The sequence below is a fragment of the Phalacrocorax carbo genome, chromosome 1 (genome assembly GCF_963921805.1).
Source record: "Phalacrocorax carbo chromosome 1, bPhaCar2.1, whole genome shotgun sequence".
Classification (NCBI taxonomy): domain Eukaryota; kingdom Metazoa; phylum Chordata; class Aves; order Suliformes; family Phalacrocoracidae; genus Phalacrocorax; species Phalacrocorax carbo.
The window spans coordinates 215,919,177-217,056,892 of NC_087513.1; the positions used below are offsets into that span (position 1 = coordinate 215,919,177).

General features: G+C 49.4%; 28 protein-coding genes, 5 long non-coding RNA genes and 3 other non-coding genes across 64 annotated transcripts; 17 read left to right on the forward strand and 19 right to left on the reverse strand.

The window, feature by feature from the left end:
- The first annotated feature begins 36,900 nt into the window (after positions 1-36,900).
- On the forward strand, positions 36,901-43,809 carry SERPINH1 (serpin family H member 1). 3 transcript variants are annotated; one of them, XM_064441546.1, is made up of 6 exons: positions 36,955-37,032; positions 38,172-38,215; positions 39,672-40,288; positions 40,481-40,579; positions 40,988-41,220; positions 41,399-43,809. In XM_064441546.1, the coding sequence occupies exons 3-6, from the start codon at positions 39,706-39,708 to the stop codon at positions 41,699-41,701; spliced, it is 1,218 nt and encodes a 405-aa protein (XP_064297616.1). In that variant the 5' UTR covers positions 36,955-37,032; positions 38,172-38,215; positions 39,672-39,705; the 3' UTR covers positions 41,702-43,809. The 3 variants fall into 3 exon arrangements, with proteins under 3 accessions (XP_064297615.1, XP_064297614.1, XP_064297616.1); XM_064441545.1 differs by lacking the exon at positions 38,172-38,215 and having other exon boundaries at positions 36,901-37,032; positions 39,675-40,288; XM_064441544.1 differs by lacking the exon at positions 38,172-38,215 and having other exon boundaries at positions 36,923-37,032.
- A 2,880-nt stretch (positions 43,810-46,689) lies between these two features.
- On the reverse strand, positions 46,690-54,180 carry RPS3 (ribosomal protein S3). Its single transcript, XM_064441547.1, has 7 exons — positions 54,071-54,180; positions 53,079-53,209; positions 52,729-52,822; positions 51,413-51,507; positions 50,340-50,527; positions 47,757-47,953; positions 46,690-46,761 (listed from the first exon to the last, which is right to left on the reverse strand). Exons 1-6 carry the CDS (start codon positions 54,098-54,100, stop codon positions 47,760-47,762), a joined length of 732 nt encoding a protein of 243 aa, XP_064297617.1. The 5' UTR covers positions 54,101-54,180; the 3' UTR covers positions 46,690-46,761; positions 47,757-47,759.
- Positions 47,407-47,543, reverse strand: LOC135311659 (small nucleolar RNA SNORD15). The gene has a single exon (XR_010371273.1). It is a non-coding gene; the product is annotated as a small nucleolar RNA SNORD15 (small nucleolar RNA).
- LOC135311657 (small nucleolar RNA SNORD15) lies at positions 48,293-48,440 on the reverse strand. Its single transcript, XR_010371271.1, has one exon. It is a non-coding gene; the product is annotated as a small nucleolar RNA SNORD15 (small nucleolar RNA).
- LOC135311658 (small nucleolar RNA SNORD15) lies at positions 50,883-51,029 on the reverse strand. Its single transcript, XR_010371272.1, has one exon. It is a non-coding gene; the product is annotated as a small nucleolar RNA SNORD15 (small nucleolar RNA).
- A 21,771-nt stretch (positions 54,181-75,951) lies between the features above and the next one.
- On the reverse strand, positions 75,952-243,431 carry FCHSD2 (FCH and double SH3 domains 2). 2 transcript variants are annotated; one of them, XM_064441554.1, is made up of 20 exons: positions 242,986-243,429; positions 240,070-240,167; positions 209,106-209,151; positions 158,368-158,444; positions 156,751-156,895; positions 150,615-150,748; positions 149,666-149,720; positions 149,123-149,251; positions 123,385-123,507; positions 119,372-119,467; positions 107,419-107,535; positions 105,587-105,691; positions 90,553-90,714; positions 83,698-83,832; positions 82,806-82,889; positions 82,514-82,691; positions 81,407-81,627; positions 80,298-80,427; positions 80,056-80,138; positions 75,952-78,245 (listed from the first exon to the last, which is right to left on the reverse strand). In XM_064441554.1, exons 1-20 carry the CDS (start codon positions 243,004-243,006, stop codon positions 78,162-78,164), a joined length of 2,223 nt encoding a protein of 740 aa, XP_064297624.1. In that variant the 5' UTR covers positions 243,007-243,429; the 3' UTR covers positions 75,952-78,161. The 2 variants fall into 2 exon arrangements, with proteins under 2 accessions (XP_064297624.1, XP_064297625.1); XM_064441555.1 differs by lacking the exon at positions 119,372-119,467 and having other exon boundaries at positions 242,986-243,431.
- A 29,895-nt stretch (positions 243,432-273,326) lies between these two features.
- P2RY2 (purinergic receptor P2Y2) lies at positions 273,327-284,238 on the forward strand. The gene is made up of 2 exons (XM_064441548.1): positions 273,327-273,574; positions 280,711-284,238. Exon 2 carries the CDS (start codon positions 280,715-280,717, stop codon positions 281,789-281,791), a length of 1,077 nt encoding a protein of 358 aa, XP_064297618.1. The 5' UTR covers positions 273,327-273,574; positions 280,711-280,714; the 3' UTR covers positions 281,792-284,238.
- A 27,196-nt stretch (positions 284,239-311,434) lies between these two features.
- P2RY6 (pyrimidinergic receptor P2Y6) lies at positions 311,435-321,560 on the forward strand. 3 transcript variants are annotated; one of them, XM_064441551.1, is made up of 2 exons: positions 311,435-311,488; positions 319,156-321,560. In XM_064441551.1, the coding sequence occupies exon 2, from the start codon at positions 319,211-319,213 to the stop codon at positions 320,201-320,203; it is 993 nt and encodes a 330-aa protein (XP_064297621.1). In that variant the 5' UTR covers positions 311,435-311,488; positions 319,156-319,210; the 3' UTR covers positions 320,204-321,560. The 3 variants fall into 3 exon arrangements, with proteins under 3 accessions (XP_064297621.1, XP_064297620.1, XP_064297619.1); XM_064441550.1 differs by lacking the exon at positions 311,435-311,488 and adding an exon at positions 311,495-311,605; XM_064441549.1 differs by lacking the exon at positions 311,435-311,488 and adding an exon at positions 316,758-316,890.
- A 2,526-nt stretch (positions 321,561-324,086) lies between these two features.
- ARHGEF17 (Rho guanine nucleotide exchange factor 17) lies at positions 324,087-360,786 on the forward strand. The gene is made up of 21 exons (XM_064441553.1): positions 324,087-327,064; positions 347,974-348,051; positions 350,439-350,621; positions 351,016-351,132; positions 351,449-351,541; positions 352,558-352,734; positions 352,980-353,030; positions 353,744-353,853; positions 353,982-354,067; positions 354,200-354,318; positions 354,783-354,996; positions 355,104-355,177; positions 355,313-355,506; positions 355,595-355,845; positions 356,469-356,715; positions 356,798-356,884; positions 356,991-357,058; positions 357,441-357,589; positions 357,680-357,854; positions 359,110-359,352; positions 359,998-360,786. Exons 1-21 carry the CDS (start codon positions 324,098-324,100, stop codon positions 360,186-360,188), a joined length of 5,874 nt encoding a protein of 1,957 aa, XP_064297623.1. The 5' UTR covers positions 324,087-324,097; the 3' UTR covers positions 360,189-360,786.
- A 1,085-nt stretch (positions 360,787-361,871) lies between these two features.
- Positions 361,872-373,271, forward strand: RELT (RELT TNF receptor). Its single transcript, XM_064450391.1, has 13 exons — positions 361,872-361,946; positions 362,160-362,335; positions 363,115-363,186; positions 365,137-365,194; positions 366,354-366,443; positions 366,530-366,702; positions 366,792-366,877; positions 367,161-367,397; positions 367,588-367,668; positions 367,748-367,829; positions 367,916-368,077; positions 368,176-368,299; positions 370,604-373,271. Exons 1-13 carry the CDS (start codon positions 361,872-361,874, stop codon positions 370,640-370,642), a joined length of 1,455 nt encoding a protein of 484 aa, XP_064306461.1. The 3' UTR covers positions 370,643-373,271.
- FAM168A (family with sequence similarity 168 member A) lies at positions 371,629-599,825 on the reverse strand. Of its 8 annotated transcripts, none has more exons than XM_064441558.1 (9): positions 599,646-599,781; positions 540,641-540,733; positions 488,451-488,538; positions 402,742-402,822; positions 390,615-390,740; positions 383,379-383,521; positions 379,900-380,074; positions 378,156-378,286; positions 371,629-376,980 (listed from the first exon to the last, which is right to left on the reverse strand). In XM_064441558.1, the coding sequence occupies exons 3-8, from the start codon at positions 488,518-488,520 to the stop codon at positions 378,174-378,176; spliced, it is 708 nt and encodes a 235-aa protein (XP_064297628.1). In that variant the 5' UTR covers positions 488,521-488,538; positions 540,641-540,733; positions 599,646-599,781; the 3' UTR covers positions 371,629-376,980; positions 378,156-378,173. The 8 variants fall into 8 exon arrangements, with proteins under 8 accessions (XP_064297628.1, XP_064297629.1, XP_064297630.1 ...); XM_064441559.1 differs by having other exon boundaries at positions 540,641-540,790; positions 599,646-599,780; XM_064441560.1 differs by lacking the exon at positions 599,646-599,781 and adding an exon at positions 599,013-599,031.
- LOC135311487 (uncharacterized) lies at positions 511,847-513,950 on the reverse strand. The gene is made up of 2 exons (XR_010371105.1): positions 513,833-513,950; positions 511,847-512,413 (listed from the first exon to the last, which is right to left on the reverse strand). It is a non-coding gene; the product is annotated as an uncharacterized LOC135311487 (long non-coding RNA).
- Positions 599,826-605,329: 5,504 nt separating the features above from the next.
- On the forward strand, positions 605,330-611,006 carry PLEKHB1 (pleckstrin homology domain containing B1). Of its 2 annotated transcripts, none has more exons than XM_064441564.1 (7): positions 605,330-605,430; positions 606,195-606,257; positions 606,726-606,878; positions 607,762-607,864; positions 608,706-608,745; positions 609,268-609,373; positions 609,451-611,006. In XM_064441564.1, exons 2-7 carry the CDS (start codon positions 606,221-606,223, stop codon positions 609,585-609,587), a joined length of 576 nt encoding a protein of 191 aa, XP_064297634.1. In that variant the 5' UTR covers positions 605,330-605,430; positions 606,195-606,220; the 3' UTR covers positions 609,588-611,006. The 2 variants fall into 2 exon arrangements, with proteins under 2 accessions (XP_064297634.1, XP_064297635.1); XM_064441565.1 differs by having other exon boundaries at positions 605,355-605,430; positions 606,198-606,257.
- Positions 611,007-617,435: 6,429 nt separating this feature from the next.
- Positions 617,436-680,123, reverse strand: RAB6A (RAB6A, member RAS oncogene family). 2 transcript variants are annotated; one of them, XM_064441568.1, is made up of 8 exons: positions 679,797-680,123; positions 642,174-642,232; positions 637,303-637,356; positions 635,664-635,769; positions 633,649-633,760; positions 632,383-632,476; positions 622,603-622,669; positions 617,436-619,519 (listed from the first exon to the last, which is right to left on the reverse strand). In XM_064441568.1, exons 1-8 carry the CDS (start codon positions 679,864-679,866, stop codon positions 619,455-619,457), a joined length of 627 nt encoding a protein of 208 aa, XP_064297638.1. In that variant the 5' UTR covers positions 679,867-680,123; the 3' UTR covers positions 617,436-619,454. The 2 variants fall into 2 exon arrangements, with proteins under 2 accessions (XP_064297638.1, XP_064297637.1); XM_064441567.1 differs by lacking the exon at positions 635,664-635,769 and adding an exon at positions 635,836-635,941 and having other exon boundaries at positions 679,797-680,121.
- Positions 680,124-687,495: 7,372 nt separating this feature from the next.
- MRPL48 (mitochondrial ribosomal protein L48) lies at positions 687,496-695,488 on the forward strand. Its single transcript, XM_064441569.1, has 8 exons — positions 687,496-687,765; positions 688,668-688,717; positions 689,052-689,089; positions 690,041-690,126; positions 690,897-691,063; positions 692,736-692,838; positions 693,683-693,772; positions 695,230-695,488. Exons 1-8 carry the CDS (start codon positions 687,745-687,747, stop codon positions 695,302-695,304), a joined length of 630 nt encoding a protein of 209 aa, XP_064297639.1. The 5' UTR covers positions 687,496-687,744; the 3' UTR covers positions 695,305-695,488.
- A 3,549-nt stretch (positions 695,489-699,037) lies between these two features.
- Positions 699,038-700,309, reverse strand: LOC104052205 (cytochrome c oxidase assembly factor 4 homolog, mitochondrial). The gene is made up of 2 exons (XM_064441571.1): positions 700,190-700,309; positions 699,038-699,483 (listed from the first exon to the last, which is right to left on the reverse strand). Exon 2 carries the CDS (start codon positions 699,469-699,471, stop codon positions 699,199-699,201), a length of 273 nt encoding a protein of 90 aa, XP_064297641.1. The 5' UTR covers positions 699,472-699,483; positions 700,190-700,309; the 3' UTR covers positions 699,038-699,198.
- Positions 700,295-715,868, forward strand: PAAF1 (proteasomal ATPase associated factor 1). Its single transcript, XM_064441570.1, has 12 exons — positions 700,295-700,395; positions 700,475-700,515; positions 700,952-701,055; positions 701,443-701,532; positions 706,258-706,356; positions 707,076-707,226; positions 709,304-709,498; positions 710,539-710,630; positions 711,863-711,978; positions 714,244-714,326; positions 714,750-714,832; positions 715,682-715,868. The coding sequence occupies exons 1-12, from the start codon at positions 700,349-700,351 to the stop codon at positions 715,757-715,759; spliced, it is 1,179 nt and encodes a 392-aa protein (XP_064297640.1). The 5' UTR covers positions 700,295-700,348; the 3' UTR covers positions 715,760-715,868.
- Positions 715,869-716,735: 867 nt separating this feature from the next.
- DNAJB13 (DnaJ heat shock protein family (Hsp40) member B13) lies at positions 716,736-722,828 on the forward strand. Its single transcript, XM_064441581.1, has 8 exons — positions 716,736-716,842; positions 717,105-717,208; positions 718,133-718,294; positions 718,783-718,940; positions 720,923-721,036; positions 721,523-721,636; positions 721,732-721,808; positions 722,617-722,828. The coding sequence occupies exons 1-8, from the start codon at positions 716,775-716,777 to the stop codon at positions 722,768-722,770; spliced, it is 951 nt and encodes a 316-aa protein (XP_064297651.1). The 5' UTR covers positions 716,736-716,774; the 3' UTR covers positions 722,771-722,828.
- Positions 722,829-724,499: 1,671 nt separating this feature from the next.
- LOC135311598 (putative mitochondrial transporter UCP3) lies at positions 724,500-730,133 on the reverse strand. Of its 3 annotated transcripts, XM_064441580.1 has the most exons (8): positions 729,735-730,133; positions 728,989-729,095; positions 727,702-727,846; positions 727,356-727,566; positions 726,942-727,139; positions 725,432-725,533; positions 725,159-725,339; positions 724,500-724,984 (listed from the first exon to the last, which is right to left on the reverse strand). In XM_064441580.1, the coding sequence occupies exons 3-8, from the start codon at positions 727,825-727,827 to the stop codon at positions 724,879-724,881; spliced, it is 924 nt and encodes a 307-aa protein (XP_064297650.1). In that variant the 5' UTR covers positions 727,828-727,846; positions 728,989-729,095; positions 729,735-730,133; the 3' UTR covers positions 724,500-724,878. The 3 variants fall into 3 exon arrangements, with proteins under 3 accessions (XP_064297650.1, XP_064297648.1, XP_064297647.1); XM_064441578.1 differs by lacking the exons at positions 728,989-729,095; positions 729,735-730,133 and adding an exon at positions 728,129-728,974; XM_064441577.1 differs by lacking the exons at positions 728,989-729,095; positions 729,735-730,133 and having other exon boundaries at positions 727,702-728,106.
- C2CD3 (C2 domain containing 3 centriole elongation regulator) lies at positions 729,575-789,378 on the reverse strand. 5 transcript variants are annotated; one of them, XM_064441573.1, is made up of 33 exons: positions 789,265-789,378; positions 788,917-789,165; positions 786,992-787,149; positions 786,103-786,302; positions 785,101-785,318; positions 784,082-784,214; positions 782,774-782,902; positions 781,076-781,220; positions 780,522-780,676; positions 778,581-778,793; positions 778,004-778,116; positions 776,025-776,143; positions 774,929-775,051; positions 771,932-772,399; positions 770,866-771,017; positions 769,019-769,262; positions 768,260-768,440; positions 766,853-767,033; positions 765,044-765,216; positions 763,295-763,415; positions 761,827-762,095; positions 760,854-760,943; positions 759,426-760,046; positions 757,753-758,070; positions 751,491-751,629; positions 749,320-749,384; positions 745,706-745,911; positions 744,909-745,009; positions 743,808-743,984; positions 742,646-742,863; positions 739,478-740,489; positions 738,703-738,805; positions 729,575-730,399 (listed from the first exon to the last, which is right to left on the reverse strand). In XM_064441573.1, the coding sequence occupies exons 1-33, from the start codon at positions 789,323-789,325 to the stop codon at positions 730,265-730,267; spliced, it is 6,990 nt and encodes a 2,329-aa protein (XP_064297643.1). In that variant the 5' UTR covers positions 789,326-789,378; the 3' UTR covers positions 729,575-730,264. The 5 variants fall into 5 exon arrangements, with proteins under 5 accessions (XP_064297643.1, XP_064297645.1, XP_064297644.1 ...); XM_064441575.1 differs by having other exon boundaries at positions 743,808-743,969; positions 768,260-768,443; XM_064441574.1 differs by having other exon boundaries at positions 743,808-743,972; positions 768,260-768,443.
- A 126-nt stretch (positions 789,379-789,504) lies between these two features.
- PPME1 (protein phosphatase methylesterase 1) lies at positions 789,505-825,204 on the forward strand. 3 transcript variants are annotated; one of them, XR_010371252.1, is made up of 15 exons: positions 789,505-789,705; positions 803,198-803,291; positions 806,522-806,614; positions 809,619-809,676; positions 810,233-810,284; positions 812,077-812,231; positions 812,759-812,849; positions 813,590-813,655; positions 814,420-814,552; positions 815,283-815,412; positions 816,980-817,024; positions 817,992-818,056; positions 819,060-819,127; positions 820,502-822,506; positions 823,294-825,204. XR_010371252.1 is itself a non-coding variant. In XM_064441583.1 (14 exons), exons 1-14 carry the CDS (start codon positions 789,608-789,610, stop codon positions 820,518-820,520), a joined length of 1,167 nt encoding a protein of 388 aa, XP_064297653.1. In that variant the 5' UTR covers positions 789,505-789,607; the 3' UTR covers positions 820,521-824,880. The 3 variants fall into 3 exon arrangements, 1 of the variants encoding a protein (XP_064297653.1); XR_010371253.1 differs by having other exon boundaries at positions 820,502-822,203; XM_064441583.1 differs by having other exon boundaries at positions 820,502-824,880.
- Positions 825,205-826,156: 952 nt separating this feature from the next.
- Positions 826,157-832,295, reverse strand: P4HA3 (prolyl 4-hydroxylase subunit alpha 3). Its single transcript, XM_064441582.1, has 13 exons — positions 832,067-832,295; positions 831,428-831,570; positions 831,011-831,231; positions 830,021-830,170; positions 829,873-829,924; positions 829,524-829,681; positions 829,262-829,438; positions 828,755-828,819; positions 828,410-828,569; positions 827,836-827,898; positions 827,483-827,551; positions 826,808-826,904; positions 826,157-826,606 (listed from the first exon to the last, which is right to left on the reverse strand). The coding sequence occupies exons 1-13, from the start codon at positions 832,246-832,248 to the stop codon at positions 826,536-826,538; spliced, it is 1,608 nt and encodes a 535-aa protein (XP_064297652.1). The 5' UTR covers positions 832,249-832,295; the 3' UTR covers positions 826,157-826,535.
- Positions 832,296-836,651: 4,356 nt separating this feature from the next.
- Positions 836,652-838,917, reverse strand: NEU3 (neuraminidase 3). Of its 2 annotated transcripts, none has more exons than XM_064441585.1 (3): positions 838,694-838,917; positions 838,358-838,585; positions 836,652-838,230 (listed from the first exon to the last, which is right to left on the reverse strand). In XM_064441585.1, exons 1-3 carry the CDS (start codon positions 838,718-838,720, stop codon positions 837,271-837,273), a joined length of 1,215 nt encoding a protein of 404 aa, XP_064297655.1. In that variant the 5' UTR covers positions 838,721-838,917; the 3' UTR covers positions 836,652-837,270. The 2 variants fall into 2 exon arrangements, with proteins under 2 accessions (XP_064297655.1, XP_064297654.1); XM_064441584.1 differs by having other exon boundaries at positions 838,358-838,588.
- Positions 838,918-840,661: 1,744 nt separating this feature from the next.
- SPCS2 (signal peptidase complex subunit 2) lies at positions 840,662-850,492 on the reverse strand. Its single transcript, XM_064441589.1, has 5 exons — positions 850,319-850,492; positions 843,606-843,689; positions 843,119-843,283; positions 841,644-841,774; positions 840,662-840,922 (listed from the first exon to the last, which is right to left on the reverse strand). Exons 1-5 carry the CDS (start codon positions 850,475-850,477, stop codon positions 840,736-840,738), a joined length of 726 nt encoding a protein of 241 aa, XP_064297659.1. The 5' UTR covers positions 850,478-850,492; the 3' UTR covers positions 840,662-840,735.
- Positions 850,484-867,862, forward strand: XRRA1 (X-ray radiation resistance associated 1). Its single transcript, XM_064441586.1, has 18 exons — positions 850,484-850,603; positions 852,295-852,404; positions 853,484-853,635; positions 853,880-853,951; positions 854,600-854,672; positions 855,361-855,458; positions 857,606-857,739; positions 858,363-858,461; positions 859,592-859,851; positions 860,857-860,897; positions 861,642-861,758; positions 862,762-862,855; positions 863,547-863,665; positions 864,090-864,344; positions 864,903-865,065; positions 865,187-865,299; positions 865,897-866,002; positions 866,797-867,862. Exons 1-18 carry the CDS (start codon positions 850,530-850,532, stop codon positions 867,036-867,038), a joined length of 2,322 nt encoding a protein of 773 aa, XP_064297656.1. The 5' UTR covers positions 850,484-850,529; the 3' UTR covers positions 867,039-867,862.
- Positions 867,863-867,949: 87 nt separating this feature from the next.
- RNF169 (ring finger protein 169) lies at positions 867,950-900,234 on the reverse strand. Of its 2 annotated transcripts, none has more exons than XM_064441587.1 (6): positions 899,835-900,234; positions 885,753-885,829; positions 877,921-878,067; positions 876,924-877,036; positions 876,137-876,236; positions 867,950-874,046 (listed from the first exon to the last, which is right to left on the reverse strand). In XM_064441587.1, the coding sequence occupies exons 1-6, from the start codon at positions 900,223-900,225 to the stop codon at positions 872,835-872,837; spliced, it is 2,040 nt and encodes a 679-aa protein (XP_064297657.1). In that variant the 5' UTR covers positions 900,226-900,234; the 3' UTR covers positions 867,950-872,834. The 2 variants fall into 2 exon arrangements, with proteins under 2 accessions (XP_064297657.1, XP_064297658.1); XM_064441588.1 differs by lacking the exon at positions 899,835-900,234 and adding an exon at positions 886,339-886,420.
- Positions 891,998-899,638, forward strand: LOC135311603 (uncharacterized). The gene is made up of 3 exons (XR_010371254.1): positions 891,998-892,898; positions 895,067-895,165; positions 895,280-899,638. It is a non-coding gene; the product is annotated as an uncharacterized LOC135311603 (long non-coding RNA).
- Positions 900,235-913,428: 13,194 nt separating the features above from the next.
- On the forward strand, positions 913,429-944,653 carry CHRDL2 (chordin like 2). Its single transcript, XM_064450508.1, is given in 13 exon segments — positions 913,429-913,474; positions 916,119-916,508; positions 916,511-916,618; positions 925,081-925,193; positions 925,648-925,741; positions 926,328-926,470; positions 929,969-930,062; positions 931,108-931,163; positions 932,437-932,605; positions 933,523-933,717; positions 936,472-936,654; positions 941,749-941,841; positions 943,668-944,653. Coding segments are annotated over 13 exon segments (1,764 nt in total). The 3' UTR covers positions 943,748-944,653.
- Positions 944,654-965,854: 21,201 nt separating this feature from the next.
- Positions 965,855-997,245, reverse strand: POLD3 (DNA polymerase delta 3, accessory subunit). 3 transcript variants are annotated; one of them, XM_064441592.1, is made up of 12 exons: positions 997,065-997,245; positions 995,363-995,418; positions 993,352-993,454; positions 990,878-990,917; positions 987,728-987,860; positions 984,663-984,927; positions 982,696-982,768; positions 980,155-980,317; positions 978,553-978,665; positions 972,639-972,733; positions 971,722-971,803; positions 965,855-968,098 (listed from the first exon to the last, which is right to left on the reverse strand). In XM_064441592.1, exons 1-12 carry the CDS (start codon positions 997,122-997,124, stop codon positions 967,893-967,895), a joined length of 1,389 nt encoding a protein of 462 aa, XP_064297662.1. In that variant the 5' UTR covers positions 997,125-997,245; the 3' UTR covers positions 965,855-967,892. The 3 variants fall into 3 exon arrangements, with proteins under 3 accessions (XP_064297662.1, XP_064297661.1, XP_064297663.1); XM_064441591.1 differs by having other exon boundaries at positions 972,639-972,736; XM_064441593.1 differs by lacking the exons at positions 990,878-990,917; positions 993,352-993,454; positions 997,065-997,245 and having other exon boundaries at positions 972,639-972,736; positions 995,363-995,415.
- Positions 996,606-1,004,387, forward strand: LOC135311605 (uncharacterized). The gene is made up of 3 exons (XR_010371256.1): positions 996,606-996,695; positions 1,000,700-1,000,787; positions 1,003,292-1,004,387. It is a non-coding gene; the product is annotated as an uncharacterized LOC135311605 (long non-coding RNA).
- Positions 1,000,652-1,007,099, reverse strand: LOC135311604 (uncharacterized). The gene is made up of 3 exons (XR_010371255.1): positions 1,006,659-1,007,099; positions 1,002,110-1,002,223; positions 1,000,652-1,001,957 (listed from the first exon to the last, which is right to left on the reverse strand). It is a non-coding gene; the product is annotated as an uncharacterized LOC135311604 (long non-coding RNA).
- A 2,685-nt stretch (positions 1,007,100-1,009,784) lies between these two features.
- On the reverse strand, positions 1,009,785-1,013,809 carry LOC135311488 (uncharacterized). 3 transcript variants are annotated; one of them, XR_010371114.1, is made up of 4 exons: positions 1,013,475-1,013,809; positions 1,012,330-1,012,646; positions 1,011,153-1,011,402; positions 1,009,785-1,010,009 (listed from the first exon to the last, which is right to left on the reverse strand). It is a non-coding gene; the product is annotated as an uncharacterized LOC135311488 (long non-coding RNA). The 3 variants fall into 3 exon arrangements; XR_010371112.1 differs by adding an exon at positions 1,011,535-1,011,844 and having other exon boundaries at positions 1,012,330-1,013,809; XR_010371107.1 differs by having other exon boundaries at positions 1,012,330-1,013,809.
- A 1,314-nt stretch (positions 1,013,810-1,015,123) lies between these two features.
- Positions 1,015,124-1,017,691, forward strand: LIPT2 (lipoyl(octanoyl) transferase 2). The gene is made up of 2 exons (XM_064441595.1): positions 1,015,124-1,015,647; positions 1,017,019-1,017,691. Exons 1-2 carry the CDS (start codon positions 1,015,158-1,015,160, stop codon positions 1,017,249-1,017,251), a joined length of 723 nt encoding a protein of 240 aa, XP_064297665.1. The 5' UTR covers positions 1,015,124-1,015,157; the 3' UTR covers positions 1,017,252-1,017,691.
- Positions 1,017,692-1,018,852: 1,161 nt separating this feature from the next.
- On the forward strand, positions 1,018,853-1,021,299 carry KCNE3 (potassium voltage-gated channel subfamily E regulatory subunit 3). The gene is made up of 2 exons (XM_064441596.1): positions 1,018,853-1,019,192; positions 1,020,460-1,021,299. Exon 2 carries the CDS (start codon positions 1,020,473-1,020,475, stop codon positions 1,020,788-1,020,790), a length of 318 nt encoding a protein of 105 aa, XP_064297666.1. The 5' UTR covers positions 1,018,853-1,019,192; positions 1,020,460-1,020,472; the 3' UTR covers positions 1,020,791-1,021,299.
- A 13,012-nt stretch (positions 1,021,300-1,034,311) lies between these two features.
- PGM2L1 (phosphoglucomutase 2 like 1) lies at positions 1,034,312-1,079,226 on the forward strand. The gene is made up of 15 exons (XM_064441597.1): positions 1,034,312-1,034,418; positions 1,034,515-1,034,743; positions 1,051,908-1,052,075; positions 1,059,162-1,059,268; positions 1,061,898-1,061,982; positions 1,062,966-1,063,049; positions 1,064,616-1,064,809; positions 1,065,746-1,065,935; positions 1,066,179-1,066,276; positions 1,067,407-1,067,587; positions 1,069,206-1,069,299; positions 1,070,446-1,070,575; positions 1,071,988-1,072,177; positions 1,072,708-1,072,841; positions 1,075,123-1,079,226. Exons 2-15 carry the CDS (start codon positions 1,034,633-1,034,635, stop codon positions 1,075,223-1,075,225), a joined length of 1,869 nt encoding a protein of 622 aa, XP_064297667.1. The 5' UTR covers positions 1,034,312-1,034,418; positions 1,034,515-1,034,632; the 3' UTR covers positions 1,075,226-1,079,226.
- Positions 1,079,227-1,086,969: 7,743 nt separating this feature from the next.
- On the reverse strand, positions 1,086,970-1,089,255 carry TPBGL (trophoblast glycoprotein like). Its single transcript, XM_064441599.1, has one exon. The coding sequence runs from the start codon at positions 1,089,036-1,089,038 to the stop codon at positions 1,087,974-1,087,976; it is 1,065 nt and encodes a 354-aa protein (XP_064297669.1). The 5' UTR covers positions 1,089,039-1,089,255; the 3' UTR covers positions 1,086,970-1,087,973.
- Positions 1,089,256-1,137,716: the final 48,461 nt, after the last annotated feature.

Genomic DNA, 1,137,716 nt, shown 5'->3' on the forward strand with positions numbered 1-1,137,716 from the left:
TGTGAGAACTACATGGCACATAGGTAAAGCCATCTCTGAACTAATGAGTCAAAATTTCTATATCTAACAGTGTTTTCTAGACCCTAGATGTGGTCCACTTAATAAACAAATGTGGCTGAAACAGCAAGGAAATAAATATACCTGTCATCGTGTGAAGCAAGCTTTCCCTGCCCTTGTGAGAAGCAGATTTACCAAAGACGCCTCTGATAACCATCTGGCCCAAAGAGTCAGAGAGGATGAGTATGAAAGCCAAACCTTGTTTGCAGCAAAATCACAGTGGGTTTTGCTGGAGGAGCTCCCATCCCATCCATCCTGGAAGGCAAACCCCAGCATCCTCCCAAGAGCTGCTCGCCAGCTTCCCCATGCAAACAGGGCTGCATTGTTTCCTCCTGCTCCCTGCCGGCCCGCCCCTTGTTTTCTCTTAACCGAAACATTAATCAGAGGCTTTTCGATGATGCCTTTGTTCTGTGCCTGCACATCACCGAGCACAGGAAGGTCTGGGCTCATGGCTTATGGCAACACAGAAATCTATCTTTATTGACAAAATCAATCATCGATACAGCTCCTTCCAGGAGGACTTTCACCTGCTCCAGCCTGTGCAAGGCTTTAGCCACATTAATATGATTTTGGAGATGATGTTTATATATAAAGACAGATAGGCACACAATCAAACCTTTCATAGATGTGCACTGGTCCAGTTAATATTAAACACCACCTTTGGGTGATATCTCTTCGTTTCTCCAGACCGAGAGGAACCTACCACATTCTTCTCATAGCTTCTTTGCAGGTAGCTGAAATAAAATCTCTCGCAAGCGGCTCTGCCACAGACCTGACCTGTATCCCTGAACAAAGCCTCTCTTATTCAGCGAGGCAAAGGGGAACATCAGTTTTCTGATTACCTCCATCCCAGAGTTTTGTCGGGTGGAGACACTGGGATTTGAAGGTCTCTGTTCGGTGACCCCGTAACAGGGGCTTTATCTGCAGGCTGGGATGAAAGACCCGTCACAGCCTTTGGCTAAGTCTGTCTGCGATGGACCGTGTTTGCACAAACAATGCTGAAATTAAACCCCTGCAGTTCAAAATCTCATTGTCTGAAAAATGCTACATGAATCCATTTCCCTCCTTTTCTAATAAATAAGCAACCTATTTTCTTCCTGCTACAATATAATGTGGTTCTGCATGATGCTGTTCCAGTGGTTTATACAAATTTAACCTCTAAATTGCTTTTTGATGGGTGAAATACAACACATGTGGATGCATCTGGGTTCAGTTGTCCAAGCATCAGTAACTATGCACAAACATACTCCTCTACCAAAGTCAGAATGGCATTTTGGGGCATATTTGACCCATCAGAGCTTTCATATAAGATCTCGGAAAGATGAGTCCTCCTTGCAGAGCACCACCAGTGCTAGCCAGCCTTTGGGTGGCCAGAGCTCATGGAGAGGATTTTAAGCGGAGCGGAGTGGTCAGTGTTAGAGTTGGTGTTGCCTGAAGGTTGAGTGCACTTGAAAGGTTCAACACCCCCAAGAAACACCACTAGTAAAGCAGGACCACTCTCTTCTTCTGGTGCAGAGTGTTACCACCTACTGCAAAGAGTGTCAACCATAAAGCAAATTAATCAGTTCTCACAGGAAGGATAAAGGCAGGGATGGAGGAAGGGGGTCACCCCTCATCATGCTGAACTGGTCTGAGCATAACTGCAGTAGCGGACGCCAGGATTGTGTGTCAGAGCCAGGGAGGACTCAGAGCTTGCGTGGTGGGAACCAGACAAGCAGTGACTCAGGAATAAGAGTGAGCGAGACCTTGTGTGCAGCGGCCGGGGAGGACATGCTCATGGAGACAGCACGAGCACCTTAAAATAGTCAGAGGTGAGTCAAAGACCAGAACTGCCTGTGTGCTACCCATCCTTTCCTGGAGCAGCTCAAGATCCCTGGACCCAAACCCTCCATGAAGCCTTCTCCCAGGAGATGTCTAGTACCACATTAAGAGCTAGGACCACACAGCTCTTCCCGATGCCTTGCTGCTCCATTTGCATCACTAATGTGCCACACTCGCTACCCACACGGGTTTATCTCTGCGTTCGAGCCCAGAGTCCTTAGGCAGCATCTGTGCTCTCCTAGATGAAATCAAAGCAGGGTGTGAAATGGCAGGAGGAGGAAAAGGGCCTCGATACAGCAAGAATTTCACTTCTGCCACCCAAGCTGTGCTGGCAGATCTCCTTCTACATCCTCATGGTCACCAGCAGCAAAAGGGTCCCATGGAACTGGGGGCACTGGTTGTGCCAGGGCTGAGCCAGCGCTTAGCTGCAAGGGCTCCTTGTCCCTGGGATCCTGCAGTGCCAGGGCAGGATGAAATCCAAGGGAGTTTCAGCAATTGTCATACAAATCCCTAGGGATGCGAGACAGGCAGGATGGGTAGGGCTGGCTGGCCGGGGAGGGCAGCGATGACTATTCCCAGCCCGTGGTCAGAGCAAGGCTGGGCAAAGCAATGTCCATCCATGTCTTACAGATGGATTTTGCTAGCCTCAAAGACGGAAGGCATTTTGCCTTCATCCTCTCTGGACTGCAAAATCCACCAGTGCCCGTGACACTGGGACACTTTGTGCCAGCCCCAGTGAGAAGGAGGTAGTGATGTGGAAGCAGCATCCATCTCTCCAACCGGTTCCTGCTGGTCTCCATGGATGAGATGTGAGCTAACTCAAACCTGGTAGATTAAAATAATTCGGGGGGGTCCCCACGTTCAATGCAGCAGGTTGTCCTCAAGGGACAAGCAGGAGGACCCTGTAGGCAAGACCTATGCATCCTGCCATCACTTGTGCAAATGAGTCCAAACCATCTCCCGACCAAGGTCTGGACTCACTCTGAAGATGTCATGGCTAGTAAGGCCCACGCAAAAATCCTTCTTCAATCCAGGTTTGTAAAAGCCCCTAAAGTGCTCATTTTGGCCCATTTTCATGCCTAGCTAGCTCAGCTCTGCACCTCGCTCTTCGGCAGAGGGTGGATCCCGGGTCAGGTATGTAGCTGCTGTCTGAGAGGCTCTCACAGCCCCTGCAGCAAGGAGAACCTGCTGGTCTCGTCTCACTTCCAGCTTCCTGCTCAACCTGCCAGGAGCCAACCCCAGGAGGAGACATCTCAGCCGGGAAGCATCCTCTCTTGCCAGCAGCATGGTGAGAGCAGTGAAACATATTCAGCCTCCCCTCCTTTCCTCCCGGGGCCAGACCTGCCCTGTCTTCTGCTGGTTTCCTCTTGAGTTTCCCCTCCTCTTCCTGGTCTAGGAGGCTTTTTCCTGCTTCTAATGCTTTCTGACATTTCTGATGCTGTAAACACATCTCTTTATCCTCCCGCTGCCCATCCTCCAACCCAGAAGCGGTTGCACTTCGCTGGCAGACACCCCAAGCCTCATGTGGGGTTAGCAGCCACCCCAGTAATCACCGCAGTCCTCTGCACCATGGGGGGACTGGTGCAAATACACTCATTGTCAGCAGCACAGCAAACGCAGAGCAAGGACATCTCTGCTCCGTGGGGCTGGTTTCCCCTCCCGGTTCGCAGAACAGGTCGGGGAGGCAGCAAGATATTTGCTTTGAACATGAGGTAACGTCTGGGGTGGAAAGGTTACAACAAAGATGCTTCCAGTATTTACGCTAGCGAGAGCAGCAGCCATCAGCAAGCTGTGCCGGGCAGCGGTGCTGTAATGAGGAAAGCAAATATTATGTTATATAGGTGTAATGAGCTGCTGCTGCTTTTTAATCCTGGGCCCATCCAGAGAGAAAAGCCTCCTTAAATAGTTGGGATTCCTCCGACGAGCATAGGGATGAGAAGAATAATATTTGGGAGAGGAACACACCCCAAATAACAGCGTCTGCGTGCTGGGTGGAAAGCAGAAAGCAGCTGGCATCTCCCGGCCACAGATGGTTCCCATCAAGATGAATTTTTTCTTGTTAATCCCAAAACAAGCTTGAGATATATTTTTATTTCCGAGTTAAGTGAAGAAAAAAAGAAACTCCAACGTGACCCCCTGTTTTTCTGGCCTCTCTCCCTGCTTGGCCTCTGCTCTGAGCAAGCACAGAAAATTCATTTCATGTTAAAGGCAGGTCCTAGCAGAGTCCCTGAGATGAAAAACTCCTGGGGTTGTTCTTCCAGCTCTTCTCAACCTGGAAATTTACCCCATTCAAGGTGGAAATGGAAGTGAAAATCTGAAGCCAGGACTACCTCACTCTATTAATGAACTTAACCAGAACAGGGAACCTGAAAGGAGTTTTGAACTTTGACAAGAGCAAAAAAATAAACCTAAATCTCTTTGGGGTTTGTCCTCCTGTCATGTGTCCGGGTCCTGCCTCTGGCCTGCTTTTCAGGAGGAGGAGAGGGTGAAGAGAAAGGGAGCCACATATGAGAAAGCAAATAGGATAACTCCCAGATAGGATGAAGGGAGGAGGATCATCTGGAGGAGGATGCGGCTCCGCTGTGGTGCAGATGAGCTCCCACCATACCTGTGAAGGGAAAGGTCCCCCTCACTGTCCCTCCGGAGCCTGTCATCATCCTAAGGGCTCATTTTTTTCCCTCATTTTATAGCTGGAAGAAAGGAGAGAGGAAATCAAGGGCTTGATAAAAATAATCAGGACTCCTTCAGGCTGGCTGTGAGGAGCATCCCTACAACTAGCAAGTGCTTGGCAAGAGAGAGGGTGATTCAGGGACATATATTTAAAGCATCTTCTGATGCACTCGGTGCTGTTCATCGAGGGATCAATGATATTTGGGTGTCTGTGGGGGTGTCAGCAAGGGTGTCCAGCACAGAGGACACGCTGCAACTCTCACCTGAAGCCATCACATGTTCAGGAGCATCTTAACCTTAAAAAAAAAAAAGGAAAAGATACAAACTGCATCAGTGGGGGGACTGGAAATTAGTTATACTCAAAAGACATCCCAAAAGCCCTGCTTTGTGGACTTGCCAGTCCTTCCTCCACAGCCTCCCTGCCAGTAGGGCATGTTGGACAGCATGGTTCCCCACACTTGGTATGACGGAGCTCCAAAGAAGCGCCCCTTTGCGTGTCACAGGACAGGTCTGGACGGGCAGCCATGGATGAGGGATGCAGCACACCTCCCGAATGATGAGCTGTGGGCCATCTGAAAGGACTGAGACAGAGGCAGGGCCAGGCAATAACCTTTCCTCATGGGGTGACACTTCTTGTCCATGGTGGCCCTGCTAGAAGCAACCCTACAAGGTGGTGACCCGTCTTTGATAGCTCAGTGGGTTTCATTAATAGGAATATTTTTCAGTCAGATCTTCTTGGGACATTTACACTCCCTGATGAGGCTGGGCATCCCCCCCTCCTCTCTGGTACCTCCCTGCGGTGACTCAACATGTGCACACGTTGACTCATCGCAATCTCCCAGCAGTGTCGGACATCCCACGCCCTCCAAGACAGGGTGGTGGGAGGGGGAAAATGCTCCGTTCGCCCTTCCCTGTGCCTTGAGGACGCGTCAGAGGGCATTGCAGACGCATCAGCAGGGTGGGGAAGCTGGGGCAGGCTGGGGCAGGGCAAGGACTCTTCTTCTGGACAGGGATGTAGAGAGGTAAGGTGATCTGGTCTGGGAGTTGCTACCCAGCATGGGAAAGGTTTCCCAAGCATCAGCCAACACGCGGTGGGACCTGCTCTCCAGGACACGCTCTTCTGGCTGAGGAGAAGGGCCAGGGGCAGGTTTAGGGAAAAGAATTTGCAGATGTGAGGAAGAGGATGGGTAAAGCCAGGGCTGGTGTCTTGCTTTGGGCTCTGCGATGGGTGGCGGCACCCATGTAAAGTTAGGGAGCTTGGCTGCACATATCACAGATTTCAGCGCAGACGTCAGGAGATAATTATTCCATACCAGGATAAAAATAAGTGGTTTATGCAGCAAACAGCACCCCTGAAAAGGCTGCCAAGCTCTCAAGTCTGTGACCACCCACTGCAAATCCTACTGAAAAATTATGGAGAAACCTGCGTTTGCTCGCCAGGGATGAGGTGGGCTGCTCTCCTGGAGATCTGCAATGTAGATGGTCATCCTGCATCGTGGTTTAACCCCAGCTGGCAGCTAAGCACCATGCAGCCGCTCGCTCGCTCGCCCCCGGTGGGATGGGGGAGAGAATCGGCAAAGTGAAAGTGGGAAAACTCATGGGTTGAGATAAAGATGGTTTAATAGGGAAAGAAAAAGCCACACGCACAGGCAAAGCAGAACAAGGAATTCATTCCCTCCTTCCCATGGGCAGGCAGGGGTTCAGCCATCTCCAAGAAAGCAGGGCTCCATCATGTGTAACAGTGACTTGGGAAGAAAAAAATGCCATAACTCCAAACATCCCCCCTTTCCTTCCTTTTCCCTCAGCTTTATATACTGAGCATGATGTCATATGGTGTGGAATATCCCTTTGGCTATTTGTCCTCTCCCAACCCCTTGCACACCCCCAGCCTGCTCACTGGCGGGGTGGGGTGAGAAGCAGAAAAGGCCTTGACTCTGTAAGCACCGCTCAGCAATAGCAAAAACGTCTCGGCATTATCAACTCTGTTTTCAGTACAAATTCAAAACATAGCCCCATACTAGCCACTACAGAGAACATTAACTCTAGCCCAGACAAAACCAGCACACCTGAAACAGATGGATAGATGGTCATCCTAAAAAAGCTATTCCCTCATGCCATTGCAAGCTGGGGGGGGGAAACGCTCTCTGACCTGTTTCGTACGTGAGTCAGAGCAGATGAACAAGATGGTCCCATCCAGACTGAACAAATATGCTTTAGGAAGCATCCCAGGTATTTAATCTGAAAGGTCCCGGGACGAGGGTGTCTTGGCGCGGTTGTGATACGGGTGTCTGCCACACTTCGTGCACAGACAGCCAGGCACCGCTGGCAAGAAGGGGATGCCGCATGGCTGCGCACGGCCCGTCAGTGAGGCACTGCACCCCAGGAGTGGCTGAATCCTCAAGGACCTCTTCTTGCCCTGTGTTACCATCCCTGCCACGTCTCCCGGAGATGCACCCTGTCTCAAGCCTCTCCACCAGCAGGGCTTCATCTCCTTCACTTACAGCACGACTGGGTTTTCTGCTCCGTTAGTCCTGGGCGATGGACTGGCAGTCGGCCGCGCATGGCCGGGAGCCACGGAGCCGAGGAGCTGAAGCAACGGGTCCATCACCCTTCTGCTCCATGACCTGCTCTGGCCACCCACTCCATCCTTTCCCATTTCACATGGGCTTCAAACAGCCCCGGAGAGACCTGGGAGAGGTCTGGACACATGCAGCAGCAGACAGCAGGGTCCTTTCCCTGCCACTCAAGGGGGCAGGCTCGGAGCTGGGACAGGTGTCCAGGTGGTACCACCACGTTGCCTGCTCAGCACCAAACCTGGGCTGCCAACACCATCTCGCCCGGTGGGATTTCTTCAGCAGGGTGATTTCTAGCCACTTAGCAACCTTTCTGCCTTTGGCTTTCATGCCTGGTTAAATTACTCTGTTAATTATGCTCTTCTGAATTAATGACTCAATTAGGAACTCCAGAGAGTCTTACCTGGAGGTGAAGCCTCCAGATTCACCCATGTGTAACCGTCTTTTCAGCAGCATCTCTCGAGCATCCTTCTTCCACCGTGGGTTTAGTAGCACATCATGTTTTAGATCTCCTTGGACTATTTTTAGAATGAGGGATTCTCTGGGGTCCTGGTACATCTGAGTCAGACAGTCTGTGGCCATAGAAGCTTTCTGCTGTGTGGATTCTCTAGTGCCTCATAAAGGGTTGTGCTTGCATTCAAGCCTTTTCCCCATGGATCATTTAAAACTTCTCTCTGCCTGCCCAGTTTTGCAAAGCTTGGAGGCTGCTACTGCCCATCGAGTGTGTCTGAAATTGGCTGCCAGAGTGGGTTGGATGGGGCAAAGAAGCAGAAAGTGAGCCCACCTAAGCCTCACTTTCCCTTCGCAGCAGAGGCAGGAAGGATGTGCAATGCAGCACCGATGCCCAGAGCTGGCCACTACAGATTACAGGCTGGTCCAGAGCAGGATTGTAGGAGTCAATCCCATTTAAGCCTTTCTATTTAAAGGAATAAACTACCCAGGAAAAGCAGCCTAAGATTAGAAACTCGCAGGTTTTCCTCAAATTCCAGCCATCGGCCAGAGATTCAGCCCAGGACGTGGTTTATTATTTTTCCCAGTGCTGGAAGCCTGCACCCCAGCAAAGTTAAGCACAGATTACACTCTGCAGCCCCATCGCAGAACCAAAGCCCTTGCTCAAAGCTGGTTTTAATGCTAGTCCCTCTCTGCCTAAAGCACCTCTGGTATTGCCTGATGGACAGCTAGTTTTTAAGGCAGGAGTACTCTGGCTTTGCTGGAGATGCACGAGCAGGGGATGTTTCCTACAAAGTGCATGTAACGGTTCGGTGCTCAGAAGGAGACTCTCTCAGAAAATGTAATGTTAAACAGAGTGGGAAGCAGAAGTAAATGCAGCGGTATGGTTGCTTCCCACAGTCGGCGATAACAGCACGAACGCCGGGAGGTGGGTGGTGAGTTTTGCCTGATCTCAAGGCAAAACGCCACAGAAGTAAATGGGAATCGGAGGAGGAGCTGATAGGAAAAAACCCACAGGGTTGGAGAGGTGGTCACTGGAGGGGTAAGGAGGCAGAGGGGTTCGGTGCAGATCAGGACCTTGCTCTGCCATGGCACTGGTACAGCATAGCACCAAGTGCTGCATCCAGGCCCTGAGGATGCTCCTAGACCCGGCAGCACAGACAAACCTTTGTGCCTGACTACGAGTGGCGGTGAGCAAACAGTTCGGGTGCTGTGCCTATAAAATGGGGTAGTGTCTCTCTGGGAGCTGGGAAGGGAAATGCTGTTTGCATCCTGGGACCTGCTGGGGTTATGGCTTTAGTGCAGTTGTTCTGGGACCAAAAAATAAAAAAAAAGCAAGGGATGTAGGTAAAATAGAAGACGTCACTCTATGCTTTGTGCCTTACTAGGTAGGAACTGGGCAGCCATCTGAGATTTGATTCCCAGCTCTGCTGCTCCCCCCCAACCTGGGTGAAACTCCAGCCTAAAAATTCTCCCTTTGTCTTAGAGCAGAAAAAACATAGAGCTTGTTCCAAATGGAATTGGGTTGAAACCTGGTAAGCACCACACGGGCTCGCAGACGTGCAGGCAAGGGCGACTTCAACCAAGCAGCGTTTTCTGAAGAAAACCATTTTATAAAATTAAAAAAATAAATGAAAACACCAAAAAACATCCACATTGTTGGCTCCCCCTCACTTCTGTGTTTAGGCTAGAAATGTCTGGAGGCTGGGAGCGTGTATACAGCAGCTTCCGCAGCACGGCCCACTGACAACTCGCTCCCTTGCAGCAGTCCTACCCCTAAACTGGGGTCCGGAGGCGCCGACGTTCCCCCTGGGTGGCCACTTTGAAATGCACTGAGCACAGCAGTAACGCTCCTGCTTGGGGAAGCAACCTTACACCAGCCTGGCTCCCCAAAAAGATCCTTTCCATCTTTCCTTCTCCTGATCCCACAGCGTAAACGCCAGCAGGCGCTTTGGTGTGATGACAGGGCACAGGAGAAGGAGTTGCAGCCTCTCAGATCAACCCTGCCGTGCACCCCCATTAATAAAAAAGCAAGCAAAAAGAAAAGTGATCCCAAAGGACCCAGTGAGTCCTTCTTCCCACCCACCCCCCCGCCAGCACCACAGCAGGATGGGAAGCAGTTGCCAGTGGTTGCTTTTTCCAGGCATAGTCGTGCACGCGGAGCGTGAGTCATCCCTGGCAGGAATTTCCACCTCACCCCATCCCCTCTGTGGGAGCGCTCCAGCCCCTCTCTCCGCCTGGAGATTTTCAGCCGTCCCCTAGAAAGCAACAAGGAGAAGTCGCAGGGGTGAAGGCCGCCGTCAAGAGCAGCCAAGAAGCAGAGACCTCCTCTGGCCCCAGCTGTCAGCAGCTGTGCAGGAATGCGGCCGAGAGGCTCCCAAGGTCTCAGCTCTCGCCCAGCTGCCAAAGGCAAGCTTTGGGAAGGAGGAGAGGTGAAATACAGAAACACTGGGGAGAGCTGCCCCTTCATGAGGGTTGGAGGGCTGGTCGTGAAGAGAAAGTCATCGCGTGTGCAAATTGTCCCACTTATGGTGCCTAGGTGCAGCCAGGGCTTTCACGGTCACCAAGGCTGGGCGAGGCACAGCGAGGGACCTCAACCCTCCCAGGAAGCCTCGGATCTATTTGCAAGCTCAGATTAGCTGTGTATGCACAGACAGGTTCAGCCATGTGCTAAGAAGAAGACATCCAGGGATGACCACACCACCAGGTAGCCCATGCCTCATGGGATAACCATGTCCCTCACCTGGGTAAGCTGGAGTCACTCACCCCCCGCCTCCATTTCTCCTTTGAGACAAGCAGAAAACCCACAAGAGCAGGTCCTGCAGCCCATGTCTGTAGGAGCTGCCAACACTGATGCTGCAGCAGCTGCTAATGTGATACAAGACCTTCAATTCACCACGCAACAGCAATAAACCCAACCCTGCGGGATTTACAGTGCTGATTTAGGTCTAGGGTAGCCTCGGGGGCAAGCCTTGATTTCTTAAGGGAAGCGTAAGGTGCAGAGCCTGAAAGGAGATCATGGAAAGCTGACGCTGGAAGGAAAGGGTCCAGGTGTGGACCTCATTTGCAGCAAAACACCAAAGAGGTCACCAACACAGAGGCACACAGCAGCCACCTGCAGCAGGATGGTCCTGTCTGAGCTGGGCCAGATGTTTGCAGCACCAGTCACAGCTTGTGCTGGCTAGGACGTGTTTGACTTATTAACAGCGTTTAGGCAATGCCCTTAATAATACGCTTTAGCTGCTGGTTAGCCCTGGAGCAGTCAAGTAGCTGGACTAGGTGGTCGTTGTTTGGACTAGATGATCCCTGAGGTCCCTTCCAGCCTGTTAGTCTGTGATTATCCTCTTGTAGGGCCCTTACAACCAAACTATTCTAATGCCTGAGGATTACGCTCGCTAGGAGACACCTTCCACATGAGTCTGCCCATGGTTGCAGCAAGCCTGAGCTACGGTGAAACCATGGTCCTATGGTGAGAGCATTCAAAGTTCAGAGCTTTCCAGGGTTTCATCAGATGTTTTCACTGAGCTTCATTAAGGACTGAGCAGGAGTTTGGAAACCTGGGTGCTGTCGTCCGTCGCACCAGGGCATGTAACCACTGCTGAGCTCCTCCTTAAGTGAGCCTGGTTTTCCCAGTTCCCTACTTTGGGAGGCAGAGAAGATCCTTGCTGCCATGAACAGGACCTTCCGATGCTCAGAGTCCTCCTCCTGCCTAGCCATCACCCAGGCTAGTCCATACTGTGCCAAATTTGTCTCAAAGTCACTTTTTTTTCTCCCCAGTGTGTTTACTACCCCTTCCCTCTCCAGACTCCCTACATATTTATAGTCAGTGATGTCTCATCCTTTGTTGTCCTAGACTAAACAAATCATTTTCACTTGGAATCACAGAGTCTTCAAAAAGCCACTGAGACATCCCTTGCCCCAGGCAGGCCCAGCTACGGTATGTGTTTGTCTACCATGTGCTTTAAGACCTCCAGTGATGGGAACTGCAAGGCCTCTCCAGCCTCCTGTCTCTTCACCCTTGTAATTTTTCTCTAATGCCTGACCTTAACTGGTAGGATTTAAGACTATAACATCTCCTCCTATACTTCCTGAGCATGGAAAAGTTAATTCCTTTCCTCTTTGTACCAGCTTTTTCTGTGTATTTGAAGGACATTTCATGTCTCCACTTGGTTTCTTCTGGCTAAAAATCCCATTTCAATCCATCTTTCCTCAGAAACCGCATGTTTCTGATTGCCAGCCTCTCCCATAATTTTTTATCAAGTCTCTCATTGGTCCCCCATTTTGGTATCTCCACCAGGCTGCATACAGCTCACCAGCCAGAGGCTCTCCGAGGCAGGCAACAGAAGGCAGACTGTTTGCAGGACTCACATCCCAGGATGATGCTGACCATATTTTTCACACCAACACCATCTTGTTTGCCTGGTATCCAGCGAGTCCCCTCTCCAAACCTGCCATGTCTTGAAGAAACCATCACTGCTTAACAGCACTTGCTCCAGGTTGACTTGATTTTCCTTGATCCAAACTCCAGGAAGTGTACACGACATTTCAAGTCAACCTTAGCAGGGCCTAGTGCAATGGCATTCGTATTTCCCCATTCCCTTAGAAATACTCCTTATGAAAGTTATGGAGTTTAAGGCTGCAGATTACAGTTGGACAACTCAGCATAGAATTAATCCAAACAAAAAAATATCTACTTGGGGAATCAAAAGAGGGCTGAAACAGCTCTGAGCTCAAGCAGCTATGAAGTGACCCCAAGAACACATCTGCTATATGCCCAGCTGGGCTTTCTTTTTAGTGTAAGCCGTGCGTTTTATGAAAGGGTTTTAGATTCAGCAGCCTGTATGTGAAGCCAGAATCTGATCCAATTAGTAATGGAAGTTCAGATCTCGGTACCAAATTAAAATCTCTGCCTGGCTCAACTACGTCTCCAGGTTGATCCACCACAGAGACAAAAATCTAGTCACTGGAGCTTGTTGTAGGTCCTCTGGGGCTTGAACCTGTTCAAAAAGACACACAGCAAAGAGAATATACCAGGAGGAACAGCAGCCTGGCTTAAGAAGGTGTCTTAAGGGTGTCTTGCACCAAGGGATGCAATAGGGCAAGGCAGAAAGCAGTGTTTTTATCACCATGATATGAAAAAATACTTGGGGCTGAGTTTGATTTCAGAACAACAAAAATCTGGGAGACCTGCACGGCTCAGGTCTGTTAGCCTGCCATGAAAGAGTTTTCCTGGTGTCTTTTTAGCGATATTCCTTTAGAAGAGAGCTCTGCAGATGGAGAAGACATCCACAACACCACGGAGAACTTCGATCCTCCTCTGTCCCCCTCTCCAACCTAGAATAAAACCAAATATTTAATACAGAAGACAAGTGTGGGCAGAACAACTGAGTTCTGGAGATGACATCCAAGGTCCAAGGGGCTGAAGGCTGGTCTCCAATGCACCCTGGTAAGTGGTCCACAATCTCCACAGGCCTGTGTAAGTATTCCCAGTTAAAAGTCTGGAGCTAAGAGGCCTCAGGAGCCCAGGAGCGGATGCTGCAGCCTGGAATTGCCTCTGATATAATTCGGGTTCATCTTTGCCAAGAACAGGACGTTGAGGTGAGCCCTCATGGGCAGTGCTGCTGGCAGAGAGCTCTGTAGGGATGGAGTGGGACTGCCAGGTCAGGGGAGGGGATGGCTGAGCATTAGAGCACTAGACAGGGCGTTGGATGCTTGAATTCACACTCCTGCTCTGTCAGACTCCCTGGATGTGCAAACCAGTCTCTGGGAGACTGGGAGCAGTGGGGGTTTGTCCCTCCAAGGATTTGGGCTGGTCTCTCCATGCCACCAGCAAAGTGGCTGTGCAGGGGAAGGTAGCCCAAAGGGTTTGTGCCTTGGCTCTAACCCTTCTCTGATCTGCTAAAAACACCCTTCCAGATGCATCTGGGGATCTCATTTGCGTTTGCTCGTGCAGCATCACACACTTAAACATCCTGCGATCAGCCAGAGTCCACCAGCCATGTCCTCCTCCTGACGTCCTCCAGATGAGCTCAGAACGGACAGGGCTGGTGCCCATCCTCCAGCATGGGACGTGCACACTGGCAAGTGCATTAGTCCAGCCCTCGATGGCATCTAACCCTGCTGGACAAGGGCACGGCCCTCCCAGGCTGGTGTCATCCCTTCCCATCATCGCAGGGGATGCCGGGGGCTGCGCTGCAAGCCAGAGCTGGTCACATCCTATGCAAGTCCTGACTAGGGTATAACATGTCCTTTGGTCTCCTAGATGGAAAAGCTGTTTAAACATTAGAAAGTATTACGCAGCGTGGGGTAGGGCCTCTCTCCATCACGTTGCTGATCCTCAGGTCTGCTTTGAGAAGCTTTCTCTCTACAGCGCTCACGCTGGCTGCTCAGAAGAGAAGTTCCTATGGGAATAAAGAGAGGTCTTTGTACTCCCAGCCTATCCGACTCTACCCAGGAGAAAAGGCTGCAGGTAGAATCACAGAATGGTTTGGGCTGGAAGTTCCAACCCTGATGCCTTGGGGCAGGGACACCCTCTGCTAGACCAGGCTGCTCAAAGGCCCATCCAGCCTGCCCTTGAACACGTCCAGGGATGGGGCATCCACAGCTTCCCTGGGCAACCTGGGCCAGTGTCTCACCACCCTCAGAGTGAAGAATTCCTTCCTAATATCCAATCTAAACCTACCCTCTTTCAGTTTAAAGCCATTACCCCTCATCCTACCACACACTCCCTGATAAAGGGTGTAGCAGATAGAGATGCAGGTATGGCAGAGACGTGCCCCCATCTCCCGGGACGCTGTCTGGCATGCTTTTCCCTCACCAGTTATGCAAAACATACCAGCTCACCCTTTTCTTTCCCCCAACTCGGCGCAGACACAGATTGAATGTCAGTGGAAAATAATTCCTTTAATGAGTGTGCTGGGATAGATCAGCTGACTGGGTTTGCTTCAGTAAATCTCATGGTCACACAGCCCTAAATGCGCAGCAGTGTCTGTCTAAGCCTTTCCGTTTATAGGACAGAGATGGGAGCCAAAAGGACGGAAAGAAAGTGTTTGCAAGCAAAAGGCCACAGGGTTTAGAGGTGGATCAAGACTCCCCAGGGGAAACGGGCTGCGGTGGCAGAGGGGTTTGCAGGGTGGGTACCCAAGCATGTATTCAGGCATGAAATGGAGCATCCCTACGTGCATCTGATTAGTCTTCTGCACAGAGGTCAGGGGAAGGGCTGGGCTGTGCAACGAGCTGTGGGCACCAGGAGAAAAACACCAGGGATCCTTTGGGAAGGCAAAGCCCTACTGGGGCTGGGACCTGCCTTTCTTGCTGGGTTGGGGACGCAGTGTTGAAGTGGTTACAGGAGGGATGCTGGAAGTATGAAGCCACCTCCCTGTCTCCTTTTTGCAGCCTGGCTCATCCCTCCGACCCCACGTCTTGCCACCCCGTAGCACAGAAGCAGAAATCTGGCTCCGGAATAAATCACAGCCGTCTCCGAGGTGGGGTGAAGCATTGGCTTTCCCCAGGCGAGCTGCCACACCGTGATAAAGCAGCGCCTTCCTCAAAGGTGAGACCCTGAGCTGTTGCTCCTCAGGAAGCCGGCCTGTCGATGAACTGTGTCAGTGAATAACATATGCTTTTAATTCCCCCTTCATTCAGCAGATCCCTGCGGGAAACACCGCGTCCTTAAGAAAGGCAAGCGTGAGGCACCCAGAGATGTGTGCACAGGCACTCAGATGCCTGGTAAATCACCACAGACAGGCTGTAATAATCATGACAGGCTCTAATTGTTCTGTCCTGAATATATATAGGTAAAACTTATTGCTTCAGTTGGTTATTCCAATACAAGGGGTTATTAGAGCAGGTCTGAGTTACTCTGCAGGGATTTTCTTAACCGCTAGCAATTGCAAAGTCAGGAGAGAAGGGATCTGAGCAGGAACTGCTCCTGATGTTTCCTTTAAAATGTCCATTCCCTGAGCATGAAATGTTTCACGTCAAATCTGTAGGGGTTTTTCAGGTCTATCGGTAGGTTTTGCTGGCATTTGCACCAACACCGCTGAGGCTGTCAGCTCCGATCATGCACTGCACGGCTCAGGGCTGGCTGGCAATTGAGAAAACGTTTGGTCTCCATCCAGTTCAGATCGAACTAATTGAAGAAAATAAAACAATTCCCTACAAGCCAAACCCCCCCTTGCTCGTTGGTGTTTGATGAGAGGCTGCAATTTTGGAGCAGACCTGAGTGGGAGACCACAAGCCTATCACTGCAAGCCCCCTCTCATGGCTCCAGCCCTTATTTTTCTCTTTCCTAGTGCCTTGTAGGAAGCCAATCCTTCCCATCCCCTGCTAAAGGCATTGCTTGCTGCTTAGGTTGGGCTGTGCACCCTGGCACGTCCTTCAAGGACACACAGACATGCCCCAGAAGAAGGAGATCTGGCAGCTCATGGAATAGTGACTAAAAACTGCAGCAAGGGAGGGCAGCACGTCCCTCTTCTCAGTATAGCCACCAACTCTGAAGCATGTTGGGATACCCAGAAGATGCCTGGACTTTGATTTTTTCCACCCAAAAGGATCGACAATCCAGAATAGGGGAAAAACCATCGCACAGCAGATACTACCAACAGCATCATCCTGACACCAGGGCTTAAATCGCACATACCCTGAGCCACCTGTGACATGGGACACGGTGCGATACGGCCTTTTCTCCCCTTTGCATCACTCAGAAATGCTCTGAGCTCCGTGTTGGCTCCGACAATGGGTGTTAAAGGGTCTCTGTGACTGCAGGATTGTCCCTGCAGCACCCCAAGGGGCTGACCCCAGCTCCATGGGGGTTTCTTCCTCCAGTAAAGCTTATAGAAGAGGGCTGCAAGGTGGGATGAGAGCGAGCATTGAACATGGATGGATATAAAAGTAGTAGAGGCAGAGGAGATGGGCTGGATGACGTTCAGAAGCTCACAGAGAGGTGGGGCACACAGATCAAATTAGCGTGCTGCAGAATTGATTCAGACCCTGTTCCTATACGGGTGGTGAGACACCAGCCCTGGGCAGGGCTTTCCCCTGCAGACTCCCTCCATGCCCCTGGCATCGCTGCCTCTGCCCTGGGGGGGGTCCCGACCGAGCAGCGGCCAAACACGGCTCCCACCGGGCTCCACGAGGTCCCCTTTCTGCGCAGCGCCAGGTCCCACCTAAACCCATGCAACGCCCCTCTCTGCAGAGCTCGGGGCTGGCAGGGCCCTAAGCCTTGTCCCCCAGGGAAGGTCTCCCCGGCTGCCAGGAGCCCGGAGACCTGCTGCTGCCCTGGCCTGGGGGAAACCCACTCGTCCCACACCGCGGCCCACGGCACGGTCTCGCTGCTCCCCCCGCCACCCAGCTCCTGCACCAGGGGCCTCTGGGTGTGCGGCGCGGCTGTCTCCAGCCTTCCCCTTCCACAGCCCACCCTCTGCGACTGGCACCTCGGCACCCAGGGGGATGAGAAGGGCAGCTGGTCCCCAGCGCCCAGCCCCCGGGTGCCCCACAGCCGGTGCTGGCACGGGGCTGCCGTGGCGGCATCGCCTGCAGAGCACAGCGTGCAACGGCTTGCTACAGCGGGGCAAGTCCTCAGCGCCTCCGTCCGCAGGGAAGAGGGGCCTCTCCTTCCACGTCCTGCGGGGCCAACGCTCTTCCCACTCAGCCCCACTCGGCGCAAGGAGGAGAGCAGACCAAAGACCCGGGCCGCGGAGGGGCTTTGGTCTTCCTGGCCACCAGGGACCGGCGCTCTGGGGCTCTACTTGCATCATCTTTCTTGATCTCCCTCTGTGGAGAGGCTGTATTGGTCCTACCCATGGCCTTCTGCCTCGGCTCCTGACCAAGGGCTGCCTGCAGACCCCTGAGCAGCTCCTGCTCTCTGACCCCACCGCATCACCCTCTCCCGCTGGGCGACTCACCAGGGACCTAGCACGAAGCCTCCGTGGTATTGATAATGGTCAAGGATGGAGGACATAAGTTACGTTCCCCTTCAAGGCCAGGTTGGCCGGGGCTTTGAGCAACCTGATCTAGGGGAAGGTGTCCCTGCCCATGGCAGGGGGTTGGACTAGATGATCTTTAAGGTCCCTTCCAACCCAAGCCACTCTGTGACTTCATGATTCTGTGATTTTATATGAGAGCTGCTCAAAGTCCCTCCTGCCCTACGCTCTTGCTGCAAGGTTCTCCTGCAGATCCCGGCTGCTCCCTGCCCCTCTTTCCCTCCCTGCATGGGAATGGTTCAGGGAGTCCTCGTGGCAACTGGGATTTGGGCAGTCTGGGGAACCTTCTTCAAGAGAAGAGGATCCTGCAGGCGCTTCAGAGAGAAGGACAAGGACTCCCTCTCTCTGCCCTCTAGCAGAACAGCAGCATTGGCCAAAGCTTTTAAAAGGAAACCTGAAAAGACATGCAGGATCTCCCGGCGTGCTGTTGGGCACTCATTCGATGCTGCACAATTTGGGGTCCTCAGCATCTGGAGGGGATTGTCTGTACTATCATCGCCTTCTTTCTAGTGTTGACTCCAACAAATCACATTTTAAATAATACTTTGCAGAGTCTTTCTTACTAGGCTGAACCAGGAGAGAAGACAAATGCAGAGCACCAGGGAATCAGTAATGTCTGTGTGTCCCTCTGCTAGAAGTAATCCTAATTTATGGAAATCCACCCCATCACTCCAAAATTAAACTGATATTATAGCCAGGGGTATCACCGCCAGGAGGATTACGCCCTGCTCACAGCTCGGGGTGGGCTCTGAGGGTGCCCCAGATGTATCACAGCGCAGGATTTGCAGCAGAAGACTTAATGCCCCTGGGGGAAAATATCCTATCAGGTTCCCATCAGCTCAGGGCCAGCGCTTGCAGGGGGAAGGACTGCAGCCCCCACCCTGTTTTCCTGCCCCCTAAACTTATAGCATCAGAGAAACATTAGCCCCCGCCAGGGCCGTGGTTGCCCCCGATAGTGTCACGCTGCCAGAGTGGGTAGAGGCTGGGTGAGTGCCCAGCTTGCTTTAGCACCCCTGGTGCTGAGGAGTCACAGGTCTGGCAGCCCCCTCCAGGAAAGGCCAGCATCATATGTTGTCCCCAAAATGTCCCCTTAACTATGCAACACCCTGCACCAACCGAGCAGCACAGCGGGGAGTCACCGGGGAGTGTCGTGGCTGCTGCCAGTGTGGCTGGGAGATGAATCTGCAGAGATCACAGCGCTGTTAAATGGGAATGGTGTTTCCATGTGGGCAAAGCCGGGTCCCTGCAAAGTCAGTGCCTGTTCCTCCTCCCGCCAGGCTCCTCGCCAATGTCAGCAGAAACACCTGGTGACGACTATATAAATACCACGAGCTGTTCTTACCACCAAGAATAATTTACCACCAGGCAGGCTACCCCAGGGATGGTGAGAGCCCTCCTCCATCACCAGGAGCCTGCAAGCATTTGCAGAGCCAATGCAACGAGCACTGAGCCGACCCGAGCTCCAGGAATCAGCTAGATAGGAGAAAGCCAAGACGAGGATGTGAGGGAGAGGATGGGAGAGAGGATGAACCTGTCAAGGAGTAAGGAAAGAAAATGTTCCTGTGAAATGTGGTGTGTGCATCCGCCTTTGCTTCATTTTTTGCCTCCTGGCACCAGCCAGCCTTGTTACTGTGCTTGGCTTGGAAATACAGATCCCTTATGGTGCCAGTGGCCCTTGCTGCACCCCAAAACAGCCCCAGGGGCTTCTGCACCAGCCCGAGTCCCCCTTCATCCTGCAACCCCCTGCCCAGGACCTCCACTGTTACATCGTGCCTCTGTTCTTCCACCCCGCACCAGTACAGGAGAGGCATAAATAATTCGCCCCACACAGATAAACTGCTTGTTCCTTGTGTCTATATGGAACTTTGGTTACACCAAAGAGGAGCAGAAGTAAAACAAATCAGTCATAGCCACTTGGTTATGATAAAAAATGCAGTTATAAGTAAATCAAGGAAAAAACTAAGCTTCGGGTGGCTCAAGACAAGACAAAGCAAGACTGGCAATCCCCATTCCTGAGGTTCTACAAAACCCAGCACGAAGCCTGCAACCTGGCCTAGCCGTGGCAATGACGCATTCATTGGGCTACGGCACCCGGAGTGGAGAAGAAGGAGCCCATGTAAGACCTTCATGAGGTCTGTGAATACTTCATGGCAGGTCCCTGGTGCAGGAGCTGGGCGGCGGGGGGAGCAGCGAGACCGTGCCGTGGGCCGTGGTGTGGGACGAGTGGGTTTCCCCCAGGCCAGGGCAGCAGCAGGTCTCCGGGCTCCTGGCAGCCGGGGAGACCTTCCCTGGGGGACAAGGCTTAGGGCCCTGCCAGCCCCGAGCTCTGCAGAGAGGGGCGTTGCATGGGTTTAGGTGGGACCTGGCGCTGTGCAGAAAGGGGACCTCGTGGAGCCCGGTGGGAGCCGTGTTTGGCCGCTGCTCGGTCGGGACCCCCCCCAGGGCAGAGGCAGCGATGCCAGGGGCATGGAGGGAGTCTGCAGGGGAAAGCCCTGCCCAGGGCTGGTGTCTCACCACCCGTATAGGAACAGGGTCTGAATCAATTCTGCAGCACGCTAATTTGATCTGTGTGCCCCACCGCTCTGTGAGCTTCTGAACGTCATCCAGCCCATCTTCTCTGCCTCTGCTATTTTTAAATCCATCTATTTCTGCTGGTCTCTTTTGCTTTGGTGCAGCCTTTTCCATGCGCTTCACTGACACTTACAGCCCAGAAAGTCCTCCTAAATATAATTGTTCTCCCAAGGGTGGGCATCAGCTCCACCAGGGATCAGTGGGAGCTCAGAGACAGCACCACAGGGATTGTGCTGTTTCTTGTGGTTTTCTGGCACTTTCTGAAGCGTGGGAAGCTGTCAGCCATGGCCACGCGCAGCCCAAAGCCTATTCCCAGTGCAGGGTTCGGGGCATGGGACTGGGGCTTGGACAGGCGAGAGAAAACCCTGGTAGCAGTTGAGTGGGGGAGGTTTTTCGCCTTGATGTCACCCTCGAGGACAGCGATGGTGCCGTCCCGGGGGAGCAGGGCTGACACCAAGGAACAGAATTTTCCATTTATCTGAAGCAAGAGAGCTGAGGTTCTGCAGCTAATGGGAAAACGCAGGTGATGAAGTCCTACAGGACCTGCTGGAGAACACAGCACTGTAACGCCTAGTGCTTCTCAGGAACCTCGTGTCCTTGAGGATTTTTTTGCACCAACACTACACCGGCCCTGTGATGCCTAAGCTGGTTCCTGCAGGGCTTTTTGGGTGTCTCCCCACCCTGCTGCCCCGTGACCCACCTGCCACTTCACAGCCCCTTCCACGCGGTGACCAGAGACCTTCTGGGAAATGTTGTGGCTCAACCTGCCGTCGGGAAAGCTTGAGGCAGCGGTGAATCGCTCAAGTCAAAGGTACGTGGTCACTCAGTGGCAGGGCCCGGAGAGGATTCATTACGCATCCCACATTTTATGAACTTGCCTCTGGCACATCGAAGCATTCTATTAGCTGGAATTAGGGAGAAAACCGTTGTTAAATAATCAATCCTTCAAGCCAGGCACTGCCACAGTGTCTGAAGGTATTTCTGAATTTGGGGTGTGTTTGAAAAACGGGAGACAACCAGCTAAGCAATTTGTTTTAATGTCTTTCATTTGCTTTCATTTTCTTTGCTGAAAATGGTATGTGAGGCTACATTTGGCCCTTCAGAATAATGAAACAAAAAAGAAACGAAACGTTTCCATCAAATTAAGTGTTGTAGATGTCCCTTTTGGCTGGAAAATTGCCCCTTCTAACTTGATTTGTCCCGAATGAACAATGAATTTGATCTTCTGGAGTTACCCCTGGGACAAAAACACCACTCCTGCCGAAGCTGCCTGTAATGTTGGACAAGGTATGTGCAGCTCCTCCACTGTCAACAGAGAGCCATTTCTAGCAGGTAATTCTTCCCATCGTGGGGATGTGAGATAAATAACCCCAGCAATGAAAGGAGATTTCATTTAACCGTTGACAACTACCCTCTGGATGCGACCATCCAACCAATTCCTCATCCACCGAACAGCCCACCCATCAAATCCATCTCCCCAGTTTAGAGAGAAGGATCCTGGAGGGGACATGTCAAAGGCCTTACAGAAGTCCAGGTAGATGACATCTGCAGCTCCTCCCTTGCCCACTGATGCAGTCACTCCATCATCGAGGGCCACTGGGTTGGTCAGGCAGGACTTGCCCTTGGTGAAGCCGTGCTGGCTGCCTTGGATCACCTCCCTGTCCTCTGTGTGCCTTAGCATAGCTCTGGGGGGGTCTGTTCCATGATCTTCCCCGGCACAGAGGTGAGGCTGAGAGGTTGGTAGTTCCCTGGGTCCTCCTTTCTACCCTTTTTAAAGATGGTGCAATGTTCCCCCTTTCCAGTCACCAGAGTCTTCACCTCTATCATGGTTCAGCCCCAGTCAGCAACTAAGCACCACCCAGCCGCTCGCTCACTGCCCCCACCGCAGTGGGATGGGGAGGATCAGAGGGGCCAAAGCAAGAAAACGTGTGGGTTGAGATAAGAACAGTTTAATAATTACAATAAAACAGTAATAGTAATAATAATAATAACAATAATAATATAATTAAAAGGAAAATAAAGAGAGAGAGAGAGGCGAAACCTCAGGAGGGAGGAAAACCCAAACCACAAGTGCTGCGACCTCTCACCACCCACCAACCGACGACGCTGGTCCCTGAGCTGCAATTGCTGCTTCCCCTGGCCAACTCCCCCCAGTTAATATACTGGGCGTGACTTCATATGATATGGAATATCCCTTTGGCCAGTTTGGATCAGCTCTCTTGGCTGTGCCCCCTCCCCTCCCGGCTGCTCGTGCCCCCGGCAGAGCCTGGGGAGCTGGAAAAGCCCTTGACTAGTACAAGCCCTGCCCAGCAACGGCCAAACATCGGTGTGTTATCAACGTTATTCTCATACTAAGCCCAAAGCACAGCACTGCACCAGCTGCAGGGAAGAAAATTAACTCTGTCCCAGCTAAAACCGTGACAATCTGATTCCCCTGACTGCCACGAGCTTTCAAATATCACGGAGAGTGACTTGGCAACTACACCAGCCAATTCCCGCCGGAATTCCCTGGGATGCATCTCGCCAGGTCCCATAGACTTGTGTATGTTCAGGTTCCTCAGGCGGTCTCAATCCTTATCTTCTCTTACAGTGGAAGGGACTTTGCTCCCCCAGTCCCCATCCCGCGGTCCCTCCGCTCAGGAGGTGTGGGAGGAGAGGCTGCCAGTGAAGGCTGAGGCAAAGCAGCTGTTGAGTACCTCAGCTTTCTCCTTGTCCATTGTTACCAGTTTGCCAGTCTGGCTCATCAGGGCCTTTTCTGGCTGACATACCTGTAGAAGCCCTTCTTATTATTCCTGGCACCCCTTGCCAAGTTCAGCTCCTTCCACACCTTGGCTTTCCTCACCCCATCCCTACACAACCGGGCAGCGTCCCTATACCCTTCCCAGGATACCCGTCCCTGCTCCCACTGCCTGTGCATTTCCTCTGCCCTTTAGTTTGACCAGCAGGTCTCAACTCAGCCATGCTGGTCTCTGGCCTTCGTTTCCTGATTTCTTACACCTGGGGATCGAGAGCTCTTGCGCTCTATGGAAAGCGTCCTTAAAGACCTGCCAGCCCCGTTCTGCTCCCTTGCCCCTGAGGGCAGTTGCCCAGGGGGGGCCCGATGGACTGACTCCTTGAAGAGCTGGAAGTTTGCTTTCCTAAAATCCAGGGTCCTGACTTCGCTCTTTGCCTGACCCACATCCCTCGGGACGGCGAACGCCACCAGTGCGTGACCACTGCAGCCCAACCTTGACATCACCGATTAGCTCACTTGATGGTGATGCCACAGGAAAATCAAGACCCACCCGCTATACACAGGGAATATACAGGGAAGCCAGTCATCTGCCTGCACTTCCTAACGCCAGCAACAACTGAATAACTCACCACCAAATCAACTCGCAAGCGGATTTCCCCTGGGTTTGCATCAGCAGGACGTGGTGTGAAGGTGGAGTGTGGGTAAGGGAGAAGGGATAGGGCAGCCCCTTCGGTGAGCAGTCCCGCCAGGCTTGGTGTGATGCCGCTGCTCACGGCGTCTCCGCGGGGATGGGGAAACCACGTCCCTCTCGCCGCTTTGCTGTGCCAAGCGCCCGCCCCTGACGTGTACCGCGATAAATGAAAGGTCAATGCCAGGCAAGCCTCCGGTTTCCCTGCACTGTAAGGTGTTCCCTGGCATTCAGTGTTCGCTCCCCAATAGCTGCTGATACGAATTCGCCAGGTGTACGATGCTCCCAGACTTCAGGCATCCCAAGCTGCACCATCACAGGGGAAAAACATAAGCCAGCCTGGAGGTGGATTAGCAGCTGGAAGTCAAGCCTAGAAAGAGGGTCTATATATGCTCTAACGCAAGACCTGATCTCAGGCTTCCTCCAGGGTCTGAAAAGGGACCTAGATTAATCTCTCAAGGTTCCTGTCTCTTGGGAGAGAGGCATGCAGATGCTTGGAAGACTCTGAGACCTTTGGATCTGTTAACTAAAGTGGAAGCAACAGCCCAACGTGTCCTCTCTGTGGATTATCCCCCACTAGCTGCTATGCGGGAAGTGCATAATAGGAGTCCCACCACAGACACATGCTCAAAGCAGAGGCGCAGGGTCCATGGAAGAGATGAAGAAATGGCTTTCTCACTAATTCCTGTCATTGTATCCAGACAGAGAATGGGAAAGGGTTAAAAAAACCAACAAACTTTAAAAGTTGAAAAATAAAAGCAAGCAGGAAGAAAAAATGGAGACAAAAGGATGCTCGTGGGGGATTCCTGAAAAAAAATGTGAAATCAAACCTGGAAATGTGGCATCAGAGGTGTGGTGGGCTGACCCTGGCTGGCCACCAGGTGCCCACCAAAGTTGCTCTGACACTCCTCAGCTGGACAGGGGAGGGAAAATGTAATGAAAGGCTCGTGGGTCGAGATGAGGACAGGGAGAGATCAGTCACCAATTACTGCCACAGGCTAAACGGACTCAACTTGGGGAAATTAGTTTAATTTATTACCATTCAAACCAGAGTAGGTAACGAGAAAAGAAAAACTCAATCTTAAAACCCCTTCCCCCCACCCCTCCCTTCTTCCCAGGCTCAACTTCACTCCCGATCTCTCCACATCCTCCCCCTGAGCAGTGCAGGGGGACGGGGAATGGGGGCTGGGGCCAGTCCATCACACATTGTCTCTGCCACTCCTTCCTCCTCAGGGGCAGGACTCCTCACACTCTTCCCCTGCTCCAGCGTGGGGTCCCTCCCACAGCAGACAGCCCTCCATGAACTGCTCCAACACGGGTCCTTCCCACGGGCTGCGGTTCTTCATGAACTGCTCCAGCGTGGGTCCTGTCCGTGGGGTTCAGCCTTCGGGAACAGGCTGCTCCAGCGTGGGTCCCCCACGGGGTCACCAGTCCTGCCAGCAAACCTGCCCCAGCGTGGGCTCCTCTCTCCATGGGCCACAGGTCCTGCCAGGAGCCCGCTCCACCGTGGGCTTCCCATGGGGCCACAGCCTCCTTCGGGCACCCACCTGCTCTGGCGTGGGGTCCCCACGGGCTGCAGGTGGGTATCTGCTCCACCGCTAACCTCCGTGGGCTGCAGGGGCACAGCCTGCCTCACCATGGTCTTCATCACAGGCTGCAGGGGAATGTCTGCTCTGGCGCCTGGAGCATCTCCTCCCCCTCCTTCTTCCCTGACCTTGGCGTCTGCAGGTTCCTCTCACATATTCCCACTCCTCTCCCTGGCTGGTTTTTTTCCCCTTCTTAACTATGTTATCCCAGAGGTGCTGCCACCATCGCTGATGGGCTCGGCCTTGGCCAGCAGCAGGTCCGTCTTGGAGCCGGCTGGCGTTGGCTCCGTCGGTCACGGGGGAAGCTTCTAGCAGCTTCTCACAGAATTCACCCCTGCAGCCCCCCCGCTACCAAACCCTTGCCACACAGACCCAATACAGGAGGGTATTCATGAACCAAGGCGAAGAGGAGACACCAAACCTTCTGCATTTTACTCTGCCAACCCCTCATCACAAGTGTGGTCACTGAGAAAACAGATCGCCGTGCCGCTGCGACTTCCCACGTGGATGCTGTGCCTGAAGAGGTGCCAGGGAGTTCTAGAAAAGTGCTTGTTAGGTGGGTTACAGCTCACAGACACGGCATCAGAGGAGGCTGCTGGGGCAGGAACCATTTACGGGCTTAAACAGAAACTGGGATTTTGGATCTGGAGATCTTCCAACTGTCTCCACCTGGAAGCAAATTCGGCTTGTTTACAATTTGTACAATGTACAGATTACGGTTTCCCTATGATTCTTCATGTCCAACACACAGCTTTGCCATTGCAAACTGCAACCAACAATAATCACAGCTAGGTACTACCATATCCAACAGATACCTGTGGCCTTGGAAGTTGAGGATTTGAGTGTTTCCCTTTAAATAAAGTGCAGACTTTTATTCACACCCTGAACTATTCAAAGCTCAGGAGCTGCCTTTCAATCTTTGCTGCTTCTTCTCTATGTTAGGGCAGCAAATGAGCTTGAAATAAATCCCAGCTGGATGGGACTGAGCCAGATCCATGCAGGACAGGAGAAGGGCGTCTGTAAGAGACTTCGATTCACACATGTCTTTCAAACCACACCATCCCCTGGGTACCAAACCAGGAGCAATCACAGGGCGATACAGGTCTTGTTGTCAAAGCCAAAAGTCCAGAAGCAGAAATTATTTTGAAAGACTGAATCCAAGCCATTTGTGCATGGCTGGTAAACGTCCAGCATCCCTCTGAAGGTAATCAGGAGTGAAACAACGGTCCTCATTCATCCACTCCTCCTACCCCACCTCTCCCACGCTTGCCCAACCACCCCTGCCCCACACTGAACAAGAGACCTTGTGTGCAAAACCGAGTTCATCAGCACCGATGCTTCCTCCAGTGTTGGAAACAGCCTCTCGAACCCCGGGTGATATGCAAGAAATGTTTAATTTGCTGTGTGTTGGGCCAAGAGCATGAATGGTTGCTGCCTTTGGGCAGGCCGGTAGCTGGAGGTGAAAAGAGAGGTGGTTTGTGCACCTCCTCCCGCTCCGGGAAACAGACAACTCCTTGCTTAAAGCAAAATTTGGGCATCCACATTACAGAAGGGTCATCGATCATGGTCCCGTGGTGCTCGGGGGCTACAAAAACACAAAGCAAGAGCCTTTTCCTGCCTGGGGTTTATGACAGCCTGATGAGAAGGTGAGAGAGAAGGCAAGGATACAGAGGGCTATTCTGTGGCTGCAAGGACCATGTAGCCTGCCTGGCCATGAGATCCGTCTCTGTTGCATGAGATTTGAGCTGGGGTAATCACAGGGGCTGAGCCCTGCTTCAGTGCAGCTGGCAAAGAGCAGCTCAGGATCCCGGGGTACCAGCCCTCCAGGCAGATTATCTGGCCAGGGAGCGAGAAGATGCCTCTGTGACTCCCTGTAAAGTACTCAAGCATCCTTTGGGAGAAGGAACGCAGCACAAACCAGTGAAACTGGTACAGGACTCATGGTGCAGGATGTCTGGCTTCTGGTTCTGCCCCAGACTTGCTCTCTGTGCTTCAGTTTCGCCAGCTCTTATAGAATCACAGAATCATTAAGGTTGGAAAAGACCTCTCGGGTCATCAAGTCCAACCCCAACCCAACACCCCCAGGCCTCCTAAACCATGGCTCCAAGTCCCACGGCTACACAGTGGTTGAACCCCCCCAGGGACAGTGACTCCCCCACCTCTCTGGGCAGCCTGTGCCAGGGCCTGACCGCTCTGGCAGGGAAGGCATTTTCCCTCACATCCAACCTAAACCTCCCCTGACGCAGCCTGAGGCCGTTCCCTCTCGCCCTGTCACTGGTGACTTGGGAGCAGAGACCAGCCCCCCCCTCACTCCAGCCCCTCTCAGGCAGCTGCAGAGAGTGAGAAGGGCTCCCCTCAGCCCCCTCTTCTCCAGGCTAAACCCCCCCAGCTCCCCCAGCCGCCCCCCAGCACACTTGTGCTCCAGACCCTGCCCCAGCCCCGCTGCCCTTCTCTGGACACGCTCCAGCCCCTCCAGGCCCTGCTTGTCCCGAGGGGCCCAAACCTGAGCCCAGCATTCGAGGTGGGGCCTCCCCAGGGCCGAGCACAGGGGCCCCATCCCTGCCCGGCTCCTGCTGGCCACACTATTCCTTAAACCAGGACAATCAGCCTCACCCAATTTCATAAAAGTTTTGGACACATGCAGACAGAGATCTTCATAAGTAATGAGTCAGATCTTCCCCTGAGTGACTCAGCTCGCAGATGCTGAGCCCTGCATCATGGTGGCCATCTCCCATGGAAGAGCTACAGGGCTTCCCCAGCTCCAGGATGCGTATTTGCTCTTCTTACTGCAGCAGCAGAGCCACAGACACCTCCCGAGTGCCTGAATATCCCCACAACTAAATACTTCTGTGAGTTTCTAGATGTTTGGGAAGACCAGGGAAAAAACCTTCCTAGGTTAAACACTTCCATTAGCAACGCAGGGATCATCGCACCATCTTCATCAGTATTATAGGAATTAATACAACCTCTGGTCTATGCAATGATGTAGGAGAGAGGCAAAGGCCGGGGTACATTTACCTGCAGTGGCCAAACTGCTGTCAACGCCCACAGTAGATAATTTAACTACAGGAAGAGCCAAAAGGCACTTCCATCGCCTCTGTCTCATCCCAGCTACCTGCGAGGCCTTCAGGTTCCCGGTGGCCAGGACACCAGCTGAGCAGAGCAAGACTCAGCCACACGCACAGCTCAAACCCTGCAAGACTTGCTGTGTCCGATGGCCAGAGGGCGATCTGAGAGGAAAAAGGAAAGAAGAGACATTTGCAACAGCTGGAAGTACTTTTTTGTGCTTTTAGCAAAGACTGCAGCAGCTGCGGTTAATTCTAAAATGGGAAATAGAGAAAAGTTCATTGGACGATCGACAACTTTCCTCCCTGCAAGTTATAAAAGAAGGAAAATGGGAATCTAACAGTGGCTTTCGCTTCTAAAATTAACGTAATTCTCCCTGACGCATGAATGTGGCACTGCAATATCAGCAGCGCAAACCCCGGTGCGCTGGCAGGACAGAGATCTGTCCCTGGAAAAGCCTTTGATGTGTGGATGCAGCCCGTTAATGTCTGGAGCAAAATGCTCACAGCCCTTTCTAAAGGCTACGCTAGCAGACGTCGCTCTGCAAGAATGCGTCAGGGTTGCATCATGTGGGCTCCTTGAATTTTCCAGAAACCCTGCCTGCCACCTCTCTGCTGCCAAGCTTTCGCTGAAAATCTATACAGTAGCCAGGAAATACATACTGCAATTCTCTGCTGGCATATTTGAAACAGGCAGGAGTGTTTAGGCTAAGCACAGTATGTGGGTTTTGACGCACGGGGATGTATGAAAGGTGTTTGGTTTTGCTAAGGGTCCCGCACGCAGAACCAGTATTCTGGGATACAGGAAACTTCAGAGAGAGAGAAATACATGGTTAAATGTATTAAACATTGCGTGTGACACTCCGTATCCATCACGTGCTGCAAAATGACATCAGAAGTGGCATTAAAGTTGCAAAAAGCGCTAAAATCTTAGGAAGGCCAAATTAGGTTCAACTGGGTAACGTTCACTTGAGCTCAACCACTCCTATGACACAGAGAGCAAAGAACCCCTCAAATGCCTCATCTCTTTTCTCAACCCTCCTACGGTCCCCTTGCCTTGGAGACTCGTCTTGGCCTTTTGCAGGTACATCCGAAACTGCCATGAGGGTTATGCTCCGTGACCCGGTTTGGACCTACGTGAAGGGCCCCGACCGGTGTGACGTTTGCCTCCCGGGTTGTGTCATCCCAAGCAAAGACGCAGCCACTCAGATCTAGACACAAACTGGTTTGGTCCCACCAGATCAGCACAAGGTTATCAGGGTTGGGGCAACCAAGGGCTCGTGGTCCCTGGACCCTAGGAAGGATGAAGGCCCTTCTCCTGTTGTATCTCTCTGCGCAGCTTTGCTGTTGCCTCTGTAAGAGCAGAAAAGACAAAGAGGCTGCCAAGCCCCTGCCTGAGCATCCCTTTGCTTATATATCTGCAGCACGTGGGCGATGAGAAATGTACATGCTGTTTGCTCCTGCTGGACCGCTGCCCGGTGCAGGGAGGGGGTGCCGACCCCAGCGTGTCTTTCCTCAGATTCATTTCTCTCCTCCTCCTTTCCTGCCTTAAAACTGCTGCATCAAGCACCCCGAAGATCACAACGCAGCGAAAACACCCGCCCCAGCCCTGTCCTGCATGCAGCCCCCCCACCCCATCGGCATCACCAGGGGCAGAGTTTTCCAGCTCGGCTTGTTGGGGACCTGATTTCCAAAACTCAAGGCACTTTGAGGGACACCGGTGAAACGGGTAGCTGAGTAACTCGCGTGCCTACAGGCAAGCGGGCGCGCACACGCGTGGACACGCGCGCACACGCGTGCACGTGCGGAACCCGCCCCGCTGCCTGGCCCAGCGCAGCTCTGCGCTGGAAGCAGAAGATTGGCTGGCGGAGGATCTCTCTCCAAGCAAGGGTTGGTTTTAGGGGCGTTTCTGTTCCCTCAACTGGCTCCAGAATAAATGGTTTCCTTTTACAAGCCGTTTCCTTAGAAGAGGGCTGAAACGTTGCTGCGCTGTGGGGTGGGGGGGTGTGGGTCTGCGCCTCCTCTCAGCTTTCTGACAGCTTCAAACAAATTTAAAGGAGAGGCAGAGAGCTCAAACCTTTTAAGTTCCCGTATACTTCTTGAAAACAGGCAGCCAGGAAGAGATGAGGAAGAGCTGTAACACCACAGCGGACGGGAATTCAGCTTTTAACGAGACATCAGAGGTTCCCCTTCGCAGCCCCCCAGCTCCATGCACAGCTCTGAGCAGACCGACCTCCCCATTCCTGGGGCTACTCTGCTCATATTTTGTAATAAAGGGTCAAAAACTGGAAATGGCACATTCCTTGCTGCCTGCCTCAGGATCCTCACAGTGGAGAAACTGAAGCTACAGCGTCCCGAATCACTGGTCTCACCCTGCTCTCGCAGCCTGCCCTTGAGATGGCCCTGGCGTTCGTGGGGCTGACGTGGCTGAAAAACTAACCACTTTCTTTTTCTTTTGGTTAACTTTCGGGTGGACCCAGATGGTCCCAGTCACTGCGAGGCAGAAGGGAAGAGGTGAGGAGTGCATATCACCAGTCCAAGGCAGCTCATCCAGCCAGCTTGGAAAGAGTACCCCGGAATCCCGAGTCCTGCTGGTTTGCCACGACCCCAAACCAGAGCTCCTGTATCAGTGTAGAAAGAGCACAGGACGCGGCAGCCACGTGGGTCCTCCCAGCTTGATGCCCAGGGATGGCAAATTTCTGCCCCCGAGCTGTGGCTGTCCACAAGGACCCCATCTCCTCCCCACCCAAAAGCCCGGCTCCCGGGAAGGTACGGGATGCAGGGGTTTGCAATCTGACCTGCCGTCACCCGTGCTGGACCTCTGCCGAGGCCGTGCAGATGCCATTCTTTCCACCCAAAAGCACCAGAGGAATTTCCCCCCGCCTCGACGTGTTGGCAGGAGACCCTGTGGATTTTGAACTTTTCCCTGGGAGTATTGAACTGGGATTAGAAACTGGGATCAAGGGAGTCTCTCTCCTTATGCCCTGTGGGAAAACTGCAGCTGGGGCCTTGCTAGCCCGTCATTCCTTGTTCATGCATCACGGCATACGTGTGACGCCACGGATGGAGAATTCCCTCCCCTCCAGGGCAACCGCAGTTCTTTTCCTCTTCCTTTTTCTCTTCCATTGCATCTACTGAAGAAGCAAAAACTGACACCGGTGCTTTGCAGAGGACGTGAGCATCTCTAGGCTGAACTTGCACCTTTAGGTCACATAAACCCACCCTGTGACCTCCCAGAAAGCCAGAGGCCGGCATCTCCAGCTCCGGGCACAGCAGGCTAGCAGAGATGAGTTTGTCTCTTCACTGCTGCAGACCAGAGAGGCCAGGGCACAGACCCACGGGACACTCAGCCTTTCAGCTTCGCTGCCATCCTTTGTGTGCTGTCTATTCAGACAAAGCTCCAGCCAAACTGGGACCCGGGCGCGGGTGCAAGCCAGAGAGGGGGGAAAAGGGCTGCGATTCTGCCTGAGTCTGAGACATTGCTGCCTGCAAAACCATCGCTCCGTGATGCCTTGAGCTGCATGAATGAGTTCAAAGTGGCAAAGGCGGATGTCGCAAGGGGAAAATCAAAGCACCAATCCTGAATTTGCCCTTGAGCCGAGCAGAGAAGCAGAATCCCCCCCCCAAAGCCTTTGCATGTGGGTACCCAGAGAACCAGGTGAGCTCTGACTAGCTCTGGATGGGAAACCCCTCATCCAACACATGTTTGATTCGCCTAGAGATGAAGCCACGCTGTTTGGGTGCTATTGGGAACGCACCTGAGCCTGGAGTCATGCTGGTTTCTTCTGGCCCTGGTCCCCATGTCTCCTCACATGGCTCTAGGAGATGACCTCAGGCTGGATCCCTCCATCAGCCACGGCTGCTTCCAGAATCCATCCAGACCCGTTTGCTCTGGTTTAGTGAGAGATTTGGCTGATGAAGCCAAGACACATGCAAGTTCCTCTGCAACCCCAGGCAAATCAGAGATAACTCTGCTCCTGGGATTGAGAAATGGTCTGGGGAGGGCTGAACTGATTTGAAAAGGCTTGAGCTGACCTAAGGAGGGTTTCTTTAAGGCTGGTTCACCTTCCCTGTCCACTCCTGCTCATTAGGTGAGAAAACGATGCCCAGCAGATGTGGGCAGGAGAAGCGGTGCAGAGGCAGGGGAGCATTCACATCAGTGCTGCCTCTGCCTCACCCTTGCAGGCAGGTGAGATAACGCTGTCACCATGATGGGGGACACAGCGGGGATGTGCAAACTGAGGAATCTGACTGTATGAAGGAGCCTCCCAGGCTTGTTGCATCCTCTGCAGGAACACTGGATGCATTCAAGGTGGAGGCTGCAAAAAGGATCGGTATCACCTTTGCTGCCCCTGCTGTGATCTTTGCAGGTCCCACGGTTTTTAATCCCCCGAGACCTAACCCTGCCACGTGCTGTGCTCCCTCCAAGAGATGTTCAGCACCAGGATGGCTTCTTAGCTGCTCCTCAGTGCTAGAGCCATGCTGGCTCGGAGCATCCCTGCCTTCCTCATCTGCAGTGCAGAGAAACCCCAGAGGTTTCCAGAGTTACCCAGAAGGGGAGGAGAGGCTCAAAAGGACATACAAAATGTCTACTAGGCCAGCGTGGTCCATCTAGCTCTGCTCCACGGCGACCATGGGCGAGGCAAGCACCTTTAGGGCAAGCAACTGGTTCCAGCTTGCCTGAGGTCCGTTGCACTTGTGCCACCCCAGCACCCAGACCCGCTGGATTAGGGATGCTCGGTATACACCCCCATTAGTATCTACTTCTGGAACTAATTAGTCAGATTTGTCTAATCCTTTTAGATCAGAGCCCATCTGCCTCCTGTGGATGCAACTGTGTAAAAAAGGACTGCCTGGGATCTGTTTTAAAATGACCTGCGAGCTTCTGCCTAGCTCTGTGCTGTTAACTGTGGGATCTGGTGAACAGCTTTAATCCTCTGCCCTATTAAAGCAGAGAGTTACAAGAAGGGACTGAGTATCTCCGCTCTCCCCATCTCCTTCATTGCTAGCCTCGCTACAGACCACGCTTGATCCTGGAAAGCAGAAATCCTGCACCAGCACTGCTTCATGGCAGCTCAGAAGATGACAGACTCTGTCACTGTCTTCACAAGGGTCAGTCTCCGGGGTCACTGCAGCCTACAGGAAAAGGTGAATGTGCAAAGCAGCTGGAGTTTATGTTTAAAAAGTTCTGTCCAAAGAGCCTGTTAGACCGCAGTGTTTGCTTTCATTTGCTTTTGTAGAAATAAAGCGCTCCTTTAATACATAATCGAGTGAATTCATAACATTGCTTTAAATAAAGACAAGCCAACCGACCACGACTGCATCAGTCCAGATGTTTTACGGCTGGGCATGGGCTGTTTACCGCAGGGCTGGGCGTAGGACTCCCAGTACCAGTTAGATTTCACTGCTGCCCACCCCAGCAGCTCCCCCACACCCGGCCCAGGCGCTGCAACAACAGGCTGAAAAATCTCCGCCTGGTTTGTCGCGGTGTGCAGGATCAGATCCGTATCACAAACTGTTTGGGTTTTTCTAATTCAGGGAGGTTATAGCTCCGTAGGTCTGCAGCGCCCTAAATGCAAAGGCTCCCCAGGGAGCGTAACCGCACTCGAAATAACTCGCGACAAAAGTTTTGCCCTACGCGCAAGTGCATTTTAAAGCTGGGCGGTTGGAGGGGAGGAGTTGTGCTGGAGAAGTGTCTTTTGGCAGCCGGGCCCTCTCATTAAAGGAACAGAGAAGACGGAAGGAGGCAACTCCCAGTATCGCTCCCCCTTCCCGGTCCTCTCCCCCCATCCCACTGCTGTAGGAACTCCTACGTGGCACTGTGGGGGCAGGGAGCGCTGGCAACATCCAATTGCGCTTGGAAATCACTCGATGGCAACCAAAATCTCCCCCTGCAATGCAAATCAGCCCAATTCCTAGCGCTTTTACCCTGGAAAATATGTTCACGGTCAAGATTAAGCTGTTTGCTGACATTTTTGTCGAATGTACTCGTTTTCTGCATATTCACATCCTAAACCCCTGTGGATTTATCGTGGCTGTCTTAGAGCACTGCACCCATGACTGTGTTGTCTGGGGGGATGAATTAGTAGTGTGGGACGGTTAGTGAGAGCGGGAATGGGGGGGAATAGACGTTTAGAAATCAGACAAATATTTGAAGTATTTTTATGCCGGGCTGCCTGTCCTCAAACACAAAACCTGGTTTTAGTCAACTCCAAATTCCTATTATTGAGGCAAAGCCATTTAAAAGGACTGAAGCACAGAGCCCTGCGCTCGTGTCGAAGGAGTTTGGGGCTGGGAGGGATTGAAAGAGATCAAGATTAAAAGTTTTAGAGTTTATTTTAAATTTCACTAGGAAGAAAAAAAAAATCTTACATGGGAAGTAATTGCACAGAAGGGTTTGAGAAGGTGGAGCAAGTCAGGGCTTGGCAGAGAAAACCAACTGACACTGGAAGTTTAAAGGAGTTTTTCTCATTTCTCAGCTGGCACACGCTGCTGGTACAGACCCGTAATATTTCACCTGTGTGCTGACTGTTTGCTATCTGCAAATGCATCTTTTTTACTGCAGCAACGTAGTAATAAAGCAAAGATTGTGCTGTAAGAACCCTCGGGCCACATTCTGATCATTTATGCAGACACAAAGTCAAGAAACTGCTCCAAAAATACACCAGGACACACAAAAATATGATGCTCAAGGTACTTCAAGCCTCTTTCACCCACTGAATCTCTCCCAGAAGGAAGCTGCTCGCTGAACGTAACCGCTGTGAGGCCATTAGGACCATTTAGGCACGTTATCATTAAAGACTGCAGCGTAAGGTACCTGCCTGAATGCAAAATTCCCAGGGAAGATGTCAGCTGGAAACGTGTTTTGTTCAGGTATTTCCTTCTCCACACTTGCCACTGAAAAAGAAAAGAAAAATTAAATAAATCACACAAGGCTAGGAGCCTTCAGGCACGTGAAATGGCTTCATGCTTGGCACCCGAAAGGTCGCCCAGCGAGTGAGACCCCTTGGCACTTTACCCCTGTAACAGCTTTTCTGCAAATGACAGGGTTTTTTATGGTTTATGATCAATTCAGCTCTAGTAAAGGCTATTGGGAAGGGATGAATGGGCCAATCTTTCTCACAGCCAGAAGCAAACACCCAGTGACCAGAACAAACCTCCCGTTATCTGCTCCCGCTGTTATCGAGGTCTGGTTGCTGCAAACCGTGCTGTGAGCGAAATCATCGTAGAAACACACGTTTTGTTTTGCTGTTAGAGTTCTGGGGAGCTGGTTTATTGCAGCTGGCGGAAAATGTACCTCATCTGAGGTGTGGCGTATCTGCTCATTTGGCATCACCTGAAGGGTTTAGACAGAAAAAAAAATACCACTTTTTGATGCCGTCTTCTAGAAATTAGTGGAGTGATGCTGGGGGTGGGGGTATGGGCTGTTGAAAGATGAGGTGATCCCAGTGCAAGGTGCTGGGTCTCTGGACAGAATATTCAAAGCCAAAAGACTAAACCAGATGCTGGTTTCTATTACAGCAACAACAAGTAGGTAGCAACCTGCTGAGACCCCTGCCTTGTGAGGGAAGCAAAGAAACTTGCAGAGCCAAAACCAGCAATAATAGAGGCAGAAAAATGAAATTACTTGGTGATTAGAAGCAAGGGAAGACATAGACATCAGTTAAACTACGCAATGAGGCACCATCCTGCTAATGTGGTAATCATCAGTGAGGATGGCGCTTAATTACTGGGTGGTACCTAGAATGTCACTATATCCCAGGCTCCCATTAAAAAAAAAAAGCCATGCCCACTTAAAATATGACAAGGTTGAAACCAAGCAGTGCTCAACACTCCTGACTCGGCGCAGAAACTTCTCTACGGCATATACTTTGCTGCAAGGCAGGCCGTCTGGCACGAGCATTTAACTCCTCCAACCTTACCCTGGGGCTGTGAAGATTTGCTGCCATAACGCCTTTCGAAACTGCCTAAGTTTGCCAGACACGAGGATTTTTGCCACTGTGTTATGCTACAATGAAGAACAGACCCCAGCCGTGCTCATCTCACGCCTACGGTGCAGGGGGAAGTGTGGAAGATGTGATGGGTAAGAGGTTCAGCACTCCATCAGCCCAGCTGCTGGGGGAAAGGAGAGGTGGGTGTTCGTGCAGGTGGGGAGATGGATGGAAACCCAGCGCCTCTGGGATACAGCAGTACGAGGAAGCTCCCCAGACGCCTGTAACAGGGCCATCAGGTCCCTGCAGAGCGAATGCAGGTCCTCTTGGGTATCACCAAACAAGGGGGCATTTCAGATGGCAACATGTGGCTTGAACCAGATGTTAAACCTTTGCTGCTTGCGACCGCTCCAGTCGTGGCACCCCTGACTTCACGGAGGATGACACCCCAGAAAAGGTTAGATAAATAAATCACACCCAGCCTCAAGAGGTACCAGGAGTGGGGAAATCAGATAAAACACACCCCCAGAGCCCCGTAAAAAAATGTAAAAGCACTGTTTTGGCTCGGGAAAGCCTCCCATACCCCTGCGCAGGGCTGGCGGGGGGCAGGCAGAGAGGCAGCTCCGGCCGTGCCGGCAGAAGGAGGGACCACGCGTCCCCCCCAGCCCCGCCGGACCCCCCCCTTCCAGCAGCAGCAGGGCTGGGCTTTCCCTGCCATTGGCGGGAGGCCGGGAGAGCTTTATCGGATCCTCCCCTTCCTCTCCCTCCCTAGGCGTTTTTTTTGAGAGGTTTTTCCCAACTTTCCAGAAGTTTCTTCCCGGCCCCTTATATACCCCCTCCGCGGGACGGCGAGGTGCACAGGGGAGCCGAGCAAAGCAGCGCCCCAGCCCCGCACCGCCGCAGGTAAGGGCTGGGGGGGTCCGGGGCAACCCGGGCTCGCAGGACCGCTGCCAAGCAGGGGTGTGACCAAGCTGAGATTGCAGCAGGCCGGGGGTTCTGTTGGGGTCCTGCATGCTCCTGGCTGCCCCCCCCCACCCCCCAGGGCAGGGAAATCGGGGGCGTATTGCATGGGGGGAAAGGGGGTGTATAGGGGGAAAGGGAGTTGCATGGGGGGGTTGCATGGTGGGGGGGATGTGACATTGAGGTGGGATTGGGGATGTGTGTAGGGTACAGACTGTCCCACAAACTGGCTCTGTTTTTGGAGAAAAGACATGAAAAGATGTCCCCACCACCTCTAGTTTGCTAGAGGCAGTTGCAGCAAAGCTGCACCCTAGAGAAACCTCCAGGGGGTGAAGAAAGAGAAGATGGGGATAAGGGAAGCACCAACTTGGTCCAAACGGTCCCAGATCAGCCCTGGCTGGAGAAAGCCTCCAGCCCCTGCTCCTGCCCAGCCTGGGAGCCTCCGGGACCCTGGGCACCAGCCCAGCACAGGAGGCTGAGCTCCCACTACAGCCTCCCTGCGTCAAGACCAACTAACCCTGTCCTCCTGCCTGCCTTAACAAAGCGTGATGTCCTTCTGCTGACATGGACATGGCCTTTTGCTTGCATGCCTCTGTCCTGCGGCTTTGTGTTGGCGATGATGGAAGAAACGCAGTCCTCGAAGGGGTGCGTGGCTCTGGCGGGGGTGCCGTGCCTCTGCCTGGCTGCCGTGGGTGATGGCACCTCCAAATCCTGCCAGGAGAGCGGGTCCCCGACAGCCCCGAGGAGGTCTGCGGAATGCCACGTTGGCGCGGGGCGTCCCCTTGCAGGGCTGGGCTATACAAACGCAAGAGAGAGGATGTTACCAGCTGCGCATTCCACCAGATTCCCTCTATTTTCACCCTGGCTCATGAATTCACCAATAATCTCAGCCGTAATCCAAGGATGGGCAAAATTCCTCCGTCTTGCCACCGCAGGCTGCGTCACTCATCGCAGCCCAGCACGCCTGGCCAGATTTCTCGCCAGTCTCTGAAGTAATGAACCGTTTTTAGGCTGAGGATGTAAGTGGTGTGGGCCGCCCGTTGCTCACACGAGAACTACTCCATGTATCTGTTTTCTTTCAGAATGAAAAAGGCAAACGTTGACCTCACTATGAAAGAGTTTCAAGGTATCTTTAGAAATAAACGGGATGAAAAAAAAAAAACAAACGAAAAACCCTCAGATTTTAAATGCTTGCCACACCCGATGCTGTCTGCACCTTTAAAGTGCATCAAGGGCAGTTTTGAGCCTGTTGCACAAGTCTCTGCTCTTAGGTAGCTGGGATGGCTCTTCCTTTCAAAGGCAGGCTTGCTCCCAAAAGGATTTTTGGCTACGAATTGCCTCCCTCGCTGAGGCTACGTAATTCCCACTCTGGCAAAGGGTCCCTGGTGCAACTGCGCACTCTCTGCACTCTCTGCTTCAGGCTACGTGCGTGTTTCCTTCCATATGTAATCCCAGCGGGCCCTTCGCTTCCTGCTCTATGTGCTTTAACCCTGAAGCTGCCCATTGCAGCCCTTTCTTGTCTCCGCATGCAAGGAGCGGCCTCTGAGGCTGGCCGGGAGCAGGGTGGGAGGAGAGGATCGAGGAATGCAGCTCCACTCTGGCCTTGGGCATGATGCAGCCTGTCAAGGAAAAGCTCACTTTGGGTGTGAAGGTGGAATTTAAGCCCTGGGGATCTGCCACTGGGAAGGTTTGCTGTGAGCTATGTGATATCTGGAGGGAGGGAAGCTCCGGGGACAGGTTATAGCCTCGGAGGCAGGCGGGATGAGCTCCAAGGAGCTTTCATGCATGGCATTTAGGACTGGTCAGTCTGTACATTTATTGAAGCCGGTAGCTCAGAGCCCACACTGGGGATAGATGTACTTAAGTTGTGAAAGGATGCATCTACATAACGCATTAACATATTGGGAAGGGGCTCTGCTGGGTGAAAGGAGGGGTCCACCACCTTCCTCTGTCCCGGTACCTCCCTGGCAGGGCTGTACAGGCAAAACTAAGTCAGCTGACAAGACAGCGTTGCATCTTAACGCCCCCCCGATTTAGCTTGGTGGAAGCTCATGTGCTCCATCTAGTGTCTGGAGATCTGAGCGTTTGGGTACCAAGCCGGCGTTCCCAGAGAGGACGATCCCTGCCGTACGCTGACCGCAACAGCCCCTGGATCGATGGGCAGCGCTGTCCTCTGTGGCCCTTAGGCAGCAGAAACATCCCGCTTTTAGCTTTTCCTCACCAGGGCAGAGGTTTGACCTGCTACTCTGGGAACAGAAATATCTGTTGTTTCCATCCCCTGGCCCCTCCTTAAATCATTTACTGTACGCGAACATATAGTAAGATAGTAAAATTGCTTAAAAAGGAAGCTTTCCTTCAAAATGCCCAGGCTCTGCATGCCAGAGTGCAGCCTGGGCTCTTGAAGGTTAATTGTTGCTCAGGGGAAAGCCCAGTGTGGACTTGGGATTGTTGTACCCCAAGTGAAGCGGTGATCCAGGCGCTCCGACTATCACTGGAGCAGGTTTCACTGGAAGAGCCCCCGGGGTCTCTGAATGCTCCAGGGAGGGCTTGAATCATGCTGATGGCGAGCTCTTCTTTCCCAGCAGGTCCTCAGAGGCACCGGGTGCTGCCGAAGCCATGGGGATTATTCTGGTGCTTGCTCTCTGCGGCCTCGCCGCAGCCGTGCCCTCGGAGGACAGGAAGCTGAGCGACAAGGCAACAACGCTGGCTGACCGCAGCACGACGCTGGCCTTCAACCTCTACCATGCCATGGCAAAAGACAAGAACATGGAGAACATCCTGTTGTCCCCCGTGGTTGTGGCCTCCTCCCTCGGCCTCGTGTCCCTCGGGGGTAAGGCCACAACCGCCTCCCAAGCCAAGGCGGTGCTCAGCGCAGACAAACTGAACGACGACTACATGCACAGCGGGTTGTCCGAGCTCCTGAACGAGGTCAGCAACAGCACAGCCCGCAACGTCACCTGGAAGATCGGCAACCGCTTGTACGGCCCTGCCTCCATCAACTTCGCTGATGACTTTGTGAAGAGCAGCAAGAAACACTACAATTACGAGCACTCCAAGATCAACTTCCGAGACAAGAGGAGTGCCCTGAAATCCATTAACGAGTGGGCAGCCCAGACCACGGACGGGAAACTCCCAGAGGTCACGAAAGACGTTGAGAAAACCGACGGGGCCCTCATTGTCAATGCCATGTTCTTCAAGCGTAAGTTCTACCTTCAATTCTTGATACAGGTGATGTAGAGCCTAGCCTGAGCCGATACAGAGCAGCCCAAGTGGGAAGGTGAACAAATCCCAGGTCCGCTGGAGGCGTGCTCTTTTTCAGAGTAGTTAGGAACGCTGAATGGAATTACCCCCCATTCCCTTTTCTTACAAGCTGAATTTCTCTCTCCTGTAGCTCACTGGGACGAGAAGTTCCATCATAAGATGGTGGACAACCGTGGCTTCATGGTGACCCGTTCCTACACTGTGGGAGTTCCCATGATGCATCGCACGGGTAAGTCGCCAACCTCCTGCCCCACGGCAAGACCAACCGGAGTTACGCTCACCGCTGCTCCGTCACCCAGTTTTCAACCAACCGCTTCCAAGATTGTTTTGCCTCACGGTTGATGAGTGAGAGAGAACAAAGCAGAGCGTGCTTGTTCTGCTGATTCAGTCTTTCTGTGAGCAGAGAGAATCCGTGTTTGCTATCGAGTGCTTGGCTGTTAGGAATAAATCCTAGCTCATCACACAAATGAGAGCCGCAGTTTTAAGTTGTTGCCAACTCTAATGCTGGGCCAGTTCCCAAAACGGTGTTCACACTCACTTCCCTTGCTGGTCAGGGAAAGTCCAGGGTGAATTCACAAGGTTGTGGGTAGCTTTGCCTCTGCTCCACATCTCACCATCTCCTGCTTCTGATTTCAAGGTCTCTACAATTACTACGATGATGAGACAGAGAAGCTCCAGGTGGTAGAGATGCCACTCGCTCACAAGCTCTCCAGCATGATCTTTATCATGCCAAACCATGTGGAGCCTCTGGAGAGGGTTGAGAAACTCCTGAACAGGGAGCAGCTGAAGACCTGGGCTGGCAAGATGAAGAAGCGATCAGTGGCTATCTCACTGCCTAAAGTTGTCCTGGAAGTCAGCCACGACCTTCAGGTAAAGGATGTCCTTAAAGAAAACAGTTGGGCCTTACAGTTCTTGGGGGCGGGAGAGTAGTGGGATGATGGGTTTTCTGTGCCTGCCGTCCTTTTTCCAGTGGCTAGTCTAACCGTGGCAGGAAAGGATTGTACTGTGTCACCTCTGGGAAGGTTGCTGACCTCTCTTCTCCTCCTAGAAACACTTGGCTGATCTGGGCCTGACGGAAGCCATTGACAAAACCAAGGCTGACTTGTCAAAGATCTCTGGCAAGAAAGACCTTTACCTGTCCAACGTCTTCCACGCTGCTGCTCTCGAATGGGACACGGAAGGGAACCCCTACGATGCTGACATCTATGGCCGAGAAGAGATGAGGAACCCCAAGCTCTTCTATGCTGACCACCCCTTCATCTTCATGATCAAGGACAGTAAAACCAACTCCATTCTCTTCATCGGCAGGCTTGTGAGGCCCAAAGGGGACAAGATGCGTGATGAGTTGTAGTTAGGCTTGTTTTTTTTTCCCCAGAGCTTTGGTTTGTGTGTTTTTTAGTGGGGGACTTCAAAAAAGGGGAAACACTATTTTGTATCCTTCTCGAACTATGGGTGCTATTCAGACCAGGGTGCATTGTGATGAGAAACCAGCATACACTTTACCTCACCCCAAAATAAGTATTGCACAAACCCACCTCCAGAGAGGGAGCCTGGCACAAGAGGGTCACCAGGAGTGGAAGGGAACTGGCATGCACTGTCTCAGCTACTGGTATCCTCAGCTGAGATGTTCAGGCTGAAGCCGAGCTCCTCCCTGCACTAGTTAAGCCTCCTGCTAAGAACCTTGCTGCTACCATCAGCCCTGCAAAGGCACAAGCCCTCCGCCCTTCCATCTCAAATGCTTCTGCACATTTAGCTCTGCCGCTTACTTTTCCTCCCCCTTTGATGCTACGCAGCACCACACGCAACTGCTCTGGCTGCTCTGCAGTTGTTCCTTGCTTCTCTCTTCTACCTTCAGTGGTATTTAACAGAGCACAAAGGGCCAAGTCTGCGGTCCAGCCCCCTGTATGGCCCGGGGAGCAGAGCAGGACCATGACAGCATGTAAGAACAGAGATTGTATGGAGTTGTGACCTTCTGTCCTGCCTCACCCTGCTCTGGATGACTGTTAGATGCTCCAACCACAGCACGTCGTCAGCTCCTTAGCTAGAAACACTGCAAAGCCAAGTGCAGCTTTGCACAACACTTCACGAAGAAATGGCTTAGGGGTGTCTGCAGAGAGGCCAAAGAGCAGACAGGCTTCTAGAGAGATAAACCTGAGGTCCCTTCGACGCGCTTGCACGACAGAAATGGCTGCGCTTCACCCCTCTGGGGATCAAAAAGGGGGCTCTTGGGCCAACACCTGGAATTAAACATCCCGTACCAGGCAAACGGAGGAACTCCACTTGTCTTGGTGCTTCTGCATCAGCACATAGGGCTGGGAAAGAGACAGTTCCCACCGTGAAGGTTCTCCCAGGCATGAGCAGGGCTGGTACCTATCAGCTCCCGTAGCAGGCCAAGGGACTCCTGCTCGTTTCTCACAGGGAGGTGGATCAGGTTCACTTCTGCTTTCTTGTTTAAATACAAAGCTTTAGAGCAGCCGTTACCCGACTTCCTAATGACCCTCTTCTGAAGCTCCTCTCCTCCCTGTTGGCTGACCTGGATAAGGGCACGCTGAAAAACAAACGTATTTATAAAGTTATACTCGTATTTATGTCTGATAATTAGCACATTTCACAGCCTGCTCCAGCCTGGACTTGGAGGCTATTCCTATCTTCTCTTTAAGGGGTATCATCAGGTTAATACTATTTAAAGAAGTAACTGATATGATCCCTTAGGCATTGAAGCATGTGTCAGGTAAGCCTTGCTATGCACTGAGAGACATCACAAAGCAAGTAATGACAAGATTATTGAAACGAGAGAAATCTGTGCATCACAACCTAAGTGCCAGTTATCTGACACCAGCAAGGACAGCGGCTGCATTGCTTTTATTTCCCCACCTTTTACTTGCTGTCAGGGTGCTACACAGAAGCCCAGTACTGCATTTTTTAAGACCATACACATGACTGTTTCCACTTATTTATTTAGTTACAACTACAAAGTCTTATTGTTTTCTACAGGCAAAAATACAGCAGTTTGCACCCCCAAGTTTGACCTGACTGTGCCTTCTCCAGGTTTACAATTGCAGAACAGCTCGTCTGCCCTAATACCTATCCAAGCCAGCCCGAATGGGAGATCTTGTCCCTACTCTCTCTTCCCAGATCACGCTCCCAGGTGCTTTCCCCACCGTGTTGGGAGGTAGGAGGCAATCCACAAGGATGTACCCCAAATGCACAGGAAGCCTAAAGCCCAGCGTGTATGCTAGGTACTACCCCGTGAATCAGCGCACTGAAACCCACACGCTGTAGCATGTTATGGAGGATGGGGGGAGGGGGGAGGGTAAAAAGGGGTGGGCAAGGCAAGAACACACTGTGGGATATTGTGAATAATTTGCATCATGTGGATGCAGGCGTCTGATGGCTTTTATTGTCCTTGTACCACACAGTGACAGTTGTATAATTTTGCAATAAAACTTTTTCAAGGAACCTCTGGCAGTCACAGTCACTTGCAGGGTTTGGATCGAGTCAACTAAAATTGCTGAGAGAGGCTCCTTGCCAATGCACCTTTCTTAATCTGGTATTTATGGACCAAAATTACACTTAATATACAACAAAACTGGAATTCCCATGACACGTGTCATGGGAAAGGAACGCTATTGGCAGGCAGGCTTTTCACTTTTAACATTTTTCTCTGAAAACTGCACAAGTATCCAGCATCCTCACAGGCATGAGGACCTCCTGCCCGCCCCTGCTCTGACACTTACACAGAGCAGCAAATGGCTCTGTTAAAGAGAAAATATGGCAGCGTAGGAATAAAACTCAGCTGTTAGCCACAGGGACCAGCCTTCCTGACCCTCAAACCCAAAGCTTCTCTAGCTGAGATCCAGTCGAGATAGAGGGAAAAAGAACCACGAGAACCTCCCCCATCGCTGTGGGAATACAGTGAAGCCTTGGAGAATCCAGCAGCGTCAGATCCTGCTGGCCCATGTCCTTCCACTGCTGGAAGCGGAAGAAACTTGCTGTCCTCTCATGCACTCAGACAAAGGCAAAAGCAAAGGCACTCAGACAAAGGCAAAACTAAAGCCACAGAGATCTCCCCTTTTCCCTGTGCCAAAATAGCAGAGATCTGGGGTGGGCAGGCGCACACGGCCACACAGAGCTCCTCACAGACTGAAAAAGCACTAGATGCTTGCCAGGTCACTCTCACTGCAGAAAACGGCAGCAGCCATCTCCAGCACTAACCCTGGCAGCCCAGGAACACCATCAACCTGGAAGAGCAACAGTGCAAGGAAGTTAGAAGCTCTCCAGAACTCCTGAGCCCATCCTACCCCAGCTCGTCTTACAAGCAGCTTTAAATAGTCATGGTTTTCATCCTAGGCAAGACAGCACCCTTGAGGGAGAGGGAACTGGACGAGTCCCCTACCCCTCCTTTAGCAGCTGCTTCCAGCAGCTCGGGGCAGTGGTCTGTGCGTGTGAGAAAGGTGTTCAGTTCACACATGCAACCATCGAGCGTTACGGGATATTCCTTGACGTTGTCCGCAACTTCTCACATGATGGATGCAGCAAGAGATACAAGCAATACCACTTAAACACACTACTTGGGCATCTCTCGATCTTACACACAAGCAACTGAACACCTCTTTATTCTACCAGTGATGAGCACTGTGAGATTAATAGGCTGGTGGACTGGGTTGGGGGGTTCTAAACCAGAGGGAGAGAGGGTTGAGTCATCTCCAGGAACCCTCACTGGAAGATTGCAGGAGAAACTTCCAGCTGATCGTCTAGTACACAGGCACTTTTCATAATTTAGATACATTATGCAAAGCCTTGCACTGTGTGCCACACTTCTACTGTGTCAGGCCTTCCAGCTTTCACACATTCCCAGCTCCTACAAAGTGACAAAGCTGGTCTGTCACTTTTTGTTTTTCAAAATTCAAATCCATATAAAAAAAATTAAAAATGTGGGTATTATTTACTCTAACGCTTAACATACAACTTTTTTTTAAAGCTTTCTACTGAAAGATGCGCACAGAAACCTGAAATCCGAGTCATTCTCTGACACCCTGAGAAGGCACATCTGTCTCTGACAGACGTAACCAGCTTCCCAGCCAGGCCGGGTTTCCCAGAGGCCTGCCAGAGAAGCTGGGAACAGGAAGGCCGAGGCTCACACATCCACACACGCTGGCAGACAGACCAGCTCCTGACACCATCCGTTTGGAATTCCAGTTCCTAAGTTACCTGACTCGGTCACGCAGAGAAGCCTCCCAAAAAGGGAAATCTGGATGTAAAAGCTATTCCTAAGCAGCAAATTTTGTACAGTTTTTGTTAATGCAACAAACAGGTTCTGAATTTCCCAGAATCTGCACAAAACAAAGCCTTGATCCTGCGCACAACACGATCTGTTACGATGTGTGTAACAGCCTCTTCCCGTTACTGCACAGGACTTCGGAAAACACAATGGGAAAGCTGACAGAAGTACAGTCTCTGCCTGAAACTTAACCAAATGCTCAGTCTCACTGCTTCAGCTACAGGGCTTTCGCTTGGCCACAGCAGACAAGACCAGCACCAGGAGTTCATACAGCAACGGAACACAAGTGGAAACACATCTCTGCCTACAGACTATGCATTTCAATAGCATAAGTAGTCTTGTCATCTATTATCAACTTCAGGATCTCCCGATGTTATCCTACAGCTCATTAAAGCCATAAAGTATTAATACAGTGGCAAATGAAAACTGTCTGTTCAAGCCTCATAGGAAGACAATTTTTTTTCCCCCAATCACTTAAATGTATTTCCATCTCAAAGCTTAGGACAGAAGGTTTGAAATCCTGAAATTCCCCCCAACTGATGTGTAAATACCTACTCAAAGTTTGCCCCACCCCACATCTCCACTAAGGTTACCTGACCCTAGCAGGAGCTACAGTGCTCCTACATGGTCTGTAGCCCTGGAAGCCACATAATGAGCATCTTCTCAGGGTCAAGGGAAATGGATGTACAGAGGTGAAAAAAGCATTTAGTAGAATATAGTAATACTTCAGCTGAGGCCAAAAAGGTACTGTAACTGCTTTGGACATTGCTAAAAAAGCTCCCTCTTCTGGAAACCTCAGAGAAAAGGACTGAAGAGCTACCAGTACTACTCCTGTTCACACTGTGTTAAGGCGTGACCCTCTACACACTGGATTGCTGTTCCAGTTCTACCTAGAAATCAGCATTTTGTCCCCACTTTCTTTAGACCAGGATCTGGTAAGTCCACTCCAAAAGGATTACACAAGCTGGAAGAAAGGCAACAGAATTCCTTCCATACCAAAGGCGGGAGCAAGGTGTTCCTGGAATACATCTTGCAAAAAAAAAAAGCACCTCCACAAACACTGTCTTTTGTGATTTTATTAAGAGATGTTTTCAGGACAGTCAAGCTTCTGGTTGCAGATGTTAGAAACCCTACAACGAAAAAGCAAAATACTGAGTGAGATGGTGGCAAACCGTTTCCCATAACCATTCTCCTACCCAAAACACTGAACAAACAAACAGGCTCCCAGTTTTCAAATTAAATGGCATCCCTCCCTTCTTGCATTTTAGACAATGATTCTCCCTTTTCTCCGCAGGAGCAGATCTTGCTAGTCAGATTCCCTTGTTTCACTGTGGCCCTGCAAACTCCCTCAACTCTCCCTGTTCACACCAGGCCAGCTTCAGTCAGAGAACAACGCAGCCCGGCTTTCACTAGCAGCTAAGGAATTCTCTGGAAGAGGCCTTAGGCCCCGTGCCTCCCACTGCTCTGATCAGAGAAAGCGAGCAAAACTTAAAAGCAGCAAGTCGCACGTTTTCACTGGGAACAACCCAGAGCAGGTCTCAGACAGTTTTAAGCTATCAATTTCTGTCTTAGAAGCTACTCATTCAGGGAGACACGATTTCAAACCTTGATTATTTACTTACAAAACTAGCCTACACATTGTGCTCAGTGTTACTGGCTTCTAAGTCTATCCCAAATTGGATCCCGTGAGAGGGGAATCAGGAATACACACCCTGTGCTGCCAACTGCACACTGGTAGCGGGTGGTACAATGTGAAAACATTCAAGGCACTGAACCCTTCTCAGACAAATGCCTCTGAGTCACTCAAATTGTGACCCAAGGTCCCCAAATCCATGCTGTAGAACACAACACGAAACAGGGCACTTGGACAAGGATATTCCCTTTCAGACTCGTCATCTCATCTTCACTGAAGGGTGCGTTTAGCTGGTTTGCAGGGTGCCTTAAACCACACCTCTTTGGCCAGGACAACACTCTAAACCCAACCCAGCTGATCACTGCACCTGGTACAATGCAGCAGCTTTTCTCCCCAGTACCCCCAGCTACCTGACAGCTTTTTTTGGTGGCATGACATCATTTTTGCTTGGATCCTCAGCAAAGCTGCCTCCCACCGCTCGCAGGCACTTACCCCTCAAGCAGTGGGAACCGGCTGAGGCATGGCTGGCTGTTCTGGTTTGCCACCTTTCTGCTCTGAAATGGGGGTGGTGGGCAAGATCTCTTCTTTGGGTTCCACAATGCTGACGTGGTCTGGTAGAGGCTTTTTGGGGCCAATCTTTCCACTTGGGTCCCAGGGCAGCATAATCTTTACTTTGATTCCCAGTACTCCTGTAAAGAGTGACAGGACGACACAGACACATTCATTTGACACAAACTATCAAGCATGCCTTCAGTAGTGACAAGCCCCAAGGTTACAAAATATGTTATTCTGCATCAAAACCATCTCCTGACAAGACTGAACACAAACATGCTGTAGCTTAAAAATCTAGTTTCTGTGAATTTATGTTGGCGTGTTTACTTCTATCCAATTCATTGCCTTTGCTAACTGCATCCTGGGATTATGATGAAAACGTGCTATGTCGTTGAAGTCATGCCGCAGTTTTTAAACCCTTTCCCAGGATACCTCGGCTCGCTTTCCAAGGAAATTGCATCAGGTTTTTTTGCATCCCTTCTCAGACAAATGCCTCTAGATCATCCAATGACTAGGACATCCTGCCCAAGGCAGCCTTAGCACAGTACCACAGAACATGGCACTGAACAGGCTGCAATGACACAAGGACACCCCTTCTGACTCGTCATCGTATCATCACCGAAGGGAAGGTGGAGATTAGCTTTGTCTATGCTAGTGTCCCTACATCAGGTGTTCTGCAATTAACTAACATAAAGCCAATAAAGATGCAGAAGTCATTTGCGTTTTACCAGGGGAAAGGAGAAGCGCAAGCAGGCTTGGCTGGTTTAGCTGGGAAGACTTGTCAGGGCACAGCTATGGGGGACAACTCTCTGACACTCGCTTTTTCGTGGGTCTCGTAGCACCAGTGTTCTCTCTGCCTACCCCCAGAATCCAAACTGCCAACAGCTCTTAAACTCAGTCAATATGCGTTTCATATATAAGTTGTTTTTTCTGCCAACCTCAGAGGCTGCAGGACACGAGTGAGAGTATCTGGAAAATCAAAAGCCACATTCAATCCCCACCACTATGGAAGTGGATGACCTGGGATGACTATGCAAAATTCTGTTGTCTGCTGAAGGCCCCTTCTCCATTGCCCATTCACGTAACACATGCAAATAAAATTCTACTTCAGATGTAATTCCAAAGCCCAAGAAAACAACAGATTTTCAGAGTCAGAACAACTAGTGGTAGCACAGTTGAACCACTCTGCAAGACCAGTGGTGAATCAAAACCATGGGAGTCACCACCCCACAGGTGACAGAGGGAAGCCTGCAACCTGCAGCCATGGGATGCCAGGAGTTGAGATCATCTGGCTCTAAAGCACTGGGAGAAGGAACCAACTGAGCAGCAAAGCTGTGCATGTTGTCTACCTGGACTTTAGTAAAGCCTTTGACACCGTCTCCCACAGCATCCCCCTAGAGAAGCTGGTGGCTCATGGTTTGGATGGGTGGACTCTATGCTGGGTAAAAAACTGGCTGGTGGCCAAGCCCAGAGAGTTGTGGTGAACGGAGCTGAATCCAGCTGGCAGCCGGTCATGAGTGGTGTTCCCCAGGGCTCAGTGTTGGGGCCGGTCTTGTTTAATATCTTTATCAATGATCTGGATGAGGGGATCGAGTGCACCCTCAGTCAGTTTGCAGGTAACACGAAGTTGGGTGGGAGTGTCGATCTGCTCGAGGGCAGGAAGGCTCTGCAGAAGGACCTGGACAGGCTGGATCCATGGGCCGAGGCCAGTTGTGTGAGGTTTAACAAGGCCCAGTGCCGGGTCCTGCCCTTGGGTCACACCAACCCCAGGCAACGCCCCAGGCCTGGGGCAGAGGGGCTGGGAAGTGCCTGGCGGAGAAGGCCCTGGGGGTGCTGGCTGACAGCCGCCTGGGCATGAGCCAGCAGTGCCCAGGTGGCCAAGGAGGCCACCAGCCCCCGGGCTTGTGTCAGCACTGGTGTGGCCAGCAGGAGCCGGGCAGGGATGGGGCCCCTGTGCTCGGCCCTGGGGAGGCCCCACCTCGAATGCTGGGCTCAGGTTTGGGCCCCTCAGGACAAGAAGGCCCTTGAGGGGCTGGAGCGTGTCCAGAGAAGGGCAGCGGGGCTGGGGCAGGGTCTGGAGCACAAGTGTGCTGGGGGGCGGCTGGGGGAGCTGGGGGGGTTTAGCCTGGAGAAGAGGGGGCTGAGGGGAGCCCTTCTCACTCTCTGCAGCTGCCTGAGAGGGGCTGGAGTGAGGGGGGGGCTGGTCTCTGCTCCCACGTCACCAGTGACAGGGCGAGAGGGAACGGCCTCAGGCTGCGTCAGGGGAGGTTTAGGTTGGATGTGAGGGAAAATGCCTTCCCTGCCAGAGCGGTCAGGCCCTGGCACAGGCTGCCCAGAGAGGTGGGGGAGTCACCATCCCTGGGGGGGTTCAAACACCGTGTAGCCGTGGGACTTGGGGCCATGGTTTAGGAGGCCTGGGGGTGTTGGGCTGGGAGTTGGGCTTGATGATCCAAGTGGTCTTTTCCAACCATAACTGTTCTATGATTCCATGATTCTAATGGGATCTGCATCCCAGCCACTCACCCTGCCGGAGAAGAACGTGACGCACAGCTGTGTCGACGTAGTAATTCACCGGGTCTCCACTGTGGATCATCAAGCCATCCACAAACTTCATGGACTTGGCACGCTGACCTCTGAGTTTGCCGGACACAACCACCTCACAACCCTTAGCACCGCTCTCCATGATGAAGCGGAGGACGCCATAGCAGGCTCTGCAGGGATTGAGCAGCAACATCCACAGCGTTACTCCCACTTTGCCAAATCCACATGGCTCCATGGAGGCATTTTACCCCAACTTTAAGCACAGGAAATCACACTTCAACTTTTGTTTCTAAGAAGCCTTCCAAATGTACACCCATGCCACCAAAGCTCTGTCAATGCTATTGCAAAGCAGCAAAAACCTTCACACTGTTCTAGCACTGTCAAACCCAGCCTAACAAAACTCTTGTGACTTATGGTCCTTTTAAGATTGTGGAATTGTGACAAAGACACATTCTTTGTAACACAAAAGCAGCTCCACCACTGAAGGTGACCAACACACCCACGTCAGGAGCGCAGCTCCCCATCCCCTCTCAGACAAATGCCTCTAAATCATCCAATGATGACAGGATGCTCCTGCTGAAGAACCACACGCAGCATCACAGAACATGACACTACAGAGGTACCACAGCAAGTGCCACCCGATTCTGACTCGTCATCTTATCATCACCGAAGGGATCTGAAAAGCAAGGCCACTGTCACCTGAAATACAATTCAGCCAGAAGGCTTGAAATTGTTTCACTCCTCCACCCATCTATTCACAAAGAAATAAATGCAAGCTTTATGCACACCAGTCAGACAACCTGTGATCTGTTCAACTCTAAGACTTCAACTTTTATGTCTGAAATACATTATCTAGCAATTGCTATCAAAACTGTGTTCTAAACAAGAAGCTTCTATAAGGTAGAATTCTCAAAAACATGGACTGCCCTCTCCAAGGGCAGCACTACTAGGTTAAATTTTCAAACTAAAGACAAGCTGGCAAGGAGGTTTTTTGAAATGGTGTTTGAATCCCACACTTCCTCACTGTGCCATCACATTCATCTTGCTCTACTCACCGACGCACTGCTAAACCTCCCAGAAGCTTGTACCGCAGGGACTCTGCCTGAGCAATTGCACACAGACCTCTCGTGGCCACCTTCTCGGCATAGAGCTACAAAGGAAAACAAGCAAACTCAGAAACAAGGCTGGATTTCAAGAAACTTTTAATTTAACAGAACACAGGAGCTTCATACTACTCTATGCCCCGTCTTATACACCCAGTTCAGTTAGTGCTCCTGCATTTACATAGAGAAGCATTATCATCGGACACTACACTCCCTTAACTCCTTTGGTGCCTGACTCCTACTCCTGGCACAGATGAGACACACTGACAACATTATATTGAAAGTCAGGAAACTATTATAACATCCATGGGTTTCAAACAGCCCCAGAACATTAGCTATCACTGGAGAGAGGGATACCCTCAATCGCAATATAATCACAAGAACTTTGCTTGAGACACAGTTTTTACAACACACCAGTTACATAAAGTCTGCTTAAGTATTAAAATCAAACCTCAGAAAAGGTTTGCTTCTGAAAAGCTGGGAGAGTGAGGTGTATTAAATCTGACATCTCCAACTGACCGAAGCCTGAAACTTCAGAAGACGCAGGCATTTCAAATCACACACGCGATATTCCTAGAGCTGACAAATCGCGATGTGCTCTGTAGGGGTTTGTGCCTTTCAGTATGTTGAAGCATTTGCTGGAGATAATCAGCAACCTTCACTATATAATGTGATCCAGCAACACTGACCAAGCAAGAATAAATGTGAGCAGCACCCCAGACCACACATTCCACCCCGCCCCCATTTTGTTTTAGGGGAACATACTAGTGAGGGCACCAGATTTCAAACACTAAAAGACCAGAAATTACCTGTTTGTCACTGCACTGTCTATTCCATTACAGTCTCATACTCAAAAAATCTCAAAGATCTTTCAGCACCAAAACAGTTTCTTTGTAAGGACAGAAGCATTATGAACTCAATAAGGGTAATGGTAACACACGAATACCAAAGATTATCCTGTTAGACTAGCTTCTCCCCTCAATATTGGGGCAGCAACATTCTCTACAAAATATTTACGGGCAAGTTGAAGAAGTTTTATCTGCATCCTCCTTGTTGGGGAATCAGAAAACCAGCCAAGCGACAGCACTTAAAACACCACAAACATGAAAGCTTTTTCTATTTCAATGCAATGAGTGTTTTGTGAGAACAGGTAAAACACACCCCAAGTTCTCTTCAAGTCAAACCACCTTTCAGCTGGCACCATCCTGACAGTGCACAAAGCCAACTGCACAACCCGCTCACTACTGTTTTAACTGAGACAGTTTTACCTCAACGCTTCCCTCAGGGAATCCAAACCTCTTCTGCACGACAGCGGTCAGCTCCCGGATGCGGCGCCCCTTCTCACCCAGGACATTCTGAGTTCTGGAAACAAAAAAGTACAGTACGACTGAGAAAAGTACCTCCAGATCTGAGCTTGAAACCATCCCAAAGACCTCCCAGACTGAGCATCTAACTAAGTTCCGGGGTTGTAACACTGCTGGGTCACTAAATAACACTCTGGGATCTCTTTCCCATGTAGCTTCCCATAATAATATTTACCACTTTAAGCTTCAGTCTGCAGCAGCATCCCTTACAACCTTGCACAGCACCTGTGAGTCAACAGCAGCACCTCAGTTACCTGGTGGCAAGTATGATAATCTCAGTCCTCGTTGGAGTGACCCGGACTTCTACTCCAGAGTACCCATCTTCAGCCAGTTCACGAGTCAGAAACTCATTCAGCTCAGCTTTGAAGATACCGTCAGCAACAAACTAAAAAAACCCAAACGGACCAAGTCAAGCTCTGCTCAAGTGCTCAGCCAGAACACAAGATTTTCATATTCTGAGTTTGCGATTCACCCCAGGACCATCCTGCAGACTGGCAGTCTCTCCCTCCACAGAGAGGAAGCAGCAGCGGGGAGAAATTAAATCATCTCCCCTGAAATTCCCAGAGCCAATTCATTTCTAGGAGGAGCCTACACACCACTGCCTGACCCACATCTCGCTACAGCCACTCTTCATGCTGAAAGCATAGCTTGCTGCTATGTCTTGCGGTGGTATTTTGATTCGATATCAATTTATGTCAAATACTTAAAGGGGTCACATCCCTTTACCAGCTCCACAGGGGCCTGTTGGTCGGGCTCCCACTTCCACCCTGACAGTGCACAGGCCCCAAGCCTCCCTCCCTCTCCAGGACAGGCACAGCCCCGCACCCTCACGGTCCCTCTGATGCACAGAAGCAGGGAGTCACTAAAACCAAACGCTTTCCACTAGAAAAAGGGAAAAACCGATCAAATTGATCAGCTTTCGGCGCCCCTCGGCACAACCCCAGCCCGCCTCCCCTGTGCACACACATGCAGAGCCCTGTGCAAACCCCACGCAGGGTTCTAGGGGAGATGGTGGCTCCCCTCAGCCCCGGGGCCCGCGCAGGGACCCCAGCGCCCTCCCTCACCGCGGCCTCCCGCCGCCATGTTCCCCGCCAGGCCGCCGAGCCGCATCCGCCGCCATCCTCCCGTATCCGCCTCCATCCCCTTACCACCGCCCCGCCCCGAGGAGACACGGAGCCGTCCCCGGCGCGACCCCACCGATATGACAACGCCCGGCGGCCGCAGCGAGCCGGCCCGCCGCCCTCACCTTGCGCTTCTTAGAGATCTGTACCGCCATCTTGAGCCGCGCCGCCCGGCGGAAAAGAGGGAGCGGGCCCTAGAGGGAGGGCTATATCTGCCTTCCGCCGCTCCCCATTGGGTCGGTGAGGTCACGTGGTCCGCGGGCGGGGGCCGATGGGAAATGTAGTCTTCCTGGTGCTCTGGCGCGCCGCCATGTTGGAGAGGCTTAACCCTCCCGCTGCCGGTGGGTTTTCCCGCCCTGCCAGGCTGCTGCGAGCGCCCGCAGTCGGCAGTAAAACGGCTATAAACCCAGTATAAACGGGCACGGGAGCTAGCGGCATGCTAATTCACCCCGGGTTTCTACCTGGAGGCCCGTTTTGGTGGTTAAAGGGCTCTCCCCTCACAGTACCGCAGCTGGCCACCTCAGGCGTGAGGGGAGCAGCCGAGCCCCTCTCCTAACAGGCTGCTTCTGTCCCTTTAACCTCTTTTTTGTTTTTTTAAAGGCAGTCACAGATGAAGGAAACATCCATCAGGAAAACAGTGTGAAAATCACAGACAGGCTATTTGGTTATTTCCAGGGAAACATCAGGAGTCTTTGCTGCCAGAGGATGCTGTACTGTTATTCAGTAATTTGCTGCTTTATGTAAATTTTAACAATAGGTATTAACTATTTACAGTTAACTGTAAATACGGATGATAGCTAACTGTAAAATTGCACGTCTTTCCTGCTGTATGTGCACAGCATCTCGAGCAACAGGGCTGTGGTCCCTGTGCCTTGCTGCAAGACAAATGAGTCAGTAAATAGGACAGTTGTGGCTCCAGGGCAGATCTTCTGTGGGTTTTTTTCCCCTCTTACAATGGGATCATCACCTCTGCAGTCTGGGCACTGGGTTAAATTAGTAACAGCAGGATGGGATTTGGTGCTTGAAACTTCTGCAGTGGCCAAAGATGGGCAAAGTGGTGATTTTTTTGGAAACGGTTTAGGAATTGTAGGGGATTACAGGGCTTTGGTTGTGCCATTTGAATTAGAAATAATATTGGGTAGAATTGGTACATGAAAATACCCGTGTGCTAGTGAGTAAATATGGTCTGTTTGGGAAAAGTCAGCAAAGGGAAGTCCTGCCTTGCGAACCTCCCAGAAAGGAGACAGAATATAGGGGAATAAGGGTAAAAAAGGTTGAAATGAGCTGCTGGACTTTCTGTAAGGCTTGTCTTGGAAAGCCTTGCCAGAGGCTTTACAGAAACTGAGCAGCTGTAGGCGAAGGCAGGGGCATTGCACAGCTCTGCTCCTTACATGGATGCTGCAGGGGTCTGCGCAACAAAAGAAGAAATTAAACGCTAGAGTTATCAAAAAAGAAAGAAGAAATGGGAGACCATCGTTTCATGGCTCTGTAAATAATTCCGTGGTATGCCCGCTGAGCACATCTGATCCTCCATCTCCAAAAGGGTGGAGGAGACCTGGGAGAGGGTCGGATAAGGGATGCTTACAGGTCTGGCAGCACCTCTGCATGAAGTAAGCTGCACAAGTCGGGACTGAACCTGGAAAAGATAAAACACGGTTGAGATCTACCAGCCCACGCAAGCTTCGTTCCCTCGTTCAGCTGTCTAAGCTCTCTCCCAAGCAGGGTGGCCGCATCCAGACCCCTGTGGAGGTTTGTCCTGTGCTGACTCCGGGGCCAAACCCCACCGGGGCCCCGTTAAGTGTCGCTGCACCAACGAAGGTGTTTTGGTGCCAGTGGTTTTTGGCACCGCTTTGCTGCCTCACTGAGACGTAGCCAGGCAAACCATGCTGGGAATACCAGTATGACCAGTACAGCGATGGTAAAACGCTTCTCCTTCAAACACCCGCCCCAGCATCGCATGTGGGGAGGCAGCAGCGCCTAGAGAAACCAGCTCGCCTCTCTACCGGGGAAAGGACTATTTTGCCACTAGATGTCAGTGGAGAGGTTTCCAGGGTGGGAAAAGCTTCGCGTCTCTCCTCACCTCCCTCCTCCGTCTTCTCCAGGGATTCATTTGTCCAGGATTTGAGGGATGACAGAGACATCGGCGAGACAGAGCCTGTCCAGAGCAACCCACGGTCCACTTTGCAAGGACAGCTGCTGGTGAGGGACTTGTGTCCCCTCTTGTCACCAAACACCTCTCTCTCCCCCCCGGTGTGTCCAACCATCACGCCCTGCCCTCAGCCAACTCCTTCCTCTCTCTCTGGGCCTGTCCAAGCTGTGCTGTCCCACGCCCTCCACCCTTCCACCTCTCTCCCCACCCTTTGCAGAGAGCTACGATCTCTCCAGAGAGAAGGGACACAGCAGGACAGACCATCCCTCACCCCAGTCCCCTTTTCCTGCTCCTGTTATTCCCACTGTCCTCTGCCCCCACTCTTTTCCCTCACTCTCAGGCTGCAAAACACAGTGCCCTCTGTGGTCTCTCTGGCAGCCCCATCCTCCTCTCGCCCTTCATCTCCGTTATCTTCCAGTGCCAGTTACTGTCCATGGACTCCAGCAGTGCTGTTCTCAGCAGGGGCCAAAATTAGGAGCCACATCTCCATCGATCTCTTCCTGACCTCTCCCCCAGGCCCAGGGCTCCGTCTGGGCTGACATAGTGTGGACAGAAATACCTGCTCAGGCACTCTGTGAGCTCCTGGTGCTCGTCTGCATCTGCACCCCTGGACACAGTGAGACAAAGCCAGCTCACGTCCAGACAGCAGAAGAGGTGCTGGTCCCTTCCTAGTGCTGTTTAAATCACCACCAACACTTCATCCAAGCCTATATCTGCAACAAATGGGCCTGGGTGTAAGGCACCCTAATTTCTGTCCCTCCATCTAAGCCTGCAGGTTGTTCCACACTGTGCTTTCTGACCTGAGCCCTCAGAAGGACCCACCAAGCCTCATCCTCCAGAGGAGCTGGGGCCGTTGGGCTGCATGGAGCCATGGCAGAGCTGCGGGGGAGCTCAGGAGGGCGCCCAGGATTTAAAGCAGGTAGGAAAAAGGGGACAGGGAAGTCACCTTATGAGGAGATACTAAAGCCAAGAGGCCAGGGATGTACCTCGAACATCCCTAATCCATCTGGGTGGACCACAGGACTGAGCAACATGGCATTTCTGCACTAGGTGCAAACAAGCGTCAATGCACATGTGACCTTTCCCCAGCCCATCACCGAGACACGAGATGAGCAGGAGAAACCTCAGCTCTGAGGAAAGCTTTCCTTTTTCCTTCCAGCGTGGTGCAGTATTGCATTTTCCCTGGCAGCAAAGAGGCTTAGAGAAGCTCCCCTCTTTCCTCCCTCACCCCTGTCCCTTCCTCCCCCCTCCCTGGCCCATCCCGCTGTTTCTGGAGCCCGGCTGTCAACCAGCGCCCAGAAACGATCCAACACAAACACACATATATTTTGGAGGAGGTTATTTAAAGCCCTTCTCGTTTCCCTGCTCCAGCCCAGCTCCACAGCAGCCTGTGAGCACCAGGGAGAGGGCAGCAAATTGCGGCAGGGGTATGGGGATGAGGCCAGGCTCAAAAGACCACGAAAGTGGTCAGGTTTGGGGTGGCACTTGGGGAACCCACAGTCCCAGCACTATGCCAAGTCGAGGGGACATCTGTGTTTGAGGTCCTCTCCCCAGGGTAACTCCAGATCATCAGACACTGGCTTTGGAGAAGCGGCTGGGAGCTGAGGATGTCCTGCACAGGATCTGAGCCCAAGGCCCTGTTAACCAGGGTCTCAAACAATTTTTAAGGAAAGACCCTCCTAACCTGCACAAAACCCACTCTGTTTGCTGGTTTCCAGCTTGGGACCACAATACTTCCAGAGCAGGAAGTATCTGCCCAAGATCATCTTTTTTTTTAGACTGAGTTTACCCAGGAGGGGCTCAACCAATGTATTTCTGGATCATACAAAGACAGAGAAAGGCACAACATTAGCAAAAAGCCTGGCCCTGACGTGCATTGCCTTTTCCATGCCCTATTAAGGAGAAACTATGTGTCGTGTCAGCATTTCAGGGTCAGCATCGACAACCGGAGCTGGGGTCGAGCTGCACCCTGGTACAAACCAGGGGCCTCGGTGGCGTTAGGCAGCAAGGGAATGTCCCCTTTCCCCCCCTAGACGAGGCCTGGCTAAGCCAGCGGGCTCCGAGCCGTGGTCTTCACAGCCGGGAACATTTCAGTCCCTTCCACAAATAGCAACGTGGGATTCCTCCCTCAGCTCCAGCCGTCCCCGTGTGCAGCCCAAGCCAGCCAGCACAGCTCCCAGAGATACGTGGTGATGCTCCGAGATGCTGTTTGCATCCAAACGGGGACGGATTCACCGCTGCACCATCCCTGCCGAAACGGAGGCTGGCGGCATCCCGAAAGAGCTCTGATGTGCTCACACCCCTCACCCTGGAGAGCTGAAATCTGGTCCAGCAAATCAAAGGGCCCTGGTGGCCTCCCAGCCCCAGCGAGGCCAGTCGGTGGCTTGGATCTGCATCAGGCCCAGGACTATCCGTAAACCCCACAACGGCAGCGGGTGTCACTTGGGTTTCTGGGGCCGGAGGGAGCAGGGGAAAGGGTGGCCGTCCTCGGGGACTGCAGCCCCGCTGTCCCCCGTTTCCCTGCCGCTGTTGCGTGGAGCCAGCCACGAGAGGGCAGGGGCTGCCTCGCCCTGGGGAAAGGAGCTCCCTTTGTCCCCAAGGCCCCGGGTGGATGGAAAAACCCTTGAGGCTGCAGCAGCAAAAGCGAAGGGTCCCCACCTGCATCCCCAGAGGATTGCTCCCGACCAGCCTCGGGGCTCCCCTGTCCTCTGGGAGTGGGATAAACGGGGCTGGTCAGGAAAGCGCAGAGCCTAGCCTTGCTCTGCTGCGGAGGACCTGGGGTTAGTACCCGGAGGCTGCCACGATGATGCAGCCACAGGCTCCGGCTCTGGTCACAACCCTCCACCTGGCTCCCAGGCACAGGATGGGCATCTCTGACATCCCACCTGCCCCCCAACCGGCATGAAAACCCCGCTGCAGCCCCTGCTCTGACACGCAGCACTTGGATCTTCTCTCGCACTTGCAAATCAGGTTTCCTTTCACACATGGGCAGGATCAAAAGCAGGGGATGCTCGGGAGGGATGTTACCCCCAGTCATGGCATTTGGGCACCAGGGATGTCCCCACGCCCCTGCCGAGGGCCCCTCGCAGGTGCTGGGGCGGGGGTGGGGGTTAGCGGCAGGTTTCCTCGCTGCAGGGGAAGCCGGCTCGGAGCAGGTTCGGGAATCAGGAGCTGTCCTGCCTCCCCCCAGCTCCTTTCATTGCCCAGACAGCGACATGGTTTATGGCAGCCCAAGGCCATTGAACAGGCTCAATTAAGCCGGCATCCCTGCGTTTTCTCCCCGGGAACCTGGCTCCTGTTCAGAGCATCCAGGAGGGGGCTGGCAGCCATTCGCAGTGAAGGAGCCAGGACAGCCGGCAGCTTTCCCGGCTCGCAGGCATGCTGGATTTTGGGATACCCCGTGCTTTCCCTGAGCGATGGCAAAGGGTGGCGTTGGGAGCAAATGTCCTGCCTGGAAAGGTCTCTGACTGCCATTGCTGCTGCTGCTTTCACACAGCAAAATAATGCCGGTGCTGCAGGGAGGTTCTGCAGGCACCCACGGACCGTGCTGGCTCTGCAGAGGAAGAAAGCATCAGCGAACAGCCTCGGAGTCATCAAAACTGCACGCGGACAGATGGGTACGGGCAGAAGCACGGGGCCTGCTCCTTCCCACCCTGCAGAGACAGCCCTTCCCCAGCGACACGAGGCAGCCGCAGCCCGGTCCCGTCTCTTCCACCTGCACTCGCACAGCAAGATGCAAAACGGAATTAGGTGAAAGGGAGGGAGGCGAGGTAAAACCTCGGCCCTGTGATCCCTCGTGCTCAGACACCTGCGGGATTTCGGGTTATGAGCTGGGTCCCGTCACCTCTCCGGCTATGCCTCGGGAGCCTGTTCCTTCCCATTTCTCTCCCTGCAAAAGCAAGCTGTGGCACAGTCCTTGGGGCCATGCTACGGGGGGATTTCGACAGCTTCAGCAGAGGCCTTGTCTCCACCCACGGCAGACCCCAACAGAGCCCCTCGAGAGCGAGGCCTCACTATGGACTCACTTCCAAGCTCTGGCTCTGAGAATTTGGGGGAACCAAAAGCTTTTTGGGGTGTTGGAGGGATGGCACTGCTGCCTCTAAAAATCACCCCTTTCACAGCAGCTGAGCTTGTCTGCTTGCAGCTGCAGGGATGGAGCTGGTGATAAAGGAAGGGGTGGCTGCTTGGAAGGATCCATCTGGATATAAATTTATTGACTGATAGATGGTCTCTAACAGAGGGGCTGCCCGGGGCTGGCTGTTCCCCAGCGGGAGGGTTTACTACAACCCTGCGCTGTCAGGGCAGACCTGCCTCACTGGACTGAGGGCCAGTACAGGGCTCGCCAGAGCCCTGCCACCTGCAGGCCTGAGGAACAGCAAGAAGGAGCTGTGGGGGACTAAGATGGCCTCTGCAAGGAAAGAGCTGCCCCCGGCAGCAAGAAATCTGGTGGTGGCTGTTACAGGAATAACCAAATCATTTAAAGGAGGAGGGGGGGAAAAAAAATAAAGCACTTAATGCCAGTCAGCTCCCGACCGCATTTCTCAGCGGCCAGGAAGCTCTCCTGTAATGGGGTGGTCCCAGGGGAGAAGGGCTGCTATGGGAAACGGAGAGAAACCTCAGCACAAGCCGAGGCCCCGCTGCGGGCTGGGAGCCGCATCGTGGCAGCCCAGTGCTGCCGGGCCCGGTGGAAGGGGCAGGATCACGTATACAAGAAGCCAAGGGCAGAAGCTCTCTTCACCTCCCTAAGGGAGGGTGCCGAGCCACCTCCCCATGGAGTGTTTCGTTGCGAAAGGAGCCATTCCCCTGAAACACAGTAATTTGAGCATGAGCAATCCAAAGTACCTCCTTGCGTGGAGATCTGTTCAGACACATAATTCAGAGTTGTTTCCGTCAGTTCTGCCCGGCCAGGAGGAGGGCCGGGTGCCAGGACCGGGCACGAGACCCACAGCTTCACACACCTACCCAACCTCGCGTCCGTGGGATGCTGCTGTCTCCACACAGCCTTGGAGCGGTCGCAAAACCGGGCCATTGCCATCCTCAGAGGCACGTGTCCCGCACTCCCGAGAGCCTAACCCCCACCCAAAGCTCCCAGGCCCTGCTGCGACACCAAGAATCGAGACCAAGGTCAATGCCCCAGGGTAAACCGACATCCCACCACCTTTTTGTACAGGAGCTGGAGGCCTAGAAAAGAAATCATCCAAATCACCATCCCTACGACCAGCAACTTCATCGGACGCACCAGAGTTAATGACTTTTCCCAGCAAGGAGCTGTGGAATATAAAACCCAGGGTAGAGATGGACAAGATGAGATAGTTCGCATTGAATGAATGGAGACCCGTTCTGGAAAGCAAGTCAAGTAGAGATATGATGAATTGCAAGCACCAGTTGTAAAGCATTTGTAAAGTCTGACTCAGATGGGAGTTTTATTGCAAGAGCCGGAGTATTATAGTTTATTGCCGCAGTTGGAGCAGCTGCTACCATTCGAGTTGAATTGCCATGCCTGTTAAAAATCCCCTTACCGAGTTACTCACAACTCTCTGGCAGCTCTGGAAAAGTTCCTGAGAAACATGTCCTACCCCTGCGGAGCCGGTTACCTTACGGGGAGCCCAAGCCCTGCTCCGGTGAGCCCTTCCCACCCAGAGCAGCCCGAGGAAGCTGTCAGTGGGGCGAAATGGAGAGGAAACACAGCCGGGAGGAGCAGGAGTCAGGGCCACGTTTACAGGCCTTTTGTAAACATTTCACGCACAGGAGGATTTACTGTTTCTTGGCTTGGCAAGAGCACGGGGGACTAAGTCCAGCAGTGGAAGGTGGCGCGATCCTGCAGCACAGGGAGGGGAAAGGGTGCCGTGTTTCCAGGCAGAGATGGCATTCAGCTGCCCCAGTCCTGCCTCCTTCCCTGGCTAAAGGAATCCAAGAGCAGGATTGAAACTGGGGCAGAAACAGCTCAGGTCTGCGCTGAGGATGAATAACCGCGGTGTCATGAAATACGGCTCCGGAAACGTGCGTGCAGATCTCCAGGAGGAGCCTTCACGTGTGGGAGAACACGGGTAAAGTTTTCAAGCGACAAGGCTTGAAAATCAAAAATCCCTAAACTTCCAAATGGCCAAACTTAAAAGTTCCGCACTGGAAATTTTCTGGACTTAAATCTGTAAATCGCAGCGATCACTGAGCCGTCACTGAAGCACCGAAACCCAACCCACCAGCCTGACTCCAGTGTAGTCCTGGCCCATTACCTCCGTTAAAGCTGATAAATCCTTGGCAGCGTTTCAGTGGCTGTTCACAAACAGGCCCGTCACTCTGACACTTTCCTTTGGGCATCTGCCCCGGTAAACAAGATTTTGCTTCACTGCCTGGATTCACTTAAAGGACTTTAAGCACATCAGTAAATAATTTATACTTCCTTTAAAAACAGGAAATGAAATAAGGACGCTTAGTGTCCTATTTAGCTGGAAATTGTTCAGCTCTTTACTATTTAATGAACCGACTGGCTGCTAACAGAGGTCATTCCAGCAGCTCACACCCCGGCCCTACGGCTCTGCGCAAGGTACGTAAATTGAAACTTTAATGGGCATTTTGAGGCGAGCAGTTTGCCCTGGTAGTATCACTTGAAACCCATCAGCTTAAGTAAGTGATTCTTAATCAGCTTTCAAGCTCCAGGAAATAGGCAGAGGGCAGGAGGCGGCTGTTTTCCCCCGCGTACCGCGTTTTACGATGATTTATGGGTGCATCTGTGTCAGATGCACTGAGATAAGGCCGGCTGTAAAGGCCATTACCGCTCTTCCACGCGCCCCCCGAAGCGGCAGCTCGTGGTTTAACCGCTCGCCGTGGTTACACGACACAGGAGGATGTGGAGAGCCCAGCAGAGCTCAGGGCTCCGTCGAGATGGATGTGGGTGTGCGTACACGAGCGTGCACTCAGTATGGGGACAAAGCAGGGAGAAAGGGTTTCTTTTTCTCCTCCAGCCTGCAAGCGAGGAACAGCACAGGTGCCCCAGGCCACCACAGATCCCGCAGGAGGCATTTTTACTGCTTTTTATTGAAAAAAAGTGGAGAGTGGGAAAGTGCCGTGGCACCAAGTTCCAGGCTCCTCGGCTCCCACCGCTGCTTTTCGCCCTAACGCACGGCAGCACACGGTGCCTGCTCTCGGCAGCGGCGTCTGCAGCGCTCGGGCTGCAGCGACGACGGACTTTCGTGGCTCATTAGCTCACCCCGACAACGCCTCTCGAGCTGATGGTGATCTCAGCCACGGCAGCGTCGGGCCCACGACGGCCAACTGCTGCCGCCGTGTTTCTCCCGCTACCTCTTCACACAGCTTTTGATTTTCTGCTGGAAAGCTGGTCCTCAAGGGGAGTAATACAAATGCCCGGAGGCACAGAGTGAAAAAACACAGCCTGAAACCTCGATGTGCCTTCTCCCCGCTGTGCTGCTACCTGCAGCCTTTGGCTCCTTTCCGTGCTAGGTAATGAGGTGATTAAAAGCAATAATTACAGCAGGAGAAATACAGTGCCAGAAAATTACAAGCCTCTCATATTTTTTTTCACAAAGGCATCACGCCGCATCAGAGACTAACCACCGAGGAGCTTTTCCTCCTGCCAGCAAACATTTCCTAATGATCCAGAGGCCCAAATGTCGTGCTGGGATCTCTGGGTGTTGCACGCAAGCGGTTTCCCTCTTGCACGTGGGTGGGAGGGGAATGCGTGGCCGATGTCTCTGATGCACTCATGGGCACGCACGTCTCTCTCCCCTGGGCTCGGAGCAGCAGCATGTATATTCCCCTACGATGGAAATGTCATCCTACGATGGAAATGTCACTTATTTCACTGTCATGAAAGGGGACGGGCAAGAGAAGCGCACACACGGCGCTGCAGGAGTTCAGTTCATCCACTGCACCGGTGTTTCGTTCCCCACATGCACCCCAACACCGGCGATCGGCTCAGCCCATATCACTCCCTTTTTCTCCCAGACAGGAATCGTCCTCTGGTTGTTCCTAACCGCCAGCATCCATATGGCCTGACACAAATCCCTGCCTCTCCTGCTCTTCACCCAAAGTTTGGGAAACAGCGCTTACGAGCACGGGTTTATAAATACACTTTTAAAATACCTTCCCTCGCCCATGCTTCTGGTAATGGAAAATGTCAGTACTGGCCCCAGCTCCAACGGGAGAATCGCAGGACGCCCGCTGACATCCCACGCTCGTGCTGCGTCATTTGGGGATGGATCACGAGCCCGCCCCGGTTCTGGGCTCAGCGTGTGGCGCCGGCGAGCAGAGCCTTGGCAGGTGGCGCAGGGGCGCCCGCGCCGACGCGCGCACTGAGCCCTGGGTCCCATCGCCGCCGCAGGCGTCAGATGGGAGCGCGAATATCGCGTCTTGAGTGGTTTAACGGGCCTCTTTTTTTTTTTTTTTCCCCTCCTCTTTCTAGTGCAAAGCAAAGCAGTTCACACAGCTCCTGCAGAGCTGCTTCTCCGAGGAGCACAGGACCCGTAGTGTTTCTCCGCCTGGTTTCCTCGTGCGTAGCTGCCCTTAGTGACGTTCACACAATCCTGGCTGTGGCCACGATCGAACAGTTGCTGCAGACCCGGCAGCGCTGCTATAGGTGCTATAGGGCCTGTTCCTGCTTCTACAGCAGCCGGCGGGCCAGGGCTGCAGATTAGCACCACATGGCACTCGCATCTGTGAAGTCCTTGCTGGCCACAGACCCATGAAAACACCCACTATTTTCACACTATTATGGTCGAGTGACAAAGCCCCAAATAAACCCACTGCCGTATCAACACACTGTGTATAACGAGGCCATCAAACATCAGACACTGGGGCGGGGTGATGGTAGGTTGGCCATACTCAAACTATTTAACTGTCAGTTCGGTCTCTCTCTGGCTGGGCATGAGCCAGCAGTGCCCAGGTGGCCAAGGAGGCCACCAGCCCCCGGGCTTGTGTCAGCACTGGTGTGGCCAGCAGGGGCCGGGCAGGGATGGGGCCCCTGTGCTCGGCCCTGGGGAGGCCCCACCTCAAATGATGGGCTCAGGTTTGGGCCCCTCGGGACAAGAAGGGCCTGGAGGGGCTGGAGCGTGTCCAGAGAAGGGCAGCGGGGCTGGGGCAGGGTCTGGAGCACAAGTGTGCTGGGGGGCGGCTGGGGGAGCTGGGGGGGTTTAGCCTGGAGAAGGGGGGGCTGAGGGGAGCCCTTCTCGCTCTCTGCAGCTGCCTGAGAGGGGCTGGAGTGAGGGGGGGGCTGGTCTCTGCTCCCAAGTCACCAGTGACAGGGCGAGAGGGAACGGCCTCAGGCTGCGTCAGGGGAGGTTTAGGTTGGATGTGAGGGAAAATGCCTTCCCTGCCAGAGCGGTCAGGCCCTGGCACAGGCTGCCCAGAGAGGTGGGGGAGTCCCCGTCCCTGGGGGGGTTCAACCACCGTGTAGCCGTGGGACTTGGGGCCATGGGTTAGGAGGCCTGGGGGTGTTGGGTTGGGGGTTGGACTTGAAGATCTGAGAGGTCTTTTCCAACCTCAATGATTCTGTGGTTCTATGAACATGCAACCCCTGCAGTGCTCAGTGCTGCCCCCCCCTCTGGACCATGGAGCCACCTTCCAGAGGACACGCTACTTAAGAATGTGAAATCTGTTCTGCTGCAGAGTGACAGAGATTTTGGGGGGGTTCATGGGAGTCTGGCGATTTGGAGGATGTAGGATTCTCCCTTCTTGGGGGAACGAGAGAGCAGCACTTATCCCAGCCTGACTGTGATACGGCGAATGAAAGCAAAACTGATGGTGAAAGATTGCAGGCGGTGAGTGATAACACGCAGAGCCTGAAAGGGCCAGAAATCAGCAACGCTTGCTCCGTCTCTGACACGGCACTTCTCCGTGAAGCCACCCATGTGGGAGGATGACAGCCACAGCACATTTTAAGGGACGTGGAGGCAAGTACCGGCGAAGTGACTTGACGAGGCTGCAGCAGGAGCCAGCGCTGGCCTCGACGCCCAGACCCTTCACCCCAGAGCTGCGCCTCAAAAGATTTCAGCCGTGTCGCCTCTCTGTTTGGGCTCGGGGAAGCAAAACTACTTTGCGACGCAGAGAATGAAGATGAAGGCATCAAAGAGGCAGCATCCGCACTTGTAATCCAACACCAGGGCTCCTCGGGGAGGCTTTCTGATCCAGCGCTGGCTGACCTCCATCCTGCGGTTCCGTCTAACGGCCGTTGGCAAGAGGACAGACTCGGTACTAATGGGGCAAAACGCTCTCTGAGGCCCCGTCACCAGCTGAGTCGCGGGGTCCGAGCCCATCCTTCACAATACGTACATCTGATCTTGGTAACTCGCGGTCCGCCAGGCTCAGCGGGGGCCCCACGCCAGCCAGCCGCCGTGGGCAGCAGCGCTTCGGGCTCGGGACCGGCGGCGGGCAGCAGGGCGGGAGCTGCTCGTGAGCAGCCTGGCAGTAGCCTGGCTGTCGCTTTGCCCTGCTCCCGCGGACGATTCTCCACCCCCAGGAACCAGCAAGTGATAAAATGGCTGTTAGTCCACGCACAAGGTTATTTTCTAGGACATTAACCAGAGTCTGCAGAAACAGGCTTTCAAAAGACTCGCGAAGAGTGGAAAGACACCTGACGAGAATGCAAAAGCAGAGCTGCAAACTTCACACCTTTATCTTTTAAAAATAGCTTTAAAGAAAGGGCGAGCTCAAACTGGCGTTAGCCATTTGAGTGGCTATTTGCTTTAGAAAACGAGCAGTTTCAGCAGAAGCATCAGATGACTGCCGTCCAGAAAGCTCTTATTTTCAGTATCTCAGCTATTCACATCTCTAAATAAAACATTCAAGCTGCAATACAGCACAACTGTTTTGCTGGGGCTAATAAATAAATGAAAAGTATTTACCAAGCCTGCTTTTCTGTAGGAATAATACCCCTAACATCCTAGAATTATCTCCATCTACGCCTGGCTAGGACTTCAAATCAATAAATCGTCTCCTCATCCTCGGATTAGCTCAGTCAGATAATTTCGAAAGCAGCGGCAGCAGTTCCCTGCTATTAGTGCTAACAGCTCTGCCAGCTGAATTAACATGAGATCCCCCTTGTTATCCGAGAACAATCGCACTCCGCCAGCGTCCTTGGGTAATAATTTGCACTGACCTCGACAACAATTTGTGGTAGTCTGAGAATCGGCTGCGATGCGGGTTTCCTTTCCAGGAACATTAACCGCCTGGCATTTCAGTCTCCTCGCAGCCAGCGTGGCTCTCCACTGCGAGAGCCGCGATGCGGTAACGTCGGCTGAGGGAAAGCAGCGCTGATTTACGGTGCGGGGAGACCCGGCCTTGCAAAGCCGGCGGCGATCAAACGCCAACTCGTAGGAGACACTTAAGAGACGAGAGCTGGGTTGAAGGAAATCACAACAGTAGGTTTACCGATGCACCTCTCGGTCTGGCCTCCTCTCTCCTCTGCTGCAGTCCCTCAAATGTCACTCTGAGCAAAGAACTCAGCACTCCCTCTTTCGATCTTACAGCCATGCAGCTCCTTGGCTGTGTCCTGCATTGCACTGGGCTTCCACTTCAGATCTGTGCAGGCTTTTCGCCAGGGGGACGCTCAAAACGTGGCGTTTCTGTTCTGCTCAGAAGTCTACCCACGTCAAAAGTACGTATTTATGAAGTTTAATATTTGGAATTAAATTTTTGTTAAAACTCTAGCAAAAAAAACCAAACCACCTGTTTTGGAAAAACTGGAAGCAGATGCAGCGGATCCTGGAAGCTGTGACTCCGACGAGTGTCGCGGCAGAGAGGGAGAAGCCCCCGTCACCGGCAGGGAAGCCCATCCAGGCATCGAGGGCTTCTTGGCTCTGCTGGTCCTTGTCCCTCCGTGTTGTTCATGGGCTTCCAGCTCCACGCGGGCAGCCTGCAGCGCCATGTTCCTCGACTCTGGAAGGAAGGCCTGCCTTCGATGGACGCCCGGGTGTCCCCAGGGGGAGAGCAGCGTGCGCGGGGACCCAGGGCTTTGCGAGCCTCGGATCTGTGGGGAGACCAAACTTTCCAGCAACGCCCACCCGGGTTTGGGGTGCTTCTCTCCCAGGCTTCCACGCAACTGACTGAAGCAGTGAGGTGTTCTGCTGTAGCTACTGCTACGGATTCTTAAAAGGTTTTGCCAAACCAGCATTTCCTAATGAAATCTGCTTAATCGGAAAAATTTTTAATGCTTTTCCCCGTTCGCCTTTTCGTTTCAGAAACAAGACCCTGCCCAGTGCCCACCAGCACAAAGCTGAACCAGCCCCGGCACAGGTTCGCCTCTGCTGAACCAGCTACAACCTAGAGCTCAGACCTCAGGCCAGCTGTCCCTCGCCGTGCTGCCTGCAAGGGGACGCGCAAGACCTGATTTGGCGTATTCGAGTGACACAGACAGATAAAACCTGGCCTGCTGGTACAGAACTTAACCCGTCAAAAGCATTTTGGACACATCCGAGCTGGCAGAGGGGGTTTATCTGCATCAGCGCTCCATCGTACGGGGCCACGGTGTTCTTGGATTAGCACAAGGTGCCCTAAAGCCGGATTTATCACCGAACCACGGCCGCAGAAAGTGTCCTGCCACGTTCACGCCTTCACAAGTGATTATTATCTGGCTTAGTCTCAGCTCCGCTGGCTCAAGCACCCCAAGAGGAGCGCTTGGATCCTTTCACTGAAGGTCTGGGGATGCCCAAGCAGTCCCTGCTTCCCTCTGTCTTTCTTCCAAAGCTCTGCCGAAAAGAGCTTTCCTCCGCGGAGTCCTCCTCTTCTGGCACCCGGACGTGCCGCATGGTCTGTCCTCTCCCACCGTTACTGATGTTCTCAGTAACCACGCACGTCCTTCAGCCACGGGCCCCTCGTCGTCTCTTCCCTTGCTGCCGTACGGAGCCCCCCTTTCGCCTTTTTAAGGAGCAGCGATAATTTCTGTCACCTCAGTCCCAAGAAAAATGTCAGTTCTTCTGTTTTAAAATCAACTCCGCAGCAACGCCTGCAGCAATAAACCGAGGGAGCATAAACAGAAAAACACCCCGTGCAATGCGTGTGTCAAACCTCGCTTCTCAGAAATCAAGATATTCTTACGAATGACAGTCTAGATTTTTAAAAAATCCTGTAACCTTACTTTTAAACGATCAGCCTCTCCCGTCCTGACATGCAAGTTTACTCGGCAAGTTAACCCGAGGTTGTCACTGTTTTCTATCCACACTTGATGCCTGCAGACAGACGCCTTCACTTCCTCGTGCCCCTACGGTAAGCAGGGAGGAGGCCCCAGTCCTAGAGAAATTAATTAGTGTGGTAGTTTGCCCAGGACACAGAGGTGAAGCCGAAATTGGTCCACTCTGCAGGATTCAGCTGAGTAAAGAAGACAAATAGCTGTGCTACGGGATTTCAAAAACGCTGCTGTCAGCATTCCCAGTGCAACTAGACCTGGAAATTCATTCATCTTTCAATAAACAATGGAAAAAGGAGAAGCAATTCAGTAGACAAAGCTACACCAGAGTAAAGCATACCTCACAGCAATTGCTCTTGAATCTGCATTTAAAAAGAAAAATCTAAACCAAAACCCACTCAGTTCAAAAAAATAAAAGGTAAAAATTCAGGAGGAGAATAAAAACAAGTTCAAAATAGACGGGTACTTCGTCTCACAGCTTGATAATGCACAGATTTATCTTTGTAAAGATAAATCTTCAGGTGACGCTGGCGCTGATCTGCGAACAGGACGCAGGGGCACAGAGGATTTGTCCAGGGAGGCCAACGTCAGAGTGGGGAGCAGAATCACAGAATCACAGAATGCCCTGAGCTGGGAGGGACCCACAAGGACCATCAAGCCCAGCTCCTGTCCCTGCACAGGACACCCCAAATTCACACCAGATCTCTGAGGGCCTTGGCCAAGTGCTTCTGGAATATCGCCAGGCTGGTGCCGTGATGCCTCCCTGGGGAGCCTGTGCCAGGGCTCCACCACCCTCGGGGGGAAGAGCCTTCTCCTAATGCCCAGCCTAACCCTCCCCTGGCACATCTCCCTGCCATTCCCTCGGGCCCTGGCGTTGGTCACCAGAGAGCAGAGACCAGCCCTGCCCCTCCTCCTGCCCTCGGGAGGGAGCTGCAGAGCGCCATGAGGCTGCCCTCGGCCTCCTCTGCTCCAGCTGAACAAACCCAGGGACTCCAGCCGCCCCTCGTACGGTTTCCCCTCTAAACCCTTCCCCAGCCCCGTGGCCTCCTCGGGACACTCTCCAGTAGCTTTATACCCTCCATGTCCTGTGGCGCCCAACACTGCCCACAGCACTCGGGGTGAGGCCGCCCCAGCGTGGGGCAGAGCGGGACAATCCCCCCCTCGCCCGGCTGCGATGCAGGGCTCGGTGCCCCCCAGGGCACGGCTGGCCCTCTGGGCTGCCAGGGCACGCTGGTGGCTCGTGTTCAACGTGCCATTGGCCAGAGCCCCCAGGTCCCTCTGGGGAGCTGCTCCCCAGCCCCTCGTGCCCCCGTCTGTCTGTGCAGCCAGGGCTGCCGCGCCTCAGGGGCAAAACCCGGCACTTGAAATGAGTGAGAAATGAGCTCCCAGCTCCTCAATCCAATGTTTTCATGTAAGCGCCTCTTCCCGGATCAGGCCCATTTCACGTTCCTCTCACTCGTGCCGCAGCCACGACCACTTGTGTGTTGATCAAGAACACCACTCCATCAGCCCAACCTCTTCCTTCAAAGCATCTGGTTAGGTTTGCTTCTGCCCTCACCGCACATGCAGAATGCAACATAAAATAGTATATTCTCATGCAGCAAAATTCCATGGGTCAAATTTTAACCGTGTATTTCCGGAGCCCTTCGCAGCTGCGTGACGACGCACAGGCGTATTAGCGATCCAAGGCTGAGCACCAGCCTCAGCAGCAACGCTCTCTCCCGGTGAGTGCTCAGAAGAGGACCCAGAGTCTCCTCCACCTGTGGGTGTCTACACTGCCTGTTCTGCACCCAAGTTTTGGGCTGAAATGATCTATTTAAGTGCAAGAAGAACTGGGGTAACTGGGAAAACCATCCGTGGAGCTCAGCTTGCAGGCTGGCGGTTCAATAGCTTCTGTTTTCACGGCGGAGATGAAGCACTAAGGCGGCAAGCTTAGCCATGTCCCTGTTCTTCGCAGCAAATACTAGATGACTGAGGAGAACACGTAAGACGTCTTCACATGGTTATATTTTTGTTGGGTGAAATGATGTAAGAGAATCCAAAGCCTTCTGCGAAGTCTGTTTAATCCTTGCCCAGGCTGTCAAGTAGCAGGGACAGAAGCAGTGAGTTTCCGCGAGAGGCGACGCCGGCTCAGTAAGAGCTGGATGGAGATCGCCGGGCCCGTTTCCTCCGCCGGGCCCCCTTCAGATACCTGCTGTGAAATTCAGAAGACATCAAAAGAGGGTTTTAAACAAAGCGGCGGAAGATTCGCCGCTTAATACATTCGAGATAGGCCAAGAGGCTGGAACAGTGATTGCGGGGAGCAAACTTGAAATGGGAAGAGGAGGAGGAACGAGACGGGGCTGCAAACTGATCTGGCAGGCACGGCAACACACCCCGCTCACTGGTGGTGCCTGGACTCGGGATCCGAAAGGCTCCACGAGCCGTTTCCAACGTACAAAGCAGCCCGTCTCTACATCACGTGGGGTTTTTTTTCCAAAGCCTTTTTGGGAACAGAAACAAGGCCACGTCAGAACATTGGGTTTCGTGGCCCGTTGAGGAGGTACAATCTGAAGCCCCCGTCCCGCGATGCGAGTCTGCGGCGATCGCGCGGCGCCCAGCCCAACGCGCTGTTCAGCACAGAGCTTCTCTCTGTCGGACCGGCGAGCTCCAGACCCGCCGAAGCAGCGAGCTGGGACCCACAGACAACACAAAGCCCACAGCGCTTGCTTCCTGCAAGGTTTCTGGCCCATTTAAAAGCTCTTCTTTGCAGGGAGTGCACACGGAGGAGTACAGAGGAAGAAGTTTTCAGCCTGGAGAAGAGAAGGGTCAGGGGAGTCTCACCAACACCGAAAGGAGAAGGCCAAGAGGACGGAGCCAGGCTCTCTGCGGGGTGCCCAGTGCCAGGACCAGAGGCACAGGAGGGTCCCTCTGAACACGAGGAAACACTTCTCCGTGTGAGGGTGACCGAGCGCGGGCACAGGTTGCCCAGGGACGTTGCGGAATCTCCATCCCTGGAGATATTCAAAAGCCGTGTGGGCACGATCCTGAGCAACCGGCTGTGGACCAGATGATCTCCAGAGGTCCCTCCCAACCTCAGCCAGTCTGGGATTCTGTGATCCTATTCCAGACGACAATCTCATCAGCTCTCAGAGCAGCACCACGCACTCGGTGATGGCTGTATATGAGAAATAGTTTTAATAATTTATGAAGAGATACTTTTTTTCCACTTAGCCCCTCTCAATTTTATCCCCCGCTGGGTCTGCCGCACGCAATATAAACTAAATCATGGTTCTGCTACAGATAAAAGTATTCCAAGGTGTATTTTTGAGGGGGGGGGTGGGGCTGAATTTTCCCTTGGGACGTAAAGCACATTCCAGCACGTTAAATGACAGCCTGACGACCTGCTGCCCGCCGGTTTTCTTCAGCTCGTGTAGCAAAGCACAGCTGCAGTACGACTGCACCCAGACTCCGCGCACAAACGCTGCTGTGTGGAGACGGCCAGCGACCGCGCTTGTACTTAAGCAAACCCGTGACCGTCGTCCCCTCCTTGCTGCGAACACGGGGGTGGTTATTCACCGCACGTCCGGCGTCTGTTCCAGTTCAACTCCCCTAACCACGGAGATTTCTTACCTTCCCCAGGCCGGCCCCGGTATCACTGCGGTGCTTTTATTTTCTGGATGAAATGACCTGCAATGCAGAGGCTCGCTTGCTACAGCGATCCTTCTCCCAGACCTGTAATCTCCAGTCCCCCTGGGTAATGCCTGGCGTAGGAAACTACTTGGTATAGTAAGCACGTCAGCATTTTCCTAGCTGCGTGTTTTATTGGCTCATTTGCAGCATCCCTGACTTCAGTTCGGTTTTCTTTCCTTTTATCCTTCACTTTCTCCAACCTTGAACTCACTCAGGCGTCTCCGTACCCCCGAGCTCACCGCTCGAAGGGAGCTGGCCAGGCGTGGGACAGAAGGGGGCCGCGTACTTCGTCCCGTCCCTCCCGTCGCTCCGTTCTAGAGCAGCAGATCTGCAAGCGGAGCTGTGGCGAGGCAGGACCCTTTCCGGGGCAGCGGCGTCTCCCCTCCCCAGCTCCCTGGGAGGCTCAATCCAAGGCAGGGCCGGTTAAGGTAGATTTCCTGCTCCTCCTGCCTCGGCCGTGCCGAGAGTTGCAGGTTATCAGTTATAGGGACTTGCTGGAAGAGGAGGAAGGAAAAACGTGCAAGCTGCAGAGTAGCCAGTCCTCCATGTTACACGCAGAGAAGCAGAAGATCCTTTATTTGGAGAACAGGGTGCAGGTTTTGATTTTTAATTACTACTAACAGTGAGAGATACTTGTGCTATACGGGAAAGGGAACTCACCCACGTGCCTGGGCTTAATATTCCCATGAAACAAACAAAAGGAAACCCCGGCACAATTAATCTGTGGTCAGGTACATCACATCCTTTACCCCCACGGCTTCTGTCGAGCCTCGGTCTCGTTCTCCTTTGTGAAAATCCGGGAGCCGGAGCCATCAGAGGAAACCCCGGCTCTAACGGAGACGACGACGGTCCTGCTGCCGCCTTCCCGAGACCAACGCCTCAACCTTCGCACTGGGCGAGTTCCACATGCCGCCGCTCTGACTATCCCGAGCACAATATAGAACTGCAGAGCCTCTATTTTCTTTACTCGGCCCCTTTTCTTTTTGCCACTGAACGGCCGCCGCGTGCCGTTCAAACCGCAGCCGCCTCCCAGCCGCAGGCAAACGGCGGCAACGGGGGCCGGCCGCTCCGCTGGGAGAGCACTGCGGGGCGAAAAGGTTCTCATGGAAATAAGTTATGCCCGTGTTCAAGGCAGGAATGACGCAATCGCCGCACACCTGCTGAACGGGCACTCGCCGCTGGGCTGGTTTTGCCACCGCAAAGCTTTTAAGGAGGGGAAGGAGAAAAAGTAGAGGCACGAAGGCGGCTGGTTAAAAAAACGGAAGACATTAAAGGATTGGTGGATTTGAGGCTTAACATCATCTAAAGCGATGCTGACGGTGAAAAGAATCACGAGCAAAGAGGTCTGTGTGTGATGTGGCAAGAAAATGGGAGATGCAACGAGCAGGGAGCCAAAAGAGAAGGACGAAGTGGGCAAAGCGGCAAACCAGGACAATAATTTTTGGACGAGCACCGTGAATGCGTATCAAAAGCAGGGGAAAATGGGATTTCTCAAAGGAGGAGGCTGCAGGAGCTCAGGGGAAAAAGGACGAAAGCCTGTGTAAGAGTTCTGTGTGAACGGCAGAAATGAAAGAGGAAAGAGCCGATGCAACGCCGCGGCAGCGCCCCGCGAGCTGGGTTCAAACGGGGTAAAATGCAGTCCCGGCTCCAAACAGCTGAAGGCAAAAATGGGGAGGAAATCAGCGGCGGCGCGCAGGTACCGCAGCCCACGCAGAAGGCGCTCACCTCTGAGAACCGGTATTAGCCGAGCGAGGAGCTGGTCGCCGGCGGGCGGCTTCCGAGTGCCGGCAAGGAAATACGGCAGGGAAAGCCGGAGCTGAAAGGGATCCTAAAACTAGAGGGGCTTGGGATGCGGTGGAAATACCCTGTGTGCAATTAGGCAAATCAGCCCTATTAAAGGACAATCATGCTGAAGAGTTATTATCAATCACTCTCTCCCTCCCTTTCTTTGTGTAATTATCCTAACTGCATAAAGGCCTTTAGGCTCTCCAGTTTTGCTGTAATTTTGCTCCTCATATAAATACCACCTAAACCCAATATTTAAAGATTGCTTGAAATATGTACATAAGTGTTTTCCTAACGAGTCCTGGCCAGGCTGGAGAGCTGGGCCCAGGGGAACCTCGGGGAATTCAGCAAGAGCCAGTGCAGGGTCCTGCCCCTGGGGAGGAACAGCCCCCCGCACCAGCACAGGCTGGGGGGGACCTGCTGGAGAGCGGCTCTGCTGAGAGGCCCTGGGGGTGCTGGGGGGCAGCGAGGTGACCCTGAGCCAGCACCGGGCCCTCGGGGCCAAGGGGGCCAGCGGTGTCCTGGGGGGCATGGAAAGGCGTGTGGCCAGCAGGGAGAGGGAGGTTCTCCTCCCGCTCTGCTCTGCCCCAGTGAGGCCACACCTGCAGGGCTGCGGCCAGTTCTGGGCCCCCCAGTTCAAGAAGGGCAGGGAGCTGCTGGAGCAAGGCCAGCGCAGAGCTGCCAAGGGGATCAGGGGCTGGAGCATCTCCCTTGGGAGGAAAGGCTGAGAGACCTGGGCTTGTTCAGCCTGGAGGAGAGAAGGCTGAGGGGGGTCTCATCAATGCTTATCAATATCTGAAGGGTGGGTGTCAGGAGGATGGGGCCGGGCTCTTTTCAGCGGTGCCCAACGCCAGGCCAAGGGGCCACGGGCACAAGCTGGAACACGGGAAGTTCCCCCTGAACATGAGGAGAAACCCCTTTGCTGTGGGGGTGCCAGAGCAGGGGCACAGGCTGCCCAGAGAGGCTGTGGGGTCCCTTCCCTGGAGACATTCACCCCCCGCCTGGACGCGGCCCTGTGCCCCTGCTCTGGGGGTGCCTGCTCCAGCAGGGGTGGGACGGGGTGAGCTCCAGAGGGCCCTTCCAGCCCCCACCGGTCTGGGACTCTGTGAGCAGCAGATTCAAATTTCATCTGAAAGCACAAACCATAAAGATAATACCGAAGAAAATTTACGTTTTCATGCCCAAATGCCAGGTTCTCCTCCCAGATCTTCTGACGACGCTTTGCGGCAGGATGAGCGGTGTTTGTACCGAGGCAACGTCGTGGATTTAGTTCCACTTTTTTATTATTCAACTTTTTATACATAATAAATACAAACTTTTTACAGCCAATATAAAGAAAGCATTTGCACCTATGCTTTCAGTGTACTGACGCTGTACACGATGATAAGTCGAATACATGCCCTGTATGAAGAAATCATAGTTAAAAAGGAGGCATATTTTTACAACTTTTCTTCTTTTTTTTCTTTTTTTTTTTAAATAAAATTAGCAGCTCTTACAGAAAATATTTTAAAATACAACTAAAGAGACTTTAAATAACACTTTCTGAATTTTGAAAGTCCAGGTGTGAAGGACACAGAAAAACTGGCCAAAGAAATCAAACATGAACGTTATGGCAATACTTGCTTTTCTTCTGCGTTGTGAAGCTTTCAAAATTTTTGCAAACAGTTAAATCTTTTTTTTAAAAACTTTTTTTTTTTCTTTAAACTTAAGAACAAGTTTGATAAACACATAAAAAAGACCTCAAACAGATCAACAGGACAAGAGGTGCAAAAGAATGAAAAATATGGAAAGGACTTCATTGGACAGTCACCGATTTCATAACTGATCCATGAATTGTTTTCTTCAAACAGCTCCGCTCTTGGTTACAGATCCCTCTGGGAAGGAGATTGGCAAACACGAATGCCTCGGAGACCCGGCCTGGGTTGGGATTTACAAGTATGTGCAAAGTTTGTGATAAAATCTGGTTAGATGATTGAATTTTTTTTTTTTTTTTTTTTTTTTGTAAATGCAGCCTCAAAAAATAGCCCTTGTTAGTAAACTAAAGGTAGAAAACTTACTGGCTTAGGAAAAAAAATATGACGGCGTAAGAGCGCATTCAGCAGAACCCATATATCAGCTCAAAAACCCCAACCTTGGGATGCCTTTTAACTGACGCTTTGATCCGATGGAGATCGCTGAAAGTAATTTAGTACGTACACAAAGAAAAAAACTGTTTTCAGCCGGTTTTCCCTCCGCGTTAAACCTCAGAACATCCTCTGCCCTCTTCTTTCAAACAAGAAGCTTCCTTCCCAGAGATCTCCGATCGAAAATCGGTTTTGAAATTCTTTCACTCTCCGTTTCTCGCCTAAGAGTAACGCGGGGCCGCAGCCTCGGCCACAAAGGCGGTCCGACGGCTCCGCGGAAACCGGAGCTTCTCCCGCCTCTCTGGCTTAGGCTGGGGATCGGGCTTCGCGTGGGAGAACGCTACGGGACCATCCAATGCAAAAACTAAATAACGCCTGTAAATACTCTAAATGTAACTTCTAGCTCTAGCCGGATGTTTTGATGACAAAGATACACTGCTAATGTTGGATAATAAAGTACACGGCAATAACTGGGGTAAGAGTCACCCAAATACTTGGAAAAAAAAACCCAAAAGAACAAAAAAAATAAACCAAAACCCCCAAAATCTGCTAAGAAAAAAAATGAAGCAGAATTTCCAGATCTAGACAAAATCTCACTTACTTTTCTACCAGTTGGTTTATGCTATGGAACAAGATGTTGCTACTAATTCAGCACCTCCGTATTAGATACTCTATTACTAAATGTACTGCATAAATATTAATACAAAGAACATTTAGTTCTGTTTAACTGTTAATTATTGAAGAGGTGTGCATTAATGGAGTTAACGCCATATGATCTGCCTCAGTTTTCCTTATCTGTAAGGTTATTTTCCCGTTTCTTCCTTTCTGCGAGGGGACTAAAGAGGAGCCAGCCTCTCCTTATACTTCTTTTTCGGTTCCCTTTTTCATTCCACAAGATCTGATTAATACCTAATCAGACAAGTAACGCTACTTGAAGAATTGACAATCTTTAACACATTCCTATGGCAACAGTAATATACTGTACTAATGCACGTGATCGAAGAACGCTATGACTAAGTTGCATGAATGAGGCTCTTTCCTCGGCCTCCGTATAAAAATCGACCGTCTTCAGCCGAGAGAGAAACCTGCTCCGAGGCAATGCTCTGCTCGCTGCCTGGCCCGGCTTGGTTTGTGCTAAGAGAGGAAAAACGATGTATATAAATCAAAACAAAGAAAAAGGCACAAAATATTCATGACTGTGGGAAGGAATCCGCCATGTCGCTGCCACATAAAATCCTCCCTATCTCTTGCTCTATTAAAAGTCTTCATCATGCAAAGGTGCCTAAAAACGAGATCGACCAAATACCGCGTTTGGTCTTGATTGTAGCACTACTACTTAACTAGTCCGATCGTTACACCAGAGTGATTTCCACGTCCTCTATCTTCTCTGTTGTCCGGCGATGATGCTGCGTAGGGGGCGGCGGAGCTGCTCGCACCTGAAACAGCCAGAACCAGCCTGTAACTATCAGAAACCCATCAACATTTCAGAGCTTTTATGGACTAAAACTGCCGCTTTGGGCTTATTCCTCCAAAGGACGCAAATGCACAGATGGTACGTTAAGATCAACAGAACTACAGCGAGTTACACGCTGAATTCAGGTCCTGCGGCCTCCAATTGGGCCATCAAGGCTCTTCCTTATAAACCGTCACCACTCTCGGGCGATTTTTCTCCAGGATGACCAGCAATCGTGACAGCGTGACCGCACCGAGGGAAAGAACCGACCTGCCCTGCCTGTACCCACAGCTAAGCCGGTACGTGAACCTGGGATGGGCTTTGGGCCTTACACAATCTGATCCCGTGCCTGGGAACTTCAGGAATGCCTTGTTGTATCTAAGCCTTTTACTCATATTTAATCAACCACTGGCCTGAACAAGAGACACCTGAAATCTGATGCTATTTTTACACTCTGCCACATCAATAAAGTTGTTATTGCTCCCTCCGGAGATTACCTTAAGTGCTAACAGCATTTCATGTGGGGTTTTTATCACAGGATTTCAGAAGACACCAGAGTGACTCGCTACGGGAAACACGAATTGTGGAGCAATACCAGAACAAACGTCACGGTATTTTCAAACCAGGCATATTTAAAATGCAATTCTAAGGGAAATCCTTTTAATGGAGGCATGACACTGTGGTAATATCCTGAACAGTCAGGCAGTTGCAAGAAACTCATGAAGTAAATATCAATCTACAAACGGAAAAGCTGAATCAGTGTCTTTTTACAGGGGAATAAGGTGACGTGAAACTCCTCTGTTTGATACTTGAGGACGTAGAGATGCAGCTCTACGCCTTGTGTATGTCCATGAATAAGGGCAACTCACCGGCTACTGGCACATTCAGACATAATTTATGAATATCCATAAAAGTTCTTTTTCTGCAACCTCATTCACGGAGAATGCCAGAAAAACACAAATGTTACGCCCTAATATGATTTGGTTTAGGACACTGAAACCTCCAAAACTTGGTTTCAGAGTTAATCCTAGGAGGTGGATTTTGCAAGTTCTAAATATTAAAGTCTTCCTTTCCTTTTCTGGCAAAATCTCTCTTTCTAGGCAGCAGGGACATGACAAATGTACAGATCTGATTATCAAGAATTTTTAGTCCGAACCCCTCAAATCAAAGGGGTTTGGAAAGAAATTTAACCCTAGACGCCATCGAGTCCCGAGGACCGCAGATGACGCCAGCCTGCCGGCGAGCAGGTTTCTCTGCCGGCACGCTGGAGAAGCAGCAGTTGCCCAAATCCTGACTAAACCGTTCTGGCATTTATTCGCCACCTCTTTTTTAGTTGTGTTGAGGAGTTATTACATGCGGCAAGAACAGAAATAACATCCCAACGCCCGAAAAGGCAGTGTGAGTTTATCGACTAACATCTGGTTTACTATCGTTCCTCGGAGGTTAGATTTCCTGGTCCCTAGGCCTCACGGAGACGTGCGGGTATCACCTACGAAGGCAGATAGGAGGGCAGCTTTGTTTGGTTCTAGTGTTCACTTAATCTCAAACACCTCTCACGTTCCATAGCTGTTTGACACGTCTCCAGCGTCATCACGGGGGAGCGACCAGGCCTCTCCTCGCAGTTTTCTTCTGAGATACCGCGGTTTTATACAGCGTCACTGCGTTTGCAGAACATGGAGAGCCAAATCGTTGTATCACCCCCCTGCTACGAACGGACCTACCCCGACTGACCTAGACCTGGCCTTAAAACTTTGCGGCGGCAATAAAAACACCGCTGTTTGTTTTTAACTTACAGGTCGCAGTTTGCCATACGAGGTTTCGGGAGGAATTCGCGGAGGCTGTGAGAATCCAGGGGACTCTGAACCGAAGCTGTTTTCTGAAAGAGTAAGCAACAAGCCATCACAAACAAGCCACTCGCTACTGCCGAATTAACTTTACGCTGTGAAAAAGCCTTCCCCCGCCGCCCCCCCCCACCTCCAAAATGAGAATAATCTAAATTAAGCATTTAGCTGAAACGTTTCCTTAAATTTCTTACCGTTAGTTGATGGTGATCTGGGGAAATACTGAGAACCTCTTTTATCCGGGCTGTGGTAGGGACTAGCGGGAGGCTGGTCGTACAGCGGCAGCGGTGGAAGGGCATTATTAGGCTTGGGAGTCGGGGATACCTGTGTTAGAAAGAGAGAGGGGCTGCAGAAAGCCTCACTTCTTGATGGTTTTCACGGACACACCGCGGCACAGTAAGTTCTCTGACACATCAGTACGCTACGAACCTTCGTCTGGAAAAAAACTATCCGCCAAAAGTGCTGTCGGGTACGTTTGGGAAGGAAAGCCAAGATATCCAACAGTGATTATATATATTTTTTAAATCATAGGTTGCCACCGAGCAGAAATTTTCACCCTCTCCCAGATAATTTCGACAGACTTTTTGAAGGTTATTCAAAAAAAGTCGTTTGGCCAAGCACGCCTCTCCACAGGCACTCACCCAAAGCGTTAGGGTAACGAGCTTTATCCCAGCTCAGCTGCATAAACCTCACTTAAATGTTAAGTTTTTGGGGTCTTCTCAAATCAAAGAATAAAAATACTGGAGAAATTTCTTTGTAGGGAACATGGAAGTCCAGTTTCTAGCCCCAGTTACACACGGGAATGTGTCTGATTTTCTAGTACGACACAAGGATTACAGAACCGTACCGAAATGAGGAGTTTTGCAAAAATGACCGTGATATGATATTCGGCAGTGCTCTGCCCTTCAAAAATTGAGAGGCTACGGAATAATTTAAGTACAAAAACATAAATTAGGGCCGAGAGAGCCTGTAATTCTCTTTTTGCCAGGTTCTGTTGATGTCTCAGTCTATGCCACAAATTAATTACAGGAAGTAGACTGAATTTTCTCCTTTGGTTCATTTCTTTTCTACCCAAGTACTCTCTTTTATTCACAAATCTGTTACAATTGCCAAAATATATCAGTTGATAATTATTAGGCTAGAAGCTAAAATTATTAGGCAAGTAACTAAAAGGTTTTTTTCTTCTCGGATTGGTTCTGAGAGGTTTTTTCCCCAAAGAAGCAGCAGATCTTTCCAGCCTTCCAAAGTCGCCCCAACAAACTCATATCATACGTGCAAGGTAGCACCGCAACTCTCTGCGTACCTGAATATCTCCAATCCACTGAGTCTCTCCATTTTCTGAGGCCGTAAGCTCTTCAACTAATACTGATGGGAACACCCCAACGCGGCCGTTGAATTCTCCTTCCCAAAAGCCATCATCATCTTGATTTTCCTTGTTCAAGATGCGGATGATGGCTCCTTCCGGGAAGGACAGCTCGTCGTCCGTCTGGCCCTCGTAATCATAAAGTGCTTTTACAAAACAGACTGAAGAATGGAAAAGGGGGAAAATAAAGTATAATTGGCATCGGCTTGAAAGTACTATCCATACTTTTACGGCTGGACTCGATGATCTTAAAGGTCTTTTGCAACCTAAATGATTCCCGCCCTGCCCCGCGCTGGGGCGGCCTCACCCCGAGTGCTGTGGGCAGCGTTGGGCGCCGCAGGACATGGAGGGCATAAAGCTACTGGAGAGTGTCCCGAGGAGGCCACGGGGCTGGGGAAGGGTTTAGAGGGGAAACGGTACGAGGAGCGGCTGGAGTCCCTGGGTTTGTTCAGCTGGAGCAGAGGAGGCCGAGGGCAGCCTCATGGCGCTCTGCAGCTCCCTCCCGAGGGGAGGAGGGGGGCAGGGCTGGTCTCTGCTCTCTGGTGACCAACGCCAGGGCCCGAGGGAATGGCAGGGAGATGTGCCAGGGGAGGGTTAGGCTGGGCATTAGGAGAAGGTCCTTCCCCCAGAGGGTGGTGGAGCCCTGGCACAGGCTCCCCAGGGAGGCATCACGGCACCAGCCTGGCGATATTCCAGAAGCCCTTGGCCAAGGCCCTCAGAGCCACGGTGTGAATTTGGGGTGTCCTGTGCAGGGACGGGAGCTGGGCTCGATGGTCCTTGTGGGTCCCTCCCAGCTCAGGGCATTCTGTGATTCTGTAATTGTTGAGTCAAATTATTTTAGTTTTCCTTAATTTTAGTTAATCTCAACTCCATGAGAGAGCCGGTTAAATTGTGCAGATTGGATATGAGATACATAATTACTGAGAAAGCTGTACTTAGAGACAGGTCACATACGAGAGCTTCTCACGTGCGACATCCAAACCCCATATGCAGAACGCTTTTGAGGACAAGCCTAATATACTCCTTTACTTATTTATCGGTATTTACCACTGGAGTCTCCATTCAGGCTGCCTGAGACTAAGTCGGCCTCTGTGGAGTTATTTGAGGTGTGTGATCGACTGTCCAGCGCTGCGAGGGACTGCAGCATACTCAGCAGGCTGCTGGATGTCGGGAACTGCAGGTACTTCTCTGGCACGTAACCCACCTGACCCGCTTTGTTCCGTGCCTGTCAGCGAACGACAGAAAAGACGCTCTGAAAAGAATCCAAATACTTTCTCCCGTCCCAAGTTCTCATTCTGAAAGTAATAGTGAAAAGAAAATAATCTCAGAAGAATCGTACCTTTACCCAGTCTTCCATATCTCCATCTTCAATAACCTCCAGCACCTCATGCTCCTCGATGGTCAACTCATCTGGCTGAGAAGCCTGAAGTATACGATGGGAAGATTAGAAAATACAAGTGGTTTTGGGTACACGGGACGGGTAGTTTGAAGAACGTTCTCATCCAGACTTGTTATTAAAACTTATGCTTTCTTAAAAACTGAAAATCTAACAACATTAGCATACTTTAAAATGTATTAATAAGGGTTCTTCTGTTTGCCTAGTGGCATCGCAAACCCCTTTTCACTCAAGAGGACGGACGGAAGCACCCTGAACACCACCCAGGGCGTCGAACCCCGTTTACTTTTGAAACCCTAATTACCCCGTACTCGAAGGCTGCCGCTGGCGTCGGCTGCCGCAGCGGTGTGATTTACAGCTGACCTCGCAGCGCCAGCAGTAGTAAATAGCATGAATGCAGTGTGTCAGCAAAGCTTTAACTCATGAATGGTGGTTTCACTATTGCTAGTACAAAGAGGGGCTTTGTCGTACCGCATACAAGCACGCCTGACGCTGAGGAAGCGTTGCCAGTACGGCCACACGGGCTCAGCAACAGAAATTACGACATCTTCGAATGGCAACTGGCCTCCTCGAAGCCAGAGAGGGACGTCTCTGCATGCGCCCGTTCACGCGTAAATACTCCGCTCAACTGCAGCATCGACGCGCTTCACAGCGCCACGAATTTTATGCTGCTCATTTTCACAACTTGGTGTTAAATATATTTCATGTGCACCGTAACTGAGCCAAGTGCTGCCATTCTACCTGGAGCTCCCTCAGAACAGTTACATCTATTGTTTGTTTGTTGCATAATTTATTTTTCTAATTTAAAAAAATAAAAAATAAAAAAATCACAAACCTTATATGAATAAACAACTTTGCAGGTGAGAGGATAATTTCTCAGAGTACCAGAAGGACTAGAACTACTGTCATCAAAAACATCCATGCTGTCTTCAAACTCTTCACCTTCTTCCTTTTCTGTATCAGCATTAACCTATTAAAACAAATTATATTTGGCGTTTTATCATCAAATGGTACTAAATGAAGAAATAATAGTAAAAATTAATTGATCAATATTCCTCAGCGTGTTTTTTTTACTGCTTACGATTATTGAAACTGGACAAAACCCCAATGACTACATAATATTCAACAACCACTCAATGACTCCGTGCTATTCAACGCAGGTTTCTCAAGTAACATCAGGAAAGCAGTTGTCGAACACAGCAAATACAAGGAGGCGAAAGAGTAAGAGCTGTCACCAGATGACAGCTTGGCGTAACTCAGCTGTGTTTCTTCATTCAAGCACAGGCCCGCGGACTTCAGAAAGGACCGCAGATTTGGGAAGCTCCAAACTGCTGGACAGCCATCGCGTTTATATAAGCTGTGAAACGGTGGCTAATGTCCTTTGGAGATGCCATTTCACAGGCATAGCAAATAGTTTAATGGAAAAAAAGAGTCACTCACTGAGAATTTATGCTATTAAAAGATTAATATACCTGCGACCACGAGTTATAAAACGAAACCGCAGTCGGAATACTTAAACTTGAATAAAAATTTTCTAAAACACCAGCCTTCCAGCTGCCGTATTCTGCACAATAGATTTGCTGCAGTTTATGAACAAAAAAAGAAGTCCTTAGAGAAAGAACGATGATTAACAACCCGCTATAAAAGTTTAAATAAAAGCTGAAGTCAATACCCTGGAAAAATACAAGTTTCTATAAATGTCGTTTGGGCAACGTTGACATGAGCTGTGCTTTGGCCTCGTGCCTGGCTTAAATTTTGAATAAACACTTTATCTCATGTGAAAATAGGCAAGTCCTTTAATCAAAGGCAACACTGTTATGCATTTGCCATCTTCCCTTCATTTATTGCTTTTAATTTAGGAGTGAATTTGGTATTCCTCGTGAAACCTAAAAGCCTGAAAGATCAACAGAAAGTTAGGCTGAGACCAAAAAGGCACTCTGCAGGCTCCCTGAAGCTGCCCTCTCCGTCCCTCTGCTCTGTCTTTGCTCTTCTAGACCTGGGGTAGAAGAGCACAAAGCTTCATCGTCTTCTGACTTACATTAATGCTTATGTTGTGATTTCTAGACTACGTCCTTGCAAGTCAGCTTCTTTTTCCCCACTCATTTTCATTCAAGTGCAGTTCGCATCCGTCGCTACTTAAATGCGGATGTTGCGGTAACAACAAAAACCCGCTATCCTGCCTAGCTAATGCTTTGCTATATTAACAGCCAACTATAAATTATGGCAAATTTAAGGTTTCCCCCTCTAGTTTTAACCACCTTTTGCTGTGCATGGTCTATGTCCCAGCAGCCAAAGCTGATGTTCAGCTGACAGCCGCATGAAACATGGTGGAAATGAGTGTATCATGTCTAGGAAGACTTGTTCGTAAAACATCTGGCCCTCGTTTTCTGCACGAGGAGGGAAAAATCCATCTTAATTTTCAGTGTGTGGGTTGCTCAAACTCCTTGAATAGAATCATTTGCAAAGTAGGCACACGGAGGGAAACCACCATTAGCGATACTGAAAACGGAGCAGTTTGTTTCACAAAGTTCATCTTTCTACTGAGTCCGGCAATGAACGACAGCACCAGCAAAGAATGGATACAGCAGCCATGCTTACCCTGCAGGTCTGTAACAGAGAGCAGAGGTAAGAAAAAATGCAGGTAAGAAGGTGACAAGAGCGGGGAAGTAGGCACTCCAGAAGGCAGAGCTGCTCTGCAGGGAGATCTGGATCGGCTGGAGGGGTGGGCCAGCAAGAACCTTATGAAGTTCAACAAGGACAAGTGTAAGATCATGCACCTGGGAAAACATAATCCAGGAGTGTAGCACAGACTGGGACCCACCTGGCTGGGGAGCAGCTCTGTGGGAAGGGACCTGGGGGTCCTGGTGGGGGGAAGCTCAACATGAGCCAACAGTGGCTGCTGCGGCCAAGCAGGCCAACAGGGTGCTGGGTTGCATCAACAAGGGCATCGCCAGCAGAGAGAAAGAAGTCACCATCCCGCTCTACTCAGTGCTGGCCAGGCCACACCTGGAGCGCTGTGTGCAGTTCTGGTCCCCGCTGTACAAAAAGGATGTGGCCAGGCTGGAAGGGGTCCAGAGAAGGGCCACCAGGATGATCCAAGGACTGGGAAGCTGCCGTACTAGGATGGGCTGGGAGAGCTGGGTTTGTTCAGCCTTGAGAAAATGAGGCTCAGAGGGGATCTCATCCCCACGTACCAGTACTTAAGGGGCAGCTACAAAGAAGATGGAGACTCCCTTTTTACACAGAGTCCCATGGACAGGGCAAGGGGGATGGACACAAGTTGCCCTTGGGGAGATTCCGATTGGACACCAGAGGGAGATTTTTCACAGTGAGGACAGTCACCACTGGAATAATCTCCCCAGGGAAGGGGTTGCCTCGGCCACGTTGGACACCTTCAAGAGTCGCCTGGACAGGGTGCTGGGCCGTCTTGTCTAGGCTGTGCTCTTCCTAGAAAGGTTGGACTGGATGATCCCTGAGGTCCCTTCCAGCCTGGCATTCTGGGATTCTGTGAAGATAGCTCGAGTATACATGTGAAAAAGGTATGCAAGTATAGATCTTGTTTTGTGTAGGATACTACGAAAAAAGAGATTCGATATAAAAAAATATATATCAAAAGCCCTTTTTTATCTATTCTCAGAAGCGCAGAGACCCTGGCAACAACAGACAACGCCAGTCCGGTCTGGCTGTGAGACCTGCAGGAGCTGAGCACGGCTGCCATTGCCTGCCAGCTCGCTAACGGAGCCGCCTGCCGGAGCGCCCGAAGGTATCGGTCACGGGAACTCTGCAGTCCATGTATGTAGGGACTGGAACCACAGCTTGTTTCGCACAGGTTGCTGCTGTCGGATGACGATCAGGCTTGAATATGACCCAGTAACCTCAGAGATGAAAGACGCTGTAACCTTTTACAGTCAGAAGATGCTGTATCTCTCTAAAGTTCAAAGCATCCATTTTCACGGGCACGGTAAACGTACCAACTGCAAACTTGATTTCTAACTCTGCAATTGTGCACTTCTGCTGTACAAATGTTTCTTACAGCTGTGCTGCTTCCAGTCCCAGCGACTAGAAAACAAAACACAACCCATAAAGATGTTACTCTCTCTTCCTTTTCTGAATAAATTACACTCTATTTAGAATATAGTTGTGGCAGGGAGCACAAAGGTTTTCCAACGACGTTAACAGGTAACAGTAACATTGCATACGTTTTCCAGATGACATTAAAATTCAAAATGACAACTTTCTGAGGTGTGTACACTGGGGGAAAAAATGGATTCCCTCCAAAGATGGGAAAGATGTGGCCGGAAAGTGCCCGGTGGAGAAGGCCCTGGGGGTGCTGGCTGACAGCCGGCTGGGCATGAGCCAGCAGTGCCCAGGTGGCCAAGGAGGCCACCAGCCCCCGGGCTTGTGTCAGCACTGGTGTGGCCAGCAGGAGCCGGGCAGGGATGGGGCCCCTGTGCTCGGCACTGGGGAGGCCCCACCTCGAATGCTGGGCTCAGGTTTGGGCCCCTCGGGACAAGAAGGGCCTGGAGGGGCTGGAGCGTGTCCAGAGAAGGGCAGCGGGGCTGGGGCAGGGTCTGGAGCACAAGTGTGCTGGGGGGCGGCTGGGGGAGCTGGGGGGGTTTAGCCTGGAGAAGAGGGGGCTGAGGGGAGCCCTTCTCGCTCTCTGCAGCTGCCTGAGAGGGGCTGGAGTGAGGGGGGGGCTGGTCTCTGCTCCCAAGTCACCAGTGACAGGGCGAGAGGGAACGGCCTCAAGCTGCGTCAGGGGAGGTTTAGGTTGGATGTGAGGGAAAATGCCTTCCCTGCCAGAGGGGTCAGGCCCTGGCACAGGCTGCCCAGAGAGGTGGGGGAGTCCCCGTCCCTGGCGGGGTTCAACCACCGTGTAGCCGTGGGACTTGGGGCCATGGTTTAGGAGGCCTGGGGGTGTTGGGTTGGGGGTTGGCCTTGACCCGAGAGGTCTTTTACAACCTTAATGATTCTGTGATCCTATGATGCATTCCATCATTATACCAGAAAGTCAGCCGACTGGATAGGTGATGGGGTATTAACTACTTCAACTCGTTATATAATGGCAGTGGGTTAAATAAATACAGTGATATCAAGCCATCGATGCTGCCTTCTTTTTAGCTTGTGAGAAGAAAATATATCAAGAGCTTTGCTGAACAAATTATGCCATGAGAAATACGGGCACAATCTACTGTCTGCAGGACGCAAGCTCGGCAGATAGCTGGGTTCTGCCCCTCGAACCTGCCCGCTCGTCAAGGCTGAAGTGAAAGTGCTGCTTGTTATATGCTGCAGTAATTCTTCTAGTAACTACAAGCAACGTAATTTCAGTAACGGTTCTCAGAATTCCATCGACGGGCTGTCCTCATCTGGCCTGCCAAGGTCAACAGCGTCTTTTTTTTCATCTGGGAGTGTACGTAAGTGTAAAAAAAGGGGAAAATAAGAATCAGAGTTTAACCTCCCACGCTGTGGCATCTGCTGGCTCGCCGGGGACTGGCGTGGGGTTTGGCTCCAGGGCCCACTGTTGGCACGTCTGATGAGACAGAGAACAAGGTGTTGGGCGGAATCCAACACGCACACCGGGAAGTTACAGAAGGTGGAGTACAAGAAGAAAGGGAAAAAAAACCCACTGTTAAACACAGCTACGTTACATATCCTCATCTAACCTGGCTAGAAAGAATCTGAAATGGAACTCGGCACCAGAACTCCGTTGGGATTTGGGAAGGCTGAAGGCTGGATCTGCGTGCCCCAACTTTAATCTCTACGTACGCTGCTAAGCACGGGAGTAAAGCACTGCAAATCACTGTCACCCTGTTTGAGATCCTGGAATGAACATCCTAACGCCCTGAAGAAAGCAAAGAGCGGATTCAGGAGTCTCTGGGTTTGCTGAGACTCCATCCAGTGCTCGCTCACTTTTCTGAACTGACGCTGATGTAGACGAAGACAGCCGTACATCCCCCAAACCCTCTCCTGCTAAGGGTTTGCCACCTTTACCAAGAAATCAATAAAGAAGCAGAAAAGAATGAAGAAACCTGGGAACACACAGGGGGTTTTGTGGGTAGATACCATATACTTGCTGAAAAGGAGATTCTGCTTCTCAGGTGGCCGGCGAAAGCGAGGTGTTCTCCAAATCCTTCACAATGCAATGAAAAACCCCATCCCTGTTCCCCCTGAAAGTTTTGATACAAAGAAGATATATTCTGGCTCTCCAAAGCGTTTAAGATTAAAAAGAAAGTGTGACCTGGGTAATTTTAGTAGTGTATGACGACTGGAGTTAGGAAGTATCCACGTGCAAATCCAGACTTTATAAAAGCCTCTGAATTTTGTTAAATATTAAATATATAAAGGCGCACAGAAAATTGAAAATTTGCTTGAGGCAAACTGACTAAACCTTCAGGGATTGTATTGTAGTCGGTTATTGGTGAAGAGCAACAGATCGGTTAGTTTTACTGCCAAAGGTGACAGCTCAGCATCGTGTGCCATGTAGGGGAATTAAAAAAAGGAGAACATGAGCTCTTTTAGCAGTTCCTGCTTTCTGAGCAGGGTTTCTTCGTTCAGACAGCTGTTCGATTCAGCTATCGCTATTTTTATTGAAAGATATCGTTCTTCGGCGGGGGGAGAGGGGGGAGAAATGAATTTGCTTTTTAGTCTTCCCTAAATTTCATAAAAATGTGCTTTTTTCCAAGCTGAACAGATGGGAGATACCTCTGGCTTATTTTGCAAACCAGCCTTAGATGTTACAAACGCAATCAGCCTTACGTGCTACTGAGTAAAAACTCACTGCCCATCTTCCGTTGATCCAAGTCGCTTTTCAGTTCAGTTTTGGGTGTATTGGATGGAATTCTCAAAAGACTTGAGCACGATTTCGGTCACAGCAAGACACGTTCACGCGATTGAATGTAACAGTTTAAGAAGTTATCAGCTCCTCAGCTGAAACACAGCCGTGAGCAGGTCTGTGGTCTGTTCCAACCTAACTTCAGTGTTGCTTTAACAAAACTAGTTATTCATAAAGAAAAAAGTCAAATATTTAATGTATCTCAGCTACCAGGGCAGTAACTTGCAGGTGAAGAGCGGGAACATCTAAATCTACGACAAATCTTTGAAGGAACACCTAACACTGCTCACAGGGGTTTTTTGCCTGTTTCCCAAATCATTTCACTGATTTTTAGCGAATCAAATTTTTGACCTCAAATATCCAAATCAATTTGGCAAACAGGCTTTTGCTTTCTTGACGGCTCTCACTGCGATCGGCGCACAAACGACTGCAGAAGAGATGATGTAGGGTCTCCGTTTTTTTCTAAACATTAGGAAAAACATAGCCTTTCATCCAAGTGTCTCAGATAACATCGTAAACTATTAATGAAACTTCAAAGAAACACGGAGACATTTTTCTTTTCAGGAAGTTGGCAAATAAATGTGATGGCACTTATCCAAGGTCAGAAAAATCAATCTAAAGTAAACTCAGCACCACAACCCACAAATCCTGGTTTCTTTTTTCTGTTGTTTGGCTGGTTTTGTTTTTCATGAAATCGAGCCACTTGCTTCAGGCACATAAAGCTCCAAGCTTTTTCCTGTTAGCTAACGACCAACCTAACATCATCAATTCTATTTCATACTCAGTATTGAGTTAGGAGCTGCTACCGGGAAAGAGCCACGTGGAGACGAAGCGAGTTTTACGCGTTGGAAAGCGTACCAGGTGTGAAGAGCCGTTGTTGGTCACCGAAGGCAGGCTCGCCCAGCGCTCGTTTTCCAGTTCTTCCATCACTTGGTTCATTGCGCTTTTTAGCCACGTATCCACAGACACACCGATCTGCTTCAGCAGGTCAAGACGGGCTTCTGCTTTCAGCTTAATTATCTGAGGAAATAAACACGCACAAGTCAGAATTCTTTCAAGATTACATTTCCCTCCTCGCCACCATTCGAATGGGTTATTTCCTGATCTGCAAATCGCTCAGGTGGCTCCGAAAGCTGCTCCACGCGGAAACGAGTCCAGTTCTTCATTTCCTTGCCTGCAGGAGCGCGGCGTGAGCCAAGAGGAGGGGAATGGTTTTCTAGAGACGTAAAACTACGGGCGCAGCCAATTTCACAAGTTTTTAAAACATCTATTAGTTTACGCTAACGTCCTATTCGTACATTCTAGTGGTCAGCTAGTTTAGATTATTTTCAAAGTGTAAAAACCCAGAAAAAGACAGTGTTTCACAGTATTTTTAAAAGTCGCGGTCCTCGGGGGCTGCAGGCCCCTTCTGGCTGGTGGCTAAACTGGATGCGATACACAAATAAATCCGACGCGATACGCACACGCGCCCAAACTCACCGACCCCCCAAATGAGGCTATTTTCCATCGGCACTTGCCAGAGATCGCAGGAAGCTTATTTGTGAGGGAAACAGAATATCTTAGTAATTGCAAAATTAAATACATATCACACTTTAACTGCTTCACCATTTCTTTCTTTAGAACAGAAGGAAAATTTAGGTTTTCTGACAGCTGGGTTCACTTCAGCATCCTGGCACGCTTTCTGGCTGACAGAGCCAAGGCTTTAACAAATTCATGGCAAAACACCACCCTGATCCAAATTATTTAACGACCTAACGGAAGGAACAGAAAGAGTAACAAGAAGAAATTCAGAATTTCAAGCAAAGCAGTTTCAAGCAAAGCAAAACAGAATTTCAAGATAAGAAAAGCAGAATTTAGATTGGATATGAGGGAAAATGCCTTCCCTGCCAGAGCGGTCAGGCCCTGGCACAGGCTGCCCAGAGAGGTGGGGGAGTCACCGTCCCTGGGGGGGTTCAACCACCGTGTAGCCGTGGGACTTGGGGCCATGGTTTAGGAGGCCTGGGGGTGTTGGGTTGGGGGTTGGCCTTGATGATCCGAGAGGTCTTTTCCAACCTCAATGATTCTGTGATTCTAATTTCAATGTTCAAGAAGCAGGGGGCAAACCTAGGAATAAACTTGAGGAGATTTATGTCCAGTCCAGCCCTATCACCATCACCCTGTTGCACTGCTCTGTCGGAGGAACAAAAACCAAGTGATTTACCAAAGGTCCTTCAGTGAGACACTGAAGGAGGCAACAACAGGAACCCACTGGGCTGCCCTGGAGTTCTATCTATCCTTCTGCATTTCCTTTCACAGCACTGTTTATTCTAGGCAAGTGACTGTGCCAGTAGCAAAGTGCCACCTCCTTTCTCACCCTTCCAGCCCCTTCCACGGGGATCAGAAGCACCTGACTTCAGCATCACTGCCTGGATTGAGAGATCAGGTTATCAGCGGCCCTGGGAAACCAAGCAAAACCAGCAAAAATAGATGGGTCTAAGCAAAAATGGGAGGGAAATTACTTTTTCTGTAGAGGCTGAAGCACGGCAGGCTCTGTAGGAATGTATGTACAGTGAATTAAAATGCCACGTGGTGCTACATAGATTTTTATCTCTCTTATGAATATCCTTACTATATAGAAGATTGTGTGTTGAGCCAAAACGATACCACTAGTTTTCTTTTTGACACGCTGCTGCACTTCGCTGTTATCTTTCTATTAAGAAGATAAATCAGAAAATAAATGACTATAACTTTCATGAAGCCCTGAACACAGGCCCCTTTTCATTTTAAGACTAATTACGAAAGTCACTTTAAACCTGTTTCAAACAACAAAACTCCTTTTGAGAGATATTTAGTTCCGTGGAGAAGAAATGTGATTTTTCAAAACCAGATAAGTTATTAGAGTAGAATTTATTATGTGAAATGTATCTTCCTATGGGTACAGCTGCACGCACACGCTCCCCCACGTAATTAAGTACGGAGACTGAAGGATCGGACAGGCTGGAGAAGTGTTTCCCACGGGAAAAGCCAAAGCCGCTTCACCAAGTGAAGGCGAATGATTAACACGTACCGTAAATACCATTCATACAGCCGAGAAAATGAGGAAAATAGTGAAGTGTATTAATATGTGTCACCCTGCGTCAGTCGAGATTCAGAAAATACCGATTTAAAATGAATAAAAAGACCAGAGATGGACGCACACATCCGCACTCCAGTCGGAAGGCAGATCCTTTCAATTCAATTGCGGCATCGAGCATCTTCTGAAAACCCTGTGAGTGAGTATGGCCCAAGCCCCAGCCCGAGCTTCGTAAATGTTTACAAAAGCAGCACCTACGAGAAGGTCTGAAATCAGAGTTGTTAGATGGCGTTAGAGTTTTGAGTTCCGGGGGGATGGAGTAGGCGTTTTTCTTTTTATTGGACTTACAAAGGCAACACCTCTCACTTAGTTTTCTTCCTTTTACCCCTACTTATATTAGTTTGTATAGTTTAAAGCCGTAAGAACATGGAAACAATAATAATTTTGATTAATCATTAACCTTTTCTTTGGAAAGAATTGCTTTAGGAGCACTTTTCAAATTGAGAAGCGGATTTCTCGCTAGATCAAGCTAAACAGAGAATACTCCTGTAAACCAAAGGGGTCAGAACAGAAGGGTTGCGTCAAAAAAGCTGAACCCAGGGATGCCAATTTCTGCCCGCGAACACACCCCTCTCTTCTGTTAGTAAGTATTCCAGAGTTTGAGCAAACCCACTTTCTAACCACATCTGCTTTGAACGAGGGGGAGACGAGCGGCTCCGCAGCACCCGGTGAAGACGAGCACAGATCCTGCCTCTTATCTGGAGGCTCCTACACCCAAATGAACTACCTGCTAGCTCGATGCTGGGGCACGGTCAGCTCCAACCTCGGCAGCTGCCTGTTACCAGGCAGGCCAGACATCTGCAGCGTGGGAGCCACCCAGTCAAAGGCAATTAATTCACGCCAGGTTGATTTGTGACTGTGGTTGGGCACGGGTGGGTTGGCGGCTTCGGCGGACACATCATCCTTTTATTGGTTTTTTTTTTTGGAGCTGTGACAGATCGACTTAACGCAGTTGATGCAAGTCGTTCGCTTTAGCTCGTTAATGAGAAACTCCCCGTTTTATCGCTCTACCAAGCTGAGGTGCCTCCGTGTACGCACATACTTGTGAAGTAAAGTAGCTACCCCCGATTTGTCTTGATATTCTGGCATTATATCGTGAGGATTTTCCATCTGCCTTCAACAAAAGCTGCCTAGGAAAAATGATCAGCCTAGTTGTTTTGCTGTTTTACCTCATTATGCAATTTCCAATGAGCTCGAGTTACGCAACAGCAATAAACATCAGTCTAGGCATGCTATAAACATTTGTAGTTCATATTAGCACTCTGTCTGCTGTAAACCATGTTGTTTGTACAAACTTGTTAGCTCAAATAAACAAGCCGCTCCAAGATCCTTGACTGTACTTGCCAAGGGTCAGACGAGAGTTTTCAATTCAAGGTACCCAGCAAACCCAGCCGAGTTCCCCCGCTCTATTTACCCGGAGTCGTCTTAATATTCAACAAAAGTTTGGTCCAAACCACAAATGTTTTGAGTTTCGTTCCACGGCAGACAACCATAAAAGTACTTACGGTATTAGGTCAGGCCTGCACTTGAAAGATGTAGAACGCTATTTACAGGCCCACATATGTTTTTATCTAAATAATTATACCGGTGGACCAGGGTTAACAGCTTCCTACCTATATGAAAAAAAAAAAAAAAATACCAGAGGGTAGTATGGCTATTCTGCTCCTCACACAGGAGCAACTACATATTTAAAAATACAAGCACTTCATTCAGGTATCACTATGTCTAAATTAGCTGGGATTTGGTGCTTTCGTTATGCCGGAATAAAATGTTAAGGAAGAGGGAAACGAGGGATCACCCGCAGGAAACACTGGTGTCACACAATGAGCTCTTCTGGATGTGTCCCCAGGCACGAGGTGAGCTCTTCCCTTTGAGGCTTCTGCAGGCTGGAGTCCCGACGCCATCAAGGAGGGCCCCACCTTGCACAAAGGAGGCAACCTCAGCCTGCCCAGCCTTCTCTTTCAGTTTCTGGGGGGCAGGCGGGCAGAACGCGGCGCGCGGAAAGGGCAAGAGACGCGGTCCGACGAATCCCAGGTTCGCATTACACCACGAACCCAGGCAAGACTACAAGACCCTTAAAAGAGGAGGCGCTAGCTCTCCAAGCCTTGCTCCCTCCAAAGGATCACACATTTCAAATTAAAAACTAATCAAGGCTTTAATCCCTGAGCTCCCCTCTCAACAAAACGGACCCTAGCGGACACCCATGCCACACGTCCTGCCCGAGTGACCTCCGTGGAGAGAAGCTCATAGACTTCGATCGAGTAACCACTTCTATTCCCAGCAATACTAAGTGCCTCCAGGAAGGCAGCTGAGTTTCCAAAGCACAGGAATGCTGGAATCCAGCACTCGCTCTGGGTGCTGCCCAAATTTCATTGTTGTTCAGTCTCTCTGCAGGACAAATATTTTCCTATTTAATAGCGAAATTGCTATTTACAATTACTATTTACCAATTACCATTTAATAGCTGAGGACTGGGATCTCTTTACGCTGATTTAAAGACCGTCAGCCACCCACAAAGTTTACAAACAGCATTCTGGGTGGTTCCTGCTCCTCTGAGCAGTTCTTTTGCCGGGGCTGACGGTAGGTTGTAAGAAGATCAAAGGCAAAAAACCCCAAAGTTTTTTAAAATATAAATATTGTTATCTATTTCTCACATACCTTTCGTTGCTCTACATGGAAGAAGGAATGATTTTGTTTATTTACTGTTCCAGTCTTAATTAAGCAGAGGCTTTAGACCTACAGCTTGCACAAGATGAAGATAAACAACTGCTTTGGAATTCATGGAAATGAAAACCGGCAAGAATACATTACACGGCTGTTCCCTGTTGCCAGAAGGAAAAGGGCCTATAAGAAACCAAGCGTTCATTTACATCCCACAAACACCTTGGTTACGAGTCTTTTAAAGTCATTTATAAAAGTGTCGGGCTAAAAAACGAACACAGAAATCCAGCAAAGCTGATTTAACGTGGCCCCTTAAATATTTTGGTTTATGATTGTTAAGCGCAGTTTTGGACGGAGTTTCTTGAAAGTAGAATTGCTTTATTTTCCACAGTTTTTCAGGGCACAGAACGAGACCGCGACCCCGGCCCAGCGGAGCGCTCCTCTCCCTGCTGGGCATTCCCTCTGCTTTTTGATCTGTACTAAGGCCGCCCAAATCCCCCTGCCAAGCCCATATTTTTCTCTTAAAGAATTCAGAGTTATTAATTTTAGACAAAGGCTATACTTACGAGCAAGTTCAGGCACTAAAATCAGATTAGATTAGGATTACAAGTAGACCTACACCATCTTTTGTAAGAAGCATTTTATTCCACTGCGATCTTTTTCTAGCGCAGGAACAAAATCGTTAGCGGCGTGGGTAGTCTCAGCTGGCAAATTGTTTTAGCTGAGAAGAAAACATGCAAAGCTTGGAAAGATATTATCTTTATTTTTCCCATTTAAGAGGAATTTTTGTTTAAATCCTAGGCTTTTTTATAAGAAGTATGAAAATGAAACCATTCTTTTAATGAGAAATACTGATTCATTTAAATATTGAGCCACCAGAGTTATTTGTACAGTGATAGGCAGAAGTATTGGAATGCCACAAACTCCTCACCACCCGCCGTAAGCCCTCCCCTGCACATCACCTTGAATCCCCAGGCCAGTGCTGTTACATAGGGATGCACGAGCAAATAATCCACGGAGCTCAACTTTCACTGCCTTGCCGATGTCTGGGGTGGAAAGTTAGCTGTGCCAAAACCACCCTGATCAAAAAAACCCCCAATCCTATCCAACATGACTCACCTAAAGTTTTGATCCCTGAGGCACAAACTTGAGCTCAGCCTCGGAAGGGGAGGCTATCAGTAATTTTCGCTGTACAGCGTTCTTCTGCAGTACTGCAAATCAAGCCCATATGATGGCAGAGATTTATAAAAAACAGGGAAGAAAGATATTCTTTCTGCTCTAACCCGTGTTTCCTTTGTCTTCCCTGCAGCCAAAAAAAACAAATACACTTGCTGCCTGGCTCCAGGCGAAGCTCAGCCACTGCTTGCAACAGAGCGACGGCGGTGAGTCCCGCAGCAACCTGGAACCACCGGCCCCTGTGAATTCACCTGGCCAGGACCAAAAACCCCTGACCCAAGAGTTTTTCCGTGCCAGCTAAGGAACTAGCTAATAAGTGACATTTTTCAAGGCAAGACTGAGTGGTTTTTGTTAAGTGGGAGGATGGGCAGGAAGTTCCTACAGATATTACAGCGGAGTGAGTTAATTTATATGCTCAATATTCTGCATGGAGTTAAATCAAACGAGACTGTTAGAGTCAAGCAAACAGGAAATGAAACACTGACACAGATAACATGTCTCAAGAGTGAATGCCAAGGTTAAGAAAACAGAGGTGAAGCTATTACTGGAGAAGAGCCCACCTGCATAGCTCCAGCCCAACTGGCAGGCTGATTTTTCCCAAGCTCAAGCATAAAAAAACATTAGAAATTCCTTAACGGAGAAAGCAGTTGATGGGGAAGGAGGTGGAGGGTAGCTGAGAGCAGGGTCGAAGCGTTTTGTAGGGTTTAAGAAGTTGTTCCCAGGCTACTGGTAATGGGGCTGAATGGAAATTACCCAAATTCTGGAAGTAGGAAATGAAATGTATATAAAATGTATGTATGCAAACCTTTATTAGCACATTTCTCTGCAGTCCTGGTAACGAACACTGGTTCCTATTATAGCAAAAGATGTTGTACACACTTCAACGTCAACAGATTCAGGAAGATTTAAGTGGAGGCTGGACTAGAGACCCCCCCAAAGCCCCTAACCTGAATGACTCTGTGAAATGACACTGCTTTCAAATCACGGGTTTAAGGAACTGAGTTGGATTTTCACTGTAAACCACCTTTTAAAAGAACTGAGTAAAAAGAGAGACAAAAAGAAGATCTACAAAACACGCAACATTAACATTCTTGTAGCCCAGACTCTTCCCTGATCCGTTTACCAAAAAGATCTGAGAGATAGTCTACTGCCTGAAGTCCTACGGCAGTTATTCCTCACCTCAGCAACATCTGAAGTCATGATGACTCTTATTTGTAGGATGTTTTTGAAATGCCATACCCACTTGTTTCCATATATAAGTGCATCTAGCCTTCACAGTCCCTAGGGATCTGTAAGTTCTATGGAGAGTAAATGCGGCTCTTCAGTTGACTATATCCTTTCAGGAATCTTTATGACTGTATTTCATCATTAGCTTCAAAACACCTCCCTGTTTGTTCCTGCCCCTTCATCCCACAAAATACCTTTCTCTGTTAAATGCCCACTGATGAAAAAATATCTTTCATTATTATCGTGAATTCATGCACCCCAGTCTTCTACAGACCTCCTTCCTCACTGCTCACACCAGAACAGGCAGGCCTGTCAAAAAATTATGCTGTGAAATATTTAAGGAGGATCTGAGCATCCTGCACACTCTCCAAATGCCTCACTCACGGCACATCCCTGAAAAATAATTACCAGAAGGTATTAATTCAAGATAAAAGTTCTCAAATATGACAGTGTAATTCTTGCAACACAGCAGTCAGAATGGTTGGATACAGCTGACAAAGTACTAAGACTTGTACATCTTTGTAATGCCGTAACACAGCCTCCGGGCTCTGATGATGTTCTCCCCAGCAACGGCACTCTCACCTCCGCAGACGTCCTCACTGAACTGCCTTTCGCCAAAAGAGTTCAGAATTCCCAACCCGGGGATGTGGCGGCATTTCTCCAGGCTAGCCCTCGTTCTGCCTGGCTGGAAAGACAAACAGCTCCTACAAATCTCACACCGAGAAGGCAATCTGTTTACTTAGCGCAGCTCTCCCAAGCGTATGTTTCCCGAGCAAAGCCATCGACGGCAGCGAGCGACATTTTACAATTTCACCTCGTTTTGGGTTGGGAGCCTTATTCCGTTTCATTTATTTGAGTGGAGCATGTGGAATTGGCTGTTCTCACTTTTCTTATGAGCAGAGAATGACGCCGCTCTTGCAGTCGAAAGGTTCAGCTGCAAGAACGCACAAATAACAACAGGCTGAAATGCAGCTACGGCTACTGGAGATGCAGTAGGGCCGCATGCAGCATATGATTAATAGATTAGATCCTAAGATAGAACAGGAGCCCGGCCAGCAAACACAACTGTTACCACAGCGCAGTAATAAATATTCATAGCTAAATATAAGGGGAGGGAGAAAACAGCCCTCCATTTACAATTAAAAATGGACCTAAGCTTCTGAACTAATCAAAGGAAGTAAACAGCACCATAATGAGTCTTAATCAAATCTTATCTGGTACAAATACTCTCTTGAGAGCTGTAGATATCCTAATGATGAGACAAAACACATCCCCCTATAATTAAGTGGAAATAGGATTAATTACTGTGGAGGCCCCAAGACCTTCCTTAAGCATAGACCTGAGCACAAAGGGGAAATCTCCCATCATCGTTGAGAAAAATGATGTCAGCCCTGGGAGCAGCTGTACTGCCTGGCGAGGCTCACGCCGGGCTATCAGAGTATCGGAGTCTTTAGTCTGACAGAGACGGAATGAGATGAGAGGAAGAATTCAGCTAACCCAGCCTCGGGGTCCGGGACGCAGGCTGAGGGAAGGGTTATAGAAACCAAGGAAACAGCTTCAACTTTTCCTTTCCTGCTGTAACACAGAGCAGTGGAGATGGGAAATTTTTGTCTCCAGGAGTTTACAGATAAAGGGACACAGGCAGTGGAGAAACGGAAAGCAGTTTTATGGCAAAGCAGATCTACCCAACTGGTTGAACTAACAGCTGTAAAACGCCCAGCAACGTTCCTTAGGGTTGTCACAAAAATGAAAGCTTCAAACACAGAAGTTCTAGTTCAGTTCCCTGAGTTGGTCGGGTAAGTGCAAAAGAGCTACAAGAATAATTTATTTTCTCAAATTACTGCATTTCAAAGGTGTTGACTTCCTCTTACAGATGATCCTTGAATTGTGCCGCCTTCAATTTAAACAAGCACCCTCTGCTCTCAGTGCTTGCCTTTATCAAAATCCAGCCTTGATGCAGCAGTAGTTAAATGCTGTTTTGACAAGGATGGAGTTTCCTCTGGATCTAAACACTACGGCGTAGCATTAACCGCAGCCAATTTCAGCGCTCTGCCAGTGCCGGAGGTATTATCAGACATAATCTAACATTTCCTTTAAAAACAAGGAAGCAAACTGAACAAAAAACCTTTAACAAAACAAAAACTTTGAATTTTTAAGAATATATGGGTTCTGGTTACCAATTACAGCCATGGTGTATCATCTGTCATGCCCCAGTTGTACAGGAGCAGTCTGGTGTAAGTCATATTTTCCCCAGACTTTAATCAAGGACGCTGCTCCATGGAACATCACAGGGAAAAATACCTTCTATCCCAGGGAGAAAAAGACCAAAAATAACCCACTGTGCTGTGAATGTGCCGATCTAAGGTTTAACGTCCAGGCACTGCACCTTTCAGCAGACAAAAACGTGGATTTCTTCAGTATGTCTTGGTTGTATGTACGCTTTTACTGTATTTCTTTGCTGTACCTTCCAGCCGTGCCTGCTTCCACACCCGGCGCGTTTGCCAGGAAACACCGAAGTTATACGTACGGTTCAGTTCCTCGGTTCCCCTCAGTTGTTAGATTTCAAAGGATTCAGGGTCTGTGAGGAAGACGGCAATGAGATGATGCACAATGCACCATGGAGAAACCACATTACCAACATATATCATCTCTAAAAGGTTCTGACTCAGCTCAGGTTGTATTAGAAGGCACACAGAGACCGGTTTGCCTTCTGAGAGTTAAGCAGGCTGGCACTAGAGCAACGTTTCGAGAATGTAAAATCCCCCAGGGAGAAACACGCGAGTGGAAGGGTCTAGCGATGACCAAAATAGCTTTGCCAGAAGACAGGCAAAATTTAATCTCAATGCGCTTATGAAGTTAACTTCCTCTTCCGAAATGATGAAGGAAGAAAGAAAAGGAGTAGATTTGCAAAGGAAAAAGCACCAAAGCATGGGTCAAGCAGCCAAAATGGGATAGAACAGGCATGCTGCTCCAGAGAGGAAGGATTCCAAGAGAAAAACACAAAAAAAACTCCAAAAGGCAGAAGGGAGAATGCCTCCAGAATGAGGAATGATGGTACACGCTACCTAACACACCGCAAGAGGTGACCTATGCCCTACAAATAACATCCAGCAAAATGGCCGGGTCTTCGTTGAGATGCGCAGCGCACACACACACATCGTTTAGAAACAGCAACTCCGACGCATGCTGCTCTACAGGCATTGCAGGCTGACGCAACCACTGACGTGAGGAAGCTACCTCAAGGTTACGAAATTCATACTCTGCAACCCTTGTCATCTTCCAGGCGTACTATCCCCTAGCTGCTTTGCTCAATTAGAATAAAAAGGAGCTTTCCACGTCTGAGACTCGACCACTATGGCAACAACCAACAGCACATTAACCAATACTTGTTGCCGTCACCAGCGAAGTTGCAGCGACACTTGCCCAGTAAAAGAGTCTGGAGGTTTTTTACCAAACGAAAATCTACGTGTTATCATCAAACGCGTCCAGACGCGGCAGCAGAACATACCACCCTTCCAGTTACAGTCGCAGCAGCAGCCACAAAGCTTTGCAGATGGTAAGATTGAATGCGACAAGGTGATAACGAACTAACTAGAGTTAAAGGGCAAATGACTTCGGGCTGTTCACACAGGGTGCAACCGTGTATGGTGTCAGGCAACCGTAAAATACCATGCCTTCAGTAACAGCCACAAATGCAAAGCCAATAAATAGTTCTCTGCATCTTTTGGGGACTTTTTTCTTCTGTTTAACTTTATAAATTACATCAAACCGACTGTCAAAAAAAAAAAAAAAAAAAAAAAAGAAACATCATGTGTGTAATCTTTCTTTTTTCAATTTCCAAGTTTTTCTGAATAACAGGGAGGCAATGAAAAGTCTTGCTCCTTCCCAAGCTGGGTCTTTCCAGTAATTGGCTGTTGACTCGGGCCAACTCTCCAGACATCCTTCTTCCCCCACGCGCTATCCCGAGAAGGACTTCTTCAAAGCACTGAGCTAAATCAGGTGCTGCTTTGCTTTGCTTTACTTACCCATCGCAGCTCCTTGACCCAAATGCAGTGCAGTGGGACAGGGAAAGGGCAGTTCCACAGCTCCTCCCCAGCCTAAATAGGTGACTGGACAGGCTCCAATGAGACCTGGCCAGGCTGGAGAGCTGGGCCCAGGGGAACCTCGGGGAATTCAGCAAGAGCCAGTGCAGGGTCCTGCCCCTGGGGAGGAACAGCCCCCCGCACCAGCACAGGCTGGGGGGGACCTGCTGGAGAGCGGCTCTGCTGAGAGGCCCTGGGGGTGCTGGGGGGCAGCGAGGTGACCCTGAGCCAGCACCGGGCCCTTGGGGACAAGGGGGCCGGCGGTGCCCTGGGGGGCATGGAAAGGCGTGTGGCCAGCAGGGCGAGGGAGGTTCTCCTCCCCCTCTGCTCTGCCCCAGTGAGGCCACAGCTGCAGGGCTGCGGCCAGTTCTGGGCCCCCCAGTTCAAGAAGGGCAGGGAGCTGCTGGAGCAAGGCCAGCGCAGAGCTGCCAAGGGGATCAGGGGCTGGAGCATCTCCCTTGGGAGGAAAGGCTGAGAGACCTGGGCTTGTTCAGCCTGGAGGAGAGAAGCCTGAGGGGGGTCTCATCAGTGCCTATAAATATCTGAAGGGTGGGTGTCAGGAGGATGGGGCCGGGCTCTTTTCAGCCGTGCCCAACGCCAGGCCAAGGGGCCACAGGCACAAGCTGGAACACGGGAAGTTCCAGCTGAACATGAGGACAAACCCCTTTGCTGTGCGGGTGCCAGAGCAGGGGCACAGGCTGCCCAGAGAGGCTGTGGGGTCCCTTCCCTGGAGACATTCACCCCCCGCCTGGACGCGGCCCTGTGCCCCTGCTCTGGGGGTGCCTGCTCCAGCAGGGGTGGGACGGGATGAGCTCCAGAGGGCCCTTCCAACCCCCACCACTCTGGGAGTCTGAGACTGTAACTTTTTGCACAAATACCATTCCCAAACCCAACCATCAGTAATTCCAACTTAATCAGTTTCACATAAATATGCAGGAATGCTGCAAATGTTTGTTTTTCACATACTGAAAAGAAAACATTTTTACTCCAAGCTTATGTAGTTTACTCTTCTATGGATCACACGTGTGCAAAACGCCCTTCTCTAATTAATGGTCCTGAAATTACTTAATAGTGGACTTAGAGGAGTGGGGACTAATAAGAGTTGAAGCTAAAAGATAAGGCCATCCCTAAGTAAAAGTAAAGAAGCTTACAGAATTCACTTACTAGCTTCCCTTAAAAATAATTCTCTACTATAAATAACTTATGTGGCAATACTCATGGCCTCAAGCTGAGTCAGGGGAGGCTTAGGTTGGATGTGAGGGAAAATGCCTTCCCTGCCAGAGGGGTCAGGCCCTGGCACAGGCTGCCCAGAGAGGTGGGGGAGTCACCGTCCCGGGGGGTATTTGAAAGACGTGTAGATATGAGACTTTTGGACATGGTTTAGGAGGCCTGGGGGGTTGGGTTGGGGGTTGGCCTTGATGAGCCGAGAGGTCTTTCCCAACCTTAATGATTCTGTGATTCTCTAAAAGTCACAAACACAAAGTGGTTTACACACCTTCCATTCAGACACTCAGAGACAACTTCATGGCTTTGAAATACACAGTAGAAAACTTGTATCCAAAGGGAGAAAATCAGTGAAAATCACCCAGCCGCTGAGTCTTCCTAGACTCAAGTACTTGGCATTTTCGCCATTTTCTGTTGTAAAACAGAACACGTGTTAAATATTAGAAAGGTTAGGGACATTCTAACCACGACACGGCGGCTAGCACTGGAAAACCACGGAAACACATTACCCGACTATATTCAATGCTTTCTACCAAATACTGTAAAACACATCTTTTGGAGAAAAAATATCCATATTCTCTACCTCTTTGGAGTTCTGTTTGGTGCTTACGAGGACACTGAGATATGACTCTGCGTTTGCTCCTCAGTAGATCAGAGAATTGCATGCTGTATTCTCCTCCTTCGTTGCTTTTATGAATCACCTTCCTGGCCCTGCACGTCTTGCCCAACATGCTTCCGAACGGAGCTCTATCCATCCCTCTGCTTTTGGAAAAGACCGCTGCCTTCCACGGGGTTTATTTCTGATCTCACATCTCATTTGGGTTTTCTTTAATATATATAAAGTTTCCATTTCTTAGCACTTTCCTTCTATCCTCAGTTATATTCTGTGGCTTGGCCAAGGAAAACTTAACAATTTTGTCTCAAGCTCCTTTAGCAACAGCTCTCAGAAAAGTCAACCTTCTGCTGGGCAAAAGGCCCCGTGTGTTCTCACATTTCTTCTTTGCTGCACCTGCCCGGGCAGTAACTGCCGTGCTACCCCGTGCCTCTGCGCTCCCTGCGCCATTCACGCAGGACCGTGACCTAATTTCTACTGCGGAGATCCTTCTTAGCCATTACTATTTTAAAATTCTAATTTTCCAGAATTTAACAAATAAAAAAATACTCCTATCACTTTTTCTCTCCACCACGTCCCCCAAGGAAACGCGTTATCCCTTTGCTCGGTTTCCACTGATTGATCGGGTTCTGTTAATTATGTGTTCTTAAGACGCATGATCACTTATGTTCCAGACCAATTTAATTTGTACCTTTTGTCATATTTTTTGTGCAAGAACCTTCTCCCCTGCAACTTCTTATCTTGATTCTTCTTTCTGCCGCTGCTTTTATCTTCCATTCTCATGCTCTCTGTCCTTGCATATTTAATCATTAACTATATACACACCGAAGCAGTTTGGAGCACAGTCTCTTTGAAATGGTTTACTCAAAATAAAGGGCTATTGCATTTTTAAAACACTTCCTGTTAAAAGTGCGTATTCTGGGTTTGTTTTAAAGAGAGGCTAACATTTATCACACCAGGAAGAGGAATAATTTCACTCTCTATTTTCTAACCTCTCGAACTGTAAATCACGTTCCTAATTACATCAGGTACTCTGAATATCCAGCAGTACGAGAGAAGCACTTAACTGAAATAATTACGTTTGCTCTACGGTTTTAATTAAGCAGCCCACTCAGCCGAAAACTAACAGATTAGTTCCTGTTGCTCGCAATAGGGTTTTGAATCACTGGCCATGAAAATAGTTAACTTTTACCAACCCAAGAGTGGCAGTCAAGTATGAAGCGAGTTTATCTTTCCATGAGTCCTTCTTAACCCAGAACAGGTTAAAAACCTCTGCAACCTTTCCAGAAGTACCTCACAAAGATTATTTCAAATGTTTTCCCATCAACATCACAAATTAATACGTGTATCAAAAAATACCAGAACAGAAGGCACATCAGCGTGTGGCAGTTACTTCCAGAAGACAAAAAGTGTGAAGGAAGAGGTACGATTACCATTTTCTGGTACTAATTTCTTCAAGCAGGAGGAAACCAGTAAACTTGAGACTGGTTTCTCCCTATTTAAGACAAAGCTCCTAAATACAGGGATTCTCGACCTTTGCACAATAGCGGAACACACACCAAGTTTAATCACTCTGCATCAGGAGTTTTCTTTTACTATTATTCTTCTAATCTCGAGTCTTTCATTAAGTTGATTCAGTGGTTTCAGAAGGACAAAATCAAGGAAAAAAACCGACATCCTAAAATCCCCTGATTTTTGAGGCTGAAAGCTTACATTTCCACAAACAGAATTAAATAGCTGTAACATAAATCCTGCCGTGGTAAGAAGCTGAACACGCCAAAAGAACTTCCCTCTTACCTCAGCCTTGCGAATGCTCTCTCTTGCTTCATCTATTTTCTGCTCCAGTTCTGCTCGGGTTTGCTCAGACATCACAGGCCCATGGCATTCGAGCTCTTCAAGTGTCTGTCAGGAATAAGAAAGCACATCACAGATGTAGGAAATGCTAGCAAGCTATTCACACGATAAATATTTATGACAAGTCAGGGAAATCAGTGTTTGATTAGATGCTGGGCTGACCGACTATAGCCTGTTCCAGGAAAAAAGGCAATGACCAAGGAAAACACCATTTAAAAGCAGAGGATTTCACATGGAAATTCCGCTTAGGGGGATGTTTCAACATCTTCATGAAAACACGATATTGTGGTACGAATCAACTCATTTATACGTTGATATTTACATATTTAAAAGGGGTATGTTGGCCCAAGTCTATGTCGGTTTGAAAGAGAACGTCTTAAACATGGAGTGCGGTGCTGCTAATGGTAGTCGCGCTGTAGCGGAAGCCAAGACAAGTTTGCTGCATTTGTAAGAACGTTCTCTCCAGAGGAGCATTTGCTCAATCACGTAAGACACGCTGGAGTTCCTTAGCTTCGCGTACGTGTACGTCCACTGTACAGATCCAAGTGAAAATTAAGTAAATCACGTGAGGGCACAAATCGTCACCGGTTATCTGCAAATCTGTGACTGGTTCAGCGACTGCCTATGCGTTTGGTGTTAAATAGTCTTTGGAGAAAGAGCAGAAGCAGCATGAGGTGCTTCTGGTGCTAGGACCAGAATCCAGGATGCTCACTCCTTCCTCTGAGGAGAGCTTTTTCCCATCATATTTTGGTTACAGACTCTGTTCATACCCTCTGCCTGATGTTACAACTTCTGGTTTTTGCTACAGAGCGACCCAGGCTCAGCAGAAGATGGGTAAGGCATTGAACGCCTACTTTGGCCTTGCGTTGTGCGTTCCCCTGGGCAGTTCGAGGAATGGCTCAAATCTCTAAAGACCAAAGTGGAACTGGAAGCCAGGTCCCCCACATCCTGGGCTGAAGCTCATTGAATGTTATACAGTATTACAGATCTTGTAGTATAGACACATTGTCTTTAACTGAATTTAATGTAGTCTGTGCAAGTTAGGCTTGACCTATGCAGGTGAAACGGATGTTTTTAGGCAGAAGTTAGCACTAGAAGTTAGCGTGGGTCCCAATGCTCTCTCCAAACACGAGCATGAGAGCCTTGCCATAGTTGTTTAAGGAACCTGGGGACCCAAGGGATGCGTTTCTACTGGCTGACTTTATTCTTACTCTTAGGCAGGCTCACCTGCATCACAGAATACAGCTACCTGAAGCCCAGTAGGACGTCCAAATACAGCCCTAGGTTCTTCTAAGTTGAGCCAATTATGTAGAAATAAATTCATCAATACACACTTAATTCTGTGTCTTCACATTAGAATTAAGTGCACAGTACTCATGGATCTTCCTAGTGTTGGAAAGACTTTTGAAATCCAGATGAATACATTTTTTTCTACAGGTAATATAGACACGGTACAGCGGAGGTAAGAGGACCCCTGAAACTTTAATTTGAACAGAGGACACTGTGTAGGATAGAGGTAGGTCTGCAAGGTATTTGCAGACAAGTAAAGCTGTAACTTCAGATTTATATGGGAATAACAAAACTTATTGATGAAAAGTTTGAGGAGCTCTGGCAGCTTGAGTACACCATGTCATGAAATGGTAAGATTAAAATGGCAGGTTGCCCGTAGAGGTAACAGGACAAAAATAACTCCTGGGTGCTTGTAGCAGCTCCTCTTTCATGGAGTGGGGAGCTGCAAGAAATAAAACCTGCACACGGAAGTTTTCCTAACCTACCCGCTGGCTGTGGATGATGTTTTTGTGCTCACGGGCTACTCGGGTAGCCCATTTCCGAGCCTCCTTGTTGAGGCTGTGCTCTTCAGTCGTTCCAGTTTCCGATTCCAGTTGTCGACTCTGAAACAGAAAACAACAAGAGAATGAGTCACCACACAGACCCGGGGCTACCTCTGTAGATACGATGATGTTTAGTTATAGGATAACTTTATATTACATTTATCAGCCCGGGATCTCATTTCATACAAAACAAGAAAGAGTCAACAAACCCAACGCTCTTCCGGATGAACTTTGTGCTGGTACCGTGTCATGGAAAGCCAGCTACGGAAGCAAAGCAAAGTTCAAAAGAAGTTGCAACTCACTGTCTCAGGAAAATCAGCGGGATGCTGAATACCAGACACAGTTCTACTGTGATGAAAGACGATGAATAAAACTGAAATACTATTTCACCCATACACTATATCAAAGAGATGAAGAATAACTAGCCAAGGAAGTCACCTCATTTCTAAAACAAACATGCACTACAGGAAGCAGAGATGAAAGGTTAAGCGTGAGCCAACTGGCCATTTAGGCTCATTCTTTGTAATTTGTGATCAAATCACAATGCCGTCAAATATTTTACAACAGCACAGCTGTTTCTGTCCAAAAAAGAAATTGTCTGCAAAGCAGTAACTCAAATTTCAAATCTCATTTTTTTGATATTGTTTCATCTTATGCCTGCTTTTACTGTGCCAGTAACCAAAAAAATTATTTCTCCTGCTCAAGAAATGCCAACTAAAGCAAGACGAAGAAGTTCTCTGTTCTCCACAGATAAAGCAGTACCATGTGAAACTCTGAAGACAGACTTCCCAGCACGGGGTAACTGAAATCACTCCCAATCTTTCTACAACTTCCGTTACTGACACAGCGACTCTGCATTTGCACACATATCTCAGTGTTTAGAAAGAAAATCCGTGTCTATCTTCCCACTGAAGTAGGTTTCCTGATATTCCTTCTGTATTTGTGGGTATTGTGTACACAAATATTGCACCTAAACTGCGTAAGGATAAGTAACTTAATAACGATGAAGTTGGAGAGAGTCCAACAAAGGGCCACGAAGATGATGGAGAGGCCAGAGCATCTCTCCTGTGAAGAGAGGCTGAGAGCTGGGACTGTTGAGCCTGAAGAAGAAAAGCCTCAGAGGGATCTCATCAATGTATAGGGGATAAATATAGGGGAAAAAATAGGTGAAGGGAAGGAGGATGGAGCCAGGCTCTCTGCGGGGTGCCCAGTGCCAGGACCAGAGGCACAGGAGGGTCCCTCTGAACATGAGGAAACACTTCTCCGTGTGAGGGTGACCGAGCGCGGGCACAGGTTGCCCAGGGACGTTGCGGAATCTCCATCCCTGGAGATATTCAAAAGCCGTGTGGGCACGATCCTGAGCAACCGGCTCTGGACCAGATGATCTCCAGAGGTCCCTCCCAACCTCAGCCAGTCTGGGATTCTGTGATTTTTTTTTTCTGAGCCAGTCTCACACTCTCCCAATCAGCAAAATTAGCTGTGAGAAGACATTATATTCACCCCACCTTCCCAGGGCGTGCTCCTGGCACAACAGAATAGATTCTTTCAACATACATTGCAGTGGTTTCTCCAATTTAAGTTAATGAATCTCTGAAGGGGATCCTCACGAACAACAGCTCTTCCTGGATGACTTGCCGACTCATGCACATCTCACTGCCGAGACAGTTGCTGCCGTCCAGGGCCACCCTGCGCTCCTTTGTATCACAAGTCCTCTTTGGGCTGATAAAATCTTGCACAACCTTTGAGATCAACTGCAAAAATCCCCTTATGAATTATCACTCAAGAAGAGAGAGTATGTTTAGCGCTGCTCAAAACAAACTGAGGCTGTGTATGCACACAGAAAGGAACGACCGCTCCATGAATTCCTCTCTCTGACTCTCAGCTCTGCGACAAAAGACGAGGATTTTTCTCCATCGGGCGCAGTTTGAAACTAGAGAATATCCCACAAGTATGCAAAAGTTGTTTAGGAAGGAGAAATTCAAGGTCAGCCAGCAGGAAAAGGGTAAGAGACCAGAAAGGCAAGGAATTATTTCAGGCTAGGTGAGAAGCCTCCAGCTGATGCACAAGAAGAGATGGTGTTATCGGGTATCTCAGCAGGCAGAGCAGTACGACTTGTGTCGAGGAAGGAAGATGATTTTAATACCAGCTTTTGGTACAGGCTGGAGTAAAATGAAGAGACACTGGGAAGCGAACCAAAGTGATTTTGAAAGCAAGACTTTTATGCCTTTGGATTACACTGCCCGCGTGGGAAAGGCAATAAGAGTAACTTGTGCTAACCTCCTATCAGAGGATTTAATTGAAATGAGGCAAAAATTGGTTCAGAGTGTTATTTTGTTCCGCTAAGCTCCTTTTCAACAAAATTGAATCTGGCCTTTATTCTTATTCATCTTCCTATTACAAGAGACCTGGGGGTAGCGGATTCAAGGGATTGTGAAGGAGATGACTTCCAACGGTAGAGGCAAGCGAGGGAAAGGAAGACAACCCCATCACATACACACACACTCCTACCACAGGGCTCTGAAATATATCTAATGCTTGAGGCGGCTTTCGGGCCACACTCTGCCTCTGTTTCAAGAAGCTGTAACTTGGCAAGAAGTTGCAGTGCTTCAGCTTGTGCCTACGGAATGCCTTAAGGCATACACCGATAGAGGGGCGGAGGGGAGGTAGCGTCCCTGCGCTGCTCACAGAGGCCAAAAAACACCACCCCAAGAGGCTTTTACAAGCCAGTATAAGATGTCAAGTTATTTTAGCTCAAAGCCAGAAACAAACATTTCCATGAAGTTCACCCACTGGAGTGGGACGGAGCCCCAAAGCCCGGGTTAATGGTATTTTCAAAGTAGAAGGAACTGTTAGATGAGGCGTAGAGCAGCCTGGAAGAGGAGGAGGCACGTTATAAGCACATGGTTACCTCTGGCCTGAACAGGCAGGAAGGCAAAGCTGCCTACCAGGCAAAGAACAGAGAGGTGCAGCTCTCTTCATCCATCCCCTCAGTTTAAATATTAAGTTGGCTTTTGCCTGTTTTTACTGAGGTGGCTTCATACGGTCTTATCTCCTCATTACTGTTTGATCCCTTTAAGGACCTTCATTAAGCTACTCCCCTAGGGCATTGCAACACGTAAAGGGAACAAACACATGGATTTATTTAGGCACATCGGATCCTTAAGATAACATTTGATCTCAGTTTTTCCCCCGGCTTATTGGAGTAAGCATTTTTGTACAGCTTCTTCCACAGCTTCCAGCTGAGTCTTAACAACTGCCAATCTGAGCAGAATGGTTTAACACTGCCTCTCCCCTGTAACACATCTCATAACGAATTTTCAGTGTTCCCGTTGGTCTTGCTCCCACTCAGCATCTCATTTTCATTAAGAAGACAGACTCCTTTTCAGTCGCTTGATAACTTTCTGCGTTATTCCAAGTGTGGTTTTGGTTTTTAATCTATTTATCAAAAGCACTTGACCAGAAAAATGAATGCAAACTTTGTGGCTACTCCTAAGGGCATACTAAAAAAGAAATGAATTGCTATTGGATCAGAGCGGTTATATTAGTTATTCATAAAACAGTATTGTATCCACACAGACCTCACCCTCGCTTAAAGGTCTAAAACTGAACAACCTGAAAATGAGGTAATAAAAAGAGTTGGGGAGAAACCTGGAGCTGTGGTCTGTGTGGATACCAAAAACACAGGCAAAAGCAGGAGACCAGATCTAGCGGCAAAATTTAGTCTCCTGGGGAAGAAGCTGAAAACAGGGACTCCTAAACTGCACGAAACCAGGGAGAGTAGCGGAAATACACAGTCTGAATTCCTTGGCTGAGAAGACAGTGCAAGGAGGAAGGTTTCAAAGCCATCAGGACCTGGAATGCTTCCTGAATAAATGGAGCTGAAATCACAGGGACGGCCTTCACCTCACCTGTAAAAGAGCGAGATGCTGGCACTTAAGGCCGTGAAGGAGCTTACAAGCAGAGGAGCAGTGCCAAGCTGACTCGTGTGGAAGAGTATATGCTTCAGGAGGACATCAAGGATGACTTGAGAAGTCTGTATCCTCAGGTAAAGACAGGCTAGAGGGGTAGATCAAGTAAAAAAAAAAAACCCACTGCCGTTTCAATAGGTATGAAGAAAGGAGTTAAACCAGAGATTTATCTGCTATAGACATGAAAATCAGAAGTGTAGGGAAGATGGTGGGGGAACTGAAGTGTCTGGCCCTAACCTGATTTACTAAATTAAGCTCTTGCTTAAGTGTTTTCAAGACTGGAACTCGGTGGTGGCAAGACATCCAATGACTCAATTTAACCTCTTCCAAAAAAGAGGGAAACCAAAACCACTTACCATGGCCCAGGAATGAAGGAAGAGCCAAAAAACCTGAGCTAAACATAGATGGACATTCTGCTGTTCTCTCAGGGTTTGGGTTACAGTGAAAGCAGTGTTTAGCGCTAAAAATTCAATCAGTAAACCAACAGAAAGAACTAGATGACTCCAACCAGCTAAAGAGCTTAGAGGCTAGCAACGCTGTTTCTTAAATTAACAAACGCATTTAGTCTGTAGACACATGTCGCAGCTCCATTTTTGTCCGAAATGTTGTTGCAGGTGCAGAACTGCCTTATGACAGGGACAAACACACAGCTTGCATTCTCTTATTTATGCAGTTAAACCTGGATGCAAGACGGCACACGTACAGTTTTAAGAGCAGGAAAGAAATTGGCTCTCAAGCCTAAAAGCTCCTTAGTTTTGTAGCAGAAGACTGAAAAAGTTTGCTTCAACAAAGGAAAAACACAGCAAACATTCACTGCATGCAAACCACCAGCACAAAACACACCTAAAAATCACAGCCGTTTCTTTCCAAGGGTGAAAATAAGAGGTCACCATGCCAATGTTGAAAAGCAAGCTCAACTTTATGGTCAGCACCGCTGGGGAGGAGGGAGGGATATGCATGACATTTTTCACACAGCTGATAGCTAAACACAGCAGTGATCAGAAAATCGTGAGTCAAGTTCGGTGCTCGTTTTAGTCTACTATTGTAGAACTGATTTAATTTTAGTTTAGCCAAGGAGGAGCTAGGATTGATTTACATTTCAGTAAGTTTTCAGCGTTATAAACAGGACACCCCCTGTCTTTAAAAATATAGATTACTCACATACAGAGGGCTTTTTCCACTCAGAAGAATAAAAAAGGACCTACATCCACTGTTAATAAGTTACATAAACCTCTGTTCATATGGTATGATAAAGCATAAAACAAACCGACCGTTACATAACCACATTCTGCTTCTTAATCTAATAAATTATCATCTCTTCTGGCATTGGTGAGTGCTGGGGGGTGCAGAAGGATGAGGAACATCCCACCAGGCAGGGAGTAAAGAAAATAATTACATTTAAACCCATCACAAGAAAGATGGTTCCGGGATATCTGACTGGAGAAAGGGGATCCTGGGACTTGCTGACATCATCTGGGCTGAAAAACAGACCTACCATGATCACACTTTTTTTACTAAATTTGCTATAGTGAACTTTTTCCATCCCACCAGCCCCCGGGCTTGTGTCAGCACTGGTGTGGCCAGCAGGGGCCGGGCAGGGATGGGGCCCCTGTGCTCGGCCTTGGGGAGGCCCCACCTCGAATGCTGGGCTCAGGTTTGGGCCCCTCGGGACAAGAAGGCCCTGGAGGGGCTGGAGCGTGTCCAGAGAAGGGCAGCGGGGCTGGGGCAGGGTCTGGAGCACAAGTGTGCTGGGGGGCGGCTGGGGGAGCTGGGGGGGTTTAGCCTGGAGAAGAGGAGGCTGAGGGGAGCCCTTCTCGCTCTCTACAGCTGCCTGAGAGGGGCTGGAGTGAGGGGGGGGCTGGTCTCTGCTCCCAAGTCACCAGTGACAGGGCGAGAGGGAACGGCCTCAGGCTGCGTCAGGGGAGGTTTAGGTTGGATGTGAGGGAAAATGCCTTCCCTGCCAGAGCGGTCAGGCCCTGGCACAGGCTGCCCAGAGAGGTGGGGGAGTCACCGTCCCTGGGGGTATTTAAAAGAAGGGCAGACGTGGTGCTTGAGGATGCGGTTGAGTGGTGGGCTTGGCAGTGATAGGTTAGCGGTTGGACTCGATGATCTTAACGGTCCTTTCCAACCTTAACGATTCTATGATTCTATGACAATTTTGAAGCTATTGTCTGACGTCTGGTGTAACTGAAACCCACCTTACTGAAGAGCCCATGAAAGGAAGAGCTGTACAGCCGTATGGATGAAACACTTTATCCCGTTGGTTTTTAGGGAGTTGTTTATTTTTGAATTCTGGTTCGATCGGTATTTTGGGGGCTCACAACTAACCTACAAGTGACCATTGGCTAGAAAGCTCCTTTGAAGCACACTGTGCACACGGATTGTTGCAGCAGCTGATGACAACCATGTTAGAACAAGGTTAATGTAAAGGTTGTAGCTCTGGTTTGGGTTTGTTTTGTGTTTGGTTTTTTTTTTTTTTAAGACTAGAATATTAACAGTACTGGGTTTTGTTAGATGTCAGTGACTAATACAGCTCTGTTGTTCCCAGGGCCTGATGTTGTTGTATTAAGCACTTTTGCTATATAGCAGAGATTAAAAGCCACAAATATATATATATATTTTTAAATTTTAACCTTATTTTTAAATGTTTTTAATCTCACTGAAATGAATTTTTAAATTAGAGTGCGGTATATTTTTATTAGTGTAGTTCCATTCTCACCCTCACAATTACTCCCATTCGCCTCAGCTGTCACCGCAGCTGCATTCGCATCCAACTTTTCAAAAAAAATCTCTACATTCTGTAACCAGAAACAGAAAAAACGCCCTTATTGGGTAACCAAAGGAAAAAAAAGAGTACCCTTTTGAATCAACTTTGACACAGACAATTTTTTAGGTATTTGACAATTTTATAGGTATTTTTCAATGCAATATAAACAAAGAACTACTTCTTAAGAGTCCACTTCCCTCAAGCACTGCTTCTGCTCTCTAGCCTCACTGTTAGACATTATTCAGAGCTTTGCTTAGGCAGCGTTTCCTGACTGTAAAAAAAGAATGCTAACAGCACGCTCTCGAAATTAAAATCAAATCCATTAGGTAGTGGGCCAATTTCAGCTCATTACACTTAGAGTAATCAGAAATGATGCTAAAAGTCAGCCCAAGATAAGACAGCCAGTAACTCCAGGGTGTGGACTTTCCCTTTTCTTCAAATTAAATCTTCAATATCAACTTCAAATATAAGCATTCTATCTCAGACCTGATTTTAACCACGACTGAGGTGGGGAGGAATTGAGTGAAATCGGTTGTAGCCATGTCGGCCACACACAAGATACATCAAGTTATACAGGGAATTTACAGCTTTGCCAGGCTCCCGCTTGCATCCGCTGAAGGTGCCCTTGTCTGACGGCTGCTTTTCTCCTCAGCAGTAACTCCTAATACCTAATACTTTATACTCTGATAAAATTCAATCATAACTTTTATACTTTGATAAAATTCAATTATAACTTTTTTGGTCTATTTAGCTTCAGAAAAGTTCTGTTTAAAAACAAACACTTTACTCATTCTCGGTGTTAAAGCTCAGACTAAATACAGAAAAAGTAGTGAATTCTCTGGACTTGTTAGTTTGGGCTTAGTTACATGAGGGGTTATTTTTTACTAACAGTTTACACTTAATGAACTTTTTTGTATTTAAACATTTATATCGAACACCAAATATTTCTGTTCAATCATTATAAAAATAGAATATAACATTATTTAGAAAACTAAGGAACTTTAAAATATTTAAACGTATTCAATCCTGAAAAGGTTTTAAGTATATTTTAAATATTTAAGTAAACTCAGTAGTAAATGCTGAAATGTGTAAATCCCTCTGCCTCCACATGCATGCACAGAAACCTGCTAAAATGAGTCTGAGTCCTCATTCCCATTGGTAATATCTACCTACTTTCAGACCCCTGAGCGCTTGCAGAGCTGCAAAAACACACCTTGAGCAAGCAAGAGCGAGGTCCTTCTGTAAGTGTAGCTTGTATAACTGAAACAGCTTAATACAGGCTGCTCAGAAATGCCAGATATTCCTCCGTGTATGATAGTGAACTGAAATTCATCCTTATTCTCACAACCTATCCATAAAACTTGTACATCCCAGTAACGAGGGGTGAAACCCCAAAACTCTCCACTGATCACAGTGAGGCCAGTCACCACTGGAATAATCTCCCCAGGGAAGGGGTTCCCTCGGCCACGTTGGGCACCTTCAAGAGCCGCCTGGACAGGGTGCTGGGCCGTCTTGTCTAGGCTGGGCTCTTCCTAGAAAGGTTGGACTAGATGATCCCTGAGGTCCCTTCCAGCCTGGCATTCTGGGATTCTGGGATCTCACTGAGATGTTGTTTTTCTGCAAATTACAGTGAGAAAAAAGCCTTCTGTTCACGTCGATCAGCTGTCATACAGTAAGATTTGGCTACGTTTTTCCCTTGCGTGCTCAAAGACAACGACAGCAGCAGAAATGTCCAGGGAAAGCCACAGTCACAGGCAACGTGGAGATAAAAAAACAGGAAAAAGACCTCAAAAGTTTAGTGTCAGCTTTTTGCTGCCATTATCCTCCCACACTGTGGCTGCGCTTGTTGTCGCCTGGCTCATTTTCTCACCTGATAACAGACGGTTCAAGGAAAAAGAATCTTTTCCAAACAGGAAACAGAGAAAAGCTGGGTAATTTCCGTTATATTTTGCCCTGTTCTTGTGGCTCGGGCTTATCTGTGGAGCACGGGGACGGTATGTTTTCAGCGCGATAGATTTCTGCGGATTTAATAAATATCACTCGCCTCGGGGGAGGATGTTTGATGATTAAACTGTCACTACACTGAATACAGCAGCAGCCTCCGCGTAAGGTCAGCGGGTCCTGACTGGTTTTTCTTGTGAGGCTAAAGGTATTTCAAAAGACTCTCTTATTTTTTCCACCTTGCTGGTCGCAAAGGCCCAACCTATTTTGCCAAATCATTCATTGAAAGGGTTAAAGCTGGCTGGAATTTATCAATAATTTCTTACGGAAAACTTTTAAAACAAACTATTTCCTTGAAGGATTTTTTTTTTTAATTTAAAAACCTTTTTTTTTAAAAAAATACGTTTATGTCAGTCCAAATTAACTGAGAAACTGGAACAATCTAAATAATTTAGTAAGATGAACAAATGTATAAAGTTAAGCTCAAACCAATTTTTTCTAGATAATGGAAAATAGTTGATTGATGTATTTTGCAGTGGGCTTCTCTTCGTGGACACTCAGGGGTCTTCGTCTCAGCCAGTGTTAGTGTGATGTTGGGGAAACAAAAACCCTGAAAGTTGACGGAGAACCACGTCACTCCTACCCCTCTTAGGAACAGTCTCTTTTGGAGGCTCTGACTGAGCACGTTGAGAGTATTTTGAAAGCGAATTGAGCCGCGGGTTTTGTACCTGACTCAAGGATCGCATGGCAGTCCATTCTAAGCTATTCTTTGGCAACAGCTCTCCCCTCATAAAACGAAATTGTGAGACGGACCGTGTAAAACTAGACTTTATAAAAGCATTCAGAGCTTTTCCTATAGCCGAGTTCCACATCCATATTGTTTATAAGATTTTTCTTCCCTACAATATTCACAATTTCATGCCAGTATTATTGAAATGCTCCAAACTTTGACCCCAGTCACCGTGTGTATCAGGTATTTAGCCTGAAGAGAGGCTATAACTTGCTCTTGGAAAAGGTTAATATTAAATTTGATTACATGCATTAATCACTCCACTTATGTTTCTCTCAGTGTTAGTCTTTGGTGTGAAAATTATCATGCATAACCCATAAAAACTAAAAGCCAACTGATAATCTCTGCCGACCATCTACAAAGAGAATACGTGGCAAAAGAATGCTTGATAATTGCTCTTCAATTAAATGTTGTTCGATTAATTAGAAAACATATGATTTCTGATAAATTCAAGACCCTGAGCAAAAGCCCTCATTCTCTTGTATTTATTGACTGACAACGGTGAATGTGTAACCTGCAATTGCCCAGGTAGGGTCCTGTTAGCTGAGCGTAATTCTATGGATCATAAAGAAACCTGCATAATTCATTCATCTTGTGAAAACCAGTTACAGCACAAGCAGCTAGAAGCTCAAAAAATGCCGTGCGATGAAGAAATGCAGTCGTTCTGCAGCCCAGGTGGGTTAGCCGAGTAAAGAAGTCACTGCCTCTGAGGCACCGAGACAGCTGTAGACGTGAACCACCCATTCACTGCCTTCTAAAAAGCTCCTGAAGTCAAGCAGTACAAGCAGCGCACACGTACACTGCCAGACCGCACAAGTGCCATGTCAGAGAATCATGTAATTCTTAATGCTGAGGAGTTTAATAAGAGCGAATTACAGTTCTACTTTACATGGGGATAGCCCTCTGGAAAAAAGAACAAAATTAAATTAGTAATGGGGCCGCATTTCAGCAGCGCACACTAATAGCCTCCGGGTGTTACACGAGCTTCCCCACTCACATTAGTGAAGTAACCAATTACACACAGCGCTATCTTGAGCTGTGAAATTTTAATTCATGGCCCCAAAAGATCAGAATATCAATTACTAATGTTGTGCAAGTGCAAAAGATAAGCGTGAAGCCGATCCCCACAAATAACACAGCTGAATTGCTTCTTCCTTCCTTACCTTAAATCTCATTGTGGAAAAAGCTTTTATTATAATAATAATAATAATTATTATTATTTTATATGTATCTTACGCATTCTGTTGCCACCTCTGCGTGAGCGTGAATTCAGCATCCTGAGCACAACACGAACGCCAAAGGCTGATCATAAATACTACCATATACCTCTGCTATAGTCATTCTCATAGCACTGACAGGTGAGGGCTCAATATCCACCAGCTGAACTGCATTAAAACTCTAGATGCAGAGATTGCACAAGGATGAAAACACACAGCAGCAAAGGTTAGAAAGGCAGGGCAAAGACAGTTAGAAAGATTCTGCTCACTGTATTAAGGGCAACCGAAAAGTTCACGGAAATAAGTGGCTCTATACAAAGGAGCTGGAAGAAAAATCAAAATCACAGGCTGTTAAAATGGAAAGACAAAGGGAACTGGGTTATTGATGTTAGTACGGCTGGAAAATCACCTGTACGTATCTGCTACAAGGGTTCTTGAATTTAGCCACCGGAACTGGAGAGAGCAAGACATTTCTGCCCAAGTCAGTTTACTAATGAATGCAAGTCATAAAAAGCCACACAGATCAACTTTTTTAAGGCTCTAGACTTCTTTTGAACAGGTATTTCTTAAAATAATGTTAGCAATGTTGCCGGGACATCAACAACCCACTTTAATAAACGTGCTGTTTGGGAATGTATTTACATACTATTACCTGCTCAGTTTTAGTGTCATTAATGATGGCTTTGGAAGCAACGTACGCACAAAAGTAGTATTTTCCAAGATTATTTTGGAAGGCACTGATTTAACAGTATTCCTTCTAAAGCAGTAACTTCTTGTATGTGTCTATAGGTACTCCTTGAGTGATTTAGGGGTACATGGACACTTTATTTGGCAGAGCATCAGACATGCTGTAACCCAGTATTACCGAAAGTTATAAAGAACCTCACCAGCATGATAAAAAGCTAATAAAATGTAGTAAAAATTATGCTGAAAGCAGAGAAACCCAAGGACTGCTAGTCACAGTCTGGAAATAAAACAGATCCAGCTCTTCTGCGGGTGGCGTTGAGCCTGTTTGATGCTTTTGTTACGATTACCCACCTACTGCCAGCGGAGCTGGTAGAATCAGGCCGCTCTCCCTTTCTTTTCCAAAAATATAGCATGAGGTTAAACCAGCCTGGGATACCAGTGAGCGCGATTCTTTTACCCATTTAGAACAACATTCTTAAAAATAGAGCGAGAACAAATAAATCAAGGAATTCAGCAGGGTTCTTACAGTGTCACTGTCACTCGGTTGGAACTGGAAAGGCTGCGGTTTGTGAAACACAGAGTTCTCCTGTAAAAACAGCTGTAGATTGTAATCCCGCACCACCTGAGAAGATAACAAATGCCATTTAGAGCCGTTATTTTGTAAACTTAAATCCACGCTATCTACTAAAATCAGCACAGTGTTTCAAGCAGAGATCAAATCTGCAGCAGAACCCTGCATGCAACAAACGGAAATACAAGGCCTGGTTCCGGGCAGTCCTACCCACAGTTATTCTGAGTGACGGGCAGGACATGCGCTGAACAACAGAGACCTAAAAAATACCTGCCGTTAACCAACAAAAAAATCCCACAAAGGTAAAATAGGGGGGGAAAGTCAACCATCAGCTATACAGTATGCGGTTTCGCTCCTATTTTCCTCTCCTCTTGTGGATGATTTCTTGCACGCAGCTCTTTCTTAAGCTGAAATGTCTCATTTGTACACAAATTATTAGCTGTGGGAGCTGAAAAGACTATTTGGAATAATGCATACAAAATCAGTTGCAAAATTCGTCTCTTTATATTAAATTGCTTCCAGAGAAAACTCACATAGCTTGCATTTTCCTAAACCAAAACTAATTCAGCTACTAAATTTGTTTAATGACACATTTCAGATAGCGTGACACGTATCCCTAAACAAACCTCTTATGTCACAATTTACACATATTTATAAAATAAAACCCAGTGATTGCAATATGAGAAAATAGTATCACTGGGTGAAGAACTCTAGAGAGTATTCACTGCTTCAATTGATGAAAATGCATAAACAGCAGCACGAAATTATAAATATCTACCACCAAACTGGGGTCTGAAATGTACAGAAGTGTATAATAAAGCCGGTATTTCTCCAGAAAGAGCAGCAGCATTGTATTGACCGAGAATTCTGGTTAATCTGCACGTACAATGGTAAATACAACACGGTCTCTAACGCATCAAAATGTTGATGCTTGCGTTACCGATATACCAAACTATAAAAAATTAATCTCCAGTTAAAGAAAGTAAATAGTCCTCCAGGGCCAATAATGCACTCATTTAAAACAGTAAAGTACATAATTACTGCACCGATTTCAGCAGTTGAATGTAAACACATTGAAATGCGTAGAAAACACACAGAGAAGGCATACAGGGAGTCTGCGTTAGGAATTCCCATAAATAGAAAATTGGGAAATACTAAAGGAGGAATCATCTGCAGCTTCAGACGATGCTCAGGACTGACCATGGCATCGAGATCATTTACGTTAAACAGATCTGGTCTTCACATAGTCCTTTAGGTACAGAATCCCAGACTCCCAGGCTGGTGGGGGGTGGGAGGGCCCTCTGGAGCTCACCCCGTCCCACCCCTGCTGGAGCAGGCACCCCCAGAGCAGGGGCACAGGGCCGCGTCCAGGCGGGGGGTGAATGTCTCCAGGGAAGGGACCCCACAGCCTCTCTGGGCAGCCTGTGCCCCTGCTCTGGCACCCGCACAGCAAAGGGGTTTCTCCTCATGTTCAGGTGGAGCTTCCCGTGTTCCAGCTTGTGCCCGTTGCCCCTTGGCCTGGCGTTGGGCACCACAGGAAAGAGTCTGGCCCCATCCCCATGTTAACTAACATGTTAAATAGACTTCAAATGTTAAATATGTACCATGTGCAGAAAGAAGTGTTAGTCAGAGACGAGCATAAATGACATTATTTGCCCCAGGCTGATGCAGCTTCTTACCAGAAATATCACAGAAATGTTATTCAAAACAGCAAATGGAATTTCAGAAAAAGTTCCAAAGAAAATCAGTTTTTTTTTCCAAAAGAGAAGTGCAAGAAGTAGCAGCCTCAAATAAGACCATTCAAGCAAAAAGTAAGTTAAATTCCACCTTCATATGCTCAGTGTCAGAGGGGAATATTTCCTCGACATGCCAGAGGCACGACATGGATCAGCCCAACCTACAAGTAATAAAACCTCCAAAGCTGCACCAAACGATGCCACGATAAACTGTGAAAACCCTTCATTTCATACAGAAAACTTGGTTTTTGAGATGTTTTCCTCCACCTGCGCTAGCATTAGGTGACTGCCGATCTCCTAACCAGCTGACTACAGCACAGCCCTGCCCAGCCGAAGCAGCCGCCTCTGGCTCTCTGACATCCAAGAGGTAAGCAGGCACTTCTGGGAAGCAACCCGGCTCGTTCTAAAGCAAATATCTTTTAATTCCACCCTGTAAACAGAAATATAGTTGAGATGGAAAAAATGCAACCATTTCTGCCAGTGATATAATGTGTCTTTTCTAAACGTAGCTTGGCAAGCTTGTGATTTTGCACTGAAAACTAGCAAAGAACAGGTGAAGCATTAATAACGCACAGTAAATATTTAAATCTTTGCTTCGCTAGCAAGCTGTTTTTTATTCAAATTACCAAATTGCTAACAAATTTGTACATGTTTAACACTCCACCTGCTTTTAAAACACATGCATAGCTTTTGAGGTAGAGTTTCTACTCTGGTTTCCCCTCTCCTTTTTGAGCTGATTCCTGCAACGTGGACCTACACAAAATACTTAAAGTTCCAAAGAAAGGACGAGCAAAGCCCACATCCATGGAATAAGCCACCGATTAACGTGGTTTAGAGCCAGACACACGTTTTCAGTAGTAACGTAATACAAATTTTTCTTCCCTGCATTCTTGAACTGCAAGAAAATTGGTGCTGACGAGCTACAAACCAGTTGTAAAAATCCTGTTCAGACCTGACAGCTGTATTTACATTTTTGTTCGGTCTCCAGGCATTGTACTAACTTAGTAAAGCAGAAACAGAACTATTTTCCTCAAACATACAGCATGACGTTACTGTATAAAATAAGCCAGACCCGCAGGCTTCTGGCCACACAGAGGCTTGCAAACACAAGCCATCACAAGCTCAGCGCACGCAAACGTACGACGAAGGTACCCCTACGCAAACGAGCTGTCTGGGAACGACAGTTTAGTTAGGTGAAAGTCCCAGACAGGCAACGCTCCAGATATTCTCATCGCAACGCACTGAATACAATATGGAGAAATTAATCATGAATATGTAGACATTCTATATAAGCATATTTACTTAAAAGATTCCAAATCAGCATTCTTGGGGGAGATAGTTTAAGCTGACCTGAAAGACATCCACCACGGTAAATTATCGGAAGTTCTTTTCCAACACAAGATAAAATGCTATTTTCATTATCTTTACAGTTGCTGCCAAGTAAATTCAAAGACAAGCTAGAGCAAAGCCAATTTTTAATCCACCCCCTCTACATCTCGTCAGGTGTGAGTTAGCATGCTTGCAGGTGACTAAGGAACGTCTTAAATAATGTTGCTTCTACATACGTCCTTGCACAAATGAGCTGTTTCCATGCGGGTGGTTAAGGTACATGTACAAAGGAATATTATGGCTGCACCAAAGCAGCTCGTTTGAGCTCAATGGCAATTATTTTTGCAGATCAATTATTTAATTATCAAAATTATCCTGGAAGCAATCACGTATTCCTGACTCTGGCTGCTCGACAGAGCAAACAAACCACGTCTATGACAAAACTCTAATCTGTTTTCTCTATTTGCCATCCTTAATTCAAAGCAGAAAATGCCATAATATTTTCTTTTTAAAGTTGACAGTCAATTATTAAGAAATGATCCAAACAGTTTCACAGGGCTTTACTGTGATGGATGACTAATGCGGTTCCGGATTACCCAGCGCAGAGCTCAGCTGCAATTTCTCTTTCCAAACATGCCGAGTGAGCGTAACAGCATCTCTCGATTGCCGTTCTCTAAAGATCCTGGGCTGTGGAAATGCACTCAGGAGAATGCCATCTGGGCGGCGACAGGGAAAATTCTCCCCAAGAAAACTGTCTAGTTTCTTTTAACTTAATACCACTGAGGAGTAACCAAAAATAATAACCATTCAGTTTTGTCATTATTTTGGAAGCAAATCTTGAGCCTGGGAACTTATATATGCTGTAGGTGTTCAGTTACAAAGGATCGTTCGGTAAAAACTTACCCTGCTGGAAGTCTCCAGTAAAAACTGGAATGTGTTTTGTACAGCTTGGCATGTCTCTAGTTCAGTCCTGCTGAAAGCCATTAAATAATCCTTAAGGTGATCATATACATTTCCATCAAGAGCCTATACGAGGGAAAGAATTTGAGAAAATTAAGAAAGAAATTAAGAAAAGCAATGTCTACTTTTGTACCTATATCATTTATTAAAATTCACGGTCAGGTTTTTAAGACGCTCTATAATTTCTTTTAACACGCGCAATTCTTAGCCTGGCTAGCGACAGGTGGACATCGTTCGTTTCTGCGGAGGAGGAACGGCAGGGCGTTACCTCCATTAGATGGCACCACAGAGCACCGTAACAATAGCACGTTCTATTAAATGATTTCCATCCAGTTGTGTAATACGGCCATAGCAGAACAGTGAGGTCAGGGTTGGATACGTGAATGCGCTCGGGGAGATGTCATTTATGTCAAGAAAGGGACCTGCTAACTTCAAGGATACGGGCCGTCGACCCGCCGTGGCTCTCTTCAAGCCACGGTACCGCACTCCCAATGACGTTACCGTGCTCCAGACACACACCTACTGGCTTATTAAAGCTGCCATTTCGCATAAGCACAACGTACCTCTTCTGCGCACAGAAATACCAAATACGTAACAAAAACGTATCACAAACTTAGCGGTTACGAGAGGATGACATCAAAGTTCAAGCTCAAAAGCCCTGTTGTAACCAGAGCCGTAAAATCACATCCCGTGGCCTAGGGTGCACGGAGGTTTAACGCGAGTTCTGTATTAAGTGTGTACCACTTTGCAAGTGACTGACAATTTCATTTAATTATTCGACCCTGGATATATTTAAGTATGCATTACATATATCTAAATATATATTTATAAAGACATATTTATAAATATATATATTTAAAGATACCTAATTTCACAGGTATCCATTTAAATAGTACATTCATTGAAATCGTGTATACCAGATTCCAACAGCTTCAAGAATGCATTTCTATATAAAATTGCATTTGATTATTTAAATAATTTTGAAAAGTCGGGGGCGGGGGGGGAATGTGAAAGTGTGCAAGCCTTAAGAAATAGTTTCTGCTCCAGCCAAATCAGGCCCAACACTTAAGACGAGGCTAACAGACCCATGTAAAGCAGAGACAAATCACTCAGAATCGACGACAAGCAGCAGAAGAGATCTTCTGTGTGCAAAGAATTTTCACCAACCATGAGGACACAGCTACGGCAACCCCCAGATGGAAACCTTAAATAGAGCCATCCTAAGTGAAGGAGGCTTTGAGGAAAATAATCAAATTAAGCAACTGGAATTCTCACATCTAAAATTTTATATCCAAAATCCACTTTGTACTAAACTGTTTTCTTCATCCTCCACCCACCTTAGGCATTAAACCTGCCTCAAAGCTGTTAGCGCAAGAACTAGGGCCATCAGAAAACAGATAGGCCGCCACGCCAAACCAGCAGCAAACATGGGAATCGCTTTCAAGCCACCACAATGCAGCCGCTCACTCAGCCATGCCACCAGCTCCCCGCACCAAAGGCCGCTCTCGAGGGGTCGGCAGCCAGGGCAGCTACGCAAGGCCCCCCCCCAGCCACGTAGAGGGTTAAGGGGTTCAGTCCAGGCTGTTAAGCGAAGGAAGACGGACTGTACAGCTGGGAAAGAGCTACAGGTTGACTCCTCCAGGCTGTTACAAGTGATGTCTGCTCTGCCAAATACGCTGTTAAGGTTGGAAAGGACCCTTAAGATCATCGAGTCCAACCACTAACCCATCACTGCCAAGTCCACCACTAAACCATATCCTCAAGCACCATGTCCGCCCTTCTTTTAAATACCCCCAGGGATGGAGACTCAACCACCTCCCTGGGCAGCCTGTTCCAATGTTTGACAACCCTTTTGGTGAAGAAGTTTTTCCTAATATCCAACCTAAACTTCCCCTGGCGCAGCTTGCGGCCGTTTCCTCTCGTCCTATCGCTTGTTACTAGGGAGAAGAGAAAATGATGCTGTTAAGCATCATTTTTAAAAAAATTCTTATTAAAATAATTAAATAATATGAGCTTATGGCTGGGATGTTCATTTGACAAAGATGTCAGGAAATTCCTAAGCACAAATCCATAAAAACCTACAGGGACACACGTGCGCAGCTTCAGTTCTTGTCCTTCTCGGTGTAGGCACAGCTTTACTGGAATTCATCTTGCAGTGCACGTGTCATGAGGCATAGTCCTAGGTTAGCAGGAGGATTTTAACACCTTGTGTGCTTTTGTAACGCTAAAGGGGTGAGCCCTCAGCACCATAGCGATATGAGCGCCAAAGTCAGCATCCCATTTCAAAGGCATCTGTTTTCACATCAGAGACGCACGGTCCCAATAGCAGGTCTGTCTTGCACTTTCAGAGCATACAAAGGATGTATAAAATTGCCGAGACTTGGTTGTGCTCTCAGGAGAACTCCTGCACGACTATGACAATCCTGAAACTCCCCCAAAACGGAACTTGTGGATTTTTATGATGGAGCACAGGGGTCTTTTCCAACCTTAATGACTCTATGACTCTCTTCCTAAAGCTTTTCAGATCAAACACCGGGCTGGAGCGCAACTCTGCTAAAAAATGTAAATAAATAGTTTAAACTCGGCGAAGCAATTACAAATGCTCAGTTTGCAAAGCAGCTGTGATTTTTTTCATTCCAGCATGCCATAAATGAGTATTTCAGAGCTGGCTCCCCCTGCCTTCGTATCAAGCCCATATGTTCTTTTTATGTTAAACCCAGCAGGAGGGGTTCATGTCGTTTAACTTAAGACTTCTACAGTGCAGGCATCTACGTTGGAGTGTCACTCTAGGCCCTTTTTAGAGTCAACGGAGAGAAGTTGGTACTTCTGCGGTGCGATTCATCTCCCTCTAAGATAGATGGCTAAAATAGGTCAGATGAAATGCAGCATGCTACGTGCCTCTTCCCCTTCGCTGACCATAAATAGCGCCCGGACAATTAACTTAGATATAACATGTCTATACGGTGGTCATATAAAGCTGAGTGAGACGAAACCTATCTCAACACGTGTTTATTCTCTGCAACTATTACCTATTTACTACTATTCACCATTAGGAATTAATTAATCTACAGCTGTATTCTGTAGTTCTAGGACTATAAAAAGCTATTTAAATAGTAATGTCATTATTTCCCTGCTCTTCATGCAACGTCCACAGCACTCAAGGTTTGTGCTAAAATGCCAGAATATGCCCCCCCGATGCGATGTAGAGATATCTAAGAGAGATATAGAGGAAAGAACATCAAAGTAAAGCGTGGCGAAACATTAGGAAGCATACAAATCTGTCAGCATGTGAAAAGTGCATTACAGCCCTTCTCCTTTCATTAATTAAAAGCGGTTTCAATACGATGAAGTTCTTAAATACGGATGAGAGCTGCCAGAACTGAAGTTATGAAACTCACCGCAATACAACACAGGCACGTTTGTCAGCCAAGTAAACCCACGGCTACGCGCGCAGCTCCAACACATGCTAAAAAACTCATCGTTGCACAGAAAAAGTGACAGTCCCATCAATAACAGGATTAGAGAGCTCGTTGGTTACAAATGGCTTTCAGTGATAATGTATCTTATTCATTCGATAAAGTGGTAATTATTATATCAAGCTGGATATGTTAATATTAAAACAAAAGATTTGACTTGCTGAACTATACGATAGAAATTAGCATTCATGTGGGATTTTTATAATACCTAATCTGAATCTCATTTACTTACAAAAACTCTGACCCAAAGCACTGAACATGACAATTTAGGTTTGAAATAAAAAGTCTTTTCAAAATTTCTGATCACACAACCTGAAGAGGAAACTGGAAAAAACCCCCTAAACCCCAACACACATTATTTCAGTACAATAGCTTTTGTTCTCTTTCTGAATCTCGAAAGATTACGAAATCACTTACTGTATTACCATCAGACTGAAAACCTGTCGTTTTCCAACCTCAAAAGGAAATCAAGGTTTCTTGTTGGTTTTTGTTTTTTTAAATCTGGGATCAGAACTAAGATAATACGAAGTTAAGTACCACAGAATTACTATTTCCAAGGACAGAAAAAAGTCGATGTTCTTTAAGAAATTATTTCTTTACATCGTAATTGTCGTATTAAAGGTGAAAAATTCCCCACCTGAGTCCACGCTTCAGCAGATAACGGCTGAACAGGGCTGACAAAAATGGAAACTGTTAACAAAGGCAATGGATACACCACCAAATTAAAGTGTAATTTTATAAGAAATAAAAAGAATTTAAAAAAAATATATTTTAAAATATTTATAATAAAAAGAAAGTCTATTTTTATGAGAATTCCTATATATTATTTCAAATCAATAAAATGACGGGGGGGTGAGAACATTTTTCTGATTGCCACATAAAGTTTCAATATAACACAACATAGTTTTCCTAGGAACAAAATTTCAGTCCCCGTTTAGATCACGATTTTGAGGAGGTTTTTCTTTTTTAATTAAAGAGAATATATTAAACACTGTAGGAACTAACTTCTATTCCATTCATAGGGGCTGGCTTTAATCATTCTACATTCTATAAAGATTTCCTCAAAAGCTAAGATGCAAATAAAACTATTCTAGATCCCGTTAGTATATCCGCTTGCCTTCAGGATGGTGTGCCTAACCTCAGATGATAATGCACGGTGTAGAAAAGACGCCATTTGAACATTCATCCATGTAAGTTAATTCATGGTCTCTTCACCAGGACAGGCCTCAGTCACACTCCAGTTAAAAATTACCACTTCAATCTCTTGGAGAAGAGGGAGAACAAGCTAAATGACTGCACATTATTTTAAAAGACTCATTCCTTCTCAAATCCCAAAGAAAAAAATGGAAATTATTTGACCCACGCAGACCAGAGCCATGCAAAGGCACCAAGGGTGGGTCTTCCATTTTCTCTCATTTGTAGCTACAAGGAAGATGGAGGTTCCCTTTTTACACAGAGTCCCATGGAGAGGACAAGGGGGGATGGACACAAGTTGCTCTTGGGGAGATTCCGATTGGACACCAGAGGGAGATTGTTCACAGTGAGGCCAGTCACCACTGGAATAATCTCCCCAGGGAAGGGGTTGGCTCGGCCACGTTGGACACCTTCAAGAGCCGTCTGGACAGGGTGCTGGGCCGTCTTGTCTAGGCTGGGCTCTTCCTAGAAAGGTTGGACTAGATGATCCCTGAGGTCCCTTCCAGCCTGGCATTCTGGGATTCTGTGATTTATTTTTGACCTATTCCTGTTATTCTATTCATGTTTGTCTTGCACAGAAACTGCTAAGCCGTGCTGAAGCTTTGCGTAATATTTTTACAGTTTAAACTCAGGTGTTCAAATTAACCCTGCCGTTCAGCGATCTGAATCCGGCAGGCACCGAAACCTGGGCCTTACAGAGCTAAGTCAAAAAGACACAATCGTGAAGCCACACTTGTGAAGCCCCGTGGGTTTTCACTGACTAATTGACACTGTTCTCATCTGAATCACCACTGCCTAGAACCAATTTTGTATTTTTAAACATAAGCACTTGTATTTTTGTATATTTTTTGAACTCCTAACCCTCACTGGAACCCCACTCTTTCGATAAGATGATCATTGTGGATCAAATGAAGTTTTCATCTGGAAACACCCAACCTGTTGTGAGTTAACGTAACTCAACAGTTTACCTGTGCTAATTTTGCCTAGGCCAAGCATTAAAAACGTGGACAAATGCTTCGTAAGCTGCCACCTCTTTGTCGGAAACAATATAGCTGATGTTGAAGGGAAAGAATTTCCTTACATGGGTGGAGGTAACAGGACAAAATTAGACCTGACCCTGCCCCACCCAGACTACAGCCTGGAAATGAAAAGATAAGGAAAAGTTTTAAATGAATAGAACAAAAATCATTGTGTTCGCGGAGTGATAACTTCGCTGTGAAGCCCTTGGTATTGCATCACAGCAATGTGACATATTTTCCTGTTTAATAGTCAGGGGAAACCCCTCAAATAAAAAGGGAGATCCATATCATAGATGCCTTCTCTCTGTTTTAAGTAACCTATTAAAAATTAAAACTAAAATCTTATACCAGCCTGTTCCTATTTGCATTAAAAACCCTGTTTTATCTGTCCCTGACCTATTTTGTTCTGAAAGCAATCTGTAACCCATTAAGAAGAGGGACTCTGTTTTTCATCCCATAATTTCTGTAACGCTAGAATTCTTTCTTAACATTAAACCCCCCCTCAATATAAATTACATAACATGCATGCTGAGTGAAGCTTTTTGAGCGTTTGTCTTTAAAGCTTACGCCTATAATCCATTAAATAAACAGTGCCATCGCAGGGATGGTGCAGTCTGGAACTTCCAGCAGAATGATTTTGGTAAATGAGACTCCAAGTGTTTTAATTTTTATTGGAAAATACCTCAGAATATAAAAAGGAACGCCAAAAGGAAAGGTACAATAATAATTGTTAACAGGAATTATTGCTATTAAGACAGTAGCTTAAGCATCCTCCCGGGTCTCTGAGAGACTGAAAAAAAAAAGTAGTTCTTATCTATTTTATCCAAAGTGTGGCAAAGGATCTCAGAGTATTTGACGGTGAAGGACAGAGTACTTTAAAAACTTGTCTAAAACTCAGAAGTAGTAAAGTCAACAGCTTGAATCAGCTGGCTCAGCTGAACTCAGCAGTATTTGGATCAGTGATACGTAACAGCATTTGTCAAGGACATTGGGAGAGAAAGGAAGGAAGGTCAGGAAAACCCATCCTTTTCAGTTAACAGTTACACTCCATGGTGATTTTCCCTTAAAAATGCTGATTCCTGGTAGTAATTTATTCTAGGCATCCATTTCTCCTAACACAGAAGAGGAGCTTCCTTTCTTTAAGTCTTTTTCTTTTTAAATTCTTCCATCACTGTGGTTATTTGTCACTGCTGAAATACCCTTCTTCTCCATCAAGACATCCTAACATAAAAGTAAATCAGGTCTGGGAGTATTTGTCAACAAAATGCGACTTCTATATATAAATTGCTACAAACCCAAGATCAAAGCAAGAGAAGCGTCCCTGAACACCGTGCCTGCAGCAACCCTGTATCTGCTGACATAAAACTAGAGCGAGCTTCTGCGTTCCTTAGTCATCGCAGTGCTGTAGGAACAACTGTCTGCACCGACCACGATCCTGAAGCCTGACTTTAAAATGACTGCGAGCCTGCTGCCTAGCCCACCCTTCGCAGGCTTGCCTTTTGATAAAAACCCTCTTCTTCTGCTAAACCGGGCCTGCTAGTAGAGACAGCTGCAAAGACAAGCTCATGACACAAACCTACCCTCTTCTCTGGGTCAAAAAGTTAGTGCTGGATATCTGCAGCCTACAAGGAGAAAGGACCGTTTAAGCTTAGCTCTGTAAAACCAGAATTTCAAGTTACACAGTAGTGCAGCCCCACAGGTTGCATCCAATGCACAACAGTGCTGAGCTAAGGCCATAAAATTATTGGTGTCCCAGGTTAATCTTGCACATCCAGAGCTGCTGAGTGATAAGCCTGCTTTATAGTGAGCTCCTGATCCAACTCGCTCTCGGTGAAGTAACACCAGCTAGTTCTGCCTGTGAACATCTGGAATTTAGCGGGGTCCCACAAAAGGGAAACATGACTATCCTAAAGAAGATACATCTGGACAGAGCGAGGAAAACTTCTATTTAATTTGGGGCAGGCAGCTGCTACTCAAAATGCAGAGCTACAGAAGCTGGGACCAGTCCCAAAGAGGCAAGCGTAAAAAGGAGGATGGGACTGAAACTCTTGGTTTTCCTTAGACGACTGCTGCCACGCTGTTACCTGGGATGTGAAGGGGGAAAAAAAGCTTTCTGAGTAACAACAGGGTCCCACCAGCATTTGCTCCTTACCCAACGTTTGCATCCCTGTGCAGAATATTGCTCATCTGCTCACGCTGGTCCCTTCAACGCTTTGTAAAAATTGAATTCTGCAGCAAACCCACTCTATTGCTACTTGAATTTGCCAATTAAAACTGCTTTTGACTGCTTCCCCTGTAACGTGGCATCTTCAGCTCGACTCTGGAAGTATTTCAGTAGGTACCAACCCTAAAGTAGAGGTGGACAGCCAAGCGTCCTGGGCACCTCAGCTGACCTCAACTCCTGCAGCTCTTTGAATGTCAAGCGTCGTCAGACAGAAAGTATCAGCTAAAACAACCAAAAAAGAGTAGTAACTTGCAGCCAGTCTCACTTTGCTAGCTCTTACTGCACTCAGAGCACTCTTCTACCTCCACAGCCGCCAACCTGTTCGTATCTCCTTGAAATAAAGAAGGTTTTGGCCCAGTAACTCAAGAGCCCCCACAGAAAGATCCTCTGCCACCTCTCCGGCTTCTGCTCCTTCTTGTGGTTTCATAGAAAGGAATTTTAAGGAATTACTCTGTCTCACTGTACTGTCGCTGCCAAGCTAATCAGCTTCTCCTGTTTCTTTATTTTTCTTAAATCAACATCCTGCACGACCGCCTGTTCTTCAGAAGTACATTCTTAAACAGCCAGCCGTGAACAAGGAAGCAAAAGATATTCCAGGGACGTATCCATTCCGCTCAGGAGCAGAGAAATGATAAAAAAAACTGGGAATGAGCGAAAATAAGAAAAGCAGAGCAAAAGGTAGGAAGAACCTGTGATGGAAAAGGCTGCAAAAGGTCTGAAGTGTTTATTTAAATCAACAAAGGTGGCAGAAGCTATCTTAGTTTCCTCCTCTTCTGCCCCCAACCTAGAGAAGGAGCTTTCATCGTGGCAAACGTGGGAACAATAAACACTAGAAGACAGCAAGTGCAAACTTCTGTTTGCTTGCCTTTCAGCTCAGTGCTCATAAACACACTTTGCACTTTCCCTTACCCCAGAGCTTTGTATTTTCTAGTGTCAATAGTTTTGGGCTTGTTTGCAAGTTCTTTGTTTGGTCTCATTAGTCACTTGATGATTGTTCTGCACATCATTTTGTTCCCTTACAATTTAGGCAGGGTCATTGTTTTTAATGACAAAACCTTTGTTGCTGGTGCACTGAAGTCTACTCCGAGCACAGAAAAACACGGAAAGGCCGCCAGCAGATGCCCATCACCCTCCCATCACCCTCTGCAATCCAGAGGCCGAGTCCCTTTAAAACAAGGATAAGCAAAATTCATAATATTAAGTACTCCTTGTAGATTTGCCTCCACACAGCTCATGGTAGCGCCGCGTAGTTGTCACATTTAATGAGAGGGTCTGGTAGGTGAGTGCAGGCATCGAAGGAAATCTCCTTTGGGAATTTTTCTTCTGTATTTCTTTGGCAAAAATTCGCTGCCCCACAAGGCAGCCAGCCATGGGAGTTACCTGACGAAGACAGCATGAAATGAACGCTTCAGGGTTCAAGAATAATTCCACTTAGATCAGTGGGAACACCCCGGTGTAAGACTGCCATAAGAATGGAAAAATCCAATCTTCAAAAATTCGACTGTATAAGGCTTAAAAAAAACGCGGAAGATGAAAGCAGATTCTTTATAACCTAGAAATGCACCTACTTTTCCCAAGAGTTTTTAAGTGTCAACTCCCAAGACTTCTTGGACCTATTTTGCTTTTTCTATCATAGCACTGGAATAAATCCCAAGGGGATCCTTCTGCCCGCATGACTAATTTTCGTAAGTTGCACTGGTGCGATCGTCTTTGCTTTTGTACTTCCTCGTTATTGGGGGATAAAATAATCTGGGCTTGAATCCAGCACTTAAGAAAGCTTTGTGGCAGACTGTCACCATCACGTTACCTTCAGATCTGAAGAGCACTCCATACTGTTCCTGCCAATAATATTTGGCTTCCTGCACGTGGAAAAACGTATATTTCAAGCGTTCAGCATTTCGCCGCTGATTTCTGCTATTCAAGGATTCTTATGCTGACCACATCATCATCATCATCATCGTCATCATAATGACTGCTGAGCAGCAGTGGAGTATGTGGTATGCCTAGCAATTGCAGCTGGCTTTCTCATTTTTTCTTCAGTAGGAAAATGTACCCAACAATGATTTATTTTGTTGCTCAGTTTAAAAAAAAAAAAAATTTTTTTAAAGAATTTGGAAGGTAGGTTAAAGAAATGAACTTTGCTCGAGAATGGGCTAGAACCATGACGATCCTTAGCTCCTACAGGATTTGATGGTGCACAAACAGACCCACCTCCAAGAACGCTCTTGAAATTTTCCTTACTACAGACTTGCACTGTGTCCAAGGTGTGGATTGACCAGCAAGTCTCCACAGAAGCCCCGTGCTGCAGACGGAACCTCCTTGACTCAGACACACTAGCTCTTCCCAATAACTCTCAAAAACTTCTGTGTTCTACAGGAGCAGAGGCTGAGGAACAGAAACCTTGAACTGACACAAGTCTGCATGTGAAAATGCATTTCATACCAAATCCCATGTTTCTTAGTAGTTTAAAATACTCCCTTGGCAGATAAAACGCATAAAAAAGTGTAAAAAAAAAAAGAGATACGGATCATATGCGTTCCTCATGAGCTTTTATTTCCTCTTTTGCATCCTTCCATTTTACAACAATCTATTTTGCCTTTGCTGTTTTGAGTTTTGGTTCAGTTGATTCAATCTCCGTGTTATCATTTTAACAGCAGTTAATTTTTTGCCCAGTGTGCTTTTCATTTACCTCTTCAAATAAATCTGCTGAACAAAACCTTTTCTGCTCCAACAGAGGCTGTTGTTCCCAATTGCTGGTGGGATTCATCACTTCCATATGGGTTGGTTTTTTTTTCTGCACGTGGGTTTAAAGTTACCTGTTGCTCCCAGCAAAGCGTTCAGTGAACAGGCTTTTCGGAAAATGTTCTTCTCAGTTTAGCGACGGCAATATTGCAATATTAAAAACTTCAGTAAAGTTTATCTATTACTGAGCATCTCAGATTCTTACCCCGCCGAAGAGACACAACCTGCAGTGTGACGCGGTCCTACAAACGTAACATTGCACGCTCTAATCCACCTCACAGAGGGGCTTTTCGGGATAATGAAGACGTTTTCTAACTCAAATTAATATGTTTTTTAAATTTTATACTAAAATGTCAATTAATTAAATGGTATGAAAAGGGCAGAGCATATTTCCTACGGCAAACCCCAGGTTCCTGAAAAGGCACTCTGCTAAAGGACTGCTAAACACTCTTTACCAGTCATACTAAGATTTAAGGACCAAAGCACGTGAAACTATTTTTAGGAATTTTTGTAATCGACACAAATGAGCAACATGTTCTTAAAAGGCAAATGGCTCAGAGTCACAGTACCGCGATTACTGTAATAATTATAGAATCACAGAACAATGGAAGAAGTTATCTCAAACAATAAAGGAAAAAACATCACCGGGGTATGCCAAAGGTACAGCAGCTGCATTGCAGCACAGAAGATTAATTCGTGTTTCCCAAATATCGCTCGGGAATTCCACGTGCCAATTATGCTTTATTACTTTTAGTAGTCCATTCTCATTTCTTCCCAGGGGAAACCGGCTCACAAGTTATGCATGCACTCCTTAGAAGCACCAGTGGGCCAGGAGAAAGATAATTTTAGTCTGACGTCTGTAATTAAAAACATTGTGAAAGGTTTCTCCCTTTTAAACAGATCCCCACCCCCACCCCAACACAAAGCCTGGCACGGAAAAACCCGTTACAAGCCGTATTCCTAAAGAAGTATTGATGGGTTCCCTGGTCATACCATTGTCTCCAGAGGCTGGCAGTATTTTCTAAGCTTCTACTATTTGATACACGGCAGCGATGGGTAACAAAAATCAACAGAAAGGTGAACAAAATGGGATCCGGTGGTGTTAAATTATCTTTTAATTAAATCACTTCTTAAGCGGAGCCTGACTGGAAACACCTAGATATATTCCACTCCCATAACAGCATTCAACGAACATAACTGTATTAAAGTAAGCTTCTTTTCAAACTTATTTCAGCAGCGCTGCACACTCCATGATCAACGCTCGAACCTTTTTAGAAACGACTTAATTTCGCAATAATACTGCTCAGATGTCCTAACGACACTACGTGGTCAGAACAGGCAAGCAACGCTTAAATCACACAGGAAGGGGTGTCCCAAGGATCCGGCAGGCTCGGGATTTCTTTGATACAAGGCTGTCTTTAATACCTAGCCTTTGCTATTAAATAAATGGAGATGTTCACCGAAGTTAAGTCCCTGAACACCATCTCTGATTCCTCTTGTAAACTTGAAACGGGCCTTTTAGACCAGACAGCAGGGTCTGTGCTAAACGCGAATGTCGACACACAGGATTTCGAGACATTCCTACCTGAAATCACATATGCATTCCGTGAAAATACACCGTAGGAATCCAAGCGAGTGAACGCCCACTGAGAAGATCGAAGCATGACAGAAGTGGGCCAAATATTAAAACTTGTTAAATTATTTGGGTATACGCAGTCTCAAATATTTGTGAAGATTTTACTGAGAAAAAAAGACGCTTCTCACTCAGATTGGCCATCTTCTTTTTATCCACCTTTTCCTTAGGACTCTCATCTTTTTAAATTTCTCTTTTATTGAGTTGAATTCTCATCTATTAAATTAAATCCTTATATCTAAGGTCTAATATAAAACATGGAAGGATTTGATTACTAGAAGTTGAAAAATTTTATTTCTAATACTCCTTAGCTTGAACTAAAAAACTGATTTCTGTCTCTCTCCACATACCTGGTTTTACACTCTCGTCAAAAGTAGCTTCTCCAAATAAATTTAGGCACCCAAAAATCAGGATACTGTCATCATTCTTTCAAACAAAATTTCTTCCAGTATCTTTAGATCATTTTCAGCTCCCGTAACTTTGAGTTATGAGAGACTAAAGCCCTTGAACCTAAGCATTTAAACTTTCCTGAAGTTTCTGAAATCCATTAAGATTTTTAAAAGGTACTAACTGAAGGGTGCTGCTTGATGCTTCCGGACGATGCTGCTGCCGAGGGGAAAGCGAGTGCACCCACAGCAGGCGGGTTCTGATGAAATCAGCTGCAGTGAACAGGGTCTTTCCCATTAACGATGAGCAACACTGGGTATACCAGAGAAATATTATTTCTTTTAATTAGCATTCAAATCCTACGAGCGGTTACCTTAGTGCTTCAGTAATTTGCAAAGCATTACAAAATAACAGCCTTGTTCAGTTGGACTACACCGTTCCAGCTGGTCAGTCGTCCGGCATTACAGATCTCATGGATCTACTGGTAGGGAATATTTGCTTCCCTTCCATGACAAGGGGGTTTATCCTAGCTCTAAAGCATTTTTAGCAGAGATGGCAAGTTGAACAGATGGGATTTTTTTTTTCTTCTGTACAAAAACTAGCAGGTAGGCAGACAAATCATATTGCAGGGCTCCCCCTCCTCCTCCTCCTCCTCCTCCTCCTCCTTCTCCTCCTCCTCCCTTGACCGAGCTTTTCGGCCAGCTTTCCAATCAATTATCTCCCTAGCAATTTGTAAATGCTAAATAGGAATTTCTTGCCTCCTAATGCCCTTCAGTGGCCCAGTTCCGACGGCACACGGATCAGCTCCGGTCATTTCCTTTCAGAGCAGCTCACAGTGAAGGAACAGTTCTCTCTTCCGACACCAGCTGCACACCCCATTTATTGCCGACGGAGCCCTGAGCTATTTACTGACCTCTCAAAAAGAAGCCGAAACGCGATGTCGTGTTGCCCTTTGAGCGTGCGCAGCAAGCCACGGCACCTGTGAAGGCTCACAAGCACAAACTCAGAATTCAGCCGCGGGAAGGGATCCCAAGGCAAGGAAGTTTTCTAACGACTGTGCCAAAAATACAGCCCAGCCAGCCGCTGTCCACGCAGGCTCCGACAACTGATGACCAGCTCCTCACCTCCATCCATCCCTACTAGTAGATACCTCCACTGAGACCAGATAGACTTAGGTTGAAAGAGAGAAGCAAAGCTTCTGAAGCTGGAAGAGTGAAAAACATCTCACAGTTTGAGAGCCGCACCCTACGCAAACCTTCTCAATTCTGTACAAACTCTTACCGGGTTTGCCTCCCTCTGGGGTGGCATCGAGATGCAAGAAAGTAATAGATTAGAAACCACTTTTCCAGTAACTTTTTTTTTAGGACCCAATTACACTTCAAATTCAGTGTGACATTTTCCATCTCACACTTACTGGGCTTGTGCTATTTTGGGTCTTTATCTCCTTCTTATAATTCCTCTACCTCTTTCATAAGTTAAATCACTCAGAAACGTTTTCTCCTGCCGTTGACGTACGAGTCACTGCATCAGTCCTCAGAGTCTCCATCAAAAGATGGTCATTATAACATGTTTGGCCACCTTCTAAATCGCTTTCTGTGTTCCTCGTAGATAAAATCTACAGCAAGACTGTGCTTGAAACACTTTTTAAAATTTTCCTACCATTACTAGAGGCTTTCGTAGAGGATTAAAACCACCTCATCTTTGCCACTAGCTCCAATGCGTCCGGACGACCACTTCCAATTTGCAACCTATATTGGCTAAGTTTCATCAACAATGAAGTGTCTAGCAGGACAGCTAGACAAGTAGATATTTAATTTTTGATGAAGCAGCAGTTATTCACAGAAACCTCTGGATTTCACTTTGAATCATCCAATGGTGCATCTCAGTGTTTTTCAGTACCAACTCTGTTATCCCTTCAGTCCTAAAAAACCAGGCTGGGGGCACAGGACAGCTCGTGTCTCACACAGAAAAGTCCTACAGACTGCCATTCAACTTATACATATTAGTAGTCTACAGTTTCAATAATGTTTATAGTTTAATATCTCATTTAACAGGACAAAACCTGCGCACTCGCATTCAATTTTTAAAACAGTACGTGAGCTTTTCACATAGATTCAATGTAAATACATGTAAATTCCATGTAACTCTCTCACCCATTCGGTGGTTACAAGTAATAGTAGCCAAAAATGCTGAGGAAAAGAGACTCTCTTCTCTTCCATCTCCAATTTTTCAAGTGAATCCGGAGTTGCTAAAAACAAAAACCCCAACCAACCAAAACCCCATGGATGATCTGTTTGAGACGTCTGTCTCCATGGCTTCTAAAATAGGAATGTTGCGTGTTTCTAGTTAAAACTGTTCGACCTAGTCCCACCTGCCTCCCAACCGGAGCACTCCAGGTGCTTCCTGAGGTTGGTTATTTCTCCACGCTAGCTACAGAGCGGCTCGAAAGCACGCCGGCTGCTTTCTGGCAGAGCCAAGTATTTCAGGAACCGTTCTTATTGTATTACAGCAGGGCTTTGAAACAAGATGGCAAAGTTTCATTTCCTGTTCAAAATGGGCAGTTTTATGACATTTGAAAGCCTGATCCAAATCCTAAACAATTTCTCCATAAAATCTTTAAAAGCCCCCCAAAATAAGGGTTTTCAAGTTTTCTGTTGACTCCTTAAACTGGATTTCTCAACAAGACCGCCAGGATTCCTGATAAGTACCTCCTTCCCGATCTTAACCCTTGCACTGCTTTCCTTGTGCCCGCTTCCTGGCAGTGATTTTAAGGGGTTTTGGCTTTCCAGTCACTTTCCTTGTTCTACTGCATTGCATTCAGCCTTCAGCGCTGATTATTTCTCTTTATTCCTTCCCAAGTCGCTCCCACTCACTGCATCAATGATAGCTTCTGATTAACTTTCTCATATAAATACATCCGTGACTACTTCTACATAACCACCCGCACAGGAAATACCTTTCATGAGCCTCTGTAAAATCACACAGTATTTCACAATCATCTCTTTTCTAAAGGTATTTCAGTTCAAAACACCAGGGGAAAACTCGCTGACAAGCCAGAAGCATTATCAAGAAATAGTTTTATTATCCCATGAAAAATTATTATTGTTTTAAGATAATTAAGTTGGCCTGATTTATATGTTAGGCTTTGCTATGCTCTGTCTTTACACTAGACACTCCGCACCCACGGAGGAATAAATACTTAGCCCCCCTGGAAATGAAAAGCCTTTTTGGACCAAATGCTCGAACGAGGAATAGTGGCTAAAACACGAGGCGAGACAGAGCTGACTGTCACCAGGCCAACGTGACCGTCGCTCAGTTTTTCATCCGTACGACAGAAATAGTTGTGATTCAGACCCACGCTCTCGTCTCGAGTTAGCTTGGAAAGGCTGCGTGATGAGTAGCGGGATCTCCCAGAGTGCAGGCGGCGGATTTGAAATCAAAACTATTAGATGCTGCCACAGCCGGTGGTGGCAGCACCCCTCACTGTTGAGGCCATCTAAACTTCCCTTCCCTGTGATTGTGCCAAAATTACCACCAGAAGTGGTTGTCTTTCCTCTGAGAAGCTTCTTTTCACTTCCCTGTAAATGTTTACTCACAGTCAGCTGGAATATTAATGCTCAAAACTGTAGTTAGCGCATATTCGCTAGACTGTGAAGGAGCTAAAGTTCTCCAAAGCGGCGCTTAGGTATCAGCTGGGAAGTGGGACGGATGAGCATTTAAGAAAAAGCCTGAACAAGAGAGCACAATTTTGTATTAATTATCCAACAATTTACGCACATCATAATCGTACTACAAACAGGGCCTTATTAAACAAATTAATTTCCCCAAGGTTTTACGTGCATGTATGCACACAGACGGACGTCCCCGGAAGGGAAAACAGCGCCGTATCAGCTATTGTGAAGCCTACAACGAGCGCTTCTGGAACACTCGTATCATGTGTTGGGCAACTGCTTCCCTTCACTCATCCTCCATTCATTGGAATGAACATGAGAAAGCAACGCACACTCATCGACCGTCTGTAAAGGAAAGTTACCGTGCCCATCTGATACTGTAGATAACGCAATCTAGGCTGGCTTAATTGTAATTACAAAATATTTGTGGCTCGCAGCTGACAAGAGCGGGAAGTGAAACAATAGTTCTTTCGCTTACATCAATTCCCTCTACATTTTAAAGGGAGTATTACAGGATCTTAAAAGAATAGCTAGTACTGAATTAATAAAAGAGATTTATAGAAGAAAATAGAAACCTCGAGTGACTTCAAAATTATTTTATCTTAATGCTATTTTTTCATTGAGGACATAATCTCCATCTTAGAAAAGTAACTCCCTGGGTGCTTCTAAATCATTCTAAGAAGCATGAAACAATAACGTGTACATAAAATGATTTCTTACAGCGATAAGATTGGTTCTGCTTGTTCTGGAGCCTGCAGAAATATGCAAATGTCAGCCATTGATTTATACAGGACACACGCTGGCCGGCCACTGCTAGGATAACATTCCTGAGACAATTTAACACCTTCGGCTAACGTCAACTTACTTTTCAAGTCAAACGGAGTCACCGGAGGAAAGAACCGTCTGCCATACACAAGCTATTAGTTTCCAGGCATAAATCAAATTATTAACTGAAAACCACCAAGTCTTCAAAACTTGGGTCGTTTTTATAAAAACTGCCAGCTTCAGCTGAGTTTCATTTGTACGAGTCACATTTGGAGCCTGTATTTACATTTGTTTTAAATTATCATTAAAAGCGCTCCGTAAAAGTGGTGGATGACGATGCTGAAAACACGGACGTCAGTTCAGCTTCACAAAAATTCCCAACAGTTCTCATAAAGAAAAAAGAGGGTTCATCAAAACACGAATATTCTAGCACTGCTGGCTCATGCAGTTATTCCAGTTAATGGCAGAAAAAAATCCCCAGAAAGTGGAAGGTAGGGGTTCCCAAGCAGGATCTTTTTAATAGAAAATGTTATTTCAAAGAATCACAGAATAATTTAGGTTGAAAGGGAGATATCAGTCCAACCTCTGCTCACATCGGGTTGCTCAAGGCTGCTTCCAGTCAAGCTTTGAATGTCTCCAAGGTATGACGTTCCTCCCTTCCGAGGCCCTGCTTCTGTTTGACCACCTTCATGGCAAAACCTTTCCCTTACATTTAATGTGAATTTCCTGGGTTCCAGTTCGTTCCCTGCCCATGATGCCATCACCTCCAAAAAATAAAATAAAAGCCTGGCCCAGTCACCTCCATACGCTCCCCACTAGGCACCTGTAGATCATTAAGACTTTTTAAGCCTAAGTTTAAGACTCCATTTCCTTCCTTGGGCTGAGCAAGCCCAGTTCTCTCAGTGCCTCCTCCTTCACCATGTGCTCCAGGTACAATACGCACTCCTGGTGCTCCCTTGCAATGGCTCAACCACTGCTCACGTTAATCCTCATGACTGCCAGCTCATTCCTCAGGAGACAGCCAGACCTCTTCCTCCCTCAGAACCCTTTAAGACAGCGCTTAAAAACAGGTGAATATGTGGAAAAGGTAAACAGCACCTGTAATTTTAAAAACTGATCTCTCAAATTAAAAAAGCACTGCTGTAACATGTTTCGGTATCATCGCCCATGCATAAGTAAAGACCAGTTTCAGGGAAATTACGTAACACGAAGTTTCTATTTAAACCTGCCGTACCACCACAAGAACTCCGATCGAGAACAAGAGCCAAGTTATACAACTGCACTTCCTCATGCCACGCAAATTGGAAAGTACAGAAAAACCAGAAAAGGTGACTGATACAACAATATCAAAACCCTGACTGAAATCAGAAATAGCAAAGCACACTGGCTTTTGACACCATTCCTCCAACGCAGCCCTCAAACACCAAAGGCCGCGCTAGGTACAATACGAAATAAATTTAAGACGACAAAAAAAAAAAAAAGCACCAGGGAGCTTTATTTAGAAATACCTTACTGAGATTTTTTTCATTGTTCATAAAACATATATCACTTTATACAGTTCTCCAACATTAAGATCGCACTCGATTGCTCATTGTTTGGTGAGGTTTCTTTTTGGGGGTTTTGTTTTGTTTTTTATTATACCCTACGATACCACTCAGGATCCTTAAAGAGTGATTAGCTACGAAGGTGACCGTATGGCTGGCATCAACCACGAAGCTCCACTGATGACGTACCTCCATAAAACACCTTTGAAATCTTAAGGCAGATTTTCCTTAAAGATCTCAACACTGAAATACAAGCATTGCAAGGGAAACCCTTGAGAGCAACCGATTTTGAAAACGTACCAGAGAAACAAAATATTAAAATATTTTACACTGTGTCAAAGACCTTGGTTTTTGCGAAGCTCCAACGAGACAGTCCTGAGCCCCACAAGTCGCACGCACACGCGAGCACCCACCTCCCACAGGCTGTCATGGAATAAACGGCTGTGACGATGCTCATGTCATCTATAAAAGTCTAGACTTTGAAATCAATTTAAGTTTTAGTTCTCCCCGTCTACTAAAAATACACCAAGAATTATTTAAAACGTTTGTGACGCCCCCTTGGTTTTAGATCAACATTTCCTCATTATAAGTTGCTTTGGGAAGTCATATTCTGAGGTGGCTCGTGACAGGAACTTACAGAGGAGTTAAGAGCAGAGCAGTAAAAAATTAAATGCAGCAATAATAAAGTTTCTAAAAAGCCCAAGTATCAAAACAGCCCTGAATTTACTTCAACCATCATCTTACACTTCCTTCTGCCCCCAGTTTAACCCGCGGCCGTCGCCTGAGCACCAGGCAGACAACTTAGGCTTAAAAGGGTCTCCAGGCTGAACCTCAGCAATCAGGTGATGGCAACTGCTCCTAAGCAACTTGTCAGGAAACTGGTAAGGAATAAAACATTGCGATGCTTTAGTCTATGCTTTTTTTTTTTTTTTTTTAATTTCCCTACAGAGGATGAAATGCAGAGGTCAGGTCTGTGGTGTAACTTTGTTATACCCAGATGTAAATTCTGGACATAAAGGACAGATACAGAAGAAGGCAATAGGCTTAAAATCTTTTCCAAAGGGAGATCTAGAATGATTTTGCTTCTTATTTAGTGGTGTCATGAGTAAAGTAGGATGGCACTGTAGAAACAATTCTCGATTCCTTTAAAAATGCTGGAAGCATTTTGTATTTTCACCCTGTTTTGTTTGTGACGGCTTTCACGGCTGCAAACACAGGAGAGTGAATCATTTATTCTTCTCTCCATAAAAACGTTGCAAAATAAAGCAACGTATTCTAAACTACAGACAGTTGTCACAAGCTGGATGTCACCAGGAATCCTGCCAATGGAAAGCTCCATTTGCTGCCTGTTACAGAGAACTAAATAAGGCCACAACATGTATTGGTGATTCGTCTGTCACAGGACAGTGCCACAGCAGCATTTCTGAGTCAGGTACAAGGAACAAAACCAACACCGGCTTCTTCCAACCACGGAGTAGCCTAAGGTGTCTCTAACTCAACACACGTTATGCTTTCCCAACAAGAGTTGTGCAAATACCTTATGCCAGCATAAACCAACACTCTTACTGCAAAAATATCACCACCCCTCCTTTCTCTTAACACTGGTATGAACTTTTATTGGATTTAATTGCTTATAAGCCACGGATGAACACGCTGTTGTCCACGCATTAACGTTACCCGTCTGCGTTCAGTTCAACTGGCACAGGATGCAACGGCCAACCTTTGATGGACGCATCCTATAACCAACTGCAGTGTTTTGCCCTCTTGAGTAAGTAGGAGTCAAGGGACGTGTAGCAAAAGAGTTCTTGACAGCTGGGTACTATAAAACTGAAGGCATAATTAATAAATTATAACTTGATTAAATGCGAACAAGAGTTTTTAAGAGAAGTCACACGAATTGCCACCTTTGGATCAAGTGTCACTAAGACAGACCTAGGTTTTAGCAAAGTGAAATAGAAGATAATTTAATACAAGAAGAAAACAGGTAGCAAAAGACAGCTTATTTATTTTAATCCACTATTTTTCAATGTATACAAGTTGACGTCAAAGTTAGTAAAGTTTCAAGGTTTCTAGGAAAGCGAGCGCTGTCTGCACACGCAGATGGTCCCAAGCAATGGTTTCAGAGAGCGCTACGCTACAACTCCAGCCCAAAGCCAGCAGCAGGCAGCATTTCATGGCCAGAGACTGGTTGTGTTCCAGCCAAGCCAACCTTGGCTTCGAACGAGCTGGAGGCCCACGACTCTCTCACCAACACCACCCGCACAGCGCAATTCTCATTCCGGAAACAACCACCCAATTAAAATGAAAACCTATGAAGAAATTGTTTATGATGAACACAAACAGAAACAGCCACTGAGACATTTGTAAATAAGCATGAGATTTACTTTCTTGCACAGTAATAGGTAGCCGGCTGAAATTTCTTCACAGCTTTTCCACTGCTAAAGTTTTTATCATCTTTGGGTAACTTAACTAGAAAACCATATAAACTTCAGCTCTTTCTGAAGAGCAGGGTCTGGAGCACAAGTGTGCTGGGGGGCGGCTGGGGGAGCTGGGGGGGTTTAGCCTGGAGAAGAGGGGGCTGAGGGGAGCCCTTCTCGCTCTCTGCAGCTGCCTGAGAGGGGCTGGAGTGAGGGGGGGGCTGGTCTCTGCTCCCAAGGCACCAGTGACAGGGCGAGAGGGAACGGCCTCAGGCTGCGTCAGGGGAGGTTTAGGTTGGATGTGAGGGAAAATGCCTTCCCTGCCAGAGGGGTCAGGCCCTGGCACAGGCTGCCCAGAGAGGTGGGGGAGTCCCCGTCCCTGGGGGGGTTCAACCACCGTGTAGCCGTGGGACTTGGGGCCATGGTTTAGGAGGCCTGGGGGTGTTGGGTTGGGGGTTGGCCTTGATGACCCGAGAGGTCTTTTCCAACCCTAATGATTCTGTGATTCCATGATTCTTTAGCGAACTTCATACTGATGCACTCCAAAGGAGCAGTACCAAGCAGCCATCATTTTATACCTAAATGCCACTTAAAACAACTGTTCTAGACAAAGATGTAAGCTCTGTCTTTAAAACCAGAACAAAATTGCATTTTTTCCACTTTCCACATGATTTCAATGGCTCTATTGGAAAACTCATCCGGAAAGAGCAGACACTAAATAACTGCGTAAGCCCTATGATCTTCAAGATGCTACTGATTCCGCTCAACAATCCCAACTCATTCCTCACAGAAGTCAGTCTTCCAGTTCAGTCTTCCAGTTCGCTTTCAAATGGGGCAGCTGGTGTGGGAAGTGAATTTTTCGGGAATGCTTAGTTCTGTCTTTGAGAGTCTTGGTCAAGAGAGAACCAAGAAGAGAGAAGCTGAGTATCCGCAAGAAGGCAGTAACTCCAAAGGAGAAACTTGATGTGTTTTAGAAATGTGGACAGACCTGCAGAGTTCAAACAGAAGACGAGTCTGATTCTGTATCAGTTCAGTGGCAGCTGAATGAAGAAATACTTACAGACAGCAGAGTGGCCACCACTACAGGAATACCTAAGGGCTTACCAAAATTAAGATAAAAGATGCATTTTTAGAATGGTAATCTCAAGACAAAAATGAGCATGTTTAGCTGAGACACCACAACTGTATTATAGCATGTAACACGTATCGGGTCACACCACCACTCAACCTATTAGAACAGGAACTGTGCTGCCTAGGAAGGGTGTTAATACCCTTTGGAAACACCTCCTTCCCTAGGGATGTTACCTACAGGAAGGATTATACACATTTAACAGACAAAGTCTCCATTTCTTTATCCTTCACTCCATTTTCCAGTTCGAGCATCCTTCATAAATGGTAATGGCTATTCGCAGTTCTTCATTCTGCAGGCAGCAATTTTCTCCCCAGCTGGCTCTTCTTCTCTTTTTAACGTGAATTTCATGTGCTGTTTAGTTGCCTGGCCAACCAAAATTGTGAGGATCTTACTACGGCTCTTGGTCATAAGCTTAACATTTGCTTATGCTGAACAACTCTTCACCTCCAAATCATCACCGTGCTCTTCAGCTCCATCTCCACATTGTTGATGCTAAATCATTATGCTAAATAGTCATTTCCTCAGGAGGTTAAAGAGCACGGTTCCCCCACGCATTTCAGAAGGAGGAGACTGGTGAGAGAGAAACCAGGACCTTGCCAGCAAATTTCCTTCCCTTATAAAACCCAAGTACTCACTTTAATTCCACATCTTCTGTATCTCTTCATCAGTTATTAATCTATGAGAAAACCCTCACCGCCCTACCTGTCACACCACCGTTCTTTTCCGTAAGCAGAGACTGAGTGGGAAGTCTGTTGAGAGCTCCCGGCAAATTTGAGACGTTAAGTCAGATGAATCACCCTTCTCCCCAGGCCGACTGACTCCTTAAAGATCTCTTTTTGCAGGACGCTTTCCCTCGTCAAAAAATCACGTTGATTGTTCCCACCGTATCGTTTCTACCCACGTGTGAACTGCCTCCGTTCATCACCACTCCTTTCATCAGCCCGCCTGGTAGGGCAGTTGCATTTCCTCATCTAGAATTCACAGGGCCCCTCCTGGAGCCCTTTTCAAAGGTTGGGGCACACTTGTTGCTTTCTGTTGGCACCGAGGTGGGTTTTAGCACCTGATTACACACTGTTGTTTATATTTAAGCAGTTTCATGTTTGAGTTTACGTAAGAGCTCTTGGATGAATGCAGTTGGAGCCCGGTGATACGTTACACTTGATTTTCCCGAGGGTTTTCACTCCCTCTTCTAAAAACACATTCAGCAGCCATTTCAATTTGAGACCCTGCCTTGTCTTACTCTCTCCCTTGCTCCAAAGAATGACCCCGCTGCAAGGACACGCGGGTGTGCTCCCATGTGTTTTTTGCTCACGGACGACAGTGCAAAAATCCCGAATTTACAGTTCTTCATTAAGAACACAGTTGTTTATCAGACGAGGAGATCCAACTACTATAAATATCTGAGAGAGATGCAGAAAAAGAACGCTGAATGTTGTCCTTCCCAAAGTAATTTGGCTCGATGAAAGCACTTGCAACTTAGGTTTTCAGCAAACCACAATTATTTATATAGAAGAATAGGTTCCATATCAAAAAAAGGTTCACTTTGAAAAAAGCTTCAGAACAAGCTCTCCAAAAGAAAGGACTGGATAAGAGGGAGCCCAGTAGCTGAGTGAAGAAACCACCACGGATCAGCAGCAGCTATAGCGACTGGACCCCGTGCAAGCAGAACGTCCACGGCCACCGGCACGCACGCAGAGCAACGGAGCCAGCATGACTTTGTTTTCCATTATTGTACTTTTCAGCCTTTCAGAAACAATTCAACAGTTTTTAGTTTGATGGTTTATTGTAACTTATTAAAAAACCCACGCTGCCGGGGCATCCGCAGGTTTCTCACCTGCCAGTACAGAAAACCCGCACCTTCCAAGAGACATAAATGTTTACGGAAACTCAACGAGCTGAAGATGCTGCCTGGCTCACCATGTGCTTAGTTTGGAATACACCCGAAATGCAGCCAGACATACAGAGGCGACAAGAATCCCTCTGCAGGGTTTACGGGCCACGGCCCCAAGACCAGAGCAGCCATAGCCTCCCAGAGCCGGACACCATTTTACCTGGGCTGTCTGCTCACTTCTTGAATTATTTCAAACAACTGCTTTGTTTGGTTTCTTGCGAACACACTAAATTCGCTTCTGGCATTACTTCCAAGTAAGAGCATTAACTGATGACAGCCAACCATGCATGTAAGTATGGAATTTCCTTATGTAAGCATCAATTAATAATTTTATCTCCAGTATCATGAGGCAATATTTACTTTGCAACAATTTCCATGTACTAAACATTTAGCCGGCACAAATATTCCCATTTTACTAATAGAAAAGCACAACCGCACACACAGACAGAGCGAAGGCAGGGTTGCTGCCTCAAGGACTATCAGCCCTGCATTGCCCCTGAGATACCCAGCTCTGATTTAGCCTTCCAAGTCAGATATTAGGCACAGCAATGAATTTGTAGCTCAGGCTGTAATTTACTCCAAGAGGCACGCACATATTGCCATAGAAGTGCTTACCTCAGCCAAGATATAAAGGATTACATATAAGAATCCCTCGGAGGCCTCGTTTGGCACTCTCATTTTCTATTTTGGCTACCTGCTTTTCAGATCAATATTTTTTATTCCCAGTATGCAAAAGCATGCTGGTAAAAGAGTGATTTGCTACCATACAGTGGCAGTTCTTCGGGGAAGCCATTTTAAATGCAAATTACAGACTTCTAAGTTGCCATGCCTGATTGCATCACCTGGAAACAGTCTGTAGCTAGCAAATTTAAATAAACTTTGAATACGTCAATACATGAAATGCACCTACATAAAGCAAGAATTAGCTTTAAATATCTGACTTTAAGGATTTTCCAATTTATCCACAACTATCTCAGTTACAGGAATAGTGAACGTTTCAGTAATTCTAGGATGATATTAAAAAATGTGAGCAATCATATTTGAACTTTTTAAGTATGTCATTTCCTATGAGTTCAAGTATCTACTCTTGGCTTGATGTGGCAAGCTGCCACGCGTGAGTACAGCAAGGCTGATTTGCTATTCTCTAAAATTCATAGTTCGAAACCAAGATATTTCATGATTATGTTTTCATTAATCATACCAGCAAGAAATGTTCTGATCAGATAATTGGATACAAAACAAGGATTATGGGTTATGCTGCTCAAGAGCTAAAAAATCTCCAGCTTCCTTAAGGCCGACTACAATAGGAAATACAGGTCTTAGTTTTACAAACTTGATTCCTTTATCCAAGTGAGTTTTTCAGGTAAAAATAAAGGTGACTGCTTAGCTTTGAGGCTTGACAACCGGTACCAAGTATCCTGCACACTACTGCAGGATCTATCTACCATACCACGCTGTCATTGATCGCAGCATGTTAGAGAAGTCAACGTTGCTGTCGCAAAGCGACCCGAGATTTTGTACTTCACTCATTTTGCTTTCCAGGTTTTCACACCTCCCAGCTCCCGTACCTAAATTAGCTTCCTTACCTTCATAATGTTTACTAAGTCTGTTTGATAATAGCGATCTTGGTGTGCATTAGCAGCTGCTAAAGTGAGAAGATAATCATTCCTTGCATGGATAGCCTTGGAATTACACTCGGATCGTCGTGCTTTTAACTACAACGAGAAACAGAAGGTAAAAAATAGGTACTAATGAGAAGTTAAATGGCCAAACATGTATTAATAGCAAATTAACATGCATATGTAAGTACTAATATAGTCAAAACTTTAAAGGATTACTAGCTTAACAGATTTATAAATGGTAAGGGGATTTCTAATGCGTTTTCCTCTCATGCAACCATCATTTCACATGCGGGCCTCAAAGAACAGTTGTAACTCACACTAGAAAAACTTTCCTGGTAAACTTGGTCCTATGTAACTCTGCACTCCGACTGCCAAAGGAGCGCTCTTATCTCATCACTTGTTCTAACAATATACCTTCCAAAACGGCAGTCGTCTCTAGATTCCAGACTGCTTTGGTCATATGCCTCAGGAAATCAGCAGCAAAACGCAAGTTTTTCTTATACTCACCTTTACACTTGCCTTCTGCAAGCTTATTCTTGACTGAAAAAGACTAAGTTTGGACCTGGAACAGAAATTAACAGAAGATATTTGGATTCATGACAGAGGAATTAAAGAAGTACTTTATTAGCTATTTGAAAGACGGTGGTTTAAAAAAAGGAAATAAAACCCAAAATCAAATAAATAGCTATTTTCATCTGAACAATACTGCAGGATGAATCTGCCCCAAAATTCCCAAGCTCAGGTTTTTGGTTGGCATTTTTGTTCCTTTGTTTGGGGGTTTTTACTTTCTACAGGTATTATAGAAAATATATCCTATATTTCCTCATCCAGCCCTCATAAAGTGAAAGACACAAGAATTCTCCCATGAAACCATAATTTCTTTTCATTCCCTGAGAAAAACGCTGAGTCATTTATAAAAATAAAAACAAATAAATTTGCAAAAAAAGGGGGCGGCAAACTCCCGTAAGGCAGGCCAAACTCCAAACTGAAGACATGAGAGTTGCTATCCTGAAAGGAAGGAAATCGACGGCTTTAGGATGTCAAGGCACATAAAAACCTAAAGTCTCAAAAATTAATCTACAAAAATGGGAAAGAGCGTGCCATCCCCTCTCCCCTTCCAGATGGACTGATACCAAATTTGAGATCCGTGGAGCAAAAACAAAGCGAGCAGCCTTTAGTATCAACAAGAGCAGCAGCTCACGCACTGTCCTTTGGAAATGTCAGTTTAACTTCCTTCCTAAAGAAACCAGCGTGAATAAGTTACACTTCACTCTCGAGGTAGCAGCACGCTGGAAATGGTTACAAAAATGTACACAAGCAAGAAGAAAAAAAAATGGCACAAGCTCATTGAAAGCAATTAGCTTCTAAAATAATATCAAGTGTAGAAACTAATACAAGCACAAATCTGCTTTATACACATGCAATTATTTATACATATGCTATTATAAAAACATACTTGGCCTCAATATCAGCTTTCTCCCGCACTGCTTGAGCCATCTGTTCAGTCTCAAAATATTTCTTTTTGCCTTTAGCTAAATCTTTTACTGTCTCTTGTAATTCGGCTTGGATCCTTGTCAGCTGGTCCACGCACTGAAAAAAACAACATTCAGGAAAAAAAACGTTAATGGGGTTTTTTGCCTCCAAATAATACCATCACCATCATTTTACTACTCTTTATTACATTTTATATGGAACGACACTGTCTCCGAGTCACCCCTGGTCAATTATTCATGCCTTTCTCTTAAAGCTGATCAGAACATAAAACCCTATTTCTTTCTTTCTTTCTGCTGCTGTTTAACTATTCAAATTCAACGATAACTTGCAAATTAAACATAAAAGTTCTGAAAGCTTCGGATGAGGCAATTAGTTGCAATAATTGGAATACAATTGGGAAAAATCCAAAGGCAATCTACCGGAGGTGATGTAACAAATGATTAATCCTTCCTTCTCTGTAATACAACAATGCAACAGCAACAAGAACAAACTGATAAACATTATTTTAAGAGCTCATTTTTTCTTAAACTATTTTGAGAGCTTTCCACCAAATAGGATTATGTCAGAAATGGGTGTCATTCGCAAAGAAAATTTAGGGGCTTAACACAGCGAGCTAGTCAAGGAGTGAAAATAATCCCACGTTTTCCGTACGACCCAACCACTGTTAAGACATACATTTTAATGTTAAATAATAATATTCAAAGGAATAGCTGAAAAATTACTGGGTTTGGCTGGGAGTGTGTTCGTTCTCTGTGTAGTAGCTGGTGCTGTGTTTTGGATTTGTGGCCAAGACCGTTAACAACACAGGGATGCTTTAGCTACCGCTGAGCAGCGCTTACGCAGCGTCAAGGCCGCTTGTTTCTCCAGCCAGCGAGGAGGCTGGGGGTGCCCAGGGAGTCGGGAGGGGGCACAGCGGGGACAGGTGACCCCGACTGACCCAAGGGGAATCCCATGCTGTACGACGTTGTGCTCAGCAATAAAAGCTGGGGGAAGGAGGAGGAAGGGGGGACATACGGAGTTACAGCATCCATCCTCCCAAGTCACCGTTACGTGTGATGGAGCCCTGCCTTCCTGGAGATGGCTGAACGCCTGCCTGCTGATGGGAAGGAGCGAACGAATTCCTTGTTCTGCTTTACCTAATAAACTGCGTTTATCTCAATCCACAAGTTTTTGCACTTTTATCCTTCCGATTCTCTCCCCCATCCCGCCAGCGGGGAGTGAGCGAGCGGCTCCCTGGGGCTGAGCTGCTGACTGTGGTTAACCCACAACAATCGCTAAAACATTCAGCAATTCTCCAAACGCCCTATCAGCCTCGAAAAACATTTGTGGGAAAGGATCTATGTTAAGCAGAAAGGACCTACTTAACAAAACAAATGTGAATTATCCATGTCTAGAATTATACTATCTTTCAAAGTGATTTGTAAAGATTTTCTTTTACCCGAAGTAGCTTAAGTACATGCAGGAGTGACAGTTCAACGCATTTGTATTTAATTATAGCTATGACAGACTAGATGTGGTCAGCGAAGGCTCCAGGCAATACTCCGAGGCAGAGCCTCGAGCTAGCTTAAGGAAATCAATTTGCCTTTCCATTTGCCTTTCTGTCCTCCAAAGAGAGGACCCAAGGACCCACCTCTTTTCACCTCATTATCACACACCCCACTTCTCCCATTCAAGGAGCCACATGTTGTCCTCTTACTGAACATCCCCCCTAAACAGCTATGGTTTTTCATTACACCAATTATTAATGCATGTAACTTCCTTCACAAGCATCACAGGACTACTAAGGTGATGCAATCCAACAACGTACATTAGTTTCACTGTATTCAACAATTGCTGAAAATAATATCCAGCCACCTGTAAAAAAGAAGCTTTTTCTTTCAGTCAATAGAAATTGTTCATCTTCTCACCACACATCCTGGTCTCGCTAAAAAAGTCAAATACCTTTCTGGCTATAAAGTACATAAAAATTCATGTAAGTTCACACTAAAACCAGTACTGGATGCGGGCAGAACGATGAAGCAATGGGCTCCGTAAGGTAAGCTTCACGGTGGGGGGTTTGGAGAGTAGCAGAGGGCAGGATTGGGTTTTTTGAAGTCCTCCAAGTATATGATAGAAAAATGAAAGGTAGAAAAATCTGGACAGCTGACAGAGACCTAAAATCATTTCAAAAGAACGGGGGGTTTGCTACATCAATCGGTATTTTGATCCCTGAAGTCTCCTGCCGGCATCAAAAATTAAAATATCAAATAACTCCAGTTGTTAAGAAGATCTTTTTAAAAGCCTAAAATAATCTCGCTTTTGCATCTCTGAAGAATAAAAAATTGTCAGGAGAGTGGATGCCATTTAGGGGTTCTGGGTTGCGTAGACACTGGTTGTATTAAAAAGCTGTTCCAGAGAGCTGACAGGGATGGTTTCTTGTTGCATTGCCTCCGCCCGGCACCATTTTATTCTATTTGCCTTTCAGCCTTCTGATATAGATCCGTGCGCACGTCTGCAGTGGTGGCCACCTCATCTTCCCAAAAGACACCTGATGAACACCGCTGCAGCTCTCTGCCTTCTCGTCCCAGGCCAACATACGAAACCACACATCACTTACGGGATAAGCTTACATGGTCTCTGGGGAAAGATAATGACAAGGGGGGGCTGCTGCCCTCAAAACAGCCTTCTCGTCTGTGTCCAAGAGCTGCTGAGCGAGGGATAGGGATTACTTTTCTTAAGAGGTCAAACATGATCTAGAGGAGACATATTTATTGCTGCTGCTCCAGAGTCACCTTGCAGTTTAGCAATATATTTCAGCAAATTATGAGGTTTTCTGAAATTCTTCCAGTTTAGTATTAAAACAGGTCATAAAAATGAAGTTTCTATAAGGTACCAAGTCGAGGAAGTAAAGGTTTACAGAAACATCTGGAAAAAAAAGATCAGTGAATCATTTAGGTTGGAAAGGACTTACAATATCATCGAGTCCAACCATTAACCCAGTACTGCCAAATCCACCACTCAATCATGTCCCCAAGCACCACATCTACATGTCTTTTAAATATCTCCAGGGATGGTGACTCAACCACTTCCCAGGGCAGCCTCTTCCAATGCTCAACAACACTTGCAAGGAAGACATTTTCCCTCACATCCAACCTAAACCTCCCCTGACGCAGCCTGAGGCCGTTCCCTCTCGCCCTGTCACTGGTGACTTGGGAGCAGAGACCAGCCCCCCCCTCACTCCAGCCCCTCTCAGGCAGCTGCAGAGAGCGAGAAGGGCTCCCCTCAGCCTCCCCTTCTCCAGGCTAAACCCCCCCAGCTCCCCCAGCCGCCCCCCAGCACACTTGTGCTCCAGACCCTGCCCCAGCCCCGCTGCCCTTCTCTGGACACGCTCCAGCCCCTCCAGGGCCTTCTTGTCCCGAGGGGCCCAAACCTGAGCCCAGCATTCGAGGTGGGGCCTCCCCAGGGCCGAGCACAGGGGCCCCATCCCTGCCTGGCTCCTGCTGGCCACACCAGTGCTGACACAAGCCCGGGGGCTGGTGGCCTCCTTGGCCACCTGGGCACTGCTGGCTCATGCCCAGCCGGCTGTCAGCCAGCACCCCCAGGGCCTTCTCCGCCGGGCACTTCCCAGCCCCTCTGCCCCAGGCCTGGGGTGATGCCTGGGGTTGGTGTGACCCAAGGGCAGGACCCGGCCCTTGGCCTTGTTAAACCTCACACAACTGGCCTCGGCCCATGGATCCAGCCTGTCCAGGTCCCTCTGCAGAGCCTTCCTGCCCTCCAGCAGATCAACACTCCCACCCAACTTGGTGTTACCTGCAAACTGACTGAGGGTGCACCCGATCCCCTCATCCAGATCATTGATAAAGACATTAAACAAGACCGGCCCCAACACTGAGCCCTGGGGAACACCGCTCATGACCGGCTGCCAGCTGGATTCAGCTCCGTTCACCACAGCTCTCAGGGCTCGGCCATCCAGCCAGTTTTTACCCAGCAGAGAGTCCACCCATCCAAGCCATGAGCCACCAGCTTCACTAGGGGGATGCTGTGGGAGACAGTGTCAAAGGCTTTGCTAAAGTCTAGGTCGACAACATCCATAGCCTTTCCCTCACCACTAAGCGGGTCACCGTGTCACAGAAGGAGGTGAAGTTAGTGAAGCAAGACCTGCCTTTCCTAAAGTTCTGTTGACTGGGCCTGATTCCCCCCGGGTTGTCCTGTACATGTTGCATGATGGCACCAAGACGATCTGCTCCATAACCTTCCCCAGCACTGAGTTCACAGTGACAGGCCTGACGTCTCATCAAGAGCAACTCAAGTCCTACCACAGTCTTGGAAGGAGATGCTGCTTCTAAGAGAAACTCCATTTTACACGGGCTTCCCAGTGTAATGTTACAAGTGTCTTACTGACTCTGAATTTCAGCGTTACTAAGCTTTTGTCTAGACAGAGGTCAGCTCAATTCATTATTTCTCTGTTTGGAAATCCAAAGGAAAGGGTGAGAGATTGCACTGTATTAACAGTAAGTTTGTTGTGGAGGAAAATTAGTACCGCCAAGTGGATGGTTATTCCATATTGTAGAGAAAGCGTACTGCTGTTAGAATACTTTGAACCTGAAGTACTGCCCCGATAACTGTAATAACTTGTTCTGTTAATTCAAAAGTGGAGGAAAAAAGGAACCTCTATCATTTATGTAATCTAAAGAAGTGGTCCCCACTTCTACTGCTGACTGATAAACACTGAAGCATCGGCACTTGCAGAATAATAAAACTGGAGGTGATTTACCCAGTAAGGACACTATAAAATTGCTATAGCATTGTTTGGAAAGCTTCAGTGAAAAATGATATTTCACAGGACGATACAACAACATGAATAAAGTTATTTCTTCCTCCAGAAAAACAGCTATTGCACATGCTTCTAAGAGCTGCATAATAATTGGCTCAGAAACAAAGAACTCATGTTACACTAACATCTATTTAAAAGTCTGTAGCCAAGTATTTTACAAAATAGTCCTTTAAAATATATAACTAGGTAAGTTCCAGTTAGCTGTCGTAACTTTTTAGCGAACAAAACTGAAATGGTGGGTGGTTCGGGTTTGGTTTTTTTGTCTTTTACCTAGAATGGATCGTTCAGCCTACCTCAAATTAAACCCAGAGGCGATGTTAATAAATGCTCGCTGATAATGTACAGAAGGAATATTTACAACTACGAGCTAATATCTGAGATGCTTGCAAAGTGCATTCCACCAGCATTTCTACTCCTCTCCCTCTGTTACGTTTCACCCAAGCCACAGAGCAAGCATTTCCAAAGATCATTCTTGAAAACTTCCAGAAGTTTATGTTCGGTGCCTCAGTGACTTTTTGTAAGCTACGCTCACTCTTTAAAACAGAAAGTTTTCTCCTCACTGCAGCAGAATCCGCAGAACACAAACACAAACTAGGTGAAATATGAAGAGTATTTAGCTTTACATAAATACACAGCACTGGGTTTTAAAACGTGTCTTACTGCCTTATGGAAACAGATGGAACGCCACATTTTAGTTGAAACGGATTCTGATTAAGAGGTATGGTAGAAACCTCTTGAGACATAAATGACTTTAAAATGTAACAAACAGTTAAATGAAAGTCAAGCTTACTTTTTTTCTTTGAACTACGCTATTTTCTTTGCATGGATACATACATCAATTACAGCAGCTTTTGCAATACTTGCTTGTGATACCTTTACCGGAGGTGGCTGGATAACCTGCATTCTACACCCTGACTACTGCACAAGTCATTCCTTCAGCTATAAGATACGCCTTTTCTTAAAATCAGAGCCTGTTCTAACAAAACTCACATGCAATTGTCACTGCAAAACTGATTCAATGTAATGGCTGCAGCATGATGTCAGACTTGCAGAGATAGTTTTGACCAACTGCCTATCACATTTTAAAAGACTCATTTCCAAGCAATTTTCATTTCAGATAACACAGCTCAGACCTTCAAGAAACTATTTACTTCTACAACAACACACATAGGAAGAGACCAAAAAGTACATATATTTTAAAAGTGCCATACTAAAAGGTTTCTAATAACCATCTTTTCTAAATAAAAATGACACAAGTTTAAAGATAGTATTAAAGTGCAAATACCTTCTTCAACTGTTGTTCCTTCAAGCACCGTACAGTCCTGGCTGGTTCAGAAATTAAGTTTTTATAGTTCTCACAGATATTGAGTCGGGATTGGGCCACTTGCATCGTGCCTTCTAGGAGCGATTTCCAAACTGAGTACATGCTCCTAAAATATCGAAGCACAGAAAGGTTGTGGGAAGGAAGGGAGAAAGGGAGGCCATGCGTTACACTGAAAATAGGGGTTGGTTGATGTAACAGTAGCATACGTTCTAGGGACTGCTTCTAAAAGCAAAGCTAAAGCACATTCCTTCATGCTGATCTACCAAATGTCTGCACTTTTAAAAAATTTTAAGTGAAGTTTTACTAAAAGGAAAACTTTTCCCTCCTGTCCCTGTTTTGTGATTCAATTTTTTGGCAAATATTTTTGGTTGAACCCGTTGCTCCAACGGAACAGACCCTACAGAGCCCAGCAGCTGAAGCCAGAGCGGATGTTGACAATTTTTGATAAGATCAGGGATTTTGTGATTTTGGGCATCTTGCAATCAAGCAAGTAGCTACAGCTCATCAGTTTTGCCTCAGGTACCTGTAATTTCTTCAGCATGTGTAATAGGCCAAAGACAACCGCCGTAGCTGTGTAGAGAGCTTCGCAGGGCCCCAGTAATTCACCACAAACACTCAGAAGCACCCCAGTCAGAAGAAGGTGGAGCAGGGAGAGCGGGGGAAGAGGGTGACAAGATCTCCCCTGCAGCTGGCAGAAAGGAACGACTGCCAGAGCTTGCAGAGCCCAAGCACATGGTGACAGGGACAGAGGGGGCGGCAGGTGTTTGGAGGAGAGCTCTGGGCGCTGTGGCTGTATCTGACGGCACGGAAGGCAGAAGAAAGGCTTGCTCAGTGGGGAGCAAGCTGCATGTCAGAGGGGTCTGTGTGTTATGGGAGCATTTTATATATACTTAAGACTGATAATTCAGTTTATTCCTTCTTAGACACACAAGCGGTGTGAAGGTATGGGAAGTCCAAAACACAAATCTATCAACAATTTCTTCCTGTTTGAAATAAAACTTGCCAGACAACAAAGAACACATTAAAACAAAGCATCTGAGAACTTTTTCAAAACAGTTAGGAGGTGCTGTTCGAAGGTGGGAGGCTTTCAGCAACTGAGCCATTTCTGTCATCATGTTACGAACCACCTTTCATGTTAATGAAACCCAGTTTTGTAAACAACTGTTTCTTGCTTTGCCTCCTCCTTGCTGCTGGATGTGATCTTCATGAAGAACAGCCTCCTAGAAAGAAATCTCTTGCTGGTCCTTCCTATGAAGAAATCCACATGCTCATTACTCTAACCTTAAAGCTATTTACTAAAATATATGTTCAGGTACAAGCACTAATACCCAGCCATTCTCATGCCATTCTGTTTTTCCAATCTTCCTACGGAAAGATGTTCAAGTAAGAAACATCTATTTAAGACTAATCTCAGAATTTCAGGGGAAAACGAAGGTTCATTTTTAACTGGCACTGCTCTACAACAGAGATAAAAATAACTTTAGCTACAGAAAAGCAGTGTTTCCCTGTTGACTAAAATGATTATACAGATTGAAATTATAAAGGCAGCTATTTTGAGACATCCAACTGTTAGATTACCTATAATCACTTCGTTCATCAGCTTTTATTCCAAGCCAGTCCTTCTTTAAGTATTGGCTAGCCAGCTTCTGAATGCTCTGTTAAAAGAAGGAAAAAGATATTAAAATTAGGAGCAAAACTGTTTAGTTACCTCTTATATCAGACGAATGATAACCAGATGCATAAAGAAGCAATCAACCTACAGTAGTAGCAAAATACTACAGTGCAGGACCGTTATTTTTACCCCTTTTTATATTTTTGTTTGACTTTAGTTTCTGTTGAGAACAATTCATGAGTTTCACAGTAATATTTTAAATCAGAGGGACTCTAGCCGAGACCTACACATGCACAGCTCAGCTCTGAAGTACTTCTGCATGTGACTAACCCCAGTGAGACCAATAATATGGAAGATGTTTGAGCAGTGTCTGGCAGAATCAGAGGCAGGAATATTGGAAGTAAAACGTCTCAGTTTGTCACAGCTGTAAGAGTCAAAGTTTTTCTTTAACTGAACGAGGACCTGGGGTTCTGAGGAGCAATGAAATATCTGGTCATTTACGTGCCCAAACCGAAATGCCCAAATTTGACCCTTCAAGGTTGCACCACTACCAGTGAACTGAAGAAGCTGTGCTGTTCACAGGATCAAGCCTTTACTCAGAGGATTACAACAGCGCACCGATTCAAAAATGCAGTTCACCTTTAATTATTAATGTTAATTATGCTCTTTAGTCCCTGCGTTTCACTTTGCATGGTCTCAGAAAATCAATAACAACATTTTTATGTTCAAGCTCAGAAGGCAGCAAAATTTAGTTTGTAAACAAGGCAAGGGAGGGGGAGTCGCCGTCGCAGTGGTCCCTCCTTGGGCTTGTAATCTCATTTAACAGTATATATTGCTTATGAATTGAGTACCATCAAATGGGAAGGAGTATGTATGGTATCCAACTCATGGAGCTGGGTAATGGGTTTATGAACACTGAGAAGTATTCCTGCTTCTTCTAAAGAACCATCGCTGGAGAAGCACTCTCCAGCTTTTGTATAAAAGTCTATTTAGCAAAGAAGTGGGAGACCTGGGTTGAGATTCCCTTTCCAGCTAAGAAAAATCAACCCCACACATGCTTTCCAGAAGAGTGCATCCTAAGGAAATGCCTGGGGTGAGACATCTTCACCTCCAACCCAATCAATGAGATTCAAAGAATCATTAAGGTTGAAAAAGACCTCTCAGATCATCGAGTCCAACCCCCAACCCAACACCCCCAGGCCTCCTAAACCATGGCCCCAAGTCCCACGGCTACACGGTGGTTGAACCCCCCCAGGGACGGGGACTCCCCCACCTCTCTGGGCAGCCTGTGCCAGGGCCTGACCCCTCTGGCAGGGAAGGCATTTTCCCTCACACCCAACCTAAACCTCCCCTGACGCAGCTTGAGGCCGTTCCCTCTCGCCCTGTCACTGGTGACTTGGGAGCAGAGACCAGCCCCCCCCTCACTCCAGCCCCTCTCAGGCAGCTGCAGAGAGCGAGAAGGGCTCCCCTCAGCCTCCCCTTCTCCAGGCTAAACCCCCCCAGCTCCCCCAGCCGCCCACCAGCACACTTGTGCTCCAGACCCTGCCCCAGCCCCGCTGCCCTTCTCTGGACACGCTCCAGCCCCTCCAGGCCCTTCTTGTCCCGAGGGGCCCAAACCTGAGCCCAGCACTCGAGGTGGGGCCTCCCCAGTGCCGAGAGGCACGGCACAGTGTCATTTGTTTACATCTTCCGTACTCTGTTTGATGCTGCCACCTGCTAGGGCAGCCTTTAAGTTCTCTTAGAGAAAAATATCAGAAGTAACTCAAAAACATAACCAGAATTCATTCTTGTCTTACCAGCCCATTTGATGCTAAAAATTTATTACTGAGCTTACAGTCTGACTGGCACTTTCACACAGAAAAATGTTATTTGTTGCTAATATATCATTAGTAGAAAACTTACGCTCCCTCATAGTAAACATATATATTTCACCTTAGAGCTCAACTGCTCTGAACCGATCTGCTGAGCCAGGTACCAGGTTTTGGTGTTAACAATACTTGCAGCCGGGTTTATGCCAATAGTCCTCGTGAAGCCAGTTTTCAAGATCTGTTGTTTCCCATTCTGAGCTTCCACGTCTTCCCAAGTTACCTCCCCTGATTTCCGTTGCACTTTTTGCTCAGTTAAGGATCATTTTTCAAACTCCACGTTGGTATTTCATTGTGGAACATGAAATACGTGAACGCACCTGTTCACATATACAGCCAGCAATTATTGTCACACATAAAGTCATGCCTGTAACTATAAATTCCTGCACTTCCATTGCAGTTTCTTCCATTTTTTTTTAAAGATGCGCAAATTGCATTAGGGAGCTGTTAAAAAAATCCCAGATAAAAGGAAAAATAACATTTCCTTTAACTCTGGCGGAGCATTTTGTGATGGGATTTGGTGCTGTATTAGGCACTCCCCACCTGGTGCTATTTTCATGTTTCCATTCCATAAAGAAAACCATTTTTGCACACAGAAACCCTATTACTGATGTCAGCAAATCAACTACAAAACTAGCAAGATTAACCATTTATTTCCAAACAGAACAAAGCCAGCTACTGAAATCAATGAAACGTCAAGGAGGGGGCTCCAGCTGCAGCGGGAAGACGTCTCATCGTTTAGCATTTGTTCATGTAAAAGGGGAAGCCACATGTTGGCATTTCATACAGAACCTCTGGAGGCGAACGTGTGGTTTTTGATTAGCCCAGCACAGTAGGTTTGCTTTCTTAAACTTTGTGCGGAATGTAACTTTTCTGTATGAGATCCTCCTTGTCCTGTTCTCAATAACACTTCTTGTTTTGCTGCATGGAAACAAAGAAGGGCACTGTCGGGCTCAAGCAGGGAAGTCAACTGATTGTTTAACCTTTGGCATCGCCCGACTCTGCCCGCAGCCTAGGAGCGTGCTCGTGTCTTCCTTGAAGGTGCACATCGATCCCAGTTAACGGGCTTGAGATAATATTTAAATGCAAAGATAAACTTGTCAAGAGGCAAGAACAGAAGTCCGTGCAGAATGCCCTCCTGATTTCCATCTTGTTTGACGACGCATTTCCTTAATATTTATTTAAAAGTAACTTTAGAGAAAGGGGCAGAGCTTCATTGAACAAAGGCGCTACCAAAAATGACGTCAATCCCCATCCAAAGCTGAGTGAACTCCATAAAAACCCTCCTTCCTCTCAGTCTCGACGGGCTACAGACAGTTGCAGCATCACAACTGAAAATCCTGTTCAAGAGAAGCATATTGCGAGGTCGGTGTATCCACATGCCCAGCTGCCGCGTGGCTCGAGAGCCCTGCGTCCCGCTGTGCTGGCACCTCCGCGGGCCGTGCGAAGGCACGGGCCTGCCTTCAAACCTTCCATAGCGGAAGAAGAACTAAAGCAATCTTTAGTACAAATATGTAAAAGTGTAGTTCACCAAAACTACAATAATAGTCTGCTCTCTGATGGCTGTGAAACAAGGTTTTTTGATTTAATTTTTCCACTTCATTCTAAGGTGTGTATCACTGAATTTGAATCACAGTTCAGTTAATTACCTTTGAATGGTAGCAACAATTAATTCATTTTGAACTACACTGTTTTTAATCAATAATTACTGACAGGAAAGGTCAAAAACATCTGATATCCCCCGCAAGCACTGTGCAACCTCTGCTCAACCTCTGTCAAAAGAAATGTACTTGGTGACTCTGCTTGCGTGTGTTATTAAGTCATTAAGCGGGATTTAGAAAGAGCAAATATAGAATAGCGTAAACAGACCGGCTGTCGCATAAACCCAATTTTAACTCATCTGAAGAAGGCGCATGTCCTTCCTCCATGTCTTGGTTTCCCCTTCCTCCCCCTCCATCAAAACAAATGTTGTATCGCTGTGCTACAATCGCGTTAATGTTGCACATTCACGGGTACTTCAACTCCTTGCAAATCTGCCTAACAGATGGATGGATGGGATATAAAATTGTGTCAATCAACCATCCAAGGAATCAACACCTAGAAATTAAACTCTGCTGAACAGAAAGACCATCAATAAAATCAGCACGGTTTCATGAATGATCAAATTCATATTTCCCAGTGCTGCAGCTCCTATTTGATGTTCCCTGTTACCAGACCTTAGCTAAAGTCTATGTATCGGTATTTTCTAATAGGGCCAATTCTAATAAGGCCACGTAAACCCAATACAGACAGATATTGGGGGAGGAAAAAAAATAACACCCCCAAAAAAGGAATACTCTGTAAATATTTGCTATAATAGTAATAGAAATAAGTAATTACTGACAGAAAAGGATAGAGAAAGATGTCCCAAATTAAAAGATCATTGACAGAAAAGTAGGCGGCTTTTAAAAAGATACAGCAACGATGCTTTGCAAAGTAGTCTCGAGATCTTTATTTGCAACAATTGCGAGGTGCTGATGACAGCCAGGTCCTCTAAAACCTACTATGGATTGCAGAGGGCATCGTAGATGCTACCTGATGAAACGCCGAGCTTTGCAAAACACCTATCAACAGGACCAACGTAGTGCGCTTTTTCACTGAGGTGCTTTCAGTGTCTTGCACCATTTTGAGCATTTCTCTTTATCAGAGCGAATCCACCAACCAACCCTTATAACTTTCAGTGCTACAAATAAATCTGTACTCTGTTACTGTTGCAGGAAAAAAAGGAACTTTTAACTGAGAAGGGCAGAGAAATACCGTCGTCTGAGTAATCTCTACAGTCAGCGATCCAAGGAACGCCAACACAGGTTGTAAGCAAACGGCCCAAATAATCCCTCCGAGTGGGGGAAAGGGAAATGGATGGTAGAAGAAGCCCAGCCGGGAGGTAAGGCCTTAGGCAACACGCTAAATCTGAGGCTGGCAGCCAAGGAGGGCATATGGACGGCAGCTGCTGGAACAAGTCTGTGATTGAAAAGCTTCCCCCAGCCATGCCGTTTGCAGCGGTGGCGGAGAAGATGCAAAGGCAAATTGAAGCAGGAGAACAGGGGAGAGCCCCTACCTGAAGCCAAGTCTGAGCTGGGCAGATGATGTCCCGTATGTTTAACATCCATTAGCTACTACCGGATGTTAATACGCTATTTTTCTAGTTTGAAAAGCAACTTTTCCAAGCACTGATCGCTGACAAGTGACAACAAATAACGCTTTATTTCTCCCCCACGGATACATGCACAGCAATTTGCTTGGCTGGTCCTCGAGATCGCTGCCTCTGCGTCTTGTGCTGCAGCAGCAGCTTCCTGACATTACTTTGTTTACTAAGTGGCATTATTTTGTTTGCTAAGTACTCTTCTGGCAGGCAAACATTCCACAAGGGAGAGGTTTTTAGCATCTCTCTCTTTACTTCACTTTTCTGAGAGGAGTGAGGTTATTCCCAATTCGACTGACTTCGCAGAAGCCTGGAAGCCAGTTGTACTATCCAACGCCTGCAAATTAAGGCTCTCCAATAGCAGCAGAAAAAGTAATAATTTTATTATGTATAAATCCTTATTGTCAAACCCATCCATTGCTTATGTGCAAGACAGCCTTGTTTTGGTCTATTTTTAAACAAAAAAAGAAAGGTTCAGTAATGTTGGACTGTTATTATTTGAGAGTTGTGTGTGAGATGGAAAATTCTGTTTTATTTCAGTACTACTGGTTCTTCAAAAATAAAATTGAGTTACATTAAGACCGTCTTGCCTCTGTAAAAACAGCAGTTTGACTGATATAAGATATTTTTAAAGTAACATTTTTAGTTGTAGGAGAGTACGACTGGCTGAGAATGAAGGAAAACTGCCAAATACAGAGAATCCTCCGAAAAAAAAAGAAGAAAAAAAACCCCACGCAACTGAGCTAAATTTCCATATTTTGCAGAATGTTTCTACTACAAAAATGAGAAAAAAATCAGATGCATCCGAAAAAGCCATTTCAGACGCTCGTGCTTCCCCGATGCTCTCAGATTCTTTTCTTAAATCAGCAAGGTTTTACACGACTTTCGCTAGCTCAGTGAGCCTGACTCACTGAAACAGCGAGACACTTAGTGCCAAAAATTTCATAGACAACTTTATCAGTCATACAGATGTTTTTTTCACCAGCTTGAAGAGTAACTGGAAACATATTTTACGCTGCTGCCGATCCCTTCAAAACATTTGGACAGGGAGAAGAGAACATGTGGGAGCGAAAAACGCGATGCCGTCTGTGTGGTGAGAAGAGGACTCTAGCTCCTGAATACAGAAGAACAATTTAGCCTCAATATTAAATTCCAAGATAGTTATTAAGTGTTCACGGTGATTATTTAAAGTGGTATTTTATTTTTGAGAGCTAGATTCAATAAAACCCTTACCGATTTAGCGAGAATGAACTCCGTTCAGCACGGACTCAATTCAGGGATTCCATGCAGGATACGACTTGGTCCAATTTACATTATAAGCTGACGACGAAACCACTGTCAGACACAATTATTTTGCTCAGAGCTTACACAGGGCCTTGGGCAACAAGACCATGACTAAAGCGCTGCTGCAGCGCAAATAAAAATGAAAACAAACCGTGTAACAGGCAGCACACGGACTTCTACAGTGCATCCCAATACTTTCTAAAAGGCGCAGATCAGAACTATGCCGGGGCTGTTTATCTGCATTGCCTTTAATAGAGCCAACCGATGGGTACAGGGGGTTTCCCTGTGCCTGCAGCATCAACTGTAAAACTCCCCAGAAACATAATGAAAGGCTGGTTATCTAATGTAAAGCTGCATCTCTAATCACGCTGCTTCCCCTTCCTGGCGATGGCGTATCCCTTCCTACCATTAGATGATTCCAGTGCCAGAAAACACAGAGTTTCATCCTTCCATTTGCAATCTCTTTCCAGGCTGCTCCATTTCTCATTTCTTGATATTTGAAGCATGACAAGAAGGCAAAGGAAAACAAAGAGGAAAGCTGAAAATTAATTTTCAGCAGTTAAATATCACCTAGGGCACTCTCGCAATCAGGTTTAGCAAAGGGAATGTTGAATCTCTTATCCTTCATGGGTTTTGTTCATTTGTTAAGAGTTAAAAGTGTTACTTCACTGGAAGCCTGTTAATTCTATCCAAAACATCTTGCTCCTGGAGTTTAGCATTATCTCCTGTATTCAATCCATAAAAGAGATTAAAAAAATAAACTCCCAATAATAGCATATTCACTGGTAGAAGGAGTATCTGTGAGATCCTACAGAAAGGAAAGGCAAAAGCCATCCACATGACAGTCGCCCAAGTCCAGGGAGGAATGATCCTGCCCCAGCAAAGGCCATTCGGGAAAGATCACGGAGTCTTATCCCAATGCCTAACTATTTTTACCCTACTGTCCCTAATACCACTTACTGCAACTTGCAGCACACTATACAACAGAGAAACTGAATAATTACACCACTCTTTTTAGTGTTTCAAGACTTCCTTAACGCTCTAGAGTAAACATGTGCCTCTTCATTCAATCCTAAATTTTTCAGTCTTCATTAATAACCTGCTTATTTTCTTTGCCCTTGATTTTCACTGCTCTCCTCTGGTCTCTCTCCACTTGGTCCAAATCTTCCTTAAAACGTAGCAGCCAAGACTTGAAGGACGGCTCATTTTCCAGGCTGATTTTGAACCTCAATGCTGTTGGCACATTCACCTGCCGCCCCATCCCGAGTCGGTATCAGAAAATTTAATAAGCACGCATCCCACTCCATCCTCCAGCTATCAGTGATAATGTTGACTACTACCAGATTCAGGAGAGGCCCTAAGAAACCTCCTTCATTTCAACAAAGAACTATTTGCTATCTACAGGATTTTCCAAATGTTTTTCATCGCGGTTGTGTCATTTTACCCAGACCACATTTCCCTAGTGTACCTTTTAGACCACATCATGAAAGAATTAATAACCTCCCTGAAGCCGAGACACCCAGCACCTTCTCTATTTACAGACCTGTTACCCTGTAACAGCAAAAAAGAAGTAAAAAAATTACACCAAGCCGGCATTAAGCAGTTTTTCTTTACACTTCTGTGTGCTGCTGCAATGCTTTCCTAGGAATTTAAACTAACCTGAATGGTATATAACTTAACCCTTCCTCTCTCGGCGTTCCTTTTAAAAAAACACCTGGCACAAAATTTGCCACTTTTTTCAAAGTTTTCAAAGACAAACTCTCACAGCTTTAAGACAGGAAATTATCTGAGGCTAAATCCTCTGCAGCCAAGCTGACTGGACCCAGAGCCAATTCAGATTTATTCATCACAATATCCTCTAACCTATTATATTCCTGATCTTTCATCAGGCCAAGATAGATATATAATCTAGGGATTAATATGATCCCAACTACCCACAGTGCTCTACTTCACTTGGCAAAAAATGAAGGTTGGAAGTTTCTTTATCTGCGTACCTCTGTTATTAAGAGTATCCTGACAGATTAGTTGAACAAATTTTAAGTCATAAAACACAGAATCCCAGAGTGGTGGGGGTTGGAAGGGCCCTCTGGAGCTCACCCCGTCCCACCCCCTGCTGGAGCAGGCACCCCCAGAGCAGGGGCACAGGGCCGCGTCCAGGCGGGGGGTGAATGTCTCCAGGGAAGGGACCCCACAGCCTCTCTGGGCAGCCTGTGCCCCTGCTCTGGCACCCGCACAGCAAAGGGGTTTCTCCTCATGTTCAGGGGGAACTTCCCGTGTTCCAGCTTGTGCCCGTGGCCCCTTGGCCTGGCACTGGGCACCGCTGAAAAGAGCCCGGCCCCATCCTCCTGACACCCACCCTTCAGATATTGATAAGCACTGATGAGACCCCCCTCAGGCTTCTCTCCTCCAGGCTGAACAAGCCCAGGTCTCTCAGCCTTTCCTCCCAAGGGAGATGCTCCAGCCCCTGATCCCCTTGGCAGCTCTGCGCTGGCCTTGCTCCAGCAGCTCCCTGCCCTTCTGGAACTGGGGGGCCCAGAACTGGCCGCAGCCCTGCAGGTGTGGCCTCACTGGGGCAGAGCAGAGGGGGAGGAGAACCTCCCTCGCCCTGCTGGCCACAGGCCTTTCCATGCCCCCCAGGGCACCGCTGGCCCCCTTGGCCCCAAGGGCACATTCACAAAATGAACATTTGAATGTTAAGCCTCCTCACCTATGCAAAATGTAATCTAAATACCACGTCGAAAAGTGATAGTAAAAAAGCAGTTGTCATTCACTCAGAAGAGAAACTAATTTCACACTTACTGGACCCAGCAGTCTCCCTGCCCTCTGTGAAACAAATGCCACATCCTTCCTCTGTCTCAAACAAGTCGTTTGCACAAACCTTATCTGAGCAATGCTGCCTGTGGAGGAGGAGACGGGAGAGATCTGTATCGTTTCCTCACCATCACCTTCTGCCCTTTTAAGGGATATAAGCCAAAAGCACAAAGAGGTGCTATCTAATATGACTTTGAAGGCGCTCGATGCGGTGTTTGAATGAGCGCTGCTGTTAAGTAGAGGTATTTTTCTTCTCTGCACAACTTTCTGTTTGAACTGCTGAGAAATATCACTTGCAACAAGTACAGAATTTACTCTATGCACTGCTGAAATGGTGATCGCCGCCTTTCCCCCCCACCCTCAGGTGGGAGCCCGGTGTCAGCGGAGAGAAAGAAGGACAAGGATTGTGATCTGGTGCTGCGGGAAAAAGCAAAGCACCAGTTAGGACAAAAATTAATACGGAAAAAAAAAAAACAAACAACAAACCCAAACCCAAAACCCAACAGCTTCTCAAATTCTCGCCTTCCCCATAATGACCTCCACAGGTTCTGTTTTGCTGAGTGAGACCATAACCTGGCACTTCCCAGTTTTGTAACGTATGAGGAGTCGGTGCAGTTTTAAATGCCAATTTTCCTGTAACTCAGATCTCGGGTGGCCGATGGAGTATGGCAACAATTTAATCTTCTACAGTATTTTTGTCTGGGGCAACCACTCCTCTACAAACCAGAAGTATCAGGACAGGATCCCGTAGGCAAAAACTGAACTAGGGATTAAAAACCAACATTAACTAGTTCACCTGCCTGATGGAAGAATTTGAGAATTACTTATCATCCTTCCAGTGAAACAGCTCTAAGTGCGTCGATCTGCACCAGCGAACAGCCCCGCACGAGCGCTTTTATCACCACCACTGGGACCAGTTTCTGATTCAAGACATTTGTTAAAGAAAGTAGCAAAAAGGTTAATATAGCTTTGTACGCCCCCAAATTTGATAAACCATTCATGCAGCTCTCCTGCCCTCAGTAACTTCAACCTGTCACGGACAACGCTTGCTATTTTCTTCCTTCTAAAAAGGGAAATGCTTTCTTTACCCTCCCCAAAAAAGAAAACACAAAAAAGAAGATGTATTTATAATCTACCCAAACCCTTTTTGGAAGAGACTGGCCAAGCAACGGTGCCAGCTGACCCTGCCTCTAAGCCTGGTTTGTAAAGGAACCTGAAAAATCCAAACTTTTGCTTTCAAAATCGTGCTTGGTGGCAGAGACGTGGTTGAAAACAGGATAAGCACATTCTCACCCGCAAGTTCAAATGTGTTTTTTGAAGCAATTTAATGGTTGAGTCAACTCTGCAGCAATTTTCTAGGACATGAAAGGACGCCCAATTCATGCAGATGCGCAGAAAAATTGAGCACAAGAAGAGAACTGTACAAGAATAAAAACACTGGGACACTGGATGGGACACTAAAAACATAGCAAATAAGCCACAGTAAAATATAACATTACAGAATGTATATATTTTCTTACAAAATTACAGTAAAGTGTAAAAAGATATGAAAAGAGTGTGCAAATTGAAAACAGGCTGGAAAAGATCTGAAAATATGATGATGAAATTACATACTAGATCAGTCCTCCACAACGGCAGATTAAGCGACAATAAAAACAGGCTCTTCAAAATTAGAGATTTACAGAGACTGTAGGAAAGGGGATTTTAAGAAAACTTGAACACCACATCTGACATCAAAACCAGCATGTTAACTGAGGAAGTTCAGTTAAGGAAAATCCCACAGTCCAATTTTACTTTTACTTGATCACAAGGCTATAAAACACATGTAGCTGAATTTTGACGGGGTGAAATACAGTGTTTCAGGAAAGAATTAAGTAAATGGGAAGTTCAAATCAAAGCCAGCTTTAAAAGCCTGCAAGCGCAGTATCAGGGAAAGGTGAAAATATTCTAGTAACTGCAGTCACTGTCTGAGGCTACTAATAAAATGCAGAATTGTGAACTAAGCCGCATAAGCACCTTACCAAAATTAAACGCGTTCATCTTCAGTTTATTTAAAGAAAACAGATGTGTATGGAAAAAGCATACAATTAAGAACAATAGTTTAAAAGACTCGGGTCAGGAGACAGAGAAAGTGATATCATCTGTTAAAACTAGAGCATTTATTTTATCAAACACAGCTGAAACTCCCCAAAGAATCAGCAGCTACAAAATAAATGAACAGCAATAGGCAAGTTAAGTTTTCTGATATAGGAATGCAAAAACACCCCTCACAGATATTACCATGTAAGAGCATGGTAGACACAAGCTAAGCACGACCGTGTCGTTCAGAGTAAGCCAAAACATATTAAGAATTGTTCTTGAAAACACTTGTAGTTCAGTAGCTGCCCTTGATATAAGTTAATGGTCAGCTAGAAAATATTTAGTACAGTGCCAGAAGTTACAAAAATGCATACTGAGGTAAAGACGAAACAGAGCGTTTTCTGAGATCAACAAGGAGGATAAAACCCATAGATAGCCTCCGTGAAGATCATACAGAGATACTCCTACAAAGGCAGGAGCGTAACTATGCCAGGAGGAGCTCTCTGGCTTTATGAACGGAGCACCAGCATCTCAGCCACCAAACTGGCTTATAAAAAGCTACACAACTCATCTCTCGAATCTGAGAGGTGATCATGTTTTCCAAGAAACCGCAGACAAACAAACCCACACCAGCCCAACAGATTCGGCTTCCACGTTAAAGGTACTCGTTGCCCCCAAGCAAGCACCGCTCCCTGCAGATCAGCTCACTTGCACAACCGTCCCTCGGGAACAGGCGGCACAGCTGGATTTTGGATGCTTTGGCAAAAGGTGGTGTTTCAAAGAAACCAGGAGTACGGATGAGTACACAAGTTGGAGTTACTACTTGGGACACAGGAACGGAGACGTGGCACCTCTCAGCCTAACTCAGGTTAGGCCGGTTTAAGGCAACGCATTTCCTGAAACGTCCCGTGTGCGCACGAAGCGCCACGCTGCGTAACCTTTACGTCTTTGCTTGCTTTAAAGTTACTTTGAACCTGTTCAAAAAGCAGTGGGACGTTAGAGGAGCTGAAAAGACAGCATATGGGAATGTCGGAGTAAAACAAAGACTGGTTAGCAACCTCTCTAACTTGTTGCAGAGACAGACTGCTACTGAAAATGGTATCTAAGACTTCACCCAGTCAGCCGCAGAGCCTGGGATTGTAAAATTATGGTTCTCTTATCATCGTTGGGTGACTTTGCGTTTACAGTTATAAATAAAGCATAAATATGTTTGGGGTTTTTAAAAAATTATTCCATTCACAAGAATTCAATTTTTGAATATTTAATATTTTGAAAAAGCATAGTAACTGGAAATACAGCATTTCATGTCGTGGGTATATTAGCGTTGGAAGGAATCTCAGAAGGAGAGAAACCACAAAACCATTCTGGCAGCTGTTCCTTCCGAGTTATTAGAGCTCTTAATTGGGGAATCTGAATGCTCATCTCTAATAAGCATTTCTTGAACGAGTCTGTATTTTATTGCACCAGAAAAGGACTGCAAACCATTACTTCCCCCCGCTCCCCATCTGCAGAGGGACACATCCTACACCCACTTCCTTCTGTGGTGCAGAAAACACTTCTGAATGTGTTGTATCTTCTGAGGCGCTGTTACCTGCCGCGTCTGAAGGTGCTCGGCGTTATTCCTTGTGTCTTTGCCACAGACCAGGTCGGCATTCTCTGTCCTGTGGGAACTTCTTAATTACAGGTTCGCATGATTACAAAGCGGTGACACGGCTCCGTGGTTTAAGAAGCGCAAAGCTTTTTTTTTTTTTCCTGTCCTAAACCAGTTGGCAGATGACTATTGCATTTGTTGTGCTCCACGTAATATTTATTGATCTGGTTACAACAACCGAAATGTTACTATTCTGAAGTTTATCACTTTACAGTGTCAGAATTCATTCTGCTTCTGGCAATTAGCTTCCAAGTTTGTTTTATCTTCAGACTATGGAACTTGCAATTAGGTCATCTTTTATATTCAAATTTCATGTCAGTTTTTGGCATTAGTTTAAATATGCTCTTCATATTGCGGGGGGAAACACAAAAATCCACCTGACAACGCAATGCTGGTATTTTTAATTAGTTTGGCATGTTTTGGTCTTTGGTGTATCTTGGTATTTGGTACATCTGGCAATGCTTTCACGAACAAATTTCGCTCTGGAAATTATCACTAGTCAGACTTCATGGGGGTTTCTTTACTAATATTTCTTCTCCATTCTGTTTCAAGTATTCTTTTTAAACAATAAACCCCGAGAGTCTACTTTCAGCACTGCCAAAATCTTACACCCTCTAATACAAGATGATGATGATAATGATAAAGATTGTGCAGAGCCACTCTTGTTTCTACAGCTTTATATTTGTCAACTTATGTAGTTTGGGGCTAGTTGAGCAAAGCCCCTTTTCCTCAAGTACCTCACAAAACACGTACTTGCATGGAAAATAGATCACCTAATTCTACATTCACACGTTGCGAGTGTTACTGCTGCCCCCAACCCCGCCACATTGCCCCAACTGGCCCCACAACCACCACAGACGGTCCAACCCATTCACACTGTTTTCTCCAAGAAACCTTTTTCTTCTCTAACAGTTCCCTCGATGCCAGATCTTTATTAGGTTTGGGGAGTATTTCGCACATTCTCATTGGAAAAGGAATATCCTGATAAGGACAAATCACAATGATTATTATGAAATATAGACATTAAATACAAACGCTTGCATAATTTAGATGATAAAATTCGATGATGTGAGGAGGCACAAGGCCAAACCCACCCAACTCAGCAGTCAACCGGCAGTTATGTCCAAGTCTTGCTCGGTACCAGCTTCCCTTCCTCCACCCCCCCATCTTATTTTCTTCTGACTAATACAACAGCTGAGGAGGAGGAAAGGTTTGCCACTGCTTGTCTAGATATGAACAGATCAGTAAAATAATTAATTGTAGTGTAAATGCTACACCAGGCTGCTTCAGCCAGTACATTTAATCTCTAGACTGATAGTTTGGATTTGTTTTGAACAAACAAGCATGCCCTAAAGGGACTGGTATGCATTTTAAGTGTAAAAGACAAAGAGACATAAAGAACTGCAAATTTCTAAAAACAAATGAAGATGATTCACCTCAGCCCGTCAACTCTTTCAGCTGAACAAACAACCCAATTGTTCTCTGGAAATCAGAAAGAAAAAGCGTGCATGCTTACATCTGCAAATCAGCTTTGGCATCATGATCCAGTTACGGAAAACAAAGGCTTAGACTTCCTGAGTAAAACAGCTGGATTAATCAGGCAGCTTGAGGAGGAGGTAAGGAGGAGTGCGGTCGTACTTAACACTATTTTCAACATTTGAGGTCAGCAGACACCAAAGCTACTTTCTTCTGTTTAGTGAAGTTTGAAAATTGACCCACAAAAAGGGGCTGATGAACTATTTCTCAATAATTTCAGTGGAGGAGATGTGTTGTGGTAAGGAAACGGAAGAATAAATACATGCTGGGGGAGGGGAATGCCAGCTAAGTGGTTTTTCATAAGAATCCACATTCATGTAAGGACATAAAAACTGATGTGATGGTGTCCCACAGGGAAATACAGAAAAAACTACAAAGATTGAGAAACATTATTTCAGGAGAAATGTGGCCAAGGATAGGGTTTTTCTCGTCTCGGGCTGGCCGGCTCATGACAGCTCATCTGCAAGCTGATGCGAGCTGATAAAGGCCCATTAATCCAGTTAAGAATGAAAAAAAATCTCACCTTCCACTTCCACAGGTGAGAGATTTATGGAAGATACTCCCAATAAGAATAAAATACAAGTATTTATTTCCTTCCCATAACTCCAAATTTCAGCCTTTTTTTATGCATCAGTCAAAACAACACACCACTGATCACCCGGGACACCTCAAATTTTTGCAATTACTATTTTTCAACACCAGCAGAAGTTTCTTTGACCTTTCAGCTGAGCTGAGATGAAAAATGACGCTCTCGAGGATCTTTAAGCCACGGTCTACTATTCCAGTTAACGAATGAGCCACTCTCACTGCATCACTACATCATGTACTTGACGCTGCAGTTCATGAAACGCTAGGTGCCAACGCAGTGTTCAACTTCAAATGATGAGAACTGAACTGTTTGTCTGAAACTGTCACCATTCACACGCCAAGGCGACGGAGCTGAGTCAAGATTTCCCAACGCAGAACACAAAATTGGATTTTACGCTCCTGGGATGAACATAAAAATCAACCTATAGCAAAACTAAGCTCGCTGCTCTTCTCATGCTGATGGCGACAAGAAAGGACGGCAGCTTCTCCTCCACTTTAGGTCCACGCAAATTGTATGCGCTGCCTACTGAGAATCTCTGGGGGCTTTTTTCCACAGAGCAGTAAAAGTAAGCAATGCTTGTATTACCTGTAAAGCCACAAAAAGTTTGCTGTGAGACGATCCCAGGGGAACGTACCGTGCTAACACTACTGCAAATAATTAAACCAGGTCTAAAGGCGATCACCAATACCAGCACTCCTCCAGCAAGGTGGCTCCAAAGCTCACAGCCCGTTTTTAAGGAGCAGCAGTGATTTTCAGGGTTCGCAGTGTTTGTAGTTCCTTTATCCAGAGCCCTTAACATATAAAATTTCCCACCTTCCTACGACTCCATATTAACTCTGAGTGGAAGCAGGATATAATTTAAGAGTAATATTACTTAGTGCAGAGCAGTTTCCTAGAACGCCTGCCCTCATATATCCTACAGGTCACGCAAGAAGCTTTTGAGATGACATCCGCATTCCTTAATCTGACCTTAAAAAGCACTAGTGTATATTTCAGGGGCTTTACTGTGTTTTATTTTGTCTTCTTTAAATCAAACAGTAGCAGAGACACAATGTTATCTTTGAACATGGATATTCAGACTATGCTAAATTATAAGTAAGGTCTGAGTAACCTTAAACTGCCTTTATTAGCATTTTAAGTTTACCAGGGGTAAATTTGGTATCTCAAGGTATCTTGGTACCTTAAATCAAGGGTATCTTTAAAAAAAAAAAAATCTCTACTTTTGACAGGACAGAAGAACAGGCAGTTGCAACTACTGCAGAGATGATAAAGGCCGTGTTCATGTTCAAACATCTGTAGTAAAAAAACCCCTCCACAGCCAGGATACAGGTGCCAAAGCACTCGCTGAGGGGAAAAACAGTATTAGAAAATATTTTTTTCTCTGAAGTTATAAGGCAAGCCAACTCTTATAAGAGCTGCCAAGAGCATCCAAGTCCAACTCAGTTTGACTTCATTCATATGAAAAAAAATTTCCTTCCTGTTCATTTAAGAAAGAATTTAACAGGAACAATTCAGGGAAAAAAAAAAAATCGAGCTAATCTCTGCACAGAAAACAAGTCAGTGAAAACCAGCCAGGGAAGAAGGAAAGCTTGTCTTTGGGTATTTACAACACAAATTTATGCAGTCTCAGTGTTTGCAAAGTACAGGTCCGCCCACAGGAACTTTTATTTTTATATAGATATATATATATATTTTCACACGTGAAACTCACGGACTTGGTATTATCAGACAAACAGAACAACTGAGAAAAGCAAGAAAACGCCCGGCGACGGGGGAAGCAGACCATCTGGTCTCTAACACACTAACACAATAGGGAAGGAGTTGAGTTTGGCAGCTAAGGACTGGAAAGCATATGGTACGTTTCCTCTTAACTGGGCATTTTCTGGCTTTTCTTAGTTTGTGTCAGAACCTTAACAGACCTTGCGTAGTTTGTATTAAGCTTTCTCATACTGAAAATTAAACCCTAGAGAGCCTCGGAGTTCTTCGCTTTGGGTAATTCTGAAGCAGAGTTAAGTAGGAAGAGTAAGTCTGAAAATCTCTGTAATCTTTGGGAATTGTTCTGTTGGTATTTTTTCTGCTTTCTTAACGGGTCATGTGCTAATTCAACATGCGACATCTTCCTTATGCTATTTTCAAAGAGTAGATATGGCAAATGCCCTAGTCTGCTTCAAGGTCGTGTCAAAGAAAATATAATAATAATAAAAAAAACACAGCAGGACTGAAATATCAGTAAAATCATACCAAGATTATCTAGGCCAAACTTATTTGGGCTCAGAGTAAGTTTATTTTTAAAAAAGTTAACATTTTTATTTGTATATTTACTGTTACAAGACAAGCTCTCAAGCACTGACTTTACTCGTGTATCGATAAAACAAACCAGAAGTCTGAAATTACCAAAAAAGGAAGATTTAAAAGTGTCTGCTGGCAGCAAATATACTATATTTTGATGTAAAATTAGCAGAGGACTGAAACAAGTTACCTGGAAACAGTTTCATATTTCACAGGCGCTCACATAAGTATTACAGACAGCATCTCAGGTGTTTTGTCCACCCAGGTTACCATAAGGTTTCATTTCAATGCTAAGTTCTGATTATATTTTCAAATTTTCAGCAATTTAAATGAGATAAATGCCTACTAATGTAGATTTTTCTATATGGACTGGTGTGGTGTCTGGGAGCACCAGTGCCCCCTGAATGGGTCAGCACTCTAACACCAGGGCAGAAAGATAAACCAAAACTTCCAGAAATCAACTATAGTAACAACTCCTCAAGTTTAAGACAAAAGATTATATAAAAAAGATTAATCTAATGTAAATGACTCGAGCACAGGAGAGAATGAGACAACATCAGTCGACACAACACTGACCTCAGCACATCAGTCCCTTAAATTAATTTGCCGTTACGCAGCAGTTACGTGAAGTTGCACTACTTCCTACCGCAATAGGTTCAGCTGTTACGTACTCAAAGTAAAGACTTGCTGAGTATTTAGCATTACTTTTTTGTACCTTGACGCAACTGTCACTTTGCAAAGATTAGTAGGTACAATTTTTATCTTCATATCTAAAAAGATACGAGGATTAAAAAAAAATCTGCAGCTACCAGGAATAAGTATTAGCAACTACTGTAACTAAATTCCAACAGGAATAGCCTTGCACAAGCCTGCTTAGAAAACCACAGATTGCTCCTATCAAAGACAACGCAGATGAGCTGGAGGGGGGTGGAAAACTACGCTTGCAAAGATGTGGCCAGCTAACCTGGCTGAGCCCTTCAAGTGCTGTGCCTTCACTGCTAGAACAAATATTTCAGTAGGCTTTCAGGATGTTATCATGATGAAGCAGCCATAAAATTAAGATTACTATGCACCAAATGAACAGCAGTAACTGTGTCCATGGTCTTAACCAGTGCAAATACAAGATGGGATTCATTCAGCGCAGAGGCAAACATCGCTGTTGATCCAGCGGCCATGTTATAAGTCATTGCTTGAGGGCGAACGCAGCTACATGGTGATCGGCAGCTGGAGCTGAGCTCTGTGGAACTGTAGTTTTCCTACGCTAAGCAGCGTGGTTGGGCGTTTTACTCTTCTAATGACTTGACTGTTTGACATTAGTGGTAACTGCTCCAACCACCCCGCTTTCTTCCAAAACAACAGTGTGCCGAACCCTCGTGGCAGCCGGAGGTTCCAGCCAAGAGCGCACCAAGAGCTACCCGGGCTCGGCAGACGCACAGAACCAGGATACGGCACGGCAGCTTGACCATGAGCTCCGCTGCTAGAGTTGACTTTGAAGTTATCCGTCCACACAGCAATGAACACCAGCATTACATCCAGCAAAGTCATTCTACAACCAGCGATACATCAAAGGTAGTATTTCTTATATGAATATTTGCATTTCAGTACCTTCGGAAAAAAAACCCACAACTCAAACGGAAACACTCCAATCCTTAAAGTAGAAATAATATTAGCCAAAGAGCACTACTAAGCACACTTAAGAGGGAGCTCTGGTAGAATTAAAATGTGACGGTTGAAAGTTTTTAGGAAAAAACCCACAAAATTTAGTATTGATATTGCAAAAGACACTGTGCAATGGAGACCAGCTCCCCCACAGTGGAGAGCCCTTGGTAAAAAGGGATTAGTTTGATTGCAAAAAGGGAAAAGACAGAATAAAGTACGGAAAAGTGAATCCATGCTGTAATTGTGGAAACCGTGTGGCTGTTTAGAATGGAATTCAAAGCAATGTGAAATAAAACACAGGTTTACATCTTGAATAATACCCTTGCAACAACTGGAAGAAGCCAAACAAACAACTATTGAATGTGGCCATCAAAATGTCCCCGATGGCTGTAGAGTTTCACTGTAGAATAACAGCAGAACTATTTAAACTAAGCAAAGCAGCTGCCCATCGCCTGGACATGGAAAAGTCACATACAAGAACGTTAGCGCTACGTCGGATGAATATTTCTTCCCTAGACAAACGCTTAAGAGACTATCATTAGAAATTGCTCAGAACTTTTCAATTTTATAACATTTATAGCAATGGAAATTTGCTATAATTTTCCAAAATAATGTTATGTATTATAAAACAAAAAAAACCCTTTTTAATTGTGAAAATGAAAATAGTGTTTACAGACAGTATTTTGTATGATGGGCTCTGGATGGTATTTCTGGTTCTTGACCTTTGCACATCTTCAGACAGACAAATCGGACCTAACAGCGCCTCATGCTCCTGCACCTGAAAACATGGGTGCACTTTTCTTTCTTTGATGTAGCAAAGCTTGGGCATCTCACTATTTTTTTTGTGAAATATTAAACTACTAGAAACTATTTTGCTAGAAGGTGTTCATGTAATTTCTAAGATCACTCATATAAATGCCAAGTATATTGAAATAATGATCTAGCAGATATGCAATTGCTTTCCTCCCTTCCCCAGTATTAGATTTTTTTTCCTGGTTTAGTATAATATTTAAGGTTACAGAACATAAGAAAACCCCACCAAGTTGCAAGCAAATTTGACTGAAAGGAATTTAACAAATGTATCCGACAGGATTTGCAAAAAAATACCGTTACGTTCACTTTCTGCTTCACAAAGGTTTTTACGTATTCACAATACACCGTGGCTCCGATACATCTGAGCAAACTGTTATATTTAGGTAGCAGCACAAAGCGTTAATTAATAGATGACAAAATCATCTGGTTCTGTATTCTCCACCATTCTTCAAAGGAAAATCATTTCTAACCTAAGTATAGGCTTCATAGAAAGCACTGAAAGGTTAAACAAAAACCTCTTCAGTCAAAATGCTTACAACTCTTAAGACAGCAAGCTATAAATTATTAAGTAGCTTGTCTAATTGCTTCATGATGGCATCCAAAGATTCCGGTCTCCCCTACCCCCACATCCCAAGACGCAATTCCAGCTGGATGCACTTTCAACACAGACCATTATTCACAAGAGTCCGCTCTAATGTTAAAGTGAGGTACGAGAGGTCAGGCTCCTAATAAGAAAACAAAGAGTGAGATTCCCATACCCACATAACATCCTAAATCTCGAAGCTACATCAGCAAGCTGACAACTGGAAAACCTAGGAAACCTCGTCAATAAGGAACGGAGAAAGGAATCGGATTACACCCAACAGTCAGATTTGAAATCCCCCAAATTAAGTCATATATGGAGAACTGCTCCTATAAACACTGCTCTGAACTACGGCTGTAAATCAGAAACTTCGGCTAAGAATCAGGGATCTTTCAGGTCTTCAGTCAGCGGATGCCAGCATAAAAAGTGAGATCAATTTTCAGTTATTACGGAAGAGATAGGCAAAGCAGGAAAAAAACAGCGCTAGATGAAAACAAACACGTCCAATTCATCAACATGCACAGATTTTCCAATTCACTAGTTTGTTGGGTTTTAAACACCACATTTCAGGCAGAGAAAAAACACATTTAGTGACTCAGGGTTTGCAAACTATAGCACGGTTTGCAAATCAAACAAAACAGCTCTTTTTTTACTGGGTAATAGTAAGTAACAGCATTCAGAATTTTATAAAACCAGCACTACTGACCAACAGGGACTGATCAGCTGGTCTTTCCACGCAGTTTTCATACAGAAGTCCACAATAATTCAAATACCTGCACAGCTGACACTACCGACATAGAAGTAATCTGTAAATAGCAAATGATTGCTAACTAAGGGAAATACAGGAGCAGCAGCAGCTCCATACCCACCCAAATGGTGATAAAAGTGAATCAGGAAGAAGACAGCAGCAAAACAAGGTAGTAAAATGTACGTGGTGTGCGTCTCATCTCAAGATGTAATTGCAAGAGCAGCTGATGGTTGACAGAAATCTCCTGTCCGCTTATCCACTGGTGCCAAAGAGCGCTCATAAATGCCATGGACACTGCAGAGCACCGAACAAAGGCTCAAAGAGAGAGTTAAAATAATAATGTTTTATTGGTGCGATGCATCTCTTACCTTTGACTGCTATTGGAAAGGAAAAAAGGCAGGGGAAGGAAAAAAACATGCCTGGCTTTATTCTTTAGTAACGATTACTCAGCCAAACTTTGGCCAGTTGTTTTTCAATATGGACAAAAGATGCATTAAAATATACAAGTGAAAAAATAGCAGTATGGGAATCTTACTATCAGGTTTATCTTAGATGCAGTTTATGGTCAAAATAAGTATGGAAGGGGTTGTTTTCCTTTATCATAATGCAGCAATCGAAACTCAATCTTCGCATACCGAGACGCTCTCAGTGCAAAGGTTGACGTGCAATAAGACGTGGCACCAAGAGTTTGCCCTTCCTACTTCTTGGCTGTCAAAAGCACCAAACCTACACGAAAGAACATATTTTATATTCTTAGAAGTGGAAATTAAAATTAGTTTGTTACTGCACCTCTAGCCATTGGGGTACAAAGGATCGAGAAATAACATTCATCCATGCAAAAGTCAAGAAAAGGCGTATAGCCAACAAACTTCATTCTTGTGATGAAGCGCTGGCAGGGGGAGCGTCCTCAGCACCCTTTCCTACCCTCCTTGTCTTCCTTCGCTAAGAACTCAATTGTTTAATTAATTGTTTTACGTAGGTGAAATGGACCATTAGAAAACATTAGACAACACTTAATTTATCATTTATACAAGGATGAATGCAAATCATTTTGAGGTTTGGGGGTTTTTTCTTCCCACACCCCTAATTAATATTCATGAGGATAATTTCACAAAGGCAGTTATAAAACTATGTCAGAGGCAGCTTGAAAATATAGTTGTGCTAACACAGAAAGAGGAAATTCTCCCCCCACCCCATCCCTGCCCCCGAAACGGGGGGATTTAAACCCAACGCAAACATTTACTGAATGATGGGGTTTTATAATATTTTAATCGAGTTATTCATTACACAAAAATAACACTGTGGAAAACCAGATAACGTTATACAAAAGCTAAGTTCATTTGTTCTGGACAGGTGGCCAGTCTGCAACTCCGTGCCGGCATCCAAAGCCCGCCCACAATAGCACTAAAGACGATTATGCAAATGTTCCCTATTCCCTGCTATTTTCCCAGGAATGGGCGAAGGGCTCCATGTGGAAGAAGCAATTGTTTCCCAGTCATGTGGAAAACAAACGAAGAGAAAGAAGGGAGGGAATGTGAACGGGAGATAGCAACACATACCCTTACCGGGCCGGTCTTCTGCTCTCTCTCGCCGAAAAATGCTTAAAATGATCATAACGGTAACGTGATTTCCATGTGGGAGCGCGGATAGCAGGGGTCAGACACAGAGTTCAGAGCCCAGGAAATGTATTCTTCATACGCAGCTATTCTACTTTTTCCCTTGTATTCTACAGAGTGACAAAGCGGTTTAAAGATGGTAACTCTCCTTCGGTTGTTATACATCACTTAAATGGGAACGGCGGGGCCGGCTGATGCTTTACCAGGACAAGCAGAAAGTTTGTAATAAAAGATGGGCAGCAGATCATGGAGTTACCTGGGAGCCTGAATTTCGTTCGGATTTTATGCTATTGAAGGAGGGTTGGTTTTTTTAATTCCACATCTCGATCACAGAGTGATTAAAAAAAAAAGTAAAATCTAAGTCAATGCACTTCAGTCCTTCAATGATTATTAATTTAAGCATGTTTTACTAAAATACAGCACCTTGTACCACAACATAGACTAGTTTAAAATTAGTAGCTTAAAAAAAGGTATGTAAAATTCCTTCTTAAAAAGTACCAGAATGGTTCTCGTATTTCAAACACCAAAACCCACGGCTTAAACCACCCATTTCTACACAAAATGCTCTTCACCTCTCCCAAAGATCAATTTTCCATCTAAATAACTCAGCTATCCTTCTGCTCATTTAATAACTGTATCTTAGAGAATTCAGCAGGACACAAAAAAGACGGTAGGCAAAAAAAACAAGTGATGTAACAAACCAGCAGCCTGCAACTTCATTATTTTTAAGTTTGGCACGACTAATTATAATTATAAGGGCATGACTGTCCCTCCCCACAAAGCACCAGGTATTAAATGAATGCAGAGCAGCATTAATGGGCTCAAGTTGTACCAGATAAACAACCTGTCCTGTCAGCATTAGCTTTTATGCGGGTCGAGGATGCAGCTCCGCAGCTGAACTCTTCCAGCCGCGAAGGGGTGCAGGAGCGGCTGCATTCGGTGGGGGTAGGTTCCCCATCCACCACACCTCCCAGGGCCAAGCCAGCTGCATCCCTTGGAGATTTACTCCAGGAAATGGTTTCACGTGAGCTGGACAACCACTGCAAGCTGTGACACTTGATTCAATAATCATTATATTTTCTTCAGTTAGCTATTATTCTTCACTCTTACTCTTCTAAAGGAACCAGGTTTCTACAGCTGGTATCAGGAGACTAAAATAAGAAATAATCATCTGGCCAACCTGGCTCAAGTTAAAAAAATTAAATAAAATAAAACCCTTCCCTCATTCCTCAAAAACCCCCATGGCAATCAGAGATACAGCAAGCCTCAAAGTTTGTTGAGTGTAACTTATAGGAGCAGTATTAAGGATAATCCGTATTCGGTGATCGAAAGACCGATACCTCCCCCGCTTCCAGTACAGCAACCCAGGTTTTCCTCCTATTCCAACCCTGTAATTTGGACTAGGAAAGATAAAAGCTGCCTCCTATACAAAGATTTTCTTTACTTTTAAAAGCACAGCTTTTCAGAACTTCATTTTTTATGCTTCTTTTTGCTTCCCCTCAACACCACCTAACCCTTGAGCCAGGTTCCCAAAGCATACAGCTCTGATTCCCCAGTTGCTGGATGTTGGTTGCCATTTCCGATCCCCGCCTCTTCTCCATTCAGATCCTGACAGCTAAAAGACTTCACGCTGATCTTCAGAAGAATTTCTTGGCAGTTTCTGCCATAGCTTTAAAGCAATTAATAAAATCGTCCTTACACCAGGGATATTATTGCTGCTTTTCCTCATTCAGCAGAATTTACGAATAATAGCGTGGAGTGCGGACTCTCGCTGGTATGTTCATCACCCGTACACGGCCTTTAGCGCGTCTCCTGCCCGTCTGTAATTACACCACGTTTATTTTGACATTCCTTAGAATTCATAGTCTTACTTTTTTCCCAAGCTATCAAGTGCTTTGCATTTCCATTAACTCCCCTGCTCTCTCTCCCTCTTTCTTGTAGGAAGCTCCTCCAGGATCAGCCTACCTACTGGCTTCTGGGCGCTTTGTAGATCTTCCAAATATCTTTCAGCCATTTCTTTTTGTGTGCTTGCTTGTTCTCAGTTACTGCGTGTCTCTCAGCACCGTCTTCGATTCAAATGTTCCGCTTCAGAGGTCTCTTACCTTGCGATACAACTCATTTCAGGTCTCTCTCCACGCACTCTTCTGAACATTCTTCCCCTTCCCAGGTATTTCTCCATTTCCATTTTCAACACCAACTGGTCAATCTCTTGAATCTCTTTTTTTTCCTTCTCGCAACTTCTAACACTTTCCAGCTCAGCAGCTCCTCATTCTTTACCCACCTCTATTTCTTTGTCCTGGCCTGGCAGTACAAAATAGCATCAGCCATTCCTATAATCTCATTTTTTATGCTGTTCCACAGCTCTTCAGCATTCATTTCTTCTTTCACCAGAGACAAAAATTCCACCCCCCAGGTCCTTTGTCTCCTCTCCCAAATCTGGCTCTTTCCATCTGTGCTTATCGTAGATCTTCGCTCTTGACACTTTTTTGGTTGCTCTTAGCTCCACTGATGCCAGCACTAACTTTAGTTCTGGAGGTAATTCTGTGGGAGAGGAAGCCTTCGATGGCCTTCGGAACATACCCTGATTTACTGCAAGCTCCCTCCGGAGTTATCAATTCTTGTGCGCCATCATGTGCAATTCACTGAATCTTTAGAGGACAGGGATTATTCTGAGACTGAACTATATACTTGCTCCTGTAAATAATCAGGAATTTCAGAAACAGTTAAAAAAGTAAGCAGAAGCACAGCTAAAAAATATCTGTGTTTCCTATTTTAATTAAAGCATGGCTGCAGGTCCCGGCAGCGTTTGTGTTGCTTTGGGGGTTATTTCTACATATTAGAAAAAATGTTTGCATAGGAGAATACCACTGCTGTAGTTATATGACTGTACGTAACTGGATTTTACTAAAAGTTCTGCTCCACCTTTCATTATATAGGTTTTATATATTATTATTGGTCTTTTTTCTAGGTATACAGAAAATACGTTGACAGAGGGACAAAAAGCACTGAAAATACAAAAACAGGTTCACAGGGAAAATAATGTTTACTGAAGGGGAAGCAAACCCAGCCTGCTGTAGCAGAGTCCGACCCACGGCCTTCTCCCCATCACCTTTTTTCCCCCACCCCAAATTCCCTCAACCCCGACCAGAAATCGCACCACATGAGTTGCTGCAGTGCTGCGCGTGCTCTCCCTCTCAGGACCGTGTTTATTCCACCACCGCACTGGCACATCACCGGGCGTACACCCGTAACGGGGCCCGCACGTAGGTGCTCCCCTCTCCTCCCCTTTGCAATTATTTGCCAAATCCATTTGACTGAAGAGACGCTTGCAGAGCTGCGCAGCCCGGGACCGGCACGGGGCGCGCTGCAGGACAGGCCGCTGCCCCAGCTAGTGTCTGCCCAGCCCAGTGACACCAGTCTCTTACAGGCGCTCTCAACTGCCTCACGTTCCCAGAAATCAACAGATAAGGCTGCACTTAAAAAAACATAGAAAAGGCAGTGCTCATAAAAAATTATAACAAATTCTCTTTTGAAAATGAGAATCCAAATAGCCACTTTTTCTTATTCACATCATGATTATGCACATACCTGCGAGGAAAGAAAACACATTTCCCTATTTTTTGGCATACAAACCCCATATGATTAATTTAGCATATAATTAACATATGTTTGTCAACTCCTTGTTTCACTGTAGGCCTCTAGCCCAATATTTTCTGTCCAGCGAGCTAGATAGTGCCACCATTCATTATTCAAAGGTTTCTGCTGCAAACCAAAGATGTCCTGGTAAATAACAGTTTTGGACTCATTACAAGGTGAGTCATGTTTGAGTTTCCAGTCGTTACAGGTTTTGCTCTTTGCATATTACTCGGAGTCGCGTAGAGAAAAATCTTCGCTACAAGCCATAGGGAGAAGAGGAAAAAGAAATTCATTGTAAATAATCAGCTGCTCCTGGGAGACAGAGACACTGCAGTGTGCCAAGTCAAATTAATCCCAGACACAAAGATGTGAATAAAGCTTTAAAACTGAGATAAAGCAGGGAAATTAAATAGATCACTTAGAGAAATAAAACTAACTTCATTTGGTACTGTATTTTACACACTGGCCAATGTGTGCCTAAAATTCAAAGTTTCTGTAAAGGAAAATGCTCTTTCACATGAATGCCTGAAGCCAGAAAGAAGAGACTACTGTATACAGCGACTGCAGAATGCAGATGGGCTTTCTAAAGTCTTGTTTTAAGCAAATGCATCAAGAACAAATTTCTGCTACGAACAGCCAACAAAATCTGTTTTTAAAAGATCTGAAATAGAATCAGAACCAAAGTGAACTGCATTCATATTGAAATCACCATTGCAAAGGAACAGATTTAAAAAAAACCCCAACTTTTATTTAGCCCAAAGCAAGCTTCAAATTTGCAGTCCGGTCTCATCTCGCCACTCAAACCTCTCTTTACCACGTTTTTCATTTTGACTCCTTTAAATAAACTGTGTGTTTCTGAACACAAGACGTCAAACTCGGCTCTGACGTGACTTAATTAACTTCTACGGGTGAGTCATTAGAAAACATTTATATATTGTTGCAAATTTACATAGTGCTGTACAAACACAGAAGGAAACAGATTTCCTACCTGGAAGCACTTACAACACAAATAAAACCACCAATAACCAGAGTAATCAGAGCATGTTGTGACCTGGCAGATGCAGAAGTTAGGCGGTGTTTGAGAGGCACAGAACAGCTCCGCTGTGGGCAAAATAGCCATGAGACCGAGAGGAGCAAGCTCAAACCAGAGGCCAGCTAATATACACAAGGGTACGACACTTCAGAGCTTCACAAAGGGCTTAGCTGTAGTACAGTAACGGACAGAAAAACACTTGTGCGTAGAAGAAAAGCACATGAGTCTATATCAAATGTTTCCATGAATATTGAAAAGAAGTTTTTGTTCAAGTCATTTCAGTTGCTATATAAGGGATGTTGGTACTTCGACAACAGAGAAAGACATTCTGGCAATAATAAAGAGGCAAAAATTAATCAAAACATATGTGAAATATGAAAACAGGTCACTGAGAAAGATGATACCTCACTGTTTTCCAAATCAGAATCTAATTTGTTTGAGAAAGAAAGATGAAAGGACAGATTTGGAAATCAAAAGCATATACAGTGCCAGTTAAAGGCAGGGAAGATCTACCTGAGATGGGACTGAAACCACACCACCGTACACTTGAATATAGCAAGAGAGGATCCACTGAAACCATCTGTTCACTCACCGAGATATTCAATGTGTGGGCGAGAAAACCCAGGGACGACCAAAAACTGAATCAGCTATGGAAAACCTTGACATAAATCAAACATTGTAAAAACAAAGACTACGACACCCCCCGCCCCCAAATACATACATACATAAACCAACCTTGGCAGCAGCGTACGAACGATTTAATGAGTCCACGTGCAAGCAGGGATGATTAAAAAATGATCTGGTATCATGTGATATTGATGTAAATGAGGGGCAATTAATGGGACTAAATTGCTTCTCACCTTTAAACAATATCCTAAAACCACGCCTGATCTTTCTTCATTTTATTTTTGCACCCCATTCTTTTGCTAAGATGCCCTTCTGTGAAATTTGATCATGACTGGCACCAGGATTATGAAAAACACATACACAAGGGTCATCTTGACACAGTAGCCGCTCGGTGCATTTGTATTTTTATTATTAGCAATATTTGGCAGCGTATCTGCCCGTACAAGCGCATCCACCCTCCAGACGCTCGGAGAGGCAGCAGTGGCAGTTCTTCATTTTGCCTCTCATTCTCCGCTCCCCCAACAGTGACATTTCTGGGCACCTCGCCAAATGATATTCAATTAAAAGCTACTCTGCTTTTGATTCTTCAGTAACTTGGTTACCAGCTTCACTGACCATTTATGCAGTGAAAGGAATTTAATAAAAAACTGGTTTTTTATTGTGTTTACAGAACGGGTGACAGTGTAATTTTGAGGGTAGAGACAGCTGGCAGCGCAGTTTGCTTTAAAAACTCAGAGGTGTAAAATATAGGAAAAGTTGAGATAGAAGAAGCCCCAAATCAGTGGAGTATTATGTACATTAATGCTGTACAAATGTTATTTATTTTAGTTTACCGCTTGGCAAACCAATGAACCCTTGTTTTCTTCCGCAGGGAGGCCATTCTCCTGGAGTACCTCGATAACGCCGAAGCTATCAATTCCTGTGCTGAAGCCTGGTATCAGAAAGGAGGAAATAAAGGATCTTCGTTTTAAACCACATCTCCTGCACTCGAAGAGGGCTGATTAAACACATCTAGTATGGAGATACACACCAACGGAGCATTTAACCATTTCTTGGATAATAAAGGGATAAAAGTGGCTGGCTTTGTATTTCAAGGTTGGGTTTACTTGGTCTTTTTAAATTGTAGAAGAATATCTCTGATCCTATCAGTAGCCTCTGGTCATGGTTTCAAACACCTGAAATCCTATCTTAGCCTCAGCAACCAAATTACTGGCCTTACTGATAACCCAAGTGCAGCGGCACTAACAACGCAGCCCACACAACCACCTACAGAAAAACTCACTCGACATTTCTCAGTGCAGCAGCCACACAAGTAACTGCAGAAAACCAATGACTTCTCCCAAAACTGGTAAGGCAAAGTGAATTTCAGCATCAGAAGCCTGAGCAAAATAAAAAGAGCTGATACAGGTGATACCTTCAGAAGCGCTGGCACTGTCTTTTCAATCCTAACTCAAATAAAGGGAAAATGGACAATGCTACATGAGCAGGACCGGACACACATGCACAGCAGAACAACGTCAAATGTTCTCCCATCTTCACTGGAAGATACTTTTATTTTAAAACACACTGAATGCTTTTCCTTAAAACTACAGATAATATCAGAAAAGTCATAAAATATCAGAAAAAGCATTGAATATATCTAAACTATGGAATTAACGCAGAGCTATTGCTGCGTCCCACAGTGCTGAACACACATGCTGATACCATCAACCAGCCAGGCTACACTCGTGCTCACACCAAGTCTAAATTCCAATGATGCTTCCTCAGCATGTCCTAATCCTGCCATGAATCTTCACGCATTTCACCGTCCTGAACCTGCATAAACTGTAAGAATAATCTGGGAGAAACTTTGTCAAACACGACATTAGAAATTGGTTGAAAGAATAAATCTCTGTTTACTCCTGTTAGGTACAACCCTGTGAGACTTAACAGTTGGTGGAATTTTACAACCTGCTTAGTCTAAATGTGAAGGGAAGAAAATACCATCACCAGTTAGTGAAAAGAAATTTTTGTAAACCAGAGAGTATTTTATTTTTAGCTATAGTCTATGACTCAAATTTAGCTACATTTAATATCTTAATTTGGAAGCTAAGCCTCATTTCAGCTCTGTGGCTTACCAAAAAGAGCAGAAATATCAGGAACTGAAAAATATTTCAGAAGGTTGTTTTCAACATTTCTAACTTACAGGCTCTTTGCCTAACTTCTTCTTAATGCCTGAGACACAAAGGGGGGGGAAAAAAAACTTAGATAAGCCACACAAACTTGCAAAGCAAGTAGTAAGATACAGCTTTTTTTTTTTTTTAACATTCAAGAGCTCAACTAACACCGTAACAACACTCTCTTGCAGATTTCTCACCAGAAACTTCTAAATAAACTAAGCAGTCACAGCAAAAGCATGTAAAGAGACAGAAACAAGGGAAAAAACAGTATCCCAGTCTCCTATGTAAAATGCTGCGGGGATTGTTTCCACGCAGGGTCAAGACCTTGGGGTCATAACAGATAGGTGCATGAAAACATCAGCATCTATCAGCAGTCAAAAAAACCCCAACAGTGATAGAGGAGGCAGAGGAAGATGGGAAGGAAGAACATAACGCAGATTATTGCCATCGCTGCAGTAGATGGAGCACCATCTCTGGCGTCTGTGTGCTCTTGTGGTCTTTCTCTCTGCCCCATCTCCAAGAAATAAAGACCTGGAGAAGGAGAAGGTATAAGGGTGGTAAAAATGCACAGATCAGCAGCACATCGGGAACGGCTCAGAGGGCTTGTTCTGTCTGGTTCTCCTGGGAAACCGGACAACTGAAGGGACGGGAGAATGACGTTGGTTTATGAAATCACAACCAATATAGTGACAATAGAGAGATTTTGACTGTTCTCTCTTTCTCCAATAAATTGAGGGCATCAGACGAAGCAAGGAGAAGTAAAGTTCCAAGTAAAGGACACATTAGCCAGGCTGCATCAACAACAGAAGCTGAGGTAATCCCATGAGTTCCAGCCAAACAACAAACCTCTTTTAACACAGCAGTAATATCAAAAGAAAGACAGACACTTAAAATTTCAAGTGGAAAAAAACGGCAACCTTACACTGGGCTGGATATCAAGACCAGCCGAAAGCTGGCACATGGACTATGAGGTACATCCATAAAGAATGCCCTAAAATAAAAATCATGGGAAGGCAGGAATCTAAAGCAAACAATCCTAAAGCCCACTGCCTCCCCACCAGGTTCCCTGACACGGCTCTAGGTTCTCCATATTATCTCATCTTGTACGGGTTTTCTTCAAGAGTTGTCCTAACTTCTTCCATCTTTTAAAACAAACTGAGGTGACATCCGTGCTGCTCCAGAACACGAAGGATACCAGGGACTTCACCAACACCAACACCACCAGCAACAGCACCAGGCACAATGAGCTGGTCATTCAGAGCAGGGACAGGCAGCACATGGCTGCCAAAACCGGCAGCTGGCAAATTTTCCATGTCATGCGACAATTCTAGTAGTGAAGGGCTGTGAGCTGTAACATCTACAGCAAAGCACCCAGAAGAACTTGCCAGGAGGCAGAAATACTACCTTGTACTTAGACAATACTTCTACTGATTAGATGACCAACACAGCTTGCTCCTGGTATTTTGATTCCATCAGCTTTCCTCTATGCTGAAACATCTTGACCACAGCGTAAGGACCCTCCAAGGCCCTGCTGGCTTCTCTGTTCCCTCTGTGGCCTCCTTGACACACAATCTGTCCAACAGCCACGACACAGAGGTTGTGCCTCATGCCGGGAACACATGATCTGGCTCGTACGCAGAGACACCAGCCACCTCTGATGGAAACAGTGAGGGAGGAAGGTCTTGCCACGCTACGCATCCTGATGCGGTCCTCAAACATCAGCCCCGGCAGAGCCAGTGACTCACTTCCACAGAATTACATGCTCATTTTCACATAGTTCAGATTTGTTATTAAAACACTGACCTTGAGCTTAATTGAGCTTAATCTGGCATTTGGCTCTGTACTGAAGCCATTACTGTTCTTCAGGTACCATCTCATGGAAACAATTAGCAATTATACTTCTACCTTCTAGAGATTTTTTTTGTGGAAGAAGTACAGAATGGCACCTTCACTACCTCCTCCTGTGATGTTTTCTCCCTCGTTACAATAACTCCTCAGCATCTTGAATATTGTTGGGTAGTTAAAATACTTCTATTGGTAATTCTTAGGTTAACAAGCAATTTAGGAACATGGCCCAGGCTCCGCGAGAGTACGATCATGAGTGACATGGCATGCGGGAGAATATGGGAAGGTATCTAGGTATTATTGAGCACCCTCAGGGAAAAAGAGAGGGAAAACAAACCACCCGACACTGTGGCTAAATCATCTGTCACCCCTAAAACTAAAAAGAAACAATGGAAGAAGCAGCTTCTCCTAAGAGGGACGAAGACGAAGAATCAGAAGAGGCAGTCTGTTCTGCAGCAGAGCAGGCACAAGAACAGGGGGAGGAAGAGACAGAAACCACCCGATCCCTATCCCTGAGTGAGCTGTGAGATACGTGAAAAGATTTTAGCCATCAACCAGGCAAGCTAATTCTCAGCTGGTTACTCTGATGCCGGGATATTGGGGCCAGCAGTCAGGAATTAATCGGGTAAGGAAGCCCGGCAGCTCAGATTCCTTGCTAAGGACAAGGCTATACACAAAGGGATTGGAAAAGAGGCAGGAGTCCTCGGTCTTTGGCAGCGACTCCTGCCAAGTGTGAAGGACAGGTTTCCCTTCAAGAAGAACCTGTGAATTCCCAAAGCAGATGGACCAACATCGAGGGAGGCGTCCAGTATCTGAGGGAATTAGCTGTGTTGGAGGTGATCTGTAATGACCAGGCATCCAAAGACCCAGAAGAAATATGGATCACATGGTGACCTACATCACGGTCCACGTGGTGGAAGTTTGTATGAAATGCACCGACGTCATACGCCCACACCCCGGTGACGATGAGCTGGACAGGAACAGAGACACCAACTACAGATGAACTGGACAAACAGCTCCAAGAATACAAAAGATAATCTTGCTCCTTCAATGTGTGCCTGTGTCTTGGCTGTGGACAGACTGACTCAAAAAACGTTTGCACAAGCCAAGAAGGGGAGGTCTTCCTCACACGCTCCATCGAGTCAGCCTTTTTGCCGTTCAAGGGGAAGGTGGCACACACCACATGCGCTCTGTGGTTGCCAGCTGGGGTTAAACCACGACAAAAGGAGATCGAGCACAGAACGATAAAAGCAACCGATCCAAACGTTTTTTTCCCCATTTGGAGTATTAGAGAGAGGAACAAGATGTAATTTGTGCTTTTACTGAAACGTACAAAAAAAAATGCGCTCATAAAATTTATGCTTTATCTATCGTGATGGCTGATGCCATTATTGTCCCTTCCTTCACAGATGTTCAAATGGGCAATCAAAAAGGGTTTCGCTTTGTCAGTTTTTCCACTGCCATCAGTCATAGAAAAAAAAAAAGCTCAAGAGAAACAAAAGGCTGGAAGAGAAGGAACCGAAATGCTCATCTTTACTCTAGGTTTTACAAAGCAGTCTTCACATATCAAAACAGCTAGTTAAGTACCATGATTTCTCTTTGCAATCAAACCTTTTTCTTTCTCTCTGGAGCCTACTGCAAGAACAGAATTGCACAACACTCCTCTGTGATTCAAGACTTCACTTAAGAATAGCCCACATGAATGCAAGGTGATGCGATGAATAGAGACCATGTCAAAAGTAAGAGCACTAATGCCAGAAATTAATTCTGCAGTACCGAGGAAGCCCTCAGACTTGCTAGAAGCCCTAAGTTTCGCCTTCAAAAAATAAAAACCTCTGCCCTCCCCGTCTTTTATACCTGCAAAAATACCTTTGTTGTTATATAAAGTCTTGCATTGCTGATGCAAAACAAAAAAGTTTATCTAGCAATATTACAGTACCAGAAAAACTATTTTATTTTAAAAAAATTTTAAAAAGGGGGCCAAACTTTTTGAACTCTGCAAGCTACATGATAACACATTTCATTGTAGTGCAGTAATTTAAACAAGTGGGATCTATCCAATTCCATCTAATATTTTGTATTTTATATGACTTGCAAAAATTTCCAAGGAAAATAAAAAGGGCAGCTGAATTCCCCAAATCTTCACAATCTCAGTAGATTTATTGAGAACTACTTTTTAAGAGAACAACAAAGCATACAGTCCAGGCCAACTTTTGGGGCTCTTCTGTACTATCTCAGCTTGTCAGCCTCCTAATTCTAGAAAGCAAGTTTCAAAACATGACAAACGTACTTCCTCATTTCTGAAGCTACGTAGGTACCGAAATAGCCAGTTAGACACATTTCATTAAAAGCTTTAAAATATCTTGACGTACTTAAAAGTGTGACATGAAAATTATACAACTCATTTCTTTGACTCTTAAATTCCTAATATTTTAATTTTTTAGAAATAAAAATCACAGAACGACAGAATGGTTGAGGTTGGAAGGGAGCTCTGGAGACCATCTGGTCCAACCCTGGCCCTAACAGTAATCTACAAAGCACTAGAAATGTACTTTTTTATTCCTAGACATAGCTTGTGTGACATGGCCATCTAACAAACAACTCTTGAGAATGGACTCAGAGTGAAAGAAGGGATGGGGAGGAAGTAGCACAAGACTTCCACTACCTAAAAGCCCTATTGTTAAAAAAATAAACACCCACCCCCCCAAAAGCCACAATTTTTATTTTTTATTGATATATAATTATTGCTACAGAGGCAAAGGAATCAGCTTTCAAGTCAAGAATTCTTGTTTCTTTGTTATTTAGAGGAATAGCAGACTTATTTCTACCCATAAAAATCAATACACCATATGCTTTTTGTTCTTTTTCTACGGAAAAACCTACCTCTAGAGGAATGAACTAGCATCGTTAGTAAAAACCACTTTTTGCAAAGCATGATTCTGGCTGGCTGGTGCAAGTGCTACTAGGTAAGGCTGTAGAGTAACTCCTAAATCCATCTTCCCAAGGAAAGCTGGCTGAGCCATCAGCCTGATGGCTTGGATGAACCCTTCTGGTTCCTACCAAGAAACCCCATTTTGGTGTTGTAAATTGAAAAAGGGAACAGTGCAGATCTCACACAGCATCAAGTTCCCTGAAATAGCTGTGGGGTAAGAGGTACATCTCTTTGGGGAGGGAAAAAATAGTCACACCATGTAGTTTTACCAAAGTCTTGGTATTTCTTAAGGACATTTCTAAGAACTCATGGTAGCGTTCTCATCCAAAAGCCTTCTGTGTGAGACTTTCCAGAAGTTGTCTGCACCTAGATTCAAATTTCCTGAGCTTTTTTTTCTTGCAGTCAAGGTTATGAGGGTGATTTTGCTTCTAAATGGAGGAGATAGGAGCTCTAACATGCTATTTATAGGCTAAAAGAATGACCAGAAATAAACATTTTGATAGATTTCAGCTGTCTGTCTCTACACAACCCCTTTTAAGGGAGAGCAAGTGTTAAACAGCTGATGAACGGAGATCTTCATGCTGATGACTTGCCTTTTATTTAAAAGCACACAGCATGATGGAAAAAAATGGAAAGCCGTGTTTAAGGCAACATTTGATCTTTGATTCTTACACCCCTTTGAGAGCCTTCCATTGGCCATCAATTGGGATGAAACCTTTTCTTCCTGACCATGAGGAAGAACTGACAGGACAGCCATGGTGGCGAGCTTGGTGGCAAAGAAAACTGAAGCAGAACATGGCAGGATCAGTTGTAGGATAGCTTCACGTCTCAGACTTTAGATGTAAGAGTAGAGGTGAATGCTGACCTTTCCAAAAATTGATGTTTTACTCTTTTACATATATGAACCTCGCTATGGAAGATTTAGCTTAGGAGCATACCCCATTCTGGTTTCATTCATGTCCTGTCATAGCCTCCCCAACCTGGATTAATTCGTTCAGCTTTCTTCTTTTTCTACCCATCTAACCGCAGCATGTGCATATTTACAGCATGTTTTCAAAATCAAAGGCCTAAAAATGGTCACATCAACCCAAAAGTTTGCTTTTCCCCCCTCAATTATTATCAAATACTCTTAAAAAAAGTTAACTAGTATCATCATTACACCTGATAAGAGTTATATACTTGAAAGCTCTCTTCAAAGAGGTAGATAGTATGTTATCCTCCTTATCCAAAAGATGACACCTTTATGAACACACAGAAAACATAGTCCTACTCACAAACCTCACCTCAACCACATTTACTGGAGGACATTCATACAGATGCTTTGCTCTACCTTAACAGACATTATCAGGAAAAACAAAACAAAGCCAGAAGACCAACACCAGACAGCAAATATCTTTCAAGACACTACTATAACGAGAAGAAAAATAATTTGAAAGGAAAAATGCAGATTTCTCGCTAACCTATTTGGATAGACAATCAAAACGCAAACACAGATGTACTTGGCATCCTGACCAGAAGTAAGTCCAGGAAACCTAGTAGCTCACAATTTCACTTCTCAAAAAAAAATGTGACCAGCCCTTACTATTTTTTTTTTTTAATTTTAAATTACCTCTTTATGGTTTGAGAAGGTAAAAAAAAAGCTTTTAACCACATTTGTACACAATCAGGGCTAAGAAAACCAGCGCTGAGGGTTTTTTTTTTCATAAATCTGCAGGCTTCCTCCCACTCAATTAGTTTCTGTTTGCAACCAGTATGAAATATGCTTTTATTCTTGTTGAAAATATGATAAACTACGCTTTAAACTGCAAAAGGCGGTGTATTAAGTATCTTGCTAGTGAAATGAACAGCGGTAAAATACCTGTCAAGCAGAAAATACAAAATAATATTTAAAAAGCTAAAAAAAGCATAGGAGGAAAAAGTCTATGCAATCATGAAAACAACTTTGGTGACTGAAAAGAATATTTTACATATATAAATTAAAATGCAAATCAATGTTACGGATTTGTTCCTGGTCTGTACTTACACTAGATTTCCACCTCAGGCATAGCATCCAAGTTTACTGAGGATGACCATGTCACTAACTCAGCAGTCAAACTGCATCTTAAAAGGTTTCCTCAATATAACAGAAGTACAGAGTTAATTTATTTTAATATACATGGAAATCTCCCAATATAGAGCTAATTGCACAGCCTAATTTTACTTTTCATGGAAAATAAGGGGAAGTACTGAAAAATATTACCCAGTTTCTCAAGTACGCCGCTGTAACTAACAGGCTACAAACCAATGAACACTACTAAACGAAGATAAGTCGCAACAGTTTGAGATTAAGAAATAAACCACCATGCCATTTCCACCAAAACTGCAAGAGACTAAAGCACAGTATGTTTTCCCTATTTCATGCTTGTAATTAGGAGATTCATTTGAATTTTATGTAATTAGAATGGATGCCATAACACAAATTTCTGCCCCATTTTGGCTTCAATTCAGTATTGTACTTCAAACACATGCTTACATCTATCCCAGTTTTTTCCAGCTAAGGCAAATAGCAGCTTTGTTGAATCTACCTGCCTAAAATGTCATGATTTGGTTAAAATCTTTCACTTAAGTAGCAAGCAACTGTTGACTTACATTTAAATTTCACTGAGCACTCTATAAAACACCTCAGGGTTGTTTATTATTATTATTATTATTATTATTATTTTAGTGATGTTGCCAATGCAGTAAACAATGCCCACACTGTGTTCTGGAACCGGTACAGGGGAGGGGAGAAATTGGAAGCACTGGCCCAAGATGGTCCCCAATGGTGCTTCCTAAACTGTGATACACAGGGAGCCCATCATCTATACAGACTGTATATCAGGCCATGGATTTCTTCCAGAATCCAGCTGGACAGCAGGCTCCCTCATCAGCGCTGGTTTTGCATAAAAAATAACCCTAAACTCCACTGTTTTATTTCTTTATTTACTTTAAAGCAGTTCTAAACTGGCATCTTCAAGATCTTCGGCACTGCGCTGACAAAAAACTAGAGCAACAAGCTTTTAAGATATTGTTACTTATTTTTTCTAAAACAACGTGTAAGGGAAGACCCAGTTGGGGTGGGTTTCACTGCTGGCCACAAAGACCTGAAAATCTGTCATAAGAAATGTTTGAGGCAACAGCCATTTTCTGGTAAATTATAAGAAGTAATCCCCTAGGATCTAAAAGCTGATGTAATACCTGGGTTTTGCTGGTGTTTTGCAGTAGTTCCTTTAAATATGGGCAAACCACTTTATTTTTAAAGGAAAGCTTACGTATTACTGGTAAGGAGTAAGATGATGTAAAAGCTCCCCATCTACACTTTATAAATATACCATGTCTTTATCATAAAGGACGCACATCAGTGAGAGGGTTGCACAGTTGTGGCTCCAGAGCGGACACAAAGAATAAGCCTCCCTTTCGTAACACGTGCAAGAAACATCCTAGCCATTTACTTCTACATTTACCGAAGCAGCAAGCCGTGCAAACAGCAGCACACACGCACTTGCCTCGATGGTACCGACAGACGACTTTGCTGTAGCCCATACTGGTCAGTTTAGCAACACATCTTTCATTACTTTGCAGCTGCCATTTGGACTCCTCTCCTGCACTGGCCTAAGTAACCTTGCGTTTCCCTTCTCCCTCCTCTTCCTCGGGAGGGCAGGCAGGACTGGCTGATAAAAGGCCTTTTATCTGTATGGAACTGAACAAGTCAACCACTGTATACGTAGGGTCTTATACTGAATAATCATTTACGGTAGATTTGCCTTAAACATTCTCTCTGTGGTTTTTTTTTTTCCAGCTGTCAACACGGCCTGGTTTGTGCAGGTCTGAAAGCATAACTTCCAAGGCTGCAAACGGGAAGAAGGGAGTATAGTTTTTAAAAATAGGTAAGAACACATCTACTGTACCCTTTAAAGTAATCCTCGGTCTAAGACAAACAGCTTTAGCAGCCAAGAAGGTCTGCCCAGTTTACCTTACATCCATCTACTAAACTGCTAAGTGTCAAGCATAAAATGGGGACCACTGGGGTCAGGGACTGCTCCAGAACTGAAAGGATGAGAGGCCGCTCCTGTAAAGGTATATTCAAGCTGTTTTACAGCATACATACAAATTTAGGTACTTTATAGCACAGTGGGTTAAATGAGCTTTTTTTTTTTTTAAACCAATGGAGACTTTATCCTCAGGAAAATTAAGGTAACATGATGGGAGAAATATTAGAAGAATCATTTCTCAGAAGTATCACTATTTATAATGGAGTCATACATAGACCAAAAAACCACTCCAGTTACTGTGCAGAAGGTGCACACAAATATTTCTTTAAATCCCATCAAAAAAAGGAATAAAACCTGTTATAATAAATTACCTTTGTCTTCCTAACATCTATAAACCCGCTGAAATTCAGGATAAAACAAGGAATGAAGCTCTACATACCTCTAGTTCTGCATAGATTTCAAAAAAAAAAAAAATATTTCATTTTAATTACCCTCTCCAGAGTACCATTCTCGGGCAATTCCATGACTGCTTTTTTCCCCTAAATTATGGCCTTTTGATTAGGACAGAGAACGTGCTTATTAGGTAAAGAAGCAGTGTTATGTTGGAATACAAAAGATTTTACTTTTTTTACAATTGATGGCTCCAGAACGCAGGGCAAACTAAGAAAGTGTATAAATACTAACAGAAGACAAAAGAAAGTTAAAAGACAAATGGCTTTTGACTTGTCTCCAGTGTGCTAGGAAATATGAGGAAGGGATGATAAGTGATGCTTATCCACCAAATATTTGCCTCTCTACCTAGAAGCTTTGGGGATAAAAATATCCGGCCCACGTTCAGAGTATTCATAAGCTTATGGACAACTTGCAGATCCCTGCACAGAAATCCCCAGCAGCCGTTTGCAAACCAGGCTGCATTTCCCACCCGAGGAAACGATACCAGCCCAAAAGCCGAGAACAAGGGCAGGAAGAGAACAAGGCGCGTAAAGGAAAGCACAGCCATTACCAGGGGACTGTGAAATAAGGGGGGTAAATGGCCACGGAGGCAGCTTGGGTAGGGCCTGGGCTATCAGATGGCTGTGAGAATGAAGACACGCTCTTCATGAGGGCCACTGAATGCTGGAACGGCCCCACAGAGGTTTGGGAATCTCCATGCTTCAAGGTTTTCTGAACTTAAAGGGATGAAGACCTAAGCAACCGCACCGAACTTTAAAGTTAGCCCAGCTTTGACCAGGAGGTTGGGCCAGACAACCTCCAGGAACCTCTTCCACCCAAAAGTATCCTGATTCTAAAATTAAGAGTAGAAATAGAGCTCCATTACTCAGCAAAGGTCTCGGGAAGAGAAGAGGCAGTTGTGACTGTGACTGAAAAACGGACTACTTAGAGCAGTGAAACCACCTTCATTCCTGACCTACAAACTGCCTGCCCCAGCACCGCTGCCTGCTCTCCATCCCCATTTCCCACAAGAGCAGTCTCCCAACATACCTGCCCCAGCCACTTTCCTCCAACACATTTTCTGCTTCATTTTCCCTTGTCTTTCCCCGCTTCAGGCATCTCCTCTCCTACTGTAACCCAGGAACGTTGGAGGGGTAATCCTGCCAACCCATCCCCTTGGATACAAGGACTAGTTTTTGATCACGGGAAGGGAGGGCACAAGAACTGGGATGAAACAAATGGCCAATAAATACGATTGGGAAAATCTTTTTCATTTGTTCCCAGAATGAAAAGAAAACCCAAAAATATTAATAGGATGTGAGCTCTTTTACTGTAAACTGTGTGCCTCGCCTTAGGGGTAATTTTTCATATGTTCCAAAATATTGCGTAAGTGTACCCCACTCCCTTCTCCCAAGTCATTCCTAAGGTTTACACGAAACAGGCACAAAGCATCTGTATTAGAGGGGTGCCATAAAGCCAGACTTAAATAACTGTGAGCTTAATATGTGAAGCGTATAAGGAATACTGGTAAGGAAAGGTAGGAAATAAAGAGGAGCCTTCCTCTTGCATACCCAGAACAAGATACATGAAAAGATACAGATGAGAAAGGAATCCAAATCGAGGTGGAAAAGACTAAGTAGTATATTGCTGGTGTGGACTTATGACTCAGTGCTGGTGTTGCTACTACTTCGGAGGCCCAAAGTTTCCACTTCGTTTATTTTTAAAGGACTGAGCTGTAACTAGCCTACCCTCTTAAATCACAGGAAGGAGAAGAGCAGATATTGGGAAGGATGACTGTTTGGATTCAATGTCTTAGAAGAAAGCTGAGATGCCGATGCAGTTGGAAAAAAAACCAAACACACCCAACCTAGAGCAAACAGGGATGCCCACTGAAGCAGCTCACAGATAACTCCACAGACTGAAGGATAACACTGCCTGCTTCACTAAAACTGAAAGACCAAGTTAAAATGAACAGCTTTTAAGAATAAAGGTTTTCATCTGAAAGCAGAGTGCTTGCATGTATCAAAATTCCAGGCAGTGGATGCTTATGAGCACAGTAATTGGAAAGAAAAATAACGGCTAAAAGCAGGCTAAGAGAAATTTGCTTGCATCGGTTCAGCAAAAAATGTAGTTCCTTTATGAAGGGCTTTCTTTGTAGAAATAGCGTAATTCTAAGCTTAGCAACCCCTTTATAAGGGACTAGATGTTTTCACTGAAAATAGAAGCTGACAGTCCAGCTCTGTTCTTAGAGAAATATTATTTTAACCTAAAGAATTCCATAAAAACTGTAGCAGATAGCTTAGCATTTTTAAAAGGCTGCCTTTTAAAATTTTTTAAATGGACAAATATTTCAGTGTAAGGCATTTTAGTTTTTCATCCCACAGAACAGAAAAGACAAGACCTAAAAATCAGATACCTGACTTCTCCCCTCCCCGCTTTAAGCACGGACATGTATTTCTTGGAGAAGAAAAGTACATGAACGGCCAAACACAAAATCTACATAAAAAGAGAAGGTCACCAATAATATTGTTTGGAATGTCACACAGAGACCCGTAGCCTTTGTTCCAGGCAAAGTATATTATATTAAATGTTAAACGGACATTTAATATAGAGAATTCTAAAGAGCTTCTTGTTTTGCAGTAAAAAGGGAAACGTGCACTAAGAGGTTGAACTGTGACAAGTGCAGAATAGTATCAATAATCCCATTATAACACCTGATTTGTCAAACTTGTAGAGACAAGTTATTCCAAAATTCACAATAGTGTTCTTAACCATTTATGAAATGGAGCAGATCACGTCTTTGTAGCATTCACAGCCGTTGATTCTCCATGCTTTGTTGGAAAGAATGGCGTGAATAGCTATTAAGTCTTACACTTCATTTTCTTCAACCTCTTACTGATATCCTGGTGTTTTGAATGGGATTCGGCTATAGGAGAATATAATACAAAGGTAGTATCAAGCAGGTGTTTTCTTTCTGGAACCAGTAAGTTCTGTTGATGTATTATGCAGCACCGTGGCCTAAAGGACCAAGCCAGGCCATCAATATGCATGATCTCCCCAGCGGGCAGCGACCGGGAAGCGGTACGGATCCTCTCCTGAAAAACGGAAAATCCGGCAAGCCGAGATTTAAGACAACCCAACAAAACAGCCCAGTCTCCAGGTGCCTCTGAAATCATGTGCGTACACACCGCCCACACCAAATATGAGGTTTTCCAGGAAAACGGCAAGGAATGAAGACACTTAGAGTCTTAATAAATACATATTTCTCATAATCCAGTTTGAAAAACAGGTTTTCCTCTTAGTTTTGTACCTTAACTGAATGAATCCAAAGCTCTTTTAGAGATCGCCATGGATTATCCGGAAGAAATATCATAAACTAAATAATGGCACAGAATTAAAAAAAATTAAAATTTAAAAATAATTAAAACAAAAACCCCACAGCTTATTTTGCCAAGGAGACACTTGAAAGATACTTTTTCCCTGGTAGAAAATACTCTTTCAGAAAAATTATTTGAGAGCTGTTACTAATTGCAGGACACCTCTAGAAAGTAGAACATGAGAAGGTTCTTAACTTTAAAAGGCAGCTTTTTTTTAAACGGAAAACAAAAGCACGCAGCAAGACAACTATTTAAACTTTCATTTAGACAGACACAGATTATTGAATTCTTGGACTGAAATGTGGGGATGCCTTACAGATCGCTGACTCTAACCTGATTAAGGTAAGCAGAGGAAGTATCGGACAAAGATACACGACAATTCTCTCTAGCTTTTTAAAATACATTAATTACTCCAAAAGGAGAAAAATAAGCAAAACCTATAGCAAGCAAAAATGTAGCCAGACTGGGACAAATAGATTCGTCAGATAACTAAACGGAAGTCACAATCAGTGTAGAAGGCTTTAAGAAAAAAAAATATACGTAAAACGGAAAAGAGAGGAAATAGGGGCTACTAAGATATTCAACCTGGGGAGGAGGAAATTCTGTTGGCAGATGGAATGATGGACGTGTCAGAATTAGCAGTAACACAGGCCCGCTGTCAGGTACAGTGATTAAATTTATACATGGATTTTTTAAAAAAGCAAATCGCAGAAGATCGTGCAAAAGCACAATCCCTATCTGTAGCATATATTTGGAAAGCAGCAGTTTGCTTATGTTTTAAACACAAAGCAGTGCATTAGTACCGTGGAGAATGTGCGATATTAGCGAGGGAAAAGACTTTCTAATCAACACACCCATTAAAGTCACATCTTAAGGGAGAAAGCTTTTGACCCACTGATATTCTGTTTTATAAACGCTGGAATACCATAAGACAAGATACATGTACACGGAGATGCCCTTCCTCCTGTAAGAAAACACTATTTAATAAACATTTGGACCAGCTGGATTCTGCTTTTTGAAAAAATACAACCAGCAATATTTTAATGAAAATCCCTCTTGAACATTTCCCGCCGTTTTTTCCACTCGACTCATATGCCAGCGTGTCACTGGGAATGGAGTCATAGGTCAGTATGCGAAGGCTGCTAATCTATTATGCATTAGAGGTAGATGTAAAACATTTTCATGAAGCATTTGTCTTAGTACCTAATGAAATTTTAATTTAAAAACATTGGATACCAGTAACTAAGACTTCAAAACACAGTTGTCAAAAGAATCATCGATTTAAGCCATGTTCAGCTGAGTTTTCCAAGCACCTCACAAGGCCCTCTCAGTATCTGTGCTTATATCAACTAAAGACAACAAAAGAGTAACTAACCAGGAGGACAAAACAGTCACAAAACAGAATTGGAGTCACTTGGTGAACTAGGAAAGCTCAAACAAAGCACGTTCTCACAGAGTTCAGACTCGCACCAAGCACGCGTGTAGCGAAGCGCTTCAGGAGTAAGAGACGCCGCCAGGCAGGCCCGCCGGAGCTGGAAGGGGAGGCGAGGACTCTCACAGGCTGTCCTGTGCTTCACGTGCCAGCGTGACACAGATGTCAACCAAAGACATCATCTCAAGAAAGCATCAGCTCCTTGTGAAGGCTCTACATCTTCCCTGGTTTCTAAGGTTAATAGAAGAGCATACCTTTTTTTCACTTTTTTTTTTTTCCCCCTCCCAGAAACCTATTCGTTTTTTTCCATTTTTATTCACAAAGCAGCAAGAAGGTTTCAGAAAGAAGCACAGTGTGTTTATGAGCAAACCTGCTTATTTCCTACGACAGATGGGACCAACCAGAGCGAGATTCCAAAGCGGGAGAAACAGAGAAGCCTCACAGCCCCTAAGTACACGAGAGGGAATATCGCTTGGTGCAGGAATAGGCCTGAATGGCTCCAGCATTTTTGCATTCGGATCCGGAGGTTTCTTGGATACAGCTTTTCCCCCTCCCCCAACTAGCTGTGCCAACAAGGCTTAAGGCAGCAACATCCAAAATAAGGTTACACGTGAAGCTTCAGCAGGTCTGCTGGCTTTTCCTATAGAAATTCCTACAAAGGGAAAGGCATTCAGACCTTGGATTATAAGATTTCAGTAGTTGTTATATCTGTACAGGTAAGGAATGGACTCTCCTAAGTCAAGGAGGTGGCACATTCACACAGCCTCTACGGGAGACAAATGACACTAGAAAAAAGCCACGCAGAAAAGTCTCCTTCCAGGCTGCGATGGTGAGGCCACAGCCCCGGTTTGGGTGAACATTCCCCAGCAAGAGAGGGCAAAAATGTGGCTTTTCATATTTAGTAAAAGAACAAATGAGAAATTATTAAAACGCTATGCAAAAATACTATTGCTAAAACGGAACAAAGCTACCTCAAACCTACAGATATACTTCAGAGTATATCTTGCGCACGTGGATCGCCTCAAGCCCCCGGGATCACTTCACACGGCTGGCGCGAGCCAGGCTGGACGTGGCTTTCTAAAGAGATCTAAAACAGGAAAGATGCTGAAGACCTCAAGGGAAGGATTATATAAAGAAAGCTCACAAATTTCAAACCAGACAAGAATAACAAAGCTAACACCTGCAGATATGTGGTGAGATCGTTTATGGAGAAAGATTTCACTCTGAATTTTTCCTGATGTTTCCTACAGAATTTTGAAAGCATAATACATAGAGGGTTTCAAAGCAATTTGCTGTCTTCCAAATTAACTGCTATCAAGTACATCCAGATATAGCAACCATTCATCTCGCTGCCCGGTACGGCAATTTCTACATAAACTACCCATTTACCCCATTCTCTGCAGAGGAACGGTGCAACGATAGCCAAGTTTCTTCAAAAGATAAGCCTGAGGATAAAAAACTTGTTTCTGTATGTGTGCTAAGTACCAGCTAAACCCCTCCCTACATGATCTGGAAGACAGAAGTCAAAGCCCTTAATTCCCTAAAAGATAAAGTATGCTTAAATCTTAATATTACACCTTCCCCACCCCTCCAAAAGCTAGTTTCACAGGTAATTTTTAAATTACTGGTAGATTACAAAAGTCATCGATTTCAGCCATAAAGCAAAACCAAGACAAACTACTAAAATATTACAGAAGTACTCTAGAGAGATTTACCACAGCAGTAACTCTAACGTCATCCTCAAAGGAAGAAACAAATAATTTAAGTCCAGCAATGAACAAAACAGGCTACCGACCACTCAATCTACGGCCGCTTCTCGTTCGTCCCCAAGTCGGGGACCCTCCCTTGACATCTACCATCTCTTCCTGCTCCCCATAAGGCCACAGTAACCTCCTGTATCCTTTGGGCTCACAAAAAACCCCACCCCATTCTGTCCAGGCTACAGGGAATAAACTTACAGGAAGCTGCTTGTCGCATTTTCAAGGCAGGTACCTCAGCTTTGTTTTACTGATGCCCAACAGCAAAGCAAAAAAAATGAGCCACAGCACAAGTTAACTACAGCATGAGGGAAATCTCTGATTTTAACCCTCAGGAATTTAATCCACGGAAAAATTGTTAAAGAGGCCACTATATCTTAAGCAAAGCTGCCTAGCATCCTTGTCAGAAGGTGGTAAAAGAAACTGTCAGCTTCTATCTTCTGATAGAAGATGGTCTGTACTGGGACTGGTACTGTTTAATACCTTCATCAGTGACACAGAGAGTGGGATCGAGTGCACCCTCAGCAAGTCTGCAGTTGACACACCAGAAGCATTTTCAAGGCAGGTACCTCAGCTTTGTTTTACTGATACCCAACAGCCTGGGGAAGAGAAGGCTGCGGGGAGACCTTATTGCAGCCTCCCAGGGCTTAAAGGGGGGCTGTAGGAAGGGTGGGGGCGACCTCTTTAGCAAGGCCTGTTGTGACAGGCCAAGGGGGGATGGTTTGAAACTAAAGGAGGGGAGATTCAGACTGGATCGAAGGGAGAAATGTTTTACGCTGAGGGTGGTGAGACACTGGCCCAGGTTGCCCCGAGAGGTGGTCGATGCCCCATCCCTGGGCACATCCCAGGTGAGGCTGGACGGGCTCTGAGCGACCTGATCGAGTTGAGGATGTCCCTGCCCACAGCAGGGGGTTGGACTGGATGAGCTCTGAAGGTCCCTTCCAACCCCAAACCATTCTATGATTCTATGATTTTAAACAATGGAAAACCAATATAGTAAGAAAAAAAAAAGTAATCAAGCAATTATTTGGGCCCTGCAGCCCATAAGTAGTATTTAGATATATAAATATATAAATCCAATGTATATTTTATATAAAGCACATACAGATATATACACACACGTCATATATACAAAAAAAATTGCTATTGGAATATTGCACATTTTCATCCCTTTTCTAGAAAGTAGGTATTCACATATTCCAATGTCTTGAAAGAAGTGTTTTTTCAAGTCTGGTGAGACACGGGGGAAGCTGGTAAAGGCAATCACACCCTCTGCCTCCATCCACCTTTCCCCTTGCCTTTACGGCTCCTCTCTTCCCTCCACCTCCTCTCCCTCCATCGGCTGCTCTGACAGGCTGCTTCTTCCTTTGGCATGTCTTATTTTAAGTCTCCTTTCCTGATTATTGTAATTGATACAACTTCACTCATTGCTGCCAACAGGAATGTGTGGATATGAGATTTAAAATACAGAGAAAATAAAAGATAGTAAAATTATTCCAGTGTATCGTTTCTCATTGCAACAGACTAAGCAACAAGAAGCAGCAATCAACACCGAGTGAGTGACCTGTCCCCTCTCCCGATCACAGATAAGACAGTTGTTTTTACTGAGCACGCACGTCTCTTCAATGTTAATTTGACCTCCAGAAAAAACAGACAGGGAAAAAAAAAAATAATCCTAACAATTAAGAGTCTCTTTTTTCTCATGCAAAAAGAAACTTCTACTTGCAACTCTGTTCAAATTTAAAGCTCTTGTGCAGCTCACAGAACAGACTTTCCTACCTCTTCTCCACATTATCGATGCCTTCAGCGTAGGTACTACAGTTAGCAAGTGAATTAGCATGCACTGAAACGAGTAGCACATTCCCCAGCTCGAGCGCTTTGAGGTCACTTGCAAACTGAAAGATACACCACGCTGGCTGCCCAGAGTCACGTTTTACTCTGAAACAAGGGTGGCTAAACACCGAGCAAAAACAAAGCATGACAAAACACGACTAGGAAGGTCGCCTCTGTGTTCTCAGGACGCGACAGACTGGGAAAGACTGCTGTCAAGCCAAAAGGACATAATAAAGGAAATTAAAGGAAATAGAAAGGACAGCAGAAATGTAATTACAATCTCAGAATATTTTTTCCCATTTTACCTATTTAACATGCTAGGTAAACGTCTTTTTTACAAGGTAGCAGCAAAAGCGCGCGGGCACCAAGTTCAACCTAACAAAAGAGTACTCTTAGCCGCCGATTTCAGCTAGCTTATTAATCAAGGAGAACAGATACTAATAATAATTTAAAAATGCATTTTAAATGCTATTACTAGGAATACCGTTAAAGGGAAATGAAAGCCTTTCTATACTCTCAATTCTGAATGTTAAGCTAAGCCTTTAGGTGTTTATTAAATAACTCAGTACTGAACGTACGAGCAAAATAGCTCAGTGTAGATTCACACCAGATCCAGAAAGGACTGAAGAACTGCAGTACTAGGGCTGATATGTCAACTCCTTCTCCCATTTATACCACAGCACAGCCTAGAAAAGCCGGGAAAGAACCTACTGGAGGCAGACAATAAGCAGAAAAACAGCTCAGGAAAGCTTCAACGGCAGCAGGTACAATACGGTGAAAAGAGTCAGTAAAAAAAAAATCCCTCGATAAAATAAAACATTGGGCAATTTACATACAGATCCTGTAATTCATCACATGCCTTCAAGCCACTTACCATGTAATTAGGGATAAATTATAAACACCAAAGCATGGTGTTTCACTAGAATTTCTACAGGTTCTTCTCCAAACAAAAGCACTCTGTATAAAAACTTGGCACCCCAGCGCAGTGCATCGGCATACAAATTTTCTGAACCAACAAAGCAGTCAGTTCTGGGAAACTTATTTTCACCATCCACCCTTCCACTTTGTTTTTTTTTAGCTTGCCAAAAATTCATAAGTTCAAATATTCCGCGTTCCCTAAGGTGACAAAAGGCATTCGGACAGAATCTGTGAAAAGATTTCGAAGTTTTGCTTCAGAAACTAACTGCTGAGACTTTCCAGTTCCTTTTATAACTGGTTTAAAAGGCATCTCCCACTGCTGATGAATACGACTTCACATTTATTTTGATTACAATTTCTCTCACCAAAAGGCTTTATGTGAAATTTTATTACCATCTCAAAAACAGAAATCCTTTTACAGGCCCAAGAAGAAACATCGAACATTGTTCTTTAACTGCACACTTATCGGCAAACGGAGGAAGCGATCCCACAAGACTTCATTCATGTAAGCAGCCATTCAGTGAATCTCAAATGGTGCAGCTGTATTGCTGGAAAGTTGCGGGGTTTTAAATGCAAGTATCTGAAAGCCTCGGTTGTTAAGACTGAGCTTTCAGAATTTAAGAACGTAATTATTTTTCCAACTTATGAAGACTATTCCCTAAATGCAGCGACTGCTCTAAGTGCCTCTGCATATAAAAAACATTCCCAGTGTAGAATGGATGAATGTATTAAGAATGGATCTTAAATGCTCTACAATGTCATTACAAAAATCACTAAAGAATACATACTTTTAATCAAAGTTTCATTAGGCGTATATTGATTCTGTCATCGAAAAATTGCTTTATTTAATCAAATTAAGTGAAACTGCCGATGTAATCAATGGATGCTAATGTAAATTCACGTACAATGAAAGAACTGGAGCACCGGTGACTGCAGACCCTTATAGCACCATTGTGAGTGTTTGGATCAAATTCAGTACAAATTTCGTTTGATTTCCTAAGTGTTTTCAGCAAAGTTTTGGGCTGAGGCCACACGCAGAAAATCTAGGACTAGAAAACGTGTCCATCACAGTTTGGAAGCATAGAGAAACCCTCCTTCATAAACTGACGGTAAAGGCTGGCCCACAGAAAGCATTTGCTCTGTATATTCTCATGGGTGACGCGGCGGCACTGATGACTACGAGGATGCCTAATGCAACCGCCCACCAACTACTTTTGGAAACATCTTAGCGACAGCTTGGGTTTTCACATTTCACTCCTGTCACTGCCCCAACATCAACAACTGTCACATCAGGCACATCTCCAGTGGTATTTATTGTACACTGAGCTCCACGAGCTCCCTCGCTTGTATTTTTAATCTACCTTTAATCTATTTTAAAATAAATTAGTGTATTTTTAATCTCTTGCACTTGGACTTAAGCTCCAAGAGCCTTTACCATAAGTTAAGCAGGCAGCTGCCCCTTATTAGATGCTTTCTAATTTGGAACAATGGAGAAAAATCAATCCTCCCTCCTTTCCCACAAACGAATCAAAGTTCATTCCGCTCCCTAACACAAGCATGAGGCCGAATCTGGCTGCTTTTATTTCAGATAATGGGAAGCTGCTCTTACTAAAGAATGTGAATGTAAATTTATTTTGGACTGAGTATGCCAGAACACATTTCCTCTCCTCTAATTGACCTGATTTTACTTTTTACTCAAGTTTCGCCCTAACTTCTGAGAAAACCACAGAGAGTTGACTGACTTTATAACAATTTGAAAAAAAAAAAAATATTAAAAATGTCTTCTGTACCCAAGAACTTCCTCGAGTCAAAATGTCCACAAAAACACAGAATAGGCTTAAATCCTGCGTAGGCCAAACTTTCTCATTCAGAATTTCCACCAGACACTTTCATACTAAGCAAATTATGGAAAGGATTAACCAAAAAACACACACTGTGGAAAATCTGCTAATGAATAAGTTACCTCAAGAGAACAATGCCATAGACATTAAAATTATTCCAGAACCTACCTGTGCATATTCTTTCTCTATCGCAGCTCTTTTCTGACTGAATGCTCTGAAAGGGAAAAAAAAAATTCCATTAATATAAAAGCAAAACATTATAAATTCAATAATTTACTTAAAAGGATTTTGTGCTAGACAGTCCTTAGAGTTAGATGAGCAATAAAAAAGCGAAATTGTTTGACAACTGTATATCAGTAGCTTAGCAACCAGGGCGGGTGGACTGGTGGACTTCACATATGCAGTGTTCAAATTTCCAAGTTTTATTGGATAAATTCAGTTCCCAGGACTACCGGTGTAAATACCATTTAATTCATTAAAGGCTCATCAGCTTTCCACTGGTATAGCCTAGGGAAGAATTTGGCTGTATGCATCTAGACAGACTTACTGGAGAGCAACATCCTGAACCACCCATCAACGTAAGACCCACTTCACACAAATGGTGCCGATCGACGGATGTCCTTCCACATGAACATCAGCGCCGTATGCGCACACAGGGGCTCGAGATGCACCATCTCAGCGTATTTTAAAATAGAAGCTTTTGACACTATCACCGTTATAACAGGAAGAAGGTTCAAATACCTAGATGTGGCAAGGCTCTTTCTTCAAGAGCTTAAGCTACTCCTTCTTTATCCCTTCAACAGCCAAAGCAGAGTAGTTTTCTTCAGGCTGTACTATAAACTACTAAGCGTAAGGCTATGCCACCAGCAAAAGAAAATTAAATCTACTTAAATCAGTTACACAATAATTATGGTGACACATTAATAAAAAAAATTCTCAGGAACATCCTATAATGAAGTTAACTCAATAAACACAAACAAAAGGAGCTCTGAAGAGGCTCGTTCTGCCCCGTCTGCTCCGTTTCACCCACAAAGAGCACCCACACACTGACAGGGCATTACAGCCTCAGTCTCCCCAGCAGGACGTAAAACTAAAGTCTAAACGCATCGTGATCACTTAATTCTTTCCAGATTGATGATAGCCCCAAAGAGCTGGCCATAGTCTAACTCCGATAATTACACACCATCTTCCTAAATCCCCCTGTGCAGCTCGGGTGCCATATGAAACTCCCCTATACGAACAGGGAAAGTGGTCTGAGACGCTTGTAAATCAATCTACTTTGTGAAGCACTCAAGGTATTTCATCTAGTATTACAGAACAACTTCTTTTACACTCTCCTGTTCCAAAGGACTATGAAAGCCCAATATCTCAGTTCGTTTAGCAAACATCTAAAAAACACAGCATCCTTCTATAAGAACTTACTTTTCTTTTAGCGTAAGTACAAAGTATAAATAAATGTAGAAATAACTGCTAGGAATAACTGAAATCTATTATCAATATTGAAAAGGTAGAAGAACAGAGGCAGCTGTCGTTGAAACGTAAATCTGGGAAGGCTTTAGGCAAAGGCAGGTATTTTCCAATTCTCAGCTAATTTTATTTGAAAACATATAATCAGAGCTAAATGTTAAGGATACTTGGTTTACACAAAACCTGGATATGGAGCTCGATATTTCACCATGAGGGTTTTTTTCCCTCCATACAAAACAAATTCCACTTAAACTAATTGCATACCAATACCTGTGACAAGCTGGAAGCCGAAGATATCCCCTGAAAACCTTCTAGTTAAAAGGTTTACACTAGAGAAGAAAAACAAAAGCGTTCAACTGGCCCTAGCGTAGAATTACAAAATACCATGCAAATCAAATTTACTCGAAAAAACGACAGTAATCTCAGACTTGGAACGACCACAAGCTCCAGCATGAGGAAAGTGTATTGTACGGTAGCAGCTCCATAAATTAGAACCATTTTAGAGCAGTTTTAGATTTTGTTCTGTATTTTAAATGGGGTTTTACAAGAAGGTTGGCAAGACAGCACGTAATTCAAGTCATACAATACTTAAATTTGTGTTTGATCTACGTTTTGGTGAATGAAGAAAACGGTAAGTAGCGCAGGACCGGCAGGATCAGCCGTCTGCATTCCTTGAAGCCGGTGTTCTCGGCTGCTTTGTAACTGCATTTCCCTTGATTAGTCAAAACAGAGCTGTTTTTAACCTCGGGACAGTTTATACAGGAATCCTTTATGACAATCATAAATATATTGCAAAACATAATGAAATATGAGACTGAAGTAGTCAAATTTCCCAGGGGAAAATTATTTTGAGCAGGAAAAAAAAAGGCCTGACAAATAAGTGCATCATAGTTTCGTAACTTGGGAAACCTGAACTCTTTCATGTCTGGATCTTGATTTTACGTGCAAAGCTGGGATATTTTTGACCTCACGGTCATTCAAGATGAAATTTCAAGTTCATTCATGTAAGGAAACGTTTGGTTCATAAGCTAATAAAATGTTCTCTAACTGTTACCAAATAGTTTTTAAGAAATAAAATTAGTTGGTCTGCAAGAAAGCAGGAACATTATTTAGGGTTTCTTTAAACCAGGATGTATTAATATCTGCTGTTGCATCTTTTTATCAAATTAACCATTGATTAAGTGCAAGAAACACCAGAATTGCACACCCAAAAAAGTGGCTTAGTTCTTGTTTCTGGACAGTAATTCCTAAATATCACCCCCACCCTGCAAACGTGAATTCATGCGGTATGCTTATTCCCTTTGCCCCACTAAAAATCATTCAAAAGCATTTAAAGTCTTTGCCAGTTTAAAAAGAGGGTGAGAAAGCATAAATACAATGAAATTCAACAATATTGGGCGCATATAATCAAGCTGAAACCATTTTTCGTTGAAGTATGGTACTTGCCACAATCCTCACATTGCAGGAAAACCCTGACTTAAGTCTCCAAAACCAGAAAACCAACAAAAAAAAAATAGTAATTTACACTCACCATCAGGACAAGAAGCCGCCATTTAAAAGAAACATTATTTTATTACACGTCCAGAGTATGACCAGGCGCCTGTCTTTAAAAAGAGCCTGCTGCTAGGGAAGGCTGCTGCAAGCCCGAAGGAAAAGTCACACTCGGGAAAGTTATTTCAGTGGTTTCAACATACATGATTTAACATCGAGAGACAATGTCAGCCACCCACAGCATTTCCTCACACTCTGCTGCCTGCAGCCCCTTCTGTGGCTTACGGCTCCGTATGACTAGAATGAACTTAATCCTGCAGGGATTACGAAGGAATGTTCTACCCGAAGCACAAAGAGCTAGAGGAGCTCTGCAGAGAAGGGATGTCTTCCTTTGACACGTCAGCAATTGGCCAAGTCTGGCTGAAAACAGAGCAGTGGGGCTAGAGAACAGTCGCTCCTATTGTCATTCGGGCAATAAGGACTAAATGTGGGGTTGGAAAGGACTTCTCTTTCAGTCTAAAAACTAGTAAGAATATCTGAAGAGGAGGAGGGTCGAGGTTTTTCTGCTGCGTAGCAGGACTTTGCCCACCTACGTCATCTCCTCACATTCCTCACCAAGTTTCCAACCTGGGATAACATGCTCCGAGGTGCGCCACGAGGCCGAGTCGCTTTGTTTCCCGAGGAAGGAAATTCTTTGGTCTTAATTCACGTGACTTTATGTGACAAAAAATATCTGGATGAAACGTAAGGATGAAACGTAAGGATCTTGTTGTATTAAAGAAGTTAGATTATGTGATCTAACTGTCCCTGTGGCTCTGTGAAACGGTCGAACTGTAAGGGAGCTAGGGAAAGAAAACTACACTCACCGTCACCCTCGCTTTGCCAATGCTACTTTTTACGAGTGCCAAACCCTCACTGTCGCTTCCAAACATGGATTCCAGCAACTGCTAGGTATTTAAATAACTCGTATCAACTTAAGATAACAGATGCTATGAAACAGTTGGGTATCTTTTTAACTTTTCATTGTAAATAAGTGTAACAATGTGAACTCAGGAGTCAGGGCAGTGAACAATGGTACTTCAAGAAGTTTTCCTATAGACTTGGCAGTGGAGAAACAGACAGGCTCAACCTGGTACGTGGACATCCACTTGGGCTGGAAATGTCTAAAGCTCCCATTTTCATGAAAAATCATTATATTAATATAAAAATATACATTAATGTTATATAAAACAATATTGTATTTGCCAAGATTATCCAGCCATACAAATCTAAGGACGAAGGTCACAGCTCGTACAGTAAAAACACTCAAACGCAGTGACACTCCGAAAATCTGAAAGCTAATTACTCTCTATATTAAGAAGTTAATTTAACTACTTCTAGAGAGCTATGCAAAAATAGACACTTCATGTACAGGTCTCTTGAATAAAAGAAGGGGCTGAATTTGCATAGGTGAATGTATTTCCATTTAATGGCTAAGAAATTCAACAACGAGCCAAGCAGGGGCCTGAATCACATCTGGAACGAGTCCCCGTGCAAGATCACGACCCGTAAGGGTCAAAACCCATCTGTATTAACTGACAAATTGGTACGACTCACCTACACCAGCAGGTTGTGCCAATACAGGTTTTTGGCCATGGACATTCAGACAAATTATTTAGAAATTTTAATTTTAAAAAATTCTTTACAATTTATACAACTATGCAGAGCACCAGAAAACTTACAAATTAGCATCACATCTGAAACACGCAAAAATGTTAGACTAAAGAACTGCACCTGTTTGAACTGGCCTTGACCTAAGAGAGTCCCCAACTGCTACTCTAACAAAAGCAAGGAGCAGCAAGCGAAAAAATAACATGCTCAGCCCTGCAGAGACTGGATTTCCCGGGTCAGCAGAACACAGAGCAACAGAACTGACACTTCCAGCACCATTTAACTGAAAGATGACGACAGGAAGGGGGGGAATCACACATGCACACACCGCATGGCAATGGCAGCTCTCCAAAACCTTTTTTTAATCCTTTTAATACAGGGTACTGTATCCCTAACAGAATCAAAACAATAAAGTCTATCGTTTTCTCTTTGCTTTACCAACTGTGCATCTCCCCACATTTTGGTCGACAAAAAGTGAAACCCACATTAAGTGATGCAGGTGCAGATCTATGTAGAGCCCCAAAACAATGAGAAAAGGAATGGAAAGAAGCAGGTGGAGGACTAGAAGATTTTCCATTGTTTCAATTTTATGGGGTATTAAGGCAATTTTGAAATTCAGCTTAAAAAGGAATTCACCCCATCAAGAATTCATTAAGTAAATCTACATAGCCATTGTAGAGCGCATCGCAACTGATTTCAAGTTGACTCAATCCACCAACACTCAAGGAGGTGAATCAGGGAATTATGAAATACCCCAAAGTTTCTAGCTTCTCAAAAAGTTGATCAAAAATAACTCATGACATCTAGGACACATGCCAGCAGAAAATCATGACTTTCCAACTTCTGCTTACGATGTACACTGGCAGCACACACACTCCGTGCGCAATGACGTCCAAACTAACGCTATGGTGGTTTTGCTTTTTAAGAGGAAAGGATGCACTCGTACTGAAGCCTTCCTAGGAATATTAAAACAGGCAGCTCTCATTAAAAGGAAAAAAAAAAATAAAAAACAAAAAGGGGGGAGACAACCCCAGAAAACTCAAAAGCCAGTGTTATCTATTATAGTAGAATTACAGTGCTGGCTTTGTTTGTCCTTTTTGTCCCATTCCAAGAAGAGACAAACCAAAAGTCACTACTGAATAACCTAAAAGCCACCTATCTAACGCGAATACATGCATAAACACAGTCGCTTAGCAGGAAAAAACCTCCCAATCTACATTCGAAGGAAAAAACTGCATGCGGCAAGTTAAAATACAGCGTTAGATATCGATTCCCTGCCTCCCTTAACTGACAAACAGATCCAGAATGCCTTTTACAGCAATGAGACGTATTTATTCCAGCCAGCAGAAATAGATCCCAATACCTGAGCACTGGGGGGGAACACCGATGGTGAACCACACACACTTGAAATATTTACAGACAAGATGGCATTGAAATTTCCAGCCTGGCCTGTTGCTCAAGGCCGGCGTGTCCCATGGGAGTTGGCATTTGCCTCTGTTGACCTTCGTGAGCTTCCTGGCAGCCCATTTCTCCCACGTGTAAAGGTTGCTCTGAACACAGCCCTGCCTCCAGCCTAACTATCAACTGTTCTCCTCCAATTTAATACCCTTGATGAAGTTGCTGAGAGCATGTTCCATCCCATCATCCAGGTTGTTATTAAAGTCATTAAACAGCATTGATCCAGTATCGACCTCCGAGGGACACCCAGCTGCCAGCTGGACTTTGTACTGCTCTCCACCACTCAGAGCTGGGGAGTCCAGCCAATTTTCCACCCACTTTATTGGCCACTTATCAGCCCACATGTGCCCAATGTGGCTATAAAAGTACTACGGGAGGCTGTGTCAAAAGTCCTACTAAAGTCAACACGTACAACATACACTGCTGTCACTTTGCCCACATAGCCAGTTATCCCAGAGGGCAATCGAGCACAATTTGTCCTTGGTAAATCTGTGCTGGCAGCTCCCAATCACTTCCTTGACCCTTCAAGAAATGGCTTCTAGGAGGTTTTGCTCCATAACCTTCCCAGGAACTAAGGTAAAGCTGACCAGCCTGCTGTTCCCCAGATCCTCCTTTTACCTGTTTCTGAAAACAGGCATGGCATTTGTCTTTTTCCAGTCATCGGGATCCTCTCCCGATTGCAATAACCTTTCAAAGGTGAGTGTAAACTACCTCATCACATCTCTATAGTCCCAATAAGCTCATGGCTCTCCAACTGCACAGGCATTTCCAATTCCTCCTCTGTGTTTCCCAGCTACACGGGCTCATGTACAGGCACCTGCGAGAGGTCCCCAGTCATACTGGGGAAAGCTTCTTCCAGGACACCGTCCCCCAGACAATTGCTCATTAGACACCATGCCTTTGCTTCAGGTTATGGTAACTCTCCCTTAGCAGACCTAGTTCACAGCCTTCCTCGCTAGGTCTAGCTGTTGACAAAAGTGCTTGCGCCCCACCTTGTCTGATGGATCCCATCCCTCCTCAGCAGTCCTTGTTTCAACGAGGCTTTTAGGTTTGTAAGATCCAAAGCCCCGTCTGCAACATCAGCTGCGCAGCCAGGCGCTGACCTGCTGGCTGTGTCCACTCCTGCCCAAGCCCTTCACCTTCACAGGAAGGGCTAAGAACACACCCACTGCCTCCCCTGCCCTCCACGCTTGTCCCCCGAGTTCTGCCATATCTCTTTACACATTCCAGGTCACCTCTGGTAGCATCCTAGGTGCCCACATGAGATAACAGTCCCCAGATTGGATGTGCCTTTGTAGCTGTTCTTCAGGATCCTGGACCTACCCCAGCCTCAGCAAACAACAAACCTCAAGATATCAGGTCAGCTCAGCATATGGATGCTTCTGCTTCCTGCAGGAGGGAGCCTCCAGTGATGATCACCTGCCCCTCACGGTACAGAGTCTATTCAATTCCTCCCACAGCTCCTTTACTTGGTGGCAACTCAGTGCTTTATCGGAGCACATCTCCCATCGGAGGGGCGACTGCTGGCCCCAGCCCCAGGGAGAGGCACCACGCATACTCTGCGGCCCCAGACCTGGGCAGCAGCATCCTCTGCCTGTGTTGAGCAACTTCTGTTGCTCCCATTGACCTTCCCAACACCATCATTGCTCCACTGCAAGCAATTCCACACCCTGAGCAGAGTCTTTGGCCCACCCTGCATTCCTGCCATGCCATCTGCTACCTGTTAGCGGTACTCTAGGCTAGCAGCTATAGAGCCATTCTCTAAGCATCTGTTGAAGAGTTGGCTCCCTGGTCAGTCTGTTGAAGACAAAAAGGTTTAAGTACCCCCCTGTCAGGAAATAACCAAGAGAAGCTGCCTGCCGCAGCCAGCAGCAGCAAGCAAACAGCAGTGCCCCAGAAGATGAGCGCTGAAGAAGGAGCCTGAAAACTGCTGCACCAACTGCTACGTCAAGTAGCGAATTCTGCTGGCACCATCTTGCCGATGCTAAGGGAAATCTCACTGGAAGCACGACCGTGCGTGAGCAAAAGGCACAGCATACCAGAAGAAACATCTTAACACTTCAAAGGTATTACAGCTAATGTTTAATAGAGGGAGAGTTACATTTGATATGGTCACAGTTGAATTAACACATCCTTTGTAATTCCAGCTGCCACTACAAAATCAAAGAGGGAGCAATCCTGAAATATTTGGCAGGAGGGAGGGAGCCAAAACATTTTCCAGTCTTGTAGGGAAACAGGATGTCTTTAGGAATGCTGACATTCTTGTTTGGAGGTTTAATTCAACACTTTATCTGGATACCTCATCCCAATTTCCCCCAGTAATATAAAAAAATGCACCATAATGAATCAATACCATACAATTGAACAAGTGCTGTTACCTGGCTTTTAATTTAAGAATGGGTGTGTCACTAACAAAGGCACAACTGAATTCAGAAGTACTTCAGCTAACATAAAGCATCTCCATAGCTCATTTTAGGCCAGTGGTTGGCAATAAATGCTGAGATAACATAGCACACTAGCAGCTGCATGCCTAATTAGGTACTTCAGGAACACCCGTATATGCAGGGCCAGACTGCATTAATATTCTCTTTCCATGTCCAGCAGAGACAAAGACAACATACCTGGAGCAATAATTCATCTACAGAAATTATTCATCATGACGAGACTCTCAAACACTGCATGTACCAGCCTCCTCTTTGTGTTTTTCTGTTTACACTAAACAGAATTACCGCTACCAAAGAATTTTAAATGATATGCATAAAATTCTGAGTGTCTGAAAGATAAATTATTTTACAGAAAAGCACTGATTTCTGAAGTTATCTGTATACAGATTTCAGAAGCCACAGCAGCAGCCGGAGTGCAACAACCCAGGTTATTAAAATTAGAAACATACATCTAATAAGAAGGGGTGTCCTGTTAGCTCCTTTCCACCAGGTAAGCGCACATGTGGTTCTTCAAAGAAAAGAGCGAGCAGCGCGCCACTTCAAAGGCAATTTAAAACACTACATACAACGGAGGTAGAACGATCAGAAACAATTTTCATCACAAAGTACCCACGGCTTCAAATTCAGAGATTTTTGTAGGTTGGGGAGTTGACATAATTACACACAAGACTGGCTTTCCCTTTTCCAAGCAAAACTCCTCTGAAAACAGAAAATGTTGTCTTACGGCAATGAAGCAGCCTTGCCCGGAATGCAGGAACAGAACCATTTCACTGCCTATAGCATCTAAAAAAAAAAAATCACTGTCGGCTTTGTGACTCGACACGAGTATCTGGCAGACAACTGGAAAACTCTCTCAGGTTCTTCAGGTTTGTAGAAAGTTCAGACATGGCATTAGCTGGGAAGAAGGAAAAGGACAGGAAGACAGTGACCCTTCTGTCCCTTACCACCCAGCTAAAGGTAAGCTGAGACAAGATCACGGCTGTTGCACTTTCTGCTACAGAACAGAAACCCCACACCAGTCCAGCGGAAGCGGGTTAAGCAGCCTTACAGCGTGAATTCTGGACTCTTAATGCTGGTATAATTTCAGTCATTTTATTTTAAGATAAGGCTCTGTGCTACCAGTGAAAATAGCAGTGCGGCCTTCTTTCCTGTTCTCAACAGTGTATTTCCCTGCCCCTTGAGCCAGCCCCAAGAGTTATCCAGCTGTAAAGTCACCAGCCTGCCTGCTTTTCCAGTAAAGAAAGCGGAACTGGAAAATCCATACAGCACCAGTTCTTTGTTCTGTTTTAGGGGGCTCCTTGTATCTATAACATATATGAAGATCACAAAAGACTGATCCAGTGATGAACTTCAAAAAAGAAACGTATTGACATGCCTGCCTAGAAAAGTTTGAGAAAGTAGCATTAAGTAACCACATGCAGTTTAGTTTAATTTTTTCTAGCTATAACATATATTTCCTGGCACAAATTCTACTTGCCCACCCTGCTTACATTCATCATTGAACAACACTAATGACGTTTTAATTATGCATCAAAAAATTCACCTAGGACAAAGCATGCAAACTTAAATGTACAGCAATGCTTTTATCACAACAAACAGTCTGCTTTTTCAAACTAAGTTCGTGCCAACACATCCATTCATTGTTGCTATTGTTCCAGCATCGCAGATAAAGTGTTGTTAAAATCTATTAGATTTAACACAAATTTAACTTCTCTTTTGACAGTCAAAAATACACCACAAAAAACCAAAGCAAGTGACTTGGAAAGCAGCAAGATTCAGAGCAAGAAAGGCACAGTGCATGTCCCAAGTGTCACAGGCAGGCCCGTACACCTAGTACGAGTCTGACGGTTCCTCCGATCGTGGTTGAAGCTGGCTGAACCTCCAACAGCTCTGATCTGGATGGTCTGTGTCTAACAGACTTGCCAGCTCTGAGAATGAAGCAAAGGAGCTTATACACCCACATCCATGTAGACAACCATGTTCAACTGTCTTGGGAAAACACAGACAAGCTGTTTGAGGCATTCTCTACTAGATAGCGGCAAGTCTTTCTTATCCAAGCAGGCTCATGGGACGTTTCCTCCCTGTATCCACCTGGAAAAGGGCAGAGGTACAGAGATCCCCACAAGAAAAAGGGCAGAGGTACAGAGATCCCCAAGAGGAAGCAGTTCAAAGGCTTTTTAGGCAAAAAGGTGTCACGTTCCTCTTTCAGCACCCATAGCCAAGGTGAAGTTTCACCTTAATCAGAATACGTAGAAGAATTAACTCCTTTATTACAACTCTTTGCAGCATCAGATCACCTGAACGTCACTGCCAACAACAGACACTTCACCAGGGAGGGCATTGCCTCCAATCACTTTCGGGCTAGCGAGATTCAACATAAACATCCCTATATGTCAGTCAAACCAACGTTGCCTCTCTAAGACCAGACATCACACCTTTGCTCTTGCAAAAAGGCAACTGAAGAAATCAAGAAGTTGTAAGTGAGCAGAAAGTCCCTTCTATTTCTTTCACGATGGTACTCTCCACTGCCACAGAGTACTTTAGCCTCCTTTTCAGCCAATCCAAGAAAAAAGAAATCATGAGATGCTGTGTTACAGCCTTTATGTTTGGTTTTAAAAATAACAAACTCTTTTGCTCAATGATTTTATATCATCTGAATCAAACAGATCTCTTTCTAGAAAGGTGACTATTTTATATGCACACTGTTACCTTCCAGATTTATCTGATAAAGAAAAAGCAATTCACCAGCATTTTTATCAAGGAGCAAAAGTCCGGATCCCTCAGTGCATACACTTCTTACTCCATGTCAGGCTTGAATAATATCAGCACTTTGACTATCGCCTATCCTGCGGAAGACTTTGTACCACCTATTGAACTCTAGAATAAGTTACTGAACTGTGTTGAGGATTTAACAGCACTGTCCAAACACAGTTTTGTTGCTTAGAATTTGGGTTGGCTTTATTTGTCCGATCTCCGCCTAACCTTGCTGTCTCATACATCAGTACAAGATCATCATCCACATAGTTCTGCATGGAGATACATGTGCAGTTTTTACCCCAGGTCTTGTAGAAAGATGTACGTCAACATTCATATCAGAGCAGTATCTTTCCGAATGATATGTTAAGCACGTAAGTCTAGGTAAAGATTTTGCCTGCAAGGACTGAGGGGAAAAAAAATAAAAGCGTTGAGTACTGCAGTCTTCTCCCTAGAAGCCATCGCTAGGCTGTCTCCCCTGTTGCCTCTGAAAATGTCTTGCTGCTACCATTCTCATAGCACTCCTTTCATTACTCTTCACGTCCCTGACCAGCTGCAGATGCAACTGATACTGTCCTTCAGCAGCCATGCAAAGCTTTAATACACCTCCTTTACTGCCCACCGATTTCACGCGCTGTACGCCGTCCTTAGGCTCCTTGTTCATCCTTGTGGGGCTTCTGCTGAAATTCCTGATCTTCCCACACAACAGGGTGGTCTGCTCCTTAGCCTTTTGGAAGTCTTCCTTAGAAAATCTCAGCTAAAACCATCAGTCCAGGTATACTTCCCCTTCCTGTCTGCTTCCCAGGAGATCCAGCCCACCAACTGCATGAAGAAGCTGAATTCTGCCCTCACGACAGCCTCTCTCCAGGTCCCAAAGTCAACTTGTGGCCACAGAAGCCCAAGCTGCCGCTAGTCTGGACGGGACTCCTAACAGCAAGTTACGAATACCAGCCTTCCTCCCACAGCAAGTATAGACAATCTGCAGTTCTTACACCACAAGTATCTCAACGCAGTGTGAATGCGGTCTCCAGGCCAAGACTTCTAACAAGAGCATACTAATACGATCATTGCTGGGTAGCCAAGTTCCCATCAGCTGTGAAAGCACGCAAGCCAGAAGAACAAACTCAAAACCACCCTCGCGAGGTCGCCCACAGCCTAAACTTTTGCCCACAATGAAGCTCTGTGACCCACCACAAGAAGCCAGTGACATTTCCTTCTTGTGAATCAACTCGAGGTCTGCCTGATCTCAGCATATGTGTGAAGGACATCTTCACAGCTCTTAAAGCACAAATATTTGTAATATCAAGAAGCTCTTTGCTCGCTGAGTCAAGGAATTCAGCTATCCTCCCTGTAGGGCACTGTTCATGCAGCTCGTTGGCAAGTCATCCCTCGCTTTTCCTACTTACCTCAGTGTACTTGTCCAGTTCTCTGGCAAGTATAGAAGGAAAAAAGTGGATTTGACTTTGGAATTTTACTTCAATATACATACTCTTTGTACTACCTTACTCCTCTTTAACCTTAAAATAGTCAGCTCTTCTGCATACAGCTTCCTAAGCTCCTTCAGAAAGGTATTAATTGACAGTTCAGACATCCTGTAACGTATCAGAGCTCTTCTCTCTATAAATTCCTTACTACCACATGCATCAACATTTTCAAACAGTAGTTTTCCCCAAGGAAATAAAAGCTACAATGTCCACCCTATCCCTTTTAGAGCCAAGTACACAGTAATCCCTTGTTGATTCAACTACTACGGAACATTTTACCACCCTGAGGAGTCTTGCGACATCTTTCTACTCCTATTCTGCTACACAGAGGATTTACAGTAACTCTCCAATTGCATCCGAGTCGGCATCTCCACACTGCAATTAGAAGTATGCTTTTCCTGCCACTAAAACTAATCATCCCAGGCAGCTTTGCTACAATTTGTCCTTTGGAATGCTTACTCTTTAAATATCCACTTATTCTCAACTAAGATAAACTACACTAAAGGAAACTTCTCTTGAATGTAAACAGAGGTATTAGAGCAGAAAATATTTCAACCAAATTGCAGAAAATCTGCTTGTAACTTAAATCACCATATAGCAAACTATATAACACAGATCCTCTTAAATCAAGGAATCAAAGTTCTGCATGGCATATTTCTGTCCAAAGCAGTCTTCTGCCTCTCCTGCTGGCATTCATCTGCAATTGTTTTACTACAATTTTCACACACGGTTTTCAGAATATAGATCACCCTCTTGCCCGCCCCTCAAGCAACTCTCTGAAATAGAAAAAAAATTACTTCTTTTATGCATAGATTCCAGAGGAATTAGAACAACCTAGAAGAGAGGCAGAGCTAGAAATTATCTGCCTCTTCTGGGTTATCACCAAGCCCCATCCTTGACATAAATTATAGATGTTTCTAAACACGGCTACAGGTCTTTATCAGCATTGTTCTTCTGGATGCAGGAGAAGCTTACTCTAATTTGGACCCAGAGGTAACTAAACCAGAGAAGGCTCAACCTCCTATACAAGAAACGAGCAGCAGCACACTTACTAAAATGGTTGAGAGAAATTCAGGCGTGTATGAAACAGGTCTGTAGTAAATAGAGGAAAGCCAAACAGCTTCCCTTATCCTCTGTAGCTAGAAACTCTCCACATGACCCTGAGCCCTTAGCGGTTGGATAGTGCCACCCACCACATCACAAAACTCCAGCCTCTCGGCTCTGATATTAGCTTTCAATCACTGCATTGGCAGACAGGTTTAAAAAATGATCAGCTGGTGTATTTTTTGCAATCGATTCACTAGTGTTCTTCTAACCGCACTCAATCCAAAGGAGTAAAAAACCATCTTGCCTTCCATGCCCACAGAGAGCAGATAAACAAGACCTCACTTAGAAACACAAAATCTAGACAGTCTAACTTTGAATTTCTTGACCTTAGGAGTTCTCACACATTAATTATGTCCTGCTGTTTAAAAAATATCCCTCCCTAAAAAGCGCATTTATATTTTAAAGAGTAAATTGCTCACTCACAATAGTTTAACTGATGTACTTAAAACCTACAACTTCCCCATACAACATGTTATGAAGTCACCATTTTTACCAGGCCATTCAGAGGTCAGTCACAACTGGAACGGGCCAGCAGGGGCAAGTTTAGGTGTTCCTTATAACATGCATAACGTACAGCCTGGTAACATTTCTAACAGAAGCTTTTTAATGCAGTATGTGGAACACACTCAGTAAGAGTTACCCGATTTAAACAAAAACATTAACATTTATGGAAAATATTTAGTGCGATAGTACAAACCCACAAGCAAACTGGAGTTTAAACAGGAGACACTTGTGATTTTTACCAGCACAAGCTTCCAATTAATCAGAAGCTTCATAAACATTATCAAAAATGAAGAAGCAATTTTCTCCCAAGTTTCAGTTCTAAGTATGCTTTTGAACTAAGATTTTATTCATCATTTAAAATATTCCAATCCACCCAACCTATGAAAAATGACTCTTTCTTAAACCATGAAATCTCTTTACCTCGTGCCTGAACAATGACCCTCCAGCAATGCACACTGGAAAAATTTCCAGACAACAAGACAGCAATGTACTCACCATAAATCACATTACTGTACAGTTTGGGATTAGGATGAGTTGCCACTAGCAACAGAGCCAAAAAAAAAATTAAATTCTGCCGCTATATATAGAAGATTCTTGTAACCTCAAACCTAGTCAATGTTTTCAGCAATTTGTCTCAGAAAAGTATTAGCAGTCCAGCATGTGATCGGAGAAACGTACCATCCACACACAAAACAACACTAAAACAATAGTTTTCCCCTTTAGTAATATTAAAAAAAGAAAACAAAAAGAACCACCAGGAAGCTGCTTGTGAGCGAGAACGTTTCATTCGCGCTCTTCAAAATAAAAGTGTGCCATTTTTATAGCATTAGTGTTTAGAACAACTATGAAGGTTGGGTTTAGAGCTTAAGTGTATTTGAAGTGATCACTAATGACTTTTTGCTTTAAATGGGAAACTGAGAAAATAGGGAAAGATACAATTTAGACAAATACAAAGCTTTTTTTACAGCTTACCCAAACCTGATTCATCATATTCAAGATATTTCCTATTTAGAAAAAAAAACCACCAGCATAATTCAGACAGCCTACTAGGAGTTTTTAGAAAACAGGAATATGAAGAGTTTCTTTGATCCCCATTTGCCTAACAGCTCTCTGAAGAAGCCAAGACACATTTCATCATTCAAGCAGCTTATTTCATCCTGGATCTCCAAAATGTTTTGCAGTAGGCAACAACCACCTTCGAGTTTTTACCTTGCTCATCTGTCACATTTTAGGAATCTTGACAGTGCCACCCAGGTTTATTACACAGACTTTTCTCCTTTCTTCACCTATATTTTTAAATACAGATGCTTCATTTTTAAACTATGCCCTTCACAAGGTTTCATTGTCATTAACACAAGTCAAATTCTTTATTTTAATGCATTTGACAAGTAGTAATAATTACCATAATGGTTTTTTTCTCCTTAAAGAACTGTCTTATAAGAATATGGTACATGTACTGTTATTTTTTAAGTCAATAAAACTTAATAGTTCACTGAAAATACGTGGTCCAATTTCTGAAATATATCTAAATATTTCTAAATATAACTGTAGGTGTATCTTAAGAGTATTTCTTATAAAGCTTTAGAGCAAGAAAAGAAGCTGCAACTGAAACCAATTTATTTCTACTTATGACGCAACACACAGAACCTCCACACATTCACCACTAAAACACTGTTCACGAGGTGTGTCTGCGCAAAGGCAATGTTCACACACTGTTCACACCCCGACCACACTGCTCGATGCGCTAACCCCTTTGTACCTTCACAAAAAGCTGCTGTTGCTCAAGAAACAGCCGCCATTTGTTGCACGTCTGCCCTAGACACCACCACCCGTACAGCAGTCGGCGTGGAATGCGCCCACACCTCAGCCGCTTCAACGTCAAGTCTCAGAACTTTGCCAAAGAAAGTGGGCTGAAGATGCATAAGGACGGCTGACACCCCACAAGCCAGATGAACCAACCTAACTGCTTCCCCACAGCTGGATGCACCACTGGACACAGATGTCATAACAAGAAAGCACGTTCCTGCACACCATATAGCTTTCTGTAAACAATACCATTTACAGTTTTCCTCTAAAGAATACCTAAGCTTGTTCATACCTTGGATGCAGGAATCAGACCCAGCAGTCACCAAGAACTGTGAAATGCACGCTTCCTCCCACCACCTTGTTGTTTTCCTGCCAGAATATTTCAATGCTGTATCACTATTACAGATTGTGGTCCACATGCTATGGAAAAACCCCTACTACTGCAACCGCCTGTTCTAAGTGAGCAATGGAAAGGTTGCTCAGTTCCCCGCTATTCAGCTCATGTACATTATCCCTGGGCCAGACAGGACTCAGAGGAAGCAACACGGGAGACACTGGAACAGAATTACTCTTTCTGAATTTGGTGTTACTGTTGAAATACTTAGAAAAGGAGTGGAGGCAGCTAAATTTCTGTAGGTAGAGGGGAGAAAAACCAAACACACTCAAAACCAAACCCTAGTGTTTTCTTACTAATGCCACTTGCCAACAGGCCTGGCAGGGCACCACCTATCCTTGAACTGTTCCTTTTTCCATTCAGCTCACCTCCTTCTCTGGAATGGCGGCATTCATCACCTCTACCTGTTTCACCTGGGATGGTTCCTGAGTACAACCAGCCATTTCTGCTTTGACCATTCCCTATCAGGGAACGGGAAGCCAGGGTCCTGCCCCGTCCTTTTTTTTCCAAAAAGCAGAAACTGAAGTCTAGTGCCAACCAGCCTCCCGGAAAAGATATTTGAAAGAGTACGAGAACCCTGTTCTTCTTGCCACTGGCTTTCCTTGATCTTGATTACTACCCACAGTAGCATCAGCTGCTACAAACACCTCGGAACAGGAAGCCCAACAGAGGATAATCTTCCCCAAGGGCAAATGCAGCTCAGGTGCTTAACTGGGAATTAAGAATCAGTTTTTAATGTAACTAAATTGGAAACTCATTTATGAAAACAGCACTTTTGGGGAGCACGAGTATCATGTAGGTAATCTATTTTTCCTGAATGAAAAGCTACAGTAAAACCAGGACACAGTTGCCAGCGCAGGCTGCCTCTGTGCTGGCAGTTCGCCAGCACAGCTAGGTGGAGATACGGCAAAAACACATGTTGAACATCTAGCTAGCTATGCCAGCAAAACAGGGCCCAGCCCTCATCTAGCATAGTATTGAAGTAACCTGCTAAATTTAGAAAGAAAAAAAAAAAAAACATCAGAAATTCTACAGATAAACTTCTACAGGAGGACGATACATTTGTTCACTTGTGAGTAGAAAAACGTTTGGATGCATCTAGATTCACAATAACATCTCTCTGGCTGAAAAGGTCTGGTCTCGGTTACTGACTGTACTGCAGCATTGCAGTGCCCCTCCACATGAAGGACTTGGCAGTAACCACCTCCAGCAAGCAGAGAACATCAAAGCACCCCTGCTAAGTAAAATGAACTCTTCAGGAAAGATCAAAGCTCAATGCACTCCACAGTCTAGGCCCAGGCTGTTTAAAGGTCTCCCCCAAACTCCAGAACAAAGTCCACCATCAACAGTCACGTTCCTCCGACACAGCAGAGCTCTGCAGCGACGGTAAACCTTGGCTGTAGGACACGGAATGCAACTGGTCAGAAGTCCAAGTCTCCCCACGAAATCAGGAATAACACCACCACCTTCCTTGATTTCAAGTAAAAGAAACATACCTTCACTCCTGAAAGCACATTTGTAAAGATGAAAGCGAAGACAGCCACCTCTTACCAAAAGAAAAGGGAACAAACAAGAAGCAGGTGCAAAAGGAAGAATTAAAGAACATTTTTATCAGGCTTCAGCACCACACTAGAAGATGCTCAAACTCTTTATATAGATTTTTATACTATTTTTTGAGCACCTAATGCCCACTAGCTGCCACAGAAGCAATAGAAACCTAGAGGGTTTAACTCCCCTGGCATTAGAGATAGTCAAGTCACCTCTCCCCCAGTAACAGGCAGACTGAAACACCGACTTTAGCCAGTCTTTGGACACTGGCATCAAAATTCTGCAGATTTAGAAATGAAAGACTCACGTAATAACAAAGATTCACCTCCTCAGCAGAAAAGCCTAAGCTTCTAATGCTTACAAAAAATAGAGTATACAGCCTTCTTTGTCTTCTATGCAACTGATTAGCTCATAGTAACTAACCAAAATCTGCTTTCACATAGATTAATACAAATACAGATGCACAATTTTAAAGTTTGTTTGATTTGGGGGGGGGGGGGGGGTGCGGGTATGTGTGTTTTGGTTGGTTGGGTTTTTTAACCTATTTGAACATAATACACATCGTTTAAGCTCTGCATACATTTCCTAGATTACAAGTTTTTAGGCAGATGCTACCCTGAAAGCCTGCACGTCAGCCACCGCATTGTATCAGGTGCTTCTGAGCCTTTTACACAGCAATTACAGGGGAAAAAAGAAATCAGATGCCTAAAGAGAACTAGTGCACTTCCCAAGTCTGCCACTACATATTGAGGTAGTGATTCCAAAGAGTCAGCACCTCCCGGATCATCACTTCTGAGCTCTCCACTTACATTTGAAACACACAGAAAACAGCTAAGAAACAAATACTAACTAGCCTTACTGCAACTGCTCAAAGAAACTGCAGAAATTACTTTTCTTTCGTCACTTTTCTACTCTTGGGTGGAAAATGTGGAATACAGGGAATAGCCATAACTCCCGCTAACAGACCCAAAGACAGCAGTCATACAAAATAACTCAGTACCCCAAAAACGTTTGCTATACCAAGATCTGAGCATTCTTCTAACTGCAAAGAAAAGATGAACTTGCTCAAAGGTCTAGAGAGGAAATCAAATCATGAGACTTGAATTGTTTTGCTCACAGATTCGCACACCTTTTTAAGATAACTCCCCCCTCCCAGAAAAAAAACCAACCAACCAACAAACACCAAAAAATCCACACTACAGGCATTTTCTTTCTTGTTTAGATTCTCAAAGTTTCAGACAGATCATCTCTAAGAGATTTATCAGCTGCTTTTAGATAGAGATAGAGAACAAACATTGCCTAGTATCTAAGTTTTTTAAACAACCTAAGGATACTTTCAGTAAACAGAATTAAATTCTCTGTTATTATGAGGTATTGAAATGCACAACATTCAGCTTTCACAGCCCACATTCCTATACCATGTCACCCTGCTATATAGATACACTGTTTCGACAGTGCTGCTGCTCCAGACACACAGTCCCATTCAACACTTGGCATCTCTGGGGGCACTGAAGGGAGGCGGGGGAAAAAAAAAAAAGTCAAATTTTGTAGTCCTCTGGTTGAACACGTGTAAGTGCTACTGGCTGTGCTACCACCGAGCCTAAGCTAGAAGGTCCCACCTCTCTGACTCCTTGTTGTCCATCATGGTCATAAAACTTCTCTGCACAAGCAGCCACATGGAGAAGACATGGGGCAATGGCACAAGTTGCACTGGGAGAGGTTTCATCTCAATGCAAGAAAGGATTTCTTTATAGAGAGAACAGTCAATCACTGGAACAACCTCCCCAGGGACGTGGTAGAGTCCCCATTGCTGGAGGTTTTCAAGACACGATCGCACAGGGTGCTAGGTAATCTCATCTAGGCTCCCTTTTCCATGAAAGGCTGGACCAGATGGTCTTTTGAGGTCCCTGCCAAGCTGCGTTGTTCTATGATTCTATGAACTTGCAGACTGCAGTTAGCTCACATTTTATCAATTTAGAGAGCAAAGCCAGCCAGATCTACTCCCCAGCATTCTGTCTGGACGTATTTCCAGATACAGACTCACACACATTAAAGAAGCACAAGTCACCTCAGCAGCTTTCACTGGAGAACCCGGCAGTGGGGTAGAGATCATTCCAGTCACCAAACTATTTCCTCCAATATCAGGAAGGACAAACTACAGCTGTTACTCCCCATACGCCAAATCATAAAGCAGTGCTGCATGCAAGCAGAGAGCGGTGACATCAAACGGATGAAGCAAGAGCAACTGCTGTACGTGATTTCATTTCCTCACCTAGGAAGGAAGCAGCTGGTTCCATCAAGGTAATAGTTGCAGCACAGAATGAAGGTGTGGCAGAGTTTGAAATGCGCACTGGTTCGACACCCCAGGGGAGATACCTTGGAGGCACATCTATTTTTACAGAGCACCTTTACGTTCTGGTATTGCTGGTATGGTGAATTAATTAAGTTTATCTACCACCTTCCACCACAGGAGCTGATGAAATAAATATCTTAAAATTCAAAAGGTGTGGGCTTTGTTGCAACTCCTGTTAAAAAAAAAAACATTGCGACGGTCCTCTCAAGTTGTTTCTTCTCCTTCATGTACGTTGGATGGAGCAGAATCCGAAAATTAATACTAGTATTACCAGAAATGGCTTGGTTTCACCCAACTAAGCAAATGCATAAATACCATAGCAGATCTTGCACAGAAGATATAAACACTACCTGTGCGCTATGTCTCTCACACAACTACGTGGACGAACAGCGTTGAGCAGAACAAGAGAATGAGAAGATAAAGAGGAAATTCAAAAGCAGGACCTTTTTCTAATGAGGTGTTATGAGGCAGCTATATTTACTTGTCCTCTTATTTAGTCAGCTTAGATCACATAGAGATAATTAGAAACAATCACACAAAATCAATTAACATGAAAGAAAACTTCATAAACAACAAGCACATTAAAATAGCATGTGAAGCCACTGCCATCTACGCCCTTTTTCACTAGCGGCAACACAGCTGAAAGTGAGCAAAGTAGATTGAGAGATAAGATAGGCTAAAACCAGGCTGGGTAGATACCAACAGCATGAGAAGTGGCTGCTAGAAATGAAGCCACCATAATACTGCCAATTATTGCTTTTCTGAGTTTTTTTTTTTAAATTCACAAGTCACTCTAACCTCTCTCATCTGTCTCTGCCTGGTTTTAGGGTGGACAGACATTGATTTTTAGATCAAACATCAACAGAAATTCAGCAGCCTAACGTATGGTAATGTTTCAAGATAGAAATTCACAATTACATCAAGGGAATACAACTATTTTACTACGCTATTGAAAGTCTGAAAAATGCTTGGGTTAATTTTATCTCATTTTAAAAAAAAATTCAGGCCCTCATCTCTGTCATTCTCAAACCCTGAATTAAAACCAAATATTTCCACCTTTTATACACTTAGAAAATAATTTTAAGTAATTTCTCAAATTTCCAGCCTTTCCAAATATCATCAGGAATGTCTCACAAAATATACAAATTCATTTAGCCTTATATTCAAACACCTTTAAAAGCACTTTTGATCTGAGATCATCTTAGATCATCATACCCTCCAGAAAAACTGTGGCTTGTTTCGTTCTTTGCCTCCTCCCTTTTTTTTCTCCCCTGCAAATATGCACACAGGGTATAGCAGAGCCAAAAACACAACTTATTTATGCTCGGTATTGTATGTATTTAAACACGGTCACAAGTGCCAAAGTTTTCTTCACTAACTCGAGCTCGCATCTGGCACAGAAGCTAGAAATAACCATACTTAGTGGCTTTACCACCATAAATCTTCAAAAATCTTCTGCATGGCTGAGCTCTTCTCATAAAATTAGACACCAACGCATTTTGTCTTCCTCATTAAAAGGATGTTTGACGGAGAAAGCGCACAAGGAGAGAGATGTGTGTGAACAACCTTCTCACAGCCACTGGAGGTTGGACCTAACCGCATTCTCACAGGCACAAAGAAAGGAATACTTAACTCCAAAGACTGTTACGAGGAACATCTCCAAACATTAAGAGTGACTTTAAAAATCTAATAATAGAATCTACATGCTTACAATAGCGCACAGGGAAAAAAAAAAAAAACACAAACTAGATTTCAACGTATCTTTTTTTAGTTACTTTTACTCTCTTTCCTCAAGTATTAATTGGAAATATTGCGTTTATTTCAGAACTAAATACAACCCAACACTTACAAACATTAATTCAATAAAAAGCCTCTAACTTAACATATTCCTACTACGCACTTCGGAAAAATGTTATTAAAATTTTAAGACCTAGTATAAAAAACAAACAGAAAAGCACTACTTTGAGCCATTATAAACCAGTTTCATTTACTGCAAATACTTGACTGCAATAATTTTGGTTTGATTAGGTTTGCCCTTTTTTTCCAGCCCATTTTTAAAAACATGAATGCTGCCACCTTTTTTGCGTGCTTTCATACTGCAGTAAGCGATTATGAAGACTGAACAAGGTCCCTGGCTGTATTAAGACCAAAAAAAAATAAATCAGGTGCATATTCATCAGAAAACTGAAATCAAACTGTAATACAAGATAACAGCTTGGTTGAAAGTCCACTAGGAGCAGGAGAAGCTGATGTCAGTGACAGCTGAGGATGGCAAGCAAAGTAACACGGTACTAAGTTCTCCGCAGTCAAGATAACCACGCTACACTGGCCCGTCGGGGAAAAAAAAAACACACCAAAACACCATAAAAAAAGGTCTCTTTGTACCCCTGCCTCCCCTGCACAGAGTATTTACATGAGGCATGTTCTGATAGTATCGTTCCCCTCATTTGTCAGGACAAGCTGCCCGCTCGCTAGTATTGAAAAGCCATGAGGTTTTCAAGGTCTCCTGATGGGAGGCGAGACCGGCCGTTCTCTTTTGATTCCAAAGCCAGACTTGACCTGAATCCAGAAACTCAACTATTAAAAGGGAATTCACACAATGCACCATCAGGAGATTGGCCAAACAGGTCTATAACATAAATTCTGTATGTTTCTTAAGAGGTTCTGCAGCATCCTTTATATAAAGTTCAACTAGCCTTTACAAGACACAAAACACACACAGGTTCCAATTATAACTTTTAGTAAAGCCAGAAAAACCACTTCAGCAACAACCACCAGATTCTGCGAGTCATATCAGCTTCTATGAAAAGCCGTATCTTTTTCATTATTTTTTAGAAACACCAACCCACGACACTGGTTGCCTTAGGGATCATGGCCGAGGTTTTACTTTCTGATGAACTCCAGTTCCGTGGCACAAACATCGGCATTGCCAAGAATCAGCGTTCACAACGTGCTAGCGGCTATTTTCAGCATGGCAAAAATTGAACTTCTGAGCCAGTTTGACACATGGTCAAAAACACTTCAGCAAAGCCAGTTCTGGTGGTGTAATACCGTCTCTTGCCTCTGTGAGAAGGGTGTGGTGAGTAGCAGGAGACAAGAATCTGTGCCCGCAAGACAGATAATACAACGGACCATGAACTGGACTAATACAAAATCAGCTTTACTGGTGGATGCACGTCTCTGTGTTCACCTGTAAATGTCTGAAATAACTTCCAGAAGAAAGATAAGGCTGGCACAGAGGGGAGGGGAAGATAAAATAACGTCTTCAGCCACGAAGCTAGATGAAAAGGGGGGAGTGCCCTCTATCAACAGCCTCAAAGTCCCCAGCCACAGCAGGTATTGTTTACAAAAGTCTTTGTGTAGGTTATGCTAGAAAGGCTGAAAGCACCGTCTGCAAAAGACGCTAAAAGCACTCTTGGCAAAGGATGCAAAACCTGCCAAATAAACTTTATCCCACCAAACAAGATGAAACAAATACAACCAAACACCATCAGAAATTAAGCCAGGCTACGCTAATTGCGTCTGGAATGATAAGAATGCTCTTCCTCTTTCCAATACAGCTTATCATGACATTTGTGGTATGTCCTGAACATCTTCAATTCCCCTTCCATACAGGGTTTTGGAAGAAAGATTTGAAATTAAGAATACTCAGAACCTCAAAGGGAAAGCCTTCCTCACAGAATCAGGCTCAGGTCTGATCAAGTGGATCCAAGGAAGAGCACTTTTTTCCTTTAAAATTATCCCGTACCATGTATTCTAATACACATACCTAACTCGGTCGGTCTTCAGCCTCACCTTGTAACTGTCACCGTAAAAATATCTAACAAAGGCAACTTTGCAGCACTGCATCACAACTGATGGTTTTCTAGAGCTCTGCCAAATAACATGGTGAAAAACGATAGCTCCAGGAAAGGCCATACTCAGTTAAAATTCAGAAGGGAAAAAAAAAACCCACCCAAAACCCCACACAACTTTCTGCAAACTAAAGAATTCATTCTTAAAAAGGGGGCATTGAGTCAAAACTGAAAATGCAAGCTTTGGTAAAGAATACACAGGTTGGATTTGGTACCAGAATCATCATCTTTTCACTGTCTTCCAAGACACGCGCATACTGAAGGCACAGTGCTCACCAGTGAACATAACAAGCCTGAACTCCCCTGAAAGCTTCTAAGGAAACACAAGCCCTTAAAAATCAGACTTCCAGAGCATGTGTTGGAATTGGTTTAATACACAAAAGCTCATTCAAATGCAAACCTTCAAGCTAAAGTGGAGTAGAAACAAAAATTTAAAAATTTAATTTTCTTTCTGATGTGAGAAATGGATTGTTGGGTTTTTACACTATTACTTCTGCTACAAAAAAAAAAAACCACCAAAGAACTGTCAAAAACAAGCTTCCATCAGTTAACCAAAAACTGTAAAGCTACTTAAAAATATTGAAACAGGAGATCCATTACTTTTTATGTGTCAGGGATTAAAAAAAAAAAATGAAGGAGTGTGGTCCATTTCAGAATTTCACTGTGCCAAGACAGGCCTGAATCATTACACTGTGGCTATGTTTATACTGAAACTTATTATTTTTTTCCCCTCACTCAAAACTTGGACTTCCATACCCAGCAGGCAACATTTTTTTTTTAAAGTACATTCCAAGCTTCCCTCAAACAGTTCCAGTCAAAACATCACCAGATTTTAATTCCATCAAGAATGCGAGCATCTCATTAAAGGACTGCCTAATTATAGGTAACGTGCCCAGACCACAGATTCTGTGGCATCTTTATGCGGAATATTATTCAGAAGTAACACCATCAGCTTCTCTCAAAATTTCTGAAATTTCTGCATATGTAGTGTTATAGCGATGAATTATGCTGTGTCCCCTCACCTAATTAACAGAGCTTGAAAAACAAAAAATGAACTCACAATACTCACTAGTGGTGAGAAAGATCAACCCAAGAGGAAAGAAAGTGTCATCAACTGCTAAGAAAATTGCAAGCTTTAAAGAAAAAAACTTAAGCCTCTAGACCTAGTAGTTGCACAGGGAAAGCCTTTTCAAGTGTGAATCAAACCTCCAAGACTAAAACAGTATTATGCATACAGTTTTCATGAGTTTTTCTAATTCTTCTGCTCTCTTCCACTTTGCCACGTTACAGAATTCAGAACCTGCAAACACAGAAAATCACTCTGCTCCTGCTTAAAGAAAGCCCCAAACACAGAGGCGAGCATCACGCCTGCTGAACGGAGTGAATGACCTCGGAGGAAAAAGGAAAAGATGGCAATAAAGGGCAAATTTCTGAATGGCACAAAGGAAAAAAAGATGACCTCTGTATGAAAACCTCCCAGCGACTGCAAAGAGGAAGTTCTGAACAGGAATTTTTTTTTTAAAAAGCACCTTATCAGATACCCACTAGCCAGAGGCAAACATGCGCTGAAGCCCCACGCAGGGTTCAAGAATATCCAAACAAATTGCATTCCCTGCAGCTGGAGACCAGAAAGAACAAGAAGAAAGGTAAACTCCTCACCACCACTTCGCCTCAGGACAGGAAAAGTAAAGCTTTCTCATAATTTTTCAGAATCTCTTATGGCATCCTGATATGTATGGCTATATACATATATAAACACGTATTCGTTTACAGTTTTCTCTTCCAGATACCTATCCTTCTGCAGCGCTACCCATACTGCGACCAGACTTTTCCCTACCACACTATCTGTTAAGTGATCTGTGTTGTAGCTGCTATATTAGATTTGCCGTATTTAAAATTGGAACTGCAGTTAGTTGCTACTTCAGCAGCTTGACTCGCAGCCAGAGTTGCTGTAGACCTTATCACGAACCCACCAATATAATCAGTAAGATTACAGAAGCGTAGTCAAATTCCACGGGAGAGTACAAAGTATATTCATAGCAAAAGGTTACACGCAACTTTATTAAGTGGAACATAATTCAGTACATAAAATGACATGTTAAAACTAGCAGCAACTAGCTATCTACTGATACATATTCATTCATACTTTTACTTTCTCTTTTTTAAAACATCTCTACAGTTCACTCAGGCTTGTTATGACAGGAGTGAGACACGGAGTTAGAGACGTCGAAGAAGCTCTCTGTCCTCATACTGGACACATAAACACAAATCCCCAGAAGTTCCTCCTTTCCTCATCCACATACTCCACATGTAACCCGCTACATCTCAGCGGAGCAGACGCGAGTGACAGCCCCGCTGACAGGGCAACAGCATTCGAGCCCAGAAGGGGCTCAGATTGTTAAGGAAGACTCACAAGATCTCCCCACTTAGCAAGAAAACACAGAGGCTTAACAAACCTAGCAGGCGCGTAAGCAGTACTGCTGGATGTTAAATACCAAAGCATCTCAGAAACAGAGGTGATACCCAAAAACTAATTAAAATTCACAAGCTCAGAATGGGATGAAGGACAGACTAGGGAAGAGGTGAAGTGTCTGGGAGGGAAAACAAAAAATTAAGTTGACAAACTGGAAGGAAGAAGCAATCTGCAGAGGGCAGGGCTTTGGCGGAGGGGCTGGAAGACAGAACATACCACAAAAAAAGCCAAGGCAGCAGAAGGAGAAAGGAGAATGACAAAGAAATAGAGTGAGAGAAGAATGGGGCTTTACTAAAAGAAGTTGAATGAATCTATAGGATGCTGTACACTATATGCGAGACCGAATTAAAATATATTTTAATTAAGAAGAAAAGGTAAGGAGGGAGAAACCACAAGGTTAGAAAAGCAAAAGAAACAGAAGGAGCTATTTGTACATATATTTGCATCCATATCAGGAGAACATAAAGATTATGAGCCTACAATTTTGGTAATTCCTCTAACATTCATTTAGTTGAAAATGATGAAAACCTAAACTTGGGACCCAACAAGTGAAAGGATTATATTGCTATTCCATCTCGGCCAGAAATAACGCAATCTTGACATCTATTTTCAACATACTGCACAGTCAACTGACTTAAAATGATGAAGCAACAGAGGATTAACACATCCAGACAGCAGAAAATTAGCTAAGGCTTAAATAAGATGGCCCTTCCAGCTCTGTAATTCACAAAGCAGAAGCTGTGCCTTCTACAGGAGCACTAGGCTGCGGTTACATGGTGACTTCAATCCCATGTGAACCTGGGCTGGCACTGCACCATCTTGCTTTTCCTCTCCTTGCTCAGGTACTCATTCCTCCTGCCCCTCATGCCAGCAGCGGCACTTGCACAGCCATGCAGCAAGCTGGAGCTGGGCATGGATTTAGCCAAAAATTATCACTTTGGGGGAAGAAAAATCAGGGGAGGTTTGATTTCAGGTGGGTGAGTTCCCTAATCCACATGGTTCACCCATCCTGGTGCTCCTGCAGGGAGACAGTAGAAACCGTTGGCAAGAGGAGCTGGCCCTTCAGCGGCAGTCTGGACTTTAGCACAGATTAAAAAAGCCACGTAACCACAACCTCATTCTCTCTGGCAAAACATGAAAGCAAAGACATTTTCAAATTTTTAGAATACATTAGCGAAAAATGTAACAGCATATAAAGTTCTTTTGAAAAGCAAGCCTTGAGATAACGTTCAAGGTAAAGCAACTATCACCTACCAAGTTTATAAAGCCTATAGCATACAACTACATTACAGAAATACCAAGCTGAATTAAAACGTGGATCTTCCAGAGTTCTTTACAATTTTGCAGACACGCGCGCGCACACACACATGCACACACAAAAGGAAAGCACGCCCACGTCCCGACAAACTAAGGGCAATTTCAGACCACTACATGTGACTTATTTACTACCACCAATAAAATAAGGAAATCTTTAAAACCAAAATAAATTAAAACTGCCAACACCCCTGAAAAATTCAGCCATTCAAAAGGAACTTGCTGCCTAAAAGCAGCCAGGTGTGGATAGAGTGAAGTACTTCTAGTCATAGAGAAGCTTTGATGGACTTCTGGTTCACAACAAAGCCTACATTTACCTTTCAGGAGGAAAATACCTCTTTCTCCACCACAGCTGCAGAAAGACAATCTTTTTATAGTAACACCAGCACAAATCTACCATGTGAAAGAATATGGTAGCCTCAGTGAGCAACAGAAGACAAACATATGTCATGCCTAAAACTGCGCCAACGATCCTAAAAGCATCCTGAATCACTTGTTCCACCAATTCCCCAGTCACCAGGTATGAAGAAATGTAGCAAGAAGAGCCAAATGGAGATTATACACACAGAAATGTATTTTTAACCTCTTTGCTAACACATAGTTACACCTATATGCCTCAACCCTGACCAAGAAGAATCCCGCTCGGAATAAACAGTAGATCATTCTTCATCCTCTCCAAATGACATAGTTTAAGCCTTCAAACTACAAACATTTAAAGCAGTGCTCCGGTTTGCATAAAGATATCAAAGCTATTGGAATGGCAAGAATGCTCATGATCTGGTAGGCTGCCAAAAATCATCTGCTAATATCCTAGACAATAGATGTATTCTGCTAGAATTCATAAGGGAACTTTCTGATCTCTTCCTTGTATCGCTTCTTTTTGGTTGTATACAAAACTGAACTGAAACGATGTAAGAAATTTAATTAAGAGTTTTAAATCCTATACAAATGCTATGGTTTATAAGCATTGCATGCTATTTGAATGTTGGTATTTATATGCTAACAAATACAGTAATTATTTATTACAATTTAACATTTTAAAATACGCATTCTTAATCACTAGCTTGCAAGCCACGTATTCAGAGTTCCTCGTTGCCACTGCAGCAGTTACGTTTGCAGAATTCAGAGCCGCGTAATACAAGAGCACGAAGCTCTACTGCTGCAGTGCCTGAGAGCTCCGACAGTGCCTCAAAAGGACCCTAATTCTCTCAAGCCTTGATAAACAAACAGCATTCAGTGAAATTTTAATACTTTTGGACAACAGCAGGGGGCTTTCTATAAAAATAATTCTTCGTCCCAGAGACAAAAAGATCCTGTGTGTGGTTCCAGCGAGCACTGCGTTCTGGAACGCTCCGGAATGACAGTGGCTGCTCTCCTGAATACAGTCGTAAATACCCAAGTAACGGGATGACGAGGCTGACACCCGACTTCTCACACGAGTGTCACACGCTGACCAGCGCAGCATCAAGACTACCCAGCCTTCAAAGCCCAGTTCCTCCTTCACAGCAATTAAAAGGTCTCTGCATCACAAACCAAGATCGGGGGTTTTTTCCAGCAAACATTATTAAGCAAAAATTCTCTTGTTCTCTCTTGCGCTGTTATCTGATATTTGAACAAATCATTGACACGATGGAGCTGTCATATCCTATCACATCATTCCGTATTTAAAGAATGTTTAATCTGTAAAGCCACACAGTGATTCTGCAAGCGCAGATTGCTTGCAACCAGAATGCTGAACAGAGACTATGTACGTTTAGTGACCACATCAGTGAATTAGATATATTAACACAGCTTCTTAATCCATAACATTAACATTTACAAATTAAATTAACTGTAGGAATTAAATTACATTAAAGAAAAATATTTTAAGCCGGCATTTTCACATGTTTTGCTGTTTTTGTATCCACAGGGTAATAATGTTCATGACACCTTTCAGCAGAATACAGACAGAAGTAATTTTAAGCTCCTGAAAAATAGAAAATGCTAACAAAACCTGGACCAGAGCAGCAGTACCTGGTCTAGATGTTCTAAAAATAAGCTTCTATCTAGGGGGAAAAATTCCTTAGATCAGTCTGTTACTTATTACTCAGCATTTGCTAGTTAAACACTGCACAGCCACTAATTTTAATCTAAGGAAATGAACGCTGTGATCTTTCTCATACAAAAAGTGTTTCAACACCCACAGAAGCAAAACAGGGGAGAGAAGGCTCAAGGCTCAACGTTCTGATTTATGAAGAGAGGACACCGTGAGAGCGAGACAAACAGCACGTCATCTGTCAAAGCTGCCACATTTGCATTTTATATTCGAATATAAAGAAAAAAAAACTTATTTAAATAATCAACGGGTGGACTATACACTGCCAAAAAGAGCAGGACAGCCGGGGACTTACTGCTGAATATCTTACAGAAGAACCATCCTGGAAACTGATCCTCTCCAAATGGAATGATTAATCCTTCACACAAGGCCAGGTACCCACTACCACCATATTTTATTAAAAGCAAATTTTTAACTCAAAGAGAAGCAATCACATTGGGGAAAATGAATACTGAAACCCCCGCAACTGATGTCACGTAGATTTTCCCTATTGATGTCAACCTGTTCAGAGTTTTAAATTATAAATGCAAATATCTTCTTATAAATTTCTGGTAAGAAATACAATCAATGTACAAGCTATCTCTAGCGAGCTATAAATCATCAGTGGTTCTAAAATATTTTAATAATTTTAGCAGCCTCTTACAACTGGTAAACCTCAGTCTATCATAACGAGAAATATTGCTGAAAAGACCAATGCTTTTTGTATGTTGTTTGTGACTTTTTTTTTTTTACATTTCCCCCATTGAAGAGAATAAAAAATGGTTTGCATTGTGTTAGCTCCAGTTATAATTTCCAGCTGTGTCAAAACTTTAACAGCCTAAAAGCAGGAAATCCAAAGAGGAAATTCCATCGTCAGTTCCTGAAGTTTTGTAACTCAAATGTTCTTCCAAAAACTGGATCTTAAAGGAATTTTGGTAGCATTTTCTGTAACCTTACCTGATATCTTCAAGTAGATCACATTCTGCCTGATGCTTGGCCTGAAGTTTTGTCATCTGCTCAACCTGAATGTTTTTTAGCTCTTGTGTAACTTTCACCTACAAAAAAAAAAAAAAAAAAAACCCAAACATAGACCACATATTTTCTGTAGAGGTTACGTCAAATTTCAACAAGAAAAAATAGCAATTCATGTCCTTCATCAATTTTGAAATTGAACATTTCAGTGGAAAATTCAAACACAGAGTTAAGAGTGCAGTTTAACCCCATGCAACAATCATAAAGGCCAATTTCAGTAAGCGCTGTAACCCCAGCAGGTTTACACTGCCCATGGCAGGAATCTCACACTTATGCCCAACCGTCAACAAAAGTGCAATTTCATTCCAAAACCTGGGAAGGAAGCTCGTGTGCAATGAAACAGTTTTGCCTACCAAAAAAGAAAAAGCAAGCCACAGGAGACAAAAATTAAATTACAGTGTACATGTTTAGCACTTCATTGCAAGTCACACAATTCTGAAATTTATCAAACTGTCCAACAATTGTTATCACTTAAAGATAGCTTAAACTTTGAGGTGGTTTTGATTGTGCATGAGGTCAGAAAAGCCTTCTATAAAAGGCTTCAGAAGGCTGGCCTTACGTTTTCAGTATTGGTGTAATTTTTCCTTTGAACCTTGTGATCATGAAGCTAAAATTTCAATACTTTGGGAACCCACTTGATAACTGGCAGGTAGCACCATTGCCACAGGTATCAGGAATTATTTGATTTGGGAGGGGAACCTTGGGGTTGTTTTGTTCTTGTTTTCATAAAAACAAGTGGTCTTGGCATTTAAGCCCTCTAGTGATCACAGGGAATCCATCTATTGGCCTAAATAAAGTGATCACCAGCATATCTGAAGACATTATGCATTCATGAAGACAGAAATGCCAAACAGTTACTGTAATGGGGAAGAGAGATGAAAAATTCAGAGAGGAAGAAGACACAGATCTCCCTCTTCTTCACTAGCCAGGCAAAAAAAAAAAAAAAAATTTCTAGATCTCATCAGCCAGCAAAAGCCTCCTTGATTTTAACTCTGAAAACAATCCCCCAGCAACCAAGCACCTTTTAATCGCAACATTACATAAAGACAAGTTTTTCACATGATAGAGAAAAAATCACTTTAAGCAGAAAGTGTCTATTTTTAACATGAACTTTCAGCATTTTCATTTTTATCTGTATATGAAAAAAAAATCCCTACTTAAAATAAATAAACCCACACAAGATGACCCATGTAATGGAAATAACCTCAAATGAAATAATATAGGCAAAGAATGATACACATGTAACATAAATAAGCTGCCAAATGCAAACTAAAATAGAAATAAGAACTGTTTAACAAAAGCAGAGTCCAGCCGCAAAACAAGAGGTCGAGAGGCAGGAATGAGTCGAGGAAAGATCCTCACTGCAGCTGCCTGCCAGGGCTACTGGGGAGCTCGGGGGATGACAAGGGATTTCTGTTTACGCTCCCTCTCAAGTCTTCCTCCCCTCCCCATCTCTCCTAGTCACTATTATACAGTTCACACAGCAAAGCCCCGCAATCTCCTCTCCTCAGTGAGAAACCTCAACACCACGGTACGAAATCTCAAACATCTACGGCAAGCTACAACAACCAGACTGTAAACGATTACAGCCCAAACCTCCCTTATTGGGCAGCATCGCAAAGAATATGTAACACACACGAATCTCAAACCCACAGAACTCCCTTGCGTGGTGCCTGTGAAGGAGCAGCCTCTCCATCCTGAGACCTGCTTCATCGTCTCTAGCTCCCCCTTTCTCCCCACACACCGGCCATCGCACACAACCCTCAAAATAACTAACCGATAAGTCTCCATGTATCAGCGCTCACACGTAGCTCAAGACCCCACTACACCTCGTCTCCCAGATAACCTGCCTACAAAGACACTCCACACCAGGAGCAGCCTTTTCCCCAAATCTACATTCCTTCTTGCATCTCTTCCCGCACCAGCTCCCCCTAACGCAAAGCACCCCATATTCCCAGGGACCGCATGGACACAAAAAAAGCCTCCCCGCTGCATTTGCAGATTGATCCCATCACACATATGTTGCACATTTTTGGCTGCCCCTTGTTCGCCCACGCTCCTCATACATGCCGGGGTAGCCTGCATCCTTGCATCAACTCCAGACGTGACCTTCTGCTCCAAGACAACCAACCCATTGCTGTTGGTATCAACCCACCGTAGGACCTGAAAGCAGCTGAGCCCCCAAAATACTGCCAGCAGCACCCCACAACCGGTACAGGCTGTCTCAACACCTCCGTGCCACCAAGCCCTCTGCAGTCATTGACCCCCTTCCAGCCCTACCCAGCCATTGCTCTCCTTGATCTGCAGAGCCTCCATGGGTATGGGGGTGACCCAGCCATGGCCACCCCAACACCCACTGACCAAACACCGGCCCCCCCTGCACCCCTTTTCTCGCCAGCCCTTCCCCAAAATCTGTCCTGCTTCCAGAGCTCAGCTCCCACACCTGACCCATCCCACCCCACCACCACACCTGGTCCCCCATGCCCAGCTTCCAGCCCCCCCAAGACATTCCCGCCTTACCGGGCCACCCTCACCAACACCCCACGGCCCCGATTCACCCCAGCACCCCGCTTCCCTCCCAACACTCGCTCCCCCTTTTCTCACCACCTCCAGACTCCACCACTGCACAGCCCCAACCTGCTGCCCCCCTCCCCACTCGCCCCGTACCCCCAGACCCCCTCATCCCTCCCCACAACCCCCCAAGGCCCCACGATCCTACCCCAAACCTACCCCATCCCAGTCACCCCTCCCAGCCCCACTCGCCCACCCCACGCCGATCCCCCCACCCACCTCCTCCACACACAGCCCCAGCCCCCCCCCTCCCCGGGGGACCCCCCTCACCTTCCTCGGCGGGGGCTGCATGGTGCTGCGCTGGGTCTCCACATCAATTCCCTCCCCCCGGCAGCAGGATGCGGCCCCCGCTGCAGGAGGAGGAGAAGGAGGAGGAGAAGAAGAGGAGGAGCGGGCTGCGACCGTCTCCCTCCCGGTTCGGGGCGAGTCCCGGTCGGCGGGAGGAGCAGGGGATGGCGGGGGGGGTGGGGGGGGAGAGGCCGCCTCTTCCTCACGGGCAGCAGCGGCGGGCGGGCGCCCTGAGTGCCGGCCCTGAGGAGCGGGGAGGGAAAGGAGGCGGACGAGGGAAGGCGGGGACGGGGCTGAGGCAAGCGGGGCGGGGGGGAATTAAAAAAAAAAAAAAAGGGAAAAGGAAGAAAAAAAAAAAAAAGAAAAAAAAGGAGGCGGCGGAGCGCGGCTCGGGAGCGCCCCGCTGAGGGGACGCGCGCGCCCCGCCAACGGCCCGCCCCGCCAGCGGCGGAGGCCTCCGAGCCGGCTAGAGCGGCCACCATAGAGAGGCGGGTGAGGCGAGAGAGGCGGAGTGGGCACGCCCCCCCCGCGCCCCGCCCCGCCCTCCCGCCGCGCCGGGTCCCGCTTCGGCCGCTGGGGGGCGCTGGGGGACGGGCGGGGCGGGGAGGGGCGGGGGGTGCAGGAAGGGTGCTGGGGGCTGCACGGTGGGTTGCTGGGGGCTGCACGGTGGGGTGCTGGGGTGCACGGCGGGGTCCTGGTGTGCATAGGGAGTGCACAGGGATGTGCACAGGGAGAATGCAAGGGGTGTGCACGGGGGTTGCAGGGGTGTGCACAGGGACGGTGCTGGGTTGCATAGGGGGTGCACATGGGCGCGCACAGGGACAGTGCAAGGGGTGCACAGGAGATTACAGGGGTGTGTACGGGGTGTGCAGGGGGGTGGGTGCACAGCAAGGGTGCTGTGATGTGCATGGGGGTGCTGGGGTGCATAGGGGTGCACAGGGAGAGTGCAAGGGGTGCACAAGAGGGTGCAGGGGTGTGCACGGGTTGTGCGCAGGGGGGCGCACAGGGAGTGCAAGGGGTGCACGAGAGGGTGCAGGGGTGTGCACGGGGATAACGGGGTGCACAGGGAGGGTGCAGAGTGTACACGGGGTGTGTACAAGGGTGCTCAGGGGTTGCAGTCATGTGCACGGGGGTGCACAAGGAGGGTGCAGGGGTGCGCCTGAGGTGTGCAGGGGGATGCTGGGGTGTGCTCGGTGTGTGCACAGGGAGAGTGTAAAGGGTGCACAAGAGGGTGCAGGGGTGTGCACAGAGCAGGTGCAGAGTGCGCACAAAGGTCCACAGGGGGGTGCTGGAGCGCATAGGGGGTGCACGGGGGGGTGCAGGGGTGTGCACGGGGTGTGCACAGGGGTTGCAGGTGTGCGCACAGCGGGGTGCACAGGGAGAATGTAAGGGGTGTGCACAGGTGTGCGCAGGGGGTGCAGGGGTGTGCACAGGAGGGTGCAGGCCTGTGCACTGGGGGGTGCACAGGAGGACATGGAGGGTGCACAGCAGAGTGCACAATGGGGTACAGGGGCCTGCAAGGAGGGGTGCAGGGATATGCACGGGGTGTGCACAGTGGGGTGCAGGGGTCTGCACAGAGGGTGTAGGCAGCTGTGCACAGGTGAAAGGCTGTGCAAAGGGAGGAGCAGGAGGGTATACAGGGGTGGGGGTGCGCAGAGCAAGGCTTAGGGTGTGCACAGAGGGGTGCAGGAGCGTGCAAAGGGTGCGGGGTATGCACGGCGGGGTGGGCGCACAGGGTGTGCAGGGGTTTTTACAGGGGGATGCCGGGGGGGGGTGCACAGGAGGGTGCAGGGTGTGCACAGGGATTGCAGAGATGCGCGTGGGTGTTACGGGGATGTGCAAAGGGGTGCGGTGTGTGCATGGTGGGGGTGCAGGGGGGTGCATAGAGAGGTGCAGGGTGTGCACAGCAGGGTGCGCAGGGACCCCACAGTGCCGTTGCCCGGGGCCACCGCTGGCACTCTGCATGTTAGCCCAGTCTCCAAGGCATAAGTCCACCACAGGATCCAGCCACACAGATTGGGGCGCAGGACGCAGCCTGTGCTGGCCCCGGAGGTGCTCCCAGAGGAAGAGCAGCCATCACCTTCCCACCAGCGCTTTTCAGGTTGCCCAAGCAAAGCAGGGCAGCAAGAGCCGAACTTGCGCTGGGGTCCAAGTGTATAAGGGACTCTGACCCTCAGGGACAGCGGCTCAGCAGGCCACTGAGGCTGGCACCCAGGTGCCGGTGGCCACCACACGGGGAGCAGAGCAACCCAACACACAACAGCCAACGGCCCTTTTAATCAGAGGAGAATAAAATGAAGCTGAAGCCTTGACCATTGCAGACATCGGTGAGATGCAGGAGAGCCCAGGCGGCAGGAATGATGTCCCCTGCCATGCAACATCATGTTTCACTGGGTGTGAATAAAAAAACCTTGATCAGACATGCTTTCCGCTCTCCCCCCGGTCCCCAGTACTTAGGTTGCTTGGCTTAGCTTATTACATCTGCTGCAATGAAATCTTTGAAATATTAAAGTGCATTTGGATGTTTCCTTTAAGCAAATTACCAGGGCAGTTTGCGGAGCGTAAGGCAATTCTCATAATTGCATTTTCCCAAGTGCTCCAGCGTTGCTGCTGCTCCATCGCTGGCTCCTTTATTATTGATGAACTGCTTTACTCCAGCTCCTAGAAAATGACCCCTTGCCTTTAAAGATGCTTTATCCATCTTTAACGCTTTAAAAAAAACCTAAAATGCAACTTGAATTCTCCTTTATCCTCCAGCTATTAGTTTATTTAGTGTTGCTAATTAGTCTAACTTGTTCTCCCCGAGAAACCACCTCTAAATGAGGAGTGAGACGTGGTGCATCAATGTGAAAATATATTGCATCTCTCTGAGCTGCACGACCTGCAGGCCCTGAAGGTGTTGGTGCAAGACCCTGCCCTGCACCCAGTAGCAAGTTTAAGTGCATACAAATTGTCTCCTACACACCTAACATATAGCTGGGGAAGTGCTTCGGGAGGAGGGAAGCATGGAGCGCAGTCGTTATTTAATCTATACGGTGCAGCTCCTGCATGCAGCATAGTGCTCAAAGCCAGGGCGAGCAAATGCGATGGGATGCAATCATGGGGAATGCAAAGGATGCTTCATTCAAGCAGGAGAGTGGAGAAATGGGTTATAAAAAAGCATTTTGCCAGACTAAGAAAAATTCGCTGGCGCTCTGGAAGTCAGGGCCTGCAGGGGGGGCGGGTTTTTGCAGATAAAGTCTTAAGTCAATGGTGTAACGTGCAGTGATCTGCTTCCCCAGCAATAAAATCATCACGCTGAACCGATGTGAAATGCAGCCTTGATGAGCTCCCTGTGTTTTAACTCACTGACCCCAAAACAAGTCATCCCTGTGCTGGGCCCTGGGGAGGCCCCACCTCGAGTGCTGGGCTCAGGTTTGGGCCCCTCGGGACAAGAAGGGCCTGGAGGGGCTGGAGCGTGTCCAGAGAAGGGCAGCGGGGCTGGGGCAGGGTCTGGAGCACAAGTGTGCTGGGGGGCGGCTGGGGGAGCTGGGGGGGTTTAGCCTGGAGAAGAGGGGGCTGAGGGGAGCCCTTCTCGCTCTCTGCAGCTGCCTGAGAGGGGCTGGAGTGAGGGGGGGGCTGGTCTCTGCTCCCAAGTCACCAGTGACAGGGCGAGAGGGAACGGCCTCAAGCTGCGTCAGGGGAGGTTTAGGTTGGATGTGAGGGAAAATGCCTTCCCTGCCAGAGGGGTCAGGCCCTGGCACAGGCTGCCCAGAGAGGTGGGGGAGTCACCATCCCTGGGGGGGTTCAACCACCGTGTAGCCGTGGGACTTGGGGCCATGGTTTAGGAGGCCTGGGGGTGTTGGGCTGGGGGTTGGCCTTGATGACCCGAGAGGTCTTTCCCAACCTTAATGTGTCTGTGATTCTACAATCCTGCAGAAGTTTTACACCTCACACCTCATTCCTCCAGCCAGCCCGAAGGAACTTCCTCCTAAAATATCCCCAAGTAGCAGCTGTGCACGCAGCCCTTTGCACGCGCAGGTGTAAATCATCCACAGGCTTTTGCATGCAGGACTGAGAAGCGGTTCAGGTACCACGCCTGCAAACAGATGCATCGTCCCCCCTGCTCGTGCATGGCAATAGTTTTTCCACTGTTTGCTTGCTTTCCTCCATCAATAATTGTATTTTATATATTGGCCTGTAGATTCCCTGACCACTGGGGCACTGCAGGTTCAACGTGGGTCCCAGGGGAGTTTTCATCTTCAGTGATAAATCATGATGGAGCTGCCTTTTGTAGCCACCCATAGCACTTCTATGCCTTTAAAATACTGTAATAATCATGGTGGGGCGGGGGGAAGAAGTGAAATAAAGATGATGATCAAAAAATAAATAGTGTAAGTGTCTAAGTACAGTATGTTTTATAAAAAATACTTATTTTTACAGCATTAGTTGAGAACTTGAAGGCAGCTGTGTATCCTCCAAACCCAAATGAGTAGAGATAAGCCCAGCTGAACCTGGACATCACAGCTGAAGCTAATGTGTTTGGGTTTTTTTCTTCCTTATGTTATATATGGCAAGAAACTTCCCAGCCAGATGTTGGAAATGATAATAATTAATCCTCTACCAGGCTGGCTTGGTGGCCCGATCAACCCCCATCTGCTACATCCACCCCCTCCTACAGCTGCACCAGATGTTGCTCGCACATGCTCCAACCTTCCTCCCAGACAGAAAATAACTTCTGGGTTGCAGCAGCTCAACCAACAACAGACCCTTAAAAGCAAAGGGAGCTTCTGCTGCCCATTTGGAGCAGCACACGAAGGTTTGCACGCAGCTAACCGGAGCTTGGTGCTTCTCTGCCCTCCAAAAGGATGGACCCACTGATGGGTTTTTAGAGGTTGGAGCAATTGTAGGGTTAATAGTAACACAGGGAGTATTCAGAGTCCATTGCATCGATGTGTTTGTGCCTAAGGTCTGGGCTAAATTTTAATTTTGATGGTGTTTATTTGCTTTGCATTGGTAGGAGGTAGTTATGGCTGTGTAGCTTGAGGTGGATCAGCCCTTACTATCCACCGAGATAAGGAGAATATTCAGTGCAAGAGGTTTATTAAGGGCTTCGTTCTCCAGGGTCTCCACAAGCAACAAGCATATTCACAATTAAAAAACCCAAACAATAAAATAAACGCAGTCACTGCTACAGAAATAGAGACATTAATGGCAGGAGGTGGGCTGGGTTAGGTGAATAGTCATTGAAGAGGGAGATGCAGCATCACTGAAGAGGGAGATGTGGCATTATTTAAGAGAGGGATTCAGCCAAAGGACTGTTTCTGAAGTGTCCTAAATAGTCATTTGTCTTACTTTTTCACCAAACAAGAAGCACATGAAACATTTCTAATGAAACCTGACGTTTCCATGAAGCTGGGCCGAGCTTTAAGGAGAGATTTACAGCTCCAGGAAAGCGCTGGCGTTGGGTTGCAGCCGGCAAACAGAGCCATTTTGCGTGGGTTTTGCTTCTCCCTTGGTCAGGGATTCTCAAAGGGTGACTCGGGATGCTTAAGGCATGGTGAACAGGTACCTTCAGACATCGTGCTGCGTGCTGAGGCCTCTTAAAAAGCTTTTCAATGGGGAAATGCAGGATTTTGATCGGCTGGTGGCACCCACTACAGTGGTCTGGCTCCTCAAGGGTTAATCTGCCTTGGCAGCTAATGAGCTAGAGGTATCCCAAATGAGACATGAGCAATTCCTCCTCCATCCAGGAGAGAAACACAGCCTGGGACTGATCCTGGCCCAGCAGCTTAGATCCCAGTCCCAAGCTTAAAGCTGCTTCCCTGCTAACTGGGCCCCAGTTCATCCGCATTGCTGGAAAACTGGGAGCTGGAACCAGGAATTAGCTGCTTATTGGCAAGAAGAGGGAAATCTATTAATTGGCTATTGAGATAAAACCCTCCCAGCGATGGGAATGAGCAAATACTCCCCCGGAATTCCTCAGAGCAGTCATGCATCCCTAATTCCCAGAGCGATGCACAGCGCAGCAAGCAAATAAGCAAGGAAACGACCCGAATTACATGCTGGAAGAAGTAAGATATAGCTGTTTTGGTTCAAAAATAGGAAAAATAAATCGTGATCCTCATTGAGATAAGCAAGTCCTGGGGTAGGAACATCTGTTGCTGGTGGGGAAGAGCTTTCCCAAGTCAGAGGGTGACCTGGGAGGTGGTATAGCAGCTCCAGCTGAGCTGGCCGTGGCTTTCCCATCAAATCTTACTGTAAAAATAAGATCCCAAAGGACCTACCTTCCCTCAGGAATCAGCCTGCGCTGCCAGGTCACGCCTGTGTGGGCAGCTCTGCCTGAGCGTTCCTGAGCACGCCTTGGGCGCTTTAATGAAGAAAGTGGCTCCCAAATAACGTGGGATCCAAGGTGAGCAGAAAGGCGTTGTGTATGTCAGTGACAGGAGGTGGGGGAGACCTAAGGAATGATGAAACGATGGTTTTGGGGTACCTATGCTCCATTTGCGGACCTTCGTCTACATAAGCCAAGTGGAGGCTGTGTTCTTCCCCATTCCCACATCTCTTGGCTGTGCAACCCTCCGGCTCATAGAATCATGGACTCACTTAAGCTATAAAAGACCTTTAAGATCATCAAGTCCAACTGCTAACCCAGCACTGCCAAGTCCACCACTAAACCACGTCCCTGAGCACCACATCTAAATGGCTTTTAAATACCCCCCCGGGACGGTGACTCCCCCACCTCTCTGGGCAGCCTGTGCCAGGGCCTGACCCCTCTGGCAGGGAAGGCATTTTCCCTCACACCCAACCTAAACCTCCCCTGACGCAGCCTGAGGCCGTTCCCTCTCGCCCTGTCACTGGTGACTTGGGAGCAGAGACCAGCCCCCCCCTCACTCCAGCCCCTCTCAGGCAGCTGCAGAGAGCGAGAAGGGCTCCCCTCAGCCCCCTCTGCTCCAGGCTAAACCCCCCCAGCCCCCTCAGCCGCCCCCCAGCACACTTGTGCTCCAGACCCTGCCCCAGCCCCGCTGCCCTTCTCTGGACACGCTCCAGCCCCTCAAGGTCTTTCTCAGAGCGGCTCCGTTGTTTGTCACATTGTGTCACATCGTGTCCTTCCATCCATGATGGTCCTTCATCTCAAGGGCGATAAACCTCATCCCCAACTTGCTTTGGGTCCCCAGCGGGGGTGCAGCATCCAGGGCCTGGGCTGGCTCTGGCAACAGCTCTGCTGCCCCGAGAGGTGGCCGATGCCCCATCCCTGGACACATCCCAGGTGAGGCTGGATGGGGCTCTGAGCGACCTGATCAAGCTGAAGATGTCCCTGCTCGTGGCAGGGGGTTGGGGTAGGTGACCTCTAAAGGTCCCTTCCGACCCAAACCCTTCTGTGATTCTATAATAGCTGGGGCCTCGACGCAACAGTGGGAAACCCTGGGGAGACCAAGCTATGGGTGGCCCCCAAGGTCGTCACCCCACATCAGGCCTTGCTCTGCGTCACCTCACCAGGGAGACAACGTGGAAACAGCCGCAGGAGCCGCGCAGGGTTTCCCGGCCGGCACATCCCACAGAGGGAGATAAATAAAACAACCGTGCCCCGAGCGGTTAAGAAAATAATTTGTCAGCCCTGTGGATTTTAATCTTCTGGATTATAATCTTCTGGAATGGTTTTTTGTAAATCTGTCTGTTTGCGAAGTTCATCCCCTCCCCGCAGCCCCTCAGCAGGGACCGAGGTCTCGTGAGGGTGCTCACGACGTTAATACTCCAGTTTGTCCTCGGATGTGCTGGTGGGAATGGGGAGCTGCTTCCCTGGGGTCTAGAGCGGCGCGAGGAAGGGGATGAGATTTTGGGTGAGAGCAGCGTTGAATTGGCTGAGAAAAGCGGGAGCTCAACACAGTGTTGCTAAGCCAGGCAGCGACAGCTTATTTTATTTTATTTTATTTTATTTTATTTTATTTTATTTTATTTTATTTTATTTTATTTTATTTTATTTTATTTTATTTTATTTTATTTTATTTTATTTTATTTTATTTTATTTTATTTTATTTTATTTTATTTTATTTTATTTTACTTTACTTTACTTTATTTTATATTATTTTACTAATTTTTATTTATTTTATTTGTAATTATTTTATTTTTATTTTATTTTATTTTACTTTATTCTATATGAAAGAAAGTACAGAATACAGTCCCAAAGAACTACATAACATCCAGGGAACCCCAACAGAGACAAGACATAACAGTTGGAAACCCCAAGAGCCAAATACCAGCTGATGGTGACAACCCACAGCTGCAAATAGCGGAATATTCCCTCATCTAAATAAAGAGAAATCTGGCCATAAAAGGAAAATTTGGAGATGACCCCCAAGGAATGGAGGGTCACTTGATACCCGTCCTCATGCAGCTCCCTCGACGTACAACGCATCGCTTTCGAGTCAGGCTCCCAAGTGGCCGCTTACCCACGCGCCTCTTTATTCTTCACAGCTGAATTTAATCCCTGAAGGGGTTTAAACCTTTTTAAGTACAAAAAGCTCATGGCAGGGCGAGGAAAACGCTTTGCATTTGAGGACTCTTGGCTGCAAGGATGCGCTTTGGAGCAAAAACCAGCATGTTTTAACCCACGCTACGGGCAGGGTGATTAATGGATTGGGCAGCTCTGGCTGCGAAAGCCTCGGCGGAGGAGCATTTCCACCAGCAAATCCAAGCAGTTGCTGATAAAGCAGATTTTGTCTGCTGAACTGGCAGGAGTTTTCCTGGCAGAAGGATTTGCTCGCCAACGGAAACCGCAGCGGGAGGGGGCTGCCGACGCAGCAGCTGCTGGTCTGCGAGGTCGCCCCTGTCCTGGGGAGGTGATATGGGAACTGCTTTCTCCGGGGAAGCCAGCTTTTTGTATTAAATATTAATATATATTAATATATATAAATATAGATTCATATGTAGTTGTCCTGTGAGGAGCAGGGAGTTGAACTCGATGATCCTTATGGGTCCCTTCCAAATGGAGATATTCTATTATTCTATGACATATTTTTATATTAAATACGAATATATAGGAAACAAAAAGCTTAAGGGCTATGACAGGTAGATAGATAAGAACAAAATAATTTAAAAATGGAAATGAAAAAAATAATGAAAGCATAAAAAAAAGACTAAAGGAACAAAATTATCCTTAATAATTAACAGTGATGTCCTGGGGGATGGCACAGCCCTTCCCTTCCCTGCCAGCGTGGGAGGTGATCTCTCCGAGGAGCAGGTAAAGCCAGAAATTGAGCTTGGGATTACCTGACGGCTGTGGTTTTATTCTAAGTGCTTCTCCCAGGGCTTCAAAGACCACAGTGGCACCGAACCAGATGTTTCCAGCCTCCAGATGTCGTGCCTCCAGATATTTCCAGCTCCTCCTTTCTCCTCCAGCCCTTGCCGCTGCTCTGATAAGATGGGGACAGGTTCTGGGGGGCCACGGAGATGCCGTGCCATGTGCACGTCTCAGGCTGGGCGTAACCCAGCAGCTGCTGTGGGGGCTCCTCGCCCCCCTCCACTGCCTGGCTGGATCCCATCCACCTGAGCTGAGGTGGAAGATGAGGGATGATGGGTCCTGGTCCCAATTTGATTGCTGAAAGCATCCCACGCGCTCCAGCAACGATGCTGGTATTCACCTTGCCGCTGCCCTGGCAGAGCTTTCCCAGCACAGCCGCTATTTTCCTTGGATTTCCCCTAGTTAATTCTTTGATCTTTGTTTCCACCTCTTCATTCCTTCACCCAGAAGGCTTTGCACGTCCGTCAGAAGGAAAATGTCAGGCAGGGGATGGAGCCTCCGGGCTTTCCCCACGTGGGGGTGCCATGCGGATGCAAATCGGACTGGTGCGCATGTCCTACAGCGACGGGGAGGCAAAAGGTAACACCTAAGCAACTGAGACCACTCTTTTTTTTTTTTTTTTGCCATTAAAAAAGAAAATATATGGATTGGGAAAAATGCGATTCACAACGCATGCAAAAACAAGAAGTTATACGGATGGGGGACACGCTTAGCACGCTCTGCGAACCTTATTTTTCCCCATCCGCATAATTTCTCGCTTTCTGCATGCTTTGGCATTCCCCAGTAGAAGAAAAAAAAATATCTCTTTGGAGCTTGTTGTAACCTGGTGTGAGTTGAAGAAACCTTGAAGTGCCTCTTCAGGAGCCCAGGGAATGAATCAGCCTCCTCCAAGTTAAACTGCGGCGGAAGGACTCGTCCTGCAGCCGAGATGGCCGCAGGGGGATAGAGGTCCAGCCGAGCTGGAAGAGAGCCTGCTCAGCGCTGCTACGTCCTGCTTGGGCCTGTTCCACCGCATTTCGGTGAAGGCTGGTACACCCAAGAAGCTTTGTTCCCCGTGCTCTGCTGTCCCAGCCTCTCCCCATTCCTTGCTCATAATGTTTACCATACCTGGAAGGGTGAGACTGGGATTAATCTCCATGAGAACACGTCGAAAGAGTAAATATTTCTTGAGCAGGGACGCTTGGCAGGTTTATGGGGTTTGTTTTGCTCCAAGAACCGGCAGCTTCTCTGCTCTTTTTCTGGCTGTTCGTGACCAGACGTGAACATCAGGGTCTGTTGGAGGCAGGAGGCGTCTGCCCATCTGGAGCAGGACTCAGCCCTTTGTCCTGTCCTGGCATGGGACCATAACAGCTTCCAAGTCTATCCAGGAGGTACTTCTTGGTGCTTTCAAATGGAGGTGACCTCTCTGCTGGTGTAAACCAGGTAAGTCCTAGCTCAACCTCCTCGTTACAGCGGCGTTACCTCCCATCCGACGAGCTGGGAGCAGATGGGGAGGGCAAAGAGAGGAGATGAGGGTTCTGTCCAGCGGTGGGTTGTAGCCCTTGAGGAAGAGTGAATCTGTGGAGCTGCTATGGTCTGGTGTAGGAGTGGGTCCCACAAAACACAGCCCCACAGGGTCCCATCAAATATCCGTTGGTTGCTTTTCTGGTGTGGAGCTGTGCTACACCAGCGGCACATCAGGAGCAGGAGGCAGGAGGTCACTGATACTACTGGAGGAGAGGAAAGAAAAGAAGTGTCTCCATCCAACAACACTCCTGAGGTTTGGGAGCATTTAGACAGCAGGCACAGCTTCATGGACTCATGTTTTGGGATCACATAGCCCCTGGGATGTGGGCACCCAGAGGTGGGTGCAGGGTCTCCTGCCAAGAGCCAACCCCGCACGTTCACCATCAGTGGATGTAACTCCAGGAACACACATCTCTCTTCAACCAGGAGTTGTCACCATCACTTCTGTGGAGCTGGGATGGGACCTGAGGTGTTGCTGCCACCTGCCTTCAACCCGAGGGTGATCTACAAGGTCCAGGGACTGGGGCATCAGCAAGCCTCTACCAGCCTCTTTCCTCCAAACTCTTCCAAGTGACGTGAACATGGACACAGACATCCCAGTGAGCAGCAAGATCACCTGAAGACCTGTTCAGGGTCCTCAAGGTTGGGACACACCTGCTGAGCTGCTCCGGAGAGGCAGTTGTGGAAGTTGCCTTTAGGAAGGTGGCCTTCATCTTCCTGAAGGTGACCTCAAAGGGGTTGATATAACCCGCAGGAAATTATGGCAGTAAGGAGGGGTGCGACAGTAAGAAAAAAGGGATGAAAGAAAAGACTAGAGCTCTGAGGGCATGAGAGACAAAAGGAGACAGCAAAAGGAGGCTCGGACCAGGGAAGAAGAGAAAGGACATCGGGGCAAAAGGCAGGCTGTAAAGACAAGGGAGGAACACTGGAGTTGCAAAGTGCTGAGGTGTGTGACAGCAAATATGAAGATGAAAATGGCCCTTTATAAATCACCAGAAGGACCCTGGGGCGTTGTGGATGCTTTCCACATTGCAAGAGCCTTCCATGTTTGCTCGGTACCTGCGGGAAGACAAGGTTGAGGGGGCACTCACTGGGTCAGATTTACGAATCCCCGAAAGGTGTTGCTGTGTGTTCAGGGCTCTCCCAGTGCAGCCGTCCCAGCTTGGTTTCACCTGGAAAGAACCAAGGATGTGTGCTCTGGGGCTGCGTTTCCAGAGCAAACCAACTCACTTGCGTTGAGTGGGACGATCAGGGCACTCACCACAAAATTTCTTGTTGCTCTGAATTAAAATATTGTCTTTGAATCCTTTGTGCTCAGCAGTGCAGACCTCCTTCATGCTGCCTCACCACATGGTCCATAGCAGCAAATACGCCTTTGACAGTGGAGGAGGCAGCATTCCATCTCCATCCCATAGGGCTTACCGTACCTGTGCCTGAACACCCTCCAGGATGCATTCCCCTTTTTAACAGAGGGTCATTTGGGGAGAAGGATGGTTCCATGCACAGTGGTCATGGAAAGAAGAGGTCTGATGGACACGTGGGAAACCCCTTCCCCATGGTGAAGCCCAGAGCCAAGCTCATGGGTCTGGCTGTCTCCAGGTCGTGTGTTCACAAGTCAAGGTGGTGTGGATTGCTCCCGGTTGCCTGGCTTTGTTGTGAGAAAAGACAGGAAAGGACGAGGGTGGTTGCAGTGTAGTAAGGCAGACTTGCCTGCACGCTCAGCAATGGTGAAACTGGACCCCTGAAGCTGCTCAGAGGGCGGCCACAAGATCCTACTCTGAGATAAGGCTGAGCTGAGGGCTTCAGCAGGCTCCAAAAATAGAGGTGCTGCTCACGGATGGCAGATCTCCAGCTGGCTTTTATATCTTTAGCAACCAGCGCCTGTATTGATGTGCAAGGTCAGATCTGTAAGAGCATCTTCTTAGGTTTATGAGAACTTCTCCACGCCTGGGGGTTTCCCACACCTTCCTTGGAAGTACAAGCAGCTGTCAGACTGACAAACTCCTACTCTAAATTGACTCTGGCTTGATGGGCATGGATCTGATCCCAAAAGCAGTGTTGGCCCTGCTCCCCTGGGCACCTCCTCAGCATCTCCAGCTCACAGAGACCTTCTGCTGCCAGCCCTGGCTTGTGCAGGAGCACGTCAAGATAGGGCTGTCGCCTCCGTTGTCCCCCCTGCATGAGCTGAGCAACGCGTGCGCTCCTGCTATAAATTCCCCTGCCCACCCATGCGTCACTGCCCCTCTCCCCCATTTCTTGTTAATGTGTAACTCGAAACTCGCTGGGGCGCATTTCTGTGATCACAATGTTATCTGTTCCCGGCTGGGCGCATCCCTGCCTGCTCGGACCATGGGTATTTTTATCAACGAGTAGATGGTATCGTGTGGAGAACAGTGGATGGGGAGGGCTGAGCACTCTGGAAGGTTTCCCTGGATCCCTCCAGGGCAGCTGAGAAAAAGTCTTTCTTGGACAGAGGGTGAACAACCACCCGAGAGAGGTTTTGCAAAAATGTGTCTGAGAGTAGTTTTGGGGACCAGGAGCTCAACAGGGCTCAAGGGTGTTGTGTGGATAGGAGAAGATGCGGGAAGCACTTCTCCTCCTTATTTACCAGCCGGAAGGGGACTGCCGGATTGCTTTCTGTGTCTATGGTGGATGTTCAGGAAGGACATGGCACCTCCAGCACTGAGTGGTTTATAGAGCAGACACATGTTGATCAAAAGTGGTGTGGGTAGAGCTGGTTGACCCACAGAACGGGGGGACAGAGGAGACGCTGGCACCTCGCTGCACCATCCCATTATCAGAGCACTGCTCTGCACCAAGGGCTTGGCCACATGGGGACCATATCAGCCCGCAGCTGCCTGGACTGGAAGGAGATGGTTGCGGCCCTGGTTATCAACACCAGCCGTCCCCGCCACCCTGGCACCGGTGTTTCTCCTGGTGCTTTTGCATGCAGACATCTGCATTCACCCTGACCAGCCATAGTATCTGTTTCACCTCTCTTCCTACAGCCCAGAGCAGCAGTAGGGAGGAAGAAGCAGTGTCCTGCTTGGAGATAAGCCCATTCCAACCCCAAACATCCCCATCTTTGAAGCCCAGGAGAATAACTGTGGTTCAGCCACGGGAAATTGCCTTAAATCCTGCAAGAACCTTCTGCCAGCACCTTCTCAAAACAAAAGACAAACCTGGCAAGTCTCCTCCTGACATTGTGACCCCAAGCCCAATCTTCTCTTTTCTTATGCTTCACGTTTTTCACGCTGCTACCGTGTTCACCGCTGAAGCGATGGTTGGATCAGGATAATTTTTTCCTTATAAATTTTTCTACTGCTTCTGACCACAGCACTTCTGTAGTGCAACTCATCAACATTCACATCCCTTCCTCTCTCCTTTCTTGGAAACATCACCATCTGATTCCTCTTCCTCTGTTTCAATCTCGCCCATGAAGTGGGTGAGACCGCAACACCAAATATTGCATCCAGTGGCACACAAATGAATCCGTGCTGAGGTTTTGATTGCTTGGACAAGTTGTAGGAGCCAAAAGCATCCTTTCAGGGAGGGATCCCATCACTGTTGGTTCCTCCAAATAAGGACCTGTCCCTGGAAGCCAGTCAGGGGAAGAAAACAGAGATTCCCTGTGCTCGGCACTGGGGAGGCCCCACCTCGACTGCTGGGCTCAGGTTTGGGCCCCTCGGGACAAGAAGGGCCTGGAGGGGCTGGAGCGTGTCCAGAGAAGGGCAGCGGGGCTGGGGCAGGGTCTGGAGCACAAGTGTGCTGACGGGCAGCTGGGGGGGCTGGGGGGTTTAGCCTGGAGAAGGGGAGGCTGAGGGGAGCCCTTCTCGCTCTCTGCAGCTGCCTGAGAGGGGCTGGAGTGAGGGGGGGGCTGGTCTCTGCTCCCAAGTCACCAGGGACAGGGCGAGAGGGAACGGCCTCAGGCTGCGTCAGGGGAGGTTTAGGTTGGATGTGAGGGAAAATGCCTTCCCTGCCAGAGGGGTCAGGCCCTGGCACAGGCTGCCCAGAGAGGTGGGGGAGTCCCCGTCCCTGGGGGGGTTCAACCACCGTGTAGCCGTGGGACTTGGGGCCATGGTTTAGGAGGCCTGGGGGTGTTGGGTTGGGGGTTGGCCTTGATGACCTGAGAGGTCTTTTCCAAGCTTAACGATTCTGTGATTCTATGAGAAGAAGCTCCTAAGAAAACCCCATGGGGAACTGTGACCTTTGTGGTCGTTGACTGGGCCCTGCTCCAAAGGCAGCACTGTAAGAAGACAGGAAGAGGGGACATCAGGGGATGGGTGGGTGGCCTTGGAGATGCTCGTCCACGGATGGGTGGAGACCTTGGAGTTACCCATCTTCCGCCAAGGCTAGGAAGGAAGCAAAACTAGGTATAAAGCTGAAAGTGTGGCATAAGGCAAGTTCCTAATTTTTTTTCCCCATTTTGTGGAAGGCACACACTTCTTCAGGAGGGTGGGTACAGGGGACACACGGACTTAGAGCTGGGCCTTGTCGTGCAAGAGGGGAACTGAAACTTCCCCCGTGAAGGAAAAACAGTAGGAGCAATGTGCTGATGTGTCTCTAGCTGCTTTGATTTAATTCCTATGAAACTCTTCGGTATGAAGAACTGCATCTCTTTTACAGAAATGATGCTCTGTGGTCAAGCACTGCGCTCGCTAAAGCAAAGTGCCTGTAAAACACCGGCCTGAGAGCAGAAGTGGTTCGTCTCTGCTGTAAATGAGCAAAGGTGCAGAGATCAGCCACACTACTGCCTGCTTTTCCTGCCTCTTCTTTTTGCCAGTGAAATGATCTTATTTGGATGGTGAGGCTTTGAGACCTGTGAAGAGATGAAAACCCCAATACGTGAAAGAAAATAGACCAAATGGCCCCAGAGACTTTTATTCCCCTGGAGCTGAACATGCCCTGAGAAAAGAGGTTGTGGCTGTAATTATCAGATCTAATCAAAGCGTTTTAACAATAAGTAATTCCCTATTTAACTTCCACATGTAAAAATACAGATGTATGAGTGTTTTGAATTTTCTACAAGCACGTTCATCTTGCCTGGCCATCAGAAAGCAGCAACTAAACCCGTACAAAGACTAATTTCAGGGCTGATATCTCATCAGTACAAAAGACAGAACAGCCTCACGTTACTCTCCCAAAGCTGAGTTCATTCAACCTTGGTATGTTATCAACAACTTCCCAGCAGCACTAAATAAACCTGGGCTCAGGTGTGCTGGCTGAAAGGCTGCTGGATTTATACACCCCCTGCACAGAACCAGCCCGTCCATACTAGAAAGACCTGCCATTTTCCAGAGCAAATTGCTTTTGCTGCTTTGAGTGCATTGCTCATGCCCTGTGAAAGGTTTTTCTTCTCTGGGAATGGTTGATAGGTTACAGTGGCAAACAGTAAAATCTACTTACCAAGCCCAGTCTTATACAATAGCTGCTCTGGAGAGTGAGTTTTCATCTCTGAGTCATAGGGGAAATGAAACAAGAATTTATTCTGTTTTTAATTCTATGAAATATTTAATCCCTTTACTTTGCCTATTCACAAGTGCAGATCGTACATCCGGAAAGTCCCGGTATTTAGAGGCATAAACACGAGCTTAGCTAAGCCTTATCATGGCTGTTCAGCATATAGAGAGAAGATGGACATCTGGAAATACATGGCTTAACAAAGCTTAGAAAAAGGCCTGGATCTGGCTGGCGTTTGTGTGAGCAAAATTGTGCCACAAAGCCCAAGATCTCACAGGTGTGCTCATGGTACGGAAGCATCTAAAACATGCAATATAAGGTTTTCTGTCCTTTCTTGCTGCTGCCGCCTTCACAGGGACATTTTGCTGCTAGCGTTTGCTTTTCCACATGCCCAAACTCCCCCAAAAAAATATTGTGCAGGGCTGGCTGCGTTGCAGAGAATATCTGACTCATTTGCTGTACCCTGCTTGGCTGCTGATTGCGGCAGGTCCCAAGTCAGGCTGGGACATGACAGGGAGCCTGGCAACATGGGAACGCCCTGAGCAGCCCTGTGCCATTAACACCCGCAGCTCCTGGCTCTGGGATAGCAGCTGGGATATATATTAGTGTTTACAGGACGTGAGTAGCCTCCACAGTTGCACAAGCCGAGATGAACTTTGCAGGCAGAGCGTCCCCGTATCCCAGGTGAGATGGATTCACCAGGCAAGGTCAGGAAGGAAATGCTGCCTGAGGGTGAAGGTTGCCCTTGCCAGGATGTGGGAGCATTTTCCTTCTCCTGAGCATCCCTTTTCTGGTTGCAGAAGTCATTTCCCAGGGCTGGGCAGTGTCTTGGACCAACCTGCTTCTGATCTCACTGAGCCCTAAATATAGCCCTTTGCCTTGCCCATGTTTTTGTCAGCCCTCCGTGGCCTCCCCTTGTCCCACTCCTCCCCAAAGGTCCACTCATTTGTCACTGTCCTGTTGGGGACACCTAGATACGGCCCATGCACAGGGACCCCAAATAAGGGTGTCACTGGGTGGTATGGGGACATGGCCTAGATACTGTCCTCTAAGAGTAGGACTAAATCTGGCCAAGCAGAAGCTGCCATGTCTTGAGCTGATGCCCATAAGAGCTGGATTTGAGCTGGAAGGCCCCTGTGTGTGTTTATAGGGATGGTCAAGGCTGGGGAAATCAGGACAGGGCAACCCTAAAAGTGGTGTGGGTGTGAGGGGTGGCAGCCATCCCCTCCCCAAGTAAGGCATCTACGTGGGATCTCCATGAAACACTGGAAAAGCACAGGACAGGGAGCATTGCCTAACCCCAACCCTAACCCTCACCCTGGCCCTAACTCTAACCCCAACACTGGGGAGGGTCTGCGGGTGAATCTGTGCTCCCCAAACCCTCAACAGAAAGGGCAGCTGGGTGGTGCTTGGGACGGGTGCAGGCAGGGAATGCCCAACGTATAAGGGGGCAGGAGGCAGGGGGTGTTTCCATGCTGGTGGGACAGGGGTCAGGGCCATCGTCCTGTGAAGAGGGTCCTTTAGATAAGGAGCTGACGGCATTGAGGCAGCCCCAGGTGCCAGGCAGCGCCGAGTTGACCCCACAAGACCTCGGCACACATGCATGAGAAGCATGAAACTCCTCTTAAACCCAAGCATAAACTCATGATGACTTTTCCTTTCTCTTGCCTGATGATGAAATGCGTGAACTCTTCAGGAAGTGAATCGGGCAGCCGGGAGAAGAAGGGATGTGAAGAGTTAACCCAATTTCTGGCTGCAGGCTGTTGATCTCACAGGCAAAATGTCCCACTGCAGCTGTACTTCTGATACCCTCTTGTGCACGCTCCAGGGAGGGCTGGAGGACCACGGCACACTCAAGCACTCTTTTATCAACCTCCATCACTCTTGTAATCGCCTGCATGATGGGATGGAGAATGCTCAGCGAGTTTGGGAACACCACCAGGGGAGCATGGTTGACTCGCTGGAGGAAGGGCTGCTGGAGGGATCTGAAGAGGTTCAACAAGGACAAGCGCAGGGTCCTGCCTCTGGGACATGCTGGCTTTGTGCAACAGGCGAGGCTGGGATTGCCAGCTGGAAGCAGCCGGTGGCCACAAGTTGCCCCCAAATCAGAAGTGTGCATTTGCAGCAGTGAAGGTCAAACATGTCCTGGGTGGCATTTGCAAGAGTGCAGCCAGCAGGGCCAGTGCAGGGATTCCTGCTCTCTCTTTGGCACTGGTGAGACTGTGTCTGGGCAGTGGGTCCAGTGTGGCACTCCCCAGTACGAGGCAGAGGGTGACAGATGGGCCCAGAGGAGCCACCAAGCTGGAGCTCAGGACATGGAAGGAGAGGCTGAGAGATACGTGTGCGAGGAAAAGGCCAAGGGGGATTTTATTGCTCCCTGCAGCTCCCTGCTGGGATGGCGCGGAGGAGATGGAGATGGAGGTGCCCAGTGACGGGACGAGAAGCAGCGTTACAAGTTGCAAAAAGGGAAACTTCCATTAGATACTAGCAAAAAAAAATCCCATAATGGTAGTTAAGCCTTGGAAGATGGCCCAGAGAGCAGGAAAACCTCCATCTTCAGAGACAGACAAGCCAGTCCTGGACACAGCCTGACCTTGTTGAAGGTCGGGCTGGGAGCAGACTTGGAGCAGAGGTCCAGAAGGTCAGACTTGGAGCAGAGACCCCAGATGACCCACCCAGCTTCAGCTGTGATGAAGCTTGGGCTCTGATGGACAAACTCCTGGCAGTAAGTCCCCAATGGTGAGGCAGAAACCCACCCAGGACCTGCTAACGGGGAGTAGGGATGGAGGACACAGGCATGCCCCCACCCTGAGCACCAAGGGGGCCCCTGCTCTGTCCATGCCATGGTTTCCCAGCATTCACTGGGCTTTTTGTTTTCTTCACCTAAAGCCAAGTGATGTCTCATTTCCTCCACCTGGCAACAAGTTGGCTTCCTCCATAGCCAACAAATTTCTCATTTGACATATCCCCCAGGGATCCTTTGGAGACCTGCATGCACCCCCACGGGGAAAGCCCCTCCATCTGCTCTGAGGTGTCCACCGTCCCTTGGGGCCTCACCGGCTCTTGGCAGAGCAGGACAGGGAGATGTGGTCACCAGCAGCTCCATCCTCCCCATAGAATGTCTCCTAGGGCTCACAGGAGAAACAATGGTGGTACCCAAACCAGACCAGACCCCTGGTCCTACTGATGTCACCCCATTTCTTAGGTTGATGCTCAAAATTTGGGACGAGCGCCCCAGAGCCGAAACCGAGACAGCAAAATGTGATAATGTGCAAAATGATTCCCTGGCTGTTGTAAACAATGAGAAAATAGTATGGAAATGTAATTAGCTAATGCAAATAAATCATTCAGCTTCATTCCACTGGCGTGGTTTCGGTTTAGGCTCTTGAGGAGGTGTGGAGGTGTAATACTTGCTCCATACTCACCTTTAACAGATGGGGAAACTGAGGCACGGGCTTTCCCTCACGGTGAGCAACCAGTGTGGCCAGCAAGCATGCATAGACATGATGACAGGACCGAGGATGTCACTGGCTGCCCCATCCCTGAGTCCCAGAGCAAAGACACCCTCCTCCTGAGCAATCCTTCCACCCGTGGTGCTGCTCTCCATCCATTACAGAGCTCATGGGCATCTTGGAGGAGGCCAAAGCCTGGTGCAGAGCTCGCGCCCCAATTTCTGGGGCGGCTGGTCCCACACGCCTGCCCTTTCACCCCTGTCACTGTGCCCAGCTGGGTTTTAGGGTTACTTTGGGAGCTGAATTTCAGAGCAGAGGACACCCATCAGCTTTGCAGTAGGTCTCCCAGATGCCCTAAAACCACGTCGGTGTGAGATCACCATGTCCCACCTCCGCATGGCCCACGGAAGATGACCACAGATCCTTCACCCTGGTCTTTGTGGGGACATGCAGAGGTTGCCCTGGTCTCCAGGGCTCTGCTGAGCTGGTTAGCGCAAGCAGTGAGCCTTGCCTAAAGTTGCCCATCAGCTTTTCCCATCGGTCCAAGCTGTTGCCATCACCCCATAGCTGTGGTGGGACAGGGAACATGGAGCCAGAGGGGTACGGAGGATCATCACTGTGCCGGGGGATTCCCCAGCCCGGGGGACATGGGAAGAAGCAGGGTGCTGTGTCCCAAAATAGCTGCCTCGTTGCAAAGGAAAGGTCAGTGGAGAGCCAATCTGTAGGGCTCCATGAGAGCGGCAGGGTTTCCTCCTGCCACAGGAAGGTGAGTGACTCACTCCTATGGAAACTGGAGGGACGGGGGAGAGGCAATCCCTCTCCCTGGTGGCCGTCTATCTAGAGATAAATCTCCACCCACTTCCCTTGCAAATACCTGCTCCTGAAAATATCCGTTCCTGGCTTTTCTTATCGGATGGTCTGTTTATTCCGAAAATCATGGAGCCCCAAGGGTCCTTGCTGTGGCTCCAAGCACATCCCAAGGCTTTGCCATGGCCATCCCACGAATGATGCATTGAAAGGGAGAACCTGGCCAGTCCCCATGCCTGGAAACACCAGGAAACACCTGCAAGCACTTAGCTAAGGGAAGGGTCTTCCTTGTGGTGTTTTCTAACCAGGAAGAGGTAGATCCCGGTGTCGATGAGACCGTCTATTGTTTCTACGTGAGTCTGTGGTTCAGTTTTAATGACAGCTACCAGCTTGTGGGTAATGGTGGGTTCATGGGCCAGACCGTGTCCAAGGTGTTCTTCAGCCTGGTAACGTGTGAACCATGCACCGTGCCCCAGTCCCTGTCCAGGCTACACCACGATGGGTAGGACAAGTCTTGAAAGGGAGCAAAGCCATCATCTATTTCCACAGGTACCGTGTGCATGGTCCATCTCTCACTGTAAACCCAGGGCTTTCCCCTTGACTTGAAATAGTCTGGGAAGTGTCTGCTGGTGACCACCCTCCAGCCATTCACTTTGCAGCCCAGAAAAGGCCAGCTCAGCTTCTCCTATCCAAAAAGACCTGCCTGAATTGCTAAAAGGAGGATCAAGACCTGGCTTGCATGGCATGAGGCCCTATGTCATGCGTCAAAGCGCCCTTCGGTCACTAGATGCCTAAGCTGGACACATGCTTATATTAAATAAGGCACAAAACATTAATACATAGGGCAGAGACTGTGGGGAAGAAGCAATGTTAAATGAGAGGGCCACCTTGGCAAGAGGCAGAGGGGTCTCCCCATGGATGTCTCTAATGCAGGACACAATTTTACTGGCTTTTGTGAGAGGTTAGAATCATGGAATCATTCAGGTTGGAAAAAAACTTTAATATCATCAAGTGCAACTGTTAAAGGCTGCAGGGTGAAATTCAGGTGGCAGCTAAAAAAAAAAAAAGACCTGGTTATCTACTGGTCTCAGCAAAATTCCCTGGCACTCATCCAGTTGGAGACAGAGACTTGGGGCTCAGGAGTTGGACTTGTTGACCCTTATGGGTCCCTTCCAACTCAGGACATTCCATTCCATTCTATTCTATTCTATTCTATTCTATTCTATTCTATTCTATTCTATTCTATTCTATTCTATTCTATTCTATTCTATTCTATTCTATTCTATTCTATTCTATTCTATTCTATTCTAGCACAGCAGAGCCATGACAGAGCAGGTCACAGTGCTGCTCCATCACTGGCATGTGTTGGCACCTTCAGCCTGACGTCAGGCTGCTGGGATCCCCTGACCAGAGGGTGACAGGATAACTCAGGTTGGAAGGGACCTCAGTCCCTTCAGTCCCTCCAGTCCCAGGGGCATCTCTGGGGTGAGACCAGATTGTGCAGGGCTTTATTCAGTTAGGTCTTGAAAACCTCCCAGGACGGAGGTTGCAGAACCTGTTAATGGTAGAGCAATTTTCCCTTATACTCATCCTGAAATATGAGTGGTGGCAACATTGGCGGTGTTGCCATGATAATCAAGACCCACTCAAGCAGGTCTCCTTGGCCCTCATCATGGGAAGAGAATGAAGGCAACAATCCCAAGGAGCACCACCATCACCTCTCCTGGGAAAGCCCCACTGGCACCAGGAGCAGCCCTAGGGGACACGGGGAAGGAGCCCTTCTCGTTAAAGAGTGTTCCAGGCTGCTTCTTGCAAACTTGGATGCCACAGGTTTGGTCCATCCAGCTGAAAAAATGATGCTGTTATAAAGGTTTATGTCTCTTTGCAGAGGACACAGTACAGGTCCCACTATCCTTCCTCCCCCGTCTTCTGCATCACAGACTGTCAGCTGTCTCTCCTTCCTTGGCGATAACAGCATCATCATTTCTCTTCCCCTTCCCTCTCTCCTCGCCTACACATCCTCTGCTCCTTAGGCACAACTTATCTTTTCATTTAGAGATGGCCTAACTGATACCCACTTCATTAAGCACTCCGTTGTCCTCCCCTCGTATCTGTAGCTTGGAAACCCGTTCCTTTGATTCCAGGACTTGTCTGGGCAAAAACCAAGCACAGGACCAACTGTACAAGTTGGTCAAATAAACACTGTTGCCTCCAAAGATTGTTATGCAAATCTGGACTTCCCAGGACTGCTCGGCCGAGGACTAGGAGTGGATTTACAAGGAAATAACCATTTGACCTGGAGGAACTGGCTTCTGTTTAGCTAAGTCCTGCTGATAGCTACATCCCCAGGTCACCCAGGATGTTGAACCTGGTGCTGGTGACAAGGCCACTCCTGGCCAGGGGGTCTCTATCACTGGGAGTGCACACGCGGCACCACGATGCTCTTGCTCCGCGTCGGTCCTATCAGCAATCCTAAGCAAAGGAGCTGGGCTGAGAGACTCCAGATTAATCCCTGGAACGTGACCTTTAAATGCTGGGAGTGGTGGGAGAGTTATTTTAACTGTGGTGGCAAAGATCCAAATAAGAAACACCAGCCAGGCCCTAGATAACAATATTGGACTCCTGCCGAGGACACCAGCTGGGAGCGAGCCTTTGGGCTGGTCTCCCTCCTGGGTGGTGTGTTATCGTGGGGTGGACAGAAGAAAGCAGGTGCCTCCTATCTCGCCTAGTCAGAGATTAAAAAAATTACACGTCCGTGATGGTGCACCCAACCATCAGCCTGCATTTCTCCGGGAGAAATCCACGTGGACCCAATTTCCCGTCTCCCCAGTTGCTCTGACCCCGCTCCAGCCATGGCCAGGGAAACAGGTATGGGTCACAGAGCTTTGGGTAGGCTTTGTCAGTGCAGTTTGGGTTTAATTAGTGTTTTAAATGAGAAAATATGAAAAAAAAAATGCAAGAAAATTTAATCTTGATGATAGGAGGGGTTTTAAAATAGAGTAGCTGAATTGCATCCATCCTCTGCAGGAAGGTGTTTGTTGAGAATTGAAGTGGACCTGATGCTGGTCTGCTTCAAATGGGCTTTATATCCATGGGGAAGCTGCTAAGGGATGACTTGGGTGCAGGAGGATGCCACCAACCTTCTTCCAAAGGGCAAGAAGCAGGATGGGTCCCTGAGGAGGGTGGTTGGAGTATGGTGAAGGTGTAATGCTGCACTCCCCATCCTCAGCTGCTCGTCAGATAGGGATGTGTTTGGTTTAAGGGTCTAACAAGGGACTTGGTGTGGTTCTTTCACCCGTATGAAACGTTAATTTAGATGGACATCTCCAAGGGGCCACACACGGGCTGGACTCAAGCTGGCATCGCTTGTGTGCGTGCTCTCCCAGCCCTGCCGGGGCAGCCTGGGGCTGTGCAAATCTCTTGTTTTCCAGGCTGAGCTGGATAAGGAGCACGCAGCATAGATGCCTGCATGGCATCCACAGGGAGCAGCAGCTTTCTGGGGTCCACGCATCCATCTGCCTTCCCAGCACCATGCCTGGGGTTGTATCAGCATGAATCTCGCTGAGGATGCAAAGTTTATTTTGGAGCAGGAGGGGAAGGAAGTGAATTCAAAAGCCCCATATTGAGAACAAGTATTTTTTTTGAAACAAAAGGATTCCAGGGTGGGACCCTGCGCTGGTGCCCGTGGTCTCACTGCTGGGAGCCGAGAGCAAGAATAATGACACAAAAAACTACTGTAAAATGGTTTTACCACCACCACCAATGGGAACTTGCTCCTGAGCATCTCTTGTCTGCTGGGTCCTTCATGAGAAATAGATAAAAAGTGGGAGACACAGGACGCTATGGGGGTCCTGCCACCCCATCCCATAAACCAACCCCCAGCTGGACAAGGCAGAGCAAAACCTGCTGCGGTCCCAGGCTGTGCTTCCACCTTCAGGCTGAGAAGGGACCCCACCGAATTTGGGGGGGCAAGTGGACCCCACGATCCAGCTGCCCACGCCCACTATGTCCCGCCACGCTGGTACGAGGGGTCCCTGCATGGTTGGACCCACACCTGCCTGGATCTTCACCAGCTCTGCAAATAGAGAAAGGAGAAATAGAGAAATGAGCCTTTTTCAGGGCAGCCTCTCCCTGAGCACTATTTTAGGCTTAGACCAGTACGTGGATGGGTCACCACTGCTGCTGTTTTTAGGAAGGCTTGGTTTCGGGACATGTGCTTATCTGTTCTCTTCGACACCAGGATCAGTGCACAACCCCTTCCAGCAGCACCAGCCATGCTCAGGGCGAGATCTCTCCTCCCGGCCGCCTCTTTCAGGACCTCCTGTTGTTGCAACTCACACAAAGACTCCAAAACCCGGCTCTTGAATAAGGCCTTCTTTGTTTGTTTGTTTGTTTTTTAATCTCAGTTTTATTTACTATTTTCTGGGCAGTCCCAGGGGAAGATGCAGAAGAGGAATCAGCAAAGAGAATTGCAAATTTTGGCGGAATACTCAGCATCTCCACTTCTAAGAAAGCCATTGATGGGATCAGCAGCAGCAGAGCTGAGGCTGACACCCGCCGGGGAGGAAGGCTGACCCCATCAGCCTGCAGCATTGTAGTGACCCCCCCTTCCTCCCTTACGGTGCAGAACCACATCCGCCACTGCCACCACACGCTTGCTGAGAGCCAGCCTGCACTGCCCGCAGCACACGTAGCCCAAGCCGATGGGTTAATTTTAACATGCCTGCTCCAGTGCGTTGTGTTTATTTAAAGGTCTTTACAGAAGCAACACTGTCAGCCACAACGGGATCCTTGTGCTTCGGGGCCCGGCAGCTGGCTCCTGCCACCTGGGAGGTGGTGGCAGCACCAGAATCGCTCTCTGCAAGCATCCTCCTGAGGGAGGGGGACGTGCTTGGAGGTTGCAAACGCCTCCAAAAAAGCTGGGTTATGTAGGAGCTTGGAGGGAAAGCGAGCGGCTGGAAGCCTCGCACCTCCACCACCCTCCTGCTCTGAAACTTCATGGCTGGTTGAGGAGGAGGTTTGGGGCATCACTCAAGCTCAGTCAGGAGGAAACGAAAGCCGAGCTAAAAAAACACCCCAACCGCTGTTGTAGAATAAAAAATAGACTGCCATGGCTAAAGCCTCAGAGCAAAGCCCTCCCTGCACTGAAGCAATGCAGAAAAGATCAAGTCCCGCTGCCTCCAGCTGCTGCCTCCAGCAAGCATCGTGTGCATCAGGTGTCCTCCAAGTGCCCCCTTCCCCAAGCGGCAGCAGCTGGATGCGGCCCTGGGCAGCAAAGGTCCCCTGTGCCCTGTCTGCACCCGCTCGTTGGTTCTTGTTGCAGGGATGAGTGGAAAAGGGTGGAGGGTGCCTTTCTGTGCTCAGCACCCTCCCACCCGCTACTGTGGTGGTGGCTTTTGGGTGCTGCTTCCCCAAATGCCATCAGCCTCAGGGATGGCAGGAGGAGATCCATATAGGAATGCGTACATATGATGGACAGAGGGACTGGCTTACGGTGCTTTTCCAGCCCCAACTCCCACCTCCAACACCTCTTTCTCTAATCAACCCTGCTTTGGAGCTCGGTTGGCTGCTGGGAAGGTCTTCCCATGTCTCCAAAGCACCCAGCGGGTACCAACCCCGTCTGACCTCATCCCCTGCACACCCTGTTGGCATTGACCACCATGAACAGATGCTTCATCCTCCAGCTGGATTGGGTTTTGCTGGCTCATATACCCTTAAAAGCTGCTGACAGTCCTAATTAGAGCACCCTGGGTGGAAATTACAGGCACACTGGGGAGCTGCAAAATCATATCTGCTCCCACGGGATGTCTGGCTCCTGTGGGGTGTCCCTCCTGCATGCCTGCTCACGCAGGGAGTATTTCTGCCTCCCAGTTAGGTGGCAGAAGATCTTACCAGCGAAGAGACCACGAGAAGTGATCCAATGCCCACGGCCAGGTTGGATCAGGGCATCGCTTTGCACTTATATAGATTTAGATGAGTGTTCATGAGCCTTTCCTCTCCCACCAACAAACGCGAGGCAGGTTTGCAGGCTCAACCCAACACATCTGCAAACTTTCCTCCTTTCTTCCACTAAAGCTTTATAAAAAACAAAGAAAAAGAGATGTGATATATCCCAGCTTGTCTCAAGTGCTTCTGCCAGTGTCCCCTTGCCCACACTGCAAATTTAAGGTGCACCCATAGGTGCAGCACAGGGGTCTGCTGTGGCCACCCTGACCTTACTGGTCCTCCCATTCCTGTATCACATTCCTTCCCACTAGGCAACATGGAAATGTTTTGAAAGCATCTTAGAAACCTGCGTCGCTGCCAAAACAGTTGAAAAATGAAGCTGTGAAGGGAAACGCGGGGCTGCTTTCCAGCTCGGCTCGAATGGGTATCGCCACTCACCTCCGTCTTCTGCAGTGCAGCTGCACAAATCATTCACTTCTCAACTGGATTTAAAGCATCTGCCTGTTTCTTTGCCTTGTTTGAGCTTCTTTGCAGCTGAAAAATGGAGATTTTGGTGGGTGGGAAGCTCTTTGTTTGGGTGCCCTGGGCAATGGGTGACTATCACCTGCATGAAGGATGGAAATGAGTAAGGGGCGTTAGGGTGGACATCGGAGGGTAACAACCCTCCTGCCATCTCTCTCACACCCAAATCAGTGCAGAAATGTCAAAAAATGAAAAAACAGGGGAAGGAGAGGCTTTTTCTTGCAGGGGACAATGAAGCTGGGAAGCTCCTGCTTGCTGGAAGCTGCTGGGACTTCAGCCAGGCTTGGAAAAGGTCTGATGGGAAGATGAGCCTCCAGAGGACCACTTCCCTACTCCAAGCAAGCTTTTAAAAAACATCATCTCTTTCTTGTTGAAGCATCCAGCACTAAGCTGCCGACCAAACCTCTCGGCCGGTCATGGCCATAATTAATCACCCCTTGACGTGAAAAAGCCGTCTGCCTCTTGTCTTGAGTTGTTTGGCTTTATCTCACAGTAGAAGAGCTGCGGGTGTTCAGACCTCAGAGGACGAGGCTGGGGGAGACGGCGCCAGGCGAGGGCTGCTGAGCAGCAGCGATCGCCTCGTGGGCCAGAGCTCATGCAAGGACAGAGAACAAATCTCTGGACATTATTCACATCTCCATCCATCATCTCTGGACATCATCCTTGCTTTGGAGGGAGCCAGGGTGAAGGATTTGGAGGATGAAGCCAGGGTGCTGTGGTCCAGTTAACCCAACCCTTGCCCTAGAAATGCTTCCAAATCCTAGAGAGATGGGCTTAACTCAGCACCGCGCTGGCATCCTGGCAGGGCACTGTTAGGCAGCTTCACTGGTCTGAACCTCACTCAACAGCTCTGCTCAGGCATCTCCTACCCTCTGTGCAAGAAGCAAGCCTGTCCTTCCTCCCTTATCAGCCCCAAATAGCTGCGACATGATGTATTGTTTTCCCTCCTCAAACAAATTACATCAGAAGAAGGAAACAGGCTTTTTTTTGTTGTTGTTTGCTGGCATGAATGTCCGTCAGCAGGATCGCTGCAGCACCGTTTCCGTGCCAGATTTCATATCCTCTTTGCACTGGCTAATGCCTCCTTTGCCAGCTGCCCCTTTCTACTCTTGAATAATAGATGGCATCGGTGCTCTTCCCCTCCTCCCTTGGGGGCTTTATTGTCCCCCCAGCCATATCCAGGAGGGCCAAGGAGCCCCCACGTGTAATCAGATCCAGCGGCAGAAGGAGGATCTGGCTTACGCCCACGGACGCAGATGGGGAATACATGGGGGAGCGCTACGGCTTGCTCTGCCCTCGCGGTGGTGGAAAACAACTGGACCACCTGCACGTGATTCAGTGGGGCTTGTTCTCCAGCCCCATCCTGTCCAGAAACCCTCCAGCCCCCCCCCTCCCCGACTTGAAGTATTTTCAGCCCAGGTGATTAAGCCCCACCGGGGAGGTAAGGTTAAACCTGGCCATTGCTTCACTTGGGCATCAATCATCTGCTGGGAGAGGGCATGCTGCGGAGAGAGTGGTGGCCCTCCATGGCTTCCTGCAGCTTCTTGGGAGGCTGTGCTGTGCCACGATTCAGTGGGGACAGACCTCAGAGCATCTCCATAGAGTGTTGGGGGGATATGGGGGAAAAAACCCCCCAGCTCACACCCACAACACCCAAACTCAACGTTATTTCCTAGAAACGTAGGCCCCTTGAAGGACTTCTCTTCCACAGTATGGTCCAGTTTGCCCTTATGTTTCTGCAGAAGTTTTGCAGAACCCAACCCCCAGCAGTTCACAGAAGAAAACACGGCAAGGAGCAAACCTTGAGCAAACCTTCTGCCACATCCTCCTGGCTCCAGCAATCTCGTCCCTGGATGAAAAGTCCCAGTGTTAGGATACAAGAGATGCAGCATCCACTTTCCCAGGGGTTTCCCCATATCCCCAAGGAATCAGAATCACAGAAAGGTTTGGGTGGGAAGGGACCTTCAGAGCTCATCTAGTCCCACCCCCTGCCATGGGCTGGGACATCCCCAACTCGATCAGGTCGCTCAGAGCCCCGGCCAGCCTCACCTGGGATGTGTCCAGGGATGGGGCATCGACCACCTCTAGGGGCAGCCTGGGCCAGTGTCTCACCACCTTCCTAGTAAAAAATTTCTTCCTTATATCCAGTCTACACCTACCCTCCTTCAGTTTAAAACCATCACCCCTTGGCCTGATGGTTTCACCAGCACGTGGCTCCCAGGAAAACAAGAGTGGAGCAGGAGAAGTTGCAATGAATCAGGCCCTCAAATTTACTCTTCTCTAAAATAAATTCCCCTACCCTGGGGTGTTCACGGCAAGGCAGCTGGTTTTGACTTGGCAGATCTCTGACTGGTTGGTGGGACTGGTCCTGAGAGCTAAAATTAAAGCCAAAATTGGCATCAAAGTCCCTTTAGCAACTCGTGTCCCCCATCCATCCACTACCCTTGGAAATTAAGCTGGCTTGCGGTGAGGGATGTGCTGCGGGGCATCACCTGAGGTGCATCGGCACCCTTCTTGGGCTCAGTGTCACAGCTCAGTGTCACCTACGGTGGGACAGTGTCCCCACACCAGGACCCCCAAGTGGGCTCGTCCACCCAGTTCGGAAGCATTTCTTCCCTTCCAGGGCTGGTCCTGGGACCCCCTTACCCCCATGAGGCTGCTCCATGCCCCAGGGACAGGACTGTGGGGTCTCCAGTACCAGGACACCCCAAGATGGGGGGGGGGGGGGGGGGGGGCCCTGGGGGAGGCAGCTCTCTGGGGACCCTGGGGCCACTGTGGATGGGGGGAGGTTGGATGCAGTGGGGGTGAGTGGCCCCATCCCCGGGCGGGTGGGATCCAGCCCTGATGCCATCCACAGTCCCATCCCGGGCAGGGGGATCCCACCCATGCTCCCATCCTTCGAGGGTGGTCTTCTGGCTTCGCATCAGCGCCGGTCCCAGCCCCATTCCGGGGGTTCTCCGGTCCCTATCCCAGCCCCAATCCCACCCATGCTCCCATCCCCGGAGGGGGGGACCCCTGTCCTAGACCCAGCTCCGGTTCCCATCCCTGGGCGGGGGTATGGTGGGGTTGTCGGGCTCCAGCCCCGGTGCCAGACCTTTGCGGGGTGTCTGGCCCCGGTCCCAGCCCTGATCCCATCCATGTCCCCATCCCCGGAGGTGGAGACCCCTGTCCCAGCCCCAGCCCCGATTCCAACTCCGGTTCCCATCCTTGAGGGGGTAATGGGGGGGTGGTCGGGCTCCAGCCCCTGTCCCAGCCCCGGTCCCAGCCGCGATCCCATCCACGCCCCCATCCCCGGCAGGGGTGCTCCCCTCCCGGCCCCATCCCCGGAGGTGGGGTGGGGGGGGGAAGGGGAGGCGGTCCCAACCCCGGTCCCAACCCCGGGCAGGGCGGTCCAGCCCCGGTCCTGCCCCGCTGCCAGCCCCGGGGAGGGCGGTGCGACCCCACGGCCGGCCCCCGCCCCGCTGCCCCGCTCCCCCGCGGCGGGACCGGGACCGGCTGCGGGGAAGGACCGAGCCCCGGGCATGGCGCTGCCTCCGCCGCCCGCCTGAACCGGACGGGACGATCGGCACGGAGCCACCCAGCAGCTCGGCATCCCCCGGTGAGCTGGGGACCGTGGGGAGGGGGTGGGTGCGTGTCCTGCCCACGCAGGAGGGCGTGCGACAGTGGGGGACGGAGCCGGTGCCACCCGCACATGCACACGGCGCTTGGTGCTGCGTGGGTGACATGGGTGACACAGGGTCCCCATGCACCCAAAGCGGGGAGCAGGGCACCGCAAGGGTAGAGCCGAACCCCAGTTCTCCTCCTCGGTGTGGGCGCAGCTCACACCCCACGTACCGCCACTCAAACTGCCCCCCAAAACCCCCAAGCTGACCCAAAGACGGGGTGGTCGGAGCAGCGGCGGGCAGCGAGCCGCTGGCATGGGCTGGTGCTGGCATGAATGGTTCAAACCAGACACTCGAGGAGGCCGCCTGGGCTCCCTTTCCTCCTCTTTGCCTGAATTATTTGATTGTTTATGCATTAATTCCCAACAATCTCTTTTGCCGCTCGGTTTCTCCCTTCCCGGGGGAATCCGCTGGCTGTTTATTAGGGGTTTCCTGTACACACCGCTGGTAAAAGCCATGGAGCTGGCTCTCTGCTTTGCCCTGGCTTGTGTTTTTCCACCTCTTTGCATGCGGGGGTCCCTGTGTAATTTATTTGGGGGTGTTCTAATTTGCACCTGGATCGGTGAGGCTCTGGTTTCAAATCCTTTGACTCCTTTTCTTAGCTCCTAACCCCAAAAACACCTTCCTCCCCGGAGCTGGGCACTGGCTGGCATCACTGCAGGAGCACCTTTAAGGGCGAAACATCCTTTTCTCTTTTTCTGCTCCAGTTTTCTTATCGGCTTATTACAAAACCCATTTGCCAACCCGTTGCCTTCCTGTGCACAAGGCAGGCAGCAGCAAACCCCACTCTTGGGGGGCCACCAGTGCTAGGGGACGGTGCCCCTGGCGTAAGGCTTGCGGCTGCCGAAATTGGGCCATCTCGTTAGTGCCAGGCATGTGCCCCGGGTTCCTCTTCCTCATTTATACCCGAGCAAAGGGAACTTTAGTGGCTGATGGGTTAAGGAGCCCCAGTGCAAAGGGGGAGACCCCAAAATACGCTGCTGAGCCCTGGAGCACAGCTGCAGCCTGGGGCTTAGTGGGTTATAAAACCCCACGAAGTATTTTTGACTATCCTGGCACGGAGTGGCTTTACCCCGTCTCTGCCCAATGTGATTTTTATCTCCGCTTATTGGCGTAAAGCCAAAGCCATGAATAGTTTGCTGGCAGCGGAGCGTGCTGCTGGCCACGCCGTCATCCCTCCTTAATGCTGAACATCCCCCGTTAACGCCTGAACAGGAACCGGTCCGCGACCCTTTTGCTCCCACGGCATCCTTCTTACGGAGGAGCAAATTATCCCCCACAGTCTGCACCACGTGGGGTTTTCTGGGGTTTGGTGCTGCTTTGGCTTCACAGTAACTGCCGGTGCCGTGGTGGAGCCTGATAATCGGGTTATCCCTGGTCTCCGATGCTGGTTATCTCCCAGATGGGCAGAGTGCACTTGGCTTTGCTGGGGGAGTTGTGGTGTTAATGGGTGACTCCCTCGGTTTGGGCAGGAGGCTGTTAGGTCTCCGTGGAACTGTCATTTCTCCCAGATAAAGGGCTTGTAGGGTAAAACTGTTACCAAAAGCAGGTGATCGACCAGAAACTGGTCCCGTGCTGTCCTCCTGGTCAGACCGTTGCTTCCTCCGGTGAGCACCAGAAAATCGTGGAGGGCAAAACCAAAGTCAAATTCCTGGTATAAAACCAAGCATAGGGCTCCTTTCTATCTCCAGGAAACCTAAAGGATGCAAGTGCCCCATTTTCCCCCTGCGATAAATAAAAATCAAGGTTTAGGAGCTCAAATAGGATCTGTCCCCAACCCCATGGGATGCTGCAGGGTCTCCCGGAGGGCAGGGGATGTAGGGGTGCAGGGGCAAACCACGCGGGGCGCATCACCTTTGCTGTAGCAGGAAGGGAAACGTTGATGAAAGGATTAAGTATTGGCCAGGGTGATATTTGTTTCCAGCAGGATCCGTCCCCAGAGACCTGTTGTGCTGGGAACTGAGTCAGGTTCAACCGAACGAAGGTGGCTTTAATTATGTACGGGTGCTGGCTCTGATGGGTTTATGCTTTTATCTAATTCACTCTGAAGCCACAGCTTGGGTTAATCTGCATAGACTTCCCGTGGTGTGGATGAAAGCAGGAAGTTTTGGTACCACCTGGGAAGCAGAGGCTCGAAGGGAGATTGATTCAGGGAGGAGTTCAGGGAGTTTCCTGGGGGAAACCAGAAATTCCCAGAAAAAGTCATTTGGCTCAAAGTGAAACATTTTATTTGACCTACAGACAAACACATAAAGTTCTTTTAAATCGTTATATCTTTTATCCAAACTTCCTCTCCCTTTTTTAGCTTGAGTCAAGTGACTAAAAAGCCTTCTAGGAAACCGAAACTCCCCCCCAAAAATACTTTTCATGGCGAAAACAAGTGTAACTCTGCTGCTTCTCAGCCTGGGGCAGGAGGGGAAACTGAGGCACGGGGACACTTTGGTAGAGCAGCTCCATTTCTGCCAGCCAGAGTGGAGCTGCCCATTGCCCTCTGAAGTGCTTTTTCGAGGAATATAAAAGAGAAACACTAATTCTTTGCAAGCTCATTTGGGGAAGAATGAGGGTTTCTGGCTATTTTTGGGATGGGGTAAGGGATAGGTCAGACCCATGGGGGATAAAAGAGGAGGCATTGCCTGGGGGTCTGGGAAAGGAGGTGGGTAAGGTCTCTTAAGCTGATTAAACCTTGCTTCGAGGTATCTTGGAGGTGTCTTGCCTTGGGATCGCTGGCGGGAAGCTCCGGCGAGCAAGGCAGATGGTGGGACTGGGACGGCTGGGGTTGTCCTCAGCCCACACTGGTGGCCAGAGCCAGCCCGGAGGAGAGAGGCGCTGAAGGTCACCATGGCAGAAAGGAGCCAAATGAAAAGGGTAGATGAAAACCAGGCAATTTGGCCAGGCTCAAATTTCAGCCTAGTCCCATCTCACATCTCCCAACCACACAGGCTCGGTAGCATCCGAACACGCCAGCTGTTTGCTTTTGGTTGCAGAAGGCTTCAACCACAGTCCCAGAGGAGAGAAAAATGACGCCACGTCGTTCGCTTCCCAGCGTCTCGAGTAGTTCCTGATCCGGAGTGAGGATTTTGATGAGTCTACTAAATGCCTATAAATTAGGGCAGGGAAAACACCCACGCTCTCCTTGTGTCTGTCGCAAAGGAGTCGGTGGGGAAGATGCAGTAAATGGGTCGTGGTTTCGACCTCCGGTGTGAAACAACGGAAGCTGCAGTCGCAGTCGGTGCATCTGCACCGCGCAGGATGAAGAGCTGCATCTGTGAGGTCCTGCCAGTAAATTAATCCTCATTAGTTATTTGGGAAGGTCAATTAAACCTCATCAACCCCCCGTGAAAATGCATTCATCGCAGCCATGCTTTGGTTGCGCTTTGTTTGCTTTCGTGACTTTGCTTCTGCTGGCAGGTTCCCAAGCACAGAACACCTCGGGATGGATGGTGACTGCTGGGGTGGCACTGGGAATGCTGAAAAATGGGGCAGAAACCAGGATTAAAGCTCTTTACTCAGTGATTCAGTGTCCAACCCATGGTCCCCCTGTGCAGGCCCTGGGTGCTGCCCATCCCTTGACTGCCCATGACCTTCTCCGATGACAGCCCCCTCCTCCCCTGTATTGACTCATCTAAATATCCCCTGCCCGGCCATGGTAGATACTGTTACGGGAGCATTTTGGGATGCTGGCATCACATGCACATGCCTGTGGGTATATATATTTGAAGGCACATGGCTGCCAGCATTGCAACACCGATCTGCCTGGGCTCCTCTCATCACAACACTCCTCTCCCATGCTGTTTTCATCCACTACAGTTGATGGTACCTGTTTTCTGGGGGGGGGAGGGAAACATATCCCATGGGATAAACAGGTCCAAGACCGTGCTGCAAAGGCAGAGATGATCCAGTCATTACAAACAGGTTCATCCAGACCCAACACGTGGTCCAGCATGGAAGAAGCTGGCCAGGGCGATGCCCTTGCTGTGCACGGGTGGCTGGAGGGCACCTAAAAAGCTGTGCATGGTCACCTGCATTCAACACCAGAGAAAAAAAACTCCTTCCATGACCCTGGGAAGGGCTGGGAGAGCCAACGAAGCAGATGCAGGTGGCTCTTACTGAAGTGTTGTGGTGGGTTTGCTTTTGGTGGTCATAGAAGTATTTATCCTGCTTGGCATCCTCAGGGATCGCAGTTGCTTTCTCCCTCCCCTCATCCCCACCAGGGGCTCGGTGCGTCACCGTGAGAGCTGGCGTTCGTGCCATCTGGCCTGTAGGCAGAGGAAAGGGCAGCTGCCAGCTTTTGTGCCTTCACACGCCTTGGCTGGCCGTGTCCTCTCTGGCTCCCTCGCTGCGGATGCAACGGGGCCGGGGGCGAGGGGGTGGACGGCAGCCACGGCCCCGACAGACACAGCAGGTTTTGTCCTAGAGGTTCTGGGCAAAAGTAGGGACAAAAAGAGAAAAGAAAAGCTTTTGCGTTTCCAGAAGGAAAAGAAGGGAGAGCACAACGGCAAGGACAAGGCTGCCTTGTGAGCGGGGTTTTGTCTCTGCGATTACCCCGTTCAAGCCAACCAGAGAGCCCTGTTTGCTCCTTGTCCTGAAGATGCAGATGTGCATCTTGGCACATCTGTGGCTGCAGCATGGCCCGGGGCAGCCTGTGCTGCCCTGCACGCTGGAGGAGATTCCCCTCCTTAGCTTATGGATGGATTCCAAATGCTTTGTTGGGTTTTCTAGCTAGGGTCATAGGACTCTGCAGGGAGATGGGCTGGAAGATGGGGTGATCTTGGCCCCATCAGAGCTTCAGAGCTGGGTGGTGGCTTGTCTGCAGAGGCCAAAGGAGATGCAGATGTAAAGTCATGGAGAAACCATGTGCAAGGCTGAAGGCTCTGGAGCTCTGTAACCCTTCCCTGTACGTTTTAGGGCACTTTGTGTGGTTTCTCTTGGTCACGGTGGCCTGTCTGATCTGTTTAATTGGCTGCAAAGTGTGCAGGCAGCCTCTGTCTTGTTGGCCACAGATCTGCAAAGCTCAGAGGGAATGAAGAAGTTGAGTAGAAAGGCAGATAGAACGTGTTTTCCTACCTGCCCGAGCACTCCATCCACAGAGACAGCCCTGTTGCCGAGGTCTTGAGGGAAGCAGGATGAAGGGTGATGGGACCAAAGCTGAACCAGGCACAGGAAAAGCAAAACCCTGGGGCCAGGACAGAGTAACATCAGTCCTGGCTCCTCATGTTCATCGGAGGGTGGTTCCCAAAGTTACATTTGGTTTTATGCAGATGTTGCAGATCAGTCAGGGCATGCGTGTGTGTGTGTTTCTGCCCACGTCCTTGAGAAGCATGAGCCTCAGCCAGCACTGCTTGTGGTCTGCTCCAAGGGGAAAAGCAGAGAAACGGGGGAAACATCATCAGGGGTCATGTCCGTGCCACATCTGGACAGGTTGTTTGATCCGGTCCTGGAGCAAGGACTCGATTTGTACTCATGTGATGGGCTGGAGGCATCACTCCACCCCTTCCCCAGCAGCTATGAGTTGTCCAGGTGCTTTTTAATGCCATAGTGCTTCACTTCGGTGAGAGATCGTCCAGGTTGGCAGCTTCTAGGATCTGAATTGGAGGTAGGTGCAGGATAGCTGTGGGTCAAAACAGTGCTTGTTTGCAAAAAAGGGCATGCCCATGCTGTCCCGCAGCGTAGCGGCACCGGGTTAGAGCTGAACCATTTAGCTGAGAAGGCTGATATTGCTCTTTTCCACCTAAAATCGTGGTGGGATTTGGGTTAGGGCATATCCCACATACTCATTCCAAGGGCAGCTTTACTCAAGCCTTTTCTCCTGCAGTAGCTCCCGGTCTCTGAGATCCCGCGCTGGATTCATCTCCCTACAACCTCGTTTCCGTGGGCTCCCTGTAACAGGGTACAGCACTGTTTTACGGGAAGGGAGGCAAATGCATTTTAATTTGATTCCTGGCAGATGGGCTTGCCGAGCAATCATGTGTCGGCTGGGTCGTGGGCTGTCCCCGACACACAAAAGGGCCTTTGTCCCCCCCGACACAGACAGTACCAGACTCTGTGTGTCTGCAGAGACTCTTTCGAGTCCATTTTTCTCGTCGTAACTGGTCATTCCCATGCATAAACCAGCTTTGCACAAGCATGGACAGATGTCCTGCTGGTGGTGATGCTGGAGGCGCAAGTCTCAAGGCCAGGAAGAAGGATCGGCGAGATGGCCACCATCAGCCTGATGCTAAATCCATTAAAAATCCATCATCATCATCAACAACCAACCCAGGCAGAGCCCCAGTAGTGGAGACCATGCTCCCTTTGGCAAGGTTTGATTACAGGGGCCTCCAGATGTTGTGGTGGTGTTTGATGTACCAGAAGGAGCTGAGGACCTCTGAAATCAGGGCCCTGCCAGCCACAGGGGTTGTTCACTGAAGAGCACAGGTGCCCTTTCCTTGCCCTTTCTGCCTGGGGTTTAGTAGGATCCACCTTTCCGGGTGCTCAGAATGGAGCATCTTTCCTCTTCTCTAGTGCAGGAGACCAAATTTCTGCCTGAACCGGGTGGAAAGGGTGGATTGGGATGTTGACGTGGGCTGCAGGAGATCTGAGTTGGACTCCTAGGTGTGGCCTGGGATTTATTGGTGACTTTAGAGCAGCTTAGTTCCTCCTCTGTGCTCCAGATGCAAAATGAGGATAAATAAAACTCCCTTTATCTGCTTGACTGTAAGTCCTCCATGCTGGGGACCACCTCGGTTGTGACAACACCCAACGCAAGGAGGCCATGGTCTTTGCGGGTATGCGATGTGACGGCAGGAGGCACGCACTGCCGCCTGTCGAGTCATTGTCACCTGAGCCGAGATGGCACCGCCTGCCATACAGTGAGCCATGCTTGTGGGTAGCTTTTGGATAGACACAGCCAAGCGTTGATGGCAACCTTGATGGGGGGAGACGGGAAGGGTATAGTAACAGTATAGAGTAATAATGACAACATGGACCTTGCCATGTGCCATAGGACTGTGGCACTGGGGTTTCCTCATCTAACCCACCTTTTCCAGGGAGTCCTTATCTCCGTGTCCTTACAGCCTCTTTGCTTTCCCTCCAGGGTGATGGCGAACCTAACAACTCCTCCAGCCTGGACCAGAGTCATCAACAGCTCCTTGAACCCAGGTGGTGCAGGAAACAACACCTACAAGTGCATATTTGATGAGGACTTCAAGTATGTCCTGCTGCCCGTCTCCTACGGCATCGTGTGCGTGGTGGGGCTCTTTCTCAACCTGCTGGCCCTCTACGTCTTCATCTTCAGGATCAAGACCTGGAATGCTTCCACCACATACATGTTCAACCTGGCCGTGTCGGACACACTCTACGTGGTGTCCCTTCCCCTCCTGGTGTATTATTATGCCATGGGGGACAACTGGCCCTTCAGCGTGGGCTTGTGTAAGATAGTCCGCTTCTTGTTTTACACCAACCTCTACTGCAGCATCCTTTTCCTCCTCTGCATCAGTATCCATCGATTCCTGGGCATCTGCTTCCCGCTGAAGTCACTGCAGTGGGGACACGTTCGCTACGCCCGGAGGGTGTCAGTCATTGTGTGGGTGGTGACCGTCGTGTGCCAGTCACCCGTGCTCTTCTTCGTCACCACCAGCGTGAAGCGTGACACCATCACCTGCCACGACACCTCCAGCAGGGACCTCTTTGGCCAGTTTGTCATTTACAGTTCGGTGATGCTGGTGCTGCTCTTCTGCATCCCTTTCCTCATCATCATCGTCTGCTACTGCCTAATGGCCCGGAGGCTGTTGCAGCCTACCTGGGGGATCTCTCGGCTGTCCCGATCCAAAAAGAAGTCGGTCAAGATGATAATCATTGTCTTGGTGGTCTTCATCGTTTGTTTTCTTCCTTTCCATGTCACTCGTACTTTGTACTATTCCTTCCGGAGCTGGGACTTGAGCTGTCAGACACTCAATGCTATCAATTTAGTCTATAAGGTGACTCGTCCCCTAGCGAGCACCAACAGCTGCTTGGATCCCATTTTGTATTTCTTAGCAGGACAACGATTTATGAAGTTTGCTGGCAACAAAATGCCAGGGAAGCCTCAAAATGAAATGGCGCTGGGCATTGTGCCCAACAGTCACCTGGGAACCAGCAACGACACAGACACGTTATCCAACAATGTGAAGTCCTAGCTCTGCTCCGCACGGCCAGCACCGTCTCCGTGATGGAAGGGTTTATCCCGGGTGTGAAGGGAGGTCAGGATACTTTGGGTCCTGACACTTTTGGTGTTTGCGCTGCCTTGGCTCGCACCCACTTCAGCATAGTCCATGTTAAATGTGCTCCTCTGCTTGTCTTCAAACTTGTTTTTTTTCAGGAAGATGCCGCTGTGGTTAAACACACAAACCCCGTATCTCTGCCTCTTCGTCCAAGCCTGCCTTTCTATTCAATGCTGAACGGTATCTCTCCACCGGTGAGGCTGGGTGACCTCTATCATGATGGCCAAATCTGCTAAAAAAAAAATCACGCCCTGAATGTCTTAGATCATTTTCTAAAGCAGAAACATTGTGTGCAAAAGGTCCCCCTAAAGAAATCCATCTGCCTTTCTCAACATTCCCTGGCACAAAGGTAGCAAGAGTTTCTCTGTGCCTTGGCAAGGGAGGAAAGGCTTTTGGTTGATGAGGAGAGTCAGCTGCGGTTCTGTAAACAGGTCAATGAAAATGTCAAGCACAAATACTGCCCGCAGTGGGAAAGGATCTCCCACAGCTTTGCATCCCCTGAAGAAATGCTGTCCCAGCTTCAAGCCCTGGCATCTGCTGGCAGAGCCAGGAGGGGACTCCTAGCTCCTGTCCAAGGCCTGGCTTCCCATTGAAAAGGCTGCTGGTGGACCTTCCATCCCACTGGATTATACTGGTACCATCCCATTGGAGTTTACTGGTACCATCAAGCAGGTCCCCTGTAGGTTTCTCCAGTGGGGTCAACATCTTCCAAAAGACCCGTTAATGCTTCCCGGCAGCAACATTCACCCTTGAAAAAATTTAGGAACCTGTAGCTTTCTTTCAGTTGCTGACTTTAATAATCTTTTCCAGCTCATTAAAATTTAGGGTGGGCTCTTCATGTCTTGTTTTTAACCCCCTTCCTAGTGACTCATGTTTCCAGCAAAGAAGCGAGGACTGTTGCTCACCCCCTTGGCTGAGTGCTGCCACATCCTCACTGCTGCCCAGAGGTGACAGCCCTCTGGGACCATTAGCAGCTTGCTGTGACCCAAAATGCTGCCCAGATGTTACTGTCTGGTCTCCTCGTAATCCCGGTGCTCCACTAGAGCCAGTCAGCATATCCCTTACTGACAGTGTGGACCTTCCCTGGGAAAGCTGGCAGTGCTAAAACCTGGGTTTAGGAGCCATACCAATAAACGTGGTGCTAAGCTTAACCCCAGTCCTGTCTAGATTTGGCCTTGCATCCCCCATCAGCCAGGACAGTTCAAAGTAAACCAGAGAAAATATCCACAAAACACTTCACCAGAAGGTCCACATGGTCTTTCTCTCTGTAATTGTTGGGTTTGAGAGCCAAGAGCCCCGGTGCATGGTTTCCTTGCCCAGCCTTGCCACAAGGATGCTGATTTCTTACCCCAAAAATGAAAATTGCTTGCGCTGCAGCTCTGGATGAGTGATACTTTGCAAAAGGAGCCCTGGCTCTATTTTAGGATTAGGCAAATACATTTGATCCTGGTTTAGACCAATTCCTCAGATCTCTTCTTAGTTTCTCCCATCCCTCCTTCTTATGAAGTGGCTTGGCAGAGGTAAAGACACGCTGCGACATAATTGGCCAGGTTCAGCCAAGGGCAACTGGGACCATAAAGGGGCAACTGGGAGGTTCTTGTGGTCCTGGCTTGGTGGAACCATGGTCCCACGGAGGGCTCTTGTCCCAGCCAACAATGTCACAACCACAGGAGGCAAAGGAGGGGACTGTCTCAGCTCTGAGCACCATCAGCAAAGAAAAATAGGATGTTTGTAGGGTGGTTCATCTCATCCTTGAATGAACTTGTAGGGTAGGGTTGGGTTGACTTGCACCATGGCAGCAACATTTTGTCCTTGGGCCTGTGAAAGGAGCTTGGCTTTATGGGGTGGGTCACAGCATAGTCAACAGGGCTGGACAAATAATTGGGAGAAATTAATTCCACTGAAGCGCTGAACTGGTACAAACATTACTCCAGGCCAGGTCTTGCCTGGTCTCCTGCACTTGCCAAAAAGCGTGTGGACACCAAGTTACGTGCTCTGAATAATTCAACAAAAATGTGCTCAAAGTTCACTCCTGCGTTCCTGCTCGGTGAGCCCACCTTTCTCCGAGCTGGCATCAGCCAGCTTCAAACCACCGCCTTGGGCAAGATTGCCAGTCCCATCAAGGGGGGGGTCCCTTTGTGATCCTGGTCCTGCAGAAGCTAGTGGCACTGTTCAGATGGAGAGCGGTTGGAGAGGTACCAACTGGAAATTTATATATAGATTTTTGTTTGTTTGTTTGTAAAAGCACTAACTTATACTAAAAACAAAATGAGTTTTGTGACAACGACTGTACATTTTTATTTTTGTAACATGCAGACACCTCAGATTTCTTATAGTAAATAAATTTATTTCTATTATGAGCACTCTTCTGCTGTCTCCTCCTATGCATACAAAGAGGGGATACTGAGGATACTGGAAACTGGGTTGTTGAATATTGTAGGCATGTTTCAAGCTCTAGATACAGCTGTCCACACATGGGCTCCACAGTAGATACCTCCAACATCTGAACTCCTGTAGGAGTCCATGGAAGAGCTGGTTGCTCCAAGAGACAGGTCTTCTCATCCTTGGGCAAGGTGAGATGGAGCTGAGACGGAGAGGGCTGCTGGAGCACCCCCAAACCCAACAGCTCATTGAGGAGGGTTTCACTTCATCTTGCAGCTGTCTCCCCTTTTCCAGAAAACCCAGTATCACCAGTGCTTGTCCCACATCCTTGCTTCTCAGAGACAGGAAGACCTGGAAGAGCAACTCAACAGCCTCAGGTGAAAATTTGCTGTAGAGACAGGTTGGAGCATCCTAGTACATCCCAGGATGGCTCCTTGTAGCTAGTCAGAGCGAACTTCTGGACCTCAAAAGGTCTTCAGACCTCCCTTTGACCCATCCCCAGTGGGGTCATGCGGCTCCTTGAAATGTGCCCAGGGCGTTGCACCGCAGACCCTTACAGCACCGCTCTGTAACTGCCACAGGCTGACCTGAAACCTCTGATTTACCCCTTAAAGGTCTGGCAAAGATTCAGGCCAAGTAGAAAATGCCCCACAAGAGACCACTGCTCCTGGAGTCCATCAGCCAAGTGAAATCTCCTCTGCAAATCTCGACCTCCACCTAATGTCTCCCGAATTAAATCCTTGCAGAAGGCTGACACCACTCGTTCTGGCAAAACCCAGGTGCAGACAGAGCTGTACGGGCACCGCAGGGCTTTACAGGGGCCAAAAACCCTGGTAGCATGACAAAATTCCGTAGCTGATCTTTTTGGTTGTATCTCCAAGGGCTTGGTGGGTAGCTTCTACTAGGCCACTCCTGCTGAAGACCAGAAGAAGTTGCTAGATTAAGTAATGCGTGAATCGCTAAGTAATGAGTCTCCCATCCCATACACCACGTTTTTTTCTGCTTCACCCAGCAATTCACGGAGCCACCAAGCCAAGAGGTTTTACTCCACGTGTTGGAGTGAAACCTCCTGTTCTCAAAGGTTTCTCCCCTTCCTCTACAGGCACCAGGAGAAGAAGGTTTTCTGAACCTAACCACAGCCCCCATGAAAAAGTACATCTTCTGTTTTCCATCACAATTTATCTGGCACTTGCTCCCCAGCCTGGCTTTTGCTGTGCCTTTCTCTGCCAACAGAATGAATCTTTGGGGACACACTCATCTCAGTTGATGCATTTATTACAAAGTGTGATCAAGTTACCTTGAAAGCTGCCTGGCAATAATCTGAGCAGCTCTAAGTCCTTCGCTGTCATCCTGAGGCTGATTTCTCCAGCCTTCAAATTGGTTTGGTGCCCTTTTGCTGCACCTGATCTCCCAGCAATGTCTTTAAGATGCAGACCCGGTAAATGGCCACTGCCCTGCAGTGTGGGATGGAGAAGCACTTCATGGTCCCCTGCACCATGGGAGAAAGCTCTGCTTTAGGTTCTCGTTTCAAAACTTTCTAGCCCTTAGAGTTGCCAAAACATGAAGGCTCAAAAGCAGAAAAAAAGACAAAGAAATAGCTGCAAGCACCAACATTGCCAAATTAGTCATCCCAAAATCCACTCTCTGAAAACACCCTCTTGATTTTCAGGTCAGGTTTTGGATTCCCACCCCAGGGCGAGCGCCATGTGGATGAAGGGCTCGCACATGAGTAGCTTTAGCTCATGGCTTTTACAGCATCACACCCAGGCTTTTCCTGCAATGAGTTCTCTGTAGCTCATGTGAGTCACTCAAACCCAAGAATGAGAATTAAGCAATAATACTATCCATTGTTGGGGAACACAGAGAACTCGCACTTACTTCAGGGAAACAAAAAAATCCTCCAAAACCACTTTTTCTAAATATCTCTTAGCGCTGGGAGCAGGAAGAGAAAGTTAAGAGCACTGAGGGTTTCCTGCCAAGCAAATAAATCTGCCACGTGGGCTGGAGGGATGCATACTTCTGCTTCCCAGCACCCAAGTACAGAGCTTTTCCTTCTTGATCCTGCCTTTCTAGGAAGCAGACCCTTAATCTGGCAGAGGCAGGCAGCCAGCCATGCTGTTACTGTAAGCTACTCGGTACATCCACTTCTTCTGCGAGTAGCGAGTCCCGGCTTAATTAACGGTGAGCAAGGAAAGCTGACAGATGGTGCCCCAAAACCATCCAGGAGACCGGTGTTGGGTCCAAACAAAGGGAAGAGATTCCCAAATCCCACAGACAGAAATTCCCCAAAATGGATGGGCCAAGGCAGCATTTTCTTTGGCACAAACCAAACCAGTGGGTGTGTGAAATAGCACGCCAATCACCCAGCTCCACGAGGAGTTTATTTTAAGGCTTGCATGGGTTTAATACCAATATTTGCAGACTCCTTGGCAAATAAATGCTCAGGGAAGCCTGAAAGTTTAAAATATCCTTCTCTTTTTCTTGCTCCCTAAGTACCAGCAGTTTTAAGCATTGGCTAAACACCAACATCTTGGGCATGTTTTGGGGAGCAGCTGGACTGTCACGCTGCGAGCGCACACATGTACACATGTATATGCACACATGCACACGTGTATAAGCACATATATGCACACAAAGCATCCTTCCCTTGGTCCAGGAGAGGAGAAAGGTTTGAGTCCTCGTGCCTGAGCCCTGCCTGGTGCCTGCCCTTCCAAAGGCATGAGAAAGTGTGCGAAACAGCCCTCTGTACCCCAAAACCTCCTAATTCATACAAGAAGCAACTCTTCAAATCCTCCCAGCAAGCTGAAAGCTGCCTTACTGTGGTTTATCATCCGTGAGGTGAGCTGCAATGTCACAGCTCTGCACTGGAGGCTCCCACCTTCACAGCAAAGGATGTGCCAAAGCAGCCCCACCCCACCCATCCCCACTCTCCTCCGCCCCCCCAAAAAGCCATCTTGGCTGGATGGGTTTTGCAGCTGCTGGGTAGAGCAGGAGATGCCCCACCAGATCCTGCTCCTCTGTTTACACCACCCGCTGTGAAAAGACATCATGTCACAACCCCATTTCCCACCCCCCCACCCGCCCCCCCAAATCCTGGGGTAGCCCTGAGATGCCCTCAAACCACCCAAGTCCCACCTTTGAGCTTGGAAAGAAAGGGGTGGGGGGTTTCCAGCTGAGATCCCAGCTGGTGGGATGGCCAGTGGGAGACCTTGGAAGACTGTGGTCCCCATAGTGCAGCCAGCATCCTGCACTGATTTTTAATAGAGAAACTGTTTCATTGAATAGGCTGAACCCTGCTGCAGCAGAGTCCTCTGCTGGTGCTAAGGGGATGTGGCAGCAAGGAGCAAGGGGTCACCACGTCCGCCCCAGGGGAGAATGGTGTCCCCCATGGGAGTGCTAATGATGCTCTAGAAACACCCCTGTCCCACACCGAGGGATGGGAGCAGAGTCCCATGCTGGTAGTGGGAACACAGGGGTGCCAGCAGCGGGTCCCTGTCCCCATGCCAGGATGTCCACCCAGGCACACACGGCTACTCAAGGTAGGGTCCTGGTTTTCATCCATGAGACTTTCCAGGGGATGGAGGTGTCGATATTCCCTTTGAAGTTCCCCTTGCGTGAGCAGAGCTGCAGCATAGGAGGCAGACAGGGAATCAGCCTCTCCTTCCATGACCTTTGGTTTTAAGGGCAAGGAAAGAGCCTGGTCACCATCTGTCTTTCATCCAGCTGCCCACCTGTGGCTCCAGCTCCATCTCTACCTGCCACACAGAGGCTCGATATTTGTTTAACATTCTTTCACCCTTTTCCCATCAAAACTGGGGCAAGCAGGTTGGAAACCTGCTGGCTACTCTTGGGAAAGGAGCCCAAGTGCAAGCCCAAGTGCATGGATGGAGGTGGAGGCCCTTTGAGACCCATGTTGGGAAGGACCTTGGTATGTGTCTTTCACAGTGGGGATTTGCCACCATGTCTACATTTGGAAACATGTTTATTTTGGAAGGATGTCCCTGATCAGCTGTTCACCTGGGCTATGAACCTCTCTGCACAACCTCATCCATGGCCGGACTGCTGGACCAGCCATCCCGGTCCCCTGAGCACTCCTGCAAAGCCATGAATGAAGCTGTAAGGCCAGCACTGGGGTGTGGGATGCAAGGCAAGCGCTGGCAGGTGCCTGCAAACCTCCTCCACTAGGATGCAAGAGGGTGCAATGCCTTCCTTAAGACCTTTTTTAGGTGAAGCAGCTCTACCACCCCCAGCCAGATGCAGTTCTTCTGCTCCTGCCTCATGTCTGAGTGCATTTTGCAGCCCGGCAGCAGGACAAGATGCCACATGGGTGCCAGCACAGCCTATTTGCAAATAGGGTGTGGGTGCAATGCCCCAGCACAGTGGCTGAGCCTCATGGCCTGTTGAACAAGTCCATCTAGTCCCGTATGAGCGAACGGGCCTGAGCACCTTGAGATGGGATTGCAGAGCAGGCCGTTAACTCCTGGGAGGCGGCCGGCTCTTCGGTGTGATCCTGTCACTGCACTCTGCAATTTGCAGGGCCGAACAGGAAGGCTGCAAGAAGGAGAAAGTGCTCAGGGGTCGACCATGTTTGGTTAGCAGAGCTCCTGGTCCTTCTTGGGGAAAGTATTTGACGACCTCTGCCTTCACACTAGGAGAAAGGGACGTTGCTGTGGCTTTCAGGGAGCAGCTGGACACCCCAGAGCCTGCCACATGTCCTGTCCCTCGCGCGAGATACATGGTCGCAAGGAAAGGATGCATTTCCTATGGTCCTAGTCCCCAGGGGTACATACCCAAGAAGGCCAACAGTCTTTTGGGCTGCATTTAAGAAAGCGTGTGGCCAGCAGGGCGAGGGAGGTTCTCCTCCCCCTCTGCTCTGCCCCAGTGAGGCCACACCTGCAGGGCTGCGGCCAGTTCTGGGCCCCCCAGTTCAAGAAGGGCAGGGAACTGCTGGAGCAAGGCCAGCACAGAGCTGCCAAGGGGATCAGGGGCTGGAGCATCTCCCTTGGGAGGAAAGGCTGAGAGACCTGGGTTGGTTCAGCCTGGAGAAGAGAAGGCTGAAGGGGGATCTCATCAGTGCTTATCAATATCTGAAGGGTGGGTGTCAGGAGGATGGGGCCGGGCTCTTTTCAGCGGTGCCCAACGCCAGGCCAAGGGGCCACGGGCACAAGCTGGAACACGGGAAGTTCCACCTGAACATGAGGCCAAACCCTTTTGCTGTGCGGGTGCCAGAGCAGGGGCACAGGCTGCCCAGAGAGGCTGTGGGGTCCCTTCCCTGGAGACATTCACCCCCCGCCTGGACGCGGCCCTGTGCCCCTGCTCTGGGGGTGCCTGCTCCAGCAGGGGTGGGACGGGGTGAGCTCCAGAGGGCCCTTCCAGCCCCCACCGGTCTGGAAGTCTGTGATACCCCACCTCAGTGTATGTCCAGGCATCAGTGAAGGGCACAGGAGACCAGCTGCTCCTCTGCCAGCCCTATGGCAAAACAGGAGACCTACCCTGGCAGAGCCAGGAGTTGGTGTCACCTCTGCTGGTGTACCTGCCTGGAGCCCATCAAGATAGGATCAGACAGGATCTAGGAAAGGGATCCATGGAGGTCTTTGGTCCAAACCCCTGCTCAGAACAGGGCTGGGTCCAAAATCAGAGCATTCTGGACACGGCCCAACATACCCCAGAGCTGCATCTCAAGGGGGTCCATGGATATATGACCCAGAAATGCCTTTTTCTTGCCACTGGCTGTCAAGAAAGCCTAGCTGGCCAGCTGGGAGTTGTTAAATGACACAAATTGTCCCTAAAGAATCTCTGCAGCACTGCTGGGGCCATGTGCTCAGCAGGATGCTGATATTCTGATGTCTCACCCCTCCAGCATCCTCCCAGGCTTAGCTTGCAAGGCTGAGACTTAAAAATAACCCAGTGGGGGCAGTGGGTGGGTGGGCATCGCTGTCACCGCACCGTCACTAGCGTCAGCCTCCCCAAGCCCATCTGCACGCCGATGTCAACCACGAACCCGGTCCAGCACGCCGCGGCTGTGCGAAGGTGGCCAAAAAACCACAGGAGTTTGCCAAGGAAATATTAAAAGCCCTGGAGCAGCCTCCCTGCTGATGCCTCCCCATCTGCTCTTCATTAGGCACATGAGCTGTGGGCTCCTGGCTGGGTGGTCTGGGCTCAGGGACCCCTCTGTGGTCAGCTCCTGGGGTGATGTACCGGGGTGGGAAGCAATGACAGTGCTGGTGGGGGGCAGAATTTTGGGGATTGTGGGCCTGGATAGAGCAGCATCCATATGGATGATGCCTCCAGTCAGGGCTGTGGGCAATGGCAAGCGCCCGTGTCCCATGGCCCTGGTTCTAGCTGGTGATTAATACCCCACTGGCCTGAGCCGCATCCAGACTTTCTGGGATCATTTCCTAGAAATTCATCACTCCTTCCCAGGCAATACTTCTCAGATGTTGCAACCCATCTTTGCATTTCGAGATCTGGCTGGTGATGCAGGGCTTTCCTCTCTGCAGCACAAAGCCTGAAGGAAGAGCAGCATGTTGCGACAACCCCTTGTAGCATCAAAATTCCCCTCATCTCCAAAATAGTTTGGTTTTATTTTTTTGTCCCAATTAGCAAAGGACTCCAGAGTTATGGTAAATCCTCAAGCATCTCCAGAAGGCAGCTGGGTTGAAACGTGATGTAAAAATTAATTTGTAGCAGCTGTTCTTCCTCCTGGTTGCCTGTAGATGGAGGAAGAGAGCTTCACCCCTTCGGGTGCCCTCCTTCAGCTACCTGGCTGATGAGGGTGTGTGGTGTTTTGGGGCTCTCCTCCTCCCCGCTTTGGCCCATTAGATGCCTGGTTCGTGCAATTTAATGCCTGTCCTGGGAAAGACATCAGCCATGACCTGCACCCTGCTACCCAATGAACCCACAAGGGAGAGGTGGTCCCTCCAGGAACCCACATACCCTTCTGAGAAATTCAAGATGCCACGTGAAACGTGGCCCCAGGGTAAGCAATGATGCTGGGGTAAGAAAACGTGGCTCCTCCTGGCTACAACTGTGCTGGTCCATGAGACAGTCCAGGCCGCACCTTCTGAGTACACACCCCATAGGGTTACTCCCTCACCACCCCGATCCAGCTTTGAAGTTGCTTTGAAGAAGCCCAGGTTCAAACCATGCCAGCGATAGTGCAATGATTAATCTGGACATTTGCAGCCCAGAGGCATGGATCCGGCCAAAACTGTCCAAGGAGGCTGAGTCACGCCAGGTGAGCCCCACAGAGAACCTGGGTTTGATGGAGAGAAAGATTTCCCTGAAAGAGTTGTGCAGCTGCTCAAAGACCGATGTTAGTTGAGGATGGAGATCATTTAGGGTGAATAACTGAACTCCTAGAACATGCCATAATTTTTGGAGATTTTTATTCTTTTCTTCCAAAATGAAGTGGTACGTTTGGGAAGCACAGAAATAGTCCCCTTCCCCCTTTTCTGATAGCAAGCACTTGACTTTTCACTTTAAAAAAAGACATTTTCTAGCATAGAAATGGCTCCTCTCTTTTTTAAGCAAGCAAACCAAAATAGGCAAGGGTTAAAAAAGCCCAACAGAAACTATTCACTTTGACCTCCCATTGACCGGGATCATGTTTTCCTCCCAAATTTTGGTTCAGCCACCCAGTTGAAAAATGCCTCCTGCCCCAGCCTCGCCGCTTGGGCCAGCTTTGTGGCTTTTGTCCGGCTGCGAGTTAATGGGATTATTGTGAAACTGGTGGACGCACACTTGACGTCGACCCTGTGTGGGAGGAGGAATCAGTTAGAAGACTGTAAGAAACCCGATTCAGTAGGAAAAGAGCAAGAGAAAGACTTTGTTGCTTCATTACCCTGCGGATAAAGCTTTCACAAAAACAGTAAGGGCAAATGTTTACCCTGCACGATGCAAACTGATCCCAGGTAATCTCAGGTTTAACGACATGGTTTAATACCACTGAAAAGGCCTCTTTTGTATTTCTCAGGCTGTCATCTGGTGACGTCCTACCTGCTGGGGGATTTCCTACAGGTGTCTCAAGATATCCTGGTAACAGCGGTGATACTTTTTCAACATGTTGTGAAAAATAAATATATTTATTTATTTAAAACATGTGCATTTATATATATATATATTTACATAAGCCCCAGTGCCCCATCGCTGGCAGAGGCCACCAGGGAAGGGATGGGGGTAAGGAATGAGCAATGTGATATCTGAATCACGCCCTGCTTTTGTGGCTGCAGGATTTTGTGAGACAGAGGTGGGGTTGGTGTGCCCAATAATCTCTGGAAAATTTCCCTGCCTTGGAAACTTTCCCGTTTTTATAACCTTCACATGTCGCCGTGCCTCCCCCTGGGTGGGTGAGGGAGGATGAGCCACAGCAGCTGTCACATCCACGCTCCATCTCTTGGTGGAGTCAATCTGGTTCTTGGGCAGGTCTTTTACAACCATCAGGAGCTGAATAATTACTGGGGGAGATCTTCATCCCCCACTTGGAGCTTGTTACAGCTCCAGCCCATCTCCCTGTGGGACAGCGGGATGGGGACAGCTCACAGGAGGTGCTGGCATCTCCTCACCGCCGTGTAATTCAGCACCACGAGTTTTATTCAACACCAAGAAGCTCTGTAGCTCTTCACTGTGGGCTTTGGTTCCTGTTATCTCATTTTTCAGCTTTTAGCAACTTGTTCCCCAAAATATTCCATGCACACTCAAGCGGGTTTTTGCATTCAGCTTGCTGCCGTGTTCGTGACCTCTTCCACGCCTCCCCCTTCGGATGCGGCGTGGACCTTCTGCAGGAGATTTTCTTTCTTCTAATGATATTTTTCACCCTGCTCTTTAGCTCTGGCTGCCCTGGGGAACCTTTTTACGGCCTTTTTGAATCAGTGCTTTGCATTTGCATCCTCAGTCCACTTCCACTCCATCTGCAAACGCTTCATTCTTGTGTTCAGCTGCTTAATTCTGAGGAGCTTCCTCATTTCTCTCTAATTTCCCTTTTTGCAGTTAAACACTGCAGTAGTAGCTTTTTTTTTTCCTGCACTGCAAATAATTTACAGTCACTGAACCTCCTCTGCTAAATCTATACGACTTGCTAACCATGGCCAGGCAGTGGTTTAGCCTGTGCCAACTCAAACCCATCAAGATAATGCCCAAGCATAGTCAACCCTACAGGCTGGCCATATAGCTGTCCTCTCCAAGGATGGAGACACACCTGGGGCTAGATCAGGAGGGACTTCAGGACCCCAGAGCTTTAAAGGCTTTTACAGAGGTTGAACTGTTGTGGACCTCTGCAAGGAAAATCCCAGAGCATCTCGCAGCAGACACATACGTCAGACCAGCTCTGCTTGTGACTGTCTCAATAAGGGAGAGGGAATTATATTGTCTCAGAAGCAAATGTTGTTGCAGAAAATGCCTTTTTCAGATATATCATGGTCTAGGCCAGCATCCAGGGGCTCTCACCACCACCACCAGCTTCCCAGGTCAAGGCTGCTGGAGACAGTGAGAGCCTGGCTGAACTGGTCGTCCTGGGGGACCGTCCCTGATACATACAATGTTCTGGGACAACTGGTGGGAACCAAAGGGTTCTTCAAAAGGAGCACGTTTCCATGGACATTTGTAGTCTGGGGTTTGGGTTTTCTGCCCAGTAGAGACAGTGTGGTCACCCTGCTTAGGGATGACGGTGCCCTCTGACCACGCTTCTCCAGGGACAACCTCTCTGGACCTCTGCTCCAGCCAGCAGACTCTGGGCAGGGAGTGAATTTCCAGACACATAGCCTCAGTCTAATTAGTCTAAGAGGAATATTTGTTCTGGCTTTGACCAGAGCAGCTGGCCATGAGCCAGGACATTTTAACTTCCCAGCCTGAGCTCTGGAGACTTGCCGGTCAGACTGTCACTGCGCAACAAATACGTTGCCCTGACCCTGTCCGTCACAGCTTGGCTGCTCAGAGCTCGGTGGCAGCACCAGGAGCTCGTGCATGGCTGCTACAGGAGAAGACAAAAAGCTAAGGAGAAGCATCCTCAACTTCTAGTGGTCCAGGACCTACAAAATTACTTGGTTTTATGGTAAATCTGCACCCCTGAGCCAAGTTATAGCCCCCTTTTCTGGGAAATCTTGAAATCTGAAATTTACGTAAGGATGTAAAAGCACAGTCTTGTGTGGCTACACCGAAGGCTCTTTTCTTGGTGCAAAAGCATTTTGGGGAACCGCAGGTGCCCCCGGTATGCAGCCAACCCCCCCTTTTCCAGGGACAACAATGTATAACTCCTTGCCTGGATGAGCACATGTCTCTAATCCCATGTGGATACCTTGGGGGTCCTCAGAGATGAGCCCTTTTCCTAACCACTCGGCTTTCCAACTCCATAGAGAAGGGAGGATGGGGACCTCTCCTTCCTCCCCTAAACACCACTCCCTGCCACCAGCTTGCCTCTCCGCTGTTGTTCTGTATGGCCTGAGGTTTTGAATGTAATCCAGAGAGAAAGTAAAAATGGAAATTCCCCAGGGCATGGAGGGAAGGAGGATGAAAGGGAACAGTTTCTGATATCGTGGCAGCTGCGAGGTGGTTCCTTCCCCCCGGCAGCCTGGGCTGTGTCATCTGCTCGGCCGTGGGGAGCCGCGGGACATGAAGCCCGGAGCGGGCTGACCTGGCGGGTCACATCTCACCAGACTTTGCTCCTCAAATGAGGTCGTCAGAGCTGCAGAGGTGGAAAGGGGTTGAAGTGACATGGCTGAGGTCATACAGTGGTGAGTCAGGATGAGGCCCTGGATGCCTGATCCAGCATCTTGCTGTCAGGACCATGGGCAACCATGAGAAGGAGGACAAGGACTGTGGGATCTCTGTCTGGCTGCGCTGGTGGGGGGACGGTGGGACAGGTACCCACGTGTCTTACAGCAACACCCAGTTCAGGTGCTCCCTGCAGAGCTGAAGAAGCTGGAGGTTTTATTACTGGTGGATTCTCTGAGGTTTAATAGGGGTTTCCTCTTGCCTTGTCCCCCATGGAGGGATCATTCAGGGTCTGCCTCCTTCCTCTTCCACATGCTGGTGGAAACATCAGCATCTCTGAGCTTCTCACCTTCCTCCAGGTGTGACCAAACTGACTGACAGGCTCAGAAGTGATTCATCCCACAGCAACACACTCCAGTGTGCTGATAAGCACATATTTTCTTAGAAAATGCACTGCCAAGGCCCTCCAAAATAAAATACAGCTGCCTTTGAGAACACAAGAGTTTTAATACATGTTCTATTACTGGGTTCTCTCTATTTATCTTCTCATCCCAGAGTTTTTCCAGTATTTTCTAGGCATCCTTTGTCCTCAAAGGGACCAGCAAGCTGAAACTTCAGAAACCAGAAATTCCCAGTCTGTGAACTGGGACAAGCCCACCAAAGCCAACAGTTCCTCTCCACCTGGTGGATGGATACCTGTTGTTAGAGGTGCCAGTGAAGCACCATCTCTGCGTCTTTCCAAGCTCCTCAGAGGGCACAGTGGGGATTTCTGGTCTGTATTTCACTGCTCCTCTCTGGGCATCTTGTCCAAAGATCAAACACACTGAAAAGTCCCAATTAAGTTGCTGTTGGCTGCCATGAGACATGTGGTAGGTATCAGCCGTGCACATTAATGCTTAGTTAAAATAATCCATTAAAACTGTCAAGGAAGAAGACTCAGTGTGCTAGGAAACATCACGAAGAGGAGTTGAGTTCACTGTTCAGGATCTGGCTAAAATGCTGGCGCTGGGTTTTCTGCCGCTGTTATTATTTCCCTCCCTGCCTCCACATTTTCCCCTCCTCTCCCCTTTCATCCCAGTTTAGTGCCAGGATAGCTCCACCTTCTGCAGGAGAAACCCTCGGAGGAGCATGAAAGGACAAAGGCTTGGCTTTGCATGTGTTGTTTGTGTGCTTGTGTGCACTATTTCTAAGGCACTGGTATTTCCCCAGTGCTCCCACCGTCACTGATCGTGGGAGGTCACTGTAATTCAGCGGTAGGCAGCAAAGAGCTCTGCATAATCCCAAGCCTTGTCCCCAAATATTCAGAAATCGCTAGCTGATGCCCTTTATGGGCATTAAGAGCTTGCATTGTCCTTTGAAAACAAGCCTCAGCATCGGGAGAATGGATAAACCATGCAAGACCCTTCCTGAGCTGAAGGAAAAGGGAACCGGGCATATCCTCAGGGACGCTTAGACCTGCTCAGCGCACATCGACCGGGATGCAGAGAGAAATCAAAAGAGATGGGGAAGGAGGTGGGGAGGAAAGGGGGGAGGGAGGATAGAAACATTTGCAGCGCGTTAGACCAAGCAGAAGGACCTGGGGCAGCTGACCTCCAGGCACCGGAGGAAAGGCCAAGGGAAGAGAAATGCCCTGTGCCAGGGTGATTTCCCAAGGGAAACAACCCTGAGCGTGGTATTGCATCCAGCCACGGTGCCACGGAGAACTGGAAAAGGGGCCAAAGCCTGGATCCCACAGGGGGAAGGGCAAAGGCATTGCAGGGAGATGGAAAAATACATCTGAGCAGGTCACGGAGACCTTCACTGTTTGGAGCAGCGACCACTTGCATCTCCATCTAGATGAGGACAAGTGAGCTGTTTCTGTCCATGGATGAATTTTTGGCCAGCTTTGCTGCTGGGATAGCCTTGGGGCTCCCTCCGGAGGAGACCCCTCGCCTCCTGCTATGCACTTTGCTCCAAGCACCACAAAATTAGTAGGTGCCATGTAAGAGCTACAGTCCCCATGGCTGGGTGGTCCCTGCCAACACGCAGGGCACAGGAGGTCCCACTGACCTGCTGACCCGCTTGGTAATTTTTACTCTTTCTGACCTCTTTACACCATGTGATCCCAATTCCCATTAGCTCCTGAGTCCTGCCTGGATCGAGGCGCCAGCGGCTGCTCAAATATAGTTAGTTACAGAGGTGATTTTTAACTCCACAGATGCAAAGGGCAGCAGAAAAAAAGCAATCTAGTTGGAACGTACATGATTTTGGATCTGGTCCCGGAGGGGCAGGATGTGTGCGTGCCCCCAAGGCTGGCAGCGTGTGTCCCTCTCCTATCTCTGGCACAGTCCAGGGTCACTTGGCCTTGGATGCGGCTTCGTGGAGATGAAACATTTCTATGCTTTGCAGCCTGGTGGGGCTTTGCCGATGGCTGTTCTCCTGCACGCCATCTCAGGCCAGCTCCCTGCCTCTGTACCAGCCCTTATCTCCCCACAGACACTCTCCTCACGCTTATAAACTGGGAACATTTATTAACTGGAAGCACTTTTAAACAGGGAGCACTTCCTTTCCCTGCCAGCCAGTTTTGCAGGCTGGGTGAGCGCGGTGACATGAAGGGGAGATTTGGGGCAGTAAACATGTGGTTGCACCCATTTTTCCTCTGTTTTTTTCACCTTTTCTCTTGACATTGTACCGGGAGCCAGTTTCCCTCAGCCTGGATGCAGTGGGAGGGACGGGAGCGGCATGTCGGGAGGTACTGCTGGAGGAGGGGGACCTGCAGCCCGCCACGCATGGAGCGATGCAGGACTCGGTGGCTATCATCTCTGCTTATCCGTGGTGGGTGAAAGGTGCAAGATGCCCCCGAAGGCGCTGAGCCAAGCAGCCCTGGAGGGCAAGCACAGCCTGGAGCCAGCGGCCGGTGGGAACGGGACTGTTTGGGCTAAGGGATGGGCTGATTAGAGCTGCTCAAGGCCCTCAGAAAGCCGACCTTGCTGCAGCAGTGGGGGTGAGGAGCTGGAGCAGAGGGCTCGGCTTGGACATTACACCACACATGGGACACGCTCTGCCCCTGCTTGCTGAGGCCGAGGAGCCCGGCATCTGTTTTTGCTGTGATTGCTGGAGACTTAGTGATTTGAGGGTATTTGTGGTTGCCTGAGACCCTCTCCAAGCCTTGGTCAGCAATGCTTTTGGGGAACCAGGTGACTGGGGGGGTCTCTGCATCCCCCATAATTGCTTGGGGTCCCCCCAAAGCACCACTGCTCGAGCACCAGTGTCACTTTGTGCCCAGAGCCACATGGCTGACAACCATCACACATCCTCTGAACACCTTCCAGGAAAGCACTGAGCTTCAGCCCTTTGACTGTCCCACCTGGAGCAACCTTCCCTGCCCCACTCCCTTCCTCACCATGGGGTGAGCTGTGAGATGCCCTCATGGGACAGAAAATAGAAAGTGGGACAGAAAGTAGGTGCCTCTTCATGCCACAAATCTTTCTCCAGCCTTCACTTAACCAAGTAGCTTCTCACCAGCCCAGTGTTTAATTCGCTTTTTACCCAAACCAGATGCAACCTTGGCTCTTTGTGCTCAGCCTTTCACCTAAGCCACCAGCCTCCAAAGCCGAGGGTTACCTAGGTCTAACCAAGGAGGATAATTGCTGTCACTGGCAGGAGCCAGAGAGGTTCCATAGCCTGGGGAGGAAATAACTAAAGCAAAGCAGGCATGAGAGACATTTCTGTGCCATATACAGATCTGTGTACCATGGATCCATGTACTGCAGCTCCAACCCCATCCTCGCTTCCGGTGCGTGCAAAATGTTCTGATCAAATGTTCTCCAAAAGAGTGGTTATGGGAATTGGGACCTAATTCTCTCAAAAACCTCAGAGGTGATGTTTTCCACAGCCTGGAGAACATCTTTAAGGTGACTGGGATGGTGACCCTGCCTTGGCAGAGCACCTGGGTAGGTATGGATCCCTTTCTGGGGGGGAAGGTGGGTCAGCTAGCCTGGTTTCAAGAGGTAAGTGTCAACCATGGGAGTGAGTCTCTGACATCAGAGAGGAGGATACTTCCAAAAGACAGCTGATGCCATCTCCAGGGGTGCAAGATGATCTATAGAAGCAGCCTCAAGACTCAGACATGGACCTTTTAAAACACATCTGGACACATCAAACCGAAATTAGGCATCTAGGATGGATGTCCACCTGGTGTAGCTACCCGGACTCTCCGTCGGGACGAATGTAGGTGCTTCCCAGTGTTGTTCATCTCCAGCTGTGCCTGTGCTGCCTCTCCAAAACAGTTGGAAAGGGGCTCATCTCCAAAAGGAGCAGGTCAAACAGCTGCTGTTCCCAGATATTTCTCTGTCCCTCACTTCACAAGAGCGCTGACTCTCTTGTGCCAGCTGTGCTAACATCTGGACTTTGCTATCCTGCAGGAGCACCTGCTTCAGAGGACAGAAGTGCATCCACTTCAGCCAGAGCTTTTATCTCTGATCTAATGACAAACACATGGCGCTCACGTCCTCTGCAGCACGTCTGGAGGTTGTCTGGGATTTACTGGGGCGGCAGCAGGAGGATGACGAGCTCACCTTGTCCTTGCAAGGCCACTGTGTGGGGCAAAGCAGCCCCGTCTGCACTCCTGATGCACACAATGGTGGATGGGAGAAAGCCTGGTGTGAGGGCTTGGAAAGGGCTGGTGTCTGCAGCCCCTCCACCTTGCAAAGGAGTAGATGGAGCCTGGGACAGGTGCAGCCTTGTTACACCAAACTGTGGCTTCAAGGACTTTGCTGGTCACCTCCTGGGCACAGGAAAGACTCCCACCTTCCCACACAAGTGGACAGGGTTTGTTTCCTAAGGGTGTCTTCTCCTTTCCCTTCCACAAAACGGCTGAGGCAGGGACTTCTGGAGACCATCGAGTCCAACTACGTGCTCAAGCAGAGCGACCAGGAGTAGGTTGCCCAGGGCCATGTCAAGATGAGTTCTGAGCATCTCCAGGGATGGAGATTCCACAACCTCAGCTGGCAGCCTGTGCCAGTGCTTGACCACCCTCACAGTAGCAAAATAATTTTCCTACATCTAAAGAGGATTTATTGTGTTTCAGTTTGTGCCCATTACCTCCCGTCCCATCACTGGGCACCACTCAGAAGACCCTGGCTCCATTTTCTTTGTTCCCAAGCCATCAGGTATTTGAAAAGATTCCTCCAAGTCTTCTCGTCTCCAGGCTGAACAGTCCCAGCTGTCTCAGCCTTTCCTTATACAAAAGATGCCCTCGTCCCTTCTTCATCTTCATGGCCCTTCACTGGACTCAGTACAGTATGTTCATGTCCTTCTCATGCTGGGGAGCCCAGAAGCCCACCAGGGCACTCAGGTCCTGCTCTGCAGAGCTTCTTTCCAGCCGCTCAGCACGCAGCCTGTGCCGGTGCCTGGGGTTAGTCCTTCCCAGGAGCAGGACTTTCCATTTCCATTAATAGAACTCCATGAGGTTGCTCTCTGCCCTTTTCTCCAGCTTGGCCAGATCCCTCTGGAGGGCAGCACGTCCATCGGGTGTATGAGCCATTCCTCCCAGTTTTCACTTTTCCTTTTGTCAGGGCTTCCTAAAGGATGGGGAACCGCAGGGCACCCCCGGGCTGGTGGGGGACTTTCCAGCCAGGACCCATCCCACCATTCCCAAGAGCGGTGAGTAGAGCAGACCTGGAGAGGGGACAGCAAGGGGAAGCTCCCAGCACCAGGCAAGTTCATGATGATGAGGCAGGTCTGAGGCCAAGCCAGAGCATCAATCCATGAGAGCCCATGGCCAGGCAGGGCTGGGCCTTGGTGGGGCTGGAGACACCTATGGTGTCGCTGGGGCAGGGACTGATGGCCCTGGGTTGAGCTGAAATGGGGGTCCTGGGCAGGATTGGGGGAGGCCCCAAGGGAGGCTGGGCAGGGCATTTGAAGCCAGTTTGTGTCCTCAAGCCTCTAACACTCGTCTCTTCTCTCCTAAGTGGCCAGGACTGATCACAAGGAGGAGGGAGCAGAGAGGATGGGTGGTGCAGGATGGACATGAACATGGTGCGGGTCTCTTGAAGATGTGGCTAGTGAGTGTTGGTCATCTGTTTAATATCATAAGAGCTGTGAGGCTGGGGAGGGGTCAAGAAGAGATTTTCCCTACTGGTTTGGGCCATGGAAAGTTTCACGGAGGCTTTGGCTCAGTTTCTTTCCTCCCGCAGCATCAGCTCCAGCTGAGATGAGAGCAGCTCCATGCAAAGCAGCACCATGGCCCAAGGTGATGGAGGTCTCATTTCTGCTAGGGATTTTTCTTTGTCTTTAGATCTTTGCCTTGCAAACAGGTACAGGAGACACGTCCCCTCCTTAGCGTGTAGTCGGCACCATCAGAGCAAAGGACCTGTCTCAGCCAGGACCTTGGCACGGTCTCACCCTGTCTGATCTCCAGCCTTGACACTTGAGAGGGCTCTGGGCGGGCTATGAGGGATGAAAGCGGTTTGGTTCCCCATTGTCATTGTATGGGAGTTTGGATGGAAACAAACATGTAAGAAGTAGCCAAAAGGAAATACTCAGTGAGAGATGTTAAAGCAGATTTTAATAAATGTTTACAAACCCCCCAGCAGCCAAGAGCGGGAATGGAGAAGGAAATAACTATAGAAAAGGACAGTTTTACTATTTAAAACTTCTTGAATCACTCCTACCCAAAAGAACAATCAACTCTTACTCATTTTACTCGAAGATAGAGACCTTTGGGAGCCCGCAGGACAGGGGTGCATCATCTCGTGCCGGAGCAGGCGAGACGTAAGGCATGTGGAAGAGGGACTTTCCCAAATCCGGGATGGAGTCTGTGTCCCTGTGGTACCCGTGTGCCTCTGAGGGTCAAGGCTTTTCTCAGTGGCATCACTCCGTAGCAGGGACATCCTGCTGACTCCGCTCTGCTTGAGGAGCAGAAGTCCTGGGCACCAGAGCTGGGGAGGGGAGGAGTTTTTCACTTACTCCAGCTGAATTTAGAGGGGAGACCCATCCGGTATCTTCTCTGGGACCATGTGGATTTTAACACTGAATAATCCCCAAAGCTCAGCTGAGGCCTCTGCTTTTGTGCTTGCCTTGGCGCAGGGCCATCGCGTGACTCATAAACCTCTTGCTGTTTGTTTAATGTACCAATTCCGGCTCTATCGAATCTCTAAAAGGGAAGTTAATTCATAAGCCAAATCAATATTAACAGCCTTAGGAGGAGGAGGAAGAAGAGAAGGAGAAACTAGACAGTTTGGCGTTGCTGCCGCACCAGTGAGCTCTTTCACGTTGCCGGCTGGTGCGAACACGTCTTCCTCACTCAATGGTCCTGGGATGATGTGGCAGTCCTAGGATCTATGTGATACTCCTAGGATCTATGTGATACTCCTAGGATCTATGTGGACATTGTTGTCATCTCCAAGCCCTGTGTGATACCTACAAAGGCTTTCTGGAGACGTAAGGGAGGCACACAGTCCAAGACATCTGCTTGGAAGATGCCCAAAGAAATCAGCCTGTTTGCACACAGGTCCCTACACCCTGAAAAGCAGGTTGGTGACATCTCTGATACCTGGGAGCTCTCCTGTGCTAACGCCTGGCAAGCGATGGGCATGCAGAGGAGGGAGGAGCAGGGCTGGTCTGCTGAAATGCAGAGCAAGGAAGAGGGAGAAGAGCCAACAGAGGAACAGGTCCAGGAGCCAGCAGGGTAGGAGCCAAGCCCTTGAGCTGTCCCGGTTGTTTGCAGACATAAAAAATTTGTGCACACATGAACATCACGAGGTAAGTGCTGTCTCTGGAGGTTGTGAACTCCCAAACTGGGAATGGCCAAAATGGTGCGTTGAGTCATGGGCCACGTGGTACCTCTAAAATACTGGAGATTGGGGCATTTGGACAATCACCCAGGAGGAGATCAGCCACATGGGATGCAGCTCAGCCCTCACGCTGGGACCAAGCAAAGAGACACGTTCAGGCGTGCCACAGCGAGATGAGACCGCAAGGTGTGTCATGCCCAAAGGTCTTGGTTAGCCAAGAGTTGTTTGCACCTGCTCTTATCCTGGTGGAGAAAAGCAGCATTTCCTCTTATGTCTGTGTTAAAAAGCAGATGTCAAGCTGCCTGGAAAAATGAGATTTAATAATATGCTTAATTGCAGCCGCCTGGTCGCAGCCTGATCCCTTGACCTCTGGAAGACAAGGTTCTGTTGACCACTAATACATTGTGCTCAGAGCCATGTGTCTTGGCGAGAGAGTCCACCACAAAACATGTTAGAGAAGAGAAGATCCCATGGTTCTTTCTCCAACCACCGTGCTGAAATGAGCCAGTTTGGACCAAACAGGTACAAGCCCACCAGCTGCTGCATTTGCAGTTGGTCTTGAAGGCAACATAAGGCATCCCCAGCAGCGCGGGCAGCGGGGCGAGGGAGGGGGTGCTGCCCCCCTGCCCCGCTCTGGGAGACCCCCCTGCAGCGCCGCCTCCAGCTCGGGGCTCCTCAGCATGGGACAGACACGGGGCTGTGGGAGCGGGGCCAGAGGGGGCACAGAAATGCTCCGGGGGCTGGAGCCCCTCTGCTGCGAGGCCGGGCTGGGAGAGCTGGGGTTGTTCAGCCTGGGGAAGAGAAGGCTGGGGGGAGACCTTATTGCAGCCTCCCAGGGATTAAAGGGGGGCTGTAGGAAGGGTGGGGGCGACCTCTTTAGCAAGGCCTGCTGTGACAGGCCAAGGGTTTGAAACTAAAGGAGGGGAGCTTCAGACGGGATCGAAGGGAGAAATGTTTTACGCAGAGGGTGGTGAGACACTGGCCCAGGTTGCCCCGAGAGGTGGTCGATGCCCCATCCCTGGGCACATCCCAGGTGAGGCTGGACGGGGCTCTGAGCGACCTGATCAAGTTGGGGATGTCCCTGCCCATGGCAGGGGGTGGGACTGGATGAGCTCTAAAGGTCCCTTCCAACCCAAACCCTTCTGTGATTCTGTGACTCCACGATAGCACCTTCATCTCCCCCTCCAAAGGCGATTCGGAATATGGCACAGTCACGTCTCCCTGCAGGAGATTCTCCTCAAACCTTCCTGGAAACCAACCAGCTTCTTGTCCATCATTCCCGTTATTTTTCTGGTTTTATTTTAATCCCATGCTTGTTGTTATTGTTCAGTTTTCCTTTGAATAAATTTTTCTGAGTATCCCAGAATAGAGGATCATGTCAGATAATAACTGGAAGGAAGTGAGAGTCCCTAGCATTACTGGATATATTAAATTAAGCCTATTTCACAAGGGTTTTTCTGTTTATGCTAAAGACCTGTCTGGGCCTTTACCCCTAAAGTTTATGTTAGAGCAGCTGCCGCCGTGCTGAGCTCAGGTCTCTCGGTTTGATGTGCGTGGAAGGGGACGAACCCAGCCACAGGCAGCTCCCAGCCTCAGCAAAAGGGTTCAAAAAGCTGCATGTCTGTCTTGCCCGGAACCTGGCGCTGGGTCTGAGCTGCCTGGTAGTGTCCGTGTGGGAGGGAAAAAAAAAAAAAGGATAAATTGGAATAGAATAGAAAGAATAGAATACAATAGAATAGGATAGAATAGCATACAATACAATGAAATGACATGAAATGAAATAGAGTAAAATCAAATAAATAAATAAATAAAGCAAAAAAAACTAAAACAAAGCAAAACAGAACAGAACAAAATAAAACAACCCCCCCCAAAAATAAAATAAAATAAAATAAAATAAAATAAAATAAAATAAAATAAAATAAAATAAAATAAAATAAAATAAAATAAAATAAAATAATAAAACCTTATTTGCAGGAAGAGGGATAAAAAAATAGACACATTAGAGAGGCTGACCATGCCGGGGCGGCGGTGTGAGTTAAGCCGCCCGCGCTGCCTGACAGCACACGCAAGCGCGAGGGGAACGAGCTGATCTTGTTTGCCATCAGATTCCCCTCCTCCCGCCGTGCCGATGTGCAGAACTTCACCGCCGCCTTGGTTTTGCAACACATCCCCAACGGGACGGACCTGCTTGAACATTTTTGGCTTGGGCAGGTCCCGGGTGTCGCGGTCGGCGCGGGCCAGGCAGGCTGAGGGCAGGAGAGCCCTGCCCGCTGATCCACCAGGCTTCACCCATAGCAGACATGGGGTCTGACCCTCCATTTCAGGGTCCTGGGGAGTTCTCTAGGTGTTAGCTGGAAGCCGGGGATTCACACTTTTGTGTAAATGGGGAAACTGGGGCACAGATTGGGGTCATCACAGCATTGCCCCAGGAGCTGCCGGGTCCAACCTCCCGCTCCCAGCAGCAATGGGTGCAGACCTCCTCGCTCAGGATGGTCTTAAAACCCCCAATGATGGTTCTAACCTCCACATCAGCATCTCCTGAGCATCAGTGAGCACCTACACAGTGCTGCAAGCCACCACATCGAAAGAGAAGGTGCGGCAACCACGCCAGGTTTTGCCCAAACCAAGACAGCTGATGGCCAGGACCCCCCACGTTTGTATTTTCCCAGTTATAGTTTCACCCTTGTGTTTGTGCAAAACGTCTTGGCACCGGCTCTGCTCTGAGGTTTGTTTAGAAGATGCTGCCAAGGGTAATGCTGCTCCCAGCGCTGTTGCATGAGGACCACGTCCCGGCAAAAACTGAGTCTGTCTTGGGAAGCTATTCCTGCTTCCCTCCTTATCCAGGGCACCGAGCTGGCCCCGGACCCCTAATTCTTGCTCCTACAGGGGCAATGTTGCCTATAACCCAAAGCAAACCCTATAGCAAGCCTTGAGTGGGTTTGCTGGAGTTTTGAGCCTTTTTCTGCTTGCAGAAAAGGGGATGTGAGGGTTTCCTGATGGATTCAGTGGGGAGAAAAAGATGAGAATCATCCCCATATGAGGCTGGAGGACATGAAATGGTCCCTCTGTGGTGATGCTGCCAGTAAAGCCTCCAGCGAGTTGTGGTAAAGTTATCTCGCAGCAAGCAGCGTGGAATAACCTGTTATCTATAAATCAAGGACCATTAATATCAGGGATATCTCAAAAATCTTCCTATGAAATGTGATTATCACATTTGGTTTAGCTGAGCAGAAACCTCAAGCACTGGTGGGGGTTTTTTTGCCTACCTCTAAGAGGCAGAAGAGAAAACTTGTGTCTGAATTTCACCTTGTTTCTGTAACTCTGCTCTTTTCAAAAAAAAAAAAAGAAGTTGCTTTCATGTAAGAAAGAGACAAATTCTTGGAATTATAAAAAAACCCACACTTGGGACACAGCTTCCCTTTTTGCTTCTTCAAGAGCATGATGTGATCTTCTGAGAAGCAGAACCGAAAGGGAGAAGCAAGAACACGTGAGATGCTCCGCACGGAAAACTTCATTGACAACGCCGGACACGAAACAGATGGTTTTTTCCCAAAATAAATGTCCAATCTGGTCGCCTTCGCAATGGAAGGAACAGGACACTGCGGCTTAAATATTTGCTGCTGTGACTGGGTTTGATGGACCCACCTGCAGGCAAAGAAGAACCAGCCCGAGAGTTGAGCGGGTCCCTGCATGGTCCTGGGAAGCAAATGGTTCATGCTCTGAGCTTTAATTCCTGGAAGGTTTTGGTCCCTAGGGGAGATGCCTCATGCCTGGGTTATTTTGGCTGCTCAAGAGTCCCCACTGCACCCTCACTGACCTTGGCGAGGGGATGGATATCCTGAGTCAACAGCACTGCATTTAATGGTGTTAATGAGCAAAAAGAGCAGCGAAAGACTTAAAATTTCCATTACAGAAAGGCTTAGACTAAATGCACGGACTAAAAATTGCACGTCTATCCAGCTAGGATATTTGAGCTGCAGCTCAGAAGTCCCAGGTGAACTCATCACACACAAAATCCCTTTTCTCTTGCTGCAGGAGCAGCAGAACCGAGCATGGGGTTCCTGGGGACGCAACAAGAAGTTGCATCAACAAGTAGTTTTTAATGAAAAGCATTAAATTTGCAGTGCACAAAATTGCTGGGTTCCTGGTAACTCACACCCAGCTGGGTGGGAAATTTGCCCGTCCCACCCTTGTGCTGCATCAACCCATCCGTAAGACCCAAGTGCTGGGCGGCCACCAGGCAGGTGACAACCTGTGCTCCTGCAGCAGCAGCACATGGGGGCAAGGTGGGACACCTGCGCTTGGCCCTGGTTTACAGTGATGGACCATGATCACGGAGCCCCTCGGGTTGACTCAGAGCTGAGATGCTGGTTTTCAACCTTAAAATAAGTATTTTTACCATACGAATGTGACCGGGTGTGTGGTTCTGCTGGGATGGTGGTACCCCAAAAGCAGGCATCTCCATCAACGTTTCCATCCTTCATCCCTGGTAGTAATTTGCGGGGGGGTGTGTGTGTGTGTGTGCAATCATTTTCCAGACTAAACTCTCCAGCTGAACTACCTCTGGTCCGACAGCCAAAGCAAACAAGCTATCAAGGAAACGGCGACAAATTGAGGGAAGTTATTTTTAATCTTTCCCGGATGGGAAATAGCAAAGGTACCTGCAGGTCTCCTGTGCTTTGACCTCCTGATTCCTCCCTGCGGACGTGGTCCGGAAAGCGGAGAAGCCTGGAGGTGGTGAGCCAAAAGGACACGGCGTGCTCCTCCATCACCCCCTGGGCAGCTGGCAGCGTGGCCAGATCCTGCAGGACCCCATGGGGATCTGGGCCTGCTTTTGGACACCCTTTTATCATCACCTGGTACCTGGACCCATCCCTGGGGCTGCTGGAAGAGCCCAGTTCTCCCACCACAAGGATGGTGGAGTTCCACGCTGGGTTGCACCGCGGCTCCATACCATGGTCTCCCGTCATGGGGGATGGGGACGATGGGTGTTTATGGAGAGGTGTGTTGGTGAGAAGACCAAGATGGCCATCGCTGTGCTGAGCCTCAGGTGCCTGAGACCTTCCCAGGGTGGGAAGAGCCACAGCAGGGCGAAAACCCAAAAGGGATATAGGATCTACTGACATGGGGTGGAGGGGAAGGAGCTGAAGGAGGAGCTGTGGCCAGCCTGGAGGTGCTTGACTTCCACTCAACCATGCAAAGTTCAGAGACGTCCCCATCCCAGACCCCCAGCTCTGTCCTCAAAGGGACAAAGTGCAAACGCTTGTGAGGATGATGCAGCAAGAGCCCATGGTGTCCCTCTTTGCAGAGCCTCCTAGCAGTGGGGGTGGAGAAGACCTCTCAAAGATGGCTACAAAGTGTGAAGGCCCACCTCAGAAAGTTCTGTCATGAGACTCCCTCATGCCCTAAGCCCTGGGATTCCCTTCCTGTGAAGAGCCACAGGTACATGTCCCAAAATCTCCCTTCCCAACCTGCTTCACCAGCAGACGGACGATGTCTCCTGCACCCAGGCCACCTCCCAAACACCCACCACTTCCCTTCCTAAGGGAAGCCTAAGACACCACTCGTGCCTGGATCCCCGCACTCCGCACAGCTCCTTGAGGATTCCCGAGCAAAGAAGAGCAATGAGTGGAAGCAACCCTGAGTTTCCGGGACACATCAGGGTGTGCTGGTGAGAGGAAAGGAAGCCTGCAAAGAAGGCATTAATCATCTATGTGCTGGCAGGAGGAGAAGCTCAGCAACTCCTTCCTCCCCTGCTGACGTCCATGGAGCTCTAGGAAAGCAGGTGGGAGAGGAAAATGAGCTCAAACACACTTCTTCAGAAATGCTGAGACATAGGAACGGTGGGTCAGCTCCCACTTGGAGCAAAGCCAAGACTTTGTTGTCTGAATTCCCATCAAAGCCAAGATTTCCCAGCACTCCCGTGGAGCCCTGGCAGAATGAGTACACTGAGCTCATAGCCTGTTGCTGGGACCTCATCACCTCCAGAAGGAAATTTGGGCTGGATGGCCAGAAACATGGGCCTGGGATCCATCATGGCAATGGGGTTTGAAGGTTAGACCAGTTTCTTCAATGCAGAGGTCCAGCAGCGACAAGGTTTGTCTTCTTCTGCTGGGGTTTTCACCGCAGGTAGGTGCACCGGTTTGACTGCGGTGAAGGTTGATTGCACCAAAAGGACGGAGGGGACCAGCAGAGATGAGACTTTCTCTACCAAACACCTTCTCTGCCAAAAATCTGGGGACTCAAAGGCAGGTGCTGGGGTAGCAGGTATCTGTGGGTGAGCCTGGGGTGGCCACCTCCTCTGAGCTAGTTAAAAAAGAGGAAGTTGCCATCAAATGTCACCTCCTCACGAGCAATCGCTAATAGGTCCACCACCCCGGCAGGCTACTATTGCCAGGAGGACACAAGAAATTAATTTCATTTCCATTATAAATAACTTTTAGGAGTAATGACATTTTTCATGCAAGACATCTCTGGTCTGGTGAGCCATGGCAGAGCCTGAGGCAGAAGGGACCCAGCCTGCGTCATCGGTACGTGTGTGTTGGGGGGGAACCTGAAAGCCCTGTAGGACCCTCCCCGTGGGGGCATCCAGCGTCTGGTGGTGGGGACACCCCTGCCCCGAGGCTTTCACAAAGCTTCAGCATTTGAAAAATGCTGCTTTTCGCCTCCAACAAGGGTTTTGCGTCAGTTTGAAGGAGCACGGTCCCAGCTCCCGGCTGCCTCCCTGGCACCACAGATGCTCCTCTGTCCATCTGCACCATCCTGCGACCCACCAGCAGCCGGAAAGCTGGAGCCTGGTGGGAAGGTGCAATTACCCTGGGCAGCAGCTGCAAAGGTCGCCTGCAATCAGCCACTAACGCACTGACCGGCAACATCCAGCCGGAGGAACAGAAACCAGGCGGCCAAAGAGTCTTGGGAAGCCAAATCCAGCCACCGCGCCAGGCCTTTATGCCAGGGATTAATTCAGTCGGTGAGACTCCAAGAGGAACCCAGGCTATTCCCTTTCCCTCATTATTTTTCCCAGAGAGTTTCATCTGCCTTTCACATGGATAAAAAGAGGTGTAAAAACAATGCCTTGCTTGAAATCTTCTTTAGCCTTGCTGCCGCCTCCAAATTTGCCTCTCCCATCCCTGCTCAACCCCCAAAATGCTGGGGTCTGGGGGGTTCCCATTTATTCCAGGTGCTGTAGGGCTGGTCTTGAGGCTACAGATCAGGCTGCAGGCCTCAGCGGAGGCGGTTGGGGCTGGCAGGCAGCCAGGAGCCACTATTTTATTTTCTCCTTTTTAACACTCCCTCCACTATTTACAGTGTCCCCACAGCAGGACAGGTGGCTACGAGGCGTTCACCTTGGGGACCCGCAAGGACACCGGCCGTGCCAGGAGGGAGGACGACACCAGCTCTTTTTCACCAGCTCAGAGACTGTGCCGAAGACAGATGCAGTTCTGGAGGTGGGATAAGTGCTTATGTGGGCGATTCATCGGAGGAGTGAGTTGTGTCCGTTCTCAGCTGCATTCTCCAGATGCTTGTGGAAAGCCCTGGCCTTCCCATCACAGGCTGCTGGGCTTGTTTGCACAAGGCGTGTTTTCCGCTCTACTCTGGGGAAAGACACTTTTTCTCCCAGTTTCCGTCTCCCCATGGCGGCTGAGGGAGCGGGGAATTTCACAAGGGCACCGAGCCATCGCCAACCCAACCCCACAAGCCCGGGCAGCCCCAGGATGAGGGTGATGGCTCCAGCCTGGCTGTGGTTGCAAATATTTACAGCTGCTTCTGCCAGAGCCCATCTCCCCCGTGGCCCTGCTGCCTGGCTTGGCTGTGGGCTTGCGCCAGGATCGATGAAAGCCCGCGTTGTCCATCGTAGCGCAGGCGCCGGTGGGATGCGGACAGGCTGCGGCACCTCATTCCACCTCCCCATCCTGCACCGTGCAGCCAAGCCCCCACCCAAAACTCCTCTCCTCATATTTGGGTGCCAGCTCCAGGGGTGCATCGCTCAACGAGGCGATGCCGGGGAGCCCCCCTCATGGTGCTCCGTCATGCAGGTGATGCCGGTTGGCACCTCCTTGCCCTCCACCATCACCGAGACCCATCACAAGCCCCTAAAAAGAAAGGAGGGGAATAATTTTGGAGGGCAAACTGGGCTTCCAGGGAAAGGAAGAGCCAAGCCCGTCATCCCGCGTAATTCCTGGACTGTTTATGCATCGGCCCTTTCATACCCAACACGTCCCCCCCGGGTGTTCCTTTTCTTATTGCTCTTTAATAGCCCTGCTCAGGAAGCGCAGAGGCTTGGCTGCCTGGTTAATGAGTACCGAAGCCACCGACCCTTTCGGCTGAGACACGGTGCCGCAGGGAGACCCTGTGCCCAGCACCCAGCTGCTGGTCGCAGCAGCTCCCAGCCTCTACCCGGGGCGATCCAGCTGTTGGCCGGTGCGTGAGCACCCCACCCTGTACACCCCACTTTTGGGGTGGTTGGAAGCCCCCCACCACCCCATTCAAGCCAGATGTTTGCACACGCCCTAAGGCGAATCCAGATGTTTGTGTGGCAGCCCCCTCCACGCAGCTGTCCGTCACCCAGCCCAGCTGTTTCCCCCTGCCCCAATCCAGCTGTGACCCTTCCCCAGGTCCCTCCGGGGCCTCCCGCAGGTGCCGGGGCCGGAGCGGGGCGGAGCGGGGCGGCCCCGGGGCGGAGCGGGGCTGGCGGCGGGGCGGCCCCGGGAGCTGAGCACCGCTGCCGCCCCGGCGCATCCCGCTGCCGGTAAGTGCCGCGTACGGGAGCGACGGGACCAACCGAACCGGGACGGGATCCGACCCGAGAGGGTCAGGGTGAAGCAGGCAGGATGGTGCTGGGCAGGGCAGGATGGGACCCATCAGGGTAAGACCGAACCGGGCAGGATCAGACCCAAAAGGCTCAGGCTGGACTGGGCAGGATGGGTCCTGAGTGGGTCAGGTTGGACTGGGCAGGATCAGACCCAAAAGGGTCGGGCTGGACTGGGCAGGATGGGTCCTGAGTGGGTCAGGCTGGACTGGGCAGGATCAGACCCAAAAGGGTCAGGCTGGACTGGGCAGGATGGGACCCGAGTGGGTCAGGCTGGACTGGGCAGGATCAGACCCAAAAGGGTCAGGCTGGACTGGGCAGGATGGGACCTGAGTGGGTCAGGCTGGACTGGGCAGGATCAGACCCAAAAGGGTCAGGCTGGACTGGGCAGGATGGGTCCTGAGTGGGTCAGGCTGGACTGGGCAGGATCAGACCCAAAAGGGTCAGGCTGGACTGGGCAGGATGGGTCCTGAGTGGGTCAGGCTGGACTGGGCAGGATCAGACCCAAAAGGGTCAGGCTGGACTGGGCAGGATGGGTCCTGAGTGGGTCAGGCTGGACTGGGCAGGATCAGACCCAAAAGGGTCAGGCTGGACTGGGCAGGATGGGTCCTGAGTGGGTCAGGCTGGACTGGGCAGGATCAGACCCAAAAGGGTCAGGCTGGACTGGGCAGGATGGGTCCTGAGTGGGTCAGGCTGGACTGGGCAGGATCAGACCCAAAAGGGTCAGGCTGGACTGGGCAGGATGGGTCCTGAGTGGGTCAGGCTGGACTGGGCAGGATCAGACCCAAAAGGGTCAGGCTGGACTGGGCAGGATGGGACCTGAGTGGGTCAGGCTGGACTGGGCAGGATGGGTCCTGAGTGGGTCAGGTTGGACTGGGCAGGATCAGACCCAAAAGGGTCAGGCTGGACTGGGCAGGATGGGACCTGAGTGGGTCAGGCTGGACTGGGCAGGATCAGACCCAAAAGGGTCAGGCTGGACTGGGCAGGATGGGTCCTGAGTGGGTCAGGCTGGACTGGGCAGGATCAGACCCAAAAGGGTCAGGCTGGACTGGGCAGGATGGGACCTGAGTGGGTCAGGCTGGACTGGGCAGGATCAGACCCAAAAGGGTCAGGCTGGACTGGGCAGGATGGGTCCTGAGTGGGTCAGGCTGGACTGGGCAGGATCAGACCCAAAAGGGTCAGGCTGGACTGGGCAGGATGGGTCCTGAGTGGGTCAGGCTGGACTGGGCAGGATCAGACCCAAAAGGGTCAGGCTGGACTGGGCAGGATGGGACCTGAGTGGGTCAGGCTGGACTGGGCAGGATCAGACCCAAAAGGGTCAGGCTGGACTGGGCAGGATGGCTCCGGACTGGGCAGGATCAGACCCAAGAGGGTCAGACTGAAGCACACAGGATCAGACCCGCCGGCATCAGACCAAACTGGGCAGGATCGGACCCAAACGGGTGAGGCTGAACCAGGCAGGACTGGACCTGAGCAGATGAGATTGAACTGGGCAGGATGAGGCAGAACTGGAGAGGATGAGGTCAGATGCGGAGAGCATCGGTGCTTCGGTTGGACTTTGGGGTGGTCCCAAAGCCACCCCAAATGGTGACTGCTGGACTGTGCTTTTAGGGAAGTTTAGCAGCTTTTACCGTGGACCAAGGCTTAAAAATCACGCCGTGATCCCCACGGCAGGGCAGGTGTGAGGCTCAGCAGGGTGGGCTCATCCCGGTCCCTCTGCTCCCGTGGCCTGGGGTGCTCCCGGGATGCGCCTGCGTCTCCCAGGGCATCGGCAGGGATCAGCCCCGTGCCGGCGGCGGTGTCGTGTGCGGAGTGCCCTCAAACCTGCTCGAGAGACCTGGGCTTCCCCGGCGTCTCCACTGCGGGTGCCGGGAGCCTGGCCTCTGCCTTTTTATATATGTCTGTATGTATTTGTACATATATACATCCAGAGGTATAAATATGAGCACGTGTGTATAGAAGCATAAATATATTTGTATATATATGGATAAGTTACGTATATACATGTGTGAGTCCATGTGCTCGGAGCCATATACTTGTGTATATAGGTACAGAACTTTGTATATACGTGTGTGTAAATGGAGATATATATTCCTATATATACATATAGAGAAATGTATGTGTGTATATCCATGTGTGTGTATATGTGTGTGTGTATATATGTGTGTGTAGAGCCATATATATGTCTGAATATATATGTATAGAGGTATATTTTTGTATAAAGGTACAGATATGTAGAGAGGTATATTTATATGGAGAGATGTGTGTGCTTTTATATATATGTTTTTGCATATGTGGGTGGACATATAGCTGTATATGTGCCTATATGTTTGTGTGTATGGGTTTATACAAGCCCAGCCAGAGCCTCAGCGCTGTCAGCTGAGACCGGGCCAACTCATCGCACCTTCCCAGTCCCCAGCATCTCCCATTTCCAGCAGGAAAACGCTGCCTGGGTTGCTCAGAGCACCCCCCGAGGTGTTGATTTATTTCAGAGATGGGGCACCGAAGCATGGGGAGGCGAAGGGAGTCACCCGAGGGCAGAGTACATCAGTGGCAGAGGCACCCGGCATCACCAGCGGAACCGTCCCAGTGCCCTGTCCCCGCAGGTCCCTGTTAAGCTCCCAGAAATGCCACTCTGGCCCAATTTGGCCACATCATTACCCCTTCAGGCTTCGATAAACGGAGATTTCCCTTAAAACACCCAAGCCTTGGTCCCCAACCACCCTGGGGCTGGTGGGACATGACCACGGGCACCTGAAGGTGTTTGGGGACCAGCCAGGAGGTGTTTGGGGACAGGGACGTTGCGGCTTTGGCCAAGCGACACGCGGGGCGGGAGAACCCCCTCCCCCTTCATCCCCTTTGAAATCTGCTGAGCTGGAGCTTTCGCTTCCACCTCTGCCATCCCAGCCCTGCCATCAGGCCACCAGGATGTCCCCACCACGGCCTCCTCCCGGGGCAGGACACACCAAGGGGGAAGGTTTCCAAGGGAGGAAATCATCCCCTATATCCTATTCGAGGGCAGCGGCAGCCGAAATACCTTCCCACTGCAGAAACCCCCTTCGTATTAGTATCAGGGCGTTAATTGAAGCTAATTTCACCAGAGAAGGGCTTGCATGAGATGGTTTGAAAGCAAAGGGGCTGGAGGGGAGCAAAGCCACCCCGACACATGCCAGGGGAAGCTCGCGGGCACTGGTGAGCGGAGCCAGTGGTTATTTTCAGTCTCTTCCCCATCTGGCTGCAGGGCAGCCCCAGTTCTCTCTCTTAACCCCCTTCCTCCTTCGCAGGCACCTTAATCCCCCGGGATAAGGGTGACCCCAACCTACAGAGCACCCCAACACCACGGGCACCCCCTTTTTCTCTTGCAAGTCTCATTTCACCAAAGGTTTCTCCTGGTGCCCGTCACCGTGGTGTCAGGGCACCAGGGCCAGGTCTCCATAATCCCATGGATTTTGGGGAGGCTGAGCGCAGGCGGCACCCACCCCATCACCCCAGGGGCTGGCAGGGATTCCTGTGACAGGGTTTTTTGGTGAAAAAAAGAGACTTTTTGGGTAACCCTTCAGGCCAGATCATGATCCGGGGACATGCCTCGCGCCCAGCAGCAGGATGAGGCCGAGTGCCTTGATGTGGTTTCGTTAGTTGGAAATAGCGGTGATTTATGGGCAATGACAGGCTGTGATTGCGGAGTTACGGGCGGTTGCAGGCAGTGGGTACGGTGGGGGTGGGGGTTATCCAGTGTCTAATAGAAAGGCTGTGCTCAACACACTCAGCAGCTGTTTTTCCTGAGATCGGGAGGGATTTTCCCTCCTCACCTCTGGCTTTCCTGTCCCACTCAGCCTGGCAGCACTGGGGTTCAGTGGGCCACAGAAATGCTCCGAGGGCTGGAGCCCCTCTGCTGCGAGGCCGGGCTGGGAGAGCTGGGGTTGTTCAGCCTGGGGAAGGGGAGGCTGCGGGGAGACCTTATTGCGACCCTTCAGTGCTTAAAGGGGGGCTGTAGGAAGGGTGGGGGCGACCTCTTTAGCAAGGCCTGCTGTGACAGGCCAAGGGGGGATGGTTTGAAACTAAAGGAGGGGAGATTCAGACGGGATCGAAGGAAGAAATGTTTTACGCGGAGGGTGGTGAGACACTGGCCCAGGTTGCCCCGAGAGGTGGTCGATGCCCCATCCCTGGGCACATCCCAGGTGAGGCTGGACGGGGCTCTGAGCGACCTGATCGAGTTGGGGATGTCCCTACCCAAGGCAGGGGGTTGGACTAGATGAGCTCTAAAGGTCCCTTCCAACCCAAACCGTTCTTTCATTCTATGATTCAGTACCCCATTTTGCTCTTGCAAAGCGGTTTTTTTTTTGCTTATTTCCCTTTTTTGTGGGGAGGGCCCCTCATTTATTGCCTGCTCATCAGATCTGTGGTTCAGCCGCCCTCTGTCACCGATGGCCTGTGTAGCCTTGGACATATCCCTTAGCACCCCTCCTGCAAACGCTCTCTGAGGGGTGTTTTGAGGAGAAACTCTGCAAAAACGGGGCATGAGCCACACCAGTCCACTTCAAACCAAGTGTCCATGCCTCAGTTTCCCTTGTGTGGCCTCAGTGAGAAGGGATGGGGCAACGGGAGCAACACTGGTGCCACCATCCCTGGTGCCCTCCCTGTCCCCAGCATCTGCCCCTTGGAAGGAGACAAAAAACAGTGGAAAAGACCCCTAAAGTGGGGGAAAAGACCCAAAAATTCATGGGCCTGGTGACACAGCTGGTGGCCTCAGCCAGTTGCATCCTGGAATCCCCACGTGGGTCTGGGCTATGTGTCCCCTGCGCTGGTGGCATTTGCCAGCTCTGGATGTCCCTTTGGTGTCTGGGTGCGGCTCTTTTTGGGGGTGCAATGTGGGTGCGTGGGGGATGCATGATTGTGCACACGCCTCAGGCATGGGGGCATACACACGTGTGTCCGCGGGTTTGCACAGGGAGGTTGCACGCATGTGTATAGGGGCCCCCACGTATTTGTATAGGGGAAGGGGATGTATGCACGCGGTGTGGAGCTGTGATGGAGGTGCTGGGGCGGCCGTGCCATGCCACGCCGTGCCCACGTGGCCACGCAGTGCTTGTGCCACGCGGTGCCCACAGTACGGTGCCATGCCAGGCAGTGCAGCGCCCGCCCTGCCACCCAGGTTTCTGTTCCCCATTGGGCACTGGGGTGCTGTCATCGGGTAGAAAGGGGAAGCGTTGCTCAACGGGGCGAGTGCAGCACCCCAGGGCCACAGATGTGCCCAGGCGCTTGGAAGAGCAGCAGGTCCCAGCACCCTGTAGCACCCCCTACCACCCCCTACCACCCTCTGGCACCCCGTGGCACCCCAGCAGGTAAGACAGGCTCCCATGTCCCCCAGAACCCCCCCCCCCCCCAATCTCTACCAGCCACTTTGTCCCCAATGTCACGGTGATGTTCCTGTGAGCACTCGTGGGGTGGCAGAGGCTCCTTTGGGTGCCCAGGGTGGGGGCTGGCTGGGTGCTGCCCTGGCCTGGGGTCCTGGGGGAGGTTTAGGGAGTCCCAAGGGACAGGGAAGTTCAGACCCGTGGGGCACTTATTGGCTTGGAAGTGGCAGAGGTGGGTGCTGGGACTGCCTGGAGCTGGGTGACAGTGGGTGCAATGGGGCGCAGTAGGGTGAGGGGGGGCTCAGTGGGGTGCAGGGGGGCTCAGTGGAGTGCCAGGGGGGTAGGAGGGTTATGCAGCAGCAAGGAGGGCGGGGGGGGAACTGGACTGCAAGCCTGGAGCATGCCCAAAAATGAGGGAGCCCTGTATGTCCCCCAACACTTTCCCCAAGCCTGACCCCATGGCCCGGCTGTGCTTTGGGGCTGGTAAATCCCCAAAGACCTGAAATGGGGCTGCCATGGTGGTACAAGTTAATGGGGTGGACCCTGGACTTGTGTGTGTCCCCCCTGGACCCCTCTGTCCCATGCACCTCACCAGAGCTCAGCCACCCCTCTCCCTGCCTCAGTTTCCCTTCCCAGCCTGTGTGGGGGCACTGGCCACCCCATTTCCATGCAAGCTTGTCCCCACCAGGCGTCAGGGCTGCTGCTGGGGCGTGTGAGGGAAAGGTGCCAGCCCCGTGCCTGTGGCCAGGGTTGCAGACAGGTCTGCGGGCAACGGAGGAAGCAAGAGAAGGAAGGAGAAGTGGCTCTGCCCGCGCCTCTGAGCTGCTGCAACCCAGGGGCGGGTAGCACCCATGGGTGGCATGGCGAGGGATTTCACCAGGTGACATGGCTGGGGTCGGGGGTCTCTTTGTGCTGTAGGACAGCATCTTTCGTGTTAGTCTCAGCTTCTAGGAGAAGCAGGTGGCCTCTTCTCCAGCTCAGAGCAGCCCAGAGGCCACGTGGATGGGCTCTCTCAACCCACAAAACCGAAAACCTCCGGGACCAGAGAGTCACCAGTCCCGCTTCCCAGATGAAAGTAACCACAAAACACCTGCGGATTGTGCTGGGCTCGGTGCAGGTGGCATCTCCTGAAACCCAGGGGACGCAGCCCGCTCGTGTGACTGGCCGTAGGGTTTTGGCACCCCCTGCAGAGGAGCGGGAACCCGTGCTGGTGGCTAGCGGCACACCACGCTGCTGCCTCCTCTCCTGCACCAGGACGAGGGCGTTTTGGCCTTGTGCAAACCTTTCTGTGGGATCTAAGTGTTGGGGGAGGAGGAGGTGAGATCACGGCCACCATCCCATGCAGTCCCTCTCTCCACCTTCACCTCCCTGACGGACCTTTAAATCCATCGCTGTGGTTTAGAATGATAGAATCACAGAACAGGTTGGGTGGGAAGGGACCTTTAGAGCTCACCCAGTCCAACCCCCTGCCATGGGCAGGGACATCCCCAACTCCATCAGGTCGCTCAGAGCCCCGTCCAGCCTCACCTGGGATGTGCCCAGGGATGGGGCATCGACCACCTCTCGGGGCAACCTGGGCCAGTGTCTCACCACCCTCAGCGTAAAACATTTCTCCCTTAGATCCAGTCTAAATCTCCCCTCCTTTAATTTCAAACCATCCCCCCTTGGCCTGTCACAACAGGCCTTGCTAAAGAGGTCGCCCCCACCCTTCCTACAGCCCCCCTTTAAGCACTGAAGGGTCGCAATAAGGTCTCCCCGCAGCCTCCCCTTCCCCGGGCTGAACAACCCCAGCTCTCCCAGCCCGGCCTCGCAGCAGAGGGGCTCCAGCCCTCGGAGCATTTCTGTGCCCCCTCTGGCCCCGCTCCCACAGCCCCGTGTCTGTCCCGTGCTGAGGAGCCCCGAGCTGGAGGCGGCGCTGCAGGGGGGTCTCACAGAGCGGGGCAGGGGGGCAGCACCCCCTCCCTCGCCCTGCTGCCCGCGCTGCTGGGGATGCAGCCCTGGGCACGGGTGGGGGTCTGGGCTGCGAGCGCACGTTGCCGGCTCGTGTCCAGCTTTTCACCCCCAGCACCGCCAGGCCCTTCTCGGCAGGGCTGCCCTCCATCCCCCATCCCCCAGCCTGTGTGGGTACCGGGGGTGGCCCCGGCCCAGAAGGAAGGGGCTATGGGGTCGCACGCACTGGTCCAAGTTCATCTTGCTAGGGTGGATGTGACATCTCGTGGCCGAGTCACCAACCATCCCCTTTGTCATTCGCAGGCACTGCTGAGGGACCACACCAGCAGAGAGGGCATCCACGGTGGGGACCACCACCATGGCCAACTTGACGGCCCCCATGGGGGTCGGGAGGAACTCGTGCACCTTCCATGAGGAGTTCAAGCAGGTCCTACTGCCCCTGGTCTACTCGGTGGTGTTCATGGTGGGGTTGCCCCTGAACGCCGTGGTCATCGGACAGATCTGGGTGACCCGTAAGGCGCTCAGCCGCACCATGATCTACATGCTGAACCTGGCCACAGCCGACCTGCTCTACGTCTGCTCCCTCCCGCTTCTCATCTACAACTACACCCAGAAGGATTATTGGCCTTTTGGGGACTTCACCTGCAAATTTGTCCGCTTCCAGTTCTACACCAACCTACACAGCAGCATCTTCTTCCTCACCTGCATCAGCATCCAGAGGTACCTGGGCATCTGCCACCCCTTGGCCTCATGGCACAAGAAGAAAGGGAAGAAGCTGACGTGGCTGGTGTGTGCCGCAGTGTGGTTCATCGTCATCGCCCAGTGCCTGCCCACCTTCATCTTCGCTTCCACTGGCACCCAGAGGAACCGCACTGTCTGCTACGACCTGAGCCCACCGGATCGCTCTGCTGCCTACTTCCCCTATGGCATCACCCTCACGGTCACCGGCTTCCTGCTGCCCTTTGTGGCCATCGTCTCCTGCTACTGCAGCATGGCCCGGATCCTGTGCCAGAAGGATGAGCTGATCGGCTTGGCGGTGCACAAGAGGAAGGACAAAGCTGTGCGTATGATCATCATCGTGGTCATTGTCTTCTCCATCAGCTTCCTCCCCTTCCACCTCACCAAGACCATCTACCTGATCGTCCGTTCCTCACCCGACCTGCCCTGCCCGGCTCTGCAGGCATTTGCCATCGCCTACAAGTGCACACGTCCCTTCGCCAGCATGAACAGCGTCCTCGACCCCATCCTCTTCTACTTCACCAAACGCAAGTTTCGTGAGAGCACCCGTTACCTCCTCGACAAGATGAACTCCAAGTGGCGGCACGACCATTGCATTACCTACGGCTCCTAGGTGAGGATGAGGGCCACCTCGGTGTCACCGGGACCAGCCATGGAGCAATTTTGGTTTTAAGCTCCACAGAGCAGAGATGGCTTCAGCTGGGGACATGCTAGAGGACAGCAGGACAGCATCTCCTGAGCTTCCAGCACTTTCATCCCATCTTGAGCCTGCAGCAGCACAGTATTAACCCCATCATGGCTCAGTGTCATCTGTCTGGCTCAGTTGCTCAAGTTTGAGCAGCTTTGCGCCATGTTTCCTGGTGGCCAAGCCACCGATGCAATAAAAACCACTGGTGGGACCATGGCGAACACAGTGGGACTGTGAAGGACACGGTCCCTGGCTCAGGGCGAGCTGCCAGGGCGGTGATTTCTCCCCCTTCTCATTTAAAACTTCCCTGATGGGACAATGTGAAGGCTGGGGAGGGTTTGGCTCAGCTCACCCCTGCTGGGGCACATGGGGCCCAATGTGTCTCCAGCTCAAGGTCAGTGTCGCAGACATTTTGGGGGGTAATACCCTATTCTCCAGTCCCCAGAATGGGTCCAGATCAGTAAAAGACATGAGCCCACACATACCACTGGCACTGCAAAATAGTGGGAGAGCATCCCTGGCCAGACTGGGAGCTGGGGACAGAGGACATAAGGACAACTGGGACACCCATGCTGGATTTCCCACCCAAGTGATGACCATGGGCTGGCTTAGACAGAAGCCAGAAGTGTTGTCATCTGCCTGCAGACCTTCAGCATCATCCGGGTTCAGCTCCCTGCTTAGCCCAGCACCCCAAATCTGGTCTATCCTGGCATCCTCAGCATCCTTCTGTCACCTCCTAACCAGGATCCACCAAAATCAGAGCTGGCACACCCAGGCACAACGCCAGGAGTCAGGAAACCCATGCCACCGAGCTACTCAGTGGCCTTGGCCATGTCACCACCCGTCCAATTGTCAGCTAGGCCTCTCCACCACCCTCGACCTGGGTTGGGGCTTGAGCTTTGCTCCCCACAACCTCCGGCAGGACGGTGCTTCCTCCTGGCATGCGGGGATTTGCTTACACGGCACGGGGTAGATGTACCAATAATCGCTCTGCGAGTCTTCTTTAACATATAAGACATATAGAATAAACCTCCTCCCCTTTTTCAGATGGATATGTACACATATATACACCCACTATATATACGTACATGCAAGCAGGGGAAGGTGGTCCAGCACAGGCTACGTGGCGCAGATATTCTCCGCCCTGATTACACTCTATGTGTGGTTATGGTGTATGTGTGTATATATAGTATACATGCATATACATATATAAGGATAAATGTTTTGCTGCATTTCTCACAGGTTATCTGTACATAATAAATGTGTCAAAGTTGTTTTAAGCAATTTGCTTCCCATCTCCCGCAATGAGTACCCCTCCTGCACCCGGCCAAGCACGCGACTTCATCCTGACTTGCTCCCTGCAAGCGCACGGCATCTTCCTCGGCTACCCGGCCACCCAAGGACCTCGCCAGCATCCAGGGCTGGTGGTCCCAACGTGGGTTCTTGCTGTCATGAGGATGAGGAGGGTGCCCAGGGTGGTTGTCAGCTTTTGGATGATGCTCAAAGATCACGGTGGGCTGGAATGGAGAGGGATCCTGTGACAACGTTAGCTCAAGCTGCCTGGTTTTGCAGGAGCGGTGGCCGTGTCCTGGCAGGGAGGACCACACAAGGTGCCAACAGCTTTGGGGTAGAGCAAAGAAAGTGATGGAGGAGGCAGAACCAGCCCCGGGGTTTCCCTTGGCCAGAGTTCATCCTTGCTGGAATCTCTTCTGACGTATTATTGGGGTCCTGCACCAGAAAGGCAAAATGCCGGGAGCTGTGAGAGTGGTGGCCGGTGGGACAATCCCAGCCTGGTGTCCCCAGTTCTCCCCAGGCAAAAGGAAAGGTGACAGGGTGGGAGACAGCGGGCCACGCCATCTGGACCCAGGAGAGGGCGCAAAATATTCAGATTTGGAGACATTCAGCTGGGTCTGTGGGTGCCCACCGGGCCGCAGGGAGGCATGGAGGAGCCCTGCTCCGTCACACCTCCCACCCCACGCATGGATAGCACCCATGGGACGTGGCGACCGGCCAGAATTTAACTGCAAGACAGTTTTGAGGGGGAAAAAATTAAGTAGGTCCCAAAAAGGCCGGTGGGTGGCTGCAAGGACAGCGTGGGCTCGGGCGGTGACATCCAGCAGCCCCAGGACAGCCCAGTGAGGTCCCTGATGGTGGAATCACAAATTTTGAGTGGTTTTGAGGGTAGGAGGCACACAGACCTCACTAATATTTGCACTTTGGGCCTAACCGTGTCCTGTCTGGCCTTGCACTCCTGTCAGCAGTTCTTTTGGTAGCACCAGGCCTAGAAGCCAGGGCGATGGGCACAACGCGGCGCTTAGAGACGGGGTGGGCGCTTCAAAACATCTCCTTCGCTTACGAGATGCTCAACACCAGCAGCTTGCGGACCAGCTCCTACAGCACGGAGAGGCGATATGTGGCTCTTCCCAAAATCCCATCTTGAACACGAGGTGACAGCAGGGACCTCATGGGGATGTTGTCCTTATGGCCAGGAGACACCCAGCCCTAGGGGAACCAGGGCAGGAGGGCGGAGGGAGGGAAGGGAGAGCCAGGGAAGGAATACCTGCCAGGGCGGTGCATCTCACAGCATCGCCGCAGGCACTTTTTAGGTCCTGAAAAAATGCATTTATGGGGGCTGTTGGATTTTCTTTTAATCACCACCATGGTTTTTTGTGCCCCTGGGACAGCGACAGTGATAGCGATGTCCTTTATGTAGCCGGGACACCTCTCCAGCCCCATCGACACCGCCAAGGCCCCAGCTCACCCATCAACCACCCTCCAGCCACCTTCATTTTTCACATCCCCAGCGATAAATCCGTTGTCGTGGGGGAAAGGGGGTTACGAGCTGCAAATAGCAAGTGCTGACAAGCGATGCTAAAAAACCATGAGAAAGTCTGTTCACGGGGCGGTGCGTCGCCTGAGCTCTTTGCAAGTTGGGAACAAGGTGTTCTGCCTTCCTCAAGATGAGTTGCAAAGCAGGGGCTGGGGAAATCCACAGCAAAGGGAGGCATCTCTCGCTGGCACCCAAATTTTTGCTTACTTATCCTGGTTTTTCGCCAAAAAAAAAAAAAAAGGCTGGGAGGAGGCGGAGGGAGGGTGGTGAAGGATGGGGGGGAGGATGGGGGTGGTGAAGGATGGGGGGTGAAGGATGCAGGGGGGTGAAGGATGGGGGGGTGAAGGATGTGGGGGGGGGTGAAGGATGGGGAGTGAAGGTTAGGGGTTGAAGAATGGGGGGGGTGAAAGATGAAGGAGGGGGATGAAGGATGGAGGGGGGATGAAGGATGTGGGGGGTGAAGGATGTGGGGGGTGAAGGATGTGGGGGTAAACAATGGGGGGGTGAAGGATGGAGGATGAAGGATGTGGGGGGGTGAAGGATGTGAGGGGGGTGAAGGATAAAGGATGGGGGGGGCGGTGCGGGGTGCCCCTGCTTGGCCTGGGAGCCGGCAGGCAGCTCCGCGGCTACCTTCCTCTTCCCCCCACCCTCCCCCCCATCCCCAAAATGAAAAATTAAATTAAAAAAAACAGGGGGCAAAATCTGCCACCATCCCCCTCTGCGGGAGGAAACCACGCCTCCGGGGAGGAAAGTTTATTTGAATGCAACAAATAAAAAAGCAGGGGGTGAGGGAGGAGGAAAAGCCAAAAAAAAAAAAAAAAAAAAAAGAGGGGAGAGAGAGAAAACAAAGCGGGAGGGATGAAGCCCGCCGGCAGCCCGGAGGAGGAGCGGGGCCGGGCGGTGCCTGCGGCGGGGCCGGGGCCGGGGCGCGGCGGCGGCGGGGCCGGGGGGCGGGCGGAGGCGGCGGCGGCGGCGGGGGGGGGCAGACAATGGCGGAGGGGGGCAGCGGTCGGGGGGTAGCGGCGGGTCGGTGTCTCCTGCCCGCCTCCTCCCCGCCTTCCTCCTCTTCCTCCTCCTCCTTCTTCTTCTTCCCGGGTAGGAAAGTTTCAGCGTCGATCGCGGAGCAGCAACAACCGGGCCGGGCTTTTGGCAGCCTGGCCCCTTCGGTACGGCAGCTTTCGCTTCGTTTTACCGAGCCGGAGCCAACGGGCCCGGTTCATGCCGGGGCTCAGCCACCGTCCCCGGCTCCACCGCCGCCACCGCCGCCGCCGTCGTCGCCGCCGGGCCCGGGGTTAAACGCGGAGCCGCCGCGTTGGCCCAGCGTCCCGGCGATGCGGAAACTCTTCGGGGAAAGCTGCCGGCAGCCTACGGGGGGAACCGGGAATGGGAACGGGAATGGGAGCGGGATGGGCAACGGGGCTGGAAGTGGGAGCGGGAGCGGCCGGGGAGCTCCCCCGCCGCCTCCGCCCCGCAGCCGCGTCCCGCACCCGGCGCTCCGTTCCCCCCGCGGAGCTCCGCCGGAGCCCGGCCCGCATTCCTGGCATAACTCGACTCGACCGCAACCACCCTCCTCCTCCCCATCTCCCCGCTCCAACGGGGAGGATGAAGCGGCGGCATCCCGTTCTCCCCGCGCTTCATCGGGCAGCGAAGGCGAAGGGCAAAGCGGTGCCCACCGTCACCGCGCCGCCCGGAAGAAGAAGAAGGAGAGCGGTGGTTGGGAGAGCCCGGCGGATGGCGGCGATGCCGAGGCCGAAGGCTGCGGGAGGGTGGTCCCCCGTCATCCGTTGCCCGTGGTGGCCCGTGTCTCCAAGGTGAACATCCTGCCCTTCGGCAGCCCTGGTGGGTCACGGAGCAGCAGTCGTTATTCCAGCACGGAGACGCTGAAGGAAGAGGAACAGTTTGGGATCTGTTGGCCCAACCAAGGACGGACTCTGCAGGCAGGTTACGGTGTCTATCGATCACCCAGTTTTGGGGCGAGCGATGGTCTGGCGTGGGGGCAGCCAGTGGTCCGTGTCCGTCCCAAGCTGCCGCAGGGCACGGCCAAGGTGAAACCGGACTTTGGGAGCGAGAGCCTGCACCAACCACAGGGGCTGGAAGGGGAGCGGGCCAAGCACTGCAAGTCCTTGTCCAACCCCGACATCGCCACCGAGACCCTGACGCTCCTCAGCTTCCTCAAATCAGACCTCTCGGAGCTGAAGGTGAAGAAGAAAGGGGTGAGGATCGGCCTCGACGCCAGCTCCGACGGCTGCTCCGGGATTGCCAACCCTTCCCCGGGCAGCTGCGGTGCCGCTCAGCCCCCCAACCGCTGGGCGTCGGGCGAGCGGCCAACGCTCAAGGACCTGACGGCCACGTTGCGTCGCGCCAAGTCCTTCACCTGCTCCGAAAAATCAGGGACGCGGCGGCTTTTCTTACAGAGCACCATGAAGCAGAGCTCCTCCGAGCTCCTCCTGGCCACTGCTGACGGCCAGGACCAGGTGGCTTCGGATGGGGGACAGCGGGGGGACGAGGATGCTCTCCCCATGGTCATCCAGGACCAGTACATCCAGGAGGCGAGGCAGGTCTTTGAGAAGATCAGCAGGATGGGTTCTCAGCAGGACTACGGCTTCACGGCCGAGCAGAAGGACAGCGGAGGTGTGGAGGGCGCCGAGGTGGTGGCACTGACGGGGACGACAGACGTGACCCTTCGGGGACGGGCAGAGAGCACGCGGTGTTTGAAGGAAGCAGAGTCGGAGGAGAACCTCGCTCGCAGGAAATCCGTGGAGGAGCTGTCGGGTCACGAGTCGAGTGTGACGGACGAGGGCATCGTCACGGAGCCAGAGCCCGTGGGGATGCCCTTCCAAGACCTGCACGAAGCCGTGGACACCTGGACGCTGCCCAACTCTGGGCCGGCAGCCGGTGACACCGAAATGCCACTGCCTGCTCACCCGGCAGCGGCAGTTGAAGACCTTCCGGCTGGCAAATCCGAGACACCGAGCACCCCCGGCAGTTTGCGGCGCCGCCGTAAGTTCCCCTCGGCGGGTGCCAATGGGATGGAGGGTGGCAGCGAGGGTGGCACCGAGCCCTACCGCTCCCTGAGTGACCCCATGCCCCACCGGAGATGCTCGGTGACGGAGGAGGCAAAAAATTTCTCCGTTGACAGCAACTTCCTGGGCTCGCTGAGCACCAAGGCGGGCATCCCTCAACCCGCCGCCATTGCAGGCAGCGCAGGCAGCGCAGGCAGCGACCTGTCGCTCGGCAGCGATGGGCCGCGGGACTACAGCAGCCTCATCCAAACCATTGTCAGCCAGCCCGGTGCTATGGCTAAGCTCATCGATGAGAAGGGCAACGGCAAGACCATCAAGAAGAAGTCGTTGAGCGACCCCAGCCGCCGCAGTGAGCTGTCGGCCGGTGCCTTCGAAGGTCCCGGTGAGGCCATCAGCGAGCTGGAGCCCACCATCCCACCGTCCAGCAGCGAGCCCATCCTCTCGGCACAACCAGCAGTGCCAGGCACCGGCCGCGGCTATGGCTTTGACCCCAAGTTGGCTGATGTGTTGTCCCCTCGCATTGCCCGGCGTAGCTCCAAGAAGCGCTCCAACCGCGCGGCTCACCAGGAAAACCAACCCCCGCCGGTGCCTGCCGTCCTCACCAAGAGCCGCCTGGCCACCAAGCACATCCGTCACACCAGCGAGCCCACCACCTTCGTCCCCATCACTGTCCCCGAGCCGCTTGTCCCCTCCAGCCACCACAGCCACCTCCCCGCGCCGGCTGCCAGCCGCTCGTCTGGCAAATCCTTCCCGACCCTCCAGCCTCCTTCGCTGGAGGATGTCACCAAGCGGTACATGCTGGCCCTCAACTCAGGTGACGCGTCCCCCGGTCCCGGGGATGGACCTCGCTCTCCGCCTGCTGCCCCACCGCCCCGGCTGCCCCGGTGCCCGCGGCCGCCCGACGAACACAGCCCCAGGACCAAGCCGCAGGTGGTAAGTGCCCATCCATCCTAAAAACACCTTTGTTTCACGGGGTACGTGACCCCTTCAAAGCGTCGGCGGCTTTGGGGGTCCCTCACGTGTCCTTCGTTGGGGACAAATTCCCATCCGCGCATGTGCTGCCAGATGGCCGAGAGCCTTCCCAGCCCTTTTCTGGCAGTACCGAGGGGACGAGCTCTTGTTTGTAGGAGCAACCCCCACCCCAATAAAAAGGCGATTTTGGGGTGGGAAGAAGCAGTTTTCGGGTTAAATAGCACCAAATTTTGATGGAGGGTGGTTTTATTGGTATATTATATGCTATATTTATATGTAAGCATCTCCCAGTGATGTTATATAAGGTCCTGGGTAATGGGTGTGCTCTTGGCTGGCCCTGAGACGCTGAACCAAAAATTGGCTTTTCCTTGGTGGGGAGGGCCTAAATGGTCCTTTTGCTTGGGGTTCCCCGTATCACCGAGCAAATTGGCATTTTTACCCGCAAAAAATTGCCATCCCTCTGCCTTGGACTGTGGGCTTAGTCGTGCCGGCAGCGTGGGAAAAAAGGGGAAGAATATTCTTGTGCATGCACTGAATATTTTATCAAGGGGTAAAGTTTTATCATGTCCATGGTCCTTGCTGCTTAGGGGATGCAAAGGCGGTTTGCTCGCCCCGAAGCGTGGCTGTGTGCTTTGGGGTCTTTCATGGGGTGGGTTTTTGGCATTGCCGGCCCCTCGGCTGTTGTTTGAAGGTGGACTTTGGTTCCCATCACTCCGGGTGTTTGTGCCGGGAAGTGCTTGGAAGCACCACCTCCTCCTGCAGCACAGCAGCGCCGGCACCCACAGGGCTTTTAATAGCTCCGGGCGAAGCCCAGAAATACCCATTCCCGCGGGGGATGAGCTGGGAGCTCGCGGGAGCGGGACTGGCAGGACTCTCTTGCCCTGCTTTGATGCCGATTTAAGAGGACGGGCTGGACCGTTCCCGTCCAGCAGCCGCCGGCAGCCAAGCGTGAAGTCCCCGGGGCTGAGCCTGGTGGTGTAACCCTTGCTGGCCAGGGCAGAGCCATGCAGAGCAGGGGTGTTTTTCTTTGCATGCACTCAAAATCCAGGTCCCTGCGACATCATTCCCCCAAGATACTCTCTTGGGGTCAGGTATCTCTGCAGCATCTTCCCCCAAGATATTCTTCTGGGGTCCAGTGTCCCCACAGCGTTATTCCCTGAAGATATTATCTTGGGGGTCAGTATCCCCACAGCATCGTTACTCCAAGATGTTCTTTGGGGTCCAGCAGCCTTGCAGCATCATTCCCCGAAGGTGTTCTCTTGGGGTTGGGTATCCCTGTAGCATCATCCCCCCAGGGTGTTCTCCTGGGGTCCAGCATCCCTGCAGCATCATTCCCCCAAGATATTTCCTGGGATCCAGCATCCCTGCAGCATCATTCCCCCAAGATGTTTTCCTGGGGGGCTCTGCCCCCCATCCAGCTCTTTCTCTGAGGGCAGGGAGCTCTCGGCTCCTGTGTAAAACACGCTTGGAAATCATTGTGGGTGAATTTTGCAGCATTTTTGCTCGATGTACTAGTTCAGAGCGAGGCGCTTGTCCTCTCTGATCTCAGGATGAAAAGTGCTGTTGAAGCATCAAGCGTTACAGTTAAGCAGGGTAACGAGGGACCTCCCGGGGCTGCGGCTGGTGGCACCTCGGTGATGTCGCAGGTCCCTGAGGCATTTCTTTATAAAGAAATATCTCTTACTAAATTATTAATAATTGAAGTTTATGCAATCCATGGTTTATATTAATAATTTATGAATGATATTTCTTATTCGGGAAGCTCCCTGCGGTGCCCCAGCGACGGTGCCCACCCCGTGATGGCCACAGGGATGCTCTGCTGACCCCACACCTCGATACACCCCCCAGCCCTGGTGACTTTGAGATCACTTCGGGTGGATTTTCGCCAACTCCAGCACTGGGTTCTGGCAACTGGGTGCCCAGTTTGGCTGAGCATCACCTCGGGGACATGGGCCACCTCGCGGGGTCAGACCCTGGGGATGCTGCTCCTCACCTTGCTTGAACCCGCCGGCCTCGGCAAAGAGGGTGCGAATTTTCCCTTTTAAGGGCAACGCCGCAGCTGTATCTTCAAATCTCTTTCCTGCCTTTGAATTTCTTTGTGCTGCAGCCATAACATAACTGAAACCAAGTTTTTTATTTCTCTTTTTGATTTATTATATAGCGGAGCTGGGATGTTTTATTTCAGATGGCACCAGCCAGGGCTTGGGGGGGCAGAGGGGGACCGAGCCCTACAAGGGAGTTGCTTTAATTATAGGCAAGAGCATCGAGGACCGGATATAACTTGGCACTGGGATGGCTGGCTGGGAGTGGAGATTTACGTGCTCCCCGACCAATGGTGAAGAAATAAGCTTTATTTTTTTAATATTTTTTTTTTGCCTCCCTAACTCAATGGCAAAGGCCGGCATCATGAGGTCAGTTGTCTGCTTGGGGATGTGGTCACCGCTGCTTGAGGATGTTGGGGTGTTGGAGCATCCATCCCACGTCACGGTGATGGTCTGTCCATCCTGGTGTCCATCTCCAGCAGACACTGCTGGGAAGGGATTAATATGGGGTCTGGGAAGTCTGCAGCATCCCTCCCCCGAGATATGCTCCTGGGGTCCAGCATCCCTGCAGTGTCACTCCCCCAAGATATTCTCCGGGGGTCCAGCATCCCTGCAGCATCATTCCCCCAGTATATTTTCCCAGCCCCCACGGTTTGGGGGTGGCTTTGGCAGAGGTGAGCGCTGCCTTTCTGGCTGTTTGCTAGGTTCGGCCGCCCGGCGTGTCCTGGCTGGGAGAGGTAACGTGCTGTTCTCCCTCAGCAGCAGGACTGTTTGTCCTGGGTGCTTTCCAGTGATCCTCCATGGGGCCGGAGCTGGCCAAGCCGTCCTGGGTGAAGAGCTCCTTCACCCTGTGTCTGATGCTGGGCATGAGGCTTTTAATTCCCCAAGAGCCATTAGCAGCACCTCCCGCTCCGGTGCACAGCACAGGGGCCACAGAAAGAAATGATGCATTCAAGAAAGCAAGAAAAAAGCCCCCAAAACTCAAGACAGATAAGTTTTTCTGCCTCCAGCATCCCACAAGCCACTGGGATGGGCAGCACACACATGCACACGCATGCACACAATGTGCAGCAGCCCAACAGCAAGCAAGGATGCATTTAGGGTGGATTTGGGCACCATTTGCTGCTTGGTGAATGTATGAGCAGGATGCCAGGCTGGCAACCCCTTGCATCTTTCTTTTCCCTGTGGCTGAATCCATCACAGGATGGAAAATTAGGTATGTTCGCTGCCATGCTCTGTTTGTTGACTTAGCAGCAGTAGGATTAAACAGGAAAATATTGATTTAAATATAGCACCTCGCGGGAGCGGAGGAGTCGTGGGAACGCGGCCCCCAGCGCCCTGGCCACTGCCTTCCCCACCTGCTGCGCCCTGAGCGGGGCAGCCGTACCCCGAAAAAGCCATCAGGGATGGAGGGGGATCCCCGGAGGGAAACAGCAGGGTCACGTTCCCAGGGACACTTGCGTAAAACGCCCCCATCCCTCCCTCTGAGCCCACCCTGGCACGGCTCATCCTCCAGAAGCTCATCCTTGCTTTGGGGTCAGCTCGAGGGCTGGATCCATGCACCAGCCATATATTCTTCGGCCAAAGGTTGGCATCTTTGGACCTATTTATCCCTCCATTCCCTTTCCATAAATCTCCATAGAAACCAGGTTTTGGGCCACGGCTGGGAGTTTTCTCATTTTTTGGCGTTACTGGAAATCTATAATTAAAGCCTTTGTGGGGGGAGGATGGGGATGGGTAAATCTTGGCTTTCTTCTCCCGGCACCTGCACCGATGGTTTGCCCGTGTTTTGTGCCCCTGGCTCCGCCGTGCTCAGCAAAGTGCCGGGGTGGGGGGAAACTGAGGCACGCAGGCAGCCCCCGCTGCCTTTTGGAGGGAGGTTGGAGGTTGGATGGAGTGAGAAGAAGTTGGCCGGCACTGGGGGGACCCACAGTTGATGCTACCTATCAGTGGCACAGAGTGATGCTGGGACCACCAGCACAGGGTCGAGCAACACAGCCCGGGGGGGGTGAACCAACCCAAATCCCCTTATCTCTGCCCATTTTTGCCCCTTTCCTTCCCCAGTTCCAAAATCCCCTTCACTCTGCCCATTTTTGCCCCATCCCTTCCCCGCTGCCAGGGTGTTGAATGCCCTTGGGTGACGCAGACATGGCTGGTGTCACCCAGAACCACCCCCCTTGCTCCTTGTCATTGTATCCGGTGCCTGCCCCTGCTTTAATTAAAAGCCTCTAATTAATTAGGCAGCAAACTGCAAAGGAGGGGATGGACCAGCCGGGATACACGTCCTTTGAGCCCAAACACCCGAGGGGAGCACCCCATGGGTGGGGGGGTGCCCTGTGATAGCTGTGGGGCAGGATCTGGCCCTGCAGTGAGAGGGTTAGCGCTGGGCTGAGCTCAGTGCGAGGGGCTGGCCTTGGCCTGTGGCCGCCTGGCCCAAAGGTCAGGCTGTTGGCAGGGTGCCGGTGCTGCAGCGAGGGTGGGAGGCTGGGACGGGCTTGCGTGAGCTCCACTTAAAGCCTGCGGAGAGACCCAAGGCCCTGCGCAGGTGCTGGGGTGCGCGGAGAGGTCCGTGGTGCAGGGGTCTACGTGCAAGGGTGCATGGAGAGGTCCGTGGTGCACGGGGAGGTCCCTGGTGCAGGGGTGCACACGTTGATCCATGGTGCTGCTGTCCATGTGCATCCCCGTACAGGGAAATCCCTGGTGCTGGTCTGCACCTGCCTCCCTGCACGTCTGCGGTGCCGGGGTGCGTGGGAAGGCCCTTGGTGGAGGGGTTCTCATGCAGGGGTACACACAGAGGTCCTTGGTGCAGGGGTGCCCCATGCAAGGGTGCACAGGAAGGTACCTGGTGCAGGGGTGCACATGCAGGGATGCACCGGGAGATCCCTGGCGCTGGTGTGCATGTGCAGGGGTGCACGGGTTGATCCCTGGTGTCGGGGTGCTGGTGCAAGGGCGTACGCGCAGCGGTTGCAGGGAGATCTGTGGTGCTGCTGTTCATGTGCATTCCTGTATAGGGAAATCCCTAGTACTGGTGCATGCGTGCGCCCCTACACAGGGATGTCCCTGCTGCTGGGGTGCATGTGCAGGGGTGTATGGAGAGCTCCCGGGTTGCAGGGGTGCCTGGGCAGGGGTACACAGGGAGGACCCTGATGCAGGGGTGCACGTGCAGAGGGACACAGAGAGATCCATGGTGCTTCTATAATGTGCATCCCTGTACAGGAAGGTCTGTGCTGCTGGCATGCCCGTGCAGGGGTGCACAGGGAGATCCCTGGTGCTGGGGTGCACATGCAGAGTTGCATGGGGAGATTCTGGTGCTGGCGTGCACGTGAAAGGGTGCACAAGGAGATTCATGGTGTTGGCCTATCCCTGGTGCTGGAGGTGCACATGCAGGGGTGCACAGGGAGATCCCTGGGGCTGGGGTGCATGTGCAGGGGTGCCCATGCAAGGGTGCATAGGAAGGTACCTGGCCCTGGGGTGCATGTGCAGGGGTGCATGGGGAGATCCCTGGTGCTAGGGTGCACAGGGAGATCCCTGGGGCTGGGGTGCATGTGCAGGGGTGCCCATGCAAGGGTGCATAGGAAGGTACCTGGCCCTGGGGTGCATGTGCAGGGGTGCATGGGGAGATCCCTGGTGCTAGGGTGCACAGGGAGATCCCTGGGGCTGGGGTGCATGTGCAGGGGTGCCCATGCAAGGGTGCATAGGAAGGTACCTGGCCCTGGGGTGCATGTGCAGGGGTGCATGGGGAGATCCCTGGTGCTAGGGTGCACAGGGAGATCCCTGGGGCTGGGGTGCATGTGCAGGGGTGCCCATGCAAGGGTGCATAGGAAGGTACCTGGCCCTGGGGTGCATGTGCAGGGGTGCACAGGGAGATCCCTGGTGCTGGGGTGTACATGCAGGGATGCACAGGGAGGTCCCTGGTGCTGGTGTACGGGTGCAAGTGTGCATAAAGAGATCAGTTGTACCAGTTTGCGTGTGCAGGGGTGCATAGGGGGGTACATGGTGCTGGTCTGCACACACACCCGGTGCTGTTTGCACATGCAGGGGTGCACAGGGAGCTCACTAGTGCCACTGTGCACCTCCGTCCCTTCACAGGGAGATCCCTGGCGCTGGGGTGCACGTGCAGGGGTGCAGGGATAGATCCAGGGTGCACAGAGGCATCGGTGCTCCTGGTGCACACACCCAGCGATGCACAGGGATGGTGCAGGGCTGTACCATCACCGTGTGTGCATTGCACGGGCTGCTCTGCATTTCCTGCCTGCATGCGTGCACAGGGCGTCATGCCTGGGCTTTTCCATGCAAAATCACACGCCTCCAAAGCTTCTGCATGGAGGAGGTGGCCTCAATTGCTGATCTGCTCTTGCAGGGGAAGCAGAACATCGGTATCTCTGAGATGTGCACGTGCATTGTTGGTACCCTCCTGCCAAATTCAGCTGCGACGGAGGCTCAGAGCTTCCCGGGTCTTGTTGCTGCGGCATTAGTGCATCCTTGCAAGGTTTATGGGATTTAGATCCTTTCCCAGGGATATTTCCGAAGCAGGAGGCTTCCCGTTGGTGCTGATCCCTAAGTGATGGGAGGGACCAGAAAGGTGACGTGCCAAGGTCTGCACTTGCCGTGACTTCGTTGCTGAGCTCCATCACCTGTCCAGAACAGGCAGGTCCTGGTGGGGCAGTTCCCACAGCTTCAGAGCTGCAGCAGGGGCTTCTCCTAAATTCAGGATGGAGAAGGTGGTGCCATCACACAAAGGGAGGATGCAGCGGGGCAGCCCTGGGGTTTGGTCCGTACTGAGTTTCTTCCCTTCTCTTAGGACTTTGCCCCGGAAAGTGGGGGAAGAGACTCCCTTCTTCCCTTCCTCCCTTCCTCCCTTCCTCCCTTCCTCCCTTCCTTCCTCCCTTCCTTCCTCCCTCTCTCCCTCCCTCCCTCCCTCCCTCCCTCCCTCCCTCCCTCCCTCCCTCCCTCCCTCCCTTCCTTCCTTCCTTCCTTCCTTCCTTCCTTCCTTCCTTCCTTCCTTCCTTCCTTCCTTCCTTCCTTCATCTCAGTTCATTTATCCATCTCCATCCACCCATCTCCATCCATCTCCACCCATCTCCATCCATCTCCACCCATCTCCATCCATCTCCACCCATCCATCTCCATCCATCCATCCATCTCCTCCCATCTCCTCCCATCTCCATCCACCCAGCTAGCCAGTCCCCACCACCCATCCCCACCACCCATCCAAACCAACAGGCCCCACTAGCCATACAGGCGTGATTTTCAGAGCGGGCATGGTCCATCTTCCAGGACATCTCCTCCTGAAGGCATCAAGCCCAGCTTGCACAGGCAGAACCCACTAAACCAAATACATTAATACATTGCCATTCCCACCATGGTGTTTCCAGGCCAGGATGTGTCCGGAGGAGAAAAATCAGCCACTTCCACCCCCTTTCCCTCAACGTGGCTCTTTTTAAAGCTCTGATGGTTGATCCCAGTGGGGCTGTTTCTCCGGGCTCCCTTGGTTTCCATGGAGAGGATGGGTGAGGAATTTCAAAGGGAATGGCTCCAGTAAATGAACTCTTCTCTAAAAATAGCATGTTTGCTTTTGGGTCTTTGGGAACTGCGGCCCGGCCAATGGGAGGGAGAACAAAAATCAGCATCTGGGTAAAAATATTCCAGTAACTCGCTCTTCGTGCAAACTCCTGTCAGAGCTGCTGGGTGGCTGGTCCCAGTCTGCCCAGTCCCTGCCCGCACTGGTACCGGTTGCTCCGTGACCGCTGTTCCTTGTTGCAGATGGAGGTTGTCCCCAGGCTGTGTGTCCCCCTGTGCCTTATATAGATTATTTTGAGTTGAATCCCTTTAATTTGAGGGGTAGAAGGGTTGATGGCAGGAACATATCAGGTTTGTGTGACCCACCATGCCCTGCGATGTCCCAGAGCATGTCCCTTTGTGGGAACCAGGGAATGGCCACCACCACCTTCCACCTCACCAGTTACATCCCAGACACCAACGAACCCCACTAGGACATCTCTGCATGGATGCGCTGGGGAAAGGACATCTGTGGGTGGTGTCCACCACCAGGGTCCCTCTGGAGGGGGTCACCGTGCTGACATGTGGATGGCCACCACCAGATCCCCTCCAGAGGATCCATCATCTCGACGTGGGGACGGCCACCACCAAGTCACCTCCAGACGAACCACCATCCCAATGTGGGGACAGCCACCACCAGGTCCTCCCTGGAGGAGTCACCATCCCTACATGGGGATGGCCACCACCAGGTCTGCCCCCAGCAAGGCACCATCGCCACGTGGGGACAGCCACCACCAGGCCCCCTCTGAAGGAGCCACCATCCTGATGCAGTGATGGCCATGAGCAGGTCCCCTCCGGAGGAGCCACCATCCCCATATGGGGACATCAGTGTCCTTACGCAGTTCCTGGGGTTGAAGAAGGTTTCCTTGGCGGTGCCGTGGAGTTGCTATTTGTGATCGCCCGTTCCTGAGCCTGCCGGTACTCTCCAAAGAAAACAAGAAGGGAGTTGTTTGCATGGGAAGATTGGCATCTCCAAGCCCGGGATATGGTTTCCTGCTTTTTTTAGCTGGAGTAGCAGCAGACTCGTCGGCCTGCCCTGATTTGGCATCCTTCTTCTTGCCTTTTTTTTTTTTTTTGGAAGGGTTTCATCCTGACCCCTCGGCAGAAACACTGTCGCTAGCGGTAGGGAGTCAGTTTTGGTCTTTTTCTTTGGTTGCCCAAAACGCCGGTGAGATGGGATGTAGATGGCTCAGAGCCTCAGTAAGCGGAGAGGGGACTCATCCCTTGGTCATCCGAGCCCGGCACAGGTCAGTAGATGCCGAAATGCCCTTTCTTTGTCCCCCCACCCCCACCCTAGGGTGCTGCTGTGACAATGACACAAGAGGGAAAGCGTCACCTCTCACCTCGCTGTGATGTGACGTGAGATGTGGGCGTTCCTAGCGAGGTCCGTGGTCTGGCTCCCTGCTGCCCCCATTGCAGCCGTGCTGGGCGAGGGGACCCACCGAGCGTGGGGTGCTGCGGGGCTGGGTGTCCGTGGGGCGCTGGGGATGCTGGGGATGGAGGCTGGCGTGGGCACAAAGCGGGTCTTCTGGTGGTGGCACCCAGGCTACTGCCAAGGGCATGGATCTGGGTTGGGGGGACATGAGAAGGGCTGGGGCAGGGGCACAACACTGGCTGTTTGGGGCTCCTGTATGTCTGTCCGCTCCTGGGTGTCTGTCGGCTCCTGGATGCTTGTGGATTTGTGGTGCCCATGGGCTCCTGGTACCTGTTGGGTCCTGGGTGTCCATCAGCTCATGGGTGCCTGCATCTTGTGGTTGCTTGGGGATTCATGGGTGTCCATGGACTCCTGCTACCTGCTGGATTCTGGGAATCCATCAACTCCTGCATCCCCGTGCACGCTGGGTGTCTGTGGACTCCTGGGTATCTGTTGGATCCTGGGTGCCCATCAGCTCCTGGCTGCGTGTGGATTCATGGGTGTCTGTGGACTCCTGGGTAGCTGTTGGATCCTGGGTGCCCATCAGCTCCTGGCTGCGTGTGGATTCATGGGTGTCTGTGGACTCCTGGGTAGCTGTTGGATGCTGGCCATCCATCAGTTCTTGGGTGCCCATGGACTCTGGATGCCCATAAGCTCGTGGGTGTCTGTTGGCTGCTGGGTGTCCATCAGCTCCTTTGTGCTTGTTGATTCATGGGTGCCCTGGTACCTGTTGGATCCTGGGCATCTATCAGCTCCTGGGTGCCCATGGAATTCCCATTGGCTCCTGGGTGCCCATGGATTCCTGGGTGTCTCTTGGCTCCTGGGTGCCCATAAGCTCCTTGGTGTTGCCAGGTCCTGGTGCCTGTCAGCTCTTGGGTGCCCATGGACTCCAGGGTAGCTCCTGGGCATCCATCAACTCTTGGGTGCCCTTTGGCTCCTGGATACCTCTTGGCTTCTGGTGCCCCCAGAATTCTGAGTCCACTTGGAGGCCTGGATGCCCATCAGCTCCTGGGTGCCCATCAGCTCCTGGGTGCCCATTGCTTCCTGGTGCCCGTTGGCTCCTGGGTGCTCATCAGCTCCAGATGCCCATTGGCTCCTCATTCCCATCGGCTCCTGGATGCCCTTTGGCTCTCGGTGCCCATTGGCTCCTGGCCTCCATCAGCTCCTGGGTGCCAATGACCTCCTGGTGGGCATCATCCCCAGGGTGCCAGGCTGGAACCCTCCTGGGTACCCCAAGTTTGCTTGCACCCCCTTTCCCTGGATCCACACCCACGCCCCCAGGCACCCAGGGCACCTCTTACCCACATATGCCAGGCTGGCACCCAGCGACGATGCCGAGAGGTGCCAGCATTGGGCACCCTTCTCCTCCCTGGCTTCCCTCTCCCCCCAAAATCCCAGTAACTATTGCTTTGGGGTGCTGCGAGACACAGCAGCGGAGGGTGCTGGTGGGGGATCCAGGGATGCCGGGCGGGTCGGGGGGCGGCGTTACCCCTCACCCGGTGGGTGCGGGGCCGGGCGTGCTGGGAGGCGGCAGATGAGAAGGAGGAGGGGAGAAGAGCGCGGCTGACCTCAGCATCTGGAAAGCTGCGCTCTTGGGCCGCGGCCTGCGTGCCGAAAACCGGAGGCAAAAAAAACCTTCCATATTTGGTGAAAGCTGCTCTAGGGCTCGGCAAAGGCTGGCTGCAAACGGGGGGCCGGCAAGCCCCCCGCCGTGCCCTGGGCTGTGGTGACACGAGCTTTGCAAGGGCTCTGCAAATGCACTGGGGGATGGATGGCAGTGGGTGTGGGGGGTAGTGGGTAAATTGGGGTGAGCATCGTGGATTGGGTAGGAGGGAAGCATGGGGACCCATGGGGTGCTGCCAGCAGCGGAGGGAGGATGCCCTGAGATGTGCCAGCATGACCCTGAGCCTTGTATTTTGGGGGGGGGGGGGGGGGGGTAGGGAGCCCCTTGCACACCGGCGCTGATGATGCAAATCCTGATTTCAAGTGCAAATCCCATGGGAAAATCCCCACGATGTATTTAGAGGATGACTTTTTGTTGCTTTGGGAAATTACCCTCCCGCCATCTCCCTGCTCCCCGTCCCACTGGTGCCGCTCCCGGCACTGCCACTCACCGGGACAGCACCGGGATGCCCAGCATCCTTCCACCCCGCCCTGAAAAAAAATCACTCTGACTCCTTTATTTTTTATTCCTGTTTTTTTCTCACACTTAAAAAGCAGAATTACAGCCAGGCCATGTCCTCCCGGGATGAATCACTGCAGCCGAGAAGTCAAGGAAGGGAAAACAACTGAATTCTCAGTGCATCTGTTTGGGGCTGAAGCCGCCCTCCCCCTCCTTCTCCTCCTCCTCCTCCTCCTCCTCTTCCTCCCAGTCCCAGAGGCAGTTGTGCCGCTGGGTTTCTCCATGGGAGCATCCCTGAACAAATCAAGGCTCCTCTGTGAGCTGGGAGCCTGGGAAAAACCATGACCGAGGGAAAAGCAAACATCTCCAGCCCCAGGGCTGCGAATAAACACAGGAGTATTATTAGTAACCGAAGTGGAGCTGAATCAGAGCTGCTGATTTATGCTCTTATTTCCTTTCAAGAAGTTACGCTTCGGAAAGTGACTCGGACTTTTCTTACCCGTGGGAGAAGAGCGAGCGGCTGGGCGGGGAGGGGATGGAGCCCCGGACGTGATGCTGTACGGCGTCGGCCTGGCTCGGGCACGACCCCGCTTCTGCGGCACCGGCCCTCGTGTTCCCGTGGGATGTGGAGGGTGGTTTCCCCAGGACATGAGGCCTGGTGGTCCCAGGGATGGAGGGGACTGGCATCCAGGGATGGGATGACTGGTATTCAGGGATGAGGAAGCTGGTACCAGGGATGGTGGTGGTTGGTACCTGGCGTGACTGGTCCCCAGGGGTGGGGTGACATGCTCTGGGAAGGTGACTGATACCTAAGGATGGAGGTAGCTGGAACCTGTGGATGGGGTGACTGGTAACTGGGGGTGGCAGTGACTGGTACCAGAGAGGGATGTGGCTGGTACCCAGGAATGGAGGTGATTGGTACCCAGGGATGGGGTGAGATGCCCCAGAAAGGAGGTGACAGGAGGGCGAGGGAGGTTCTCCTCCCACTCTGCTCTGCCCCAGTGAGGCCACACCTGCAGGGCTGCGGCCAGTTCTGGGCCCCCCAGTTCAAGAAGGGCAGGGAACTGCTGGAGCAAGGCCAGCGCAGAGCTGCCAAGGGGATCAGGGGCTGGAGCATCTCCCTTGGGAGGAAAGGCTGAGAGACCTGGGCTTGTTCAGCCTGGAGAAGAGAAGGCTGAGGGGGGTCTCATCAGCGCTTATCAATATCTGAAGGGTGGGTGTCAGGAGGATGGGGCCGGGCTCTTTCCAGTGGTGCCCAACGCCAGGCCAAGGGGCCACGGGCACAAGCTGGAACATGGGAAGTTCCACCTGAACATGAGGACAAACCCCTTCCCTGTGCGGGTGCCAGAGCAGGGGCACAGGCTGCCCAGAGAGGCTGTGGGGTCCCTTCCCTGGAGACATTCACCCCCCGCCTGGACGCGGCCCTGTGCCCCTGCTCTGGGGGTGCCTGCTCCAGCAGGGGTGGGACGGGGTGAGCTCCAGAGGGCCCTTCCAGCCCCACCAGCCTGGGATGCTGTGGTTCTGTGACTGGTACCAGGGGTGGAGGTGGCTGGTACCATGGGTGTGGTGACTGGTTCTCAGGGATGGGGAGGACTCCCAGGGGTGGGAGTTACTGATGCCCAGGGATGGAGGTGGTGTGGTTCAGGAGGCGATTGGTACCCAAGGCTCCGGGGGCAGGTACCCAGGGATGGCAGCGGCTGGTTCCCAGCCAAGCAAGGTCTTCCCCTGGCTGGTGGCTGCCAACCCTCCACCTGTGTGGCACAGAGCTGTGGGGGACGTATGGCTGAGCATCATTTATCCCAAGGCAAAGGTTGGATGGATTTGCCTTGAAAGCCCTAAAAACCCGATCAAACCTCCTGCTTAAAAACATCCCAAGAGGAGATAATATGATTTTTTCCAAGCGATTTGCCTGCCAGAAACCGAGCGATTGAGGAAATACAGGATTGGATGTAATAGTGTCATCCTAACTTGGATGATGGTACCAGCCAGGGGCTTTTCCAGCTGTGTGAGCAAGTTTTACGTGTCGGGATGATGCTGTTTGCTGTGGAGGTGTTCGCTCATCGTGTTGGGATGGATGGAAGTGGGTCCGGTTTTGTTTCTGAGCCTTTTTTTCCCAGGGTTTTGGTAGAAATAAAGCCAAGCGTATGTTACAGTTGCTAAGCTTGGGTGTTTGCCATGCACCACGGGCTCCCTGGGGCAGGGGTCTGTCCCCATGGGCCAGCGGCTCCCACTTTGTCCCAGCTCCCTCTCGTGGGATCTGCCCTGGGAAAGAAAAGGTGCAGAAATCTCAGTTCCCCAGTGTATGGCTGGGTCCTGGCACAACTCGTTGCACCGCTGACCTCAGAGAAACGCTGCGTGGTGTGGGTCCGGGAAGGGAATTCTGGGGTGAAATTGAGTCTCTGGGGATACGGAGATTCCCCCTCCCATGTGATGTGATTTTTAGCATCCCAGCCGGGTGGTGACAGCACGTGTGACACCCACCTGCCTGTCCCCAGCTTCAGCAGCCCAGTGTCCACCAGCAGCGGGATTTGGGGGTTGGGAGGGGGTGTCCTCAAAGTGGCTGCAAACAGCATCATTACATGCACTGATATGTGTACAGTCTCAGCCTGGGAGGTTGCAGGATGGCCGGATGCCTCATGGATGTACATCCCTGCTTTCCCTTTCCCCTAAAACCCCATTTTTCTCTAAAAACTGAAGGTTTTAGGACTTTCCTCCATCGATGCCTCTTTGTTTGCAGGGGGTGGAGGCAGGACATGATTTGCCACAGCCTTTATTTAATATTTTAAGATGTTTTAAAATCCCTGGGGACGCTCAAGCTCCTCCTGCATTGTTACACTTGGGCGGGGAAAAGCAAAATGATGGATTTGCACATGGATTTTTAAATTCAAAAATAAAATAGAGCAGCGTAGGAGAATTCCCGTCCTTCGGTGGGAAGCCAGGCAGGGTTGGGGGGTGTTATTTCCAATGCTGGAAGGAAATACTGGGGGAAAACCCCCTCTCTGAGCCCACCACCCTGGATTTGGGGTGCCTCCCAAATCCCCAGTGCCGGATCCGCTCCATCTTTGGGTTTTCAGGAGCATCCTCACAACGCTGGCCCAAGCCTTTGGGATGGGGGATGAACCCCTTGGCTCCATCTCAGGGGATCGGGATGCTTTTCCTGGGAGGGTGTGGGGGTTTTTGGGGGAGGAAACACCCAGGTTGCAAAGAAAAAAAAAAAAAAAAGAGGATCGTCCGAAAGGAAATCTAAAGGTGTTTACAAAGAACCGCGCTGCTAAAAATAAACGTCTCATATTTTAGACGGCCCTAAAAATAGGCTGTGCTGTTGGAGTGGCCAAACACTCCCAGGAATTTCCTGTGGGCTGCGGGCCGCACGCAGGGGGGTCCGGGCTCAGCGGCCGGCGGGGACGGCCGGCATCGCTCCGGCTTTTTCTTTCCTGGGTGACAGCGAGATAACCTCCATTGGGCCCCTTGATGCACAGCGGGATCCAGCCTGGCTTCTTCTCTGGTCCAGGCAGCAATGGGCTTAACCCTTCTCCGTCTGTCCTTCCTCCCTGATAACATCCGAAGAGGCTGGGTGGGTTTGAGAGAGGTTTTTAAACGCTTCAGCAGAAAGCTCAACCTTTAGAGTAGACACTGGAGAATCTCATTGCACAGTTGAATGAAGGGATTGACTCAAGGGAGATGTTTGGGGAGTGGGAATGTGGGAAGGACCCTCTGAAGGCGGAGGGATCCCCCTGCTCACCCGAGGGGCAAGCGGTCCCGTGGGAGGGCTCGAGGGTGTTGCTGCGGGCGGAGCAGCCGGGTCACCGTCGCAGCGTCACGGCGTCGCAGCGTCACGGCGTCGCAGGCCAGCTGGGGCTGGGGTAGCAATTCAAATGAGGCAGGCATTGGAAGAGGAATGGGTTGGGGATCGCAACCCAGATGGGTCGGGGATTGCAACCCAAACGGGCCCAGGACTGCAAAAGCAAATGGGTCTGGGATCGCAGCCCCGGTGGCTCTGGGGTTACAGACCAAATGGGTCCAGAACTGCAACCGGGGGGCTCCAGGACTGCAGCCGGGTGGGTGCAGGGTTGCAACCCAGATGAGCCTGGGGTTGCAATGCAGGTGGGTGCAGGGTTGCAATCGCAGGTGGGTGCAGGGTTGCAACCCAGATGAGCCTGTGGTTGCAATCGCAGATGGGTGCAGGGTTGCAACCCAGATGAGCCCGTGGTTGCAATCGCAGGTGGGTGCAGGGTTGCAACCCAGATGAGCCCGGGGTTGCAATGCAGGTGGGTGCAGGGTTGCAACCCAGATGAGCCCGGGGTTGCAATGCAGGTGGGTGCAGGGTTGCAACCCAGATGACCCCGGGGTTGCAATGCAGGTGGGTGCAGGGTTGCAATCGCAGGTGGGTGCAGGGTTGCAACCCAGATGACCCCGGGGTTGCAATGCAGGTGGGTGCAGGGTTGCAACCCAGATGAGCCCGGGGTTGCAATGCAGGTGGGTGCAGGGTTGCAATCGCAGGTGGGTGCAGGGTTGCAACCCAGATGAGCCCGTGGTTGCAATCGCAGATGGGTGCAGGGTTGCAACCCAGATGAGCCCGTGGTTGCAATCGCAGGTGGGTGCAGGGTTGCAACCCAGATGAGCCTGGGGTTGCAATGCAGGTGGGTGCAGGGTTGCAACCCAGATGAGCCCGGGGTTGCAATCGCAGGTGGGTGCAGGGTTGCAACCCAGATGAGCCCGGGGTTGCAATGCAGGTGGGTGCAGGGTTGCAACCCAGATGAGCCCGGGGTTGCAATGCAGGTGGGTGCAGGGTTGCAACCCAGATGAGCCCGGGGTTGCAATGCAGGTGGGTGCAGGGTTGCAACCCAGATGAGCCTGGGGTTGCAATGCAGGTGGGTGCAGGGTTGCAATCGCAGGTGGGTGCAGGGTTGCAACCCAGATGAGCCCGTGGTTGCAATCGCAGGTGGGTGCAGGGTTGCAACCCAGATGAGCCCGTGGTTGCAATCGCAGGTGGGTGCAGGGTTGCAACCCAGATGAGCCTGGGGTTGCAATGCAGGTGGGTGCAGGGTTGCAACCCAGATGAGCCCGTGGTTGCAATCGCAGGTGGGTGCAGGGTTGCAACCCAGATGAGCCTGGGGTTGCAGTGCAGATGGGTGCAGGGTTGCAACCCAGATGAGCCCGGGGTTGCAATGCAGGTGGACCCACAGTTGCAGCCCAAAGGGGCCTGGAATTGCAACCCAAATGGGACCAGGGTTGCAACCTTGTTAGGCCCAAGACTGCAACAGAAATAGGTCTGGGGATTGCAACACAGATAAGCCTGAGGCTGCAGCCCAAATGGGGAGTTGCAGCCCAAATATGGGGGGGTTGTGGCCCAAATTGGGGGTTACAGCCCAAATGGGTCTGGGATTGGAAACTGGATGGGTCTGGGATTGCAACAGAAATGAGTCCGGGATTGCAACCCAAAAAAACCAGGGATTCCAACCAAAATGGGGCTGGGATCGGATCCCAGAAGAGCCCAGCGTTGCAACCCAGATGGGTCAAGGATTGCAGCTGAGGTGGGTCTGGGACCGCAGCCCAAATGGGTCTGGGATTGCAACCCAGACAGGTCCTGGACCGCGACAGGAAAGGGGCCCGGGACGACCATGGTGCTGCAGAAGGAGCTGCAGGAGCCGCAGCCTTGCGGCCTCAATGCCCCAGTGCAATTAGCTGTACTGGGTGCAGCGCAGGCACCCATCGTGCCCACACCAGGTGCTGTGGGTCCCTCCTCCCCGATCCCAGTGTGGGTGGGGGTGTATTTAAGGCATCCCCCCTCTCTTTATATGCACTGAGTTGGCCGTTCTCTGCCAAGCACCCCATTCTCTGCCATGCGCCCCAGGGAGGGTGTCAGCGGGGGGAGGATGGGTGCTACCCAGGGCCCTCCTGGCACCCTCACCTGGGTGGGATGCTCATCATCCTCGTTACCAAGAGGAAATTTACTGGCTGCAATGGGAGGACATAGCCCTGCTGCACGCCGTTGCTGTGGAAACGGGGTGAGCAGCTAATTAGATTTAATTAATGAAGCAGGAGGGGAGCATTACAAACGGATCCGGGCAGGGTGCATCACCTGGCAAGCAGGGATGTGGGTGCTGAGGTGGTGATGTTGGGGGGAAAGGCTTGCTTCGTGCCTCAGTTTCCCTGCCTGCAAAGTCGGGGAGGGGGACACGGTACCCAGGGACACCCCAGTTGATGGGGACGGAGATCCCAAGGATGCCGAGCACCCCAACCCAGTATCATCTGCACACGCCCTCTCCCCCCCCCAAAAAAAATCACATGCTTCAGGAAAGCATCACCTCCTCGTCTCCCTACAGGATCCTCCGCGGGCAAAGCCTCCCCAGCAGCATCCCCCCAGCAGGATCCGGCCCTGCCTGCATCCGCGCGCGTCTCTGTGTGTGTGTGTGTGTGTGTGTGTGAGTGGGCACGGCTCTGCCTCCATCTCCGATCGCTCTTGCCTGCCCGTGCCTCGGTAGCACCCGGGGCCGGGGACCCGCGTGCCGCCACGGACGCAGGCGCACGCCCGCCGCACGCATCCTGCAGCCGCTCTGCGGGAGGGCCTTTTATATATATATATATATATATACACACACACACAGAACCCTATCGATATAAATAGCTCCTGTATTTTATTTCCCTCCTTGCTGCATCCCAGAGCAGCGTTCCGGCTATTTTAAAGGGGGGACCTGGGGGTGTGTGTGTGTGTGTGTGTATATATATATTAATTTTTTTATTCCTTGGGCCGCGTGGGACGGACCGACCCCCGGGACCCGCATGCTGCAGATGGTGAGGACTCTGGCGCAGTTCACCATCGCGCTGGAGGACATGCGAGACATCGGGGACGGCATCGACGCGGCCTTCGCCGCCTCCGGGCTTGGCGGGGCGGCCGAGGAGCTGCCGGAGAAGGGTTGCGGCAGTCGCGGTGGTACCGAGGTGATGTGAAAAGGGATTGGGGGGGGGGGGGTCCTGGGGATGGAAAGGGGGGGGGCTGTCTAGTGGGATATATGGGGGGGGGGTGCATGGATGCGTCATGTTTGGACACGTGTGCACCCAGCAGAACCCGGTACCTGCAGGGTCTGGACTGTGATTGCCATGGCAACAGTGCCTCCATCCTCATCCTCAGCCTGCCGCCCCCAGGGCTCTCCGGATAGCGGGGAGGGGGGGGATGATCCCACCCGGTGAGGGTGATGGGGGGGGCTGGAGTCATCACTGCCACCACCCCCCCAGTGCTGATTTATACCGCGGAGGCGTTGGTTGATAGGGAAATGCCCCAATTCCCATCATGGTGGGGCTGATCCCGAGGGTGCTGAGCACCTTGAGGGAGGCTGAATGCGGCCGGGGTGCGGTGGGGGGGTCCCCAAGGAGACCAGATGAAGACCAAAGCAACATCAGCCCTGCAGGGGAGAGGCTTTGCTGGGGTAAGGGATGCAGTGGGGTACATCCTGCTCGCCCCCAGGTACCACTTTGCCCTGCCAGGATGGCGCGTTACCCCCAGCTCCTGCTCATCCCAGCAGGGATTTCCCCCCACTGGGATAATACTGCTGCTGTAATGGTGGAAAAAAAAATCCCCTTGCCAATGGCAGGGCCTCATCCTGCGTCTCCCCACCACTGCGAAACCCCAGCTGCTCGTGCGGCATGCGGTGCTGAGCCTGTTCAGCTCACCGATCCGGCCCTTGGCTTCGGGAGCTGGGACAGCGCCGGAAAATGCCGGGAGCATCGTATTGAGGTGGGGAACTAGAGGCTGTGCGAGGGTTGGGGAAACTGAGGCAGGGCAGGGGCGTCAGGCGCTCTGAACCCCCAAAGCCCATCCTCTGTTGGGTGTCCTTCAGCTCATAGTTACAACAAATTAATCCAGTGGTGAAAGTGTTAATAAACTTCTGGCTGTAACGAAGAGGGCAGTTCTCAGCTGGTGTCCCTGAGGTCCCTGACATCAACGTGGTTTTGGGGGGGGGGCAGATTTTCAGAGGGGGTTTGACCCGTCACCGTAATATTTGGTTCTAGGCAGCTTCCTCCTTGCTTGGCTGGAAGGGCTGGTAGCAGCTTGGTGGGTGAGTGGGGAAACTGAGGCACAGCTCTGTTCTCAAGCACTGAGCAGGATCTGGCCGGGATCCCTCCCCATCGCTCCCTGGGGACCACCGGGGAGATGGTGGCCTCCATCTGTGGTGAGGATGGTTGCGTTAAGGCTTCCTTCTGTGGTGGCAGAGCGGCTTTGCGGCACTCGCGTCCCTGCTGGGAGCAGCGGGGGGGGACACACACGCAGCCCCATGCGGTTGGGGGACACAGACTCATCCCACGAGGAGATGGGGGACACGGGGGTTTGGCAGCTCCGGGGACCCCCATAGCGGCAGCAGGTCAGGGGAGCCTGGTCCCGACATGCTGTGGTGCCCAGGTGGGATGTCTCCGCACCCAGGGCTGTTGGGGTGTCTGAGCACACAGGACCTTGTCCACAGAGGTTTTGGGGTACCTGCACACTACAGGATTCGGGCTGTCCCTGCACCCATAGCTTTTGGGGTGTCTCCTTCAATGGGACACTTGGAGTGTCTCTGTGCCCGGGTTCACTGGAGCATCTCCACACCTGGGGCCTTTGGGGCATCTCTATACCCATGGCCTTGGGGGTGTCCAAGGCTCCAGAGACTTTGGGGTGTCTCACACCCACCGTTTGAGGTGTCTCTGCAGACAAGGCGTTTGGGGTGTCCCTGTACCCAAAGTTTGGGGTATCTGCACCCAGGGCCTTTGGACAGCCTCCATGAACAGGACAATTGCAGTGTCTCCAAACCCAGACTCTTGGAGCATCTCCTTTCCTAGGGTCAGCAGAGGGTCTCTGCACCCAAAAAATTTGGGGTGTCTCACACCCAGGGCCTTCGGAGCATCTCCACAGCCAAAACTTTTGGGGTGTCTCACATCCAAGGGCTCTGGAGAGTCTACGCCTGCAAAACTTTTGGGGTATCTGAGCACTCAGGGCATTTGGAGCATCTCGCACCCAAAACTTTTGGGGTATTCCTGCACCCACTGTTTTAGGATTACCTCCACATGCAAAACTTTTGGGGTGTCTCTGCACCCAGAGCCCGTGCACCATCTCACACCAAAACTTTTGGGGTGTCTCTGCACCCAGAGCCCTTGCACCATCTCGCACCCAAACCTTTTGGGGTGTCTCTGCACCCAGGGCTCTGGAGCACCTTGCCCCCAGGCTGAGCTGCAGGGGCATTGCCCCAGGTGCTGCGCGTGAGAGAGGTCTCCGAGCCCCACAGCTGAGAAGACCCCGACCCATCTGCTTCCCGAGACTGGCAGACCACCCCACACCACCACCTCCCCGTGCCCCCCACCGCCACATTAACCCCCCTCCTGCGGGGCCACAGCCCAGTGCTGGGGTGCCCGGGGTGCCGGGCGGGAGGCGAATTCCTACGGGACCGCTCCGAGCGGAGCCGCCGGAGAGACGGAGGGCGCCGGGACCGACCCATGTAGGGCTGTGAGATCCAGGGCGGGCTCCTGACGCGGCCGCGGAGGAAACCAGGCGTCTCTGTGCGCTCGGTGTCATGTACTTCCTAATCCTCCCGGATTCCTCCATCGGGGTGGAGAGGGAGCGGAGGGGAGCTGGACGCCAGCCGGGCTCCTCTGGCGTTCAGCCTCCCCGCTGAGCCCCCGCGCCAGCACTGACACCCGCCACGTAGCTCCCCTCCATCGTGTCACCCCAAAACTCATCTTGTCTTTCTTTCCACCCGGGCAGGACATGAGGAAACACGTCATCATGACGCTGCTGGACACGGAGCAGTCCTACGTGGAGTCCTTGCGCACCTTGATGCAGGTAACGCGGCGCGGACGGGGACATGGCACCTCGAGCCACGTCACAGCGTGACTGTCCCTTGCATGTCACTGTCCCCGAGACCCCAAGTCGGACCCCCAGCCGTGGGTGCTCTACCAGCACTGATGCGGTGCAGGGATGGATTGGGGATGGGTGGCAGCGGGGATGTTGGGGACAGCAGGACTGGAGGTGGGAGCAGTGTGTCCAGAACGGGGTGTGGGGGTCACATCTGTCCCCCAAATCAAGCCCGTAACATTCGTGGTGGGCTGTCACCTGATGGGTTATTGCATCCCCGAGACCTTTCCCATGCTTGCCCCCCAAAAGCCCTTCCTCACGTTGCACCCCATCTCCTGGGCTGTTGCCGATGGTCATCCCGTGATGGGGGACCCCTTACACCCCCTGTTCCCACGTCCCCCCGTTGCTCAGCGTCATCACCTGCAGCCACAGGCCAAGGGTTTTATTCAGTCCTTTTTTTACTGAGCTGGTTCCAACCCCCTTGGCGCAGCCTGGCCGGAGGGTCCACCCCATGTTTCAGATGTTAATGAAGGTGTTTCAGAAGGTTAATGGTGGTCAACGCCCTGGAGACTAGGTCATGCTGGCGTAGGTGTGGGTTGACCAACCACACCGCTGCAGGTGGGAACACCAAAAAATCAGCGCTCTGCTCTTCTTGATACAACGTGCTGCCTGTAGGACATCTGCTGGGCATATCCATGAGGGCATGGGGCACCCATCATCCCAACACCCAGCTTTCCCCTTAAATCCCCTGCGAGGATGGCCTGGGGGGGACCCAGATGTGCTCTGCCAGATGTTGCGGCAGGAGGGAAGGACCCTTCGAGGCTGCTCCTAGTGCAGAGGTTGGCTTGGAGGGGTGAGAGGAGCCTGGCTCTGGGCTTAGTTTGGGGGAAGCTGTTCAGGGTTTGAGGTTGGGTGGTGTCCCTGCTGGTCTTGGCATGGAGAGAGGCTGTCCCGTGGGCTGTGTCCTCCTCTGAGCTGGGATAGGAGGCTGGCTGGAGAGAGGACAGCCGTGCAGGGGTTCACTGGTTCCCCACCGGAGGGACTGGTTGGACACAGGTGGGAGCCACAGGGCATTAATGCCTGAGCTCTTGCCTGTGGGACATGTCCTGGCACAGTGCAAGCAGGGGGACCTGGCTTTCTGGGGGGGTGGTGGGTGGTGATGGGGCCCCAGACACGCCCAGCTCCCTGTCTTAGCTGGGACAAGGTGCTTTGATCCGTGATGTGGCCCGGCGACATGTCACACAGTGGCTACCAGGGACAGGAACCACCTTGGAGCATCATCTTGCAGCCAAGCCAGATGGTGCATGGGCAAGTCCTGACTGTGCACCTCGTGTGCCAACGCAGGGGCTGTCTCTGTGTTCTTCTTCCCCATCTGGTCCTTGCTCTCCCAGTTTCATGGCGGGTGGGATGCCTGGCACAGCCCAGCCCAGCCCCCGCTGGAGGTGTTAGCCACAGTAGGGCAGGTGAGGCAGGTTATGAGCCTCAGGAAAGATTTGGCCCTTCTAACTTGGGTTTTCAGGAGATACCCACCATCAGCCTGAAAAACCTCATCCTTGGGGGATGATGTCCTGAGCAGCTCGAGGTGGGTCCTGTCCTCACCGCTGAGCTCTGTGGTCCTCCTAACACCCTCAAGGATACCAGCACCCCATACAGGTTGGGCTGAGGAGGAGGCAAGGCCTGAGAGAACCTTCCTCATCCTGCACCTCTTGCAAATCCGGCTCTCCCGTTCCTGGGGGCACGGCTTCCTTCCGCAGCTCTGCCCCACGGCAGGAGGAAAGGGGTTTCGTAGCAGAGCTGCCCACCCGGCCTTGCAGAGGGCCTGCTCTTGTCCCACTTTTCCTACTGACCCTGAGCATTGCTCGTTGGCCATTGCCCAAGGGATGCTGACGGTGAGGTGGTCCAGGGCTTGACCAGGCGCCTCCACCCTGCTTACTCCAGCCCATCCTGGTCCCAAACACCCTGAATCCCACCGGGAACCCACCGGCTTTTGGACCCCAGGGTCTTACTGCTGTGATTCCCCAGCTGGGTCAGGCTCTGTGGCAGATGGAGGTGACCAAGGCTCATGACAGCAAAGGTTTGGAGCCTCTCAAAGCCGTGGCTGGGGGACAGATGACACCATGCTTTGGGGTTCCTCGTACAGACCTGCCCCACTCCCCACTCTGCCGTGGGGATTCACTGTGCGGGATGGGACACAGCAGGGATGGGGTGCAAAACCTGTTGGGACCTCTGATGGGCCCCACAACCCAATGTTCACTGGGGGAACCCCCTGCTGAAGGATGCCACCGATCCCCATATTTACAGGGGTTGAAAAATTCGTATTGAGGGGGTGGGAAAAGAAATCTTATGGCAACCCCAATGCCATTGCTGCGCCGCAGGGTTACATGAAGCCACTGAAGCAGCCAGAGAACTCGCTGTTGTGCGACCCATCGCTGGTAGACGAGATCTTCGACCAGATCCCCGAGCTGCTGGAGCACCACGAGCAGTTCCTGGAGCAGATCCACGACTGCGTGCAGAACTGGCACGAGAAGCAGAAAGTGGGCGACCTCCTCGTGCAGTCGGTAGGTCCTTGCGGGGTGGATTTCCCCCGGGGAACCCAGGCGTGCCCGCTCTCGGGCATGGCCCCAGCAGGAGTTATTTTGGAGCAGGAGGCAGGGAAGTGATTAAAAGACGGGCCAAACACGCCTGAGATGGAGAACAGGAGACAATCTCCAGGCCTGCCGTCTGCTTAGCGTAACGGTGGGGTGTTGCGGCGACCGGCTGGGTCTGCAGCTCGGCGTTTCTGCCTCGGGAGCAGAAATGTCAGGGCTGAAAAATCGAGGGGGGCGGGCGGTGGGTGAGCCCTCCCCGCACCAGCCCAGAGCCAGGATTAACCCTTGGGGCAGCTTCTTCCAAGCTTGCCTGGGAGAGCCATGCTGGACTTATCCTCTTTTCCCCCTCCCCATTCCCTCGCAGTTCTCCAAGGACGTGCTGGTGAACATCTACTCTGCCTACATCGACAACTTCCTCAACGCCAAGGATGCCGTCAGGATCGCTAAGGAAGCCCGGCCGGCATTCATGAAGTTCCTGGAGGTGGGTCCTGGTTCCTCTCCCCATAGATGCTGGTCAAGGTCCAGAGCCACCTGCGAGGCTGCTGGTGGGCTGGGATGGGGGTTAATGGGAGTAAACTGGTAATCTATGGTCAGACTGGGATTTTCCCCCCACCCGCTTCTTGGTTTTTTTGCGAAGAGGCCAGGTAGGGATGAACCGGAGTCACCCCGGATGGTGTAAAAGGGAGTCACGCTGCCCCCATGTGGGTGCTGCTCCAGGTCCTGAGCTGGTAGCATGCCAGGTCCCTGCTGTGTCCTGCCTAACGGGCCCGTTGTTGTCTCCCACTGGTGTTTTGCAGCAAAGCATGCGGGAAAACAAGGAGAAGCAGGCTCTGTCCGACCTGATGATCAAGCCGGTGCAGAGGATCCCACGATACGAGCTGCTGGTGAAGGTGGGTGCAGGCAGGAGGGCGTCTGTGCCGTGCTGGGAGTGGGTGAGACCATGGCTCCTCCTCGCCTCCATGTAATGGGAGCTTTTAGGGGTCCCATGTCTCTCCTGGCCCCTTTTCCCATCCTGTGACACAAAGTTGGTGTCCCTGGGTATGAGCGTGGCTCAGCCCTCCTGGGGATGGTCACCCTGAGGACTGTCACCGTGCTGTCCCCCCCGAGCATGTCCCTACGGGTGTGCAGTCCTCTACCTTTCTGCAGGGAGGTTGGACATTGCAGCACAATTTTGGGACCAGTCACCCTGACACCCCATCTGTGCCTCAGTTTCCCCATACCAGGATCTCTCTCCCTGGCACTGAGTCTGGTGGGGATGTGCTTCTGTAGAATCACAGAAGGGTTTGGGTTGGAAGGGACCTTCAGATGTCATCTACATAGAATCGTGGAATCATAGAATCACAGAATCATTAAGGTTGGAAAAGAACCTCCCGGGTCATCAAGTCCAACCCCCAACCCAACCCCCCAGGCCTCCTAAACCATGGCCCCAAGTCCCACGGCTACACGGTGACTCCCCCACCTCTCTGGGCAGCCTGTGCCAGGGCCTGACCCCTCTGGCAGGGAAGGCATTTTCCCTCACATCCAACCTAAACCTCCCCTGACGCAGCCTGAGGCCGTTTCCTCTCGTCCTGTCACTGGTGACTTGGGAGACATCTTCCACTAGGTCAAATTGCTCAAAGCCCCATCCAACCTCACCTTGAATAGTTCCAGTGATGAATTTCAGGTGTCTGTGCAAGGTGATGATGTGCTCTCAGGAGCTGGTGGCCTCTTTAGAGGTGGCAAAGACCAGGCTGGTGGTAGCCAAAGCTCAAGGCTTCATTTCGTTGCAAAACCTTTCCCACATGGGGCTGGTTTCCATCCCCAGCAGCCAGAGCAGTGCGGTAGGCACTTTTGCTTGGGGGTGTCACGGCATCGCTGATGCCCAGGCTTTGCCCGTGGTGACGTCCCAGCTGTGTCCCCATGGTAGGACCTGCTGAAGCACACGCCAGAGGACCACCCCGACCACCCTTTCCTCATCGACGCCCAGCGCAACATCAAGCAAGTGGCCGAGAGGATCAACAAGGGCATGAAGAGCGCGGAGGAGGTGGAGAGGAACGCCCGGATCGTGCAGGAGATCGAGTCCCACATCGAAGGGATGGAGGACGTACGTACAGGGGTCTTACATGGGGTTGGTCTTCTCCCAAAAATGCAACCATTTCTGCTCTTTTTGGGTCACCCCAGGCTGGGTCACTTGTTTTTTCCTCTGGGTTCTGCTCTTGGTGGGCTCCTAGGGGTTTGGGAAAGGGCTGGGGTGCCAGTTCTGAGCTGGGGGGGCCGCAGGGGCAGGGACGAATCCCATGAGGGTCCCCCTCTGGGGCTCCCGGCTCATGAGCCTCCTTGTCCCCACAGCTCCAGGCCCCGCTCCGCAGGTTCCTGCGCCAGGAGATGGTCGTGGAAGTGGTAAGAGCGGGGTGGTCCCTTGTCGCCATCAGGGCCATGGGACCATACACCGATGGGGCAGTGGGAGGCTATGATTGAGGGTCATGGGGTGGCTGCATGCTCATGGGAGGCCACGGGTGGATGGACAGATGGATGGGCAGATGGATGGAGGATGGATGGATGGATGGATGGATGGATGGATGGATGGATGGATGGATGGATGGAAAGAACAGATGGAAGAATGGAAGGATGGATGAAGGGATGGGTAGAAGGCTGGAAGAATGGGTGGATGGATGGAAGGATGGACAGATGGATCATTGACGGATCGATGGGGACAATATAAAATTCCCCAAGTGCATGGGGGAAGATAAGATGGGTTTGGGAGCAGGCAGGAGGCAGGGAGAGCCCACAGCAGCCCCGGGCCAGGGATGGATAGGGAGGCTGGAGGTGGGGACCCTGGGGGTCCTGGTGAGCCCATGCCTGGTGTTCCCATGGCCCTGGTGCTTCCCCACGAGTAGGACCCTGTGGCTTTGCCCACATGGCTGTGTCACCCATGTCCCCTTTCACCATCATGAGGACACGGCTGGTCCCCATGTAGATGGTGGCGTGGGATCCATCCCACCCCCACAGCCTCCCTGTGCCAAGGAAGCATCTGGGGAAACTGAGGCAGGGACCGCTCCCAGCAGCGGCGGGGGCTGGCCATTAACCCCTTGGTGTCTCCCACCACTCCATAGAAGGCGGTGGGTGGGAAGAAGGACCGCTCCTTCTTCCTCTTCACGGACCTGCTGGTGTGCACGACGTTGAAGCGCAAGTCGGGCTCCCTCCGCCGCAGCTCCATGAGCCTGTGAGTAACCACCTGGGGGGCACCCACCATGATTAACCCACGGCGTTAGGGCTGTCCTGCTGGCTGGGCTGCCTTTAGGGTGCTGGGGACATGGGTGGAGCTCAGCCATCCTCCCCCCAACCTCACAGGTACACGGCAGCCAGCGTGATCGACACCGCCAGCAAGTACAAACTGCTTTGGAAGCTGCCGCTGGAGGATGTGGACATCGTCAAAGGTCAGTCATTGCCTGCTAGAGTGTCCCATCCCCCCCCCCCCAAACCCACCACTTACCCCTGGCTGGCAGGGAGGTTTCCCTGCATGGTGCTGGGGAGGAAGGGGTTAACACCACGCATGTGTCCCCACACAGGTGCCTCACAAGCCACCAACCGGGAGAGCATCCAGAAAAGCATCTGCCGCCTGGATGAAGACCTCAACACTTTGGGGCAAGTTAGCAAGCTGTCGGAGACCCTCAGCTTCCCCCACCAGGTACAGGGGTGGTGGCCCCGGTGCTGTCCCCTGGCTGGACACGTTCCCTGTGGGACCAGCCAGGATGTCCTCGGCAGGAGGGAGGGCCTGTAGAAGGGCTGGTGGCTGTGAGTGTCCTCAAAGGGCCCAGATGCCACCAGCCCTAAAGCCACAAGAGTGTTGGGACAGCTTCTGAAGGATGCTTGGGGATGCACAGGGTTGGTGTCACATGGTGGCCCTGGTGCTGTCCTCAGGCCACACACCTTCCCCAGGGGACCAACTGGGATGTCCTTGGTGGGACTGAGAGCCTGTGGAAGGGCTGGTGGCCGTGAGTGTGCTTTAAGGACCCAGATGCCACCAGCCCCAAAGACACAACGGGGTTGGGGCAGCTTCTGAAGGACGCTTGGGGATGGTTGGGGGCGTTATCGGGCATGTGGCTGGTGGTCGGCCATCCCCGAGAGCTGAAGCCCTGTCCCTGTCCCCAGAGCCTGGACGACGTGATCAAGGACTTGATGGCTGCCATCCACCGGGAGCTGGCAGAGAAGCAATCCCTGTCCTTCAGCATGGCCTTCCCCCCCAACAAGGTGGAGCTCAGCACCACCAAAGCTGATGGCACCGAGTCCTTCATCTTTGAGTTCCCCAACCCCGACGCCCGGCTCAGCTTTGAGCAAGCCTTTGAGGATGCCAAGAAGAAGCTGGGTAACACCAGGGACTGGGGAGGTGGACACAGTGGTGGGCATCACACCCCTGCTTTGGTAGACCCCTTTTCTCCATCACTTCTTCATCCTCCAATTTGATTTTTCCAGCTTCCAGCAAAAACTGCCTGGACCCGGAGTTCCTCAAGGCCATCCCCATCATGAAGACACGGAGCGGGATGCAGGTACTTGGTGGCTGGGTTCAAGCATCCCGTGGGAGCCGTGGCCTTCTCCATCCTGGTGGGCTTGCCACCAGATGCCGAGGTCTCCTGCGTCGCTCCCAAATGACCCAGCTTATCCCATCTTTTGCTCCCTTGCAGTTTTCTTGTGCTTCTCCCAGCCACGGCAGCCCAGAAAGCTCCCACGAGGTTTGGGTCTGCAACAGCGATGGTTACGTGGGGCAGGTTTGTTTGCTCAGCATCCGTAAGGAGCCCACGGTGGAGGCGTGCATCGCCGTCTGCTCCGCCAGGATCCTCTGCATCGCCTCCGTGCCCGGTCTCAAGCGGGTGTATAGGTAGGACATTCCCACCGGCACCGCGGAGCCGGCGGGCACGGGGCGATGCTGGAGCTGCTTCTTTCCCCCCCTCCCCTCGTCGCGGCAGGGAGCGTGCCGAGCCGGTGGGCAGCCCCTCCTCGGAGCCGATGCCGGCGCAGCCGGAGGATGCGGGGCCGCAGCCGTGCCTGCACATCTCCATCTCGGGTTCGTCGCTGGAGCTCTCGGAGCCGGTCGACGGCAGCAACAGGGAGCTGGTGCCCTTCGATAGCGATGACACGGATGACGAGTCCTCGCCCAGTCCCTCAGGAACGCTGCAGAGCCAAGCCAGCCACTCCACCATCTCCTCCAGCTTTGGCAGTGAGTTCCTGCTTAGCAAAAACCCACTTCTTTGCCCCAAAATCATAGAATCACAGAAAGGTTTGGGTCAGAAGGGACCTGTAAAGGTCATCTAGTCCAACTCGCTGCCATGAGCAGGGACATCTTCAGCTCCACCAGGTCGCTCAGAGCCCCGTCCAGCCTCACCTGGGATGTGCCCAGGGATGGGGCATCGACCACCTCTCGGGGCAGCCTGGGCCAGTGTCTCACCACCCTCAGCGTAAAACATTTCTTATATCCAGTCTGAATCTACCTTTTTTAATATTAAAACCATCACCCCTTGGCCTGTTGCTACAGGCCCTACTAAAATGATGGGCAGCTCCATCATTTTGGCCGCTCTGCCTTGCGTTCCTCAGGAAATTCCACAGCTGGAGGCTTTTAGGCCAAGGAAATCCCGGGAAAAGAGATATTAGGGGTCATCAGCCCAGCCCCACGGTGGTGGGATAGGGCTGGTGGCTTTGGATAGAACCTGGTGGGTTGGGACTCATCGTCCTTATGTCCTTCCCCAGGCTTGACATCGCAAGGGGGCCCATGGTCTCTTCCCAGTCACTTTAGTGGGTGTCAGGTGGTCCTGGTCTGACCCATTCCTTCCTCCTCCTCTGCAGATGAAGAGATCCCAAGCTGCAAGGAAGCAACAGCAGAGACGACAAGCTCGGAGGAAGAGCAAGAACCTGGCTTCATGCCCATCACCGGCACCTACGGCCAAAACCGGCGTGGCGAGAGCCCCACGGACGGGCGAGCCCTGCGCCGCTCCAGCCGCGGCTCCTTCACCCGGGGCAGCCTCGAGGACCTCCTCAGCCTTGACCCTGAAGCCCATCAGAGCTCCATGTGGTTGGGCACCGAGGATGGCTGGTACGTCCCCAGGATGGGGGGCGGAACACGTGGGGTGGACCCCGAACCCGGGTGAGCCTCAAGCTTTGCCCTTCTCCCGCAGCATCCATGTGTACCAGTCCTCGGACAACATCCGTAACAGGAAGAACAGCATGAAGATGCAACATGCTGCTGCCGTCATGTGCATCTTGTAAGCGGGGAAGAAGATTTTCGGCTCCGGGATGTCCACAGTGAGGTGGTTTGGGGTGGCTGAGTGGGGCTCTCGACTGGTTGTCCAAGGGTTTTTCTTCCCACAGGTACCTGGATAACCAGGTTTTCGTGTCGTTGGCCAACGGGGAGCTCGTTGCGTACCAGCGGGAGGCAGGTGAGGCTGGATCGGGGCCATCAAAGGGCACTGGGGGGGAGTTAAACACAGCCCCAAAGCAGTAGCTGTTGGGTGGGTGCTTGGGCAGCCCCCCAGGGAGGGATGCTCAGGGTGCTGGTGGCTTCCCTGCCTCCATGGGAAGGGAAGGGACATCCCTCAAGCAATGCTGAAGACCCCGAAATCAGAGCCAGGCAGAGGTGTGTGTCCTCCTCCTGATCCCTGCATGCTGCTGGCATCCCCTGGGGACATCAGCTCATGTCCCCTCTAATGGGGGACCTGGACACAGGCATCTCCAGCCACCGCATCCCATCAACTGGGTCAAGATGGGGTTTATTTTGGGGGGATGCTTTAACTACCCATCCCACTCCCACCACCCTCACAGGCCGCTTCTGGGACCCCCAAAACTCCAAGTCCCTGTCCCTGGGCTCGCCGGGGAGCCCCATCACCAAGATGGTGGCGGTGGCGGGGAAGCTCTGGTGCGGCTGCCAAAACCGGGTCATCGTCCTCAACACCACCACGTTGGCGCAAGAGGTACCGCGGGCGATGGTGGGAGGTCGGGGGGGACGGCGACGGGCATCGGTGGCATCATCGGTGGCATCGCTGTGGCTCTGTCACCCTCAGCACACGCTCCAGGTGGGACAAGACGGCGGGCGCAGCGTCACCTGCATGGTGAGCGCGGGGACCGGCGTGTGGGTCGCGCTGCAGAGCAGTGCCCAGGTCCGGCTTTACCACGCCACCAGCTACGAGCAGTTGGCCGAAGCAGATATCACCCCTCCGGTACACAAGATGCTCGCCGGTAAGTCCTACTGGTGGCAGGTCTCCGGTGAGTGCCCGTGCCCATCGTCTGCCTTGAAAATGTGATGCCCCACAGCATCCAGTGCTGGGAAATTTAATAGCTCCTGCACCCTGATGAGCTTTGGGGAAGGAAACCCGACTTGTCACACTCATGGCATTCGTCCACGGTGCTACGCAGCTGCATAATCCCATGGGGAATTAGGGCAGCCCTTGGGCAGATGGATAATCCCATGCAGAAACAGGGCGTCCCTCTAGGCATCAGCATAATCCCACGTGGTAATAGGGAATCCTCTGGGTGGCTTCATAATCCCACACGCAGGAATAGGGCATCCCCTGGGCAGCTGCATAATCCCATGCAGAAATCAGGCAGCCCCATGGCAGCTGCATAATCCCACGTGGAAATAAGGCAGCTCCTGGGTGGTGGCATAATCCCGTGCAGGAATATGGCAGCCCCTGAACATCTGCATAATCCCATGGGGTAATAGGGCAACCCCTTGGTGTCTTCATAATCCCATGCAGGAATAGGGTCACCCATGGTCATGTGCGTAGTCCCACACAGGAACTGGGCAGTCTCTGGGCATCTGCATAATCCCACATGGAAATAGGGCAGCCCCTGGGCATGTGCGTAATCCTGCGTAGAAATAGGGCAGCCCTGGGGGCAGCTGTATAATCCCACGGAGTAATAGGACAGCCCCTGAGTGGCTGCATAATCCCACATGGAAAGAGGGCAGGGCAGCTGCATAATCCCAGGTGGGAATAGAGCAGCCCCTGGGCAGCTGCATAATCCCAGGTGGGAATAGAGCAGCCCCTGGGCAGCTGCATAATCCCAGGTGGGAATAGAGCAGCCCCCGGGCAGCTGCATAATCCCACGGTGAAATACAGCAGCCCCTGGGCAGCTGCATAATCCCAGGTGGGAATAGAGCAGCCCCAGGGCATCTGCATAATCCCAGGTGGGAATAGAGCAGCCCCTGGGCAGCTGCATAATCCCACAGTGAAATACAGCAGCCCCTGGGCAGCTGCATAATCCCAGGTGGGAATAGAGCAGCCCCCGGGCAGCTGCATAATCCCACAGTGAAATAGGGCAACCCAATCTGGCAGCTCCCAAGAGTGCCTTATATCAGCTGGGGGGGGGTGGGGTCCCTCCCCCATGTCCCACACCCCCCAGATACCCCTGGGAACGGAGACTGGTGGCATCGGCGGGGTTCACAGCCCCACGGCAGGCAGGGCGGGAGGCTGACAGCTGGGATGCTCGGCAGGCTCGGATGCCATCATCCGGCAGCACAAGGCAGCCTGCCTGCGGATCACGGCTCTCCTGGTGTGCAAGGACTTGCTGTGGATCGGGACCAGCGCCGGCGTGGTGCTGACCCTCTCCGTCTCGGCCAAGGCGGCGCCGGCGTTGATGGGGCTCTCCCAGGGTCACACCGGCCACGTCCGCTTCCTCACCGCCATCGAGCTGCCTGATGGCTTCGACGTCCTCTTCCCATTGCCGAGAGAGACGGGTAGGTGGGGTGATTGGGGGGGGCCCGATCCTGACCCGCTGCGGGGGGGGAGTGGATGGTTTTTATGGGGCTGGGAATGCTGTCCCACTGGTGGATAACCAGGAGTAGCCTTGAAATGTGGTCATCAAGAGTCCCCTGCTCCGTTAAAATCCAGGGAGAAAAATTCGGGGGAAGAGGGGGTAGGGGTGGAAATTGGGTGCTAAACTGTCCCGCCCAGGGCCTGGGGGATCGTTCAAATGACCCCAGATTTCCCTGGGAAACCCAAATTCCTGTGGGGAAAAGCCACCGGAAAGTCATGTGCTGAGTCTCACCGAGCCCGGCTCTGAGGTTGGGGATGGGGAGAAGGTGGTGATGTGGGTGGGAAGGGTAATTTGGGGTGGGAGGGGCTAATATGGGAGGGAGGAGCCAATTCGGGGGTTGGGGGGGCTACTTGGGGATGGGAGGAGTTTTTTGGGAGCCAAGATGTGGCACCTGGGAAAGTGGTGGTGATGTTTGGAGGATGCTAGTGGGCTGGTGGTGGTGGGACGATGTTGGATGATACTGGGAGGATGATGCTGGTGGGAGGATGCTGGGATGCTGATGGGTAAAAGGGGAGCGGCGGGGGGGCGGCGTCTGAGAGCACGCTGGGGGTTCTGCACTTGGCAGGGGCCGAGAAGCCGAGCGAGGCAGAGAAACGAGACCCGTCACGCCCCCGTGCCCCCACCCTCGCCCTCTCCAAACCCAAGATGCTGGTGATTAGTGGCGGGGACGGCTACGAGGATTTCCGCCTGACCAGCAGCAGCGAGACGGTGGGCCGGGATGACAGCACCAACCACCTCCTCCTCTGGAGAGCGTGAACAGCCGCGGCCCCCCCCGGGGCCATCCTGGCAAGGAAGGGGGGTGCTGGCCCCCCTATATGCAGGTGGTGGGGGGAATGACCCCCCTTCCCTGCCACCCCCCACCCCAGCGCCTCTCATCTCCAACCTGGCTGCTCTCCGTGTGCTCGGGGTTGGAGGGGATGAGCCCCGGTCCCCCCGCCGACCACCGCACCGGACAGCGGCGGGGGACACACAAACATCATTTTCGGGGCGCGGAGAAGATGGGGAGGGGGGGTGCATTCGCTTGGGAAGGCGCTAACGAAGGAGGAAAGCATTATCGAGCATCCCTGGGGACCGGCCGGAGGATGCTGTACAGCCAGGAACCTGCCTCGCTCTCCGGTTTTGTGTGTGCCTGCTTTGGGGTTGTTTTTTTTTGGGGGGGGGGTCGCAGCGCTGTCACCCCCCCCTTCCCCCGGGACCCCTGGCCACGCCGCGGGACCACCCCAGGGACAATACGCCCGCGGTGTCCCCCCAGCCCCGGGCCTCCTGCTAACCCGCTCGCTCCATTGCCAGCACCCAGATAGCTCTGTTTGTTTGTTCGTTTGTTTTAAATATATATATATTATATATATATAAACATCCTTATTTATTTTTGGGGGGGTCGGGGTGGGGGGGGTCAGGCACATCATCACGTCACTGCCGGTCCCTCTGTTCCGGAGTTGTGGGATTAAACCCCTCCCGGTTCATCGCCCCGAGGCAGAGCTGGAGCCAGACCCCGCAGGGATGCTGGTGGAGAGGGGGGGAGCTGATGGAGGGGAGGAGGGGAAAATTGGGGGGAGTCCTCCCCCCCCCCAATCTCTGTGATTCCCATGGGATTTCACAGCCTGGGATGAAGCCACCAGCAACGTTGGAAGCATCTTCTGGATGAGAACAAGCATCTCCTTCGCATTCCCCTGCCAGACACCAAGGATGCCCCCACCCCCCCACCCCTAAATTGGGGTGATGGCAGTCGGGACCCTCAAAACGAGACTTTCCTGGACCAAACTCGCCCAATTGGCCCTTTTTTTCCCCTTTTTTTCCCCCCGCTTTCACCCCAGGATCCAGGCGAGGCTGGTGCTCGCAGACCTGGGCACCCTGTTGTCCCCGTGGGGAGAGGTGACTGTGGTGGCAGGGATAAACCGGGGTGTCCCCACGGAGCCCGGTGAGTGATGGGGGGAGCCGCCACCCACCCGTCCATCTGTCCGTCCCGGGGTGGGGGGGGAATGTTATAATTGGGATATTTTGGGAAGGGGAAGGGGTGGATTTTGGTCACGTGGGGGCTCTTTGTCATTAAAGGTCACCCATGTCAGAACGAAGCCAGCGTGGTCTCGTCCTTCGCCTTGGGGGGTGGCGGGGACGGGCGCAGCCGTGGGGAGCACCCACCACCCATCAGTGTCACCGGGGGCTTCACCCAGTGGTGCCACCTGTGATGAAGACCCCGGTGGGAGGAAGAAACCCTTCCCACTACTGGGGTGTGGTTATTCCCACCTGGATAACCCGAGAGGGAGGTCGGGGGGGTGCGGGGTGGGGGTGTCCCTCCCTTGTGCTACGCAGCGTCGGGATGTGACCCCATTCCCCGGGTGTCCCCCAGGGGTGATGGACGGACAAACAGCCGGAACGGGGGACACCGGCCTGGGGCACACATCACCCCGCCGGCCCCTGGGGAGCACTGGGGGGGGGCGTATGGAGGGAGCGGGGCGCAACGGGGGTGTCCCCAGCGTGGGAAAACCATCCCCTGGGGATGGGGACGTGGCCAAAGTGGGGTGCGCTATAGGGCTGGGAGGAAAGCGGGGTGCAGCACCCATGGGTGCCCCCCCGATCACCCCCCTGCAAGACGATATGGGGCAAAAAATCCTTATTTTTTTAAAAAACAAATCGCTCCAGTTCGGTAGGTAAAAACCCACCGCCATGTTATTCTTTTCCTCATTTTTCCCCCCAAAAGCCCAGCACCCCCAAATCCCCCCCCCACAGAGACCCCGCCAGGTGGCGCTGCCCCTCGAGGGGCGGGGCGAAGCGCGGCGCGAGAGGAGGGGTGGAGCCCCGCCCTCTGACGTAAAGGAAAAGGGGCGTGGCGCGCGGGAGCAGCGCGCGGCGGGTTCATTCATAAGGAGTCGCAGCGCTCGGTGGGGCGGTCCCGAGGGGAGCAGGTAAGGGGGGGTGGGTGGGTTTTCTGGCTGGGTCCCCCCACCTCTGCCCGGGGAGGGGCCCTGCTCCGAGCTGGGGGGGCGCGGGTTCCCTACCTTTAAAGGGTTCTTCCCTCCTGGGGGGCGGGGGGGTCTGGGTTTGGGGTTGCTGAAGCTTTGGGCTGTGAAAGGAAAGGGGGGAGCTGGTGCTTTTTGGGGTGCTCGACCCTATTCGCAATGAAAAAGGGTGGTGAGGTGGTTTATTGCCTTGATCTGACCCCTAAGCAGGGCATGGGGGGAGCTTCACCTTGGTGCTGCTGGAAGTGGGGTGCAGCGGTTGGAGACCCCGGTGCTGGCTCCGGCTGCTGCAGAGCGAATGTAGGTTAAAATAAAGGGTGGAGAGGGGGAAAAGTAGGTTAGGGAAAAGTCAGCAGCACGTGCCTGGAAAAAGAGCTTGGAACTGTGTTGGGTTGTTTGGTTTTTGTTTTTGGAGGGGGAGCTGGAAAATCACAGGGCTCCCAGCCCAAATACCTGCATCAGCCGGGATGCTGCGGTGAGGGGCTGCCCCCCAAAACGGGGCTGGAGCATGACAGCGGTGCCTCTGGCATCGTTTGACTTTAATATCGGATTTTTGCGACGGTTTGGTTGTTCCCACAGCTCTGACGGGGCCCGGGGAGATGCGATAATGCTAAGTTTTGCTCTGTCTGCCGGACAATCCCCCCCCTTGTCCCACGCCGCCTCTGACAGCCGCTTCCCAAAGTGTTTCTGAACAGTTGCTCCTTTTTTTTCCTGTTTATCTGCAGGAGCCATCGGCGAAACCCCGTCCCTGCGCTGGGAGGGGAGGCCCTCGCTGGAGTCCCGGCGGGCAGCCTTTGGTTAGGGGCTGTATTAAGGGGGGGCTGGGAATAAAAGGCTGGTGGGATTTGGGGGGCACCGAAAGCAAGTCGCCTTCCCTGTTCCGTTTGCATCAATGCATCGGCCAAGTTGGGTACGGGGCTGGTGGAGGTCGGGAGGTCCCCAAAAAGCAGCCAGCTCTGGCACTGGTGGGGTTATTTTTTGGTTTCCTCTGATTCTTGAGGGGGGGACGATGGTGGTTTTGGTTTTACCCGGGAGCTTCAGGGCTTCTCTCCACCGTGCTGGGGCAGCTGGGCATCCCGCCATCACTGCCTGCGGGTTTGTGCTGCATCCCCCATCCCCACCTGGGCTGTCCCCGAGCTGCCCCCAGAAATGGGTGCTGAGTGCTGGGGTGGCCGTGCAAAGCTTCCCTGACAGCCAGGACCCCCGAGTCCTCGTACCTCCTACGTCCCCATGGCAGAGCTTGGTCATCTAAGGGATGTCCTTAACCCTTGGATTAAGTCTGGCCTTAGATTTGCTTTACCTGGAGCCAGCTGCTTTCTTGGTGGGGTCTAAATCAGTTTGTCTTGAACTGGTGAGCCGGGATGTGCCGGTAACCCGGCATGCGTGGGCTGTGCCGGCCCGTGGCATCGCTCGGCCACGGCTCGTGGTCCCCTGGCTGTGGTGGGTCCCATCCGTCCCCTTCCAAGGCTATCGTGGCTCCTTCCCCGGCAAAGCAGTGCCCCAAACATCTCTAGGAGTCCCTAAGGTGCTGCTATTAAAGGCTTAAATATCACTGCCCTGAAGGTTTAACATGCTTCACGTTAGGCTTAAACTTGAGTTTTGTTAGTGCTGGCTTACAGGGTAGAGGGCTTGCACCAGTTTCACCCTCCCCTTGTGATTGGGGGGCACATCCCAAGTCCCGAGGGGATTCGGGAGGTGTCCCTGCAGGGTGCCATCGCCCTGGGACAGCCTTAGTGGGGAGGTGGTGTGTGGTGGGGCTCAGGCTGGCGGGGGCGATGGCAGGGGCTGGCTCAGACACCCCCCCCCCCCCCCCCCCCCAATAATTGTGGGGTCCCAGCTTGGCACGGACGGGGCTTGGTAGCTCTTCGTTTGGGGGTGCAGCTCCCCAGGAGGGGGAGAAGGGCTGGTTGGCTTCATGCTGGCACCCTGATGGGGTGTTCCCTAACTGGGAGCTACTGGGAGGAACTGGAGCCCCAAGGATGTTCATTCTGGGCCGTGCCATCACGTCTCAGTCCATGTCCTGTAATTACCTGGCTCTGCCCCGCTCGCCCCCCAGCATCTCCCCTCCCGAGTTTAATTAGCTGCATCTCAGACCGATGATACCAGTCACTAATTAGGAGAAACTCGTTAGGCAAAGGCTGTAACGAAGCTCCGGCGTGGCTCTCACAGGACCGTGACGACCGGGGGAATTCCCATGAGGGCAGCAGAGGCTGGATCCGGGTTTGGGTTATTACTTATTTTTTCTTCCCTTCCCCTGCGCTGTCAGCATTTATTTTAATTTCAACAATTAGTTGCTGACCCCAAAGAGGGGGGATGAGCCTGTGGGGAAACACCTTTTGTTTCTCTTTTTTTTTTTTTGTAATTTAAATATATTTATTTTTTTAGTGACTTCATTTTCTTGTGGCAGGTGTGTATGGATTTCCTTCAGAACAGGACAAACCTTTATTCAATGGTGTTTAGCATCATCTGCTCCTTCCCCCCCTCCTTGCACGGTTGGCCCTGACTCCGCTGCAGGGTTGGGCCCTCTCCAGTTCGGGATGGAGTTGGGATCTGCAAGGGAAGGGGGTGGTGCCAGGCATCCCATAAAACCTCGAATAAAACTTTTGGGGGCGATGATGGAGGACCACTGCTGCAGGGTTATTTAGGCAGATGCTTTGGAGCATCCCCACGCGGGGAATAGGGCCCCTAAATCCCTTCTCCACCGGGATTTTTCCCGGGTGGTGACCCTGGTGCTCCCCCTCGGGCAGGTCTCCCCTTGCGAAGAAGAGGAGTGGGATGCACTGGTGGCTCATCACCGTCCTGGGGGTGAGTACGGCCTCGTCCATCCCACCCCATCCCTCTGCATCTCTGCTTTCGGCTCGTCTGATGCTCAAACCCATCCCAGCATCACCGCCCCGTAGCCATAATCGGGCACCCAAAAAGGTTTCTCACACAGAAACTTGCAGCAGCTCAGCCCTGGGGAGACGCTTAATTTGGGTCGAGAGTGAGGGGTTTTCCCCAAAAATTCTTCCTGTTCTTTTTCTCTCCTCTGTCAAAGCTTCTTCCAGGGCAGGGGCTGATGGGGAGTGCGGCTCCTCCCTCGCTGCTCCCCCCAGGGCCACTGTCTTGCCCCATGTCCCACGTCTGGGAGATGCTTTGGGGATGTGGGTACCCCAGGGACCAGGGCCTTGGGGTGGCTTGGCCAGGGCGGGGGTTGCAATGGGTTTGCACCGGCCGTGGTGCATGCAATGGGATTGCACCCATCGCACTGCTTGCGACAGGCTGGCATCTGCCCCAGTGCACGCAGCGAGTCTGCATCCACGGCGATGCTGGTGCTGAGTTCGCATCCGTCACGGTGCACGCAATGGGTTTGCATCTACCATGTCACCGGTGACGGGTTTGCATCCGTCACGGTGCACGCAATGGGTTTGCAACCATCATGTTGCTGGTGATGGGATTGCATCCGCTGCAGTGCACATGATGGGTTTGCATCTGTTGTGGTGCCTGCAGTGAGTTTGCATCCATCACGTCGCTGATGATGGGTTTGCATTGGCCGTCGTGCATGCAATGGGATTGCACCCATTGCATCACTCGTGACATGTTGGCATCCACCACTGCGCATGCAGTGTGTTTGCAGCCATCGTGTTACTGGTGATGGGTTTGCATTGGCCGCATCCATCGCGTTGCTTGTGATGGGTTTGCATCTGCTGCGGTGCATGCGACGGGTTTGTAGCCATTGCATCGCGTGCGACAGGATGGCATCTGCCACGGAGCACGCGATGGTTTTGCATCCATCGTGTTGCTGGTGATGGGTTTGCATCCGCCGCGGTGCATGCAGCAGATTTGCACCCATCGTGTTGCTTGTGGTGGGTCCGCCTCTGCTGAACCGCTTGTACTGGAGCTGCATCACCACCGGCACAGGCCTCGGAGCAGCGGGAGAGCCGGAGCAGCCGGTGCTGAGCACCACTCTCTGCTTCTCCCGCAGGTGCTGAGCAGACCCAGCACGGGGGATGGGAGCTGTGCTCCCCGGGAGCGCGGGACGCCGGGATGCCCGCCCGGAGAGGAGCCTGCCGGGGTAAGCCGTGCCCACCCACGGCACATCCGCCCCCGAGGGAGGGTGCAGGATCCGGCCATCGCTCACCCCCCTTTCCCTCCACGCAGGAGTGTGGCTCGGCGCAGGGGCCGCTGGGGATGTGCCGAGCTTGTCCCCCCGGCACCTTCTCGCCGGGGGTCGTACCCTGCTCCGCTCACACCCGCTGCCAGGCCAGGCACAGGAGCCTGGTGGCACCGGGGACGGCGGTGACCGACAGCCGCTGCGGAGCCTGCCTGCCGGGGTGAGCCCACCCGGGGGAGGGATGCTGCAAACCCCCAGCCCCGGTGCTGCTCGTGGGCCGTATCCTGACCCTCTCCTCCTGCCCCGCAGGTTTTACAGCCCTGAAGGGGAGAGGGACCCCCAGGGCCCGTGCCTGCCCTGCGCCGCCGTTCCCCGCAGCACCCCGTGGTGCCCAGGTGGGTGCTCAGGCTGGATGTGTCACCCTGGTTTTGTGGGTGCCCGAAGAGCCGGAGCTTTTTGTGCCAACGTCCACCCGGGGATGCCGCAGGATGTATCCCCCCTCGGGATGGGGCGGGGGGGGTGATGTCCTGCCAGGATGTGACAGCTGAGGACGCCTCCACTTGTGACACGAGTGGTTTCTGCTTCCCTGGGGGCCAACCCTGCAGCAGGGCTCCTGGGAAAATGGGATTTAATCCCAACCAAACCCCTCTCCGGGGCTGATCCGGTGCCTCCCCCCAGGCCGGCGGCGAGCCCGCAGCCCCGAAACACTGGGCCGGCCAGCGGAGACCAACAGGACGCGGGTGACTTTGATGGGTGAGGAAGAGGAGGAGGCGGCGGCGGCGGCGCAGGCGGCCGTGTTGACCATCGTCCCCGTCTTCTGCACCATGGGGTTGTTGGGCATCCTGGTCTGCAACATGCTGAAGAAGAGGGGCTACCACTGCACCGCCAGCAAGGACCCCCAGCCTGGTGGCACCGGTGACCCCCACTTGTGCCGTGAGCCCCTTTCGGTCACCCCACATCCATCCCACGTCCATCCCACCTCGCTCAGCCCATCCCTGTGGCTTCTGGTCCTTGTTCCTGGGCCTCCTGCTTGCCCTTTGGAGGGGGGTATCCCCCATCACTGATTCCAACCCCCACCCCCCCCCCCCCCAACTTCTGCCTCCAGGTCCCAGCTCTGTCTACCACCTGGAGGACACCAACGAGGACACCATCGGGGTGCTGGTGCGGTTGATCACTGAGAAGAAAGGTCAGGGGGGGTCCCTGGGGGGGTGACATGGGCCGGACCCCCGTGACACCCCCACTCCATGCTCTCCCCCCACCCATAGAAAACGCCGCGGCGTTGGAGGAGCTGCTGAAGGAGCATCGCAGCCAACAGCTGATGCCACCAGGCTGCACCCCCCTGAATAAGTAAGACCCCCCCACCCAAAGCTGCAACGAGGATCCCCTGGTGGTGGGACCAACCCCATGCTGATGGCATCCCCCCCCCTTCCCAGGCTGCACCTCCTGCCTCAGTTTCCCCCCGCCTGCCGGCACCAGCAGCACCTCCACACGGTGCAGGGTCTGGCCCCGTGCGCCCGCTGCAGCCAGAAGAAGTGGCCCGAGGTCCCCAAACCCGGGGCTCGCCCCGGCGAGGTGACCATCCTCTCTGTGGGCAGGTAAGTGGGGACAACCACCCCCTGCCCCCCCCCCCAACCTCGGTGCGCCCCCCTCTCCCCAGGGTGGGGACAGGCTGATGCGATGCCCTCCGCAACAGGTTCCGTGTGTCCCGGATCCCTGAGATGAGGAGCGAGGTGCAGGGCGAACCCCCTCACGGTCCCCTCCCCGCCGGTAGCGGGATGTGTCCTCCGTGGTTGAAAAGCACCGATGGCACCCCTGAGGTGAGGGGGTGCAAAGGGAGGGTGCTGGGGAGCCCCTAGGGTGTGGGCCCTTCCTGGGGATAAAATGGGGCTTCAGGAGGCTGGAGGATAGAGCATTAACTCTGAAACCTAATGAGGGTACCTGGTGGTTTGGGAGGCTAGAGCAGCCCCTCACCCTCAAGCCTCTTCCAGCAGCCAGGAGGCTTAAAAAATACTTTACAAATTGAGCTCAAAGGGGGTTGGTGAGTCCCTCCCTTTCCTCCCACCCCCTGCATTTAAGGTGCTGTAGCAGGTTGTGGAGTGGACGCTGATGTGGGTGCAGGGGTGGGTGCTGGTGCACAGGCACGGTGCTGGTGGCCCCTGGGGTGTTCTGCAGCAGCCAGTGCTTTAATATACCCCCCTCCCCTCTGTATCTGCACGCTTGCATACGGTTCCACCTATATAGACCCCTATAGCATGCTAAAAGCATGTATGCAAATGCCCCTATACATTTGCATGCGCTTACATATACGGTCATACACCCCTATATGCAAAAGGCTATGCATAAGAGTGTGTGTGCCCTTATACGTGCATGCACCTACACCCACCCCCCCATAGCCGTGCATACACTTGGGACACCCAGAGGGGACCCCGAGGCAGGACGGAGGGGGTGTCCCGTGCCGCGGGGTGCTGCGGGCTTGTGGCAGGGCCTGGCACGGGGTGACACGGCCGGGGGGCTGCTGCTGCGTGACTCGTGGGCAGCTGCACGGGCGCACGTGCCCCCACACACGCACATACACCCCCCCCCTCCCCGCAACAGGCGCTGCTGCACGTGGCCACGCTGGCAGCCACGAGCGCTGTGCATGGAAACGTGTATGTGCAGGCATGCACACATGCGTGTGCACACACATAGATGTGCACACACACACATATACACACGGATGAACCTGTGCATAAATGCACGTGCAAACCCGCCTCTGCACACACACATAAATGCATGCACCTGTGTGCACGCACGCACATGTACGCAGCCATGCACACATGCAAACACCCATGCTTGCACATGGAGCTCTGCAAGCGTGCAGACGCACGTGTGTACATACAGGCGTGCACGCACGCACCCGTTCACACAGCTACACGCACAAAAGCATGGAGGATCACGTGCAAACCCGCCCTTGTGTGCATACACGGATGTCTGTGCACACACACGTATGCACGCCTACACGCGCGCAGACATGCACGTGGAGCTCTAAGTGTGCATACACACACAGAGGTGTGCACAACACCTGTTCACACACCGCTGCACGTGCAACCATGTGCGTGGGTAAACGTGCACACGCAGGCACACCTCTGCACACGCGTGCACATATGGACATGTTTAGTCACAGGCAGACACACGCTTGCAGATGGAGCTTTGTAAGCGTGCATACACACGCACACACAAAGCAACGTGCACACGTTCACACGCCGCTGCACATGCACACGCACACATGCACGGACGAACACGTGCATAAATGCACGTGCAAACCCACCTCCGCACGCATGTGCATGTACACATATGTACCTACACAGGTGCTTGCGGTCCTACACGCACGCAGACACTCACATGGAGCCCTTTAAGTGTGTGCACGGCGCCTGTTCACGCACTGCTGCGCGTGCAAACGTGCATGGGAGCGTGCAAACGCGCCTGCGTGCACATGCACCTCGTACACACCCCCCGCACGCAGCCACGCATGCACGCAAGCACCCACGCTTGCACACGGAGCTCTGTAAGGGTGCACAGACATGCGTGTGCACCCCAGGCACCCCCTTCCCTCCCACACACCCTGCAGGCAGAGCGGCGTGCAGCACCCACGGGTGCCCACCACCACGCGCTGCACCCTGCGCCGAGGCTGATTACAGCCTGCCTTCACCTCTGCCCAGCTGAGCCCGCCCAGCTCGTGACAGCGATGGTCAGCGCTCACTGCAGCCCCCCGCCCCCCCCAGCACCCTCGGGCTGCCCCGCACAGCGCGTCCCCGCCGGCTCCCGTCACTCTGGGCTGTCCCCAGCTATTTGGGGACACCTTGACCCTACTGAGCCCATGGCCAGATCCTGCAGGGCCTCAGCACCCTCATGGGGGGCCTGGACCAGCTCCTGTGGGTGGGGACACCTGGGGGCGTGGGGACAACCCGGGTGGCTGCCCTTAGCGGGAGGAGTTGTCCCCTCCACCACGGGATGTCCCTGGGGAGCGACAGCCACCACGTTGGCCCAGGGGGTGATGGGGAGCGGCTCCTGCCACCTTGGGTGGTGCAAAGGGCCCAATCCAGCCTCACCTGGAGACGTGGTCTGTCCCTTGTCCTCTACAGCTGGCACCTGGCCTGGGGCCTGCCTTGGCGGGACGGTGACACCCACAAAGACCCCATGGTGGGGACGGAGGATGTTGGGTACCGTGTGAAAGCCAGACCCGCTTGGAGCCGTGAAATGCTGGAGGTGGCAGCTTGGCTTCTGCTCCTGCCACCAAGGTGTCCACCGGCAGCACGGCAAACCCAACGTCTTGCCCAGCTGGTGAGGAGTTCCCCATTGCCAAGATTTGGTGGTGGCCACAGCCTGGTGGCCTGATGGAGATCATCTCTGGGAGCCACTCCACCAGTGGTGGTGGCCATGACGTGGTGGCCTATGGAGAGCATCTCTGGGAGCCACTCCACCGCTGGTGGTGGCCATGACGTGGTGGCCTGGAGATCATCTCTGGGAGCTACTCCACCGGTGGTGGTGGCCTATGGAGAGCATCTCCAGGAGCCGTGGCACTGCTGGTGGTGGCCATGGTGTGGTGGCCTGATGGCAAGCATCTCTGGGAGCCGTGGCACCGGCACACAGCTCCATTGGCAGCACCATGCAATGGAGGACATCATGGGCCCAGGATGCCATTTCACGGTCACTTTCTGGGTCTGTTCAACTGAAGCCTCTCCAGGAATGTCATGAGCTCCTAATTTCTCTCCGTCACCAGGTGCCAGCACTCAACATCACAGGCTAATGACAGCCTCTGGATCATGGGACAAATCCCACCTTGCCAACAACCCAGCTGGGGCATGGGTTGCTCTGGCCAAAGCTGGTCTCCCGCATCTACATCTCTGCTAACCAAAGTCTCAGTCAGCCCAGGAGAACGTGGTGGTGGTGGTGCTCTGCTCACCATGACGATCACACGCTCCGCTTTCAACAGGAGCTGGTTCTATAGGCTCATGTTGGCTTGGCCATGTCGGGGTCAGTGGGACAACCCACCCAACGTTGGGTTGGAGCCCATCGAGCTCCACCACCCACCTAGAAATGGGTTTATGGCTGGTCCCGGTCACTTCGCCACCACATCACCGCACCAAAAAAAAAACCAACCACCAAACCCTCTCGGGCTCTTTTATTTATTTTTTTTTTTTTTGGAAACATTTTAATAGTTATCGAATGTTCTACATCTTACAGTAAATATCGTACAGTTACAAACTCTTGGCTGAAATCTGTCAGGGAGATCACAACCTGATCTTCAGAACCAAAACCAGAACAGAAAACAAACAGAAAAAGAAACAAAACCCACCCCCAAATGTACACTTCAGATGGACAAACGGAGGCTGTGGGGCTTTCCAGGGCATCAGTTCAAGGCCATGTTCCCTACACACCTTTGAGACTTAGACTTGGAAGACATGGTTACTCTTGGTTTTAATTTTTTTTCTTTTTTTTTTTTTTTTCTTTGTATTTATTTTTGCTTAAGAGGTCCAATAGTATTTAAAAAAGGAGCTGGCCTGGCAGTCGAAATGAATTAAAAAATTAATTACATAGAAAGAGGGGGTAGGAGCGTGGCACGGGTTTGCTCGACACTACGGGAACAGGAGGGGTGGGGTGCAATCCTGCACCCCGCTACCTTGTTTCTCCCTTCCTTGCTCTGCTTCCCAGTGGCCGCCGACCCTGCGACTCGCTCCCCATCCAGCGCCCTGATCCTGAACCCCCTTCGCCCCGGGAAGAACCCAGCTCCCCCAGCTCCAGGCCTCGCAGGAGGATGCAGCGATGCTGCAGGTGGCCGCGTTGCAGCAGGGTTTTTTTCCCTACAAACAGCACGACTGAGCGTCTTGAACGGGGAATTGCTGCCATTAAACCACACAGTTGCTATTCCTGCTTTGCAAACCTCCCTGTAATAGGTTATTTTACCCCATTACCAGTAAATCTGCGAGTGCCACACACTGGGGGGAAACCCACCTTTTTCAAGCTCTTCTCCCTCCCAAGCGCCTTAACAGGCTTTATTTTCCTACGAGAAAGCCAGTATACAGCAGAGAAAAATATCCCGAGCCTGATGCTGCCAACAGCCCGGCAGCTGCAGCAAAGCAAAGGGAAGATGGGCAGAGGGTCACCATGTTTTGGGGACGAGGGATGCTCAGAGGGCCTGAAAATACTGACAATTAAAAACAAAAAAACCTGCAAAACCTGGATTTATGAGTATGCAGCGGCAATTATTGCTACTGTCGGCTGGTTGGGTTTTTCCTATTGAAAATAAACTCCCAAATATAGGCTTTTTTTTTTTTTTCCTTCCTCTAAAAAAGCAAGACCCAATTTCACACCCTCCGGCTGGGGACCGCATCATCCCAAAGCCTCCGCAGGGATGCAGCCGCCAGGATGCGGAGGGGGAGTCTCTCCGGGAAGGACCGTGTTCAGCGGGGTGCTGGCAGCTGGGGGAAAACCTGATACCCTGAAACATCCATCATTTAAAAAAAAAACCACCACAAAAACCCAAACCAAACCCTTTAAATAACACTTCATGGTAATTACATCTTGAAACTGCAAAAAAGCTGGACTGGGGGATTATTATTCATAAAATAGAGGAGCAAATCCTCGCCCGGAGGGTTCAGCCACTTGGAGGCGTGATGGGTACAGGCTCCAAGGGGCTCGCTCGGGTTGGGGGCCACCACCACTATTAACACACCTTCCCCCCCCCCCCCAAAATCTTGCATTACAGCTCGTGTTTTAAAGCAAAGATAACGGCAGGGATGGGTTAATGGTCATAACAGCGGGTCGAGAGTTATTTTCCTTCCTCTTCAGCTGGAATTTTAATCTCCCAGACACTTTGCTGCCCGCTAAGGATGGTTTAACCCCTTCTGCTCTTCTCCACTAACAGCCGGTGTGAGCCTTCTCTGCTGATAAATGCTTTTCCAGCAAAGCTTTGCTGGAGTGAAAAATTTGAAAGCTGGTGGCTCCCATCAGCATCCCCCCCGCAAGGGAGTCCCCCACTGGGCTGCCACCTCGCCAGGACCTTCACTTAAGCCATGACTTGGCTAAGGAAAGGCCTTGGGATCACGGGCTTTCCTCTCATCCTTCCATCTATCTGAAAAACCACATCCCTCCACGGGGAAGGGGACAGGGCTGCAGGTCACCGCTGGCATGAGCCAGGAGGCATCAAGCCCCACATCCCCACCACGGCCCCATGAAGCTACCTTGGGAAGGAGCTACTCAAGCCTGGAGCCATGTGGTGGCCCCAGAGCGCTGTGGTGGCCCTGGAGCCATCCAGTGGTCCAAGCCTAAACCCAACACTAGTTGCCAAATGTGCTCACCAAAGCCTCTTGCCCAACCGAGGGCAAATATTTCACCTCTTCACGCCCTGGTTGAGTTAATGAGTATTTCTGCCTCAGCATAACGGCATGAGGAGCATCAGATCTGCTATTGACCCAAGGAAAGGAACTAAAACTAAACAGCCCTGTCAGATCTCATTAGCAGTAAGACTGGGTAACCCTCCACGCTGAGCTCCTGGTGCTTTCCACCCCACCTTTAGTGTTCTCTTTCCTTTCAGGAGAAACCCTAACATCTTCCCAGCCATGGGCCAAAATTTTAGCATTTGTTCCTAAAGCAGTTATGGGTGACGAGTGTCTAGGCCAGTGGTAGGATGGTGTCTGCTGGGAAAGGTCCTCCCGAGCTGTGATAAGAAAGCTTGTTGGACCCTGCAAGTCATAGTGCCGGTACCACTCTACAGAGTATAGATAGAGCTTACTCCGCCCTATGAGTTCCAACGCTGATAGACAGCGCCTAATACATAGATGAAGCCAACAGTGAGAGCAGAAAAGGGTATTTGAGAGCTCTTCAGTTCCTGTGATCTACTGGGGGGGGGGTGTGAGCAGGGGGGGTTGGCCCAGGTTCAACTGCGGCCTGCTACAAACAGCGGAAGGATGATGTAGTACTGCAATGTCCAAACGTCCCATTGCTCTTTACACACTAACCCTTGGCTTCACCGAGCTCAACAGGGCAACCCTCTGATTATTTACTCCTTTTTTTTTCCATCTTTTTCCTTTTATACAAATCCAAAGTGCAGCCCAAAGTACTACAGGGGAGAAATCCTTCCTCACGCCTCGGCACTGGTGTCCAGTCTTCACCCACTTTGTACCCCTTGCGGTTGGGAAGGTCAACAAGAGCTTTGCTAGACTGCCTTTAAAACCAGCAGAACCAACCAAATGACCCCCATACAGAAGCGCTGGTGCCAACAGCCAGCCTGACAAACCACCTGGGACCAACCAGCAGTAGGAGAAGTCTCTTGGGTCCCTAAGCTTGCTTCTCCCCTTTTGGACCACGCTTATGGGAAGGAGTTCCAGTAGCTCCTCCCAACGGCAGCAGAAGCCAAGCTGGGAGACAACACCAAGAGCAACGAGGTCTTGCCCCAGTGCCAACAACCAGTCCCCTTGGTCTTCTGAAAGACCATCCAGTCTGACCTCTACACCAGCATGTCCTGGTCAAGGTGACCCTCCGGTGTTGGTCTCCACTGCCCTCACCTCCATCTGAAGATATGATCCAGGCATGACCAAAGCAGAGCAACCAACAGAGCCATCTGGCACTGACTCAACACCACGCAAGGGTCAGAAACCCATGCCAGGCAGTGCCGGGAGGGCTCCCCACCCACATCTCCTACCCTGACCTCTTTAAAGGCTCTGGATTGGGTCTGTTGTGGCAACCTTGGAGTGCAAGAGTTGCAAACACACTGCTGGGTCACTATTTTGGCACGCTTGAGGGAAAAATCAAAACCCAACGATGTTTTTGTCTTAGGGAAAAAAAAAAAGAAGAAAACCCTTGTTTCTATGCTGGGTTCAGTGATAAGAATTCAAAATTAAACTGGCCGCAACCATTGTCTGCAAATACGAACTCTCTGCTGCCCTTGAGACAACTTATTGCTCTACTTGGACACCCCGAGGTGGGACGTCACCAGCCGCAGTTGGCTTCACGTCCTTGCGCCCTTGGGTAAACCAAAACCCCCAGAAATTACCCCGAAGCCCACAGCCTCTGCGTGCCCGCTGTCTCCCAGCTCAGTCCACGTCAACTGTGGATCACCTTCCTTGCTCTCTCCTTTTCTCAGGTGCCTTCCCGTGAGGAAGACGACATGTTTATTGCTATTGCTTCCTCTTCCCCCCACTTCTCCCCACTCGCCAAGCAGAGCCGCCAGACATCTTCCCCCTCTCCAGCCTTTCTCTACGGTGCCAGGATTTGTGCTTGGATGAACATTTCTCCTGGAGATCTCTGAGCCCAGCTGTAACCAAAAGAAGGGGGGGGGGTGGGCACCTTGATAGTCACGGAGGTGTCACGGTTTGGTCTCAGCCCTGCCAACAACATGGGTGCAAGGTGAAGCCACCCATCCTTCCCCTCGTCCTGCCTTGAAGTCTCTTCCCCACCAACCAGTTGCCCTCTTTCCCCACACCACCAGACTTTGGAGAAGCTCTTCAGACCAACCCCCGGACATTGAGAAGATCTTCAGACCAACCCCTGGATCTGGAGAAGCTCTTCAGACCAACCCTTGGACACCTCCTTGCTTCCTTCACCAGCCGCCCCGCACACCTCTGCCTGCAAAGAGTAGCCATGCAAGGGAGGAGCTTCTCCCTCGCACAGCCCCGGGATGCGGCCGATGGGGAGCATCTCATTTTCCCAAGAGGTGCAAGGCGCTATCGGGGCACGCGTCTCTCCGCTGCTCTCTTCCCATCACGCAAGATCCGTTTGCCCAGGTGGAAAAAGCAGACCAAAGACCCGATGGTGACCAGTCCTCCTACTTCCTAAGACAAGTGTGTTACGTCGCTAATTATATTTATATTCTCTTACTCCTACAAAAGAAGGGATGAGTTCAGAATTTCACTGCAGATAATGCATTTATAATCTATCACGACAGCTATCTGGAAGACACCAATTTTCTTGTAATATGTTATGGAAGATTAAATAATTTATATTATTCAACTAAAAATACCCAAACCAAATCGGAATAAGCCTGCCTACCAGCGCTGTGCTTTTCACATAGTACCCTGAACATCAACCACTCTTACTAGCCAAAGAAAATCTAGGCTTTCGTCAACAACAACGACAACAGAAAAATAACGAAAAGAACCCAAACGAACAAGAAGTGGGGGATCTTTGCACCACTCAGCTGGGCAATGCTGGAAAAGTGAATATTCTGAGCTTTCAAATGATAGGACCAAAGAGAGAACTTTACTATTGCTCAGTGTCAGTATGTGTGTTACACAATTTATGTGGGTTGGGGAGGAGGAAGGGGGAGAGGAAAAAAAAAAAAAAAAAGAGGCAGAAGATTAGAAAAAGCAGCTTTTACAAAAACCACTAAAGAATGCATAAAGTGACCCTTGCACTTTTTTTTTTTTCCTTTTGTTCTTGCAAACAGACGCGGTGCTGCAGTACAGCGGCCACAGCACCGATGTAAGACTTGTGTAGTTGCATACAATGTTTGACTCCGGATCTGGAAGAGAGCAAACATATTAAAAACATCCAGTTAGAAGCAAGCGGTGCAGGATCAGACGGGGCTGGTCTCCTCTCCTCTGCACCCCGTGCAGCACGAATAGCTGATGCACACGGGATTTAACCACCCCTCGCGCTGCTCTGCCGGCGATTTCTTGGGCAGGGAGCTGAGAAAGCGATGGTATCCAATGCACAGGATTAAAAAATATGCAGATGGAATGCTCTCTGCTAATTGCACAACAATTTGTCACGGGCAGGATTAGCCCAGCGTAAATGTATGCAGCAAGGAGAGGTTTCAGAAACCCCCCTGGGCTGGATGAGATCTGCGCTGCCTCCCTGTGCAGCATCATGTGTTCCCATCAGCTGCGTCGCCTGTTAATTGGGCGTGATGGACCAAGGGCTCCAGCAATGTGCGGAGGGCGTTTAAACAAGCAGCTGGGATTTCTGGGATCCTGAGCATGATAGGATCCTGCAGCTGGTTTCAGGCAGCTGTGCGCAACCCTGGTGCTAATGAACAGGATGCTCTCCCAGCACGTTTTAGCAGGGGAAAAAAAACCCATACTCAAGTGATATGAAAGCTGGGAAGGGACTCCTTATCCGGGCGTGTAGGGATAGGACAAGGGGTAACAGCTTTAAACTGAAAGAGGGTAGATTTAGAATAGATATTAGGAAGAAATTCTTTACTGTGAAGGTGGTGAGGCACTGGCACAGGTTGCCGGAGAAGCTGTGGATGCCCCACCTTTGGAAGAGCACAAGGTCAGGCTGGACGGGGCTCTGAGCGACCTGATCGAGTTGAAGATGTCCCTACCCATGGCAGGGGGTTGGACTGGATGAGCATCCAAAACCTTAAAGCATGAAAATTTCCACCCTCACAGCGCCCGACTGCACTCAGAGCGGCTTGATGCCGCTCAGGTCACTGGTAAAGCCTCGCATGCACCGAGCAGCAAGATGTAAGGTCAAGGTACGCCGTGCTTTGCTCACACCCCCCGTAGCCCCAGAACAGCGAGCCATGCAGCTATCCCGGCCGGGGAGCAGTGCTAAATGGCTCTTTTGGAGTCAAACCATCACCCGGACAAAGGGATTCATGAGCTTTGTAGGAAGGAGAGGCGCGACGGCAGCGCTCCGTGGCTATTCAATTGGCAAGGGCAGAGCAAGACCCGCAAAGGCAGCACTCACATGAATCGGCCAGTGGGTTTACCAGTGTGGAGGTACGTAGCTGTAGGTGGGGGTTCCTTGAGCCCTGTACGTTGGCACGGAAACTGGATGTGCTCCGATGGCGGTGTGTTGTGGGGTGGTCAACAAGGTTCCTGCAACGGCACCGAGAAATACTTAGCAAGGAGGAGAGCTCCATCAGGGGAGCGGTGCCCCCAGGGTTCGGTGCCGCAGACCGCGTCCAAGGGGCAGGCATGGCATCAGCTGCCTTTTGGTTTTCTGCTTCAGTTCTCCCAAATATTATTCTGCCTGTGAGACCTGAATCGGAGGCATTTGACTCAGGCGGTTGGTATCAGCCAACACCATGAACAGAATAAGCCGACCTGAAGCTCCAGCATATTTTCCATGCTACTTTCAGCCCTTAACTCATCTTTTTCCAATTTTCCTTGTCCCTAAAGACCAGCAGAAGAGCTAGCCACTAACCTGCTGACATCTTCCACCCGCTGAAGGCACCGGGCTAAATTGCAACAGCAGATCTCTGCAGCGATCTGAAACATCTAAGTACCAAAGCGTAAGGGAGCAGGGTTGCGAAAGGAGATGAGAAAAAAAAAACCCCAGACCTTCCAGGGAAAATTAAGATGAGCTTTGCCACTCATCTCCCGAGGGCAGTGGAGCTCTTTGGCTTCATTTAAACCCGCAGAGCTGAGAGCCTCGGGATGCAGCAGAAGGAACAATCCTCTCCCAGCCATGAAGCAGGGGAGCTTCCCGGTGCAGCCTCTTTTCTTTTAGCTTGCAGCTGATAAGCAGAAGGATTTTAGGTTAGAATTTGCACGGTGCCTTCAGCAGACATGGGGAGGGAGAACACAGCCCCGGACTACTCTGTTCTGGGAGTAACTGGGTGCTCAAAACAACTTCTCCGTTTCTAGAGATCTCGCTACAAATGCTGCTAACTGAATTTTAAGACATCCCATGTGCATTAATTACATCTACCCGATTCTCAGTATAAGCAACAGTAAATCTCTCGGAGTGGTTCTTGTCGTCCTCAGGCTGCAATATCTCTGCTTGCAACAGGGACTGTGTCCCACAGCAGAGTCCTGTTTCACAGCTAATGCAGATGCAAAAGGATGAATGATGCATTTCTTGGCATAATTCAATATACAATCCTAAGAACTGTTAACGAGAGAAATACAGGCTTTGGGAAAAATAAAACCAGCCCATATCCTTACTTAGTGTGCTAGCCATTAATTGCGGTTTGAAACAATCCTGCACGTAAAATGCAGAGGATTTGGGATACATAAACCAAGGTTAATGTTCATTTTGTCAGTGAAAGCAAGACCTTAAGTATCCTAAAAAAAGAACTTGAGGATACAAATACAACAGAATTTGAAGATGGACAAGCCTGGTTATTCCCCTACTTATGGAACAGAGGAAAGACTAACGTATTTAAGGATGCAAGAGCGCATCCCTCTAGGGTCAGCCAAACAAAAGGTCTCCTCTGCTAACCTAAAAACTGAGTTAGATCAGTATCACGAGCGAACTGATTGATTTTTGCCTGCAAAGGAGCGGTAACCAGCAGACGAAGCTGCAATTAGCCGTGTGCAAGGCGCTTCTGCAGCCGCTTGCCAGATGCACCCTGCAAGGCTGCAGGCAGCACGTCGGATGCACAGAGAGCTTTTCACCCAGGAGGTCTCTTGCACGGGTTGTTTGGATACATCCCACCCGAGAGATGAAACTGTGGCTCAAAACACAATAAAACTTTCCTTCTTACCTGCTGACATTGCCATGGTGGTCCCAGCGACCATTCCCATGGCCACACCGTTGGTCCTGGGCGCAGCGACCGGGGCCGGATAGATGGCCGATGGGATGCTGTTGGGCTGAACCACGGTGGTGTGATGGATAACGTGAGGCTGTGCCGCGTACACTGGCTGGGTATAATAAGCTCCCTGTTTGAGAAGGGAAAAAATATAACCATCATCTTTGTCATTTGATTGAATGCACAAGCCAAAGCAGTAACTTGAAGGCCAGTATTTTGTTTAGAGACAATCACCAGCTCTGTGTGCGGCGAGTGGGTGTGAGCCTGGTAACACAGACCGTGCTGTCAGCAAGGAGTTACATCAGCTGCGACTGTAGATCCTGCTATGGAGTGAGCAGGGATGCGCTCAGGGCTGGTCCTACCCCCTGCACCAGATAGGCATAGAATCATAGCAGGGTTTGGGTTGGAAGGGACCTTCAGAGGCCATCTATTCCAACCCCCTGCAGTGAGCGGGGACATCTTCAGCTCGATCAGGTCGCTCAGAGCCCCGTCCAGCCTCACCTGGGATGTGTCCAGGGATGGGGCATCGACCACCTCTCGGGGCAACCTGGGCCAGTGTCTCACCACCCTCAGCGTAAAACATTTCTTCCTTATATCTAGACTGCATCTCCCCTCCTTTAGTTTCAAACCATCCCCCCTTGGCCTGTCACAGCAGGCCTTGCTAAAGAGGTCGCCCCCACCCTTCCTACAGCCCCCCTTTAAGCCCTGGGAGGCCGCAATAAGGTCTCCCCGCAGCCTTCTCTTCCCCAGGCTGAACAACCCCAGCTCTCCCAGCCCGGCCTCGCAGCAGAGGGGCTCCAGCCCTCGGAGCATTTCTGTGCCCCCTCTGGCCCCGCTCCAACAGCCCCGTGTCTGTCCCGTGCTGAGGAGCCCCGAGCTGGAGGCGGCGCTGCGGGGGGGTCTCACAGAGCGGGGCAGGGGAGCAGCACCCCCTCCCTCGCCCTGCTGCCCGCGCTGCTGGGGATGCAGCCCCGGGCACGGGTGGGGGTCTGGGCTGCGAGCGCACGTTGCCGGCTCGTGTCCAGCTTTTCACCCCCAGCACCCCCAAGCCCTTCTCGGCAGGGCTGCCCTCCATCCCCCATCCCCCAGCCTGTGTGGGTACCGGGGTGGCCCCGGCCCAGGGGCAGGACCCTGCACTTGGCCTTGTTGAACCTCATGAGGTTCTCCCAGGCCCCCCTCTCCAGCGTGTCCAGGTCTCTCTGGATGACACCCCGTCCTTCTGGCATAGGAGGTTCCCAAACCCAGCCCCTACTGCAAGCCCAGAGCAGCTCTGCTCTGACAGTCGCTCACTGTTAGCAGTTGGACTCGATGACCTTACGGGTCTTTTTCCAACCTTAACGATTCTATGATTCGAGACCTCAAGCCCTTGGCCCCCCTAGATGTGTTGCAGGAGCACTATTAAGACCATCAGGCATCATGCGTAGCTGCTGGTACAAAGAGCTGCCAAAGGGCTAGTCCTTCCCATGAGCAAGGTCCTGTGCCTGGAGACCTCGACAAGCAAGGATGAAGCTGAACCTGCGGACATGTGGGACGGTCCCCGGGATGGATGAAGGCACAGGACTGGGAGGGGGATCAGCATTATGGGTCGGAGAGTCACCTCGTCAGGGACAAACCGTGCTGCCTCTGTTTGGCAGGATGAAATGGGGCCTCGACCCAAAAGACTTTGGCTGCTGGCATAGAAAATGAACAAGAGATGGAAGAAAAGGAGAAGCCATGACTCCTGGCCGATCCCGAGGTGCTTGCTTGGGTCCGGGAAGCCTGTCATCTTCTTGGGCTTCCAACAGGAGGCAGAGGGGCTCGGAAATCCAGGCTGCTGAGACCCGTGGGGTTTTGAAACAAGCGGGAAAGGACAGGTGGAAATAAAAGAAAGGAGCCAAGAGAATAAGCACCACATCCAAAATAACAAAGGGCCTGAAACGTGAGCGGAGGGGAAGGAGAGAACTGCCGTCCCTGGGACAAGTAGGGACACTGCCAGTACCTGCAAACCAGGGACGGTCGGAAAGATTAGAGGGTTTAAAACAATGAAGGGAGATTTTATCATGTGTTAGTGAAAGCCGTTAGAGACCTCTGAAGGAATGGATTAAGGGGAGAAGGAGGTGCAGGTGAACTATTAAATTACTTCTTTCTTTCAGGAGCTACAAAGGTTGATAGGACAAATTGCAGATGCCGAAAGGCATTTCCTGGGGGAACAAGAAGGCTGTGCTAAGATAAATTAGGCCCCTGCAGAAAAGGTGACTGAGAAATCAGCTGCGAAGAAGGAACATCTCAGGTGGTAAGTGCTGCAAGCACAATGTGCTGAAAGGATCTACCAAAGCACCTCCTTCTTGACGTCGTTCCCTTCTGGGCTATTGAAGCTCTTCTTTGCTGGTCCCTGGGAAGCAGAGATGAGGAAATGGCATCTGCAAGCCCTGCTCCATCTCATTGCTGGTGGGCACAGCTGAGCAGATGCCATCCTCCTGCTGTGGCCAGGATCAGAGAAGAACCAGTGTGCAGGGATGGGTTTGGATCTCAATGGCTTATGCTACATTCACTTAATGGAAGGAGAGGTGGCAGTGGACAAAATCAGCAACAGGAGATGCTCTGGCCTCAGCAAAGCATGGAGAAACCACTCCATGAGGTTGTAGCTGCTGGAGAAGTTGGTTATTTGACATTAAAGAGGAGGGGAAAAGCCAGGGAAGCTGTAGGACCAGATTGCTCTGAGGAGCTCGTGATCTTCAGTGGGAAAGGGCATCAAGGTGATTTTCGGAGGACATCTGCCCTAAATTGCATCCCTGCGGAAGATCTTGGCCCCAGCACATAGCTGGAGGCACTGGCAATGCAGGAACAGAGATGGTACTGGAAACTCATCCAGGTGCTCAGGGAGGAGCTCCTCCATGCAGACACGAATCTGGGTCAGGCCTGAAGTAGCTTGTGCTGGTGAAGGTGACACAAGGGCTTTCCCACGGGAGGTGGCAGGAGGGTGATGCAAGTCAAGTGAGATGCCAATGGCCACCAGCAAGTGGACCTTGTGGTGACCCAGACTCATCTGTGGCCCTGGGGAAGAGCAGCGTTGAGAGCTGGGGAGGGTGGGGAGAGGTGGGTGCAGGGACCATCCTGGGGCCAGCGATCCCTGGAAGTCAGGCGTGTGATTTTGGGGGAAGGGAGCTGATTCCCAACCTGGCCAAGCCACAGGGATGCCACTATGTTGACTGCGCTGCACATCAACCACCACACAAGACCATGTCTCATCCAGAGGATCCAACAGTGGAGACAGGAGAGAGACAGAGAGAGTATCCTGGAGACCCACCAAGCCGTAGCATGAGCCACTCCATCCCACCAGGACATGGGGGCTCAGCCCTGACAGCCAAGGACGAAGCCCTGCAGGACCCTCGGGCTGCATTTGCACACTGTTGAGCGAGGCGGTGAGCTGCCGCGGCAGCTGGCGAGACACCTACCTGGGTGTACAGGTTCTGCTGTGGATAGGCACTTCTGATGGGGTACATAGCGGTTTGGTACGGATTCGGAGACGGCGAGTAGGGAGGAGGTGCGTTGTTACTCTGGGTCGGTGGGACCTTGTAGGGAGTCCCCGCAGTGTACCCTGGCAAAGAGAAGAGTAGTCCAAGTTAGGGGGAGGATTTACAGCTGCAGAGCTGGTCCACCCGGCACATGAGCAAGCTGAGCTGCTCTTCAGGATGGGCACCACTCAGCGTGGAGAAGCCATACCGAGATGCACCAGCAACGACTGCCATCCCATGAAACCCCCCAAGCCGAGACCTCCAAGCCCAGCACCCAGCCCCTGGCTAATGGATCACCCCAGCCAGGGCTGCGTCCTCCACCCGGCCCAGCAGTGGCTCTTCCCACGCTGCCTATACCGGGCCGTAGAGCTGATGGGTATTCCCAATGGTCAAGGCATGACTTGATGAGACGCAACCAGCACTTAAATCACCTAAGACAGCAGCATCCCTACACCTACTTACCCGTCTCTTTACATCTACTTGATGAGAATCACGTTTTTCCTTCTCTCCTCCCCAGGTTTTTGTCCTTTCACCTTTTTTGCTCAGGTAAAACCAGAATTTAATTGCTGGAGGATTTAACTTCATGGCACAGTATTGCTGTCCCCTGCCTACGTCCCCAAGCAATGGGTGGAAAAGCAGCAACACCAATGGTCCAAACCTTAATATTAAGGTGAAAAGGATGGATGCCTTTAAGTATTTCATCAAGGTGGATAGTGCCAAGCAGTTTCCTCTCCTGCAAAGGAGGGCTGTGGCCATCAGCTCACCTTGCAGATGGGAAAGGCAACCCCAAGTGATGCTCGAGCACCTTTATACCTGTCCCACTCCCCGCAGGCTATTTGCATTAGCAACAAAAGCAGCAAATCTGCTTTATTGCCATTAAGAAAAGCCATTTGCTCTGCTTGGTAAACAGGCACAGCAGGCTGCTGGCAAGCCGGGAGGAGCAGCGGGGGCTTAGGAGGGCGGTGATTAGGCAGGAGCGGGCAGCAGGGGAAACGTCCCTTGCAGTATTTGTGATCCTGATACGGCAGATTGAAATTTTTGTCTTTCTTCTGTTCGGATATAAGGAAAAGAAAATTCGGCAGGAATATATAAGGAAAATATAAGGAAATATAAGGAAAAGGAATTCGGCATTCCCCATCTTCCCCGTCATCCCATCAGGCTGTTAAGCTGGAGCATCCGAGTCCCAGATTTACATTTTATCAAAGGTCTTAAGAAACCTGAACTTATCTTGCAGCATTTAGGAGATGCCGAGATATGGGGAACAAACTAAAATGAAGGATCCTTTCCAAAACATGGAAATTTGTCCCAAAAATAAACCTAAGCTAACAGAAGATAACCTAAAGGATAACATGATATCAGTTGACCTGCTGGCCGTGGGTGTCACTTTGGGTTTTTGCTGCTGTTTGCATTAAGTTCTGCGCTGTCCGGTGCTTATAAAATTATATTTTCCTTCCAGGAAGACCCAGCGGTACCAGCTCAAGATCCTCTAATGCAAGTCTGATCATATTTGCCTTTTTTTTTAAAGGCTTTCCCCAGAGTGAGGACATCCTATAAGAATCTCCACTCTTCTGCTTCCTTTCAAGGCACCCTCCTATCTGTTAACTTGTGATGAATATGGGGTTGACCCCCATATCCTCCACTGATTTTCTTCTCCAGAAGGAAAGGGGTGGCTTTAAGCAGGTCCATGATAACACTGCGTAATCCAGTCCTTGTTACCTGGCAGCAAGGTACCTTAAGACTTCATGGCAAAGTACAGCATCTAAAGAAGGTGCGACCTGCCCCGAGGATGGGATGTCCCTGCACCAAGGATACGCGGTACCTGGTTCCCAACCTTTAGAGGCATTTCCAAGGAAGGCTCCATGAAGTTGCCCCTGAAACGTTATATACTTAAGTCCTAAATTGGGGAAGAATCCTCAAGAATGCTTAAAGTTGTGCTTTAAGGGTTTGATTTTTTTTTAGGGTAGACTGAAAGCTGAGCTGCTGCCACGGGACGCTGCGCGCTGCGTCAAGTGTGCCGTGAAGGCTTGAAGGTGTTGGTCACAGCTCGATGAATGATTAAAAAAAATGGAAATGATAAAAAAATCTGCTCGCATGAGCAAGGAAAAGCACGTGGGGTGGGATGGCTGCTGAGAAATGGTAGCCAGCTTTTGCAGGAGGGCTGGGAGAAATCATCCTTAGAGCAAATGGGCCCCGAAGTCTGTGTAGGATGGAGAGAAGACAAGGCTCAGCGCAGCGATAAGACATCTAAACACTCAAATATAATGAACTAATTTACTCCGCCAGTGTTCAGGGCAGGAATTAATGAAGGCCAAGATTTCAAGTCTGCTAATATCCCATATTATCTGCCCAGCACTGAAACAGCGTGAAGGTAACGAGGAGCTTTCTAGGAACTCCCAAACAGCATCTCACCGCCTCCTGATTACTGCAGATTGGAAAAAAATGTGTTAATTAAACAGCGGAATAGCTGTGGTTCCTTTTCTGACTCACATTAGCAGGACAGCAACTATCTTTAAATGAGAGATGGAAGCAGCGAGAGGAAATGCAGGTTCGAAACGGCCGTATTCACTAGAGCAGAGATTCCTCCATCATGAGGTCCTCCAGGAACCCAACATCACCCACAGACCAACCAACCTCTTGTTTTTCAGTCTTACGGATTTCATTTTTTTTCTATTCTGAACCCATTTTTTTCAAACAAAGACCTTGGAGGCTGCCAGTTCTCAGCATCACGCTTCATTTCTGATGGGCATCTGGAGACGTGGACCAGCTCAAGGCTGCGTGGTTTCCCTGCCTTGAATGCTAACACTTGCTGCTGTTTCCCGATTGCACAGACAATTTAGCTACGATATTAAAAAGGTATTAAACATAATAGTCCAGGCAGATGTAATCTTCCATGTTTATAAACTGAGAAAAAATAGAACAATTTGTGGGTAAAAATAAAGCCTAATCAAGTCTTAATGACACAAGACGATGGATGATTCTCTTGGAAAAGCATGTCTGACAGCTAATTTTAAAGCCTAATTGTGACTATCTAACACCTTATTAGGATTAGGAGGTTGGCACGGTCCAAGCTATTGCCGCATCGCGGTTCAGCAGCAGGCTGGGATTTTAAAAGCAATAGCGAGCTTTTAAGCTCCAGCTTCTATTAAATTGCTGATTAAATCCCTCGTGCCACTCTAGAAATCTCAACCTTATTGATCCTGCAACACAAAAGTGCTCTGAATTGCACAGATAAATTTTTCTATATTATCTCCAAGGTTGGCAAGGGGGGAAAAAAAGGGTTTGTGCTGAATTTTGTATCACCAACTCCTCTTGTTTCCCCATGAAGGGTTCACCATAAGCGTAATTCCTTAGATGGATAAGGAATGGGTTGGATGGCCATGGCCAGAGTTACAAGGAATGCCTTGATGTCCAAGTAGAAACCAGCAATGAGTGGCATCCCTCAGGGGTCTGTACTGGGACCAATACGATTTAATATCTTCGTCAGTGACACAGACAGTGGGATCGAGCGAACCCTCAGCAGGTTTGCAGATGACACCCAGCTGAGTAGGGCAGCTGATACACTAGAGGGAAAGGATGGCATCAAGAGAGACCTGGACAGTCTTAAGGAGTAGGCCCAGGTGAACCTCATGAGGTCCAACAAGGCCAAGTGCAGGGTCCTGCCCCTGGGCTGGGGCCACCCCGGTACCCACACAGGCTGGGGGATGGGGGATGGAGGGCAGCCCTGCCGAGAAGGGCTTGGGGGTGCTGGGGGTGAAAAGCTGGACACGAGCCGGCAACGTGCGCTCGCAGCCCAGACCCCCACCCGTGCCCGGGGCTGCATCCCCAGCAGCGCGGGCAGCCGGGCGAGGGAGGGGGTGCTGCCCCCCTGCCCCGCTCTGTGAGACCCCCCTCCAGCGCCGCCTCCAGCTCGGGGCTCCTCAGCGCGGGACAGACACGGGGCTGTTGGAGCGGGGCCAGAGGGGGCACAGAAATGCTCCGAGGGCTGGAGCCCCTCTGCTGCGAGGCCGGGCTGGGAGAGCTGGGGTTGTTCAGCCTGGGGAAGGTGATGGGCAATGGTTTTAAACTGAAAGAAGGTAGGTTTAGATTGGGCATTAGGAAGAAATTTTTATGATGATGGTAGTGAGACACCAGCAGAGGTTGCCCAGAGACGTGTGGATGCTCCATCATGGGAATTGTTCAAGGTGAGGCTGGACGGGGCTCTGAGTGACCTGATTGAGTGGAAGATGTCCCTCCCCATGGCAGGGAGGTTGGACTGGATGATCTTTGCAGGACCTTTCCAACCCAAACCATTCTGTGATTCCAGAAGTCTGTGATTCTATAAAAATGGACTTGCATTTTTTTCAGTAAATCCAAGCTGTGTCTCGGGAGGCTGCACTCAGTGCGCTCCCACCCCTGGGAGCAGAAGGCAGATCCCTGAGAATGACGCCGGGCAGAGCTTGGGGCTCACACCGTGGTGGATTGCAGGCAGGAGTGAGCAGCCGCAAGCACCTCCGGGAGGTCCTACGTTGTTCCATGGCCAAGCTGAGTGTGACTTGTTCCCAGCGCCTGGTCCTGCCCCTGCCACTGCCCTCCAGCCTGGCTCATCCTCTTCCAGCCTTTTTCCTGGCTTTATTATCCAGATATCTTCCCTGTACCCGTCGGGGGCTGGAGGAACAGTTTTGGCCTGATGAGCATGGGGACATCACAGGGGAAGATGCCATGGTGTGGACACCAGCAGGGGCAGCTGCCTGGCAGGCTTGCATTGCCTCTGCCGAAGTCCTCCCCAGCACATCATCATTGCCACCACTATCCTCACCAGCCAGCCAGGAGCAAACGGGAGGCTCTGGGCAGAAATCACCACAAAATCTATAACCTTGCTCACTACCATGCACAAACCTTTGTGTATAGGACCCCGCTGATCTCAACCGGAGCATCTAAGCAATAAAACAAAATACCTCAGGCAAAACCAAGCTTTGAAAACCCATTATTAAAGGACAAAAAGCCAAAAGGGTAGGTAAGGCCGGGATGAAGGCACCTGGGCAGCCCGTACCCAGCCTTTAAGCTCATGCATGTCCTGGCACCATCCTTCACTGCAGGTTCACAGCCCAGCTGAGCCCTCAGCACCCTTTCCGTCTTAGCGGTGCAGATGTGGGGAGGTACTGAGCACCTATCACACATTTATTCGTATTTATCCCTGTTCGGTGTGTGGCTCCAGTCTGTACTGGTAGGCACCCTTCACCCTGGGAACAGAAGCACTTATCCCTCAGGCTTCATCTTGGCTCTCCTCCATCCAGCTCTGACACCTTGCCGGCGCTTGTGAGTAAGCTCTCACCCTCTCCCGCCACGGGGTGCCGGGGAAGGCTGCTCTCCCAAGAACAAAACCTGGGCTAGGTGAGATGGAGCCAAAGGACAGAACCAGTTTAGGATGCCCAACCTGAAATGCTTCTGATTTTTCAGAGCCTGTGCTTGAGGTGGCATCTCCCAGCAGAGCTCTGGAGAAGCCAACCGCAGTTATAAGCCTGAAGCATCGCTGCAAATCAAACCTCAAGGCTTTATTAAATTTACTTTCCAAATTAAATGTGCCCAAACCAGTTCTCTGGAAGTGAGGCCAACCTGCATGGGTCTGGCTGGTGACCGTACTGTTAAACTATCACCCACACTGGGTGGCCACAGCCAAATTTTGTCCCCAGACCCCTTCCTACCCTAGTATCTGCTCTGATTTCGAGGAAGGAATCTCACCCGCAGCAGCCTGGAGGTGCAACAGGGAGGAGAAATCCCATCCAGGCACGGGTTGAACTCCAAGGGAATTTTGCCAAATAATATCTAGGCTTCTACTAATTATGTGCTGAGATTTTTCAAGCACTTACAACTCAGTCAAATCTGGTCTGGCATGAAATTAGGTGTGAGGCACACAGCCCCTACCCCAAAGCATGGTAGGGACATCCCTTTCCAAAGATAAAGTCTTCCAAAGGCTTTTAATAGGTTTATTTTTAATAATTCTTTTTGTCAAAAAAAAAAAAGAAAGAGTATTTCTTCCTCTCATGTCATTCTGCAAATGATTTAATTTAGCACCAAAAGGGAGCCTGCAGCAGACAGAGGGTGAGGAATGCTTCAACCCACGTGTGTGCATGGGCACAGCAGTCCCAGCCTTGCAAACACGGCCCATGGAGGGTCACTTTAAGCTACCTTGTATTTTCGTCTCTAAATACGACTGGGAGTTTCTCCAGGTCCCAGGGGTGTTTGGAAGCACCGGCGGTTGATCTTGCATCTTGAACCCAGGCGCAGGGCCACCTCACGCCTGCAGCACGCCCCACGCTAGCCGTGCACCAGCTTTAGCAGGTAATGCGAGGGCAGGAGCAGTCAGGAAGGGGCCAGAGGACAGCCCACATACCAGGGGAAGCCCCGGGGGCCTTATCAGGGAGCTTATCACCCCTCCTGGAGGTACTATTTGGCCTCATAAGAGGTGAGATTACAAGGCTCTGCCTGGAAAAGCCTGTTTGACTGTGAGCCCTAAGCAGCAGCTCCTCCCGCTGCCTCTGCTCAGCCAGGTTGAGTTAAAAGGTGGGAATTTCGCCCAGGTTCCTTGAAAATCACGCTTTATTTTGGAATTCTTTCTTTCACTTTTAAGGGACTAGAAATTTATCTCCCTTTGGTTTTTCTATGCATGCTCAACTACAGAGCATGCCCACTGCAGATAAACACGTGCAAACAACCTCACGCTGCTCACGGGGACAAAACACTCAGCTAAAAGAAAGGCCTTCACCCTTCCCCACTTGACTCTTCCTCCTCCAAAGGAGCACCAGGAGGGTCAGCGCTCTCCTTTTCATGCTCATTCATGGTTTTAACAAATGCGAACAGAAAGGAGCAGGGATGCTACCTTGTTTTCCAAAGAAAATAACCCAAGAGCTCTGCAAAATTTCATCCCAGAAGGGACTGCAGCAGCAGCGCAATGCTCCCACCGGGCAGCTCCAGTGGCAGAAGGTGGTGGATCTGCTACGTGGTGCCAGCGAGCACGCCCAGGACCTGCAGCACCTGTGTCCAAGGGAAGGACACACGGACACACGCGCACCTGCACAAACACGAATGACCAGCAAATGGGCTGATCCCAAATAACCCCATCCCCGAATAACCCACAGGAGAGGAGGCAAATGGGCACAAAACAACCAAGTAAAACCCCAGAAGAAAAGGTTTATTTACTGAATGCTGCAGAAGAAGCCTGATAAGTTCTGTTCTCGGTCCCGGTGTCCACCGGGAGGTGGAAGGTGCCCTCCGTGGCACAGGAGGAGGAGGTCTGTGGCCAGGCTTGCTTCATCAGAAGTGTAGCTTGAGTGGAGACAGAGAAGAGGTGTCACACAGAGCAACGAAGAGAAAATTTCCCATATTTATGTCACATTTGAACCGCTTTGCTGCTCTCTTCCTTTCCTCCCCCCACCTTTTAAGGACAACTCTGTAGGAATGTCACACCGTGGCTTCTCTCGCCCCACCTGCTCCCCACGAAGGGATGGTTTGCACAGTGCGTTGCAACAAACCTGTTACCTACCCAAAATGACTGGTTTCCTGAGCTAAGCGACCTGCATGAAGATCTACACCTGGGGGACATGGCCAGCAGAGCCACCACCCCTCCCCAGATACCACTGGTCACCTCCGTGCACTGGGACCAGTAATGGCTGTCTTTGGCCTTGTGTTTCCCAGCCAGAGAACAGGCTGAGCCTGGTGTGCAAGGCTTTTTATTCACAGTAAAACCCTTTGAGATGGTTGCATGGCCAAGCACCACCAGCGGACAAGGTACTGGTCACTGTGACCATTCCATCACAGCGTTGGGTGGTCCTTAGGAACTCTGGAAAGGACAGTCAGCTGAAGCAGTGGCTTTGGGCCGGTCGCCCTGTGTCCCATTTTGCAGAACAGTCTTTATGAAGCCAAGTAAGATAATCAAGAGGAATCTCAAATGCCAGATCTTGTGGGATTTGAGAAGGGACCAACAGAATTCAGTCATTTTGGGGGTCTTAAATTTTCTGAAGCAGGGAAAGGTCGTATACAGACTGCCATAATGCACCTCTGCATGATGAACCAGCACTGGCTGTACCTTTACCCTATACCCAAGCACATTGCCAATGCTTATCTAAGCACTGCCATTACACCAGAGGCTTCCTAGAGCACATCTACAGAGAAGACAGATCACTAACACAAGCCTACAGCCAGGCCCCTTCCCAAAGTTGGTGCCTCCAGGAAAGGCTTAATAGGTCTTTTTCTATTTTTCTTCTTTTTTTTCACCTCCCTGAAACTATGGATCTGTCCTAACTGTTTGTTCCAGACTAACCCCAAACGGTGGCCCCCACCAACCTTGGTTTAAGTCCCAAAGGAGTGCATACATCTTTTGAAATCCTGAGCCAGTTATTGCAGCTCGCTGCTCACCAGCTCAACAAGCTGCTCTAGCTGTCGTTATAAAAGATATAAGCTCCAGGTTTTCCATGTGCCGCAGTACATATTTCGCACACCCAGCTACTAAGGAAAGAAAACTACATGAGGGTTGATCGATCCTCAGCAAGCCGCTTAGTGATTAGACCTCGCTGTGAAGTTGTGGAGGGTAAAGGAGGTGAAATGATGCAGCTGCTGGAATCAAAGAAAATCACCAACTTATGGCTTATTTAAAGGTATTTTTTGTGAATGTAGAAGGTGGACTGTTGACACGTTTTCTCTACATCAAATTACCGAATCCCCCAAGATCTCTAGAAGGTTGGAGGTCAGGGCATGTCCCTGTTGTGCTCTTCTCTCCTCACGGGTGGCATTAGGGACAGGTTGGATTTCCCCAGAGATGCAGTAAAGGGATTTTGGGACAGATCTGACAACTCAAGAGAGTTCTAGAGAAAAAAAAAAGGACCTTTGGGCAAGAGGGGAACAACAGAGGTATGATTTTGTAGACAGGGAACTGTTTCTGACAGCAGAAGCAGCCAAGCTTGGAAAAAGCCATCTGGGGCTTAGCCTTCTGGGAGAGACACCAGCACCCACAGGAGGAGGTGGTGGGTTCCCTATCCCCCTGTTGGCCCAAAGGGAGTCACAGATGAAGACATTTTAAAGCTGCACTTCATAACTCCTTCTCCCAGGCACGCTCCTACCCCCGAGGGGCTCGGCGCTAAGCCCCACAGAAGGGACTTCATGACTTGGTCAGGGCTTGTAAACCTTTCTGCAGCCCAAAGGCAAGAGCAATGATGCTTCAAAACCCTCCAACACCTCCGTGTCTGCTCGGACTCTTAATTAACCATCTCTGAAGATGCAACTGTAAATCTGGAGTGCCACAGGGCTGGAAGTTGGGGGGCTGAGGGATTGAGGAGGCCAAGAAGGAATCGGCGCTGGTGCCACGGCCCACATTGGACACGACTGCCCAGACAGAGCAGAGAAGCACTGCTGTGGGTCTGTTGGGACACCAAAACCTCATGAGACCACCCTCCTAGTGTGGGACAGAAATACAGGAGCGCGGAGGACACCAGCAGCGGTGCTTTACTAGACGGCACAGCAATCATCAGCTGCGTGGAGGTGTTTACGGGTGTAAGATCTGGCTGGCTGGTGCTCTGCTACTGGAGACGTGGAAACGTGCTCCTCCCTCCTCACCTTCTTCAAGAGAAAACCAGGAGGTTTGCGGGAAGTGAGAGATTCAGAGTGCAATTTCTCCTCCACTCGAGCACTGATCACGTTCTGCTCCAAGCCTGCGCCCCCTCCCCAGGGTTTGCGAGTTATTAAGGTTTTCCCAACTGCCTTGCTTTATTTTCCATGGTACACTGCACTCCAGAACATCACACTGGCGAGCTAACTCCCAGCGCCAAGACAGAAACACTCTTTCACTTACGCTTTATCCAAAATCAAATTCATTTTTGCCTCTGGATTTCATAAAGGTTTTAGTCTCCAAGACTGATGAGACAATTTATTGTGATGTTATATGAATCCTTCCTCTGCGGTTTCTCCTCTCCACACTAGACCTACCAAAAAAGCAAGGTAATTTGGGTGCGAGCCGGCTGTGAGCTTGCCATAGCTGTGCATGTTCTGTACATTAAATTAAAGATCCTCACAGAATCCATCACTTAAAACTACACAAAAGGTGAACCAAGGAGGCTTCTAGGAACATTAATATCTCCCGGTCCTTTGCAGAGCTACAAATCACAGAGGTTACAATCCAGCCATGACTATCCAATATCATTTAAGGTCTATCTCCTACTAGTGACTTTGGGATTTGGTTTAGCCTTTCACCTATGTTGTTCACTATAAAATAAAGAGCTTTTACTTGTTATCTGTTGTATCCCTGGCAAATCTAGTGGTGGGAGCTGGGCAAGCAATGTAAACTGAGCATGGGTCTCTGCAGCGCTGGGACCGGCCTGTCTCCCTGTGAGGACCTCTAGCCAACGTGGTGATGTTCAGGACATATTTTAAGTGAAAAAGAGGAAAATATAAACCAGATGTGCCTAAAGAAAATTCCGTGAATTAAGAGGAGTACAGAATCGCAACGAAAGGATCAAGCAGATGATACTGTGTATATGTCTCTTGCTTCCCTCTGCCCACATTATTTGTGATGGATGCGACCTTGAGCCTCCTACAAAGTTTGCAATAAGCTTAATTCCCCAGGCAGTCCCATTACTGTGTGCCTGAGTGCCTCAAAACAGTGGGAGCGTTTGTTCTTAGAAAGCCTTCTAAGGCCCTATGGGATACTCACCACGCCAGACCCCAAGATACCCACCTTAGGGGACCCAGCGATATCCCTAAATAGTCACCGGGCGCCTATAGAGGATGTGTCAGAACACTTATGTGGGGAAAGACGATGCCTGCACTTTCCCACTGCAGAGCAACTTTTCCTCCAGGGAGGACCCAGAAGCAGGAACGGGAGATCGGAGCCTCCGTCCTGTCCCACAACATCCCCACAGAGACCCCTAATTTCCGAGGCTGATTTTAGAAATATCTGTTCTGCTCTGTAAGGGCACTGAAGTAATGGATGCAAAGCATTATTCTCCCCTGCATTATTAATAAACACAGTTAAAGCATAAGCCAGCCTCCATGCGAAAAGTGTGTGCCCTACTTTCAGGGAAATAAAAAGGCATGTTTTAATGAAGGAAGCTAAAACAAAACAACCATCTCAGGAAGACAGAATGCCTGGGAGGGAACATGCACCAGGCTTAATGAAGACATACATTATTTTCTTTTTTAAATTGGCAAGCCTGTGTCTCTGCAGTAGAGTGATTTTAGGCACTCATTTTTACATACTCAAAAAGATTTTTTTTTTAATAACACTGTCCTAAATAACCAGGCTTATTGCAAGCATCCGAGTTCGCAATGCCGGTGTTGTGCAGTGATCTTGTAGCCTGCCTTCTGTCCCTCCCTCTAACAAATATGGAAAAACACAACAGGAAAACCACAAAAGGCAGGAACTTGTGTTGTTTCAACGAACCGGGATGGAAATAAAACTCATTCCCTTGCTTGACGTGGGGCTCCGTTGGCTAAGGTCTGCAAGCAATGCAGTGGCTGGCTGCTATCTATGCCTCAGGAAGGGTTGGTTTGAAATAAACTGGTGAAGAATTTATCATCCTTTTGGTGCTCAAACAGTAGCAAATATTCACCAGACCCCTGACACTGAGAGAGGGAGGAATCAAGACTGGTTCCAGCTACCATTTTCCTTCCCTCACTACTGCTGGACTTGCATGGACCAAGGGGACTCTAGATTTCTCCAATCTCCTCTCCGTGCCTCCTTACGCTTCTCTGATTGAGGCAATTACAAAGTTTGGGGCACTAAAGCGTTGAATTTTCCATGTGGATCCCAGGGTCTTGGGAACCACGAGGTCAACAGAAGAGCACGAGCACCGCTGACTTCCAGCGTGGCATCAGGGACTGTAGCGTGAGTGTTTGGAGGACATCAAGGATGAAAGCGGACGGCACTTAAGCAGCAGGTATTTGAAAACTAGACTTTGAAAATTAACCTGGGGTGAATCACACCAAGGGCAGGAGCAGAGGGCAGCCTTCATCTTCACTCGGCGGTTGGTCTCTTGCTAAGATTTTGCATGGAAGCCGAGCAAAACTCATGAAGTTTGGGGCAAGAGATACCTAACCAGAGAGAGCTCATCTGAGGAACACCTTTAGGGTGGACCAGAGAGGAAGATCAAGCTTGTACAGAACAGTTTTCTTCAAGACTGAGAGCTTGCTTTCAACTACATCCCACAAATTCTGAAGTCACAAGCAAAGGATGCTCTTCCCACCCTTTTCAACCTCTATTCCAAGTAGTATTAAGGGACACATTCGCCTGGTTAACCTACATGTGGAGAATCAGATGCCCAAGCAGATGAAACTTTGGTTTGTGATTGCTTTTTTTAGTGATCCTGAAGGATTTCTGCCAGCGGGTACCACCCCCCTCCCAGCCAGGGAGGTTTGAAACAGAAGAACCTTGTCAGTGGATGGGATGATTCTGAGAGCAGCAATTCCACTGGGAACAGAGAGCATCTCTCTCTGTAGCGAGGCAGCTAAAGGCTCAACATCTAAAATGCCTTAAAAATACAGTTAGAATTAGTCTGCTGTTTCGGAATCAAAGATTTTAAAAATAAAGCTGATCCCCTCTGGTTCCCGGTGTGTTTGATGGATGGCATGAACCCCAGCAGCATGTTCTTCTCCACGGCGGGGTTATTTCCAGCCTCCTGTATGACAGCAGCTGATTCAATTTGAGTAAAGGCTCTCCGTACCGATACAGATGACTGGTTTTAACTCAGCCACTGAACCACAGTATTACTTTAACTCAATTCCATTTAACACAGTTGAGGACACTGCCCGCTCTGTTGCATGTACCCACTGCTGGAATATTTTATGGAGCTTATCTTGCATTAGTTGCCTCTCGAAAATTCTTGATTTTTCTCCTTAAAGTCTGTTTTCCACAGAGAGGTGACCGCTGACAGCGGGTGCAATGCTGGGAGGTCTCGGTGGTAGAGCCAGCGCCTGATTTCCGGAGTTGTTAATGTGGCAACTTGCCTGTGGCAGAATCGGGATCTTAAAAAACATATTTCAATAAAAACTGGGAGGGAGTTGCAAGTAGCTTGAGAAGCCTCTAAGTTTAAGAAAGGTCCGACCTCGGATTGCCTCTGTAGCCTTTGCTCTGCCTTTAAAGATAATGCTGATAGATGCTGTCCTCACCCACTACATCACACAGGCTTTTCTTTCTCCACTAACTGGCACTTGTGCATCGCCGGCTCCTGAGCCGCTGGTCTGAGCATAGCAGAGTCCAGGAAAGCATCTTTCCTCCCGGCCGCACACAAACAAGCTGAGGGCTCTGAACCATGCCTCCCACGAGATAAATCTCCAAATAACGGGGGGAAAAACCTGCCGCGATATTAAATTGCATTGATTTCAAGAGCTGCGTGATGGTTTATGAGGAGGATGGAGGTTCCTGCACAAGAGGAGTTGGGTTGAGGAGCACCAGTTTTAATCTTCACCATTTCCTCGCTGATTCAGTGCTTAGCTATGCTGTGTTACGCATTGGAAGGTTTTTGTTCTCAATGCAAAATGACCTGTCAGCTTTCTGGACAATAGGAAATTATTAAAAGCGTTTTTAAGAATCATAAACAGAGAAATGAAATTTAAATGTCAAGACAGCTGTGAACGCTTTCTTGCTTGAGCCTTAAGCTGCGTAACAAAAAGATCCGGCAAGTGGGGACAAAAATGATCAAAACAATTTTTTTTTAGAGAAAGCAAGTCGGTAAAGATTAGGATTGTACTTCAGAAGGGAGCGTCGGGGGAGTGAACAAAAGGCTGGCTGGCACAAAGAAGATTGACCAAGGCTTTCGTTTCCCCTTTCACATCATGCAAATCTAAAGCAACAGAAGATTATTTGCATTGCTTTAAAAAAAAAATCAGTAACTCGAGCCTTAATTAATCTGCAGAACTGCTTGCTGCAAAGTATTGTAGCGATAAAATATAGCAAGAATCAAAGCACCGGGGAGGTTAAGCATCTTTAATGAAAGAGAGGACACCCACAGCCGCCAGGACAAAGGTAGGGAAAAATCAAAGTCTTTGTGGATTTGCGCTATAAAAGCCGCTGACTAACAAGGTTTGGGGCAGATCATTCCATCCCAAACATCACGAGGAAACTTCTGAAGGCCGATCTGGCTGTCTTCAGGGAGGAGATGCTAACCAGGGCAGGTGGACAACCCGGCCCTTGCTGAGTGTGGGGCTCCCTTCTGCTGGGTGGAGGACACAGGCTGTAGATGCTGCTGCAGGAACGATGGGGCTCCAGAAGCGGTACCCAAGGGGTCACTGCCGGCCTGCGCAACCCCCGATTTCCAGGGTTATCCTTGTGTTTCCTCGTTCTCTCCTAGTCTTCTTGACTGTTTCTTCACCATCTGGGTTGGGGCATCCGCTTCTTTCTTGTCTTTGTTGTGGGTGCAAGCAACTTCTTTGCTCAAGAGAAGGAGGCCCACACCAGGACCGACACTTTTACACGCCAGGTGGGTCCCATTTCTCAATCTATTCCTGCTATTTAACCTATGCCAAGAAAGCAATCCGTAAACCATCATCCTAGAGGTCTCCTTCTCTGAGGGTATCTTGACCATGTATCAGAGTTACTTGAGAGAGCATCTACTCTTGGGTTCCAGTTCCTCATGAACACGAAGGACATCCCAGGCAGGATTCATCTGAAGGTCTCCTGGTAGGACAGACAGACACCCATGGGGAGTCTGTCCCTAAGGATGGGCTAAAAATCTCTCTTGGGAGGTATCTCTCTCCACTGAACACAGAGGGGCCTCGGCTGGAAAGGTTAGAGACCTAAGGTCTATACAGCTAAAGGAAACCTAATCTTCCCTAAATGTGTGCTGCAGCTGCTTAAAATACTTGAAAATCCCCTGATCTTTTTTTCTTTCTTTCTTTCTTTCTAATTTGGAAAATTAAACTGAACTGAAATCAAATCTTTCCAGGGGAACGTGTAGATTTCATCAAGATTTTGCACAGAAAAGTATTTTGTTTGAATAGCAACAGAGCATTTCTGGGGGTTGTTTCAACTTGTTTGCTAATAGGAACTCCAGCCTCCCAAGGATGGTGTCCGAGATGTACAAGAAGCAACATAGACCCCCCAAAAAATTCCTCATCCTGCAGCGATTTGGTGTCCCCTCTCACTTGGGTGTCCCCTTGGCCATCTCCCCGCTCAGCAGTGGAGCTCCTGCCTGCGCGAGGCACAGGCAGTGCCTGGGGACAAGAGGCATTTTATAATGTCCAGGCCAATATGCAGGAATGCTGCTGTATTTACATCCCTGGCTGAGCAGGGAGGACGTCGCCAGCCTCTGGCAGGACAAGCCACTAATAAATTTGTGGGGCTTTTTTATGCCGTGGAACTCTTCTCATTTTACTCTTTCAGTGCTATATCCTCCAGGGAAATTTGAGGGTGGCCACACACATCTAGGGGAACAAAACTTGTTTCATCTTACACATTAAGATTTTTTTGTGGGGGAAAAAAATGCAGCTAAAGACCCTACCAGAAACACACAAAACCAAACGAAACACAACAGAGCCCTTACAGAGTCATCCGCAGTAAACGGCTTTATTTAATAACCTTGCAAAATACCAGTGAATTAAAACTGTGATGTGGAGAAGACAGCATCAAAAGGTTTTGGCAATGAAACCCTCATTCCTGCTTCATCAGCCTTGGAAAGCTCCGGAGCCTGGGGATCCACTGATTTTACGACAACCCGGAGACTGAAAACTTGGCAGTTCAGAGGAGAAAGGGTTTAGCAAGACTGCCACAAAGTCCGGCTTTGTGTTCGTTACGCAATCATCTATTTCACTCTGGTGACGACTGAACACTTAGCTGAAAAGACAGCTTTATTCAGAAGGTTTAAAATCCCGCAGCTTTTTTGAGGCGAAGCCTTCAGAATAAACATCTCGGCCAACTGAAAAGCCATGAAGCCAAAACGAAGGGCGAGATATTATTTTTCATCTCCAATGTGTGCTTGGAAATAGGTGAGAAAGGGATTTTTTTCAGGCCTTTTTCACAAAAACCATGAAAAAAGGCACAGGCCTGATTTCAGAAATGCTTTTCCAATCACAGTTCAGACACTGTCAATTCTTGCATTTGACCTGTGTGACGATATCCCTTAAAGAAAACGCTCTGATAACACACTACAGCCTGAATAACCCACAGCTAATAAATAATGTTCTGATCATAGAACAGTTTGGGTTGGAAGGGACCTGGCCAATGGCACGTTGAACACGAGCCACCAGCGTGCCCTGGCAGCCCAGAGGGCCAGCCGTGCGCTGGGGGGCACCGAGCCCTGCATCGCAGCCGGGCGAGGGGGGGGATTGTCCCGCTCTGCCCCGCGCTGGGGCGGCCTCACCCCGAGTGCTGTGGGCAGCGTTGGGCGCCGCAGGACATGGAGGGTATAAAGCTACTGGAGAGTGTCCCGAGGAGGCCACAGAGCTGGGGGAGGGTTTAGAGGGGAAACCGTACGAGGAGCGGCTGGAGTCCCTGGGTTTGTTCAGCTGGAGCAGAGGAGGCTGAGGGCAGCCTCATGGCGCTCTGCAGCTCCCTCCCGAGGGCAGGAGGAGGGGCAGGGCTGGTCTCTGCTCTCTGGTGACCAACGCCAGGCCCCGAGGGAATGGCAGGGAGATGTGCCAGGGGAGGGTTAGGCTGGGCATTAGGAGAAGGTCCTTCCCCCAGAGGGTGGTGGAGCCCTGGCACAGGCTCCCCAGGGAGGCATCACGGCACCAGCCTGGCGATATTCCAGAAGCCCTTGGCCAAGGCCCTCAGAGACACGGTGTGAATTTGGGGTGTCCTGTGCAGGGACAGGAGCTGGGCTCGATGGTCCTTGTGGGTCCCTCCCAGCTCAGGGCATTCCATGATTCTGTGATCTAGTCCAAACCCCCTGCAGTGAGCAGGGACATCCTGCACTAGATCAGGTTGCTCAAAGCTCCATCCAGCCTGATCTTGAACACGTCCAATGATTGGGCATCCACAACCTCTCTGAGCAACAAGATCTCAAGATTGCTATTAAATAGAAGATTTCCTTTTCTTATACTACCTTTCACTTAATTGACTCCGGATAAGAGTTATATTTTGAAACTGCTACTTAGCCCTTGGGTTTCTACCACCCTTTGTCATGCCAAGAGGCCCCCATCCACCAGGATATTTGGCTGAAAGCAGAGAATTTAACCGCGTTTTAAAACCTCAAGGTCGCTTGGTCCTTCCAAAGGACTGGTTTTGGTGAAGTACTTAAATGTAGGTTTGACTTCAGTTAAATTATTTCCTGAGTGGGGACCTAAGAGAAGTCTTCAACGCTAAAAAGACTTCTATAAAAGTTTCCAAATCTTGGCTCTGAAGCATAAAAAAGCAAATGATTGATTTAGCAGAGCAACTCAAATACTCCTCATTAAGCCCAGAACCTCATTAGTCTGTGCTGTGGTGAAGGCAACTCCTTGTGGACAGGTGGGAATTACTCCATGACTCCTGCTTCAGAGTAACTTCTCTGACTTAAAAACAGTGGAAGGTCCACTTCTTCTGGGATAATAAGTGTCCTTGTTGGAAGTTATTTGACAGCAGCTCCCATGATTAATTTACATTCTCTCCTATTCTACGTGAATCTTCTACCACCGGCAGCCCTTGGCTACAAGCAAATCTCCCGCCTCCCCACCTCATATAGATGAGGTGTTCAACATCAAAGTGATGGACAGGGGGTGACTGGGTTTGTATTTATGCCACCAACACGCTTTGATGGCTTTCTCCTGTCCAGCTCTTTATGGCCAGGCAAGAAGGTCCTGGATATGCGTGTGTCCTCCTCCATTCAGGCCTTTCTCTGCATCCACGGAGCCCCATAACCAAAGCCATGGGCTGGGTACATGTTTGGCCAAGAAACAACAGTGGAAAACAGGCAGAACGGAGGCACGGAGATGGTGCTCAACAGCAGGGAAGGGAAGGAGCTTGGCAATCTAGTCGTGGGGTTTTGTCAGAAAAAATCACGGCTAAGGGAGGAATTCAAACAAGAAATGGCTTTGTGGGTGATAAGGGGAAGCCTCCTTCCACTGAGAGAAGCAGAAGGAACAAAGCAGATGCGTGTTTGGAAAGGTAAGAGGTGAAGAGGACAGACATCACTGGCTGAGCTGAAAGAGCAGTAAGGCTCTGGACACCAAGACTGAATGGAGTGGGCGTCGTTCCTGTAAATAAAGACAAGCAGCCTGTGCTAGATATGAGCAAGAGGGAGGCAAAGAGGGGGATGACACAGTTAAAGCAGTGGACTGGGAAATATATTTTTACCAGCTCTCCAGAAGGATGGAGGAGGATTTGTCAAGGTTGGAGACGGCAGAGAGAGCAGGGCTGCAGGGTAGGGGCTGAGCTACGGAGGATGAATGTGTTACCCATCAGCCTGGCTGGTAGGATGGTTCGGAGGAACTACAGAGGAAGACACAAAAGAGCATGGGGCTGGTGTGAAAAATGAAGACCTCCCTGAAAAATTTTGTCCTTGTACCTCCAAGTAACTTTCCCAGAGATAGACGGGGAGTAGTAGAGAAGGGAATAAAGGACAAAGCCTGGCCGAGCTTTCACGGAAAGCTGGAAGAGGCAGATGACAAATATGTCCCAATGGACAAGCTGCAACAGAGGTAGAAAACAACTGGCCAAACTGGGAAAGCCAAGGGAAAACAAGATTTTATGGAGAAGAGTGCAGCTGGTGCTGTCAAAGATAACCAGCACACCAAGGCTAAGGCAGAAGAGCTCCAGAGTTTGGCCACGAAGAGCTTGCTGCATCTTTGGGAGAGCCATTTCAGGGCAGTGCGAAGGGCAGGAGCTCGACGGAAGACACTAGGACAGACCCAGAGTCCATCAGTGCCACAGGAAAGCAGAGGACAGTAAACACACGGCATGGGAGACCCAGACACTAAACAGGACGTGGTTGCTCACACTTCTGCATCTATGAGATGGAAGGAGGAGGACAGGCAGAGGGAAGAGGAAGGTGAGAAGGACAGGCAGGGGGAAGAGGAAGGTGAGGACAGGCAGAGGGAAGAGGAAGGCAATCTCAGGAAATAGCATGTGGTATTCAGAAAATATTAAAAGCCATCAATGCACAGGTATCAAAGCAGTGAGGAGTGTAAAAATCCTGGGATTAGTACTAAGATATAATTCATGCCTCAAAAGTACTTTGCAACACAGACAAATATTCCCACTGGAGGGCGTGAAGTTAATGGCAGAGCTTAACACGGGCCCCTTCCCTGGAATGCATTTGCTGACAAACGCACAGAAACTGCTGGGTTTTGTTCACCAAGCAGCCGAAGGGAAATCCTCCTGCATGCTTCAACATGCCTGATCTCATCTCCGTACACAGATTTTTACCTGGGGCGTAGCCGGGGCTGCTGGTTGGATACATGTTTGGGTTGTAGGCTGGGGCAGCGGTGGGGTAGCCCGTCGGATAACCTGCAATGAGAAAAAAAGAGCAATTATGCTTTTGTCAACAGGGAGAGGGAAGAGAGGAGCACCCCTGGAAAGAAATAAACAACCTGTGTGAGCAAAGAGGCCATTGACACAGCTGAGAGGTAAAGCACAGATGTCTTCTCAGTTGGCCAGGGTATAGGAAGGACTTTGAATGTGCTCTACAGACTTACACATGACATCGATATTTCATCTTTACTCCTCTAGAAAACGAGGACGATAACTAGAATAAAGAACACTGGAATCTCCAATGTGCTCTGAAGAAAACTATCGAGAAAATACACACACTGAATGCAGAATTCAGCTACGAAAAACCACCAGCACAGCTATATTTGAAAGGTTTTCCTTGCCTGCATGCAGCCTTCATAGCTTAATCATCGTAGCACTTTGAATCCTAACAGCAGAGCTCAGCAGCCAGCCTGAGTTCTCGGTGCTCAGCACTTCCATTAACCAGAGCTTCTTGCGAAAGGGAAGGTAGAGATGTTGCATGAAAGCATGCCAGCCCTTATATTCACTCATGGCTGCACAACTGCCATCGCTGCGAGGGACCCGATTACCTGCCAGGCCACCTGGAAGAAACACGCACAGCAGCTCGTACCTTTCCAAGCTGCATGAGGTTTTAATGGGCGCTTTAGAAAAAGTTGCACAGCATCTTCAGTTTTCATCATCTTCACTCAGATCGGTCATAGGGAGTTCAGAGGAAATCGTCTAAGCAGTCAGGTATGTGGAGGCTTAGAAATAACCATACACTGTAGACCCAAGTCCCTACGTGCACCTACACACAGTGCAGTTGTCTTGCACCAATCTCTTAGAATCACAGAATCACAGAAGGGTTTGGGTGGGAAGGGACCTTTAGAGCTCACCCAGTCCAACCCCCTGCAGTGAGCAGGGACATCCCCAACTTGATCAGGTCGCTCAGAGCCCCGTCCAGCCTCACCTGGGATGTGCCCAGGGATGGGGCATCGACCACCTCTCGGGGCAACCTGGGCCAGTGTCTCACCACCCTCAGCGTAAAACATTTCTCCCTTCGATCCAGTTCGTGTCCAGTTTTTCACCTCCAGCACCCCCAAGCCCTTCTCGGCAGGGCTGCCCTCCATCCCCCATCCCCCAGCCTGTGTGGGTACCGGGGTGGCCTCAGCCCAGGGGCAGGACCTTGCACTTGGCCTTGCTGAACCTCATGAGGCTCTCCCAGCCCCCCCTCTCCAGCGTGTCCAGGTCCCTCTGGATGACACCCCGTCCTTCTGGCACGTTAACGGCACCACTCAGCTTGGTGTCATGTGCAGACCTGCTGAGGGTTCACTTGATCCCACTCTCTGTGTCATTGATGAACCAAATAGTACGGGTCCCAGTATGGATCCCTGAGGGACACCACTCATCACCCGTCTCCATGTGGGCATCGAACTATTGGCCACTACTCTCTGGATGCGACCATCCAGCCAGTTCCTTACCCTCCCAACAGTCCACCCATCAAATCCACATCTCTCCAGTTTAGAGAGAAAGTTGCTGTGGGGAACCATGTCAAAAAAGTCCATCTGCAGCTCCTCCCTTGCCCACTGATGCAGTCACTCCATCATCGAGGGCCACTGGGTTGGTCAGGCAGGACTTGCCCTTGGTGAAGCCGTGCTGGCTGCCTTGGATCACCTCCCTGTCCTCTGTGTGCCTTAGCATAGCTCCTAGGGGGATCTGTTCCATGATATTCCCTGGCTTCCCTCTCACTTCATTAGAAGTTCTTGTCTTCCATGAAGACCACAGACGACAACATCTGCACCTCGGTCTGCTCCATTTTGCTTTCGTTTACTGCCCTACCTCCATTTCTTGGAAGTCTTCCCCACTGAAAATGGTAACACTCAAATAACTCCATCCTTTCTTAGGTGCTCCTGCGTAAATCCCTCCAACAGACTGAATGGGACGTTAATCTTCCTTTGCTGGCAGAAAGTTTGGCTTTGATATGCTTCACCACCATGGCCGCTGCCTTGGTTTATCTGTGCATCTCGTTGGCCATCGTCCCAGAGCAGAGCCAACCCAACGGCAGACAAAATGACCCTTGGAGAGTGTTTCCATGCCAAGCTCCACTGACACTGTCTGCTGGTTGCCAGCAAAGGCTGGAAAGAGGTAATTAGCAGTTGATTCACACCCCTTTTTTTTTTTTTGCTTTATTAAATAAAAGTGAGTGTTGGTCTTTCCTCCCTCTTTCTGAACAGCAAGGCAAACACATTGCAATCTCTCCCCCCCATACCCCAAAGCTCACTGCCCTTTGACAACATGCCGATTTCTAAAACCTGGCACCCGGCACACAGCTGACTACTGCGGCAAAATTTTGAGGTTCATTTGAATAAATCTAATTCAACAATCATGACCACTGTACTGGAATAAATGACTGTATGTTCTACCCTCTCATTTTCATCAGTGATATATTTGGCTTCTAAATCAGGTTAATTAAAAATTGCTGTAGTTAATGTTGGATAAGCAGCAGTTTAACAGATTTTTTTTTTTTCCAGGCTACATAAAACTATGTTGTCATCATACTCGGGAATATATACAGCCTTTTAGTAATCAGGAAGCTCCTGAGAAAGTTATTTGCAGATCCAGTGATTGCAAGCAGAACATTAATGATGACGATTTTAAATCAGAAATATCCCCGTCTACTCTCCGCTTCATTAGAAGATAACTATTTCTTTTCCAGTACATTCATTGCTGCAGGGTCAAGCTCAATGACCCCACTTTGTCTCCTGACCAATCTGGCTTGGGGTTTTAAACCACCTCCGGCTCACTTCTTGACCACACCAAGCATATCTACCCTATAATTCTCTCAACCGTGTTTCTACATGGGGTTTTACCCCCTCAGCACACAGTTTCGTAGCCAATGGCTGTGCGTGCACGCCATGGTGTTGGGAAGACCCTTGCTCATCACAGCTAGGGATGGGATCTAGATGACAGCCTCTTGGGCCACCAAGAGGTTCTTCTGGTCTTTGCTGCTGGTTAATCCCACCAAATAAGTCCTGAATTCTGTGAATCCCATGAACAGCTGCAGTAATGCTTAATAATAATCCTTAACTAATAGTTCCTAATGCAACAACCATGAGAAAAATAGTCCTGTGTGGCTACACACAGCAAATGGTTCATCTGTGCCCTCCGAGATATCATCAGCACGTGCACATTATCAAATTCAGCAAAAAACCCTTCTCTTTTACTCAGACCAAAATTTTCACCACTAGGTTTATACATAAAAAACAAGCCTGAAACAAATCACACCACTTTCAGACCACAGGAAAACTGTGGCTTTGGGTAAGTGTTTCCATCCAGCCAATTATTGAAAGACTTCACAGTTATTTCAGGCAGATGGAGACAACTGTATTTTGGGGGTTTAACTTCTGCGTGGTACTACTGCATCTTGCTTACTGTGGCATCTTTTGTTGTTCTGAAAGAAAGTTATGGCCATTTTCAGAATAATTTCATTTCCGATAAATACTGTTTCTATCAAGGAAGCTTTAATAGCTTCGGATGCGAAAAGATGCAGCCAGCCCTGCTCTACTCTATCTTCCACTCTGATCTCATAAACTTTGATAAGTGCTGCCCTCCAGCAAGAAAACTTGTCCTTTCTATTTTAAGGGGAAACAGAGACGGGAAAGGTGCAGGAAAATTAATGTGGCTTGCTCCTTTTTTGGACATACTGAAAGATAAGAAAGTAGCAGAATCTGGGGCAATTTGTGCCAGGGGAAACGTGCTTGAAAATTCCCAGTGCTCAAAACCCAGTGGGTTTAAAAATATATGAGATACTTTTATATGTTATTGGTTTTTGAGCCATTAGGATTTAGGTTTGTTGGCTCTTCTTCGCCCCCCAAATGACCACAAACAAGCTTCCCTCAGGAAAGCAAAACCTGCAGTCCCCATGGTGGTCCCCTGGGGTATAAGACAAAGCCCAGATCCAACAACCAGGGATGAGCTCAGGAGAGGTGGCAGCACCAAGGCATCTAGTAACCTGCTCTGATTTTCCTGCTGGATACCCTAAGAGACCGCCTCCAAATCCCTGCTCCTCCTGCTGACCCTCCTCCCCTCCTGCCACATCTGTCTTGCCTCTTCACCTTGCATCAAAAATCAACAGCAAGTGGGCCAAACCCACTCGTTTTATGTTGAGTGCTGTTAATCTTCATGGGCTTCCTGCTGGAGACATGAAAATGTCAGGGTCTGAAAGAAAACATCCTTTACTTTCTACTTGTACAGATCTGCAATGATGGGACCCTGTCTCTGCTGGGGTTTGGGGCCTTATTACAGCAATGATGCAGAAGGAAAGAAAATGAGATGAAAACATATTGAACAAAATTTATTAGATCCCTCACAGAAGAAATCAGAAGTTGTTTTCTTGCTTTATTTTAATTTAATACCATCTCCACAATCAATAGGAGTAGGAAAGCCAGTGTGCATTTAATGTTCTCCCCAAGGAAAATATACAGCACTCCAGCTCCGAGAAGCACTAACTGAACTGCTTTAAAAATTACGATGCAATAACTGGCTGTGCAAAGCGAAGAGCACACGGGGCTGCATCAAGTAGGTATTTTAAAGCTGCCTTTAATTTTTCATGTATTTCTAAATGTTTCTATACCATTATTTCCAGCTCTGCTCATCCCTGTTCTCTTTGGTGCAATACTGCTTTTGATTAATGGCTTTTAGGCTACGAGTCCCAGCTACCTGCCCCTTCTTTTTAACCTGCACACTTTCAGGAGATGCACTAGCAAAGGATTCATGAAACAAATGAAAAAACATGGCATACAGGGCCTTCAAATGCGTTTAACCACCAGCTTTGTTAGCCCAGGCTCCTTCATGATTATACTCAGAATGCCCGTAATAAAGCACTTTTAGCTTGTATTTCCAGCTATATATATTTTACTGCCTACATGTAAGTCAGATACGTCTGTAATCGTATATACAAGCTCACAGTAGACCTCTTCTGCACGAGACAAGAAATGTTTGGATGGGGCATTTAAGACAGCTCTTTGCATCCTGGTAGCCTTCTGGGATAGGTTATTCCTGGTCCCAAGGTACCGAGCTCCTACGCGGCCGCTGTGGTTGTTCTGTATGTCAGTACAGCAAAAAATGCTGAATTACTGAGGAGAAATGAGGGGGCAGGAGAAAAAAATCCAGAGGTGTCAGCAGGCAAAGGGCTGTGCTCGGGGGAAAGGCTCCCCATAGGGTGGGGAGGATTAAACATTCAAATGGGCAGCGAGGGGAAGGGTTTATTTGGGCTCATTCAAGGATTAGATTTGGTAGTCTCTTTCATTCACTTCAGCATTTGAAATTAAGGGCACTCATACCCAGCCCCAGGTGCAAACCACCTCCGGCTCATCCTTCCCATTAGCCACCAGAAAAAGCCTTGTGACACCCTGTAGGTCGGCAGCGCCAGGCTCCAGAGGACCAGGCACGAGGGACAAAGTGGCATTAAAACCCCACGGCAAAGGTGCCGGGGGCTTGGCTTGTTTTTTTGCTGCCACCCATGAAATTGCTAACGAAAGCTCAGCTGGTGTTCAGCTGAACTCACTCCCACCCCAAGCCCTACCTCAACTATCTGGGCACTACACACCCACAGCAAGTTTTAGAGGGGAGCACCCAATTCAAAGGTCTCCCCACTTTTCTGCTTCTTCTCAAGAAGGCTTCAGCGTATACTGCTCAAGTGATCATACTTGAGCAACCTCCATCCACAGAGTCATGGAATCACAGAATGGTTTGGGTTGGAAGGGGGACCTTTGAAGATTACCTAGTCACACCCCCCTGCCATGGGCAGGGACATCCCCCAACTCGATCAGGTCGCTCACAGCCCTGTCCAACCTCACCTTGAACACCTCCAATGATGGAACATCCACAACCTCTCTGGGCAACCTCTTGCAGTGTCTCACCACCCTCAGCGTAAAACATTTCTTATCCCTTATCCCCAATCTAAATCTCCCCTCCTTTAGTTTAAAACCATCCCCCCTTGGCCTGTCACAGCAGGCCTTGCTAAAGAGGTCGCCCCCACCCTTCCTACAGCCCCCCTTTAAGCCCTGGGAGGCCGCAATAAGGTCTCCCCGCAGCCTTCTCTTCCCCAGGCTGAACAACCCCAGCTCTCCCAGCCCGGCCTCGCAGCAGAGGGGCTCCAGCCCCCGGAGCATTTCTGTGCCCCCTCTGGCCCCGCTCCAACAGCCCCGTGTCTGTCCCGTGCTGAGGAGCCCCGAGCTGGAGGCGGCGCTGCAGGGGGGTCTCCCAGAGCGGGGCAGGGGGGCAGCACCCCCTCCCTCGCCCTGCTGCCCGCCCTGCTGGGGATGCAGCCCCGGGCACGGGTGGGGGTCTGGGCTGCGAGCGCACGTTGCTGGCTCATTTCCAGTCCATCATCCACCAGCACCCCCGAGCCCTTACCCTTTATCCCCCAGTCTGCATTGATATCAGGGACTGCTCCAACCCCGATGCAGGACCTTGCCCCTGGCCTTGTTGGACCTCATGAGGTTCACGTGTACCCACTCCTCCACCCTGTCCAGGTCCCTCTGGATGACATCCCTTCTCCCTAGCATATCACGCAAGTCCAGATTTGAAAAACTGGAGCAAACTTACAAAAAGACAAAACTGCAGATGCATTATTATGATACTCTTTGACAGTGAAGAACCTCCTTAGGTTAACCAGCATCTTAGCCAGGTCTCTGTAAGCTTTAGGATCCAATCCTGGAGCTTCAGAGACACCAACATGTGGAACGAGTCAGGGATTAGGCCATGTTTTCCCCCAGATTTCATTAATGTTGCTAATTGTGTCACCTACTGTGCATAGTTCTTAACCCATCTACCACAGCCTTATGAAGGCACATTATAAACCTCGATATATCATAAGATTCATGCCTTCTTGTCTTCCTCTTTCTGGATTTGTGCTCTCCTCTGCATACAAACATCACAAAAGCTATATGGAAGAGACAGTGGGGTGGCTCAGGAACCACTGTGGACTTCAGGGGACCTTCCCTGGGGCTCTGCCACTCACTGCTCCCTCCCCTCCTGAAATGGAGACTACCTTATAGTCCATACCCCCGGGGCACACAGGCAATAGAAAACAGAGCAGACAGAGCACTTGAGAATACTCAGGAGAAGAATCAATACAGTGATCTGACCTGAACCTGTTACGCTGAACCGGTTATCACATACCAAAGTCAATCTCAAAAGGAGCTCCCTGGTTTCTGAGCAGCCCAAACTCAACATGTTCGCCCAGGGGTTGGCATCTACCATAATCTGTCCACCCGCAATTTCATGCCACATATGGGTGAGCTTCCAGCTTTAGATCACAAGCAGAATTGTCAGGACCATCTAAATACCGTACCAGCCAATGCAGCACTGAAAACCCACACATATAAGGTCTCTACAGGATTGAGGTACTCTTGAAACTCTTGAAAAAGAATTTGCTTCTCTTCAACTAGAGAGCCCAGGTGATTTGGTCCACGTTTCAGCCTTCTACCAGTGATTGGGTGAACTAATTGTCACTTACAACACAGATGTCCAAAATGTGCCACTTAATTTTTCAAGAATAGCTTCTGTCGGCCATTATCTGATTAGAACTTAAATTGCTACGAGCAGCCTCAATTCATTAACAAGACAAAATATTCTCCTTCATTCTTTTTCCTAGCAAGTCTCAAGCGGTGATACACTCCTAATAGTGGCCGTATCACAACGATTTTTACAGGGACAGATAGTAAAGTCCCTTATCTGAGTGCAGGACAAGGTACTATAAAACCACACTTCAACTTGTTGACCCTCTGCCACCAAGGGCTCCAGCTCACCGTTGCTCAGACACTTGCTGCACTGTCTCGAGAGCTCATTAACTACCAACACTCCATGGACAAAACTGTCCATATTGTGTTATTCATCACTCCAAGGCAGATAAATTCAAGGGACCATTTCACTAATTCTCTCTTTTAAACCCCTAAAACACTGTGTGCCAGTTTGCTTCTGCTGAGCAACAGCTTTGAAGCTCCAACAGGTCCAGGAACATTTTGTCTTTACAATCACCTCTTCAGGTCAGCCATATGAAGCCAAAGTATTTTCACCTGCAAAGTACTTTCATGTTCTATTTTAAGCCTATCCACCATTTCTCATTCTTTATTGCCTAGACCTCCGACACCCTTCAAAAATAGTATTTATGAGTACCTTCTCAGGACAGAAACGTGAGAAACTTCATGTCTTCAGCTTCATGCTGCTGTAAATCCATTCCCTTTGGACTGACTGGCAATTTATTCTTGCAAAAAGTCACATTCTATGACATGAATGTGCAAATTCGCTACTTGAGGAATTACCCCAGAGCTGCGAAATGAGAGAGCAGACACCACGTAGGCTTCCTGGCATAGCTCTGCCAAAGCCTCCACCAGCCAGACTTGCAGCAACGCTCTTGAACGTTGATTGCCGGTAGCAATGACACCAGAAAGAATGTGCCTAATTATGTGATGATTGGGGGCCACAGAGAAAATAGCTGAGAAGGGCATCTGGGAACTAATTCTGCATTGGAAACCAAGCCTCCCAAGATGAAAAGCTACAGCGTTTTCGAAATGACTTGCAGCAGGGATTTAAACAAACCTTGCTCTCCCACAGCACAAGCTTTCTCCGTCCAGAAAGAGGTCTTTTCAGCCCACCTTGCTCCTCACACAGCCACAGAGATCAGGGCTTGGGCCATGCATCTCCTCCTGCCTTTTGGGGAGTTGTCCCCCAGGGAATACCCCTTGGTGGATGGGAGGCAGGATGGTGATCTCTGAATGCCTTCTAACAGACGGCATTTTATAGACCTTTCCTGTTCAATGGCAACTAATTAAAACATCAGTTACTTAAATCTAAGATTAATTATTCCAGATTTATCCCACCTAAATTAGGTGTGTAGCTGTCCTGATACAACACAGTTGCCTACCTGATAGACAGCAGGTATTGCTACCCTATCGCTTTAGATGTTCACAGCCAGCCTGTTCATCCCCTCACAGAAGCCTTGACCCAACGCTGTCAGGCTGCTGCTTTTATGGGTCCAGCTGCCTTGGTGGGCACTGGGCTGCACCAAGGTCATAGAATCATTAAGCTTGGAGAAGACCTCTCGGATCATCAAGTCCAACCCCCAACCCAGCACCCCCAGGCCTCCTAAACCATGGCCCCAAGTCCCACGGCTACACGGTGGTTGAACCCCCCCAGGGACGGGGACTCCCCCACCTCTCTGGGCAGCCTGTGCCAGGGCCTGACCCCTCTGGCAGGGAAGGCATTTTCCCTCACATCCAACCTAGACCTCCCCTGACGCAGCCTGAGGCCGTTCCCTCTCGCCCTGTCACTGGTGACTTGGGAGCAGAGACCAGCCCCCCCCTCACTCCAGCCCCTCTCAGGCAGCTGCAGAGAGCGAGAAGGGCTCCCCTCAGCCCCCCCTTCTCCAGGCTAAACCCCCCCAGCCGCCCCCCAGCACACTTGTGCTCCAGACCCTGCCCCAGCCCCGCTGCCCTTCTCTGGACACGCTCCAGCCCCTCCAGGCCCTTCTTGTCCCGAGGGGCCCAAACCTGAGCCCAGCACTCGAGGTGGGGCCTCCCCAGGGCCGAGCACAGGGGCCCCATCCCTGCCCGGCCCCTGCTGGCCACACCAGTGCTGACACAAGCCCGGGGGCTGGTGGCCTCCTTGGCCACCTGGGCACTGCTGGCTCATGCCCAGCCGGCTGTCAGCCAGCACCCCCAGGGCCTTCTCCGCCGGGCACTTCCCAGCCCCTCTGCCCCAGGCCTGGGGTGATGCCTGGGGTTGGTGTGACCCAAGGGCAGGACCCGGCACTGGGCCTTGTTAAACCTCACACAACTGGCCTCGGCCCATGGATCCAGCCTGTCCAGGTCCCTCTGCAGAGCCTTCCTGCCCTCAAATCAATCGACACTCTCACCCAACAGGTCAGCAGAGCGCAATGCTTCCAAGACCAAGCACTTGATTCACCAGCCAGGAGCCCTTTGTCACAAGTGACTTACAGACTGAGGGCTCTTAGGATGCTATGAGTATGATCAAACGATTGTACGTGAGCTTGTCAGTGTGTTTTAATATGTTACTGTCCTTCAGCTGGAACTTGGGTCAAACTCAGCACTAAAACATTCAAGACATCTCTCATCCATTAAATTTTACTTGCCCTCCAGGCTTAATTTGGCCTTTTGCATTTTAAAAGGCAAACCTGTTTTACTGAAACTCCTTTTATAGCTCAAATTGTACACTTCTGAATTCACAAAGTTTTCCAAATCAAATTTAAGTCTAGAAGCAGCCTCGAGCTAGAAGGACAGAGTTGAAGCCCTCCTAAACTGATTTCTATTTATACTTAACTTTTTAAGTTATATAAATCTGGGTGAATCCTGTTTTGCCAGCTCACAAATGCAACTACAGCAGGAAGGATGGCATAACCTTTTCCTTCTCCCCTAATCACGCAGAACCTTTTAACAATTGAACCGAGCACAGCGATTGCACGCATTTCCATGTCAAGCTCTACCCAAAGCTCTCCCGCACGCTGCTCCTGAGGCATTACTAAGGAAAAACATCCAGATCTGCAAATGCACCTTGATGCTGCAGGGAGCCCAGAGGATGGGCCAGCTTTCATTTTACACCGATCATCCCACGTTACCGCTGGTATCCCGTCACTCACTCGCCGCCTTGCCATGAAACTATTCCAGCCCACTCATGCTAAATGGATGTAAAAATAGAGGAGAAGCTGAAAGCAAGGGTGGAACTGTTCTGAAGAGCAAGTTAATGGATGGTTGAGAATCCGGCGTTTCTGAAGACTCTGAGGATAATAAATACCTTCATTCCCATGAAAAAGTGCCACCCCCTTATTACTGTTTCAAGCCTCATCAGCCCAAGAGTAGAGCACTCAAATGAACGTGTATTCATCAGACACAGCAACTGTTTTAAAAAAAGATTTGCTCTAGCATTTGACAACCTGCTTGCTTTCCTGGAGACCTCTTGCAGTTGATTCTTTTTTCACCTGAAAGGTAATTTCCTTTATATAAGCAGCAACACATGCCTTGCTCGTTAGCCATAGCCATACAAAACCAAACTTCAGGTGGACTGCAAAGGCACCCACGGCATTGCTGGGACTGTTTCCCATTTTTAAACACTGATGTCCGTACAGACCAGCTGACCGTGTACGCAGGCTGAGACTCTGTACTGGACACGTTATTGCAGAGCTGGAAAACCGTATCTCACACCGGCTGCTGTTGAGACTGTGAGTCACCACCGCCATCTGATCCTATGGAAATTAAAGGACTTCAATTAAATGAGGTGATATAATGTATCTGCTTTTCAACGGTTGTCCTTGTGCATTTGTGCTGATGAGAGACCTCGTGATGAGCTGCAGACAGACGGCCAAGCCCCCACAGCCCGCAGAGGAGCGGTGGTGGGGAGGGATCTGTGGGCTCATGGTGAAGGCAGCGGGGCTCTGGCCGGAGTGGAGTACGTCCTTCCCGTCAATACAAAGCGCTTTGTGCCATCTCTCTTCCCAAAACATTCATAGCAATCACAGAATGGTTTGGGTTGGAAGGAAGTGTTGAAGATCATTTAGGCCACCCCCCCTGCCGTTGGCAGGGACATCTTGCACTAGATCAGGCTGCTCACAGCGCCGTCCAGCCTCACCTTGAACACTTCCAGTGATGGGGCATCCACAACTTCTCTGGGAAACCTGCTTCAGGTTCTCACCACCCTCATCATAAAAAAATTTCCTCCCTATGTCCAATCTAAACCTACCCTCTTCCAGTTGAAAACCATTGCCCCTTGTCTTGTCACTACAGGCCTTGGTAAAAACTGCCTCTGTCTTTCTTACAAGCCCTGTTTATATGCTGAAAGGCCACAGTAAGATCTCCGCAGAGCCTTCTCTTCTCCAGGCTGAACAATCCCAACTCTCTCAGCCTTTCTCCTTAGGAGAGCTGTTCCAGCCCTCCCACCATTTTCATAGCCCTCGTCTTGACCCAGTCCAACAGGTCCGTGTCTGCCTTGTACTGGGAACCCCGCAGTACGCTAGGTGGGGTCTCAGGAGAGGGGAGTAAAGGGGAGAATCACCTCCCTCAACCTGGACACGATTGGCTTTCTGGGCTGCAAGCACACATGGCCGGCTCATGTCCAATCTCTGCGTGAAGCAAGGGAGTAATGAAGCCTCGCTGCCTCTGGCTCCACATTTCCAGGACTGTGAAGATATTACGCAGGGGTAGGCAGGTTCCCCAGGAGGGGAGGCAGCTCTGGACCTGCAGAGCAGAAGATGAGGAAGGAAGAGAGCAGGTCCTCTAGTGTGAAAACTTCTGTAATCCCTTCCTTCTCTTTCCTCTCCCTTCCCGGGATCACAGCTTGACCCAAAGGGTGGTGAATTCCACTTGTGTGAAAGCACACACTGTTTGAAGAAGGAGTTTTTCTTACGGGTCATCCACATCTCACATAAGCACAACGCTTGGAGACTACACAGATAGGAGCTCTACAGGCATCAGGGATAACACACCGCGCCTCTGCAACCTTCAGTATAAACCCAACCCCCAGAAAACCTGACAAGAACTACATGAATTGGGCAAAAAAATATTTTCTTTTTATGGCTATTCCCTTTATATTCTACAGACTTATAAGAAAGCGCTATTGGAAGTCATGGAGTGGCAGAGGTGCCTTTGGCACGAAAGGTGATTGGAGAGAAAACCTTCAGTTGATGGCATGATAGCATGGGCATGTGGTGTGGCCTATTGGACTCCATTTCACGGGGTCACAACGTTGACACAATGGGGTCCTGCCTGCCTGGAGGAGATTTTCCCACCTGGAGGTCAAAGACAGGGGATGGCTGCTGGGGCCTCCCTGCCCTGCGGAGAATCCCGGTTTCTCGGGAATTAAGCAGGACGAGCAGTGGATTTGCACAGAGGTCTGAGCTCTTCCGTAAGACCTCGTGGTTGCACAATGCAATATATCAGCTTGAAGCTGTTGCCTTCATCATGCCAAGGAATTAAGGGACCTTACAAGGCCAAAAAGATATAAAAATGACAGAAGCACTGGTTTGGGTGTACGTTGCCTTCATTTCCTCTTGCTCAGAGAAAACGTGCTTTCAGATCATTTTTTAAGGTTCAATATAGTTGCAAGCTGTTGGCCAAAAGAGATTATTCCAATTTCCATTCTTATCTCAGTTCTATCTCAGTTTTAACTCCCACCTAGATCGAAAAGAAACCTCCGAGGCCTTACTGCAGCTGTCTGGGTTCAGGATGCATTTGTATGAGCAAAACTCATCTTGAAAACTAGGAGCAACTGTCCAAAAATATCAGGGAGATAGTTTAATTATTTAAGGCACATACTATAAATAAACCACAGTGACAGAACTTGACAGACTGTCAATCAATATAACTTCTGGGCAAGAGACATGTGTCTTATCCTTTCCTATGTTGAGACAAGTCTCTGTGGGAAAGAAATTCTAGAAAACTGTTTAAGTCACGCAATATTAATGCTCCCTGCAATTATTTACTTCATTCTGTATTTGACTAATCCAAAGCAAGATATGAACAGCCTCTAATGATAAAATAAAATTGTTTGTTGCTCCAAATAAAGCGTAAGCCCTAGATAAAGAAGCCATTACAGTTTTTCTTAAACACTGAACTGTGGCTCCACCTTATCCGACAAGGTTCCTCGGGGAAATATTTAGCTGGAAGGATTAAAATAAGTTATGATAGCAGAATACTGCTAAACTTGAGGCAGTCTAAGTGGTGTTCCTCCCATTCTCCCAAGATAAGCCCTGAAGGATAACAATTTTCATTCTTCCTCAAAGGAATCCCAGCCGTGTTGAAAACCAGCTTGCCATCGGTCTGCAGCTAAAGCCAGACATCCACATCAGTGCTCGGTAACCACTAATATGCCTGTCCAGAGCCAAGCGGAAGAAACTAATGAGGCCAGGGTTGCTGGGAGAGGACAGATCTTTTATTAGAGAAGCTGACATAACTTGGGGGGGCGAGGGGAAGGAAACTATTTTAGGCACGGAAGTCCATCTGCAGATTTCTCTCAGGAGAACTTGTCACCATTTAGTTTCTTGTGCAGAAGACCTGAGAGTGCAGGAGTTTCATAAGTAAATGTTGATATTGCTCTTGGGGAGATTCCGATTGGACACGAGGGGGAAATTTTTCACACTGAGGACAGTCACCACTGGAATAATCTCCCCAGGGAAGGGGTTGACTCGGCCACGTTGGACACCTTCAAGAGCCGTCTGGGCAGGGTGCTGGGCCGTCTTGTCTAGACTGTGCTCTTCCCAGAAAGGTTGGACTAGATGATCCCTGAGGTCCCTTCCAACCTGGCATTCTGGGATTCTGTGATTCCCTGCAGTGCTTTAGCCATGACGGGCTCTGGACATAAGCAAGAGGACACGCCACGCCAACAGAACAGCGGAAGCTCTACCATACCATCACACAGTCAAGCACACCCTTGCACAGGATGGTACTGGGGAAGAGCAAGAGGCACCAAGGAAAGGCCTGTAGCTGGACAGCAAGCTGAATTGAGGTTATTAGTTATTATTTATCAATAAGCCGAGCTGAGCACAAACCCTAGCAAACCCTTGCACACTAGCAAGTCATTCAAAGGACAACTGCTGCTGAGGTTACAGCTGGGCTTCGGGAAGAGCCTTACCAACTTAATGAAGGACCTACCAGCGGCTGACGATGGCACCGCTTTCCTAGCCCTGCTTGTAAACCTTTCCTCTTCTGAATCACCTACCAGAGGATTAACACAAGGCCTGAGTGTGCGTTGTGAAGACCTGAATAGCTTTGGCAGGGTCATCCCTGGCCCTTGTGGAGATCCCACAGCAGTGATGTGATGGACAAAGCTGACTCTCCCTCTGAGAAGCTGTGAACATGTTCAATTTCAAATATAATGCCTGTCTCCTCACTGGGAAAATTATCTCAGCAAACAGCGTTTCTCTTGCTCAGGCAAATGAAACTGTAAATTTTTCCATAAGGACTCAAAAAGATGGCCGTCAGGCCCTCAGATTGGTTATAGGGATGGGCATGGACCGAGAATGAAAAAGACAAGGACTCTGCAAAACCTCCTTCCTATAGCACAGTAGAGAGCAGTGAGGGTGCGCTGCAGGCTGCAGAAAGGTCAGCCACTAAGACAGGAGCCACCTGGTGCAGCCAAGGTGGGAGAAATACTGCCATCGGCCAGGCCCTGCCTGCCCCTTCCCTGCAGAACTGCTCTCTTGGGATGTGATCGGTGACAGACGCTCTGCTGTAGAAGAGGATGCTACTGACAAAAGCATCACGGTTTAGTAGCCAAAGTGAGAAGCGTAAAGCCAAACCACAGGTCTGGAAAAGGCAAATAGCATCTTTTTATAGATATGAACATTAAGACTCACAGAAATGAAGACAATTTCTGCACGGAGGATCAATGCCAGAATTTGGATGAGGACCTGAGATCCCAAACTCCCAGAACGGTGGCCTCTCCGATACCCAGCACTTCTTAGCCTCTCAGCCGAGCTACCCCAAAAAGCCATAAGCAGGGCAAAGCGTGCCCCGTCCCAAGTCTCTTACCATGATGAGGCACAAATTCTTACTCAACTGATGTGACGTATGGGCTATAGAGATTGGGACAACACATACGAGCAGCTGTACTGCATCAAGCTACAGGTCTGTCTAGTCCAGTACCCTGGCTCTGACAGCTGCCCAAACTATGCCTAGGATGTCTGGGGAAGAGAGCAGGAAAAATAAATGTTTATGATTTCCCCCAATACACTTCCAGCCTCCAGCCATTTACAGTTTGGGGAGTTCCTGTGCTAGATATTATTTTTACCACATTTATTATTTATTATTTACTATTTATTACTTATTCTTTATTACTTCTCTCTTAGTGGATTTCTCTTCCATGGTCTTGTCAAGTCTTCCCTTGAACTACATAAGCCTTCAGCCTCTTCCCTTGAACTATATAAGCTTTCAGCCTTGGATCTCCGCTGCCCAAATACTTGATGAAGCAGCTTCATCTTTGATTTCTTGCAAACTTTTCACCTTCCTTCATTTGATGGCTTCTAGTTCTTGTCCTACAGAAATGGGGAGTGACTTATTTTTAGCAACCATGTCATCCATGGTGCCATTGACCTCTTGCATATTGCCCTTGGTCATGTCTGCCCTAGGCTGCAGCTTTCCAGGTTACTCAGTTGCTCCCCATATGGAAGCCTTTCCAGACCTTTATTTGCTCTCATTGTCCTTCTCTGAACCTCTCTGAGCTCTCCTAAAGCCTTTCTGACATGGCGGCCAAAACCACCCAGAGTGTTCCAGAGGTGGGTGAACCAGGGAGATGCCCAGAGCTGTACTGGCACGCTCTGGTCTTCAACTCCTTTCCTGATTAATCCTTCCCATAATATTTGCCTTTTTGGACAGATGATGAGCATTGAGCTGTTGTTTTCATGGCACTGGCTGTCATGATCGAGGACCCTCCTCCTGAGTGAGAATGGTAAGTCCAGACCCCAGCATTTTAGATGCAAGATTAAGACTCCTTTTCCTCACATGCATCACTTTCACATTCACCTATACTGAATTTCATGTTTACCCAAGTCTCACGAGAGGCTACTGCAAACCTTCACATTTGGCGCTCATCTTCTATTGGCCTGAATAGTTTAAAATTAGCACTGCTCAGCCCTCCTTCCCTTTCCCAGGTCACTTCTGAAAGTGCTGAACAAACGCAGCTCCCACCACCGACCTCTGCCAGACGCCAGGACCCCTTCACCAGAAAAGCCTGTTCCTTACTCCAACCCCCTCTTTTTATCTTTTAATAAATTATTTACCCTGGAAAGGACCTTCCCTCTCCACTCGTGATGCTCAGATTCTCTACAGATCTCTGCTGAGGGCCCTCACTGAACACACTGGAAATGCCACCTCCCTCCTGCAGAGGCTTGCTGACATCCTTGGAGAACAGCAGTAGGTTCGTGAGGCTTTGGCACCCACTGCCTCAAGACCAGGCTATTCCTACCCTTCTTAAACTTTGCTATTTTCAAAATCTTTATTTACATTTTTCTTTTCTGCAGAGTAATGAGGATAAAGAACAACTATGTCGGGTCCTTAACTCAGCCAATATCTTAAATTTAAAGGAGGAAATGGAGTAACCATTCCTCTTCCTGCTCACGGTGACTAAACGTAGCTCATTTTTCATCCTGCCCAGAGGTTTCTTCCTCTGCCTTTTCTTGAATATCGTAGAAAGCATTTTCCGGGGCTGTTATAACATTTGGAAGGTCAGCACGGGTGCACGGCAGGTGAGGAGATGCCACATGAGGGCTTCTGAGATGGCAGCTGCCCTGATCCAGAATGACAAACTGAAGGGAGGTTATGGTCAGAAAAGTGATGGGGTTGCCTTTTTTTTTTCTGAAAAACCCTGCTTCCCATGTGCACTCAGAGTCAAACCTGCCTACTTCACCAGCAGAAGTCACCTCCTGCTCTTGCTGGCTTACAGATGCGACATGGTTCAGGGCAAGTGAGCTACAGCCTTGCTCAGTTCATGGAGCTTTACTGGGATAATTACTTATATTCTCAGTACGGAATATGCATTTCTTTGTCCGAACTGAAATCTGCACTGAAGTGCAGAGGCTGGAAAGAAAAAAAGCCGCAGGAAACTGAGAGGTGGGGAGATGTACGTGAAGATAAGGAAGGTGAGGACATCATGTTTCTGGTCCTGTTTTTCCATCTGCAAGTGAAGGTGCAATTCTGACACAGAGGAGGCTCCACCGTGGTGAATTTTAAGCATCGGATCCTCCTTGAGATCCTTCCCTCACCAAGGAGGAGACAGAGCATCCTTCTGGCCCCAGAGGCACCCCTTCTCCGCCAGCAAACCCGGAGTGCAACCCACGAACACCTGCAAGTCGCGCCGGTTCTGTACATGATGCTACAGAAGTGCAAACGCTTTTCAATCATGAATACGCCATCTCTCTGCAAGCTTGTAGAGGGTGAAGAAAGCCTCATGCTTTCAGAAGCGGGCGCTCCCAGTTCCCTTCTGCTCTGGCAGAGTTTCTATGGCAACTCTAGATGGGTCTTGAAGGCAGGATTTCTGGTACGTACTTTCTGGAGGAGTTTGTAATGTAAATGCAGGCAGGCAGGCAGGCAAGCCGCGCTCTCCGTGCCCTCAGGTTATAGGTTATGGCAGGGTATTTATAATAACTGCTCAGAAAAGAGCCCTTTGTGATTTCCAAAATGCACTTGTTCATCTGGCTAATTTTCAATTCATCCTTTTCAGCTCTGCTCCCAAGCCAGGAGGGAAAAAAAAATCATTTCAAGCTTTGGCATTTTGCTCCAGATGTAATTTCTGCTCCGCGACAGAGTGCGGTCCGTGCAAGACCTCCGTGCTTCCAGCTACAGAAAGGGAACCAGCTTCAGTGTGCATCTCTGTCACCTTTGCACACTTTGGAATTGGGAGTTTGCTCCTGTTTCATATCTATCGTAATCCCTTTCTTCTGCCCCGTTGGTGTTCACAACAACCCAGTCCAAAACCACTCCTTGTTTCAATGACAGCAGCATCCGGAAAGGGCCCCTCGTGCACTAGATACCTGCAGATGTGTCAGAAATCCCTCTGTCCCCATAACTTCGCAATGTGAAGAACTCTATAACATGAAGAAATGGTTGAAAAGGCAGGGAAATCCCGTTTCACAGCCAGGGATGCTGACACGTCGAGGAACAAGCTCGCTCGCCATGAGTCAGCCAGGAACCGCGAGCTGAGCAGAAGATGACCCTGGTTTGTCTGTCTGGCACAAGACTATCCTCCCACTTCATTTATCATCACTCGAAGTGTCGTAGAGACATGGTTTGAATGTTTTCTGGGGCAAGTCACCGTTTTCTGCACAGGAGCATTTGTTGCTACAGACCTCGTGGGACCGGCACTGGCCGATTGGAGGAGTTTGACATTGAGTAATAGGTGTCAGAAATGCTTTTTCAGACTGTAATTTTACAGGACAAACAGCGAGGTGTTTGCTTGGAAAAGAAGTGATGGCAGAAAGCTCCTCACCTGGCCACGCATTACTTTTAGTTTTTCATATTCAAGATGCTTGAATTTAATTTGCCAGCGTTGGGCCTACCTTAAAAATGGTATTCCAGGTGTGCTGCCAAAGCTACGGTCCCCTGGCGCTGCTGGTTCCGTGTGCCCCGGGCATCCCCAGAGCATGACCAAGGATTAAGGCAACAAAAACCGCCCAGTAATTAAGTCTCTCCTATAGCACAAGCATTGTCCTGCCTCCTATCTCTGTTTTTTACACTCTATATTCTCCTCTGACGTTGGCAGCATCCTCCTGATTTCACCAGAGTTAGTCTTGATTCACACCCTTAAACAAGATCTTTGGGGACACCGAATTTCCTATTTTAGCTAATTCTAGTAATAGGCAATTCCAGGATGATCACAACAACGTTACAGAACCAAATTATTGCCCAAAAGAGCCAGTTTTAAAGGACAGACCCAGCAATTTTCATTTGTGAGGGTTAGGAAAGATAAAAATTCAAAATGATAAAATATTTCGGGTTGCGAGAATAGGCCAAGCTTGAGTTAAACTCAGAAGACTGAGGGTTTAGGGATCACAACATCCTTAACTTAGATATTAAATTTTAAAATGCTAATTAACTTTAAAACGTCCATATGGTATTTTGGACATTTTGGACTTAGACCAGCAAAGTGAATTGCTCTCAAATACATTAGCTTTAGACAAACACTGCAGCAGATGGAGCACACACAGAATATTAACAAAACCAGTTTTTGGGTGTTAAAAGGCTTAATGGGTCTCTTGCATGTATTTGGGCCAGGAGATTAGATCAAAATTGTGCTTGGGGGAAGCTGAGAATACATAATATTTGAACTGGCAAAACTCCACAGCAGTGTTTAAAAAAAAGGCTCTAGCGAAAATAAAATCTCATTTCACTGGCTCAGAAGTGCAAAGGTTCCCTTGGAAAAAGAGGAGAAAAGAAGTGATCCCACAAAGACCCCTTATCCTGAGGTCTTTATTATTCATCTTCCAGCCAAGAGCTGGGATGAGATCCCCTGACCGCCGCACCAGACCCTAGAGAAACCCACCAGCAGATGCAGCTCCTGCCCAACTCACCGAAAGCCAGGCAGGAAGAGCAACAGCACTGAAATCATGGGGTTATGCAGCATTTATTACTTCTGGTTCGTAAACTGAATTTTTCAATCCTGTTACTTCCTAAAGAAGTGTATATAAACCATGTTCTTGCCCTATAATCCCTCTCCTAAAAAAAGAAACTCATTTCAGGAAATGTTTTAATTAGAGCTATGTTTTTGCACCAGCTGTTCTGGTAGAGCATCTCTTCAGAAAGCTTTAGAAGAAAAAAAAAACCAATGAAAAAGCAAATAAAAACCCCTCCCCCGCCCCATCTTGTAAATATTTTATTCCTTACAAACAGAATTCTGCCCAGAAGAAACTACAAACGTATTAAAAACCACAGCTGAGGGGTGACAGCCCAGGGATGTTCTAGCACAGCACAGTTTTCATCTGCTCGCCATAAAACAGTGATTTCTATGATAGTCCAACTCGGCAAAGCAATTACAGCTAATTAAGTAGATTACATTTTATGGTTAAGGTGCATTCTCCCGGTTGCTCAAGCAGGTGTGATAAATTCGTGGCAGCTCCTCTTTTGTTTGTTTTGGACACGGGGAAGCAGTCAGGCTTGTTTAAAAAAACCCCGAGACTTGCGTGGTATTACCTGGGCACAATATTTAACGTGGATAAGCAGGGGACCGCTGCGACTCTCGGGATGGGTGGCAGATGTAGAGCCGTGGAGGAGGACAGAAGGGCCTCCTCCAGCATCGCGCTCAAAACCTGCGACCTTGGCCAGCAAGGTTGGGAGATACTACTTAACAAAATAAAAGCTTATGGAAAAGCCCAGTGCTCGCTTGCTGTGAGCTAATCGCCGGAGCAGCAGGTCCCTACCTGTGTGCCAGAACGGCCCCACGGCTCGGAAGGGAGCCGGGCTCTTATCGTGCTTCTCCCTCCCACCGCTGCCAGCAAAGCGCTAGAGGAAGCTCAAGTGGATGCTTAACGTGGGAGACTAAAGGTACAAGGAAAGACAAAACAGAAAAAGCTTTGCATGTGATTTATCAGATGCAGAGGAGGAAGGTGCCGACAGCACTTTCCAGTTCGCGCAGACGGCCGTAGGACCGTAGGTGGGCTGCAGACCACCAAGAGCTGTGGCATGAAATCACAGAATCATGGAATGCCCTGAGCTGGGAGGGACCCACAAGGACCATCGAGCCCAGCTCCCGTCCCTGCACAGGACACCCCAAATTCACACCAGGTCTCTGAGGGCCTTGGCCAAGGGCTTCTGGAATATCGCCAGGCTGGTGCCGTGATGCCTCCCTGGGGAGCCTGTGCCAGGGCTCCACCACCCTCGGGGGGAAGGACCTTCTCCTAATGCCCAGCCTCACCCTCCCCTGGCACATCTCCCTGCCGTTCCCTCGGGGCCTGGCGTTGGTCACCAGAGAGCAGAGACCAGCCCTGCCCCTCCTCCTGCCCTCGGGAGGGGGCTGCAGAGCGCCATGAGGCTGCCCTCGGCCTCCTCTGCTCCAGCTGAACAAACCCAGGGACTCCAGCCGCTCCTCGTACCGTTTCCCCTCTAAACCCTTCCCCAGCTCCGTGGCCTCCTCGGGACACTCTCCAGTAGCTTTATACCCCCAATGTCCTGCGGCGCCCAACGCTGCCCACAGCACTCGGGGTGAGGCCGCCCCAGCGCGGGGCAGAGCGGGACAATCCCCCCCCTCGCCCGGCTGCGATGCAGGGCTCGGTGCCCCCCAGGGCACGGCTGGCCCCCTGGGCTGCCAGGGCCTGCTGGTGGCTCGTGTTCAACTTGCCGTCAGCCAGAGCCCCCAGGCCCCTCTGGGGAGCTGCTCCCCAGCCCCTCGTGCCCCCGTCTGTCTGTGCAGCCAGGGCTGCCGCGCCCCAGGGGCAAAACCCGGCGCTTGCTCTGTTAAACTTCATACGGTTGAAATAACTGCTGCCTGTCCCCATGGAAGAACAGGAGGGATTTTAGTAACACATTTTGAAATATTTATAATTTTAGATACACAACAAACTCTCCTAAAATACATAATATATGTGTGGGCGCTGCTGAGGTGGTAGGTGTGTAGTCATGATGCACACAAGCCCAACAGCTCAAACCAGAGACAGCAAGCAAGTACTAAGCAAGTTAAGTATTGTGGCTACACTGTCACAAGCTGTTCACATTTTTGCAGTCCTCTGACACTCAAGTCCAAATCCCAAAGGATCTAATGCAGTCCTCAGTGTCCAGGTTTACTTAGGTATAACTTATTTCCCCCTATATAAAATGTGTCTTGAGTTAGACTGAAAGCTCACTGAAGATGGTATTTTCATGTTTCATAAAGCAGCGTGTATAGATCAAGCACAGAAAAGCTAATAAAAGTATCCCATTCCCACTTCCAAATGGAGTTTTACAGGCAGGGTTTCTTCATGATTTAAGGCTGAAACGCAGCTCTTTGGGATAGAGGTCCCCCCTCAGTGATGGAAGAGGTTGCCCAGAGAAGCTGTGGATGCCCCATCAAGGGAAGTGTTCAAGGTTGGACGGGGCTCTGAGCGACCTGATCGAGTCGAAGATGTCCTTGCCCATGGCTGGGGGTCGGACTAGATGACCTTGGAAGGTCCCTTCCAACCCAACCCATTCTGTGATGGCTCAGGAGCACAAGGCACCGTGGACATCTCTCTGCAGATGGGAGGAAATCAGAAAAGCATCCTGACCGCACTTCACACGACGTCCATCCCAGCGTCCCACCACAGCTGGTTTTACTCTCGGTTCCCTACAACCACCCACTGCAGAGCAAATAGAGCTTTACCAAAGAAGAAATACCAGAATGCATGAAATATTTAAACCTGCAGACTTAGATTATCAGAAAAAAAGTATAAAACTGTAATAAGGGACATCATCGTGTGTTCCCCCATTAAATCATCCTGCCTATGGCATCACTTGTCCCCTACAAACTTGAGGCTTGCCACGGTCAGCCCCCTGACAATCCCTCTACCCCACGAGATGGCTCCTGACATGAAGACAAAGCTCCTTGGGTGACTCTATGCCCCCTAATTTTAGGAGGGCAGACGGTCGTGCTGTGTTTAGGGAAGATTTTGTGACTTTGTTTTACTGTTCTTAAAACGATTTGGGGATTTTATGCTGCGTTCCTAACTACCCTCTCGAGAATTAAATCCAGAAGCCGACTTCTCAGCAAAAACATAGGGGACTCTGCAAATCCATAATGAGTCATCGTGCCACAGGTATAGAGGCTGGTTTAAAAATAACACATCCACCGGCATGTCTGGGAAACTGAAAAAAGAGCCATCAGTTCCCTCCAGGACTGGCAAATCATAGCAATGGACTCGGATGGAGAAGGGAAGGAAGAAAACAGAAAACCTCAGAAGTTGGAGGAGCAAAATGCATTCTGTCGAGCAAAATAAAAATCAGATGGTTCACATCAGCCTCCTCCTGTACTGCGAGCGGCTGAGTAGATAAATTACCTTAAAAAAAGACAGACAGCTAGTTATGGTTTGGGATTCAAAATAGCAGCACGCTTCAGTTCTAACAGCAGAACCTGAGGGTTTTAAATTAGGAGCACAGATAAGGAGAAGAAAGAGCCATCCAGAGGAATCTCTTGGATGACAGAGTAGCCAAAACTCATGGCACGTTTCTGCTTTGTCTTCTGCGTACAGATGTTTAGTACAACGGAGCTGGGGCAGGGTCTGGAGCACAAGTGTGCTGGGGGGCGGCTGGGGGAGCTGGGGGGGTTTAGCCTGGAGAAGGGGGGGCTGAGGGGAGCCCTTCTCGCTCTCTGCAGCTGCCTGAGAGGGGCTGGAGTGAGGGGGGGGCTGGTCTCTGCTCCCAAGTCACCAGTGACAGGGCGAGAGGGAACGGCCTCAAGCTGCGTCGGGGAGGTTTAGGTTGGGTGTGAGGGAAAATGCCTTCCCTGCTAGAGCGGTCAGGCCCTGGCACAGGCTGCCCAGAGAGGTGGGGGAGTCCCCGTCCCTGGGGGGGTTCAACTACCGTGTAGCCGTGGGACTTGGGGCCATGGTTTAGGAGGCCTGGGGGTGTTGGGTTGGGGGTTGGCCTTGATGACCTGAGAGGTCTTTTCCAACCTTAATGATTCCATGATTCTATGTTAATGGGAACAATTGAGAAATGAAGGATCAGCTGAGGTTGTCTCTTAATTAAAAAAAAATAGTCTAAATGCAACAAGTATGTATTTATCCTGGCATGTTTTTTCAATATCAGCATGACTGGCAGAGCACACAGTCCCTCACCACAGGTTCAGCAGGCAGTGGTGCTACTTTCTTTTTAGATCTCCTGAAATCTTCCTCTGCCTGGATTTCTGCCTCCCACTGCATCTCAGCATGCCAGAGACCTCCCATCATCCACAAAGCCCTGGTCTACTTCCAAGCAGAGCAAGTACAAACAAAACATATTTTATTGGATACGGTTATTTTTAAAGCTATATGCAAATAACATATTTATTCTAAAGCCTCAGTGATAAAAAATACCAAGGCGATCCTTCTTCATCTCTCTAACCTCTTTATGGATTCACACATCGCAAAAGGCTGGCTCCTGGCTACCGTGGGGGTCCACGTGAAGTGAGATTGTGGATATAAGGGCCCAGACTGAAGGATAAAGGGTTTGCAGGGCTTGCAGGGACAAGGATGGAGCAGAGGAGCAGGGCTGACACGTGGTGTCAGGTCGCTGGGGTATTTGGCAGTGAGGGTACCAGGAGGGTGCGATGGGACAAGGTACAATGGTCATCAAAAGATGACGGACACCGGGGGAAGAGGTTCCAAATATCTCCTCAAGCAGCTGCGAGGGAGCAGAGAAATGGGTTAATGGTGATCAGCCACCGAAGAACTGAAGGGTTCAAGAGTCCTCAAAGAGCAAGACTGCCCCAAAGGGACTAGCATGAGCTGCAGGAGGGTCCAGTTGTGTGGGACGACCTTCCTCCGATTTGGACCTGCTCCTTCCTTGATGTATTTTTGGAGGGATCAGCAGCAGCGACTCAAAGGGGCCAGCAGGTTGGGGGACCAGGGCCAGAGGAGGTCTCTTTAGGGGATCTGTGCTCCATATAGGACACTGTGAGGGCCTGTTAATCATTTCATTTTCACTTCAGCTTTAAAAGACGCAAGATAATTAATATAGGCCTATAAAAAATAACTAGGCATCAAGCTAGAAATTACCTTTTATAAGGGATACAATTTTTTTTTCACATGGGTGGAAACTGCATATTAAAAATACCTTTGTGCTAAATTATTTCACCTGCAGTATTTTTTAGGCATCATTATACAAAGCAGTTGCTAGCTTTTCAGAAGATTTTTCAAGGGACTGACTACAGGAACGATATTTTGAATTAGCATTCTTTTAATCAGCATAGCTGAAATCAGCCTCCTAGTTACCAAATGAATTCAGTCAACAAAAAAGTCCAAGTTTGCAGAGGCTGCTCCTTCAAACCCAAAGGGACATTTCTTCATTAAGTTAAAACTCGCCAGAAATGATGAACCATTTTAGCAGCATCAGCTGAAACAAAACCCAGGACCCATCACCCGCGGGCCTGCCCATGTGCTTTCGTGTGATGGCAAAGGCGGCCTCCGAGGAAGCGTTTCCACGCACACCATGCCCTAAAGAAATTAGCAACCAGATTTCCAATAGGAATCTGATTTTGTTAGACCAATTCAAGATGGAGTATCCTTACGAAACACTCAGAAGAGTTTTGCTCCGTCTTTTAAATGCAGGCAAGTGCCAATTCCAGGTCACTTGGCACATGTCAAGTGGGTCACACGTGGAGGCTGTTCTCAGTGCACGGTGACATCTTGGCTGTCCTTGCTGGCACAAGCAGGCTAAGGTTTGGTCAAATAACCACCAGCCACCTGGTCATCCGGTGCTCCTTCAGTGCTGTTCAATACTAATGAACTTCTGTAGATTTACAAATATAAAATCAATGCGTTACAATTGATTTATAGTGAGTCATTTTCTTGAAGTATCCCCTTGCAGCAAACAATTGCAGGGAAAACCACAACTGAATAGTAGGTTCATTTTCTAGGTGAAACTCTAATATGTAATACTCATCCCCTGCCTCCCTATGTCACCAATGAGTCCAGTCTAAGCTTTTGTCCCACAATAAAATAAAGTGAGATTTAAAACACCCAGCAACGCGCTGAGATCCAAATTACATCTGAAGTTAAGAGGAGCCCTGCTACTGCTATCAATAACTGGGGTTTCTGCCCAGCCATCAGCCTGCTTGAGCTTAGACTGGTACAACTGACCTCACATCAAAAGCCAAGTGGCGAACCCTTCAATGGTCAGGCTGTTACCAAATATCCACATTCCTGGCACCGGCATCCATTGGGAGCTGTGGCCATCCAGGCACTCCCCACAAGTGCACTTAGGGTTTCTGCTGACCTCATATCCAGCACTGCTCCGAAACACAAACTAGGAATAAATCTGGTGACACTCAACACCTTCCCTCTCCTGGAACCTCTTGATGCCTCAGAGAAATGAGAAGTTACTGGGGCCTGCATGAACACATCTGTGGGTCTATCCAAAAAAAAATCTGAACTTTTAGGGGTAAAAATAATGGTGACATGAAAAATCCCCAAACTGAAAGCCTGTTATTTCTCCATACTCTAAATATCGAGTTTAACAAACAATGAAATTGCCAACCAAATCACCCATCCAGGAGTTTTATGACTATAAAAGATGCTGGGGACTCTGAGGATACTTCATAAAAATGAAAGGACCAATAGCAAAGAAACTCAGAAATATAACAAGAACAGAAAGACACACTTTTAGCATTTCATTTCTAGTAAAACCAACTGATAAGAGCTCTCTTCAAAGTATGGAAGTTTCTAAAGTTACATTGGAAGTATTTCAAGAAATGTATTTTAGGTGTGAAATTTCACCTCAGAGCTCCATGTTTCATTGCAAGCACATGTGAGTCTTCACTGGTGTTTTGCTCATGAACTCCAAAGTCACTCAAACCAAGCTCCAACCAATAGAAGCATGTGCCAGAGTGAGCAGGATCACAGCTAAAAGAATTAGGAAATCCATAATCCAGTTTTCCTCATGGAAAAGCCAAAGAAAGGCTATAAAACCCAAGGAGGTGCGATAGAGAAAAATATGGACAAATTCTGACCACATTACTAGGAGCTAAATCTCAACCAGGGCACCCATCTCAAGACAGTCCACAGTAAGAGTTCTCCCTGCAAGGAGGCAAAAGTGCTGGATTCAGTCCCATCTTCTCATCCCCCTCTGACCGCCAACAAAAATGAAAGGTGAATTCTGGCTTGCGCCTCATCCCAAATCCAGGATAACTCCTTCCTTTTGTGACCAGTTCCCTGGAAAGGATCCTCCATCCGCTTTGTTTCCTGCTTGGGATCCAGAAGTTGAAATAGCATGTCAGTGAGACATCTGGATCGCCAGCGGTCTGCCTACTTTGCAGACTCTTAGTTTGGGGATGAATGTTTTCCCTGGTTTGGCTGGCAGTGGGTGCTTCGTCACCCTGCTTTTGTAAAAAGGAAGAGCAGGGCTCCAAGGCCCCTTCGACAGCCTGTGCTCCAGTATCTCGTGCGGAATACTCTGCCTGAATGCTCAGCTTTGCTTTGTGTTTTGTGTTCTCAGAAACTAAGCATGAAGAGGGACAAGATGACGTGTGTGTGTGCATGCTGGAGGTGAGGTAAATGATAAGTAATGCCCTGTCCAGCACATGCATCCCTAACGCATGTGCAAGGTCAAAGGGGATCTCAAAGCCCACTGATAATGGACATAGTGAGGAAGATGGTTGTCAGAGCCATAGTTCATAGAATCACAGAATGGTTTGGGTTGGAAGGGACATTCAAGGATCATCTAGTCCAACCCCCTGCCATGGGCAGGGACATCTTCAACTCGATCAGGTCGCTCAGAGCCCCGTCCAGCCTCACCTTGAACACCTCCAATGATGGAACATTCACAACCTCTTTGGGCAACCTCTTGCAGTGTCTCACCACCCTCAGCATAAAACATTTCTTCCTTATCCCCAATCTAAACCTACCCTCTCTCAGTTTAAAACCATCACCCCTTGGCCTGTCACTGCAGACCTTGGTAAAAAGTCTCTTAGCATCTTTCTTAGAAGCTCCTTTTTATATATTGAAAGGCCACAATAAGGTCTCCCTGCAGCCTTCTCTTCTCCAGGCTGAACAACCCCAACTCTGTCAGCCTGTCTCCATAGGAGAGGTGTTCCAGACATGTTTGGTGAAAGTCCAAAATCTACGTCCTCACTGAATGAACAAATTCAGAGAAAAAATTAAAATATAAAGGCAAGAAAAGAGGGGAGACTCTGTGTCAAGCAAAGGCAGAAAGAAAAACTCCCTGAGTCCCTGAAGCACCAGTCCCAAGACTGGCTACAGCCTGGCACACTTAGAAAATTTCACATCAATAGAAGACAGAATTTGCCAATATTTCAACCCAGACTTCACACCTGTGCTTTGTGAACTGGTTCTGTTCACCTTAAGGTTGTCTCGCATTTAAGTGAGCTCAAGCAAATGTGGTGCTTATGGTATGGTGCTTCCACGGAGATGCTGGAAGGTATCTGCCCCCCCGAGCTTCCCACCTGGTACCTGGAGAGTGGAGCAGTTCAGTTCCCGGCTTAGGTGCCCTGAGAAGGAACTGAGACCAAAAAGACATCCATGACATCAGTAGACATCCTTATTGCCAACTATTTCACTCTTACATGAGCATCGGCTACGCACCAGGACAATCCCCCGGTAGGTCCCACCACCCCTCAGGTGACAGAAATTATGACCAAGCGATTTTAGCAGATAAACCACAGAGAAAGGGAAGAAGCCCAAGGCCACTGCAATCCCACCATAGGAAGAATTTCTTCCTTTCCTCAAATACCACCCAAGATCTAACGATTCCTTTAGCTTTTCCACTGTTCTTCCACAGAAGAAAGGCAGAGGGACTTGCTGCTGTTTTCCCTTAGAGTCGCTTGTGGCCTTGAAATGGAGTAAGGGAAACTAAGAGGCGCCAAGAGCTATTTATCTGCCAATTTTATATGTATGCTTGCATTTATTTACGTATTTTTGGCAGTGCTAGACTACTTCTTATGTTGTCCAACTCAGTTTTAAACAGCCAAAGCTTGCACCAACATCTCTAGTGGAGACTTGTTATCGCTGTTATGACAGCTTTGCCTTGAGTGGAGGGACCTGCACATCCAGCACACCCTGGGATGAAGAGGATCTGGAGCTATGCTGTTCACGGTCTCCAAAATCCAGCAAAATTCAAGTTGTCTGGCTTCAGACCACCTCTATCAACCAGCCAAGCGGTGCTGGGAACCAATGCCCAGCTGAAACTTCATTTGCAGTGCCACAAAACACCTAAATGGCAAAGACGTACGCATGCCTCGGCTGATTCCTGCAGTGCCGGTGTGCCCATCGCATGCTCCACCTTCCAAGGTGGTTCTCACACGTTAAATCAATTCATAAAGGAGCTGGGGAGACTTCGGCGTGACCGCAGCCAATGCGAGCGTCTCACGGGCGAACCCATGCGTTTCACACACGCTCCCGAGCAACAGCAAACATACTCGAAGGGGGAAACGACACGAAACAAACAGGCAAAATCAGACCTTCAAAATGGATGCACAAGAATGGTGAAATTTAAAGTCCCCCTGCAATGTGGTTTCAAGGCAAGGGAGCTCGGTAAAGGTATTTAAAGCCCCTCAACTGGCTGACTTGCAAATGTCAAGGAGAAGAAATGACCTGAGGCCAGTTTGTCACTGTGACAGCTCTGGTTGAATAAGTTTTAACTTTTCCCCCAAGCAACCTCCTGCCAAAGTACAATAAAAAACGTGTGAAGACAATCATCTCTTTTTGCAGGAGATTTTTCTCCCTATCAAAAATAAGCTAATGCGTAACACCTTAAGAGTTTTAATCTAAAATGGCTTTCCAAAGGGCTCCACGTGCTATCAGCCACCACTAAAAATGGTTTTCGTGACGCAAAATAGGAGGCAAAGCTTTAGAGCACAATTATTTTATGCAAAAGAAGATTTTTATTTCAAATAAGCTAAACTATGAAGAGAATTGAGAAAGCCAGTTTTCTTCCAGAACAAGCTGCCTTTCGCGTGATTAGGGCGAGAAAAATGCCAATGCAGGCTGCAAGGCAGCGTACGTAGAGATGTAACTGCTTAGAATAGCTGAAATTACTGTGTTTACACATGGTCCCAGGCGATGGAGCGCTGTCCCACAACGAGGAGCAAGCCCCAGGAACGCCGCTCGGACTGGTCCGAGGTTATCGGCCAGACGGGAGAACCCACTTTCTGCAATGAGTCTATTTAACAGCAGAAGCGTATCGGGAAGGGAATTATTGTGTTTTGGATGTTCCATGTTCCAGAGACTGCTTATATATGTCCACTAAAATAACGGGAGGGGAGGGGCGGGGAGGGGCGGAGAGGAGAGGAGAGGAGAGGAGAGGAGAGGAGAGGAGAGGAGAGGAGAGGAGAGGAGAGAGAGAGAAGAGAAGAGAAGAGAAGAGAAGAGAAGAGAAGAGAAGAGAAGAGAAGAGAAGAGAAGAGAAGAGAAGAGAAGAGAAGAGAAGAGAAGAGAAGAGAAGAGAAGAGAAGAGAAGAGAAGAGAAGAGAAGAGAAGAGAAGAGAAGAGAAGAGAAGAGAAGAGAAGAGAAGAGAAGAGAAGAGAAGAGTTGAGTTGGAAGGGATATACAATGACCATCTAGTCCAACTGCAAATTGGGTTCAATTCAAAGGGTTCAGTAATTATAAAATGATATCTTCTGTGACACGTACTACATGAGATCCAGGATACGTTCAGTGTATACTCTCCAGTAACCTGAAAAACTGGAGAATAAAAGATGGTTATGAGAATAGCTACAGGAAACTCCTAAGGAAAGCAGCTCTTGAGTCCTTAGGAAAGATCAAAGATCAAGGGCAGCAGCACCATCCTCAGAAGATACATCTCGTACACACAGCGTCGATACTGCCGCAAGATACAGTTACGTACTCCTTTGGCCAATTCCAACTTTACAGCTTCCACAGGGGTTCTCCAGACTCGTGTTGCCTTCTCTTATCCTCAACTTCTAAACATTTATCTTGCACAATCTAAAATGTAAATACAAGCATATTGCACTACCTCTGTGCAAACGACGCCTACCCAACCCATGATTTGTCCACAGAATACCCTGAATACACCCAAATGGCTGATACCTGATAGATGATCAGGTCACGACATCAAACGTAGCACCACCTCACCTCCACAAAAGCCATTCCCACCACCTTTTCCCCAGTTACTCTGCAGATCACTATGCCCACCTCAGCTAGGCCAGATCTCGCTTCTCCAGACTATACCCAAAACTTCCGAATTCTTGCTGTTCAACACCTCTAAACCACAGCCTTTGCTGTCCAGCACGTGCCTCATCTGCCACCTTCACTACTGCAACCCCTTCTTCTCTAGGTTGACAACTGCAGTCTCACCCTACCTACAGGCATTCGGTCTGCCGCTGCAAAGTTCATTTTCTCAGCTCATCATTAAGATCAGACAGAGCTATTAATAGTCACTTACCTCTCTGACTGCAGATTCAAGGCTCTTTGCAGCCAATCCTCACCCTCCTTAAAATGTCTCATCACGTATAACCCTCTCATTCTCCTGAAATGCCAGTATTTTAATCTTTGAATATTAAAGACTTTTCTATCACACACTTCAAAAGGAAAGAAGCCAATAAGAAACAAACATTTTGAGGTCAGGGTATTTCCCTGTTCAGCTCACAAAATAAAGAGGTGATATTCCTCCCCCCTTCTTGATTCTTGTGTGCAAATTTTAATTGCTTTTCTGACATCTACAGAATGTAATCTTCTTTCCATGTTGTTACTAGGATTAGGGCAGTACGAAGGTAAAGCTATTTTTGATTAATATGGAAATCAGAAATTACTTTCGAGAGAAAACCGGGGACTGCTCCTAATACTACTTTATCTGTGGGGAATTACAAATCTAAAGAGTAACAAGAGAGAGATGGCAGCTCGCTAAGTCTTCCAACCTGTGCAAAATATGCTTTACAATACCTAAAAACCTATTCTGATGGAAAGATGAGATTAATACAGTTAAGAAAGGGTTCGAGCTGAAGACAGAGAGTTAAAATCCCACAGGACCACAAATACCAGCTAATCTGAAAAAAAAAAAGCTAATGAGACCATAGGGTGCAAGGATAGTTTCTGAGGTCTAATGGTTAAATTTGTTCCAAGTTCAAATCTGTTCTTGATGAAGTTCAAATTTTCCCCATGGCCATTCACCTGAATTTCTAATGGGTGAAAATTTGAGGAACATGGTGGCACCCAGCTCCTCCTATTTGTGCAATGGGATGAATTTGGGGATAAATATCAGGCTATCTTGGGTGGAGAACCTTAGTTGATTTCCAAATAATTTCTGTTGAAGAGCCTCTCTTTCTTTTAACCCGTAGGATCTGAGCCCATTTGTGGCAACACACGGGATTAAAACTTTGGCTCAAGTCTGAGGTCTCGTAACGCCTCCTTGGTGGCCACCGTCAGTGCATCCGGGTGAACTCACCTAAATACTGAGTCATGTGGATGGATTCTCCCCGTCTCTGGCATCCACATGCTGGGGTGAGAAATAAAACAGAGAGATGACACGTGAGCCCTCCTGGTCTTGCCCAGAGAAGCTGTGGATGCCCCATCATCGGAAGTGTTCAAGGTGAGGTTGGATGGGGCTCTGAGCAACCTGATCTGGTGCAAGATGTCCCTGCCCATGGCAGGGGGTTGGACTGGATGATCTTTGAAGGTCCCTTCCAACCCAAACCCTTCTGTGATTCTGTGATTCTATGTCTGGAGATCAGGGATAAAGACTAAACGCCCTGCCAGCAGTCCCATCTTCCTAACCAAGAGTGAGTGCAAGAGCAGGAGACAGGAGATGATTTAGAAGGAGTAAAAAAGGTACATCCTGGCAAGCTTAAGCGTGGGAAATTTTACTCGATTTCTCTCTGAAGTACTTATGAAGCCCTGCTCTGACAGCGCCATAGGTGTACGCTGAATAATAGGAAGCCTTTGGAAGAGGAACCATATATTGTACTATTTTTTTTTATGTTATCATTGGGTGCATGACATTAATGGGATTTTCAAATGGAATTGCAGTGCTTCAGCTATGCCTGGAAACAAAGGCATTTACTAAGTCTACTACAGAGTGAAAAGGAGACAACTGTATTTTATCTTGAAAGCCCTCAGACACTTTCAAACAGATACAGGAATCAAACAGCTCTGTGTAAAGAGAGAGAGCCCTCAAGGACCGGTTGGGCCAAGCTCCTGTGTTTTAAAATCACAAGATGTGGGTGTAGGCTATTTCGTATAAAGAGAGAGCGTCGGAGCACAAGGCTTGGTGGTGTTAAAAATTGATTTAGATGTGGGAAAACACTGAAGTCTTGCAAAGTCAGAGGTTCGGCTGTGTGTGCTAGAGAAAAAAGGACAGGCTGGCATTGTCACGTTCAGTGGGTATCCAGTTGTACAATGGTTATATAGATATACATTTACTCTGGTTTCTTGAGAGGTATTGGGTTCAAACTGGAATTTCTGCTGTATAAATACAATAGGCAATGCTCTAAAATCCGCTGATGGTGATGAGCAGCATAAAAATCATTCACAGAGAGAGCCCTTTACAAAGGTGTAACATATTTCTTGCCATTTCCTTCTGACCATTTCTTACCATATTCCCTTCCACGTAAGATTTTTCAGGACGGTAGGTTTGGGGGTTTTTTAAACATTTTGTAATTCCACTGACATATCCTTGTCACGTCACGTTCTTATTAACTGTGCACTTTTGAGAGGGGAAATACGTGGGGGTTTTTTTCACGAGAAAATGGCCATCATCTTAAAGACACTGAGCATAGCCTTCACTTGATTCTCCATTACTTTTCCTAATTTCCAGCACAGCTTCACTTCCTGAATTCTCCCACAGGAATACAAATGATATCATTTTTTTTAGCAGTTTGCTATAGTGACATTTCCTGCTGCTAGGTGGCTCTGGTCCTGCCAGGATAGATTAACAAGGCTCACCATTTTGTTTGGATAAGGAACAGCTTAAGGGCATTGCCTCCTCATTCTATTAAAAGCGCCGCAGGAACTCAGTAACATTTTCCTGTTGATCTCAGCTGCTATGATAAATGGAGAGCTCATCCATTCCTTCAGGAGGAGAGGAGACATTTTTAGGAAGGGAAACTAATTTCCTTTCTGTGTTATTGAGTTAAACACGGTAGTTAACTTTTGAAAGGTATTAAGGTCATTTCGTTATTCTTCCACCGGGCGCTCGCTGAGCCGTCGTATCAGCCTTCAGGAATGGAGACAGAAAAACTTGAGCTCCGCAGGAAAATTCCTACAGATCATGTGCTCCAGCAGCGAGGGTACGGTCAGTACATATATACTGACAGTGATGAAATACATCTGAACGTGCACAGCTCAGGACAATTACTGCTGAACAGCCCTCAGCACACCATGAGCGAGAGAAAGAAAAAAATAAATCTTAAACTATCTTTGGAAAGATGAACAATACCTCCCGTTACCAGCCCTTCATTTAGTATCTTGCCTAAACCCAATTAGATCCAGAAAAGGCAACTATGAGTGAAGAGGATCTAAGCAACCCTAGATAATGGGACAAGATAAAACAAAAACCCACTCCAGAAGTAATGAACTGATTTGGCATTCATCAGTCGCTCAGTAATGAGCAAACGCAGATTTCAAATCTAAATTCATGTCAAATGCTTCTGGATAAAATTAACGCAATGCATATTTCAAAACAGCCATTCAAAGTGTCGCGGCTGGTTCCTCCATCCCCCTCCAGCAGACCAGTCACTCTCCTCTTCTGTAGCCCCTCGTGTTCCTCCTTCCACCGCTCACTGCGTCATTTCCCCTATACCCTAACGTGAATCTCATTTTCCACACTGGTCCAAGCTCCTCTCAGGACTATTTTTGGAGACACTCAAAATGAGTAGAGTGATGATGTTGAGGGATAGGAACCAACACGGGAGACTCTCAAGATAGGTCGCTAACAAGCCTGGACACCCCCCCATCTCGCCTCTGCCGTTTCCCAACCCCCTGCTCCTCACGAGCAGCTCCGACTGTGCGTTAGCACAGGATAGCACAGGAGCACACTTCGCACACCACATATTCAAATAACTTGCATTCCTTCCAGGAAGACACAGACTTTTACATTTTATATATATATTAAAAGGTAAACTTTGGGCTTTAAAACTGCAGTGCATTACAAGGGAAGTCAGGCAATCGTGTCTCCCAAGAATAGGCATGAACTCCTTTGCAGGTGAAGCAGGTGTATGTGTTAGCAGGAGGCCGAAAAAGGAGGAAAGATCTCCCCTGTATCTGGCATCAACAATTCCTTGAGTGAGCCTCAGCCGCCTGTGATCCATCATTGCCTTCACTCTTTAGCCTTACAAGTTTTTTCATGCGGACTGTAAAATCTGTGGCAGGCACCAACCTGATTTAAACTACTGATTTTTTAAGAACCTGGCAACAGAGATTCATTCTCATTGGCAGCACTGAACAGATCCATACATTGCTTTTGGTCCATGGTGGCTCCAGATCCTTGATAGCACGATGGAGGTCACCTAACAGCAGTCTGCTGTGGCAGGAGAGGAACACCTCTGGATAAACATGGCCCGAAAGCCTTCCTGCCTACCACGGCCACCATTTCCAGACATGCACATACAAAAGTCAACAAAACTTATAGCTGTCCATTACAAAAAAACCCATGGCATCACCCTGCAGCACGAACGATAATAGCGGTAATACCTCTTACCACCATAAACGTACATGAAAGTGTTTGCAAATACTAAAGAGCACCTTCCATAACTGAACGGCACCTTCGCTTCTACTCCACAGGAAATTCCCTTCGTTAATTTTGGCCGTGTGAAAAGACTGGCAAAAAACTCCTGCAAAGCTGGAAAACGCTAGCTGGAAGGGATTGGAAGAACAAAAACGTAGGAAGACAAGTGTTGAAGACAGCACTCAAAACAAGCAGCTCCTCTGTGCCTCCAGAGGAAGCCTCAGTGCCCTTGTTTCACACTGTTCAATACCATTTAACTAGTTTTTGACCTTAAAGAACTTTGAAGCATGCGGGTAATCCAGCTGTGATGAGATTTCATATTCCTTGATGAAACATTTGAAGCTGCTGTTCAGTTTGCTGATGGATGCTTTTATATATCTGTGCGCAAGGCAGAAGCTTCCTCTTTTTCTCTTTATTTATTTTTTTTAAGATGAAGGCACCCGTTGGACACCAGGAAGAGACTGTGTGAGCTTCAAAATGATCGCTCTACAAAAGCAGAAAAGATCTGACAACAAAGGCGATTCCTCTCTCTGTCCTGACATGTCCATCTACTGACTTGGCTGTATTGTGGACAGCCAGGCTCCTAATCTGTGAAAAAGTGAAGACTGCTGCCTTCTCCAACTTCAACTGTTCCTGAAAGGAAATCTAAAGCTCTTAACTCCCATACAGAAAACTTAAACGATGTCTACTGTAGACCTGACTCCCCCCGTCCAAATAACATTTCAGCTTGATATCTCTTCATGGATGTCAAGGACATCTATCCATCAGCTGAAGCTCTTAAAGAGTAGAATTACGTAAGCTCACTCCACAAGCTTTTATTAACTTTTGTATTGACTGTGCCCGCATCTTCCCTGTCACTCGCACTTATAACTTCATCACTGTCTTCAACTGCAACCTGTCTGTGCTCCTGCATCAAACTACGTTGAAGTCCTCAAGATTCTTTGTGCATAACATCTTTAAAGCATAGCCTTCCCCATCCATCTAGGCAACCATCCGCTTAACACCTCACAGCCCAAATAATACATTAGTTCTTCCTCCGACCTTGACAAAAGCATTGCTATTCCACCACTGTTTATTCAGCTATAGAGATCGTTTCCTTCGTGCATGGCTTTCTCCATGCCATTTCTTCTTTGCTCAACTTAACTGGCTCCCTTTCCTCTCCCAAGAGTCAGGAATTTGTGAAGGTTCTCCATCACCCAATCCGCCCGTAGCCGTCCATATTCTCTAGTGAGGCACCAACTCCTCCCTGGTTCCCCCAGCATGTCACCCTTGCTTGTGCTGCTCACTCAGGGTATTTCAAAGTAAGCAGCTTTCTGTGCTTGATCTCACTCGGGCTGTCCCACTAAGAAAGGCTAGAATTCCTCCTGAATATCCAACATCTCGTCAAAATGCTCCTTTGACTGTATTCCTCCAAAAACTGACTCCACTGTCACGGTGCTCCATCACCTACCTTCATCTGCTTGTCTCACGCTCCAGGGGCAAGGTGTATGGATTTGCTCTATGCTTGGGTGTGGCCTGGAAAAAGGAGATGTTGATGAACAGTCCCAAGTCCCTAAGTCCCACCAAATATACGTGAGATTTCCTGTTTCCAGAATGCTCTGACAGTCCTCACTATTAGGTTAGCCCTTGCAGGGGTAGGAGCTGCTGCAGTAGCTGTGTCAGAAGGGAGAAGACGAGAAGAGATTGACCCCAAAGATGTGCTCCTTTTACTTCTTCTTGTAACCATCACCAATGCTAACTAGATTTGAGCCACTAACTTCTCAAAACTTGTCAGTGACAAAATACAAGATCATCAGTCTGAAATTAGATCATGAGAACCCAGTGCCTACTGACAGGAAATTTGCTTGCAAAAGCAGCATGCACTCTGTTCGGTCATTTATGTAAGCAACAAGTAGATCCCCAAGTTATTCAAGTGCAGCCTTTGTGCTTGTCTCCTCTTCTCCCCCAAGTTTTGCTTTGCTGCTGAATAGAATCACAGAATCACAGAATCATTCAGGTTGGAAAAGACCTCTCGGGTCATCAAGGCCAACCCCCAACCCAACACCCCCAGGCCTCCTAAACCATGGCCCCAAGTCCCACGGCTACACGGTGGTTGGACCCCCCCAGGGACGGGGACTCCCCCACCTCTCTGGGCAGCCTGTGCCAGGGCCTGACCGCTCTGGCAGGGAAGGCATTTTCCCTCACATCCAACCTAAACCTCCCCTGACGCAGCTTGAGGCCGTTCCCTCTCGCCCTGTCACTGGTGACTTGGGAGCAGAGACCAGCCCCCCCCTCACTCCAGCCCCTCTCAGGCAGCTGCAGAGAGCGAGAAGGGCTCCCCTCAGGCCCCTCTTCTCCAGGCTAAACCCCCCCAGCTCCCCCAGCCGCCCCCCAGCACACTTGTGCTCCAGACCCTGACCCAGCCCCGCTGCCCTTCTCTGGACACGCTCCAGCCCCTCCAGGCCCTTCTTGTCCCGAGGGGCCCAAACCTGAGCCCAGCATTCGAGGTGGGGCCTCCCCAGCGCCGAGCACAGGGGCCCCATCCCTGCCCGGCCCCTGCTGGCCACACCAGGGCTGACACAAGCCCGGGGGCTGGTGGCCTCCTTGGCCACCCGGGCACTGCTGGCTCATGCCCAGCCGGCTGTCAGCCAGCACCCCCAGGGCCTTCTCCGCCGGGCACTTCCCAGCCCCTCTGCCCCAGGCCTGGGGTGATGCCTGGGGTTGGTGTGACCCAAGGGCAGGACCCGGCCCTTGGCCTTGTTAAACCTCACACAACTGGCCTCGGCCCATGGATCCAGCCTGTCCAGGTCCCTCTGCAGAGCCTTCCTGCCCTCCAGCAGATCAACTAAGACTTACATCAGTGGCAACAACAGCCACTCATCCAGAAACACACTGAGTGAGGGAATAGCCCAGTTTGTAAGCACAGAGCATGTGTAGTCTCAAGTTGGTTAAAGGCACCATCAGTTCTCAGGGGCTCAGAACATCCCTGTGAGTTAAGCATCATTTAAGTGCATACACCAAAGGTTTGGAGGGGTAAAGTGATCTGCGAAAGACTATTCAGCAGTTGCATACAAAGCCCTGAGCAGAGGAACCTCAGCCCAGCATCCACCTCTCACATGCTCCTCGTGATATCCTCTTATCAGCAAGGACTTTTTATACACCAGCTAAAATATTTCTTTTCCCAGCCTCAAACTACTGTAGCAAAAGCAATAATCAACTGTGCATCAACAAAATCCAGGAGGAACCACCCCTGAGATCCGTCAGCCTGTACGTGAGTGTGGGACTGGCTGTTCACTGATGCCCAGGAAGAAGTCAGGGTCAGGTTCATGAATGCCAAAAAAAAAAAGGGAAAAAAGTAAAGAAAAGAAAAGTAGGTCAAGCAACTCACATTTGCTGAAAAGGACAAAGAACACTGCAGATTTTTTATTACCTTATGCAAGTGCTACCAAATATCTGAGGCATCCTTTTTATCTGATTCAAATCCCACATGAGTAATCCATGATTAAATTTAGTGGGTGTGAAATTTCATTAGGTCATTCACTTTTAAGCATATTGGATAATGAAGTTCCGCCGTCCTTCAGAATTAAGAAAAAAATTAATACTGTAATTTTTTTATCTCACTTCCAGCCTTCCCCCACCTGTGAGATTATTCTCATTCATGTAAGACATCAGTGTCTTACAGCTCCATCTTTGATGCATGTGACCTTCGCTATCGAGAGAGGTTAACTGCTCATAGCGCTGGCAGGCAGCAAAGAGCAAGGCTGAACCTCCTGGCTGCTCTGTCAAAAGCTAAAAACCAAACTAGACTCCACCTGATGCTTGTTTAGGATAAACACAGATCAGAAATGCAAGTTTTCTTAAAGCAAAGCCACAGAGCAGCCCGCTACATTTTACGGACTCCGGCAGGGATGTTTTCTAAAAGATGGTGATTTCTCAGAAGAATCTTTGGACTAATTCAATACTATCACACGCGATCGTGTTTCTGTTGGTATGGGAAAAATGTTAATAGGTAGCAGATGCCACATTAAGTCTTAATTTACCAGTCCAAAGAGCCAGGCAATTCAAAGAGAAGCCACCAGCTTGCTTGGTACGAAAAGGCTTCTAACTAAGACAGAATGAGGGATGTTTGGAGTTTTTCTGGGGGTTTAAAATTCTGCTTTTTCAAAATCATTGATTTAAACTCAGACTTTGTAAAAGGAAAACACTGGTAGGTAGCAGTACAATGACGTGGAGCGGTCTGGGCAAGCCAACCGCCAGCCATTGAACCGTACATTGCCCTGCATTTCCCAAGTAGGACCCTCTCCTTATTCCCCCCACCCTGTGAAAGATTATACAATTAAATTTTTCAACTTAATTGTGTAATCCTTGGGAAGAGCCCAGCTGAGAAAGAGTTAAACAACAGCCACGATTCATCTCGCTGTATTTTCAAGGCACTTAGCAAGCAGCTGAGGCCACTCTACGCCAGTACAAATAAATAATATCTATATCCACATCGTAACAATGTATTTTCATCTTGATGTCGTTCACCAAAGCATGATGACAAATAATTGGTGGTGAAACAGGAGTTGTCAATTCTGCCTTAATCATGTGTTTACTTTCAGTCTTGACAGAAGTTGCAATATTTCTCCCATTCTGCTAAATGGCTACCAGCTGTTTTCAGTAAATGAACTGAAAACAGCAAACACTAATCTGCCTTCAATATTCTTCTGTGTTTTATTGCTGGATAGTTTTCTCATGAAAGAAGAAGAAAAAAACCCCAAAACAACCCAAAATTCAGTGAAGAAGCTGAAGCTTCGCACGTCTAGAGAAGCATCAAGGAAAAGAACATGTTTGGACAGATACTACTCGACGGCACAAGACCAATATGTGTCAGTCTTGACATTTCTTAAAAGTATACCCCAATACCACACATCTATGTTAAACAAATCCTGCTAGTTCAGAGTCTCCTAGAGTAGGAGTTGTGAGACATCAGTCAGGCATCAACAGCAAAACAAATCAAACACCACAACGTAGTGAAAAACCACCAAGTGAACCTGCAGCTTTAAATAGCACCAATGAGCTTTTTCTAGCCAAGCTCCGCCACATCCTCCCTCAACTTCACCCAAACCTGCATTTTTCACATTACTGCAATCCTCATCCAAGTCGGGGTCAGTGTCATTCTCAGCCCGTTTATCCCTTGCGCAGTTTCACACACACCATCTTCATCCATCTTGCCCTCCTGCCTAACTTGGATGCTTTCCCTGATCTCCTCTCCCACGGGACTGAACACCTTCACCAGCCATGTCACCAGACACCTCGAGAATCAAATGGGTGGAAGACAGACACCCTGGGGAGCAGGAAAGCCAACAAGCCTATGACCCCAAACAGCATAGAGACACACTAATGATGCGCCTACATCAGTGCTTTACTTTGGGTCAGGAGTGCACTTACCATCACGTTTTGATGTCCCAGGGTGGTGGCACGTGCAGGCTGCATGGATGCCATGGGCCTGGAGGAGAACCAGGGGAGTGAAGCTTTTTGATGACATAGGCAACACTAAAGAATCAGACTCCCAGACTGGTGGGGCTGGAAGGGCCCTCTGGAGCTCACCCCGTCCCACCCCTGCTGGAGCAGGCACCCCCAGAGCAGGGGCACAGGGCCGCGTCCAGGCGGGGGGTGAATGTCTCCAGGGAAGGGACCCCACAGCCTCTCTGGGCAGCCTGTGCCCCTGCTCTGGCACCCCCACAGCAAAGGGGTTTCTCCTCATGTTCAGGTGGAACTTCCCGTGTTCCAGCTTGTGCCCATGGCCCCTTGGCCTGGCGTTGGGCACCACTGAAAAGAGCCCGGCCCCATCCTCCTGACACCCACCCTTCAGATATTGATAAGCATTGATGAGACCCCCCTCAGCCTTCTCTTCTCCAGGCTGAACAAGCCCAGGTCTCTCAGCCTTTCCTCACAAGGGAGATGCTCCAGCATCCCCTTGGCAGCTCTGCGCTGGCCTTGCTCCAGCAGTTCCCTGCCCTTCTTGAACTGGGGGGCCCAGAACTGGCCGCAGCCCTGCAGATGTGGCCTCACTGGGGCAGAGCAGAGGGGGAGGAGAACCTCCCTCGCCCTGCTGGCCACACGCCTTTCCATGCACCCCAGGGCACCGCTGGCCCCCTTGGCCCCAAGGGCCCGGTGCTGGCTCAGGGTCACCTCGCTGCCCCCCAGCACCCCCAGGTCCTGACTGACTGATAGGACTGACTATGGGAAAAAGGAGGAATGCAAAGATAGAGGAGAAGACAGAGTAACCCAAACGAAAAACAAGTTAATTTAGACTTTGGCTTGTTCAGAGGTCTGGTCAGTGGGATCCCATGGGATACTATCCTGAGTGGGTCTTTGAGAGCTGGCTGGGCAGGGCTGGCATCAGAAAAGCCAAAGCCTTGCTGGAGTTGATGTTGTCAAGAAGTACAACAAAGACTTCTGCAGGTACCTTGGTCAGCAGAAGGAGAACTAAGGGAAACACAGGCGCACTGAAGAGGAGGCAAGGGACTTAGCAGCAAAGGACACTGAAAAAACTGACATAATTCAGCCACTTCTTTGCTTTGTCTTTATCTGCTAGCTCTGCTCCCACGTGCCCGAGAGCAGGCTGTCTTGGCAAGTCTGAAGGAGTGAAGTACAACTGTTGATAGAGGACAGATGAGTTACAGACCACTTAAGCAAACTGGACATACATCGGTCCATAGTGCCAGACAAGATGTATCTGACGGTGCCAAGGGAGCTGGCTGATGTCACTGTCACTTTCTATCATGTCTGAACAGTAATGGCGAGGGGGAAGGTCCTTGATGATTGGAAAAAGGGAAACATCACACCTGCCTTCAAAAGGGCAAAAGGGACAAAGAGGGGAATGTCAGCCCAGTCAGCCTCACCTCCATACCCAGAAGCATCCACACCCATAACGTCCCTTGGGCTGCATCCCCAGCAGCGCGGGCAGCAGGGCGAGGGAGGGGGTGCTGCCCCCCTGCCCCGCTCTGGGAGACCCCCCTGCAGCGCCGCCTCCAGCTCGGGGCTCCTCAGCACGGGACAGACACGGGGCTGTTGGAGCGGGGCCAGAGGGGGCACAGAAATGCTCCGAGGGCTGGAGCCCCTCTGCTGCGAGGCCGGGCTGGGAGAGCTGGGGTTGTTCAGCCTGGGGAAGAGAAGGCTGCGGGGAGACTTTATTGTGGCCTCCCAGGGCTTAAAGGGGGGCTGTAGGAAGGATGGGGATGGACTTTTGATCAGGGCCTGTAGCGATAAGCCAAGGGGGGATGGTTTTAAACTAGAAGAGGGGAGATTCAGACCTGCTGAGGGTGGTGAGACACTGGCCCAGGTTGCCCCGAGAGGTGGTCGATGCCCCATCCCTGGACACATCCCAGGTGAGGCTGGATGGGGCTCTGAGTGACCTGATCGAGTTGGGGATGTCCCTACCCATGGCAGGGGGTTGGACTGGATGAGCTCTAAAGGTCCCTTCCAACCCAAACCCTTCTATGATTCTATAAGTTCATGAAGCAAATCCTTCTGGAAACCGTAACCGCGCATGTGAAGGATAAGAAGGTGACTGGGAACAGCCACATGGATTTGTGAAGCACAAATTGTGCCCAACTACCCTGACTGCCTTCATTAATAAGACAACTGGCTCAGCAGCTGATGAGAAAGCCGTGGATGTTGTTTACCCTGACCACAGCATGTCTCTCAGCATGGTCTCTCCCCCAGGACCAGGGAATTAATGACTGAATGGGTGGCAAACTGGTTGGATCATCAGACTGGAAGGGTAGCTGTTGGGGGTTCGCAGTCAAACTGGCACTCCCAAGGCTTGGGGCATACAAAGTGTGAGGGGAGGATGGGAGCTGGGTTTGCTCAGCCAGAAGAAAAGGCAAGTTGGAGACCTTAACGCCATCTGCAGGTACCTGCAGGTGGGTTGGAAGGAAGACGGAGCCACGCTCTACTTGGAGGTGCACAGCAAAATCATGACGTGCAACGAGCACGAGTTGCTGCCAGAAAAATTCTACTCAATATTGGGCGAAAACACATCCACAGGGAGGGTGGAACTGGGGCCCAGAGAGGGGATGGAAATATACTTTCTTGACTAAATTTGAAACTCAACTGGATATGACTCTACATCTAACTTTGAAGTTGGCTTTGATTTGAGCCAGGGGCTGAGGAAAAAAGATCTGCATAGTGCTCTTCCAAGCTAAATTATTCTAGGATTTAATATATTAGCCAGAGAGTTTCTGACACAGAATTATTTAATAATTGCAATGTTATGCTTTCTCTATTCCTCTCCTGCACTTCAATTCCTGCTGCGTCTGTCTTCTCTCCCCTGAAATGGTATCTTTTTGTTCCATACTTGCAATTACAACAAGCATGGCTTTATATGAAATATATATGAGATAGCAGTCCTGTTTTTCACCTGGATTTGGACGCTAAGAGGTGCTGGATTCATTTTGGGCACTGTGCTCTAAGTGGTGTCAAGTACCTTCTGTTATTAGAAGCAACGCTGGCAATGAAGAGCGTGGTGGAGGGAGAGCACGAAGTCAGCGTGCGCTCATTTGTCTGGTAATAGGTGATAAATTAGAATATGGTAATAGCTTTAATCATTCTTGTGGAAGCTAATTTACTCTTTATTTTTTTTTTATGTGGGTAGTTCTACACCTAAGCTTAATGAAAAAGGTAAATAAACCAGAGTGGAGTAATGACATGTACGGACTGAGCTGTCAATCAGAAACAGAGCTTCTGTATTGTTTGCTAATGATTTGTAGGAAAGAGCTGTCTTAGGCCCAAGGATCCGAACCACCAACATAATTCCCACATTGAATTACATATGCCAGAAAATGACACGAAATGGAGCTTTATGATTCAATGCAAGAATCGTACATCAGAAGACGATTTCCCCCGTCCAAGAAGCTGCACGTACTCTGGAAAATTAACTGCAAATCAAGTATAGACAGTCTAGCGGGAAAGGAAAAGAAAAAAGATAGTGATATGAGAACGCATTTAAATTAATCCTTTGGCAGGGGATAAAGGAAAGACACATAAAACAAGGGTAGAAGAGTAGACTCCAAACATGCTGGAAGGAGCTGCTGAATGCTCAGCGCACGCACGAGCATCTGCCCTCTGCAGCATCCTCATCCCCTCCCGGAGGGTCCAGCCACCAAATGTTCCAGCACACATGCTGCTGCTATCACTGGGCGCTTCAGTTAAAAGATATCAGCTCGCTGCCAGTTTAAGCAAGGGGGGAAAAGGCTGGTTGCCTGAACTGACCCAGGCTCGGTGTCCTGGACAGGGTGTACTTTCTGTCTCCCACTGGAACTGATTTGTGCTGTTGCTGTGATAACAGCGTCGATAACAACGGTCAGCCTTCAACAGCCAAGAAAGGGCGTTCGCTCTCGTTGTCCTGATTCAGAGATAGTGGCCAGGGACGGGGAGGAGGGGAAGGTTGCAGCCCTTCAGCAAAGCCAGGAGCGATGCACATTAAAACCGACGTGCTGCCCTGTGGGGACAAAGGAGGGCTGGCTTGTGAAACCTGGGAAAGGTAAAAATATTCCCCGCCAGCTCGCTGGGCTCGGGGAGGAGGCTCTATAATTTATTATGTATTAATCCACTGCAGCACCACTCCTCTATTAAATTATGGAAGAAAAATGAAAAGCCATTAACAATTGCTTGATAGATGTATTAACAATGAAAAGTGAGTAGTGAAAAAGAAAACCTGCTAGTACAATGTATTAACGACATTAGCCTGACCAGAGAGACCCACAAGGAATTTAAGGGGGAAAAACCCACCTGTACAAAGTTTGGTGAATAAGCAAAATGACAACCAATAAAATCCACTAATGATAAGTGTAAAATAAGACATGGTGGGGGAAAAAAAACCCATCCGAATTATTAAATGAACTACATCCGCTGAGTGCTAACAGTGCCAGGATGAAGAGAAACATCTGCTCAATGAGCAACTGGGGTCCAGGAAAGCAAATAAGAGATTCCGCTGCATAAGGAGAGGCAGGAGAACGCGGAGAGCGGTGCAATGCCTCTCTATTAATCAGTGCTTCGCTCTCCTCTGGGTGCTCCGCGTGGTGCCAGGCTTTCCAGCTCGCAAGGAGTACTGCAAAACTAATGGGGATTAGGGAAGGGCAGTTTGCTTTAGAAAGGAGATGAGGAAGAAGGATGAAATTAAAGCACCGGCCTACAGAGAGGAGGTACGGGCAAGAGCAGGGAGCAACCAGCTAGGAAATTCCTAGTCTGGCACAAGATGAACAGGGCACCATTTAATGAAAATAAAAGGTGATTAATACCAAATCTGGTATAAGAAATAATCGTTTGTGGAAGTCTGTATCAGAGTATGTCACTGATGCCAAAAACATACTGCACATTCAATGTATCTGGGACAATAATTAGTATAGAATATGTCCATCATAGAAGGAGTTAAGAGATTTCACGACAGCTTAAACCAAACTAACAGAGCTTGTGATGGGACTTAACGTCCAGGGACCTGGAGAGGGGAAAGGAAGAATCTTGCATGTCTTCTCATTGTGGAGGTCTTGTGCCTCTGCAGCGTCTGGTGCTGCTCCTGCCGTGGAGAGAAGAAGGAACCAGGCAGACCATGAGGACTGGCTCCAGACTTAGGCTCTCAGCTCATGGCACACTTGAAAGACAGATTGTTATAATAATATAGGAGGTGAAACGAGGAAAACTTCTAAGAAAATGAAGTATGGTTTCCAGCTTTCAAGCAGAGGTCAATAAACAGGGCAACTTCTTTTTTTATGGTTTCAGACAGCTTGGCAGGATCTTTTTGGTGTTGGTGTATCAAAAGATACAGAGATTGTGAAAAGGAACATGAAAGTGAAGATCTGAAGAGCTTCAGTAGAATCAAAAAGCTACTGCAATAGCACAGAAGTTTTATAAATGGCACAAATACACCTCGTTTAGGTTTTTGCAACTTCAGTGCCTTATCTTCCTTCGAAGCTTCCATCTCGCGTTATAGCTGACATGGTTTATGTGCCTTGTAATGCACTTCTGTGCAGAGCCAGAGAACGCATTGATGCAATATGTTGGCTGCTTCATCCCATGAGATCCTTCCTGCCTCGCTGGCTGCTTTAATACGTGTTCCTCAGACACATATGATGTCACTTGATCTTTTGACCACCAGAATTAGAAACACGACCCTGAAAACTACCATTGATATTTTGGTCTTTGTATTTTTGCCCAAATGTCTTCTTTTCTCTCCCTCCCCCCTTCATTACAGCACTGAATGTGACACCCAGCTACCTCTCTTCATCCTCAAGCTACATGCACCACCTTCCCCTAGGTTCCCACTCAGCAGCCTATTGATAGATCCCTTGATTTTCATCCCATTTTCACAAGGGCTGACAAATCATCGAATATTTCTTTTACCCATCATGTATTTCACTGAATTCTGTGTGATTGTGTCTTTGGCTTCTGGTGCATGAAAACGAGCGGTCTCCTGGTACGTCTCTTTGAGAGCGGCCCTCCCCAGAGCCCGTGCACTCTCCATCTCCTTCAGCCCCCCTGCATTTGCGACACTCAATAGTGCAAAATCAAGCTAGTTAAATATTTCAGCTCCTTACTGAAACTTTTATTTTGATGTGTCCCAGCAGCAGCCTGTGCCGGGTACTTACACGCCGCTTGCACCCAGACCAGCCATCCTGCAACCTGCAGGTGACACCAGCTTCTTGCACGGCATTTATCCTTTCCCAGTCCAAAGAATCACAGCCTTTTTTTCAGTAGAAAATTAAAACTGCTGTCTGCCCAGTAATCATGTCTCGGAAGCTGGTACAACACATTGTCAGGATTATTTTATACAACCACTGGCAGAGGAGGAGATGCTCTGGATGCGGTTACGGGTACCGACTGGCAATGAAGCTGTATCTCAGCATCATTACATCTCAGCTGAGCAAGAAGTTACAAAGGTTCAGACATATTCTCATGATTAAGGGCATCAAAAAATGATTCTAGCTTAAAATTTTCACTCATAAGAGTGAAACAGAAGAAAGTACTGTACTTCCTATAGCATCTGTCTTCTCTAACTGTACATAACCTATGTAACTCAATAACCTGTTCTATTGGAGTGTATAATAAAATCAGTGTCAGTGCTGAATTCATTTTCCATGACAGCAAAAACTTGCCTGAAGTAGCTCGAGACACGGCATTTTCAGTCCAAACCTCAACATACACCGATCGCCCCAAAACTATTTTGTCTCCTGTGCACCTTTTTCCAGTTGTTTTTTTTAATTTTTGCTTATTAAAATTAGCACTGGCCTGCTTGCCAAGTTAAATATCATCACACAGATGTCTACAATCAGTTATTACACAGAGGTTCACACACCTTTATCGCCAATATATTTGAGAGAAGTGAATCATTTACAATAAATTCATTATGGGGGAAGGGATTCATTGCAACTCAGAGTAGTTCTACATTTGCTGGGATGAGTAACACTCAAGAAATCCCTGTTTCTCGCCAGCGAGAGCCTGTGGTGAGGGGTTAACGTGTAGACAATCTATACTGACACCCCCTAAAGACAGGTGAGATGAATCCACCTCCTCAGCTGACATCATTTTGGCCCCTTTCTTTAAAATTTATTTACAGGACACTAGGCTGAATATACATATACCATGATTTTGAGTAGATATTTTGATTTTTAAGTTTAATTTGAGGAACGATATAGAGCCCAGCACTTTCTGATGAATGTGACGTTCAGCAGAAAGGGTGGTGAAACCCAAAAGCTGGTAATTCTTCAGCCAATTCCTCCATCGTAACAAAACATAAGTGCTGGGAAGGGCTAGGCAAGGTCCACCAGCCCGGTTGCTGGTCATGGTCATACCCAAAGTGCAGCATTAAACATGGCACAAGAGGGAGGTAGGAAACAGAACGGGGATAAAAATCAGGTGTGGGCTCTCCTCTCACCTCTGGAAGCTCCTGCCCCTGCGATGCCCTGCACTAACAAACGCACTACAGCTTCCAGGGCTGCCCTGCATAACCTGTACTGGCCATTTATTCTGAAACACATTCTGGTTTTAGGGTGGTTTTCTGGTTATTAAGCCTGAATCAAAGCATCGTACTTACATGAGTTGAACAGAGTGAGAGAGTTTGCTCTCGTAACGTAACCTATTAATGACCAAAAAGAACAAATGTTCTTGTACGGCAAAACACTTAAGCCCACGCTGCACTTTTACCTGCATAGGGATGCATTTGAACTTGAGTATCTCCCTAAGTCAAGACCGATGCAAGACAAAATGGCAGGTCTTCTCCGAAACCCACAGCAGCTCCGCTCCCTGACCACCACCAGGCACGTTTGCAAGGACAGAAGAACTTGACACATTTCCTGCCAAACCCTGAGCAAGTCCCAAAGGGGCAAGATACAAATTAACAAACCAAGCTGGATTAAAATCACAACAGGAGAGAAACCCAACCAGTCCTATTTGAAGAAAATCAACCCTAAAGAATATCACTGTAATTTTCACTTTAGAGCCATAGAATAAACTAAAAGTTTAGGAAAGAGAGTGGTGGCATCATTCCTTTCTGTTATTATTCATGGTCTCATCACTACGACTTTGAAAAGAGTGCTTTGCTTTTGAGACCCTTCCTCCAGCTCAGTGAAATTTGCTTTACGTATAAGAAGGAGGACATACAGAGAAGAACTTGTGGGTGACGTGATGGTTGGAGGCCGTCTTGGGCCCTGTGATCACAAAATTATAGAGTTTTCTATTCTGGGAGAAGGAGGGGGCTCAGCAGAACTGCTCCTTGGGCTTTGGCCTGTTCAGGAGACTGGCTGACAGAGCCCCTTGGGAGGCAGTCCTGAGGGGCAAAGGAGTCCAGGAAGGCCGGGCTTTCTTCAAGAAGGGAATCTGAGAGGTGCGGGAGCGGGCTGTGCTGAAAGACAAGCCGGAGGGGAAGCAGTCCGGCCTGGCTGACCAGGCAGCTTTGACTGGAACTTGGGGAAAAAAACAGAGAGTTTATGACCTCTGGAAGAAGGGGCAGGCAACCCAGGAGGACTACAAGGATGTCGTGAGTTACGCAGGGAGAAAACTGGAAGAGACAAAGCCCAACTAGAACTTAACCTGGCTACTGCCATAAAAGACACTAAAAAATGTTTCTATTAATATATTAGCAACAAAACGAGGACTAAGGAGAATCTCCATCCTTTACTGGATGTGGGGAGAAGCATAGCGACAAAGGAGAGGAAAAGGCTGAGGTACTTAATGCCTTCTTTGCCTCAGCCTGTAATAGTCAGACCAGTTGTTCTCCGGGTACCCAGCCCCTGGGCTGGAAGGCAGGGACGGGGAGCAGAATGAAGCCCCGTAATCCAAGGGGAAATGGTTAGTGACCTCCTACACCACCTAGACACACAGAGCTCTGCGGGACCGGATGGGAGCTGCCCAAGGGTGCTGAGGGAGCTGGCGGAAGAGCTCACCAAGCCACCTTCCACCATTTATCAGCAGTCCTGGCGAAGCAGGGAGGTCCCAGTTGATTGGAGGTGAGCAAATGTGATGCCCATCTACAAGAAGGGCCGGAAGAAGGATCCGGGGAACTACAGGCCTGTCACCCTGACCTTGGTGCTGGGGAAGGTTGTGGAGCAATACACAAGAGGGACCTTGAGGGGCTGGAGCGTGTCCAGAGAAGGGCAGCGGGGCTGGGGCAGGGTCTGGAGCACAAGTGTGCTGGGGGGCGGCTGGGGGAGCTGGGGGGGTTTAGCCTGGAGAAGGGGGGGCTGAGGGGAGCCCTTCTCGCTCTCTGCAGCTGCCTGAGAGGGGCTGGAGTGAGGGGGGGGCTGGTCTCTGCTCCCAAGTCACCAGTGACAGGGCGAGAGGGAACGGCCTCAGGCTGTGTCAGGGGAGGTTTAGGTTGGAGATGAGGGAAAATGTCTTCCCTGCAAGGGTTCTCAAGAATTGGAAGAGGCTGCCCAGGGAAGTGGTGGAGTCACCGTACCTGGAGGTATTTAAAAGACATGTAAACATGGTGTTCAGGGACACGGTTGAGTGGTGGACTTGGCAGTGTTGGGTTAACGGTTGGACTCGATGATCTTAAAGGTCTTTTCCAACCTTAATGATTCTATGATTCTAAAACAAGGGATGCCATTTGATCATATTAAATAAATGATGGCCTATGGGGATGTCTAGGGAAACTTACTGGAACAGCCCCTCAATGTTTCACAAAAGAATTAAAAGGAAAGAGCTCCAACAGATTAGTGTGATCATGAATTGGTATCTTACCTGTTTGATAGTGCTTTCAAGCAATTTTCCAAAAAGCCTTTTGGTGTAATTTGCACAGGCTTTCAGGAGATTAAAGAAAATGTAGATGCAGGTTCCTTTCAAAGGAAACAGGAATGAGCTAAAACTAATTTATTAGTGGTGAAGGGCATAGCACAGCCAAGTGAGACTTAAGATTGAGGATTTTTCCAGGAAATTTTGGGTAGAGGCACTGCAATTCCTGTAAGAGTGATCAGCTGTATCTCCCATCCGGTGCTGAAGTACATGCTTTCAAACTGTGTAATTTACATAAGGAAGGAGGTCAGGAGGGATTAAGAATGTAAATATACCACCCGATTAGGTATGCAAGTTCAGGACGTTAGAAGGACTTATTCAATGAATATTCAAGAAGGTCTTTGCTTCCCAAAGGTTGAGTCATACGCATGTAATAGATTGAATACGTAGCACAAGTGTGGTCAGAAAACCAAAGGTCCCACCAGTGTGCATCAGTAGACACTTGTTCTAGGGGGAAATCAGACTTTTTTTTTTAATTAATTACCTTTTCCGTTTTACCTGGTGAAAATAAAGTTAGAGAATAAGAGGAATATACACAGGCGAGGAAGGAAAAGCTATGACCTGACAGGTACATGTTCACTACTCATTGTATGTACTTTTTTAACAGAAGCAGGCAGCGCTTCCTAATTATTATGCTTAATTTGTGCAGCATTTAATAAAAGAGAGAATATCACATTGCACTAGTTCAGCCTTTTACTTGGGATAGACAATACAGGGAGATGATATGATCATCATCTGCTTGCTTTGATTCACACTTTGCTTCCTATCAAGAATGTAATTTAATTAGGAAGTGAAGTACAGACTAGCTCAACTGCGAGACCAAGCCAGCTTTTCAAGAAGAAAACTGAGCTGAACTTCTGCGAGATGACACATATTTACCCTAAGAAGCATAAAAGGTGCCTTGGACTGAGTTAAGTTACAAAAATCATTGGGCAATGGCTTCATAGGAAGAGTGCTCTGCTGGAAAGCAGAGGTGGGTCCCAGCTCAGAAGAGCTGAGATGTCTCTAGAAGAACCTCCCACTTTTCTCACCTTCTCTCAGCTGTTGTTCTCTCATCCTGCTATCAAAGAAACCATGAGCAGCACCAGCTTTTTCTATCTCCACTAATTGCACATTCTAGGAAAAAAAAATAATGTAATGTTCATCACAGATAACGTGCAGCATCGTAAGGCATCGGTATGAATAGGGCTGTGGTTCGGATGAGATGGCACTGCTACTCCTTTCCTGTTTCTGCCGGGTGACTCATCATCCTGAATTTGGGAGGATGTGGAAATCCATTGACAAAGCAGCACCAGCTGCAAAAGCTTTGTGTCCACGGATCCTGTAAACTTTGACAAGAAAAAAAAACACCACACAAAAAATAAATCAAGAAACCCGGCACTCAGACTGATAGCACAGCAAAGGATACTGAATCTTTCCACAAAAGCCATAAAATTTTCCATAAAAGCCCATAAGGACTAAAAGGAACATTTTGGTCCTGCCAGTGAGGAGATAATGGGGCCAGGTTTTGAGGTGCTGCTGTTTGATTTCCACTGCGCCCAACCTATTACCTGCTCTCTGAGGTCAGCTCCAGCCAAAGGACTGTGGGGCTCAAGCACCATCAGAGGAAAATTTTTAAAAAAACAGCAATAAAATGAACATTTTTGTACACACTGCCTCAGCATCCAGAAATAGAGATGGAGGAAAGTCACTGCTCAATGTGCAGCTGGGGCAAGACAAGCCCAACAGTATATTAAGATAGAACAGGACTGGGACGGGCTGGTCAAGCCCTGGAACAGGCTTCCTAGAGAGGTGGTCGATGCCCCAGGCCTGGCAGTGTTTAAGAGGCATTTGGACAATGCCCTTAATAACATGCTTTAATTTTTGGCCAGCCCTGAATTGGTCAGGCAGTTGGACCAGATGATCATGGTAGGTTCCTTCCGACTGAAATAGTCTAGTCTGTTCTAATGAAGTCTTCGAGCTGCCAGGGAATTAAGTCAGCGCTAAGAATAATCTAACATAATCTACACGGGTAACAGCGACGAGGAAGCCCCCGCACTTCCATGGCAAGAGTCTCCAGCCAGCCTTGACCCCAGAAGCGGAGGCTTGCCTCGGCCGGGCCTCTCGCGCAGGCCGTACGTACCACGCCTGCCAGCTAAGGTACATGAAAGTGCGTGTATCCTAGCTAAAGCCTCGAGCTTTCCCGTTCCCCCCTTCTCCCTTGAGCTACGCTCGTTCAAAGCTCTGTCATCTTTCCAGCCTCCAGGAGCGAATGCTTTACAACATCCTGGATCCTCTGAAGGTCCCGTCCTTTCAAAACCTGGCAACACAGGCAGGGGAAATTTTTTTCAGCATAATTTGCAAACCTGCCAAAGCATGTGGCTTCAATCATTCGAAAACATTTCATTAACTTCTGTCAATTGGACAAGGCTCTGAGCAACCTGACTCAAGCTGGACCTGATGATTTCCAGAGGTCCTTTCCAACCTGAATTATTCAGTGACTCTCCTTCAAATTTATGGGATGATTTCAACTGGAAAAATACACTGAGGACTGAACCTGCTGTTTAGGACATTCATTTGGACTCTGGTTCCACTCCAGTGTTAATGCAAAATGGAACAGGAATATAAATAAATAGGAAAAGCATCCTAAAATATCCTTAAAACCTTGTGATCACTCTTAAAATGAGAGCATACGGGTTCAAACCTTCTCAGACAGAACTGAAGCTTGTTCTTCCATACCCTCAAAAACAATACTAATCCTGGGACTACTGGGTTGAAGGGGAAATTAGCACCTCTCTTCGCTCTTTGTTTCCTTTAATTTTCTCATAAATGATTGAAATGAAATATTTTGTGTTGAATGAAATAATTTGTATTAAACGCAACTGGACTGGCTGGCAGGCAAATGGAGTGTTTGGAGAAGAATAAATATTAATAATTACTCAAACTGAATGGAATTATTTTTATGTTTTCAGAATTTTTGCCAAATTAAACATAACATCACTGCCACAGCCCAGGCTGGAAAGGGAGGAAAATAAGTAGGCAGAACTGGGAGTGAAGAATGGGGACAAAATGGGGTGAGATGCAGGAAACCAAGTCTGGGGCTGAGACACAATCTCGGAGGAAGCCCCGGGAAACCTGCTGAAGCAGTGCGTAGTGGTCAACGGCTCAATACCCACAGGGAGGTCAGTGACAAGTGGTGTCCCTCAGGGGGCCGTACTGGGACCAGGACAGTTCAGTATCTTCATCAGCGACGCAGACAGTGGGATCGAGGGCGCCCTCAGCAAATCTGAAGATAGCACCAAGCTGAGCGGTGCGGTTGATACGCCTGAGGGATGGGGTGTCATCCAGAGGGACCTGGGCAATCCCCCCTGCCCCGCTCTGTGAGACCCCCCTGCAGCGCCGCCTCCAGCTCGGGGCTCCTCAGCACGGGACAGACACGGGGCTGTGGGAGCGGGGCCAGAGGGGGCACAGAAATGCTCCGAGGGCTGGAGCCCCTCTGCTGCGAGGCCGGGCTGGGAGAGCTGGGGTTGTTCAGCCTGGGGAAGAGAAGGCTGCGGGGAGACCTTATTGCAGCCCCCCAGGGCTTAAAGGGGGGCTGTAGGAAGGGTGGGGGCAACCTCTTTAGCAAGGCCTGCTGTGACAGGCCAAGGGGGGATGGCTTTAAACTAAAGGAGGGGAGATTTAGGCTGGATCAAAGGGAGAAATGTTTTATAATGCAGATGGTGAGACACTGGCCCAGGTTGCCCCGAGAGGTGGTCGATGCCCCATCCCTGGGCACATCCCAGGTGAGGCTGGACGGGCTCTGAGCGACCTGATCGAGTTGAGGATGTCCCCGCTCACTGCAGGGGGTTGGAATAGATGGCCTCTGAAGGTCCCTTCCAACCCAAACCACTCTGTGATTCTGTGATTTAAGCTGGCCAAGGGACAGTGATTTTCTCAAGCCCTCTGTGCAGACTAACTACAGACGCTGGCCACCCAGTTCCCATCGTGTCAGGCAAGCAGCCGGGGCCAGGAGACACAGAGCATCCGGCAGCACCCGGGACACGCATGTGGCACAAACCAAGCTGGGAAGGAGCTGGTATCGACCAACAGGCATGTGCCACTCCAGAGCCACAATTTGTTTAAGCCCAAACTGGAAGAAAAAACAAATTTATTTGCCCAAATAAAGTTATCTTTTCTTCCCTCCCAAAAATCATTGTGACTGCAAAGATTTCTCTTTCTTTTCCACACAGTGATAAATTTTCCTTGTTTTTCCACATCCTGGTGAATACACCTGAAATGTTTTTGAAGGAAGAAAGCCAATTTTTACCGATCTATTTAATTTTTAAAACGATGTCGTGCCCTGTTGTTTAAGAGAATCTTGACTATTTGTTCAAACAGAAAAAATTTAATGTTTTATACAATATTTATAAAGGATCACGTAAATACATAAGCACAGAAGGAAAAAAAGTCTATGGGATTAAAAGATAAGGAGGCTGCCAATCTTGCAGCATGGGTACGGCACAGGAGGGAATAATACCTGCAATGCAGAAGGCATGGCTACGAGGCAATGCTAAGCCCCCTGAAACTGCTGTGTAGGTGCTATAGGAAGGGACGGAGCCGTACCTCGTCCCACTGACAGCTCCTACTGAATCTCTGAAATCATTAATTGCTCCCAAAGGAAGCCTCCCAAAAACGCCCCGCCTGCCCTTGCAGGGAGTCGCTCCGCCAGGGACACAAGGCTTTGGGGGAACCAAATCCAAGATAATATATCTGACCTTCTGGGGTTTTTTTCACGTGGCAATTAGAAACATTAATTTATCCTCTGACACGCACAGAAAAGCCTGGGCCGTGCCAGCGGGACGGGACCTGTAGACGCCACGCTTGCAGGACGTTATCGGGTGCTTCTGGCAGCCTGTGCCCTGCAACGTTCCTCCTCCTAACAATAATAACCATTTCCAGCAACCACAACAAGTTCGTTATCTTGTCACAGCAGCATCCCTCCACGAGATTAGTCAGGCATCCCAGCATCGTGTTTTATCTCTAAAGCCTCGGGTTTAGACATAGCATGCATCTACCCCAGAAAGCCAGGTGCATTCCAGTCTAACAGGAGAGGGTCTATAAACATCTCATTTTTTTATGATATGCACTAAGTTTGCAAGCCTGCTTTAAATCAAATACAGTTCCGGCATCTGCTTAAGCTTCTGCAATAAATCGGCCAATGATTAAAAAAAGAGGAAAACATTTAAGAGTCAGGCAAATGTTTCCTTCCACCTGAATATGAGAAAAAAAACCCTTTGCTGTGGGGGTGCCAGAGCAGGGGCACAGGCTGCCCAGAGAGGCTGTGGGGTCCCTTCCCTGGAGACATTCACCCCCCGCCTGGACGCGGCCCTGTGCCCCTGCTCTGGGGGTGCCTGCTCCAGCAGGGGGTGGGACGGGATGAGCTCCAGAGGGCCCTTCCAGCCCCTGCCAGTCTGGGATGCTGTGTAAATCAATATGGTTCAGAGGTATCAGAAGAGTGGAATTTTATTCAAAACTGCCAAAATGCATTGCATACGGCACACATTAATGACTGTGCTGTCATCTGATCCTCTCCCCAGCGCAGCAGAGTCCTGCGGCACCAAAATGCAAGGCCTGCTAAGCAGGACGAGGCTTCAAAGTGTAGTTTAACCACAGGGTGTGGGTTTTAAACCTGACTGGCCCATCAAAGGGCTTATTGCATTGCTCCCCATCTCCTTTCCCCAGCTAGAAAACCCCACCACAACCATATTCATCCACCGGCATCAACAAGCAGCTGCAACAACTGGCGCTGGCAAGACCGAGGATATTACTGTAACAGCAAAGGGCCTGGCAATGCTCATCAAATAAATAAATATTAAGTACCTTGTAATATCCCCTCGATGGGAGAGATGTGGCAAAACAGCCAAGAAAGGTTGAACAAGCAAAAGTCTCACCGATTCTCAAGGGGATTCTACATAAATAGAGATGAATAAACTATAAAAGCCCCTTCTCTATAAAGGGCTCTTTATTGCGACGCATTAAATGAGCATATATTTTCTGCGATGACTAGTACAGCACGGCTCGTAAAAGTGCGCAGGCCACCATTTTACTCGTAAAAGAGCCCAATATTATGAAAGTTTTATTAGGAACATTTGCCCAGATCAACACATGACAGAGCCTGCACCAGTTTCTTTTTCTTACCTAAGAAAATAATAAAGAAAAATCTTGATAAACGTGCGGGGATATTTCAGTAAGAAAACTGGAAGTGGCTCTTTGACACCGAGATGATCCCGGCGCCAGTGTAAGACGTGGGGAGAGAGGGATATAGATGTGGGGATGCCCTCACTTTGAAAAATGTGGGAGAGAGAAGGCCGCGTTACTGAGTTAACCACAACACAGCAAACATCCCTTCGGCTCAGTGAGAACAGGCTGGTGCTCACGTTGCTGGCTGGAGGGTACCCAACTTTCTCGGGACTAGGGAACACGCTCCGGGAATCCCCTCCAGGTTTCCGTCAGCAAGTGGTACAGCCAAACAAAGGAGTAAAATGAAAAGTTAAATGCAGCCAAGGTGGCGTACAAGTGAGTGTGTCCCCAGAAGCCAAAGCTTGGAAATAGGGTTTCGGTCAAGACACGTAGGTTACAGCAGGACTATCTCCAAGGAGTGCCCTTGGTGCAGTTTGGTGCTTCCCCCTCCACAGAATCAGACTCCCAGACTGGCAGGGGTTGGAAGGGCCCTCTGGAGCTCATCCCGTCCCACCCCTGCTGGAGCAGGCACCCCCAGAGCAGGGGCACAGGGCCGCGGCCAGGCGGGGGGTGAATGTCTCCAGGGAAGGGACCCCACAGCCCCTCTGGGCAGCCTGTGCCCCTGCTCTGGCACCCCCACAGCAAAGGGGTTTCTCCTCATGTTCAGGTGGAGCTTCCCGTGTTCCAGCTTGTGCCCGTGGCCCCTTGGCCTGGCATTGGGCACCGCTGAAAAGAGCCCGGCCCCATCCCCCTGACACCCACCCTTCAGATATTGATAAGCACTGATGAGACCCCCCTCAGCCTTCTCTTCTCCAGGCTGAACAAGCCCAGGTCTCTCAGCCTTTCCTCACAAGGGAGATGCTCCAGCATCCCCTTCCACATCCCCCTTCCAGCAGCCCTTCTGTTGATGGGGCTGCACAGCAAAAAAATAAACACATCGTGTAGTTATTGAATTAATTTTCCCCCTAATTACTTTTGGCTGTAACCGGGGTAAAGCAGAAATACTACAGAAGGAAAGAAGGCAGCAAAAATCCCAGTGGCAGCATAACCCTGAGAAAAAACTAGGGGATGCGGTGACTCAGGGATGTGAGGAAAGAAGACCAAGTACAAGTTTCATCAAAGCTGCAGCCCAGGCTCGGGGAAGGCGGGGAAAGAGCTTCATGGCACAGCACTGCGGTCTCTCTCCATCTCCATCAGCTACGTGCCGAATTTAGGGACCCGGGGATAGATGCTCCTGCAGAGCACGCAATGGATGCACCTCTTCGATGGGATCTAAGTGGGGTTGGGGGTTAGGAACCTCAGCGATGTCGCTGATGTCCTGGAGGAAAACTGCTTGGTGAGGATGGGAAACAGAAAAGGCGTGGTGACAAAAGGGGGCAGCGAGGCAGAGACGCCGTTACAGCCGGGAGCGGCATTCGAGGAGGGGGAGCCTGTGCCTGCAAAGCCAGCGTGGATGAGCAGACCATGACCAAAATGTAATTTATATGAAGATGTTTTGAATTTCTTCCAGCTACTCCAAAGTCAATAATGCATAACAGCTCCTTGCTGCTTGCGCACAAAGGTTTCTGCAGAGAGTATCGCTTGATTATAATGACAGGACAGCATTTAAAATTAATCACCGCAATAGCCCACGTTCAGGTGCACTGTGCAATTTAATTATTACACTCCTTGCTGTCCACAGCACCTCCTGCAACCTGTAGCCTATAGAATTTCCATCCTGGCAATATGTGGTTAACAAAACATATTTGGGGGATAATTCTTTTGGTTTTCTTTCTTTTTGTTTTGTTTTTTTTTGTTGTTTTTTTTTAATATGACTTCAACTTTCAGAAGCCACGGTTAGCAGGATACCATTTATACCTGCACATGTGATGTGTAGGGCTGTGATTTAACCAAGAGGAGTTGGTTATATGAAACAGAGCATTCAAAACCGGTACTACGGACTCACGGACTCCATCCAGGCTGAGCAAGGAGAACCAGCACCACCAGAGTGCGAAGGTGCGGGGGCTTCTTGGCTCCTGCTTTCCATTCAGTCACGAAGCCATCCTACGAATGTGGAGTCTAGCAGTGGTGTTAATGATAAAGCAACAGGCAAAATGAAGTTCCACTTCTCCAAACCCTTTCTCTGCAGCAGCTTGGAGTGCGAAGGAACATTTGCCTTAAAGAGCACTCCTTCCTTGAGATATAGAATCACAGGATCATTAAGGTTGGAAAAGACCTCTGAAGTCATCAAGGCCAACCCCCAACCCAACACCCCCAGGCCTCCTAAACCATGGCCCCAAGTCCCACGGCTACACGGTGGTTGAACCCCCCCAGGGACGGTGACTCCCCCACCTCTCTGGGCAGCCTGTGCCAGGGCCTGACCGCTCTTTCAGTGAAAAAATTTTCAATAATATCATTTTGTTGATAAGTCTAATTATGATGGTCGCGTGCCACTCAGCAAGGCTGAAACTCCATGTTTTCTTCCCTAGAGTCAAATGAATTTCAATACCCCAAAAATTCCTCCTTTTAAAGAGCAAGAAGGAAAAAAAAATGAAGATCAAATCTTTGACAGAAAAAAAATAATGTCTAGAAATACCAAGAAATTCCTGGTTTGTTGATTTCACAGCGAAACTGAATTCTGCCATTTTGTCCCACCTCAAGGACTAAACGCCTAGCTTGATATGGACCTTAGGGAAACGCGGTGGGTTCTGCAGCCGCGTGCGTCCTCCACTTTCGCAGCAGTGGGATCCCAAATAAAAAGGCACAGTAAGTCTCAATAAATATGCAAATAACTTCAAAAGGAGATTAAAAACCTTCGTCCTGTTTATGTAACTAATGAGTTTGTGCGCCGGTAACAAAAAGGCCGTCGGCTTTCTTATTTTAAGCATTCCTTGAAGATCATTTCTACTCAGGATATTTTTTTTTTAAAGACCTCAGAACTTGTTATATAACAAAGAGAGAGCTAAACATATGGCCTTGGGCTGGTTTGAATTAGCTCACTTGTGTCAACCGCGTTTCATCAATACGCACTGCCATAGTAACTGGTTCCTCGGCTGGAATGCTAATTACTCCCCTCCGCTTCCAGGAACAAGAGCATTTGACCTACAAAAAAAGATTCCTTTCTCCTCCTCTCATTAACTAGTTTTACTTGCTCAGCACATTAATGCAGAGCTGAGAATGATTATACAGGGGCAGCAAATGAGCTGCATAAATCTGCTTTCTGTACGCATTAACCGCAGGGACTCAGGTACGACGAGGGTGATGCTGGAAGGAAAGGCAGTGCTCCTCACCGGCGGGTTCGCGCTGGGTACCACACGCGAGCATCGTCCCAGCCCCAGGTAGCAAAGGCAGGGACTAAACCTGAACCCTGCCGCCGCTGCGAGGGTGTTCAGGTTCAGGGCCTGACCTTCCCTTGCTAAAAATAATCTTGACGCCAGTATTGATTTTAAAAGGCAGGCAGGTCTTCTGTTCACCTGAAGGATTGAAATGACCTTCATTCTGCGGATAAATGCGTTGGATTGACAGTGCAGGAAAGCAAAGGCTTGTATGTAGTAACTGAATAAGTATAAGGCCAACATTAACGGCACAGAGTTTATATGCTTGTAGATACACGCAAGTATCTGGAGACACCTCTCTATGAAGCCTATTGATTTACCAGGAGCAAGAGCGAAACAAAAAATGTCTCTAAAAATAAGGAATAATTAAAAAAAAAAATCTAACATTGCCAAATACTACACAACTTGTACCATTTGCAGACACCATTAGAAGTCATGCCATCCACCAAGCCTCCCCGTCCCGGAGAACGCCAAGACCTCCCGCTCGGCGAGGGTGGATAGAGAAATGCGGGATGACTTGCCCTGCCTTCTGAAGATTCCCAGCTTTGCATTTGCTTTGGAGAGTTGCTCTGAATGGACACGCCGGAGCTTTAACATCTGAGTTCCCCAGGGCCACACGTTACTCTTCCTAAATATATATGCGTTGGGTTCCCCCAGTAGATGACATTTGCTCCTGCTTTTTCTTGTGCGTGATAAAAGTGTCATGCACTATTTTGCAGCAGAAGTCATTCAGTCTGTCCTATAAACAGCTGACAGACAGGAGTTACTGGTAGTTGCAGTATCTTGCTTTGTTTCTTAAACACTTCTGAAAGCAAAGACTTTGGGATAAACTTCCTGGGGGAAGCAGGAGAGGTTTCTCCAAGGCCAAAGCGGGTCCAGATGGGTTCAAGTTGCTGCCAGATGGACCTGCAGAGAACCACCTGGACCACCTTGAGTGGTCAATTAGTCAAGGAAGCCCCAGGGACTTCTAGGGATGATGTAACTATTGGTTAATGTAAGAGCTGGAAGGCAAACAAGTGGACGAGTCGGTGGATAATCAATCGCAGAGCATTCGCTGAGTCAGTGGCTGGCAGCATTTGGTACCACGCTTACAGCAAATGCTTCCTGAATTTCCCTTTGCTTGCTTCACACCACTCACACACCAGTTCCCTTTGCTCTTTTATACCAGACCAGGACACTGAATACTTTTTTTTTGCGTGAACACAGGGTCCTTTCCTGGTTTAGTACAATAAAATCAAAACTCCAAACACCACCCAGTCAGCTCACACAGGCCAACAACCACTCGCCTGATAATCCTCACGTCCCGGCAATTGCCCGGACGGCAGCTGAACTGATGATACAGAGCTGAAAAGCTTCAGCCACCATCATTAGTCTTGCATCTATTTCCCCAGCTCTGTTTTTTTGAATTAAGTACCCCAAGGCTGTGTGAGCTGCCCTCATTCATCTCATCAAAATGCTACACTAGGAAGAACATATTTGGGATCAATTTTGCCAAAATATCAAAAAAAGGTGAGAAAACCAAGTCACAGATCTTTTATTTGTTTTAATTTGTTATATTGAGCCCTCAGCACAGAAAGGACACGGGGCTGTCGGAGCGGGGCCAGAGGGGGCACAGAAATGCTCCGAGGGCTGGAGCCCCTCTGCTGCGAGGCCGGGCTGGGAGAGCTGGGGTTGTTCAGCCTGGGGAAGAGAAGGCTGCGGGGAGACCTTATTGCGGCCTCCCAGCGCTTAAAGGGGGGCTGTGGGAAGGGTGGGGGCGACCTCTTTAGCAAGGCCTGCTGTGACAGGCCAAGGGGGGATGGTTTGAAACTAAAGGAGGGGAGATTTAGGCTGGATCGAAGGGAGAAATGTTTTACGCTGCGGGTGGTGAGACACTGGCCCAGGTTGCCCCGAGAGGTGGCCGATGCCCCATCCCTGGACACATCCCAGGTGAGGCTGGACGGGCTCTGAGCGACCTGATCGAGTTGAGGATGTCCCTGCTCACTGCAGGGGGTTGGACTAGATGAGCTCTAAAGGTCCCTTCCAAGCCAAACCGTTCTATGATTCTATGATTTAAGCTGGTCAAACACTGGAACAGGCTTGCCAGAGAGGTGGTCGATGCCCCAAGCCTGTCAGTGTTTAAGAGGCACTTGGAAAATGCCAGTAATAATATGCTTTAACTTTTGGTCAGCCCTGAAGTGGTCAGGCATTTGGACCAGATGATCATTGTAGCTCCCTTCTGACTTAAATAGTCTAGTTTAGTTTAGTCCGTTAAACTCTTGAGAAGAAGGTGAGAAACAAAAGAAGAGAGAAGCAAGCTGGCAACTGTGATAAAGTCTTGGCTTAAGGATGATCTCAAGTTTACCAGCTCTAATGGCAAATGAACCACTTAAGTGCTTCCCATGGGAATCCAGACAGAAGAGCAAGAGACGTAAAAACTGTTGTGGGAAAAAGATCCTGAGCTCCAGGCACACAAAAAGACAGATGAGAAAGGTTGGATTTTGTAGTGATCAGGAAGAAACAAGTCTAAGCGGAAAGGAAGATCAGCAGATTTTCAATTCAAAGCAAGTAGCTTCAGCTGTATCTATTGATAACATTTTCCACAACAGAAGCAAAGAGAGAGGAAGGACAGACCCCAGCGGCGACCCCACAGAAAGCTGGAGGTGGAACAAAGCAGAACCTCTGAAGGACAAGAGGTGACAAAGCCTCTTAAGTTGATGGGGAAGGTGAATCTCAAAGACACATCAAGAAGCTTGAAGGACAAAGCCGGAGGTAGAAAGAGATCACTGGAAATTCAGCTGGATGAGGAGCAGACACTGCAGATGGAGGTACGGGAGAGAAATGCTCCTGATAATTCAGGGCCGGGCATTCACACTGCAAGAAAATACATTCAGTGCTTGAGGAGAGGAAATTTAAGGCTCTGGGCTCAAGACCCATCTTGATAATATATTTTCAAACGAGAGTACAATAAAATGCCCTTACACAGACAGGACCTAAAACTGTCACAGCTGAGAAGAAGGCAGGAACCCAACCAGCAACAGAAGTAGGCCTCAGTTAAATGGAAAAAAACCTCCATGTTATCACAAGATTACTATAATAAATACCAGCAATATTTTTGAGAGGCACAAACAACATCATACTTTCATAAGTTATTGTTCTACATTCTTGCTTTCTCCTTGATCTCAAGGCTTCAGAGATTTGTTTACTGTAGTAAAAAGAAATATTTAAGAACAGATTCCTGCTTGGGATGACTTCCTTGGTATCCAAGGGAAAAATGCACCAGCTGCCTGGAGCTGTTTGCCATTGTTATCTACCTACATATCTTGCACATTATTTGGGGGTGGGGGGGGTTAACAAGAATATTGGAAATGGTTGCAGATAGCTTACTTGTCTACAAAATCTTTATAAGCCCATTCTCCAAGCAACTGACAGTGCTTGTCGGGGCTAGTGTGTAATCACAGAGAGAAAATCTCCTGGAGATCTAAGGGGTTTACACAGCTGTTTTTTAAATCTGTCAAGTGTTTGTTTACTGCAGAAGTCATTGGAGTGGAGTCTGCATTAAGGAGAAATCACAGAATCACAGAATGGTTTGGGTTAGAAGGGATCTTTAGAGGCCATCTAGTCCAACCCCATGGGCAGGGACATCCCCAACTCGATCAGGTTGCTCAGAGCCCCGTCCAGCCTCACCTGGGATGTGTCCAGGGATGGGGCATCGACCACCTCTCAGGGCAACCTGGGCCAGTGTCTCACCACCCTCAGCGTAAAACATTTCTTCCTTCTATCCAGTCTGAATCCACCCTACAAGAGGATTCCTCATAGCCCTTCATCTCAGGAAGCCTGAACCCAAACTCCTCTCCTGACCCTGTTTTTGGTACAAGCGAACTCCGCTGCCAGCAGCTGCTCCCCTGCTGCGAGCCAGGCACGACTGCGCTTTGCCAAACCGGGACGTTCCTAATGACGTCTGCAGGTCGAGGTCTTTTACCATCTCATCAGCCCTGGCTTACAATGACAAGACCCTTTGATAGAGAAAAGTCTCCTTCCTTATATTACTAAAGGAATTGAATAGACCTCATCTGTATTTGTGCTGATTTAAATGAGATGAATTCCAATAGGGAAGTCTGAGAAATTCCCCCTACCTTCCAAAATAATACGTTACCTCTTCCCTTTTCCGTACCTGCTAAGTACGAGAGGAAGGAAACTCAGCCTGGAGATTTCCCACTGCACTTCACTGTAGCTGCTGGTCCCGAGCTTAGAGAAAGCACGGACCGTGGTGTATTTTGTTAACCAACAAGTCTCATAAAATTAATTCACTGGTCACAGAAATGCAAATATATATTAAAAAATATCAAATAACAATGCCCTTAATAACATGCTGTAACTTGGTCAGCCCTGAACTGGTCGGGCGGTTGGACTAGATGATCATTGTAGGTCCCTTCCAACTGAAATAGCCTATTTTTTTCTCTTTTAAATAATGTAAAAAGAAACCAAAAACCCAAGCAAGGAAACCCACTCAATATACAGCATTATTAATAACTTGCATAAATTATATTAGCTATATCCTTTATTGCTAATGATAACAGCCATTATAGTAACAATTGCTATTGGGGAAAGCAAAATGCCCTCTTAAACACACACAAAAAGGGAAAGAAATTATTCCAAGTACAGCACATGTACAAAAGTCTGCAGAAATACTTACAACCACACTCCTTACAATCAACATAATTTAGTAGTTATAATATACTACATATAGTAGTATATGCGTAATTATGCAATGTCCTCTACAAGTAGTGGCACAGAAAAAATTATCAGCAGGTTTTACAGATTGTTATTTCATTTGAGTGCAATATTCTCAGCTTCAGGCCTATATCTTCTCTGCATCTTGCAGAACGCTGAGCAACATCAGGGTAAAAATCTCGATCGCCATGGTTAGCACTACAAAAATCAACCATATTTCATAACTACCGCTTGTAACTGAAAAGCAGAACTGAACCATTAACCTTCCTAGGAAATCCTGCTACCAAAATAATGAGACAGTGTTAGAGATGAGGGCTGAGTTATGCAGAAATAATGTAATATTTTGATTCCTCATGGAAAATGCAAAATGAGACACACCAGAAAGCAAAAGGACTCTGATGAATATTGAGATTCTGCAAGCAACAGACATTAAAAGCCTATTTTGATTGCTCTTAGTGATTGTAAAAAGATTCAGAGTGACCCTAAACAGCAAAAGAATTTAATTATCCCGGAGAGGGAAAGATTTTACAACATTTGAAAAGAGCTTTTTAGAATCAATTATAAGCCCCTGAGCTAGAAAAGGCATAAAACTATTGATAGAAATGTTATCTCTATATTTGTGCCATCTCTAAAACAACCAGCTTTACTTCAAGAAACAGGAGCACCAACCAACACCAGCTTCGTCACAAGAAACTCTTGATGACCCAGCTTTCTGCCAGCGCGAGCACCCCCAGGCATGGTTCGTTAGGGATCCAACCCCATCCTGATAAAGCCAACCTGCCGGAAAACTATGGAAAAGCACCTAAAAGGATTATGGTGCCAGAAGGTCTGATTTTGGGGGAAAGATTAAGATAGCAAAACACAGGTGGTTTGGCTAAGTGGCAATTACATAGAATCACAGAACGGTTTGGGTTGGAAAGGACCTTGGAAGACCATCTAGTCCCACCCCCTGCCATGGGCAGGGACATCTTCCACTAGATCAGGTCGCTCAGAGCCCGTCCAGCCTCACCTGGGATGTGTCCAGGGATGGGGCATCGACCACCTCTCGGGGCAACCTGGGCCAGTGTCTCACCTCCCTCATCGTAAAGAATTTCTTCCTTATGTCCAATCTAAACCTCCCCCCCCCAGTTTAAAACCATCGCCCCTTGGCCTGTCACTGCAGGCCTTGGCAAAAGTCTTTTATGGGATGCTGATGAGAGTAACAAGTACTGAAAGGCTGTACGCCGTGACAGAGGCAGAGGAGGTAGAGCTAAGAGTTAGGTTAGTATTAACAATACAACTATTTAAGATGGCTATCAAGAAACTACATAAATAGTGTAATAGTTATTAGACGCAGAAAAAATTCCCAAGCACAGCAAAAACCCATTTACTGAAGGTGTGATGAATACAAATGAAATGCCTACAGAGCCTCAGCCACCTTCAAGAAGCACTTCCAGGCGGAGGCAGATAGCATTAGATATTCCTCACAAATAGAAACCCGCAGGCAATAAAGGGGAAGAGAGCACAGAATAACACACGGACAGGAGGCTTTGATCCGCTGCGCTGTTTGTGGAGCCCTGCAGAAAAAACCCAGCCATCGCGGCAGCACCGCCATGGGATGGATCAAACCAACATCAGCTGCCTACAATAATGCTCTTTTTTCAATCTTTGTGAAAGAAACATGATGTTTGAATGATCTGGCTCCGTACTGCATCGACACTAATATCCTGCAAGATGTTCTTTGTTGAAATTTTAACAGCAAGAGCCTAAATGTAAAGAAACCCAGCTTAATCCATAGCGTCACCTCTCTGCTAACCCTCTGCAGCACAGCGCAAGTGGTGAGGCCATCTCAGTTTTGCCATTTTTTACTTCGGAGTAGCCATGCTCCCACCCACTGAAGAAGCAGCCAGAGAAATACTTCATAAATAAATAGGAGTTGACAGTCAGCCTTGCCCAGTTTTGGGGGAACAGTCTAGTGGATGCAACCTGGCTTTCTGCTATTTGTTCCTACTACTTTTAATTTCTAATTAATGAGAGGGAGACTCCCATGGATCACATGAACTGGCTACTTGGGGAGAAAATAAAAGCACAGGAAAAAGGGAGGCTCACAAAGTAGTTTTATTTCCTTTTATAAATTGAGATAATTTGTAATATTGCTTAATGATAAGCTAGTTGATTTTTAGCTGATTGAGCAAATGTCACTCCAATAAAACTTCCTTTGTGAACTGTTAGAAAGACAGAGAGAAAACTCCATTTCCGTGCATTTTTTCCCCCTACAACAACTATATACCAACTAAAAACAAATTGCACTTTAAGAGTGCTGTTCACGGCCCTCTATAGTTTTTTCTTTTTTCATTGCAGATGTTTTTTTTTCCAGGATCCTGTGCAGAATCTGAAGTTTTCAGGCCGAATTTAGTGCAACAAATAGGGTCATATGCAATGATGAATACAAGTGCTCAGGCACTAGAGCAAACGTACACGGTAAAAATCACATACAAGAAGATAATAATAAAAAAAGAAGCGCACACAATACAACAAAGCAGTAGAAAAGCATACTGTACAGACCATTCTTGCAAGGGCTGATGGAGGGATCGGTTGACCTCGGAGGTCTCTGCCTTTACTGACTTACATACTTCTGTGAGGCTCATTAAAGGCTCCAAGCACAAAGCATCAAACACTTCAAGCAAAAGTTGGTCTCCATGGGAATAGAGGACAAACTAAAAATAACTATAAGACGACATTTTAACAATTTTGCAGGAGATTGTCATGGCAATGAAGAGAGTTGTAACCTGTTGTCATGATAACCGAAGTTTTAAATTAATGGGAAAGCATTCCGCTTCCACTTCATCTTTATTCATAACGGGTCTAACATCCACGACGGGAGAATTACACATTGCTGCCTTTAAGGAACCAGACAGCTGGGGAGAAGCAAGGGAGGGATAACACGCTGTCTGGTTAAAAAAGAAATTTAAAAACTCTACAGCCAAACTGAAGCGCTGATAGGATAGAAAAGAAGCCAGAGATGAAAATGTATGGGGAGATGCACGATGCCTTTTCGAGGGAGGTGCTCTCCTCTGCCCTTCAGTGCTTTGATAACGTTATCTTTACTGTGGGACAAGTAGCAGAAACGTTGGCAGGGAGCAAGGCAGCTCACTTGGGCCAACCGCTCAGGCAGATGCACCACTAACACCCAGGGAAGCAGCAACTTAACTTAAACGATTTATCATTTTAATGGAGACAAGTTACTAGGACCAAGCTAGTTAAGGCCATGCTGATGCCAGCTTTCCCTCTTTACCTGGATCCCCTGCGCTTTGGCAAGTGGATTTTGGCGTGGGAACACTGGGTAAGCTGGGAGGCGAATGCCAGCCCCATGCCCGTAGACTCTCCACCCTTCAAGGGGAGCGGGAACTCAACGAGCGTTATCCTTCATACATAGTTGTCATCAGCCACTCGTTCTTACGCTACTGCTTATCATTTATTTTCACTAGTTTCAGCAAAATTTGAAACTTTTAAGATTTTATCTTGGTGCAGGCATTCCCATGGCTGCCAGAGAGAATAATCAGGCTCTTCATTGAAGAAATGGCAGAACGGTTAAGAGAAAAGCACGCGTTGATGGCACCTGTGTCAGCAGGTCATTAAGACCACAGCACATTAAAAACCATGGGATGTGCTAGGGAAAAAAAGGACCGGAGCTATAAGACCTCCAGGTAGAGGGAAAAAGGGGCAGTAAATAAATCAGCAATGTTGACTAATGACTGACAAGAGACGAGACAGCATGAAGAGAAGAAAGATCCCAATCACCGTCAACTCCTAAAGGGCACAAATGGCACATCCAAAAACCAGCTGGTCTTTGCCAAGAGATGTGATGAGGACTTGATGGCTGCATGCCGTATTCTCCATCGGGCACGCATGTGGTCCTGGCAGACTCTGCGAATACATTCATCTTGGTGTTGTGAGCATGCAAGTATGACAGAACAAGCAAGAGGGAGATGACATGTGTGTTGGGATTTTTTTTTAAGTCACCTTCCCCTTCTAAATGCCTCCCTGCATTTTGCTAGAGACATTGCAACAAGCAGCATGGCATGGACAACACCTACTGTCATTGGAAATTCATATAAAATAGAGGGTAACACACATGGACGAGCGGGGTTCCCCAGGGCTCAGTGTTGGGGCCAGTCTTGTTTAATATATTTATCAATGATCTGGATGAGGGGATCGGGTGCACCCTCAGTCAGTTTGCAGGTGACACCAAGCTGGGTGGCAGTGTTGATCTGCTGGAGGGCAGGAAGGCTCTGCAGAGGGACCTGGGCAGGCTGGATCCATGGGCCGAGGCCAGTTGTGTGAGGTTTAATAAGCCCAAGGGCCGGGTCCTGCCCTTGGGTCACACCAACCCCAGGCATCACCCCAGGCCTGGGGCAGGGGGGCTGGGAAGTGCCCGGCGGAGAAGGCCCTGGGGGTGCTGGCTGACAGCCGGCTGGGCATGAGCCAGCAGTGCCCGGGTGGCCAAGGAGGCCACCAGCCCCCGGGCTTGTGTCAGCACTGGTGTGGCCAGCAGGAGCCGGGCAGGGATGGGGCCCCTGTGCTCGGCCCTGGGGAGGCCCCACCTCGAATGCTGGGCTCAGGTTTGGGCCCCTCAGGACAAGAAGGGCCTGGAGGGGCTGGAGCGTGTCCAGAGAAGGGCAGCGGGGCTGGGGCAGGGTCTGGAGCACAAGTACGATGGGGAGTGGTTTGATGATCCTAGAGGTCTTTTCCAACCTTAATGACTCTATGACCCTCTTGTGGCCTCCATCACTTACAGCTAACTAGCAGGATTGACTTTCAAGTGTTTGATTGGACATAGAAGGGAGATGTCAACCACTAATTCTTCATTTTCACCCCCTGCACCATGGGGCTGGAGGAGAAGAGACAAACTTACCTGGTTCAAATGCATGTACCAAAGGTCAAGCACCAAACTGAGGTCCCTGCATGAGAAGTGCTGTTATCCTAAACTCTCTGAAGTGAACAGAAGAGACGGGTAATTACAAAGAATGATCCTCCTGCCTAAGATCTGAATTTGTCTCAGACGGCCGCAAGAGATCTGAGGGTCACCAACCTGCTACTCATGCATTCAGTAAGATGCTGTAGGTGAGCACCATAAGTCTGAGTCCAGCAGCCCTACACTCAGAATTAATAGTCTCACAGAAAGCCATGCCTTGTTTAACAACTACATAATCATAATTGTGTCTTCACTTATGAAAAGTTGCTCCGTTTACCCTGGAATTCCTATGATAGTTAATTATAATACTGTTTCCTTAACTCTTCTGAAGGGAAAGAAGAACTATTCTGGCAACAGAATGCCTGAACAGTACACACACCTTTACACACGCCTTCAACACGCAGCACAAAATGGTCCTCACCTCACAAAATAGTTACTAATTTGAAACAGGAAGAAATCAGAGCTAAACCGAAGTTCAGATGCATACACGCTCCTATCTTTCTGAATGGAACAACTCATCGTTAGGCTGTTAAAATCAGTTTTTCTCCCCTATTTGATAACATTTACAGTTATCACGTGCTTTGCATCTCCTGGGAATGCCACCAAAATCAACGACTCCTCCCTAGAGATGGATGCTGTTCTCTGCAATACATTAGGTTTCTAATAACAAGAGAGAGCAACGTCATTCTTGAGTGTAAATGGATGGCAACAAATCATGCATAAGGCTGAAGCTGTCCTTGGTTACTTACTAAAGAGAATTTCTTAAGTATGAGATACAAAGGTCTTCACCTGTCATTACTCCAGGGTTTTATTGTTGTATTTCTCCATCCCAACCTCACATCCAATAACGGTTGTCCACAACTCAAGTCTTCTGAGAGCTCATCTTTTCAGCCTGATTTCTCCTTTCTTCTTCTTGTTCATTAAAAGATTCAAAATTATTTTGTTTACAAAGTGAAACGAATTAGGTGTGCCCCCAGGGGAAAGGCTGCTGGGCTGACAGCACCCTAGAAGGGACCCGTTGGGGACCAGCTTTGGAGGTGAGCACTGGGGTGGTGGCCACAGGCTGCTGCTCTTCTCTGGAATAAGCACTTTAAAAGTGCTGAATTTCTTTCCCCAGATCAGCGCTAAGACAGGATCCCACCACAAGAAAGACATGGACCTGTTGGAGCGGGTCCAGAGGAGGCCACCAAAATGGTGAGAGGGCTGGAACACCTCTGCCATGGAGAAAGGCTGAGAGAGTTGGGGTTGCTCAGGCTGGAGAAGAGAAGGCTACGGAGAGACCTTACAGCAGCCTTTCAGTGCTTAAAGGGAGCTTCTATGAAAGACAGAGAGAGACTTTTACCAAGGCCTGCAGTGACAGGGCAAGGGCTTTAAACTGAAAGAGGGTAAGTTCAGATCAGACATAGGGGAGAATTTTTCTTACGACGAGGGCGGTGAGACGCTGGAAGAGGCTGCCTAGAGAAGTTGTGGGCACCCCGCCATTGGAAGTGTTCAAGGGGAGGTTGGACAGGGCTGTGAGCAACCTGATGTCCCTGCCCACGGCAGGGGGCTGGACTAGATGTTCTTTGAAGGTCCATCCACAGATGGTGCCAAACCATTCTGTGATTCCATGACAGGCTCCGACGCAGGCGCAACAAGCGTCCCCAGTATTTCGGACAAACAGCGGACAGTGGCGAGCTCTGCCCACCTGATGCAACTCCCGCATCCGTCTCTGCCCACAAGAGACTGATCATCTTCACCCAACATCTGCCTTCATCTAGTGGCACGAGGAGCATCATTAGGACCAACACCAGCAGCAAACACATCCAGCTTAGCTGTTAGCAGTGGGATTAGGTGGGGTGTCCAGGAGCACAGTGATACCAGCAGCAGAGATGGGCAAAACCCAGTCCCTTCAGTGGCAGAGCAATGACAACACTGACATTTACTGCTCTCATTCCTGTCCTGAGGAGGCAAAACATACTTACCAAATTAAATCACCTCTCCATCAGCACATACAAGAGAAAAAAATCATAGTGACAGATAACACATAACTCATCGTGCCTTGACCTGCGGGGATATTTCAAGCAGTAGCACAATTTTCCTCCCAGCTAAACAAAGATTTATGGGATAGTATAAGCTCAACGGAGAAACCATGTTTTCCAAAGACTCTGAAAACCTACAGTAAGTGAGAGCTCAGCTGGGAGCCACAATGACCTTTGGGGCAGCGCGCTGCCCCACAGAGGTGCTGAGCATAGAGCTGATGGCACTACGTGCCGCCACAAGGACCACAAGGACATCTTCCCCATGCACCACAATGCTACGGTACCACCAGTTCTTCACCAGGAGCCCAACCTTGTGCCCTGCCACAAAAGCTTCCTTTTTTTTCCCAACTTGAGGATTACAGCTTCTAATCGGCCCCACGTGAAGCGACAGCAGAGATTCAAAGGGCTTTATATGACGAGGCTGTTGACAAACACGTTTATGGTAAAAAGACCCGGAGATAGCAATTCCTGCAAGGAAACGAGCACTTCTTGACATCAACAGAAACTCGGGGGTCGGGGACAGGGGAAGGACCGGTGGGAGCGAGCGGAGGGGAAGGAAAAAAAGGCCGTAACACTAAAGAGTCTTTCAGGACTCATTTATTTGAGCAGTGCCAAGCCAGCTCACTGATGCAATATTTTCTTCCTGCACTCTGAGCCAGGGCTTTGGGATCTAATAAATCATCGCTGGCCGCAGAGACATTAAAATTCTAGCCCAGTACTGCATTAGATGAAATGAGGCCGAATGCCAGCAAGCGCAGGGAGAGGGAAAGGCAGGCACGCGCACTTTAAAACAAGTATACCAATGCGTTTGCATATAAGCAACTCCGGATTTCGGTTTCAGACGAGGCTAAATCTAACGCAAACAGCCCAGCAAGACAGATTAACAAGCCAGAGCTCAACCAGGCCGCTTTGGGAAAGCTGATCCCCATTAAACTAAAACTAAGATGTTAGGTATAAAGCACAGTAGAAAAATAGACTCGGTAATTTACAGATCTGGTACAAACCAGGGAACTATTTCTGAAGCTTATAGTAGTCTTTTACGACCCCATACCAGATCATGTTTCTCTACGTACAGACCTCTGCACTGCATCTCGTCGACTGCACACGGTGTAAAAAATAATTGTGCACCAGAAAAGGCGAAAAAATTCAATATTTAATCTACAAACATGTTTCCAGAAGTCAAGCCACAAAACTCTAATTTATTACCTTCAGACTGCAAAAACATAACAAGTATCTAACCACTTATTTGCTGTGTCAGAGAAAAAGAAAAGGGGGGAAGGGAGGAAAGGCAGCAAATATTAAGGGTTTTCAGTGGATAGTGAGGCAGATTTGGAGATTATGTGTGGTGTGCAAGTATGCATAGAGAAAAACAAGCGAGGATATGAATTTGAACTTCAATTGTAGAAAAAATATGCAGGAAAAGCCATTTATTTTAGACTCGGTGAGATTGTAACTTACAGCTGAGAGATTCCGAGCCGGCGTGGGGTTTCAGTGCCACCAGACATTTTCATTTTGTTTTATCAACCACCCCCATCTCAAATTCACACAATGCCAAGGTCACACTCCAGCTCCACGGTGCCCATGGCAGAGGCTCCCAACGTGCTCTGCAGAGAATCACTGACCCGTGTAGCGACGGCTGACGGACTTCTGCCAGCCGACGCTGCCGCTCTTCACCACCACAAGGAAGGGTTTTTAAAACCGATCTAATATTTTTTTCTACAATTGCTACCATCGGAAGGGAGACACCATGGCTCCATGAAAGGAGGTGTGCTAGACTGGAAACGAGGGGCGGCAGGTCCCTAGAATAACCTCTTGGGAGATGGGCTTCAGAGCAGGACCACCACCAGCTTTCTCAACAGAGCAAACTGGGCATCCAGAGATAATTACTGGGAAGGGGGGACATAATTATGGGGGGTTTGGAAGGCAACGAGGCCAAAATAAGTTGAAGATTTGTTGTATGGCAAATCAAGCGTGACTTGGCAATTGGACCTAGGGGCACGGAGAACCGAACCACCACAGATGCGATACCAAGATGGCCAGCGTGATCTTTGGCTGCCTGTAATACAGAGCTGCCTTGTCGTTCAGCAGCAAAGTAAAGGGAGCATATAGGAAAACATATAGAAGTAAAGGGAACATATAGAAAAAGAAGCTTTAAATGGTGTAAAACAATACAACCATGGCTAAAACAAAGGAAAAGAAGATGGCTTAGAAGCACGCTGTAAATTAACAAAGCCACCAGAAAAGGGTTTCGTTCTATGGCATAGAGAGACTAAGAAATAAGAGAAGGGAAAAAATTATATTTGCTAATTTTAAAACTGAATATACATTTTAAAAGCCCAAACCACTGGTTAGAATTTGTCTACACGCTATGTAAGACAGGGCTTCGGTAGAGCTCATGCTTTAAAATAAAGCTTATTTCTTCCCCAAGTGAGTGAAGATTTTCAGATTACGTGCCAAAGCTCTACAGGAGTAACTGACACACAAGAAAATTCTCCGTTCATCTTTTATCTTCTTTAAATGAAGGAGTACTTTCCCCTTCAAAACATGTTTCCAAGGCCACCTCTTTTTCTCTACCTATGGGTTTTGTTTTCTTCGCTGCTCTATACACATTTTCTCCAGCCCTGTTCAGCCCTAGTCATTTAATCTTTTTATTTCTTTTCCACTACGGGGAAAAACAAAATCAATATTGTAGTCAAGAAATGAGGCAGAGCATAAACCAGTTCCACGTACGAAGCAAGAACGTAGGATTAAAAGGCACACAATGGGGTCATTCAGGAAACTATAACAAGAGTTTTGTTTGCTTTTAAGATCTGAGACTGTTTTGTTTATTTACAACACAGGGAAACTCAAAGGCATGTAAAACCTTATACAAACAGTTACAAAACAAGGGGCGAAGGATGTTCCCCAAAGTTTCTACGAAACTCCTCAGAAAGTTGACATCAGTTGGACCGATCTCCAAACTAGCTGAGCCTACACACATCTGTAATGAGATGTTATGAATTATTTTCTTCAAAGGAGCTTTACTATGCCTCCGTTTCTAACACTAAAGGCTTTTGTCTTGAAACACAGCTATATGGCACCCAAACCTGGGCAATCACCAACCGTATGAAGTTTAACAGAGCAAGCGCCGGGTTTTGCCCCTGGGGCGCGGCAGCCCTGGCTGCACAGACAGACGGGGGCACGAGGGGCTGGGGAGCGGCTCCCCAGAGGGGCCTGGGGGCTCTGGCCGACGGCAGGTTGAACACGAGCCCCCAGCAGGCCCTGGCAGCCCCGAGGGCCAGCCGTGCCCTGGGGGGCACCGAGCCCTGCATCGCAGCCGGGCGAGGGGGGGATTGTCCCGCTCTGCCCCGCGCTGGGGCGGCCTCACCCCGAGTGCTGTGGGCAGCGTTGGGCGCCGCAGGACATGGAGGGTATAAAGCTACTGGAGAGTGTCCCGAGGAGGCCACGGAGCTGGGGAAGGGTTTAGAGGGGAAACCGTACGAGGAGTGGCTGGAGTCCCTGGGTTTGTTCAGCTGGAGCAGAGGAGGCCGAGGGCAGCCTCATGGCGCTCTGCAGCTCCCTCCCGAGGGCAGGAGGAGGGGCAGGGCTGGTCTCTGCTCTCTGGTGACCAACGCCAGGGCCCGAGGGAATGGCAGGGAGATGTGCCAGGGGAGGGTGAGGCTGGGCATTAGGAGAAGGTCCTTCCCCCAGAGGGTGGTGGAGCCCTGGCACAGGCTCCCCAGGGAGGCATCACGGCACCAGCCTGGCGATATTCCAGAAGCACTTGGCCAAGGCCCTCAGAGCCACGGTGTGAATTTGGGGTGTCCTGTGCAGGGACAGGAGTTGGACCTGATGATCCTCGTGGGCTTGTGGGTCCCTTCCAGCTCAGGACATTCTGTGATTCTGTGATTCTATGAAACCTCCATGCGCCAAGACCTATTTTGCACAGTAACCTGCATCCATCCGTAGGTGAATGCAGGGGTGTAACCTTCATGTCCATCATCCATCGGTGCTGCCGTTGGCAGAAGAACCACCCAAATACAGCCTATAGCTGTTGCACACACTCATAAATAACCCTAATCTCACCCAAACCCCCTCCGCTTCCTTCTTCCTCGCTCCCCAAACAAGAAAAGTTGTCCCTCATTCCCTTAGGGGTTTTATACTTTTTATGACTTCAGAAAAGTCTGTGAGTTAATTTATTACAAAGATGGTAAATTAGCCATCGTTGATCAGCTAAGAGAGCAGTGAAACTCAAACAGCTTCCAACCCTGAGAAATTCAGCAAGTTGTTTGGAAGTATTCCTGTTCAAAAATTATGCATTTAAACATAAAAATAACAGGAGCCTACACAAGTCAGCGCTCATTCTTCTCCCAGCCAAGTACGATTTTCCTGTCTGCTCTGTGCACACCAATTAATAAACATGAAGAAACGCCAGAGGAAAAATATTCACTGTACCCACTTCATACATTTTTAATCACCCTGAAATCAATTCAACACCCTGAACACAGTTTAAAATTCCTGTTTTACAGAACCGGTAAGCAATGGATCACCTAATTAATTCCAGAAGTGGCATTTCCCAGTCAATGGGAGGGGTACACATGCATGCAGATCTTACAAGCAGAAGGAAAAGTAAGGAGGAGGGCACCCCAACCCTGCCTGCTTCAGCATCAAAGCCGTTTGCCTCGCGTTCCTCAGTGCTCCCCACAAATGTGCTGAGGAATGCCAAAAAGAAAGGAAAAAAAAGTCTAGTTTATCCTCTTCGCACACAGCAGTTCTGAAAGAACTTGGTTTTCCTGGCCAAAGAACTAATCTGTTGTCAAAGGCCCAGCCTTTCCAGACAATAATACAGCAAAATTTTAATTTTAAGTTAATAAGAAAGGCTGAAATCAAGCCTAGAATTATCTTTGTCCCACAAAGAGTATGCAAAGGAGGATTAAAAGCCGACTGTGGAAATCCTATTGGAACATCCTTCTGTCTTCTACAACATTGGAGGCTGCCAGCTTTCAACATACCAATGAATTAAATGAACAGTCAAGTGTAAATCAGGTCAGTCCTCAGTTGATGTCTGAGGTTCAGCAACGAATACAAATGATACAGATTAGGATAAAAACACACGTGAGAATCCCGCACCTCCTGTCCTGCCAACAAAACCAGTGACCGGAGGGCGCACGATGCCGATTCCCTCTGTTAACCATTATCTCCGAACAAATGTTGTGGTTTCACCTCGGGGAAAAAAATGATAGAACCTGGGAGTCTGCAGTTTGGGAGTGCAGCAAAGAGCCCAGCTCAGGGACCCATCCCGCCCCCCTGGGGCGTGCAGAGGTCCCACGCGGGGAACCCAAATCACGGGTGGGAGAGCTTGACGTGCCAGAGGATGCGCTGGAGTTTTCCACGTCTGAAAAGGATGGAGCGGGGATTATTTATGCAATAACAGAGGTGCGGAGGGTCCTAGAGGAAGGCCATCCTCAGCAACCAGCACCCATCAACCTGCATTTCTGTTCTTCACCTTTCTACAAAGATTTAGACAGAATTAGACTATGAGGCCTGTACAATTTTTGCTCCAGACACGTGTGGCCTGCTGGCATAGGTCACAAATATAAGAACATCAGCTTTCACAAATCCCTAATCCTTTCGGGAATCCCTCCAAACAATCTCCAAGATTTCAGATGTACAAGAAAAATATTAAACTGATGCCTTTCCACCAACATAAAAACCCAGTAATTAGTATGCTGATGCGTAATTTGCCTACTAGCCACACCTACTCTCCAACACAAAATCTTGTAACTCTACCCGCGTGTGTGCATTACACCGTAAATTAAAATTACATTACTGTCATATATTTTTCTCGGTGCTCTCAAAATTCCCACAGAGAGATTGCCACTTGAGGAGCAGGAAAATCAATTAAATTGGAAAGCAAATGAACCCAGACCTTGCAGACAGTGTAGGAAAGGTTGACAAGCGACACAGGGAGACACCACGCTTTTCTACACAGAAACAAAGCTCTTAGCCAGGACTTCTCCTGAAATGATCAGAATTAAGACTATTTTGTGCTTTAAAATGAAGAAGACACATTTGTTACTTGAGGAAGAATGTACTGGATCTTGCAGCAAGATCACAGACAAAGCGTAGATGTGATTCAAGGTCTTCCTTGCTTTAGACCGCTCTTCTGCTTCCCCAAAACACTTGGGTGAATCTTGTGCAGGATAAAACTTGCCAAGCAGCTACTCTTAAATATTTATTTCACATTTGTGTGCTGCAGAGGCTTCCTAAAAGCGCCTCTGGGCAGTCTAGGTTAATCCACTTTGGAAATGCAGCTAAACAGAACCCAGTCGCACAAAGACCTTTTATTAAAAGGCGTCAGGTTCCTCCTGGTGAAATGAGTCCAGCTCTCCCGGGCCCGCGCAGGTGTTTGCCAGCTGGGCCAGGCTGACAGGCTGCAAGAGAGAAGGAAAAATAGTTGGGATGGAGTGAAAGACTCCAGGGAACAAGCAACGCAAGGAGAAGGACCAGAAGTGCAGCAGAAGGGCTTGGCTGATAATCTTTCCCAAAAAGCCAAGGTGATGGAGGGTGCTACCTTCCAGTCCTCTCCGAGACAAAATACAAGTGGGGAAGCAGCAGGAGATCCACAGCAGAAACCTGAATGCATGATGGATACAAATCATTAGCAAAAGAGAAAAAGGAATTGAGTAAAAGAGATGAGGTTGACTGGCAAAAGAGACGAGGGAATCCCTGCTGCAAAGACATGGGAAGGCTGGGGGCTCCACCTGATAAACCAGGAAAACCCCTGTGAGAAGGAATGAGGGTATCCATTACATGCAACGGAGGTTCCCAGCCTGTATCTGGTCAGATTTAAGGACTCTAAGCACTGCCTCCTGTAAGGATAAACTGTCCCAGACAAGGTGACGCTGACCCTAAGACGCTCCTGGGGAAATCCCTCGAGAGTTGCAGTTGGAGATGAAGACCCTGCGGTAGCACTCACTGAGCAGCACGCCTGGAGAAGTGAACTCCTTATAGACTTGTAGGAGTGGGGCTGCTCATGGCCACCTGACCGTCAACAGGATGAGTGCATTAGGAACTCTGAAACACATATTGATTTATCAAAACCAGAGGATTAGGCCAGATGAATACTGCCACCCAGCAAAAGCTTCTTGATCACAGCAGCCCACACTCATACTCAGTGATCTACAAGTTCCAGAAAGAAAGATTCAGTTGTCTTCTCTACACTCTTTATGAGGGTGGGATCCTCCTTCTTGAGGACTCTTTGTCGCTGCTTTCTCCCACGCTGTCCTTGGCTGCCATCAAGCTGCATGTCCCTGACTCTTCCCTGAGCGAGACTGAAGAGGTGAGAAGATCAGTGACCTACGCAGCTCTGGACCAAGCGTCCTCGCTAGCCCAAACAACCTTGACCTGATGGCCTTGAGGACAGACTGCAGCGATGACCACAGGCTGCAGGGATTAGATGAGAGCTGAAAACCTTGTGTTTGAGAAATGACCGGTCCAGCCGGCCATCATCGGGCAAGGAGTCCATGTTTTATATGTGCTGGAAGTGTTCAGCCTAGAAGGAGAGTTACCATCCTTCCTTGTGCCACACGCACTCACCTCTGAAGATACGTTTGCCTTTCTCTTCCCACCCAAGAGCCAGGCACGTTACCTTAGAATCATACAGAATCACAGAACGGTTTGGGTGGGAAGGGACCTTTAGAGCTCATCCAGTCCAACCCCCTGCCATGGGCAGGGACATCCCCAACTCGATCAGGTCGCTCAGAGCCCCGTCCAGCCTCACCTGGGATGTGTCCAGGGATGGGGCATCGGCCACCTCTCGGGGCAACCTGGGCCAGTGTCTCACCACCCTCAGCGTAAAACATTTCTCCCTTCGATCCAGTCTGAATCTCCCCTCCTTTAGTTTCAAACCATCCCCCCTTGGCCTGTCACAACAGGCCTTGCTAAAGAGGTCGCCCCCACCCTTCCTACAGCCCCCCTTTAAGCACTGGGAGGCTTTGCCAAGACAGAATCTCTTTAAACAGATTTTTGCATTTTAGAAGACCTGCAGTGAATAATTCAGACACAAATCTCAGAGGTGGGACTTAAGACCAAACACAGACCACTTTGCGTCGATGTCTACATCTGAGTCAGCCATCAAACACCTTTCTGTGTCAGAGAGAAATGAGCATTTCTAGGACATTCAGACCCCACTGGAGATGTTCTTTCCTTGCCCCTCACCATTAAATCCTGGTGGATGACTCAGAGATAGACAACCACACTGCAGGTATCTAAAACTGGGCAAAACAATTCTGAATCTGGGTGACCAGGAGAGACCCCAGGCAGGGTCAAATGGTGTGGAAACAGCAGGGATTTAGGGCTGGTACAAGGAGTTTGAAACAAAACTGTGATTTTTTTGTCAGAGAGCAAGTGGAGGGCTGGATGTGGGAAAAGGTGGAGGGAGACAAGCATCTGGAAAAGTATCATCTGTAATCGGTGGTCAAAGAAGGAACAGAAGATAATATATCCACATTGTTGAGTGATTTTTATGCCTGGATAAAGAGTGAGAAACTAGAACAACAGAACTTGTCCTGTTCCTTTTAAAATCCCAAACAACCTATTGAATAAAAGCATTTTTCCTTTACCTTCAATAATTTCAGGGGGAGAACAGGAATATTGCTTCAAGGCACACAGAGCTTGAACAGAGCTGCTTGTCCAAAGCAAGCCAAGGGCTTCCATCAGCAAAAGCTTGAGGTGGAGGACGTCTCTTCCGAGTATGGAAGCTCCCGAGCAGGTCGCTGCTGCCGCGGGACCTGGAAAGCATCGTGCACTAGCGCAGCGTGACACAATCTCCTTGGAGATTTACTAACCAGCTTCACATCTTTGGGCTCTTGGATTTTATTATCATTTATTATTTAGTAATAACTACAACGAATACAGAGTCAGTCTACCGAAGGTTCATGAATCACAGCATCTTATCAGCATATTAATCAGCTTCTGGTAGGGAAAACGATAATAGTGTGAGCTATAATAAACACTTTTATAGTTTCACGCTTGAAGTCAAACAAGCTACAGGAGAGACTGATTCTTCATCCCTGATTCCACACCAATGAGCTAATCTATTTGCTGCAGGACCGGCGCCTTAGCAAAAGTGGATGCAAGAAAACGGGAAGGATAACACAGCGAAGGAAAAGCAGGCAGTTCAGCAGCTCCCGTTTGGGGCAGGTAAAGTGAATTCTACAAATAATGAAAAAGCAGATGAGAGTCCTTAAGTACTGTTTTAAGTTACCCTCAATTAAAGCGACAGCTTACACGAAGGCACAAGTTAATTACAGTCTGTTTCAATTAAATACTAAACAACACTCAAACACTGTCTGCTGCTGGTGTTCGAAAATACGTTGAATTGGCGAAGTGGAAGCAGTCACCAGCCGAGCACGAGGAACCAGGGCTTGCGGAGCACAAACCCGGCGTCGGACAGACGCAGCTCCGTCTGCGGTGAGAATATTCTCCCCGTGTCGCCTTAGCCGAGCTCAAGAGCCAGCTCATCCCACGGCGAGCACTGCCAGCCGAAAACGCGCCAGGCTTATTCTCCTCTTTCAGTTTAGGAAGGAAAAGGGGAAGGAGGTTGCAATCCAACAGGCATCGGGGTCTTAAGGACCCCGAAAAAAGAGACGTACTAACTGCACAAGAAACCAACGTTGCTTAATAAATCTATTATTTCAAATATGGGGAATGTTTCGATAAACCTTTTCCTTATGAATTTAACGCTTCTGACTTCCGTTTCACCTAATAACTCTATTTTAAAACTTCCTTTTTTTTAAACTTAGTTATAATTTCCCATTAAAAAATCATCTAATTCAGACCACACTTAAAATCATGTAGGAAATAACTGTCCTTCACACTTCCTTTAAGGAAGATCAGAATGGGAAAATAAAGAATCTGAGTAAACTTATAGTAGTACATCAAGCACTCGAGTACGTGCCAAGGATTTCCCATTCTCCCTAACACAGGAGCAGCCAATTTAGTACAAAAATTTTTATATTTATCTTGAAATGGACCTCTCTCCCTAGCCCACCAGGTACGGAAAGCAACTAAGAAGTGAGAAGGAGGAAAAAAAAATCAGATTAAAACTGAGTATTTCAACCAAAAGCAACCCATTCTATATAAAAACATTCACATTTAGCACTAAAAAACCACAAGAGCATAGAATTCCACCTGCCGGTACGCTGATTACCATCCTTGTGTTCCTTCTGCATATATCCCACCCGGGTTTTATTCCACGAGGTTAGAAATGAACAGTTTATGCATGATCTGTAAAGACAAAAATTTAAATAATACGCGTGCTCTACTAGATTTGGGGGGGAAAAACCTGACCACCAAAGCAAACCAAGAACATAGCCTAGGGTTAACAGCCTTTACCTCAACTTTATTACACTTCAGGGTTTTTTATGTCTCTTTCTTGCCTAATATAAAGCTTAGCATTAATTTTTTTCGGTGTCTTACACTACTGCGGAAAGATGAGACTAGAAAAAATTATATCCTATACTGTATAAATTCTATACTTTATCCTGAATTGGATCTCAAATCAAAATGTTGGGACAGATGTTGTACACTCTGTCTCATGAAGCGATCGTGGGAACGGTTTGCTGACACGCTATTTCAAATTAGGGGCTCCGAGCAAACCCTTCCGTTGCGCGGCCGATCAGCCTGAGACTCTCGTTACGCCCCAAAGCTGTAATGAGCTCCCAGGACCAGGGAAGGGGTTTGCACACGCGACGGCAGTCAACACCCCCTCCAGATCTACCTGCTTTAGTGATTATTTTCAAAGCAACTTGAGAAGGAAGTATCTACAGACTCCTTAACTTCATGTTTCTCCTGTGAAAAAGTCTATTTTGTTTGTCTCTAAGCGTTTAAATATCCTCCAGATTAGCTTGTGGCCACATTAGAAACTCATACGTAGCTAAGTGACCCAAGGTAAAGCAACGTAAATGAAGCTGAAGCATAGAAAACAAGAATTACATATAGACAGAGTCTGGCATTTGTCATGCAGGAGACATGGCAGCCTTCTTTTAGTAACTGTGGAGACCACCCTCAGGAGTTGCCTGTCTTTCCTATACAACGGATAAAATTTAAATTTTCTTCCCCTCTTTTGCAATATAACATTAGGCCTTTCATTAAACCTTCAAACAAATTCGTGTTTAAAAGGTTTTGTAATACTATTTGCCTAGCAAAGAAAATAGCTCCTTGTTTAAACACTTTCTAACCTATTATGTGTTTGGGGACTCCATTGTAAGAATTCAGCCCACTGACTCCTTAGCTTAAACCAAGCACTAACACGATTCGATTCCTGCTTCGGTGTCCTACGTTCAAGCAGCCACTTGAATCTTCCCTTCTTTTTCCATTGACATAACTAAGGACCTGGTTATATTTTTCCCAGTCTGATCCGCCTCCAACTTTTTTCTCCAAGGTCATCCTGCACATCTGCCACTGATTCCTCTTCATTTACCACAAACTCTGGAAGACAAATGCCTGAAGTCTGATGGTTTGGGGTAAAACCAGTCTCATGGGGGCCACCTCGCCATGGTCCCTACCACAGCTGGCACAAGCTGGCCAAGCCACACAACAACTTTATATATTTAAGTGCAGAGAATAATCTTCATGGGCATTAACCAGCAGGTTATTTTAGAAGATACCTCCTACTAACGCTGCCATTTCACTTATTCAGAACGCAGTCGTGTAGAATTCATTCATCTAAACCAGAAATCACCCTCTAAAATTCTCCTTCCAGAAAGGTCAAGGTACAAACTCTAGCCAATCTGCACCTCAATATTTAAATAAAATTATCTTATCAAGTGCCAGAAAGCAGCTTCTAAAACATTCAGGATCGTACGAAAGCAGACACAGAAAAGCTACACGGCATGGATATTAAGGTGGAGCTTTGAGCACATACCAGAAAAAAAAAAAGAGTAAAGTGGGAGAGAAGTAGACTCTTGGCCAAACCACCCTTGTGCTGGAAAGCACAAAATTGCTGTTATTTCTAGAGTAGGAAAATAACTGTGCGTTTATGAGCTCATTCTATCACCCGGGCACTGCTGGAGTCCGCAGTCCTCTTACAATGGTGATATTTTTGAAGAGACTATTATTCACAGAGATTTTTTTTTTCCAAGCCTCTAGTGCTTTGACTGTGAGACCAAAGTTTGCCTGAGCTACAGTATCTCCAACAAAGCAGCACGCATAAATTTGATGGGGAAAAAGAAAGGGCGAATAAAAATGGGGTAAAATGCCTTTGAGGAACCCTCTGCTCCGCAGAGTATCAGACAGGTCTCTGCACAGCGATGCGACCAGCCCTGCTGATCTACCAGCTGAAACAGCTACCAAAGTCAATGAGAATATTTCATAAATGAATTAGCTAAGAGTATGTGATGTCCATTTCCAATCGCTATTGACCGCTTTTCCCCACAAAAGCACATTCCCCAGCAATTTCACACATTAGGTAAAAGTTAACACATACAACTGGCGATGCAAACATAAAGAAGGAAGTCTTAACGCAATATGACACTTAATAGCTAATTATATTCAGCAAAATGTTAGAAAAAGGAGTCTTCCAAGGCTGATTTTGTACGGTGCTTATACAAGATCAGAACAACAACTGCTGGTGAACATAATCCATGGGGAAAACCACAGATACCTAAGCTGAGATTTCCTTTTTCCAAAGCATTATTTCCCTCTGAGCTCAATTCCTTCCATATCAGTACGCTTTAGTTCCCCACTAGTCACATAATTACGGTAATAATGATGGTAAACATATTTCATTGCCATTTTTGAGTATTTTTAGATGACATTTTGAGACAGCTCAGTTATAAAGATGGACTTCAAACAGACATCAGACTTGCTTGTTAGCTCAACCAAAGCATAACTTGAAAACAACAAAAAAATCACTCCGTAACTCAGTTTAAATCACCACCTGTAACAACAACTGCATGTTCTCCAACTAATGGCCTCTGGCCTGGGGGATCCTCATTTCTATGGCAGGATTATTCCAGCAGGTGCCCCCGAGTCGCTCACTTCAGCTCCGGAGGCAAGCCCTCCAGCTCCCAGCTCACTCCCCCAGCAACTTCTTGCGTGTTTTGTTTGTCTAAAGAAACCCCCTTTTGATCCTTCTCTTTAGGATTTCCAGGGCATCCTCTTCTCATGCGTTCAGATCCATTTCTTCTCACTAACCTTTCCGCATTGGCTTTGCTGAAGAGTTTTTCCTGCAAGTCACATTCCCGTCTGGCTCCCTGATGGGAGCTCCTTCTCCCTTCGTTAAGGGATTAACCACTCATTAATGATCATCTGCTCTGACCACCGAACACAGACATTCACGAAAGAGCCGCCGAACACCGGTCCTACCTGTATACGCCATGTTCTTCGGGTTTCCGTAGGGAGCCCCAGGTTGGACGGGGCTGTAAACAGGGTTCATGGTGGAAGACCGGGAACTCTGAGGACAAAAGAAAAGCAGAGTTGAGACAACTGTCGTCGCTCCAGAGTCATCTTCTGTGCAAAGAGCTTTCTGCTACATGATAGCGTTACTGCGTTATAATTCAAGACACAGAGAGCTGCAAAAGAAAGGATTTACAACTAGACGCTACAACCAGAGAGAGTATTTAATAATTCAAGTTTTGGAACCTTCAGTTAATTCCCCTAACTTCTTCGGTGTTGCGTATTCAGCCTACAAATGCACCCGCAGCAGATTAATCTTACACGTCCCTGCTTTCAGGGGGGCTCAGGACTCATGACCCCACTTCTAGCTTGCAATGAACAAAGAGGAGAAGCCACAAATTCTGACAAGGAATTCTCCCCCTTGGAGAAGCTAATAGTTCTTGGGTGACAAAGACAACCACAACGAAGACCTGACCTTTCAGAAATTAGCAGATAAAAGACCGTTTGCTGCTAGTGAGACAGAGAGCGGCAAATATTTGCGAGCTTTCAGCATGAGCCGATGACAATAACCTCGAGCCCAAGGCTTGGGTCCTTTGCAAGGCTGCACAGGGCACCCGGGGCCACCCACCGCATCCCACCGCTCTCCCAGATGGGGAGATGCAGTCATGGACCCAACGCGGGCAATAAGATTTTAACAGCCCTTCTGTTTCTCTCTCCAGTAAAGATGATGAAGCAGTGCCGGGTTAGCTTCTTGTGAGTTTTATTTAGAGGAAAGCAAGTAACTTGGGAATTTGTGTCTACTAACTGTCAGTTAAGCAACTGGCTCAGTTAATTATCTTAATGAAGCACATTCTCAATTCTGATTAATGGGAAAATCAGTCATTAAGCTTTATTAGGCGACGCATTTGCCTCCACAGCTATCTAGTGACAATTTCACACAAGAATCTCAACGATCTTGCTTCAAAATGTGGGGTTTTTTTTCTAAAATGTATTATTTTACAGTTCATAAACAAAACTGTTCTTTCCAAACAAGTCTCTCATGATGGACGCACAATTTGTTAGATCATTAACTCCTTCCGCTTTACCTCAGGATAGTAAACAAGTCAAATGTTAAATGTTAGCACCAATTGACTTGACAACAATTACTGCTTAATTAATTAGCCTTCCCTCCACCCCCAAGTTAGCACAGAAGGAGCAATTCTCAAAGCAAAGGAAATCACGGTTATAAAGCGAGCTGGAAGATAAAGCCACACAGAGATGTGTATTTATGCCAGCGGCTTCAGTAACACACGATGGAGCTCTTAAGATCAACACGAAAATCAGCGCAAAACTTCACATCCATGAGACATTATGGCTGGGGGTTTACATTCAAGCGTAAGGGTTTTATGGCCATTTGGTCCTCGTGTGCCCAGGCAGTGCTCCAGCTCTCGGCAAACCTGCCCCTGGCAAGCGGGTGTTTGCCTTCTGGCTTGAGTTCTCATTTACAGGAGAAAAACCAACATCATCTCTCTCTGAGATGGTGAACACCAGCTTCTGTAAGTGTCTGTCCAAAAGCCTGGCGCTGGGGCTGCTGTACGGATCCCATCAACACAGGAGGCTCTTTCAGCCTAGGATGTGGTGGATACAGGACCCACTCATACGTATACCTCAAACTGTGGACAAACCCACACGTTATGTGTCTGCATGCGCTGTGTGACACCTACCTACCACGGCTTTAGAAATAAATTACGACTTCTTTGTAGGAAGATGGACTTCAAAACCTATTTATATCCACAAAAATTATTTTCTTTTTTCTAGGGAAAAAAAGATGTTGCTTTAAGCCCAACCACCACATTTCTACCGCACAAATTATTCAGGGAATTCTTTCTCTGAACAAATCGTCGTACGCAAGACACCAAAATGAAAAGCCTTTCCTTGTCCAAATCACACCGAACATGCTTCACCCAAGCAGGTGCTCTTCCAGTAAGTCAAAGGCACCTGAAAGGAGATGGTATGACAGTAATAAGGTGGGGGAACGTGCTGGCCAGAAGCGCCAGCACAACACAAGGAACGAGGAACAGCTGCTGCTGCTCTAAACACAAGCCAGGAAGCCAAATCTGTCTCCTTTTCACCCAAATGTTGTTGTCAATGACTTTTTTTTGCAATTGGATTCCATCAACACCCTGCAATGAAGATTCCACATCGCTAGTGGGAATAAGGCAAGAAGGTGTTTTGAACTTTTAATGGTCGTAAAATATTCTGACAAGGAAAAGAACTATAAAAATCGAAAGACATTTCTACATTAACACTTGGGTGCAGCCAGACGTGATGAGGCAATCAAAGCATTTTGGGTGGATGCTCCCCTACCTACACCCTCTGCGCTTTGAGGGTTTCCTCTGAACTAGATTTAGTCTGATTTTTAGTCTGGTCCCCACCTGACACACGGTTTGAAGTTGTCTAAAGAACACCACCAGTATATCCTTTACTGGCATGTTCGTCACCGGTCTGGCACTGTATATGTCCCGTGAGAGGCTGGGGGACGTGTGATGGGCAACTGGAGTGAAGCTTCTGAAAGAAATCTGGTCCACCCACACCAAAACCACTTTGCACGCAGAAACAACAACGCAAGTGGTGGGAGTCCCCTCCAAAGCGCAGTACTGTTCTAAATTAAAACACCAGTAATATATGTAGCCTTAGGGTTACTACTGGTCCATGATGCTTTAAGTAACAGATGCCATAAATAGGACTCAAGAGAGAAAGGAGGAGAGAGGTGTCATAGAGCTGCAGAGATTTCCTGGCCATAATTAAGTGTTAAATCACTAACAGGACTCTTCAAGTCCAGACAAGAAATGCCCAGTGGGACAGGGAATGTGACAGGCATCTACAAAAACAAATAAATCGCAGACGTCCTGGAGAAGGTGGAGAGGCAGCAATCACATGCTCTTTCTCGTAATCCAAGCAAGTAGAGGCATTTGAAGAAATAATTATGTTGTAGGTTCAAGAGAAGCAAAAGGGGTGGTTGGTTGCTTTGCTTGCCTCACCATGTCCCTCGCTGATGGGATGGTGGGATTTGGAAAAGCCTTCCAAGGGCCAGAGCAATTCCTCCTCTCTCCCAGACACCCCTCCAGATAGACTTTTAGGCTGCAAGGACCTTTGATCTGATCCCATCCAGCCATCCTTGTGTTCCCAGGAGAAAAGTCAACATCCAGGCTCTATCTTAGGTGCCTGGCCACCCAACTAACAGCATGATGCCTGACATCGGACTAGGCTCTCAACAGATGTGCCCACGGCGCTGAACGGTGCTCTTTGCATGGGGGACCACCGGGAGATCCCTGCAGTGATACCGAACGCCTGCAGAAAGCCACATCCTATTCATCAGTCAAGCGCAGGCACGTGGCTCTTCATGTTGGCCATTTCAGAGGATCTGTAAGTTGAGGATGTTCTGTTACAGAGCTAGGAAATCATGGGTCCATCCTACTCCAGCTCTGCATTCTCCTTCTCACACACACAGAGCCAGCCTCCTACCTAGCTGAGCCTTCCTGCCCAAGAAATACAGTTTTTGCGGATCCCTCTTTCCCAGGAATGACAAAAGGAAAAGCAAAAACCACCAAGAAAGGCCTGTTGTGACAGGACAAGGGGGGATGGTTTGAAACTAAAGGAGGGGAGATTCAGACTAGATAGAAGGAAGAGATGTTTTATGCTGAGGGTGGTGAGACACTGGCCCAGGTTGCCCCGAGAGGTGGTCGATGCCCCATCCCTGGACACATCCCAGGTGAGGCTGGACGGGCTCTGAGCGACCTGATCGAGCTGAAGATGTCCCTGCCCATGGCAGGGGGTTGGCCTGGGTGAGCTCTGAAGGTCCCTTCCAAGCCAACCCTTCTGTGATTCTCTGCAGCAGCACTGGTTCCTGTGACCCAGCTCAAGGACCCAACTTGCCTGTAAACTAACCTCTTCTCTCCTCCTTCCAGTCGAATGTGTGTTCCTCCCCCCAGAACCACCCAGTGACAGCCTGGACTCCCCTCAGCAGCAAAACCAAATAAAAAGGCACTGAATTTGCTGGGGCTCAGCAGACCCGAATCCCCCTCGCAGAGCTGCTCGTGCCTGGGTCGGGGCAGCCCACCTCTGTGACCGTGTCCCTCTCTCGCTCCCCATTTGCCTTGCCTGTCCCACTGTCAGCTCCCGGACAAGGACGGAGTCACGGCTGCGTTTACAAAGTGCCTTGTTCAGTGCAGTCATCATTTCATTTGCACTTTTCTGGGTGTAAAGAGTACGAATAAATCGTAATTTGGTGAAAATTGCTGCATGTGTCAGGCTTGCATTAGGTGTGGGACCCAATGGTAAAAAGAAACCCTCTCACTGAGAACGATGAAAGAAAATGCTTTTTAGCTGAGATAAAAAGATTGTAATCACGTTAGGGGTTTGAGTGTATTGTGAGGAAGAGGCTCGTCCTTCCTCCCTGCTTGGTATGCAGGGTGTTATTTCCAGCCAGCACGAAAGAGTCCGCGCAAACGGCATTTCAGATGGATGATTTTCTTTCTTTTCAGCATCTAGTATTAAAGCACATTCAGAAGAGCTTCCAATACATTCTGCAAGACAATACCATTCAAAAATACATTTTCAATTCATTACAAGCACCGCATTGTGGCATTCGAAGAGCTACACTGAAATGGGAATAAAACAGGATTAGCAAAATTAAACCTCTCTCGCCACAATAACTTGCAGCACTTGCTCGTGGCCATGAATACAACAACAAAAAGACTAATAGAAATGAATTATAAGCAGACAAACATAAGTATTGCTCTAAAACATAAGTATTGCTCTACTGCGCGGAGCTTCCATCGCTTCCTAATCCCTGCGACAGCGATGCTCAGTTGCTCAGAAGCTGCTGAGGCTCCAGCGAGGAGCTGAAGGAGTAACTCCAGCAGGAACGCCATGGGAATAAGCTGCTAGGAAACGGTCTCGGGATACTTTCTGCCTGTAACCTGGTTACATTTGCACCTATTTTATCTTTCCTGTGAAAGTCCATGGCACGCTTCCATCGCCCTAGGAAATGACTGCAGAGGAAGGGTAAACAGAAATAAGGTCAGGCTACGGGCGGCCACCACGCCATCAGCAGGCCAACACGCCAGTCAAATCGAGTTTGCACGGGGGATTTCCGAGCAGCACGAGAAGGGAAATGAAAATCCTTGTGCCGTGAATGCTGAGCTTCAACGTGCCGTGCTGGGAAGTGGCTGCAGAGCTCGGACCAGAGCTGGACTTTGTGCTCTCCTGCCCGCCGCTGTTCCCCGTCCCCAGTGACAGCTCGGGACATCGCCTGCTTCATCCTCTTCCTCGGGGAGCGCTCAATGCACTTAAAAACCAGCACAGATATCACCACCACCTTCAAACCACTACAGACGCAAGACAACGGGAACATCTTACCCTGCTGGTTTTCTCTAACGTTAGTTTACTTTGTGCCTTTGAAAGCGCCACGACCTGCTTCGCTGCTTCCCAAAGTCATTCAAGCCTTGAGTCTGCAAATACCGGTGGGCATCAGTAATTTTTACACATAAACAAGTTTTAACGTGAGTATTTCTAGGGTAGATCTGGCATCCGATACACCTCTCCCACTCCGATGTACAGAAATCTAGGTATTTCCCACTTCTACCGTACAGAGGCAAAGACAGACGACATTGAAGGAGATTTTAAAAATCCTAAAAGAATTTTCTTTTCAGACAAAGAACAAAATATTTACAACCAAAGAAATAAATGTGTTTTACAGGGTTCTTATAAGATCGACATTGATGCGCTTCTTTCAGGTTTGCAAAAAAACTCGATAGTAGATCTAAAATTAAAGACAAATGTCAAGAAAAATAGCAAATAATGCAAACACGAGCTTTTCTGGGTGACAGATATGTTTCCTGTCAGTCCTTGTGTCAAGGTGACTTAACCTTTAGCTTCCCGTACAGCTTCGGTTCTGATTTGCCCCCGTCTTTTGTGAAACTGGGATCTGCGTGCTTTCAAGAGACCCGTTCCTTACACTTTTCTTTGGAAAGAGAGTGGTATTTTCTCCTCTGAGTGTTTGCGTATCTCTACCAACAATTATTTATATCACATAAGGCAGCACAGAACCAAACATGGGAGACAGTGAACAAAGAAAAAAAGGCAAAGAGATACATTTCTTCCTTGCTCTGCACATCACCTCTTCAAATTCATTTTATACAAATCACATGCTAATAATATTCCGCTGAAGCCCCCTTGAACATGAAAAGACCTCCTGACCTTACACTGCAGTCAAAATCCAATAATTTTCTGACAATTTTTCAGTTAAGTCATTTGAAACTTGACCCTCACTTGGGATTCACCAAACAATAATTAAATTAACTTCCAATTTGTCTGCCTAAGGTGAATTTAGGCAAGCTACAAGGCTATGTCCCACCTTTCCCCAGAAAACTCTGACGGTACGCACGAGCTCGGAGATTCATAACACGATGCAGTTTTCCCCATTTAACACCTATTTTTCAGTTTACTCCTTTTTTAGTTATACCATAACTGAAAGTTGATTGAGCATATCTCATGTGAAGCCAAATATTTAACCTGTTAAAGACCCTATAAAAGAATCAGGTCAAAGTTGACATAATTTTAGTTAATCTTTTATTAATAAAAAAAAATGCACTTAAAAAAAAAATCAATTTAAAGAGAGAAACCAAGGAAAGGCCAGACTCCAAAAAAAGTTTCAGGCTTCAATTAGCAGTAAATTATTAATGGTAGGTCTTGTTTGTACGATAGAACGTTCACTTTTATCTCTTCCACTACACTGCAGCTATACCTTGATGTTCATACCAATCGATCTAGGGCATCATTCTGAAGCCTGAATATTGCTTTTTTTCTTCAATTCTCCCCACTTTTCACTTTCAAATAAAATTTCAGCTCTGCTCCAGCCTTGTTTCACCTGGATAACTGTAAAATCTGTGCCGCAAACTCCAGCTCCCCAAAACCTGCAGCACCCTGCTCCGCAAACTCATGCAGCCGGAGTGGAAGGGTCAGCCTTGTCCTCGCACCAACGATATATCCATTGGTTTTCCTATTGCTATTTTTTTATTGATAAAGCACCCATGAAGTGGCAGCTAAGAGCTAAGGCAAGAAGCTTTTCTTTTATCCTAAGAAAACATTTGCTATTCCAAGAAGTGTTTCCACATTTGAAAAGCACATTTGATTTCAGGCTTGCTCGCTTGCTCTCGGGCATGTCCTGGACCCTTTTTTTTTCCAGGAGCATTTCCAGTGGAAATGAAGGTGTGCAGCGAAGCAGCGGTTCAGGAACGCTTTAGCAGTCGACATTACTGCAGGCAGGCGTGCCTTTGCTGACGTGAACCAGATTTGGGATGGCACATCTGCATCCCTCAGGGGGCAAAGGCTTGCAGGCAGCACCAGTGTCCTCCACGCACGGACCATCTTCAGAGGAAAGATATGCCACACAGTTTTAGCCTCCAGTCAAGTTTCAAATTAGAAGAGCGAGTTTAAATATTATTCTCCCCGTTCAAGAGACTGCAACTTTGAGAGAATACATAAAAAGCATGATATGAAAATATTTGAAGCATAGTCATTACCCGATGCAATCAAGACGTTCACTGTATGAACACGGAAGGCGTCGAAGTCAGCAGTACAGCTAATGCAGCTGGTGATGAACACATCGTTTGTGTACGGTCTTTCATGAGGTTCTGAACGTGACTGAATTGCATTACTCATTAATTATGTCGATGACGTATCGTCGTAGATACTTCGTGTCACGCCACTTCGGCAACAGCAAAGGCAAGTGTGTTTCTATCCGGCTGCTCCGAGGAGTCCTGGGGTTTCGGCCACGAGCCGCTGTCCCCTGCTCAGAGGCGGTAGCAGCTACGACTGCAGCCACAGGAGAGCAGAGCCAGGAACAGCAAGATGTTAATGACCACCACGGACCTGCGGTACGGTTCGCACCAGATGAACCCCAAGCTGTTCAGCTGAAGCTGACCCTGACGGAGGGAAAGAATTAAAACAACTCAAGTGCTGTGGAGCAAGGGATTTCCATATAGCACTTGACCTAGCCAATCTCAAAGGCCAAGCAAAGGGAAACCAAAACAGAGCTGGATACTTCACAGTCCTGTAGCATCTTTCATACAGATCCACCTCCAAACCAGGGCAGTAGCACCCACCTGTTCACTGCAGAGACACTCATGGGTGGCAAGGGCTAGCTAGGAGTCACAGAATCACAGAACGGTTTGGGTTGGAAGGGACCTTCAGAGGCCATCTAGTCCAACCCCCTTGCTGTGGGCAAGGACATCTTCCACTGGACCAGGTTGCTCAGAGCCCCGTCCAACCTAACCTTGAACACTTCCCAGGATGGGGCATCGGCCACCTCTCGGGGCAACCTGGGCCAGTGTCTCACCACCCTCAGCGTAAAACATTTCTTCCTTCTATCCAGTCTGAATCTCCCCTCCTTTAGTTTCGAACCATCCCCCCTTGGCCTGTCACAGCAGGCCTTGCTAAAGAGGTCGCCCCCACCCTTCCTACAGCCCCCCTTTAAGCGCTGGGAGGCCGCAATAAGGTCTCCCCGCAGCCTTCTCTTCCCCAGGCTGAACAACCCCAGCTCTCCCAGCCCGGCCTCGCAGCAGAGGGGCTCCAGCCCTCTGATCATCTTTGTGGCCATCCTCAGGGCCCTGGCCAAGCTCATAAGGAGCCACATTCCCATCACCTATTGCCTTCTCTCAGGCAACTAACTAAATAAACCCACACGTCTTTCACTTGAGAAAAGTTTGACAACTATAATGGGAAAAAGCCCCTGTGTCTTCATTGTATGAAAAATTAAATGGCTAATTTATAAGCACAAAGCAGCTCCTGGCTTTGGAATTCGCTGATCTCAGACTGCCCAAAAATAAATGCTGAGGCAGGAAAAATCTTGACCTTTCGTTTGCTGAAGTTTATGATGTACTTAAAGCCAAAGGATCAAAAAAATTTGATGATTCGATTATACTAGATAGCATATTAAAAAAAATAGTAAAGGAAATCCTTGTCCTAGCCTGAGAAAGCAAGAGACAGGCATGGAAGACAGGATCACTACAGCCAGCTACGGCACTTGGCAAGAACAAGCAGTTTCTCAGTGAGTCTGAACATGCCGTGGCAAAATATCTATATTTTGTATTATTTTAATTAGGCAGAGCTTAAAAAAAATACCCTTATGGGCCTCAGTAAATAAGAAACCAGTTCCCCTACAAGAAATTTCGGCAATGAGAAAAAACGAATGATGCTAGCACAGCAGATGTTCTATTAGCTTGCTTCCAGAGAAGAAAATGCCTGTACGCAGATGAACTCTGTGCTGCAAATTCCTTGCTTTATGTCTGCAAGACTGACAGGTTTCACCAGCAGGTAACCAATAAATACATGTATTTTTTAAGAATATCTAACATATCTGTCCCTGCAAGTCCAAAAGCATTCTCAGTAGTTCTCAGACGACTCCCTTGATATATTCCTATTAATGTCTTTAACTTGAAGCCTTGCTGACTTTTCCTTTTGAAAAGAACCCTGCTGTACGCTTCTATTTAGTGCTCTCGTTCTGCTCTGCGACTGAGCCACGTCCTCCTCCAGCTGATTCTCTCGATTCGTTTATCTTCACAATCCTACTTCATCGTGTTCTGCTGAAAAGACTTCCCGGGACATGTAGTTTGAAGACTTTTCTCTCTGCTTATTTCTTTCCACGAGCAATGGCTTAGGAGGTTCAGGTTGGCCATTTGGAAGAGCCTTTTGCCTAGGTGGGTACTGCCTTGCCGGACCAGGTCAACCACAGATTTGCTGGAGGTTTTCAGGACTGGTCTAAGCAAGACCATGGTTGACCCAACCTGGTGCTGGGGAAAGCCCCACTATGAGGGCAAGGTGGGACTGGATGGCTCCAGATGTCCTTCCAGCCAGCATTTTACCTCCAACTCAAATAGTTTGTGCTGCAACTCATTTCTCAGCCCTCTACCTCCCTCCACAGTCTCAGGCTGTAACTTTCTTAGTGTCAGATGTAAATGCTTTCCAAAGACTTTGGCCTTTCTTAATGGCATCCAGTCAGACGTTTCCTTGGCACTTGGTAGGACACCAAAAACCTCGGAGGGGTGGTGAGGGAGAGGGCAGCATTCGCATTTTTCCACTGATGGATATCTATACTATAGCATATCAAATAGACGACGTTACGATGCCTCATGGGACCACGAAAATTTACTTCCCACATTAGCTATGACGCTAAACAAGCACTAAACAGTGTCTAACTGACATTTTTTATTAACTTAGTGCAGAATTTGACGTACCATAAAAGTATTGAGGCTTTCATTAGAAAATTTCCCTGGATTATAAACATCTATAACATCACTCAGTTACTAAAAAAGAAAAGCAAAACAATTTTCTTAGTTATCCTTCTTATCTGAGCCTTCTCGAGCTGCTCCAGACCTTTCTCGCAGTCAACTATTGCTCCTTCTCCGAAGAGACGCTACGTTTTGCAGCCAGACATAAAAACCAGACACATAAATAATATTCATAAAAAGACAATTTATGTTACTAATAAATGTAAGCTTCCCCTCTTCCAATCTCTTTAAAAATATTAAATAATCCATCACCACTGCAGCTTTGTTTTACAGATGCTGAGAAGCCTGAGGGAGAGCAGTGAGATGATGGGCTTGAGGTGAGCAAGACCAAACTGGCAGGACCAAGACTCAGCTCCTGAGCATCAAAATTGCCGGCATCGGTACAGAATTACACAGACTCCCAGAGTGGTGGGGGTTGGAAGGGCCCTCTGGAGCTCACCCCATCCCACCCCTGCTGGAGCAGGCACACCCAGAGCAGGGGCACAGGGCCGCGTCCAGGCGGGGGGTGAATGTCTCCAGGGAAGGGACCCCACAGCCTCTCTGGGCAGCCTGTGCCCCTGCTCTGGCACCCCCACAGCAAAGGGGTTTCTCCTCATGTTCAGGGGGAGCTTCCCGTGTTCCAGCTTGTGCCCGTGGCCCCTTGGCCTGGCGTTGGGCACCACTGAAAAGAGCCCGGCCCATCCCCCTGACACCCACCCTTCAGATATTTATAAGCACTGATGAGACCCCCCTCAGCCTTCTCTTCTCCAGGCTGAACAAGCCCAGGTCTCTCAGCCTTTCCTCACCAGGGAGATGCTCCAGCCCCTGATCCCCTTGGCAGCTCTGCGCTGGCCTTGCTCCAGCAGCTCCCTGCCCTTCTTGAACTGGGGGGCCCAGAACTGGCCGCAGCACCCCAGATGTGGCCTCACTGGAGCGTTGTTTTCAGTAGAGAAGACTCAAGCACTTGGGCATGTTTTGGACACGGAGACTCCCATCTCAAAGGGTTTAAAGCATAATTTAAAAAATGGGATGTGGTCGGCCAGAGAAATACCAGGCTGGAAAAGGAGTTGAAGGCGACATCGTTACAGCGAGCTGAGGACACAGTCGCCTGCGGACGGCATATCTAAATCACACCAGCTACAGGAACTCCTGTCTTCATTTCAGGGTACAGTATCACATTTTATTTTATTTTCCATTGGGTCAAACGAAACTGTATTAACCAATTTCTAACAAAAAAAATTTCAATACCAGAAAAAAGTCACATTATCCTCAAAGACATGCTTTCATTTATGTTTTGCTCCAAAATTTCCAACCACTACCACTAATTACCTTCCTTCAATTTTTGTAATTACTCCCCTCAGTATGGGAGAATCACTTTCCAACCATATCCTGAATATTGAAAACATCGCTCCTTCCCACGCACTGCAATAGGATAAAGATCTAAATTTGTTTCTGAATGGATTAAGCCGTACAAAGTTGACACACCAGAAATACAATATTCCTGGAATTAAAATCAGATGAGGGCAGAGATGTCCTTTTAATAATATATGGGTCAGAATCCTCTTGGCTTTATTCCGTCTGCATTCAAATCCACCGCACTGCAGGTTTTGACTTGTGATTTACGACTTCCAGCCATGGTTGTTACTCTAATGATTTCCTCCCGGGTCCCATTTTCTGGTTGCAGACTTTCTTCTCTAGTCCAGACTGGAAACCCAGCGCAGGGTTTGGTGGCAGGAGGACAGCGGAGCCGTCCTCCGGCTCCAGTCCCATTCCCTGGCACGCAGCGCAGCAAATCCCTCCTCTCTTTTTCCTTTGGTCGCGCTGATGCATGGACAAAGATGGGGTATAGAGACGGAAAAATGAAGATTAACAGTGCAAATGGAGGGGATTCATCCTCCGTAATAGTCCCTTCTTCCTTAAATATTTTGCAGTCTGTGTTCTAAAAAAAAGCTGTACCAGGGAAGACAACGGAGAGCACAAGCTAAATCTGTTAGAGGAAAGGGAGCTTTGGCATGAGGTCTGTTTATCATCCCCTTTTTGTAATTTCGTGTTGGCAAGAGGTCCTGTATTAATGAGTCCAGAAGACTGAAAGTCTTTCCTACCCATAGGACAGGCAGACGCTGGCATTCGTTCCCTCCATTTGGAAATCAATCTACATGGAAGGAGAGCAACAACAGACCCCAGATTTATGCTGGACCCGGTGTTCCTGATGCTACTGAAGACCACCAGAACTCAAGGTAAGAAAATATTATATTCACAACAATCAGAGACAGAGCTCAGGCAGGGTTCTTACTTCCTAAGGGAATATGGGACAGTGTGGGCTAAAAAAAGAAGAGGGATGCACACCCAAAGGCAGTGGTGTTGCAATTATTATTACAAGCCGTCAAAGTAAAGATGATTCAAATGGAAAATATGAAATTAATTAGTTGATTTAAATCTGAAAGACTTCCTGAATCACCTTCAGCTCTCAACCATCAAAGTGGAGTGGGAGAGCGGGTGGTCTGCAGCTTTCTCCCCTCCCCTTGCCCACAAAACCTTTGCACTGTGTTGGCTGAAGGTTTAGCAGGGCTGGTGGGGATCACCGCCCGACCACGGTGTCCCACGCACCTCACCAGCTGCCCAAACCCAGCTGCCTCCATGACCAAACCATGCTGCGCTGCTGGGCGGCTGCGGGTGGGTCAAGGAATCATAGAATCATTAAGGTTGGAAAAGACCTCTAGGATCATCAAGTCCAACCGTCAACCCAATGACAAGGAGCCGACCTTCAGCATCCTCCCTCGCTATCACGAATGCACATTTGCCCCACTGCTCTACTAAGTATCCAACTCCGTATCTGAATTCTTTACCACTTGGTGTTTCTTCTATAGACTTGGAGCCTAAGCCTCTATGGGTGGATGCTGCAAAAATATGCGGTAAAACAACATATAACCAGTGTAAGAGAAAGGAAGTTTGTATCGGATAACCATGACCGATCACCAGAAATCTTTAAATGAAGGCTACATGTGTTTATAAAGCTGTACCAGGTCTCAAACACAAGTTAAGCATTCAATACAGGAATTACCAACGGCTAGTAGCAGACATGGTACAAGACAGAGGAGACTAAGATCTGTGAACGTATGATACGACTCTGTAATGAGTGCAATATGCAGCCAATTAGCATATTTGTTTTCTAATCATTGTAAAAGCCAAGAATTTTTCAGCCTGCCATTAGAGAGGATTTTGCAGCGCTTTTATTCACCTAAACACTCATTCAGGTTTCCACTGAATATACCCAGCCCAGGAGGCCAAAACCAGGAGTGCTTTTGCAGTGCGCACAAAGAAAAGGGCTGAAAGGCCACAGCAAGTCAACAATTAACACTTTTCACAGGTTTCCGGACTTTCCTTCCTCAACTAAAGAGCGGGAAGAGATTCAATGAAGTTTGAAGGAGCTTGCAGTTTATATCAGAAAAAAAAGAATTGCTAAATCCCCAGCTGATGATTCAGGCTGGCCAGACAGCCCAGCTTTGCTTTCTTGTTTTCCATCCGGGGGGATAAGGCCAGTTTAGGGATTGAATGGCACAGCAGAAACTAAAAGCAGAGCAGTTGTACGCTTCTGCCTTAAAATAACAGTGTATGCTGACATTAAAAACCAACTAAAAAAGTCTCTGAGGTCTCTCGGAAATGTTTAAAAGGAAAAGCCTACTCTGAAGCAGCTAAGCAAATATTGGTCTTCACACGTGAACATTTCCATTCCCCTCGAATTGATTTCTCCTGCGCGTAAGGTCAAGGATACGTGGAGCCATTTGAACAACCAGGCTTCAGCAGCCATGCGTAGGAAAAAAAAATCCTGGTGTTTTGTTTAAAATACTAACACACGAATCCGATTCGAGACAATGCTCGCGCTGTCGCGTTTCCAATCGTAACTACCAATATGTTCCATAAAAGCAACACCAAAAAAGTTAACACGTTCACTTGTCGAAGGATATTACACACCGTGAAAACTCAAGAGGGCATCCAGTGATGAATTCGTTTAATTCACTGATTTGTCACCCACATTTGCTTCGGTTTGAGGGGTGCCAGAGCCTCCACACTGAGGGCGACGACGCTTTTCAACACAGCAGTGATAAAAAAATCTTATTTCCTATCGCTCCCTTTGATGCTATGACCCCCCCGCTGACAGAAAGAAGTCTAAAAGTTTCAATTTGCTACTGAAGGGCTTAATTTCACGTTAATCCCTATCGCAAAAAAATCAATTGTGTGATTTAAGCAATCCGGTGCATTTTGGGTTTTAAAATATCATCTCCAGCCAACAGGTTACCCCAAACCTTACACACGTGCTGCCACCGCAGCTCCGACTGCGCCTACAAAATCTGTATAATTGTCAGCTTCCCTAAGCTTTCTGCATTTTTAACAGCATTTCAGTCTTATTATCGGTCCAAAGGCAGAAGTTTAATTGAAGACAGAACTTACAACCTGTGGGTAACTGCCTTCTCCAGAAATTAAACTTTAACATCTACCTACGTCGTCGCACCATAAATAACGTAAGTAAGACTCCAAAACATACTCTTGCCGCTGCCTTGTATCAAAGGCAGCACCAAATCAAGCGCTTGTGCCTGGCCAGACAGATAGTCGGGGAGGTATTACCTATGACCAGTAATTTAATTATTCTTAGAATTCAGCACTGCAGCTATTTTACATGCTCATGTTGGCTCAAGCGCATTCCCCACCCGGGTTTAAGCACGCAGAGGTGTCTGTAGCCTCCTAGCTTCACATTGTAAACTCTATAAAGCGAAGTCTTTTGTATATTCTGCAGAGATCCTAGCGTACGTTAGACAGCGATTACATGATTTACCAACACACACCCCTTATTTATGCATTTTGAAAAAGGGGGGGGGGGAATCAGGCCTTTGATTTGCAACCAATTTGTGACACATTTATTTTCACGCTGATAAGCATCATCTCTGTACATAATAACCTTTTTCCCATCACTCTTCATAACAATTCAATTCGCATCTTAAATTAACTCTATCAGTCATACAACAGGTGCACACCACCTACTCAAGAGGTTTCCTTTCTCCAAATTTTCCTCCGCTCTGACAATGCCCAAATTGATATTACCTGTGATGAGAAACACAGCCTGGCAGGGGACTAACTTTGGTAAGGTTCCCTCTACTTTTTAATGAATTCACAGGTTTGTTTTCAGGCACTTGGAAATTAAGTTCAATATTCCCAGGCGGTGTGTTGTGAAATATTGGGTGGCAGCCTCCTCTTTTTTTTCCCCTTAAAAAAACAACAGAAATCGAGTTCCTGGTTTCAGTTCAATGATTAATTAGTTTTAAGAGACAATTCCAACAGCAAGGAAGAACGACGCCTGGAGAGCTAACAAACAACTGGGATCTAGAAAGAACCAAATAAAGACCAAGCGTAGCAGAACCCCCCACAGCCCCGCGGGCAGCTCAGCCCATCAGCGAGACAGAAACCAGGCTGGATGCGCATCCTCTGGAAGACCAGTCCTAAGATGCTCGACAATGTGACCGGCACAGAAAACAGAGGGAGAGCACAGGGCAGGACCTAAGCGATCTTCACGTGAATTGCCAGGCAACAAGGGGGAAAAAAAATGTCCTTGATGGAAAGAAGAGGAGGGCAAATTGTGAGAGTAATCATGACCTCTACGATCTGGAGAGCCTGGGAATATACACTTCAGAAAGAACAAGCATTACACAGCAAGACACTTCCCTGAGGTCCCCCCCTTTCTTTCTTTCTTTTCTTTCTTTCTTTCTTTTTTCCCCAAATAGACTTCTTTTAGTAACTATAAAATAATCCAGTTCTCCCTTTTTAATTCATAAAATATATACTTAAGAATAAAACTTGTATTTAAATACAATATTTAAATTTCTTTACCTATATGAATGCATTTATTTCTTTACATATATGAATGCATTTAAACAGAACGGTGCACGTGTCGAGAAGTCAGAGCGCAGTAAATGACACCCCGTAAAGTATCTCACTATGAATTTCCCAGAGCGGAGGGGTCCGCACATTACTGGGGCCCTGCTTCCCCACCCGCAGCCCTCGACGTGCAAAACACTCCTAGTCCGACAACAGAGGAAGACGCACGGCATGCAGAGAGCAAGATGCACTTCACAACCCTCCTTTTTCTACCGAAATAATAAAGCAACAGTGCCTAGATTTAGATATCAGCACAACAGTGTCAGACTTTTCCTCCTAATGTGGCTGAAGGCTACGGAAATGCAATTAGAAAGCTTTCTAGGAGTGGCACTTTAATTTCACCCTTAGGCAATCTGTTTGCCACAGGCAAGCAATTAAGTGATTGTGTACCTTCAGCGGTTAAGCCCTGTGCAGAGGAAGCCCAGGTTTCCCCCAGCTAGCGCTATTAGTTTTCAAATTAACATGACACCACGCTGAGCGCATACAAAACCGCAGGTATTTTAGACCAGGGCGCTGCGTGGATGAGTAGGGCCTCTTTCACCTCTTGGCGAAGCTGCCATTGATGCTGGCTGGTCTCACGTCCCTTCTTTGTTCAGAGCAGCCTATGCAGAAAACATCCGCAAAAAGACAAAGCATGTGCCTGCACCTCTACTGGTGTTTTAATCTGATGCAAAATACTCGTTACTGGCTGAAAGAGAAAGAAAAGTATGATACTGAAGAACAGAAATGACATTTTTTGAAGGATTCTATTCTGCAGAGAGAGGTGAAACCTTTAAGCATTTCCATAGGAGAACACAAAATCCTGGCAGAGGCAAAACACCTGTCGAGGCAGCCTTGTTAGAAGGACCAGAGCAAAATATAAGGTGGCCACCGTCACTGAACCCTGCTCCTTCTCATCCCTTCCAGCAGCGCCTGCTCCATAGCTACGCTCCTGAGCTCTTGCTATCGGCTGACCCCGGACTTGTAATCTCCTTCTGCTGGAGTGCGTTTGATACAAATGCTAATCCTCCTGATTTGCAATTCGCCGTCGCCATCTGATTTTGAAAATCCGCAGACACTGGAGGGGGAAAATAGAAAACTGAACATGAGAGAGAACTCCTAAGTATGGGCTGCCAGTTATTGGCAAATTAAGAGGCAAGCAAAAATACTCATCAGCCCCTGTATCATCTTGCAAATCTGAGTTGACACCATTGACAAAGGCCGCTTCCCACGCCTCTCTTCTGCGTCACGTTGTGTCCAGCCTGCTCGCCTCCATATCATTGCTATTGAATAATCTGCGTGAAATGAGTTAATGATTCCAGTCCGGATCATAGTCAATGGACATTCACATCCACAACAGGCAGTAATTGCCCCATCACTGGCCGTTCAGGGGAGAGCACACACACAATCAAACCACGCACCGATTCTGAGCCACTGCTGCCGTGCAGCGAGAGAAAACCGCCACGAGCCTGCCCCAAGGCGGCACGACAGGAAGAGCGCTTCGTCGCTTCAAGTTCTGCAGATCAGCCACTGCTCACCACTAAATTCACCCTGCCCTCAACATAAGCGCATACAAATTGCAAAATAACATGCAACCCCAATGGAGTTTGTTTCCTGCAGTGTGGGCCGTAGTTGAGATGGCAACCGTCACAAGCATCACGACGGATTTCAACAGACGACAGTCCTTGTGCAGGAAGCTGGCTGGCCGAGCCCAGAGAGTTGTGGTGACAGAGCTAAACCCAGCTGGTGGCTGGTCACGAGCAGGGTTCCCCAGGGCTCAGTGTTGCGGCCAGTCTTGTTTAACGTCTTTATCAATGATCTGGATGAGGGGATCGGGTGCACCCTCAGTCAGTTTGCAGGTGACACCAAGCTGGGCAGGAGTGTCGATCTGCTCGAGGGCAGGAAGGCTCTGCAGAGGGACCTGGACAGGCTGGATCCATGGGCCGAGGCCAGTTGTGTGAGGTTTAACAAGGCCCAGTGCCGGGTCCTGCCCTTGGGTCACACCAACCCCAGGCATCACCCCAGGCCTGGGGCAGAGGGGCTGGGAAGTGCCCGGCGGAGAAGGCCCTGGGGGTGCTGGCTGACAGCCGGCTGGGCATGAGCCAGCAGTGCCCGGGTGGCCAAGGAGGCCACCAGCCCCCGGGCTTGTGTCAGCACTGGTGTGGCCGGCAGGAGCCGGGCAGGGATGGGGCCCCTGTGCTCGGCCTTGGGGAGGCCCCACCTCGAATGCTGGGCTCAGGTTTGGGCCCCTCGGGACAAGAAGGGCCTGGAGGGGCTGGAGCGTGTCCAGAGAAGGGCAGCGGGGCTGGGGCAGGGTCTGGAGCACAAGTGCGATGGGGGGCGGCTGGGGGAGCTGGGGGGGTTTAGCCTGGAGAAGAGGGGGCTGAGGGGAGCCCTTCTCGCTCTCTGCAGCTGCCTGAGAGGGGCTGGAGTGAGGGGGGGGCTGGTCTCTGCTCCCAAGTCACCAGTGACAGGGCGAGAGGGAACGGCCTCAAGCTGCGTCAGGGCAGGTTTAGGTTGGGTGTGAGGGAAAATGCCTTCCCTGCCAGAGGGGTCAGGCCCTGGCACAGGCTGCCCAGAGAGGTGGGGGAGTCACCGTCCCTGGGGGGGTTCAACCACCGTGTAGCCGTGGGACTTGGGGCCATGGTTTAGGAGGCCTGGGGGTGTTGGGTTGGGGGTTGGCCTTGATGATCCGAGAGGTCTTTTCCAACCCTAATGATTCTGTGACTCTATGAACTTTCGTCCATAGGTGCTACATGGAGGAGGAGAGACTCCCTAGAGGTTGAGGACAATCAAAATATCACATTTAAGTTCCAGATCTATCGTTCATGTTGTTAAAATGTCAGGTGATGGCTTTGTGAGGGTCTAATGGCCAACTGAATATGGTGAATCTCCTGTGCTGAATTCTTCCTCTGATGCTGATTTGTAAAATATCAAGAGAATCTTAAAAATCCTGGGGTCAAAAGAAAAGCCAATTTAAAGTGAGGAATGCTACTTGAGGAATGCAAGAGGACTGGATTAGAAATGAAGAGAGGGAAATTACAGAGGCGGAGGGAAGCGCTACAGAATGCAAAAGCAGCAAGTGGATCTCCAAGTCCAAACCCTGGAACAGAGGAGGCTGGGTCACAGCAGCTATATTTGGTAGAAATCCAGAAAAATCATTCCTAAAATAGGTTAACAAAATACTAAGAAGGAGAAAAAGGAAATTCCGTCTTGAACATATAGAGAAAGACTTCATCCTGGAGAATTTAACGCAGTAGGAAAAGCTCTGGGGTCACTAGCGTCCAAAGCTAATGAACACTGGTGTAGCTGAAGAGACCTTTGCTAAACATAATCCTGGAATTACAAAAGAGCCACATAAAAATACTACTCTATTTCCAGTCTTGTAATCTAGTATTTAGCACTTGCTTTCACTGGGGGAGTCGGGGGGAAAGCATCCTGTTTTTTTTTTTTTTTTAAGGCTGTTCAATGTTTTGGTTTTTTTTCAAAAAACAAAGTAAGGCTTTGGACAAATGCAGCACGAGCTCTGGTGTTTTACTTTCCCAGGGGTAATGAGACCAAGAAAGCATGTGCAGCCCATTTTCAGGTTTGGGAACTCTCAATATTCCCAAAAAGATGGGGCTCACGGCTGCTTCAGCTGCCTCTGCCCTACAGGGCAAGCAGAGGCTGCCGTGAAGCAGCCCACGACCTCAGGTAAGCTGCAAACCTCCTTCACTGCATGTTCTCTATATACATCACGCTTCGTATCCTGCACGACTTCAGCAAATCACTCAATTACTTGACTGTTAATTATGGCTACACATTGCTTCTTCCTCAACATCAGACTCTTAGCAATTATACGTCTTATTCTGTTTTAGCGGTGTTAACCTGCTGTCTACCCCCATGTCCTGCTTCCCAAGAGAGGGCTGGAAGTTGTGCTGCAGCCAGGGTGGCTTTAGCTCCCTCCTCATCAGCTGAGGTTATTTTGAGGCGATTTGGTTAATGAGGTGATCAGCTGGCCCATGCCCTATATACCCTACGTATATTCCTGACGTAGGTGGGAGACTTTCTCGACAGACCCACCACAGATCAGTCCAAAGACACCAACTACCAGAGGTTTCACGTTAATCCAAAGCCACTCCACATAATTAAACTAGCCCCAATTCCTGAACTATGTCATGAATCCTTTATCGGAGAAAACATACGCAATAAATCAAGAGTACAGATCTCTGTGAAGCACATGCACTAGTTGGCCTGGAAGCTGCAGGCCTGATGGAGGCTTACTGAATGAAGTCCACAGTGTGGTTGAGGGAAAGCCAGGCTAGATGCATTCAGCAGGCCCTTCGAGCCTCCGAAAACCTATTCAATCTGTTCAGCGGGGAGGCTGAGGAAAGCCTCCCTGCAAGGGAACACAACTGCCTGCGCCTCGGCAGCTCACCCACGCTCACCATCAGCCACCGTCAGGGCTTGTTCTGCTCCCGAAGTTGCAATCAGGCTCAAGATGAATCATTACGGATCCGTGGACTTTCAGAACAAAGGATCATTTTTCCAGCTCCAATCTTCTGTATCTTTTGGGTGGATGGATCAGCAGTACTGTGCCAAGAGAAGGTATTTCACCCACAGATACTACAAAGACAATTCTAGACTGGATTCAGTAGGAGGACAACAAGAAGCGCTAGTTCTTCACTCAGCATTGCCCTGAAATACATCACATCCCATAACCAGCATGTCTTTTAATCCGCCTCCCAAAATAAACTACCCCATTAAGAGCAGCCAAGTTTCTGTAATTTTCAAAGCAGATCTCACTAATTTGTTTTGGAGAGTTTTGCTATGAGCTTATGACTGTTTTTAATTGGGTTCCAATGCTGTGAACAGTAACTTTTTGCTTCCTAGTCTGTGGACTTGCACTGATTATTAAACAAGGCATGAAAAGCAAAGTAAATCGCACTTATTTGAGTTTGCATTAGGAGAGCGCTCTCCAGCCCAGTACTGGAGTGCTGTGACATCTGTCACACACACAAACCACCTACCAGCTTTACAGGAGACAGCAGCCGAGCGTAAAACAAGGGAACACAACCTGCGCGATTAATTGTACGCTGGCAGTTAGCACAGCGGAGGAGATGCATCTAAGGAGCAAAGGCAGCTCACATGCAGGTGTCTACAGGCAGCTTTTCTTGGCCATCAGGGCAGCACGAGCTTGACGAACCAAACGGTGAAGGAGGAGGTGAGCTGCCACCAAAGGACAACTGGAGCTGGACAACAGCCTCTCCTACAGAATAGGAAAGAACACAAAGGGCAAAGACAGGCTGCAAAGGGCTTATGTGTGAAAAGATTGAGGAGGGGAGGCAATAGAAGGATGAGTTGGTCAAAAGACAACCAAAGAAATTATTTCTGTGGTCCAAAGGATAAATAGCGCCTTACAGAGTCCTCTTCCAGCCTATCACCATGATGGAGCACCACTAGCCTGCTAGCTAGCAGATCCAAAACGGAGTAATTTGGAACAAACAAACACCAAAAATACAATGTCTTCCCCCATCCAGCTGAAAGGAGAAGCATCACCCCCCTCACGCAGGCTTTGAGCCACCAGACATGACAAATGGGATTACCTGCCACTGTCCTATTTAGAGAGGAGCTGGTCAGCTGAAGGTAATAACATGCACGTTATCTTCCGAACAACCCTGCTATAAAACCTACAGTCAGGTATCTCCTTCTGAGATACAAGTTCCAACTCTATCAGAAAAGATACAACAAAAGGAAGATTTCTGGTTAAAATATCAAACTATGACCTAAGGGATCTGAGTTTAGTTCCCAGAGGTACCTCTGATTCTGAGACGGGGAAGCTTTTTCCAAGAGGTATTAAGAGCACATGGAATGATACAAGGTGCCACAGCAATTCCTTATGGACGTTCCCACCTGAGCAGCCAACAGACCCGGAGCTCCAGAGTCCTAGCCAAGGCTCCGCTGGGTTTGGTACCAGTGGTATTAATGGAAGCTTCAAGGCTTGTAGCTGGCAAACACCCTGTAAAGAGCTCCCTCACCTCCTGAAATTGCATATGAGCAGTTTGGGAATAAAAAAGGGATACTCTGGAAATGTTTCTAGAGCGACCTCTGTTCAAGGGCAGTGTACTTCCCCTGAGGGTAAAGAGGCTTATGGGAAAAACAACTAAATTATCTTGGCCAAGGAGGCCAAATAAGGAGGGCTGGAGTTTTCCAGGTGGCCAGGATTTCCTCCAACCTCTCATATTCCTGGAGAATCTCAAGATCCAGAAAGCAGTTGATCACTCATCAAGCAATGAAAGCAGCTCTGTGGACCACTTCCGACCTCCTCCACTGCACGGACACAGTTAGCATCGCCAGGAGGGCACACGCAGAATCTCTCATCATACCTGGAATATGAACTGACAATGGCAACACTCAAGCAATGAGGGGACAAAATTGTTCATCCTTTAAGCTGGGAAGAAAAGAACCCCACTTCCCACTCCTTGGGACTCCTAAAGGGAGTCTCAGCAGCTGTGGCTGCACCCAGACAGCCAGGGACACAGTAGCGCAGTATTAGTCACTGTTTTACCTGCAACATGTGGGAGCCTGGCAGAGGGGCGATGAAAAAGACTCAGCAAAATGAGCTCGCTCTCTCCTGCGGCAAACAGAGAGATCTCAAGCAGCTGTGGAGGCACCAGCAGTTCCTGCTGGGCTCAGAGGCATCTCTCAGCTCGTGGGAGCTAGTGCAGGTGACAAGGGGGCAGACATTGGCCCTGCAACCCATCTTCTATATCCTTCTACCACAGAATGCCTTGTCCAACCCACAGCTCCTTAACTTGCCTCCAGGAAAGAGAGACTGCAAAAGGGATTATTCAGACAGCTGCAGGAGCCGTCCTTAACCCCATCTCAGCACAATCACTCTGGAGCACCGGCATGCTGTCACTGTCTTCCCCATCCCGAAGTTGTACCCACTAGAAAATGTCTGCGTGACTCCTGTATTTGGGGAGCTTGGGAGGAGATATGTTTCACTCCGTTTTTCAGGAAACACCTCCACTTTCCCTTTGTTCAGGTAAAAATATGAAATCCTCAGGTTTATAGTCTGACATTGTGCTGAAAGAAAAGATACGGCAGAAAATAAAATGGACCTGGGCTCCCAGCAGCTACAGCCCGAGCTGCAGGAAAGGTGATGAGTTGAGAAAGCAGAAACTGAGAGCAGGAGATACAAATAATGTGTCTTCACTGTTTTTTGTTTAACACAGTTACAATTTCATAGCAGTGGAATGAGGTTTGGGGAAAAAAAAAAAACAAAAACACAAAATCACTGCAGAGGATGCCATTAACTCTCCCAGGCAGGCGAATGGGCTGTATGAGGCAGCAGCAGTAGCACTGACTCCACTTCAGTTTGAACTCTCAGGCTCTGGATTTTGGTCTGTGTCTGAACCTTCAAATGTTTGATGGGGTGCAGGCGGGCAGCTTGGCAGTGCAGAAGCAGGACACAGCTCAATCTCATGTTCAAGGCTTGAAATTTTTCAGGCATCCAAACCAGGTGTCCACGGCCATTCAACAGGAGCTCTGGCGGAACCTGGAGGAGCTTGTAACAAGGGCTGAGGCTGCTCAGAAATGGTATCCTAAGCCAAATCCAGCCGGGAGTAGGGCATGGTTAGTGCTTATTAAGAGTGAAATGGTAATTGCAATGATCATGAGTGCGGTACCAACTGCTTGCTGCTCTTACCATCCAGTACCAGCCAGGCAGAGGCTCTGGAGGACACAGAAATCACACACTTTATTGGCCAACCTGAAGCAAAGGGGTTAACATCCTTGATGATGCACTGAGAGCTTCACGAAGAACCATGCCTACTTGTGACGAATCCCAGGGCAGGAAAAATAGGAATACATAAAAACCTAAGGGACCAAAAAAAAACCAAACCAGGAGACACCAAAAGTCCATTAAACCAGTATGCTACCTCCGACAGAGGCTAGGCATGTAAGGACACGCGGAAAGGCCAAGTGCTGTGCTGCTCCCTCACAGGGTGCTCCTCAACTCTAGCAAATTGCTATTCAGAGATTCCCCAAGAAAGGATTCAGCAGCCCTTGAACAGCTTTCCTGTGAACTCTTCCAGTCACTTCTGAACCAGTGCAAGGTCTTCCCCTCCCACACCACGCTGGGGCTATGAGTTCAACTGCTGAACTACATATACGCAAAGCACAACTCCTCTAACAAGCTTACTGCCAGTTTCACTCAGCATCCCCAAGTTCTTGTACTGAAGAGGTGGCAAGTAAGACTGATTGCTTGCCTTCCCTATGCTACTCCTGGGTTTATAGGTATGCAACCTTCAAATACCTCAGGAGGATATATATACTGCCATGCCTACCACCATGGTATCCCATGTCTATACTAACGGCACATAAGTGCAAGGATAGACGTCTTCCCAGTCGTAATGGACAGAAGAAGGTGGCTCTTCTCAGCCTGGGGAAGAGACAGCTGCGGGGAGACCTTATTGCGGCCTCCCAGGGCTTAAAGGGGGGCTGTAGGAAGGATGGGGGCAGACTTTTTAGTAGGGCCTGTAGCGACCGGCCAAGGGATAACAGTTTTAAACTAAAAGAGGGGAGATGCAGTCTAGATATAAGGAAGAAATGTTTTACGCTGAGGGTGGTGAGACACTGGCCCAGGTTGCCCCGAGAGGTGGCCGATGCCCCATCCCTGGACACATCCCAGGTGAGGCTGGACGGGCTCTGAGCGACCTGATCGAGTTGAAGATGTCCCTGCCCATGGCAGGGGGTTGGACTAGATGAGCTTTAAGGTCCCTTCCAACCCAAACCATTCTGTGATTCTAAGAACAAAGTATGGCTAGATGCCTGCAAACCTGAGCAACCTATCGCCAACGACGAGATTACATCGAAGAATATTTTTAGAACAGATTACAGCCCAAGTTCCTCAGCCAGCAGAGGAGGGCATTCACTAAAACATAGCCACAACAACATCCCAAGCGATCTTTTTCTCTGTAGCCACCTTTGCTCAAGTTAAACTTCACACCCAACTTGCTACCAAGCTCTCGCCCAATAAGGCATGGATTCAATACTCTAGTTATATTTGACCCCAACTGTCAACATCTCCACCAAAGGAAGCCTCCAAAAGCAGGAGAGATCATTCTAGGAAGCATATCAAGAGGAACCCACCCTGTGGATACATGCCAGCCTTGTTCCACTTGGTATCTCCTTCTCCACCAAGCAGGGAGAGATGCCCTTCAGAATCGGTAGCAGCTCCTGCTGCGGTTCTCCCCAAGGGTTTCTGCTGAATTTGAGCTGCTTTTAGCAAGTCGCCTACAACATTTGTTTCTCTGTGAGCAATAGGAAGCCTTGTTCAGAGGTCAGTCAACAAGTATTATTGATCGCTTCTTACAGCACCCAAAACTCCACTAAACACTGCACAATAAAGATAAAAATAGCAACAAACTTTGTTCCCAGAAGAAAGAACGAACAAACATTGCACAGCAAGGAGCAACAGCCCTAGGGCTAGTTTGTGCCCCATACAGCAGCCAGGCTCTAACGGGTGACCCTGGTGCAACTGGGAGGGCCAGCTGGCCCTGGAGCTGCCTGCTGCACCCTCTCCTTCCCTCCCCTGCTTCGAGGCAAACGCACATGAAATGCCAAGAGCTTTTATTTCCCCTCCTTGTTTGCAATAACAGCAAAGCCTGCCGAAAGCCAAAGTAGTTTATAGCTGGCGAAGGCCTCCACAGCAAGCCGCTCAAGGGAAGGAGGAAGCAACAGAGGTGGGACGGCGCCTGTCTCTAGACAGAAAGTTGCAGATAGACGCAAAGCTGCTCTGCTTATGCTCAAACCACTCGCAGCCATACGAATGTCGCTGGTGCAGCGCCTGATCCAACCGTGGTGTTCGTTCCCAGGGCTGCGCTAAAGGCATCGGCGTGCTTTCGGTCAGCTCTGAGCACGGACAGAGCAGGCTCACGTTGGCTTGGGGATGGCACAGTCCTATGCGCTGGAAAACCTGTGCTTTGGGGAATGACCGTTCACGGAGCTCCTGTCTCTGGCGGTGCCTCTCCCTGCAACCAGTCGTCTAAAACAGGCACTGAAGGAAGCAGCAACTCAAACTTCAGTAAGATTATAAAACACAGCCTAGCATGGAGGTTTTGCCCTTTGAGAAGCATCTTTCTTCCAGCCTCCGTAATAGAAGTGCATCCGAAGGAATAATTTGAAAGCCTTAAGAATGAAGGCTTCACAAAATCGTTTCAGAGGAGGCTCACAGTACCCGCAAAGCTGCAGGAAAAGCAATTTAAAGGTCACTTCTTGCCATGCAGGGGAGACGATAAAACTCACCAGCCTCAATTGTGGAGCGGAAGAGGCGATGTGAACAGAAGCACAACCAGATAAGTAGGAAAGTATTTAAAAAAAAAAAAAAAAGAATAAAGAAAAGTACTCTACGGCTCTGGGTTTGTGCTCCCGACGAGGAGTCTTAATTCATATCAAGATGGCTTCAGAACAGCACATCAACACTTGGCCCTCCCTGCTAACTGGTTTCCTTAGATCTGCTGAGCTGTTTGGGCTGAATGAGCAATTAGAGTATAAGAAAACAGATGGCTCTATTTGGCAACTTCTTTAAAAGTGTCATTTTGAGACTAGCCAGGTCATATCACAACTAAATTACTCCAGATTAACTGCTTTCAGGCGACCTGTAATAGACGAAACGATTCAGGCAGTAATCTCTAAGATTGTCAAACTGATTGCACCCATTCAACTACCACCATATTTTATCATTAACAGCGGAGTCGATTATTCCTCATTAACAGGATCTCAGAACCATAGACTGGTTTGGGTTGGAAGGGACCTTTTAAAGATATTTAATCATTGCAGAAAAGATGCATGTTTGTCAAACAAAGTATTTATATGCTGAGTGTGTCCATTTCCTTTCCCTTTTTAATTCAAAATCCCAAAGCTTTTCCACATGTGGAGAAAGACTCCTCTTCTCCAGTGCCTTTGGGACTGAACTGGGATGCTACTGGACAGCAGCACTGCACAGCAACCCCAGCTGAGGACTGAAGAAAGATACGGTTCACGTTCTTGTGTACAAAAACTTAATTGCTAGCGCAAGTCCGACCTGCAACCCAAGAGCCAAGGTGTCTGTCCATCCCTGTCCATCACATGTGGACACACACGTTCAACATCAGAGTCGACAGAAGTTGTGGGGGCAAATCCCCTCTATCTCCACCTGCGTGCGGTTTGCTGAGAAGCGATCGACGGGCTTAGTGAGCAATTCTGCTGGGATCACAAAATCACAGGATAAATGAGGTTGGAAGGGCCCTCCAGCGGGGATCTTCTCAACCTCCAGCTCCAAGCAGGGATAACTTCAAAGCAGAGACGGGTTGTCTGTGGGTTATCCAGCCAGAGGCTTGGCATCTCTGAGGACAGAGACTCTAGTGCACAGTATTAATACAAAGGTTGTACAATTAATTCTCGTTCTCTTCACAGCCATCTTGGTTCGGAGTAGAAAACCAAGAACAAAACACATACTAGATTAAGCTGATGTAATCTGAAGACAAATTCAGCCACAAGCATCATTCTCAAGTTCCCAGTTTCAGAAATCAGCTATAATTTGAGAAAGGACTTGGAGTTGTCAAGGCTTTGTTGGAATTTACTCTGACTGATCCCTATTACCTAAAATTTCCACATTACATCCGAGACATCATATAATGTTTCTTTGTGCTTCACTGATATGTCAGTTCGGGATAGCTTCAAAGTGATCCCCCCCCAGCACCGCAGCCCCCAGCCAGGCTGCAAAACCCCCCCTACTTCAGAAGTATGAGACAGCGGTTTGAGCAAAATAAATACACGATGTTTTCCAGGATGAAATCAGTTCCGATGACAAGTAAACACCGTACATTTCAACCGCTGCCAACATATGATTTCAATGTCCAATTTTAAATCAACAAGTACAATCTGAACTTCCAGCAACACAAAACACATGAATGAATTTCAAGCTGGTATTTTTATGTTCAGCAGTTGCCCATTTCATACAAACTACCAGAAAAATAGACAACACTACCCAAATCCATCTTTGATTTACTCATCAGTAGAACAGGACTGTAAGCCCATGACTAATTTCAAACTCAAAGCTACTATTTACAATTATCATAGAATCAGAGAATCATTAGGGTTGGAAAAGACCTCTCGGATCATCAAGGCCAACCCCCAACCCAACACCCCCAGGCCTCCTAAACCATGGCCCCAAGTCCCACGGCTACACGGTGGTCGAACCCCCCCAGGGACGGTGACTCCCCCACCTCTCTGGGCAGCCTGTTCAAATTCAGATGAGAGTCTGGCAAACACACCTTTTTCAAAAAGCCTGAATCCTATTTTTGCATTTCAGTTTAATCATAGATAGGTCCAGTTAGGGGATGGGTGATTAATTTTTTCTGAAAGACAGTAACTGCATTCTATGTAAATTAATGTATTAAAAATACTATAATGGGCTACATCTGTAAATGAAGTCTGCAGTTTAGCAATGCCGCCTCAGAGAATGATTCCTACCTAACTCATTACCAGCCGGTAAGTTCTGGCAACTTGTTTAATGCAGAACTAGAAGAAAATTGGATTCTTTAACCTGAATTTAAGTATTCATAATTAAGTTTTAACTGTAAAATGAGTTAAAGATGAAAACTGCCTAAACTAATTTTAAAATGGAATTTCAAGAACATATTTACTTATGCCTTTTTCACTGTTCCAGCTGTCCAAGGCTAGAGTTTGCCGGGTCCCTGCACCAGGAGGAGCACATCCCGCAGGGTTGCTACCAAGAAATTCCAGGGGATTTCTAGTTATCAGCAGGGTCCAGCAGAAAGAAAATCTGATCTGACAGTTCCCTTTTTGAAGGTTATCTGAAACACAGGTGAGAGAGCTGGGAGTTATTCTGGGAGAGGGATTCAACAGTTCTGGGGAAAAGGGAGCCCCCAAAGGCATTCTATTAATTTGGTTTTTAATTTTTTTAATATATACATGTGCTATTTCAATAGCTAGACACCTAGCTAGCATCATTTTTAAAAACCAATCCTTCATATGCTCTAATTGCATTGGTAGCTTTGAGTCATTAGATTAGTCTTAACACTGCCAATGGACCATCACTTAGTGGGGCTCATGTAGACACGATACTTAAGGGAAAATAACGTTTCACCCACATATTTTGCGATTTTCTACCACTTTAAAAAAAAAGACTTAGGCACTTACAGACAGCTGTAGACCACCCAAATTACTGAACCTTTTCCAAGTTCAGTAATAGCCAGGAAAGATATATTTCTGGTTTTGGTATATCTAATGTTCTGTACCAGCATTATCTCTTTGCATAGCCAGCCTGACCAAAAGACTGCTTTCCCAATATACTTCTATTAATAATAATAAAATAATCAAAAGTGAACATTGCCGGAGTTACAGGAGGCGTTACGACATGCCGCAGCTCAGCATTTTATCGGCAGTAAGAGACTTCGCTGGCCTAAAGCAAAAATGTTGGTACAGCCAACACTCATCTACCACCGTCAGCAAGCCCTGGCACAGCGTTTTCCTTATTCTCATCGCTGTCGCCCCAAAAATGAGGAATTTCAGGCAAAGTCAGGACACGCAGTTCAGTGGTTTAAGTTACCTAAAATTTTCCTTTTCTTTCCCCAACTTCCCCCAGATTTCTTTCACTATTTCCTCTCTAGCCAAGAGCAGCAGATGGAAACCTGCTCCACATCTGTATGAGATAATGGGCTAATATAAGAGGAAACTATTTCCTTATACTAGAAGAAAAGAGTCATCAGCAAGACAAACAGGTGGAATTGCTCATTTTTAAGTGTTTCCGGATGAGTAAGAAAAGGAAAAAAAAGTGTTCTGGCTCTCATTGAAATGCATTTGAAAGATATCACTTCCCCTATACCCCAGAATCAAACCATCCACCATTAAAAGTCACATGTGCTGTTCCTAACCTGGGAATATTGTACACTGCCTGGGTTTTTTTCTGGATTTCTTATATATTTTTCAATAGCAAAAACTGTCTTTAACACAAGGACTCAGAGGACTGAGCACACTGTCAGTCATCCGTAAATTCTGCTAACAAACAGCACTCCAGATCTTCACTGCCAATAACAAAAGCTTATTTGGGACAGGGAAAAAATTGCAATTGAAGTGGTTTCCAAGGACTTTCTGCTTGGAGTGCCATGGTTACATTTTTATGACATACCTTATCTTGTTTAATCTTAAATATCTGTTCAATCACCCTCTTTTCAGAAGCATCTTATGAGCAGATTTCTGATCTCCACGATTCGATGCTTGCACACATGGGCTTTTTGGGTGTGAAGCAGTATAAAATGACTCAATTTTACAAAACTCCATTTCAAAACTACTTTTTAATATTTTTTTTTCCTGTCTGTATCTCCAAAAGCCATGATTCCTGACACCTGGCTGAGTTTCCATCTGCTGAGCCATGCCTATGGGACTTGGTGAAATGTGGGAGAAAGACTAATGAGCATGTGGACTTCACGATGGACAGCACAAAGACAAGAAGAGATCCCACGACCAGCTCTCCAGCACACCGGTCTTCAAAGCAATTGAGAGTTTGCCTTTTTTCTGGTGTCTCTATGTAAGAAGATCCTGCAGTACACAAAAACAACCTGCCTTCCTCAACGCCATAAATTGGTTATTGGAAAAGGAACTGCTCACGGTCTGGCAATATCCAACTGGTTGACACTGGAGGAGGTAAATGGTGTCAACTGTCACAGCAGAGTCTAGAGAAGCAATTTCTCGGTTACTTAAGCATTTTTTCTTGAAGTAGCTATCTCTATTGCATTTAAGAATTAGGGCTAGTTTCATCTAATGTCCAAAACAACATAAACAAGATTGGATTTGAAAATACCAACAGTTGAGGTCACTACGTACCAACAGCCACAATGTCAGAAGCCAATGTTTTCAACTACAAACAAGCACAGTGACACAGAAATTTGATGCATTTATTTACAGGAGGATTTTAAAATAAGGATAATAATAAGCAAGAGCCTTAAGTAAAAAGGTGAGAAAATTAAAGACAATACACTCTGCCTGTTGTCTACCTGAGGAGATGTAACCAAACCTCCAATGGGAGGAGAAGAGGACAGCAGGGAGGAGAAGGCTCATCAGAAAACAAGGATATGGGAAGCAAATGAGTCAACATCCAAACCAGGAGCAGCATAAACAGACAAAAAACACAAACAACCTAAAAAGTGGATATACCAATTAAAAGTCAACACCACATGTATTATTCTTCCACTATAGAAAGATTAGACATCTCCAGAGTGCTACTGAAGAAACACAAGATGGAAGGCAAAGTAAATATATACTAAAGTCAATAAACCCAAAGATTGTTCACTTAACGATTCAGAAAAAACTAAGAACCACCTGTCCATAATGTTTACAAAAATATACTATCATATTCAAATAGCTCATTACATAACAGCAGAAGAGTTGTACTTATCTCAAACGAGTGTATTAAGGATTTTCACGGAGTTACCCAATGTCTTATTTCACGTGAGGCAAACCAGCTGTAATAATGCATTGCCCTACCACACAGATAAACAGACACAGCATGGGAAGCAAAATAACCCAGACAAAATCCTTCAATTGTGGCTATACAGTAATGACTAAAGAGCCCATAACTGGGGGAGACAACCTCAAAAAGCTATTAATAAAAGCCTTAGCAAGACACTATTAAAAAACTAAACTTACAGGATAAGCAAAAAAGGGGCTGTCATGCGTTGAGAGCAGCAAAACTATAGGAAACAGCCCGGTATTAAACACTGGATTTTCAAGCTCTCAAAAGGGTAACCGAAAGGTGCTCCAAGACCCTTTGCAAGGACCAGCAGTATTTCATGCACAGAGGTAAAACTGGAAAAGAGAACGAAAGAGATAAGGTAATGTCTGCAGAGATGAAATTATTAATAAAAGTCACAATTAAGTTGGGAGATTCAGAGAGCCCTGACAGAAGTTCAGCCAGTGAAATCATCTGCCAAGAGATATGGGGTATGTGTATATACTGAATAAAATAATATATCCCGCTCATATATCATGAGGACTTCAGCTACAAGGAACAACCTGGCTAGCAGCAGCTTACAAAATCTCTGCAAACTAAGCACGCTAGTGCGTGTCCGACGCGGCCGCTCAGCTAGACATCCGAATGCCTGAGGTGTTCATGAAAGGTGGGTATTTTGGGGAAATTGGAGCAGGACAGAATCACAGAATCATTAAGGTTGGGAAAGACCTCTCGGATCATCAAGGCCAACCCCCAACCCAACACCCCCAGGCCTCCTAAACCATGGCCCCAAGTCCCACGGCTACACGGTGGTTGAACCCCCCCAGGGACGGGGACTCCCCCACCTCTCTGGGCAGCCTGTGCCAGGGCCTGACCCCTCTGGCAGGGAAGGCATTTTCCCTCACATCCAACCTAAACCTCCCCTGACGCAGCCTGAGGCCGTTCCCTCTCGCCCTGTCACTGGTGACTTGGGAGCAGAGACCAGCCCCCCCCTCACTCCAGCCCCTCTCAGGCAGCTGCAGAGAGCGAGAAGGGCTCCCCTCAGCCCCCTCTTCTCCAGGCTAAACCCCCCCAGCTCCCCCAGCCGCCCCCCAGCACACTTGTGCTCCAGACCCTGCCCCAGCCCCGCTGCCCTTCTCTGGACACGCTCCAGCCCCTCCAGGGCCTTCTTGTCCCGAGGGGCCCAAACCTGAGCCCAGCACTCGAGGTGGGGCCTCCCCAGTGCCGAGCACAGGGGCCCCATCCCTGCCCGGCCCCTGCTGGCCACACCAGGGCTGACACAAGCCCGGGGGCTGGTGGCCTCCTTGGCCACCCGGGCACTGCTGGCTCATGCCCAGCCGGCTGTCAGCCAGCACCCCCAGGGCCTTCTCCGCCGGGCACTTCCCAGCCCCTCTGCCCCAGGCCTGGGGTGATGCCTGGGGTTGGTGTGACCCAAGGGCAGGACCCGGCACTGGGCCTTGTTAAACCTCACACAACTGGCCTCGGCCCATGGATCCAGCCTGTCCAGGTCCCTCTGCAGAGCCTTCCTGCCCTCCAGCAGATCAACACTGCCACCCAGCTTGGTGTCACCTGCAAACTTACAGCGACGTGCGCGACAGGGAAAATTCCCCTGAAAGCTGAATGACACCGCATCTCATTGCTCTTCCACCCCCCTTGCACCTCTGAGTGCAAGCTGCTTTCAAGGTCAAGTGGTCAGGCAGCCTCTCAAACAGAGGCAATAATCCTCCTACATAATATTGTGTTGCACCTGCCGCTGACAACAAATATAAAGGGCTCAATTATATTTTTGTTAATAATTTCACAAAAGGTTTATCAAAATATGAAGACACTGAGCAATGGTGACAAGACCTGGATGAAGAACACGGAAGGGAGCACAAAGAAGCCAAACGTCACCAGCCAGAGAAGCTGCGTCATGTACTCACCCCCAATGAACCCACATTTTCCCCCTTCCCTTCTCCTTCACCTCTTCTCCTTTTCCACTTCAAGTGGCTGATGACTTGGATGCCAGGAAAAATTCACCCAGGTAAAGAAACAAAGGTTTGCATCAGTTTAAATTCAAGAGAAAAATATGCATGAAAGCAATATCTTAAAAGAAGACAATATGAGAAACGAAATTAAATGCCGCTATTTACTGCGCCGTTTACAACAGGAACAAGGGATAAGAGAACAAAGTAAAATTCAATTGCAATTTACTCCAAGTTTGCAGAACTCACTACTAAACACTGTGTGCAAAAGCTTCAAATCTCTTCTTGAATCCCACAAAGTTTAAAATGAATTCACATACACACACACGTTTTAAAGGTGACAAACCTGAAGTACCAGGACTTATAAACATGACATAAAATGTATTAAAAGGATCTCCTAGAAACAGATTATTTCAAAATCACTTGCGATGGGGCTTCTTGAATCTTTCATTGCACGCCCCAATTTCTGTATCCACACAATAAAAATCAAATGGCCAGATAAAGGACTGATTAAAAACAAGCATTAAATGCGCACTTTATTTTTTCAGAAATTAACAGCATTTCTGCCTTAAATCTGTCACTGCATGAAACCTGTCATCGCCTTGAAGAGCTTGGGGAGGCACGGAGGAGAGGAAGGGGACCTCCAAGTGCAGGCTTGCCCCCTTCAGATGTCACTGCCCAGTTAGTCTGGGCAGCACCCAAACCCCAACCAAGAAAAGGCCCGTTTCTTCCCTAACCCCAACCAAGAAAAGGCCCATTTCTTCCCTTATAATTCTTCTTTTCTGAAGAGACTAAGTGTGAAGGTTTTCATAGCTGTGCCTTATTCTTCAGCATGAGATGACAGTTCCCTGAGCTCCCGGGATATTTAACTTTGGGAGGCAGGAAAACAGCCAACCCAACGGTGTAACAGCATCCCATACTGAGTATTCCCAAATACTACACGTGAGGTGCTTCGGTTTGGTATTTTGATTGGGTTGAGTTTCTGGCAAAAAGCTAATACGAGAGGACAGAAGCATTTGAAGCTCTGGTTTGGGTCTCATAAAATTGCCTGTACCTCAGCTCCAGCAAGGCACAGCCGATTCTTCCAGATGCAAGACATCCCTTCTCAGATACATTACCTTTACGTTTTCATTCCCGCTGCTTTAAATCTATCATCCTGCAAAAACATTTAAGAGCTAGTATATCTGTTTGTGCCCATTCTGAGGCTGACACTCATTTGCGAGCCACAGCAGAGTGATACAAAAACCAGATCGTAAACCTGGCATTTGGGGTTTCTTTTTTAAAACAAGACCTATTTCACAGGTGGCATTGAGAAAAAAATTTAAAAAATAGATGGACACAAAAGATGACCATGATAATGAGAACTGAAGGTTCAGCTACGTGTCTGGCTTTCAAAGGAAAAAGCAGAATCAAAGCAGCAGAAAGGAGGAGGAACTCTTTAAAAAATACATATAGTTGAAGGCAGAGCCGCGAGGCACCCTGCAACGCTCTCCTTGCATCGGCAGCGAGGTCTGGAGCTGGGGGATGATAACAAGAACAACATATGTGCATGGGTAATTTCTTCCTCTCATTTTACCAACACAGATATTCCTACTATAAATTGATTTAGTTAAACGATCAGAAAAAACTAATGATTTTACTGTTGCCCACACTACTCATACTACACCCCTCGGTGAGGTATTAAAGGCAGCACGCCGGAACAGGTTCTCTCAACAATATTTGACTGATAACCTCCTGAGCCCAAGCGATACTGATTTTTTTTTAAATCATCATTAGCACCAGCTGATTCCTACATGGCATTCAGCTGGCATCCTGCAGATGCAAAACCTTCATACACAAAAAGTAATTTTTTCCCCCAAGAAATTATTTTAAGGAAGGAAAAAGACTTTTCTCCCCACTTAAAGCAAGCTGCATTTCTGTTTAAAGAGAAAAATTTAATACACATTTCCTCTTGTGTAGAAAATATTCTGATTGCACAACAGAGACCCCTATTCTGCTGATATACTTTTGGCGTAAAATAACACTCCAGAAAATGAGTTTTTAAAAACACAAAAGACAGTAAAATATATACATTAACAGTTTCGAATACCTACACCCACTCTGCAATCCCCAGGGATAAACCCAACAAATTCATACGCTGGTTAATTAGCTCTTATTGCCTGCCACATGTAAAAATGAACAGCCTTCCTGCCACCGCGGCAATAATCTGCAGTCAGGACGCGTTTTATCATCGTATCAGCTGCAGCCACCGCCAGCCCTGACAACAACTGAACGGTTTGGCAGAGTGCCTCAAATTACTGCCGACTAAAAGCACTTTAAACCGTCCTGCTGGAGCTTGACATGACAAATAAAGCAATGATTCATAACTGAATTCAGCGAGACGCTCTGGAAGGCAACGAGCGGGCTTGCTGATGAGAACTCGCCATTCCTCCACGCCGGCAGCTGGGGGAAGGGAGTCCGAGGATGCTCTGGTGACATGCCAGCGTTATCAATCTGCCCAGAGAGACGGCTAAACGAAGGGGAGGCATCCAAGGAAGCAAGTGACGGTAAATAAGCTGCAGTGGTCTTCCTATACAACAGCATTACACTCAATTACCTTCCATAGTCTGTAAACTTTCTTCCTATAATCCTTTTTAAATCAATGAGAGAACTGGGTACTGATTCTGAAATCCCTCCTTACTTGAACGTTAAATGCAAAATATTTAGCGACCCAAAACCAAGTCCAGCAGAGCAAGCAAAGCTATCAGCTTATAAACCCCCAACAAAACCTTTAATGAACTGACAAAAATAATCCTCAAGCAGTACCTGTGAAACAACCCTCGCAATTCATCGATGAGCCATTTTATTGTCAACTCCTGGTGAACAGCAAAATTTTTTTTTTCAGTTCTTCTCCAGGCATTTTTGCTGAAGAAATACCTTTCACACCTGACCTGCCCACAGACAAGGCAACAGCGTCTTTGCAAACGTAGAGTGCTGCCATGACCATTTCTTGGTCAAGTCAACAAAAAACGCCTATTTTGAAGTCCCTTCAGAAACAAGACTGCAGTTTACACTATGGTAATACATCCGTCTTGAGCAGCTTTTGGAGCAGAGTGCACTGAAGTTATTTTTATGATCAGTTTTCCTTCCTTGAGCAAGATCTAAGTCCTCTCAGTGACCCCTTTAATAAAAGAGAAATAGGACACTGGCCACCCGAAACAGGTTCAAAGCCAATGTACAACTCCTAGACAGATCATTTGATCTACAATACTTGGTTTAGGTTCTCATAAAGACTAATTTTAATCAAATATCTTACATAAGCACATGTGTAGATCCACTAGTGGCCACCAATGCAGGCAAGACTGGCAGGGTACCGCTTGTCTTCCCTAACCATCTCCATTTGAATTTTTGGTGTCTAAGCTATGTTAGTGGTTCAGATGTCCTCCATCACCAACTCGAAGAAACTTCAAAGGCAAATTCACCCTATTTTAACACAACTGTCTACAGCAGGTGGGAGGACCATTTGCTGCAGATGTCTATGTGTCCCCACGAACTATGAGAGGAGCCTAGACGAGGAACTAGGTGCTTCACTTTTAGGTGGCTGAGTATGTAAGAAATTAAATCCCCCCAAATTGCCCTCACCCTCAGTCTAAGACACCTTTCACAAAACGAATGCTATTTCTAGAGAGAGAAAAACCTGGACAGAAATATTTCTGATAAGGCCTCACGTGTATATAGAACAAAATGGAAGTGCGGTTAGTGATGTACAGCCCCATTATGCTTTTTGAACTTGCAGTCTTGAAGTTAAGCTGTGTTTTATTTTTAACTAGAAATTATATGCTCACAGACTCCCAGGCTGGTGGGGCTGGAAGGGCCCTCTGGAGCTCACCCCGTCCCACCCCTGCTGGAGCAGGCACCCCCAGAGCAGGGGCACAGGGCCGCGTCCAGGCGGGGGGTGAATGTCTCCAGGGAAGGGACCCCACAGCCTCTCTGGGCAGCCTGTGCCCCTGCTCTGGCACCCCCACAGCAAAGGGGTTTCTCCTCATGTTCAGGTGGAGCTTCCCGTGTTCCAGCTTGTGCCCGTGGCCCCTTGGCCTGGCGTTGGGCACCGCTGAAAAGAGCCCGGCCCCATCCTCCTGACACCCACCCTTCAGATATTGATAAGCACTGATGAGACCCCCCTCAGCCTTCTCTTCTCCAGGCTGAACAAGCCCAGGTCTCTCAGCCTTTCCTCACCAGGGAGATGCTCCAGCCCCTGATCCCCTTGGCAGCTCTGCGCTGGCCTTGCTCCAGCAGCTCCCTGCCCTTCTTGAACTGGGGGGCCCAGAACTGGCCGCAGCCCTGCAGGTGTGGCCTCACTGGGGCAGAGCAGAGGGGGAGGAGAACCTCCCTCGCCCTGCTGGCCACACGCCTTTCCATGCCCCCCAGGGCACCGCTGGCCCCCTTGGCCCCAAGGGCCCGGTGCTGGCTCAGGGTCAGCTTGCTGTCCAACAGCACCCCCAGGGCCTTCTCAACTCAGCTGTATACAAGACACAAAACAATGTGTCTCCTTTTCCCCAGCTGTGACACCCAGAAAGACTGACAGACAGCAAAAGGCATGCGCTGCGGTGCCAAGATGGCCTCAAGTTTGTTTGGTTTTCTCCCATTTACATTTTCGCTACATCTAACTGCAGCCCTTAAACTTCTAATTCACCTATTGACATTTCTTCCTCTCAGAGCAGCATCTCCCTTATTCACAGATTCACGCCAGCCATGGGGCTCGGTGTGGGGATGAGTACGGCCGGCACCTTCATGGATCCAACACGTGCTGCCTCAGGGAGGCTGACAAACTGGGAAAAGCCTTTCACATCTGCAAGAGAATGCATTGGCTGCTTTGGTGGAAGTGGAGACCACTGTTTCCACACTTCAATATAAAAAAAATGGAAAATAAATATGTGTAAGGAACCTGTCTCCAAAATGGGGGAGAACATTGGGCAAAAGAATTTGTGACAACATTCTTAAGGCAGCTTGTGCTCCTCTACCAATTTGCCTTCAGTCTTCCCAACACTTTTGTACCTGACCTGCTCTTCATTACAGAAGTAGACTACATCCAAGGATAACTAGGATCCTAATGATCTCTCATCAGCTAAACTTCGCAGCAGAACACTTCCAAAGAAAAAAAAAAAGGTCAAAACCTGCCATCAGTAGAAGGAAAATTTCAAAGGACCAGGAAACCAGCTAAGTTGTTAGCTTTTCCTGCTCAAAATCTGTAGCTTGTAAGGATCCACACCCCCACTGAAAGGATGTACAACATGGAACCAAGGAAAGGCTGTTGCATGAAGTGAGCCATAAAAGAAGTATAAAAGGTTAAGAACAGCTGGCGGCTGTTGTATACGCGTTTTGTGACCGAATACAGCATTTGCTATGAAAAAAAAGATATTTTAAATTACAAACTCTTGGCCCATCCACCACAAGGACCACCAGCCAGAACTGGCCACATCTTGTTTCATTGACTCTGCTCCAAAGGGGCGCAGACAACCTACTCCCAAACCATACACTTCTGTCCCAAATTGTACGTGGGAGTTCGCCCATGGAGCAAAGGTAGATTGGGAGGCTTTGGGGGTTGTTACGTGGGATGAAAAGGAGAAAGACGGAACCCTCGCCTTGAAATAACACACGGGAAAAAGCAAATAAAATCTTTCGAACAGCGATATCTACACAGTGCCTATGTCTTTGTCTTTGGGAAGAGGGATTAGGGCAGAAAGCTGGCTGTGCTGGTCCTCGTTTGATATGAAAGCTAGAAGACACTTTGGGCTAAAGGCCTGACCCTGTTCCAGAAACTACTTTATTATGAAGGAACTGAAGAGAAGGAGGTCTGTAAGACAGGACAGTAAGATTTCTGCCTAGCAGTCACAGCAGTTAAGCCAGCTGTCTTGATGAAGGGGAAAAAACACACCGGAATAGAACCCAAAGGCTCAAAAGAGCAGAAGAAAGTAATTTTGAGAGTAGGTCAAAGCTCCAGAGCGGATTACCTTTCCAGTTTGAGTCTTAACGCTAGAGACATGCTTCAAAAAGCTGACCAGCGAGATTCTGCTGATACCACGGATGACCCCATAACGTCTGCATGCTCAAGCACTAGTCAAGTATTAAAAGTGAATGTTGAAAACCGTGCGAGTTAGGATCAAAACCGGCAGAATTAAAAGGTGCCTTCCCCTTCCTTCCTTCCTTCCCCTTACATTAAAAAAGATATATATTCTAAAAAAACCAGCTGAATATTTTGTATACCTGGCATTATTAGGTTATTCAACATCTCTACTTGAAAACAGCAATCTAAGCACAGATCTCTGGAAGAAGGACAGAGTGGACTTTATTATATAAAGTTTTCAAGAAAGAGGCCCTCTCCTCCTTTATCTGAATCAATTCCACTGTAGCTTGAACTTGTTTTTATTAGGCATCGGTATGATTCCTCTCCCTCAAGTACTGCACTATCTGAGCAGGCAATAGCCTTAAAATTGAAGGAAGGGCTGCTAATACTTGCTGGAGCTGAAATAGCTAGCAAGATTCTCCCAAATAAAATCCCTGCTATGAGGCTGCTGGGTAAAGGTGGTCTAATCGAATCCCAGATCATATAAGAAACTTCAAAAGATTCACTTCAAAGTGCTACTTCAGCAAACGAAGTAGATGAGTCAATATAATGTTTCTCATACTGGAAAGAACCACTTCCTTCAAGTGGGGAAGGAAAACAAATGACGGCAAGTCAAAGACGGAAACATTTGTGGTAGCTGTGAATAACCATCCTCAGGCTGCGGCTGCAACGAGGTGATGGGCTCACGCTCTCCTGGCTGTACGGGCACACGGTACGATGCCCTGCGCACCGGTGGTCCCAACACGCTGGACTTGTTTCTAAGGATGTGCTGGCTGAGAGAGAAAAACAAAACAGAAGCTCCAAGGCTTTCATTCTTACCCAAAAATCTGTCCGGCAACTCACTGCCCCAAGGACCCAGATGCGTTGGGGAAGACAGAAAGGCAAACAGTTCTTTCAAGGAAATAGAAATGTTTTAACCTGTCAGAACCTGAGCTCGGGCCTGAAGCATTTTGCTGCTTCTCCAGGCAGGAGTATCAACAGCGACTGCACCGGATCAAGGCGCCGCATTCTTTACCCTGCTTCAAGCGCTAACGATGTTATCAACTGCTGCAGGAGAAACAAACTTGGGAGCCTAAACAAACTGACAGATAAGTGAGGGAAGAACCAGCTCTTAAATATCTCCATGCCGCTAAAGATATTTGTCATTTAGGTCTGTCCGTGTTGCCGTTAGGGACCAAGTTTTGCTAAAAATGCAGTTTAGAGGCAGTTTCCATTTCCCTGAATATGGAGAGGACATTTACAGTTCAATACTCCAAAGTCCTCCACAACCACCGACAGCTCCCGAGGCCCACAGTTGGATTCCCAATGTCTCATTTTCCGTATTTAGCCATTCAAACGCATGGATAGGATTTCTTCTAGGGTATAAGTGCTACTAAAATTTTTCAAATTGTTTTAATTCAAATAAATAAGTAAATAAACCCCAACCAAAACCAAAAGCAAGGCAGAGAGAGTTCTCCTCTCTCTTGGTTGTGTAAGACCTGTTACAAGAGCTTCCTAACCTGCCTCTAGTCCTCCCTAATCCCTTCACCAGTCTAATTAAAACCCATTAAACAAAATCCTGGAGATTCTCTTTCCACTACCTTTTCCTGAAGAAAACTGGACAAATTGCCAAGCAGCAGGTCTCACTTTGGGTTTTTGGAGGAAATGAAAGACTAAATATCTATTTTAAGGTTTCTTGGAGGGTGTATTTCGAATAGACGCAACACTTCTGAAATGACACGCAGCTACCCCTCTCCTAACTCTCATAATCTTACCTCATCACTCAAAATTTCTTTCACCTTTTTTCCTAGAGTAAAAAACTTGAGATATATGATGAGCTGATTCAATGACACAAAAAAAAAAAAATACCCAGAGAAAATTAAAAACAAGGAGCTCCTTGAACACTCGTTTCCCATGGAGTTATTTCTCACATCGATTGACTTTGGTCAAGCGGAAACTTGAAACAAAGCTTCTGCCATGACAGGGCATTTATCAGATCACTGAAGGTTTTCTGGCACTTTGTGTGTGAATACATGTTGCCACATTACCCACTTACAAAACGCCTTCTTCCTTTAACTTGCAGTATTTTCACGAGACCTAGAAGAACTTAATCATCTCCGAGACGTCTCCTTCCCTTATCAGACTTCCCAAGTTTGCAGAATGGAAATGCTTGCACGGAGAGTGTGAAGCCCGATTTCCCTAGGATATCAGGATTTGAAAAGAAATGGTTAAATCCTAATTCTTGCTTTAAGTCTAACTCCTGATTCTAAATGAATCTAAGACTACACTCCCTGCAGAATTGCTCTGCCTCCCCTACCACCTAGCTCTGCAATACATTTGCAGAAATTAGGTTAGCCATGTTAACAAGGCTCATGAAAATAAAAGCATCTTCCTGCCAAGACTCAATGCCAGGACCTCCTCGCTGTTCTGCCCATGCCCTCCACTTGCCCTGCCTGCACAGCCCTCTTCTGATTTATCCTGTGGCCCCCATCCCTGTTAAAGACTGGCCTTTCCCCAAACTCAGCTAAATTAGCCCAAATCATTAATTCACCATCTTCTACTCTAATTTACGAGCTTCCCAGGAAAGGGGAAATTTCTCCTGGCCGGTCCCCATAGCATATCGCATGCCTTGTCTTACACTAATAATCATGAGCAAACTCAATATCTGAAGCAGAAGGATATGCTTTAAACTCTTTCTGAAAAGCAAATATTGCAGAGATGACAAATTATCATTAATGTCTAACCAAGCAGGCAAGGAGCAATCATTTTTATTATAAAACTCAACCTGCCTCATGAAAAATAAGTCTTCAGATATTACTAATTTTCTCTTTTGCCATTATTTGATAGCAGAGAAGGAAGGAACCATTAGAAATTGTTTACATTATGAAAGAAAAAGCCCGAGCAAGAGGGAACAATGATGATAATGAACGAGAGGATGATATTCAGCAGGCAAATCCTTGCAAAAATCCTTCAGGAACGGAGACTAATTTGGTGGTGAAGCAGCACGTGCATTTGCCAGCGCTAACACAGGTACGTACTTGGGCAGGCCACGCTTTTTAATCTTCTGGAAATGCTTCTTTTGCATCCGTCTCTGAGCAAACACACAACTCCCACTCAAGCACAAGCAGAGGTTTGAGTACCGGCTCTCATCATTGGCCTCACTGAGAGGTGCAAACCATTGTCCTGCTGCAGAGGACACGGCAACGCAGAGCTTCTGGGGACCCGCGTGCAGCGGCTGTTTTGTCGTATTATCCCCATAAAGAACCTGGAGACCCACCATGTAGTGCTGGGTACCCAAAATTTGACACTTGGTTAAATATTCTGCGATTTAATGATTCGTACAGCTCTCTGATTTTTAAATTGCAACTTGTCAATTAAAACAAACAAACAAACAAAAAAAAACCTCATCAGTCCTAATTTGTCATTTAACAAATACACGTTTCTTTCTAATGCCAACCCTTTATTGGACCAGGCAGAATGATAATCACAACTCTTTGCAATGCCTCTCTGTTTTCATTGCCATTTCCAATGGATTGAAGCAACGACTGAACAAGAGGAAGATGAAAAAAAAAAAATCCCCAAACCCACCCTAGCGTTGCCTTACAACTCTGCTGAAATGCCAAGAATCAGAGGTCCTTTTCCACCTTCTCTTACCGAAATTTGGTTAGTTAAAACAGAATGGAGTTTTCCATAGGGTTGGAAAAGGGCAGTGCCTTTACAGCAAAGTGTGGGCACGCACCAGTCCACAGTCTGGCAGCTTTCAGCCATGGGGCCAAAGGTAGCACGTGGATGCGTTTTGAACGGTACATCGTAGGTTTAGGAGCTAAGCACGAGGGTATCTGGGGAGACGTGACAGCTCTCACTGTGTCCTAACCCCAGCAGAAGCCAGGAGAGTCTCTCCAGCAGCGAGCCATGACACCCTCTAGTAAAACCATCATTAATATCTACCTGCAGACACAGGCTCCAGTTGCTATTGGGTTTCTACTGACAAAATTAATGGTGAGAGGAGGGAAAAGCATACGCTATTATGTTTTCAAAGCTGCCAAACCTTGACCTGGCCTACAGAGGAAGGCAGACAACTTCACAGCGCAAGCATCTTTTAAAATACAAATTGCAATAGAAGACATCAGTATGTCATTGTACACACATGAAACATTCAAGAAACGACGGACGGCTTTTTGTTAAGCTGAGGACCTTCATAGAATAGTAGAATCATTAGTGTTGGAAAAGACCTCTCGGATCATCAAGGCCAACCCCCAACCCAACACCCCCAGGCCTCCTAAACCATGGCCCCAAGTCCCACGGCTACACGGTGGTTGAACCCCGCCAGGGACGGGGACTCCCCCACCTCTCTGGGCAGCCTGTGCCAGGGCCTGACCGCTCTGGCAGGGAAGGCATTTTCCCTCACACCCAACCTAAACCTCCCCTGACGCAGCTTGAGGCCGTTCCCTCTCGCCCTGTCACTGGTGACTTGGGAGCAGAGACCAACCCCCCCCTCACTCCAGCCTCCTTTAGATGTATTCCACCATTCTCCCTCATCTAGGGACTCATTTGCATGCTTAAAAAACATTTCTACAGTGGGTCACTGTTAGCAACATCACACATGCGCACGGCCAACTGTTATATTAAACACACACTATTGCAGAAAGGAAATGTATTGAAGGTACCACACCGGGCAACTATTGCCTCTTTAATCACAAGCATTAACAAGTTTGGATGGAAACCCAGTCCAACATTCATTTTATAGAGCAGTTAATGTGATAACATCTAAGACAGGAGAAAACTTTATACAGACAGAGGGAAATCTTAATTCAAAAACAAACCAGAGACAATTATTGAAAGTATACCTACAGTATTGTTTTTTTGGCAGTCAAGCATAATTATGGAAGGTCTATTTAGAAAAAAAACCTGAGCCTATGATATGCATTTCAATTAATTTTCAAACTTTTGTGCAGAGAGTAGATGGCTAGAATTGGATCCTACGGGAAACTACCATACACTGAAATATGCTCATAAATGTTACAATGTAGGAATTCCAAGTGTAAAACCCAGACAATGCTGCAAGGTCTGGGTTTGTTTCCTGTTAGGCTGCATGAAATGCCCCTGTGCTCGGCCCTGGGGAGGCCCCACCTCAAATGCTGGGCTCAGGGTTGGGCCCCTTGGGACAAGAAGGGCCTGGAGGGGCTGGAGCGTGTCCAGAGAAGGGCAGCGGGGCTGGGGCAGGGTCTGGAGCACAAGTGTGCTGGGGGGCGGCTGGGGGAGCTGGGGGGGTTTAGCCTGGAGAAGGGGGGGCTGAGGGGAGACCTTCTCGCTCTCTGCAGCTGCCTGAGAGGGGCTGGAGTGAGGGGGGGGCTGGTCTCTGCTCCCAAGTCACCAGCGACAGGACGAGAGGAACCGGCCTCAAGCTGTGTCAGGGGAGGTTTAGGTTGGATGTGAGGGAAAATGCCTTCCCTGCCAGAGGGGTCAGGCCCTGGCACAGGCTGCCCAGAGAGGTGGGGGAGTCACCGTCCCTGGCGGGGTTCAACCACCGTGTAGCCGTGGGACTTGGGGCCATGGTTTAGGAGGCCTGGGGGTGTTGGGTTGGGGGTTGGCCTTGATGATCCGAGAGGTCTTTTCCAACCCTAATGATTCTGTGACTCTATGAAATTTTGTCCATAGGTGCTACATGGAGGAGGAGAGACTCCCTAGAGGTTGAGGGCAATCAAAATATCACATTTAAGCTCCAAATCTATCCTTCATATTGTTACAATGTCAGGTGATGGCTTTGTGAGGGTCTAATGGCCGACTGGATATGGTGAATCTCCTGTGCTATGAGTCTATGAAATGGGTAGAGGAAAGGATAAAACATCAGTGCTACCTGTGGTGCCGTTTACTAAACTTCCATTACGTTCACGTGCTGTCACAGTACTGCACAACAGGCCAATCCAAGGCTCTTGAGAACATATCCTTTCCGAGGTTTACCAAGGGTACCCACACCTTACAACAAATCCTCTGGATATCGTTACTGTAAATCTAACAATACCAAGTTATCACATTCACATGTTAAAAAGAACATTCCTCTATTAAAATATACATAAAGTTCTGGCAATTGCTTTACAACTTTATTGCTTATAATTGTACAAGGCTCTTGCTCTTCAAGCCCAATCACAGTATTTCACGCTAAACTCTAATTATACAATCTAGCATGAAAAAGCCAGAGATACAGACCCTTTAACAAGCTTAGGCAAAAATCAAAGGCCCACAAAGGGCTAAATCAAAAGCTGACTCACACCAACTCTATTCTTTGTGCAGTCAACCAAGACTAATTAATGCTTTTAATGTCAGTTTACCCCTTTTGGCACTATAAATCAGAACACGCAGCTTTTATGAGTTAACAAAAGAATCTGTGAAAGGTGTAGCTTATTAACCAAACGCACAAATTCAAATGCACTTCATCAGAAACAGGTATATTTAGCAGCATTGTGCTCATCGAGCAGAATTATCTGCAGGCTGTACACAGAGAACATGCGTTTATCAATACAAACAAGGCTGGCACACCGGGAAGAGGTGGTAAATTATACATCTGAAAGAAAGGCCACCGCTTCCAGCACGGCTTTTGTGAGAGCAGAAATGTGGAGCGAACACTGCGGGAAGGCGTTACAGAAAGGTGAAGGGAACATACTGGATGCTTCCCTATAAACTCAGCTCAGCCACAGAGGCTGCAAGAACTGAGCAAGGTATTGCACTGCTTCAGCAGGAATAGAAAAATTGGTCTTCAGGTAGATCTCCTACCATCGCCCATGCGGCTGGGCCCTTCAGCAGCTTCTCCGTAGCATGCTGCACTCGTCTCGATGCACCATTTGAAGAGCTCTCATTAGGGTTTTGTTTCTTCCCCTCATCAGGAAACACAGATCTCCATTTTTCTGTTGTTTCTGAAATCCATTCTGCTCTCTGTGCAGCAGCCAGTTGGGACTTTCATTTTGCAAGTCCGCTGGACATCAGCCTGGCCTCTAAGAGAAGCAGCTATCGCAGGGCTACAAAAAGATACCCATGTGGTAAACCTCAGTCCAAAAAGATGTCAAGGCCACAAATCTTTCAAGATACATACACGATTTTTTAAGAAAAGATTCAATACAACTCACATCCTAGACTCAGAGGAAGAAAAGAGACTCTAACTGCATCTTTAATATGCACATAAACGCGTAGATCAAAAGTAGAAAGTCAGTCCAGAGCATCTTGATAAGTCTGGTGTCAGAGATCCTCTCTGCTGCTTATATCCATAAATCTTATTAAAACCTTCTTTTTATTTTAAATCAGTTTTTGACAGTTAATTTTTTTTTCCTTGTTATGGGAAATGTCATCTTCCTAACGATTCCTCACTCCCCTCACAATTACTGTTTATCAGCAGTATTGAGCCATAAAGAATCATGAAGCTGCTTTGTCAATAAAATAATTCCTCTACGCCCCAAACTAATCATCGTGGGATGTTCAGGCTGATGTTCCTATCCTGACACTCGATCACAATGCATCCCTGTGGCACAGCATCCATCACGCACCCCAGACAGGCAAAGGACACTGCCGGTTCCATCTGGAGAGCTGCACTGGCTTTGGGGAGTGACACAGCCCAGCTTGGGGACCCGCAGTCGCAGTTCACGTGCGTGTCATCAGCCAGTGACTGCGACTGCCACGAAATACTGAGGCAAAAACATTAAAAGAGGATTTTTTTTAAGGAAGTAGACCTGACTAAGAGAAACATTTGCATGAATGCTGCTTGGGATCAAATGCTGGGTCATTAATCTTTATAAATTCATCACCTCATGCAGGGAAGAAGGTTCCCTATGTGATACATTACAGCATATTTAGGTACATCAGGGAGGGGGTTTCCTCTCGCTGACACATCCAGCATTGTAGTAATGTTCACAAAGGAACAAAAATCTTCTCAGGAAGTGAAAATTCCCATGAAGCAAGGATGGACAAAGTAATTACAGATCCCAAAGCCTTCCAAACGCTATAATATTTGTGACTGACATGCGAGAGAGGGAAGAAAGGGAATCCAACAAAAATCCAACACCTTGTGGGACTTGGGACTCAGATGAGGTACATTTAAGGGAGCCTTGCTGCTCCATGACTCTTCAATTGTATGTAAAGACAAAGGAGATACAGCTTAAGAGAAAGAAGAGTAGAATCACAGAATCATGAAGGTTGGAAAAGACCTCTCGGATCATCAAGGCCAACCCGCAACCCAACACCCCCAGGCCTCCTAAACCATGTCCCCAAGGGCCATGGCTACACATTTTTTTAACATCTCCAAGGATGGTGACTCCCCCACCTCTTGAGTACCTACGCTCTCCACTATGAACCAAGACTGTCCACTTTCCCGCTTCTTCCAATATATGGCATAAGGTTGCTGGGCAAAACCAAAAGCAACAAGAGCAGAAGAAACACGTTGGAGAGTTCTGCTCTCGAGGCGGCTGATCCCGCTCACTGTAAGAGCATCCTTAGGAAACTCCTAAGCATGTCACACACTCAGCACGGAGTCGGTGATGTGGTATGGTGGAAAACACCAGTCCTCTGACTCGTCCTCACAACCAAACCCTTAAACCCCACAGACAACAGCAAGACCCTCTTCCCTCAAGACCACCATCTGAATCAGAACACCAGCAACCTCAAGTTAAGGGTCTCAGCCATTCCCTCACCAGTTACCAGGTTCATCTCTTAGAATCTAAGACTGAAATATCACCAAATTAAAGAGCTCTGAAGCACCAGGCAACATTCCTGAGCCCCAGTTTATGCTCCGTCTGCTTACACACTACTGCAGTGTAGATACAGTCACACCAAGCCGTGTGGATGAGCAGCGTGCTCCTAACTCAGAAGCATGTTCACAGACACAGCTGTGTCATGGAGCACATGGAAATAAACATGCTAAAAACCCACAACATGTCCAGACTAGATAAGAGGTTACATTTTAAAACACTGTTAATGTTCTAATATGACCTATTTCCCTCCTCTAAACACGACCCAAATGAAAAAAGGGAACATGAACCACTGTCCTTGGTATCACCATCATTAGGCTCCACCCGGAACAAGGGACAGGGATCTCCTTTCACTCTTAAATACTTGCATGATGTCTCATAGGATCCTGGGACCTACGTAGAATCACAGAATGGTTTGGGTTGGAAGAGGGACCTTCAAAGACCACCTAGTCCAACCTCTCTGCCATGCGCAGGGACATCTTGCACTTGATCAGGTTGCCCACAGCCCTGTCCAACCTCACCTTGAAAAATTCCAATGACTGGGCATCCACAACTTCTCTGGGCAACCTCTTCTAGTATCTCACCACGCTCAGCATCAAACACCTCTTCCTTATGTCCAGTCTAAGCCTATCCTCCTTCAGTTTAAAACTGTTGCCCCTTGTCTTGTCACTGCAGGCCTTGGTGAAGTGTCTCTCTCTGTCCTTCTCAGAAGCCACCTTTACATATTGAAAGGCCGCAATAAGGTCTCCCCGCAGCCTTCTCTTCCCCAGGCTGAACAACCCCAGCTCTCCCAGCCCGGCCTCGCAGCAGAGGGGCTCCAGCCCTCGGAGCATTTCTGTGCCCCCTCTGGCCCCGCTCCAACAGCCCCGTGTCTGTCCCATGCTGAGGAGCCCTGAGCTGGACACAGACATAACTTGGCTTGACAGAAATCACCTTCCATATCATATGTTCTCTGAAAGGAAATTTATTCTCCAAAACAGAGCTGGTAATTCAAGAAAACTTAAGATCTGTGAACAAAGAATTTGCTCATGTAGCACCAAAGAAAATCAAAGTGAGGTAGTCAGGCCCCAACAGCACAGAAGTACCCTTCACTTTAACTTCTGGATTCGGTGCATTCCCAGCACAATGAAGACCACAAAATGGACCCCACCACACTGGCATAAACGGTCAGGAGACTAAAGATCAGAAATTTTCCACATAAGTTCAGAAACATTGAGGTGAATGGAGCAAATATATAAAGTCCAGGCCCAGTTAACCGCACGCCAAATTCCACTCACACACGTTGTATAAAAAACAGCCTAACGTAAAAGCACATTTAAAAGTATTTACATCAAACCAGACCATTACACAGGTAAGAGAGGTATTTTTAGATACACATGGATTTTACACACACAAACACAGACACACACAGGGTGATTAACTATTTAATTGCTGGAATTCCACTTAGGACTTGGGGGAGTGGAGTACTTCCTGAGCAGGAAATAACCTAAACTAAGTAAACTAAGTTAAGAGGTCAGGCACGCACACAATTCAAGAATTTAACTCAATTTCTTCCGCCTTTTGATTTCTGAACATTGTTTACCATCATGAGTCTAAAAGTGAGAGTTTCAACCCAAGATAAAGACACCCGAAAAGTAAATGTCTGAAGTGGCTGGTGGAGATCCCAAGCAGCGCAGTCACAGCCTGGACACCAATTCCGATCAGCTTGAAGAGGACAACCAGCAGCTAGTCAGCCAGATCTCCCCAGGCTCCATCAGTTCCACTCTTGAGATCTCCAGGGACCCAGGTTGGGAGCTCAGACACTGAGCACACACAAAGCTGAAACTTAATTTACTTAATCTGGAGCTGAATTAGACCAGGAGTCCCTTGGACCAGAAGGCGTCTTTCTCATGCAAAACTAACACTTAACAACATATTCTCATTTGAAAAAACATCTTGTCTTCCAGATCCTCCCCACCTCTGCTTTCTCCCTACCTCACAACCCATCAAATGCACACCCTTGGCTTTGCTTCTCTTCCTTCTGCAGCCGTGGAGCTCTGTTTCTCAGGCCCAGAAAAAGCAGCAAAGCCCCAACTGTGTCCCCTACTGTTGCTTCAACGTGGAAATCTGCGGGACAGTACGCAGAAAAAGGGGACAGGAGCAGCAGCAAAGTCCCTTTTTTTTTTTTCCTTTATGCTTTTTTCTAGCACGATACACAACAAAAAGGGGAAGAGGGAGGTGGAAAGGGGGCCGTTGTTGTTGCTTCAAGGTTGGCACAAGCAAGGACGAAGCAAAGCTTTTCTGAAATGCTTGGCACTTTCTCTCCCATCCCACCAAAGACAGGTGGAGTTGCTGAGGGTGGGATGAGGAAGGAACAACAGCCTGGTTTTATCCCTACCCAAAGAGCAGGCACCTAATCAGGACAGGTTTTTCCCAAAGCAGGGCTGGAGCACTTCTGCGTGCTAAAATAATGGGAGGATAAGGGCAACAGCACGCCTAAATGTTCAATCCCAGTGCAGTGCAGCAGATCCAAGAGCAGAGAGCACTGTTGCTGTCTGTCTGCATCTGGTTTTTGGCAAATCTGACTTGAATGGGAGCAGAGCACTCAGTGGGCATCCGGGCAGCTGACATTTAAAGTTCATGTTACTAAGCAAGCAGCAAAACATATAAAAGGGGGGGGGGGGGGGGAAAATGAGTCAACCCTGTTTTTCCATACTCCTGCACAAGAACAGCTGGACTGGGTCAGACTGACACTTCAGCTATCCCAGTGCCTTCTCTGCAGCAACAACCAAGTGTGAATACTTAGGGGAAAATCTAGGCACAGGGCAGGCACGCAGTGACATTTGCCCAGCGTACTTCCCAGCCCGCAACCGTGTGCAGCACAGGGATTTCCTGAAGTGGTGTGTTCGTATTGAATAGCAAGTTGTATATTATGTTACACCGCTATCACAACATTTTTTATTTTCTTATATATAAATGCCTAGAGGGCTCGACCTGTTCAGGTCTCATGATGCCAGGCACCATATACAAAAATAAATAGTTAAGATAGAACCTGCCCCAACCAATTTACAGACCATATTACACTGCAAAGTTTATATTTAAAGAAAAATGTTTCCAGCTTTCTTTTCTGAAAGGCTGCAACATAAACTATTAGAAAATAATTTGTCTACAGGCAAACAACTGAAATTTGTACCAGGAATCATGCCTTTGCCAAGCCACTAATTTTGACCCAGCCTTCTTTTTAATATAAAACAAAAATAAATTCTTTACTAAGAAGATATTAAGGCTAATAAACACTAAAAAGCCTAATGCTCACACTTCTTTATGGGAGTAGCACATACCTACTGTGTGCTCTACTCCAGTCTGCTGACTACCTTAGATTTATTAACTTTATAAATTGACACAAAATGATTCAGACACACAGTGTTGCTGGAGTTTCAGCTTATGCATTTCTTGACCCAGAAATTACTTGCTTAGTGTAAAACATAACACAATTCTGTACCAAAGCTCATCTAATATAAACAAGGGTCCAACCCATACCAAACACCAGCACTTGTTAATCAACACTTGCAATCTCTATGGCATCGAAAGCTTTTCTGTCCAGGGAGGGAGCAGGGGAAAAGGTGTTTGAAGGAGTATCTAAACTCAAGCGCTACAATTCGAGGGCACAGGTAAAACGTGAATTGATACCTCTTGGATACGAGCTTCCTTCGGATGGAGATAATCCGGAGAGGAGTCTGCCTATGGCTGCAGGGCAGTGAGTCTTCACAGCATTCCACAGCTCTGCAGCAGCAACCAACAGAGAGAAAGAGAGAGACCCGTGAGGCTCCGTGGGCAAACCTGTCGGACAGAAAACATGGCTTTTTCTAGAAAAGAGTGGTCTTTATCTCCACCGGAGCAAAAGGAGGAATGGGGACATGTGAGAAATGCAGTCAAAAAAGGAGGAGCGATGGAGATGCAGGATCAGAGGAGGAGAGGGAAGGAATACAGGAGCTGCCTACAAGACCGACAGTCACAAAAAAGACAGCGAGATGCGAATGGCCTGCCACTCATGCTTCCTACCCACTATCATTAAACAAAGAGATATGCATATATAGCGCACCTCCCTCACAAATAAATATCTCAAATTGCCTTCCACCTAAAAATACCAAGGACGCTTTCTTCCATCACTATAGGTACAGGGAGAAAGACAGCAGAAGTTCAACATTTGCACCTTCAGATCACGACACGAAACGTTTCTGCAGCTACACGCTACAGCTCAATGACTTTGGGTGCAATACTCACATGGCGCGTCTTGCACAAAGTCTACGTCAACTACGCTTTGCCTACGCTCTGCTGAAGAGTTGCGTAGAAACCAGAAACAAAGGGTATCAGGAGCGGATGAACTCAGAACTAGGATCTTCTCAGCTTTCAAAAGGGAAAAACAAAGTTCAAGCTTTCATTTAAATACCCACTAACAAGCTATTTGTCAGGATTTGAGACTAATCAGGCCAAACAAAGTTTTACACATTACTCCTACACCCTCCCTTCCCAGCTGACACAAAAGCTCAGAGAACTGAAAACGAAATACCTCAAAGTACAGCGTACAAAAAAAGCTCTCACACAGCTCCACATGCTTTATGCATTATACAGAGGAACAGAAAAACCACTGTTCACAAACCAGGACCGGTGCTCCTTATAACAGTTGCTTATTTTAATCAAGCCGGTACCAAAATGTTTATATTAAATAGTTTTTCATTGATTTTAACGACTGATCCGGTATTAGTTTACATTCACTCAAAAAACACTCTAGGGGAGAAAACAGGATGCAGAAAGTGTCGAATCCAGTAAAACAACTGAGTGTTTCTTCAGGAGTGCTGATCCATCCCACCTTTCCCTGCAGCATTACACCCAGAGGCCCTTCAAGCCCAGCAAGTGAAACAGCACAAAACCAGAAATGAACAGGGGGAAAAAAAAAAAAGATAAATCTTCATTTTTACTGAAGTTCCCAGAATTGCCTCCTGCAGGAACCCACCACCATGCCATCTGAGACGGCACCCTCGGAGAGAAGTGAAAACCCACCCTGCTGATGCCCAAACATACAGATCATCCCAACGCCGTTGCTACCAAAAGCGTGAACGCGCTCAGGGAAACGGCTCAGTAATATTTCCACCTGTTGTACGGGTGCTTCACTTCTGTGTTTCCACCTTACAATAAGCACATTCGTTGCTTGGAATTTAATCCTGGTTTTAGGCTTTTTGACTTGCCTTTATGGTGCCCCAGTTCAAAGACATAACTCTAAAATATATAAGCAAACGCCTTTAGGAGAGACAGGGAAGCCTAAGTGAATTCCAGCAGAAACAACGACTTGACAAATCTCATCACATCAAGCTCTGCAGTGGCAAATGAGTCTCTCTCGGAGCACATTCTGTACTCAGAGTAGCCTCAGTGCTTCGGGAGATACCAAATATAACACAGCCCTGTTTTAACTTCCTTCCAGGAATACACACAGTCATTTATCAAGAAGACGTGGGCTGCAGTTTCAGTTCCAACAGCTTCAGTAACATTTTGTAAAATTAAACAAATGACTCCTTTTGTGGCAAGAAAGAAGCAGAAAATAGTCCGGGTCCAGGCAAATGGGGGAGAAAACCACCTCCCCCAAGTCTTCCTCCAGCCTTTAGCAATCTTATGAAAAGCACACCTTGCCAGCTACACCAGGTCAGCCTCAACCATGGGATCAACGATACCCGTTTGCGCAGCTTTTACACCTCAAACCTCGATGCCTTTGCCATTACTCTTTCATTTAGCAGGGCTGGTTTGATAGCTAAATCTGCTTCACGTCCAAGTTTTGGAATATTTTTACATCTTTACACTTGTGCAGCCAAGGAAGTCAATAAGCTTTGCTTTGCAAATACCGAATGCTCCCAGTGCGTGTCCAACACCGTGCTGCGTGTGCTGAATACACGAGGGTTTCCAGGCACCACCTCGATTTAGCAGGAGGACAGGATTGCAACAGCCTTTAATGCCAGGGGATTATCAGAAAGTTCACCTTTTTGTTCACCTCTAGCTGCTAAAGAGACAGAGAGAAGTATGGTACCCACCTCCCATTAACCTTGTCGGTGGGATCTTTCTTTAGCTGCAACAGCATCAATACCTCCTTGTATTGTGCTGCCACGCAGACACTCAGTACAATCACACTTTTAGGGAGGGAGGGTTTGTCCTTTTGCTGTTTTTTTTTGACCAGAAGTCAAAACGATTAGGTTCATAATAACTGGAAGCTCCTAGTGCGGAGAGAAGCTGCGATGAGCTGCACAGAGATGGAGGCTATCCACCGGCCTACACACACACATCACTGCCCTCAGTCACCGATCAAAGACTTGTTGTAAATGGTCAGAAGTTAAGAGAACTCACTCAAACTGGTACTAACACAAAATAAATCTAGTTTCACATGGACCTTTAACTTCAGTGTATGAGAAGGTGCAAGATGTAAATGTAATGGAAGGTTGGGGGTGACCTGCTGGAGAGCGGCTCTGCTGAGAGGCCCTGGGGGTGCTGGGGGGCAGCGAGGTGACCCTGAGCCAGCACCGGGCCCTTGGGGACAAGGGGGCCAGCGGTGTCCTGGGGGGCATGGAAAGGCGTGTGGCCAGCAGGGCGAGGGAGGTTCTCCTCCCCCTCTGCTCTGCCCCAGTGAGGCCACACCTGCAGGGCTGCGGCCAGTTCTGGGCCCCCCAGTTCAAGAAGGGCAGGGAACTGCTGGAGCAAGGCCAGCGCAGAGCTGCCAAGGGGATCAGGGGCTGGAGCATCTCCCTGGTGAGGAAAGGCTGAGAGACCTGGGCTTGTTCAGCCTGGAGAAGAGAAGGCTGAGGGGGGATCTCATCAGTGCTTATCAATATCTGAAGGGTGGGTGTCAGGAGGATGGGGCCGGGCTCTTTTCAGCGGTGCCCAACGCCAGGCCAAGGGGCCACGGGCACAAGCTGGAACACGGGAAGTTCCACCTGAACATGAGGAGAAACCCCTTTGCTGTGCGGGTGCCAGAGCAGGGGCACAGGCTGCCCAGAGAGGCTGTGGGGTCCCTTCCCTGGAGACATTCACCCCCCGCCTGGACGCGGCCCTGTGCCCCTGCTCTGGGTGTGCCTGCTCCAGCAGGGGTGGGATGGGGTGAGCTCCAGGGGCCCTTCCAGCCCCACCACTCTGGGACTCTGTGTCACTGCACTCGCTTGCTTTGTGCTGTAACCCCATCTCCTAGCCCTCTTCGGCTGGAGTCCTAGACTGCCACATTCTCTAGCCACAGCGATGCCACACACACGTGAAATTTAGACATCTTTACAGAAACACAGTCAGTCCCAATCAAGGCCTTCGAGTAGAAGTACAAAGACATTTATCAGAGAGTGAGAAAAAACAAACTTTAAAGAGGGAAAACATGACATGCGAGGAGGTATTCACTTGGAAAATTTAGGGGAATCGCACAACGCTGGGAAGTTCTGCTGGCACAACCATGTTTATCAAGAGAGTGATCTGGGATTAGCCGCACGATGCCATCAAAGCCCCCACACACAGTGTGCTGGTGCAGCTCTACCAGCAGAAAGCTGAATAAATCTGCAGAAGTCACCTCCATGCAGGACAGGAGCAGGTAGAAAGGGAAGAGAAAAGCTTGCCTCTCTGTAGATTAACAACAAAAAAAAGCAAGCAAAGGGAATAAACTCATTTTAGTGCTGAAGAGCAGCGGGCATACAACATAGCTAGGGTGGGCATTTAAACTGTAAGACGGCATTTTTAATTACCCATCTAAAAATGCTGGGCAATGTGTTAAAAGTCCTTCAGCACACACCTGAAGAAACTATGTGCCACTCCCTGAAGAGCTAGCTGGAGCTTTCACGTGAATCATCTAGAAATCAAGAGGAGCGGTTATCCAGCACACAAGTCCCTATCAAATAAATATTATTACTGCTTCCTTGGGGAAGAGAGTTAGGGAAGAAGAGGGCTCTCCTCGTCAGTGTTAATCTTCTTTTTTCTCCTGGTTGTCTCTAGGTCTAAACCGGGCTTATTGCTCCACTTATTAAAAAAAAAAACCCAGACAGAAAAGGGAGCAGGGAGTAAAGACTTCAAGAATACAGACAAAACAACCCCGCCTTCCCTGAGAGAGGCAAGTTTCCTCTTCCCACTCCTGCCACCCCGGCAGTCTCTTGCAGGCTCAGTTTCAGAGCAGACGGAGGTATCACCATCATCCCTTGGTACCACGGGAAGCCAAACGCTGATCTCACACCGGCAAGCTCAGGCAAAGCAAACACGGATGGAAACCTGGAATCCACCTCCTTTAGCAAAGGTAGAGCACCAGCTCCCCCCGTTATTGAGCTGAGAGCCATAGGTAGAGCTGCCTGAAAAAAATTATATAGGTCTTCCTGAAATGAAATACAGAAAGAAGGAGAAATATTCACTAGCTAAAAAGTCTGTTGTGCTTGGCAAGTATTATTGCTCTTTTTATTTTTGAGTTATGATCTGGGTATTTGAGGGTCTGGAAGAGATGCCGGAACCGTCCTCACCCACTCACCCACCAGGCACCCCCCTCTACGGCGGGGGCACTGCCAGCCACCAACAGCTCAGGTGTTCGATGAAGGTACTTGGATGCCTTATTGACTTTGGGAGGTGCTTGTTTCTTGGCAGCGAGGGGTTTGTCCTATTTGGGTCTTTTAGAGATATGGGATGTTGCTAAACCTTTGCTCTTCGGTCCTCACAGATTTTTGCCTTCTTTGCTTGTGAACCAGCTTTTTGCAACTGCAAGTGGAAAACCATCTCAGTTGAGAGTCAAGACTCTTCCAGCTCCTGCTTACTGCATTTGACTTCCTACCGACCCTTTTCAACAACTTGCCTAGAGCCAAAGTCACCCCAACTTGCTGAATAAATTCATTAGTTCACGTCGAACACATTTCGCGCAGGTTTCCCATTAACTTCTAATTTCCTAATTATTAGATTACGTGCTCTAGCTTTTAAAGCGATTTACCTCTATCAAGTAGAGCAAAGAAACCTAACGGGGTTCCGGCAGCCTGCTCCATAATGAAGCCCTCCCTCCCCTCCCACTTTCTCCTTGGTGTGAAAAAGTTTAAATCCCTTAACGTTTCCTTACCAGATTACTGCAGCTTCTTAGCAAGAAAACTTGTTCCCCAATATCTTCATCAACTACATGTGGTATTTCAAGCAGCGAAACAATATTTTTCATTTTAATTCTATCCTCCCCTCCTATGACCAAAATTGAGTTTGCTGCTTTTGTTTCAGAACCTATACCATTATTATGATCTTATTACAATTATTCTTCTATAACTCCCTTTTTTTTTTTCCTCCATTATTTTTGTTCTTCTTTCTGTAAAACTGGACTCCAGTGGTAGGAGCTGGGTACATGGATTATAAAATAGATTAAGAATTAATTAGAATGTGGTGATTAAAAAACCTGCCTTGGTAGATTGCAGATTGTTATGATAAAATAGCATTAGCATAATCCATTTAAAAATACACTCCACAATTACTTATCAAATGAAGATAAAAACATTCACTAAGTGTCTGACATGCTGGAGAGTAAAAATACAGCATCCTCCACTGAGAAACTAACTCTATTCTGTTGGACAGCACTACAAAATTTTCCTCATGAGGCAATTTTCCATCTCAAAAACCTTCCGTGCCGCTTGAGGCCCCTGAATTGCATGGCCATCCATCAGGACACTCACCGAGACTGGGATTTCTGAAGGAACGGAAAAACATAAGGCGCTAAAATCCAACTGGACAAGGTCTAATGATGCTTGACTGGAGCCAGGCACCTTCCTTTGAATCCTATTCCACAAGGTTTTGTGTTTAACCCTCGGAGTACCAAAACCCAGCAAAATGGATCTGCTGGGCTCCAAAAAAATAAAATTAAATTCACTGAGATTAGAGAATAAGCATCCCTTGGGGCAGCAGGGAGGGCTGCCACTGTAGCCTTGTACATCGGGCTTGTCCTTATAACAAACACATTGCTAATTCCAGCATGAAGAATTCTTCAAAAGTAGATGTTGAAGTTATTTACCTCCTGTTTTCATCAATTTTTCAAAACTGGTTCTTAAAGTATTGACTCTGGATTAGTTATTCTCCCTCGTGCAATTTATATCTTCTAAGACACTTAGAGGTTTCTAAGTCACAAATTACTTTGTAGGCAAAAGAAAACAATTTAATTACGTAAGATTAATATTAATCGAAGAAAACGATTTACCAAACTACTGACAACGCTCAACCTTCACAAGGAAACATAGGAAAGTTTCAGTATTAAAAAAATATATGCAACCGTCGCCTTAAAACTAGAAGCAAGCCTTACAGCAATAGCAGCCTTGTTTGACCTTGACTTCTATTTAAATAAAATAAAATCTGAGAAAAACATTCTAACACAAGCCTTCACAGCATTACAAAAGAGGGATTAATGAGAACATGGCAGACAATCTATTTGGGCATTGGGAAAAGCACTGACAGCGTTTCATTCTGAAAGATAATTCAGACACCTTTACTCACACAGTGAGTATAATTAAAGGACTACAATGTAAAGGCAGTAATAAAGGGTGTGGTATTGAGTTGGGAGCAAGGAGATACCACAGAGGGGATTCCAGAGACATTTGTCATAAAGCCTAACACATTTAGTATCTAAATTAAGGAAGAATAGGGCAAAATGTTAATGAATGTGCACAGGTTATCCAGAATGGAGCCGAGCTCAGTTCTTCTCAGGGCACAGTAAAAAAAAAAAAAAAGGAAAAAAAAAACCACCAAACTGAGAAACCAGAGTTATTGGGGGGGGAATCAAATGAGATCCACCTGGAGGAATTGGAAGCCAAAACATCTGTGAAAATACCTAGCAGGAAATAAAGGCATGGAAAGAAATAATTCTGGAAGGCAGAAAACATGGCAGGAAACCACGGGGACTTTACTGGCTGGAAGCGCCTTCCCGTCTTTCCTCCCCTCACAAACTGCCAGTTGCCTTTGTACCAACACGACTCTACGGAGCCGTACAGTGAACGAGATACTGAACCGATCTGGGTTAAAAATAACCTTTTTTGCTGTTCGCTGATCTGGTTCGCCATATGGCTCCTCAGAGAGTTGTACCAGCACAGTTAAGGGAGCCCTGCAGTGGGAACAGGCAGCAGAGGAGGAGTGAAACTCCCAAGAAAAATGCTTCACCCCAAAGGAAGAAAATACAAGATGCAGCCAAGAGGATTTGCACCGAGTGAAAAGGAGAGCACAAGCAGAAATTCACCCCGGTCTCCCCAAACGCCGCAGCACGTTGGTGACGCTCAGGAGAGAAAGGCTACCAGGACTGCCTGCGTCTCCCGAGCTCGCTTCTGCCAAGGGCTGGGCAAGCAAAGCCCCGTCCCTGACACTTGTCCCGTCCAGCTGGTGGAGTTTTTGAAGAAAGAGGATGAAAAGGGACTGGCAGACTGGCCATGCTTCCCAGCCAGCGCGGGAGCACGCGCACAGGCTTCACTAGCAACGTCACGCATGTCCATGAAAACTCAACGTCAAGATGCACGACGACTCGACATCTCAAGGCACACGATGAGTTTCTAAAATTAAAGGGTTTTTTAAACTCGAGAGTATTAAATATCACACAGAGCCACCTTTTTTTACATACAGGATGTAAGCGTGAACTAGAGATGTAAGAAAAGTGCGGAAGTCATTACAACTGGCAAAGTTGGGCATCATCCTTCCTCCAGGAACATCCTGTTGTCTCGGCTTGCAAGGAAGGCGAGTGACTAATGTCGGTATTCGTCTGCTGGGTATCACCCCTGGCCTCACCTCCCTTTTACATCATTTCTTCCACTATATTGCTAGGATTACTTGCCTGCTTGAAGGATGCCGCACCAAGGCTAGAAGGACAGAGCAAGATTAGGAACAGCAGCAAATCCCATCCCCATTTTTACTTACTCACCACTTACTGATTAAAAAAATAAAGCCTAATCCACTGAAAAACTGAAGGAGTTGCTTTTAAAGCCAAAGACTAGTAAAAGGACAACTACTGCCGAATATATCAGCAGTTTTTTGCCTGCGTCGCTCAGCTCCCTGCCACTGTTGAGCTCTGGATTTCTGCGCCAGAGAGGATTCAGGTGCGGACACGGCGGCAGGATGGGTGGATTCAAGATATTTAAGTCAGCCACTCTAATCTGAACTCCCATCAGTAGAAAAAAGAGACTTAAACAGAGTGAGATCTGGTTTGCTTTTATACCTACCTGTATTTAAAATGACTAATTCTTATAAGGCCAGTCTTTCAAACATGCCAGTTTACGAAGGCATGTTGCCGTATACCACATCTGCTACATTTTGTAATCCAGAAAAATACACACTGCAGACAAACACACTCATTCTTCATTTTCACTTTATCATGTTTAGAATAGAAAACGGCATTATGTTCTAGTCTAGTTCATTAATCTACTTCAACTTACACAGTCCGTCTCTGAAGAAGGTTTTTCTTAAATCTCCAAACTCTAGCAAAATAATTAGGCTCAACACACTGCCTAGTAGCAGAATTTGGGGAGAGAGGCGCTACTCTCAATAGAGGATAGAGGACTAAATTAAGGACTGATTAAAGAAGCTGGGGACACAGAAGCCCCAGAACAGGACAGGACATATCCAAGGATGCTGAGGAAGGTGGCCAATAGCAGCACAAGGCCTTTCAATATCAAAGTTGAAGGATGACAGCGATCGCACCCCAATTGCCTCTGGCAGGGGGATGACCAGCTCTGCATATGACGAGAGCGCACCAGGTGGCACTTACCTCGACTTCAGCAAGGTTTTCCACATGTCTCCCACCATTATATCCTTGTAATCTACCCACTCCCTTCATAGCTCCCCGGTTTGGCTACAAGGTGCATGGAAAATTGGCTGGCCTGTCAGACCGAAAAGGGGGTTGTCCGTGGGTCCAAGTCCAGCCGGTGGCTGGCTGCGTGTGGCATCCCTCAGGGATGACAGTGGAACCAATACTTTTTAACAGCTTTCTCAACACCTTTGTAGACAAGACAGAAAACATTTTCATTAAGCTCACAAAGCATATCAAATTAAGGATGAACTAGAGGAATCGTTAACATTTGGAGGGATCTTGCAACTCTGGAGAAATGGGCTACCAGGAAACTCATGGAGGTTCAGCAAAGGCAACTGCAGAGTCCCTCACCTGGGTTGGAATAACCCCATGCAGGAGCACATGGTGGGACCAGCTCTGCAGGAAAGGACCCGGGCTCCTGGCAGACAAGAACCGGCCTGTGAGTCGGTATGCCCTTGCACCAGCGAAGGCCAACCACATCCTAGGTTTTACGGCATGGAAGTTGTTTTTCCCCTTGGTTTGGTGATTTTGAAGCTTCACTTGAAATACTAGCTCTTGGAAACCAGCAGTACTGGGGTCCCCAGTACAAGACAGAGTCCAATGGAGGGCCATCAAGGTGGTCAAGTGGCCGGAGCACATGACAGGCCGCAGGAGGTGGGTTTGTTCAGCTTGGAGAAGAGAAGGCTTTGGGGGTCCTCCTTGGGCCTGCAAGTACCTACAGAGAAGATAAAGCCAGACTCTTTGACGTGCACAGTGAGGCAACAGGAACAAGTGGCTGCGAGGAGAATTCCAGCTGGGTATAAAGTAGAAACAAGTTCATATTGAGGGTTAAGCAGCAGTGGAAGGGGTGGCTAGAGAGGAGGTGCAGTCTCCATCCTTGGAATCTCCTGGTCTAGCAACCTGTATAACAGGCAAAAGATGTTCCTGCCCATGGCATGGAGGTTGGACTAGATGATCTTTGAAGGTTCTTTCCAACCCAAACCATTCTATGATTGTGTTTAGAATCTGGTTTTCATTGATGCTCCACGCCCAAAGGATGTTGGATGAAGTCTCCTGGTGGAGGCTTGTCTCTTGGGAGGCAGGCAGATGTTTTGAGCCAAGACAGACATGCTTTCCAAAATAAGGCATTTATTTGTCAAGCAGAACACTCTGTTTAGGGACAGTGAGATAAAACAGTAGAACAAGACCTGCACACACCTCTCTCACCACTTGTGATGGTTTTACCCATACTTTGTCCAGTCCTGCACAGCCAACTAACGGCTTGTAGTCAAACTCCAAAACAAAATTACAGGTTAAGAATAGACCTTGATCTCTTCATTATGTTTTGCTAATATAACTACACAAGGCAGAGGTGTGATCTTTCCTCCTCTGTTCTCATGACAACAAAAACATGACAACAAAATCAATTTGCAGATTGTTGTATTGACAAAGAGATTTCTTGCTGTAGTTATTTCCATTTGAAAAAGCAGCTAAGCTACACGGATGAAATCACTGGTTTACCAATATAAGTTATGTCTTGACCAAATGATTTTGCTAGCAGCCCTTTTGCCTCTAGAAACTACAACCAGTTCTGCTGTCCCATATGTCTTGGGAGAAGGAGTTCTGGTCAAAAAAGTAATTCACAAAAGTGAATTTTTTTTTTTTTTACTTATCCATAAAGTTTCATAAAGCAACAATTGACTACTTGTCAGATCTTTCCTCTTCCCTTACACGCAAAGCAGACACATGTTGACACATCTGAGCAGCATCCCTGCACTCAACTACACCTAATCAAGTAATCAATTGAGCTATTCATAGATTAGATAGCCATAAAAATAATTTTAAGGTGGGTAACTGCTTTTCCATAAAGATGTTTCCGAAGTTCATGACAGTTTTTCAAGGCCTTTAATTACTTACCTTTTCAAAAACAAAATCACTTTTTAAATAAGCTTAAAAGAAATTAAAAATTAGTTAAGTCACTAGGGCCTATTAAGCACTTGTTTAAAGCAGTCCCAATCTCTCCCTCCTTTAGAAGCCACCAGTAATTTCTGTCACCACAGACTTAATTTTTCTTCACTTGTTTCCTTTTGCCATGCAGAGACACAGATATTACAGTAGCGATGCCTGTGAAAAAACTAGTCAAAATTTAGAGCAATATCCACCAGATCTTAAAGAGACCATAGGGGACCCCCACTCACGTACTTCACCTTCTTGAATACTGCAGATGGATGAAAAAGAATCTTGCTAATATTAGAGAAAAATAAAATGCTTTCTTCTAGCCCTGTAACAGGTTTTGCAAGGGACTTTAATCATCTACTCTCCCACTACTGGCCAATCGTAGCAAAGACGACACCTCACAGCAACCTAATCCTTACCCCACACATTTCGTTTCTTGCAATCAGGTCAGGTCACTAAGCAGGCCAGAAATTATCCATTATTAATTATTTAGCAACTAGAGAGCATGGAGTTTCCCCATTTTTGGTAACACCATTTCCTAAGTTTCTGGTGTGTCATGGTACTCTCGAACTTCCCTTTCAACGCTAACAAACACATGTACTCTTTCAAGGGTACTCCAGGTTGCTCTCAGCAGCTCTGCCATGCCGTCATCCTCCTCTGTCCTACCCTAGACCCACCCCGACCCTACGCCTTCCACCTGCTCCTTCGGTTTTTGCCATGCTGACTCCTACTTTGAAGACTACTTTTCCTCGCACAGAAAAAACCCAGACTTTCCTCCAAACAATTCCTAAAAATGCATTTTCTACCCATTCTCTTTTACACAATAGCCAGTGTTTCCACTTTCACATTTTCTTCTCATTATATCGCCTTCTTCCATTTAAAAATGCAGCTTCCCTAGGAAAGGGCTACGTCCAATTTGGTGCAAAGTACATACTGAAATGAAGCAACATGTGAGGGATATTTTTTTCTCTTCATCGACTACAGTGAGAAATATTCCAAAGCAACAGCAAGCAATGGCCAGCACCAAAGCTTATCATCATCTGCTCAAGCGCCCTTGATGTACCCTCTCCCAGAGAAGATACAATTCATCTTCAAACAGCCCTGAAAACATGCCTGGAGAACATATTCTGAGCCAAGCCTATTACTCTGCCCATAGCTATCTAATTAAGATACCTACATAGCCTCATCTTCACAGTATCTGACCACAAAAAAAAAAAAAAAAAAAAAGAATATCTGAAGTATTTTTCTTTATAACATTTCTGCAAGAGAGAAGGGTAGCAGTGTCCCTCTTGTAGAGATAAGAAATAAACTGTATTACATAGACTGCAGCCTAATCCCTCAAAGATATTTAGGAGTTCAACTCCCACCGAACCAAGGAAGTTAAATTCCTAAATTCTTCTGCAGATCTGGGCAACGGAAAAGTACAGTGTTCTCCTTCGGCTGGGTATTTCACATTCAATTTTTGTTGCATGTTCTGGAGAACCCCCAAATGTGCCAAAGCCTTCAAACGTGCCACAACCTCCAAACCCTTTGCTTCCAAAATGCCTTCGCTCCCGCCATTATCGCAGCAGTTTCAGTTCAGGCTGTTTGGTAGGGGCGAAAGGTTCGGCCATTTTATGCTCTCAGCAATCATAACATAACTCCATTTTATTTCATGCACTGCAGTGTGAGTTTTGCCCTTAGTTTGGCAGCTTTTTATACGATGTAATACCAATTAATTCCCTCTGGCATAATTTATATGAATCATTGATTTAATACAGATAGCTAGAAAAAAAAAAAAGACCTATTAAGTCATCTAAATGACCCTACCAACACCGCTGGATTGTTCCCGGCAGCACATTTTCCATGCTTCTTTTAAACGTGCTTGCCACAGCATAAGTACAAAAATTGTCAGCAAAGCAGAGACATGTTTCACTAACATATGCTTTAAGTCAACACGGTGTTAGAAATCTTCAATTTATGACTAAATGTTGCACTGCACTTTTATTCCTCCAAACAGGCTTCAACGTTGCTTGAGGGAATGAAAAAGGGCTATTTGTATTTCACCGTGCAGCAAAAAAAGTATAGCAAATACTTCCCTGATGATTTTCAAGTTGAACCCAAGGCTTGTGTGTCCAACAGACTAGGGCACTGTTGCCCATCTCTGAGAAGATATGGATGCGCTGCTGAGGACATCCGCTTCTCGAAGTACAAATAACAGGCATGCAACATATTCTTAGGGTGTTTTTTGGTGGGGTTCTTTTTATCTTTGTAAGAAAAGAAGGTGAGACTTTCTTCATGGAAGTCCAACAGGCTGATTATGACAAAGGCAGAACTGGAAAAAGTCACGGTCTCGCTCCCAGCTTCAAGAGAACAACGGTATTGGAACTATTCCTGGCAGATGTGCTTTCTAGTCTAAATCTTCCTTATGGGGATTCCCATGTTTCCTCAGGCAACAGTTCAGGGTTTGGGGTTGTTTCTCCTCCCCCTCCACATCTAACCTAAATCAACCTTGTGTCTGTTGCCTCATATCACTACACGCCTCTGAGAAGCATGCACCATCTCCCTGTAACCTCCCCTTTGGGGTAAACGAAGACAACGGCAGTAACAAGGTTCCCCACTGAAACCTTCTCCAGATTAAGCAGACCCAGCTCATCACCTCCTCTAACATCATACACTCCAGCTCGCAACCACCTTGGAGGCTACTCCAGCATTTCACTGCCCGTCTTGTGCCAGGGAGCTTCTTGCATGGGATTACTCCAACCCAGGTGAAGGACTCCTCTGCTGCGCTTCATGAGTTCTGTTCTCCACTTGTTGAAGTCCTTCTGAATGGGACGCCCTGCCCATGATCACAGCAAGCACTACTCCCGATTCAGCTCCGCCCATTAATTCACCAAAGGTGCATCCCATCCCATCTACCAAGCTGCTGAGAAAGACGTTAAAAGGTTTGGGTCCCACTGTTATGAGAAGAGGTTGAGAGAACAGGGGTTGTTTAGCCTGGAGAAGAGGGGGCTGAGGGGAGCCCTTCTCGCTCTCTGCAGCTGCCTGAGAGGGGCTGGAGTGAGGGGGGGGCTGGTCTCTGCTCCCAAGTCACCAGTGACAGGGCGAGAGGGAACGGCCTCAGGCTGCGTCAGGGGAGGTTTAGGTTGGATGTGAGGGAAAATGCCTTCCCTGCCAGAGCGGTCAGGCCCTGGCACAGGCTGCCCAGAGAGGTGGGGGAGTCCCCGTCCCTGGGGGGGTTCAACCACCGTGTAGCCGTGGGACTTGGGGCCATGGTTTAGGAGGCCTGGGGGTGTTGGGTTGGGGGTTGGCCTTGATGATCCGAGAGGTCTTTTCCAACCTTAATGATTCTAAGATTCTATTAATCCTCAGGGAGGCCACACATACCAGCCCTCAGGTTATATCAAACCATTGACCTTTGCAACTAGTTTTCACCCATCTCTTAGTCCACCGCTCCCCAGTATAGCTACAAGGACATAGAAGAACCTTGCTAAATCTAAGGAAATTACATCCACTGCACTCTCATCATCTGCAGAGCCAGTCATCTCCCTGCCAGTGGCAATCATGAGTACTACGGCAAGAATAGAGGTATTTGCAACAAGCGCCTCTGCATAAATGCAAATTAAATATGCTCCATGCTTTATTTGAAGTTAGCAGTACTGGCAGAGCATTACTGCTTTGCTTTTGCTGGCACAGCTTAGAAAGCTGCAACCTTAGGGGAGAGAGAGAGAGATATTTGTCAAAGAAGTGATAAAACAAAGCTAAGCAAAATAGTTCCATAGCACACTTTAAGAGCCCCCCTACACGTGTTTCCTTGACCTACTAAAGGCCTACTGCAATAAAAAGCCAACCACACCAATGTCCAAGTGGAAGCCGTTACCTTCTAAACAGTACATAAAAAGTGAAAAATAAAGATCAGCATTTCTGGAAAAAAAAATAAATGCCATGAACTTGCAAGAATTAGAAGTCCTTAATTTCACTCTATATCTCACAAGACTTGCTCCAAGCAGACTTAATGTCCCTTCAATCCAGAGGGAAAGGCTTTTTGGCTTCCATGTTTTCTATCAGCCTTTGCTGTTCTGGCACCATAGAACCTTCTGCAATTTGTCACAGAATCCCAGAATGCCAGGCTGGAAGGGACCTCAGGGATCATCCAGTCCAACCTTTCTAGGAAGAGCCCAGCCTAGACAAGACGGCCCAGCACCCTGTCCAGACGGCTCTTGAAGGTGTCCAACGTGGCCGAGCCAACCCCTTCCCTGGGGAGATTATTCCAACGGTGACTGGCCTCACTGTGAAAAATTTCCCTCTGGTGTCCAATCGGAATCTCCCCAAGAGCAACTTGTGTCCATCCCCCTTGTCCTCTCCATGGGACTCCGTGTAAAAAGGGAGTCTCCATCTTCTTTGTAGCTGCCCCTTAAGTACTGGTACATGGGGATGAGATCCCCTCTGAGCCTCCTTTTCTCAAGGCTGAACAAACCCAGCTCTCCCAGCCTATCCTCATACGCCAGCTGCCCAGTCCTTTAATCATCTTGGTGTCATCAGGTTTAATTCAGACAAATACAAAACACATCTTACTACAGCAGTTTAAGGGGGAGAAAGTCATGCACAAACCTGCCACTGTTTTGTTGGACTGTTGGTCCTGAAGAATAAAAAACCCCACAATACTAAAAGATAAACCTAACGGCCTTTAGGCTCTGTTGCAAGATCGCGCCCAGCACATTAAGATTTTCAACAACCAGGAAAGAAGACACAGAGTGGTTCTCCTTAATACAGAGGAATATTAACAGTCGAGTGAGAACAACAGCTTGGAGGGAGATATAAAGAAAAGCATAGGAAAAGTAAAGACAGCAGGAACACAGAAGCCATGGGGATCATACATTTGCCTGTTAAAGCAAGAAAAAGCCTCCTGAGAAGTATATTAAAAAAATATCAGAAACCAGAAAAATAGTCATTAAATTTTTTCACGGAAAAGGACAAATAAGGCACAGCTCTTCCCAGATAGCAAGCACCCTCCATTTTTAAGTTATAAAGGGTCAATGAGATTTTGTATTAATTCTGATGTATTTCTCAGCTCAGTATGAATAACAACGTATAAAAAGACCAGTCCTGTTTGCATCGAGTGGTGGTGTACCAATACAGACATCCACACAAATGTATAACAACATCCCTGCATAATATGACTAGCATCATCTTCAGGCAACAATTCAAAGATTCGGCCCCATAGCCAAGCGAAAATACTGGAACACTGGGGACGGAGTCTCCATCTGCACTGACCTCTTCACACGGCCGCTCCCGTGGCAAACATTGCTGGGTCAAAAAGGGGCATCACCTGATAAAAATTTAAAGTGTCTTTCTGACTGCATAGGGAAGGGAAATTGCAAGCTATTCCGAGACCCTGCAACTCCTGCTTTTAGAGGTCTAAGCAGTAATCATAAAGAGATTTTTTGCCCCTCAGCTAGCAGAAGAAAAACGATCCCGTGTAATAACACCAAAATTGACAGGATGAGAGGAAACAGCCTCAAGTTGCACCAGGGAAGGTTTAGATTGGGTACTGGGTAAAATGTCTCCAACAAAAAAGTTGTAAAGCATTGGAACAGGATGCCCAGGGAAGCGGTGGAGTCGCCATCCCTAGAGGTATTTAGAAGACTTGTAGACACGGTGCGTAGAGACATGGTGTAGTGGTGGACTTGGCAGTGTTGGGTAAATGGTTGGACTCAATGATCTTAAGGGTCTTTTCCAACCTAAATGATTCTGTGATTCTATGATTTAACATAGCAAAAGGTCTACTTGTGGCCTTGAGAGCCTCAGTCTCAGAGTAGCTCAAGTTTGGAAGAGCAACTGTTTTCCTTCTTTCTCTGCAACAGCAATGTCTCATGCCCTTGAAATCTTTGGTGCCTTAAGCTTCAGAGAGTTTCTGTCTGCCCAAAGATACCCATGATCTGAAGCTGCCACAGCATCCCAGGCCGAGCCTTTGGTTCCTTCCTGATGAAAGGACACAAAAGAAAAAGACCAGGCAAACTCAATAACATCACATGCAGCATTTGTGGTAGCCTGTGTCATGAAGAGGAGGGAGCCAGATTCCACAATTTGCATTTCACACTCTTCTTTTTTGTTGGGATCTTTCTTCCATAGCTAACAGAAGGACACGAGTCTTTCTTCAGCTGGTCAGAGCTCAGCTCTAACCATAGGTGATGTTTCATGTTTCTACCAATTCAAGTTGAGTTGTAAGACTTGGAAAGCTCAAGGCAACCATTCTCCTACCCAGACAGGATGAACAGTCTTCCGAGTCATAGAATCATAGAATCATTAAGGTTGGAAAAGACCCTTAAGGTCATCGAGTCCAACCACTAACCTATCACTGCCAAGTCCACCACTAAACCATATCCTCAAGCACCACGTCTACCCTTCTTTTAAATACCCCCAGGGATGGAGACGCCCCCACCTCTCTGGGCAGCCTGTGCCAGGGCCTGACCGCTCTGGCAGGGAAGGCATTTTCCCTCACATCCAACCTAAACCTCCCCTGATGCAGCTGGAGGCCGTTCCCTCTCGTCCTGTCACTGGTGACTTGGGAGCAGAGACCAGCCCCCCCCTCACTCCAGCCCCTCTCAGGCAGCTGCAGAGAGCGAGAAGGGCTCCCCTCAGCCCCCTCTTCTCCAGGCTAAACCCCCCCCAGCTCCCCCAGCCGCCCCCCAGCACACTTGTGCTCCAGACCCTGCCCCAGCCCCGCTGCCCTTCTCTGGACACGCTCCAGCCCCTCAGTGTCCTTGCAGTGAGGGGCCCAAACCTGAACACGGGAGCACTATCACCTCCCTGCTCCTGCTGGCCACACTATTCCTGATACAAGCCAGGATGCCATTGGCTTTCTTGGCCGCCTGAGCACACAGCCAGCTTATGTTCAGCCGGCTGTCACCCAGCACCCTCAGGTCCTTTTCCTCCAGGCAGCTTTCCAGCCACTCCTTCCCAAGCCTGCGGTGATGACTGGCATTGTTGTGACCCAAGCGCAGGACCCGGCACTTGGCCTTGTTGAATCTCATACCGTTGGCTCCGGCCCAAAGATCCAATACCATGTCCCCTTTCTCCATACTAAGGCTTCTGGGTGAAGACTGGCAATTTTGCAGGATCTTGAGAACCACCATAGGAAGCGCCCAAGATCAAAAAGTAGAAAACTGGGTAGGCACAAGTGGTATGTTAGGAGGATGCCAGAGACCAAGTGAAAATACTCACTTGGATTTTCCTAGCCTGAGGAGCCATGTTAAGGAAGGATCACCAAAATGAGACCTGGGATAGCTGAACTGCCATCAAGATGATGAGTTATTTGGAATAAACCATCACAGAGCAACACAAACAGTATCACTCTCTCTTCATAGCCAGTGACAACGCAGTCCCTGTACCACTCCGGCAACCCACAAGTCTTTAGACGTGGAGAGAACAGAATATAGAAAGAAGAAAAACATTGGTGGCTTGGGACAACAAATCCTAGGCAATCCTGAGTACGTGCAGCAAGGCCATAAGATGTTGGACACAATGCAGTCCTGCACTGGTTAATCAGAAGAAAATATTAATGACCCCAAAATTTTGACCGCAAGCCCAGAACAGCATGAACAAAGAGCTACACACACGCAGAATGTGTCCCCGAATGTCAGTGATTCGTGAGCGTCACCATCTGCCTACCTGTTCATCGGTCTCAGAAGTGCTTCTGTGGGACATCCAACACACACGATTACCCAGCCGTGCACAAACAGCTCATACAGCTGCATGTCCGCATCTACCCATTGCCCTCCTTGGCATCCTCAGGTCATTAACACCGCCAGCCTGACAGCTCCTTGGATGTCAAATTCTGTTCTATGTTATCAAATTGCTTTCATTTTATCATTAATATGATTATCACCACATGTCCTGCTGCACACTTTTATTTCTTTCCCAAAAGAAAACAAGAAGGAAAAAGGTCACGGTACATTAAGGTCACTAACCTGTTTACACAGTTGGTGACTCTGAGAGGAAGAAATAGTTGGTCTCCTGAATTTAAATCATTGCCCTTGCCACGATCATGACTATTGCCATCTCATGATGTGCAAGAATTAGCCCTAGAAAGTGTCTGTACTATAAATTTTAACACTGAAAAAGCCTGATCCCTAAAAACCTCTCCACTCAGCTACAATAACAAAGAAGACAGAGAGGAAAAACTTGTATGAGTAATAGAGGAGATGTTTAGTGCTCCAGATAATGCATCAAAATTTATCCTCCAACCTTTTACGCAACCCAAAAATGAGTAATTATGTGCCAGGAGATATCATCTACTCCACAAATCAAGTCACTGAAACTACAGGCTAAAAATGGTTTTTAAAAAAGTCAATTTATTAGAGATTACTGTGCAGACAGACATATGAGGGCTCTTGTGTACTTGCTGCATTAACAACCTCACAAAAGCCACAGGAAAAGAAAAATCAATACTGTATATTTTTTCTCACATCAATTTATCTACTGCTGAAAAAAATAACTAGCTTCTGCGTATGTTATGTGCACCATAGTCAAGGCTTCCTTCAAGCAGGGAAAATAAAACAAGCTTTTGCTGGTTTTAAGCAACTAAACCCTGCCTTGCTGAACTCAAGATTCTGCTTTGATAAAACCTGAAATAAAACTTTTTTTAAAATCGGAGCAGTCTCAGGCAACTTGGCCCTGGTACACAGAGCCTTTTGTTACTGATCCTGTGGTACTGGCGCAAACCTGGAGCCCATTAGCAGCGAACTCTCTGCTAAAGATCCCATGATTCTGGATTTCAGATATTTCCCAGGACAGGCTCTATCACTAGAGATTGTACAAACCAGCATGACGGTTGCTAAATAAAGTATATCATGCAGAGTAGCCTCTCCAAAGCACTCACAGATTCCCCACCCAGGAACAACAACAACAACAAATATACCAAAAGTACGGGTTTTTTTTCTCTCCAATGACAGAGCACAGAATTTCACTGTACAAAATCTCTCAGACTGGTACGTTCACAGGAACTGAAATAAATCCCATGATGGCGTTCCCTGTCGAGCAGACTAATCTTGCTTCCTTCATTTTCTTTTTCCAGGTCATCAGTTTACTTCTCTCTGCCGGGAGCTCCCCGTAGACTGCAGGAGGACATCTTAAAGAACTCTGCAGTCATAGCATTTTACCACCCCGTTACAAAAGTCTTAAGAGCCCTTAAAACCTTTCTGTGCATCTGCCAGATCCCAAACAGGGGCGCAGCCCTCCCCAAAACTAGTGCCACAGCTCCTCTTCTCCAGGTCGGTTGGGATTTCCAAAGACAGCCTTGCCACCTTCCCCCAGCCGGTAGAACCGGGAACGCGTGCCCTCAAAGCCTGCCTGGGGGTGGAAGCAGGAGAACACGATCTTCACCAGCCACACATTAGCAGGAGAAGTTGGATGGTGTGGAACAAAGCAGCAGAGAAAATAAGAGGACTCAAGCTGGAGGCTCTACCGGACTCCACTGACTTCTCTGCTCAGCCACCGTGGTTGACATTGAGGTGCTGATTGATACTCCTCTCCCAGTTACACTTGCTCGCTCGCTTGGATCACACTCAATTTGCACAGCCCGCCGGACTAATCCTGCCCAAAGCCAGGCTCGTTAAGCCCAAGAAGCTTTGTGCGATGGGAGGAATGACTCGCACCACAAACGGGTTTCCCCCATTGCTGCCTCGCTGGGCTTCACTTTCATGATTGCTTTAAACTGATCTAAGCTCCAAATAACATGGTCAAAACCATTTCCTAAGTCATAGTGGTCCATAGATGTTCACACTAGCACAAGGAGAGGTGGGAACAGAGCAGAAGACATCTCCTTCTGGTGGGAGCTTACCTAGTGTCACAGGACAGGCCACTCTTTGAACCAGGGAACTACTGCAACCTGGATTTCCCATCATTTTTATTCTCTACCCTGACAATTGTATCACAGCTCACCCACCAGTGAGGCACCCAGTTCTCCTCTCTTGCCCCCTCTCCCTCCTGTGCCCCACTGCCAGTGTCTGTGGTCAGGCGCTCAAGAAGAAATCACCGCTGAGCTCGAAAGTCTGCCCTTCCCCAAATGTCACCAGCCACTAAACATCAAAACCTGGAGCAAAACTTAATTTTTAATCAAAATTTGGTTGCAGTTGGCCCATGCACTCAAAATCTGTGAGGAAGCGGCAGACTAACAGATGTCACTGCTGCATAAGCCTCATTTCTTTAGGAAGCCGGGCTAAAAATGGAACCAGTGATCACCACCCTCATCTATGTTTAGACCCAATATTCTAAACAATTCCTTCCTTTGCAGTTTTTTGGTTGTTTGGTGGTTTTTTTTTGCCCCTGAAACTATCTTTGGCAGAAGAATTAAACAGCTGCCACCCAGAGTAGGAACTGAGTTAAAAGATGAAGAAATGCAGCGCTGGTAGCAAAGGAAACACAGCAGCTGGACGCCTTCCAGGTCACTGCAGCCCATCGGTCTCCCAAAAAGGACAACCCAGCAAATCTCAGCAGCACGCAGTTTGCTTCCCCCCGCCCCCCACGTATGCCAAAACGATAATGCCTGCACAGGTAATCATTTCATGCTATAAGCTATGCAATTCATTTTTAAAAAGGTTTGCCAATCAGATTATTATGTTCAGGCTATAGGAAAAAAAAAAAAACATACAGACTTTTCACGGGGAAAGCATTCCACTTGAGATTTCACTTGTCTTCCTGTGCCAAATTGGCAGGAAACCGTATAATTAGAGCACTTTTGCAAACAAAATTAATTTATTGCAAGTCTGTACATGGTCACCCTTACATACGTGTATTTTATGGAGAGAAAGGGTGTCATAGTTTTATTCCAACCCACAGTTAAACCATTCTCCCAAAAAAGAAGTATTTTTAAATAAAATCGCTGTGTCTTGCCACGGACCGTAGTCACCTCTTCCATTTTAAAAGACAGACAAACTTCACACCACAGAGCCACGCAGAGCGGGGTCAACCTCCCGCAGCCCTGTGCTCCCACGCGGGGACCGGGATGCAGGCTGCCCGGGATTGGCGTCCAGACGTGAGACACAGATGCAGAGATAGAGGAAGGGCCGTTACGTACATTGTTTAGCATAAAACATTGTTTTCTTACGTGTCTGAGCAGGAGACCCAAGCTGAAGATGTATCATTTTTCAGACTGAAATATAACCAAATATGTGTATCATAAAAATCAATTACCTAAAAAAGCCACGTTGTTCTACACCAGAGGTTTCTTTCCCTTCGTTACACCAGCGTATCAGTCTCATTAAGGTATGCAAACAGCTTCCAAGAATCCTCTGTTGCTTTCACAACTGTTCATTCTGTGTATCCTCATTTTCAATTGTTTTCCCTGTCACATTCAATACATCTCATGTTCATAAATGATAGGCTTGCCTGATTTTCCTAACGCTACCCAAGAGCCTACGGTAATGCGGGAACTCAGCGGAGGCTGGAGAGGTCCAAACACAGGACGCTGAGACTTTTTTAAGGTGCTGAAGATACACGCTGGGACATTTCAAAGATCCTAACAGACTAAGGCACCTAATTCCCCCCAGACTGAGCTGGCCACCTTCCTTTCCCTTATTCTCCCTCCAAAATTCAACCCCTAGCAATCTACGGTCGAGGCGCTGGTGAAGACGACCCACGTGTGCGGGACCCAGACCTGCTGCTGTAGGATCAGACCTCACGGCGCACGCTCCGAATCTGTGACAAACAATTTTACTACATCAAACCATACAGATTCCCTATTTCCCAGTGACGTGAGACACATCCCCCTTTGCTTAATAGTCACAATCTAGACTTTTTTTTTTGGAAACCAGATGAGATCTGTCATTTCACCAGCATCTCCGCATGACTGTAACACCGTGATCATCAAAGAAATTACTGGCTCAGCGACTTTTAGCTGGTAGATAAGCAAATATACTTCTCACAAGCAAATTCCTTCCAAACCTTTATATTAATTTCAGTATTATTTTGGACAATGCTACTGATACAACTGTAATCACGAGCAACAACTGTCAAAAACATTCCACTTCTTTCTTCACGCATGCAAGAAGCTTGTCAGCGGCACAGCACTTAAAGCACACGTGTTGAGTTAAACGTGTTCGCGACAAAGCCATGCAGCACATGCTGCTGCGCTGACGAGCTTCTATCCAAGTATTCCTGTTCTTTTACCACCGCTAAGAAGCTTTGTTTGTGTTGTTTTGGGGGTTTTCAAGCCATCTTATGTATACTTCCCTAGGGGGGAATATACTACTGGGGTGGGGGGGACGGGGACGACACAACTATCTTTAAGAGGATATTTATTTTATTCTGAAGAGCTCTATAAAAATTTCCCACTATACAGGAAGCACAATCTGTTGCTGTTCGTACATTAATCCGGGCAAGCACTTGAAGGGCAGAAACACAATGGGGTGAAATTGTTACAGATAGCCTCGGGGTTATTCCAATACTTGAACAACTAGAATAACGGGGTAGAATTAAAAACGTAGGCCGAAGAATAGGAAACAGGCCTCACGATAAGATCGCAGCGCTCAAAAAGAGGGACATAAAACTACTGAAGAGGAGACAGTTGTTGAAATTAAAAATGAGCCTTGTAGAAGCGTAAGACGTATTTGCTAGCGCAGCCAGAAAACCATCCATCCTTTTCCACTCAAAAAAAAAAAAAATAATAATCAGCAGCAGGCAAATTATCTTTCTTCCATTTGGACAAGTAAAATTTCACAAGGTTACCGCAGAGAACAACCAAGAACTGGCAAGACGGAAGAGAGGCGAGATAATCTAATAGGCCTTTTCTATCTAACTTTTATGATTCCTATGAAAAATGACCTGAATAAGTGAAGTTATTTGCCCTTGTCCTCTTTGTTCATATTGAATTTAGTCATAAGGGAAATCCTGCCAAGGAGAGTGTGTTTTACTCAACTTACCATCCTCTGTGATTGCTCTATGAAGTATTAGGTACATGATAGAAAAGGTTACGGGGTCCTGGGGTGGGAATTTTTTTGCAACGGAAGGAGAAGGAACACCTCAGGTACTGGCCAGCAGAAAGAATTAAGACAACAGGAACCGATTAGATTTTTGTGTAGAGAATGTTTATCTATTAGTCCATGTTCAGAGGATTATATTCAACCCAAATGCAGTATGATTTTAAAAAAAAACATTAATTAAGTATTGAACTAACAGTTTCTTAAAACGTTTTCAGTGCCAAGTAGGTCACAAATAGCACTGGAGTCAGGAGCTCCATCTATCTGGTGCACAGACTCCATAATTGCAAGAGGCTGAGGCTTTTCTTTGAAGGGACAGTATTTTATTAGCCTGCTACTTTTGGACTCTCGCTGTTAATCATGCGGTTAGACTGCTACTCTTCTCACAGCAAAATGCGAGAAATAAGAACCTACTCTTTCAGGGTTTGCATTTGTTGTAGCTGACTGATACGGCACCTATCCTCACGTCACGCTGCAAGTCTCCTTTGCAGACTTCTTCCACGAAATACATCCCTAGCGCCAACATCTGCGCAGACAAAACTTGGGTCACGCACAGTGCAGACTGTGAACCATAAATAACGGGCAGAGAATTATGGTAAAACCCAGGTGCAGCCAGTCACAAGCACCACCGATCAATTCTTTTGGACTCGAACACACTGAAGTTGTTTTTCTAAAGCTATAAAGGCGAAGTGTAATTATGCAGGATCTGTTAAGTCTTGGAAATGCATTCCCTGCACATCCTGCTACATGTGCGAGCGGTGCTGTAAGATTCCAGTAAGAGGTTTTGACGTTCCTCTCTTACCATTCATTCCCTACCCCAAAACAAGAGACTGGGAACTAGCAGCTGCACGCTATTGTAATAAGCGGTGTCAAAAATGCCAAGCAAATGAGTAACACATGTCTGTGAAGCAGACCCTTTTCCTGAGCTGACCTCTGAGGCCGACCGGCTGCCCCTTTCCTGACAAAAGGATTGCAAAAAGAAAAACATCCCGACTACTGCTACGGGTAAGACACCGCGTCCCTTTTGGCATAAAGAATGTACATCGTGTGTTAGGGATAAGATCGGATCCAACTGCGGTAAGCACAGCTCAGCTCCGTAAATACTCCCATATCTCAGAAGTTTCCTTAAAAGCTGACTGGACTCCCACGGAGCAGGTCTCCGTTCCCTCACAGACAGGCTTTATTTTTTTCTTTTTTTTTTTTTTTTTACGGAGGATTTGCTAAAACACTGCTGCTGTAGTATCCCCCATGGATTTATTAAGGCTGTTCTTGGAATGAATGCTGGGAGATGAAGCCAGAGCAGAAGCCCTGACTCACCTACAGGTTTCCAGAGGTTGGATTTTTGTTGTCGTTGAAAAGATGGACACGCTCCTCTCCAGCTGCATCAGACATTACCATCAAAAGGCCTAGAAATTATACACGTTATTCCTTAACCTCTTTCACAGCAAGTTTCTCCTGACCCTTTACTTTGGACAAAATTATACACATTTTCAAAAACTAATTGTCTCAGACGCACTCCAATTACAAGTCTAATTATACTTTTCTAACTGTTGCCTGACTCGGTCTGAAATCAAACCATGCTTTTTTCTTTTATTCCATATTAAATTGGGCTGAAAGGCTTTCTGCAGTTCTATAAAGTTCAGAAGTAGATAAAAAGTAAGCATCTGAAGCTGCCGGGCCAAAACAGAAGAGCTTTCCAAGCGTACATCAACAGGACCTGTCAAGATTTAATGAATCTTAGACTCTGCTACCCTCCCTAGGAGGATGCAGGAGGGAGAAGGGTGAAAACATGCACCTTTCTCCCCTCTCTTCTTCGTCCTCCTGCATCTGAGCTTCCTCTCTTTGGGCATGAAATTTCGCTTGGTGGAAAGCACCGGCAGCTGGCTGCCTTCTCCCTGGAAAGAGGGGCCCCCCATGGTTCCTCACTCATCTCGGAACCGCTCTCATTTCCTCTCCTTCTTTCCCAGCCCTTCTGTAGTTGCCAGCTTCGGGCCTTACCCTGCTTCCCACCCACTATTTATCTAGCATCAGACTCTGCCCTGTCACTCCACCCTGGTCAGCGCAAGCCAAAGCTCCTTTCCTGCCGTTCTCCTGCCTGAAAGACAGCTCGTGCGAAGCCTCCACTTGTTTCAAACCTGCCAGAAGTAGTTTTCCCTTCTTTTCCAGGACTTCCTTAAAAAGGAGAAGGAGACCAATTAAACACTGTGAACATTTATAACGAATAACAATGGGCTCACCATTGCTTTGTGTCTCTACGTGAATATTAAGTGTTTCCAAAATGCTCCATTCCAAGGTTTGGGAGAGTTTTTTTCAGACAGTTTCCGGTTAAAACCGGATGATTATGTCAGTCACTCCTGACCTTGGATCCTGTAATCCAAGTCAGCTATTTTATATTTCGGGCGGGGGGGGGGGGGGGGGGGGTGGTTTGGAGACTGAACACATCTATATAAAAAACTTGCAACTACATATAAAGACAATCATTACAATCAAAGATATGGGTGTAAATGCCTTTAAAATATCTCGACCACTGTGCTCAAAGAACAGTAAACAATGGCTCAACATCCAGTTGGAGGCCAGGGGCTGATACTTGGGCTAGTGTTGTCCAAAAATTTCATCAGTTACTTAAATAACACCACCTTTCCTTCAGCAGATTTGCAGATGTGACCAGTGGAGCTTAAACTGAAAGAGACCTTGAGAGATCTGAGGTCTGGGCCAACAGAAATCTCACCGTTCAGCAAGAAGCATGAAGTCGCACACCTCCAACAGAATAACCACTACATCGGGACAGACTGGGCACGTACCCGCCCAGCAACAACCCGGCTGAAGGGGTTGTGTTCCAGCAGATATCAAGATGAACATGTGCCAGCCATGCGCGCTCAACTCTAATAAAGCAAACCCCACATTGAGCTATATTAGGAGGAATGTAGCTAGCAGGTCAAGAGAAATCATTAGTCATTGCTGGCCCCGACTTGGCACTCGTGAGGCAGCACCTGGGCAGGTGGGGACACACTTGTCCAGGAACCAACGAAAACCCAGCAGAGCTACCAAGAAGACTATACAGCACAGGACTTCAGAAAACAAGCTGAGGATGCCGGCCTTGTTTAATCTGGCCAAGAGGAGGCTAAGGACAAAGTAACCGCAGCCTGCAGCTACCTGAAAGACAGCTACAAAGATGCCAGAGCAACAGCGTCGTGGGGTGACCTCTGCTGTAGCCTCTTCTCAGGCACCCCAGAGCATTGTGCCTGACATGCTCAGGATCAGTCCGAATATGGGATGGAATCATAGAATAGAACCATAGAATCATTAAGGTTGGAAAAGACCTCTCGGGTCATCAAGGCCAACCCCCAACCCAACACCCCCAGGCCTCCTAAAACATGGCCCCAAGACCCACGGCTACACGGTGGTTGAACCCCCCCAGGGACGGTGACTCCCCCACCTCTCTGGGCAGCCTGTGCCAGGGCCTGACCCCTCTGGCAGGGAAGGCATTTTCCCTCACATCCAACCTAAACCTCCCCTGACGCAGCTTGAGGCCGTTCCCTCTCGCCCTGTCACTGGTGACTTGGGAGCAGAGACCAGCCCCCCCCTCACTCCAGCCCCTCTCAGGCAGCTGCAGAGAGCGAGAAGGGCTCCCCTCAGCCCCCTCTTCTCCAGGCTAAACCCCCCCAGCTCCCCCAGCCGCCCCCCAGCACACTTGTGCTCCAGACCCTGCCCCAGCCCCGCTGCCCTTCTCTGGACACGCTCCAGATGAAATCCAGGAAGGAGGGAATCCCTCATCCTTTGCAGCACGAACTGTGCTCAAGCGAACCTTCAGCAATGCCCTGTCAAAGCAGACTCCGCAAGTAACACTCCCTTCTCTCCCATCATTTATTTGTGACAGAGTTTAGCCCACAGGGACTGGAAGTGTGTATTTAGTTTACTACTCAGAATTTGTGTCATTTAATTTACTCATAATTAGCACAGATGATCTAATAGTCTTTTCTGACCTTCATTTCCACAAAACCCATTAAATTAATTATTCTTCTGGATCTGTACGCAGACTACAAAAGCTGGAGTCATTACAATTCCTATCCGGTTCCGTGCTGGGGTAAATGAGAAAATCGGACCCTTAAATTCCTGAAGAACTTGTAAGCAGCATTGCATTAATTGATCTCCTGGAACAACCACAGCTCTGTGAAGAAGAATGTCAACCACTTGTACAGCAGCCTTTGAAGCACCCCTCCGCAGAGGAAACAAGCCATCAGCCTAGACAAATTCACCGGCTGGGTTTTGATGGTTAGACGGATCACACGACAAACAGATCTGTGCGCTGCATTTCAAACAGATGCTGAAATTGCTTTCTGCTCCACAGCTTATACTCCTAGGAATCACTGGTGTCAATAAAGTGGAACGGCACCCGACTATTTTGCCTTCTCTGCGGTTGCTGTTATCGCTGCTGTGTAAGAAAAATACTCACCTTCTGACAAAGCGCGGGGCTTTTCTGCAGCCTTGTGTCGCTGACCTCAGTCCTACTGCTGCCCTGCTCAGCTCTCCCCTCGCACCGCCTGTTATAAAAACCTTAAAGTGGGTACATACATATTTGGGGATGCAAAATATTTGCTGCAAAATCCAAGTGCAAACAGAGCGCTTACACCTCTGAGCAGAAAAGGAAAAAAAAAAGAAGCATCTTTCGTTTGAGTGAGCTTGATGTTTATCTTCTACTCCAAACTGAGACAGGTTCGCACTTTTATGTACCCTGTAGTTTTCTGAAACAGTCCAAAAGCATTGAAGACATCATCTACCTAACGATGAGGGAGAAAAGGCTTATTCTGCAGGACCTGAGGATCCCAAACAGTCGGATATCTGCACCAGGCCCTGGTTCTGCTTACCCACAGGATGTGCTTACCCAAGCCCCAGGACAGCACTCCTCACCGGTAGCTATCGTCTCCCGCCTGTGCGCGTGGTGCAAAATTACAGTGGGTGAAGCAGCGAGGACAGGGATGCCACAGGGGCTGAACCACCCAATGGTCAGAGGACGGAGCCGAGATCTCTCCTGGCCAGTGGGGATGAGGCACAAACGCTTTGAGAATCTAGTCTACAGCAGCCAGAAACCACCCTGTCAATTCATAACCTGCTGTTTTGAGAGAGGCCTGTTGTTTTTCTCAGGAATCCATCAGATGGAAAGTAGCTCTATTAAGGGTAAACACTTGTGCATCCCACACTATATTAAACTGAATTCTGGTTTCCAAGGGAATCTTAGAATCTTTATGGTTGGAAAAGACCTCTAAGATCATCAAAAGCCCAACCGTCAAACCAAGTTGATGTTTAGGAAGGAATTTTGACATTAGTTACTGGCACACATCATCGTTGAAATGCATCCTTCTCTGTTTCTTACATAATAAAAAATTAAACAAAGAATCTCAAATTACTAATTAGATATCATTGTTTAAATAAGCGTGCACAGAAGCAACGGCCAAAATAAAGGAGTTCTCATTTTAAAAATGGAAAGGCAACAATTTACGACTAATATTTGAAGGGTTCATACTGAATTTCTTTATGAAATCAGAAGCACAAAGAAAAAAGGCAACTTTACAATCAAATGTTTGAGAATCATCAATCTGGGATCCTTGACTTAAATACAATTCAAATCAGCAATACTAACAACTTGATTCAAATCAATCTACTGTATTAGCAAATAGGTACGCTGCCAGCTTAACAGGTAATATTTGTCATCCCAGCTTTCCCAGGCAAAACTTGTACCACTTCATTGTACCTACGTGACTCCTTTGCACACTGGGAAAGCTGTAGGATGCAACGGGCGAAACGGAGCCGTGCGTCCGCCGCCTCAGGCAGACAGCGCTACGTTAGCTGTCCCACATGGGCACAGGTGATTTTCAACGATCCAACAAATTTCAGTTTTTCATTATAAGCAAACCGAGAAGATTCAATACAAACTGAAGATTCAGCAGCGCTCGCCCAAGGAAATTCCTGCACGTCACAAACTTACTGCTTCATTAAGCCACAAGTATGGCATTTACGCCCAAGAACGATACAACCTACGGGCATAAAATAAATACACGGGTACGGCAAAGCAAGTAGAAAACTTAAAGGAATCTTGGACTTATTTTCTAACATTTGTTCAAGTCAGCACCTCAACGTGATGGAAATGGCACGTTGTCCTCTCCAGTACCTCCTCAGCCAGGAGAGGTGCCGTGGTCCTCCCAAAGCCCCAGCGTGCGCTTCCAGCTCTGCTCCGCACTAACAGCCCTTCTTACTCTCACGCGAGCTATTTGTACTTCATGACAGGCACAATTCTTGCTTCCCGTGTCCTGCGGCCGTCTCACATGTGCAGACTGGCTTTTAGCAAAAACCCCATCATTTCCTTAAATTAACAGGAAAACTAATCTCTCTCCAGAAAAAAATGAAGGGGCATCTGAATCTGAAGGAAAGATGAAGAGGACGACAAAATAGCAAGCTTTGATCTACAGAACACATCTATAAAAGTGGGTAAAGGAGGACAGGCAAAAATAATCACTTCCTCTCCCAGCAGACAAGACTCCAAGATCCCCTATGCCAAATAAATAGGAAATTTTAAGAGAAATTCAATATTTAAAATGCATTAGGGCTACTGCAGCCCTTTCTCATATAAAATACAATAATCCTAAAAATAGAAGCAGTCCAGCTTCCCTGACAAGGTTATTACTTAAGTATTTGCACAATCATTTTTCATCTTTGATGTATTTCGGTAGGAAGAGGAATAACTTCTAATCTGCCTGCAAGAGCAGCATCACTCACGACCGCAGCCCGGAGAGGGAACAGGGAGGAACAAACCTTAAGGAGCTCTGGAAATCCTGCCTGTGCTGGCAGTGGTGGAGATGGGCCACGTGGGATGGAAGAGAGGAGATATTCCAGTGGCACTTCTTGCTTTCGTCCCCCACAACTACATCCTCTCGTGTCTCAGGCTTACGGCCTCACCCTCATTCAGAAATGTCAAATAGCAAGCTGTGCATGCACAGGCAAACCCAAGGAGAGCAGCGAGATCAGCCTAGATCCTACCACAGCAATCGCTACTTTCTAAGAATATCTCAGAATACAGCCAGAGGTGGGTTTAAAGCAACATAAGTGAATTTTCAGGGCAGATGGCAGTTTCCTATTTTCTAGCACTTCCCCATTTATCCTGACTAGAGATAAGCACAGCATAACAACACAGTTTTAGCAACTTCTTTAAAATTCTTCCCATTTCAACATAGGTCAACTGATTGGGCAAGTAAAACAGAGCATATGTTTATGGCCTGAAAGTGTCAGATACCGAGTAGCCTCATAATCCAAATTATTCTATAAGGAAAACAACATAAGGAAGGCAAAAAGTATTTGAAATAGGATGGTAAGTGCTAAAATCCAACTCTACCACCCTTCCCCTCTGAGAATGCAGCCATACACACAGCGTCTGTATACAACAGGAAAAATTAAACAGGGTGTAACGACAACAAACAATGAAAAAGCGAATCTATTCAGATCCTCCCACCATCGAATTCCTTTGACGGTGAGTGCTGGAATGAATATAAATCCAAAGTAGAAAAATCAAGAAGATACAAGATGTAGGGTCACTGCCCCTTCTTCCCTTTGCTTCTACTTACTACCTCAGGCACTCGAGGACTTCAGCACATTATAAAACTCAGTCCTTACCACTACTTCTAAGTGGCACCAACGCCAAAACCCAGAGCTACAGGGATTTTTCTTCTACATAACTGATCCCTGCAAAGGTTTTATCCAAGATGACTAAAAAAAGCCTTGCAAGGGAAATATCGATCATTCCGTTTCAGGGATATGAAACCCAAATATCCAGACAAGCTACAGGTCTTGCTCAAAGTCATACAAGAAGTCAGCTCCTGTGTCGTGCACAGTCCATGTCTAGGTCCCTGCTTTTGTCTCTCTCTTGTCTCAATGGAGACTCTCTTCATCCTAATCTCAAAAAAAGTCCCTTAGCAGACTGCAAGAGAGTTCATTTCCAAGAGATAAACACATAATTTTGCCTCTGACAACAATTTTTTATACTGAAATACTCTATTGAACAAAGGAATTTTCCACAATTAAAGGCTTTGAAAGCTCTTCAGCTGGTTCTTGCTAAGTTTTAAATGGTACTGCTCAGGACTAACTGCCCAAGCAGAGCTCAAACAACTGCAAAGTAGCAAATAACCACAGGGGTGAGCCCAAAAGTTTCTGCAAGGTTTTCATGCAGACCTGTTGGTCAAGGAGAGAGGAAAAAAACAGGTGGAGAAAAAGGAAGAATCTAGTTAGTGTGGCTGAATGACTATTAAAAATGGGAAGTTTGGGGGTTTTTTCCAGTTCCATAGGTAGCTCTACTGCCTAGTGCTGACTAAAACTGGTTAATCCCCCTGCAGATATTCAGCACTATGTGGGCTACAGCAATTCAATCCATAATTCGTATCGTTTACTCATCTACCTCCTGCTTTGGGAAGAAGAACGGAGAGAGACATGACATGGGGAAGAATTTTCTCCTTCTTTCACTCTCATTTCCACCCTCCCAAAAGAAAAAAAAAAATATGGAAGAGGCTGAAGAATCAGAATCACAATTAATCCCAGTTTTAAGAAGAAATTACTGCTTTTTTCCAGCAAAAGAAAATAAAGAAGGACTGATATGGTTTAGAGGGGGGTGACTAGAAGTGTGTGGCCAGATCAGCCAAAAAGCAGAGGTGGTAAGTGGGTGTTCTGACTATAGCATCATCCCCTGCAGCCCCCCAAGGGCAACCGTCTTCCACACAAGCCTCTGGCACGCGCACTCCCAAAAAGCAAGTCTTGCATATAATTTTTTAAAGTTAAAGATAATATTTTACCTTTTCAGTTACCAGTTTGGAAGAACAGGGAAACGCATACCCTGTTTGAAACTTAAAACAACAATGAAAATTGCTTAGGCGCTTCAAAACCCTACATTGCTGAACTTGAAAAACTTCTTAAATAAGTCTGCTAAATGGGGAAGTTGGCTATAGGAAAGAAAAGTGCTTAATTAACACTATTCTGAATCAACTAGGCTACGTTTTCTTACTGAGCAATTACTATCGCTATTAGTAGATGATAACTAGCTGGGGGTCATGTCATGGAATGCTCCAGTACGTGAAGTATCATGCATTTAGCTCGTACGCAATTAAGACCATTTCATTGTCTCATCAGGTTCCCTGTGACACCCAATTAAGTAATAACACAAGGAAAGTGCTCTTAATTAATGAGGAAAATCCTCTGCAAGCTAGACACAGGTGTGCGTATCTTAAGTAGAGCCTGAAATAGTTGAATAGATCATTTAAGCTTTATTAAAAAAAAAAACCACTCAAATTTGTGTCTAATTAACTCAATAGCAGGATTCTTTTTTATTTCTTCCAAGGGGGTTACATGTCTTCACGATATTCAACAATCAAGTGGTTTATAAAAGATTAAAATTAAAACTAACACTTGGAGTGAAAGAGCGGTTGCAAGCGATCACAATTTGCACATCGTCGTTCCTGTTTTTTTCACAAATCAGTTTAAAAGATCTTTCTTCTTGGCAGCATTTTCTCAAAGCCAGCCTCCTATACTGGGATCGAACGAGCGCATCTGTACTTATGTCTAAGCAGATGGTTTTTAGCGTACTTTAAAACATTATCTCGACCAACGAAAAAAAACACCAACGCGAGGCCATATAACGTATCCGTTGCCTCTGTCCCATACAGTTACAGGATCGCTAATGCGCGATGGACAGTTACGAGTCAGCTGAAGCAAAGCTGGCCCATCCAGCAGATCCAAGCTTAGCTGGAAAATGCAGAGAGACTTGTACCGGGCCAGGGGCTTTAGCCCGGTTTCTTTCAACAGCCATACATTTTTCTTCCTTCTTTGATCAGAGATGCATTGCTATTCTCACACTACAAAAGAATATTTCCAAACCACAAAACATAAGCAATAGTAATGCTCATCTCCTGGTATGGTATTTTCTCCTATTTATTTGTTTTCCTTTGTATGCCATCTACTCAATACAAAGATCTCTTCAAAATGGGGAAAAGGGTTTCATTTGTGAAACTTTTACCCAAATCGTATACCCCCCTTACGAATTGCAGGCATGGATGTTACTTTTCTAAGATGCAAAAAGATCTTTTCAATGTCTAATCTTTTTTATATATATATATATGCATATATATGTCTATGTAAGCATAAGGCCATCCCCAAGAGTTGGTATGTGCATGTATTTGCACATATACAAACAGTTAACTTCAAAAACCGGTTGAGGACAGATTTATAGATACCATCTGAACCACTCGCATAAAACTGTTCTTCCTCTGCCCAGCTATGCTATTTTTGGTTGAGCTCAATGAAACCCCATCATAGCCAGCAATGTTAGATTAGTCAGTGCAACATCTTTAACGTTTTGTGATGCCTGTCAAAGACGATGTTGTACAGAGGCTACAACAACAAAAAATGATACTAGAAAAAGTCAGAATATCATCCTAGGTCTGTCTCTTACACGCTTCGGTAAGCAGAATGGCAAAATTTAACTGCAAAGAATGACATTTCCATCAAGTACAGTAGCTTTGTACCCAAATTTCTCCAGCTAAATAAAGTGGACGTGTGCGTTTCAATGCATTAAATGGATAGAACCATTCTTTATAGCTGTAAATTAAATCGCATATATTGTATGCATATATATGTGAGATATATATAACTGTAAATTTTGTAAGTTAAATTGCGTATCCGTGACGTGCAGCCGGTATGACCAGCTTCAGTAAAGGTTATCTTCTACTTTCCGTTGCTTGGTTTCAGTGACACTGCAACCTGAATAAATTTGAATTGTTCAAGCAACCTTTTTCTACCTTTGGTGTCTGATTTGTAATGTATTTTGCAGGACTTCAACCCTCAGAAGCTGGAACTGGTCTGCTTCTTCTGAGACTAAGAAGGTCCAGATCTCACCTATTTTGTATTCAAAATTTGGTTACACGAGTTGCCCAAAAGGTGAGGCAAAGTTAACAGACATCAAAGACGTGTTTTTAACTACGCTCATAAAAATCAGCCCTGATTGGCCAAATTATGCACGTTGGAAAACTGCAGCTTTTACAGGTTAATTTGCACAATTAAACACAGAGTATTTAATCTTCCTACTCCTCCACTCAGGCTTTTTACGTGCGCCAGCAAGAGGCACCTACTCCATCCCCACAGGCTCAGTACGCAGGGTCTTTGCAACTCCCAGTCGTTATGTTCTTTGGTACCCAGGATTCAAGATTTTTCTAATCTCAGCATCCTCCAACCTCAAATAAAATAGTAAGAAACATCAAATAGCATGAGTCCCTTCTAACAGTTAGTTTGCACAAATAGTATCAACTTCACACTGACTGTTTATGTTAGAGCTGTGTTTCCTATTTAGAAGTCTTATTGATAAACATAGTTCCATATTATAATTTTTTATTTTTCCTATTTCTAGTTCATTAAAGCCTGGCATAAGTATACACTTGTGATTGCAAAGCCACGCAACAAAAAGAAATCCCAGAACCGATAGCACATGGTATTTTAGAACCGTTGTTTCATACCCACTCTTGTTTTTTTTCTGGGACACCTATCTTAATCTGTTTAAGAACCGAATTCGCCTTAAGAGTGAACCAAAGCCGCTGTCTGCAGGACTGTTGCCCTCTCAGATGAAGCAGTTGGATGGTGTATAGTACAAATGACAAGAAACCGCAAAAACAAATACGGTCTTGCCATGAAGCATTAAGACAAATGCTGCCCCAAGGAACCGGTCTTCCCTAGCATCCGCCGTAGAGATTCTTTGTAACGCTCAGCTGAAGACTCTTTCTAGCTGATTGATTAATTAATAGCGTAATCTTCATTTCCTGGACACTCAAGGCCAAATCTGCAATTTAGATGCTGAGACACGACAATGGCATCCGTGGTCAACAGAGCTTTGTACTGAATATACGAAGTGCTATGGAGTCGCAAAGATTCTCTGAAAACACATGCTCTCGGCACCTTAAGAAAGAAATGTGACATTCCTGAGCATATATTTTTTCTGACAAATACTTTACTACCCTCCCTGGACCTCAGTTCCTTCGCTGCAAAACAGGAACTCATAACTGATCACACTCCTGCTTGCGAAGCAGCCTGAACCCGCACGCGAATTTGGACCTACCGTACGAAGAAGGGATTCTTCACATCTAGTTCCAGCACAGGTGGCCCACTCTTTGCACGTAGTCGTGCTCGGCCACACCAGAACCACACATGTACGCTGCCCAATAATCTGCTTCCAAACAGATGGACGGCCTAGTTAATCTGGTGCAAACACAGCCTTTATCAGCTTCCACCTCCAAGCCCAGCTCAGCGTAGCACACCAGGCACCACAGATCTATTCTTCCAGCTCCTCGTTCCGCACTGCCACAACAAAACATGACCTTTTTTTATTATTATTTTTTAAATTTTTTTATTATTTTTTTTCTTCAAACTCCACGATCTTCGTACGTTTATGCCACACCGAGAAATAAGTGTGTGCCAGCCGTGCAAAAAGTACGCAGCTAAAATGCATCTGAGGAAATGCAACCTTGTGTCTGTAAACTCCCCTGCTCTTTTCCAGCCCCATCTCTCCTCCCTGCAAGCATCGTCCCTACCAGACCATGACACCATTTAATGGCCTCAAGGTGCGTCAGGGGAGGTTTAGGTTGGATGTGAGGGAAAATGCCTTCCCTGCCAGAAGGGTCAGGCCCTGGCACAGGCTGCCCAGAGAGGTGGGGGAGTCACCGTCCCTGGGGGGGTTCAACCACCGTGTAGCCGTGGGACTTGGGGCCATGGTTTAGGAGGCCTGGGGGTGTTGGGTTGGGGGCTGGCCTTGATGATCTGAGAGGTCTTTTCCAACCCTAATGATTCTCTGATTCTATGATCTGGTTGCCACTGCTGCAGGGAACACTGGACCATTGGGAAAACTCTGAATTTCTTCCGCAGGGAACCAGGTATGGACACAAACTCCTAAATCCCCACTTTAGGGGCAAACACGGGCAGGAATTGTAAGAAACATTATTTGCAGGGGACAGGGGAAGGGCAGGGAGGGAGGCACATGAAAATTTACGCTCGCCTTTCTTCCCAGTCTGCTGAAGCACAGCCACCTCCCCTCGGCAATCAGCCTTCCACCTCTTCAGCTCTTTTTTTGCCCCAGATGGCAAAGGAGACCAGCTTGCTAGAAACTCAAATCTGTGCAGCACAATAAAGGTCTCTGATTAAAAAGAAATTTTTTAAAAATTAAAAGTAACTATCCAGGCTACAGTTGCCTGTCCAAAGTCTTCTACAGCAGATCCCTATGGGGAAATGTTGATAAAGAGGACAGAGCTGTCAACCTGTACTTTCATAACCTCCCACCCCAGTTTCTTTCATCACGTAGGTTCTTCCCTAGGCCCTAAATCTCTTACTTCAGCTGCTCATTTTCAGCCCTGAAAGTTTTGGTACGAAGAAGCCACCGAGCCAAATTTTTTTTTCCTTTGATCAATCATGTCCCGCTCTTCAGAAAACAGGTTAAAAATCATTAGTCTTGCTTACGTTGTCCAAACGCTTGCCAGGATCTCATCTTTCCTATAACTTATTTAGCACTGAATCCCTCGATGACACATCTAAAGTATTCTTGGATCATAGGTCAGTGTGACTCAAACTAGCAGTTTTGAATGTGAAGCAGAACTGGCAGAAATAGGTTTTTAGGTGCAGACAAAGACTGATCAATGGCTGTGGCGTATTTTCTGAAGACTGCTGTGAATAAGGTCCGACCAGTACCTTGGTGAAGCCTGGCTTCAATGACCACAACGATCATCTGGAGACATCCAGATACTATAATACATCGCCTGGAGCCAGCAGATTGAAAGTCTTTGTCTTGCTGCTCGCATGCCTTAGTCGTCTTGTTGCATCATTTCAGCTGGTGCTGACACGCACTTCAAAATCCATTTTATAAAGTTTCCTAAATTACTTTCCAAACGCACAGCAGCCAGAGGTAAACAGGATGAGATCACTTTGGGGAGGAAGAAAGTTTACAGATGGTTTGTAAATAGCAATTATACAGGTGGGTGCATCTCATAAATCCCTCCCGCAACCGAGATCGCCACCCATCACACTGTGAGCACCATCAAATTTCAAAAGGATATAGGCCTCTCTTAGCAGCTCTTAGAGACTCCCTATTATCAATAAATATAATCCTTTTACCCTTAACTCTCAGCAATACAATTCCACTCCCAGAGTCACCATGGGCTCTACATAATTTTTAGGGCTTGTCTTCAGCTCACAGTTAATTTGAGCTATAACCCAACACCGCCCTTACCATCCTGCAGAGAAATTTTTAACTAGAACGAGGTAGTAATTTTAATGCAAAGGTTGGCCCGTTAAGTAAGAACTAATGTTTCAATTAGCAAACTCCATCACCTCCTAACACAACCTCTGTAACACGGCCACAGGTTAACAGCGCTTGGTGCCTTTCCACAACTCTTTCTGCCCAGGAAAAAAAGATGTGTTCATAGTTTCATCAATTTAAAGGCCAAGAAGAGACCACAGCTTCACAGAAACTCTCCTCCTGCCTACCACATGCCATTAAATATCACCCACCAACTGGACCTAATACCTGACAAGAACATAGACTGTGTGGGCCTATACGGTTTTAAAAGAAGAGTCATCAAATAGGGGAATTTCTAGAGATGGAAAGTGTGCTTTTTCCTTTGATCATTCATTACAACAGGCTTTGATCATTCATTACACCTCCCTAATAAAACCATGCCTTGCTTCAACTCTGAACTGCCTGATTTTCCCTGTAAAACACTGATTTTAGGTACATCTTCCTCGGATGCATTTGAGGATGCTCAGTGCCTGGAATTTTCTCTCTGTGATGCTACTGCAGTCAAGTGCTCTCTCTGATAAGCTAAACAGACTTAGCTCTAAGCTTCTCTGTGCTGTGTTTTTTCTAGTCCTCAGACTATTTTTGTGTTTCTTCTGTTCCCCTACATCTTACCCAGGAGCTATTTCAAGATGTTGAAATGGAGATCATATACAATCTTCCCATAAGAAAGTGATGAGTACCAAACACAGAAATGAGATATATTCTCTTCTAAATGTTTTCTTGCTCAGAAACCTTAAAAAAAAAAAACCGAAAAGCATTTGCATTTTTTGCTGCAGCATCAGCCCTAGCGTTCACACTAACGTGCTTTGCCCACCACTGACCTTTTAATCCCTTTCAGTATTACTACTCATAATAGAAGTCTCTCCTCCTTCCACCTCATTCTGTAGGCATGGCTTGCAACTCTCACCTCCAGCAGCATTGCTTTGCATCTATTTTAGTCTCCTTTTCAAATATAGCTCAAATCAAAAGCAAAGGTACCAAGCCCAAGGTACCAAACGATCAGAACCACCTAGCACGATGGTATCTGCCCTTGATGAGCACATCCAAGCAGGGAGCATAACGGTCTCCACACGGCACCCTCGCTCCGGCCTGGGCAGTCGGAGACCAGGAGACTCCACCAAGGTCTCCATCCGTTCCCCTATTTAATGGGTCATGACTTAATGGTTTTGCCCCTCTGTAGGACATGTCATTCACAAACAGTACGGGTGACACTACTTCAAGAGCACTAATTCCACCCCTAGTTCATTGAAACCCTTCTAAGACCCCATCCATTTGACCACGACCATGTCAACAGTCATTGTTTGAAACCCGACTGCTCTTCTTAATGGGATTAGTATCATCTTTTTTTGATACCGCACCGCCAATTTACTTAATCGGAATGTCACTTGGTACTAAAATGTCTCCAAAGTCACAGTTGGCTGGGACACGATTTCGAGAATGGCTTCATTTGTGGATACACCCCCAGAGGTTTCAGCACAGCACGAGGCCTGCAGGCGCCGCAGGACACGGGTTACTTCTCACTGCTCCTGCTCTCCTTCAAGCTACTTAATTTGAAAACAGTAATTCGAGCACAGTCAACCTGATTTAATTTCCTAGTGAAATAAACTGGCAGCCTATTTAGGCATTATTAACTTAATATTAACTTGATATTAACTCAACAGTAACTTGCAAAGTAGATCTGCTCTAACAAGACTGAGTTCAAGTCTTTAAGCACTCCTCTATTATTTGAGGTTTGGCTGTCTCTCAATGTTCTTAGATGAGGACATTTTTAAGAGGTGTTTATTGCATGCCTATGTGTACAAGGCAGAATCCCAAATAGGTAAGTTGAAAACAATAACCTTTGAAATACGCATTTTCACAACTTTCCTGATCCACGGCTTTGGATTGAGGAGGTTTTGAGAAGCTAAAGGACTTGAAGTGAAAATCCACATAAAAACACAACAGTGTCTTCACCCTTTAACAATGGGTTCTCATCCGCTTTGTGCACTTTTGCAAAGACCAACGGGTTACCTAGTGACCACCAGCCAGCTCAAAACTCAGACCTGATCGCCCAGCGCTACTGGAGGCACTAGTCCAGCACCGCCTAGGGTGAAGAGTACGGACCAGAGAGCCTGCCACCAAAATCCACCGCAACAGGAGTCCTGCAGGTCCAAACCCGTATCGTTATTTCTATGAGAATAACACCAAAGCAATTTGAGTTCTGCAAATTACACCGTTATTAAGACAAACATCCTATTTAAACAACTCTTGTCAGACAAATAGCATCATTGTATTTATTGTTGCACCCGGCTCCTGCGAAAAGGTTCAAACCTGATGATAATTTCCTTCAAGCAGCAGTTGCTATGAAATTGCAGTGTGGGCCTCCATCTTATCGCTCCCTTTGTGTTCTGCTAAAAGGGTCCCAAAAAAAAAAAAAAGAGAACACACTGCTATGTGCCTGTACAATCACCTGTGTCACAACGTTAACACAGATTTCTTTTTCTGTACTGATTCTCCTATCAATTATGAAAAACATAGTGTATTCGAGACTTCCAAAGAGAAAAAGAGAATCAGAGCATTCTCTGCAAATTTCAGTTTATCCTTTGCTAAACCATAATATGCTTTTAGCCCAAGAACGTGTGACACCACGCTGCATCACTTCACTAAAGATTCTATACACAACACATCAAACAGCCGACGTTTCAGAGAAAAAGAAGATATTGCACTATCGTTGCCTTTAAGTCACCCAGATGAAAATCAGCTTTAAGATAAAAATCAGCCACTTCTGGCCAGAAACATTAGAGATAGTGAAATCATTCTGAAAACAGAGTAAGTTAAGGAAACTCAGAATGAGGTAGATTTTAGAACGACTCAAACTATAATTAGGGTATGAAAAATCAAGATTACAGCACACAGCCTTCCTGCTGTGGCAACAAACATGTTTATAGCAGAGATATTTTCATGTCTGTCGCCCCAGACTATCTGAAATTTATTTTTACATAGTCTTTTCATTCTCCTCTTCATTTCAGAACGTGACAACAAAATTCTGAGGTTTTATTATTCACGTGTATGAGAGGGACACTGTCAAACGGACATAAATTATAGCCGGTAAGAACTTCTGAGAGGCAAATGCTGAAGGAGCAGCACTTCTAATGGTTAAGCGCAGTTTTCCAGGCATTCTGGAAAACAGACCTGGTTTTAAAAATAAGATACCTGCGCGCTTTTTTTCCTTCTCAAATTAGAGAGATACCATTATCTTCAAAAAAACCTATTTTTAAGGGCTTCCAGCTATCTAACTTCCCTGGGTTATCTGATAGCATTTTGCCTTCATTTCCTAGTTTTAATTGTTTTCATTTCTTCACTCATGGCTGTAAATATGGAAACAAACCAAATCAGGAAGAAATCATCAGGGTTAATTACACATAAGTAACAAAGAAATCTCGAGAACTCTTTGTGGCAGCGGTGGATTTTTATCCCCTCTTTACGTAGGAGATATTAAAAAAAAAAAAAACAAATGCAAAAGGCAAACCCAGGAACTATGTCCCCACTGATTCAGGTACTTTTTGGGGAGGTTTAGCACATAGTCTCTGAGTCCCCTACACAGAGTCTCTGTTTTCCTAAGTGCTGCCCAATTTTTGTTGTTTCTTACTGTACTCAGGCTACTTGAAATGGATGTGAAATGCCTGGGGTTTTTAATGATCTGTCATGCTACTGATCATCCTTACTGTTACCACTCCAGCAGGAAGCATGGCTCCCAGAAAACTGCTCCAATGAAAACAGATTTCCGCTCGCAGTACCAGGAATAGACTCTGGATACTCCCCAATAATCTTAAAATGGATACTCCCATTAAATTATTTCAATATAAAAAGATTCACAGGGACTACTGATGTCCAACAAAGCATCCGTGTTTCATCTCAAGAACCTTATCTTAAGTAAATTTAATCTCTGGATTTTCTTCTGCTCCCTCTTTACTAAATGGCAAGATCCCTAAGAGTACAACAAGAATGAATCAGCTTCTGGTGTCTACCTTCTTGAACCAGCAAAAGAAACACTGCATTGCAAACTTTATTAATTTTTGCCTATTCAAAAACTTAATTGCTATTATTTAATATATTTTTTTAAAAAAACAAAACACCAAAAGGGAGTTGTCCTGCTAGAAGTCCCAGAAGATGCCAGACATTATCCCTCAGCTTATTCTTCCCCTTCCAGCTTATGCTTTGCAAGGTTCTCCCACAGGTTATTTGCAAAGTTCTCCCTCCCGCACGTTACCTTCCTGCCAGCTCAGTGCATCGAATCAGCTCACCACGCAGTCAGACGAGCATCACAGGTGGCGTGGCAAGGTGGCCACTCCCCTTACCTCAAACACATTGTAAAAGTACATCCTGAGGATGCTGTTTCAGTTCCTGAAGCCAAATTTAAGGTCATTTAAGTCAATAAACTCACGGCGTTACCAGAAGATGTGGTCTCACCTTTCCTCCCTTCCCCTTGGCCATGTGTTCCCAAGTACAAGTTCACATCAGGCAGAAACAAACTGGGCAGCTCCAAGCAGAAGGTATCGGTATATCCGTTCCATCAGTATCTCGTGAAATGCCGCCTTTGGCACAAGGTATGTTAGAGAGTGTGGCAGAAGGGAGGGCAGAACTCATCTTTTGTAGCACCAAGGACTTGCACCCACCTAAACCAGCGGCAAAACCAGGCTCTCAGCCCACCTGATGCACATTTTACAGACGGGAAACTGGGGTAAACGACATTTCTCTACCTCTAAAAGCGCTGTTATGTCAACTACGGTTTGTAAGTGGCTCAGACGGTTTGAGAAGGAAGCCATAGAAGTACTTCGGGCGTTTTTAGTACATAGTCTAAATGCTGTATCATCAAAATACTATCCCCTGATACTTGGAAGAGCCTTTAGAGCACACTGTACTTTACATCGGGAGGTGAGCAATAGCCTTAGTTCAGACAGGGTATGTGCTGTATCATGGGAAGGAGCTAAAATTACCGCAATACACCTACACAAAACTCCCTGCCTTCAAAGCAAAGCATCAGGATTTCTGGATTTGGGTGCCAGCGCTTCAGGAATTTGCAGTCATGAAACACAGTCATGACTCTGATTCCGCTGAGACGTAGATGCAGACGGCACCAAAGGGTCCCTTTGCCTCCGAGTTTATTTTGCACTGCAGTATCTCAGAGTTTGGGGTTGTATCTTTTAGCATCAACAAGATCGGTTTAGTATCACAAGAATTTACAGTTAGCCCTTCGAGTAGCAAGTTATTGCTTGAGAAGTTACACGGCTGCTAGTAAGAAAATGAGTATCTTATGTCCACTGAGTGCTACCAATTTACATTTTTCTTCCTATGGCTGTACCATAGCCAGAAGGAACAGCAATGGGCATAATTCAGAGTTTCTAGATGAGTGACCTCACTCCAGAGCAGCCCACGCTTCTACAGACCCACAGACCTGACACCTGCAAAAGTTCACATTTATTAACTCTGACAGAGAAATAGTTTTGAAGCTTGTCAAGGTGCAGAAAATGTGTGTTGCCCTGTCGGCCCTTAAGATTTTCCCATTTTATTTGATTTTTAAGTCAGAACAAGTTATGAACTTTGAAGACGAAGATTGCCTGCTTCCAGAACTTAACTGAACCAAGTCCACCTTACCCTGTGTTTTCTCCTCCCTCAGGACAGCCCATGCTTCTGGGACCCTGCCAGCATCTCAGGAAGGCAGGCAGAAACCAAAAGCCAAAGAATAAGGGATTGTTTTCCCCAATGTTCTTCCCATTATCTTTTGGTTAATATAAACACACGTACAAAACAAAAAATATTAAACAATAATAAAAAGGTAAAAATCACAGGAAGGTCAGATGGAACCTAAAACCACTGGCGATACATACAGCTTCCTCCAGTTGCCACTGTAGAAAGAAAACTCGTTGATCCGTAAGCCCCGCAGCTTATCTCGATAGCCAGAAAATCCTGATAACACCGAGAAAAACATATTCCAGAATCAATGCCGCCTCCCCCTCCGCCCCAGGAGAAAACTCTGCTGAAGTTCTCTCAGATTTAAAAACAAGATTGTTAATGAAGTAAAGCCCAGCTAATCCTGACTGCCAGCACAGTCCTGGGGAAAGAGGTCTCACAAGGAGATAAGATTCAAATCAAGAGTTCCGCAGATCAAAGGCACCAGCCTGAATTGTAAACCCGAACGAGTAAGACACCAGAACAGCCTCTGCAGCACTGATCTTACGCACTTTCCGCGAGAGCCATTTCCACCTAACGGTGTTTGGTGGTGAATTGTTGGTGAATTAACAGTGAATAATTCAGTGCCGTTTTGAAAACTGTACAAAACTTAAAAGGAAAATGCCATATAGGGCACAATGAAGGAACCTAACCAGGCGACCAGCGAGCATAGGGTCAACACCCTTTTCATTCCTTCAAGTGCTGGAGAAGGGGGAAGTCGTCGCTGTGGGTGTCAGGGCGTTTCCCAACGTTTCATTTATCCATCTTGGGAAGTGCAGGCATTACCAACCCTTTTTGCCATATTCCAAAAGGGAAACCGAGGCACCACTTATGCAGTTTATGAGCTAGAGGGACATTGTGGACGTGGAAAGAAGCGGATGCCGGTCTCCCACGATCTGACCATGAGATCATCATTCATCGCTAGCAAAACACCAGCTATAACAAGAAAGCTTGGAGATTTGGTTACTCTGGCAGTGAGATCTCCCCTGAAGAGAAAGCACAAGGCTGAACCAGATTATTAATTCATCAAAAAAATCTCAAGTTTTGAAGGCAATTGTGTTATGTGGAATTTTGGATGAAAAGGTTAAAGGCAGCAAGGCTGGCCACAAACCAACCTAAACAGATGTGAGTGAAAAAAGCTTCCCAAGAGCTGAACACAAACACAGAGCATCGGAAGGGGAAACTATGTAAACCGCAGAGAACAGGAGAGAATACGCACGCTGTCGAGCCTACCGACAGAGCCAGAAACGTCAGTGAAGAGCAATGGGAAAGCATGAGAAAGTCAAGGACAGCCAGAGAAACACCCGCGGTGTAAGTCACAGAAAAACCCTGCGCGTACGCGTGCGTGCGGGCGCGCGTGTGTTTAGTGCTGGCAGGGAAAAACGACCTTGGAATAGGGAGCAAAATGGTCTCCTGCTGCTTGCTTCAGGCTGTGTTCGGAAAAACCAGCCTCTGCAAACATCTCTGTGAATCGGCACGATTGCCTCTGAGAAATACCTGGCTGTCATTGACTTCCTCTTTCAACAGACAATCACAAATATTGGCTAATCACTCTGGTCAAAAGAAGTAACCACGCGTACCGGCAGCGGCGACTCCGCGTCAGCTGGAACAAAGCGGATGTGGAAAGATTTCAGGGATCCTGGAAAAGAACTGAAAAGGAAAGTCTAAGTCAAGGTTTGGCAATCTTTGTATGGTGCCATGCCAGGCTTTTTCTCCCCCGTGCTACAGCGTGAGTGTGCCAAGAGGAACCGAGCAGGATCTGGCAGAAGCTGCCTCTCGAACAGGCAGGAATCTGCCAGTCAATGGTTTCTTGCTTCTGCGCAGGACAGCGGCTTTTGAGGAGTGTAGAGCTCAGGGAGAGTCATAAACTGCAACCTGCTGCCTCTTGCAAATGAGTGCCTTCAAATGCCAATGCTATTAGCCCCACGCCCCGTTCACAGCCTGATTGGACGTGCGACGGGTTGTTGATCCCCGAGGTAAAACATGCATCCAGTTCTAGATGCAAGAGAAGGCAAAAAAAAAGGTCAGCGCACTCAACAAGGCCGCACGACTGATGAGAATATTTGGATTTGAGTGATTGAACGCTATTGCAGGGAACAGAGAGATCGTGAATTGCAGACCCAGCATCTTTCCAACTAATAAGACACCTTCCCAGATGAAACTGCTGATGCATCCAGGAAAGGAATAAGCTAAACACAAGAGAAGGACACTTAGAAGGGCAAATGAGGTTCAAAGTCAGACAAGAGCGTCCATAAAGAAAATGAATTTTCTATTGCTATATACGGATGCAAGGAGGCTGAATAACAAGCAGGAACAAATAAAATCCTGACCAGCAATAAGAAAAAAAATGAAATCTGGTGCGATGAGCGTGTGACTGGACTTGAAAATCATGAGTTCGATGGTGTTCAGATACGAAAGGGAAGAGACAGCTGCAATGCATCCCTACAAAGCGGGGCCAAAAAGGCTCACCTCTCAGAGTTATCAGTACCACCGAAGAACTGAATTTCCAGGGCAACTCAGCAGTAACTCGGTGTGTTGTATCGGGTCAAGCCCCCGAGGAGGTTCTGGGAAGCACCAAGACAGGGAGCGGGGTAGGTGACTCCACAGGCACATAAATGGAGGGGGGGGAAGATGTGAGAATATGGAAGAGTCAGGAGGGGTACAGAAACTCCCATGCAGCGAGTAATTATAGGGGATTAGTTTCCCAAAATGACAATTTATAACACACAGTAACTATTTTGGACCTCATTACAGCCAATAAAGCTGCAGTAATCACTGGACTGGAAGTCTTGACAGGGGAGAAAAAGAACAGACTCACATTTGAATATATCTAAGTCTAGTAATTCAATCAAGATTGCAAAATGTCTTGATTTAAATAATTGATTTTAACTTGTATGGTGTTTGTACTTTTTAGTTATCATCTTAATGAAATATCAACATAACGAAAATAGGCATCACTTAAGATGTTGATTTTTCACAAATATAACTTTGGAGAGGAAAGAATTAAGGAATTTGCATATGGATGATCCACTTATATTCACTCACAAAGTTTCAAAGTGCTTTTGGGATCAAAAAGGAAACCGCTACAGAGCAGAGTTTGGAAAAGCTTCTAAAGCAAATTGGAGATTTAACTCCCCTTGCAATCAATGGGAAGATACTAGAAAAATTATTAAGCAACCAATATAAAAGCAGCTATGGGATAAAGAAAAAAAAAATGAAACAACATGGACGTGTCAAGATCAAATTGTGTCAAACCAAAATAGCCTGGTGAAACCCCGTGAAGACAAGTGCAAGAGCAATGTATGCTGCGCAGGTGGAAAACAACAACTACCCAGGCTGACGGACAAAAGAAAATAACCTCGACGGTATATTGGATCACAAATTGATGTCAGTCAGTGATACAATGGATTCACACCAGAAAAAAAAAAAAAGGGTATTTCAGATTGTTTTAATAGAGTGCCACGTGGAAAATAGCATTATTTCATTTCAAGGCTACAGAGTACCTCGTCCCTGTACAGAGAGAAGTAAACACACTGGAGTACAGAGGAAAGCTGCAAAAATGATGAAGAGATTCGGCAACAATACGATCCATGAGAACAGATTAAAGGACCTTATTCAGCCTAGAGGAAAGAAAACTGAAGGAGAAAGTAACACGCTCCCGTCAGCAACAATGGAGACGAGGGGATGTGTTGTTCTGCGTGTCCTCTGGAGTGAAGCAAATTATCTTAATTTGCCAGAGAGATAAGATACTGGAAAAGCTTTTAACTAAATTGGTTAAGCACCCACTACCAGCTACCTAGGGAGGCTGGGTACCTCCAGACTGGAAGATTTTAAAGAAAAATTAGAAATATATTTGTCAGGGATGCTCTAGAGACGCTTCACTTGCCTCAAGGAGGTGAATGGACTGGAGAGTCCCCCGAGCTCTCTACTAGCAATGCACTTCAGTAAGGAAAGGTGCCTCAGAGGCCCAGGTTGTTTAACCAGAGAGCCCTCAAAACGTCCTCCACCATTTCTGAGACCCCAAAGGTTCATTTTCAGTGTTTTTTTGGAATGCAGGAGGCAATTTGGAAGCCAAACACTTCTAACATGATAACATCAGGAGAGGGCAAAAAGATGACTCAAGTAACTATCGGTCAGTTAGCCAGACATCGACTCTGGACAAAATAAGGGAAAACTGAATCAGACTTGATCTGGACATAAAAAGGACAGGAACTAAATTAACAATAGTCAACTCAATGTTATGGAAAATAGGCCTTGTCAAACAAAGCTGATTTCAGTCTTAGATGAGATTCAAAATCAGGTTGATGAAGGTAACTGCTGCAATGTAACAGGCAAATGTTCGCTGAGCATAACATCTTGATTAAAAAATTACCACTATACTATGTCAACAAAGCACGCTAAATGGATTTAGAGTTGGCCAACTGACAGATGACTAAAAGCAGTCATCCGTGGAAAATCACCATCAACAAGTTAGCTGTAGTAGGGTTCTGCTGGGCTTGAGACAGAGCCCGCTACGATTCAAGAGGCCCACTATAAGGTCAGGAAATTAATATAGTCACAGAGAAGATTTGTCAGTGGCCCTCTGGATGACAGATGAAGAGGACAGGCCAACAACACACAGCAATCCAGACTGCAAAGGCCACTCCAAGTAGACGTCAGTACAACCAAATGCAAGGTACTACATCTAGGAAACAATATCTGAAAGCCAAAGAGCATGAAACACAGTCTCAGGTACTGCCAGGCCAGAAACTGCCCGGCACTTCCCAACTCAATGCCACATATTTAACTTGCCCAAAATAAAAGCTGAAAGGCCACTCGGTTATAGAATTATGAGTTCCTTCCAACAGGAAAAGCTGTCAGATATCAAAGAACCTTTTAATTTAGCCAAGAAAAGGCTTTTGGAAGCAACAGATGGAAACTAACTTAAATTAGACCTCAATTTTTTAATCAGAGAGGGTAATTAATTGCTGAAAATAGATCAAGAGAAGTGGTCGATTCTTCATGACTTGAGATCTTCAAACTAAGACTGTCCTGGTAGAACGTAAACAGCCCCAAATAAATAGTCATTAGGCTCCCGCTCCAGTGAAAATGTAAGGATCTGTGGTATTGAGGAGGTCAGTCTAATTAAGCCTTAAGTTCTAGGAACTCTCTTCTAAGCCCACACAGAAAGTCACCAATGCAGCATCTGAGCACATCCCAACAGCACATAAAGCAAATCAAATCCATCTCCTGGCCTCCGCAGAGGGAGAAGCAGCACAGCATCGAATCCAACCTTGCTGTGCAACATCAGCAAGAAATCTACGGGCTCCATTTTTTTCCACAGTGAAAATGGAGAGGGGACACCTACACACAAGGATCTTGCAAGACTTAACCCAGGGAGGTCTGCAAAGACCTTCCAAGAACCTCGGACGCAAGCAGCCTTAACGGTGTATGTGGCTGCAGGTCACTGTGGTAGAGGCAGCATCAGAAAGGGAAGGGGTAATCTCTTGGACCATCTTTGCAGTGGTGTTATGGAAGAGAGGGAGAGAACTACGTGCTTCATGCTGGACACTTTGCTAAATGGCAATCCAAAAGCCACCAGGAACGCTGAGGGTTTTGCGCCTTTTTTTCAGAAGTTATTCGTAATGTAAAATGAGGGCTTTGATTCACAAGCCAGCAAAACCCCTAGATAACACTGATCTGCTGTAGAAGATTCCAACATCATTTTACAAAGCCTGAAGCAATTTAAGATATTATTCCTTGATGGTAATGCTAACAAACACATACATAAAATCAAACTCCAGGAATTACGAAAGAAAAGCTGAAACTCAGATGTGAACAGATACTATATGTTTATCTACTGAGCCCACCACGTAAATCTGCTGCCACAGAAGTAGCCAACTCAAAACCAAGTATCTCCTCTACAGCTTCAATTTTTGTATGTGTGTGTTATATACAGACAGAGAAAAAATCTTATGGAAATAAATATTTTACAGAGCTTCCAAATGAGATCAGTTCACATTCAGAAGACTCAGCTAGCTGCCTGGTTGAGCCGCTGGGATTCAGATGCTACAGGTTCACAGTATGTGGAAAAAGGGACTGGCCATGTGGAAGGAATACAGGAATCTTGTCAGGGTGTGCAGAGATGCAACGAGGAAGGCCGAGGCCCACTTGGAACTAAATCTGGTGAGGATGGCAAGGATAATAAGAGCTTCTTTAAATACATCAGCAGTAAAAGGAAGACTGGGGATACAGTGGGCCCGCTGCTGAACAAGGAAGGGGCCCTGGCGACTCAGGATGCAGAGAAGGGGGAGTTACTGAATGCCTTCTTTGCCTCGGTCTTTACTGCTAAGGCTGGCCCTCAGGCATCTCAGCCCCCAGAGGTGAGAGGAAAAATTGGGAGAAAAGAAGACTTACCATCGGTTGAGAAGGATTGGGCCAGAGATCACCTATGCAAACTGGATCCTCACAAATCCACAGGCCCTGATGGGATGCACCCACGGGTGCTGAGGGAGCTGGCGGATGTTCTTGCTGAGCCACTCTCCATCATCTTTGAAAGGTCGTGGAGGACAGGAGAGGTGCCCGAGGGCTGGAGGAAAGCAAATGTCACTCCAATCTTCAAAAACCGCAAGAAGGAGGACCTGGGGAACTCTAGGCCAGTCAGCCTCACCTCCATCCCCGGAAAGGTGATGGAGCAGTTCATCCTGGAGGTCATCTCCAGGCATGTGGAGGCAAAGAAGGTTATCAGAAACAGTCAACATGGATTCACCAAGGGAAGATCATGCTTGACCAACCTGACAGCCTTCTACGATGGCGTGACTGGCTGGGCTGATGAAGGGAGAGCAGTGGGTGTTGTCTGTCTTGACTTCAGTAAGGCATTCGACACTGTCTCCCGTAGCCTCCTCACAGGCAAGCTAAGGCAGTGCGGGTGGGATGAGAGGACAGTGAGGCGGACACAGAACTGGCTCAACAACAGAACTCGGAGGGTTGTGATCAACAGGGCAGAGCCTGGCTGGAGGCCTGTCACTGGTGGTGCTCCCCAGGGGTCTGTGCTAGGTCCAGGCCTGGTCAACACATTCATCAGTGACCTGGATGATGGGACAGAGCATAACCTCAGCAAGTTCGCTGATGGTCCCAAGCTGGGAGGAGCAGCTGATGCACCCGAAGGCTGTGCTGGCATCCAGCGAGTCCTGGCCAGGCTGGAGAGCTGGGCCCAGGGGAACCTCGGGGAATTCAGCAAGAGCCAGTGCAGGGTCCTGCCCCTGGGGAGGAACAGCCCCCCGCACCAGCACAGGCTGGGGGGGACCTGCTGGAGAGCGGCTCTGCTGAGAGGCCCTGGGGGTGCTGGGGGGCAGCGAGGCGACCCTGAGCCAGCACCGGGCCCTTGGGGACAAGGGGGCCAGCGGTGTCCTGGGGGGCATGGAAAGGCGTGTGGCCAGCAGGGCGAGGGGGGTTCTCCTCCCCCTCTGCTCTGCCCCAGTGAGGCCACACCTGCAGGGCTGCGGCCAGTTCTGGGCCCCCCAGTTCAAGAAGGACAGGGAGCTGCTGGAGCAAGGCCAGGGGAGAGCTGCCAAGGGGATCAGGGGCTGGAGCATCTCCCTTGTGAGGAAAGGCTGAGACCTGGGCTCGTTCAGCCTGGAGAAGAGAAGCCTGAGGGGGGTCTCATCAATGCCTATAAATATCTGAAGGGTGGGTGTCAGGAGGATGGGGCCGGGCTCTTTTCAGTGGTGCCCAACGCCAGGCCAAGGGGCCACGGGCACAAGCTGGAACACGGGAAGCTCCACCTGAACATGAGGACAAACCCCTTTGCTGTGCGGGTGCCAGAGCAGGGGCACAGGCTGCCCAGAGGGGCTGTGGGGTCCCTTCCCTGGAGACATTCACCCCCCGCCTGGACGCGGCCCTGTGCCCCTGCTCTGGGGGTGCCTGCTCCAGCAGGGGTGGGACGGGGTGAGCTCCAGTCGTCCCTTCCAACCCCCACCAGTCTGGGATTCTGTAAAGAAGCAGCCACCATTTCTCAATTTTATGGCACTGCATTTTAAGACTTCAAAAATTCTGTTGCAAATACAGGTCAAACCAAGAGCAAACTTGTGCTTTAACCAATTTTCCATGCATTGGTTTCACCCCTTAGTTGTACCACGATAAGAGGCAAGGATGACCGACAGGAGAGCATTTAGGTGACCCCGTTCTCATGGCCAAGAGAGTACCCTCTGAATACAGCACTGTCCACTCTAGGGCAAGAGTAGGGCATGTCTAAAAGAAGTCTGATTTCCTCCTTATTCCAGCTGCCTGCATCACACAGTGTTGAACCTGAAAAACATGTGGAATGCCAAGGTTTTTGCAAAAGCCATTAAATGTCTCATTAAGTGATGACATACACAGGAAACTGAGGAAAATTATTTGCAGAATAAACTGCTACAGCATAAATGTTCATATGGGGGCCTATTTCAAAGTAATTGCACTTTAATGCTCACAAGCTTAATCAAAATACTCTTCAGTGGGGACAAGTCCTTAGAGCCTGCCTGTCTGTATAGACACTACATTTGTTGTGGTTGAAACATCATCGGCAACTCTAACGAGTGATCTTACTTTGTCCACCTAAACAGCAGGAGATCAAACGTGCTTGGAGACTTCCTTCAGTTAGGGCCAAGTATCTCTAGAATGAGGTTCAGCCAGGTAGTACCCACCTAGAGGCATTTAAACCAGTTGTTTTCTGGAGATCACCTCCAACTCTGTCTTGTCAATGAATACAAAACAAGGTGTCTCATATGTAAAACATATTTGGAAATATATATACACATATGCACGCACAGAATGCCATTAAATCCAAAATCGTGCACTGAATAGGATGACCCACTGAACAGCAACAGGCTTGTTGGGACTGCGGAGAGTCTTAGGAGTTTGTTATGAATAACCACATAAACCCCCTCATCCATTAAAAAAGCAAGCTGTCGTCTACAAATTCAAGTATAAAGAACGTAAAAGGGGGGAAAAGCAGCCTGTGCTCAAAACTTCTCCCTCGGATTCCGGATGCGTCTCCAACATCAAAATGATAAAATTCACACGTTATCAAATTTAGAGAGTTGGCTATCTAGCGCCAAAGAAAGCAAAAGCCCAAATATCGTGCTTTAAATCCTGGCAGATAAACTAAAGGGTCCAATGCCATAATAGAGCCAGATCTTTTTTGATTAAGTTCTTCAGCAAATTATAAGCGAGAAGAAAAAGCCTGCAGAACCCGAGATGTTATGGTCTATTTTAACTTTTGCTGCAGTCTGCAATCTTTATCCATTTTATCAAAGAATTAGACATGCCTAGCAGGCATGATGGCATCTATTCTCTTCTTGCCAGTTTAGTACTTTTTCTCTCACAAAATACTCTAAGCTTGTCTTCAATAATCCTCCCAAATCTCTAACCCTTGCTAAGACAAGGAAGGCAAAAATGTTCAGCCTACAAATACACTTCAGCATTAATCTTCCTATTGAGAAAGTTATCGTACAAAAGCTATGATAAACCTCATTTTTCTGCTCTGACTTTTACTTTTCCCACCTTCCAGTTTTCCAGGTGACCGTTTCACTCAAGGAGAGTAAGGAAAGCCAGGGAAAAGTAGAGCCAAATACAAAACGGCATCTCCAACAGAGGACAGGAACGTGGGTTTTTCAGCTTTTGCAAATCCTGGGGCGATAACCTCCTAAATGGGTTGCTGGAGAGCATCAACAGGCCCACATTTTTTCCACCCAGAAAGCACACAGTCACTTGAAATTCCTCTGCAGCGCTCAGGGTTTTCAGCACATCCATAGTAAACAAAACTCAGAGGAACTTTTTTAAAATTATTTGAGTCCCACTCTTGCCGTGAGGAAAAAACAGTGTGTCTCCATCATCCTCAACAGAACCTCATTCTCTGTACGGTTCTTTGGAAATTTAAAGCATTATGCCACGAACACCATCATCATCATCATCACTTCCCTGCAGGGTTCCAGCAGGAAAGAAGGAAGGAATACAAGGTTTACTTCAATACAAGCATGATGAACCGTGTCATCTGCTTTCAGACCTCAGGCAACGAGAAAGAGGTTTTAGAAAAATAGGTAAATAACAAAATGCTCATATTTGAGTGAAGTTATATATTAAAAATCTATCTGGAAATGAATCAGATGTGTGTATTCATGTTCCCGTTTAGAGCCCAAGACCAGAAAATGGTGTGCTCCTCAAAAGTCACTTCCTACTCAAGAGCTTCCACGAATTTCAGAAGATCTGCCAGTGGTGGATACAACTTAAGAGCCGGATCTTCCCTGACTGGGATCTTAATTACACGTCTGGGATTCACGCTTCAGACACCCATCGCAAAGCATACCTGCCTCTCGATGAAAGAAAACCCTGAAAATGCACAATTCTTTCTGTTGCTACTGATTCAAACCATAGAAAACTAAGGGGAACTACTGCAAGCCCTGTTCCCTGGGCAGAAGCACTGATTTTATTCTCTCCCCTCTGCCCAGCAGTGAACTTTCTCAAAACTTTAAAAAAAATAAAGCTAGATTGTCTTCTACATCTACGGCACTTTGAAATCTGCATCGAAGCACAAAGGGAGTGCAGAATTACTGGTGGACAGGTAGATAGCATGAGCACACCACCCTTACCTCCTCAAGAAATTGGGTTTACATGAATTTGCATAAAGAAATGTAGCACTGCCACTGATATTTTCCTCTCATGTTTAGTGATATCAATGTTTTAAAGACAAAAATAGGAACGGAACGATTCAGTCGAGTGGAAGGAGCAACAAGGTCACACAATTCACACACCTCTGGAGAACTGCATCCATTTGACTAGCAGGTAGTCGAGTCGCATGGAAATAATTCTTGAAAATTTATTCCCAGTTCTAAAAAGTGACAGATTAAGAGCCAATATTTTTTAATTCAAAGGGTCAAAAGACCGTCAACGAGCAAAAAAAATGGATAGGTGGATTTTATTTATTGCCACTGAAACAAAAATCTTCATCTATTTATTGAAGAGATGCACGACGGCTCGCGAGAATCCAGTAACGTCAGATGGGACTGATTGATTCGCATTTGAAATCAGCAAAACAATGCTGTTTACGTGGTTTGCAAGAATGCTGTAGAATACAACAAAAACGCTCTTCTCATTCAATCATTTTGGATCGAATATTTCTATGGACTGAACATGATGACTTACGGATTTTAAGCAATGAAGTTGAGCCTAATTGATTAGAAAGATCACGCCACGTTAAGAAACGAAACCAAGGCAAATAGTTACGAACCTCTCCTTCGCAGCCGGCGAATTTCACCCGCAAATAACTCAAAGATGGCACTGTACAAAAATTAACTCATTTATACTTTGAAAGCGATGCAAAAGTCGCTCCTCCCCAAGCACGCTGGCTAATAACACAGCTCTCTAGGGGATACTTCAAATACTACTTTGTCGTACCAGCGCCGGGAGGAGGTTGGTGGGACATCGCACATCTCTTGCCTCCTGACAAGGGTCAGCCCGAGCACCTCCATGGCGCGGGGAGACGGCACTCGGCCACCCACAGCCGCCCGAGGAAAAGCCAGCCGAGCGGAGCGCCGTCCAGCCGCACGTCAGCGAGCGCGAGGGGAGCTAATTCGGGACCGAAATGCACAGTTAAGAACGCTGCGGTTTAAGGAGAGACTTTATGAATTGCAGAGGAAACAGAAAGTACACGGAGCACTTGTGCTGCGGAAAGGGAAATCAGGGGCCTCTGCAGATACAATCAAGCCCAAAAGGCATGACTGGAAGACAGATGAAGATCAGAATCCAGACTGAAGGAAAAAGTGAGCTTAGAAAGGAAGATATAAAAGTTGGATTTCCTTTTTGACAGCCTCATCAACTACTACCAACCACCTGACAGCTGGAAATCAGCAGAGAGTTCCTGGGTGGAAACGGGGAGGTTTCTGACTCCCAGAGGATACAGGTCTGAAACGCTCCTCTGCCACAGGCAGCAGCAGAAAAACACCTGGGTTTAAAATAAGATTAAATTATGTTTAAGCCACAGTTGCTGGCTTCCACAGCAGGTAGGACTTGGTGGCCCAGGAACTCCATCCCAGCTGCGAACGTCCTGCTTCCCAGAAGAGGAGATCAGTGGCAACCTCCCGGCGGTCGCCTTTGAAAACTTACCAAAAGGGGACACTAACCTGGATTAAACACATGCTTCCCTTGCCTAAAGTGGCTGCACTGGCACCTACGTGTCCAAACTGAGGTGCACAAGCTCTTTCAGACAGATCAGATAATTAAATTTAGACTCAATTTAATTATCATTTTAATTATGCTTTCAGCTGAGGTGCTGAAGGCCTTTCGCAGGAATGCTGCTCAGAAGCATTTTCACTTGCCTGAGAAACGTTTTCGCGAGCACCGAGAGCAGCATCACCTTTCTCTCCCGTTTTTCCCCGTCACCCCTGTGTGGGTTACTGACACGGGGGAGCATGCAAACTTCACTGCAAAGAGGGGGTTTCAAAATCCCTAATAGTTCACCTACTGCAATGCAGACTTACCATTGAATTCAACAGATGAGTATCACCCAAGATCAGAAAGGATCTCTACAATATGTTCTCCCCAAATGACCGTATGCCCCAGTTATTTCACATGGATTTTGACATGATGCTGGTGTATCATTTAGGTTTCTCACTCCAAGCAAGATTTCCCATTACTGAACAAATTTAACACACCTTCATGGCACCCAGTCCACAAAGCATTTTGTTTCCAATCCCTTTGTTCCAAAGGAGAAAGGTTATATATCTACCACGCCAAAAAAAAAAAAGCATGTCTTTACTAACAGCCAGGAATTTTCATCAACCAAAGAGTATACAAAAACCCTCATACATCTGGACAACAATATCTGAAATACTCAGCACACACGCATTAAAATGAAAGCCCACTATAAGCACATCGTTTGGGGGAGAGAAACCCCTTCTGAGAAATGTAAACATTTACTTTGGTAAAAAACAAGTTGAGATGCCTCACTAGGTAAGTTGATATTTGTAACTTCCAGGACAAAAGTTAATCAGATTTAATACCTATTTCAGCCAAAAACTACATTGCTCACTTCTATCAGCCCTCTTAATGACTCCAGACATCTATCAAGAACAAATATTCAGAGCATAGCTGTTGCTTGAAGGTTTTTTTTATGTACTCAACCATAAAGGTCAAGAGAATCCATGAAACAGTTAAAAATCAAAATCAGAAAGAACTAAAAAAAAAAAAAAAGCATTTGGCCTCCTACTACTAATTTCCTTTTTCTTTACATTGCTCAACGTCGCTCCTCAATTTGAGTTCTAATCAACAACCACTTCACAGTTAACATTTCATGAAATAATGCGGTTGATGCAATCAAGTCCAGCAAAATGTTTCCCTAAAGATGTTTCCATCATTCACATTCCTTTAAAAAAAAAAAAAATTTAAAAAAAAGCTCTAGCTTCCTCCATCGCTATTTAGCAGCAAGAATAAACACACCACTGCATCTTAAATCATATTTTGATTAAAACATAAATAGAATCACTTGGGGTTTCTTTCTGGTTAGTACAACATGCCTTTGTCCAGGAGAGAGAGAAAAAAAAAAAACCTCAACCTGCTCATTTTTCTACATTTGACAGTATTCAGCACTAAATAAATGCCTTTTGAATGAAATTCAGCCTATGGAAATACAAGCCATAACCTGAAAGCTTATCATCGTGATGTGCAGGGGGAGAAAGGGGGGGAAAAAATCCCCCCCAAAATCCAGCATGGTACAAAACCTTTCCTTGATAATATTTATTTCATTTCTGTATTTCAAGGCTCCTCTGATTTCTATAAAGGACCGAAGCTAAGCACCTTTTTGGCATTATTAACCTACAACATAGCGTTGGACTTCATCGCCCTGAAAACCATGGTGTAACAAAGTCTTCAAGCAATTATTACCACCCCCCCAAAAAAAAACCCCAAATCACCCCTTTCACGAAAATGAATAGAAAATACTATTTTAGAGAGAGAGAAAAATAACGCCACCTTACATTTCACAACCTTGCGCTCTCCGCTCTCGGGCTACGGACGTTGCACCGCTGACATCCCCCCTCTCAGCAAACCCGGACCATTTTTAATTTTAATGGGGAGCGGGATGGTGGCGACGGCCGCCAACTCGGCCCTTCCCATCCCATGAAGTTGCTGGCGGGCTCGTTAATATTCCCCGTATCGCTCCCGCCGTCGTCGTCCCCACGTGCCCCTCTCGATATTTGCAGTGGGAACGCCGCGAAGCGGCGGCATCCCCCCACCTCCCCACCTCTGGGGTGCACCCACACACCCCCCACCCCCCCCAAAACCCCTCACCGGTATCTCCGGAGACTTGAGGGTTGGACACGCAAAAGAAAAATCACCCGTGAGCCCCGTCGCTCTGTTTCCCTTCTTGGTGCACGAAGAGATGGTGAAACTTGGCTTCGACCTGGCGGTGGTGGCTCCTCAGCGGGACCCCCGCGCCCCGAAAGGCGGCCGGTGAGGGGAACCCAGGCTCCCCGCGTTGTCCCCCCACGCCCAAACCTGGGGGTATCGAACCCACTCGCTATTTTGCGTGGGGATGAAGGCAAAGCCTGCCACCAGGGCTGGGGGGGGGACACACAACAGGCGGGCGGGGGGGGCACAACAGGCGGTGGGGTCCGGTCGCGCCCTCCCCAGGGCGGCGGTCTCCCCTTCCCGCCCGTTCAGGCTTCCCCCACGCGTGACCCTCACGCCGAGGGAGCCACGCAAAGCCCGGTGCTGAGGGGATGCTCCCCCCCCCCACGTTCCCCCCGGCCTTGTCCCCTCCGGGGTGAGGGGGGGCTTCGCCGCCAAACACCCCCCCCCACCTCCCCCGCGGTCCCCTCACCCCCCCACCGCCGCTGTCACCCTCCGCCTCACCGCCCCCCCCCCCACCCCCCCCAGCCCCCCAGCGTCGCCCCCCGGGGGTCCCGTCCCCCCCTCCCTCACCTGCGGCTGCTCGGGCGGCGGCGGCGTCCCCTGTGCCGGTGCGGCGGTGGCGGCAGCGCTCTCCCCCTCCTCCCGCTGCTCGGCGGCTCCTGCCTCTGCCCGCACCGCCAGCCGGGGGGGGAGGGGGCGGCGGCGGCGGCGGCGGCGGGGGGGGAGGGGGGGTACCACCAGCGGGACCGTTACAGGCGCGGAGAGAACTACCGCTCCCGGCATGCCCCGCGCCTCCCCGCCGCGGCCCAGCGCCGGCCGGCCGCCGCGGGGCACGCTGGGTAATGTAGTCCGCACGGCGGGCGGAGAGGGAGACTGGGCCCCGGCGGCCGCGCTGCCTGCTGGGAGTTGTAGTCCTCCCCCCCTCGGGGAGCGGGGCATGCTGGGAGGTGTAGTTCGGCGGGGCCTGGCGGGAGGTGTAGTCCCGGCGGGCTGAGGGGAGGACGCGGGGTCCCGCACCCCGGGCCCGGTGAGGCGGCGACCCGCGGGTCCCCGGGGCCTGGGGCCGGTGCCGGGAGGTGGCCAACGGCGAGTGCGGGGCCACCGGCCAGCAGCAGCTGGGCCCGCGGCGGGGGAGGAGGGGAGAGCCCCGGGGCCCGGCCTTGTCCCCCACGCCCCCCTCCTCACACCCCTCGCCCCCTGCCCCGCCAGCAGCACGTTCTGCTGCCTCTGTGTGTCCCCAAAACCCCCCGTGCTCCCCCCTCCGGCGCTGGCAGCAGCGGGGCACAGACCCCAGCATCACCCATGGGGCAGCCAAAACCCTTTCCCTCAATATCTAGGGAAGGGGGCTGCTGGGCCCCCACAGCCCAGGAAGGGGGAAAAGGCCCTTCTCCAGCAACGCAAATGGGCGCTTTTTAATTTTCCATGCTGGAAGAAGCATGAAAAATTCACACAAAACATTTTAGGAGGGACACACGGCTGCGAGGTGGGTGCAAACTCATCAACTTCGATCAGCAGCCCTGTTTTAGGGTGGGAAAGGATGGTTTTGGGAAAGTCCTGGTGTCTGGGAGGTAGGGAGTTAATTCCTAGGGGTCTTTGCCCAGGGATGACACCAACAGGGGCGCGTCCCCACATCCCCTCCTTCCTCCCTCCCAACTCATTGCTGTTTGGAGTATTTTGCTTTTCATGAAGATTCTTACTGGTGATACTGTTTCACCAGCAATCGGCATCGAACCACTCCCTGGGGAATCACAGAATCACAGAAGGGTTTGGGTGGGAAGGGACCTTTCAAGCTCACCCAGTCCAACCCCCCTGCCATGGGCAGGGACATCCCCAACTCGATCAGGTCGCTCAGAGCCCGTCCAGCCTCACCTGGGATGTGCCCAGGGATGGGGCATCGACCACCTCTCGGGGCAGCCTGGGCCAGTGTCTCACCACCCTCAGCGTAAAACATTTCTCCCTTCGATCCAGTCTGAATCTCCCCTCCTTTAGTTTCAAACCATCCCCCCTTGGCCTGTCACAGCAGGCCTTGCTAAAGAGGTCGCCCCCACCCTTCCCACAGCCCCCCTTTAAGCCCTGGGGGGCCGCAATAAGGTCTCCCCGCAGCCTTCTCTTCCCCAGGCTGAACCACCCCAGCTCTCCCAGCCCGGCCTCGCAGCAGAGGGGCTCCAGCCCTCGGAGCATTTCTGTGCCCCCTCTGGCCCCGCTCCAACAGCCCCGTGTCTGTCCCGTGCTGAGGAGCCCCGAGCTGGAGGCGGCGCTGCAGGGGGGTCTCCCAGAGCGGGGCAGGGGGGCAGCACCCCCTCCCTTGCCCCGCTGCCCGCGCTGCTGGGGATGCAGCCCCGGGCACGGGTGGGGGTCTGGGCTGCGAGCGCACGTTGCCTGCTCGTGTCCAGCTTTTCACCCCCAGCACCCCCAAGCCCTTCTCGGCAGGGCTGCCCTCCATCGCCCATCCCCCAGCCTGTGTGGGTACCGGGGTGGCCCCGGCCCAGGGGCAGGACCTTGCACTTGGCCTTGCTGAACCTCATGGGGCTCTCCCAGGCCCCCCTCTCCAGCGTGTCCAGGTCCCTCTGGATGACACCCCGTCCTTCTGGCACGTTAACGGCACCGCTCAGCTTGGTGTCATGTGCAGACCTGCTGAGGGTTCACTCGATCCCACTCTCTGTGTCACTGATGAAGATATTAAACAGCACTGGTCCCAGTACAGACCCCTGAGGGACACCACTCATCACCGGTCTCCATCTGGATGTCGAGCCATTGACCACAACCCTCTAGATTCAGCCATCCAGCCAGTTCCTTACCCACCAAACAGTCTGTCCATGAAATCTGGAACTGGAGAATCGGGACGGGGGTGTCCCGGTGGTGGCAAGGGTCGCACCCGTGCTGCTCGCTTCAGTTTCTTCCCCCTTGGATAGGCTGGGGTGGGGGCGGGGAGGGGGACGAGGAGGTGGTTTCGTGAAAACCACGTCAGAAAAAGATTTCTCCTTACATGTTTCTCCCGCAGGGTGGAGGATGCTGGCGGCACCGATGGGATGTGCTCGGCCACAGCAACGCCCGACGTTGTACAGTAAAAGGAGCCTCCTGGGGGGTATTTAACAGCCCACGGTGGGGGTTTATCCCCCCTGCAAACCTCACACCTACCCACCCCAATGGCAGGTGGGTGGTAGTAAGAGAGCAAACGTTGGGGTGTCCTCACCTGCAGCTCTCATAGAATCATAGCACCATTAAAGTTGGAAAAGACCTCTTGGATCATCAAGGCCAGCCCCCAACCCAACACCCCCAGGCCTCCTAAACCATGGCCCAAGTCCCACGGCTACACGGTGGTTGAACCCCCCCAGGGACGGGGACTCCCCCACCTCTCTGGGCAGCCTGTGCCAGGGCCTGACCCCTCTGGCAGGGAAGGCATTTTCCCTCACATCCAACCTAAACCTCCTCTTGGTGCCATCTGCAAACTTACTGAGGGCGCCCTCGATCCCCGCATCCAGATCATGGATAAAGATAAAACTCCCCATGTTCAAGCACGGGCACAGGGGGTCCAAACCCCCAGAGCTTCTGCCCGTCTGCCTCCACAGCAGGACATGGGGGAGACCCACCAGCGGGTGACGCTGGTTTCCTACAGCACAGGAGACACGGGAAGAGTTTCAAAAATCCTTTGTTTCATGCCCACAACCCAAAGCTTTGGCTAGGACGGGGGAGATCGCCGCCGGGCGCTGAGCCGCTGCTCTGTGACAGCTTCTTGCTGTGACAACCCCCCTGGGTGAGACACCGACAGAGCCCAGCTGGAGGAAGAACAAACTGGCAGTTTCAAATTCCATCTCTTTTACTGAGCAGCATCCAATTACTATGGAAAACAAGGGGAAATCCATGAGTTGGCTCCGCTGGGCGAGGGGCCGAGGCTGTTCCCACGTTACAGCCTCTCCCTTCTTCCACCTGCGCAGCTTTGCTGGATGATAATAACCTCCCGGCTCCTCAAGTCACCGTTTCCACCCAGCGTGCCCCAAATGCATTGCATTTAACCACCACCGCCCCCCCAAAAAACCCCCAGTTTGCAAAAAACAAATCAACCAAGCCCCCAAAATGCTGTGCCAGCATTATTTTCTTCCCCAGAGGGAAACAGAGCGATTTGGGGATGTTTTAGTGGTGCCACGTTCGGTTTGCCGTCGCCGACACCTGCCATTTCAGCCCGTCCATCACAAACGCGTGATTTGCTCCCTGTGGGGTTGATTTCTGCTTTCTTTATTATTTTGTGGTTGTTGTTTCCCTCCTCTCCTTCTCGGAATAAACTCAATGTCTTCTCTAATCCAGCCGAGCGGGCGCCGCGGCCGAGCAGAACCCGTTAGCGCAGCGCGATGGACTGTTCAACCCTGTGAAAATCTGCCACCATTTTATATAGAGCACCTATTTATTTCACTCGGTGACGCGTCCTTTTGCCACCGAGGAGACAAATTATTCAGGTCCTGTGGCAGCGCTCACGATAACGCGGCGGAAAATCGTTGAGAACCATTTATACCGAACTGTGGCGTACATCTACCTACGGCGGGGCAGCTGGTGGAGAGCCCAGAGTAAATCCAAATTTCAGCCCAAACCCCTTCCTAAGGGAACTTTTTTTTTTTTATTAATTCATTGCAGAACAAAGCATCAGGCCCAGCCCCTGATTTCTAAATGGGCGTATCTCAAATATTTACCGCGACCGGGATGTTTTGCGGCCCGATAACCGGCGCAGAGGGCTGTGCGGGGCTGCGCATGGGCGCCCCGGTCGATGGCGCAGTTGCAGTTTAACTCCTCTGCAATCAACCTGTGCGCTGCTGGATTAATTTAATTCCTTCTGCTGCTCGCCACGGCCAAGCCAGCGCTGGAGGGAGGGGAAAGGGCTTTACATTGAAAAGCCTGCTGGAATAGATGAGGGGTTTTTTGCATTCAGGGCTGCCAGATGCTTAATAAACTTCTTTATTATCAGCCCAGCCTTGACTATAAATAACCTGACTTGTATTTTAAGCCGCGTAAAGCCAGCCAGCCGCCGGGGATTGTGCTCCCTGGGCCCAACCGCTTCAACCACGCGTGTGGAGCCGTAGGAGAAGTCCTATTTCCTTCCCCGGGTGGCAAAAAACAGCTTTGGGAGAGGCTCTGGGCTCCCACCGCGGGCTCCTCTCGCTAGAGACGCCTCCCTGCTCACGCGCAAGTCCTGCTGCGGCGGGTAACACCTGCACGCCTGCCCGGGCACGCCCCACGCATGTCTATGGGGAGATAGATGCTAAAAAGACATGGCAGTTCCCTGCTAACCCTTGCTTTGTGGGAGGAGGGGAGCAGATAAGAGTGGGGTTGGGTGATTCTTAGCTCTTGATCTCCCCAAACAATTCAATCTCCTATTTTCCATGATTTCCAAACCTGCCCGGCAGAAGCTGGACGCCAAGGACTGGGCGCAGGAATGCATCCTGAGCTCTCCTCCGCTCCTAACCCCCAGGTTTCTTTTTGCTCCCAACAGGTTTGCAAAGCCTCGGCTGTCTCGAGTGGCGACAACTCCAGAAGCTTTGCCAACCCTGCAGCCTTTGAGCACCTGCGGCTCGAGCCCGTCTCTCTCCAGAGTCGGTGACAGTTTTGCTCTTAACTCCAGCAGGAACCAGGTCGGACCTTGATTTTAACCCAGAAATTCAGTTCAGCCGAGAACTCAGGTGCTTAAAATGTGGGTTGCTCCCGATTTATGCTCCTGCCGGCGGTGCTTGCTCCGGCAAGATCCCACTGCGGTAACAAACACCTCCTCAGACCTGTTCCCAGCATGGGAGGAGGGTCCTGCATCCCCACAGCATCCCAGCTCCGGTTCCACCACTGCGTGGGGCAGGAGACCCCCAGGCATGGCTTTGGGGCTCCCGTTTGGGCTGAGCCCCCTCCCGAGGGCACCGACGCCTCTGCCACCAACACAGGGGTTATTTACGGCTCCCGTAATCCCAGTCTGGACCCCCTCGATCACCCGGCTTCTCCCAACTGTGCGGCTGCTCCGTCTCCCGAGGAAAAAGGGGGTTTGGGGGAGAAAATGGGGTTTGGAGCTGCTCCATCCTGTCTCCTCGGTGATCGGCGGCTGGATCAACCACCGCCATCACCGGTGGAATCAGCCCAGGAGCATCCCAGCTGTGCCAGCACCGGCCACCTACCTGGCTTTTTGGGGATAAATCGCTAAAAGGCGGTATTTTCCCCTCTGGCCGGTGCCTACGGATGCTCCTACCCGGCCCTGCCCGCTCCTGCCGGTACCGGACTACAGCTCCCGGCGAGCCGTGCGGGCAGGCAGGGCCGGGCAGGGCCGGCAGCGGGAGCGGAGCGCAGCGCTGCCCGCAGCGGGGACCCGCCGCGCCGCCGCCTCCTCCCGGTGAGGGATGCGGGGGGCTCCGGGCTGCAGCCGGGGGGCTGCGGGGGAGTGGGGGTACAGCGGGGTTCTAGGGACCCGGGGGGTGTGACTTCGGAGGGATGCGGGTACCGGGGGGATGCGGGTACCCGGGGATTCGGGCGCTGGGTAACGCGGGTACCGAGGCGCGGAGGTGTTGGGGGGAAGGATCTGTGCCTCGGCGTAACCCCAGACCACGAGAGGACCCAGCCAGGCGGGTCCTGGGGCGCTGCGCCCCCATCATCAGGGCGCTGGGGTCGCGGGGTGATGGGCGGTTTGGGGGGGGCTGTGGCTGGGGAATTGCACCTGCCTGGCCCCGGGGTGGTGGCTTTGCTCGGGGACCCGGGGAGCGATGACTTCATGGCCTTGTTAAGGACTAATTTCCATCCAAGCAGGGAAAACAAACCAGCGTGGCTGTTGTTTGCCGTGGAAAGTTACCGGGGCCGTGGGGAGTCAGTGCCTGTTTTCACACAGGGCCCGGATTTCTCTGCTTACCTCCACGGGATGATAATCCCTAAATCCCAATGAGATTAAAGGCAGAAAGAAAGGTGGTGGGAGTTCCTCCTCCCCGCCTTCGCCATGATTCCCCGCCGATGAAACCCCACGTCTGCCTAACCCCGATTAACCCTCATCCCCCCTGCAAAAAAGGGGGAAAAGAGGGTGAATCCCCGTCCTGCTCCGCTCCCGGAGCTGCGGGACAGGTGAGGCGGGAGCTGCTATTTTAACCCCGTTATTTTTCCCCATGCCAGAAGGTCCGGAAACCGCTCCCGCAGCCATGGCGCTGGTGAAGAGCGGCTGGCTTTGGCGGCAGAGTAAGTACAACCCTTGAGCTGCCCAGGTTGGGAGCCCCATCCCAAAAAAATAAAACCTGGAGATATTTTGGCTACGGGATGGCGGGAGGCGGCATGGGGGAGGCTGGGCCCCGACCCGGGCAGATTATTAATCCATGGCAGTGAGGAAATCGCAGCTCAGCCGCTCGTGGATTTACGTAAGAGGAGAGAGGGGCCTTCTGCCACAAAAACAGACGCGCGGCTCCGCGTCCGGGGCTGGACCCGGTCCCGTGCGCACGGCAGAGCGGCACCAAAGGTGCCCTGATGGCTTTTTGGCAGCTCTTTTTAATTTAAAGCCACCTGGTCATGCTGCCCCGGATGCTCCTGGCAGGCACGGGCGCCCTGCGGGCTGCAGCAGCTCTTGCAGGGGGTGGGGGGGTGTCTCGTCAGCGCTGCGGCCCTATCCCACCAGGCTCCCTGGGGTCCTTCACCTCCTCCCCCTCCCCGCAGGCTCCATCCTGCGCCGCTGGAAGAGAAACTGGTTCGTCCTCTACCTGGACGGCAGCTTGGTTTACTACCACGACGAGACGCAGCGCGACATGGAGGGCCGGATCCACGTCAAATACAGCTGCCGGGACGTGAGGACCGGCCGCGAGTGCGGAGGTGAGCAAAGCCTCGCATCCCCGTCCCTCTGGGGGGCTGCATCCCCTTTAATTGATGCTCTGCAGGTCTGAAACACGCTCTTGCCCGCCCAGAACACCCCCAAAAATACCCAGGCTGCTTAATTCACCCCTTTCCAGCTCCCAGCCAACGCCAGGCCATCCACCAGCTGCACATTGCGTCTTCTGTTGCTTTTCCACACGGGGAAGGAGAAACTTCTCCTGGTTTGTGCTTGTTCAAAACACGATCCCACAGCCCTGACTCATCCCTCGCCATCTCACACAAACAAGGAGAACAAAGCAGCGCTCGGCTCGGCCCCGGCAGCCCACGGCCGCTGCACAAAGCGCCTTTCTTGGGCCGCGAGTAGCGGCGGCGAAGGCGGGATGCGGGAGCGCGAAGGCAAAGGTTTCTCCTCAGAGGGTCCCGCCCAGCTTTGAGCTGGTGGAAGGGGCACGTGTCAAACGAGTCCTCCTGGATTTAAGACTTTGCTCTTGCTCACAATCCAACCCCGGCGGCGAACGTCTCGCGCTTCGACAAAATTCGGGTGCCTGCTGCAATCCAGCAGATTCAGAGCGAAGGCAGCTCGGCTGAGATTTTTGGCAATATTCTGCCGCGGGGGTGGAAGCTTCTGCGCCCCGGCTCTTCGCTCGCATCGGCTTTTAACCTTTGAGACCCCGACCGTACCTTGTGAACAGAGACTGAGCCGAAATTAAACCCAAATTGCGAGCCCGGCCTCCCAGCAGCTTTTTAATGGCTGCATCCATTAGCGCTGGTGCCGGAGGTAACTCGGAGGCCGACCCTCTCCCGAAAGGCTCCGTGGGCAGACAGGGAGGGTCTCCGGGGCACCTCCGTCGCTGAGGCTGGGTCCTGTCCCTTCCCTTCCCAGACGTGCAGCCGCCCGAGGGGAAGAGCCGCGACTGCCTGCTGACCGTCGTGCTGCGGGACGGCTCCAAGACGACGCTGTGCGCCGAGAGCGAGGACGACGCCGTGTAAGCTGAAATCCCGCCGCCGCGGCACCAAAATCCCCTCAGCCGCTTCTTCATCCCAATTATCCGAGCCTGGGCCGTGCCAGAGCCCCATCCCGCCCCCACCCCTGGCTAAACCCCCCTTGTTTCCTCACACACCCGCGTTCGCCCACGGGGTGATAGGTGCAGGGGGGGATCTGGGTTTCCCGCTCAATAATGCGGAGCCAAAAGCAGCCATTTTTAAGCGGGCCAGGGGTTCCCCTCCTGGATCAGGAATCACCTCTTCGCCTGACCGAGGATCACCAGGGAAGGGTTTTCATCGGTATTTGGTGATAAACAGTATGAAAGCAAAGTCTTTACTGGCTTAAGGCCAGGCCCAGCAGGAGGAAATACCCACTTTTAGCACCATTCCCCTTCTATTTATTCCTATAAAAAATAAGGATATTTTTCTAAAAATTGAATTTTAATAATAATTTTAAAAATTTATAAAAAAGTGGAAAGCCTTCAGCTGAGCTTGAATGGAGGAAGACATTCAGCTGTGGCCAAGCCGAACTTGATCAACTGAGCTCGACGCCGGCTGAATGGAAATTCATCCATTACCCACTTTCCCCCCCCAAATTTAGACACCATTTTCCTGCCTCCCCCCTTGTTTCAGCCAGGGCCATTCCCAGGTAGAGGGTTTAGCCTTGAGGCCATCCCCGTGGCGTCGGGTACCTCCCAGCCCAGTGCTGGCTAACAGGGAATTAAAAATTCCAGGTCACCGCGTGTGCCCGGCCGAGCCGCTGACCAGGTGGGTCCCCCCACGGGGACAATTCTGACCCCCCCAAGCACACCCCAAAACCAGGTCCCTCTCTTTTGTTTGCAGTGCTTGGAAGATGGCCGTGCTGGAGGCTAAATCCACCCCGGTGAGGCTTCGTCCCCCAAAAGAGGGGCACCGTCCCGGCACGGGCTTCGGGTGGGGGTTGGCCAGGGTGGCCCCACGAGGTCGGGGTGGCGCCCCGAGACCCCTGCACCCATCAGGCAGCCTCAGGCCACAGGGGTTGAAGCCCCTGGAGCCAGGCGCGGAAGAAGGCAGAGGAGCGTTAGTGACAGAGCAGTCCGCTCGTGGTGCCGCCGCGAGGGAAGGCGGCAGAGCCGAGGGTGACCCCGTTCAGTGGCAGTTAAGGGGAAGGCCGGCAGAGTTAAGGTGATAGGACACAGTTTAGGTGACAGGAAGGGCAGAGTTTAAGATGATGGGGGCCAGTTTAAGATGACCTGAGCACAGGTAAGTGAGGCAGGTGCTTGAGCAAAGGCTGCCCCCGACGTTTCAGACACTCCCGGCCGTGCTGGCAGCCGTGCCGGGGAACCCAAGCGATTCAGGGCCCCATCACACACGGGGGACACTGAGGCATGGCACCGGCCTCACGCTGCGCTCCCGCCGCTCCCAGGTGCACGTCTACGACCCCTACGACGACGACTACTACCAGACGGTGCCCCTCGACTCCCACCAGGCCGCCTACATCAGCTCCGGCCACTACGGCCACCAGTACGGAGGTGGGTGGCCCCATCCGGTGGCACAGGGGTGCCAGCAGGATAGCCCCCAGCTCACCCCTCTTTTTTCTGTCTTGCAGCTCCCGGGGTGACCCACGTCATCGTGCGGGAGGATCCCTACCGCGTCTCTGGGGACCAGATGGCTTTGGGGCTGCTGGCGGGCGCTGCCACGGGTGCTGCCCTGGGCTCCTTCATGTGGATGCCGTGCTGGTTTTAGCAGCCCCGTGCTCTCCTCCTGGGGGATGCGGCCCCCCCAAGCTGGGTCGCAGCCCCCTGACACGGCCCCCTTTGCCTCCCCAGCCTCGTTTAACTCATCCCTGGCTTTGTACACGCCTTGAGCCACCCTCGGCCTCCCAAAAACAGCCTGCTTGGCACCCTTCACCCTAGGGACAGAGGTCCAGCCCCAACCCCATCCCACATCCTCCTCCCAGCTCCAGCTTTTGCACTGAATAACCCCCACGTGCTTCAGAGACACCCAAAACCCACCCCAAAACCCCACAGCGTCCGATTCCCATCCAGAAAGGGCCTGGGGAGCTGCTGGGGCTGTCAGCAGAGGGGAGGGCGCAATGGCCCAGCCCCAAAACCCAGCTCAATTCCTCGCCCCAAATCTCTGCAGGGAAGCGGCTGCAGAAATACCTGGGTTTTTGGACTGAGGGGGAGAGCAGGTGCTGCTCTAAAGAGCTGTTCTGGGGAGACGGCTGAGGTTTTCTCACAGCCCTGGCTTTGAAGGCCACAGCACAGCCACTTTGTAAGGGCTTTTTTGGGATGGGGCTCCAGCATCAGAGCAAATGCCGACAGAGAAGCAAACCCCAGAGATGCTCGAGAGGCAAGTTACGTTGAAGATTAAGGGGGCTGAAAAAACTCTGCAGAAATTCCACCCCCTCCCAGCCTCACACTGGTCCCCTGGGCCTGGGCCAGCTGGAGAAACAGTGTGAAACCCCCTGGGAATTAGGGCTAAACACCTGGGAATTGGGGCTCGGAAGAGCCCTGGGAATATCAACAGCTTCCCCAGCCAAGCGGCAGGGGGAGGGAGGGACAGGCAGCACCTTGAGTTTCACCCTGATTTTTTGGGGGGAAAGGGGAGGAATCAGCTGGGGACAAGGGCAGCTCTCCCTGGGGAGCGGGGATCCTTTCTGGCAGCCAAGCTGGCATCTTCGAAGCAGGGATTCGGGTTTGGGGCGGTCGGTCACTTTGGGTGGCCCCGAGGCCAGGTGACAAGGGGCAGCTCACCTTTTTGGGCAGCACAAGGCAGGCGTTGAGGGAAGGGGGAGAGGCACAGCTGCCGAGCGTCGCCCTTAGAGGCACGATTTTATCCTGGAGAAACCATCAATATTAAACAAATTCAGGAATTACAAATAAAAAAACACAGCTAGATTAAAAAAAAAACAAACCACCAAACCCCAGTGACACCAGCGCCCCAGCCCGCTCTTGCCATTAAAGCCCCGGTCAGTTCATCCCTGTGCCCGATGGGGGATCGGGATGACCTAAAACACCATCCTCATCCTCCCCCAGCCTCCCTTGCATCCCTGCTGCTGCAAACCCGCTCCCGTCAACCGCATCGATTTTTGGAGAGGAAAAAAAAAAGTAAAGAAAAAGAAAAAGCTATCCGCAGTCTAATAAAGGCAGCAAAAAATGAGACCCAGCTTGTGGGTGAGTGAGGATGAGGAGGGGGCTGCTCATCCTCAGCGATCTCCAGGGGGTGGGAAGGTTTGGGTCCCCCTCGGGAGCTGCGCAGGGGTGTCACCAGCTCCCTCATCTCCTCCCGCATCCCCTTTTCCTCCTTTCCTTTTCAACCGGGAGCTCTGAGGGCAGCTCGAGGGGAGGGACGGGCTACTGAAAAGCTCAAAACCATCCTCTGGCTTCTTGAAAAAAACAGGGCTTGAGCAAACCTCGAGCACCCAGACGCAGTCGCGGCACTGCGGGGTCCCGCTGGCAGCCTTTGACCACAGCGTGACGACCCTGAAGAGACGCTCAAGGGAAAAAGCTGCCCAAGAAATCCGGCTCAGCGCAGCTCCATTGCGGTGCGGGGGGACCGCGGTCACGCTGGCGGGGCGGCTCCTTCCCTTGCATCCCAAATTCCAGCCCCGCAGGATGAGCGGCTCTCTGTTCGCGAAGGGGCCGCCGCAGCCAAGGGCCCTGCCAGCCCCGTTTTAAGCCTCGAGATGGTTTAAAGCATCACCGGCTCGATTTAATTTGCAAAGCGGAGAGAAGCTGAGGCTCGTCTGCCCCCTGCTTTCAGAAAAAATTTAGCATTTTCTAAGCCAAGGGTTTGGGTTTTTCCCCACGGCTCCTCCATCGCCGCACGTATCCTGGCACAGAACCCTGGCTTTTAAAGGGTGGAGAGGAGAAGGATCGGGCCCCGGACACCCCTCTGCAGCATCCCCTCATCCCTTTTCCCTTATTTCCCAGCCCTGCGCGAAGGCACGCTCACCTCTGCACCTCCCCGCGCTCTCTCCTGCCGCCGATCCCCAGACGCCCGCGGTTATTCCTGCTGCGCCGCGGCGGGGACAGAGGAACGAAACGACAAACCCACGGCTGCTTTTAGGACACGCGTCAGACGGGAAACGAGCTGCGCGGAGGCCGAACGGCGCTCGGCTCCGCTCCCTCCTGGATCCGCGCTTGGCCCCGTCTTAATGCACGGAGCTGCTGTCCCGCTTTCCGAACTATTTCCCGTCATCGCCTCCACCTAAACCTGTCCCTGCAGGAGCTGAGGACCCTTCGCAGGGTGCCCCCCACCCTGGCCCCGGTGGTGTTGCTTCGGGAGCAAGAGCCCTTTCCTCGCGTGGCTGGGAACGAGGCGGGGAGCAGGACGCGCTGCGGGGCAGAGGGATGGGGCAGCCCGGCAGCGAGCGCAGCCAGCCGGGGCGGGCACCCGTCTCCTGTCCCCACCACGGAATCCCATGGCTCCAGGGGACCAATTAGCTCTGATGGAGAGTCCCCAGCGCCGTCCCACCTGCGGGGAAGCACAGCGAGCGGAGCAGCACGTCTGGCTGCTAATGAAGCAGCCTGAGACGTGGAGCCCCCGGGGTTGAGTCAAGGTCCGGTGGGAATAAACCATCCGAGTCCCAGCAGCGTAACCTGCGGGTGCGAGATGGTTTGGGCTGGGCAGGGACAGCTGTAGGGACATGCCAAGAAGAGGGACATCCTCTAAACCCTCTTTTCTCCGGGACTTCAGCAATCCTCAGAGCTGGCAGATGTGGGAAAAGCCGCAGCTTTTCCTGGGTAAGCGCGCCTCCAGCGCCAGGCCAGGAGCCGCTAGCAGGCGTTTAGCACACAAGATGCTTAACTCAAGGGTGAGACACGCATGGAGATGGAAACATCTGGAAACGCTTTGTGAAGAGCAGCAGAAGCTGGAAATCAGCACTCCCCTCCAGCCAGTGTCCTGCAAAAGCTCCCTTTCCCCAGCTCAGACAGGCCCTCACGCTCCCCATCCCTGCAGTACCTCAACATCCCAGGGCTGATACTCCTTCTCTCCTACCGAGCGGAGCTGTGCCGGCCTCCCGAAGAACCCAAGGGACGCCAAGTGATCCAGGTAAGGTCGCTGAGAAGGGCAGCGACGGACCAGCACACTCCTCCGGCAGCGATTCCGGGGGTCCTCACGCTGTCGGTGGGAGCAGCTGACGGCAGCCAGACCCCTCGCTAGGAAGCTAAACGGAGGAGCAATTAAAATAGGTTAAAAAGAAATTTGGAAATGTAAAGAACATCGTCCACGAAACCACCTGGCTTGGTTTTTGCTCCGCTCAGGTCTTCGCCCGCAGGAGAGGGGCTTCCTGGGGGCCTCCAGAGCCGACTGGGACAGACGCTGCGCAGGACCAGAAGGACAAGAAGTGCTGAGACACAGAAATTAGGGTTGACCCGCTCTGTTCACACTCAAACACAGACTCGTCTGACCCATCTCACTCAGCAGCGAGGGCTGCCAAAGCCCAGACAGTGGCCAAAGTCTGGAACAACTCAAAACCCCCTCAGAAATTATGACTGACATGGTGGGATCTGCAGTAAGGACCAGGCACAAGCGGTTAATGTCCAAGCACGCCCGCAAATGGCCCTGTAAGATTTAGTCCCCAAATATCGCAGCAAGGAAATCACCAGAGCCCACCTGACCATCGCTGCGATCAAAACCCACTGATCTGGAAATGAAGGAGCTGCATCACAGGCTGCTACACCACAGCAAATGTCAGGATCAAGCCTCAAATTTCCACCCATCCCCTCTTCCCGAGCTCAGATAAAAGGGGGAAAGCTCGGTGCCAAGTCCACCACCAGCCCCAGGCACCACTTTCTCCCTCCGGCACCCGCGTCCGAGGGCACGTGGCACCACGGATGGACCGCTTGGCTGTGCAAAGGGGATACAGAGTGGTTTCAGTGCTTTAATTAGCGATAACTTTAATCAAGCCTTTAACACAATCCTCGTTCCAGACGCGCTCACCGGGTGGCTGACAGCAAGCGCTCAAAATGGCTTTAATTTATGCCCAAAACCTCAGAAACAGGTGGCAAGCCTGGAAGATTCAACTAGGAAACAGCGCTTGCGGAGAGCCTCCTCCCTCTGAACCCAGCAGGAGCATCACCCAGCTGCCTCCAGCCTGAGCTGCCTTCAGCCCTGCCCTACTCATCCTCCAGGGAAAGGCAGAGCTGCTCATGTCATTGCAATTCAGCCGGTGTTTAACTCCCGATGCGCCTGAGCCAGGCGTTTACGGCAGCAGTCTGGGCACGTGCTTACGTTCAGCCGCTACAAGAGGAACTCAAACACCTCCATGAAAAGCCACATTTGACTTTGGCGCAGACTCAGACCTGGGTGGGGAAGGACAAGGTGGCTAAAGAGCATGGGGGGATAAAAAAACATAGGTCCTTTTGCAAATTGATGAAAAAACCAAGGCCGGCAAGCCTGGAAACCCCAGCTCAGGCAAGGCCAGAGAGGCAGGAGGCGGCTGAGCACGGAGCGCTACGGCAGCGCAGATGGGAGAGGCTGATTTGAGGTCTGGGTGCTTGCAGCTGCTTTTCTGACTGCAGGAGCGCCGGCAGTGGCTGCCGCAGCCACGCTGCAGGTAGAACGGCGAGAAGCAGCCTGCCCACCCCGTTTATCGTTTCAGGGCTGGTACATGCCCAGCATGGAAAAGGTGGCTGCTGCATCAAGTATAGCCCTGTCACGGTCTAGTCTGCTGAAGATTTGGGTGCTGGAAGCAAAAGCGACACCGTGCACTGAAGGGATGGCGTCGGCTGCTGCAGCAGCTCTGCAGACACTGCTAGGAGGATGCGGCGGCTCCTCCAGCCCAGCAAACCCTCCCAGCCGAGCAGACAAAGGAGCCATCAGCAAACGCCAGCGTGAGGCGCCCTCTAATCCGAGCCAGACACTCCCTTATCCGACCTTACAGCTAATGAAAACCAGCAAGGTTGGGAGCAGAGGTTGACCCGCTGCAGCCGCGAGCTAATGGCCAGGACCAGCATCCTGCGCCAGAGCTAACGGGTGCCCCCAGACCGTGCCTGGCCCAGAGGCAGCCCCTTCTCTGCAGCTTAATCCAGCCCCCTTTTACAGCTTGGAAACTGAGATACTGGTGCTCGAGGTGACAGCCTGAGGTTACGTACAACGGCAGCGTTAAGGTGATTCAGCAGCAATGGGGAGCAGTAAGGAGGAATTGAGACTGTCACACTTTGGCACGAGCCAGGAGACAAAACCTGCTTATATAAAGTTCAGCTTGTTCCAACAGATTAATCCTAAACCCTCTTTTGAGAGGTGAAGCAGTTGCTTTCAGGTGCCTCCTCCCACACCCCAAAGCCCTCAAGAAACTCTCCAGGTGTGCTCCCACCCGGGACAGGGCCGGGAGGTGCCAGGTACAAGGGAGAGAAGCTCCCCCCAGTGACGAAAGCCTCTTCCAGTTGCCTGTCCCCATACGGCTGTTCCTACCTCGCTAATTCCAGCACACCTCCACAGCTACAACACTGTGTTCAAGTTTCTGCCTTGTCAAATTTAAAAATTCTTTTAATATAGAATCTTAGAATCATGAAGGTTGGGAAAGACCTCTCGGATCATCGAGTCCAACCCCCAACCCAACACCCCCAGGCCTCCTAAACCATGGCCCCAAGTCCCACGGCTACACGGTGGTTGAACCCCCCCAGGGACGGTGACTCCCCCACCTCTCTGGGCAGCCTGTGCCAGGGCCTGACCCCTCTGGCAGGGAAGGCATTTTCCCCTCACATCCAACCTAAACCTCCCCTGACGCAGCTTGAGGCCGTTCCCTCTCGCCCTGTCACTGGTGACTTGGGAGCAGAGACCAGCCCCCCCCTCACTCCAGCCCCTCTCAGGCAGCTGCAGAGAGCGAGAAGGGCTCCCCTCAGCCCCCTCTTCTCCAGGCTAAACCCCCCCAGCTCCCCCAGCCGCCCCCCAGTACACTTGTGCTCCAGACCCTGCCCCAGCCCCGCTGCCCTTCTCTGGACACAAAGAGCTCAAACAAGTGACAGGGGTTAGGCAGCTGGCGTTACCAGACCAAAACCAGTTCATTTCCCTGGAATACTAGACGAGGATAACTCCATCAAAGAGCATCTGTTACTGGTACTCACCTACCCGTCCCCGCAGCCCTCGTCTGCCATCTGCAGCAAGACGGATGCTTAAGGAGGATCCTCCTCGAGGAAGGTGGGGCCGGTCCACCCTCGCTCAACGGGTACCGCAGAGCTGGCTCGCGGGGAAGCTGAGGCAGGCAGCGGCGAGGCCGCGCAACGCGTCCAAACCACCTTTGTGAAAGGGAATGGATGAAATGGCTGGATTTCGAGAGCAAGAAAGGATCAGAACGGCACAATTGCAGCAGGCAGAGGGCGTGCTCTCTGTACCCGTCCTCGATATCACTCCTCGATCGCTGGAAACAATTGCAGAGACACCATACAGAACGGGTACACATTACGCACACAACTCCACCATCTTTTCTCCCCAAAAACTTACTCTTGCCCTTAAAAAGCAGCCTTGAAACGCAAAAAGCACGAGCAAGAAGCAGCAGCCTGATGCCCTGCACCCCCACGAACCTGCATTCTGATGGACGTACGTAGAGAAGAGACCCAGAGCTTTCCAATGAGACAGGTATTTATTTAGTTCAAGCGCTAAGGATTTTTTTTTTCGTCGTTGTTGTTTCATATTATCAAACAGAGCTGAGGTACCAGTGACATTCCAACATGAAGAAAAGGAACCTTTTTCCCCTTATACAATTTCTTCAACTACTTGTACCAAGACAAAAAGTGAGTAATGGAATAGCTGCGTCATGTACTGTACAACAATCAAGCCAGAGTGGGGAGAAAAGAAACAGAGCAGAAACCTTCACTGTTTACAAAATCATTGTTAAAAAATGTCTGTTCCCGTGGCTCTACCGGCCATGTCAATGGAGCAAAATAAAATTAAAACCTAAAACCTGAAAGAGGGATGGCGCAAAAAAAGAAATTAAGACTGCGTTGCTTCTGCGGTCACTTTGGAAGCGTCTTTTCTCTGGGAGACTGGGATTGGGACAGGATCGAGTCCTGCAGTCACGTTAAGCACTGACTATCGGCAAGGACATACGTTAACCGTACCCGGCTGTCCTGAGCAGACCTCAGGGCCCTCCTGGGGGACAAGCGCCAAACCACCGACGGCTCGTCCTTGTTCCTGCAACCACTGGGCCGTGCTGAGCACAGAGCTCGCGGGTACGCTCCGTTCTAGACCTTTTTTTAGAGCGAGTTGGAACGGGCCCATCGAATAATCCCGCTCCCAGAACTTGCAGCTTCCATTAAAAGCAGCCGAGCTGCTCGTGCAGCATCACCCGCACGTGCTAAGCCAGCTTCTTGCAAATCCAGTGCTTAAAGCTTCCGACTATAGGAAACGTAGGGGTTCAGTTATATCAGAAGGGAAAAAAAAAAAAAGTAGGTGCTTGTGGAAAACAGCCAAATGATGACCAACGTAAGCTGCATGAAGAACCAAAGGGGAAAAAAAAAAACCCCAAACAAAATGAAAAAGCAGCAAGATGAACCGTTTTTGCACAGTTAAGAACAGTACAATACAGGAAAAGTAGCCAGGTTTCCTTCCCCCCAAGAGTTTCTTTTAAATAAAGAATGATCCTTTGTCACATATCATTGATGTTTATTTCAAGACATGCCACGTCAAAAAAACTCGCCTTTAATATTGCATTATAAAAGCACTTTACATCTCATTCTGCCTTTAAGTTATCGTTGTGCAGAGCTGCTATAAACCCAGGGCAGGGCACGGGTCTAGCATTCGTTTCAGGAATGACGAATTCCAAATCTTTTATGCCCGTTTCCTGGTGAAAGTGGTGGTGAGGACGATTCCCTTTCTCTTCCCCGGTTGGTTATTTTAGATGGTAGAGGGGCAGAAGAGAACAAAGGAGGAGCCTGAATATTTGCTTGCAATTGTTCCATTAAGTAGCAATCGCAACACAGACTCAAGAATTCCTTCCTGCACTGTAACTCAGCCATATTCGCCCAGCAAACAATGTATTTACAATTGTGTTTATTAACTTACACAGCAACTTCACAATGACTAGTAAAGATTAAAAGGGTGCACTTCTAGTGTGTTCGATTCTGTGTTTCTCGGGTAGCTACATCTCGCAACATCAGCAAAGCTCTAAACAGATTCCTCAGCGAAACAAAACAGAAATTAATCACTGAAAAGAGTAAAAAAAAATTAAGCAAAGAAATAAATATCAAAGAAAAATGGTTAATTGTAAGCCTAGTTAAATAGAAAACTAAATTACTCATTATTTAACCAAACTATACAGCTCTAGTGAACCAAACTAAACCAACCTGGAAGACTGAACATGAAAAAAATAAAATGCTAAAAAATAAAGGCATAAATCTGCATAATTGTAAATTGGTTTCCATCCTATTGAACTCCCCTCCTTTCCATCTAAGACCTCTCAACTAGAATTCTGTACGAGCAAAGTAAACACCCCCTTCCCCAGCCGACCTACGACCACGCTATGGAAAAGCGGGTGCGATTCCCCCTTCCGCCGCCCCCTCTCTCCCAGCCGTGAACTGGCCTGTGAACACAGCGTCTCCGCCGGGTAATCCCGCTGCTCTTTCCTCTTTCTGCCCAATTTAAAAGGTTTCAATCCGCTTCGGCAGGTTTTAGTGCCAGTCCTGAATTCACTTAATATTTCCCCTAAGAAAAAAAAAGAAGCAGCAAAACGCTTTCTCCTCCAAACAGCTGAAACGTTACGTTCCCATCTCTCGGGCAGTAATAACTTACTTCGTCCATGTTCTACGTAAAAGGAAAAAAAATACTCTTAAAACTCATCTTGCACTCGAAACATATTTCCCTGCTTCCTGCAAGTGTTTTGCTAATGCACATCCACCCTTTCCTTCCCCCCCCCCAAATCCTCCAGAAGCCATCCATCCCGCTCAGAAAGCCACGCTGCATTTCTCGGTATGCTTTCTTGGAAATGTGTTCACGTTGCCTCTGCAAGAACTAAAAAACCCAGTAGCCTTTCGTGGTGTCGAAACCCCCGCTAAAGGTTGCGTTTCCAAAAACGTTTGGGGGTTTGAAAACCAGTCAGACTATCTCCGCTCAAAAGATTAAGAGCTTGGTTTCAATTTTTTGTTGTTTTTTTTTAATTATTGTGAGGATAAGCATTTGACCCTCGGCATATGCCACCTCCCGCTTGCATTTCTGACTGCTGTCTAGTCATGTCCAGTTTGTTAAGAGATATCGAATGGGTAAGATTTGCAAGCACTCTTCTGCACGTACTTCTCATCTAAGTCCAATTCAAAACTTACTTGGTTTCCATCATTTCAAAGTGCAATATCATAACATATTAAAAAAGGAACAAATATTAAGAAATTGTACCTATTCTTTTTTAAAGTTATAACTAGAATATGCTGAAATATTTTGGCTTTTTTTTTTCTTATAAATAATGAAGACACTGACATTTTCTTTGTGTGGGGGTGTGTGTGTGTGCTTGTGAAGCTAATAGATCATCTCCACGAGACAGCCAGCGATGATGAACTGCAATACGTTATTACTGAAAGGGGAAGGTTCAAGCCAATATTCACACTGCAGTCAATGAAGAGTAAAGGGAGGGAAAGCAGTGATGTTCTGGAGAAAGGTAGAAGCCACATGGTATTAGCAGGAACAGCCTCCTTCACTGACAGGCTGCTCTTGAGGCTTTTCCAGTTTTATGTCAATCACTGGAAGAAGTAAGTTAAGGCAAACAGATACCCAACTCGGTCTCCCCCCAAGCACAGGTAGGGCAGCATTTTGACTGGTGTTTTCGGTTCAGTATTTCCCACCAAAATACTTGAAAACTATTTTCAAAAGCTCTTGAAAAGACCAGCTTCAAACCAAAGTCAAGACAGAGCTTTCCCAGCCGCCCCTCGTGCCCCGGCATTGGCACATTCTTAAGTACGTAGCAGAAACAGCATCAGACCCCAAATGTCTGTCTCTAAGCAGAGCCTGCTCTTCCCCAGTGACCTCTTCTTGTTCCAAATCAATCGCTAGTAATTAAAGATCTATACGCTGAAGGGTCTGATCACCATTTTCAGAGGGAATCAGTAACAGCTCTGAAAACCACAGTTTCAAATCGATGCTAGATTCCGTCTCCCAGCACTGAGAGCAGCACCTCCAGCTGGTGGGCGCCCAGGAGGGGGTCAGTCTGCTGCCTCGAAAAACAACTAAGCCCTGGAGAGAGCAGGAGCCTGGAGGAACACTCAAACTCCTGCTCCTCTACGCTTCCCAGCCAACTGGCAAGTGCCTCCCTCTCACCCTGCTGTCCGCACTCAGCTTTGGGGCAGGAAGGAGAGCCCATCTGGGTTTAAATAAGGGCTGTGAATACAGATGGCAGCGTGCGCTCTGCTAAGAGAATCCCACAGCAGCATATTCCAGCGAGGCCATTCCACCTCACGCTGACCCCCGAGTACTTATGCCACCCACAGCTCGCAGATGCGATGCTCTGTCCGTGCCCTCCTGAACTCTCCCAACAATCCTTCCTCTACTTAGGCCGCGCTGCTCACCCCACCGCCAGCCGACAGAGCCCCTGCCGCCTCCCTGAACTCGCCCCTCACAACCACAGCTAAAATCCAACAAGAACATAAGGTCGCTGGAGAGCTTTGCTGCCCTGAACCAGCCTGAGATGAGCTACTCCCTTTGTGGCACTTGAATCCCCAACTTGTGCCCTACAGTAACAACACTTACGTAGCCTTTCACAGCAGGAGCTTTGACCACTAATCCCCAAACCCGACTCACGGCAGTTCAGCACAAATCTCAAGTGTTTCTCTTATCAGTTAACACAGAGACAAGTAGGTCACACAGCTGATACTGCCAACCTATTTCTTTAGGGGGTTGAAGCCGGTTTTTACAGAGGTTAGGAGAAAATAAACACAAAAAGGGAAACAAAAGACCAATAATTAATCTCAAATACTTGGTCAATTTGTTTTGCTGAGCTAAACCTTGATAGATGCGCATTTAAGAGTCAGAGATGCTCGAAATGAGCCTTGCCAGCTTCATCACCGAGCATGAGCACTTCGAGATCCTTGAACCTTCAGCGTTCTGCAGAAAAGCCTACAGAAAATCCCCCCCCCCCCCCCCCCATTAATCCTAGCGCAGCTGTCCGGGAGACAATCATATTCAATTTCTGCTATCTGCACTCTGCAGGATGTCAAATTCAAAGTGCCCTTATTGCACTCCCACTTAGAGACCAGTGATCAAACTCCCCGATAAGGAAACAGGCCCATCCACCAGTGCCTGCACATCCTACTGCCGTCCTTTTCCTTAATAAAGATCGTTGCTCATTAACCTTTTGGTGACTTGCGTAATGAAATATTGTTGATCAATCAAAGCCCATATCGCACAAAGCTTTTGCCTTAGCAGTTCCAATCCACAGCTTCCCAAGCCCTCCTTTCCCCTGTGCAGCAAGATGCTCTACAGGAGATGTGGTTTCAGCACCAGGCTTCTCTGCCACAGCTCCTGCCGCATCCTCCCTCAAAGCACCACCTTTCCTCCGTTTACCAGCTGCCAGCTACGTGATCCCTGCTGCAAATAAAACTGACAACCCTGAAAAAGTTCCTCATCTCAAAAAAGCTCACCCACTTCTAGCATCTCATAACTCTTTCAATCAAGATGCAATGCAACCCCTCTTTGCTCCCACCTGAAGCACCCACCGTGATCTCCCCCAGCCTTTGCCCATCCACCTCCCAGCCAGCACTCTTGCTGCAGGAGGAGCTGCGTGCAGAGGCAGGCAGCCCTCCCTCTGCCTTCTGCATTACCTGTCCTCTCTAATCGGAGCAGAAATGGGTACTCAGGTGAGAATATAAGTGGCTTGCTTATCACAGAACTTCTTTCACCTCCAGAGCTATGCTAAGCAACCACAACCACTCCTACAGTTTTCTCACAAGCCTCTCACAGAAGCACCTTCACAGGCTTAACCGCCCTCCCCAAACACACCCAGTTGTCCAGGTAAGAAATTCAGATTTAGCCATACTGCTTGTTATGCAGAAAGCTTTATCTGTTTTCTGTCCCTCAGCGGTGTCTTCTCCTCCCTCACACCACACGGATGCCTGCCCAGAACTGTCTGCGGTCAAGCACTGCAACAGGCTGCCCTGGGAGGTTATGGGATCTCCATCCCTGGAGAATCCTGAAGTTTCCCTGAATACGACCCTGCAAAACTGGCCTGATTTTGGAGTTAGCCCTGCTTTGAGCAGGAGGGTTGGAGAAGGGGCCTACAGAGGTCCCTTCCAACCTAGCTTATTCTAGGATTCTGCAAGTCAGATCTAAGCGTCTGCTCTGCAAAAGCCACTGAGGTTTTTTTTTCAAGCCTCTTTTCAGCGCCTTTTTTCCTACTTCACAGTCTCCCCCTTCCTCCCCACATGCAACCTGCTCAAACACCAAGCAAATAATCTTTCTGGATCTGTTTGCACCCTTCCCATTGTCCTCCCTTCAGTTTTCATCCAGTTGTCCTTGCTTTTATACCACCTCACAGCCCTAAATCCCTACTTTCCCTACTTTACCGTAGAGGCCTCTGCCCTTAACGCCCCTACTCCCAGCCTTCTATCCCCCCAAGCCTTCTCCCTCAGTACTTCAAGCTCAGAAGATTACTTGCCCCTATTCCCCCTCTCAGCCCTCTTTTTGGGATGTCCATAAGCTAGCTGAGGGCTGCAGGAGAGATATCGCTCTCTCCTTCATCCTTGTTATTCAGGGCCTGCATCCTCCTCGTCCACGGTAACGCCTGGCAGCGCTTTGCCACCGCTGAATCGCAGCACAGACGCATAAAGGATACTGTCTTCTCTACTTTTGTCTTGTGTGCTTTCCATTCCAGGCAAGGCAGCTGCCACGCGTCGGAAAAGCTGCAAAAAACACACAGGGAACAGATCAAAACAATTGTACTTTAAAGGGTGCACACCCCAGTTGATACAGTTCAAACAATGATTCAATACATCCTTCGGTACTATTTACACTCCTTACACCAAAAAGCCTGACACCAAATATAACCTTTATTCTTAGGAAATGGCAAACCCTGTTTTTTGTTGTTACTGAAGATCAAGTGTTACTGGCTACACGCAGCAAACCTTCTACCACCTTCTCTGCGAATACGCTGTTTGTGAAGCCAGCGTTTCCCACCTCGCATCTGTCACGGCTCACAGACCCCAACAACTTCCCCACACCAGGTGGGAACGCGACCTTTGCACCTCTGCAGAGCATTAGTTACGCAGGACGGACACACTGATGACATCAAACAGAACATCCAGAAGTCTGTCACCAATATTGGCCAAGCTGGCACGTACAGAAGAGTGCCAGAACCTGGCGCGTACATAATGACATCTCCAAACCACCTTCTTGCAGGCTCCACGTCTTTGTGGCCCAGGCTCCCTGTGAAGCCAGACGAAGGATCTTTCAGGCATTTGCCCAACCCTTTTTGCAAGCGCCCTCAGCTTTTGGGATCCATTCCATTGTTACCGTATGTCCAGTCCGTGCGCAGGGCACAAAACACAGAACAGGAGCACGTGTCAAGCACACTTGCACTCCCAAAGCAGTTGTTCTCCCTCTCACTTGGACACTGTCTCCAGTTTCCCATCAAGGTCTTAGCTCCAAACTCTCTTCATAGGTGTATTCAAGTTTAAGGAGGCTGAGAGGTAAGACCAAACGGGACCAATTCCCTCTCCCATATTTCCTACCTTTGCCCCCAAGGCTCAGACTTGTGGTTCCCACCACAGAATCCCAGAAAGGCAGGGGTTGGAAGGGACCTCTGGAGATCACCCTGTCCCACCCCCTGCTGGAGCAGGCACCCCCAGAGCAGGGGGCACAGGGCTGCGTCCAGGCGGGGGGTGAATGTCTCCACATGGCATTTCCCCAACCCTCTGGACAAGGAGCTGACAGATTTGCCCGCTATTAAAGCATGAGAATTCACTTGAATTTACTGAGCCCACAATAGTTTTGTCCTGTACAGGAACAGCACAGTTAAGGACTGTTCTTGAGCTGAGTATGACTTCTCCCAGAAGATGCTGCGTTCAGTTGGTAGGAACCATGCAAGGTTCCACAACAGCATTCTCATGTGCCTCAGCGAGCGTGTGCACAGGAGGGGAGGAGAGGGCAAATCTGATGGATGGAGGAATCGCCTTTCAGTTTCAGGGTTATCAAATCACAGAATCATTAAGGTTGAAAAAGACCTCTTGGATCATCAAGGCCAACCCCCAACCCAACACCCCCAGGCCTCCTAAACCCCAAGTCCCACGGCTACACAGTGGTTGAACCCCCCCAGGGACGGTGACTCCCCCACCTCTCTGGGCAGCCTGTGCCAGGGCCTGACCGCTCTGGCAGGGAAGGCATTTTCCCTCACATCCAACCTAAACCTCCCCTGACGCAGCTTGAGGCCGTTCCCTCTCATTCCATCGCTCGTTACTTGGGAGCAGAGACCAAATGATTGCCTGATTGTTTCTTACCTTTGGAGAACCAGCCTGGTGCCACACTGACGCACTCAGCACACACCCAGATAGAAAAGCATCTGACATACATTGCATTAATGTTTTTACACCACTACAGATGTTGTTACTACTGTGTATTTCTTGCCTGCACATTATCAAGCATCCAGGAGGCTAGATGGTTCCACAGCCTCAACACCTCCGTCCATCAGTGTGTTAAAATCACCCCACTGCACACCCAACAGCCGCTTGGGAGTCCCAAAACCCCCGGCGTGAGCCGGACGTCAGCCTTAATGTGTTACATTGACATTATTGCGCGTTACCTCAGCCCTCTCCTCAAGTGACACAAAGCTAAACCACTTATTCCCAGTGACCCACTTTCCGCAGAACACCGAGCCAAGCCGCTGTCAGTCTGTTTATATTACGAACGTAGGGTCCTGAACAGCTTTGCAGATCAGTGCCCAAGTGCTTTTGCAAATTTGGCCCCAAGCATCCAAACGATGCTGGGAAGGCATTAAGACAACGTCATCAGCTTGACAAGTACAGCCCAAGCTAATGACGAACAAGCCCCCAGGTTCGTCAGGTGCGGCTGTGACCTTTGCAGGGCAGGAGTACAAACACACGATGCTCGCTGGGGTCTGACCTTTGCTGTCACCACTGTTTGTTACTGACTGAAGAGATACTACGTGAGGAGAGAATGACACTGACAGGTAGAAGGCAGCAAAGCTGCTTTCCTTTGCAGTTCTGCTTTGTAACTGCTGTAGAAACCACCACCAGCATCCTCACCACTTTGGAGGCCTACACTGAAATCTGGACTCGGACATGTATATGGGTCTGGAAAGTCAGCGCTCGATGTATCTCACCGATTTGAGCCAAAAATGTCAAAGCAAAGAAGCTTAGTGTCCCCATCTGAGTTTCTATTAACCTCTGCTGTTATGCTGAGCTTCCCGACCTCACTGAACGGTTCCGCCAAGTTCTCATATGCCAACAACGAAGAAACAAAGATCATATCAAAATTCCAGATGCTGAACTGCACTAGCCACCGACGCTGGACAGACAGCAGGAACGCACAACCACCCAAAAGTAGAGAGGCAAGAGAGACTTCCTGGTCAGAATTAAGATTATTTTGACACAGGGAGAAGCTAGACACTGATCTAATTGTAATCCTTGTACAAAAAAATGTCGTATCAACTGAGCTGACCACTTCTTGTTATTCTGCCTGCTTGCCTCATCTCACCACCACTCTTCACTCTGCTTGAAAAAGCAACACGACTATCATTTTCCAAGCTTTTAAAACTAGTCAGACATGAGCACTTTGGCTTGTAAGAACAAAATGGGAGAGAGGAAAAAAGCTACAGATTTTCAGAGCAATTTCCCATCATACCCTCACCATCAGCATTATATTTCCTTGCCATTCCAATCAGATAAGGGGACAGCCCTGCCAACCTTCTTAGCTTTACTACTTCTAAATAATTTTAAAAGGCTTTTCTTTCACTCAGTACAACACTAGACTATTCATTGTAAGGTGGGGGTTTTTTTGGATCTTGGAGATGATCAAGGAAGTAATTGTGATTCAATCTCATCTTCCTCTGGAAGCCTTAAAAGTTTAAGTACTATATTTGAATCCGCTCTTCAGTCTTGATGCTTTTTTGCCTTTAACAGTCTTCAGTAAACTCCCCAACTCGATCACATTTGGGTACAGAAGGTTCCGACTCTCCTTCCTTACCGGGCTTTGTCCCTAAAATTACTTCTACTCTCAAAACATTCAATATTCAGTGAACTTTCACAGCTTGATTAACAGATCTCAACTTCAATTTTACAAAGGAAAACAGCTTTGTGACTTCTGGGCAAAAAAGACAACAGGCTTGCTGGAGAGCCACCAGTCTGAACTGCAAGATATTCAAATACCAGCCACAGTTACGCTTTCAGCAGTGTACTGGTATGATGTCAATGTGTAAATAGATGATACAGTAAACTCTGGTCCTCTCTGGCACATCACTTCATGGCTACATCTATCCCTACCAGCTCTGCAGGGGAAGAGCTGTTAAACTCTCGCCCCTGTAACACGCACATTCCTGCTGATATGCCAGTGGTACATTAGAGGTAGAGAACAGAGCGAATTTGCTCACCTACCTTTCCACTACACCGCCTCTTTTTGCTCATATACTGCAGTCTTAAGAGTAATTTTGACCCAGTTCTTGACACAGAAGGTTTGGAGGAGGAAAAAAGAAAAAAAACCCTCCCATCAGTTTTCAGGATGGATATGCAACAGAGTTTGGCACAATCCTATCTATCAGATCATGCCTAAATTAGGTTGCTCGCTTGACATCGTCGCTCTGATAGAACGAAGGAAACGCATCATTTCATACAGGTCTCTGCTGATGTCATGGGCTTTGAGATCCCAGGTGGAAACAGCATTAAAAAAATTGTTTTAAACTGTGGCATTGCTATCTATTTCCCCCTTGTACAACACGCAGAAAGTGAGGGATGCAGTTTTATAGAGGGGAGGGGTGGGGAGTCTCAAAAAAACCTCAGCTGATTGAAACCAACTGGAATTACTGCATTTAAACCAAGCTGCTGACAGAAAGGCTAAGTGAAACACACTAATCCTTTCTTTACATTAAGGCCAGAAATAAAATTATGCCTTTAGCGGTATTTCTCCCCTAAATTATTTGACTAAAAAAAAGGAATTTGGCAACTAAGGAAATCAACTTTCATTCTTATTAACCTTCTGCTTATCAGCCACAGCATATGTGAACAAATCCAATTAGGGAAACTTGACGATGGTGAGAAAGCAGCCTTCTATGCAGGGACCTTGCCGCTTCGCAGCGCCGGCAGGACCCAAGCCAGCAGTCTTATCTCACTGAAAAAAGTCGCAGGCAGTTGCACGCATGCATATGCATATATAATATTGTGTACATACACACATATATGTGTACATATATTTGTGTGTGTATAAAAATACATGTATGGGTGAGCATTCAGGCATTTTTTTTCCAAGGCAGGAGTTAAACACAGCCTTCTGGAAGACTAAGAGCTACACAAAGTCTCTTTCAGCATTCACCCCTGCAACCTCCATTCCTGATCAAACGCTGAAAAAGACCCTCATCTCTCACCATTAGTTTCAACTCATTTGCCAAACTGTGCCTCTCCTACGACTGCAGCCAATAAATCCCCAAGAGATCAGTGTCACAAAGGACCGTAGGCATAAAACAGTTTTCACTGTAACACTCCTGCAGCAATATGGAAAGGACAGGAGGATCACTGTCCAGATGGAAAAGCCAGGCAAGAAACCTGTTCCCCAACGCAAAGCAAACAAAAACGTTTCCCTAATTCTCATTCTCCGAGGAGAACAGTGCAACTCAAAGAATAATCCTTGCCCATCAGATAGACAAGAATCAAAAGACAGGAGAAAGAGCCAAGCTGCTAGATGCAGCCAGCTCTGTGAAAACAGGGTTACTCAAGGGGCCACGGTCCTTTAGCTGCTGCCGTGAGAAAGTTTTTCTGCCAAATACCGCATTCAGCCTGTGGCTCTTTGAGAGCGAATGCGAAGTGTGCCAGGTGCCGCTGTAAGGAGGTCTTCAGGGCTCTCCCTCCCCTCTCTTTCTACAAGACAGCAAAATGAACCCTGACATATTCTGGGCATGAAATCCACAGACTAACAATAAGATTCCCTGAAATACAGGCTTCCGAGATAGAGCGTGAATCTCAGTCTTTTAAAGCTTATTCAGGGCTGACAAACAAAATGAATCAGAGACTACGATGCTCTGCATTAACTGAAGCAAGTTATCTACTTCTCAGTTTTAAGGCTCCCCTGGCAATCAGTCTTGGCCGAAACTTGCAGGGTCCAAAAGCCAATTTTTTCCCTCTATTGCATCAGTTTAACCCCAGAACAATACTATCACCATTTTCACTCTGTAATCACTCATTTTTTCCTTCAACACCCCCTCCCCAAAGCCAGAAGGAACAGTAAGTGTATAGGACCCCAGTGACTGGAGACAGCTGTACCTTAACAGAGCCAACAGTACACAGCAGCTGTACATTACAATCTAGTTTGACAGTGTGCAACTAGAAGAGATGAGGCTTGCCCCAGCAGCTCATCAGATCAATCCTTGGGGAAAAGAAATGCCAGAGAAGTCAGAAAATGAAAGCCTGCCATGTCCAGGTTTCAGCCAGCACGTACAGAGGCTGCAAATCCTCTTACTTCTCTGCAGTGACTACACAGAGATCCACCTCTGAGCCTCTAAAGCGAGCCACAGGTCAGTCACTCCCACCTCAGTCCCCAGCACGGTGTTCGCTGAGGTGCCGTCTTCTGAGCTGTCCCCTTTCATGCCACAGGGAAATGGCAAAAAAAGCCTGTCAGCAGCATGTTCCCCTCTACTTCTTTGTTGGTAGAAGATCCTGGCATTGAAACACATGCTGTTTGAAGCACGATGCAACTCACCTTCTGGAGCCACACTACAAAGCCAGGCACTCTGGATTTGTAGGATAGCTACAGCAAGCACAGAGCTGAAGGTGGTGCCCTTTCCTCTTAGCAGTGCTGCCTTCCAGCAGAAAAGGATGAACAAGAAGCTAAAAGTGGTACACAAGGTCAAAAGTCCCCTGGCTTCCCACTGACGGCTAGCAAAGAAGTGACAGGGCCCAGGAGGTGACAAAGTCTTAGCCGTCACCCTCCCCAAGCAGGACAAGAAAAGCTTCTTCCATATCCTGAATGGGGCAAATGCTGCTTCTGAAACCCGGTGGACAGCATCCCTTGGAGAAATCTAGCGCTTGGGCCGATGCAAATAGCACTAAGATTCACCACCTGTGAGAGGACATTACTCTTCAATTATTATTCCAACACCAGAATTCACATCTCTGGCCTGAGAGAATCAAAAGAAAGCAAGGAAGCGATGGTGGGCCATATATAAGGCATCAGTAAAAACAGAGCTCACTCTGGAATTGGTAATGCCAAGACATCTACATCCGACAGTGCACTGAGACCAAGACCTTAATGTGAAAGAGATGGAAATGGAAAGAAGCCAACAATGGAGGAGCAAGGGTTCAACTTCGCCCCAAGTCTTCCTCTGCATTAACCCATGCCATTCCCTACCTTTAACTCAGGGCACGGGGTTTAGATCCAGGCGACAGATTTTGCGCTGGGAAGAGAGGACAGGGGAAACAGCAGCATTTTGTCAGCTTTTCTGCACTGCTCAAGGCTGCCAAGTGAAGCAATGACAAGTTTTAATACTGAGAGGTGAGAATTCTGTGTGGAAGGAGAAGAAAAAACCCCGAACCAAAACAGTTTATATTCCCTAACCTACAAACTTCAGTCACACGCAGTATCAGAGCTGCATAGGAACTGCTAAATCTGAACCTAAGCGGACAAACCAATGACTCATCACTAGTCAAAGACTCACCTTTGCATTAACATTTAGGATCCAGCACTAGGTGATCTTAACTTTCACGTAAACCTGTTTCATTATATGTAGTCAAAATACAGACTTTGCATCTAAAATAATTTGACACTTGAATTAGAAGTCTTGTATGAAAACTACCCTGGGCAGTAATTGTTCTGCAAAATCGGAATATATTATGGATAAAAGTTATCAGCTACAGGAAGGTCAAATTTGCATTCAGCTTATTAAAGTAAGGTTTTACACAGGTTATGGGAAGGGTATCTGTTCTGCAGCTGTACCCATACACTTTCCCATTTAAATTTGGGAAGAATTTATTGACAAGTCAGTAAAATAAATTCAAACCATTCAAAGAGAAGCTGCAAAGAAAAGAGAGAACTAGAAAACTAGTGGTATTAAAAGTCTTATCCTTTGAGAATTGTTTCAACAACTACTTATTAAATTAATTAAAAAAAAAGTTTCAAATATTCTGCAGTACAGAATAGCTTTGAAGTTCCTCAAAATCCCAGTCCATGCCTGCAACACAAGGATCAAAACTCAGAAGAAAAATCCATTTTTAGTTCTTTTTGAATAACCACTCGTGTCTTTTGTTTTGATATTTTACTCAGAGAATGAAGTCATGTAAAATCTGTCCTCTTGTCCAGTTCTGACGTCACACTACATGAAGGACCCGCTCGGATTATGATGTGGTGACATGTAACAGCCTCAAGTTTTTTAGATATTACTGTTTATGGTTGTTAGTGAAGAACAAGAATTATGCCTCAGAACACCAAATCTTCCCTTTAATACAGAGGGAACTAGCCCCCAGGTTCCCACCACTACCTTTTTTTTTTTGCTAGAACTGAATTACCAAACCTATTTTCTCACAGAAGTAGTCTTCCAGCATGTAACCTGGCAATTAAAATCAGAGGCATAATTTGTCTAGACCTCCGTTATACAGCGAAGAATTTTCTCTAGAGAGTATGCAAGCTAGGCTACAGCTACAGGAATGGCTTTATGCTCTGACAATCTCATTAGCACAATCCCTGAATGGCCTCAGCATAAAATACAAAAAGGCCAAGTTTGTTCCTTCATGATGTATTAAATGGAGCTACCATCCTTCATGATGAAGGCTGTGCTAGCTTTACAAAGCACATGTTTCATTAAACAACGGTATCTTATGCCAAAACAGATAGAGGCATACCATACAAGATTTTCCTATTTATATCTCAAATCATCAGGGCTCCACCTGACCCCAAAAGCCACAAGCTACCTTCCAGGCTTGGACACGGACTTCTGGACATGTGTCAGCTGCACAGCAACTCCCTCAGGGAAAGGGGGAGTACAGAGCTTCATCATCATCATCATTCCTCTCAGCGAGGCAACTGCTCTCAAGAGCACATCCCCCCCACCAGTCTAAGTAAACATTAAGGATTCCAGCACAGAATCCAAGCCTTAATTACAAGCCAGCCTCTGTTTTGTGGCAGGATAATTGGTGAACCCTGGAACTGAACATTTTTATGCTTGCTAATGCACTGAAACACAGTGCTAAGTTAACACGTCTAATTATTCCATTATATAGGGAATAATTTTGCTACTAATATATGAAGTCAAGGGACATTTTAATAACAGACCCTTCAGTCCTGTCTATAACGTACAAAGTAATTTATAACCTTGTTTTAGCGACTCCTGATACAATTCTGCATACAAACTAGTTGTGTAACTATATATATGTAAAATACATACATGATGTATGCGTGTGCACGCATTTGCTCTATGGAAACACCCAAAAATGAATGTCTTCTACATCTTGCACTACTGCTTTTCCTCGTACCATAAGACCAGCTGCCAAATGCTTTAGCAGTCACGAATCCGTATGAGAAATTGCTAGATCAATGGAAAAGCAGCATCCCATTATGCACTGAGTCAGTAGGGATGTACAGCCCTAGTTCTCTATTCATGATTTGCTAGTAAGCATATTTGCTTACATAACTAATAAGCTCAAACAAAATTTCTTTCATGTAAACACCAGATCAGTTCCACAGCGTTTACTGCTCTCACCAGTTCACTGTTTGCCAAGTGATTTATCTTTATTAACACAACTGCTAAAACTTCATCTGGCAGGTCAGAATTTAAAGAGCCACAGCTCATCTCACAACATAAAACCTGATTTCATTGCAGTTGCATCAGCTCAAAAGACATTTCGTTGCTTTCCCCAATTGAAAGGTGACCCATCATCTACCAGAAATAAATAGCACCCGCTGTCCAAGAACATTTGCTCACACTTTCAGTGCCTTCCAACAGAGTGGGAACACCAGTTTACACTGTCTCGATGTACAGCAGAAGCATTTTAAGCCATCACATTCCTCCTTGACTGGTTTGCCCACATTCTTTCACTGAATCAATATCAGAAACAGTCCTCAGACCTGTTTTTCCCCAACTTCTTGGCTCATTAATCCCTTCAATCTAAACACCAAATGTGGATTATCAAGAATCCGGGAAGGTATGATTCTGCACCCACAAAGCTTCTTCAGTAATTCCTCTTTTCTAAGGGGAAAGAAGTTCCAAGTGATTTGCTGCAAGGTCAGGGATCCTTCTGAACCTCGGCCAACAATGTGACTCCGAGACATTGTTTGCTGCGTGTGGACTACAAAGGTCCCTCTGACACCCTTTGCAAAGGCTTCCCTACATCCAGGGAGGTCCTATTTCCACAACAGCACACTAACAGAAGTGGTCTCGGTTGATTGCAGCCAACATGTTACTCACCTGTTTTACGTTGTATCCTGCTTTTGCGCTAGTTTCAATGAACATTACATTCAGCTCTTTGGCTTTTCTTTCTCCTTCCTCAATGGACACTTGTCTGGGGAAGGTAACACAGAATTAGGAAAAAAACCAGAAAAACACCTTGAAAATTAAGATTTTTGTCTTCAACCCAAGGAGATGACTTCTTTACAGTTCTGAAAGCATTTAATGTTGGGTTTGGTTTTTTTTTCCCTGCATACAGATGCCACATGCTGAGCACCGTTGTAGACACATATCACCATTTTATCATATCAGATGGACTTCTATGGCACAGCTGGCTCCCAAAGTAGAACTCCACTTTCCAGTGGAACAGCTAAGTGGGCCAATGAGACTCCCCCAGGTCCCTGTCCAGGAAGCCATGCTTTTGTGTCTGCACAATTTGCAATCAACAGATTTTAAATATCCAGTAATAATCATCAATTTGCAGCATACAAAACCGTTTTAACAAGGGACCAAGTGTAACCGTCTCATATCAAAGGAATTTCATCCTGTTTGCCACTGGCAGGGCGTCCCACCCACTAAGCAGCCTGCTACAGCAAAAGCCAGGGGAAACTTTGGCTCAAGAGCTACCATACAAAAATCAGGAGGTATGCGAGGGGCATGTGTGCACATAAACAACTCAACAGGATGTTATAAATCTGGAGTAAGGGTCACAAGTGAAGCTATTCTGAGGAAACAGGGATTTCAATCAAATCCAGACTTCTTCCCTCCTCTCATGCTTTTGTTTTACCTTTGTGACTTTTGATTCGTGTTAAGAATACCGTAAACCCAGAATAAGAAGAGTCCACAATGCAGCAAACTTCTAATAAAAATAGTTAAGTTCGCCAACTTATGGAAACCCCTGAAGAGTTTAAAAGGGAGGATTATTGGCACTTATCATTCATATCTGAGCAAATCTATGAAGCATGAATATTTGTGATGACATCAGCTTATTCATTGACTGCTGGAGGTTGTAGTTAACGCTCCCTTCTCTCCTGACATCCAAACAAGACGGTGACAGTTTCTCAACTCATTTGCAGCATTGTGCTGGAAATTTACGCTTAACCAAATGAAAGAGGTTTTAAAATTGAGATATCTCTAGTAACAGCCACCCCCAGCATAGTTAAAACAAGCTTGAGCATTTTTTTGGGGGAAAAAAATAAATACAAGTGTTCTTTTTAAAGTAGTGGTCTAGGAGAAAACAGCAGCAGATTAAGAAAAACATTTGAAAGATGAGTTATTCCTCCATACCTCTTATCTGCTAGATCTGTTTTATTTCCCACCAGCATAATGATGACATCACTGCCCCTTTCCGTTCTGACATCATCAATCCATTTTGTTGTTTGCTGGAACGAGTTTACATCTAACAGAGAACAGTTGAGAGGATTATCACTGCAGGTATTCTTCACAAATCACTGGTAAATACATCTGTAAGTCTCAAATAAAAGCTTCATATTCTCTGGAATTGGCATAATAGGGCAATGAAGAATCAGCAAGTGAAACCCTAAGTCTCCCACACTGAAGCCTATGAAAACTTTGGCATTAACTTAAAATGGACTAGTACTCCATTACAGGCAAATTCAAAGCCAGGGAGTGAACTGAGCTGGTCTATAATTTGGTTTTGACAGCATCTAAAATGAGAAGTCTTATCACTGTGTTTTAGACCAGTTCATTTTTTTTTAGTTCAACATCAAATATTTTATACAGAGAATGGGGATTAACGCGATATTGCATTCTACGCTGCCCACGACTTGTGCACGTACAGCAAGAGGTTCCTGCAGTTTCATTTCTCCTCAAAAGTACTTAATACCAGCTACACATTTTGTACGGCTTAATCGCTTTCTACTTGCCAGGTTCAGAATTTTCTCTAGGAAATACCAGGGTTACACAACATACTAGCAACTCCTCTATCGCTGAACACTAGGCTCAAAAGAGTTTCCAAATCATTTGCATAGAACCAGAAACACAAATTTAGCCTATCAGACACTTAGTGATACATCCTTAGAAGTTGCAAGGTAAGAGTTTTAGGAAGCTATCCTGATCTAACGAGACAGTGTGTTTGAAAAGTTGCGACCCATAAGGGAAAAACGAGTAGTACCGAAGCTGCCATGGAGCTCCGCGTTTGCCAGTTAGCTACACAAAGAGCATCCCAGTTGCCAAAGTAGTTTTCGGTACTTAAAAAGGAGGCGGGGGGAAGTGGCTCTGCAGCAGTTCTTGACTAATATTGATTTTTTCTTTAATGGCTTCTACTGCATAGTAATATATCGTCAGCTAGACAGTCAAGACTTGATCACTTGCCAGTGTCTTAATTCTTCTCTTTACTACTTGGTAGAGTATTGAATTTGCTAGGTCAGTAGAAAAATTTCACAGCTAACCTGTAATTTTAGCTCCAACGAAAGTGCTATGTTTAACAATTAAAGCTTTTACAGGTAAAGCCCATATTCCTGCTGTAATCTTCTAGTATTTATAAAATCAAAGGATGAGCACTTCTGCATTGGTATAGAAGTAGGCCATTGCCCTCAAGTCAGTTCCAGTTTAGAACTGAAAGTGTCTGAAGGTTTAGTTCTTCTAAAACAAAATTTCTGTCCTTTGCAAATACGGAAAGCCAGTAAGTTACGGGTCTCTGGACTGAGGGGAGGGACGGAAGGAGAAGGGTTGAAAAAGCACTAATATTTTAGTTCACAAAAATGTACATACCTTAGTAAGAAATGAAAGAGCAATTGTTAAAGGATAAGGGCTTAGTGGTAAGTTTTACATATTGCAAAATGTGAAAGTGACTGAGTCCAATGAAAATGTGATGTTAAATGCATTTTTCCCCCCAGCCCATGCCCAGATCTTTTTTTTTGGGGGGGGGGGGGGGGGGGGGGGGCAAATGGAGTGAAGCAAGCTACAGCTATCAGTGAAAAGTCTAAGAATTCAGATATCTATGAACATGATTCAGGTGTTTGAGACCAAAAGTCATAGGTGATATTACAATCCAAAAAGCAGATGAAAGAGGGTAAAGTGCAACAAGACCAGCCAGGACTCAAGGCTCCAGGAGAATGCAATAGGAAAGGGTTACAAAATGATGTCATTTGTAAGACAGTTCATACGTTACAACAGCAGCGATCAGGTGGCTAGCTTAAAACTCGACTACAATAACAGAAAAAGTATCTTTTTTTCATGCCAGAATGAAGAACAAGCAGATGGCTGTGATAGGACATGCAAAGCTAGGCTAAAGGATGAAAGGGGCAGAGTATTAGAAATGCAGAATTCCCCCCACTCACTTGTGATATCATAAACAACAACTGCAACAGTGGAGTCACGAATGTAGCTAGGAATCAAGCTCCTGAACCGTTCTTGACCTGCTGTGTCCCATAATTGCAACCGTACCTAACAAAATCAGTCAAACAAGCAAGAAAAATAAGAAAAAGGTCAAACCCAGTGCAATATACCTACTTGTGATATCGTAAACTACTACAGCAGCGGCAGAGTCACGGATGTAACTGGGAATGAGGCTACGGAAACGTTCCTGACCCGCAGTATCCCACAGCTGCAACCTGATCTGTGGGTGGGAGAAAATTAAAAAAGCCAAACTGCCACTAAAAATAAAAGAGTAAATAAGTTTTACTTTTTGGAAAAAGCTAAATAAAAATTATAAACTCATGCAGGAGATGACTGGGGACTGGGAGCAGCAGCATACTGTCTCCTTTACAGCAAGCTCTCCCAAGCGTTAGTAGTAGCCAAACTGGTTTATATGCACCTATCTTGGCTTTCCGCTGTCTTTGCTCTTTAAAAAAATGCTTCCCTTCCAAAAGGGGAGAAATAGAATTGCTCAGCTTTCAGACTGAGAGGGCCGACAAGAAAACTAAGGCAAACGTTCACCTGCAGTTCTGCCTACACCAGATTTTCACGCTCTGCTGCTATCCTTCCTTGGGACTCACACATGTAACCTCCAGCAGCCTGGAGGATGGTTGCTGGTGGAAGAATCAGACCACACACCATACACGAAAAGGAAGAGCCTTCAGCTGCTGTCAAAGCACTGGAAAAGCTGCTAATGTGGATTTTTCAAGGAGGATAAAATGCTGTATTTAAGCCTTAGCCACACTGCAAAGTAACCTGCACACGGCTGAGGTTGACTGTCTCTTACCATCAAGGTTCTGAAAGAAAAGGCAAGACATACTAAAAGCAACACGTATGGCAAGATGCGCAAGGGCCCATTTTGCTATGGAAAGAACACCTCATCGCTCCAGCACTTTCAATGCAATCACATTTATTGTGGGTTTATACAGTACCATAAGCTTATGCAGCACTGCACAATTCGCTTCTGCAAATAGCTCAGCGGCTGAATTTCTTAATTAAGAATCTGAGCTCATTTTAAACCACAGGCTTGCTTCCACAGAGGAGTGATTTCATTTCAGGGACTAGAACTGCACCAAAGCTAAGAAACAAGTATCATTTGGGGATTACTCTTGAAGACAACCTTCGTTTTAAACAAGTAACATTAAGGATATCGAGCTACTATTAACTGGCAACATTTGGCAATTTTTATTTCATCTTTCTGTCTGGCAACATCAAAAACTGCAAGGTTAAAGCATGGTCCCCTTCTCCAATTTCCCATCATTAGGCACCCCTCAAACTACTCATATCATCTCTTTCTTCAAAGCAAATGACACTATAGCACCTTCTGCCGCTTGCAAAATGGCACTCGTGAGCCCTCCGCAGATGCGCCAAATGGTGATTTCCCATTCCCCCAAACAGAGAAGGGAGCTGTCTCCACAGCACTTGTCAGTCTGGAAGCAGCTGGTAGATGAAGGCTCACTCTGTACTTCCAAGTGATCTCAGAACTGTGGGCTGCACAATTACAACAGATGCTGATCCTCATTCCTACTGTACATAGAGAAGTGCAACAAAAATCTTACTCACTGTTCGATCCTCCAAATACATGGTTTTCGATAAGAAGTCAATGCCAATTGTTGCCTGTAAAAAAAAACAAACGAGAAAACCAACACCTTTTAAATAAAACATCAGAACAACGGTAGTGATTTTCAGGGGAGCGAGCGTTACTGCCGCATCAGAATCAGCACCTGGAGCACATCTGCAAGAAAAAAAATGCTCTACCTGTAAGTAAGATTCAATAAGCAGTTTCCTTAATATCCATAACCAGAACAATGTCTTAAAGCACAAAAAGTTGTTAACCTTAACTCCAGTTTATGCATATCAACAGTTTAGTCCATACAGTCATATGGGTATCAGCAAGGATTTTTACACATATGACCTACGTTAGCGTCCATCAGCTGAACCAGGATATCTGGGCACACTGAATTCTTCCTGATGGCCAAACATCTTAATGTATCTTAACTTTAAGCCTTTTTCATTAAGGCTAAGGCGGGCATCTTCACATCTGCTGCAACAGCAGAGCGTGTGTGCACACGTGGCCCCCGACAATTAGTAAAGCTCAGTTAATACTAAAGCTCACTGCGGCATAACTGCATCCAAATTTCCAGACGCTAGTGGGAGCCTCATGTAGAACATCCTTACATGCGTTTAGGAGAAAGAGCAAAGCACTACTTAGCACTGTCAAGAGCTGCTTCTTAAATACATGATCTTCGCCCCATTTTTGAAGGCTGTAGTGAGCGTGAACCCGAGGTCTAGGAGTTCATTTGCAGCAGGGGTACAACCCGGCTGACCTGTTGGGGCTATAAGGCTGCTCTGGCTTCAGCAGGAGACCAAGCATCTCAAGCAGCTGCACCACTCAGCAACATCAACAGAGCCTGGAAGATGTTCCAAACAAATCGACTTAAAAAAGCAAAAAAAGAAAAAAGCCCAACATAAGAGGTAAGTCTCTCAACCAGGGCAAAGAGGTCTGATATAACCTCTTGCCAGCTCTCCCACACTGAAGCAGGTATTTCTAAGTCTATTTTACTGTACATGTTCCATATTGTTAGACTGCTATGATGCCCTCGCTATATATCCTCATAATTAATTCCTTGTATTCTGCCAGATATTTTACATGGTAGGAATAAAGAATAAAGCCAGCCAGCCTGCTTGTGAGCAACACATGAAAACCAGCTGCAAATGAATTTAAAAAAATTAAAAAAGAAAAACACAAGCAGAACCGAACAATCCAAACTGAATTGCAACTAAATATAACACATCAGAAAAACTTTCCTGGCTGGATCAGGGCAGCAGATTGGGAGTAGCAGAGATGCATACAGAAAGAATAAATACTGGTGGATCCTAAGACAGCTGCCCAGTGATTCTCACCTGTCATCAGGAACTGCAACATCACCCGTTCAGAGAGATGGTACTGAAAGTGTAAGGCAGGTATGAGAAACCTCAAAAGACTAATGCAACAACATGCTTCCCTTCTGCTTCTGTTTTCTATTGTTTTGGTACTCCTCGGAAGATTGCCTCAAAGATGCTTCTACTTTCTATCATGTCTATTTGATTTCACTTTACAGAAGAAAAGCTACCAACCCCCGAGATCTTACACCACACATATACAAGTCAGGATCCCATTCTGGCTGACAAACTGCTGGAGACAAAGATTTTCTCAGCAGGAGCTGGAACATCAGCTGCGAAGCCCGAAACCTGCCTCAGCCTGTACTTCATGCCATCCCTCCCACACAGCTGCACGGCAGCAAGGGCTCTGAAGCTCACTCGCTGCTGAAGGAATTCTCTGTATGCCTGGTGGAAAAACAAGCGCCATGCAGAAATCCGTCGGGCCGGTATGATTCCTGCATATGAATGCTCATGGTGCGAGAAACACAACAGAAAGGCCAAGCACAACACTTGTTTTAGGCCTGGGAGATGAATGTATTTATGCCAATCGTGTTGAGAGAAACCTATGGCAGATCTGTTACTTATAAGCCGTGAAATGGTTTTAAGAATTATATGGAATAACTTGCAGCCAAACATATTTGTCCACCTGTGCTGTTCTGACCGTATCACGACAATACAGCGAAGCAGCAGATGTCAAGGGGCGGATTCAGGCACTCCAGATCCCCAACTTTTACTAAAATAGGTAACCTACAAAGAGGCGTTTTGTCACAATTCTGACAGAAGGAGCAAAAAAAGCTTGGGGGATCTTTACAGATTAGTTGGAAAGAAGAGCTGTGCAATGAATGAGTAGGGGAAAACTCAGCTTACCGATGGGGAAAAACACATGGACATGAAGCTAAGCTAATTACCGTAATTAAGGTGGAGGCAGGTTTAACCCGCTTATGAAATGCTGCATACCACATGCAACAAGCAGGAACCAGGCGTGCTCTGAACATGATGCGAGGTACTTTAAGTCCCAACTGCAAGTTTAAAGAGGACAAGCAGGACAAAAAAAAAGCTCAAGAGGGCCACACTGCGGATGGGCTCATGTAGGAGAATTCTCTTTAATCCATCCGTCCTTACAACACTACTGCCTAACAAGGAACTGTTGTTACCCCATTTTATAGGCTATACTTGCTGACGCAGAATTACCCAAGACATCACAAGGAAGCCTGAGGCAAAGCAAGAACCTGAATTATCTTTCAGGTCATAGGCCAGCGTTTCAACTCAACGCTGTCCTCCCTCTCCCCTCCTCCAAGATGTTGAAGCTAAAGGGAAGCATGGCCTATAATCCTCCTCTTGCATAACACGCACAGGATCATCGTGTTTGCCAGCGTTGGTCTTTCATTATACATCACTTAAGGTGCCACAGAACAAAGATGATCTTTCCCAGCTTGTCCACAGAGAAGAATCACTTCTGGTAAAATATACACCACCAATGGCATGACTTTATTGCAGGTGTTTGGGTTTCCTTGAAGCAGTACAGTGAGTTCTTGTTTGATTCACAAATGTCGCTTTCAAGAAAACAGCATATTAATAAGCTACGGGGGCAACAGCCGAATTCCTCTTATCTAGCTGCAAGCAAAAGAACACTAATGCACAGCACAGATTTTATTAAACGGCAGCTTTCTATTTTTACCAACTGAACACAATAAACCTTGTTCAAATGACAGGTTGTGGCAGTTTTCAGAAAATATGCATTCAAAATTTATCAGAAGTGTCCAGAACAAGCAAATCATCCACCAACTAACCTACAGCTACAGTTAACCACATACACAGTTTGATATGCATTATCATTCATGTACTTGGCTTTGAGAGGTCTCTCTATAACCCTGGGCATCGAGAAGTTTATGTTCTGGCTGGACACTAACATGTAGTGTGATTTTGGCCAAATTACTGGAGCTTTTGACTCATTCTTTCTTCCAGCTACAGCAAAATAGGACATATTGCTCCACTTCAGTCATGACTTCAGTAAAATAGAGGTCTTTGGATGAATGACACTGTAGCAAGTATATTAACACCCAAACTAGGCACGCATTGGTGATAGCTAAATTGAAGCTATCTTGTAAGCCCTTAAGATTTCTTACTGTTTTAAGTCCCACTCATTCATTTTGCAATCATTTAGTTTATTATGTCAGACCAGCTTCCCATGGAGACAACTATATTATCATAAAGCACAGAGGGTCAAACCTCTTCAAGAAAGAACTAGGACGTAAGCTCCATAGAGAAAAGGAACAGACCTGAAAGAAAAATACTGTGGGAAAAAAAAAACCAGATTAAATAAAAGAACTGCATTCACATGTCCATGTAATTACAGCGGGTAGAATTTGAAAGGATGTTTGCTCCCTCGGGAGCAATGATGTGTACCCTAGCCCTCCTACACCAGAGGAGCTTTGCTTCTCCCATAGTTAAGTGAGAACTTACATCTCATTCTACCCAACTTGCCTAGCAGCAGCAATGAGGAATTACTGAAGAGGCAGGAAGGAAATCATTAAGGGGTAAAGAGATTTAAACGAGATACTTGGATAGACACTAAGTAACAGAAGAGTCACAGCATTTTTCTCCTTTTTTTTCCCCCATTACCTCCTCCTCCCACCCCCCTTAAAACCCTTCACATTCATCAGGGAACAGATTTTTCTCAGCTTAGTGTATTCAGAACGTCACCAACTGTAACCAAGTCATGAACATGTTCTGCTTGGAGAAGGCACACTTTATGAAACGAAAGTGCTTTTATAGCTCACCACCTTTTCAAGCTCATCCTAAATTCTGGGAGTGGGCAACGATAGCTCTCGCAGATTTTAGGGAAGCTAGCTTGCATCAGCTTGAACTGATGTCACCAAACATGAAGCAGTGAAGGGGCTGCAGGATCGACTGGAATAAAAGACCACCAGTGCTTCAGCCCCAACCTCACCAACCCTAATCTTGTTTAGATAATAAATAAGCAGTCACAGGATGGGGACGTGCACAACTACCAGCTTTGTGGTCTTTGTTCCAGCACATGGCATAGAACAGCATCCTAAAGTGCACCTGGCCCTACAATCCACTGCTTTCTGCCCCACAAGTTCTTGTTCACCCCTCTGCAGAACCTCTCACACCTCAGCTTGCTTCTTTTTCAGGAGAGCCGGGTGCCGGTTACATTATTTCCCCACAGAGCCATTAGATCTGTGATGGTCTGGTAGCAAATGGTAAAAAAAAACAACTTGACAACTGCTATTACTGGGGTGTACCCAAGAAGCCTATCCTTTTGAACCACAACTTACCCTGCTGCAAGGCTCAGATAAGCTACTCATGCAGAATCCAACACTGAAAGACCATTCTGAAAGGTTATTAAAACACAAAGCTCGAAGATTTTACAGTTAGGAATTTGGTCAGTGGACCAACTCTTATCCACTGTGATCAAGTGGATTCTTCCTGCAATAGGAGACACGGCAACAGAGGAGCCTTAAAGACGACAATAATACGGATTAATTTACCTGGTAGGTGTTGTCAAAGCTGTCATACATGAACCTGGTGATCAAGGAAGTCTTCCCCACTAGAAAAAAGAAAAAGAGAAAACACAGATTCAAGGAACAATTTCAGTGCAAGTTTTAAACAGGTGATTTAAACCTGGTTTCAGGAGTTTTGCTCTGAGTCCAACAGACCCGTAGTGTGCAATTAAACTTCCTATAACCAAAAGAGCAGTTACTTGACTTTACAAATACGAAGTCACTAGAAGGCACACTTTTTCTGGAAGCGGTTGGCTCCTGTATCATTCCTGACCATCAGTTCTACTCTTAAACATTCACAATTCGGCACGAAAATTTAAATAATTCAAACGTTCCAGTTTCTACCGAGTCATTCGGAAATTTTAGTTGAACTAAATGAACAAATGTAATAGGTCTGACAACGCCTCCCACAAATTATTATAAACAAGATAGTTTTTCTCGCCATAAAACAAGGTAGCTGTGTCGCTTTAAAATACACCTCCCTGCGCACCTCCTCAATGTCACACTCTCCGTATCTGTCACACAAATGGCATTCCCTGTCGTAGTATCACTGTAGCATAAGACAAGATCGAAGAGCATCATTGTTGAGAGGCTTGTTTACCATCTGCCCACGGTGCCTGCAGTCCTTATCACTCCATTAACTTCACCCTTCCTTTGACAACATATTCACTATACTTTCCTGTACAAGCAGGTTCATATGCTGTCAAAAACACCATTATCCACCCCAGCGACGGCTGCAGCTCGTGACCAGTGTGTTTGCTTGGCTGTGCAGCATTAGGAAGTCAGTCGGCACTGCAATCAGAAGGTGTCACTGCAGCATGGGCAGGCACACCTCATCATCACAGAGACACAGAGGAAGCCTTTTTCATGCAGCCATTTGTGATACTGCAGCTCCTCTGTAACGGCGACTCAGCTTGGCTGGGTTACATCAAACTATGTCAAGATCCTCATTTCCTAAGAGAGATTGACATAAGCTGTGTGTATCGTAGCATTCCAGCCAGGTATCCAACTACCTTGTAATCTCATTTTTCTTAAAAGACAAATCAGAGGTTCATTTTTAAAACAATCATTGTCACAACAGTTGCTTTTACACCTGTAAGACCAACGATACAGCTGAGCTGGGACAAAGCCTAACTCGTACCCAATGGACAACTGTTTCATATTCCATGCCACTTTTACCTGGAGGGGACCAGCAAGATATGCAGGAACTGGAACATCTCAGCCTGCCTCATTTTGGTATGTTTAAATACTCAATTGTAAACAAATTATTTACAAAACAACTGAAGTTACTCAAGAATATATCACCTCCTGTTGTTCTAACCTCCTTGCAGCGGGAATTCGCCACCTCTGCCTGGCAGGGGAGGAGAGATGTACGATTTATATCCACCATCAAACATTGAAGAACACGAGCTTTGGCTCGTCCACATTCAACTGCCTTTTATCTGTACCTGCAAATAAGCCTCCAGAGATGTTATTTCTCTACAAGGGTGACCACCAAGAGAATAGGGGAATTTAAGGCAACATTTTGGGGGTGTGGGTTGGTTTTGGCTTTTTGTTTTGGTTTTTAAATCTTAGTATGAAACTTCCAACAAAATCTCCAGTATCATACTTAAGCAACATTTTAATCCACCTGCAAACTTCAGTTAACTCTGCAAGTGCTAAACTAACAGGAACCCAGCAGACAGCCTTCGAGAACAAGATTTTCCCAAGTCAAAACCCAAATTCCTGTGTGAATTTTTAACATATTCTGCTCCACAGGCATGATCAGGCTTCCCACAACGTTACAAAGCTGCTTTCGCAAAGGTAGAGCAAACATTCCCTTTGGTGAGTAGGTTTTTGGGAGCAACGCATCTCAGACAGGCAGGATTTCCAAATCTCTTAGTCAAATTTGTCCCAGGCCCCCATGGATACGTTGAACGACAGCACAAGCTGGTGCAGGACAAACAGCCACAGGCTGCAGGAGAAGGAGGGTTTCACTCCAGACTCATCAACAGACCTCAAGAGACAGAGATGAGCAAATCTAATACCTTCCCACTGCGGCACACACTATAAATCCCAGTAACGGGTTTGTGGCACCACAAACAAGCTGGCTTTTCCTCACATGCCCACCGATGCAGTCAAATTTAAGTCAAGGGGATGTAATCGAACCCACAAAATAATTTGCTTTGGTAAGTCACAACACCCCTGAAGAACACTGAAGTTTTCTGGCAAATCATTTCCCTTCCCACTATACACTGAGATGTCTTGGGGAGAGACTGTCTAGAAATATAAAATCTGAAAAGATTTTCTATTTCGTATTCCTGGAGCTTGCCTAGCCTGCCTTCACTCATCTCACAAAAAGAAGGGGAAAATAAGGTGCCGTTTGGCTTGCTTAAATTTAAATATCTGCTTCAATCAACATTTGGATCAAGGGTCTCAATGTGCTTCAGTTCTAAGACATTTCTTCTCCAAACAGACCAAGGTTTTCTTTACATAAGATGTCAACAGGCACCAGATCAAGTTAATATTAATACCAACTGCTTACAGTTTTAATTCCACCATGACTACTGAAGCGTCACCATTTCTCCTTTAAAAAAAATAAAAACACCACTTGCTTTAAAAATCCTGGCAGAAGTGAAAGCCCACAATTCCCACTGTATCTATAATTAAAAGGAAAAGTCAGTGAGTCTTGTCTTCAGAAATTCACAAGTTGATATTATATAAGCAGACACCTTGTCCAGAGGGTTACAGGCTTTAAATATTCCCTCTTTAAAAGAGCCACTCCTAATACTTAACACCATCTCACCTCTCCCCAGCCTCCCAACACACAAGGCCCTGCCTGCCAATGCCAAACTATCCCCAGCCCTGCAAAAATGAATCACCTTGGGATTCATATACCATCTGTTGCACACTAAAGCGATGGGGATGCATATGCCGATTCTCCTGTGAAAGCCGCACTGCTGTAAGCCCTGTTTCAGGGAGCTTGAATAGAGAACGAAAACACACAGAAATTAATCTATTGACAAGTATGTGATCACAAAATGCCCCCGTGCATGACTTTAAAGAGAAATAAATATAACAATAATAAATGACACTGCCAAAAAAAAGAACCAATTTATTGACTGAGGATCTGCAGGAGAGTCTGAATCCCACTCTGTCACGTATTTTCCCTTGCTTTCTATTCCATCTTGCTGGCTGTAAGCTTATCAAATTCACTGAAGGCATTAATTTGGGAGTGATTGCAAGCAAGTTAGGGGACAGAATCAGAATTCAAAATCATCTTGAAAAGTGCAGAAGTGACCTCGAGAGGAAAATGAGGCTCAGCAGGGAGAAGTAACACAAGGTAATACCCACAGCCAAGAACAACTGGCTGCTTAAAATACAGATTGCAAACGACTGGGTAAGCAATCTGGGGGTGATAACCAGAGGAAGCAGATACAGCAGTCAAGACTTCACCCTAGTTTCATTAGGCAGGATTTGTGTGGTGGTTTTTTGTTGTTTTTGTTTTGTTTTGTTTTGTTTTTAAATCTACTGGGTTAATTTGATCTTTTGGAAAAATTTCAACACACAAATACATCCAGGGCAGCATTAGCCAGCGATGCAGGAGCATACAACATCCTTTAGGCCAAATTATTTCAGGTGTGATGCTGGGACCAAAAAAAAATTAACATTATCCTTGGAGGAATAAAGGTGGGGGAGGTAATGCAGCAAATGGGGTTTGACAGCAGTGCGCAGCTTCGGCTGGAGCAGCGATGGGGATTCTGCTGGACACACTGACAGCAAGTGAGGAAAAACCTCAAACAATTCAGGGGTTGAGGAGCTTTTTGGCAAGGAAAAAAGGCAGCATGCATAGTTTATCAGCTGACGGGTGATGGGCAGCAGAGAAGTAACTCAGTGAGAAGAAAAGGTGTTCTCCAGCCTCTTCTTTCTGTAGATCAAGATCTAACAGCTGAAAGCAAAGTCCAAAGTCCTACCAGAAAAGGTATGCAATTTTAAAAGTGAGGGTAATTAAACTCTGAAATAACCTCCTCAGCTGGGCAGTGGATTCTCCTCCGTCCCATGGTACGCAGAGTTGTCAAACGTTATTCCAGTGTAGGAATTTACACACAAGGCATCCAAGAATTTTTTGAAGCACAGGGAAGAAAAGAAGCGATTAACCAAAGAAACCATTTGTTCCAATGCTGCACCTGAACATGAACGTTGGAAACTCTTCTGTTGTTACGTGGCTGATCAACAGTAGCAGCATGGGTTTCGTTACGTGAGTTTTCTGCTCCTCCAAGCTTTTGACCCATCAAAACCAAAGTCCACATTAACCAGCTCCTAATCACACAGCTGTGACCCAGACACCATTGCTTAAGCGCACAGATTACTGATGTACGCTCCTGGATAGGAAGGCAACCGGCTCCAATGGGTATTTTTCAGCTTGTACCCAACTTGCTCAGATGGTTTTCTTCAGCTATACCAGCTCTCGAAGAATCCGGACCGATCACCAGTGACTCCCATACTGAACCAGCTAGTCACCAGCTGCAACTCTGCTCCCCCTCCTAACCATCAAACCTGAGCAGCACACATGAATATGCAGCTAGGGCCTGGGTGGTGCTTTTTCCTGGGAGGCTGGGGGCAGAGCAGAGAGAAGTGTTTTGCTGTACAAGGCAATAAGTGGAAGCATTTGTCTACCTTAATTCTGCTAAGCTGCAATGTTTTAATACATGATGGGACAGAAAGAAGTAGGTTGTTCTGATATATAAAAATAGGAAACTCCTCAAAGGAAAGATTTGATCACTGCTTTGGCAAGTTGATGCCCAAGTACTAATATCCTCTGAAATCAGCAACTGAAATCAGTGGCAGCAAACAGCAAAGTATCCAAGACCATAACCGAGTTAAGAGAGGGGAACTTGTGAAGCTCCTCTATCAGCAAAATTGCCATTAACCACGAGGGCCCGAATTCAAAGCCTTCAACAGCTAATTGAGTCAACCTGATCGATACTCTTTGTCTGGAAGCCTTGAGCCACTGCCTAGCACTTAACTTCAGAAAGAGCATTCATCTGCAAGATGAAATCAATACGCTAATCTCATAGTTCCAGCAACTTTGATCTGACAGCAGCGACCAGAGAGATTTCAAGGTCGTTCATCTGATTTGCGAAAACTGCCTTGGCCCACTTCTGGGGCCTTGCACGCCGGAGATTTGTATGTCCAACACCAACCACCACTAATGACTTTGATTAACGGTGGGTACCAACAGCTCCTCCACACCAGCGCGTGCGGAATACATGCTACCAGGTACCGCTGGCAGCACGGCAAGCAGCGCTCCACGTTGTGTGCTGTAACGAGCCACTGGGGAGACTCTCAAGAGCCAGGCATGGAAGAGACCCATTAGATAACAGAAATCCATCTCCCAGCTGGCATGGGATTAGAAGGTCATTTGTTGCCAGGCAGAGTCCACAAAGGGCTCAGGCAACAGTCCGGAGTGACCTACAAAGGAAAAGTAATTGGGATTGTGCCGCTTTATGATGTACAAGAAGAGGAGCGGGCCTTACCTCCCCATTTAATTCTCTTAGGCACGTCCTTGCCTCTCGTATTACAGATTCACATCTCGTCCAAGGATTCTTCCAGAAAAGTCACACTTAAATCTCTGAGTTCAAGCTAATTATTTTTTAGCACTTTCAAAGCATCAGCAATAAAAGATAAACCAAGAAACATCTGCAAAGTAAAATAATCTTAAAAATAACCAATCTGTCCAGCCTTTTCATTGTAAAGCTAAAAAATTCCACTTAACCACGTCTGCCTCTGAGAAGGGGGAGAGGTCAACACCCACCTTGCTAACAGCGTAAGTTAAAGGGAGAAAGATGAAGAAAGCCTTCTCATCACACATACAGATAAATTGCAGTGTAATTCCAAAATCTCACTTGCCCTTTGCAAGAATCCCTTAAGATGCGGTTGAAGGACAAACCCCAGTGACACTAACTTTCTTTCACAGATAAGCTCACCTCAAAATCTTCACTGGAAGTATTTCCTTTTCTAGACACAACATAACACAGCTAATCCAGCAACAACCAGGGTGCTGACAGGAATGGTATTTCTTACCAACAAGTCAAACTCCGTTCTGCCCTCAACTCTCAAAACAGATGACCCGATACCACTTGAGGAGTCCTGTGGAAAGTTACCACCCCGAGATCTTCCAACTACAAGCCTAACATCAAGTTTCACGCTCAGATTTACTGGTACTTGAGACTGAACGATTAAGAGGGTCGCTGAAACTCAAAGATTTAATGCTGAGGATCAGAAAACTTGCTAGTCCAGATCTGGAAAAAAACAACCCAAGGAAGGAAGAGGAACACGCATTGCTAAGAACAATATACTGAATTATGAATGCAGGAAAACCATTTTTAGATTTTTATGTAAAAAGAAGCCCCAAAAGGAGGATGCTCATAGTTGACTTAAAAGGATCTAAGTGAGCCAGTAATCAAGAAGAGTATTTTTAGGTATGTCACTCTGAGCTCTTAAAACAGAAATGCTCTATTAAAGTGATTAAAGCAGCTTCTTTAAAAAAAATCCTCCTCTGCTCTTCACTGTCAAGCTATGGCAATTTCACCCAGTTCCCCCAAAGCAAGAAACAAAATTCATTCATTATCCTGAAGGCACTGACAGAGCCAGACAACTGCATTCATCTAACAGATTCTCAGTGAGATTAAGTTTATCCATAGTCGCAGCTGAGGAACTCTGAGAAGAGCACCAGGTCTGGTCACAGAGAGAAGGGGTAAAAGGGTTGATGTGGTCTTACCTCTAATTGCTCTAATTAAATAATATTTTATCCTGAAGTTTTCTTTTTCCTCCCATTGATTCTATTGTCAAACCTTTTATTCTGCCATTTCTTTCCTGATGCAAGACACCAGATAAGATCAGACCAAAGGATCATCTGAGCCAATTCTTTGCATCCTTAAGTCTCCAATAAAACAAAAATAAACAAACAAAAAACCCAACAGGGGTAGGGGAGAAAAAAAATCAGAAGAAAGCCTACAAAGAATAAATCTTCTTGAAATATATCCATGGCCCTACCCTCTGGAAGTAGCTTTTTTTACAACTGAAATTATAGAGTCTGGTAAAAAAAGTTACTTCTGATTTTAAAAGTATGGCTATAAATGTTTCTAAATTTCTTTTTAGAGCAAAGGACGATATTAAATGCACATTTATCAGGCATTTTCAAAGCATGTTTGGCTACACAGGATAAAGCCAGCTGAAGGATGCCCTCCCAGCCTGGTTGCTGAAATGGAACGGCTTCCCCCATTGATTCCAGCAAAGAACAACATTTTGTACTGTTAACACTACAAAAATTGTGCAAATCGCTTTCGTACTACTTCAGCGGTTCTTGCATTATACCAAAGCAGCAATGGCTTCTTTATGTACAAAATGGTTCAAATAGCCTCTTTTAAGATAATTTATTCCCAGCCGAGTTAAAGAACTAGGTTATAAATTATACTCTTGTCCTTTTAAACAGATTTGCTTCTTTAAGAAGGAATTTAAGATTCTGTTTAAGCAGTTAATGTAAAACATCCAGAGAGTTAAAGGGAAACAAAAGTCCCAGAAAAACAAGGAACAGGGTTTTGGGGTTTTTTTGTTTGAAATAATTTTAGTAATTATAGAGCTGTTCCATCATTTTCCACTTTAAATATACTTTATTTAATTCATCTCAGAGAACAGAGGCAACTCACCTTGACTTTAATTGATTATATTTTTCTTATTCATTTGAAATAGAATGCACAATGGACTAAGGCTTGCAGCCTAGATCAAACACACAAAGAGCAGCAAAGGAAATTAAAGTACCTACAGTGAATCTGTCAACTTCAGATCAAGTGAAGCATAGGGAGCCCTGAGCAAGGAACATACTCTGAATAAAGAGCCCTTTTAATACACTTCCAGCAGTCTTGTCACTTCTATTTTAGATGCAACTTCTTTGACAAAGGAAATTTGCAGCTACGTTGCTCTACACAGGAACCACGGGCCAGCGAAGATCTACAGATAACTTGCTGATGCAAAACATTGGTATTTCTTTGGCGGTTCAGTAGACGTTTTGGTCCGTCATAAGACTACTTCTAAAATGCAAAAAAGTCAAAGTTCTTCAAGAACTTAAAAGCAGGTTCTACAGGCTGCAGATGACTGAACTCCACAAACCTTCGTGCTCAGAGTCGTCGACGCACAGCAAATGGTAGGCAGCGACACAGGAAACCAACTGTTGCTTTGCCAACAACGGACCATCACACAGTGAAAGGGCAGCAAAGATGCTGCTGGCAGGAGCCAGCAGTTCATACATGGTTGTGAGGGGAAAGGAGGACAGACAACAGAGCAACCAATTCAGAGAGGGGGTTTTGGCCGTTTATTTGTGCAGGTTTTATGGCATCCTACCTCGAAAAGTAATTCTAGAAAGGCAGACACGATCAATAACAATGTCAAGCAACTCTAAGTTGACCTTTTAGGCCAATGAATCCCTGCCAATCCTTAATTTCTTTTCAGGTCACCACCCACAACAAAGCTTTTTTTTTCCTCCTTTAATTAAAACCACTATTGAAAACTGTTTGATACAGTCCTGGATCAATTACTTTGACCTCAGGGATTGCCAGTAGTCTATAGCTATCAATTTGAGAATCATTGGCTTGTACCCACAAAGTGGAGTAGGGAAGCCAGCTCACCGCTCCTGGGGTTCCTATCTTACACCTTGCACGCTGCTAGCACGGCTGTATTGGTCCACACATCTGTAGAACACACTGCGATGTTTTTATCATGCTATTCGACAATCCTACGTTTATCAAGATCAGCAGTTACAAGTCTGCAAAAAGGCAGGAAACCAGCACCGTGATGTCTGCAAGGTAGGAGGTAATGGCAATGGGTTCCTTTTGATTCAAATTCAGAGGAAGCAGGAGTATAAGGAATAACTGCCCTCTTAGAGTGTTATTTCACACAAAATAGCTTCTCCATTCGGTAGCCTCTTACAGCTGGAGGAGGGTAAAGAAGAAAGCTCCAGCTGCCATGAAGGACACCCTGCGCTGGCACCTCCTCTCTTCCTTTTCCTCCCCAAACAGAAACAGAGCAACCAATCAAGAGAGTAAAACTCAGGGAAACGTGCTAAAATTCACTAGCATAAGGTCCGGCAGGATTTTCTCTAACTCTACTGCCTTTTCCTTCTTCATCTTTGGAAGGATGCATCACCCTTCCCAGCGAAGGTCTCACCCCTACGCATTTTTCACACCAGCCCTTGTGGGCTCCAGCACCGGCAGAGACGTTTCACATCATACTTGGGTGTGACCACTTGGACTGACCCAGCGTTATTTCTTATCAGAAGTTGTAAGACAGATGAGTCCCCAGGAATTCCCAGCAGAGGATTCCCTTAGTCCAATTTCATGCCCACAGCAACCTGTCCAGCCTTAGTGAAGGGAAATGCTTCACATTTTCAATTTACATTTGTTAGTCACCAGTTGACAAAACAGTAAGGAATAACTGACCACAGCCATCACCATAGTTATTCAAATACTATTTACATTAGAAGCAATTAGAAGTAGTAACTCTAAAGAAATTAATCAATAATACAAGACTTTCAGAAGCCTGAGGTAATCCGGAAGCATATCAACTATTTTTTTTCCCCATCCCAGGCCGTACTATTGGACATTACATAGAATCTCAACATCTTTCCTAACCTTGAAGTCCCAAATTCATAGTGTGAAGTAACATCAGTGCCCAATCCTCTCGCTCGGGTTGAGACATGCTGCTCATATGTTAGTTCCTGTTCAGGTAAGGTGCTGGGAGGGGTCGATCCTCTTAAAAAGTCACTTTTGAAAAAATAACACATTTTAACACCTTCCCATATGACCAGTAATAGCATCGTCCCCGTTAGGAAAACCAAGGGCAAGGGCTCTACACAAAACAGTGGTGAGTTTAATGAGGTACAGCATCTGACCAACGAACCTGTAAAAAGACTAAGACTACCTGGCCTCACAAACACACCCTTTCTTCTCCCCTCTACACAGAGCCCCGAGTACAGAAAACAGAGTAAGCGTTACTTTTCTTCTCACTGTAAATTTTACTTTCTTAGTCCATACAAAGATTCTATCCAAACTGAACTTTTCAAGGCAGGTTGAGACAGTTTTATTACAGCTAAGCACCTGCTTCAGGTACAAAGCCAAGTTTTAGTCGTTATCACAATTAAGTAAGAAACAACATGGCCAGAACGATCGCTGCTGAGGAAAATTTTTGTTTTACCATGTAAGAATTTCCAAGCAAAATATTTTAAAGCCTCAATATCTCAGCAACTTCACAAACTAGAAACTGTGACATCAGCCTTTTAGCTCACTAGACAGCCTTCAGCACTCCGGTGTTAAAAAAAGCCTGCATTTAACAAAGTAGAACAGACCATAAGCTAGGTACACAAGCCTAAATGGATGGTAGGAAGTGTGCATGAATATTTATGACTGTCTGGTGCAGAACAGCAGGAAGGGAAGCAACAGAGTCGAGTGAACTAGCATGATATAACAAGGAATGACACCTACCTAGCAGATGAGCACACATAAAGCTATTATGTGAATGGCTGGTATCATCTGCAGCTTATTCTCACATGCTACAATAACAGGGACACAAAGAAAAGAAGCAAGTCCGTTTTCACATCAGAACCATTTTAAACACTAAGCGTACGAAAAAAGATGCAACGATCTTGCATTTCCCATGTGTCACTGTCCAATGCTTTTCCTTTCAGAAACAGAGGGCAGAATATGATTTTCCTAAGGGGTTCTGAAGAGTTACAGCAAAAATATCTACTTTTTTTTTTATAGCCTCAGGAAATCAGTGAAATTTGCAGCTCCTTAAATCTCAGTAAAACATCTTCAAACAGCAGACCCCGCTAATGCTATTTGTCACTCAGAAGGCAAAGATTTAACTCTTCTCCCTGGCCATCACCAAAGATTAATTTTTTGAATGGCTTGTAATAGAAACTGATGAATACGTATTTCAAGCAATGCCCAAAATTACACGAGTTCCGCAAGCATTTGAGACCTTGCTGGAAGACATGCCCTTGCTACTGAGAAGCAAATAGGAAATATAATTTTGTCACAACCCAGATGTCATCAGAGCAAAGGGATTTTAGTTCCAGTCAATCTCTCCAGGCAATAACCCACACAAACAGGAGCTTTCATGCCTGCTGCCTGGCCAACCGCTCTTTCCTGTCAAGTACTTCCATAATTTACAAAAAGGGACCAATTACTCCCTTATCTACAACAACCAGTAATCAAATGATTAACACTTCAGTAACTGCCTTATAAAAAAGATTACTATGAAAATACATGTTAGTCTGAAAAGCTCATTAACATTAATTTTCATTCAGTCTTTTCTTTAAGTACCTCAGAAGAGCATGTACACAGTGCTGTTTGCCTGACAGAAGCGAGGAGGCCCTGCTTGTGCCACAATACTTCACCCAAAACAGAAGGAAATTGAGGTTGATGCACTTTTCTGACCTAGAAAGTATTTTTGCCCAGGGTCTTGCTAACAGCCGTGCCCAGCCAAGGCCTGTGACATTTGAACACTGGTGGTTTTCACAAAAGCAGAAGCTTGAGCAACTTCAGTTCTTCCAACCCAGCTTTTTATTCCTGCTAGGAAATCACCAGCTCTGGTTCAACAAGCTCAAGATTTCAACTGGAAAGGATCCTGTCTCAACAGCAAAACATGATCTTTGACAGCCAGGCTGTCCCTTACAATATATATTTAATTTCTGGCCCACTGAATAGGAACAAGATTCTCATTCCCTGGTAAAGCCCTGCAGATAGCAGATAATGCAGACACACGGCCGCTTGCTTTAGGTCCTTCATTCAGAGGGATTAGGACTGAAGTAAAGACTGGCAGAACCAAGGACTGAAAAGCTGCCCTGACTATAGCAACCATCTTCCAGAAGGCATCTGCAATAGGTTTTGGCATAAGTATTAAATTTGCAGGAGTACCATGCTCCATGAGCAAATTGTCCTTATATTTCGGTCTGCCACAAGACAACTGTGAATATATTCAAGGCGATTTAAGAGGTTCTGCATCTGTATTAATTGAAGTATTAGTTTGTGTCATGCTTCTGCTCCAGATTTTTCTTTTATTCTCTAATATTACTATAGGAGATACACGGGAAACATCAGCTCTGGGAAACTACACTCCCAATCTTGTTTTTAAGTTAAAAAAAAAAAAAATCAATATAATGCAATGCAGCGAATCTTTGCAGAACTTGAGGATTTATTCTCCCTCTCCGAAAGAGAGGAGCAGCTTTCCAAAACCTAGCAGTTCAATATTGGTTCATGTCTTAAATTCAAAGTTCTCAGCCTTACTTTAGATTAGCTCAACTTCTGGATAAAGACACACACTTGGGATTAAACCTGGCTGAACACTGTTAATATCTTAGTCTCTATAACAGGGAATGCACAGCTAGTCACTGAAAGCTATTAAAAGACCATTCTCTGTGTCTTTAAATGAAAAGCTTTCCATTTTATCCCTAATCTTGCACTGTAAGTTTTCGCAGTCTAATTCCTTAAGATTAAATAATTCCTTATTAAAGTCTAATTGTACACTATCTCAGTTTTCTGCACATATTTGGCAAAACAGTTATCACAGAATGGTTTTGGTTGAAAGGGACCTTTAAAGATCACCTTGTCCAACCCCCCCGGCAGGGACATCTTGCACTAGATGTTGGTTAGTACCAACTTTGCTGGTTTTCATTCTAAAAATCTCAGGTTAAACTTCTCTTCCCCAAGGTAACCTGCTCTTAATGCTGAGAAAAAAAAAGTTCAAAGAGGAAAAATGAACAGTATCGTTTCTGCCACTCAAAAAGATGCGAGCAGACACACCAACAAGTGGAAAGGGCCCTAGATCTGTTTGGAGAGGTCTTACAGTCACATCTCGGTAGAAGATTCCTCCTTCCGCTTTGAACACTGAGCTGGCTCGCTGTTCTATTTTAACTGCGTGGCATCTCCAGGTTGCTCAATTTTTCACACCTATATTCAGAAGCCTATATTCAAGTATTTTGTGTCCTGAACTAGGCTCTGCTGATCAAGATCATCTACTAACACCTCTGGAAGACTTTTGGGGAAGTATTGGCCAGGAAAGGTGTGAAAAAACACTATCCTTGCAATGGGCTGTTAAGCCTTTCTCCGACTTCAGGCTGTAGTGGTGGGACACAGACCTGGGGAAACACTTGTTCACAGACTGTCTCTGCAACAAGGGAGGGAACAGGCAATTCTCAGCCAACAGGAAACACTCAACAGAACATCCTCAGCGTCACAAGGTGAAGCCCAAAGTATTAAAAGCACAATTGTACTGTATAAAAAAAAAGTTAACAGCCTCTCCATACAATGTGCCAACAATGAGCCGGCAGTGTGCGCTCGCAGCCCAGACCCCCACCCGTGCCCGGGGCTGCATCCCCAGCAGCGCGGGCAGCAGGGCGAGGGAGGGGGTGCTGCCCCCCTGCCCCGCTCTGGGAGACCCCCCTGCAGCGCCGCCTCCAGCTCGGGGCTCCTCAGCACAGGACAGACACGGGGCTGTTGGAGCGGGGCCAGAGGGGGCACAGAAATGCTCCGAGGGCTGGAGCCCCTCTGCTGCGAGGCCGGGCTGGGAGAGCTGGGGTTGTTCAGCCTGGGGAAGAGAAGGCTGCGGGGAGACCTTATTGCGGCCTCCCAGGGCTTAAAGGGGGGCTGTAGGAAGGGTGGGGGCGAACTCTTTAGCAAGGCCTGCTGTGACAGGCCAAGGGGGGATGGTTTGAAACTAAAGGAGGGGAGATTCAGACGGGATCGAAGGGAGAAATGTTTTACACTGAGGGTGGTGAGACACTGGCCCAGGCTGCCCCGAGAGGTGGTCGATGCCCCATCCCTGGGCACATCCCAGGTGAGGCTGGACGGGGCTCTGAGCGACCTGATCGAGCTGAAGATGTCCCTGCCCATGGCAGGGGGTTGGACTGGGTGAGTTCTAAAGGTCCCTTCCAACCCAAACCACTACGATTCTGTACAGGTCAGAGTGTAACCTGCCAAGCTCTCCTGAACACAAAACACCAGTCATTCTGGCACCAGAGTCCTTTTGCACAACATCCGCCAGAACATCCTCATTACAATCTTCACTAATCTCTTTCAAGCAGCACACCCCAACCTGGCGTCAGCTCGCCTTAGCATCCATGACGCCACAGCTCCCAAAATGCTGCACGCGCTACCTGACGTAATCACACACTGCGCTCTGAAGTAATGTTATGCCTGTGTTAAACCTCACATACACGTTCCCAAGGGACAGAAAATGGACAAGAAATTGCCTCTAACAGGCAGAGTAACAATTTTCCCAAAGGATCCTACCTTTTATGCAACCATTCTACCAAGATCCAAGAGCCACACTATGAAAAAAAAACATAAGAGTTTTACAGACGACAGCTAGATATTGAAGGACGACTGGATAAAAGCCTGCTGTGCCACTGATCTAAGTACTCATCGCCGTAAGGATGCATTTAATGCTGTCTCTAGGCATCTTCAGACCAGCAAGCGAAGCAAAAAATTGTCACTTGTATTTAAAGTTTGGCAGTAGCTAAAGGGAAAAGGAAGAGGCAGAAGAGGGTATTTTCTATTATCAATCTTATTTTTAAGTCACCATTAGCCCGCTTGCTTTCTTTAGGCATGTTAGAATCCTGTTTTATTTAGTACTACACTTCTCTTGAGGGAGATGCAAGTTAGTTTTGCTTGAAGCTTGGTATCTCTATTTGTCAGTAACAAACTAAGACACATACTGAGCCTGACCATTAACGGCCTGTAGCAGGCCAGAGTGGAAGGCACAGCCCAGACACATAAAGCTGGACAAGGCTCCCCTTTGTATTTCAGTACATGAAAGGTTCACACAAACTGATAAAAATTTGTGTAACTTCAGTGACACACTCAGTACTCTCTTCCACTACATAAATCCTAATAAGCTCCAGCATAGTTGATAAAAGTAGAACAATATGACTGATTGTTAATGCATGGGCGAGATTTCCCTTGGGATGCACACCAAGCCTTGTGACAGGGACAAAAATACACGGTGATAAATAGCTTCGTTAACTCTTGTGGGTTTTGTCAGTAATTAGCTTTACTTTTCCTCCCAAAGTGGGAAATATATTAAAGAGCACAATGCAAAAAACTCTTGTTCTATTTGCTCAGTCGTGGCCGTGAAGAATTGAAACACTGAATATGGGTCAGTCCTCTAGTTCCATCTCATAACCACTCAGTTCACAGACTTTGCAGCTGTGATTGTTTTTACACAGTTAAGTTACCCACTGTGAAATGTTCATATAAAAGCTGGGTTTTTTCAGCCACATTCACTACCCTGTAGAACAAACAAGAGTCAGCCCCCCACTACTGAACAGGAAGAAGCAAGTCTATTAGGATTACAGAAAGCAAAATACGAGAGAGTTTGATTAGTCTGTCCAGATAGTGAAATTAAAAAAAAGCATGGAAATGTTACCTCTTAAAATGAGTTTTTATAGTTGTGCTTAAAACATAGGCCTTGTATTCTGAAGACAAAACCACTTGCCTAGTTTTCTGCTGAGGAGTTTTAAGTTAACCACATAACATAACCAGTGCTATTTTCACAGTTTAGAAGATTTCTAAAAACAACACAGAGCCAAAATTAGTGTCACAACAGGACCTTCAGGCGATTTCAGTTTTCCTCATCTGGTGTAACATCAAGCATCTAGGAAGTTGCACAATGCCACTTTATGAGAAGTGCTTGCAGTTTTCTGTTAGCGAGAACATCTGTCATCTTTCACGTTTAGAGATCTCTGACTCTTCCATCGCCCCGTACAGGAGAGCAGAACGTTCTGCCGTCTCCTGAGCCAAGCAAGCTGCAGGCGTGCAGACTGCCCTGCACAGGTAAAGACGATGGAATTTGAACTGAGTTTTGAAGGAGCAGAACCCTGCCCATTTCTGAACAACAGATACTCCTTAAGCTGGTGCGGAAGCTAGAAACTGTCTTCTGCTGTCTACAGGAGACCAAGCTTGAAGCTTTTCCTTGCAGGAAGAGTGTCTTATAATCTTGGAAAGAGCTGTAACAAAAACGCTAAGATGGTATGAATAAAATATGTGTGTAGACCCGTGCAACAACAGGCCGCAGCAAAAGGATTGATGGAATTGCACATGCTAATTGCTGCATAGTGTGGTAGATGTGGTTTCATTCAAATGCCCAGATAGCAAGAAGAGGAAGAATAAATATAAGATAAGGTAACAAGATCAAGAACTGGAGCCTTAAGTCCCCAGATAAGGAAACCAAAAGAACAAGGAGAGTCAGGAATTTTCCCTAAGCCATAAGAGGGATAAGACAAAATACCTAGAGGAAAGGCCCCAAACAGCTTCAGGTCCTACATGACACAAATACAGTCCACAAGAATCTATTAAGTGTCACGAAATCTAGAAGAATCCAAGAGACGCAATGAGGACTCCATCAACTGCGTCCTGTCCTGCGTCACATTAAGGACTGCTGGTTGCGGCACTTGGGCACACATCTTGATCCTTTTGAGGACACAGATGAGCGCACATGCAAGTAAAATTTATGCTAGAGTGACTGTGAGTGAAACCTTTTCAACCAGAAACAAACAACTCCTTTCACTTCCGTAAGGGCCTCCACTGAGTTTTATTACACTGTTTTGTTTTTTTAACTTTATGGCTCTCAAGAATGAATTCTGGAAACAGATTTCTATCCTCAACTTTCTTAAGCCATGGCTCACTAAGAAGCAGCAGCAAGCTACAGGGCTGCCTTTCATATTTATTCACCCAATTTTTGTCAAAAAAAGCCCCCATAGTTCAAGAGCACGAGTAGAAGTCCCAAGGATAAGCATACCAATCCTTTGTGTATTTTTAAAAGGAAAATACTCACCTTTGAATGCCACTCATTAAGTATTTTGAAAAAAAATATCCCAAAGAGTAACTATTGCTGCCCACAGCAGAGCGAAGGGGCAGGTGTCACACAGAGGAGTTTAAAACCAACTGGAGCACAGGAAGCATGAATGATATGGGCATGTTTGCTATGTGGTATCTCCAGGAAAATGGGGAGAGAAAAAGGTATTAAGCTCAGTTAATTAACTAACGGTACTCCCAGATCAACTTTACATTTCAAAGACTGCTGCACAGTCTTTTATTATTTGCCAGGAATGGGGAGGGAAAAAAAAAAGCCCAACACTTAGTCTCATAAGGATATTTTTCACCACAGCCTGAAGATCTAGCTTTCCTTCTTATCTTACACAGATAAAGCTTTTTAAAACAAGTTTCCAATTAGGCTTAAAATATTTTCCAAAGGACTATTATTTTAACTGCTCACAAAATGCCTCAGAAGTAAGGCTCTCCAAGTCTCAGCATAAATATTGATAACACAAAGCAACACCTCTACAAAACTGTAAGTGCGCTTGGAAATATTGTAAAACATGTCCCAGGGATCTTCTGATCAAGTCTAGATGACCATGAAGCTAAGGAGGAAGATAGACTCTGTAGAACACAAGCCCGTGTGATCACAGCCTCTATTCAAAACTTCTTAGCAGGAAGGCACAGCGAGTGGAGGAGCTCGCTCGCAGCTGCAGGTCCAAGTAAGGAAGAGCATTCCAGGTGGACCTCAGCAGCAGCTCAGGTGGCAAGAAGGCAGCAAGTACAGACTGGAAAGCAAAAGACATCCCATGCAGGAGATGTTATTGGGAAGCTCCTCCTACATCTCAGACGTCATTTTTTTTAAAAGGTGATGAACAGCAGCAGTAGTTCTTGCAAAGTCATGTCTTCCAGACTCCTCGCTCTGCTTTTAAACACTGCATTTCACCCAACACACAGAGAAGTATTCCACTATCAGGTTGTACAACCATCTCCAATATTAAGCTAAATTATATTGTATGTTCACTTCTGGGGGGGGGGGGGGGGGGGAGAAACACCTTTAAGACCAGAATTGGGAGGCAGGGGAGTTGGAGGATGATGGGGTAAAGGAAGGAGGAGGAACAGTACTAGATCTTACATAGTAAAGTCTTCTTCATTCCAGTTGCAGTTTAGTTGGGAATGGCTGCCTGTCCCTGAGCCAGAGTATGAAGATTTACAAGGTTCAGTTTAAAATAAAAGAATTATTAAATCTTGTATAATTCCATTACTAAAGACAGAATGGCACCAAGGTAAGCATGTGGAAAAAGGTTCTAGGAAGTGCCAGTGGAGAAATATTAAATTCATTTTATGTTCTCAGCAGGTCAGTTAATTCAGGCTCTAAAATGACACCCATATGCCCAGGAAAAATATGGCAGACCACTGGTACTACAGAGCTATCTCCTTTGGGCTCCAACTCCAGTGTCCTCAAAGTGGTAAGGACTGAGCCAAAGCCAGGCAGTAAACAGGAGTTCAAGGAGTCAAAACAGGTGTCATTTAGTATCTTCTTTTTACCAAAACCCTCCTGTTTAGTTATCACTCCAATACTCCCCACAACACTCTGGCTAAACATTTCCTTAATAATGCAATTTTAGGACAAAAAAATCAATTTTGGATTGTGGTGTTCAGGTTGAAATTTCAGAACAACTCTAGTTAATCGTGTTCCAGTTTACTCAATGGTAACACACACAGCTTTGCTGTGAGCACGATCAGACAAATTCAGTGCTTTTAGAGACACCTCATGCTTATAGAGACACCTCATGTTTATAACACCTTCAGTCCAGGCAGAAATGCAATTACAGCACAATTCATAAGGTGCCTGGAGAACAAGCAGAGAGTAAAAAAAGGTGGCTGTTATATGAACAGCTTACAGACAACTTCTATTCTCTGTATTTCTACTTTTGCTCATTAATGTTACACAATTTCAGTTAGAATTTCAGTCCCAATTTATGTGTATTTTTACAATGTGCATTTTTATGGTTTCTACACTAGCATACACTGCAAATGCTAAGACAACTTCATCTTCACCAAAAAGCTTCAGCCCTGGGGTCATGTCATTTCAAAAAGAGCTCTTGTAAAGCTATACTGTAAAGCATTTCCATGAAGCTACAAATTTATTACTGAGACATGCAATACATACTGAACACCAAGTCACTTCCAGCCTCATCAGTGGTTTCAAAGCTAGATTCATAGAATAAAGCCAAAACAAGGAAAGTTTGGTCCATTAGATGTTTGCTCTGCCTTTAATTTTAAATGCATGTTTGTTTATAACTGGGTGGTGGTTCGGCTGGGGTTGTTTTTATTATTTCAACTACTTTAATAGCCCATTTGCCTCTTACACGAAAAACTCAAACCTATCAAGTTTAAAAGACCAAAGTTTTATTATTGCCATGCATGGGTAGCTTAATGCACACTTTATATATGATGGCAGTTGAAGTCTGTGGGGATGAAGTCACTTGTTGAAGCGTATACTACATATAGGCTATATCATCCAGACACCCCATTAAAAACAAGTACAGCACTGAGCAAAAATCCACAAGGAGACCTTCAGTAATTAATCATTCATAAGACCCAATTTTTACATCCCAGTATTTTATTTTTAAATACCTAATTATCTGCTTGTAAGAGACTTGGAAGATGTGAAATGCTACATACACAGATCAGAAGTAATTAAACCACTTCAGACGGACATTACATCGGCAGTGCAGATCTCCTCTTTAAGGAGTGATTCTCATAAGTGCAAGTGTTGCTCTGCACTGAGCTCTTCTTGCAACAGGGGAAGGAGCTACGAGCTCCTCCATCACCTAGACCACAACATTTAAATAAAGCAGTTATAAAAATAACATTTCCAAACTCAGAAAACCGCTCTGAATATTTTATATTGGTGTAAAGTCAGAATCCACGCAGTTGTTTCCCTCTCTTGCAACTACAATTGGTTTTGGAACAAGCACGTTAAGAGTAAAAGTAAATACTCAGGACTTTGTTCCACTTCTCCGAAATTAGTAGGCTTCAGGTGAATATGAGCAAAAAGTATGAGCCATGCTCATATGAAGCACTTGCACATATTTACTGAAGAAAAAGTGAGAAAGTAGCAAGAGGAGATATCCCTTCAACTAGATTTCTGTTTTATATTGCCACTTTTAAGTTCTCAATTTGAATGAGAAACTAATCACCACAGAAACATCTTGAAAGCAGGAGGCAGACATTCAAAAGATAATAATGAATTTCTGGTTTAAATACCTTTAGCACAGTATTTCTTTCCAGAACAAGCCATATTCATGGGCAGTCTACAGGAGAATCTGCGTATAAATCTTCAAACAGAACAACGTTTTCAAACGTAACAATGTTTTCCAAAAATAATTTTTGTTAAAATAGGATAAACTAAAAATGATGGGCTAAGACATCATCTAATCTGAGAATACTCATCTGGATTCTCCAGAATTATATTGCACTGGTACATTTCCCTGCAGAATCATCTGTTTCATGACCTCTGCAGTAAGACACCACAAGGAGTAATGTCCATTTCCGTGCCACTATCAAAAAAAAAGTCTTAATATCTGAGGAACATAATAGAGTAACAAAGGAGATCCCTCTTCCCTATGCAAGTATTTAAATACTTTCAGAAATCCTGAATTTTTCTTTGCATCATTCATCTTCTCCTGAGATTTGAGTAGTACCAATGGCAATTTTAATATATACACTAGAAATTATATCAGTGAAACGACTTGTTGCCATGTTTAACGATTCACTACCTGAAACCACCAAGCTCAGCTGCTAGTTGGGCTCCTACCCAGATAACCCCAGATTATCTTCCTCCTCTTCTTTGGTGCAGAGCCCCAGGATTGTGACAGGTTATTTTTCACTCTAACCTTCAGAGCATTCAAATTCCAGTGGTCTTGCATCTTCTAATTTAAGGCATAAGCCTCAGAAATACGAAGAGCAACTTAACAGTAAGTGGTCTAAGAATAGAACCAAATCATTTTACATTAATGTTTAATTAAAATTTAAAATTGGTTACAAAACTGAACTTCAATGAAGCGTATCTGATGCTTCTTCTCTAAAACAAGCCTTGATCAAAAATTACCTGTGCAGTTTGTTCCTGTACCGAGGCTGTCAAAGACCGGAGACGTGCATATATTCCTACTCCTTCAGAGTATGTACACATGGCAAAAATCCTGCCTAAACAGAGGTGGTCAGGCCAATATTCTCTAGTTGTTGGCAATTTTGAAAATGTAATCCGAGGGAAACAGTATCATCAGCTATAAATATTATTTGGACGGCTTTAATGTGCGTGAAAAGCTGTATTCACCAGATACAAAAGGAATCACATCTGCTTCGGAGAGCAGAAAATATAGGCAGAAATCAACCCAAGAAGAAAGGGGACGGAAAAGTTTGGATAGCTGTAAGGGGGAAAGGCAGTTTTATTCCATTTTAAAAGAATATTAGATCTCAGATTTTTTGCAGTCACGAAGGCATACCAAACCACCCCCTAAGAAATTTCTTCAGTCTACATTTATTGACAGTGAAAGTCAGTGAATGTTTTTTATCCGATTCAATATTTGTTAAAGTCTTGATGAGAACGTGTTCAGCTGCTTCAAGTAACTGTGTTGCTTGACTAGGCAGGAAGTTTTAATTCAGTCTATTAATAAAGTTAATACAATGTTTATCATATTTTTCTCAAGAAATTGACCGCCCCACCAAAACTGAACAGAGAAATTGGAACGAAGTTCAATAGCCATTGCTAAGTAAAATATCTTAACTTCAGCTTTCAGTACTATCAAAGCAAAACAGCATTTTCTCTCATTCAGGAGCAGCCCCAAATGGAGATAAATCAAGCACTTCACAGGTTACATGGATCAAGTCCTGCTAGTTGAACACAAACAGATCCTACAAAAATGTGAGGTCACTGCAGCTATACCAGAAGAAAACTGAATTCCCTTGCCACATTTTATTACCACAGCATGAATGCATCAAAGTGTTGATTTTTTTGAAGGCTACAATGCCCGCTCCATCCCTCAACACTGCATAAACATTATTAAATTGAGTCTTCACAAACTCTCCAATTTTCACTTCAAGAAAGTTCATCACTGAACTCTACACTGGTGGCCATATTATAACTTTCCATTGAAGTTTAGAGAAAACAAGGAGGAAAAATTCAAATTAGACACCCAAAACCCAGATGAAAATATCCCAATATTACTGACAATCCTGCCTACTATTTGAGTAGGACTATTTGAGTCCAGTTGAGGAGCTGGCACATCTGGAAGGTCCTCGCAGCAAAGACACCCCAGAACACCCCAATTCCTGTCACTTGACTTGGAGCAGTCAAGTTTTAACCTTCAGCTTCTTGGTCTTTCCTTCTAGTTTGAACTGTTATACTTCCCACTTGAAAGCTTAACTGGATAGGACACAAAGCGCTGATGGCACACACAGCTGCCGAAACAAGGAGACACCTCACCCCGGGTTCTAGAGCAGCCCATTAAGAGCACACTATGCATCACCTCAAAGAGGGAAAAATACGTTCATTTACTAGACACAAGTAACACAGAATGGAACAGCCTTTGGGATTGCTACTGAACTGTACAGATTTCAAGGAAAACTATTTGGGGGCTAAAAAGGATCTTATCTGTTAAAAGGTTCATAAAATCGTGCCAATAACTTCCAGAAAGTTCTTAAGGGACTGTAAAGAAACTTCTAGACTAATCAACTTATACTTTTTTTATTAAAAATCTTTTAATGTATTTTTTCACCTCAGGAACTATCCAGGAAAACTGGCTCCAGCAACAATATTGAATTGAATCACAAGATTCAAAAGTTTTGACTAATCTGTCTAGGGAGAATCCCACAAAGCATTCATTAAATACTTCAAACAGGACAACATGTAAAATGCCTCTATTTAAAAATATCTCAACAGGGGTTAATTAACTCATTATAAGAGGTGTTTTCAACTACAAAACACCAAGACAGATTATATTTAGATGTGGCAAATATATTAGGAAATCAAATGTCATGAATAAAAACCTGGGAGAGCTCAACATAAGCAAGGCGGTTCAAAATTCTGGACACCCCCACAACATCAAAATGGGTCTTGTGATAATGCTAAATTAACATTTTAATTGGTATTCCATGGTCAGACAAAATGGAAGAGAGGAATGTGGATGACTCAGCTTCCATTCAGAACAGTTCCAGTAATTTCAGGGCAAAAAGAAAAACATAGGGTCATCCTGTTTCAGAAGATACATGACCAATGGCAAACCTCAGACTTCTCCCAGGACAGATGAAGTGGGTTCCTCTCCTGGAACTATAGAGAAATGGGGAGAAAACTAGTCTTCATTAGCTAATTCTCATATATACAGGTCATATATATAAATTACAGAAGGAGAGGTGAGCTATTGCTCACCTTCCTTACATTTAGCTGAATCACCTGCGTTACTTCTAGACCATGAAACGTCCCTCACCGTATCCCCTTCACAGCTTTGAGCCTCAAAATTCTGCCACATCAATGTGGAAACTGGTAACTGAACGAATCAAATCGGCAAGAGTGAGCAACCCTTAGGGAAAGGGGCTAACCAAGCAAACTAAACCAAACCAAGAGGCTTGTTAAGCTAACAACAGATCATTCAACACATCATTCTCATTCATTTCACTTACTCTAGAAGACTCCCTGGTTAGGCAGGGCCTCACTAATGTAAAGCAGTAAGCTTATACTTTTTTTTTCAGGCCTCTTTGTAAAGGGAGTGCTAGGATGACTCATCAAAAAATAAGGTGTTTGAATTTTGCACCTTTACAGACAACACATCTCCACTGAGGAAAGAGATCTGAGAAAGTTAATTGGAAGGATACCTGCAGGTTAAGGAATTCTTGATTTAAAAATCAGTAAAATGACCAAGGTTTGATGGGAAACACCATCCTCCTTAACACCTACATAATTCAGCAATAAAATAAAACAGCAATTCTCTGCCCCCATTACAGATGCAGATAAGTAGGGGTAAAATTCACCCACACTAATGCAAACGCCTGATATTAGATTATATCCAAGCTAGTCACCCAAGGTTCCCACGGCAATCAGTGGCATCCATTTTACTAAAGATGACTATATGGTTCTATACCAGCTTCACATGAAGGCTGTCGCAACCTTACAACCAGATGCATCACACTGACAGTCACGAGTGCTCTGACAGAGAAAAGAGTACATGGTTAGACCACAGGACTTAAGGATTCTTACTACACTTTGCCCTAAAATACATAGCCTAAACAGACCCTGATCTTCCCAGCTACTCCTATAAATTTAAAACTTCGTCCTTCCTGCTTACTAGCTGCCCAAAGCACCTCTAAAAGTGCTAATACAGGAAGGTATTTCCATATTGTTATGGGAACACCTATACATTTAAAATGATTAATCATCTACCTTGCATTCTTGGCTCCAAATCTAATGCGTACAGAATCTCTGGGGATTTATTCCCTTTTTTTTTTTTTTGGTAACAGGGAACTACTACTCTCCTCCACTTCAAGCACCTATACAGCCTTCTACGCTCTTCTCAGAGGGGTTCCAGCTCCCCACAAGAAAAAGCCAATATTGACCTCTTCCCTATTGAAAATATCCATATTACAGAAATCTCAGGCTCTGGCCTCTTAAGGTAAACTGGAGAAGAATATCAATGAAGCCTGTAACGAAAGAGCACAATACAGACCTGTGAAGTATTATCTTTGTCAGCTAAGAGAACCATCTGGATTATTAATTTCTGTAAAGTGTTACCAAAGGGCCTCTAATGCAATTTCTCTCTGAATAGCTGGAAGAATTCAGTGCATTGCAGGTTCACTTTTTATACTGCAACATGCCTTTATACATTATGTATATAACTTCATCCATAAAAGCCAAACAAAAGCACTCCCTCCCCCTAAACCACCAGCTTTTCAATTGTTTCAAGCATCCAGAAGTGTCTTTGGGGTTTGCCAGTCTTTCTTTCAGAGTTCACCCATAAACTCCTTCCTGGTTATCCAAAGCTGGCCTCTTCCCCACACCTCAATACCATATGGCTGACGATGGTATGAATGTGTCTCCATCCTCTGCCACCCAGGGAAGGTCTCTATACCACTGTGGATAACTCTTGACCTTGGATAAAAAAGTCTGTTCTGTCTGCACTATCTTCTGTTGGAAGTTAGAGCCAGATTCACTGCTGTGATAGGAATAATCTGAATTTTCCAAAAACAGCCCACCCATCTCTCCCTATCCTATTGCCTGCGGAGGAAGCATGGGGAAGAAGTCATATTTCTGCAAACAAAAGCAGCTCAACATGCTGCTTTGACCCAAGTTTTTCCTGTAATATTTGATTACCTGAAGTTTGGTTCATCGCCTTTTCCTACAGATGATGCCTTCCTAATCAAACCCTGCTCTCTGCAGTGACTAAGAAACATGGCATCAGGACATCTGTCACAACTGCATCTGTCATTCTCCTTGAACATTATCTATTCTTGTCCTTTCTTCCTAGCCCACAAGGCTTCATTTAGGTCCTTAGAGCCACAATTACCTGACACCGTATTTTCACAATGCCTAGGCACAGCTGGATCCCCTCCTAATAAATCTTATGATTCACAGCTCTAGTAGTTCAAGTGGACAACTTCAGCCCAGTTGCAAACTAGGCAAATACGGAGATACTGCCATTCTTCCGGCCAGGAGCTATTTGTGTAAACAGGAAGCTTGAGACAAAAATCTGGACAACTGCTACAAAGAATACACTATGGGACTTCAAATGTTTATCTTCCAATTTTCCTTCTAAATAAGCACACAGCATACAACCTCTGCCTTTGTCCTGTTTCCATGTAACCTCCCCCACTCCAAGTATTACTGGCATAGTTTAACAAGCTAAAGTCAGATGAATCCAAAAAAACAGTATTATAAGATGCAACCAGCACCAGCAAGTTAGAGAAAATAGATAAAAACCCATGCAGCAGATTGCAGCAGTGAGAGACGATAGTGTGGATTAAGTCTGTCTCACAGGAGAAATTCCTCCTTCGCGGTATCGTGGTATACAACATGCAAGACTATAGCTAGGGAGAGTAACATTAAGACGGCAATATCCTCAGGCAGAGAACAGCTGCAGAAGGGAGGAGGTAAAATGGGCAGCCACCTGAGTATATGTTTCTGGAGTGAAACATTCACGGTTTCTACTCTTTTCAGCACTAAACATTATTCTGATGCAAGATAAACCAGCATATGCTATCATCTAGCCCAGGGAATCCAGTCATCGTTTCCCTGTACCACATGCTAAATGGAGTCCTTAAAACAAGCTATCGCTATCTTCCTAAAGATGTTTTCCCTTGAAAGCACAACAAGCAATGCTAAGTCAGCCTTTTCAAGCAACGAATTAGAGACGTTTCAGGAGACCTATTAAAATGCTAGGGATTGCTACTGACTTCCCTTCCCTCCATCCTTCACCTAATTCAAGTGTTGCCTAACATCTCCCCAGCACCGTTATCCACCTAGCAAAACAAGCAAATACTTCTTCCTGCTCCCTTGTCTCATGACTACATACCCTGCGCTGCCCCAAAGAAAATTCCACCCTCTCACACTGTAGCGCCTTTTGTCCTGCCTGAGGGAAGGAGAAAAAAAGAAGAAAGAGCTTCTTCCTCAGTGACTCCATCTTATTCACAGAACCTACCATCTTCTGGGCAGCTCTGGAAGGACTAAGACTTGATCTTCTTCCACACAAGAGCTGTAGAACAGCTTCCACAAGAGCTCTCTTCTCTCAAGCTCATTCTTCAGGCAGAAACACAGCTGAATACTTCTTCAGAACAAAGCTCGAACAAGATCTTAAAGTAGTCCTGAGTTAAGGTCAACGCAGCTTGGCTTCTAAGGAGGTAGCTTGTAAGGAAAAGAAATGCAGGGAGTACATTCTGTGTGCTTTCATTAAGCGCACCTCTCCACTAAGCACAGCGTGAATTCAGTCAGCGTTTGCTGATCCAAGTTGACATGGACGTCTGTGGAGAATATCTGGGGACTGGTGCAAAAATAACCAGAGACATACACAATCCTCTGCACTCCACCACAAAACAGGAGGAAAAAGGCTGATATCAAAACAGAGTAGAACATATATACCAGTGCATGTTACAAGAGCAGAACAGGGCCCTGGTTTTCAATACCAAAAATAAAACCAACCACAATTTATTTTTTTTAGCAACAGAAACCAAAGAATACGTAGAACTTGAGCACAGCACGGTTTAAGAAGTTGCACACCCCAGTCTCCTCAGATGCTCATATGAGTCCAGACAATACATGGCTACAAATACACTTATCTGGAATTCTTAGCAGAAAGTATCTTATCACCACACAACCCATTTCTCCCTCACGACTCTGCTCCTGGGCTGTGACAGCTTTCCTCCTGGGGCAGAACAGAGGCCACCAGCACAGACACTTGCTGCTCCTGCTGCCTGTTCCACCTGCATCACAAATTAAAAACTTCAAGCTCAAACGATGTTATTCTGGCAAGCGCATCAGTGTTAATCGAGCACAATTCTCAGCCTTTCAATGTGTGGGTCTCTAAACTTCCTGAGACACAGACTGCTCTGCAGGGAGTTTAAGCTGACAATAAACTTGTTTCTTCCCAGTTGCATTTCACAAATGCCTTGGAAAGAAGCCATGGAGCCTGAGGGGTCTGCAGACCCAAGGTTTAATACTCATCTAAAATAATTTTTTTTAAAAGTTAGTCTTTAAAAGATGGGAATTTGGTCCCAAATACTCAATGGAACAAGTTTTTTGTTTTGGGCTGTGGTTTTTTTTTTTTAAATATTTATTTTATTCTGACCTTTTCTAGAAAAAGACCCTTCCAGAAAGAATTGCACGATTCAACTATAGAAAAAAGAAAGCGCTTACATGAGAAATTGGGGTTGGAGCAGAAAATTCTTCACAGGCAATTTATCTACACTCCAGCTAGGATACAATATCTTGAAATATTGTCCTCCAGCAGTATTTTCCAGAGGAACAATCCCTTCATAGAAGGGCTCTAAGGACATATACTAGTTAAGTTTCTATTTAAATATAATATTTACTCTCCAGGATACACAGACTATTACACAGAAAAGACTTGTTTCCAGCTCTAGCAATTCCCTGTATACAAGTGCACAGGAGATAGTTTTGGGTCTTCAGGCTGTCGTACCCACAAAACCACCCTTGAGCGCACCACAAGGTTCTTCGAGGACCTCAGAGACAGAAGGTCACATTTGTTTGCCATGAAGATTCATAAAAGAGCTGCCACCAAGTACAGTAAACATCCCACGACACCTGGTTGCCATCTTCTTCCACTGTGTGGTTGACAGGGGAATCATATACAGAAACCAAAGCAGCATGGAGATGCAATGTAAAAGCAGATTCTTGAGTGACTTATTTTAGGCAAACATTTGAGAAGCATCAAATCGGGAGAAAAAAGCATGAAGCCATCTTGAAACTCCTTAAAAACATTTCATGTCGGACACTTCTTCCCCTCTTCCACTTTCCAAAGGGTAAAGCTGGAAAGCTTTTGCTCTTCCTGGGACCAAGGCTCCAGAGCCATCCTTAGCCCAGGGTATACAGCTCCCCCACCTTCCAAGGGTCATGGTTCTGACTTGCGACCCGCTGGAAAAGACAAGGCTTGATTTAACCTGAAACCAAGAAGGTATAGCCAGCTCTCGAATCTTTGACTCATTTTTAGCCGTGCAAGTCTTGCACAGACTACAAAAACCATTTAAAACATCACCCACACAATTCCATAGGGGAATTTTTCTCTAGATGCCAGGACTTAGGGGAGGGAATGCATGTAGTAATTCACACAAGGTTCCTCTTGAGTTTACTATATATTCTGCAGTTTAATGATTTGGGGAAAACCCATCTGTACTCCAGAGAAGAAAAAATACTTTTTATTTTCAATAAAATTGGAGAATTCATAAGGGCAAGACTGTATTAACTGTAAATTACTTGCTGCAACAGCGCAACCAGCCCACCAAGCCTACAGTTATAAACAAACAACCCATCAGCCCTTTGCACTCTTGAACAGAGAAGGGGAAAAGAATTTAAAACCAAACCAGCAGACGATAACAAGACTGCAACACTTTCACCAGGAAGAGGATTTTTTCAAGTCTACTGTTACAATACGGCATCCAATGAAGAGGCTAAATTTTATGGGACACAAGCTTTTGATCTGCCTACTGATTATGCGGTTTCAAGAAAAAAAACACCTATCCCCTTCTCCAAGTGACACTGAGGTTTAAGAGCAGCTAAAAATAACAAAAGGAGAAAAGAACTATGGTCACAAAGTTAATTGTATGATGGTGGATAAAAGCCACTCCAATGACTGCTCAGCAGAAAGAGGCAAAAGATAACTAGGAAAGAAAAATAGGAAGTTGGAAGAACAGAAAGAATAGGAACGTAATTATGAATTGAATACATAAAGGGCTGCTATTAAGAGGCAGTTTGGAAAGCTGAGGAGGAATTACAAGAAGCTGAACTGGCAGGTTGGTCTGGAAACAAGGGGCTGGAAGATACCCACCCTGTGAAGACCTCCTCATAAGGCATCCTGAGGTCAGGAAGTTAAAAAAGAGCTTAGGATTTCCTTGAGATGATACACCAAACTCAAACTTTCTTCAGCCATTTTAATTTGAGCGTCCTCCAGCTATGTTCAGCTCCTATGCTGAAAGACTCACCTACAGCTTTATCCAAATAAGCAGAAGTGCAGCTTTACTAAAGCCGAGACTAGCTTTTTAGTCACCATCCTAGATTTTTCAGCCATTTTGAGTGAGCCAAGGACACAATACTCAAAAACTGCTTCAGCAGCAAATGCACCAGTCTGAAATCAGTTGAAGGGGAAAAAATTAAAATCAAGTAATACAGACGAGATAAATAAGGCATCAAACCTGTAGCACAAAGACCTGCCTACTGCTGCCTGGTAAAGTCAAGAAGGGGTCAGAACATCCTTTGAGAGAAGACAATGCAGCACAGTGTTTCACCACCAATTAATTCTGTTATACATGAAAGTTAAGCCCTGTTCATCTACTTTCACAATACGGACTACATCCATCAGGAAGCATTACCTGCAGATTTGGTTGCTTTTCCAAAAGCAAGCATTCTCCACTTACCTGCATTTCTAATTGAATGCCCTCTACCCTGGTTCTGAGCTTACGCTGCTCTCACCAAGATTTATTGATCTCTGTGTGCCCACTATGCTTTTGCTCACAGCACTTACAATAGATTTTGTTCTCTCCATTTCCTCTGCCACCTCAGACATCCCCTGGATGATTCAATCACCCATCTAGTTCAGACTCCTTTGCTAAGCCTTCCTTCTGTCAGGCCATAAAAAAATAATCCTCCCATCACTGACAAGTAGGGTTTCTCAAGGCCATTTCTGTGCTGGCAGAAGAGGACAGAGTCAGTAATGAGTGAATATTTTCTGCTCCCCAAGAAGGCAACAGCTTCATTAAAACGAAAGAAGTGCCTGGCCCTACAAGCTGCAGAGAAACAATTCTGCGCTCAGATTAATATAATGCTGCCTGCCCATTTCTGTGCAGACAGCTTCAGAGCCTCTGTGGGGCCAAACACCCGGCCCATCAGCAGGAATTCACTCTCCCCAGACTCCAGCAGCAGCTACTTAGACCCGCTGGCAGCGATCAAACTGACAGGAATCTTGTCAATCCTGCATCAGCCACTGCTTGGAGCTTTGCCGGTGAGACCGCACCCTCCGAGGGCCCCTCTCCTTTTAGCTACACATCTATTCTAGATTTAATTTCCCTTCCCTTTGTGTTGCGCATATCAAGAACATTAAAAAAATGAACTGGCTGTAACTCAAACCTAGACAGAGGCAAGTACAGGAAGCATTGCAGGAAGCATTTAGAGGAATAGAATAAACTGGCCTCCGCGTTAATTACAGAAATGTTGGAGTGGTGGGGTTGTTTTGCTGAGCAATTGCCGATTGCTCTCCTAGAAGCAAATCATTAAAAAACATCACTTAGCAGGATAAATGGCATTCATTTACATGGTCACAAACGTTAACAGCACAGAGGTTTAAGCGGTCACAATTCAAGACACAAAAAGAGACCAAGTGAAAGTTCAGAACATTTTCTCATTAGCAGGTTTACCCACACCTTCCACTGGCGCAGCTGGTTCTGGCCACATCTGAAGACAAACAGCTACCTGCTCATTGGTCCTGCTCCAATATTTCTTCCCAGCTCTTTCAGTTCTGGGCACATATGCTGTAGATTTAAACCAAAGCCTTAATTCTTTGTGTTGATGACACCTACACATGTCTGGATGAGAGAACGCTACGAGCCTGCAAATCTCAAAATAGCTGTGTGACATCTCCAGGGGATACTGGCAGCTAGTCAAGTCATGGAAACTCTTAAAAGTATGTCCCAACTCTGTGCACTGAAATGGAAGCGACCATGGATGCTACCAGTGGGCACCTGTACTTAGCCAGGCACCTGCGCTCATGGAAGTAGCCATGGTCAAGCAGGATTTCCTCACCGAGTTACCAGTTAGATTCCAGTGCAGCAGATTGGCATTTCCAGCTCTGGTCATTGCCGTGGGACTAAAGGAAAAAGTTGTTATATGGACAAAAAAAGCCCTAGCAGAAGGAAAGGGACTTTGGAGCATGTACTCTTTAACTGGTTGATATTACTGTTTAAAGTCCTAAGGATTTTGTGTTTGTCTTTGTAAGAACACTTTAAAAGTCAAACATCACATAATGTACTCCTCAGCTCTCCTTGTGCACACTAACTAAACCAGTTAGCATCACACTGGGTATGCCAGAAGTCCAAGAAGTCTTTTCAAATCATACCGCGGACTGAGAAACCATGCCCTGGCATTCTTGCAGCACTGACTCATCACCGTTTACAGCCACCCAGCAGAAAGAACGTGCTAACAGGGAACAAAAAAGGAAAGTTACACCCTCGTTCTGAGAAGTCAAGTTAAACAAACGGCACTATTGTGCTGTACAGCTGAATAAGGACTTCCTTCCTAATTTGAAGATTGAACTCAGTTTGACAGACTCAACATGCGGCAGCCAGAAGCGAGCAAGGGGCTCAGGAACTCCGCAGCACGCAAGAAACAGGTCCCCATATCCAACAAGGGGAGGTTTCAGTAGCACATTTTAAAATCATCGAGTCGCACATGACATCAGAAATAGGTGGTCTTTCCATTTAAACCCCTAATTTTGATACTGCTTTGCATTTAGAGTTGGTTATTTTCTTAAGTTGGTATTACAACCAACTGGTTGACAACAACAAGAAGCAATTTCCATCTCAGAAGGATCCCTGCCACTCAGTACGGCCTTTGCACCAAGTTTGATATTTTCCAAGTATGATATATATACGTACCTGCACACACAAATTTACTGAACCATCATCTGGTTCATACAGATTAAAAGAGTTTATTTAGATTTCATTTCATATAATATTTGCTCCCCAGATTAGCTTTTTTTTGTGATGCACTAGGCTGCATTTGGGTAAGAGTTAAATACTACTAAAACACAAAAAAGTAAATTTCTTTTTCAGTTAATATTACTCAAATACTCCAAAACATATTTAGCCCATCAAGTTTTCAACATAAAAAGAAACTATCTGATGTAAAGTAATTGATTCAGTAGTTTGCTGTACCTGGGTCCTTCAATATATTAGAGCCAGGAGAGCGTGTTTTATGCTGAGGGGAAAACAAAGAACCCATTTAGCTTTTCAACTTTGTGTAAGCTCAGTAAATAAATCAAGACAACAGACCTGAAAAATTCTACTTTCCATGCCAATCTGCATTTTGACTGCTGTTTGTTTGCTGAGACACACATTTTTCATTTAGATTACTTCCATAAATAATTTATACTAATGTGTCAAACTTGCAATCATTTTGATTATATCAGTTCATTTTCAGAATAGTGCTTTTAGTCTTGCTCTGCCCTGCTCCATACCAGCAGAGACGCAGCAGAACTCCCCTACCCTTTCAGAAGTATTTGTCTGCCACGAGGTAACTGCCATTACAGGACTCACTCAGGTGAGTTTTGGAGGTTGTCTTGAAAAATCTGGTGGTGTTCATGTTGAGACAGCAGAATTCCTCTGAGCCACCCTTCAAACCATTGAGAGCTTTTGTTTGCTTGTTTTGGTTCAGTGGTTTGGGGTTTTTTAATCAGTAATGTATACAACAGGTACCTGTACATGCATGAACACAACAAATGCTTTTAAAAACCTGGACTAAATTACCAGGTAAATAGGAACATAGCTACGTCCTCACACACTGAAAACAGAAGACAGATTTGTAACAACCAGTCGAGAAGAATGACTGACAACTGTTGGCTCTGATAACTTCCAAATGCTAGATCTGCTAAGGCAGCCTCAGATGATGTTCCTCACCTTTGTTTCTCCATTACTCCCATGAGAACAGGCACCACAACACATTTAAGTCTTTCTCTCTCCACGCCTGACATGCTTCTTCCAGACAATGCTACAGGAAGGGCTATCTCAGAGATGGAGAAGATAAAGAACCAGGACAATATGCAGCTTCCAGATCTACCCAAGAAAATTAAGTTCAGTGACTCACAGAAAATACTTACAGTCCAAATACATAAATCCAAGAATCTGAAGACCCAACCACAGGAAAACGAAGACACTAGGAAATTAACAGGAGGGAAGGGGATAAGGTTTTAAACCACCGATGGGACAAGTTAATAGCTCTCTGGAGCTCATAAAGCAGAGAATTCCTTAAAAACAAGGGAGTTAAGTGGCACAGGGATGCCAGTCACTGCAGCACCCTGAACAGTGACCAGCGCTATGCCAGGTTCACGTTGCACAGGAACCACCTGCAGTTCCCCAGTTATCTGATAAGACACATCACACTGTTCAGTGGTGCCTGTACCAACATCAATTATGCAACAGTATATAGTTCATTAGTGGTTTCCAAACAGTTATATTGTTGAGTTATTATATTGTACTTATCAGTTTTTTCAATATTAAAAATCTGTTCCTGATAAAGAAAATTAGAACAAATTAACATTCTTTAAGATCTTATGTAATGCAGAAATGCCAGCAGAAAGAGACAACAGGGAGTTATTTTTCTTTCTGCACATATTAATGCCCTTCAGACTCGCTTGCCAATAAAAGCTGCAACATAAACCCACGTGACAAAAGAATATTTCTGTTGCAGTGCCCCAGCATTCAGTCCTGCCCACTCAATCAAAAAAAAAAAAATCGATGTATTATGTAGGAGAGGTGCTCATATGCAAGATAAAACTAAAGATGTTATTCATATTCGGATATATACCATTTTTACTGCAAGCTACCCCATAACACAGGTGAGATGTACAGTATAACTGATATGAGCCAGAAATCAGAATTTCTTAAACTTGAGGCGTTAGGACTGATGAAAATCACCTGATAACACAAGATCAAAGGCAGTAAGAAGCATACTTCACCACCACCACAATAGCTCTAATCCCTCAGCACAGAGCTCTCCCTGCCTTTTCAGTAAAGATTAGCATATTTTAAACTGCTAAACTCTATAATCTTCAATCATTGAGAAAAGTAATTCAATTAAGGCAAGCGCTGGCAAAGTTGCCTCCTTGCTAGCCACCCAATGCTATATCCTTGTATGACAAGTTAAAAAAATACAAGAATAGAAAGAGAAGCTGCTTCTAGCTGGACACGGATTATATTGCAGGCTCGTGATGAATCCACAGTGCATGCGGCAAGTATCCAGGCTCGGCCAGGGAGGGGCGTGGGGGACACAACAACCATATTGCTATCGAGAGGCAATGACTTGCAGTAAATCCCGAAGGAGCCACGAGTGACCTGATGTCATGACACACCACCGACAGACCAGCATGGGCAGGACCCACAGACAGAGCTGCAGCGGTGTGTCAGCTCGCTCACCACAGCACTGACTACCTGAGAAGCTGGTGCAATAGGAGGAGAAAAGGCAGACAATGTGAGTAACAGACATGGGAGACAAGAAGATTTTGGGGGAGCAGGGAGCAAGAAAGGGGGCTTTTAGGGGGAAAAAAAAAAAATCAGTGTCTTGGCATAGGGAGGAGAATCTGCAGCTCATGATGAACAGCATAACTAGGAAGAATCACTGCAGTCCACACGAACGCCTAAGGTATACAGCATCGAAATCCCACAACATGGCTGAGGATACCAGCCCAAAAAAAAAAAGAAAAAAAATCACAACCTGCATCCACTGTGCAATCCCACTTTCAGTGAGAATAAACCATCTAGAGATGCTTCCAGATCTCTCTCAGAATATTGCCTTCGCACAATCGCATGGAAGGGCTGCAAAGCCTGCACAGTAGCAAACTCCAGTTCAGAATTTCTTAGCCATAACATAGACATTTATTGAAGAGAGCGTATACATTCAGCACAGAAGGTCTGATATTGGCTAGCTTTGGTTGCTGAGGCAGCTAATCGACATGGTAGCCCTTTATAACATTTCATTTGTCATTGTGAAGTCCCTGAATGTAAATGAAACAGAAGCATTCGGCCTCCCTACCAGCAGCAGTAGGATATCTTTAATTATGGCCTTCCAACAGAGCAGACAACCTTTTAGCTAAACAGGAAGCGAATGCAGCAATCCAGCGCAACAGTTGTACAAAGAGATCTTCTCATTTATGAAAGCTGCTATTATACAAGAAAACTTTATTTCTACATCTCCCTTAACCTTCAAAACAAAGAATGACAAAGGGAGCTACGTGTAAGCAAAGCCCACTCAAATTCCCTTCGCAGCATCAGAGATGCTTTGTAATTACCTCCATCGAACAGAAGAACATTATTAGGGCTTTTATTCTTCCAGGAGCCATTTGTAATGGGAGCTATACACCCTTTGGACAGTAAAAAAAAAATTATACAGAATGACATCATGACAGCAATATCTATAGAGATTCAAGCTGAACGCAGAAAAAGCCGTTTCTCCATCACAGACGAGAATCATCCGAGCGCTGCGTTGGAGCATGCCCACGCTGCAGCACCCGTGGGCTGCACGGACACAGCGAGGGCTACGCTGCCATCGGCATCGCCACGTTTAGCACCCGAGTTCAGCGCAGATCAGTCACGGAGTCATCGCCCAGGATCCCAGACAAAGGCAGGGCTGAAACCCACACCGCAGCTGCTAGCCAGGCCCTAACTAGCTAGATTCAAACCAGCTTGAACACATCCATAAGCCACAGCCAAGACAGCAGTTGCGGCGCTATGTATATTTAGTCAGGAGTATTTTGCAGTGCTATACCCATAAAACCCCTTCTCTCCTCCCCAGATTTGATGCTATCAACAGGAATTATTTAAAACCTTCCAGTATAAACACAGATGATTAGTTAAAAGGGGAAAAAAACCATGACAAAGACTAGAGGAAGCAGATATCTGATGTTATGTCTGCTAGAACAGACAAGAAATCCACGTGCAGACTAAGAGCTACTGAGATTTAAGATCTGCACCAGGTGCTACAACCTTCCATTCAAAAAGCTTTATGAAATCGGTGCTCAGAAATACAGTAAAACAAGCCAAGAATTTTGCAAATGCATAGCTAATGCTTAAGATTTCCACTATCAAATACCTTGGGATGGGGGGGAAAAAAACTACCAAACAGTGTGTTCTACACATTGACCCTCTTCCAAAATCCTCATAAAATGGCTGGCCAAATAGCACCTCACCAAGTAGATCAGGTGACTTAACACACCCCACCCACCCCCCCCCCCAAAAAAAATACCCAAGTTGAACTTGTGCTCCCTGAATCCCTAATATGAAAAGGAGCTGTTCCAACGCCAAAAAAAATAAAAATTAAAAAATGAAGGATTAAAGGAACAGACTAAAGGAAACCACCAATGTATAGGTAAATAATTTTACCTTCGCACCAAGCTCATCTACATACCAGTGAGGAAACACCAAGATAGAAGTCATTGGGGGGGGGGGGGGGGGGAGAAGCACACCAGTGTTTCATCATCTCCTACCACATAGAGACCAAAGGTGGCTGAGGGAGCAAATACCCCACCCCGAGACAGGGAATATTTTGCACCTACTCATTATGTCAAAGATCGCTCCATATCTGACCAGGATTACACAAAGCATCCGACAAACTAGTACTTTTTTTTTTTTTCCCCAAAAACTATCCGAAGTGAAAGATTTCACATGCAGTATTGGAGATAGAAGCCTTCTACTGAGGAAGCAGGCGATATCGTTTGGGGTTTGTGGTTATTTTTTCCAAAGACAGGGAAGAAATTCTCATTGACTGAATTAGTATTATTACTGAATTATTATTTAGAGCATTGGACCTGCTTTGCCAATCCATAACTCCATTTTCGAAAAATACTGTACTTACATAGAAAACACCAGGAATTGAGCCTCCTGCCCCCCCAAAAAAACAGCGGAGCTGGGATCAAATGAATCAGCAACTGCTTCTGGAGATGTGGCCGATTGGGTTTTGGTGGTTTGTTATTTTTTTAAAGCGTATCTGAGCCAGGCTGGCTCCCTCCCTGTCACCGAAGGGGAGGCAGAGCAGCCTCTGCAAGGAGGAGGCAGCCCCCCCAAACCCACGGAAAGCGGCGAGAGACCCCCTTTTTCCCCTCATAACGTGGGCTTACAGCCCAGCTGAACCCCTCCCCCCCCGGGTGGCTGAGGAAGGGGGGGCTCCCCTCAACCGCGACCCCAGCCCCACAGGGGTGGTTGGGGTGGGGGGGGTGAAGGGAGGATCCCGCCCCGCCACCGCCGTCTGCGAGGGGAGACCCGGACCGAGGCGGTGACTCACCGCTTTGCTCGCCCAGAAACACCAGCTTGAATTTCCGCAGCGGGTTACCGAAGTCCCCGCCCGCCGACATGATGAGAGAGAGCAGCGCCGCCGCCGCCGCCGCCGCCGCCGCCGCCCCGCGCTCGCTCCGCTCCCCGCGGCGGGACCCGCGACCACTCTCGTTCGCTTTTCCCCCCCCCCCGCCTCCTCGCTCCTTCCTTCAGCTACGGGCAGGAGCGCGGGGCCGGGTGCGGAGCCCCGGTGAGGTGCCGGTGCCGGTACCGGTGGTGCCGCCGCCGCCGCTCCCCTCAGGGCCGGGCTCCTTCCTTCCCTCCCCCCCCCACCGCGCTCCCGCCGATTCACACCGCGGCCGCGCGCATCCGCTCCGCCCCGCCACGCACGCGCGCCACCGCCCCAACAGTACGGCCCCGCCTACCCCGAGGCGGCGGGCCAATCACAGAGGGAGGGGCGGGACAATACGGAGAGGGAGGGGCTTGGCGGCCTCCGTCTGCGAGCCGCGGCGTGTTCACTCCGGAGCCTAACGATGTCTGCGTGGGTTTTCTCAACGCTGGGGTGAAATCCTGCTCGCCGAAAGCACTGAGCTGCGAGGAGGGGGAACCCCAAAGGTGCGTGGAACAAGCAAAGTCCTTGAAACCAAATCCTAAAGGGATTTGGATCCTAGAAGGGCAACAGAACTGGGGAAGGGTCTGGAGCACAAGTGTGCTGGGGGGCGGCTGGGGGAGCTGGGGGGGTTTAGCCTGGAGAAGGGGAGGCTGAGGGGAGACCTTCTCGCTCTCTGCAGCTGCCTGAGAGGGGCTGGAGTGAGGGGGGGGCTGGTCTCTGCTCCCAAGTCACCAGTGACAGGGCGAGAGGGAACGGCCTCAAGCTGCATCAGGGGAGGTTTAGGTTGGGTGTGAGGGAAAATGCCTTCCCTGCCAGAGCGGTCAGGCCCTGGCACAGGCTGCCCAGAGAGGTGGGGGAGTCCCCGTCCCTGGGGGGGTTCAACCACCGTGTAGCCGTGGGACTTGGGGCCATGGTTTAGGAGGCCTGGGGGTGTTGGGTTGGGGGTTGGCCTTGATGACCCTAGAGGTCTTTTCCAACCCTAATGATTCTGTGACTCTATGAACCGATATGGAAATTCCTTTCAGAGGAGCATCTCTTGGGGACACTCACTCCATGATGGCCCCAGCAGATCCACAGACACTTCCCAGCAAGGGCAATGATTCCCACTGTCACTCTTTTGTGGTGCTTGGGGCTGTCATTCAGAAATGGCTCGGTGCTCCCTCACTGCCTGGTAGAAAGGCCAGACCCTCCGTCTGGGGGGCCAGCTCTCCCTTCTCCCTTTAGCTGTTTTTTTGCCCTTGTCTCCCCATTTTGCTTGATTTGCCCCTTGAGGAGGCTCCCAGCTGCATCTGGTCCCTCCTGTTTAAACCTTGGCTTTGGGATGACTATTGTCTGTGCAGCCTTCCTCTCCCCCTCTCCCACGCTGGTGAAGTCCCACACCAATTGATACTCCCTTGCTTGAATGCAAACACAAAACGTGATTTTCAGAATCTGCCTGAAATAAGACGGAGCCTTCCAGGGTGTGCAGCTCCTGCCCCACGGTTGTATTCATGCTGATGCTGGTACAAATCTCTTGCGATCCACTCAACAAAGTCCAAATAATGCTCCATTGAGTATTTTCCACCTGGAAACTGTAGGTTTTCCACCATTTTCCCGTCTGGGAGATTGTTCCAGAGCCCCTCTGCTCTGATCGTCAGAGGAATCATAGAATCAGGGAATGGTTTGGGTTCGAAGGGACCTTCAGAGCTCCTCTAGTCCAACCCCCTGCCATGGGCAGAGACACCTTCAAGTCAATCAGGTCGCTCAAAGCCCCGTCCAGCCTGATCTTGAATGTTTCTAGGGATGGGGCATTGACCACCCCTCTGGGCAGCCTGGGCCAGTGTCTCACCACCCTCAGCATAACAGATTTCTTCCTTATACGTAGTCTGAATCTCCCCTCTTTTAGCTGAAAACCAATACCCCTTTGCCTATTGCTACAGGCCCTGCTAAAAACTCTGTCCCCACCTTTCTTACAAAATGGCACCCACCCCTCGCTTCGTCCCCCTGAATATATTTGCCGCCAGTGAATTTTGCTCTCTTGTGCTTTCCCACATCTCAAGACCTTCCTCTCCAAGGCCCGAGGGCTACATCTCAGCACCGCTCCTCTTCTGCTAAGGGGACACCACACCCCAAATCCGTCTGCTCTTTGAAAATTATGACAGGTTAAAATGGATATTATTCCGTCTCCACGTGACCTGCTGTCCTGGATTTGTAAATGGTCCATGTAGCCGAAGGGGGCACAGGCTCGTGGCAAGGATTCCCATGCAGGTAGGTCACCCTCAGCCATGAATGTCCTTTGTTCGGGTTCTCCAGCCGCAGTCTCTGTGCTCCGTCTCTGCCTTGTGAATGGAAATGTTCACTGAACCTTCCCGCTCAGGGGATCTTGTTCTCGGACATGAGTCTCACCCCTCCCAGTGCTCGCAATCCAGGTGCAGAATGAGACAGCATTTTGAAAACCAAACGGTCTATGCTTTCTATTTTTTAATCATTTCATTTGTACTCCCTCAACATGATTAACTGCTTCTCCAATGTTTTTTTTTTTTTCCCAGGCCTTGAACTGCCAGTGAACTGAAAGAGAAAACGTGCCTTTAAGAAGGTGATTAAATGTAAATAAGTTTTAATAAAGATACGAGTAGGAGCTCGCATTCAGCTTTGCACCTGGCATTTGGGAGTGCTTCTCCCTTGCTCTGGCACCAGTTGTGTGGCTGCTCTCCTCCACTGCAGGGAAAGGGAATCCAGACTCGCATAGACCTGACTTAAATAATTCCAACATCATGTTAAATACATATATTGTCCTTGTTTACATGTCAGTATGGAGTCAGGGATCTTTCCCATTGATCCCAGGGAAAACAAGGGCTCTCTACCAGGGAGAAGGCTTGACTGTTAGTAACAATGATTTTTATCACAACAGCTCTGCTCAGGCTCAGCATCTCTTTGTGATGGGGAAAGAAAACACTTCTGCATTGCATTGCCTGCCAAAGAAGTTTCAGCCCAAGGGGCTGGCAGGGGATATGGATGAGGCTTTCAAGATAAAGCAAGTGAGGGACCTGCCTCCATTCGCTGAATCCAGGGGAGATCATCCCACCGACTCCCACGGGCGTTAGGCGCTGTCCTAAGAAGCATTGCAGAAGGCAGCAGAGGAGACGCACACGCCAGAGGTTTTCTTCAAGGATGTATTTTATAATTGGATAAGTCCAAAAAGAAGCGGAGACTTTCAGGTGCCAGATCTCAACTCTCCTAGGACTGCTTTGCTCCCATGGACAGCACGATAGAGAGCGGACTGAGAAGGGGTGGGGAGCCCTGCAACAGCCTCCTGCATAGCTCGCAAACCACTCGAGCATCACCTCTGCCAGCACTTGTGCTGTGCACCACGCTGGGTCATTGACAGGTCATATCCAGCTACGTGACGGAGAGAAATCTGCAGCAGAGCAGAAGAGGATGGATGAAATAATCCCCCCAGCAAGGCCTGGTCCTCTCAGCAGCCAGGGGAGTCTTGAGAGGAAGAAGAGCTCCCTGGGTCTTTTTAGCACAGTACAGAAAAGGAGCGGTTGGGGTTTCTGCAGCTGAGGGGGAAAGCTTTGCTTCTTTTTCTAAATGTCACAAAAAAGCTCTGCTTCTGCAAACAGGGATTCAGTTACCTGGCTGTGAAATGATTCCTTAGTCAAAGAAAGGCATGGTGAGGACCAGCAGCTGGGAGCTGAAGCTGAGGCACTTTCAAATTGGAAAGAAGGTCCACGTTTCTAACAGAAAGGGTGCTCAGCCGCCAGAACAAGCTGCCAAGAGCAGTGCTATCTTTGTATCCAGGGAAAATCAACAGCAGGAGCCTTTATGAGAAAGATGCTTTCATCAAAACAGGAGTGATCTGCTTCCATACAGCTGTAAGTCAGCGGAAATCTATAGGCTGCAATGCGCAGGAGGCCGAATTACATGATTTAACAGTCCCTTTTGGGCTTAAAATGCATCCATCCATGATAGATATTGGAGAAACTCTGCAATCAGAGACATGTAGGACAATGATGGTCACTGGGAGGGGGATTCCTCCGATACATTTAGCAGTGACTGCCGTATCCCAAACTTGGTCTGGGGCAGTGCTCCCCCCCTCAGTCATGTTTCATGGGTGGCTTAAAGATGAGTCCCCATGAAAAGCAGAGGGAATGAGGGGGTGTAGCCCCCCTCCATGAGCACACAGCCTTTGAGGTAATGGAAAAAGGGGTCATCGTGAACGTGACCTGCTCGTAATTGCGGTGCCCGTCATGGCCTCCCCCCACAGATGTACAACCAGGGAGTCCCTCTCCAGTCACACCAGCCCCGCCTCAAGCATGGAATTTCCTCCAGGGCTTCAAAGTTCACAGGAAGAGAAGCCCGGCTTCCCTGGAGCAGGAGTGCCTGTCTTAACCCAGCTCAGACTCCCACAGCACGCTCCTTGCTCAAAGCACCCTGAAGTTATCGAACAAGCGTCATTACCAGGGTGGTGGCCCTGCCTGGGGCTCGCGAGGTGAGATCAAAGGGCAGTACAACATCCATTCCACGTGAGCAGTTTCGTCATGTCTGGGGAGCACCATGAAAACACAGCTCAGAGCTGGGAGCCTGTGTCCTTGCAAAGCGTAGAGAGAGCAAAGGTGGCACAGATCCCCTCTGCTTCTTCCATACACTGAGTGGGTGGAGGAGACAGCATAGCCCTGTGCATGGCACAGAGCCTGCCCGGGCTCTTCTTTCAGGCAAACCTTATCCTCTCAGGTTCCTTCTCTCACCTCCATGCACCAGATCGCAATGGGGATGAACATCTGGGGTGTCAGGTGTGTGTCAGGAGCTCTAGGCACTCAGAAATGCAGGACAAGGCCTGGCAGGGTGGATCACAGAGCAGGAATTGAATGAGTCTGGTCTGCTCTGGAGGAGACTTGCCACATCAATGAACGCAGATGAACTGGAGAGAGAAAGTCCATCATGAGCCCTGACAGCTCCAGCCAGAAGCAATCGGGGCAGTGATCAGTCAGCAGAGCTGGAAACACTGACACAAAATCAAGCTGCCAGGCAGCTCCTGCCCGGGATCGAGACCTCTAAGATGGGGGCTCAGGGAAGCAGGCAGGAGCATCTGCCATGGAAGAAGGGGGCAATTGGGGCCAAGTAGGAGAGAAGAGAGTGGGGAAGAGCCTACGTGAAATTAAGGTTTGTGTTGGAGATAGCCTAGTAAAGAAGAGGAAGGTGGAAGAGACAGGAGGGGGAAGTTTGCAAAGGGATGGGTTTTCCCAAGCCAGCTCCAGACTGCCAGGTTTGGGGATCACAGGGCCACACAGTGCCCATCTCTTCCCACCCTGGTCTGCCAGGTCTTGCCCAGCTCCACTCCCACTGGGAAACACACACTGCAAATCAGGGAGGTCCCTGTCAGTCCATCCTTCCTACAGTCTTCCCACTTAAAATGTTTTAAGGAATTACCTCCAGACAGCAGCTGGGATCAAAGCACTGGCAGTAAGGCAGGATTTGCTCCATCCTCAGAGGGAGCAGTCAGCTGCGGAAAGAGTTTGGTTTTGCTTCCCCCACAAGCCCAAAGCACACCTGCTGTGGGGCCCGAACACCTCACGCTGACACATTCCTTTGTTTTCAAGGCCCATGGCACGCTGCCAGCATGGACGCAGCTGACCCTGGACCATTGCATGACTGTTGACTATAGGGTAAGGTCCAGCCCTGCCCCTACAACTGCAAAAAACAACCCCTTTGCAGTGCTCATGCCAGGTGGCAGGGCCAAACCAGGCAGCTTTAGTACCAAACCCTCTGCCTCCACTTCAGCCGTGCATGTCCGGCTGGCCCTACATGCCCTCACACCCCACCGGCTCAGTGGGGCCTATCTCCAGGCTGGAGCATGAACCTGCTGAGCCCCCGCTGGGTTCTTGCCTTGATCCTACAGCCAGTGGGGGTAACATGGGCTGACTGAGGGCTGATGAACACAAATCATCCCCTCCTGAAGCCTGCTCAGCCCTGGGATGAGAAAATGAGAAGCAGTATGCCCTGTTCACTGACGGGTCCTGTCATCTTGTGGGAAAGCATCGGAGATGGAAGGCTACTGTATGGAGTCTTGTACAGCAAGTTGCAGAAACTGCTGAAGGAGGTGAATTTAGTCAGTCTGCAGAAGTAAAGGCCATCCAGCTGGCTTTAGACATTGCTGAACAAGAAAAGTGACCAGTGCTCTATCTCTGTACTGAGTCATGGATGGTAGCAAATGACCTGTGGGGGTGGTTACAGCAGTGGAAGCAGAGCACCTGGCAGCGCAGAGGCAAACCCATCTGGGATGCCCCACTGTGGCAAGATATTGCTGCCAGGGTAGAGAACCTGGTTGTGAAAGTACATAGAATCACAGAATGCCCTGAGCTGGGAGGGACCCACAAGGATCATCAAGTCCAACGCCTGTCCCTGCACAGGACACCCCAAATTCATACCATGTCTCTGAGGGCCTTGGCCAAGCGCTTCTGGAATATCGCCAGGCTGGTGCCGTGATGCCTCCCTGGGGAGCCTGTGCCAGGGCTCCACCACCCTCTGGGGGAAGAGCCTTCTCCTAATGCCCAGCCTAACCCTCCCCTGGCACATCTCCCTGCCGTCCCCTTGGGGCCTGGCGTTGGTCACCAGAGAGAAGAGACCAGCCCTGCCCCTCCTCCTGCCCTCGGGAGGGAGCTGCAGAGCGCCATGAGGGCTGCCCTCGGCCTCCTCTGCTCCAGCTGAACAAACCCAGGGACTCCAGCCGCTCCTCGTACGGTTTCCCCTCTAAATCCTTCACCAACACCACATAGGTGCTCAAGTTCCCGAGAGTCGGGCCACTGAAGGACATCAAAACAACCATCAGGTGGATCAGGCTAAGATTGAAGTGGCTCAGGTGGGTCTGGACTGGCAGCATGAGGGTGAATTTTTTATAACTCGGTGGGCCCATGACACCTCAGGCCATCAAGGGAGGGATGCAACATACAGATGGGCTCCTGATGGAGGGGTGGGCATGACCATGGACGCTATTGCACAGGTTGTCCATGAATGTGAAACATGTGCTGCAATCAAGCAAGCGAAGCTGGTAAAGCCTCTGTGGTACGGAGGATGGTGGCTGAAATATAAATATTAAGATGATTATATCACACTCTTACAAACTCACCAAGGCAAGTGCCATGTGCTTACAATGGTGGAAGCAACAACTGGATGGCTGGAAACATATCCCGTGCCCCATGTCACTGCCTGGAACACTATCCTGGGCCTGGAAAAACAAGTCTTACGGCGGCCTGGGCCTGGGCCGCCCGCCCTCCATCCCCGCTCACCCTCACAGCACTGACATGGCGGCGAAAAGGCTGGCCACGCTCAAGATGGCCGCCGCACCGCACTGGGCCGAGCAGACCGCTCTCAGCACAGCCGCGTCACCACGCGGGTGCTATTCCAGGCAGGCCACACTCAACATGGCCACCGCGCTGTGCCTCGATGGACGTGGCGTAAAGCCAATCAGCGTGCGAAGAGGAGGGAGCGGAGGGCGGGACGCGGCTGGCAGGGTGCGTGGTGCTGGTCACAAGGTTGGATGCGCCGCGCAGTTGGTGCCACGTCGCTCTGCTCCGTGGGGCGGTCGCAGTGGGAGGTGGCAGGGACAAGGCGTCCGCCATTACCGGCCCCCCTTTCCGTCCCCCCCCGGCTCTGCCCAGCCCCGTAGTCAGAAGAGCGGGACCCTGCGAGCACCGGGGGCGTCGTCCAAAAATTGTACACACACACCCTACCCCCCCCGGGGAGGCCCCGGTGGGCGGAACGTAGGGCGGGAGTCGCGGGCCGGGGGGGACCCGGGCAGGGGAGCACCGAGGCGCGGTGGGGGGACGCTTTGAGCGACGGACGCGGCTCCGTCCGAGGCTCAGAGATGAGTGCGGCGTTGCCAAAGGTACCGGCGCGTCGTGACCGGCTGTGGGGGGCACCGGGACCGGGACCGAGTCCGGTACCGGTACCAGGGGAGGATGGGGCGCGGGGGGGGGGGGGATAGGCGCGGCCCCGGGGGAGGGACAGGCCTAGTTCTGGGACTGGGATCAGGAAGGTCAGGCCTAGCCCTGGTACTGGGGAGTCTGGGGCGGAGACGACACGCCTGGCCCGGCTCTGGGACCAGATTGGGGGGGTTGTGTGTTCTGTGGGGGACACAGGCCTGACCCTGAGTTAGTTCCCTGCGTCTCTCACACTGGTGTACCTGGGCCAGGGGCAGAGACCCCCACACACCTCAGGCACCCAGGGATCACTCCAGGGTCTGTCACACCCTCCAGCCCGCTCTGCCCTCGGGGACCAGCCGATCCCAGCTCCTTATCCCTCTTGCCACTTTTTGGGGACATTGGTAATTTCGTCCCCCACCCCGGCTGGCACGATGCAGCTCCTGCCTGCCAGGGTTGTGGTGACAGCAAAGCTCTTTGCTTCATGCCGCCTTGGCGATGGATGAGCCACGTTTCCCTCAGTCCGTGCAGAGCTGGAACAGGCGCGAGGGTTGTTGTAACCTGGAGGCGGTGGGACGGTGCGAGGGATGAACGTGATCTGTAACCAAGGGGAGGAGGGCCTCCTACCCCAATGCGTTGGATCCTGAAGCAAAGTGAGGGGGTGCACAAAAAGGTTACCACAGTCGTCATCTTTCTCCTGCTTCATCTCTTTCCTCTGCATTACAGCGATATTCTGGGGATTGACAGTGGCTGGAGGTTGGGGAGAGATTTGGAGGGTCTCAGGTGTTGTTTCAATGGCTGTGTTCTGGCAAGTGCTGGTGAAAACTCGCTGAGTATCTGCCATTTTGACTGTGGTGGCTCATTGCAGGTGCTGTGCTTGAAGGGAACGTTGCTAAAGCAGGTGTTTCCACTCAGCAGGTGAGTGGTCTGAAATGGAACCCAGCAAGTAAAACACAGTATAAGATATTAAAAACACTTGGTCACTTCTACTGCCAGTGTTGGAAAACTTACATGGCCAAAAAAAATTACTTTTTGCCAAGGGAAGTCATTTAATTGCAGACGGAAGACCTTCAGCTGATGTCTGGGAGCTGAAAGGGCTGTAGGATGTGAAGAAGAGAAAGTCTCTTTGCTAATGGGATCTGACTGTGTCTGAGGGACTTGGGGTGTGAGCCCTTGTTTGAGGAGATTGGCCAGATATGTTGTGTTTCCATGGGTGAAATCGGAGTTTTAACAATTATCTTGCTTTCTACAGAGCAGCAACACCCAGAGAAAGCCATCTGTGTGCTGCAGGTAAGATCTCTTATTAATCCAATGTAAGGCAAAATTTCATTTACTCAAAATAAATATTACACGTTGCAGCATTTGTGTCTCCTTTTTAATTTTTTTAGCCAATTTTGGGCTGGTTAAATAACCTGAGTAAGAGCTTTTCCTCTTCCATACTTTTTTTCTAACCTTTTCTTCTGTTGCCCCGTTCTTGGCTGAGCAGGTACTCCTAGCCATGGTGTTATGCCGTGGAGTGACACCAGTCAGATGCTACTTGCTATATTACTGTCCAGGAGCTGACTTACACATTTATTGAGCTGGTGGAGTCCACTGTTGGAATTAAAAATAGAATTTTATTCTGTTGTGGAGGCAAAGTATAACTGGGTGGCTTAGATCATTGGTGTTCAGTTTCTCTTTGCTGTTCTGAGCTTCATTTATTAATGTGAGGGTTTCGTTTTACCCTGGAGAAGCAAGCATAAGTAAAAGCTGATGCCATTTTGATTTGGCTTCCTAGCACATGAATATCTGAACAGGGCTGGATTTAAAATTGAATGGGCTCAGATCCATCATAGCAACATCGCTCCTGTCGCATAAGAGGAGACAGATGTAATGTTTCATCGATATCCTCACCATCCACCGGTGCTGACAAGTCTCTCTTTTTTTTGTTGTTGCTGGGTTTTTTTTTGTTTGCCTGAGAATTTACCTGGGAAATGAGTCACCTTTCATCTCTTCCTCCCTTATTTCTTGCTCACCATAACCAACTGTGCATTGTAACAGCCTTGCTGTGATGCGCAGGCTGCCTGCGTGGGGCAGAGATCGGCTGAAGCCTTAGCCTGCCTTTTCCTTCTGTCAAAGAACCAAGGACAAATTCTTGTCCCCAGTGTGGATTTTGGGCTCTGAAAGCACCCGTGTGTGTTTATTAAAAGAGGGCTGTCTGCCATTCAGCTGGAAACATGTTTGCTTTGCTTTGATTTTAAGGTGGTGTGCTCGTGAGTTGCCACAGACACTACAAATCCCGTCCTACGCATGGTATTGGGAGGTTTAAATACCTGCTCCCAAAGGAGGTAGGCATAAGAACTCCCTTACTGTGGTTGCTTTCAGCTGACCCATCTTTTTATGGTCTGATTTTAATGTTGGTATTATTAATTCCAAGGCTGATGAATGACATTAAAAAGGAATAATGTAATTGTTTACTGCTGCTTCTCTTGGTAAAGAGTGTTATGTCACGTGAAGTACCCGCTCGCAACACTGCATAAGTTCTTTTGTCCTGTATGTTCTTGTTTAAATTAATGAGTAGTTTTGGGAGGGAGGAATCTGTTCCCGATGCTGAATTTAGCACCCCAACTTCAAACTACTGCAGAACATTGTGAGCAGGTCTTATTTGCATTTGAACTTTTTACATTCCCTGAAATCTGGGAAGACGACGATTTTTGTGGAAGGAGGAGACAATAACTCATCTAGACAGCTGCCTTGAAGGCAGGAGCTGAAATAAAAATCAGTTTGTTTTCTACTCCTTGGTTTCTTCTGGAAGAAATTAATCATCGTATGCGTGTATTTTCTATGTGACTTCTGTGGTGCTGCCATCCAAGAACTGAACTGCTCAACCTGAGAACATCTGTTAAGATAATGTCATCCCAGTTTTGTAGTTGGGGAAAGCGAGCGCAGATGGGCTGTGGTATGTTTGACATAGTTCAGCAAACCTTTGTCGGAGGAGACTACCCTAGCATGGTCTCCTGTGTGGGCGAGAGTTACTGCTTTTTATTTCCAGCTTTGGTCAAAACAGGTATGCTTTCGATATTTTCTTACCTTTTTTTTTTTTTTTTTTTAAATACAGGCTCCAAAGAAGAAGAAGGTACAGATGAAAGCAATAAATGTTGGAACCGAACATGAGTACGGAGATGTCAACATCCAGATGACTTCCTATGATATGTGTCTCGTGGAGCATTTTGCTCAGTATGTGCATAAACTCTGCAACCGACTCTCCATTAGAGTGATTGAAAGGTATGAGGAGCGCGGCTCCGTGCTTGTCATCCCTTGCAATCACGTTGCATTAGGCTGTGTGAGGCTTGTAGATGACGATACCTTGCAGACGAGGGCACAATCCAATCTCTCTGATAGATTCTTACATGTAAATCCAAATCTTCTGTCATCTTTCTGTTTCATCTTTTTGTGTGTCTGTATGGTTTCGGATGCTTTATTTGTATAAGGAAGGCTGAAATGGAGTTGTTCAGGCACTGACTGAACAGATTTCAAGTCCGAAAACAGCTGTTACTTTTCAATCCTTTGAGCAAAAGGCTTAAGCCTGCGGGTGCTGAGCCTGGGAACGCAGGCTTAAGTATTGCTGACTTTTGGTCCTGGTTTTTCTTTATAGTGTTTTCTCCAGGCTCTTTCCTCTGTGCATATATTGCAGAGCAAGCAACTGGTACTGAGTATACAAACTAGAATGAGCTTTGGAAACCCCCGAAGATTGTGGGAAGCCACCTGCTACTTTAGTTTAGTAGTAGAGGATGCTTCAGTTGCACGCTAGATCTGCGAAGCAGGTGTATCCCTGGTAGCAGCTTTGCTGGTTTTAGTGAGTCTGAGGAATGCGATACCACTCCTCAGTGCCTGTAGTGCACCTGAGGAGCTGCAGTCACTGGAGAAGCACTGCTTCTGGAAGCATTGCTGTGAGGAAGTGAAAACACTTAGTGGTGATTATCTGAAATGTGTATCTTTAACTGTACCTCTGAGTATAAACTCTAGTTCCTGCTCATGCCGATTAAACCCAACAAATAATCATTTTCTTCACATTTATTCGCTTTGCTGAACTGTCAGCCGTGGATCTGAAACCCTGTGGCCAGAGATCAGTCGCTTGTAGTCGCTCTGTGATGTCTTTTGCACTAAACAGCACTGAAAATTGTGACACATGGGTGACTGATAGCTGTTTGTTTTGAGAAGGGTACCCGGCGACGCTCAGAAATTATAATGGTGTCAGCAGCGATGCGCAGGAAAGCATTCGCGGAGAAATCCCACGGCCTGAGACTGCTGACAGCACTTTAAAGTGTTACTGCCTTGTATCATACTGGTGCCCTCTGAGGTTGGGCTTGGTGTGCAGGGTTTGATATGCGCAGAAATAAATTATTCGCCCATTAAGAGCAAAATTTCTAGGTTAAAACGTGGGCAGTAGGATGCAGCCTGTTATTGATGCTGTGCAGATGGAGGTGGGGAGGCTGAAGTCTCTGGAGTAATGCGAACCGGAGAGCAGAATCTGATCCAGTGCCTGATCGTACTCCTGTTAAATTCACAGAGGTGAAAATAATGCCTGTCGAGTGGTATGTTGCAGCAGCGGGTTTTAGCTCCAGTGAGAATAGACAGTTACAAAATAAGTCAGAACCGTTGCTTTAAAGCTCTCTTTCAACTATAAAGGAATTAAAACTTCTCTTCTCAGGCTGGTGTTTGTAGCTGAAACAGGTTTTTGCTGGCAGTAGCGCTGCAAGCTTCTCCCTTATCTCTTTCCAGTAAAACACCCGCCTTCTGCTGGTGCTTGATTTGCAAGATACATTGTTTGCATAATTAATTTCTCATGAAAAGTTAATCTCCTTCCACATTCTCTGCTGCTGGAGGTTGATTCATTCCTGTAAATTAGTGCAAATCTATCCTCCCTGTCCTGAGCGCTGACCTGTGGTTCCTGCAGCTATGCGATGCCCACCAAAACCAACGAGGTGCTGTTCTTGGAAGAGCGAGGTTCCAAAATGCAGCTGGATGCGGTCCTTACTACCCATCAGAGGGTTGTCCAGGTATGAGCTGGCATTTGCTGATAGTGCTGCGGCTCTTGTGCAGCACTTTCGATCTCAGGCTCTCAAAACCGCCTAACAGTCGGAGTTAAGTCCCTTGAACAAATGAAAGGCATAATTTGTGCGTAAGTTGAAGCACCAAGAAGTCTGATTAGAATTTTTGCTAAAGGTTACTCAGAGTAGAAGCAGCGGAGGGGTTCCTGGGTTACATATTTCAGTCAGAAGATTTATTATCTGTTTTATGCAGAATATTTGATACAAGGGATAGAAAAGTCATGTTTAAGGATGAATGATTGGACAAACTTGATGAAGTTTAAAAATACTCTTAGTAGAAATACTCTTAGTATCAGGGCCAGCTTCAGAAATGTATAACTGATTGAGGTAAATCTGCATTTCTCCTAAGTGACCTTTTTCCTATTTTATAATGTGTTCCCTTGGTATACGCTAAACCTCTGCTGAGTTACATTTTAAACCTAGAGGTAAACTTTTTCCACTGGAGAGAGCTGATGTGTGGTTAATGCTGGGGCTTGCAGGTTTGCCGTGGCAGTCTTTGTATTAAGAGTCTCCCCTAAATTAAGATATTCATGCATGGTTAAGTCTCTTTACACACAGGAGAGCATGCGGGCAGGGCCAGGAAGCACAGGGTTTGTAGGGAAGAGCCGAAATGAGAGCTTTGGGCCGTGCTGTGCGTGAGAGGTGTGCGCACGAAGCAGAGTGCTTCTCTAATGAAGCGGTTGACTGCCACAGGCCCCTTCTGAAATGAACCCTCTTTCTGTGCCATCAGGGTAACCGAGCCCTTTTTGTATGTGGTGTTCTGCTCCTGCAGCACTTTTATTTCTTCTTGCAGATCAGTGGTTTGAGTTCAACGTTTGCTCCGATACTCTTGGAAGTTATTCAGAGTAGTCAGCCTGAAGGGGTCCATCTGTTAGTGAAAGAGGTATGTTTAATTTTACCAATGCCTTTGCATTTACGAAGCAGATATGATGCGTGACATGAATTTGCTTTGAAAATACAAACCTGATCCTGATGCCACTGTCTGCTCTAGACTTACGGATACCCAGGTTCTCACTTGGTCTATCAAAATCCGTTACCTCTAGTTCTCGATGAGTGTTTCGTTTTCCATTTAGCCTTCTATAATTAGTGCCACAGACTGTACCTTCCCAGCCAGTCCTATAGATCTGTATGAGGTGGCAGCTTGCAAGTTGCTTTCCTGTGCTGCCACAGATTCCCTGTGATTCAGAAGGGAACGCTTTCCTTCAGCAGTGCTTCACCGCCTCTTCTCTAGGGAACCACCCGGAACCTCATGGAGCAGTTGGTAGCAAAGCTGAGACTGGAAACCCAAACGCTGTGCCCGCCCTGTTTTCTTGCAATTTACTCTGGGAGGGGTTCAGCTTCTTTTCTGCAGAAAGGCCCAACAGTTTTCTCAGCACTGAGGACTTCAGGACAACTCTGGTGGACCACGCATGAGGAAATATTTAAACTTCTGTCATTTTACATTCAGACAAAACAGTCCCAGGAAGGCCTATTTATTCAGGGATGAAAATTTTTTGTGCCTTGAAAGGGAAGGCAATACAGTAAACAGAAATATGAAAATACAGTTGGCTTAAGTGGCCTTTGAACAACGTTTAGTTATCTCCAGTTCTGCAAAACCAGAAGGAATACACAAGAAGGTCTCCTGAGTCCAGTAATCTTCTCTGCTTTGGTCACAGTTGTGTCTCTGCCTTAGGGCTGCCATTTCTTTTTTTAATTTTGGCTGATGGCTTTGTCTCTGGAAGGAAAACTGTGACATTGTGCCATTTGCAAAGTCATTGCAGTCTGATGCAGGAAGCCTGGGGGAGAGAGACCCAAGCTGGCTTCATACGACTGGCAGTGCAGAAGAGAGATTAAAGCCCTTGCAAAGTTCTAGAGAAAGTGGCAGGTCTCCTCAAGAAAGTAGATGCTACAGTGATAGGCAGTGGCAGAGTTGGGGACGTCCAGTTGACTTCTTGAGCACAATGCCACCGTGCACTCTTCCAAAAGCAGTTAGCCAGGTGAGGAGAAGCCTACAAGGCTGAATTTTCGAGCCCATGCAGTGACCAAGTGTGTCTGTGGCTGCCACGCTCGCTGCCAGCAGCTTTCTGCCCTCTGTGCTTTACCCCCAACAGCTACTCATGTAGGAGGGGAGGCTTAGAGCTCTGGCACGAGCTTCCAGGGTGAGCTGCCTGGGAGATCCTGGCCTGCAGCACCTTTCCACTGGCGCTTCCCACTCCCTGCGTTCAGTGAACATCCACATCTTTTGTTTTTCCACTCTTAAGCGATTCTCTGTGGGAAAGGGTTTGTCTTCCTCTCGATTGCAAAAACTGCTCAAAAGGTGATTCTGATGTGCTTGGGTTTTTTTCCTTCCTCCCTCTGCAGCACACAGAAGCTGACTTCAAGAGCCGATTAAAGTCTCGACCAGAACTTGAAGAGCTGCTGGCGCAGATGAACTGAGATGGAGGAAGAGTGCTCCATCCATTTCAGAGCCACCCCTGGGACAGTGAGGCTTCTCCATCCATGGCTGCTCAAGCCTCCGGAAGGCGACGTTGCCAGCACTGTACTGATAATTTCATGAATTGGAAGAAATTTCCAAGGTTGTCAAGCAGCTTGTCTTAATAAAGACAAATACTTGTGTTTATATCTGACTTCTACACTGAGCGAAGCGGGTCTACGATGAAAACTGGCTTTTCAGTTCTTTCCCTTTTTTTTTCCGGTATGTTTTACTCTTGGTGTATGAGGATTTCTGGAGATTTCAGTCTGCAGAAATCTCTGCAAGTTAATAATCATAGAATGGTTTGGGTTGGAAGGGTCCTCTAGAGGTCATTTAGTCCAAACCCCCTGCCATGAGCAGGGACATCCCCAACTCGATCAGGTCGCTCAGAGCCCGTCCAGCCTCACCTGGGATGTGTCCAGGGATGGGGCATCGACCACCTCTCGGGGCAACCTGGGCCAGTGTCTCACCACCCTCAGCGTAAAACATTTCTCCCTTAGATCCAGTCTGAATCTGCCCTCCTTTAGTTTCAAACCATCCCCCCTTGGCCTGTCACAACAGGCCTTGCTAAAGAGGTCGCCCCCACCCTTCCTACAGCCCCCCTTTAAGCCCTGGGAGGCCGCAGTAAGGTCTCCCCACAGCCTTCTCTTCCCCGGGCTGAACCACCCCAGCTCTCCCAGCCTGGCCTCGGAGCATTTCTGTGCCCACTCTGGCCCCGCTCCAACAATTCCATGTCCTTGTGCTGAGGAGCCCCGAGCTGGAGGCAGCACTCGATATGCTGCACAGCACTCTCCCAGATGGTGTTGATGTCGAAGTGACCATCCTGCTCCTTTCTTCAGCTGAAGCAATGTGTTATTCTTGTAGAGCTGCTTAACCCAGCGCTTTGCCAACATGAATAGAGCCTCAGAGCCCAGTGAGGGTTGGGGATGATCGTCCCTGAGCAGCTGAATGGAAAAAAACCAGCTCCTTGACAGAAAAAACCCTCGGAGAGCAGAGGCAGGAAGGTTGGAGCTGTGTGTCAGGCAGTATATGCAAAATTCCTCCTTAATTTTTGATTTGCCTTTCAAGCCATAAAGGATAAACTTTCCCCAGGATCCCTGAAGTCAATCCTACTTTTTACAGCAGCCATTTGGAAAGAGAGAAATTACTTGTGCCTCGAAAGGACAAATCTCAAAAGCACAAAACAGTTTGGGGAATTTCCCAGGATGGTGCCAGATGTTTCTCCTAGAACTGCTGCTTTTGAGCTGGGACCAAATCTGGACAAGCTTCTCAGCTGCTTATCGCCATCCTGCAAAACCCCGAGCCTGTGGGAGCTGTGGTTTTGGGTGCTCCTATGGGTGCTGGGTTGAATGGGTCATGGTGCCTGGGTATTTGCTCCAATCCTCAGAATTTGAAAGAACAAGATCGGGTGCACGTAGCTGTTTTTATTCAGACTGGAGGTGAGCTGATATTTGATCACACCATAACAAAGCCTGTTATAACCAAATTTGAGCACTGTTTTTTAATGGATGCTAAGAGGAAGTTCTGTTCCTGCCCAAAAACAGGTTTGTTTGGGGTTTTTTCCCCTCCCACCTTTCCAAGCACCAACTCTTTAACAGATAAATCATTAACACTCTCCCTCAAACTGGGGCTACTCAGGGCTTCCCAGATGTTCACTCGTGGTCCTGCACCAGTTGTGGTCTTTGGCCGGCAGCACCAAAACCCAGCCCCTGCACCCACCTCCCTGGTAGATGCCCTGGAACATTCCCCCTTGCAAAAGCCATGGGCACCCTTCCTTTTCCAGCCCCAGAAAAAGCAATTTTATTTTCTTTTTCATAGCTTATTTGCTAGGAGGAGGTGTTCAGATGAGCATACAACCCCTCATGAGAGTCACTTTTCCCATCATACCTAATTATCCTGGGGCTTCCCAGGAGATAAATCCCCCCTCAAAGCCCTGTCCTGTGGGACATGAGGTTATCACAGAGTCCCAGGCTGGTGGGGGTTGGAAGGGCCCTCTGGAGCTCACCCCGTCCCACCCCTGCTGGAGCAGGCACACCCAGAGCAGGGGCACAGGGCTGCGTCCAGGCGGGGGGTGAATGTCTCCAGGGAAGGGACCCCACAGCCTCTCTGGGCAGCCTGTGCCCCTGCTCTGGCACCCCACAGCAAAGAGGTTTCTCCTCATGTTCAGCTGGAACTTCCCATGTTCCAGCTTGTGCCCGTGGCCCCTTGGCCTGGCGTTGGGCACCACTGAAAAGAGCCCAGCCCCATCCTCCTGACACCCACCCTTCAGATGTTGATAAGCACTGATGAGACCCCCCTCAGCCTTCTCTTCTCCAGGCTAAACAAGCCCAGGTCTCTCAGCCTTTCCTCCCAAGGGAGATGCTCCAGCCCCTGATCCCCTTGGCAGCTCTGCGCTGGCCTTGCTCCAGCAGTTCCCTGCCCTTCTTGAACTGGGGGGCCCAGAACTGGCCGCAGCCCTGCAGGTGTGGCCTCACTGGGGCAGAGCGGAGGGGGAGGAGAACCTCCCTCGCCCTGCTGGCCACACACCTTTCCATGCACCCCAGGGCACCGCAGGCCCCCTTGGCCCCAGGGGCCTGGTGCTGGCTCAGGGTCACCTCGCTGCCCCCCAGCACCCCCAGGGCCTCTCAGCAGAGCCGCTCTCCAGCAGGGCCCCCCCAGCCTGTGCTGGTGCGGGGGGCTGTTCCTCCCCAGGGGCAGGACCCTGCACTGGCTCTTGCTGAATTCCCCGAGGTTCCCCTGGGCCCAGCTCTCCAGCCTGGCCAGGACTCGCTGGGTGCCAGCACAGCCTTCGGGTGCATCAGCCGCCCCTCCCAGCTTGGGATCATCAGTGAACTTGCTGAGGTTACGCTCTGTCCCATCATCCAGGTCACTGATGAATGTGTTGACCAGGCCTGGCCCCAGCACAGACCCCTGGGGAGCACCACCAGTGACAGGCCTCCAGCCAGGCTCTGCCCCGTTGATCACGACCCTCTGAGTTCTGTTGTTGAGCCAGTTCTGTGTCCGCCTCACTGTCCTCTCATCCCACCCGCACTGCCTTAGCTTGCCTGTGAGGAGGCTATGGGAGACAGTGTCGAATGCCTTACTGAAGCCAAGATAGACAACATCCACTGCTCTCCCTTCATCAGCCCAGCCTGTCACGCCATCGTAGAAGGCTGTCAGGTTGGTCAAGCATGATCTTCCCTTGGTGAATCCATGTTGACTGTTTCTGACAACCTTCTTTGCCTCCACATGCCTGGAGATGACCTCCAGGATGAACTGCTCCGTCACCTTTCCGGGGATGGAGGTGAGGCTGACTGGCCTAGAGTTCCCCAGGTCCTCCTTCTTGCGGTTTTTGAAGATTGGAGTGACATTTGCTTTCCTCCAGTCCTCGGGCACCTCTCCTGTCCTCCATGACCTTTCATAGATGATGGAGAGTGGCTCACACTCTCCAACACCCACCATGCCCCCCACAACAGGCATCCAGCACTCTCCCTGCCCCTCCCATGGGTGCTGGCACTATCACTGCTGGCAAAAGCTGTGCGATGGCACAGGGAAGGGCACAGGGTAGAAATCCAAGGCAGGGCTGTTGCAGAGCTGAGACCCAGCCTGGGTACTGGAAGTGCTTCCAGTTTGGGACATTTTGGGCTGGAAATCCCTATTGAACCCCACAACCATCCCCTCCTGCTTATCTCTGGGAGTGCAGATGAAGACAAGCACTTTGGCCAGGACAACAAACGCCGCTGAATTTAATTTCCCAACAACATAAGCATGGATTTAATGGCACATTCACCCACTTGAATAAAAAAATACACAAAAAGAGGGTCAAACAGCAGAGTTGCCCCATTTGTGGGTGCTGGCAGTGCTGGTCCCTGGTGATTTCAGTCCCCAGCAGGGGAGGGGTGGGCTTGGTGTGATCCAGACGCCCGGTGCGGCTCCTTACTACGTTGCCGCTGTGCCATGCACTCGCCAAAAGCCCGGACCTGGGCTTGGCAGTGCCGCCAGTCCTGCCGTGCTGCCATGCACTCCTGCAGCTCCCGGTGCTGCGCCATGCAGCCTGTCCGTGAGATCATGGCATCCACTGGGTCCTCGGCCTCCTCATCCTCATCTTCCTCCAATGACGGACGGTTCCTGGCATGTCCGGGCCTCGCCATCACTGATTGGAGCTGGAGCGGGGCAGCAGGCATAGGGTCACTGTCCCCTATTTTGGGGGCACCCCCTAGGGTGCCCAGCACTCCCATACCTCCATGGGTGCTCAGCACCCTTTGCACCCCACTCCTACACCCCTATAGGTGCCCCCATACACTCCATGCACACCCAGGAGGAGCTCAGCACCCCCCTATGCAGTCCTCACCCCTCCATGGGTGCCCAGCACCCCCACCCATGAGTGCTCAGCACCCTCCATGCCTCTCCCGTGGGTACTCAGCACCCTCTGCACCCACCTCCCACACCCCTATGGGTGCCCAGCACTCTCCATGCTCCCATGGGTGCCCCCCTAGGAGGAGCTCAGCACCACCCTATGGGCGCTTAGCACTCCCCCTGCATCCTCCCATGGGTGCCCATCCCCAACCCCCATACGCCCTAACCCCATCTATGGGTGCCTAGGACTTTCCCTGCCCCTCCCACGGGTGCTCAGCGTCTCCCCACGCACCTCACCACCACCCATAGGTGCCCAACACCCACCCTTACTCCCTCCTGCCCAACACCCACCATGCCCATCCCCCCCGTAGGTGCCCAACACCCACCATGCCCCGCCCCCCATCAACGGGCGTTCAGCACTCTCCCTACCCCTCCCATGGGTGCTCAGCACCTCCCTCATGCATCTCATCAACAGTCTCCATACCCCCAGTAACGTACCCAGCCCCCCCATACCTGCCCAACAGCGCAACGCGGCCCCTTTAAGGTTCTGCCGGGGCGGGGTGGGGTGGTGGGAGAGCTCGCTCATTGGAGGACGTATTCCCCTTCCGCTTCCGCCCCGCGGCGTCTGATGGGAAGGAAGGAGGCGGAAGTGAGTGCCGATGCCTCGGCAAGATGGCGGCGACTCTGCGCATCCAGAGCGACTGGAGTCAGGCGCTGAGGTAGGAACGGCTGTCCCGGCCTCCTTCCCCTTTCCCCGGTCCCCTTCCTGGCACTCACTGCCGCTCTTCCTGCCCGCAGGAGGGATGAGGGTGAGGCCTGGCTGAGCTGCCGGAGCCCTGGTGAGTGCTGAGGGGCCTGAGGAGGCCTAGGCGGGAGGTGGGTGAGGGAGGGCCTGGGGGCTTGGGGGTGCCCTGTGGGTTGCGGGGGCGGGGAGGGCAATTGGAGGCGGCCCGTGTGGATTAAGGGGAGGGTGAGGTCGGTTGGGAGGTGCCCTGTGGGTTTGGGGCGGGTGAGGGCGGTTGGCGGGTTCCTTATGGGTTAGGAGGAGTGAGGGTGGTTTGGGGGTGGTCTGTGAGTTGGGGGGGTGGGGGGGTTGGGCTGGTGCCCTGTGGGTTGAGAAGGGGTGAGGGCGGTTGGAGAGGGGATTCCTTTTAGGGTTAGGGAGGAGTGAGGATGGTTTGGGAGGCCCTATGGGTTATGGGGGGGTGAGGGGAGGGTGACTGAGAGGGTCTGGGGTCTGAGGGGTGGCCGAGCTGATGGCTGCTCTCCCCGCAGGGAAGCCCACCCTGTATGGCAGCCTGACCCGCCGTGGGCTCAGCACCGAAGGCGTCCCTGACATCTCTGCTTCTGAGGGCTTCGTGGTTGGGGAAGTCACCAAGGTGCCAGGGCTGGGGTGGAGCAGGGGTCGGTAACTACCCGCCATGCGTGAAGGGATGATACTTTTGTGCTAGTTGAAGTAGCAGCCTAAAGCTGTTGCCTAGTCCCCTGCATGGTTCTGTCCAGCTATCCTGGGCCTCCCACCTGTGCGGTGCCCTGGAGCTGGTCCATAGCATCCCACAGTCAGGCTGGGGTTGCCTGTCATGGCTGGCCAGGCCACAGTGGCCACTGCTTGCCACCCAGAGCCTGCATCCTGAGGAGGCACCTTCTATCAGTCTTCAGGCTGGGAGAGACCACAGCCGGGTCCGGATCGTAGTTCTACCCTGGCAGTCTCTGCGTTTTAGCAGGACTAACAGCACTTCTTTTTCTCCTCCTTTTTTCTCCTTCAGAAAAGCATTCTCATTTCCTGTCCTCATGAAAATGTGTCCACAAAGTTCCTGGCCCCATACACGACTTTTTGTAGAATTCATCAGAAAAGTGTGAGTAATGTTGGGAAGTGATTGGGAAGTGACTGGAAGCGACCGTGAACTTTTGCAGTGTGTCCAACTGTTGTGTGCCTGTTGTGAGGGGTGGCCTGCAGCATGACTTTGTATGTGAACTAGGTAGTAAAATGATCAGATCACGGAAACTTGATCATGAGTAAGTTTACACACACACCCCCAACCCCCCCAAAAAATCTCTAAAATTCTATAGACTATTTTCTTCTAAGAGATCTAACTTCTGCTCACTTCAGGCCCATGATAGATCGTTTGTAAAGGAATAAGATGTGTGAAAGCAAGGTAAAAACAAGAGGTTCCAGACACTGAGCTCTTTATCTCTTGTTCAGATCTATCCCTAGTTTGTGGCGGCTCTTTGCTCCCATAGAATCACAGAATCATTAAGGTTGGAAAAGACCTCTCGGATCATCAAGGCCAACCCCCAACCCAACACCCCCAGGCCTCCTAAACCATGGCCCCAAGTCCCACGGCTACACGGTGGTTGAACCCCCCCAGGGACGGTGACTCCCCCACCTCTCTGGGCAGCCTGTGCCAGGGCCTGACCGCTCTGGCAGGGAAGGCATTTTCCCTCACACCCAACCTAAACCTCCCCTGACGCAGCCTGAGGCCGTTCCCTCTCGCCCTGTCACTGGTGACTTGGGAGCAGAGACCAGCCCCCCCTCACTCCAGCCCTTCTCAGGCAGCTGCAGAGAGCGAGAAGGGCTCCCCTCAGCCTCCCCTTCTCCAGGCTAAACCCCCCCAGCTCCCCCAGCCGCCCCCCAGCACACTTGTGCTCCAGACCCTGTCCCAGCCCCGCTGCCCTTCTCTGGACACGCTCCAGCACCTCAGTGTCCCTCTTGTAGTCCTGTGTAGTGAAGCTCTCTGTCTTTGATATTTGCCATATGAATTTCTGTTTGCGGGGCTGGGAATCAGATGTCACATAAACTTGTCTTGACCTGGTGAGAATTCAGAGGCCAGAAAAGCCCAGCTTGTATTGAAAGAATAAATAAATTGCATTAACTTCTCACTTATTTGAAAGCAGTCCTGGTCGTTTTGCTGAATAATCTTATTGCACCCCCATCAACCTGGAGGTGCAATAAATACAGCTTCTCACTGAACAGCAATACAGAAAAGGTCACTCTGACCTGAAATTTTGGGGTTTTTTCACTGAAGAGAAGTGCATAATGTGGCTTTGCTGGAAAGCAGTCTGTGCTTTTGCTGAATGCTTATCCCTACGTGGAAATGATCCAAGAAACCGGGGAGTTTGTAGCCTGCAGGTACAGCCGTCTGCCCTAAAGGGAGTCCCCTGAAGGCTCTGGGAGATGTTTTTGTACACTTGTCTCGTGATTTATTGAGTAAATTGTTGCGATAAACGCAGCCGAAAAATGCTGAAAAGCTGAAAAGTCAGTCTCTAGTAACGAAGCTCAAAAGCGGTATAAATCAAGGTTTGTTTTGGCATAAAGGCAATTCCGCATCTCTACAGCTGCTTTAAGAGGAAGTGTGGCTCTGCTGAGAGACGGAGCTTGGCAGTAAGGCAGCTCCGGAGACAGAGGTGAATCACTTCTCTGAGCTCTGTGCTACTTAAGAGTCCCCAGCTGCCCTTTTGCGTGATAAATGGAATCAACGTTCAAAGCACGGCAAAATGGAAATGCAGGCGTAAGTGTTTAGTCTGCTGTCAAATGGGTGTGATGGCTTACAGCTGCACTGCAGATCTCTCCTCTGGAAAGCAGCTGAGGCAATATCGATTAATATGTAGATGACTTTAAAGCTGCTGTGGGCTAAGCTCCAGTTATCCTTTTTACCTGCCGTCTCTTGTTCTGAGCGCTCGTGCTTGGCCTTGCCTGTTTACATGTCCCTCCTGAAAGTTTGGAGATATGTCAGATGTGAGTGAGGCTTTTTGTTCCTGCTTTAATGACCTTCACAGGCTTTTTTTTTTAATTAGGGAGTAAATTACCACAGATTTGTTTGTTATATAAAAAGCCACTCAGGTTACCAGTGTATTTCTCACATGACTAATAGGTAAGGGAATGTATGAAGTGGCTGTTGTAACGGCTAAACCGTTAACTTGTGCTCTTATTTAAATCTTTTATTTCCTGTTTTGATTCCCAATTATTATTTTTTTCAAGCAGAGGTTGAGTATTGATCCTGCATCTTGTTAAAATTTGTTGTGGTTTGAGCTGTTGGAGCCTTTCAGGAGAGCAGTTTGGTCTGATTCTTGCTTGGATAGGAGATCTTGTGACTGAACCGGGGCATATCACATCCCCACGAGCCCTGGCTGATGCACGTACAATAGGATGCCGTAGGATGTCCTCCTTAACATCTGGAAACAGCAGGAGATTGATGTAGGTCTGTCATGTACTTGGTTTGCCCGAGGGCATCGTCCTTAAATCGCAGGCCTCTAGCTGTCGTATTTCTTGGCAAGGTCTCTCAATCTGCTCCTATCTTTGGGTTTCCCTGTGAACATGGTAGTAAATCCGACTGTCTCTTTGGGCTGGCTAATATCTGAGGCTGAGCACGTGCAAGAGGATCAACAAAGCCCAGTTCTGTTTGAAAATAGTTAATTGTTCAGAAAAAACACTTAGCCTGAAGCCTGGGATGAAGGTGAGCAGCCTCATCCCTTACATACCTGGCTGGGTGGCCGGGACTTGCAAGCGCACTGGTGGACTGCACAAGTTAGGACTGGAAACTGTGCTTTGTCATGGTGGTGAGGGGTTGGAACGGTGATCTGCATTTCTCATTTCTGTCAGTGGTTTTTGCCAGTGAAGTACTTTCTTCTAATCCATGGATTGCGAATACAATTATTAGGAAGCTTTTGGAGGTGATACAGCATGAGTCTGGTTCCAAGTCTTACAAGACAAGCCAGATATTCCACTACATAGTTGTGATAACTTTATTGTTTTTTTTCAGGAGGCAATGCTAGTGTTAACCTGCAGGCAGTATGTTGTGTCAACTTGCTGGTAGACAGCATGTAGAACACGAGCCCCCAGCGTGCCCTGGCAGCCCAGAGGGCCAGCCGTGCCCTGGGGGGCACCGAGCCCTGCATCGCAGCCGGGCGAGGGGGGGATTGTCCCGCTCTGCCCCGCACTGGGGCGGCCTCACCCCGAGTGCTGTGGGCAGCGTTGGGCGCCGCAGGACATGGAGGGTATAAAGCTACTGGAGAGTGTCCCGAGGAGGCCACGGAGCTGGGGAAGGGTTTAGAGGGGAAACCGTACGAGGAGCGGCTGGAGTCCCTGGGTTTGTTCAGCTGGAGCAGAGGAGGCCGAGGGCAGCCTCATGGCGCTCTGCAGCTCCCTCCCGAGGGCAGGAGGAGGGGCAGGGCTGGTCTCTTCTCTCTGGTGACCAATGCCAGGCCCCGAGGGAATGGCAGGGAGATGTGCCAGGGGAGGGTGAGGCTGGGCATTAGGAGAAGGTCCTTCCCCCCGAGGGTGGTGGAGCCCTGGCACAGGCTCCCCAGGGAGGCATCACGGCACCAGCCTGGCGATATTCCAGAAGCACTTGGCCAAGGCCCTCAGAGACCTGGTGTGAATTTGGGGTGTCCTGTGCAGGGACAGGAGCTGGGCTCGATGGTCCTTGTGGGTCCCTTCCAACTCAGGGCATTCTATGATTCTGTAACCTTTGTTATTACAAAATCTGGTTGTTTTTTTCAGCCTGTTTAGTGTTGCTGCAATCTGTATTGGAAATATCTCTGTTACTTGAAGATGTAATCATTTCTTTCAAGGCTAGAATACCTGTTATCTTATTTCATGCACAACTAAAGTACATCTGCCTTTCCCAAATGGCAGCAATAATGCTACCCTTTTACAAGAATACAAGTTCAACATCTGCTCTCTTCAAAAGTGTTCAGCTCTCCCAGTATTTATGCAAAGTGGGCAGCTGTTAATACCTTAGTGTGACAGACTGTGCGAGGAGTTTGCCTGCATAAGGAACTAGTTTTTGAGTCAGTGTTTCAGAAAATGTAGGTTATGCTGTTGCTTCATAAATATCTCAAACAATGGCTTGTGGGTTGAGGTGCTCTCAAGCTGGCCGGTTATCTCGGGCTAGCATGGAACAGCTTGGCTCAATTTCTTATCTGTATACAGGAGTTGCTAGAAAAATCCAGATTTCTGCTTCACCTAGGGTAAACCTGAAATACAACTGCTGTCTGTGCAGGGTTCTGACTCAGCATTTCTTTTTCTCCCCGCTTTGTGGATCTCTGCAGAGTCACAGGCAGAGAATAACAATTTCTCTGTCAGATTTGATGGCAATTACAAGAAATCTGGGGCGCTTCGTGCCAGGTTCCGGTCACCCAACTTGTCTGAGCCCTGGCTCTAGGTCAGCTCAGATCAGCAGCTCGCTCTTGAAGGAGGAATGTAGCAATCTGTGTAAACAGAGAAATTGAGAAGAATTTCTTCTTATGCTGCCCTTGTCCTCTAGAAAAGCCCTGCTCTCCAGGATCCACTTGTTTTTTGATTCCTTAAGGGCTTAATATCTCAGAAAAAGTATTTAGTGGGCAAGAGAGCTTGTGAAGTCCTTCCTTAAATGTTAGGATGTTATCAGGCTGAAATTGTTTAGTTAGGAGTATGGAAGCTCATTGGGATGTTTTAAATGAGACCAGTAGTATGTCTTGGGGAGGTAATAGTGCTGAATTACTTAGCAGGTCTCCTCCAGTACAGAGTTAGGCTCTTGAGCAGAAATACCTATATACAAGGTCATATAAAGGTAACATTTGGTGTTTTTATCCTCTTGCAGATTACCTGTCTTGATATTTCCAGCGGTGGAGGCCTTGGTGTGTCTACCAGCACAGACGGGACCATGAAAATCTGGCAGGCTGCAAATGGAGAAATAAGAGTAAGAGCACCTAGCTTTGTTGTGCATTATCGGTGGCATTACTGAAGTCATTTGGCTGTGGCTTTGGCCAGGCTATCTGCACGCTGTGGTCTAGGGCAGGCAAGAATCTGGCTTTTGATGGAAAAGCTAATTAAAATTTATGTCTTGGAGCTTTTAAGTCAAATCTTTTGGAAAGCGTGACTTCTCCCAAGGGAAGTGATGCTCAGCAACCTGGAGAGGTGTCCCAGGGTGAAAATGAGAACAGGTAGTTAGGGATGACAGCTAGAGCACAGAAGGTAAGCGACAGCTCCTAATCTGCTTGGTACCAGCACTGAATTTCTTCTGCAGTAGAGAAGAGGTGAGGAAAAAAGACTGCTGCCCATAGTGGATTAAGCACATCATGGCTAGCTGCCTTCCCAGTTAGGGACTTTCTTGTGGAGCTTGACCTGTCAGCTGCTTGTTTGGCAGAGGATAAAGACATTTAACCTGTTGTTAGAAATAAATGTAGTATCCTTTGCTGTGTAGTTAGCTACTGAAATGGCAGAGGGAGGCCCAAAGTGTTACTGCTAGCTCTTTGTCTCGAATTCAGACAAGTCTGTTGCAGGAATGCAAACCCAGAGGATTTGAGCTTAATCTTCTACCCACATGGGAACACCAAGTTTTCCATTGTCATAGCTCAAAAATTGCTTGGCGTAAGGGTGTTAACAACGGAACTAGCACATAGTTCTTTGTTTTTCCAGAGACTATTGGAAGGCCATGTGTATGATGTGAATTGTTGCAGGTTTTTCCCATCGGGCCTCGTGGTTCTGAGTGGGGGAATGGATGCCCAACTAAAGATCTGGTCAGCAGAAGATGCCAGCTGCGTAGTAACATTTAAAGGTCACAAAGGAGGTACAGAGTACTTAGCCTTTAAAATGCTTGATCTGCCATGTGTATAATTGTGTTGCACCCGAGGGCTTATTTTCAGTTGCCAGCCTGCTGCACTTTGTGCTGTGCATTTGTATTAGGTGTCCGGAATGTCTTTTTCAAGCTCCCTGAACTTGAACAAAAAGATCAGTAGTTGCTGTATTATGCAGCTGAAATGGTTTCTCTCACTGACCTGTGTTTTCTTCATTAATTAAAGTAAAAAGAGGGAGGATGCAGTCTGTTAGCCTGTTGTGAGTGCCAGAGGGTGTTCTGCTCCTCCAGGGCAGTCTCGCCTCTCTGGAGCTCTGACCTGCATTCAGCAGCCTTGCTGCTTGCACTGGAGATGCCTCCTGCTTGCACTCAGATCATCCTGCTCACCTTCAGTTGCTCCAGAGCCTCTTCCTTTTTCTTGCCCAGAAAAGCATATAGCAGTTTTTTGTGGAGTTGCAGAACTCAGGCAGGCAATTACTTGTCTTGAGAGCATGTGCTGTTGAAAGTGAGTAAGGCATGGCAAGAGCTGCTGCCAGGATACTTAAGTGATTTTCTTAAGAAGGGCTGGAATAAGCTCATTCACCCTTGTACCGAGGGTTCACCTCTGCCCCTTCTGATGGTCTTGCTGCTGAAAAGGGGGGAATTCCTTACCCTTCTTGTGTCCTCGTGTAGAGGATGCACTGGCTGCCTTATGTGGCAAGTTGAATGCTGTTCCTTGCGCTCAGGGTCTGCGCTTCAAACTCCTCCAGTTGACCCTGTCTTAGTCCAGGGAAGAATTGCAAGGGGAGGAAAATGAGCTACCCAGAAGGGCTCCTGAGAGCTGTGAGCAAAGCAAGTTTCTGGACAAACCCTCTGTTAATCTCTGGAAAGAGGATTTGGTTTCCAAGACCCCGTGTTCAGAAGCAGCATGGATTTATACATAGTACTTAGGCAGGCTTCAGTTTTACTCCTGTTTACGCCTGGCCCAGAGCACAGCAGCCAGTGGTGCTGTCTTGTCACGGTGATTGCCAGGGATGCCCACTTGGAACACTTGGGTGATCATGAGCAAGTCTGAGTTGTGGATGTGGCATGGGATGCCTAAAATGTTGCCTCAAATTATCTCGTCCCTGACAGCTAACTGCTCTGTACAGGCTTCTGTTTTCCCTGTCTTACAAGGTGCAAGGCTTTACTGAAAACGTTAATAAGCCCTGTGGCCGGTTGCCCAAAACTTGGTTAACTCAAACTTGTCTTGCACTGAACCTGCCATTGTTCTCACGTGATCTGTTTGTGTGGATTCAAAATACTTTACCACAAATGTCCTATAAACAGAATGGGGCAGGCGGTGGAACAGAGCTTTGGTCAGGAACACGCTGTCTGGCTCCTTGTGGCTCTGAAGTTGACTTTATTCACTGTTTATAAGGCCAGCCCAATCTGCTGCAGTCAGTTGCTTGGCTTGGCTTGTCGTTTGAGCTTGTCATGTTTAATGACTGCTTCTGTAGGGAAAGTGCCAATTAAGTCTTCTAACCATCTGACTGTTCTCTTCCAAAAAATAAACCCCACTGTGTCATTTTTCAGATCTAGACTCAACAGCCCACAGTGAAATAGTCGTTAGGGAACATTGGCACCTGCAAAAACTGCTCTTTTGGTGTTGCTGTAGCTGGATAATGTGGATGCTGCTTGCCGCACACAACTTGGGGGATTATCCAGAGCTGGAGTTGGCAGTGTTCTAACAGTGCTGGGCCAGGCCATTTTCTGCCTGAGTTAGAGGTTAGAGACGGAGGTAGAAACTCTCCAGCGGCCGTGGTACCAGCTCAGTTGGAGGAGAGACTTTTACTGATCATTTTATTGCCTTTGTGCCAGGTGGTGGCTCCCACTCTGTATGGCTTGCTGGGAGCTGCTACTTTCCGCATACGCCTCTTTCTAGACGCCATGGCTCCCTGCCCCATGTTGCACCCCACACGGTTTGGCTGTGTGTGACTGGTGGCCCTCTGGGGACGGCGGCTTGGTGCTTGTAGTTGAGTTTGCCTTGGGGAATGAGATGCTTTCTGCTGTCCACGCTGTCTGTCTGAACACAACCTTTGCTTTGATACAGGTATTTTGGACACAGCTATTGTGGATCGGGGAAGAAATGTCCTTTCCTGCTCTAGAGACGGCACCGCCCGCCTCTGGGACTGTGGAAAATCCGCCTGTCTGGGTGTCATCACCGACTGTGGCTCTCCTGTCAACGGCATTGCCGTGGGCACTGCTGACAACTCGCTGAACCTGGGCATGCCAGAAAAAGCTCCTAGTAAGGATCTTTTTCTTAAAATTTATCTTCGTTCCTCTGTCCCAAACTGCTTAGGTTTGTCACCAATAATCCTGAGTGTGGCACACTGCTGTGTCCCCTCATACCGCCTAGGGAAGGGAACTAGGGTCACCAAAATAGAGCAATCCAGTCCTGCAGAGGAACTGAATCATAGAATCATTAAGGTTGGAAAAGACCTCTCGTATCATCGAATTCAACCCCCAACCCAACACCCCCAGGCCTCCTAAACCATGGCCCCAAGTCCCACGGCTACACGGTGGTTGAACCCCCCCAGGGACGGTGACTCCCCCACCTCTCTGGGCAGCCTGTGCCAGGGCCTGACCGCTCTGGCAGGGAAGGCATTTTCCCTCACATCCAACCTAAACCTCCCCTGATGCAGCTTGAGGCCGTTCCCTCTCGCCCTGTCACTGGTGACTTGGGAGCAGAGACCAGCCCCCCCCTCACTCCAGCCCCTCTCAGGCAGCTGCAGAGAGCGAGAAGGGCTCCCCTCAGCCCCCCCTTCTCCAGGCTAAACCCCCCCAGCTCCCTCAGCCGCTCCCCAGCACACTTGTGCTCCAGACCCTGCCCCAGCCCCGCTGCCCTTCTCTGGACACGCTCCAGCCCCTCCAGGCCCTTCTTGTCCCAAGGGGCCCGACCCTGAGCCCAGCACTCGAGGTGGGGCCTCCCCAGGGCCGAGCACAGGGGCCCCATCCCTGCCCGGCTCCTGCTGGCCACACCAGTGCTGACACAAGCCCGGGGGCTGGTGGCCTCCTTGGCCACCCGGGCACTGCTGGCTCATGCCCAGCCGGCTGTCAGCCAGCACCCCCAGGGCCTTCTCCGCCAGGCAACTGAGCCTTATCTAGCAGTTTAAGTCATTAAGACCAGGGTGTCTTTGATTACTGACCTGCCTTGCTGCATCTGATGTCAGGGTATGGAGGAAGGCTGCTACAGGTTCAGTGGGGATGATCCAAACTGTCAGATTTTGGTACCATGAAGACTTGTTGCGTATCCACTGCTGGACTTAACTATTGTACTTTTCTCAGGTGAACGTGAGATTGGGACAGAAGGGAAAATCCTGCTTCTGGCTCGAGAAGACAAGAAGCTTCAAGGAGTGGGACTGCAGAGCAGGCAGCCGGTAAGGCGTCTGAGACTATCAGTAATACTTACCTGGGGGAGTGCTCTGAGATGCTGCTATTAAATTGGCTCTGAGGCACCCATCCCTTCATTTCCGCTGCTGCAGCAGCTCCTTGGTTTGTTAGCTACCATTCATGTGGCTGTGCAGAGCACTGGGCTGAGGAATTGAGACAGGTTAAAACTGACCTAGATGGGTGAACTGGTTAGTGTTAATCCCACTCTGTTCCCCTGGTGAGGTTCACCACGTAGCACAGAAAGGGACGGAACCAGGCTGGAGGCAGGGGAGGGCTGATCTACCTGCCTTTGGCAGAGCTCCTACACATCAGTGCTCTCCCTGTGTGTATTCTGTGGAGGAAAGATTAAAACCTGGTACAGTAAAGGGATGCTTTCTCTCCTTCCTACTGGCTGCACTTACATGCAGGGGTTTGAGGAGTACAGTTGCTCAGGAGTTTAATCCTGGTTTTGGGAAGCCTGTTTAAACAGCAGCCAGTAGATGTCATTGTGAAAGCAGGAACTGCAGGCTGCCTCATCCAGCCAAGGTGTAAAGTTGCTGTTTATTCTGGTGGGTGTTTCAATTAGAGTGTCAAGGGGACCTCAGGTGGTCACCAGTCCATCTCCCTCCTCATAATAAAGGAAGATGGAGTTGGTAGATCTCAGGTACGGAATATCTTACCAGGACCATCCTGGGTGGTAGGACAGGAGATCCCGATGATGTAGCAGGTTGAACTGCTTGTGGTGTTTGTGGTGAGTTAAAAAATTTGGGTGGAAGAGATATGTTCACCAAAGCTGGTCAGAGAGATGGCAAGGGCTCACCTGGAAAAAGCTTGCAGCCTCTGTGACAATCACTGTGGCTCTGGGAGGAAGGAGTTGTCTCTGCCAACCTGCCGTGCAGATCTGGTCCTGCTGCTCCATGGGTGTCTGAAGATTAGTTTGAGCTCAGTGTCAGTTCGCCTGTCGCTGTGTGACACATCTGTTCTCCAAAGGACACCCAGGAGCCTTCACTGATTGCACTGTCTCTGCTGACTTGGCAAGACTGATCCTGGAGCGCTGTTCTCCCGCACGTCTCGGAGCAGAGCGAGGGGTCATTAACCTAGCTCTGGGTTTGCCGCTTTGTGCTGTGACTCATGGAAGCGACTCTACTGACTTCTAAATAAATTATTGCTTCTGTCTCCTGGGTGTCCTGTGTTCTCATCTGTGAGCATCTGACACTTGAATTTGTTCCTGTATTCTCAGGTGTTCCTCTTCATTGGATCTGATGCATTCAACTGCTGCACATTCCTCTCAAGTACCTATATCCTAGCAGGGACTCAGGATGGGAACATTTATCAGCTGGATGTGAGAAACACAAAGTGAGTGAGTGCCTGGGGCTGCAAGTATTTAAATGACAACCAACTAGTTTTTTGGGTGAGAGCGCCATATTGAGGGTGCTGGCAGACAGTGCCCCTTCTAAAGGGTGGATACAACCTGAGCTGTGAACTTCTGAACCTCTTGTAGCCATTCCTTTCTCTTGGGGAGCACTGGGGAGGGAGGATACTTTCTGCTCAGGTTGGCGATCTAATGGGTTGTGCTCTGGAAAGTGCCTCCTAAAAGACTATAGGCACTATGCAGATTCCTTAGTTACTGAAATGCTTGTCAGTCTTGATCTGTGACCGGGGAGGTCTTGGCATAGCCTTAACTTGCAGATTATTGGTTCTTTTTATATATATATTAAATTCTGTTAATGTACTGTGCATATTATGTTATAATCACCCATATTAGAATCATAGGATCATTAAAGTTGAAAAAGACTCTAGGATCAAGTCCAGCCATCAGCCCAACAATATTATGTCTCCTAAACCATGTCCCCAAGTGCTGCGACTACGTGTCTTTCAAATACACCCCCGCAGGGATGGTGACTCCCCCACCTCTCTGGGCAGCCTGTGCCAGGGCCTGACCCCTCTGGCAGGGAAGGCATTTTCCCTCACACCCAACCTAAACCTCCCCTGACGCAGCCTGAGGCCGTTCCCTCTCGCCCTGTCACTGGTGACTTGGGAGCAGAGACCAGCCCCCCCCTCACTCCAGCCCCTCTCAGGCAGCTGCAGAGAGCGAGAAGGGCTCCCCTCAGCCCCCTCTTCTCCAGGCTAAACCCCCCCAGCTCCCCCAGCCGCCCCCCAGCACACTTGTGCTCCAGACCCTGCCCCAGCCCCGCTGCCCTTCTCTGGACACGCTCCAGCCCCTCCAGGGCCTTCTTGTCCCGAGGGGCCCAAACCTGAGCCCAGCACTCGAGGTGGGGCCTCCCCAGGGCCAAGCACAGGGGCCCCATCCCTGCCCGGCTCCTGCTGGCCACACCAGGGCTGACACAAGCCCGGGGGCTGGTGGCCTCCTTGGCCACCCGGGCACTGCTGGCTCATGCCCAGCCAGCTGTCAGCCAGCACCCCCAGGGCCTTCTCCGCCGGGCACTTCCCAGCCCCTCTGCCCCAGGCCTGGGGTGATGCTTGGGGTTGGTGTGACCCAAGGGCAGGACCCGGCCCTGGGCCTTGTTAAACCTCACACAACTGGCCTCGGCCCATGGATCCAGCCTGTCCAGGTCCCTCTGCAGAGCCTTCCTGCCTTCCAGCAGATCAACACTCCCACCCAACTTGGTGTCACCTGCAAACTGACTGAGGGTGCACCCGATCCCCTCGTCCAGACCATTGATAAAGCTATTAAACAAGACTGGCCGCAACACTGAGCCCTGGGGAACCCTGCTCATGACCGTCCACTAGCTGGATTCAGCTCCGTTCACCACAACTCACTGGGCTTGGCCAGCCAGCCAGTTTTTACCCAGCGAAGAGTCTACCTGTCCAAGCTATGAGCTGCCAGCTTCTCTGGGAGGATACTGTGGGAGACAGTGTTAAAGGCTTTGCTAATATCCAGGTAGATCCATGTGTCCACAGCCTTCCCCTCATCCACCAGCCCGGTCACCTGATCATGGATTATATATATATGAAAACAATCTCTTTCTATCCATGTACCCATGTAAATAGATCTAGCAGAAAACTTCTGAATAGCAGTATTCCTCCCAGCAAAAGCAAGCCTTTTCCTCTCCTTCACTGGTGAGACATAAGCATCTTTGTTGGATCCCGACATTTACCCTGATCCTCATTCCAGCATAGAACTGGAACTGAGCTGTCACTGAGGGCAGGAGCTGCTCTAAATTGGTTTTTATTAACATCAAAGGCAAGCTCTGAGCAGGAAGGCATCTAGGAGGTGATTTTGGCTGGGGGCTGGAGAGGTTGGCACCAAAGTCTGAAGAGTCTTTCAGGCTGGTTGAGCTCCAAGCTGTTGTCTGTGTCTTGGTAAAGAGAATCTGTGTCTGTAATCCAACATGGAGGCTTTCTGGTGTTCACCTGCTAGCTAACTCTTTACTCCGCTTTGATAGTCTGGCAACATCTGCAGGAAAACCAGTGCTGACTTCCATCTGCTTCTAGGGGATGGAGACTCTTTGCGAACCACTGATCAAGTCCTCGTGTCCTCTGTATTCTTATATATCTTTTAACCATGAGCTCACATTCTTCTTTCAGTGTTTGAACATTGGAATGGGCTCTTGACTATAGACAATAATACTCATTCCTTGTTTCTGCTCCTTTTTCTAGCGCTCCAATCCAGATCATCCACAGATCAGGAGCACCGGTGCTTTCCCTGCTGCCATACCGAGATGGCTTTATTGCCAGCCAAGGTAACTCAAGTGCCGTGTTGCACCAGTAGAAAATTGTATAATCGAATTGGGGAGTTTTGTGCTCTTTGGGTTTTGCTCTCTTGTATCCAACGCGGGCTGGCTTGTAGAAGTGGGCTGGTCAGTGTTTGTGGCAAAAGGCAGTAAGAGCTATATTACCTGGTTGCTTTTTGCCTTGTGATTTTTTTACCTCCTATCTCCCATCTTCTTCCAAAATAGGGCCTTCAAGGTGCATCTCAAGTGTTAAGGCCTTTTTGACATCTCTCTGACATCCTCAGAACATGTTTCCCTCTTCCTGGGGGCTTCATACCCTGTGACCAACTGTTTCTGATGGGCCTGTTAATGCTGTTTGTAATTAAGAGCATGGCCTATTTCACTAATTAGCTGATGTTCCTTCCTTGCTTGGTCTCTGTTCTGCCCATGTAGGTGATGGAACCTGCTTTGTCGTTCAGCAAGACCTCGATTATGTCCTTGACCTCACAGAAGCTGACTGTGACCCTGTGTACAAGGTAAGGAATATGGTGTACTAACCAAGATAAATGGCATAGAGAAAGGTGGTGCCAGGTAGCAGGCAGCTGCCTTTATCTCGACATTTGGCAGCCTGCACAATGGGTTCCTTAACACAGCTGATTTTTAAGCTTATTTTTTTTTCTACCTGAATAATCTTAATATTTTGCATAAACAAATCCTCTGTGGTAAATGCTGGCATTACTTCCAATGTGCAGGAGCAAAACCGAAGTGGTGGAGTAGCTTGGTTTTTGGAGTAGCTCTGGCAGAACCGTATTTCTGCAAAGCAGTGTGAATTAATTGTGCATGGAGCATCATGGGGTAAAGAGCTGGCAGCGCACTGCTGCCTGTCTCCTCTTGTCCCCTGGTGACCCAAGACCAGAAAGCGGGTCCTGCTGTTGTGTTTCCAGATGCCCCACTGCACTTGCACAGATCAGGGCGTGCGACCCAGGTTCCCTGGACTCTCAACCTGGTGGTGCTGGTGGAAATTCGCTCTTGTTTTTAACCCATTCCAGCTCCATGGTCCAGTTCTCCCTCTCCCGTGTAACACTCAGCCTTGCATGGAGGCTGAGATTTGACCTGCAAAATTCATTGGCGTGAGCAAAACAGTCATGTCCTCTTTCAGATCTAACAGAAGAATGTTTGTGTGAGCACTCACGTGCTCCCTGTGCTCCTGGTGAAACCTTGAACTGTCCTTTAAAACCTGCTAATGCTGTTTTGAGAGACATCTTCCCTCTGTAAAAGTCCAAAATGAAAGCTGAGGTCTCTAAATAAGTACCGGAATTTTACTTCTAACTGTCATTTGAGAGATACTCTGCTTAAATACTGCTTTTTCTCCCCCTCTTCTTCAGGTAGCTTCTTGGGAGAAGCAAATTTACACGTGCTGCAGAGACGGGATAGTGAGGAGATACCAACTTTCTGACCTTTAAGTGCTTGGATCAGCCAAATAATGGAGAGATGTGTGAAAATAGCTCTTCCAAGCTTATTTTCCTGCATAGCACATTTGACATGTGTGTGTGTATATAGAAGTTTCTGAGGCTATATAGAAGTTTCTGAGGCTATATAGAAGTTTCTGAGGCTATATAGAAGTTTCTGAGGCTATATAGAAGTTTCTGAGGCTATATAGAAGTTTCTGAGGCTATATAGAAGTTTCTGAGGCTATATAGAAGTTTCTGAGGCTATATAGAAGTTTCTGAGGCTATATAGAAGTTTCTGAGGCTATATAGAAGTTTCTGAGGCTATATAGAAGTTTCTGAGGCTATATAGAAGTTTCTGAGGCTATATAGAAGTTTCTGAGGCTATATAGAAGTTTCTGAGGCTATATAGAAGTTTCTGAGGCTATATAGAAGTTTCTGAGGCTATATAGAAGTTTCTGAGGCTATATAGAAGTTTCTGAGGCTATATAGAAGTTTCTGAGGCTATATAGAAGTTTCTGAGGCTATATAGAAGTTTCTGAGGCTATATAGAAGTTTCTGAGGCTATATAGAAGTTTCTGAGGCTATTCTGATGACCAGGCTCTATATGGAGGTTTTTGGTGACAGGTAGTATTTTTTACTACAACACAGACTGATAATTTTTAATTTGGAGGGTGGCTCTGAGGCATTAGAATCTTGTGTCACAATAATTTTTTTTCACCGCTGAAAAACTGCCCTTTTTAGGGGTGGGGGAATAATAATAATAAATTTGGGGTGGGGGTGATGAAGGCGACTGTACCGCGGTATGGACTTGAAATAAAGCAACTACTTTGATAACATCTGTGTGGAAAAGAACTTTTCCCAGAAAACGGCTTTTTTTTGAGGCGAGGTGGGGTCGTGGGGGGGCTGCCCGGAGTGCGGAAGTGCGCGGGAAGAACTACAGCCCCCATAGTGCCCCGCGCGGGAGGGGGACCGGAAGTGCCGCCATGTCCTGCGACGCGGTGACCATAGCAACGGGGCCGCGGCCGCCATGGGGCAGGACTACTACGCCGTGCTGCAGCTGGGCCGCGGCGCCACGGACGCCGACATCAAGAAGGCGTGAGGGGACTTGACTTTGTGGAGGGGGACGAGCCCCGAGGCCTGCCGCGGTCGGGGAGAGGCCTGGGGGCCGGGAGGTGGTGTTGGGAGTGGGGGTGACCCTCAAAATGGAGGCCCTTTGCCCCCCGCCCTCCCCACAGCAGGGGCCTGACGGGGGGAAAGGGTCTGGGGGAAGCTGTGAGGGAGCAGCCTAAGCTGGGGATGTTCTGGCACCCCGGGGCCGGCTGTGAGGCTGGGCTCTCCCCTCCTTCCCCCTCCGTAGCTATCGGAAACTGGCCTTGAAGAACCATCCTTTAAAATGCAAGGAGCCCTGGGCACCGGAGAGATTCAGGCAGCTGGCGGAGGCCTACGATGTGCTCAGCGACCGTAAGTGGGGAGACAGTTCTCTTCCACTGAGTTTAGGGGCTGGACCTAGAATCACAGAACAGTTTGTGTCAGAAGGGACCTTTCAAGCTCATCCAGTCCAACCCCCTGCCATGGGCAGGGACATCCCCAACTCAATCAGGTCGCTCAGAGCCCGTCCAGCCTCACCTGGGATGTGTCCAGGGATGGGGCATCGACCACCTCTCGGGGCAACCTGGGCCAGTGTCTCACCACCCTCAGTGTAAAACATTTCTCCCTTCGATCCAGTCTGAATCTCCCCTCCTTTAGTTTCAAACCATCCCCCCTTGGCCTGTCACAGCAGGCCTTGCTAAAGAGGTCACCCCCACCCTTCCTACAGCCCCCCTTTAAGCCCTGGGGGGCCGCAATAAGGTCTCCCCGCAGCCTTCTCTTCCCCAGGCTGAACAACCCCAGCTCTCCCAGCCCGGCCTCGCAGCAGAGGGGCTCCAGCCCTCAGAGCATTTCTGTGCCCCCTCTGGCCCCGCTCCAACAGCCCCGTGTCTGTCCCGTGCTGAGGAGCCCCGAGCTGGAGGCGGCGCTGCAGGGGGGTCTCACGGAGCGGGGCAGGGGGGCAGCACCCCCTCCCTCACCCTGCTGCCCGCGCTGCTGGGGATGCAGCCCAGGGCACGGTCAGCTTTCTGGGTTGCGAGTACACGCTGTCTCTGCTCAGGCCAGAGGTGTGCTGGGGTCTGAACCCCTGGTCACTGGCACGCCCAGGGAGGTGGCGTCAGCTCTGTGACCTGCAGCCAGGCCAACTCCTGGCATGTATCCCTGCTTCCATCCCTATTTGCTGTTCTCAAGGTGGTGAGGGACCCCTGCTCCAGTCTCTGCCCAAGCAAAGCCTGGATCTCAGGTGCTCCCCCAATGTGGGAGAGCGTGGCTGTTGCCATCTCCTCCTTGTTCCCTAAGCCATGAAGAAAGGCATCTACGACAAGTTTGGAGAAGAGGGTCTCAAAGGCGGCATCCCTTTGGAGTTTGGTGGCGAGAACCCCTGGACTGTTGGCTACGTGTTTCACAACAACCCTGACAAAGTCTTCAGGGAGTTCTTTGGAGGAGACAACCCCTTTGCAGGTAGGTGGGGGGCTCTGGGGGTTGGCCCAGGCCCTGTCTGTGGCTGCTGTGGTGCTGTGGCCACTGCCAGCTCAGAGCTTTGAGTTTTACAGGGATATTTCTCTGCCTAGTTACTCCCTGGTGCCGCTGGTCCCCAGTGCTTGGAGGGTAAATCCTGATTTCCCCCAGTCCCAGGTGGGCGAGAGGCCTAGGGGTGCATTTCAGGCTGTCAGCTTTCCCCAGCTACCACTGTGACCCTTTTCTTGGAGGATTTCCATCAAAAAGAGGGGCCAGGTTGGCGAGGCTGCCGTAAACACATAAGGAAGAGTAAAAACCTCCTGGAGAAAAAACTCTTTAGCTGGAGGAGGAAGGTGGTCCCTGGCAGAAGCAGATGGGAGAGTTCTGGGTGGCATTTTTGGGGTGCTCAGCTTCCATGATAAGGAGACCCCAGGGGACCACTCCCGACCTCTGATGCGAGTGGGGTGACCCCCTTCTGCTCGCTCGTGCAGAGTTCTTCGCTGAGGATGGCTCGGAGTTGATCCCGCCCTTCGGAGGGCTGCGAGGACGAGGAGCGATGAAGCAAGACCCCCCGATTGTGCGGGATCTCTACCTCTCCCTTGAAGACCTGTTCTACGGCTGCACCAAGAAGATTAAGATCTCGCGCCGGGTAGGGGCAGTGGGGGTGAAGGGGGAACACAACAGCAGGGGGTCGGAATTTTGGGGTGGACTCTCCTCTCGGTGTAGGGCGTTTTGGCAGCAGAGTCTGAGGCTTTAGGGCTGGTCCCATCTGAGGGGCTCGGCACACTGCGGCACTCTGTGTCTGGGCCGTGGAGAGGGATCTGAACCAAACCGAGCACAAATGCCGGCAGGATCCAAACCGGTACACTTCCCTCTCGCGGCATGCCAAAAGGAATTCGGCACAAGAGGTGACATGGAAGCTGCTGGGAAGCCAGGGCTGGTTGTGGAGGAGGGCAGAGAGAGAGCACAGCATTTCCTGGGCTCCCAGTTTCACACTGGGCTGTGTATCCTTTCTGCTGTCAGTGACTGGCATCCCTCCTCTCACTGTCCCAATCTCCCGGTTCCAGCCCTGAGTTTCTCCTTGATCTGATCCCATTTGTTCCTGCAGCTGCCTTGCTGTGGAGTGTGAGCCGTCCTCTCCCTCCTCTCACAGAATCCCAGAATCCCAGACTGGTGAGGGTTGGAAGGGCCCTCTGGAGCTCACCCCGTCCCACCCCCTGCTGGAGCAGGCACACCCAGAGCAGGGGCACAGGGCCGCGTCCAGGCGGGGGGTGAATGTCTCCAGGGAAGGGACCCCACAGCCTCTCTGGGCAGCCTGTGCCCCTGCTCTGGCACCCGCACAGGGAAGGGGTTTGTCCTCATGTTCAGGGGGAACTTCCCGTGTTCCAGCTTGTGCCCGTGGCCCCTTGGCCTGGCGTTGGGCACCGCTGAAAAGAGCCCGGCCCCATCCCCCTGACACCCACCCTTCAGATATTGATAAGCACTGATGAGACCCCCCTCAGCCTTCTCTTCTCCAGGCTAAACAAGCCCAGGTCTCTCAGCCTTTCCTCCCAAGGGAGATGCTCCAGCCCCTGATCCCCTTGGCAGCTCTGCGCTGGCCTTGCTCCAGCAGCTCCCTGCCCTTCTTGAACTGGGGGGCCCAGAACTGGCCGCAGCCCTGCAGGTGTGGCCTCACTGGGGCAGAGCAGAGGGGGAGGAGAACCTCCCTCGCCCTGCTGGCCACACGCCTTTCCATGCCCCACAGGGCACCGCTGGCCCCCTTGGCCCCAAGGGCCCGGTGCTGGCTCAGGGTCACCTCGCTGCCCCCAGGCACTGCCAGGGCCTCTCAGCAGAGCCGCTCTCCAGCAGGTCCCCCCCAGCCTGTGCTGGTGCGGGGGGTTGTTCCTCCCCAGGGGCAGGACCCTGCACTGGCTCTTGCTGAATTCCCCGAGGTTCCCCTGGGCCCAGCTCTCCAGCCTGGCCAGGGCTCGCTGGATGCCAGCACAGAAATGCTCCGGGGGCTGGAGCCCCTCTGCTGCGAGGCCGGGCTGGGAGAGCTGGGGTTGTTCAGCCTGGGGAAGAGAAGGCTGCGGGGAGACCTTACTGTGGCCTCCCAGGGCTTAAAGTGGGGCTGTAGGAAGGGTGGGGGCGACCTCTTTAGCAAGGCCTGCTGTGACAGGCCAAGGGGGGATGGTTTGAAACTAAAGGAGGGGAGATTCAGACTGGATCTAAGGGAGAAATGTTTTACGCTGAGGGTGGTGAGACACTGGCCCAGGTTGCCCCGAGAGGTGGTCGATGCCCCATCCCTGGGCACATCCCAGGTGAGGCTGGACGGGCTCTGAGCGACCTGATTGAGTTGGGGATGTCCCTGCCCATGGCTGGACTGGATGAGCTTGAAAGGTCCCTTCCAACACAAACCATTCCACAATTCTGTGACAGCCGAGTAGCCGCCCAGGGGTGCCGGCCCTGTCTGCATGGCCATCTCCAGCACCAAAGTGTCTTGATCCAGCCTGGGGGCTCAGCATCGCTGTGGATGGAGCCGGCACCTCCTGCTGGCTGCTCGGGTGCCAGAGCAGAGCCGAGCTCCCCCAGGTCACAGACCCACCTCTCTGGACAGGACCCAGCTCCTCTAATCGCCTCGCCTACCCGCAGGTGATGAACGAAGATGGTCAAACAAGCACTGTCAGAGATAAGATCCTAACGATCGACGTGCAGCCGGGGTGGAAGCAGGGCACCAGGATCACCTTCGAGAAGGAAGGAGACCAGGTAATGATCATGGTGTGAAGTTCTGGGCCAGGTTTCCTCACGAAAACCTCACGTGCTCTTCGCGGCTTTCCCATTTCTGCGGGCTGTGGGCAGTTGCTGGTGTGGCTAACAGGCAATTCGATGTTACAGTGCTTAGAAACATGCCAAGGAGCTCTTCCTGCCTGGGTTTGCTTTAAGACAGATAAAAATGGATAATTGAAAAGATTATTGAAATAATAATTGAAAATAATTGAAAAGGACGGCTTTTCTGCCTGTCATCATCTTTGCAAAACCCAGTCTGATCTCCCTTGGCTTAGCAGGAGTCTTTGATCAAAGACTATTTTTTTTTTCCTTAAAGAAATTAAAAGTAGTTCTCCCCTCTCCGCAGCCAGCTGAACGCAGCCACAGAGGGACAGGCATTTGCGGCACCTTTCCCTGCATAAAACCTTTTGTGTTACACCAAACCATTTCCACGTATCTTTATTTTTGTTCCCCCCTCCATTTTAGGGCCCAAACGTCATTCCGGCTGACATCACCTTCGTTGTCCAAGAGAAACTCCACCCGAGGTTTAAAAGAACCGATGACAACCTCACTTACGTCGCCACCATCCCCCTGGGAAAGGTAAAGAGCCAAGCGAGGGGACGGAGCCAGCCCCACCTTATGTTTGCCCTCCGGGACCACAAATTCAGCTCAGGGTCCCGCTCCGTGCCTCACAGGCGCTGGTCGGTTGCACGGTGGACGTGAGGACGCTGGATGGGAGGCTGCTGAACATCCCCATCAACGACATCGTGGAGTAAGTGCCGTGGGGCAAACGGCAGGTGGGCTCAGGCATCCGGCCGGGGCCTTTCTGCAGGTGAACGGGTGCTTGGGAGGAGCCTCAGCGTTGGCCTCTTCCTCCTCGGCAAGAGCTCAGCACGGCCCCATTACCTGAAGTGCTGGGGTGCTCCAAAACCTCTCCCAGCAGGTTTGGGCTTGTGTCAGCACTGGTGTAGCCAGCAGGGGCCGGGCAGGGATGGGGCCCCTGTGCTCGGCCCTGGGGAGGCCCCACCTCGAATGCTGGGCTCAGGTTTGGGCCCCTCGGGACAAGAAGGGCCTGGAGGGGCTGGAGCGTGTCCAGAGAAGGGCAGCGGGGCTGGGGCAGGGTCTGGAGCACAAGTGTGCTGGGGGGCGGCTGAGGGAGCTGGGGGGGTTTAGCCTGGAGAAGGGGAGGCTGAGGGGGGCCCTTCTCGCTCTCTGCAGCTGCCTGAGAGGGGCTGGAGTGAGGGGGGGGCTGGTCTCTGCTCCCAAGTCACCAGTGACAGGGCGAGAGGGAACGGCCTCAGGCTGCGTCAGGGGAGGTTTAGGTTGGATGTGAGGGAAAATGCCTTCCCTGCCAGAGGGGTCAGGCCCTGGCACAGGCTGCCCAGAGAGGTGGGGGAGTCCCCGTCCCTGGGGGGGTTCAACCACCGTGTAGCCGTGGGACTTGGGGCCATGGTTTAGGAGGCCTGGGGGTGTTGGGCTGGGGGTTGGCCTTGATGATCCGAGAGGTCTTTTCCAACCTTAATGATTCTGTGATTCTGTGATCCCGTGGCTCCTCTCAGCCCCTTCCTTTTGCTTCGCAGCCCCAAGTACTGCAAAGTGGTGCCAGGGGAGGGCATGCCACTGCTCCAGGACCCCCAGCGCAAGGGCAACCTCCTCATATATTTCAACATCTGCTTTCCCAAGAAGCTCACGCCAGACAAGAAAATGCTCTTAAGAAGTGCCCTCCTGTCCTAGGGGATGATGCCCATCCCGCTCTCCTCCCACCAATAAAGCTCTGGAGCCAGCATGGTGACCGGGTAGAGGTTGTTCCCAGTACTGAGCACCCTAAAACACAGCACCCTTGCAGCTGTTTTCCCCTGGCCCTCAGCTCCACCTTACTTTCTGGACTCTTCTCCATAGGACCCACCCCACAACAGCAGCACCACAGCAATGCAGAGGGTGATGGAGGGCTTTGGGTGGGGGGTTGGAGTACGCTCAGCCTAGCTCAGCGATGGTTCAGGGGTGAATTTGCCCAGGGAAAGCACAAAACCAGGGAAGAAAAGACCACAGGAAATACTGAAAGCCTCGCTGTCCTCACTACAGCTTTCTCCTTGGTGTGGGCTGGCAGATGTGATCCCCTTCAGCGCTGGCGAGCGAGGCGCCAAGGGAAAGGTGGCGGTGGCGGCGCCGGGCTCGGAAGGGGACGTCCCGCCAGAACTACGTGCCCACGCGGCCGTCAGGCCCCGTTTCCGCTGCTCGTAGGTGACGAACATCACAATATTCCAGGAGCCGAGCTGCAGGAACGAGGGCGCGAACCTTCTGGAGCAGTTGGGGTAGGAAATATCCCATCCCAGAGCGACGGTGCCTCCACCCCGGAAGCGGCTGCATGTTTTGGAAGAGGATGGAAGGTGGTGAACCTCGGCTCCCGGAGGTGATGGGGCAGGGGAGGGTGTCTGCGCAGCAAGAGCTGAACGAGGGGTGGGAGGCTGTATTATTTTAGGGGTGCAACCGCAGGGCTTGGGATGGGGAACGAGCTGTGGTGCTGGAGCAGCCGTCCCTGTGGGGTCCCTGGGGGCTGCATCCACCCCTCCACCGCCCACGGCCGCCCTCCTCCTTGGTGACAGTCACGTAGGTGCCTGCGGTGCCCTCCCTGACGGCCGTGGGCCAGCGCCGCGGCCCCCGCAGCGCAGCCTGCCTGCTGCCAGCTCCCCAGCCCGGCACTGCGCGGGTGAAACCAAGGCAGGGCATGGCAGGAGCAGCCTGCCCTCTTCGGCCTCCCCACCCTCTTCCTCTCCCTGCCTGCGTGGTGGGGGTCCGGCCCTTCCCCAGCATCGTGGCTCGGCCGCGTCCCACTCCCCAGAGGCTGGGACCCCCACCGTGGGTGCCATGGCCCCCCGGGAGGTGCGAGGGTGCAGGCTGGGGTCCCCACCTGCAGGGGTGCAGGGGCCACCCCTCACCTTATTGTATGGGGGGGCTTGAGGAAGGGGGGACCCCCTGCCCACACCCCACTCAGGGCTGATGGAGCAGGGGCAGCCGGGAAGAGGATGGGGGGGCCCTGGGGATGGGGGACCCCAAGGCTGCTGGGAGGGGGCGGGGTGCTCCCTGGGACAGCCAGGGCTGGTGTGGCTGTGGTAAGGATGGAGGTGAAGGTCCTCCATGAGGGGTGGGGGCCATCACTGTGGCATCAAGGCTGCACACCCCATCTCAGGCAGCTGAGCCCTCCTCGGGGCTGTGGGGGTGCCTCCCACGTCTGGGGCAGGAGGGCAGGAGCATTTTGCACCCACTAACCCACCTTTGATGCTTTTGTTTTCCCTCCTAATGGCCGAAATCACCTCCGCTAAAGCCACCCCCCCCCCCGATGGCGCACGACGCCCTGGGAAGGCAAACGCCTCTTTTCCTTTGGGATAAGGCCTTTTCCAGCGGCGCCCCAGGGTCTGGAAAAAGTCCCTAAACCCCACAAACACAAAAACGAGGGGAGCCCCGCTGCGATCAGACCCCATGGGGGTGGTTTATTGGAAGCGTCCGTGAGGAATAACAGGAATCACCACATCCCCCGGCCCTCGCCTCGGTCCCGCCTTGTCCCCGCTGCTGCCGGGAAGTGATGCTCTTCCCAGCTGGAAAAAAACCCTATAACCTTTTTTCTTTTCTTCCTCCCTAAACCTTTCTCTGGAAACCTCCGTTCTCCCACGTTTCTCTGCAAACAGCATCGTTTCTCTTTCCATCTTGCCGGTCCCTCTTGGGGTGTCCCCCTCGGGCTGGGAGGGGTTCGGTGTCGCTGCTCCCCCGTCGCTTCAGCAATTAATATAATTTACTGCTGTGACTCGCCAGTGCTGACGAGCGGGGCTGGGGTTGGGGGGTTGGGGTCAGGATTGGGCCGCCCGGGCCAGCGCCGCCACGCGCTGCAGCTGCTCGTAGGAGATGAACATCACCACGTTCCAGGAGCCGAGCCGCAGGAACGAGGGGACGAACCTGAGCCCGGGAAAAGCAGCGCTGGAGGGGGCGTCGCGGGGACACCCCTGCGGCCCCCCGAGCCCTGCCTGGTGCCCCGGTGCCGCCACACGGGTTAGGATATTTGGGGTGTCTGTGCACACCCCATCGTTGCACTGAGTTTGCCGGTGCTTGGCGGGGCACCCCCAAACTCACCCTTTGTAGAAGCCGGCGAGGCCGTCCTGCATGAGCAGGCCCAGGAAGCAGCTGAGCACGTTCCGGTACTGCCCGGGGCCGGCGTTCATGTACCGCGTCTTCACCACGTCCACCGGCGACGCCACCACCGTGGCGCAGAAGCCGGCCCCGAAGGCCGCTACGAAGTGGCAGGGGAGGTTGTCTGTGGGGCAGAGAGGGGGGGTTGAGGGTCGCAGGGGTGGGGACGGTGCCCTGCTGCGTGTGCCCCCCCCCCGCGCCCCTCGCCGTCCTCACCTGTCATCAGCTGCGCCCGCAGCAGCGCATCCTTGATGAGGTCATAGGTGACGAGTTCCCCGCAGTTGACGATGGCGTTGCGGGCGATGTTGGGCAGCGCCCCTGTGCAGGAGGGTGGTGGTGTCGGGGACGGGGGTCACATCGCCTCCCGGAGCACCCTGGGTGGGTGCCCCAGCCCTGCTGTCCCCATCCCCATTTCATCCCTGTCCCACTCCCATCCTGTACCCAGCTCTGTTCCAGCATCCATCCCCACACCCATCTGCATCCCCCATCCCAGCCCTGTGCCCTTCCTCATTCCCATTTCTGTTCCCGTCACACGCCTGTCCCTATTCTCTTGCCTGTCCCCATCCCACCCAGTCCCCTTCCTCATCCCCATTCCCATTTCTGGTCTCATTTCTATTTCCATTCCTGTTCCCATCCCATAGAATCACAGAATCATTCAGGTTGGAAAAGACCTCTCGGATCATCAAGGCCAACCCCCAGCCCAGCACCCCCAGGCCTCCTAAACCATGGCCCCAAGTCCCACGGCTACACGGTGGTTGAACCCCCCCAGGGACGGGGACTCCCCCACCTCTCTGGGCAGCCTGTGCCAGGGCCTGACCGCTCTGGCAGGGAAGGCATTTTCCCTCATCTCCAACCTAAACCTCCCCTGACGCAGCTTGAGGCCGTTCCCTCTCGCCCTGTCACTGGTGACTTGGGAGCAGAGACCAGCCCCCCCCTCACTCCAGCCCCTCTCAGGCAGCTGCAGAGAGCGAGAAGGGCTCCCCTCAGCCCCCCCTTCTCCAGGCTAAACCCCCCCAGCCCCCTCAGCCGCCCCCCAGCACACTTGTGCTCCAGACCCTGACCCAGCCCCGCTGCCCTGCTCTGGACACGCTCCAGCCCCTCCAGGGCCTTCTTGTCCCGAGGGGCCCAAACCTGAGCCCAGCACTCGAGGTGGGGCCTCCCCAGGGCCGAGCACAGGGGCCCCATCCCTGCCCGGCTCCTGCTGGCCACACCAGTGCTGACACAAGCCCGGGGGCTGGTGGCCTCCTTGGCCACCCGGGCACTGCTGGCTCATGCCCAGCCGGCTGTCAGCCAGCACCCCCAGGGCCTTCTCCGCCGGGCACTTCCCAGCCCCTCTGCCCCAGGCCTGGGGTGATGCCTGGGGTTGGTGTGACCCAAGGGCAGGACCCGGCACTTGGCCTTGTTAAACCTCACACAACTGGCCTCGGCCCATGGATCCAGCCTGTCCAGGTCCCTCTGCAGAGCCTTCCTGCCCTCCAGCAGATCAACACTCCCACCCAGCTTGGTGTTACTTGCATCTCTGTCCCTGGCCACATTCCCGTACTGATCCCATCGCCACTCCTGTCCCGTCCCATCCCTGCCCCCATTCCTTTACCCCTCCCAGTCCTAGTCCTCATCCCTATTCTCATATCCGTTCCTGTTTCTGTTCACTTTTCCATTCCTATTCCCATCACCATCACCCTCCCATCCCTGCACCTGTCCCCATCCCACCCCCATCTGCCCGTACCTCTCCAGAGCCCGCGGACGCCCTCCTCCCTGGCAATGGTGCGGTAGGCATCCACGGTGCCGTTGTACCGCCGGGCGCCGTCCGGCAGCGCCACGTTGGCCTGGAACCGTACCTTGACCACGTCGGTGGGTTGGGCGCACGTCACCGCCACTGCCCCCGTGGTGCAGCCCGCCAGCACCCGCGCCGTCAGCCCTGTGCCTGCAGAGGGGAGGCGCTGGGACCGCCGGCCTCACGGGGACCCCCCGGCTGCGTGGGGACCCCAGGGCGAGCGGCCAGGGTGGTGGGTGCTTAGCAGAGGGTGCATCTTGCAGAGGTTGTGCACGTCAGGGTGGGTTGTTCACCCCAGGGTGGGTTGTGCATCAGGATGGGCTGAGGGGTGCGCAGGGCGGGGGTACCGACCGCCTGTACACTCACTCTCGGCACCCTTGGGGGTGTAGAGTTGCTTCACCGAGTCGTACAGCCCGATGCGGATGGAGGCGAAGCTCATCTGCCGCTGCAGCCCGGCCACCAGCCCGCTGTAGAGGCTGCGGGGTCCCTCCGTCCTCACCATGGTGCTCAGCGTCCCCAAAACACCCCGGTACTCCACGGTGCTGCTGCTCCGGGGGATCCGCACCTCGCCCTGAATCTGTGGGACACCAACCGCGTCACCCTGCCCTCCGCCTCCCCCCAGGAACTGAGCCGGTGCCGGCTGGGGGGGTGGTCCCAGTGTTGCGGGGAGCTCCCTCTGCCCGTGGGGTTTTGGGGTGCCGGCGGATCATACCTGCAGCCGCACTTTGGCGGTGTCCAGGGGGAAGGTGCAGAGGTCGGCGATGCAGGCGGCCGTCCCCGCGCTGAAGAACTTCATGGTGGCTGTTGGGGGCACCTCGGGGGGCTTCAGACCCACCATCGTGGCGTGGTGGTGGGGGCTGGAAGGAAAGGGGGTAGAGCCGGGATGCTGCATCAGACGGGCCTTTGAGCAGGTGTTCGGTTTAGGGGCAGCGGCGACGATGTGCAGCGGTGGCTTCGGAGACCCCCAAAAGCCAAATCCTGCCCCATTTCCTTGCCTGTGCCCCTGGGGAAACTGAGTCGGGGGCTGCCTCACTCAGCCTGGGGCCAGTGTGGGATTCACCCCCCCCAACCCAGGCCAAAATGGGGTGCTCGGTGAAAGCAACCCCCCCTCCCCAGGGCCAGGTCCCCCGGGGCCTCACCGGAGGGACCTCGGCACCGCGTCCCGGCTCCTGCCTTACGCCCCTCTCCGCGCAGCCATCGCCCTGCAAGCCGGCTCCTTGGCCAGCCCTTATATAGCGCCCGGGAGGACATTCCAGCAGCCACAGGGATCGGGTGACAGTGACACCCAGTTGCCCCGGTGGCATTTCAGCTGATGAGAGCAGGGCCACCCAGCACCCGTGACCCGTGTTTCAGCTCTCTGCTCCCCTGCAGGGCTCGGGCATGGGTGGGGGGGCCCTGCCCAGCCCACCAACACCCACTGGGGCAGAGCTGGGGGGCAGCAGCACCCGACAACGCAGTCCTGCCCCTCTGGTGGCTGCCGAGACCTCAGGGATGGGGGGGTAATTTGGGTTTTTTTTAACCTAAATGCGCTCTGGGAAGGAGGAGATGCAGAAAATCCTTGCCCAAGGCTTTAAAAGCGAGCAGTTTGGAGGCAGAGCAGCACCGAGCGCTCCCCCACGGGGCACGTCGGAGCCCTTCGCCCCTGGCATGGCCCACAGGGCCGTAATCCATCCCGGGCAGCTGCCGAGCTTGTTTACCGGCAGGATTTCCTCCGCGCGGTGTAACGTGGCCCCTGAGCTCACGTGGAGCAACCCGAGGGCAGGGGGTAAATCCCTGCCACGTTCGTGCACCGTGTGACGAAACCCGCGCTGCCATTTCGCGTGGGGGCCGTGCCCTGGGTCTGCGAAGGCACTGCGGGAGGGACGGGGCGCGGGGTTGGCGGCCGGGGGTGGGCTGACAGCACAAGAAATGCGGAAAGCCTCTGCTCTCACGAGCACGGAAGAGGAATTTTGAGGTGCTTTGAGGGATTTCGAGGTGCTTGGGGACACCCTAAAGCCACCTTTGCTCTGTTGCTCGGGCTCCAGGCAGACGCTTGCCCCTGACTCCCCTCTCCAGCTGGCTGCTGTCTTGTTTTCCCAGCTGGCTGCGCCGTGCTCCACCGCTGACCTAAATATAAGAGGAAGAAGCTGTTTATCTCACACTCAAGCTATAACTCAAGAGTCAACATCATCACCTCCTCTGCCACCGTCTTCCCAACCCATCCCGCCTGGGTTTTTTGGGGGATGCCGCCGGGATCAGCAGTGGGAGAAGGAAGCTCACGCGTCACTCCCGTTCACGCAGGGGGAAGCTCAGGACCACGGAGGTGGGCGGAAAAAGGGATGCTGACATTTTGGTTCCTTAAATCCCGAATTAAATCCAATTCAAATCCTGCATTGGAGCGCTCGCTCGCCTCCGAGATCCGACCGCGGGCTGCCCTATACGGCGATATTCAATTACTTTGCAAAGCAGCCACCTTTACTCGTGCCCCCCCACCCCGTCCGCACCATCTTCTACGCCCGTTACTGGAGGCTCTGAGGGGGGAAGGAGTCCCGTCCACCTGTCAGCGACAGGCTCCTGCCCTGGCAGCGCCACACTTCGCACCAGACGACAGGAAAACGGGGGAATTTTATTAAAACAGAAACACTGGAGGGCAATGACTTAGCTCGCTTTGCATCAAAGTCCGTTATCCAAAAGGTACCAGACGTAAAAATGTACAAAAATAATTTAGAATATAAAAGTTCCACATTTCTCGTCATTTGTACACACCTATTTTACAGCATCCTTGGCCTGTATTTACACAATCACATTCCTCTAAAATCAGGAAATTATGTTTCCCACCAGCTATTTTTGAAAGGCCGCTGGAGAGGGGGCTCATATTCCCTCCCCACCCACAGCACGTGCCGACAGGGAGGCGACAGCTCTCCGCTTGCCGCTGGGATGGCAAATTTCTAAGTGTTCTCCATCCTTTGGTTGTCTCCAGATGTGATGCTTTGTGTTCACTCAAAAGAAAAAAAGGTTCATTAGAGAAATCTCACAGGAGTAAATCCCAAAAATGGAGTATCTGGAGCTCAGGTAACAGCTCGTCGGTCTCATCGGGGACCTGCCTTTGCAAGACACACGGTCTCTCAGCTCCCCTTGGCTGACCACCAGGCTTCGTCCCTGTAACGGGACATCGACTGGGCGACTTAAAAATCAGAGCCTGAAACCTCCAGCTTCCACCTCCTCCTCCCCGGAGGACCCGGCCTTTGTCGATGCGTCAGGCCATGGCTCGGGAAGCAGCCGTCCTCTCGGCAGCGCTACTCCTCCTTGGAGAGCTGAGCAGAGAAGATCCTGGCGATTCGTTTGGTTTCCTCCTCCGAGAGATCGGCCGTGGGCCTGGGGCGATTCGGCCTGCGGTACGGGATGCCCCGCGGCACCGCCCCGCTCCTGCTCTGCGGAGAGAAGGAGAGAAGGAGCAAGACGTTAGAGCCCTGCCAGCTCTGCCCCGCTCCTGTTTTCTGATCGTGCCGAACCACAGGGTCGGGAAGCATGGGACAAGTTGGATATGGAGGAAAACAAACCCCCCTCCCCAAATGATGTGTTTTCTGTTGCTCACCGGTTCGCCTTGGAGGGGTTTTTCCCCTCGTTCTGCATGCTGAGAGGCGACTATTTGGAAAAAAACACTGTTTTTTCCAACTGTTTGGAAAAAAAGCCCCCCCGATGGTGAAATATTTCCCTGCTCAACACAATATTAGATGCTGCAAAGCTGTTCTTTCTCAGTGCTGCAGAAACCAAAAGCTGAAAGGCAAAATTAGACAGGTCCAAACCACACAGTTTTGCTCTGGCAAGTGGACTCTGAATTTGTGAAGGTCTACCCTCAGCCGAAGTCGGCTTCTGTGGAGCCAAAAGAATGACACCAGTGTATCCGCTGGGCTCTGACTCACTGAATTTTGGTTTTCAATTATTATTTGTCTTTTGCAGAACCCTAAAAACCAAACCGCCTTGCGACGGGGAGGCACGGCTCCTGCGCTGCTGATCCAAGCCCGCTGACGAACCAGGCCGGCCGGTCTCAGTCACCTGCAGGAACCCCTAAGCGGCAGCCCGCGAGATGAAAACCACCCTTTCAAGCACTTTAACGTCGTCCCTGGTTTGCACGCAGCCTCCCAGCACTCAGGCTTCCTCCCACATGTTACAGCAGCACTGAAGACGGATCATTTCAGCGTACAAAGAAACCCGCGTCTCTCCCCGGCTAATTTAGAGCCAGGTCCTGCCTGCGAAGCGCCGAGAGAGAAGAAACCCAGCTTCAGCTGCCTTTAGAGGGTGAAGCAGCAAACGGTGCCTGTTTTAGGACGCGCGGCTAAAAGCTGTGGGGCCAGGATGGTCTCCTGGAGAGCGGGGCTTGATGTGGAAAGCCGATACGCCAGTCCGGCCTTTCACCTACATGGCTGGGCTGCTTCTCCGTCCCAGCTGCGCTCGGCCTCGCCAGGCACGGCTGCGGTGGAAAGGTCTCCTGAGGTGATCAGCTCCGCCAGGATCCTTGTCCCTGTGCGCTCCCCGCTTTGACGTGCACCGTTTGGGGAGGGAAATGGCTTTGGTGTTTTAAAGGATAAGCGGTTTTGGAGATTTCTTGTGTGGCACCTGCGCTTTACAGGCTCAGGTGATGAGCACGTTGAATATTAGCCCTGCGACAGCATCGCTGGTGAAGACCCTTATGGGAAAACAGTCCGTAGATAAAAAGCACCCCCTGATCTACACATCCGGGGTGTCCCTGCGTTTGCTAGAGCCAGGGCAAGCCCAGGAGGCTGACGGCGAGCTAATTTACCATCAGCTACCATTTATGCAAACGGACAAGGCCAAGAGAGGCTGTAACCATGGGCTGAGATTTCCTAAAGGATGATTCTGAGCTGCGCTGACCCAGCCTGCTCCTGCACAGCCAGCTTCGGGACACAGACCGATCAACGCTCATGAAGATGATGGTTTGGGTCGCTGGCTGGTTGGTTAATGAAAAGGATGACAAGGGTGGGAACGGCTCGCGTGGTTTCACATCCAACAGTGCACAAAAGGCTTAAGACAAGCTAACTGTAAATACCTAGACCTGAAATACCTGGTTTTGTACGGCTAATTGTGTAAATTATGTGAAAAGGCTTCTGTAAAAGACTTCAAAATGTATCCAGGAAAATAGCTTTGGCTTGTCATACTTTAAAACACTGCCCATTTTTATCGTCCTGAAAACACGTACATTTATATTTACGAGAATCCTTGCTTTGTCTTTCTTTCTCCTCAATGCTGCTCTAGGCTGAGTTTTCCTAAACCAAAACATAAGAAGCCAAGAGAGATTAAATGCAGACCTGGCAACATCAGAAGCTTAAAAAGCAGCAGGGAGAGATGCTTGCTGGCTAAACCGCCTCCCTTTGACAGCGTATTCTGCTCAAGCTTGTCCAGAGAAGTCCGGGTCAGTAGCCTATCCTTCCCGCCCCGATTTCTGTGCCAGCTGTCTGTGAAACTGTCGGCTGGAGACGGGCAGTCACCAGCTCATGCTGGCTCCGTGCTGGTCCCTGATCTCTGTAACAGCATTTTTAAGCGGTTCATAGAGAAAACTGTTCAAAGTGAAAGCTCAGAGGACTGGCGAAAGGCTTCTGGTCTTAGTGCCTCAAGCGGCACGTCCTTCTGAACACCAGTTCTATGTATTTGCAAAGAATTGGGATGGACCGCCCTGTCCCTCGGCCCAGGAAGGTCTGTAACTGCAATAAACCGAAAAGAATAAGGAAATTCTGCCTCTTAAATCCAATTCACTGGCCAAGTTGCAGCTAGATAACCCCGTGGTGCTTCTCTTCGCTGGCACCGTGCTTCCGAAACTCTCCTTCCCTTCCAGCTGTGATGATGCTGTTTGTCCTCTCACGAGCGCCCTGCTCCACCCTGGAGGAGGCCCCACCACTAACAGAGCTAAACCCAACTGTTTGCACAACTACGCGCACGACAAAGGCTTGCAGGAACTAACTGCGATATTAAAACAGGAGCAGGTTTACGCCGTAACAACGGCTCTTTATCAAATTCCCCAAATCGTCCGATTAATCCTGTTTCAAAAGGTCATGAAATTGCACTTCCCGCCTCTCACAATTCCCCTCTCGCTTGCGCTACGTACGCCTTCGCGCGCAGCTGGAAACCGAGACGCAGCGACTCACGTTTTGGAATAAGGAATAAAGAACTAAGGAGACCCTGCGTAAGGAATAAATGCAGATGGCTTTCAGGGACCCAACGGGCCATTTCTAATGAGCTTCAGTGGGAGCAGCTGCAAATCCTGCAACTCCGAAGAGAAGGTAACATATCAGGTCAGATAAGATAAAGGAAAAGAGAACAAAATTGCCTTGTGAAGCCCGGCCCCACCTGCCCTCCCAGGGACGGCACAGCTGGGCATTTGCGCAGAAACAAAAAGAAAAGGCTTTTTTTGTTGGCTTGTGCCAACGCAGTGACCCAAAACAGCTGTGAAATAATCTCACCCTGGTTGTAAGAGTTTTAAAAATTGTTTCTAAAGGAGAAATTAAATGAGATTTTCTGCTTTGTCCTTAAAGAGTTCACAACCCAGAGGTGCTGCAGTACTTCTCCTGCCTCAGGTGATGCCAGCGGCACGTCACAAACTGGGCCGTTCCCGCTCTGGTCTGGTCGGCCCAAGAGGCTGCTGCAGAAATGGCTGCCCCTCGCTCGCGTTCTCCCACCAGCGCAATTACACACCCCGAGAGAGCACTGGACTCTAAAAGTGAAAACACGACCAAAGAACAGGTGTCTGCCGCTATTAGATGACACCGAGGAGACGCAGAGGGGTCTGTATGCTCCCGACTGCCAGTAACCGAGGTGTGCTTGGAAATCATACCACTTGCTTGCTGTTTCAGGTAGAAGTGGCTAAAATCCTTTTCCTCCGATTTTCACACCCCCACGTCCATTTGCAGCAATGCAGAGGTGTGAAGATGCATTTATCTATCCCCAGGACCTTCCTAAAACTGAACTCTCAGCTGTAGGAAAGGTTTAGCAGCTCTTCTTATAGAATCACAGAATCATTAAGGTTGGAAAAGACCTCTCGGGTCATCAAGGCCAACCCCCAACCCAACACCCCCAGGCCTCCTAAACCATGGCCCCAAGTCCCACGGCTACACGGTGGTTGAACCCCCCCAGGGACGGGGACTCCCCCACCTCTCTGGGCAGCCTGTGCCAGGGCCTGACCGCTCTGGCAGGGAAGGCATTTTCCCTCACACCCAACCTAAACCTCCCCTGACGCAGCTTGAGGCCGTTCCCTCTCGCCCTGTCCCTGGTGACTTGGGAGCAGAGACCAGCCCCCCCCTCACTCCAGCCCCTCTCAGGCAGCTGCAGAGAGCGAGAAGGGCTCCCCTCAGCCCCCCCTTCTCCAGGCTAAACCCCCCCAGCTCCCCCAGCTGCCCCCCAGCACACTTGTGCTCCAGACCCTGCCCCAGCCCCGCTGCCCTTCTCTGGACACGCTCCAGCCCCTCCAGGCCCTTCTTGTCCCGAGGGGCCCAAACCTGAGCCCAGCACTCGAGGTGGGGCCTCCCCAGTGCCAAGCACAGGGGCCCCATCCCTGCCCGGCCCCTGCTGGCCACACCAGTGCTGACACAAGCCCGGGGGCTGGTGGCCTCCTTGGCCACCCGGGCACTGCTGGCTCATATTCTACATGCACAGGTGTGAACTAAAGAGAGAGAAGTTTAAAAGCACTGTTAATGCTCCCAGCGCCCACAGAAGCCTCATGAAATCACATTTGCACATTTAGTTTCACCGCCAGTTTTGGGATACAGCTACAGGAAAGAGCTACACTTTTACACTTAGCTCTGTATAAAGTTATTTTTCTTTGAAATATGCAAATTCCTTGCACATGTAACATTTAGAAGACATTCTAACCTCAGTGCTGCATTTTCAAGACAATACATCAAACGGGCAATTTCAAACAGTCAGAGTTTTAACCTTCCGCATGGTTTCGAGAGCCCGCGGCTGAAATGTCGTGTTTACACCATTCCTTGCCTCGGAAACAGGCTTTGCCAGTTCCAACTATGGCCGGAGCACCGGCAGCGCTAGTGCTGGGTCTCCCCCTCTCTGTCTCTACGCCAACACAGTCACAGGCTCTGCGTATCCGATGCTCGGCCACGAAACGCACACGTTTCACCAGAAAGATGCAAGAGAAAAGACTTGAGCACAGAAGATCACCCTTCACTTTTCTTTTTATAGAAATGGCAGCGATACTGCAGGACACTTAAACCAGCCGAGGATTATCTAATTGCTGCATGCCAGGGGCTGGGGTAAAGCAATAAAGCCAACAGATTTATTAGCATTTTATAGGTCTTGGAGAGGGGGTGGCTTATTTGAAGGTCACAGACTTCTGGTAACTGAGGCGGAGAATGTACCCTGTGGCTCAGCAATGAGCTTAAAAATGGCTCGTTTTTCTTGTGCAGTGATGAAGGAGTGAAAAGAGTTGTGTGTTAATAGGCTACAACCCACCCCTGGAGTGACCTGGCACCTACTTCTGCTTTCGGGACAGGAAAAGGTTTATGTCAAATCACGGACCACAGCCAGCGCTCTGAAACGGACGTGAAGGATGCTGCCACCTTCTTCTTTTTCTGGTCGTGCAAATGAAAGAGAAGGTCAGCGTTTCTGTTCAGCAGGTTAGGAGGACGGATTTAGCAAGTAAAAAGCCTTAGCTCTGTTCTCTGGGTAAGCTGAGTAAGGAAAAAAAGAAGAGCTTTAGTGGCTGCAACTGAAGCGGCAGCAGATCAAGGAGAAACATTACAACCACGAAAGGATGTTCTGACCATTGCTAATCTGCATTGCTAATCTGTTTTAGAGGAGATAAAAGCCTCTTATTCTGAACCTGCCCAAGTCTCTGTTATAAAAGCATTATTTCTAATTTACTCTGAAAGTAAATCTATGTGTATACAAATACTACTTATTCTGAGTAAAGCTGGTTTCCATACAAGTTTTTTATCCTTTTGGAATATTTGGGGTGAGGGGAGGATAAAAGATATTTTCACGAAAAGTTTATGAACTCTTCAATTTTTTAAATACTTCCTCCTGCTCCCCCAAAACCCAGCTTCATTACCAGGACAGCGGGCCAGCTCTGAAAGGCAGCAAGCCTTAACACGGGTTTCCCAGCCCGCATCTCACTGGAATCACGTTCCATTATTTTCACTCTAGCAGACGATTGCCCCAAGCCCTAACCAGAACCAACGCTGCCGTTCCCTCTGTGTGAAACAACGCGCCCAGAGAGGTTAAATTTTCGCCCTGAAAACATCAGCAAAAGTGTATAAAATACTATGGAACTTCGGAAGGCAGTAAAGGGGAAGAGGGAGGAGAGGCAATGGTCAGAAATAAGGTTTGGACAGTACTCATTTGAGAAATGGTTGTGGCTTTACAGTAAATGGGATACAGTGTTGGATGCGGTTACGTTTAGCCATGAACCTGGATCGTTTTCCCTAAGTTGTATCAGGGACTGCCTGGAAAAGGGCTGAGGGGAGGAAAGTGCAAAGCTGCTCGTTGAACTGGAAGAGAGGCAGAATGAGGACCGCTGGATCAGACGGGGCAGCTGGTGACCAGCGTGGAAGAGGAGAGCTGGGAAGTGCCTCAAGAACCGGAAGCCTGATGTAATGGAGAAAAAAGGTGAAAGAAAAAAGGTGAGTTTTCATGAGGCTCTGCAAAACGCAGGTCCCCGGAAGGTGACCGCAGCATCCAGCCTGAGCTGCTGCAGCACCTGCTCAGGTCCCCATGTCCTCGCAGCAGGAGCTGAAGCAACCCTTGTCTCTCAAAACACCGCCAGCTCCTCTGACACAGCTGCCCGCTTCACCTTCTCGCCGTTTCTTCACTGCTTTGCGTAGGAAAAGAGGGAAAGCGGGGAGTCAGACAAGACGGGGAGAGGCGGCAGGAACACCAGGGAGGCCAGGGAGAAGTTTGCCAGGTGCCACGTGAGCGAGGGGGACTGCTGATCTTCAGGCAAGAACAGCTCGGGTTTCAGCCTTGCTGTCCCACTCGGTGTTTGCTGAACTGTGCAGAAACCAAACAAATCCAGATTTAGAAACTGATGTTCTTAAGGCTAATTAAAGACAAAACTATGAGGAAACAGTTTTACCATTGGCATAAGTGAAAAACGTCTTGTTCTTCATGCAGGCTGTTTGATGCTGGGGGCACGACGCAAGGCACAACTGAGTCCCGTCTCCACAGAAGCCTACAAATGCTACCGCGAAGGATTAGCTGTAGCTAAGCCTGGAATTAAGCTCGTTTAAGGTCAGCTATATCCAAATAGTGCCTTGCTAATATCCTCCCTAATTATTCTGTTTCTAGCCATTAAGCTGAGCACTGCCGAGAGAGGGAATTCGAGTAAAGCTGATATTAATACTGAATATTAATTCAATATTCAATCAACGGAATAGTAATTCAGTATTTGAGTGGTGATTTGCAGACACACAGGAAGAACCGGAGTTAACTCGGTACTGAAAGCAAAACTTAGAAGGGGCGCATGACAGTGAGACGGAGGGGAAGGGGGCATCAGCGATTGGCAGAAGGAAACGTGGAGAATTTGAAGGAGGTTCCAAAGGAGAAACACACCCAAGATTCTGCTTTTCATTTCCTCCAAAAATATTTAGACACAGCACGAAAAGGATGCTTAGCAAGCGCTGAGACGCACTGCAGTCTAGGTGTTATAATCAAGATACATCTCGGGATCCTTGAAGCACACTATACCCAAGTCTCCTCTGATAGAGGCCTCTGCTTTCAGCAGGAACAAGTTTCAAGGGCTTTAGGGAAAGATAATATTAGGTAAATCAGAGAAAATGATCATTTTTACAACATAAACCAGCAAAAAGACAGGTATTGACCTGAGCTGTAAACACATTTATTAATGTAGAGTTGTTTCCATTACTTCAGAGCTATTAGATCCTGCCTGTTTCTCTTCTGTTTAATCAAGTGAGCTGTTTCTGACCACATAAATGTTCTGTAGAACGTTTGTTTCATAGGTCATAAGGGGGGGAAACCAACACATTATCTTCTCCGGGAGTGGCAAACAAACAGCCCAGCTGCCCCAGCACCCGATCCACATCAGCATCCACAGCAAAGCTGTGGCTGGAAGCAAGTAATATTTAGAATTCAAAACAACTGAGCCACAAACTTTTTGGAAATAAAGTTATCTCTAACCTTTTAAATAAATGTTTATGCCCCAAAACCCCACCTATGAAACCGCAAAAGCAATAAACAGCTTTCCCGTACGAGTAACGACCACTCCAACTGTTCTACTGCTCCCTACATCAAAGAACAGTCACTTGATATGCCTCAAGGGAAGGCTCTCTACTGCAAACCCTAAGCGATATCTATCTGTCTTTCTAAAAAGATATAAATTGGAGTCATAATTACGAGTTACAGCTTCCATCCTCGTGATTATGCGCCTTACCTCACATTAAAGGAGTGAGCGCCTGCCACGCCAGCCTGCTGACGTGAGCGAGCGCCGACCCCAATGAAGAGCAACGTTCACCGAGAACAGACAAACGGGTTAACAGAAATGCATAAATATCACAGACGCCACAGCCAGGAATGCTGAAAATTATTCTCACAGCGAGGAGAGATATCAGAAAGATTCTCCTTGACTTGATTTGGAAGCCATCACCTCCAACCTGAGCGCTGACAGGCAAAGACAGGCAGAAGTACCTCCGTTCCAGCTTTAACGAAGGGACTTGCTTAAGCCAGGACTACAGAGGAAAGGATGTCCCATACTTACTTTCAGAGCTGTGGAAGGATGAGAAGAAATGCTGAGCAGCCTCATGGAGGCTTCCATCTGCTGGAGTGGAAGGAAGAAGTTGGGAAACACAACAGGATCAGGTCTGAGCAGGGCTGTTAAGGAAGAACCTTCGGCAGCGTGTAGTTGCACAGAGCTCCACAGGAGCTGCAGGTGTGGAGTAAGCCTCACCGTAAAAAGCTGTTAATGGATCCCAGATGGTGAGTCTCCTTCATTTTAATCAATAATTCTATCGTTCTGAACACTTGGTTCTCTCACCTGGCCTCCCAGAGCATGGGACACCAACTTGCTTTACATTAATACTTCACGTATTTGTAGAGTACTTCATCCTGCAAAAATTCCAAGCCACCTTAGTGAAACTGAATGCGAGATATGGGATCTGCGCAAGAAATGCAGGGAAGTCTTTTAAAAGCAAAATAAACTATGTTTCTTTAAATACGGAAAAAAAACCCACAAGAGCTGTAATATACGGAGAAAAACAACAAGGAGAAAAAAACCCAAGAAACTACCCAAAATGCAATAACTCTCACAGATCACAGAACGTGTTGGCTGAAGATGGCAGGGAAGCCATCACTGTGTTGTGTGAAACGCAATGTAACAGCGTCTCCCAACACCTTCCCAGGTCACCCATTCTAGACTCATTTTACAGGGAAGAGCTCCACACCGGGAATTTCTCTTTTCCGAGGCCAGTGAGATTCTAAGCAAGAAACAGGACGCGCTCCTTGAATGCAACCTGTGTTTAAGAAAAGAAGGATACAAAACAGTTTTCGGGTTGACAGACTTTTCCAGCGGGTCTTCGCTAGTGTCATCAGAAAAGCTTTCACTGTTTCCTTCCGAGCCTGCTTGGGCTGATACGCTCTTAACACAGATCTCGTCGGAAGCACTTTTTTCCTCACCCTGATGATCTTCATTTACAACCCCACCGTTCTCCTCCTTCTCTCCTTCTGTGGTTTGTGGGTTGGTCAAGCCAACCTCGGGTGGAAATGCCAGTAGTTCTTCAGAGGCGGCACGAAACTCTACATTTTGCTCCATAGGTTTAGCGTTAAATGCTCTCTCCAAGTCACAATTTCCATTTTCTACAGGGCCATTGGCTGTTTGATGAACTTTGGACAAACAATCAGGCTGAAACAGCTCCTTCTCTGTTGTTTCCGTGCCACTACTCAAGCTTTGAAAGCCTTCTGTTACTGCCCAAGGACTGTCCTTGTCTGCGTGGAGGCTAACGCATGGGCTAAGGGCGGTGAGCGCACTTCGGTTGTCACCTTGTAGGAAGCTGGAGAAGGTGCTGCTCCGCCCGCTGTTTCCTCTCTGCAAACAGCCTACATCCACCGAGCGCTGATCGTCAGCACCCTGCTCCGCTTCAGACAGCACGCTGGACCAGGGACTAGTTTTGTCCGTTATGGTTGTTATTTCGTTAAGAGCTCGTGGTTCTATAACGTCTTCTTCGTATTCTTCTTCACTGTGTGTCTGGATGGCAAAAGCACCTTCGCCTTCCCGGATGTAGTCTGTTGGCAAAGGATGCTCATCGTCAGGGACAGCGTGCTCTAGAAATTCATGCAACATGTGTCTCTCGAACACGGGTCTCCCAAAGGAGCATGGCTGCTGTGTATCGCTGCAAACGCTGGGTGAGTCCAGCTCGAGTTGGCCTTGGCATACTTCAGTTCCAGCTTCTTCATCCTGCTGGTGGGATGCACGTGTAGCACCCAGCTCTCTGCCGCTGTCCTGATGCACGTTAGAAGATTCTTCACTATTTTTAGTTATAGTCTGTAAGTCTGATTAACAGAAAACAGCATCAGTAAATGCACAGAGCAACAATTCAACTTTTAGCTGATTTATTTGGGCTTTTTGCAGAAAATCGTATACGCAAGAACGGTTAGGAGTTAAACGTGCGCAGCTTTGCCAAACACTCTGCTGATGCGATCGTGTTCTGCTCTCTTTACCATCGGCAAGGCCAGGAGAGGGACAGAAATGCTAAGGAAAAAGGGAATATTTGGGATGAAAAAGAACTAGAGATACCTACATCAATGCAAAGAAAAAAACTGGACAGTGAAAATACTCTGATATACAGCGTACACCTAAATGGAAAAAATACCTATTGCTTGGAGTGGCTAAAACCAGTTTGGGCAGTTCAGACCACACGGGAAGGAGGAAGGATTCATCTAGACAGGGAAGATGGATACTCTAACCACCTTCTCCTCTCATGGCTTCCCCGGTTTTATGTAGGGGCCCAGTAGACACAGTTGTTACTGACATTCTCCAGTTTTCAGTTCGATTTAGCAACCCGAATCAAACGAGAGGCAATTGTTAATTAAATGTTTGTAAAACAGAAATTCACTCAGGACTATTGCTCCGTTGTGGTGGTAAAATCGTAAAGTCTGAGAACAAAGAGCTGCCTGTGCTCCTAACGCAGGCTCTGAAAAAAGGTGACTGGATCAGAAGCCTCAACAATAACAAAATCTGTGCAATCCTGAAAACCTCTGGGGATTTTACAAATTCTTTAAAAAGCCACGATCATCTATTTTTGGTTCCTGGTTAGCAGCTCCTATTCATTTCTTGCATTCTTTGAGAAATTCGTTGACTAGTGTTAGGTTAAATGGCAAACTAATGCTACTCTGAGGCAAGAGAAGAAGGCTTGCTGTAAGGTAATGGTGGAGGACATTTGGAAAAGAAGGAAGAGTTTGAGACAGATTGCAGAGGAGAGCATGTAAAGAAGCGGTAAAAGCAATTAATAAAGATGAGAAGGGGAATAAAAAGAGCAAAAGCTTGGGGAAGAAAAAGAGAAAAAGATGAGAAGATCAAGGTGGTGATACAAGAATGGCAAACTCTGGGATAATCACAGAATCACAGAATCATTAAGGTTGGAAAAGACCTCTCGGATCATCAAGTCCAACCTCCAACCCAACACCCCCAGGCCTCCTAAATCGTGTCCCCAAGGGCCACGGCAACATGGTGGTTGAACCCCCCCAGGGACGGTGACTCTAGAAAAGTGCCTTTCAGCTCCACCTCCTGGAAGCGCTGCTTCCCCATAGGTAGCCCCAGGCAGAAACAGCACAGAATAACTTTCCAACTGGCAGCGCTCCGAGCCACAGTTTATTCTCTACTCTGATAAATTATTGTCAAAGCACCAGCATGGATTTGATTTCCTCATCATTTTGCTGCTCACAGCACCTCTCTGCTGTGAGATCGGAGAGGCACGAACAGTTAAGCTAATGTTAAATTAACCCCAATCAGCGAGTGGGCTAGTGCCGAGGTGAAGAGCGGTTACAGCAGAACTGTTAGAAATGCCAGAGTGAGAAAACATACATCTGGAGACAAGGTGGAGATATGCTTTCCTTCCCTGTTGTGTCATTCCCCATCCTTATTAAGGATGTAATTCTGTGTCCAATAGCACTAATGGCAGTGAAAATTAATTGCACTGATGCCTCTAAAAGAGGAGATGGATTTACTGTGAAAACCAGAGGAGAAGCTGCTTAGTAAGAGCTTTGTCTTACCTATCCTAAAAGAGCCTTATTTTAGCTATTCACTGTAGGGCATAAATTTCACCTGAAAACAGAGATATGCCAATTCCTGTTAGCAAAGCAGCAGAGACTCAGCTCAATTCCATTCTGTGGATCGTCTTTTTCTGCATGACCTCCCTTTTTCTACTGAACAGACACTGAAGTCTAAGTAGAATTTAGGCTATCTTGAGAGGGCCTTAACTCCCACCTAATCTTCCTTCTGAATGTTTCAGTTCAACACGATCACTACAGACAGGAGTTTGAAAGCTGAAGTTTGAAAGTTTGAAAGCTTCAGAGCGAATGAAACATTCTCCCAAGAGACCAACACATACTGATTACCAACACCAGGGCTGGTCCTGATCACGTATGAAATCTGAAGATACTTTTAAGCCAGCTCCTGACAAAAAATTCCAAACCAAGTGACAACTTACCACTGATGAGGCTGCTGACCTGAGACACCAGGTGACTAGATTTTTCCAAAAGATGGCATCCGTTGGGATCCACTTGTCTGCTCATCGAGCTCCGATGATCGCTCTCCTGCTCCTCACGACTTGCTTTGGATGTGTTACCATAACTGAAGTCAGGAAAAGACCTGGTCAGCTTCTGACTGAAGTATCTTTGAACCTCATCCAGCTCACTCAGGTTTTTTCTGTAAGCAGTGGTGAGAAATTTGGTAAGAGGGGAAAAAAAAAAGCCTGTGGCAGACTGGTTCTATTTGTATCGTTCTAGTCAACAGCACTAAATATGCGAATACAAGATTAAGGGTTATTATTGAAAACTAGATCAGTAGGTAGGTGTTGAGGTTGCTCTAAGCAGGAGGCTAGCACTGAAGACAAATGCCGAATTAGCTATGAAACGTAGTCTGGAAGTCCAAAAAAAGGGAGCTAGTTTTAAACTTACTTAATCAAAGGAGTTGGACTTGAGATGACTTTCCAATAGAAGTCATACAGCAAAGAACATAAATTGACTTTATGACTGAGCTTGATAAAAATCTGAGGATTTCCAGCTGCTTAAGAGCTAAGGATTTCGTGATATATTGCTTGTGGTAGCAGGGGAAGGGATGGAATGACACGGGAAGTCTCTTTCAGTCCTCTATTTCTACAGATAATAAATCTTCTTCTCCTAAAATTTATTCCTGATTTAAATCTAGAGTCTAGTCAAAAGAAAGTGCTTCTAGCAAGGAGAAAGGCATCCTGTTGGGAAAGGACATCCTGCTCCACACACCATGAAAATGCTTATGGGCTTTTCTTGTACCTGTGGAAACCACAGGTTTAACAGCGTGTGTCGCGTTATAGATGTACACAGGCGGATAAAGCAAAGCATTCGATCCAGATTTGGAAACAGATCCCTTCAGAGACTCACAGCATTTCTAGAGCCTCAGTCCTAATGCAGAGTTGCCCCCCTAGTCCCTGCTTTTCCAATCTCATCTCATCCTGCTGTAAATTGCACTGACGTCCTCCCACTGATACCTCTTAATCAGTTACTGTATGTTTTCATTTCCTTTAAAATTGGACGCAAGAATTCTTCACTCTCAAGCTCTGCTTTGCAAAGCTAAGGCTCTGAATTACCTTTTTGGCTACAGCTCTGCGTTACCTGAGCGCAGTTAGAAGAGAAGCGCGCGACGACAGCGATGACGAGTCCATCTTTCCCGCCCGGTGCGCGTTCCCTTCCACTTGCTGCAGGGATTCGTGAAATCTGCGCACGTTCTGCATGTGCTCTTCATGACGAGGCGTGTGCGCTCCAGGGGGACTAATTCTGCTAGAAACAGGCCTATGTTTAACAGCAGAAAACAGGCTGAGATCTCGAATTGTGAAAAGCCTGCCAGCTAAGAACATCCAACATCTTTAAATGCCTTAAAGAGCCACTGACGGATGAACGTAGCTCTTTTGAACGTCATCAGGAATGGCATTTGTGTTTCAGATTTACACTAAACTAAACTGCAGCTACCCTCTCCGCCCTGGTTACAGTGGGGCTGATAGGGAGGGTGCGGCATCCGCTGTCTGCTGGGAGCTGCAAGCCAGCTGCTCAGACCGAGGGATGGTGGCCCACAGTCCCTCTAAACTTCAAAGACCCATGCAGGAACAGTATCATCTCCTCTGTATGCTAAATAAACAAACCGTGACTTAAAACGCTCTCTCACATGCTGCTAGTTAAATATATAAATGTTGGTGCTTGTTTTAAGGGCCAGGAAGCAGGAATTGCTGCAGGATATCTGAGAGTCCTAGTCCTGGAAGGTGCAATAGTACAGCATTTCACCAGCTGTCATTCACCGGGCATGGACCAGAGCTATGGCAAAATAAAGGGGACATATCAGTAATACTCTATTCTAACTTACGCTTATTATCCTTATTACATATAAAAACTAACATAACCTTTATTCTTATAAAGGCCTGGAAGAAGTATCTACCAGTTTTAGCAATGGCATAGCATAAATCCCAGTGTAGAAGGGTGTAATGAAACAAAAGAAACATCACTGAGAAGAAAAAGAAGATCTGGGCTTTGCAGAAAGGTACTGGCCTCAGCACTTCCATCTCCTGGGCCACCAAAGGGAAGCTGGTATAACCTTTAACTCCAAACACAGGGTAAGACCTTTGACAGGCCTTGATATTCTTTTCAGTGGAGGCAATAGCCTTCAGATAAGCAGATTTCTGAGTCCTGAAAACTATCAAAATGACCAATAGTCAGCTGACTTACCGTTCTCGAGTGGGGACACTGACTTCCTTTGACAAGGTATTCAATATCTGCTTGGAAAGGCTTGTAGCATTACTGGGAAATGCTGGAAAGCTGGCCTTCACCTGGAATAAAGAGGAACACCACACATGAACCTTCCACAGGAAGAAAAGAGAGAAATTGAAGTAGCATCTTGCTGAGCTAGCAAACAAAAACTTAAGTTTTCTAAATAGCTTTACATTTTCAAAGGCTTTTCCAGCACTGAGCTGAAGTATCATTTAACAACACTCTTATTTCAGAACTATTTGTTAATTCCCCCCATGCTAGTGAAGAGTAAACTGATGGAAGGTAGGGTATAAGGGCTCCATGCCAGGTGTATATCACACCCCAGCGTGACTGGGAAGTGTCAAGAATGAAACACACACAAAAAATGGCAAATCTTCCAGAAAAAATAGATTCCTGCCAAATTAGGCATTTCCTAACCAATGAAAGGCTGAATCTGAAGTACGGTTTTGGGCATCAGCTGCCACCCAAAGCAGCAAAGAGAAAGGCACCAGACACCCAAACCCACCAAACGTTCTCCTAACAATAAAAACCCCAACATCCACAGAGAAGCAATGTAGGGACAGAAGCCACCGGAGATGATTGTGACCTAGGCTTGAATAAGCGCTGTAACCTGCAGCTACCACGGAAACACACAGCACAATTCTTAAACACTGATATATTAAACACTTAAACACTCCTATATGTGACTGATATATCTGTGCTGATTATTAGGAATCTAATCAGATATGCACAGGGGAGGAAACTGAAGTACGTACAGAAGAACTTGCTGGCTGGGTCCGGATCCTTGCCTGCCTTTCTTCTTTGAGATTATTTATGTTTTGAAGAGGGGAAACTGCTACTTTGATCTGCCCTCGGCACTGCCCACTGAAGTCCGTAATATTGTACCAGCCGCACACGAGCTGGAAGCCAGAAAGAAGAGGAGAAAGGTCCACCGATGCAAATCCTATCACTCGCTCGGTCTCTGGGGAAGAAGAGTATAAAGCACGTATTAGTTTAAATAAAACATTTTCAGGAATGCTAAAAATCAGTCAGTTAGCCCTTGAAATATATCTAGGTTTTAGAGGGAAAGACATCTTAGAAAACTGAAAAGAGTGGTTTAAAAGCTGACGGCTCTCATGAGGGAAAGAGCAAGTAAAAAGTGGAATAAAAAAAGCAAGGACAAAAGAACAAGAAAAGACACTTAGATTTTGGTTGTTACCATGCTTCAAACTAAGAGGCTGCCGGTGCCTGACTGAGCAGCAGGAAGAATTGTTTCAAGCAATAAACCGGCTTCCTCCCTACGGACTTGCCAAAATAGTTGTCCCCGCTGCAGCTCTTGATAACATCAACACTTACACGGGGAATAATTCCCAGCAGGATGCGGGTCTTGCTGCAGGTGTAAGAAAGGACACAAGGGTTACGTACCCTATGCAATACTTAATGAGACGAACTAGTTAAACCAGGGTTGTAATAAAGGGAAAAATATTCAGCTTGAAAATGGGCTGGAAAGAAGAGACAAACAGATGTGAAAAAAATCCCAGAATGCCAGGTTGGAAGGGAGCTCAGGGATCATCTAGTCCAACCTTTCTAGGAAGAGCACAGCCTAGACAAGACAGCCCAGCACCCTGTCCAGACGGCTCTTGAAGGTGCCCAACGTGGCCGAGCCAACCCCTTCCCTGGGGAGATTATTCCAACGGTGACTGGCCTCACCGTGAAAAATCTCCCTCTCATGTCCAATTGGAATCTCCCCAAGGGCAACTTGTGTCCATCCCCCTTGTCCTCTCCATGGGACTCCGTGTAAAAAGGGAGTCTCCATCTTCTTTGTAGCTGCCCCTTAAGTACTGGTACGTGGGGATGAGATCCCCTCTGAGCCTCCTTTTCTCAAGGCTGAACAAACCCAGCTCTCCCAGCCCATCCTCGTATGGCAGCTTCCCAGTCCTTTGATCATCTTGGTGGCCCTTCTCTGGACCCCTTCCAGCCTGGCCACATCCTTTTTGTACAGCGGGGACCAGAACTGGACACAGCACTCCAGGGGTGGCCTGACATAAACCTGGAGACCAATTCAGGGACATTGGCAAGTGCACTCCACCTCTGGAATTGTTTTATCACATCAGAAACTCCTGTTTTGTCCCTTTTCGCTTTGCCAAAACTTTAAAAAACGCTGTTTTGTCATTACACTGTTGTGTTTTTTGTACATTTAATCTTTTCTGTCTTGAGAATTTATCTGAAGTACAGAACAAACAGTCCTGTCCAAGAAGAGGCTATTATCTGGATCACCTTAGCAGTTGCATTCAGCTAAAAACATCCCTGCAGAGGAAATGAAAGACCAGGACAGGGAGAGGGATTGGCAGGAGAATCAACGTGTACACGTGGTACGCTGCATGATACAGAGAAAATCTGAGCTACTCAGGAAATTTATTTTTGAAGCAAGAAATCTGGCAGCTGAACCTTTAATATGTAAAAAGAAAGAAAAACCCCCAGCATTTTAAAAATCATGTCCTAGCAGTTTGAGTGGAAGAAGCTGGGCTGCCTTTCCACCAACAAATGCACAGATTTTTGCACTTGCTTGGTACCAATTAAATATTGGAGGATCTGGGCAAACACCAGTTTGGACTATTAGCAGGATCTTTTATCATTTATCAACAAACAGCAGGTTCAGTAAAAATGTTTACAAAAAGCTTTTATGTTGTAAGGTTTGAAACTCAAGGCCTTCAGCTCCCCCGGTGAATGCTGAGACAGGGTACAAGAGCAATTGTTAAAATATATCCATGCCAATGTAAAAAAATTTGATTACAACTGGCGGGCCACACTTCAACCAACTGGAGAGACAACAAACAACATATAAATCATAGAATCACAGAATCATTAAGGTTGGAAAAGACCTCTCGGATCATCAAGTCCAGCCCCCAACCCAACACCCCCAGGCCTCCTAAACCATGGCCCCAAGTCCCACGGCTACACGGTGGTTGAACCCCCCCAGGGACGGGGACTCCCCCACCTCTCTGGGCAGCCTGTGCCAGGGCCTGACCCCTCTGGCAGGGAAGGCATTTTCCCTCACATCCAACCTAAACCTCCCCTGACGCAGCTTGAGGCCGTTCCCTCTCGCCCTGTCACTGGTGACTTGGGAGCAGAGACCAGCCCCCCCCTCACTCCAGCCCCTCTCAGGCAGCTGCAGAGAGCGAGAAGGGCCCCCCTCAGCCCCCCCTTCTCCAGGCTAAACCCCCCCAGCCCCCTCAGCCGCCCCCCAGCACACTTGTGCTCCAGACCCTGCCCCAGCCCCGCTGCCCTTCTCTGGACACGCTCCAGCCCCTCCAGGCCCTTCTTGTCCCGAGGGGCCCAAACCTGAGCCCAGCACTCGAGGTGGGGCCTCCCCAGGGCCGAGCACAGGGGCCCCATCCCTGCCCGGCCCCTGCTGGCCACACCAGGGCTGACACAAGCCCAGGGGCTGGTGGCCTCCTTGGCCACCTGGGCACTGCTGGCTCATGCCCAGCCGGCTGTCAGCCAGCACCCCCAGGGCCTTCTCCACCGGGCACTTCCCAGCCCCTCTGCCCCAGGCCTGGGGTGATGCCTGGGGTTGGTGTGACCCAAGGGCAGGACCCGGCCCTTGGCCTTGTTAAACCTCACACAACTGGCCTCAGCCCATGGATCCAGCCTGTCCAGGTCCCTCTGCAGAGCCTTCCTGCCCTTGAGCAGATCAACACTCCCACCCAACTTGGTGTCACCTGCAAACTGACTGAGGGTGCACCCCATCCCCTCATCCAGATCATTGATAAAGACGTTAAACAAGACCGGCCCCAACACTGAGCCCTGGGGAGCCCTGCTCGTGACCGGCTGCCAGCTGGATTCAGCTCCGTTCACCACAACTCACTGGGCTCGGCCAGCCAGCCAGTTTTTTCCCCAGTTAAAAGCACACCCGTCCAAGCGATGAGCCGCCAGCTTCTCTGGGAGGTTGCTGACAACACCCACAGCCTTTCCCTCACCCACCAGGTGGGCCACCCTGTCACAGAAGGAGATCAGGCTGGTCAGGCAGGACCTGCCTTTCATGCAGCCGTGCTGGCTGGGCCTGACCCCCTGGCTGTCCTGCACTGTTCTGGTGAAAGACACGGTAAAAAATTTCCTTCACTGGTAAAAGTCTACTTTTAAAGTACTGTCAAATTAAAAACGGAACCAATCCTTGCCAGAAGATTAATGGGAAAAAAAGGATGATGAGGGGCAGGAAATCAATGGGTATTTATCTCCAGCATTTCTCTAGTGCAAGATAAAAAATGTCTTTAGAATTCTACTCTCTAGTTTACTTAATAGCATTTACTTCACTTGTATTAAATACAAGTCACCCGAGGAAGGGGATGCAGAAAAGTCACTCCTCTCAATACCACACCACAAACTTTACCTGCTTTATGCCACACTTTGAAGACCAAGGTTTGCTGTGGATCCAGGAGAAGTTCTTTGGATAATCTGTTAAGAACAAAATCATAATTTGTTATGCAAAGTAGGAAAAAAGGGCAAGTGCAGTAAAATGCCCCTGAGGATTCAATGCCATTGTGCCTATCCAGACAAATTAGTTTCCTTCTGGAATGATGGAGGGGCGGAACACAACAAAACCCCAAATCAATGAGCCCTCAAAAGCATAACTACCTTTACACGGGTTTGGCTTTTGCTTAATCAAGAAGTGTTTCCCTCTCCTGGCTCTTGTGAATTTCAAAGACAGGACAATAAAACCACAACGAACTGGAAATACAGTTTATCTCATGACTCAGTAATACAGGGACAGCAAAGCACCGGGGTTATCGTTGAAAGCTGTAATATTTGAAGTGGATTTCTGGAAAAAACTACCCTGGAAACCCAAGTGTCGAATGTAGAAGAGCTTTTAAGTTGCTTGAAGCAATTCAGATATGACTCTGAACGTAAGCAACCTATGAAACAAAACTTTGAACCTTCAGCTGTCAGTCTTTCAATGGTTTCATCTTCATATTACAAACTCCCTAAAGCCAAAAACCCAACTCAGCAGCCTGGCAGAAAAGCCCGCTCCTGTGGAGGCACTGGTATGTATTTGCATGCATTTTGTTACGGACAGAATACCCTCAGTATGCTTTCCTGTTGCCTGTAACAGGCTTGTTCCACCTCGTATAGAGAACGCTTTTGGCTGCTGCTTTGGAATTAATTTAAAATCTGGTATAGACACATTGGAGAAACCACAAGGCTGCAGACACAGGTTTATTTCTAAACACTACCATGTATGGTCTGATCTGCTGAGGTTCCTTGGAGTGGTCAATTCACCTGCTCTAATCAAAGCTCAGATGTCTAAGTCCGAGCTATGTTCCCTACACTATTTTGGCAGAGAAACAGGCATCATCCTTAGGGAATTTTGTCCTAAGTTGGGTCTCTAACACAAGTCAAATGACTAACAGTCTGGAGGTGCCTGTGCCTCCCCAGTGACTGCAGAGGAGGCCACAGCCAGACAGCTCGGAGTCAGAAACCTAACTTCCAGATATATAAAGTTTCAGTAGGTGAATCCAAGCTTAGAGCTCTGGTCCTGAACCAGAGCACAATTTCTAAGCATGAAACAAAGTAAAACACGCAGAAAAAGGCAATAAATTGGATCAAGTCTTACTTAATCTTAGCAAGAACCCTTTAGCAATTTGCAGCCTGTCATGGTTTTAGCTGGGATAGAGTTAATTTTCTTCCCTGCAGCTGGCCCAGTGCTGTGCTCTGGGCTTAGTATGAGAATAACGTTGATAACACACCGATGTTTGGCTGTTGCTGGGCAGTGCTTGTACTAGTCAAGGGCTTTTCCAGCTCCCCAGGCTCTGGCGGGGGCACAAGCAGCCAGGAGGGGAGGGGGCACAGCCAAGAGAGCTGATCAAACTGGCCAAAGGGATGTTCCATATCATGTGATGTCATGCCCAGTACGTTAACTGGGGGGAGGTGGCCAGGGGAAGCAGTGGTCATGGCTCGGGGACTGGTGGCGTTGGTTGGTGGGTGGTGAGTGGTTGTATTGCTTGTGGTTTGGGTTTTCCTCCCTCCCGAGGTTTCATCTCACTCTCTCTATTTTGTTTTTCATTATATTATTATTATTGTTGTTATTACTGTTTTATTTTAATTATTAAACTGTTCTTATCTCAACCCATGAGTTTTCTTACTTTGGCCCTTCCGATTCTCTCCCCCGTCCCACAGGGCTGGGGGCAGCAAGCGAGTGGCTGCCTGGTGCTGAATTGCTGACTGGGGCTGAACCATGACACGGCCCCATCCTCTAGATGGGGAAACTACAGACGAGTGGAAATAGACTGACTCACCCACGATATTAAGCCAAAATACAATGCAGCCAAGGTTCTGTGCATGTCAAACTGCCCTTCCTCACTTTAGCTTTAAGACCAAGCCTCCTCAAACAACTTTTCACCCAATATGAGCACGTGGTGATCAGAAAACATGGAAAGAAGCATTTTTAGCTGAGAGTACAAGGTCCTCCAAGTAGAAAAATACCCCCAGAACTGGATGTGTCCTTTTCACACCTAGCCCAGCTGTCAGATCCACAGTGTGTCTGTGCGAGTCCACATCGCTTACCTTGCTTGGTGCTGAAAGTCCCAGATCGGTGAGTCTGTATTTTCTATTACTGAAGTGGTTATCGGAGCATCTGCACCAGCAACGGCAAACGACACACAGCTACTGGGGGCTGTTACTTCACGTTCTGTCAAAGGACTCCCTAAAATTACACAGAATTAAGTACAGATTTGTTATAAATAATTAAAAAAAAATATCTAAAGGCAGTTCAGCAATTAAAAACAGATAATTAACAAGAAATCCACCATCTAGGAAATCACAGAATCCCAGAATGCCAGGTTGGAAGGGAGCTCAGGGATCATCTAGTCCAACCTTTCTAGGAAGAGCCCAGCCTAGACAAGACGGCCCAGCACCCTGTCCAGACGGCTCTTGAAGGTGTCCAACGTGGCCGAGCCAACCCCTTCCCTGGGGAGATTATTCCAGTGGTGACTCTCCTCACTGTGAAAAATATCCCTCTCGTGCCCAATCGGAATCTCCCCAAGAGCAACTTGTATCCATTCCCCCTTGTCCTCTCCATGGGACTCCGTGTAAAAATACTCCATGTAGAAATACTCCTTTTCATTGGTGGAGCTGAAAATAATTTATATTTACAATGGGAGCAAATACAACATGACCCTTTTACAGAGCAGAAACTGGAATATTCAAGGGAGAAAAACTATTTGCCCAAGATCATCTGAGCAGTCAGAGGCAAAGCTAGGAATAAAAGCCAGGTCCCTAGGACCCTATTCCAGTGCTCGATCTATCCTCCACGCTGGACCGCAGAGCCTGGCAATCCCAGCTGCAAACACAGAAAACACCCAGCGTTACAAAAAGCAGTTTGACTTCACAGCTGATTTCTGAGAAGCTCACTTGTGCTGACTGAGTAAGAAAACGCACTGCCGGTGTTAACGATACCCCAGGATTAATTAACTTTTTTATAGCTTCAATTAGTTAATCTCAGAAAGACTGAAATAGAGAAACTGAAGGTCCCTGCAAGACAGAAACAAGTACCGCTCTCAATCTGTTATGGAGATTTAAATACAGAGGAAAAAGCGGTACATACAATTTAATTTCCAATCCTTGCTGGCTTCCCTCCCAACTTTTCCCAGCGCCCTTCACAGCCGTTGCAGAAGTGGGAGTTTGTGTGACAGATCAGCTGTCGCAGTTCCCTGTATTTTCACACACAGAATCCCAGAATGCCAGGTTGGAAGGGACCTCAGGGATCATCTAGTCCAACCTTTCTAGGAAGAGCCCAGCCTAGACAAGACGGCCCAGCACCCTGTCCAGACGGCTCTTGAAGGTGCCCAACGTGGCCGAGCCAACCCCTTCCCTGGGGAGATTATTCCGGTGGTGACTGGCCTCACTGTGAAAAATTTCCCTCTCGTGTCCAATCGGAATCTCCCCAAGGGCAACTTGTGTCCATCCCCCTTGTCCTCTCCGTGGGACTCCGTGTAAAAAGGGAGTCTCCATCTTCTTTGTAGCTGCCCCTTAAGTACTGGTACGTGGGGATGAGATCCCCTCTGAGCCTCCTTTTCTCAAGGCTGAACAAACCCAGCTCTCCCAGCCCATCCTCGTACGGCAGCTGCCCAGTCCTCTGATCATCCTGGTGGCCCTTCTCTGGACCCCTTCCAGCCTGGCCACATCCTTTTTGTACAGCGGGGACCAGAACTGCACACAGTGCTCCAGGTGTGGCCTGACAAGCACTGAGTAGAGCGGGATGGTGACTTCTTTCTCTCTGCTGGCGATGCCCTTTTTGATGCAGCCCAGCACCCTGTTGGCCTCTTGGCCGCAGCAGCCACTGTTGGCTCATGCTGAGCTTCCTGCCCACCAGGACCCCCAGGTCCCTTCCCACAGAGCTGCTCCCCAGCCAGGTGGGTCCCAGTCTGTGCTGCACTCCTGGATTATGTTTTCCCAGGTGCATGATCTTACACTTGTCCTTGTTGAACTTCATAAGGTTCTTGCTGGCCCACCCCTCCAGCCAATCCAGATCTCCCTGCAGAGCAGCTCTCCCTTCTGGAGTGTCTACTCCCCCACTCAACTTGGTGTCATCAGCAAACTTCATCAGGCTACACTTTATGCCATTTTCACACGGTACATGCTTTGAGCAGGGACAGAGCATGTGGAAAGTAAGATACCCATCACTATTCAGTGCCTGCGTGCTCCTATCAGCTCTGCTCCTGCACCAGCAGGAAATTTGAGAGGAGAAAGTCTAAGGTAGGTGAGGCGGTAATATTTTGGCCAAAATATCAAAGTTTATATCAGGATTAGGGAGGGGAAAAAACAATTGCTTTCCTGTCCTAGTCCAGGGAGCTATACGTGGGGTAGCAGGCAGGCTTTGCTGAAATTGTTTTTAAGTAGCTTCAGGAAATACCATTTTTAATCCACGCACAAACTAGACCTTTGTGACAGCCAAGGTAAACCACAAGGATGGCATTTGCTCTGCAATGCGCCCGCCAAACCTTCACAAGACTCCTTGCATAAACGTAATTCAGGGCTGGAACCGTAAGCATTTTCTCCCTCACTTATCCTGAAATAACCTGGGAAAAGGTTTGTGAGAAAACAGGTCATGAATTAACTAGTCTGACTTAACTGGGTATGTTTGCACTTAGACGCAGATAGTTTATCATCAGAGGAACACAAGGTCAAATTAAGGGATGGAGCTAGGTGTTCCCCAGATGATGCTGGCTCTCCTGGATTAGAGATTACTGAATGAAAAATGCAGAAACTATACAATCGCTTGCACTGAATTATAGCCCAAAAAGGAGGAGAGATGCTCAGGGTCCCCTCCCTTCTGCATGTGACCCTTCCTCCAGGCTTGGACCCTTTTACTCATGCTCACATTAGTGAGATTAATTTGCTGCAGCATATCACGGCTTGTAAAGCTGTAGCAGCATTTTACTGCTTACAGAGCGCTTTGGATGGTGAATTTGTAGCTGGCGAGATCTGCTAGGACTCAGCCAAGGGGAAACAAGATCAGACTTTGCAACCAACTATCACTCAGTTATTACAGATTGTTTCCTCCTTTCTGCTTTCCAAGGGCTCAGCATGTGGCTTTGGCTTTTCCAAGGCCTTGCTCACAGAATGATCCAAACTGACGAGTATGAATCTGATTTAACTAAAAATAATTCTCATTTATGCCTTGACCACAAGGATTTGCATAAGAACAAGATTTTTTTTACAGTATCCGCAAAGACCTCAGTTAAAACATGCCACACAAAACTCTTTACAGTTTGAGAAGACTGTAGGTATGACAATTCAAACACAGACATGGGCAATGTGAGCTCAGCTTAGAGAAAGGAGCAAGACCTGTCCAGACGAGCTTACCATCTCCTGCGTGTAAAGGCAGACCTAAAATCAATCTTTGTAGTCAAAGGCAAAACCAGCAGTTCTAAAGTGTTAGCTTGCTTTTCTTCAAGGGAAAGAACAGGCTATAAGAGAAAGAATTGTTAGCTCTAATAAGAAAGCTCAGCCATAATCAAGGGAGAATTTAAGGACAGGGAACTGCTGGAGCAAGGCCAGCGCAGAGCTGCCAAGGGGATCAGGGGCTGGAGCATCTCCCTTGGGAGGAAAGGCTGAGAGACCTGGGCTTGTTCAGCCTGGAGGAGAGAAGGCTGAGGGGGGTCTCATCAATGCCTATAAATATCTGAAGGGTGGGTGTCAGGAGGATGGGGCCGGGCTCTTTTCAGTGGTGCCCAACGCCAGGCCAAGGGGCCACGGGCACAAGCTGGAACACGGGAAGTTCCCCCTGAACATGAGGAGAAACCCCTTTGCTGTGCGGGTGCCAGAGCAGGGGCACAGGCTGCCCAGAGAGGCTGTGGGGTCCCTTCCCTGGAGACATTCACCCCCCGCCTGGACGCGGCCCTGTGCCCCTGCTCTGGGGGTGCCTGCTCCAGCAGGGGTGGGACAGGATGAGCTCCAGAGGGCCCTTCCAGCCCCACCAGCCTGGGAGTCTGTGATTTTGAGTCTTACAGAGCCTGATTTAGCCCAGCAACTCCAAATGTCTGAACTTTGCAAAGAAGTTACACTTAGAAATATGAGTTTCATTCTGCTTTATAAAAACAGTATTTGAAGGATGAGGTGAGGGAAGGAATTGAGATGTGTGACCTGACCATTGTGGTAAAACACAAGAGCTTTAAGCCTAGGGCACCTCCTGCACGACATGGTCCGGACCGGCAGCATAACATGCCGATGGCTACCACATGGCTGAAGGGCTGCTGGAAATATATTCTTTACATTATTCTGAAAGAACTGTTGTCCATATGACAAAAATGTCTCTAAGGAGCATCCTGGCAGAGAAACCAGGAGTGGGAAGGGAAACCCCTTTTGCTAGGGATGATCTTCCACTGATAAATACACGGGCACAGATCCCAGCGAGGTCCATGGAGAAGCTTGCGCTCCTACGCTTGTTTTGTAGCTGCTCTGTGGGGAGAGAATCAAAGGCTCCGCGCCTGCCAGTCCAGCAGCTGTTGGCCAGTGGTGAAGGTTAACTTTTAAAAAAGGCCACCACAGATAGAAGAAAATGAACAGACGTCGCTTCCCTGGGGATGCGAGAGCTGTACAGGGAGAGGATAAAAACATGGCAGGAAGAAGTCAGCGGCTGCAGATTAAAGTGACTTCAGTCCTTAAAAGCAGCATGGAAAATTCGGTTCTAATATTGTTCGAAAAAGTGCTCAAAGCAGTTAGAACTAAGTTAGAGAAAAGACTTGTTGGTGTGAACTTCTGCATTTTGTAGAACTTCTGTATTTTCATAGAATTAGCTTCATTCCTTTCCAACGCTATGAAGTTTAAGCTGTTTCTTTTCTTTGTATTATTTGGAAGATGAAGAAAAAGAAAACAGGAAAGTTGACTTTAGACCACGAGAAATATGAAGAGACTTGGGGAAATATTTTGTCTCTTCTCTCGGTTTCTGATAATTGTGTATCTTAAGTAATTCTTCCAAAATGGCAGGAAGTTTATCATCTGTAACACACTGGACTGGGTGCGTATTCCAGCCTTTTTATCTGTACACAATAAGGAAATTGTTATGAAGAATGAAAAATCCTACTTGGAACCAGCTTATTTGTTTCAGTGTATCAGTTGCCTCTCATTTAGTTACTTCTAAAAATCCCTTAAAATGAGAGGTTGTTTGAAGATGGAAACAGCGCACACCATCATAAGAAACCTCCTTTATCCCATCAAAAAACTTTGCAGCAGCAAACAATGTTGCATCAGGTTTTCAAAGACCATGAATTCCAGAAGATTATAAAAAAGCCATCTGTGGGGCTCAGTATGTATCAGCGTTACTTGCACTTAAATCACGGCTTATCTTTGACTCTTTTAGTTGTGTTATCACGCCATAAAACGCTGAGTGTTCCTTCCTGGCGTATCTCCTGGACTGTGAAACAGTTGATCTTAAGAGAGACGTTTCCAGTGAACTCACCTCGGGTCAGTTCCTTATTCCTATCTGTATTTAGTTAGTGTGCAATGGCCCAAACAAGATGAGATCACTCCAAGTGCTGAGCAAACACAAAGTGATCAAACCACGCCGTGCTAGAGGTGCCCAAGGTGAAGGGTTTTAAAGGGTTCAACTCATCTTTAACAAAGAGATTCATTTACACGCTGCAACTTGAGGCAAAACCAAAAAGGCTCCAAAAACCTGCAAATTCACCTGGTGTGTTACACCGCTGCACATCAAGAACTGAACATCACCTGCTAGGAAGGGATATTTTAATAGGGTTAGCGTAAATTTAAAAGGAAAGAGCAATCCTTTGGTGACCCTCGGCACAGCGACTAGCCAGCGAACTGCGATGCCCACTCCACAGAGTGGGAAGCGGTGTGTCAAAGCTGGGTGAGCTCAGACTGCTCTGCCCTCACGCTGCCCTTCCTCCCCGCTGTGCCTGGCAGTCTCCAGATAGCGCGACTAAGCCGGCTTTACAGAGTGATTATACGCTAAAAATGCTGCTTTGCAAGAGCCTTTGAGATTTGAGTGTCTTGGGGTTAAGTGACTCAGATAACGCTTAACTTCAGAATTCAGCTGTCATCTGTAACAGTGAACACTGTATTATTTATATTTTGGGTTTTATTAATAGAAATAGGCTGAACAGTTTAACCTCCCGCTTCCCCTCTACTTACACAATGATGCAATGCTCTTGGGGCTGCAACACTACAAGGCCAAGTTCAAAACCCATCACAACCACTCACTGTGCCGGAGAAAGTTTGAGGATTTGGTTTTAAATTGCTCCTGTTATGTTAGAACCTGTTATGAACAGATCCCAGAAAAAAAAAAACCAGAGAGGGGTGATGTTACCTTTTAAACTTAGATGCATGGCTCTTTCCACAAGGATATTGACAGCAACCGTGTTTTCCAGAAACATCCCGTCTTCTTCTTGTGGTTTGCCATTGGTGACTTCTGAACTTGCTATAGCCAGTTTCTGACTCTGATTTTCAGAGACCTGTGGGCTCAGGTCAGCTGCTTTCTCTGTGACTTCATCTTCACTGTTGCTGTATTCCTCAGCCCAGTGAAGTCTGCTGGGCAGAGCAGCAGAAGCGGAAGAAAGAACGATGTGAACCCGTACAGCAGCTCCTGCTAAGTCTGCAGCGTTGCATCTGAACAATGGATAAACCCCTGTAAGAGAATTCACAAAGAACCAGCTAAACAAGCCAAAATAAAACTAGGATCTTGGAATAAAGCTGGTATAGTTCACTGCAGACCAGCAGAATGAATTTTGTTTTCCAATGTAATTTCTATGCAAGGTATCACCCAGTGCAGAGTTAGAAATATCAGCTTATAAAGGTTAAAAACAATCCCCCAAATTGTGTGCACCTTCATTTTCCCACTGGCAGCTCAGATTACTATTTTAAAGCACATCAACTTCCCAAGAGTCCTGAGGCCACACCTGCAGGGCTGCGGCCAGTTCTGGGCCCCCCAGTTCAAGAAGGGCAGGGAACTGCTGGAGCAAGGCCAGCGCAGAGCTGCCAAGGGGATCAGGGGCTGGAGCATCTCCCTTGGGAGGAAAGGCTGAGAGACCTGGGCTTGTTCAGCCTGGAGAAGAGAAGGCTGAGGGGGGTCTCATCAGTGCTTATCAATATCTGAAGGGTGGGTGTCAGGAGGATGGGGCCGGGCTCTTTTCAGCGGTGCCCAACGCCAGGCCAAGGGGCCACGGGCACAAGCTGGAACACGGGAAGTTCCCCCTGAACATGAGGAGAAACCCCTTTGCTGTGCGGGTGCCAGAGCAGGGGCACAGGCTGCCCAGAGAGGCTGTGGGGTCCCTTCCCTGGAGACATTCACCCCCCGCCTGGACGCGGCCCTGTGCCCCTGCTCTGGGGGTGCCTGCTCCAGCAGGGAGTGGGATGGGATGAGCTCCAGAGGGCTCTTCCAAGCCCTGCCTGATTGGGAGTCTGGGATTCTGTGAATTTCGTACACATATATGGAAAACACAATACATATGCAGCATAAAAATTCTGTTTTAACTCTTGTTCCTTCTCCCTTCCCTGAACACACTCCAAAGAAGAGCCAATACCCTGTCCACCAACCCGCCTGCAAGGTGGTGGCTGATGGATACCGTGTACAGAAGTCTAAGTAACTGAACAAAGTGGAAGTTTTCATGACCTTCTTGGTGCCTAGTCCTTTGCTCTGACTGCAGGCGTTCAGCCTCCTTGAGGGACATTATTCTTCCTGCTTCTCTCTCTGTTATGATGCCAAATCCGTAATTTGGAAGAAACATTCTTCATCAATCCACCTACGCTAACTGCCCTCCCTCTTACTGAGCATTACTGCCAATTTTTCACCCATTTAAACTTGCTAAGTCTTGAACCCAGAGAAGGAAGCATTTTAACCTTCAGTGAAAGGAGGAGTTGAGACCGTGTGGCATGAGGACAAAACAGAGCCGTAAACGTTTTGCTTAAAGTGAGGAGAGCAGTGACCAAACTGAAACAGCAGTAAAGAGGAAGGAGACATGACAATGTTCTTTAGGAACTTACCACTAACAGTCAGTGTCGCCCCTGACCTCTCTGCTAATGCTGCGAGGTCGACATAGGCAGATCCAATAAGTCGATCTGTATCAAGTGGTCTTTCCACATCATTTTCTTTACCATACGCCCACCACACCTGGATTTCTAATTTCTCCTCTTTGAAGAACCACAGCAGCCCTTGGCTCCTTCTGAGAGTCACCTTGTTTGGTTTCTTAAAGTCCACTGTAACGTTCTTTGTGTCGTCGCTCAATTTTGGCCTCCGAAGCAAAGTCCACGCGGCTTCCTGATTATACAGCTTATACCTGAGGTAGCAGTAAGTGCTCCTATTTAGGTGCGCCTGGCCTGCAAGCAGCAGGCAGTGGACTGGCAGCCATACTCTTGGAGTCGAGATGGTCACAGTCACTGGACTGGCGCTCTGCTCCCATTCGTCGCTATCGTCCACACTGTCTTCTTGGCTCTCTTCACTGTTCCATCCTAAGAGCTTAGCGGCCTCCAAAACACGCTCTCTGTCACCTTGATGAGCAAAGGTAACAGAAAGTTCCAGCCCTCCCACAATGGCCTGCATGACGTTTGTGCAGCATGAAGGCATTAAATCTTCAGAAAGGGTAACCGGGTACCAGCCTGTAATACCTTCAGGAGAAAAGATCATCATTAGACTTACCCTACCTTTTAAAAACATCAGTGAAGGATTTCCCGCTCTCTGGTCGTTAGCCAAGGACCAGTACTTGAAGTGTTTCTTTCTTGTGAAAGTTTGGAATTTGTCAAATGATTTATAACCTGAAAAAGCTGAAAATTGTTAGATCTCAGAAAAACTCACCGGTAGCTCTGATCCCAAGGGCATTTTACTTTCCATTTCATTAACGACACTCCTTTTACAACAAAACTATATCCTGTGAATTTCCAATTATAAAATCAGGCATTCTCAGTTTTTTCCGCCTCTCTTCCCACTACAGATAAACCCAAAACTTCATGTTGGAAAAAACTAGCACTCCACTGAGATTACAGCAGAAACGACATATTTTACATTTAGTTCAAAAAAAACTTAATCCAACTGCTTTCTAACCTATCTAAGCCTTTGTTTGCAGCTCTGACATCTCAAAGGCAATCATTGGCCCTCCGCTGCACACTTCTACTCTTGGACTTTCCGTCTTAAGGTAGAACATAAATGGCACTGAACACAATACGAAGGTGGTTACTATTCATTCAGCTGCTCTACATCCTGCACCCTGAAACCTGACCTTCAAACAGCCACCCTTATATGAGTTTTTTAATACAGGACTTTTAATGAAGGCATGCGGAATGTCTGAGAGAATCTTGGTCTAAAAAAAACCAACCCCAACCCAAACCAAAACCCCCATAAATGGGAATGAAAATGGTTTTAAGCAATTGCTACAGCATTTTCCCAGAACGTCAGCAGCGTAACGCTGCTGTATTTACCTGATCTCCTTCTCAGCAGGTCTCTGGTTGGAATTGTGACTGTCCCAAGAAGATAATCTCTCGATGTCCGAGCTGCCAACGTCTCAGCAGCTGGAAAATAAATCATTTTGCAAATACACCAAACCAGAAAGCAAGATTTAGAAGTGATTCAGACAGTATCTCCTTTGAAAGAAAGCTGTATTGCCTCAGCAGCAAATAGCTCAGCTGTCATACTGAAAACACTTTTAACCCACCAAAAAAAGGATGAAGTCAAACAAATGGCCCAGTTCATATCAGGCCAAAATCCATGAGAAACAGGGCTGTGAACAAAACCTGTCTGTAGGCATTGCCAGTGCACATTCATTACAGGACACAGGCTCCACCACCGCTGAATTCGGAGAAACTTTTAGGGAATTCATGATTTTTAACCTTTTAAATTATTATTTTCACCTTTTAAGGATTTTATTTAAGGAATATTTCCATAGATGAACATCAGGTAACCAGTGGGGAGCTAGTTGTCAGTTACCCTACCAACATGCCGCTCCTGACTTTTCTCCCCCAGGAGTTAAAAACAATGTAATCTTTAAGTAAAATTTGTTGATAAAATAATTCTGCAACATGTTGTTATGTTGTAGAAGAATCCTGCCTATCTGCCACAGGATCACTGGAGGATTTTAAGCTCTCATTTCCCTGAACCCCCCCATTACCCCGTTCATGAAGCGGAGGCAATAAGGCAAGCACATGCAAAGGCAGGGTGCTCCGAGAATCAAGCACTATTGCTGTTAACTGCATTAGCTTTTCATTTAAAAGGTGATCTTGATCACCATAACTCTTTGCACAAGGGGAAGTATCTCCCAAAGCCTCCTCGAAGACAATTTAGATAATTACATCTACTACCAACTGCGCAGAATAGTCTCTCTTCTAACCTAAAAATTAAGGGGACTGGATCGTTCTGCAACAGCATTCAGTCATTGTAATCCCTCGTCCTCCTTACCTGACTTGGTGCTCTGATGGTAGATAGAGAAGATGATATTGGCAGACTGCAAGAGCTCCCCCAGACAAGAGGCTTCCCCACTACTTTTCTGAATGACGAGGTTACAAGGAAACTCTACGTGGTGCTCGAACTCGGGGCAGAAAGTATGAGCCACGGCTCGTGTGCTGTGTCTCTCTGCCTCAGGCAGGAAGGAGAGGTGCACAGAGACATAAGCGTTAACTCCCACACCTGCATAGTACTGGACTGAAGGGTTCTTTTGTGCCACAGCTCTTCATTTAGTACATAAAAAGAAAAGAAGAAAAAGAATTAATATAATGTACAAGGACTCTAGGAACCAACGCACTTAAAGCAAAGGTTTCAAGTGTTCATGGTGAAAAGACTGGACAAAAGAGTGAATGTCGTAAGTCAAAACAGATGTGGGTTCTGGCTGCGTGCTATTTTTTTGCCTTTTTTTTTTTTCATCTGAACATACTAGGAACAGACACAAAAGGGTAAGAGTAACTGTCACCAGGTCCATCACTGGTGGCTGTGCTCTTTTCATTGGCAGCATCTGAGACCACAGCGGTTGAGAAGGTACTCAGCACCTTCAAAAATATCCCATTCTGTAGAAAAAGCTGTAGGATAACTTCCCAGAGAACCTGCTCCAGAAGGAAGGAAAAGGCCAAGCCAAATTACTTTTACAGACTAGTACTGATGAGCCAAAGGAGGTGAAATTAGCAGATGGAATTATTTAGAAAACAGACCCGGGTGTTACTCAGGTCGTACACCTGAAGGGTGAGGAGTCTGAGGTCATTCCACTTTCCCCAAGGCCCATATGGTAGTGATCCTCATCTTACAGAGTCTGCTTGAATTAAGATGGATCAGGAGCTCAGCCACACTGAGAGAGGGTCAGTGAGCGCTGCCTTAGAATGCCAGGAGCCATCCTTCTCTTATGGAACTGACTCCCTCTCTTCCAGCCCTTTCTTTCTTAATCCTTGAGGATCGCATATCGGAACTACGTTCAGGAGATACCATGCACTTAGAGCGGCAGCCTTCTGGTGAAAAGGAAGGTGTTTCATTTACTGGTTAGTTTATTGATGTTTCCACAGTGAAATTCAAGAAAACAAATCTCAATAGCATCAGTAACACCAAGATCCAACACCCAAACAGGTACCATTTCATATCAGCCAATTTTTATATCAGCCTTTTGTGTAGAAAAATGTGGAAACGTCAAAAAATGTGCCCTTATGATCTCGATCCTTCTACAGAACAAATGCTGCCACACTGTGCTGCAGCTTAAGGGGCAAAAATGACCACTGATGTTCTCTATAAAGTTATTTTCTCTTCTGATCAGAACCCAGTTTGAATCTTGGTCTCTGCAGATGGGAAGTTGGCCAGTTACAATTTGTTCTGATCTAATGTCTCAGCCTCCTGCCTCCAGATGAAGCTATTTTAAGACAAAAATCTTCCTTTTAGAATTAGGCTTTACCTAGCTGCTGCTTGCAAACCAGCTGCTCTGTGTATTTGTACCGAAAGAGAAACAGCTTGAGCAGTTAGTCCTGCCGCTGTTTTCATGGATCGTTGGTATCTCACACTCACATCAAGCAAGCCTGGGTTAAATGAAAGAAAGAAGGGAAAGAAATGGTCAGCTTTTATACGGTTACAACCAATATAATCACTACTTAGTTATACTTCTTAACTAAAAACTTTGTCTATTAATACAAAAAAATAACTCCACATGAAATCCACTGAGATGGACCGTGCAAGAGGCTGCACTTCAGCCAGAAGCTACAGCCTGATACAGGAGGCACACAAGGAAGTTTTAAGGACTGCATCCTGCAACCTGACCTCCTGGCAGTCAGATCAGATGGTCTTTATGGCTCCTCCTCCTCGGCAAATTCATGGCGTAGTAAACTAGGAGAGGCTGTTCAACCCAGCCGCGCCCTCGTGCGTGAGCTCATTGTAGTGCTTTTAAAATACCCTGCAGTATTTCAACATATCTTTACAGCACTGCAGTGACAAAACCTTCACAGAGACAGATTTGCTGCTGCTGCACGTGGCTGACCTGTTACAAAATAATCGAAGCACACTGAACTCCCTCTCCAGCCCCAGTTATTTTATGACCATTTTTTCCAAGAAGCTGCCTCAGATTTCCTCAGTGGCCTCCCAGAGCTGATGTTTGCATCATTTCAAAGAACCACAGCAGAACAGACATCTCTGCCCACACCATGTATCACAAAGCCCTTCTTCAGATCTCCCATTCCCCACCTTACAGAGGAAGTTTAACTACAGAGTGGGGCTTATTTGGCAACCAAGCAGTTCAACACATACGGAGAGCTTTTTTAAACTTGTTCGGAGTTTAAGGGTGGCTGATGCTTAATCACTGATTCTTCACTAGGCATGGTGATAGTGAAAGCTGGGAGGAAAAACACTCACGGCTGGTAGCAGTTACCAACACAAATACATATTTTTATCTCTCTTAGCAGCATATACACAGACTTCCACATTTAAATAGGGGGTTGACCTACTGGAGAGCAGCTCTGCTGAGAAGGCCCTGGCAGTGCCTGGGGGCAGCGAGGTGACCCTGAGCCAGCACCGGGCCCTTGGGGCCAAGGGGGGCAGCAGTGCCCTGGGGTGCATGGAAAGGCGTGTGGCCAGCAGGGCGAGGGAGGTTCTCCTCCCCCTCTGCTCTGCCCCAGTGAGGCCACACCTGCAGGGCTGTGGCCAGTTCTGGGCCCCCCAGTTCAAGAAGGGCAGGGAGCTGCTGGAGCAAGGCCAGCGCAGAGCTGCCAAGGGGATCAGGGGCTGGAGCATCTCCCTGGGGAGGAAAGGCTGAGAGACCTGGGCTCGTTCAGCCTGGAGAAGAGAAGGCTGAGGGGGGTCTCATCAATGCTTATCAATATCTGAAGGGCGGGTGTCAGGAGGATGGGGCCGGGCTCTTTTCAGCGGTGCCCAACGCCAGGCCAAGGGGCCATGGGCACAAGCTGGAACACGGGAAGCTCCCCCTGAACATGAGGCCAAACCCCTTTGCTGTGCGGGTGCCAGAGCAGGGGCACAGGCTGCCCAGAGAGGCTGTGGGGTCCCTTCCCTGGAGACATTCACCCCCCGCCTGGACGCGGCCCTGTGCCCCTGCTCTGGGGGTGCCTGCTCCAGCAGGGGTGGGACGGGGTGAGCTCCAGAGGGCCCTTCAAACCCCCACCAGTCTGGGATTCTGTGAAAACCCACCAGCCTTCCTCACCTGAAGACCGCAGATGAAATTCACCTGAGGAATCAGTCTTGGGGACCAATGGAAGATTAAAAGTCTGTATGCCTATTTCTTCACGATGCTGCATAGTCACCATGGCACACAGCCGTGACAAAGGCAAGGTCCCTTTGGCAACCATCTGGTCTCTGACATTTGGGTAGTAATACCTGGTGAGACACAAAGAAGCAGCATCAGTCATGCTGTTTTGATGATGAAAAAATTATCATTGTTTCCCTCAAGACTGTATATAAGTCACCTTGAATCTGTGTGCCTTCAAACACTAGCTAGTCTCCCAATAGCTAAGGGATAAACTCAAGTAAGTGAATTCCCACTAAAAAAAAAACCAAACAGTAAGTGCTCATGTAGATATAGTTACAAATGTGCTTTTGCACTAGTCATAGCAAGTCAACTAGCAGAAACTGTTCCAAAAATTGGCACCCCAAACAAAAAGAAGAGAAGGATCTGGCACTGAATATTCTCCACTCTCAATTTCCATAAATAAATAAAAATGCTACTTGCAGAGCAGATTTGTGGCACCAGTTTGTGAACATAAAAAATGACTCTAGCCTGTTTCTCACTGTGCTACTTGGCTTCAGACTCATCCTAAAACGAGTTTTGCCACCGTATCTAACAAACAACAGGTAGACCAGAAGAAAGGCACCCACTGGGTTTTCAGCAGCAGTGACTGAATGACGTGGCAGTGCTATAGAGGTGTGTTTCTCTTTCCATCCTGGCACAAATCCTGAATATTAATTGACTATTTGATTCTTGGGTAGAGCACTACCTCGGTAGTACTGCCAGCATCACACCTGCTGGTTTCTCCTTTTTCCCCCACTCACTTCTAGGAGTAATTCAAGATGCTGCAGCATCATAGCAAGAACTCCCTTGCTTTGGAACCTGGCAGTCAGTATCTAATCTCCCTCCCAATTCAAAGGATCTGTTGGTAAGCTTTTCCCACTTCAAATATTGCAAGCTGGCAAGAAGATGTTTACAGAATTCTTAAAAGGCTTCTGGCTCAGTAATTTGCTCCTTTCACCCAAAACAGCCTAAATTTACCAGCCACCGTCAGTGAGTGGTCGGGGCAAGATTAAATCGAAGTCCAATCGTCCTCAGGAAACTGAGCTAAAGCTCATTTTTGAAACACCGGGTAGTAACAACTGGTCACTTCAGCTGCTCTGGTCATTACCAACATTAATGTAAACGCATCCAGCATGTAATAATTCTCAGGTGAACTCGTGAATTTTAAATAGCTTGGTTTATTTACTACAGAATTAACACATCATAATTATTATAATTATGCTTTTCCAAAGCTACCTGTCTTCACGGTCTCTGCTTTCCACACTAGTAATTAGTTTCAGTTGCCAAAGAAACTACAGTTTGCACTTACAAACATTTTATAGTATATTCGTTTGTACTTGGTGACTTGTATTAGGGGGGAAAAAAAACCCCAAAACAATGAAATTACACTGCCAGGGTGCTATTAGGTAAAATTTAGATGTGCCAAGAGTATAAACACTACCTTTACATCGCTACACTGATAACAAAGTGGTAGAAAGCAAACTAAGAGCACACACTTTCTAATGTAGTTGTAAGAGGAAGAGTAATCAGCACTCTTGTGGGGGGAAAAACGCACACATGTCTTAAATGCCATATTAAATGCAGATATTCATCACCAAATGTTGCTGGCCTCACCATTTTTTCACTTATTAAATATCCATCCCACAGCTAAAGGTTTTTCAATACCAGATATGGCACTCTCTGTATTGCTGTGACATCTACAAAGAACAGGATGTTAGTCTGTACCTGCACCAGACTTCAAACTGGATTCCTCCTCCAGCCACTCCTGGTGCCATAAATGCACTGACCAGGAGCCTCTGGACCGGGACATCAGCAGGAACCAACAAAGAATGATGATGCTCATCATTAAAGACGGGATCTGGGACACACAAAGTGGTTGTCGTGCGAAACGGCTGTAACTTGATGCCTACAAGTCAAACAGGGCTGGTTAAAAATGGTTGCATTTGGGGGTTTCGACCCTTTTCTATCGCTGTCCCTCAGGAGGCAGGACCTGTGGACAAGAAGTTAAACCCTCCTGCCAGCAGGCTTGCTCTTCTGGGTTTCACTTCACAAATCTTTTACAACCAATTCACGCAGTCCTGTGAAGCTGCGAGCCACAGGCTGAAAACTCCTGTTAAATGTGGCTGGAAGCTGACAGAGTCCACAGGAGATGCTATGGAACAATGTTACTGACTGTCATTTTTCAGAGGAAATATATGTTAGCAATTCAGAGCACTCAGGATCCACACTAAGTCCTTTTCTACAATTGCAATTATTTAGCACAGAATCACAGAATCATTCAGGTTGGAAAAGACCTCTTGGGTCATCAAGTCCAACCCCCAACCCAACACCCCCAGGCCTCCTAAACCATGGCCCCAAGTCCCACGGCTACACGGTGGTTGAACCCCCCCAGGGACGGTGACTCCCCCACCTCTCTGGGCAGCCTGTGCCAGGGCCTGACCGCTCTGGCAGGGAAGGCATTTTCCCTCACATCCAACCTAAACCTCCCCTGACGCAGCTTGAGGCCGTTCCCTCTCGCCCTGTCACTGGTGACTTGGGAGCAGAGACCAGCCCCCCCTCACTCCAGCCCCTCTCAGGCAGCTGCAGAGAGCGAGAAGGGCTCCCCTCAGCCTCCCCTTCTCCAGGCTAAACCCCCCCAGCCCCCTCAGCCCTCCTCACAAATACTTCTCATTTAAATACTCCTCTATAATTCTAATGTTCTAGAACAGCCAAGTCTTCTCTTGGTGTATCCATGAAAATGAGCATCTTGAAAGGTCTGTGTATGTAAAGCCTTCACTGAATTTAACTGTACACAGTCTTAGTATTCCCTATGAATCTGTTCTTGCATCTTTGCAGGACCAGTTGGGCGAAGCCCTCTTGGATCTTTAACAAAAAGGTACCGTGTGAAGAGATTCAGAACTAGGTATCTTTTTGCTGGGAACTTCACCGCCTGCCTCAGACAAAGCAGGCTTTTAGTCTACTGACGCAGCCCAAGGCCAGTTGTACGCGGATCATCTGAGGAAAGCAAGCATTGGCTGCATTACAGAAGCTCAGAGAAATACAAACCCTCTTACTTAAGCAGAGAGAACATTACTAAACAATATTTAACCAGAGCAATGCTCTAAATAAGGATGGATTATAAAAGAAACGTACCATCCTCGTGCAATTCAGTTCCCTGCAGCGCACCACAGCCAGCCTCCTGAACTGGGAAATAGTACTGTATGTAGCAGTCAGCCTCTCCCCAGACGGTGGACTGTAAGGGGGTGAGTCCTTTCACACTCTCCACATGGATCTCAAACACATGCTCCATCAGGTCTTCCCCGTCTTGGTCTAACTGCTAAGAAAACAAAGGAAATCCATACGGAGAGGATGACTCTTTAGGAAACAGCATACAAGAGGACTGGGAACATGAGATTCTAAGATGCCTGAGACGGGGGGCTCAGAACCACAATCTGCTCTTTTCTCCCTAAAGTTCACAGAAACCTTGAAAGCAAATTTTTTTGGGGAAAAAATTGAAATGCGATTTTTTTTCCTGCAAGAGCAAAAAAACCACAGCACATAAAAAGCACGAAAGTTCATACACATCCAGCTCAAAGGTAGTGGCAGAACCTGTATGATACAGAATAAGGCCGTCAATGTTAAGATTTTCTAGATTTTTTTTTCCTGCACTTGTCACGTAGACCGAAGCAGTGGATATGCAGGGCAGTAACAAGGGCAGTAATGTCAAGACTGGTGAGGGAAAGTGGGTAAGAAAAGAGCACAAACAATATAATTCTCCAAAGAACATGATCATTTATAACAAAAGTGGCTACGGCATCAAGAGATTGGGGATCGCCAGTCCGTTAGTGAACCCACTGGTAAAATCCTTTTCATTCATCACCCTAACAAGAACGGGAACGTATTGAACAATACCGCTGTGGGCTTTGTAGGAGGAGGGTCCAGAGAGTGGGAAGGGCGCTGTGTGACGGGAGGCACCGTTCCTTCTTCATTTTTTAGCCTCTGCAGTGCCACTATTTGATCAGCTGAACCCATGGCCAGAACGACCCTCAGGCTTCCACTTCTACTGCCGGTAAAAACATCTATCACAGGCATATAGCTGTCCACAGCGACCACCGGATATTGGGCTTGGAGAAGCAGGTAGGAAATCTTTGGATCTCTAGAACAGATTGAAAAAAAAAAAAAAAGAACAAAAAAGCCCCAGCATAAGCATAAACCATCTGAACACGAACATGATCACACAAAGCTCGTTTTAGATGGGGCTTTCAACGCAGTTAGAAACCAGTTAGAAACATTCCTCCAAAATCCATCTCAATTACATTAGTCTTCTACAAAGCACAGACCCATGAGCTATTTGCAGCAATGAGAAAGCACAGCTCTCCAAGAACTAACCTGGCCTTAGCTTTAAGCCAGCCTAGAAATCTATGAGTGAGGGGATGAACTGGAACAAGACTCCTGTTAATATACAGTAGCCACATTATATTTTTATGAGGCTGTTGTGTGCCTTTGGGGATGGACTTGGGCGGGAAGAGAAGAAGGAACAGGGACAGCCTCCCAGAGAAATGGAAAAATAAGCATACACAGAAGATATACACAAGTAAACTACAGTGGATCACTGAAAAAATATACAAACGACACGCTAATAATTAACAAAGTAGTGGCCGGTCAGTTCCAGCACCATCTGATTTCCACCTATCACCAGTCTCACCAAAATCAAAGGAATTATTCCTTTGCATTAGAAAGAACCTCTTCTGTCCAGTGTTTCCATCAATTTAAATTGTTTTAAGCAGGCATAGTACTTGACTGAACAAGAAGCCAAAACATTGAACCAAAAAGAACAAAGAGCTCCAGAGAGGCTCATTGGATAAGATGACAATTAAAACATGAAGTATTTAGAGACCTTTTTGATACCACAAGCGTTATCCTGTGCTGTGCAAACTGCCAGCATCCCCAGCAACGGGATCTACGCAGAGCATAATCAGGAACAAAATCACTCAACTGGTTATAAGCTTGGAAAATCACCAGTGGAAAGCCCCACACTTGCCCCGTGCAGTCATTTTGATCTCTTCTAGTTTTACTCTTCCACAGGACCCCAAGTTAACCTGGCTCCAAACCTGATGCAGTCCAATGTCTTTATTTCTCACAGTCTACTCATATTTCTTTCTGTACGAGGACAATGGAACTTACCCATACACTGCTCAGTGAAGGAAAGTGCCAGAGGAAGCTTGGCAGGACAAAATGCCTTTGAATCTTAGAATCATAGAATCGTTAAGGTTGGAAAAGACCCTTAAGACCGAGTCCAACCGCTAACCTATCACTGCCAAGTCCACCACTAAACCATATCCTCAAGCACCACGTCTACCCTTCTTTTAAATACCTCCAGGGTTAGAGACTCAACCATCTCCCTGGGCAGCCTGTTCCAACGCCTGACAGCCCTTTTGGTGAAGAAATTTTTCCTAATACCCAACCTAAACTTTCCCTGACGCAGCTTGAGGCTGTTTCCTCTCGTCCTGTCACTGGTGACTTGGAAGCAGAGACCAGCCCCCCCCCCCCACTCCAGCCCCTCTCAGGCAGCTGCAGGGAGCGAGAAGGTCTCCCCTCAGCCTCCTCTTCTCCAGGCTAAACCTCCCCAGCTCCCTCCTTTACTATAAAGTATAATTAAGAACCCTCCCACACAAACCCCAGACATCACCCTTCCCTCCTTCTCTGAGCATCAGTTAGGATATACCCCAACCCGGTAAATATGGGACAAAGACATTTACTTGAATGAGATGTAAAACTGATGCAGAGGAAGTTTCGCTAAGCCTAGCAGTCTATCACAGCCAGGGCTTCCCATCCTGTTCCATGCTTCAATAATCATGACGTTGTTCTTCAGCCGCTCCAAGTGTTTGGAAGTCAACGAAAAAGGCATCACCTGAAAGAGTTGAACGCAGAATTAGCACACAGAATACACTGGAAGCTATTCGGTAAGTACAGAGTGGTCTGGTAACGCTACATTATTCCAGTCTACAGAACTGTGCTCGTTAGAAATGGAAATGAAGAATGAAATGCATACTCGCCTAACAAGTTTCAGAAAACTGGTAGGCTTGGAAGAGAGCTAGCCAGGAAAATAAATGCAATGGAGATAAATTTGAACATATGATCATATGCTATCTTAAAAAACACTGGTTTTATTTTTAAACACCTGTTTACTAAACAACAGATAAATAATTTCAGACAACTCTCAGACATCTTTTGCTATGTTTTTACATTTCACTCTTTCAGCTGGGAGTCTCACAAATCACTAGGTATCGTTAGAAGTAAAACAACTGCGTTTGAGCATCCTGACGTTTCCCAAGGAAAATGTCCATAAAACATTACAAACTCGGAACATTATTAAATGCGTGAAATTCTGCTGTTTGCTGGGGGAAGGCTCTGGCCCATATTAGGGCCGCAGCTCACACTTCTTTGCTGATGTATCAATCGAGAAGAAAAAGAACGCTGAGCAATGGAACAAACAAAAAAATTCTACACTCAAATATTAGGATGCCATCAGCAACATGTTTTCTTGCCAAAAAGAAAGGAGAAGTCAACTTTCTTTCAGTTTTAACCTAAACTTTTCTGTTTCTTTTGTACTTCAAAAGTCTCATTTCATATTGGGATGATTCAAGGAACTGCATTCCAAACTGTGCAGCGCAGCCAAAACAATACTGAAAATACTTTTAATATACCGGACAGAGCCAAGCAGAGAAGTTCCTACACATGTAAAAGTAACTTATCTTTGAAATAAGTTTGTCGGTGTGGAATAGCACATTTCAAACAGCGTTAAGCGGAAGACTTGTGACTTGCCTGAGAAAAATTAAAGGCAGGTTGTGTTGTGCCCCATACGACAGCAGACCTCGTTGCCTCCTCGGTGCTGAGCAGCTTGCAGTTTAAATACACGTTACAAGAACTGTGGAGCCCGTAGTCCTCAACAACAAAATCCTTTCCCTCTGGCACCATCAACAGCACATGCAGCAATAACCCATCCTCTTCAGATGCGGTTATTTGTGTCATCAGATTACGGGCTACGGAGGTTGGTACAGCCTGTGGTGGCTGCACAATGTTTGTAGTAGCTGCTCCTGCCTTCTGTGAGTCCTCGTACTTGTTCAGTTTCAAACAGCGAGGGCTTTCTGCATTTACAGTCTTCCTGTTGGGCTCCTGGAATTCCAGCTGGGGACTTCTTACAGCATGAGCTGGGACTTGCTGTGCAGCCATAACTGACCTGGCAGCGGTGCGAGTGAAGTCTTTGTTGTCGGCTGCGAGCTCTAAGGACACCTGCATTGTGCAAGGCAAGGTGGGCTGATCAGAATCATGGAATCATTAGGGTTGGAAAAGACCTCTTGGATCACCAAGGCCAACCCCCAACCCAACACCCCCAGGCCTCCTAAACCATGGCCCCAAGTCCCACGGCTACACGGTGGTTGAACCCCCCCAGGGACGGTGACTCCCCCACCTCTCTGGGCAGCCTGTGCCAGGGCCTGACCGCTCTGGCAGGGAAGGCATTTTCCCTCACACCCAACCTAAACCTCCCCTGGCGCAGCTTGAGGCCGTTCCCTCTCGCCCTGTCACTGGTGCCTTGGGAGCAGAGACCAACCCCCCCCTCACTCCAGCCCCTCTCAGGCAGCTGCAGAGAGCGAGAAGGGCTCCCCTCAGCCCCCTCTTCTCCAGGCTAAACCCCCCCAGCTCCCCCAGTCGCCCCCCAGCACACTTGTGCTCCAGACCCTGCCCCAGCCCCGCTGCCCTTCTCTGACACGCTCCAGAAGATATGCCTCATACAAAGACAAGAGGCTGCAACATAAACTCAGGGAAAGGCATTGCATGTTTCGGACAAGAACTGTGTTAGAGCATCACCCTGAAGGCTTTTCTTTAGGCACACACTGGCCACAAGCTACAACTGTCACTGCAAAATAAACTATGCGGTTCTATCACATAAAGCAGTAACTGAAGTACAAAACCACAAAATTTCAGGTGAAAGGAAAAAATTAAAACTAATCACTGAAAAATGAACACCTACCTAGCCAAATTGTAAAGTACTGTGACAAAGTATCACAACTGTCATTTGCTCCACTCTGCTACAGCTTGATTGCTCAAGAAAAATGATTAAAAAGAAGTATTTCTACGTGTTTTCTTCCACTGCTGTCTCACTTTTACATTCTCTGCATATGTTAGCTGTCCCTAATTCCTCTCCCTTCTGTGGGCTCCTTTGTTTTCTCTCCAATGGTCTACATATTCCACTGCATTTGCCTTCTTTTTTCCTGAGGTTGGGTTTTTTGGCTTTTGTTTTGTTTTTTTAACACTCTGTCCTACATTTGAATTGCCTCTTCATGTCGTCGAGATTTGCCAGAGATTGGAGCGAATGAAAATGTGTGTGTGAAAGCAATGAAAGAAACACCAGAACAAAGGTTAAATGAATTGCAAGTGTTAATTGCTACAGAGCTGCTGGGTTTATTCCTGTGACAAGACAGCATGATGGGGAGGAACAAACTGAAGCCCAGAAGATAAGGTAACAGGATAAAGAAAAGGACTGGAGCCATAAAATGCCCACATAAGGAAAAAAAAGAAACAGACTCAAGAAATTTGCCTCTATGGCTTAGAAGGGATGAGACAAGATACTGCAGCAAAAGATCCCAAACAGTATCTGCTCCTAAAGGCTATAAAGAGCACATCCAAATATGAGGAGTTGAAGGCCATCGGTCAGAAGGAACCCAAGAAATGCAAAGAGGTCTCAGAGGCTGACAACCCATATCCTCCATGGCCCGGCCAGAATAGCTGGACACGCACGCGTTGCTGATAGGCAGCTATTACACTGAGCAAGTGAAACCTAAGAGACAGGGCAACCAGTTCCAGGTTTTCTTTAAGTTTTAGCTTCCCCTTCCATAAATTCTTGCATTGAACTTCGGTTCATTAATTCCCTACAACATCTCCTTCCGCTTTTCTCCTCTCAGACCCTGTTCCACTCCATTCGCTCCGGCACAACACACCATTTCTCCTCCCTGCCTTCAGTTAACTCCTCCCACGCATTTTATGTTTCACCCTTCTGCGGCTCCTCTGCTAGCAGCCCTGCTGAATGGCTTCCTTGGAAGAAGTTTCACGGCCTCTGTGACAGAGAACATGGCTCATCCTGTGAATTACAAAGTGACAGAAGCAGTCCACGCTCACGTTCTCTGGGAATGATTTAGGAGCTCTGAATGTAAAATTCCCAAGTACTCTCTTAAACCTTCACTTGCCCATCTAGAGGGCTGCTTATCCTCAGAACGGGCAAATCTCTCAAATGTGATGTGCAGGACTGTTAATCCTTCTCAATCCAAAGTTGAGCATGCTGGTAGAAACTCTGGCTGCAGAAAATCACTCCCGAAGTGACTCGGTGGTACCAACGGCAGGGAGCATCAGGCCTCTGCGTCAGGAGAGACCTCAGCTCATGTCACGGGTGGAGCAGAAGCCAAAGCTCCCTGCCCTGAATAGGTGCCACTCAAAATCTGCCTGTAGAGCGGTTTCTGTATCCAAGCCTGAGCTTATTGACCCTCGTTTTACCCTGCAGCCACGGAAACGCCACACAGCAACATTCTTAGATGTGCAGGAGGTTAAAAATATTTCTCCAAAACTCTAAGGAAAGAAGGGTTCATATTATCTTGTATCGGTCTTACAAACCTTCACCTCCAAGACCTGGTGAATTAAAAAAAAGGAGAGAAAAGGAAGAGGAGGAAAAATTAAGGGGGGGGTGGTGGAGTGGAAAAGAGAGAACATCCAGCCAAAATTAGTAACAACAGGTCATTGAACTCAAACCCGGTATGGTAAAACCCATACCTTTAGTGGTCCAACTTGTGTCTGGCCTCCTTCTTTTTCCACAGGTATTTCACAGCTGACAGCGAGCAACTCCGACTGAATAACCTTGCGTAACTGAAGCGCTGCTGAGCCAACGGCCACTGGCTGAGGGCAGAAAAAGAACCCATTTTGCAAGATTTCTGTCAGGTTTAAAGAACTAAAAGCATATTGTGAAACAAAAGCCTCCTGGGAAACCGCGGTCAGCCACTCACCCTCCCCACTCCTGTACCACTGGTTTTACCAATGGGGATTTGCAGGGAAGTTTCCCTTGGTTCCAATTTCAAGTATCACTACGACAACAATAAGGAAAGTTCTCCCAGCACCTACAGTTAACAGCTTCAGATTAATGCGAAAACGAACATCCCAAATGGTAGTAACCGAGCAAAATTGCCACACTTAAAGATGCAATTTATTCACCCATTAAAAGAAAAGCTCTTATTAGAACAGATGGGTGTTGATTAAAACAAAACATAAGCTGCGTTAACACCTCTCACTGACTTCATCACATGCAGATGATTATGCAAGTATTTTTAGCCAAACGAAAGCTACTCTTCCCCCCCCACCCAAATCGCACAAGTTACACCACTCCCTCACACCTCCTATTATTCCCCTTACCCTAGGCAGAGTGGTGATACCAACGGCATCCACATTAACTCATTCTAAATTGCTGAACAAGCCGCGCCCTCACTGAAGACTAATGCCTGTAATTGATCCAATATGCTTAAACAGCAAGAGATAATTTTTAAAGATGAGAGATGGACAATTTTTTTGCCTGTCAGTCTCAAACTCGCAAAATCATTTAGTTGGGTGACAAGATGGAACAGCAATTTAGTTCAACTTACTGCGTCTGCACACAGTGTCGTTTCCCTTCATAATATCTGCCAATGGTCAATTAAGAAGTGGCTCAAGTCAAGCCACGTTACTTTGCCTCTGGTAGTTGAAACGGCAGCAACTGGGACGAAGCATTGCAGAAGACTTAGAAAAGCCACTGCTGCCTGCGTATGTATTCGGAGGAAAGAGAAATGCAAAGATTTCTTTGCTTTTCAATACGCAAAGTACAAAAGCTTTTAACAAGTACCTTTTTCTGTGTGCTTTTTCTCATGTAGATTTTAAAAGCAAGGTCAGAGCTCCACCAGTGCTCTATCATTGTTCCACCGAAATGGACAGGGAACACAAACCGCTGCTGAAATTTCACCGCTGCAAAGAAGACAGAGACTCGTGAGCTCTTAACTGGACTCAGAGCTAACCTCTCTTCTGAGCTTGATCAGGAACAGAGAAATCTTCGGTCTCTGCAGAGAACATGCAGGGCGAGTACAGACACGTGAAGTCCAGAAGGTATGAGGGGAAAGCGACGGCACTTCTGAGAAGGACGGACAAACAAACAGAGAGCATTTGCACATCTGCCAGATAAAGATGGAGCAAGGCTTGGAGCTGAAGGGGGAAGGGCTGTCACTGGAGCCCTCAGCGAGGGTCTCTTGAAGTTTCAACCTATTTAATTATCTTACAACTCTGCAGGTAATTTACTACTTCTTTTTTTGTGGCTCACAGGAACAACAAATATTCAAAATTAACTGAATATAAATAAACTTTCCCGTGGAGATCGCTCTGTTACACAGTCACTTAATTTTGCATTATTTATTAACACCAAGCCCAAAGTAAACCGTTCTTCATTTTCCAAGGCCAGAAAATAGCAGGAGGGCAGCACGACAAAATTAATATTACAACAGCATCTAAAGGCTGCAGTTGATACCAAGTCTCCATCATCCTAGCACACAGGAAGACTTTCCCTTCTTCAGTGGGAGAACCCTGTCTCATTTTGAGCAATATACTTCAATGGAGAGAGTCCAAGCTGAGCTGCAAGAATAACTGCAGCTTCAGGAGAAAAGTAACACCTGCAAGAAAGGACTGAATGAAGCGGTGTTTAGCCTAGAAAGGGGAGGAACAAGGAGAAGTACCACAGTGTTGAAGTAGTATGCTTTCCTTGGTCACAATGGATGAAGCAGGTATTTTTGTGATGACAAAAACTCAGGTTAGACATAAGGAAACTTCTCTAACAGGAAGTGCAGCACCTCTGCAGCTTGCCTGGGATGGCTGTGGAATTTTCCCCATTAGGCATCTTTAATAAATGAGATAAACAGCTCTCAGGAAAGATAACGGTACAGCGCATTGGCTTGACAGCTTCTTCATATTATTTACAGCCCTATCTATGTTTTTAGGTAGGTTCCTAGGTTCCAAAGAGCTGGAATCTAACTACACAAGAAAAAATGCAGGAGGCTGTATTATTTTTGTATTACAAAGAGCTAAGGTTCAGAAGAATCAGATGTTTTGTCTGGACACAAAGGGAGAATGCTCATGAGAACTCCAAATCACCCCCAGATCGCTCAGGTGCCACACAGAAAGACAAGAAGCCAATGAATGACCATATGGGGGAGGCGTTAGAAAGTCGCCCTGGAATTCCGGTTTCTGGGAAGACTCGGCAGAGAGGATCTGGCTCATACAGCATTCTCCGCTCACTGAGGAGAGAAACCTAACATAAATTGTTCTCAGGGATACAAACACTGGTGACTCCCAATAAAGAGATTAATGTCTACTGACTTGTCAAGACCTCTGGGATCCAGCAGACTCTCTGAGCTCTTGCAGATGTTACGTGACATATGTCAACATCTGGAAGAATTACTTCTTTAAGATAAAAGTATCTCTGATATTTCTAACCGTGCTTTATCACCTTCATACTACTGCAGAAAGGATATTAGTTTTATGTTGAAATGAAGGAAGGGGCTCACTGACCTGCTGTTATGTCCCTAGGAAAATAAGTTTGAAAATCTCGATATGAATACTTCTTGGAAGCAAAAAAAAAAAAAAAATCCCTTGGTTTTCTTCTCCCTGAGAGGAGTGTTCCACTGCCTGCAGCACAGCGGCTCTGTTGGCAGAGGTGCCACTAATCACACTGTATTTTTCAGGCAGCAAAGAAAATACATAAAAAATGCTACTAAGTAATTTCTAAGAAATGAAGCAGTCGACAAAACTGAATACGAGAGGAAAAAATAACGTTCTTACCATCATCTGTGATTTTACTTGAAGCTATTCGAATTACTTCTGTTGTTATGGAGACCTGTCCTTTTGCATCCTTGGAGGCTCCCACAGGAAAGTGGTACTCAACAAAGAAGGTACTGTGAATGAAAAAGTGACTGGATGATCACAATCCATCAAAAAACCTAATGTACATAATGAAACTGAACAGAGCAGGCAAGTTTCATACCCAAAATTTGTTAAGTTACTCTATTGTTTTAGAATAATTGAATTACCTATTTTATGAATTCTCGATAGATTACGTATAAGTCAGACTCTCCTCCACAAAAAATCCCCTTTTGTTTTCAATCTACTGCCATGAACAAGGCACATTTGTACCTCTCCTGACTCCCAGAAAAAGCACAGCCTGAAATGAGCCCGCACCAGGATAAAATATTCGCATCTCTAACTTTCAGAAGTCTATGGTATACAATTTCCTGAGAGAAGCCGAGAAATGGGAAGACCTCAGGAGCCTGGAGAGCTTGGGTACGCTGGACTACACAACAGACCTCAGCAAAATCTCCCCCAAAGGCACAAAGAACAAGTGACAAACAAGCCCCCTTACCACTTATTAACTGAGGCAGGCCTCGGAGGCTTCCCCATTACGCCTTTCTTCCTCGGTGTAACCTGGATGCTCTCAGGAGGGATTTTCAAGCTTTCAATGATGACTCTGGCCAGGTGTATTCGCCCCAGCAATGCCAGCCTGTCAGCACTCAAGGATGTGACGTGGGCTGCTTCTGTGTGATCTTCTGGAAGAGCAAGTGGTCTGGTAGGAGAGCTGAAGAGATGAAACCAAGAATCAGGACTACACAAACATTCTTAACACGACCACATGAAGGAATCACAGAATCACAGAATCATTAAGGTTGGAAAAGACCTCTCAGGTCATCGGGGCCAACCCCCAACCCAGCACCCCCAGGCCTCCTAAACCATGGCCCCAAGTCCCACAGCTACACGGTGGTTGAACCCCCCCAGGGACGGGGACTCCCCCACCTCTCTGGGCAGCCTGTGCCAGGGCCTGACCGCTCTGGCAGGGAAGGCATTTTCCCTCACACCCAACCTAAACCTCCCCTGACGCAGCTTGAGGCCGTTCCCTCTCACCCTGTCACTGGTGACTTGGGAGCAGAGACCAGCCCCCCCCTCACTCCAGCCCCTCTCAGGCAGCTGCAGAGAGCGAGAAGGGCTCCCCTCAGCCCCCCCTTCTCCAGGCTAAACCCCCCCAGCCCCCCCAGCCGCCCCCCAGCACACTTGTGCTCCAGACCCTGCCCCAGCCCCGCTGCCCTTCTCTGGACACGCTCCAGCAACTCGATATTGTAGCTTGGTGTGATATTATTTAAAAACTGCTCGTGGTTCATTAAAATACACATTTTAAATGTATTTTTTACAACAAATTTGGTAGTCTCCGTAACAGAAATCTTACAATACACAATATCTAGGGTACATAACTGGGGGGGGGAAAGGCACATATTCCACGTTGTTGGAGTTTAGAAAAAATCTTATGCAGTCCCACTCTTCAAAAAGAAAAGCTTTATTTAATGCCATATACAAAAAAAAAAAACAACCTGAGGGGATAAGGTTATACACATGGACAAGTCACTGCTGCAGAGTAACAGCAACAGGATTTTTGTCACCATTTAAAATCTCACTCGCCCTTTATTTATAAGAATTGACTTGTAAATGGGTTTGTGTTGGTACCTCTGGAGATATGAACTGTACCTGAATGTAATAATTAGCAGTATTTGTAAGAAAAGTTTCAGAAATAATTGTTTGGGGCTGAATTAGGGGGAAAAAAAGTCATAACATCTGAATTTTAACTGGTGTTGTACAAGTAAAGCTTGATAACTGCAGTTTTAGGGGCACTGTTTTATTGGTTCTGTCATGGAAAAAAGGGAATACAATTTAGAACAGGCGTTTATCACCTGTAGCCACAGGAGAGAACACAAATCAGGAGAGAATCAGACTCTGCTGATGTGAACTCTGTCCCTCTAAAGCAGATACAAATCTTATACACTTAGAGACATTGTGCAAAGACAGATAATAGGATGTGAGTTATTTCACATCTGTGACATACACAAGCCCACAGAACTGCACAAAGCTGGTCTGAACTCTGCTTTTTTCCAGCACAGGGACTAATTTATCATGAAGGCTATACAGTGATTATCGTTTCAGGAGACAGAGCGAGAGCTCAGGCGAGAGGCCCCCTCAGGCCTCAGCATTTCTGCTTCCACGCTTCAAAATGTTATTCCTTGGCTCACTGCATTTTTGGCAAACTTGTGATTTTAACTAATTGCAACCCAGTAGTTTCTTTAACAACATATAGCAATTCCTGGGGGATGCTGACGCTCCATCGTTCCCAGAGACGCTATGAAAATTCCCCACCAAAACACCTATTTTCAGTGAATCGCGTGATAATAATGACTGAGCACAATAACTAGTCTGATTCTTGCTAATGCTCGCTTACAACGAGCAAGATGCCACAAAACACATCACTAATGTAACTGTTTACCTCGGTTTGACTTCTGTCACCTCCCGATCAAAGGCATTAGAATCCTTCTGTGGATTCATTGGATCAGCTTTCTTGAGAGTTTCTGTCTTGGTTATTTTTTTGGAGGCGTTAACATCATCATCACTGAGGAAATCACTTAAACTGGAATCAGACTTCTGAAAGAAATAATGCGCATAAAGTAAGACGTTAACTGCCACTGCCAAGAAAGATACATAATGGTCACGATAAATAAAGCAAAAAACAACTTGCGGATTGCATAATTCAAAACAATTAAAATTGTATCAAAATTTCTCATAGAAGTATTAAAAAAAAGGCTTCAGGGACAGCCTCAATCCTAGCAGTTTCCAAACTCGCTGCTTGACATCGTAGTAATAGTATTCTTTTAATAATACTAGTTTTAAGCAATGGTCTCACAAGCTTCTGCATGATACTTAATGCTTATTAAGCCTTACTCATACCGAAATCTGTAGCCTTTTTTTTTTTTTGATGCAGATTCTGATTTTCTTCCCCCTAGGGACCACCTATTAAGCACCTTCCTTTTGCTCTCCACTTACAGGAGCCGTGTAGAAAAGACTCTCTAGCAGACTCTGGTCGTAATGGGGATCATTGAGTTCACTGTCATACACCTCACTCCCGAGGGACAGAGAATCCAACAGGGAACCTGTCCGATCCCAGAAACGCACAGGAGATAAATCAGCACTGTGGAGACAAGAGAAAAACATAACTTAATGTTGCAAGTTGTGCCATCAATGTCTTATGAATTCTGGCAATAGTGTCTGTTCTATACCAGACTGGTGCTATATCGGCTCCAGATACAGCCAAACTGTGCCTACACGGCACTGTGCCCAACCTAACACACGTCTGTGACCCGACCTGACGGGCTGTCTTGCAGTAACAGCTCTGGACCCAACGTGAAAACACTGGTGTGAACATATATCCATAGAATCATGGAACAGCTGAGGTTGGAAGGGACCTCTGGAGCTCACCTACTCCAAGCCCTGCTCAGAGGTAGAGGATCCAAGTAAGAAAATCGTCTGGTTGGATTCTGAATATCTCCAAAGCTGGAGATTCCACAACCTCTTTGGGCAACCAGTACTTGGTGACCCTCATCATAAAAAGATATCTATTAATATCTACCTATAATATTTATCCATAAGTACTTTACAACTTTTGGAATGCTTTAAGATATCAGTAATACTTAACAACAGTTTAATACTACATGAATACTACCTGAGAGGGGCTGGAGTGAGGGGGGGGCTGGTCTCTGCTCCCAAGTCACCAGTGACAGGATGAGAGGGAACGGCCTCAGGCTGCGTCAGGGGAGGTTTAGGTTGGGTGTGAGGGAAAATGCCTTCCCTGCCAGAGCGGTCAGGCCCTGGCACAGGCTGCCCAGAGAGGTGGGGGAGTCCCCGTCCCTGGGGGGGTTCAACCACCGTGTAGCCGTGGGACTTGGGGCCATGGTTTAGGAGGCCTGGGGGTGTTGGGTTGGGGGTTGGACTTGGTGATCCAAGAGGTCTTTTCCAACCTGAATGATTCTGTGATTCCATGAATAAAAAATACAAATTATGAGTAGGTAAATACAAGTATCTTTAGAACATGCTTGGAGCAAGTTGGGTTTTGTTTGGTTTAAGGGTTTTCTATCTGTGCTGTGAGTTCAAAACCATTTTATGACCCACAAACACTTCAGCGTCAGCCAGTGACAAACCGCAGGGAAAAATATAAGTGCAGGGCACAAGACATAGGAGCTGAAATTCTGCACCACATCTGACACAGAAGCCTTGTGCTTCATATCCCTCATTTGGATAAAGACAACTTAAGCACCATTTATACTCCTATCACTCCTCAGAAAATGAGAGAAAAAGGTCAATCTAATATTTGGAGAAAGATTAAAAATAACTATTGTTTCTCTCTATTTTTAATTTACAGACAGCAAATTCTTCAAAGAAACACTGTATTTGTTTTATGTGCTCCTTAACATTTTAGGGCCCAATAGTTACAGTTATTAAATAACTTAATAAAACAAAAAGATTGCCATTAATCTTTCTGACATAATTTTTACATCAAGGGACTTTGAGCCATGCAGGTTGTCATGCATTAAAGTTCAGTGCAAGCTGAGGTAGTACAAAACACCTCCATCACTTGCACGTACGATTCACCGGTTACATTCCAGAAATGTGGAGAACTTGAAGAGTCAAGAGGCATTTTTCAGTATAAAGTGCTCAAACAAGGAACCTCCGGTGCCTTACACTCACCTGCCCAACAGTAACTGTATTGCTCTCTCTTCAGAGTTCAGATCAAATTGCTGACCTGAAACTTCAGGTGCGAAGAGATGGGGATCTTCGGGAGCGGGAATAATATTTGAGTTCAAGCCTTTTGGGCTCCTGGATAACAGCGATTGCAGCACAGAGAGCAGTAAAAGGAAAAATAAAGGTATTAAGGCGCGGTCAAGATTAATCCATCAAGGATAAAAATCAAAGGTTATGCGCAGCCTTCCCCACTTTGCAGCTCAATCTCCAGATACACAAAAACTTTCTGCAGCCCTGCAGTCTGCTGCAAGTCACGTCCACAATGTTACACTTTGCAGTGTGTCATAGAATCATGGAAACACTTAAGCTGGAAAAGACCTTCAAGATAATCGAGTCCAACTGTAAAAGTTGGCCCAATCTTGCAGTTTAAGCACAGCTGCTGCAAACAAGAAGAGAGAGGGCCTGAGAAAGACAAGCAAGAGGTTTATAAATGATGTTCTACCAATTTTTCCTGGGAAGTCCAAAACAACCTACTTTTAAACAAATTGGAATAGTCTGAGCAGAAATAATTTAAATTGCGGTTGCAATAGCATCACCGACTGTCAAAGGCAACGACGTTATCTTCTGGTTTATTGTGAAACAAAAGACGTTGTTAAACTTTTTCCAAAAATAAGGGATTGAAATTTCTCCTGTAAATAACACGCAATTATCTTAATACTTCTAAACTTCAATTTCACTGAATCGAGATCACTTACTAAGCCTAGTACTAAACAAGGCTGGAGTTACAAGTTGGAAAGGCACAAATGCTTTTTGCTTTCAGCCTTGCTAAGAAAGGTCTTATGGAAGAAGATAATGACTATAATTCTGAGGACACAGTTAGAGATGCAAATTTTCATGGGTATTTTGGCATCAAGAGATGCAAACCAGACTACGCAAAGTACTCAATTTATGTCACTAATTACATTTCTTTGAAAACCTGTTCTCTGCGCTGAAGTAGCATTTAATTTGCTATGTTCCTGATCATACTCTTACTCCTTATCAACGTTTAACATTTCCTTATCAAATAACTCTGTACTAAATACAAATACACTGTGAAACAAAATTAAAATCAATTACTTAAATCAAGGCTTAGTCCATGATGATTAAAATCAATTCACAAAATGTAGGCTTTTATTCACAAGTAGAAATTAATTTCCCATTTGAATGAGAAGCCTAAAATTCATCACATGAACCTCAGTATTTCAAGTTTTCCTGATAAGGTCTCAAAATTCATGGTTTGCAACTTAGTATGACTTCCCCCTTTCCCAAGCTCACTTTGCTGGTGCTTTGAAATCATCTCTCTCTATAAAAGGAGGCACTTCATTCAGTTCAATCTCCATGTCCGGGCTAGACTTCATTGCAGAAACAACCATGGCATCACGGAGTTTATTGCCTTGATCCAAAAGAGCTGAGAAATAAGCAGAAGGATGAAATCTCAGCACTCAAATGCAATTTAAAAGCAACGTGTAAACACAAGAAATGTGCCAGCTACAGTCAGGAAACTTCCGATTTCTGCTGTTATAAAGAGATCTTGACATACTGGAGATTGAGCCCATGCTACACACCATAAAAGAGATAGCACAGCTGGGACTGAGCGAGAGCAATCCTCTGCCTGCCTCCCACTCGGAGCCGTACAAGCAACTCATCGGCATGCAGCGAGTCAGGCATTAGAGGGGCATTATTAAGATACAGCAGCAAGATACATTTATGGAAGCGTAGCTTGTCACCTCAGGATGTCTCAACAGCATTCTAATTTTAGGTCTCCTCTGTAAATATAAAAAATAACTCAAAAGACAACACAGGCGGAAATGTGCCCTACTCTGATGCCCATTTGAATCCAGTCCAGGCAGTCTGTGATCTGAAAGGGATGCTAACTGCCAGGTGAAGGAAAAGAAACCATTTTCCATCTGAAAATGCCAACGGCATAGAAACCCTCCCAAGGCCTGTGTGAATGTGAGTGGCACCTTTGATGGACACCTCGGAAGTCATGTGAACCATTAAACAGCCTGCGAAGCTGAGCTTCCTTTTCTTTTACCCCTCCAGGCCAGAGCTCGGCCTTACTGCTAGGACAGCATGTTTTGCCTGATCTGGATACTCAGGCCACCTTCCATCAAGATCAAATTAGTCATTTTTATGTAAAGACCTTTTTGTTATAATTTTCTGTTTGAAATAATATAGTGAGAGCATGCAAAGTATCTCTCTTCCTTACGTCTTTACCCCTAGATAGGCACCTGAAATATTATCAAGAGCTATTTGTTGTGAAATAGAAAAGATGATGCCAAATCCATACCAACCTGAAAGCAGGTCTTTTGTAGCTGGGTTATGCAAAGAGAGCACCCGCATGTTTGTTCTAGCAGGTGCTTCAGGATCAGAGCTGCTGGGAAACGACACTTGCTGATTTGAAGAATCCACTTTCAAACATTCATCGGGTAAAATCAGACAGTGATGAGAAGCAGAAAAAGCGTCCTTTATGTTTTCAGAGTTCTCTTGAAAGAGCAAATGGTCCTTTCCCCTATTGAAAAATGAAACGTTATTTCAGTAACTAAAGTGGATCTGTAAAGGGATTCAAACCTCTTCAAATCCTCCCTAGCACTGCAGCTGCCCCCCTTCAGTACATGCTCCAAAAAGAAACGTGACAGATTATTTTACCAACTCCTCATCTTTCACCAATACCATCAGAGAGACCGACTCAAGCTGTAAGCAAGAGGTTTGTGGCACCTCTTGCATCAGCTAGCATAGCTTGAACTAAGTCAACATAGCATGCAAATTTATATCAAATGAGAAACTGTCCCTGTAAGCTCTGAAATGCTGAATGTTCTGGACTTCATAGAAAATGCATGTTCAGACAGATCAAGTATTCCATAACTCACACGTGTACAGCCATCACATTAAAAAAAGTGTGTGAACTGCAAAATAAACCAGAATTTTGTCATGGGGTTAAAAAAACAAAGATCACAGAATCCCAGGCTGATGGGGGTTGGAAGGGTCCTCTGGAGCTCACCCCGTCCCACCCCTGCTGGAGCAGGCACCCCCAGAGCAGGGGCACAGGGCCGCGTCCAGGCGGGGGGTGAATGTCTCCAGGGAAGGGACCCCACAGCCTCTCTGGGCAGCCTGTGCCCCTGCTCTGGCACCCCCACAGCAAAGGGGTTTCTCCTCATGTTCAGGGGGAACTTCCCGTGTTCCAGCTTGTGCCCGTGGCCCCTTGGCCTGGCGTTGGGCACCGCTGAAAAGAGCCCGGCCCCATCCTCCTGACACCCGCCCTATTTATAGGTATTGATGAGATCCCCCCTCAGTACCTGGGAGTTGTGGCTTTGCTATTGTTAACGATCTCTTGGTCAGCAATAGTCACCCGTGTTTGCCTGGGCTTGTGCGACGGAGCAGGAAACCGGGGCTTGCTGTTTCCCTGAGCGGGAGCGATATCCGAGCTTGCATCTGTGGTTGGCATAGAGCTGCTGGTGTCATACAATTCTGGCAGAGGTTCTAGAACTAGGGAGACCTGAAAGACAGAATATAAAGAAAATAAATAATGTTTATTTTTTATTATTATTTATCATGATTTATAAAGAACAAATAATATAAAGAAAGAAAATAGTATTTTCTTCTTTTCTTAATTGAGTGCAATGCACACTCTTTCAATTCCAGATTTCATGGTGTGGAAAACCGTTGCTTTTGTACACAGAGTGAGATTTATATCATCCAGTTATGAAATGTTGCAAAACTCTGACATATTTATAACTACTTAATTCACATTCCATGTCTTCAAATCTCAGGCATCTTTCAGCATACCTTTCAGGTATCTTTCGCAAAAACTGTCTAGAGCTGGGGCTGCAAAACATAACTCCACCTTCTTAACACTGGATTTCAATCTGCTACAGCTTCAGCCCACTGAGGCCACGGAGAAGTGTTAGAACTGAGCATCCATTTTTAAATCCACTCTTAAAACTCACTCTCAGCGTAGAGACTACAAATTTTCTGTATCAAGCCGAACTACCAATGCCACACATCCTTCTAAACAAAACAGAGTTGACCCGACAGCATTCATTTTTCATTTGCTACCTTCGTTCATGAATGCCTTGGACAGAGACCAGGTCTGCAGTGTAGGGAGCACAGCTTGATCCTGGCACCGGATTATACTGGTGTTACCACAATACAATTTATAATAAAGAGCAAAGATGTAAGGATTACCTGCATCTCTCCTAGTTTATCAGATGTTGGTGAAATGATGGGGAAAAACCCACTGATCGGATGGCTGGGAGAGAGCTGGGACAGTCCGGTGATTTCCACTCTGCCAATTGGAAGATGGTCAAGTTTGGTCACTAATTCCAGGACAAGCGCACCCATATCTGCAAGAATTACGAACAGCTTTATTTCAGTCTCGCGCAACATGGTCATAATTAAAGACAGTTAAAACTCTTCTGTTAAAACGACAGGGATGTTAGAGGTTAACATAATGTCGTATCATGATGTTGTGATGATGAGGCAGCAAGCAAAGAAGTGTTACACTGATAATAAATAAGGATAAATAAGTACAAGATATCCAGCCTACCAGAAAAGGACTACTTATGGTAGGCCATGGGGTGATGGCTTTAAACTAAAACGGGGTACATTCAGACTAGATACAAGGAAGAAATGTTTTACGCTGCGGGTGGTGAAACCCTGGCCCAGGTTGCCCCGAGAGGTGGTCGATGCCCCATCCCTGGACACATCCCAGGTGAGGCTGGACGGGGCTCTGAGCGACCTGATCGAGGTGAAGATGTCCCTGCCCATGGCAGGGGGTTGGACCAGGTGACATTTAAAGGCCCCTTCCAACCCAAACCATTCTGTGATTCTACAAGTAGCAATAGCAGGCACAGGTTTTATGGACAGCCGAAACGTCAGGCTTGCATCAATTTCCTGCAGATCTTTCACTAAATTAAGTCCCTTAATAAAATTACAAGCTCATCTGAGCATCTTTTTATGCATCACACCCTTAGAAATCTGAAATGCCAATTTAGTATAATATGCATAATACCAAAAATCATCTGATCCGGACACTATGGGGACTACAAGAGACTTTGATAGCTTGCAGACCTGAGCAATAAACCTGCCTACAAGAGAGACTGAAGTCAGCAATTCCAATCTGAGAACAAAAGCCTCCCAAATCCAGAAAATTACCTAAAAAGCCAAAACTGAGAGGAGAATTGGGTTTACTTGGCAGGTAAATAACTCCTTGGCTGCAGCTCCAGCCCTGACCTGCCTGGCCAGGGCAAAGCGGCTCTACCTCTACCAGCTGGACACGCTGGAGAGGGGGGCCTGGGAGAACCTCATGAGGTCCAACAAGGCCAAGTGCAGGGTCCTGCCCCTGGGCCGGGGCCACCCCGGTACCCACACAGGCTGGGGGATGGGGGATGGAGGGCAGCCCTGCCGAGAAGGGCTTGGGGGTGATGGGGGTGAAAAGCTGGACACGAGCCGGCAACGTGCGCTCGCAGCCCAGACCCCCACCCGTGCCCGGGGCTGCATCCCCAGCAGCGCGGGCAGCAGGGCGAGGGAGGGGGTGCTGCCCCCCTGCCCCGCTCTGTGAGACCCCCCTGCAGCGCCGCCTCCAGCTCGGGGCTCCTCAGCGCGGGACAGACACGGGGCTGCTGGAGCGGGGCCAGAGGGGGCACAGAAATGCTCCGGGGGCTGGAGCCCCTCTGCTGCGAGGCCGGGCTGGGAGAGCTGGGGTTGTTCAGCCTGGGGAAGAGAAGGCTGCGGGGAGACCTTATTGCGGCCTCCCAGCACTTAAAGGGGGGCTGTAGGAAGGGTGGGGACAGACTTTTTATCAGGGCCTGTAGCAATAAGCCATGGGGTGATGGTTTTAAACTCAAACCATTCTGTAATTCTGTAAAAGAGGGGAGATTCAGACTGGATCGAAGGGAGAAATGTTTTACGCTGAGGGTGGTGAGACACTGGCCCAGGTTGCCCCGAGAGGTGGCCGATGCCCCATCCCTGGACACATTCCAGGTGAGGCTGGACGGGGCTCTGAGTGACCTGATCGAGTTGAAGACGTCCCTGCCCATGGCAGGGAGTTGGACTAGTGAGCTTGAAAGGTCCCTTCCAACCCAAACCCTTCTGTGATTCTGAGACCGTACCTGTCAGGTAGGCAGCGAACTGCCTGGGCCCGCAGCGGACGGCGTACCGGGCAGTGGTTCTCCCCGCCGGCTGCCCGGGCTGGAAGACGGTGCCCTCGGAGGTCTCCCCCCACCACCTCAGGCGGACGAAGGCGACGGGCGAGTTGGGAGCCGTCCATAGGACTCGGGAAACGGTGCAACGGAGGAGGCAGCGCGGCGGGCCCTCCACTAGCGGCGGCAGGCTGGTGGAGGCGGGGGTGTCGCCGGTACCTGCGGGGACGAGGGACCGAGCGGCCTCAAGCGGCCCGTCGCGACGGCAACGCTCCCAACCGCCGCTCCCACCCCGCCACCCTCCCGGTATCGACCCACCTCCCCTTCGCCGGGAACCCCCCACCGACGGGGGGAGCGACCTCGGCCTCCTCTGCCGCATCCCGCCAAAGGCTGAGGTAACTGCCGCCCGGTAACCGGCGCTCCGGGACTACAACTCCCGTCATGCACCGCGGCCCTATTGCGCTCTACGGAGGCGCGGACTACATTTCCCAGAAGGCCACGGGAGGGGGGGCGCTACGGGTGCCGACGGGGAGCGGTTTTCTCCCGTGGTGCCGCGCGGCGGCGCTGTGGTGGGAGGCCGCTTCCGGTGCGGAGCCGGCGGCCCGGTTGTGGGTGGGTGGTTCGCGGTGTGTCCCTGTTCGTCGGCTTCTCGTTCGTCGTTATGTCAGCCTTGGAGAAGCAGCTGCACCTGGGCCGCCTCCCTCCCCGGCCTCCATTGCCCGGTGGCGGCGGCCAGTCCGGCTCCAAGATGCGCATGGGGTAGGTGGGGGAGGGGTGGGAGCGGCTGAGGGGACCCGGGGGAGTGGGGGGCGGGGGGCAGAAGAAGCAAGAGGCTAACAGCGTCAGAGGAGGGATGCTCGGTGGGGCGAGGGGTGCTCCTTGATGTGGGCCTAGGGGTCTCGGTGGCAGTTTAGGGAGGGGTCGTTACTGGGGGGGTTCTGGAGGGGGAGGAGGTGCTGGTTATTGGGGTGTCTGGAGGGAGGAGTGCTCGTTTTAGGGGCTCTGGAGGGAGGAGTGCTCGTTTTTAGGGGGTGTGAGGGTGGGTGCTCATTATTGGGGGTCTAGAGGGAGGGGTCCTCGTTATTGTTGGGGTTTAGAGGCAGGAGATCTTTTTTGCTGGAAGGTGGCAGCAGAGGGGTGAGGGGCCACCCTGTGTGAGCTGGTTGGGGTGCCCTGTGCTGAGTGGAGCTGGGGGTGTACCTTGGGGGGCGGGTTACTTGTCGCTGGGGGTGGGATCGAGGGTTAGGGTGTTTGCTGCTGGGGTGTTTGAGGGTCAGGGTGCTGATTGTTTGGGGGCGGTCTGTGGGAGAGGGAACTTTTTGGGTGGGGTGCTGGTTGCTGGAGGGGTTGGCAGGGAAAGGGAGAAAAGCGGGTGCTGTTTGCTGGGGGTTTAGGGTGAGGGGATCTTTGTGCAGGGGTGGCAGCTTGGGGGAGGTGGCCGACAGCATGCTGGGTCTCCCTGGATGGTGACATGACGCCACAGGCCAGCAGCACCCCGGGCTGGCCCTGTGGTGTGCTGGGTTTCCTTACCAGTGTCCCAGGAGAACAGCGTCTGGATGGGGTGTCTCCAGCTGCCTCTCCCCGGCAAGGAGGCAGGCAAAGGTGTTACTGCCCGAGGAGTATCCTTTGTGCTGGGGGAAGGCGGCTGGTGCTGGGGTTGCTCTTCAGCAGCCCTTTTCTCTGAGTCCTTTTGCCATCTGTGTTTGAAGGGAGGGCCTAATGTGTCGTGATTTATCTAGGTGGCACCTCAATGCATGGCTGGGGGAGAGAGGGGTATATTTAAATGTTATTTCTCAGTGGCAGACGCTTATGCGAAGCTGTGCAGTAGGTGAGCTCTGCCAGGTGACTTAAGTCCCTGCTTCAGATGATGGAAGATCTGGGATAGTCCAGTCCAGATGTCAGATCTTTTAAGCAGGAGTGAGAACATGTTTTGGAAGCTGTGAGAGAAGATTGCCCAGTGTCCAGCTGAGTGGATGGCAGCTATAGAGGACTGACTGGACAAGAACAACCTCAGCAAAAGCTTTATTCTCTAGCGATGAGTCAGAGGGAGAAAATGGCTTGCGCATGGGATGACTTTGAAGGGAATTTAGTAATTTTACCTCCAAAGGTGTGAGGGAGAAGCTTATATTCCAAGCAGAGCAAGATGATTGCAGCAAGGTTATAGCTAGATTGTAGGGAGGAAAGTTACAGTTGCAGAGTGAAGGGAAGGAAGCTGGCAATAATTATGGGGACCTGAGCTCAGGAGGGACTCAGGATGCTGAACAGAACACTTCAGCAGCCCTGTCCAAAAATGTAGGTTTAAGCAGAACGGCAGAAACATGGAGAAATGACAAAGTGACGAAGAGCAGGGTTTGATCCTCCGGAGGAAGGCCGGCCACCGTGCAAGAGCTAGCCTCTGTGAGGTCCAGGTGCGCCCCGCGCGATTCCTGCGTGATATGAAGTGCTCTATTTGGAGGATAAAAATATCCTATGATTCCTACAGGAAATCTCCTTTGCCTTGATGCGTGAAATCAGATAACTAAAAGAAATAATGAAAAAGACAGCTACTCCGCTGCGGCTGAAATAAACTGTTTAGGTATTTATGGGTGGGAGAGGACTATTTCTCCTCTCCTTTAAAGCATACTTTTAAAATATTTATTTCACATCTTATTCTTTGTGTTATATTTGGATGGATATAATAGAATCACAGAATAATACAAATACAAATAATACAATTGATGGAGTTAATATACGAACTAATACAAATCTTTGTCAAATACTTATTTCTTTTAATACGAATTATTTTAAAGCTAAGCTTCATGGAAGTATTTCATGGCATGGCTTTGAGGCCAAGCAAAAAAGTTGTATTTAAGGATTAATTTGTACTGTTAGTACAGAAATAGAGAAATTAGGAAGAAGCAGTTTTGAATTACTTTCAGAGGGGGTTGCTCTCTCTCTCTTGGGACTGCTGTCTGCTCTCCTGTATCTCGTGGTTATCTGAAATTGGGCACTGGGACTCATGGGCTGAGTTTGCTGTCGTTGTGTTGAACCGTGGGGTTATGAGCAAGTCACTAAACAGCAACTAGTTCACCCATTTGTGTTGCAGAGTCTTGTGTTTCACCGGAGCGTGCTGAAGGTTACATGGGGCATATAAGGCTAGATTTAATGTTAAATCTATTATAATTTCTGTTCAGAACAGAGCTAACCAAGCAAATGCTTACGGTGTACGAAGTCTGCCAAACGCACAATTTTTCCATTTTAGCTGAAGAAATAAAGTTTTTATTTCTTCTTCTTGTTTTATGCTGTTTAAGAATCTCATACCCTCTGGTTATTGTCTGTAATTTTGAATAGACTTTATACTTGTTTCACGCATTGTAAACTTTGTCAGCACCCGCCTAATTCTTTCCGTACAGCAGTGCGTACACCAATGGCCCTGTGAACAAACACCATGACACATTGCTTGTTCGATTGGGTATTCCTACTTCAATAATAAATCAAAAAAACTGCCAACATTGGTGTTAAGGTGGCCTTAAAGAGGATGCAAATGAGTTTGCAGTTTGTCTTGCTGCTGGTGTCAGCTTCTGTCAGATCTTTCCTGAAGACAGGTGTCTCCGTGTTAAATAAAAAGTCAGAAATTAATCTTCTGCAACGTAGGGTGATCCGCGCTCTGCGGCGAGACCGCAGAGTCGGTAAGCTAAAGGAGCTGATGGGTTTTTCATGTGCCTCTAATTGGCTCTCTTCTTGCAAAACGATGCCATGCTGCGGGATGTATTTTCCACGTCAGTGTTGTGGTTTCTGAAAAATCCATCCTCGTGATAATTTTTATTAGAAAAATAGACAAAAGTACAGGCTATTAAGTTAGTAACTTAATGAGGTGCTGACAAAACCCCTGTGATATTTGTTGCTTCACTTAACTCATCGCAGGTAAACAAACAAATTACAACCGAGCATTTCCAGGGATTTTAAAATGGATTTTATGATGTATGTCTGTGGAGTATTTTTGCAGTTCAGTAATATTTATGCTCATGCAGCGCTTGTTAGTAGCAATCCTAGATATTAGTTTATATAATGCTTCCTATCTTGGCTGTCTTCAGAGGGTTTTGCACATTTGCTGTTAGAGAAATGATTATTAAATTTGTTTTCTTTTGTTCTATAATGCTATAAACCTCTTTCCTTCCCCCCACCCCCCAATACTTTCTGAAAGCACTAATACGAAATCCGAGGTTGCGGTTAAGAACTGTCCTGTCCTTCTCCTCTGAAGCATCAGGGAATAGCTCATAATCACACTGTAGTTGCACAGCATGGTTGTATTTTTGGTTTACTGCCCTGACATTGAGTAAATCCATTTATGGGTGATGTTCCTGTTGTGTGAGGCGCTGCACCTCTGACATGAGAATGGCATTGTCTGGAGATACGAGAGACTTGGAATCACAGAATCATTAAGGTTGGAAAAGACCTCTCGGACCATCAAGGCCAACCCCCAACCCAACGCCCCCAGGCCTCCTAAACCATGGCCCCAAGTCCCACGGCTACACGGTGGTTGAACCCCCCCAGGGACGGGGACTCCCCCACCTCTCTGGGCAGCCTGTGCCAGGGCCTGACCGCTCTGGCAGGGAAGGCATTTTCCCTCACATCCAACCTAAACCTCCCCTGACGCAGCCTGAGGCCGTTCCCTCTCGCCCTGTCACTGGTGACTTGGGAGCAGAGACCAGCCCCCCCCTCACTCCAGCCCCTCTCAGGCAGCTGCAGAGAGCGAGAAGGGCTCCCCTCAGCCCCCTCTTCTCCAGGCTAAACCCCCCCAGCTCCCCCAGCCGCCCCCCAGCACACTTGTGCTCCAGACCCTGCCCCAGCCCCGCTGCCCTTCTCTGGACACGCTCCAGCCCCTCCAGGCCCTTCTTGTCCCGAGGGCCCAAACCTGAGCCCAGCATTCGAGGTGGGGCCTCCCCAGGGCCGAGCACAGGGGCCCCATCCCTGCCCGGCTCCTGCTGGCCACACCAGTGCTGACACAAGCCCGGGGGCTGGTGGCCTCCTTGGCCACCCGGGCACTGCTGGCTCATGCCCAGCCGGCTGTCAGCCAGCACCCCCAGGGCCTTCTCCGCCGGGCACTTCCCAGCCCCTCTGCCCCAGGCCTGGGGCGTTGCCTGGTGTACCCTTACCCTTAAGGGTAAAAAGGAGACAAGAAGTGTAATACGGAGGCAGCAAAGCGCAAGTAATGGTGAGATGAAGCTGTTGTGCTGTGGATGATTTGATGGTGGTGGTGTTTCCTGGAAGGCAGATCTGGCAAGGTGGTGAGGTGGCTTTTCAGCCCGCGTGGGTAGGGTGGTGGTGTGTCGGAGAGCTCCAGCGTTGGTCTGAAGATGGAGGGTGGGTAATGGGTGCTGGTTTTAGTGGTGCAGCAGGCACCGTGGCTCAGATTTTAGTCAACCTTTCTGAACACCCGAACTACATGGAATTGAATTTGTCAACCTATTTGCGTGATCGTATCGTTTCCTTGTCTCTGGTTGCTGGCGAAGCTTGCAGGACATAAGGGCGGCTGGGTGTCAGCATCATCTAGACCTTTGCTTCTGAACCCAATCAGTCTGTAGACTCAACACTTTCTTCTTTTTACTTTTTCTTCTTCCCCCAAAATCTCTGATCTCTCCTCACCTTAAGCTGTGTGTTCATTTTTGGTTGCAGAGCTGAAAACTGGACGTGGAACTTCCAACAGAGGCTTTCCCGTACCTGTGAACAGGAAACATTATTTCATCTACATTTGTAGGTGATAACTTCATTCGTACACCTCAGCAGAACTGGTGTGGGTTTTGTTTGGTGGTGTGACTCTGGCCCCTGTTCAGGTTGTGGGCTACAGTTCTGCTGTGGGGCTGCTTGAATCTTATCTGCATTCAGGTAAATTATTTCTGCCTGGGCTTAAGTTTAGCTAAGTTTAGCCTTAGCAGGGTGCAGTTCAATACAAACAGGTGCAAGATTCTATAGTCAGGCCGCTGAAAGAGAATGTGATTAATTCCACAGAGAAAGATAAGTGTGGCTTGTGGTGCTGGCAAATGTACAAGGCTGTACTGAAATGGTCCTTTAATTATTTTTGTTCCCTGTAAAAGTTTGAATTTTAAACTTAGAGAAACATTTGTTGCTGTGTCAAGCATCTCATGTTTATAAATCTATTTTATTTCTGTGCTCTGAATTTCTTGAATTGGAAGCAGGGCCATTAAAATGGGTTTAAACTGAATTAAACAGCAGTGCTGGCAAGCTGATTTTTTCCATAGCTAAATGCTGTGCTTCATATTCACCGACCCTCTGACTAGCGTGTTGGGTAGTCTCCTTTTTATTCTTTCTTTTTTTTTTATCAACCACGCAGGCCATGTTTAATGTGCCTGTGTGGTGTAGTTGGAAGCAGATGATAAGAAGCAGAGGCTGCAGCAAACGCTATTGCTGTAGGAAAATAGAAAAATAATTTACTGCAGCACTGAGATTTCTCAAGCGTCCTTGACTGGAAAGGCAAGTTACGGGGTAGGGTGCTTTCTTCAAAACATAATTTTCAAGCTTACTCTGAGATTATTCGCTTTGCAAAGAAGCTTTTGCCATTTATACTGAGGACTTCTTAACCAAAATAATGTCTTGTACCTTTTTGGTGATGTGCTCTTTAAAGGGTTAATCCATGTTTCAGTAGTTTGTGATAAAATGTCGCCTATTGCTGCATTGCAATAGGTAAAAATAGACTTGTTTCTCTTTTTTTTTTTAATGATTTTTTGCCATTTTCCAGCACGATCGCTTCCTTATGTCTCTTTATTGGAGAGTCTCATTCGAGAAGTCAAAGTGGCCAAAGCGAGTAGCTGTGCTGTGCTCGTGGGACCGTCATGCGGGGCCCAGTGCTCTGCTCCATCGCTGTGAGTGTTAGCTCTGCTTGCAGCTGCACATTCCCATGCTTCCAGTTGTGTATCGAAGTAACGGCATGTGTGAAAATGCAAACAGAAGGGTGGTTGGATCCTTGACCGTGTGGAACACGGATGTTAATATTTAAGTAAAACCACTGAATAGTTAAAATGGCTGCTGCGACGTAGTTTTGTGGCAGCACGAGATGTACGCTTAGAATTTCGTCGTATTTCACAGCACATCGTGTTGATTTCTGCCACCTTGCTCCCTCTAAATCGCAGCCCCCGCCTGTCTGCAGACACACGTGTGCGCGCTGTTCCAGCAATACTCGCCTTTGCCAGCGTAGCACTCCCCTGCCTGTATTTAAGGAAGATGGTGCCTCTCTTTGACTCGAGCAGTGTGTGAAAATCACACCACTGAGAGGAACCTGAAGTTTGTTTTTCAGTGTCCTTTAAGGAGCAGATATGTCTAAGGCTGTGTTTGAGGTCACCTGCGTATTGAAAGTGATTTGTTTGAATCACTCACTTGAAATGGAAATAAAATCAAACTTTATGGCCCCAGTTTTTTGGGGGAAATCAAATAATGGAGTTTGCAAAATGGCTAGTGAAGCGAAAGGGCTGAGACCCGCAGAAGCAGCTCCTGACAGCTGTAACAGCCGGTGCGTGTGCTCTCTTATTTTGTCTTATGTTTTTCCCTAGTTTGCTTACAGAACTAGCTTGTTCAGAGCTGAGGATCTGGATGGGATTTGGAAACTAAGAAGAATTTGCTGTTCTTTTCCAATGTGTGAATAAAAATTATGTATGATCTCCTAGATCTTTTAATTATCTGGAAGGCCTTGATTGGATTTGATCTGTGTAGTTCGATCATGACGATTGCAACTAATTCCCTCCTTCTTACAATTTTTTTGAAACTTTTAAAATAAAGAAACAATTTACATATTCAGTAGCTTTAAGGCAGAGCTTAAAATACTGCCCTTGTCTATTTTGAGAATTTTGAAATGCAACTTGTCAGCTGTGGCAGTTCTTACATATAAATTATGTTTTGATTTGCTTTGGTCAGGTTCAAATATGGTGTAAGAATTAAGTATCTTGATTGATGCCCACAGTGTTCTTTAATTGTGTTGGTAGTTTTAAGTATAGACTCTGGGTCAGCAAAAAAAGGCATTTCTAAAAATGCTTCTCCTTGCTTGGTACAACCTTTGGGTTGTTTTTTTTCCTTTTTAGGTAAATAACCTGAAAGAAAACCCCTTTAAAAATTGGGAATAGATTTGTTGAGACGCATGGGCTCCTGTTGCTCCCGGATCACTTGCAGTATATGCACGTTTTCAGTACATGGTGGAGAAGACAAGCTGCACAATAGGATAAAACTAGCTGTAGAGGGTGCCCAGAATTTGTTTTGTGATTCCAGTTTAATATGCTGGCTGGCTTAGAGTTTAAGGATCATTCTAGAAAAGTTATTATATTGGATCCATTTCTGTTTTGGCCTGCCGGATACTTGAAAAAGCAAGTAATTAGTTCTGTCAGTTTAAATATTTGGTCAGCAAAATACTGCTTCAGCATAGGAAGGTGCAAAATCACAGCTGCTGTTTATTGGCCTTCTAATTTTGAATGTGTGTTGATGTAGTGCTAAAAAAAGAAGCTCTAGGAAAAATAACAAATCAAAGATACTAATTCTCTTCTTGAGAGAAATAATTCTCTAAAATCAGCCACTGCCCAGCTTCCTGTGGTCACCAGGTGTTTTGTAGAAAACTGCAACATTTATTCTGACCTTTTCAGGGCTCACTATTAAATCAGAGGTCACTTGCGTTTTCCTAAGCATTGTTTGGAGGCGACTGTCCTGCTCCTTGTCTTCATCTTCTCCGTTGTGCTGTGTTTGGGTGGCCTCGCGGTTAGCCAGGTAGGGAACAGATCTGGCTGAAAGATCTGGGAGAGATCAGAGCAGTTGTGGGTGCCCCATCCCTGGAAACATCCCAGGTGAGGCTGGACAGGCTCTGAACGACCTAACTGACTTGAAGGTGTCCCTGCCCATGGCACGGGGTTGGACTAGGTGAGCTTTAAAGGTCCCTTCCCACCCAAACCATCCCATGATTCTATGAAAACCATTTTGTTTTCAGCTAGATCTGTCCACGGGGAGTGGTTAAATCTGGAGGAATGGGGAAGGAAGGAGATGTCGTCTTCACTAGCCTCGCAGGTTTATCCCACATTAGGGTGACTGTGTATCAGTGCCCTCGGTAACTGGAGGGTCGCCTTTTCTTTGCCTTCCAGTCCCAGGAGAAAGAGCTGCCTCAAGTCAACCTAAGAGGCTTGAGACTGATACCAAGTTCTCCAGGTTATCTGAGCTCATGAAGACATCTGCTTGAGAAAATGAGCTAAAAATCCCCTTCAATTTGAGCAACTGGGGTGAAGTTAACTTAGCTTACCCCTTTACTTCCCCACCACCCTGCCCCACATCAGTCCTGGCATCATGTTTAACTAGATTGGCTCTGTAAAGCTTCGTGCTATATGCCCTGTTTTCCAGTCTTAATTATTTCTCTACTTCTTCAAATCCTCTTAAATTATATCCTTACATTATTGATCCAGCTGCAAGAACAGTATTCCAGACATGGTGGCACCAGTGCCTTGTGCAGTAGTGGTACAGTCTGTGCCCCAAGCTGAGAATGTCCTTAGATGCCTGAGAATCACGCCACGGCCTGGGTCACCACGCTCTCACTTCAATGTACACAGCCAATGGACCACCGGCTTTCGGAGACCGTGCACCCCAGGACCGTGCACCCCGTCCTGTTAATGCGGTTTCTTGCCTTGTGCCTGGGTGCGTGATGTGGCTTTGTTGGTTTTGAGATCTGTTCTTCATCTGTCAGAAAAGGAGCAATGCTGGGTCCCTCTATACCTGCTCTCACCCATGCAGGATTAATGAATATTTTCTGTGTGGCTTGGCTATCGGTAGCTGATTTTGTTAGAGCTGTGTTTAATATTCCCTCTGGCAGTGTTGAATGCTTAAAAATGAATGCTTACTGGTAGAAAGTATGACATGGGTTTTGCTGTTTGTGATGGACCCTGAGCCAGATGCCCTCAGTGACAGCTCAAGCTATTTCACGTTGTTGCAGCTTGGGCTTTGTGGCATTGGTGTGCAACTGCGAGAAGTTCATTTCTTGTTTTTTGGTGGGATTAATTTTGATGCTAACTATCCCAAACTGATGATTCATGGGATTTCATACCTCTCCTACACAATATGGGTTTAATGTCCTTGCACTAGTCCATGGGCTGCTGCGTTCCCTTGTCTTCTGTAATCCTGGCTGTCTGTACTGTAACCCTGCTTTCACAAAAGTGAATTAAGTTGTCACCACAACCAAAACTCTTCATCTGGCATGATACAGTTAATCAGCAACCTGCTCCAGGATCCCCCCATGTTCTGCCTCCCTTAAGAGAGTAAGAGAGTCCGCTTACAAACTTTCTGGTCTCACAGTAAAGGGGAGGTTCCCGGAGAGGTCCTGCCATTTACCAGATTTATGGATTATGTTGGAAGCGATGTAGCCAGGCAGGTGATGATGTTTGCTAATCACCTGGAATTAGGACAATCAAACCTAAAGCCAGCCATGACATGCTGTGGAGAAGTCTGTGTTGAATGCTGCATTTTAAAAGGGTGATGAAATTTGTTGTCCCTAGCTGCACATCCGACCTCTTAAAAAACTGGAGAAGGCAAATCATCCAAGCTGTGGGCAGTTCTCTCCATCTCCAGAAAAAAACAGAAATAATACGGAGAGCAAACGTGGTTGGGGCTAGGATGGCTTCCAGGCAAGGAGATAATCGATAGAGTAGGACTCTTGGCTTGAAAAACACATAGTCCAGGCAAGGACAATACGTTAGGGCTGTTTACAGTCATTAATATTGTAAGGAACAGACAACCGTTATCACAGTGTGGGCTTAAAACCAAACAGAAGTACTCCTTTTTGCTCAAAGCCTAATTAAATTGTGGCCCTGTTGTCACAGATGTCGTGGAACAAGCACTGGCTGGGAGTGACTTGTATTTTATGTGACAAGCTAATGGAAACTGTCCTCCCTTAATGCAACGCAGCGCTGAGGATGCAGCCTCTGGAGATCCCCATCCTGCTTAGAGTGAAAATTTGGAGGTCATCCCCTGTTGCCTGCTTAACCCTTTCCAGAGCGCTTGCCGTGCTGGCATCTCTCGGGGACACGTTGCAGAGCCGGATGGACCTTTGCGGTCTCTCGTCATCTTGTGGTCCTAGAAGATAAACCAGTTGTAGGGCAGGTAGCTTGAAGCTCTTATCAATAATACGCGTTTGCTGTATTTCATACCAAATTCTTGCTTATGAAATTCAGCATTAGGTTTCATTTTTTTTAATCTTGACCTGCACTGGGAGTGTTTGTGTTTATGGTTTTCCTAGCACGTCATATCGGTGTCGTGGCAAATGTAGTCTCCCTCCCTTGGATACCTGGACACCTATGCAGGTGTGCTTGGTTCTTCCCAATATTATTACAACTCGTCATCTTGACAAAATATCGTTCTGTTCTTCCTGATCTACAGCATTCTTTGAAAGGCGAAGGTTTGACTGTGATATTTTTTCTTTAATCAGAGAATGAGATTGAACTGAGGCAGTAAAAGAGATTAATATTTTCTGGATTTACGTAGGTGTGTGACATGCCATTTTATTTAATTGAAATTTGACAAGAGCAATACTGAAGTCTTGGAAACCCACAGAAGTGAATTTGGACCCTTCAGGGGGTGGTTGTTTTATGTTTCATATTCTAGAAATATCAGGGGAAATAGGAGTTGTTTCTACAAAACTGAAAAGCTGCTTTGTCTGTTCCTTTGTGTTTCTTTAGGAAGCCAAGAATTCAGGAGAAACTTCCTTCAACAGAGGAGACTTTTTTTTTCTTCTGTGAAGGTCTTTCACCCCCCACGCCCATGCTTGATTTTAATATTCTGTGCTGATTGCCTCCCCCAGAAGAGCTGAAGTGCAAAATGCCTGTTAAAATGGTGCACTGTTACTCATCCTGTATACTGGGCTCGAATCTAGCCTAATTATGTCACTGCCAAAATTAAGCCTTACTCTTTTAGCCTTACTGAGTATCAGCCTGAGAAACAGATTTTTGCATCAACTGAGTCATCAGGAAAATTCTGATTGTGGAGCCTTTTGTTAGGAATGGGGGTACAAAGAGAGGGCACAGCTGCACCTTTCGATGGAAGCGAAAAATAAATTGGATTTTCGCCTGGGCACCTTTGAGAGTCCTGGTTTATACGATGGCCGCAGAACAGGTCTGCATTCACCCAACAATTTGGGGGAATTGCATTCCCTAAGGCACTGGATGCGACCTGACATTAGTACTGCAGGAGCAGCTAATTGAAGGCATAATTTGTTGCAGTGCTTTGCGATGTACCTGTCAACAAACTGTGGCAGAAATTAGCCTTATTATTAAGAGGCGATGAGTCTCACTGATTATGGGGAATAGTGGCTGTGATTCACCTTTTAGAAATGTGGTACTGGGAAAACCAGGCTTTGCTTTACTGCCTCTGTTCAGGTGTTATTCCCTGGGCATGCGGAGCACTGGCAGGAAGATACCAGCTTATACAAAAGGAGGAAATCTGTCCAAATAGTAGTAGTTACTAAACATGAAGCCGTCCACAGGTAGCGCCGACGCCCAAACTGTTCATCGCGCTGAATCCTCTTTTAACACAACAGTTCTGGCCCGTCTCCAAAGCACCTTCTCTTCCCCCGGAATCCACTGCTACGATTTTCTTGCCTGTGCGATGCTCGTTCATTGGTATTTGGCAAACGGTGTAACAGAAGGAGATCTTGCTTCTGGGCACGAGCTCCCTCGTTTGTGCTGGATAGGATTGGGCATCCAGAAGTCTCTGGGGATTGGAATGAGTTTGGCCAGCTTTTACCTTCCTGGGGTTTTTTGTGGGTTGTTTTTTTTTGATGACAGTGATTCTGTATGGGTAGATTCTGACTTCTGAAGGAATTACAGCAAGCTGGGAATAACTGCAAAGCAAACTGGAGGCCGAAAACCCATTCTCATGTGGCGTCTGTGTTACGCAGTCTTGTTATGATCCTTCATTTAAAATACAGCTTTTAAAGATCCTACCTTTTTATATTATTATTTTTTAAAATTTTCTTAATAACTTTGGCCTTTTGGACTCACTACCTTTTCCTGGCATTGCCGGACTTGACAGCATCCTTCCTAACAAAATGCTTTTATACAGGATATTTTCAGAATCACAGACAGCTGCCTGCGTGGCTCTAAGAACATGGAGGAAGGCAGCTTGAGGAGTGTCTGTTGGTCTTTATTGTCATGCTGTTCTCGTGGTCCTTATACTTAACTAAGGCAGGATAGATATGAAAGCATATACTGAATTAATTTGGTCTTGTTCTTTTCCTTCACAGTCCTGGTGTTGCCCTACTGTATGTATGTACTCTATGTATGTATTTAAATACTAGATCTGTTTACAAATATGTTAAAGTTTTAACCATTGCAATAAATTCCAGGAAACTTGAGCCGTAACTAAAACTTGCTGCTGTTAACTTAAACCTGGTGGGTTTTATTTATTCCCCCCCAACAGTGTTTCTAAGTTTCTTCTATATACCATACCTTTCAGTTCTCCCCACGGTTTTTCTACCAGCCGCTCAGCCTTCGGGACGGGTTGACTTTGACATTTCTTCCAAAACTTAGATTTCTAGGAAAGTTGTAGTGTCACGACAAGTAGTACATGGTAAATTAGTAGTAACCTTCAGTAAATAGCTGACACACTGCTTTGCAATACTGTGGTGTCAAGGTGACTTCGGAGAGGGACGTATTCTTTAATTGTGATTCATGGGCTGAGTCATAAATTTAGGATGGCGTCCAGTGTTCAAGGCACTGGGGTGCTCCCAGTCATGTCAGCATCAGGCTTGCTTTAAGGCTAGAGCAAGACCATTAAATACAAAGGTATTTAATAACTTTTGACTCTGACGTTTGAAGCGCCAGACCTGCGGGTCGTTGTGAATTGGGAGACTGTGCTGGGACAGTGTCGCTGTGTGCCCTGTTCGTGTTCTTTTCCCTTGCCTTAGGTCTGTGTGATTTGCCAGTCTAAATTGCCGTTGTTCGGTCTTCCGTGGTATTGCTTTACCAGGAAAATACTCTTCTCTTTGCGTCTCCACTGGTTTTCCTGTGCATTTTTGTGATCTCCTCAATAGGAGCAACAATTAGAGGGGGGGGGGGGGGGAAGAGGATTTCTTTACTCACCATAAAATTGCTAATATTGTATGGGAATTTCACTGACGCCTCATTTGCTTCCAGTCCTAAACTGTGTGTAACACCAGTGTATTCTCTTCACTGTATGTCCAATTTAAATGAAAGATTTTTAAAATACATCTTACTGATTATTTTTTGTTGTTGCTGTCTTGCAGCCCTGGAAGAAAGCGTGATTTTTCACCGGTGCCTTGGAGCCAGTACTTTGAATCTATGGAGGACGTTGTGGTAGAAAATGAAACTGGCAAGGATATATCCTTTTTTCTAGGTTGAACTTTCTTTATTCTCAGTGACGGGGGCATTATGTTGAAGTTTCTCCTTGAGTTTATTTGGGTTCTCTTCATCTTTTTCATGTATTTCTTCCATCTTCCATTTTTTCTTCTGTAAGGCTCAGGGTCAGTAACTAGAGCTATCCCTTCTAAGGGGGCAGCTAAGAGGTACTAGAAAGGTCAGTTCCTGGCATTGCTTCTTTAGTAATCATGAATTTAAAGAAGTGTTTCCAATGGTTCAATAATATATTTTGCAGGGAAATACTCATCGGTTCCCATAGTTTAAACCATATCAGGATCAAAGCTGTTTATTAGTTTTTATCACCAACAGGTAGTTAACTGGCAGTCAGTGAGCTCTATGTTCAGAATCAGTATCAGCAGTACAACAGACAAACCCCAACACTAAATGCTGAGCTCTTAATAAATACCTGCCAATTTCTAAACACCTTTCTGTGACAAATCCCAGGAAGTTCTGTTCCTGCACACACAAACATAGGTGCACAGTCACGTGCACCCCCGTGAGAGGCACCTGGGGGCTCTGGCCAACGGCAAGTTGAACACGAGCCACCAGCGTGCCCTGGCAGCCCAGAGGGCCAGCCGTGCCCTGGGGGGCACCGAGCCCTGCATCGCAGCCGGGCGAGGGGGGGATTGTCCCGCTCTGCCCCGCGCTGGGGCGGCCTCACCCCGAGTGCTGTGGGCAGCGTTGGGCGCCGCAGGACATGGAGGGTATAAAGCTACTGGAGAGTGTCCCGAGGGGGCCGCGGGGCTGGGGAAGGGTTTAGAGGGGAAACCGTACGAGGAGCGGCTGGAGTCCCTGGGTTTGTTCAGCTGGAGCAGAGGAGGCCGAGGGCAGCCTCATGGCGCTCTGCAGCTCCCTCCCGAGGGCAGGAGGAGGGGCAGGGCTGGTCTCTGCTCTCTGGTGACCAACGCCAGGGCCCGAGGGAATGGCAGGGAGATGTGCCAGGGGAGGGTGAGGCTGGGCATTAGGAGAAGGTCCTTCCCCCCGAGGGTGGTGGAGCCCTGGCACAGGCTCCCCAGGGAGGCATCACGGCACCAGCCTGGCGATATTCCAGAAGCCCTTGGCCAAGGCCCTCAGAGCCACGGTGTGAATTTGGGGTGTCCTGTGCAGGGACGGGAGCTGGGCTCGATGGTCCTTGTGGGTCCCTTCCAGCTCAGGGCATTCTATAATCCTGTGATTCTAAGAAGTGTGGGTTACAGTTTCTTCTGGGACTGCAGGATCTCTTACTTGTGCGGGTCTCTGTGGGAGGTGTAGACGCTACCTCTGCTGCTCCTACTAATGCAAATGACGCTGCGAAAGCACCGTGTGAGGTTACATATATACACCTGAGGTGTGGGTCACTACTTGTTGCGCCCCCAATTGTCAGTCCACTAGCTGGTGTGCAGACAGGGGGGCTTCTCGCTCTGGCCAAGGCGGGGGCGGTGATGCCATCAGAGAGTCTTCTGGCAGTGTCAAACCACGTTTTGACGGCAGCCGTTTTCTCTCCCAAGCTCTGTGCCCCTTTTGCAAGTGTTCATGTTTCTTTTATACTTCTTTTCAAGCCGACTCCTCTTTCCCAGTCTTCCAGTTACTGTTTAATCCAGCTGATGGCAGTCATCCTCTTCGACGAGCTCAAATGCTGTTGTATCCAGGCCATTTGCTAACTGGGAGTGCCCCAACAAGTACAGTGTGTGAAGGTGCTGGGACAAGGCTTCCCATCAGTCCTACCTCTGCCTGCAGCTCTGGCAAAAGCAGGTCTGAGAGGTACTTCCAGGTCTTTTAACCTAATTACAAAATGAAAACATTTTAGTCTGTGTTTAAATAACACAGCCTTGCAGTTTAAATAGTTGCATCGTTTTTAAGCATGCATATTCTAGCTTGGCCATTAGGAAAATTGAACTTTCAAGCTATTTCTCTCCAAATACCAATTTAGTAAGTAATTCTCTAATGCCAGTAGCATGTGATGCTTTGAAATGAGAAAATTCTTTCTCTTTGTTGTTTTACTCAGCTTGTTATTTTGTGTTTATTAAGTGCATTTCTCTAATTGATCCTATGAATTCCTTATGATGTGCACCTTGTCTGCTTTTGATGTAAGGGCTGTGCACACCCCCGAGGCTTCATAAATAATAAAATAAAAAGGGCAGTGGACTGATTTGGGTAGGTGGTGTACATAAGCATCCCAAATTTAAGCAAATCTTAGTTGTTTGGGATTTATTGTGCTACTTATAGCCTTTAACAGAAGCTTGAGCTCCCATGTGAAAGGTTTTGGACAGATGCGTATTGTGGAAGCAGCTTAATTAACAAATGGAGTTGGTGCCCACTGTTCTGCCCCAGCTACCTGTTCCTGCTCCATCAGATCTCCTTGTGTGAACAAACCCCAGCTGATGAGACTATTTAAGCTGACACAGCTCGCTGCAACTGAAATGGTGTAGGGAGCACCTGCGTGTGAAGTGTTTGCAGCCTGCAGATCCGAAGGGCGCTGCGGTGTTCAGCAGAAAAATGATGAACAGCTCAGTCAGTGGCTGCGGGTAGCATGGTGAGATTCAGAGGAATGCTTTTATCCGCCTCAAGAGCAGAGGGAAGACAGCAGAAGGGAGTGAGGTGACTTTGTATGATCTGTCGGTCGCAGTTTTGGGCGCTGAACACAGCTCTCACAACTGTCGGTTCAGTGCCTTTCCCTAAGTGACACTGGTTTTAGTGATAGTTAAACGGACTTTTCAGTGCCTGTGTGTACACTGCAAGGGGACTTCAGCTACCGTGATGAAGAGTCTTTGCTGGGTATGTTCCAGAGGGTACCTATATTGTCCTAAAAATCTTGTTTGCTGGCTTACCTGACATTTTTCCTTGGAAATAATAGGAAAATACTCCCAAAATACCCTCTCCAAAGTGCGTGCTGATCCTGGTTTGGTTTTTCTCGTAGTTGTTCAATTCACTGTTGCGCACAGGGGGAAAAGGGTGCGGGGCAGGAGATGCGTGGATTACAGAGAGCAGGAGATCCGGGCAGCGTGAAAACAACTCCTGAAACTTAAATAAAGCAGGTGAAGTTTTGTCCAGGTTATGTTTGCACACACTTGTTGTTCAGAGGCAGAAATGAGGCCTCGGGTACCGACACAAGGGTAAAAACAAAACAACGTTGGGTGGCGCAGGCTCCAGAATACATTCAGCTGAGTAACTGCCTTCAAATAACTCTGTGAAATGTCCTTAACTGTTCATACACTTTTCGAATTTACAAAAGCGGATTGGAGGGGCCTGTCTTGCTGCTGTTACATGGTGGAGGCCATTCTGCGCTTTCCTGGGCTGTATTTACTGTAAGTAAGCTGCTGCTTTATAGAACTGTGTATGCAGGCAAACATCGTTGTCTGAGTGTGGAAGGCAACTAACCAGTCAGCTGTGTTAAGCACAGGAAAATCAGTTCAGAAAACTGTTTTATAATCTCCTGGTGTGCACCTGACTGAAGTCTCGTAAATATTTTTCTGTCGGTGTATGTATTAAATTTTAAATAGGCAGAGCACATGCAAAGGTTTATCGTCCAGGTTTTAACCATCAGCGGTAACCAAAAACTACATCTGCTGAATAGCTTGTGTGTTTTAATGAAGTGCCAAGACATTTCTCATCCTGGCATAGACATTTTTTTTCAGAAGGCTGCTTTTCCATGGCTACTGGTGGAAGTTCAACAGCTTTATCTCATCATAACAATATTATCTTTGCGTGGTTGAGGTCCTGTTTGACTTGTTGAGAAATCTCATTTGCCGCTCCAGTGACTCTCGGAAACACAAAGTGAGGTGGGGACTGACCAAACTGTAATTCTGCCCCCCACCCATTCCCTTGAAAAAATAAAGGGAGTTAAGGGAGAAAACTTCTTTAAAGAATTTCAAGTAAAATCATTTGCAGTGTGATTTTTAATTGGGACCTCTTTAATCCAGGAGCTCTTCAAACTGTCGGGTGCCCTTAACAGAAGGATGCTATAGGATGACAGATGAAGTCTCTACATCTCCCCCATGCCTTCGCCTGTGTCATATTTGTTACCTTTTAGCGGTCTGGTGGGCTGTAGATCACTTAGTCTTTAAGCAGAGATTCAAATGAGTAACAAGAATGAATGTTTTACGGGAGTCGCTAGCGACTGCTCTTGACTTCCCAGCATGACAACTGTGAGTAATCCTGATGGTGTAATCATAAACCATCTTACATTACGATGAGATGCAGTAGAAAAATACTTCGCTGGCTGCACTGTAATTTTGGTGTTGAACAGGAGTTTTACACCTAACAGTTCATTTGTAACTTGAGCTGACGCAGAGGCTGGTGCAGATACGGGTCTTCTGAAACTGTTGAACTTCAAGTCTTAAATCTCTGTCTCACTAAATGCTGTAGGTACTTGCTCGTAGCTCATTGGTTGCCAAGATGGACAAGAGCTTTTCCTCTGCTAGTTTAGTGGTTTGGTTATGTTAATACAAGTGCCTTAAACAGATGTAGGGGAAGGTCACTGCTTTTAATTGGAGGCAGAGGTATAAAGTCAGGTTTTTCTGAGTTAAGGAAAGGGCTTCTTACAAGACACTTCCACCCACTCTAGAGCTCTTTATTTCCAATAGCAACACCAGTACCATTTTTACATTTAAAAACCTCCAGAGTTGAATTTAGCAGCACGATTGATTTCTGACACTGTGCCTTGCAGTTACTAGCTCTTTATGTTACTGTTAGCACTTAACAAAGTTAGACGATACACAAGATTCACGCAGATTTATGCCTGGGACTTGAGACTGCATCTGGAAAAAGAAACTACTACAACAAATAGCTCATGGCTTTGCGTGGCCGCTATAGAATTACTTCCTTTGTGCATTTTGAAATGAAAGTTTGTCCCAAGCAATCAAGCGTTAAATGTTTGGAATGGACCAGAACTTTACTTGGAGTCACCATCCCTGGGGGGGTTCAACCACCGTGTAGCTGTGGGACTTGGGGATGTGGTTTAGGAGGCCTGGGGGTGTTGGGTTGGGGGTTGGCCTTGATGATCCGAGAGGTCTTTTCCAACCTTAATGATTCTGTGATTTAAAAAAAAAAACCAAAGAAAAAACCCCTCCCCTCAAAAATCCCAAGAAGGAACCCAAATTGGGAACCATCGAGTAACTGTCTATAAACAAAATAACACCTGTGGGAGTGGTGTGCTCCTTTCTTCTTTTGCTTAATGGCCCGGTAACTTTCTGGATGATGTGTTTGTACTTCTCTTGGCCAAAGTACTCCTACCTGGATGAAACTCCGGGTGCTGGAAAGCTTCCCGTTCTCTCACACCATGTTGACAAACCTCTTTCCTTATTCCCTTCTGACAATAATCTTATTTTTTAGCAGCAGACGGCTCATCTGACTAGTTAAATTATTGCTTAGGTGCGTAAGTGCTTTGCAGGTTGAGGTTTCAGAGTGTCTTTAAGGGCTCTAATGTATTACCTTGTGGATTCAGTGGGTTTGGGGGAGAGCAACTGCTACCATCATTTAGGAGCTGCGTAGCTGAACAACCAAAACATGAGGACTGGGTAGCTTTCAGATCTCTGCCCGTTATGTAGGTGGTTCTATTAAGAATCCCTCAACAAATTCCCGCACTGCTGCAGGGTTGTTATTTAAATAATCAATGATTCCTTAACACAAATGTCTTCCTTTCAACAAAGAATGTCGCTTAATCACTGTGATGACGGGAATAACTGACATAAATTGAGCTGTCAGGAATAAATAGAGCCATAATCGTATTGCAGCCCTACCTTACTTTAAAAAGGTTCCTCGCTTGTTCCCGCCGACCCCTTTGGACTAATCAGTTTTTGTACATTTCAGCCTTACTGTAAAATTCTGTTCTTTCAGAGCAAATTGAATGTGTGCTGCAAAGCAGCTGCTTCATCTTCATGTCTGCTGTGTATAGCCAAGACTAATTTTATAACGTGTGGGGCTTGAGCAAAGGGCGGGGGCATTACTTTGGTGTCTGTAATCCCACTGCTTGCATTTCAGTTTTCAGAGGTGCTACAGAGCTTGAATTCATTATCCCAGGAAACACGTAATGTCTTATGCACAGTGGAAAAAACATCCTCGGAGACGGCGTTAACAATTGTAGAAAGGGTGGAGCCCTTGTTAATTAAGAATAGTTTACATGGAATATTCTTGCTCGCTTTCCGTGACACCTCATGCAATCCAGGTGGAGCCACTTTGTTGACAGTAGAGGGTTTTCATCGCACCATCTGAGCTTTTGCTGTTCTTTCAGGGAGTGCTTAATGTTGCTAAGCCTTTTGTAGCTGAGGTGTGGCACTTGGCAAATTATATTATCTTTGTCCCTTCTTGCAGTCCGCAATCATTAACAGGATTCAGTGCAGGATTGTGGCGTTAGATCTCCGAGGCCATGGTAAGTAAAATAAATAAAATTAAAATCACATAAGCATGTTACATGTTCCCATTTTTTTTTTTAAAGAAGATGTAATGAATCCCTCCCAAGATGGCTAAGAAAGCACCTTTAAGACATCCCAATTTTTATTCAGAAGCAGAGATGGAAAAGTGGCTTCTAGAGCTCCGCAGTCACCTGTCCTCATGTGCCAGAAGCTGCGACTCCCTGCACCTTTGTGCGAGGTGGTGGTGGACTCGGTCCTTCCTACATACTGGCACCAACCCCTGCCTTCATAACTTATAGGTGGCCTTTACCAGTAGAAATAAGGTCTGTTCTTTAGTTTTAAGATACGCTGCAAATACGGAACAGTTGCGGGGAGTGTTTCCTACCCGTAAGCTATAATGCGATAAAGCACCAACCGTTCCTATTAATTCCAGGCTTGTTAATTATTCATGTTAACTGCAGTAGGCTCGCTCTTAATAACTGTGCCTAAAAGCTTTGTACAGGCACTGCTCTAAGTCCAGAGCAGGCTGAAGGCTCCCAGCTGACATGAACTTAAATTTTGTTGTCCTTTCAGGAGAAACGAAAGTTAGGAATCCTGAAGATCTGTCTGCAGAGACCATGTCAAAGTAAGGAAGCTTATGCTCTCTCTTCAGTGTTTCTCTTTTCACAAACCTTTATTTCCTTGCCTTGATTGAACAACTACTTGAGGACACACAACCTTCAATCAAGGGAGCTGGAAGATAGTTTCATTTCACGTGATTCTGGTAGTTACCCCTTCTTTTCCTTCTGTTTTGTGACAGTTTCAAGTTTGTTTGAAATGCTACCTCTTCCAGCTGGGTCAGGTTCCAAACTGGAGTCGTTCTCTAGATGCCCTCAGTTTCTAAACTCAGTTTAAACACCAGTGGCTTCATTGCAATGAACACTTTAAACCTGCAACACACTGTAACCCTGATAGAGATTTCCTAATAGAAGGGGGAATGCTTTCCTCGGACGTAACCGAATGGGGCATTTTGGCTCGAAATCACCAGTTTGGTTCTTCCTTAGCTCCTCAAGCGAACGTTCAGAGTGTGCCCGCCTTGGACCGGCGGCATCCCCAGAGCATAGGTCACAGACTGAGACTTTCAAGCATGGAGGGAGTTGCTTTTTCAAACGACCACGACCTGCTTTGGGCTGCAAATCCCCCTCTTGACAAAGCTGTAAGAAAAGCAAATACCCACTGCTAAGCATATTACGTTATGTGCACATTTAGTACAAAGAGACTCTTTGCTATGACTACATTTAAATCACGAAGGATTTTGTAACCTTCATATGAACAAATCCACTTGGTTTGTTGTGGGGAGGCCATGTGTGAAATGTGTTCTGACTTCCATTGTATGTCTTATTGCTACTGCTTACGGCTTGTCAGGTCCTGATGTGTTACTGTCCTGAGGAGGTGCTGTATGAAATGATGAGGATTTTTAGGTCTGGAGCAGCACTACCACGGGCGGAAAACAAGTTGTCTTTTGTTTTTAAACCTTTCTCTCCTCTTAGCAACGAGTGTGAAAGTTATTCCTGAATAGCCTTTAAATGGGAGCCTTAAATTAGAGCTTGGTTTCATTTTTTCTTTTTTTTTAAATAAAATCCTGAAGCAGTTTTCTCTGACAGACTAAACAAGCTGGTCAGCCTGGGCTTTTTTTTTTAACTTGTTTTCCATTTTTTAGTTGCAATACTGCTCAGGTTTTTGGTTCCTCTGAATGGTTTTAGTCAGGAAAGCCAGTTTGGGTGTCTTAAACTACAGTGCTCTTCAGGAGATCTCAATCATTCGCTCCACTGCTGTTCTGGTTTTTGTGAATCATGCCAGCCAGCTTTCACATACTGCAGCGACAGCTTCGGTGTAACGTGCCTTATGGAAAGGACAGGGAGATTGCCCCATGCCTTGTAGTGTTTGTGCTCGTAGAGAGTCTGAATCTTTTTGCTTGTGCTCGGTGTTGTTTATTTTTGCCTTGGTCAGCCGAGCTCAATTATTTTCTCTAATTGCGAAAGGTTTCTCCTCTCAGAACGGTGGATTTCTTAGTCTCTGCTTCCATGCGAGAGGACCTGAGGCTTTCTCACCTTTTATTTAAAATTCCCACCAGCTAATGTCAGTGTAAGGTGTTCTCTTCAGGGATTACTTTTAAATGCGCACTCTCTGTTAATAAAAAGGGAAATGACATGCTTATTGAGGAAATATTGGCTTGAATGATTTTGTGTATTGGTGCCTAGATGAAACGGCAATAAGAGAATAAACTTGTCTCAGTTACCTGTGGGTTAAATGAGATAGAGAGGATTTGGAGCCAGACATCTATCTTGGATCTGTTCTTTCTCCTCCCATTGTACAAAACTGCTTCAGAAATGTATCAAGGTAGAGATGCCAACCATGCTTTTATCTCGATTTGGCAGAGACGTTGGAAACGTGGTTGAAGCTCTGTACGGGGACCTTCCTCCCCCTATCATGCTGATTGGGCACAGCATGGGGGGTGCCATCGCAGTGCACACGGCCGTCGCCAATCTGGTGCCAAGTTTACTGGGTCTGTGCATGATTGATGTTGTGGAAGGTAAGCGTGTGTACCCTTCCTTGGACAGGTTTCTGGACCCTTGGGGTTCTGTCTTCCATGTTGATCTTTCTTTTAACCCCAAATCCCCGAGGATGGAAAGTTTTGCCTGGTTTTTAAACCAAGGCCAATTCCATCCTCCTAACAGACACTACACACGCAAAAGTCTTTCCAGTGTGACTCCTCCTTTTGCTTTTCCCAGACGGGCTCTCTGTTTGCTATTTTCCTGATAATTTCTTTGCAATACTTTCTTGTTATCAGGGAGAGGGGTGGCTTTTTATACAACGCATGGTGCTGATGAGTGGTTACTGCCTTCTCTACTGTCTGGATGTCCTATCTGTTCAAATATTAATTCTCTAATATGCGAGCAGGCGTGACCGCGGGCTTAGGAGACTAAGCTGTACTTTCCTTAATGGCACTAAACCCCCAGTGAGCTCCAGCTCTCCCTGAGAGAGTTCCCTCTGTTCCCTGTACAGAGGGATGTGGCAATTATTTCATCAGATGCCATAAAGTTAAATACTTGTTTTTAGGTACAGCCATGGATGCGTTGAACAGCATGCAGAACTTCTTAAGGAGTCGTCCCAAAACATTCAAGTCACTTGAAAATGCCATTGAGTGGAGGTAACGCATGCACTCATGTAGGCTCCAAAATCACTTGTCTTTGTAGCTTGGCTCCTGAAGGAAACAAAGTTTATATAATTTGTCCATTTTCTCCTTTCACACTCATTTCCCCAATTACTGTCGCCAATTCCTCAGCTGATTTGACAGGGAGAGAGGTCTCAAAGATCATTAATTTCCTGGGAGACTTGGCTGGGCGTTGGAGAAGGATCCTCTAAGAGCTTTAACTAATGGAAAGCATCATAGTATTAATTGCAGCTTCCTTTTAAGCCCCCCAACTGTTACAGAAGAAGCTTGAGACATCCATCCCACATGTAAGAAACAGGACTTTTTCCGATTCAGCGCGAATTACGTACCCATTTGGCAGCTGGGTTTGAAAGGGAGAGGCCCTGTCGTTAGCTTTATAGACTGGACTGCAGAAAGCCCAGTTCTGTTGCCAAATACCCGTGTGGTTTCTGAGCTCTCCCTGTCCCCTGCAGCGTGGTGGGTATAACCCTATTTCACTGTTTCCCCATAAGCTCTTCTCCCACGTGTCTTTTGAATTCACAGTTACAGTGACAATGAGGGGGCTCAAGTAAGTTGGCAGGTAGCGTGAGCCACTCTGAACGCCTTCTGAGAGCAGGTCTGGGAATAGTTTGGGGGAATTGTGAGCTGGAAAGGGCTTTTGCTCCTGTTTCTGGGCCTGCTAGTTACTGATACTGTTTAGTAACCATTTCCGCCCTTCTTCTGATCTTTTTTTCTAGTGTAAAAAGCGGACAAATAAGAAATCTTGAATCTGCCAGAGTTTCTATGGTCGGTCAAGTCAAACAGTAGGTGGTTTGTTTTTTGTTTTTGTGTTTTTAAAGCTCTGAAAATCATCTTGTCTATTTTACAATGCACTTGGAAGTGAACATTTCTTCTAGCAAATACAAATCTGTCGTCACTTGATCACAGCTGATACCAGCAGCAGCACTCTGAATCATAATCATGGCACTTGGAGAAAACCTGGTCAAAATTCCCCTGGGGCAAAATCTGCCAAGAACCATGTTTTTAGAAGTTAACTACTGCCGGTTGTGTATTCCTTGGGTTTTCTGCCTTCCTGCACATGTTAAGAAATAAGCGTTAGTCTGATACCTCTTCAGAAATGTTGCCCTAAGCCAGACTGACCGTCTGACTGTGTTATCTTTCACTTCCTTTTGGAAATGCTTTAATTATCCATTGTGTTTTGGAAGTGGCCTGAGGTGGGTTTGGGGGATCCAAGTGACCTGCCTGTGCCACTCTAACCCTTACCATACCTGGACCCTTTACAAATGTCTTGTACTTGGTTAAAAAAAAAAAAGCTATTGTTGATTGTTTGACCACTTCTGCCTCTTTTAAGTAGCTGTTTGCATTTACATTTGCACTGAGATACATGTGCTGCACAGGCACTCGGTCCCGTGACTAGTCATGGCTGTATTTTTCATCCACAGCTACTTTTAAACTTGGAATTTTTATGAGCCGGTATCTGAGAAGTTGCTGACTACTTTAGGTTAAAACCTGTTAGGTTTTTTTTTTTGTTTTGGCAGGGAATCAGTTTACGGTTTTATTTTCACAGATGCGAAGGGGCTGCCAGTCCCGAATGTCCTAAAGCCATAGTGGAGGGTATTATTGAAGAGGAGGAGGAGGAGGAAGAGGATGAGGAGGGGGGAGGCTCTGTCAACAAAAGGAAGAAAGAAGATGACACAGAGGTAGGGAGTTTCTTGTTGTGTTTTCAGCTTGTGTTTGCACGATGCTCCCCTGCAAGAGAAGCAGCCGGTAGTTATCCAAGTCATTCTAATATAGAAGGGAGCAACTCCAGGGACCGAAAACTTCATATTGTGGCTGTTGTTTTTCTTCTTCATCTCGCACCACTGATTCTATCTTGGACTGTCACCTGAAAGCGTGCGTTTTGGTTTTCTTTCCTCAAATACTCAGAGATACAGTGCATATGGCTTGAAATGGGGCTTCTGGCCTGAATGAGGAATGCTCTTTTCCGAGTCTTTGGGGTATTTTTGTTTGTTCCCAAGGCACAGTAGCATTCAGGAGGTCTTACAGGCAATTGCAAGCTCGAGGAAAATCATCGTAGCCAGCTTAGCCCCTTTTATTTCTGTGTCACCTAAGTAAGAGCGAAGCCTGGATGTTCAGACAATTTGTGAGCTATTTGTGCCAGTAAAGGATAGCAAATTGAGTGCCCTGAAAACTGCAGCCATCTTTTCATCCATAGGTGTAGCTCCTGCTGCCTTCCTTGTTCCCTACTTGTGTACTTTGGCTGGGATTTGGAGACAAGTTCAGGAGCAAGGAGGCTCATCCCCTGGAAGTGTGTAATCCACCAGAGGGAGCCAAAATTTTTAATATGTACTTCCAAGTGGCACTCCTGAGTTCATTTTATTTCAGCTGTTTTACTGATCACTAATGCAGAGCTCTCTCTCCTCCCTGCAGACAAAGAAGGAGCACTTATACACGTGGCGAATTGAACTGGCGAAAACAGAAAAGTACTGGGATGGCTGGTTCAGGGGTTTATCTAACCTCTTCCTAAGCTGCCCAACTCCAAAGCTCTTGCTTTTAGCTGGTACGTGTCTCCTCCAGTCCTGTTTAGGTTCACTGGCTGTTCACTTCAGTGATAGCCCACTTGTATTTTAGCAAATAGGGTCAGCAATTGGCTAAAGGCTTTTTCTGAGACTGGCAGATCTGTCTCTTCCACCGGGACTTCTCTACGTATCTTGAAATATCATAAACCAGACTGTTTGATCCATGCAGATCTGGAATTAGCTTGGAGTCTCTAATACCAAAAGAGCACATGTATGGCTGCTGTTGGAGGTGTTTTTGTAGTATGACGTGGAAGAAGAGCAAACAGGACAGATCCAAGCTGCCGTTCAGATGACACCAAATTGGGTGGGAGTGTCGATCTGCTGGAGGGCGGGAAGGCTCTGCAGAGGGACCTGGACAGGCTGGATCCGTGGGCCGAGGCCAGTTGTGTGAGGTTTAACAAGGCCCAGTGCCGGGTCCTGCCCTTGGGTCACACCAACCCCAGGCAGCGCCCCAGGCCTGGGGCAGAGGGGCTGGGAAGTGCCCGGCGGAGAAGGCCCTGGGGGTGCTGGCTGACAGCCGGCTGGGCATGAGCCAGCAGTGCCCGGGTGGCCAAGGAGGCCACCAGCCCCCGGGCTTGTGTCAGCACTGGTGTGGCCAGCAGGAGCTGGGCAGGGATGGGGCCCCTGTGCTCGGCCCTGGGGAGGCCCCACCTCGAATGCTGGGCTCAGGTTTGGGCCCCTCGGGACAAGAAGGGCCTGGAGGGGCTGGAGCGTGTCCAGAGAAGGGCAGCGGGGCTGGGGCAGGGTCTGGAGCACAAGTGTGCTGGGGGGTGGCTGGGGGAGCTGGGGGGGTTTAGCCTGGAGAAGAGGGGGCTGAGGGGAGCCCTTCTCGCTCTCTGCAGCTGCCTGAGAGGGGCTGGAGTGAGGGGGGGGCTGGTCTCTGCTCCCAAGTCACCAGTGACAGGGCGAGAGGGAACGGCCTCAGGCTGCGTCAGGGGAGGTTTAGGTTGGATGTGAGGGAAAATGCCTTCCCTGCCAGAGGGGTCAGGCCCTGGCACAGGCTGCCCAGGGAGGTGGGGGAGTCCCCGTCCCTGGGGGGGTTCAACCACCGTGTAGCCGTGGGACTTGGGGCCATGGTTTAGGAGGCCTGGGGGTGTTGGGTTGGGGGTTGGCCTTGATGATCCGAGAGGTCTTTTCCAACCTTAATTCTATGATTCTATGATTCAGTTTCTGCTACTACGATATTTTCCTGCAGATACGGGCATGATGTGAACTTTTCAACTGAAAGTCAAATTATTGATGTTCTAGAGGCAGCTGTAGGCCCTTTTTGTGCCCTGATAGGAAATTAAGTGTGTAACCAAGATAAACAAGATAAATACCCTTTGAAGTTGTAGGGAAGGATGCGTTCTTGCAGTTTTGGCTGGGATTCTTCCCTATCACTTTACTCTTCTGAGGTGCAGCAATGAAACATCCTCATGGTGGGTGTCAGAGAGGTTTCATTTGCGCTTTTCACACCAAACATCTCTTTCAAAATGTCGAGTAAAGCCCTGATTAGACAGTCATGCTCTCTCTGGCTTTTCTCCAATACATCTATTTATTTGATTGTAGGTGTTGACAGGCTGGATAAAGATCTAACAATTGGACAGATGCAAGGTAAATATTTAATACTGTCACTCTATCCTTACTGTAATGCTCTTTTTGGATGATGGCTTGTTGCTATGGGTACCCGGATGGGAGATAGCTGGGATGGCCTCTTCCCAGGTGCAGTCTATATCAAAACAAATATGCGTGAAAGAATTAGTCCATCCCAAAGTATTCTCTGAACTGTCTGTGGCTGTAGGAAAGGCGGAGAAGTTGAGAAGGGAAAGGCAGAATGAGAACTTGTGACGGGCTGTTGCCACGGTTTTTGTTCAGCCTAGCGTTCAGTGTTTCCAGCGACGGGGCTGCCACGCTCCCGTGGATCAGAATGATTGTCTGCGAGCGTGGCTTTCTAATCTGTTTTTTTCTAACTACATTCCTAATGTTCCTGGCTAGAACACTTGGGACCATCCAAAACCGTCAGATCTCCCAGTGTTTCTGGCCAAGACTCAGCATCTGCATTAATGTTTTGGTTTGGGTTGTTTTTTTCTCCAGCTTAATTGATTTCCAGAGCTACAACTACTGGAAAATAGTATTGGGTAGCAGATTAAACATTAGATTAAGGTAGATCTGATAACAGTTTCAGCTCTGAAAGGTAGCCTCACCTGTGTCAAGAGTTTAGCTTTAACTCCTGGCAACCTTCTCTAGTTACACCTGGGGAAGGTGAATTAAGCAGCCAGTTCTTGCTTTCTATTGAAAGTCCCTGGGTATGATACAGTTTGCTTTATACTCTTGTGCCTTCCCTGGTCCCCCTTTGCCCGATGCATATAGTGAGGTTTAGTGAGGGTTTTTTTGTTGTTTGTTTGTTTGTTTTTTTTAAAGAATGTGAGATCCTTTTTAAGAGTTCATACATTCACGGTGCTTTTAAGGGTGTAGTGTCCAAAGTTTCCTGTGTACACAAGAACTGCTTGCCTAGACCATTGCTGTTAGAAATTAAGACCGCTTAAAAAGCGGCTCAAGTGATGACTCTTTCGATCTGCAGGGAAGTTTCAGATGCAGGTCCTCCCGCAGTGTGGCCATGCAGTCCATGAAGATGCTCCAGACAAGGTGAGCCCCACTGTAGGACTGAAGCTAGATAAGCCACGGTTTTCACAGCTTAAATGCAAAAGGGGTCCGTTGCTTACTATAAAGCAGAGGTTATACTTCAGGGGTGTGCTTTGGCACAACATCTTAACCGGCTGTTTGCAAAACAGCTTGGATTTTTAAGCTGGCTGGAAAGCCTGGACTAAGATGTTACATGACACAGGGTTTGGCTAGGTTACAGATTTAACTCTCAGGCTAGTGGTGGTGTAACTAACTCTTACCATGCGGAGTGGATTTATCCTCCCTGCCTTTCCTCATGCCGTTCTCCGCTCTCCCTTGTACTAAGCTGCAGCTTTTGGGGTTGGTCTGTGTTTTGCTGAGTTGGCTGGCTCCCATTTTCCAAACACAAACCAAACGTTACTGGAATGGCTTGCAGACTGACAGAGCAGTGCTGCTTCTGGGTGCTGCTGAAGTTAGCGTCCAGATAGAAGCAGGAATGCGGTGCAGCCAGCGGAGCCTGTGGTTGGAAACACGTCTGGTTTTAAAGCATGTTCTACACTGACCGCTGTGAGTGTAAAACTCAGCCTTTTTGTGCTTTGCTTACCAATCTGAAATAGGGACTTTTGTCTATACATACTGAGTTCTTACATTGTTATTCTTATTAATATAAATTCGAAGCAGTATTATTACTGTCAGGTTACTGTCTTGACTGATTCTTTAGAGGAATCATTTGCATCATGATTTTGCCAGACTTTTTACCTTCTAAACTTAGGCATTGTTTTAAGAATTACTGAAAGAGTTGGAGAAGAAGTTTGGTCAGTTCTTGATTGTGAGATCATTATCGGAGTAAAGGTGGAAGCATGTAGTTCCTTTTTTATATATATAAAAGCCTGTTATACAGAGCTCTTAGTTTTAAAGGAGAACGCAAACTGTTTTGGAAATGCTGCAGGCTTTGAAAACTCCTGGATTTCTTCTCTTTGTGTCCCTTTAAATTCTGACCAATTTTTTTTATCCCCCCTTCCCTCAGGTTGCTGAAGCTGTTGCGACGTTCCTGATCCGTCACAGGTTTACAGAGCCCATTGGTGGATTCCAGTGGTAAGACTCTGCGGGTGCTAGGCCTGGGCAATTCTCGAGCCGAGCTCTTGCTCGTGCTGCCTGCGTGTTGGCTCTCAATGTGGGAGGCTGGAGCTTGTTTGGCTCTCAATGTGGGAGGTTGGAGCTTTCACATAATGCTAGAAAACCACATGTAAACAAACAGCTTTGAATCACAGCCAGTAATATATTTGGTGTTTATTTGTTCTCTCTAAACTTCTCGCATATTAATTTGTGTTAATGAAACCTCCTTCCTTGGAGGGGAGGAGCAAGGCAGATCCTCCCTAGCTGATTCCTTTCTCTATAGCCTGCCAAAAGGCAGAGTGACAAGCCTTACGGTATTTAGTTTAAACAGCATTTTATTTGGGTAATCAAGGCCCTGTGTTTTGGAAACAACTTGCACCACACTTCTTTGGCCAAGAAATACTGGGGAGATTAGACAGGTAAAGCTGAGTCCTTCACTTTGTCAGCTTTCCACGCTTATCTCATGTGTTTTCATATTGTAACAACTGAGAGGCCAGGCCTCCGCGATCAGCCACACAGCAGTGATAGTGGGTTGTGACTGAGAAGGATGATCGGAACAACTCACTAAGTCTTAGTTACAGTGCCATAAAGCTAATAACTAATCTAATAAGCTAATAACTAATGCTTAGACCTCATAGAAGATGCTCATCTGTTTTACCATTCCCCTGAAAGATGAGCCTAAAATAAGCATGTGTCTTAAGCTTGAAGACTTTTCAGGACTGCTTTTAGCTAAGAATTCTTTAACAAAAGGTAGAAGCCCCAAAATGTGTTATGCCGTAGGACTGGCAATGCTAAAGCGATATTGCTGGGTGATCTCTTTCTTTTTTTACCCCTTTATCCTGTGCCCTGGGGATGGAACAGTATAAATGTAGCACTGTGACTGCGTATTTTAAATCCAATGAAAGGATATAGCGTAGGTTGATGTGTGAATGGCGAGAGAGGGAGAAGGACCATACTGCATTGTAATGCTGAATCTCTGCCAGGTATTTGGCAACCTGTGCTATCTCTGTGAGTCTTTGAAGGTGCTAGCCTGTTGCTCCTCCTGTTGTGGTTGTAGCAAAAGCAGCTTTAAAACAAGAGGCTTGGAGAAAGGGAGGTGGCTTGCTGGTCCCACTGTGTCCTTAAGCCATAGACAGCAACATATTACTCTTTTGTGCTTCTCACGATTATGTAGCTTACAAGATATTGCTGAATGCATCAATGCTGATTTTTAACCTGCATGATAGCCTCCTTTTGGCCTTGTCTCATCTTGGGTAATCAACTAAATATAGGGTGTCACAGAGTGAAATATCTGCGGAAAATACCTTGATTTTAACATGGGACCTTTCTCCCACTCTCCTTTTTCCGTCCTAGTGTGTTTCCTGCTTGTTAATACCCTGGTGTTCTCCAGCACTGAGTCCTGTTGTAAATAAACTGCACCAGAGGCCACTGTGATGTATCCATATCCTTTCATCTCTCCAGTTCAGCAGCAGTGAGAAGTTGGTGTGAGATTCATCCCCTAGAACTAGTTCTCCAGAATGTGTAAATGCTTAGGGACTTCCTTGCTGGGAAGCAGCTTGTACTGAAGACCATGAAAAGCTCTTCAGGCCCTTGGAAGTGGGCTCCTCTCTGCTGCCGCAAGGGAAGACCTCCTGAAATCCCAAGTAGTCGATCATACCGATCTCCATCAATTCTCAGGCTTTCTTGGACCCAGCGGCAAAGGGGCCATTGGCAGTCCGGATCCACTGAGGGCATTGCAGCATAGCCCAAGGCTTTCAGGATTTCTCTATGGAATCGTCTAATCATCTTGAAAGTGCCCCTTAGGCTTGGTTTGTTTTTTTTTTATATATACACGTTCCTTTCCCCTAAAGCAGATGAGGAATCGGCTTCACTGGGAGCTCAGGTTTCGTCTCACCAATGCCAGCCTTATGAGTTAAGCTGCGGGAACAGCCTAGATGCTACTTACCTGTGCAAAGTTGGACAGGACTGTAAAACAAAAAGGCGAGGGGGGACCATGAGCTCCATTTCAGTGTCTTGCAGCTTTCTCGATACTTGTTTCAAGTTCTCACTAAGAAAAATAGCCTGGATAACGCCATCTACCGCAGACACGTAACAGGCAGGGGACTCTTGGCCTGCGTTTACGGGGAAGACCCAAGAGCAGCAGTAACAACGTGATCTGCTGGCAGTTTGCCTGTTCGGCCATGCTCTGTGCCTGGAATGTGTTTACGCTTCCCTTCTCGTAGCCGTTACACGCAACGGAGCAGAGATCGGCGCCTTTTGGATGAAAAAGTGCGGTAGGTTAAAGCCTGGAAGAGCTTGGAGTCAGTCCTGCTGGTGTTGATGCAGAGGCAGCTGCTGCTGCGTTATGCTCCCCCCAGTTTTGGAGGAAAGACCTCGTTTTCACTGTCACTTCCTAGATCGTTTCGCTGCCTGCCTTCCATATTTCCATGTAAATGCAGTACTTACACGGAGAGCTTTTCTTCAGGGTTACATTATCCACAGACAGTTCATCAGATTGCTTTCACCTAAGAATCACTCTTGCGCGTAAGAGCAGACACCCGCTGGAGCGGTTTTCCTCGATATTTTGCTGGTGGATGTCTGAAATCTTTTCGTTTCTTTGGTTTTGCCTTGTCTCCATAACCCCTTGATGCTGTATGATGAAAGCAGTATTTTAACGCTGTTCTGCTGAGGCGGAATTTTGTTGGCCTGATTTGGGAGCTGCGATGTGCACATCTATGCATACGCCCTGTGATGAGAGCCGTCGTCAATTCTTGGCATTTTGAGAGGTTGCAGGTGGGGCAAAGGGAGACGGTGCGAAAAGCTGGCAAAGCCCGGTTTAACTTTGGCGTTTACCCTGGTGGAGAGCCACTCGTCTCCTCTGATTCATTCTAATGTGAGCCCTGGACACAGCGGTCGTGGCCTTGCTCTGCGTCCCTTCCCCGACACACCCAGGTGGGAAACGCCTGAATTAGAGACAAAAAAGCCTTGCTCCAGAGAGCTCTCCTCTCTCCTGGCGCTTCGCCCGTCGGCACTCAGGTGTTAAAAGAGCGATTGCTGGCTCGTGGCACTTCCCTCCGTAAGTCACCGTGTTAATTGTTGCGTTAGTTTACTGTGACCTTGACGTAGCGTCCACCCCTGGTTTAGTTGCTGATGGATTAAATGGATCTTCAGTAGCTGAGATGCAATCTAGCACTTTCCCCAGCTGTATCCTGAAGATTGGCAAAATTCTCGGTCCTTTCCAGATGACTCCTGTGTTCAGATCGTTAGAGACTAAAATACTAGTGTGCGTCCAGAGTCTCACTTCACGGGATAGTTTAAGCATGTGCCTGTTCACATACTCCTTCATGGTCTCGGTGAAGCCGCATTCCTCCTTGCTGAAGTAAGTCGGAGGATGTGGCTTTGAGTGATTTGTTGCGGTAACTCCTCGCGTTTGCCTCTCATGTTATCCCTTTCATTTGCTTTTACAGTTTGCGAGATATTAAAAAAAAAAAAAAAAGAAAAAGCCTCCATGGAAAGCAAAAGAAAATGGGGTTTGTATTCTCTAGCAGCACCGCTGGAAAATGAATGACTGTTTCTGAATCCCGTGGGCTCCCCAGAATTATATTTTGTTGTGAACATTTGAGAAGTGAGTGAAAAAAAAACACCAAACTATTTCAACAGCCTATTTAATGTGGCGTCGCTCCGTGCCGAGCCCTCGGTCCTGACTCGCGCAGAATAGGCTGCCGCTCGGGGACCCGTGTAGTGCTGGCTTCACAAAAAGGTGACTACAGGGGCGGCAGCTGGAGGGGGAACTCCTTTCGGCCGTGTCAAGCCACGTACGTTTTCGAGGCTGTACTTTCATTTGAAAAATATTAATGCTCCTGTTGCAGTTTCCTCTCCCTTTTCAGGGAGCTACAGGCAGAGGTAAACGGTATTTAGGTGAAGGATAGCACAGACTGTGGTAAAAGTAGGTGCAGAGAGAAGAAATGTTCTCTTTGACTCATGGAAAATGAGGAGATCTAGAAAATCCCATCGCTACCAGCTTTTCACTGCATTTTTCCACAGCCTGCAGCATCGTACTGTCTCTGTAAAAGCAGATAAGGGGGAGGAGGCTGTCTGAATTAAAAGGATGCTGGTTTTACGCTGGTGCTTTTTATTATTTAGAACTATCTCTGCTTTTATTCCAGTTGTTGGATTGAAGATCAGTGGAAACTTTCACAATGGAAAACCCCAAGGCCTGGCAGGAGCAGAAGGTGCAGTTTGGGAGGCTGGTTTGTTGCAGGGTTTACTTCTTAAATTTTACAGATCAGACCCAGGACGGGTTTTGCCGGCTCCCGGTTTCTGTGCACCGGACAAACCCCTCGGTGACTTGTAGATTCCAGGAGCATTGAGATTGTTGGAAAAACTTATTTCCTCTGTTGCTGAAGCGTATCGTTTTGCTGTGAATACAGATCCTGCGAACGCAGAGCTCGGCTGCGTGTCTTTGCACGCGCTCGAGCCAGCGCAGTTCCTCTGTGCTATTTTAAAACGTGGTTAGTGACCGGGGAGATCGATCCGTACAGACGCTCGGTGTTGAAATGGTTGCCAAATCGCGGTGCTCTAAGGAGCTTGCTTTTTATTTTTTTGCCTTTTTTTTTTTTTGGAGCCTTGTCTTTTTTGTCTTCAGCCTGCCCTGGGCCAGATGCGAAGTGAGCGGGAGGTGATACCAAAGCGGATTTTAAAAATACCGATGCTGATCGCGACCGGAGGTCGCTTTTTGTGCAACCGAGACACCCTCTGAAAAAAAAATATGAGGACTACAGTAAAGCATGGAGTGAGTTCTAAACTGAGCTCATGGTCGGGGAGCTCTCAGAGGTGGTGGTGGTGGGGTAGATCCCGTTGCGAACACCAGTAGCCCAGTAAATACCATGCTGGGGGCGGTTTGGGGCGAACCTCCTTGCTTTCCCTCTCTTTGCAGGGCAGGGCTGAGCGATTGCAATAGGGCAAAGTCACTTGCTGGCTTCTCCTTCAGTGAGACCATCCCAGGACTCTGACAACTTTACCAGTGAGCTGCTGCGTTCAACAGGGTCTTCAGTGAACCGGGGAGCACCTGGCAGGGGTTGGAAGAGGGAGAGCAAACAGCTTTGGGCTGATGTTCTCCACCACCTTGACTTTAGAACCGGTGTTTCTCCTCCCCCCCGCTGTTGCCCTTTTATCTTGGGTGCGGGAGGGCCTGGGAGGAGAGATCCTCAGAGCTGTCTGGCAATCGGCACTTCCACTGGTTTGAAGTGCGGTGCTTGACCCTCCTGAAAATCTACACCTTAGATCTTCAGGTAAAGTCAGAAATAGTTTATGGGTTGCCATTTCCAAGAAAACTTAGCCCTGGTGCATTGTAACACCCGCCTCTGAGCCTGGTGCTCTGCTCACAACCTGAAACTGCCCTTTGTGTTGCCCAAACCCGCCTCCCTTGGCTGTATTGTCTGCCCTGAGCCGGCTGGTAACGCTGCACCCTCGGCACCTTGGCCGTAAGGGATCCAAATCCTGCAGTCTGGCGCCCGGGCGTTTGCTCCGAGCTTGTGCTGGTGGATGCTTGGCTGGTTTAGGCCAAGCTTTACCCGTCTGGCAGGGTGATCTCTTACCATGTGCCGCTGTTTCCAAAAGGAAAATATGTATATGTGTGTGTGTGTGTGTCAGTTCGCCGGAGACCGCGCTCTGTGTCCCGTGTCAGCCTCATCCTGTTCGTGTCTTGTTCGGTGTCCCGTTTCTCTCGCCTACCAATAAAGCATTTGTGAAAAGCTTGGGGTAGGAACTCCTTCTTTCCCTTCAGCTGCGCTACTTGGGCTCCTCGGAGCAGCCTGTGGAGGAAGGGCGTCGTTCCCCCTGTTCCTGGGCCCTCCCCAGGCCCAGACCCAAACCTTAGGCTTTTTCTGGTGACTCACAGAAGCCTTTTGTCATCCGAAATATTCCCCCATCCCTTCCCTGTGCTCCAGTGTGGCGAGGAGGGGAGACGCTTTAGCCACAGCTTATGCTTTTTTCCCCCTCCTCTCCCTGACCGATGCCTCCCGTGTGTACAGAAACATCTGAAAGTAATAAACCGTGGCGCTCTGGCTGTTCAGTAACCTGTGCTGTGTTGGACCGTCTCTTTTCTAGCACCCTGAATGCTGGGCTTGTTCCTCGCTGAAAAGCAGGAATTTGGGGAAATTTGCTCTGAAATTTGGCAGTTTTACCTTCAAGCAGGCTCAACAGAGCCCAGAAGGGCTCCTTGTAGCATCCTCCTACAGCAGTGGGGCTGGAGCCCCGTGCTCCGGCCCCTGTGCCCAAGCGCTGCTCCCACAAGGGTTAATCCCGGGCTGGATAAACAGCCATGGAGTGAGAAATGCATATTTTTGAACCCAAAATGAGCGGGAGAGCCCTGTGAGAGGTCTGCCTTATGTTTCTATCCCCCCTCCCCAATTTTTGTCCTTTTTCCTTGTGGCTAGCAAAGATGCTGGGGGTGACAGGGTGGCCTTGACCCCCCCTGGGGAGCCGGGTCTCCCCACGCTGCGGTACCCCCAGCCTCTCCATCCAGGAGCTCTTCAACCTCATCCAAACATTGCATAGAGGAGGCTGCCTGGGAGCTTCTGCAGTGTCCTTGTGCTTCATCCGGGCTGCGCCCCATCGGAAGCGCCCGGCGAGAGCAGCGCGGGCTCCCTGCCCGACCTCCGGGCGCTGCCGGGGAGCCTCGCCGCTTCTTTGCCTTCCAGTCACGCAGGTGCTGCGGTCGGGCTGGAGAAAGGGAGCTTGTCTGCGGGGGCCCTGGGGGAGCGGCGCTCGCGCAAGCGGGGCCAGGGTGGCTGGAAGGCAGCGGCTGCCTTTTCCCTCCTCAGGGCTGCTCTTACAGCAAACTAAAAACCCTTTTTGGGGTGCAGAGGAAGGGGGGGCCCTGTGCTGTTGTCAGGCCGAGAGCAGAGTGTGGGGCTGCACAATCAGGCCCAAGACGCATCCAGGCACTGCAGTAGGTTTATTTGAGGTAGGGTCGTGTGCTGCCTTTGCTCTGGTCCTCTGTGGTCCTTCTGTTCACTCTGAAGCCTACTGATTACCATAGAAATGCCATGTCACTAACTACTAGTCCTTTTAGCAGAGGGACTTTTCATCTGGGGCTGGAGGAGGGGGCCTGAGGGTGTGTTTAGGGTCCAGGCTGGAATCAGGTGGGGGGACACAGACACATACACCCCTCGACATCATCCCCTCAGGTACCACACCAAGGTATTTCTCCCATACTCCAGTTTAGGGTCTTTTGACTTTTATTTTCACCGGATTCAGCCGTGGCTGAGCAAGTGCCACTGCCCCTGCTAGCACCCTGCACCGCTGCCGCCCCCTTCGCTCCCTCCTCTTGCCGCAGCCTTGGGCACACGCTGCGCCGGGGTGGCTTTGCCACCCGTGGGTTTCACGTCCTGGAGCCCACGGCGGCTCAGTCATGTGGGTTGGCGCCGCACGGCCGCCGAAACTCCTGCCCGTGCTCGTGGATCCACTTATTCGCCACTGGAAAGGACAAGGACAAGGACCCCCATCTGCCTCTGTCCCCGTGCACCCCTGTCTGACCCCGCTCCGGTATCGGTGACGTGTTTTTCCCCTATTATCCAGGATTTTTTCTGGATTCCCAGCACCTCTCGCCTCCCCGCTGGCAGGGCTGCCCCTGCAACCCCGAGTCACCCCGAGGTGACACCAGGCACAGTCTCTCACCCCACTTGTCCCCTGCCAGGACAGGACAGCCGGCGTGCAGGGTGTCCTCGTCACCGTCCCCGTTCCTCCGCAGGTTCCACCAGAAGAGAGCTGCGTTCTGCAGAGCAGAGAGGGGGGTGGGAGCCCTGGAGTTGGGCACCCCTAAAACAAGAGCTGGGAACCCCAGAATTGGGGTTTGGAACCCAAAAACAAAGCTGAGAGCCTGGGGTTGGGGGTTTGGCCCCCCTAAAACAGCTGGGAGCCTTGGGGTGTTGCACCCCTAAAGCTGAGCCAACAGCCCTAGAATTAGGGTTTGGAACCCCAAAAGAGAGCTGAGAGCCCTGGGGTTGGGAACCCCAAAACAGAGCCAGGACACCCAGAATTGGGGTTGGCACCCCAAAACAGAGCCAGGAGCACAAAGGCTGGGGTGTGATGCCCCTGAAACAGAGCTGGGAGTCCTGGGATTGGCGTTTTGGCACCCCAAAATAGAGCTGGGATCCCCAAGATTGGATTTTGACACCCCAAAACACAGATGGGAGCCCCAGGGTTAGGGTTTGGCACCCCAAAACAGATCATGGAGCCCCGGGGTTGGTGTTTGGCATTGGGACAGGCTCAGCCACAACTCGCTGCAAGAGACACAAGAGAGCAGCGTCCCCCCTTCCCCGTTCCCAGGGGGCTCATGTGGGTCCCCCTCACCTTAACAACGGGCACGCTGAAGTTTGCGTAGATGAAGGCAGTGGAGCCGCCGGCCTCCACCGCGCTCAGCTGGAAAAGGAGCAAAGGTATGAGCCATCCCCCTCCCCCTCCCCCTGCGATACTGCTGCTTTGCATGGGGAAACTGAGGCACGAAACCTCCCTTGTTCCCCAACCACGTTTCCCTCGTTACGGCGTGGCACAAGCTCTTAAATACTCTGCAGACACTGTCATTTAACACCCCACCAGTCTGATTTCGGGCTGCCCTCAGCCATCTCAAACCCTGTTCACTCTGAACCCTACTGATTACCAAGCACACACAGTCTCTCTCGGCCTGGAAATGAGGGAGGACTCACGTAGATCATGACTGTGGCGATCCTGTTGCCCGACTTCATTCTGTAAAGGGGGCTCTTCCTGGACTGCCCCAAGGGCGAGGAGGTGGGGATGGTCAGTCTCGTGGGGACGGTCAGTCCCGCGCTCACATGGCTCGGTGTGGAGGCACCTCGCACCCCAACAGATCCAAGCAGCCCCCAGGGAATTCCCTCCCTCCTTCCTCCTTCCCTTCCTTCCCAGGAATATCCCAGGCACCAACCCAGGGATCACCATCCCGGGATCACCGCACCCCCCCACTAGGGACCATCCCAGGGTCCACCTCCGGTAACATCTGAGGGTCCATCCCAGGGATCATCACAGAGCCAACCCCAGGGACCTCCCCTGGGCAGCACCCGCGGAGCACCCAGGGGAGCACCCCAGGATCCACCTCCAGGAACATCTGAGGGACCACCCCAGCGACTGTCCCAGAGACCAGCCCAGGAACCACCCCAGGAGCACCCCAAGGACCATCCCAAGAGCACCAGAGGAACCACTCTGGGCACAACCCCACAGACCACCCCATGACCACCCCACGGAGCACCCAGGCAGCTCCCTGACCGTGGCATGGTCGAAGTGTGGCTCGTAGTGGCCTCCCAACCCATAGTTGACCACTTGCAGGTACTCGGCGTAGGGTGGCCGCAGGTCCAGGCCGGTGACGGCAGCGATGCGCTGCTCCAACGCCCGCACTGCCGGGTCGGCGGTGTCCTTCAGCCAGGCGCTGCGGGAGCACCCCACCTTCAGCCCCGGCCCCCAAATTCATAGGTGGCTGGGCTTAACCCTCGCAGCCCTGCTGGGTGTGGAGGACCCAGGCCTCCCCAGCATGGCGTCACTGCCACCGTGGTGGTGGCAATGGGGCCATGGGGGTCCCGCTGGCTGGAGGACAAGGGAGCAGGTGGCTACTACCTCTTACTTATCCGGTACTCGGCTTTCTGCTGCTTCTCCCCAGAGGCGACCACGGACCTCTGCAGCTGGAGGACACATGGAGGGGGGAGGGGGGGATGTTGCTGCAGATGGGGACCCCCACACCAAGTAGGGACCCCTGTGGGGTTCAGATCGGTGGGTTTATACCAGCTGGTTGCCAAACCCCCACCCCAACGTGTCCCCCCCGGGGTGATGGAAGCAGTGATTGCAGTTGGAGCCAATGAAGTTGGGTGTCACCAAGCCAAGCCTGGCTGGGAAGGGGTTTAGGTACATGCATGGACCTGGTTTCTCCCCAGAATCTTTTGCGGGGCTCAGATGGAGCTAAGCTTGGCTTATTCCCCCAAGGGTCTCGCTGCAGAAGGCTTTGGCTAAGCCCTAGCTTAAAACCCCTCCTATCTCTGCATGCTCAGGGTGGTCCACCCTGGACCACCAGCTCTTGGGGCACCCTCCTCCAGAAGAAGGACATCCCCGGGGACAGGGGTGGCTCACCCAGGGCCCTGCCAACCCCTTGATGGTCTCAGCCTCGGCGTCGCTGATGAAATCGTGGTACAAAGCCACGTAGGGTCGGATCCGGACCATTTCCTTCTTGACAGGCTGGAGAAGAAGGTAGGGGCTGCCGTTGGTCTCGTAGGAGCAGCCAAGGCGCGGGAGATGCTCTGGGGCCAGCTGAAGAGAGAAAGGACCAAGGAGGGTGTGTGAGGGGGGACAGCAGTAGGGTGGAGGACCATGGCACCCCCCCTGCCAGCCCCACCTGCCCCCCTGGGCGCTGGCACAGCTCCTCGTAGGCGTCGCGGCTCTGCAGGCGGGTGCTGTTGGGGCGTCGCAGGGGTCCGGCACTCGCCACCGTCCCTGTCTCCAGCAGCTTCTCGTACTTGGCCACGTTCCTTGCCACCCTTCGGTTACTGGGGTCTGCCGGAGAGGTGGTGTCACCCGGAACACTGTGTCCCCATCACCCGCCCCTTCCCTGGCATCGGTCCCTGGAGGATTACCCCATGTAGGGGCAAGAAATGGGGTGAAGGAGGCTGGTGCCATGCAGAGGTGATGGGGACGCTCTAAAACCTCTCCCTTCCTCCTGCTGCATCCGAGGTTGCCCCACGTACCATAGTGGAGAAACTCCCTGGAGAGGCTCAAGGCGTGGGAGATGTTTCCAGCCTGGGTGAGGGGAGCAGAGAGCCCGTGAGCATCCGCCTGCCCACGGTTCGGTTCCACCATGCCCCAGGGTGATGGGGTTGGGACTTGTGGCTATACCATGAAGTAGGAGAAGGCGAGATGGTCCAGAGCATCCTCCAGGCTGCTCCGATCCTCGGGGTTCCAGCTGCCGTAGGAGAGGCGGAAGAGGCTGACGGCCTCCTCCAGCCATGCGATGGAGTGGTAGTAGTCGCCCGTGTCGTAGGCTACCTGCAAGGCAGCGCACAACCCGGACCCACCGGCTGGACCAGCCTGGCCTGCATCCTGTCCTGTCCCATCCCATCCCCTCCTGTACCATCCCGTCCTGTACCATCCCGTCCCCTCCTGTACCATCCATCCCACCACATCCCAACGCCTGTCCTCACCCCATCCTGGCCCCATGACCATCTTCATCCCAATCCTACCCCATCGTCTCTCATCCTGTCCCTACGCTGTCTCATCCTGTCCTGTCCCAACCCATTGTATCCCACCCCCATGCCATGTCATCCCATCCCATTGCAATCCCCACCCATCCTGTCCCATCCCTTCCTTTCCTGTCCCATCTCCATCCATCGTGTTCCATCCCCATCTCCAGCTGCACCTCCACCTCATGCCATGCCATGCCATGCCATCCCATCCCGTCCCATCCCGTCCCATCCATTCTCACCCACCCTGTCCCATCCCAGCTCCATCCCAGCTCTGCAGTGATGCTCAGAGGGCTCTGCCCTGAAAAAAAACCTCTATCAAAGCATCCACATCCCCTCCCAGGGATTTCCAGACCCAATTCTACCCCAGGTGGGGGCCGACCCCGTCCCCAACCGGGATGCTGAGACAGGAGATCGCCCACCCCAGACCACCACCTCGGCTCTTCCCTTCCCCAAACCACGAAACAGCAAGAAGCCCCATTATTTGGGCGAAAGCCGAGAGGCGATGGCAGGCGGGCGGGATGCCTGCGGGCTGAGTCAGAGGGGCCCCTTCGCATCCATGCGGGAAGAAAACCCGTCTGTCCCTACGGAAGCAACATCCCAGGCTGGAAAAGCTTTGTGGGGGGCTGGTGGGGTTCGCCCTCACCTTGCCCACATGGAAGCAGTCATCGGCAGAGAGGGAGACGCGCCGGCCGGGGCTGTAGAGGGGTGGGCGGCCAGCGCCGGCTCGCTGGAAGACGCCGTTGGCCATGCCCTTGACGCTGAGCGCGTAGACATCCTGCAGCCGCATCAGTGCCTGGGCAGCCCCGTCCAGGTCCTCGGCTCCAGGCAGCTCCTGCTCCACCTCCTTGAAGCCAGCATGGAGTGCTGAGGGCAGGTAATGGGGTGCATGGAGGGGGATTAATAAGCTTTTGGGGTGCAATTGCCCTTATCAGCCCTTCTGCATCCCCGGGGACTATTCTCCTGCTCCTCCACCCGTTCCCCTGCTCCTCCACCCAGTCCCCATCACCGCCCGGCTCTCCCCAGGTGACAGAGGACACATGGCCGAGCATCCCCCCCGTACCCTGGGTGTTCTCGGTGGCCTCATCGCTGTAGATGATGTTGGGCCAGTCGGAGTGGAGACGCTTGATGAGGCTGAAGGCCAGCAAGGGGTTGTCCACCGAGGCCTCGGGGTCCTGGTGCAGCGCCTGGACCTTCTCATAAAACCTGCGAGGCACCCACTGGGTGACACTTTGAGTGACGCACCTGGGTGGTGACACCCCCGGGGTCTGGGGTCTGAGCCCCCCCCCCGTAGTTGGGTGGCTTTGCCTCAGGGTCTGCTTTTTGGCCCAGCCGGAGGTGGGGAAGGTTGGCAGAGCCTGTCCCTGGTGGGTACGTGGGGACGGCCCGTGCCTTGGGGATGCTGTGACGCACATCCCCGGTCCCCAGCCCAGGGCTGGGGGGACACGTCCCCCTCCTGGGACGTGGCTGTGGGGGCCGTGGGCAGTGTCCGGGCTGTGCTCGCCGTCCACGCAAGCCCCTATTTAGGGGCACCCCCGCGTATTGGGTGGTTGGGGGGGGGGGGGGTAACCCCTCCACCCCCGCCAGCGCAACACCCACCCTTGCGAGGGGGGGGATGCGGGTGCCTGGAGGGGAGGGGGATGCTGCCAGCCCTGCCGGGAGCCCCCACGCGTGTCCGCGGCGGGACGAGGGGGTGGGGTACCTGGCGAGGCGGCGCAGGCGGGCGCTCTCGTCGCGCAGGTAGGCGCGGAGGCGGCGGAGCAGGCGGCCCTCGGAGCCCAGCGCCCCCCGGACGCTCAGCATGGCCGTGTAGGTCTCGGCCGGGGCGGGGGGCGGCAGCAGCGCCAGCAGCGCCCCCAGCCCCAGCGCCCCCAGCGCCCGCATCCAGCCGCCGCCGCCGCCGCCGGGAGGGCGGGGGAGGGGGGAGGGGAGGGATGGCCCCGCCCTGGGGGTGGGGAGGGGGTGGGGGGTGGGGGGTGGGGTGGGGGGGTGCCCCGGATCCGCCACGCTGGCTGGGGAGGGCTGGTGGGGGGCGTGGTGCTGCTGGTCCCCATCCTGCCCGTCCCAGCCCCCATCCCATCCTGTCCCCGTCCCCATTCTGCCTGTCCCCCTCTTGTCTATCCCCATCCTGTCCCTTTCCCCATCCCATCCTGTCCCGCTCTCGTCTGTCCCCATCCTGTCCCTGTCCCCATCCCATCCTGACTCCCTCTTCTCTGTCCCCATCCCGTCCTGTCCCCATCCCATCCTGACTCCCTCTTCTCTGTCCCCATCCTGTCCCTGTCCCCATCCCGTCCTGACTCCCTCTTCTCTGTCCCCATCCTGTCCCTGTCCCCATCCCGTCCTGACTCCCTCTTCTCTGTCCTCATCCTGTCCCTGTCCCCATCCCATCCTGACTCCCTCTTCTCTGTCCCCATCCTGTCCCTGTCCCCATCCCATCCTGACTCCCTCTTCTCTGTCCCCATCCTGTCCCTGTCCCCATCCCATCCTGACTCCCTCTTCTCTGTCCCCATCCTGCCTGTCCCCATCCCGTCCTGACTCCCTCTTCTCTGTCCCCATCCTGTCCTGTCCCCATCCCGTCCTGACTCCCTCTTCTCTGTCCCCATCCTGTCCTGTCCCCATCCTGTCCAGTCCCCATACTGTCCCTGTCCCCATCCTGCCTGTCCCCATCCCGTCCTGACTCCCTCTTCTCTGTCCCCATCCTGTCCTGTCCCCATCCTGTCCAGTCCCCATACTGTCCCTGTCCCCATCCTGCCTGTCCCCATCCCGTCCTGACTCCCTCTTCTCTGTCCCCATCCTGTCCTGTCCCCATCCTGTCCAGTCCCCATACTGTCCCTGTCCCCATCCTGCCTGTCCCATCCCGTCCTGACTCCCTCTTGTCTGTCCCCATCCTGTCCTGTCCCCATACTGTCCCTGTCCCCATCCTGCCTGTCCCCATCCCATCCTTTTCCTCTCCTGCCTGTCCCCCTCTTGTCTGTCCCCAACCTGTCCCCGTCCCCATCCTGCCAGTCCCAGTCCCCATCCCATCCTGACTCCCTCTTCTCTGTCCCCATCCTGCCCTGGCCTCATCCTGCCTGGTGCCGTCCTCCCTGTCCCCATTCAATCCTGTCCCCATCCTGCCCATTCCCATCCTGCTTGTCCCTGTCCCATACTGTCCCCATCCTCCCTGTCCCTAACTCCATGCTGTCCCTCTCCTGCCTGTCCCCCTTCCTGCCCGTCCCCCTCCTGCCCCATCCCCGTTCTGTGTGTCCCCTCCTGCCTGTCCCCACTCTGTCCAGTAACAATCCCCTCCTGTCCTGTTGTCCCCATCCCGTCCTGTCCCAGTGGGGTGAGGGCGGTGGGTCTGGGACGTCCCACTGAGCTCCCACCAACACTCCTGACACTTTCTCACCCTGGAAAAAAAAAACCAACCCTTTTTGCAGAAAAACCTCATCGAAGCAGTCACTAACACGCCCTGTCTGCGGGGACGCCCCCCCCCCCCCCCGGTTACACCCCAAAATACACCCCCCAGCTGAGCGCCCCCCGGCCATGCTGGAGCCTCCTGGGGAAAACGGGCCAGAACGAGCTGACTGAGGTCCCTGCGATGCCTGTTCCCTGGACCGCTGCCACGGGTGGCTGCGTGCTCGTTGGGCCAGGCAGCCCGGCGAGGCGGGGGAGCGGCTCTTCGCGCGCGGGAGCCGCTGGAACCCGTCGCGCTCTGCCCAGGGCTGGGGGGAGAACAAGACGGGTGTGGGTAAAACTTAAGGGGCAGGCAAATATGGGTGACACAGTTGTGGGTGTTTGCTGTGGGCCACCTGATGAGGAAGAGGAGGTTGGCAAAGCCTGCTACAGCCAGCTGGAAGTAGCCTCACACTCGCAGGCCCTGGTTCTCATGGGGGACATCAACCACCCTGATGTTTGCTGGAAAAGCAACACGGCGAGGCAGGTGTAATCCAGGCGGCTCCTGCGGAGCGGCGAGGATGGCTTTTTGATGCAGGTGGTGGGGAGCCAACGAGGCGAGATGTGCTGCTGGCCTTGTACCAACAAACAGGGAAGGTCTGGCTGAGGCTGTGGGGGTTGGGGCAGCCTTGGCTGCAGCAACCGGGAGATGGTGGAGTTCAGGATCCTGCGTGGTAGAAGCAGGGCGACAAGCAGGATTACAGCCCTGGCCTTCAGGAGAGCCAAGTTTGGCCTCCTCAAAGACCTGCTTGGAGGAACCCCATGGGTTGGGGCTCTAGAAGGCAGGGGGGGTCCAAGAGAGATGGACAGTATTTAAGGACCACTTCCTCCAAGCTCAAGGTCGGTGCATCCCTGGGAGGAAGAAGTCAAGCAAAGGAGCCAGGAGACCTGCAGGGATGAGCAAAGAGCTTCCAGAGACGCTCAAATGGACAAAGGAGGCTTACAGGATGTGGAAAAGGGGACTGGCCACTTGGGAGGGATATAGGAACGTTGTCAGGGTATGCAGAGATGTGACGAGGAAGGCCAAGGCCCTCTTGGAATTAAATCTGGCGAGGGATGTCCAGGACAACAAGAAGGGCTTCTTCAAATACCTCAGTAGTAAAAGAAAGACTGAGGAAACTGTGGGCCTGCTGCTGGCCGAGGTGAGGCAGGATGCAGAGAAGGCAAGTTACTGAATGCTTTCTTTGCTTCAGTCTTTACTGCTAAGGCTGGCCCTCAGGCATCCCAGCCCCCAGAGGTGAGAGAGAAACTCTGGAGAAAGGAGGATTTCCCCTTGGTTGAGGTACTGTGTCCAGTTCTGGGCTCCCCAGTTCAAGAAGGGCAGGGAACTGCTGGAGCAAGGCCAGCGCAGAGCTGCCAAGGGGATCAGGGGCTGGACCATCTCCCTTGGGAGGAAAGGCTGAGAGACCTGGGCTCGTTCAGCCTGGAGAAGAGAAGGCTGAGGGGGGATCTCATCAATGCCTATAAATATCTGAAGGGTGGGTGTCAGGGGGATGGGGCCGGGCTCTTTTCAGCGGTGCCCAACGCCAGGCCAAGGGGCCACGGGCACAAGCTGGAACACGGGAAGTTCCCCCTGAACATGAGGACAAACCCCTTTGCTGTGCGGGTGCCAGAGCAGGGGCACAGGCTGCCCAGAGAGGCTGTGGGGTCCCTTCCCTGGAGACATTCACCCCCCGCCTGGACGCGGCCCTGTGCCCCTGCTCTGGGGGTGCCTGCTCCAGCAGGGGTGGGACGGGATGAGCTCCAGAGGGCCCTGCCAGCCCCCACCGGTCTGGGACTCTGTGAATTCCCAAAGGAAAGGTCAAGAGAAGTTGGGAAATGTGGGTTTCTCCCAGGGTGGCTTCACCTGCGCAGAGGGGCTGGGAGGGGCCAGCCTTGTCCTGCACCATGGTGGGGGTGATGGGTGCAAGGACATGATGGGTGTAGGAGCATGATGGGTGCAGAGCCTGGAGTGAGCATTGCTCTGAGATCCTCTGCACCAGGGTCTGGGTACCACGTTCCATCACTCGGCCATGTCCTTTGTTCCCACCATTCCATGTCCCACCACTCAGCCATGTCCCAAATCCCCATTGCTGAGCTGCGTCCCACGTCGCCGTCACTCAGCCGTCCCACATCCCCATCATTACATGTTGCATGTCCCCATCACCCTTTGTTGTTTGTCCCCATGACTCAGTCACATCCCCTGTCCCCATCACTCAGCCGTATCCCACATCCTCACATCACCCCCCCCAATCTTCTCCCACCACCAGTCACCCCAAGAAGCTGGACAAACCCCCCAAACTCCAGTGCTTTCCTCAACCCCCCTGAGCCCACCCACTGCCCACCTTCACACGGGGCCCCTCCCTGTCCCCTGGGTCCCCACCAGCACAGGTGAAGCCGTCACCAGTCACTAAACCCCATCCAGCAGCACCCTCCACCACCAACCCCCATCTCCCTGGTGCCGAACCCCATAAATGCAACCCCCGGTGCCACCGGTGTCCCCCCACCATGCCCATCCCGCGCCTGGCCCTGCTCCTGGCCCCCTGCACCCCACCGCCGGCATCCCCAGGGACCTCCCGGCGATGCCGTCCCCGCCGGCGCCCACCCTTGTGCTGCCGCCGCTGCTTCACCCACGAGACCCAGCGGGGCCATTTTGCTTGTCCTTGGTGCTACCAGTAAGATGGGGATGCTGGGACCGATCCCCCCGCCCCTCCCAAAACCAACGATAACCCCATGACCATGGGGGGGGTTCTCCTCTTCCAGGTGCTGCGTGCCCAACATGTAACAGCGGGATGGATCGGGATGCTGGGGGCCTTCCCGCATCCTCCCCTGGTATGGTGATCTCCCTTGGGATTTTCCCAATACTGGCTGGATTTCACCCATTTTGGGAGGATTTTATTCGGCGGCAACAGCACGGGGACGTGAGGTTGCTCTCGCTGTCGGGATGCCACAACCTGTTCCCTCTGGAGCAGAATAACCGCTGCCCCTCCCCAAGGTCTGAGTGCTTTTCCCATGGGAATATGGAGCGAAACAGCCTGAACCAGGAAGGTGAAGAAAATGGGATAAAACCATGGTAAAAAAAGGGGAATCCCCTCTCTGCCGCATGGAGGGGAGGCAGAAATCACCAATATTTTTAACTAAACCACCACTTTTGAGTATTTTTCCCCAGGTCACCGGCAGTTCTCGGTGGCACCTTCTGCTTTTTTGCTGCTACCAGGTGAAAAATTCTGAGTTTTGGTGAAGCAGCAGCATTTCGGGTGCCGTGCCGGCATCCCCCCACCGGCCAACCTGCAGCAGATCCCCCACCCCCCCAACAGGTCGCCAACATCTACCTGACGGGTGATTAAAAAGCCAAGCGTTAATTAAATAAAATGCTGAGCCTTCTGCACATCCAAAACGTCTCTGGTGAGGTCCTGGCGTTGCCGCGCTCGTCAGTTCTGGCCGCTGGTGGTTGGGAGCAAACACCCTCCCCCCAACTAAAATGGGTCCATTTTAAAAAGGTTTGAGGTGCTGCTCGCCGCGGTCAGAGGCGTCCAGGGTGAAGAGGCAGAAGGCGATTTCCTCGCAGGTGCTGGTTGTGCCGCACTCAAACAAGCAGCCGAAAACGCCGCCAGGGCAGACGGCCAGGTCGGAGTAACCGGCCGGCCCCGGGTGCAGCACCCATGGGTGCCGCCAACTCCCCTGGTGAAGCGGCGAGGGGTTGAGATAGATGCCCAAATCACGCCGGCGGTGCCGGTCGGTGGGGTGGGAGTAGAGTAACCAAGTCGGTGCGTCCCCGGTGCCGGTCGGCGCGGCGAAGCTCACCACGCTGCCCTGGCACCCCCGCGGCGGTTCGCCCAGCACCTCGCACCGCGCCGAGCGCTCGAATCGCAGCCCGAGGTCGGCGCTGAACGCCACGGCCCGGCAACGCCGCGGCGCTCGGGCGTTGCAGTAGAGCAAGGGCTGGCCGGCATCGCTCCCACCGATTTCGGCTACCTGGCACTCGCCCGTCCGCCCGCCGCCAACCAGGGCACCCTTGTGCCAGCTGCGCCCGCCGTCGTCGCTGTAGAAGACGAGGGCGTGCTGCCGGGTGTAGCAAGGCAGCGGCACAACCCCGCACAAACACCCGTGCACGTAGTAGGCGTACGCCGGCACGACCAGGCGCCCCGAATCCAGCTGTACCCCGTGGCCCGGCCCCACGGCGAAGGTGGCCCAACGGGACAGGTCGGTGCCGATGGCTTCGCCCGTCACGTCCCGCAGCGGGGTCCAGCTGCGGCCGCCGTCGGCGCTGGTGGCGTAGCAGAGGCGAGCGGCGCTGCAGCCTCTCCAGATCTGACATCGCTCTGTCTTCCCCTGCTCCACGCAGATGCAGAAGAGGAAGACGGTGCCGCTCGTCGCATCGTAGAGGGGACAGGGGTTCATGGTGCGGCGGCCGGGCAGCACCAACGCCAACAGCTCCTCCACCGGACCCCACTGCCAGCGAGGAGGAAAACGGGGCTCAGCCGCGGGGCGCACCGGTGTTGCCGCACCCCAAAACCGCCCGGCATCGCTCCCAGGGACGGAGGTCGCAGCTTGTCCCTCCAGCCCACGTTGGTTTTACCTCGACCGAGGAGCCGTGCCGGCGGCCCCGCCGCAGCACCAGGTACTTGGCGTCCTCGTCCCTGGCCGAGGAGCGCTTCTCGGCGAAGGCCAGGAAGGTGGATGCGGGGGGGATGTAGAGCAGAGCCGGGATGCGGTAGGTGACCCCGCTCGCCTGCCGAAACAACGTCTCCCGAGGGAAGACGAGCGGGGATCCTGGTGGCGGGGGGCTCTCCCCACCATCCCCCTGCTGCTGGCAGGGTGGGGAGGTCAAATGGTAAAGGATTAAATGCTTATAAAAAGGTGGGGGGTGGCCTTCATGCCCCCCCAAGATGAGGGGATAGGGACGGGGACTCACCTTGAGGCAGGCGATGGCCTGGGACATGGTGGCCGCCCCAGGGTCCCCGCTGGAGCCTGAGCTGGGCAGAAGTGGGGGTGAGAGCGGAGCCCCTTGGGGGGGTCACACCCTGCCATCCTGCCCATGCTGTCCCCACGTCCCTCTGTCCTGCTGCACCGCAGGGGCTCCCCTCTGCCCGTGACCCTACATCCCCCCAGGGCTGTCCCCAAGGGCTCCGCACCCCCAGGGCCCCCGAGTCCCCACCCCCTTTAGCACCCCCGGTGTCCCCAGCCCATGCACGACCCAGGCCCCGGTCCCCTCATGCACCCCCCCATTCCCCCTGTACCCCCACAGCCCCAACCCCCCACTCCCCTGCATGCACCAATCCCCCCCATACACCCCCCCATGACGGACAACCCCCCGGGCAGCCCCCTGCACCCCTCAATCCCTGACCCCCCCCCGTCCCCCCCCACATGCACTGAGCCCACTCGTCCACCCCCAATGCCTGGAGCCCCCCCCAGCACCCCCATCGCGCAACTCCCTGCATGCACCGACCCCCCCCCGGTGCCACTCCCACGCCCAAACCCCCTGTACACCCCCCTGCACCCCCACAGCCCCACTCTCCTACACCCCTGCATGCATTGACACCCCCCCCCCCCCGTACGTCCCTAATGCCTGGAGCCCCCCCAAACACCACTGCACCCCCATAACCCCACTCCCCTACACCCCTGCATGCACTGACCCCCCCCCCCCCCGTAGGTCCCTAATGCCTGGAGCCCCCCCAAACACCACTGCACCCCCATAACCCCACTCCCCTACACCCCTGCATGCACTGACCCCCCCCCCGTACGTCCCCAATGCCTGGAGCCCCCCGTGTACCCCCCCCCCCACCCCTGGAGCCCCCCCGTGTAACCCCCCACACCCCTACACGCACCGACCCCCCCCTTGCACCCCCACAGCCCGACTCCCTGCATGCCCAGAGCCCCCGTACACCCCCCGCACCTCCCCCGCGCCCCCCTCCCCGCACGCACCGCCCGCCCCATGCCCTGAGCCCCCCCGCAATCCCTTTCCCCTTCACCCCCCCCACGCCCTGACCCCCCCCCGCACCCCCTTTCCCCTTCAGCCTCACATGCACTAACACCCCCCCCCCGCACCCCCCGAGCCCCTTCGCCCCGCTCTCCCCGCACCTCCCGCCCCCGCCGGCTCCGCCCCGCCCCCGCCCGCCCCTTCCTGGCCCGGGGGGGGCAGGTTTAAGGGAACCCCCCCCCAGCCCTGAGCCGCGGAACGCCCCAGCGATGCTCCGGGACGCGGCTGCCGCCAGCGCCTCCCTTTTATTGGGAGAAAATAAAAAACCCAAATCTCTTTTTTTTTTTCTTTTCTTCTTTTTTTTTTTAAGAAAATGCCATTTTATAAGGACGCGACGTCAATAGGACACAGCGGGACAAACGGACAGTCGCAGCGCGCACAGCCCTTCGCTTCCCTTTTTTACCACCTTATAGATAAGCCTCGCGGCCGAACGCACACAAGCAGCGTATTTATCTTCACCCCCCGACACATAAAAGGCTTTTATATAAAACAACACCCCTCCCCCCCCCCCCAAATTAGATAAATACAAAAATAAAGAAAACTTGTTTACGACTTGTTTTACAGAAGGATTTTGTCCTGAATTCCCAACGCAAAAGGGAACGGCGATGGCGAAGTGGGAATGACAAACCCGCCCCCCACCCCGGGACCCTCCGTGCCACGGAGAGCCCCGATAAAAAAGGAGAAGGGGGTGGGGAGGAGTGGGGTGTACGAGTGTCCCCGAGGGTCCCCACGGGGAACCCCCCCACCCCACGGCGCGCCCCAGAGGCGGCGCAGCCCGACGGGCGGGCACGCAGAGCGAGGCTTACTGCGGCCTCCCAGGAGTTAAATCTTGGATCTAAGCTTAAAAAAATCCCGCTTATCCAAAAGGGAACAGGATTTCAGGACAAAAACAGAGGCAAGTGATTCACTTTTTCTTTGCGGTTTTACTTTATTGGTGAGAATTTAGCACGTTCCCCGGAGGCAGGCGGTGTCAGGAATCATTTTATTTTCCTCTCCAGGGCCAGGCTGTCGTGCAGCTTGGACACCTCGGGCTCGTAGGCCTCCATGACTAACGTCCCGTTGTTATCGAAGAATTTCGCGATGGATTTGGTGAACTCGGCTTCCCTCTGCTGTTTGGTTTTCCCGCTGATGAAAGTCAGCTTCAGGGTGTATTTGTCATCAAACCTGCGGGAAGGGCAGAGATTTCAGAGCGGAATTTAAGCCTGGCTCAGCTGAGACGCCAAGGAAAAGCCGATGAGAAATCCTCACCTTTGTGAAGCGGTGAGCCGTCAGGAGGTTCCCCTCACCCCCAGGACCCAGAGGTGCCCCCGCGGCCGCGATACGCATTAATTCTAACACAATTAAAGATCCAATACTCTTTGTGATTCACTTCCCCCTCCCCGCCGTTTGAGGAGAAGCGAAACGTGAACGTTTGCGGCAGACAACGGCTTAGCGCCGCTCCCGTTTCTAGTCGGGGGAGTTCATTTTGACAGAGTGAAACAGATTCATAGATATAAAAATAAAAGAAAATATTTAGGGTGATCCTACGGGGAGATACGGATGGGAGCAGCGCACACGAGACTGGCGAGCCCGTCACAGATCGCCGTTAACCTCTGAGGAATAATATTCTGCGGCGAATTATTAATCACCATTTCCCTGGGAAGCCGCAAAGATGACGCCACAGCAGGCGACCCTTCGCACAAAGCTCACGTCCCCTGCCCGGAGACACCAATATTGCAGAGAAACCAAATGTTTTCCCGCCCCCATTTTGTTTATGCGTTATCCGAAACGCAGCTCTTCCGCCCCGCGGTGGAGCGCGGGGTAGCTACAGGCGCACGCGCTACAGGCAAACCGAAGCTGCGCCGGTACCGCGCGCTAAGCCTGGCCTTGCCGGAGCAACCGATACCGTTTGAGGCTGGAGGAGAGCTGCCAAATGTCGTCGGGGTCCATCCCCGCGGGGTCTTTTCTGTGAGCTACGAGGAAAATACTCTTCTCTTTGTATGAGGTATAGATAGTCAGGATCCCCATCATCACAAAATATGTGCAAAAAAGAAAAAGCAGTTAAGGAAAACTAAGAAGTTGCAATGAGAAGTAGAAATTAGGCAGAGAAATTGCTTGGATCCCCTCAGACACCATCGTTTAACCACCTCTTGCAATGTTATCGTCCCAAACAGCCGATGCCTCGTTAACTTGAGAAACTAAATCATAATTGGGCCACTTTCTTACATCTTTGCCATTGCACAAGAGCATTAATCAATGCCTGGAATCAGAATCATAAAATAAGGTTGGAAAAGACCTCTAAGATCATCGAGGCCAACCGCCAACCCAACTGTGTTCCTCCTAAGCACAGATCAAGCAATTAATCTTTCTGATTTTTGGAATTGAATAATTTTGAAGGGCTGCAAGACGAATCATCTCAGTGCTGAAAGCCAACGAGAAGAACTGTAGCCCGGAACAACGCACTGACTCCCCCAACTGACACGGCCGTCAGCACTACAGTGACTCCCAGGCCGGCAACAACCTTCCAGTCTACCAGTTCACACCGCCTCGCTCGTACCACCCAAACCACCCCGAGAGCAGGCCCGTGGGCGGCTCTCGGTCAGCGGCGCTCATCTGTCACGTGCGTTTAGGTTGTAAAACCTCTGCAGGCGCCTGCTTTGCTAGAGGAGCTGCAGGGGAATCGGTGCCACGCTGACCCTCTGAGCTCAAACGGGAAAATAAAACCCCAGCTGTGCTCTAGTACTGGAGATCTTAGGGCTGACTTCACGACACAGTTGATGTTTAAACCCTGGTTTGTAGCGCTGCCCTCCTAAACGCAGAGCCTGCGCCTCTTCGGTGGAGGTGCCAGCAAGAATTGCCTCCATTTTACTCCTTGCTCTCGGTACCTGATCTGTCAGATTAGGAAAGAGCAGCTGCCCCTGTAACCAGGCTACAGGCAGAATTAAAAAAATAACCAAAACACAAAACCACCCCCCTGAAGTTTTCAAGGGCTGAGATTAACACACGGCAGCGGAGGAGTCGTCGCTGCGCGGTCGGTGCCTGCGATGTGGGAAACGCACTCGCACGCGCTCGGGAGCCTGGAGGAGCAGATCAGCTGCCCCGGCGGCTGCTGACTCTGACACGAGCCGAATCGCTCGCCAGGCTTCCGCGCCGCCGCAGGGCAAAGGCCGGACCCCCCAGATCAGCCAAATTTAGGCTGCGTTACACCCAGCCGGGCAGGAATTTTGCCATCACATGAAAACTATTTGATTATCAGCTGATCTCCACCCCACGGGCAGTAAAATTCCCACAGGGCGGAAAACGGGGATAGAAAGAACGTTTTGTTGTGCTTTATGGGGAAAATAAACCCCTTTTTGGTGTAAATGAGAACATCTGTAAAGGATATGATACAACACAAAAGGCAAGAACGGGTTTGGATTCAGGAAAAGGGTGCAGGTAATCCCAGATCAAAGCTACTATTGCGAAGAGACAAGAGATTGTGCAGATAATGAGGCGACCGTCGATCAAACGGAAGTTTTCGACGTACTTGTACTTCTCCAGGAGAACCTGCGGGAGAAACACGCAGCTGAGTTTATTTTGTGCTTTTCATATAGTTTACAACCTGCTTCTGGAAAGGATTTAGATGAAACAACCTCGATTATACGGGTAAACCGAGCAGAAATTCTAGAGAATTGATGTCTGCATCAGACATCGTAATAATGGCAGATACTCTAAGCACAAACGCTGCTTCAGCCGTGAGAATCACAAGAGATGCTACAGAGCCATAATCAAACAAAAAAAAAGTTTACTGAGTTTTTAAATTAATTGTAGAAACCTAAAAAACCCGAGTGTTTCCCAAAAGGGAGGAATCAGCAGTCGCAGAACGTACCTTTTTGGCAGAATCGTCCAAAGAATTTTTCACAGCCGAACCGTCCCATTTGTCGATTTTTACCGGCTTGTCGTCGATCTTCCACTGCAACGGAAACCGAACGGAGTTAAGAGAATTCGGCTTGGGTTAGCCGTGTGTTTTAATCTGCTTGTTCCTGGCGGGAGCACAAAGGTAGGAGGCAAGGCAGCAAACACCCACCTGGTTGGGAAAACCCGACCAGAGGCGGAGGGAATCCGGGGCCTCTTACACAGCCGTACCGCACCCAAAGTCACCTCAGCCCCATCAGACCCGCTACCCTTGCAGGTTTAAGCTTACACATCTTGTCACAGGTACTGAAGTTATTTGGTGAAGCTGTTTCTCACATCACTTTTATTCTAACTCTGTGTTTGCTGCTCCCGCTGCCATCCCCAGCGAGCGTCAGTTATGACTTAATTCCTGCCTTTGAAGGAATTCACGCTTTTCAGCCAAGCTGTTGCAAACCGACCCTTTGGGGGTTGATGAGAGGAGGAAAATTTCAAGGGACCCTTAACCATCCGGGTACAAGGGGAGAACACAGAGACAAACACAAGAAATGCAGTTTTGGTCAGACCATCCTCCGGAATGAAACCAAATGACTCTGTCGCTCTGCTGTATTCAGGTTTTCCTCAGAAGCGGGTCCTTCATCAATAAAAAAAAAAAATCTCAGATACAACAGCTCAGCTCGCTGAAGGGGTTATTTTCCTCTGAACAAGGTTATTTTTTGGTGACACTGTTCCTTTTAGCCTATTGGACACAGGAGCTTGAGCCCTGGATATTTCACGTTGTCAATTATTTCAAAGAATTGAGTGACTTGAGCTCAAATTTTAGCTGCCGTTAGAAGCGATTCGCAACTTCACTCGTGTTATTACCTGCTCCTGAAGCTCACAAGGTGGATTTATTAGCTACCTGTCAGAAGAGCTCATCTCCCTTCTCTGGCATGAATGAAACCATTTTAAAGGAAGATGTAAAACCTGATCTACTTCTCCTATGCTCACACAGGGAAAAGCCCGATTATCCTTCAGGCTCTGCAGGTATGAATTATTAGCTGTTGAGCAAACGTTGCTCTGTGGGCACGTGCAGCAGCTGGTTTACGAGGGACAAAAGCAACAGCCAGAAGCATTTAAGAGTCGCAGACAACCGGGAAAGAGCTCTCACAGCACTGCAAGCTACCAAATCTTTTAGGTGGCTATTTTTTTGTAGCCACCAGTTTTTTTCCTAAGGTTAATTAGCACACATGACAACCGAGCGCCAAACCCTTTACCATGAAAAAATACAGAAGAATTCTTTCAACTATTTATTTTTCCTTATAAAAGCATCTACAACAGTTTTAGTTCTTGCCCTTTGGGATTCCCAAAGATTAAAAGTATCAAGAACTAGACTAGGGAGAGGAAAAAAAAAAAAAAAAAGCCTTTTTTTTCTAACTAGTGAATTGGAAGTCAGAAATCTTTAAGCAATAACACCAACACCCAATCCCTCCTTCCTTATCCCACAGATAAATCAAGAAAGCTGTTAAGAAACCCATTCAGACTTGACCTCACCGCTCCCAGGTGTGGCCTTCGTTTCTCATGGGGGAGAGGGAAGAAAGCCTGTCGATGTGGAAACGGACCCTGCTTAGCAAATCCCGAAGCCAGAGTACTTCCCTGAAACAGCACTGGCTACTTCTGCTGCAGAATTATTCTTGCAGGATGCAGAAAAGCCCTGTTATTTTAACAACAAAAATATTGACTAGTAAGACACATGCAAGATGCAGCACAGCTGGATTCGCTACTGGATACACCAATAACCGAACCCTGAACTCAGATTTGGGGAAATAGTCTGTCCTTTACTGTACTTGTACGGCTGAAGTGAAGACAAGCCTTGCCCAGGAGGGACGGCGTCATTCAGCCTGCAGGGTTTATTTGTGCTATTGATAAAACTCCCTGAAAAGGTGAAAGTTTCTTCTCTTCTCCTCCCAGGTAAGACCAACAGCTTTTTAGATATACTGTAAGACAGAGTAGCTGGAGAACACCAATGATAAAAGCTCAAGAATCAAGAAATAAATGAAAATAAAGCCCAAGGCTTTTTTCTTTTTTCTTTTTTTTTCCTTAAAAAAAACCCCTCAGGATTTTAAAGCTATTTTATAGGAACCCTGGAAACCAGCTCTGAAGGCACAGGATCGCTAACACTTCACTTGCAGAGGGATTTGCACCGAGGGGAGTATCTGTATGTAAAAGGAGTCGAGGCACTGCCGTAATAACGTATATCCAGGAAGCCCATGACAGAGAACAAGCCTTCTTGTTCTCCATCCCAAACCACCTGACGCCAGAACTGCCAGATAACATCAGTGATATTTAACAGATACCGATCTCTAACAGAGAACTAGTGCTTTCAGGGGTAGATGTGAAGCCCACATGATGTATTTTTTGAAATAAAGCTGTTACTGGGCAGGAAAAAAAACTCTAAAGCAATGAGCTGAAGCAGCAGTTGTTCAGTTCCTGTTCAGGCTTCCCTGTGACTGAGGCTGCTCTGCTTCAAGACAGCTTGATAATCCCACTGCAGCTCATGTCCCCTTTTAATGGGGACACATCTGTGGTTTGGGATATTGGCCGGGGAGAAGCTTTAGCCACCTCTTTACCTTGGTCTTGATGCTCCCGTCAGATCACTTCTCCTCACACAGCACAGCACTGCAGCGCTGCTGCTGCTTCTCTTAATTCTCCCAGGCTGATCTGCAGGACCAAAGAGCTAGAGAGTGGCTGGGACGCTGCACTGGCACCCAGAGCGCCCGTGCTGTGGCAGAGGAGCAGAAGGACGTGCTCAAAGGAAACAATTAACATCCACATGACCCCTGCATCCAGATGTGCACAGAAATGTATGCACATCTGTACATCGATACCTATATACCAGCACAACCCTGGGCAAAACCTTCGAACGATGGCCAACCCCACGTTCAGCTTGGGAGAGAGCCAGAGATTCAGCCCCCACCACCAAGTGCTCACCCTCAAACAGAGCAGAAAGCCTCCACCTGCTCTCTGGTCTGTGGAACAGCCCTGCCTTGCCTGCACAGGCTCGGGAGGGAAGGTGAGGCTGCACCGATGTCCTGTGGAACCTGGGAGACGCAAACCTGTCTCCACCTCCAGCTAGTGGATGGTATTTTTCAACCAGTTACTCGTTTTGAGCACTTCAGGTGCGAGCTCCAAAGGGCTCCAAAAGAAAAGCTCAGATTTGGTTCCAGTCTAATGGAGGAAAAGGAAAACCTAACCAGTTCAAAACAGTGTCTTAGTTTGGGTGTTATTTGACCCCTTTGCTTTAAAAACCAAGTGAAATGTTATCATACTTGTCCTGAACACATCCTAACTATGAACGGGAGGCAAATATGGTGTTCTACAGCCAGGCACACCTAGGAAGTGGATTTGGTACCTGAAAGCTTCAGAACAAAGGCTGAGATAGAGCCCGTGGTTAACTTAGTTAAAAACCAAGAACAAAATCAGAAATGCAATTTCAGAAAGCCGCGAAACCAATCTGACACTAGAAGCACACAAGGGCCCCAGCTGTTCACATCCGAGTAAAGATGCTGCCTGCAGCTGGATCGTAGCGCGGCAGCAGGGGAGCATTCTGCTGTTAGCGCCAAACAAAACAAGGGACAGCAAGACAAGTGGTTGCTTTCACAGCAGACACCGCAGGACTTGAGCGCTCGCAAGGCTCATTTGTCAAGCTATCACCTACCTTCGTTTAAATCCCTTCACAAAACTCCCTCATAAGCAGGGGACACAGAAAAATCCTACGGGAGAAATTTCAAGACATTCACATTTCAGAAGAAAGACAGGGTGCAAACTTAACTTCTTTCCCCCTTATTCCTTCCACCACTACTGTCAGCCTTGTTTACATCACGTCCAATTTTAGCCTGCAACATCTTCTGGGTAGCGAGTTTGTCTCTTCAAATATTGCTCTGAAGTTTATGGCGCTCTTGGGGTATTACAAACATAAATAATCAAGTCATACAGTAAAAAAAGATTTGTTGCTGCTGCAAGAGCAGCAGTGCAGACTGTAAAAATTGTTCAAGGGGAAAAACATTTCTGCACCTAGTCTGTGTCTTCTATTACATGGGTGAAAAGAAAGTAACCTCCCCTTCCTAAACTCTAAAATCAGAAACTCTTCAAACCGGGACACGCGATGCCACAGCCGAGGGAGGTTGGAAGAGCCCCAGCAGATGATGCACGTCGACTCCCTCAAGGCACACAGCTAACGCTGCAGTTGATTGCCTTTTCCTGTAGGCAGGGCTGCGGCCGACAGAGCAGCGAGTCCCAAACTGCAGGTCCCTGCCCCCAACATAAATTCTAAAATAACAGTGACACTGCGCGCCATGAGCCTGGCAGAAGCAGCACTTGCAAGTGGCAGAGTCCAGGGACACCTCACTGCACAACAGTTCTCTCCTCTTCCTCTTGAAGGAAGAGGTGTAGCAAACTCAAGCAAGCCAGCGTGGCCGTTCTCAGCTCTGACTACCTCAGCCTCTTGCCTTGGAGGAAGGAATTTTGGACCTCATTCTCCCCAGAGCACCAGTGCTGCCCAACTGTAGTCGGAGTCCACGTGCCCCAGCCCCAGAGAGCTCCTTCTGGGGCCCAGGAGTGGAAGGCAACTGCGGCAGTTGGTGTTCAGGAAGTGGTTTTAGTCCTGGAGCTTGCAGAACCTTAGAAGGTTTTGCTCTAGTAGCGGCAGAGTGTGGTTAATAACTTAGTTTTGTGCTAAATGGGTGAAATCTCTAGGTGTTTGAGAGGACTGCAGCTGCCTCTGCACCCCATTTTGAAGTCAGTGAGTGTGTGCTCTTAGGTGGTCCTGGTTTGGCAGGGAGAGGTCAGGAGGAGCTACCTGATTTTCACAAACACTGACAGAACATGAGAAAGACAAAAAAAAAAAAGGGATACTTAACAGGCAAATCTCCCTAAACTCACCCTGACTTAGCTTACTAGCAAACTACAAAAATATATGCTAAACGTGCAACCTGTCCTAAGACTTTAAAGCCTCTGTGATAACCTGTTATTTTTCTGGTTGAGAAATATTTGAGCAAATTACGGACCTAAGACCACAATATCTCCAGATACCTCAGTAATATATATAAGGGTTCACAGAAATGACCAGATTTCATTTAAGTCACCCAGGGGGAGGAAATGGAAGGCACACAGATCAGCGTGGGGGGGAGAGGGAAAAGAAGATAGAACATTATCAAGCGTGTGTATGTACTTCAGGCAGAAGCCCTGCTGAAACTATTCAATAGTTTCTCACTACAGGATTCAGCTCCCGCACCACCAGCGTATTTCCCTTACCAACAACTCCTCTTGCTTCTGAAATAACTACACCCCAGCATCCACAGAACACGACAGGAGGAGCAGGAACGCCTCAAGACCATGATGCTTTCCAGAGTTCTTGAAGTTTAACCACAAAGTGCCGTCATTTCAAAACTGAAAGCTGAGCACATTGGCAGAAGATATCCAAAAATATTTCATTAGCACACCTTCCCCTAAAAAACATTCGTCTCAACAACTCAATGTACTGTTCTAAAGAAAAACCTCCAAATTCTTAGGGTTCATAAGCATAATGTCACCTCAAACAGACGCAGGAAAACTATACTCTTTAGAAATTAGAAATATACATACATCAATGAGAACCAACATGTTTTTAATTGCAGTCATCTGTATTTTGAAGTTCAGTGAAAGACACCAAATACACCACTCTGAAGATACACCCTCTCGCATCCAGACATACAGACACAACTGTTTCTATCTCCTTGTGGGAAAAAAAAAAAAAGCCTTCAGATCTTTAGTTTCAGCTACCAAACCATCAAATACCACAAACAGCTGTCACGCAAACACCTGACCGCTTAAAACTGAACCCAGATCAAAGCCACTCTACAAACAAGTTCCTTTAAACTACTAGGACAAGACTGGGCTTATCAGCAAGCTTTCAGGCTATGCTCTGCTCCACCTAACAGCTCTGCTATGTCTGGCATTATTTTCCTGGTAAAACACCCACCGGGAGAAGCACAGCTGTACTGCTAGCAAAGGCTTTTGTCAGGACAGAATCCCAGAGTGGCAGGGGTTGGCAGGGCCCTCTGGAGCTCACCCCGTCCCACCCCCTGCTGGAGCAGGCACCCCCAGAGCAGGGGCACAGGGCCGCGTCCAGGCGGGGGGTGAATGTCTCCAGGGAAGGGACCCCACAGCCTCTCTGGGCAGCCTGTGCCCCTGCTCTGGCACCCGCACAGCAAAGGGGTTACTCCTCATGTTCAGCTGGAACTTCCCGTGTTCCAGCTTGTGCCCGTGGCCCCTTGGCCTGGCGTTGGGCACCGCTGAAAAGAGCCTGGTCCCATTAGGACAGCTGGGCTAAAGCCAGCCGGGCTGGAAAAAAGGGGAAAAAAGGCGGCTGCTGCTGCTTTCGCAGCCGGACGCGCTTGCCCAGTGCGGCGGGACACCTCCTCACTCGTCCCCCGGACATCTTCTGGTATTTACCGCCCGGCTTTTACGAGGAGGGAGCAGCGGGTGAGGAGCTGCCCACAGCCCCGGGGCTGAGGCGGCGGATGCCCCTCAGCGAGGCGGGGCTCGCCGAAGCTCGGGCTCGGGGTGGCTGCGGCTCGGCCCAGCGCCGGACCGGCTGTAGGGGCACCGCCGAGGCGGCGGTGAGGGAGGCCGCGAGTGCGCCGAGCCGCCGGCCAGCTGGCGGGACGGTACCTTATCGAGCAGCCCGTTCCTGCCGCCTTTGGCCGCCATCTTCTCACCGCCCTCCCGGCCCGCGACCTGGTCGCTCCTGATTGGCCAAGCGCGGGGGCCGACGGGAGCAGGCGGGCGGAAAAGCCGCCGCGTTGCATGCTGGGAAATGTAGTCCGCCATGCCCGCCTTCCCCGTTGCTACGGCGACGGGGCGGCGCGGAGGGGAAGCGGCCATGCCGGCGGCGGCGGGCCCGCTCGGGGAGCGGGGACGGGCGAGTGGCGGCGGCGGCGGCTCCCGGCCCGCGGGGTGAGGGGCGGGCAGCGCCGCTCGCCCGGGCGGGCTGGCTTGGTCTGGGGCTCGGGGAGGGTGAGGGGAGACGCCTATGGGGTCCCTCTGGGCTGTGGAGGACCGTGAACTCTATGGTCGGCGGAGTGGGGTTGTGAGGGGGGACGGGTGTCAAGGGGGTTGTGAGGGGGAGAGGGGGTGTGTGAGGAGTGGGGGTGTCTGTGGTGTCGTGGGTGGGTGCGCGGGGGTGTGTGAGTTTGCTGGTGGGCTGTGGGAGGGTGTTCACGGGTGTCTGCGTGGGGTGTATGCGTGGGTGTGTGAGGGTGTTCGTGTGGGGGTACCTGGGTGGGGGTGTCTGCTAGTGTGGGGAGCGTGGGTGTTTGTGTTGGGTGTGCACGGGTGCCGGTGGTTTGGGGTGTTAGGGAGGTGGGCTGTGTGCGTGCTGGGGTGTGCTGAGAAGGTGTAGTGAGGAGCGTGTGGGGGTGTGCGCTGGGTGTGTGCGGGGTGTATCTGTGTGAGTGGGGGGTTGGGGGTGTGTATGTAGGGGTACGTGCCAGGAGGGTGTGTGTTAAGCGTTTGTGTGTGTTATATGATGGGAGGAGCGGGAGTGTGTTGGGGAGCGAGGTGTGCGAGGGTGTTCGTGGGTAGCTGGGGTGTATGGGTGCGTGTTGGGGGGTGTACTTAGAGGAGTATGTGTTGGATGCAGGGGTGTATGGGTGCTCACGTGTGGGGGTATATTCAGTATGTGTAGGGCTGTGTGCGTATGGGTGTATATGTGCGGTGGTTGTATGTGTTGGTGTAGGGGAACCGGTACAGGGGGGTGTGTCAAAGTGAGGGTGGTGCGTGTTCACGGTGGGGGGTGTGTGTGTGTGAGTGGGGTATGCGTGGGATCGTGTGTGTAGGGCTTGTACGGACAGGTGTAGATGCTGGGTTCCGTGTATGTGTCAGTTGTACCAGGGCGTGCAGGTGTGTGCCCGGGCCGGTGTCCTGGTGTACCCCCTGCCGCTGCCATCTCGGTGTACCAGCAGTGCCAGCATCCGTGTAGTGCTGAGCATCGCTGCGTGGTGGTGGAGCAGCAACTCGCCCGGCTGAGGCCAGTGACAACGCTGCACACAGCTGCCCTCCCACTTGTACTGGTGCATGAACTCACAGTGTGCGCCTGTTGCAGGGGAGAGCTTCCCTAAATACCGGCACCGTGCAAGAACACCGCAGTCTGACTGTGCTGTAGTATGTCAGAGCAGTGTCCAAGTGTGGAGACACCATCAGATGGCACTGGGAGACCATCGTCTGCTACAGGGGCCATGGGATGAGGGCGATGCAGCACCTCTGAAGTTTATTTCCGAGGTTTGGGGAGTGGTGACAGGTGTGGTTCTTCTCCCAGACCCTCCACAAGTGACAAGGGAAAGGAGACAGGGGAAGGACGTATGAGGGGTAAAGCAGAAATCCCATCAGTCGTCCACACAGTCCGACTCACGCGCACACCGGTGTCTGCGTTTTCCTATCTTGAGCTGGAAAATAACGCACGTACTCCTGGCACCTCATTTACTTCTCCATTTTCGGAGGTGATGTTCCTCACGTGTCCCTGACAGCGTTCCTTCGCCTACAGGCTAACGCTACATTTGTGGCTATCCTTGGGAAGAGCTGTGTAAAGCGAAGTAATGTTAGAGCCAATGACATTTTTAACCCATTTATTTGTCTCCTGCTCTCCCCAGGAATGTTGCAGTCAAGATGGCTACGACAGGACTGTATAAAATGGGTGATGGAAGCAACTATGCAACTAACTGCTTCCCTGCCAGGGACATTTTACGTGAGAGTAAAGAAGGTGATGCTTCTTTGAGTGCTGCTGGTGAAATCTCCCTGCAGAATAATGTTGTGTCCGTAGGGGCAGGTCCACCATCCACCCGGCTGTTGGGCCAGACAGGGGGTACATTCACCTGTGGTTTCCTGTATCAACATTACAGCTGATAACAGAGATAACAGTTGACAAGAGAACTAAAACAGTGCCCAGAAAGTATTAAAATAATTTAAACCTTCACGGAAATGAAGAGGGCAGCACGTCTAGGGCAGCCACTAAATGAGGGCTCCAGCAGGCATCTCTGCATGATGGCAGGAGGGGAGCCTCAGGCAGGGACGTGGATAGCACAGCGTGGTTCTCCCGCAGCCATTCTGAGCTAGAGCTTCTTCTTTTTCTCTGGGCTTTGAGAGTCACGTCCGTGAAATGCTTAGAAATGGCAGAAATGTCTTCTAACGTTTGAGAAGTGGTGGAGATGTCAGCTAGGCTGGTCAGGGGTCTGGAGCACAGGACCTTCTAGGAGACGTTAAGGGTGGTTAAGCTTGTTTTTTATCTGGCCAAGAGGAGTCCAAGGGGAGATTGTGGCTTACAGCTACCTGAAGGACAGCTATAAACACTTAACAGTGGCAGGTGGCATAACTAAGCCACAAATTTCACCTTGGGAGGTTTAGATTGGGCGTTAGGAGGAACTTCTTCACTGGGAGGAGGTGCAGCTCTGGGCCAGGTTACCCTGGGAGGTGGTGGAATCGCTAGACAAAGCCATGACTGACAGATCAAATGTTGCTGGTGGTCCTGCGTTGGGTGGGAGGTTGGATTGGAGATCTCTGGAACGCTCTTCCAGCCCGCGTTTCCACATCTGCAACTTACAGCTCCATTAGTGTCTATAAAGTAGCATGTTTATCCTCTTCCATGGCTCTGGCTGTAGCTTTAATGTTCCTATCTTAAATTCATGGTCACTGAACATTTTATCCTTCAGGATTTCCCTGTATAGGGGATTTTAAAATGACAGATTTCACTGCTGGGCTGAAACACCAGGCAGAGGGCAGCTACTTTGAGAAGGGCACGTTTGGAGGGTGTGTGCTCACCTTGCCATCTCCTTATTGTGGCAGGGTCTGGGCGCTGGGTGCTGGCACGCAGAGCTACCCCAAGGGTCTGGACTGAGAAGGGGACCACTGGGAAGACACTGCAGCAGAGGAGAAAGCCCCCAGGGTCTACCTCTACAGAAAATAATGAAGACAATGTGCTCGATGAGCCATTTCTGGTGAGCGCAGATTTCCTGTTATTGCCTAAACTTTCTGATAGCGCTTTGTGGAGCTGGGGAGATCCTGCTGGCGGATGGACTCTGGAGCTGCCTCTCCCCATCTCCCTGCCACCTTCTCCCCCCTGCTTCCCATGATCCAAAGCACCAGGTGGTCCCCTCACCTGGGGACAGCCGAGGTCTGGTTTTGGGGCTCAGGTACAGGATTGCTGTAGGACTAAGCATTTGTGTCTCTTCCCTCCTCCAGATGAAGCACCACTGTTTGAAGAACCCGTCTGACCTGTGCTCTGTGAACATAAGCAGCCAAAATCTGGTCTCTGTGAGTATCAGAGACTCAACAAGTATTAGGGAATGGCCTTAAAAGTTGAAAACTTCACCACATTAGCACACAAGCATCCAGAGATCAGAGAAGTCGGGGAAGGGTTTAGAGGGGAAACCGTACGAGGAGCGGCTGGAGTCCCTGGGGTTGTTCAGCTGGAGCAGAGGAGGCCGAGGGCAGCCTCATGGCGCTCTGCAGCCCCCTCCTTACTTCCTCACTACCTTACAAAGCAAAGGGAAAACGAGCTGAAGATGCTGATAGGCTTTTAGTGTCTTTTTATGGTTCCCTCCTGGTGCTGTGAAGGACAGATGTACTAAACTGTAGGGCAGCTCCATTTGCTGGGTCACACGTGGGTAGGAGATGTGGCCCGGGGGCCCTGCGACACGCAGGGGAGCGAGGTCAGTGGTGAGGGCACAGAGGGGGCTTTGCTTTGCAACTCGACTAATCCAGGTCTTCTGGACATTGGTCACTGAGGCAGCTGTGCATTAAATGCATCCTCTGAGGGGTGCTCTCCATAGTCAGGAAAACAAATGAAGACCTAATTACGGGAAATGCCATGATTTAGGCATTCTGAGGAAAGGAGAGATCCAGTTGTTTCAGATCAGTTTTGGGCTGGAGTGGAATGACTTTTTTTTCTGTATCTTTCAGGCTAAAGAAGATGATTTTGAGAAATTTGATTGCGTTGCTTTCATAAATGCTGCCGAGAACCTGCTGACACTAGGTAAGGGGTTGCATTACCAAAAAATAGATGCTGCTTTTCAACCCAGGGAAGCTTATGCTTGTCTGAACACAGGTCTAGAGCTTTACCAAGAGGTCTAAGATACACATGCAGCACTTCTTTGCAGAATTGCTTCCTTCCTGTTACTGAATTGAAACCCTTGCACTAATTCCCTTTATTGTAACGATAATTGTGTGCCACTGTGGTATGCTTTTCATTATTAGAAAACAAAGCTCTTTATGAAGAAAATCCCCATTTAATATATAGAAGCGTGGAATAATGAAATGACTTGTCCCAAAGGCTCAGAAGGTTAATGGTTGAGCTGGGAGGTGAATCCAAATCCAGTGTCATGGGCTCAGTTAATCTGAAGAAGAAAAAAGGTGATCCATTTATAACTAGTAAAACATATAAGCTAAATGTGCCATCAGTGGCTTCAGGCGATAATCCAACTTGGGGTGGGGGCACATGCATGAAAGCAAACCAGATGTCAAAGGAGTAGGCTGGTAGGGCATCATGTGCTGTACGGACAACCATCTAACTGAGGGGGCATTTCCTTTCAAACATGCCCACTGATACCACTCGTGCTCTCGTTGTTGCTGGTTTTGGTTCATTCCAGATGCGTGTGACGCATGGCTTGCTCTGTTAGTACTGTTCCTCACTCGCTGGAGTGTTTCCTTTTCTACCCTTGCAGAGCCGTTTCGGAAGTTTCCAGGACTGCGGAAACTGCAGCTTTCTTTGAACGGACTAAGAAATCTGAAAATCACTGCTGGAGACTTCCTGCATTTGGAAGTAAGATGAGGGGGATCTGAGACCTTGTTCATCTCTTCCCAACTGTCATGCTGAAGCCTACACGTAGCGTTGATGTGTGTCCCTGCAGTGTGAGTTCGTAGAATCACAGAATCATTAAGGTTGGAAAAGACCTCTCAGGTCATCACGTCCAACCCCCAACCCAGCACCCCCAGGCCTCCTAAACCATGGCCCCAAGTCCCACGGCTACACGGTGGTTGAACCCCCCCAGGGACGGTGACTCCCCCACCTCTCTGGGCAGCCTGTGCCAGGGCCTGACCCCTCTGGCAGGGAAGGCATTTTCCCTCACATCCAACCTAAACCTCCCCTGACGCAGCTTGAGGCCGTTCCCTCTCATCCTGTCACTGGTGACTTGGGAGCAGAGACCAGCCCCCCCCTCACTCCAGCCCCTCTCAGGCAGCTGCAGAGGGTGATAAGGTCTCCCCTCAGCCCCCCCTTCTCCAGGCTAAACCCCCCCAGCTCCCCCAGCCGCCCCCCAGCACACTTGTGCTCCAGACCCTGCCCCAGCCCCGCTGCCCTTCTCTGGACACGCTCCAGCCCCTCCAGGGCCTTCTTGTCCCGAGGGGCCCAAACCCGAGCCCAGCATTCGAGGTGGGGCCTCCCCAGTGCCAAGCACAGGGGCCCCATCCCTGCCCGGCTCCTGCTGGCCACACCAGTGTTGACACAAGCCCAGAGGCTGGTCGCCTCCTTGGCCACCTGGGAACACTGCTGGCTTGTGTTCAGCTATCAAGTTCAGCTGGCAAATCCTCTCAAGTTGCAGGGCCATTCTCTCCTCCTGCTTCCTTGTGACTCTGGGATGTCCTTTCTGCTGTGTCCCTCAAGGACCTTCACATCTTGCTTCCTCCCACAGAGCAATCCCTTGCAGATCCCCATTGCTCAGCCCCTTCCCACAGGACTCGTTTGCTCTGTGATGGGCCACCCCCTTTGCTGTAGGATCCTCTCCCTGCAGTCTGTCAGTCACCTGAGGCATCCATCACCTCCCTGATTCTGTGTGGTCCCCAGCAGATCCCTGTCCTCCTCCACACTGTGCTCTGCGTCTCTGTGTCCCATTCTCCTCCTCTCCGGGTAGGTGTCTGCCTACTCATGGGCTGCCTGTGTAACACAGCAAAGGGGTCAGTTTGTTTTTTCTTTGGAAAAGAGACAAAATGGATCCCAAGAACAAGCAACTGTGACTGGAATAATGGCCCTACTCATCCTCTCCATCCAGCTTGGAGTTGGGTCTCTGCTATAGAGGGCTCAGGGTCTAGCTTAGCTATACTGACCTTATCTAGGCTTGCTCTCCATGGGGAGGTGTCCTTGCCTGGATTTCTGATTGCTGCTGGATATAAAGTTTTGTCTTAAAGGGCTGCTTTCTTCTTGTCTCATTCAAAGAATTGTTAGTGGCTCAGCTGTCAACTTTGATCCTGGCTTCCCTCTTGCCTGCAGGCTTTGGAAGGTCCCCAAACCCACGAAGCTCTCCCATGTTTCTCCCACACACTGTTGGGAACCCGCTCAGGGTTTGACTTGGTGGGCACGTGCCCAGGTGATGGGGAACCAAACTTCCAAGGCTTGTGAGGCCAGGGTTCACCCTGTTCATCCTGTGTGCCTCTGTGTGAGCAGCCCTGTCCGTGGCCTCAGCTACAACAGGTGGGGATGGGACCCACCTAAACTCCCCTTCCTGCCATGCCCCCATGGACCCCAGCTTCATCCGTCATCCCAGTGTCCAGGATCTTGTTTGCTGACAGCCTGGAGAAATCAGCCTCGGGAAGGCTGATGGGAACTTCCTATTAAATTGATTTGGAAAGTGCTTTAAGCTCCTCCAGGGGAAATGCAGCCTATTGTAATGCCCCAGCAAAGCTATTCCTGTTCATGTAATCTAGCAACCCTCGTCCTTGCTCCCAGCAGGGTCTGCTCCCTGGCTTTCTCCTGGCTGTTGTCCCGTGAGTCACAACTGTGAGTGGGGGACCAGCCCCGAGCTCTTCTGCCAAGGTGCAGAGTCCCACCGCCATCAGTGAAGTCCCTGCAAGTCAGATATGACTCTGAGGGGGGTGGGAGCCTGACTGTCTCCTGTAAATATTTAATATCTACCTAGGGAAAGCCAACAGAGATTGTTCTTTGCTCCAGGGGATTGTTTCTTCTGTTTCCTTCAGGATCTGGATCTCTCCTACAACAACTTGTGCCCCCAGGACGTTTGGACATTGGGAGATTTGCCCCAGCTCAAAGTCCTGTGCTTGACGGCCAACGGGCTTTGGTCTCTGCCTCCGGACCTGGCAGGCTCACGAGAGTAAGCGCACGCAGCGAGCGATGCTTTGGTTCGGTGGGGAGCTGCTGGTGTGCTGGCGGGACGCGCCGGGCAGGGCGATGGAGCAGTGGGGAAGGCAAGGCAGCGGTGAGCGGCGAGGGTGGGCAGCCTGGGATTTATCGGTCAGGGCAGCAAAGCTCTTCCCTTGCAAAACAGAAGATCAAATAACCTGATGGTTGGTGCTGGGTGGCCGGGTAGTGTTATCTCAGCTCAGCCCCCGATCAGCCAGGGTATTTGCTGTCATCGACAGCTAGGGAGGAACCTCTGGTCAGTGATACGGCAGCCCTGTCGGGTGGTTGAGCCACGTGAGTGGGATGCTATTTATTCAGCGTTAATTAGATCCTTCACGTATAGCTTAGCTGCAGTTGCCGTGCCAAGCTATCCACTGTTTGCCATTGTTGGAGATAAGACGCTGAGCTAGATGGTCGTTTGGGCTGATTCAATTTAGCTGCTTTGAGGTAGGCTATCAGTTATCTATTAAAAGAATGAAAACAGCTCTGGCCCAGTCTCCCAGCGGAAACATCTTCCAGCAGTGAGAGCAAACGATGTGCTTTTCACCTGTCTTTGCTTGAGTGTGTTATTAATGAGCCTCTTTGTATCTGTAGCTCTGCTCATTTAAGGTTTCCATCCCTGGAGGTCCTGTCGCTGGATGACAATTGTCTGTCAGACTCGAGCGTCTTTGTGAGCCTTTCTCAGCTCTGCAGGTAAGGAAGCATCTGGCAGCAGATGGCTCTGGCTTCTGGGGGCCGGCGGCTGCCTCCGTCAGCTGTTGCACAGTAGCAGGCTTAAAATGAAACCCAAAATCTTTGTGATTCACTCGGATACTTCCCTGTTTAGTCTCTCTGGTATTGCAAATGGGAGTGGATGGAAGCAAACAGCCTGCCGCAAAGCACAAGCTGGCCAAACCTGGCAGGTGGCTGGTAATTCAGCTCCTGCCCTGGGTGTCTGCTGATCTCCAGGTCTGATTTGAGAAACGGCAGTTGCTTTCTCCATTTTTCCCTTCTTTGCCCCAGATTCATCATTATTTCAGCGCAGCAGCATTAGGAAAGGCTGCAGATCAGCTCCCTCTCTTTGATGTGGGCTTTCGTGGTTCAGCTAGGGAGGAGTCACTAGGAAGGGGGGGCAGCTCAGCTGGGCTGTGCTGGGTTTGGGGACAGCACAGAGACCTTCCAGTGTTCCCCTGGAGCTTCCAGTGCTGTGAACTGGAGGTGGGAATTGGGTCTGGCTTGTTGCCCTGGCTCTGTCAGGACATTCCCAGAGGGAATCGTACATTGTCCGCAGTGTTTGTGAGAGAGGAGGGGGAGTGGGGGGAGTGGATGAGGTTTAGGCACGAGGCTGCAGGGCTGGAGTGTGGAGATTTGGGTTTCTGCTCTTCCCTAAGCTGTCTTGTGGCCTTGAGCAAGTGCACTGGTGATGTTACACTTCTGTGGGAAGGTGGAACGTTGTTAGGGAATCCCAGCAGGACCACAGCTCGTCAGAGTCCTGGGTGATTTCATGAACTGCCAGGATGTCTCCTCATCCGTTAAATTTTCATCAACAGGGGAACTTAGAGCTAGGTGACCCTCGGACTCGTGTGGGGGACCAAAGTTGCAGGCTTCAGGGGCAACGCCGGGCTATGCCAAGGGCTGAGCCTGTGGTTGGGGTTTGGAGAGGAGGGGGAACATGGCAGTGAGATGCGGGTGTCACGGATGCCTCCGCACTGCTGCTGGGAAGCTCAGCGAGGAGGCAAGTCGAGGGCCAGCTCCCAGCCCTGCGGGCGCTGGCACGAACAGATGGCCAGGTGCATCCACCGATAGAAAACATGGAGTTTCTCGTGCATTTCTGCTTCCAATAGCCTGAGGCAGCTGAATCTGGACAGGAACAAGATTTCAGCTGTCCCCTACCTGCACCAAGCTGAGAGCCGGCAGTTCTTCCTCCACCCCACGCTGGACGGCCACAGCTTCAGGGCTGAGTGGTACAAGTTCCTGAGCAGCCTCTGGCAGCGGCCCCAGCTGCCGCAGCAGGAGGACACGGAGGTGCCAGCAGAGCTGGAAGCGAAGAAAGGACAGCTTGAATATGTCGTGTTACAGAACGACAGGGATCCAGACAAGACAGGTGAGCAGTGCCTGCCTCTCCCTGCCCACACTGAAACCACGGGGTGTTTCGGTGGGAGAGGGCTCCACTGTGTCAGGGTGAGGATCTGCTGGGTGTTTACTAGCGAGTGAAGCAGCTTGACAAAATTAAAACAGCGAGGGAGGGATACATGAGACCATTTTAGACATCCCAGCTAACCTGTACAGTCCCCCTGTAATTACTGGGAGTTTACTGGAGATGAATCACCCTAAAGCAGACGTCTCCCATGGTTCAGACAGAAGCGCCTCTTCCTCTCTCCTGGACTTCCCCAGGGCAGCTTGCTCCAAAGGAGACATTGCATGCCGGCTGGGAGGAATGCTGGCAAAAATAGGGAAGTAGATTACTGTGGATCCTGGACAGGCAGAGGGCAGGAAGGCTGTGTGAGTAGGTAGCCCATGCACAGGTCTGCATTCCCGGGGTAGGTCAGCTCTCCCCTCTGGATGCCCGTACTGAAGGGTGATGCGCACACCATGCTGGGCCATGCGAAGGCAAAGGATCCAGAGGCTGCCTGGCATCACCTGCGTGGATCGGGCTGTGATGGAGGCTGCTGGTGGGGCTCCCCCAACCACTTCCTCTCTCCTCTGGCTTGCTGCAGCAGTCCCTGTTGTTAGGTATTCGTGGAGCAGGCAATGGTGCAACTTCTGGGGCAGGCCTGGCGGTAGCAGCGTGATGTGGGAAGGGCCTTGTGCTCACGGGCGAGATTCCAACCCAAAATCTACCTGTGGGGAGCTCCCAGCTGCCCTGGGGCCAGTAGCAGGGTTTCTGCTGTGTTTGAGGGATGTGGATCTCACCTGGAGCGATGGGGCTGTCAGCAAGCCTGCTATGGTGTGACTGATCCTCCCTCACCTTGGGTATGGTCTTGCCATGGAGCCAGATCCTGCCTGACGCTAACTTGCTTTTCCAGGGTAATTCCAGCCTTGCCATGGCTGGGTCTGGCCCAACACGGCTTCACCTAGAAACCCTCACTTTGCTTGTGTTTCATTGCAGAGGTTGTTTATAATTCTGGCTCTCAGGAACACCCAGCGCTGGTAAGAATCGTTGGCCGATCTGTGATTTGGGGTGTGAGCTTCAAAACTGCCCTTCCCCAAGCCTCTCAGCTGAGTTTCAGTAAGCCTGTGCGTGCAGCTGGGGCTCTGGGTGCCTGCAAGGCTTGCAGTGAGTATCGTCTCTCATCAGGGAGATCAGGAGCAAATCTTCCTGTGACCAAGGGAGCTTAAACCTGTATCACTTTCAAATAAACGCTGCGTTGCTCTTTGCTTGTGACGGTGTCCTCCCGGCACGGGGAAGCGTGTTCTCCGGCTCAGGTGGAGACTGCAGCTCAGGAGCTGGGAGTTCATTCCTTCTTAGCACCGTAATCTTTTTCCCGACACGTTTATTTACACGATGCTCTTCAGGATCAGATGTTTGAAGCCAAAGACGCTGATTTTTATTACAACTTGAGAAAGGGGCTGAGCTTCAGAGACGCTGAGCGCTCGCAGCATGTTCTAGTGTAACGCGCACGTGCATGCAGACGCTCGCTCCCCGAGAGCAGAGCTGCTCCCCACGGGCCTGTGCACGTTTTCAGTCCTGGGCGATGGAGTTTGGTGTGTCTGACGTGACTCCCCGGAGGGCTCCCACAGTAACGCAGAGGCCAAAGCAAGCTGCCACGAGACAACCTCCTAAATGGGTCTGAACCAAAAGCTCTTCAAGTTTTAGCTGTCTTTGGGCTCAGGAGGGTGGTATCCTGCAGCTGGAGTGGTGTCTCTGCTCACACTCTTCCTCCTCTCCTTAAGGTTGTTCCCAGGGAGGGAGAACCATCTGCCTTGAGGGCTCTGCTGACTCCCTCCACGCGCAGGGACGTTTGTGCTCCCTTTCCTGCACTGAAGCATCTCAGCCTGGCCTTCAACAAGGTGATTTGGGTCCTGTAGTTCCAGAGAAGCGTAAAGATTCAGCTGCTTGAGCCCAGCCTTAGTTCCTGGGAGACACCCTTGGTCTTTACCTGCCACTGCAGAAGGGTACAGCTCTCCCTGGCTCCTGTGTCCATCTGCCAGCCCACAGGCGTGTGTCAGATACCCAGGACCTCTCAGGTGGGACAGGATGCCTATTTAGGCAGCTGAATTGCACCCAGCTTGCCTAAACCCTTGCATATTTGGGGATTTAATCAGAGAATGGGATATCTGAAGGACCACCAACCCCCTGGACTGATCCTTTGCTGGAGCTACACGGTGAATGGCGATGTCTCACCAAGAACTTAGTACTGGTTTGGTGCCAGGTTATATATATCTGCTGAGCCACACTGGCTTCTCAGTGTGCCCCGACAGACAAGTAACACATTCATTTAACCTTCCCTTCCTGGTGCTTTTCCCTCCTGCCAGGCCTTAACTCAAGCTGCTTCCCAGCCGGGTGAGCTGGCAGTATGAGTTATCTCTGCCTAGCGAGGGACATCCCCCTGGGACACGATGGTGCAGCTCTGCTTGCTTGCAAAGTGAGCTCTGCTGCTGTTCCCCGTGTGTCATCACCCTGTTTTAGATCACTGCCTTGTTGGTGAGCTGGTTTCTGGGCCAGGCTGTGGTTTGGAGCTGCAAGGTTTGGAGCTGCAGCTCTTCTGAGCAGGAATAAAGTCCTGCCTCTCCACCTTGCAGCTCTTCTGAGCATTGGAGGCACCAGTCCTCTCGCTGCAGCAGGCAGGAGGGAGAGAGGAGCACTGCCTCTGCCCTCAATACTCACAGGCATCGCTTGTTAAGGGATGCCATTTCCCTCCTCCTCCTCCTCCTCCCCACTGCACATACCTGCCCAGTGCCAGGTCCCCACGCACTGGAGGGACGTGCTTTGGAGGGAGTGTTGGGATGAAACTCTACAGCCTCCGGCATGACTCAGTGCTTAGAGCAAACAGTAGGCTATTTTATCTCACAGATCGCAGATGAGACAGCTCTCCTACCCGTGGCTTTCTTCCCGTGCCTGAAGGAGCTGACGTTTCACAACAACCCTCTCACCACCACCCGGAGCGGTACAGTATGAGCCTGGCTCCGTGGGGGGACTCCTGCTTTGTCCCTCCTTCTTGGTTAGCTCTCTGGGACAGGGACCACGTTGTCTTTTGGTGTTTGGACACTCCTACCATGCTGGCCCTGACCCCCAAGAAGGTGCTCTAATCATTGCTGCTCTCTAAAAAGCAATGCAGATGAGCACTGCTCTTGCAAATGCTGTTAACGCCCTGCTGTTGCTTGTGGCTCCATTGAAGTCCGTAACAGCCCATCTGTGACTCCAGCAGCGCAGTCTCAGGCTAAGTTTTGCTCCCCAAATGGTGTTTATCCCACAAAGGGTTTGTCTGCAGCTGGCCCAGGTTCCCTCCTGCAGCAGCTTTCTGAGCAGGGGGGATAAACCCCAAACGTGCCTGTGGCCTCGACAGCCAGAAGGATGCAGATGAAACGTTGCCATGGTGTTGCTCCCTACACGAGCTACGTGTAGACTAGTAAATAAAACAGGTCAGGACTCCTCCTCTGGCCTTGGTGGTATGTAGCCCAGTCTGGTGTGCGTCTTTAGGGCTAAAGCATCTCCCTGCAAACAGGGTGGCTTCTGTTCTGGTTCCTGAGCTGAGTCTGCAGTTAGTTGGCACAGGCCAGAGCATGCTGCCACTGAAGGAGCGGGGCACGGGCTCTCTACCAGCTGCCTGCAGCTGTGGTGAACCTCTGCTCCTGCAGGGCAGCCGCCTCTGCTGACCCAGCTCCTCCAGCACAATCTGGGGATTAAACTTGTCCGACAGAAGAGCCTAGCCATGGAGAGGCGGCACTTCTCCATCCCTCTCAAAGCCAGCCGCAAGGTAAGGAGGGATGCACCTTTGGAGCATGGGGTTTGTCCTGCCTAAGGCGGGGACGAAACCCTTGCTGCAGTATTCGGGGCAGGATTGCCCCGGAACCGACTTGCTGTGGAGCATGGGAAGAGCTGGTGGGACACACGGATTCCAGCGGGGTTGGAAGGATAGAGGGAAAAGTAGGAAGGATTGGAGGTATTCTGCTCAGGATGAGGCTGGGGCGTCCAACCACCCCCTTATTGCTGCCCCAGGCAGGGTTTGTCACTGGGTTTTTGGGATCTGTCCTGCCCATTGGGCAGGCTCAGGGGTCCTGCGGGACTGAAACTGGAGCCGGGGCTGCCCTGGCACTCTGTCCTGTAAGGACCAGCCACCGGCCCCAACCCCATGCTGACACTCGTGGCAGCGTGCATGGACGTCTGCTGTGTCCCCTCAGGTCACGTCTCATCTCCCCAAAGTCACAAAGCAGCCGCTGATGCTGAAAGCTCCTGTCAAGACCTTTCTCTGGAAACAGCTCCCAGCTGCTGCGGCGGCTGCGAGAGATGCTGCGCCTCCGAGTCTGGCCCAGCCACTGCCCCCCATCAGCTCCGCAGCCCCAGCCGGCAACCGGCAGACGGTGCTGGGGGAAGATGACCCCAGGCCTCCTCCTGGCTCAGCCGAGGAGGACGTTGCTTCTTTCTTCATGACACAGGTGAGGCCAGGCTGTAAGTGTTCAGGGCTTGTCCAGAAACGGTCCATAGATGGATCTTCGTTTCCTAAGTGAATGTGCACGTGCTGTGGGTACCAGTGGTTATAACCCTCCTTCGATTGCAAGGGGTTTAAGGAAGGAAACACTAGAAAGAAGCAAAACGCAACGTTGTGACCAAGAACAAGAACTGGCGGCCTGTTTTGCTGGGAGGCACGGGGCTGTGCTGGCTTGGTGGGTAGCTCCAGCTGCAGGAGCTCATCAGTCCAGCATCATCCCTGCAGCATCTGCTGGAAAACTCCCTCCTAGAGTTCACCAGTGTAGCTTTTTGACTTCATTTTCCTGAAAATCTTGGGATTATCAGGGGAAAAAAGTCTGTGCCAGGATGGGGATGGCCCCTCTCTCCCCTGTGCCCAGACCCACTGAGCAGAGATGGGATGAGGTGGTGGCTCTGTGGCTTGGTGCCACTGGGAGAGACCTCTGGCAGGACAGGCTCTGGGTGACTCCATCAGCTTGACTGGTGAGAAACGGCCACCATGAATTCCTTTATTTTACTGCTTTGAGGTAGAGGATGAGTCCAGACCCCTGCCGGGGCCCGTGGCAGAGGCCAGGCTGGAGAAGAGTGAGCAGAAGGGCAAAGGAAGCTCCCAGGTGGTTCCAGAGCGATACAAAGGCTATGAGGAGCTGCTTGGTGGAGACACAGACCCAGATTTTATCGAGCCAGTCGGTGAGTGAGGACAGCAGGCGGCTTTTGCTCAGAAAAGTCTTGGCAGGTTGATTGGCATGGTCCGCTCTGACCAAGAAAGAAGCAGCAAAGGCTTTTGTTCCATTTTCCCTCTGGTTCACAGGGATACAGAAGAACGTGCAGGCACTGTACAACATCCTGAAACATCCCCTGGTTTACCGGGACACGAAGCCACGACTAGACAGCCTACAGAAGCCCTACGTCCCTCGGAAAAAGGTAAAGAGCTGAAGCTTTGGAGGGAGAATGGTTGTGTCTGTATCAGGATCAACCCACGTGTCTGGATGGGTGCTGAGTGCCTGAGCGTGGGCTTGGCCCCAGTTCCTGATCCCAGCCCCTCACTGTTCTCTCTCTCCCTCGTGGTGTGGGCACGCAGCCCCCAGGGGAACCCACCGCAGGGATGGGGCAGCTCAGCACACTGGGGCCAGAAAATGGCCAAGAGCTGTGCTAACACCTGGGCAGCGCGGGGGGAACCGCCTGTCACCAAGGGCCTGGAGAAAGCCAGCCCCCTGCCAAGGGAGGTGGAGGAAACAGCCTCCGAGCCGGGTCTGTGGGGTGGCTTGTAGTAGAATAACAGCCCCTGGATCCACTGCACTGCTCTGGGGTTGTGAAAAGCTGATCCAGAGTTCCTCAATACACCTGTAATCTTAAGGCAGTGTTGAAACCGGACTGGCTTGGTCCAAAAAAAAAAGGCTGTCTCACCTACCTCATGCAGAGCACAAACCATGTTAGTTTAGCAGAAGGGGCAGGAAAAGGAGGCGGAGGATCATCGGCCTGGAGGGGAGGCACGCTGCAGCTTCCTGGTCTTCCTTGCAGCACAGGAGGATGCCTGGCCCGCCCGCCCAAAAGACAAGAGCAGAGATCCTGGAAGGAATCCTGACGGCCATGAGAAACACCTCGACCATCACCGAAATCCCCTTAGGTACGTCCCTGCATTCCCAGTCTCTCCTGCTGACAGCAGGGGCAGGACCTGAACATAAAGGTGTCCCTGAGCTGGCGGTGTCCCGGGGTGCGGCTTTGTTGGGGATGGAGGGTGCCTCCCACCACGTCCCTGGGGAGAGGACAGGGGCTTCGCCTGCCGAACGCCCTCAGCCCACCACGAGGTTGGACCCTGATGCTCTGCCCACCCATTAACAGAGGGCTAAATGCACCGCAGACACTGCTGGGGTCCCAGGGATCCACAGCTGGGTTAACCGAACCCCAAAGCCAGCTGGTGGGAGAACGGCTTGGGAGGAAAAGTGGGTTTGCCCCGAGATGAAGCAGGACTCGGGTCTCCATCCATGTTTTATCTCCGTCCCAGCCCCGATGGTGGTACAACCCTGAACTAGTGCAAGCAGGACCCAGCTACTCCCTGGTACTGTCTCTTTTCCCTGCACCAACTGGGGAAGAGAGGAGGAAAGAGAGGCAAGAAATTAAGGCACTTTTTACAGGCTACAGTAAGAGCCACTGCCCCGGCTTGAACTCAGCACGTCTTCACTCTTGAGTTACCCAAGACCACCGGTGCCTTTGCTTTTGGGGCTCCCGTGTTTCACGCGGGCGCCAGGATGGAGCTGGATCCCAGCAGCCGCCTTTGTGCCCCTGCCACGGTGACGTGCCCCGTGCTGTGGGGACAGGAGCGCTGGGGCCGCTGGCGGGCGGAAGGGTGGGAGGGAAGATGAAATATTGCAGCCAAGGAGCCATCCCATCGTTCTGCTCACACCCCTGGTGTTTTCCCAGCATCTGTTTTGCAAAAGAGGAAATCCAGCTCCGAGGTGTACCGGGAGGCACGGAGGCTGATGGAGGAATTCCAGGAGGTGTTTGAGATCCCCCCTGCAACCATCGGCGAGGAGACGGCCACACCATCGCGTGAGGGCCATGTGGTAAAAGCCCTTCTCGCAGGGGCGATGTCCAAGCAGGGGAGCCCCAAACAGCGACAGCTGCCAGGGAGGAGAGTGGCCAAGAAGGCGCCCGAAGTTTAGTCCGCAGTATAGCCAGGAGTTGAATAAAGCATCCCACACCTTGGTCCTCTTGGGTAAAACGTACGTTATTTTGTAACTTGTTTGGAGCCATTCTTCCCCTCCTGAGGTTGCAAAATTGAGTGCGGTGACAAGATTCATCTCAGGCTTTTAGGCAGCGACTTCCAGTTCTTGAAAGCACCGATGCAGCCACAACACTGCCATGACAGCACGGAAAAACCACGGCTGCTTTCTTATGCTTTGTAAGAAAAACTGCTGCACCTTCTGGGTGCTGCAGGCAGGTTTTGGCCAGCAACAATCAGGGCAGAGAGTGCTGCGACTGCTGCGTCCTGCGATGAGCACAGCTCACGACGGGGCTCTGCCTGCGCCGATGGGGTCGTACAAGGAGGGTGTGTGGGCGAGCAGCAACGCCGCCGCCACCATTAGCGGAGCGGCAAGCCAATGCGAGCTCCCCCCGTCCTCCCAGCTCCCGCCGTCGTCCCAGCATCGCTCTGTCCCGCAGCCAAGCGCTGGGGAAAATCCGTCCGACGCTGGGGCAGCGCTGCTCGTGGCCGCTCTGAGCACGGGGCCCCATCCCACCGGACCCCAGCGTGCTCAGGGAGCCGAGCTGGGCACAGACCAGTTATTAACACCCCAAATCCATCCCGTGGTCTGGCACCCCTAAAACCAGCGGTGTCAGTGCCACCGGAGGGGTTGGGCTGAGCGACAGGGGGGTGATGGGAGGATGCTCCCCTCCCACTGGCTGCTCACCTACATGAAAAATACGCCGTTATACTCACCTTCGCCTTCATTTTTTTTTAATTTCCTGCAAAACATTAACCATTCAGGCAAGGGCAACGGCAACCCCTTCGGGATAAGCAGCAATAGGGTCCTGCTTGTTTCCAAGCGTAGCAACTTCAGCAGAAACAGGTTAGTTCACTGTCAGAACCTGGTTTTATTCTGTTTTAACCTCGGCCTTTGTCCTGCAGTTAAAGTCCTCATTGCTGTTAAAATGTACACGGTATTTGTACAGAGTTGGCATATTTCTGGTTTGTGACAATTATTATTATTTTTTTTTCACAAGCAGGGTTTACTCTGTTCCAAATAACAGAAGCCACAACATGACAGACGCCTGCATGTCATTTTACCCACACATTTTACACATGCAAGTCTACAGTCCTTCAGTAACTTCCATCGCTTTTTAAAACATTCGGATGAAGCCACGGTGGTTCAGCTGAGACCCAAAAACAACCGTAAGTCTTTTTACCACCCCGGTGCTCCGCTGGCGAGCTGAGGAGAACACGAAAGCGCAATGATTTAAAGCATTATTGGGGGGGAAAAGAAGTGTAGCAACATCTAGGTTTGTTTTGAACAGTTTGACAGTAAACACCAAGGAAACCAGGCGAACACAAACCCCCTTTGCAACCAGGTGAAGGTTTTCCGTTTGCATAGTGAAGAGCTAATGCTAGAGCCGACGCTTCGCGGTGTTTTAGACACGGGGAAGGGAAAAGTTTGTGTCCGATGTGTGCGACACGCGGGGATCATCCCAGCTTCCGCGCTGTGGTTCGAACTGGCATCGCGTCCCAGCTGCCACCCGCGGGGACGCGCCGACGGCCTCCGTGGCCGATGACGACGGTTGGACGCGAGACCGTCACGTCCAACAGTCATTAGTTTTCGTCTCGGGTCTCCCAGCGGGTGGGAGAGGTCGGGTTTTCGTCAAACGCTTCCCCGCCCCGCGCTTGGGACGAGCTCCTCGTCAACCTTTCACTGGACAACTGGGAGACGGCACGGGGCTGTCGGAGGGTCCAGGCGGAGCCCTGGGGTCTGTCCTCGGAGCATTGCTAAAGGCTTGTTTTTTAAAACCAGGGATAGTCTTTTAAGGCTTCAACCCTCCCCCCCCTTGCTCTCATTACGAAAATACAAAGAAGCGCTTGTTCAAGCTACACTTCATGACTACTGTGCACTGCATGTACAATAGCATTTGAAGAAAAATACTGACAATATAGAACAACATTATACAATCATCTGGCGGGACCCCTTCTTTTGGCACTTTTCCTTCATTTATCTGATCTCACTGACTCCAAACACGGACCTTTCCGTACCTCTTTTCCCAGGCAGAGAGCTCCGGAGGGTCAGAAAGCAATTTTTCTGGAGTCACCGGTATCTTTGGCAGACACGATCCTTCTATCTTCAAACCGACCCCAGCCCCTCCAGCGCCACCGGCAGTGCAATCCCTTGACCTGTTTTTTTTCCCCTCACAAGAGAAGACAGCTTCACATTTTGGGAGGGTGCTCGCGCGCCCGTGCTGTCCCACAGCCGGCAAGGACTGCCTTCATCCCGCAGAGAAGGCGGCTGCAGGAGGGAGGAGGGTTAGAAATGACTTTCACGTAAGCGGAAATAAATACTTGGTTTCATCTTAGAGCCTCTGCAGACCTTGTGCTGCACCCACCGTTCAGCAAGAGGTATTTTACTTCTCAGCTGGCATTATTTGTGGCAAAGGACCTTTAAAGGGTGGAGGCTGGGAATTCCTGCTCTTTTAAGTGTAATTATATACAATTAATTTTTTTTTTTTGTGCAAGCTTACACAAACGTAGAGTGTTAAATTAATAAAAACATTCATCCTAGCTTGACGCCGCCTCAAGTCTCGAACCCGACGCCGCCTCGGGTGGATCGCGGCCAGGGCGGTCGCTCTCGCTAGCTCAGGAAGAAGGCGAGGGGGTCTAGGCGAGAACGATCCATGTCTTCCCAAGTCCTTAAGCAACAAGAGGGAGAAGCGAACGGAGAAACGCCGCCAACAGCTTCATCGGACTAAAAGCAAAACAACCTGTGGGCGAGCAACCTCATGAGAAAAGACCGATCCCAGCCTGATGCTTTACTGAAAGCCGCCGCAACCGCAACCCTTCCGCGACACGATGGCGACGCCACGTCCAAAGGTGTCTCCTTCAACGCGGATGCAACGGACCGTGCGCGATGCTCAGGGAGCCGAGCAGCGCTGCCAGGCCGTGGGCTCTCTGTTCCCAGGGGTGCCGGCTGCCCGGCGAAGGCGAGGTCTGGGAAGCCGGGGGCGCGAGGGGTCCCACTAAGCCTTTTTTGGCTGGGGGCGAGCTCCAGTTTAGGCATCGCTTCCCACGCTTCCGCCCAGCTCGGATTTAGAAAGAGGAAATTAACACACAAAAAACTAAATATTTAGGTAATCTTTTAAAAAGAAGATATTTAAGACACTGGCCTGATGTGTTGGGACTGTGAAATCCATTTCAAGAGGGGAAAGAATACATTCAGCGTGTAAATCTAGTTTTCTGTGGTGTTGGCTTGCTCAGAGAGCACCCGGCAGCCCAAGCCCGGGTGAAACCCACACAAGCGCAGCGAGAAATAAGGAAACTGTTTAGGGAAGTTTGATCTGAGCTCGCAGGATTAACTGTGGGGAAGGGGCAGGGAGAAGGAGGCCTGTAAAAATAAATATAAATTGAGATGCACTCAAGAAGTGCGTGCTTTAGCTCAAAACGTTGGGGAAAAATGGCATGAATTCAGAGCACAAGCTGTGGGTTTCCCTCCTGCTGCAGAGGGCAGATCTAGGCCATCGCTACTTCTCTCTGCGCTGCTCTTCTAGGTCCGGTCAAGGCTCTAATTACTTAATTTCCTTCCAATTCACAGCTGGGGGCAGGAGCAGGATTCGGTTTGGGTCAAAAGTGCCTGCTTCGATCAGCACCTAACGAGGCTGCGGCGTGTGAGAGGGCACGGGAAGCCACGGCCCACGAGCCGCAGCGGGTAGGCAGAGCAGGCCAGGTCTAGCGAGCCCTAGGTACGGCTTTAAACATCCAGTAGTTTGTGTGTTAAGGAGATACAGAGATAGATATATATATTATGGAATCATTGCTATAAGATTTCTCAAAACAAAAGTGTCAATCTGTTGAAATATAGTATTTAAAATATATAAATTTTATCCATTAAAATATAAGATTTCTTTTTTTTTTTAAAAAAATCCAGTTCACTTAGGAAAAAAGCGCCAGGGTCCTCGCAGTTACGCAGGTTTGCCGGGAGAGAAAAAGAAAACCAGTTCCTGATTGGTATTTTTTTTTTAACCATTTAAGATGGAGGGAGAAATTCAACCATTTTTTGTTTTTAGAGAAGAGGAAATTGGGTAACGACCGTTCTCTTAGATCAGATCCACCTGTTCAAATGCACTGGCTGTCCTCCCTTCACGCCACGGGTCACCGTAAGTTTGCCCCAGCACTGTGCTTCAGTTCCATCCTGAAAACACCGCTCGTCATCTGGCACGCGGGTCAGCGAGAGCGACAACGCCGCAGCCTCCGCCCCCGGAGAAGGTCCCTGTGGGCACCGCGGTTCCCCAGTGAATACTCTGCAAGGCAGCTTTCAAGTATCAAGTTGAGCTGATGTTTTCCGAGCCTGAATTACTGGAAATAATCAAGGAAATGACTGTGTTGTTAATGGACGATGGGGAAGAGCGTTAGAAACACCAAGATGCCACTGAAGGCCACATGCAGGCAGATGACACACGCTCCACCAAGCCCAGGCTCCGAACTAGCTCTGGTCCAGGCTGCTGGGCCTGACTCCATGCCTTAAGCAGCAATTTTTAGTGTGTGGCTCCCCTGAACTTTGTTAGTGGTTTGAACGTGAAGACAGCAGCTAGCTCGGAGCAGGGGCAGGGCAGGCTTGCGTCGCCCTGAGCGCCTGCGGCCGTGTGCCCGCGGGCCGGAAGGGCTGGCGTCCCGTCCCAACTCCACCGCCGGGCGCCTGGGAGAGGACGGCGATGCGTCAGATACCTCGGGGATGCCTCCTCGCGCCGCTCGTGGATGCGTAAGGACAGGTCTCGTGTGCTGAGGGATCTCTTAACCAAGCAAGAACCTGCAGGGTGCATGTCAGCAGGGAGAACGTCCTTCCTGAAATCACCCGGCCACCGCTTCCCTTCCTAGACTTCAACGCTAGCGGGAAGAACGTGAAACCCTCTCGCCTCGGAAGAGCAGGGACTGGGAGAAAAGCTGCACTGGCTCCCTGGGTCACAGCGCCCAGAGCACGGCTCCCAGCTGCTCCACCCAAGCCCTCTGCTGTGTCACTAACACGAACGTACAAGTTCCTATAAGGCTTTTCAGTAAACATCCTTATTTTATGTTTTTCTTCACGGCATTTGGCTTTCTACTTCAAGAAAGTAACCTACGATCTGTACTGCTGGTGCAGACAGTGAGATACATTCATTTATAAGCGCTACGGGTGGATCTATTTGGTACTTCCTAGCAGAAACGCGGATCAGCCTCCCTCCCCAACAGCCCTCAAGTCAGGTCATTTGAACACGCCGACACCGGTAACAGTCTGACCACCACATCCAGCTGCAGCATAAGGAAGAAAGCGGGGCGGGCAGAGAGATTAAAGCTGGTTCTAGGACAGAAAAAGCCTACTTTCCATGAGCAGGGCTCTGATTTCTCGTGGCATACTGAAGCGACAAGGCAAGGAACGGACGAGGTCCTTATCCCGTACCCCGCGTACTGCTCACGCGACCCTCCCAGCTGGGGAACCCGAATGTCACCGACTGCACGTAGAGGCGTTGCAGTGTATTCACGGGGACGACGGACACTTCTTTCAGACCAATGGACCAGAAAGCTGGAGGATTTTTTTTCCTCTCTTTTTTTTTTTTGTTTTGTTAATCTGAAAGGACTCTGGCTTCTCTCTGAACTGGACCTACCAATGTCTTACCACCAAAATGAAAAAACAATTGTTGTGGGTGGAAATATGACAAAAAATAGTTTTCCTATAAGATAATCTCATAAACCTCATCGTCCTCTAGAAAGGCAACATCGTCCACCAGTGCTACTTAGCACCCAGAGTGCTCTTCGACCGCAGCAGATACCGATCGACTCTGACTTTCCGCCTATCCACTGTCCTGTTCTCGCTGTCGAAAATCCGCTGCAGATGCAGGGCCAACCTCCTGTCCTCCTCCTCTTGCTGGAGCTTCTGCTCCATCTCCCGTACCAAGCGATCCTCCGGAGGCAAGCCCACCTCCCCTGCCGCGTGCCTCAGTCTTTTGACGGAGCCGTTGTGCTCCAAGTGCTTCGTTTTGCAGCGTCTCTTCCGACCCCGTCTCAGCGACGGGGGTTGTTCCCCGATGATGTTCTCAACAGAATTGCAGGTGCTGTTCTGCACGTTGATCAATTCGCTGTTATTCAGGTATTTCAGCTGCTTTTTTCCCGGTGTCTTGACGGGGACTCCGAGCGTGCTGTTGTCAGGCAGCGATGCGCTGACGCCCATGAGTCTTCTGCTCAGCATTTTCGGGCCAAGACTAAGACAGGATTTGTCCATGAACGCCGTCACTTTGAGGTCAGGGACTTCGGACACTCGTGTGTTTAGGGAGGTTACGTTTGATCTCGCATCTGGTTCGGCAGCGCTGTCGTCCGTTGTTAAGGCCTGTGAATCTCTGTTCTTCTCGCTCCCTCTTCCCAGCTTCGTTTCACTGATAGAAGGAAAGAAATCCAGCTCGGGGCGAGGATCTCCTGTTGTGTCAGGTGGAAGGTGATCTTCCTGCACTTGTGGCTGCTCTTTAGTGCAACTGCTGGAGTTGGTGATATCAGGAACTACAATGTCTTCCCCGGGCTCGGAAGCCAAGGACGTAAGGGTCGCTTTAGAGAGAGTCTTTTTGATCTGGCGCTCCTGAAATATCTGCTCCCATTTTTTCAGTATTCTAGGACTGGCCTCGTAGGTGGTCGGCTTCTGCAGGCTCCGGTTCAGGTTTCTTGGGGTGGACTTGATAATGAGAGGGCTCAGGACTCTGCCATCAGGTAGCCTCTTCGGAGGAGTACACGGGGAGCAGACGATAGGCTTGAAGTGGTTGAGCTCTTCTGAGATGCTGTCATTGCTCTCGGGGCTGATGGACCGCTCCGGCTTGTGCAGGGCTGAGAGGGACGAAACAGGGTTGAGAACCAGGCGTTTCTCTGCTGTCAGGTCCGGGGCGGAGAGGCAGCGGTTGTTTTGGGTGGACGACAAAACTCCAACCAGCGGCGTCGACGTGCTGGTGACGGGCGGCACCTGCAAGGCAAGGCACCACAGCTCAAAAAGTTTGTCATTGAGATAAATACGGGCAAGCATGTGAGAGGAGAAGAGGGAAACAGGAGAACGTGAGGCTACCATGCTCAGCTTCTGCAGCCGACCAGCTGCAGAACTCTCTGGAACAGCCGTGGCAGCCTCTGCTGGTGGTGACACCTTTCATGGCTGATATATCACATAAGCAGGGGACACTGGAGTCCAGCATGATCTGGGTCTCAGACTTATTTCGGTGTAAGAGCTGTTCTGGATGCTGGGGTAGGGCAAGTGGCAACCACTCTGGCAGCAAAAAGCTTGAAGCAAGGCAAGACAAGGAGAAAGCGAGAAGCACCGCACCGCCCTGGCTGAAGGAAGCCATGCTCTTCAAGGGGAATCATCTCCAAAGGGTTTTGTGTTCCCTACCAAGCCGTGGGAGAGAAAGAATAAATAGTTGGCCCAGGTTTAACGCACTGCGCTGCAAAACGTCACGAGAAAAGGTGTGTATGCGCCTGAGGCAGACTGGTGGAACAACCTCGATGAGCACACCGAGGCCCCCGCGCTGGAGACAGCCTCTAGCAGAGCTTAAGAGCAGCATTTCTTGTCATCTCCAAGGCCACCCCCTAATGCAGTCACGTTTGGAACGCGACAGAATCCAGCTTCAAATAATCAGAAATCAAAGCTGCACATTCACAATTGCCAATGGTATTATTCTTCTCTAAGATGAAGTTATTTTATCCAGCAGCTAGTCTGAGACAATGCTAGCCTTTCCTTGCTTAACCCAAGAGAGAGTTGTTTCTACTAGCTTACTCTGGGGTCAAAAGAGATTTGTGGAACACACTGGTGATACAAGCCTTAATGGGCCAGGTCCATAAACCATCTGCCTCAAAAAAAAGTCCAGCTCCTATCAGCTTAGATGGGAACTGGACCAGGCTTTTAAATCTGGCCATGGTCCATGTCCATAACCTCAGAGATGTCAAGCTGGGTGATCACTGGGGTCAACTTAATGTGCCCAAAGGGGATTTTAACATCTTCTAAGCCAAGTGCACCAACCATACTAACCTCCCAAAGGATTGCAGAGGCTGTTGTTTGTTACGGGGCCTCCGGAACTGAACCCTCCCCTTCTCCATCTGGGAGAAAACTGAGCCCAAGAAGGAGGGGTGTCAGCACAAGAAGGTGGAACATCCTAGTGAGCATCCCCGGCAGAGCAGCGCTGGAGCTGTTCCAGGCTGAGAACTCACAACTCTCATGACTTAAGCTGCTGCTACCAGCCACCAGGATCCCACGGGCCCGAGAGGCACATCGGGAAGGAGGCAGAGCACGGCCCCAGAGACAGAGATCAGTACGAGAGCGAGCGTGCAAAATCTGCATCTGCTGGCAGGGCCAAAAGAGGTCAGCGGTGCTGCCGGGCACGGAGCGAGGAACGGCGTCGGCAAAGGTCATCTCCAGTGAGTGGGAGGTGCTCAGCAGTTACTGCTGGAAGAGCCTGATAAACCTCTGGCTCGCGTTTTCAGCGGTGCTTCGCGGTCACCGCTCATTTTGGAGCACTGCGGTGCACTGAAGAGCCAGGCCTGTTGCACAGGGCAACAGAGACAGTTAATTCACTTGGTCTGCTGGATGCGAGGGGACGCAAGACCAGGCCAGCTCTTCCCATAGCGTGGAAGTGGAAAAGAAAGTATCCTAACATCAGGAGAGCGATGAGTTTTGCTCTGTTTAAACTGCTTTGGAAAGAACAGGAGAGAAAGGGAGAAGAGAGGATTTTTTTCTGAACTTCTAGAAGAGTTTTCTTCAATTGGCTGGGGATTCAGCCTTGAAAAGAAAATTAATTACAAAACAAAAGCACGATGAGTACCCTCCAACGTCCAATTACCGTCCAATAACCAACAACACTGTAAGCCGTCTGCTTTTCTGCTTAGTAATTTCTAACCTAGCAGGTTTTTATTGTGAGCTACAAGGAAGCGATTGGCCCCATGGCGATATCGCAGCACTGACAGCGCCGCAAACACAGTGTTTTATAGCTCCAGATTGCCGGCGCTGTGTAACCTCAGATAAGAACATTTACACATGGAAACTCTCTGTTTCCAGACGCAAGCCGGTACCTTTGTTTTGTTGGCTGGGGCTGATCTCTGCCTGCTCTTTGATCTCTCCTGAATGGTATCGTTGCAGCTCCGGCTCCTTTCCACCTTGGCGGTTAGGTTCCTGAAAAGCAGATGTGTGAGAGACTGTGACCTCAGGAACAGGCAGCCCAACAGCCCTGGCAGCAGCTACCTGTGGGGGAGGCATCAGCCCGGCAGCGCCCAGCTCTAGGAGACAAAGGGATCCCGGAATCTTGGATCTGCCACAGAGCCCTGGTCTGTGTTCAAGGGCTTCGCGCTAAACACGCCGACACCTCCGCCTATGGCTTGTAACTAATTGAGGTCAGAGCTAATGACGATGCTATGGAAACCTCTGTGCTTCTCATGTGAACAAACACTTAGTTACTCAGCAACTTCCACCGCGTCGTGCAACTGCTTTCACCGAGAAGCTGTTTGGGGCTGACGCTCTCTCTTAATATCTGCGCTGAAGAAGGATCCAGCGCTCGAGTCCATCGCGCAGGATTCTGTACCTTATTTCTGTCATTTAAATCTACAGGCAATGATTCTTCTGCTTTGTGGGATCAACATTGACTTCGTTAACCCCCAGGATCTTATAAAAGGTAGGACGTCATCAGACAGAGATACTCTACCAATCAGTCTGTTCTAAAATTCGAGAAAAAATATTACTTATTTTGGACTGGAACAACCATTTTAGTTACATTTAAAGCATCTCAGGTGTGTTTAGAACAACAGTCAAAAGAACGTGTGATTTACAGCTGTAATGAACATTAACCGAGTCTCAGCATCTTACCCTGAAAGGAAGGCAAAGGAGTAGGCGCTGCTCTTGGAAACAAAAGCCGATCGATGCGTTTGCTTGCCCTGGAATGGTTCTTCATTCTCTGAATCCGAGAGACGTTCAGGAAACTGAAGTCAATCAAGGAAGAGTTAGCTGATGTGTACGACAAAAAGAATCACTTGGAAAAGAAAGCTTTCTCTTGCAAAGAGATTAAAGATTCCAAAAGCCCCCGTAGTGATTACACCTAGAGGACGTAAACTGAGAACGCAGATACACGTGCTCGCGCGGCTCTCCTTGCTGGAACTGTAACAGCTCAGGGACTGGCCCCAAAAGCATAAATAGCGCAAAAATAAGCATGCAGCTCCTGTGTATAGCTGTCAGTCATTGAAGAAAGTTAATTTACTGGTCAAGGAAACGCGAGAAAACCCTACAAGAAAGGTACTACAGGGCGTTATTCAGTACCCTCGTATCAGCCTATCAGTCTTTAAATCTTAAAAGCATTTCCTGCGGAGTCTCACAACTGAAATGAGAAACAGGCAAGACTCAGCATGAAGAATCTGTTGGAGCACAGGGTTGCACACCTACGCTGTAGACGGGTCATGGAGAAATGTTCATGGAAATGCACATATGCCTGGAGACCAAGGATACACAAAGCAGAGCAGATTTAACTGATGCATTTGGAAGAGCTGCACCTTCAGTCATGAGTGAAGTGGGTAAAAGTGGGGACAGAAACCTCTAGAAGAACATCTGTAGTCATAACAAACCTTGGAAGACAGTTCTCATTAACGCGGATCTTTATAATCTGTTAGCTCATAGCCTTCAAGGGCTATAACGAAGTCAGTCAACTAACCCTGGCAAGCTCCCAGTTTCAACGGGCAGGAACAGGAGATACTCAACCAGTCACGGTCTTAAAAAAACCTGGTTCTTGTTCCAGGACTGAGTCGTAGCAGCATCTCACCTACCAGTCAGCCTCTATGATGGGGAGAGGAAAGAGAAGCACGAGCTTACTTACACACTCCTGGTTCACTTTAAGCACTAAAGGTTCATCTTTCTTCTGCTGTTCTTCCATTTTTCTTTTTGCAACGTCCATGTCATCTAGAATGAACTTGTGAATGAGATCCTCAGAAGCTTTGTCTTCTTGTAGTTTTTCTTCTCTCAGCTGGAAATAATGACAAAAGGGACAGAGTATTTGAAATGTTTTAAGTCCTACACCTGGTTGCCAGCAAGTGATTTCCCAAGAGTACGGCCACATCATTTAATTTTGTGTCTTCATTTCTCTACTCTAACAATAATGTGAAGATCGGTTTGTTTCTACAATGCTTTCATGTTCATGCACTCTACACAAATGCCATGGATATTTTCTTCTTTGCAAAACAGCAAAGGCACTGTTGGGTCCAGGGTCTGACAAAGACTCCTCCGCCACACCATCTTCTAAAATAAGAGAGACAAAAGCTTTTGTCTACTTGTAGATAATCATGCTACAAATAAAAATGCGCAAACCAGTAGTTTCATGCAAGCTATGCTATTTCAATTTTAGTCTTCAAATGGGCTGCAACACAGTACACACGATTGGGCAGATGCAGAGACAGCATCACCTAAATTAAAATTGGTTAGATACAGCAATTCCCACGTTGAAGCCTAGACACTATCTGAAACCCTATTGTTTCATTGACGTGTTGGGATGGAGAAGATCCAGAGAGGTTACCTAACCCTCCGATGGCCAACTGGAGGCCCCAAACTTGATTCAGTTTATCAGCTGAAGCACAAATGTGGATGAGAAGTGCAAGTGAGTGCCAGGATCTAGGACACAAGGTACAGAGACTCATAGGATCGTTAAGGTTGGAAAAGACCTCTCAGGTCATCACGTCCAACCCCCAACCCCACACCCCCAGGCCTCCTAAACCATGGCCCCAAGTCCCACGGCTACACGGTGGTTGAACCCCCCCAGGGACGGGGACTCCCCCACCTCTCTGGGCAGCCTGTGCCAGGGCCTGACCCCTCTGGCAGGGAAGGCATTTTCCCTCACATCCAACCTAACCCTCCCCTGACGCAGCTTCAGGCCGTTCCCTCTCGCCCTGTCACTGGTGACTTGGGAGAAGAGACCAGCCCCCCCCTCACTCCAGCCCCTCTCAGGCAGCTGCAGAGAGCGAGAAGGGCTCCCCTCAGCCCCCTCTTCTCCAGGCTAAACCCCCCCAGCTCCCCCAGCCGCCCCCCAGCACACTTGTGCTCCAGACCCTGCCCCAGCCCCGCTGCCCTTCTCTGGACACGCTCCAGCACCTCAGTGTCCCTCTTGTAGTCATAGAATTATTGAATCACAGAATCATGAAGGTGGGAAAAGACGTCTCGGATCATCAAGGCCGGTCGCTGGTGAATTGAGATAGAATCAGACAATCATTACGGTTGGAGCGGATCCTGCCTGCTGCCCATCGACCAGCCGCTGCCTGCGCACCACGCCCGACGCATTTGCTTTTACCTCCTGGCTTCCTACTCTGCCCCGCATAGGTAACCCCTGATCGAAATCCCCTTGCTTTTTTAATACATTCCTGCAATTTCAGAATTCTGATCCAAAGGCGGCACCAAGCACTTTCAGCCTTTTTCGTATCACCTCCCCTATATTTCCTTTTGTTTTTCTTGAATCCCAATGCATTCTTAGATGTTTTCTTGCTACTTTTTACCACCCTGGCAATTCAAAAAGGCTACGGTACAACATTACTTCATCCACGTGCTGCACTACTGAATTTCACAAACCTGAAGGCTGCACAAGAACCCTACAGAACTGCCTCGGCAGCCCCAAGCTACATCTTGCTGCAGTTCCCATCCTTTTTCTGCACCGCAGGCTTTTTCGCTGTGCCTTCCAGAGTGTGCCTCTTCCATTAGCTGCCAGTTCCCGTATACTCTTTTATCGTCCCAGAAGATCCCCTACCCATTCTTGAGCTTGTGGAAGTCCAGTAATAAGGAAAGTGGGTAACAAGTGGATTTCAGAGAAATGCAAACACTTTTCTTCCTTCCTTCCCTCAAAAAAACACAGTCCATCACTTAGGTGATCCCTTTTGACTAACCAAGGTCAATCTTCAGTGTCCACAAGCTCCTCCCATCCAAGCTCTCCCTGCAGAAACCTGAACCTTCCTGATAATCCCTTCCTGAACCAAGGGATTATCCCCAGCATGGTCCACGACTCCGATGGGCTGCCTGTCCCACTGCATTATTTTGCTCCCCTTTACTTAAGGAATCAAACACCCCATTTCTGCCAGGCCCTCTTTTCTGCAGACTTGCCACTCAAAACCAACAAACCCCCTTTCCTCCTCCTTTCCACCACCTTTTCCTGGCGAACAGGCTCCGCGGTATGTACGTTAGGTAGTCCCATCCAATCGTCCCTGCCCGGGACAGCATCACCCAGCTCCCACCTCACTCATCACCCGGCCATTCACCCAGCTTGGCTCTCACCCCTTCCCCAAGGGCAGCCTTACACATAGGCCATGAATAGTCTACATCTACATGTATATATAGCAGGTCCTTCCTTCCTCCTCCACCCAACCAAGTTATCCTTGTCTGGGAAAACAAGTCTTTGACTGACAGGTCCCCATCATGCCGATGGATCACAGCTACGGCTAAGCACTAGGAAATAAAATACTTCTGTTTATTCCTCATATTTGAGTGTAGGCATCTCGATGCTGTCCTGTCTTCTCACACCACTGCAATTTGACCAAGGCCAAGTGCAGGGTCCTGCCCCTGGGCCGGGGCCACCCCGGTACCCACACAGGCTGGGGGATGGGGGATGGAGGGCAGCCCTGCCGAGAAGGGCTTGGGGGTGCTGGGGGTGAAAAGCTGGACACGAGCCAGCAACGTGCGCTCGCAGCCCAGACCCCCACCCGTGCCCGGGGCTGCATCCCCAGCAGCGCGGGCAGCAGGGCGAGGGAGGGGGTGCTGCCCCCCTGCCCCGCTCTGGGAGACCCCCCTGCAGCGCCGCCTCCAGCTCGGGGCTCCTCAGCGCGGGACAGACACGGGGCTGTTGGAGCGGGGCCAGAGGGGGCACAGAAATGCTCCGAGGGCTGGAGCCCCTCTGCTGCGAGGCCGGGCTGGGAGAGCTGGGGTTGTTCAGCCTGGGGAAGAGAAGGCTGCGGGGAGACCTTATTGCGGCCCCCCAGGGCTTAAAGGGGGGCTGTAGGAAGGGTGGGGGCGACCTCTTTAGCAAGGCCTGCTGTGACAGGCCAAGGGGGGATGGTTTGAAACTAAAGGAGGGGAGATTCAGACTAAATAGAAGGAAGAAATGCTTTACGCTGAGGGTGGTGAGACACTGGCCCAGGCTGCCCCGAGAGGTGGCCGATGCCCCATCCCTGGGCACATCCCAGGTGAGGCTGGACGGGCTCTGAGCGACCTGATCAAGTTGGGGATGTCCCTGCCCATGGCAGGGGGTTGGACTGGGTGATCTCTAAGGTCTCTTCCCACCCAAACCCTTCTGTGATTCTATGAATTTGCCCCTCGCCTCCCAGGAGGGCAGTGCTGCGGCACCTGGTGCCCTCCAGTAAAGCTCAAGGCACCCGCGGGCAGCTCGAGCACGGATCCTACAGCACTGCACGTAAAGGCAGCGGGCGACATCACAACAACTCATTATTTTCCTGAAAATATTTTGTATTTCCTTCCCTGCTGCAGGGGTGGGCGGGGGAAGCACAGACATGCCGACGACAAAGAAAGCAGAGTTCACGATGCATGACAGGAAAAGCACGCAATGATTTTCAGACTGGGAAGGACCCGAATCCTGAAGTTGAACCCTCAGACACAAGGAAGGGAGAGGCAGGAGGAGAGAAGGTAGAAACCAGGAACGCCCCCGCCGTTTGGTTGATTGTGGGTGTTTAGCAAATGTTTCCAAAGACTGGTTTGGCTTCTCGTTTACGGTTGTTTTAAGATGTATCTTTAAATTCCTGATCTATTAATAACCTCAAGCAATAACTACAACACAGGGTCTGACTAATATAATGGCCACATGATGCGGACATGATGAATAGTCTGCCGTACGTTTCATGAACAATATTTCTGCACTTTAAGGAGCCATTTTTAAGTATCTTTAAAACAAGTTCACATCAAGATTTATTAAAAAAGATGACTCTCTTATGCCAGTTGAAATACTACCCAACACACGTGTGCCTTCCGTATTTCTCACACGGAAGAAAGCTATACGGAAACCTTTGCTTTTTTTCTAACTTATACAATTACACTCACTTCCCAAATCCAAAGCCACAAGCATGTGTAACCACACACAGGAATATGTAAGGATTTTAGGCCAACCCGTGGCACAGTTAATGGGAGGCGCCAGCACGAGCTCTGCTGACAGTGAACGGCAAAAAAAGCAACAACAGGATCCCGGCCCTAATTAACGGGATACAAAAAGGAATTTAGGTCCAGAATTCAGGTTGCAAACAAAGGCAAACTCTGATAATATTTGTACTCATTAAAAAAAATAATTTTACGTAGCGTCATGCAAATTATCGCCCAGAGAATTTACTTACAAATGTGGTGATACTGTGCTGGGACTAGAAACTGAAAGAAGCTGATGTGAAACATCTACTCTGGGAGAAGTATCTTATGTTATCTGAGTAGCATCTTTGAAATACGGGACGCAGGACCGACGGCTGCTATTAGCAGTACGGACACCAGAAAATGCATTTGAACCTGCCTGTAGCCCTTTTGGATATCCTGTTGGCAGGGAAAAATGCTGTACAAGCAAATCACAAATTTTTTTTTCTCAAGAATTGAGAAATTTCTCAAGAATTGCTCAAGAAATGAGAATTTCGGGAACGTCATTCTTGATATATATTGATATATACATTCATTCCTTTCCAAAAGTTTGGTACACTCACGTTTGACATCTTCTCTTCACTCCATAAAGTGTCCGGGTTTGCTTGCTCACTCCCCGAGCCTGCTCTGTCTACCCGTGCCGCTGGAAAGCTGCATGTCAGCACATGCCTCAGGTAGGAGTTTCCCTCCTGATTGCGTGTGATTACAAGCAATAGACTGCTTGTGATAGAAAGACAGCTTAACAGGATGAGTTAGGGTTTTAGTACACAGGAACGATATCCTCCTTTGGAAAAAATATAAAATACAAGAGCACCAAGTGCGCTGTGTAAAAGAGGAAGAAAAAACACCTCACAGACAGCAACCATTTCATCTCATTCCAAAAGCCAGTTCAGAAAATGACACTGTGAGGTTATCCGCTTCAAATAACAATTCTTCAGGACATAATGATGGTAACTACTTTTGTTTTCAACTGCAAAAGGCTGGGAAGCAGGTCAAGAGCTAGGATTTATAAACCAACTCAGATCTGGGAGATGTAAAAGCCTTTGAACGCTCTGCTCCCTGCCCCAGGAGGAAAGCCAGCACGGGCTATCCCCGTTCCACGGGCAGGGAAGCTGAGATGAAATCTCTTGCCTCGAGACACAGAGGGAAGCCCAGTTATACACGAGGTTCGATTCCCAAACCTGAGTTCTCACCGCCTCCTGCCTAATTCAGAAGTTCAGAGACACCAAGAAACTCTCACAAAGCGGCAAGAGCCACAGTTTTGTCCGGAATAAGGAAAAAGCGCAAGTGCACCGTCAGTTGCCATTTTGCCAGCAAAATTACATTGCCCTTTCCTCTCAGATGATGATTCAGAGAATCTCCCCCACACCCCAGCTCTTTCAGACGAGGTTTATCAAAAGTGAGTTTAAGTCAGCAGGGGAAAGAAAGCTATCTCCCGTGTGCCAGTGAGAGCAAAAAGGGGAAGGCAGCAGGCCGAACAGGAACGAGACGAAACCATGCCCAAAATGCCAGAAGCACATTAAAGTGCTTCCTTTTGACTGGTGGGGAAGTGAGAAGTGCTGGCACTGGACTGCACGTGGTATCTTTTTGCTGAAGTCAAGGGGTAGATACAAAAACCTCTTCAGCTGCGGTCTGACTACGCTTCAAACGTGCTTACTTGAGCTTTATAGCTAATATTCAAAGTAGGTAAAGGAGTGATCGGCATTAACAACCGGGGACCAAGTACCCACTTCGTCCTGCACGGATGTGATCCTCCTATAAAAGTTTTATAGACCACAGGAGAGAAGGTGGTTTAATCCTTCCAGAAGATCCAGATATGCATCAGTCTGGAGGCGGCTGGAAGAACTGCAGAGCAAAGATCCTGCCGCAACGAACTCAGGCGGTTCCCGCTCCTCTGGACACCCGGGAAATTCTGGCCTTGCAGCTGGATTGAAGACATCAAGCACCAAGTCTGGCAGCATCAATAGTGAGTTAGCTCCAGTATCATCATGGAAAGTCTCCCGCTCACTGTTACCGAGAGATTTATAAAACCCTGGCAAGGTTTACAGTTAATACCTACATGAAAAGCTTTATTTCTTCTTTAAGCCAAAGATACCCTGAGTATACTCCTCCTGAAGGTTACAGTGACAAGAAATTAAATGCCAAATACAGGGATGCGCGTTTAAGTTAATTAATAAACCAGATTTTTATATGAATAAGATTTCTGCGCACTTAAGTCTTACACTGCTGCCTAAACCAACTGCTTCTCAACAGTGTGGCTAAAGATGCCACAAGCCGCAAGGCTTTACGCACAAAGCGCGCTTGCCTACCTAGCAAAACTGGACCGGAGAAGAGCTTGCATTTCTTATGAGCACTTAACGAAAGGTGATAGTCAGCCAAAGTTATCCTAGTAACCACTGCCCACCAGCGCCACTGCTAATTCCACACACGGAGAAGCAGGAGTCAAGAGCCTTCCGCATTTTTATTTGTCTCCTCACATCTACGCATTTCCCAGACGAGTTATTTACTGTAAATATCACCTAAGCAGTATTTCCCTCCTCAGCATCACCCAGTGGACAAGGCTATTTTTCCAACTAAACATCGGCTTGTGGCCATTTCTATGGTTGTTGAGATCTTCAAGTAAAATCTCAAAGAAAATTCTTCAGTGATGAATAAGCCCCTGTTCCTTTTCCTTTACCAGCAGGTAAACTAACCAGCGAGAGGCTGGACCCATCTTAAAGCCAAGCACCATCACAGATCAAGGCCCCGGGACAGCGATTAAATCTACCGACAGAGACACCGGCGGCGGGGCAGAGCCTGCGTCGTTCCGCCAGGACGCTGCGCGGGTCCAGGCAGGGGAAGGGACGACGCGCAGGAGCTACGGGCGGCAGCGTGTTTTAGCGAGTTCCGGGCGACTCTTCACGAGAGGGGTTGCAATGGAAATCATTATCCGCTCGGCTACAGCAGTCATTGCTTTCACTGTAAAGTTTCTCACTTAAAAAGCAGCCAACCTCCATAAATGACTAGCCACTGGAGTTATTTCAGTGATTCAGATTACCAAAAAAAACCCCTTTTTTAAGCGTAGAAAATATTCCCCCAGACTTTAACTCCAAAACAGCCAAAAAGCTTTTCTTCCCTTCTCATTTTTTTGTCTTTAAATGGCACTTTTTTCCTTGCCTAAAAATAGACAGAAAGCTCTAGTTCGGAATAGGTTGTTTCTGAGAAGGATGTTACTGCAGGAGATGCCTTATGCTGCAAAAGCCTTTATGGAATTACATCCACAAACACTGATGCTCTAGTGAACCCTGTACAACCGAGCAGTTGCTTCAGGTCCACCAAGGAAGGTACATTTCCATGTTCTGGAAGGCAGCCTAAGACAGCAAAATCTGGCTTCTACATCCTCGATTACTGCCAACATTTTCCTGAACTCGCTGAACAACATAAAGGGAATAAATGACCTTTGTTACAGAGCAGGAATAAAAAGCCCTTCAAGTTTCCTTGTAGGTAGAATGGTGTTCCTGCAGGAAATCCAAGTTATTCTCTAAGAAAATTCAATTACACAGAATACCGTACCTTCCTTAGCTGGCTTTCATATTCTTCTCGGAGTTCCCCTGGTTTGCTTAATTTAATGGGTGCTCTGAATATAAAGTCTGGAAAGAGAAGGGAAAAAAAAAGGGAAACATTTTTTAGTGTATGATGACTGGGATTGTCCATTATTTCCCAAAAAGGGTAAGCTCTCCAGGGACTGCACAAGAGGTTCCGCAGCATTTTTTCAAGCACGTATGTTTACATAACGACGCTGCTATCAAAGCTCTGTTTAACACACAGAAACTTTTGGAGGAGGATGGTCAAGAAATACCATTTTGCGCTTCCTTTTGAGATTCTCAAGAGTTCTTGACAAGCAGCGAAGCAATCAGGGGAGTATTAGGAAGATGTAAACACAGAGGTTAGGTAACAGCCCTGAGATGTCACAGGGAATCCGAGTCCTAGAAATAAACCAGGCTTTAAGTGACTGCTCCAGCCAGACACCCAAGAAACACAGGCTGACAGCAGCAGCACAACACCCCGAATTCACACCTGTCCCCTCCTGCCATTTAAACAAACACATCAAGAACACTATTTCCTACACAGTGTTTTTACTCCTCCACGTCCCCTTCACCTTCGCAGCCGTTTGCAGCGCTGTCCCACTGGTCCGGAGCAAGCACAGCTTTTATTCCACTTGCAATGCGCTCCCTGAGGCCAATATTTCAAGGCTGGACAGGCAGGCTGCTCCGTCTGGCAGGAATTCCCCATCCTGCTCCCGCTTCCTCCCTTCCCCCTCGAGAATTCAGAAACCAAAAGCATATTGGCACGGGGTTACAGTTTAACCCCCATCCCTGGAGTTTTTTTTACTCCCCAAATTATTCCCTTCTTTATGTCAGCCTCAAAGCTCCCTCCCACTTCTGTGCGGCACAAGCCCGGGCAAGTTGCACCGCAGTCGGAGGAGCTCGGGTGGAAAAAGGAACAACCGGAATAAAGCAACAACCCCTGAACAACCGTCCTGGCTCAGCTCGTATCAGTGCTCCAGGCAGGGCGCAGCACAGCTCATCACTCTGACGGGCCGCGCTCGGGATGAAACGGGTACGAGCAAGGAGGAAAACATCAGTGGTATTTCCTTTTCCCAGCTCACTAAAATTAAGGGATATAAGCCGGCAGCTCCACCACATGTTTTGTTTAGGAAGGGGTTTTATCCCTCAAACACATTGGCCTGAAATGCAAAGTTCGCGGTGGGGTAAATCTATCAAACACACTGCAGCTGGTGGCTGACTGGCCCCATGGCCATTGCCTCCTCCCTGGGAACAGATCACAGCCCTCATGCCAAAACATGCCATCTAAAGACTGACCTAATCCTGTTTTCACCTGTCCTGCCTTCCACCGGTTTGCTTTTAAAGTTCTTAGAGGAAAGCCCTGTTACTTCAGTCCCTCCCCACCGGCGAGTGTGAGTGCAAACGCCGGAGCTTCCTGCTCGAGGAGCTCTGGAGAGGGAACGCTGCCAACGCCAGAGCTGAACAAATCACAAAGTATTTATTTAATACTGGCTTTAAAAAAGGGGGGGGGGGGGGGGGGGAAGCCTTGTGATCAAAGATTAAGCGTATAGATTATAAGGCACTCTTGTTTTTTTTAAAAAAGAGCCCTATTCCCTCTTACTCGCACGCCTGCGCGAGCTAGGCTTGTTTTTAAAGCAGAACATCTGAAACGTCCCAACACGTGTGATAAAAATCCCGAGCGGTGGCGATGCTGGGGAGGCCAGGCTGCATTCCTCGCTCCTGCTTCTGCGCCTGCAACCAGCAACGCTGGAAACCTTCCACCGGCTTCTCAAAATGTTTTTTTTTTCAATTGTGTCCTTGAGCAGTTCCAGTTCTTTGTGAATTTTATCAAGCTGAACTTCCGTGGAGACAGCAGCAATCTCTAACGTGCCCGCAGCAACCTTCAATTACCTCTGAATGTTTAAGGCTTGTCTCAGACCTTATCTTCATAGCTAAAAAGGTGTATTTTTTCCCTCCAGGGTAACAAAAGCGTACAAGCTAACCCGAGGGAAACACGCCGCAGTAAAGACTGGCCACATAAACCATTTTGCTGCTTACAGGGGTTCAGCAAAGCCAGAAGAGATTTTAAATAATGGAACAACACTTATCTATGAAGTTGTGCCGGGTGAGCTAAAGTGGTCCAACACCAGGGCGGAGGCAATTTTATCTATCGCGTCTTTATGCACCAACACATATATTTTATACATGGGTCAAAAGAAAGACAGCCCAAATTTCTAGCCCTGTGCAGGAGAGATGAAAACAAAAATATATGCACAACTGTATCATCTATGTTTGCAACATCCCGTTAGAGTTTCTGGGTTAGAGTGATGCTGCACGGTGGCTGCCCCCAGCCAAGGATGCTCCCATCGGCACAGAACCGCTACAAATAAGGGAAACTTTGTGCCCATCTTTAAAAAGGGTAGAAAGGAGGTAGAAAGGAGGACCTGTCAGCCTCACCTCTGTGCCGGGGAAGATCATGGAACAGACCCCCCCCGAGCTATGCTAAGGCACACAGAGGACAGGGAGGTGATCCGAGGCAGCCAGCACGGCTTCACCAAGGGCAAGTCCTGCCTGACCAACCCAGTGGCCCTCGATGATGGAGTGACTGCATCAGTGGGCAAGGGAGGAGCTGCAGATGTCATCTACCTGGACTTCTGTAAGGCCTTTGACATGTCCCCCCCAGGATCCTTCTCTCTAAACTGGGGAGATGGATTTGATGGGTGGGCTGTTCGGTGGATGAGGAATTGGTTGGATGGTCGCATCCAGAGGGTAGTGGCCAATGGCTGAATGTCCAGATGGAGACCGGTGATGAGTGGTGTCCCTCAGGGGTCTGTACTGGGACCAGTGCTGTTTAATATCTTCATCAGTGACACAGAGAGTGGGATCGAGTGTGCCCTCAGCAGGTCTGCACATGACACCAAGCTGAGTGGTGCCGTTAACGTGCCAGAAGGACGGGGTGTCATCCAGAGGGACCTGGACACGCTGGAGAGGGGGGCCTGGGAGAGCCCCATGAGGTTCAGCAAGGCCAAGTGCAAGGTCCTGCCCCTGGGCTGGGGCCACCCCGGTACCCACACAGGCTGGGGGATGGGGGGATGGAGGGCAGCCCTGCCGAGAAGGGCTTGGGGGTGCTGGGGGTGAAAAGCTGGACACGAGCCGGCAACGTGCGCTCGCAGCCCAGACCCCCACCCGTGCCCGGGGCTGCATCCCCAGCAGCGCGGGCAGCAGGGCGAGGGAGGGGGTGCTGCCCCCCTGCCCCGCTCTGGGAGACCCCCCTGCAGCGCCGCCTCCAGCTCGGGGCTCCTCAGCGCGGGACAGACACGGGGCTGTTGGAGCGGGGCCAGAGGGGGCACAGAAATGCTCCGAGGGCTGGAGCCCCTCTGCTGCGAGGCCGGGCTGGGAGAGCTGGGGTTGTTCAGCCCGGGGAAGAGAAGGCTGTGGGGAGACCTTATTGCGGCCTCCCAGGGCTTAAAGGGGGGCTGTAGGAAGGGTGGGGGCGACCTCTTTAGCAAGGCCTGCTGTGACAGGCCAAGGGGGGATGGTTTTAAACTAAAGGAGGGGAGATTTAGACTGGATAGAAGGAAGAAATGCTTTACTCTGAGGGTGGTGAGACACTGGCCCAGGCTGCCCCGAGAGGTGGTCAATGCCCCATCCCTGGACACATCCCAGGTGAGGCTGGACGGGGCTCTGAGCGACCTGATCAAGTTGGGGATGTCCCTGCCCATGGCAGGGGGTTGGACTGGGTGATCTCTAAGGTCTCTTCCCACCCAAACCCTTCTGTGATTCTATGAATTTGCCCCTCGCCTCCCAGGAGAGCAGTGCCGCGGCACCTGGTGCCCTCCAGTAAAGCTCAAGGCACCCGCGGGCAGCTCGAGCACGGATCCTACAGCACTGCACATAAAGGCAGCGGGCGACATCACAACAACTCATTATTTTCCTGAAAATATTTTGTATTTCCTTCCCTGCCGCAGGGGTGGGCGGGGGAAGCACAGACATGCCGACGACAAAGAAAGCAGAGTTCACGATGCATGACAGGAAAAGCACGCAATGATTTTCAGACCATTCTATGATTCTATGAAATTGAACCAGACCGGTCCTCGCACTGGGATGCAGCTAGGGAGGAAGGCAAGATGATTCCTCCAGCACACCTCCATGTGCTAATTCTGGATGTTCAGGTCCAGGACAAGGCTGGTCACCTCTTCCCATGCGTGCTATGGCCTAGGAGAACAACGGAAACGGGGAAGATGATGGGTGAAACAGATTTTTACTTGATTTTGCAGGAAAGCTCCTGCGTGCTCTTCCTTTCGAGTGAGCTGTGGGTCACCAGGAGTGGTTTCGGAATGAAGCTGACTTGGAAGGGCTGTTGGGAAGGCTGGCACTGGGATGCTCCTTCCAAGCAGGGTGATAGCACCGAAACAGTCACAGCGGCAGGATCAAACCTGGCATCCTGCTCTGTTATGCTGGCAGGCAAGAGTTTCATCCTATTGTGCTCAATCTTGGAAAAAACAATTGATTTCGGCACTATTTAAGAGGACAAAAGATTTTCTAATTAGTTAACGCTGGTTCTCTTTATAAGAGGCATCTGACTCGTAGCCTCAACCCCCCTGAATGACTCCATCCTTTCTTCGTTAGCACACAGGAGCGTGCCTTACGCACCATCACTGTTAATCCACACTCCTGACCCGCAGATCTTGTATTTACTGGCGAAAGATTCAGAAATATCCATCTGGTGAATTCAGCGACACGGGTTGAATAAAAATAAGTTGAACTGGATTCTGAAACCCTTCGATTCCCTGTCTGTCATTCAGAGGCTCCTGGGTTTTGCCGAACCGATGCCATCCTGCAACTCAAAGCTCTGCAGCCCGCAGCAGCGAATCCCCCTCACACCCAGCTTCCATGGAAACTTTCAGCAGACTGTGTAGCTTCCCTTTATTCCTGGCAAGGATAATCAAAACTTTGAGGTTTTCACTGTTTTTCCTTTTAAATTCCAGCAGTTAGTGTTTTTACTTGCAGATGAAGATGAGATCTTAATGATTTCAAAACAAAAAACAAGAAGTTAGAAGTCTTCCGAGTACGGAGAGGTTTGGAAACAGCTTTCCAACAAGAGTGGTTACTCTAGGTCTTTTAAAAGGATGCTAACTAAATTACATGAAGATATGCCAATGGCATACTTCATATATATATACACACTTTGGCATTGGTGGATCGGGCATTTTTGGAAACAAGAAATAAAAACCCAGAATATTTCAGCTACAAATCTGCAACTTTTTCATAAGTGGAAGAATCAGTAAGGCTGGAGCTGTAGGAAGACTTGGGGCTGTCACATACTGCTACGACAACACGCGGCATCGCCAGCCCCCTTCTCCTGCCCTGCCGTGGGCATCAGTGGTCACAGCAAACCGGAGGCAGAAACTGAGTCAAGCTAAAATCAATCTACTGAAAAAAAAAATGCAATCCTCCAAAGAAGTTTTTTCACCCCAAAGCAGCTCCTGCACCACAGCAGGCTCCAGAGCAGTTCTCATGCACAGCCAAATGTGACGAAAATAGTTTTAATCTAGTTTTGAGCCTAGAGTTCCAGCTGAAGCAGGACATGACACTAGAAAAACATTAATGTGGTTGATAGCTATTAACGTACCGTCATTTCTCCCTCACTTGCTACATCCTAAATAGGCTAGTACCAATAATTCTAATAACGTCCCTGAGAGAAGTCTTCCCAGCAGATTTTCAGACTCACAGAACGGTTTGGGTTGGAAGGGACCTTTGAAGATCATCTAGTCCAACGCCCTTTAGTGGTGGACTTGGCAGGGTTAGGTTTATGGTTGGACTCGACGATCTTAAAGGTCTTTTCCAACCTAAACAGCTCTGTGATTCTATGATCTTGCACTAGATTGGGTTGCTCAGACGAGGACAACCTGACCTTGGACACCTGCAATGATGGGGCATCACAACCTCTCTGGGCAACCTGCGCCGGTGTCTCACCACCCTCAGCGTAAAACATTTCTTCCTTATGTCCACTCTAAACCTACTCTCTTTCAGTTTAAAACCATTGCCCCTCGTCCTGTCACTACAGGGCCTGGTAAAAAGGCCACAATAAAGTCTCCCCACAGCTGTCGCTTCCCCAGGCTGAACAACCCCAGCTCTCCCAGCCCGGCCTCGCAGCAGAGGGGCTCCAGCCCTCGGAGCATTTCTGTGCCCCCTCTGGCCCCGCTCCAACAGCCCCGTGTCTGTCCCGTGCTGAGGAGCCCCGAGCTGGAGGCGGCGCTGCAGGGGGGTCTCCCCAGAGCGGAGAAGAGGGGAGAATTACCTAATTTTGCTTAATTCACATTCCAAATGCAGCGACCCCACTCTCCCAGCCCCGATGATAGGGCACAGAAAGCATTGCTTTCCCCTGCACCTCTTGTTCCTGTCTTCATTTTCAAAAGTTTGGCTTGGGGAGCTGGAAAAAAGGGCACAAAGCCACCAAAAAGTGGATCTAGACATGCATTAAAAGCAAGGCAGAAAACAAAAAAATCCATCAGTTAATGGGAAGAGGGCAGAGAAATAACTGACACAGTGAAAGCCATTCAGAAGAGTGATGCCTTGGTGTTTACCAAAAACAAACTGTGATCGGGTACTTTAAGAAACAGGAGTGCAGAAACAAGAAGCAAATAAAGACGGCACAAAAAGTGCAAAGGAAAGGTATTTCAGAAGAACTCTCTCGAATATCGTTTCTCATCCATATGGATGATCTGTCTTGCCTGGTTTCTACGTACAGCGAATGCAAGGCTGTGGGTTTCACACGATGCGCGTACAGTGAATAGGTTTTATGATAGGATTTATAAAATTTGTGAGTTGCACAGTGGTATAAATAGATGAAAGGCCATTTAAGCTAAAAGGAATGTACAAAGTTCAGGAATACAATAGACCGTAAATGGAAAGACCTCTCCAGGGACATGGCCAAGAGCCGGTCGATGCCTCTGCATGGTGTGCCGAGAGCCAGTCTGGGCGAAGATGGGAGTCGTTCAAGCCATATTGGGTATAAATCCAGAAGATGTGTTCCTGCTGGTAGCAACCCCTGGGAAGAGGCTTTGAATAAAGGAAGATGGAAGATGGAGAGGCTGTCCGGGGATGTGAGACGGAGAGAGGCGGCTTTAGAAAGCTGGTGGAATCCTCCTTGGTAAGTTCTGAACTGTTTGTGGTTTTCTCCGAGCCTTCCTGGAGCAAAGGGGTTTTCTTTAAGGTCACGGAGAAGTAGGGGAACGAAGAGGGGAAGCAGCTACTTGAAAACTGTATAACAGCAGGCTTAGTTTCAGTGCGCAAACGGGTACTACAACCAGTTGTTAGTTCATTAGCAAGTACCAGGAAGGTAACAGGCGGATGACAAACTAACACCAACTCTGTAAGAACAACTCACATTAATTCAATCCAATGTCTTTCTTTAATGGGGTAATTAGGGGATGAGGGGGAAACAAGTAATGTGAGTTCATCTCTTGGGGGTGAGGGGGTATTTTACCTGCTGGAAAGACCAAGATACCCACAATTTTTCTTTACAGAGAAAGTTAAGGACTAGCAGGACGCGCTGTGTTAGGGGTCACCCATGTACTTCTGAGCAGCCCATGCAGGAACTGCCTCCTGCGCTGTCCAAAACTTGCTCTGGACAGAAATGCGTGAGGAAATAAAGCCAGAAAATATGAAAGTAGGAACCCACTGCAAAGGAACTCAAAATCCTGTCCGTACGCCTCTGTGGAGAAAGAAGAGCTGGGTGGGGAGGGAGGAGTGTGGTATGAAGGCATCGGGGGGAAGGAGCTCAGAGTCCTGGATGGAGAAGCTGTAAGGAGTGGGAGCGGGGCAAGGAGGGACAGCTCTTAACCTCATGACGACAGGTTAAGAAATTTTGCTAGATAGGGTTTAGTGCCAACACCCTTTGGGCTCATGGAGACCACTTCGGCTCAGGTGTAGCATTGCACAAACACAAAAGCTCATGTGCTCTGCTGGAGCTGCCAGAGACACGCAGGCAACCCTGCAGAGCTGCCAGGTTGGGTACGGCAGGGCTGATCCCAAGACAGAACTGAAATTCCAGCAGACACAGGGTCATTCCATCAGGTTTCCTTGCATGTCAATTCCCAGCTCACCCTCTAGTTCCTGTATTACCTGGATACATCCCTGTTTTGCAGGATAACCCCATCCTCAGCACCCTGAGTAACAGGACGCCAAAAATATTTTGTCTTTTTCATTTGGAAGCACATAAAAAACCCCAATCTTAGAAGCACAGTGAGTGAAAAAAAAAGCCATTCGAGGTATAACCACTATTCAGATAGATGCACAACTAGCTGAAAAATTATTTTCCAAGAGTTAATGGTCCACTGCCATGCCAGGAAAGCCTCTCACGTCGGCCACTGGGGCTAGGCCTGCGGCTGGTCCTAATCACTCTCTTCGCTAACAGTTTGAATGGCAGATTTGAAATAATTTAAGTATCATGGATGGCCGGAGAGAGGACAGCAAGGGAGGAGACGGAGGTGCAATGACTCCGACAGTCTCATGGCAGGGTTGTTACTGCCCCTGAAGAGGCACCCCTACCTTATTTCTTTTCCTGGGCAGTTTTAAATTTAGCCCATCCCATCAAACAGCCATACAACACAAGTGCTGTGATGAGGAGGAAAAAAAGAGGTGGTGCCGACTTTAATCAGTTTGACGTGGGGAGTAGATCACTGCTTTTCACGTAGCAGGGAAAGGCTTCATCGGGATTGCCGTTTCTAAACTCTTAGCGCTGTGGTCTTGAGACAAAAAAACTGGCGACAGGCTACAGAACAACAGAAATGACAGGAAATTAAGGAATCACCAGGAAATGCTCAAGAACTAGACTGGTCTGGTCCAGCGGGGAAAGAGGGAAACCACAGCCAAAAAAAGACTCAGAGGAAGGAGGGGGAAGTCGTGTTAGAAGTCTGGCAAAAACACCCCACCCCTCTTATAAAAGCATCAGTTATTAATTGTTCTGCATAGCTACTGGGCAGAAGAGAAACAAAAGAAATCAGCTGCGTTTATAACAAAGGAGATTTTGATTAGATATTAGGCAAAATCTTCCAAGTGTTCACAGGCTGAAACAAAGGCGGCCGTGGGATCCCCTTCGGCCATCTGCATATGAACGGATGACTCATGTCTACGGGGAATGGTTTAGGTACGCTCGATCCTACCTCAGCGTGGGGAAGCAGACTTCCCCTGTCCCTTCCAAAAGCAGCCATTTATTCTCTCCCTCCCAGACCACTTTCACATTAGGAGTTTAAAACTCCTGACCAGCTTAACAAGCCCTTTGCTTAGAAAACTGAATTTCTGTTTCCCCGCTCACAGGGGAACACTTGTCCTTCAGCAATTTTCTGAGCTCCCTGAAGTCATCTATAATCTGGGATGGTAATGGCAGGATTGACAGGCAAAAATCTATCCGTGCGGGTGAGTATCTGATACTGAAGGTGGGCCTTGCGCCTGCTGTCAGAGAAGATACAGCCACGATCTCATCTGCTTGTCCTTTTTCACAAGATCCTTTTATTTTGTCTCGATTCCTAGGGTATTCCATCTTCCTTGGGAGAAATGTGAATGTACTTATTTTCTTACAAATCAGGCTGAGCACCTCGCCATGAACATGTTCTGTTCCTTCTTCTTGGCTAGCTGAATCCTCAAACACATACCCGCAGTCTCCAAGCCTCCCATCTGCTGCACCTATCTGCCTTCCAAGACTTTCACCAGGCAACTGTTTCAATACAAGAATCCTTACTTTGCAAAGTGTTACAGCCGGTACTGCATCTTTAGCTCAAAATTTAGTTTTACACCATCAATTAGGGTGCCTTTCCAGGTGCTACACGGCACTTAGGGTTGCCCACAGAGCAGGCAGAGCGGACATGGGACCTACAGGCCACCCAGAGCCTTCCAGAGCAGCAGCTGGAGGCCAGGCTGAAGGCAGCAGGGCAGCTCGAAGGGCATCAGATGCCCAGGAGCAGGCAAGCAAACCCAGCCCACGCTAAAGCACAACACCGGCGGCGAGTATGCATTGTCTCCACTTACTTCTATGCAGTTTTGTTTGATGTGTCGTGACAAGGACTTTGTCTTCGTACACATTTGTATAGCACCTAATGCAGAATCCCCAGTCTCAGCCCTCCTGAAGTCCACTATTATGTACAAATTCCAAAGAGAATGACAAAAAGTGGGACTTGAAACTATGATTCATTAGCCAATTTAAGCTGGAATAATCAAGGTATGTCAAGAGGTCATACCAAGTAGTTTTTAAGATTTTGCAGATTTCAAGTGATTTAATTCAATACATCAGCTTACCCAGCGTTTGATAACAGAATGACAGAATAGTTGAGGTTGGCAAAGACCTCTGGAGACCAAACCCCTCTGCTCAAGCAGGGTCACCAGCAGCAGGCTGGCCAAGTCCACGTCCAGTTGGGTTTTGACTATCTCTGTTGCTGGGAGACTCCACAACGTCCCTGGGCAGCCTGTGCCAGTGCTTGGTCACCCTCACAGTAAAAGGGTTTTTTCTTACGGGAAGTGAAACTTCTTGTGTTTTGGTTTGTGCCCGTTGCCTACCCTCTCCTGTCACTGGGCACCGCTGAGAAGAGCCTGGCTCTGCAGCCTTCACTGCCTCCTCTCTGGGAGGGAGCACGAAAACGGTCCGAGGGCTGGAACACCTCTGGTGTGGGGAAAGGCTGAAGGAGTTGGGGTTGCTCCGCCTGGGGAAGCGACAGCTGCGGGGAGACTTTATTGCGGCCTTTTTACCAGGCCCTGTAGTAACAGGACGAGGGGCAATGGTTTTAAACTGAAAGAAAGTAGGTTTAGAGTGGACGTAAGGTAGAAATGTTTTACGATGAGGGTGGTGAGACACTGGAAGAGGCTGCTCAGGGAAGCTGTGGATGCCCCATCATTGCAAGTGTTCAAGGTGAGGTTAGACGGGGCTCTGAGCAACCTGATCTAGTGCAAGATGTCCCTGCCCATGGCTGGGGTGCTGGACTAGGTGATCTTTAAAGGTCCCTTCCAACCTAAACCTTTCCGTGATTCTAAGATCACCTTCAGGAATCCTATGCCCCTGAGATGCGGGGGGAAGTCTGGAGCAAGGAAGACCCACCCTCGTTGGAGGGAGGATCAGGTTAGGGAACATTTAAACAAACTAGACATACACAAGTCCTTGAGACCTAATGGGTTGCACCCATGAGCGCCGAGGGAGCCGGCCAGCATCATTGTGAGGCCACTCTTGATTACCTTTGAAAGGGCATCGTGATTGGGAGAGGTTCTTGAGGCCCAGAAGAAAGCAAATGTCACTCCTCCCTTCAAAAAGGGCAAGGAGGAGGTACGACAGGGCCAGCCCCACCTCGAACCCTGGGAAGGTGACGGAGCAACTATTCCTGGAAACCACTTCTAGGCAAGGACAAGATGGTGCTCGGGAGGTAGTCAGCCTGGATGTATGAAAAGGAGCGCATGCTTAGCCAACGTTGTAGTCTTCTGTGATGAGGTGACTGGCTCAGTGGATGAGTGGAGAGCAGTGGATGTTATTTCGATCAGTGAACGGTCAAGAAGATCATTAAGTGACTGGAGTATCTGACGTACAAGAGGAGGCTGAGAGGGCTGGGACTGTTCAGCCTGGAGACAAGAAGGCTTGGCGGGATTTTACCAATGTGTTTAACTACCTGGTGGAAGACACTACAGAAGACAGAGCCAGGCTCTCCTCAGCGGTGCCGAGTGATGGGACAAGAGAAAATGGGTACAAATTGAAATACAAGAAGTTCCATCTATCTCCCTTTCTACTGTCAGGGTGGTCAAGCACTGACACAGGTTGCCCAGAGAAGCTGCAGAGTCTCCAACCTTGGAGACAGTCAAAACCCAACTGGACAGAGTCCTGGGCAACGTGCTGCTGGTGACCCTGCTTCGAGCAGGGGTTGGGGCTCCAGAAGTCCCTGCCAACCTCAGCCATACTGTGATTATCCAATAAGCCTCACTAATGTCAAGATAAACCACATCCAGTGCTCCCTCTCTGCACGTAGAAGGTCTGTAATGGATCAACTACCTCTGATTTCCACACTATTAGCCCAACCTACAACACAAGTGGCTAATTACCTTCACAGCTTTTAAGCCCAGCACAGACATCTAGTGCTGCTTAAGGACAAGCTTAAGCCTAGGCGAGAAATGCAGCAGAAATACCGTTCAAGATTACAGCTTGTTTTAGCTTCACCTCGTCAGGTGTTAACTCAACCGCTCTACAGCCTTACATCCAATTTGACCGTGGCGAGGTCTATGGTATGAAACACGATCAGAGCAAAGCACAAGTAGGCGTTAGTCTAGCCCAATTTAGCGTGCCCATGACAAAGCCATACTCAGGGTGTACAAGGTGAAACTCAGGTCCAGGTGTCTGTCCACATTTGGGGGGCACACCCCACGTTTCTCAGTGCTAAGACCCTCCACGATTCTCTCCAAGACAATTCCAGAGCTTTAGGAAGTTCAGGCAGGCAAATAACAACCAACATAATGATCATGTGCCTTGCTGCAAAATATACACATCTCAGATAATTCAGAACAATCAGAGAATTAAAATTAATCTTTTTTAAAAAAAAAACAACGAAACAAAACAAAGAAAAAAAAGCCAAGCCACTGCATAAGCATTCCTGCAGTGTGGCTGGATATTCTCATTCAAGCTAGGTTGGACCAAGCTGAGTATATTTAAGCATGACTGACACCACTGCCTTGGAGCAGCGATCAACTCAGGGAGTTTCTGTTGTCCCTCCTCCGGCTGGGCCAGGGAGGAGGAACCGCTCCCAGCCGTTTGGCTCAGCTCCCTCCGGACAGCCCGTCTGTTCATTGATTCAGCAAATCCTTCTGCGCGAAGGCTTCCCAATTTGCTTCCAGCAAAGGTTAGCGGGGTTAGTTCAAACCACCAATTTAAGCTGTTTAAGCTCATCCTGCCAATTTTTCCCGCAGCAAATTAGAGGGCGCTGACACAAGCATGAACCGGGAGACCAGTAACACGCTCAAAAAGGAACGGCGAGGGCACGGCTGGATGGCTAAAAGGACATTTATCCGTAGCTTAAAGCCTTGTCTGCTCTACAGGGCTCCCCACCAGCGCTGCTACGTCGGTGAAGCGCTCGCGTAGGTGCAGCGTAGGCGGCCGAGCTCTGCCAGCGCTGCCGCATCGCCTCTCCGACCAACACACACCGTGGCACCGGCAGAAGATCCCGGCGAACCGGGAGTTTTGACAGCAGCAAGGTGGGCATCGTCCGCAGCGCCTCGGCTCCCGCCGGGAAAGAGCAACACCGCCGGCTTAAACGAGGATTTATTTTAAATGGAAGGCAGGGAATAGTTTTCTAGGAGTTGAGGAAGGCTGCCGGCTTTCAAGACGGGGAGGAAACACATGACAAAAAGCCATGAACTCAAAAACGATGGACTTTTTCTTATGTCAACAAGGGACTCTGACTTCCCACGGCGCAAAAGCTTTCCTCTCTCTCGGCGCGGCAGCAACCCAGCCCTTCCGACGGCAGCACCGCTGCAACTGTTTGCTTTTTGGGCAACATTATTATAAAAATAATCAGCCGTTTGCCATTTAGGGATTCAAGCAGGCGCTCAAAGGGGACGCCAGAGCTGCCCCACATGGGGTGTTTTGTTAAAACCTGTAGGCAAGTGTGGGGCCGAGAACGGGGCGAGCTGCTGCTTGCAGCCCGCTGCCGCCCAGCCTTCGCACCTCCCCAGCCCGCCATCTCGCCGGTGCTCCACGGAGGGGTGCACCGTCCCGCTGCCCCCCATCCTGCCACCCCTGAGGCTGTCGGCGAGGGGGCTGAGCCCAGGCGCACTCGCTGCATGGAGGAGACGTTGATCTGGCTACGGCGAGGTGGAAAAACTTATCATTCCCCACCTCCCCGCTCCGGGCTACCCCTCCAAGGCCCATCTCCCACCACTGCGAAGGAGGGTGAGCTCAGCCCCGCCGTCCCCCGCCTTTTAGGCCCCCGCCTTGACCCCGCAGGACGGGGCTGAGCCCGCGCCGGCTCATCGCACCTCCCGCCCCCTCCCTCCCCCCTCCCTCCGCGCGCCGCCGGTGGGGACCGGGGAGGGGGGGAGGGGCAGGTGCCCGCCGCCGCCGCACCTTGGTCCGGCGGCCGCTGCTCCCCGCCTCCTCCGGTGACCGTCGTGGCGGCGGGCTCGACGCGGGCCTGGTGCTGGCGGCGGGCCCAGGTGGAGAGGCGGCTGCGGCAGAGCGGGCAGCAAAGGCCCGGGCCCTGCAGGCAGCGTTGGAAGCAGGCGAGGCAAAACGAGTGGCGGCAGGGCGGAGTCACCGCTTCTACCAGCGCCTGGCGGCATACCGGGCACTCCGCCACCGCCAGCACCTCCTCCTCCTCCTCCTCCTCCTCTTCCTCCTCCTCCTCCTCCGCCGCCGCCGCCCCGGCCCGCCCCCGCCGCCGCCGCCCCCCCCGTCGCGCCGCCACCGCGGCCCGGCCACCGCCGCCCGCCGCCGCCGCCGCCGCCGCCGCCGCCATCTTCTCACACTTTGAAGGGACAGAACGTTGGGGAGCGCGGCCCCGCCCCGACACACATAATTCATAAGGGGTCACGCCCACCATCGCTACATATTCATGAGTGTCGTGGCAAGATCCACCGCCCCTCCTCCGCGTGGGTCACGCCCACTTACTGAATATTCATGAGGGCCAGCGGCCGGGTATATAAGGAGGGGCCGCCTTCCTCTTTCCTCAGTAGCCGCCAGGCCTCGGCTTGTGAGGCGGCGGGTGCTGCCCTTACGGAACCCTCTGTGAGGGACGCCCCTCGGGGTGGATCCCTCACCACCCGTGGAGGAGCCCTGGCCCTGAGGGAGCCTGGTGTCCCCTCCACCAACCCTGGGGAGGGAGTAGGGCACGGTGGCTTCCCACTCCTTCAGCAAACACATATCCTCTAGGCCACGGCCTGCGGTGGGGGAGATCCACCACAGTTGGCTGTGGGGGGAGATAGTGTAGAATGGTTTGGGACCTTCAGTGATCATCTAGTGCAACCCCCGGCCATGGGCAGGGACATCTTGCACTAAGACCAGGTTTCTCAAAGGCCTGTCCAACCTGGCCTCAAGCACTTCCAGTGATGGAACATCCACAGCTTCTCTGGGCAGCCTGCTCCAGTGCCTCATCTCCCTCATAATAAAGAAATCCTTACGTTAATCTAAATTTACCTTCTTTCAGCTTAAAACGATTGCCCTTTGCCTGGTCACTACAGACTTCAGTTAAAAAGTCTCCCTCCATCTTTCTTATAACCCACTTTTACATGCTGAAAGGCTACAATAAGTCTCCCCTGAGCCTTCTCCAGACTGAACAACATCATCCTTAGGAGATAACATTCCCCGAGCCTTAAGCAGAAGGTGACGCTCTTCTATTTTCTGAATCATCTGATGTTTTGACTGGACCAGAAACAAAGAGGACACATGCACCATGTCTATGGGTGGACAAGCGCTGCTTTTAGCTCTGAGACAGAGGGAAAACACATTCAAGGAAGGCTCTGTCCCTACCCTTTTCCCAGAGGCTCACCCCACCGTTTACCCTACACCATTACAATATTTTTTATTTCAGCCTTGCCGGACGCTTCGGTGAAGGGTGTAATCTCAGGTTGTTCCTGCTGGCCTGAGTTTCATGGAGCTGCTTCAAATCCCTGTGGTTTCTCATGGGTTAAAGACCCTCCCTCTTGGATGGGGGCTCTCAGTAGCCCTGGAGTGTGTCTGTGGGGCATGACACAGCCCTCCGCCTGCCTCCAGCCCCTTCCAGCCTCCTGCTCCTCCTTCGACCCTCTTCCTACAAGATCCAGCAGCCGGTCTTTAAAAAGACATCACAAAATCCCCATGTGCTAACAATCCTTTTCTATCTTGATTTGCTGTTATGGTTATTCTTCCTTATATCCACAGCATATGCACCTTTTTGGACCCCTCAGCACTTGTTAAATACGGCTTGACTCAGACATCAACAGGCCAAGCTGTGGAGAACACCCATTTCGCTCTCTGGCTGGCTGTAAAGGTCCAGGAACACCACAGATGAGATTATCAGGTTATAAACCAGCAGAGCACAGAGGCCAGTACGACACCAACCCTTTAGCTTGATCCTTTCTGGGTAATATCTGCTTGTAGGTATTCAGTCAGCGTTTTCACTCGGTGACCACAGTGCACAGTTCTGCAGCCATGGGGTTTGGAGGAACCCAAAGCCACAACTTGCAGCCTCAGGCTAACCCCTTCCTCCCAGCCCCACACCCATGTTCCAGAAATTTCAGGTCACCCCCAATCCATTATTTTCTTGAAACAGGGACTTAAAATTTGTCACAAGTTTTCCACATCTGCTAAATAACTTGCTGAGGAGGGGTAAAAGGGGTGATCAGAGAATCACAGAATCATTAGGGTTGGAAAAGACCTCTCGGATCATCAAGTCCAACCCCCAACCCAACACCCCCAGGCCTCCTAAACCATGGCCCCAAGTCCCACGGCTACACGGTGGTTGAACCCCCCCAGGGACGGTGACTCCCCCACCTCTCTGGGCAGCCTGTGCCAGGGCCTGACCCCTCTGGCAGGGAAGACATTTTCCCTCACATCCAACCTAAACCTCCTGGTGGGGCAGGTCCTACTCTTGCCTAATTTAGGGTGGGAGCTGGGAGGTGAGGGGCAGGGAGGTGTAGGAAATCGCATCACTGAAACGGTGCACTTCCACACAGAGCCCATGAGGCTCTGCTCCTTGGATTCTCCAGGTGTCCAGGAACCTATCCCATTTAGTGCAGGGCACTAATTTACATTTCCTACACTTGCTTCCTAATTGCACAGAATACTTTGATGTGCATTATCTTTGAGATTTCTATCTTCTGTCAAGTTGATTGAAAGGTCCAGCTGATTAAGGAGCAATTAGACCTGCAAGGCCTCCTTAGCCCAAGCTAAGAAACCAGGCTAAAAACCTTATGAAGCTGCACTCCTACCTACGGTGCTCTATCAAGCCTTGCAGCTGCAGGGACAGCACTGCTGTACATCCATGGCTGTCGGCATTTGAAGGTTTGGCGATGAAGAGTTGATTATTTTCATTAATAACATTTAACAAATACTCCTCAGAGGTTTAATATGCGGAACATTCATTTCTGAAGGAAGACTGACAGCGTTTGGCCTGCAGCATTAAGCGATTAGCAAACGAGGAGGAGAGCTTCAATGCTCGTGGAATAGACTGACGATTTAACAAACAGATTTCACTGAGAAAGAAAGGCTTTGAACTATTTTCCTCCTGAGAGGTGCCGCATCCTATGGGGGAGCCTTGGAGGAAGAGATGCAAAATCACATTTAATCATCGTGGGTTTTCTAGGGGGAAGGGAGGGTGTGGGAAAGAGGTTGCAAAACAGAGCTGGTGTAGAAGGGATGAGCATCCAGAGTGGGGTGAGCTGGGGAAAGGAGGCAGCGAACAGCCAGGCAAACAGGCTTTGAAAATAAGCAGACAGCAAAGCATGGGCATGAGCAAGGGGTGCTGGCTGCCGGGTGAGCTCGGTGTGTACAGCAAACCCCAGCTCTATCCCTGTGGGGTTATCAGCTGCCTTAGGAGCAGACTCCTGGGGTCTGTTTTGTGGTAGCTCCCTTTTTCCCCTTCCTCCTTCGGGCACAGTTTACAGAGGGACACTCTTCCAGGAGGGAAGGGATGAGGAAAGAAGCTGTGGCATCCAGGTGCACGTCCTCAGGGGGAATGCAAACCTCCCTGCCATAGAATCACAGAATCCCAGCGTGGTGGGGGCTGGAAGGGCCCTCTGGAGCTCACCCCATCCCACCCCTGCTGGAGCAGGCACCCCCAGAGCAGGGGCACAGGGCCGCGTCCAGGCGGGGGGTGAATGTCTCCAGGGAAGGAACCCCACAGCCTCTCTGGGCAGCCTGTGCCCCTGCTCTGGCACCCGCACAGCAAAGGGGTTTCTCCTCATGTTCAGCTGGAACTTGCCATGTTCCAGCTTGTGCCCGTGGCCCCTTGGCCTGGCGTTGGGCACCGCTGAAAAGAGCCCGGCCCCATCCTCCTGACACCCACCCTTCGGATAGTATAAGCATTGATGAGACCCCCCTCAGCCTTCTCTTCTCCAGGCTGAACAAGCCCAGGTCTCTCAGCCTTTCCTCCCAAGGGAGATGCTCCAGCCCCTGATCCCCTTGGCAGCTCTGCGCTGGCCTTGCTCCAGCAGCTCCCTGCCCTTCTTGAACTGGGGGGCCCAGAACTGGCCGCAGCCCTGCAGGTGTGGCCTCACTGGGGCAGAGCAGAGGGGAAGGAGAACCTCCCTCGCCCTGCTGGCCACCCTCCATTTCATGCCCCCCAGGGCACCGCTGGCCCCCTTGGCCCCAAGGGCCCGGTGCTGGCTCAGGGTCACCTCGCTGCCCCCCAGCACCCCCAGGGCCTCTCAGCAGAGCCGCTCTCCAGCAGGTCCCCCCCAGCCTGTGCTGGTGCAGGGGGTTGTTCCTCCCCAGGGGCAGGACCCTGGACTGGCTCTTGCTGAATTCCCCGAGGTTCCCCTGGGCCCAGCTCTCCAGCCTGGCCAGGACTCGCTGGATGCCAGCACAGCCTTCGGGTGCATCAGCTGCTCCTCCCAGCTTGGTATCGTAAGTGAAGACGATAGCAGACCATGTGGCTGCTGACAGGGGACTAGGCTGACCGTCTGGTTGTTAAAGGCACATACTATGTGGAATTTCAGATCTGTGTGATATCACGTCCTGGCATTGCCCAAGAGGGGGCAGGACTTGTGGAAAATGGGGCTGGTGGGATCAGTGGGCGACTGGCTGAGCCTGTCCCTGTCACCAGAAAGCTGTTTTTCCATTGTCAGACATAAATCTTCCGTAATTCTTGCCTTGGTGTCCCTGCTGGCCCCATTAATCCGCATCCCCTCCTCCTGCCTCAGGCTGGTAACGGAGGAGTCTAGACTAGGAGCTACCTCAGCGCAACTGCTCCTTGAATTGAAGTGCTGGGGTTGGGGGGTGAGTCCAGATCCTGGGGAAGGGGTTTGTGTTACACCCCAAAGCATCCCAGTGAATTGTAAGAAAGATCCTTGGAATGGTTTTGGCCTTGAACAACTAGCCCCATCCTAACCCAGCCCATCCCCCAGGCATGGTTCTGGGGTTACTGGGGCCACAAGTTGTTCGTCAAAAGCAGTTTAGATGTGGCCACCCTGTTTGGGAAGGAAGAAAGCACTTAACAGTGTGGCTTTAGCCTGGGTAAGGACTATTTTATTTGTTAGCAGCTACAGGCTCTGTCTGTGGAGGCACGAATTGCTGTGACACGTACCACAAATGGCATGGCACCCTGGGAAGGCGTGGGAGTGGGTGGGTAGGCGAGGGTGGCCACCCTGGTCACCTTGCTGCCATCGTCTCTGTGCTGTCAAAATCCCACCCGGTGCCTACCTCCCTCTCCAGACATCTAAACTGCTTCAAAATCTGGTCTCCTCGTGATGAATCTGAGAGGGGTATCTGCTTAGAAAGCCCACCAGCAGGCATCCGAGATGGCCCGGCGTGAGCGAGGCTGCGTGCAGGCTTGTGGGGCTGGGCTGTGGTTTGTCTGGGTGTCAGATGTGAGGTGTGGGAGACTTACAGCTCCCGTGGGGGTGGGAGGCCTGGCCATCTCACCCGGCTCTTCTGCTTTCCAGGTTATCATGTGTGCTGGGTCAGGAAGGCATCTTGTCTCTCTGATTATCTGCTTAAGTGGATCCTGGACCCCTGCTTCAATATTTGTGCATCGCTGGGTGTGCAGGACACTTCGTAACATTTCATCATCCCGGGAGATGAATTTGCAGGGAAGGAAGAGGGGGATAAACCATCCTGGGCACATTGCCCTGAAGCTTCTCCTGGGGTGAGTTTGCTCTCTGGGGGGCTGTGGGGGCTGAGGTTGGGGTGTTAGGACTCACACGGGGAGCAGGAGAGGCTGTCAGACTAGGGAAGGGGGGTGTGAGACAACGTGGACTTGTCAGTCGCCTGCCATGGGTTTGACTGTTCTCATGAGCCCTGGGAATGAGGGGAAGATGGGATAATAGAGATTTAGGGATTTTTTTCAGGAGGTTTGTTCCCTCTTGGTTTTAGGTCACTGCGGCCACCAGATCTCTCCAGTACCTCTCGATCCTTCTGATACCTCCAGCAGTTCCTCATCTCCCCCGTATAGTTGGAGTACATTTATCTGCAGCTGAGCAGAGCACTCAGGTTTGGACCAAGAGTGTTAAAAAAGAGTAGCAAAGACCAAGAGTAGCAAAGCCTCTGTGGACACCTACATCACTGAGACAATGCTAGTGGGAGAGACACCCGCTCACACAGGGACGTTCGAAGGCTTCAGGAAGCCGTCAGGGAGAGGCAGGGCAGAGGGTTTGGATGGGACACACATGAGGTATCAGTAAATGCCACCAAACCATCAGCTCATGCGTGTGTTTTCAGGGCATCTGCCTGGGGAGTTATTTTTTTCTTGCAAAGCTGTGTGCTGAGCAGGACAGAGCACAGGGGAGCCACGCCTTGGGTTTGCACACCCTGCTTTCCAATGCCTGATGCCCTTAACAACCAGCAGCAAAAGCGTTTAAGGGAATTTCACCCCAGTCCAGACAACCAGGGGTGCCGGACTGCTTTTTTACCCAAACCCCCTGCTGCTTCAGGGCTGTCAGAGCAGGAGAGGCCTTTGAGCTCAGAGGCCCTGGTGTGTTAATCTGTTCGTTAGGTGGGACGTTGGGAGGTGTTTTGTGTCCCAGCGTGGCACGTGGCGCGGGTGCCCAGTTGACCATCAGAACTAAACCCCTGCTGCGTGGCAGCCTTCGGTCAGAGGGCTGGGCACGGTGATTCAGCTTGCTCCTATGCTTCAGTCCAAGGTGAGATCAGCTCAGTGTATGTCATCGCTGACAGCCTCTTCTCAAAGCTCTCCAGCAGTGGGAACCCTGGAGCCTTCCCAAATGAGCAAACCCAATCTTTTAGTTTCTCACTCTTTTATCTGAATTTCTCTTGCTGAAATGTAAGCCTGGGATTTGTCCCGTCCTGCTGGGATGTCTCCCCCTACCTGCTATCCAGTCTGAACAAGCATTTGTTTCTGTTACGTATCTCCATGGTAAGTAGAGGAAGAAATCTCAAATGCCAGCGCGGCTCAGAAGACGTGTTTCTTCTCACAGGGCTGCCCCAGCCGCAATCCTGCTTTGACACCCCCGGCTGCTGCCCCTCCACCCTCTGTGCTTTCCAGCCCAGCTGCTCCATCAGCTTCCCCCGGGATGCTGCTGCCTACCAGGCTCATCTTCAGGCATGCAAGAACTTCTTTCTTAGCCCTCAGCTTGGCCAAGGGTGACTTTATGTTGTTCTATTTTGTTTTGGTTTTTTTCCTGGGGAAGACCAAAGGTGCATCGACTCTCTGTGTGGCTTTACTTTAAAGTCAAACAGAGCTCTGGCCTTTCTGTGTATTGCCTGAAACGCAGATGTTAGTAGTGCTGGGGCTGGATGTCACCGCGATGGCGATTGTACACAGGGTTCTGAAAGCATGACTTGGCTTTGCAGATTTCTCCATTCAGGGGCTTGAATCACCTTGAAGAACAGATTTTTTTTTTTTTTTTTTTTTGGCATTTTTAAGCCAGCCTTAGGCTCAGAATCCCCCTCCGAAGGAACTTGATGCTTCCTTTGGCGAAGGAGCCGGTGCAGGAGATTTCTGTCCGCCCAGCTGCAGCACATGCTCACCTCACCTCCTTTAAATGCATCCCTTTCCAGCGGGGCCAGTGATCATAGCAGCACCCCTGGATCATCTGTGTGCAGGGAAGATGAATCAGAGAAAATCAGAGGAGGCAGAGCCTCTGCACTGGTTGCTATGGAAATCTCTTGTGTCTCTCTTCTGCTTTTCATCTATTTACTGGGGCACTAAAATAACCTGTCTTTTCACCATATTTTAGTGTCAGGTCCCTCTCTGATGAAGGCTCTCAGCTACCCTAGGCACTGGGTGGGCGGCAGAGAAAATGTGGCTGCAGAGATGGAGGTGAAGCCCTACACCTTTGGGCCTCCTTGAAAGCCCCACGGTTGGAGAGAGGAATGGAAGAGCCGTGCCCAAGAAACAGCCTCTAAATGTGTGCCAGGATCTTGCTAGGGGTTATCATTTACTTGCTACTCCACCCCCACGTCTATCTTTAGTTGCCTCTAGATTAGCTGTCAAATGATTAAAAGGACATCAGTGCATCGATCCTCGCTGTTGTGGGGATCCACAAAATGCAGGTCGGCAAAAAAAGCTAATTTCCAGGAAAGAAAAGAATTGTAGTGACTTTATTAAGACAAATGATGACATGAAGGAGGCAGCGGTTTGGTGCTGGGTCTGGACTTAGTCCAGCAGCTCAGGTGCCTGTTCTGTAGATGTGGCTGCTTGGCAGAGTCCAATGGGGTGTGTTATTCCTATGGATGCCCTAGCTCCCCACAAAGCTGCCTGCTCCCCGGCATCAGCCTGAGCTGGGGGCTGGGGCCTGGGGAGCCCTTGGGAACGGACAGAGAACATGGGAAGAGGGGGCAGTTCCCCACCAAAGCCACTCGTGGGACAAGCCGCCGTGCAGAGGCTCTCTGCAGAGGTCCTAGCGACAGCAGATTTGGAAAGGGATCTCTGCCACGTATTCTGCCAATTACTCCTGCACATCCAGCCCATGGTTTCTGTGTCTCCGGCTTGTCTTCCAACCCAAACCCCTGCAAGGGAGAGCGGTTTTAAACTGAAGGAGGGTGGGTTTAGGTTAGTCATGAGGGAGAAATGTTTTACGCAGAGGGTGGTGAGACACAGGCCCAGGTTGCCCCGAGAGGTGGTCGATGCCCCATCCCTGGACACATCCCAGGTGAGGCTGGACGGGGCTCTGAGCGACCTGATGGAGTTGGGGATGTCCCTGCCCATGGCAGGGGGTTGGACTAGATGATCTTTAAAGGTCTCTTCCGACCCAAACCCTTCTGTGATCCTACGATGCAGGATGTGCGGAGCTCAGCACTGGCCTGCAGAGGGTATCCTAAGCCCGTGCAAGGCTCCAGCCTCACATCCCGCCACCCCAAGCCAAAATTTCTGCCTTGCCCAGCCTGTTGCGGAACATTTCTGTGCTTCTCACCTCTCCCACGGAGCTGGCAGGGTTTCGCCACCGCTGTTTCTCTTTGTGGCCCTCCCAGCAATGGCTCCGGCCCTGGCCAGACGCTTGCCATGGGGTGCACGTGTGGATGTTTCACAGTGGAGACAAGAGATACGGACAGGCCCAGGGCACTGTGCTCCCCCATTTTTTCCTCTCTGTCCTTCCCCCTTGCTTTGCCCAGCCCCTCTTCACCCCTCTCTTATCCTGTTGCTGATCTCCATCCCTGGAGGGGTACCTCTGCTCTTACTATCTTCTCTATATCTGATTATAGACTATTTACTGTGCATTGGTCTTGTTCTTGGCACCACACTCAGATGCTAAAAGAATTACCGGATTTCACATTCCAGGTTGGACTATGTGGTTCCATTGGTAAATTATCTTTTTAAGCCTCATCAGCGACTGCCTTAAACCCCAAAAGGTGCAGCTTTAGAGCTCTTAAAAGTCCTCCAGCACTCAGATTCATGCAAAAATGACCACTGCCTGCAGTAGTTGTGGCTGTTTGCATGGGGAACAGACGTTCTCAGATGCTGGCAACCCAGAGCTGGCACATGCTCCTGCAGGGTCTGACTGTGTCCTGGTGCAACTCCGCAAAGCCCTTGGGAACACGCTTTGCATTCAAGATGTTGTAAGAAATTACGTTGCCTCCAGCATGAGTCCTGCGGGTTGTTAGATCGCTGTAGGGTGACAGATGTAAAGGCTGCTCCTCCTTTTCCCAGGAGCATGAGTCAGGAGAGGTAGGGTGATGCCCTCAGGGGAGGTAGAGTGATGTCCTCTGTAGATGGTCCTTGTAGTTATAGAATTGCAGGTGGAGGCAGCTTCCCTGAGTTGCTGCATCACGAGGAGGTGCTGATTGCTTGCAAGCAAGGTGTCTCCTTGCAGCTCCAGGAGACACTCAGTGCTGACTTCTAGCTTGGAGGCACATCTCCTGCCATCACTAAACCAAAGCCAGGCCCTGGGATGAGGTGGCACAGGAAACCAGCTGCAGAGGTGGCTGCAACGAGCCCACTGAGGGGTTCAAGGGCTACACCGTCAGTCATGGGAAGGAGGTAGCTCCTCTCCTGTGGTTTCACTCTATCAATTACAGCATTACTCCACCGCTGATTTGAGAAGGGACAGCATAAAAACAGGCCAAGGCTCAGCCCGAAGGATCCTTGCCAGCTCTCCTCTTTCCACCCCGACCGGAGCTGCAAAGCCAGCGGTGAGAGGAGCTCCTGGGGGCATCATGCAGGGAGGCAAGACTGACGCTGCAGCTTGGAGAGAGATGTTTTGCTGTCTACCTCTGCATGGTGCCCTGAGGGAGCAGCGGGGAACTGAGCCACCCAAGCCATCAGCCCTGATCACACAAATGTGTCCCGTCTACCTCCTGGTGGCTTCTGTGCCTGCAGGGAGGAGGGCTGTTGAGCAGGATGGGCCAGGAGTAGGAATCTTACACTCCTGCCCAACCCATGCGTGGGCTCAAGGCTTTGAGAGGTAGAGACTGACTTCTCTGTGGTGGCCACTCTTGGATATGGAGGAGAATTCATAGCTGCTGCCTGCAGGAAAGGCCAAAAAGAGAGACAAATAGGAAAAGGGCCGATAGGAAGCATTTCCAGGGAAGGCAGCTTGTGGCTGATGCTCTCCACCTCATCCTTCTGCAGAGGGAGCACAACGGCAGTGACATGTAGAAGTGACAAAAGTGAGGAGAGCCCTCCTTGAGGAGGGGAGTGCAAGGGAGGGATAAAGCCCATCGAAACAAGGTGGTGTGGGAAGGCAGGTGGAGGGGATCAGTCGGAGCTATGCCTCAGCCATGTTTGAACTCTGCAGCAAGGCTCAGGCTGGGCTGCCAGTGTTGGTGGCATGTCTTCTGCTCCTGGAGGCCTTTGAAGATAGAACTCTTGCCCTCCTGGGAGGCTGGGCTGGAGCTGGGGACTGCGGAGGTACAGTGAGCTTGTGTCTCCCTGAAGAAGTGGCATGAACCAGCTTTCAAATCACCAGGCAAGGAGAGGAAACCCATGAGGCTCCAGATATAGGAGGGGAATTTTGTCCAGATATGGGAGGGGAAAGTTGTGGTATGAAGAAAATTTGGATTTTGCTCAATTTAGCTGTACCCCGTGGAGTATGGCAGAGAGGCATCATCCCATTTCATGTCCATCTCGCTGGGATGGGAGGACTCCACCTCCATCTCCCCTGATGCTAGCTTGGGCCTCTGGCATGCAGATGTGGGATTCATCGACTCCTCCTCGAATGTATGTGAAAAATAAAGGACGTGGTCGCTAGTTGTCAACAGGGATGGAGGAAGGCTATGGGCTTACAACAGGAATCTCGCCCCGCTTTGCACAGCCCCAAATTTGGGTGCCAGCACATCTGCCCTCCCACCGGCCACAGTTGATAGAATCACAGAATGCCCTGAGCTGGGAGGGACCCACAAGGACCATCGAGCCCAGCTCCTGTCCCTGCACAGGACACCCCAAATTCACACCGTGTCTCTGAGGGCCTTGGCCAAGGGCTTCTGGAATATCGCCAGGCTGGTGCCGTGATGCCTCCCTGGGGAGCCTGTGCCAGGGCTCCACCACCCTCTGGGGGAAGGACCTTCTCCTAATGCCCAGCCTCACCCTCCCCTGGCACATCTCCCTGCCGTTCCCTCGGGCCCTGGCGTTGGGCACCAGAGAGCAGAGACCAGCCCTGCCCCTCCTCCTGCCCTCGGGAGGGAGCTGCAGAGCGCCATGAGGCTGCCCTCGGCCTCCTCTGCTCCAGCTGAACAACCCCAGGGACTCCAGCCGCTCCTCGTACCGTTTCCCCTCTAAACCCTTCCCCAGCCCCGTGGCCTCCTCGGGACACTCTCCAGTAGCTTTATACCCTCCATGTCCTGCGGCGCCCAACCCTGCCCACAGCGCTCGGGGTGAGGCCGCCCCAGCACGGGGCAGAGCGGGACAATCCCCCCCTCGCCCGGCTGCGATGCAGGGCTCGGTGCCCCCCAGGGCACGGCTGGCCCTCTGGGCTGCCAGGGCACGCTGGGGGCTCGTGTTCAACTTGCCACCCCAGGTCCCTCTGGGGAGCTGATCTCCAGCCTCCCACGAGGCTGTGACAGTTTTGCTCAGAGCCTCGCGCCACAGCCTGCGTTTAAAATCAAAAGCCGAATCCACTCACGGGAGGTGATTTTCCCTGCTTGATGAAAGGGTGTTGGTGCCAGCTTGGATTTTGTTCCTGGCTGAGGGTCGGTGGACTGGGCTGGCTGCAGGGCTTGAACAGGGACTGTGGTTTTTACTGCGGGATGACTGGTAATCAGGATTTACTCCTGCATTCCCCAGGATGGGCAGCCTTCATGCCTGAGCAGAAGAAACCATATGAAGCTACGTGTTTTTGCAGCCCGATGTCAAGTGAGGCAGCAGCTCCTCTGTCCTGGGGACAGGACTCACTCCTGCAGCCGGATTTCTTTAATCCGGCTTGCAACGGTTCACAGTCCTGCAGATTTCCAGCTCCGTCGCCTGCAGCTGGCAGCCTTCGCATGTGCGTTTCTCCTGGCCCACGAACTCGTGCCGGCTCGAACGTCAGGGATGCTGGGCTGCAAACTTCCAGGGAAAGGTATGGTGTGCAGCCAGCTCCTCCAGCCTGCAGTCTGGCCAGCTCACGCTCCTGCCACGAGGCTTGCGTGGCGGGGGATGTTATTGGAACCCACGCTGTTTATTCAGTAGTTTGTAGGAGAATCTCAGTTTTCATTCGAAAAAAAAATAAAAAATAAAAAAAGGAATCGTCTCGTCTTCTCGATTGCCCAGAAAACATGAAGCGAGTTTGACCTAAAGGCTCATGAACCAGAAGGCAAATATAAAGGACCCAAGTTTTATTATTGGCAAGCCAATCCCATGGTTTTTGGAGCCTGCTTCACGATCGCAGATGGATTGATGTTGGCAGTATTGAACTGTCAGCCGGATTCCTTCGCAGATGAAGATAAAGAGCCTCGTTTTTGCCAAAGGGTGAATGTATTCTTTACGAGACGCAACAGAGATGTAACACAGCACCTTGCTCCTGACAAGGCTGGCCTTTATTTCCTGGGTCTGCGCTTAGGACATGGCTGAACTTTCCCATAAGTTTTAGCCCTGATGCAGGGCCAGGATCTACAGTCCTGAATTCAGCTGTTGCTGTTGCAGTGGAGACGCAAAATAACTTCATTGACTTGGGCTTCGCGTCCCCATTTTTCTAAGCACTTTCATAACTTGCCCACAGTCCTACGCTACAAATGGGCTTTTCAAGTCTGCCCTGTGCGAGGGAAGAGCTGGGAGAGGAGGTACCGGCTGTTCCTGGTGAGAGCTGGAAGGAGTCTGCTGTTTACTCAAAACCCTTTAATATCTTTATCGAGGCATAGGAAGAAATAGAGGAGCATTGGTAGCAAAATTTGCAGAGAGCTGGAAATGAGTGGAGCGGTGAAACAAGGGAGGCTGGCTTAGATTGTACATTGGGGACTATGAGTTGAACCTGGCCGGTGTGAACCTGCACCGCATGGAGGCACAGAGCTGCCAGAGCACGGGTAATGGACGGGGGACAGTAAGACAGGGACAAAATGTGGGTCCTCCAACCACAGCATGGGACATCCCTGGGCAGCAGAGACCATCCCGGCCTTTGGGTTGCTCTGGCACGTCAGAAGCTGTAATCCACACGGCATGTTGCTGCCTTCTCCAAAAACCAGCGTTGTAGTTCGTCTTGAAGGTGCGTGGTCACGTCAGGACAGCTCCGGTTAGCCCTGAAATGCAACAGCAACGGCACTGCTTGTGCTTTCTGTAGACGATGGGTGCCAGATGATGTGCAGAGCAGCCCTGGGTTCTGGGCTCCTATGTTCCCTTGTAGTGACTTGGTCCTTCAGCAGAATCACGCTCGCAATTCACAGGGGAGGGCACCGAGTGGTAAAATTATTTTTAGAGCTTGTAAACAAGCAGACTTGTGACGATCCCTGCAGACGACCCGGCTCTGTCTCCTGCTCTGCACACAGGGCCGTGCTCCTTGAGGATCATGGATATTCCCGTGTGGAACAGTCAAGGCAGGGTGGGGACTCGTCTGTGTTTGCTAGCCATGGTTCGGTGATTGATACCTTCCTCCCGAAAGATACGTCCAGCCCATGCGGGTGAAGAAATGCATGAGGGTGGTGAGACACTGGCCCAGGTTGCCCAGAGAGGTGGTGGATGCCCCATCCCTGGACACATCCCAGGTGAGGCTGGACGGGGCTCTGAGCGACCTGATGGAGTTGGGGATGTCCCTGACCTTGGCAAGGGGTTGGACTGGATGAGCTTGAAAGGTGTCTTCCAACACAAACCCTTCTGTGATTCTGTGATTGATTCTTGTGCTCAGCAGCCTAAAGAGAAAATAACAAAGCTGATGACTTAAAGTGTTAATAAAACAGGTTTCTTATTACAAAGGAGTTTTCCCTCGTACCGAGCTCCGGGAACAGGTACCTACAGACATAGTTTGGTACAAGGGGATGCGTTTGGCTCCTGGAGAAGGGCTAGGACAGACAGAAACAAGAGATGGATGGAAAAAAAAAGAGGTTTTGCTGCAGAAATTCTTTTTGACTGCTTTCCTCTCCGAGCCAAATGGGGAATGTGGTTGGTGTGACCAGGATTAAGGGTTTGGGGACACCCTGGCGTTGTCGGCAGGCTGGTGGCTTGGTGCCACTCTCAAGCGGGTTGGCTTCGGGCACAAAGATCTCACACCCTGGAAAGCCCAATCCTCAGCTTGAATTAATGGAGGAGAATAACTCACTTGGCTGATGGAGGACATCTCCAGTCACCTGGTGCCAAAGGGATCACAGGTGATGAGTTTCTCCCCGGCCAGTGGTGCGAGGAAGCTGAAGATGGGGGGAGGAGAGAGACCCCATGGTGTAGAGATGGAGCCATTTCCAGAGAAGCCCAGGGCTCCTGCAAGGTCCGAGACCTCCAAGCCTGCCCGAGGTGGGAAATGTGGGCAAGAAGGTGTTCAGCACTGTGTTAAAGCCTGTATTTCTTGTGCTAATAACGTGTCTTGCTCTAAGCACACCTGGAATTACGAGGTGTGAAGGTGGAGGGTAAAAAACCATGCAAAATCTGGCCTTGGGGGGGGTCTAAGGAAGCCACAGGAACTCGTCTCTATGATGGGCTGGTGGCCCTGGGTTATTTTGGCCATGGGAAGCAACGCTACTGAGTGGACATGGCTGCTTAGGGAGGATCCAATGCTGCCCATCTTCTCCATGAAGGTCCTGGAGCGCAGAAAGCTGAGCCCCACAGACAGGCAGAGCAGCTCCGGACCACTTCATGCAGGATTTGGGGAGCAGCGGGAGCGGAGCAACGTGCCCGAAGACGAGGTGGCTTCTCCAGGGGTGACTGCATGACCGGTAGCTTTCCAAATGACGGTGTTTCATGTCCAGCAGCTCCATGTGCTGCGGAGACGAAGGGCAGCTGAGTTGCGAGTGCTGCTCTCCGCTCTGCTGGGGTGGCAGGAGGAGGATTTGGGATTGTGGCTGGGCGTCTGGGGGGTGTCCTGCAGGCAGGGGCGATACTGGTCGTTTAAGGTTGCTTTATGCAGCTGGGGGAATGTAAAGCAGCTGGTGGGGAGAGCAAGCTTGACCTCTTTGTCTCGCTGAAACCTCTGCCTCTGCGTGCTGTGTGAACAGGGGGGATAGCTGCACCCCACTACCCCGGGAAGGAAGGAGCCTGTCCATGGCACTGGGAAGGGAACTGGGGTTTACTGGGAAGGCAGTCAGGGCACTGGGGGTCCTCGGTGGTGGAACAGAGCCCTGGGAGGGTAGGCTGCAGCCCAGATTTCTGCTTTGCTCAACTCAAAGCGTGGGATGCTCGGGGCTGTCCCAGGGCAGGCTGCGCCCCAGCGTGGGGTAGGTGCATCTGCGTGGGCTCAGCCCCAGCGTGGGGCTTTAAACATCTCCCGGGGGGAGCTTAAACATCTCAGAGCCAGGCAGGGTTTAACAGGGAGCAGAGGTGCAGTCGGGCCTTGGGAGGGACGGGGGTGACACAGCCCTGTAGTGTCATCTCCTGGCTCGTAGCACCCCAGGACAGGGTCCAGCTCATTCCAGCCCCCCCACCCCCGGGCTGTGCCCCCCAACGGCCCCGCGGAGCCCCGGCCAGGCTGCAGGGAGGCAGGGGTTAAACCTGCGGCTCCCGCACCCCCTCCCCGCCCGCCCTCCCTCCCTCCGCCCTCCCGCCGCCGAGGAATTTCCTAAAACACCCCCCCAAAAAAGGTGGGAAAATAATAATAATTAAAAAAAACCCAAACCAACAAAAACCACAACCCACCCTGCGGATCTCGACACCCCCCCTCCATCTCCGCCTTTAATACCAACAAACAAACTCCTCGGCTCTCCCTAAAGGAGGCGCCTTTGATCGGAGCCAGACGAGCCCCGCCGGGCACCGGCACCGGCACCGCCGGACACCGGCACCAGCACCCCCAGGCACCGACACCCCCGGACACCGGCACCCCCGGCATCCCGGGCACCGGCACCCCCGGACACCGGCACCCCCGGCATCCCGGGCACTGGCAGCCCCGGGCACCGGCACCCCCGGCACCCCCGAACAGCGGCACCCCGGACACCGGCACCACCGGCATCCCGGGCACCGGCACCCCCGAGCACTGACAGTGACCCCGAAGCATCCGGGACCGGGACCGAGATACCCCCGAGCACCGGGACCAGCACCGGGACATCGGGCAGCGGCACCCCCCGGGCACCGGGACCGCGGCACCCCCCGGCACCGGGACCGAACCCCCCAGGCGCCGATCGCCGGGCTGCGATGCTTCCCGGGGCGGGTCCCCTCGCCTTCCTCCTCCGGTGCCTGCTGCTCCTCTTCGCCTCCGAGAGCCGAGCCGGGGCTCGTAAGTCCCCCCCACCCCGCTCCCCTCCTGCGCTGGGTCCCTCCGTGCCTCAGTTTCCCCATCGCCGGGGTCCCCAAGGATTTGCGGGGGTGGAGGGGGGGCTTTGCGGGCATGGCTGGGGACGGAGGGAGGCTCCTCCGTGGCTGTGATGTCCCAGGCCGTGCAGCAAGCTGGGTCCCCCGTCCTGCACTGCTGGGGACACGGCTGCGTCCCCCGCCACCTGCTGCTGTCCCCGGCTGCTTTGTGGGGACGTACAGCACCGAGCACGCTGCGATGAGGGGGGCTGTGGGGTTTGGTGGGTTGGCAGGGACGTGTTGAAGGGCTGGGACCCTCCTCCTGTGGGCCTGAAATTGTGTGGGGTGAGTGGTTGAATTACAGCCCGTCCCCTGCACAGATCCCACCCCACCTGGGTGCATGTCCCCTCTGAGGGTGGTCAGGAATGCGGGCATTTGGGGAAATGACCCCCCTCAAACCAAAGCTGGGGGCTTTTCTCCACATCCATCCCTTGCCCATCTCCATGTCCATCCTTCCTCTGTCTCCACGTCCGTCCCTTGTCCTTCTCCATGTCTGTCCCTCCTCCGTCTCCATGTCCATCCCTTCTCCATCTCCATGTCCATAGCTCCTCTGTCTCCACATCTGTCCCTTGTCCTTCTCCACGTCCGTCCCTTCTGCATCTCCACGTCCATCCCTTGTCCTTCTCCATGTCCATCCCTCCTCCATCTCCACGTCCATCCCTTGTCCTTCTCCATGTCCGTCCCTTCTGCATCTCCACATCCATCCCTTGTCCTTCTCCGCGTCCATCCCTCCTCCATCTCCACATCCATCCCTTGTCCTTCTCCATGTCCATCCCTCCTCCATCTCCACGTCCATCCCTTGTCCTTCTCCATGTCCGTCCCTTCTGCATCTCCACATCCATCCCTTGTCCTTCTCCACATCCACCCCTTGTTCTCTTATTACCCCCGCTCCCAGCTGGCTGACTGGGGTGGGTAGGTTTTGGGATGGGGAAGGGAAGAAGTTCAGCACTTCCTTGTGCAAAAAGGTTTGAAGGACTTGGCCAGGGCTGTTTAGCAGCTTGGAGGGTGCTGGAGGTGTTTATCAGGGCCAGGAGGTGGGTTTGGCTTGGGCAAAGCGCTGGGACCCTACCAGCAGGCGCTGGGCACCCCTACAACGTTGCAAAGCCACCAGAGTGCCGAGCAAACCAGAGCAGGACCCGTTGTGTCCCTACATTTATTCTCCCCTTTAATCTCCCGAAATCCCAGCAGAGTCTGTCGGTGGCTGCATTAGGGTGATTTACGACTTGCACACTGCCAGCAGTGCATTAGGCACTCGGCAAATAATCATCCTCCTGGAGCTCTGACCTGAAATGTGAGCGCTGGATTGCTCGTCCCGGCGGTGGGGTGTGCTGGGGGGGAAAGGTGGGCGGATGGATGGGGCTGTGCGGAGCCTCGGAGAGCAAAATCCAGGTGAGTTTCGCTCCTTTCCCTTTCCCTGGGCTTGTCGAAAGCCGCTGAGCTCAGACCGCAGCATCCGTTCCTTGCGCGAGGGATGCGGGTCTGACTCCCTGCCTCTGCCAGGGCTGCGTTAGCTGTGGTAGCCACGTTAGGAGGAGGATGGAGACATCTCCAGAAGGCCAAAGGGATGCTAGGTGAGGTAGCTGAGGCTGATGGTAGCAGAGCACCTAAATTGGGCACAAATCAGGATGAATGGCGACAGGAGGGGTTTGTCTGCTTTGGGGGAAGCGCTGGGGTCTGTTTGCAGGACTTATCATGGTGATAAAGGGCTGGCGGCTGCGGGGCAGGGGCAGGACCGGAGCAGGGAGGTCCAGTATTGCCCCCAGCCCCGCATCATTTTGGCTCTGCCACCGGGTGCATCCCACAGTGCGGGGGGCTTGGCTGGGGCTCCAGCCCCACCAAGGGGCTTGGTGATAAGGTCCTCATCAAATCGTGGACTTTTTTCCACCGTCCACCTCTGCAGCTCACCGCCTCACGTTTTTTTCTTGGGACCGAGTCCTCAGGGAGAATGAAGACAGGAATAAATTAGTTACGAGCAGGCTCATCAGCCAAGAGACCTACAGTGTCGTGGCTAAAAATAGGTGAGAAGCAGAAATGCTCGGGCTTGAAGGCAAGTCAGAAAAGAAGAATTTGCCCACAGAAACAGGCTATTTTAGGGGATTTAAACTCTCAGCTGAAAAAATATCAGAGGCACAGGTTACTGGGCCGAATGTGCTGCAGCCTGGCCACTATGAGTAATTCAGCGGCAATAGTTGAATGCAATGAGGTTTTGGCTGGAGGCATTTAAACACCAGCATCTCTGGAGAGCGCGGGGCAGTGGTTTTCTCCAGGAGCTTGGAAGTTGCCATTTCATTTCTTTTTAATGTGGTTCCTGGAGAAAAGGGGGTTCGTGGGATCTGTCTGTCCTGTGAGTTCAGATCCAGTGTGAGGAGAGACTGAGCGGTCCAAGATGGGAAGGACAAGGATGAAAAGCAAATCCTGCTGGTGGCCACAGTAAGGGAGAGGCGGGGGCTGCACACCCTGCTTTAGGCAACTCTTCAGCATCCCCTTGGGAAGGAGAGGAGGGAAACAGGTCCCCGTCTGTCGCTTGCAGAGCCTGCAGGGATGCTCTGGGTCCAGGACTTCGCTTGGCTTCTCCGCCCTGGGGAGCTTGGCAGCGCTTCGTGAGGCTGCATTTGCAGAGCTGCAGGGTTTTCCAGGTGCCCAAAGTCCCGAGGAGAAATTCCCAGCCCAGGACTGAGCGAGGCGAGTGCGTGGGAAGCAATCTGGATGGGAGCGGAGTCGTTTAAGATGCCACATGTCAAGTGCCCGGTGTGTTTTAACCAGTCCCTTCACAGCTAAGTTGCATTTTAAGCCCTTCATAAATACCAGGCTGTCATAGGAGCGCCTGGACTTTCTGTACCAGACAGTGCTTTTTACACTTTATTTATGGCTGCTCTTAAAACTTGCAAACTGGTTTGCATAAACACCCCCCCGCATGCCCGGCGCGGTGCTGGCTGGCAGGTGCGTGACCTCTGAAAAAGCTGTTGGGGCCGGGAGCCTGGCTCAGACGTGCCCTGCTCGGGGGAGAGCTGAGGGGGGATCGCCTGGGGGTGCAGAGATGGGAGAAACCCCTGTGCCATGAGATGAAACAAGGGAGAAGCGGAGTGAGACCTGTGGGATGATTCGGTGGCATCCTTGTTGGAGCCAGTTTGGTACCTGGAGTGAAAGTCCCTGCTAGGGAAACTGAGGCACGGGGCTTTCCACGCTTTGGGGTCTCGTAAGCAGATTAGTCTCTCTCTAGCCATGAGTCAGGGCTTCACCTGGAGCAGGGACTCACCTCTAGGGACTCCGCAGCGTCCTGCAGCATAGTGGAGCTCCGATGTGAGTCTGGATTGATGCCCGGTGATCCCACGCGTGTGGAGACCAGGGCTGGGTGACGGGTGTGTGAATGGGAGCCGTTCCCTGGGCTGATGGGGCAGTGATGTAAAAGCAGGTTTAAATGACTCATGACCCATCAGGTGTGGAAAACCCCGACGTGGGAGTGGGGGAGGGAGGGGCAGGGTCTTGCACAGGTGCATGTGTATGTGGCTTGACTTTGTTGAGCATCAGTCCCTATATCCAGAGGGAGGTGAAGTGAGCTCGGCTGAGCCTGAGCCAAAGGAGGGTTTAGCAGCAGAACGTGGTGTTTGAGGAGCCATCACACTTGCAGGTTTAATAGCTCACCTTGGTTCCTGCCACCATGCTCAGGATTGGTGCAGGAGAACATCTGACCTATTTTGGCCCCTGGTTCAGCCATGGTCAAAGCGTCCAGGCAGTGAGATGAGTCACACCATGTTGGGAAGCCTGTGGGGACGTCCTTGCCCTCACAGCCCACTGCAAATGTGGAGGGGAGCAAAGAACTGGCTCGAATGAGCTGTGTCAGCAGGTGGGAGAGCTTCAAGGGACAGGTCTCATGGACATCCCTGAGGTCAGAGGATGTCCAAGAGTGGTCTGACCAATATCAACCAGTTTGATGGTTCAGCAGGGAGGCTGCGGGGTCTCACCCATCTCCCCTCGGTTCATGGTCTCTCACTGGATCTAGAGCAGGTCATATAGACATAGGATGGCATCTTGTTGGTGGCTGGTGTATGAAGCTGTTGAGGTACGTCCTAAAGAGGCGTCGAGGCCATTCTGGTGTGAGAGAGACATCAGCAGTCACTGAATGCGGTGCAGGACGGGTTTCTCCACACCATTCAGTTTGTCACCCTGGGCTGATGTCTCTAGGCCATCTCATGAAGATGCTGCTCTGGGGGATTCGTAGAGTGTCTCAAAGATTCTGCGATAGCCTCTTCTGGGTTTTTAAATATCCCAGTAACTGGGAAGCTTCCTGCAATACCTGTCCTAAACCTTCCAGGCTTTGCCCCAAGCGGAATGCTGCTTCTTGTCCCTGCCATGGCCAGAGATCACCCTTTTCTTTGCAACAGTGTTCTCTTGCCTCATCCTCCCCCTCATACTTTCCATCTCATATTACATACCCTCCTTGCCATCCAGGATGCAATTAATAATGATTAATGACAATTAATGATAACCAAAGTAAACCAGGGCCTGGGCACAGTCTTGAGCATTGTCTGGGGGTGTCCAGACTCTTGCTGCGGGTGCACTCCCCAGCATGGCGTTGGCCAGTTCCAGCTTGGGCTTTGCCAAATGCCTGGGGACAGCTGGGCCAGGGCAGACCCAGGAGGCGGGTATGGACACGAGCTGGGCCAGGCCATTGACCTGGGATATTCAGTGATTCGGGTGTAACCAGGTGGTCCTCACCCAAGAAAACACTGGAGCCAGGGGAGAAAACGGCTGTTGGATGGAGAGGCAGGGAGAAACTTTCCTCCTCCATGCTGTGCCCAGTAGAGTCCTTCAGGGTGGGCAAGGCAGAGCATCTCCCATGTGGAGGAGTCACTCTCTGCAGCATCTGCTACCTTCCCTCTGGGCATGGGGCCACATGACTTGCTGCTGGGTGGCAGAGGAATCAATTCCACAACTTTCAGCTGTTTTTTCTCCTGGTCCATACAACCCATAATGGTACTCTGAAGAGCAGAGTCTTGTATCAGGGGAGTCTTGTATTTGGGAAGAAACTGGTTAGATGGGACCCGTTCTTGGGGTTGTTTGTCCTTCCCACCTCTGCTCCTGCTTCCAGGTGCCATACAGCCAGCTCCAAGCATGGAGCCTCTGGTCTGCAATCAGCAAGCTCTGGTTGTGTCTCCAAGGTGGTGTGGACCAGACTGGCCCGCTGTCTTCTCCTGCCCAAGGATCGCGTGGTCCTCGGGAAGGAAAACAAGGTGATGGCTTCCTCTGGATTTTTGGTATTGCAGCCTTGAAAATGCTCCGCAGCTCAGGAGCTGTCTCTGGAAAATGAAAACTAAAACAACGTGACTTTTGTGAGCCTGCTGTTGCCGAAGACGCAATAAATAAGGAGACTGAACGTCACGGGAGCAATTTACTGCCACAAATGGCTGTTCACTCTGAATGAATTGGGAAGATATCCAACGTTTGACCTCTGAAAATGAAATTATTAGCCTGGCTTGGGAAAAAATGATCCAGAGCCTCCAGCTTTTCAGCCTCCTCCTTCCATCCATCCCCAGCTTGCTTTTAACCAAACACGCTGGTGCCTCTTGCCAAATACGCGGCATAGTGCTACTGAGATGCGGACAAGTGTCTGCTGCTGCCCAGTGCTGCCAGTCGGCTTTAATTTTACCAGCGGGCCCTGTGCAGACATGAATCAGGCTGCTTTCGAGGGCTGGACCCAAACCAGGGCTCCACTTGTGAAAGGCAAGTGATTAAATGTTTGAACGAAGCAGCCAACTGGCATGGGAGCCTGCAAGCTGAGCGGGGCTGTGTCACATGAAGGCAACTTGATTTCTTCACCCTCAGCGTAATTCATGAAGATGCTGCAAGCAGGGAAAAATGAAGTCATTTTCTCACCCATTTGCAAAACGCTGATTTTTTGTTCTTTTGTTTTTGTTTTTCTGCCTTTCTCCTGGGTTTCTTCGGTTTCCAGCCTCGCACTCCCCATTCTTGCGTGGTTTGCTGTAAGCTCGTGTCATGCATGGCCAGGAATATGGGTTTTCTGCCTTGTTAGAGGTTTGGAGCAAGCCATGGGGATGATGTAAAGACCTGGGTAGGGAAGAGCCTCCTGCTTGTCCCTCTGATGACATCCGACCCAGTTATTGCAATTCTCCACCTCTGCAGATGCAACGCTGGCCCCACACAGCTGTTCTTGGACTTAGGCAGTCTGGACAGCTGGTGGCCACCTCCTTTGCAGGTACAACTTGGAGAATCACATGCTTGAAGCCATTAACTCAATGAGGAGCTCAGGGCTGCTGGCAGACCTGTAGGGCTTGAGTTGGAAGGGACCCGTAAGGATCATCACAGACCCATAGGGCTGCTTTTCCTGATGGCTACAGGGTCCGGCCGTGGTAGGGCATCGCTTAGGTTCATCCTGAGGATGGTCAGGAGTTGGACAAAGGATGGCAGCCTGCCATGGTGTATTCATATGAGTTTTGTCTGGTTGGTGGGAGAAACATTCACATTAAGCAGGTGGCACCTCCAGCTTTGGCAAGGTGGGACAACGCCGGCCAGGCTCTCCAAACCAATGCTTTACCCCAGGTGACAGAGCAGAGCATGGGATGGCTTTTAGCATCATTAGGGTGGTGAATGTCCCTGAGTTCATCTTGGGGACGCTCAGCTGTTGATCAAGGAGTCCTTCCAGCAGCGTAGCGGAGTCAGCACCCACCAGCTTGCCTGCCTTCATGCGGCGGGTGACGGGAGCTGGGCACCATGCCTTGGAAAACAGCTCTCTCCTCTCTCCCCGCATCCCCAGGGCACTGCAAGGTTTTAAAAGACCTGTAAATGCTTCAGGGAGCCTTTGAGCAACGTAATCACCCGAACTACCTCAAATCCCCTCGATGACATAATCTTTTAAGTCACCTTCAGTTTTTAGTGGGGCTGTAAGCGCTTAAACCACTAATAACACACATGGGCAGGCATGTGCTTATTCACGAAAAAACTTAAGCCCCAGCACGACCCTCCGGCTGGCCGGTGCTTGGGGTCGTGCCACAGGAGAGCGGGAGCAGCCGACAGGCTCTGGTGGGAGCTACGGGGTCCAGGTTCCTGCAGGACTGACCAGGGTTAGAGCTTGGTCCTGCAGGACCACGCGATGCTTTTTGACGTGAACATTAAGGATAACTGAATTGGTCTTTCTGGCCAAAGCCCTGTGGTTGTTGGTGGTGATTATGGCCACAGTTTGTCCCACAGGTCCTGCTGCAGGCTGGCCTCATCCTTCCAAAGGTTTAGTGTGTAACCAAGGGCTTGGAGGTGGAGGGGGTTGATATGACCTGCTAAAATCTGGGGAGAGGTTGAATCACCAAAGGGGATCTCCTTCACCAGGCATGCTGGGCCCCATCTCATCTCCCTGTGCCGTGGCAAGGTTAAACCCGTCCCAATATAGGCAGGGCTGGATCGTTTCTGAGACAGACACCTCCAGTTCAGGAGCACGGCTGGAAACTGGCTCTTCTGGGATGATAGGATCAGAGGAATAGAAAAATATATGGATTTGAGTTTTTCAGGGCAAAAAGGGGATGAGGTGGACTTGGTGTCTCCATGGGCAGCCCCATAAATGAAGAGCATGGTTTAGGGCACTCCAGGCAGACTAGTGCCTTGCTGAGCCCAGTAAAGCCGGGGGCCTGAGCCTGGTGGGATGAGGCAAACCAGCATGGTCCTGCCCCGTAGGGCTGATGCTTGTCTGTCCACGTGCTGATAGCACTTGTCCAGGGGTCCTTGAGAGACTGAGCTGAAGCTCTTAGGGGGAACAAAATATTTTCCTTCAGAATGTATTTCTACCCTAAAATGTCTTTTTTTTTTCTTTTTCTTCTTTTTTTTTTGGGTGACAGTGAAAATATCTCCTAAATTCAGGCTCTCCTATCGCCCCCACCGCTCCCAGCCCTTGTGGTCTCCCTGGGGGAAATTCAGTCCCGTAGCATCACCTGAAATCACAGAAACACAGACTGGCGGGGGTTGGAAGGGACCTCTGGAGATCATCTTGTCCAACCCCCTGCTTGAGCAGGCACACCCAGAGCAGGGAAATCACCTGTCCATCTTCCAAAAAGCACTTGTACTGACCTATTTAAGAGTGACAGCTCTAATTTTTGCCTCAAAAGCACCCATTCTCTTCCTTGCTTGCAAAGGGAGTCCAGCTTGCTCAGAGGACTTGCTATTTGGTCAGACGGGTCCCAGCCCAAAAAAACAAATCACAGCAAAAAAAGGCTTTTGGGGAATGTATTCAGCCTGGGGTCTGGTGGATGGGATGTGGCCATCAGCTACTCATGGAGGACAGCATGAAGGCACAGAGCGGTTCTTGCTCTTCTCATCATGGACAGAGGAGAGGTCTCCCAGGGACCATCCCTTTCTCTCATGTAGCTTCTCCTGGTTGACTTTCAGGGCCGGATATGTTCTGCGACTTCAACGGCAAGAAGTACAGCCTGGGCGAGAGCTGGCACCCCTACCTGGAGCCGCAGGGGCTGATGTACTGCATCCGCTGCAGCTGCTCCGAGGCATGTCCCCGCGAGGTGTCACAGGAGGTGGTGGGGATGCTGCTGCACTGGGGCATCGCTTCGGCAGCTTTTAAGCAGATCGGTCTAATTGGATCAGAGATGCCCTTTCCAGTCCCGTAGGGACGTTGAATTAATTTCTTTCCTTTCGAAATAGCCCCATATTCCCCTGGGGGTGTTGGGTTGATCTTGTGAGGGAGCTGTCTCAGTAGAGTTGGTGGGCTGTGGGTGGTGGTGGCTCAGGGCTGCTGTGGGACCATGGGTGGCCTTTGATGATGACAGGTGAGACCATGAGCTGGCTGAAAGCAGGGTCTGAGCCAGGGATGGAGACCTGCTTGAATGGGTGAGCTAAACCAGCACAATCTACCATGATAATGGGGCCATCATCCAACGTCTTCCTCCTCTTGCAGGGGTGAACATGTAGCTGAATGAACTGTCTTTCTCTCTCTTTCCCTAGAACGCCAACATCAGGTGCTACCGGATCCAGTGCCCGGCTCTGCAGTGCGCCAGCCCCATCACTGACCCCCAGCAGTGCTGCCCACGGTGTCTCGGTAGGTGGACATCCCATGGGGGGGTGGGTGGTGACAAGGTGGCCATGGTGCTGCAGGGCATGCCTCAGCTGCAGTTGCTTGAATGCTCACAGCTGGGGCAGTGCAGCGATGCGGGCTCTGGCAATGCTCATGGGGTCACCGCAGCAATGGCAGCGTGGGCTGCTCACGTTGCTTTTTCCCCGCCAAAAAAAGCTATTTTGCTGGAAAAGGGCTGTCTACCAGACTACTTTCTTCAACTCCTGTCCTGCTCCCCCATCCCAAGAAGCCTTGTATGGACAAAATGTCAGGTCACAGTTCAGTGACAAACCAGAAGCTGGCATTTTATTCAGATCATTTGCCAGCAAAATGTGTTTGACACAGGAAAAAAAGACTTTTTTTGGCAGCGCCACTCTCCAAAAGCTTTTGGGCACATAAATCTCCCCGGGTCATGCAATGCCCCAGCCACTTCTTTGTGATAACAGCCATGTGTAGAGGTCTCCTTGTCCTTTTGGGTTGGGCTGGTGGGGAATCTGCTGAGGATCTGTGCTCCATCGGGGCCAGGCAAGGGCTGGGTCTCATCCTGTTGTTTTCTCTTCTTCTTTTCCAGAGCCACATTCCCCTTCTGGCCTCCGGGCGCCCATCAAGTCCTGCCAGTACAACGGGACAACCTACCAGCAAGGCGAGATGTTCACCACCACTGAGCTCTTTCCCAGCCGCCAGCCGAACCAGTGTGTGCAGTGCAGCTGCTCCGTAAGCGACCTGCAAACTCGCGGGAGGCGGGGAGGGCTTGGGGTCTGCTTCTGCACCCCAACAGTGTCCCACCAGGTCAAAAATCTCATGAGGACCATTGGATGGTACCAGCCCGTGGTGGGATGGTTTATCATCAGGATCAGGTTGTCAGCACAGGAGATTGATCTTCCTCTGAGCTTCCTCTGAAATGGTGCCTGGTCCTCCCTGCCCGGTGACTAAGGACCACCGCAGAGCTGGGTGCTTCCCCCTCTGCCTGGGTGGGTTATCTGCCCTTGACCCAGAGCAGGGTGTGCTGCAAATGTCTGCTGGGCCCCGGGGTTGGAGCACAAAGCCCTCGCCTGCATCTCCTCCCTGGTGGGAACAGCACAAACTGCTCCAAGGATGGAGAGATCTCAGTGGAGGTCCCACAGGCCGGTTCTGGGTGGACCCCACTGGGGCTCCTCAGGGTGGGCAGGGGGACAGCCCTGTCCCAACTGAGCTCACCAACAAGTTCATTTGCCTGCTGCGAGGACCAGCCCTGCCCCTGCAGCACCCAGCTATCCCACCTGCCCCTCTGAGGCATCGTACAGCAGATGGCCAGCAGAGAGGACAACCAGGAGCCTTTCCCTGTACGTGCTTGCTGCAGAGCAGGTGGCGTTTGTAGCTGGAGCACCTGGGGGAGCTCAGCGTGCCTGCAAGGCAACACGGATGCCGTTGAGCCCACTGTTGAGCTGGTGGGACTGAGCTGAGCTCCAGAAATGATTTGGTGGCTCCCAACCACTGCTGGGTACCTGGGTCTCACGGTGCCTCCAGCAGCCAGCTCCTGCCCTGCATGGCTGGAGATTACCCCCAACTGGGAGGTGACAGCAGAGAGATGGGGGCATTTGCAGCAGAGCTTGGCCATCAGGGATGGTGGCTGGTGATCTTCATCTCCCCTGCTTGGATTTAAGTGAAAGATGAACCTAGGGCTGAGACGTGCTTGAGCACCCGGGCGGCTGGGCTGCACCAGGAGCCAATTTCACCTGGAAACTCCTGCAGAGCGTTCACCAGCCCTCCAGGCCACCGTGTGCAGAGCCCTGGAGATATGCATGTGTTTTCCAGGCTGTCTATGAAAAGCCATTTTCAGGAAGTGTCTTCCTTTCACCCTGAGCTGCAGTGACCTTTGCAGGACCATTGCATGCCCATCTTTCTTGCTTGTCCCGGTCGGTTTATCTGCTCTGCCCTACCCAAGGGCTGCAACAGCACCCGGGATGCTATGTGCTCCTCAGTGTGCATCCCTGTGGTGGATTGTCCATCCAGCACCCGTCTGCCAGCACCAGAGGGACCTTCCTCCTCTGCAAGCCTCCAGCAAAGCCTTGAGACAGGGCTTGGCTCCGCTCTGCCCAGCCCTCTCCCACAGGCTGGGGTCCTGCAAAAACCCGTCGAAAACCGAGTCCTGACGCTTCGTTCGGGAGGCGCGAGGCAGTCTGGCCAGCGGCGATGGGGAAGGTGTGTGTGGAGCGTGGAGCCAGGCATGCCAGGAGCTGAGTGTTGGGAGATAAAAGGAGCAGCTCCTCCTCCTCAAAAAGGGAGCGAGGAAGGGGGATAGAAAGTGCCAACGCTGGACTTGGATGCTGTGGGGAATTGCAGCAGCTACAACCTCTGCCATAAAAAAGAAGAGGGGTTGCAGACTTGGCTTTTATGGCTCATCATCCAGAGCCCTTGGATGGGACCAGGCTCCACTGGTCTGGGCTTTGCTTGCAGCAAATAATTTGACTAAGCTTGGCAGGAGAGAAAAAGTGGTGAGCGAGCCCGGACCTCCTCCCTCTCTCATGCCAAGAGCACGCACACGGTGGTTACCATCAGCTGATGCTTGATAGTAAAGCATCTGTGATACCAGGATAGCTGCTCTGAGCCTTTGGTGCTTGTGGATGCCCCAGAGCCATGTGGCTTGGAGCTAGGTAGCAAGAGGAATAGCTTAGACATAGAAATCATAAGTTTTGAGGCTTCCTCTCTGACGGACCCCAACTGGACGCCGGCCCACCAAGCTGGGGACAAATGCCTGAAGGAGCCCTCAAACTCGACTGTATGTGCCCACCTGGCCCTGTTCTCCCACCCCACCTGCCACCGTCCCCAGGAGCCTGCGGACCCTCGTGTCCCTCTCAGAGGCACTGGCTCTCACTCAGGCTCTGTTTATTCAGCAGGATAATGCCTTGGATACGAAGGGGAAAATAAAAGGATGGCTGTGGAGCCTTGCAGCGGCAGGGTCTTGGCGGGCTGTGTCTGATGTTGTCAGCTGCTAGAACAGCTGCGTGAACAGCTGGTCTAAACCTCTTTGAAAACCTCCCTGAGACCAGAGCCTCTGGGATAAATCCTGGTTTTTATGACATTTGCTCTTTTCTGCCTGAGGCAGGTCTTTGCCTTGAGCTGCTGGTTAGAAGGAGAAAGAAGGAAGAGGCTCCATGGCCAGACCCTGCTCCCTGCAGATGTGGACCCTGTGGAGGTCCCTGAAGCAGAGAGCAGGGTTTGGTTTGCAGCAACCTCCACCAGATCCTCTCATTTACCAAATTTTCTCTCTCCTCTTCACATCCCCTGCACAGCGTCTTGGCTTTCTGATGGTAGAAGAGGCTGCTGTGGTTTGGTTTTCTAAGGAAATCCTTGGTTAGCCTCTTGGTTTTGGTTGACAGAGAGCTTAGGGAGACCCAGAGAAAATTGCTGCACGGAGAAGAGGACCTTGCTGTTGAGGTCTGGCTGCTGCTGGGCTGCTGAAAATCCTTCCCTACCCTTCTGCAAAGCAGCAAAAACATAGTCGTTCAGCAAACATGTGCCAATCCGTTGTCTGAAGTGGGACTGGGATGCACTAAGGTCAAGACTGGCCTTGGCCCATGGTTTTCAGCTTGAATCACTAAAGCAATGATGTTTTCCAAACTAACTGCCAAGCCAGGGGAAGAACGTCTACACCTGAACATCCATCCACAGCTCTCAACCCAGTGTCTTTGTGCGCTTGACTCTGGTGATATCGAACAACCCAACGCAGCGGGAGGGCAGAGCTGTGGCGTGGGCCTAGGTCTGGGTTCAGCATCACCTTTCCACGTGTCTCCTCCAGGTTCTTGTTCTGGGAGAGGTCAGAGGAAAGGTTTCTGTGCCACTTCGAACTGGCAGGTGTTATGCAGGGTTTACAGGTGTGTGGTGGCTGTTTCAGATCCAGTAGCACTAACGATGCCTGAGAGCAAGTCACTGCCTCCCTCTTTTTGGGGAAGACATGAGCACATGGACGGGCACTCGGTGGACCAGCCATGCTAGGAGAGGACACCATCCACCACGCTATACCCTGCAGGACGGAGAGTGCGGCAGGGGCAGCTTTTCAGCTTTCATCAGTTGCTAGATGACTGGTGATATGTGAGGATGGACTATCGGGGTGCTGATGATTTATGCTAGATCTGCAATTTGAGATGCTGGCACCCCGACACAAGAGGACATACAGTCCTGCCTGGATGTTGGTAATGCTGACAATGCTCTTTTTATCTCCTGCCCTCCTAGGAAGGCCAGATCTACTGCGGCTTGGTGACCTGCCCAGAGCTGTTGTGCTCCTCTCCCCTAACCATGCCGGATTCCTGCTGCCAGGTCTGCAAAGGTAATGAGGGCCCCAGGAGCTGCTCCTGAGCAAGGGCTGGGACACCCCCACTGGTTGCCACCAGCTGTCAGGAGCCATTTCAAGCCACTTCAGCAGGATTTTGGAAGCCTGTGCTACAAATCAGGCCGCTTGCTATTTCTTGGTTGCACCAGGAAACAAAAGATGAGGGCTCAGTTTTTTTCCTGCACACCTAGTTGTGTCCTGCCTCCCCGCTGGCTAGGGCTGAGCTCTTTGCCCTGCCACTGGTGCATCATGCAAGAGTCGTGACCTGCATGGAGGGCAAAGTCCTCCAGACCACTCACCCACCAGGATGAAGTTGGTTGTATGGACCACGTAAAGAGGATGCGTGCTGCTCTTGCGCCAGGGAAGGTTCCAGGACAGTCAGGGAAACCCCCACCTCCCACCCCAGTACAGCATGGCTGAGGTTCACTTCCACAGCTGGGGGAGAATCGTTTGAATTTGCTGCCGGTTCCCAAGTCAGACTCAGGGGTGACCAGGCAGATTCACACCTTGCTGACAATGAAGTCACAGCGTAAAATGACTCTTTAATATGGGAACTATTTACAAAGCTGGAAGGCCATGGTGGTCTCCTGGCCATGGCCACATAATGACCTCTTCCAGGTGCCTCCTCCAGACTCCCCTTCTGCAGTTTGTGTTCCTCTCTCCTAGTTTTCTTTGGTGCAGCTGGGGCATGTCATTGACTTGGTGAGAAACGTCTTTGGATTTCTTTTTAATGCCAGATCATTGCCATCACCTCATACTCTACCTCTGGGGTGTTTTCATGCCACTTCACTTCAGAAGCTACAAGACCATGTCTTTTTTGGAGCTGAGCTCTTGTTAACAGTCAGTGGAGATAAAAGGGTTTTGGGGTATGACTTCCATTTGCTTTGGGTGATGTGAATTGCGTATTCAGAGGTCCTCTCTCTCCAGACCTCACAGGTGGGCCAGCACCCTGAAGACAGCTGCTTTTAGTCAGCTGGACCCCAGAAAGCAAATCCTCATTCAGCCCTGCGGCATTTCACAGGATAATGTTTTCTCGTTGCAGATGGCTCATATGAGAAGTCCGCAGAAGAGGAACCCCTGCAGTTAAACAGAGGTGTTGTACGTGACGTTTGCATTTTAAAATTCAGATCATTGCTTCTACCACAGCCCCATTAAATGGCTCAAAGAAAGCCATTTGCTCTTGGCCATAGTCTTCTGCAAAGAAATGACCCACAGCAGCTCTAGGAGGGCCGTCAGTTCCTTGGACAGCAGAACCAGAGACACCTGGTTTGCAGATGATTTGTGTCTTGGCGTTGACTCTAGGTGAGGGCTATCAGCATAGGCTGAGACCTCAGAACACCAGGGGAAGGTGCTTGTCCTCTTCCTCTGAAATGTCTCTGATGTCTTTGGAAGAGCAAAAGACCTGTGGAAACTAGAAATCTTGGGCAATTCTCCTCCTTGTTGGCCAACCTGGCTGAGGTTGGCCAGTGGGCTAAGACAGCTGAGGAACATGGCTAGAGCAGACTCAGAGGTGACTGACAGCCAGATGTGATCCTTACCCATAGAGTCAGATGCCCCAAATCTCTCTTTGAGGGCTTTTGCTTCAGGAACTTCTGTCTCCTCTCCACCCTGGGCTCAAAGGTGTCCTGCCTCCCAGCAGTAGCTCCCTCAGAGCAGCCAGCGCTGGAGCTGGCCACCGGTGTCCTTTCCCCAGGCTGTTTTTATCGGCAGCACCAGCAAGGAAAAAGTGACTCTTTGGCTGTCGAGGGTTGATTCGTGGTGACATTTCAGAGCTGGGCAGCCCATGCCAGGTCTGTGGGATTAGGTCACTTAACAGCTCCTGGCCCTGCCCTTTTCCATACCGCTGGGTGAATTGCCAGCGTCACACCTCCACCACCTATAAAACCTCCAAAATAGACACAAGGGGACCCTTTGTGCTGCATGTCTTGTCCCAGCAGTTTGCTCTTGGAAGCCTGGGATGTTCCTGGGATTTCAGTCTTGCTGGCCAGCAGCCCCCCACCAACCCTCCTGGTGCCAGCCAGGTGAGAGGGCAGGATAGGGCCCATCCTTACCTCTCTGGTCCTGGTTGGGCTGCATGGACGCCAGTCCTCGTTTTCCCAGCAGGCATCTAGAAAGGACCAGCCCATTTCCCTGCCTGTGTTAGTGATGTAGGACCTCACCTGAGGGCATTGGGATGAGACGGGTGCTGCCCCAATGAGGGTGACCCACTTGCAGCATAGGGTGGACATCAGTGTGGGGCATTGATACAAAGCACTCAGCACCCTTTAGGTTGCCAGATCATGGGGTGCATGGCTTTCTCCAGCGTGCTTCAGAGTGAGAACACCCCAGCTGTCCAGGTCTGAGTCCCCTTCTTTTCCCTGGCTGCTCACAGAGGCACTCACAAGACCAGTGCTTAGGGGAAGCGATGGGCAAGAAGCCACCCGGAGCCACCGCGTCCACTCTTCTCAGTTCTTCCCTGGAGTTCATTCCCAGGAGCTTCAAACCCAAGGGAGGAGGTGGCACCACAGTGAAGATCGTCTTGAAGGAGAAGCACAAAAAAGGTAAGGGGTGGGGGGCAAGCAGTCTGTATATGGCCTAAGGTGACTTCTCTGGGACTTTGCATTCTCCAGGGAATCTGCTTCAGCAGCAGTTTTCCACCACCAAGTCCCACCTCCCACTCCTCTGCAGCCAGCCTCACCCAGCTATCTCAGCCCTGGTGGCCTGCAGCCTCTTGACTGCATGGATCTACCACTTCCCAAAAAGGGTTGGAAGAAGATTGGTCCTTGGGGGGTTTTGGAGACCTGGGACCCAGGAAAGGAGGTGCTCAGCTGGAAGACTCCACATGATCCTTCCAGGACAGTGCCACAGAGGGCCAGGCTGTTCCTCCTTGCACCTACCCACCAGGTGCTGGGTCTCTCCCAGTGCTGTGGTCTTCCTCCTGGAGGAGGGAGTAGGAAAGTGAGATGAGGAAGCAACCCCATGGAGCCAAAGGGGAAAAGACAGGTCCTGTCTCCTCTTGGGTGCTCTCCCATTGTGTCTCCAGAAGGGCTCCTTCCAGTCCTTGGCGATGCAGCCCTGGAAGAAATTTTGGGACCTCCAAAAATTTTCATGGAGGAGTCAGCAGGTGGCACTCTTCACTGTGCTTCATGCCTGTGACAGCCTGGGAGAGACCCTGGGCTTGCAGAGGCTCGGAGGCAGGTGAGGTCCTGCCCACACTTACCACTCGCCCCCACCAGGGGTGGTTGATCCCAGGAGCCTCCATCTCTTGGAGCTGCTCCATGGCACCTCCCGGCTGGGATGGCTACAATACCCCTGTGTCCACTGCTGCCACATGTGCTGCCAGAGGACCATGTTCCTCAAGGCAGCAGGGCCGCCCATTTCTAAGGTGGTGAAATGTGTTGAGCTCCACCAAGCCTTGGGTGTACAAAGAGGAGGAGGATTTATTTCCACCAGCAACTCTTTTCTCTCTCTCCTTCAGCTTGTGTTTACAATGGGAAGACCTACTCCCATGGGGAGGTGTGGCACCCCGTCTTCCGGCTCTACGGCCTCCTGCCCTGCATCCTCTGCACTTGCAGGGACGGTGTCCAGGACTGCCAGAAGATCACGTGCCCCAAGGAGTATCCGTGTGAATATCCAGAGAAGGTAGACGGGAAATGCTGTAAAGTATGTCCAGGTAGGTGAGATCCCACCTGCTCCTGCAGTTCCTTCCAGTTCCTTCATTTAGCCTTGGTTTAAAGCGCAGAGCAGATGTGTTGGTGTTCGCATCACTGGTGACTTGAATTCACACCAGGTGGGTTCAGCAGGGCAAGCTCTGGTGTAAGGGTTGGCCTGTCTTGGAGGGCAGCAGGACCCACCCAAGGTGAGGAAGCTGCACCGATCCCAAAAGGTTGCATCTGTTGAGTGGGTGTAGTCTGGAGAAAGATGCCCAAGGAGGGACAGGCTAAGAGTCTTCAGAGAGGTACAAGGGCCTTCCTGGGGAGAGGGCACAGTCTGTTCTTCAGACCTCCAGCTGGGACAAGAAGTCACAGGGTTAAATTGTGGCACCTGTAATGTAGGTTTGAGATTAGGAGGACGCTTTCCAGGTGTGGAGTTATCTGTGGCACTCGTGGTTTGGTTTGAATTTGAGTTGAGGTCCCTATCCCTGGAAGGCGAGGGTTAGACAGCCACCTATTGGGCCAGGTAGAATTGGGCTGGGGCTGGGGCTGGGACATGGTGGAGAGGACACTTATTTTTTTTATGTTCAATGGGTTTTGGGTCTCTCAGTTGCTTCTTGGTCTTTGGAAAGCTGTTTACCTTAAACCACAGACCTGGCAAAGATGTGGCAGGGCATGAGATCTTCTCCTGTTCCCACTGGGGAATGTTTTCTAGGTTATACCTCTGTATTACCACTCAGCAGTAGATGTTTAGATGGTTGACCACCCACTGCTTCCCTAGAGAGACTAGAGATACCCGAGTCTCTTTGAACCTGACTGCAGATTGCTGTGTGATCTCCTCCGATGTGCAGCTTCAAGGTGGTTTCGTGGAGGGGGTCTCACCAGGGAGAACAAGCAAGGGGCATTGTGACATTTAAGAATGGGGGCAAACAGGCTGCAAAATAATTTCAGCTGTGATTTTCAAGGTTTTGCAGCCTCTAAGCAGGGAGGTTCTGGGATGGCCTCCCCGGGGGAGCGAAGGGCAGAAGCTCAGCTTGTTTTAATAAGGTTTCTGATATGTTTATGAGCAGGATTTATGACGTGGTGCCTAGTGGGAATGGGATGTGATGACTGAGCAGAGCCCTTCCAGTCTTGCATTCCCATTATAGCAGGTCTTTCTGGTTTAAACTCTACAACTTTCTCTGCTGGGATCTCTTGTCTGCTGCTCAGTCTTCATTTATTTCCAGTTAAACACTCTGACCCAGCCAAAATTATTTTCTTCTTGCTTTCCAGTACTCACAGATAGCAATCACACACACATACACGTCGCTCAGCCAAGTTACATGCTTGTCCTCTGTTTCACTGCATGGAGGTTTCACCCATCTTCTTTTTCCAGGCAGTTTCCATGACTGTCCTCCTCTTCCTCCTTTGTACCCAGTAGCTTGGAGAGAAATGCTGAGCCATTTCTATTTGCGAAAGGGACCCTGATCAAAGGGGAATTGCTGCAATGCATTGGTCGTATGGGCAAACCACTGTGGCTGCTGGGGGCAGAGCTAGTGGCTGGGACCCCTTGGTCCATGCTCCTTGGCCCCAACGCTGTTGGCCATTGAGTCGCTCCAGTGTGAAGCTCTGAGGTTGTTAAATACCTGTTGTACCTGCGAGGACGTGCGGTTCCTTCCCTGTTGTGAAGGTGGGGTTGCCTCGATCGATGCAAAGAGCATCCCTGGAGTAGTTTAATGGTCTTGGATGGAGGTTTTCCTGCACCTGGACCCCGCGGTGGCAGGGATGAGGGTGGTGGGCTGTGGTCATCCCCCTTCATGTCATGCTGAGCCTGCAGAGCTGAACGTTTGTCTTCCCATTGCTGAAAAAACACGGCTTTGCATCCCTTTAAATTGGGATTTCCATCCCCTCTCCGAGAAGAGTAGCTCGGGACCACCTCAGAAAGCACGGGGGAGAGCAGAATCAGGCCTAAAATAACTGTCCTACTAAAATAAACCCCACGCATCTATTTATAGCCAAACTTTCTTTCGAGTAGTGTAAAAAGCTTCAGCATCCAAAATGACGGGGAGAACAAGGCTAAATTCAGCAGAGCTGGGCTCCTCTGCGTTCCAAGGACCACAACCAAAGGCAATAAATCTCCTTCCAAAACCATGGGGGATTCTTAATTACTCCAGATACATACAAAAAATTAAAAAATTAGCAGCTGTCCTTTGCTAAGGATGTTGAAAAAGTCACGTAGGTTCCCGCCGGCGCCCCTGGTGTGGGTTTCCCCACTGTTGCACCCCATGTGGGGAGGGGGCTCGGGCTGGGGCTGAGCCCACCCGCGGGGCTGAGCCGGGCGTGCTGCCCAGGCAGCCCAGCCACAGCGCTGGCTCCCGTGCTGCGGGCTCATCCCTTCACTTCGCTGACGTTGCTCCTCCGGGAAGGCAATGGGAACGAGCTGGGAAGCGGGGAGTCCAGCTTGGGCTTTGCAGTGATGATGGCACCAAGGTCCTTGCAGCGGGCATGGAGGATCCAGGTGGAGAAAATCCCCTGTCCCCATTCCCACTGGCACAGAGGCTGCCAAAATCAAGGGGGATGGAAAATATGGGGATGAGCAGGTCCACAGATCCTTTACCAACATCTCCCTTTGCTGCTGATCTTGGCGCTGGGGATCGGACCCTGGGAGCCAGGGTCCCGTTCAAAGATGCAGCCGTGCCACGTGAGATGCCTTCTCCTCGACTTGGGTGCTGAGACGGCTCCTCCAAGCTCCTTCCTGCCCCTGTTTAATGCACTCTGTCCTTGCTTTTCCCCAGAAACCAGAGTCAAACCCACCGATGAAATAGTCACCACCCGGTGTGGCAAGAACCCGAACCGTGTCCTGGTGTACATGTTTGTGCCGCCGAGCTCGGAGAACTCCAAGGAGATCCTCAGGACGATCGCCATTGAGAAGGAGCCTGCGGAAGAGGTGGAAATCTACAACTGGAAGCTGATTAAAGGTGAGTACCATAACGAAACCAGCCAGCAACGGAGGAGGTGTGTGTGTAAACCTGGTGCTTTCTAAGCTTGGTCCAAATTTTCAGGCTTTTCTCGTGGTGCTCCAGACCTTGTGTAGTGAGTTGAAACCTGCTGACAGCAGGTTGGCTTTTCTAACCCCTCTGTTTCGCACTCTTTTGCTGCAGTTGCATGCAGACCAGGGGCTGGAAACAACATTTGGCCCTGGTGTACCCCTCCATAAACTGCAACACCACCCAGAGGCGCAGCATGTAGGCAAACAAGGCAAGGGCCATGGGGCTGCTCCTCCAGATTGCCTGCTTTCATGCCAAATGCACAAGGAAAACTAAGCAAAAAACTGTTCTGGTCATTCCATATTTTTGCTTTTACTCTTTTTTTCCACCTCAGTGCACCCATCACTGGGAGCAATGCTTGCGGAGCTGCTGCAAAGGTGCAGGTGGGGGGGATGAATTGCCCCCTGCCCACTTTTTGGATGGGTGGATTTGGATGCTCCCATTGGTGTGTCCTCCAGAGGTCAAAGCATGGCAAATACACTGTCCAATGACACCAGTCTCTTTCTCTGTCCCTGTACCTTTAGCTTTGCAACACTCCTATGGACCAGAGGAGCCTACCTCTAGCAGAGATGCTTGGTCCAGTAGATATTTTTGTTTTGTTTCTCTTGGGGCCGGGAAAACATCTGAGTGCCCCAACCTTGAGTCTCTGTTGGACATACTCTACCCCTTCCAAAAACTTGTGCCTTGAGCACTTGAGATTGGTCGCACCTGACTATGGATACAGTGACCCTCAGCCTGTGTAGCTGGGTATCTTATGGACCTCTGAAGGCAGATATTCTGGTCTCTTCATTATGTTCATGTCTCACCTCTGTCCCTAAGGAGACTTCAGCCCTCCTGGGGCTGGCTCTTCCCAGCCACCAAGGGTAGGCACACTTAGAATCACAGAATCATTAAGGTTGGAAAAGACCTCTCAGATCATCAAGGCCAACCCCCAACCCAACACCCCAGGCCTCCTAAACCATGGCCCCAAGTGCCACGGCTGCACGGTGGTTGAACCCCCCCAGGGACGGTGACTCCCCCACCTCTCTGGGCAGCCTGTGCCAGGGCCTGACCCCTCTGGCAGGGAAGGCATTTTCCCTCACATCCAACCTAAACCTCCCCTGACGCACCTTGAGGCCGTTCCCTCTCGCCCTGTCACTGGTGACTTGGGAGCAGAGACCAGCCCCCCCCTCACTCCAGCCCCTCTCAGGCAGCTGCAGAGAGCGAGAAGGGCTCCCCTCAGCCCCCTCTTCTCCAGGCTAAACCCCCCCAGCCGCCCCCAGCACACTTGTGCCCCAGACCTTTCCCCAGCAACGGAGCTATTTGGACACTAGCCAGAGAAATTAAGTCCAGAGATGGAGCCCTGACTGCCATCATGTTCCCATCCTCTCCTTGCCATCCTCCATCCTCCACGGTGCCCCTCTCCCCATCCTCCCCCCCACCTCGGCAAAGCCTTCTTCACAATAGCACCTTGTAGCTGGAGGACAGCTCTGAGCCTGCACTGTCTGGGCCCCACCGTTTCCTCTCCTCGCTCCTTGGCAGAGGTCACCACCCAAACCTTCTTGCCACCTTCTGAGGCCAAAAGCTTCACGTCTGCACGGAGCTCCCGAGCCCTGCCAGCCAAGGACAGGGGAGGCCCTTGTCCCCGAGGCCAACACAGCTCTTTTGCTTGGCAGAGCAAAGTGTTACTATTGGGAAAGAGCATGAGCTCAGACGCATATGGATTCCACCTCTCCATGGTCCATCACTCTACCAACAGAGCAGTGTGTGTGGAGAAAAGAGGCTGCAAGTCACGCCTGGAGCCCATCCATCTGCCTTTGTATGGGCTTACGATACCTACGTGGCCTCATCTATTTCTGTGCTGGGACAGTTTCCTCCATGAGGCAGGAGGAGAAACCGACACCAACACCCAGCCAAAAGCTTTACCCAGCTTTCTGGTGGTGCAGGACCAGCCCCCAGATGAGAGGCAGTGGGGGCTTCCCTACGTTTTTAGGGGTCTGAACATCTCAGAAGTTTTGAAATGTGACTTTCTGGTGTTTTCGAGCAGGAGTTATGGTGGGGAGTGAGGACAACAAAGGAACAGGCAGGACCAGAGAGGGACCAGCACGGTTTGGAGGCTCTGTCGTTAACTCCTGCCCTTCACCCTGCCTTGATGGAGGCCTGGGCTGTGCTCAGATGTGCAGCCCCAGCATGGACCTCTTTCCCACATTTACCCTGCCAGGCTGTTGATTAGACATTGATCAAAATATTCTTTTCTACCCTGAAAGCCTGCAGCTCTGGGACCTTCAGCAATCCCCAGTGTTTCACCATGCTGCTATACCATCACACCTGGGCTGGAGGAGACCTGTGTGGTCCGGACCAACCTTCCCCACACTCCTCTGGCACGTGCTTGAAGATCTCCTGCCATGGAGACTCTACATCCCATTTAATCTCTTCCAGAGCCACAAACCCCTTCCTAAACCTCTTCCTTGCTTCTCTGCAGCTTGAGCTCATGCTCTCTCATCTTCTCCACCACCAGTGTGAAGAGCAGACTCTTTGCCTCTGAAGAAGCCATCAGCTCCTACCTCTGTCTTCTCTTACACAGTTTAAGCAGTTCTTAAACTTTCTTTTTAAACTTCTTTTAAGCAGTTCTTAGTCTTTCCTTGACGGTAGAAATTTCTCGTCCTTTGGTCCTTCCCATAGCTCTGCTCTGGACTCTGTCTTTCTAGAAGTACAGAGCCCAGAACAAGGTGTGGAGCTCTGGTCAAATGTTGTGTCCTGCTGGGACTGGTCTCATACACCCATGTGCACTCATGCTCCTGTCTCCATCCATCTGCCAAGGCTATGTTTTGTGGATGATTTAGCAAGTCCTGAGATCAGCCTCTTGAATTAGACTCCCTTCACTCCCCAGCCCAGCGTTAAGTATCAGTCATGTTTAAAGAGTCGTGTTGGTTCCCCACGTAGTCAGCAGAGAGAAGCAGGTATGATATGTCCTGTCCACCCATTTTAGGATGGGTAGAATGGCACTGTGGAAGAACGTGTCTCTCCCTTGGCTCCCCAAAATTAGGAAAGATTAATTGCTCCCTTGGAGATGGGGCTGGTCTTCAAGTCATTCCTTGTGCTCTACTGGACTCTGCTTGTGTTTTGGTCTTGAGGAAATGGCTAAAGCATAGAATCATAGAATCATGGAATGCTTTGGGTCAGAAGGGACCTTTAAAGGCCACCTAGTCCAACCCCCTGCCATGGGCAGGGACATCCCCAACTCGATCAGGTCGCTCAGAGCCCCGCCCAGCCTCACCTGGGATGTGCCCAGGGATGGGGCATTGACCACCTCTCGGGGCAGCCTGGGCCGGTGCCTCACCACCCTCAGTGTAACAAATTTCCTCCATAGATCTAGTCTAAATCTCCCCTCCTTTAGTTTAAAACCGTCACCCCTTGGCCTGTCACAACAGTCCCTGCTAAAATGTCTGTTCCCATCTTTCTCGTAAGCCCCCTTTAAAGCACCGAGATGGGTGGCAAGTGCCCACCAGCCCCACCACCTCCCTCCATCTCATCCCAAGCTTTGCAAAGAACGATCCTGTCTGTCGGGCAGGATCTGCTCGCCGGGGAATGGCATCACCCTTTACCAGCTCCATCCCATACCGCGGGATCTCCGGCGACGGCAGGCGCAGCGGGCTATTCTTATCTGCGCTGCCGCACGCTCTCCTTGTGCTAGAGCATCGTCTGCATTCCTCCGCTGCTCCCCAGCTCCTGGCACGTGTCAGAAGCAACCGTCCAGGGGCCCAAAGGTCTCAGCCAGCTCTCCGAGGGCTCTTCGGTGAACATTATCTAGGTCGGTTGATTAAAAGATGTTTATCTCTTGTAGCTCTTGTTTAAAATATCCTCTTGGTTACTAATGTACTGGAAAGTGCTTCATCAGCCACGGGGACTATAAGCACACCCTCCTGCTCCTTTCTAAGTATAGACCAGAAGGATTTATTGAACACTTGTGCCTTTCTTGCGTCATTAACAGTTTTATTATCTCCATCAACTATCTTCTTTTGTTACTGGTAGGACTGCTTTTCCTGACCCACTTAAAGGACTTATTAATAGTCCAAATATCCACATATTTCTGTGGATGTCTTTGACTTCCTGTATTAATTTTCCACAGTCCATAACATCTCATTTATATGGATTGCTAGCCGATTCCCATTTGTTACATACTCTTTTATGTGTAATTGCTGCTGGGAATCGGGGAAAGTCTCTTAACCAAATAAGGGGGACCATGTTGCCTCTGACCTCTGCCAGCAGCGAGATGCTGGACGCACGGGGAGCCTGGGTGAGAGGTGGGGAAGGATATGCCAGGCATACTTGCCCGGTTTGTCACGCTTCACATGCGAATATGAAGATCGTAACCCCTAATCCTGCAGAAAGGTCGCTTCCGTTGCTAAACGCAGGTTCTGGTTTTCTTGGGTCAAATATCTGAGTCAGGCACCTCTGCTAACGGGACGATGCTGGCACGGAGAGAAATATCAATCTCTGCTGAGGTCATTCGTGGTTTTTTTTTTTTCCTGTCCTGGAGGAGTTTCAGAGCTGGGGGCAGAGGGATGGAAAACATTGGTCCCTGGCTGCTTCCAGGAAAGGAAAGCATCTGAGGGTGGAGGAGCCTCTGTGGTTGGGGGAGATAGGTGGTCAAGAGTGAGCAGAGAGGATGGGGATCCCATTGGTCTCAATTTCTCTTATGTTCTGGGGGGAGACCAGACCTCCTCCAATGCGAGATGCTTTTAGAGCAACAAAATCTTATTGCTTTCACCTGTTTTGTGGTGTTGTCCCTGCTGGGTTCTGGTTTAACAAGCAGTTACTGTTTTCAAATGAGATTTCTCCTGGTCCTTGGCCAGCCCTGGATTCCCTCCCAAACTCCCACCAGGCTTCAGCGGCGGGTCCTGCACCGAACCGGGACCCCACGGCATCCAGTGCAGCCTGTGACCCTTTTGCATCTTAGGAGGGAACAGAGAGCTGAGCATCCAAACCCATCCGACCCTTAGATTGAACGTCACGGAGCCTGACGCCCTCTGTTTCTCTCTGCAGGGATATTTCATCTGATACAGACCAAGAAGATCAGCAAACAGGAATTCAAGCAAGAAGCGCAGAACTTCAGGCTGATCACCAGGACGAACGAAGGTAGGGAGAGAAAAAATCCCGTTTCCCCACTCCTCCGGCAGACCCTGCCCCAAACAACCCCGCGTTTTGCTGCATAAACCCCGGCGCGGCGTGTGGAGCAAGCGCAGGGAGAAGGCTTGTGCAAGCATAGCCGGGTCGGGGCTGACCGCTCTTCACGCGCCTATGCAACAGTCCTGGTTAGCAGTCACATTTTCACTTTATGGTGTCAGAAAGGGCAGCCAGCTTTCTAAAAGTGGATGCACGCTTGTGAAATCCAAAGGCTTTGTCTCTCCAAAGCCCGTAAAACTGATTGATTTTTATATCTAATCCATCTGGCGTTACGGGGGGGGGGGGGAAAAAATATGATGCAAGGGATTTTAAAAAAATAAACCCTTGAAATATTTTTAAAAATCATTCTTAATGTTCTTGGATGTGCGTAAATGTTACAAAAAAGCAGGAATGCCAGTGCACATGCCGAGAGTGCCTGTGCAGAGAAAAACTGCCGTGCTATTTCCCGCTGGCTGCCTCTTCGCCTGGGCTGGGTTAGAGTTTAATGGCTTAGGTTCGGATCAGAGCCATTCCCGTATTGTCCAGCACCCACGGGTCAGCGGGTCAGCCGGGAACGGCGCTGCTGCCCAGTACATACCAGCACACCCAGTGCCCCAGGGAGGGTGGAGATTTTTCACCTCCAATCTGTTCAAGACAACATCTCTTGACCAAACCCTGGGGGATTTTCAAGCCCCTGCTCCCAGGCTGGGTCTCACACCCTGACGGGGTTTCTGGCACGTGCCGCCTTCTTCTTGCCTCAGTTTCCCCTGACAAATAACCCTGTTGTGAAACCATCCCTCTGCCGTTGCTGCAAGTTTGAGGAAAGCATTGGCCAGGGATTTCTTCACCACAGGAGATTAATTTAGCTAGAAAATACGCCCCCACCCCGGGGATGACGACATTAGGGCTGCCTAATCCTTGCTGGGATTACAGGGGGAAGTGACCACCCAGAGGGAAAGCACCTCCAGCCACCTCCTGCAAGTACGGGGATGCTGGTGTTTTGGGGGAGCGAGGAGAAGGATTGGGGAGCTTCGTGCTCATTTTTGGGGTGCTTCCCAGCTCCCACCAGTGCGTTTGCTTTGCCGGGAGCCTGCAGCTCACCGGTGAGGCTGTGTGGGGACCAAGGACCAAGTTTCTTACCTTTCTGCAGCAGGACCTTCCCCAACCGCAGGTGTTGCAATGCCCTGCACCAAGAGCCAAGGCTGGGGCAGCCGCAGAGACATGAGTATAAATAGGGGGGAGTTGAGCAACCCCCCAAAGAAATGGGGCTGACAGAAGGGAGGAGAGAAGCATACCTGCCCATGGCCCGTGAAACGTGAATTTTGGCTTTCTGCTGATGAGTCAGAGGACAAGAGAAATGCTTCTCCCGGCTGAGGGTCAGGGAGTCAGCCTGAATCCCAGACCGCTGACATAAAGCATCCTTTGAGGAGGCAGAGAGGGGCATTTATCCCTGTTTCAGACTGAGCTCCTTTTCTTTTAAGAACATGCGAGTAGTTTCTGGGGGAAGCATTGGAAACGCCGTTGGTTGTGCCATTAATTGCATTGCAGGAGGTATATAGGGCCCTTCTTGACCTCAAATACCATTTGAATTGCAAGATGGCAACGTCTAGGACCAGATTACGGGGACGCTGGTGAGCTGCTCTGGCCAAGGCCAGCGTTGTGGGCAGACCTCTCTCCCCACCGCTCTCCCAGCGTGGTCCTTGTGGGTCCTCCACTGCGGAGGCTGCTACGTGTGGGGTAAAGTCTGTTTTCCTCCTCCAAGGGCTGTTGCTAATGAGCGTCCCTTTCTGCTCATCCAGGTCACTGGAACATCTTCCGAGCCCAGACGTCAGAGCTGAGGATGACAGAGAGCCCAGAGAAAGAAACAAAGAGCTTGTAAAGAGAAAAACTTTAAGCTAGCTATTGATTTATCTACACACACACATACACACATACACATATATAAGAAACAAAAAAAGTCGCATTATTAAATAGACTGGCACAGCAATGAAGGATACACTAGTGTAAATTACAGAAATTCCAGCAAACGAACCAAATTTTACTGCATTGAAGCCACAGCCGTGGAGGTGCCTCTCTCCAGCGGGAGAGCGCAAGAGGCCGGCCGTCGTACCCTGCTACCGAAGATGTCGGGTGTGCGGAGGGAGGAAGGCGAGATGGCGGAGACGTGAGACCTGGTGCGATGTGAAGAGGTGGGACACGTCCCTGACAGCCCGGCGTTGCTGGAGAGCATCAGGAGATAGAGGTGAAGCAGGACAAGACCATGCATTTTACCACCGCTGGCATAAAGATGACCTGCAAGGAGAGAAAAATCAGCCTTGTTTCCTTTCTCGGAGCCCCGGTGATCTGCAAAGGGTTTCTTTGGCTGAACACCCTCCGAAGGGTATTTCTTTAAAAATCTTGGGTCTTTTCTCCTCTGTTTCAGCTGGGAGGATTCTTATCCCTACTTTGCAGGTCACTTGAAGATGTAGTTTTTGGGAGGACCCACCTGCTGACAGGGTCTGAGACCCCAAACACTGCACTAAGGTCGCTACTAAGCATGTTATTATGCTATATATTTATATATATCCTACATAATATCTACTGGGCTGTACTCACAGGAGGGGCATCTCCCAAAGGGTGAACAGGACCATTTCTGCAGCGTGGGGAGGAGGGCATGCAGCAGCATCACCCTCCCCCTGTCTGGAAATAGCTTTGGGGGATTTTCGGGTTGTTTTGGTACATGTATTTATCCTTGGTTTCTTGTTTTATTCTGTTTTGATAAATCTATTTATTTGGAGATCCAGATCTGTCTGATAAATCTGATTAAAGTGTCTTCTTGATTCAGCCTCCTTTGCTGGCTCTCCTTTCCCCGTAGGGTCCATATTACACCTCGGGGGCCTTATTGGGACCCCCATCCTGGCGGGACCCCCGTCCCGGTGGGGTCTGATCTCCTTGCACGGACTCAGGCAACGTCCTTAGGGTTGGGGCATGCAGAGAGTGTCCCACAGATGCTTTGCTCATCATCAGGGGATCATCCCACCTCACTTGCTTACCATCTACAGGTGGTTTGGGGCTGAAAACAGAGCTCGGGGCTGGCAGCGGGCACAGGGGTCAGGAGAAGGCTGGGGGCAAACCAGGGCCAGGAAACGGGAGGTCCTGGTGTGCTGGACAGGCGCCCAAGCAAGCTGCTAAGTGAGTGCAGGTGCTCTCTCTTGGACAGGCAACCGCTCACGTGGGGCTATAAAAGGATCAATATGAGCAGCTCCCACCCTAGGGGCGGCCGTGCCTTCCCTTTCTCTCTTCGTTTTGCTCCCAAAAACCAGTTGGTTGCTGCCACGCGCTCGGGATGTGGATGGAAACCAGGTCTGTGCACAGCCAAAGGACAGAGAAGCCAGAGAGCAAAGCGTCCGCAGCTCCAGCCAACCTGCAGCAAGGAGCAACCGTGGCTAATCAGAGCAGGCACCGGCACCGAGCCGGCACCGCTCACCAGAGCCGTGCGATGATCCAGGGGATGGGGCCGATCTGGTTAAATTTCTCCAGGAAAACAATTCTGGTCATGCTTTGGGCATTGGGGGTGTCCCCCGTGGCACGGGGCAGAGGGAGGGGGGGGCGAAGCCACCCTCTCGCCCCACGGCTGTGTGCATGACCACAGCCGTGCCCCAGTGGGGAGGATGCTGCCCGTCCCCAGGCAGAGTGCGACCCCCTCATCAGCCTAATTAACTCATCAGCCTAATTAACTCCCTCTCGCGTGCTCTAATTGGAGTAGAGTGATGGCCGGGAGAAAACCATCACCAACACTGTGCTGCCCTGCCCAGGCGGGGTTTCCTGCAGGCGTCTACAGGTTACTGAGCCCAGTGGAGGTTATACTGATCCCATATAGGCTATGCTGAGCCCAGGCACAGGCAGGAGACCTCCTGAGTGCAAATCAGCTGAGTGCCATGCACGCAGAGCTCCTCTACCATCCCCAGGAGGGTGGTGGATGGTGCCGGCTGCTCCACGGCCAGGAGAAACCCCTTTGGTGAGCAGCGACGGAGGAACCTGCCTGGGGCGATGCCTCTGCCGTCCCTCACTGACTAATCTCTGCCCAGAGCGTGGTGCATTATGTTTCATCTAAAAAGCGTATCTGAAGTAACCGCAGAGCTGCATCACCCCTGTCCGTGCTGCATTGCTGTGGAGCCCTCCTGAACTTTGCCTTGGGCAGGGAGATCTGGAGGATAACGGTGATATGCAAGAGGGAGTTTCTTTGGAGAGAGGTTTCATGGAGGTGGAAGGTGGGCATGAAACAGGAGCTTCCCACCAGCAGATGCTGCTGCTGCCTGGTCTCTTCCCAGGAAACACGGAGGGCTTTGGGCTGGTTGCTGAAGCAGTGCAGATGCTCTGGAAAGGATTGGGCATGCTCTGCCCCGGCTGCTGCCATCGTCCTTGCGCTGAGGTCGGTCCTAGCTAACAGGGTTTGGTGCTGAGCATACCCACCACGAAAGGAGGATGTGGAAGTCTCCAAAGATGCCATTTGCATGGTGTGACTGTCCCATCCTCCCATGACTTTATCTAAACAGGAGGAGAAACCCCTTTGCTGTGCGGGTGCCAGAGCAGGGGCACAGGCTGCCCAGAGAGGCTGTGGGGTCCCTTCCCTGGAGACATTCACCCCCCGCCTGGACGCGGCCCTGTGCCCCTGCTCTGGGGGTGCCTGCTCCAGCAGGGGGTGGGACGGGGTGAGCTCCAGAGGGCCCTTCCAGCCCCCACCAGTCCGGGATTCTGGGATTCGGTGACCTCCCACACCCACCGCACCCCCAGGCCCCGGCTGCCTCCGAGCAGCATCTCATCTTCTCCGGTGTCAGCTCCCCCCCCCGCCATCAGGTGTTACGCCACTGCCAGCTCTCTCTTGTTGCGAGTCAGCCTTTCTTTTGCCTTTTAGTTATCCCTTTACTGCAGCCCTGCTTTGGGACGCTGTCATAAAAGGCACCCCATAAATTTTATATTGAACAGTAAAACATTTTCACTTTGGCTGCTGTTCCCCCTCACTCGCTGCCGAAACACAGACCAAAGGGGCAAGCTCCAGTTAGGCAGGAGCCAAGTGCTCTATCTCGGCTGCTGACTCCTGGCAGAGAAAACTGAGACGATGTTGATTTTTGCTGGTTTGGTTGGAGGAATAAGCCTGGAGGCACCTTGCCTTGCACTGGTCCTGGAGCAGCACCGGCGTCTGCTGTCCAAGGGATGCAGCCACAGGTGGCACAGGACAGCTTGTCTCCACCCAAGGAGACCCAGAAGCCTCCCCTCTGCTCTCTGCAGTGAGGCAGGAAGAGCTCTTACCCAGCTGAAGTGATCCCTGAGCCAGGGGGGATATGAGGGGTGGGCTCAGCTCTCCTCTCACATGGCAGAGCTGCAACCATGGATTTCTTAAGTGGGTTCCTCACCTGTCCCCATCCACCCACCCACCCTTCCATCCATCCTTTGCCGTCCACCCTCCTCCAGCCATAACCTTTCAGGTCCTCTGGCTTTTCCTTCCCTGCAGTGGTATGGGAAGGAGAAGCCATCAGCTTTACCCTGACTGCTGGCCAGTGTCAGAGACCTCTCTGCAGCCCCCTGAGAGGGGCTGGAGTGAGGGGGGGCTGGTCTCTGCTCCCAAGTCACCAGTGACAGGGCGAGAGGGACCGGCCTCAGGCTGCGTCAGGGGAGGTTTAGGTTGGATGTGAGGGAAAATGCCTTCCCTGCCAGAGCGGTCAGGCCCTGGCACAGGCTGCCCAGAGAGGTGGGGGAGTCCCCGTCCCTGGGGGGGTTCAACCACCGTGTAGCCGTGGGATTTGGGGCCATGGTTTAGGAGGCCTGGGGGTGTTGGGCTGGGGGTTGGACGTGATGATCTGAGAGGTCCTTTCCCACCCTAATGATTCTGTGATTTCTCCCAGGTCTGTAAAAAAATGTCCCAGAGGAGCACTGGGGACATGCACGGGGGCCACGGGGGCCGGTGACCAACCTCCGCATGGAGCAGTGCCTGGTGACGCGCGGCCGAGGCGGGGCAGAGGGACAGGCTGTGGGGCTGGATGGGGCTGCGAGCGGTGGGTACGTCCTGCAATCGTCTCAGTGATACGCCAGACCCGACGGCCCCAGGAGTCTGCCCTAATGACCATACCTCCCGGCGGGGACCTCTTAGAGGCTGCTTTCCCCATGGGGGCATCTCTGGGGATTAACCCTTTTAATTGGATCAGCAGCCACAGATCAGAAGCCAGCATTTCGCAGTCGGTGGCATCGCCTCCCTCGCCCCGCTCCTCCTCCCTGCGTCCGTTTGCCTCTGCAGGGATCACCCTGTTTCCACCCCGAGCCGTGAAGACGGGGTTGATTTGGGGGCAGAGCTGGCACAGCACCGTGGGACCTTTCACCTGTTGCGACACTGAATTTGCAGGGCAGGGCTGGGCTTTCTGTGGAGGGTTTGAGGGGGCTGCACCCAGGATCTGCAGGGGATGTTCCCTGGGGACATCCCACGGGTCCCACTGTCACCTCTGCTGCAGCCCTGACAAGGTGGGCACCCATCCCACCCCGGGCTGACGCTACCCTGCCCTGCCACGCATACAGACAAGTGTCCGTGAACCCTCGCTAAAGACTGTATTTGATCCCTTGACCCCAGGTTAGCTCAGCACCTTGGTTGTCTTTCTTCACAGCTGGGTCACCTTCCTTAGAGCTTCTTAACAGGGTTTGCAGCCCCGTCATCGTCCGGTTGTGCTGGTTGTGACTCATTTCAGACCTGTTCAAGGGCAAAACCTTGCAATCCTGGCTATGTTTGCGCATCTAGGAGCAAGGAGAAACCTCAGCTTGTGGTTGCAGAGACGAGGCGCTGTTCGGGCAAGATGGAGCTCTCTGAGACCTCCCTGCATAACCTGGCTGATGTCCCCCGGCTCCGGGCTGCCTTCCTCATGTTTCTCTTGAGCTTGCCACAGAGCGGGAGGAGTTTCAGCCAGCTCAGACCTTTGCTGACGTGGGTAAAACCCATGAGCAGAAAGCCAGTACCCGTTGGTGGCACCGCCGAGCTGGAGGAGCAGCAAGGGTCTTGATGCTGTCACACGGAGGTTGCCTGATGTCTTGAGAGCAAAAAAAGAAAGAAAAAAAACTCAGAGGAAACACCCGAATGCAGCCTGTATGACACCAAGGGCTTTGGGGCATCGAAGTGAGCCTGGCATGGACCCAGACACCAGCCCTGGCCTGAGCCAGGAGGAGAGGGGGACATCAGCACGCCCAGCCCTGCAAGGAGAAGGGCTCCTGCGTGAGGGCTGAGGTGGCACTGGTGGGTTTTGCCACCCTGCCTGCATCTGCCTGGCCTCTGCCAGCATTTTGCATGTGGGTTAAATGCTGCTAATCCCAATCACCGCTGGGTAGCTTTTGTGTTTAACTCTCTGTGGGCTCCTCGGGGTATTGGCAGGCGTGTCCTTGCAATGGGGCTGCGGCAGCATCTCTCCTGCAGGAAGGGATTTGGCTCCGTGGGGGAACAGCAACACACATAAAGGTGTTTAATGCAGCATCCCTGGCTGGGGCAGTTGTCTCCTCTCCCCAGTCCTTTCTCAGCCCTCAGGGAGGAGGTGTCATGATCTCATTGCGTACTGCTGCTTCCTCAGGACCCGCATCTCCTGCTACTCCTGCAGGACCCGTATCTCCCACTGCTTCTTCTGCATGACCCATATCTCCTGCCAGCGCTCCTGCAGTCCCTCGCTCCTCTTGCTGTGGTCTGTTTTGTGTGCAATAACTGCATCAGCCATCCCATGGATGGTGCAACCTGTGCTGAGACACCTCTGGTGTCTGCAGGGTGCATTTGGGCACGGGGTCCAGTTTGGGTCCCCAGCACCAGGCAGGCAGTGACATACTGGACCCAGCCTAGCTGGAAGATACGCTGAAAAAGTTTTCCCCTTCAGGCTGACCAAATGCTGGAACAGGGACCAAGGGAAGGGGGGGCTTCTCCATCCTTGGAGAAACAGCCCTTGCCTGGCCGCAGCCCTGAGCAACCTGATGTAACTTCAAAGCTATCCCTGCTTGGAGCCGGAGGTTGGACCAGGGACCTCCTGGGGGCCCGTCCAACCTGAATTACCCTGTGGCTGTGTGCTCCGGGACGGATGGCAAGTCACCATCAGAAATCTTGGCTCTACCTCCGGGGTCTTAGGGTTTTTTTACGTCAGAGCCATGCTATTTCATGCTCTATTATCAGGTTAGTCAAAACACTTCTCTAAACTATATGTCTCTATAATTGCCAGCTACACTCACTTCCTTGGCTCCTGCTGTTTTCCATTGCATCGGATTTTCAGTCATGCAAAATATCTACTTTCACCTTAATCTGCATGAAGCCCCCCCTTCCCCGCAGGAGGCTCAGGAGCGAAGGGGAAGCCAATACCTCTCGGCTACGTCTGCTGGAGCCTCGTTCCCTACCAGGCAAGGTGGGAGAGCAGAGGCTGGTGACGTGCTCTGCTCAATTTGGGGTGTCACTGCACCCTTAGGGCTCTGCAGTGGGGAAATTTAATCACATAAAAGAAGGTTTTGTTGGGTTTGGTGCTGCCCTGAAAGCCCTGTGTGAAGCTCTGGAGATGGTTTGAATTTTTTGGCTTATAGATGAAGCATCTCCCAATGAATTGGGATGTATCTTCTCGTATCACCTTCCCCCAGCCAAGGTGGGGGATTTCCCCCCCATGGGATGGGATTTCTCTTTAAAAAGTGTTTGTAACTCTCCATAGAGACCTGCACACTATGCTGGGCAAGCATTTCCCCGCATCCGCTCTCCCCTGCACATCCCTTTCTTTTTCGGCGATGAGAAATGGAGAAACCAGAGGATTGTCCGTGCTGCACGGCTCACAGGCTGTTCTTGTGCCACCGTGGACCTGTCTCCTCTCCAGACTAAACAGTCCTAATATTTCCTGTCTCTTCTCACATAGAAATATGTCTGTAATCACTCTTTCCCCCTGTTTCTGTACCTTTTTGGATGCCGGATCAGCTCAGGATGTACCTAATCTGGCAGGTTGTCTGAGCTGCCGGGGAAATGAGATCGCATTTCCCTGCCTCCAGCTTTGTCAAAGCTTGACACCCCCAAAAATGGGAAGCAAAGAAATATCCCCAGAGAGGAAAGCTTTGCCAACAAGTCAGGGCTATCCAGCCACTGGAAAACGCCCCTGGCTGCCTGGAAAATGGGTGCTGAGAAAGGGTGATGAGAAAAACAGGGAAATCCTCAGAGATTGTGGCTGGCGGGGCTGGATCCGAAGGAGGGATGGGAGGTGGGGGAAACACGACCGGTGTGGCACGACCCCAGCCCCGGGGGCTCTTTCCTCCGGCGCGATGCTTGGCCTCTCTGCCCTGTACATGTTACGTGACCATCCCCAAATGCGGGGTCTCCAAAGGGGAGGCAGCACAGGCTTGTGGTGGTGCTCGTTGGTCCTCCTGCCCCGTGGGATGCAGGAGAGCCGCCCACGCTGCCTCCAGCTGCCCTCGCCGGTGCACCAGGGCGGTGTTTCTTGCCCTCCCATTTTTTGCCCATGGGAGCCCCGGCGGAGATCCGTATTTGTACGGGCTGGATAAATCCGAAGGAAACTGCTTACGAGTCCTTCTCACCAACTTTGCCAAAAGACCATGATTCAGTGCTTTTTTTTGGGTAGAAATTAATTAGTTCAGGCCCATCACAATTATCTAACTCAATGAACACAACAATAACCCACTGTTTAAAGGTTGTTCATGGCCATTTAGCACCATCTGGGTCGTCTGATCAGGGGCTTTGAAAACAGTTGAAAATGAAGTAAGAAGGATCGCGTGGCCTGGACAGCCTTTTTGCCTCCCAGCTGCACAGACAACGAAAATGATCCTGATGGACCCATTAGACACAGGGAGAGGGACTGCAGAGCAAACATCACCCCGTATCTCACCGTGCCCTTCTGAGCTGTGGGTCGGTGACCCCAAATGGGAAGGTGGTGGCCTCGGAAGGAGCAGGGGAGAAGAGCTTGGCCTCATGTCCAAATAGGCATGCTCCTCTTCTGGCTTTGGGGGTTGAGTTTGAGTGGCTGAAGCTTGAGCCATCCCCATGGGAAGGCTGGGGTTTGCAGAGGTCTCTGCTGATGCTCAGAAGGACTTGAGCCGCTTTGGAGATTGGGCAGTTCCATGTGTGTGCTGGGAGATGGGTTTGAGGGTTTGCCCGGTTGGGATTCTCCCAAGTTGGGAAGGCGATGGGGAGCTCCGTTGATTTTTACGGGTGAGTTGTTGCTCACTGCCCCCAAACCCACACCGAGAGCGGCTCAGAACTTGCTGGAAATTCAGGACGGAGTCAGGTATAGTCCATCTCCAGGTGGCCACCTGAGAAGTGAGTCTCCCCATGTCACTTAAGTTAGGGTACGCCACATCTGGTAGCCCACGTGCACCCTGCGTGGCCCTCCTAGCAGCCAACACCCAGGTCTCATGGTCTCTCCAGTAGCTGGGACCTCCCAGTCCCACCAGTCCCAACTCACAGTCCCCCCAGTCTCTCTAGTACCCATCCCAGACTGATGGCTTCTTCAATACCCGGCTGCAACTCGTGGTCTGACGGTGTTGCTGGCACCCAGACAGCCAAACGCACGTGCACACACAGGAGAGAGCCCCTCAACCAAGAAAGCAGTTGGAAATGGGGCTTAATGAGGAAATGAAGTCTAATTAACGAGACAAACTCTGCTGAATGGGAACAAGTGCAGTGACTATCCACCTGCTTAGGCAGAAGCGGCCCATTTATCCCCTTATCCCTCTACTATCCCATGCTTGTTCCTCCGCAGAGCCCCTTCAACCCTCCCTTCGCCCACCGTTGGGCCATCCCCTCAACATTGTCTTCTACAGTCCCCAGATGCCCTTTCCTTGGGGTCCCAGCACCTTCCCGCATCCGCATGCCTGCACGTGCATCCCTGAGGCGCATCGACCCCTTCCTGCATCGTGGGAGGCGCAGTGGTGGCACCGCGGGCTTCTGTGTCCCCATCGCCACCACCTCCTACAAGCCACATGAGATGCACTGTCCCCTGTCTCCCCCCGGGCTGGGGTGGGTCTGGGTGAGGATGGGGTCTTGGGTAGGAACAACACATGGATTTATAGCCCTGTGTTTTGCTGCAATCACTGCTGTGGAACATGCTCACCAGGCCCACGGGAGCTGGGTGTCCGGCCACGCCTGGTAGGGGCTATGCTAAGCATGGACACCACCATGTCTTCTTCAGCGAGGACACCCAGCTTTCTACACCCTGACATAGCCACAGGAGCACTGACGTGGGGCGCACCTTCCTTCCCGGGGCACTGCTGTGGCCAGCACAGCTTGCACCGGGAGCTTTGCCGGCTGGATGCATCCGCCTCCTCTCATCAATGGGGCAGTCACTTGCGTGACGGGACGGCAGCATGACTTGTGCTCAGGCCTGATCACACCCCCATACATCTGCTCAGGATGGACTGGGCAGCCCAGAAATGTGGCTACATGTGACAGGTTTTCAGTCTGGAGGCCTGGAGGGGTGGATGTTGGGTGGTTTCTCTGCCCTGGGAATGTGCAGGTCCCAGCCTGGCTGGGGTGGTGAGGTTTAACCCATGGGCTGGAATGGGCAGTATGGCTTCTTGCGATGGCCAAGGAGATAGAGTTGAGTTCAAAAGGGGACAGAGACAAAGGGATAGAAGGGGCTGCTGTGAAATGTGGCCATCCAGTAGCACAAGTTCTGCCCTTGCAGCACCATTTCGCCCTGCGGGTCACTGGGAGAAGCCGAGGTGACCCAGCTTGGGAAGGGACGTTGCATTTGGGCATGCTTTTTGGCTGGATGACCCCACTCGTGGTGTCCCAGGCCACCCGGCGAGGCAGGGGACCCACATCTCAAGGGTCCTCCCGGGTCCTGAGCAGCAGGGAAATGATGCAGTGTGCATCGGACAGTAATTCATGCTACGGCTGTCCCGACAGCTTCCTTCCCCTGTAGCACCGCATCTCACCAGCCTCGCCCAGCAGCCTGGGGATGAGCTTATTCTCCTCCGCAGGGGGATGAACGATGTTCCCAACGCCTTGTCCCTCTTCTGCCATCCTGGAGCTGCCCTGCAGCACCAAAGACCTCTTCTCTGGGATGGAAAAAACTGTGTTTTAAGAGGTTAGCCATGCTAAGGACACGTATGTGACCCACATTGGTGCGAGTCCTGCTCATGCCAGGATGGGTTGCTTCCATCTCAAAAACGGTGCCTGCGGTCCACATTTGCAACAGAAAATGAGACATTTTGTGGTGTTTGTGCTTAGCAATGGCTCTCCTGTGCGCTGCTAGGGGTTGGAGCGGGCTGCGCTCTTGGCGTGGGGCTCCCACCAAGCAGCACGACGGCTGCTGAGGACTAGGTGGGAAGCGTTTTTCATCAGTTGGTCCTGTTGCTGCTATCCCATGCATCTTTCAGTTTTGCATGGCATGAAGGCCTTCACCCACATTTTAGGAAGAGTCTGGTCCAGTTGCCCTCTAGGACTTCGCCCTGCTGGGAGAAAGGTGGACATGTCACCATGGGCTTGCATGCTGGCTCCTGCCAGGTGGGAACCCATCGCCTGTTCCCAGCCCCAGCCACAAGCCCAGTTTTCATCGCACAGGAAGGTCCTGAAAGCCCACTCCCACTGTCGGGGGCTCCTTCTTGCCTGTCTCCACATCCCTCCCACGCTGGGTTGCACAGCCACTGGCTGCTGGAGACCCAGGGTGGTTATTCCCGCAACGGTGGCTGTGACGAGATGGGTTGGGAATGCAGGAAGGATTAAACTCTGGGATAACCTCAGCAATGAGTCCTCCAACCTCCAGGTGTTTGTGCAAACAAAGGGAACCACAAGATATTAAAACCCCAGGTCTAGAGTGGGCTGGACAGGCAGGTGTCCAAGAAACCTATTTAGATGGAAAACGTAGGCAGGTGTCCCCCCAGCATCCCACCCCCCCAACACCTACCATGTCAGTGTCCATCCAAACAGGCCGAATTCAGGACTTTTCATTTTTTTTTCCCTGCCTGCCTCTATGGGTGGCTTTTGCTTTGTGCCGAGTGCTCCAGGCTGCAGTTTGTGCAGGAAAACCTGGTAAAGCAGGGTTTTGCTCACCGGTGGGCTGCCCGAGACGGCGGCTTGCAAGCGGGGTCTGGCAGGGGGCTGCAGAGCGACCCACCGACGTTCCTCCAAACCCCGTCAGGCTTCCGGCTCCCGTTCCGTGGCAGGAGGATCAGCACTAAATAATGAACGGAAACTTTGGTCCCCTTCCAGGCTGTTTTTAGCACATCCCGAGAAGTTACGCAGATGCTGGTGCAGGCTCCTTCTCCTCGGCGGAGCGAGGGAATCTGGAGCCTACTGACGTAGCAGCCCAGACGTGACATAGAGAACTGCACATTGCCCTTCCCCTGATGACCTTCCTTGGAAGTCAGGAAGAGCCGGTTACACAGCGGCTGAAGGCTTTCAAGACGTGATGATAGCTGCATCAATACGTGACGCGGCTACTAGCAGCGGCTACCTGAGCCAAGAGGTTTCCGGGGGAGAACTGCAGATTACTTTGCTGACTTCCCAAAATGGGTTATTGGCATTTGAAGCTGAAGCTGAATCATCAAAATCAACAAAAAAGGTTGGTTAGGGGTGGATATAATTTGGCCTTTCATCTAACGACCACCAGCTTGTGATACATACCCAAAATAACTAGAACAAACTCTCCAGACACTGTGATCTGCTAATAAGAGGTCGGATGACTGGCATTGGATTTCCAGGTCAGCCTCACCAACCACTGGCCCAAGATGACCCGATCCCCAAAGGCATTTGGGTACCTCATGCCCTTGAACCTGACCTGCAGATCTGAGCAGCTCCAGTGAAAATTGGGGCACGCTGGGATCAGAGGGAGTTTCGTCCTCCACGTTGGCATGGCCGGGGTTTAACCTTACGAATCCAAAAGGATTTTGAGAGCTGTTTTGCCTTTGAAATGGAAATTTAACCCTTTCTAGCTGGTCATTCCCTTGGAGGAATCATTTTCTCATGACCCAAAACTTGAGTTTTACCTCTCTTCCTCAGCCAGGCAGCGTGCGCACTGGTTGGGATGGGGATGTCTGGGTTGAACTGGCTGCTGGCTAGCTTCCAAGGGACCTGGTGCCCCTCAGGGTCACGTTGCAGGTCCTAGGAGAAGACAGATGATGGGCTGCACATGGAGAAGCTGTGGGAGCTGGGATTTGCAGCCATAGCTCGGTTGTAGCCCATTGCTCTTCCTTTTGGTGAGACCAGCAGTAGGGCAGCGCAATCTCTGCATGGGGCTCCAAAATGAGCCTTGAGTGATGCTTTTACCAGCAGCGGGGTCCCTGTTCCCAGGGGGGTTGGTATGTGTGTCCCCACAGCGAGGTTTTGCGCCCCCAGAGAGCGGCCGTGCTCCCCACACCTGGTCTGGGGAAGAGGGATAACGTCATCCCCTGCTCCTTGGCACAAAAGCAATTGCAAAATACCAGCCAGCAGGCCAGAAGAGAGGCCAGCTGGGGGAAAACTTATGGGTGAGCCCAGCGCCAAGTCTCCCAGCCGGGAATTGGTGGGGAGGGCTCAGGCTCTGCTTTTCACAGAGCCTGCTGTTTTATTCCCTTTACACCAAGGTAAGGGAGGGAGGAGGCATCTCTTGCCACCAAAAAAAAACCCCCATGGATTTTGTTCCTCAACCATCTTGGTTTGGGATGGTGCAGTGGGGACCATCAGCAGGAGATTTTTGGGAAATGACATGCCGGTGTCCCCATGGGATGGACTCAGCAGGTCCCTGGGTGCCCTGTGCATCTGTGCATGCGCCATGTCACCCTCTCCTCCCTTCTATAATCTGGGGGTGGGTCTTTTAGGGGCCCAACAGAGTGTTGTGATGGTTCATGAAGCTCTCAAGGCTTTGCCGCGTCCTCCACCCCTTGCTTTGATGCCGGCAGGGCAGAGTCTGCTCCCGTTCCCAGCCCATGGTCCCTGCTGGGAGAGGCGGGAGCCTGGGGAACAGATGCTGCTTCTTGTTGGGTTTTTTATTCCCCCTGCAGTGAGTTTTGAAGTTGCCAAGCACCGGCCGTGGCACCCCTTAGCCCGCTGGAGGGGAGCATGCAGACAGCCCCCGACCAGGCTTGTCTCCCCAAATTGAGGAAAACCACCAGAAACAGGCTGAGTGGGAAATGACCCTTCCTTGGGTTGCCCCCCTCTCCTTCCTGACAGGAGCGGGGCCGGGGCTTGGGGGTGGATGTCACATCCCAAACCGTCGTGCTCAATAGCCACCAGCAGCTCCACGTACTCACCTGGTCCCTATTTGAACCCACCCATAATTTTGGCCTCCACGAGGTCTTGCAGAAGAGCTGAATTCACTGCTGCAGACCTGCAGGAACGCCTTTGGCCTCTGATTATGGGGCTGGGGAGGTTTAAAATGTTTCTGAATTTCCATCTCAAGGAGCGTTTAGAGGCTTTCTCCAGCCTGGTGGGGTGTCATGGGGTCACGAAGGACCACAATGCTGATCCCCACCTTGCAGAAACAGGATTTTCTCTCCAGCACTCAGCTCTGACCTAGGATCTGGCTGGTCCTGGCATGCCAAAGCCTTTTCTCCAGGCCTGAGCAGCTTTATCTGCCCAACCAGCAATGCCGGCATGGGATGGGCTCAGGTGGGCCATCCCTGGGTGGTGGTGGGCAGCACTGCAGAGCCAGTGGGAGCGGGCACATCCCCTCCCTCAGTGGTGGCTGGGATTTGTGTGTCCCCCCCAAACACACACACTGACACCCCTTTTCTGACCTATCCCTGGGCAGGGCGGAGGGTTTGCCTTCGGGGCCAAAGCACCGACGATGCCTCTCCTGCCACCACCGCTTTATCCCGGCTGGAGAATGTCACCTCCAGGCAAAGGGTGAGAAGGGGATGGGGACCACAGCGTGGATCAGGACCAACCCGACCTCCAGCTGGGTGCCACGGGTAGGATTCACTGGGATTTTAGCAAAGCTTTTGACATCACCTCCTTTAGCACCCTCATGGCCAAATCCGGGGTGGTAGGGATGCCCCTACGGGAGGTGTCCCTGGGACATAAGGATGGGCGCGGGGGAGGATGGCTGAAGGTGATGTTGGGCTCCTTTGTGACACATCTGCTGGCTCAGATGGGTCCCATCCCACCCAAATTTACCGCTAAAGTCCTTTCAGAAGCTCAGCCCTGTGCTCAGCCCTGTGGATGTGCTGAGTGCAGGGAAAGGGCTGGAGAGATGCGGGTCCCTGGGCTTGAGCGTGGCCGTGTGGGATGGGAGGAATGCCGGAAACCCATCATTATAAGAATAATCTTATTATATGAATATTGTTATTATTTAAAACGTACGGTGGGGACGGCCGCCTTAGCAAAAGACATTGTGGTGGTGGGTGAGCAGAACCTGGAGCAGAGGCAGCAATGGAGGAGAAGCAGGATGATGATAAGGAGTAGCTGGAGGAGGAGGAGGCCCAGGTCTGCTCCTGGATAAACAGGTCCAAAGTCTTCAAGCCCCCAAATTTAGCAGGACATGAGAGAGCAGGGGCTGTGATGGTTATGTGAAGGTGTGCTGTGCCAGGGGATGTCAGCGAGTGTCGCTGGGGGCTGTGTGCTGGGTGCAGCCCCAAAACCCACGGAAAAACCTCCCAGAAATCTGCAAACAGCCCCTTTGGACCCTGCAACACAGAGGGGAGGTGGAGAAGATTTAGTTCCCTGGGGGCAGGATGCTGTGTCCTGATCCTCCCAGCTCCATCGTGCCCCGGCATCCCGCAGCAGGTGTAGCATGGTTTTTCGGCCGTGTTCCCGGGGAGGACAAGGCTGGGACCGACTATGGGGTGGTTGTTTTTTTTTTTCAACTGCCAGAGTTATGATAACATCCCCGTGAGTTAATTCCTGGCATCCCACACCTTGGCACGGGGCAGGCACTGCATGGCACCGAGCCAGACCCTCTGCGATGCCGTGTCTGTGGCGAGGGACCAGGAGGGAGCTGTGCTGGCAGCGGCCGTGCCGGGCACCCTCTCTAGGGGCTGTGTCCCCTCCCTTGGGGGTGGCTTGGCAGGGGGTGGCCTGGGGATGGCGGAGAGGCCATCGGGGACCATGGCTGGGGTGCAGGGGGATGAGAGCGGGTGTGGGGATGAGATTCTGGATTTGGGGGACCAGGTCTCCCCGCTAACGCCTCTGCCTGCCTCCCGAGCGGCTCTGCCTGCATCCCTGCCCACGCTGGGGTGTTCCAAGGGCTGTGGATGGGTCTTGGTATGAGGATGGGGCTCAGCCCCAGGGATGTGCAGGTGGCCATCCCATGCAGCGCAGGGGACCGGGGAAGAGCAGGGATGTCGCTGGGGTGTCTGGGACCTTGCAGACGGTCCTTGCACCCCCTCAGTGGACACAAGACTCCAAACTGGGGGGACCAGTCCCCGCAAGCATCCCTCTCACTGGGGATGACAAAATAGTTCATCACCAGCTGGCGCTGAGCTCTGCCATCCCTGGCCCCAAGCATTCCCCGCTGGGTGTAAGACAGGGTGACACCCTTGTGCCAGCCCCCGAAAATCACCCCCTGGGCACCGGGGTCCTCCCCAGCAGCCTGCACCCCGTCTCACAGCAGGGCCGGTAGCTGGGAACCTGCACAGGGACCAGAAGCCTGTTTCATACAGCCAGGGAATATAATAAAATTAAAGCTCATTAAGCACTTAGAGAAGGGTTTGCATTGAGGGGGTGCGGGCAGGGGGCCGGGGGGGGCCATGCATCTCAATACTGGGTTATTTAGAAGGGAGAATTTAATAACGGGGGGTTGGTTTTTATGGCAATAGATTTATTCCACCTGGGCTAAGAAATACATTCCACATCTGCCGAGCCGTGTAACCAGACTCTAATTAAAATCGTATGCCAAGCGAGGGCCCGGCTGTAAAACACAAAGCTGGCTTTTAGAGCGGCTGGGAACCGCGGCTCGCGCCGAGCCCCGGGCCCGGGGCCAGGCGGCCGCGGGGCGGCAGAGGCAGGCGGCGGTGGCCAGCGGGACGGGCACGGGGCTGGCGGGGAGGCTTTTTGGCTGCTCGTTTTCCCCGTGGCAGGGCAGGAGGGGTGCACGGCTCCGGGTGGGGTGGAGGGTGGCGTGTGTGTGTGTGTGTGTGTGTGTGCAGGGACCCTGGGACAAGGTGACATCCATGTGTACACGAGGACCCTCGGACAAGGTGGTGTTCATGTCTACGTGGTGATCTTGGGGACAAGGTGACATCCATGTGCATGTAGTGACCCTGGGGACAGGGTGGCATCCCTGTGTACGTAAGTGACCTTGGGGACAAGGTGGTGTCTGTGTGTGTGCAGGGACCCTTGGACAAGGTGGTGTCCACATGCATTTAGTGACCTTGGGGACAAGGTGACAAGGTGACACCCATGTGCATATAGTGACCTTGGGGACAAGGTGATGTGCATGTCCATGTGGTGACTATGGGGACAAGGTGACACCCATGTGCATGTCGTGACCTTGGGGTCAAGGTGACACCCATGTGTATGCAGGGGCCTTGGGACGAGGTGATGTGCATGTTCATGTGGTGACTATGGGGACAAGGTGACACCCATGTGCATATAGTGAGCTTGGGGACAGGGTGGTGTCCGTGTGTATGCAGGGAACGTGGGACGAGGTGACACGCACAGTGATCACGGGGACAGTTTGCCATTGTGTGCACGGTGACAGTGACACCCGTGCGGATGTGGTGACTGTGGGCCGGCGTGGTGTCCGTGCGTGCACAGTGGCCGCAGAGGCGGGGCGCTGCCCTCGCACATGTGGTGACATGGAGACAGGGTGACGGCCGCCTGTACACGGTGACCACGGGGACAGGGTGACACCTACACATACATCGTGACCACGGGGTCGGGGTGACATCCACGCACCTATCGTGACCATGGGATGGGTGATGCCCACGCACAAGCAGTGCCACGGGGACAGGGTGACACCCACGTCCATCCAGCGGCCGGTTACCGGGGCTGAAAGGCTGCCCTGTGCGCCCCGTCGCGGGATACCCGCGCTGTAATTTTACGGTCCTGCGAAGTCAGGTTTAATATTTACCGAACAAACAGTGGTTCTGTCTCGGGTTTAATAGGCCGGTCCTCCAGACAGCGGCGAAAAGCGCCAGTTCTGATGGAGAAACTAATGAGACCTTCGAAATAGTTTGTACGGGAGTAGTGAAGAAGAAGAAAAAAAAAACCCAATGCACTTGATGCCAAGGAAAATACACTTACCTAGTAAAGCATGAGTAATAAGTGGCACTTTTTACAGTGTGAAGATATAACTTTTCATGAAAATACCAAATAAGGCTCCATGCAAAAGGTGGACGGCCTTTCTATTGAGGTTTAGGGTTTTTCCTCACCCCCTTCTCTTCTCTTCCCTTCTTTCCCTTCACAAGATGCACGTGTGTTTTCCCCAGCGCCCATTTTGCAGGACCCTGTTTACGGGGCCGGGCTCCCGCCATCCCCAGCGCAGCCCAGCCCGGGTTCCTTCACCTTAAGATGAAACGAGAAGGGAATGGAAAAACAGGAGCTGCTGTTCTGCAAGGCTTTCTATTTTTAAAAGGTTAAAAATATCTATTTTCAGACACCAGCCCAGGAAGCGCTGGGGTGAAGCGACACGGCGGGACGCGAGGAGTAAACAAGAGCCGGGACGTGCTGGGCGGCGCGGGAGCCGTGGCTCCGAGGATGCTCGGGCGGACGGGGACGGCGTGGGCCGCTGCAGGCCATGGACGTGGCTGTGAGGAGATGTGGGGTTGCATAAAAGGGCTGCAGGGCTCAGCACCAAGGAGGGATGCTCAGCACCCCAGCATCGTGGCCCTGGCATCCTCGTGGCTCAGCAAGCGGGAGGGGATGCTCAGCTGTTCATGTGGTACCCACCATGGGAGGGGAGATGCGGAAAAACCATCTCCAAAAATCATAGAATCACAGAATCATTAAGGTTGGAAAAGACCTCTCGGGTCAAGGCCAACCCCCAGCCCAACACCCCCAGGCCTCCTAAACCATGGCCCCAAGTCCCACGGCTACACGGTGGTTGAACCCCCCCAGGGATGGTGACTCCCCCACCTCTCTGGGCAGCCTGTGCCAGGGCCTGACCCCTCTGGCAGGGAAGGCATTTTCCCTCACACCCAACCTAAACCTCCCCTGACGCAGCCTGAGGCCGTTCCCTCTCGTCCTGTCACTGGTGACTTGGGAGCAGAGACCAGCCCCCCCCTCACTCCAGCCCCTCTCAGGCAGCTGCAGAGAGCGAGAAGGGCTCCCCTCAGCCCCCTCTTCTCCAGGCTAAACCCCCCCAGCTCCCCCAGCCGCCCCCCAGCACACTTGTGCTCCAGACCCTGCCCCAGCCCCGCTGCCCTTCTCTGGACACGCTCCAGCCCCTCCAGGCCCTTCTTGTCCTGAGGGGCCCAAACCTGAGCCCAGCACTCGAGGTGGGGCCTCCCCAGGGCCGAGCACAGGGGCCCCATCCCTGCCCGGCTCCTGCTGGCCACACCAGTGCTGACACAAGCCCGGGGGCTGGTGGCCTCCTTGGCCACCCGGGCACTGCTGGCTCATGCCCAGCCGGCTGTCAGCCAGCACCCCCAGGGCCTTCTCCGCCGGGCACTTCCCAGCCCCTCTGCCCCAGGCCTGGGGTGATGCCTGGGGTTGGTGTGACCCAAGGGCAGGACCCGGCCCTGGGCCTTGTTAAACCTCACACAACTGGCCTCGGCCCATGGATCCAGCCTGTGCAGGTCCCTCTGCAGAGCCCTCCTGCCCTCCAGCAGATCGACACTCCCACCCAGCTTGGTGTCACCTGCAAACTGAGGGTGCCCTTGATGCCCTCATCAGGTCATTGATATAGATTAAATCCCACAGCTGCTTTTCCTCCTTGCACTTTGCAGCGTTGCTCCCCTCAACTCTTACCAACTCGAGGGTGCTGGTGCCGCTCCCCGGGCTGGCTCTGTTGGCGGCTGTGCCCTCGTACTCATCCCTCAGCGCCGTTTGCTGTGGTTTGGTGGCAGACACCTAACGCCCCCCGCCGCAGCCTGACAGAGCCCCCATTTCTTCAACGGACTCCCCGCAGCGAAGAGCCCCGCCTCAGAGAGCACCACGCAGGGGCTTAAATATTGTTGCCGTGATTTTGCACAGCTGCCAGTTGGATTTTCAGGCTTCTGGATGGGACTCCTCGAGGTCTCTGGTCAGAGCCCCAAAGCAAGGCCAGCTTTGATGTGAGAACCAGCACCAAAATTAGAGCTCAGGGTTCCTGCAGGTGAGCTGCCCTGGTGTGCTGCCAGTTTCCAAACAGGGAGCTTTTTTGGGGTGTTTCAGGCAGCTTCCAGGCACTGAACCCCCTCCCCCGAGCCCTGCAGAAGATGTGGTTTAAGAGGGGAAACCTCGAAAAAACAAATGAAATCAGGAATTGAGACGCACGATCTGCATGCAGTTCCTGGTAGGACATGGGCTGGAAACACCCAATAATGGCACCAGCAACCCTGGAAAAGTTCTGCTGAAACTCAGCATCTCTGAAACTTGGCATCTCTGGTGCAGGGGGAACATGAACACAGGCAGAATCACACACAGCTTTCCTTAAAATAGTCAAGAGATGGGGCACAGGTGGTGAGCTGGACCTCAGCAGGGGCCACCGTGGTCCAGGGACAGCAGTGACCGCCCTTCCTTGCCCTGGTGTGACTTAGGCCTGAGACAAGGCTTAAGAGTCTCCTACAAGGGCATTTTCCAGAACTCACTCGGACTGCAGCCCCACTGCCCCACATTTAACCCCATTCTTCAACCCAGTCCCTGCCCCTCGGCAAGTGGGATCAGCAGAAGCATCTCCATCTCCTCCAAAAAAGGCACCGAGATATCTGAAATCGCATCCCTACGAGCGAGTTGTAACCCTGAATTGATCTCAGTCACTGGCACGCTTGTCAGATCGTGACTGGGTAGCTCTTGGTGCTGGGAAGGATGGTTTAAGGTCTTTAAGGCACCGTAAAGCCCGAGGGGGTGGAAATGATGGTTCCTCAGGAGCGCTCCCCAAGCCCCGGTGCCTCAGGTGCTTCTGCCCAAGGCTCAGAGGAGCCACAGGCGGCCGATGCAGCCGCAGCCTCCTCGGGCCGGGGATGCTGGCGCAGCAGCCCGTGCCGCTGGCTACGGCCACAACGCCTTTGCTGCCTGACAGAGGACGGGTGAAACCCTTGCGCCAGCATAGAGGGAGCAGGGAAGACACGGGGGCCTGTGCACCCAGTACCACATCCACAAACCCTTTTCCCTTCAGCTCTTTCCTGACTTGGAAAAAAACCCCAAGGCGAGATAAAGGCAGCAGCATCGCACAGAGGGGCCAGTTTTAACCACCTATTTCAACACTTTTTAAATCCTTCCCCAGCTGAAGGGGCCGCTCCATAGGGTAGGACTTGGGAGGGACAGATGGGGCGAGAGCTGCCGTCGAGCTTCCGCGGGGATCTGGGCATTGAGGGCAGCAGACGCCGTGACCTGCTGCAACCGAAGCAGACCTCAGTGTGATGTGGGGGCCCCAAATCGAGCCCAGCAGCACCCCGGGGTGCTGCAGCCTGCTCCCCACAGCCAAGGAGAAGCGAGGCGCTGACGCACGGTGCTGGCAAGCACCCGCTCTCCCCTCCACTGACGCTCGGCCTTGCCGAGCTGTGTTTTGCTTCCTTATAAGGCCCTGCTGCTCCACGCTCCCCTCTCCGGTATCTGCGGCCGAGCTGGCATCGCCTGTTCGGAGAGCAAAACAATTCCCCGCACGCCGCCGGGACACCCTCCTGCCCGGCGCGGTCGCGCTGCTCGCCCTTTGTTATCCTGCGCTAGCACCCAGCAGCGCATCCTCACATCCCTCCTCTGTTTCTCTTTAACTAGATAAAGGCCAGGCAGCCCCAGAGCGGGGAAACAGAGGGCTTTTTCCAAGCAGGCTCTGCCCCAGGGGAAGGAGGGCTGTAAATCAGCTCAGCCATCTCCCGAGCAAGGGATGGGGATTTTAATCCCTAGGAGCAGCGTTTCTGTCCCCTTCCCCGGGCACATGCTGTTGCTGGTTCAGAGGCACAGTGGCCAACGGGAGCCTGGGGCAGCAATAGTTTTGTCCCAGATGGTGCAACTTCAGCATCTCTCCCCACCTGGAAAACAAGGATGAAGCTCCCTCTGTCTGAAAAAGAAAGGCTTTCGGGGTGCCTGAGCAAAGAAACACTATAAAACACACCCTTTAGATTAATATTTAATTGACAAACATCCTCTCCCGCTGCCTTTTCTGAGGCATCGCTCTTCTGAGGGTGTAAGTGTGGTTGGAAAGGAGATGCAGGGGGAAGAGGGGACCCCTAAAAGATTTCTGTATCTCCAGGACGAGGTTTTGGGCCCAAGCACCACCAGCACTGAGCCCTGAGCCAACTGCAAGGCAGGAGATGTGCTCCTTGCTCCGAGAGCCAGTGGCTGGCTCGGAGCTGCACAGAGCTGCCATCGCACCCCATCACTTCGCCCCCCACCGGCCGCCGGGTGCCAAAGGGGTGACATCGGCCCGTGGCAGCAAGAGGGAACGTTCTCTTTAACCGGCAGCTCGGGGAACGCAGCCCTGTTCCTCGCTCCCACGCAGCGCCCGGGGACGCTCCGGCCTCGCCAAGGGGGCATCCAGGGACCTGAGGCCCCCCTGGGGCTGGCAGCCCATGAAGTGCAGGAGTGGGGGAGTATTAGATCATGATTTTTGGAAGTCTGAAGTTCGCCTATGTCCTGCTTCTTCAGACATTAAGTCATTTTCCTGAGGAAGTCGCGTATGACGTTGATCTGGTTATAGAGGGAGTCGGGGTGGAGCAGCGAGCTCCAGTCACACCACGGTAGAGGTGAGGTGCGAGAGGACTGGGACACCACGTCCTGTCAACATTTGCCGTGGAAATAAGACTCAAGGGGTCAATTCAATACAGATCCTAATAGTTTGAGATGTTCTCACCCACATTTCAGATGCTCTAAAAAGCTCACTTTATTGCTTCCAGCCCTGGTTTCAATGGAAGAACTCCTTACCCGCTTCACCAGTGACATTCTTCCACGCAGCCAAATGTCACAGCAGCCACTGGAAATGCGGACGCAGCACACCATTTAATGAATAGCAAGGACAAAAGAAAAGTCTGTATTTAATGGGTTTTGTTACTTATCGTTACTTTTCGAAATACACCCCCAATTCTACCAACAGAAACACTACAGCAGTATTTATTTTTTTTTTTAAACAGTTATGTTTTCTTCGTAAAAGTCAGAACAAGGTTGTTCATTCTTGCCCTGTGGACCTCTGCTGCCCGCGTCACTCCAACACACCACGAGAACACGGAACCTTTTCCAGCCTGTGCGCAGGCTCTGGGTTCGGGGAGTACCGTGCCAATTCTGCCTTCCCTCACCCATCTTCCCATTATTTTTCCTACACACCTATTCAGAAAGTCCAGAGTTTAAAGTTCTTAGCACCCTCCCCGTGTAGCTCCTCGTGAGCGTTGAGCTACGAGGCTACCCTTGAACAGCCCCGACAGCAGCAATCACGCAGCGAGCGGCGGAAGCCACCCGGCTAGGACACAAGCGTGGGCAGAAATCCAGAGCCACCGCCGGCTACAAGCGGATCCTCTCACACCTGCGGAGGGTGCGAGCTGCCCAGGGCAACGTGACTTCAATAGAGTCAACTGTCGGTCACTATTAGGTGTGTGTTCAAGTTTCTTGAATCACCAACCTCATCTCCTGGTCAGAACGACTGCGTAAGGACGCTCGGTCGGCCCTTTTGCTGTTGGAGTGCTTTCAGCTGGGTGCCTGCAGATATCTCTCCCTTGGTTCACGCTCTTCAGACTTGATCTACCCTTCTGCCAACTACAAACACTTTATGAACCAATACGTACGTACACATGTCCTTGCGCTGGCCTAACACCGCTTAGAAACAACGGCTGATGGCATCAGTTGCCTGTTTGGGAGCCCTCGCCAGGCCAAGCTTCAGACATGCTCAGCACCCATCCCCTGGAAAACCTGGCCTTTTATGTGTATCTATCCAATTTAGCACCAGAAATCCAGGAGGCGTCCAAAACGACGACTCATTTCTGATTAACAGGACTTCAGCGCTTTATTCATCTCCAGTAACCGGTTCCTCAGGACCGTATGCTGTGACACGCTTCCTTCAGTGGGCAGATGATGAGATGTCCTACAAAACAAGTCTTCTCTTGTCTACTTTATGCCTGTAAAAAAAGGCTTCAGGCAAACCAAAACCTACAACGCCAAAAAGCGGCGTGCAATTCTTCACAGACGACGACAGCAGGTACCTGACTGGTATTATCAGAAGTTCCCTCTCATCACCCTTCCCTTCAACTCATTGACTTTCAGGGTTAAAGACAGAGTTGCTTTCCCTGTAATAGCGAAGCCTTCCCCCAATTCCACCGGATCCAATTGTGTGGGAAGCCTCAAAGATGTTTTTGCAAAGACAGAGCATCAACAGCATCCCGGTCTATAATCAGGCATCTGAGCAATTTGCAGAGGATATGTTCAAGGAAGAAAAGAGTAAGAGGATTTTATGTGCACTGCTTTGTCCAAAAAAAAAAAAAAAAAGATTATGAAAGGCAGAGGAAAAACTATTTACCAGTCTTAGGGGGAAAATGAAGTTCATCTCATTCAATTAAAGCTGAAGCAGACGTTCGGTATTTGTGTGTACGCCTGAAGACCTGCTGCATTACAGCTTCTAACCAACATGAACATTTAGATCAATGTGGAGATCTGGGGGTGTAAAAAGAGGGAGGGAAAAAAAAAATGCCACAATTCAACTCCTAATTTAGTCCATCTACCACTCGTGTAACAGGCCTTCAGCACCAAACAGGTATTAAAAAAATAAAGTTTCATGTGAAGAGATTAACAGTCTTCCAAGAGTTCCTCTAGATTTTGCTTCTAGCTGGCGATTCCCATTCTGCTTAGTAGAGACGATCAAAATTATTGCAGGAACAAATAAAAAAAAAACCAAACAACTTTTCTCCAATACAAAACCTAGTCCAGAGGGCTTACTTACACAGTAAGCAGGATATCTTACATAAGCGAAGATTGCACGTTGCTCTCCTCCGATGCAGAAGCTTCCGGAAAGCCGCACAAGAAAAGCGGCGCTCCCAAGCTGCCAAGAGGATCGGGAGAAAGACCCAGTTCATTTCTTCTGAAAAAAGCCCATGATGGAGACCTGTTTGTTGGCTCTGTTGGCAGCAGCTGCCCCTTTCTTCAGGTTCTTCCTTTCCTCCTTTGGTTCTTTCTTTGTAGGCAGCACAGGCTGTTTGTGCACAGCCGGTGGCTTGGACTTGGTGAAGTCATCCTCGCTATCTGTACAGGATTCACTCTCGTAAACCTTCTCAGTCACTGATTAAAAGAAAAGAGAACAGATGATGATGGTTAAGCCTGTGTACCAAAGAGCAGAGACCTGCCCGCTACAGCCTTCCCTCTGCATTTCTGGAAATGAGCATTTTGGGTTCAAGTACATGCCAGAGACAGGAATTCAGTCCATTGCTCCAGGTTATGCAGATCTAGGCGACTGGACTGCCTTTCCATACACGGAGTCAAACTGCCTCCCCTCTTTCTTAAGTGTAAGACGGCAGGTTAATGAATCGGGAGCTTTAATGTAATCCAGCTCTTTCAAAACGGCACCCCGAGGCTCCCCACTGGGAAGGGCCCTCAAGAGGACAGTTCCCTCTCCAAACCCATCTAAGCGTTGCCCTGGTCTACAAACAAGGCCCAACCGTGCCGAAGACCTCCACAGCTAAAACAGTTCTCTACCAGGGACTGGCCTGCAGCCATTGACTCGTCTTGCACAGGCTGAGAAGCAGAAAGCGAGGAACCTGAACGAGATCAGAATCCGTAGTTTAACATTAAACGATGGAACTTCTATTTTAGGGTTAAAAACCACCATTCTGACATGGCCTGATTTCCACAAGGGCCAAAGCAATCAGATTGTTCTGAAATCCAGACAAGACAATCCAGCAACAGACCTGGCCTTCCCTCTCCAGCACCACGCACGTCAGACAGTCAAAAGAGCGAAGCAGCACATTTTAAGAGATAAGAGAAGGAGCACAAAACCTTGGGGGCAGCTTCTTTCTATACAGGTAGGTGATTTTAAAGAAATCCCTTAAAAAAATTAAAACCAAACCCGTGACTGAAGTCAAGGACTATGGCTGAATGGGATTGCCAGCTCACCGCTGTCACGTCCGGTGATGGAAAGCTAAGGGATATAAAACACTCACGGAAATTAAACTGGAGTCAGCTCCGCTGATGAAAGCCATCGTTAGATACTAGTAAATGTTGTTATATCAGCTTTCCCAGCAGTGCTCTGGTATTCTTCTAGTAAGCCATTCTTCTTTAGCAACTGTAGTCTTTTAAACAGATGTCCTAACTTCCCTTCTTCTGGGAAATTGGCTCTCACTTGTATTAATACATCAAATTAAATAAGGTTTTCTACGTAACCAGAAACCGGGAAGAGGGATGGTATGAAATCCTGCTCTGCAGTGCTAGCGGATGCTCAGACAGGGGCTGTAAACCCAAGGTAACCTCCCTTCGGAGGCAACCGGCTTTTCAGCGAGCAGCTTTAACAGACCACTGGGGACCTACCGAGCTTTAAAAAGTCATCGCGTTGTCACCCCTGTCAGGAATCATTGGTAACTCCAAAAGCACGCGCTTAATCCCCTCCAATCGTGAGATAACACAGCTTAGATCAACTTTCTTTTACTGAGATCTCAGCTGAACTTAAAAAGTCCGAATTTGTGGCAGCTACGGGCGCACAGATCGATAGTTACGGATACTCGGCTCACAGCCAGACTCGCTAAATCACGGTAACTCAAATTACGAGAGCTCTAACTTAAACCGGTGCCGTAAGACGAATCTACCTGCAATGTACACATATATTCCAATACACAAGTCCCTTTGCATCCTTTCAAGCCTCAGAAAGTGCGGGGTGGAAAAGCACTAGCTTAAACCTCAGTAATTCCCCTTTGCTATAGGTTAAGAGCAGGCAGTCGACTGAGGCCCATGTGACACATGGTAACAAGCCTCGTGCTTAACTCCACAGATGCTTTAAATTGCTCCATTTCCCTCAGGGCTAATCCCTAAATTAGTTTTGCTTTTTGAAACCAATTCCTTGCCATTGCAGCTATTGTGAAAACGATCACTTAAAATCAGGGAGAAATATGAAGTACAGCGTAATCCTATCATTAGGATTTAACATCTCTTAAAACCTAGTCCTTGTTTAAAAAAAAAAATAAAGACAGCGGGGAGAGGGGAAAAAAAGCCCCTGTGTTTCAAAGAACAACAATTTACATTGGCTCAGGGGATCTGCAAGTTATTTAGCCTTCGAATGATTAGGCCTGTGCATGATAAGTGTGGGGAAGGGAGGGGAGGAGAGAAACTGGACAGTAACCAGACAGCAAGTTCAGCACAACAGACTGGTAGGTTTTTAGTGCGGACAGCAGCATCGCCTCCCTGCCCCGTTCCTCAGGATCCCAGCTCCATCCCTCTCTCCTTCCCAGAGGACCTGTCTCCCAAAGGCACAACAGGGACTTGCATTTCCCTTTTCATAAAATGCTGGTGGGTATGAACTGTAAAAACCAAAGGGGTGGATTTCACGAGAGTATTAAACGCCTGGGGGGTGAAGAGAAGAGGACAGGCAGCCTTCCCAGGCCTGGTACATCTGGAAAGGGCTGAGCAGAACAAGAAGAACGCTCTTTGCTGGAAGCTGAACCCGGAAAAGTCATTACAGCGAGCTCTGGATGCAGACCTTGTTCAACTCAACTCCCCAGCTAATGCTTTTTTGTTCCATGTTCCTTCCAAGTGTTTTAATGGTTCTATCTGGGATGGGAGAGCAAAACACCCCATAACGTAACTAGCCAAAGCCATCAATATCTTTGTGCAAGTCCAGTTTTTCGACAAAAATCCAGTACTTGAGATTTCAGTTACTGGCATAGCCAGTTGCTGAGTGCTCGCTTTGTATTTCTTTACAGGAGACACAAAGTTAACAGGAAATGTAAGACACAACTATATGGACAGGTGCAAACAAACAAGCTGACTCACATCCAGGCGGCTCCAAACCTGGGCCAAGCAAGCCTGTACCTGTCTATGCTTATGCACAACGACAAAAGACCTTCTCCTAGACCTGGTTGAGCTCCCATGACATCTACTCAGATCAGCAAGGCTGGAGAATGTTAAGCATCCCCTACAACTGAGCTGACAACAGTGCTACAAAAAAACACATTCCACCCTCTTAAATCTATAAAACCTTTAAAACAAGAAAAGAAAAAGATTCTGAACTCCTGCAGCTCTCCTTCAATATCAGGACACTGAGGAGGAAGCAAGTACAGTAGTGTTACGCAGCTTTCCCCAGGTCACAGGAGGAAGCAATGTCCAGTCAGGCTGGAATTCGAGAAGCCTCTGGCTCTCAGTACTTCTGTAGAGACTTCTCTTCCCTCCTGAAAGCAGAGCCACCCTTATCAGAAACAGAAACCCTCTCAGAGACTCAAGACCCAACTTCTTCCTTGTTTACCTGGGATACTTCATGTTTGTATTGATATTATCAAGCTCTGCTGCACAGCTCTGGATTTATCCCCAAAAGAAAAGAGAAACCCATCAAACCAAACATGTCCCACTCAGAATTTACCCCAAAACCTAGACCTCTCTCCGCACCACTGTTAAAAGTTTATATCTTTGAAGAGGAGCACAAGTGAAGGAGGTGCTTATGCTGGCAGGAGGGAAGGGAGAAGAACTGAAACAAGATCTGTGAATAACTGAAAAAGCATAAGGATTCAGCCACAGCTCCGTGACTCCCTGCCCAGGCCTTCACCAAAAGGGCAGTTACCTCAACCTGGGAGCACGAGGCTGAAGTGGAATTACAAAGTGATTTTGTGAGTCTCTGAGCCTGGGGGAGGCTGGCCTGTAAAAGTCTTCCACACACCTTCACTAAAGCTAGTTCCCACTGAGGTGTAGGAGACAGCTAGTCTTACCCATGCAGCCGTCTTCTTCATCAATAAACATTTTGGATTTCAGCACACGCTTCCGTTTCCTCTTCCTCCCTCCAGCTGAAACCTGAAGGACGTTGCAGTATCGTGAGAAATCAAGAGTGAAGGCCCCATGCACGTACCCAGGTCATAAAAGTGTCAGCCCCAGGAGTGAAATCTAGTCTCGCTAATGAAGCTGAGCATGATTTGATAACTAATTCTGTCCCTTCCCAGGATACCCTAGTCTCATATTCACTAATGCCACAGTTCTCCCCATCCTACCGGGGCAAGTTTCAGAGAGACGAAATACAACTTGAATGAGACAGCAAGCTTTCCTGTCTGCCAGCACAGGGGACACATTCCTCTTCTGGGGCACGTGACATTTTGAAACGTGTTTAGTTATGTGAGAAGGTGACACCTCTGAAGAATGAGGAAATAATGAGGTGTGGAAGTCACCAGAACTCCTGCTGCAACAAACAGCTGCACATTCAGTAAAACTACATGTATTTTCTCAGCTCAGAGGCTGACTTCTTGCCAACCGCAGCCCACCTCCCTTACGCAGCAGCTTCCCTGCGATACGAGGTTGAATACCAAAGTCTCTGGTTTCATTTCTGGCCCTGCCCTGACTCCTGAGGCCAAGACTCAGAGGGAAGAGCATTCAAATACGAGCCACAATTCATAGAACCATTTGGAGGGAAAAAGAGAAGAAAACAGAAGACTGCACTACGTCAGCAGAAAAGCTAGAGTTTAAATAATAGCCTAGAAAATGAATGAGCTAGTGAACATGGTGGATTCTTTCGAGCAGGATGACGTGATGGACTTGACAGGCAAACAGGACCTCTCCCCTCTCATCTGAAAAGTGGTTGGGCAATCCCCATCGAGTCAGATAAAACCAGAAGTCAATCACCCTACTACGCTCTTACCTCTGCGGATGCAGGCTCCAGTTCAGCTTTCAGAGGAGGTGCAGGAGGTGGAGATGGACCTTCCTCTTCCTCAGGAGTGGGAGACAGCACGACATCTGCTAAGAAGATGAACACCTTAATAGCACACGGGTTTAACACCCCATTGCAGCCACCCTTTTGTCTCAGATCATTTCATTCACCTCTGAGCTTGTAACCCATATTTAGATCGAGGTTCATAAGTTACCACTCAGGTTCGTTTAATTCACAGACTCCCAGACTGGTGGGGGTTTGGAGGGAGCTCACCCCGTCCCACCCCCTGCGTGAGCAGGCACCCCCAGAGCAGGGGCACAGGGCCGCGTCCAGGCAGGGGGTGAATGTCTCCAGGGAAGGGACCCCACAGCCTCTCTGGGCAGCCTGTGCCCCTGCTCTGGCACCCGCACAGGGAAGAAAAAAACCTGTTCAAAGTGGTCAGCCTCCAGCCAGATGGCTCACCCTGTGCTAAGGTGCTATGTGCTGCAGTTCCCAAAGGAAGGAGGGTGGGGTAAGATGGGAGAAGTGCATTTGGGATTTTTGGTAAACCTGAATCGATTCCACCCAATAAAACTTTAAAAATAGGCAGAGAAACTGGCATGTTTTAGCCATATGTGTCACTCACTTATTAAACTGAGGGACCGTAATTTGTTTAGAAATTGAAAGAGTCAGGGTTTAAGACTACATATTCCCAAAACACTGGATGACCTTAGTTTCTCTACCTCTTCCCCACTGGTAAAAAGCCACTGCTTCACAGGTGACGCTACACATCCCAAACAGTCCATGCTATTAGCTTGAAACCACCTTAGTCCAAGAATTAAGTGCAATATACTATCACCCAACCTAAACAGATTGTTAAGGGACAGCCTGATCTTTCATTTGAAAAGCAAACAAAAACCAAACCACACCAAACACTAAGCCTATTCTCTCATCTCATCATCTGTGCTCTCCTCTGGGAGACAGTAGGATCCTTTCAATGCCAAAACTGACTGAAATGGTCAAGGCCACCTTCACAAATCTGTACAGAGCAAAACCAGCAATGTCAAACAGTGTCTTAGCGAGACTAACGTGGCTTGCAGACAAATGAGAAACCCGGGGTCACTCTTCCATGGGGCTGGCGGAGGGACAGACACGTGACAATGAAGAAAAAAAATCAGTGCAGGGCAAGAGGGAAAGGAGCAGCACCTCGCACCACATAGAAGGCACCATGACTAAATTAAACGGCTTTAAGGAATCCTCTCCCAGTGCAAGCGAAAAACAGTGCCATGCAAGCCCTCAAACGTGGGGGAGAGCTAGGAATGTGGGGGAAGAAACTCCTCATCTGACCTATTGCCTAATAATAACAACAATGCCGCTGGACGGGAGGACAGAGTGCCTGCTTGGCTTCTCCTCCCAGCTCTGCTGGCTGTAGCACCGCATTCATCCTGTCGCTGTAACGCGAATTCTGGATCTGTAGCTGTCCCATCAGATTAGGTCAGTGCTAAGAGTTATGACTGTGCCAGGCATACGGCCAGCTGACCTTCATAGGTTAAGAAGGGCTCAAGTGAAACAGTGGTTGGCTGCCAAGGCTAAATAATAAATTACATTCTTCAAACAAGGACTCAGCCTCCTAACTACTTCAGTAAGCGAGGCACAGAAATGCAAACAAAGTGGGATAACATGACTCGGTTATTTCACCTTGCTCCAAAGAGCTGGGTCTGGCAGCTGTGCAAAGATAAAAACCAAACAACAGATCTGCTCTAAGGTGCTAACGGCTGGGGCAGCCAGGACCGCAGCCGAGGAGCTGCGGGCAACTCAAAATTCTCAATATTTATCATAGTCTCACAGCAACTGCGGCTGAAGTGCCCGTATACTGCACAGCACCAAACCTGCTCCGCAGACAACCCAGGCCGGCCACATCAATTTAAAAATATTCTTAAGAGAGCATAGGCTAAGAGGGCTGAAAACCAGCCTGGTGAAAACACTGCCACCTCTACTGTGCTTGAGCAGAGGCTGCTGAAGGTATTTTCAGCATGTCAGCTCCACTACCCTTGCCTGGGGGAAATCTGGGCTTGTCTTCAGCCTCTCTCAAACGAGTTCCCCCAGGTTTTGGCAGGCAGAAGGCACCTTCTGTCCATGTCAGAGCATTTCGGACTACCATCGGGCTGTGTCTCTATTACTTTATCATCTTGTTCTCACAAGCACAGCCCTCTGACATGTGATAACTCCTGAGTCAACCTCTAGCTGCTGCCCACAGTTTACTCAACAGCAACAGCTGCGTGAAATGGATACAAGTTGGGCAATTGGATGTACCAAAAGATGTAAATCCTGGCTTTGTTTGGTTTGCTCTGACTCTGCCTGGAAAAAAACTGTGAGAAGCTTTAGTGCTTCTGCCGCAGCTCTCCGAAACCGATAGTTTGTAGGTTACAGTGCCACTGAAATCACCCTCCAAAGTGGCTGTAAAACACTTGTCAACACTGCAAAATGCTGCCTGTGTTGGTATAGCTGAAGCTGCCAAAACCTCCTGTCCTCTGTGGACGCACTTGTGTAGTTTATTCTGGCACTGGAAGCAAAACAACCTGCAGTGACTAAGGCACCCTCGTACCAATATAACTTTTTAATGAAAAATCATTTTAAATGGAGAGGATTGTGCCCTATGTATTTTCAACTTGGTACAATGTGCTGACGCTCATGTAAGAAGAGCTTATTTTGGGCTAATTTCAGTACATTAAGAGCAGACTAATACAGAACGACACAAAAAAAGACTTGCCCCGACATAAGAGCGCCCGTGCAGCGCTTCGCATCAGTCGTACGGACCTCGTTTCAAACCCACAAAACGTCGCTAAGTCTGCCTGAAAAAGGGCAGCGGTTTTACTAGCAGTTACACAGGTGGAGCCCTGTCTGAACGCCATTCAATCACAGCAATGGCTGCGGACAAGCGTTCCCTTGTATCTGCAGCTGCACCCGCAGGAGAGGTTAGCACCCCTGCCCGAGGCCGTGCCTCCTCGAGCTGCACGGAGCAGCCTGCGCGAGCACCTCCTCGCTTGCTTTGAGCAGAGGTCAGCCAGGTTAGCGTGGCACGTTAGCATAAGCAGCAGCTAGACTGTTAGCCTTTGATATCTGCTCTGGTGGTGCAGCTTCCCATATTGCATTTTGCATATTTAAAACTTACCCCTCGATCATCTGCGGGTGAATTACGCAGGTGGTGGATGAACCGTGCCCTGTCCGGCAGCGATTTCCAAATGCTGTGCAGCATATGGCGCCTTCCTCCCCGCTCCCACAGGGATGCGGCGTGGAACAATGTCACTCCGGGCCCCATTTTGCTCACTGATGCTGCTGATTAAAATTGGCCCTGCTCTCCACAGAAACCTGCTTCCAACCTTTCCAAGCATAAACACTCTCAAAGTCCAGCTGCTGTACATTTTTTTTAATATATATTTGTTTCTTCCAACTTACATTCTTATCCTTGAATACTGAATGTAATATTACCCGTTTGGATTCAGTGTAAATATTTCAAAGAATTCCTATCTACCTTCTTTCATGCGGTTGGATTTAGCGGGGCAAGCAGGAGAACCAAACCGTGGAACACAGACCTCATCAGGGTGGTTTAGACAGCCTTTAGCTTAACAACAGCAGCTCTCTCGATTCTCATCTTTCCCTTTTGAAAAGGGGAATAGTACCAAGCTAATCTGAGTAACAAACAAATCTGTATACACAAGCTACGATCTGCATAGATTTACAATTCTAACACATAAGACAAAGCTGATTCTCCACACAGTGGGAGGAACAAGGACAACTAAGACGCAGCAGGAGCAACAGCAGTGACAAGAAAATTCTCTAAACAGGAAGTCAAACTTTCTGGACACATCTCCGGTAGGTGAAACAGGAGTAAACCAAAACCCAGCCCTCCCTACAGACGAGGGGGCAGGCAGCCTTACTTGAATTGTTTGTCATGTCTACAGCTACTGAGAATGAGGTTAATAAGACAGCTGGGCCCCCAACCTGACCACAGGACCAGACCCACGGTTTCTAATTGCAAATCCAGTTAACTGACACTTAAGAACACAAGTAAAAGAAGGGAGAACAACTAAACAGACCTCCTGTGTGCACCGAGGTAGGAGCACGTGCGCAGTCTCTGGACCGCACCTCGGAAGAAATGAAAACACAAGTCACCACATTCAAAGGCATTGACTATTTAGCAAGTGCTGATGTAATATAGGTATTCGACAAGAGAGCCGAGAGCTCTAATATTCAGAATCAAAATGGGTGTGCAGCAAGGAGTCTGCAGCCCTCTCTAGAGAGCGCTGGTCAATTTATAACAGTCTTATGGCACCACTCTTAATCTCCAGACTTGAAAAGAGCTGTAACAGAAATAGATGAGGAAAGCAGACCACGCGGTGGCCTCTCAGCTTGCTGTGTGCTCAGCGCTGCCACGAACACAGGCTGGGGGTCCCCAACTCACGGCAGGCTGAACCAACAAGGTTTCACACTTCAGAGCGGCCCCTCCACACAGCCCTGCCGCACACCTGAAACACGGGGCTCGTTTCTGCCCGCCCTCCTTAGCGAAGAACAGACCAGCTGAGAGATTCCAGCTCAACAAGGAGCAGCGCTTCAAGTGGCTAAACAGGCTGATTTCAGTCTTCCCTCTTCAGGGCTAAACAACACAGCTTGTCAGTAGGCTGAGTGATGAGTAAATGGAAAGACTAGATAATAGCTTACAAACATTTAAAGAAATAAATACCGAAGAGTGTGGGCATATATCGTTTTTTTTTATGGCCAAACAAGGAGCTGCACACAGGAATGTGATGAAATTACGGCTGATCGTGAAGAACAGCTTCCTGAGAGATTTATCATCCTGTGGAATAGTCTGAGTAGAAGTGATGGATGCCTGATGACAGAGATCACTTGAAATTATGCTGGGCAGAAGAGAAACCATGAAAATAGGCCTAAGGCAGCATGGAGATTGCTCAGATACAAGTTAGAGGGACAAATACTGTCGGGTATTACAGATTCTCTTCATTTCATGGTTGTTTCTCATACGCTAGCCACACTAAATAAGCAAACAGCTTCAGTTCTCCTGCGGGAGTCCACCTCTTTGCTAATACAACCAGTTTGCTGTTTCACCTTTTTTTACTGGAGCTGTACACCAAACTGGTGGTTTCAATTATTTGTCCATAATGATCCCCGAATTCTTTTCCTGATCAGCTTTTTGGATGACTCTTCCATTTAGCACACACTCCCTAGCTCGATCCCTACTTATTTTCCAGTTATCTATATTGAACGGCATTTGTCACCTCAATTATCCAAATTATTTGGAATCCGGCCCTGCTGTTCCTCATTATAAGCCCGAATCTTGCGACGCTCTGGGTACCCTTCTCCTATCAAAGCCAACAGCCACCAAGGAGACGCAGAGTCGCATCGGATATGGCTCAACTGTTTTGCCTCCAGCCTATTATCTTTTTTTTTTTTGGAAGTCTCTCTTTCAGCACCATCTTCCAAACCATTTCTATAAACAGACAGAATAAAAGATACTAAAAATGACCCCGGGAGGGGGGAGGTCACTTTGCGAGTGTTTACTCACCAAATAAACTGGTTATGACCAGTCCTACAATTCTGGAAGGCGCGATATCTTTCACAAGATATTTGAGAACCTCCTTCCCACACGTCAGCGTGACTGGCAGCACACTTGGTGAGGAGACAGCCAGATCTGAGCTAAGCTAAAACAAAGACTGAATGACTGAGGCATCTCAACTGTACGTCCAACTGCTTGCAGCACAAGATAAAGAGAAAGCTCAAGCTACAGCCATTTACGCGGTCTTTAGCCCTCTAAACTATTCCCTCAGGTGCTGACCAACAGCCTTGGATAGTAATATCGTTGAAATCAGGCCCCTGACCTACATGTCTCGTTGTTTACACATCTTTTTACCTTCCTCATCACTGCTGTCAGACTCAAGTTGTTTGATTCGCTTCCTCTTTTTCTTCAGATTTTCAGGATCTCTTTCTTCCTCATTATCCAACTTGTCCACCCTCTTCGTTTTACTGTCACAAAAAGAAAAGGAAAAAAGGAACCAACACGTGTTAAGATCCCTTGTGCGTGCACGAAAGCATCACGCATGTTTAGATGAGCACGTTCCTGATAGAAGCACTGCTAGCAAGGAAATCAAATACCTCTCCACCTCTTAAAAAGATGAGCATCACATACAGAATCCCGGACTGGTGGGGGCTGGAAGGGCCCTCTGGAGCTCATCCCGTCCCACCCCCTGCTGGAGCAGGCACCCCCAGAGCAGGGGCACAGGGCCGCGTCCAGGCGGGGGGTGAATGTCTCCAGGGAAGGGACCCCACAGCCTCTCTGGGCAGCCTGTGCCACTGCTCTGTATACACTGAAGTATACTCACATACACAATCAGGCGTAGGCGCACAAGCATTTTCAAGCCCCTTGTCCTTACTCATATCCAGTTCTCCAAAACAAGGAGGATTTCTTTAGCCCCTCTGCAGTTCAACAGCTTGCCCAGTACCTCACCTAGGTTGGCCACAGCAACCTGGCAAGGGCGCATTTCTGATCTTGTCTCTATAGCCGAGGCTCCCAAACACTAATGTCCCCAACAGCATCGCTCAGAAGCTCTTTTGACAGACTGCTTGCCACTGACTGACTATGAGGTAGTGTCTCAGAATCCTGGAGCCATTTTTAAAGACTACTGGAAAAATAAAATAGCTTCTTTCTTTTTAATGTTGGCGAGACGCATCAGACTAACAAGCCTGGAGGCTAAAGGCCCACGTATCCTCATCAAACTGGTACAGCCCAAGTGGCCTTCCCAGCACCACACTGCCAACATGCAGTTTCCAGGCCCTTGGCTTTTTGAATATCAATAAGACAACCAGTTAGCACTAACTGCGATGGTGGGCTGGGCGGTGTGCTTACCTATTTAGTTAGAAACGGATTGAGACCACCAATTAATTACTCATAGGCCACCAGAGAGCCATCAGACTGTAATGATTTTTTGTCTCTGTCAGTTTGGGTTGGATTAAACACAAAGGGCTGAACTTAAAATTTACTTGGAGTCTCAGCCCAAAGTAAACCAGCGGCATTGAAAGCAGCAGTACATTAGCTATGGAAATCAACAAGCAGAACTTTGTGTGCTGGAAGCTGTGTACATATAAGCTTGAGAATATGCTACCTTCCCTGCAGTACAGGTGCTCCTGCCAGCCCCCACAGATTGCCTGTGGGGTCTATACTAAGACTGCTCACAGCGTGAGGTTGTCTCCTGGAAAGCCACCCCCTCCCACTGAAGACTACCTGGACTGTGTCCCTTCCCATTTGCAATGGCACAAGTGGCCCCGAGGCATCCACAGCACTAAATGGAAAAGAAATATTAGGAAAGAAGTCAAAGAGAGATAATTTTAGCCAGGTTTAATGCACTTTAGTAGCTGGAAAGAGGAGGTAAGCCTGCATTGTACAACCAGCGAGTTCCATGCAGGCCATCAACAAGCGGGTTAACAGATTACAGGCACCCTGAATGCTGTAGCCCACCTTTTTTTGTCCTTTTGTTGACTTCTAGCAGACTCTGTTTTCTTCCCAGGTTTCTCTACTCCAGTATCAGGGGAAGACTCTGGTTCTGCTATGGGAACTGAAGGTTTGACTGCTTCTTTCTCCTCCTTTGGCTGCTCAGGCACAGAGTTGACTTTGAGTTTATCTGTGAATAGGCCATTAAAGAGACAGAACAAACACCAGACATTGAGCATGAATGACAGCTTCCAAAGGAGTTGGCTAAACAAAACACTGTGCACCAAGAATACAGAAAACACTACAGATGATATATAGAAGTATTAAGGGATCTGGAGTGACCAAGCTGTGCCATACATGGAAAAAAAGGGGCATGCTTAAATTTCTAGCTGATTTACCAGTTTGGTTCTGTTCCTGCCCGCACAGCCCAAGCCCGCTGCAATCTGAGTACGCTGCAGCAGTTAAACTCTGCAGAAGGCGGCTCAGAGGCAGCAACAGGAGCCCTTATAGTCACCAGGACCAAAGGCACCATAGAAGGGTCAGGAGCCCCTCTTCTAGACAGCCCCCTTGGCATAACACCACATCCACCTTTATAGTCAGTTTATCCCTTCTAAATTAGGGTCTTAGTCAAGCACGGAAGTGCCCAGAACCAGGAGAATCAGGACTGATGGAAAGCAACGCAAGGTGTGTGCTGTCTTCATCCTGCATAACACTAGAGCCCATTATTAGCAATTTCAGTAATGCTTCTCATCCCACCCCAACGTGATCAAGAACCAGCCTCTTCTGCCTACACAGCACCATGTACAAGGGCAATTCTGCTTCAAAAGGCTTAATCTAGAAGAGACAGCAGGGGGGAGAGGGCAGGAAAATAATCAACTGATCACCCTGATAAGTAGCACACTACCACCTAAGTACAGTCTGCGAGCTTCGATCGGCAGCTTTACACAGACCCCACCAGAAGCGAGGAGCAGGCAAGTTAGAAACCTGTATCATCCTGAGCACAAGATGCCCAAGCAAAGAAAAATTATTCAACGATGAGATCACCTACATCGTCAACAGGAACAGAGGCTGCTGAGAGGGCTAGAAGAGTTCACACCAACACCTTTCTGACACTGCTTGAAAAACAGGCTGGCTGCTTCACTGAGCAAGGGAAACCATCTCATACGTTAAGAACCTGAGTGACAGGTCTCTTATTTACGATCAACAGCTGAGCTGAAGGACCCAATTATTGTTAACTCGGGACTTTCTGGCAACGGTGAAATCTTTGAAGCCAGGAGGGAATAAATCTTACTCCTGGAATCACCCTATCTCCTCTACACACATAATCATCTCCAGTTCTGCTCCATTTGCTCCTTCCCTGCAGCCACCTCACAAGTTCCCTTGAGGTGCTCCCTGGCAAGACTCAAAGAGAAGTGAGCCTCATTGGAAATTGTGGAAATGCATCCCCAAAGCTTTCTCCGCCACCACTGGGTTATCCTCACCATGCAATTTCAGCTTCTGGCGTTTTCAGCATACGAGCTTTCATCGATCTCGGATCTTAAGAGTTTACTTGAGTTAGTTGTAGTAACTGCTTAGGCTTGTGAAGCTTAGACTGAAAGTGTCCTCAGCTCCCTTGGTCTCATCAAAACAGGAACTGAAAGATACCCAACTGTACTGTGCCTTGTGTGTTCAGCACTGGAACTGTACCCTGCAAACTCTGACAGATGTCTGTTACAAAGTGAGCTTTGCTGTTTACTCTCTCCCAGTGACTCTTCTTTGAATCCTCTTGTGCTCAGTGTTATAAGGGCATCTTTGAAAAAAAGATCTACAGTCCTTTGCAATCTCTATTTAAAAGCTTCAGCATATTTTCTTTAGGTCAGAAGGGACCTCCAGAGGCTGCAGACTGCAAACCCCTGCTCAAAGGAAAAGGCCACCCCTCATTTTTATCCTCCAATTAAGAGTTCTTCAGTCTTCAATAAAGAAATTAACCCTAAATCTAACTGTAGGCTCCTCAGTGATCTGTGATGAAAAGCAAGCATCATTAACACGCCCCGTGTAACAGGTCTTGGCAAACATTTTACCAATAGCTATTCTTCCAGCCAGAAGTACTCACTTTAAATCAGATTTCTTCTGCACTAAAAAGCCTTCCTGGGTTAGTGTGCACAAATATGTCATTTTAATTGATCTCCATCCAGCAAGCTTTTTTGTCTGAAAAATTCCACTTCCAACTTTTAATTTGTGCCTCAAGAGCTGCATACAAAAACCATTAACCCCTCTGAGTCTAGAAGAGCAGAAGAACAGTATGAGAAACTATAAGAGAAGAGGGGATATAAAGAAAATCCATTAAGTTTGACAGGGTGGGAAGGAAGAGTTTTGCTCCTTTCTGTTTATGCTTCCCCTCACATGTTTAACAAGACGCCCGATATCACTGATTTTGTTTTAATTGCTACCTAGCTTAAAAAAAAAGAAAAAAGATTTCCAATATCCCTCAGGATTTAATTTTTTTTTTTTTTTTTTTTTTTAAAACTCCAGCAGGCTGGTCCCTGACCACAACAGTTTCTGAAAACAGACATGTTACAAAGCACTTACTCATGGCAGCTTTTCCAAAGAAGTTGTTCATGATGTGGCCCTTTGCTGGTGGTTTGCTGCTTACTGCAGACACCTAGAAGCAAACAGAGGAGTAACCACAGGAATCTAAGGCGGCCGTCAATATGCATGGTACTGCTTCTGGGCAAGCAAAACACATACATATACTTTCTTGAGTAGTCAGTGTCTTAGATCTCCGTATCTGTTTAGCAGAATTTGAAGATACCACATATTACATACATCAAAGGGTCGAGAGTAAGTTCCTTACAACTCCTTAGCTAGGCCTTCAAACCTAACTTGGGTCGCATTCCTATCTGATGGCTGACAGCGTTACTGAAATAAGTGGTTGGGACTTGGGTCAGTTCCCAGTAAAGAACTGTTCTTTTTGCAAACTATCGGTGCCTCAATTCACAGCAGAGGAAAGAGTACAGATTGGCCAAACCATGAAGAATTTATCCAGCTACTCTGGCACGTACGGTGTTCTGCTGGGCCGTTTGCAAAAACTATCACTGCTCTATTCCATTAATATAGCCACCACCAAAGTGAAAAATCACACACACACACAACACACACCTAAGGAAGCTTGGCCTCCTAATCCCATTTATTTTTGTGCAAAAAAAGGCAACCAGACACTCAAGTTCCCGAAACACTCAGACACGCACATTTCACCAGCTCTAAATTCCCTATAAAAATCAGAAAAATGAACCAAAACGTACTCGCTGTTATAAAAATGCCAAACCATACACAGGGAACGTTACCATTTTAATCCCCATTTACTGGCCACATTGCTTTAAAAACAATTATACTAATGAAAATTAAAACAATCCTATCCTGGAAAGAACAGCCGCTGAGAAGATAAACAATTTAGTCTCACACAGGTCAAGCTCTGAAGCTTCCCTCACAGACCAAGTTTAAACACCTTGATACTTTTAAGACCTGGACTTCTCACGTTTCACTTATTGCTCAAAACAAATCCTTTTAAGCACACAGGAGAGAGCAAGATCCTCAGACGCTATATTGGCATAACTGAAGACAACGGAACAACTGCCTCAATAATGCAGCTATGCTGGTTTATATTCACTGGAGATCTGGCCGAAGGAGGGGTGTCAAAGCATCAAAGTCACGGCAAATACACTTTTGTGGATAGATCGAGAGTGTGGCAAAATATATTTTTGCCTGAGATGGCTGACAGAAGGCATGCCTGCACTGTACAGCTGAACACTTACAGAACAGTGACTGAGCATTCCCAGCAGACAAGCAAGTTTAACACTTGCAGTGGACAAGGCTACACTATAGCTGTTTAAGGTTATTTAGGTTGAAAAACAGCAAAGCCAGAATCATAGACTTTAGGAGACCATTAAGATCACCAAGACCAACCGTTAACCCAGCACTGCCAGGTCCACCATGAAACCATGGCTCCAAGTCCCACGGCTACACGGTGGTTGAACCCCCCCAGGGACGGGGACTCCCCCACCTCTCTGGGCAGCCTGTGCCAGGGCCTGACCCCTCTGGCAGGGAAGGCATTTTCCCTCACATCCAACCTAAACCTCCCCTGACGCAGCCTGAGGCCGTTCCCTCTCGCCCTGTCACTGGTGACTTGGGAGCAGAGACCAGCCCCCCCCTCACTCCAGCCCCTCTCAGGCAGCTGCAGAGAGCGAGAAGGGCTCCCCTCAGCCCCCTCTTCTCCAGGCTAAACCCCCCCAGCTCCCCCAGCCGCCCCCCAGCACACTTGTGCTCCAGACCCTGCCCCAGCCCCGCTGCCCTTCTCTGGACACGCTCCAGCCCCTCAAGGGCCTTCTTGTCCCGAGGGGCCCAAACCTGAGCCCAGCATTCGAGGTGGGGCCTCCCCAGTGCCAAGCACAGGGGCCCCATCCCTGCCCTGCTCCTGCTGGCCACACTGTTTCTGATAGAAGAGCTGTTTATTACAACTATGAACCCAGAAGGCTGCCAAAGGGTCTGAGGTAACTTACACCTGGGGCTTCCTTAGCCTCTGCTTTATTTTCTTTATTTGTGTCCTGGGGTTTGGAAGCTGCTTTCGCTGCAAACATTCCCATGATCCCTTTGGGCTGCTGCGAGGACTGTTTAGCAGTCGATGGACCATGGCCGTTGACCACAGGGACGCTGACAGCGTTTGTGTCACTTTGCGTCTGGGAACCCGCCTGCAGAGACGTCTGCGCTTGAGAAACTTCGGCCGACGTCCTGGGGACCGCAGCGGCACAGTGAATGGCACTAAACCTGTGTGATGGAGTGAAAAATTGAATTAGCCTTTTAACTTCTTATTTTTCACCTCGGTTTCCTCCCCGGTAGCACCTCGTTTCTCTGCTCCTGTGTTCTCCTGTTATGGGAAAAAGAGCAAGTTAATTTGTGCATGGGACAAGAAAGAAAGGCTGGCACAGAACGAGAGAGCGATAGAGACCTCTACTGAAAAGATCAGCTGAACCTGTCAGCAAGAGCCAGAGCATTCAAATGCTAAACAAGCTGTTCAGATTTCATGAAGGGGGGGAAAAAAAGCCCGTCTCCACACCCAGGGTGTAGATGGAGCAGACTGCATTTTATTCCTAAACGGGTTACGCTCTCTAATGTTTGCAGCATAAATTGTATGGCTGTCTGATGATCTAAAACATTTACAACTTTCAGATGCTTTGACAGAGTCCACTACTGCCGCAACAAGCAGTGGCAATTGTAGTGGTCAGGTGAGTAAATCACAGCTGAAGCTAAACTACTTAATGGCTCAGAAGACATCCGTGACATTCAGACTTAACTATATAAAGTCATTTCCACGTATCTCTGTCTATTAGCGATTACATCTCAGCTTGTAACAGTCTGAAACGTGATTGTTTGGGGATACAGAGATATAAGAACTAAATGATGTGCTCACAGTTACGATACAATTCCCTGACAGTCGGGAACAGCAGTACCCAAAAATAACTGAACTCTGCTCCCCGCTGTGCAAATCACAGGCGAGGCTTTCCAGATTTCCTACAGAAACGCCACAAAAGAGCACAGACTCACGCCTTCCAACCCACTGAATTACACAGCATATTTTTATTTGCATAATAAATAAGCCGGTCTTCTGCCAATTAATTTCGGTGCCTCAGCATTAGCGGCTCACATGCACAGGCCACTGACTCACATCAGGAACTGTAATGTATTAACAGAACACCACCGTCTCTACAGCATTTTTAGGCTGCAGCAGCAATCTTGACATTCAAACCTTTAAAGGAAGGAAAGAAGACATCGAAGAAAAATATTCCTACTTTCCTTTATACTTTCAATCTGTTTTCAACATGATGAACACCGCTCTCGGACACCAGAGTCTCCAACTCCACGCGCAGCCATAAGAAACACCATCAACCCTCCAGATTACGAATAATGTTTTATCGTCAATGGTTATATTGACTGCGCAGCAAGCACGTCTAAACCTCACACGTTCCAGGCGCTTGGGGAATTCGCTTGCCTTAACACTGCCATGTGACTATACCTTATGGGCTTGATCCAAAATCTGCTAAATAATCATTGAAAAAATAAGCAATGTTTGGACTACGGTCTGCGAGCGAGGAGCTGCTTCCGCTTGGAAAGCAGACATGAGCAACATACGTTAAATCCAGTTATATTAGTACAACATCTAGCTGCCTCCACAGCATAACAGGTCCCATACAGACACAGAAGAGAATAAGGATCCTTGCCTCAGAGCTTAGGAGATATATGGACTGACAGGGAAGCGTAAGAAGCCAGTAGGTTCTGTTTGCTATAAACACGCACATAGTTAAACCTCTGTCTTTTACGGATACTGCTAAATTCAGCCCCGAGCGTAGGAGACATTTCATACAGTTGACAAGGGAGAAGGAATATGGTCAGTCTAAATTTAATTCAGCCAGGTCACAAATGAAGAAGCTGAGGGTTTTTTTTCAGCTTGCTTGGGAAATTCTGTTCCAAAGCCAGGCAGGAATTTAAACATAGGCTTCGGAAAGTGATTTCAGGATCTGATTTGTCTAAACCTTCTGGGAGTGCAAGTCTGAAAGGCAGGCTCCTCTAAGACACAAGTATGGCCAGGCAGGGGTGCCCGAGAGTAAACAGAGTAGAACAAGGCAACTGCAGCTAAACCTATGGCACGGGTCTTCATTGAAGCCGAGTTTTCCAGCCCTTACCATGGTATTGACATTCACATTTGAAACACACGGTGTCTAGGACATTATTTTCTCAGCCACCCTCTTGTCAACATTTTGAAGACGGCTACGTTTCTACTTTCAAGTTCTATACTCTTTCTATGACACAACGTTCAGGCATCCCCCTTCTAAACCAGATTGGTCATGGCACTGTACGTCCCGATTACATCAAGCTGAAGCTGTCGGGGTGGAAACAACATATAAATGAAAAGCCACAGCTGCCAGGCACTGTTCAGGAGGAGAGACAATGACCCCTGGAGACTGAAGTCCCTCTGAATTCCAGGACAACCTTCCTCTAGTTCAACCCTGAAGGGCACTTGTGCTCCTTGGTTTGTTTTGTACACCTCCCCTGCGCCTCAGGCTCTCATCTTGTGTACAGAGAGTGAGTTCCTCCTGTAAGACACCTTCAGAGAGGTGGATGAGCCCAGTGGATGAACACACAGCCTCACAAAATAGAGGGCAAACTCACGCTAGCGCTTTGCTGAGCGCACCGCTCCTATGTTTTTATAAGTCTGTTTCAATTTATTCTTCCTTTGTGACTGAGAACTGGATAAAAATGGTCATGATGAAGGGTGGCCTGGAAATGGGAGAAAGGTTTCTAGCCAACAGAGAAGAAAGGTACCGGAACAGTCTGCCCGCTGGAGTAGTAGAGCAAGTGAACCAACTGTGAGCTGGAAATAGCTCGGTTTACGGAACAATCACACAGCGTGGTACTGGGCTGGAATGACTTAGAGGACATCCTTTTCTAGCTCTCTAAAAATCCAGGCATATCTGGTAACCATTGACTTCTGCTGAAGCGCATTATGTAGCAACATCTCATCAGTCTCAAGTCACATAGCTTAAGAAGAAAAAAACAAGACACAACTCACTTGCTGCAGTTGTGCAGGTTTGTTTTGACGATATCATAGTCCGTGTTGTAGAGCGGCCCACTGTCCTTGAGCAAGGCTTTCTGAATGCTGTAGACATGCACACTCGCAATCGTGGCTAGTTTAGACTTCATTGCTGGGGGGGAGAAGAAAGAAGAGTCCTCTGTTAGCACAGCCTTTATAGAATCAGGTGGCATCTTTAAGGATCAGGCTCTACCAAGGATGGAGAAAGGCTGCCAGGGCACTTGGCAGCAAGGACCTGAATATAAAAATGTGCAATTGTACCTTCTTCCAATGCTCACTAACTGACAGCTCAAGGTAACAGACTCCACAAGCCTGTCAAACATGTCACAGGATGACAGAACGTCAGGGGCTGGAAGGGACACACAAAGATCAAGTCCAACTCCTGTCCCTGCACAGGACACCACAAATTCACACCAGGTCTCTGAGGGCCTTGGCCAAGTGCTTCTGGAATATCACCAGGCTGGTGCCGTGATGCCTCCCTGGGGAGCCTGTTCCAGGGCTCCACCACCCTCTGGGGGAAGGACCTTCTCCTAATGCCCAGCCTAACCCTCCCCTGGCACATCTCCCTGCCATTCCCTCGGGGCCTGGCGTTGGTCACCAGAGAGCAGAGACCAGCCCTGCCCCTCCTCCTGCCCTCGGGAGGGAGCTGCAGAGCGCCATGAGGCTGCCCTCGGCCTCCTCTGCTCCAGCTGAACAAACCCAGGGACTCCAGCCGCTCCTCGTACCGTTTCCCCTCTAAACCCTTCCCCGGCTCCGTGGCCTCCTCGGGACACTCTCCAGTAGCTTTATACCCTCCATGTCCTGTGGCACCCAACGCTGCCCACAGCGCTCGGGGTGAGGCCGCCCCAGCGTGGGGCAGAGCGGGACAATCTCCCCCTCGCCTGGCTGTGATGCAGGGCTCGATGCCCCCCAGGGGACGGCTGGCCCTCTGGGCTGCCAGGGCATGCTGGTAGCTCGTGTTCAACTTGCCGTTGGCCAGAGCCCCCAGGTCCCTCTGCGGAGCTGCTCTCCAGATGTTTGTTTTAAGTTTTCCACTATATGCTCTTGGCTCTTACATAACTGAATTAGGAGCAATCTCTCTGGGTATACCATCAAAACATCCAGTGTTTCGGATCCAGAGTATCTAAGTGACACCTAAAGCTAAGGAAGAAAATAGACAGTCATAACTCTACCCTGCTGGAACTGCTCTCTGCCTTTAAGGTAGCGTCCACCATATCAGCTAGCATCGCAGTCCCTTCTCTAGTAGTCTGCTAGAATCACTATTTTGCCTCCTCTATGCTATTTAGGCTGTAACCCCCTTGAGACAAGGGCTTGTTTTTAGCAATTCTTTGTTCATTGCTTATATTGTTCTTTCCCCACAGTGCTGGTCTGAGGCAGAGCTTCTAGGCACTGCAAAAATACACACTGTAATCATTTCCTGGGGCCAGTCCTAGACTGTGCAGCTCTGCTGCTATCACAAATGTCAGCGTCTTCCAAATATAAGTCATACCTTTGGCCTGCCTTCTAATACAAAATGAACAACCCTTTCCTCCACAGCAAAACAGAGTATTATGCAGCGTACATAATTCAACAAACATGACAGATAGATCGTCAAGCAGTGCAACTACTACTACCCTGACGAAGACAACTTTCGCTAGAAATCCACTTCAGATTTCAAAAATGAAAATAACATGAGTCTTTCAAACAAAGTTAGATCATTAGCACGGATATTTAAGGTCACAACTGCCCCAGTATGTTCTCAAACGCCAAAAATGTTATTTGAAAGCGATGAAGAGCGTGCAGTTGTTTTCCAGTTGCTACAGAACAGATCTCACCAGCAGGACCAGACCTGGAAAGGTGGCAAGACCACCAACAGTGCAAGGAGAACAGTTGCAGGAAGCAGTGTTATAGTGGTGGGGTTTTTCACCTTTTACTGCGAAAGCAAATACCCCAGACAAAAGCGAGAAAGTCCTGGTGGGACATTAAACTAATACCCACATCACTCAGGGCAAACAAAGACCACAACTGCATTTAAACAATAACTAAAATTGTCTGCTTCAGCGTCCTTGGGAGCCTGAAGGCTCATAATTGCTCTAAAGCACTGTGAGACACTGCCATACACTACTCAGACATCATACCCCAGGCAACGCCCCAGGCCTGGGGCAGAGGGGCTGGGAAGTGCCCGGCGGAGAAGGCCCTGGGGGTGCTGGCTGACAGCCGGCTGGGCATGAGCCAGCAGTGCCCAGGTGGCCAAGGAGGCCACCAGCCCCCGGGCTTGTGTCAGCACTGGTGTGGCCAGCAGGAGCCAGGCAGGGATGGGGCCCCTGTGCTCGGCCCTGGGGAGGCCCCACCTCGAATGCTGGGCTCAGGTTTGGGCCCCTCGGGACAAGAAGGGCCTGGAGGGGCTGGAGCGTGTCCAGAGAAGGGCAGCGGGGCTGGGGCAGGGTCTGGAGCACAAGTGTGCTGGGGGGCGGCTGAGGGGGCTGGGGGGGTTTAGCCTGGAGAAGAGGGGGCTGAGGGGAGCCCTTCTCGCTCTCTGCAGCTGCCTGAGAGGGGCTGGAGTGAGGGGGGGGCTGGTCTCTGCTCCCAAGTCACCAGTGACAGGGCGAGAGGGAACGGCCTCAGGCTGCGTCAGGGGAGGTTTAGGTTGGAGATGAGGGAAAACGCCTTCCCTGCCAGAGGGGTCAGGCCCTGGCACAGGCTGCCCAGAGAGGTGGGGGAGTCCCCGTCCCTGGGGGGGTTCAACCACCGTGTAGCCGTGGGACTTGGGGCCATGGTTTAGGAGGCCTGGGGGTGTTGGGCTGGGGGTTGGCCTTGATGACCCGAGAGGTCTTTTCCAACACTAATGATTCTATCGTGCCTTTAAGGAGGAGCCATCTGTCAGTGGCAGGGAGGTGGAAGAGTCACTGACTAAAATGTTCAACACTAATAAATGAAAAAAAAAATCAGATCTAAATCGCAAGTCTGAAGTTACACAGCTGTTGGCTCAGGTGTTCGAAATTCTGAGAAAATCTAGTACAAAAAGTACACACCTGAACCCAGCAGCCTGACCAGGCAATTACGTGCAGATGGCAAGTTCTGAGCTTTACTCACTTTGCTGTTCTTTCAAAGAAAAAAGCTGAAACCGCATAATTTGCACGACCTGCTTACCTTCAAGCTTATCCTCTCTCACTACCGCAACCTTGTGGCACTGTAAGAAAAATAAATAAATTGCAACCTTAAAATTTGAAAAGATCTGTTGTACATAAGGCTGATATTTTCAGTTACTGAATAAGGAAGTCTACCTATTATGGGTGCAGCTTTATAGCTGCAAAGAACACTGCCAATGCCTTTAAACAGTCATCAGCACTAGTTTTCGAAGCTCTGTCTTCCTCCTTTTCTACGAAGCTGCTTCACAGATCACCACAACCCTAACAAAATCCTCTGCCCTCCATTCCTGACACTGGGAGATGAGACGCAGATGAAACGAGAACTGAACAACTGTGCTGCACAGCAGAGAAAAGCAAACTAACACAGCTGATGACCCAGCTGCCAGAAATCCGCCGCACTAGCCCACATCACCCGTGTGTATGTAGATTGCCAGTAAACTCTAACGTAGCAATCTGTAGCACAGACACGGCACCAGAGAAGCAAAACACCGTGAGAAATTAAATGCTTAATTTAAAAGCTAGAAGTGAATGTTTCTGGAAATGTGCTCTGCAGCCAGGCCTCAAGGACTATATCTGCTCTGTGACACTTAACAGGCTGCGGTTTATACAGGGAGTATCCAAAGAGACAGACTGGACAAAACCCAACCATTAATTTTGTGTTTAACTGATATCACAGGCTAGCCAGTAAAAAAAGAGGCAAGAAAACGTACGCAACCTCAAACAGCAAAGAAAGATCGAGAGTCTCGGTCCCTCACCGAGGCAGATAAAAGTTGCAAGCAAAGAGCGTGCAGGGCTTAAGGCACGAGGAGAATAATTTGTGACCGATTTCTGTCCAGACCTCCCTTCAGCTGAGCCTTGCAGTTGAATCGCAGCCTTGTGGCTACACCTACTGACAGCGGGCAGTAGTGCAGGCTTACCAGCAAGCGCAGGGTCGCGTCTCAAGCCCTCGCACCCCTCTCCTACCCACAACTGACTTGTGCCAGATAACACCCACTCCAATGCCTGCCCATCTTCGGGAAGTACCTTCCAGGACTGGCCTCTCCTCCCACCCAGCCCGAGGAACTCCAAACTCCTCCTGTGCAGCACTCCGAACCCGGGTGCTGCTTCATCTCTGCCCCTATCAGCTCCCTGCACCCGCAGGTCACCTCTCCTAGCAGGACCACTACCGCAGCATTGAAAAATAAGATATTTAAAACAGGCAAAAAAGTACCCTTTGTGTTTACCTTCGTAGACCTTTCTTGGATTTACAAATACATAAACTGCTAAGACAGAGTTTTTAAAAATTGCCTATATCCGATGTCAGAATTAACTTGTTTTAAATACATTATGGCAAATTTTAAAATATTACAATATCTTGACAAATCCCTCACTAATTCTAGCGAGCCAAGTGCTACTGTACTGTTTCCAACAGAAATTGGGGGAAAACCTATTAAACTCAGGTTAAAAATGTGACACTGCCTGTACAGCTTTAAATAAATATATTCCATCATGCAGAACTAATGCAATAAATAATTACCTTCGAATTTGGAGATGTAAAGAGAATATTCTATGCACGTGAATGAGTTAATTATTTAGGAAAAAAAAATTCAAAAAAGGTTTGTTGGGCTTTTTTTTTCCCCTCCAATCTGCAAATAAAAGCCAGGACACCCCGAGATGTACTAATACTAAACGAAGACCATGGATTGTATTGTAAGAGATATTTGGGTATCTAAAGATACTACTTGATACCGAGTGGAATGTCAAAGGCATTTTTGTTTGGCTAATAAGTTCTTCTGAGAGCAAAGGGAAACCGGCAATCGATTTGCTCATCTTCTTTCAGAAACCCCTGGGTACCTGTCGGAAGTTTTAGATAGCATTCTTGAAAATCTGATGAGCAGCAACGAGAAAAAATAATTACATCAACTACAAGCAGCGATTCCTTCGCTTAACAAGTGAATGCATTTTAAATACGAAATACTATTAATGAATTTATATTTCTGTTGTATACCAGGATAAAAAAGTTGCTTTATTTAACAAGAGAACTTCAACTATTTATTATTAGTCTAATTATTATCTATTATCCTAAATGAATTCCAAGACCTCTCCAAACACTACTCTCACTCCACAGCAGATCCTGCGAAATGGATAAGCTGATCTCACCAAGACCCCTCCAGACTGTTTTAGAAGATCCGCTGTCCAATATTAGCGATAGGATTGAGAGATGACTTGTAAGAGGATTTAAGTTAATTAAATAAAACCCCTGGTGTGTTATTCAGCTCCATATTACCAAGTTATGACCAGCTCATCTTCCTCCCCTCCATTTGGGTGCTGGGACAGAGCGAGTGCCTTATTCTGTACGCGTACAGAAGACCCAGCACACCGTGCCTGCTGCTGGAGAAGAGAGCGAGTTCAGCTTTTGACCCAAAGATTACAAACCAAAATGGGAGACACAAGAACAAAGAGCTCACAGACACCTTTGAGAAATAAAACACTCACAACGTGTCCGTTCTGGATGAGGTTTCCTGCTACTAAGTAGGTGACGTGAAGCTGAGCTCCTGAGTTCTCCTTTCGTTTCCTCTCTACATAATCGTACAGCATCCTGCACAAAAGAAACCAGTGTTAATCACCTAGAAAGAGCCTGTCACCACCTCTTCCGCGACGCTTACATGAAAGAAAAAAAAAGAGTAAAGCCAGCCTGACATGGAAACATTTCACATAAGCACAGCTATTTTAACCAGGATTAAATTAATCTGAGACACCTTTCTCCTCTGCCACTTTGAAGAATCTCAGTCCAACAACTATATAAACCAAAGGTGGAATGAATACAAGCTCTCAAAGCTTTAGCAGTCAGTTGCAGATGGTCTCAAATCCTCTGGGGAGCTTGTTCCAAAGTCTCCCCTCAAGAAAGGCTGTTTCCCTTGTTACGATCCAGCATTCCGAAACACCTGAAAGTGGAACTGGTGATTTTTGGTAGGCGATGGCATTGCCAGGTGTACGTATACAATCCTAGCCACATCCACGGACACGGAGATCAGAAACAGGAGGGAAGAGCATGATTAGTGATGATGAGATTGAGCCGAGACTCATGCTCTCAGCTCCCACTTTTACCACTGATTTATGACGAGCGTCCCACGTAACTGGGCACAGACACTACCGCACACTCCATGAGGACGCTGTCTGGTAAAAACACCTGAAGACCCTCATTGCCACCGAGAGAGACTGCAATCACCACACTGCCACAGCAGCAAAACTCACTAAAGTAATTCTCTTTTGTTATCAAGCACTTCTCCAGCTTCTAGGAGAGAGTTTTAAGCACAAAGACGCCACAGGAGTTCTCCACCTCCAGGCTGCTTTCAAGGGTATGAGAATTTGTCTCTGTTTCACCTGGGCCATCTTCTTCACAGCAAAAAGTTCTCTGTCTCCTAGTTTACTCTATGACCAGAGCTGTTCCCAGCAGAGCTCTGCAGTCAGGTCTACACCATCACTGACGCACGCTCAGATTTACAAGTCACCTACATGGTTCAAGCACACGCAGAGGAAAGAGACTAAACCACCTCTTTGTTACATCAGATGCCCGAGTTGATATTCTAGTAGCTTGGGCAAGACAGGAGAAGCTGGGCTTAGTACACTGCGGCTGAGTAAACAACAAATGCCCCTTTAGGTCCAAGCTACAGCCAGAAACAAGGAGAGAAAATATTTGTATTACAGGACTTGACACTCTAATGCAACCTTCAAATCTTACACTTAACTTTACCTTGCTCTGTAGCAGCAGCCCCAGAATCCGTGGGAGCTCGTGCTTTGTTTTATAGGATACATAAAAGGTTACAGTAATTTTTGTTCTTCAAAATACACCATGACAAGGTTACACATTTATACCAAGTTTGGAGAAGCAAAAATACCTAACAGCACAGCTGACTTCCCCATCCTTCAAATATTTGCCTGTGCCCATCAAGCCTGGTAAGCAGACACTAACTACACATCACGCGCCACGTGGCAGGGCAACCAGAGCGGGTGAGCGTGTGCCATACGCGTGACCTGTTCTGCATTTTCCTGACTCTGCTCCCAGCAATACCCACGAGCAACATACGGCATCCTAAGCTGGGACGTGCCGCAGCAGATTCTCACAAAGGCACAGCTCTGGCTGCAGGACCGGAGCCAAGTTCAGAAAACACATCCGCATTTCAGGATGGAAGGAGCTGCATACATTCCTGTAGTAATGTAACCTAAACCATCTATTCTGACCTAAGTATCTTTGATATAAAGCAGCATAAGGTGTCCAGCTGAGCGCAGCTCTCTAAAGCATGACCTCCATCAAGTCCAGGCAAGACCTGCCTACAGGAGGAGCGAGGCAGGTTGAATAACATAACTGACTGCACCTCAGAAGACACGCGGGATTTTTAAGTATTTCCAGAGAGGCAATTTTAATACACTAACCACAGTCATGAAAACAGTAATTAACAAGGCTTTGCCACAAAACAAAAAGCTTGTGGGATGTGCTAATACTTACTGTTTAGCCTGGTTGACGTGAACTCCCAGAGTATAACTTAGCCATTTGTATGTTACCTGTAACGAGAAAATAAAACCCCACTTTAGTAAGAAAACCTCAGTCTCTCACCTTGTTAAACCTCCACCTTTCGCTTGTTTCATGGGTAAGTCAAGCTCTTTAGACTACCCACCTCCAAGAAATCCCCAGCAAAACCTGCGAGAAGCGAGAGCACGTGGACACCCTGGGCTTTAATGAGTAGACTGAACATCTGAGCCTTACCCTGAAGGGTGTGGGTTTGGGAACGCCTTCTTGAAATGCCATTGCATAAATAAAAGCCATTCAAAGCACCTGCGCTGCTTATCTTCACAACAGAGAGAGAAAACTAAACGGCGCAATTTTTAATTGTGAGAAGCTCTTATTGCTCTCCCAAACAACTGCTGGGGATTTATCAGATTCCTGCCACCCTCGCCCACCACGGGGATCTCTGGCTGCATCGCAAGTTCAACAGTACGTGTTAAATCTCCGTAGACTACAGCTCTAATCCCAGCCTTGCCACTGACGTGCTGTATTATTTAGACAAGGCATGTCTTTTATAGCTGCTTCTCCTCCCGCTCTGCCTTTTTAAACTAATCCTCAGGCTGGGACCTCTCCCTGTTTCAAATAATCCTCAGGCCAGGGCCTCTCCTGTCTCAAACACAATTAAATTAAATTTTATTACTCTAGCAGTTTACTGAAATAAACTGTAACGACATAAGCAGTTCACGTTAATACAGCCGCTTTGACATACAAGATGCAACAACTTCACTGTATCACTTTCTAGGCAAAAAACTTTGTTTTAAAAGAAACACAGACCATTTTTTCTGAGTTGTCCTAGAAAAAGCAAGGCTTCAAGAGGCTAGAGGCAACAAGTAGTCATTTTACTTTTAACCTGATAATAGTTGTCCAGACTGCCTCAGCCTTTCATGGAAAAACCCAGTGTTTCATACACTTTTGTTGTTTATACCTTGAGCTAAAACACTGATGTCACTTTTCTTTGAGGAAAAACAGGTCGCCTATTAGGGAGCATAGGGAATTTGGGGAGAGCACTTTTCCTGTGATATAAATGATGCCACTACCAATTATCAGAGACACTAAATTAATTTTAAGTCAAAGGGGGGCAAAAAAATCGTGGCAAAACCAGCATCTCCTGTGCAGCTTGACAGCCCGTATGAACGCTACATCGTGACCTGCGGAAAAGCAAACACAGCACACCCAAAGATAAGCAACGCCCGAGCAGAGGGCCCTGAGGGGCTGCGGAGGCCTCCCTTCCTCCTCGCCTGGTGGGAGGAGGCAGGGCACCCACGCGTGTCCGCAGGTGGGTGCGACGGGGGGGGGCACGGCCTCACCTGCCGACTGCCAGCGGGAAGCAGCTGCTCCCGGCGGGTTTGGGGCTGTTTGAAGGCAGGCAGGAGGGGGTGAGGGGGACCCTGCGTGACACCCACACATGCTTCCACACCCCCAGAGCCGGGCTTGGGGCCCAGCCTGAGGGGGTCCCCCAGAGGCGCAGGCTGACACACCCCACACACGCCCCCCAAAAGGCAGCCAGGCTGAGGGGGGGGGGGGGGGTGTAGGAAGGAGGCGTGGGGCTGTAGGGAGTGGGGGCATCGCTCCCTCCTGAGGGGGGTCGCGTAATGGCGGCGCCTCGCGCACCCCCGCCCCCCGCAGCCCCGCCGGCGGGACTCACGATGCGGTTCTGGTCGGTGACAAACTCGTCGATGTTCTCGAGGTAGAGCTCGTCCTCCATGGCGGGCCGGGGGAGGGACGGAGGAGGGAGGAGCCCGGCGCCGTTCCCGCGCAGCTCAGGGCCGCGGCCGCCGGCCCCCCGCCATGGCAACGCGGCCGCGACGGCGCCCGCGCGGGGGCAAAAAGGAGCGGCTGCGCGCGGGGACGCCGCCTGCGCCCGCCCCGCTCCGGCCAGGCCACGCCCCCCGCCCGTCTCGGCCGCGCGCTGTCCCCTCGCGCATCGCCGCGCTCCGCCTCCACGGACCCACGCCGCCCCGCCACAGCCCCGCGGCCCCATAGGACCCCCTCACACACCCTCACGCCATCCCCTCACAGCCCCGCGGCCCCATACCACCCCCTCACACACCCTCACGCCATCCCCTCACAGCCCCACAGAGCCCCATACCACCCCCTCACACACCCTCACGCCATCCCCTCACAGCCCCACAGAGCCCCATACCACCCCCTCACACACCCTCACGCCATCCCCTCACAGCCCCGCCGCCCCATACCACCCCCTCACGCACCCTCACGCCATCCCCTCACAGCCCCGCGGCCCCATGCCACCCCCTCACACACCCTCCCGCCACCCCCTCACAGCCCCACAGAGCCCTATACCACCCCCTCACACACCCTCACGCCATCCCCTCACAGCCCCGCGGCCCCATACCACCCCCTCACACACCCTCACGCCATCCCCTCACAGCCCCACAGAGCCCCATACCACCCCCTCACACACCCTCACGCCATCCCCTCACAGCCCCACAGAGCCCCATACCACCCCCTCACACACCCTCACGCCATCCCCTCACAGCCCCACAGAGCCCCATACCACCCCCTCACACACCCTCACGCCATCCCCTCACAGCCCTGCCGCCCCATACCACCCCCTCACGCACCCTCACGCCATCCCCTCACAGCCCCGCCGCCCCATACCACCCCCTCACACACCCTCACGCCATCCCCTCACAGACCCAGAGACCCACGCCGTCCCTTCACAGACCCACACTGTCCCCTAACACGTCCCCACAGACCCATACCATCCCCTCACACATCCTCACACCATCCCCTCACAGACTCACGCCATCCCCCCACGTCCCCATGTTGTCCCCTCACATGTCCCCACATTGTCAACTCACAGCCCCACGCCATCCCCTCACATGTCCCCATGCTGTCCCCTCACATCCCCACACCATCCGCTTACAGCACCATACTGTCCCCTCAGAGCCCCACACCATGCTCTCATCCCCACGCTGTCCCCTCACATGTCCCCATGCTGTCCGCTCATGTCTCGTGTCTCCACACTGTCCCCTCACATCCCTACGCCACCCCCTCACAGTCCCACACCATCCCCTCATGTCTCCACACTGTCCCCTCACACGTCCCCACACTGTCCCCTCACATCCCCACACTATCCCCTCAGAGCCCCACACCACCCTCTCACATCCCCACGCTGTCCCCTCACAGCTCCACGCCATCCCCTCACGTCCCCACGCTGTCCCCTCACAGCCCCACGCTGTCCCCTCACAGCTCCACGCCATCCCCTCACATCCCCACGCTGTCCCCTCACAGCCCCACGCTGTCCCCTCACAGCTCCACGCCACCCCCTCACATCCCCACACCATCCCCTCACATCCCCACACTGTCCCCTCACAGCCCCACGCTGTCCCCTCACGTGTCCCCACGCTGTCCCTGCACAGCCTCACAGCCTTCCCACCACCCCGCTGCTCCTCGCTTCCATCGTCCCAGCACCTTGCCCCTGACATCGAGGGCAGGATGAGCCATGGCACGGAGCAAGGGTGGATAAACCGCCTGCTGGTTGGGAATCACCACTTTTCCCTTTTTCCAATTTTCCTATTTTTTCTCACCAGAATGGTGCAGGCAAGCCAGGCACTGGAGTCTTGCTGCTCCCTCCCCCAAGTAAATGCTGCCGTTGCTAAAGGGCAGGGTGAGGCGTTACTTAAAACTGTTCTTAGTTAAACTGTCCCCCTACTTCCACAGGTGAGCACTTCCAGCACTTCTCACAGCACCTGCTAAATATTACTCCATGCTTTTTTTTTTTTTTTTTTTTTCTGGAGATAAATAGCAAATAGTAGAACAAGAGATTCCCAATCTTTAATTTCCAATCCCATCCTATTTGTGCCCCATTTTTAATACAGCCCCACAGTAAGATGAGGACTTCACTGATACATCTATATTGTTTTCTAAACACTTCTCCATGACAAAGTTAATTTAAAATATGACAAAGTCTATGAGGGGGTTTTGAGTTGTTTGGGGTTTTTTTCCCTTTCAGTGTGGATTATACTACATTTTATTCGCTGTGTTTCTTATTTACCTGTCCTGGCTGGTTTATAACATGGTCCCACACTGGGTCTGAGAGATGGCTGCTGCTGGGAGAGGGACGGCTGGCATCTCCCACCCTCCCTTGACCCGAATCCCTCATCTCCTGCACATTTATCAGCTTGTTTTATCCCAATGAATCATTTCTTTTCCATATACCATCTAGCTAGGTGAGTAAGGTGTTGCCTGCAAATTGAGCCTGAGGTTTAAATGGTCAGGAACAGTCCATAGCGTATGAGCCGACCCTGAATCGATTCCACAGGCCTCTCCCTTCGCTGGGAAAATTAAGCTGTTGCGGCAGGGACCAGTTCCCCTGACACTGCACGCAGGTGGCTCGCTTCATTTTACTGACAGTTAGGGAAAGGAACACAAAAGAAATAAGTTCTTTGTGTCGAACACTGCCATGACATCCGTTTCTGTGGGAGAGAACTGATGCATGCTTCCTCTGCCCTCAGTGTTTTCAGGGGGGCTGCAGTGCTGAGCTGAAAAACGTGCTTTTAGGGTCAGAAGTGAGTTTCTCTGATGCAGAGATCACTGAAACGTTAGCTTTATGAGCGTTGGGTCTTTTCCTGATTTATATATTGTCTCTAGGAGCACTGGCTCTGGGAAATCGAGAGGCCCCATAGTCGAGGCACTATGGAGTGCCACAGGTTATGGGTCTGAACCACTCATCAGGAGAATTTCAAATGACATTTGAGTGTGTGAGATGGGTGCGTTCCCGTAGTGGCACTGAGAGATGTAACAGAGGAGGAGTAGAGACAGGCTCTGCTAGTTTGCAAGGAATGATCACAAAATTAGCCTTAACATCTTAAAGGAGTAAACTTCCTCTGGGTGCCCACGGTCGTGACACCAGCCTTAGCGTTGGTGATGCTGCAAAGTATTAATTAACAAGTGCTGAGCAAGAGCCTTTCACTCCGGGAAGTCAGAGATTTTCTTTCTGATTTCAAAAGGAAAAGGAGAAAGGTCAAAATCATTGCCCACATACTGCTCTTCCTTATGAAAAGGCAATGATTTTTTTGCAGATTCTGGGACTCGCTGGTTATTCTTGTTGCTAGTACGAGACGTCTCCAGGTCTGCCCAGAGCTGATGAGGAGTCATTATGCAATTTCACCTTGTGAATCAAGTCCAGGGGCAAAAGCGTTCCTACCCAACAGTGCTTGAAACACAGCAGCTGACAAAGAAAGAAATAAAAGTTACAACCTGTGACCAAAGCATGGAGCAGTTTAATATTAATGCCCTTTTATGCCTTTCTTACAGCTGAAGTAAAAAGAAATGGTGATGCGACAGACAGAACCACTTAAACTCCTGAAATATCACCACAGAGAGGGATACAAAGAGGCTTGGGGTAAGTTGTGAGACTTCCCTGAGTTTGTACGTCAGATCAGGATGGAGGAGGAGAAGAACCAAGGTGTGCTGGTCCCATTTGTGACTTTATGCTCTGAATGCGTTGATTCCCATACAAAGGTTGCAGTTGTCAGCTGCAATGAGCTCGAGGAGCAGGCCTGTGTGAACCTCTTGAGGTCCAACAAGGCCAAGTGCAGGGTCCTGCCCCTGGGCCGGGGCCACCCCGGTACCCACACAGGCTGGGGGATGGGGGGATGGAGGGCAGCCCTGCCGAGAAGGGCTTGGGGGTGCTGGGGGTGAAAAGCTGGACACGAGCCGGCAACGTGCGCTCGCAGCCCAGACCCCCACCCGTGCCCGGGGCTGCATCCCCAGCAGCGCGGGCAGCAGGGCGAGGGAGGGGGTGCTGCCCCCCTGCCCCGCTCTGGGAGACCCCCCTGCAGCACCGCCTCCAGCTCGGGGCTCCTCAGCGCGGGACAGACACGGGGCTGTTGGAGCGGGGCCAGAGGGGGCACAGAAATGCTCCGAGGGCTGGAGCCCCTCTGCTGCGAGGCTGGGCTGGGAGAGCTGGGGTGGTTCAGCCCGGGGAAGAGAAGGCTGCGGGGAGACCTTATTGCGGCCTCCCAGGGCTTAAAGGGGGGCTGTAGGAAGGGTGGGGGCGACCTCTTTAGCAAGGCCTGCTGTGACAGGCCAAGGGGGGATGGTTTGAAACTAAAGGAGGGCAGATTCAGACTGGATCGAAGGGAGAAATGTTTTACGCTGCGGGTGGTGAGACACTGGCCCAGGTTGCCCCGAGAGGTGGTCGATGCCCCATCCCTGGGCACATCCCAGGTGAGGCTGGACGGGCTCTGAGCGACCTGATTGACCTGAAGGTGTCCCTGCTCACAGCAACGGGCTGGACTAGATGAGCTGTAAAGGTCCCTTCCCACCCAACCTGTTCTGTGATCCTATGATGAGTGGAGGTCAAACAGGTTGGTAACTGAACCCTTGTGGATCTCATTTTCCAGCTAAGCTAACCAGGGATGTGTGTGATAACCTGGCCTGTTGTTTGTGATCTTATCTCCGCTTGCCCTCCAACCTGGCAAATATTGCCACTTTTCAGGTTGTACATACTGGATCCAAGGTATAAACCAGGTGCATCTCCCCGATATCCCTGTAGGCAGCAGGAATCTCACTGTAAACCAATTAGTTTCATTCTCAGCTTTGGTGGTTTTGGGAGTCCCATTTTATTCTCAGAGAATCTGGGGGTTTGGTTTTTTATTTTTTTTTCCCCGTGAAAAAGCCAGAAAAGGAAATCTGGAAGGAGGGGCAGCAGTGGGGACTCACACAAACCCCGCAGAGCTGTCCTTGGGTCCCATCAATCCCTCCTGAGGAAGGCAGAGCCTGCAGCAGTCACCCTGGTAGCATGCACAGTCCAGTTTTCGGTGCCAGCATCAACACCTGTCACAGTACAAAATGAGTTTAAAACATCTCCTTACAACCTGGATGACTTTGGCAATTATTTTTTTGCATCATAAATTTAATGAATGCTACGCTAAGCTTGGAAATAGCGTAAGGACAGCACTAGTTGACCGGGGAGCTGCACAGATCCTTATGGTGTGCAGTGAATGCTGTTAGTTTGCACTAATTAAACTAGAGCTGAGTAGCTACAGACTGGCCCGTTCACTTGAACAAGGAGCTGAAGACTAGAACCTACCTTGTCTCCTTTCCCTGGGTGGAAATTATCTTTCACAGCTAAAATACATAAAGTAATTTAAAAAGAAGGAAAAAAATGGGAACAAGAGGAATAATCTCATTGTAATGCAGCAAACGGACAGATGCTGAAGAATACGTGTCTGGGATTTCTCTTGCACAAGTGGAGATGGCAGGGTGTATGAATCCTAATCTGAAAATATTTTGGGGGTATTCCCTTAAAAGGTCTGATAATACTCTTTTGTATAGGATTTAACATAGTCTCAGATGAGGCTCTGAAAAAAAGTACATTAAGCATACGCTCCTCTTTAAAGAAGTAGAGAAGTGTTATCCCCGTTTCAAAGATGACGACACTGAGACACAGAGAGGTTATGTGATTTGTCCAAGAATCTTTCAATACTCCCAGGTGTAAAGCCCAAGTATCCCGACTCCCAACCTGTTTTTTCTCAAAGCACTATAAAGGATTCTTTCAAAGATCGCTTGTTAGTAACAAAATGTCTTGCACTTACAGCTGCCCACAGCCAAAACCACCAGCAACAGCAGAAACTGAGCCCGAGGACTCATAATAATGGTTGTTTCACAAGTGCTTTCCAAAAAACCAAAAAAGAATGGGCAGAGCCTCTGGAAATTTATTATATATAGCAGCTGGCAAGCATCCGCCTGAGGAGGAGTTGGAGTGAAGGGAGTTCTGCTGAAGTTCTAATTAATGCCGTATGAGGGGGGACTTCCTTAAGCAACCCAGCTGAAGGGAGAACAGAAATGTAGAGATCCCAGTGTCAAAGCACAGTTAATTCAATCTGTCCAAAATTCATCTAGGTACTGGCACCCATTTCCTTTTGGAGCTCATCAAATCTATTGGAGGCTTCTGGAGATCCAGTTCGGGGGCAGAAACGCATCCCATCTGAGCCAAGTCGGGATTTCAGTTACAAAATGAAAGTCATTAGACAGATCTATAAGGAGACACAGAGCCTGTTCTTCCTCCTTTCTTCCACCAAGATAAATTACAAATAACCAGGTAGAACTTGTGGGGTCTTTTCAGTAGGAAACCTGTGTGATGGGTGAAATGCAGTTAAGGAAGGAGTCAAGGCGATGACTCAGTCCTTAACAAAATGGATAATCACAGCTGGAAGACTTAGGATCAAACACCCCTAGAAGAAAGAGTGGGAATTAGATTCATAGAATCATAGAATCTGTGATATCATAGAATCATTTATGTTGGAAAAGACCTTTAAGATGATCAAGTCCAACCATTAACCTAACACAATTAATTTGCTTCTAGGCTTGCAAGGGACAGAATCAGTACAGGCAAGTCCATAAACTAGACTAAAAATTGATATCAGAGGAGGCAGCTACATTTGAGACAGATGCAGATATTTGCAAGGCTTAATTGTCTTTTCTATGGGCTTTTTTATGCATGTTCACAATAAAAAAATCCTGAGATGCTCAAAGAGGGAGGCAGCAATAATGCCGACAAGGGAGGTACATCTAAGAAGCTAATAAATTTCAGATGGAAGAAGAATACAGGAGGAGGGGTGCACCTCCCCTCTGACAAGCAGCAGAGAACAGCAGCGTGACTGCCAGCAGCCGGGCGCTGCCTATCTCAGTTACCCAAATTGCTCCTGGCACCGCTGACTGCACTGACGACTCTCTCCGCTAGTGACACGGAGAGTTTTAGACATCCAGCATATGTAGAGACACCTACATTTAAGTGTCTTAATCTGGAGCTGGTTCCCAGTCCGCTCACATGTTTTGTGGTGCGTCACGGTGCCACATGCCTTCGTGGAGAGAAATGCTGCACTGTTAATGGCATGAGCAGGTAGACTTACTTTTATACCTTGTATGGTCTTTTGTGCCAAGAGTTTTTGTACTTTTATATAAAAAGTCCCTTCTCAACAAATAAAAATGCAAGGTTTAAGCACTATAGTAGAAAAAGGCACCTGTAGCCAACTGGGAATGTATCAGCCAGAAGAATATAATCCCAGAATCCCGGACTGGTGGGGGCTGGAAGGGCCCTCTGGAGCTCACCCCGTCCCACCCCTGCTGGAGCAGGCACCCCCAGAGCAGGGGCACAGGGCCGCGTCCAGGCGGGGGGTGAATGTCTCCAGGGAAGGGACCCCACAGCCTCTCTGGGCAGCCTGTGCCCCTGCTCTGGCACCCTCTGCTACCACCAAGCCCATGTTATCACTTGAAACAAAGATGCCTGAGATAACATCTTCAAAAGCCACATTTCATCTTCATGACAAATTTCCCATGTTGAGTCATATTAGTAGCCGGCATTTCTGACTTCAGGTCATTCACTAACCCCCACATCTCATTCCAAGCATGTTCTCAGGGCTGTTTGCGTGGGAAGATTGATGGAATAGTTCCCCTATGGGCTCCTGTTCTTGATGTCTTTTATTTCAAGATAATCAGTGCGCCTTAGCACGGAGTATTTGGCATTGATTCAATCGTAGGATGGGCACAGACGGAGCTGTGGGAGAACAGCTTGTTTTCCAGCAGCAGTGCGGATCTGTTTCCACAAGCAGACAGGCTATTAGGGAAGATAAACAAGAGTAACCGCTAGGAAATAATGAAAATCCTCTGAAGAATGACCGCTGATAAAGCAAAGATGAGAACGAGAAGCAAAGCATCTCCCCAAATAGAGGGCAGTGCACAGTTGCAGCACCCTGGGGACAAGCAGGCCAGGAGGGACTGGGAGCAAACGCTTAGGCGCCAGCTCAGCCGTGTCACATACTGTGCCCAGGGTGAGGAAACAGGGCCGCTCCTTCCCTCCTCCCTACCTTATACTCTAGTCGAGGAAAATAATAAGAAAATTTAAGCTACCCCTGCATTGCAAGATCTGAGCCCTGGGAATAGGGTGAAGTTCTTTCATGTCCCTGTACATCTTTACTTTAGTGCTAGTGAGACTCAACTTCAAAAAAGGCTGTTTTTTTGAAGGCTGATTTGGGGAAAAATAACCCATAACAAGATCGATATCTTGCAGCAAGAAACAGCAATTCTGAAAAAGGCCCATTACAGGCATGAGTGGGGTCATCTACTTAACAGAGCTTGCAAATGGCCAAACAGCAACAAGAGCCGATGCAGCCTGTGAATGCATCAACTTCACGTCGCGGCGTGAGCACCGCGTTTCCAAAACCATCCCTTCTCGTGCAGTTCCCTTTTTGAGTCAGCAGATGACAGCTGGACACCACGCTTGCCTGTCAGCCCTGGAGCTGCGCGCTGCCAGCCCGGGCGATGCGGCTCTGCTGCTGTTGCTGGGAGTGGCGAGAGAGCTGCGCTACTGCTCAGCTTATGCAAACCGCAGCGAGAAGGGCTCCCCTCAGCCTCCCCTTCTCCAGGCTAAACCCCCCCAGCTCCCCCAGCCGCCCCCCAGCACACTTGTGCTCCAGACCCTGCCCCAGCCCCGCTGCCCTTCTCTGGACACGCTCCAGCCCCTCCAGGCCCTTCTTGTCCCGAGGGGCCCAAACCTGAGCCCAGCATTCGAGGTGGGGCCTCCCCAGGGCCGAGCACAGGGGCCCCATCCCTGCCCGGCCCCTGCTGGCCACACCAGTGCTGACACAAGCCCGGGGGCTGGTGGCCTCCTTGGCCACCTGGGCACTGCTGGCTCATGCCCAGCCGGCTGTCAGCCAGCACCCCCAGGGCCTTCTCCGCCGGGCACTTCCCAGCCCCTCTGCCCCAGGCCTGGGGTGATGCCTGGGGTTGGTGTGACCCAAGGGCAGGACCCGGCACTTCACTTTGATGACCTTCACGCAGCTGCTGCTTCATGGCAGCCTCAGCTCATGCAAACTATGGCTGAAATGGGCCCACTCCCCTTGATCCCCACCACTCAGTCTGCGCTGGCACTTCTGAAATCACCTGCTGCAATGCCTTAAAGAGCTGAGCAAGCTGAAGAGTAACCCGTTATAAACCAAGAGCTGGTTTTTGGGTGAACAGGGTTGCGTGATCCCACGAGCAACGGTGATCTTGCACAGCTCCGATGGGCACAGAGCCCCAAAGAAGGGCATTGCTGGGGAGGGCACACAGCGATGCCACGTTTAGCCGGAGCGCACCTCGCTCCGGGCAAAGTCACTCACTCCATGAGAACACAAGGACACAGATCCTCCCTTGAACGCAACAAATTTTTACCTGGCAAAGGCTGGGGAAGGAAGTTACAAGCATTTAATCAGTGTTAAAATAAACTCACGTGACCCCGCGGTGTGCTGGAGTGTTTCTTTCATGGTCACAACAATCCCATCACTCCGATGGCATCGTGTTTGTTTTGCTGGTAACGAAATGATACACATCCTCCTCCTCCTGCAGTCCCGTGCACTTTCTCTCACGCTCTTGTTCTCTCTTTTTTCTTCATTTCACTGTAGTTCTCATGCATTATTCTCCTGGACTGACGTTGGCGTTTGGTTTGCGGAAGGAGGGTGCAGGTCCTGACACATCATTCAGCATTTTTTTCTTAAAAAAAAAAAAGTCTCTTTTCATCTTTTGTTTTTTCCTCCTTTAAGTTTCCTGCTTTGAGCTTTCTGGATGATTTCCTGTCCTGGGTTAATGTGCCTGGTAACTGTAAAATTACACTTTTCACCTTCAGGGCATTGCACGTGCGTGTCTTGGTGCTGCAGATTGGCTTGAGGGCAAAAATGAGTTTACTGAAGTTCTTAGCTGAGGATTTCTTTTCTGTTTATGAAAATGCCATGGGATCTGGTTCTGATCTCACTCACACCTGCTTTATACTCTGAGGTAACTAGATGGGCGTAAGCTGGAACAAGAGAGGCTCAGACTGGACCTCAGGGGAAGCTTTTTCTCCATGCGATGGTCAAGCAGTGGGGCAGGGCCCCCGGGAGGTTGTGCACTGCTTTTCTTGGAGGTTTTCAAGACCTCGCTGGAAAAAGCCCTGAGCAACCTGGCCTGATCTCACAGCTGACCCTGCTTTGAGCAGGAGGTTGGAGCCGAGACCTCCCGAGGTCCCTTCCAACCTGAATTATGATCCTACGAACCTCTGTGACACCTGCTTTGCAGCACAGAAATGAGAGAAGCGGCAGGTCTCTAGTACGGGAGGAAAGAGGAGAAAGGGTAGGAACTTCATTAATGCCTGAAGATTTATGCTTTGCAGTTTAAAAAGACCTTGAAGAAACCTAGCACTGCTAAACAGTGTTTTTAAAATTTTAAAGCTCTTTCCATCCAGAATCTAAAAGCATTTAACAAATACAGGCAAACACAGCAGTTTCCACATCATTCCTGAGTACCCGCATCTTCTGACTCCTAATTAGTCTCCTGCCTAGTCTAGGTCCCAAATTCCGGCAGCTCACGCCTCTCCCGGCTCATTTTCCAACAGAAGGCCACGGAGTGCAGGGAAAAAGGATCATCTCGAGCACAGCCAACCTGAAGGGATCCACCGCAGCGCTCCCCGCGGGAGCTGACTCCCTGCTGCACAGCGTGTGCCTGCACGGGAGGGGTGATGCAAGAGTCACCCGCCAGCTCTGCAGGAAATCGGGTGCCGTTTGGGGCTTTTCTGCACCCCTGTGCTATACAGACTCCTTCTTCGGTGGAGGCAGAGCAAGCAGTGCCTTGCTGGGAGGGGGGGGTGTCTGTGGAAAGACTGCCCAGACCACCCCAAACTGCCAGCGAGGGAGGATGGGGAGCAGGGAGGGTGGGAGGAGGTGGGCCTAATTCCAAAGAGCTGACCCTGATCTGCAGAAGTCCTGGTGGGGTGAGGAAGAAGAAGAGAAATCAGCATCTCAAGCTAGAAATACAGAGGCAGCCATTGCGTTGCTATCTGGGAAGGTGCTGCGGTGGGTTTGTGGCCTCTAAGCCCTGCTTTAGCTCAGATTTGGGGGAAAACATAGTGCCTCCTGACCCATCCCCGTCCCTCACGAGGCCAGCCCCGCTCTCCTAGTGACACTCACACAGCAAGTACGCAGAGAGTAGCAACTGCAAACCTGCACCTGGCAGTAGCAGAATGCAGCCTCTCTGCTATATTTTTAAATAATATTATTGATTTAAACATGCCTAGAACAGCAACCTTTGCAAATCTGTGCGTGCCGGTGAAAACGGAGTGGGCCTCTGGGGTGTTTTCTGAGACAAGGTTCCATTATTGCTGCTGCAGCTCGCAGCTCCCGGACGGGCACTTACGGGCTCGTCTGCTCCTCGTCACAGAAGGCAAAAGCACCAGGTCTGATCCCTGACAGTTGGAATAAATGATCTTTTTTCTACTCCGGTGTTTGAAATAAGACCTTTTAAAAGAGACAACTGCTTCAAAGCAGACATGACTTCTCTTGGGAGATTAATCCCTGAAAAACATTCTGAACTGGCAGGTTTTTGGCAGCAGAAAAAGACAGAAGGAATAGCAATTTTTACTGTCCTGACTGTCACTTTTCACATTTCTTTGCACAGAGCATAAAGAAAACAGTAAGGAATCAAAGGCACCTCGAAATTCATGAGGGGTAAAAACAAAAATGAAGAAGCGGAGACTGGGGTGTGAAGGACTTTCCTTACCAGGATGTTGGCACTGAGCCTTGCTAGGCTAGCCACGAGCACATGCTTCTGTGTTTGTGACATTAACTCCTGTCCAGTTTGTGCTCATTTTCATAGAATCACAGAATCATTAGTGTTGGAAAAGACCTCTCGGGTCATCAAGTCCAACCCCCAACCCAACACCCCCAGGCCTCCTAAACCATGGCCCCAAGTCCCACGGCTACACGGTGGTTGAACCCCCCCAGGGACGGTGACTCCCCCACCTCTCTGGGCAGCCTGTGCCAGGGCCTGACCGCTCTGGCAGGGAAGGCATTTTCCCTCACACCCAACCCAAACCTCCCCTGACGCAGCCTGAGGCCGTTCCCTCTCGCCCTGTCACTGGTGACTTGGGAGCAGAGACCAGCCCCCCCTCACTCCAGCCCCTCTCAGGCAGCTGCAGAGAGCGAGAAGGGCTCCCCTCAGCCCCCTCTTCTCCAGGCTAAACCCCCCCAGCTCCCCCAGCCGCCCCCCAGCACACTTGTGCTCCAGACCCTGCCCCAGCCCCGCTGCCCTTCTCTGGACACGCTCCAGCCCCTCCAGGCCCTTCTTGTCCCCAGGGGCCCAAACCTGAGCCCAGCATTCGAGGTGGGGCCTCCCCAGGGCCGAGCACAGGGGCCCCATCCCTGCCCGGCTCCTGCTGGCCACACCAGTGCTGACACAAGCCCGGGGGCTGGTGGCCTCCTTGGCCACCCGGGCACTGCTGGCTCATGCCCAGCCGGCTGTCAGCCAGCACCCCAGGGCCTTCTCCGCCGGGCACTTCCCAGCCCCTCTGCCCCAGGCCTGGGTAACAGTAAAATAAAAAAGAGTAAGAATAAAATCCCCAAGATGTTATTAATGCCCTGCCTGTATCGGCCCCTGCCTGTTCTGTGGTTGCCGGAGCGGTGTAGCCTGGCACAGCACCTGTGCTGTCCACAGAGCTGCAGGCAGTGGGTTCAGGACGGGGCTCTCCTCCTGGCCCTGGGTTGTGGCACAGCTGTGCTTGCGGTGAGATTTCTCCTGCCTGGTTTCCCACTGGTAAAGTGGTTCCTGATCTCATCTGTAAAATATTTCAAGATCTGTCAGTATGCACTCGCTCCACCTTTTTCTTCCTCTGGTGTTCTAACTCTGATGTTTAACTGTCAGCCCCCTGAGGTATGAAAAGCAGAGTCAACAAAACAAGGTTACTTCAAAAGAGCTGAATTTCTAAAGAACACACTGACAAGCGGGTCTGACTCCCAGATGTCGGAGTTGAGTAACAACCTGTCTGTGTGACCTCTGCTCTCGCCTCTCAAGTCAGAGGCCATGTGAAAGTGCACTGGAGAGTTATAATTGTGGGACAATTTGAGGTTTGGCTCTACTTATAATCTGTACCAAAGTTGTGTGGGTCAGGTAGCCAAGTCACGAGTTATTTGATGTAACAGGTGAAGTTTGTAGGGATTTGAAATCAGCACGACTAGGAGGTAAAATGCCCTCAGTGCACTAAAACAGCTGCCCCTTGCAGCTGGCCGTGCTTTGATCTCTGTGGCTTTGGAGACATGTCATAGAATCACAGAATCATAGGATGGTTTGGGTGGGAAGGGACCTTTAGAGCTCATCTAGTCCAGCCCGTTGCTGTGAGCAGGGACACCTTCAGGTCGATCAGGTCACTCAGAGCCCGTCCAGCCTCACCTGGGATGTGTCCAGGGATGGGGCATCGACCACCTCTCGGGGCAGCCTGGGCCAGTGTCTCACCACCCTCAGCGTAAAACATTTCTCCCTTCGATCCAGTCTGAATCTCCCCTCTTTTAGTGTAAAACCATCCCCCCTCGGCCTGTCACAGCAGGCCTTGCTAAAGAGGTCGCCCCCACCCTTCCTACAGCCCCCCTTTAAGCACTGAAGGGTCGCAATAAGGTCTCCCCGCAGCCTCCCCTTCCCCAGGCTGAACAACCCCAGCTCTCCCAGCCCGGCCTCGCAGCAGAGGGGCTCCAGCCCCCGGAGCATTTCTGTGCCCCCTCTGGCCCCGCTCCAACAGCCCCGTGTCTGTCCCGTGCTGAGGAGCCCCGAGCTGGAGGCGGCGCTGCAGGGGGGTCTCACCTGGACATGTTCCTTCTGGGGCTGCTGTTCCCAAAGACCCACCAACATCACTGCATGCCAGCCTGCTCCCTAACTGAGCTCTTCCAGAAGATTCCTCTTAAAAACAGTGCTGTGACGAGTGTTTAACCTCACGGGGATGGTTTCAGCGGGTCTGGGAAGTTGTGCCGGTTGAGCAGAGGGGAGGGTGACCTCTGGCAGGGTGGCCAGCCAGCAGCATGGGACAAACCGGAGATGAGAGCATTTTCACGGGGGTTGATGAAGGCCAAGCGGCGCATCCGAGCTTCGCGAATGGAAACACCAGCTCCCAGAAGCCCAGGAACCTCGGAGGAGCGGAGCGGCCCGTCACGTCAGCTCCAAGATGGGTCAAAAGATGACAACTGCCGAGAGAAGCACAATCAGCACAGAAACTCACGCTGGCTCTGACCCATCTCCCCAGGCGCAGCAAGGAGCTTCCCTAATGACTTCCTTAATGCACCCCGCAGTGCACGCAGCCCACGGCACAGCCTTACACGTGTGTTTCCTTGTTTTTCCTTTGTCACAGCCTCAGGAACGTGCTTCTTCAAGTCAATGAATAGATCGGGGGGCAGGAGCAGTTCTGGCTGTGGGTCACATCCACCGAGATCCTGCCTGAATGAACTGGAGATCTCAGCCTGAGCGATTCCCTCCCAACACCCTCAGGGAAAGGTTTATTATGGAAAGTGAAAACTTCTGTCCTTCCAGATAACTGCAGGACTGGTAGCTGGTGCTTGCGGGACTTGATTGATGCCGGCGTCCTGTGTAGGGAATTTCGCTGGCCCCTCCAAGGTATCGCACGGGAACCTGCGGGCACGCAGCTGGTGTGATAGGGGTCAAGGGAAAATAGCTTAAGGCTTCCCAGCACCGCCTCCTTACGCACCAAGCTGGGAGACCTCCCCATCCGTGGAGGTCTTAGAGACCCAGCTGGGTGTCACTGGGGATGGCCAGGCAGGATCAAACCCCGCCGGGGCGAGGGCGGCCGAGGAGGTGACCTCTGAGCTCCTTTCCAGCCCTACGGGAGAAGGGAGGCGTGCGGGGACGGCTCCACAAACAGCCAGGGATGCTCCGACGTCTTCAGGAGGGGCTTTTTCTTGTGAGCTCATGTAGCCCACAGCACAGCTGGGATCCAGCCCACGCGCCAAACTTTTGCACGCTTCAAATAATTCATGTGATTGGCATGTGCGGTTACCTCGTTGCCAGCGTGGCCCTTAAGTATGATTTTTTGGAAAAAAACCCCAATGGGATTTTGCTGGAAGGCTTGGGGCTGCGCGGGGAGGGGGCTGCCGTACCTGGAGGCGCGAGGGGCAGCCCAGGCCGCACGCTCCGCTCCCGGCTCTCCCTGTGACGTCGGGACAGCTCCATCACCGCTCCGTGACATCCCGGCCTTGCCAAAATCAACAGGAATTTTGTCCCGGACTTCACCGGAGCCAAGACGTTGCCCTTTGCGTCCGTCTGTAGCTCTCTGTGTGCTGTGACAGTCCCTCTTGCCAGGCACCTGTTTCACAGCCACCACCTTTGTCCTTCCGTCCCCTTCCTGCCGTTAAGCCCTGACTTGCACGAGCTCTGAGGCTCCCCGAGGGAGGCTCTCGTGCCAGAAGAACGGGCTCTGCAATCAAAGGAACTGGTGAGGATTCAAGAGGCTCGTCAAATGTTTAAGGTACCCAAAGGAAAAGGTACGACAAAACAGCAAGTTACCCTATTGCGAACAAATAAAACCACTTTAAAAATACTCAGACCCTGATAGAAGGATAAAACGTGAGTCACCCGTGGCTCCCGTCCATCCAAATTTCCTCCCTCGCTTCAAAAGCAGGATATTGACAGTAAATACCCCAGCGATGCTCATCTCTGTCAGCTTATTTATGAGGATCCCAGACCTATTACACAAAACTCTCCTCGTCTTACGCATGCAGCGCCGCCGCAAGCCAAAAAGGAAGAGCGTTTGGCTTTGATCTCCAGCAAGAAGTTGATGCTTAATCATAAAAAAAAGGAAATAACTCGATACACGCACAATGTTGGTGCAAAATACGGGTTTCTCCTGCCAAGGGCAGAGACCCGGAGCCGCTCTCCCGAAGCGGGTGGTGGAGGCGACGATACCACCCGAAGCACGCTGGGTGCTGCTCCGTGTGCTCGAACACGAGGCAGTACAACAGCCCGGTGGGGTTTATGGTGTTTTTTTTCCCCCATTTTTTGTTCCTCCCAGGCCATATTAATTTTATAATCCATCTAAGCACTCGCTCCTTTTCATCAAGAAAGTTGAGTAAACAAAGGGAAGCGCCTTCCTTTGCAAGTACCGGCACAGGAGTTAATGCTGTTGGCAGCCAACAGCTGAATCACCGGTGGCGGCAAGGGGTAGGTTACCCAGCGAGGCGTATTTTTTGATAAAAACCAAAGAGTTTATTAATGCAGCTGGTTGCTCTATAAAACCAAAACATACTTTCACACGCTTAATCTGGTCAGTAACTCGGAAGGACTGCGGGCTGGGAATGGTGTGCGCGGGTTTACGGCTGACCCATTAGCGGCCCGACCAGACTTGCATTATTTTCTACATTTATAAGAAAAAGTTGAGGTGGGAACGTTCTATCACCTTCAGAGCCGCGGGGTGACGAACTGCAGCGCGCAGCAGCGCTTCAACGGTACGATAACTAAATTTACAGTCCGCAGCCTTGACGCGCCACCTGAGAATCCCAATTTTACCCCATTTTGAGCGGGTCTGTGATTGCCCGGCCAACCAGAACGCCCCATCCCTGTGCCCTGCCTGTCCCCCCTGTCTTCCCGTCCCCCCCGTTGCCCCAAACCCCACGGTGGTGGGGGGACCCTCTCCCTCCTCACCAGGCCCCTCCTGCAGCCCCGGGCCCATCAGCCATCCCCAGCCCCTGACCTCGTCCCCCCGGCCCAGGGCCCCTCCCCTCTCTCTAGCCCATGTCCCTGGGCACAATACCCCGTCCCCAATCTCCCACCCCCTGGCTTCTGTCCCCCCGCCGCACGCCCCATTCCCTGTACCCTCTCTCAGGCCATGTTCCATGTCCCCAGGCCCCGTCCCCCATGACCGAGCCCCAAACTGCCATCCTCTACCCCCCTGTCCCCATCCCCTCTGCCTGTCCCCTCTCCCCTGGCCCCATCCCCCATGCTTGTCCCCTATCCCCCCATCCCTGCCCTTTGCCCCCATCCCCGTCCCCATCCTCCATCCCTGTCCCGTCTCCCATACTGTCTGTGCCTGTCCCCTCTCCTCCATCTCTGTCCCCTACCCTCCACCTTTGTCCCATCTCCCTTGTCCCCCATCCCTGTCCCCTCTCCCCTCCCCCCTTCCGTCCCCTATTCTCCATCCCTGTCCCCTCTGCCCCATCCCCCCTTCCCCATCTGTCCCCTATCCCCCATCCCTGTCCCCTCTTCCTTGTCCCGTGTCCCCTGCCCTCCACCTCCATCTCCTCTGCCCCATCCCTGTCCCCTACCCTCCACCTCCATCCCCTCTCCCCCATCCCTGTCCCCTCTCCCCCATCCCTGTCCCCTGCCCTCCACCTCCGTCCCCTCTCCCCCATCCCTGTCCCCTCTCCCCCATCCCTGTCCCCTCTCCCCCATCCCTGTCCCCTGCCCTCCACCTCCGTCCCCTCTCCCCCATCCCTGTCCCCTCTCCCCCATCCCTGTCCCCTCTCCCCCATCCCTGTCCCCTGCCCTCCACCTCCGTCCCCTCTCCCCCATCCCTGTCCCCTGCCCTCCACCTCCGTCCCCTCTCCCCCATCCCTGTCCCCTCTCCCCCATCCCTGTCCCCTCTCCCCCATCCCTGTCCCCTGCCCTCCACCTCCGTCCCCTCTCCCCCATCCCTGTCCCCTGCCCTCCATCTCCGTCCCCTCTCCCCCATCCCTGTCCCCTCTCCCCCATCCCTGTCCCCTGCCCTCCACCTCCGTCCCCTCTCCCCCATCCCTGTCCCCTCTCCCCCATCCCTGTCCCCTGCCCTCCACCTCCGTCCCGTCTGTCCCCCCACCCCCATCCCTCCACCTCCGCCCCTCTCCCCGCCCCTCTCCCCATCCCCATCCCCACCCCCGCCGCCCCGGGGCTCCCCCCGCCCCGCCCCGCCCCCTCCCGGCGGCCCCGCCCCCCCGGGCCCGGGCCCGCCGCCGCCATGTCGCGGGGGCCGGTGCGGGTGCTGCGGCTGGGGCTGCGGCCCTACGCCGAGGCGCTGCGGGTGCAGGAGCGGTGCGTGCGGGCGGCGCGTGCGGCGCGGGACGGGCCCGGATCCCCCCCCGGCTCCGGGTCCGGGTCCGGGTCCCCCCCCGGGGAGAGCGTGGTGCTGAGCGAACCGGCGGGTCCCGTCTACGCGTGGGGGCTGCGGGGCGCCCCGGAGGCGGCGGCGGCGGCGCGGCTGCGGGCGCGGGGCGCGGGGCTGGCGGCGGCGCGGCGGGGCGGCCGCATCACCTTCCACGGGCCCGGGCAGCTCCTCGCCTTCCCCGTGCTCGACCTGCGGCGCCGGCGGCTGCCGCTGCGCGGGTACGTGGGGGCGCTGGAGGCGCTGGTGCTGCGGCTCTGCCGCCGCCTCGGCCTGCCCGCCGCCCGCGGCCTGCCGCCGCCGCTCACCGGCGTCTGGGTGGGCGACAGCAAGCTCTGCGCCATCGGTGAGCGCCGGGCGGGGGGCGTGTGCGCCGGGGGGGTGCACTGAGAGCCGGGCGGGGGGCGTGCACCGGGGAGGCTAAGCACGGGGTGGGGGGGGGAGTGCACCGGGGAGGCTAAGCACGGGGTGGGGGGGGGAGTGCACCGGGGAGGCTAAGCACGGGGTGGGGGGGGGAGTGCACCGGGGAGGCTAAGCACCGAGGGGGGGGGGGGTGTGCACCGGGGAGGCTAAGCACGGGGTGGGGGGCGTGCACCGGGGAGGCTAAGCACGGGGTGGGGGGGGGGCGTGCACCGGGGAGGCTAAGCACCGAGGGGGGGGGCGTGCACCGGGGAGGCTAAGCACGGGGTGGGGGGGGGGCGTGCACCGGGGAGGCTAAGCACCGGGGGGGGGGGCATGCACCGGGGAGGCTAAGCACGAGGGGGGGGGGGGCGTGCACCGGGGAGGCTAAGTACGGGGGGGGGGGGGTGCACCGGGGAGGCTAAGCACGGGGTGGGGGGGGGGGTGTGCACCGGGGAGGCTAAGCACGGCGGGGGGGGGGTGTGTGCACCGGGGAGGCTAAGCACGGGGTGGGGGGGGGGGGTGTGCACCGGGGAGGCTAAGCACGGCGGGGGACGTGCACATGGGAGGCTTTGCACTGGGGGGCGGACATGCACCGGGGGAGTGATGCGCAGGGGGATGTGGACCAGGGAGGTTTTGCACGAGGGTGGTGCACCCGGGATGTTTTGCACAGGGGGGCGTGCACAATAGCAGGTTGTGCACTGGAGGGGCGTGTTGGGTGTCCTGCCTTGGGGTTACGCGGACCGTGGGGAAGGTGTGCACCCACCGGGGAGGACGCGCAGGAGACCCTGCACGGGTGGGGAATGCACGGGAAGGATGCACCGAGGAGCGGGGTGTGGAGCAGCACAATTTCAGGCCCCTGCAACCCAGCCAGGGCCTCGCAGCCAGAACCAGGGCACAGCACTTCGCACCTCTGCACCTGGGTGCCTGCAGCCTGCTCCCCAGCCTTTCCCCCCTCCCCCTTTCCCCCTCTGTGCTGTTCCTGCACCCCTTCCCAGTGCCCAGCACCCCCAGCCGGGCTTTGCAGCCTGCTCTCAGGGCCCTGCACCGCAGCCCCGCATCCAAGCCCACGCAGAACCCCAGCAGTGGGAGGTGCTGGGGGATGCAGGGCCAGGGTGGAGGGAGCAGGACAGAAAGCACCCTATCTGCCCCAAATTTGGGGTGTCTGCACATAGGTTAGGGGTCTTCCCTGGCAAAAGTGGGGAGCACGGTGTGGGAGGGTGGTTTATGGTGGCCTGAGCAGCGTGGCCATTAAACATCTCACGCCGAGGCATCCATGGGAATGGGTGCTGAGGGGTGCATGCTTTGGCCCCCGCAGGGGTGCACTGTGGGAACCACATCACCTCCCATGGGCTGGCGCTGAACTGCTGCACCGACCTCACCTGGTTCGACCACATCGTCCCCTGCGGGCTGGAGGGGAAAGGCGTCACCTCGCTGAGCCGCGAGCTGGGACGGCACGTCACCGTCGACCATGTCCTTCAGCCCTTCCTCGACTCCTTCCAGGAGGTGTTTGACTGCACTTTGGTCTTTTCGGAAGAATCCGGGGACTAGGAGAGCTGCGGCGCCTCAGCTCGGTGTTTCGGCAAACCCTCGGCGTGGCTGGCGAACGGCGCGGCAGCCGCTTGGGGCTTTTATTGCGAGATGAGCTCTCGTGTCTTTGCCTGTAGACGGTGTGTGAACAGTGGCGCAGGGGTTCGGGCTGTTGCTTAAACATCCAAACCTCCAGTGGGGATGCTCTCCCCACTCCCGTGGGGCTCTGTCCCTCCGCTGAGACCTCCGAGGGTACCGTGTCCCTGCCACTCGCTGGGGAAATGCCCAAACAGGCACTTTTGTGTGGTTTTTCTGCCTCTCTCTCCCCAAAGTCAAAAATCTCTGTGAACGTTCATGCGCCCTTTGGGCAAGAGGAGGAGGGACCGGTCGGTGGAGCGTCTTTCCCTCACTGCTGCATAAAAAGAGACCGATTTTGTATAAAGCGAGTTGTGGGAAGCTTCGCTGCTGATCCTTTGCTCATTTATTTACCCCGAGACTTTACAAATAACGACTTATTTCTCACCCTGTGCCCTGAGGAATCCTTGCAGGGCAAAGATCCTCGCTGCAATGTCAACTGGCGGAAAAATCTCTGAGAAGAGGCTGTGAACGGTGGTTAAAAGGCCGCCAGAGCGATGCCGATGCGGTGGGAAGGTGGGAGGAGGAGCGGAAGGGGTTGGGGTGTCTGAGGAGAGGAGCCATGGCTGTCCCAGACCCAGTGGGACCATGCAGTGTCCCGGCTGGGACTGTGGTGCTGGAGGAGATGTCACCGGGGTCCGAGTTCCTCCGAAATCGCTGCTCCGACTGCAGCATCCGCGTGGGCTCGCAGCGGCTGTCCTGGACGCAGGGACACGGCGGGGCTGGGGTCCTGATGGTGCTGGGGTCTGAGCCCATCAATGCAAACCTATAGGTAGAAACATATAAACTGATTTTAATAGACAAGTTTCTTAAGGGGTAAGAAGCCAACCTGAGACGGAGCTACCCAGCACTCGCGGCTCTCCCGGTGCGTGGGCAGGAGGGGCAGTGGCTGGTCTGAGCTCTCTGAAACCCTCCCCCGCTGGTTGGTGGCATGGCCACGGCCATTTCTGAGTCACCCCCCCACCTTGCTGGCAGACCTGAAGCCTGTGTCTGCGGCACGGCCCTGCAGTTGGATGGATGCTTTGGGGTCAGGAGATGTGGAAAATGGCAAATAAAGTCCCCACAGCCTGCCTGGAGCAGGACCTGACCCCCACCTGCAGCCCATCACCACTGCGCCGGGCCTTCTTTCTGCCCCATGAGCTGTGGAGTACCTGTGCTGCTGCCCCCAGGGGATTTGGGTGGGCAAGGGGTGCAGCTGGGAGCAATGGGGCTGGAAGAGCCCCAGGTTGGGGGGAATCAGTAAGGCTGGAAAAGACCTCTCGGATCATCAAGTCCAACCCCCAACCCAACACCCCCAGGCCTCCTAAACCATGGCCCCAAGTCCCACGGCTACACGGTGGTTGAACCCCCCAGGGACGGTGACTCCCCCACCTCTCTGGGCAGCCTGTGCCAATGCCAAATGGGGAGAAAAACCCCATTTCATGGAGTGGGCTCAGCTGTGGGAGGGGTTGGGAGCAGGGGTGAAGGCATCCCAGGCAGGCTCGGTGCCCGGTGCAAGGGCTCAGGGACAAGCGTGGACGGACGGAGGAGGGACAGGAAAGCGTGACCGGCAGCGTGTGCCGGGAGGGAAAGGCAGGGTCTGGCTCTCCCGGCCCCGTAAGGCCTCTGGTATCCGGCCGGGGCGAGGAGGCTGCGGTGGGACCCACAGCGTTGGGGACAGGCTGGTGGCCCGTGCCGGGGCTGGGTGGCTTTGGCAGGTGGCTCTGCCCCGGGAAGGGGAGGAGGCTGCCCGGCACTCCCAGCCCGCCTGGCATCCCTCTCTGCCACCCCGCGATGCTCCAGTCCCGGCTCAGCCTGGCAGCAGCGCAGGCAAGGAGGGCACCCCAGGTGAGTGCGATCCCCCCCTTCCCCTCCCTGGCCTTACCCCTCCCCCCAAATGCGGGGTCCCCCCATGCTGTACCCCATCTTTGGGTCCCCTCCTAGGATAAACCCAGATTTTCCCCTAAATCTCCCAAATTCAGCCTCTTCCTGCTTCAAACTTGTTTCTAAGTCTGGAAGACAGCCAGGTCCGAGCCCATCCCTGTGGGCTCGTGGCTGCTCGGCCCCTTCCTCCTCCTTCCTGCTGCAGCCTGATCCTGGGAGGTGGACCCTGGGTTTGGGGTGACTTTTTTTGGGGTGGGGGGGTGTCAGCTGCCTGTGCATGGGGCAGAGCTGCTGGTGCTGCAGGCGCAGGGTGCTGGGGAGCCGGGGGGGCCGGTGGGCACACCGGGGGATGACAGCGGTTTGTGGGGCCGGTGTGTCCCACAGGACAGCACATGTTCGGGGGGGGGGGGGGGGGCCGTGACCCCATGACCCTTCTCGCCGTGCTTCCTCCGAGGTCCCCGGTGGGGTGTGAGGGTGTAAAAGGGCACAGAGGGCACGTGGGGGGCCAGGGTGGGCTGGCAGAGGGGCAGCGTGTCCTGGCAGGGGGCCGGGGTGGGTCTGGTACCCATAGGGAGTGAAATCCCTGGTGGGTTTTAGGGCAGTGACCCCTCGGGATGGGTCCACGGGGTGTGTGGGGGGCTGTGCTTGCTGCCAGGGTGGTTGTGGGTCCTGGCTCTGAGCTAGGACCAATGGGGGGAAAAAAGGGGGTCCCTGCTCACCGTGGGGGACCTGGCCTGGGGTGAGTGGGGTTGATGGACAGCAGGATCAGTCCCAGAGCTGTTACTTAGGATGGGGGACCCCAGACAGCCCCCCCCCAGGGTCTCTTGGGTGCCAGCTCAGCACCCAAGGACATGGGTGGTGCTGGACACAAGTCCACTGTCCCCCCACTTCCCTGGAGGGAGCAGTGTTTGAATTCAACCATCTCAACCCCCTGGGACAGCTGTGTCCCCCCACTGTCCCCATCCCTGGGGCAGGAGAGGGGGGCAAGCAGCTGCCCCGGAGCTCTGGGGGCTTTATTCTGTTTGTGGGAGGAGTGAAATTTGGGGAGGGGGCTGCTGTGAATGTAAAGGGCTTGGATGCCCCTGCTCCTACCCTTGCTGCGTGGCAGAGGAGGCGTTCAAGGACCGTTTTGGGGTTATCGTTGGGTCTGGCAGGACGTCCCCAGCATCATCCCGGGGATGCCGCCACCACAGGGGCAGCCCTGGCTGAGCCTCCCAGTCCTTCCCCGCAGGCTGGGCGAGGACATGGAGGAGGACAACCAGACGGAGACCTGGCACCGAAGCCTCCAGGCGGTGCTTAATGCCTTGAACCAGACGCTGCACGGGGTTGTCCTCTGCCCCACCGACTGCCCTGCCACCGCCACTGCTGCCCCGTGCAACGCCAGTGCCCATGCTGGCCGTTCCGGCCGCAACGACAACGCCTACATGTACATCCTCTTCGTCATGACGCTCTTCGCTGCCACGGTGGGGAGCCTCATCCTGGGCTACACCCGTTCCCGCAAAGTGGACAAGCGCAGCGACCCATACCACGTCTACATCAAGAACAGGGTCTCCATGATCTGAGCCCGGCCCCGGCGCCTCGTCCCGCAGGAGCCGGTGGGTTTGGGGCCATGTTGTTGCTGTGCATCCCCACTGCTTGCGGGATGGGGCAGCGCTGCCGGCCAGCCTGGCCCCAAAGCTGCTGGGAAAACCCCCGCCGGTGTCCCTGTGGGGGTGCTCAGCCCCGGTGTGAGCACTGCGGGGATGCCCTGGCAAGGCTACGGCTCCTGGCTGGCAGGAGCTGGCAGGGTGCGACCCACGGGCGCAGACTGGTCCCGCAGACCCACCTCAGCTGAGCCCTGGCGGGTCAGCGATGGCTTATTTCCCACCGTGGCCTGTCGAGGCTGGCAGGGGCCTTCAAGAAGAAAAATTCACCATTTCCCTGCTCAGACCGGCCAGCGTGGACCTCCGTGGGCTCCCAGCAGCTTCATGACATGGGCTAGCGGGCTTTTCTGGTGCTAAAACCCTGTAATTTTTGAGCTGGGCCGGGCCCCGCTTCTCTGGCGGGGAATTAAAGGAGGTGGTGGTTTCCAGTGGGGTCGCGTTTGCTTCTTCTCTGAGCAACATCAGTGTCGGGGGCGATCCATGGGGCACCCCTCCTTGCTGGTGCCCTGCCTTGGCTGCCAGAGCCTGGGGGATGCTGGAAGGGCTAAACCTGCTCCCTCTGTGCTGCTGAGGGGGCATCAAGGGCAACCCCTTGGTGGCATCGCCACCACCGTCCCAGGACACGAGATGCTCTCTCCCCGGAGCATCGCTCGAGCCGCGGGCAAGCAGTGCGAGCATGGCCTGAGCCTGGCCGGAGGCATCCGGCTCCACGCGGCCCCGAAGGTCTCTCCGGGCTCCGGATGGTGATGCCGAAGTTTTTCCTGCTTCCTTCCTGCTGTCGGCTGTAGCTTTGGCCTTTTGTACCGCAGGTCCCAAAGGTGTTTTCCATGGGGCGAGGGCACAGCGGCGGACGGGAAGGGGATGTTCTTGGGTCCTGCTGGGCTCCTTGGCTTTGGCTCCGCTATTAAGCTGGCCGGGTTTGGGACTGATCCGTGGAGTGGCCGGTGTCCAGGACAGTAAACGTCCCCATCCTTCAAAACAGGCTGTGGTGCAGAGCTGGCCTCTCGCACGTCTTAACCTGTTAATAATGGTATAATTAATGTCTTTAATTACAGCTAGATTAGCTGATCCATAGGGGCCTTTCCGCCTGCATTCAAAGGTTAAACACAGCTGCAATGTCTGAGCCCAAACAGTGACGCCAAACCCTAATCCAAAAAATAATACTGGATGTGAGCATGTTTGGGGTAGGGCTGGAAACCTTGGCACCAGAGGTACTGGGACGGCGGCAGCAGCTCCGTGGCCAATTCCTGATTTCCCATGCCCTCGGCTCGGGTGCAGAAGCCAAGGCAGGGGGGGTTTGGGGAGTCCTCGGGGGCTGCCTGCTTTGGGGCTGAGCCCGCTGTGAGCTCTGAGCCGGGCACGTGGTGCCGGTGGGGCTTTCTGGGGACGTGGGGGTGAATGACCCCAACGTCCCCTGGCACCTGGCCCAAGTGGGAAGTAGCTCGAGAGGCTTCACTGTGTTTGTCTTGTGGTTGCAGCGCTGGGAAAAGAAAATAAACCCTTTACCTGCAAATAAATTGGGGGAATCGGGCCAGGCGAGACAGCAACCCTCTGCCGGGTTGGTTTGCATAAGCAGACGCAGCGGTTGGGTTTTCTCCACCTCTGCGGTGTTTGTCCTCCTCCAATACCAGCTCCTCTGGTGGGATGAGCTACAAGTGGCCACTCGCACCAGGGCCAGGATGGGGGGCCCTGGGATGGGGCGGGTGTGGAACGGTGAGTGCGGCACCCCAAAATCCCCCGGTGATGTGGTCTCCTTGCCTCTCCTGATGGCCACCAGCCCTCCCAGGAGAGGGGAAAGCTGGCGTGGATCTAGTGACCCCAGAGTCCCTTCTGCTGCTCTGACCAGGGTGGTTCAAGTCTGTTACAGGGTGGCATGTCATAAAAAAATTTTAAAATGTTGCTTTTCCCTAATCCAGAAGTCCCTAAGAGGGGAAAAAGCCTCCTGCAGGACATAGCTTCTACGGTGATCATTATTCACCCCGTTTCTTACCCATTGGCAGCTCCTCCCGTCTGTCCCTGCAGTGAAATGCCGAACAGAGTCTGCTGCAGGGCTGGGGGGGATGCCCTGGGCGCTCCCACCCCGGGGCCTCGGGCTGACGCCACCAGGCTGGGTGACAAGGTGCCAGTGCCACCTTGTGGCAGCTGCCTCAGGGTCCCCGAGACACGGGCTCCTGCTCCTTCCCGAGGGCACCCTGGGATCCCCGAGGCCAGAGCAGCCGGGCCTGTCTCTGCGGGACCCACAGATCTAGGATGGCTGGGTGTGTCCCCATGGGACCCACGACTTTGGGCTGGTTGGGTGTCCCCGTGAGACCCAACACTCAGGAGTGGTTGGGTGTCCTATGGGACCCATAGCTCCAGGCTGGCTGGTGTCCCCTGGGACCCACAGCTTTGGACTGCTTTGGTGTCCTGTGGGACCCATGGCTCCAGGCTGGCTGGTGTCCCCTGGGACCCACGGCTTTGGGCTGGTTGGATGTCCTGTGGGACCTAGGGCTCCAGGCTGGCTGGGTGTTCCCTGCAGGACCCAACACTCTGGGCTGGTTGGTGTCCCCTGGGACCCATAGCTCCAGGCTGGCTGGTGTCCCCTGGGACCCACAGCTTTGGACTGGTTGGGTGTTCCATGGGACCCATGGCTCCAGGCTGGCTGGTGTCCCCTGGGACCCACAGCTTTGGACTGGTTGGGTGTTCCATGGGACCTACTGCTCCAGGCTGGCTGGGTGTTCCCCATGGGACCCATAGCTCCAGACTGGCTGGGTGTCCTGTGGAACCCACAGCTTTGGACTGGTTGGGTGTCCTATGGGACCCATAGCTCCAGGCTGGCTGGTGTCCCCTGGGACCCACAGCTTTGGACTGCTTTGGTGTCCTGTGGGACCCATGGCTCCAGGCTGGCTGGTGTTCCCTTGGGACACATGTCTCCGGGTCAGCTTGATGGGCTCATCTTCAGCAGGGGGTTGTGCTGGGTGCTGAGGATGCTCGGAGGGGTACGGAAACAGGGGTTTACATGGGAACACAGCTTTGGGAGCCTCCTGAAGTGGGTTTGCTTCAGCTGGTGGAGGAAGGATTTCAAGACTAATTAGGTGCTCATCCCAGAGCTCAGAGATTCCTTGTCAAATCCGATGGGGCTCTGGACGCGCTCCCTGTGCTACAGCCCCAGGAGCAGACAATTTCTGGGTAACGCACACGCAGTTTGTTTTAATGGCAAGGAGACACACTCAGGCACGCAGAGAGGAGAGCTGGGGAAGCGCTGGCCTTGGCTGAATCGTTAAATCCAACGTGCAAATTGTAGCTGACTTCATTCAGGTTTTAATCAAATTCAGCTAGAAAAAAAATATAGGGCTCATGGGAGGGCAATATATTTAAGATTTTTTTTCCTTGGCACGCAGCAATGAATCACGGGCGAGACGATGTCTGTAGCAGTTAGCCTGGTACTGGGAAACAGATATTGATACGTCGTGTGTAAGGGACGTTCAGGCTGACCTTGGCTGAGCGAAGCAGCGGTAGGGTTGTCGGAGTGACGGGAATCACGGAGGCCTGTTCCTGGGACTGCTTTGATGCTGGCCATTTCGATAAGAAATATGCAAGGTGAAACAGTAGCAGGGCAGGGACTGATAGCGATGGTACCGCCGAGCGATGCCAGCAGGTATCAGTGAATTTTACCTAACAGCATGAGGTGCCTTTGGCAGTTTGTGGTATATTGGTTTTGGCCGGTGAATATGCGGCACTGAGGTATGGAAAGGTGTGTTCACGGGCTTCTCCGAGACAGCGGTCAGTGCTCGGTGGGAATCCTGCGCCGCTGATGGGGCCAGCCTGCAGAGGGAGAGCAGAATGCTCTCCTGTCAGGTGTGCCACGCCAGGCTCAAGCCCACGAATGCTTATTCGCAGCCTGTGGTAGACAGGGGTCATGATGGGGAAAGCTAATCTTGGGAAACATTAAAAAAACCAAAAAGGGAGGGAAAGGGAAAGCGCTCCCCGCTCACGGCAGGGCAGAGAAGCTCTGGATGAGCATCCCCTGCACTGCAGCAGATGGGTGCCAGAGAAGCATCTTCCACGCTGTGGCGGGGTGTTCCCCTGTGCTTTCCCGGGGTAACTTCCCCAGGCCCCTCTCACCCTCGCCGCCAGCTCTTCTTGCTGGTTTCGCTCGCTCCGCTAGCTGGAGCACGCTGTGATCTGGGGCAGACGCAATGCAGCATGACTTGGCTGATAGGTTTGGTGCATAGATACCACTGGGTGATGTTTATTTGCTAATTAAATGACTGTTAGCTACTAAGGAGTCCTAATGAGCTCTATTTGTCCCATGCATAGAGCTACATATGCTACAAAGCGAGGGTACCTGCTCAAGCAGGGGGGTTGGAGGAGATGATCTCCAGAGGACCCTTCCAACCACCCCTCATTCTGGGATTCTGGGATTCTGTGAGGGGTAGAAAAGCTGGGGAGGGGATTAAGGGCAGTTCATGCATCAGCGGCCATCGCTACCCACAAGAAATCGGACACAAAGCCCTAACAGTGTCCTGGCTGCGCCGGTGAGAGGCTGTGGGCCTCAGTGCGGCGGGTGCTGGCCAAAAGCCCTGCGGCACAGCTCACGGTGCCCTACAGAAACACGAGCGGTTTCAAGCAGTGACATTACTTGTTCATTATTGCCCATCTTCCTCTGGAGGGAGACCAGAGGTAGCATCCTCCTGTGAGGTAACTCAACCAGCCCTGCTTGGAGATGGGGTTGGCCATTACTGGTGCCAATTTAAAAGGGTTTTCTGGGAGGTGACGAGGTCATTTTTATGGGAACGGGGCCGGATCCGGACACACAAGCTCTTCCTTCACGTGAGAAACCCTCAGTGTCTGAAACACATCCATTTCTTCTAAATATATCAGTTCCTCTCACCAAAGACGCAGCCTGCTCCTACAACCTGTCTTGCTGATGGCCCTGCACCGTCACGGCTGGACACCACCCTTGTTCAGAGGAATGAGAGAAACAAAAGTGACTTAAACTGAAGAATCTGACCTGTTTGGAAGCTCTGCAGGAATTGCCATGCAGGGTCGGGCTCTTCAAGTTTTCTATCGTCCTGCTGCATCGGATGTCCGTCTGTCCGAGTCGCCTCTCTCACACTGGGCTGGTATCAGTTGCTTTAGATAAAGATGTGGGAAACAAAATTAATTATGTGCAGGCATGAAAAACATGTATTCTGCCCCTCTCAGTGTTCTGCCTGTCTCAGCTAGCCCCCTCCAGCCCCTCTGGGAGGTCGGGGTTGCGTGCTGCCAGCAGCATGGGACGCATCTCTGTGGCGGCAGAGGGAGCACCGGTTCCTGATGGCTCTTCTCCAGGGGATGCTCAGCACAAAACCCACCTCTGACATGTCCCTCTTCCCTAAAGCAGCTCTGATGTTTGCTGCTGCAGCGTTTGTCACTCGCAACCCTTCACCAAGCAGCGTGGGGTGCAGCTCCTGCTCTTGCCTAACCCAGATAATTCATTTTACAGACTTTTCTTTAAAGGACACGACGGAAAAATGCGGTGTTCAGCAGAATTTGGTTTTCTGAGCATCTGGGCGAAGCACCATCTCCCTTCCCTGGCATCTCGTGGCGCGGCTGCCTGCGCGTGTGATGGCGCGGCTGCCTGCGCGCACTCCCAAACTGGCACTGGGAGCTGCCAAATTAATTAGCGGAGGAGCCCTCAGCAGGCAGAGTCAGGATCTGGGGCTACACTGGACCCTCTCTGCATGGTGTCTTGTGCTCGTGGGCGAGACGCAGCCCTGGCCCCCTTTGCACCATGGCTGTTCCAGCCACGCATGTCTGTCTGGCTTCCCTTTTTCTGCTCCATTTGTTCCTTTTCCTCCCCTGTTCTCAACCAGGTGAGGGGAAAGGGAGACCTGGGGTCAGGCCAGCTGGGGATGATACGCACATGCTTGTGATAAACTACAGCAATGTTATATTAACTATATGCTATTGATGTAATGTTATGTTAAGTCTGAGGAGGAGCAGCTGAGGGGGCTGGGGGGGTTTAGCCTGGAGAAGAGGGGGCTGAGGGGAGCCCTTCTCGCTCTCTGCAGCTGCCTGAGAGGGGCTGGAGTGAGGGGGGGGTTGGTCTCTGCTCCCAAGTCACCAGGGACAGGGCGAGAGAGAACGGCCTCAGGCTGCGTCAGGGGAGGTTTAGGTTGGGTGTGAGGGAAAATGCCTTCCCTGCCAGAGCGGTCAGGCCCTGGCACAGGCTGCCCAGAGAGGTGGGGGAGTCACCGTCCCTGGGGGGGTTCAACCACCGTGTAGCCGTGGGACTTGGGGCCATGGTTTAGGAGGCCTGGGGGTGTTGGGTTGGGGGTTGGACTTGATGATCCGAGAGGTCTTTTCCAACCTAAATGATTCTGTGATTCTACAGATATCAGAGGTCTGGTCATAAAAGTACTTGGTGGGACCGTGCAGACATGGGGCAGTTCAGTTCAGCTTAAGCACCCTACGGGTACCTACAAAACCTGCACCATAGGGTAAAAAAAAGCTGTATTTCTTAGTAAATATCAAGGCATCGTGTATTTTTACTGACAATCAGGAAATCCCAGACACCCGGGATCTCAGGTACTCTCCTTGCAGAAAAATTTCGGTACAAATTTTCTCAGTTCCACACAACTTAGTGGAATCCTGTACTTTGGGGATTGAGGGGATAAATTGGGGTGAAAAACCTGACCCATACTCCTTTCTCATTCTCTCACCAGAGGCAACCGGCCCATCACATCTCTTTTCTGCAGGTGGATGTGGCTGGTGGCTCAGCAGAGCACGCGTGTGGGCTATGAATACCTCGAGAGGAGGATCAAAAATAACCAGGTCTGCGTTTGGTTTCTGGTTTGTAAAGGACAGGCGTTGATATACGAGGGGACTGGTGACCAAAGCCAGGCTCGAGCGAGTGGAAGGCACCGAAATTTCCCCCAGCGAAGCAGCAGCCCCGGAAGGAGCCCGTGCCCTGAGTGAAGGGTGAGTGTGGAGAGCTGGATGAGTGCCTGCTCCGGAGGGGTGCTGGGGATGGGGATGCTCACTGCGGCTTACCCACACACTAACCCCCTGCGCTACTCACCCTCCGTAAACATCGTCGCCCCTACGTGCAGTAGTCGATTAAGCCCTAGATTACGTGTTTGGTCACCGGCTGCTTTTGCCGGCTGTGGCGGTGCCCGTGAACCAGAGAGCGGGACTGTGGCAACGGCGAGGAGAGCTGCTCCCTGCGCTCCCTTTGGGCTGGGAGCGGAGGTTTGTCCAGCAGCTCTGAGCTGCACACTACACCCTGCATTTGAAGCACGAGTAGCGAGGGTGTTACGCTCCTGAGGAAGCGGAGGAGCGTGTGGTCAGTGCTGGATCAGGCCCTCCCAGGGCTGACAGCATGAAGCACCGAGCCAGGGGCAGCTGCAGAGTTTGGAAACGGTTTCCAAATCTCAGCGGTCCCTGTTGCATCCTTCCCACCTGCCAGCCCCGCTCCCTTTCTTCGTGCTCTGCCTGCAGAGCGCCCGCGCTTCTTCAGGACAAAGCACTTCTGCTGCTTTGACACCAGATTGGATTAAAACTGGCATTCAGGCCCAAAAAGGCACCCGCCCCTCCCTGTGCAGCATGCCAGCAACCGGCAGGGGTGTCGGTACTGCCTGGGTTTAGAGTTGCGCTGCCTTTCTGGCAATACACTGCTCTGAGAGAGGGGAAGTGAAGGGATGGGAGTTGCTGTATTTTGCCATGTAATCCAGGAGGCACAGGAGAACAGGGAGTTCAGGATACGTAAATTCTACAACAAAAGACGAGGCTCGGCAGTAAGCTGGAAGGATGTGCTGGGTTCATCCCACATGACTGCCCTGCTGAGAAGGGCTTGGGGGTGCTGGGGATGAAAAGCTGGACACGAGCCGGCAACGTGCGCTCGCAGCCCAGACCCCCACCCGTGCCCGGGGCTGCATCCCCAGCAGCGCGGGCAGCAGGGCGAGGGAGGGGGTGCTGCCCCCCTGCCCCGCTCTGTGAGACCCCCCTGCAGCGCCACCTCCAGCTCGGGGCTCCTCAGCACGGGACAGACACGGGGCTGTTGGAGCGGGGCCAGAGGGGGCACAGAAATGCTCCGAGGGCTGGAGCCCCTCTGCTGCGAGGCCGGGCTGGGAGAGCTGGGGTTGTTCAGCCCGGGGAAGAGAAGGCTGCGGGGAGACCTTATTGCGGCCCCCCAGGGCTTAAAGGGGGGCTGTAGGATGGGTGGGGGCGACCTCTTTAGCAAGGCCTGCTGTGACAGGCCAAGGGGGGATGGCTTTAAACTAAAGGAGGGGAGATTCAGACTGGATCAAAGGGAGAAATGTTTTACGCTGAGGGTGGTGAGACACAGGCCCAGGTTGCCCCGAGAGGTGGTCGATGTCCCATCCCTGGACACATCCCAGGTGAGGCTGGACGGGCTCTGAGCGACCTGATGGAGTTGGAGATGTCCCTGCCCGTGGCAGGGGGTGGGACTCGATGAGCTCTAAAGGTCCCCACCCAAACCATCCTATGATTCTGTGATTCTATGACTCTGGCTGACTGCAGGAATCAGGGGCAGAAAAACAACCGGGAATATCACAGGAGCCCTGGGCCATTTGCAGGAGATCTGGGATAAACTGTGTGTGGTAAAATTGCCATGGAAACACTGTACCAGCTGGGTTCAGCCTTGAGGCTCTCGGCGCAGGGCTGGGCAGAGCAGTGCCATCGACAGAGCTTATCTGGTTTGTTGCGGGTGAGGATTTGGTTTGCGGTACCAGGTCGCTGCGGGTCCTAACGTGACCGTACAGATGGTTTTTATTTCTGTTATTCGGTGGCATCGCTGTGTGCTTAGGTGTCCTTCTGTGGAAAAAAAAACATTAAACGCATTGGTAAGAACAAAATATGTGCATCGTTGGGCAGGGGTACGATACTGAGACGCGGCAAACCCAGCCCTGCCAGGAGGACGGATACATTTAACCATGTAAAGGAGAATGGATATGCTCTTTACCCCTGCATTGCGCATCTGCAAATCCCAGACAGGAGCTGTGTGTTATTAACAAGTCTCGATTACCTTAGATGATCTCATTTATGTCACAAGAAAACCCTCATGTAGGGGGCACAGACAGTCACCTGCCATTTCAGGGTTGCAATTATGCTACATGTGGGAACTCTGGGTTTTATAACACAGCACAGAAAGCAGGGCTTTTCCCTGAAAGCAGGAGTGATGTGTGTACGCAGTCATGCATATGCATATGTGGATGCACACGCTCATTTTGGCTAGGAAGAAGCCATTCCCCGCAGCTGAGCCCTGCCACGGTCCCCGCTGGCCCTGGCAGCTCCCAGCACACGAGCTGGCGGCTGTCAGCAGCCTGTCAGCCCTTCTCCTCCCAGCCTGGCTCATATTCATCGCTGGCAATGTGGTCTCTCCCACATTTTAGCCCCCAGACTGTTTGCTGTTGCTCAGTTTGGTCTGAGCATGCTGTGCCTCAATTAGGTGAAATGATACATGAGGGTGAAGACTTAGAAATGTCGGCTTTCGTTGGCTTGCACATTAATTTCCTATTTTCTGGCTTTCCTCCATAACAACTGCAAATTTTGTCATTAGTAATAGATGAAAAGAGAGATTTCTGCTGGCAGCATGCATGGCCAGAGAGCGCAGGGAGGCTCTGCAATCACCCCAAAGGCCCGGGGGAGCCGTGATGTGCTGGGTCCCAGCACAGCGCAGCGTGCCGGCTTCTTCTCTCTTGCTCTCCGTGGCAGCACGAAAGCAGATGGGACTCAGTTTATCCTCCCTGTAGCAATATAATCAGCTTTAAAAATTCTTCTGGTGGCTGATTAACCCTCAAATACATTGGGCTTAGTTGTCAACTCCTGTGAGGTCAGTGTTTTCTCCAAGCAAACACAACAAATCTCCATAAGAGCGATCTAAGCCATATCACCTATAATCTTTTTACACGATTGCCCTGCTCTGGAGCTGCTCGGGCTGCCTGGCATGGGCTACGTGCGCTGTGGTGCCTCGGAGCTAGCTCACCAAAGTCCTCTCACAGGGAAATATTTGGAAGCCACATCGTCACTCTCTGACTTCAGAATGTTTTGGCAAGGTCCTGAGAAGTTTAAAACCCTCCACGCTGTCGTTATTCCTGGTAAAAGGTAAAGGCGGAGACTTTAATCTTCTATGAGGCTGTTTTATCTGTTCTTCAGGGAAATAATCACGGAGGAACATGGTGAGTCTGAGGGAATGATAATTCTCCTATATAGGTATCTGAAGGGAAAATCCTGCTTTTAATCATGGCTGGGCACCTGAGCACTGATAACGCAGGGTGTGGGCATGGCTGCCACTGTCCTGCGTGAAACCACTTAATGAGGTTCAAGGTTTCACGTGCAGAAAGAGCCTGCCAGCTCTGACGATAAAGTCACTGTTCCGAATAAGTTCAAGCTTTCATTAAGTACACAGAGGAAAAAAAAAAAGGAGGCAAGAATTGAAGCATTTGAAGTACAAAATTTCATTTTCACAACTTCTCTTACTGCCTTCCCAAATAGGTACAGGGTTTTTGTAAGAAACACTGCCGTTTAGCAGGCTTTGTAGAGGTATTTAACATGGCCATTGTTCTGTTTTGGGGGGGAAAACAAAGGCTTTATGGGCTGAAGCTCCTGTTATGCTGGGCTCTGGTCTTCTTTCCTTGAGAAAGGAGGAGAAAAGAGCAGCAAAGGTATAAGAAGCAGGTGCTGCGCCTCATGCTGACTCTCAGGTGCAAATTCACCACAGGAGCCACCCTCGTCAGTTATTCTGAGATCTGGAGAAATGGGCCAGCATCTGGCTGTTTGGGACATGGTTTTAATAAGACTGCTGGGCTCAGGACAGCATCAGCGCGGCTACAGATGCCACCTCTTTATGTGGAGATGTGGCAGAAAGAGAAAAAATAAGAACAGGAGAGGAAACAACGTGGAGGCATTGGGTACAGAAGCCCACAGGGTGAAGCCAGAGCTGGTGGAAGCATGGAGCTGCGTAGTCCTGCTCTCGGGTTGGGCTGGCAGGGTCACCTCTGGCATGTGGTCCTGCGAGGCTCACGGCATGGCAGCTCTGCTTGTAGGGCCCTCTCCTACTGCCTCGCAGGCCCACTGCTTCTCCGAGCATCAGTACCAAGGGATGGATCCCCCAAATCCATCCAGAGACGGAGTACCCCACTTGCTGCTGGATTAATCTATTGTGTCTGATTTCCTCACTGTAACTTTACCAGTGTCCAGACTCTTCTCCTCCTATACCAGAAACAACCTTAGGAGAGTCCTTTAGTGATAACGGAAGACTTATGTTACCTTATTTCCCTCTTATTATCTTTATCGTCTGTTGACTTCTGGCAGTAATTTACTCTAATAGACCAATTTAAAGGTTCAGGTCCCCACAGCGAGACAGACCTCTGGACTGGAGGATTTGTTTGTCTCCGCAGCCAAGAAAGAGGTCCTGTCGGGACACTGACTCGAGAGTTTCAAAGGGGAGGGATGTTAAACTGAAATTTCTAAGCTTTCATACGGTGGATCGTTCCCTTCTATATATACAGTTTTCAACAACATCCTTTGCCGTGCTGCTCGGGTATCACAAAACACCTCCCCACGTCTTTCTCATCCCCCATTTGCATATTCCTCTCTTCTCAGACCCTCTTTCCACCTCCCCCAGGAGCCTGTGCTGCTCACAAACCCGGCTTTTCATACCTCCCGTCACATGCAGCGTCCCCCAGGCAGCAGTCCCGCTGCCCTCCGCCCATCTTCCCAAAGCCTCAAATCCCTCTGCAGTGCCTGCTGTCACTATGGCAACCTCTGCGAGGATGAGGATGCTCTGCAAGGATAAGGATGCTCTGTGGGATGAGGATGTGCTGCGGGATGTGGTCACCACCACGGCCTTTTGCTTGGGGACAGGCAATTCAATTAGAGCTGATGCGGCCTGGGAAGGGGAGATGGGAGTTACGATTTTCCTCCTAATGGCAATTTAATTGCTGCTGAAGCCTGTCTAGAAATGCTTCTGAACAATGAGGTCATCCCCCGGCGTAGCGCTGTTTCCATTATCCTTTCAGGGGGAACAGATAATGCACTCAGCAGCGCAAAGAGTGCCTCGGAGGCTGAAGGAAGGGCACAACCAGGGAGGTTTTTAGTTTTTCCTCATATTTTTTGGTTTTACACCTGGGGCGCGGCAGCCCTGGCTGCACAGACAGACGGGGGCACGAGGGGCTGGGGAGCAGCTCCCCAGAGGGACCTGGGGGCTCTGGCCAGCAGCAAGTTGAACACGAGCCCCCAGCATGCCCTGGCAGCCCAGAGGGCCAGCCGTGCCCTGGGGGGCACCGAGCCCTGCATCGCAGCCGGGCGAGGGGGGGATTGTCCCGCTCTGCCCCACGCTGGGGCGGCCTCACCCCGAGTGCTGTGGGCAGCGTTGGGCGCCGCAGGACATGGAGGGTATAAAGCTACTGGAGAGTGTCCCGAGGAGGCCACGGGGCTGGGGAAGGGTTTAGAGGGGAAACCGTATGAGGAGCGGCTGGAGTCCCTGGGTTTGTTCAGCTGGAGCAGAGGAGGCCGAGGGCAGCCTCATGGCGCTCTGCAGCTCCCTCCCGAGGGCAGGAGGAGGGGCAGGGCTGGTCTCTGCTCTCTGGTGACCAACGCCAGGCCCCGAGGGAATGGCAGGGAGATGTGCCAGGGGAGGGTTAGGCTGGGCATTAGGAGAAGGTCCTTCTCCCAGAGGGTGGTGGAGCCCTGGCACAGGCTCCCCAGGGAGGCATCACGGCACCAGCCTGGCGATATTCCAGAAGCCCTTGGCCAAGGCCCTCAGAGACACGGTGTGAATTTGGGGTGTCCTGTGCAGGGACGGGAGCTGGGCTCGATGGTCCTTGTGGGTCCCTTCCAGCTCAGGGCATTTAATGCTCTCTCCCAGGAGGCAGAGAGCGCCCCTTTAGCGAGGCCGCAAGATGTATACTGTACATTTTTGTTCGCATCAAGCAAAAGCACGGCGTCTCCGCCCAGCCCTCTCCGCCTCCACCGTCACCCCGCTCAGGCCTCCTGAGGGCCAAGCGCTGCGTGACACCGAAGGCCCGCGGGGCCAGTACCACCTCCCGATCCCCGGGGAGGACGGAGCCGGGGCTCCTGAGGGAGAGATGCTGCTACCGGAGAGGATGTGCGGCGGGCGAGGCCGAGCCCCCTGAGCGGGGCCGGCGGAGCGGAGACAGAGCCGCCGCGCCCTCAGCCCTGTCAGCTCCCCCTCACCCTGAGCCGAGCGGGGCGCGCCGCGACGCCTGCCGGGAGTTGTAGTTTCTCCGCGCCCTCCAGCCCCTCACCTCCGCAGCCCGCCGGGGCTCCCGGACTACATTTCCCGTCATGCATTGCGACCACCTTCCTTCCCTCTCCCCTCCCCGCCCTGTCCCTCCTGTGGGGTGTGAGCGAGGCCTGATTGGCGGCGCCGCGGCGCGGGGGCGGGGCCTCGGTTGTTGTCGAGCTGCGGAGGTGGGCGGGGCTTGGGCGCGCGCGGGGAGGGGCTGCTGGCGGGGGCGGGCGCGCGCCCCGACCGTTGCCGGCTGAGGCGGCGATCGCCGTTACTCGCCGTTATTCGCCGTTACGACCGTTGAGCTGAGGTAAATAGCGGCGGCCGAAGGGAGTACCGCGTGCTCCCTGCCTCCCCCGAGCGCTGGGGCACCGTCCCACCTCCTTTCCTTCTTCCCCTCTCTCAGGCGATGCGCGGTGTCGCGGCCGGCGTCGCGGAGTGAAGAAGCCGTCGCCTCCGTTCCCACTCCCGCCGCCCCCCCCCCCGCCCTTTCCTTCCACCCGCCACCCTCCGCAGGCGGCGACATGGGCGAGTGCGGAGCTCCCGGGGACGTGAACTCCAACGTGCTCGTCGCTCGCAGCACCGGCGACGCGCAGCTCGACAAGGCGGTGTGGCAGTGGCTGAGCTGGGACAAGGTGGGTGTGTGGCGGCGGGAACACCCCTCCCGCCCCTCGGCGGGGGCTCCTCCGCCCTCCCGGGGTTGTTTTATCACCGGTCCCATCGCGTACGCCCTCTCCTTCCCATCCCACCTGGTGCGAGGGGTGGCGTTTGGTCCCTTCTCCCTCCCCGAGGCCCTCCGCATTCCCTTGATGGCACCCTTTCCCCTGAGATCGGGGGTAGCCTTGCTGTGGTGGGTATCCCCCGAAAAATAACTGTCTGGGTCTTGGCAGGCTGTAACTGAGACATTTTTAACCTGGGAGAGGTGAGGCGTGTGGCCATCTGGGGCTGTACCTGGTGAAGGGATGGTATGATGTCATCTTGCTGGCACATGGAGTACGGCACCTGCTTCATGTTGCTACCGCTCCTGCACTCAGACAGAAGCATGCGTCTTGTGAAATCGGGTTTAAGGAAGGATTTTAATGGCTTAAAATGCAGTTAGTGTCGAATAGCATAATTTTGCTTTCCTTAGCTTCCTGAATTTAACACCCTCCCCAGGAAAGAGAGGTTCCAGAGGTCTGCATTCTGGCACGCTCCTTTCCCTTTCAGCTCCAACAGGGTGTCAAGAGAACTGCAGGGTTGGTTAGTTCTCACTAAACCATACAAAGCAAATCTGGGCCTATAATAATATGGTGTTGGAGGTTATTTTGCTTAACTCATTGTTGAAGGGGTTACTTGTTTTTTTTCATCTCGTTTGTCCAAACATCATGGCCTGTGCTTTAAAAAATATCTTGGAGAGGGATGAGGGTAAACTACCAGTGCACCAGTGGCTTAGGTTTCTGTATGTGGCTTCCTTCTACTTTTTTTTCTTCTTTTTACTTTAATGACTGTGATTGTGAATGTGTTTATACTGTTTCCTCTTCAGTTTCGTCCTGTTGGGATGAAAGCAGGAGGGCTACAAGTAAACTCTGCGTGACGGCCCTTAGATGAGCTTTCTGCTGCTTGGAAATAGGCTCTCTTCTTTCATTTTTGCAGGAATTAACACTTGCCATCTGCGCCTTCTGCGCTCAGAGCTGCTGTTGTGAAAACATCGGGGAATGATGGCATGAGGGAGGGAGTGGAAAAGGGAAATAGCTTTCCTGATAATACACTTGCTAACCCAGATTGAACTCTAGTAAGTTTTTTATAACTTCCAGTTACTGTATCGAAATGCTTTTTTTTTTTAAAGAGATTAATATGCTTATTGTAAAGCTGTCTGAAGTAGAACTTTTTAATGTTAAGGCTACTGGGTAAAATCACTTTGATTCCTTCAGAGCATCAGGGATAACTTTTTGATGCAGGTGGTGGGGGAGCCAACGAGGCGAGATGTGCTGCTGGCCTTGTACCAACAAACAGGGAAGGTCTGGCTGAGGCTGTGGGGGTTGGGGCAGCCTTGGCTGCAGCAACCGGGAGATGGTGGAGTTCAGGATCCTGCGTGGTAGAAGCAGGGCGACAAGCAGGATTACAGCCCTGGCCTTCAGGAGAGCCAAGTTTGGCCTCCTCAAAGACCTGCTTGGAGGAACCCCATGGGTTGGGGCTCTAGAAGGCAGGGGGGGTCCAAGAGAGATGGACAGTATTTAAGGACCACTTCCTCCAAGCTCAAGGTCGGTGCATCCCTGGGAGGAAGAAGTCAAGCAAAGGAGCCAGGAGACCTGCAGGGATGAGCAAAGAGCTTCCAGAGACGCTCAAATGGACAAAGGAGGCTTACAGGATGTGGAAAAGGGGACTGGCCACTTGGGAGGGATATAGGAACGTTGTCAGGGTATGCAGAGATGTGACGAGGAAGGCCAAGGCCCTCTTGGAATTAAATCTGGCGAGGGATGTCCAGGACAACAAGAAGGGCTTCTTCAAATATCTCAGTAGTAAAAGAAAGACTGAGGAAACTGTGGGCCTGCTGCTGGCCGAGGTGAGGCAGGATGCAGAGAAGGCAAGTTACTGAATGCTTTCTTTGCTTCAGTCTTTACTGCTAAGGCTGGCCCTCAGGCATCCCAGCCCCCAGAGGTGAGAGAGAAACTCTGGAGAAAGGAGGACTTCCCCTTGGTTGAGGTACTGTGTCCAGTTCTGGGCTCCCCAGTTCAAGAAGGGCAGGGAACTGCTGGAGCAAGGCCAGCGCAGAGCTGCCAAGGGGATCAGGGGCTGGAGCATCTCCCTTGGGAGGAAAGGCTGAGAGACCTGGGCTTGTTCAGCCTGGAGAAGAGAAGGCTGAGGGGGGTCTCATCAGTGCTTATCAATATCTGAAGGGTGGGTGTCAGGAGGATGGGGCCGGGCTCTTTTCAGCAGTGCCCAACGCCAGGCCAAGGGGCCACGGGCACAAGCTGGAACACGGGAAGCTCCCCCTGAACATGAGGCCAAACCCCTTCCCTGTGCGGGTGCCAGAGCAGGGGCACAGGCTGCCCAGAGAGGCTGTGGGGTCCCTTCCCTGGAGACATTCACCCCCTGCCTGGATGCGGCCCTGTGCCCCTGCTCTGGGGGTGCCTGCTCCAGCAGGGGTGGGACGGGGTGAGCTCCAGAGGGCCCTTCCAGCCCCACCAGCCTGGGATTCTGTGAAAACCAGCAATAGTGAAATGTTACTGTTTCTCTAGCTCCTTTTAAGGCTGAAATTAAACAAAAAAAGCACAAACTGAAGTGTTGTTTTCATTGTACCTGTTTACCCTTAGTTCCCTAGGTGATCGTCGTGACATTTCCTACATGACTGTTTGAACTTCTTGCTTGGAGAAATTTCAAAGAGAGCTCCTGTGAATATTGAAAATTCGATACTGCCTGGAGAAGGAGGACTTGGTGCTCCTGCAGGAGTGGGGGCTGCAGGGCTGGGGTGTGCCTGCTTCAGAAGCATTTGCAGTTGTTCTGTAGGGGATATGAACAAAAGAGGTGAAGGTGGTGTGGAAGACGAGGAGAAACCAGCAAGTGAGGCATGAGGAGGGATTATTTGTCCCATGCCCATGTCACCACAAACCTAGGAAATGAGGTCTCTATAGGCTTGCTGTGTACCAAAGGACTTGGCACGGAGTTGTCTCTGTCTCGCCCCTTCCCCGCCCCCAGTTTCCTTGGCTGTAGGGGCTTTGGCTGCCTCTGATTAAGGAAAAATCTATGTACTCCATTCACAGCTGTATTTAGCTGTGGGGAGCTTTTGTCCTCTAACTTAATTGAAAATTACTTGCTGTAATTAATTCTCAGAGCTGTGCTCTTCATCCATTCCGATTTGGCTATATGTGCTAACCTCTTCTAAAACAATAACTGATTATGGACTGGGGGTGGGTGGGTGGAGGAAACCTGACCATACAATGATCTTTCTGCTTTCCTTCTCTCCCTCACTGGTATCGTGCATCTTCATTAATGCTTCTAGCAACTGGCTTAAAGGAAGCTCACTAACTGCATCTCTCTCCTTTCCTGTTCTCTCTCCTTAATTGCTGTGTGTTTACATTTTCCTTTGAGACCTGCTTGGAGGCACAAGGTACCCCCCTTTTGTGCGGTCCTCATCAGTAAACTATGTGAACAATTAGTCATTGTTCTATACTTTCTCTCTTTAATTTCTCTTCATCCACTCTTTCCTATTGTACTTTCACATCTGCCTTGGGTCTCCTAAAGGATCTGGCTTGTGTAGAAAGCTGTGTCAGAGCAGTTGTCTCCAAGAAAACTGCTTCTCTTTAGAGCAAGTGTTAGAATTTCAGACCTTGGTTGTAGTTATGACTATGTGCTTGTCTTAGGTGGCTTGAGAGAGTGAGAAGAATGTGCCGCACACAGAGTGGCACAAAAATGAGGCGTGTTCGGTACAGTAGCTAAGCAATTGTTGGATGTGGCAGAGAGGGTTTCAGTGTAAGGCTGGGGGTCAGCAGCTGGTGGGAGAGAACAGTATGATTAAGATCCTGATCTACTTAATCAAAAATCTGGTCCCAGAGAAAGATTCACAGCTTTGCTTACAAGTCAGAGTTGATAATGGGTACCCTCTTGCATTCCCTCACTAAGTCCTCACACTGTAAAAATGACACTTAACCAGCAGCAAACAGCTTGAGTTTTATTAATTAGCCCTGGAGGACAGCTGACAAGAATCCTGGTCCTTGGGCATGTTCCATGTAGCCTAGTTCTGCCTGTCTTCAGGGAAGAGATGTAGGAGTACACCTCACCTGCACCAATACAGTTTGGGGGGGACCTGCTGGAGAGCGGCTCTGCTGAGAGGCCCTGGCAGTGCCTGGGGGCAGCGAGGTGACCCTGAGCCAGCACCGGGCCCTTGGGGCCAAGGGGGCCAGCGGTGCCCTGGGGGGCATGGAAAGGCGTGTGGCCAGCAGGGCGAGGGGGGTTCTCCTCCCCCTCTGCTCTGCCCCAGTGAGGCCACATCTGCAGGGCTGCGGCCAGTTCTGGGCCCCCCAGTTCAAGAAGGACAGGGAGCTGCTTGAGCAAGGCCAGCGCAGAGCTGCCAAGGGGATCAGGGGCTGGAGCATCTCCCTTGTGAGAGACCTGGGCTTGTTCAGCCTGGAGAAGAGAAGGCTGAGGGGGGTCTCATCAGTGCTTATCAATATCTGAAGGGTGGGTGTCAGGAGGATGGGGCCGGGCTCTTTTCAGTGGTGCCCAACGCCAGGCCAGGGGGCCACGGGCACAAGCTGGAACACGGGGAGTTCCAGCTGGACATGAGGACAAACCCCTTTGCTGTGGGGGTGCCAGAGCAGGGGCACAGGCTGCCCAGAGAGGCTGTGGGGTCCCTTCCCTGGAGACATTCACCCCCCGCCTGGACGCGGCCCTGTGCCCCTGCTCTGGGGGTGCCTGCTCCAGCAGGGGGTGGGACGGGGTGAGCTCCAGAGGGCCCTTCCAAGCCTCGCCATTCTGGGATTTTGTGTTTGTACACAAACTGTTTCTGGGCTATGGTGGAGCGTGCCTGGGAGAAGGGGATGGTTTGTGGTTATTACAAAGGCACTATTAGAACAACACATGGGGGAAAAACTTAAATTAATTTTCTAGGAGCTGCATGTGCAGGCCCCTGTCACTGTACTCTCATCTTAGTGTGCTAATTTGTGGGCTCGTTGTCAGTGCGTGGATGGAGCATGGATAACTTCCTACTTGCTAACAAGGTGGCTTGGTTGGTTTGGGTTTTTTTTTGGAGTGCCCCTGAGTGTTAGTTCTTTTAATTTTTTGGCTTTTACAATGTGTTTCAAGAGGAAATGGGCTTGGTAATTAGACACAAATAGCCTGCCTCTGTCATTCAATTTGCAGTATTTTTTCTTATTAAAATCTTAAGTGATTTTTTTTAAGAATAAAAATGCGAAAATAAAGTGTAAGAATTGGCCACAAACAAGAAGATAAGTCTTCAAAATTACATGTGTGCGTTGCACGCTCTAAAACATGGGGGATAAAATAGTGATTTGTTCAGATAGTTGATCTGGGTTGCCGGGGGCACAAAACACATCTTGGTACAACCAAGACTGCAGAGAGTGCGTAAACAACTCAGTGAGATGGGGGAAGCTCTGAAATAGCACAGGTACTGTGCTTTAGTGCCCATCCTAAGACGTTAAACTAGATGAAGTCCATCAGGATAGTCTTGAAGCTTCATGGCATTACTGTCTGTATTGACAAATAAGCTATATTGCTGGGTGGTGTCATGAAGGTGGAAAAGGGTATTGCTGTTCTGTGTTGACGCGCTCTGACTGTCAGACACCAGAAATAAGATTTCAGCATTAAGACTTGCTATGTATAATTTGGAACTCCCCTGTATTAGGTACTTCTGAGTCCATAAATGTAAGTATTCTGTATCATGTAGCTTCCTTTGTGTGTTTTTATTTTTTTTAACTGCTGGTCTAAACATATTTAAGTGCTCTAATGATTTTAAAATGTTCTTAGAAATGGATGGTTTTTATTCTGCATCAGATTACAAGGAGAGAATTGCAGAAAGAAGGTAGCATGCCCCGTCCTCATTGCTGTACTTCCCCTCCCTACCTGCCTGAGCTGGCACAATATTTAGGGAATGGATCCAGGGTGGTGGAGGGGAAGGGAGTGGATTTATTATTGATCAGACTCACTGCAGCTGCCTAAATGCTTTCCCTGACACATGAAAGGGGCCAGCAAGTTAGTGGGAGCGGTCTGGGAAGGTAACTCCCTCCTCCAGCAGCAGTGAACTATAAAGCAGTACTACAATAAGTTTCAATTCAGTTTATTTAATGAGACATGCGGAAATGACTGGGGAAAAAAAAAGCAGTTAGGTAAGGTTTTTTTTGTTTCTTGATTTTATTGGCCCAATACAGAAAAGAGGTGACTTGTCTGCTGGGCTGTGAAGCCGGGGAGCCCTGCAGCACACAGCCCTAGTGCCTTCCACCCACCCAGGTTCCTCTGTGCAGCTCTCAGATTGATCCATAGGTACATTTTATATATCTAATATGTTATGTATGCATGTCACATGCATATATATATACACACACGTATTTAAAGATGCATAAAAATAGAGAAAGAAAGAGAGCAAGGAACAACCCCAAAAACTTACCAAAAAAGACAGCACAAACTGGGAGACCCAGACAATGGGCTCACGAGTTGGAAACTTTATTTTGAGGAACTTTTTGTACTTCAGGTGCGTGGTGGGGAGGCTACTCTGTTCATGGCTGTGGGGATTCTCTAGCTGCCAGTAGGGTTATGGGTAGAGAGGTGGAGGGTGGTGGGGAGGATATGTTTGGCTGCGGCTGTGGGGAGCCTCTAGCTATCTGTAGGGTGATGAGGGAGTATGGAGGTGGTGGAATACAGAGACGGTCAGTGGTGCAGAGACCCCTGTGTGCGGCTGTGGGGAACTTCCAGCTGCCTGTAGACCCATGATGACTTATGGAGAAGGTGTTTGGTGGTGCGGTGCTGCCTTTGCCCTCAGCTGTGGGGAGCTCCCAGCTATGTGTAGGGTCATGACAGGGTTCGGAGATGGTGGGTGGTGCAGAGATCTCTTTGTCCTCAGCTGTGGGGAGCTTCCAGCTGCCTGTAGGTCAGTACAGACTGGGGCTGTGTGTGTTTCCTTACCCTTAGATCAATGTTCTTGTAGAAAGGTGCAGCACACCCTGAATAGCAGAGGCTCTGGTCTTGTTATGCCCGTACCTGGGGCTGCAGCTGCCAAAGAGGGGAGAATTGACAATTAAAGCAGTCACCTTCCATCACCTCAGACCTCCCCTGCCTGGGGCGCTCCCAGCCTCCTGCCAAGGCTGCCCATCCCATGTCTCCAATGGCCAGGAGATGCCCCTCCTAGGCCAACTGTGCCACCCACCCTGCAGTGACATGGGCCACCACCAGTGTTCTGGACACTGCATTGCTAGTAGGAAGGAAGCAGCAAAGGGGGAACAGCCACTCTGCCCTCCCCTGTGTGGCGCAGCCCGTGGCGTGCCCATCTGGGGCTGGCTGTGTCACCAGTGCCCCTGTGATGTCAGCAGGGCTGCCGCATCACTGTGACATGGAACATTCAAATAATAAGAAAGAAATATTAATAAAACAATAGTAACAACTGATAATGCTGGGGAGGGAAACTAAGTATCTGTAGCAGCAATTTAAAGAACAGCAGATGAGCAAAGGTTAAAATAAAATTAAAAGCAACAGGTCCTGTGTACTGCCCAGTTTTAAAGACTTGTGCTGCTGAGGTTTGTGGGTTTGAAGGCTAAATTCTGGAAGAAAAATGCTTGTCAAGTTGACTGGAGGTATTGGTTCGCATGTCTGAGATTAAAGCCATGTCCAGTGCCAAACCCTGCATCCATGAGTTGCTGAGGACATGCCAGTGTGAACCGCAGGACTCGCATCTTTCTCTCCCTGACATGAACCAGAGAATTTTGCCAGGGACTGTCCTGTGCTACACACCTGAGTTAGACACTGGAACAAAATACATAAATTAGCTTCCATCTCCTTGCTTCACTGCAAAAGTATTACATCCTCTTTAACTGACAGGACCAGAAGAAATGGGCACAAACTCAAACACAGGAGGTATTCTCCAGGAACACCAGGAAACACCTTTTTTTACCATGAGGGTGACTGAGCACTGGCACAGGCTGCCCAGGACGGTGGTGAAGTCTCTGTCCTTGGGGATATTCAGTAGCTGTCTAGTCAGGGTCTGGGGCAACTGGCTTGAGCAGGAGGGCTGGAAAAGATGACCTCTGAAGGTCCTGTTCTGTGAAACCGAAGTCTATTTGAACTTTTTAATATAAACTCTGCAAAATCTTCTACAAAAATAGAAGTAGTGAAATGAATGCCAACAGAAAGATGTTCTCTTGTTTACTAGATGCAATCTTACCATGACCCTCAGGAAGAGCAGAGAACCACGTGAAATCTGTGTGCTGTGAACTGGTTTGAACTGTTGAACAACGCAGCAACGTGGCCTGCTTTGCCTGTGACCTCTTCCTGAGCCACAGAGTTAATTAAAGGACTTCAAGCTGTACTTTGTTTGCTGCTCCGCTTGCCATTAGTGTTTGGGCTTTTGTTTTCTGGGCTTTCTGAAACTGTGGGTCGCTAAGCAGAGAGTTGCTAGTTTGGAGCTTTTTACAACACTTCCTTGCAGATACAGGTTTCCAGTTTTTTTCAGGAATGCTAAGACAGCACGACGTGCCTCTCCCTCTCGGAGGGAAGTAGCACGTCAGCGTGTGGCTGTCAGTGCACTGTGGCTCTAGTTGCGCTGTTTGTGGCCTCCTACCCTCTGAGGTGGATGGGCGCTATGAGTGCTGCGTGGTGCTTGGTTGAGGCCCATCTTGTATGGTGCATGTGGCCTCCATGCCACAGGAGCTCGTTGCTCTTGTTGGTTCAAAGTGCTGGTGAGGTGGTGGTTTTGGTAGCGCGAAGACTTGAGTCCTGTGGACGTGGGTTGATGTATGACGTATCAGGGAGGTATAGGACCTTTGGAGACAGCACTGGAGGACTGGTTTGGGTGCATGGAGCAAAACTAGTCCGCAGTTCACTCCAGACAGGCAGAATGGATGTAGACTGTACCTAAAATGTTCTTTCAACCTGCCTTCCTCTGCTCTTAGAGGCTCCCAGCAGAAGCAGCCAACTGTTACGGAGGTGTTGTGGCTTGCTGAGGGAGCAGGATTTGGGAACAAACTAGGGCAAGACAAAACCACAATGTAAATGTACCCCCAGAGGGTTGGCAGAGACAGGGATGTTCTGTAGGGAACCTCCTACCTCTCTAGTACGGTACCGACAGCCATACGTAGTGGCTGCATTTGCTCTACTGTTGCCTTTCCCTCCCACTGCAGTAACTACCCCAAGAAACTGCTTGCCTGCAGTTACCCAACTGATTTTCATGTAAAAATGTTGGTGTGGTTGCTGACTAGAAAACAAATACTTTTTACTTAACAAGAGGAAGTGAGAACCTACAATTTCTAAGAGAAATTGTAAATGAGAACTTGATGCAGGTGCCACTGCTAGTCTTAAGTTGCATATATAAGATGATTAGCTGTGCCACAGCCCGTGCTGTGTTTCTCTTCGTTAGGAGGTCCTACAAACAGATACTTTGGTGTGTTTGGGTCTTAGAGACTGGCCCTGATTTTACTTGAAAAAAAACTTAAGACAATTGCTGATTAAAAACCAAAGACTGGCTGGCAAAGCTTGATGCACTTAACTTGCAGCTGTCAAATTTGCTGAATTCTAAGCAAATTTGAGACCTTTTCCCCCTCGCCCTCCCTTCTTCCAGGCAAAGAGTGTGTGCAAGAGAAAAAATGATTGCTATGAGAGTTGTAAACTGCCACCTCTGTTGACAGGATATTAGCTTTGAAACCCAACTCTGGCACTAATACACATTGTTAACATGACTGGGGGTGAAAGAACCAGTAAAAAATACTCAGCTAATGCCCTTGTACTCTAATTCTCCAGTTGTTTCAGATTATGTATCCTGATGAGCTACAAAAAAAGTGTGATTCTCTCTCAGTAGGCAACTGTGCAGTACGCAGAAAGCTGAGGATGAAGAAGTATAACACTGAATTTAGCAGAGAATCTGATTTTTTGTTTAATAAAACCTCAAACCTTTCTTAATATTGTTGATGTTGCAGAGACTCAACTGCTAGATTAGACTGCTGCAGGATATGACGCCACAGTTCTGCCCCACATCTGATTCTGGCAGTAAATTTTTATAAGTAGGTTTATAAGTAGTTTAAAGTATATCTCGCATCCCCAGCAGGCTCTTCCCCTTCCCTCTTCTTAAAAGCCATTATAACTGCTTTAAAATTTAACTCCACAGGACCACTAATATAGGTTTTATAAAGTTCATGACAGAACTAAACGCAGTTAACTTGTTACAACGCAGGTAACTTGTAAAAAAAAAAAAAAAAAAAAACAAACAAACAAAAAAAACCCAAAAAAGCCAAAAAACCTCATTGTGAGGAAGTATTACTAGCTTTCTAGAGATGGCAGGTTAGTGTAATAATTTTGTATGAAAAAATAATGCTGCTTTTTTTCCTGGTGCTCAGGTAAGTGCAGAACTATGTTCAGACTCTCACCTGTGCTGCCTGCCTGCCTGCCTCTGGCTCAAACGTTTTGTTGTTTCCATTTCTTTGTGACAGTGAATCTGAAGTACTGCAGGGGAGGTTCTGAGGGTCTCCTCCCTCCTCCCAGCTTGTTAGTAATGAAAACCCCATTCCCTGTGAGAGTGAGAGGGCTCCCTGACTGCACTTGGTAGAGTCCCCTTGAAATGGGATAGGAAAACATTGCCTGACCTCTGGTTGCTCTTTGCTTCCCAAGTATCAAATGGCAAGCCTCAAAGCTATTTAAACATTAAGAAAGCTTCACAAATTTACATCTTAAAATGGTAAATTAGTGTCTCTGAGGGTGCTTACATCATGTTTGTAGGTGCTGCCAGCTTGGGAAGTAGACAGCTGAGGGCAGAGCTGCCATTCAGGTGGAAGTAGACAGTCCAGACGAAGGGACCAGCAGGGATGTTAAGTTAAAGTCGGAGAGGACAGGCTCCCCCTGAGAAAGAGGAACCCCCTGGGGCAGGGCAAGCTGGGGCTCAGCTCTGAAAAGGCCCTGGGAGCCTCTGTAGGCAGCAGGCTGAACAGGAGCCAGCAGCCTCGCCTGACAGTGGAGGCGGTCAACAGCATCCTGGGCCATCGTGGGGAAAGAATTGTCTCCCTTTGCTCGGCACTTGTTAGCCCGCATCCAGGTACCATGTCTGGTTTTGGGCCCCCCAGTACAAGATAGGGATTGACAATCTGGGGCAGGTTCAGCAGAGGGGCTCCAAGATTGCTGGAGGCCAGAGCGCTTGCCTTGGGAGGTGAGACTGGGGGAACTGGTGCTATTTCTCCTGCTTACCCTCTCCCTGCTGGACCAAGGGGAAAGACACAGTCATAAACCCAGCTCTAGCACAGTCACCAGCCAGAGGCACCTCTTTCCTTCCCTGTGCCTTTCTGGCCTCAACAGTGTACATTCAGGTAGTGTGAACCTCCTTCCACAGCCCTGGCTGCTGTCACCTTATCTGCTGCCTCCTTGCATGGTGCTGGCAGTGGCCAGGACCCCTTCTACACCTGGAACAGGAGGAGCAGCATCTGTTGCTTCTTGATTGCAGCCTTGTCCTGCCTCCTGACGTGTGTCTATACATATATCTGTGTGCATGCATGTGGCTGCGAGGGATGGGGCCCTACGGCGTGGTGGCTGCTTCTCAGATGTGGGGAAAGCTGTTTTGCTGGCAGCAGAGGTCGCCCCCCATCCCTGTGTGCTCAGGGTCTGTGGGGGGCGCCTCACCTCCATCCCCAGTGCTGCCCTCTTCCCTGCCCTCCTTGCCTTTGGGAGGTTGGCCCCTCTGGACTTGAAGGACCTGTCTCCCACCCTTGGTGCCTCCAACAGTGATGCTGCACTTGTTGGCATGGTGGCTGGGGTCCCTACGCCGACCTGCACCCACTGTGCTGTTCCACTGTCCAGGAGGGCTTCAGCTGCGCTTCCGGAAAATCTTGCGGGCCCACAGCGCAGGGACTTGGAATGCTTGGTGGATACCAAAAGAAATGCTGTTTTCATATCATTGATATCCACATAAGTGCTTGACTTTAGAAGAACACTAAATTCTGTGGGCTTCTCAAATCACTAAATCCATGAGAAGAGTTTGAATTGCTTTGTTAGAGCTGTTGCTGATGCAAGGACGTCTTGGAGCATTGCTTTTATTAAGGAATTACTATTTTTGTATGAAACAGCCTAGTTTATTTCTTCTTAAGATGGGAAGCTTTAGGCAGTCCTGCGTTGTTTTCTTTTTAAGGATATTAAAAATAATATCCAAACACTGTAGTTGATAATCTCTGAGGAACTTCTCTAATGCTTATGCTGGGCTTCTGCGTTGTGATGAACGGAGCTTGCTGACATACTAATCCAGGCAACGGTTAAGAGCGGGCACTTTAGTTGTTGTGCGTTTGTGTTTCTAAGCTAATTGAGTTTGGTGCTAACGCCATGCTGCTGCCTTGCTTGGCTTCAGAAGCTTGAGAAATTTAGTTTCTAAGCAGTGATCTGTTTTAGTTACTTTTGAATATATCAGTGAAGTACTTAAAGTTGCTAGTAAGCCTCGCACCTCAGTGTCGCGTAATTGCATCCGCAGGTGGCATTGGTGGTAGTTCCTTGGAACCTGGGAATACAAGGGGGTGCTGCATAGCTTGAGTAACCTGATATACCCTCCTAGTGCCTCTTGCTTCACCTGACAGGAAGGTTAGTGCTGATGGAGAGAGTGACTGGGCAGTGATGCTAATGACTTCCAAAAATATGCTTTGTGTAAAGGTATGCTAGACTTTCTTCTTCATAACCCCACTTTCTAATGTTAAAGTCTGTGTTTTAACGTTACAACTATTCGGCTTTGAAAAACAAACCTTGGTAAGAGCTACGGTGAAACTTTCAGATGTGTTACTTTATTTGGTAACTGTAAAGCAAACCAGCAACTGCACTGTTTTTTGATAATTTGCAATAGGGTTAAGTGTCAACAGTGGAAGCTGTCGTTATCTTTTAGCCCCACCTGAGTGCAGTGCCTTTTGAATTTCTCAGTTTAGTATGGTAAATAGTGTTCGTACCTGAGCAGTATGTTGCAAGAAGCTAAACTGGTCCATAGGCTTTGAAGTTCCAACTCAGAGGGAAAATGAAAAGCAGGAAACAACAAAAAGCAGGAAGGATTGTGCCACGGACAGCTGTCTTCAGATCAGTCTTCTGAAGCTGTTGAATACATAACCCAGAGTGTGAGACACATCATCACCACACCTGAATTTATACCAAGCCTTGTAAAATTCCTTCTTCCTGTTGCCCCAGGAATTTCAGGTCATATGTGGAAAGCTTTGATGTTTTCTTCTTTAGCTTGTAACTTCCCCCTTTCTTCTTTTCTGATTGCAAGCGGTTTTAGCTGAGTGTGACCTGAGCAAATGAAAACATTATGTGGACACTATTTTGGCTGGCTTATTTTTGTTCCTAGGAAATAATATGGCTTCACTAAAAAATGCCTGTTTATTCATTTGTAAAATAAATGTTTGCGCTATTGCTTCAGGAAAGTATTGCCTCAGTTTTGCAAAACTCCATAAACTGTGCAATGTACTACATGTTATTCTGTTGTTGCAGGCGAGCAATACAGCGTATCCTAAAAAGGTATTAAATATGCTGTGTAATAGAACAACCTTGTTCTAAAGCAAAACTATATTGAATTATGATAGCGTGAAATGAGGTTTTCATGTACTCTTGCCTCAGACTCTCTTCAGATTAATCATTTGTTTTCTGGTTGACTGCCTATGAACAGCTAAAAGAGAAGCTTTCACTTCTGGGATTTAATATTTGTTGTGCCTTGTTGCTTTTGTTTTATTTTTAGGCCTTTTTTTAGCTGTGTTAGGAGTAATGGCTTGCTTTGGTGGCAGAGCCATCTGAACAATAATGGCTTGCCTTTTTGGCTTAAGGCACAAAGAAATTAAAATTTACTTTAAATTCACATGTCTCATCCTGCTAGTGTTCAAGATCTGTTGTCAAGCAGTGGAAACAGTTTCAGATTTTGAACAAGTTTTACTGAATATTTTTTCACTAATGAAGGCTCATGCAGCTCATACCATTGTGCTTTTCCCAGCATTTTTCAAATCCTCCTGAAGAACCTCCCTCTGCGCAGAGCGTGTTTCCCTCTACTGCAGGGGCTGCCTGGTCAGGCAGTGTGGGAGCTGAAGCTGGCTGACCTCTATTTTAAATGTCAGGGGTGCTTCATCCTTGTCTTTCAGATTCCATTTGCCTTTTTTAACCCTTCCTTAGGACCCTGCTTGAAGCAGCACCGTTCTAGAGAAGCGCTTGTGCAGCCCGAGCTGTACTGCCATACAGCTGGAGTAATTGTTTTTTACAGCTGTCTCCCAATTGCCTTCCACGCTCTCGGTGGTGTTGGCAGGCCTGGCTGGGCTGCGCTGTGTTTATTATAGCTGTGAAGTGTCCTGCCCAAACTGGATGTCAGTCAACAGCCTGAGTTTCTTGATGACCAAATGAATTTATAAAGCCTTCAAAACCTTGTGTTATAAAATATGGGTACTAACTCATCTGCTGTTTTCAAGACAGCATCCTGCAGGTGAATGGCTCCCTGTTAGTACATGCGAAAGGACAGACATCACTGCTATTCTATCGTCATCTTTCTTTATCAAACCAGACTCGCCTTCTCTCGCTACTCCCCAGGTCTCCCCAGGCACGTCCAGGACAGTGTGGCTGGTATTACCACGACTACCTAATTATCTAATCATAGATAATGAATATTAAAGTTTCCCTGTTTTGTCCCATTGTTTTCTAGCCTCAGTATTAGTTGAGGGTGCAGAATAACTATGAAGAACAAATTGTGTGCACGTGTGTTTTGTGCACTTGGAAGTTCATAGCTCTGACAGTAATGCAAGTTTGGGAAAATACTGAATGACCAGAGGAAGACTTCAATAATCACTGTGTGTTACCCACCCTGCTATGTTCCGTACTGTGTGCTGCATAGCACTGGCTTTAAAACATTCCTAGGACTGTAGCATTTCCTGCCTGAAGGTAAATACTTGAATTAAGCCTTTCAGAGATGTGTATAATCACTCCCTCAGCTGAAGGGGAATGGTAATTTGTATTCTCTATACTTGGAAATGATAAACACTTATATTCTTTTGCAAATGCAATGACTCTGCTTAAAATGGAGTGAGTTTCAGATGAGAAGAATTCCTCCCTGCTCCTCTATTTAACCAAAATATTTCCTTGTCAGGTGGCCATTCCTTTCAGTCAAGAGTTTTAGATGAGCAAGGCATGGGATGACAACATTTTTAAAAAATGTTCCGTCCTGACTTGTCTGGCGTTTGTATCCCTTTTGTTGGTACAAGGACCCACCCTGTGCCGATCAGGAGCTCCCTACGTAGGAAATGCTGAGGTCGCCCTTGCACCTTTCTCCAGATTCCTTATGCATTTTTCTAGTTGCTGTCAGGGTGCTGGACTAACCTTTGGCCTGACCTGGTACGGCCTCTTTCAGGTAACGGCAGAGGAGCCGATAAGCAAGTCCCCGCTGTGATATGCACTGTCCAGGCATCAGCACCTAACTGCAGGGGCTTTCGGTTGCAATAAGCTGTGCAAGTGAAGTGGAGTAACCGCCAGCTAACAATGACACCAGAAAGGGAGAAAGTCTCTGGTTCTTCCATAGCAACCATAGAACTCTTAATAAATTGATATACATCAAATTAACAGATTTGCATAGTATTTGGTTTTAAAATGTTTCCTGTGAGTAGGTTAGTGTATATTTTGCTGGGTTTGGGAGCAAATCATAAAGCAACTGCTATCTCTGTGTTCTCTAAGACCAACAATAAATCATAGAATCACAGAATCGTTTGGGTTGGAAGGGACCGTTAGAGCTCACCTAGTCCAACCCCCTGCAGTGAGCAGGGACACCTTCAGCTCCATCAGGTCGCTCAGAGCCCGTCCAGCCTCACCTGGGATGTGCCCAGGGATGGGGCATCGACCACCTCTCGGGGCAACCTGGGCCAGTGTCTCACCACCCTCAGCGTAAAACATTTCTCCCTTCGATCCAGTCTGAATCTCCCCTCCTTTAGTGTAAAACCATCCCCCCTTGGCCTGTCACAGCAGGCCTTGCTAAAGAGGTCACCCCCACCCTTCCTACAGCCCCCCTTTAAGCCCTGGGAGGCCGCAATAAGGTCTCCCCGCAGCCTCCCCTTCCCCAGGCTGAACAACCCCAGCTCTCCCAGCCCGGCCTCGCAGCAGAGGGGCTCCAGCCCCCGGAGCATTTCTGTGCCCCCTCTGGCCCCACTCCAACAGGTCCATGTCCTTTCTGTGTTGTTGAAGTCATGTTTCGCTGCTGTGAGGGCTGCTTTTGGGAGCAGAATTCTCTTCTTTAGCTCTTTAGAAAGATGCTGGCTCATAAGGATACATCCAGTGACTTCTTTAGAGAATTCTTTAGTGGCTGTATCACATACTGTGTGTAAAATGCATTCTTTCTGAACTTTAAGTAATTGCAGAGGCTTGTTCTTAATTCTCTGGGTTTTACTGACAAGATTCTTGAGACCCTCCTAACTACAGCTTAAAATCTAAGTTTGGAGGGTGGTGAAAGTGGCTGTTAAGATGATACATGTGATACCTTCAGGAGTAAGAACTTTTTTTTTTTTCAACCTGGTCATGTCAAGTGTACATACTGAGCAGGGGAAGTGTCAAAAATGGCTGGGATTCTCTGACAGGGAAATACCCACCTTTATATGAGAGTTTGTGTTAACTGGGGACTTTGACACTCTTGTACCCACCTCACCAACGATCAGTGTCACTTGAACAGGCAAACTTTATTTTGGTTTTACAATGTCAGCTTTATTTTACTGTGCAATGTCTTTACAGAGGTTTCCTGCAGGTGGGAAGAAGGAAATACTGCTTTGAAGTTAGGATTTTTGTCTGTCTTCCAGCAGCACAGATTGAGAATTAACTTGTGTTGCCAGCCTTGGAAAAACCTGTTCTAAAGTCTGTGTTCCTCACTTAGAGGCTTTATGTAGCTGCAAAGTGTAGGCAAACACATCAGCTTATCGATGGCAGCGAGAGCTCTTGAATCTTTTATAAATCAGGATGATAGAGAAAAGAGAATATAGAAATGAGAGTTACAGTGACGGCTAGTTTGGGCAGACGGGCACCTAATAGGATAGGAAGAATTTGTTGCACTGCAGAGCTAGGAATTATTTAAAAACATATTTAAAGTATACAGTTCAGATCCTGATTTCAAAACTAAATGAAGACCTTAATCTTCTTTTGCAGAACCAAAAAACAAAAGAACAGATTGAAAGCTTGTTACAGAATGGAAAGCATAAAGAGTTGCGGGATCGTCTCTGCTGCAGGCTGACCTTTGGGACTGCTGGCCTTCGCTCTGCTATGGGAGCAGGCTTTTGCTACATCAATGATCTTACCGTGATCCAGTCAACGCAGGTAAGCTCAGTAGTTGCGTAGGAGACAACTGAATGGTTTCACAGTAAACGTTTGGGTCATATAGTGTACCACTGAAATACAAGCTGAGGGTGAAACGCAGCAGCCATTTGACAGTAGAGTGATAGCAAGAAATGTTTAGAAAATAAAGTAGCTTGAACAGGTTTAATTGGACATCCTAGGAGGCAGAATATAATCACTTCCACTGGAATTTGGCCAGTAGCTGAAGTCTATTATACTGCTCTGAAGCTGGAAACCAATAGCTGTCATAAGAACTTGTAGTATTTGGCGAAAATTAAACCAAAAACCCCAAAAACAAACCCATCCCCAACCAAACAAGACTTTTCTTTCCTTTTCAGCCGAAGTTGTGAATAGCTATACAAAATTAGCAGGTTTTACTAAGGAAATGAACAGGAAATAAGATGAAAAAGCAAATGTAGACTGACTGTGACGAACATCTGTACTGTAAATTTTTTAGCTTCTGGGGAGTCCTTCCAGTAACACTGGTTGTGTTAACCACAGTGTTTACAGCTATCCAATCCGTTGTAGGTCAGTGCACTGGCATTACTGTAGCTCTGTCTGTAGCTCTTGGCACTTTAGTGCCAAGTAGAGATGCAAGAAAGTCATTTGAGATACAACACGTAACATAAGATTTGCAGTTGGAGAGTTTCAGTTTGTATCAGAGAGGTTGATGATTTGTGGTTTATTCATGATTTAATATTTGTGGTTTTAGGTTAGAGATATCATTATTGAATTATTTTCTAAGAAAACATTGTAAACAGGTGTTGATCTTTCTGAGGACTAGTTCTTTGGAGTTTGGAGTAGATTATTCTGGGGTGGACTTCTTGATTTGGATACAGAGATCTTGGAACTTAAATGTAGCTCTTGACTGCCATTTTGGTGGTTGTCTATTAGTGTTGTTGGAAAGGGTCTGTTGGGATGGGTGTGTGTGGGAGCTAAAGTTTTGGCCAGGGAGGCTTCAGTCCTAATTTCCTGCTCCTCTGCCAGAGATTAGGCTCTGCTTGGTGGTGGCGCTCGATGTACATTTAGAAGGGCACAGAAGCTGGTACGTGGAGTTGAGGAGCTGGGTGGAGGCTGCCGTGGGGCCATGAACAGTATCGGTGCTGTGGTGGGGAAGACCGGTGGCAGAGACTTCTTGCTTCTGACACGTCTTTTCCTTGAACCATGTTTTCGGTTCTTTTGACTAGCTGTTTAAGCTGATGAACAACCAAAAATACAGTTTTCTGGACTTGTTTCTTCAGTGTCTTTTACCCTCCTTTTTTCCTCTCTTGATTTTGGTCTTGCATGCCAAAAGAGGGCTGGAAAATGATCACGCTTCTTCATTTCCCTCCCTGCTTCTCCTTCAAGCAATGTTAATGAGTTGTAAATGTGTTGGTTGTCCGAATAAATCAACCTGTTGATTAATATTAGGCTTAATCACCTCTGCTTTTCTTTGAAGCACTGCTTCATTCAAGGGCCGATTATATATATGTTCCCAAAGAACTTGGTCCCCTGTTGTCTCATTTCTTTCCTCACCTTTTCAATAAACACCTTGGGAAGGAGAACAGCTGATGTTGAATCAGTTTTTGATCAAAAGTGCTCCATGCTCCTTTTCTATATTGCTGTCTCATGCTGGATTTGTTCTTAAATTTGCTTATTGTACAGTACCAGGGTGCTTTTCGGCTGATGTGTTCCTCTATCATTTTTTTCCCCCAAACAAGTAGGCTAAATAACTAATGTTCACAAGTAAACTTCATAAGAAGCTGATTAAGAGTACAGGGGAGGTTGATCTGATGTTATGCAGACTTTGAGCACGTGGAAGAGGAGTCTGAGTTTGAACATTGATTTATTGCGGGTTGTAGTCCTGTTAAACTATCATTCCTGACTTCAGCAGTCATTCTTGCACATACTTTATCATGATAAATCTTAAGCAAAAAGCAGTTGGGTTCTTAATCTGTAAAATATAGCTTTCTCTCACCCCAGTGAAGGTCGTGGGAGGCAAGGAAAGAGAAGTGTTGAATCCTTTTGAAAGCAAGTAGCATGAGTCAGAAAATGGATGTTCCCTATTTTCTTTCCTTATGAACACATACAAATGGGTTTGGACTGCGCATATGAAATATACTTCAATATATTATCTGTTCCCACCTCTAGTTTTGGCTACTGAAAATACAATAACTGATGTATTTGTAACCACTGTACTTGGAACATCAATAAACAGTTTTCGTTATTATGAACCTACTGAATCATACCCACTTTGTCAAGGACTCTTATAAATGGGGCTTCAGGCACGTGATAAAAGGTGCTTTACTACATGATTTACAAAGGGTTTATAAAACCTCTCATTTAATACTGTATTTTAAAATAGTCATCTCTTTGCAGGTTAATGCTCTGATACAAGTCCCTCAGCAGACACGACTGAAATAATTTCTGTTGGCTCAGGGTGAAGTGGTGTGCTTAAAACTTGGAAGAGCTGGGACTTTATTAAGCTGTTTGTCATACTGCTGATGGCTGGCTTCTACAACTGGAGCCCAAACTTTTGCAGTGAAACTAGATGCCAACAGCTGCTTATACAGGCTTTGAAGAGAATAGAAGTAGCATGTTGGAGCCCATTGGTAGTGCTTGAAACCCAGCGTGTATCTGACCATTTTTTTTCTCTTCAGTTTTGCCTTGGGTCTAACAGAAAGTTTTCTTTAGTTTTTTGACCTCTAAACTAGACACGCCTTAGAATAATGCTCCCTTTAATTCTAGCCTTGCTGATCTGAGTATGCCAAACTCATCTGCTGCAGATACTGTAATGGTATGAACAAAACTTACTGATGTGGTACAGGTGGTCCCTGCTGGTCTGGTGGGAATGAGCTGAAGAGATTAAGAAAAAAATAGTTTAAAACCTAGTAGTTTGTCACCAGTGATGGAATTGTTAAGGGTACTGAAGTTCCTTTAAACAAGTCTGCTTCTCTTTGAAGCAGAGTAAACATCTTGATAACGCAGAGGAAGTTAATAATAGTCACTTTACTTCTTGGCCTGTGCAGTCTGTTGAACTTGAAGTTGCTCATGCTCCCGGCGCCTGAACGTTGCATGCTGCCTTTGTGTTTCCAGTCTCGGGAAAGCGTGGCTGAGCTTGGATCGGCTGACTGATACGCGTTCTTGGCAGAAAATGAAAAGTTTCATTTTGGTCAGCTGGGAATGTGTTTGCAAGTTCAGTTACACGGGCATTACCGGTTTCTGAAAGTAACAAACTGGGTTGTATTCATTTGCTCCCTCTGTAGAGCTTCTATTTTTAGTTGTTTATTAGAGCCATGTATCAAGTTAGAAAAAGCAGTTTCTGGGAAGGGAATTAAAACTTGTTTCTGAAGTAAACTGCATCAGATTTAATCTCTTTGTTTGTGTGCACTTGTTTCAGAAGCTAAGAATGCTAACAGTTTTGCTGAACCTAATCTGAAAATGGGCAACCCTGTCTCTCTGTATTTGTCCTTACCTGCTACAGGAATAAAGGGCCATTCAAAAAAAGTAGACTTCAGCGTAATGAAAATATTTCCTTTAATTAAAATAAACCTTAGTTAAGTTGCATGCTTAAGGGCATGCTGTGTTTTTGATTTGAATGATTTTATTGATATCATGAAAAGTCAGATCCAGAAAGGTACAGGATATGCAGAAGTTGCTTTTGAACTCATGTGGAAATTGTAGGTACATGACCTATGCGTAAAGCCTAGATTTTCCAGCTCCGGTACCGCTTCTGTCCTGCTGAACCAATTGCTTTTGTTAACAGGTAAGTAACCCGCCACTGACCTCCATGATGGCAAACCTGGTCGCCTTTGCATCACTGCTATGAGTTTCCCGTTGCTATATAAGCAAAGCTAAAGATAATAGCTGAAAGATTTAAATACTGGACTTCATAAAGCTGTTACTATCACTCTTGATACATCAACTGAAAATCTTTCCATCCCATTCTTGATACCATCACTTTCCCCTCACTTCTCTTCTGATCATAAGGGACTGGACATGCAAGAGGATTATTTAAAGCATGGCTAGATCAGTCTGTGAATTTTAGATAGGGAATTGACCTGAACTGTGCAGTGGTATAAATAATTGTAATACTTCAGTGCACCTAAAGAGAATTTCATTTCAGATCCACTGAGGCGGCTACACATTTGTATGCTGACACTTGCTAATAAGTTATTAATTATCACCGAGTATGTAACAGCATGATGTTGGCTTGGGTGACTTCAATTTGGAAGCAGTAATTGTCCCAGGAGAAATTAGACAGGGACGCTGTCAAACCCTGAGTCTTGTAAAAAGGAAATAGGAATTCTTTAAACTGAGCAACTTACTAAAGAAGAGACTTATCCCAAGAGGTGTTGGAGTTACTGACTGCCCGCTGAGAAAGGGAGAGTGACACCTGGAAGAAAATAGGTGTGAGCTTGAGTAGAGGGTTCAGAGAGCAGAGGCGCTCTGTATTCACTCCCTCTCACTGTCATTTTTTATTTATTTTTATTTCCTGCAGCTTTGATAAAGGTGTTTGGATAGTAAACAAGACCGGCAGGGCTGGACTAACCCTAACAGCTGTCGGATGTTTGGCTAAGCTTAAAGATTTTGTTCTTATATAGCATATTACGTGGTGTCTTAAGCAAAACTTCTCTGTGGCAGAAAGTAAAGACACTGCACTTTTTATTAATATGAAATTTTTGATCCCTGTCAGACAGTGAAGCTGGTTTAAGAGTGTGTCCCCGGAAAAAAATCTCACCTCACCCTTGAGGAGAGTGTCACTTAGATTTAGTGGCACCCCACAGCTGCCAAAAATGCTCAGGCAGAAATAGTGGGGATGGTGTAGACTGGATCTTCTGTACTAAAAAGATCACTATAGGTCCTTACTTTGCAACAAAAATAAATCAGTTGTTCTGTGTTTGTGGAATGAGGGAATGGAAAGCTGGGAGATGTACAAGGGTGTGGGCATTAGAGCCAAGGAGCCAAACCAGTTCTGATGGCTGTCCTTGGGAAGTAAGGGGTGAGGAAGACTGTTGATGTGCAGAACCCTAGAGATACCAGGGTCACCAGAAGGTTCAAGAGATGCCTGCTGTCGAGGGAGACCTCCTGGGGGGTAGGTGTGAAATAGAAATCATGCGTAACAGTCTTAGGTTTGTAAAGAGTGGTTTGGAATGTATTGACTTTCTTATGCAGACAGGTCTGAACTTACCTTGATTCATGCTGCTTCTGGAAGTTTATATGCCCCGTGTGTTTTCCGCTTCTGCCGAGTACCGGTTTGTCTAACATGGTCCTGCTTCTTCTGTAAACTTTCTTTTTTGTGCAGTTTCTTGATGTTCGAAGAACTAGTTCAGATAAAACTCTGCAATGTGCTCTGACCTCAAGGTACCACCAGCCTAAATAAGGGATCTGTTGTTAACAAATCTGCTGTTAGTCTCTTTAAATGTTATTCAATCTGTTCTAGTCAAACTCGAATGAGTTTTCCCCATTCCTCCATCACTCATCTCGTTACAACTGTGCATGAAAGTTCTTGATAAGCTGTCAGGGTGCCGTGTATCAACACATTCCAGGTCAGGGTGAAGGTGACTTCAGCTGGCAATCATGCCATGGCACAGCTTCCAGTTCCGTCAGTATTCAGCTTTTTATTTATTTTAAAGTTTGGGGTTGTTTTTTTTCTCTCTCTACGAATCCCCCTATAGACACACTATATCTGCAGCTGAAATAGCTCTCCAAAGAGATGCCAGTATCCACTTGTTTGTGCTTTGAAGCTCCTTCTTCGGTGGAAAGGGCAAGAACCATTAAAAAAGAGCTCAACTGAATTTCATGGGTAGGAGTCAGGCTAGCTTTCCAGTTGAGACTACTTATTGGTGATATCGAGTCAGATCAAGGTAAGAACATCTCAAAGAATTGCATTTAATGCTGGGGGGGGGGGAATCTGTTTAATTCTAGTACAAAACACCCCCACTCCTATCAAGAGGAAGCTTGTACCCTCATAAGAGGTGGCCTTTTTAGGATAAGCCTAGCAATGATAAGTTCCCAGTGAGGTGTTTTGTGTTAGGGGAGGCTGCTTTCTGACTGTAGTCACCTGTGGCCTCTGCAAATGTCCGTTAGCAACAGTGCTTCCATCTTTGTCCAAAACTGCTGATCCACCCTAGGTTGTTTCTGTGGTGGATCACCAGATATTCTAACTGGGAAATGAATGGGTGTGAAGGCCGCAGGGAAGGTGAAGCTGGAACACCATGGGATGTGCTATTTCAAAGAGCACCTCTCTCCTCCTGCTCTGGAGAGAGAGGGTGGCTGACTCAGAGGCTGTTTCTCTCCTGTGTGTGTTTCAGTGCATGTTTCTCCTCACCCCGAATGTGGCTTAAAAATTTACTCTCTTCATCTGCTCCCCTTTTTTCTCCCTGCACTGGGGGTCTTCTCTGATACTTTGCCTGGAAATGTTCTGCCTTCATGTGTAGAAGACGGCTTGTATTTGTGCTATTGTATCTGCAGAATATGTAAATCGAGGAATTTCATCTGTCCACCTGGAGCAGGTCACTATAATAAACTGTCGTTTGAAAAAGAGGGTAAGGATGAAGCATCCTTTTAATGTAAATTTAGAACTAACGCTTTGGAAGCGGTGCTGAAAAGGTGTCCGGCTCGTCCTGCAAACACAAGCGTAAAGACTAGCGCTGACTAGCACTAGCCTTATATTGCCTGAGTGGATGGACTTTCAAAAAATGGATTTTTCTCCATTGGGTCTTTAAGAAAATGGTTTGAATACATACGCACAGAATGGACTGAAAACAAGTGGTTGCTGCTTGAGGATTTTGCTGGCTCGAGCTTTCTGGTTATGCTGTTTGGTCACTTACTGTTGTTCTGCTTTTATTTCCCACAGCTGTTTTTCTGTTTGCTCTTTTTCTGTCTGTGAACACTTTGGGGAAAAATAAATATGCTGCTTTTGTGGATATCATTATTGACGTTTTTGCTGAGCTGTATTTTGCCTACTGACATTATATTACACACAGATATATATATATATATTAAAGTGAAAGATCACTCTTAATGTCTGTGTGTGCTGCACTAGAGCTAATTCTTCTCTGCTTTTTTTTTGTCTTTTTTTTCCAGGGGATCTACAAGTATCTTGAGAGGTGTTTTTCAGACTTTAAGCAGAGAGGCTTTGTTGTTGGATATGACACACGAGGTCAGGTGACCAGCAACTGCAGCAGTAAGAAGTATGAGTATTGATTACATTTGCAAGACTAGAAATTAAATTGTGGCTTTAAATGCATTCCATTCTCTCAGAATATTTGTCATGAACTGCGCACACTCTTTCCCCACCCCCCTAAATCCCCCCTAATCGTAATGGGGAGAGGCATGGACTAAAGCCTCTGTAATACCAGTTGCCAGCCAATGTGGAATGTCAGGCTAGTCACCAGAGAATTTAGAGTCTAAATGCACAAGAACATTAGGCAGACATTAAGAAGTTGATATGCCTGGAGAGAAATTTGAATGTGAAGGTAAATTCAGAATACTAACATCTAGCTTGAAATCACTGAATGTTAATGCACTGTTATTAATGCTGTCGTTCTTTTGTATTATGCATCTGATTTAAGTTTGCTTGGGGGAGGAGAATTCTAGCTGCAGCCTACTGTAACTCTGGATTTTGGCACCCTTATGCTAGTCTGTGGTCTCAGTCTATTCCACATTGGGATTATTTTACCTGAAATTTAAAGCATAAAGTTCCAGTGATGCCAAATTATTCCCTTTGCAAGGAAAGGGGAGAGAGGATCTGTAGAAGAGCTGCTTTCTGAATTCTATAAGGAGTCCTAATGACTTGTAATTCGGGGAACGAAGCACATGTTGTAACAGCATGCTTTACAAAGAAGCCAGCCTAGTAGCTAATTATTATTTGGTTAATGAGTCGTTAATTATTGAGGTTAATGTAGTTATTGTAGTTGATTGTTGTAACTAATGTAGTTAATTTTTTAAAATTTTTGTCACCATATAATGTTCTAGGGATGTAAAAGTTCTTGGTATAACAGAGCTCAGAATCCAGTGATTCTTGTAACAGTTTCTCCATTCCCCTGAAGTCTGCCTCTCCACACCTTCCTCGCTGCCCTGCAGATACATGGGGCGTGTTACCCACCAGGCTTTGCCACAAGCATTTTAAACTCCTCAGTTACACTGTGTTTGCAAGGCTGCTGCCTGAATTGTCTGGGTTATACGCAGCTTAAACATGTGGAGCATAAGAAAAACATTCCTTTTCAGCCACACAAAGCTTGGAATTCAGACTTGATGGCAGCGCGGTCATTGTGTTCCACACATAAAAGGAGCAAATCAGTTCTCAGCTACGTGTATCTTTTGTCCCCTTGGGATGACACACAGATATGGTAGTGCTAAAATCAAATTGACCCTCCCCAGAAACGTGTTTTCAGTTGGATCAGCATGCTTACCCAGCACTATGTGAGCAGGAGCGCACCTTTCTGTGCATCAGTTCCAGTGCCGAGGGAGATGGCAGACCTGTATCCCGTAATTAAGTTGATGTAAACCATTGTGATACACAAGCAAAATTTCAGTAGCTTCAGCTACAAGCTGAGCTCTCAAACTCTTTTTAAGTGGTTTCAGGCTAGATTTGATAGGTGCTGTAGTGAAATTCTGAGTAACTGAAACTTAGACCACAGTATACTCAGCCACGGGAGATAAGGAAGCAAGCATTAATGCTTGTCTGTAAAAACAAGTGAGCAAAGCAAACTTGCACTACTTAATCTCTCATCTGTTTCGACTCTGAGACTTCTCATTAACTGCCGAGCTGTGCATACCTGACTTGCGAGGAACAGTTTCATATCAGTTACCTGAAAGAGAAGGAGTTTCCCTGCTGCTTGAAGGGGAAGTTTGTAATAAAGGCAAGGTTTAAAAACATGGGTGCTGTTAACCTTTCTAAACTTTCTGGGATCGCAGTGTGCTGGTTTGCCGAAGTATAAGATCTGCTTCATGGGCAACGAAGTTGGTGAAGGGTCTAGAGAACAAGTCTTATGAGGAGTGGCTGAGGGAGCTGGGGTTGTTTAGTCTGGAGAAGAGGAGGCTGAGGGGAGCCCTTCTCGCTCTCTGCAGCTGCCTGAGAGGGGCTGGAGTGAGGGGGGGGGGGGTTGGTCTCTGCTCCCAAGTTACTAGAGATAGGATGAGAGGAAACGGCCTCAGGCTGCGCCAGGGGAAGTTTAGGTTGGACATTAGGAAAAACTTAGTCCCCGAAAGGGCTGTCAAGCATTGGAACAGGCTGCCTGGGGAGGTGGTTGAGTCTCCATCCCTGGAGGTATTTAAAAGAAGGGTAGACGTGGTGCTTGAGGATATGGTTTAGTGGTGGGCTTGGCAGTGATAGGTTAGCGGTTGGACTCAATGATCTTAAGGGTCTTTTCAACCTTAACAATTCTATGTTTCTATGATATTGTCTGAAGCTGCTGAACCAAGGCTGGCAAACGAGCTTTGCTGTGCGGAATACCGAATCCTTTTCCAAACCTGCCATTGCAGACATCTGTCACTTTAACCTTTCTGGAGATTGGTTCTGTCCTTGAACGAATGACAAGTGTCACACCAGTAGTTTCTGTATCTTTGGTTTTGAGATCACTGGTTTATTTATGTGGTTGACTGAAGTGCCTTGTGCTCTTCAAACAACAAATAAAAGCGTGGTCTTGGATTCTACAGCCTGAAAACTGTATTACATTGCCTGTACAAACTCAGCGTAAGCCAAAAAACAGTAGAGGGATTTAAGAAACAGGTGAAATGAAGGTTACGGTAATGCCATACAGCTCTTGGATTGTTGTGGGGAGTTGGATTGACTGAATGTTTTCTTTTTCCTGTTGGTAGACTTGCCAAGCTCACTGCAGCAGTCTTACTGGCTAAAGATGTACCCGTATACTTCTTTTCCACGTATGTCCCTACACCGTTTGTGGTGAGTCATCTTCTCTTTTATATTGTGGAACCATGCAGTTAAAGGAGTGTTTGAAAGTGTACTGAAAATGTGAACTAGCGATTTTCTTCTCAAATTCTGTTACTAAAAGAGAAAAATAGAGGCTGCTTGATGCACTTGGCTCTTCAAGGAGGTTGTAATAGGAATGTCACTGAAATCCTCTGTGTGCAGATAGCCAGCAGAATCACACTCACCCCAGGCTGCTGTGTGAGGGCAATAGCTACTGCAGCCCAGGCTTTCCCTGTTGGGTACAGGTGAAGCATTCTGCTAGTCTTCTCTGTGCTTGAACACCTGGGTGTCATAAGCGTCGAAGGTTGCGTTGACGTGTATGTGAATATATACACATAGATAGGGACTGTATCGCTTTGGACATGAGACTTTGACTTACACTGCTTGGAGTGGAAGAAATTAAGGATTGCCTCTGCTTTTAATATCTTCAAAACCAGAGCTTTCTGTTCTAGTCACAGAAGCTTTTTCTTGCAGGGTTTTAAATCCTTGTTTTCAATTCTGCAAGCTTTTCTAGTGTGCTGTGTGTGCTCTGGGTCTTGTTTTGAGGGAAGGACTGAAAGGACTGGCTGCTCTTTAGCTGGAAATACCTGTAACTCGTTTTTCAACAAGCCTTTTGGTGAATTCCTTCATTCTGTTTCAACCTCTTTTCTCTTTAAAATATGAGACTAATCCGAGTATAGACTTTCTCTAGTTGGCCAATTAACAATTGTGTTTATGTAATTGGTAAATAGAATAATGTTCCAATGCACCAGAACAGAACAAGCTTTCCCTCTGTTACTAGCTACAGGAAACAGAATGATGAGCATTTGTATACAATTTTCAAATAAACTGGTGAAACATTAAGAGCCACTTCTGTAGCATCCTATTGCTGTCCTAATAACACTTGCTGTCCTAATAACATTTGTGCCGGCTGCAGAACTCCTGGGTAAATGGGCATTTCTGGGTTTCCTTTGCAGCCCTACGCTGTTCAGCAGCTCAAAGCTGTGGCTGGTGTGATGATCACAGCATCCCACAACCGGAAGGAGGACAACGGGTACAAGGTGAGGCTTGAACGTTGAAGCTCATGGCACATCACAGCCAGCTGCTTTCCCGTATTACCTATGTGCCTTTGGCATTTGGGTTCTCTGGAGCGTGCATGTGTGGACATCAGGAAGGGAAATGATTTCAAGTAATTCATCCTTTTATAACCTAAAATACACACGCTTTCTTCTGCGAGTAGAACTTAAGACCACACTGCTTGTGTATCTTGAGCACAAGTGTGTTGTGACGTTCATAGAGTCTAAGCAGCAGCTGCAGAAATGCTTAAGCGATTTATAATGTGTTCAATTCTTAGACTTAAAAATTAGTTTAAAACTAAGCTAGAACTTAGGTGAATTAGTCCACATAGCAGATAACTGCTGAAGATGGTGGTGGTTTAAGTGTGTTACTCCCTGTAAGATTGTTTTTCTGGGCATGGAGAGAGAGGCGGGTGCTTCATTTGGGAAGCTTGGAAGAGAATAACCATCCATAACAAATGCTGCTTGTGCAGTATTGTAACACAGTATTTCCCGTCCTAAATTTTATAAGAATCTGAAGTAAGCTCTGAACTTCAACTAAACAGCATTCTAGAAGCTTAGTAACAGGACAGTGAGTCATAGCAATGATAGGAGAACCAGCCGCACTCTGTACAGAGGTAACTCTTGGAGGTGGTTGTACTGCACTTGTCCCGCAGAGGACAAGTTGTGGAGTACTTCACCAGCCTTTACTTATGCTTATCCATAGCAATGAATAAAATAAGCCACACCAGTCTTCCAGGTGCTTCATTTCTGCTTGTGTCTTCTGATGCAAAGCATTTTACTTTTGTCAGGATATTGTCTTTTCTAGCCTTTCACAGGAATTGTTTTATCTTTCACTATTTCCCCTGTGAATTCAGCAGCTTCTGAAGGTTTTGGACAATTCTAACCAAATTCAATGAACCCATAGTTTTGAAGATACTCGGTACCTGTGGGTTTCATGAAAGCCAGTGGATGAGAAAAGAGAGACAGATTGGTCTGAGTAGCAAGTCTGCACTGTGAACTCAGCTGTGCTATTGGAAACAAACTGTGGGAAAACTGGTATCTAAATAATTCTTCAACAAAGACTGTTTATAGTTCAGGGTTTGATAGTGTTTCTAGCTGAAAGATTACAGTTGTTCAGTGATGGGAAAACATGTACCTTGGCATGCTGCTTATCTCTCTTGCTTCGATTTCAAAAACAAGTTGTGCTTCTTTTTCAAAAGGAATGACTGACTATGTAGAAGGTAATGTTTTCCTTCTGCTGCAGTTTGCACAACACTCAAATGTAAGTATCCAGTTTCGGTTTCTCACGTCCTGATGATTTCAGTCATAATAGGTGAATGCCAGCGTTTTTGAAAATAGGCCGTGTTGCTGAGCAGCTATCACCACATACCCGAGATCAGACGCTGTGGTTCCAAATGACTTTTGCGAATCAAGCCAGTCTGATGCTAACCTTTCCTGTATGACTTCAAGAAGCAGGAAGCATGTGGAATCCTACAGCTAAAAGAATTTTTATCAAGTTAATAACCTTTGTAAATAAACCGTGTCTTGTGTTCCTTAAACTTACCCCAGGTTTATTGGGAAAATGGAGCACAGATCACCTCTCCTCACGATAAGGAAATTATAAAATGTATAGAAGAGTGCGTCGAACCATGGAATGGCTCTTGGAATGAGAATCTAGTAGACACCAGTCCCCTTAGACGGGATCCTCTGAAGAAAATTTGTGACTGTTACATGGAAGATCTGAAAAAGATCTGTTATCATAGGTATTGTATAAAACAAAATGTATTTAAATTATGTTTTTAGGTAAGCTCTGGGTTACATGTGGAAAACTTGACGGATAGACTTCAATAATAAAGCATGTGATGCTGCCGTACGTAAACACTTCTGAGCTGGGTAGAGGGACTGGGCTCTCTTCCAAAATTTTAATAGTTTCAGACCTGCCCGTAGCGATTTTTATAGTCACAAATCAGTGACTTGATTTCTGCCTTCATGGTTCACTGCAGCTGGGTGCTCTACTCTGCTACAGACATCACTGTCTGCTTGGGGCCATTGCTCTGTGCTCTTCGTGGTGGGAACAATTTTGGGTCATGTCCTGCCTCACCCCATCCCATCTGTGATGTGTCATGAAATTAGGTGGTCCCCATCGTTAGGACTAAACCATACCTCTTGACTATAAAGCAGCCTGCCTTTGGACACAAAGCCACAGTAAAGCACCCTCATGTGATCAATTTTATGCAAATGAATATGCTCGAAGAGTTTTGAATAAAATGCAGAAATTCAGAGTAAGGGTGAGGTGTACATGCATGGAATAGAGATGAGAAGATTAAGTTTAAAGGCTAAGTGGGGCAGAAAACAAGGCTAAAAGGAGGAGGATGGATAATGTAGGTAGAGTAGAGCCAGAGTAAGATATTCAGGGTTGTGGAAGAGCTTGAGTTTGATGCAGAAATCAACAGTTTGTTCTTGGGAGATTTCCAGCAGTTTCAGCAGAAAGTAAATATCTCATTTTTCATGAGAAGGAGCTTTAAACCAGCAATTTGTAGTGAAAGTCCAAATGAGCGCTTTTCACTCATTCCTCCTTTGAAATTAATGCAGAAATCAGCAGACTAGCACAAAGTGTAATTGCATTTTCTTTTGCTTTCCCACATGAAAGTAGTCTTGTTAAATAATTAAAACCTTACTGAGTTTTTTTTCCTTCTCAGGGAGCTAAATGTGCAAACAAATCTGAAGTTTGTTCATACCTCTTTTCATGGAGTGGGACATGACTACGTGCAGTTGGCTTTCAAAGCGTTTGGCTTTCAGCCCCCCATTCCAGTACCTGAACAAAAAGATCCAGATCCAGACTTCTCTACTGTCAAATGCCCGAATCCTGAAGAAGGAGAATCTGTGCTGGTATTTTTGTTTCTACTTCATCGTAGTCTATGAGCTTTCCTCTGTTTGGATATGGTACTGTGTCGAAAAACAAATCGAGGAAGAGAACAGGGAGTACCTGGCTTTCAGCTGTGTTAATACAGTGGGCAATCCACATGAGATTTTCTTTCACTGCATGTTATATGTAAGTAGGACGACTGTGGGTTTATTTGCTCTTGTGGGTTTTATTTATTTTTATTTCCCCCCTCCCTCTTCTCCCACCAGGAGTTGTCACTGAGGCTTGCAGAGAAAGAAAATGCCAAAGTAGTAGTGGCCACTGATCCAGATGCAGATAGACTAGCAGTGGCAGAACAGCGGGAAAAGTAAGTGATGTGACATTTTATTTTCTCTCTTTCTGCAGAAGAGGTACTGAAAATCACAGAATGTCCCCAGATGGTTGACAGGCAAACACCTTCAGCCCACTCTTTCCTGTTGTGGCTTAGCTATTCAGATATTTTTCTTTCTAGCTTGATCTTTTGGCATAGCTCCACCTCAAATAGAATCATAGAATCATTAAGGTTGGAAAAGACCTCTCGGGTCATCAAGGCCAACCCCCAACCCAACACCCCCAGGCCTCCTAAACCATGGCCCCAAGTCCCACGGCTACACGGTGGTTGAACCCCCCCCAGGGACGGGGACTCCCCCACCTCTCTGGGCAGCCTGTGCCAGGGCCTGACCCCTCTGGCAGGGAAGGCATTTTCCCTCACATCCAACCTAAACCTCCCCTGACGCAGCTTGAGGCCGTTTCCTCTCGTCCTGTCACTGGTGACTTGGGAGCAGAGACCAACTCCCACCTCACTACAGCCTCTTGAAATAGTGTATTCTAAATAAAATCAGTTAATAACTCAGAAAAGATTAGACCAAGCACTTATCAGAGTTACAGTAAATGGCCAAATAAAACTTCACTGAGAAGTTTGGTTACTAAAGACAGCAAAGTCTTGTTGTTACTGGTTTTTTTGCTTCTATTAGGCAAGCAAATTCTGCCTTGAGACAGTTAGCTGGTTTCTTTTTTGTTGTTGTTGCTTGCTTGTTTGTTTGTTTTTCCCTGGCTGCTTCTTATTGAATAGAAATTATTTTTCTTCCACTAACAGGCCAAAATTCTGATCACTGTGTAAGTAACTGTCTGTAACGTGCGGTAGCGCAGGCGTTCCCTGACTGCAGCCTATAGACTGCTATACTGTTTGATAAATTAAAAAGACCTGAGCTGTTTTAAAGCTGACAGTAAGAATACTTAATTGGTATCTTTGCTTGCTAACAGAGTGCCCTGGGCTTGTAAATCACTAAGACATGATGAACGTGGAGTCCTGTTAGTATGGTGGCTTTGTATAGAGCAGCGTGTCAGTAGTGTGCTCAGGCTCCTGGTGTTCCAGGGACTGCGGAAGATGTCTTCCCCCCTGAGCGGATGCTCGGGGGAAACCTGAAAGAGCTCTTACATTTTCTATCCTGTCTGCAGTGGCTGCTGGAAGGTGTTCACTGGCAACGAGCTGGCAGCTTTGTTTGGGTGGTGGATGTTTTCTTGCTGGAAGGAAAACTGCTCCGAAGATGCTGATGTGAAGAATGTTTACATGTTAGCGACCACAGTCTCCTCAAAAATTTTGAGGGCAATTGCACTTAAAGAGGGATTTCACTTTGAAGTAAGTATGGGGTTTATGATGTCTGCTTGGCAGACTGACATTGGATTGCTGTGTTCTCCATCTCGCCCCCCCGCTTATGACTTAACAAAATGAAAAATAGGCAGATGACTTCCGGTCTCTTGGCTGGGAGATTTTATCCATTCCCACCTGCAGAGAATGCTGTTTCACCTAGATGAGCCCGACTTCAGCATCTGCAGTGTTTCTCAGTGCACGTTACAGTGAACGCAGGCTGTGGCATCAACTTACGCAAAGCTGCAAGGAGGCTGTGACAGGTGACACAAATTAAAACCCAAATTACCTATAATTAACCAAGCCAAAGGCATTTCTTTCTCCTAGAGATAAATTCTGTGTGAGAGGATGAGAGTGTGTGCAACTTCGACGTGTTTACTACAAAAATTGAACGCTTTTTGATGGATTTGTCACAAACACTTACAGGTCACACAATGTTCCCTCAGGTGCCCAGATCACTAGTAGGTTTTAAATTTGGTTTTACTTCAAATTGTGACAGACAGAGGAACTCTTATATTCAGATCTTTAAAAAGTTTCATTAAGGACTTGCTAAAAAAGAAAATGGAGGGCGCCCCACAGACTGACAGTCATTATTTTAGTTCCTGCCTTCAAATGAAGTACTTGCTCTGGTCTGTGAGACTGTCAGATGTTAGCCACAAGAGGTGCAAGTTCTCTAAAGCTTAACACAACCACACAAAGATCGGGTTTGTTTAATACGTGTCTTAATTAAATCCATGTGCAATCTGCAAAACTATTTTGCCAAAAAATGAGGAATTAAAAACTAAAATTCAAAGCAACTCTGAACACCATTTTGAGTGACTGTCCAGATACACGTAATCGGGTTGAATATCGCTGCCTTGTAGTAAATGTCATTATCTCACTAAATACTGTTCATTATCTCACTAAATATTCTTTTTTTTTTTTTTTACAGAGGGATTAATTTGACTGGGGGGAAAAAACCCTATGAATTTACAGAACCCCTTGGTCTCCCCCGAAAGCTTCCCCTCTTTGTACCTTCTTCCTCTCCAAGGACTGTTCCTAAGCTTTTGATTGCTTTTGCATGATTTGAAGAGCACAAGCAGTGCTTTTCCCTCCCATCCCCCAGATTGCTGTTTGTATTTCTGTAACTTTTCCTTTTGAATAGCTTGCTCATCTGATAAGATCTTCCGTGGTGCTTATCTGATCTCAGAGAACCTCAGTCTCTCAAGCACACTTACTCCTTGACTTGATGTTCATGTCCTACTTGAGCGTTCACTAGGAAATGCTACCCAGTGACTCTCTGCCTTAGTTTCATAATCTAAACTGAAGATATGACTTGTCTAACGTTTTGTCTTTACTGTCCCTATTCTGTTTGTCAAATATTTAGATTTAAATTCAGGGAAATTACTTCAAGAAAATCAGAAAAGCATCCTTAAGCTTTAGTGTTTCGACTCTGCAGCAGTCTCTCCCGCTGACCCCAAAATTCAGAATGCATCACCTTTTCTTTTTTGAGTCTGAAGCATCCCAGAAGTGAAGGGAATAGCAGCTACGCTTTCTTCTTTGACTTGAAAACTGCATTGAAAATGTGTTTTTGATGCACTTTTTTGTTTTTCTTTTTTCCCTGTTTCAGGAAACACTCCCTGGTTTTAAATGGATTGGAAGTAGAGTGAAAGATCTCCTGGATAATGGAAAAGAAGTTCTCTTTGCATTTGAAGAGTCTATTGGTATGTGTGTTAATATCACTTCAAAATGTTGAGAACTGGGGCGGGTGGTCCTAGTTATGAAACGAAACGCAGAAGTACTTTATTCTCGTTCTTGTAGTTACTAATATTGCTCTCATCAAATCAACTTGCCAACGATCACAATAAACGATGCGTGAACGTCTGATCCTGGTATTGTGCTTGTGCAGCTTCCCCATACAGCCCTGTTCTGGTACAGGTTGAAAGGCCTGAGATGTGCGAGCCAAACTACTGTTGCTTTGTGGCCCTTCAGCTGAGATTAAGCACAGGATCTGCTCTTAATGGGTTTAATACCCTAGATGTCCTCTCTGCGAGGACTCACTCTGAATGGCTATGTAGAGCTGGGAGGTGGCTACCATCGCACCGGTACTGCCGTGGCTGTGGGAGCTCTGCGCTGTCCCCTCGTACTTCAGAACAATACATGAGGAATCCAGGCACGTGCAGGAGTAACACAGAAGTATGGAAGTGTGTGAATATTCCTGCTGACCTTGCCCTGAGCACTCTGTTTACCTTGGTAATCTTGCTGACACCGCGTATCTGTAGAGACCTCTGCAGTGAACATTTCAGCTGTAGGAATCCTCTGCTTCTTAGGATAAATGGCAGCTTTCTGGGAAAGCATGTTCACATACAATACGGCATTGGAAAATGAAGCATGTACTGAAGAGCGTGTGTGTCGTGCCAGCTTCCTTCATAAAACGAAAGAAGCTTTTAGCATAAGGAGTTAAGATCTCTCTCGTGCATTCCCTCAGAAAGGAGGCATCTTGGCAGCGGGGTGGAGCGCTCGTTTACGGGTTAGCAAAGCTGTATCTGTATGTGTTCTTTTGATTCACATTACTGGCGAGACTGCAGTATCTGTGTGCTTGCACAAAACAAGCAGATTTTAGCCCTGACAGATCTCCACAGAGAGCAGTTGTTATCGATCTGGAATTAATTGATTACAGCACATTCCAGCCCTATAACCCCTAAGTTAATCAGATTCCTTAGAAAAGGGGAATGCATATGCAGTAATAAAAACAGCTTACACACAGTGGCCAATTTTGTTCTACAGGAAAAAGGTTAAAACTTCAATCAAGGAAGTCAGTGTAACAGTATGTTGTGTTATTTTGCCACAACCAATTTTTTTATTTCTAGGCTTCATGTGTGGCACATCAGTGTTGGATAAAGATGGCGTAAGCGCAGCTGTGGTCATAGCTGAAATGGCAGCCTACCTGGAGAGCAAGAACCTGACACTAGCACAGAAACTCATTGAGATATACGAAACGTAAGTTATAGTTTTCATTAGTATGTTCTAGGTAACTATTTTGGAGGTGGGAGTAATCTAGTAAATATTTTTACTGCATTCCTCAGATGTTTTCTTGTTGGAAGTTGTTTTTTCTGATGCTATGATGGACTACATCAGTACTACGGATACTGCTTGAATACCTGTCATGGTTTTAGCTGGGATAGAGTTAATTTTCTTCGCTGTAGCTGGTATAGTGCTGTGCTACAGGGCTAAAGAGGCCCTTTCTCTTGTGTTTCTGCACTAAATTGTGAAAGAGTAGAATTTTGCATACGGGCCCACCAGGGCAAACTTTTCTCTTATTTAATTCATGCTATGTTACTTCTCTTACCTTCCGATGGGTAGCTGTATCTTAGTTGTGGGCTGTGTGCCTCGCTTCAAACACTTACTAGTTTCACTTAAACACGGTCTGGGGTTTGTTAGAAGATCACGTGCTGTTCTTGCAGAGACTTGTGTTAGAACAGGGGTTAAAGGACTGGCCTGCGTTCAATAGCTATGGCCACATTTCCTGGCAATTAAATGAGGAATGTGTTTATGTCAGAATTAAGTCATGTACTGCGATGAGGCCAGTTCATCAGGAGAAGTTTTAACAGCGTGCTTTAACGCAACTGGTGGCACAGTTACAGCAAATCATATATGCCATTCCTTTTCCTGCTGGCCCAGCAGAAGGAGAGACTGTGGCCCTTAGAAACTTGGAACAAGGAAGCACGAACAATGGTCAGCATTTATCGCTTTATGGCACTCAGGAGTTCGCTCTGTCATATGCAAACGGTAGCAAAACCGATTCTGCACAGCTGGATTGAAAAGCTGTCAGTGACAACAATAACAGCAGGATTCATCTTCCAGTCACACTTAATTCTTTAAGCTGCAGAAAAGGGTCTCTGTAGAGTGACGAGTGGGTGGAATATAGTGAAGAACAACCATTTCAACGTGCGAACACGGTTGCTGCACCTAGTGAGTGTTTGCGTTAGGTCTGATCGGGGGTAATAGTTTTAACTTGGATGAAATAATCAGTCACCTTCCTCAGAGGCTGTTGAAATAATCTGGTGTTGTGGCTGCTCGTGTGGCTACAGCCGACAATTTTTGATGGTGTGGGAATGATACTGCATGTTAATATCCTGAGGGCTACCAAGGCTGCGCTTAGCCAAATGGTTGGCTTTTATTTCCTTGGAACTGAAACCTTTGCCTGAATTTAAAAATAGCTTTAGATGATCTGAGTAATGCAGTGAAATCTGCTTCAGAGTCCAAACATTTGCCTATAAATATCTGTCTCCACAGCTGTGAGAACTATGTTCTTTTTCTGTTATTGCTTTTCCAAACAGGGCCTTTATTTAGATACCAAATGTGCAGAAAACTTCTGAATCTCATAGCTGAGAATGTTAATCTGCTTGTAGGTATGGATATCACATATCAAAGACGTCCTATTTCTTGTGCTATGATCCTCCTACTATCAAAAGGATATTTGAGAAACTTCGGAACTTCGATGACCCTCAGTCTTATCCAAAATTTTGTGGTATTTACAATATATTACACGTACGAGATATTACCACTGGCTACGATAGCAGCCAGCCAAATAAGAAATCGGTGAGTTATAAGGTATTTTTGCAGGGGGGGGTTCTCTTTTTGAAGAGTCTGAAAGTTAAATACACCAAGAATTATGCAGGAAGATGTACTACGTCAACTAAGAAGGCAGTATAATTACCGTCCTCTGCTTAACAACATTTACTGGGGAGAAAACTGCTTAAATGTGACATGGCTTGGCTATTGTCTTGACTATTTTGATATAACAACAAATGAACTTTATTAGTTGAAGTGAGCTTGATGCTGCTGCAACTCTTAAGCTGTCTAGCAGGCTTCCAGATGTCGGAATTCCAGTGGGAGTAAGAGACTGTCCTGTTCCCCTGAAATACTGAGTCTGATCTGGGTGATAGGCCTGTCAGTTGGGCTGAAACAGCTTGTTCTAGTCTGCTCGATTGGCTGGTGGATGCATACCGCAGGGGACTGCAGCACGTTTATTTAGCTTTGTATCTACAGAATGTTTTATTTAAAAACAAAAACCCAAATCACTTTTCTGTTAGTTGGGGTTCTGTACTGAATTGTTGTCGTTGATGTAGGTGTTGCCGGTGAGTAAAAGCAGTCAGATGATCACTTTTACATTTCAAAATGGTTGCGTTGCCACCCTTCGGACAAGTGGAACAGAACCAAAGATCAAGTACTACGCAGAAATGTGCGCGCTGCCCGAACAGAGGTCAGTAGCAGGTCCACATCGCGAGGTGCCTTTGGGCTGCAAGGTCCGCGTGCGGGAGTTGATTCCCCGCCTGGTGGGGGATTCCTCTGCTGCCTCCTTGGAAACCTGAGCCTCAGCTGGCTCTTCCAGCTTGTTAAGCTGGCCAGCGATGCGCATTCCTGCTCATAAGGGACCCCCTCCATAGTGGATATGACAAAGAATTGAATTTTCAGCATCTGCTACAGTAGGAAACTTCTTTTATTAACCCAATTCTTCATTCACTTAATTAGAATTAAAAAGTGACAAAGTTGTGCTGCTGCTGGCAAGTATGCTTAAACCCAGGTGGATCCCTATTGCATTTGGGAATCTGCTGTGTGGCTCGGAGCTACTGGACAGTACGCAGAGGTCTGTCCCCTTTTGACAGCCACCTGGATTGAGCTTCTTCCAGTTTAAAAGGGGGGGGGGGGGAATACGGGGTAGCCTTACACCATTGAAATCCGGAGTGTGAATGAGGAGCCTAGGTTCTCAGCCTGGCTAATGGGGAGAAGCAGGCTCTTCAGCTGGATTCCTAGCCTAAACTGCGTGAGTACCCCTCCTTTTAGACTCGTGTCCCAACATTCCTGTAGAGCAGAGAATTGAAAATAACATAAAGGGACCTCTGATTCGGTATTTATTTCTGCTTGTTGGCAGGAATTCAGGGTGAGCACGTTTTTATGGCTGAATGCTTTGGTCAGATCTAGGCAGTCGGTAGTTAGTGAGCGGTGGATTGTCTTTGCCTGTAAAATGTGAGGGGATACGCAGGTCCATGCCTAGACAGCTTTCCACAGGTTGCTGAAATAGTCTTTAAAACACGGTTTATTGCTACATGAAGCGTATTAACACAGGTATGGCCCATCTTTTGAATCATGTTTTTAAATTGTTCTGAACTGGCTGGGGAAAAAGAGCGGGTCAGAGAAGCAGTAGGAGTTCTACACCCCGGTTTTCTGAACTGCTGCTCTTGCCAGAAGCTTGTATTTATTTGGGCAGAGAGCTTTCTGATCGTCTGGCGGACAAATGCGCTGCTTTGTTACGTGGGTATGGAAGTTCTCACTTCCATAAACCTGGGAGCGGGCAAGGTACCGTCTGGTGTAAATGCTAAAGAAACTGTAAGCTGCAGTTGAGGCAAACAGCTCTGTCAACAAGGAGGAAATCAACGCTAGAAATAACCTCATCTTAACACAAGTGAGCGCCAGACAAGTAAGGGTGGTGGGAAGAGAAACAAAGTACCTGAGGTGCTCTGAGGCATCATTTGGGCTTCTGCTGCTGTTCATTCTGCTAAGTCAGAAAAACACATCGACCGCTGATTTTAGTAATACCTATGGTTAATGGCAATTATTATTTGGAACGTGAAATTGAAAAGCTTTCAAGCCTCCCTGGTTCAAGGCATAAAAGGGTCTGTAAGAACCACAAAAGGCACTCTTCTCTGAGATAGCTTTGCAGATACTTCTCTGAGTTGCTGTTTATTGCTTATTCTTAAAAGCTGAGCATCAGGAAAGCCGGTTTTATTGCACCATTTTTGGGGTGTTTTTTTTTTTTTTAAAAGGAAGCGGTGACCTGAAGGGCAATGATATCTTGCCCATTCCACAAATGAACAAAGCAAATGTAAATAAGCCTGTTTTGCCTATTTTCCTTTAAAAACAGACTGAGTTCCTCTCCCTCCAGTGAGACTTCTGGGGTAGGAGAGGGGTTATGCATTTTTAAAGGAGTGCTGCAGTGCATTAGTGTTTGCGCATGTGGATGTTGGGGTTTTTTTTCTCAAATGAACATCTGGGCATTTAAATAGGGAAAGGATCAGTATATTGTGGTGTCCCCTTGTGAGCCGTGACACTTTGCCTGATTACTCAATCCCCCTAAATTGCACTTTAGTCAAAATACAGTGAGATACCCTGGACGGGCATCTGGATGCCGTGTAGAGAAGAATGTAGGGCATCTACCTCTTCTGTTAGTAGCTCGTTCTTACTTTTTAATGCATTTGCCGTCTGAATCTGACCGGTCTCGTGCTGGTTTGCAGTCATTAGTTCCCGTGTTCTCTCTGCTAGCCTGAAGCCCTCTAGTGGCGATTATTTTTTTCTTTAATTGAATTAATTTAAATTAATATGGCAATAGTCCCTACCGAAAAGTAGCTTGTTAAAGCGAGGAGGTTGGATTCTCTACACCTTGGTGCCTGTAGGAGACATAATGGAGCTAGTCCCTCACCATCACTTTTTTTTAACAGATGCTTAGTGTTTATCAAACCTCTGACACAGCATTGTTCTCTTTCTAGTGACAGAAGCGTGCTGGAAGAAGAACTTCAGAAGCTTATTGAAGCTTTGATCGAGAATTTCCTTGAACCTGATAAGAATGGACTGATCTGGCGCTCTGCTTAGATCGCCTGGAACTGGTGTTCAGAGAAGTGACCGCCTGCACTGCGTCGTGTGAAACAAAGGAACCAAGAACAGAACTCACTTTAATACGTGTGTGTGTGTGTGTATGTGTGTTTAAACAAACAGCTACATTTTTATTCTATAAAGAAGCAGCACTCTTTTGTCAGGCTTTTCACCAAAGTCTGGGCGAGAAAACTGGGATGAGGAGGGGAAGTGAGAGAAAAGGGCGGAATTTATTATTATGATTTTCTGTTCTTTTGACCAAAAGACTAACTAACACACACCAATGCAAATGAACCGCCCTAGTGGGTTTAAGGCAGCCCATCTTAGCCAGTAGATCTTGTCTTAAACTAATTTCAGGCACCCAATACCTTTTGTGTGAAGAGGTTTTAAAGTTGGGTAGTCGTAGTATTTGAAGGAAGTGATTGCTCCAGACTGACAAAAGAGCCGCCTTCTTCCTAGCTGTTGTGTGCGAGTGTAGGTATTGCTGTTAGCGGTCTTAATTTCCAGACGTGTTGAAGTAGAGTTCAGCGCTTAGCGTTTCTTGTTGAGTCATATTGAACAACTTGCCATTTTTCAGCTACTTAAGTATCCTTCTGTTGTTAAAGGTGCTCTTGGTGCATTGTATCTTTCCTGTGTGTATCTTAAAATATTTACTTGATGGTGAAACAATAGTGGCAACACATGCAGTTCCACTTGCGGCTGGGTTTTGAATTTCATAGTGCCTTTCCAAGGCTTCCAAAGGAGTAGCAGTGTGTCCGTTCCTTGGTTCAGTTGCCCATTCTAACTCCTGTAGGCTTTGTAACCATTTTTTGTCCCACATCCTTGAAGGGACTTCAGCTTTTTCTTTAAATAAAGGTTTCAGAAATGTAGTATCTTTGTATGAAAATTCCAGTTAGTGACTTTTTTTTTTGTTTTGATGGCTTGAGTTCATGCTGTCTATTTAGAAAAAAAACAGAAGGGAAGAAAGTGAAGGTGAGATGCTGACACCCTTGATTTTTTTTTTTCTTTCTCTTTTTGTTTTTTACTAAATCATGATATTTTTTCTCACATCTTGTAAACTAATTTCTTTGCAAATACTATTATACTTTATCTTTTAGAGCACATTTTTAACAACTTCCCATTACCTGTTTCCTACCTTTGAGCAGAAAGCGATACTGTTAATCATTTTTTCAAAAAAAAATAGACCAATACAGAAATTCTCATGTAGGTATCTAGGATTTCAGGAAATAAAAACCATGTTTTGGCACAGAAAAGCTGTGGAAAATACTTTAACTGAAAGAACCCTTCAAGAAAAACTGCGTATTGATTAACCGAGAATAATACTTGTTAATGTGGGCTACTAAATTGCTAAAATAAGCCTTCAGAATAAAGTCAGTGACATTCTGGACATCTCCCCCTATCGCTTCACAGTAATTAGATAAAACAGATAAAACGAACACTTAACCTCTGTATTGAAGGTTCTCCTCCTGTAACCTAAGATGCACTTAAGTAAAAGCCGTTGTTTTGCCACTATTGTTAAATCTCTCCATTTGTCCTCCATCTTATTATTATACCCTTACAGCTTGATGCCGTAGGATCGCGCAGCGTGGGTGTGTGTGTGTCGCATCTAGGTGGCTTTAAAGAGCACCGAGGTTTCTGTGTCCGTGCGGGTATCGGGTATTTCATGCTGACAGAAGCTTTGCACTATCACCGCCGTTGAGTATTTTGCTGTATGTGAATGTACATGTACTGCAGAAGGTCTGTGTTGCACAAATTCTTATTTGCCGCTGATATTTATTTATTTTTTACTTTAAGAGAAAATATTCCCAAATTGTTCTGCAATTGAGTGAAACGTATCTAATGCCAAAAACCCTTTTTTTCCCTTGCTTGTACATTTGACTGATGGGGGGGAAAATGGGTGAAAGCATTTACACTTAGAGTATACTCCTGTTGTTGTACAGTGCTGGGTAGGTCTCGGAAGGTGCGAAGGCATTTCTGACTGCTGCTTCGTCTTCGGTTTTCACGAGAAGGTGCAGATCTGGATCCTGACTGCACTGAACTTGAAGGAGGCCTTGCCGTTTGTTCCGCTGGCAGCGTATTAAAGCCGTCGGCGTTTTGGATTTTTGTTTCTAGACAGCCTGCTGGTAGCTCAGAAGAGAAGAAGTGAGTAGGAACATTATTTTGAAGAGAAGCAAACACTGTAAAAAGCATAAGCGTGTGTGATGAGGCCAGCTGTGTGCGTATTGTAGCAGTTAGCTTAGGAGTTACGTCTTAGGAGCACAAAGATAACTCACACAAAGAGTGGGAATCTGCAATTTCCCGGAGAGATCTGCTTGATCTCAGTAGGCAAGTGTTAGAAATGCAGTATGGAAGAAAATCGTGATTATGTTTCCAAATCGGCATTCTTAGAAGTCGGTAACTGTTCATACTCTAAATATGTTTAATAAAAAACAAATACAGGGAGTTAAGTATCTGGGATTCTTCTTGTCGATAGACTTGAGCAGTAAGTTCTAGACATAGTAGTGCTTTTGGAATGACAGCAACAGGCACAATGTGTTGAATGTATTTTAAGGGTATAATAACTATTGCTGTTTTAAAACTGCTGCTACCATTGTTTTCCTACTGTATTTGAACTGTTTGATATATTTATACTGTTGCGTTTGTGGAGCTCCTCCTTTATCTCTTCCCTCTGATCTCGCTTCCCTTACTTCTGTTACTGTGAAGGACTTTAATCTCTTATTCCATCGCCCTGTACACTGTTATACATCGTGTTAGAGTTTGGGCTCGTGCACGACCTTCTCTCAGTTGTTATCTGTTCTTTACTACTTTTCAGATAAGAACAAAGGCTTTTCAGACTTGAGTAGGAAGCAGATAATAGATCAAAGTGCATTGTGGATGCTGTTTACTAGGCGCTTCCAGTTAAAGTACGCCTTTCCGAAGGTTGGTCTACAAGTCATCGTTGGCTTAAACTGTAATCATGGAGCCAATGATTTGCTTTTAGCATTTGATAAAATTAGGAGGGCTTGTTTTTTGTCTTTTCCCTTTTTGATGTGACAGGCTTAATCTCTGTCTCGCTCAGCTGCAGCTCGAAGAAGCCAGCTTTCCCTTGGGCTGCAGGAGAACTGGGGTCTTGCCTGCGTAGGTCTCCCAATTCCCATCACTTTAAATACCCAGCTCTTCCTTTTGAGGAGGGGAAATTCTTATTTGTGTCATCCCCGGGCTAAATTAAGAATTGGAATTCTGTGTGTTTCTGTTTCGGACGTTGGGGTGACGTACGACATGCAGTACGCACTGCCTGGGGCAGCTCTGGGCTAACCTCAAGCTGTCGCTGTGTCTCTGCTTGCAGGATACCTGCGTGTTGAAATTTCTGGCGTTATCCCCTGGTGTTAGCGGTACTCGGGTAGCACTTTGTGCCCCCTCTCCGTCTGGCTCCTGAAGTATTAGGGATTTCAGTTTCTTTTTTATTCGAGGGAGCGTGTTTGTGCGAAACTGCCAGAGTACTGAGGGAGAGGCCACAGGGTGGAATGATGGTTTCTGTCATTTGGGGCAGGGTGGAATGTGTGGTCTGCCTCAGAAAGCACTTCCAAAAGCGTTAGAAAGCACTTGGATCTTCTCTTTAATTTGAAAACTATTGTTGTCATCACTTCATTTTGTCTTTTCCCCCCTTTTTGCCTTCTCCTCTCCGCAAGTAAGAGAGGGGGACTCTCTGCATGGCGGCGCCTGGATGATCAGAGTGTGCACAGCACATTCTCCATCCTCCCCTGCCCTTTGCGTGCTCGTGAGTAGCTTTGTACGAGGTGACTGAGGTATCTGAAGCTGCGTCGTTCTCCTTGTCTGGAATCCTGGGGAGTTCTGGATCTGTACTCTTGTTTACCCGGTGTCAGTTCTTCTGTAAAAGTAGGGCATATTACAAATACAGAGTGAGAATTTGCACTTTTCTGAAGTATTTCTCTGTGTGTTGCTATGTGGATTTAGCCGAATGAAGTGTTATAAGTAATAAAATATTCTCTTCGTAGTAGCAATCCTTCATGTGTCTTCTGTCTTCTTTAGTCAGTCTCTGTTGCTCAAAAAAAGGAGCTGGTGGATAACCGTTCCTGACTTGGTGGGGGAGGAATGCTGACCGTGTGCCACTGGGATACCTAAAGCCCCTGGAGCAGCAGCCTTCCCTGAAGCTGTTGAGAGGCTCATCCTTCTGATGAAGGTGCTAAATGATATCCGTCATGTCAAACTGACGCTGTTTCCAAGGGGCTCAGCACTGAAGTAGTCCCAGGGCAGAGCGCCGAGGACTGTCAGGCTAGTCGTGACCTGAACCACCACCGATGCCACCACAGGGCAGACGGGAAGAGAGCCACGGTCAGGGGACCGAGCTGGGCAGTGACCTGCCGCTGTGCAAGCCAGGGCAGGTGAATTAGTGGAGAGAGCGACTACCCAAAACAGGGGAGAGTGGGTCTGATGGGGGGCACGTACATAAATTACTCTTTTTTCCTTTATCCCAGGCAGGAACCAGAGGAAGAAAGCATCCCGTGTCTACAGCTCCCTGCTCAAGGGGCGCTTCCCAGCCATGCCTGACGTCTTTTAGCTAGGGTGACATATAGAGGTCATCTTCATCTTCATGAATGCGGGAGGGAAACCAGATGGCTAATACGATGTAAAGGGGCCTGTGCTCCAGGAGAGGCGCAAGTTCATCGCAGGTATCCTCTCAAGCAGGATTAGGTGAATGTTTGGGGCCATGAGGCAGGCACAAGCCGGAAGGAGAGGCCGGTGTTTTGAGGGTGAAGTTGCTTCAGGACAAGCAACAGCCTAGAAGGGAGCAGGTGAGGGGAGCGAAGGGGTCTGTGTGTGAGCCCGTGGCGGGGAGAAGGGGGCTGGGGGAGAGCAGGAGAGCGGCTGCTGTTGCCAGTGAGCTGGGGTGGGCACCAGAGGACAGAGCGCGGGGTCCAACTCAGGGCAGCACTCGCCCAAAGGAAAGGTTTCAGCTCCGTAGATAAGAGTCCCACCAGGAAATCTGGTGCAGGAGAGGGACCATCCTCTTGCTGGTGCCTCTGTCCTCAGATCACCCTCTGCTCAGGGCTTTAAGGGGTTCTTATGCTTACTGTTAAACTGAAGCAAGAACTGATTTCACCCCACCTTGGCTTTAATATTTTAAGGCTGCTTTAAAGCATCGTCCAGGTTGATAGAAGATGGTTCCTGGCGGCGCAGCAGCATGTCAGGAGGGTTCCCGCATCCCTTCAGTGATGGCTGCAGGCTTCATCCCAGGGGGTCTGCATGTGAACTGTGTTCCTCTTCCTTGCCAAGGCTGCGAGCCCCCTCGCCCCGCACCAGGGCCGCTCTCCTCCTGCCCACTCACCAGAATTAGCTCTGAATTACTCCCTCTGCTGTGCTACGGATGGTGCTTTCCAGGGAGAGGCTCAACCATACCCCTGAAGCCTTCAGCAGGGTTGTTAAATGAGAAAAGAGTGGACGGCCGTGGATACGGAGGGGTTTATTTGGGCTGGGGGTGAGGAGCAGTGGTACCACCCGCGGACACAGCAGGGCAGGGAGCAGGAGGGACAGGACCTGGTCGGGTCAGCGATGGCTGAGCCTCCTCGGGCTCCAGCGGTCTGTAATTGCAGGAACCGGCGCTGGATGTCACCACAAGCCCGTGCGGAGGGACGGAGCCCCAGCTGGCCTGCTGCACCCTCCGCAAGGTGTGGGGACAACCAAGGGACGGGCTGGGCACCCCGGGGTGCGGGGCTGGGGCGCAGAGCAGCGGGGCATGCCTCAGCAGGGAGAGGAGGACCGCCGGCGCCAGGCTCTGCGCCCCGTATCCCTGCTAAACAAGGACATCTCTTCCAGGACCTGCATGACACAGCCTCCTCCAGGGCATGTGTGAGTGATTTGGGGGACCAGAGCATTGCATGGAGGCTCTGGGGTCCCCCCGTGCTGCCGGCTGAGCACCGGGACGCAGGGACATCAGGCTGGGAGCAGCCGCGGTCGCTGGAGGCTGGTGAGTCCTGGCAGACAGCGGTGCTTGGCTTCATATTCAGGTCTTGCCAATTTAAATGTTAATTTAGTAACTAAATTAATTACCGACGTGCCAAGCCCAGCCCATGTGGCTTGTCCCTTGGGCTCAGCTCTCCCAGGGCTCAGGAGCCATCTCCAGAGCTTGTGTCTCGTGGTTTTTGTCCTGCTGGTTGGATCCATCTCACCACAGGAGGACACAGCTGGTGCCCCGGCTGCTGGTGCGGGGGCTGTGGGCCAGCGCTCGTGTACCCCCTGTGGTCAGGGCAGCAAGAAGCCATCCCGTTATGGGGGAAAGCTGAGTGGTTTCTATGTTTGCAGCAACATACAGAGCACGCTAGAGCTCCTGAAGTCCCTTCAAAGGGTTTGAGGTCAGAGTGGGGCCAGCAGCCCCCAAAACTCAGTTCCTGGCGTCCAGGGGAGGCCCTAAACTGTGTTGCTCCATGAAAGGGAAACTGAGGCACAAAGGAAGAGAGAAACACCACCCAAAAGCGGTACAGCCAAATTCAGCCCATGTCCCCCGAGCACCAGCTCTGGCCCACAGGTGACGGACCTTGCCTGTGGGTCACTGACCCACGGGGCCCTCAGCGAAGGGGCGGCCGTGCTGCTTCTCCTCGGTGCCGTCGCCGTGCCGGGCACGGGCAGCTCTCGCTCCTGCCAAGCCGAGAGGGACAGGGCAGGAGGTGAATCCCCCGCGACTGTTGCTGCAACCTTGGGTCCCCCCAGCCTTCGGGGTGCTTACCCCAATGGCACAATGTCACCCAGCAACTGCTGTGCTGTAGGGGTGTCCCCGTGTTCTGCGAGGGGCATGGAGCTGGGCAGGGCCGGGCTGAGCTCCCGGCGTGCTTGTGGTCCCCAGCTCCTCTCCTCTCCCAAGCCTGAGCCAGATGAGTGCAAGTGGCTGCCGGTTTGGGCCATCCTGAAGGGAAGGGCTGCCCTTCGGTTCTGGAAACCTGTCCCCTGGGGATGGAAAGGGGCTGATTCTGCACGTGCAGAGCAGCATCTCCCTGGCTTTGGGGCACAGGTTCTCCACTTGCACGTTACAGAGATTATTTGGGTTCCTCTTCATGAAGAACATGGAGAAGGGCATCACAGAAAGGTCCTTCTTAGGGAATTCCCTTGAATCAGGATGTTTTGTGCTGATTGTACTGTGATGGGGAGGGAATGGAGCTGTGAGCATCTGTAACGTGGCAGCGTTACCGGGGTCGTGGGCCAAGGGCTGGGGCTGGTCACGCTGGTGTAAAACCACACGAGGGGGAAGGGAACTGGGACTGGAGAGAGGGAACTGGTTTTGTCTCCATCCGAGCTGAGGATGTGTCCTCTGAGGCTGAGGAGCCTGAACAATTAGAAGTGATTAATTCATCTAAATATAGGTATTTGTAAATGTCAGGCTGGCGAGTGCTTGGGGAACGTGCTGGGAGGATGGAGTGGCTCCATGGGGTTATCTGTGCCGGTGCATCCTTATGCAGGGTCAGGGACCAATACTGACCTGTCCCAGATTGATCCTGCTCACCCTGGCTCTCTGAGATACCCCCACACCCCCGGAAACTGGCTGACATAGATCATCCTGGACATCCATGGCCAGAGGCATTTTCTGTGCTGTTTTATCCCAATGGGAGCTGCAGAAGGTCCCATCTCTGCTTTGGGGGGGAGATGGGGTGGGAAGAGATGGGCTTCATGGCTGAGACCAGTCCCTCAATGTAAATTATTTCTCTGTGGCTTTTGACAGGGGAAATCTTCAGCGAAGACGCCCACTCCCACCCCCAGTGAGCCCCACAGCATGATCCCAGCCCCATGCGTTGGGTGATAGGCTGCCAAAACCACCGCAGAGATGCTCTGGTCCCCACTCGCCAAGCAAAGGCGGGGGACACCCAGCAGACATGTCACCCCCTCCATCGCTTCCACCCCTGCCAGCTTCTTCCCCATCCTCAGGATCCCACCTATCCCCAACATGCCCAAAACATGCTTAAAACAGCTGGGAAAGCAGGTTTATTTTGAAAAAATAATCCAGATTGGGGCAGATTAGTGGAAACACCTCCTTCCCCATCTGCCTGGGCAGGGCCGTGCCAGCCCCCTGCGGGGCTGCCCGGAGCCAGGCTTGGGTGAAAACACATGCCAGGGTGAAAAACCCACCCCCAGGAGGGACGAGGTGCCACACGCTGGGGACCCGTGTGGCAGGGAGGGGGTGAGGCTGTGGGGGCTGTGGGTGCCCTGGGGGGCTGCTGAGGTCCAGACCTCTTTGGGGGATGTGGGGAGCTGCTCCCTCAGCCCAGCTCCCATCAGCCCCCTACCTGTCCCTCCCTGCCACCCCAGGGCAGGCCACGGGCAGCGGGGAGGGGTCACACCGCTGTTGAGGCTGGGGGCTTTGACCTGCCCCCCATGCCCGGGCTGCATCCCCCCAACCCCTTTCCCTCAGGTCAGGCCCCCAACCCTGCGGTGCTGCAGCCTCCAGCCCCTTCCCTGCCACGGGGGGCTCATTGCTGTGCTGAGCAGGCCAGTGCTCAGCTGCACTGGGAGACCCCATCCTCCAGCCTTACCCCAACACAGCTAATAGAAGCACTCGCAGATAAATAGGTGGGATCCTATTTAATCCTGATTTCTTTGGCAAGGTGCAGGGGTCTCCTCTGAGCTGGAGGAAGGACAAACAGAGCAGGGACTGTCCCAGGCTTGGAAGTCCCACAGCTGCCCAGAGTTTTAACTGAACCTTGCTGAGGTTTGAAATCCATTTCTGTGTGTTTTCTGCCCAAACCCTTCCCCGCTATCAGGCACTTGGCCCCGCTTTGTTTGTGCCTCAGTTTCCCCAGTGCATGAGGGTAACAGCTCCCACTTCTTCCTAAAGGGATAAATTAAAAGCAGAGGTTGGTTGGTTATTTTCCTTCTGTAGGTTTGGGTCAATCCCTGCTAATGGAGGAGGAGGACAAAAATGAAGGAGCCTGGTGTGAAGGTTTTCAGGGGTGAAGCTGCTTGGGGAGAATTAATTGTTATTAATTCCATGTATTTTTGGAAGGGGGAGGCAGCTAGTGGCTCATTTTCTTCCCTCCTGCCCGAGTGCCGGGGCATCGCAGCCCTGCACTCAGCAGGGGCGAGGATGATGTTCCAGCCTGGTTATTTCCACTTGATAAATGAGGCAGCAATCACCATGCCGGTATTTTTGGCCTCTTCCACGCTAAATGTGACCATGCTCAGCATCTCTCCTATGGCTCTGGGTGCCAGGGAGCAACTTCCACCAAACCTGAGCAAAAACACTTCTCAAAACACACCTGGGATGCCCTGGTCCAGCGACGCGAGCGCCAAAAACCCTCCAAGGACGTGTGCGGGGGGAGGATGGATGCAGGCAAGGGGGGCAGGGTTGCCCGGCCCAACTCCACCTGCACCCACGTCCACCTCCTCAGCTAAATCTCACTCCTTACCTCTTGCCCCAAGAAACACCTGAGCTATGTGAAAACTAAGGAAGGAAAAGTTGCAAAGCACTGACACCTTATCAGCATCTCCTATGCAGGGCTTATAAATAGCCCTTTTTTGGTTTTTTTTCCCCTCTTTATCAGTAACGAGCCACGGCCGAGGGCTCTGAGCATCCTTCGCTTGATTCATATCGCAGATGCTGTTTATACCCTGCATTTCACTCGGCTCGAGGAGCCGTGGGGGTAACTTTGCACTCGGGCAGCCGCTCGCTGCCGAAGGCTCGGGGCAGGTTTGCGTCCCCCTCGCTGAGCCCTTTGCGGAAAGGGACTGCGCAGAAACCTGACGGCAGCCAGGCTTCTCTAAACAGGTGGCTCTTTTGGGAACCCAAAAAGCACTTTTTGAGTCTTGGCTCGGTGACAGGTCTTGGTTTTGCTAATCTAGAGGTTCCCTAATCCTGCTGATTTGTCATGCGTGGGGTATGCGCTGTACAGAATAATATTGATATTAACAAACCACAAGAATTATGCTCCTACAGCTCGTTATCCACCCAGCCACCCACGTCTGACCATGTATGTCGCCTTCGCCGGGCTGACGGGGCTTTAACCTCCCCGAAGGAGGTCAGCGCACGCACCCCGGAGCCTCCGTGCACCCAGTGAGGATGAAGATGTTCTAAACCTCCTGCTCCTTGGTGCTGAAAGGAGGAGCGTCCTCATCCCCAGGGACCAAAAGCCACCGCATCCCTCCCTTCAGGAAAAGCCGGAGCAACCAGGTACCCACGCCAGCCTCCCCCTTTGCCAAAGGGCTTGGGGGCCAGGAGGCGTTTGGCCACCTTTTTGTCTGCCCGGAGGCAATTTCCTTCCCATTATCTATTGCCAGGCACCGGCGGCCGCTGCCAGGCGGATGAGGTGTTCCCTGGTCCAACAACCACCCCCCTGCCCGCAAAACCCTCCGGGCACTTCTCTTCCTCGCTGCAAGATGTTAAATCTCGCCAGGACTTCCTCAGCACCGTCCCCACGAATGGATGGTGCTCCAGTGGAATCGCAGCCTGGGACGACCCGCGATGCTCAGCAGCGTTCACACCCGGCACGGCGTGCTCTGCCAGATGTGAAATCCACTCCTTCACCCTTTCTCTTGCTCTGGGGCTGCATTTTGGCTCCACGGGGATGGGAAACTGAGGAAGAGGTGGGAAAGCAGATGACAGTGAGGCAGGCTGAGATTTCTCCCCCATAAACCTGCCCAGTAACTCATCGCACAGGGTGGTGAGGTGGGACCAGAGCTCACAAGCTCTTAGGATGGGGAGAAAACCTCAGGAAAAGGTCCCCAAAATGCAAAAAGTTTCTGCCAGAGCAACTCATCTTTGATGAGCTGAGCCTTGGGGGTCTCTGGGGCTTCCCCAGGAGCTGGGAGCCAGCCGCGGTGGGGAACCACCTCCCTTCGCAGCAGGACCAGCCTGGAGCACCCAGGAAACTCATTTTGCCTCCCAGTGCTGCATCCTGACCTGAACACAGCTCAGATGCGTGGCTCTGCACACATCCCAGCCCCCTTTCCGTACAGGCTTGCCCACCTCGACCGTGGGCTTGCAAGGGGAGGAAATGCAAAGGGGTAAAATGCAAAGGACCCCGCACCAGGTCGCATCATTCCCTGGGGCCTCCGGGCACACCTGGGATGGAAATAATTGTGCTTTCCCCCAGCAGAGCTTTCTGCCCGGCAGCTGAGTACACACGTGCGCAGGCTCAGGGACCTTAAATCCCAGAAAACTCTCGTTTTCAAACCTGATACACCAGGTATCTGCAGCTCCCTGTGTCAAGGACCCCAAAGCTCCTGGCAAACGCTGGCGCTGGTCCCAGCACGGCAGCGGGGATGCAGCCCCCGTCCTCACCCCTGCCTGTTCGCCCGTATCAGCCTCCCGGTACGAAGAAAGGCAAACGCAGAGGTATCAAAATGCAACACTAAAGTTTTCAGCTGAAATTCAGCATTTTTAAGATGCCGCATTGCAAAAGTTATGGCTTCATTTCGGGAAATACTGCGAGTCGCAGCCCCGCGCCGCCTCTCCCCGCGTCTGTAGGTGCGCAGCACTCCGGTGTCGCATGAATTAGGTACCAAAACACCCAGGAGATAAAAACTGCCTTAAAAACCTATTACCTGGATCATTTTCCTGAGCCCCTGCCCCGCTACTAGGGAAGGATCAGGACCGTCAGAGCCTGAGCTCTGCGCACAAGCCACGCAAAACCACCAAACCAGCCCAGGAAAAGAAGTTTCTAAGCATCAGCCAAACTACGGAGGAGCCCACAGCTCCCTTCCTCCGGCAAACCAACCGCTGCGACATCGCCTCGGCTGTTAAACCACGACAGGGGTAACCGGCAAACGTTGCAAGAAGCTTTATAGAAAATAGACAATAGAGTGGATGCAGCTTTCAATATATTTGCTCTAGGATATAGTAACAGGCACGGTTCTAAAGCAAACACGGGCGGGCGAACTAGGTCGAGAGCTTTTGCTGCGCTCGTTTTAAATGACAAAGTGCTGAGACAGCCTAGTCTAGGATATATTTTAGAGTCAGAAAGGGGCTGCCCCCGCGTGCCCTGGGGAACATGCACGCAGCCGGCGGAGGCGTTTCCTATGCAGCTGCATCATTTTGTGCCTGGAAAGAGCTGGAAATGTCATCGAACAAAACCAAATGGATAAAAGGGCTCGGAAAAGCACGTCGCTTCTCGGGGGAGCAGCTGGACGGTGTGTTTTCCTCTGTGTTTGGAGCAAAAAAAAAAAAAAAAAGAGAAAAAAAAACAAGTTAAGTTTTGCATCTGTCAAATAGAAATCTAATAGGAAAGAGAGCTGTACATGGCCAAAGTCAAGTCCAGGCTCCAGGAACATCCAGGAGGACAGTTTCAGGTATCGCCCGCTGCTTCCCGGGATGTGCCAAGCAAACACTCACGTGCGCGCGGTGCCGAGCCCCGCCGGCAGCGTGGCGTCCCGCAGTCCGCCGAAGAAACCTGCCGCTGGAGAGGAGACACGGGAAGCAGCTCGTAATCCTCACCGGAGCACCGGGGCTGCGCGTGCCGGCATCCCGCAGGAGCGATCCGGATGCGCTTCCCCCTGCCCGCGGGCGCTGGGGTGGGGAGAACGGATCCAGCCCGGTTCCCTGCGGGAATCAGCGAGCGCTACAGGGTCGATTAGGGCACGGGCAGGGAGAGCGGGTCCGGAGCCCTCCGGGGAGGGTGCTCTCCACCCTGATGCACCCCAGCACCCACCCCCAAGGCTGGCTCATCCTCGGAAGCTGATTTTCGGTGATGCCATGGCAAGGGGATGGGGCCAGGGCGAGGCGGGTGCTGGGAGCGGAGGCGTCGAGCGGCGGCATGGCAGGTGGATGCCGTCAGAGGCCGGGGGTGCCGATGGTGCTGGTGCGGCGGGGATCGGCGTCCTGCTCGTAGCGGTAGTGGTAGCCCTCCATCTGGTCGCGGCAAGCCTCGCGCAGGTTGTGCAGCCAACGCTTGATGCCGCGGCGGTTCAGGTAGAGCACCATGAGGAAGACGATACCGATGAGGGCCAACACGATGCCGAAGAAGACGTAAGAGGCTGTCTCCAGCCGACCGGGCTCGGAGGCCGCGCACGTCAGCGCCTCGGGCCGCAGGTGCAGCAGGACGGCCCTGCGTAGCGGCGGCGGTGCGGCGCAGCGCAGGCTGCGGGCGTCGGGCACCCGGGCGGCTGCCATGCGCAACCAGGTGAGGAGCGGGCGCAGGGCGCAGTCGCAACTCAGCGGGTTGGCTCCCAACGTGAGCCGCAGCCTCTGCAACCCCGGCGCTTCCAGGCTGCGCAGCTCAGCGGCCGTCAGCCGCTGCAGCGAGTTGTTACACAGGTCCAGCTCCTCCAGGCCTGCGGGCAGCAGGGCGGCCGGCAGCGCCCGCAGCGCGTTGCCCGCCAGCTCCAAGCGCCGCAGGCTGAGGTTGCGCAGGGCCAAGGCGAGCTGCTCCTCCAACGGGGCGGCCAGCAGCGCCTGGTTCAGCTGCAGCGTATGCAGCAGCGGCGCGCCGGCGAAAGCGCCGGCGGCCACCGAGAGCAGCGGGTTGTGGCTCAGGTCGAGGGTGCGTAGAGCGGGCAACCCTTGCAGAGCCATGTCCTCGATGGTTTGGATGTTATCGTGGCGCAGGTGGAGCAGGCGGAGGTCCGGCAGCGGGCGAGCAGCGAAGGCAGCGCGGTGCAGCACGCTCAGGTTGCTGCCGACGATGCTGAGGTTGCGCACGGTGGCCGGCAGCTCTCTCGGCGGTTCTTCCAACCTCTCGTACCGACATTGCACCAGCTCCGGGGTGGCCACGCAGTAGCAGGCAGAGGGGCAGCCCCCGGGGGCGGCGGCGGGGGGCACGGCCAGGGGCAGCAAGGCGAGCCCTAGCCAGGGCAACCAGCGCCCACCGCCCGCTGCCCGCACCTGCCTGCGGGCCATGCTCGCCGCCCGGGCATGCAGGGGTGGGGGTGGGGGGAGTCGGGGTGGGGGGGGTGGTGCGGATTGGGGGGGGGTCGGGGAGGGGTGATGGAGGGTTTGGGGGCGGGGGGGGCACGGAGCTGCCTCCCTTCAGTTCCCCCCCCCCGGGGCTGAGCTGCCTCCGGCGCGGCTCCCGCACACGGCGGCTCTGCTGAGAGCGGCGGCCGCGGCGCTGCCCAAATCGGGCTGTGGGGCGGGGGGAGGAGGGGGGAGGAAGGAGGAGGAGGAGGAGGAGGAAGGGGGACGGGTTGGGGCTGCCTGGCGCTGCGGGCTGGGCGGAGGAGCGCCGCGGGCAGCTGCCGTCGGAGGGGGCGCGGCTCCGCTGGGCTCGGCTTCTGTCGGCTGGACTCGGCTGGGCTTTGCTAGGCTCGGCTCCGCTCGGCTCGGCTCGGCATCACTCGCAAGCGCCGGCCTGCACCGCACCCCCGCTACTGCGGGGGGCTGGGGTTGGGGGGGAGAAGGGGGGCTGACGGGGTCCCCTTGCAGCCCGGGGAGGGGTTAGGGGTTGCCACCGTCCCCATCGAGCCCGGGGAGGTTTTGAGGGTGGGGTGGGTGGGGTGGTGTCCCGGTCCCCGGAGAGAGTTTGGGGGCTGTCCCGATCTCTTTTAAGCCTGGGGAGGATTTGGGGGCTGTCCTGGTCCCCTTCCAGCCCGGGTGGGGGGCGGGGATTGAGGGCTGTCCCGGTCACCCTCCAGCTCCGAAGAGGATTTGGGGGTGTCCCGGTCCTTCCCCAGCATGGAGGGAGTTGGAGTTTGCTGCGGTCCCCCCCCCAGCCCCCGGCGGGGGATGGGAGCTGTCACCGTCCCCTTCCAGCCCGGGGAGGATTTGGGGTTTTCTCAGCCCCCCTCCGGCCCAGGGAGGATTTGGGGGCTCTCCCAGTCCCCTTCCAGCCCTGCTCCCCACTCCCCGACCTGCCCCGCAAGCCGGACACCCCGCAGCATCCCTGAGCGCTGCAGCCTGGAGAGAGGCGCAGGCAGGGTTGCCACTGCTGCCTCCAAGTCACCGCTGCTTTTGCTTTTCGGGACTCGGTCACATCATCCTTCGTGGGTCCCCATCCCCGCCCCGGCTTTGCGGGGAGCCATGGGGTCCAGCCCCTAGGATGGCCCGCACTCCCCGGAGAGACGATGCTGAGGGACGGAGAGGTCATCGCTTTTATTAGACAGGCTTGGAAAAAACCCGACCGGCGTCGGGCATGCAGCCCCCTGTGTGCTCCCGGCTTTATTTTCTCTTTATTGTACCCGCCAGGCTAATAAAAGATATTACCTCCACTGCAAAGCCTGCCTTCGTCTCACCGCCATCCCGGGGGGCTGCCAATGGCGTTGGGATGGGCATGGGATTTTTGGATGCTGGAGCGATGCACAGCAGGGCAGGATTTGGGTGCTGGACCCTCTTTGGGTGCCTAAAAACCTCTGCAGACCTGAGCCAGGGGTTGCATTAAATAAACTCCATTTTCTCTCGGATCTTGATTTTTCTCCTCCTCCCTGCCTTTATCTCTCATCCTGCCCTTTCTCCCAAAGGATTTTTTCCCCCTTTGGGATTCCCCCTCCCTGAAGCTCTCCTGAATTTTGCAGGGACCAGGTAAATTTTGGTGTGACCGGGTGGCTTAAGCTGCTTTACTGCACTCCCAGAAACTGGGCAAACCCTATATTTAAAGTGACAGCGTCTAACAGCAGCCAGAGAAAGCAAAGGAGCTTGTGGGTGGGGCAGGGGGAGAAGAAAAGACTTGGGAATATGTCAAATAATTGTGTGCCATCAAATATTTAAGCGGGGGGCAGCATCCACTCTTGCACCGAAGGACAGGGAATGGCGAGAGCCAGGTGTGCACAGCGGGTCGTGCTGAGCCAGCGCTGCAGCACTCACGGATGGAGCCTCCTCTCCCCCCAAAATAGCGCTTTGGGGCCCATTTATCACATTTAATTGCTATATTTAATGAATCAATAGCGCTTTGGAAAACAAAGCAGTCGGTGGGCCAGGTCCACCGCTTTGCGTGGAGGTCTTGGCAAGCTCTCATCCGCTGAGATGCAAAAATCCCGGCACCTTTTAGTCCTTCGCCGTGGCTCTTCGGAGAAGGAGCATCTGCCGTAAAAACCAAGGCTGAGGCAGGGCGCCTTCGCTCCCTCTCCAAAAGCCATAAAACACGGTCGGTGAGCGACGTTAGAGGTTATGGCAGAGCACGAGGCTCTCTGCGGCTGAAAGGGAGCTGAACCCTTTGACTTTGAAGGGTGGAGATGCTCCAAGGTTTGGAGGGGACGTGTGCTCTGGTGCTGTACTGCAACAGGGTGGCTTTGGGGACAGGGGGACTCCTGCCTGGGGGGGCCGACGGTGCCCTCCTTGCCTGCCGCAAACATCCTGGGCTTCCCCAGGGACGGCTGGTGCTGGGCCGGGGTGGGCTGATGAAGTCCCAGCATGGGAGCTGGGTGCAAGAGTCCTCCCAGAAAAGCTGTGAACCATCAGGAAGCTGGGGCTGGACTATGTGACTGCTCCTCCCCTTCACCTTGCCGTCCTTCTGCTCCTCCTTTCCACCTTGTGGCATCTCTGCTCCTCGTTTCAGCCTGGTCCAGCCCCAAACCAGCTTGGGACCTCAGTCCTTTCAGATGCAGGTGCGGAGCACAGATTTTTCCCTCTTTCTCTTCACAGCCACTGTTTTCTGGGCTCTCTCGAGCCGGGTCACAGCTTTCCTGAAGTGCGGAGCCCTAAACTGAGCCTCCAGGCACCCCATGGAGCAGAAGGACCCCCCCTGTCTTCATCCCCAAAATTATGGGTCACCTCTGGATTTATGGTCTCCTCTTGCCATCCTTTCTGGTAATCCCCTGTGTTCATTTCCTCTCTAGCAACACCCCTGTGCCCTTGCTGGATGGCCCCGGATCAGTTTTCACCCCTTTTACCAGTCTGCAGTCTCAGTCCTGACATCCTGGCGTTGACCACCAGGTTGATGCTCTTTATTCACAGTTGTTAATGGTCACACTGGATCCTGGAGCCCCTCAAACACGCGCTCCACCTTCAAGCCCTGGTTGGACCTGGATCAGTTTTGAATCCTCCTACACCATCTCCCCCAGACCATAACTCTGTATTTGAAGCAGCGTCGAAGACTTCTTGCCATTAAAGGCAAGGAGATCTGCATCGCCCCCATGCCAGGAGTCCATCGCCATGTTACAGGATGAGATTAGGTTGGGCTGATGTGATTTGTGCCTACAAATCAATACACACCGTTACTCATCACCTCGTTATCTTCTGAAGGCTTCCAAAGAGAATTGATTACTTGTGCCGTGTCTTCAGTGACCGGTGTAAAGCCACCTGCTCCGTGATATTGCTTCTCCTTCCCCCTCTTCAACGATGGCCCATGTTGGTTTTGGTTTTGCAGCCTGGGGATGCACAAGCAGGGCTCCGCTTCAGAGCTGAAGCCCTTTGGGCCTCCCAGCGCCTCTCCCACTGCGTCCCACCATGGTTTCTTTGCCGCGGGTGCTGCTCTTGTTGGCCAAGGCAACGGCAGGGAGATGTGCCAGGGGAGGGTGAGGCTGGGCATTAGGAGAAGGTCCTTCCCCCAGAGGGTGGTGGAGCCCTGGCACAGGCTCCCCAGGGAGGCATCACGGCACCAGCCTGGCGATATTCCAGAAGCCCTTGGCCAAGGCCCTCAGAGACACGGTGTGAATTTGGGGTGTCCTGTGCAGGGACAGGAGTTGGGCTCGATGGTCCTTGTGGGTCCCTTCCAGCTCAGGGCATTCTGTGATTCTACGATTCTATGATTGCAGATAGATTTTTAGGAAAGGCTGGAACAAAAAAGGCATTAAATGCTTTGACCAGCCCCTTCTTACGGTAAGGGCATCGTTGCTTCCCCCTCCATCGCTCCTTGTTTCTTGCTGCTGTGAAACAAGGCTGAAGGCTCTCCTCCTCCTCCCCACTCCACCCTGGCGCCTTAGGCTCTGTAATCATCCACGTATTTTTGCTTGCATTTTGCTTGCAGTTTGTGGACAGGGTGAAAGCCGCAGCTTTGGGGGTGAGGCACCGCACGGTCCCAGCGTTCCCCTGCCTACGCTTGCACGACGGGGGAGCGCTGAGGGCCGCGGAGCAGGAGACCGTGGATGGTGCAGGAACGCTTCTGGTGCTCACCAGCCTTAAACTGGCAATTAACAGCGTTAAAACCGTGACCCTTGGTCTTCCCCATCACACTGGTGTGGTTGGAAGGGAAGATCTGAAGATGTAATAGATGATTTTTTTTAAAAATAATATTCATTTTCTGGCCTCCGCGCTTCTCCCGGGCACATTTTCAAGTCTTGCTCTGCAAGCGCAAAGGCTGAATTGCTTTTGCAGGGGGATGCTCTTGCACAGCCTCGTGCTGCGCCAGCAATGGGGATGAGCCCGTTGCAATATCACCATGACACGTGTTGGGGCAGAGGGGGAAGGAGCAGAGAGGAGCTCTCTGCCTCCTCTGCCTTCTGGGATGGGGCAGCTCCACTTCTTCTGGATCCCTTTTGGGGTTTCTTTTTTTTTTTGCTGCTCCTGATGGTCCCTTTCAGCTGTTGGTTTTCTGCCCCGGCCATGTGTTTTGGGGCAGATTGATGCTCTCTGGCCAGTGTAAGAGCAGCCCTTTCCCTGCTAAGAAATCCTATCATCCATAAATCGCAGCCTTTGAACCCAGCTATTAACCTTTGCTCAGCAAACACTTGCAGCAGCAGAGAGCAGCATCCCTTTAAAATTCACACCTGTGACACTGGAATTGCTCCTTTCTCTGTGAGAGGATCCTTGGAAAAATGCTGGAAAATGAGGAATATTTTATTTTGACATTTTTCACATGAAACCATTGGAAACACTTCTTTCCGTTAGAAAAGTCCTCCCACCTGTATTTGCAAGGGGTTTGGCGCTGAAGTGAGGGGGCCTGTTTCAGGTTTTGCTTCATCCCAGCTGATTTCTCTCCCTCCCTTCCTTGCGTCCTCTTGGGATTGCAAAAAATTTTTTGTAAAAACCTGCTTTTAGCAGTCTCTGGGACTTCAACAAAGTTTTTGTGTCTTGCTTCAGGGATGGTGCAAAGACATGATGGGTGCTGGGGCTGGAGGTCGGGCTGGGACTCCCCAGTCCCATGGCCAAGCTGTTTCCCCATGACTGGGCAGAAACCGCCTTCCCCCATCCCGTTTGCTCAGCACGAGCAGATAAGAAAAGGGAAATAAAAGGCAGGCCAGGCCAGGCAGACAAAACAAGGAGGGGATGGCACGTCTCTGCGGGCTGTGGTTATTCCTGCAGGCACGAGCTCATCCCCGGGATCGGAGGTGACCAGCAGAGACCCACCGCCAGCCAGGTGCTTCACGCCACCTCCTTTCCTTGCTCCGCAGCTCCCGTGTCCGTATGTCCTGGTTGGTAGCCCCCAGATCCCACATGCCACTTGGTTAGAGGCTGGTGAGGGTCATTTTGTAGCGCCAGCCACCATCCATCCCATGGGGGCCCGGCCCGCCGCACTCTGCTAGTTGATTCACCGATGTGCAGAGAGCCGGGTGGGATCGGACCCCCTGAGCTAAACGGTGCATATTTTAAGATGGTATCAAAGATTTTGTATTTAAACATCATGGACTTGCAAATGCAGCTGCAGGTGGGCTGGTCTGGTCGTGGTCATCGTGATATTTGTTGGGTTGCCAAGATGGTTCCTGATGAGCTGCGGAAGGAGAGGCAGGGGGCAAGTGAAGGCAGTGAATGAGGACCCCTGAGCATGGAACCTGGAGTCATCAGGGTGGTTTTTCACCCCAAATAAATAAAACCCTGCAGCACTGGATTGTGAGGTCCAGCTGGCTTCACTGGACCTCGTGTTGCAGCCCCTGGGTTGAAAACAAGGGTGTCGATTAATGGGCGTCAGGGAGCGGGTGCTTTGGGTGCCCACTTTGGCTTTGCTGTGTATCCAGCACCCAACAGACGCACGGGGCAAATGCTACACCAGCCCAGCAGGGGAAATAAAGTACCCATGGAAAAGCCACAAGACCCAGGAGGGGAGAGATGTCCCCTCTGGCTCGTCAGGGCTTGGGTACAAAGGCAACGGGTCAGCAGAGCCCGTGTTGTGTTTAACTGCTCTATTTATACCACGATATCCGAAGGAGAGAAGACCTTTTCCCCAACTGTCTGCAAAGCACCGTGCATGCTAGTAATACTCTATAAATACATTAGCAATAAATAATGAATAACCTGGATGGGCATTAAAGTGTAAACAGGAGGTGAAGGGCTCTCTCCCATTACCGGTCCCCCGAGACCCACGCGCAACCCTCTCTCCAACTCTGGCTTGATGCAAGTCCAACTGCAGAGTCACAGCAGCGACAATATCATAGATCAGTGGCTCCATAGTTAAGAAAAACAAGCCAAAAATAGTCTGGAGGGCACAGTCTTCCTCCCGGCGGCATGTTGGATTTGCTTGCATCAGCGTTTTTGCCCGTGCTGCTCCTCTGCCTGCGTGGGCTGAGCCTCCCAAGGAGTCAGGGTCCTCACCGTGCTACTCTCCATCCCCAGAAATCATGGGAGACCCCTGATCTGGGAGGTTTTATCCCCCTCAAGATGTAGAAGTGGGGAGCTGTGCCAGCTGGACGTGGTCACCAAAAGTCCCTGCCCTGTGACTCAGGGTGGCCCCATCCCCGGCATGGGGGGGGTACTTGTCCCCATCGCGATGGGCTCGAACGGGATCATTCCCGCGGACGGTCCCACGGGGCAGCACGGACACCCTCCTGAGGTGCAGAGGGAAAAGGAGGCTAAATGAATGCACGGCTATGACATGGGATCGTTTGAGGAGCGGGCTGCCGAGGTTACAGGATAGGGGCAGATCAGAGGCATTCAGGTTGCGTTTGCACATCAGGGGGTCCCATGCTGCTTCAAAAGCATCCTCACAACCCCAAATAAAAGCAAACCCTCTTGCTACCAGCTCCAAATCATTCATCCCAGGGTCCACTGTCCTCCTGGTGAGGTCACCTTGGTTGGGCCTCGGAAAACGGGGCTGCCGGCTCTGAGCCCTTCTCCTCCCACAGCCTTGCTCTGCCGAAGCTGGGCATTAATACATCAACTGGCTGCAAACACCTCAGAAGTGGCTCTGATTCAGGAGGGAGGGATGGGATGGGCTTTTTGTTTACCCAGCTTTCGTGCGAGCCTCGTGCTGTGCCATGGAGGCGTGATTTGGGAGCTCTGCCAGCCCGGCTCTGGTCTCGCAGGGTCAGGGACCATCAAACCCAGTGCGCCATGGTCTGGTTGGGCTCTTTTGTCTGTTTTTGCTCTTGTTGGTGGCTTTGGCAGCGAGCAGATTGGTCCCACGGCTCCGCGGCAGCCCTGCAGCAGGTCTGGGCTCGGGAGGTAATTCATGGGGCAGCACGGCAGCATCGGCTGGGAATGGGGTGATCGCAAGGTTTTCCCCCTTGCAAAGGGGTGATGCTCGAGGTGTGGCTGGTGCTGGGAGCTGCCGACCTGGACATGCAGGTGTGATGCAACTCAAGGATCTCCTAAACTCTCCGCCTGCTAAAAAAGGCTGTAGGGAGCTGGAGGGTTTAGCGACCAAGGAGCTACGTGTCCTGGAGCAAATTGCTTTGCTGCCGCTTCTGCTGCCCCAGTTTTGGGGTAGGCTTGACACCCCCACCCCTATGCTGTGCAGCCCCCCAGCTGGTGGGAGGATGCAATGTGTGCTGGAGATGGAAACACCAAGGTGGGACCTTGGCTGGAGGATCGGGCTGCCCACCTCCATCCACCGCTTGTGAGATGGGTCTGCAGCAGGACCTGGGCACAGGTTGGGGGGAGGCCCCATCTGGGAAGCTGCCTGCAAAACTGGAGGGGAGCGGGAGCGGAGGGGAAGGTTGTTGGAAGAGTGGTCGGGGTCCAGTTAGTCTTAACCCAGCTCTGTGTTGAGAATGATTTCTTAATCCTGACAAGTAGAATCATGGAATCATTGAGGTTGGAAAAGACCTCTTGGGTCATCAAGGCCAACCCCCAACCCAACACCCCCAGGCCTCCTAACCCATGGCCCCAAGTCCCACGGCTACACGGTGGTTGAACCCCCCCAGGGACGGGGACTCCCCCACCTCTCTGGGCAGCCTGTGCCAGGGCCTGACCCCTCTGGCAGGGAAGGCATTTTCCCTCACATCCAACCTAAACCTCCCCTGACGCAGCCTGAGGCCGTTCCCTCTCGCCCTGTCCCTGGTGACTTGGGAGCAGAGACCAGCCCCCCCCTCACTCCAGCCCCTCTCAGGCAGCTGCAGAGAGCGAGAAGGGCTCCCCTCAGCCCCCCCTTCTCCAGGCTAAACCCCCCCAGCTCCCCCAGCCGCCCCCCAGCACACTTGTGCTCCAGACCCTGCCCCAGCCCCGCTGCCCTTCTCTGGACACGCTCCAGCCCCTCCAGGCCCTTCTTGTCCCGAGGGGCCCAAACCTGAGCCCAGCATTCGAGGTGGGGCCTCCCCAGTGCCGAGCACAGGGGCCCCATCCCTGCCCGGCCCCTGCTGGCCACCCCAGGGCTGACACAAGCCCGGGGGCTGGTGGCCTCCTTGGCCACCCGGGCACTGCTGGCTCATGCCCAGCCGGCTGTCAGCCAGCACCCCCAGGGCCTTCTCCGCCGGGCACTTCCCAGCCCCTCTGCCCCAGGCCTGGGGTGATGCCTGGGGTTGGTGTGACCCAAGGGCAGGACCCGGCACTGGGCCTTGTTAAACCTCACACAACTGGCCTCAGCCCATGGATCCAGCCTGTCCAGGTCCCTCTGCAGAGCCTTCCTGCCCTCCAGCAGATCGACACTCCTGCCCAGCTTGGTGTCACCTGCAAACTGACTGAGGGTGCACCCGATCCCCTCATCCAGACCATTGATAAAGCTATTAAACAAGACTGGCCCCAACACTGAGCCCTGGGGAACCCCGCTCGTGACCGGCTGCCGACTGCATCTAGGTCCTCTCACCACAACTCTCTGGGCTCGGCCAGCCAGCCAGTTTTTACCCAGTGAAACCAGGACTTCACAGCTCCATGCTCAGGGTGCCCGGGAGCCACAGCACCAAGCTTTAATTAACTATTCTCAAGGTGCTGTGCGCTATTGCAGGTGAGCCCGTAATTTGTCATGTCTCCATTATTAATTGTCAGCTCTGATATGAGTAATGGTCTCCCCCCTAGTCCCAAGCTCAGGAAAATTTATAGCTTTTTATTTGCTTGCTGTAGTAGCAGGAGCTCAGCTGGCTGGCAATGAAAAATATCCAGGGGAAGCACACACCGGAGTGCGCGTCAGCCCGTCAGCTGCTTGCTCTCTAATTGCATCACCCCCTTGGCTTCCACTTGACTCGATAATTTGGGATGATACAAGCAGTTTCACACCAGCCATTGCCTGGGTATAAAGCCCAGCCCAGGACAGCAGGAGGTCCCCCCATAACCCCCACGGCCATCCCGTTTGCCCTCTCCAGCGGACCATGTCAGTAGCGTGGTTCCCAACCCATTCGCTGAAGTCTGGAAATGGATTTGACACCCTGAAAAGCATGAAATAATAGTTCTCCGAAGCAATACAAAAAGATAAACAGGCCTGAAGGCCTCCAGGGCTGGGTTTCTGCAACAAGGAGAGAGACGATACAGCCGTGGAGCACTTTGGAGCCCTTCACCTAATTACCCATCCCGCAGCATCCAGAAAGTGTCTGGCAGATAATTAAACAGCATCGCTGTTATAGGCCGGCGTAGCCGCACCGGGAGAGGGGGAGTCGCTGATGGGCAGAGGTGGTTCTCTGCTGCAGCCCAGCAATCCTAATTATTATCCTTTTTGTGTATGTTACTGGCCTATGTTGCCTTATTAAACATATGCACTCTTACCGATACACACTGGCCCGGGTCTTGGTGATGGGTGGGAGAGATCCAGTAGATAAAATGCACATGAAATTTTATGGAGTCATTTTTTCCCCCGTTTTGGCAGCTCAATTACATAAATGGGGACTACAACTGCCTGAGAGGGGCTGGAGTGAGGGGGGGGCTGGTCTCTGCTCCCAAGTCACCAGTGACAGGGCGAGAGGGAACGGCCTCAGGCTGCGTCAGGGGAGGTTTAGGTTGGATGTGAGGGAAAATGCCTTCCCTGCCAGAGCGGTCAGGCCCTGGCACAGGCTGCCCAGAGAGGTGGGGGAGTCACCGTCCCTGGGGGGGTTCAACCACCGTGTAGCCGTGGGACTTGGGGACATGGTTTAGGAGGCCTGGGGGTGTTGGGTTGGGGGTTGGCCTTGATGATCTAAGAGGTCTTTTCCAACCTTAATGATTCCATGATTCTATGATGTCTGATGGCAAAGCTGAACTCAAAGCTCCTCCCATGGGCATGGTGAGGACAGGATGGACGGACAGGCGTCCCTGGGCACAGGGCTGTCACCAGGGGACACTGGTACAGGGACACCTGTTTAGTGCAACCTGCTCCTGGGGGTTTCTCTTTCCACCCTTGCAGGATGGGGGGTAACATGGAGGAGGATGACCTGGGCCCCCAATGGGCTGTGATGATGATGATGGCAATGGTGATGGACCTCCCTTCCTGGGGTTGTGGAAATTAGCTCTTGGAGCTTTGAGCATAGATGGGCCAGAAGCTGTTGCAAATCCTTTTCCTTCCTGCTGGGGAAATTAAAAAGTAACCATGGAGGATAAAAAGTGGGGGCTCATGGCAGGGTCCTGCAGCTTCACCTCCCCCCACTCTGCCTGTGCAGCATCTGCTGGGTCACAGAGCTGGGTTTTCTCATCAGCCAAGGATGAAGGTGTTGCATAGTCCAAGCTGGGCTTCCCTTGGGGTACTCGGTGGTGGCCACCCAAATTTGACATCCCTAGAGTGCTACAGACCTCCAAAACGAGTTTCCTATCTGCCCCATGCTGCACCCCACAGCATGGATGGGGATGTCGGGTCCTGCCTGGATCTGCTCTGGGGGGACACCAGGCCCAGCGGTGCTTAGGGGGGTCCATGGAAAGGCTCCAGGGGCTCCTGCCACCCAGCAAGCTGGTGACCAGTCCCAAACTGGGGTGCAATGAGCTGGGGAGGTGTCTACACCCTGCCTGCCCAGGGTATTTTTGTTTTCCAGCTGCTGAAACACTGTGGTAGGACCTGGTTTTGCATTATTCACGCAGCATAAGCTGTCTTCTGAGTCTAAAGGGGTTAAAAAGGCAGCATAAAATGTACTCAGCTGCCATGGCCATGCCAAGACTCCCTCCTGTAAAAGATGACAGGGAGTGACCCTCACTGGTCACAGTCCTGCTCTGGATGGGGGCCGGGCAAACGTGGCCTCCTTGGAGACAAGGAGAACCCAATGTAAGACCTCTGCAACGGAAAGCATGAGACCTAAGTGTCCTGTAGTCCCCAGAGACCCTGAATGCAAGCTCGGACTTTGTTCCTCATCTCCCGTGGGCAATAAGGTTTTCATGGTACTTGGGGCTACCTTGAATTTGGGAGGGATGATGAGCATAGCATCCAGCAGCTCACCTGCGATGAACCTGGGCTCAGCAGGTGAGGTTTATGGTGAATTCTTCCTAAGGGAGATTTGATGATGATTTCTGAGCAAGGAGTGACAACAGAGCTAATTGCAATGTTTAAAACCTCCTGCCTCCTGCTGCAGAAGGGATGCTTGGGGGAAAAGCAGAGGCCAGCCATCAGCAGGATTATAAATAACTTGCCGTGGGGACCTTCCACCTTCCCTTCTGTGGCATGGTCATAAATAGTTTGCTTTGGGAAGCACCAGTGCATTAGTGAGAGCTGTAAAGCATCAAGGGCTTTGGCTTGGCGCTGCTGACTGAAACCCCAGCAAAAACCCGGGGAGGAAAATGAATCCCATTTTCTTTTATGAACCACAGTGATCTTCTGGCTTAAAATGCATTTTAGGACACTCACAAACTAAAGCCCAGCAAGGACAGACCTGCCCCTGAGTTTCACCCAGGGGATAAGTTGTTCAAATGAAGGTGGTGGAACATGTGTCCCAGCAGAGCAGTCCATGAAGCCACCCCAGGTGTGGTCCCACCTTGCAAGGTGGCACAGGGAGGGACCTGCCAGTGATGCTGTGGCCTTGGACACTCTGTCCTTGCTGGCACTGAAGGGAAGAGGGGGCTTCAGAAGGGCAACAGGGTGGTTTTGTGGATGCTGTTGGGGAGCTCCTCCCCAAGGGGCAACTTGGGAGAAAGGCGTGATGTGCCAGCAGAAAGAGGAGCTGTTGGACACGAGTGGTTGTGGGCAGGACTCAGCCCAGAAATTCCAACTCTTTCAGGGGGATAAATGCTGCCCCAGAAGGGTGGCTGGGGGCCTGGGCTGGTCACCAGGTGGTTGCAGCAGAGCTCTGGGTGAGTGTGAGGTGGACAAGCTGCCCTGCCACCCCACGTGGGCAGGTCTCGTGGAGCCAGCACCAGCCAGAGGTGTGGTGAGCTTGGACCTTCTTGCCTTCCAGCCTGCAAGATGTGAGTGGCGGGGCTGGGGCTGTGCACTAACCACGCTTGGAGAGTTTTCCTGCCTCTCCCCATCCATGGTAATGTCTCCAAGCCTCCTCCAAGTCTTTCCCTGACCTTTCTGCACCATCCCTGGCCAATGCCTTTGTCCTTCAGCCCAAACTGCACCAAGACATCCCATTTATGAGGTCTTGAGGAGAGTGTGGTGGCAGCTGGCAGGCTGGAGAGCCCTGACTCACCTCCTGAGCCTTTGATAGCTGTTACCCTTGTCCACGTATAACTAAAACTGGTGGGGTAGGAGGTATTGTGGACAGAGGGCTCCCAGGTGGGTGGGGAAGGTGCTTGCAGGGAGGAACTGCTCTCGAAAGCAGCGGTGTGACTCAGCAGAGCTGGCAACCTGATATTTCCCGCAGAAGCACCTCTAGCACCAAGAACCAAAGTCATGAACAACCCGCAAGGCAACCGCCCTCCAAAGTTTCCCGAGCCTGGGCTGGGGCAGAGCCCTGGCTCTTCTCCCTCTGCCGCTCCTCATGCCTTGCACCCGAGCAGGGTGGGCTTTCCTCTGCCACTGGCGAGACCTGTGCCGTGGTGAGCAGGGCAGCGGAGGTGGTACCCGAGCAAAATGCTGCAGCCAGAATGTTTTGCAGGAGAAAAATGCAGACGAGGGAGGTGATAACATCTGGTAAATTATCTTTTTGTTACTGCTGTTTTATTGTTTAATGGTTGGCCTATAAAACCCCAACAAGCTTCGTCAAGGTTGCAGTGAAACCTTCTGAGAATCAAAGCGAGGGCTGCTCTGAAACTGCTGCATGGGGTGGGGAGCTTGGAGAGCCCCCAGCTCTTCACTTCTCAAAGACATTTTCTGAGTTGCCGCCAGTGGGGACCTCTCTGCTGATGACGTGGGAGCTGAGGGAGATGTCATCTCCAGAGGGTCCTTACGCCAGGGAGGGAGGATCCCTCTCACCAGCCCCCAAAGAGCTTTTATGCTGGGCTTAGAATAGAGGTTTTTAAAAAACCCTGCTACATGGAGAAGATTCTAGGGATGAGCAAGCCTGATGTGATCACGTCCAAAGTTATTATTAACTTCAGAGCTGCCAGGATTGCTTGACTGTGGTGATGCACCAAGGGCATAGGACCAGCTGGCCTGGGAGCAGAGCCAGGACCAGTTGCCAGTAACTCCTCACCTGGAGGCTGCTGCACATGGGGAAGGGGAGCAGGGGATGCCACCTCCCTGTGCTGTCCTTTGGGGACACATGGTTGCCCCTGGTGTCTTGTTCTGAGCAGGGGGAATTATTTAGTCTTTGGCAGCCCTGCTCCTCTTCCAGCCACGATCTCCTCTCCAGGATGAAAGATGCTCCTTGGCATCTTCTCCTTGGGCTCCTGTAAGGAGGGATGTGTGAAACAGCTATTTCTGCAAAAGGAATCTGTCCATCCCTCTCTCTACCTTCTAAGGATCTTTCTCCAGGTACCATCAGGGTGTAGGGACCTGCTCAAAGCAACTATCTCCATCGTCTCTGTTGAGGAAGCATCTCCCTCCCCTCCAGCACTGACCTGTGCCGGTCCTTGACCTCTCTCCGGAGCAACTCACCCACACCTTGCTGTGGTCTGCTGATATCCCCAGGGCTGGAAGGAGCTGCTCATCCCTGAAGACCCCAGGACATGGTCCCTGGAGGCAGCCCCCGCAGAGAGCCGGTGGGTGGTTTGTGACTAGCAGAAGTGATGGTCCAGCCGTGGTGGTTCTTGTTTGCTGATCTGAAGCCTGCAAAAGATTAGGAGAAAACAGATGGCTCCTAATTGGCAGTGCCAGCTTACTTTCTGTTCTCCAGATAAACCATTAAATTAAGGCTTAAATCAAACTTTGTACAAGTTAGGAAGCTGCTTCTAATTATTTTGAAATCTAGACAGACTTAAAGGCCTGGATTAAGGCTCTGTTTACTGTAAAGGATGAAAAACCCCATGCTCTTTCCTGTAAGGCTGAGCTGCAAACGGTTGAAGTGCTGGAGATGGGACTAGCCGACTCCTCAGCCTCTGACAACCAAGGTTTTGGGGGAAGAGCAAGAGGTCATGGGCTTTGGCCATGCTTTTGCGTGGTAGCAGACCTGTGGGGCCACCTGCGATGGGGCTACTGCGGGCCATGCAGCTCCCTATGGGACATGCCAACGCAGCAGGAGACCCATGGGGAGTGAGAGCTTGGTGGCAGCCTGGGAGCGTTCAGAGCTGATCAGAGCTGTGGGATATATCTAACTGAAGCTGACTTCAATCATATGCAGCCCAGTTAAGGTAAACAACAAAAAATGAGGTAGCCAGCAGCTGAGGATGCTTAAAAGGGAGCGATGCCTCTGGACCACACGTGAGCATCCTCCTCTGGCGTAGCGTGTGTTTGTGGCTGGTCCGGGGGCATGCAAGTGCATAAACCCATGTATTTGGGGAAGACCTGTGTCACCCGTGTCACCTGTCTCCCTGTGCCAAGGCAGGGGCATTTCTACGGAGCCATTTCCACATTTCCACGGTGCATGAAGGACCCTTCCAGGCCCTTCCTGGCCTAACGTCGGCTGCATTTATGCTTCAGAAAACCCAGGAGACATAAACACATATCTAAAGAATTTTCCCAGGTGCTGTGGGATTGCTTGAAACTTCAGCCTTTGCTGGATCAGACCCCCAGTTCCTGACCTGCACGCATTTGTAGACATGAGCAGCATCTGGAGCCGTTCCTTGTCAGTCAGGAGCGTGGCTCCTTCGTCCCCTCCAGGCAACAAGTAGCAACACCTCACTGAAAAACACCAATACCCCCAAAAAAAGTCTCCAGGAGGTGAGATTTTGTTTTTCCTAGAAAAAACCAGCATGCCTGCAATGCTGACTAAGCAATATCTGAAACTTCTCCCTTTCTCAGCCTATCCAAGTAGGGAAAATGCCCTCACCTCCACCCCAAAACCACCGGGGAGCTGCTATTTTTTCCTAAAATTTTGTTTGGGTGACAAAATTTAACTTCTTCAGGAACTTTCTTGGCTTGTTACCGCTACGAGCAGAGCACAAACCGACATAAACCTGGAAAGAGGGGAAATATCTGGAGAACACTGAGACTCATGAAGAATAAGGACCCATCCTTGAGGTATTAAGGCAACCAACTTACCCCGAGTCAAGGTCATGCTTTTTAAGAACTGGGCCAAAAAGTCTTGTCACTGGGAGTCTTTGACCCAGCCTCTTATCCAATGTCAAGGTCTTACGTGCTGATAAAGTGCAGGAGATGGTGAGAACAGCAAGTTGTGGGAAATAAACACTACCCCTTCCCTACTTGAAGTTTTTCAGCTTGTGGTTTGAACGCCAAGATTAATGGGAGGGTTTTGCAAATGTAAAGCTTTATTTTGGGGGAAGAAGTGGTTTGCCTCAATATGGCATGAGATTTTAACCTCAGTTGTTACATGCTTGGCTACGTCTGTTATCCAACAGCATTAAAAAAGCCGTAGATGTTGTGATTTGTGCCCCACAGCCCCCTCCTCCCTCCAGCCGTGCAGGATTAAGCTGCCTCTCCTGCCGCATGCTTTACTCTCTGTAATGCCTATTAATAAAGTTTCCTTTAATCCCAGATGCTTCACAGGCAGGAGGGAGACGCAAGGGGCAGGGAAGTGGAGCCGGAGCCCCGTGCGTGGCTGAGGTCAGCGTGGTGACTCACGGGGAGATGCATCCCAGGGCTGCTTTTCCTTTCCTCCTAATTGGGTTTAGGGGATAGCTAAATCTCATCTGAATCCATAACGTTGCATGGCATGGGAAGGAGAGAGGTTGGGGTGGGCTGGGATCCTGCACCGCCCCTAGGAGAGGTTTTCCATGGGAGGTGGCACCATGGGCAAAGGCTTCTCACCCCTGCAGCATCTCGCATCCCGCCCCTGCTCTCATCGGCTGCTACGTTGTGCCTCCCCTCTTGTTCCCTCATGCACTTCCCTCGCGGGGCAGCTTTGCCGAGCGCTGTTTGTTTGGCATCGCTGGCTGACAGCTTGCTGCAGCGCTAATCACCACTCCAAAATGGCAATTAGATTTGCTGTTCGTGTGCATAGTACAAGCAGCCAGATTTACCGTCCTCTGCAGCTTCGCGTGCAGACGCTGCTGCTCTGTTCAATCTTCATTAGCACCGCCGAGTGCTACACGGGGTGGGGAAGGAGGTGCAATTACAACAACATTTAAAGGTGCTTTCCCAGGAAAGCCTTGGGTTTTCTTGCAAAGCATCATCCTGGGCTCCCCTCTTCTGCAGCATCCATCAGCCCAGGAGGAGGTGGAGAGCTCAGATGGGAATTACAGGAGGGTTGGCCCAAACCCCAAGAGCTGATTTATTATTTACTGGGTCACATAGTGAAAATAGGAATAATAAGTGATGCTAAGGTGTCACCTTGGTGCCCATCCATGACATGATAGGAACTTCCTTGCCACCACCTGAGAGCTTGGACCCCATGGGCTCCCTTCTAGCAGGGAGGGGAAAATTTGGTCTCTGTGTCCAGAGAGGTCCCCGCTCTCTCTCCAGCAGAGAAAGGACACAGTGCTGCATCCCTCTGGCTCAGGGGCCCATGCACTGCCGACTGCAGTCCTGCCTCTGCACAGCTGCACGTTGCTGAGGCTGGAGCAGGGTATCTTGCTCTCAGCCTGGGTTTGCCATCCCCCACCAAAGGACAGAGGGCCCCATTGCTGCTCAGCGTGGTGCTCTGGGTGCGGCCAAGTGACTCACTGTGATTTCAGTGCTGCAACGAGGCTTCACGGCAATGGTGGCAGCTGCAGGGGTGATGCAGGGCTGCGGGGAAGGCAGAGACCTGCAGGAACCAGCTTGGGCTTCTCCTGATCTACCAGAGAGTGATCCCAGGGAAGGATGAGGACATGGTATTCCCACAACACATGCTGTCTCCTGGGTCTTTGCTTGTGCTTTGCTTTGAGTAACTGGGGTTCGTTTTGGGGCCCCATAGGGAGCTGTGGGGGCAACACTCCTTTTGATCCAGAGTGACCACCTCTGCTCAGCCTGGGCTTTGAGACCCTGCTTTGAGCTGGGTAATGGGATCATCACTCAGATCCAGCCATGGGGCTCAGAAACAAGAAGCCAGGGTGTTTGCTGGACCTTAGGATCACCATGAAAGTATGGCTTGCTCTTGACCAGAGGGCCTTGTGCCATGGTGCAAGCTGAGCTGTCAGGAAAGTTTGCTCTGTGATGGCCCCAGTCACAGAATCCCAGCGTGGTGGGGGCTGGAAGGGCCCTCTGGAGCTCACCCCGTCCCACCCCTGCTGGAGCAGGCACCCCCAGAGCAGGGGCACAGGGCCGCGTCCAGGCGGGGGGTGAATGTCTCCAGGGAAGGGACCCCACAGCCTCTCTGGGCAGCCTGTGCCCCTGCTCTGGCACCCGCACAGCAAAGGGGTTTCTCCTCATGTTCAGGTGGAGCTTCCCGTGTTCCAGCTTGTGCCCGTGGCCCCTTGGCCTGGCGTTGGGCACCACTGAAAAGAGCCCGGCCCCATCCTCCTGACACCCACCCTTCAGATATTGATAAGCACTGATGAGACCCCCCTCAGCCTTCTCTCCTCCAGGCTGAACAAGCCCAGGTCTCTCAGCCTTTCCTCCCAAGGGAGATGCTCCAGCCCCTGATCCCCTTGGCAGCTCTGCGCTGGCCTTGCTCAAGCAGTTCCCTGCCCTTCTTGAACTGGGGGGCCCAGGACTGGCCGCAGCCCTGCAGGTGTGGCCTCACTGGGGCAGAGCAGAGAGCTCAGCTGAGTGTCCCGGGGCTGAAGGGATCAGGGCTGAATTTGGAGTGCAATTGCAGGTAGGCAATTCCCAGGAGGCTGGGAGGAGAAATGAAAACATCTATCTTTGGCACCTGGGATGAAATTGGCAACGCTGGATGCGGAAAACATGGAAATAATGGTAGCGCTCACCTGGGAGAGAGGGTCTGGGACATGGGCATTGGGGGCGGAGAGGGAAGGGAGATGGGCTTGTGTCCTGAAGACTTTGTCTCCTTCAGGGGCTGGTACCCTGCACAGAGCAGAGGTTTACCCTGGCTGTAATAAATTGCTCTGCTGCCCCGTGCCACCCTTCGAGCCCCCCTTTCCAGCCTCTCCAGCCGTTGCTAATCTTAGCTCAGGCTGAGCTGAAAATAAAAAAAAGAAGTTTTTGATGGAAGCTGCTCTAAAATCTCATGAATAACCCATACAGGGATCGTATTAACCTCTCAGCATGAACAATGACTATCGCTAATTAAACCTTTTTTTAGAGCAAATGGCTCCCAACAGGGCAAGTGCCTCACCACACGCCCTGCCACCTCTGAGATGATGTCCGAGCCTCTCAGAGCCACAGCGAGCTGGCCGAGCATCCTTCGATGGAGGCGGGAGGGAGAGATGTTACAAGCCCCACGCAGCGATCTGTTATCAGCAGTCATGGGAGCTCCGAGGAGAGCCATGAGCGCTCCCTGCTAACCCCAGGCCGTGCTGACTTCCCAGATAACAGTTTAGCCATGAAAGAAAGGTTGTGCAGGAGATCTCCATCCCACATCTCCAGCCATGGGCTGTGCCTCCCCGGGGTGTGCTGGGCATGGCGAGCAGAGGGAAGGTAGTGAGCTGCCGCGCACCAAGGAGCCTGGGGTTGAGAATGGTCAGGGTGCAGCGAGAGGGTGACAAAAGCATTGGGAGGAAACAGCAAGGGGACATGGGGACACTGGACATGGTCCTGGGCAACCTAACCCAGGTGGCCCTGCTTGAGCAGGGGACAAGGTGACCTCCAGAGGTACCTGCCAACCTCAACCTGGTGCTGGGATCACCAAGGGATGCTCCGGCTCCTGACAACCCCCGTCCTGAGAGCTGAATGTCTCTGAAGGACATTTAAGCACATGGCGTCCCTCTGAGCTGAGAAAGTTCTTCACCCAGACCCTGTTTGCATATGTTATAGCATGGCTATGTATGTAGAATCATAAAATCATTTAGGTTGGAAACGACCTTTAAGATTATCGAGTCCAACCGTTAACCCAGCACTGCCAAGTCCACCACTAACCCATGGCCCCAAGTCCCACGGCTACACGGTGGTTGAACCCCCCCAGGGATGGGGACTCCCCCACCTCTCTGGGCAGCCTGTGCCAGGGCCTGACCGCTCTGGCAGGGAAGGCATTTTCCCTCACACCCAACCTAAACCTCCCCTGACGCAGCTTGAGGCCGTTCCCTCTCGCCCTGTCACTGGTGACTTGGGAGCAGAGACCAGCCCCCCCCTCACTCCAGCCCCTCTCAGGCAGCTGCAGAGAGCGAGAAGGGCTCCCCTCAGCTCCCCCTTCTCCAGGCTAAACCCCCCCAGCCCCCCCAGCCGCCCCCCATCGTACTTGTGCTCCAGACCCTGCCCCAGCCCCGCTGCCCTTCTCTGGACACGCTCCAGCCCCTCAAGGCCCTTCTTGTCCCGAGGGGCCCAAACCTGAACACGGTGAACTGAACACATTATTGCTGAGTGCCCTGGCTATGAGGCAGCCACAGCTGCCCTTGCAGAGGGCAGGTTACAAAGAAGGAGTGTGGCCTTGCTCCGAGCCGGGCTGTGCTGGGACTGACACGATGGTGGCTGTGGTGGTGCAGCTGGTGGGCCAGGCTCTGCTGCCCGGCACCGTGCGCTCTGCTGCTGCCCTTGCTTCAAGAGGAGGGAGATTTTCCCCATGCAGTTGGGGTTCCCTGGGTGTATCTTACCCCAACCCACCCTTGTTTCATTTCTGAGGTCTCCCAGACCTGCAGAGGAGTGGGGCAGGGTGATCAGTGCTGCCACAGGTTGCCCTGCTCTATGTGATGTGGAGGAGGTGATGCTCCTGTGCATCACCAGGCTTGGGGTCCTGGCAGAGCCGTCACCTGCGCTCAAGCGACAGCAGAAGTGCGGCTGCCCTCCTCCCCACCTCTCCCTGGACTGAGGTGCAACACCGCAGGCACAAAGGCCTCGTGAAGATGGGTGCCTTAACGATCCTTGGCATTTTCTTTCTGCTGGGAGCTGGTGGAGAGGAGAATCTGTTAAAAGCAATTTTTGATTTATTGCTGCGCTGAGGAAGGGGGGAGCCAGGAAAGCTCCAGTGATGGTGACAACGGAGCTGAGGCATCACGAGCTGCAGGTGTTTAGGAGGATGCTGGCTGCCAGTTTAGCTTATTATATCCATGTACTAATTAGCCACACTGTGATATAACAGGATCTTTCCACCCAAACCATTCCCTTTCCATATTCCAAAGTTTCCCTCTTTCCTGCCTCTCCCATGTATTATTTCTTCCGTCCCTTGTGTTGACCCCTAGGCCTGACCTGCAAATCGATGGAGTTCAAGATGGTCCCTTTGTCTAAAACAGTGAGTTTTCTGTACCACAAGCAAATCAAGACTACAGAAAATCATAGACTCATAGAATCACAGAATCATTAAGGTTGGAAAAGACCTCTTAGATCATCAAGTCCCACCATCAACCCAACAAATCCATGGAATACGGTGGTATGAAACATTTGCATTTGATCCTTTATGGAAACTGCAGGAAAGCAATGAGCAAATGTAAGAAGAAGGAAAAGATGCTTCATATTAATAGAAAATATTATTGCAAAGAGGCCTGAGGAGTTAGCCTAGCAGGAGGTAAAATCTGGGCATCCACAGGTGGGAGCCTCTGCTTGAACTCGGGTTCAGAGCTGCAGGAAGGCTAAATCCTCCTTCCTCCTAGTCTTGATTATAACCACCTTAGTCCTTATAGGGCAACCAGGTATCACTGTACATCCCATCTGCATCTAAGCAAGGTAAAAATTATCCCTACTCTGTGCCCAGGCTGGTTCTCTGACTTTCTGCCTCTCACTTACGATGTTGCCCAGTTACCTCATTTCTAGTTAAACTAAAGAAAAACTAATTTGACTGCAGCACAGCTTGTGGCACATCTCTGGGAGGGACAACGGTCTCGCTGGGGCTGGCGTGGCAAATGCAGAGGTGTTGTTGCAGGCACAACGTGGTCCCGTTTCATCCCCAGACTATTTCCCTTGCTGAGCTACAGATGCTCTACCGCAGTAAAAGAGCAGATATATTTCTGCATGTTGCCCGAGAGAGGTGGCAACACCCCACACATTGGTTCTGCGGCCCTGACAATTTCCTAGCAATCTAGAAAAGTATTGATTTTGCCAAACAGCATATTCATGCTTCATCTCAGAGTGAAAAATTCGGTCCTGCCATGCAGTAAATTCAGCAAAGCACTCACAATTAATGCGCAGTTCCTGGCCATGCCTTTTGGATAGGCTGCCACGGGCTGATTGATAATAGGAATTTTGCTAACTGCTTTAAGGAACAAATTAAGGAACAAGTTAAAATATCTGTGCTTTGGGCGCTGAAAAACAACCTCAATGAATAAGCTTTAAGATCACATTAGTCTAGATGGGCCTTTCGGCTCTCCCCGTAGGGTCTGCCTCTTCGCCCACCCCTCCTGTCGGCCCCCCTGGAGATGAACACCATCCATGGGCACATGCAAAGGTGGACCTAGGGCTCAATTCTTGCTCCCATGGGAAGCTTCTAAATTCAGGCTCAGCTTGTGTGTGCCTACTGGCAGGCAAACAAAGGTCCAAGCTCAACGTGAGGTCTGAACTCACCCACTAACCCCCCTGTATCTTGCAGACCTATGCTTAGTGGTTGTCTCAGCTGGAGCTGAGGAGCTCCAGAGCTCCAGGAGCTGACGGGGGTGGTCATGGAACTGGCTCAGCCAGGACTGAAGGTTCTGTTCATGCAGTCTGGATGGAGAGGGCATGGCAGGGCAGAACAGGCTGCAGCCCTGCAGGTACCCCAGACATGGCCCTTCCTGATCCTGGTGCAGTTGTTTTGGGGCTGGTGCAGATGTTTTGGGGCTGGTGCGGATGTTTTGGGGCTGGTCGCCACCAGGCTCATGGGCAACATGTGGAAGGAGACCCCAGGAGCCACAGTGCAAACTAACAGGGAGGTGGTGAAGGAGAGACTGTCACCCACCTGCAAGGCTGCTGCTGGTGCCTTTGCCATTGCGGGAAAGATCCGACCAGAAAAAAACCCAACAAAGTAACGATGAAAGGGACTAAACCACTATTGCTTTTTTTAGCAGATGGATGTGAAAGCTGGAGGTGGACCAGGCCTTACAGCAACAGCTAAGTGCCTTGGAAAGCAAATGTCTCAAGGAAAGATTGCCTGTTAAAAGGAATAACAAATACCTTAATCAATATTCACTAGAGAGCTCTCTATCACTTCTTCCTTGTCATCCAGGAAAGGAAGTCAGGCAGAACATCTGATATAAAGAAGAAGGGAAATGTAGAGGCTTAACAAACAAGATCCCTTCAGAAAACACCTCCAAGAGAAGGAAGATGAACGGGACATCGCACAGAGCAGACATGCAAAGGGGAATAGAGATGCCTTGTTTGCATCCAGACTGGCTGCATGGAAGGGCCCAGGCACAAAGGACTTTGCCAGCCCAATCTCGTAAGACCCAGCTCACAAACCCTCTGTTGAGGAGGTTGTGGGGATCTTTCCCATCAAGGTCTATAATTAACCGGCCCTTATTGTCTCTGCTTGCACTCACACCTCCCTGCTGAGCACCGCGACTCTTTAATTGTGAAATTAAAGAGCACTGAGCTTCACCGTGAAGTCCCTGGAAGGGGAAAGTAATTTCAGGCTGACCAAAGCGATGGCTGCTCTACTGCTCAGCCGCGACCACTGAAGACTGACTCCGCCGTGGAGTGCACCACCGACATAAAAGCTTTTGAGCAGCAACCAAGAAGGGCTCACCTCAGCGTGTTTATATATTCCAAAGGCTTTGCTGCTATTCTCCTTTCGTGTTGGGAGCGGCCGCGTTCAGCCGGATGGTAATACCAACAGGAGCTGTGTAACCCCAGCACGGCGAGATGTCTCTGCAGGAAAAGCAGGCAAAGGTTGTTTAAAGAACAAAGGAGCGCTGAAAAGCTTAATAGCATTGCAGAGGATGCACGGGAAAGGGCTCTTAGAGCCCATTGAAAATCAAGTGCCATTAAGGTATGAATAAGCAAGCCAGGGGAAAAAAATAGAAAAGGCCTCCCTATTATAAAGAAGGATGAGGAAGAAGGGAGCAATTCACCGTAGGGAATGAAAGTGCTGCATCAGTCTGATGGCTCCATCAACAGCCAGAGGGACTGACCTGTATGTATGCTGGGAGAGATGCCACCATCCCAGACGATGTCTTCCCGGTGCTCTCCCAGTCACAACCCCCTCTTCTGAGTTGTTGGGGGTGGCTGGGTGCAAACTGCCACGTGCAAAACACCTCCTTGGGCATGCTGGTGTGAACAGACCTCTCTGCAGAAAGGATCTCCCAGCGCAGGGTCAATGGTGGTGTGTTGGCCGGTTTACCCCCGTATGGATTTCCTGGTTGACATAGAGCTCCATTCCCTTGTTCCCATGGACTTCTGCTAAAACCCCAGCCACGCCTGGCGGAGACATCAGGGATGGAGGGCTCCCAGGAGATGCTTGGCTGTACAGGATTTTCTTCTCAAACACTCAGCTCTGCCCAGTATTTTTCCTAACATGACTCATTCAATCACATCATATCCTACCTTCTAAGAGACGCAAAAGACGGCCCATCTGGTTTCCTCCTGTAGACACAGGTGTTCTGTACAGCCCCGTGTCCCCGTGGCTGATGACCACATCTTCATATTTCCCCTTCGTATTTCATTGCACACTGTCACATCCAGCCTGAGATGCAGAAAATCTCCAAGGCAGAGATTACGTGTTTTTGTTTACATGGCGCACTGTTTATCCAGTCCTGGCTGGCCCCTGAGATCTACGGATAAGGAGATTTTAACAGCAGACAGTTGCAAAATAATAAAGATGATCCAGTTGGGCTGGTTTCTGTCACCCTGGCCGGCACTCCAGTGGGAAGCAGAAGGCTCCCTTGTTCCCAGTGTTCTCCAGCTTCCCTGCCTCTCACTTTTCACTCCTGTCCATCACACATCATCTGCGAAGTGCTACCCAGCTGTATTTGGTTGTTTCATGGGAGCAGAGCAGCCAAGTAAGCACCTTTCGGCTCCGGTCCAGGAGAGACCGAGGGCACAGCCCACGGAGCGGAGAGCGGCTGGGAAGGCAAGAGCAGGAGCGATGAGGCCATCTCGTAGCTGGAATTAGACAAGCAATCCCTTTTGGTTTCATCCAAGAGGTCCATGAGACCCCTTGCACCAGCCAACAGCCTCAAAGCAAAGAGGTTTATGCCATGACTGAGGATTTCACTCTGCAGGTTGGAGTCCTGCCTTGGCAAAAACACTGCTTTAATGCAGAATTGCCTTTGGATTCACACATGAGCAGGCGTAAAGCAACTGTAGCTTTAGTCCCGACTCCTCCATTACCTTGGAGGAAAACCGTCGGCAAGTCTCAGTGACCCACGAGTTCAGTCACTGACCTCTAGAGGTAGGACTTGAAACAAATATTCAGAGACTTTAAAGAAGGGTAATTGCAGGTAAAGCACCGCCTGGAGCCTCGGGAGGTAGGACTCCGTTTCCAGCTCTGTCAGCGGGCTGCGGCGGGATCAGGGCTGCGCAATCCTTGCGGGCTCACTTCCCAGACTGTAAAACGGGGATAATTCTGCTCTCTTATTTCTTGACTGTCTTATGTAGACTGGAAACCCTTTGGGGTCTGTATCATAACAAGACCTCATTCATCGTGTTCCCTTATAGCATGAGGAGGGAAGGAGGAGCACAGGGAGGACAGAGCTGCGTTCAGGTGATCAGCGTCACCTTCATACTAAGGTTCCTGTATAAATGTACAGCCCTGTGCATTTCACGGTGGTGGTCCATCTCTTCGCATCTTTTTCTGAATTATTCCCGTCCATCCCATCCCTGCTGGCCATTTTTCCAGTGGGTGCTGCTTTTTAAGAGAGGTCTGTCAGACTCTGAGAACAGATGATGACCGTAAGGAGAGCATTTGTGCGCTGAGGGAGAGGCTGATGGGCAGCAGGGGAGGAGAGCTAGAAGTGATGGGTGGCTGGGATGCAAGGGGCACCTGGTTTATGCAAAGGAGTGATAGCAAAGGGGAAGAAGCAGCAGATAAGTGGATCGAAAGGATTTACAGCTCCTACATAAGAATGGGGGGGAACAATCTTTGGGGTCCTGAGGGGAAAGGCAGGGATGATTGCAGTTGGCTTTGCAGCTGGCATTGAGGGAAGGTGATCCAGCTGCCAGGCACTGCGGAGTTAAACAACTTCCTTCGCTTGCTGGCTTCTGACATAGAAATATGATTTATCTGGGGGAAAGCCGTATTTTTACAACCTTCACATAATGGCGTGACATTCTGGACCTTCAGTATTCCCCTGGCAAAGTGCTGGGTGAATGCGATTGCTGGTAAAGTCTAATGACCTCTCTAGAAATTGAGGGGCAGTTTTTACTTGGAGGAGGATTTTAAGAGCTTCATCCACGCAGCAACGGGCCAAATTCAGACCACTGCATATTGAAAATCAAATCTCCTGTGTCCCATGTCCCAGCCAACGCACCCGTGCTACCAGCTGTACGCAGCAAATCCCCTGAAGACTGTGGCTGGTGAACAGCAAGAGCGTGGTCACAGTCTGTTGCTGTACAGACAATGTAGTGCAGCAAGAAACAGGTGGGAAGAATGTTTAACATGGGGAAAAAAAAAGGAATAAAATTAATAAATGCCTAGCGTGCATGTAGAGGGATACAGAGCGTGCCCCAGGTGCCCGGAAAGATATTTGTAAGCAGCCATGAGTTGTTAAATGAGTTTCCCTACATTATCTGTCAGGAGCTGACTGCGGCTTCATCGTCGTTGCTCATGACATAGGATTATTGCCAAATTATTTCTTGCTCTGTTGATGGCTCCTGAGCTGTCAGAGCTTTCTTCGCAAACGATGGCAAGTGCGAAGCTGGAAGATGTTTTCAGTGAACCCTGGTTCTTCGCTGGCTAATTGACAGGAGGCGGCCGCGGCAGGGACAGTCGCATAGCAGAGGGGATCACTGATGATGGACCCGGGTGAAGAGTGCCGAGATTTTCTTCAGTACAGGTTTCTTCCTGAGGCAGATGTATCAGGGACTGTTTAGGGATATTGCAGAGGATGCAAAGATTTAACTAAAGAGCAGGACAAAGTGAGAAAAGGTTTGAAGGCACCTTTGGGTTTTCTTTATGCCTTCAGGAGTTTAAGCGGTGGAAATGAGAGTATCCAGGTGGGGATTCCCTCCCAGGGACATCCCACGGCTGTGGCTCAGGTGTATACCCCAGAGCATCCTCCTCTCTGAGGGTGGCCACAGAAGACTTTCACCATTTCAGGGCACCACACAAGCCAGTCTGCCTGTTTCAATTGCTTGAAAATGCTTGTGCGTCCAGTCCCCAAACAAGTTGTTGCAGGGCTTCATCCTCCCCTCCTACGTTACCATTTCTGCTTGGAGCTCCTCGCCCTTCAGTGCAAGCAGCCAGAGACGGTGCACGGCGCTGCTGACTGCATCCCTTACCCTGAGCCAGCACCGGGCCCTCGGGGCCAAGGGGGCCAGCGGTGCCCTGGGGGGCATGGAAAGGCGTGTGGCCAGCAGGGCGAGGGAGGTTCTCCTCCCCCTCTGCTCTGCCCCAGTGAGGCCACACCTGCAGGGCTGCGGCCAGTTCTGGGCCCCCCAGTTCAAGAAGGGCAGGGAACTGCTGGAGCAAGGCCAGCGCAGAGCTGCCAAGGGGATCAGGGGCTGGAGCATCTCCCTTGGGAGGAAAGGCTGAGAGACCTGGGCTTGTTCAGCCTGGAGAAGAGAAGGCTGAGGGGGGTCTCATCAGTGCTTATCAATATCTGAAGGGTGGGTGTCAGGAGGATGGGGCCGGGCTCTTTTCAGCGGTGCCCAACGCCAGGCCAAGGGGCCACGGGCACAAGCTGGAACACGGGAAGTTCCCCCTGAACATGAGGAGAAACCCCTTTGCTGTGCGGGTGCCAGAGCAGGGGCACAGGCTGCCCAGAGAGGCTGTGGGGTCCCTTCCCTGGAGACATTCACCCCCCGCCTGGACGCGGCCCTGTGCCCCTGCTCTGGGGGTGCCTGCTCCAGCAGGGGTGGGACGGGGTGAGCTCCAGGGGCCCTTCCAGCCCCACCAGTCTGGGAGTCTGTGACTCTGATTCTGAGCTGTCCTGGTTTTTGGAAGGAACAAGCTAACTTCACCAAGGCAGAGCTCACACCTCTCTGTGGGAGTCTTGCAGCTCTTGTCCCCTTGGTTCTGCTCTTCTCAAGTCCACAGCCGTCATTAATCACACCCTGACCAGCTGCTGGAGGGCTTGTTTTAAATCTCCCCAGACAGCTCTGCAGAGAGTTCATTAAACACGAGCGCTTGCCATCCTGAGAGGGAATTAAATGGGAGTTAACACGTCTTAATGAGGAACTTAAATGCTGGGTAATAGAAATAACAGCTGAACACCGTGGATCTCGATGCACGGATGGGACGCAGGGGACTCGTCATGAAGTGCCCAATGATCTTAGCTCTTGCTGGCCGGTGCCCTGATGGAAACTGTCCCAGAAATGGGGATGAGGTGCTGTGCTCTGCCCCTAAAGACTGCACTGTGGTGGCCCTTCTGGGAGAGAAATGTCCCCAGGATCCCCCATCCAAAGGCACTTTACTGCACAACGGGGTGCGACAAGCAGTTGGGTGGAGGAATTAAGCGTGTCTGCGACGTGCTGCTGATGAAAAAGATGGGGAGGGAGGAAGATGGGCAAAGAGAAAGATAAGGCAGGTGGCCTGGGACTGGAAATGCAAGCTGGAGGCATCAAAGGACACGTTGAGGTTCTGTGGGGAAGTGATGGATGGCCACAGAAATGGCATTGTCCCCCAGAGGGCAATTAATACTTGATATACTTTGATGATACTTCGCTCCTGTATTAATCTAAAGTCAATGATGTTTAGCGAGGGAGACGCTGGGCTTTGGAGGAGCTGTTGGTACAGCTCACGGGGCAACCGGAGCTACAGCCCCCCCAACACCTTTTGCACCTTGGTCACGATGTCAGCCTCAAATGGCAACTCTCTGCTAGCAGATCGGCCCAGCTAACTGATTAATTGGCCTTGCATCTTGTAAAGGGGTCCCTTGAAGTTTAAATCCCTTCCAGTGGGGACTTTCCCCCAAGACCCCTCCCTCTCGATGAGACCCCAGGGTATCAGGCTCAGCTCCGGGTACGATCGGCCCTTCCTTCTGCTTTGCAGAAGCAGCACAGGTGTGTGAGAAGGCTGTTGCTTTTGGTTTATCAGAAAGGTGGCATAGAAAAGCAATGAAAAGAAGCTTTAAAATGTAATGTCTTATTTTTCTGATGTCTATATATCCGGGGACTGATAAATATTCACATTTCCCTTGATAAAAGCCAGTGCATTAGAACTGTAATGGGAATTGGGTCTGCTTCGTGGTGGAGTATAGATCTCGATAAATTCTAATCAGCTGCTCAGGAATAGACATGGGGGGGTGGGAAATTGATAGATAAAGCATCAGCTATTAAAAGAAACACCGTACAGCTTCTCTGGGCTGGATAAATCAAGGAGCCCTTTATATTCACGTTCACGTGTAACCAAGGAAGGCGAATTGATGAGCACTTGAGTTGTACTCTCGTGTCGGATTAAACTTTGATTTATGGCCGGGAAGATTACATTCAAATGTACCTGCTGTGGAAAATTCTAGTCTCTGTTTTGAGCCATGCTTCTTCCCTACCTGCTAGGTGGTTAGTCAAGAAAATAAAAAAAGTTTCTCCAGCAAAGTCAAAGAGCAAAATATATATTTCAGCTGGACACGCAGGGGCTAAACTCTGCTCTCCATTCTGTCCATGGGACTCCTCAAAGATCATTTTGGAAGCGACACGTGCTCATACCGAGGGAGCTTAAAGAGGTCCCTGGCCACTTTTCTCCCCTAATCCAAAGCCGGTGTATTTGGTGCTGCCACCCCTCCTTACTCTTGGGTTCTGATGCATGAGGATTCAGGCTGTCAAGGGAAATCTTGGTGATGGTGGAACCATCAGAGGTCTTTTCTCACCGGCATGTTGACCCATTTGTGATGGAGCTGTCTGCAGTCTTCCTTTCCCAAGTGGGCCGGGTCTATTCATCCCAGTCAGGCTTTGCACTGGTGTCACCAGCAGCACTGGGGAGAGCCTGGGGCTCTCTGCACTGCAACACCGTGCTGCTCCGAGGATGCTCCTCAGCATCGAGCTTGACCTTGATGTGTTGTGGATGCATGTGATGCCTCTTGCTGCTGTATTTAGCTGGGAACTAAGAAACATGACAAGAGACTGATGGAAGAGCTCCTTCTTGTCAAGAAGGGAGCTGGCAACACTTAAGGGAATAATTTCTTGGTGCACCTCATTTGGGCTTTGCCAGCTTCGTGCCCTCAGGCTTTGTCTGACTTTTGGTGGCTGGAGAGGTAGGAAGTGGCTGGGAGATGAACAGCAAGGTTCAGTACGAGACCTGGGGGATGAAGTCCAAGTGTCAGTTGCAGAGGGGGCAGAAAGAGCTTTCCAGACAGAAATTGAAGGAAGAAATATTCCTCAGGTGATAAATCAAGAAGGACAACACTAGGCAGGGCGACCGTGGTGTTGGTCCATCTGCCCCGGCGTGTTGGGGCCAGGGTCAAGCGCTGCCCTTTGTCTCTTGGGAGCTGCAGTGAGGAGCCGGAGCTGGGAATCATCCCCCTTCCCTGGTGCGAGGTGCCAATTCCCAAAACATCCAGAGCCAACCAGAGAGTAACCGGGTTGGAGTTGGGTGAGAAGTGATGGAAAAATAAAGCAAAACCAGACCCAACACTCACTGTAGAACTGTTCCTGGTTTTGTTTCTTATTTCGTTTTGAGGTTTAATTTATGACCTGCCTTCAGAGAGGGATGGCAACAAAGCTGCTGGGCTCCTGGGGCTCTTGGAGTCTTTATGTGACCTTGGGCACTCCTGGGAACATTGGACAATAAATTTCGGAGGCAAACATTGCCCCGAAGGCACAGACCGGAGTTGGCAGCATATCCTGCCACCACCAGCCTGGCCTGAAAACTGAAGGAACAATTCTTGCTGGTTTCTAAAGTGTGACTTTTATGTCTCGTGTTCTCGACTTTCTTCTGAAAGCAGGAGGACTAGGGAGAATAATAGCTTTGGCATGGTGACTGCCGTTCTCACGTAATCCCCTGACTCCCAGAGCGCTGCTTTAAGCCAAGCCTTTGTAATGCAGCTTGTGGCAGTGCAGGTGTCGTCTCACACTCCTGCACAGAGATAGTTCGGGTTGGTCCAGGAGGCACACGGAGAGTTGGGGATTGATGTCCCTTTGGTCTGGTCCCCCACATCTTCCAAAGCATGAGCCACAGACACACACAGATCACACCTCTCCTCCCCTTAGGCCTGTCCCTATCTTGTCCCTGAGCCCAGATATGTTGTGTGACACAGAGCACTCCATGAAATGCGTTTGCCTGGACCTGGCTGCCCAGCCGATGCTTGCCTGAGCTTTCCCTTCCCAGCTTCAGCAAGCCCTTGCTGCTTTCCCTTTCCCTTGCTCTGCTGCAGACCGCTAGCCTGGATAAGGAACTTGTTTGCAATTACCAGGAGAGGAGAAAATGGCACATCATTGATTGGATCAGGGAAAGACAAGGTGGACAAGAGGGAGGCTGGAGTTTGTGTGGGGCAGGGCCTCTCTCCTTCTGTAAAACGCCGGTGGAAGACATTGCCCATCTGGAGCTAGAGACCCATCGCCATGCAAACAGCCGTCCCAGGGGGATCGCCCATGGGGGCCGAGGAGCAGCACAAATCCAATACTTGTCCCTTCGGGAAAACTGCCGTCACTGGGGTTAGCAAAGGCATGGATAAACTGCACGGAGCAGCGTGGGGTGCAGCATTCAGGCGGTTGCATAAGCTTCTCTTTCCATCCTCCTCTGTCCCTGATTCTGCTCCTCTATTTTGGACTTGGTGGCAAACACGCCTGGGCCCAGCAGGGTGCGTGTAGACCTGGCTCCAGGGTGAGCTTTTCAGAGGGGTTTCGCCTGGGATGAAAACCTGGCTGCCCTGTCAAAATAGTCCCTTTCACCCTGCAGGAAATCTGAAGCCTGCACTTGAACTGCCTATGGCAGGTGAAGGCTTTGAATTGAGTTGATGGGAGGAAGGGGTTCAGCCCAGCTGAACTGGGCTGGCTGCTGATGAAGAGCTCTCATTTCCACCTCCATCAGTGTGCAAATACCTATTTGCAAAGGGAACTGGCTCAGAGAGGGACATTAACTGTTCGCTTCCTCCCCCCCCTTTTCTTTCCGATGCCTGTAACTAATCCTTCAAGGCACCTGCTGCATGCAAAATGCATTTGCTTGCTGGTTTCCAGGTCAAGGCTTGCTGCAGTATCAGAAGGTTTTGTCTTTGCTCAGGTGGGGAGGAGGAAAGACAAGAAGAGATCAACTTTTTCTCTTTGAACCAGGACCTTTAAGTGACTTCATATGTCAGGGCAGGAGTGCTGAGTGCTTGACCAGAGCTCACCTGAAGGGAGGGATGACTCTGCTCCTCGATTCAAACAGTCTTATGAAGGTGGAAAACACCACTGTTGTTGCCTGGCCCTTGTAATATAGGAATGCACTTTGTCAGAGGCAGCTTCCAGGGCCACGTGAGGTGAAGGCAGACTGGTGGAACTGGGGATGCTACAGGGCACATGTCGCTTCACCCCACTCCTGGTGGCTGCACATGATGAAGAGCTCAGTATTGCCTAAAAACAAAGTTGCTTGGTCGCCTGCAAAAAAGCCCCCCGAAGAGCCTCAGGTGATCTACACACCCATCCAGCACCAGGGAGAGAAAAGATCTCATAAACTTGTCAGGAGATGATAGAAACCAGAAGGCACTTTCCACCCAGCTCATATGAACTTGGTTTGTGCCTCCCTCTGAACGCCTTCTCCAAGGGACACCGACAGTGGTCCCATTCGATGGCTGGGGCTGCAGCGTGCTGCAAACACTCAGGTGCCATCTCCAGATCAGGTCACTGGGCACCACCATCTCCTGGGACACTGGTGGAAATATCACAGCATCATCAAATAATGGAGGACAAGGCAGGAGCAGCTGGTTCAGGTTGCTCAGGACCTTGTCCTGTGCAGATTTTAATATCTCCGGGGATGTAGAGTCCACAGGCTTGGACTGTTTGGACTTTGGCTGCTCCAGCTCCCCCAGACCATCCTCCTCTGTCCTGTCCTTAGAATGTGTTTTCCTGGGAACATCTGGGAGATGCAGCTGCCTTTTCATTAAAAAAAAAGAAAAACAAAAGAAGTGTCATAGTTGGTTTTGGTTAAATTTGAGTCATTATCACCTGTAGACCTGCTGGTTGGAAGTGGAGCTTTCAGCAGAGAGCCCTACTGCTGAGGGGGACAGGGGAGCCAGCGGCAGAGCTGAGAGCAAAACCCGACACCCCTCATTCCCCATGTCTTTTTAACCATGAGACCGCTTTTCCTTGAAAAAAGTACAAAACGATAAGATGCGCTATTTGCTCCATCAGTAGGTGGGGTAGAAAGAGGGTCCCTGGGACACCCTGCTCCCGCTCCTGCAGCCTCTCAAGGAGCAGAAGGGGTCTCTCCAAATCTGGGGACACAGCAGGGGGATGGGTTGGGCACCTGCTTTGGCTTTAGCCCATCTGCACCATTTTGGGTCAGTTTTCTGGGGAAATCGCTCTCCTCATTCCCTCTCTCTTTTAAAGAGCTGAGCAGAGAGTACAATCGACCTTGTAAAGCCTCCTCAACTTTGGTTTTACAAAACAAAAATCCCAGGATGGTTTTCATCCCGAAACGGCTCCAGGCCCTGAATATTCACTTAAAAGCTTGGCAAAGGAGGGTTCAACTTTCAGCCTCATTAACTAACGAAGGTCCCCACGGCTCTGCTGTCGCTCACCGGCCACTGCTGCCCAAGAGGGGCAGGTCCTCATCAGGGGGGTCGGGAGAGGGCTGTTTTTGGTCTGTGCTCCTTGTGCATATTAATGAAGCTCAGCAGGGGATGTGACCTATTTAATCTCTCTTCGGTGGAAATGCAACGAGCCCAGGGACTCACCACGTTCGCGTGGACGAATGCTGGGAGCACGATGGAAATGTGAATGGATGCACCAGAGCTCGTTTCTCTCCACTGCCTCATGGGGAAAAAAGCCACCACTGCTCCATCTGCCAACGACCCGCCATGGGGCTACCCTGGGTGAACCGTCCTCCAGGCGGAAAGGTCTCATGGCCACCCTTCAGGAGGAAGCCAAAGAGGTGCTTGTAGACATTGGAGAATCATAGGATCATTAAGGTTGGAAAAGACCTCTAGGATCATCAAGTCTAACCATCAGTCATGACCTGTGCCCATCAACAGCCTTGGAGACACATAGTATCATTAAGGTTGGAAAAGACCCTTAAGACCGAGTCCAACCGCTAACCCATCACTGCCAAGTCCACCAATAAACCATATCCTCAAGCACCACGTCTACCCTTCTTTTAAATACCTCCAGGGATGGAGACTCAACCACCTCCCTGGGCAGCCTGTTCCAATGCTTGACAACCCCTTCGGGGAAGAATTTTTTTCTGATATCCAACCTAAACTTCTCCCGGCGCAGCTTGCGGCCGTTTCCTCTTGTGCTAGAGGCAGCTCAGCCCGCAGAGCCCCTCGGCCACGGTGGCACCAGGGACGTTTCTGATGGGAAACATCCCAACTGTTCCTGCGGAGTTTTGTGTTGTGCTGAAATGATTCCACTTTTGGCATGGAAAGGGAATGAAGTTTTTCACTGCAGGATGAGGTGACCCAAACTGAGTCACTTCTGCCTGCTGAATCACAGTCCTTTTTTTTTTTTTTTTTTGGGGTCGGTTTGACATTTATCAGCAATATTTGCTGTGAGGACGTCAGAGGAGATGAGGAGCTTCGCGCTCCTCTTTTTTCCCCCCTCTTGCAGACCAAGAGGCAGACCTGGCTGGTCTGCAGTGAGACCCATGTGACAATCTGGAGTGCTCTGAAAAATAGAGAAAAGACCAGAAAAAAATTGCAAGACACCTGAGTTTCCGCTCCTATGGCTTGCTGGAGCAGACCAACTGGTTTTATTCAGGACCAAATAAGCAAAAACTAGACTTTCTGATATTGCTTAATGTTTTGCCTTTGTCCTTCTGCTCCATGGGGAGTTTCTCTATTTTGACATTTCCATTAGGGATGAAGGTGGGTGTTGGAATTTCCCGAGGGATGGAAAATCTCATTTTCCCTCAGGCCGGCCCAAATAATAAATCTGGAACCAATTAAACCTCCCACTCATCCCTATTCCACAAACCATGACCTCTTGGAAGTTCGTGGTCCCAGCTGAGATGAAGTTCCTCCATTCCTCTCACTGCCCAGGCAGAAGTTGTTGCTCCTAGGGGACCCATTTTCCTGTCCTTTGGTGATTTCATTCCAGGCATTCACCTGGTCTAATTGTACCACCTCTCATTTCTAGCCCACAGCTCCCCTGGTTTGCCTTTACAAGGCTGCCAGCAAGCGCTCTGGATTATTCACGCTTCTTTTGCTTGCAAACATAATTTGGTCACAGGCAGGCCCTTGAAATCATTATTCTTGCAAGGACCAGAAGCTTTTAGCCTGGTTTGTTTATTTTTTAAATGTCAGCATCAGCAGAGCTTGCAAACGCAGAGAGGGAAAGGGTGGTGCAAATGGCCAATCCTGATGTGAAAGCCAGGAACTGAAAGCAAATTTAGAGACTTGCAGGTCCAGAGAACAGGTTGTGGGTGAGGAGAGGGCAAGACTGAGGAGAAATGGTGGTAGTATCTGATAGAGACACGGAGAAACTTTCCTACAACAGTGCAGATAATCTCTAGGCCTGTCAGTAAAGCCCCTGGTGCTTCAAGAAGGATCCTTATGATCTTTGCACTTAACGAGGGATTTTCCTGTTAACAAGTTCTCCGCAAGTTTGCACTCGGGGACACCAGTGCTCTGTCCCTGGACAATGGCAAGGTGAGACCTCTGTCAAAATGCCCCAAAAGCATCAAGCCACTGAGCTGGAATGTGGCTGCATACAGGCTGATGGCAAATATAGATGCATAGTGCATAGGTGGTGAGGGTCCCACCATCGCTTTGGGCTCGCTGGTGCTAGAGGTGCCAGCAAGTTATGGGGAGAGTTACTGATTAAAAAAGAACAAGCACAAGCAAATGGAGAAAAAATACATGAAAACGGGGCTGTAAGGTGCTGTTGATGAGCCCCTGAGACACTCAATGCCCTGTATTGGAAACTGATGGCTTGATGACATCTCTTTATCCAAATCCTGCCACCTCTGCATGGGCATAGACTCTGCAGGTAAACCTAAGAGACCCCTCTCAGGACCAAAGCAGCAGCTGGGGCTCATCCTGGGTTGATATCTTGTCTCAGGGTCAGCGTCTGGAGGAGAAAAGCCATACTTTCTTCTTGCAGAGAATCAGGAAATGAGACGCATCCCAACAGGGAACTGTTATTGTTGCTGGGGCTGTGTCATCCCAGCGGGAAAACAGCGGCGTGTGGCCATCCCAGGGCAGACACAGCCCTGTAGCAAGCGTGGGAGGAAGAGGATGAACCTGACTCAGGCACTGCTCCTTCAGCTTGCAAATGGGAGCTCACGGAGGCTGCTCAGGAGCTAACAGGATTCGGCAAGGCAGTCAGCTTGGACCTGGGCTGTCAGAAAGATGGATGGGGACCATATGCTTTATTAACATCAGGGACACAGATGAGCAGGTTTGAGGCAACGTTTCGCTGTCAGCTCTGTCACGGTGGCCGGTAGTCTCATGTTTGAAGGATTTCAAACCTGTCCTTTATTTCCAAGTAAACAGTAACGCCAGATGGGTACCCTCACTCTGCCCAGCTGCGATGGATGCCCTCGACCCCTTAACCAAACTCGCGGTAGTTTGGTACAAGCTCCAAAGGAGGCAAAGGCCTGAGCTGTGGCCATGCCAAGAACTCGTCTGGTTCTGGTCTGTTCTCTGGGAACCCACAAAGGAGCCAAGTGGGACCGTGAGCATCGATGCCTACGAGCTCGGAACACCGCTCCTGTGATTGGCACATCAATAGCGGGTGGCTTTTCCAAGACTCATTCATCAAGGAACAAAGAAAGTGGTGGGTACAAGGAGCCCCGTGCACACCTTTCCCATGGCCTGTAGTTTGACTACAAGCCAACCACTTTATTCCATAAATATGACAGCCTAAGTGAGCCTTCTCTGAGCTCTCCCTGCGAGGCAGCGGGGCTGCATGGCAGTGATCTCCCCTTGAGCCGGGACACCTCTCAAGGTTGCTGCTCGAGGCAGAGAGACTTTTTACCAAGGGCAGATCTTTGGTACGCGACCAGTATCACGCATAACCTTGTAGTATGGCAGCTTTGGTTTTGCCTTGGTAACTGATGCTAAGGAAACATTACATAAAATTTGCTTATATAATCCCTTAGACATAAACCGTTGCCCAAGTCTGAGATTAAGGTTGGACTTAGCCACACCTAAGCTCCATCAGGAGTTTAGAAAGCAGGGGGGTTCACGCTGAACCTCGTGACTCAATGGGAAAGTCCTCCTTACCCCTTTGCGTCCCTGGTCTATGAATCATTCCAACTCGGGTGTAACCCAATTTTCCTTTGTACGTTTCTGCCGTGCAGTAATTAATAAGGTGAACCTTGCCAAAACTTACTGAACCTTGGTAAACCACTGTTAAATTTGGTTAAGTTCCATCAAATTCATTGGGCTTTGTCAAAATTATTATTCTACCTCAATAAAACATATCGCTGCTTCTCTCTTTGGGGTGAGGTGTGTTCCCCTCTTTGGCGGCACCAACCACCCACCTCCCCACGTCCTCCTGGGCGTTCGCGGACGTGCAGTACAAGCTGTCCCCTTGTGAGATGACTGCAGGTGACTTCAGACCCTTCTGATGTTTGGCTTGCAGAGGGTGAGGATAGGAAAGGGTGTCCAGCAACAACAAGGGAAAGAAAGAAATCTGGCAAGGGAGTCGTTAGGAAACAACCACGGGGACAGGAATCAGCCCAGGAATATGGGAAACGAGAAGAACCCGGATTGCCTAGGAAACGGGGGAAGGAGCTTTGCCTGTGCAGAAGGAGGGGTGCAGGAGGGGAGCTGGGTGGGCCAGGAGAGTCATTGCCACCCATCTGTGGTGGTGGGGGAATCGAAGGGCGCAGCATGAGCTGTGGGGGATAGGTGGGCACACTGCTTGCTTTTAAATCCATTTTTTCCCCTTTGAAACTACATCCCCTGTCGAAGGTCTCAAAGGGAATTGCTGCTGTGGCTTGAGTTCACTTAGGTTTCATGGACTTACTATGCCCAGCACAGGAAAACGAGAAACCTGGAGATCTCCAAGGCAGCTGAAGAGTAGAAAATGGTGCAGATGGTCCTGCTAGGAGAGGGAACCAGTCCTGGGGGACAGGCAGTTATGGACATGGGGTTGTTACCAGCACAATTCACCTTACGAGATGGCTTTGGGCAGTGGGGGCTGCTGGATGAGGGAGACCTTGGGTGATTTTATGAAGGACTTTCTCACCATGGAGGAGGAACATGTGTCCATTGCATATACCTCCAGTGTTGGCCTTAGTCGATAACCACCAGCACCAGCAGCCTCTGGGTTAAATTACCACCAAGAAGCCTCATTACCTCTAAAAATATAGGTTTTCCCATTCAATCCCCATTAAACCACACTATGAAATGTGGCTGCCCTGGTTCCCAGCAGTGCTGCATGGTAGAGGGAGCGCAACGGGCTCTCCTAGAGCTTCCTGACATTTGATTTATCAGCCCAAAATGCTGTATCACCATGAGTGGCTTGCGGTTAATAAACGATGCAGCAGAGCGCTTGGGGATGTGCAGGTAATAGGTGTTACGATCGTGCAAAACGGGACTTTGGCTGCAAGGTCAGGCCCAGGTAAGGATGCGAGATGTAGTGGGGAGCTAAAGAGCAGGGGGACAACTCCTTTGCCCTCTCTCTGTTGCATTTTGTGCAAGACGTGGGAGCGAGCGTGACCCTGCTCAGCGCGGGTTGCGTCTAACCCACGTCTCTAAGGGTGCAGCAGTGGTAGAAAACCTGCAAAACCTCCCTCGCAGAGAGAGCAAAGAGGCAGCGAGGGGAAGGGCAGCGGGATGGAGGGAGATGACAACTGATAAATCACAGCGAGCACACCAGCGGGACGTGATGGCTCCAGGACTCGTGCAGAGTGTCCAACCTTCAACCAACCCCAGGTGGGTCACCCAAGCAGGGTGACTCCGCAAGGCGTGAGCCACCTTCAGGGTTAGGGATTCATTGCACCCCAAAAGCCATCAGTCCTAGGCTTGTTTACACAGGCAGGACCTAAAGGAATGGATTTGGGCCACAGAAAGTGGAAATGAAGGTTGTAGACTGTTCTTTCTGGGTTTTTTATAGCTTTTTTCTCCCAATCTTTAATCAAACGTTTCTTCAGTTTTTTATATAGTTCCTATCAAAAAAACCCCATCTGTAGAGCACAATTTCCTTCATTTCTGGTTTAATTTTTTTTTCTGCGAGTGGCAAAGTGTTCTTGTCTGAAAAATGTTTAATCAATTTTCCACTGTCGCTTGCCTTTATTAGCCGTGATTTCCTATTTCTGGCTCTGCCATTCCCATGTTCCAGAGCCCGCTAAATTATTCAACCCTTTTATTTCTGACTTTGGGTATTGTTCTGATCTACCAGTACGCACTAGTCAGATGGTAATCGGGAAGCTTTTCTTCATCAAGCTGGGGAATCAGCACAGGCAGCGCCCGATGCGAGCGCATGGGGCTATTTCTCCCCATCACTCTGATTTTTAGCAGCTCCACTGCTAAGTCTCTACTGGGCTCAAGTCCTGGTCGCACGTGCTCCAAAAGCGGACTGGGCTGTTAGAGTTTATGTGGTGCGAGGGCAGGGAGGGGTTGCTGGGAAGGAAAAGCAGCCCACATGCGGGAAAACTGTATTTTCACACACTGCCTTTGTGACATTTGTTCGCCAGAAAAGAAATATACCTCCGGGCATGAAACAAATTGGTCCTATTTATGTACCCTCTGTCCATAAAGCAATCATTTTCTGCCTAAAAGCTCCGCACTGTTGGAGAAAAGGGCTTTATGATTTTGGAAAGCAGGGCTTTGGGGAGGAGATCGTTATCAGAATTTAAGAGCTGGATAGAGACTTAGCCATTGCTAAAAGTCTGGTATTAAATGGGCTTCTGTTTACTGATATTCATGCTTTCCACCTGGCAAAACCAAAAGGCCTTGATTTAACAAAGGATATCAGTACAAAGTATAAATCCTCAACGAGGAATTTAGCTGCATGCTCCTTTTGATTACCCAGCACCCAACCTCTTGTTAAACATACGTTACTGCAAGCGACTGCGATGGGGTAAGCTGAGAGAAGCTGGGAGACAAGAAGTCACTGGTCCCACTTTTGCCCTAAAGCAAAGTGGTCAAGAAGTATATTAATAATTGAAGATATTATTCAGAGAAAGTATCACCTTTTACTCTGGGGTTCGTGGCCCCAGACCACAGAAGAGCTGGGTTCTTACCTCCAGAAGTGCCTTGCTCTCACACACTCATTCTCTGCCACATTTTTCCCCACCATTTGGAGATGTCTTAAGGTCTAATCCTCTTGCACTGCTTCATAACAGCAGTTAGGGTGCACCATGCCTGAGCCAACCCATAACGCTGCTGCACCGTTTCCCAAAGCTCTGGTTTGCCTGCTCTGCCTCGCCAAAGCACCAGGACCTGCTCCTCCTTGGTTTAAGCCCCTTTGTTGTCTACCCCTGCTCTGCATATCCTTGCTTCTCAAGCATGGAAAGCCTGGATCAACTTGGCCTGGGAGATGGTGGCCGTGGTTCGGTTTCTGGAGTTCCTTCCGTGCTTTCTTCCATGTTTTCCCTCACTTTTCTGCATAAACTTCAGTGCAGCCACATCACTGGTCTCTTCGAAGTCCCTCCCTGGATGAGCCCCAGCCTGGAGAGGTGATGAAGAAGCTCCCAGTGGTTCTGCACAGCTCTGGAGCCCTCTGTGGCCAGGCCACCTGGAGATCTATGGCCCAACATCCTGAAGGGCTGCAAAGCTGGGCACATTCATCAGGGACTTAGATAAGTTATTTCTCAACCTGAGCAGCTTCTTGTGTTTACTTGATGCAGCATTTGAGACAATAAATCCCCCGGGAACAGGGTTGTGCTGCAGAACGCACCAGTGAATGCCCAGGCTGGGTCTGGAAGCAGCAGAGCTTGTATTATCTACGTTTTGCCTCTTATTTGCAGAATTCAGTCTCCTGTTACCCTGGATGAGAGAGAAGCTATTGCAATCATAATTAAATGTCACATATATTTAACAGAGCGCAAGTCTCTATTCCACACTCCCTCTTCCATCTGGCTCCAGCACAGCTGAGATCAGACTCTTCACAGCCTGTGAAATGATATTAGGGCAGTTTCTGTTTATCGCAGCCATGATTGATGCCTGCAGTCAGTTCATGATATAATGAAGGGAGTTCAGGCAGTACAATGGGGGTGTATATTTAGAAGATGACATAGTACCTTGTAAGCCATTAAGCATCATAACATTAGCACTGGGGAGTGTAAATAAGAAGCATAACATAAGGGTTGGTGAGTCACTGTATCGGGGAGTTGCTTTCCGTCCAATAAAGTACCTATTGTCTCTTAAGAGAGGAGAGTTGGAGCTGGATGACACTTACTGTGAGCCCTTCCCTACCAGCGCCTTCCCTTCTGCAAGCGCCGCAGATGGCTTGAATGAGTGCCTCATCACGCGCCAGATGAGGAAACAGGCTTGTCATCATGGCTGGTGAGTGGTTTGGCCCCCAAACCTGCAGGCTTGCCAGTCTCAGTGTTCTCCAAACACTGCCGAGCCTATCTGCCAAGGGGAGATGAGCGCATGTCTATAAACAGAGCCTCCCTGGGATGCCCCATCTCCTCCTGGATGGCTGTTTGCTGATCCGAGCCATCAAGCCAGACAGAGATGGGTTGGGGTTTCAAGGCATATGTGAAATGTTTTTGAGTACAGGGCCAAGGAAAGCACTGTGCATCTTGGCTGTACCACGGGCAGCGGCTAGCTCTGGTAGGACCCACCTCCAGGGATGCAGGCCAGCTTGGGTGAGAAACCTGGGGAAGTTTGCCTTCTGCAGGAAGATGAAGACAGTAGCAAGAAAAAGACTTGGCCTTTTTCATCATGGTTATTTAAGTGAGGAGTTGTGCAGCCAGGCTGACATGGTAGGACACCTCAGATGTGTGCCGACCTCTTTGGCTGTAGCTCTGCTCTTCCTCATGCGTGTGCTCCTCTCTGCAAACACTTGCCTGACGACAAGGTGACTTGTGCAGATGTGGCTACTTCTTTTGGATGAGACCTGCCCTAACGATAGTATCATGATTACGGTATCATGATCACCTGTGTCTTTGCTTTGGAAGCAGAGCCAAAAGCTCAGACTTGGTGTGGAGTCAAACATCTGCGGAAGAAATCAGAAATGGTAGCACAGCACATCAGGTGGTCAGAAGGGTAGAGTGTTTTCTTGAACATCATAGGTGATCCCTTGGATGACGGTGAGAAATCGTAGCCCTGTGCTTCACCCAACATCCCAGATGCATGCCAAGCACAAGCTACAGGTATTGCCAGGACAAAAGTAGACCCAGGCTTTGCTTAATTTCTGCTTCTCAGTCACCCTAGACAGAAGAAAGACAAGAGGAGATCCCCCAAGAGCTTGATCTTCTGCTGAGCTTAAGCTTCTGCTGAGCCTAAGCTTCTGCTGAGCCTGAGTTTCTGCTGAGCCTGTGTTTCTGCTGAGCCTGAGTTTCTGCTGAGCCTGACCTTCTGCTGAGCTTGCACCACCCGCCCTACACTGCCAACTCAAAGCCTCCGGCACTGGCTCAGCCTTGAGTTTACCCAGAACCTGACACCCTCCATGGGACCTCCTGCAGCCCTTGGAAAGCTGGTGTCCCCTAACCCTGGAGAGCTTGCTGGCACTTCTGTGCAACCGCCTGTTTCCTTTTCCCTGCGAACAGGCTTGTTCAAAACACGTTAGATCAGGTTTGCAATTAAGTTCAGCAGGGGCTGGTTTATGACAGGTAATCACTGGGCTGTTGCTCACAGGTAGTGACAGACCTCACCCATCACAAACGATTTCGATGTCTACCTTGCCACATGCCAGTTTGTATCTTCATTTCAGCTGTGATTTCCCTATTTGAGCTGACAGCAGCTCTCGCCATCTGGAGAGAGGTGTGCTTCTCCTTGGCTGAGCTGTTCAGCAAGGAGATGCTGGAATATCATTAGCAAACATCAGAAACTGGAAGGCATCAGGTGTTTATTTCTCCACAAGCTGTTCTGGGATGTCTATAAATAGAAAGTGTGCTCCAAAGTGACCTGAGAGAAAAAGCATGTTAGATGTTCAGGGTTGGGTGACCTGAGAGCAAAGGGATGCTAAATATCCATGATTCGGTGAGCCAAAAGCAAAAAGCATGCTAGATGTCTGTGGTGGTGGCTCCCCGACTAAACTGGGGCTCAAGCTGAGAGCCTGGTCCAAAGCCAGTTGTTAGAGAGAAGTCCTTTCGCTGGTTGTGGTGAGCTTTGCAACAAGCCCTTGACTTCTACAGGTGAGGTTTCGCAGTCAGATTGAGCTGATGGCAGCAGCGCATGGCGAGCAGTGGTTGGAAAAGCTCCTATCCTGGCATGCCCCAGCTGTGCCTCCCGCCCGGTCCCTGGTTTGGTGCAGGGGGTTTTCTGGTCGCGTGACCCAGTTTGGCCAAAGACTGTATTTTTCCCAGAGGGTATTTTCAGGTGCAGTTCTGTGGTGCTGGTCCCTGGGCAGCCTCAAGGAGAGGAGAGGGGCAGAACAGAGGGCAGATGGGACTCCTCCTTTGGGGTATCAGGTGGTCTTGGAAATAGCCACCTTCAGAGCCCATGCACAGCGTCTGCCTTGAGTATCATGGACACAGAGGAACCTTCTTCCTGGCCCTCCACCTGGGTTGAAGCTCATTGATTTAACCAAGACCAGTTGGCGTTAGAAGAGATCTTTGCCCTGCAAACGTCCTGGCCAGAGTGAAGATATCCTCTACAAGCCACCTTGGACTTCAGAAAAAGATGTACCATAAGTCTGCCCACCTGGAGGTGACCAAGAGACTGCAGAATCCAAATGACCATGGATTTCCTCTGTCGGGGAGGACGAGGTACCAAAAGATGGGGGTGGAGACAAGGTGACCCACTGGAGCTTTGCCATCTCTGGGAGGAGATGTTCCAGGGCCTATTTCCATGATAATGCCAGCTACATCTAAATACGGCTATGTGAAAGAGCTAATGAGATATGTTTGTAATGATCTTGTGCCTGTAGGGGAATTTGGGCTGATTCAATGAACAACATTATACAGATATGTTTAATTTCAACAAATCATTGAAAAATCCCCAGAGCAGAGTGTTCTTGTAAAGTTGAAATGGAACAGGCTCGTTTTTCTTTTTGGAAATGCTTTTGGGGGTTTTAATTTAAGCATGTTATAATAATGAAAAAAAAAAACCATGTCCCAAACCAGAGCAGAGTATTGTCCTCCCTAAACCAAAAGCAGCACAAGATCATTTGTCTTCCTGACAAATTTTTAGAAATTATTCTGAACAGGAAAGACTACAGATATATAGAATTTCAGAAGATAAAAGGAAACAGTTTTTGTCCAGATCTGGGGCTGGGTTTGACCCACGGGCTGGGGAGAACGGAGTGACTCTCCAGCATCAGCTGCAAGACCGCACGGACCTTTCCACGGCATGGATGGCTACTTGATTCCGTGCAGGAGTGAATTATCTCAAGACATCTGTGTCCTTCTGGCTTTATTAAAGGCATCAAACAAGGAACCAGCGTTGCTGAACTACTTTGTCGGAGAGAAGAAGATCTCCCAGAGCAGGAATATCGACAGAGTTTATAAACTCTGTTATGACCTTACCTCCCTCCCATAAACTTACTGGCTGAGTCAGGACAATAAATCTGCTGCATCTCATTCGGAAGGGAAATGATTATTCTTCTCTCTGTAATGAAAGAGATTTTATTCTGAAGCCTGCCATGTTGGTGATTTGCAGATCTTCCACGCGGCAGGGAGGGATTTCTACGGCAGTAACGCAGCCGTGCGTCGGGGTGCAGCTGCGTGGCGCTTCCGTGTCCCCAAAAAGGCATCCAGATGATTTTGCATTGGTGTTGGTCATGGGAAGGAGAAAAAGAAGCAAGAAGCAAGAGCTCAGCTGAGAGCTAGAAACAGATGGGATATGGATGAGGCATGGAGAGCGAAAGTGGAGAGCGTGCTGGCCCCAGAGATGGGAATAGAGGGATTTTGCACCAATGCATAATAATCAAACACAAGAACAGACAAAGGGTGGAGAAGCAGGATCTGTTTGGAGATTAATCTCATGAAATGAAATGGGTTTGTGCCCTTTGCAAAGCTCCCCCCAGGACCTTTGGGGAGTGCGGCAGAAAATGGAAGGTGTGCTCACTCAGGCTAGTAAAGCTGAGGTTACACACGAGGACCCGAACCAAGGAGCTCTTCCCCTGCTCAACAGAGCCTTCCTGGAGCAGAGAGGAAGATGTAGGGTTAATTTTCTTGACAGCAAGAACCAAGAGCTTATTTATGATGGACAGCAGCTTAGCGGAGTCATGTTTAAACAGCCTTATAAAGAGCAGAAGTGGTTTGAAAGCTCTGAATGAAAGCCAGTCAATCATATTTTTTTTTAAAGCCTCAGCAGGCTCTAAGCAGAGTTTGGCTTTGGTGCATGGCAGATGGTTCAGGAGATGTTTCTCTGCTCTATACATAGTAAATTTTGACCTAAATCTACTTTTGCCTCTTCTACAGAAAGCACATGTATTTTTGCTGGTGCAGGAGATTTCCAGAGCCCTTCCAGGACAGATCTTCTGGCAAAGGAGGGGGCAAAGCCCACTGCCATCCCCTGGCAGGACACCGACCCATCCCAGAGACCACGCAGGGTGCTCTGCAGTTAGTAGGGCCAACAGCTTTCCCCTCTTGAGGACATGAGTGCAATTGAGCCAAATTTATTGCACTGCTTGAACATTTTTCTGCACCACCTTGATGTTTTGGTAGCCATTTCTAGGGTGCAGCTCAAGGCTGTGGGAACAAAAGGAGCGTGGAGTCTAGCTCACCAGAAACAGCTGAACTGAAGCTACGTTTGGCGCTGCATGTGCACCTCCATAGCAGTGTTGGTGACAGATATGTCATGATGTAGGAGTGCCTTTGCTCTGGTCACAGAGAAGCTCAGAGCAGCACCTGGTGCAAAGCCTGCTTAAAAGCAAGATACGGGTGAAGGAGGTGGGTCTCCAGCTTCAGTGCTGCTGCATCCAAGATGAGCAAATCCGTGACCTCACCAGGAACTTTAAAACCTATAAAAATGTAATGCTTCTTGTCTGCAAGCGCTGCCTGTCAGACAGGTGCCTCCAGGGGTTTATTTCCAGTCCTGGATGCTCATCCACAACACCATGGGGAGCCTTAGAGGTGGGACAGGATCTGAGGCCACCTTCCTCAGGCACAGATGACGTAGGGTTTATTTGAACCATCAATCCCTAAACCCCGAAGCAGGAGGGTGTTACAGGGTCACCTGCAGTGCTCCTGGCAGGAGATCAGGACTGGTGACTGAGACTCACTGCTGCTTTGCATCCAGCAGCTGTTTGCTTTCCCTCTGCAGGCTTTCATCCCCCTACTTTTGGTGGTGTTTAAAGAAGGAAGAAGAAATGAAGTCATCAGGGATGCTGTAACACAGGAATCCTTTCAGTGTGCTAATGCGCTTGCATTAGCACTAATGGGCACCACCACCAGCAGGCTCTCGGGAGGAGGGACGATGTAGAGCCGACCCACGCTGAATTCCACTAATGCTTCCTTAATCCAACCAGTCTTTGAAAGCGTAATGAAAAGAGCTCCTGTTTGCAAATAACCAGGGCGTCGTAGGGTTTTGTAGCCATCTTTGGTCTTTCTTTACCCTCCGTCACTGCTGCTGAGACAACCGCCCTGGGCCGCAGGTTCTTCCTTGCATTGTGTTAGCAAATCCCACCCCCACCATCAGAAATCAGAAGTGTGTCCTTTTAAATGACCAGGTCTAAGCTTGGTCTGATGCACCGAAACAACATTTGCAAAGTGCAAATCCCGCTTCCAGTTACGTAACTGAATTATCCTTCCATATGCCAGACAGCAATTCTACAGTTAATTGATTTTAATCTAATCATTTGTAGCCAGTCACCAGTTTTAATCAACCCTGCCCACCCCCAGCCCATCGTTTGCATGAGCCATCTTTCCAGCAATTACTGGTTTTAATTATATGAAAGCCTGGTTATGTTTCATTAATTCTTGTCACATTACCACAACCCCCCATTTCCACATCCAGAGTCCAGCCACCTCGGCATCATGATCCATTACAGCATACAAACAAGAGCAAGTCCTCGGTCCAGTTTCATTAGATTTTGAACGCTAATCAGAAAGATTCAGAGGAGGCAAAACATGGTTACTCACCTCTTTTCCTCTCCCTCCTCTCCCCTCTGCAGCCGGAGCAAAGCCACAGCCTGGCTCCAGCATCAGAGACCTGCTTCTTGCCTGGTGGCATCTGGTGTGGGGCATCTGAACCAGGGCAGAGCCCAAACACAGTGTCTGTTTTGCAATACGCTTCATTTTTCCTTGAGAAAAGGTACTCCAGACCTCCCAGGTGAGGGGAAACGTCCCATTCATTTACACTCCTCTAACTCCAGCTCTTATTGACGGCGTTAAATGCATCCTTGGGGGTGGGCAAAGGGAAAAGCACAAAACCTTGTGCTGGTTGGGGTGCAAACGCGGCCGTGAGTCACGGTGCAACGAGGCGGATGGTCTCCCTAGGGGGTGGATGATGGAGAGCAGGGGTAGGGGAAGAAGGAGGAGGAGGAAGGAGGGTGGAACTGACCTCCAGGAGCATTCGAGAGGGCAAATTACATGCCGTGGACCAGGCAGCACCTGCAAGTGAAGGCATGAGCTTGGATTTGGTGCAAGGCTGGAGAAGTGGCTGTAATTGGAATCAGTGGGACATCTCTGACTGGCACTCAGGATGTTATCTGTGCAAGAGGCGGGAGAGACAGAATTCCCCCTGTTCAGCCTAGTTTGGCTGACTCCAGAGGCTCAGAAAGAGTGGCCCAGCACATGGCCCAATTTGAGTGGGCAGAGGGTCCTTGAACGGAAAAGCTGTGCTTGTCCAGGAAAACTGCAAGCAGAGCTGGATTTTTAAGCAAGTGTGAAGTTCAGGGATTCTTGGACGTTCAGAGCGGTTGCTGGAGGGGAGATGCCTGCTCCAACCTGAGCCCAGACTCAGGTCCCGGCTTTGCAAGGTCTCAATACTGCTGGGATCATCAATACGTACTGAAATGTGATTCCCCTCAAAAAGCAGGCACTGGATCCCAGAGGCACAAGTGGCCAGTGCCTGTACAGGAGGCCCCAGCCTCTCCTTCCCCTCCATATAGCTCCATACTCCCTCCCCGATTTCCAGCAGGGATACAACCCCGCCGGCTGATGGGGTGGTCCAGGCAGATCCCCAGAGCTCAGACCCATCACTGCTCCTGTGGTAGGAAACCCCCTTCCCACTCCCATCACCAGCCCAACGGAGTGATGCTGAGATGGAGAAACAGGTGACTTCCCAAGACTGGGATTTGAGAGATGAGCAAAGGTGTGGGAGGATTTTGGCTCTGGAAGCACCCTCCCTACAGGCTGAGCCACCCCAGCCATAGGGTCCAGTTTGTTGCTACTTAAACAAAAAAATGCCCTAATAAAAATGAAGGGCTACTCCATGCCTAGCTGGAAACAACAGCAAGCCCTGCTATTCACATGGGAATTTGGGTATTTCCTTTTCCTAAAGCATCTCTGCGAGGATCCGCTCGCTGCCCAGGGAGAGCACGGGGGAAAGGAGATGCCAGGGGATCTCGCAGGGCTTGTCCCTGTGTCCTTCCTGCCGTCCTCCTGCCGATGCTGGGGAGATGGGGGCTCTGGAAGTGTCCTGGCCGTGGGGCTGGAGCATCTCCGTCCTGTCGCAGGTTTCTCTGGGCACATCGCAACCCCTCAACCCAAGGAGCAGCCCCAGCTCCAGAGGGACCGAAACCCCAGGCAAAAAGGGAGCCAATTACTCCAAATAAGGAGGTGTCACGTATAAATAATGTATTACCAGTGGAATTGTATAACGAGGCTTTTATGGACTACTAATAAAACAAACAGTAAAAATCTCATTGCTGTCTAAGGTAACGCAGCCAACATGAGCAAGTAATTTTGGCTCTGGGGACAACTTTGTGTTTAATCCCATCTCTCACTATTTAGGCCAGTTTTATATTGATATGAATTATTGAATCCAGCTAAACCTGCCCTGCATTCCAGCTAGCCATGACCTCCGTTGCTGAAGACTTGTAGTAACACTAGTACA

Bases quoted from the DNA above. Each gene is read 5' to 3' on its own strand.
- SERPINH1 (XM_064441545.1), top strand. From the start codon at position 39,706: ATGGGGATTATTCTGGTGCTTGCTCTCTGCGGCCTCGCCGCAGCCGTG. The intron at 40,289-40,480 runs GTAAGTTCTACC...TCTCTCCTGTAG, and splicing joins CAATGCCATGTTCTTCAAGC to CTCACTGGGACGAGAAGTTC. The intron at 40,580-40,987 runs GTAAGTCGCCAA...TCTGATTTCAAG, and splicing joins TCCCATGATGCATCGCACGG to GTCTCTACAATTACTACGAT.
- RPS3 (XM_064441547.1), bottom strand. From the start codon at position 54,100: ATGGCGGTACAGATCTCTAAGAAGCGCAAG. The intron at 52,823-53,078 runs GTAACTGAGGTG...TTTTGTTTCCAG, and splicing joins ATTATCATACTTGCCACCAG to AACTCAGAATGTCCTGGGTG. The intron at 51,508-52,728 runs GTAAAACTGTCT...TTTCCTTTGTAG, and splicing joins TCCCTGAGGGAAGCGTTGAG to CTCTATGCCGAGAAGGTGGC.
- FCHSD2 (XM_064441554.1), bottom strand. From the start codon at position 243,006: ATGCAGCCCCCGCCGAGGAAG. The intron at 149,721-150,614 runs GTATGTTTTTAT...TTTCTGTTCCAG, and splicing joins AAAGCTGATATTGAGGCCAA to GTCCAAACTTAGTCTTTTTC. The intron at 119,468-123,384 runs GTAAGTTTTTAC...TTATCTTCTCAG, and splicing joins TACTGGAGACTTCCAGCAGG to GTGGTGCGGGATTACAATCT.
- P2RY2 (XM_064441548.1), top strand. From the start codon at position 280,715: ATGGCGAACCTAACAACTCCTCCAGCCTGGACCAGAGTCATCAACAGC.
- P2RY6 (XM_064441551.1), top strand. From the start codon at position 319,211: ATGGCCAACTTGACGGCCCCCATGGGGGTCGGGAGGAACTCGTGCACC.
- ARHGEF17 (XM_064441553.1), top strand. From the start codon at position 324,098: ATGGCGGAGGGGGGCAGCGGTCGGGGGGTAGCGGCGGGTCGGTGTCTC. The intron at 351,133-351,448 runs GTGGGTCCTGGT...GGTGTTTTGCAG, and splicing joins CATTCATGAAGTTCCTGGAG to CAAAGCATGCGGGAAAACAA. The intron at 353,031-353,743 runs GTAAGAGCGGGG...ACCACTCCATAG, and splicing joins AGGAGATGGTCGTGGAAGTG to AAGGCGGTGGGTGGGAAGAA.
- RELT (XM_064450391.1), top strand. From the start codon at position 361,872: ATGGAGGGAGCGGGGCGCAACGGGGGTGTCCCCAGCGTGGGAAAACCA. The intron at 367,398-367,587 runs GTGACCCCCACT...TTCTGCCTCCAG, and splicing joins CCCCCAGCCTGGTGGCACCG to GTCCCAGCTCTGTCTACCAC. The intron at 367,830-367,915 runs GTAAGACCCCCC...CCCCCTTCCCAG, and splicing joins GGCTGCACCCCCCTGAATAA to GCTGCACCTCCTGCCTCAGT.
- FAM168A (XM_064441556.1), bottom strand. From the start codon at position 488,520: ATGAACCCTGTTTACAGCCCCGTCCAACCTGGGGCTCCCTACGGAAAC. The intron at 390,741-402,741 runs GTAAAAATCTGT...TCTCCACTCAAG, and splicing joins CAGCCCCGGCTACGCCCCAG to CTACACTTCTGATGAAGCAA. The intron at 380,075-383,378 runs GTAGGTGTCTCG...CTTCTCAAACAG, and splicing joins AGCAGAACCTGTACACCCAG to GGAGCTTATTATACCCAGCC.
- PLEKHB1 (XM_064441564.1), top strand. From the start codon at position 606,221: ATGGCGCTGGTGAAGAGCGGCTGGCTTTGGCGGCAGA. The intron at 606,258-606,725 runs GTAAGTACAACC...CCCTCCCCGCAG, and splicing joins CGGCTGGCTTTGGCGGCAGA to GCTCCATCCTGCGCCGCTGG. The intron at 606,879-607,761 runs GTGAGCAAAGCC...TTCCCTTCCCAG, and splicing joins GACCGGCCGCGAGTGCGGAG to ACGTGCAGCCGCCCGAGGGG.
- RAB6A (XM_064441568.1), bottom strand. From the start codon at position 679,866: ATGTCGGCGGGCGGGGACTTCGGTAACCCGCTGCGGAAATTCAAGCTG. The intron at 622,670-632,382 runs GTGAGTAACATG...TGTTTTTTGCAG, and splicing joins CAGGATACAACGTAAAACAG to CTTTTCCGACGCGTGGCAGC. The intron at 619,520-622,602 runs GTATCCTTTATG...TACTTCTTCCAG, and splicing joins AGACAAAAGTAGAGAAGACA to TGATTGACATAAAACTGGAA.
- MRPL48 (XM_064441569.1), top strand. From the start codon at position 687,745: ATGAGTGCGGCGTTGCCAAAG. The intron at 688,718-689,051 runs GTGAGTGGTCTG...TGCTTTCTACAG, and splicing joins CAGGTGTTTCCACTCAGCAG to AGCAGCAACACCCAGAGAAA. The intron at 692,839-693,682 runs GTATGAGCTGGC...TTCTTCTTGCAG, and splicing joins CCCATCAGAGGGTTGTCCAG to ATCAGTGGTTTGAGTTCAAC.
- LOC104052205 (XM_064441571.1), bottom strand. From the start codon at position 699,471: ATGGCGAGGCCCGGACATGCCAGGAACCGTCCGTCATTGGAGGAAGAT.
- PAAF1 (XM_064441570.1), top strand. From the start codon at position 700,349: ATGGCGGCGACTCTGCGCATCCAGAGCGACTGGAGTCAGGCGCTGAG. The intron at 700,396-700,474 runs GTAGGAACGGCT...TCCTGCCCGCAG, and splicing joins GACTGGAGTCAGGCGCTGAG to GAGGGATGAGGGTGAGGCCT. The intron at 711,979-714,243 runs GTGAGTGAGTGC...TCCTTTTTCTAG, and splicing joins CTGGATGTGAGAAACACAAA to CGCTCCAATCCAGATCATCC.
- DNAJB13 (XM_064441581.1), top strand. From the start codon at position 716,775: ATGGGGCAGGACTACTACGCCGTGCTGCAGCTGGGCCGCGGCGCCACG. The intron at 716,843-717,104 runs GTGAGGGGACTT...CCCCCTCCGTAG, and splicing joins GACGCCGACATCAAGAAGGC to CTATCGGAAACTGGCCTTGA. The intron at 718,295-718,782 runs GTAGGTGGGGGG...TCGCTCGTGCAG, and splicing joins AGGAGACAACCCCTTTGCAG to AGTTCTTCGCTGAGGATGGC.
- LOC135311598 (XM_064441577.1), bottom strand. From the start codon at position 727,881: ATGCAGCATCCCGGCTCTACCCCCTTTCCTTCCAGCCCCCACCACCAC. The intron at 727,567-727,701 runs GTATGATCCGCC...GGTGTCCCACAG, and splicing joins CCGCCAAAGTGCGGCTGCAG to ATTCAGGGCGAGGTGCGGAT. The intron at 725,534-726,941 runs GTACGGGCAGAT...CCTCCTGCACAG, and splicing joins CGTCCGCGGGCTCTGGAGAG to GGGCGCTGCCCAACATCGCC.
- C2CD3 (XM_064441572.1), bottom strand. From the start codon at position 789,325: ATGCGGCAGAGGAGGCCGAGGTCGCTCCCCCCGTCGGTGGGGGGTTCC. The intron at 775,052-776,024 runs GTACTTGTTAAA...TTCTGCCCTCAG, and splicing joins GAAAAAGCACACAGAAAAAG to CCAGTGGCCGTTGGCTCAGC. The intron at 738,806-739,477 runs GTATCCTTCTTT...AGCCCTGCTCAG, and splicing joins GTCAACCCGAAAACTGTTTT to ACCTGATCCTGTTGTGTTTC.
- PPME1 (XM_064441583.1), top strand. From the start codon at position 789,608: ATGTCAGCCTTGGAGAAGCAGCTGCACCTGGGCCGCCTCCCTCCCCGG. The intron at 814,553-815,282 runs GTAGGGAGTTTC...TCCTCCCTGCAG, and splicing joins AGAAAGAAGATGACACAGAG to ACAAAGAAGGAGCACTTATA. The intron at 818,057-819,059 runs GTGAGCCCCACT...CCCTTCCCTCAG, and splicing joins ATGAAGATGCTCCAGACAAG to GTTGCTGAAGCTGTTGCGAC.
- P4HA3 (XM_064441582.1), bottom strand. From the start codon at position 832,248: ATGCGGGCGCTGGGGGCGCTGGGGCTGGGGGCGCTGCTGGCGCTGCTG. The intron at 827,899-828,409 runs GTCAGGGAGCTG...CCCTTGGGGCAG, and splicing joins CACACTTCGACCATGCCACG to TCCAGGAAGAGCCCCCTTTA. The intron at 826,607-826,807 runs GTGAGAGACTGT...TGTCCTTTCCAG, and splicing joins CCTGGCAGGGGACAAGTGGG to TGGCGAATAAGTGGATCCAC.
- NEU3 (XM_064441584.1), bottom strand. From the start codon at position 838,720: ATGTCCCAGGCCATCGCCTGCCTCAAG. The intron at 838,589-838,693 runs GTGAGTCCCCGT...CCACCCTGCCAG, and splicing joins AGGCCATCGCCTGCCTCAAG to CAGCAGGGGGATGGTGGGGA. The intron at 838,231-838,357 runs GTAAAACCAACG...CCTCGCTGGCAG, and splicing joins GGCACGGCTCCTCGGTCGAG to TGGGGTCCGGTGGAGGAGCT.
- SPCS2 (XM_064441589.1), bottom strand. From the start codon at position 850,477: ATGGCGGACTACATTTCCCAGCATGCAACGCGGCGGCTTTTCCGCCCG. The intron at 843,284-843,605 runs GTACGTTCTGCG...TTTCTCCCGCAG, and splicing joins TGGACGATTCTGCCAAAAAG to GTTCTCCTGGAGAAGTACAA. The intron at 840,923-841,643 runs GTATCGGTTGCT...CCCTTCCCGCAG, and splicing joins CTCTCCTCCAGCCTCAAACG to GTTTGATGACAAATACACCC.
- XRRA1 (XM_064441586.1), top strand. From the start codon at position 850,530: ATGCCGGCGGCGGCGGGCCCGCTCGGGGAGCGGGGACGGGCGAGTGGC. The intron at 865,066-865,186 runs GTGAGTGAGGAC...TCTGGTTCACAG, and splicing joins AGATTTTATCGAGCCAGTCG to GGATACAGAAGAACGTGCAG. The intron at 866,003-866,796 runs GTACGTCCCTGC...GTGTTTTCCCAG, and splicing joins CATCACCGAAATCCCCTTAG to CATCTGTTTTGCAAAAGAGG.
- RNF169 (XM_064441587.1), bottom strand. From the start codon at position 900,225: ATGGCGGCGGCGGCGGCGGCGGCGGCGGCGGGCGGCGGTGGCCGGGCC. The intron at 885,830-899,834 runs GTGCGGCGGCGG...TTCTCTTTCCAG, and splicing joins GCAGCGGCCGCCGGACCAAG to ACTTTATATTCAGAGCACCC. The intron at 876,237-876,923 runs GTAAGATGCTGA...TCTGCTTTTCAG, and splicing joins TCCTTTGCCTTCCTTTCAGG to GAACCTAACCGCCAAGGTGG.
- POLD3 (XM_064441591.1), bottom strand. From the start codon at position 997,124: ATGGAGGACGAGCTCTACCTCGAGAACATCGACGAGTTTGTCACCGAC. The intron at 990,918-993,351 runs GTGAGTGTTTTA...TTTTTCTTACAG, and splicing joins TCATCCAGAACGGACACGTT to TGCCACAAGGTTGCGGTAGT. The intron at 982,769-984,662 runs GTAAGTTACCTC...GTTTGCTTCTAG, and splicing joins AGGCTAAGGAAGCCCCAGGT to GTGTCTGCAGTAAGCAGCAA.
- LIPT2 (XM_064441595.1), top strand. From the start codon at position 1,015,158: ATGTCGCGGGGGCCGGTGCGGGTGCTGCGGCTGGGGCTGCGGCCCTAC. The intron at 1,015,648-1,017,018 runs GTGAGCGCCGGG...TGGCCCCCGCAG, and splicing joins CAGCAAGCTCTGCGCCATCG to GGGTGCACTGTGGGAACCAC.
- KCNE3 (XM_064441596.1), top strand. From the start codon at position 1,020,473: ATGGAGGAGGACAACCAGACGGAGACCTGGCACCGAAGCCTCCAGGCG.
- PGM2L1 (XM_064441597.1), top strand. From the start codon at position 1,034,633: ATGGGCGAGTGCGGAGCTCCCGGGGACGTGAACTCCAACGTGCTCGTC. The intron at 1,052,076-1,059,161 runs GTAAGCTCAGTA...TTTTTTTTCCAG, and splicing joins CCGTGATCCAGTCAACGCAG to GGGATCTACAAGTATCTTGA. The intron at 1,072,178-1,072,707 runs GTGAGTTATAAG...TCGTTGATGTAG, and splicing joins GCCAGCCAAATAAGAAATCG to GTGTTGCCGGTGAGTAAAAG.
- TPBGL (XM_064441599.1), bottom strand. From the start codon at position 1,089,038: ATGGCCCGCAGGCAGGTGCGGGCAGCGGGCGGTGGGCGCTGGTTGCCC.